General features: G+C 43.8%; 6 protein-coding genes and 1 non-coding gene across 24 annotated transcripts; 4 read left to right on the forward strand and 3 right to left on the reverse strand.

The window, feature by feature from the left end:
• Positions 1-64,084: 64,084 nt before the first annotated feature.
• Positions 64,085-72,360, reverse strand: ZBTB18 (zinc finger and BTB domain containing 18). 4 transcript variants are annotated; one of them, XM_074990075.1, is made up of 4 exons: positions 72,116-72,360; positions 71,327-71,426; positions 69,919-70,002; positions 64,085-67,868 (listed from the first exon to the last, which is right to left on the reverse strand). In XM_074990075.1, exons 3-4 carry the CDS (start codon positions 69,929-69,931, stop codon positions 66,286-66,288), a joined length of 1,596 nt encoding a protein of 531 aa, XP_074846176.1. In that variant the 5' UTR covers positions 69,932-70,002; positions 71,327-71,426; positions 72,116-72,360; the 3' UTR covers positions 64,085-66,285. The 4 variants fall into 4 exon arrangements, with proteins under 4 accessions (XP_074846176.1, XP_074846175.1, XP_074846177.1 ...); XM_074990074.1 differs by lacking the exon at positions 72,116-72,360 and adding an exon at positions 72,037-72,087; XM_074990077.1 differs by lacking the exon at positions 72,116-72,360 and having other exon boundaries at positions 66,820-67,068; positions 67,181-67,868; positions 71,327-71,767.
• A 134,334-nt stretch (positions 72,361-206,694) lies between these two features.
• Positions 206,695-501,796, forward strand: AKT3 (AKT serine/threonine kinase 3). 3 transcript variants are annotated; one of them, XM_074990078.1, is made up of 14 exons: positions 206,695-207,059; positions 243,509-243,663; positions 359,007-359,132; positions 381,148-381,259; positions 383,346-383,490; positions 387,129-387,260; positions 395,879-395,944; positions 399,222-399,290; positions 409,014-409,136; positions 410,097-410,225; positions 460,770-460,984; positions 476,040-476,127; positions 496,394-496,496; positions 498,274-501,796. In XM_074990078.1, exons 2-14 carry the CDS (start codon positions 243,618-243,620, stop codon positions 498,357-498,359), a joined length of 1,440 nt encoding a protein of 479 aa, XP_074846179.1. In that variant the 5' UTR covers positions 206,695-207,059; positions 243,509-243,617; the 3' UTR covers positions 498,360-501,796. The 3 variants fall into 3 exon arrangements, with proteins under 3 accessions (XP_074846179.1, XP_074846180.1, XP_074846181.1); XM_074990079.1 differs by lacking the exon at positions 206,695-207,059 and adding an exon at positions 312,811-312,954 and having other exon boundaries at positions 243,545-243,663; XM_074990080.1 differs by lacking the exons at positions 206,695-207,059; positions 243,509-243,663 and adding an exon at positions 316,884-321,283.
• Positions 501,797-503,371: 1,575 nt separating this feature from the next.
• On the reverse strand, positions 503,372-663,504 carry SDCCAG8 (SHH signaling and ciliogenesis regulator SDCCAG8). Of its 7 annotated transcripts, none has more exons than XM_074990089.1 (18): positions 663,265-663,504; positions 642,916-643,068; positions 642,723-642,808; positions 640,518-640,631; positions 639,721-639,846; positions 639,289-639,429; positions 637,721-637,785; positions 631,953-632,141; positions 627,961-628,099; positions 618,167-618,319; positions 611,319-611,453; positions 608,784-608,900; positions 595,749-595,891; positions 575,983-576,110; positions 571,595-571,703; positions 552,984-553,115; positions 507,124-507,250; positions 503,372-504,529 (listed from the first exon to the last, which is right to left on the reverse strand). In XM_074990089.1, exons 1-18 carry the CDS (start codon positions 663,434-663,436, stop codon positions 504,509-504,511), a joined length of 2,250 nt encoding a protein of 749 aa, XP_074846190.1. In that variant the 5' UTR covers positions 663,437-663,504; the 3' UTR covers positions 503,372-504,508. The 7 variants fall into 7 exon arrangements, with proteins under 7 accessions (XP_074846190.1, XP_074846192.1, XP_074846196.1 ...); XM_074990091.1 differs by lacking the exon at positions 663,265-663,504 and adding an exon at positions 662,780-663,001; XM_074990095.1 differs by lacking the exon at positions 663,265-663,504 and adding an exon at positions 662,190-662,209.
• CEP170 (centrosomal protein 170) lies at positions 663,502-846,981 on the forward strand. 7 transcript variants are annotated; one of them, XM_074990081.1, is made up of 20 exons: positions 663,502-663,756; positions 694,848-694,993; positions 734,068-734,157; positions 747,696-747,774; positions 749,867-749,925; positions 750,952-751,114; positions 756,323-756,457; positions 763,674-764,150; positions 770,507-771,138; positions 795,057-795,206; positions 804,285-804,411; positions 809,535-811,409; positions 813,408-813,458; positions 815,279-815,513; positions 820,465-820,642; positions 822,389-822,556; positions 831,532-831,620; positions 839,205-839,298; positions 842,397-842,448; positions 844,672-846,981. In XM_074990081.1, exons 2-20 carry the CDS (start codon positions 694,889-694,891, stop codon positions 844,956-844,958), a joined length of 5,046 nt encoding a protein of 1,681 aa, XP_074846182.1. In that variant the 5' UTR covers positions 663,502-663,756; positions 694,848-694,888; the 3' UTR covers positions 844,959-846,981. The 7 variants fall into 7 exon arrangements, with proteins under 7 accessions (XP_074846182.1, XP_074846183.1, XP_074846184.1 ...); XM_074990082.1 differs by having other exon boundaries at positions 820,465-820,612; XM_074990083.1 differs by lacking the exon at positions 813,408-813,458.
• Positions 846,982-858,681: 11,700 nt separating this feature from the next.
• Positions 858,682-859,702, forward strand: LOC142010321 (taste receptor type 2 member 1-like). The gene is given in 2 exon segments (XM_074988632.1): positions 858,682-859,353; positions 859,355-859,702. Coding segments are annotated over 2 exon segments (933 nt in total). The 5' UTR covers positions 858,682-858,768.
• Positions 859,703-865,185: 5,483 nt separating this feature from the next.
• LOC142010152 (taste receptor type 2 member 2-like) lies at positions 865,186-866,121 on the forward strand. The gene has a single exon (XM_074988414.1). It carries the CDS (start codon positions 865,186-865,188, stop codon positions 866,119-866,121), a length of 936 nt encoding a protein of 311 aa, XP_074844515.1.
• A 22,385-nt stretch (positions 866,122-888,506) lies between these two features.
• On the reverse strand, positions 888,507-888,608 carry LOC142011727 (U6 spliceosomal RNA). Its single transcript, XR_012645192.1, has one exon. It is a non-coding gene; the product is annotated as a U6 spliceosomal RNA (small nuclear RNA).
• Positions 888,609-1,150,583: the final 261,975 nt, after the last annotated feature.

The following is a 1,150,583-nucleotide window of genomic DNA, read 5'->3' on the forward strand; positions in this document are numbered from 1 at the left end:
CCAGTTGTCGGCTCTGTGGATCTCGTGTTGTTTAGTGCAACTGTGTCTTGGAGGGGCCCTTTAAGGGAGCGGCTTGCTGTTGAGTCCGCCCTGTGACCCTGTCTGCAGCTGTTCCTGGCACCCTTATTTCAATGTGTGTTACTGTGGCGTGTAGACATTCCCTTGCAGCGCCTATTTCGATGTGGTGCTGCGCAACGTCGAAGTTGAACATGGACGTTGCCAGCCCTGGAGGACGTGTAGACATTATTCATCGAAATAGGCTATTTCGATGTAGGCTTCACGTGTAGACGTAGCCATAGTGTATTAGATGCACACTGGGGTTGGTGCTGGTGGATCACACTGCATGATCAGGGCCTAAATCATGACAAGAATAAAAGGACAAAAGGGAATGGGTAAGTGAGTGACAAGGCTGACCGCAGCAATGATTAATCAGTGACATACAAGGTCTACATGAACAACAAGAAGTCTTGTGGCACCTTATAGATGAACAGATATTCTGGAGCATAAGCTTTCATGGGCAAAGACCTGCTTCATCAGATGAATGAGTGCGGGGGGTGGTTTCAGAGGGGTATTTAAAGAGTGGGGTCCCAGTAAGAGGGAGGGCCAGAGCTGACGAGGTCTATTCAGCAAGGTGGAAATGGCCCAGTATCAACAGCACTTATCAAAAGAGGAAAAAACAGTCAGATCAGACAGGGGGATGTGAGCCTTTGTCAGAGTCTAATGGGGAGATATTAACACCCAGAGCAGAGAAACCGCCTTTGTAAGCTGCGAGCCACTCCCAGTCTCTGTGTAATCCTTGGTTAATGGAGTCAAATGTGCAAATAAATTGCAGCTCAGGGATTTCTCTCTCCATTTGATTTTTAAAATGTTTTTTGTTTCAGTACTGTCACCCTTAAATATGCTACTGAGTGTCCGGGGAGATTGAAGTGTTCCCCCCACAGGCTTCTGTACATTACTGTTCCTGATGGCTGTGTCTACACATGCCCCAAACTTCGAAATGGCCATGCAAATGGCCATTTCGAAGTTTACTAATGAAGCGCTGAAATGCATATTCAGCGTTTCATTAGCATGCGGGCGGCAGCGGCGCTTCGAAATTGACGAGCCTTGCGCCGCGCGGCACGTCCAGACGGGGCTCCTTTTCAAAAGGGCCCCGCCTACTTCGAAGTCCCCTTATTCCCATGAGCTCATGGGAATAAGGGGACTTCGAAGAAGGTGGCGTCCTTTCGAAAAGGAGCCCCGTCTAGACGCGCCGCGCGGCGGCAAGGCTCGTCAATTTCGAAGCGCCGCTGCCACCCGCATGCTAATGAAGCGCTGAATATGCATTTCAGCGCTTCATTAGTAAACTTCGAAATGGCCATTTGCATGGCCATTTTGAAGTTTGGGGCACGTGTAGACACAGCCGATGTCTGATTTATGTCCATTTATTCTCTTACAGAGAAACTGTCCAGTTTCTTGTTCTTCTTCTTCTTGTTCTCGAAGCTACAGACTAACACGGCTACCTCTCTGATACTTGTCACCATGAAAGGTCTACATGGTAGTTTCTTTTTTGCTTTGTTTTTTCCTTTTCATAAACACATTCTTACAAATAAAAGCTCACCACAGTTAGGGATGCTCACTAATGCAAACAGAGTGATGAGTGAGTTTTAATCATAGTAATAATCCCTTTAAAAAACACTGACCTGTATTCACGCAGCTGTAGTCTGGAGTCATGTTTCAGTAGTACTGTGTCACTACTTTCTGAATTAAATTTTTTAATCAACACTAGCAGTAGTGTGAAGTAGAAACAGTCTAAAAGGTCTCAACAGGAGAGAGAATAAAGTTGAGAATAGTATTTCTGCTTATCTGGAAGCACTTTCCAAAGCTAAAATTTGAATCAGAAGTGCCATTTGTCTAGGGGGAATAAAGAGTAACAGGGAGACAGATGTTTCTCTCATTATTTTTGTTCCGAGACAGCCATTGCTATTATGACATGTCACCATCCTTGAGGGCCACAGATACAAATGCATAGCAGTGCAGCTGTGTTTGAATTATCAGTGTGATTTCCACTGGGGTACAAGATGGGGAGGCATAGCCCATATTTTGTACTTAGATGCAGTTGTGCAACTGTCTTTTCTGAATTACTGTATTAAACACAGTGTTTTTAAAAAATATATACAAAATGGGGCAGTTTCCTTGACTCTGCCCAGCCATATCAAAGAGATATCCAGGTGTTTCAATTTAGAATCACTAAAAATTCTGTTGGCCTCAGTTCAATTTAGCTCAGACTCCCACTCAATATTTCACAAAGGCAGAGTATTGTCTGTCTAATCACTGCATAGCAATTCAGTGTAGTCAAGGCCTACAGTTAATGAAACCTATATTCAAATGTTCAGTGAACAAATCAAGTGCTGTAAAACTCATTTTAAAAGTTCTGCTTTCCTTCAAAACACATTCATTCCAGCTCTTAAAGCACTGGAACTGAGCAGCAGACAGTCCAGGAAAATATTGCATGTCCATGCAAGGCGGACAGGATTTCCTGCAATGGGTCAAGAAAATATACCATCCTATTGTCCTAGTTTATATCACATAAAGTCCTTGTGTTTTGCTGAGGACAATGTGAGTTCCTACCCTGCTAACTAAGGAAAACATTCAGATTAATGTCTGGCATTTTGTGTGGGTGCTGCTTGCCTTCCCAACATGAGGAGTCAGTATAAAAAGAAAGCATTTTCTTATAGGCTGTCATGGATAATCCTGGACTTCCCACTTCCACAATTGTTTGGCCAGGGAAATGGAAAATTAGTGGCAGTCTAGAGGTAAACTATATTTAGGCTTGGACATATTAGATTTTTAATCAGTAAATGTTGGTTGTACCGCACACACATAAACCAGGGAAGAAATGGTCTCATTGATAATAACTGAAATTTACAGGTAGGCAAAGTAAGAAAAATGCTGCTTTAGAGCTGATGAGGCTTTCATTTAAAAATATCTACCTGGTATATTGTGATGTGTGATGTTGACAGTTTTTGTTTTAACAGGTATAAAGCTTTAACTTTTTAAATTTCTGCATCCACTGTCCTTAAATAATTCTCTCCTCCTCCTCATTGCCTCATCCCCACAATTTCCTGCAACTATGAAAATGTAGATGAATAAAAAAATATTAAAATGCTTAAAAACAAACATCTGTAAATCATAAACCAATCAGTATCCACCCTGTCTCCTTTGCCCTAGATGCTGCGGATGGTGATTAGATGACCAGAGCCCTGTGCTGTGGTATGAAGTGTGGGTGGCAAGCCCACTAACAGGGGGGAACAAGAAGGTAAATGCACAGAGGCTGGGCTTTTCAAAAGGACCTGGAGCTCCTGGCTGCCACCACAGTAGCCCCTTTGAAATGCCACAGGAGCGTCACTTCGCCACACCAGGCAGCTTCTGAGGACTGGGGTGGGGCCCGAACCAGGCTCCAGGTGGCACTCAGGGCTGACTGCTCTTGGCTCCACCCCTTCTGTCCTTTCTGGAGGGGTGGAGCGAAGCCCTCTCACACTTTGCCACTGGCCTGGCAATCACTGTCAGCCCTGCTGCCTGAAGGTAAGGTCACGGACACGGGAAATCTACTGTCTGGATAGAAGAATATATGGAAAATTAAGGGAACCTGGCAGAGTTTCCTGTCCCAAACCTTGTTTTCTGCCTACAGTTGTATGAGCTGGCCATCTGGTGTCAGTTGCGTCAGATCTAGTGTGGAAGGCAAGGATAATGCTGTGGATTCACTCAAATTTCACTGAGAACAGAATCTGACTCAGTGCGCAGTGTCTTAAACGATATAGAAACATAAAGGCAAGATCTGTAGGTGCCTAGTACTATGAAGGGAGGTTCCACTTGGCTTGTTTGGTGACATGCATCCTATGAAAAGTAAAAGTAAATCAGTTTTGTGTGGCAAATTCTGAGCTGACACAGCCTCTGCCTTCCAGTGACGTATCACGTAGAAAGACTCCCCCGCGTTATAGCTTTGTCCAAAGGCCATTCCTAGCCATAGCAGTTCAGTGGCATATAGGAGCCTAGTTCAACGAGTGGAATTTTCCCCCATAATGCAAGACACAAGCCAAGCCTGAAAGCCATACTAGCTCTGCCGATGTGGTCCGTATGGGCTTGGTCATATGCTGTTTGAACTTAACAACTGACTTTGCAGTTTCCTATACTCTACACCCCCCGAGAACAGTAATGTGTAAAGCTGTGTCACCTATGAGTTATGAATGGTATTTTTGGCCAGCAGCAAGGCATGCAGACAGCATCACACATCGCTGATGCTGACAATGAATGACTATGCTGCTTTCTACGTAACTTCTATGGAAGCCTTCTGGATAACATAAAAAGTAAGTGTCTCTTCATATGACTTTTGTCATTGACCACATAGTCCTTTCTTTCACTGATGAATTTCAATCAGCGCTTTCAAATTTTGGGTTTTGCAGCAGAGCTGGCACCCTACTTCCTAGGAAGCCTTGAGTGGCAGCCTGCAAAAGAGCTCTTCAGATCTATCTCTGTGTAATTTGTAACAACTGTTCTATGCCATGATGCGCTAACCCAGCAAAAGTGTGGCCCATATTTTCCCATTAATGGCAGTGGCTATTACAAACATTATAAACAGGTGAGAAACCAAAATTCAAAGACTACCCAGGTAAAGGTAAGAATACAAATGTAGGTTTCTTACGTGGGTTCTTTATTATTCTCAATTTTCATACACATGCAAAATGTTCCTTATTAAGTTAGTAATAGGCTTTCTATGGTACTTGTCGTAAAATTTTTATTTACAGTACGTCATTGTAATTTTTGGAATATTTTCTTCCCCACTAAGAGCATTTTTTAAAAAAGTACAAATCACCTGAAGAGGTTCCCATGAATGCTATCATCTCAGGGAAAGACTGACTGATCAACTAAAGAGCGTGCCAACAATAAAGGAAATTGTAAAATCAACTGTCCATCCCATTATTAATTTGATTTAATTTATATTGTCTCCCTGTTCAAATAAATGCATGTGCTCTAAATACGTTCAGCTCTAGCGTACATACCTGTAACATATACCAAAGGGACCTGATTCCATAATACAAAATTAATTGGGTGTAATATTTCATACTTTTAAAATAATATCTTTAACAATGAAAAGAATCTTAGTCCTAGTCCAGGGCATCCACTGGAGCTCATCAGTGCCCTATAGAGCCAAGCCTACACCCACTTGTGCACATGAATAACTTCAGGAGAGTGCTAATGCCTTTGAACTCAATCAGACTGATATACATGTAAAGATACTAACTCACACAGGTGTGTGCAGAATCAATCCCCGTCTTTGCAGAATTGCTACGCTGGATCATGATCTTAAAGAAATCTGCAATTCAAGTATAATATAAAATTTTAAATAACTGTGCTGCTCTCTCACTCCCTTCCACCCAGTCTAAGAAATCTGACATGCACTGCGTAGAAGGGATCATCACCAGCTGTTAATAAGAAAGCAGCTTTAGCTCTTCCCCTGAATTCCCGCCTTGACTTCTCCTGTTCACACATCTAAAGTGTCGGAAATCAGTTAAAATGGGTTTCCACCACCGCCATCACCACCTCCTGCAAACAGAAAGTGAGAAAAGGAAGAAGAAGACTTGAAGAAACAAACTGCCCTACTTAGTTACTGCTAAGGACAAGCATGCTGGTGCTGAGCACTGGGTGGATGTGTACACTTGTTCCTCTGGCATTCTCTCAAACAAATGCCTTGCACCCTATTTCAAAACAGCTCCTTCCGGCTCCTTGCCACCTGTGCCTCCTGTCTCTGCAGCTTGCTCTGCTGAGAAATGACAGGACTTGCAGGGGAGGGGCGTGTGTGATGCTGAGATGTCCAGACTCGGAGGGAGTAGTACCCAGAAGGGGAAAGGAGGGACAAGGCAGGACTCACTGCTGACAGGAGTTCTGATTCAGACCCATTCCTAGTGATCACACACTCTCCCCATGCCTGACACTTAGCTTCCTGGAAATTAACTACTCCATAAATTACATATGCGTGGGCACTGGCCAATCTTCAAAGTCTAATATCAGTTATTGCAAAGTGGCATCAGTATGCTCAGCTAATATATGGAAGTCATTGTTAACACTATTGGTTTTTGCTCTTCAGGCAAAGTATTTCTGGCAAACCACTGCAATTACAAGCACTTTATGGATAACAACCAAGAGTACCTCCCTGGCAGCACAGTATTTTTGTTGAGAGACTGGAAGAATCTCCTTTTCTTTCTATATAAAAACCTACTGATGACTCAGATATTGTCCTAGTTACAGATAAATAGCAAGTTATGTTGCAGATATGGAGAGATATGTCTGAGTCAGGGATGTCAGATGTCAAAATTTTGCAAAGTTCAGGGTTATATGGACTTGGAGGTTTTTGTTTGGGCCCTTCTGTACTCATGAATCATATGCAGTCATTTCCTTTTCTTGTCTTGCTAAGTGGTTAACCGTTACCTTACTGGATCCTTTTTATGGAATCTGGATTCTTACAGTTTCTTAATTTCTCTGACCTTTCCTGCCTTTTTCACTAGTCTCTTTATTATGGTTCTTAGGCAATTAAATAAGGGCTCCATTATAACACATCTACCTCAGTAAACTACCAAAGCACACTGGGTTATATAATTACTGTATTAACATTTCTCTCCTTCCCGTGTATATTTTAAGAGAACACAATTAAGGTTGAAATTCAAGCATGCAAAAGTTAGGAATAAGTAGAATTAAAATTGCTTCTGCAACTTTAATTTGATCCCCCTTTACCTGTAAGCATTATGACACAGTATTGATTTATATGATTGCATACTAACCTTTCTACGTGAACCTCATTCAGTGTACAGGTTGGACAGTGCTCATGTAATGAACAGCTATTCAACATTTTGTTTCCCCTCATTATTTAAATATGCAGGCCCAGATCTCATTTATCCCACACTGCTCAAGCTCTGCTCTGAATACAGAATTAGAGATAACCTCAGATGCTTTTCTAGAGTGATGTTCACTATAGTCTGTGAGTGCCTCAGAAATATTAATTGATTTATTTTCACAAATCAGGTGAGGTAAAAGGGTGGTATCATTGCCATTTTGCAGATGGGGAGCTAATGCACAGAGATTCCTGTCAAAATTGTCCAGTAATTTTGGAGTTTCACTTTGCGACAAGGGCCAGTAGGAGAGGTAGGGGCAACTGCACACCTAGCAGCCTGTAGATAGATCTGTGGCACCTTTTCCTGCATACTATGCCAAAAGGAGGCATACAAGACAAATTCTCACATGGGACTGGAGCACATCTGCCCGCATGCACCTGACAATAGTGCCTCATTTCCCACGGTTCTGGGACTGGGTTTCTGCTCCAGGCATTGCAACACAGGGCATGGGTTTGCATAAGATTGTGACTCCATGTGCAATATTGTTACGTCACTCACTCCAGTTTGGCTTGGCAGACCCCGTCACTCTCCAGCCCACCTCCCCACAGCACCAGGGCAATATTAGGACTGGGGTGCCTGGCGAGAGAGTGCAGCAGACATGATAATATCTGAAACTTGCAAGCCAATGGATATAATTTAAGACAACACCATCAATGACCCACCATTTCCCCCACTCTATGGCAACACCTGCCTCTGCCTAGTGTTCAGCATTATGTTCTAAGCACCTCTCCCATTGACTTCAGCTGCCACTATGAGTGCTAATCAGACCCCTTGATCCCATATTGGTTAACTAGAAAATAAGGAACACACAATGGCTACGTCTACACGTGAAGCCTACATTGAAGTAGCCTATTTCGATGTGGCGACATCGAAATAGGCTATTTCAATGAATAGCATCTACACGTCCTCCAGGGCTGGCAACGTCGATGTTCAACTTCGATGTTGCGCAGCCCAACATCGAAATAGGCACAGCGAGGGAACGTCTACACGCCCAAGTAGCACACATCGAAATAGGGATGCCAGGCACAGCTGCAGACAGGGTCACAGGGCGGACTAGCGCTTCCGGGGCAACAGCTAGCCGCTCCCTTAAAGGGCCCCTCCCAGACACACTCAGCCTGCACGGCACGCGGTCTGAGGAGCCATAGGCACACAGACCCCGGGCGCCGCAGTCATGGACCCCCAGCAGCAGCAGCAGCAGCAGCAGCAGCTATAGGTCCACCCAGCCCTCCCGGCAGGAGCAGGGCTTGCCCTGACCCATGCCATGCGGGAGGCAGCTGAGCACCTCCTTGCCCCAGGGGAGGAGATGCCCCCAGGGCAGCAGGGCTCAACCCCTACCCCTGCAGCACCCCGCTCCACCCCCCGCCTCACACGCCGGCGGCTGTGGAGCTACCCCACCAGCACCGACAGGTGGGAGTGGCTGGTGCTTGGGGAGTGGGACGACGACCACTGGCTCAGGAACTTCAGGATGACCCGGCAGACATTCCTGGAGCTGTGCCAGTGGCTCACCCCCGCACTCAGGCACCAGGACACTGCCATGCGGCGTGCCCTCACAGTGCAGAAACGGGTCGGCATCGCTGTCTGGAAGCTGGCCACTCCGGACAGCTACCGATCCGTGGGACAGCAGTTTGGTGTCGGCAAGGCCACCGTCGGGGCTGTCTTCATGGAGGTAAGCGAACCCACAGGGGGAGGGCAGGGGAGGGGAGGCCAGGGCAGGGCAGGGCAGGGCAGGGCAGGGCATGGGGGCCAGGGCAGGGGCGCCAGAGCAGGCCAGGGCAGGGCAGGCCAGGGCAGGGCAGGGCAGGTAAGGGCATAGGGGCCAGGGCAGGGGGGCCAGAGCAGGGGGGCCAGAGCAGGCCAGGGCAGGGCCACGCACACCCTGCTCACCCCTCATTGGTGCTGTCCCATGTGCTTTCCCTGCAGGTTGTGCGTGCCATCAACGCCATGCTCCTGCACAGGCTCGTGAGGCTGGGGGACCCAGATGCCACCATCGCGGCCTTTGCCACCCTGGGCTTCCCCAACTGCTTCGGGGCTCTGGATGGGACTCACATCCCCATCCGCGCCCCGCATCACAGTGGAGGACAATACCTCAATCGAAAGGGCTACCATTCTGTCGTCCTCCAGGCCTTGGTGGACAGCCGGGGACGTTTCTAGGACATTTACGTGGGCTGGCCTGGCAGCACCCACAACGCCCGGGTTTTCTGGAACTCAGGCCTGTGCCGCCGGCTGGAGGCAGGGACCTACATCCCCCAGCGGGAGATCCCTCTGGGGGACACCACCATGCCCCTCTGCGTCATCGCAGATGCAGCCTACCCCCTCCGGCCGTGGCTCATGCACCCCTACACGGGCCATCTCTCCACTAGCCAGGAGCGCTTCAACGAGCGCCTGAACCGTGTGCGCCAGGTGGTGGAACGCTCATTTGGCCACCTGAAGGACGCTGGAGATGTCTCCTGACCCTCCTGGATGCGGGCCCCAACAACATCCCCCAGATTGTGGGTGCCTGCTGCGCCCTGCACAATTTGGTCGAGAGCAAGGGGGAGACCTTTTTCCAGGGCTGGGCTGCGGAGGCCGCCAGGGCACACATCCAGCCATCTGCTGCCCCCAGTCGGCAGGTGGACCCCGAGGGGACCCGGGTCCGGGAGGCCCTGCGGGCCCACTTCGATGAACAGGCCGCGGGGTGAACTCTGCCCAGGCCCCCTACTGCCCGCCCCTTCCTCCCCCACACTCCTGCCCCAACGCCCACACCATGGAGCACCCCACCGCCCCCCCCCCGCCACTTGTCCTGGACAAATGACAGCACGCACTTGTGGCTGAATGTAAATTTTTTTTTTCTTTCCGAAGCTTTTTTTTTTATGACTGTAAATAAATATGTGAACCACAAACCAAAAACTAGGTACAAACGTTGAACAAAAGCAATATGTACAAAAATAAAACAATAAAAGAAACAACTGTCCTCAATAATAAAAAGAAAACCAGGGAGGATAAAGGGGAGAACTATTTACATGGGGAGGATGGGGCAAACTGGGGGCCGAAAAAAACAGGGTCCAACTATATGGGGGGGGGGGCACGTCCCGGGCCCCTCGCCCCTATAGCCTGGCACTGGGCGTGGGTGGCCGGGAGCCCCGCCGCGCTCACAGCCTGGTCCGTTGCTGGGTGGGAGCGGGCTGGACCGGAAGGTACGGTGGCCGGCGAGTGTCAGGTGGCTCCAGGGGTCCCTCGGCGCTCTGGCCCTCGCCGGTGGGTGGCGGGGCGATGGCGGACGGGACGGCGACGGGAGGAGCAGCTGGTGGTGGGGCTGCAGGAGCAGGCAGGGCGGGCGAGGTTGCGGCCGGCGCGGCATGGGGGGGCCAGGTAGTCCACTAGGTGGTTAAATGTGTCCATGTAGGCCCCCCATGCCTCCTGGCGCCAGGCCAGCGCCTGCTCCTGCAGCTGGAGGTGCTGCTCCGCGACCTCCAGCTGCCGACGGTGGATGGGCAGCAGCTGGGGGTCCGTCGCCATCGGCGGTTGGTGGCGCGGGGTCCGCCGTCTAGCCCGCCGTGGGGCCGGTCGGTCCTCGGCCGAGGGGCTGCCCTGGAGCGATGGTCCCGGAGGGCTCTCCGGGATGACTGATGCCTCGCCGGCTCTCTCTTCCGGTCCTTCTGATGGTGCAGGTGCAGGACACAGGAGAGGAGGGGGGGAAGAAGAATGGAGACAGGCGTTAGTGTGGGCCCCGAGCCGTGGCCTTTGTCCCCCCAGCCCTGTGCTGCAGGTTCCCCATCCCCGTCCCTGGGAGATGCTGCTGTGATGGATGGGGTTCAGGGGTCCCCCTGCCCTGCACCCCGTCCCCTGGTGGGAGCGACTCTCACTTCACCCCGCAGGGTCTGAGAGCAGGAGAGCTTTCTTAGGCCACAGATGCCCAGTTTCTCCCAGGAGTGACAGCACCAGCTGTCGGAAGAGACAGTCCTTCCAACCCGTCGTGGGGAGAAGACCCCAAGGGGTGCCCCTCGGGGATGCAGCTTTCCCCCTCCTCAGGCTGGCTGCCTTCCAGCTCTCCCTTCCCCTAGCCTCTACCTGTGGCCCCCGCCCTCACCCCCCAAGTCCAAGCCAGCTCGGCTCCTCCCTCCTGTTTGTTCAGGGCAGAGGTGTCACCTGCCAGCTGTAGCCCCAAGATCCTCCTTTGCCCCTGGGAGCTATTCGGCTCTTGTTGCTCATATGTAGCCTGAGTCTCCCTTTGGCACTCCCCCCACTCCATCACATGCTGTTGCTGCGGGGTGTCCCACCCCCTCCTCCTGGGGGCCCCTTGAGGTTCCGCTCCCCCCTGGCCCGGGGATGGGGCATGGCACTGTCATGCGGGGTGGGGGGGGCAGGGGCTGATGGATGCAGTGCTGTGAGGGCCATGGCCCTGGTGTCCTTGGGGCCATGGCCATGTGAGCATGTGGGGGGCCCTGGACACATATCTCTTACCCCCGCCCCTCAAGCCCAGGGGTGTCCACCAGAGGGGGGTACCTACCTGTCAGTCCGCTCCCACGGTCCGGAGATCCCCGGGGGTCGGAGGCCCTGCTGCTGCTCCGGGATGGCAGGAGGAGGATCTGCAGGCCGGATTCTGCGGAGGAGGAGCCCCCCTCCTCCTCCTCCTCCTCCTGCTGCCGCGATGCCCCGGGGGTGGCCTCCGGGGGGGGCCCCCGGGGTGCGGGGCTTGCCTCCGGGACGGACTCCATCTGCAGGGCCTGCTGGGGCTCGTCGGCCGAGGTGTCAAGGGTGGCCGGAGGGGAGGAGGTGTGCCGGGAGCCCAGGATGTCCCTGAGCTCCCTGTAAAAGGGGCAAGTGACGGGGGCGGCCCCAGATCGGCTGGCCGCATCCCGGGCCCGGGAGTAACCCTGCCGCAGCTCCTTCACCTTACTCCTGACGTGGTCAGGAGTGCAGGCAGGGTGACCCCGGGCAGCCAGGCCGTCGGCCAGCCGAGCGAACGCATCCGCGTTCCGCCTCTTGCTCCCCATTACCTGGAGCACCTCCTCCTCGCTCCAGAACCCCAGCAGGTCCCGCAGCTCGGCCTCCGTCCAGGAGGAGCCCCGCTGCCGCTTCCCAGCCTGGCTGCCCTTCTGGCTGGGCTGGCTGCCCTGGCTCCCCTTGGGGGGGGTCCCCTGGGGGCGCTGGGGGGGCTGCCGGGCAGCCATCGCAGCTCTGTGGGGCTGAGGGTGGTGCAGGCTGGCCGCGTGTGCAGGCTGCAGCCTGCACGTTCCCTCAGCTTCCTGCAGAGGAAGGGAGGGGGAGGGGACCTTTAAGGGGCCGCTCCACGCGGCCACCAGTGAGCTGAGGGGCTGGAGAGAGCATCTCTCAACCCCCCAGCTGATGGCTGCCATGGAGGACCCGGCAATTTCGACGTTGCGGGACGCGGATCGTCTACACGGTCCCTACTTCGACGTTGAACGTCGAAGTAGGGCGCTATTCCAATCCCCTCATGAGGTTAGTGACTTCGACGTCTCGCCGCCTAACGTCGAAGTTAACTTCGAAATAGCGCCCGACGCGTGTAGCCGCTATGGGCGCTATTTCAAAGTTAGTGCCGCTACTTCAAAGTAGCGTGCATGTGTAGACACAGCTAATATGTGACATCCGTCCGCCCTCCAAGAAAGGTTTGGTTTAACTGACTTCAAGAACGCTGTATCATAATTATCTGTCCTTTAAAAATCCAGGATGGGAGGTGAGGACAGACAGCAGCTGACCTTGCTCCAGAAAAAAGCTCAGCATATGGATGGGGAATGCAGAGAACCACTGCACATGGTAGGGAAGAGGGAATACTCTTTAGCAACCGGAGCAGGAGGCAGCATGCTGACAGATCCTCTGCCCTCCTTAGGGGTTGAAAGGAGTCTTATGTGGTAGGTACCAGAGGCTGGAATCTGAACCCTAACCAGATAGTTGTTTATGTTACTTTTCGGACACTTGTCTTTCTTTCTTTGTAAAGACAATGAAAGAGGCCTGAAGGAAGGGATAGAACCATAACCTGGAGATGACTAGCCCACAGCTACAGATGAGGGCCATACATAGGGATGTAATCCAGTTCTCCTGGGCACTACTCCACTGCCTTAAACATGGTCTCTTCCCTTCTCTTCCTGCAATCTGCTGTCTCATTCACTACTCATCTTCCAACTTCTGCAACAAATGGGTCTAGCGTCTGTAGAAAACTGCCTCATTCAATTACAGAGTTCTGATTTGCCCCCAAGGTAGATCTGTCATCCCAACAAGATCTTGCAAAGTCAAAATTTCACACTAAATTTTGCCATATTTCACACAGGCTGATAGACACAAAATCTGGGCACTTGAAAATTTTAATTTCTGAAAAATTCTGAGGATGTAAATTTGATTGTTTGTCAGAAGAAATCATGTCACTGTTTCACCCAGTTAAAATAAAATTAAAAAAAAATAAATTTGGTTAATTCTGGGTGGCAGTGTTTGCTCTCTTTCATACTGGAGTGGCCTTCAACATATAAAACAGTTAACACAAACATTCTGAAACTGAAAATGTTTTATGAAATATTCATGGATAGATTTTGCCAGACAGAACACTTCAGTGCTCAATAAATTCTCAAAATAGCTGCCATCTGAAATGTCTTGCCCTTACAATAAAGTAAGCCAATGAGAGCATTGTGATGATATAATCCTATCTTTCCTTTAATTGGCAGAGGGGGTTATCACTCAATGTCTTGTTGGGAGAGAAATTGTGTGGATAGAAATTTTCTTGTGTGGCACGAGCTCACTTTTGCTGATATAGATGAATTTTAGCTTTCAGTTAAATGGGTGTTTCCTAATTTTTCTTAAGACTCTGCAACTTTCCCCCTAAATATGAGGCATAAATTAAAATATCTTTTAAAGAGTGCCCTCCTCATGTCCCCTTTAGAGGGATGGAGCTGCTTTTTATTCACTTAGGAGAATGCATCACATGGAAGTAGGGTGGCAACAAGGAATAGATGTCAGAGAGGTAGCTGTGTTAGTCTGTAGCTTCGAGAACAACAAGAAGCCTGTGGCACCTTATAGACTAACAGATATTTTGGAGCTTAAACTTTCGTGGGCAAAGACCTGCTTCATCAGATGCATTAGATATGTTCTAATGCAACTTGGCTGAAACCCTCTTTAACTTTCTCAAAAACAACATTACAGTAAAAATCATCCGTGGAAATATTATAAAGGAGGGGAACAACATTCTAATTCATTGGTAATGCCACAAAGTAAAACAGAATAGCTCCAAAGGAGATCTAAAAATGTTTCATGGGACAGCAGACCTCAGAAAGCATCACTCAGGAAGGAGTGGGTGTCTCTGGGAAGTTTATTTACATGCACCCATGTGCATGCACAGAAAGTGTTTTGTTTTTTGTTTTTTTTTTTTGATTGAGGAGGAAATATAACATTGGGTGAGATTAGGCATTCAGGTCCTGACTGTTTACAGTTTGGGATGGTAGTTCTCAAACTTTTTCATACTGGAATTCCTGTCCCATATAGCCAGGGCTGCATCTTCCCAAATAGCAATGAGGGAAGGGCAGGGTGGTCGTGATGGATAATTAATGATTTAGACTAGTAACAGAGAGATGGCCGTGTTAGTCTGTATTCTAACCAAACAAACCAGCAGTCATATAGCACTTAAAAGACTAACAAAATAATGTATTGATTTAATAATGTAATGATTTAGAAAAACTAGACACCATGGCGCTAATCCTGGATTTTGTGCTGGGTTTTTCTTTCTTTCTTTGTGCAGGGGTGAATTTCATGTGGGAAGCAAGCCTAGGCCAAGACCAAGCATAGAAAATTTCAGCCCCAAAGGGAATATTTCAACAAGTTATGAACTACTGAAAACTGGGGCTATAACTTATATAAACTATTCTGCATCCTTAATTACAGGGGTTAATGTCAAAAAATGCCAGACTGTAAAAAAGATGTACACAGTTTTCTTCCCATAAACATTTCATATGTATCAGACTTTGCAATTAGTAAAGAATATTCTCCGGATAAATAATCTGGCCATACATTTTCTGCCTATCCTCAGCCCTCCACTCAAGCACAGTATGTCCTGAGTCTCAAGGAGACAAAGGATAACAACATTTACAGAGATTTATTTGGCATATAAATATGAAACATTTGATTTGTAGCATGTTTATATTATTTATTTGCCTTATTTAAAAAAATGTTCAAGGGAACTCAAACAAGAGAAAGGAGACAAAAGCCTCTCCAAAGAGACTGAAAATTAGGAAGAATCAGGGCTCCTGTATGTTCTATTGCTGGGAACTGCAGAGATGCATTGTGAAATATGCTACTTTTGGTTCAGAGCCAAGGGCTCAAATACAGTCTGTTCATTATAATGCAGTATGAGGGTGTGGATACACTAAATAAAATAGATAGATAAAACGTTGTAGGTCTTCCCCCACCTTACACCATTAGAAAGATTTAAAGACAACAGAGCTTTTAGGATGTTAAGTGAAACGAAGAGCGAGTTCTGTTGCATGTGATCTGCAAAATGGGCAAGTTTGCATATCTGAATGCAGCTGAGACAGGAACACCACGTCTTTTGTTTTGATCTGGGGGCAGGGAAGGAAAGTACCACAGCCCTGGAAAGCATGCAGCATTAACAATCCACTGCAATAATAGTTTCTGGGTATTTAAAAGTCACAGGCAACTTAGACATTTCATTACCTCAATAGTCTGTAAAACATGATACATTTGTAGGTCAAAACACTCAGAAAGCATTACATAGGCTTCACTATAAATGCTATTTATAGGTCAAGTGGAAATATTATGCAAAGATGGAAGTAAAATATGGCTCACATGTTTTAACTTCATGTGATCTACACATGATTTTCTGTCGAATTTTCTGAAAGCAAAGTTCTTAACTTCATTTAAAAAGGTACAACCCATGCTCTTGAAAAGAAAGGAATCAATAAATTGCTGTAGCATGTAGCAGTATGTTGCTGAATGACACAATCAGTTTATATTAATTTCCATATTTAAACACAAATATAGGCGTGTGAGGAGGGGAAGAGAAGAGAATGTAAAAGAAGAAACACTGCAAAAGTTGTTTAGCCCAAATATTTCCTTTCAGAATTTTTGTTTCATTTGAATCTGCACCAAAATATTTTTAAGGGATAGCTGTACCTCTAGAAATGGAAAACTACTGTGGAAAGAGGGCAATTCCTCTATACTTACTGCTGTGATTAGATTTCCATTTCAAGTACAACTTCTATTCCTTCAGGCTTTTTCAGAATTAAACTGAGTCACCTTATAATCATATATGTTTGCTTTTACTGGGAGAGAAGATAGGGTTTTTAAAGTGTTAAGTGGACAAGACTTTTGGGAGATATGGATGTTTTAAAAAAATTGATATTTCTTAACTTTTGACACCTTGGCTACATCTACCTTAGCACAAATCTTCAAAATGGCCATTTGTATGGCCATTTCAAAGATTACTAATGAGGATCATTAGCATGCCGCCGACCACGGTCCTTTGAAATTGCTGCTTTTTGCTCCCGTGCGGCTTGTCCAGACGGGGGTCCTTTTCTAAAGGACTCCATCAACATCGAAGTCCTCTTATTCCTATCAGACTTCGAAGTTGGCGGGGTCCTTTTGAAAGGACCCATCTGGGTGAGCTGCGCAGGAGCAAAAGGTGGCAATTTCAAAGAGCTGCGGCCGACAGCCTGCTAATGAGGTGCTGAATATGCATTTCAGCGCCTCATTAGTAATCTTCGAAATGGCCATGCATTTGTGCTAGTGTAGACACAGCCCTTAACTCAAAAACCTCTTGACCTAAAAACTTTAAATATGTTTAATCTTGTCAGGTTTCATGAGACCTGATGTCTGATTGTTTTAGAAAAGTGTGGTTTAATTTTGAAGTTTCATTTAATTTTGTGAGAAATGCATGTGGCAGATCTTAAAGTTTGAAGATCGTATTGCACTGAAAACCTGTAGCCACTGACTGTGGATAACAAACTTCATATTTCAGCTGGCAGTGTTCATAGGGAAACAAAGACCTTATAAAGAGTAATGGCAGCATTGGACCTGAGTCCTACAAGGGGTAAAAATATCTGCCACCAAAGCTCAAAGGAGAATAACAGTAGAGATTTTTGCTGTGGTCATAACTATTACAAAAGATTCTGCAGAGTTTAGCTCTGCACAGAGCTGGTAAACTCTGAAGAATTCTTGGTCCCATCATGCTTTCCAAAAATAATATGGCCTCTGTTCACAAACCAGTTTTTAATCTATGCAATTTATTTAAAAAAAAAAAAAGAAAAAAGTAAAAAGCTTTAGAAAATTCCTTGTTCAGAGCTTAATTTATAGTCATTTACATCAGGAAAAAAGTCTTATTAAAACAAAGAGATTGTATTAAAAGTAGTTTGAAAAATTGGGATTACAAATTAAGGCAGCATTTTGAAAAATAAATGTTTAAAAAATTGGAAATTCAAAGTAAAGATTGCTCAAAGATCCTTAGCTTTGACTTCTCTAGTCTATATCATCCTCCACCACTGAGACAACATTAAGGTTAGGCTGGAAGGATATGAAAAGATATTTTCACTGATAATAAAAATTTGCAGAGAGGCAAAGAAAAATGCTGCTTTATAACTTCTTAGAATTTGATTTTAGGATATTTACTTTGTCTATTTTGACATGCAATATTGAAAATTTGTGTTTCCATGTTTATAAAACTTTAACTTTTTAAATTTCAATGTAAATGATCCTTAAATAATTATTTTCTGACCCTCATCATTTTGCACATATAAGCATTTAAATTGATAAAAACTGAAATATGTTTAAAATTAAACCAATATTATTTATTAAAACTATTTGAAAAAAAGTAAAATTCTTCCAATCCTATTTATAATTGACACAGACCTCTATGTTTTCAGTATCCACATGTACCAAATGTAACATGCTAGTGAGGGTATTATAATATATGCACTACACCAGCAATGGGCAACCAAGACTAGTGAGTGGGCTGTATGAGTGGCCCTCCTTTGTCTCAGTGCAATATTGAAATGACACTCTGACTGCAGAGTGTTAACTCCAAGAATTATTTTAAAAGTATGACTGTTAATAAGGTGTATGGATGTGAGGTGTCTGACTGATCTTTCTGTGCTGAAGATTACAACCCTGTTCCTCTGAGTCAGGGTCTGTCACCTGTGGTTTGCCCCAGTGGTTTATAATCCTCCTCCCTAAATAAAAAGGAGAATGTGTATAAAGTAAACCAAGGTGAAGTATATTAGGGAATGATACAAAATCAGGGAATTTGGGGTAGAGAGGTACCATACAAGCAAGAAAAAGACAAAGAAAAGTAGTGTTTCAGTGACCTATTTAGTAGCTTGAAGCCCAGACCCAGCTTGGTAAACCCTGGGCATGTCAGGTAAGTCAAGGTAAGGAGACCCTTATAACAAAGACCTGATCTGGTGACCGAAGGTGACTGATGCTTAAAGGTGCTCAGGACCCTCAACCCAGGGATTCCACAGAGCCTTTCAGGAGGACAGCTGAGGGGTCCTTCAATGTTGTTCAGGGAGAGAAGAGAGCTGCAGACAATCCAGGGATAAAAGTGAGGTGGTGGGGTTTGGCGATGGCTAGTGGATGGGATGTCTCTTCCCTTTTCTCCTCAGGTGCTGATGGTGATCTTTGATGAGCTGTAAAGAAGTCTCTGGGGCAGACAGCAGTGACTGGTGTCACTCACAATCTTATGTAGGCTTCTTGGCGGTAAACCTGAGGTGAGAGGAACTCTCCCCAAGTGGGAAAATCTGGTTAGAACCAGTTCCCCAACAGTCTCTTAATGTTCCAGAAGGAGAGGGAAGTCCAAGATGGAGCTCAGGGGTCAAAGGTGACCAACTCCATTTTGTTTTGCATAAGAATCACTGGTTTCATGTTAAAATCATTAACATATAATCATAAACATGCAACACAATTATATATTCCAAATTAACCACTAACAGTAGTATCTGCCTACCCAATCACAGCCCCTATTCCAAGTCATCTGCCCTTTACTAGTCAACTCCAACAATTTCTTGCCCCTCTGCTTCCACTTGGAAGCCAAAGATATATCCCTCCCCATTTCACCTTCCCACAGAAGTCCAAAGATCATGTTTTCACAAACATTCCTCCATTACTCACCAGTAGCTGCCATCCCAAAAAACCCAACACAGTCCAGATAAAAAATAAAGGGAATAGAATTAAATTCACCCAGCCCATGTTCTGCATACACAATAAAGAAGCATCAAACATTATCTTATATTCTTCCTGGTGCACAGCTAAGAAACATACATATGTATTACCATTTAGTTTAAATGGAATAAATAAAAAATCAAAACCAATTAAATATTCTTAAATAAAGAAACAGAAAGTATTAAGAAAGGATCACTAGCAGTCTTGAGACAGTAAAGATTTCTTCAAGTTTTACTTTGCAGTTCATTCAACAGACACTGAATTATTTTTCTACAGTGATAACAGGGCATTTGGAACCCTCTTAGCAATGTGAATATTCTCCTTGTATCCCAATTACAAAAGCAGAACTGCTTAAAAAATATTTGAGTTATAGTACTCTGGAAACTCAGTGGCTACAGTTACATTGCAGCAATCCATCAACAGAACTCACTGTCAGAAGAGATTTCCTGATAAAACTTTTGTTGACTGAGTGTTGCCACACACAAAAGCCAATTGGAAGAGCACTCCGCTTTGTTGACAGAGTGGCCAGACTGTACCGATACTCTCAACAAAACAGGCACCTGGAAGCACAGCAGACAGGGCTGCCCATTGTCCTGGATGCGCTGTTTGTCGAGAGAAGGCCCCTGGAGCATCCACACAGCTCTTTTTGTAGACACAATGGCTACATCTACACTAGCCCAAATCTTCAAAGTGGCCATACAAATGGCCATTTCGAAGATTACTAATGAGGTGCTGAAAGGCATATTCAGCACCTCATTAGTGGGCACGGCTCTTCAAAATTGCCAATTTTCGCTGCCGCGCGGCTCGTCCAACACAACTTGTCTGCTGATAGGAATAAGGGGATTTCGAAGTTCCCAGGGTCCTTTCGAAAAGGAGCCCTGTCTGAATGAGCCGTGTGGCAGCGAAACTTGGCAATTTCAAAGAGCCACAGCCAGCGGCATGTGAATGAGACACTGAATATGCCTTTCAGCGCCTCATTAGTAATCTTTGAAATGGCCATTTGCATGGCAATTTTGAAGATTTGGGCTAGTGTAGACACGGCCAATCTGTTGACAAAAGGTGCTCTTCCTCATCTGGGAGAGGCAGAAGATTGTCAGCAGAAGTGCTGACGTTTGTCGACATAACGCATTTTGTGCATGGATGTTCAACCAGTTTTGTTGACAAAAGCAGAGTTTTGTTGGCAAAACTTGCTAGTGTAGCTGTAGCCACTGAGTGTTCAATGATCCTAATAATTTATCATTTTTTCTCTCTGGTGGCATGATCAGCAGGTTGTGCATTGGGCTGCAGCCTGGAACTTGTAGGAGTCCTCCAAAATTACCAAAGCTCTTTATTTATTACAGTACATCTCTGTTTCTGAATTGAAATTTGATACATCAGAGTGAGGAAAAATACGTTATTTCATTTTAACTCAGAAATTAAGTAACTGAAACATTCATTGTTGAAAACTCAACTTCGACTTTTTCACCGGAGACATTTTTTTCTAATTATTAGAAAAGCTCAGAATGGCCAAAGCTTAGCATAAATAAGATCACAGATTTTTTTTCTCCAGACGGCATGTCTGAATAATACTTGGCTTTGTTTCCTGCTACCACTGCAGCACAGACTCTCTGTCAATGGTGTCAGATCCAGACACACTAAAAAGTATTGGGGCTGCAACACTTTCTTTCGGAAATTACAGTTGCCTGAGATTATGACTGCCCCCATGCCACTCACTCCATTGTGCCGTTTTAAAATCCTGTATCTGCATCTGTTTGTCAAAGCCAAGAGAAAATATTGCAGCTAGCCCTGAAGGTTTTGAAATAGAAACAATGGGGAAATTTATCAGAAGTACCTAAGTTCCATTGAATCAGTGGGATTTAGGCACCTTTAAAAACTTTATCCACAATCTGAGAATCTAGATAGGGTACCTATCATTGAGGTTTCTATGTGGATTTTTCTATAGGGATTTTAATTTCTTGGGCTCCTACATCTTGCTTCAAGAATGTGTAGGGTGTACCAACAGCCAATTCAGGACCCTTGAAAAGAAAGGCGTTGATATTACATAGTGGCTACGTCCACACTAGCCCCTTCTTTTCAAAAGGGGCAAGGTAATGAATAAGGTCAGAAGATGCTAATGAGGCACTTGCATGAATATGCAGTGCCTCATTAGCATAATGGCAGCTGTGACAATTCGAAAGTGCCGCTTTTGAATCATGCGCCACCAGTGTAGACAGGGGACTTTTGAAAGGACCCCCAATCTTTGAAAGCCCCTTATTCCTACTTGGTTTCAGGAATAAGGAGCTTTCAAAGATGGGGGGGTCCTTTCGAAAGGCCCCTGTCCACAGGGGCAGCGCATGATTCGAAAGCAGCACTTTTGAATTGCAGCAGCCACCATTATGCTAATGAGGCACTGCATATTCATGACAGTGCCTCATTAGCATATTCCAACCTCGCTCATTACCATGCCCCTTTCAAAAAGAAGGGGCTAGTGTACATGTAGACATTGTATATTATTTTCTTAGAGAGGCAGGTCAGTCCAGTAGATACAGAACTAGGGATCTATCTCCAACATTTCGTCACTGTGTATCTTCTGGGCTTCAGTTTCTCTATATGTAACATGAGACTAATGAAACATCCCTCCCCCACTTTAGCAAGCTCTATAAAGTTTAGGTAAATTCAAGTAACAGTAGAATTTCTCAGGGGTTGGACTAACCTGCATAGGTTACAGCTAATCCAAGAACACTGAGAATGTACTGTATGCTTTTGCTATTACTACTTGTATAGCTGATATTTCTTAGCAGGAAAGATGTGAAGGATTAGAAATTTTAATTTTCCTAAGAAAAGAAGGATGTATCACAATGAAGGGCAGCACTTAGAGTATTGCAAGTGCTACGAATATCAATGAGAAACAGTGCAGGCTACTCCCTCACTTCAGTGTTTTTCAGCAGAACCAGGCAGAAATTAAGAGCTAGATTGGAGCATCTAGTGACAACATATACAGCCCAAGGAGAGTGTCAGTAGGTTCCTGGCTCTGCTAAATGGGGTGAATAATTTACAGTAACAAGGTATACACAACCAGGCAGGCCAAATGTCTGGTGCCTACGCGTATGAAGCCATGTTTCCACCTATTGTTCCATCCCATTGTCTTCCCACCCACGTGCTTCTAAAGAGATGCAACTTTTGGGGTGCAGCTTATTTGATTTGTTTGCCTGCACACAACCATATAAAACAGGAGTATCTTTCCTGTAGTCAAAAATAACACAACTGTGAGGTCAGAACCACACTCACAATTTCAGTAATTTATAAATGCTGCAGTATACCACACTTCTTTCTACCTGACATAAACACAAGATTAATGGAAGGCACAAGTGTAAAGCACACCACACTTCTACATGACATAAATTCAAGATTAATATGAAAAGAATAGACTTCATGACATTTACATGGGAGACATTGGTACTATATTGGAGAATGTGTGGCCCAAAATCACGACTCTGTATATTCCCATTAAAGTATGATCTGACATTCCAGCTCCATTTCAAGTGGAGGATTTGTCTCCCCTCACTCCCCAAACAGATTATATTCTGTGTTTTGGTTTATTAAGAGATCAAATGTAGGGATGCTGGTTAGACTGAATTCGTTTATCAGATCACAAAGTCCTCATAACATTTCTCAGCCTTAATAACACATCTGCTCTTAAAATGTTGTCTCTTGATAATAGCTGGCTGAAAGTGTCTGAATTTAGGGATTATTTGAGACAACAGATTTCCTTCTATTTGGAACTGAATGAGGCATCTGCTCCTTCACTGTCAGCTTTGTGGGATATTCTCAAGGCGATCATAAAAGGGCAGATCATTTTGTACATTATGAGAAGGGAAAAAGACCCCTGTTGGCAATTATGATATTTGGAAGGGTGAATTAAGGATCTGCGAAGACACCACTTCACATCCAAAAACCTTCCTACTTCACCGATTCTTTCCCAGTTTGGGATGGATCACAGGTTCAGTCAGCAAGTTAATAGAGATGGGGCAATGCTCATTTTAAGGCTAACATTTGCAAAAAAAAAAAAAAAGGAAGAAGGGGAAAATAATAAGGAAAGGAATTACGCTGCATCATGACATGAAAGAACAGACCTAACAACACATTACAGAGATTAAGACTCAGGATGGAGAGCTAGACAAGGGTCCTTGAAGAATTAATGGCACTTCGGCCAATATTTATGCCAAGTTAGTACATTGGAAAACCAGGACAAAAATGAATGTTTGCAAATAATTTTACCTATATTCATCATCATACGCTCCACTCACATATCTGAAAGGAAGAAGTCAAAAAACAATTGAAAGACAATTAGAACTCTGAGCTGCAATGAAGTGACTTAGCAGGTATCTAGCAAATTTCTATAAGACTTTTACTATTAGATTCTACCATCAAATGCTGACATTTTCCAAAGTGCCAAACAAATGATTGATTGAAAGTACATACATGAACACACACAAAGATATATAGCCTCAAGTGTATCTTCTTCCCAAACTACTATATCTTGAAAGAAAATAGCATTAATGAATAGACTCTTACCAGAATATTCATAGGCACCATTAAATTGCAGAAAACATGCACAGGTAATTCTACCTGTATTGAAGTCCTTTGACAGCACAGATGGAGAGAGCAATAGATCAGCTATCTTGAATAAATTTGGATTTGGGAATAATTGTTTCAACAGGGCAAAACTTTATATGTTAAATCAATGGTTATACGTGGTCTGGAAAGAGGTCTATGCAGAGGCAGAGTTATGCCTGCACAGAATCCCATTGACTTTATTGGTACCCCCTAAGGGCATAAGTGCTTGAACTACAGGTTCAGGGGGTGTTGCTGCATCCCCCAGTATGAAGTGGTTTCCATTATATATGGGACTCCCAGTTTAGTTAAATGGCTCTCGGCGCTCGTACTATACAAATTGTTCCAGCATCCCCGAGCATATGGATCCACTGTCAAAGGATTCATTAGTTTGCCAGGAAACATTTTTATTCTTTGATACAGGTAAGTACCTTTGCCAGTCTAGACCAAGAATTTCAAACATGTAAGCTTGAGCTTAAGAACAGACCTAGAAGCCTACTATAAGACACACATTTTCAAAAAAATCTCTGTCCTTGCTTTTGTATTCTTTATTGACCCACTGGAAGAGAAAATTAGGCTCTCCTCAACAAACAAACAAACAAACAAACAAACAAACAAACAAACCCCATGAGGTATTGAAGTAGTGTTATTACTAAGGATAAGGTTCTGTGATGGAATTTACAAAGCTTATGGTCAGACCCACTGATGAGGCTTCGAGAGGCAAAGGGGGCAGTTGCATCTAGACCCAGCAATCCAAAGAGACCCGGAGCTATTATAGCAGCAGACAGAGCTCTGGGCCCCTTTGAAATGCTGCAGAGTGCTGTACTGCCAGTCCACACAGGGTTAGGGGTTCCAGGGACTGTCCTAAGTCCCAACCCTTCTGCCCTTGGCCTTGTTTCTTCCAGGGATGGGAAGCTGGGCCCTCCCACACCCACTTTGCCCCCAGACCCACAGCTGCTGTTGGTGCCACTCATTATGGTATGTGTGGTGTAAACAAAGTATGTTTTACTTTTCTAACCTTCAGAACATTATGTACATTCTATGGAGTAATAAGATTTTCATATACATAAGGCACTTAAAGAGGTGCAGAGGCCATGACAAGGACTTCCCTATGCCCAAGGAATCTGGGTGCTAAATAGCCCTGTGGGACTATTGACTGACTATTTAATATAGAGCTATCCTTAGGCTGTTCTAATTTACATCTGGGCTCTGGCCTCATGCAGTAGCACATGAGCATATAAACTGACTAATCAGTGCATGGTACATGGTATGCCTGTCCCACAGAATCCATGAGCCCGTTATAACACTCATCTTGAAGCAGTAAAAGCTTTAGTGAGTTATGTGTCCAGTTCTGGAGTTCACTGAATGAAATCCATATATTGGCAAAGATGGTGGCCTCCACAAAGACACAGACTGATATGTGCTATGTAGCCCCAGCGTCAGATGAGTTACTAGGCAAAAGAGCATAGTGCAGTATTTCAGTGCAGGGTTGGGCTGAACTGCAGAAGTCAGAGCTGGATTTTGAACATACTATCTTTGTGAGGGGATATAGTATTTACATCCAAGCAGTTAATTCAGGTACAGTTCAATTTCAAAAGAGGGTTTTGGTTTTTTTTGTAAACAGTTTGAGTCAGGCCTAAGCCAATTTATTTTATTTTTTTAAAATGTGACTATATCTATTAAAAATAGCTTTTGGACGTTTCAGATTTTCCCCTTGGCCACCTTTAAATTTTATTTCTAGTCCCGGAGCCCCTTTAATGAAGTTCTCAGCAGTTTATATTGTTATTAAACCTCTGTTTGGGGAATATCATTTTAATCCTCATTATGCCAAATATAGATATCAAATATTCATTGTGTAATTGAAATGATAATATACAGCCCCCCAAAGGATCTTTTATATTAATTTAAATCATCCTCAATTTAATTAAGATCAGGAATAACTTATGTTCCTGAAAATGTCTTTACTGAAGTGATATTTGCGGATGACAGAATAGAAATAACTAGTGTGTTGTGCTAAAAGTGCCTTTTTTGGACAAATCATATCCCCCTTTGTAGAACAAGAAACATGAAAATCTAAAATTAAAAGGTCATCTTGAACTTGAAAATATGTAGTTTTGTAGTTACAAGTACTAATTAAAATGACTCCATGTGATTTTGCTAGCAAAAGTAAAATATTTCCCTTTATTTGTTCAATTTTCTTACGTTGTGCATTTGACACACTTCGTGACATTCTCATTGTCAGCCTGTATAATCAGATGTTCCACTCCTCCACTGCTGAAAATATGCTTATAAGCAACATGGAAGCAGAACAATCCTTACAGAACATTTTTTAAATTATTGTTAAAAATGACAAATTGCCATTTAAAACGATTTTTAATCAAGTTGTCAGAGCATGGTAGACTCACAAAGGTCTTTGAATAAATATTTAAGCCTACAACAGAATTCATTTAAACTATTTGTTGAAGCTAATTAGATAGCATTTTTGTCCAAAGCACATTGAGAAGGCATTGATTCCTTTTAAAACAGATGCCACTATAGGAGATCTGTTAGAATATTTTCTTAAAACCAGAAGAGTGGGTTCACTTTTGTGTTATTACTAATGGAAAGAGCTGGTAGATTAGACACTGCTCCTACAATAAGATCTGTGAGGGGGACCACTGCATCCATATGGAGCCCCATGGGAGTCAGTAACATATGGCTACATTTATTATCAGGTTCTTGTGATCATTTTTAACCCCTGTTTTTGGCCAATCCCATTAAATCCTGCACCAATCCAGCACTAAACTGTCTGGGCCGTAACTCCCTTCCCCTCCTCCTCCCTCCCACCTGTCACCCCCTGTTGACAGAGAGTGACCTTCCAGATGTTATTGATAAAATTTGTTCAGATTTTGGGCAGCAAGGAATCTGGGCCAAATATGCACCTTCATGAAGACTTTATCTCACCCTCCTTATATAAACTCCCCTTTCTTTGTATACTTGTGAAATGCACTGCTTGAAAAGCCAGAAGGGTGTCCTTGATGACTGATGCAAAATTCACCTTCTACAGCCACCCACAAGAGAGCTTCAAGTCACAGGACTTCTGATCTCTGAAAGCTTAATGGGGAATGACAGATCAAGGTTGGGACTGAAATTCAGGCCTTCCTAGAACAATACCCTGCCTTCTAGAGATCACATCAAGCTGTTTTTTTGCCCTGAAGATACTGATAAGTTCATCAGAGACAAAATGGAAATTCAGTGGAATATATTTGTCAATACTACACATTGCATTTTGAAAGAAGAAAACAAAACACTTATTCTCACGGCTGGGCTTGGCAAAGTCCCGATCCATACGTATGGAAATAGTCCCATTAACTTAAGTGAAGTTATCAATGACAATAAGAGCTGCAGGAATAGCCCTCTACACTATGTATTAAACTTGTGAGTGTGATGAGTTATGTAGTAATGTCAGAATGATAACTGCAATTTAGACAGTAAATTCCATGCGGCCAGACCACTGATCCTGTAGTAAATCCCATTAATTTCGGTGGGGTTCAACCCAGGTGCTGGTTTTAGCCCATGCAAAGCACCTTAAAGGATCAGGACCTTCCTTGAGATGATTATGAACATGGTGAATATTGTAGGGGAGATATCAGTGCTGGGATCTTTGCTAAATGACAAGATGAGAAATCACTTAGGTAATTCATTCTGTTCATTTTAAATAACACTTTTACACTTTAAGTTCCAAAAACTCTACTCACTTTTGTACCTGTGGGTATTTTATCTCTGTCCCCATTTCTAATTATAAACACCATCAAACATCTTAGTACTTTTAGAATTAATTGCGTGCTGTTCTAAAGAATTTTGACATTTGTATTTCAAACCTCTTATCAATTTTAAGCATTTATTCTACAAAACTTGGAAAGAGTGTCATTTTGTTCCAAATTATACCAGTATCGTGGGCATTGCTACAGAATGTGGAATTACAGAACATATGAAATTGAAACCCGACACTCCTCCTTCCTGTTGTGAACTTTTGATGGTGAAAAAATATACTAGATAAAAAATAAATAAAAATTAGCTAGATGTCCAAGCTCATATTCCCAATACAGCCTGAATTCCCATTTATTTCTATGCCCCTTGTGTGTATACAATAAATAAAGGAACATAGTCTATATGATCACCTGCACACAAATAAAACTGATTAAACAATAATAATAAAATAGTCAATTCAGCATAATCTCCTGAGGTTGTTGGATGAAACTCAGAACACTAACAGAAAGGAAAACAGATGGTATATTTTTCCAAACATCTCACCCCTACAAAAGTGGCTTTACAATCTGGACTACACATTGAATTTATCAAAATCAGTTTATACTACTATTAAATAATCTTTCTACCTTTAAAAATGTATGAAACAAGGCAATTTTAAGCTTTCTATCTAAAGAAACACTAAATTTTGAGTACACACAGTGACAGATAATAAGTAACCTTTTCAGACCCTGCAGTCTATCTGAGATAATAGGGTTTAAACTGAAGGAAATCTTTTTAAGGGAGTCACTAACATACAACTACAATTGGAGTATTACTGTGTCATTACAGCACTGGGGGAAAAGACAGCAGACTTGGGTGTATGTTACAGAAATAAATAGCCGTGCTGTGCAAGGCTGTAGCACTTTCATTTGAAAGTATCAGTGTGCTTATCATCCCTATTTTGCCGAGGGAGAAACTAAGCCACAAAGTGCTTTCAGTGAGTGACTTGTCCAGTGGGTTGGCAGCAGAGTCAGCAATAGAAGCTGGGTCTCCTGCTCCAAACAGCAGACCACTTCTTTTGTGATTGATAAATAAATACTAAACTCCTTTAACAAACTGCCTTTTGTCCCCATCTTCAGCAAGCCTAAAATTGCACACATTGCTGGTGCTGAAATGAACCACTGTGATCCATGTGTATATCACCTTTTCTTCCTTATTCTACCTGAGGCTGACTGTGAGAGCCAAAAAGTAGCTCTGTCTAGCCCAGTATCCTGTCTTCTGAAAGAGGCCAATGCCTAGAGTCCCAGAGGCAATGAACAGACCATGTAATTTTCAGGTGATCCCACCCCATCACCCATTCCCTGCTTCAGACAAACAGAGGCTAGGTATACCATTCCAACCCATCCTGCCTAATAGCCACTGATGGACTTATCCTCCATTAATTTCTCGAATTCGTTCATCACACAGCAGCTAAGTACTCCATGTACTCCATTCATTTTCCATTGGACTGCAACCTCTTGGATCTAATTTAAGCATTTAACTGACTTTTCAAAGAGTTCCTTTTACATGCACAATGTAATAGCCGCACTACCCGAGGAAAGAATAAAAGGCCAAATCCTGCAGATTTTGCTCAAGCCATAAAGACAGAAAAGCTGAGATGTTCGTTATGCCGAACTGTTTTTAAACACGTATGTAATATTCAATGCAAAGCTTACATTAAAAATATTACTGCATTTTCTGCTACTGCCTCTCCCCAGATAATGCAGAATTCTTGCAGGCCCTAACTAGAAAGTAATAGCTGCCTATTTTAATGGGTCTTCCTGGCTTTATTGTGCATTTTTCTCTTTCTGATTGTGTCTCATGCTCTGTTTCATCAAATCACCTGAACAGACATACATGTTTCTCTAGGACTTAGGAAGCTTTGTTCTTATCTACCTTTAAATGCTGATACTCATGGAGTTTTCATGACATCCAGGTGACTTTGCACCACTTCTTATGCACATTTTTATATAATTGACCTGCCCAAGGTCTAACAGGGAATCTCCATTTAAGATGTACGTTTTCACATTCCAAGGCCACCAGCTGCTGAAAGTGCTGAGGAGTAACTGTGAAAGACAATCTTTGCAATGCCTAGATTGTTTTTTCCTGAACAATTCAAAGAGCCATCAAACGGCACTTTCTTTGATCTTTTCCCCTTGCAGATGCTCATAATTAGAGTTGTATTGAGTAATTCTGGCTCTAATTTTACTTTACAGCTGGGTGAGTGCTTGATGTTTCAGGTTGAGTGTTTACAAATATTCATTTCTTTTTTTCTTCCTTTCCATTACCTCTTTACTATTCATGTGTTAGAGAGGAGATGAGTGAGACAGGTTTGTGCAGGTATATTTGCTCTGTGGTTCACAGCAATAAACACAGGTGGGAACCTCAACTCCACTGGGTTAAGGAAAACAACGCAGCTCGATTACTATATCATTTATTTTTAATAGTATACAAGGTTCAGCTTTTCTTTCATATTAGCTGTTATGTCTTAGAAAAAATTCAAATAATGTATGTAATATATACAATTTTATATGTATATGTACAAATTATGTATATATAAAACTGCATACAAGCAACTGCATTGAAAGAATATTAAGCTTGTAAAATCAAGCATTACAAAGTTAGGAAATGCTAGAATTAAGGTTACATACACATTGATTCAGCCTCTATTTGCATATGCATCATGATAGAGTTTTAGTAGGATGATCATCTATTTTTTTCCACAAAACCCCTGCCTCATTCGAGTCACAGCATGACCGACGCTCACAAGGAATAGTGACTGACTTTGCTAGACTCTGGGCAAGGGAGTGGAGGGGCTTGGCTGGAGGCCCTCTTGAAGGGGCGGGGCTTAGGTCAGAAGAGGCAGAGCTCCAGGCTAGCCTCATTCACCCAGCCTTCACTGTTGCCCAGACCATGCTGTGTAGGGCTTTGATTTCAATTTAAACAGCCCTGGGCTCTGGTGGCCTAGAGCCCCAGACCCTTTCATATCACCGTGCCCCAGGGCAGCTGCCCTCTTTTTCCCCCACCCTAAGCCTCATTAGTGGACCTGGTGCTCACTTACTAAACAGCTCTTCGTTGTTGGCTTTTCCATAGCACTTCGCCCTATAATATCACATAATATCACTCACACACATTAATTGATTTACCCTTACAACATCCTACTGCAGTATGGATGTAGTATTATCCCCATATTACAGAGATTTAAATCACTAGATTCCAGTAGTTATGGGTGCCCAATTTCAGACAGCTGGGGCCTGATTCTTGCAGCGTTGACTGTCATACAGCATTTTTTGTGTTCAAAGCAGAACTCCCATTGACTTCCATTGCAGCTGTGAGTACTCTGGATTTCTGCAAATCAGACCCCAGGGTCTCAAGTTGGGAACCCAGAAAATGAGGAGGACACAATTAGTGGCCACCTCTGAAATTCTGTTTAAGCGGTATTAATAGTCTCAAAAACTATGCGTCAGGCCACCAAAAATCCCGGTATCTAAAAATGTGGTTTAATGTTTTTTTAGTCTGTCTTTTTACTTACCCTCTACTTCTTTGCCACTGTGTGTGTCTGTGTCTATGTGTGCATGTGAGCGAGAGCCCGTTGGGTTGCGAAGTTGACCTTTAATGCACGCACAAATGTGCACATGTCCCTGGCTACCCAAATCAGGTATGAGAACAACAAGAAGTCCTGTGGCAGCTTATAGACTAACAGATATTTTGGAGCATAAGTTTTCGTGGGCAAAGACCCATTTCACCAGATGCATGAGTGGGTCTTTGCCCACGAAAGCTTATGCTCCAAAATATCTGTTAGTCTATAAGCTGCCACAGGACTTCTTGTTGTCCTCGAAGATACAGACTAACATGGCTACCTCTCTGATACAAATCAGATATTAAACTGATAAGAACAGATACCTACACTTAACCTTATGGAGAGCTCATTTCACCTCTAAAATGGCGCCACTGCTGTCACATTACTGTCTGATTCTCTCCCATCCCAGATTATTTTCTTGGAGAAAAGAAAGGCTGAAAGATAAATAGCTTCAGAACCAGATGCATTAATTAGGCCACAAGATGCCCACACACACACAGAACTCAGCTTATGTTTCAGGGTTGACAAATTGCAGCTTTATGCACTAAAGAACTTTATATCAGTCGTTCACATAAGCAGTAATATCACCATGAGAACAATAAGGGTTTGTTTTAGCCTTTTTGCAAGAAGCAGAACTTTCTATCTTGCCACCTTCCCTCCTCAGGATTGGACAGGACTCCTTCCCCACAATTCCTCACCTAACTCTCGCTGATCTGGGTTCCCTCCTCCGCTCCACACCTCATCCCTGTCCTTCCCTGCGTTCCCCTACTCCAGAGCTCCCCTTTCTAGCTCATCCCACTCCTGCTGTCTCTTCTCTAGACCTCCACACCTCTCTTCTCCTTTCTGTCCCCCATGCCCCTCCAATCGCTCAATCTGCCCCTGCTGCTGCTCACTTATCCCATCCGTCTTTCGCAGTCTGCTGCTGCTCCTCACAAGCCCTGTGTGCCAGCCAGCCCCACAAAATCAAAGCATGGAAGCCATTTTGCCCATCATGATCAGTGGCACTGCAACACTTTTTGCAGTGGGGGTGCTGAAAGCCAGTGGTCCCCAACCTTTTTATCTTGCTCCCTCCCCCTTATCTCTGCCCAGCTTTCATATCCCCAGAGCTAGAGCTGGGGCTCCTGGTGTGGGGCAGATGCATACAAATATAAGGAGGCTGAGGCTAGGAGGGATCACAGCTGCGGACAGGAGCAGAGCTCCAGGTGCAGGGACAACAGGCTGCGTGCAGGGCCTGGAACAGAGCTCAGATGTAAGTGTGCAGCTGGGACTCCAGACCCAGGACCTCCTGCTTTCCTAGTTCCTGGGCGTGTCATAGTGGCAGTTTCAATCTTGCCGAAAACTATGGAAGGTGGCAACCAAGTTTATTATGAGCTGCCTCATGTATACACAGACCATAATGAGATGATAGCCATCTTGCTAGCTTCAGCCTCAAGTACAGTAATGGGAAATCGGGGCTGTTTTGCATAAGGGAAAATTCACAGGTTGGTCCCTTTCCCTGTGTTACCGTGAGACAGGCAACCCCTCCCCCACCCCAGGAGTCATGAGAGTCATGAAAAAACCATGGGGATCTGGCGCTACTGCTTGAGTGACTTACCCATCATCACAGAGGAGCTCTGTGGCAAAGCCATGCTGGGGGCCAGGACAAGGGGAGGAGGCCCAGCTCCACACCCCAGAAGGCATAGGGCTGAGAGTGAAAAGGGTGTGGCTGAGGCAGACAGCCCTCAGGCCCCCGCCCAAACTGGTGGAGTGGCAGAGAGCCACAATGTCACTCCAGCCCTTATGAGCTGCCCTGTGCCCTTAAAGGGCTGGCCCAGTGGCAACGTCCCCTTTTGACCTCTATTGTCATGTGTGCGTGCAGAGGGTTGGGCTCCCCATTTCCTTCAGGGTGTGTATGTGTATGGCTGGGCTCCTCCCTTCATCCGGGGTGTGTGTGTGTGTGTGGCTGGGCTCCCCTTTTTCTCTCAGAGAAGGTGAGTGCACGTTCCCTGCATTAAAAATGCTTCCACTAGCAACTGATGGGTGTGCCATCATGTCAGAAATTTGAAGAAGCACACGTGACCTCGGTATTAGTTCACAAGATGAAACTCACTCCACTCCTGGATAAAAAATTTTGGCAGGAACAGTTCTCCACACGCCAAGCCCCCGTCTCCGGAATTCTCCCACACCCCATTCCCCTGCCCTGAACCCCTCACACTCCACCCACCACTTACATTTCTTACAGGCACTGTTTATTGCAGCACAATGCCTCTCCCCACCACCAAGGAAGGGGGAGAGATGGTGATAGTACACCCCACCTGTAAAAAATTGGTTACTTTCGCCCCGGTTGTGAATAAATACAAAGGATTGGATGGAGGTTCCAATCCTAGTGTTTCTCTAAGGATCTGAGAGTATAAACATCACCTCCATAAACAACAAGAAGTCCTGTGGCACCTTAGAAGCTAATAGATATTTTGGAACACAAGCATCTGACAAAGAGGGTCTTTGGCCATGAAGCTTATGCTTCAAAATATCTGTTAGTCTATAAGGTGCCACAGGATTTCTTGTTGTTTTCGAAGATACAGACTAACCTGGCTACCTCTCTGATACTCATCACCTCCACAACACTCACTGAAGACGACTCAAGTGTGAGAGTCTCTGATAAGCTCAGAACTAGTAAAGAGTAAACAGGAGCTAAGCTGACTTACCAGTTGAAGGAGAAGGATAGTACAGGAGACACGCTGCTTCAAAATGGCTGACTGCTTAGGGCAAGGCTTTGTGGTTTCTACAAAGTAACCAATAGCAAAGATGCTCTGGGAAAAAGTCCTTAGAATTCAAAAGTGCATTTGTTAACCTGTTGAGGAATCAACATTTATGTGTAATCCTTTGGGCCCTACCTGGCAATATGACTCAGCCCAGTGTAGGGGAAAGAGTCTCTCAGACAAGTGCAAAGTAGTCCTAAATCATGGTTTCCCAAATTGGGGGGCATTCCCGGGGTGTGTGTGAAGAAATTCCAAAGGGGGCACAAGGCAACCCAGCCCCCGCATCATTCCGCTCACCTGAAGAAAGATCCGGCCTTTGCTTCCAGCTCTCAGCCCCTGTCATTTTACGCGGGTGACCCAGCACAACCGCTATAAAAAGCAGGTAGTTGGCAAAAACCCACATGGAGCTAGCTGCCTCCTGCAAATGAGAGTGAGTGTGGGTTGTAGGGGAGAAGGATGAGGTTAGATGGGGGCTGGGGATGCCTGGCTTTGTAGGAGGGCAGGGAAAGGACTCGGGTGGGCGGCTCACAGGGCTTGCAGGGCTCGGGCAGCTGGCCAGCTCGTGGGACTCGTGGGGCTCAGGTGGCTGGCCCCAGCAAAGCAGAGCTTAGGCAGCTGGCCCCAGCAGCATGGGGCTCAGGTGGCTTGGGATGGCAGGTGGATGGCTGGCCCTGAAAGCGTGGGGCTTGGGCGAGTGGCTCAGGCGGCTGGCCTGTGACTGGGGTGGGTGCTGGGCAAGCGGGTGGCTGGCCACAGCGTGTGGGGCTCAGGCAGGCATCTCTGTGAGCGCAGGTCTCACGTGGGTTGGCAGCTGGCATGAGCAGCTCTGGAGGCTGGTATGGGGCTCAGGCAGCTGGGCAACTGGGGCTGCACCGGGCAACCACAGGGGGCCAAGAAAAATTATTTGTGCTTATTTTTAATGTTAAATGGCATTTTTATATCAAGCATTTGTGTTTATTTTAAATTGCAAATTAATTTTTTTGTTAAAAGGAGAGTTGGATGATGGTAAGGAAGAGGCAGGGGGGAGTGAGGGTTTCTCAAAAATCAAAAGGGGGTGTGATGCTGAGAAGTTTGGGAATCACTGTCCTAAATGGAAGGATAGATGCCGCACTGTGGGGTACTGTCATTCCCCTCAAAATTGGAGAGTTGGAAAACAATAGGAAAGCTTTAAGGGTAATTTAGGCGATGTTCGGGGTGTGAAAGCATGGTTGTTTCTTGACAGCAAGGAAACATCCAAACAGGTGGTCATTCTTTAGCTCTGCTGGACTTACAGGGAAGCGTTCCTAGGTGATAGGAATAGACAGCCCAGGGGATGAGGGGAGGAGCGAGGAGACAGAAGAGTGAACTAGCTTTTCAATCAGTGTGTCTGGAGGCAGGCAGGGGTGAGGTGGGGGGTGGAGCCTCAGAGAACCACCAGAGCCAGAGACGCAGAAATAAAGTGTCCAACATTCCTCACACTCCTGGGTAGAGGGGAGGCAAGAGCCAGTGTCCTGCAGTGGCAGGGTTCTTATGGGGCCTTCTGCCCCTCCTTTACCCTCCAAATGATGGTAGAGACAGAATTCAGTTCTCCAAAGTAGTATTTGATTGTTTTAAACACAACATCTTCCTATCTTTTCCTGTAATCTTCTACCCCATTCATTACATGCCTTCAAACTTCTGCAACCAATGACACAGGGGGAGTCCTATATAAATTCCTCTTCACTACATAACCCTGAAACATTTGAGGCATAAGGGACTGGTGACAAAGGGGTGGTTAGCTGGCAGAGGCACTTCCACATGGCCTCTGCAGTGCTGGCACCTACTTCTGCTGGCACGGAACTCTCACCTGGCTAGGTAATGAGCTTCGGGAGTATGCAAATTGAAAGCCATTAGCAATCCCAAGAAGCTCATTCTATGTAGCTCTGTCGGCAGCAGCACTGGGCAGAGCACCATGTAGAGCCAACCAGAATGTCGACAGTATTTTTCTGTCCACAGAATCTGTCTACAGAGGCGCTATGCCTCAAACTTTCAAGGCATAACTGCGCTGGGAAAAAGGTTGTGTTCTGTCAACAGATTCTAGACAGAACACATTTGTAGTGTGGATGCTCCCTAGTTTTGTCAACAGAAGTCCTCTTCTGTAGACAAATATTTGTAGCGTAGACACAGCTTTACCGAGTAAAGTACTACTCACTCTGAATAAACGTCAGATTGTGCCGCATAACTAGGAACTATGTGGTAAGTTAATTGTTTACAGGATCAGGTCATTTATGTTCACTTTAACTGGGGGCTTGGGTTTCACACAAAGATAATAATATGCTATATTTTAAGATGCATGTGGTAGTATGAGATCCTGAAACATATTTGGAAATACTCATGTGATTTTTTCTATCTGACTTGGTTAAATTTGTTAGAAGTCACAGAATCATGAAACAAAACAATGACCTTTTTAAATATACCTAGTTTATACCTAATTTGCCTGAGCCTATTACATTTAAGCTAACAAATAAAACCTCCATGATGCTTTATATCATCAATAATACCCTAGGAAATTATTCTGCACTTAGCCACCAATTTAAGAGCATTAAATGTTGTTAACAATCAATTTACTAGGTATTATTGTGCTTCTGTTTATAAATACCTAATTATATAGGTCATATTTACTTGAAGTGTGCTAGATTTGCTGGCCAATTGCAGCACTTAAATCAATGCAGTAAAAATAATTGCCTTATAAAATCGCTTTTTAAAAACCTGTTTGCATACAGATTTTGAGGTTTCTGTTATGCCATCAACATTTTTCCAGAATGTCCCACTCTCTGAATCAGGTAATTAAAAGGGTTCGGATGCAAAGGAGAACAGAGCATCACATGGCTTGGCAAAGTGTTTCCATAAAGTTCTGTCCTGTAGCAGTAGATACAAACTCAAGCTGGTTGTGTGCAGAACTGCAGCATGTTGAGCCCACTACCCCTCGGCACAGCCAAATGTTTCAGCAGCTGCCCTTTTGTCCTGTTTCTTAAATAAACAAAGAACAGATACAAATTAATGACCTAAATTTATGGCAAAACACGCTGTCTTCCCAGAGCAAATAGCCTTAAAAGAACAGATGTTAAAATAGCATTTCATACTCACAGATACGGAAACCAGCTATTGTGTAGATATGGAGGTTTGGAACACATAAAATAGTAGCTAAAGGATCTAATTGTTCCACAGCATCTCCTGCAACACCACAGACCACACCAACCTTCTGATCCTGGGTTGTACATAATAATTACCCTTCATGTTACATTCCCCATCCTTTCTTTCTCATCTAAGAATCCCAGAAAATTTCCTCCTCTGTCTCACTGTTTTACATTCCTTTGGGGCTTTTAGGGGATAAAAAAAAAAAAAAGTGAAGAGCTCACTTTGCCAGTACGTTAAATAGTACCTGGCTATCTGATGTTGTAACCAGTATAATTTAATCTCAAGGAATTGTGCTCATGGAAAGCTCAATCTCAATAAAACACACTTGTCCTACACTAGAGGGTGCATCCGTTACACAGGAGATTTTGGTACATTTTTGTTGAGAATGAGCCTGCAAATGCTTATATTCAAGCAATTCTAAATTACTCCCATATGCAAAATAATTGAGAGAATTATTTTACAAAACAGGGCGAGAAATCATCGTGTGGGGAAGTGTCAGTGTAGCCTCTTCATCATTCATATTTGGCAAAGGCAGGAGCAAACAGTGCTGGGTCATCTTTTGTACTCAGAAGTAATATTAAAAGGCATATTCACATTCCACCAAGTGCATTCTGTTTATACTACGCCACATTGTATTTCCAATCTTATTCAACATTTTAATATACATTTTCTTGTCAAGCTTCTTGGCAGTCGGGTATGCAGCTTGCAAGATGGACTGAGAATTCCACAGGTGGACTGATTAGTGGGTGGCATTTTTGAGCTGTAGCAAGCTGTTAGCATTATGTCTGTTTGCTTTAGGTACAGATGTGAAATGATTTGACAGTCAATCTCAAAAGTGTGCAAGTTTTTTTTTTTTTGGTATGTCAAACTCTTCTTGTAATACCATCCTTATGCGTCTGGTTGTCCATTAAAAAAACTCCCTCCTTCTCACCCCCTCCCTGCCCCAACATAGCTAGTCTGGCTGTTGCAATGCATTATTCAGAAGCTTACTATTTGTAAGTTTTAAAAGTAGCCTTAGTTTTCCCATTACGTTCAGGGACCACAACTACTGGGACAAAAAATCTTTACTGGGTACTGGGGTTATCCTACTGAGGAGGCAATCTGTTTACTTTATGCAACTTGCCCAAACACAGGTTTCCTTAACAAAGTCATAGATGGAGGCAAGTGGTGTTTGACAAGTGGAATTGTCTGTTGACTTGCTCATTTCATCTCCTCCTTTTGGCAGAGACACTTGGAACTTGAATTTTTTACAGTTACTATGAGCCCAGAATAATAACTCCTAAATCAATGCTGAGGAGGTGGAAAGGTACAACAACACAAACACTCAGTAACAGTCGGGACAGCGACATGGAAATATGAGTTGACATGCAGAATAACCACAAGTGCTGCCTGATTTATTGATTGCACCTTGTCATACGAATGATGAGCTCACAGTTAGTGAAATTATACTTTTATATATTTCACAACTTTGGGGAAAATATAATATAAATATTATATATACAAGCTGTATATGCAGTAACTAATGGATAGAATAAGATTACTACTTCCAGTTAGTGACAACGTTGTAGTCATCAGAAAGCTGTGCTGTCTAGAGTTGGGCCAAACCATCAAAACAAATGTTCTGCAAATATTAATTAGGTGAATTTGGTTAGGTAATGGCCACATTCCATGAACTTTCAATTGATTATTACTGGTCCAACCATTCAGCTTTTGTATTCTGTTACTTATAAAAATTCTGTTAGTTATAAAAACTATATTTTATATGTGGAACCAAAAATCAACCATCAGTTGCGAAAGGTGAGCTGAACAACTAAATGCTATTACACAGATACCATTTAGAATATTAGAATGGAATGTTCGAGCATTCTATTATTTGCTAACAATTTCTAAATTTCCTTTTAGATACCTTATCAATATTCCCATTGGTTGGACAAATTTATTATCTTTGCTTTGGAACTGGGAACCTCCAGTTTTGAGAAACTAGGACTTTTTTCCCCAGTGTTTAAGAACACAAACAGTTTTTCTGAAATACATTTTTAAATAGTAAGAAGCCAGAAAAGAGGTTTCCTGTTTAATAAAATGAAACAATAAACTATACAGAAGTAGGCCTCACCGTTGCACAGCTACGACTTTTTGCTACATCTACAGCCTGAATGGTAAGGACCAGCAGCACGATCACCTGCAACCAGCATTCCATGTGAGCTGGGTGGCCATTTAGGAGAAATTCATAGGCTGCCCAGCTGACAAGCAGAACGCCCACAGCTAGACGTTGTGTTTCTATCAGTAGTGCACATAAAGTTCATTCTGCGTGGGGAAAGAAAAAAATCTTCACATGGATGGAAAAGATTAGAAGGAACACCGCCTGTAACTACAGTGACATGCTTTGCTGTGACTTAATGATCAAAGCAACCACAAATGATTCAAGAATTCCATCATATATCATTTTTATCCCATGTAATAGATGACCACCACCAAGGTTAGCAAGAAAGTTATGATCCCAGACATACAAATCATGGAGCCCATTTTTAATATTGTAAAAATGTGGAAAGAGCCTGTTTTCTGTTGCTTGCCCATTAGTGCAATGTATTAACAATTTGAAAAATCAACATTTTCTGAGTATTGGAGCTGGGCTTTTTTAAAGAAGAAATGGTGATAGTCAGAACACAGCGAAGAGATGGGCTAAGGAAGGAGTGTGAGATTATGCAAGTCTCCATGTGGGTTGACCACAAATGTGGAGTCATAGTGCAGGACACCACTTTATCTTTTCAAGAAGGAACTACCTGCAATGAATTATTATGTCGAGAGTGGAAATAATCACATTTTCATATGCAACAGTGATGAATTCTGAAATGTAAGCCAGAAAATTATTCTAGACATACTCAGAGTATGTCCTGAAAGTGAAGTGCCTTTGTAAGAGGTATGTGATCTTTAATCACTGTCAGTGGCAATAGCGTGGGTCCCATGTCTCACAGGAGACATAGCCCATAGAGAGTTACATTTCCACTCCAAACAACAAATTGAGTTTTGGTACATTACGGACTCACATGGAGCATCAGCTACTGATTTACCTACATCATCTTCTGTGCCACCTGTGTAAATTATGGTAGAAAGTCTGCCATGTAAATACTGATCAGACAACCCTGTTTAAATTATGAGAGATGACAAGATAACAGTCCAAGATGGTATGAGTGCAGTTTTATTAACTAATGTCATAGCAACAAAGCTATCACTATAATAGGCAAAAGTCATCTTGATATAACTACATTGGTTCAGTGCAGTTACAACAGGAAAAAAAATGTGGTTCAATATATGTAACAACAAAGAGTTGTCCATAGGAAGATGGTTAGTCACCATTAGAGAGGGAACCTCAGACTGTGTGTTGCTTGAAATGCAGGTTCATTTGGATCTAAGGCTGGATTCAGGCCCATCTCTAGCAACCACTTAACAAGTCTCTCCTTTTTTCCTCAAGAATTTAAATATAATTTATTCTTCTTCATGCAATAATTTTTACATTTTTCTGGGGACTTACAAATGCATGTTTTATCTCACAAGTGGGACTCATTCCATATCTGGGCATGTGTGTGAGAGAGAGAGAGAGCTATGGCTGACTATCCAATTTATAATTGTGTAGTAACCTTTTATATTATTTCTTTACTTATCCTGGTGCCTTTGGGGCAAAGTTTGCCCAGCTAAACATGACCAGACCTGCATCAGGGAAGATGGTTCCTAGAGACCATTAGGAGAGACAAAGGCCCATCTTGAAAATGCCATGTAAGGATACATAAAATTATTGGTTATTAATGCAGGCAGGCAGTAAGCAGAGAGGATAAAATAAAATAAATCAAGAAACCTTAAGTTCATTTTAGAAGACATACACTCCAGTCTTGGAACTGATTGCACACATGTGCACCCTGGTACTCCCGTACAGTTAATTGCATCATTGGAGCCTGACTGGATAACAGGAGTCCAATGCAAAGGAATAATTTGGAAGAACAAAGAAGCTTTGTTTTCCTACAATGCAAAAAAGCTTTCTGGGTCTGAAGACACAAGACACCTCCTTACTGGTTCACTACAAATCATATAGATGGGGAACAGCAACTGACGCGAAAAATGTTCAGATATCTAAAGAGGATTCATCTTGCTTAACCAGTTCTCTCTCCTATTGGAGCCTATAGCCAGCTAGCTCTGCTTTTCAGAGTCATCTCATTTGTGACTCTCGTTTTATTTTCTATCCTGCATGTAGCCTGTTCAACAAAGGACAACATTTTCCATCAGGGTGGACTTCTACAAAAGAAACTGATAATGAAGCTTAGGGAAAGCAGAAAAAAAGGCAGCTATTTGAGCAAAAATAAGGGAACTATGATTCTCTTCCTCACATGGACCATCATGAACCTGGCCTGTCAGCATGGGCACAGAAAAATCCAAACAACCCATTGGGAGTTAGGATTGAGTAACAATACAATTCTATACTACCTTGCTCTAATCCAGTGCTTTTTATCAGTTGAGCCGGAAGAACCTTGCAAAGGAGTCAAGTATCATTGTACCCATTTTATAGATAGGAACACAGGCAAAGAAAGGTTAAGTAATTTGCCAAGGTCACACAGCAGACCAGTGGCCATCAAATCCCCTGAATCCCAGTTCTCTAGTCACCAGGTCTGCCTGGCATGCAATGCATCACAAGAAGGTATTTTTTTTTTTAATTTTACAACTCTGCAAATGTATCTAAGTTTCCAGGTAAATGGTTTCCAACTCTGATCCACTGCAAACTTTGCCTTCAGCCTTGAAGCCAACAGCCACTGTGGGCCCTGAGGCAAGGTGCGTGTGGGGCGGGAGAAGCAGGGCCTGGGCTAAGGGCACTCAGCCCTTAACGCTCCCTACACCATGGTGCACCCAGGGGTCCCCACTCCTCACAGCCATGTGAAGCGGTACTCGGGCAATGATTCTAAGGGGCCTGGGGTTCTGTCCAGTGTCACCACAGTAGCAGCAGAGGCCGGGGAGAGCTCTGGGCCACTTTGAATCTCTGGGTCCTGATGCAGTTGGGCCCCTTGCGCCTTCTGTTGGCAGACTTGGCCTTCCTAAAGTATTCTTAATACAGTTCCGCTGCAGCTACACTTGCAAGTACACTCGGAAAAGCCAGCCCTCTTTCGAAGGCGTGCACGGGGCGTCAACCCAGAAAATGTGCTCTTTCAGTCTGAAATCGACAGAATGTGGCGCCGTTTTCGAAAGCGTTCCTCCCATCTCATAATAGGAAGAGCAACCCCTATCAAAAGAGCCTTTTGAAAGGATAAGGGTGTGGATGCTTCGTGGGCCCCTCTTCCGAAAGAGCAGTCCTCCATGGGGCTGGCCAGCTGGCAGGGGGAGACACCCTGGGTGGCAGCAGATGGGCTCTGTGGTAGCTGTGTCCAACTACATTTAAAGTGCATGGTCCCAGAAACCCCAGGGCAGGAAGCTGAGAGTCTGCTGGCAGTAAACACATGAGTTGCTTGGAGCACGCCCTCCAGGCCATCCCCTCAGACCTGCAAAACCATGATGGCCAGCTGCCAGTCTCCCTCCCTCCCTCCACCCCCGCCAGCAGCCTCAGAGTCTTGCCCCTTCAAAGCCCTCACAGGACTCTGGGCAGCACCCAAAAAAAGGGAAGCTGTCATGGACCAAGCCTGAGCTGAGAGACCTGCTCAGGCTCTGGAAAGAGGAGGTGCTCAAGGAGATGGGGGTGACACAACGGAATATGGCTGTATTAGCCTGCCTGGCCAAAGGACTGTCAGCCCGAGGCCACCCTACTTGCACCCCTGAGCAAGAATGCAGCAAGGTGAAGGAGCTGTGGCAGAGATACACCCAGCCCTGGGACTTCACCAGTCAGTCGGGCAGGTTCTGTGACCTGCCCCTACTACAGGGAGTGCCACTGCCTCCTGGGGCCCAGGGACAGCCCCCGCCCACCATTTCTCCTGGCCACAGCAGCAGGAGAGCTGCACACTGGGAATGAGGAGAAGCCCAGACCCGCAGCACACACCAAGCACCCAGAGCCAGAAGCCACCACCAAGGTCTTGAGCAATGAGGGGGGACCATGTGATTGAGCTTCCATCCCAGTCTTCAAGCTGGGTGACGGGCAGATGGGCATTCCCAGAACTTGGTGAGGGACCCTCCAGTAAGTACCCAGCAGGGCACCCACTCAAGCCAATGTGGCGGGGGCACCACAGCCACCAGTGGGCAAACCACACACTCAGCAGACCTGGGTGTGACACAGCACAGGTGGTTGTGGCTCCCAGCGTACTACAATGGCTGCCAGCAACATCCAGCACCCGCTTCTCTGGACAGCGCCACAAGCTGCACACGCAGGGAGGGGGAGACAGGGCTGGACCACGGTCAGGGACTGCACCACATGGCATGGACCCCTTCAGAAAGTGCAATAACCCACGGACACCAGCTGCTGGACAGGGGATGGTGCCCGTGGGCGGGGGGGCCATGGCTTTCGTGCTGTAACACAGGACTGAAAGTGTCCTCCTCTCCATCCCTGCAGCCACACTGCAGGAGGGCCAGGAGAGCCCCAACACATCCGTGGTCTTGGACTGCCCAGTGGAGGAGGAGGACCACTCACCACCCCCAGCCACACCATGAGGGGCCCAGAGCAGGCGGGCACAAGGGCACGGCTGATGCTACCTGTCACCAGCCAGAGCTGGTGGAGGGCTGCATGGGACGACCTGCTGGGCTACCTGTGGGAGATGACCATGGTCCTCCGGGAGCATTCAGGGCTCCTGGCCCACCTGCTGCTCCTGGCCCTGCCCCCTGCTAAGTCTGCCCCCGCCAGACACCCCCACCCCCAAGGACCTACCTCCCTGTGCTGCCCACCCCTTCCCAGCCCTGCCAAGGACCTCAGAAAAGGGGTGGGAGGGGATCCCAGGGCCAACAGGGCTCACGGTCATCCACTCCTGCCCTCGAGTAGCACTCTCCCTTCCCCCCAAAGTTTAGGTCCACCCTCAGGTTGAGGCCCCAGGTCCTCCCCCAGTGGTGCTGCCTCCCCCTTGTTCAGCCTCCCCCATTGTACATAGTTTACCCCCACTCCCTGCTGTGGCTAGTTTTGTTGTGATAGTGTTAGACAACATGAAGTTGATAGTGAAAGTTAAAGTGTTAGTTTTTCACCACCCCTGTGTCCCATGCTCTTTTTGGGGGGGGGTAGGCGATCGGGGGCGGATGTGTGGGAGGAGTTTGGGGGTGATGGTGAGGGGTGTAATTGCAGGAGGGCCTGTGTGGGGTGCTGTTACTGGAGGTCACTATGACTTGTGTGCAAAGGCCTCACAGAGGGTCTCCCTAATGTGGATCCTGTCCCAGGGAGCCTGGCAGCTTGGGGCGGGGATCAATTGTTCGAAGTTGGGGCTGGACAGGGCCGCCCACCATGGGGGTAATGCCTCTCCCTTGCCCTCCACAATGTTGTGGGGGATGCAGCAGGTGCCCATGAGCTGCAGGACATTCTGGAGGCCAAATTCGAGCTGCACGAGGACACACCACCACCAGCCCATAAGGCACCCGAAGGCCTGCTCCACCACACGGCCAGCGTGGCTCAGGCTCGAGCTCCTGGGTGGGATGGGGGAGGCCAATATAGAGTATCATTAACCAGGGCTGGAGAAGGTAGGTGGCATCCGCCACCATGCACATGGGCACAGTGACATCCCGGACCTGGTGCTCCTGTGGTGGGATGTATGTCCCAGCCCCCCTTCAATGGCAGATGCCAGAATTCTGGAACACCCAGGAATCGTGTGTCCAGCTCACCCAGCCCACCAATGCTCCAGAAGCATCCCCTCTGGTCCACCAGCACCTGGAGCACCTCCGAGTGGTAACCCCTCCAGTTTATGTAGGTGCCGGCGCTATATGCCAGGACACAGATGGGGACGTGCATCCCATCCAAGGCACCAAAGCAATTCGGGAAGCCAAATGCTGTGAATTCTGTGACAGCTGCATCCATGTCCCCCATGCGCACTAGCTGGTGCAGCAGCATGGCGTGGATGTTGCATACAACCAGAATGGGAGGGAGAGTGTGCACTCTTGGGAGGGGGTGTGCCTGCCCCCTCCACTCATCCCCTTCCCCAACCTCCGTTCCCCAGATCCCCTCCTGGGGCCCCCAGCCACCAAGGGTCCCCTCTCCTTGTGGTGGGTACGTGCCCGAAGCATGCCTTACCTCCATGGTGACAGCACAACGGTGGCGTTGCCCACCCCAAATTGGTGCCTGTGCAGCTGGGATGGCTCCAGGGGCAGCAGGGTGGCACCAGTGGGATCCAGATTTGAGGGATCCAAAGCTCTGTCTGGGGGCTTTCTCCCAGGAGGAGGTGGAGGGCAGCCATGAGCACTGTAACCAGCTGGCTGAGCATGGCCTTGAGAATGGTGAGCTCAAGGATGAGGAGCTGCTGCTGGACATCCAGAAGGACTGGCTTCCAGGCACCTTCAGGCTCTGTGCAGCTTGTGATGGCTCTGCAGACCTCAGCAGGTGCAGGGTGAGGGTGCTTGGGAGGGGCCCTTTCAGGGAGCAGCTGGCTGGGGGGCCTGGAAGGACTTGTCCCCCATGCAACCCTGTCCACAGTGTTTCCCGGCCTGTTCTTTTTAAAAGGGCACCTGTAGCTGTGTGGATGCTCTCTTTTGAAAGGTAGTCTTTGGAAGGGTAGTTTTCTAAAGATCGCCCTCTGAGAGTGTGCTTAGTGTAGACATAGCCTTCTAGTCTAGCATAACACGCTGGTGCAGTGGTTAGGTTTTTATTCTGTGCTTTATATATTACACACACACACATGCTTGCGTATATTTTTAAAAAAGCATTAATACCTGTAGCAGAACCCATCAATTAGCACATTAGAAGTGAACAGGCCCAGAGTCCTTCCTTTCTGCTCCCCCACAGCATTTTATAAAGATACCTGTATTTGTCTGATTTTCAGGCTGTTGGAGAGTTTCTGAAGTTGAACAGCCCCACTGCCTCCCTTACATCTGCTACAGAATAGACAGTATGTTAGATACAAGAGACGCAGGATAGGCTCATAGCTCTGGCACTCAGACAACGGGAGGGAGACCAACTCGACAGCAGCAAAAAAGAAAAAAAAAAAAGAAAGAAAGATTCTTTCCTTTCTGTTCCAAAGAGCCTTTCTGCAAAGTCAGGTTGCCAGAGGTTGCCTGGGTTTTCAAGCACCACTCCCACTTCCCACTATTAAAGAAGCTACAAGGGGAACCCCCTCGAGCAGCTTTGCTTAACTACCCTGATCCTCGGAGATGCTCAAAAACCCACTCTGCTGAACATTTTGTTAGCCAGACTACGGCTATGTCTAGACTGCAGGCTTCTGCTGACAGAGTGTGTGTCTGGACTGCAGGGTTTTTTTTTATTGGGTTGTTTTTTTGCATGTATCTTTTGCCAACAGTTCTCAGCATTCTAGACATAGCCTATGACTGCCAGAAGATCTCAGTTGATCATACTATGCAGAGTATTAACCAGACTGTAAGTTACTGGCAAGCATCATACCATAAATTTGCTGCAGTTTGGTACCTGAGTGTGTGTTTGCTGCCCCGTAATATTTTCAATAAGAAAAATAATTTGTTCTACCATAGGCTCTTGTGAGCATGGAGGAGAAGGGATTGCTTTGCCTTTCCCATCATTTGCAGCTAGTAGGTGTATAAATCTTTTGACAAGCCTTTTTAGAGGATAAGAATTATGATAGCACAGTTTTAAAAACTTGAAATATGAGCTCATGCATTAAACCTATGCTGACTGTTAAACATCTCGAAGGGCAATACAGCACTGGAAGACTGGCGAGGGGACATTAGTCACAAAGCTGATTTAGGGTAGTGGCCAAAACTGGCATGTAAAGTACAATCCAGTGGCCACTGAATTACATACCATCTTTGTTCATCAGGTACTTGGCACTGTGTTTCTGTAGCCTCCTTGAGAGCCACACACCAAATGCAACCTCCAGGCCTCAAGGGTAGTTTCAGAGTTAATTTGTCATGTGTGTACACTCACTCCCTATGGTTTCCTTTTCACCGCATTGTACTTGGTATTAGCTAGCTTTCCTTCTCCCACTGTGAATTTTAGGAGTTCTGCAACCAACTGCCTTTGTGCCACACTGAAAGTGGTTGTTTCCCAGCACATGTGGATTTCGTAGCTACAATTATAGCATTTAACAGTAGTTTGTAGGAGTATAGATCAGACCAATACTCCATCTAATCTACAATTCTGATTGAAAAAGAGGGCCCAATAGCACAAGCTAACGTGCAAGGAACAAGAATCAAGTTTTGAACAGTTTTGGAATAAACTGAACATATGGGAAATACTTCAGGCAATTTGTTGGCTTTCATCCTAAAGCAGGATTTATATCCCATTTGATTTTTTATTCTACTGTAACTGGTGCCTTTTGACAGAAAGCATCACAGGTAACTTAAATGTGCTGTAACAGCGAGCTTTCTTTCATCATTATAATTTTATATTTTATTTTACACTCTCACACACACACACACACGGTTATGACCTTTCCATAAAATGAGATGTTTATGAAAGAATGAATTAGAGCAGTGTTTCTTAAACTTTTTACGATCTGGAACACCAAACAATAATATTTTTATGCAGCGCACCTATGAAAATTTTCTTTAAAAAATTGTTGCAGACCAAAAACAAAAACAAAAACAAAAAAATGCCCAAACAGCAACATATACAGCAAAACCAAAATGAAATAATTTAATCAGGTTTCATAGAAATGAAGTAGTAACATTGTATCTGGTTTTAACAACAGAAAATATACACCATCAGTCCATTTTTCTATATGCTTACGGCACACTTGTAAGTTGTTCATGGAACACCAGTGTTTCACAGAATGTAGTTTAAGAAACACTGAACTACAGCACCCAGTTTTCTTTGCTGTATCAGTCCTTATTTTATGTACTGCTATTGTGCCTGCATTTCTCTCTCTTCCTTCTAAACAGTCCTCATCTTTTCCATCTGTCATTTCATAGAAGTTTTTCCATATCTCAATTTATCAGACTACCATAACATATTGATTCACAGAAATCTCGCTTTTGTTGCAATGGTCTGACTCCTGAAAGCTACATACGCTTTTCTAAATCTGCTTAAATTTTGGTTCAAAAAATGCAATTTGACCAGGTCTAATAGTAATATGGGCGCTAAAGTAATACTATCAAGTGAAATTTGGCCTCAAATGTAGTTATACATATTTTAAACCTAACACTTAAAACATTCTATGAACTTTTAAAAATAGAAACTATTCCTCTGCAATATTTGCAACTCAGTTTGCATTAACCCACATCACAGCTCATTTCAAAATAAGCAAAAGTTGGTTGCTTCCCATTCTAAAATATCTACTCCATATGCAGAAGAGCATAATCCCACTGTAAGATATTTTAAAAAATATTTTAGCCTCTTGAATGTCATGCTCCTGAAACACAAGAGTTATTTATCATGAAATTAGACCAATTTTTGACAATTGCTAATTAGAACAGTTAGGTACAATGTATATTCATAGTGCTTACCAGGGCAATCCAGGCCTTCCAATTATTCTTTTACTTGCATTTATCATAAAAATGATTTTATGTTGAGTTCAAGTAGAAATAGGTCAATTGAGACACTACTTCAAAGTGTGCTTCTACTTCAAAAGTGAACTGACTGAAAATGGCATCATCATACTCAACTGATCAGCTTCTTGTGCCTATTGAGTCATAGCTGCTTAATTAATGACAAACGCTTTTACAGCTCAAAACAAAAAGCAGTCAAGTAGCACTTCACAGACTAGCAAAATAATTTATTAGGTGATGAGCTTTCGTGGGACAGACCCACTTCTTCAGACCACAGCAATACCAGAACAGACCAGAACAGTATGGCTATGGTCTGAAGAAGTGGGTCTGTCCCACAAAAGCTCATCACCTAATAAATTATTTTGCTAGTCTTTAAAGTGCTACTTGACTGCTTTTTGATAGTATATAGACTAGCACGGCTCCCTCTCTGTTGCTTTTACAGCTGTTAATGCTGCAAAGCCAATCCAACTTGGGCAGAGTGAACCAAATTCTGTTCTGGCTTATGCACAGCAGAGAGTTGTAACTCAAAATCTAATTGCAAAACCAAATTCTATCCTCATTCTCATCTGTGCAGCCCCACTGAAGATATTTGGATTTTGTAGCTGTCACTGAAGGTGCAATGTGGCCAGAAGGATTCATCATCTACAAATATGTGCAAATATTGAAAAAACTACTTGTATAATTACATCTCCGATTGAATTTGAGTTGAACATTATTTTCCTGTCAGTGGATTTAATATTAAAATTGTTATACCTTCCTTTGCATAGGTTGCAAAACATATTTCTGAGCCTAAATAACTTATTTCACATTCACACAAAGGTAACAAAGAAACGAACACTAAGTGACTCCATAAGACAAAAAAAGGGGACTTATTCTATCTCCTGTTAAGGCTATTTAAGGGAGTACCAGTACAACAACTGCTGTAGCAGAAAAGGCTGCAATATCCATGGAAATGTATTATCCCTACTGCAGGAAAGACATCTTCATCTAAGTAGCTTTAGTGGCAGATCCCCATTTTAAAAGCTGTTCTTGTGTTGCACCTGTTCCCCAGGAATGAAGTGTTCTGCTGTTAGTTTATACTGTAAATAAATGAAGGAGCTACTTCTACAGACAGCTACCTTGTGGATTTGCAGCTAACACTTACAAATGTCTTGGGTGAAAGCAGTGATCAGACTGGCTATTGAGGATCAGATTTAAAACTCAAAGTAGTTTTGCAAATGCCACTTATATTGGCATTATATAGAGCTTCCACTGATGCACTGGTGATTAGAGCCGAGCAAAGCAGGAGGGTTTTCAGATTACTGACCACTCAGAAAAATGGGGGAAACCCCCAATAATTGCAAATACAACAAAAATTATTTTTTCCAGTATTTTCAGCTAATTGAAAAGCCAAAAATACTCTTTAGACAAAAGTCAAAAGATTTCATTTCCATTTTTACTAATTAGAAACAAATTGGGTTTATTCCCCATAAAATCTAAAGAAATTTTCACATGAAGGAATTTTTGTGCGGGAAAAATTGAAATGTTGCATTTAAAAATATCAAAAAAACCCTCTAATTTGTTTCTGATTTCTTTTCCACTGAAACAATTGAGCAAAAAAATCAACAAATTCATAAAATATTGAAGTCTAGCTAAAGCTCCATTTTTCACCTAGCTCTTTTCTGACTTCACTACGACAGCCACTCCTACGCACGCTGACTACTGTGCCACACCTCAGAGCACCACATAAATTAAAGATGGACAGAACTCGTTAGGTTATCGGGTTTCATGGGTTTCAGCCTTTTTATAGCATGCGTCCATGTTACAACAGTAAAAAGTTTCAGGGCTCATTTTCCATCTAGCTAGAAAGAGGTGACCCTACATTGAGGGATGGTGAGTTCATCAGTCTCAATGCAGCCTTTTTCTTCAAAGCTCATCTATAGCTATGCCTAGTCTCATTTTAAGTGTCTCATGGAAATGAGCTTTCTATGCTGGATTCTATGGCTGTCACTTGAGGAAATTTATCCAGATAGTCAAAGTTTGTTCTCTGTAACATGATCCTATTACTCCTAAATTATTTCTGTCTATAACACACTTCAGTTCCTCCCCTCCTAGCTGTTCAAACCTTTCAAGTATTTGTAGAATATTTCTTCCCTTAGCCACCATAGTTAGCTCTTAAACTTTCCATGTCTCCCCATCATCATCACGTGTTACACCTCAAGTAAAAAGCTTTTTAAAAACAACATTAACTAGTAGCTAAAATAAGTGGTATTCCTGTTTACTGGGCATGGATTAAATTGCCTCTTGGCAGAGTAAGCTTGCATTCCAAATGCTATTTTCTAATGGCGTTGGCTTCTTCCCTTGTACTATCCTTGAGCATTAAGACATAAGACACTGATTGGATGCAATTTTTCAACATCAGTAGAGATGAGAAGGAAGGATGGTCCAGCGGTTAGGAAACTAGATGGGGACTGAGAAGGTTCAGAGCTCCATTTTCTTGCTCTGCCACAGATTTCCTGCATGATCTTGGAAAAAGTCATTTAATTTCCTTGGACTGGTCCACATTAGAATGGGTTTGCCACTATAGCTGTACAACCAAAACCTCCTAGTGCAGATCATTTATATCACCCAAGGAATGTTTCTGCCAGTAGAGTTTTTACCAGTTCCATGAACTAATTGAGCTTACTGACCAAAGGGCTTTTTGGCCAGTGTAGCTGTTTCTGCACCACGGCTTTTGAAGACAACAAAAAAAAAAATTGGCTAGGTCATCTGATTTTTTCCCCCACACTTCCAACCAACTCAGCTATGTCATCATTGAACAACGCTAAGTGTAGATCAGCTCTGGAAACCACATCAAAAGGAAATCACACCCCTGTAAAATGGAGATAATAGTATTTAACAGCCTCACACACAGGCAGTGAGGATAAACAAAATGAATTGTGAGATACTTAGAAACTGTGATAATGGTACACAGTAGGTGTAGATCCCTATCAAACCCCTGAATTTAAACATTTAATTTTTATGGATGTTAAAAATCTGCACCCAGACCTGAATTTTGAAAATGCTCTTTGTATTCATTATGGGCTAAACTGAAATCTCAGATTTGTACATTTCAAATTCCTTAAGATGGTTGCAGTTCTGATCTATGCAGGTTTTAAGCACATACCACTTCAGTTATTCACAGGTAAAAAGAAAAAAAATTAAAATTACCTAAAGCTGAAGAATTTCCTCTTCCCTTCTCTGATAGGTCATAAGCTTGTGCATTAAAAATGTCTTCTTGCATATTTGTTTTGTGTTATAAGCTTGTGCAATAAAAATGTCTCCTTGCATGTTTGTTTTGTGTTAATGAGAACATAGGTGAAGAGCATGAAATTAGAAGTTTCTGAAAATAATACTAAATACTTGAGAATACGTGTTTAAGATCTAAATGACACTTCATTCTTAATTAGTGACATTATTATTCAATTTTTTTTCAGATCCATGCTGATAGTGAAAACATTTTAGGCCTTTGAGAAAGTGACATTTAAGAGGTTATAGATGACAAACAGCATTGAAATGTGGTAGGGCACGTGTAGCTCAATCACCCAATGACTGTATGCTCAGTGCTTCAAGGAATGCTGTGCTGATGTCCTGAAGTAACCTTTAACCATCCAATACGCTGCAGCAAGTTTCAAATGAGGATAAAAGCAACCTGAAGTCATCAAATAGGGAACTATTTCATAAAATTCAGACCGACACTGACATAGTATAGATGAACAGAAAGAAATTTGTGACAACATACATTATGGCATATACAAATAAATGTTTCGGGTTTTTTTCTTGCTTCTCTCTTGGAACTATGATCCTGCCACTGGTCACATTCCAGTGCTATAATATACATCTCTGCAGGACAAAAGATCACAATGGATAAGCAACACCAAACCAAAGTAAAACATAAAAAAGCCATGCTCATAACAGCACTACACAATTGCTAAGCAGTTTGAGTTGGAATATGAAACAGTCATGAGGTTTGCATGTAACGTGGAGTTTAATGCAGAGAGTCATATGCACGGGGACACTCAGTTGGGATGACCCTTCATTAAGGTTCACAAACAGACATGGTATTGGCTCAGGAGATGCAGTTACACATTAGAAACGTGACAGCAGTTAGGACATTATTTTCATATTTCTCCAGATGTGAAGAGGGTCTGTCCCCAGAAGCTCATCACTTAATAAATAATATTGTTAGTTTTTAAGGTGCTATAGGGCTGCTATTTTTTGTTTTACTATTTTCATGTGTTAGGCATGATTACTCTCAAAGGCCAAAAGAGCACTAATATGCAACAATTAGTAGCATTAAAATAGCACATAGATTCCGAGTGGTAGGCATCATAACCATAAGCTTTTGGGAACTTTTACTTATAGTGCTGATCAGGCCAGGTCTACAGTAAACTGAAAAGTTGATCTAAGATATGCAATTACAGCTACAACAATTGCACAGCAGGAATCAACATATCCTAGATTGATTTTTCTGGCCATCCCCCCAGCAGGAGTTTGATGGAAAAAACTCTCCCATCACCCCCTTTACTCCTCATTGTCATGGGGAGTACCACGGCCACCTATGGAGCCCTCATGGTTCCATTTAGCACATATCCAGTAGGCACACTAAAATCAAATCCCAGAAGATTGACCCTGAATAAGTCCATCTTACAGTAAGTGTAGCCATACCCTCAGTAAAGTCACTTTGGCTACAAAGTGATGTAGCCAAAAGAGATTTTCTGACAAAACTTCTGTCTATAGATCACATCTACACATAAAAGCAGATGGATCTTTTGATCCGCTCTGTTGACAAAAGGGCCCCTGGGGCATCTACACAGCTTTTTTGTTGACAGTTTCTGGCAACAAAACATTTTGTGAGTTGACACTCTGCAAGTTTTGTCTACAAAACTCTTTAGTGTAGAGGTAGCCTCTGTGTCTGGTTATTTCCCCTCTTCATTATAAGTAGTAGTAGTACTACTGTCACACCTAAGAGCCCAAGTCATAGACCAGGAAGGACTTTATTTTGGCTGACACTGTGCAAGCAGAACAGAGACAATTCCTTCCCTAAAAACGTTAGGATCTAATCTAAACCAGAGAAAGATGATGTCTATTCTGGAGATACCATCACTGGACCTAACCAGGTTATTCACAGAATCATTGGCACATTCTCATGTTCCTGAACTAACATCATATTTGCCATCATGTGCCAACAATGCCCACATGCTTTGTATATTGGACAGACTTCAAACTCTCTTAGACAAAGAATTAATGGGTATGAACCAGACATAAAAACACTCCTGATTCACAAACCTGTCAGCCAGCACTTTAATGGATTGGGCCTTTCTGTTAATAACCTGAAAGTCTGTGTTTTACTGAAAAGGGAATTTCATAGCCCTTTGGAAAGAGAGGCTGTTGAACTCTCTTTTATATTTAAATTCAACACATTAACATGGGGTTTGAACAAGGATGGCAATTTTCTAGCTCATGAGGAGGACTCTTTTACATACTTTATTTAATTCTTTACCCGCCCCCTCCCCCACACCTTCTGCCCCTCTGCTCTCTGATTTGCTCACCTTGAAAACAAATTTTCTGATTTGTCAACCTTGTTTACTATTTTTGGTTCTCTGTGACTTAAATATTGAGTCTGTTCTGGTATTGCTATGAGCTGAAGAAATGGGTCTGTCCCACAAAAGCTCATCACCTAACAAATTATTTTGTTAGTCTTTAACGTGCGACTGGACTGCTTTTTTGTTTTAATTGTTCACAGTATCGGTACAATTATAACTTTCCAGTGGTTTCTATTTCTGACAGAGAAATAGCCTAAATTCAGCATCCAATATCCGTGTCTTTCTTTTCTGGGAGCAACTTAAAGCCTCGAATTTTAATCCTTTATGTTTACATTATAATTGACTGCTAGGCAAAGATGGGAATTTCACAAAAAAGAAAATATATTTAGCTTATCAGCTCATTTAGTCCTCAAAAGTGACATATGTCCACTCTCTGAGTATGTTACACAGTGTGTAGGATTTCCGTTATTGTGGAAGGTAGCTACATCAATAAAGAAAAGTGAAAATTAATCCAATGCTAAATTCATAACAGGATTTTACTCCCATTGCATTTTATGTAAATGCATATGTTTACAATATCCTTAATAATAATAATTATTATTAAACATAGTAAAATACTCCCAGACTTGGCTCATACCAGAATTGTACTGCTAGTAGGAAAAAAAAAAAAAATCCACCCTGAAATCTTGTCAATATGCCACTTCCTCCTCCCCCATCTTTTAACAGAAGCAGCCTCCAGTGAAATAATCCAAGCTGTGTTCAAGAAGTTGGCAAGTGGGTCCAATTAAATATGGTTTTAGTGTATTCTGGCATTTGCATATTTAGTTTGCCAAGAAGAAATGTTTTACAAAAAAACACCCTACACTACACAACCTGAATTGGTCCAGACAGACTGGAAGGTGCTATGCACCATGTTACTATCACAGAAATCAGACAATTTTTTTTTAAATTTCCCATTTTTAAAATGTCATCTATTACCCCATTCTCAGTTCATTACGATTTACAGTAGCTTGCATGCTTTGTACATTTCCCTGTACAGTTAATAGCAGTAAATCCATGAAAACTAGTTTCACCAATTTAAGAAGCCTCCCTCTTTTGCAATTCTTACCTTTTTGTCAAGATATATATAATTTCTTATTACAGCTGTATTTCAATTAAATTAAGGTCAAATAAATACAAGAGGCTAGCAAAATATCCTCTGTGAGCTAGAACACCAACTTTTAATGCAAATATTGAAAAACTCTTTTACAATGATTAACATAATTACCCTTCAATTTTTTTTCCATTTAAATTTAGCTATTTCCCCTTCTTTTTTCCTCCTACAACAATTATAAGTGTCAGCCAATTGAAAGTGTTTATTAACTCTGTGCATTGAGGACAAAACTTATTCACTGACTCCTTGGTCACACCTTCCTCATAATTTGTCAAGTGCCAGTGAAATAACCTGATGTACTCTCTCACACTGTTTCCCTACAAATACCAGGGGGAAAAGAAGAGTGAAGGAAGGGGAAGCAAAAAACAAAACAGAAAAACCCAAAATGAGTAAAATGTACGTGAAAACCTCAGTCAATATTTCAGAGCCAAAAACTCTCTTCATAGGAAATGGAAAGTTCACTAAAAACTGATGCAAAATATAAGAGTTTAAAGATTCCATATAAGACTGCCAGTCTATTAGCAAGACTGAGTTCTCAGTAAACTCTCCACTCCAATAAGTGCAATGGAGCAGCTAATTTCTTTTGGACTCAGTCTATGGCACCAAGCTGATTTTTCTAAATCTTTACCCAAACAATCTATTAAATAATCAACAAATAAGAATATTTAACCAAAATAAGAGGAATTACCACTATCCTAAAAACTATAAATTAAATCTATGTAATCACAAAAGAAGGTTGAGTCATCCATTAAGCAACAAAGAAAAGAAGAAAACAGATTACAATTCTGATGTTTTTGTGAAATTGGTTGCCTCACAAAAATGTGTACAAAGAGGATGGATGGCAGAAGCCTGAGAGCTCTCAGAGATCATTATGTAACAGTACACAAATACATGCTAGATGCATTACAAATAGTAGAAAATGGGAAAAGAGACCAGTTCCTCTCTCCAAAGAGTTTACAATCTAAATCCTACTCCTGAGTAACTTGACTCATGAGGGTCTGTAACTCCACTGACTCTGATGTCACTACTCATGAGTTAGCATTACTCCTGTGAATAACTGCAGTTTAAATTAGGCAATGTGAGAGCAGCAAACATCAATGGGGTAAGAACAGGGAAAGTTACATAAATTGCGTTATGTAGTTGCTTAAGTTTATTAGGACTAATCGAAAAACTTTTCCATCAAAACTGAGTTTTCAGTTAAATGATATTTTCATTAAAGGTTTGTGGGATCTGTCATAAAACTTTGGGGTTTTTTCCCATCAAAACCCAGAAACCAGGAAAACAAAAAAAAATTGTCTTTGGATGAAAACTGAAATATTTCAAATTCTGAAATGCTGCCATTGTATCTTATACTCCCATGATGGTCTTTCTGAATTGAAATATAGCAGTTTTTCCTCCCAAACCTTAAAAATTGTTGAAGAAGCCTAAAACCATTTTCCCGCTATTTTTAGTGTCTGTGCCTGCCTTAATTATTTGAGCATTAATAATAAAATCAGGCCACTGTTCAAAAGCTGAGTTTCAAGAGTTTTCTCTGTGCAGTGCTAGTTAAAAGCTTGCATAATTATCATACATAATTCCAAGTGTTTTAACATTGCCAAGCATCCTTACCTTGTTCAGTGGGTACAGGCACCTTGTAGTTGTCTTAGTTTTGACAGATTTCCATCTGTGATTCTTTAGATGGGGCTCTAATGAAAACACTTTTTAAAAGTCATCTTCTCTATTCCAGATTCTGACATCAGATATTTATATCCCAGTTTAAACACTACCAGTCTGGCTACACAAATGGACTTAATATTTGAAGAACAAAACCACTTACTTTTAAGCAGCCTTGGCCCAAATATGGTCTGTTAGTCCAGGAACATTTTTAGGGAAAGTATCACCATCTCCTGCAGCTGTACAATTACATTAAGTGGTAGTGCCCCTAGGGTGGAGTGCATTCTGAATATGTATAGAGTGCAAATCTTAACTAGAGGAAAAGTCGAATGAGGAACAGCACTATTTGCCTAATGAATGCCCTCCTAGTTAAACAAGTGCAGCTCAGGTTAATTAGGTCTTAAATTCCATCTTACGCTCACAGCCCACATAAGGCAGGGTTGCAAGGATCAAGCCCTTCATTTATGATTCCACTAGAAATTATTTGTATTACTAATGTAGCACCTAGGAGCTCCTAATCAAAGACCCCATTGTATTCAGCTTTAGTTGTACAATTAGTTCAGTATTGTGTGTATATATATATATATATATATATACACACACACACACACACACATATTATATTATATATATATATATATACACACACACACACACACACACACACACACACACACTGTGGTGGTATATTTGTGGTAATATTTGTAAAGTTCTAAGTGCTGCAGTAGGGAGAGGTTAGGAATATTTACATCTTCATTGTTTGCTACACATGAGCTTGTTTTAACAATTGTCGATTTGTACCACTATACATTATTAGAACGTTATCTGATGAATTTTCAGGCAGAATCACTTCAGTCATTTTAAATCATTCCACAACAGACATGCCTACAAACCGGCTCTCATGTTTTTTTATTAAAATATTTTTTCACTACAAGATATTCTTCTTCAGAGGCCATGCTTGTAAAATGAAAATGAGCTTTCAGTCTACACACACAAATCACTCTAGTACTTGCCTTGAGCCATCACTCAAAACAATGCTCAGCTGAACTTTCACAAAAAGGCCTTAGCATAATTTATACACGATAAAATTAGTACATCCTCTTCTCCGAAATTCAATCTCTAAATTATATACTACAAAAATTATTACAAGGGCATATTTAGAATTACTATGCAGGTTAAAAGTTTTATACTTCCTACTTTTGTACTATTTTTGAACTATTGATGATAAGTCTGAACAGGCCTTCCCACTAACAAGTCTAAAATTCATCCATATTTGAAACTAATTCAGGATGAGATAGTCAAATATTGAGACTACCAATAAATACCACCTAAAAGTAAAACATAAATTTCATATAAATGTTTGTCTTTTTAAAAAGTTGCAAAATATAAATCAACTTTTCATTCCTTAAAATAGGGAAGCATTTTTCCTCATTTTACTTTCTACAAAACTAATAAAAAAAGTGGAAGTAAAGTTTTCCACTGTAACAATCCAGTATATACACTTGTGGTCACTGTAAGCACTATTTTCATTATCTGCAGGGAGATAATATTAATTCACCATGCAAATAGATTAACAAATTTGTGAAGACAACTGGCAAAGAGTTGCTCGACATGGGCATATGGAACTGTCCAGCATTTAGCCTAACAGTGCAATTCTAACTTTAGCTTACTGGACAAATTCACACCCCTAAAAGTCATGTAGGACCACACAAATATAAATTTCTCCCAGATACTTAAAAGTAGGCTAACGATTCCTTCCTGTTTGAAGCTTAGTACATTTAAGCTGCGTCTACACGTGCACGCTACTTCGAAGTAGCGGCACCAACTTCGACGTTAGGTGGCGAGACGTCGAAGTCGCTAACCTCATGAGGAGATAGGAATAGCACCCTACTTCGACGTTCAACGTCAAAGTAGGGACCGTGTAGACAATCCGCGTCCCGCAACGTCGAAATTGCTGGGTCCTCCATGGCGGCCATCAGCTGGGGGGTTGAGAGATGCTCTCTCTCCAGCCCCTGCGGGGCTCTATGGTCACCGTGGGCAGCAGCCCTTAGCCCAGGGCTTCTGGCTGCTGCTGCGGCAGCTGGGGATCTATGCTGCAGGCACAGGGTCTGCAACCAGTTGTCAGCTCTGTGTATCTTGTGTTGTTTAGTGCAACTGTGTCTGGGAGGGGCCCTTTAAGGGAGCGGCTTGCTGTTGAGTCCGCCCTGTGACCCTGTCTGCAGCTGTGCCTGGCATCCCTATTTCGATGTGTGCTACTTTGACGTGTAGACGTTCCCTCGCTGCGCCTATTTCGATGTTGGGCTGAGCAACGTCGAAGTTGAACATCGACGTTGCCGGCCCTGGAGGACGTGTAGACGTTATTCATCGAAATAGACTATTTCGATGTCGCAACATTGAAATAAGCTATTTCGATGTTGGCTGCACGTGTAGACGTAGCCTTAATGTCAGTCAAATTTTGCCAGTTGCAAATATTGAAAGATTAATAAATTTACAGTAGTTTCAATGTTTTATGTAAGTGTGATGCCTGAAAATCTAGGAATTACAATAAGATACCAGTTATAAAATGCCAGCTAGGCTGGGTTTTTTAATGAAAAGGAAATAGCTATAAGTATGAGGTTACAGTAGCTCCTGCCTATAAATAAAAATGTTTCATATAAAGATTTTAACTACACATTTCATATCAGTATGCATTTCCAAAATTATCCTAATGTGAATCCTTAGGAAGCATTATGATCTGGTAAATATATTTAAACACAAATCACATCTAATTTACGTGATAAACTTCTAGCAGTCCCAAGGAAATCATATTTATAGAGAAAGTACATATATAAAAGTGTAAATGCACATTTGGGATCACAACCAAAAATATATAAAAAGTGTACCTGGTGTTAAAATTGAAAGACAAATGGACAAAAGCCAGAAATTTAAAATTATGTCTGATTTGTATTTTAAATAGCCATAAATAAAGATTCAGAAAAATACAGTTTTAGGACAGTTGTGAAAGGAACTTAATCCATCCAAATAATGCTTATGTGGTACGCAGATGTTTAACGTTTACAAGTATTTCTAATGCATCTATTATAATATCTCTGCAGCAACACTTCACGTCAATTTTTTTTTTTCAGAAGTCACTCTGGAAGTCATGATATCCATGTAATTCTCTCAAAATTTTACTAATTTAAAAATGGTTTTATGTTGTACTGTAATGATTGAAGACGCACTATGTAAATCTACATTGTTGCAGGTACTGTACGCAAATTAACTCCAGGGATTGCAGCACCTCAATCTGGCTATTGCAGATCAGCACAAAATGTATATTCTAAGACTCCTTCGATTTGATGAAAATGCATTGATTTTGCTAAACAAAAATTACTAATTTTAAGTATTTTCCACCCCAAAATACAAGAATACAAAATTTCAATTTAAGGTGTACAATGCCACTTGAGTATATTGAAGTATTCTAAAAACATTTTTTTTTTAAATTAAAACAGCAGCAGTCAGTCACAGGCTTCTCACAGAGAGAAAACACTTCACTTCCAGATCAAGACTTGTATTCTCTATTTCAGCATGCAGTACAGAGCTCTGGACAGATTTTTCAACTTAAAGGTAAGATTTTTTAATCGAAACGTAACCATAAAAGCTCTGATGCTAGCAAGACAAGATACAGGATCTGTGCAACTATTGTGACATTTTTCACACAAATGAGCTCCTTTTGATTCCCAAAACACGCATGCTTAGTGCATGAATCAGATATTTAAATTTGAAAAGACAAACTGAAATAAAATAAAATCATTAGTAAACTTAGCAGCACACTACATATATTTGAATATGCCACTCTAGAATTAAGTGAATTGCGGAATTCTATTATGACAAACTTACAGGGCTGAAAGACAATTCCTTTTTCTGAAAACATCATCATTTGAAAGAAATATATTTAGTTTTTATAGTCAGTATGTGACAGTTAAACCCACATCAAAGTTTGCCTGACTGGTGTTTTGATTTACAGAGGTGTCTCAAACTTGTCTTTTCCCGACATCCCAAGTACTAACATTGGACATGCTTTTGTATTATCAGTTTAGAAAATACTTAGATTTAAAAAAAAGTCAGTAATGCATTTTTAACCCACAATAATAAAAAGGATAATCTTTCTGAAAAGACAATGTGTGATCGGGGGACTCCCTAAGTGGTTTAGATGGATTTTATCACATTAGAATGAGTGTCTTGCTCTAGGGTTTGAACATGTAGCAGGTAGTATTACCACCTTACTTTTACTCACAGGAATGTGTGCAAAAGGGATTCTGAAAAACACTACTTTACTATGCATAAATTAAAGTGATTTTAATAATCAGTTTAACTATATTTAAATGACCTGGTTAAAAACATGAAACATAGCATTAAAAATTGAAGTACTGCAAAATTAAATTATGATTCCTAAGATAAAGAATTCTTAGGAAATCTAAAATATTAGTTTTTGTTTCTCTTTAAAAATAAAAAAATTCATTAGTGTTTGATGCTTTAAAATTTAAAAAAAGTCATTGCTACCAAGTAAGTAAATACTTGGCATAATATATTAATTTATTCGCTGGAATACAACTATTTAGAGTGGGATAGTTTAGCAAAAATATGAATACACACAAGTGTTGGACTAAAACTCAAACAACAAAATTTTTAACGCTCCCAAGTTTGAAGAGTGAATCTACACTGGAAAATGTTATACCAATTTTCCATCAAAATGAGTGAATATTTTTAAAGTCTTGACGCGAATTTAAGACTGTACAATCTTAAACATACTCTAACATACCATTTATAGGCCTGAAGTGTACTGCTTTAAAAATATAGTGATTTAAAAATTACTGATTATATTCTGTCAATATTAGCAAAGCTTACATCCAATTATTTAAAATCAAATCCTCTACTATTCAATTCAAATGTATCCAATATTATACATTAACATAATAAAAAAAATTCTGTGACATACAAGAGAATAAATAGCTCTCAGAAAGCATTGCGGGTAAGTTTCAGCACTAACAAAAGAAATACTAGTTTTAAAATTATGTTTGAGGAGTCCATTAAAACGTTGTAATGCTTGAATGGTTATTATAGAAGAGGTTAGTTTTCATTTTAAAAAAAACATCATTTGAACACAAGTATTTCTAGCAGGTCTTATCAATCACCACCTTCTGGGTAAAAAAAGATAAAGAAAACAAAACCTCAGCATGTTCTCCAAACAGGTTAACAAGTGCAACTGCTGGAAAGAATGACAACCTGCTAAAAATATTTTAAGTTACAAATGAAGGGTTAGGTTTTGAAAAGACGCATTGTCTTACATCAGTATTCAGCAGGACTGCGAAACACCAGTTCTTCCTACCCTGTTGAAACTGGGGCAAATAATGCAGATCCCTTTGCTTTGCTGGAAAACAAGTTATATTTTGTTTTAAATTCTGAGCCACTTGAATTTTGTAACTTTACATGTTCTGTGTCAAAATATTTTTGCATTAATAAAAGGCTTGTAAGAATAATGTACATTCACAAGTAAATATTCAAAAGTTGTTTTTATCAAAATGTCGTATTAAGTTACATTAACACTGTAATAATGAAGTATAGGTCAATACAGTTCTAATACCGAACTAGTTTAAAAATGCAATTATGCGATATACTCCCAGTGTGGCTTTCGATCACAGAGGCATGGTCACCTCAATACAAATGGCCATCACTGATCAGAAAAGACTATTGAACTCTGTATCTATCGCAGAGATTAGAGCCTAACGGGCAGTACACAAGAATTTTGATCTCTGTATGCGGCAATCCCAAAGCTATCTGGAATGATTCAAGCTTAAAAATTTATCTAGAGATCAAGAAAAAAAAAGTTCACAAAGTATGTATGTCACCTTCTTTAAATCTATGGAGAGATGAAAGATACTAGTGTTCTTGCCTCCTCTTTTCAAGGAGCAGCAATTCAGTGGCCACAATTAAATGCATCTTATAAGTACCAACTGGCTGAAAGGATGAAATAAGTTCTTACCAAGTGTATTTTTTTACCATTAGGGTGAAGCTATGAATAAAGTTACCCTGTTGGACAAGAATTCTCTTTCAACGTCTCTAAATGAAGTACTGCTGCTTTGTGACTCCTCTGCTCCTGAAAATCCTGTTGCCCCAGGGAACCTATGGCAAACCTGTCCAAAGCCACACCTAACGTTAAATCAGTTATGTGCACTTCAAACCTATTAGCTGTAATGTTAACCTTTTCTCCCCTTCATCACTCTCACATTATTTAATCCAAGTATTGAAATTATATACTTTGAAAGTTATGACCGTAGTAAGAATTTGCAGCTGAGCAGACTTTGTATATATCTAACAGCTGTTTACATTCCTAAATTTAACATTAAGCATTTACAGAGAATTAGCTTGAAAAACTTCACTTTATTAATCTACAAACCACAAAGAATAATAATACTCCTGAGACTTCAGTAACAGAGTTCATGAAAGTGATAACAGAATGATCGCTGTAGCTCAGTATAAATTACTCTGGATGCAGAAAGTTGCACGGTTCAGGAATTTAGCTACAAAATATTGATATATATTAGATGATGAAACTCACTTGATCAACGCTATATGGATGCTAAATCTGTTTAGATGATAGTGCTAATGAGTCTTTTCTTTTACTTTAGAATTGTCTCAAATTCTCATCTCTTTTCATGTTCCAGACTCCTCAGTTCTATCCTCATAGTCCCATTAGACTTTACAATCATAGTTCAGTTTAGGAGCAGGATACAATACACTTTAGGACTACCCTGCTGCAAGAATCGATAGTTCAGGGTCAGAGGCATCCCTAGGCATTTTTTTTTTTTTTTTTAAAAAGTCTAGTTTGGATTCATAAGTGAAATTTAGGGACAGATCAGCCAGAGGATGGATGATTACAATTTTCTTTCAATAACACAGAGTAAGTTAGAATACAGCCAATATTTTGGAATACAGGATATTTTAAATGCCTAATAATTCTAATGCTTAGGAAGTCATTTTATACTCAAAAAGTGCTTCAAATTATATTTCTCCTATTGGAAACTGAATACTGAAGAAAAAGTCTGAGAGATCAATTTAGGGTAAATTTAAAAACATTGTTTTGTTAGTGATTTGCAGTATCATGAAATGTTAGCGATTCCTAGCAAATTAATAGACTGTTTCTATGTAGGTCTCTGAAGAAAACGTATTTGCCCCCTCTACAGAATGACAGAGAGCTACACACAGTTGAATGCGTTCAAAATCACAAGCATTTAATTTTTCAAATGTTCAGTGAGAAGTGTATGTGTGTGTATACATATGCGTGTTAGCAACAGAGTGCTTAAAAGCATACTAAAAACATATTGCATACAATTAGCAATAGACGTCTGTACAAAAGTCAAAGTTATGCAATATAAAAATTCTCCATAATTATTTAAAAAAGGGGAAAAAGACAAGGGAATTTATTTCTCAGTTCATATAATTTATTGCAGTTAGCACACAGTTTAAAAATTCACCAACACACCAATAGTACAAAACTAAACAGCATTATAAGTTATTCCCCTCTCAGGAAAATAAAACCATACTATGATTGTCAAAGCTAGATGTCAGTCTAAGTTTTAGAACAAAAAAAGAATGTGAAACTAATAAAAGAAAATAAGCAATCACTCACAAGGACCACAAAAAAATTCAAGAGAAAGTCCATTTTTCTCAGACACTGATTGTCTTTTCTAAATTAATAAAACAATGTATTTTTAAAACCTAGAAACTATTCAAGTAACTAAAGATAATGCTCCAAGGCCATTTTCACAGCTTTTTTTTTTGTTTGTTTTGTTTTAAATGCCATTACAGCCAACTTAACACACATTTGACCAAATATTTCCAAAACAGTCCAGCAATACACAATGGAGTTTTCCATTCAGTATCTTAAGCACAAAAATAGGCTATGTTTACAGTAGTTAAGGCGATCAAATTTTAAACAAAAGCAGAAAAAAGAAGGAAAAAAGCAAACGTTTTCCATGCTACTCCCATAGACCTTATTTGTAAGTGCAAGACAGGAAAACAAACACTGTGCAAAATGCTTTTGACCTGTGCGTTGGTCATTAAAACCACACGTCAGGCTGCAGTCTCTGCTGCTTGGATACACATAGTCCACTAACCACTCTCTGCCCCCCCTTCCTCCACGTCAATCAAAGCTTTCTTGTCCTTTCAGCTGGGGGCTTTTTCAGTCCCTAGAACCTTTTCAAAGGGGTGGTGGGGGTAGGGGGGAGGAATAAGAATGACCTATTGTTAATTTACGCAGCAGGAATTCTAAAAATGCTCATCTGGGTAAATGAATGCATCGAAAGTTTGAGCTGGTGTGGTTTCTGTGCAATTAGGTTTTCTTTTAATAAATGCACACAGCACATGCAAATCTTTAAGCCTGTTTGTAAACATTAATATCTTCCTTCTTACGTTGCTAAATTATCATCCTGTATCTTAAGTTTTATTCAACTTAAAGACCGTGGGAAAGTAAATTTAAATTATATAAAATAAAAACAGTGCATTTATGTTCTTCATAACACCAGTTTTTTCAGTGGTGTTTTTTCTAAGGAAATTAAATAATTTTAAACTCACTCATTAAAGTTATACAATGCAAACAAAGACAAAAATATACTGAAACTCATGCATTTCTGTAGCGTTAATAGTTACTTTTCAAAACTCAGCTAAGAGCATCAACACAACCTGCCAAGTTCTTTGACACACCCCAACCCATGTAATCAATTACAGTATACAATAACAGTAATTCACATTTTTAAAACACACAGTTCATCACTGCTGAAGCTGCAATATCCTTTTTCATCCCAAGCAAACTTTCACAGACTGCACAGAGTCCCAGTGATCCCAGTGTACTTTCAGGATTATTTTTCCAGTGGGAACTGTCAGAAATCCAGAAGTTGCCATAATAAGTTTTAAGTCAACTGCTTGTTTAAAAATAGATAATCCAGCATTTCAGAAATTTTCCATTTGGGTCTAAAAGCATTCAGGTTTCCAACAGCTAGAAGGACTCCTACAATTTTAGAAATGTAAAGGAACTGATAAAACTGAAAGGGACTTCTACATGCACATTTTAAAATAATGAAAAACATTTGGGTCTTGACATAATTCACTGTTTGAGGCGTAGGAGAGAATAAAGCCATATAATTTTTATATTTTTAAACAACTGAGATTTCCTTTAACAGCAAGTATTTATTGGCTTATATTCCAAAAAATGGAGTAAATAATCCTTTGTAATTTATTATTTTGTTATATTACTTTCTAAAGTTCATTTTCTTAGAGTGCTAAATTAGTGAAATGTTCATGCTGCCTTAAAGTGCAAAAATGAGCAAATAGCCAAACTTTCAGATCAAGGAAACAAGATTGCTTTTAGACTGTACCACAACTATATAGATATTTATAGATATATATTATTTATATATAAAAATTATTTCCAAAGTTCTTGTGAGCTATCTTCTAAGGTCCAGTCTCTGACAGTAGGTAAGCTCAGTGCTTCACTTTTAACAGACAATGAGTTCACCAACTCACAGTGAAACTTCCGAATGTGTCTGTAAAGGTCTCCAGACTGCGTGAACCTGCGTTCACACCACTTACAAGCATGTGGCTTCTCCCGGGTATGAACCACAGCATGGCGGCTCAGGTTATGGGAATACTGGAAGCTCTTCCCACACTGGGTGCAAGTGTAGGGCTTTTCACCTGAATGAGTCCTCTCATGACGTTTCAAGGTGTACATGCAAGAAAAAGTCTTACCACACAAGGAACAGGTCGGGACATTGACATCAGTGGCAGGCTTGCTGCGGATTCCATCCTGCTCTCGAAAGTGCGTGCTTAAATGAATCTGCAGAATGTGGGGACTAGGAAAGACTTTGTTGCAGAGAGGACACATAAAAATTTGGCCAGCAGGGCTAAGTATATTTGACACATAAGGGAGCAAACTGCTGTCCATGTTTCCTTCCACCTGGACTCTCTCATTCTCAGGTGTTAGCATTTCATCATCACTTGCTTTGTCCTCTCTATCTAGCTCCCTTAAGACCGAATCTTCCCTCATAGGAGCCAGATGGGCTGGCTCATAATGTACCCTGTTATTAGTGCTCACACTTTCTTTCACAGTGCTATGTTCCATGTCATAGTCATTAGTGCCAACATCACTTTCATCACAGGAAGCCTCTTTCTCCACCTTAACCTGAACCAGGTTGTTTCTAAGCATGTCCTGTGAAGAGAAATAAGAACTGTTCAGATTTTCTACTCCAGAAAGGCTGGACTTGACAGACAGGTCCAGCACACAGTCAACATCTGCTGAATCCCTCATGGAGGTGACAGACCTCTGGGACAAAGACTCTGTTGAGCTGCAGGGGCTGGCTACTGTTTTTCCAGCTGCTGTTGCGTGTGTCTCTGCCTCTCCACCAGTCTGGGGAATGCCTGCTGAGTCTGAGGGCAATCTCATCCACATGTTCCCAGGCTCAGCTGCCAAGTCCCTTTTGCTAGGCAGGATATTCAATTTTTCATCTTCTCCTTCATCTTCATCACTGGGTAAATCTCCTGCTATGTGGCTGCTGCCATCAGAGAGACTCTCCACTTTGTCCGAACAACTTGATGCATCTTCTTCCTTTTTTGTACTGTCTGCCTCTGTGGTGGCTTTCTCTTTCAGCTTCTTTTTGCAGACTTTGACAATGTCATACATGTGGAGATAACTGGCAGCTGCTAGCACGTCTTCAATGGGCAAGTCTTTGAACTGGAGTTTCCCTTCATACATGAATTCAAGCAGGAGAGCGAAAGCTGGGGCTGTAACAATGTCGCTGTTCAGATGAACAATGTCCCTTTTGTCCAGCTGGTCCTTGTAAAAGAGGTGGAAATACATGCTGCATGAAGCCAGTACAGCTCTGTGAGCTCGAAACTGGGCATCTCCTACCAGGACTGTGCAATCACAAAGAAAACCCTGATGTCTCTGCTCACTCAGACACTGTAGCAAATGTCTACTATGATCAGGAAACTCCATATTGTCTTCATAACCTATAAGCAAAGAGTTTTTAAATTAAATTTGAGTACAAATATAGCAAATCTACATGTACAAATTATGCTCTAGTAACTATTATTTAATTCCCTGGACAGTTTTAATCAGGCGACAACTTCTCAACAACTAATACATATACAAAAATTATTAACATGCCACAAAAACACTGAAGATATTTTTTATGACTAGGCTACAGCCGACAAAAACTGCCTTTGATAGGAGTTTAGATAAACAACCACTAATTATTTTTGAAAGTATCATTGCAGTTTCTTAAATCTGCTCAATGATCCCTTTTAAGCTACTTAAAACAGATTTAAAATAGATTCCAAAATACTGTAGGTTTAAAAGTGGGATTCACACATCAAAGAAAATGAAGTGTATTTTGAAAATTAAGCAACTTTACAAAGTCAAATTGTAACACTTCACTCCATGAAGACAGATGTTAATACCTTAAACTCTACAGGTATAAACATGTGTAATAGATTCCAAACAGATGTAAAAAAATCATCTTTGCTGATAGCAAAATCAGAGATTTTAAAAATTTAAAGAAAACAAAATTATCACACTTATGCTGACATTTTTAGGTTTTAAACTTTCCCAAAGCAAGCATATTATTAAATAATAATATAAAATATTTTACTTCACTTCACAAGAAAGAACTTCTGATGAACGCTATAGACTAAAATGAAAACTTGATTTGATTATATAAAACTGATTTTCTCCTTTGCAAGGAAAAGCTTTTAAAAAGATTTCCCCTACAGTTTGCAATATCAAACTAAAACAGTGTTTCAGCATAGCTGTATCAATGATTCCAGATACTATTCTTTCGAAGACATTGCTTTCCTTCTCACCTTCCTTGAGGAGAAAATCTTCAAGGAAGTGCTAGATTCAAAACTCAGCTAGAATGTGAAATTTCAGCTTAATAAAAAAAAAAAAAAAAAAGAGGCTAATCAATTCCCTCTCTTCTGTGACTAAAAGCAAAATGCTCTGAAACCATTTAAACACAGATTGTGCATGTTGCAGTTGACATTTATTACTAAAAAATAATTATCACTCTCAAACCAAGATGTACTAAAACTTACAACCCAACCTGAAATATATTCTGTAAAATACCATTGCTAGAATAAAGCAAGAAGATTTACAATACAATCACTTTAAGTGCCCCACAGCCAACATCAATCCTAATCCTTAAGAGGGCTAAAAATAAAGATTGGAGGGCAGCTCACAAGGTAGCTGTGATCAAATTAGGAGGCTGAAAGGACAGAGAGGGACGAAGAAGGAAGCTTATAAACATCTGATCCAGCTGACTGTGGCCATATGGCAGCTGCTGCCCAGATAAAGAGATTAAGAATAGAGGAGTGCGATTACAGCTGTCTGGCCAATTCAGGCAGCTCAAATCTACAAGTTCTAAATTAGTCGCGAACACAAAAACTCCCTCAAATAATTATTGTTATGCTGAAATAAAAGATCTCCAAAATGCATCTGAGGAAAAAAAAGAGGAAACCAGTCAAGCTATTCTCCTGGGGACAAAAGTTTTGAAACACACAACTGATTTCTATCTTTCAGACAGTACAGCTGTATGCTTTTGTAGTTCTAGGGTAATGGATCTTTAAACATGAACGCTAATAATGGAATTCACAACACATTTGAATTGGAATTATTTTATATACTTTTCCACATTTCATTCCAAAACATATCTTTGCTTTATTGCTCTTAGAAAATATTACAAAACAGAAACCAGAACACAGACTACTCACAACTAAAATCTTCTCAATTTTTGGTTTAAACAAAAAAAAAAGATGAATGAACTTGTTGTCTCAATGCTCTAAAATCATGAAATATTAAAAAGTTTCTTCTGATAATATGCATAGCAACATAGACTCTCATGCAATACCCTAAGATTTTCAACTGCAAAGTACATTTATCTATTTAATGTTCAATTTCATATATTATCTCTAAACTTGGTTAGAAAAGTAATGTGATTTTTCTGAAATTAAATAAACACATCAAAACAGAAAAATGCTGCATCGAATCTATTATTACTCCTACCTTTAGAACACATAAACCTGATTAAGTCCTTTCCTCTGAGTCTTGCTGGCTCCAGGTCTGTTAGATCGGTGGAAAAAAAGCAGACTAGAGAGACAGATGCAAAGTGGAGATGATGTTAGAGAGGAATGAGATACCTTCTCCACACACAGATCTGCACACACTAACTCCCTGTCTGTGTGTTAGAATAAAAGGCTGAGGGATGGCAGGCTGTCAGCTGCTCTGACATCATGTTCAGATGGAAATGCTACCTCCAGCTGTGCTCCTTTTAATGCCATATGCTACTCCTCTACACTCCTGCCACCAGCTTTTTCTTAGGAGAACTTTTCTCTTCTGTTAGTATAAACAAAATACTTCAAAGTCTCTTTTTTCAAACTTTCTAACAGAAAAAAATTGAAAATCCTAAACATATGGGGCTCTACTGTATTTATGGGATAGCAACACTTCTGTCTAAAGATGGTGGACTGCTTTATATATTGACAGCATACTCAAGCTACAGGGTTACTCAGGAAATCAACAGTGATTCATTTGTATTGAACCCAGAGGTTCCGTAACAAAGAACACATTTTAACTAACTCTGTTTAGCTCAACTTACAGTCCACCACTTCAACATCAGTACTTTTAACTTTTATGAGAAGGTAAACAGAGATAGAAACCTAACTATCTAAATATATGCCATGATGGGGCATTTTATCATGTTTAGTCACTGCTTATCATGCATCTCTTTACAATTCCTTGGACTGTAATTATTATTCTGATGCATAATATCACACAACATTGAAGTTGAACTTTTCTTTGAGAAACCCATTAGATTTCATAACAATGAAATAAAAATAAAGCTTAGGAATGGGGACAATAGCTTAAATTGAATGGTTGTGCATTTTTATACCTGGAAATGTGATCTTTACTCTCAGATTAGAAAAGATATAATCTCTCTACCCCATTCAAAAAGTTTGTATAGTCTACTTTTCAATATTCTTGTAAAACTGTCAACTATACATCTGATTCATTTGTTGTAGCAAAAGAACTCTTACATTCAGTTCTGATGTTTGGAAAGTTGACAAAACAGTTCTACAACCTAAGCTGGACACACTTGTGCTGAATTCACTGTCCTGACATCTGTGAATGTCAAATGCATCTCTGCATACACACACATTCAATGAGGTGGGAGGAAAGACTACTGCTTCCTATCAGACTGAAAAGGCAATGCCTTTTTTTTAAAATGAATTATTATGTGGAGGTCTAAAGTGGGATGTGGCAATCACCAAAATCGAAAAAGTCAAACAGGACAGAGAAAGTTGCCAGTCTAACTTTCTTTATCACATGAACCTGAATTCAGATAAGATGCTCATGAAATCAACTTTTCAGCAGTGCTTCACCACATGGTCCCCTTAGCTACCAACTAACTTACCCAGTTAGTATCCAGTACTAGGACCAGTCACCAAGGGCAAGGGAAGAATTTGACATTGTATAATTTATATGAAGTATTTTCCCCAGGACCTCAGAAAATGCTGTAAAGGTTGCAAAAACAAACAAACACGCCACCTCTAACTCGCTCTGCTCCCTTGTGTGTAGATGTACTGTATAACGTGCAGTGGCCAAAACAGGACATACAAAGCAAACAGACAAAAAAAACAGAAGCAGCGGCAGCGCTCAGAGCCGAGGGAAGGAAGCAGACAAACGTGCAGGAAAACCAGACCCAGGTCACAACAGCAGCAACAAAACAAAAGTAACCAGAAGCGCTGAGTCTGTTGCGTGGGGCGGCAGCGCTCCCTTCTCTGCACACCTGCGCGGGCAGCCAGAGCCCAGGGACATCAACTAACTCTGCCACTGCCACACACAAGGGACTCGTTCTTCGCTGCCCCGCCTGCCCCCTAAGCCCAGCCCCACTGCACCGCCCGCGCCCTCCCCCCACTCCACCTGTCCTGCACAGCCCAGCCCCACCGCACCACCAACCTCTCTACGGGGCCTGCCCTCCAGCCCAGCCCGCCAGCTCCACCTGACCCCCAGCCCCAAGTGCCCCCTGTCATCTGCCCCCTCCCCGCCGCTCCAAGTCAGGTCCGCCCCAAGCCGTCCCCGGCGCCAGCCCCACTCGCAGCCGGGAGGGAGAGGGGGACTCACACACTCCGGAGCAGCCCCCCGACCCCGCGCTCCCTCCGCCTCCGGCCGCCGCTGCCCCGGCGCCTCTTCACTCACTTACTGCTTCGGGCGCTCGGCCACCCCCCGCCCGGCTCCCCGCCCCCCGGCTGCGCCGGTCGCTCCCCTCCCCCCGCTGGCAGCTGAGGAGCGGGGCAGCCGGCGGAGCGCAGCGGGCCCCACGCTCAGCCGCTCCCCATGGCACCAGCAGCCACAGACAGCGCGGAGCCCGGAGCCAGCCGGGCGGGGGGGGGGACGAGGGAGGGGGGAGCCGGGCGCACGCTCGGCAGCGGCACAGACGGGCCAGGGCTGCGGCACCCAGATGTTCTCCTCCACCCCCACCCTCCTGTTACTGACTGACGGCTAGCCTGCCCTCTCCACCGCCTCCTCCAATCAGAGAGACGAACAGGTGTTGATGGACACGGGGTGCCATCCACTGAAGGAAGGCGAAAGGCCGTCACCTCTGACCAATCAGAGGGAAGAGGGCGGGGCTCTCAGCTCAAAGGCGGAAGGAAGGGCGTGTAGGAAGGGGCGGAGCGAAGCGAGGAGTGGGGCGGGGTTTTTCCCGCGTTGTCAGCCACCTGCGGTTCCCCCTGCTCGCGAAAACGTAGCTCTGAGCCTGGGGTGGGACCGCAGACAGGACCTGGCGCGGTGCACTACGGGACTGTGTAGGACTGGAGCGAGGCTCATTTCTAGATCTGGGCGGAGTGACTCATGGACCTGCCTCACGGAAGGTCTCTGGGACAGAGCGATCGTCTGCTCCCGTGTGGCAGGGGTGCTCCCGGCGCCCCAGCAGAATGGGAATGGCTCAGCGAGGCAGCAAGTGAGGGGGTCTGGCCAGCCCCTCAGTGGGACAGAGCAGTGTGAATGTGGGGGTGGTGTAGAGTGGTGCAGTATGTACCTTGCAGGGGCTTCCCCTCCTAATGTCCTGTAACCTCGGGGTATGCACTGAGGTAGGAGCCAAGAGCGGATAAATTCTGGTCACTTCTCTGCTTATAGGTACTTTAACTTAAAAGGCTGTTGAGTATTCGCCTAGCACATTGTATAAATATGTTAGACAAAAGATTGTCCAAGGCCACTTAAGGCAGACCTCGGAATGGAACACAATGTAGCAGGCTTAACTGTTGCTTAGCCAAGTGGCCTTTGAGATAGAATATAGCCTTGTGTGGCTGGGTTATTCTACCTCTGATCAAGCCTCCTTCCCAGACCCAGAGACGTAACTTGGGGCTTCTAGTCTCCAAAATTCTGTTGTTTAAGCAAACAGTTAATAATGCACTGGCAAAGCTTATGCTTTCCTCTATAACAAAAATGATTAGTAGAAGTGAGGCCCATGGATTTTAGTGCTGCCCCAGCTCAATGGGAAGTGAAAATAATGGTGATGTAGGGACTGTGTAGGCCTGTTATTGGTAAGAGCAACAAGGACATGGCTTGGTGTGACAGTACCATGCCACTTTGTGTGGGTTAGAATATGTATGGTATAACTGAGTCAAAGGCAGCAGGAGTTAGACGTGAACATCCAAGGACTTCAATAAATAAGGGACAGTTGCCAAGACAAGTTGGAAATCACCAAGACTCCCACAACTGACAGGCTCTGCCCACTTTCACCATAAACCTCATTATGTGTTGGCTGATCTCATAGGGCACTTTCTATGGATCTTGCAACAATACTGTGTTCTTAATCGAGTAATTTGAGGCATTTGTGTGTGATTCCCCCTTTCCCCCTGCCCAATTTCAGTTAAGAGCTAACATAACTCCAGTGTGAATTTGTGTAGAGAATAAAATGCACAGAAGTAACAATAGATAAAGAATCAAAAGAAAAAAAGCTATACTGTGTGACTCCAAAATGGTATCTTTTTATATATGTTTTTGTATAGCTCTTTGATCAGGAAGGCACGCTTCGCTAAGTTACAGCATAATACAAAAGTACACCAAGTCCTATTTTGGCTAGCTTATTTGACAGCATTGCTTTGCATACTATGTGCCATATGGAGCCCAGGTGTCCATGTTGTAATAATCCCGTTTCTCTTTTCTCCACATTAAAAAATCCACCCTTTTCTTTAGGTTCTCATGAGCAGATTGCTCCTACACATCTTACCTTCCATCTTGACTACTGCAGACTCCTTGGATTTTTTATACGAATCTCAACCCCTTCCAGCCCATCCAAACTGCTGCCAGCAAAATTTTGTTCACTTACTACTTCAGTCATGCAATCTGTCCCTATTTTGAATCATGTCACTGACTCCACATTGTATGATGCATTGCATTCCTGTCTTCAAGGCACAACTCAGACCTAGTTTCTTCCCCTTGACCCTCCTCCATCAATTCCTCTCACTCACACTTTCATCTTCCTTTGAAAAAAATAGTGTATGTCTCCTATGGCCGGAATGCCTTTTCAAAATCTGTTTGCTAAGCAGGAACATTTACCTAATTCACAGAACCCTTAAAACTAATTTACATAACACTTAAATCTAATTTAATTTGATAATAATAGATTTACATTTATTTTATATTATATATTTTAAATATGTTTTACATGTATTTATACAGATAAATTCAAACTGTATTTACCTAAACACATGCATGTACATATATTTGAATTCCCAGTAGGTATGACTGAGGTCACTAACCATACCATCATGTCTGTAATCCGTGTCTCTCCTCTCATTTTCCTTTTTGATGTATGTTATATTTTCAGTTGCCTGTCTAGTGCACAAAGACCTTATCTTCCAAATTCCTATATATGTGTAATTTAAGTGATGTGAGTAATTCATTTGCAGTCAGTGAACTAATTGAGACTCTGTACAAAATTTTAAATATAAACAGGAGTTGTTCAGCTGGAAAGGGTTGAGAAGACTTGCTGTAAAGGGACATAAACATCTGGCAATACATCTGGCTCTTATGTACATTAATAAAAAGCACTGTTCATGTCAGGCATCCCAAGATACTATAAGCGAAAAATTTAAACTAAATTCATAAACCAGACAAAATAGGAATGTTTTCATTTTACTGTAAATTAAGAAATTAATCCCATTTATTATACAAGTGCTGTTTGAGAGAATATATTACCAGTTTGGTGCAACACTAGGGAAAGCTGTTGCATGTTTGTGCCTGCTGACTTCAGTTGTATCCTTTAGGCAGCAAGTAAGCATGAAGGTCTTTGGCTCATATCCCATGCTGACACCTCAGTGTAGTACCATGGGAGGGGTTTCAGCTGTGTGAGAGGTCCTGTCCTTACAATAATTGATTAAAGCTGAGATCCTCTCTGTCTGTCTCTGATCGAAGTTGGAAATCCTGGGTCATGTTTGCAAAAGAGGAATGGTGAACTTCCACATGGTTCACCATTACTTTGCGAGATAAAAAAGATCTGCTTCCAACTTTAAAGGCCATGGATGATGAACTATTGCTGAACGTGTTGTATTGTAGCGGCTGTGTTTCCTGCACTTAGTGTAATAACCAGATTTAATGCATTACTTTGCTTAGGGCTTTGAAACAGCTTGAATATATGGCACTGCACAAAATCAAATTCTGTTCTAAAGGCGGGTACAAAGAGAATAGTGTTGAGTAACAAAAACGTCTAGAGTAAAAACACAAGACTTGGGCCCAAACACTTAAGCGTCTCTGAAAGTAATTTTAAAACATTGCTAGTATGAAGCCCTTTAAAGGCTTGATCTTTAATATTTACGTGATCAGTTAGCATGTTTTGCGAGTTCCTTCTGTTCTACAGTTCTTATATTTTTTCTTGTAAAACAATTATGTAGTATATAGAGCCACCTGTCATTCACTGGCACTTGTGGATACTTTATGGATTTTTGTAATTCTCTTTCGCAGAAGCCCCTAAATTTATTGTTTAGGTGTTTCGTAAGATACCTTTGGCTATGTCTCGATTAGACCAATTTATTGACAGATGTTTTTGTTGGAAGATATCTTCCAACAAAACTTGTGTTGACAGATCGTGTCCAGAGTGCAGAGTGGATTACTCTTTCAATCCACGCTGTTGGCAGAGAGCAGCCAGACTGTCTGGCCGCTCTCTCGACAAAACAGATTCCCAGAACAGCAGACAGTGTCACAGGTCAGTATTTCCTTTTGGGAGCCCTGGCAAGACATGCCTTTAAAGGGCCCTCCCCAGACACCCATTCCCTGCCCATGCTGAGGCATGTCTACCTCCATGAGGCACAGAGCATCAACTCCTTTTGGGACATGCAGTTCTTTCCAGCAAGCTCTGGTGCCAGAGCAGCCTCTGGGCTTGTGCTGGCCCCACACAGAGGTGCTTCAGCACCTGCTGCACCTCCTGATGACTGTCCTCCTTCTCATGGAGGGTGAGTGCAAAACCACCTTCGAGGACCTCACTGTTGCTACTGGATGGTCACATCTGCACCTGATCCCCCACCCCACCGGGTGCACAGACAGATCTGGAGGCGCTGCTCCAGTTCTAACTGGTGGGACTGGCTGGTCATGGGGCAGTGGGATGACCAGCAATGACTCCAGAAGATCTGCATGCAGAACGCCACCTTTCTAGAGCTCTGTGTCTGGCTCACCCCCACCCTCCAGAGCTAGGACACCCAGCTGCAGGCCACCATCCCCATGGAGAAGCGGGCTGCAGTTGCCCTCTGGAAGATCACCACCCCCAAAAGCTACTGCTCGGTGGCCAACCAGTTCGGCAAGGGGAAGTCCACTGTTGGGACCCTCCTCTTGGAGGTAAGGCACTCTCCGGCTGCAGTCTCTGCATGGTGTGTGGGGGGGGAGTTGTCCCACGCAAGGGCGATCCTTGGGAAGTGGGGTCAGGGATGTGAGGGGTGGGGTTGGGGTAGCGGGGAAGCCCCATCCCCGGAGGACAGTAGCTGCTGGGGGTGGATGGCCTCTCAGGGAGGGCTCCCAGAGAGCTTGGGAAGGATGGGAGGGGGAGGGGGAGGGGGAGGGGGAGGGGGACCCCACATGGCCCAGGAACTCCCTCCCTCAGTACCTGATGTGTGTGCTTGATCCCCTCCCTCTGCAGGTTGTGACAGCCATCGACACCATCATGCTGCGGGGGTCATCCATATGGGAGACATGGACACAATCATGGACCCACATCCCAATCCATGCCCCAGAGCATAGCACAGCCAGGTATATCAACCAGAAGGGATACTTCTCGATGATGCTGCTGGCCCTGGTTGACCATGATGGCCAATTCACAGACATTTACGTGGGGTGGGTGGACCAAGCACATGACACCTGTGCATTCCGCAACCCTGGCCTGTGCTGGAGGATGGAGATGAGCACACTGGCTGCATTGAAGTGGGACATGAGTTGGTCCCAGGCCACAACTGCCACTCTGAGCTGTCCCGCAGCCACCACTCCATGATCTCAGTCATTTTCCAGAGGGCAGCACTGTGCTCCCAGTGGAGGTCCTCATGGATGCGCCGATGGCCACTCTGGCTGCAGGCTTGCCCTGGTGCTGGGGTGGGGCCCTCAGACAATGTAGGTCCAGCTGTAAGGAAGAGACAGTGAGTCATACATTCAATGCAGCCCTCAGGACCCTCCCCCTCTCATGAGCAGTGACCCACACCCCTCAGGCCAGTGAATGGGAATGTCCTAGGAGTAAAAGCCATGTGTGGCCTGCACTCTGGGTCCTGCTGCACAGGGTGTCTGTGGTGCCTCTGGGAACAGGCTGAGCACAGAGCTCCCACCCACCCCCTATTCAATGGGCTTGGATCAAAGCGGGTAAACGGCTACAGAGGGGTACGCTCATAGGTGGTGGGAGAACCTGGAGCAGCCTGGTGCTCCCCATATCCCCCCCCCACTCTCCAGCAGCTTGCACTGCTGTCTACCTGAGCAGGTGCTGCTTCTCGCCTGTGGGCATATCCACATGCCAGGGTCCACAGCCCTCGGTGTACCAGGTGTCAGGCTGACACACTTGTGGCTAGCCTGCTTCCAGCTGTGGCAGATGCTGGCAGGGCCCACCCCTTCCCCCCAGGCTCTGGGGCTCATCCATCGTCCCCCAAGGCTGTCAGCAGGCTGGCACCTGTACCCGGGGGCTGTCTGTTGGATCCAGGTGGTGCACACTACCTTGGACATGGTTCCACATACCGGGACTGCAGGCTGAGGTCCTGCCTGAGCCGGCCACACAACGCTTGCAGCATGCCCTATCTGCACCCATCTCCTACACCCAGGGGCGTTTGACATGCAGGGTACTTACCAGAGAGACCCTCGCCCAGCGCCAGTGAAGCCTGGCAGGTGGCCTGGCTGGCAGGGACCGACTCCAGTACAATGAAGAGGATGCTGCTCTCCTCCAGTGCTGTGTCTGGCTCTGGCTCCGGCTCCGGCTCCGGCTCCGGCTCCGGCTCCGGCTCTGGCTCCGGCTCCGGCTCCAGCTCCAGCAGGGTGTCAGGCTTGGAGGCCTGCTCCTCCTCCTGCTGATGGTGCTCCCACTGTGGTGGTCGTGGTGGAGGCCCGGATTACATGTCCACACTGCAGCACAGCAGGGATGTGGTCCTCCTCCAGGATGTCATGCAGCTCCTGGTAATAGGGGCAGGTGGCAGGTCTTGCCCCCAGCATCAGGCAGCGTCCCAGACCCTGAAATAGCCATGGTTGGGGGATGGCCCTGTTCTGCCTGAGTGGTGGTCATCTGGGCATAGATGGGGGCATTGCAGTGCTTCATCCTGGGGGCTTGCAGGAACCACCACAGATCCAATCCCCAATCTCCTCCTCCCACAGATCCAGCAGGGCCTGGACCTCAGCCCTGGTCCAGGAGGAGGCCCATCTCTTTAAGCCTCAGGGTGGCTTCTGGGACCCCTCTGACTGATCCCTTGAGGTCCCAGGAGGGGAGCAGGGTGCCTGCTGCTCGGCCATCTGCAGAGCTCTCAGCTATGGTGCAGCAGTGAGGTCATGCTGGCCTATAGCCTATAGATCTGCTGCTTCCACATTCTCAGCTTCCTGCCACAGGGTTTCCCAGGCTCCCTGCAGCTCTAGGAATAGCCGGAGGCAGGGACCATAGAGTGCTGATTGCCGTGGACAGCGTGTCCCCCGGGGCACTTGCGTGGCACCCTGAAGGCCTCTTCTGTCAATAGATGGCCTCCCAGAATGTCCAGACCCACGTTTTGTCGACAGAGATCAAAAGAGGCGTTCTTCCTCGTGACGAGTAGGGTACAGTTGTTGACAAAAGTGCTGCATTCTCTCAACTTACTGTTGACAGAACACGCTTTGCAATCTGGCTGCTCCCCAGGTTTTGTTGACAAAATGGCTGTTTTGTCAACAACCTCTGGTATAGATGTAGCCATAGTTACCATTTATTCCCTCTGTTTTGGTCTTCAGAATGAAAAATACAGGGGACTGCAACTACCCATGGGAGGACATTTGTTTTGCATTTATGTTTTATGGATCATCAGTCCAGATATCATCACCAATGACATATTGCTGCTGTTTTGTTTGAGAAGCAGATCAGAAACAGGTACTTCAGTGTAGTGAAAGCTATTTTAAACATGTTTGTAGTAAAATGAAAGTAGAGGTGACAGCAAAATCTCTATTTTCTGATCCCAGAGAATGAAAGTTAAGAATGATCCTTCTGGCTGGCATACATTTTTATTAATAATAAGCACTCCTGTAGCACCTTAAAGATAACACATTTATTTGTTAGGTAATGAACTGTGTGTCTTACCTATGAAGCCTCATTACCTAATAAATTACTAGTCTTTAAGGTGCTACAAGACTGCTTGTTATTTGTGAAGCTATAGACTACTCTGAAGAAGTGGGTCAGTCCCACAAAAGCTCATCACCTAATAAATTATTTTGATAGTCTTTAAAGTGCTACAGGACTGTTTTTTGTTTTGTGATGGCTACCTTCTGAGTCTATTGCACGTTTTTATTCTGAGCCGCAGCAAAACTTAATTGAGGACAGTTTGATGTTCAGAAAAATTAAATGTTAAATATTTTCTGGACCCAAACTCAAGCGGGATGGTGAAGTGATGTTACTGTGGAATTGAATTGTCTCTGGGGAAACCATGGCTGGAGGATCTCCAAGGTAATACAATGCATTATTTTAATTGCATGAATTGGCTAAATGTATAGTAGATTGTGCCAGTCTGACTGGATCCGTAATTCTTATCAGCTTTAGCTATGCTGGATACCTCATGAGGATGTGCTCAATTAAGAGCTCATCTCAGCATACTGGTTAGAAATTTCTCTCTCCTTTCACATGGTATAATGTGGGGAAGTAGCAGTACCATGAGGTAAAGTTTCTCCACTATCATGAACAGCACTAGCACCTACCTGATTACTCATAAGGCCATGATGATGATGATGATGATGCACCAGTAGACCTTCTCCCAGTTTTGCTTGCGTACAGTCTTGCAAGTCTTTGAACAGCAGCTACTACTTTATGTGGGGACAGCTTTTGAGATCAATGGCCCATTTTTATGAACTGAAGTCTGAGCAAAATGGTTATCCAGAAGAACAGAGTCAGCTCAAAACTGAATGGATGGAGACTTGAAAACTGGAATACAACCTTGATTTCATTAAGACCAATCTCATGGAGGATGAGTTACACAAAGCATTTTTCAGCAGTTGGGTGTAGGGGGCGATGGGGTGTTCACTCTACCTCAGCCCTGAAAAAGAGAGAGAAGCTGAAAAAGAACCAATTATTGAGATAGGCCACACAGAGGGGGTCATGTTGGAGAAGCAGCCCTGTTTGGAAAATGGATCTCTGCTGAGCAGGTGTGGGCTGAACATTAGAGAGAGAAGGAGGGAGCCCAGGGAAGAGTAGGATCCTGGGAGCTTGGCCTCGAGGAAAGGGCATACTCAGCAGACAAGTGGAAAAGACAGCTTGTGGGAGGCAGAGTAAGAAGCAGCCCAGGGAGAGACCAGCAAGGCTGGGGACATTGTTCCCTATATTTTTCCATCAAATGCAGAATAAAGTTTATGTTGTGCACTAAGGCACATGTACCACCAATAGAAACACGTGCTGTCAGCTGTGAGAGGTTGTGCATATTTGAATCCCTTCTGGGCAGCCGCCCAAGTGCTCTGCTTACAGGAAATATTTGTGGACTGAGTAGACATTGTCAGTGTGTTATAGACTTCCAGGGCTGGAACCCAGAGTAGTGAGCAGACTTGAGCTCTTTTGCCAGCCATTGGTGGAGTGGCATTACCTGGACAGCGTGTCCGGTAAAATTCTGTAGCTCTGCAAGGGAAAGCACATAGTGAACTGGACAGCGGGTTGCGTCACAAAGAGGAAATGTAGCCAGAGGGGAGCAGCAGAGTAAGAGAGAGGACAACAGGGTTGAGAGACCTCAAGCAGAGATGTCAGACCTGGGCTGTGTCTACACGTGCCCCAAACTTCGAAATGGCCACGCAAATGGCCATTTCGAAGTTTACTAATGAAGCGCTGAAATGCATAGTCAGCACTTCGTTAGCATGCGGGCGGCAGCGGCACTTCGAAATTGATGCGGCTCGCCGCCACGCATCTCGTCCAGACGGGGCTCCTTTTCGAAAGGACCCCGCCTACTTCAAAGTCCCCTTATTCCCATCAGCTCATGGGAATAAGGGGACTTCGAAGTAGGCAGGGTCCTTTCGAAAAGGAGCCCCGTCTGGACGAGATGCGAGGCGCGTCAATTTCAAAGTGCCGCTGCCGCCCGCATGCTAACGAAGTGCTGAATATGCATTTCAGCACTTCATTAGTTAACTTCGAAATGGCCATTTGCGTGGCCATTTCGAAGTTTGGGGCACGTGTAGACGTAGCCCTGGAGCAGAGCTGTTCCTCAGGGCACATCTCTACATATGTTCAGATCGATGCTCCAGAAGCTAATTTTCTGGGGTTCAATTTAGCACATCTAATAGGGATTCATTAAACTGAACATTCAGGGCAATGCTGTTGACACCAATAATCTGGCTGTCATGAGGAGTAAGAGCAGTCAATAGGAGCATTACTCCCATCAACTTCCCACTGTAGAGATGGCACCAAAGTTTGAATCAAGATGTGTTGACTCCAGCTATGCAATTAACATAGCTGAGAAACTGTATATCTTAATTTGAACTTAACCCATAGTTCGACCTGGCCTCAAAGCAGCCATGAAGAGATACCACTGGCACTAAGATACGAAGGAAGGAAATCCAATAATGAAAGTGATGTTGATGAAGAATATGTTGACATCCTTCCATTTGTTGACACCTTTGGTGCCTTGCAAATTGCTTAACAGTAGTTTTAAGGGTAAAGAGAAAAATGATGCAGTGCACCATACTTCAGCTAGGGTACTGGATTTACTGACACTTTGGCTACGTCTACACGTGAAGCCAACATCGAAATAGCTTATTTCGATGTAGCAACATCGAAACGTCTACACATCCTCCAGGGCTGGCAACGTCGATGTTCAACTTTGACGTTGCACGGCACCACTTCGAAATAGGCGCTGAGAGGGAACGTCTACACGCCAAAGTAGCACACATCGAAATAAGGGTGCCAGGCACAGCTGCAGACAGGGTCACAGGGTGGACTCAACAGCAAGCCACTCCCTTAAAGGGCCCCTCCCAGACACAGTTGCACTAAACAACACAAGATACACAGAGCCTACAACTGGTTGCAGACCCTGTGCCTGCAGCATGGATCCCCAGCTGCCGCAGCAGCAGCCAGAAGCCCTGGGCTAAGGGCTGCTGCCCATGGTGACCATAGAGCCCTGCAGGGGCTGGAGAGAGAGCATCTCTCAACCCCCCAGCTGATGGCCGCCATGGAGGACCCGGCAATTTCGACGTTGCGGGACGCGGATCGTCTACACGGTCCCTACTTCGACGTTCAACGTCGAAGTAGGGCGCTATTCTGATCCCCTCATGAGGTTGGCAACTTCGACGTCTCGCCGCCTAACGTCGAAGTTAACTTCGAAATAGCGCCCGACGCGTGTAGCCGCGACGGGCGCTATTTCGAAGTTAGTGCCGCTACTTCGAAGTAGCGTGCACGTGTAGACACAGCTTTTGAGATGTTAAATTTTATGATTTTTTTTATGACCTCAATCCCTAATTAGTAGGGGGTTCTGCTGTAAGGGTAACTCATCACCATCTGAACCAACAGGAACATACTCTATTTTGGTCTACAGGAATGACCTGGCTGCTAGCTTCCAGCCTCATCAACATAATTTTGCGTAATATATTCCATTCCCTTTTGAGGCCATATATCTACCTGATGTGTATTATAATTTGTTTCGTTATCGAAAAGTACAAAAGCTGAAGTGCTTTACAGTTAGTATAATAAGTTAGGCAGGGATAATTTTTATTCAGAAGTCAAAACAAAGTCAGACCTAGCTTTCAGAAGCAAAGCACTATTAACTTACATTTTCCATTTGTTCTCTCTTTATTTGCTGCACATACCTGTGTGCATCTGCCTCTTGTTCCATTTAAAGGAGGGCCTAATATAGAAAATGTAATTAACTTATTATGGGTAAACTACTCTTGCATCTTTAAGGCAAATACCTTAAAATACAATATTTAAGCATAACCCAATTAAATTTTCTTGTGCTTTTTCTGTATTTCCTTTCTTATCATTGTTGATTACAAAGACATTTGTGCCTAAACAGAAGCTGTCTTCTTCCAATCAGCCTGTTCTTTCTGCTCAGTTCATTGACTAAATCATTTAATCACCCAAGGCCATATGTTACCATCTTGTGTAAAAGGTGTGGAAGGAGAGAAAAATTAAAAATCTACACACAAAGGGAGGTGCCAGAATTCCAACACAGCTCCCACTGTGAAGCATAAAATATAAAATGCGGTGGCTATAGTTACAAAATATACATAGACCAGGCAACAGCTGTGCAAAAGGAAAAGAAGACACATGGCAAAGGGAGTGAAACTATGTGATCTGAGGGCACAGGTCATGAAGTAAAAGCCACGTGTTAGTACTCTAGGTTTAATTCAACTGTCAGCATAAGCTCTTGTTCTTTGTTGTATTGGTTGCTCTCTGCTGTGCTTAGCTTGAAGTACCTTAACTTGTGCCCATTAAACATTCCTATTTTCCATATCTTATGGATGAGATGCTGCTGCTATTTTGAGTCCTTCTTGGATCTTTTTCCTCCAGGCCACACATCCAGTGTTACTTGCACATTTTAAAACAATATATAATGCACATTGTCCTAGGTATGTTTAATACGGCATCATATCCCTTGACTACTCATCTGCAATTGCAATTCTCTTTTAAGGCTACCCAATTTGAGTTTCCTCCCTGCACATACACTGAGTATGCAAATATCATGGGAACATAGAATCACAGAATTCTAGAACTGGAAAGGACCTCCGGAGGTCATCAAGTCCCCTGCCTTCATGGCAAGACCAAGCACCATCTGATCATCCCTTATAAATATTTATCCAGCATGTTCTTAAATATCTTCAATGAGGGAGATTCTACAATCATTTTTTTCAATTTATTCCAGTAATTAACCATCCTGACAGGATTTTTTTTTCTAATGTCCAATCTAAACTTTCCTTGCTGCAATTTAAGCCCCTTGTTTCTTGTCCTATCATCAGAGGCTAAGGAGAAAAATATCTCTCCCTTCTCTTTGCAACACCCTTGCAGTCACTTAAAAGCTACTATCATGTCCCCTCCAACCTTCTCTTTTCCAAGCTAAACAAACCCAATTCTTTCAACCTTCTCTCATAGATCATATTTTCTAGACCTTTAATCATTTTAGTTGCTCCTCTCTAGACCCTTTCCAATTTCTCCACATATTTCCTAAAATGTGGTGCAGAACTGGACGCAGTACTGCAGTTGAGACCTAATCAATGCAGAGTAGAGCAGAAGAATTACTTCTCATGTCTTGCTCACAACATTCCTATTAATGCATCCCAGAATCATGTTTTCTTTTCTTGCCACAGCATCACGCTCTTGACTCATACTTAACCTGTGGTCCACTATGATCCCTAGATCCCTTTCTGTGGTAAGTAACATGGTACCAAAGAAATCACAGGATATTTGTGCAGGTTGATAGACAGTGAAGTCTGACAAAACGTGGAGGGTAGACATATACTACTTTTAAATCAATAGTATTTTTCATTCTGTGAAAAGACCCTTATGCCCTCTTTTCTTCATAATTGTAGGAAGGGACAAGTGGTAGAGAAACACAAGGAGGGTGACCAGATAGCAATGTGAAAAAACAAAAAAAATTTTTTTCAAAGGGATGCAATAGTGCAATATATAATAAAAAGCCCAGAATATTGGGGCAGTACTGTACCAGTAATATCAGTACGTCTGGTCACTCTAAACACAATTTGGTGTCAAAGCTGAAGCTGAAAACTGTATAACAAGTCTCGCAGCCCATTAGAGGGCAGTGGTCCAAAATGAGAGGCAATCGAAGAGTAGATGGCTTCTCCTTGCGTAGTCAGAGTCTCCAGCAGGTTGAAGTGTGACAGTGCAAATATTAATACAAAGCTGTAAAATTGCACATGCTTGTTTATCTTGAGACTATAAAAGCAAAAAATATTATAATTTTCCTTTGCATGGCTTGCTGGGTTTTATTTGGTAGCTACAATAACAACCGGCTACACTGAGCCCATAAAACAAAGTGAGAACAGCAGCTCATTTTTGTGGCAGAATGTAATGGCTATTGCTTAAGGGCTTACATAATTCATCTTAAACCTTTATGCCTGTATTTATTGTTGTTCCAATGGAAATTAAAATCTTAAGATCATAAGGATGCTTCTGATATCTGAGAAGGATTTTGATTCAGTTCTTTTTATTTTACACTACTTTTGGAAGCTTTAATCCATAACACTTAAAGAGAGTGCGGAAAAACATTCCATTCTGAAGTACTTCAGTTCCGTATAGCTGTGCTGCGCCTTCCTTTCCTGCTTCTCAAGATAACCATAGAGATCTTTGAGAATGATAAAGAACTGATGAAGGGACTGACTGCACATGTTTGGACACCCAGCTTGCTTCAGAAAAGAGATACAGTCATACCCCGAGATACACCCATTCGAGTTATGAGAATTCGACTTTATGAGGAGTTTCATTTAATACCCCTACTTCAGCTTACGAGGCATTTCTTCGCATTTACAAGGACTGATTTGGAGGCTGGCAGCTCTGGTAGGCAAGCACCGAGGGGATGGAGTCAGCTGCATTGGTTTTGACGAAGAGGCCGTGCAGGGGGGCGGCAGCTCCCTGCAAGAGGGCTGCAGTCTGGTGCGGGGAGGTAGACTCGTCCGAGTCCCGGCAGTAGCTCACCCTGCTCTGCGAGACTTGGATGCTGGGCATGCAGCCCATCCCAGCCCCACTGCTGCCGCTCACCCCCCGGGCGGCTAGGGGACCGCCGCCGCCCGCCCTGTGCAGCTGTGCCTCGGGTGCCGCTCGCCGCCTGCGGCGCTCCCTCCCATTTAGTGCCTGGGTCGCCCGCCGCTGCCGCCTTGGCTGCTGCCGGCGGGGCCTCTCCGCTGGGCAGCCCCACACGAGAGAGGCATCGCCCTCGCCAGCAGGGGACCCCCTGTGCCTGCCTAGCTCCCCACGCAACCAGCCCCTGGCAGCACCCCCTTCCCACTTAACCTAAGCTGCACTCAGACCGGGCTGCCACTCCATGCCCTGCCCACCCCCTTGCACCAGATTTAATGGGATTTGGTGTTGTTTTACCATAAATGGGTGTACATTTTGGGGTTCAGGAACACATACATTTTTTTCCCATTGAAATTAATGGTAATGACATTTTCAACTTATGAGAATTTGCTCTAAGAGGGGTTTTTCAGGAACGAATTACCCTCGCAAGGTGGGGGAAGATTGTATAACTATTGTAAACTATGCTTACCTAAGAGAATGGTCACTTAGGACAAATATATGTGGAAATTAATTGCTTTGGCAAGCGATTAAACATTGAAGTAAAATTGAGGTGTGTGATATCAATGAAACAATTTATTGCATAAACATTCTATCACATAAGACAAATTCCTAATATGCAGCAAGACAAAAAATGGCCCAACAAACCTTAGCATTAAAGAAAAGAAGCATATTTTCCCTCTCTCAGGGCATAAGGCAATATCATTTTCACCCATTGTCTGCCCCGAAAGAGAGAGTAGGTTCAAGAAGCAAAGCGCTATTAAAGAAAGGGTTCTGTCTGCAATATGAGGGTACATCTGCACTTTAAACTTTACAATGGGAAGCAGCAGCAGTACACCACAGCCACTCACTACAGCAACAAAAGGGATTCTCCCATCACTAAACTTAATCCATCTTCCTGAAAAGAAGCACATAAATTGAAAGAAGAATTCTTCCATTGACCCAGCCCCATCTAAATCAGAGGCTAGGTCAGTCTATATATTTTATTCAAGGGTGTGGTTTTTTCACACCCTTTAGCAACATAGGTGGGTCAATTTAATTTTTTTACTGTAGACTTGGCCATGACAAGGTGTGTGTTGTCACTGCTGAACTTTAACTGACAAGAACCAATAGTCAGCTGACTTGAATGAGAGCCCTTTATTTAAACTCACTTATAAAACATCACAATTCCATCACCTTGTTTTCCCTTTTCTTTCCTTCCTCACTTAACCTTCCTCACTGTCTGTGAAATGTCTGTTCGTATACAATGGTCAATAACAATGTCTTGGTCCTGAGAACAATGCTTGATTTTTTTATGCTATGACCAATTTTTTTTCATGATAGTATATGAACAGATGATAAACTCTTAGAGATGAAGGGGGGCCTAAGGGTTAGGTCTGGAACTTGGGAGACAGATTCAATTCTCATCTTTGCAACAGATGTCCTTCACTTGGTCTTTTGAGGGTTGATTTGAAGATAAATAAGTTAAAGATTGTGAAGTTCTCAAATACTATGGTAATGGGGGTTATGTAAGTATCATAGCAAGATAGTATAATAGTAAACAGATAGGTGTAATAGGATTAAGGACTGTTGAATAGAGAATCATTGTGATGCTGTGGCTATCTTAATGGAATAATTCTACAAATTTGTTTTAAAACATATTTCCTCAAATTAAATCATCATACCATGTTGTAGACTTCGGATAGTCTTGAAAAGATTGCCCGGGAAAGTGAAACACACTCCTCAGGTTTGAGAACAGCTGTAAATGAATATTTGGCACGAAACTAGCAGAAGAAAAACTGTGGAAATGCATTAACGGCCACAGCTAAAACAAAGATGACTTAGAGCTACTGGCAGTGATTCACTGTTGATGCTTCTAGCGTTAGCTGGTGATCAGCTCCTCGATAAGTAAACTTGCTACAAAAGTGCATAAGCTATTTTAATTTTTAAATGATTTTAATGATTTAAAAGATAATTAAAATATACAGTAGTGTTTCAAATCAATATGGTATATGGACTGCTGTGAATTTTCTCATCAAGTCTGTCACCCTCAGGAAGCAACATTAACTTCAACAACAAAATGCTGCTACGGGCTCATTAATCATCATGTTCAGATAGCGACTGGATGGCAACTCCAAGTGCTCTTAGTGTTGGAGATCCTTTAATAGTGGTTTAGATATTTAAAGTGTCATTCAGACACTAACTAATGAACTTTCACAGCTAACCGCCCTTTCAGGATCATGTTTAGCATTCCTGCTTCTCATTTGGGAGAAAAGAGGCAGAAAGGTGAAAGAACTTGCCCGAGGCCACACAGCAAGTCAGAGTTAAAGCTAGTATTGGAACCTAGTAATTCTTGGTTTTCAAATTCTATACTCATTTCTTTAGGGAAAAGAAAGAAAAAGAGTAGGAAACATAATTTTAACATGGGAAAAATACAAACGAAAGGTGGTGGGGTAGAAAGCAAAGCAAAGGAGAAAGAAAGAGTAAGAGAAATAAATGAGAAAATAAGTTGCATGAGAAGAAATGAGGGAGAAAAGAAAAAGATACTTATTTGCGTATACTAATGTAGCCTTCATTTTAGGACCTCTCTCAGGTGTAACATGCACTCTGAATGCAGCCTGAGTTTGCGTGCACCAATACAAAGTACTTACAAAAAGCATCAGTGTTTTTTCTGGAAGTTTTTTTGCTTTTTCTTTTTTCCCAAGTCAAAGTAAGGTGCGTGGTTTTTATCTCACTCATTCCTTTCTCTCTGTCAGTCAAGAGAAGAATGTAGCAAAACAGATAGAGCCCTCTAGGATCCCCCATACACATCATGCTGGCGTTCCACCCAAACCTCTGGCCTTTCCTCATGGGAATGGGAAAAAGGGAAAGTTTGTGAAGGGTGTCATGGCACCAGCTGCCTGCTATAGCTTAATCTTATCTGCTGGTATAGTATGCAGAAGTTATGTCAAGCCTACCGAGACTCAGTACTATTTTAACTTCTGTGAGGCATGGAGTGACTTGCCTACTATGGCTTGATCCTTTGTTTGGGCTCACAAATAAGACCACTTTACCTGTCACTGGTAGGGGTACTTTGTCCTACCCGTTACCATGGGTTTCAACCCAGGGATCCTGTACACAAAATCTACTTGATGCTTATTCCCATCAGTCAATGTGATTTTCCATGGCCTCTTCCTGCCAGGCCCCTCTTTTATCCACTTTCCTGAGCTCCTTCATGCTTTGCAATACATGCTATGTACATTTAGCCTGCCATAAACCCTGGCTACTTGTCAGGTTCCTCTGGCCAGAGAGGTGAACCCTTCTTTACTCTTCTAGTCTCAGCTAGGACTGACCTGTTGAGGTCCTGCAATTCCTGTTATCTGAGCCTACTGGGTTCTGACTGGCTGCTTCCATGAGTCCTCTCTAGTCAGGTACGCAGGACCCATAGTAATTGCTTCTCTCCAATAATTTCACTGCTTCCTGGGATTTGCTGTGGTATGACCCTAGGTCAACCTGCAGGGAGCCACAAAAACCAGGCATACCACCTCACTAAGCATTAAGCATTTTCTTTCCATCAGAACCATGCTGTTGTGTCTGGACCTTCAAGCCCCACCCGTTGGCCATACAAAGGAGCAAGGAAATGTAGAACTTTCTGAACTATTAGTTGTTAAAAAAAATGTATGTTTGGCAATACTCCCAGAGTCACCTTTAGAGTTCTCAGGGTCGAGGGAGGAATGCTTAAGCTTGAGATCTTGATGCTTAATTGCGTTATAAAGTATAGATTTTCTGTCTTCTTCTCCTTGCCCTAATAAATTTAACCCCTTAATTTCATTGCACTACAGTCCTTACCATTCCTTAGAGTGCTGTGTATGTTATACTGTGATTGTTGTGAGAGGGTTCGTGACACCAGTTTAGACGCAGGCTCACACGAACATCACAACATGATGATCCAGTGGCCAATTATCAATAAACTGGGCAAATACAACAAATACTACCAGGTGGGTGCATAATTCTCTGGATAGCCATTGTCAGAGGACAGTTATCAATGGCTCACAATCATGCTGGAAGGGCGTAACAAGTGGGCCTGTTTCAGGCCTGGTTCTGTTCAATATCTTCTTCAGTGATTTAGATATTGGCATAGAGAGTATGCATGGTAAATTTGCAGGTGATTCCAAGCTGGGAGGGATTGCCGTTGCTCTTGAGGATAGGGTCAGAATTCCAAATGATCTGGCCAAACTGGAGAAATGGTCTGAGATAAACAGGATGAAGTTTAATAAGGACAAATGCAAAGTGCTCCACTTAGGAAGGAATAATCAATTTCACATATACAGAATGGGAAGCAACTGTCTAGTACATTGGTGTCCAAAAGAAATTGAATGGATGACCACATGCCTCCTCCAGCCAGGTGCCCCCCCCCCAACAACCGATTACTCACTGGAACTGCCACACAGCTGGAGTCACCACCTCACAGCTAGAGCTGCCATCGCATGAGCTGCGCTGCCCCGTGGCTGGAGTCAACGCCACGCATCTGGAGCGTTCGTCATGCAAGCTGTGCTGCCCCATGGCGGGAGTCACCATGGGTGAATCACGCGGGGCTCCAGGAATCTGCAGCTCGGATCCGCTCTGCCACTGCTGCCACACACTTCTCCCATCATTCTGGGATACATTAACAGGAATAATCAGGAATGTGAAAGCACAAGTGCAACTGTAGCCAGCAAAGAATGTGAAGAGTAACAAGAAGGGTTTCTGCAGGCATGTTACCAATAAAAGGGTGATCAGGGAGGATGTCGGGCCATTATTGGATAAGGGAGATAACCTTGTGACAGATGATGTGGGAAAAGCTGAAGTACTCCATGATTTTTTTGCTTCTGTCTTCACAGACAAGGTCATCTCCCTGACTACTTCACTGGGCAATGCACTATGGGAGGGAGGTGGGCAGCCCTTGGTGGGGAAAGAACAGGTTAAGAGCTATTTAGGAAAGCTAGACACACACAAATCCATGGGTCCAGATTTAATACATCCAAGGGTACTGAGGGAAATTGGCAAATGTCATTGCAGAGCCTTTAGCCATTATCTTTGAAAACTTGTGGAGCTCAGGAGAGGTCCTGGGTGATTGGCAAAAGGCAAGTATAGTGTGCATATTTTAAAAAGGAAAGAAGGACAATCCAGGGAACTATAGACTGGTCAGCCTTAGCTCAGTCCCCAGAAAAATCATGGAGGGGATCTTTAAGGAATCCATTTTGAAGCACTACGAAGAGGGGAAAGTGGTGAGGAATAGTCAACATGGTTTCACCAAGGGCAAGTTATACCTGATCAGTCTGATTAGCTTCTGTGATGAGATATTTGTCTGTGTGGACATGGGGAAGTCAATGGATGTGATATACCTGGACTTAGCAAAGCTTTTGACACAGTTGCCCACAGTATTCTTGCCCATAAGTTAAGGAAGTATGGACTGGATAAATGGACCAACTGGTAGTGATCAATGGCTTAATGTCTGTTTGGTGAGTGGTTTCATACGGAGTGCCCCAAGGATTAATTCCAGGGTTGGTACTGTTCAACATCTTTATTGATGACCTGGATGAAGGGGTGGATTGTACCCTCAGCAAATTTGCAGATGACATTAATCTAGGGGAACAGGAAGATATGTTGGAGGGTAAGGATAGGGTCCAGAGTGAAGTAGATACAATGGAGGATTGGGCGAATCTGATGAGTTTCAACAAGGACAAGTGCAGCATCCTACACTTGGGACAGAAGAATCCCAAGCATTGTTACAGGCTGGGCACTGACTGCCTAAGTAGCAGTGCAGCAGAAGAGGACGTAGGAATTAGAGTGAATGAGAGGGAGTCAACAATGTGCGTTTGTAGCCAAAAAGGCTAATGACGTATTGGGGTTCATTATGAGGATCACTTCCAGTAGATCTAGAGATGTTATTATTCCCTTCTATTTGGCACTGGTGAGGCCACATCGGGAGTATTGCATCCAGTTCAGGACCCCCCCACCCCCAGTATAGAACGGATGGGAATGCACTGGAGCAGGTCCAGTGGATAGCAACAAAATTACTAGGGGGCACAGGACCTGTGAGGAGAGGCTGAGGGAGCTGGGCTTATTTAGTTTGCAGATGAGAAGACTGAGGGGCAATTCGATAGCAGCCTTCAACTTCCTGAAGTGGGGCTCTGAAGAGAATGGAGAGAGGCTGTTTTCATTGGTGACAGATGGCAGAACAATGATCTGAAGTTCCAGGCTACGTCTACACGTGCACACTACATCGAAATAGTCTATTCCGATGAATAATGTTTACACGTCCTCCAGGGCTGGCAACGTCGACATTCAACTTCGATGTTGGGCAGCACCACATCGAAATAGGCGCTGCGAGGGAACGTCTACACGCCAAAGTAGCACACATCAAAATAAGGGTGCCGGGAACAGCTGCAGACAGGGTCACAGGGCGGACTCAACAGCAAGCCGCTCCCTTAAAGGGCCCCTCCCAGACACAGTTGCACTAAACAACACAAGATACACAGAGCTGACAACTGGTTGCAGACCCTGTGCATGAATCATGGATCCCCAGCTGCCGCAGCAGCAGCCAGAAGCCCTGGGCTAAGGGCTGCTGCCCATGGTGACCATAGAGCCCCGCAGGGGCTGTAGAGAGAGCGTCTGTCAACCCCTCAGCTGATGGCTGCCATGGTGGACCCCACTATTTCGATGTTGCGGGACGCGGATCATCTACACGTGCCCTACTTCGACGTTCAACTTCGAAGTAGGGCGCTATTCCCATCCCCTCATGGGGTTAGCGACTTCGACGTCTCACCGCCTAACATCGATTTCAACTTCGAAATAGCGCCCAACACCTGTAGCCGTGACGGGCGCTATTTCGAAGTTGCCGCCGCTACTTCGAAGTAGCGTGCACGTGTAGACGCGGCCCCAGAGGGTTGGATATTAGGAAAAACTATTTCACTAGGAGGGTGGTGAAGCACTAGCATGCATCACCTAGCAAGATGGTGGAATCTCCACCCCTAGAGGTTTTTAAGTCCCAGCTTGATAGAGGATGATTTAGTTGGCATTGATCCTGCCTTTGGCAGGGGGCTGGAATCGATGCCCCCTAAAGTACCTTCCAGCCCTCGGATTCTATGATTCTATGAATGTAATGAGCAAGACCTGAAAAGTCTTTCTTCCACTCTACTCTGTGCTGATTAGGCCTCAATTGGAGCATTGTGTCCAGTTCTGAGCACCACATTTCAAGAGGGATGCGGAGAAATTGGAGAAGACCCAGAGAAGAGCAACAAGAATGATCAAAGGTCTAGAGAACATGAGCTATGAGGGAAGACAAAGAACTGGTCTTGTTTAGTTTGGAAAAGAGAAGACTAAGAGGAGCATGATAGCAGAGGGTTGTGAGGAGGAGAGAGATAAATTGTTCTTAGCCTCTGAGAATAGGACCAGGAGCAATGGGCTTAACCTGCAGCAAGGAAGGTTTAGGTTGGACATTAGGGCTATGTCTACACGTGCCCCAAACTTCGAAATGGCCACGCAAATGGCCATTTCGAAGTTTACTAATGAAGCACTGAAATGCATATTCAGCGCTTCATTAGCATGCGGGCGGCCGCAGCACTTCGAAATTGACGCGGCTCGCCGCCACGCGTCTCATCCAGACGGGGCTCCTTTTCGAAAGGACCCCGCCTCCTTCGAAGTCCCCTTATTCCCATGAGCTGATGGGAATAAGGGGACTTCGAAGTAGGCGGGGTCCTTTCGAAAAGAAGCCCCATCTGGACGAGACACGTGGCGGCGAGGCGCGTCAATTTTGAAGTGCCGCAGCCGCCCGCATGCTAATGAAGCGCTGAATATGCATTTCAGCGCTTCATTAGTAAACTTCGAAATGGCCATTTGCGTGGCCATTTCAAAGTTTGGGGCACGTGTAAACACGGCCTAGGAAAAACATCCTAACTGTCAGGGTGGTTAAGTACTGGAATAAATTGCCTAGGGAGATTGCGGAATCTCCACTGCTGGAGATATTTACGAGCAGGGTTAGATAGACATCTATCGGAGATGGTCTAGACAGTGCTTGGTCCTGCCATGAGAGCAGGGCACTAGACTTCGTGACCTCTCAAGGTCCCTTCCTGTTCTAGCATTCTATGAGTCTAAGAATAGATGAATTTTTAAACCAACCAATGCTACTCCAAGAACCCAGAACCTTCATGCACATTAGCTACATTCATACAAATCTCTTCCCAGTTGTGCAGGAGAGGAATGCACACTACGGAGTAGCAGTGTAACTGTTCTTCAGCCCTGGGGCTACTGTAGCCACTTCACATTGATCTCCAACCTTAAAATAGGAGATCCACTGGTTCTGGCCCCCAATCACTCCTTGCCAGTGGATCTGAGCTCCATGTCACACTGGGACCTGCATCCCTTTTACCCTATGCAGCTTCTTAAAGTTGTGTCCTCTCCTACATCCCCCTCCATGCAGCAGCTAAATACTACAATGGTGGGTGCAGGTCAACCCTATAGAAGATAGTGAGTGAACCTACACTGGTTATTCTGTATATGGAGGGAAAGCATGAAGTGCAGAGCACAGAGTGAAGAAAGTTGTCTTTTAATGAAAAAATACTCTCTCAAAATAGTATAAAATTGCAAGAGGGGAAATAATTGAAGAAAATTCACCCATGTATTTTAAAGCACAGATATATCAAAAATGATAGTGCTGTAGAGAGGGTACCCAAATGGAGCTTTAATTTACATGCCATTGGCATTGATTTTGTGTGAATATTTACTCTCCTTTTCAATTAAGAAAATCCATAACTGCCATCATATTTTAAATGTAATGTATTTTTACACAGCACTCTGTTTACCTTATTTTCTCTTCTATAACGTTAACACGTTTTTGTTAAAAATGTGTGAAAGATTAATTTGTAGAATGACGGGGTATGTGGGTGTGTAGTACAGGACAGATGGAAGGGGTGTAACATGACAGTTTTCTTCTGTGGCATCATTTTGTTTTTACCGTTGCAAGTGAGCAAAGTATAACTACAATGATTATTTCTTTTCTGGGCAAAAAGAAATAAGTGGTAGATTTACCCTATTTCTCTCAGTCTGTCGCATTTTTGTTACCATGCAGTTGCATCCCTGTCCAACATAGCTGACAGTTTGATAAACATTTGTTTAAGCTTTCAGTTTGCTTCTTTGAATAGCACTCTTATTAATTTGAGAAAAAGGAATTTTAATGGGAGACTTCATAATTCTTGACTATAGGAAAAGAATGGAACATACTTTCATGGAATGAACTGGGCAATTTGGTGATTTATTAGTCTTTTTGTCCTATGAGATACTAGCTGCTCCTGCTTTATGTACCTTAAAAATGAGAAATTAAACAAGACAAAGCTTTCTCTTGTACAAAATTTAGCTACATTCAAGGAAGAGCGTTTATAATTGTTAAAAGAAAACTGTGAAAGGTAGGGTTGTTCTAAGGCCAAATTTTAATTTACACATAAGTATTGTAGGAGTTTGGTATAGTAAATGTCCTTATTGAAGAATAAAGCAATTAGCACTGTAACTCACTGTCATCTGGCACATACAAGCATTCCAAGAAAAACTAAAATGTTGAGGAAAGAATGAAAGAAATTCAGGACAGCATGTGGGAAAAGAATATTAGAAGCTTTTTTTTTTATGCTTCTCTGAGGAAAGAAAAGAGGGGAAATCTATTAAAAACTTCATCTCCTTTTACTTTCTCACATAAATATGAACCAACTTGTAACATGACAATTTGGTGGGGAGGGGAAATTCAAATTAAACTAACTACTAATCTTCAGTTCAGATGGCAGAAAAATGATCTTACACATTTATATGCTTCTAGAGTTTCAATCTTTCATTGAACCCTGTAGGCACTTCTAATGGGACTCCATCCATCTGTGTCTCATAGCAGGAGAAAGGCCTGCTTTAATACACAGTACAGCCAGGTTCAGATTTGCAATCGCTGCACTACATCAATATAAGCTTTTTACATTTGGCTTCCCATTAAAATAGTAGAAGGAAATGTTTTCTTACTGTAGCAATATGAACATAACTGTACTTTGGAAAGTCTGTGGATTTGGCACTATACTGGAGTAGAGATTCCCAAAACCTTGTGGTGGCACTCTGGTGTTGTATAATTCCATAATACCACAGTAAGTGACCATGTCATTAGAGTTGTGTATCTGAGAGAAAAATTGTTGCCATCACATTTGTTTTTAAGGGGTACTCTATTTTAAATAAAATTGAAGTACCTTTGAACCAAAATATCAAAGAATTTCATATTGAAAATGCCAAAATGAAGCATTTGGGGTTTTGTTGTTGTTGGAAACAGTCTGGCAAATTTGCTTCAAATTAATGAGAAGTTTTGTTCAGCTGGAATTTATATTTTTCACTGAGAAGCATTTTTGTTAAGACATTTTGCTCGTCTCTCTCTGTCTCTCTCTCTATTTTTGTGTCTCTCTGTGTGCGTGTGTGTAAACACCCACACAGAATGTGTGAAGTTATTTTTAATAACCCAACTTCATTATTTTAATTTTTAATGTGGAAACAGGGAGTAGAGAATTATATTAGAAGTCAGACTGCTAATTTATCATATCCTAATGCAGTTTTTTACCATTCAACTAATTTAGAGAGAGTTGGAATGATTAGATTTTTATCAGTAAATGTTGGTAAGAGCCTAGTTCATCATATACAAACCCAACTGAACAAAAAGTGCATTTATTTATCATCCATATTTATAGATAGTCAAGATAAGAAAAATATTTCTTGAGAACTAAGAGAATTGATATCCAGTGATTTAGACTTTTTGATTGAGTCATGGTACAAATGAACTAATGAATGAAGAGTAAACACAGATATGATTTTTTAAATTTAACAGTATTTACTTTGTATGTTTTGACATATGACATCAACATTGCATTTGAATGGTTTATGATGCTATATCTTTTTGAATATGAATATCTACTGTCAGTAAAAAATTGTGACCCCTCATTGTTTCCTGCAACTGTAAAAAATTATATCGATTAAAAAGCTAAAACAATGCTTAAAACCAATAATTTTGCACAACTGTGAAAATTTAAACTATCTAAAAAATTTAAAATAAATATTGATATTATTTGTTGACATTATAAAAAATTCAAATTCTGCCAAAGGTGCATACAAATTAGAGATCAAAAAGATTTAACAAATCACCAAGTCTATGTCTATTTCACCATCAGGACACGATAATACAATTTCTATTGCATTGTCCAGTTTAGTTTTAAGTCCCAAGTGATGAGGCCACCACTAATTACGCTGGGAGACCACTGGGGACATTAAAGGCATGCACACAGTTCAGTGACAGAGCTGCGGCAGTGAGCCCATGTCAGCTGACTTCGACTCAGAGCTAAAAATACCACAGTAGTTGTCTAGGAGCAGACTGGAGCCTGCTCTGAAACCTTGAGGACAGGAGAGTTCAGACTCAGATTTAAGTCCAAACCTCATTACTGTCCACACACAAATAAGAATATTTTCTTGACATTCAATATAAATCTTTTCTCTGTTTCTTTTCACTAGTCCTACTTATATCCCTGTCTGTCAACTAAGTAATTCCTCTCCCTTCTTGTCCTTTACGTCCATCAAATTGAGTTTTCAGCTAAACATTGCCTATTTTGCTCTTTTAATCTTCCGTCAAAAAGCCCTTCAGACTCTGGTAATTTGGGAGGTTCTTCTCCAATCTTTTCCCAGTTTGTCCAAGTCTTGGACTCAATTAAATGCCCAGAAATGAACATAACAGCCCTAGTTCAGTCACACCAGAGGCATAAACAGGGATTATTAGTGCTCATCTCTATAATGTGCTTTTGCAGCTTCAAATCCCACTAGCCTTTTTTGTTGCCAGGTCCCATTGCAAACTCACCGTTAAGGTTTAGCAGTAGCCAGAGAGGAGGTGAACTCTGTCAGCAGCAGGGAAATTGCTTCAACCTTTCTCTTCAGATGGACGACAAAATTGTACCAAGGAGCTCCCTCCTAGCAGATCTCTGGAGCACTCAAGCATAAATTTTTGCTTTTTCTTGTGCGTGCACATACTCCTGGAATATATTTTTTCTTTCTCCATTTTCACACAAAGGATTGGTAATCCTGTCTCAGCTATACAAGGTGCCAGTATTCCGTCCGTCACATACTGTACCACTGAGAAATGCTTAGTCTTACACCGACCCTTTGACAGAGGCCAAGCAAGTCTGTTTTGAAAAAGCCAAAGGCCCATCTGCAACCCAGCTCCCTTTGAGAGTTAATGGGTAAACAGGGCAGCATGGCTTCCTGGACACCCCTTTACTACACAATGCTTGCCATTGTCTCCTGCACTATTACTGCAACAATCCTACTTCCTCACAGGCATCCAGCGGTAAGTGTGGGCCATGTGGCAGTCTTTTATTGAGCGGGTCCTCTTCTGTGGCAACAAGTATTTTTCATTTCAAAAGCCAGTGGGAAAAGATGGCAGTGATGAGAATGAAGAGAGCCTCTTGTGAAGGGAGCTGAGGGGGCTCCTGCCACTGGATTGAAAGAACTGGTGCCCACCTAGACACTTCAGCACTTCCACTGAAAATACATAAACCAAATTTGGCTGACCACCCAGGATTACTGTTGCTTGGAGCTTACAATGTGCAATATATGGTTACAGTATTGTAGAGTGGCTGCACCCAGGTTCCCTTGCAACCCCCAAAACAGCCAGTTGCCAGTAGCACCTAAAGGCTGAGTTTGATATTGTAGCAGGGTGGTTACCTTGCTCCAGGATGAGAAACGGTTAAAGTCATTCCTGGGAGAGGGCTAAGGCTAAAAGACCCAGTAGCTGGGGCAATTAGATGCCGATTAGAGCTGCTGCAGCTAATTAGGGCCCAGCTGGGGCTTTATAAATAAAGGGCTCTTTGGCGATGTCTACATGGCACCGTAAGCTTGAAATAAGCTATGCAACCCGTGCTACACAAATTGTCACTGAGGCCAGGTGAGTTTGGGAGTTCGGGTCTAGGAGGGATGTAGGTCCTGACAGAGGTGATGGAGAAGAAGCAGGTAACAGTGGGCAAGACACTGGCCAGGAAAGGGTGCTCCAGAGACTGAAGAGCAAATTCCCTCATGACCAATCAACGGGGATGTGCCGTGGCAGCGAGTTGCTTCCTGTTACAGACATGCACAGGAATGTCTTCCAGTTCTTGTGCATGTGGGGTGGGGAGAACTGAACAGAGATAAATCACTGCAACAGGCAGGAAGGATGTCTGCCACTAGAGAGCTTTTGTACATGTAAACCAAACAAGGCATAATAAGGAATAAATAAAGAGTATATTATCCTCGTTGTTTCTTTCCAGAAACCTTTATTATAGCCTACCTGTAACACAAGCATTCAAGGGAAGGGAAGGGGAAGCCACCCTTTGAACTTGGGGAACTAGGTTGTGCTCTTGTATTCTGTCATGGGAGAAACATTAATGCTGCATCCACACGAGCAAAGCCTTTCAAACATAAACCGAAAGCCACAGAATATCTACTCACAAAACACATTCTTTCGAAAGTAAATCAAAAGAACCAGGTGCGTCTTTTGAAAGTGCGCCTCCGATCCTGGATCAGGAACAGCAGCTCCTTTTGAAAGACCTTTTTTGAAAGAAGATGTGTAAACACCCCATGAGCCGCTCTTTCAAAAGAGGAGTCTGCCACGGTGCTGGTGAGCTGGGGTGTGGAGACACCCTGGCCAGAACTCACAGAGCTCTGTGCTCCATGCATCTGTCTGCATTTAAAGCCACACGGACCCAGAGACCTCCATGTGGCAGCAGAGCCTGGAGTTCCAGAACACACGGGCATCATGTGTCTGGCCTGCCCAGCCCATGTAACTGTCCATGAAGTGCCCCGTCGAGTTCCACCAGTGCCTGGAGCACTACAGAGTGGCAGCCTTTCTTGTTGACATAGCTGCTGGCACCGTGCTCTGGGGCACGGATGGGGATGTGCATCCCAGCTAGGGTGCCAAAGTAATGCAGGAAGCTGACTGCAGCAAATCCTGTGACGGCCGCATGCATGTCCCCCATGCGAACAATCATGTTCATGGTGTGGACGACCTGCTTCAGAGGGAGGGCGTGTGCACTCATGAGGGTGTGACAGGGTGTATCCAGGCCCCACTCCCATGCCTCCTCCCAGCTCTCTGTCCTATGCCCCCACTGCTGTGACCTGGGAATCAAAGAATCATAAAATACTAGGACTGGAAGGGACCTCAAGAGGCCATCAAGTCCAGCCCCCTGCCCAAATGGCAGGACCAAGTACTGTCTAAACTATCCCTGATAGACATCTATCTAACCTGTTCTTAAATATCTCCAACCATGGAGATTGCACAACCTCCCCTGGCAATTTATTCCACTGTTTGACCACCCTGACAGTTAGAAATTTTTTCCTAATGTCCAACCTAAACCTCCCTTGCTGCAGTTTAAGTCCATTGCCTCTTGTTCTATCCTCAGAGGCCAAAAAGAACAAGTTTTCTCCCTCCTCCTTATGACACCCTTTTAGATACCTGAAAACCACTATTATGCCTCCCCTCAATCTTCTCTTTTCCAAACTGAACAAGCCCAATTCTTTCAGCCTTTCTTCATAGGTCACATTCTCCAGACTTTCAATCATTCTTGTCGCTCTTTTCTGGACCCTCTCTAATTTCTCCACATCTTTCTTGAACTGCGGTGCCCAGAACTGGACACAATACTCCAGCTGAGGCCTAACCAGCGCAGAGTAGAAAGGAAGAATGATTTCTTGTGTCTTGTTCACGACACACCTGGTAATGCATCCCAGAGTCATGTTTGCTTTTTTTGCGACAGCATCACACTGTTGACTCATATTTAGCTTGTGGTCCACTATAACCCCTAGATCCCTTTCTGCTGTTGTCATTCCTAGACAGTCTCTCCCCATTCTGTATATGTGAAAATGATTGTTCCTTCCCAAGTGGATTACTTTGCATTTGTCCTTATTAAACTTCATCCTGTTTACCTCACACCATTTCTCCAATTTATCCAGATCATTTTGAATTATGACCCTATCCTCCAAAGCAGTTGGAACCCCTCCCAACTTGGTATCATCTGAAAACTTAATAAGTGTACTTTCTATGCCAATATCTAAATGGTTGATGAAGATATTGAACAGAACCGGTCCTAACACAGACCCCTGCGGAACCCCACTTGTTATACTTTTCCAGCAGGATTGAAAACCATGAAGAGCTACTCTCTGAGTACGGTTATGTGCCCACCTTATAGTAGTTTCATCTAAATTGTATTTGCCTAGTTTTTTTATAAGAATATCATATGAGACTATATCAAATGCTTTACTAAAGTCTAGGTAGACCACATCTACTGCTTCTGTCCTGTCCACAAGGCTCCTTATCCTATCAAAGAAACCTATCAGATGAGTTTGACATGATTTGTTCTTTACAAATCCATGCTGGCTGTTCCCTATCACCTTACCACCTTCCAAGTGCTTGCAGATGATTTCTTTAATTACCTGCTCCATTATCTTTTCTGGCACAAAAGGTAAGCTGACTGGCCTGTAGTTTCCTGTGTTATTCTTCTTCCCCTTTTTTTTGATGGGCACTATATTTGCCCTTTTCCAGTCTTCTGGAATCTCTCCTGTCTCCATGATTTTCCAAAGATGATAGATAAAGGCTCAGATACCTCCTCTATCAGCTCCTTGAGTATTCTAGGATGCAAAAGTAATTGAACTTCCCTGAGTGGGAATTGAACACAAGCTCTGGTGGGGAAAGTACCACATCCTAACCCCTAGACCACCAGTGAACTGGGGGCTTCTCTGGGACATGAACCCAGGGCCTCTTACACCCAAAGTAAGAGTCATGCCCCTAGACTGCTTTACCTCCATGAGGACAGCCCCAACAATGGCCTTGCCCACCCTGAACTAGTGTCCCACAGACTGGTAGCTGTCCAGAGTGGCCAGCTTCCATACAGCAATTGTGACCCATTTTTAAAGGGGGAGGGTGGGCCTCATGCAGGTATCCTGGTGTGACAGGTCAGGGGTAAGCCAATGGTAGAGCTCCTGGGAGGTACACTTGCTCATCCTGAAGTTCTGGAGCCATCTGGTATTGTCCCACTTCCTTCTCACCAGCTGCTGCCACCAGTTGGAGCTACTGAAGTGGCTCATGAAGTGCCAGGGCACTCGGTGGGGGCATGCCAGTGGGATCCTGGGTTGACAGGTTCCAGGGCCTCAGCAAGGGCAGGGGCTTTCCCTCAGGAGGAGGTGGAGAGCAGCCGCTACCACTGTGGCCAGGTGTCTGACCATGGTAGCCAGGGAGGCCAGCTCTATGTCCAGGAGTTGCTGCTGGGGATCCATACGGCATTACTGGCCATTGGGTCAATGCACAGGCTCTGCAGGATTGTGGCAGCTTGGTAGGCCTCAGTGTGTGCAGGTTGGGGATGTTTGAGGGGATCCCTTTAATGGCATGGCTGGCTGCAGCCCTCAGAAGGGCTTGTCAGCCATGTGACCCTATCCACAGCGTTTCCTGGCCCATTCTCTGAAAGAGCACCCGGAGCTGTGTGGATGCTCTCTTTCAAAAGCATGGACTTGTGCTTTTGGCATGTAGAGGTGTTCTTTCGAAAGGCGATCTTCCAGAGGCCACCGTCCGAAAGATCGCCTTTCGAAAGAATGCTGTAGTGTACACGTACCCCAACAGTGGTCTCCTCTCCACGCCATATGCAGGTCTCACCCCACTTTCATGGATATTTGTTCTGCACACCTATACATCCCCAATACGACATCAGAGAAAAATCAAGCCTTTAGTTAACAGTACCTTGAATTCAGCTAGGCAGTTCATAAGCTTTGATGGGTTTTATAATACCCTTTAACCCACTTACAAACACATTCATTTTCTGGGGCAGAGTAGCTTTCTTTTGTTATGTTTAAAGGATAAGTCAGAGCTACCTGATGGGCCATTGACTTAAAATCTGGCCCTTGTCAACATACTCTTGATGGCAGAGATTAGTGCTATAATTGGGTCTGTTGGTGTAGGTGAGTGGCACAACATGTTTTCTTAGCAGAAATAGCTTTTTAAAAATCTAAACTACCATTTCCTGTGTAGTTAATTCCTAAAGCAGGCCTTATGGCTGAGAATTAAATGCCAATAACATTTTCAGTGCATATTTAAAATAACCCTGAAATCCTTCTTCAAACCACTCTGAACAGAGAATATAAATGTGATAAAGGGGATGAGGGAGTGGACAAGTCTTGGTGGAGCCTAACCAGGAAAAAAATCTGTGAACGTGCAGTAGCATTAAAAGAATGGATTCAATTTATTGTAAAGAGTAGACTAGAGAATGAAGCAGAATCTTCACAAATGTTTATGCTCGAAAACACCAGAAGATGGATTTTTCTGTCAAAAGAGCAGGGACCTGGTACACGTCCAAAGGTACCTTTAAATAAATCAGCTGCCAAAGTCGAAATAATGTGCTGGAGTGAGACGATTGCCAAATAGCATGATGATGTCATTATGCCAATTACAAGGGTCCTACCAACTTCACAGGCCCTTTTGGCTAATGTCGCGGTCATAGGATTTTTAAAATGGTCAGTTTCATGATTTCTGATAGTTAAATCTGAAATTTATGGCATTGTAGTTGCAGGAGTTCTGACACAAAGGAGTTTTGTGGGCATCATGTGTCTATTGGGAGAGGGTGGCAATGCACTTATTTCTGCACTGCTGTTGGCAAGCGTGCTGCCTTCAGAGCTGAATAGCTAGAGAGCAGTGACTGCTGGCTGGGAGTCCAGCTCTAAAGGCAGAGCGAATGCCAGCAGCAGCAGCAGCAGCACAGAACTAAGGATAATACTGTATGGTGTTTCCACCCTTGTTTCTGCAGTACTGCCTGCAGAGTTAGGACCTCAGTCAGCAGCTGCCACTCTCCATGGGCCCAGCACTGAAAGCAGCAGTACAGAAATAAGGGTGCTATGGGCATGCTATTGCCACCCTTATTTCTGCACTGCTGCTGGCAGGGTGCTTCCTTCATAGCTGGGCATCCAGCCAACATTACAGCCACTGCTCTCCAGTAACCCAGCTCTGAAGGCAGCACAGAAGTAAAGATGGCAATACTGTAACTCTCCTAAGATTGAAATCCTGGAAATGTATAGAGTAAAAGCACACAAAGAGGTTAGATTTTATGGGGTCAGGTGGGTGGAGCACACCAGAATTCATGATTCATGACAAGTTTTACATGGCTGTGAATTTGGTAGGGTCCTACCATTACAATCTTGAACTGGTCTCTTGTGGTTGTGATTAATGCACACTGTTCAAGTTAGTGCATATACTGCACACCAATACGTCTAAATGTGTGTAACTGTCTTTTCTCTCCTTGAGCTATCATGGCCTCATTCTTGAACTGTGTTTTTCAAGTGGTACAACTTCTGAGTTGTAGCCCAAGGATTGAGGAGAAAGGTGGCTGTGAGTGATCTGTGTGCTTACTTTTTCCTCTTAATAAGAATGATTTTCCCTCTTCTCTCCACAATTGTCTCTATTAAGTTCTCTTCATGTTTCATGCATATTGAGCTGGAAAGGAAAAGAAGGGATTTGTTTTGTGTTTTTAAATAAGGATCCTGCTTCCTTGGGCCACTTAGTAAGAAATGCTTCGAAATACTACTACATAATTTTCCAGGCACAAAAATCTGCTGTCTAATAGGAAGATGAAAAAATATTTTACTCACCCATTGAAAATGTTTCTCATTCAAGCTAAGCAGGCAAGCAGCATCTTTCATAGATTCCAAAGCCAGAAGAAATCATTGTGATCATTCCTTCTAATCTGCTGGTTAGAGGCTACAGAACATCTCTAAAATAACTGCTTTTAAGAACATAAGAACATAAGAATGGCCATACTGGGTCAGACAAAAGGTCCATCCAGCCCAGTATCCCGTCTGCCGACAGTGGCCAATGCCAGGTGCCCCAGAGAAGGAGAACAGAAGACAATGATCAAGTTATTTATCTCCTGCCATCCATCTCCTGCCCTTGTACTGAAGGCTAGGGCACCATACTTTACCCCTGGCTAATAGCCATTTGTGGACCTAACCTGCAAAAATGTATCGAGCTCTTTTTTAAACCCTAATAGAGTCCTGGCCTTCACAGCCTCCTCCGGCAAGGAGTTCCACAGGTTGACTGTGCGCTGTGTGAAGAAAAATCTCCTTTTATTAGTTTTGAACCTACTACCCATCAATTTCATTTGGTGTCCCCTAGTTCTTGTATTATGGGAAAAGGTAAATAATTTTTCTATGTTCACTTTCTCCACACCATTCATGATTTTATATACCTCTATCATATCGCCCCTCAATCGCCTCTTTTCCAGACTGAAAAGTCCCAGTCTCTCTAGCCTCTCCCCATATGGGACCCGTTCCAAACCCCTAATCATCTTAGTTGCCCTTTTCTGTACCTTTTCTAATGCCAATATATCTTTTTTGCAGTGAGGAGACCACATCTGCACACAGTACTCAAGATGTGGGCATACCATAGTTTTATATAAGGGAAGTATGATATCTTTTGTCTTATTATCTATCCCTTTTTTAATAATTCCTAACATCCTATTTGCTTTACTAACTGCCGCTGCACACTGTGTAGATGTCTTCAGAGAACTATCCACTATAACTCCAAGATCCTTTTCCCGATCTGTCGTAGCTAAATTTGACCCCCATCATGTTGTACGTGTAATTTGGGTTATTTTTTCCAATGTGCATTACCTTACACTTACCCACATTAAATTTCATTTGCCACCACATTAAATGTCATTTGCCACTTGTGAACTACTGCTGAAAGTGTCACGCCCTCTGGGTACTCTGAGCCAATGAATTTGTTCTGATGGTGGGCAACTTGTAATCTGATATTTTTCCTTAAACTCAGTGTGGGTGAGTAAACACATGATGGAACTGAACTCAACCTGAATCCCTCCTCCCCAGCTAGTGCATGAAGGTATCACTAAATTTCAGTTGAACTAAGTCTTATTACTGTTAATTAAGTCAATTTCTTTATAATTCCCCTTCGCTCTTTTATTTTTACTTCAAATACAGACCACCCACTGAATAGTTGCCACCCCTCAAGACATCTACGGTCATGTCTACACCTGGCCAAAATTTCGAAAGGGCCAGGCCAATGCCCAAATCGGAGAATACTAATGAGGCACTGAAATGAATATTCAGCACCTCATTAGCATACTGCCGGCTGTGGCGCTTCAAAAGTGCTGCATTTCGATCCTGCACAGCTCGTCTACATGAGGCCCTTTTCAAAATGACCCTGCAAATGTCAAAATTCCCTTATTCCTAATCAGCTGACACTTTGACATCAAGGGTATGTTGACGAGGGCCAGCTTTTAAGTCATTAGCACATCAGGTAGCTCTGACTTATCCTTTAAACATAACAAAAGAAAGCTACTCTGTCCCCGGAAAATGAATCAGCTGATAGGAATATAGGGATTTCGTCTTTTGCAGGGTCCTTTCAAAAAGGGCCCCATGTAGACGAGCTGCACACGATCGATACGCGGCACTTTTGAAGTGCCATGGCCAGCAGCATGCTAATGAGGTGCTGAATATTCATTTCAGTGCCTCATTATTATTCTCTGATTTGGCCATTAGCATGTCCCTTTTGAAATGTTGGCCAAGTGTAGACACGTCCTACAAGTTTAAATCTGCCATTTCACAAAGGTACCTATATCATCTACAGGTGCAGGGTGGCGAGGAAGAGGATGGACAAATATTCAAACACCAACGGAGCATCAGAAAGCCAAATCCTGCTTCTCTTTTTCTAGCTATATACATAGATGAAGGACTCAAATGGATGCAGCCCTATAACAGTTAGTAGCTGAAAGAATATATGTTTTCCCAACCTCCTGCAAAAACATCCATCATGAGTAACTAGGCTCAGATCTGAGCACTAAGTTTCCTGTGTATGGGGCAAATTTTGTCTGACTGTTAAGAAAGATAAAATATAGAGGAAATCTTATGATTGGGATTGGCAACCTGCAGCACTAGAGCTGCATGCAGCTCTTTAAGGCATCACTTGCGGCTCCAGATTCTGCCGCCACTGACTCCTCTTACAGCTCCCTGTCCTGCTGCAGCCTAAATAATGGAACTGAATTTAATGGGTTTAATGGCTGATGGGAGGTGGGAGAGATCCCTCCATTAAAACCCAGTACATTTAGTTCCATCATTTCAGCATGGCAGGGCAGGCAGCTGCCTGCGCTACAGGTGCGGGATGTGAGCAGGACAGCTGGCAGGGGAGGGGCTGCTGAGTCTGCCCCTGCTGGAGCGCGCAGCCCTGATGAGAAGAGTGGGGAGGAGCAGCGGGGGAGAGGAGGCAGCCGTGGAGGAGAAACGGCAGTGTGCATAGCTGGAGGAGCTCATCAGCTGAGGTAGGTTGATCCTGGAGATGGGAGGCAGATATGGGGGCTGAGGGAGGTTAAGCCTGGGGATGGAGGGATGGTTTGGGGCCGAGAGATTAAACCTGGAGATTGGAGGGGGTGGTTTGCGATTGAGAGGGGTTTAACCTGAGGATGGGGGGGGCGGGTTTGTGGGATGGAGGGGTAAAACTTGTGGGGGGTGCAGATTTGGTGGCTGAGGCAGGTAAAGCCTGGAGATGGGGTAACGACTTTCTAACTGGTACAAATCATTGCATGTGCGCTGTTCTTAAAACAGGGTTGACAGAAAGTCTGGTCTGACATTATTTACTGTCTCCTGTTCACATGCACTGCAGCTCTTGAAGTATTGATTTTGCAACTGAATTTGAAAAAATGGCTCTTTTCTCTGTTTTGGTTGCAGACCCCTGCTTATGGTGATGCAAGGAGGATATGAAAGCAAAGGAACAGGACTATCTCAAAGGGGAAGTATTGTCCGGTTCAGACCATTTGAGCTCATAAATCCTCCCAAAAATGACATCACCAATGAATCTTACAAGTATATCAGTTTTTTTGCAAATACAAAACATGGCCTTATCTGAAATAAGTTCTAAAGCACTAGGAAGCATAACATAGAAAATGCTAGAGTAGGTTCCTGGCCACTAGCTCACATCTAAGCCCACATTTCCTGTAATAATATAATGAGCTACAGGTTGAACCTCTGTAATCCAGCACTCTCTTGTCCAGAAAACTCTGTCATTTGGCATATTTGAGTTAGCCAGATGGCCACTTATCATGGATGTAGCAGTTTCCCGTGGTCCGATAAAGTTTGTTTACAGCCACCAGTCCTGATTCTAAGTGGTCCGTGCTATTACTTAGTTGTAAGTTACCCCTAAATGTCTTCTCAGTGCTGCTGATGTGCTAGAAAATATTGACCTCCCATCATCTGAAAAATTCTGTTATCCATCACCAGTCAGTGCCTGAGGGTGCCAGAGGAGAGCGGTTCAACCTGTACTAGATTAAACAAGAATCATTTATTGAAGAAGGTCTGGTTCTGAAGCTAATGGGACAGGGACTTAGGAGAGCTATGGTCTATTCTCAGCACTGTTGCTGATTTCTTAGGTGACGTCTGACAAGCCAATCTCTACCTTAATCCTGCAGGTGTAAAAGGAGGATAACACTTTCCTATCTCATAGTAGTATTGTGAGAATAAAATCATGAGTATTTGCAAGGTAATGTGCTCAGATATGAGCACCTAAAATGCCTAAAATTCATGAACATTTACTATACATTGCTCACTGAGATCTGCCAATGCTAATCCCAAAGAAGTGCATACTTTAGACCTGAACACAGCATACTGTGTGCAGTAACTCACATCAGAGCAACCCATATGCTACTGTTAATGTGCCAACTGACATGTTAAGCCACTAACATACGGATTGGATTTCAACTGATTTTTTTTCCATTATTCTTTAGGCCCAATAATTTTATTTACCACCATCTTCTCCCTTTCCCTCTCTAGGCATTTTTGCTCTCCTTAATGCATCTTCCACTCCCCATAACAGATTTCATCCTGGTTACATTTTGCGCTGAAGCTAAATCTCCAAACAACGATTGTGATCAGATAGGCCAGAAGAAACAGAAACCAATTTCATCTTACTGTAATTTGGATCACTTGATGGCCTATTTCAGGGTTCTCACTCATTGGTGGGCTCACTACTGCTGAGCAAAAAAAGTGAGAACATGTGAGTGAATTAATAGACACCATTCCAAGAGTCAAATCTGACTCCCCAGGATGACTGAACCCAGGATAAGATGACAGAATGTTGATTTTGTAGAACATGATTTGGAGACCAACAGGTTTACCTCACTTTCAGGGCACAGTATTTCTATCCCGTATTATTTGTACATTGTCTCAGAGGGGTAGCCGTGTTAGTCTGTAGCTTCACAAAAAACAAGCCGTCTTGTAGCAAACTCAAGACTAACAATTTTATTTATTAGGAAATGAGCTTTTGTGGGTAAGACCCAATTTATCAGATTTGTGCACCATACAATATTTGTACATTGTCACTGTGTGAGACTATCAACTGGGTTTCTTTAGGGAACCAAGGAAAACATCCCAACTCTGGCACAAGTGGATTTAGGTTTGATGGTCACTTTTGAAAATGGGCTTTAGGCAAATCACTGACATACTTTTAAAAACTTTATCCCTGGCCCTTAAGACCAATACCAGGTTAGCTGTTCCTGAGCTGGAGTTTTGTGAGAGCTCACACCTGCTCTGATATAGATTACTACAGTGAGTTCTTAATGATATCAGAGAGCTGTGAATTAACAGTGTTCTATTGAACTGTAAGAATATATTTCAGTTTAGATTTTTCTTAAAATTGTATTTTATGAATAATGAGATCATTCTTTCTACTATCATCATTCAAATGTTTTTCTTGTATCACCTTTATGTAAAATGAGTGCTAGAAGGTGTTATTAAAAATCCAGTGGATGGAGGAGTGTTGTCATATTAAATTAGAAATAGTCTGGCAAGACAGGATTAGAATCTGTTTAGACTCTGGATTCATTTTAGAGTGGGGATTCCAGAGCTAAGGGTCAATGGTTATGAAGTTTTGACATCTATTCTAGAGAGATTTTGCATGCGTCCAAACTGAAGCTAGAAAATAGGCCACTTTGTGGTTTGGACAAGACTCAGCAGAACTGAAAATAACAGGATAAACAGAGATGCAGGAACTCACATCTGAAACAACTCCATATAAAAATTTCAAGAGGTTCAAATCTGAGGTTCCATTTCTGGCCTATTTCAATTTAGCCTTTCTGTTCTCAAGAGCTTTGAGTAATTGAATATACCGTGTCAGACTTTGTTTATTCAAACCTTCAATTGGGTACCAGTAATCTTGTGATCATACAGAGGTTGCATCAGAGCAGGGTGCCCAATGAATGCTAATACTGAGTCACAAAGGTGCATCACCATACATCATAATGCAATTTCAAGCTATCACACTGCATTTATTTTGTGAGTATTCTACTATAAAGTGACTCTCCCCAACTCTGACAGCTTGTGCCAGTGAATACACGTGCAGATTGACCTAATTCCTTTTGATGTATGAAAGAGTTACAATGTCCTTGTCAGCTGATGACAGTGTAAAACACAGTGAGATCAAAAAGCAAGTTTATATATATTTTGTGAACTCATAATAACTTAAGTGTAGGTGAGACAGCTGACACAATGCACAGTAGATTTTTAAAATTCCAGGGGTCTCCTGATATGAAATGTATGACAATTTTGAACACAAACGCTGCCATAGAATCTTGAAGTTGGTTATGATAAGAATGGAGGTAATGGCTACCTTAAGAGAAATGTTCAAGGTTGTGCACAGCTGGAAAATTAAGAATGAGCTCAATTGCTGATCTTCATTGGAATAGATGCACCACATCTCCAGTTGCTGTGGTGGGCCAGTTTGGAGAGGGAAGGGAACAACTCCTGCTCCATTCTCCAGAGACGGCTCCCTTGGGCTGAAGATGCACCCTCAAGATGCACCTTCATGTAGTTATGAGGAAATGTAAGATATTTTCAACTGACCTCAGCCTCCTATCACAGCTGTGTGGGGCTGTAAGAGGGTCAGCCTGCTCTCGAGCACCCCTCTGTAGTCAAGGGCATTCCATGCAGTCTTGATTGGTGCCTTCTGAGTCCTGAGGGGGAAATCTGACACACTCTGTCCGGGGTGCTGTCAGCTCCTTCACCAGGTTTGTGGCCAGTCTCCGGCCACTGGGCTTCAGCCTTACACAGGTCAAAGCTCAGCCCTTACTCAGAGCTGTCCAGGTGCTGCTTGGTTCCCAGAGAGCATAGGCATCTGCCTGGGTTGAGCTTCTAAGTTAAACTGCCTTTGCCCTAACCAAGCATCTTCTTTTATATTGTCCTGCTGGTCCCCCATTGGCTGCCACTGAGACAGCTGCTCTATCCTCCCTGGAGGACCTCTTCTGTGCTCCTCATTGGGTGTGGCAAGGCCTCTGGCCTCCTTTAGAGGGCACTGGGGCTTAGCCCACCCATCATAGCCCTCCCCCGCCAAAGAATAGTTCTGGTTGGAGTCATCCCCAAAACTGGCAGCTGCACCTGCCCAGGAGAAGAAATCCACATTGCCACATTGGGCCCCAGGGTGTTATCCAACTGTGAACACATAAGGCTGCAGAACTAGGTACCATCGTGTAATCCAGGGACTGGTGTCCTTCATTTCATACAGCCATTTCAAAGGGGCATGGTCTGTAATCAGCTGGAATGGGGCTTCTAGTAGAGTAGTAGCCTAGGGCCAGTACTGCCCATCAGATGGCTAAGCATTCCTGCTGTATGGTGGAGTACCGGCCTTCCCATGGGTGTAATTTCTTGCTCAACTAGAGGATGGGGCGCTCTATCCCCTGGAAGTTCTGGGAGAATACACTTCTACCTACTGTGTTCCACCTACTGTGGAAGAATCAATATGTAAAAAAAGGGCAAAGAAAAATCAGGGCAGCGGAGAACCAGTTGGCTCCCCAGGATATCTTTTATAGTCTGGAATGCTTCTTGGCAATCCTGTGTCCAAACTACTATAAAAATAGGGCTGCCAAGAGTAGCAAAGTTGGGAATGAACCGGCGATAATAACAGGTCACTCCCAAGAATGCCCACACTTGCTTTTTTGTTTTAATTGGTACTTGGTTTTATTTAGGGCTTTAATTTTATCATGTAGGGGTTGTACTTTCCCCCTCCCTATCAGATACCTCAAATACCTGGTCTCTTGAGTTCCAAATTTGCATTTCTTGGGGCTTGCAGTGAGCTCAGCTTCCCTGAACTCTTGCAGGACTGATGCGACATGGGTCAGGTGTGATTTCCAGTCCTCCACCACTTGGGGCCAGGCACCATCTGGAAAAGACTCTGTATGGAACCGGTATCAATGTGTGTCTGGGCATACTCCAAGGCAGTCCTGTATGGCCACTTTCACTGTCCAGTAGTCAGTTGCCGACCCATCAGCCAACGCTCGAGAGGCAGCCTGAGCCTCCCCAGAGAGGAATGGAGACAAGTGTGCAGCCCAGCTGGTTTGGTTCCAGCCAACGGTCATGGCTATGCACTCAAAGGTTACCAGGCACACCTCTGGGTCATTGTGCAGCCCAAGCTTGGCCAGGTCCTGAATTGGCTGGGATAGCAGGAACTGGGGTTGCCAATCACTGGAATAGGATCACCTGAAACTGAAGCTCTCATGCTTGCTTCTCCTGCTTGAGCTGTAGTATCTCCAGGAGTATGTTCTGTTGCTGGAGGGACACTTGCTGAGCTTTCTGCTGGGCTTCCTGCAGGGTCCTCTGTACTTCATTTGCATTATGCTGCTGCTGGGCCAGCACCCGCAGCAGGTCCTCCATTACCCCTTGCATACAGGGATGATTCAAAACCCCACTTGTGGTACCAGTGTAACAGGGTCAGCCTGCTCTCTGCAGCCGGGGCGCTCAGTGCAGTCTTGACCAGCGCCTTCTGAGTGCTCGGGGGGGTGGGGGTGGGGGAATCTGATGCACCCTGTCCAGGGTGCCGTGAGCTCCTTCACCAGAGTGGTGGCCAGTCTTCAGCCACTGGGCCTGGGCCTTACCCATGTCAAAGCTCAGTGTTCACAAGGAGCTGACCAAATGCTGCTGGGATCCCAGACAGCATAGGCATCTGAACCTCCTCAGATTATTTTGGCCCAATCCTCCATTTTATCTGGGTCACTCTGGACCCTATCCCTACCCTCTCTACTCTCCATTGTAGCTACCTGTTCCTCTAGCTTAGTGTCATCCAGAAATTTGCTGAGAGCCCCTCCTCCACATCATTCATGAAGGTGTCCAAGTGGACAGTGGAGAATGCTGTGCCAGAGACCTCTCAGCGAAGGTTTGAGAAGAAGTCGCCACTGACTGGAAGGCATAAGATGCATAGTCCTAGGGATGGGAGTCCTACGTCAGCCACACCTAAGAGAAGATGATGGTGGTGGTGGTGGTGGTGGCTGGGGACACCCACCTAAAAAGGAAGGAGTCATCCATCTGCTGTCCATACCTGGAATCTTGGGAAGTTTGTTGCTTACCAGGAGCTAGAACCCAGGATATGATAGAGTCTTCCAAAAACCGTCATACCTGAGGATTACCCCTTCTCTGAGGGGTGGTGTCTCTGGCACAGCATTCTCCACTGTAGCACCCATGCAGAGAGCCTGAAAGCAGATGCTTACCTCCTCCGGAACTGGAGCTACTTGAATTGACATGCAGAGAACCTGAAAGCAGATGCTTACCTCCTCCGGAACTGGACTACCTGAATTGACTTTCTTCTACTAGAGGTTACATGCTTCCAATTTTCTTCCTTGTTTTGTACTACCCTCACTGGTTGCTCAGCCTGCTGTGCCTGCAGAACTAAATGTTGCCTTCTGTTGTGGAAGTCTTCACCTTCTCTGATGGACCAGAGGGTTGATAGTTACACCGCAAGGCCTCTAATCTTTTGTTCTTTGGCTGGGAAATCGGTTTCTGCATTAACACAGGGGGTTCCCACTATGTACTTCCTAAGCCAAATTCTGTCCTCTCCTCTGCTCTAGCAGCAACCACTGAAGTTAGTAAGATTGCAACATTATAACTTTACAGTAGAATTTAGGTCCCTGACTTTTGTGGATTTAAACCTTACTGCTGTATTAACACTGTTTGGCTGCGTCTACACGTGCACGCTACTTCGAAGTAGCGGCACTAACTTCGAAATAGTGCCCGTCGCATCTACACGCGTCGGGCGCTATTTCAAAGTTAACTTCGACGTTAGGCGGCGAGACGTCGAAGTCGCTAACCTCATGAGGGGATAGGAATAGCACCCTACTTCGACGTTCAACGTCGAAGTAGGGACCGTGTAGACGATCCGCGTCCCGCAACGTCGAAATTGCTGGGTCCTCCATGGCGGCCATCAGCTGGGGGGTTGAGAGATGCTCTCTCTCCAGCCCCTGCGGGGCTCTATGGTCACCGTGGGCAGCAGCCCTTAGCCCAGGGCTTCTGGCTGCTTCTGCGGCAGCTGGGGATCTATGCTGCAGGCACAGGGTCTGCAACCAGTTGTCAGCTCTGTGGATCTTGTGTTGTTTAGTGCAACTGTGTCTGGGAGGGGCCCTTTAAGGGAGCGGCTTGCTGTTGAGTCCGCCCTGTGACCCTGTCTGCAGCTGTGCCTGGCATCCCTATTTCGATGTGTGCTACTTTGACGTGTAGACGTTCCCTCGCTGCGCCTATTTCGATGTTGGGCTGAGCAACGTCGAAGTTGAACATCGACGTTGCCGGCCCTGGAGGACGTGTAGACGTTATTCATCGAAATAGACTATTTCGATGTTGGCTGCACGTGTAGACATAGCCTTTGTGAAATGATAAATAGAATACAGATCAAGACACTGTTCTAAAATGGTTTTTCAAATACCTGGAAACACACCACATTCCAAATGATCCTCAGGCTATACAATATCTGGAAATTGAAGTAGAATAAAGAAGTCAGTGTCTGGGCCTCCATGGTTTGAAGCAATATTTTTGAGATGTTCACTTGCTTTTCTATTTTAATTGTAAAGTAATCTTGACAAAGCTGCTTAATTCATCTACACCCCGTTTGTTCTGTGGCCAAATAGAACATTTAGATGCTTTACAGGATTACTTCTTGCTAATGAAATGCCAATTAGCTTTTGCAACTTATTAGCATTACTATTTGTTTCACTTTACAATTTTACCTAAAATTTAAACAACTGCATTATCAATTCAATGCTATATTTAAAATAAGTAGTTTTGCTAAATGTAACAAGCTGGCATTTGTACTGCATGCACCTATGTTATCATCATTGTAAAGCAGATGCAGAATGCAAGATGACTGGAACAATCAGCACTGTAATTTGCACAGTAACATCGTTTTAGATCTAATTAGTGCTTATGCAGATCCCTTATAAAAATGTGAAAATGGCACCAGGATGTAATTGTTAATGAATTTAGTGCAAAGCACATCTGCATAAATTCCATTTCAGCAGGAGGGGGAAAAAAAGTTCAACTGCTTTTTTGCTGAAGAGCCAAAACATTGTGAATTGTGCCCACTATGTTTTAGCCTTGCTATGCTGGCTTTGATATTTCAAATAAATACTACAAAGTTAAAGCGTCCAGCTGCAGACAAACCCATCTGTATATGTTTGTTATATTTGGCAGTATTGTTGAAAAGAAAAAAATCAGGTTCTCTGGGAAAAAAATTGAAATACTTATCAGCCAAAAAAAGTTTTTAAAATATTCTACAGGGGTCAGATGACAACTTTTGGAACATCAACTGAGCTGGTGCTGAACACAGTTTAGCTGCAAGCTTCAAAGAGGACCAGCTGTGTTCCTGTCCGTTTTAGCAAATAGTGGGTGAAACTTGCTCCATACTCACAGTTGTTCTGTAGCATAGAAAAAGCTTTAGAGCTCTGCTTCAGTCAGAACCTGATCCAAATACTATTGTAAGAAATCCTTACAGGAATGCTGTAGCTTCAGTCTACCAGTGATTAGCATCAATATGGGCTATATTTGTATATGGAGCTCCTAAATAAAGTTCCAATCCTGAAAACAGATGCCTTTGTGTGGCTGCAATGGATTCAGGTACCTGTGGCTCCATGAAGGCTTTAACATCTGCAGTAGTACCTGTTGCAGACCAGAAGCCATGGCCTACATTTCAGGATAGGGTAGCCCATAGTGTTTTAATTTTAGCAAGCCCATACAATATTATGGTAGATTTGTCTTGGTTAGTAGAGTTTGCATACAACATAGTTTATAGAATTAGACCACAGTGCTATATTGCAGAAGTGGTGAAAGGGCACATGTTGACTTGTATAGGCACAGTCACCAACTAGCCATCTTGATCCTACTTTTGGAGTTCTTAACTCTTGTTAATTCTTAAATCCAGCACTGACATTCCCCTCTTGGCTCTAATGTCACCTATGCTCAGGCATGGTCAGTTTGCACTTGATTGTCACTGTTTAGCTACGTCTACACTAGGATGCTACATCAACATAGCTTATTTCAATGTAGCGAAATCGAAATAAGCTATTTTGACGAATAGCGTCCACACGTCCTCCAGGGCTGGTGCCGTCGATGTTCAACGTCGACGTAGGACAGCACTACATCGAAATAGGTGCTGCAGGGGAGCGTCTACACACAAAAGTGACCCAAATCGAAATAAGGGTGCCAGAAACAGCTGCAGACAGGGTCACAGGGCGGACTAGCACTTCTGGGGCAACAGCAAGCCGCTCCCTTAAAGGGCTGCTCCCAGACACACTCAGCCTGCACAGCACGCGGTCTGCAGAGCCACAGGCACGCACACCCCGTGAAGCACCATGGACCCCCAGCAGCAGCAGCAGCAGCAGCAGCTGCCAGAGGCCCACACACCCGCCCCTGGAGGACCAGTGGCTGCCCTGCTCAGTGCCATGCAGGAGGCAGCTGACCATCTTTTATTTGAGGAAGATGAGCTGTCCTCGGGGGATGAGGAAGCAGCCCCAGACCTTGCTGCCCTCCCAGCCTCCCCCTGCTGCACACGCCGCCGGCTGTGGAGATACCCCAAGAGCACGGACTGGTGGGAGCGGCTGGTGCTCAGCAAGTGGGACAACGACCGCTGGCTCCAGAACTTCCGAATGAGCCGGCAGACATTCTGGAGCTCTGCCAGTGGCTCACCCCTGCCTTATGGCACCAGGACACCCCCATGCAACATGCCCTCACTGTAGAGAAACGGGTTGGCATCGCTGTCTGGAAGCTGGCCACTCCAGACAGCTACCGATCCGTAGGGCAGCAGTTCGGCGTGGGCAAGGCCACCGTCGGGGCTGTCCTCATGGAGGTAAGAGGACCCAGGAGAAGCGGGGGAGGCCGGGGGGGGGAAGGGCCAGACACACCCTGCACACCCCTCACCGGTGCTCTCTCATGTCCTTCCCCTGCAGGTCGTCCGCACAATCAATGCCCTGCTCCTCCACAGGCTCGTGCGGCTTGGGGACCCAGATGCTGCCATTGCGGGGTTTGCCAGCCTGGGCTTCCCAAATTGCTTTGGGGCTCTAGATGGGACCCATATCCCCATCTGTGCCCCGGAGCACAGCGGAGGACACTTCCTGAATAGGAAGGGCTACCATTCCTTGGTCCTCCAGGCCTTGGTGGACAGCCAGGGCCACCTCTTGGACATTTATGTTGGCTGGCCTGGCAGCATCCACGACTCCTGGGTGTTCAGAAATTCAGGCCTATGCCGCCGGCTGGAGGCGGGGACCTACATCCCCCAGTGGGAGATCCCTCTGAGGGGCACCACCATGCCCCTCTGCCTCATTGCAGATGCGGCGTACCCCCTCCGGCCCTGGCTCATGTACCCCTACACGGGCCATGTCACAGCCAGCCAGGAGCAGTTCAACACGTGCTTGAACCATGCACACCAGGTGGTCAAGCACACTTTCGGCCGCCTCAAAGGGCACTGGAGGTGTCTTCTCACCTGCCTGGATGCAGGGCTCACCAACATCCCTCAGGTTGTGGGCGCATGCAGCGCACTCCACAACCTGGTGGAGAGCAAGGGAGAGGCCTTCTTCCACGCTGGGCTGTGGAGGTTGGCAGGGCCGATGTCCAGCCACCCACTGCCCCCAGTCGCCAGGTCGACCCTGAGGGGATCCGGGTCTCGGAGGCCCTGAGGGCCCATTTTGACCAGGCTGCGGGGTGAACGCTGGCAGGGCCAGCAGCAGGTGAGCCACCCACTGCACCCCCCCCATCCTCCACAACACTCCCTCCCCCCATGTCCACACCACAGAGGACCTGAGAGCAACTCCCCCCCAACACTTCTGTGCAATAAATGGAATTTTTTTTTAAACAAAACCATGCAACCTGTATTAATTATTAAAAGAGGAAGGAGGAAACTATGTACATGGGGGGGTAGGTACAAAACAGGGATAGAACAAAAACTATTTACAAGGATGGGGGGATATGTCCAAAGGAAGGGGTGTTGGGGGGCAACATCCTCGGCCACGCACTCCTATTGTCCTGCGCCTGGTGTGGGGGGGGCACGAACCACATCTCGGCTGGAGGCCCTGTCAAGGCTGGGTGGGGACCGGGAGAACCGGCAGATAGGGCCAGGTGGTGTCTGGAGGCCCATGGGCCCCCTTGGCGGCAGGCCCCAGGACGGCAGATGGTGGAGGGATAGCAGGCCGAGCGGCGGGCGGAGCGGCGGGGGGGGCCAAGTGCCACGCGATGTCCTCGAAGGTGCACATGAAGGCCCCCCAAGCCTCCTGGCGCCAGGCCAGCGCTCGCTCCTGAAGATCGAGCCACCGCTCCTCCACCTGCAGGCGCTGCTTGGACACCTCCAGCTGATGCCGGAGGGTGGCGAGCAGCTGGGGGTCCATGGATGCCCGCGGATGGCTCCGCCGCTGTCGGGCTTGTCCTGGGGGAGGTCCGTGCTCCACCGAGGGGCTGGCCTAGTGGGATGGCCCCGGTGGGCTGGCCGGGACCACAGATGCCGCACCGGTGCTCTCTGGGCCCTCCGATGGTGTAACTGCGGAACAGAGGGGGGAAGAAGAGTGGAGACAGCTGTTAGTCTGGGCCCTGACCTGAGGCCCTTGTCCCCCGACACCTCTGCTGCTGGTTCCCCATCCCTGTCTCCCGGAGATGCTGATGATGATGATGGGTGTCCAATCCCCCGCCACGGGGGACCCTAGGTTCTGCTCCCCCCATCCCCAGGGATGGGGCATGGTGCTGTCCTGCTGGGGGGCAGGGGCTGATGGACTCTTCTGAGGGACATGCCACTGCTGTCCTCAGGGCCATGGTCATCTGGGTGTGTGGAGGGCCCTGGTCATGTCTCTTGTCCCCTCCCCTTAACCCCAGGGGTATGCACCGGGGGGGTACATACCTGACGGTCCGCTCCCATGGTCGGGGGACACCCATCAGGCAGATGCCCTGCTGGAGCTGCAGGAGGGGAGGGCGATTTGGAGCCCTCCGTCGCTGGAGGACTCCTCCTCCTCTTCCGGTGTCCCAGAGGTGGGCTCCTGGGGGGCAGGCCCTGGGGTGCAGGGCTGGCCTCCAGGGCGGACTCCATCTCCGGGGCCTGCTGGGGCTCGTCGCCCGAGGTGTCAAGGGTGGCTGGGGGGGAGGAGGTGTACCGGGGGCCCAGGATGGCCCTGAGCTCCCTGTAAAAGGGGAAAGCGGCGGGGGCGGCCCCAGATCGGCTGGCCGTGTCCCGGGCCCGGGCATAACCCTGCCGCAGCTCCTTTACCTTACTTCTGACATGGTCAGGAGTGCGGGCAGGGTGACCCCGGGGAAGCCAGGCCCTTGGCCAGCTGAGCGAATGCATCCGCGTTCCACCTCTTGTTCTCCATTACCTGGAGCACCTCCTCCTCACCCCAGAGCCCCAGCAGGTCCTGGATCTTGGCCTCAGTCCAGGAGGGGCCCTGCTGCCTCTTCCCCCGCTGGCTGGCAGGCTGGGAGCCCTGGGTCCCCTTGGGGTGGGTGCCCTGTGGGCGCTTGTGGGGCTAGCTGGATGCCATGGGTGCTGGGTGTTGGGCTGGGGCTGGTGAGGACATGCAGGCTGGGCACGTGGCAGTGCTGCTGCCTGCACTCACTCTCAGCTTCCTGCACAGGAACTCAGGGGGCAGGGAGCTTTTAGGGGCTGCTGCATGCGGTGACCATAGAGCTCAGGGGCTGGAGAGAGCATCTCTCAACCCCTCAGCTGATGGCTGCCATGGAGGACCCCACTATTTCGATGTTGCGGGACGCGGATCGTCTACACGTGCCCTACTTTGACGTTCAACATCGAAGTAGGGCGCTGTTCCCATCTCCTGATGAGAATAGCAACTTCGATGTCTCACCGCCTTACGTCGATTTCAACTTCGAAATAGTGCTCGACATGTGTAGATGCGGCGGGTGCTATTTCGAAGTTGGCATGGCTATTTCGAAATAGCCAGCTAGTGTAGATGCGGCTTTTGTCTCATAAAGCTAAAAACGTGAGAAATTCTTCAGGAGTATTTGAGTTTTGTGTCCAGGTCACTAGAGGAGTAGAGACCTATTGGCCTAGCATGTCTATAGCCCAAAATATACTTGGGCTTATTTCTCACATGATCATATACAATGATACACATTCTGTTGCTCCACCATCTTAGATTACTGTGATGGCCACCATCTTGGCTGACAAGGGATTAAACTGGGGGCCTTCAGATGTAAGAGCATGAAGTCTCTACAATTTAACCTAAAGAGTCAAACTCTCTGATGCAGAGCTTTAAGAGACTCACACTACCTGTGCTTCAAGCAGAGGGGAAGATATGCAACACACATTAACTGGTGGGTTTCATATTTCCTTGGGACAGAGGCAGCTTCCCCTGAGTGCATGTGGCTCACCACAGTTTGAAGCCTCTGCTTGTGTGACAGCCATCAACCAGGTTGACTCTAGAGGCTGAACTAAGGATCTCCACAAGTGAAAACATAACAGACAGGCAATATAATGGAACAGCATTTCCCAAATGGTGTTCCATGGAACACCAGTGTTCTGCGAAGTGGAAATAATGGTTCTGCGAGAAAATTCCATTACAAAAACATTTTATTATTTAAAAAAAACCCAATATTTAAGTATTTATGCATTTCAGCGGCAGCAGGGAAGGGCGTTGCAGAGAGCCCCTCACTTGCAAAGTAGCCGCTGGGCATGCAATGGGGGTTGGGAAAGGGGAGCCAATGTCTACATGGAAGGGGAGCCAGATGGGTCATGTGGTTCCTGTGTTGTTCTCACCTTTCATTGGCTGCAACTGACCTCTCAGATTGCCATAAGGTGACCAATGAGATCAGCCCCTCCGCACTACAGTCAGAGGAGCAACAGCAGCTAAGGTAGGTTCATCCACCATGTTGTGTGAGGTAACAGGAGGAGCTAACGCAGGCGGAGTTTGTTCAGATGGGGTTAGGCTGGAAGTCTCTTTGGGTGGATGGGTTGGTCCCAGGGGCCAGTTTGGGCCTGAGGTGGGTTAAGCCTGGTAGGGTACAGTCTGGGAAGAGGGGGCATGGAGGGTTGATGCAAACCCATATATAAGACTGTCATTATGGGGTCTACACAATTCTTTCAAATTTAAAAGGGTTCCATGACCAAATAAAATTGGGAAACACAGTAATAGAGAATTACAAAAGACTTGAGATCCTCAGAATTGGGAACCAAACGAGATACAACACAATTGCCAGTGGATTACATCAGCACAACCTTCTTACTGCTTTATTAGAAGCACACTTCATTCTACATCATGCAGCACCTCATTTATGAAGAAATGCCCTGAAACTTTGTGAACAACTCATCCAGCTTGAAACTACAAAAAATAAACAAAGACAGCCTCTCTGTCTCTCCATTTGATGGCACTCAAAGTTTTAGGAATGTGCTCTTTTTATTAACGATTTACTTAGCCGTTAAGAATCACAAGGTAGGTTTGGATGGATTTGTATAATATTCAAAGGCTGTGGCAGATTCAAAGGGAAAGGGAATTGGGTGAAAAAGTCTGGCTCTTTGGTGATGGAGAACAAAAGGAAAGTAATTGGAGGCAGAAAGCTGAAGTGGCCAGAATAGAGAAGAATGAAAGGACAGGAGGACAAGGAGAAAGCGAGGGATGACAGAAACAAATAGGAGGGCAAAGAACAAAGTGTGCTTGTGATATATTGGAGAAGCCTCCCTTCCCAAGAGCTTTGGGAGTATATTCAGTGAACCAGTTGTGACACTCATCGTGGGAAGACCAACACTGGGCTAAATGGGCACAACTCAACTGAAGGCAACTGAATTGTGCGCACTTTCACCAGTGGTGAATTTGACCCAGCATTCTATAGAGACTACAAACCTATCTCCTTTAGGCAGGTGGCAAGTGTGAGCCTGGAGCTGTGCAGCAGAAGCCATGGTAGTTCTCTTTCCTTTTCTTTCCCATGCTTTAATATACTGCAAGGTACCACTTTTCATTCACAGATCTCAGAAGTGGCTATCTTTCCTCTTTTTTTACAGATTGGGAACCTGAAGCATACAGAAAATAAATGAGTTATCCATGGAAAAATAGCCTCAGATCTAACAACAACACCAAGGTCTCCTGGCTTCCATATCATTGGGGGTACATACTGACAATATCACTGAAAATTTTCTCTTTCTTTTAGAGCACTAAATGAAACTTCCACCTCTCTTTCTTACATTCTAGAAAGTGCTCAGCTCCTCAGTCTTTGCTTTTGCTTCTCTCTCTCTCTCTCTCTCTCTCACACACACACACACACACACACACCCCTTCTTCGTAAGACTAGTTAATTTTGTTCTTAATGCTTTGAAGCAGCTCATCATTCAATTTGAAAAAACAGGTGAAAGAGATAAATTATGGTCTCAGGCTGAAGTGATTCAAGATAGAGAATTATGCAAGAAATTTTGAAGAGGGATTTTTTTGCCAGCCCTGTGGCTGAAACTTTGTATACTTTGTCCCAAACAAGCTGTTTTCTCTCCCTTCTTATTTTAAAAGTACTGCTAAAATACATTTTGCAGTAGAGAAAACTGTATCTCTGCTCTCCCAAGCAAGTACAAATTATAAAGAAGCTTCATTCATCACTTTCACATACTTTTCAAAACAATTTTGGTTCTAAAACATTTTACTAACAAAGCAGTTTGCTACCTCCTCCACTTCCACCTCCTTCTCCCTTCCCCCCTCAGCAAAAACTTGCTCTGTTTCATATCGCACACTTGATTTTTGGCATATATTTGCATATATTAGCAAACGGCAAGAGGATTAAAGTTTAAGAGGAAATTGTGGCTAGTGTGAAAGGGGAACAAAAGGACATCTGTGAACTAGTCCACAACTGGCAAGGAAAGCTATTCCACCTCCAGTGCCAGCTGCAGGGGAAGTGGTGCCCACCACTCCTGACAAGGATGTCTTTGTTTTGCTTAAAATTGGGGAGTGCTTTTCTTTAAAGTGATATGATTTACTGTAGACATTTCATAAGGAGCTGAGTCCCCCTGTGATAAGAGGCTATGTAGAAAGAAAATTTTCAGAATGTGAATTGAATGCAAATTGAGACAGCACTATCTTTCTACACCTTCAGATAAACTTGTTGGGGCTCAGTACATTTTTAAGAGCTTATACTTTGCACGTACCTAGCTCCTTCCAAACATGGATCTCAAACAGTATGCAATTAATAAGCTTCACAACACATTTCGGTAGGGCTCCACCATGTGGATGCAGGGAACCACTCACATCAAATCTTGAAGGATCATGGCAGACATAGTCTTAGCTCTATTCTGCAGATGGGAAAACCAAGGCACAGCATACTTAACACTTTGCTCTTATGCTCTTTTAAGTTCTTAATGGAAATAGCCTCAAGTGCAATGTGACTTGTCCTAGGACACACAGCAAAATCAGCATCATAAGTGCAAACCGAACCCAGATCTATGGACAGTCAGAAATATGCTCTAACATTAAACCCACTGACTCCCCTGGAGCACCCCAGCTATTTTCCCCAAATAGTTGAGAAATGCAAGCAGTGGAAGTGCCTCTTCTTTACCAACATTTAGCTCCAGAGCAAGAGAGTGAGACAGGGAGGAGATGGTTAGATGTGTGCAGGGTGAAAGAGGGGACAGGGATTGAGATAGGAAGGACAAGGAATTTGAAGGGAGAGCTAGGAGTCTGAAAGCTGGGGATGTGAAGAGAGACTGAGGCTGCATCTACACTATGAGCTAAAATCAATTTTATTAAAATCAATTTATTAAGGCTGGGTTTTAACCATTCGACTTTGAACATCCTCACCTTCCCACAGGCTCCCCCCAAAATCGACTTATTGCTGCCACACACAAGTCGCCAAAATCGACTGTTGCAGCAGTCAGAACTGTGGGAACCTATCCCACAATTCCCTGAGCCCCATAGCATTCTGGCTATTTTCACTGGAGCAGAACAGGAAAAAATGCCTCGCAAGTGGCTGTGGGTATCTGACGACATCTTCCCGCATTTTGTTTTCTACATTTCATTTCCCTCATTCCCCTGCCATGTTAACCAAATGTCCCTTTTTTCAGGCAGGATCCAGCTTGCCTGTGTAAGAGATGTGCTTTTTATAAATGAGGGGAGGGGACGGACAGTAAAACACTTAGTAAAGGTTAGAAAAAAGATTTTGGGCTCCTCAACTGACTGGTTTTCAAAACAGGATGCAAAAGCACTGGATCTTTGGAGGCTTGGATCTGGATTTAGACCTCCTGGCAAAGAAGATCCTCAGATCAATAATTTTGTCTCAAAGGGCCAACAGCCAGGGCAGGGCAGGACCCACCACCTGCCCCTATTACTAGCGGGCCTAGGTTTGAGTCTAGGGTTAGTCCTCCTGGCAAAGGAGACTCTAAGAACCAGAATTTTCATCCTTGCAACCACTGCAACACCTGGAAATGCATATGTAAGCCGTAGACATGAGCCCAACACTGAAAACGCAATGGATCATAAAATCAGCTGTGTGGCTCAGCTGGTTGCTGCAGGCCTTACTTGGAGAACCGTTGTAATTCTAGAGCTACTGCATTGCCTTCAATGGCATTTGGATAAAGCCCATAAAAAATTTGCTCTGAGAGGACAGTCACAGTTTTTTCTTCTGTTGACCGAAAATCGTGCCCACCAAAGGACACTTCTCCCAGGCAGTTAAAAGACCCCTGACTATAGCCCGCCCCCGAAAATCTCAACCACTGAGGGAGACTTACCCTGGGTAGCTAAAAAAAAACCCGACTATAAGCCAGCCCCGAAAATCATGTCTGCCAAGGGAAACGTCCCCTGGTCGGCTGCAAGGCCCCCAAATAGCTGCCAGCCCCCCATTGTCCTTCCCTCGGAGGGAGACTTTCCCTGGCCAGCTCCAGGACCCTCACTGCATGAAAGCCGTTCAGCACCTTGCACAGCGCGTCCTTTTATTGGTTCAGGATCAAGCCACATGATGTGTCTGGGCGTGTGAAAATTCCAGACCACATGGTGCCTCCGGGGGGAAGGTAGGAAGGGGATGTGGGGTCAGGACAAAATGGCTGAAAAGAAGTTTCTCATCCTATCATACAAACACGACCCTCACCCACAGACTTGCTGCCATGTGATGTAGGCGGGTCCAGAATGTGTGGCACCTCTTGTGGAAGGAAGGGAGGGGGTTGGGGGGGCAGGACAAAATGTAAATGGCCGAAAAGAAGTTTTTTGTCCTGCCATATAAGCACAATGCCCACCCACAGCCTTGCTGCCACCTGGTGGGGTAGGGTTGCGGGGGGGCAGTGGCTGGCGCCAGGCACCACAGAAAAAAAATCAGATATCAGAGGTAGACACAGAACCACAGACCCCACAGCTGCGCTAATAGCAAAGAAAGAAAGAAAGATTTTTCAGCCTCTCATACAAGCATGACCCTAAAGACATGGGCTCCTATGTGCCAAATTGAAGCGGTCTTCCTGTTGCCTAATTCCTCCGCACTTGAGAGCAGTAGAGATGGAAGAGGCCAGAGAGAACTGTGGGGCATTGTGGGGCACATACAGGACATCTCTGGAGGCCAGTAAATTCAATTTAAAGACAAGGCACTTCCTTACTACCCTTCATCTGGAATTTTAAATTTGAACTGAACGCCACACCCATCAGATTACAATGACAGTATATCGATATTATGTCAATTTTAGTGCACCATAGATTGAGCTAATGGAATTTACAGTGAAGACAGACACTTGGCAAAATCAGGCCAACTGCCTTAAAATTGATATTATCTCGTAGTGTAGACATAGCCTGAGAAGAGCAGGTGCACCCAAACATGGATGCAGGGAGAAGGAAGAAAAAGTGGGACTGGAAGGCGGGTGGTTGTGATAAACTGGCCCTGCCTGAATAGTGAGGGGAACATAGTCAGGGGCTGAGGAGAACACAGGAAAGAAGATGCAAAGGAATAATTAGTGCATTCCCCCATTGGCTACGTCTACACTAGCCCCTTCCTTTCGGAAAGGCCATGGTAATGAGCGAGTTGGAAAGTTGCTAATGAGGCACTGCCATGAATATGCAGTGCCTCATTAGCATAAAGGCGGCCGCGTGTGATTCGAAAGCTCTGCTTTTGAATCACGTGCCACTTTGTAGACAGGGACCTTTCAAAAAGGCCCCCAGACTTCGAAAGCCCCTACTTCCTATTTGGTTTCAGGAAGAAGGGGCTTTCAAAAGGCCCGTCTACACTGGCAGCACCTGATTTTCGAATTGCACATGGATGCTATTATGCTAATGAGGCAGTGCATAGTCATGTAAGTGCCTCATTAGCATCCTCCCAACTTGCTCATTTCCATGACACTTCCAAAAGTGTAGATGTGGCCATTCTGTCCCTTCCAATAACAGAACACTGTTTTTAAGTTCTGTAGCCTGTTGACAGTGGCTGATTGAGGTGGGTTATAGATGCAGACAACATTTTGGCTACTTTGCCTACCCTCCCAGGTGCTCTCAACATGCCCCTCTAAACAAATGTTGTCTATAAAAACAATACTTTAAAAGTTTGATCACCTGACATTTGCAGATCCTGTAAAGACCGTCAAATGCATCTCCTCTTCCCTTTAGGGCTCCTACAGAAAGTAGTGTCTGAAGATAGGAAGATTTTTATCTGCCTTTTGCCTAGCATTTGCTTTTCCCACATTTGCCCACTGTAGTGCTCTGCCATGCCTTCAATGAATAATTTCAATGAGTAGGAGTTATTGTTCTTTCCCTCCCTTGGCTAAATAACCACTCTAAAGTTCTCTTTCCGTTTCTTGGCTGATAGACTAACTTCACTCTTTAAGAGTTTGTTACCAAAAACAATCCTGTGGGCTTTCCCCATCAAAAAATCAGTGAATACGTAATACAGGAAAAAAAAACTCAATATTTTAAGATGCCTTTTCTATACACTTTGTTTGTGGCTCAAGGCCTTTCCAAACAGATTAAAAAGCAGTATTTTATTCAAGTGTTAGAACCTTTCTCCAGCCACTAAAGAAAAGAAAAGAAAAGGAATTTCTCAGCTTTCATCTGAAAACATACAACTACAGGTTGAACCTCTCTAATCTGGCACCCTTGGGACCTGACTGGTGCCAGACAAGAGAATTTGCTGGGCTACAAGAGAGCAATATTGTCTAGCAGCATTACCAACACTTCCACTCCTTACTGGGCTCTTAAAAGACATTTAAGGGTAAGTTACAGCTAGATAACAGCACAGAACACTGACAGCCAGGACCGGGGGCTGCAAACAAATTTTATGGGGCTACAGGAAATTTGGCCACACACATGATAAGATGACATCTGGCTAACTTAAAATCATGATGGATTACGGATGGTGCTGGATGAGTGTTCCAGATTAGAGGTTAAACCTGTCGAAGTCAAGAAAAACTCCATGACTCAAGGCCCTCACTTGTGGGGTGTTTTTTTAAAGTACTCCTTCCGCAAAATAATTCCCATCTGTTGGAGTGGGTGGGGGAATACGTAAGTTTGGAGCATGTTTACTATAAGAAAGAGAATTGTGTCTATAGAGAAAGGGGAGCGTGTTTGTTTTTTTCATGAACTGTAAAGTAGGAACAGCAAGGATTTCCTTTTGTAGAATGAGAAATATGGGTAGCATTGTTGACTTATGAAAATGCACTATGTTCACCTGAAGCTTGATTTCATGCAATTTCAATGTGTAGGGGCACGGGGCACAGAGAGTTTACACAATAGGGACAACTGGCAGAGTTTCAGACGTGGTAAAACTTTATTTAGGCAATGAATTCAGAAGAAAAAAGATTTAATTTTTGAAATTATAACCGGAATTTCTTTTGTTGATTTATGTAGTTTATGCCGCTATATTTCTAATCCACGTACCTGAACAGTGTGGATGAAATATGGCTGTGATCCTGTGATGAGCTCCATAAAACTTGTACTTGAGGAGGTCTGGGGAGGGAGTTCTTTAGCCATCAATCAGTATTCTGAGAAGCAATAAGAAAACTGATGGTAAAAATGGAACTGTTGGATTCTGTATTTGTTTCTCCAAATAAAACGTGCTCAGTTCACATGTAGAAAGATGTTTTTTTCTGTCTGCCAATCTTGCTGAATCTGGGATCTGAAAGAGAAGCTGGGTTCTTTCTATAATGATTGTATGGACCAAGTTCTCTGCTCACTTGTCCATGTGCTAGACAGTCATATTCAGTGGTGTGGCACAAGTATAAATACAGGAAGAATTAAGCCCTGGAAATGGAATTTAACAGTTTAATATTTCTATGAATCTTGAATGAAAAGGAATAAAATCCAGCTCACTCTTTCTTAATTGTTCTAGGTCTACAGCAGTGGTCCCTGTGAGCTGAGCACTTTGGCAGCTGCCCATGAAGGATTCAAATACTGCCTAGCCGATTGGCAGGGTGCTCACAGCCACACACAGTGGACAGCCTGTGTTTCTATTGGAGGTGCACAGCCACACATGCCTTGATGCACATAAAATTTTTTCCACCTATGGATGGAAAAAGTTAGTGGGAATACTGATCTGCAGCACCGATCCACATGACAAGCAGTAAAAACTTAATTTTATCATTAAAATAAGTATTATGGCTTAATATTCACAAGAAGCAGAGCTCATGAATGAGGAATGAGATGGTGACATGGTACTCTAGGGCAGTAATTCAGAGCAGAAGTGTGTTTGCATGATATTTACCAGATGTAGATCTATGTTTACTACACAGTTGCAGAGTAGAGAGGTCTACAAATATGTACTAGCCTTTGCTTGACAATACCGAAAATATACTTGCAAAGTAAAATCATGTCAATATATAATGGGAGGGAGATGGTTAGCCACAGACTGAATGATGATAATCAGCAGAACTTATAAGGAAAAAATTGAACCTTATTGAAGAAGAACAAAGAAATAGTGACAATAATATATAGCTGCATCTACTTTTATTTTTTCAATTTTAAGAACCCTATGTAGCTTTAGTTATTTTTGCCATATTCTAGGTCATACTGTGGGCTGATTCTGCATTTATACTTTAAGAAACATGGCAAAAACAGTAGAAAATAATCTATAACTTTAAACAGTTTAAAATGTTAAAAATTTCCTTTTTTATTTTCTAGTGCTCTGTGGCAAACATGACTCCTGGTGGCTGCTTGCTGTTCCAAGTGGCCTTTCTGAATTGTATACAGTCCAGTGCTTACTCCATAAAATGCTTCATGCTGTGTCAACCTATCACAGATAGTGGAAGGAAAAGAAAGAATCTAAGCCAGATGTTCATCAAATGTTTGGGTGAGACTTCAATGTCATGGAAGGAAGGAAGGAAGGAAGGCAGGTTAGCTTATAGTGGGATAGTTAGGTATAAAGAGTATGTCTGGGCAGCAGGGGTTTGGTGACAAAATAGACATTTTGCTGACAAAACCCAGGCTGCGGCCACATGGCAAGTGTGTTCTGTCGACAGTAAGTGAACAGAATGGAGGGATTTTTGTCAACAGCTGCACTCCACTCGCCATGAGGAAGAACACTTCTTCTGAGAGAGATCTCTCGGGAGAAAGCATGTCTAGACATAACAGAAGGCCTTCTGTTGAGAGAAGAGGCCTCTGGGATGCCACACAGGTGTCCTGGTGAACGCCTTGTCCATAGCAATCAGTGGTTTATGGTTCCTGCCTCTGGGCTCTCTTAAAACCACAAGGAGGCTGGAGAACCCTGTGGCAAAAAACCTGGCCTGGAGAACCACAGTGTGCCACATGCCTCTCTACAGCTTCACCTCCAGCAGCCCAGCCCATCCCGTGTCCCAAGTCTCTCTCCCCCCATGTCCCAAGGGCCCCACCCCATGTCCCAAGTCCCACAACACCAAGTTATGAGGCCCCTCACTACTCCACATTCCCAGCTGCCCTCCCCACAACATTGTACACAGTTAAATCAGGTTAATCACAGTTAATCAGGTTTTTTGTTGCCGTGCAAACAAGTGTCTTTATTATTCAGGGATTGGGAAGGGGTGAAGGGAGGCGTCATGGTGGGGATGGGGTAGGGCTGTGAGCCTGAGTCCCCATTGCATTGTTTCTTGCTGGGGTCCAGCTGTCTGATAAATGGTTTCATCAGCCATGACATAAGGGGGTAGTCCATGTCCCCCACGGTGTACACTGGTATCAGCACATCCACAACTGCCAGCTCGTGGCAGGGGACGAATGTGCCTGCCTCCAGCTTCCGGCACAGGCTGGAACTGTGGAACACACAGGAGTTGTGCACCCTGCCTGCCCACCTGACGTAAATGTCCATGGACTGTCCACGGTGGTTGACCAGGGCCTGCAGCACCATGGAGAAGTAGCCTTTCCTGTTGATAAATTTGGTTACACAAAGCTCCAGGGCACAGATCGGGATGTGGGTCCCATTGATGGCTCTGGCACAGTTCAGGAATCCCAGGGCAGAGAATCTGACCACAATCTGGTCAATGTCTCCCAGACAGACCCTCCGCAGCAGGTCTGAGTTGATAGCCCTCATGATCTGCAGAGGGAGGCAAACAAACATACATGACAGGGAATGGGAGGGGAGTGCATTGGCCCTTGGGAGGTGCCTGTCCCCTTCCCATCTCCTCCACCCCAAGCACTCTAGGAGCTGCCCCATGAGGCCAACTCCCAGCAACAGGGCTGTGTGAGGGCAGGATGGCACAATCCCCTGGGGATGGGGCTTCCCCCCACCCCTATTTCCCCACTCATATCCCCAACCCAGCATCTCAAGGGTCTCCCTTTAGCAGTGCAGCTTCCTGCACCCTGTGCAGAGACTGCAGCCTGAGAGCATCTTACCTCTCAGAGGAGTGCCTTGACGGTGGACTTTTCTGTGCCAAACTGGTTGTCCACCATCCAGTAACTTGCAGAGGTGACGAGCTTCCAGGTGGTGATTGTGAACTGCTTCTCCATGGGATGGTGGGCCACAACTGGGTGTCCTGCCTCTGAAGTGAAGGGACGAGCTAGGTGCAGGGCTCCAAGAAGGTGGCCTTCCACCTACAGAACTTTTGGAGCCACTGATGGTTGTCCCACTTCTCCATGATCAGCTGGTCCCACCAGTACAAACTGGTGTGGTACCTGCAGAGCCACCTGTCCACTGTGGGGTGTGGTGGCCAGGGTGCAGCTCCCACAGCCAGGGAGATGGTCCTGTAGATGAGCTCAGGGTTGACCTCACTAAGGAACAAGAAGACAGCTGCCAGAAAGTGCAGAAAGAGTTACAGCATGTCATGTGGGGCCCTCACAAGCCTAGGGGCAGCTCTGGATGCATTACACCCAGGGACCAGCTGTGTTGCCCACAAATGCAGGGCAACCACAGCAAGCACTGCAAGAGCTTTGCTCTCCCTCAAAGAGGTAAGCAAGCCTGCAGCAGGAGCAGGGCAATAGCTGACTAGAGGGGTCCCTTTAAGCGTATGTTTCTGCAGGACTCTAGCAACAGCACTCAGAAGGAACTGGTGACCTGCAACCCTGACTGATGAGGGTCTGGGTGACCTTTTTGCTGAGAGAGTGTCCAGTCTGTCTGGCTGCTCTCTGTCACTCTTTTGAGGCACTTTGGTGCCTGGACATGCTCTGTCGACAGAAGTTTTTTTGGGAGATCTCTTCTAAGAAAAGCTTTCTACAAAACCCTGCAGTGTAGACATAGCTGAAGAGATAACCATTCAATGCCTTCATACACCCAACTAATTCTTAATATTTAAGTAGACATTTGAGCTGCTAAATGAAGTGTAGCCTCTTGTAGCTGGAAAAGCTGCCAGAATTAAATCAGTAAGAAACTGTTTATTCAGCCTGTTCAAACAAAAAATGAATTGTCTGATGAATGAGATGAATGAGAATTTTTTAAATGAATTAGCAAGTCATGTCAGTAATTTTTCAGTATAAAAGACTGAACATTTACACTTTTCTTTTGTTTTGACATGACTGCCCTACAATAATTGAAGTATCTGGGCTACTGCAATAAGACATTTGATTATGTGTTTTGAGGGACATAGCTGCAACTGTGGTTGGAGAAACACTGTATAAAAAAAGCCGTGTATTTACTACATGTTTCTGTAGCAGCTTTGATAATATTGTCTTTATGTTCAGCAATGAAACCCCAATCTTTCAATAAACAGTAGATACAGTGGTAATGAAAATCATGTACGTTCCTCAAAAAAATTGGTTTTAGTCTTCTAGGCATCAACCTAACTTTATATAAATTTATATTACAATGTTCCAACATCAGGGCTTATGACAGTGCTACTAGAGTTCTGTGGACCACTCCTATAAGAAACCTTTGTTTGTTTTACAAAGAGAGAAGAGAGATTGTGGGCCATATTTACAGACAAAAAAATTGGACTTTGCAAGGGAAAGTTCAAGGTTCAAAAGCCATATTTAGCCCTGAGCGCAGAGAAGGACAGAGGGGAAAACCAGACAGGACAGGAGTAAAGAAGGAAGTGGAGGAGAAATAATGGTAAAACTCTGGATTCCTTTCTTTCTTGATTTAATCCCCCCTTTCTAGGTGAGTAGTTACATTACAAACCCATGAAACCAAACTCCAGCTGACTAACTTCCAGATAACTGAAACTAGGTTACGTTCTCCAGGCTTGGATGATATCTTCAGTCTACTTCAAGTCCTCCATCCTCAGAGTGTAGTAAAAAGAAGACTAATGATTTATACCTTACACATCTTTAAATTTAAACCAAATCTACAGCCCTTCCACCAACTGCCTTGGCTGTATTTGACCTGAATGGCTATATTTTCCAATAGATGTTCTTGCGTTGCATATGAAGAGATGAGCAGGAGTCTCCACATCCCAGGCAAGCTGAGTGTGGCCAAAACTAAATGCTCCTGTTAAGCAAGTCCAAAAAAGGTTGCCAGTTTTGGTTGGCCATATTCCTGGAAGTTGCATCACATGATGTAATCTTTAAGTAAAAATACATCTTTAATTCCTAGAAGCTGCGTCTACACGTGCACGCTACTTCGAAGTAGCGGCACTAACTTCGAAATAGCGCCCGTCACGTCTACACGCGTCGGGCGCTATTTCGAAGTTGAAATCGACGTTAGGCGGCGAGACGTCAAAGTCGCTAACCCCATGAGGGGATGGGAATAGCGCCCTACTTCGACGTTCAACATCGAAGTAGGGACGTGTAGACGATCCGCGTCCCGCAACATCGAAATAGCGGGGTCCTCCATGGCGGCCATCAGCTGGGGGGTTGAGAGATACTCTCTCTCCAGCCCTTGCGGGGCTCTGTGGTCACCGTGGGCAGCAGCCCTTAGCCCAGGGCTTCTGGCTGCTGCTGCTGCAGCTGGGGGTCCGTGCTGCATATACAGGGTCTGCAACTAGTTGTTGGCTCTGTGTATCTTGCACTGTTTAATGAAAGTGTGTCTGGGAGGGGCCCTTTAAGGGAGCGACTTGCTGTTGAGTCCGCCCCGTGACCCTGTCTGCAGCTGTGCCTGGCTCCCTTATTTCGATGTGTGCTACTTTGGCGTGTAGACGTTCCCTCGCTGTGCCTATTTCGATGTTGGGCTGAGCAACGTCGAAGTTGAACATCGACGTTGCCAGCCCTGGAGGACGTGTAGACGTTATTCATCGAAATAGCCTATTTCGATGTCGCAACATCGAAATAAACTATTTCGAAGTTGGGTGCACGTGTAGACGTAGCCAGAGACTCCAGGATAATCCTGGAGGGTTGGCAACCCTCGGTCCAGCCCTCTGTCCTCGCATTTCATTGCTATAGCAGCTGCTGCTCAGCCTGGGTGGCAGAGAGGAGAACAGCATTTCAGTCTTCCCATTAGAACCTGTAGGCAGCCAAATGGCTAAAGGCGGGGGGCAGAGCAAAACTCATCAACTTAACACAGACTCAGCTGGCCTACTTTATAAAGCAGGGCTGTTTTGCTTGGCACAGAAAGAAATTGCAGGGACTGCTCTGAAGTGTGAACTTGTGCACTGAATGTAAGACCTTTACTATATAGGTTTAATATTGTGGCTGGAGAAGGATTTGCATTCTGTATTCGCCAGGGTTTGGGCAATGTTTCAGCTCTCACATGGTTGTGATTATACAGAAATGCATACACTTACACTAATGAAAAGGCAGGAGAATTGAGCCTGTCGTGCAGGGGTGGCCAAGCTTACCCACTGCCTGAGCTACATACAACAAGCCTCAGAAGTTTGAGAGCCAGGTGCACCTGCCTGGGCTCAGGACTTCTGTCCTGCAGTAGAATGGTGGGGCTGGAGCCTTCCGCTTTGCAGGGAGGGGAGTCTTGGGGTTTCGGCCCCATGCAAGGTGCCTTCAAGGGCTCGGGAAGGCTTCATCCCCATGCCTGCGAAAGGAGAAGCCCCGTGCTTCCAGTTTTGCAGGCAGAGAAGAGAACAGGGGAGAGAAGTGTGGTGGGGAGACGGGTTGCATGAGCTGCACTTTAACTGTAAAAGAGTGACATGTGGCTCACAAACTGCAGTTTGGCCACTCTTGCTCTTGGGCCTGGTTCTGCCCCAAGTTAGAAGGGTGCAGCTTCCCCTGAAATTGGTTGCCACTGCATTTCCATAACTGGAGACATGGGGGTTCAGGGATCAGAAAATGGCATAGGAAGAGAGACCCACAGATGAGTATAAATTAGGGCTAAACTGACAGCGGACCTAAATTCTGCTCTTATTTCCACCGGGTACATTGATACCAATAGGATTGCACTAGACTGACACCAGCACTACCAAGAAACAAGTCTGGCCTTGTACTGGCAGGAGCACATATTTAGAAACACCCCCCATAGCTAGACCGGCAAATAAAGATCTGCAAGATTCAATACAGATTCAAAGGGCAGATATACAATGCATGTTTTGCTTTCCTGGTGGCCTGGAGAGAGCCACCCAGATTTTCAACTTACATACTTATACTTTCAAAAGGGCAAAATTTGGCTTTTATAAATAATTTCACATATTTTACTGGGATAAAAATAATAACTGTGGCATTTTATTCATCCCCTTTCTTCCGGTGTGCAAGCAGCCCGTTCTCCATTACTTACAACCCTAAACTTTTCAGTTCAATTTCTAAAGAGACAACTACAAGGCAGGATTTCTAGATGGGCAGAGCTCAAATGTTTGCACCAAAAGTAATATTTCATCTTCAAGCCAATATGCCATGTGCACCAGCCAACACGAATCCCTTGTAGCAGGTACTGTCCACCAACCAGTATTGTATATTAATGTTATAGAACTATGTATTCTGATTTGCTTTAACAAATGTATTTGTTGTAGCAACATATGAGTCCATCAGAATTGATATGGGTGTGAAAGTCCAGGAGAGACTTAGGTATGTCAGTGTGAAACTGACCATACCTGGTATGTTTTGTTCTGTATAAACTTTTCATCAATAAAAATCTGGGAATGGGCTTCTAGTTCACCTGGGCTGCTAAGCCCACTTTATGAATTAAAGAGCACACACAGTGCTCCAGCAAGTGGCTTTAGGCTGTTTATGCTCCAGATACAACATAACAGTAGTTATGTGAAGGCCCCTTCCTGCTCTCTGGCTCAGCCTTTTATCCTTCTTGCTTTCTTCTCAGCGCTATTCAGCTGGTGAGCTAAATATTGTTAGTTCATTGTTCTTCCTGCAAGTGCAAGTGATTCATTTTCTGCTTCCTGACCCTCCTACTCTAACCACACCCAGTGTCCTGGGTGGTACAAATGACTAGGGTGCCAGCTTTCAAAATGTTTAGTTTATAGCCACTAAACACCGCCATATCAAACTTGCTGAATATGCAGGTAATATTAGGATTTTTCTGCCTATCCACAAAGCTCAAAGCTCAGCTTAGTTTAAAAAAAAGGGGACTAAACTTTGCTCTTTTTGCTTCATATACATTCACCAAGCATCCAATAGTGTGAGTATTCTGGAGTCACACCATAGTCGGTAATTTTGTTGATGATACCAAGGTCAAACAGGGTACAGGTCATCAACATTATGAGCCAATCCTGCTCCCCTGGATATCAATGGTTCCATAAAAGCAGGGGCAGATCCATTATCTTACAAGATATCAACCAGATTGTCCCCCCTAGAGGGGACCTATTGCTGGAAAATCTTCCATGTGAATGTCCTTGTCATTCTATTGTGGGAGTAGCGTGGTACATTTCTTCCATGAGAAAAGCTTCCCATAAATTTGGCAAATCCTGGGGGATCTAAATCAGGTGTAAGCCAGTTATAAAGAAGCCCTGTATTCCCACAGCAGCCCAGGGGCCCAAAAACTCCATTCTTCTATTCCACCTCCTTGGCAGTGAAGACTCCCACGCTGTGTCTACACCTGCAAAAAACTTTGAAATGGCCATGCCAATGGCCAAATCAAAGAATATTAAAGATAGGAATCAGCTGATAGGAATAAGGGGATTTCGATGTTTACAGAGTCCTTTCGAAAAAGACCCCTCCATGTAGACAAGCCGTGGGTGAGCGAAACATGGCACTTTCGAAGTGCTGTGGACAGCAGCATGCTAATGAGGCACTGAATATTCATTTCAGTGCCTCATTAGTATTCTTTGATTTGGTCATTAGAATGGCCATTTCAAAGTTTTTCGTAAGTGTAAACACAGCCCCGGAGACTTAATGCAGGTGTGAGAAGAAATACACAAAAAATGATAATGCAGCTTGGTGTCAGCTTTCTGAAATCAATTTTTTCAGGTTGCCTGACTGCAGATTCAGGGGACAACACTGCATAGGGTCATACCTTAAAGATGAAAAGAAAAATTGAATTCGGTAAAAATTAAGGGCCACTAGAAAAAAATAGCTATTATTTATCACTGAGTTCTGTTTATTTCAACCTCTTCCTGTGTATTAACAAAAGACCAGCTAATGCCACCAGCCACCACCTAAATGGTAAAGCTCTTTATTTATGTACAATTTACTTATGAATGAAGCTTTCGTAAATAGGACTATTAGTGATTTTAAAAAGTATCACCTGCACTCAGCCCATAAATAGAGGTCAAAAGGCCAAATTTCAGCCAACCTTTTCGGAAAGGTTGCTGACCCTTGAATTAGATCAGACCTTGTAAACACTGTCCTTTTAAAATTCATTTGTCCCCTGTTCCCACAGTCCTGTCCCTGCCTCCTGATGCTGATCTCCATGATTACCCATGCAACTTCAAAAACTGACATCGATACTGATCATCAAGGACTTATGATATAAATACACTGCTTTCTCTTGTTATCGAAATTACCAACAGGCATGATAAGCACCACCTGCAAGTCTGTATTTGCCTAGGATAGGGTTACAGGATCAGGCTTTTACATAGCACCACTGGGGAGGGTAACAAGTAGTTTTTAAATTAAGCAAGGTTCCAGTACCAAAAAGCTTTGACTTTAAGGGAGGCTTTTACTCAGTTTCATTCCTATGTAGAAGACGTTACATGAGTGAGTACTGGCCAGCTGGTGAAAAGAAAGAGAAAGATCTTCCTCTATCAGTTACTGGTGTTGTGTCCCTTTGTGCAACTATTTTCCACTTGAGAGACAACAGTTTTCTCCTTGTTCCCCAAATGCTTTCTAGAATTTGTTGTAACCTTTGGTTTCATAAAGCTCCAAATTTGGATTTGATCATGTGAAACTCTAAGCACTGATTGGAGTGGAGAATCAGACTCCCTCTTTTACACCTATTCCTGGTACAAAATTTCTGGCATACCTCAATAGTTAGTTCTGAGTGTAAGTATTCTAACAAAAACACAGCCTCACACTCACATTGAAACATAATTCCATCCTCTATTCATTACTGTTATTGTTTGTACCATAGTAACATCTAAAGTCACGCACACACAAGATTGTGACACCCCCACTTACTCTAGACACCATACAAACATAGCAAGACACAGTTCCTGCCCCTAAGAGATTATTCCAATCATTTACTTAGTATCCAAACCTTTCGTGTTTTATGAAAATGTTGAAATTAATAGACAAAGGAATATAGAAACCTATTGGAAGGTGGCAATGCCCAATATGTAAAGGGAGCAGACCCTCCATGGTGTTGAAACATGATTATGGATTGAAATTAAACACAATTCACCAATATTAATGCCTAAACTCCCCATCAGTTGTGCTCCATCCAAAAGCCTGATGTACTGGGGATTAGAAAGCAAATAAAAGAGTACACTGCTGAGACAAAATAATTAGGATAGGCTTTTGTCATGGTATACACTACCCTCTTCAATGTTAAATACTTCAACGGTACCTTCTTTGCCCTCTCAGGGAAGGTTCTGCTATGGAGTGTGATGAGGAAAAACTTTGTACATTTCTTCCAAAGCTGGTAAATTCAAAGTAAATAAACTGCAGCCTTTCAGATCTGATTGAGAGAGCAAACACATGGACTGGGCTGCTCATCTAGCCAGTTTAGCTCTTAGGGCAGTCATGCAGTAAAAAGGACAGAACAATAACCATAAAATATATGAAAAGCAACACATTTTTAAAATTACTTACAACCCTGGAATTGAAACAAAATTGTTTGTATCTACAAAAGGTGATTAAGACTGTTAGGAAACCTAAGTAATGCTTCAAATAGGACATGAGGAGAGAGACTCCCTTTGTGTATGTAAACAGTCTAGATACTGAACTTTTGTATTTAGGAGGAATTGATACGCATGTTCTCAGTCATCCTCCATCTTGTCAGGAGTCCCCTAAGGTCAGGTCTAGTCTAGGCCAAAAAGGCAATTTAAGATATGCAGTTCCAGCTATGACAATTGTGTAGCTGGAGTCGACTTTTCGTAGGTTGATTTTTCTGGCAGTTGACACAGCGGGAGATCAATGGGACAAACTGTCTTGTCGATCTCCCTTACTTCTCACAACAGTGAGGAGTGCCAGGGTTAACTGCATAGCCCTGATGGTTCCATTTTGTGCATTCCCACTAAGTGCACTAAATCAAACCCTGCAAGACTGACCTTGAACAATGTGATCTTCTGGTAAACATAGATGTACCCTAAACAGCCAAGAAAAAAAAACAGACAATACAATGAGATGACTTTGATCTGGCTCTATATGTCATCCCTTTTTTAGCCTCCAAGGCAAATGCACAGGTATTAGGCCCTGACCCAAGAAATCAACTAGGACCAGATTCTCATACAGTAAACTCTCGAGTTCTTGCAACCCCCACGTAACTCAGATTTTCACTCCTGGGCTTGCAGGAGCTGGGAAACTGACCAGACCACAAGGAGATTCCCAGTGCACTTTCTAAGCAGCCAGACGGAGTACTGGAAAGAGGATTTGGGGATTAGATAATCACGACAAATGAATAATGGCTTGACTGAAAGCCCATTGAACTCAGGTGAGAGATTTTCAATGGGCTTTGGATCAGGCCATAAATGCCTTAAATCACCTCTTTACAAAATTCAATTGATTTTAAGGCCTCCACAAAATGCACAAAAACTAAGTAATTATCTGATACTGAAAGTAAATCAGGCTGCTAAATGAAGGAGAAAATTCTATCCTGAGCACTGTGCTATGCAGCAAATTTAATGCTCATCATTTCAAATAATAGAAATCTGTTTAAAAATTCACTCAGGTAACTGGCCATGTTCCATATTTATATCTGTACGAAAAAAAATTGTTGAATAGTAACACAGAGAGAGATCTGTGTTAGTCTATATACTATCAAAACACAAAAGCAGTCCAGTAGCACTTTAAAGACCAACAAAATAATTTATTGGGTGGTGAGCTTTCATGGGATAGAGAAGTGTGCCACTCTGTATATTATTAATTAATGGAAGGAGTGCATACTACTGTACTTACTTTCTGACTCATAGTGGTGGCTGCTTTGCAGACTGCAAACAGAGAGGCTTTCCCAAAGAGGCTGCTTCATAATTTTAGGCAAGATGCAAACAGTGAAAGTAACTAAAGGGGTATTCTGGAGGAAAGGCAAGGGTTACAGTAATAAGTTTCCATAAATGAGGGCACAGAGCCATCTTGATGGCTTCATTAAAGTTTTGTGGATGGATAGAGTTATTGGAAAAAACTCATACCTAGTAGGAGACAGAAGAAATGAGAACAACTGAATTACTGAAGTGGAGTTACATGGTAAATTACCTACGGATTTCTTTCTGTCTTGGGTAATTTAAGTGTTCCTATTATCATAGTATCTCTAGCTCAGTCTTCAGTGTATTTATACACAATGCCCCTGTGCAGTTGGGAAGTGTAATTATCTCCATTTTACAGATTCAGAACTGAGGCACAGAAAGAGTAAGTAATTTGTCCAAGATCACATAGGATGTCTGTGTTGAAGCAGAGGGTGGTATGCAAGTTTCTCTATCCTAGGTTAGATCTCTAACCAGGGATTTAGATCACTATTGTGAGGGCTTTGCATGCACAGGTGGCAGTGGGCAGCATGGAAATGGGAGTGGGAAAAGGAAGGGTGGTGACATGGCAGGAATGAGAATACAGATGATTTTCCCAGGCACAAACAGCCAGCTCGTGCCTGCTATCATAGTAGTTGTGTGCTTAATCTGAACCAGAGTGCTCAGATCTGGGAAAGCACTGCATGTGCTTCCAAATTGTAATTTCATGGAGATGTCATGTCCACATGTAGGGCCGGATCCTCAGTAGATGTAAATCAGCATAGCCACATTGACATTTATGGAGCTTGACAATTTATACCAGACCAAGAACTGATCTTCAATCTCAAGATATTGACATAAAAGCAAATGTTGTCTTTAAATTTCTACATGTCAACATTTGGAAATTATCAAGAGGACCAATTTATGAGGCAATAGGAGAAACTCAGTCTCTGCACAGAGATCCAGGACACATGCACGACAAATTCAATTTAGTCCTTATTTTGAGAGTTTAAATGGGATATAAGCAGGACAATGACCTTGTGCTGTTTCTTTTTTACAGGGCTGAAATTTGCTCAGACATTCAGTCTCTGCTGATATGTCTTGAGCTCGGTCAATGTTTTGGAAAACAGCATACATACAACACACTTTTTAAAATAAGCAGGTTTACAGTGCATGCTGTATTCCTATGGTCACAGAACACAAGGGAGAGAAAAAGAGATTTTTGCTGGATCCTAATTTTGTCTCATTTCAAAGAGTGAGTGAGTGTACATGTTGAACACATACAGAGTAGCTCGCTCATCTTAAGGCCAACAGAATTTTTATTCGAGGAAGGACTGTAGGGACATATCTGAGGGATTAGTTGCCACCCCCCAGTTGCCAGCCAGATGAAATATCACACACAATTCAATAGTTCTCCAGGGACAGCAGTGAGTCAGAATGTACAGCAACTGTTTGAAGCGTGGGATTAAAGCACATCGTAAAATCTTGATGTTAAAAGAGTGAAAGGAATATTTGCATGAGACACCAGTAAATGGGAGAGTGCTGCATGCCTGGATAGATATTAAATAAGAGATTAATCTCAAATCATTCATAAAACACAGGAAAGCACATATTTAGCGATTAAAAAAAAGAAAACAAATCTTGCAGTACTAGGGAGCAAAGAGGGCAGTAAGTCAATTACTACGTCCGGCGAATCCTTTTGCCCCTTTCATGTAATGTTAAAGTCTACAATGCCACTAGTTATTTTGTCTCCTGGATTAATTGTTTATGTGGAGTTGGTACTGACTGCAAAGTGATGAATAACAACATCTTTGAATTGATAACTGTCCAACCCAATATGAAAGAGAATGGTCAGATGTAGGGAAGGTTAATAATATTTAGCCCACTCACCCAAACAAAGGACATCTGTCATTGGCACTGTAGCCAGGAGGAATAGCGACCTCTCCCTTCTTCTTCCCCTGGCTTTCTGTGCTATATGGTTACTGACAGCGTATTTATGAAAATTAAAGTACAGGAATATTTTGATGTTAACTTACTTGAGGTAGCTCCTTAACAGACTGAGATGTGGAGGGCAATTGCAGTGGGCAGTCAGGCATCAATCCTGTGATGCTGAGTAACTCACGAAAGACTTCTGGCCCATTCCTGAGTCGGGCCCTAAATTAGGTTGTAGGAAACAGGAAAGATACAGTAATTGTTTACAACTGAGTTTAAAAAATACATTATTTTAAAATGCTAGGGCCAGACCTCATCCGGGCAAACCTGGAATACTGAAGTTAATGAAGCTGTATCAATTTACATCAGCTGAAGAACTGCCCCTTGATTTTTCATTGAACATGTAGCTAAAAATCAAATAAATTAACTCTATCCAGTCCAAATGAAATGTTTTTAATTGCAATTCTGTCATTTCAAGCCATTCAAAATACTCATTAAGCTCCCCAGCAGTCCTCTAAAGTAGGTATCTGTTGTTCCCATTTGCCAGCTAAAAGGAAACTAAGGCACAGAACTGTTGAGGTTTGCCATGCTAAGACTGAACCCCAGAGGCTAATCTTCTAGTTCTCTGCTCCAGTCATTGGGCATGTTTGTACTGTGAGGACCTAAGACAGGAGTTCTCAACTGCGGGTTTGGAATATTCTGGGGATCATGAAGTTACAACACGGGAAGTTGCGAGCGGTCAACCTCCACCCCAAACCTTGCTTTGCCTCCAGCATTCATAATGGTGTTAAATTAAAAAGTGTTTTTACTTTATAAGGGGGAGAAGGGTTCACTCAAAGGTTTGCTCTGTGAAAACAGTCATCAGTACAAAAAGTTTGAGAACCACTGGATTAGACTGAAATGAAATGTGATAGCTAACTAATAGTTTGCTATGATTGTGTATGTGTGATTTTGAAGAGGAAGAAGCCAAGACAAATTGCTTGATATTGCTGAATAACCAAGACATCCACCTAGCAGCAACTTACCATGAAGTGGATGGTGCTCTTCAAAACTGAAATGTTTTTCAATTCAGGAGTTGTGGTTGCTAATTTGTGCTGTTACTTCCCCTTTTCCTTCATCCCCTTGTCAATGTGTGTACTTTACCAAAAGTCAAGGGTTGTGTTGTACAATGAAATAAGCTTGGTGAGCACTGCTTTGATGTAAGCTTGACAAATGATATTTTCAGAAAAGTATACAAACAGGTAAGCTCTCTGCAGTGTGTAAATCTGCTCAGAATAAACTCCTGATTTTATAAACCCCAATTCATGCAAATAATCTCCATTCTAAATCATTCCATTGAAGACATTTGGGTCACTCCTGTGAGATCAGTTCCTGGCTTGGAAAAAACCTTAGTGCTCAGCATTGATGTCTAACTAATCAATTTACTAACCATACACGTTGAATATCATGAATAAAAGGAGGTATTAATTTTTGTTTTAAATATTTGGCAATCAAGTTGATTTATTTGCTCATCTCCTCATAGGGTTCTAGAAATCTTACATTATAGCCACTTACATAGCAGGAGGTCCAAGGAAGCTTTTGCTTTCCCTGATCAAAATCAGATTCTGAATTATAATGTTTTTTATAATGTTTAACAAAAGCACATTGCCAAGGAACATTCAGATAGTGGTTTCTCCAATTTTTAGTCTTGCTTTCAGAACAGTTCTTTTTGGCCAAAGAGGTAACCATTTATGTAGGAGCTCATCCAGAGCTGTTCTGTATATGTTGGTTTACAGCAAACTCATTTTGTTGTGAAGCATTGAACTTTAGAAAAATATAACTCACCGATTTGGTGGTAAACAAGCTTTGGCTTAGAGACAAATCATGTTTTAATCTCTATGATCGGGCTACAGATCTGACCACGTTTTTAAAAAAACCACTTATGAAGAAATCCTGTTCATGATTATTGTCTGTCTGAGAATAAAAATGTCTAATTACCTTCTTATTAAATCTGTATTTATCAATTGTGGCTTTCTCTGGGAAATTATAATTTTCAAAAATGCTCTACATCCCAAGCGTTAACAGTTGGAGGTGGATGTCCTTAAGGATGGAGGGGGGGAAGTTCTTTTTTAAATGGCACATTTACTAATTATAAAATGCTCTTATCTCTCTGCAGCCAAAGCCAAAATGAACATGTGCCTTGCACTAAGAAATCCCAGGATTGTCACAACTTGTGCCAGCTGTTGAGGTTATGACACCTGTGCCAGCATCGCCAGCTCTGCCCACTGTCATCTGTTCCAACTGTTCCATCTGCACTGTTTGTACCAATTCTCCCATTTCTGCATCTGTACCTTCTGCAGAAACGGTTCCAACAATGCCAGCTGTGTCATTGGTGCCAAATATGCCAGATGTTCTATTTGTCCACCCTGGGCCAAATCAATGTAGTTTTGTGCTCATTAGTTTTAGACGGTAGATTCTATTTCCCAATTTTTTTGAGAGAGAATCAATGCTAAATCACCATTACAACTGCTTTAATCTATCTATCCATTTATTTGTAAACACAACATTGTCAATGTACATTCAGTCAAAACTATTTTGATCAGATTAAATCATGTATGATGATAGCAAGTTCAGTATTATTGAGAAGATGATTTTTTCTGCAGAAAAATGAAGAAGAATTTAAAAAATAGGCTATTCAGACTGCAAATAATCATAATGGGTACAAATACAGTTGGCCATACATTGCTATACTGAATTGCTTAAAGAACTGTAGGCCTGATTTTGACCTCACTTATATCGGTGTAAACCAAGATTAACTCCACTGAAGTCAGTGGAGTTACACGGATGTAAAATTATTTCAATTAGGAGAGAACCAGGTCTTAAGTAAGTATTATATGATTTACTACTAATTTATCTAACCATTGGTCCACAGATAAGTAGTTTTAACTTTCTAAATGGGTGCAGAGGACATCTGCCATCTTGTTCTGTGCACTACGAAAGAAGTTAATAACTAAAAAGAGTCACAGTGCTAAATGCTCAGGTTATGCACTCAGGTTTTTTTCACTGCATGGCCAGAGTGTTCATCCATTTAGTTCAATGGACTACATCATGAGAGATGCTGAGCCTCAGCAAGGGTCTCTGAATTCTGAGGAAGGTGTGGGTGCACAGTACCATTCAAGATTTGGCTCATAAGCCCACAAAATAGAACTTAAGTTGGATTTAAACTGTACCATGTTTTGGTCCCTTGCATAAGGATGACTTTCCCCATTGAGTAGGCACTTAGGCAGAGCTCAGAGTGAAACCTGTCTCTCAAATCATACCATTTCAGTCTCTCCTGTTTGATGCTATAATGGCATTCAGTCCTCAATTTCTCTGAAGTATCAGGTGCCTTCAACTCCAACTGATCTATATGGGAGTTATATGTGCTCAGCACCTCTCATGAGGTATTCAGTATCTCACAGCAGTGGGCCCATTATGTTGGAGGTGTTGCCTATGTATTTATTTGAGCTCCCCGCTGTGGTGTAGGAATTACTCATGCCTACAGCAGACACCAGTGTGTCACTGTCGAGACAGTATGCTATATGGGGAGCCAGCAAATCGTTTGCATAAATTCAATCTGCAGCTATTGGAATCAACAGAACTGACAGCTCGTTATCAAAGGAAGATACAAATTAAAAAATAACGAGTTGATTAATCAGGAGGAGATGGAGGGGGCAGTAAGCGAGTCAGTTAATAGGAAATACAACGCTTAAAGTGAAACACTGATGACCCAGATCATACCCACCCTAGCTGTTAAATGACACAGAATAGCAGAGAAACTTTGATACAAAAAATTTAACAGACCTCTTCCATTGTTTTCTTTGGCTGCTATGAAAACCATGTTGTTTTAAACAAGGAGTTTCGTGGTTCTTGAAAGACTAACAAATTTATTAGGGAACAAGCTTTTCTGAAATACATTTGCTAGTCTTTAAGGTACCACAGGACTCCTTGTTGTTTTTGCTGAAACAGATTAACACAGCTCGCTCTCTGAATATTATTTTAAAAGCTTCTACACGGTTTACAGTGTGGCTTGTTCAGAGAGGAACTCAAAAGCTGAATCTCTCTCTCTGTGCCACATGGTCATTTCTTTGTTTCTTTGAAATGGTAGAAATATAATGAAAAGAGAAAGAAATGCTTTATGTAAATATTTTAGGTAACATTGAAATGACAGGCAGATAGCTCTCTAATGAGCAACTACTTTCTTCTATTCTATATGGGCTTCTGTGCCCATATAAATTCTGTGTAATTTATTAGGTGATGAGCTTTCGTGGGACAGACCCACTTTTTCAGATCAGCTGTCCCACAAAAGCTCATCACCTAATAAATTATTTTGTTAGTTTTTAAAGTGCTGCAGGACTGCTTTTTTGTTTTCATAGCATATAGACTAGCACAACTATCTCTCTGTTACTATTCATCATTGTAGAGTTTGAGCACCTTTCCGTAGTACCACATGGCTACTCATCTGGCCTGTTCTTTCTTCTCACCTTTCTGTAGAGGGAGAAGCATCTGGAGTAGTGTTTTATTTTGATAAGTGGTTGGTGGTGGTGTTTTGTGAAATACATGTGTTACACCATGATTAGGGAAGGCCAGGTCAAAGACACGCACCTTGTACTTGGAGCAGGTTTACAACAGTCTTTAGTTCCTGGGGGAGTTCATTAAATGAGTGACTCTCAACCTGTCTGTCTGTTTTGAGTTCCCCCAAGTTTCACATATCAGAGGGGCAGTCTGTATCCACAAAAACCAACGAGAAATCCTGTGGCACCTTATAGACTAACAGATTTATTGGATCATAAGCTTTCATGGGTCTTTGCCCCATGAACATTTACGTTCCAATAAATCTGTTAGTCTATAAGGTGCTACAGGACTTCTCGTTATTTTTCCCAAGTTTCACCTCACTTAAAATCTACTTGTTTACAAAAAATATAAACATAAAATACAAAAGTGTCGTGGACCACGTACTGAAAAATGGCTTACTTTTTTACCATATAGTTATAAAATAAAGCAATTGGAATATTAACACTGTACTTGTATTTCAGTGGCATAGAGTGCACCATAAATGTCATTGTCTGTATGATACTATAGTCTGTAGTAACTTCAATAGGGCTGTTATAAAAAATAGGCAGATCTCTAGATGAGTTCCATTTTAGCTCATTTCAAACTGCATGGAAAAGTACTTGAAGAAAAAGTTGTCAGTCTTCAAATGCATTTTTAAGTTGTTGTTACTATCTTCTTTGTGTTTTCCTTCTGCAACATGGCATTAGCAGCAGTAAAGATCAGGTTCAAATATTGTCTGGGCCTGCTGATTATAAATTGTGGTCTTGAGCTCCCACCTCAAACTTTATTCTCTCTCTGGTTTGAGGCACATGAGATTTAAATCCTCTCATCTCTTTTATAGGTGGTTGTCCTCTACTGGCGAGTACCCAGGACTCCATGGGAACATAAAACCACAAATAACATTTGAGGAAAAAAAATCAGGTAAATATCTGCTTACATGATCAAATAAAATTGGCAAGATGCAAACAGCGTGAAATGGGAGTGGTTGTCCCCAGGGACGCAGCTAAGTTTGTAGGGGGAAGAATTTTCAGTCACTCACCCACCTTAACCTCTCTGAATCTAGTTATAATATGTGCTGCTCAGGTGGGTTTTACACTGCAGGAGCAGGGAGCTGTTCTAAGCTATTGCATTTTGCTAATTCTTTTATTAAAATCAAATACCAACACACACCCACACACACACCGTGTACATGCCTCACTGATGGAGAATTTACCAGGAGCACCAAACTCTACTGCAACCATATCCTGGTCACTAGAGATAAGTCCACCTGACCCCTTTGGCAGAATTCCACCCCTTTTAGAGACAGGGTGCTTGAAAAAATAGCATTAGCATCCAATCCATTTCTTATGCCAAAAATGTTATATTTATACAGCTGTCTTGAGTCTGCAAGAAGGCCAGGAAGTGGCTGTCCGCAGCCTGTCTGCTGTAGTCCAGTAAAGTCCACCTTCATATATTCCACTCAGGCCTTCTACTGCCAGGTCACAGTTCAGTGAAATCAGCAACCCCAGGTTGGGTGCTACCAAGTCGGGACCCAAGAAGTAAGTTTCAACACTATCAGGCCCAATCCCACAAAGTCATCTCTGATACCAGCCGCAACCCTCCTAAATTGGAATCACAGAGCCTCTGGGCAAGAATTCCAAAGCATACCAAAACCTCTGGAACGAGTGTCTCTGACAAAGTCTCCCATCCTTATTGAATTTGGGCTTACCACCCAATTAGAGTCTGTCGTGTCAACTCAGGAAAACCTTTGGCAAATTTATCTTTGACAATTTCTTCTCCTTTGCATAAGTAAATTTTTATGCACCATTTAATAGCATTTGCAAAAGCAGAACACCAATTTTAAACAATGCAATATAAAGCACAGTGCAGAAGTATACTGAGGTGTAATAGTAAGTTACGTTTGAGCTAACTTTACTTCTTTATTGTAAAAGTAATATATTCATCTTGGGATATTGAATTATTGTTATTTAGTATTATTGTAGTGAGGCAGAGTGGCTGCCAACTGACTCAAGCCCAAGCCCTGTCCCTGAGCCCTGGTGGGGGGAGTCCTCCTCCAGACCAGACCAGTAATTTGAAAGCATGAGTACTCCTACTTCTTAGTACTTGGTATTTTTCATCAGATATAGCTAAAGTGTAAAACTGCAAGAGTTGGGAACTGATTTCAAGCAGAAATGGAGTTGGAAGATCACTGAAAAGAACTAATGCCCTGAACCACCAACATTCCGTTGTTCAGGTCAAGGTTCAAAGGACTAGTTTGTGATTTCTGTCTGTCTGCTTGAGTATTATTAATTCCAGTTAAATCTCTCATTTCACTAAAGTGGTGAAGAGAAACGACTGATGGTCAGAGCTTTCCCTCCAGAACATATCTGTATTTTGCACCAGTAGTTCATATGTTCAGACATTATAGATACTAATCTAGAAAGCTTTTTCAAAAGGCTAAATATCCAATGGAATTACAAGAACAGAACAACATAAGCTGAGGGTGCAGAGGGAAGAGATCGTCCTCAAACACAATTTATTGGAATATGATATTTTATAATGGAAATCAATGAGAGAAGGATCACACCTGTGTGAAAGAAGCACATCAGTTGTGTCAGCAAACTGAGGGAAAGTTATTTTCCTCCTCTGGTTGTGTTCCTCTGCATGGAACAAAAGCTACTTTTTATCATATTAATTGGCACACAACTGCTATTGCTTCTATAAGAAAATGTGCATGAACAGTACTGAACAATACTGTGTTGCCTTAATCCACAGGTTGCTAATGGTTGTATTAGAAACATTACATTAGAGATATTAATTTGCAATGCATATTATATACTAACAGAGTAAAATCTCCCTCAGGAAAGACAATTGCATCATCTTATATAACCCCTTAAACTGGTACCTTAGTTGTGCATTACAATCTAATGTAAGAACAGTCAACCAGGGTCAGTTTCACTCAAAAGAATAAATTTCCAGAACTCAGCAAGGCAAGATCAAAAACACCTGTCAAATTTGATCTTGTATAAGTAATATTAGTGGCACTCTTTCTCCAATGTAGTTTTTTTGCTTTGTTTTCTTTATACTAGGGATGTCAATTAATCACAGTTAACTCACATGGTTAATGGTCAAAAAATTAATCATGATTTAAAAGTTAATTGTGATTAATCATAGTTTTAATGGCACTGTTAAACAATAGAATACCAATTGAAATCGTTTCCACATTTTCAAATACATTGATTTCAATTACAATGCAGAATACAAAGTGTGCAGCGCTCATGTTATTATTTTTCATTACAAATATTTGCACTGTAAAAATGATAAACCAAAGGAAGTAGTATTTTTCATTAACTGAACTCCTGGGAGGAAAACTGTACATCTCCTGTTCTGTTTCACTCAGTTTCTGCCCTGTATGTCACGGTATAGCATATTTAGATGATGCCCCATCAATGTTTGTTTTAAGAACACTATCACTGCAAATTTGACAAAACTCAAAGAAAGTACCTATGTGAGATTTCTAAAGATAGCTACAGCACTGGACCCATAGTTTAAGAATGAGAAGTGACTTCTAAAATCTGATAGTGATGAGGTATGGAGTATGCTTTGAGAAGTCTTAAAAGAGCAATACTCAGATGTGAAAACTACAAAATATGAACCACCACTACCAAAAACAAATCCTTCTGTTGGTGATATGACTCAGATGATGAAAATGAACATGCATCAGTCTGCACTGCTTTGGATAATTATGAAGCAGAACCAGAGGCTACAACAGTACCATGAGAATGTCTGTTCTCACTTTCAGGTGACATTGTAAGCAAGAAGCACTAACTCTTGCAAATGCTGTTTGTCTTAACAATTGTCTAAAAAGAAGTAGGACTTGTAGAACTTTAAAGCCCGTGTTGTTTTATTTCTGAATGCACTTTTTGCACATAATTCTACATTTGTAAGTTCCATGTTGTATTCTGTATCCACATTGTATTCTGTATTGAATTGAAATCAATACATTTAAAAATGTTTAAAAATTCAAAATATTTAATATATTTCAGTTGGTATTCTATTGTTTAACAATAAATCACAATCAATTTTTAATCATGTGATTAATTACAATTAATTTTTAATCGTTCAACATCCCCATTTTATATATGTATTAGATAAGGCTGCTCCATTTTCTGAGAATGAATGATCATGACAAAAAATGTTCACATGCTTCAAAGTATGTATCACTATCACCACGTCTCTGGTTCTGGCATTTGGAGTGGAGACACAAGAGCGTAAGTGAAAGAGAGAGATTCTTTGCAGTTTTTGAAGTTTATCCAGAAAAGGGATAACTGCCAACTCATGTAAAAAATACTATCCTACTCATGTAAAAAAGTTCTATCCTAGTATGTGAAGGTTTATAAAATACAGTATCTAGTCAAAGTCATCTTTGTTTGGTCTTCCAACAAAACCATGAAAGGATGATTATAACCTGGTTTTATTTATAGGCACCCAAATCCCATTGAATTTCATTGACATGTGCTTAAGGGTTTAAATTTTTTGTTTTGCTTACCATATAAATCCATTTACTTTTTGATCTATTTATCTTTTTTTTCTTCAAATCACCATAAAACTCAAAGGAAAACACACTAACTAACAACTGAAACATCACCACACCATCTTTAAAGAAGTAGAACAACAGTAACAACACTATTACTATTTAGAGTTGCCTGAAACAGGATCACCTGCTGGAACTCAGTCAGATATTGTTTTACCATTGCCCTGATTTTGCTACTATTGAAGTCAATTGTAAAACTCCTAGGCCGCATCTACACAGTCAGCTTTTGACAATAGAATTCTCCAAGTGTCTACATGGCTAAAGCACTCTGTTGAGAGTTTGTCAACAAAACTCAGCTGGTCAGTTGGCAGCGTTATCCCTGTTCCTGATCAGGTGTAACACCTCTATCAACAGAGTTTTGTCAGAGTGTCCGTGTAGACACTTCTATCAACAGAGAGGACTTCCAGCTCCCCAGGCAGCCCTGTTTGCAGAGCTTCTAGTCAGTCATTCTGTTGAGAGAGGGCAGGGCAGTCTGGCTGCTCACTCTCGATAGAGTGGCTTGCTCTTTTGATCTGCCTACACTAGAAGCATCTGTTGACAGAAGGTACATTGACAGGGAAATCTCGGCATCACCTCTGTCCACAGATTGCATCTACACACAACTTGCTCTGTCGACAGAGAACTGCCAAACTGCACTGTCCTCTGGTGTCAGAAAGAAGAATGGCAGCTCTGCAAAGAGTGCTGCCCAGCAACCAGAAGCCCTCTCTGTCGACAGAAGTGTCCACATTCCACTTCTGTCAACAGTATGCTGCCGACAGATTGCTATGCCTCAAATTTTTGAATAGTAACAGAGAGGGAGCTGTGTTAGTCTATATACTATCAAAACAAAAAAAACAGTCAAGCAGCACTTTAAAGACTAACAAAAGACTCACCTTGATCATTTTTTTCTGATTTGTCCTCTTTGACTACTGTTTTTGGTTCTCTGTGCCTTAAATATTGAGTCTGTTCTGGCATGGCTATGATCTGAAGAAGTGGGTCTGTGCCACGAAAGCTCACCTAATAAATTATTTTGCTAGTCTTTAAAGTGCTACTTGACTGCTTTTTTGTTTTCAAATTTTTGAGGGTTAATACTAGTGAGGCAAATGTAGAGTTCTGTCAAGAATCTGTTGACAGAATGCTTTACACATGTAGACACTCCCTGAGTTATGTCAACAAAACTCTTTAGTGTAGACCAGGCCTTTGGCCATTTCTACACATGGTACTTTTTCCGGAAGAAGATCTTCCGGAAGATATCTTGTGGAAGAGTCTCTTCCAGAACAGTGCATCTACACATGCACTGGCGCTCTTCCAGAAGAACCGGGCAGGAAACAACATGGACGGGGTTGCGCAGACGGGGTTGCGCAGACAAGGTTGCACAGCCAGGGTGCCCTTCTGGGGCCGCTGGCTGCACAGTCCCTTAAAGGGCCCCACCCAAACAACCCCTCCCTGCAAACGCTGCTGAGGCCAGCCACGTCTGTGCACAGCAAGCCAAACCCAGGTCCCTGTCCAGCGCACGCCGACCAGCAGGCATGGACCCCCAGCAGCTGCAGGACAGCAGGCTTGCCCACACCCACAGGCTAGCCATCCTCCTGGCCACCCTCCTCAGCCTCCTGTGGAGACAGAGGCCCAGGACCGTGGGTCCTGAACCCTCACTGCCCCTGCCAGGCCCCATCTGACTGGTCCAGCATGTCTGCACACATGCCACCAGCACGGACTGGTGGGACAGGATCATCATGGGGGAGTGGGACAATGACTGCTGGTTGTAGAACCTGTGGATGAAGAAGGAGACCTTCCTGGAGATCTGCAGCTGGCTCGCCCCAATGCTACAATGCCAGGATACCTGGATGAGGCTGGCCCTCTCCCCAGAGAAGCGCATGGCCATTGCCATATGGAAATTGGCCACCCCAGACAGCTACCGATCCATTGGGCAGCAGCTCAGGGTGGACACATCCACCATCGGGCCTGTTGTCCTCCAGGTAAGCCCTGCCCCAGACCCTGCCCCACTGGTGGGATGCAAGGGGCAGGGCTGGGTGGCAGACAGGCCAAGCCCAGAGGGGGTACCACATGGCCGCTGCTGGAGGGGTCCCCCAGCAGGGGGGGCCTGGTAGAGAGGGAGGGGTTGGAAGGGGAAGGGGTCAGGGACCCCTCTGCGTATGCCCACGAGTGCACCCATTCCCCTGCAGGTCGTGAGGGCCATCAACCCAGTCGTCGAGGGCTTCAGCATGCTCAGGCTCCCCAGTGCTTCGGGGCGATGGACAGGAGGAGTCCCGGACCACAGAGGGAGCCAATACGTCAGCCTCAAGGGGTACCACTCCGTTGTGCTCCAGGCGGTGGTGGACATCCATGGGAAGTTCACGGACATTTATGTCGGCTAGCTTGGCAGGGCACATGATGCGCAGATCCTGCAGAATTCCATCCTGTTCTGCAGGATGGAGGCTGGGACATTCGTGCCCCTGGGGAGCATGCCGTCGGGGACATCATGATGATTCTCTGCCTCATGGGCGACTCAGCCTACCAACTCCAGCCCATGTTGATGCACCCATACGCAGGCCACCTCACGCCCTCCCAGGAACGGTTTGACGCCTGGCTCACACAGGCCTGGTATCCCATTGAGTGCACTTTTGGCTGTCTGAAGGCACTCTTCAGGTGTCTCCTCACGCGCCTCAGTGTGGGGGTGGAGAACATCCCGCAGGTCATGGCCACCTGCTGCGCACGCCACATCCTCATCAAGGCACGTGAGGGGACCCTGCTCCAGGGCTGGATGGCAGAGCTGGCTCCCTGCCACCAGCAGCCCACTGTGGCCCCCAACAGGCTGCTCGACCGTGATGAGCTCCAGATCCAGGAGGTGCTTTGGGAAGCATTCAGCTGAGGGGACTACTAACCCCCCCACCCCTCCCCCCCACCCCTGCACACACCCCACACACCCCCAACCCCCCCCCCCGCACAGTAATCAGGGACACGGGGGTGCAAAATGTAAACATGTATTTAACCCTCAACCTTTAACAACAGTGACCAATGTACGTAGTAAATAGGGAATTATAAAAATGACTAAAACCTCATATGGAGCGAACTATATACATGGGGGCAAGGGGGCAGGGGCACTGAAGCTTGGACAGAAACTGGGGCAGGAATGGTGCGGGGGTCCTAATAAAGGGATGGGATGGCAGACTGTGAGCACTGGAGCCCGCAGGTGCCCCTCCCACCCCGGGTGTACGGTCCCCTGTGGGGCACTGATGGGGCCGGAAGCACTGGCAAGTAGGGCCGATCAGCACCTCACCTGGCCTCAGCGGAGGAGCCAGAGGGGAGCGGGTCGTGGCTTGGGTGACCCTCCATGGGGCCCATCATGGACACAAACCATTCTGCAAGGTCCCTCAGAGCACCAGCAGGCAGGCCCAGGAGCAGCCAAGGGACCAGTAGGGGGGAACTGCGGGGGGGCAGCAGGGGGAGCAGCTGGGGTGGGGGCTTGGTGCTGGCCCATTAGGTCCCCGCATACGGTGGAGAGCATCCCTATGTGTTCCGCCTCCACTGTGGCTTGGCCTCATTGAGGGCCAGCCACCTTTCAGTGAGGGTGTTCTGGTGGCAGAGGGCCTCGTTGTAGGCTGCAACCTCGTCCTCATGGTGGCTGCATCTGGTCCGGCGTGCCTGTGGCCGACGCGCCGTGGGGCTGGTGTGGGCCCAGCTGGTGGGCTGCCGTGTCCTCCAGCCTGGACAGGGCTGGCAGGCCCTGAGCTCCTTGTCCAGCTGCCTTGGCCCTTGGATGGTGCCACTGTTATGAGAGAGAGGGTGGGGGTAGTGGGGGGAGTCAGCGCCACATCTGGAACCTGGGTGGCATGGCCTCAGTCTCCCCAGCAGGTTAGTCCCTCCACAGACCCATGGGATGGGCATGTGCCAGGGGAGGCCACCGTGCAAGGCTGCATGCAGTAGCCCCGGTGACCCCTGGGGCATGATGCTGGGACCAGAGCACTGTCCATGGTGGCCCACCCTGGCAACGGGCTTGTGGGTTGTGGGTGGGGCTTGGCCATGGGGGCAGTTCCGGATGTAGCTATGATGCCTAGGGGGTGGGGCCTCAGCATGCTTGGGGGGCTCTCCATGGTGGAGGGAGCCGGGTGCTGCCCGCAGGCATGGGTGCACCCTGGGCCCCGACCGGGGTCAGGCTTTAGGGCTTTGGGGCCCAGGGCTGGGGCGCAGGTGTCTCCCTCCCCCCACTGTGCTTTGCCACTTTGCTCCCTTCCCTGAGATGGCCCCGTATGTGTCAGGTGAGGCCCGACTGGAGGGGGACTGGGTGCTGGTGGTGGAGGGCAGCGCAATGATAAGGGACCCCTCCGTGGGCTCCCCTTCAGATGGGACGTCCACAGTGGCAGGTCCCTCCTCCACCTCCTCCAGTGTGGCAGGGGGATCAGGTGCAGCTGTCTCCACAGTGGCACGGGGTGGAGAGGTGTCATCCACAGCCAGGAGGTCCTGAAGCTCCCAGTAGAAGGGGCAGCTGGCAGGGGCACAGCCAGATCTGCAGGCACTATCCTGGGCCTGCATGTACCCCTGCCGCAGCTCCTTCATCTTACACTTCACTTGATCTGGTGTCCAGGAGGGGTGGTCATGGGCAGCCAGGCTCTGGGTGAGGTGGGCAAAAGCTGGGGCATTCCTCCAGTGCCTGCTGGTGTCCTGGAGGACCTTCTCATCACACCAAAGCCCCAGGAGGTCCTGGAGGTCTGGCTCAGTGCAGAGGGGGCCCTCCATTTTGGAGCCCAGTCAGGGTCTTGGCGGCCCTTGTCTGGGTTCTTGGGACTCCCCTGAGCAGTGCGGGGTGCTGGACATCTCTGCGTGTCAGGGCTTTCTGGGCACTGCAGGGCCTCGTGGGAGTATGACAGGCAGCCCTGCACATGCTGCCTGTTTCACACTCTGAAGCTTCCTGCCACAGGGTCTCCGGGTCCTTGCCGCTTTAAAAGAGACCATAGAGGCCTGCTGGGGGTGTCTAGAGCAGCCCCGCTCTCTAGCAGGCTGCTGCCATGGAGGACCACTTCTTTTGGAAGATGCGGTCCAGGAACATTTACACATGCCTTGTTTCAGAAGAAGGCCCTCTTCCTGATTACAGAACCCGGAAGAGGGACACCTTCTTCAGAATTTCTTCCAGAAGAGCACCTTGCACATGTAGACACTCCTTAGATCTTCTGGAAGAAGGCACCGTTCTTCCAGGAAGATCTTGCCTGTGTAGAAACAGCCTTTGTGTGTAGAAGATGTTGACAGAGGTACTGCTGAGATTTTTCTGTTGACAGTGACCTCTGTCAACAGAGGCTGCCCATATAGATGCAGTCATATTATCTCCCGTGGTAGAGGATCATTTGCCATGCTTTCAAATTACCATAACTATTTGTTCTCCAGTGACTCTCTCTTCTTTCTCTTTAAATTCTCATTAAAGTAATAACTCTGGACTGGCAATTCTTCAATCGTTTCATGACAGCAGATCATGACATAAAAACAGAATTATTGCTTCACTACCAAATCAAGCAGAAAGAGCGTACAAAAGGCCTCATATTAAAGACTGTGTAAAGAGCGTACAAAAGGCCTCATATTAAAGACTGTGGGTTTACAGACCCCACACTAAAGCAAGGTTCAATGTCTTACTTTTCATAAGTCAGTGATCAGAAGATGCAGTACAGTTTGAATGCAGTTAACTGTAACTTATTCCCTTACCAAACACAATAGTTTAGTTTGAAATTTCCAAATACATTATCATCTGTTGGATGTTCCATGCTTGTCCAAGACTGCAATTTTTCAAGTTATTCCGTTTCTCCAATCATGTGTGCTAAGCTACATTCTTAAAGACTGCCAAAAATTCTTCTTTTTCAGAAAGTACTACTACATTGTAGTATTGGTACTGCACACTTTCTAATCCTGTTTCCATTTATTTTGGGCCATATTTTGCAATCCTTACCTCTCCATGAATAGTACCTGACCGGTTTACTTTGATTTAAATTGAATCACACAGAATAATGCACCACTTGACATGAGGAAGGATGTCAAAATCAAGTCCTCAGCAAAGAAAGAGCAGAGAAAAGAGAAATGCATTTTCCCAGTGCCTATGATTTCCAGAGAAAGAAATCGCACTACAGAGAGCTCTTGGGAAGCCCCTCAGGATAACAGGCTGACAATGGTAAATGCTAGAAGTGCAGAGTTCACAATCACTCTATTTTAACTCAAGCCTGTGTCAGATAATGGCATAAGTATGCAAATTCAGCCTTAAAGGAGCCAGTCATCTGCAATTTCCCTAGAAAATTTAGAAAATTAATTTGCAGGAGACAAAGTATACAAACTTCAAGGGACAGAACTGTGATGGACATGGCAATTTCCCACACTACCTTTGAAAAATCATATTGTGTTGTTTATCTATTACTGTAGGCCATGATTATATGTAACCTCTCTAGATCAGTGTTTCTTAATTTTTTTGAGGCCACACAACACCACACAATAAAATTTGTATGCAGAACACCTATGAAAATATTCTTCATAAAATTGTCAAAAACAAAACAAAATAGAAAGAAACAAAAACCAAACCAAACAGCAATATATACAGCAAAAACAAAATGAAGTAATTTGATCAGGTATCACAGCAATGAAGTAGTAACATTGTATCTGGTTCTAAGAACAGAAAATATGCATCATCAGTGTGTGATATCAAAAAAAAGTGTTCGATGCTCACAAAAAACCCACAAGTTATACACACAACACCAGTGTTCTGTGGAGCATAGTTTAAGAAACACTGCTCTAGATGGGAAATATGGTAGATTTGAGAGTTGAGAGTTCAAATGATTATATTGAAAATGCGCTAGAGATTTATGAACTTTTGGTAGAATGGGTCACTTAAGGATTCCCTTGGAAAGGTGAATGGCAATTATGCAATTCCAAGTCTGTAAAAAACAAATCTGCTGAGGGGAGGGTCTTTGTCTACTGATTATCTGTTACTGAAGGCCAAGATCAAAAGCCTTAGCAGTATAACAAATGATTGATTTGCCCAGTGTTTGTTCTGATTCCGGCTCTAAGATCAATATGAACTTGTGGCTGTGGGAAAAAGTCTATTGTGAGTTTTGAAGGACTGAAACCTAGGTTGGATGGGGTGATCTCTGGGAAGGTGTTTAGTGTGTGTTTAGAGTTTTTTAGGGTTTGACTATATTTCCTCTGCAATAAATTTACCTTAAGGACACATGTCCTTGCTTAGAGGGAACTGTGTGATAACTGAAAACAGTAGGCAAAGCCTTTGGAGAGGAAGCAAAGAGAAGGTGCTGGCCTGTTTAGGCTGTCTGGCTTTCTGGGGGCATCACAGTGCAACCCAGGCATCTGGGTAGATTTAAATCCCCTGGTCAGGAGGGATAGAGATGTGGTTCTCTGCAAAAGACAGGTGCTATCCAGGAGCCAGAAACCTTTATGTGCAGATGTACTGCATGGAGAAGGGTATGTGGGGGTCACATGCCCTCTCCTCAAATTATGCTGCTTGGCTTGTACTGAGCATGGTCACATGGACTAAGCATGACGAGTATCACAGATGTTCCCCCCCCCCCACTGCCATTGGCAGGTACATGTTGTCTCTGTTGCAGGTGCACTCAAAGTACTACAGATGGGGCCTACATGTCCCATTGCTCTGAAGCTGTGATGAGCACCTGCTGTTGCTAATCTCACTCACTTTTCTAATCCCTTTTGCAGCTACAAATACTTTGCTCCTTATTCCTAGCCTAGCAAGTTCTCTTATCTACACTAAAGGCAGATCCTTAACTGGAGTAAGTTGGTGTAGCTGCATTCATTTACACTAGCTGAAGATGTGGCCCCATAATGCCTTACTTCTGCCCTATTGTTTTTTTCTTTATCCTTGCCACCAAAGCAGACAACTGTGGGGCATTGTGGGATACACATGGGACACCTCTGGAGGTCATTAAAGTCAATTTAAACTAGCATTAATTTGACCTTTTGATGTTGACATTGGCTCTATGCTGACTCGCATGGTTGTGTAATAATATCACCTTAGCGCTCCCTAACGTAGACCTGATGTATTTACAGGGACAACAGTGACATTGTAAAATCAAGCTAACTGCCTGAAAATCAACTTTATGATGTAGTGTAGACATAGCCTTAGTCTATGGCTTGAAGTTGGAGATGAGGTATTCTCTAGAAAGGAAAGCACTGGCAAGGCTAAAAGAGAATTCTTATCTGTACACCTCTAGATTTTGGCCAATAAAAGCTCTGGAAGATCAGTGACAAGCAGCCAGGGAGACACCAAAGACTAGAAATCATGGGAAGAACCTGAGGGAGTAGAGAATGTGCCAAGCCAGGTCAACAGGAAAGGGTCATTTTCTCACAAGAGAGCACCATTTTGGGAGGGCAGCCGTTATTCCCTTTCCCCTGATTGTCAGGGAATGAGGGAAAAGTGAACAGCTTGTGTGTGTGCCTCTCACTCCTGGACAGTGAAAAGAGGGGAGAGAGGAGAGAGTCATGCAAGCCATATACTTTCCTCTCATTCCCTGATGGTCAGGGTAATGGGAAGATGGGCGAGTGGCATCTTGGTACACTTTGCTGCCCCTGCTGAGATGGCACCCTTGACTAATAGGAACCCAGATTTAAAATCCCAAACTCAGATTTTTTTTACTGTTTGGAAGCTGAATTGCTAAGGGTTTCTCTTCATGATATACTGGTCGAACGGCTGTTGTTACAGTGGACTTTTTAGGTATTGTCTGCATATGCTCCCGTAGGCTTCTGTTGAAGGGGAGTGGTGGGCTACAACAGGAACGGCTGTCGTGAAGGTGCAGGGAAAAGAGTATGATGCAATGAAAATGATTTTTTAGAGGTTTCAACTTCAAAATCAATTTACTCAAAATTAGTACAGGCCCAGCAAATAGCTCCTTTATTTAGCCTACTACAGGAAAAATAATAGCACCCTTACTTTCATGAGAACAATAGGTTTTCGAGGAGTGGAGCAACTCCTTCATGTTGGAGCTCAGGGAGGCTTTCCTTCATTATAAATGACATTCTGTTTTGAAGGGGCTTTACATGCACACAGAACACGGTCTTATGAGCAGATCCTGAACCACTCTGCAGACAAGAAGGCCAGAAATTGATTTGAAATGTCAGGTTTCTTCTCCATATGGTTGATGCTGGCAAGGCTGCACACATCTGGGGTGCAGCGTGGGGGAGGGGGCTCACAACTCCTTGCATTGCTTTATAGCAGTTCTCTGGGGGATTAGAGGGAAGTTCGCAGTTTGGCTACACCCCTGCAACTCTCTCAGCCTAGGAATTAGGCTGTACAACCCACTGGCTATAAACCCTACTTAACCTGGAGGTCACAGTGCCTTGGGTGCTGCATATATAATACAGCCTGTAGGTTCAGAACACTTGACAGCCACCACAAATCAGATGTACAGGCAGGGTCAGATTTCCAGTTAATCACAGTAGGCACTGAGGATGCTGTGCCTAGATAGGCATAAGATGCAAATCTGGCCCTGTGTCCAGGTTTCCTGTGCAGATGCTCCTTTGTGTTGTGGATAAAAATTCTACACACATCCCAAGTCATTGCATAGGCCAAAAACTTCTTACATATATATCACTTAAGTGATCAGAATGTTATCCTTGCAGCCATATTCTCTGTGGACATGGGGAAGTCAGTGGATTGATATGCCTTGACTTCAGCAAAGCTTTTGGTACAGTCTCCCACAATACTGTCACCCATAAGTTAAGGAAATATGGATTGGATCCTTGGACTACAAGATGGATAGAAAAAGGGTCTGGAGCACAAGACCTATGAGGATAGGCTGAGGGATTTGGGCTTGTTTAGTTTACAGAAGAGAAGACTTAGGGGTGATTTAATAGCAGCCTTCAACTTCCTGAAGGGGAGCTCTAAAGAGGAAGGTAAGAAACTGTTCTCAGCAGTGTCAGATGGCAGAACAAGAAGGAATGGGCTGAAGTTGAGGAGGGAGAGGTGTAGGTTAGATATTAGGAAAAACTACTTCACCAGAAGGGTGGTGAAGCATTGGAATGCGTTGCCTAGAGAGGTGGTGCAGTCTCCATCCCTCAAAGATTTATGTCCTGGCTTGACAAAGTCCTGGCTGGGATGACTTAGTGGGGTTGATCCTGCTTGAAGCCGGGAACTGAACTAGATGAGTTCCTGAGGGCCCTCCCAGGCCTATGATTCTGTGATATTCTGCCCACAGAGGGATAATTATGTTGCAGACATTAAATGCAACAGAACATCCAATGGCAGAATATGGCCCTCTGTGTTTTTGCATAGTCTTAATCATGCTAATATCTTATATTAAACTCATTTTAATTAAATAACTTATTTAAGGACATCAGTTATAACCAAAATGTAGAGAAATTCTTCCTTGTTTACTTCTTGAAGAAACCAACCAACAAAATATATGTAGCCCCTTTTTTTGTTCAAAATGGAGGCATGTAATTGGGAATTAGTGCATAAAAGAGTAATAAATAATCACCTTCAGACACTGAACTTACAAGTACCAACCACCAGGTAGCCAAGTTAACTCTCATTCTCTCTGGCTCCACTTGAGCACTGTGACAGCGCTTTTTCCATTTGTCAAATATGACAGACCTGGTTCTCGGCAGATATAAACTGGCACAACTTGATTGACTCCAATGGAGCCAGGGCCATACCTAGGGGAGCACAGGGTCTAGGGCAATGCACCCCCAGTGCTCCAGGCACAGGGCCCAGAACAACCCCACTGCTAAAGTCTCTGCCCCAACTTTGTTTCACCCTGCCCCCTCTCCACCTCTTTCCCCATGCCCTGCCCCTGCTCCACCTCCTTGCCTGAAGCCCTCTGCCCCAAGCAACACAAGCAGGAAGATTACCAGTACCCTGGTGCAGGGCATCAGTGGAGGTTGGCTCATTATGGCAGCAGGAGTCCAAGTGACCCAGAACTCCAGCAGCCTGATCTGCTGCACCAGGCCTGCCAATGGGCATTGGCAAAGGGAGCCAACTGCCCCGCGGCCCAGCATTTCAAAGGGGCTTGGAGCTCCAGTCACTGCCACCACTGCTATTTTGACAGTGGCTGCCCTTCTGGGTCCCTGTGAAGTGTTGGCAGCACTGCCCTGACTCTCCATGTGGTATGAAGGGGAGGTCAGCACTGTTGACTGCCCTAGGCCCCGCCCCTTCCACCCTCAGCCCTGCCCCTTCTGGGTGCAGAAATAGGGCCTCCTCCCATCTTGCCCTGGGGCTCCCGGTGGCTGTCAGCCTCTCTGCGCTGCTCCCTCCTGCTCTCTCCCAGCCCACAATGCTCCACTTCACTGTGGTGGTGGGAAGTGGAGAGCCCTGGATGTGGATGCAGCATTCTACTTTGTGCAGCTGCAGGGAGGCAGTGTGCGGCAGGCTGGGGGAGGACAGCCGGGCAGGCTGCCAGGTCAATCCGTCTCTCACATTAAGAGTCGTGAGGGGTGAATGATCCCTGCTGCCACCCCACACAAGGCCCCCCAGTCCACCCTAGGCCCTGTCCATAGGACAAGTGAGATGGCCACCATACCTGTCACTCCACCCAAAGCTTGGGGCCTGAGGCAGCTGCCCTGAACCATCTCATGAATGGGACAGCACTGAACGGAGCTATGCAAATTTACGTTTGCTGAGGACCTGTGCTGTGGTATATTCTTAACTGAAACTATTCAGCAGCATGCAGCAAAACAAAAGGTAGACAAAATGCAGAACGAAGACAATCAAGCTTAAAGAGCCGTGCACCAAGAGAGCTCTTTCAGAAACACAGCCACAAACCTTACTGCTGGGCACCAGTTCTCAAGCTGCTGTGTTTCAGTGTTGAGGGAATATACGCTGTGAAAGGGGATCTCCTCCTCCCTTTAACAACAACCCTTGAACCATAGGCAAACTTACTTCAGGAGAAACATTCCACCACCAATATGGAAGTTTCAGATCCAGGGTATGATGTCATGGCTCCTCACTATCACAAGCGGCATTCTATGTTAGAAATGAGCTGTTCATTGTCACTATATCAATATCTGGCCCACATGACATCATAGAATGGCAGCAGTAAAGATGAATAAGCTTATGCTGATAGATGTCTGACCACTCGTCTAGGCCTTTCCAATGACTGTAACAACTTCATTTGCTGTCTTGTCAATTGCGGGTATCTAGACAATGCAGATGGAGAGAGTCTAATGAAGTGCCCATTGTTTGCTGACCTAAAACTCCTCTTTGACCCAAAGTAAATATCAAATTTCAGAAGCAGATGAGCAACTCCTCTTCACCTGACCCCACCTTTTCATCTTCCAGACAGCTGCCTCCAGTGGTCATAGAGCAGAGGGTGTTTAAAGCTTGATCAGATTGATTGACCCAGACATCAATAATAAGCAGCTTACAGAAGACCTGGTGGAATTTTCAGGAGGCTCAGTGGGAGGCTGAAGAAAGTCTGTCTAATGAACTGGCTGAGTCGAGTTTAACAAATCCATCAAGGAGTCCTCCCATATTTTCAGCAAGGTAGTTTAGGCAGCTGCTAAGAAATCAGTCCCTAGAGACTATCACCAATAGTATATCCCTAGGTGTTAGTCAAAGCCAATTAAGCTCTGCTAAAAATTCGATCTGCTGGTAACAAACAGGAAGGCATTAATAAGGGCAAGGATCTCATTCAATGCAAGATCAGACCAGACCCAAACAATGGAGAGAAACAGTTGCAAAGATAGACTTCACTCAGTTTAAGCAGGAAGCCTGGCAGATCATCAAAAGACTTTCTGGAGATTCCGGACTTGGCAAAATGGAATTTACAGTCACTGCAAATGATCTTGCATCGAGATAGTAGTTAACTTGCCACACGCAAACTTGGTTAAGTCTTTCAGCTGTGCAGTACAACTGAGCTGATAAAGGGTTGGCAACTTCCTAGAGTTCTGATTGTTCTCTTTTCAGACAAAGTGCTGGACCAGGCCATAGAGCTTATGAAAACAGGAAAGCCTCCAGGCTTGGATTATACCCATGTAGAGTTTCTACATTAAATAGGAGGAGTCTGCACTATAAGCTAAAATTGATTTTCTTAACATTGATTTATTAATGCTGGGTTTTATCAGTTCAGTTTTGAGCATCCTCACAGGCGCCCCACAAAAGTGACTCATTGCTGCCACACTCAAGTAGCTTAAATTGACTGCTGCAGCAGTGTATTGTGGGAACCTATCCCACAGCTCCCTGAGCCGCAGAGCATTCTGGCTATTTTCACTGGTGCAGCATAGGAAAAATGCCCTGCAAGTATATGTGGGTATCTGATGACATCTTCCTACATTTCATTCCCCTCTTTCCCCTGCTGTGTTAAACAAATGTCCCAAGGGTCTGGCTTGCCTTTATAAGACTGTGATTTTTATAATTGATGGGGGGGAGGGGTAGTAAAGTGCTTAGGAATGGTTAGAAAAAGAGATTTTGGGTTTTCCAACTGACAGGTTTTTGAAAATGGGATGCAAAAGCACTGGATCTCTGCAGGCTTGGATCTGGATGTAGATCTCCTGGAGAAGAAGAGCCTTAGAAGAGCAATGTGTTTAAGCAGACATGGGTGCTACATTGAAACTGCAATGAATCATTGAAAGAGTTATGGCTCAGGGGGGCTGAAAAACCCCAGACTATGGCCAGCCCTGCAAATCATGTCTGCTGTGGGAGACTTCCCCTGAGTGGCTAAAAGACTCCACACTACAGCCAGGTTTGGACCTGCCAAAAAAGACTCAAACAGAACAAGAATGTTCCTCACTGCAAGCATTACTTCGAGAACTGTAGTAATTGTATAGCTATTACTACATTGCCTTCACGGAAACAATTATGGCAAGGGGTGGCTAAAAGACACCTTGGCTACAGCCAGCAACTGAAAATCATGACCACTGAGGGAGACTTCCCCCGGGTGGCTAAAAGACCCGCTTCTACAGCCAGACCTGAAAACTGTGACTGCCGAGGGAGACTTCCCCCAGGCGGATAAAAAAACACCGACTATAGTCAGCCCCTTGTCCTTTGGCTAAAGCCTGTCCAAAAATTTCCTCTGAGAACACAGCCATGCTCATGACAAAGTGTTTAATTCTGTTGCCCAAAAATTGTGACTGACCAGCAAGACTTCTTCTGGCTGGCTACAGGTCCCTCACTGCACGCAAGCTGCCTGGCACCTTGCACAGCACATCCTTTTATTGGTTCAGGGTCAAGCCACATGATGCGGCTGGGTGTGGGAAAGTTCCAGACTGTGTGGTGCCTCCTGGGAGAGGGAAGATCGGGGATGTGGGGGTCAGGACAAAATGTAAGTGTCTGAAAAGAAGTTTCTCATCCAAGCACAACCTGCACCCACAGAATAGCTGCCATGTGATGTGTGCAAGAGAAAGTTCCAGAATGTGAGGCGCCTCTTGGGGATGGGAAGGAGGGGATGTAGGGGGTGGGACAACATGTAAACAGCTGAAAAGAAGTTTCTCATCCTATCAGACAAGCACAACCCCCACCCACAGCCTAGCTGCCACATGGTGTCGAGGGGCAGGGAGGAGGCAGCTGGCACCAGGCAGCATCAAAAAAAAAAGGCAGCTAGCAGGGGTATACACAGAACCACAGACCCCACAGGCACGCTAACAGCAAACAAAAAGAACAAAGATTTTTCAGCCTCTTATGACCCTGCAGCCACAGGCTTCCAAGTGCCAAATTGAAAGAGTCTTCCTGTTACCTGATTCCTCCACACCTGAGAGCAGTGGAGATGGAAGAGGCCAGAGCAGAGAACTGTGGGGCATTGTGGGGCACATAAGGGACATGTCTGGAGGCTAATGAATTTGATTTTAAAATATGGCACTTCCTCACTACCCTTCATTTGAAATTTTAAATTTGAACTGAATGCTACACCCGTCAGGTTACAACAATTTTATTATATCAATATTGTGTTGATTTTAGTGCACCATAAGTTGAGCTAATACAATTTACAGTGAAGTCAGGCACTTGGAAAAATTGGGCTAAATGAATTAAAGTCAATATTTTCTTGTAGTGTAGACGTTACCTGAGGCTACTTCTACCCTGAGATAAATTCGATTTTATTAAATTTGATTTTGTAACATTGGGTTTTATAAATTTGAATGTGAGTATTCTCACGTCCCCACAAAGTTGAGTTATTTTGGCAATTTAGTATGGTAGAATGACGACTGTTGCAGCAGTGCATTGTGGAAACCTATCCTACAGTTCCCTCAGCCCCATAGCATTCTGGGGTTTTTTTTTGCTGGTACAATATGGGAAGAAAATGCCCTGCAAGTGGTTGTGGGTATATGATGACATCTTCCCACACTGCATTGCCATCACTCCCCTCCCGTGGAAAGCAAATGGCCATTTCCTACAATGCTGTGATTTTTTCAGAAGCAAAGAAGGAAAAGTAGGGAATCCCACGCACAAGAAAACCAAATAGGCTGGGTTCAGAAGGTGACTGAACTATGCAAACTGGTTGCTCAGTTGCTTTTCCCCCACAGAACGAATACCTTTGCATTCATCTCTTTGGGTATGACTTTTGCCTGATTAGCCAGCTAGCACACCAGGAAGGGGACTGTCATACCTACATGCCAGAATGACTCTGTGCCCTGGGACCACCCAGGTGACTGTGCCATCTCAACTGGCCCCTCCACTACTTTTCCCCTCCCTGAAACCTCAGGTTGCCATAAACATCATCTCTGAAAATATTAGGAGAACAGATTAGTGTGTGTGATATCTGCCCCCATTACACTGAGGGATAGGGGTGTAGTTGAAGGGCCAGTTGGCAGGTGTCCCTTCAGGGACTTTCTGTAAGTGCCCCGCTGCGTGCTGCCCCACCAAAACATAGCAAAGACCAAGCTCCCCTGCTTGTGGGGCCAGTGAGGGGCCATCCAGACTCCCCATCTTCCCCCCAGTCACAGCCAACCCCCGAAATCTTTACCCTAGGGAGAGACCCGCCCCCCGGCGACAGCCAGCCCCCAGAAATCCTTCCCACCTTGGGAGCCTTCACTGCACACAAGCCAGGACATGGTGCTGCCTGGCATTATGGTCTGCACTGCTCTGCAGCCATGTCCTTTTATTGGGTCAGGGGCTAGCCATGTGATGTGGTTGGGCATGGGATAGACCCCGACTGTGTGATGCCCAGGGAGGTGATCTGCCCCTGTACAAATGTGACCCACAGAAAAGAAGCTTGAAGATCTCACACAAGCATGGCCCCCACTGCCAACTGCCACGTGGTGCGGGGGCACGGGGCCTGGTGCCAGCACTGAAAAAAAAAATCTCGGCCTTCCCTTCTATCTCCTGTGTTGAGGCTATTTTTTCATGGCTAGATTCGATCACCGCACTGGTAATAGAGGAAAGATTCAAAATGAGCTCAGATGCCAATTCAATGTCCCAGGCTTCCTGGTGCTGAATTCAAATCCATGGGCTTCTTGTTACCTACTTCCTGTGCATCTGGAGAGCAGTGGAGATGGAAGTGACCAGAGTGGACAACCATGGGGCATTGTGCAATACATACAGGACACCTCTGTAGGCCAAAAATTCAATGTAAATAAGTGTCATTCCCACACTAGTATTAATCCAACTTTTTAAATTCAAACTTGACACTACGCCAACTCGCACGGTCAGTGTAATTATATCAGCCTTAGTGCTCCCTAAAATCAACCTAATGGCATTCACAGTGAAGACAGTGACACCGTAAAATTGAGCTAACTGCCTCAATAAACCTTATCAGTAGTGTAGATATAGCTGATGACAGCACTGTCAACCTTTTTTCGTGGGGGGGGGGCCACACGGGAATTTTTTACATGTTCCAGGGGCTGAACATGTAAAGTAGCCCCAAACCACTACCCTGGCCCCCAGTCTTAAAACCCTCACAGCCCCAAACCACACTCTGTCCCGAGCCTTAGATCTCCCACAGCCCCAAACTACCCGCCAAACATGGCAGCAGGGGCAGCTCCCTGCTACACTGAAAGAATAGGAGCCCTGCACAAGCCACACTGGCAGGAGCCTTGCCAGCCAAAGCCAGCGTCTGTGTGAGCTGTCCCAGAAAAATGGCAGTGCTGTTGGCGGCGCGAGCCAGATAAAAAGACCGTGGACCAGATTCTGGCCTGCGGGCAGCGGGTTGGACATCCCTGGCCTAAGACCTAAAAGCCAAAAGCTGGCTGCTTTAGCTCCTTAACTCGTGTTTCCAGGACAAATGCATCCTAAAAATCTGGCACAGGGCAAAAGTCATAACCATTCCAAAACTAGGAAAACTGCTGGATGTTTCTAAGAGCTGTCAGCCAATCTCTTTTCTCTGTGTCACATAGACGCTTACACAAGTCCAAATCTAATCTGCATCAATCAGATTGTCAAAGCACAACTGCTCGTTGTTCAGGCTGACCTGAGATATGGACGGTGTACCTTAGATCAAATGATTCAGCTACTACGAAACATCAGAGAAGGCATTTGATGGGCTAAAGAAATTTGGAACAATTCTGATGCACCTCTCAGCCTCATATGTTGCTGTTTGCCATGTGCGTCTGATTGCCATGTTGCTGCATACTATCAATTTTTTTTTATTCAGTGCAAGTTTTGGAAAGTGTGTAGTAAACATTTTGGCTAAGGAAGATAAAAACATTCAAAACTATTCACTTGGGGCTTACAGGAGAAATAGTACATTCTCACATTAAAGACTGTCATAATGCATATCAAATTAAGGTTATACAGACAGACTTAAGTCTGGCATTTCCCAATTTAGAATGCTTGACTTTGCAACTTTAACACTCATTTCATCTATTTAAATAGCATCATTGATTTCAATAGAGTACACTAACTTGTGCTAGATGAGAATCCTGATCATTATAGCTACATTGGCTAATCTGCAAAGGAAAAACAGATTCTGATTACAAGGGCTTGCATACCTTGGTCATCTTTAAAAATCAAGGAGACTTTTATCTATCATAACTGAATGAAGACTTCAGGATTTGTGGACAAAGAATGTAGAAAAATTAGTTTGATGTCCAGCTGTATTGAGGTGTCCATTACAGATAAAGCTAAAGCCATATCCAACAAATAAATGTTAAAAAAAACCCACTAACAGAGAGAGTGAGTCTCCTCTGATGCAACGGAAGTAATAGATGGTAATGTGAAAGAAGTATTCGCTCCAGAATGTGTATAATATCCTAGTTATACTGTATAGATGTACCGTAGCTTCAGAACTTTCTCAATTGATAAAATTCAATACTTTGGTGTTTATTTTGTCATGAATTGCAAAATCTAGAACAGTCAAACAGATCATTGTTGTTTTAAAAAGTTTGCGGTTTTCCAATGAAACTGGAGTATTAATAATTTAGAGCTTTTTTGCTTTTGTTTTTCATTTTCCAGTTTTAGTTTGTTTCTGTTTATTTCTCTCATCTCTCCCACACACCTTTCAGTGAATAAAATATAGAAAGGGGGAAAAGTATAATCTTAAAAAAATGAAAGCAACTAAATTCAAAAATGAAATGTTTGCTTGCAAAGTTATGCAAAACTTTAACTGAAGGAACAATTTTAGCTTTAAAAAGTGTGTGTGTGTGCGGTGGGGGCAGGAAATTACTTATGAATTTTTGCATATTTTGCTGAACTTAAAAAAATACTTTGTAAAGGGAAGATTCAGGTGGTTTGAGAATTACTTGATTTACTGGGCTCTCAACTCCATTTGTTAAATCTGCTGTTCAACACAAATACACTGAGTTGATAAAGAACACTGATTAACTTTAGCACAACAAATATTAAGATACTTGTTTTTCCAATAATATGGAAACCATCTTAATATACTAGAATTAATATACTGGAATTCTTTCAAGGGAGAAACATTTCAGGAAAGATTCTAGGTCTGAGAACCATGAGCCTACATAGAAATTTTTCAAAAGTAGCTGTTAAGTAGCTGTTTAAAATGTTATTCCTAATTCAATAGTCTATCACTGTTAATTTACCCTTGGCGTGCACATAAAAAGTGATTTGCCAAATTGTTTTGAGTCTCGTGTGTCTTTCCATTGCAGGTTGTACAAACATGAAAGAATTACAAATAGGCATGTCAGTCTGTATACTATCAAAACAAAAAAGAAGTCCAGTAGCACTTTAAAGACTAACAAAATAATTTATTAGATGATGAGCTTTCATGGGATAGACCCACTTCTTCAGATCATGGCTATACCAGAACAGACTCAATATTTAAGGCACGGAGAACCAAAAACAGTTATCAAGGTTGACAGATCAGAAAAATGTAATCAAGGTGGGCAAATCAGAAGAGCAGAGGGGCAGTAGAGGGGGGTGGGGGAGTCAAGAGTCATATAAAACAAAGTGTGTAAAACAGTCTATTTGTTCACGCTGCATATGAATTGCTGGTGCTCACAAAGAAGGCATTATTACTTGAAGAGGAGAAGGGGCAGGGTCTATCGAAATACCTAATTATTACTCTTGCGTAAACCAAAGCAAATAGCATCCAGTCATTCTTGAAAGAGACCCATATTTTCATAGCTCCAACATTGTAAAGTCTACACACTAGCACTTAAAAAAAACAGGAATAAGGGTCCTTTCAAAGATGGGGTTTATTTTTGAAAGAGCCCCGTCTACACTGCTTTTTTTCTTTTGAAAGAATCTCTCCCAAAAACAGAGTATGCAAATGAAGCATAAGATATGTAAATCAGCACCTCATTTGCGTTTCCAATTTCCCTCATTTGCATTCCTCTTTTGAAGGAGGAATGCACATGTAGACAGTTGTTGTGCACTAGTGGAAATGAACAACAGCGCGATAGTTATATTATGAATCATTAGTTATAACAATATACAATAGTTATAACTGAAAAATAATAAAATATACCCTTAGAGAGTCTAACCAAGCATACTAAAAATTTAGTGATTAACCTGGAAAAGCTGTTTTTTTTTAAAGTTATAATGTTCAAATGAAACAATAGCTGTGCCAGGAGCCTGCAAACTGCGGCTCCAGAGCTGCATGTGGCTCTTTAAGGACTTCTTTGTGGTTCCTGATGCTTTAATTGCAAAGTAAACTAAAAAAAACACCCTGATCATTTTTGATAAATGATGAATATCTAAAGGCCCAAAAATGAGCAACTTAGCTCTCAATAGCAATCACTATGTGATTTTGAAATGTTGGATAACTCCCCCATAGTGTCCCCCAGAGAGAGAGAAGGTTCGGGAGTGAAAGTCAGGAAGACAGTGGTACAAACACACATGTAAAGTGTGAGGACATAGGATCTGTAAAATGTTTGTTAATGTCCTGCAGTAAACACGGATCACACTACAAATCGTGTGTGCACGGTTCTTAAAATAAAGTTTACAAATACTATGGTTTAATGTTATTTATTAAGGACCATCTCATACTCACATGCATTGTAGCTCTTGAATTATTGAGTTCTTTACCAACTTGGAAAAAAATGGCTGTTCCTGCTATTTTGGTTGCTGACCCATGAGTGATGCAGAACTTTTTTGGGTGGGATCTAAGATGTACTGTGGCTTTAAAAAGGGGGAGAAAAAATGCAATACCAATAATTAAAATAAGGAAAGAAAAGCATGGAAATTTGTACTATGGAGTTTTAAATTTAAACTTTTTTGTAGGGAAAAGCTTGTTGCTGGAAAGAAACCAATGAACATGTGCGTACCACGTGGCTGTAAGTTATTTGCTTGTTATAGACCTGAATAGATGGGCCAAAACATTCATTCGCTTTTTCCCCAAGCCAGAGAATGTCACTGTTTGTGAATCCTTGCATAGTAATGCATGTTTGCTATTACAGAGATTAAATCACACTGCATGTGCATTCACAACGTAAACAGGAAGGATTAGAATGACCACATGTCTCAAAAGACTGGCTCAGTCCCAGAATAGGTTCTGGGTATCTTGTGTCCTGAGTAGACCCCATCCTCAATGACAAATGTCCCAGATTTCAAGCTCTCTTTTGTAGTTCATGGGAAAGTGTAGTTAATCCATAAAACAGTGAATACACACATCACCTCAATTCAGCTCACTCTGATGTATAGACTGTAGCTATTGTGCCACTTTGTACCCACTGGGAGGCAGTTTTCTTCACGCAGTTGACCTTCTACGATATTGCAATTTCTGCTAAATCCTTGCCGCTTCTTGCTTAGGTTGCTTAGCTTAGTTTCTTTACGTAGGTCACTTTTTCTCATTTTAAAGTTTCACTTTATAATGAATAATGGATTTAAAGGCACTCTAAATCTCAACTTTGACAGTGCTGCATTATTCAATATAAAGCATGTTTTTTATTCATCTGTTTGTATAGTTGGCTTACATCATTGGTGAAGATTAGTGCTCTTATTTTAACGGAATATTTCAACATCTCTTCTAGTAGCAACAGAGACGACATCACATAAGGCATTGTTTAAGATGAGAGGGATCCCTAGCTCAGCAGTACAGTAATCCTCCTTGTGATTTCATCTGTAGCTCTGCAGCTAAAAGCATTCCAAAAGCACTGTTAACAGAGCTACGTGACAACATATTTTGGTGTGTTCATTAAAACAAGTATTACAACATTATAAATTCTCTGTTCTCAGAACAAAAATTTGAAATCCACTAAAATAAAATGTGTCCTCACTGAGGAGTTTGTACTGAAATACTTGGATAAACTAAAAGATTCAGAGTCATGAGCCTGGGGTGGGTGATACAAATGTAGCACAGGCAATCCTAAAATTAAAAAAAGCATTTCTGTTTCTTCCTGTCCCCTAAAAATCCAAATTCCACTGTTGTCATGTCTGAATGCAGCCTTTCCTCTTCAGTTTTTTGCTCTCTTGATGACAATATTCCTTTGGTCAGGACTATAAGCTAACGGCATCCTTCCCCTTAATGCATGTCAGTTCTGTTCTGCAGAAGGGCTTCATTTCCACAACTGCTGTCTCATGAACCTTCTCCCTTTCACTCTCCCAGGAATGCATACTAAGGTATGGTTCATGCAACACTTTGAACCTTAGAAATTATTCATTTGGTAATTTTTCATCATTCACAAATCATGAAGCTGTTCTAATTAACAAACAGTCTGGATATGGTGTGCCATCCTGAACAAGATATATATTTAAATATAACTTTTAAAAAGAACTATGGCATATTTAAAAAGTAAATTTTAGAAATACTCATCTAAAAATTAAAGATAAATAAATTAAACACAAAATAAACTTAAGAAAGGAGGCCAAAAGTATAAGAGGAAAGCATGATATATTACACTACACAAACAGGAAAAACGGATATCTAAATATCAAGTACAAATATGAAACAAAATCTGACTGCTTATCCACCATCCTTCTTATGTAAAAACAGTGGCTACTGAATAGGGCTGTGTCTACACTAGCAAATCAGTCCCTTTTTTGAAAGACTACATGGAGTGTCCACACACAAAAGCTGTGTCTACACGAGTGCCCTTTCAAAAGGGCGAAAATCAAAGTTCGGTGATTGAAATGGCATCCTTCAAAAGGGAGCACCCACCACCATTTTTTGGATCAGCACTTCGATCCGCTCTTTCTAAGTGCCGTTGAGGTCTTTCAAAAGAGAGCATCCACATGGCTCCAAGCCCTCTTTCAAAAGGAGGGAGGCAGGAAACGCTGCGGACGGGGTCCCATGCCTGAGAAGCCCTTCCAGGGCCGCAGCCAGCCGTCTCCGTGAAAGGACCCCTCCCTCCGCCTTCCCCTCCGCATGAGCTGAGTGCTGCCCAGCCTGTCCCAGCCCAGCAGAGCCCACTCGTGCCCACCATGGAGGCCCCATGACAGCTCCTGCAGGAGGACGCCCTCATCATGGACGCCCTGCTGGCAGTGCTGTGCACCCAATCTCATCAGGTGGCTGGGCAGTCCCTCCAGGGCCACAGGGCTTCCCCCCAGGGCACCGTCGGGCACCCCAACACCTCTGGACCCACCCCAGCAGCACCAACTGGTGGGAGCACATGGTGCTAGGGGAGTGGGGCGAGGGAAGGTGGCTGCAGAACTTCCGCATGTCGAGGCAGACCTTCGACGAGATCTGACACTGGCTCCCCCCGCACTCCGGCACCAGGATACCTGCATGCAGCCAGCCCTCACCCTGGAGAAACAGGTTGCAATTGCCATCTGGAAGCTGGCCACCCCGGACTCCTATCACTCTGTGCGACAACAGTTCGGGGTGGGAAAGGCCACCGGCGGGGCTGTACTTATGGAGGTAAGGTTGGTCCGGGTGCGTGGGGGGGCTGGGGCAAGGGGAACCCCCCGATGCAAGGGGCCAGATGGGACAGGGGCTGGATGGGTGGGGGGCAGAACAGGCCCAAGGCGGGGGGAGATGGCCGCCACACCCGCACTAGAGCATGTGCCCCACTTCCCCCCCGCAGATTGTCAGAGCCATCAACGTAATGCTGCTCCATAAGGTCATCCGCCTGGGGGATCTGCACAATGCCATCGCCGGCTTCCAGGACCTGGGCTTTCCGAACTGCATCGGCGCTTTGGATGGCATGCACATCCCCATCCATGCCCCGCCACACAGCACTGGCCAGCACTTCAACCCAAAGGGCTACCATTCGGTGGTGCTCCAGGCCCTGGTGGACGTGAGGGACCAGTTCACCGACCTCTATGTGGGCTGGGCCAGCCGTACCCATGATGCCCGGGTCTTCTGGAATTCCGGCCTCTGCTGGCACATGGAGGCCGGCACCTTTGTCCCCCAGCAGGAGATCCTGGTGGCGAAGGACATCACCATGCCACTCTGCATGGTGGCAGATGTGGCAAACCCCCTGCAGCCATGGCTCATGGGGCCCTACACGGGACATCTCAACCCCACCCAGGAGGCATTCAATGAGCAGCTCAATCATGCCTGCAACGTGGTGGAGTGGGCTTTTGAGTGCTTAAAGGGGTGGTGGAGGTGCCTTCTCACGTGGCTGGAGGTCGGGGTCCTCAATGTGCCCCAGGTGGTGGGCGCCTGTTGCATCTTGCACAATGTCATGGAGGGAAAGGAGGATGCCTGTGTCCCGAGGGGGGCCATCTGGCTGGCGCTGACTATGAGCAGCCGAGCACCACCTCCATCCACCAGGCCCACTGGGATGGCCACCACATCCAGGAGGCCCTCAGGCAGGACTTTGCCGATGGCCACCTCTGACCCACATGCACACCCACCCCACACACATCCACCACCCACCATTCCCACCACCCCCACCAGCACCACACCCGCACATCCACCACCACCCTGAGGAGCACAGCACAGAGTGGTGAAAATAAAAGAAATGTTTATCTATTTTTGTTGGTAACTATGTAAGGGGGGGAACCTAACTTGGAGGGGGTTGGGGGGACTCATTCTAGGATGGGCTGGTGGGCCATGAGCCCCATTGGCCCCTGGAGCCCCTGCCTCCCCAGGTGCGGTGTCCCTGGCAGGGAGGAGAGGGTACGGGGAGCACCAGCAGGTATTGATGGTGAGTGGGCTCGGCGGGGGAGGGGGCAGGCAACAGTGGCCATCTGGTCCCAGAGGGAGTGTCCAATGCCCTCCAGGGTGTTGCTTGGCCACTTCAGCCTGGCGCTGGCTGGCTGGGTCCTTCTCAGCCCGGTGGGGGGCCCTCCGGCCATGGCCCCGACGGTGCACTGCCTGGGGTGGTGTCCAGGCACCTCCAAGGGCTGTGGGCAGGCTCTTGGGGACAAGGGACGGCACAGGCCTCTCCTGGCCCACAGATGGTGCGGCTATGGGGAGAGGAGGAGAGCATGTCAGTAATGTGCCCCAGACGGAGGGGATCAGGCTGTGGTCAACCTGCCCGAGCCCACCCCATGGGGTCCCCCACTCCCCTCAAAGGATGCTGAGCTCCCAGGGGGCACCAACCCACCCCCCCATGGGCTGGGCCTCCTGACCTGGGGGTGCATCCAGGGGTCTCTCCTGCAGGTGGCCCTTCCTGGCCTGCAGTGTGCAGGGCCCCAGGCACTGTCCAGCACTGACCAGCTTCCACCCCTGTGTGGCTTGCGGCACTGTCCGCTGAGGGTGATGCTGGGCATTGCTGGTGCGCCACCGCGGGGTGCCGCATCCCATGTGGGGGGTGGCCTGTGTGTGGCCCGGGACCACAGGTCTTGTGTGTGGGTGACTAGCCGTTGTGTTGCCCCCACCCTGTGGAGCAGGTGTGCGCCCCTCCCTGTATGTACCGGAGGGTCCCTCAGCGACGTCCGGGGATGTCTGGCTCCCGATCCCCCGGCTGGAGGAGCGGGAGGGGATGACTATGGTGAGACTCCCCTCCTCACTTGACTACTCAGTGGTCCCCTCGCCCTCCTGGGTCCCTGGTCCGGGCTGCTCCTCCTCCTCCTCCTCCTCCTGCAGCTCTTCGCCAGAGGTACCCAGGAACGCCGGGGGTGGGGAGCTTTCCTGGGGTCCCAGGATGCCCCGGAGCTCCCTGGTGTGGAGGCCCTGTGCCAGGTGGCCGAAGGCAGTAGCATTGCACCGCTTGACCTCCACGTGGTGCAGGAACTCCTCGTACTTCCACAGGCTGAGGAGGTCCCATGGCTCCTGCTCCGTCCAGGAGAGGGCCTGTTTTTTTTCTCCCCCTTGGAGCCCTGCAGGGGCTCGGAGCAGGGGCTGGCTGCTGGCCATGCTGGCGCTGGAGTGTGCAGCTGGAGCATGTGCACGGGCTGCTCCTAGCGCGCTCTCAGCTTCCTGCCACGGGTTTCCTGCGTGTGTGCGGCTTTAAGGCAGCCAAACGCAGGGACCACAGAGCCCTGCTTCTGCTGGCTGGAGCGGCCCCACACTCCAGCTGACTAGTGCCATGGCGGACCAGTATTTCAAAAGAGCGGACTGTGGAGCGTCTACATGTGTACTCTTTCAATTTAGTATTTTGAAAGGGACGAATGTTCCTGATATGGGATCGGGGTTCAGATTTCGAAGTCTGCACCCTGTTCTTTCAATTTTCTTTCGAAAGACGGATTTACACGTGTGGCTGCTCCTCCTGCTCTTTCGAAAAAGGGTCACTTCTTTTGAATTTTTGTGCACATGTAGACACAGCTAAAATGTGCTCTTTGGATCCAAAAATCAAAAGAATGTGGCTCTTCTTCCAGAAGTTCTCTTCCACTCTTGGATCAGGAAGAGCACTTTCTTTCGAAAGTTCCTTTTGGGGGAAGAAAAAAATGTGTAGACACTCCACAGGCCCTTTTTCGAAAGGGCAGTCCTCATGGCACTGGATTTTTCGATCCCTGACCTATTCTTTCAAAAGAGTGGAGGCTGTGTGGACTCTGTCAAGAGTGGATCAATCTTTTTATCTGCTTTTTATGTGTTGACGCGCTCTTTCAAAAGATCACTGTAGTGTAGACATGGCCCTGCTACTACTAAATTTCAATAGTATCAAATATATATTTTTAGTTCCCTTTCATAAAATAAAAATATTTAATAACTGAATTAATTAGTATGCTTACTTAGTTTTAACAGCTTGCCCCCAGAAACATTTTTATTAGATTTAAAAAGGAACCCTTTTAACTGTAAATTTTTAGTGTGGAGCTAAAAAGAAGTGTATACAATTAAACCTTTTTCCCATGACTCCCTCCTTCAACAATTCTTTCATTTTAATATTGTTTGCCAATTCCTTCTATTCTAGACCATTCACTGATTTTAATGAAAGTTACATGGAAATTACATAAAGTACACATTATGGGTTTAATCACATGGGTCCCCCTGGGACTGTCACCAGGTGTGCTGGTCTTGTCACTGAGCTTGCCCACCTGCCTTCTGGAGTGCTCCACCACTCTGTCCTGCTGGGCCAGAAGCTCTGGTTTCCCCCCTGAAAAGGTACAGAGTTGGGGTAACAGCCTCACCAGCAGAGCAACACAGATGATGAACCAGCTCAGCTACAGGGCCTTTGATAGAAGCCAGAAACACAGCCTCAAAGAAGACCAAACCCTCATAAATCCATCTCTCTATAAAAGAGTTTTACACGAGAAAACTCATAAGATCAGTCCCCTTTATCAATGAAAGAGATATGCATAGTGGTTGCTCCCCCAGATAACAGTTATTTCATTGGGCTTAACAGAAACAAAAGTGTTTTATTAAGTATAAAAAGTAGGATTTAAGTGATTGCAAGTGAAAACAGGCAGATCAAAGTAAATACTTATGCCAAAATAAATAAAACACACCAGTTAATCCTAGTACACTAAGAAACTTGTTACATGCAAATTCTTACCCTACCAGTTGTTCTAATCATTTCTTTCACAAGCTAGGCAGTGCTTCCCTCTGTTCAGTCACATATTTCCAGCAGGCTTCTTGGGTGGTTCATGGGCAATGTTCCCTGTAAATTGAGTGCTGCCCTGGAGAGATTCAGGTGCCACCCAGATGATTAGCAGAGTTTCCACAGCCAACAGCATGTGTTTCTATGGAGGCACATATCTGCATATGCCTTGGGGAAAGTAACATTATTTATTCCACCCATGGATTGAAAAATTAGAGCAAACACTGGTTGTAGAGGGTCTCCTAGCATCTGACAGCCACCTATTCTTTGGTTTCCCAACTTTATATCCCTTTTGCCCAAGGCAGGCAATCTTTATTGTCAGTTCAAACTTTTGTCAGCCTAAGTGAAAAAGTACAAGACTCAAAATGTCTTCCAGCAAAAGGTGGCCTTGCCACAGGTCTTTGAAGACCAGCCACAGTTGGAGCTTACAGGAAAAACAACACCATTGACAAACCATTGCCATTATGTCTCTGGAGTATTAATAATTACTTTAATTAATATAACAAGAATTATAAACAAATCCACACTTTAAATTTCTAACTTCACATATATGCGCAGAAATAGAATACAGTATACACATACAGAAGACCAAAACTTTAAAAATGATGTGTCACATGATGTATTTTCCCTAAAGTATCTTTGAGTTATACACATCCATAAGTTGATTCTCATACAGCATTCAGGGTGGGTGGGGGCTGTGGCAATATATTTGACATGTTTCTTATAATTTCTAAAAGAGTGTTAACATGCTATTTATAAATATTGTGATGGACCACTTGACTGTCCCTTACGGGTTCTGCGCTTCTGGGTGGCTCCTTGTATGCCTCAGAGAGGCCCCTCTCATTGCCCTGGGGCTTCCCAAAGACAAAGGTCTCCCTTTGCTGAGCCATTCTCATCACACGCCAGTCTGAATTGGGGGTGGAGCAGGTACCCTTCCGCCAGCCTCAAGCTCCACTGGCACTGGCCCAGTTGGCCAGCCCTTCTGGGGAAAGTGGTATGGGGAGTCCAGTCCCACTTACTGCCCTGGACTGCAGCCCAGGGACACTAGGGAAGTAGGGAGCTGGTGGGGGCTTTTTGCCCCTGCCCCATGGCAGTGACCTTACCCTGGGCCTCTTCACCCACCACTACCTTCTGGGGTCTTTCCCCTCTGTCCCATGATGCTGAGGTACCTGTCGGTTCGGTTTGGGTCGGTTCGGTAGCCTCCTTCTCTGTGGGCACCACTCCTCTCCCCTCCAGCTGCCTGGGGAAAGCCTTTTATAGAAAGCCTGGAGGCCTTAACCGATCACAGGTGCTTTAACTATGGCCTGTTGCTGGCTGACTCCTGATGAGTGCCAGCTGCCTATCCAGCCTGCAGGACTGCACCTTCTGTGAACTTAAGAGGGGAACAAAAAGGGGTTCTTCCAGCACCCAAAATATTCCCCTCCACGGCTACGGCTACACGTGAAGCCTACATCGAAGTAGCCTATTTCGATGTTGCGACATCGAAATAGGCTATTTCGATGAATAGCGTCTACACGTCCTCCAGGGCCGGCAACGTCGATGTTCAACTTTGACGTTGCGCAGCCCAACATCGAAATAGGCGCAGCAAGGGAACGTCTACATGCCAAAGTAGCACACATCGAAATAGGGATGCCAGGCACAGCTGCAGACAGGGTCACAGGGCGGACTAGCACTTCTGGGGCAACAGCTAGCCGCTCCCTTAAAGGGCCCGTCCCAGACACACTCAGCCTGCACAGCACACGGTCTGAGGAGCCATAGGCACACAGACCCCGGGCGCCGCAGTCATGGACCCCCAGCAGCAGCAGCAGCAGCAGCAGCAGCTAGAGGTCCACCCAGCCCTCCCAGCAGGAGCAGGGCTTGCCCTGACCCATGCCATGTGGGAGGCAGCTGAGCACCTCCTTGCCCCAGGGGAGGAGATGCCCCCAGGGCAGCAGGGCTCAACCCCTACCCCTGCAGCACCCCGCTCCACCCCCCGCCTCACACGCCGGCGGCTGTGGAGCTACCCCACCAGCACCGACAGGTGGGAGTGGCTGGTGCTTGGGGAGTGGGACGATGACCACTGGCTCAGGAACTTCAGGATGACCCGGCAGACATTCCTGGAGCTGTGCCAGTGGCTCACCCCCGCACTCAGGCACCAGGACACTGCCATGCGGCATGCCCTCACAGTGCAGAAACAGGTCGGCATCGCTGTCTGGAAGCTGGCCACTCCAGACAGCTACCGATCCGTGGGACAGCAGTTTGGTGTCGGAAAGGCCACCGTCGGGGCTGTCTTCATGGAGGTAAGCGAACCCACGGGGGGAGGCCAGGGCAGGGCAGGGGGGCCAGAGCAGGGCGGGGGGCCAGAGCAGGGCAGGGCAGGGCAGGGCAGGGGGGCCAGGGCAGGGGGGCCAGGGCAGGGCAGGGCAGGGCAGGGCCACGCACACCCTGCTCACCCCTCATTGGGGCTGTCCCATGTGCTTTCTCTGCAGGTTGTGCGTGCCATCAACGCCATGCTCCTGCACAGGCTCGTGAGGCTGGGGGACCCAGATGCCACCATCACCGCCTTTGCCACCCTGGGCTTCCCCAACTGCTTCGGGGCTCTGGATGGGACGCACATCCCCATCCGCGCCCCGCATCACAGTGGCGGACGATACCTCAATGGAAAGGGCTACCATTCTGTCGTCCTGCAGGCCTTGGTGGACAGCCGGGGACGTTTCCAGGACATTTACGTGGGCTGGCCTGGCAGCACCCACGACGCCCGGGTTTTCCGGAACTCGGGCCTGTGCCGCCGGCTGGAGGTGGGGACCTACATCCCCCAGCGGGAGATCCCTCTGGGGGACACCACCATGCCCTTCTGCGTCATCGCAGATGCGGCCTACCCCCTCCAGCCGTGGCTCATGCACCCCTACACGGGCCATCTCTCCACTAGCCAGGAGCGCTTCAATGAGCGCCTGAACCGTGCACGCCAGGTGGTGGAGCGCTCATTTGGCCGCCTGAAGGGACACTGGAGATGTCTCCTGACCCGCCTGGATGCGGGCCCCAACAACATCCCCCAGATTGTGGGTGCCTGCTGCGCCCTGCACAATTTGGTCGAGAGCAAGGGGGAGACCTTTCTGCAGGGCTGGGCTGCGGAGGCCGGCAGGGCACACGTCCAGCCACCTGCTGCCCCCAGTCGGCAGGTGGACCCCGAGGGGACCCGGGTCCGGGAGGCCCTGCGGGCCCACTTCGACCACCAGGCCGCGGGGTGAACTCTGCCCAGGCCCCCTACTGCCCGCCCCTTCCTCCCCCACACTCCTGCCCCAACGCCCACACCATGGAGCACCCCACCGCCCCCCCCTTCCACTTGTCCTGGACAAATGACAGCACGCACTTGTGGCTGAACGTAAATTTTTTTTTTTCTTTCCGAACCTTTTTTTTTTGGGTGTAAATAAATATGTGAACCACAAACAGAAAACTAGGTACAAACGTTCAACAAAAGCAATATGTACAACAATAAAACAATGCAAAGAAACAACTGTGTGCCATAAATAATAAAAAGAAAACCAGGGAGGAGAAAGGGGAGAACTATTTACATGGGGGGGACGGGGCAAACGGTGGGACCAAAAAAACAGGGTGCAACTATATACAAGGGGGGGGCCACGTCCCGGGCCCCTCGCCCCTATAGCCCGGCACTGGGCGTGGCCGGCCGGGAGCCCCGCCGCACTCGCAGCCTGGTCCGTGGCTGGGTGGGATTGGGCTGGACCGGAAGGTATGGGGGCCAGCGAGTGTCAGGTGGCTCCAGGGGTCCCTCGGCACTCTGGCCCTCGCGGGTGGGTGGCGGGGCAATGGCGGACGGGCCAGCAACGGGCGGAGCAGCTGGTGGTGGGGCTGCAGGAGCGGGCAGGGCGGGCGATGGCTCGGCCAGCGCGGCATGGGGGGCCAGGTAGTCCACCAGCCAGTTAAATGTCTGCATATAGGCCCCCCATGCCTCCTGGCGCCAGGCCAGCACCCGCTCCTGCAGCTGGAGGTGCTGCTCCGCGACCTCCAGCTGCCGACGGAGGATGGCCAGCAGCTGGGGGTCCGTCGCCGGTGGCGGTTGGAGGCGCGGGGTCTGCCGTCTAGCCTGCCGCGGGGCCGGTCGGTCCTCGGCCAAGGGGCTGCCCTGGAGCGATGGTCCCGGAGGGCTCTCCGGGACAACTGACGCCTCGCCGGCGCTCTCTTCCGGTCCTTCTGATGGTGCAGGTGCAGGACACAGGAAAGGAGGTGGGGAAGAAGAATGGAGACAGACGTTAGTGTGGGCCCCGAGCCGTGGCCTTTGTCCCCCCAGCCCTGTGCTGCAGGTTTCCCATCCCCGGTCCCGGGAGATGCTGCTGTGATGGATGGGGTTCAGGGGTCCCCCTGCCCTGCACCCCGTCCCCTGGTGGGAGCGACTCTCACTTCACCCCGCAGGGTCTGAGAGCAGGAGAGGTTTCTTAGGCCACAGATGGCTAGTTTCTGGCAGGAGTGACAGCACCAGCTGTCGGAAGAGACAGTCCTTCCAACCCGTCGTGGGGAGAAGACCCCAAGGGGGGCCCCTCTGGGATGCAGCTTTCCCCCTCCTCAGGCTGGCTGCCTACCAGCTCTCCCTTCCCCTAGCCTCTATCTGTGGCCCCCACCCTCGCCCCCCAATTCCAAGCCAGCTCAGCTCCTCCCTCCTGTTTGTTCAGGGCAGAGGTGTCACCTGCCAGCTGTAGCGCCAGGATCCTCCTTTGGCCCTGGGAGCTCTTCAGCTCTTGTGGCTCATATGTAGCCTGAGTCTCCCTTTGGCACTCCCCCCACTCCATCACATGCTGCTGCTGCGGGGTGTCCCACCCCCTCCTCCCGGGGGCCCCTCGAGGTTCCGCTCCCCCCTGGCCCGGGGATGGGGCATGGCACTGTCATGTGGGGGGGGGAGGGGCACGGGCTGATGGCTGCAGTGCTGTGAGGGCCATGGCCCTGGTGTCCTTGGGGCCATGGCCATGTGAGCATGTGGGGGGCCCTGGACACATATCTCTTACCCCCGTCCCTCAAGCCCAGGGGTGTCCACCAGAGAGGGGTACCTACCTGTCGGTCTGCTCCCACGGTCTGGAGATCCCCGGGGGTCGGAGGCCCTGCTGCTGCTCCGGGATGGCAGGAGGAGGATCTGCAGGCTGGATTCTGTGGAGGAGGAGCCCCCCGCCTCCTCCTCCTCCTCCTCCTCCTCCTCCTGCTGCGATGTCCTGGGGATGGCCTCCGGGGGGGGGCCCCGGGGTGCGGGGCTTGCCTCCGGGGCGGACTCCGGCTGCAGGGCATGCTGGGGCTCATCAGCCGAGGTGTCAAGGGTGGCCGGAGGGGAGGAGGTGTGCCGGGGACCCAGGATGTCCCTGAGCTCCCTGTAAAAGGGGCAAGTGACGGGGGCGGCCCCAGATCGGCTGGCCGCATCCCAGGCCCGGGCGTAACCCTGCCGCAGCTCCTTGACCTTACTCCTGACGTGGTCAGGAGTGCGGGCAGGGTGACCCCGGGCAGCCAGGCCGTTGGCCAGCTAAGCGAACGCATCCGTGTTCCGCCTCTTGCTCCCCATTACCTGGAGCACCTCCTCCTCGCTCCAGAGCCCCAGCAGGTCCCACAGCTCGGCCTCCGTCCAGGAGGGGCCCCGCTGCTGCTTCCCAGACTGGCTGCCCTGGCTGCCCTTGGGGGGGGTCCCTGGGGCGCTGGGGGGGCTGCCGGCCAGCCATCGCCGCTCTGTGGGGCTGAGGGTGCTGCAGGCTGCCCACGTGTGCAGGCTGCAGCCTGCACGTTGCCTCAGCTTCCTGCAGAGGAAGGGAGGGGGAGGGGACCTTTAAGGGGCCGCTCCACGTGGCCACCAGTGAGCTGAGGGGCTGGAGAGAGCGTCTCTCAACCCCCCAGCTGATGGCCGCCATGGAGGACCCAGCAATTTCGACGTTGCGGGACGCGGATCGTCTACACTGTCCCTACTTCGACGTTGAACGTCGAAGTAGGGCGCTATTCCTATCCCCTTATGGGGTTAGCGACTTCGACGTCTCGCCGCCTAACGTTGAAGTTAACTTCGAAATAGCGCCCAATGCGTGTAGCCGCGACGGGCGCTATTTCGAAGTTAGTGCCGCTACTTCGAAGTAGCGTGTACGTGTAGACACAGCTCACATCAGGTACTTGCTGGCTGCAGTCTGTGATCTGCTAGAATATCTTCTTTGAAGTATTCAAGAGGGAACTTCACTCAAGCTGGTCCAGGAAGGTCTAAATCAGGGGTCTGCAACCTGCAGCTCCTTAAAGACTTCTTTGTGGCTCCGGACACTATAATTGCAAAGTGAAAACAAAAACCCTCCTGATTATTTTTGATAAACTGTGAACATCTAAAAGCCCAACAATGATGAACTCATATCTAATAGAAAACAATATGTGATCTTGAAATGTGAGAAAACTCCCCCTTTAATATGTGCAGTGCATTTTGGGATATGATAATGTATCCGTGTTTTGAAAAGAAAAAGGAAGCTTGTGGCTTTCCTGCTGTGAAGGGCAACGTGCATTTTAAGAAAGAAAACTGAAATTAAACATGAAATAAATTTGGCATAATTAAAGTGGGATTGGAATGGCTTCAAAAAGACGAAAATCCAAGGTGAAGACAGAGAAATTCAAAATTAATGGACCCAATCCATCACATTTATATTGAGTTCGGCTGGGTTCCCTTTATGTCTCATTTGCAATAAGAAATTCACCAACCAAAAAAAATGTAACCCCAAGAGGCATTTTCTCAAACACACACTTCTTTTGCCAAACAGTATCTAGCTGGCAATGCCAGAAAAAAAGCCGTATAGGAGTTGCCATGCAAAGCAGAGCAAACTAAAATATGTTTGCTAAATGGTTGAAATTACTAAGTAGCATTATTGTGGCTAGCTTTGTAACAACTCAAGAGATCATGAAATGAGGAACGCTGCTCATGGATGGTGACTATATAAAAGAGTGCTTTATCAAAGTATCAGAACAGCTGTAGAGTGATTTCAAAAACAAAAATGAAGTTGTTCAGAATCTAGGCTACGTCTACACGTGCAGCCAATATCGAAATAGTTTATTTCGATGTTGCAACATCGAAATAGTCTATTTCGATGAATAACGTCTACACGTCCTCCAGGGCCAGCAACGTCGATGTTCAACTTCGACGTTGCTCAGCCCAACATCGAAATAGGCGCAGTGAGGGTACGTCTACACATCAAAGTAGCACACATCGAAATAGGGATGCCAGGCACAGCTGCAGACAGGGTCACAGGGCGGACTCAACAGCAAGCCGCTCCCTTAAAGGGCCCCTCCCAGACACAGTTGCACTAAACAACACAAGATACACAGAGCTGACAACTGGTTGCAGACCCTGTGCCTGCAGCATAGATCCCCAGCTGCCGCAGAAGCAGCCAGAAGCCCTGGGCTAAGGGCTGCTGCCCACGGTGACCATAGAGCCCCGCAGGGGCTGGAGAGAGAGCATCTCTCAACCCCCCAGCTGATGGCCGCCATGGAGGACCCAGCAATTTCGACGTTGCGGGACGCGGATTGTCTACACAGTCCCTACTTCGACGTTGAACGTCGAAGTAGGGCGCTATTCCTATCTCCTCATGAGGTTAGCGACTTCGACGTCTCGCTGCCTAACGTCGAAGTTAACTTCGAAATAGCGCCCGACGTGTGTAGACGCGACGGGCGCTATTTCGAAGTAGCGTGCACGTGTAGACGCAGCTCTAGTGTCCTCCAGAGAGAGAGAAGGTTCTGGGAGTGAAAGTCAGGAGGACAGCGGTACAAACACATACAGGTAAAGTGTGAGGAAATAGAATACATAAAAGTTTGTAAATGTCCTGCAGTAAACACATCACATTACAAATCATTTGTGTGTGTGCTGTTCTTAAAGTGGCTATTACAAAAAGTATGGCTTGATGTTATTAAGGACCATCTCACATTCACAAGCATTGTAGCTCTTGAATTATTGATTTTTTTTAAAGAATTCAAAAAAATGGCTCTTTCTGCTATTTTGGTTGCTGACTGTTTGTAGCACTGTAACAGTACCATGCATGGACACTCTTATTACAAGTATCAGAGAAGTAGCTCTGTTAGTCTGCGTCTTCAAAAACAACAGGAAGTCCTGTGACACAGGTGTCACAGGACTTCTTGTTTCTCTTATTACAGAAAGGCTTGTTTTGTTTGTTTAACTTAAACTTCTTCCAAAGCATCATAAATGCAACTGGAAAAAATTGATCTTATTCTGAAATATAAATGTCTGCATAGAGATTATACTGCTATAATAACAGAACTTGAAATTCACTCCTGAATGTATAGAAGTTTAACCTACTCGTCTAGACAAACCGAAAGTCATGCATCCTTGCACTAGCTGGATCCTGTGGTGGAAGGAGTGTGGCAGCTTTTTTGATTCTGTAAGTTTCATAACCTGCATACAAAGTTTCCATTTCTGGTGCCTTCTATAAGTTTTACAACTGCAGTAGCCAATATAGATCCTCAATTATATCTAGAAGTCTCTGTAAAGAGCTACGTTGTTCACTTGAGGAACCCCCACTGGCTTACAAGGGGATCAAAACACACCCACATACCCTCACTCCATATTGACAAACAGTGGACATTTATCATTGGAATTTTATTTTAAGCACATTTGGATCAAATGGGTGCAGTCTGTGGACTGACCTTCAGCTTCAAGGACTGCAGTTTTTCATGCTTTTTTGTGATCTCAAAATATGTTCCCAAACTATTACGTGTACTGAACCCTCTAAAATATAAAAAAGCAAGATCATTGTCTAATCAAGGTACTCTACAGGGAATTTAAGGCTTAATAGAAAAGATGGTTACCTGTTCTGTAACTGGTGTTCTTCAAGATGTGTTGCTCATGTCCATTCCAAGTTGGGTTTGTGCTGGCTCATGCCCAGTCGCTGGAAGCTTTTTCCACTAGCCAGTAGCCATAGGGTCAGTGCGGCACCCCCTGGAGTGGTGCCAATATGGCAACCAATATATGCACTGTCCAACCCTCCACCCCCACTGAGCTCCTTCTTGCCAGCTACTCTGACAGTGGGAAAGGTGGAAGGGTTTTGTTCATTCCTTGTTGGGTGAACACAAGCAACTGCCTAGGAGGCAGGGTCAGAGCCCCAAAAGAAATGTAGGACAGCCCTTTCTATGGCAGTGTCTTCCCTTGCATAATGCATCAATACATAGTGGCCTGTAAATGTGTGAAATGAGGACCAGGTGGCTGCCCTGCAGATGTCCTAGATAGGCACCTGCTCCAAATATACCACAGAGGATGCCTGTGCTCTAGTGGAGTGAGCCTTGATTGGAGGAGGGGGAACCCTCCATAAGCTTATCACACTCCTTGATGCATGGCCTTGTCCAGGAGGAAATCCACTAGAAGACCGGAAGACCCTTCATCCTATCTGCTACTGCCACAAACAGTTGCTGCCCTCTTCTAAAGGTCCCAGTCCTATCCACATAGAACACCAGTGCCCCTCTTACGTCCAAGGTAAGTAAACATTTCTCCCTCAGAATGGCATGAGGTTTTGGACAAAATACCAGGAAAAAAATGTCCTGGGTAACATGAAACGCAGAGACCACCTTCAGTAAGAACGCAGGGTGAGGTCTTAGTCTAACCTTATCCTTGTGAAACACTATGTATAAGGGATCTACTGAGGGTGCCTGCAACTCAGATACCCTCCTGGCTGAGGTGATTGCCACTAAAATGCTGTTTTATAACTCATAAACAGCAGAAAATAGATAGACAGGGGTTCAAAGGGGGATCCCATGAGCTTGGCTAACACAAAATTGAGATCTCATGGGGGCAATGGTGCCCAAACCTGGGGCTTGATTCTTTCTAAACCTTTCAGAAACCTTTTGACTACGGGGTCTGAGAACAAAGAAGACATTCCATGACCTGGGTGAAAGGCTGAGGTGGCAGCTAAGTGCACCCTAACCTAGGAGAGGGACAAGCCCTCCTGTACCAAACCCCACAGGTAATCTCGAATCATCAGGATGGGGGCTTGTGAGGGAGATAGCCCTCTGTGAGACACCCAGACTGCAAACCTTTTCCACTTAGCCAAATAGGTCGCCCTTGTAGAGGGTTTTCCACTATTTAATAATTCTTCCTTTATGGGATCTGAACAGGCCAGCTCCAGATCTCTCAGCCATGGAGCATCCACGCTGTAAGGTGCAGCAACTGGAGACTGGGGTGCTGCAGTCTCTCTTCTTGCTGCATCAACAGGTCTGGGTGGATTGGCAATGATATTGGCTTGCGAATTGACAGGTACAGCAGGGTCAAGTGCCAGTGCTAGCACACCCATGCCGGTGCCACCAAGATGATCAATGCCCCATCTGACTGAATCTTGAGGAGGACCCTGTGGACTAGCGGAATTGAAAGGAATGCATACATCACCAGGCCTGACCAGGGAACACTGAAAGTGTCTGCCCAGAACCTCGGGCTCTGATTGCAGGAGGAGCAAAATGTCCTGCATTTCGTGTTGAGGTGGGAGGAGAACAGGTCCACCTGGGATAACCCCACTTCCGGAAAATAGAATGAGCGACCTCTGGGTGGAGAGCCCACTCGTGATCCATAAAGGACCGGCTGAGCTGGTCAGCTAGTGAATTGTGCACACCTGGCAGGTAATGAGCCTGCAACATGATCCTGTGCTGTATGCAAAAGTCTCAGAGCATCACGGCCTTGTGGCACAGGGGAGAAGAGTGTGCACCCCCTGTTTGTTGATATAGTACATTGCTGTTGTGTTGTCTGTACTGACTGATATGCAATGCACTGCCAGACTGGCCTTGAGAGCCACACATGCTAGTTTGATGGCCCTGAGCTCCCTCACATTTATGTGGAGTCAAAGGTCTGAAATGCTCCACAGAGCCTGGGTTTGGAGCTGGCCCAGGTGCACTCCCCACCCCAACTCCGAAGTGTCCGTTACTAGGGAAAGAGAGGGCTGATGAGGGGCAAAAGGGACTCCTGGGAGGACAACCTGCTCATCCAACCACCAGTGCAGGGTTGACAGAGTCTAGAGTGGTACCTTAACCACCAAGTATAAACTGTCTCTTACAGGGCAATACACTGATGCCAGCCATAACTGTAGAGGGTGCATTCTCAGCCTGCTGTGCTGAACGATGAAGGTGCATGCTGCTATGTGATCCAGCAGGTGCAGACAGCAACTGGCTGTCATGGTGGGAACTGCCAAGATGTCTCAGATGACAGCCCCCAGGGTTCTGAACCTGTTGGCAGGCACGAAAATCCTGGCACACCTGGCATCCAGTCGGCCTCCTACGAACTCTGTTGACTGAGAAGGGAGCAACACAGACTTTGCCTTGTTGATCAGGAGACCAAGGCTTACAAATGTTCGATGGATCAACTGTACATGCTGAAGCAGCTGCTCCCCAGAGAGACCCTTGACCAACCAGTTGTCCAGGTACAAGAACAGCTTCCCCCAGCCCTTGCCTGCATAAGTGCATTACTACTACAGCCATACATTTGGTGAAGACCCTTAGGGCTGCCAACTGACCGAATGGCAGAACTGTGAACTGATAATGTTTCTGTCTGCCATGAACCTGAGGAACCTCCTCTGAGGAGGGTAAATTGAAATATGGAAATGTGCATCTTGTAAGTCAAGAGCCATGAACCAATCTCCCCGCTCCAGCATTGGGAGTATGAGGTCTAGGGACATCATATGAAACTTCATCTTTTTCACGAACTCGTTGAGACCTCTAGGTGTAGAATAGGTCTCAACCCCCCTTTGGTTTTAGGGTTAGGAAATAACAGGAATAAAACTCCTGTCCCCTGAACCTGGGAGAAACTTCTTCTATAGCCCCAGAACCAAGGAGGGATTGCAATTCCTGCCTTAACAGGATCTCGTGAGAGAGGTCGCTGAAGAGGGACAGGGAAGGGGGTTGGGAAAGGAGGTATGAAGAAAACTGAATGGGATATCCCTTCTCTACCATACTCAGGACCCACCTGTCTGTGGTGTTGCTGCGCCACATATGGTAGAAGGGGGATAGGTGAAACGAAAAAATTGGGGATGCTGGAGTGGGTGAAATTGGTTCGATGCTCCTGACCATGCCATCAAAATTGTGGCTTGGGTCTCTGTGGGCCTTTTCGATGGCCCTGAGGCTGTTGGCTGGAATGGCACCTGCCCATCCTGTTCTGCCTTCTGCTACTGTCCCTTTGCGGCTGCAGAAATTGTCTCTACTGTGAACAGGGGTTAAAATGCCTACACTGGTGAGCAGGCATATTTATAGGCCCGAAGAGTGCAGGGTGGCCTTGGAATCCCTCAGACTATGCAGCCTTTCATCTGTTTTGTCTGAAAACAGGGTTGAGCCATCAAATGGGAGGTCCTGAATAGTGTGTTGGACTTTGTACTGTAGGCCTGAGACCTGTAGCCATGCCCCCTTTGCATGGCAACTCCAGATGCCATAACATGATTAGCAGCATCTGCAGTATACCGTGCAGCCTGCAGAGCCACCCTGGAAACCAGTCTGTTCTCCTCCACCACAGCTGTGAAGTCCTGCTTGGCTTTGGGTGGCACCAGATCAGAGAACTTGAATAGGGCACTGACCGTGTTATAAGCCTATCTGCTAACCAAAGCCTGCTGGTTAGCAATTCTTAACTGTAACCCATCCGTCAAGTAAACCTTCCTCCCATCGAGGTCCAAGTGCTTAGTGTCTCTATTTTTTGGGGAGGGACCCTGGAATCCTTGGCACTCTCTCTCTGATTTGCAGAATCCATTACCATGGAGTCAGGTGGGGGGTGGGTAAACAAATGTGCATTGCCCTGGGATGGAACAAAGTACCGTGTCTCACTCCTACAGGCTGTAGGAAGGATGGAAACAGGGGTCTGACAGACCTTTTTTGCCATGGTAGCAATTTTCTTGATTATGGGCAGAGCCACCCTCGTGGGTCTTGCAGAGGACAAAATGTCTGTGACAGGGTCCATTTAATCATATACCTCCTCTGTCTGCACCCCCCCCAAGTTTTGGGCCACTCTCCTAAGGAGCTGCTGAAAGGCCCTACAATCCTCCAATGCCGGTGAGGCCGATGACCCCACCACCACCTCATCCGGGGAGGATGACAATGACAACCCACATGCCTCTGTTTGGAAGGGGAGAGTAGCAGGGACCTGTCCTCACAACTGGGATTATGGTGTAGCTGGCAGGCACCATGCTTGGAATAGGCATGGTGGTTCAAACGGCACCAGTGACAGGCCTTGCCCATGAGCTGGTCCAGGTGCCTGACTTGGTTCCTGCCCTACTGGCACCAGAGAGATAATCACTGAAGTTTTTGGCACCATTGGGGTCCAGCCCTGCTGCAATGGGGCTGACAATGGCGCAGAAGCTGATGCCGACGAGATGGAAGCAGGTGGCTGCAGTATGTTCACTAGGTCTTGCTGGTGCTCTGGCAGCAGGGGAGCCCAACAATGCTGACGGTGCAGAGCACGGGATAGGTGGGACCTCCAGCACCATTGATGTTACTCCCGCACTCTGGGACTGTGCCTTGTGAAAAGCCCACAAGGTCCAGAAGGGCCACTGGTGCGCATCCCACCTGTACTGTCCGAGTGATGACTACAGTACCTGCGGCGGCTATGGCGTGACACTCTCATGCTCCCACTATGTCTGGAGCTCGAGTAAAATGAGTCCAATTCTGATGCAGAGTCTGAAGCAGATGACCACGGTGAGGCCACTGGAATTGGTGTTGATGTCAACCACACTGATGACGGTGCCAGTGCTGGAGCATAGGGCGCCTGAAACTGGCCCACTGTCACTCCCTGGTAGAATGGCACTGGAGTGCTTGGCACGGAGTACAGTGTCAGTGCTGTCATTGAAGTCGGTGTGGGGGTTGGTGGTGGTGTCATGTCCATAGGCCCCCGCCACTCAGTCTTGATGCTATGACGCCAGTCCTCCATAGACAGAGAAGGACTTGGGACCGTCATTTGCAGAAGGTCTTGTGCTGCTTGAAATGCCTCAGGCATTGAGGGCAAATCCAAAGCACATGGGCTCCTGCTACACACCAGCTTCAATGTACATGCTTTCTGCCCTTTGGCAGGGTGCACCAGTGCCGTGGACTTGTGGCTGCCAGCTTGGATGTTAGCAAACTATGTCTATCGTGCCTCCTCTTCTTTGGCACTGGAGATTGACTCCCATGGCACTGTGAAGACAGCAGTGCCTGCACCTGTTCCTGGAGCTGGGAGTCTTTAGTTGACACTGTAGTAGATGGTTCCAGTGCACTTTGCACCGAGGGGGCTCCACTCCCTGCTTCTGCCAGGGATTCCTGGGGCTGAAGAGCTGCCTCCATGAGCAGGACTTTAAGATGTTGGGCCCTAAATTTCAAAGTCCTGGGCTTAAAGACTTTACAAATTGAGCAACAGTCATGCAAGTGTCCTTTCCTTAAGGAAATCAGGCAAGCTGAATGGAGGTCACTCTTGAGCAAACATTTGCCACGCTTAGAACAAGTCTAAAAGCCTGGGAATCCAGGCATTTCACAGCACTGAAGGAATGCAAAGCTCTCCCTTGGCTATTATTTAAGATGAAAAGGCTAGCTACCTAACACTAACAAAACAAAAAAACAGTCCAATATGCAAAAGCTCCAGGTCAGCCATAAATATATGTTCTAGCATGGCTACGGTCTGAAGAAGTGGGTCTATCCCATGAAAGCTCACCACCTACTAAATTATTTTGTTAGTCTTTGAAGTGCTACTGGACTGCTTTTTTCATTTTGATAGTATATAGACTAACACGGCTATCTCTCTGTTACTACCTAACACTAAAACTATTTACCCAAATTTAAGAACAATTTATGCTACAAACAGGATACTAGCTAATAAGCTGAGGAAAGAAAGGCAAGAGCTCTAATGACTAGCAGTACAGTGAGAAGGAACTGAGCAGGAGGCGGTCAGGTGGTGTATATATTGGTTACCATATCAGCGCCATTCCGGGGAGACCACACTGACCCTATGGGTACTGGCTAGGGCAAAAAGCTTCCAGCAACTGGGAACTAGTGCACACCTAACTTTGAATGCACATGAGCAATCACTTGAAAAAGAACTAGATGCTCTCCAAGGTGCTGAAATACGACATCTTGAAATATACTTATTTATTAAAGAAAAAACTCAAACTTTACATAAGCATATTGTTCAGTCACAAATATGAAAACTATAATTGAAAAGGTAAAATATTTGAAAGCCGTATGGCAAAAGTTAATTCTGAAGCTGGGAAAGAAACAGTTTGAATGATATTTCAATATTAAGTCACAGAAGTTAAAGATTGTATGATTTCTGAATGAGATCTCAAAAAAGCAAGTTAAAAATACCTCCCCCTAAATACATAACAGTTCAGCCTCTGGAAGAGGATTAAGTTGTAGCAGCAGGAATAAGAGCAATAAGATAGGGACTTGTGTTTGGGGGGGTTCCTGTAGAATAGGTCCTGGAAGGTTATCAGAATAATAGAATAACAACTGCTTTTTGCTGAGCTCTGAGCAAACTGGGGGGCCTCTGATCTTGCTCCTCCTGCCAAACCTTTCCTCCTCTTGGCAACAGCTTTTGTACTCTGATACAAAATCGTAAAAATTCAGGTTGCATTTGCATTTGTGTTTGCTTCCTCATTTGAGAGAGCAGTTTCCTTTCTATTCTTCAGGAAACATTGTCCATAGTTAATTTACTCAGGAACAAATATAGGTTAAAGGGCCCTATACAGCATAATTCAAGTAACTGGTCTTGGATTGTAGAGACTTTGGGGTTTACTCATCAAAACTAGCCCTGGTTGTTAGTGATCAAAAATTATTTCCATTGTTATTTCCATATATCCATGATTGTTCGTTGACCTCTGCAAAATAATTGGTAAAAATTGTCATCCTTAATGATGATCTTGGGAAAGGCCAACAAATGATTACCTGTCATTCAAGGTTGAGGCATACTGGTTGAAAATTATGGAAAAGATGACTCTGCTGGATCAAAAATATTCTTATGCTGTAGATAAATTACTTTTCACAGCTGCCAATGAAGCACTATTCAATCCACTAGCATCAGTAAAAAGAGAACATCCAGTTATAAGTTAAACTTGAATTATCACTCTGTTATTCTAAAATGTAAAAATGAAAGCATTCCATTCCTTCTGTAGAACTTGTTAGCTCAGCCTTGTCAGGGATTTTTACCATCCCCAGGGCATAATCGTCCCCGTGGGCCAGGGGATACAAGCCTTTGGCCACATAAAATCAGTGCAGGCACATGAGAAATCTAAATTGTCATAGGCTGCCATTTAGTTGCAGCACCAATGGTCACTTTGAGTCAGTTGGTTTCCTCGGTAACCTGAATCCATGAATTATTCATGATCATGTATCTACATATTGGCTCCTGATTGGGTGAAATTCCAACCTTCTGGAAACTTCTATGCCCAGTGGGACCTAATTGAGAACTGTACAAACATGCTAATAGAATCATGAATATTTAAATTAGCTCATGAATAATACATGACGTTTCTCTATATAAGCAGGGCCCGCACAGCATTTTTTGGCCCTGGGAGCTTGCTGTCATAACAGCGGCACCGCATAGGAGAGTGCGGCTGCTCCGACAGCGTCCGCTGGACCCTTAGGCTAGCCCACAGGGTGAAGACCTTTGCGAAGAGCTCCTGAGGAATCACTGGCGGCGCCCACCTGCTGCTGCGGTGCCAGCACCGCCTGATGCCGCCTACGGCCCCATTGCCTTGAAGCACAAGGCTTCACATCACAGCGCCTGCGTCGAGGAAGCAGCAAGCAGACCCTGTGGTGGAGCAGCCAGGTGGTGAACTGGCCCTGCCTTTTTGGCGGGGTACTGCGTACCTGGCTGCAAAGCCCAGGGTCCACCGCCTAGCGGCATCAACACTCCCGCCGCCTCCGCCATCTTGCGGCACCGAAGTCTCCATTGCCTCTGCAGCTGCTTACCTGACTGGACAACGTAACCAAACATGACTTAATTTACCCGACTTGACCAACACTCCGACTTCAAGACACGTAACAAACCCTATCTACTAAACCAAACAGACACAAATGCCATTGTCTGGGTTTCGGGGCCCCCAGTGGGGGAGTAGGGGGTCGCACCCCTTACACTGCGGAGAGGCCTGACGAGGCCCCACAAGACCCGAGGGCCTGACCCTTCAAGGCCATGCCTTTGCCCAGGCAATAGGCACATTTAATTATAGCGGTAGTATTTTAGTATTAGTATTGTTAGTGTTTCCTATTGTTTAATGATTTATAGTAACAGGCCTGAGATTAGCTTATTATAAGCCCTATATAAATATACATTGCTTGGCAGGGTGAAGGCTAACACCTCCCTAGTCTTCTAGTCCCTTCATCCCTCATTCCTTTATCTCTTTTATAAGAGGGAGCCTTTAGTGGGCCCCTTGCTTATTCCCCGTTATCGAGGTGCCTTTTAATAAAAGGACTCCTTGCTGTGGCCGACCTGCGCAAGGATCGCAGGCAGTGGCGCTTATCTCCCCTTCCGGTAGCACCGACAGGAAGGTCTGGGCACCAGGGTGTCCCCTTTTTCCCTTTTATTGCCTCAATTCCTCAGGGACACAAGACAAATGGCTTCTCTTACAAATGGCTCATTAAAATAAAAACTAAATTTTGGGAGAACACATGAAATAACTGTCACAAGTATGCGTAAATTAAGAGTCTGAAAGCAGCCCTAGTTTATCGATATGATCTTTTTTGTTGGCCTTAGAAATGTCACAGAATTTTCTCCCTATTAAGTGTGTCTTGGAGACCTCACTTATTGAGTTTTTGGCATATTTCAATGTTTCAATAGCATTTTTGTGAAGAACTGTGATGGGATGTATAAATCCCACACAGGGAACCTAGCGTTAATGAACAACTGTCAGTTCAGAAGGCCCCACCAAGGTATACCTGTTGGGTATGCTTACAGTAGAAGCAGCACTCAAAAGGAAGCAGCCTTGTTTGGTCAGACAGAACAAGGAACCAACCCTATGCTGTTAGCTGCAGCAGAAAGGCTACAAGAGTCCTTATATTGCCCAGACCAGACCCCACTGTTAAACCATTCCAGACCCTTATGGAGTTAGGGGACGGTGGACTATAACTATTGGAGAAGAGGTCCTGTATGACTGCCTGGAAGACCCCCTCTTCTGCATTTGGTGAATTCATAAGCAGATGCTGTGGTGCCTTTGGAGGGGCAGAAGCCATGCTAGTAAGTAACCCAAAGAGCAGGCTTGAAGGCAACCACCCCAGGCCACATATACAACCTGCCAGTCAGAGAGCTAGGGACCAGAGAGGATTCAGGTTCCCCCTACCACTGGCCCTACAGCCTCTTGCCACTAGATGACACTACTGAACATGGATGCTGAATTCCCCAACAAGGACCTACAGCTTTTTGCTACAAAAGTAAAGTACTTTTGGAACATTATGTACAATTATTTGGGGATTTTCTGGAGAAGTCTCTCAAGGCAATAATAGTTTTTCTAGTTTATAAAAACTGATCATATTTCCATTGGAACTGGAAAAGGTTTTGGAGGCTGCTCCAAAAGCTAAATTACCACTCCCAGGAGATTATGAAAATTGACCCCAAATCCTTGTGATCCTGATCCTCCAAGGACTTACATATATACTTAACTTGATACACTAAGGTTACGTCTACACTAACAAGTCTTCAAATCATTTTTTGAAAAAATGGGATCTTATGAAAGATCCCACAGAGCGTCTACGCACAAAAAGCGTTCTTTTGAAAGTAAACCAAAAGAATGCAGCACTCCTTTTCAAAACACTGTTCCACTCCCATTTCGGGAACAGTGCCTTCTTTCTTTTGAAAGAAAATGTGTGTAGATACTCCGCTGGCCCTTTTTTTCTAAAGAGCAGTCCTCATGACACCTGATTTTTTGATCTCTGACCCATTCTTTCGAAAGAGCAGGGGCTGTATGGACACTCTCTTTCAAAAGAGCAGATCACTGTTTTGATCTGCTTTTTTGTGTGTGGACGCACACTTTCGAAGGAAGTTCTTTCAGAAGATCTCTGTAGCAAACAAATCCTGATATTAAGTGGTACCGAAACATCCCAATATGAAGGATGGTACAAAAATAGCTTCCAAGGAACACACTGACCCATCCTGAAAGATAAGATCAGGATGACAGCACCAGAATAGAGATATTTTGATCAAATCAACATGTACCAGGTTATAGGTAATAGCTATCAATATCAGGAGCAGTAACTATCTATGACATAGGGACAGTACATAACTTGTTTCAACTGGTGTATAAAAATTTACCAGAAAGGGTGTGTCTTTTTGTCTACCCTAGAGAGGAATGGAAAGTCCTGCTGGTCATTGATCATGTTCTTTGTTACAAGCTTACATATATTAGTGGTCTGACCTAATCTGTGGGCTACTACTACCATGCTTTGTCGCCAAAAGATCTGGCCTAGTGGCTTTATAGCTTGACAAATCTTGTGATGATTGAGTGGTTCACTGACGGTCTGCTGTGCAGGCTGGGTTTGCTCAAGGTCTGCTGTGCTGGCTGTCTGCACAGAACTGGGGCAGCCCACAGGAAAAACACGAAGAGAACACACAGACATACACAGAGCCAAACATCTAACCACAATATCACTTGTAAGATCAAATTGTTCCCTTAGGTCTACAACTGACTTACAACAAATTTTGCTCTGCTTTACACAGCAAAATGAATGAAGCTGAAATATTTTCATATGTAACAAAAGGCAATGGGAGCTCTTTCCATCGAATTGAGTGAGCTTTGAATCAGGCCTTTAGTATAATAATGGGGACCATGTTAGCACTTACATTAGACAGATTCCATTAAGGACAATAAAAATTCGACATTTTTCTTCAGAATTCATATATTCTTGTTTTGGTGAGTAAAGATCTTGTTTTCCAACGAAATTTTGTTCTCAAAATACATTTTTGCATAATATTTTCTTCTGATGTTACTTTTAATATTTCTATGGAGATACTTCCATAATCTCACCATGGTGGACTTCCAATGGCTTCACATAAAAGAGTTTTCAGTGTACAAGTGCTATAAGAAGTGACTGTTAGTAGTAAACACATGACATGTGCATTATAAAAACCTATATTGCAAGTCACAACAAATGCATATGTTAATCCAGTGGATGGGATTTCACTTTCTTTTATAGTAATTTATTTCAGCACACTAGTAAACCATTTCATTTATTTTTAAAATAACTAACTATAAAGCAATTAAATGTTATTTTAAATATTTCCATTCTTGTGTACTATAACAAATAATACATGAGAAATGCAAACATTATTTTAGAACAAGCACCCTTAGAAGAAGTGAAGAGAAGCTGAATTTGAAACCATAGGACTATCTTTTTTCCATTGGCTATGCATATGGCACTCCCACTGAATTCAAGGGGATAATCTTGACTCAAAATGTCAACAAGAAGTTAGAGGATTAATTAACTAGGAAAACAAAAGAGAATTCTTCTCAGAAGAAGAAAATCTCAAATACATAAGGGTAGCAGATAAGACAGATCAACTGATTGATGAAATTTCTAAAAGATGACACACAAATACTTCTTGCGACCATTATAATCTCAAACCATTTCCCAACATTTACCTAAAGTTTATTTTAAGAGAAGCCTGTTTTAAACAATCATCTTAAATCCTAGTAAACTGAAGAATTAATTAGCAAGCACGGAGGATCAGCAAACTAATGCTTTAGTCTGTTAAACCATCTGCTCAGGAGCACCCTGTTCAAATCTTGGCATTACTAGAGGAAGGGTGAATACTTTTGTCTCTTCTACTGAGTTACAAATTGCTAGTCTTTGCTGAGTCTATTTCCCCCTCCCTGTAACCCACCAAACACAAGGTAAAGAAAGATATAAAAGGTTCATAACTGAACAAATTTCTGTTGTGTTCAAAAGTGTTTTAACTGGACAGTTCCTCAATCAATGTGGCAGAAAATCTCATTATAAGTATTTCTCGTGTTTCACATTGGATTATTTTACAAAACATAAGTATTTACCAGATTCTCCAATATGCTCTGGCTGCTGTGTATTGCCCAGATAAAGCAAAGCAGCTGTAAATAGGTCCTAGCCAGCAAGACTAGTACAAATTAACTCAAGACTTCAAATGAATGTAACCCATAGTTTTGAAAAATGTTAATGCAGCGTTATTGTAAAGATTTTAATGTGTGTTATATCAAAGCATTAACCAAACTACACTGATCAGATCTGGGAAAGTCTTTGCTAGTGTAAACTGAATCTGTTGCAGTAGTCTAAATGTTAATTTTCTTTAACTTCAGCCTGCATTTTAGTTCTCAGGAAAGGCAGGGAACTTCTGACATAAGGCAGCTCATGGGCAAAACGTGAGAAGCCACATTGGCCATGTCTCAACAGGCGGCTTTTCCTAGCAAAACCAGTCTTTGCCAGAAAAAAACGTAGAGCATCCACACAGCAAATGAGCTTTGTCAACAAAACCCAGCATACTCACTGTCAGTGTTACACCTCTCCTCATTCAGGTATAACGCCTCTCTGGACAATGTTCTGTCAACAAAACAACCACGTAGACACTCTGGGGCCCTTTTGTCAACAGACAGGGCTTCTGGTTCACCACGCAACCCTGTTTGCAGAGCTTCCAGTCAGCCATTCTGTTGAGAGAGGGTCAGGCAGCCTGGCTGCTCTCTGTCGACAGAGCAGATTGCTCTTTCGATCTGCTGTCATGTATAAATGTGATCTGTCAACAGAAGTTTTGCCAGGAAATCCCTTCCAACAGTAACTTCTGTTGGCAGAGGCTTCTTGTGTAGATGTGGCCATAGTGAGCCTTTCAGGAGCAGCTACTAAATCAACTTTATGGCTAAGCCTAAGCCCTAAGAGGACTTTTCAACACCTTTGAGGATCCAAACTAAGGAGGGTGCGGATGGGCTATCATACAAGTGACTGATGTGGTGGGGAACAGCACAAGCAGGTTACATGAAGGAGATTGTATGGCTGCTGAGGGGGGAAAGAAGAGGACTGACTGGGCAGTCAGTGTGCTGAAATAATAATTATTCAGAGGAGTTCGCTCATCTACAAGTTACCCAGTTATTTGCTAAAGAAGATACGAAAGGCTCCTTATATATGCCAAGGTGACAGTCTGGCCTATACTAAGTAGAAGCTAGTTTCTCTTCTGCTCAATAGCATTCACCTCTTGCCTCATAAGTTACTTGACCTGTCTCAGAACTTCCCAACCTCAGTGGACATGTAGCCAACCTACTCCCTCAGGCTATGTCTAGACTGAAGGCTTTTGTTGACAGTAGTCAGATCTTGCAACAAAATTCTTGTTGACAGAGTGCATCCAGATATCAAGGTACATCGAAGGAGTGATCTGTTTTCCTGACAGAGTGGCCAGACAGCCCAGCTGCTCCCTTGGCAAAATGGCCACCTGGAACCACATCAGCCAGGGTTGCAGGTCACCAGTTCTTTCCAAGAGCTGGTGCCGGAGCCCTGGGGAAATGTGCACTTAAAGGGACCCCTCCAGCCATCCCTTCTATCTGCTGTACGCTTGCTTACCCCCGCAAGGGACAGCAGAGCTCTGGCAGTGCCTGCTGTGCTTACCCTGTGTTTGTGGGCAACACAGCTGATCCTTGGGTGTAATGCAGCTGGAGCTGCCCCTGGGCTTGTGATGACCCCTATGAACATGCTGCAGCTTGCACTGAACTTTCTGGCAGCTGCCTTCCTGTTCCTCAGTGAGGTTGACCCCAAGATCATCTTCAGGACTGTTGTCCTGGCTGCAGGAGCTACCCACTTGCACCCAGCCCTCCCCTAGTGCACAGGCGGCTTTGGAGGCACTGCATCAGTTTTGACTGGTGGGACCAGCTGGTCATAGAGCAGTGTAATGACCAGCAATGGCTCCAGAACTTCTGCATGCAGAAGGCCACCTTCTTGTAGCTCTTGCTTGGCTTGTCCCAACCCTCTGAAGATGCAACACCCAGTTGCAACCAGCCATACTCATGGAGACCACGTCACAATTGTCCTCTGGAAACTTACCAGCCTCAGTGCTACCACTTGGTGGGAAACCAGTTTGGCATGGGAAGTGCCGCATTGGGGCTCTCCTCATGGAGGTAATGCACCCTTGGCCTGTGGTCTGCCCGGGTGGGATGTCTTACTAAAGGGGGACCCTCAGGAAGCAGGATGGTGGAGGGGTGTGGGGGAGAAGTCCCAACCCTGGGGACCATGCTGACCCACTCTCACACAGCCCTGCTTCTGGGGGGGAGCCTTATGGGGGGCTCCTGGAGGGCTGGGGGGGAGTAGAAAGGAGAGGGCCGGGGACCCTCCAAGGGCCCAAGTACTCCCTCCCTCAGTCCCTATCATGTGTGTTCAGTCGCCTCCCTCTGCAGGTCGTGACGGCCATCACCTTGATCCTGGTGTGGAGAATCATCCATCTAAGAGATCTTGACCCAGTTGTGGCCATATTCACTGCCCTGGGGTTCTGAACTGTGTCAGAGCTATCAAGGGAACCCACATCCTGATCTGTGCACCAGAACATTGTGTGGCAAAGTTCATCAACAGAAAGGGTTACTTCTCCATGGTGCTGCAGGCTGTGGTCAACCACCGTGGACAGTTCATGGACATTTACACTGGATGGCCAGGCAGGGTACACAATGCCTGCATGTTCCGCAATGCCAGCCTGTGCTGGAAGCTAGAGGTCAGCAAATTTGTCTCCTGCCATGATCTGGGGACATGCAGATGCCAGTCTTCACCATGGGGGATGCAGCCTACCTCCTCATGCTGTGGCTGATGAAACTGTATATGGACAGCAGGACCCCAGCAGGGAACAATTCAATGAGCATCAGAACTGTGCCAGGATGCAGGCTGAATACAGCTTCGGCTGCCTCAAAGTAGGGTTCAGGTGCCTGCTGACCCACCTTGACATGCAGGAGCTCAACATTCCCAAGCTTGCGGCAGCTTGTTGTATCCTGCATAACATCGTGGAGGGGAAGGGGGAGGTTTTCCTCCTGGGATGGGAGGACAGTTGCCAGCTGTGAGGGGCAAGCCTACAAACAGCTGAGCACAGCCACCACCTGCTAGGCCCAGCAGGACAGGATGCAGATCTGGACCACCCTGATGGAGAGTTTCTCCCAAGAAGACCAGTAACTCTCCCCAAGGACCCCAGTTGGGGCCTCAGGCCCACAGTCCTAGCCGACCTCCGCCATGACCCCTCCCTTCACCCCTTCACCCTTCCCCAACCCCTGCACAGCAAAGGCAGATCCTTGTGCAGTGGACAATAAATGAGTTCAATGTGCAAACTATTTACATGGTGTGGGGCGGGGATGGTGGCTGGGACTGTAGGGTGGTGAAAGGCCTTTCTACGTGGACATGGGGTGGGGCTTGGGACAGGGGTTGGGGGGACCTCACAATATGTGGGGAGAGGCAGCAAACCGGGGGGAGAGGGACCCCAAGAAGCATCAGCCTCAGGATCCCCTCCTGCAGTGTTTGGGGCCTCCGCAAGGTCTGGCCTGGGGCCAGGACCCAGGGGGAGGTACAGATGAGGGGCTGGAGCGGAGCCTGGTTTGGCAGGGGGCAAGGGGAGCAAGGGGTCCATGAGGGCAGGGAAAGGGGCCAGGCAGGGGTCCAGGGCACCTTGTGAGAGGGCAAGCAGGTGTAGGGCAGCAGGGCAGCAGTGGGCAGCTGGGCCAGGATGTTCTGCCAGGCACTGGTGACTGAGTCAAAGCAGGACATCTGTTGGTCCTATGCCCATGACTGCCACTCCACATCCTCCCAGACACAGTAGGCAAGGGTGCACTGGATGTTCTTGAGGATGGTGACATGCTGCCCCATGACGTCCTCATTCACCTTCCACCTCCTTCTCTGGGGGCAGTCTGGTGGTGTTGTGGGGGTGGTCCAGCCCTCAGTTGGATGGAATACAAGGTGGAAGAGACAGTGAGTCATTCATGCAACAGAACCCCGAGGCCATGCCCCCCACTGTGAGCAGCGACCAAAAACCCTTAGGCCAAGAGATGGGAATGTCCCAGAAGCAAAGACATGTGCAGCCTGCACAGTGAGCCCTGATCCACAGGGACTCCAAGGTGCCTCCGGAACTATGCTGGCCACTGCCACTCCCCACCCATGGCCAATGGGCTAGCAGCCAATGGGGGTGTCAGACTCACAGTTTCCTGCTATGTGGTTCCCTGGGCTCCCTGCGGCTTAAAGAATGGCTGGAGGCAGGCACCAAAGAGCACTGATTGCTGTGGAAAGGGTGTCCACCGAGGCATCTGCATGATATCCTGGAGGCCTCTTCTGTCAACAGAAGTCCTCTGGAATGTCCAGACCCACCTTTTGTTGACAGATCTCTCTCAACAGAGGCATTCTTCCTCATGGCAAGCGGGGTACAGCTGGTGACAAAACTGCTCTGTTTTGTTGACTTACTGTTGACAGAACGTGCTTTGCAATCTGGCAGCTTCCTGGGTTTTAAACCTGCTGTCTAGACATAGCATAAGCATAGGGGTCCTCCAGCTAAAGCAGGAAACATGGACCAGCAATTTCAAACTTTTGAAAAGGTTGTAGAGTATCAAACAGGTTTTTGTTTGCCAGTCAACATCTTTTTCCTTTTGGAACAACAATAGATCTTTATACGAGTAAAAACATAAGAACATAAGAATGGCCATAATGGGTCAGACCAAACATCCATCCAGCCCAGTATCCTGTCTGCTGACAGTGGCTAATGCCAGGTTCCCCACAGGGGGTGAACCAAACAGGTAATGATCAAGTGATCTCTTTCCTGCCATCCATCTCCAGCTTCTGACAGAAGCTAGAGATACCATTCCTTACCTGTCCTGCCTAATAGCCATTAATGGACCTAACCTCCATGAATTTATCTGGCTCTTTGTTAAACCTTGTCTTAGTCCTAGCCTTCAGAACCTCCTCTGGCAGAGTTCCAAAGGCTGACTGGGTGCTGGTGAAGAACTTCCTTTTATTTGTTTTAAGTTTGATGCCCATTAATTTCATTTGCTATCCCCTAGTTCTTTTATTATGGGAACAAATGGATAACTTTTCCTTATTCACTTTCTCCACACCACTTATGATTTTATATACCTGTATCACATCCCCCCTTAGCCTCCTCTTTTCTAAACTGAAAAATTCTAATCTTTATAATCTCTCTCACTATCTCTCTAAGCCACTGTCTCTGATAAATATAATAGAGGTACTTCAGCAGAAATAAAACTGCATACACAGTATGCAAAACATTAAACAGGTAGAAAAAAAAATCAAAAGATAAGAGCATGTTGTCACAAAATGCATTTTATTGAAGCAGCAGTCTGCTGACCTAGCCTTTTACAAAAAAACAAAAAACAAACAAAAAAACCCCAAACCACCAACCAACCAAACCAAAGCAAACCAAAAAAACAAGCAGTCCTATAGTGCCTCAAATTTATTTAATTCTTAGTCTTCAAAGTGCTACAGGATTTTTTATTTTTATTTTTATTTTTTTTGTGACGCTGCAGATGAACACTAACCCCTGAGTCCTTCAGTCAATGTGAGTACACACACGAGCATCATTCATTCAAGTTCGTATTGCAGGGTCGAGACCTCACACACAAAAGTTTATAGGGATATTTTTAGTTAATGTTAAAGGAGAACTTTAAATGGAAAAATTCTAGATCTTTCTTAGACATCCACACAGGAATAAATACGTGTAAACACTAGAGAAATTAAACAAGGTGATAAAACTATTGTTTTAAACGCTATAAATTTGAGATATTCCATAGATACTAAACTAGAGAGAGTTGCAACCATTTCAGTCGAGATGTTGTGGCTCCCTTACTGGAAGTTTGTACAGAGCCAACTGTGCCATTGGTTTTCAAGGGAAGACTGTGTTTAAATGAAATTAAATAAAACTCAAAACTCAGCTTGGATAGGCCTGGTGCTCTATGAACCACACAATTTTATATAAGGTGTTTCTTTTAAACTACAGAACAGAGAAACAGGCAAATGGGGCAAGTAACACTATTGGAAAAAGTAGAACATTATTTAAAAGGGCTACAAGTGTACCCAGTATTTCACAGACCGTAAGAAAGTACCTGTCCCCCAAGAGCTTGCATTCTAACTCAGAGGGGTGGTAGTACACATAACTGTTACTATACCATTACAAAGACCCTCCCACCCCTTTTTTTGTAGTTTTTACCAGTTTTTAAGCAAAATAAAATTCTCAGGCTTTACAGAAGCCAATATTTGGTTTTCACTTGACTTTTGGAAGCGCAGAAATCCCAGATCTGGCTCTGTGCTCTGGGAGCAGGGATGCCAATTTAATTTACCAGGCCACCTAGGTTCCTTCTAGAGTGGGCCCAGCCCACAAGCAGAAGAGCCAGATGAAATAAAGATGCCACCTCCTCACACTGCTTCTTCCAGCTGTTTCGCTTCTGGTCAGCTCCAGAAGGAATGAACTTAACTTTATGGTTTACTGTTCTTTACTGAACTTCTGTTTCCTTTGCCAGAGGGGAGACCAAGTGCATAAGTATGGGAATGACTTGAGTGCTGATGTACTATTATTGTCAGTCCCACACTTGCCAGAGGGTGGCCAAATGTATTGACCCTGTGAGCCACACAAGAAGATCTTCAGCCGTTTGAGAACTGAGGCACACCTGCTGGGGCTGGGGCTTTCTGTGGCTCCTGCTCAAGCTCCCAGCCCTGGTGGCATGCTCTGCAGGGCTGCACTCCCCAGACACCTGGGTGGCAAAGGAGAGGGAGAGTTACCTCGAGATTTACCCAGAAAAGCTTAAATAGGTGTTGCCTCTCCACCAGTTTAAATGTTTACAATGAGTGGCAAAGGGCTGGGACACGGCTCTCGGATGGTATTGGGGTTAACAAGAGGCTGAACCCTGCAGAGGAGAGCCAGGCGTGGGGCGGGTCTCCGGGCACAGGCTGCCTCGGGGCACAGCTGAGGAACACGCCCTAGAGCGGAGGGAGGTTTCCCGCCGGCGAGCGGGCGCCGCACGTGTCCTCACGGGAAAACCGAAACGTAGGTGACCTTCCTCCAGCCCCAGCCCCGGGGATGAGTCCCCAGCCACCCACCCGCCGTCCCTTCGCCGGCCTCTTGCCAGCCTGCCGGCCCCCGGCTGTGCCTGCCCCTCAGCCTGCCCCGGCTGTCCGTCCGCCTGTCAGTCTGTCGGTCACCTCTCACCTCAGCCCCCCCGCGCTCTGTCTGTCTGGCTCCCCCTCCTTCTCCTCCCCGCTCTGTCTGGCACCCCCCCTCCCGAGCAGCGCTTCTCGCGAGAGCTGGGGGATGCCGCCGCCGCTGCCGCCGAGGGGGAGACACTCGGGGGGAGCCGCCAGTGACGTCGGGAGTTTTCCCGAAAGTCAATAACGAGCCCAGCGGAGGCGGCGGGCGGAGCTGAGCGCGGGGGCCCGGGCGGCTCCGGGGCGAGCGAGCCAGAGCTAGGAGCCGCCGCCGCCCTGACCCCGCGGATGCTGTGGCCGCGCTGCCCGGCCGGGCGCCTCCCTGTGTAGCGGGGGACGCTCGCTCCATGTAGCCGCCGCCGCCGCCCTCCCCCCGCGGAGACACCGGCCGCGAGGGACCGAGCCCAGCGGGGGGACCGGGGAGGCGGAGCGGGGCCCCCTCTCCAGGAGCCGCCCCCGCCCGCCTGGCAGCGGCGCCGTTGCAGGTGAGAGCCGGGGCTGGGCGCCGGGGCAGCCGGGGTGACGGGGGCGGGGGGACGCCTGTGGCCTAGCCAGACCGTCTGTGTCTGGGGACGGCGGGAGGGGGGGCTGCATCGGCGCCCAGTTCCTCCCCTCGGCCCCAGACACCCCTGAGCCTCCCCGCGGCGCCGGTGGGGTTCTGGCCGGCCGCCGCCCTCCGCCGGGCAAGGGAGACGGGCGGGGCGGCCTGCCCGCCGGGCGTCGCAGGTTACTGCGTCGCTGTGATGGGGAGGGGGGGTGGCTGCACGGGGCTCTAAAGACGGCTCGTTCCCACGCAGAAACCCCTCCCCCCGTCCCACCCCATCGCCTTCCTTGCCCTCTCCACCCCCGGCCGGCGCTGGGTTTGCGGAAAGGGGACCGCGGCGACAGGGCTGGGTTGTCCGTGGCACAGCTTTGATCAGCTTGGAAGTTGCGCGTGTGCTAAGAATAGCAATGTGGAAGGCTGGTCGGTCGGTGTGGCATTGCCTTGATCAAGTGGCGCTGCTCCTGGCGGCTCTGGCAAGCAAGTAAACAAGCCAACCTCCTCCTGCGCATCAGTCCTGCCGGATCAGCCATTATGGTGGCTCTCTTGCACAGCGAAAAGTTGACGCCGAAGTGACTGTTATTAGTTATTTGTGGGTGTAGTGTTCTCGGTTGTGGCTTCGAGGGTTTGCATAGAATTATGGGTTGCACAATTGAATAAAAAAGTCTGGCCTAGTAAGGTGGGGGCTGTATTGTCGGCAGGGTGATTTATTAGCTTCTGTAAGTGTAATTTCATTCTGATGATACAAACTGCAGTGTGTAAGTACGTGATACTTTGCTGTGTTTGTAGGTTAAGTATGTTGAATAAAACTTTTTGAATCCTTTGGAAGTATCATAATTTATATTTAGACTGTATTGTCATGAAGTAACCAGTGGTGACAGACAGGGGGTTTATAGTGTGTTTAATTGCTGTACGTGAATTGTAATTCTCGGTTTACTTCTAGAGAATAAACAGACTGTTTTTGCATCACTTACTTTTTTCCTTCTCATACTTCAGTTAAAATGAGTGGTTTAACATGACTTTTGTTATTTTAAAAGTAAAATTTGCAGTTAAATGATGAATTTTATCACTTCTGGATAACATAACCTTTTTAAATAAAATTACCAGTTGAGTGGCTATTCAAATTATTCTGCAAAAGTAAATGTTTAAGATCTACTTCAGTTGAAGTAAACTTTTTATGACTTAGTTATTTATTGTCAGAGTTATAATGTAGATATCTAATAAACTACGAATATTATTAATAACTTCTGGGCACATATAACAGTTTGTTCTGCAGGTGCTTGATTCTGACTTAATGTAACTTCATTGATAGAACTGCTTGAATTCAGCAACCATATACATATTTTGGATATATTAAAGAAATTCCTACCTGTGAGCAATCAAGAAGTGCACAAACGAACAATCTCAACATGTAGCTTAATGTTTTGCATTTTAATTTTAGACTTCTGTGTAGCTGCACATACATAATACAGTTTAGGGCAGTCAGATTGAAGAAAGAAAGTGTACATTCAAAAGAAGAAAGTTCCTTTTGATTTTTGAAAGTATCTTCATTAAGGTTATTCTGTTCTTAAGTCTGTTTGTCTTCCTGCTGGGAGTTTTAAATTGACCCCAATAACCTTAATTGGATTGGGGTGTGTTAATTATAGAATGTGTGTGTGTTCTGCTTGGATGAAGCAAACATGGAAATTTTAAGTGAAAGATTCAAAGGAAAACCTCACAGAGCTGTTCTTCTTTGAGGTGTTTATATTTATTTGGTTAGCTCAAATTCTACAATATATACGTATAACATGTTTCTATATTTTTACACATAGTATAGTTGTAATAATGTTTTGTTGTAGGTGATTTTTCTTCCCTGGTTCATCTCTGTTTGTTTGGTATAACTATTAATGTTGGAAATAATTTTGACTTTGGTGTAGTTTGTACTAATTTTTATATAGCTGTATGGAGAATTTGTATCTCAGTGCTTTAGTATATACTTTTGACGCAACCAAACTAAAAGATCATAACTGTTTTGTTGCAGTGGCTATATTTGTATATAGTCTGTTATCTCTAGACTTTTTTTAAGCTGGAACTATGATAGAAACCTCTAAGTTCTCCTAGAAAATGTTTACTGCTTTTGAAACTGAAACAAATTTTATTGTCAAAGGCAACCGTATTAAGATGAAGATCAAACTTTCCTGGAGTTGAACAGTTTATAAATTAAGCTTCTGGGGGCAGATGTTACTAGAAACTGTATGCTGATTTATGAAAGCAATTTCAAACTGCTTGTTTCTGTTGTGCTTACTCTCAAAATAAAACATGCCCCCACCCCCATACAAATAAATGCCTAGAAAACATCTTCAAGGTGCTATCAGGGAGCAGTTTGCGAAGTGCTGTCATGTCTTGGGTTCAAGTCTTAATGATTTAAATGGGTGAATAGCTACTAACGTCCTCCTTCTCAATACACTTGATAAACAGTTTTTAAGAACATGTTAAAATGTTGAGTCATTTATGGTATGGCACTAGTATGCTAATACAGTGATTCCTGTCAAAATAACTTGGAAACCGTGTTTATGCTTTGTGCTGTGATTAGCATAAAGAAAATAATTGTTGCTGTAATCCATTTTGGCTGTTCTCAACCATGATGCAAATCCAAAGTGCAGAGTTAAAGTATAATTTTGTTTTGTAATGGAGAAGAGACCTAACATCTGTTACAATCATCCAAGGCTCTAAGTGCTTTTAAAACCTATCACTAAACTTGAAATCAAAACAAAGCAACTCACTAAAAACAGGACAATGGAAACATCCTGTAACTGTGTGGGGAGAGGACTGTGTTGCAACCAAGTTTTTAAATATCTCTCCATTCATTTCTGTGTAGCTAGATTATAAATTACCTGATATTCTGAGGAAGTATAATGACTGACACTGCCTTTGGACTTTTTAGGATGTTAGTGTAAACATGCTAGTATTACACTAAAACTAATTATACTAAAAATTCATTTTTCTTCAGGCTAAATATAATGTATAAAAATGCCTTCTACCCCTGCCCCCCAACCTAATAAAAAACCTTTTAAAGTGAAATAATGAAACCTGTAGCTATGTAAGATGACTGATCAGGCTTAAATATTGAAATTTCCAGATGAAAAATTTCCTTGTGAAATATACATACGACTCAATGCTTTAGCTGTTCCATTATGTTTTATTTTGGAACATTCCTATCTTAGTTTTGTTTAAAGTTCTTTTAAAATGCTTAGATTACTTTTTATCACTGGAGAATATTTTCATTCTTATAGGATCTATATTTTAAATGTAAAAGTAAGGGGATTTATTTTTAACTAAACTTGCTGATTATGGAATGTGTTGAAATGGGTTTAAACAAAACTTTTGTCTCAGCTAACACATTTTCATTTTGATCTGCACTAAACACGTTCACAGCATCACAAAGTTTTCCTTGATAAAGTTTTGAGTCACTTCTTTTGTAACAAATTGAAAGGATAGGCATAAATTTGGCTGCTGTTAAAATAGTGGGCAGAGAAGTTGGTGGGGAAGTTATTTAGGAGCCTAAATCTAATAAGGCAGGAAATCAGAAAACTGCTGAAGAATATTAAAAATTTTCTCATTGTGAAAACGTCCTTTTATAAAGTGCTGGTTTATTGCATTCTGTGGAACAGAGGATTTGAAGAGAGGATTAAACTATGCTCACACCTTTTTCTTAAGAATAAACAGATTCTTTTAAACTTGACCAAATATTAAATAACAAGGAGGAAAACAAAAATACTACGTAATTATGACAGCGTACTGATTCAGCATGACAGCCTGTTTTCATGGCTTTCAACTAGCATTTGTGTATTTTTAAGGTAGTTCAAATTTTGAGGTATGGAATGGATTTAAAGCAGATTTTGTTGGAGCAAACTTATCAGTAGGTTCATCAAGAAACTGATGTTAAAAATCTTAAAAATGGTCTGGATATTGTTTAACAGAAATTATAATGAAAACTGAGTTTACTAGTTTCCATAACTAAGGTATTCAAAGTTAGTGTAGGCTCAGTTTTTTTTCAGGTTCTTAGTACTCTTAACACCCCTTTATGTTTAGAATACATAGTGGTTTATTTTTCAAGTGCAACTCCCCTCATTTTTGGTCAGGTACTGATCTTTTGGGTTGGGGCATTCACAAACATTTAAATTTAATTACTTTTGGGGGGTACTTTAAACACACATGCACATTAAACCATATCAACACATGTACATGCATCACATGCAAAGAAATAAATGCCCATATATTAATAGTTTTAGTGAAATATACCTTTGATCCACCTTGACTGTGAGCTCATTAACATTATGGGGGAGCATGTGCAAACTGAGTAAATATATATACATCCATAACTACACATAATAGGGATATGTGCATGACCTCACAGAGTTCAAACACTGCATGTGTGAGGAAATAATACAGCTGCAAAGGGGAGAAGGCAGAGAGTTCCTTCATGGACCAGGTTGGGCATCCAGTACACCTTCCATTCTGGGGCTGCAGCGGGGAGAGTGAGCTCCACCTGCACCAGGGCTCTGGTGGTGAAAGAGAGCAGATTTCCTCCAGCCTTACTTCCCCTCCCTTGGACCAGAAAAGCTCTGATCTCGCTGCTGGGGAACTCTTGGTCTTCCTGCTGCATCCCAGGAGCAGAAGGAGTTCTGCACCCTTGCCGGTGCTGTGAGGCTGGAGGACTTCTTGGGTGCCCCGCTGATCTTGGGGAGAGGGGGACATACCACTGTTTCTGCCCATTCTATGTGCAGTCTGCTATTCAGGGTTAGAAATGGTGGTTAAAAACAAGTAATCACATTACTAGATTTTTTTTGGCTTGGTCATCGTAGTAACTAGTATGGGAATTTGAAAACTTATCTAGTCGTGTACAGCCATGTATAGATGTAGCTTTACTTGGTCTGTTTATTTAGTTGGACTATATGGTCAGTAGTGTTTCCTCTAATTTTTTTTCATGCATGTGCAGAGTAAGTTTTATGTGTACTGAGGCATATGCAGATGTATGCTGCCATAGAAATACATGCTGCTAGCTGTGGGTGCTCTGCTGATCAGGTGGGTGGCACCTGCATCTCACCTGAGTGGCAGTTAAAAGCACTCAGCTTACAGGGAGCAGTGGTAGTCAGGTAAAGTTACCTGTATACACCATTATTTGTAAAACTCAGGCAAACTCTCTGATCCAGGTCCACTGAAATCAATGAAGGTCTTTCCATTAACTTTGATGTTGAATGGGGGGTACTTAATAAATAAATTTACCAAATTTCCTCTCTGAGCTAGTTTAATCCCATGACACAGTATTCCTCAAATTGCAAGTTTAAATCTCTATATTGGATACTATAAACTAGCGACACTTGTAGTGTTTCACTTTACTAATGGGCAAAAAGAGTATTGTAATAGCCGGTCTTTTTCGTTGAATTAGACTGGCATTGTTTGTCTTGTTAACATCTATGGAATTCTCATTTTTTCTTCTTTGAAAAGTATATACTTTTTGTATGTTGAAGGTAGGGGGAAGTAGATGTTTAGACATACTGGAATGAGCTAGTGTTAAATTTTGTACAGATTTAAAATATGGCGAAAAGTATAACAAATTTAAGAGAAATGCTGTTATTCGTAGTTAATAAATAGATTAGTAGATTAAAAGTCCAAAAGAGAGGCTGATGGTAATCAAAATTTGACCTCATCCGGAACGCAAGTCAAAGATCCTCACCCAATAATTTGTGAATCAAACCTATAATGTATTTGAGCCCTAGCCTATCTTTCCAGCAAGATACAGTTTTAGAAACTTCTTAGTGATTGGAAATACTTCCATCAAATACTTAGAAATACAAAAGTTGAAACTAGCTCTTCAAAAGGATCACCAGTTTTGAAGAAAAATAAAATAAGTAGGAGCTATTGTGTAGATTTAGCTAAGAAGTTAAAGTATCATTGTACCACAGGAAGATTTAGTGAATAAATACAACTTTGAGAATGAATAGTGTAATCTACTTGTTAAAGTTTTATTGTACATCTCTGTCCAAAATAAAGTATTTTGAAAGCATATTCAGTTTGATCTGAGTATTTTCTAGTGTTTAATTTTGTTATTTATAGTGTCACTGACTCTTGGATTTTTTTTTTTTTCAGCCTGTATAGCATAAACAGAGTAGTACATGCTTTATGCCTGGCTAAATAATAAAATTCCAGAGAAGTTTGTAACTGTCAAATACACATGCATGAACTTTTTTATATGAGTTTGGTTGGACTACTCACATAAGTAAAAATATGTGCTTTGCATACGTGCGCAGGATTTGCGCCTAAATAGACAGTGTACAAACAGGACTTGGGAGAAGAGAAGGGGGAAAAAATGAAATGGGGAGGTTATATACATCCTGTGTGCTTGATAACTTAGTAATATCCAGATTAATGAGAGTTTCAGAATGCATTTAAAATCAGTCCCCTCAAGAATATAAGTAAGAATTTAGAATCCTGATTTTGGGTACCCACTTCTGAAAATGTTAAATATTAAAGCTTATTTTGCTGGGTTATTACAAGTCATTCTGGCCATGTCTACACTAGCCCCAAACTTTGAAATGGCCACGCAAATGGCCATTTCGAAGTTTACTAATGAAGCGCTGAAATGCATATTCAGAGCTTCATTAGCATGCGGGTGGCCGCGGCACTTCGAAATTGACACGCCTCGCTGCCGCGCGGCTCATCCTGACGGTGCTCCTTTTTGAAAGGACCCCGCCTACTTCGGAGCCCCGTCGGGACGAGCCGCGCGGCGGCGAGGCGTGTCAATTTCGAAGTGCCGTGGCCACCCGCATGCTAATGAAGCTCTGAATATGCATTTCAGCGCTTCATTAATAAACTTCAAAATGGCCATTTGCGTGGCCATTTTGAAGTTTGGGGCTAGTGTAGATGTAGCCTCTTTAGCCGCGTCTACACGTGCACGCTATTTCGAAGTAGCAGCGGCAACTTCGGAATAGTGCCCGTCACGTCTACACGTGTTGGGCGCTATTTCGAAGATGAAATTGACGTTAGGCGGCGAGACGTCAAAGTCACTAACCCCATGAGGGGATGGGAATAGTGCCCTACTTCGACGTTCAACGTCGAAGTAGGGAATGTGTAGACGATCCGCGTCCCGCAACATCGAAATAGCAGGGTCCTCCATGGTGGCCATCAGCTGGGGGGTTGAGAGACGCTCTCTCTCCAGCCCCTGCGGGGCTCTGTGGTCACCGTGTGCAGCAGCCCGTAGCCCAGGGCTTCTGGCTGCTGCTGCTGCTGCTGCTGCTGCAGCTGGGGATCCATGCTGCATGCACAGGGTCTGCAACCAGTTGTCGGCTCTGTGTATCTTGTGCTGTTTAGTGCAAGTGTGTCTGGGAGGGGCCCTTTAAGGGAGCGACTTGCTGTTGAGTCCACCCTGTGACCCTGTCTGCAGCTGTGCCTGGCACCCTTATTTCGATGTGTGCTACTTTGGCGTGTAGACGTTCCCTCGCAGCGCCTATTTCGATGTGGTGCTGCCCAACGTCGACGTTGAACATCGACGTTGCCAGCCCTGGAGGACGTGTAGACGCTATTCATCGAAATAGCCTATTTTGATGTAGCGTGCATGTGTAGACATAGCCTTTGTGTTATACTTCCAAGACTCACCTTAATAAACTGTTATACTCTCTGATATCTGTTTTATTTGGTATTTTTTGGTAAACTGGGTGTTTAAAATTATAAAATAGAGGTTATCAATACATGTTTGAAATTGTATTGAGAAGAACTTGAAAAAAATGGAGGCCCATTAAAGTGGTTTCATCTGGGAAAAGAGAAGCTAAAAAGTACATTTTTAAAAAGCCAGTAGAAGGATCCACTAATTTTTAAAGGTTTACATATCTTCACATATGTAATGAGGTTTGGTTTTTTTTATTTGGGGGGGTGCTTAAATAAAGAAGTTACAAGGGCTGCTTGTGTTTAAATCAGTCAGTGGGAATAACTTTTTTCCATTATTAATGTTCTTCAAACAAGGTCTGAATAAAAAGGTATGCACGTAGTGTGTATTATGCTAATGTAATATTATGCCTCTGCTTTCATAACTGAAGCATTCTCAAATTATATTCTAGGTGTTTAAATTTATTTATTTAAAACCCCCCACCAGAAATATGTTCTTTTCTAATGTGGGATGTGCATCGTACATATGGGTGCATTTAGAGCAGAGGCAATGCTGTTTTTCCGTATACCTCTGTAGCTTAATGTAAATAATTTTAGTGACAGAAAAGCTTTTGAAAATAGCTTAATACTAATATTCCAAAATCTTTTATGGCTTTTGCTGCAAATTTGAAATGAAAAATCAGTATAGATTATGCTTATTACAAAAGTCTAAATTTGTTTAATGACATAAACTACAGAGGATGGAAAAACTTTAATGAGAAGGAGTTTAAGTATCACTGTGTCTTAAGTTGTACATAAAGAATAGCATCTTACAGTTATATATGATAGTGTGTGTTAGCCTATATTTGTTCTTAATCTATTAATTTAGAAATGAATTAATCACCAGTTTTCCTCTTCCTGGTCCCTGTTGTTGAGTATGGGTGGTATTTAAACCATTCAGCCCCCGGACGCTCTTGAGACTACAAAGTAATTTATTATTCAAATGTAGAGTTTTGGATCACTTTCAACTTAAAATAAGTTGGTCTACTCAGTTATATGCTTTTTCTGAATACATCTCTTTATGGCTGTTTCTACACAGGCCACTTCCTTTAGCATAACATCACGTGATTTGGAGTCCGGAAGACCGTGTAGAAGCGCAGCTGCTGGGGGGTGGGCTTCCAGAAGGAAGTCCTTGTTCCAGAGGCCCCTTCTTCCCGAAAATTTTTGGGAAGACGGGGCCTCCAGAAGGAGGACTTCCTTCCAGAAGCTCCCCCGCTGCCCCCCCCCCGCCGCCCCCCCCGCAGGGCTGCGCTTCTGCACAGCATTTTGGAGTCCGGAAGAATGGTCTTCCAGACTCCAAATCATGTGACATTATGCCCATGAGGCGCGGGGAATTTGCATCCACGCCTCATTAGCATCTTTTTGCTTCCTGTATTAGCATGCCGCTTCCGAAGGAAGTGGCCTGTGTAGAAACGGCCTATCTGTTTCCCAGCTGGTGTTCCATGGAACCCCAGGGTACATGAAGTGAAAGTGAGGGTTCAGCGAGAAAATTCTATTACAATAGCTGACTCCTCTGTGGCTCTCTGTCCTTCCGCCGCTGAAGCAGTAGAACTAAATTTAATTGGTTTAATGGCTGGCGGGACAGCTCTGGCCATTAAATAAACTGAATTTAGTTCCATTATTTCAGGGTGGCAGGGCAGGGAGCTGCAGAGAGCCCCTCACTTACCCCGCTACCCGAGCGGTCACACCTCCGGTGGACATCGCTTGGCTCACCCCCAAACCAGCAGAACACCTTCATGCCAGCCTTCCTTCCACTGGTTGCACGTGGCTACCTGGCATAGGCTCCCCAGCCAGCTCCATGGATGGTTTAGTCCTGGGGACTGGTTTGGGGTTGAGGTGGGTTAATCCTGGGGATGGGGGGCAGGATTTGGGGTTGAGAGGGGTTAAGCCTGGGGATGGTGGGCAGGCTTGGGGTTGAGAGGGGTTAAGTCTGCAAAAGGGGGATGGGTTTGTGGGCTGGGGGGGTAAAGCTTGAGAATGGGATGGATTTGGAGGCTGAGGTGAGTAAAGCCTAGAGATGGGTGGAGGGTTTGTGGGCTGGGGGAGGTAGAGCCTGGGAATGGGGTTCTGCAAAATCCTTTCAAGTTTAAAAGAATTCTGTGGCCAAATAAAATTGGGAAACTCCGATCTATGTTGTAAAGCTTGTCTTTTCATTACACGTGTGCAGTAAATTAAATAGCTATATCCTGCACCGCTCTGTACTAGGGTTGTGAAATCCTTTTTTAATGAGTTAACTGATTAAATACTAAGTTTAACCAGTTAACTATTAAATGGGTGTGGGGGAACAGCCTCCCCATCCACCTGCACCACTTGTTTAACCTGTTAAATTAGGAATATAAAATCCTGTTTATCACCCAGGAAACTTCTTGACCATCTCTTTGTTGTGCATTATGTAGACCTGCTTTTGTCTGTTTAACCTGCTTGTGAGTTACTGATGGAATGGAAAGAGTTTCTTCATCAGATAAAATCAAATCATCATTCAACGCCCCCCCCCCCCCAAAAAAAAAACATGTTGAACACGTCTGTCTTTTCTGCCTTTTTTATTAACCGTTCTGTCACTTTCATTTAGTAATGAACAAGCATGAGTATCCTCTGTGGTGGTTCTTTAAAAAGAACCCTGTCAAATCCCATAAAACTTGCTGTTGATCTAGGTGTGGTTTTTTTTCTTGTTTGTTTCTGTTACGAATTTTTTGCAATTTCTGGCTTCAGTCTCACTATGTGGCCACATGAATACTTAGTTATAGAAACTACAGCTGCTTCAGAAGGATAGATTGGGAGAGATTTGCCCCAGAATCACTCCTGAAAAGTTGGAGGAGGCGGGAAAAGGGGAATTGAATCTCCTTCCTCCCACATCCTGTAACCACTAAGCTGGAGGAGGCTGCCATCACACCTTTTATTCTTTGTGAGAGAGAGCATCTATCTTGAAAAGAGGTTTCACAAGTGTGGATCGTGAGCAAATGGAAGCACCTTCTTCTGGCCCAGTACCTGGCTGCCTTTGAGGGTTGGCATCTAGGTTACATTTCCTATTGTATAGCTTAGGAGGCTCCCTGCTTAGTTTGCTTGCTTCTGTGGATCCCATTCTTAAGTGTCTTAATTCTCCCTACACGGGGCCCTGAGTGTCTAATTGTGGGCTGTGAATTCTGTTATACAATATGATGTCTAAAGTTTAGGTTTAGTAATGTAATGCCTAAGTCCCTTTTGTGAATCTCTCCTTGGACCTGCTGTCTTTCTGCTCCAAAATTGTGTGAGGGTTGAAACTCGTATTTTTTGGAAGAAGAGGACAAACTCGTTTTGTTTGGGCTGGCAATGTTGTCTTCCTTTTCTTCTCCAGCTGTTCCTTTTTGTTGGGATAAAGGGAGGATGCTGAAATTCCTACCAGGATGATGTCCCCTTCCTATGATATTTTTGTTGTTGTTTTTTGGTGTTTCCATGGTTTGTAACAGTTTACTTATTAGGTGTCCATTGCTTTTAACCCCTCTTTACTGCTAGAAGGAAGAAAGATCACACACCTAACTTTTAGAGCTACCAGACTTCTACAGTGGTTCATGCAAGCTTCTCTACTCTTCCCAGACTGTTCTTTTTCAAGTGCTCCATGGTAGGTGCTGGGCGAGCCCAGCACAACATGGAAAATATTTCTATAGGACTATTGAGTGGGGCTGCACATGTGCTGTCCCAGCAGGTGCCATTCACACCATTAGGTAGCACACACAGCCCTGCTCTCTCCTCAGTTGCTTCTTCGCCACCCTCGGCTGCACATGGAGCACTGTCTCTCTCACCTCAGACCTGTAGTTAGAATTAAGTTTATAGTTGGTTAGTTCTTGTTTGTTATATTTACATAGCTGTTACTTATTTTTACTACACTTTTTTTTAATATAAGAGAGAGAAAAAAAGAGAACTGGGACTCTTCTCCCCTGGTTAATTTCACTTTGTGCTAGTCAGTTTCCTGACATGTTGATTTAAAAAAAAAAACCAGAAGAAAGAAACTGACAGAAAACAGAACTATAATAAACTAAACACTACAAAGAAAGAACAATGGCTTTTGTGGGATTCAAAAAATGCTTAAAGTGATGGGACCCCATGCCCGCTTTTGACAGGCATGCTCAGAGAAGCACACATCCCACAGCGCTACTGTGGCAGTAGAAACCTGACAGCCCGAGCAAGGAAATAAAGGCAGCTAAGGCTGAAGATGCTCCTGTTTGATAAAGTCCTGCAGCCTTCAGAGCCACTACCTGTAGGAAACGTCCCTTATGTCAGGGATGCTCCCCACTCACTGTTGGGGACTGAGTCCCAATCAAAGCTATTCCCCATACACTCTTCACCTAGAGTGAGCCTGGAGGACAAGCCAGGCAATTCAGGCATACAAGTTAAGCCCAAGCCCGCTGCATCTTTTACTTCAAAAATGAAAAGCGGATCTGCTTTGAAAGTGGCTTCAACGCCCGTGGTGCCGGCTGCTTCTGAAGTGGTGCCGCAGCCCTTAACGGCACTGGCAGACGTAGCAAGCACCATTAGAATCTCAACTGTTACTGGTGCTGGATCAACCTGCGGTGCTGTGTTTCCTGCAGTAGTGGTCACTGGCGGCACCGCCGAAGGCTAGGGCTAAAACAAATAGGGTTTCTTCAGGGAACCATAGCCTTAGTCCTTCATCTAATTCACCAAGGAGGCGTTACACCACATCCCCCAGCCTCTCTTTCCATAGACAACAACATGGATAAATACCATCATTAGTATAGATCACTTAGGTGTTGCCACTCATTTCCGTATTATGAATCTGTACAATACAGGGACTGTTCACCTACAAGGGCTAGTCAATTTCATGAAGCCCTTTTATCTCCACATTTGAATTGTATTATTCCAGGTCCTGATTACAACCATCCACTGGGGATTGTTCACAATCGCACTCTGCTGCTCAATAACATCAGTCATCTGTGCTATCAATCTCTATCCACAGTGTGAGAGAGAGGGAATTGTATGATACACACCTGCCAGATTATACTGAATCGCAACTCTCCCCAGACTCACCGCTGGCTGCTTCGGCTACCTTCCAGGGGAAGCTCTTTAGCCCATTCACCAGATTCTTCCTGATAATCAGAAGCATTTCCTGGATCTGTTTAGGAGAGTGCGGTCAGTCAAGAGATCCTGTCGGGGCTATCTCACGACATCACCAGAGCCATGGTCCAGACCACGAAACACCTACTACAATATCTGGGGTTCCTCATAAGCATACCAAAATCAACCTTCAAACCCAGTTCTTGCATCGAATTCATTGGAGCCCGGCTCCACTCCACAACTGCTTGAGCCTACCTTCCTGCACAGGGCCACAAAGCTAGAAACAGCTTGATAGCAGAGCTTACCATCAGCCCAACAGTTCCTTTGCTGTTGTGCATTTGCCCCTTTGGCCACATGGCAGCCACCACATACGTTGTCCCTAATGCTTGACTACGCTTTCATTGCCTGCAGCATTGGCTGGCATCACTGTATACCCCTGGCAGAGGTCAGATCCACAGATGCGTACCAGTACCTCGAAAGGTGACTGACTCTTTATGCTGGTGGACTCAGGAACAGAATAGTCTGGTAGGGGTCCCTTTCCACCATGACCAACCGACCTGTCAAATTACAACAGGCACCTCACTTCTTGGCTGGGGAGAGCATTGCCAAGAACATCATGTACAGGGTCAGCAGTCCAGAGACAAGCAGAGTTTGCATATCAGCCTTTTAGCATTATGTGCTGTTTTCAATGCTTGCAAACACTTTCTGCCACACACCTAAAAAAAAGGACCATCTGGATCCTCACAGACAATACCATGTCAGTGTTCTACTTCAATTGTCAAGGGGGAGCCTGGTCATAATCCCTTTGTGCAGAGGCCATAAAGCTGTGGAATTGGTGTATCAGTCACAACACTGTCCTCACAGCATCGTACCTGCCAGGCATGAGCAACACACTTGCAGGTGCTTTTGGTTGCCACTTCTTCTTGGAGCATGAGTGGTAGCTCCACCATGAATTGACACAACACCTTTTCCAGATGTGGGGCCAGCTGGCTGTAGACCTCTTTCAACCCAAGAGAATTCCAAATGCAGCCAGTACTGCTCGAGAGTAGGCAAGGGGCACAAGTCTCTAGGGGATGGCTTTCTCCTCTCCTGGAGTGATCACCTCCTGTATGCCTTTCCAGCTATCCCTCTGATCTCCAGGCGACTCAGGACAATCCAGATGGACAGAGCATGGACCATCCTTATTGGTCCAACATGGCCCAGGCAGATCTGGTTTCTTTTACTCTCCCACCTATGTCGACATCCTCCTTTACCTGCTTTCCAGTCTTTTGGACGTTATCTCCCAGAACAACGGTTCCATGATTCACCTCAGACTGCTCACCCTCCATCTGATGGCCTGGTTTCTCTGCAGATCCCAGAACATGCACATCACTACTCCCGGCAAGTGAAGGAGGAGCTCTTACACAGCAGACAAGAAACAACTTGAAAAACTTACCTTTCCAAGTAGAAACAATTCTTATCCTATTGTTCTGAGGGGGGGTATACAAGCCACAGAAGCCCCACTGCATACAGCACTCGACTGTGTCCTCCTCCTAAGGGAGGCTCGTCTATACCTGTCCTCACTCCAGGTCCACCTTTTGGCGATTTCGGGCTTCCATCCACCTGTAGAAGACGTGTCAGTGTTCGCTCAGCAGATTGCAAAGAAATTCTGGAAAGGCCTACAAAACATCATGCCCCCTTGCAGGCCTTTATCCCCAGCTTGGGATTTGGAACTGGTCCTTCACACGCTTATGGGACCACTCTTTGAGTCTATGGCCACATGCTCTTTGGCCATGTTAACCATGAAAACGCTATTTCTGGTAGCAATAACATCAGCTTGAAGATTGGGTGAGATAGCAGCCCTGACCAATTCCCCACCTGATAAAAATCTTCCACAAGAACAAATTTGTTTTATGACCATATCTGGCATTCCTACTGAAAGTGTGCTTTCGAGTCTATATCAATGAACCTGTAATTCTGCCTACTTTCTACCCTAAACTGCATGCTTCCAATGTGGAGGCCAAACTGCACATGCTGGATGTCAGAAGGGCCCTAGCCTTCTACATAGATAGTACACGATCCTTCAGAAAATCAGAGATTTTTCTTATCCATTGCAGAAAGATTGAAGGGACTGCTTCTGTCAGCTCAGTGTATATCGAGACTCATTTCTACATGGATAGTAAAATGCTATTCCATCCAAAACAAACCAGAACCAGTGTTTCCAAGAGCACATTCCACAAGATGGGTAGTTACATTTACAGCCTTTCTAAAGGGAGTGCCCTTACAGGATATTTGTTAAGCAAGTCTTCTAACCACATGTGCATGGCTCACTGTGCATTGCACTCCAGGATATGAAGATACACGTCTCAGAGAGCTGGAAGGGACCTCAGGAGGTCATTGAGTCCAGTCCCCTGCCCTCTTGGCAGAACCAGGCACCATCCCTGGCAGATTTTTTTTTTTTTAATTTATTTGCTCCAGACCCCTAAATGGCCTCCTCAGGGATTGAGCTTACTACCATGGGTTTAGCAGGCCAATGCACAAACCAGTGAGCTACCCTTTCCTCCATGGCAGTAGGTCAGGCAGTACCGTCAGCAGTAGGTGCACTGAATCAGAACCCACCACCCAATTAGTGAGGCACTGCTCTATAATCACCTGCCATGGAGCACCAAAGAGAAGTTACTCACTTCGTGTTGTAATGATGGCTCGTTGAGATGTACGTCCCCATGCGTGCTTTACATCCTGTCCACCTCCCCTGTACTTGGTGCAGTAGCTATAGTTGAAGCATCAAAAAGCAGCTGAGGAGAGAGTGGGGCTGTGAGTGCTACCTAGTGTATGCACAGTCCCAATCAATACTGCTATGGAAAATCTCCATGCTGTGGTGCTGGGTGAGCCCAGTACCTTCCATGGAGCACCCATGGGGGGACACATCTCGAAGAACCATTGTTACAACACAAAATGAGTAACTTCCCTTTGGCTACTTTTAAACTACAAGATAAATTTGAATTTATTAAAATTGATTTTGTAATGCTGGGTTTTATAAATTTGAATTTGAGTATCCTCATTTCCCCACAAAGTCGAGTTAGTGTTGCCACGCTCAATTTCCAAACATTGATTGTTGTAGTAGTGCATTGTGGGAACCTGTCCTACAGTTCCCTCATCCCCATAGCATTCTGGATATTTGTGCTGGAGTAGTATGGGAGAAGAAAATGCCCCACAAGTGGTTGTGGGTACGCAATGTCATCTTCCACATTGCATTGCCCTCATTCCCCTCCTGTGGAAACAAATTGGCTATTTTTTCAGAAAGAAAGAAGAAAGAGGAGGGTGTCAACAGAGATCACCAAATTAACTGAAATCTCTTGCTTCTATAACTGACTTATCAAAGATTTTATAAAAAGCAGCAGGTTTTTGTGTCTTCTCACCTAGTCTTTCAGCCAGTGTTCCCCCCCACCCCCCGCAATTACAGAAACATGATCCTTGAAATAATACAGGAACAATGCAAAGCTTGAAGAAAGAGTAGGACAGTAAAGGTTTGGAAAAAAGAGATTTTTGTGAGGCAGGATTTTTGGCTTCCCAATTCATTACACAGAGGTGTCCAGCATGGGGGATGGGGCTTGCCACATTTACACACACAGACGAATGCTTCTGTGCCCTGGGATCACCCAGGAGTTCTGTGTCTTCTCAGTTGGCCTTCCAGTCACTTTACCCCTGTGCTAAGGGGGCCAGAGCTTGAAGAAAGAAAAGAATAGAAAAGGTTAGGAATAAGATTTTTCACTTCCCAAGTCACTACACAGAGTTGGCCAACATGGGGGATGAGGCTCGCCAAATTTTAACAAGCAGTGTTGCTGAGGTGGGGGCCAGCCCTCCTCCTTGCCATAGGGGGGTGTGGGGTCCATGGCCACAGAGCCAGTTGATGTGGTCCCATCCCTCCTGCAGAAGCAAGCCCCTGAGATCTTTTTGGGCGAACGGGGGTGTGGGATCTGTGGCTTGAGAGCCAGTTGAGTGGTCTCCCCAGGCAGCAGTATGCTCCTGAAAGTCTTAGCTGCTGGGGGAGACTTCCCCCTGGTAGCAGCAAGCCCCAGAAAATCTTGTCTCCCCTGGCAGCTTTCACCAGGGTGGCAGCAAGGCCCTGAATATCTTCACCATCCTTGGAGCCCTCACGTGCACAAGCTCTGGACATGGTGCTTCCTGGCAGCATGGTCTGCACCGGACAGCAGGCATGTCCTTTCTTGGGATTGGGAGTTAGTCCCATGATGTGGTTGGGAAGGAGAAAGACCCTGACTGTATGGTGCCCATGGGGGAAGGAGCGGGGGCCCCACACAAATGTAAACTGCAGAAGAGGAGTTTCTCGGCCTCTCATATAACGATGATCCCCCGCCCCCAGCAGCCTAGATGTCATGTGATGCAGTGGGGAAGGGGCTGGTGTCAGCAGAGAAAAATAAAATCCAAGTGATCAGCTTCTAGAGGTAGACACAGAACCAGGAATTCCATGTTGGCTCCATTTTTAATGAGTAGATGTGCTCACAGCACTGATAGCAAAGAAAAAAAGAAGTTTCTCAGGCTCTTGTAAAAGCATGACCCCCACCACCACAGCTGTGGGCTTCGTGGTGCTGAATTAATATTTGTGGGCTTCCTGTTACCTAATTCCTGCGCACCTGGAGAGCAGTGGTGATGGAAGCAGCCAGAGCAGAGGACTGTGGGGCACTGTGGGATACCTACAGCACACCTGTGGAGGCTAAGGAATTTGATTCAAAGACATGGCGCTTCCACGGTGGCTTTCATTCAAAGTTTTAAATTCAAACTTGATACTACACCCAGCTGCCTTCAGTGATACTATGATATCGATCTTAGTGTTCTTCTTCGAGTGTCCCCGTGGGTGCTCCACAATAGGTGGCGGGCTTGCCCGGCGCCGCAGATCGGATCTTCCAAGCAGTTTCTGACGGACCGTGCATGCGCCGGCGCGCGCCGTTCCCTTGTGCGCTCCTGGCCATGTGCGCGATCCGGTCCCCGCCAGTTCCTCTTAACCGCCGTCGGCTGCAGATGGAATCCGACTAGGCTAAGGCCAAGTTAGCGTATTCAATAGGCTTTAACTGTTTTTCTTTAAAGTTTTCAAGTTCTTAGGCTACTGCAAGTTAGCCGGTTGTTGTTTTTCAAAAAAAAAAAACAAACAAACAGCAAGCGGGACAGCTTTCAGTCCAGTCCCAGTAACAAGCGCCGGAGGCCAGGAGCATAGGGCCATCAGCCCTCCTGCTGCGGCAGGCTATCAGAAGGGGAAAACAGCACAGAGAAGGTGCTAAGTACCCGTTTAACAACTGAAAGACTCACCAACAATGTCCTCTTCAGGATTTAAGAAATGTGAGTCCTGCCGAGAGGCAATGCCAGCGTCTGATGGGCACAGTCTATGCATAAGGTGCCTTGGGGAGTCCCATGTTGCACAGAAATGCTCCTTCTGTGCAAAACTAACAGCCAGAGCAAGGAGGGACAGGGAGATGCGGCTTAAAATGCTGCTCTTCGACAAGGCCCTCCAGCCAGACGTGCCGGAGCGGCCGCAGCAGGAGGGACCCTCCAGGGCTCATAAAAGGAAAGCTGCCTCCCTCACCCCATCAGCGCAAAAACGGAGGAAAGCCTCCCCAACCCGATCCCTGCCGGCAGCAACAGCGAGCGGGACGGGAGGAGCGAGCAGCCCCCAGCCGCAGCAACAGCTGATCGGCGGCGGCACGGAGAGCCACGTGGCAGCGGCTCAGCCTCCGATAATCAAGCAGCCATCCCGTACCGCAGGCAGGGCGGCGGCTAAGCAAGCACCGGTACCGGCGGCACCGCAAGCAGCGGCACCGACCCCCGGGGAACCGGTGGTGCAGAGCGCGCAGGCACGCAGCCTGCAGGCACCGGAGGACACCGCACGTGCGGCACCGCCCTCGAGCGTGCCGAGCACGGTGCGGACAGGGCAGAGATCCCCTACACGTCAAGGGGCGGAGTTACCTTCTCCAGGGAGGGGGAAGGCTGCACACAAGACGAGGCATCGCAGCCCCTCTCCAGACAGGGCTGTGGAGTTGCTTTCTCACAGCCCTCCGCTTATGTTGCAGACTCCAACTAGAAGGCAGGGGTCCCCCCTAGCCTACCTGGAGCCCCCGTCTCCATTTTTGCAACCAGCCTCACCCTGGCTGGGACCACCTTCACTCTTCCTGGGGTTTGAACCGCTGGAATACTATTCAAAATCGCTCTCTCCAGCGTCCCAGATCTCTCGACGATCTCGCTCCCCCAGACGCAGAGGGTATGCACCAAGGGAGTGGTCTAGGTCACCTTCCCAAGAACAGTGCCTATACTGCCATGGTCGCCCCTATGACGCGGGGCATAGACACCATCGGCAATCTACTAGGGAAAGATCCCCACAGACGATCGCGTATCCCCGAGGGCAATTGCGACCGGGGGACAGAGACTCAAGCATCTCAGGGGGGACTGGTTATGGAACCCCAAGATTTTCCCTCGCAAACCTCTAGTGAGAGGGTGTACCATCACCAACAGGAACTGGAAGGGTCCAGAGAGATGTACCCCAGCGGTTCCTCGCTCTCCTCCCCGGACGAGGCTACGGCCCCGGGGGACGTCCATCCCCCGGACGATCTCAAACAGTTTCAAGAGCTTTTTAAGAGGGTGGCCTTCACGCAAGGCATCCAGACAGCAGAGGTGCAAGAGAAACACCATAAGCTCCTCGAAAATCTGAGACCTCCGGCCTCCTCCAAAGTAGCAATACCGCTTGATGAAGCAATCTTGGAGTCCGCCACTATGATATGGCAGACCCCTGCGACTATTCCGCCTGTCCACAAGAGAGCGGATAAGAAATACTTCGTGCCGGCGAAGGGCATGGAGTTCCTGTTCAGCTACCCACAGCCAAATTCCTTGGTGGTGGAGTCGTCGCAACAAAGATCAAAGACATCTCAATTCAGGACAGGGGGAACAGACAAAGATGCCAAGAAGCTAGAGCTGTTCGGCAGAAAGGTCTACTCCTCCTCCACTCTAATGTTGCGAATGGCAAATTACGCAGCGCACTTAGCGAACCATAATTTCGACAACTATTCTAGGTTAACCTCCCTCATGGACTCGCTTCCAGAGGACAAAAAGCCGGTGCTCAAGGCCATCGTGCAAGAAGGCTACGCAGCCTCGAGGACGGGAGTTCAGATCGCCCTGGACGTTGCGGACACAGCAGCACGTTCCACAGCTACGACAGTGGTGATGCGAAGGGAGTCCTGGCTCCAGACTTCGGGTATACCGAGGGATCTGCAGGCGAAGATAGTTGACCTTCCCTTTGACTCGCAGAAGCTGTTTGCTGAATCAACTGACTCGGTCTTTCATTCCAGTAAAAATTCAAGAGCCACACTCAGGACCCTGGGGATTTACACCCCTCCATACAAAAAGAAAAAGTACTACCCTCAACAAAGACGGTACCAGTACCAGCAACAGCGTCCCCAGTACCACAGGGGTTACGAGCAAGGGCGACAGCAACAGCACCAGCAGTACAGAACTCCCAGGCGACGTTCCCAACAGAGCCGTGCGTCCTTGGGGCAGGGCCAAAGGCCACAAGTTTGACACACAGATCCAGGGCTGCGCCATCACTACCATCGCACAAGGTCATCCGAAGCGGCTATTCCACCATCGCCTCCGACCATTTTGCGACCAGTGGCAAAGGATTACCACAGACAAATGGGTGCTGGAGATCATAGCCACGGGGTACGCCATCCCCTTCCAGTCGCTCCCACCGCCACGACCTCCACCCAGGCCCCACCTCCAGGAGGCCTCCGAAGTAGCGAGGCTCAAGCAGGAGGTAGACCATCTCATGCTCATGGGCCAGTGGAAAGAGTGCCGGAGCAACTACAAGGAAAAGGGTTCTACTCGAGGTACTTCCTCACGGAGAAAAAGACAGGAGGCTGGAGGCCCATCTTAGATCTTCGAGGCCTCAACCGGTACCTGCGCAAGCAACGCTTTCGGATGATCACAATCGCCTCCATCCTTACAGCACTGGACGATGGAGACTGGTTCGCAGCCCTCTACTTACAAGACGCGTACTTCCACATAACTATCCATCCGGCTCACCGGCGATTCCTCCGGTTCATGGTAGGCAACGAACACTTCCAGTACAAGGTCCTACCGTTTGGCCTCTCCTCGGCCCCCAGAGTCTTCACCAAGACCTTGGCAGTGGTGTCAGCCTACCTGCACAGACAGGGGGTATTTATATTCCTGTATCTGGACGACTGCCTGCTCAAAGGGGCCTCGAAGGGGGAGGTACTATGCATGATACGCGTCACAGCAAACACGTTCTCTTCACTCGGCCTGGTTATCAATCTGGCAAAATCAAAAATAGAGCCCACACAGGACATAGAGTTCATAGGGGCTCGCATAAACTCTGTTACAGCGAGAGTATATCTACCAGAGGCTCGCTTTCGGGCCATCGGCTCCCTCGTGCAGGTCATCACCTTCAGCCCTACGGTGCCGGTCTTGACGTGCTTACAGCTGCTGGGCCACATGGCAGCGGCGACGTTCGTAGTACAGAACGCCAGGTTGCACATGCGCAGCATGCAGCACTGGCTGGCGAGCGTATACAAACCGGCAGTACACACCGTTCACAGGGTGGTGTCGCCCACACCGGAGGTGCGCAAATCCCTCCAATGGTGGGTAAACCCCAGGAACTTGCTAACAGGGGTACCCTTCCACCAGCCACAAATATCGGTTTTTCTCACTACAGATGCCTCCCTCATAGGGTGGGGAGCGCACATGGGCGAAGAGGTGACTCAAGGACTGTGGTCATCCACGGAGCAGTCACTACACATAAATATACTGGAGCTCAGAGCAGTGTTCAACGCCTGCAGACACTTTCGAGACCATATACAAGGCAAAGTCGTCGGGATCAGTACAGACAATACCTCCACCATGTTTTATATAAACAGGCAAGGAGGAGCTCGATCCCGTGCCTTATGCGCGGAAGCAGTCCGCTTATGGAACTGGTGCATCGCCAACAATATAATCTTGAAAGCCTCATACTTGCCAGGTGCGCACAATGTGAAGGCAGACCAGCTGAGCAGGCATTTTGCACTCACACACGAGTGGCAGATCCATCCCGATCTGCTACGGCCGATTTTCCACGCATGGGGTTTTCCCCAGATAGACCTGTTTGCCACTCAGCACAACAAGAAGTGCCCACGATTCTGCTCCAGGGCAGGACTGGGATGGGGGTCCCTGGGGGACGTGTTCGCGATCCCGTGGAGGGGCCCCCTGCTTTATGCTTTTCCTCCCACAGTGCTGATCCACAAAGTCTTGCAGAAAGCCAGGAGGGAAGGGGCCCGGATCATCCTGATAGTCCCAACGTGGGATCGACAGCAATGGTTCCCCCTACTCCTGCGCATGTCGGACCGTCCACTGATGCCTCTTCCGGTGGCGCCGGATCTGCTAACGCAAGCCCAGGGGTCCATAGTGCACCCGCACCCCCAAAGCCTGCGACTGCAAGCATGGTTAATCCATGGCTCAGCTCCCTAGATAGCACATGCACAGAGGAAGTGCAGCAAGTCCTAGAAAGTAGCAGGAGGACTTCCACCAGGAAGACCTACAAGCAGAAATGGACTCGCTTCACGGCTTGGTGTTCTACCAAACAGCTGGCCCCCCTTTCGGTGCCTATACCTACAATACTAGAGTATTTACTGGACCTCAAGAGAGGAGGACTCTCACTTTCCTCGTTGAAGGTCCACCTTGCCACCATCTCGGCATTCAGACATGAGGAGGAAGGGCACACGGTGTTCGCCCATCCTATGGTTACCAGGTTCCTCAAAGGGTTGGTAAACCTATACCCCCCTCGGAAACCGATTCCACCTTCGTGGAACTTGGACCTGGTGCTTACCGCGCTAATGGGACCACCGTTCGAGCCCTTGGCCACGGTCCCCCTCCACCTCCTTACAATAAAGACGACCTTTCTTCTTGCAATTACGTCAGCTCGTAGGGTGAGCGAGCTTGTGGCAGTCATGGCAACGCCACCCTGCACTGTTTTTTCCAAGGAGGCGGTAACCATACGGCTGCATCCAGCCTTTGTTCCCAAAGTTTCTTCTGAGTTTCACATTAACGAACCCATTGTTCTACCCTCGTTCTATCCAAAGCCTCATAACTCCAACGAAGAGGCGCGCCTACACCTCCTGGATGTGAGGAGGGCGCTAGCCTTCTACGTAGACAGGACCAAGTCCTTCCGGAAAACGGATAGACTCCTAGTCTCCCTCGCTCCCAAATCAAAAGGAGAAGGTCTCTTCTCGCAGAGAATCTCAAAGCACATTGTATCCTGCATAAAAATGTGCTACGAACTCAAAAAGACTCCTTTACTGGCCACGCCCAGGGCTCATTCCACTAGGGCGGTGGCGGCATCAACAGCCTTTTTCAAGGGCATTGTGTTAAAAGACATTTGCAGAGCGGCGACCTGCTCATCCTACGACACCTTCGCCAAACATTACGCCCTTCACAGGGTATTCCAAGAGGATACCCATCTCTCTACAGTGATCCTCTCGGGGACAAGCTGCACATAATCCCATTGCCCACCTCCTATCTTGGGTTACTGCTGGGTAGTCACCTTTTGTGGAGCACCCACGGGGACACTCGAAGAAGAAAGACAGGTTACTCACCGTAGTAACGGTGGTTCTTCGAGATGTGTCCCCGTGGGTGCTCCACTACCCGCCCATCCTCCCCGCTTCGGATCTCTGTTAGTGTTTTGCAGGGGCATCCGAGGCGGTTGGTCGAGGAACTGGCGGAGACCAGATGGCGCGCGCCGACGCATGTGCGGTCCGGCAGAAATTGCTTGGAAGATCCGATCTGCGGCGCCGGGCAAGCCTGACACCTATTGTGGAGCACCCACGGGGACACATCTCGAAGAACCACCTTTACTACGGTGAGTAACCTGTCTTTCCCTAAAATTGAGCTCATGGTGTTTACGGCGAAGACAGTGACATAAAATCAAGATAACTGCCTTATATTCGACTTTATCATGTAGTGTAGACATAGTCTGTCTCTCTTTGGTGAATAGTTTCAGTGCTTTGGTATTTATATTTGTAGTTGCGCTTATCTTTTCTGTGCAGCAGCAGAGTATAATTGACCTGATTCTTGACAGTTTCATTGGTCTCAGAGTTCTGAATAATAAGAAAAGCTAAAAAGACACTGGTGAGTATTCATTCATCTTCAGGTTGGGAGAACTCTGGCATGAGAGGCTCTAGCACTGTGTTGCTGAATTCTTAAGACACCATTTCATCAGTTGCCACTTGATTCATATTTGGAAGAACGATTTTGCAGGCATAAAGGCTAGAAACTTAAGGTAAAAAATGAAATGTGGAATAGCTGAATGTAATTTCTTAATAATGGTTTCATAGCATCCCAAAGCAGAGGGAAATGGTATCATCATTGGCTTTTAGGTAGAATCTTACTATAATTCATAGAATCATAGGGCTGGAAGGGACCTAACTTAAAAATATTTACCTTCAGGGGAGTTAATAGTTGGGACTTACATCATCAAACATATCAAAGAATAGGATCCTGTGTGTGCATATGAGGTATTATTTGCTACTACAGCCCTGGAGGAGATTTTAGAAGTTCTTGCTGCTGCAGGGACAAGTAACCCAGTTCATATTTATGTATGTTCCAGCAGTTGATGAATGTAAGGTAATTTAATTTTAGGGGGCAGTTGGCTTGACCTTTAACTCTAGTTTCTTCATGCACTGAGGTTTGTTAACTTGATTAGATAAACTTACTTTTTAGTACTGCAGTACTGTCATTGCATTTTAAAATTGCCATAATTTATGTTTTGCATATCATTGAAAGTATGTGCACAAAAGTATTTGGATCGTATCTTTTATGACAAAAGGTAATATTTGTTTTTGTAGTTTGTTTTTGCTGTATGCCGTCTTACCTTTGTGACTCTTATATTTTTGTATGCCATTTCAATACTTTGTGAAGAAGTGGAAATTATATTTTAAAATGTTCCTCTGTATCAGCAAGTACATGCCCTATTATAGGTTCAACCTACCTTGTCTGGCACCCTCGGGACCTGAGCGGTCCCAGATGAGGGATTTTGCTGGACTAGGGTGGTCGCTTGTGCCCTCAGCTTCAGCCCCTGCTCCTGGGCTCTGCCATGGCTTCTTGCCCCCTTCTACACCACTCCCCCAAGTTCCCCAGCCACTGGCTCTTGGGCCCAGCCATCCCCCGCCCAGCCTTCTTGGGCTGCGGCTTCCTGTCCAGCCCTGGGAATGAGCTGCTGTGAGCTGCCACTTCCCGACCAGGGGCTTTGTGTGCAGTTCCAGCCACAGCTTCCTGACAGACCCCTGCAATGAGCTGCTGTGAGCTGAGGAGCTTACCAGTTCAGGCCACTGCTCTCTGCTGCTGCCCCCTGCCCCCACTTGCTATCAGACTTGGACTTCTGCTGCTGGTCTGACTGGCCCTGTCCCCTCCTAGTCCCGGGACTCTCTGGTACTGCAAGATCTGTGGTCCTGCCAGAGCATGAATGTTGCGAGGTGAGAGAGGTGCTGGATTTTGGAGTTTAAACCTTTATCACTTTCATTTAAAATAGGTCTTTTAGGAACGATGCATTTCCTTAAGAAATGTGATGTAATACTTTTTTTTTTTTTTTTCCAAATAAAAGAATCTTTGTTTAATAGAGTGTGGTAAAAGTTTTTAATATACCAGGAAAAAATGTTTTTCCCTTAAATATTGCCCTGCGCTGCCCATTTTATATATACTATATTTTAATTCCTATTTTCTTGTATTGTTCTGATGGAAAGGAGGACAATATTAAAGCTCAGAAATGAATAACAGAAAAAGGGGAATATGGAAGACTGCTACTCTGTACTTATTCTGTATCATTTTATTTGAAGTCTAACTGAATGAGAAATGTAAATAATCTAATTGGGTAAATAGAACCAAACGAGAAATATCAATGTGTACCTATTTAAAGTTACAGAAGTTACAATTACTTCAACAAGTTAGGTGTTTTCAATTCACCAGGCCTGTATGAAGTATATCCTAGAATACTTAAAAAGGCTGGCTGAGATTTCTGAGTGGCTAGTGATTCTCTTAGAAGAGTCACGGAAGACAGGAAGATGGCAGAGGACTGGAAAATGGCAAATATAGTGCCCATCTATAAAAAGAGAAGTAATTCCCTGGGTTGTCCTTACACACTCATCATCTTAACTTCTGCACCTGGAAAGATGATTGACTAATTATTTGCTCCGTAATTTTCCAAACACCAAAAAGATAAGGTGATAAGTAACAGCACGGATTTGACAAGAATGCATCATGTCAAACCAATCTAATAACTTTCTTTGGTAGGTTGACAGGTCTTGTGGATGGTGGGAGGGGAAGCGGTATATGTAGTATTGTGTCTTGGTCTTTTGCCTAAGAGGTTAAACATTATCTAATGGCTTGATTTAAGTAAGGCTTTTGATGCTGTCTTGCCTGATCTCATAAATAAACTAGGGAAATACAGCCTAGAAAGAGCTACTTTAAGGTGGGTGCATAATTGTTTGGAAAACAGTTCACAGAGAGGAGTTATCAGTGGTTCCTGTTCACGCTGGTAGGAATAGTTCTGAGTCCAGTTCTGTTTAATGTCTTCATCAGTGATTTAGATAATGGCAGAGTGAGTACATTTGACAAGTTTGCAGACAATCCCAAGTAGGGAGGAGTTGCAAGTTCTTTGAACGATAGGATTAAAATTCAAAATGATATGTAGAAAGGGTTGGAAGTAGACAGGATGAAATTCAGTTAGGACAAATGCAAACTATTCCACTTAGAAAAGAACAAAATACACAAATACCAAAAATGGGAAATGACTGCCTAGGAAGAAGTACTGTGGAAAGGGATCTGGGGACTGGAGTGGACCAGAGGCTGAACAACAGAGTAACACCTGCAAAAAATCAACGATCATTCTTAGGTGTATTAGCAGAAGTGTGTGTGGTACGCAAGACCAAAGACCTGATTCTTCCATTCTATTCTGGACTGATTAAGCCTGAGCTGGAGTATTGTGTCCAGTTCTGGGCACCATATTTCTGGAAAGACATGGGCAAATTGGAGAAGGTTCAACGAAGAGAGAAAAAAATCTAGAAAACCTAATTTGTGAGGGAAGATTGAAAAAAATGACTTGATTAGTCTGGAGAAGAGAGAACTTCAGAGGTGTGGTATATTACAGTTTAAGTACCTAAAAATTTATTACAAAGAGGAGGGAGAATACTTTTTTCTTAACTTTTGAGTATAAGACAAGAAGCAATAGGTTTAAATTGCAGCAGGGGAAGTTTAGATTGGACATTAGGAGAAACTTTCTAATTGTCAGGGTGGTTAAGCGCTCCTCTTGTTTAGGGATATTGTGGAATCTCAGTCATTGGAGCAGGTTAGACTGGCCATACTGTCAGGAATGGTCTCGATCAGAGGTGGGCACATTTTTTGCCCCGAGGGCCACAACTGATTTTGAAATTGTATGGAGGGAAGACTAGGGGAAGCTGTAGGTTTACAAGCAACCAGGTGTGGCCTGGTCCTCTCTTTGTGTGTCTAATTTGAGCCTAGTCATAACAAGTGCATTGTGTGTTGTGCTGAGATGGCTGTTTCCTGTTATGTCTGATGGTTAACTCCCTGACTTCCCCCACCCTGCTCACTGTCTCCATCCATTTCCCTGGGCCTCTGGGACCTCATTCCGTATCTAATCCCCCTGCTGCCTATTGCAGCAGCCCCCTGGATTCCTTGTTCCCCTCCCTTGATGATAAAACTATTATACTGTAATCAGAAGCTGAATATAACAGTAGATGAAAATGAAAATTGAGTAGAGATTGAGAGGAATGAGAGACACAGTTGAATATCAGAGACTTCATTCAACATTTATAGTGGTTGATTAAATTAATAAAAAGAAATGGAGAGGTTTTAAAATGAATGGAAAATAGTTGAATAACATTTGCTGTACAAATGATACCATTCTATTGGTTGGCATCAGAAGGTAGTCAAGTTAGTAGAGATTATTAATGAATGTCGTCTGGAGTTGAATATGGAGAAGACAAAAACTGGTGGTAAGCAAAAGCTCTTGGGAAGACTTACACAGTTCCAGGGAATGACACAGCCGCACAGAAAATCAGAAATTATTGCTACTGAGGGAGCATTGTTACAGAAGATGGGAGATTTGCTTCTGCTCTTCTGGTGTTGACTTCAAGATGCAGAGTGGCATTCTGGAAGACTAAACATCTGATGAGAAGGGACGTAAATCTAAAGACTAAATTCTGACAGTTTCTTTCACATCGTCTGTGCTAAATTATAACCATGAAATGTGGACATTGAAATAATCTGTAAACTGCACTCCTTGAAATTATGTGATTGTAAAAGAATTCTGAAAATACTGATAAACACTGTAACCAATAAAAATGGTGTTTGACATAGGAGCTCAGCAAATGCTAGTAAGAGATTTTTATGAAAGAAACGGTTTGATTTATAGGGCATATTTTTTAAGGAGGTTACCAGGTGATGCATAGCTGCAGGCCTTGAAGGGAAAAGTTGCTGGCTGTACAAAAAGAAGAAAAATCTTGGATGGGGACCATGTGGTGTCCTGGGAGGTATCAAAAAGAGTTTTAGCTCACAGAGAAATGAGCAGCAGGTTGTACAGAATAGGCTGCTATGATTCCCTACCTTTTGTAATGAAGGTATCATAACATATTACCTATTTTGAGACTGGTATTTACTGTGGGTAATAATGGGTTCTCAGTCTTCTTAAAGAACAGAATGAAGTCTCCTGTGAGAATGAAGCAGGTTTCAGTATTTTCCCGAAAAATATTTTTGTATGTGCAATGATATGTCTTTATGGTTTTTCACTTCTCTCTGGTTATTTTAAAACTATAATGTGAATTGCACAAGTTAAAATTCTCTGAGTCATACGTGAAATATCAAATAGATGAGTGAATTTCCTAAGCTATCTATACTATAATAAAAGGAGAGGCATCCGTCTGTCCCTCTATAGTCATGAACATTCCCAGCCCTCCTTTCCCTTCTTCCCACTTCACCTCTGTGCTCCCTCCCCCCATCCCTTTCCACTGTACCCCCAAATGCAGCCCCCCCCCCGGCTCACCACCAGCCCGTCTGCTTGCTCACCTTCCCCATGACTGCAGAACCTAGAGCCCCTCCTCCTCTTCCCACTACACCTCTGTGCTTCCTCCTCCCTGGCATCAGCCCCCCCCCCCAACTGCATCTCCCCATCTTGCTGACAGCTGGGGGCTCCCCAGCTGTGGGCTTGCACAGCCCCTCCCTCTTCCCTTCTTCCTGCTATGTCTCTGTGCTCTCTCCCCCTGTCCTGAGCCCCTCCTACTGCCCCCGACTGTAGCCCCCCTCCACTTGCTGCCAACCCATCTCCACGCATGCCTACCTGCTGACTGCGGACCCTGCAGCCCCTCTCCCCTTCCCCTTTTCCCGCTACACCTTTATGTTCCCTTTCCCATCTCCAGCCCTTCCCACTACCCCCCCCCCCAGGCATGTCCAACAATGTGCTTACCTGAAATGTTGTGTATACAGAAGTGATACAATCAGTGTTTGAAGGAAAGATTGATGTACTTTTTAGTAAATGGGACAAAATAAATTTTGATTGAAGATATACGTTGGCTTTCATATTAGAAACAACCAGTTCTACATGTGCAAATAAATACTTTGACTGTAGCAACCCCAAAGGAGCAGGTCCTGCTAGTAAACTTTAATAAGTTTAAATAGAAATTGATTATACTGAGCAATTGCAGTTGCATTTTAAGAGGAGAACTTAAAGACACAGTAGTTTAAAAAAAAAAAAAAGAGAGAGAGAGCCTTGAGTCTGCTGATGAGAATCTGTTGTCTTTACCATAAGGAAAATTTGTATAATTAAACATAGGAGTGCATAGGAGTGCATAGGAGTTCATAGGAGTGCAAACAAACCACACACAATCTTTGTTTTAGGTGTTTTTCTGGAGTATATGTATCCCAGTGCTTTTGCATTTATGGTTAGATTTAAACACAAGTGTAGGAATTTGCAGAATTTGCGCATTATAGTGTATAGCTATGATGCAGTGTCTGAACAAAAAATGGAAAATCCATATGTGTATTTCCGAAAAACAGGTGAAAACAATTGTAAACTAAATGTACTATCTATTATGTAATAAATCTGTGCATAAGGAAAATATATTTGTCGCATGTCAGATTTTATTTTTTACGGCATAGTATCCGTCCAAACGTAACCTTTTCTCTAGCATCTGTACAAAAGAAATAAAAACCAAATGATAACATGCAACTGTTTAAGTTATTTACAGTGGAATAGTTTTTAACCAAACTTTGGAGGGACAAATTGCTGGTTGCACATACAATTTTATTCCCTTTCACTTTCCCAACTGGCTCTGAGCAGTAATACAATGTACAGTTAGACAATGACAATAGAAAGTGCAAATATTTAATAAATATGGCATAAACTTTACGTATATGTTTACTAGATGTCTTGATTTGGCATTTTAATTAAATGGGCACTAATTCCATAAAATATGCATTTACTGTGAGAGTAGAGCTGTTCCAGTCCATTTAAGTTACCTTTATCTAATATTAAACTCTAGAAAATATTATGACTCAGCTTAAAAGTGACGTCATTCTTATTTCCCCATCACTTTGTAAATGAAGAACGAAAATCTCAACTGAAATTTCAAGTTATGGTCACAATTAAGTCATTTTGACAAATGTCAATAATTCATATTACTAAAGTGGAAAGTGATTTTTTGTGTGGCTTCTACAGTTCAGCCAATAAATTGTAATTGTTAGTGTTACTAGCTGGGCTATGCTTACAAATAAGATGACTAAACAAGGTAGGGAGTTTTATTTTTAGTAGATCGGCATGTCTTGTAGTAAGGGAGTATGTGTGTAAGGGAGTTCCTAACTGTTATGGTGGTCAAACACTGGAATAAATTGCCTAGGGAGGTTGTGGAATCTCCATCTCTGGAGATGTTTAAGAACAGATTAGATAAATGTCTATCAGGGATGGTCTAGAGAGTACTTGGTCCTGCCATGAGGGCAGGGGGCTGGACTTGATGACCTCTCGAGGTCCCTTCCAGTCCTAATACACTCATCCGTCATTAAATGAGTACTTTATTTACGAGTACTCGCTTAAACCAGGAACTCATATGCCTCACTTAGTTCACTCAATCCCCGCTGCACCCCCGCACCGAAACTGCTGCAACATAAACTCCCTGCTGTCCCCCGTGCACCTAAGCTGCTGCAGCCTAACCCCCCCCCCCACGGACCCAATCTGCCACTATGTTTCAATCCTCCCTCCCACTCATGTCCCCACACTGCCCCCAGGTTCACTTACCTTTCAGAAGCAGCACCACCTGCTGCCGCTCCGAGCACTTGGAACCAATCAGAGACTTTTACACGTATTTTAGTAGGAATTTAGTGTCCCTCTTACGAGTTTTTGTCTACGAGCAAAAAGTTAAGAACGAATGGTGCTTGTATAGTGAGGGATGAGTGTATTCTATGATTTCTAGTATTCTGTGTATGTAAATGAACAGCTTAACTAACAGACTTTAAAACCGTTAATTATATTGAAAATCAAACATAGTTTATGAAAACTACCTGAGTTTACATTTATTCATATTCATGTGTATATAGCTCTGGATTTTATGAAAAACTTTGAGTTGATACAGTGTGATATAACTGCAAATGTCTAGTTAGTAGCAGCAGCAGAAGTTTCTCATTCCAATTTCTTTCTAGTTTACCAAAAAAAAAAAGTCAATTCATATTTAGCTTCCAGGGACACCATTAAACTTTTGCCTAATGTTAAAATACTTATCCTGTCTTTAATTATTTTTACAAAACTTAATCATAAAGCCCCTATCCCATGCATGCGTTAGTTCTGTCACACATTTACATTTAGTGAGCTGATTATAAAACAAAATATATAGAAGCAAGAAAGTGCATCTACCCTCCAGTGCCAGAGCTTGTGTCTCCTGTATCTTATGTGCATGCATGTCTTTCCCCCATCAGGGAAGTTCATCTTCTGTACCCCTTCTCTTCCAGTCCCTGATGTAAGCTATGTCTACGCTATATTGGAAGATTGACCTGCTAAAGGTCAATCTTCAGGGGGTTCAATTTTGCACATCAATTATGGATGTGTGAAATTGACCTTTTGGGGGTCACAGTCAACCGCTGTACTCCCACTAGATGTGAGGAGTAAGGGAGGTTGAAGGGAGAAACTCTGCTGTGGACCTTCCCCAGTGGAGACGGCCAGGTTAGCCAAGCACAGATATGTGAATTTTAGCTATGCAGTTGCCATAGCTAGAATGGGTATGTGTAGTTGACTTACTTTGCCTAGTGTAGGCATAGCCTTAGTCTCTCTCTCATAATATGGTGCAGGCCCGTAGAGGGAGTTGTTTAGGAGGAAACAGTATGGCTTCTGAAAGCAGTGCTTCTGGATATAAGGCTTGGTTCTACCCTCTCCTACCTTCCAAAATCTGGGTTGAAAGTTGTGGGAAGATATGTACTTCTTCATGCCCTAGATCAGGGATTCCTAACCTAGGGGTTGGGACCCAAACATGGGTCACGGTTAGATTTTCGAAGGGTCTTGGCTTGACTCTTAAGGAGCCATTTGCAGCCACTTAACTCCTTCTTGGCTCCCAGTCTCTGCCCTGCTGTGCTGAAATGGAACTCAATTTAATTGGTTTAACTGCTGCCAGGATGGATGCCACCCATAAACCAATTAAACTCTGTACCATTTGAGCCTGTGGTTCAGGGAACTGCCCCGCTACATGTGAGGGGAAGGGAGTAAGAGGGCTGGGGAGAGCCAGGCAGGGAAGGAGGTGGCCCAGCGAAGGAGCAGTGGTGGTCAGCAGTGGCTCTGAGGTAGGGGGTGGGATGGGGTTTAAGCCTGTGGATGGCGGGGGCAAAGGAGGCTGTCAGGGCTCCAGGCCCCAGCCGGTTCCCACTGTGTTGCTGTGGGATTCCTTGCTCTCCTGCCTAGGATCCTGCAGCTGGCGCTACCCGTCAGGGCTCAGCGCCCCAGTCAGCTTCAAGCTGAGGGGGTTGCCCCCTCGACCAGGGTCCTGTGGCTTGTGCTGCTAGCCAGGGCTAAGTGCCCCACCCGGCTTAAAGCTGTGAGGCTGAGGGGATTCTCCTTTGTTTGCCAGGTCTCTGTCTCTGAGCCGGCTCCCAGCTGCAGGGCTGCCAGAGTCCCTGCTCTGGTTTTTGGGAATCTTATATAGGACAGGCAGCCCCGACTGGGGAATCCACGGCCGGGGCTGCCTGTCCTTCATACGTTTTCCAAAAATCTGGCAACCCTAGCTGACAGGGGTTTAAACCTTTGGGGGGGGGAGGGATGGAGGGGGCTGAGAGGAGTTTAAGCTGTGGGGAGCAGGGGCATTTTGGGGCTGAGTGGGGTCTAAACTGGGGGGATGGAGGGATGTGTTTTTCTCAGGGGGAGCCCACCTGCCGGTTTTGAATTGCCTTTGGTCACAAGGTCTTCCTGAATTGACAAAACAGATCCTTGTCTTGAAAAATTTGGGAGTCACTGCCCTAGAATTATGCCTTATTCCGCTGATGTCAACTCCTAAGAGTTTTTACGTGTTTGTGTATCTTTTTTCTTTTATAGAAGAGATGTTTTGTAGACAATATGATTCTTTTAATTTCTTTCTCTTAAGTGGTGTTAAGGGTTTATGTTGGATAGGATTGGGAAGGATATGGACCATGTTTTCATAACCTTGTATTTGTTAAAGTTACAAATCAGCTAAAAGCATATTTCAGCAGTCATGGGAAAAATAGGCTCTCATTTTTAATCCCTAACTAGCTTCACACTGAAATATTTCTTTAAATAACATCTGATATATATGTGTGATGTTCTGATAAGTATGTGTGATGTGCCAATCTCTTGCTGTTCTTCACGAGTGCTGTGCACTTAGCACTTTTTATTTATTTAAAAAAGGAAATAAGAGCATTGAAACTTTAACGATAAATCAGTTGGTGAATTACATGGATGCTAGAAACAGGAAAATGGGCTGTAGGTCCAACTCTGTATCTCCCAGCACCATTGACAGTTTCCTTTAGTTGCATTTCAGTCACTAGTTGGACAAAACTCTGTAGCCCAGTGGTTTTCAACTAGTCTACTGTGGTGCACTGGTGTTCTGTGAGAACTGTCCATGTGTGCCATAACATTTTGTCTATTTCCCTTCTCTGTGGCTCTTTGCAGAGCTACTGTTAGGGGAAATGCTGAGCTTGTAGGACCCCATTCACAGAGGGAGACAGCTGAATTGCTGTTTCCTGACCTGAACAAGCTGGTGGGGAGCCTGCACCCACTCGCTGCTGTGGCAAGGGAGAGGGAAGGAGAGTAGGAGCCTTTTGCAGCTGGGACATGGTTTAAATGCCGCGCCTGGCTCAAAAGAGTTGGAAGGGAGGAGAACCTGCTTTAAGTGGTCACTAGTTTACTCAACATCCCTAGCATGGTGTTGAGCAGATTATGAACATGCGTCTATGCTCGCTGTCTAAAGCTGCATGTATGCTGAGATAAATGCAAATTTAATTCAGTTAGCTCTATTTTACCACATGACTGTCTTCATTGTAAAGACCATTAGCTTGATTTTAGGTGCACTCATCTTGAGATTACAAAATTGCGGTTAGTTGACAGGTACAGTGTCAAGCTCAAATTCAGAAGTTTGATTAAAGACTACTGTGGAAGAGCCACGTCTTAAAATCAAATTTATTAATCTCCAGAGGTGTCTCATATGTAACCCACAATGCCCCTGTCACTGCTGTGCTCTGGTGTCTGCTCTTTAGTAACAGTAAGAGCCTGATTTTTCTAAGTGGGAGCAGCTAGCCTGTAGCTGTTGGCTTATGTTAGTTCATGAGAGCCTGAGAAATGGCTTCTTTTTTTTCTGTGCTGTTAGTGGATAAGTGCATTTACCCATTCAGATAGCCCCTGCAAGGAGTTCGCAACTGCCTGTACGCTTGCTATATTTTTCTGTGTTGCCTGGCGCCAGCCCCTGCCCTGCCATACCACGTGTCCACAAGGCTGTGCTGGGGGTTGTGCACGCCTAACATTTCAAGAAACTTCTCAGCGGTTTGCATGTGTGTGCAAACCCCCTTTCCTCCCCCACAGGTGCCACACAAGTCTGGGTCTTTCGCACGCTCAGGCACTTTACGTGGGTAGCCCCTAACCCAACCCAATAAAAGGATGTGCCTGCTGTTTGATGCTGGCAGTGCTGCCAGTTGCGTGAGAAAGAGAGGGCTTTGCTGCCCCCATGGGGAAGTCTTCTCTGGTGGTTAAGGTACTGGGGGCTTTGCTGCTGACATGGGGAAGTCTCCCCCGGCAGTTGAGATACAGGGGCTTTTTGCTGCCATGGGGAGGTCTCCTCCGGTGGTTAAGATACTGGAGGCTTTCCTGCTGCCATGAGGAAGTCTCGCCCAGCGGTTAAAATACTGGGGGCTTTGCTGCTGCCATTGGGAAGGAACAGCTCAATGGGTGATCCAGGAAGCCCGCCCCCATTTGTCCATACCTGGGCTCGCTGCTGCCGCTGGGGAAAAGTCTCCCCTGGTGGCCAAGGGGCCTGTTGCTGCCCATGAGGGAGAATGCTTCAACTGGTCATCCAGTGACAACCCCCCACTTGGCCCATGTCTGGGCTCGCTACTGCCACCAGGAAAAAGTCTGCCCTGTTGGCTAAGGGGCTTGCTGCTGCTGCTGGGGGGAGAATACTTCAACTGGTTGTCCAGCAACTTCCCCCCCAACACACTTGGCCCATACCTGGGCTTCCTGCTGCCGGGGGAAAATCAACAATTCTTTTTTCTGCGATGGTGAGAGGTGGGATGGATGGCCAGTTGAGAATACAGTTGCTGCACCCATGTTGGCGATATAATGTAGTGGGAAACCAAAAATTCTTCCTTGTAATTTTGAGTGTGTTCTGCATTATTTCCAATGGATCGACATATTTTCAGGGATCGGGAGGAGAATGATGAAAATGCAACGGGAGAGGATGACATCAAGACCAGTGAGCATAGCCAGAATGCTACGGGGATGAGGGAACTGTGGGATAGCTTCCCACAATGCACTACTGCAGCTATTAATGTTAGCCAATATGCGTGTGGCAGCAATGACTCTACTTTGTGGGGAGCAGTGTGAAGTGAGGATGATCAAAATCAAACTTATAAATTCCAAAATTAGAAAATCCAATATAAATAAATTTGAATTTATCTCGTAGTGTAGACGCAGCTTCAGAATGCATTCTGTGGTAGATTTGAAACAGTAATGCATTTAATCCTTGTTTAGCTTCTTGTATGCACTATGTTGCAAACCTCTCTAATAAGACTGTAACCATAGAAAATGTAAGTAAATGTGATGTTTATGAGCAATTGATTCAGCTGAAAAAAGTGGGTGTGCCAAGTAATTGTTTGTCTCATTGAAGTGTGCCATGTTACTGAAAAGGCTGGGAACCACTACTACAATCGGTATGTAGGTGATAATAATTTGTTTGCAATAATAACTGTATTTTAGTTGAAGTTTCCGTTTATTATTGAAACCTGACATAAGACCAGAGAAGTACTTTTCTTATAGTGCTATTAAAAATTGTTTTAACAGGCACTATTTTAATATGGGTCAGTCAGTGGGAGACATTTGTAAAGACTTAATTGCTGGACTGAAAAGAGTTAAAAATTTTCTCTAATACTTTTCCTCAGGCTGATTCGTCAGTAGAGACCGGGAAGGGCATCAGAAGATAAGCCAAACATTGAAGCTGGTAACTCAACAGAACTTTTCTCTGAATTAAGGGCTCAGAGTGGAGCCATCATGAGCGATGTTACCATTGTGAAAGAAGGCTGGGTTCAGAAGAGGGGTAAGTTCCAAATAAATAGAAGCTTCTTCTAGAGTGTAGCCCATTATCAGAAATGATAGTATGCACCTGAAAAGTCTAATAGTGTGCTGGAATGTTCCTTCCTATTTAATAGTAAAATACCCTCTGTCGCTTAATGTGACATATCTTCTATCTTTACATGACCCCAGCAGTAGGGACAGAAGCCAGAGCCTACCAAAGTCCTGCTGTCCCTTGCGGTGGGGCCAAAGCCCAAGCCTCTCGCCTGCGGCGGAGCGGGAGTTTGTATGCAAAGTTTAAGCCCCAGGGAGCCTGTAACTTGAGTCCTGTTACTTGGGACTGAAGCCCTTGAACTTCAACTTTAGGCAGTGAAGGGAGTGGGCAGTAACTCAGCACTGGTAACCCCATTAAAATGAGACTCTGAAGTCCTAACCCACATTTTGAGAACCACTGCATTAGAATCAGATGAGAGCACAGAAGGCAAAGGATAGTGTTGTTCCATGATTTCCTTTTTAATGACTATAGGAAGTTTTCTTGAAAACATTTTTCCTATTTCTATATTTACAACAAATGTAATGACTGGATGTCTGGAAAAACTACAGTGGGGGGTATAGGTGAAAAACTAAAGCAAAGGTAAAACAATTGGAAAAAAATCAGTAAATAGTTTAGGTTGAACCTCTCTAGTCCAGCACCCTCAGGTCCTGACTGGTGCTGAATGAGAGAATTTTCCAGACCACAGGGGGCTAATATTGTCTAGAACATTACCCACACTCTCACTGCTTACTGAGCTCTTAGAAGACATTTAGGGGTAAATTTGTAACTAAATAACAGAACACTGAGAGCCAGCACTGGTGGTTATAAACAAACTTCATAGGTCATGAGAAATTTGGACACACCTATGATAAGTTGACATTCAGCTAACTTTTAAAAAAAGAAAAAATCATGCTGGACAACGGATTAGAGTGATCTGGATAAGAAAGGTTCAATCTATAGCAAAAGAACAGTGATCTGAATTTCTGCTATCAGCAAATTATTTCTTTGAGTGCTTGTTGATATCTATTTGTGCACAGCTGTCAGAAAGTTTTCCCTAGCAACTACCAGCTGGGTTGGCTGGGGAGCTCTGTGGAGTGGTGCCTATGTGAACCCTATATATCAGGAATGACCAAAGTTTTTATGTTGGGCCCATGAATTTTCAGTTATGTTCATATGAAAATACCTTTTCAGCGCACATAAAAAAAATAAGTACAGTCATACCCCGAGAGACACCCATTCGGGTTATGAGAATTCACGTTTACAAGGGGTTTGATTTAAAACCCCTACCTTATCTTATGAGGCATTTCCTCGAATGTACGAGGTCGATTTCAATTTCATGCACCTCAGCAGGACGCGGATGCCCTGCAGCGGGAGAAAAGCTGTGGCTCCAGGCAACGGCTGCCCACAGCTGCATCCCGCCTGGCGCATCTGTCCGCAGCGCCTGGTGGCGGTTTCCCGGAGCCCCCGGCCAGCCTTTACCTGTGGCTGGTCTGAGTCTCTGCCTCAGCTCTGCAACAGTGGTGCGCCCCAGTGTAGCTGGCGGCCGCAGGCTCCCAGGTGTTCCTGCCAGATGTGGCTGCTGGGCGCACAGCCCATCCTGGCCCCTTCCCTGCTGCTCACTCCCTGGGCGGCTAGGGGTCCGCCGCTGCCCGCCCTGCACAGCTGTGCCTTGGGCGCCGCTTGCCGCCTGTGGCGTTCCTTTGCATTTTTAGCGCCTTGGCTGCTGCTGGTGGGGCCTCGCCGCTGCGCAGCCCCGCACGAGCCAGGCATCGCCCCTTGCCAACTGGGGGCCTCCTGTGCCTGCCTAGCTCCTCGTGCGGCCAGCCCCCGACGCTGCGCCCGCCCCACTTAACCTAAGCTGCGCTCAGTCCGGGCTGCCTCCCTGTGCCCTGCTCTGCCCTGCCTGCCCCCTTGCACCAGCCCAGCTTCTGCAGCCATGGGCAGCTACCTGGCTTTGCGCCCCCGTCCCAGGTGCTCTTCAATTTCTATTCACCTGTCTCTGCAGGTAAACAGACATATTGTAGAGTAATTAATGAAGGGAAAATGCCTTGTTAGGTTGTGTTATGATAACTAATGTTAACTGTTGAAGTAATTGTGTTCATTTTAATGGGATTTGGTATTGTTTTAGCGTAAATGGGTATAAATTTTGGGGCTCAGGAACACATACATTTTTTCCCATTGAAATTAATGGTAATTACATTTTTGATTTACAAGAATTTGCCCTAAGAGTTTTTCAGGAACGAATTACCCTTGTAAGGCAGGGGAAGACTGTATGTAGAATGTAAAAACTTTATTAATTGGTATATAAACGTGACCACGTAGACATATTTCAGCAGTTGAATGAGATGGATGAGCTTGAGACATAGCAGCCAATCATCTTGCACCCCCGTTTTTGAAATTTCATGCCCCCCTCAGGGGGCCCATCCCCCACTTAGCTCACTCCTGCTGTATATGAACCAGCCAATCCGGCAGTTGCTCAGTTCTCTTCTTGCTACCTGTATGGTTGTTCCATTGTGTGATGAAGTACCTATTGCTATGCCACAACTCCCTAACTCTTTCTGTTCAGCTGGTTGTAAATAGCTGTCCTTTGCATAACCATTGTTTTTTGGCTCAGTTAGTGTTTGTTGTTTGTAGAGTAGGTAGGATCTCTCCCCTTCTGGTGTTTCCTCTTTGGGGGATAAGGGCATGAAAAATCCCAAGGCTTCAAGCAATTCTCTGCTTAAAGTCTATTTCAAGAAGTGACCCTCACAACTCCTGCCTTCCTTGTTTGGGTGAAAATCTTCAAAAAGATAAGTGCCGTATCTGCAGGCGTTCTAAGCCCCAGACTTTCAGCTCCAGTAACTCCTCATGAAGTTACTGCTGCAGCAAGGTGCCACACCTGTGTCTTTGGTGCGTAGCACACCATCCTTGGCTCCAGTCTCGGTGCCCAGAAGGGGTTCCACTCACCCACAGCCTTTGGCCTGACACTGTTCTCACTCTCTAGTGTGTGTCTCCAAGACACCCAGGTCGTCAGCACCAACTCCATTGATAGTGGCAACTTTGGTGCAGAAGGTGCCGGACATTCTTAGACCTCTTTGGACAAAAGGTTTATTTGACTGGGGGCCTTACGCTTCAGGTGGCTAACCAGTTGGTCATCCTTGGCTGCTACAACTATGATTCTTATGCCACAGCCCTCAAGTTCAAAAGGCTTTACCTGAGCACCTGAGGGAGGCGTTCTTATCCCTTATGCAGGAGAGCAAGGTGGTCTTTTTACAGGTGGCTCTTGATGTGGATGACTCTACAGCCCTCTGTATTGCTTCAGGCATAGCCATGTGCTGGTTGACTTGGCTTGGCTTTTTAGCTTCCGGGCTTCCTCCAGAGGACCAGCAGACAATGCAGGGATTCCCTTTTGACTTTCAGGGGTGTTCACTCAACAGACTGACACTAACCTCCACACTCTCAAGGACTCCCACAGTGCCATGAAGTCCTTGAATATGCACATGCCAGCCTTGCAGCAGAAACCATTTAAACTGCAGTTTCAGCAGCACTCCAGAGCCAAGGGTTGTTACTGATGTCACCAGCCTCTTGCTAGCAGTCTTGGCTGGTCATGGGTAATCCACAGTCCTCATCCAAGTATTGTTTTTGATGCTACGTTCGAGATCAAGGTACCTGCACCACTGGATACTTCTCTACCATTTCTAAACAGACTCTGACCATTCACATCCGACTGCGGGGTCCTCAGGACTATATTGCTGGGATACATCATCACATTACATTCCATGCCACCCTCCTACTTCCCCCCACCTGTCCCTCTTCAGGGACCCTTCTCACAGGGAGCTTCTCCTCATGGAGGGTCAGGCACTTCCCATCTTGGTGGTGGTAGAACAGGTGCCCCCTCCATACGGGGTTGGGGATTCTCACAATATCATCGTTGTCCTTTACGCTTACTGGCATGCAGGACAGCAATCAAGTTTCTCCACTTCTGTCTCACTGGCCAGCCTCTCAGTAGTGTCCCAAGTGTGATTCATGCTCTTCATTTCAACTTCAGCAGTCTGGCACCATGTTTTCTTGATTTGTCCTGGCCTGGGGATTCTGTTCCCAAAATTTTCTTGATCCCAAGGTGAACGGTGGGTTGTGACCCATCCTGGACCTATGGGAGCTCAACAGTTTTGGTATCTCACAAGTTTTGCATGGTCTCTCTGGGCACCATCACCCCCTCTCTAGATCTGGGGGATTGGTATGTTGGTCTCAACCTAAAGGATGCTTACTTTCATATTTTCCATCTATCCTTTCTACTGGCAATACTTCCAGTTCACAGTGAGCCATCTGCATCTTCAATTTACAGCCCTTCCCTTTGAGCTCTCTGTGGCCCCCAGGGTGTTTACCAAATGCATGGTAGTAGTAGCCATCTTCCTCCATCACCATGCTGTCAAGGTGTACCTGTGTCTGGACAACTGGCTCCTCCAGGACCAGTCCACAAATCAGGTGCAGGTGGCATTCATAGTCCTGGTGAGGGCTCGCCAGCACTGGTACTCCACACTGATGGAGCTCTCCATGCTTCTGTCCCTTCAATTTCCCCTGCTTCCAGACCTCATTATGCAGAACCATGGTTTCCTCCGCCACCCGAACCTCCAGTCTCTTCACATCCTGGTGTGGCAACTTCGTGGTTGACAGCTGCTGTTCTCGTCAGCAGACGCAAGCGATCTGTGCGACAGTCCTAACTGGAGAATTGGATGTACTTCTGTTGCTGGTGCAGTCACTGTAACCGCATACCTGCGTCTACCTCAGTCCCGCAGTGCTAGACCATCATTTCCTTGAAGAAACAAGACCTTGCTTCTTAGTCCATCAAGGTTCACCTGGCAGGCATATTGGCCTTCCATCCTGGGGAGGGTGGACATTTCATTTTTACGCACCCCATGGTGGGGCGCTTCCTCAAGAGCATGGACCAGCTTTATCCACTGGTTCACCAGCTGGTCCCAGCCTGGGACCTTAACCTGGTGCTACGGGTGCTTATGAGCCCTCTCTTCAACCCCCTGTCCACTTGATCTCTACTGTTCCTTGAAAGTGGTCTTCCTGGGTGGCTGTCTCCTTTGCCAGAAAGGGTATCTGAATTCTGAGCCCCGTGCCTGGTGTTTCATAAGGACAAGGTCCAACTCCGCACTCACCTGGCTTTTCTGTTGAAAGCAGTCTCTGGGTTCCATGTCAGGTTCCTGCCTGTCTTCTATCGTAAACTTCATAGCTCCCAGTGGGAGCAACAGCCACATACTCTTGATGTGAGATCAGTGCTTGCCTTCTATATTGACTGGACCATGCCATTAGCTCTTTGGCCATCGCTGAGCACATAAAGGGACTCCTGTCTTTGTTACAGTGCCTCTCCTCCTGGATCAAGCCCTGTATGTGGGTGTGTTACGACCTCACAAAAATCTCTGCCTGTCTGTGATGGTGCACTTTACGTGACTTTAAGCCTCGTCATCTGCCTTTCTGGTTCATGAGCCTCTCCAGGAGACCTGAAATGCTGCTATGTGGTCCTCTTTGCATACTATCATGGCTCACTATGTCATTGTGCAGTAATCTAGAGAAGACGCAGCGTTTGGGGCTACTCTCCTGGAGTCAGCCACGTGTTGACTGTGGCATCTCCTGGGCTTAGTTTGGGTATCACTTAACTCAAATAGATAAGAACAAGCACTCAGAGAATAAAGAACAGTTGCTCACCATTGTAACTATTGTTCTTAGAGATGTGTTGCTCATATCCATTCAAAACCAACCCTCCTGCCCCATTGTCGGAGTGGATGGCAAGACAGAACTGAGGGGCTGTCAGATCCTCTGGGTAGATAGGCTTAGCATTGGCGCTACTTCAGAGACCTCCTCAGCTGACCTGGTTGGTAGTTCTAGGGGAAACTTTCTGACAGCTGTGCATGCATGTCCAATGCACACATAACTTGAATAGATATGACCAACACGTCAAAAACAATCGTTATAACAATGATCAACTGTTTTCTTGAGCTTCTGATTTTTAAAATTATTTTTGATTACCCAAGAAGTGATTTTCAGGAACAAGGGCCATCTGGGTGCTATTAATAGAAAGAATATATGTATTTTTTTGTTTAGTGAAAGTTGTCTTAAGGAATCAAACTTATATTGTTTTATCCCATGTGGATAGGAAACTCAATTGGTTATGCTCACAGTCCGTCACTTTGTGTAAGGAGGGAAGACTATAAAATAAGAGGATCTAAATTGATTCTGGAAGGACTTAAGAAGCTGATAGTGGTATAATCAGAAAAATATGTCATGTCTTTCTGTCTGATTAGGAATACTGCCTGATTTGGTCTTGTTTCTATTACAGTGTCAACTTTTTGATAGTCTAATTTTATGTAAATCAGAGGAGAAACTTCACTGTTTTGGTGATGTTTCACTTTTGCTACCTCTTAGTTAAAATATGTAATGGATGAAAGTATATACCTAGGTTAATTAAAAAGTTAGAAACTAGTATTTATCTGACTTCATCACTTAGTTCTATTTTAAAACAAGAGCACTTGTTATAAATTGCCCTTCCTCAGACCCTTATTAATTAGTTTTAATAACAATGTTGGGTAGCTGTGTCACTTATTACCACTGCTATAATACTTTGCAACAAGATTTCTGTGCTATATGCTGCTATATTTTTGGCATGTCTAGCTAGACAGTTTAAAATGCAACACATCTTTTCTAGCTGAAAGAAGGTTGCCTGGATCATGTTGTGACTGGATCCATAATGTAACTAAATCCAGTAATAATGTGTGCTGAATTGACTTTTAATTTTTAGCAATGAGATGGTTTGTCTAAAGAATGTAGCATAAGGAACAAGACGGTCATTTTGCAGTCTTCGTATTTTTATTAATTGCTACTGAAAACAGGAAAAATGAAAAAATATCGTCAAAGTGTTACAGAAATTGTGTTCTTGAATGTATAATATGTACTACAGGTGAAGAAGTGGTAAACTGAATCTTGTCTACTGAGGCATACTTACAGGTCTGAAAAACAAGGACTGTTTCTACCCATTCCACTTTGTCTGAAAATTTTCGGGAATAAGGGGCCTCCGGAAGAAGGACTTCTTCTGGAAGACCCCCTGGGGGCCACGCTTCTACACACTGCTTTGGAGTCCGGAACACAGTCTTCCACACTCCAAATCATGTGACCTTGCGCTAATGAGGTGTCAGGAATTTACATATGCACCTCATTAGCATATTTTGGGCTGTTTATTAGCATGCCACTTTTGGAAAAAGTGGTATGTGTAGAAACAGACAAGATGTTTTGGTTTCTACCGTAATTAAGACTTTACATTCTGAATCTCCCTTTTCATTGCGCAATGTAGATACTTGCTTTTTTGTTTTGATAGTTGTATTCCTATAATGACTTTAAAGATGAATTAGAATATGGTTAGGAGGAATGAAAATGACAACCTGATTGACTATTCATTACGCAGCCGGAAACCACCATAGTTTTCATAGTCTTACTAGGGGATTTAGTTTGAAAATGTGTGGTAAGTTTCTTATTGATTGCTGGGGCCAGAAAGGGCAGCTGTGGGGAAAAAAAAAGACATTCAATGTTTTCCTGAATATTTATGAATCTGAAATCCACAATAATATTTCTGATGATAATATTTAAAGCAAGACTACTTCAGTTGGCTTTTTTTTGTTAATTTGGTTAATATCTCTTTACTGTTTTGTACATATAGACATTTTTGGTGTATTTTAAAATTTTGATTTATTTTGGAACAATGCATGACATTTTACGTGCTTGTTTATACACAGCATAAATAGTGATGACTATAGTTAGATGACCCAGTGCTTTCCATTATGAGACTGCTTTCAGTTGCTTGTATCTTCAGCAGACTTCAACCATTCAAGCTGACATTTTCCATGCTGAGCGTTTGCCTTATTTTGAAATTTTTTGAATATTTCAGAAAAAAGGTGTATCTGTTGTCAGAACAAAGTTAAGGAAAAATATGTTGTAGGCCTTGCTTAACATGAATAATTAGCCATGGTGAGGCCTCATTTCTTGGGAGACAGGATTAGCAAGTTAAATGGATCAGCAGGCTGGAAGCAGAATGCCTGCACTTATTAAGAGTGGTAAATGGGTGAGTAAGCTAATGGACAAAATATTAGCCTCAGGAGGAACGTCCAGGTTATCTCTTACAATGGAGAAGATAAGCCTGCAATGTAAGATGAAGGAAAGATTTTTGTACATGGTCACAGGGTGTACACAGAGCATGCTGTACAAGGTCTGATTCCTACAGAGCTATCAAGCTAGTCTGAAAATGCAATATAATTTTGTAAATGTGTACAGGAGGCTTCTGTGTAACTTGGGATGTGTGGTGTGCCCAATGGCCAGCCAACACTCCTTGAGTCTGATCAATTCATCGTATCTTTTCTATATGCCAAATAAAAATCTGAGCGACAAAATCTGGGGTCTGAATTCTCAGGAAGCTGAGTGCGATCTGGTCTTGGAAGGAATCTCAGCATAGTGTTGTCATACTGTCAGAGACTGAACTTAGAAATTTAAGAATGGCATTGGAACAGTTTTAGATTTGATACACTTTCCAGACAGAGTTAAATCTAAACAAGTAGATGTCTCAGGGATACTTCAACTTAAGATGTTCTACCCATGTTAAGTTTACAGCCATTCAACTGAGAAGCTTTACGGTTTCATTCTTTGGAACACTATCTCAAAAGTTGGGAAGAGGTCACCCTGGTGTCAGGGATGTGCCTGTTGCTCTTTGTGATGATTCACCCAAATTAAATGTTTTTTCATTTGATGTCCAGAAGCTCTTCTTTGAACTACAGATGAGTCTCTGCACATGCTGAAAGACTTCAGGGATACGCTGAGGTCTTTAAATATATATCGCCTACAAACAAGATTGCTTGAAGATTATGCCTGTCTCAGTTATCTGGTTTTGACAGAGCCAGTAGAGAAAGAGCGAGATCCCGATTGGTAGAAAGATCAACACAATGTCTTCCTAGGCATCTTTCATCTGCCCAGATCCAAAAATAACTGGGATAATGGTTACATCACTGTTAAGGTGGGGAACACACCTCTGCAGCCAAGTTGGGTCATATGATCACCTCTCCATATTAGTTTGCTGGTACTTCAGATAGTTTAAAAAAAAAAAAAAAAAGCCTTCCTCCAGTTCCTGCTCGTCAGGGGCAAGTCAGTTTGAACCATTACTGATATTATGATGTGCATGTTCTATATCAACAAACAGGGAGGAGAAATATCACCTTTTTTGTGCATTGAAGATAAAAATTAAGGGAACTGGTATATAGACCAACAGATTCAGATCCCAAATGTTTACTGGAGTCCAGAATGCTACAGCCGATGGACTCAGCAGGTGCTTTTCCTAGGGCTGTGAATGGATGATGGACTCCTAAGATCCTTCATGGTATATGCCAGAGGTAGGGACTTTCATAGGTGGACCTCTTTGTCACTTCTAGCAACTGAAAAGGCCCCTTGCTCTGCTTAAGAGGATGATTAGGTTGCCTCTCCGACAATTTTTTCTTTCTTTGGACAAGGAGCCCATTCTGTATGTTGCCCTGATGCTTCTAATTCTAGCAGTGATAAACAAAATCAGACAGGATAGGATTATCCTTAAGGTACTGATCTGGCCAAAGCAAGCATTGTATTCTTGCCTACTTCACTTTTGCATACAGTTGGTGCTGGTGCTTTCAGAAGTCACTCGTCTTCTCTCCCAGGATGTGGATCTTGTTCTTCACCTTATCCTAGATATTGTCTGTCTCCAAGTGTGCTACCTAGGTGGTTTATGGGTTTAGAATCCACTTGCTCAGCAAGAGAACCTTTGATTAAAGTTCATTTTCCTTTTAATTCCTCTTTTTTTGTGGGTGTATACATTTAATTTCTTGAGATTTATTAAAGGTCTGTGGACTCTTTTTCCCTAGGTTAAGGATTCTATTCTGCTTTGGGAATCTCAGCTTGGTACTTAGATGCCTTATGGGTCTCTACCTGCTTGTAGCTATAGCCTACACAGTTTGAGAAATTGGAGACTTGATGGCAGACCCACCCATTTACAACATTTTTTAAGAACATGGTCTCCCTATGATCCCACTTGAAGTTCTTATAGACAATGCTGTTGGATTTCCATCTTAACCAGCCTATTTATTCCTTCCCTTTTTATGTTAGAAACACTGTTGACATGGGTATTTTATATGGATAAGACCCAGCAGTTTTGGAAATTATGTAGACTTTTTTTGTCTCTATCTCAGACATAATGGCAGAGGAAGTGGCAAACCCATGGGAAGTCCAGGTTGGGACAACCTTAACCCGGAACAGAGGCTTCAGGCCCGGAAGATAGTTGCCAACTTCTCCTCAAGTCTTTTCAACAAAACCCAGTCGAACTCACCTGACTGTCCACCATATCCAGACTGAACCAGGGGTTAAGGTCCAGGAGACCCCCCCACCAGCCCTTTCCCCAGAAGCTGAGAGAGGTTGGGAAGGAAGAACTTTGGTCAATGCTGGCACTAGGAGTAATTGGAAAAGCCTGATAGTCCTAGTCCCCAAGCCAGATGGGAGTATCTGGTTTTGCATCAACTTCTGGAAAGTGAATGCAGTGTCAAAATTTGATGCCTACCCATTGCCCTGGGTGGATGAGCTGCATGATCTGCTTGGGGAAGCAGAGTACATTACTACCTTTGACTTAACAAAGGGCTATTGACAAATCCCCCTCACGCCTGAGTCCAAGGAGAAGATGGCTTTCTCCACTCCCTTTGGACTCTTCCATTTCCAGACCATACCTTTTGGGCTGCATGGTGCTCTGGCCACGTTCCAGCGCTTAATGAACCAGATTCTACATCCCCATAGCCAACACACCATGGCATATTTGGATGATATAGTGATCTATAGCTGCGATTGGCAGACTCACCTACAACATGTGGCCACTGCATTGCAGTCCCTCCAGGAAGCAGGTCTGACGGTGAACCTGACAAAATGCCGCCTCGTAAGGGATGAGACCACCTACCTAGATTACGCTTTGAGGAAAGGCACAGTACTCCCCCTAGTGGGGAAGGTCCAAGTCCTCCAGCGGTACACCTCTCCAGCCTCAAAAAGACAAGTACGCCAGTTCCTGGGGTTAGCAGGGTATTACCACTGCTTTATCTCTGGCTTCTTCTCCATCGCTGCCCTGCTTACTGACCTCCTTAAGAAAGAGAGTCCAAACTGCATGAGGTAGACTCCAGCTTGTGAGGAAGCTTTCCAAGCCCTAACGGCCAAACTCTGCCGAAAACCTGTCCTGTACAGCCCCGACTTCTCAAAGGAGTTTTTGTTATAGACCATCACCTTCCACAATTTGGGAGAGCACACCTCACGCCAACATCTGAGGCAAAGAGCACCCAATTCTATATATCCGCAGGAAGCTCTTCCCAAGCGAGAAGGCCTACTCGGTAATAGAGAAGGAGATGTTACTGGTAAAATGGGCCATGGACTCACTCCGATATTACCTCCTGGGCAGACACTTCACCCCCATCACCGACCATGCCCCTCTGTGCTGGCTACAGGTGATGAAGGAGACAAACCCCAGAATCATGAGGTGGTACCTTTCTATCCACCCTTCTTCTAGATCCAGCATCATGTGGGGAAGGATCATGCAAATACAGACTTTTTTTCTCCAGGGGAAAAGGAACACGGCTGGGGGAGGGGCAAACCCCTATGGGGGTCTTGTGGGGGGGGATGTGTGAGAGGGAGGCCAGGCAGGGCAGGGGTTAAGCTGAGTCTTTTTGCCCAATCAGCCCCACCCTGGTTCACCTGCAGGCAGCGTCAGGCCTGGAGGAGCATAAAAAGATGGAAGCCAGCTCAGTTTGGGGCTGACCAGCCAAGAGGCAGGAGCTGGCTCTGAGGGAGGCAAGGCCCGAGGCAGAGCTGCCACTGGGTCGGCTGCTGGAGGGCGGATGCTCAGAACTCTTCCCCCAGACAAAGGGCAAGCCTTTGTCCCCCTCCTCCAGGGAATGCCTCTCCCACCAGAGGGGAAACTAGATTCTCAGGGCCACGCCCCCACCTTATCCTTCAGCCTCTAAGGTGGGGGCTGAAGACCCACACTCCAGGCCCCTAGGCCCCGGAAATGGGGCCTAGCCACTAGGCTACCCTGCCATCAGTGGGAGCCGCTCACAGGGAGGTTCACGCACTCAATCTTATGTATCCTTGGACTGAGGCATGAGAGATGATGTAGAGCATGTGTATGGGCCGAAAAGACACTAATGAAATATCTCTGTCTGGGAGCTTGAGGCTTGTGTGCACCTGAACTGGAGAACCTATAGTGGCAGACATTGAGGAATTGGTTACTGCACAAGGCAAGTAGCTTTTTCTTTTTATGTGTGCTGATGTGAGTGTACATGATTCCACATGATCAAATTTTTGTGGTGTTCAGTTTTTTTAAAATCTAGAAAATTGCACAGGCTACATCAACACTGCCGGGGAAGATTGAACCACTCAATGGATCTTCTGGGGTTTGATTTCACACATGCACGAAATTGAGCTCTCAGAGGTCACAGTCGACCCCTGTACTCCTTGCAAGATGTGAGGAGTAAGGAAGGTCGAAGGGAGAAACTCTCCCATTGACCTTCTGCTGTTAAAATAGACAAGTTAGCCAAGCATAGAGATGTCAATTTTAATTGCTTATCTGCTGCTGACTTTTATGTATACTGTAGACATAGCCGTAAAAAAACCAAAATCAATTAGTCTGATGTTCGAATGTCAGATTTAAGATTAGTAGATTTAGATTATAGACTAACTTGTTAGTACAGATCTGTTCTACCTCCTGTAAATGAACTCTTCTTTTGACAAACACATGGCAATAAGAAGCAAGCGAGGAAAATTGCAGCCCAAGTGGTAGCCAAACCTGAGAAGCCCCACAAAGGCCTGAAGGGCATCCGGATCCCACAAAGGGGAACTTGAGCCTGAGGAGCTCTGTGGGACATTCTGGAGCCTCCAAGGAGTAGTCAACCTTGGCAGAGCACACACAATTCTATTCTGAAACTTACTGCAAGTGATGTGTCCTTTGTTCTGGAAGTCACATGGTGAAGCATTCAGTGTTCCAATGACTTGGGGAAAATGAAATGAGTGAGAGACTCTCCCCATAATGCACTGTAATTTAGGGAAGGAACACTAAATTATAAGTACGGAAACTGAGTTCTATTCCTTTTTCTTCTGATGACTACTGTTAATATATCTGTGTTCCTTCAGCAACGAAGGGTCCTGTGGCACCTTATAGACTAACAGAAAAGTTTTGAGCATGAGCTTTCATGAGCACAGACTCACTTCATCAGATGCTGTTCAGCAGAGCTTTCGTTGCTGTTACAGATCCAGACTAACACGGCTACCCCTCCAATACTTGACACCATACAAGGCTCTGTGTTCCTTGTAACCTTTGAGTCAAGACCACATACTGTTACCTGGGAAGCAACTTACATCCATCCATTTCAGGATAAGTGAGAGCTGTCAGAAGGTCATTCTAGTCAGAGCTGGGAATAGAAACAGGTTTCTAATACAGCTCTCATGTGCTTTATCCCCACCATTTTCGGAAAGAACTTGCCAAATTAAGTATTTGGGAATTCATTCTAACGTTGTAGCTCAATCACTCGAGTGGGTAGACTATGTTCAGAAGTTTGTTATGCAGCTGCTGTTTCCATGCTAAGATTTCTGGTCTTTTAACTCCACCGGTCACAGGTTCATTTCTTGTAGAGCTCCCGTGCAGGGTGTGTTGCCATTCGTTGCAGTGTCTGTCTGTAATTTGTAGATGGACAATTTAATCAGACAGAAATAGAAATCAAGAATCCTCATACCTTGTGTTCCAATGCTGGTTGACAAGTAATATGTGTAAGCCATTGGTCAAGTGTGTTGTTTCTCTGCATGGGTGATCTCTGCGCTGGAAAACATTTTTGTTTCCCCTCCATCATTTACTCATGTACCTGAAATGGAAGAAATCTGGACTAGACATGAAGTTTTTTGGATCCAAGCCCAGCTAATGGGCCCACTTTTTTTTCTATTTCCTTTTTGGGGTATGTGTATAAAAGTTAGGGTACTAATCCTGGAATAATTTTTTAAAGTCTTTTATATTTCAGAATACTTGAAAAGTGATTTGGATAATGGGCTAATATTTTTATGATGGCAATTCTTTAGAGTTTCTATTGTGATTACTCTTAACTGTCCTTTTAAGTGGCAGAGGAGGTCTTGCTTCCACACCAGATTAACTACATTGGCTGAAAAACAAGCATATTTAGACAGACACAGTCATTTGTGGGGTGCAATTGTAGCATATTCTTCTTTCTCTTTCATGTTATTTAAGTTACAGGATCTGTTGGGACTGTGTTTCTGGAGATTGTCTATACCTTTGTTCCCTTGATCATCTTTGAGCAGTTTCAGTCAGCCTCATGATCGCCTTTTACCTGTGTGGTTAATGAGGATCGGGTTGACCTAGGACAGAAGACATTAAAAAGCCCAAGGTGAAATGAGCAAGGGGAGCTAGCAAACAAGGGACTGCAAATGGGAGTTTGACAGGTAGTTTGTGGAAGGGAAGCATAATATAAATGCTAGGAAGGGCCAGTGCCAATACTGTACCTGTCTCCTCTAGTGGTGCTGGTATGCATTTGCAGAGACTGTGGCCTGCATTTTCTACTCTCGGAAAGCCATATTTGGGGGACCATCCAGTATGAAAGGTGCCAACTGGTGGAGTGTCTCAGGGAGAATATGGGAGAACTGTAGGAAGAGCTGGTTAGGCTGAGGAGCATCTGAGCTCACAAGTAATTCCTTGAGAGTATTCACATGGAGGCACCCAAGGCTGAGGAAACAACCCAACAACACACCACAGGGGAGGAGTATATGGCTCTGTCACCGGGAAGACACTAGCTGTTGATTACTTCTAGCAGCTTTGCACCACTACTGCCAACACACCCGTCATGGTGATAGAGAAATTATGTTGTCTTCGCAATGAGTGATGTGGAATCACCTCTTAAGGTGGTGGAGAAGCCATATATACTCCCAACACTGGAAGATCAGAGCCACCATTCCCAAGAGGAAATGAGGGGTAATGCTGGTTGATAACTCTTCTGAAGGAGACAGAGACACCCATCTGTTGCCTTGACAGGGCAGCCCAGGAGGCATGCTGCCTGCCGGGATCCTGTGTCTGAGACATTATAGAGAGATTGGCAAGGATCTTGACTACTACTCCATGCTACTCATGTATGTAGGTGCTAATGATACAGGAAGGTATGATCCTTAGCATATCAGAAGTGACTACAGTGTTCTGGGGTAAGGGTGAAGAAGCTGAGAGCACAAGTGATGTTCTCTTCAGGAGCCCAGACAGAAGGCAGCTGCAACCTGGAGATGAATATGTAGCTGCAAGGATGGTGTTGAGATTCTATTCCAGGAAGAAGGACTGCTAAGCAAAGATGAGGTCCATCTACAGAGGAGAGGGAAGAACATATTTAGATACAGACTAGCTAACCTAGTGAGGAAGGCTAGGTTCAAAGGGGGCTGGTGACTAAAGGCCACAGAGGAGCCAAAAATATGCAGATCTGGAAGAATGGTTGAAATTTTGGGGGTAGCATAGGCTGTTATAGCAGGGATAAGGGAGGGATGGGCAAAATTGATTTGTGTGTGTGTGTGTGTGTGTGTGTAAATCAAATCAATATCTTAGGTGTCAGAATACTAATGTGAGCAGTATGGTGGGTAAGCAGGAAGAACATGATATTCTAAAAAAGGCAACTATGACCTAGTTGGCATCACAGAGACTTGGTGGAATAATATGTGTGACTGGAATATTGGCATAGAAGGGTAGGTTGCTCAGGAAGGACAGGTAGGGGAAAACAAAGGAAGTTTTGCCTTGTATATTAAAAATGTATACTCTTGGATGGTGGGTGAGCTGGAAATAGAATACAAAATCTCTAGGTAGGGTGAAAAGAGTTAAAAAAAAAAAGGGTGGGGTGGGGTGGGGTGGTGCCACAGTAGGGGTCTACTACACACCATCTAACCAGGAAGAGGAAGTGGATGAGTCTCTTTTTAAATAACACAGTCATCCAAATTATAAGGACTTGGTGGTGATGGGGGGACTTCAACTATACATACATCTGTTGGGAAAATAACAAAGAAGGGCACAGATGGCCCAACAAGTTCTTGGAATGTACTGGAGACAGTTTTTATTGCAGAAGATGGATAAAGCTAGGGGAGACGCCATTCTTCCTATTTGCCAAAATTTAATGAAGGAGGAACTGGTTGAGATTTTGAAAGTGGAAGTGATCATGGAAATAATAGAGCTCAAACAGCAAAATAAAGACAGTGGAGATAAAGAAGACAGACTTCAGCAAACTCAAGTAGTTGGTAGGTAAAATTCCATGGGAAGAAAGTCTGAGGAAAAACAATTGAAGACAGCTGACTGTTGTTTCAAAGATACGTTATTAAGGGCACAAAGCAAATTATCCCACTGCATATGAAAGATAGGGGCTATGGCAAGAGATTGCTCTGGCTTAACCAGGAAATCTTCAATGATCTAAAAATAGAAAGTGAAAACTGGGTCAGATTACAAAGGATCAATATAAAAAATTACATTGTTATGTAGGGACAAAATAAGAAAGTCAAGGCGAAAAACAGATCAAACTAGCTAGAGACAAAGGGTAACAAGATTTTCTACAAATATGTTAGAAGCAAGAGGAAGACCAAGGAGTGGATAGGTACAGTACTCAGTGAGGATGGAAAAAGCAATCACAGAAAATATAGAAATGGCAGAGATGCTTAATGTCTTTGTTTTGTCTTACGTCAATATGGTGGGTGACAATAGGTCTTCTTCTAACATAGTGAGTGACTATGAAAATGAGACAGAATCAGAGGCTAAAATGTGGAAAGAACAAGTTAAAATTACTTAGGCAAGATGTGTCCTCATGAAGTGCATCTGAGAATATTCAAATAGCTGGCTGAAGAGACAGCTGAGTCATTAGAGATTATCTTTGAAAAGACATAGAAGATGGGAGAGATACCAGAGGACTGCCTAGGAAGGAGTATTACAGAAAGGGATGGCATATCATATTGAACCACAGGCTAAACATGTCAGTAGTGTGCCCTGTTGCAGAAAAACCTGAACATCATTCTGGGCTATATTATGTTGTAAGAAAGACATGAGAAGTAATTGTTTTGCTCTATTCAGTGCTAATTAGGCCGCAGCTGGAGTATTGTGTCCATTGGAGTAATTTTGAGGAGTAAAGGGACTTCGAAGAAGCGTGGTTACTCTGAAGTATCCACAGCTGACCTGTGGCTACACACAAGCCGGCACTTCGAAGTTTCACATTTCGAAGTAGCCGCAGGGGAGATTTAGCCAATGAAATGCTGCATATGCATCACAGCACTTCATTAGTAATCTCTCAACCTAATGACCATGCCCCCTTCAAAGTGGAGAGCTCGTCTAGACACAGCCATAGTGTATTCGGATATCCAGAATGACAAGAAGTGCTGTGGCAGTTTATAGACTAATAATTATTTTGGAACATAAGCTTTCATGGGCAAAGACCCACCTCGTCAGATGCATTAGAATTGGGTTTCCAGAAAGCCTTTGACAAGGTCCGTCACCAAAGGCTCTTACATAAATTAAGTTGTCATGGGATAAGACAGAAGATCATTTCATGAACTGAGAACTGGTTAAAAAGCAGGGAACAAAGGGTAGCAATAAAGGGTAAATTTTCAGAATGGAGAGAAGTAACTAGTGGCATTCTCCAGGAGTCAGTCCTAGGACCAACCCTATTCAATTTATTCATAAATGATCTGCAGAAAGGGGGTAAAATGTGAGGTAGCAAACTTTTCAGATGATACTAAACTGTTCAAGATAGTTGATCTCACAAAACTGAGTGATTGGGTAACAAAATGGCAATTGAGATTTAATGATGGATAAATGTAAAGTAAGGCACATTGGAAAAAATAACCTCAAATACACTCATCCCTCATTATATGAGCACAATTGGTTCCCAAATTTCTGCTTATAGGCGAAAACTCATAAGAGTGATGCTAAATTCCCATTATAATACATGTAAAAGTCTCCAGTTCACTCCAAGTGCTTGTAGCTTGACATAAACCAGTTGAGTTTAGGTACTTTTCTGATGTATTTGAATAGTTTGGCACCAGAAATAGGATGCAGTGCATGCATGTAGATCAGGGATTCCCAACCTATGGGTCGGGATCCAAACATGGGTCCCATTAGATTTGTTAAAGGTCGCCAGCTGGGCAGTTCTGAGCTGCATGTGGCTGTTAAAGAAACCATTTGCAGTTTCTTAGCACTGGTACCTCAGGCAAATAGCTATCAATAGAGATCGCTGCTATCTCCAGCAGCTGTCTCTATCACTCTGTATAGCAATTACCTTATGCCTAGGTGCTGAAACCTTAACACTTGAGTTAATTGGTTTTAACAACTGTTACCTGCTGGGATCAGAAGGAGTGGGGGAACCACCCAGCCTAGTAGCCCTGGTGAAGAGGCTACGTGAGGAGGAGCAGTGTCAAGGCTAGGATGCAAGGGGGACCAAGACTGGGGGAAGTTTGAGTCTGCAGAGGGGTGTATAAGGCTGGGGGCAGTTTGGGGCTGGTGGAGGGCAGGTTAAGGTTGGGGGCAGTATAACCATGAGGGAGGGTTTAAAACCTGGCTGAGGGTGAGGTCTGTGGATGGGCGGGACTAATACAGTAAACCCTTGAGTTAACCAGGGTTTGTTCCTGCAACCACTGTATAGCTCAGATTTTCCTGCAAGGGGTAGGGGGAGCCAGGAACCACATGGCTGGTCAGTTTCCTGGTTGCCAGAGTGGCAGGAGCTGGGAACCAGGGGCAGGGTGGTTCCAGTCTCCCCATAGCTTGCAGGACCTGGAAACTGATCAGCTCATGGCTGGTCAGTTTCACATTCCCCCCAGCTCAGGGGAAGGAACCAGGCTAAGAGCAGAGTCTGGGAGGAGGTTCTGAGCTGGGGCAGGAGTGCTGGATGAACAGCAGAGGACTGTGAGGAGGAAGGGATTGAGATGCAGGGACAGGCTTTGGCTGGGAGGCCCTCTACCCAGGCAGCTCCCTGTGAGCATCCCATCAGGTGTCTGTTTCCTAGCCTTTCAGTGGCCCTGCATGCCGCTCAAAACAGCTGACTGTTGGGACCATGTGCACTGGAGAGGGAGTAGTTTGCACACTGTCTGCACTGCAGGCACAGCCCAGCAGCTCCCACTGGCCAGTTTCCAGGCAGTGGGAGCTGTGAGACTGTGTGCTGAGGGCAGGGGCAGCATGTGAAGGCCACCCCTCCCACCAGGGCTCGTGGTGTACAGAGACCAAGTGGCTCCCCCATTAGGCTGCTTTGAGTGGCATTCAGGGGAACAGAAGGGCGGAGGCATACCCAAGGCTCTTGCTGGACCACTGGATGGCGGCAGGCTGCATCTGCTGTTCTTGTGAGCCATATTTTGCCTGCCTCTGGACTATATAATAGTGACCGCGTCTGCACTAGCCAAAAACTTTGAAATGGCTATGCAAATGGCCAATTCGAAGTTTACTAATGATGCGCTGAAATACATATTCAGTGCCTCATTAGCATGTGGCCGGCTGCAGCACTTCGAAATTGACGCGGCCCGTCCAGACGGGGCTCCTTTTCGAAAGGACCCCGCCTACTTCGAAGTCCCCTTATTCCTATGAGCAGATGGGAATAAGGGGACTTCGATGTAGGCGGGGTCCTTTCGAAAAGGAGCCCCATCTGAACGAGCTGTGTGGCAGCGAGCCGCGTCAATTTCGAAGTGCTGTGGCCGTCCGCATGCTAATGAGGCACTGAATATGTATTTCAGCGCTTCATTAGTAAACTTTGAAATGGCCATTTGCATGGCCATTTCGAAGTTTTTGGCTAGTGTAGACGTAGCCACTGAGTCCTGGCATGAGTTGCAGAGACTGGACTAGATTACCTTTCAAGATCCCCTCCGGTTCTCTGATTCTGTATCAATATAAAAGGGTGAAGTGGTATATTGTCTATTCAGATAAATTTATCTGAAAGTTAATTAGCTAAAGTATTAATTTGGTCCTGTTTATACCCTCTTATAAACATAAGAACTGATTAATTGTAACCTAATTTCTTCAGATACAGTCTATGACAAGATTTTATTTAAGTATATGTAAAATTACAAGAGTCTCTGTTGTTCAGTTATTAGAGAAGATATTTGGGATGAAAAACTGTCACAGATGCTAAATTTCCATTTGTTAGAATCTGTTTAATTTTAACCCATAAACTAGCTAACCGATTTATTTTAAGTTTTCAGAAAATTCATTCTATTGGCAAGGATGTAAGTGTGTTGAGTTTGAGGACAACGCCTGTATTTTTCATATATATAAAGGAGGTTGAATTATTTGAAGTACAAAATAGAATAAAACTATGAAGTCTCTGCAGCTGTTTCCCTAATGTAGACTGTAATCAGTTAATAAACCTCTTTAGTGCCACTGGATTCCTGTTTACTGAATTTTTTTAAACAGAAAAGTTTATTTTAAATTTCTGAAACTAGTAGTTTCACCTGATATTATCAATAACATTTAAACTTATGGTATGATAAAAAAAAAATTGCTATCCACCCCAGCAAGACTCTTCACAGGCTAGATTTGAAAGTGTGCATGAGTATATATTTCGTTTTAAAATGTTTTCCAAGAGTGTCAAGTCAAAAAAAAAATGCTTTGACTTTGAGCCTATGTGTTTAGCCTCTTAGGGGCAAGCTGATTTTTTCCTATTCAGCATGATGCTCTGGGCAGTTATGTATTGCTTGAGATGTCCTTTTTTCCATGGGTTTACTATGCATTTTTGCTGTTTCTGTCTGTCTGTATGGCTGATATTACTATAGTGTCTGAGCATCTCATGACATCCAATGTATTTCTCATAATTACTGTTATGCCCATTATCTGTACAGCTCTGTGCCTTAGTTTTAATCGGGTTTCTGTGCAAGGTGTCTGTAGGCAGTCTGTGGTGGGGCTTGAATATAGGTCGTAGAAGTTTTAGGTTTCTAATAAGTAGATCATCCTTCCTCTACTGAGTGTTTTTGTGAATCGAAAGTTGTGCTTACCCTTCTGAGTTAAGTGGCCCAATTCTTTTCACTACTTACTTAAGTCTTGATTATGTCTGTGGTTTCATTATGGGAGCGTATCTAATTTCTCACTATGCTCCCAGCACCCCTGCTTTCTTCAAGATACCACCTACTTCCTCAGGAAACTACAATCCATTGGTGACCTTCCTGAAAACACCATCCTGGCCACCATGGATGTAGAGGCCCTTTACACCAATATCCCACATGAAGATGGACTCCAAGCTGTTAGGAACATGATCCCTGATGAGACCGAGGCACAAATTGTGGCGGAGCTTTGTGACTTTGTCTGCACCCACAACTATTTCAGATTTGGGGACAAATTATACCTTCAGATCAGTGGCACTGCTATGGGCACCTGCATGGCCTCACAGTATGCCAACATTTTTATGGCTGACCTGGAACAATGCTTTCTCATTTCTCGTCCCCTAGTGCCCCTCCTCTATCTGCGCTACATTGATGACATCTTCATCATCTGGACCCATGGGAAGGAAGCTCTTGAAGAGTTCCACTGTGATTTCAATGGTTTCCACCCCACCATCAACCTTAGCCTGGACCAGTCCATGCAGGAGATTCGCTTCCTGGACACTACTGTGCAGATAAGCGATGGTCACATAAATACCGCCCTATACCGAAAACCCATGGACCGCTATGCTTATCTACATGCCTCCAGCTTCCATCCAGGGCATACTACACAATCCATTGTTTACAGCCAGGCACTAAGGTACAACCTTATTTGCTCTGATCCATCAGGCAGAGACAAACATCTACAAGACCTTTACCAAGCTTTCCTCAAAGTACAATACCCACCTAAGGAAGTGAGGAAACAGATTGATAGAGCCAGATGGGTACCCAGAGGCCACCTGCTACAGGACAGGCCTCGCAAGGAAAACCACTGACCGTCACATACAGCCCCCATCTAAGGCCTCTCCAGTGCATCATCAGTGATTTGCAACCCATCCTGAACAATGATCCTTCACTCTCACAGACCTTGGGAGGCAGGCCTGTCCTTGCCTACAGACAGCCTGCCAACCTTAAACAAATCCTCACCAGCCACTACAAATCACAAACCAGTGGCTCTAGGCCTGGAACCAGCCCCTGTAACAGTCCTCGCTGCCAACTCTGCTCACATATCTCCACCAGTGACATCACAGGAGCTCCTTTACCTGCACATCTACTAATCTAATGTATGCCATCATGTGCCAGCCATGCCCCACTGCAATTTACGTTGGCAAACTGGACAGTCTCTCCGTAAAAGAATAAATGGACATACATCAGACATCAGGAAACAGTAATGTACAGAAGCCTGTGGGAGAACATTTCAATCTCCCTGGATACTCAGTGGCAGATTTAAGGGTGACAGTTCTGAAACAAAAAAATTTCAGAAATCAAATGGAGAGAGAAATCTCTGAGCTGCAATTTATTTGCAAATTTGACTCCATTAACCAAGGATTAAACAGAGACCTGGAGTGGCTCGCAGCTTACAAAGACAGTTTCTCTGCTCTGAGTCTTGGTTGCTCCCCATTAGACGCTGACAATGGCTCACATCCTCCTGTCTGATTTGACTTGGTTTTCCTCTTTTGATAAGTACTGTTGATACTGGGCCATTTCCACCTTGCTGAATAGACCTTGTCAGCTCTGGATCTCCCTCTTACTGGGACCCCACTCTTTAAATACCCCTCTGAAACCATCCCCCCGCCCCGACTTGTGCATCTGTTGAAGTGGGTCTTTGCCCACGAAAGCTTATGCTCCAAAATATCTGTTTGTCTATAAAGTGCCACAAGACTTTTTGTTAAGTATCGGAGGGGTAGCCATGTTAGTCTGGATCTGTAACAGCAACGAAGGGTCCTGTGGCACTGTATAGACTAACAGAAAAGTTTTGAGCATGAGCTTTCGTGAGCACAGACTCACTTTATCAGATGCTGGTCAGATGGACCAGCATCTGATAAAGTGAGTGTGTGCTCACGAAAGCTCATGCTCAAAACTTTTCTGTTAGTATATAAGGTGCCACAGGACCCTTCAAGACTTTTTGTTGTTCTTGAATCTTTCTTTGAAGTGTGTTTTGTCTTGGAGGCAACAGTACTTTTGTGTTTTGGTTTGCAGAGTTCATTGTTTTGTGTAGTCTATCACCTGAGCATCCTCAAGCCTTTTGGTCACTGACAGTGGGGATCTACCTTGATTGTTTGCACGTGGTCTTGATTTCAGGACATATCCATGCTTATAATTTAACAAAATTAACATGGGATGAATGATGGACACTCTTTTAGACTTCCTTGGAACCTGGAGAAATTTCCTTGTAACAAGTTATTTTGTAACAAGTGTATTGTAAGGATACTGTTTTTCTTCCTTCCTTTTTCTTCTTCTACATTAAAAAGATTGTCACACTGCTATAGCACTATAGTACTAGATCATTTTAAATAATGGTCCTCTGGAAGGCACTGTTTAGTATTTCTAACAATGAGTACTGATGTGATAGAAATTAATATTGAATAACTGTTAGGTTATCCAGTGATTGATTCACTATTGCAAAGGTCATTAATTCTGATACTAATATTAATGCATAGTAGGTTTTAAAATTTTCACAAGCAGTTTATAAGGTCCTACCAAATTCACAGTCCATTTCGCTCAATTTCATGGTAATAGGATTTTAAAAATTGTGAATTTTCAAGATTTCAGTTGTATAAATCTGAAATTTCATAGGCTATGGTTACACTGGAGAGTTTTGTTGACAAAACATGCTATGCATTTTATACACAATTTTTTTTTTTGATATTGCGTCAACAAAACTCAGCACTTTCGCTAGCAGCCTTCTACCTCAAAACTTTGAGGTGTACTACTTTGTCAAAATGTGTTAACAAAACAGCTGTGTAAATACCCCCAGGGAGCCTCTCTCAACAGACAGGGCATCCACAACAATGCCTGTCTGCTGTGCTTCTGGGTGCCTGTTTTGTTGAGACAGCAGCCCATGGCGGTCTGACTGCTTTGTCCACAGAAGGGAGTGCTCTCTGAATTTGTTTTTGTGTGTGGCTGCACTTTGTCAACAGAAGCTTTGTCTAGAATTCTGTTCTGTTGAGTGCTGTAGCGTAACCATAACCATATGCATCTGATGAAGCGGGTCTTTGTCCCCGAAAGCTTATGCTCCAAAATATGTTAGTCTATAAGGTGCCACAGGACGACTTCTTCTCGAAGATACAGACTAACATGGCTAACTCTCTGATACTCATAACCATAGTGTTGTAATTGTAGGTGCCCTGACCCAAGAGGCAGTTGGGGCAGGGAATTTGGCAAGATTATTGTAGAGAGGGTTGCAGTATTGGGCACGGCAGACTCTCAGAAGTAAGTTCTGTTTGCTGAGTCAATTAGACAAAAGAATTCTGTTTCTAATGTGTGTAGCAGATGTTCAAGATAGGTTATTTTTGCTGTGATGATGGTGGTTCTGCTTTCAGAGCTGTGCAGCCGAAGAGAGGTGGCTAGTGGGTGGTATTGCAACCATTATTTTCTCACTACTGACTTCAGAGCTGTATCCCCATGTTGTGTCTAGACTGCGGGGAACTGTCGGCCCAAGGTATGCAAATGGTTCATTTTTTGGCGACAGTTCTGTCAGGAAAGGCTTTTCAGACCTCCACCCCACCCCCCCGTCGAGGAATACCTTCTTCCTTGTGGAACAAGGTGCACAGGGATGTCAACGGAATGCTCCCGACTAGCAGATCTCTTCTGAGAGATCTGCAGTCTGGATGCATGCTCTGTGGACAAAAAGACATAACTTTCAGTCATCAGGTGCCACTCTCCAGCCACCGAGCTCTGAAGGCAGCAGCTCAGAAGTGAGGGTGGTATGGTATGGTATTGCTACCTTTTACTTCTGTGCTGCTGTTGGCAGGGTATTGTCTTCAGATCAAGATACCTGGCTAACCGCTGCTGCTCTCTGGCTGCCCAGTTCCAAAGGCCGCACAGAAGTCAGGGTGGTAATAATGCAATCCCCCAGTATAACCTTGCACCCCCCACAACAATTCTTTTTGGACCATGCTTATAGTATTGTGACCTCCAATTTGATAAATGCTGTTCTTCCTAATGAAATCTACGTGTTGTATGGTAAAAGCACACAAAAGACAGGTTTCATTGTCTGTAATGCATTTTTCACAGTTGTTAATTTAGTAGGGCCCTATTTACACCATCTTTTAAGGTTATAGTTTTGTGTTGAAAACTATAGTTTAAGGTTACGCCTTCTTTTAAGGTTATAGTTTTGTGGGGAAAACTTCTTGTTCTATTATTCGCTATCAAACAACAGTTATCGGAATAAACTTACTGAGTCAAAATATTAATTGAATTTGTCTCAAATATAACTTGTCTAATGACTTTTCAGTGTTCTGTACTTTCACTATGAAACATCAGAAATAATTGAGCAACTTGTTAGTCTATGTTTTGAAATTAGTCACAGGCCAAAGAGATGTTAATTCTGGAAATGTATATTAAAGACCTAGTTTGGTTTATTTGGTATGGGTGGGGGGATGTGTCTTTAAAAAATAGTTTCAGAAGTTATGGTACTAATTGACTGTTGTTCACAACCTGTCAGATAACTTGTTTACAGATTGTCTGAATTATTTGAATAGTTTAACACACCTCTAACAAAGAGAACTTTAAATAGACTTCCTTGAACATCTGTTACATAAAGTAGAAACAAAATTTTTTTCTATTTATCGTAGCTAATAGTATTTAATTCTGACAGTCTCCTGATAAACAAGTTGAAACAAAACAAACTTAATTTTTATTCTAATGTGTGTTCAACAGAAAAAAATTGTCAGGTTGTGATAGAGTTGCCTTATATAAATGATGAAAGATGCAGCTACGGTGGACTTGCCAACTGCAGGCTGGTTGCTTACAGATCTGTAATGCTTGGATGATGGCTAGCCTCTAAAGGGATTGATCTGATACTACCATTCTCATGTTTTAGCACAGCTACATGAATCTTGCTTTCCTTGTTACGGATATGAGTATACTTCATCCGCAATGAGAGGGACATCCACAGGAGTCACACCATGACACCACACCAGTAGAGAGTATATGTCTCTCAGAAACTGGAATAAAGCCAGAGATTTTTGAGTCTCGTCATTCCTCTTCTGTCAGCAAATTTGTGTCCACAGAATATTATCTTGTCTCCCTCTAGTGACTGGCCCAGATAGGAGATGACCCCCAACTACTTTTTCATCAATGAGCTGGAAGTGTATATAAAATTACCGCTGATTAAAATTTGTGCACGCAGATTGATAGAACAGTATATAACTAAGGACAGTGAAGTCATGCAGACCAATCTGATATGCTTGATAAGCTGATTGCCTGCACACCAAACAGATTTTAATGCAGCCAGATGCAAAGTTGTATTTCTAAAGACAGGCAGTGTATGTAGCTCTGTGTGTGTATATTATGGAAATGAGTGACCCTGAAAAGGATAAGGTGACATACAAGGCAAACAATATGAACTTCCAATATGATGCTAATGCTATCTTTGTATGCATAAATATTAGTGCAAAGGGCTAGGGTGTGGATTTTATCACTGTAGTATTGGTGAAACTGATAATGGAATATTGTATATGGCTTTGGTATCCAAATATTAAAAAAAAGATGCTGAAAAATTGGAGGGTGTGCAGAAAAGAGCCAAAAATATTTTGATGTCTAGAGGAAATGACTTAAAGTGAGAGTTATGAAGAAGTAAATCTGTTCATAAAAATACAAGATTGAAAAGCAACTTGATTACGGTATCTGGGAGCTGACAGCTATGTCGGGTCCTTGGGCAAAATGTGGAGGGGCTGGCTCTTCCATCGCAGAAGGGGTGAGTCTGGAGGCACTGGGCTTGCAGCACCTCATGCCTCCAGCACTGCCTGGAGTGCTGAGCACAGTGCTCCACGTTCCCATGCAGTCTGAGTGCAGACCTATATGCAGGAATTTCTGGAGGTGCGCATACTTTTTCTGTAAATGTGGCCACATTGTTTAAATATAAAGAAGTTCAAAATAGTCTTGAAATGGTTGTGCGTAAGAGAGATTAATGAAAAAATTGAGTGAAAGTGGTGACTGATAAAAGGATTTTGTTGTAATATACAAAAAATTTTACGGTAGTAAAGTCTTTATAGAATTTACCTTCTGGGCTCTTGCTTCACTTATCACAAGTGAAACACAATGTTCCCTTCTCCCCCTTCTTTTTGTGTTGCTAGTGGCCATGGACATGCTAGGATAGAATAGAATCATAGAATTCTAGACCTGGAAGGGCCCTCAAGAGGTCATCAGACCTAATCCCCTGCCCTCACGGCAGGACCAAGCACCATCTGTATAATCCTTGTTAGATATTTATCTACCTGTTCGTAAATATCTCCAGTGATGGAGATTCCATAGCCACCCTCAGCATTTTATTTCACTACATAACCACCCTGACAGAAAATATTTTCTGATGTCCAATTTAAGTCTTCCTCATTACAATTTAAGATGATTTGATTGTTGTCCTATTTTCAAAGGCTAAAGAGAATAATTTTTCTTCCTCCTCCTTGTAACACCCTTTTAGGCATTTGAAAGCTAATAGGTCCCCTCTCAGCCTTCTCTTTTCCAACCTAAATAAACCCATTTCTTTTAATCTTCTCTTATAAGTCTTATTTTCTAGACCTTTAATCATTTTACTTGATCTTCTTTGAACCCTTCCAATTTTTCCACGTCATTCCTAAAATGTGATGCCCAGAATGGGACATAGTACTCCAGCTGAGGCCTAATCAGTGCAGAATAGAGCAGAAGAATTACTTTTCATGTTTTGCTCACAACACTCCTGTTAATGCAGCCCAGAATCATGTTTATGTTTTTTTTGCAACAGTGTCACACTGTTGACTCATACTCAGTTTGTGGTTCACTATGACCCCTAGATCCCATTCTGCAGTACTTTTTCCTAAGGCATCCATTCCCATTTTGTATGTGTGAAAATGATTGTTCCTCCCTAAGTACAGTACTTTGCATTTGTCCTCATTGAACTTCATCCTGTTTGTCTCAGACCATTTCTCCAGTTTGTCTGTATCTTTTCGGCTGTGTCTACACTCCCCTCCCTTTCAGAAGGGTATGTAAATGTCGTGGATGGGAAATGCTAATGGGGCACTGAGAGAACTATTCAGTGCCTCATTTGCATAATGACGGCCATCCGGAGCATCAAAAGTGCTGCTTCGAATTGAAAGCTAGCTGTGTAGCAAATAGCAGCTTGACCTAGGCAAGGCGTTAGATGGGGGATTGGGGGTTTGAAGGAGTCACATGGAGCTTGGGAGACGGGACTCAGAAGAGAGCAGAGACAGAACGGTGAGTCAGGGAGGAGGGCTGGTAGGGCTGGATTAACTCTTCTGGTATCTAGGGCTGTTAGATTTTGTGGGGCGGCCTAGGACCTGGGGTAAGCACAAAAATAATGGGTTTAGAACTGGGTGTGTGTGTGTGCTTCAGGCTGGATTTAGAAGGCTGAGGTATGAGATGGGGTGAGGGTGCTCCAGCTAGGAGTGAATGCTGTGAGGTAGAATCTGGGTTGAAGAGTTTGTGGTGCAGCAGGAGGTGGATCCATGCTGGGGCCCAGGGGTTTAGAGTGTGGGAGGGTGCTCACCTGGGCCCACTGGTGGATGGGGGGCAAAGAGGGCAAGTGCCCAGGACTCTAGGCAATTTTAAAGGGTCTGGAAGCCCCAGACCCTCTTAAATTGCTCTGGCAGGCATGGCTGGTGGACCCCCACCCCCTTGGGGGAGGCTAACCTCTCCCCCCCAACTCCATTCTTTCTGCCTATACCTTCTCTCAAAGGCCAGAGAAGGTGAGAAAAGGGGAGGTAGTGGGAGAAGTAGGGTGATGGTAGGGAGTTTGGCTGCCCCACTTTGCATAGGTGTTAGTGGCTTAGAATGGAAAGAATTCTTTTTAGAGAATAATTCTTTTGAAGTTTTGCAGCTATCTGAAAACTGGTCAATATATTTTTTTTAAAAAATACCCTGTTACTTTACTTTGATGCATAGTAAATTAAAAACTTGAAGAACTTTACCATAGCTCCGGTTTGCTTGACTTTTCAATTAGAGTTGGATTTCCAAACAACGATTTCCATCAAGTTTAGCATTTGTTTGGGAAGAGGTGTTTTAACCATTATGCTGCAGCCCTTATCTTAATCTGGCCCTGCCCTAGGGAATGGGGGAGCTGGCTAGGCCAAGACTGCACAGCAGGAGAGGAGAGGGTAGCCCAAAGGCAGTAACTAGGAAATACACAGGCACCATAATTTATCTGTTGTAAATCCACTGACTTCAGTGAAATTTAAATGGGAGTGGGGTGGGGTTAAATTGGCCTAGTAGGTTTCATTCTCTTTTTATACTGCTGCAAAAATATCAAATGGTTTACGTTGTTCTAGAACCCAATTCCAGGGCTCCTCCCTGCTCCCAGCCTCCTTGTTCAGACTCCTGCCCCCTATTCCTGATGCCTGTCCTCCTGTACACACACCCCACCCTGATTTCCAGCAGGTTGCTCACATACCCCAGCCCTCTCCCACATATTCCCACTCCCTGCTCTGGCTCCTGCACATCTCTCTCTCTCTCACTACCAGCCCACACTCTGGAGGGGACAGTAAGATGAGGACAAGGCAGGTACTTCTGAAGAGCAATAACCACTTAATTGTAGGTGTGTAATTTTAAATTTTTACCTGTCTTGGTTACAATAATGCAGTATATCTTTTAAAGGGATACTCAGTCAACTTAATATTATAGTGAATATTTGCACTGCATAGTTCGAATGAATTGTCATTGAACTTGCTTAACTCCAAGCAATTTTAACAGTAGCAGACAGACAGCCGTGCTAGTCTATATACTATCAAAACAAAAAAGCAGTCCAGTATCACTTTAAAGACTAATTTATTAGGTGATGAGCTTTCGTGAGACAGGCCCAGTTCTTCAGATCATAGCCATACCAGAACAGACTCAATATTAAAGGCACAGAGAACCAAAAGTAGTAATCAAGGTTGACAAATCAGAAAATTATTATCAGAGTGAGCAAATCAGAGAGTAGAGGGGCAGAAGGGGTGGGCGGAGTCAAGAATTAGATAAAGCCAAGTATGCATACAAGATCCTATAATAACCTGGAAAATTCCCATCCTTGTTCAAACTACGTGTTAATGTGTGGAATTTTATGTGTCAACCTTGATTACTATTTTTGGTTCTCTGTGCCTTAAATATTAAGTCTGTTCTGATATGGCTATGATCTGAAGTGTGTCTGTCCCATGAAAGCTTATCACCTAGTAAATTATTTTGTTAGTCTTTAAAGTGTTTCTCACTGCCTTTTTGTTTCAATTTTAACAGGTGTTCCATAGTTCATATCAGGAAATAGGGTCAGCCTACATACTGAGGAAGTGTACGTATATGCACTGCATATCCTGAAGTACAGTGATTACTATATTAATAAGAAGTTGCTTTTTCTTGCAGTAAAAACTTCTTCACTTTTCTTTTGTGTTTTGAGTAATCAGCCTTCCTCTTGATTTAGTGCAGTGTGGGATGGATTTAATTTTGTGCCTGGAAGTAAAATGTGTGTTAAGTGCATAAAAAAGTCTCCCCTTGAAATCAGACACAAAGTATAAATTGTGTAAATTCAAGTAAGTGGAAACCAATTTTTGTGTTACCCTTATTTTTCAGGTTAGATGTTAACTTGTTGTTTTTCTTCAAGTGTCCCCGTGGGTGCTCCACGTTAGGTGTCGGGCTCGCCCCGGCGCCGCAGGTTGGATCTTCCAAGCAGTTTCTGCTGGACCGTGCATGCGCTGGTGCGCGCCGCTCCCTTGCGCGCTCCTGGCCATGTGCGCGATCCGGTCCCCGCCAGTTCCTCTTTAACCGCCATCGGCTGCAGACGGAATCCGCTCAGGCTACGGCCAGAGTTAGCTTATTTAATGTTTTTAATTGTTTTAAAGTTTCTTCAGTCTTAGATTTAAGTTAGTCGGCTGTTGTTTTCAAAAAAAAAAAAAAAAAAAAAAAGACAAAGAAAGGAAAGGAATTCAAAGCTTCCAATCCTAGTAACAAGCGGAGCACCAGAGGCCAGGAGCCTAGGGCCATTAGCCCTCCTGCCACGGCAGGCTTTATCCGAGAGGGGAACAAGCACAGAGAAGGTGCTAAGTACCCTATTAACAGCTCAAAGACTCACCACAATGTCCTCTTCAGGATTCAAGAAGTGTGAGTCGTGCCGCGAGGCGATGCCAGCGTCTGATGGGCACTGTCAGTGTATAAGGTGCTTGGGGGAATCCCATGTCACTCAGAAATGTTCCTTCTGCGCCAAATTAACAGCCAGAGCAAGGAAGGACAGGGAAATGCGGCTGAAAATGCTGCTGTTTGACAAGGCCCTCCAGCCAGACGTGCCGGAGCGGCCGCAGCAGGAGGGACCCTCTGGGGCCCATAAAAGGAAAGCCGCGTCCCTAACCCCATCAGCGCAAAAACGGAGGAAAATCTCCCCAACCTGATCCCTGCTGGCAGCAACAGCGAGCGGGACGGGTGGAGCGCACAGCCCCCAGCCGCAGCTACAGCTGATCGGTGGCGGCATGGACACGCACGTGGCGGAGGTTCAGCCTCCGATGATCAAACAGCCGCCCCGCACCGCAGGCAGGACGGCGGCCAAGCAAACGCTGGAACCGGTGGCACCGCAAACAGCGGCACCGAGCCCCGGGGAACCGGCGGCGCAGAGCGCACAGGCACGTGGCCTGCGCGGCACCGCTGAGGAGCGTGCCGAGCGCGGTGCAGACTACAGGGCCGAGATCCCCGACGCATCAGGGGGTGGAGCCACCCCCACAGGGGAGGGGAAAGGCAGCACAGAAAACACGGCACCGCAGTCCCTCTCCAGACAGGGCTGCAGAGCTGCTTTCTCTGAGCCCTCCACTCATGCTGCGGACTCCAACGAGAAGGCAGGGGTCACCCCTAGCCTATCCGGAGCCCCCATCTCCATTTTTACAGCCAGCCTCCCCATGGCTTGGACCACCTTCGCCCTTCTTGGGCTTCGAGCCACTTGAGTACTATCACAAATCGGTCTCTCCAGCGTCCCAGGTCTCCAGAAGATCTTGCTCCCCCAGACGTAGGGGGTATGCACCAAGGGAGTGGTGCAGGTCACCATCCAAGGAGCAGTGCCCATGTTGCCATGGTCGCCCCTATCATGCGGGGCATAGACACCATAGGCATACTACCAGGGACAGATCCCCACAGATGGTTCCGTATCCCCGAGGGCAATCGCAAATGGGGACAGAGACTCAGACATCTCAGGGGGAGTTGGTTCTGGAACCCCAGGATTTTCCCTCGCAAGCTTCTAGCGAGCGGATGTACCACCGTCAACAGGACCCGGAGGGGTCCAGAGAGGCGTACCCTAGCGGTTCCTCGTTGTCCTCCCCGGATGAGGCTATGGCCCCGGGGGACGTCCATCCTCTGGACGATCTCAAACAGTTCCAAGAGTTGTTTAAAAGGGTGGCCTTCACGCAAGGCATCCAAACAGCAGAGGTGCAAGAGAAGCACCATAAGCTCCTTAAAAATCTGAGACCTCCGGCCTCCTCTAAAATAGCCATACCGCTTGACGAAGCAATCTTGGAGTCCGCCACCATGATATGGCAGACCCCTGCGACTATTGCGCCCGTCCACAAGAGAGCGGACAAGAAATACTTCGTGCCGGCGAAGGGAATGGAGTTCCTATTCAGCCACCCACAACCAAATTCTCTGGTGGTAGAATCGTCTCAACAGAGATCAAAAACGTCTCAGTTCAAAACAGGGGGAACGGACAAAGATGCCAAGAAACTAGAGCTGTTTGGCAGAAAGGTCTACTCCTCCTCCACCCTACTGTTGAGAATGGCGAATTACGCAGCGAATCTAGTGAACCACAATTTCGACAACTACTCTAGGTTAACCTCCCTCATGGACTCGCTTCCAGAGGACAAGAAGCCGGTGCTCAAGGCTATCGTGCAAGAAGGCTACGCGGCCTCGAGGACGGGAGTTCAGATTGCCCTGGATGTTGCGGACACAGCAGCACGCTCAACAGCTACGGCAGTGGTAATGCGAAGGGAGTCCTGGCTCCAAACCTCGGGTATACCGAGGGATCTGCAGGCGAAGATTGTCGATCTCCCCTTCGACATGCAGAAGCTGTTTGCTGAATCAACTGACTCGGTCCTTCATTCCAGTAAAGACTCAAGAGCCACTCTTAGGACCTTAGGAATCTACACCCCTCCGTACAGAAAGAAAAAGTACTACCCTCAGCAAAGACGGTACCAGTATCAGCCACAGCGTCGCCAGTACCACAGGGGTTACAAGCAAGGGCGACATCAACAGCATCAACAATATAGAACTCCCAGGCGACGTTCCCAACAGAGCCGTGCGTCCTCGGGGCAGGGCCAAAGGCCACAAGTTTGACACACAGATCCAGGGCTGCGCCATCACTACCATCGCACAATGTCATCCGAAGCTGTTATTCCACCATCGCCTCTGACCATTCCACGACTAGTGGCAAAGGATCACCACAGACAAATGGGTGCTGGAGATCATAGCCACGGGGTACGCGATCCCCTTCCAGTCGCTCCCACCGCCACGACCTCCACCCAGGCCCCACCTGCAGGATGCCTCCCATGAAGCGAGACTCAAGCAGGAGGTAGACCATCTTATGCTCATAGGGGCAGTGAAAAGAGTGCCGGAGCAACTGCAAGGGAAAGGGTTCTACTCCAGATACTTCCTCACGGAGAAAAAGACAGGAGGCTGGAGGCCCATCTTAGATCTTCGCGGCCTCAACCGGTACCTGCGCAAGCAACGCTTTCGGATGATCACAGTCGCCTCCATCCTTACGGCACTGGACGATGGAGATTGGTTTGCAGCCCTCTACTTACAAGACGCGTATTTTCACATAACTATCCATCCGGCTCACTGACGATTCCTCCGGTTCATGGTAGGCAAAGAACATTTTCAATACAAGGTCCAACCGTTCGGCCACTCCTCAGCCCCCAGAGTCTTCACCAAGACCTTGGCAGTGGTGTCAGCCTACCTGCACAGACAGGGGGTATTTATATTCCCGTATCTAGACGACTGCCTACTCAAAGGGGCCTCGAAGGAGGAGGTACTACGCATGATATGCGTCACAGCAGGCACGTTCTCTTCGCTCGGCCTGGTTATCAATCTGGCAAAATCAAAGATAGACCCCACACAGGACACAGAGTTCATAGGGGCGCGCATAAATTCTATTTCAGCGAGAGTGTATCTACCAGAGATGCTTTCGGGCCATCGGCTCCCTCATGCAAGTCATCACCTTCAGCCCTACGGTGCCGGTTCTGACGTGCTTACAGCTGCTGGGCCACATGGCAGCAGCGACGTTCGTAGCACAGAACGCCAGGTTACACATGCGCAGCATGCAGCACTGGCTGGCGAGCGTATACAAACCGGCAGCACACACCGTTCACAGGGTGGCGTCACCCATGACAGAGTTGCGCAAATCCCTGCAATGGTGGGTAAACCTTGAGAACGTGCTAACGGGGTACCCTTCCACCAACCACAAGTATCGGTTTTTCTTACTACAGATGCCTCCCACATAGGGTGGGGAGCATACATGGGCGAAGAGGTGACGCAAGGACTGTGGTCCTCCACGGAACAGTCACTGCACATAAATATACTGGAGCTCAGAGCAGTGTTCAACGCCTGCAGACACTTTAGAGACCATATACAAGGCAAAGTAGTCGGGATCAGTACAGACAGTACCTCCACCATGTTTTATATAAATTGGCAAGGAGGAGCTCGGTCCCGTGCCTTATGTGCGGAAGCAGTCCGGTTATGGAACTGGTGCATCGCCAACAATATAACCTTGAAAGCCTCATACTTACCAGGCGCTCACAATGTGAAGGCAGACCAGCTGAGCAGGCGTTTCGCACTCACGCACGAGTGGCAGATCCGTCCCGATCTGCTACGACCGATTTTTCACGCATGGGGCTTTCCCCAGATAGACCTGTTTGCCACTCAACACAACAAGAAGTGCCCACGATACTGCTCCAGGGCAGGACTGGGACAGGGGTCCCTGGGGGACGCATTCGCTATCTCCTGGAGGGGCCCCCTGCTTTATGCTTTTCCTCCCACAGTGCTTATCCACAAAGTCTTGCAGAAAGCCAGGAGAGAAGGAGCCCGAATGATCCTGATAGTCCCAACGTGGGATCGACAGCAATGGTTCCCCCTACTCCTGCGCATGTCGGACCGTCCACCGATGCCCCCTCCCGGTGGCCCCGGCTCTGCTGACGCAAGCCCAGGGGTCCATAGTGCATCTGCACCCCCAAGGCCTGCGACTACAAGCGTGTTTAATCCATGGCTCAGCTCCCTAGAGAGCGCATGTACGGAGGAAGTGCAACAAGTCCTAGAAAGTAGCAGGAGGACTTCCACCAGGAAGACCTACAAGCAGAAGTGGACTCGCTTCACGGCATGGTGTTCTACCAAACAGTGAGCCCCCCTTTCGGTGCTTATACCTGTAATATTAGAGTATTTACTGGACCTCAAGAGAGGAGGACTCTCACTATCCTCGTTAAAGGTCCACCTTGCCGCCATTTTGGCGTTCAGACACGAAGAGGAACGGCACACGGTGTTCGCCCATCCCATGGTTACCAGGTTCCTCAAAGGGTTGGTAAAGCTATACCCCCCTCGGAAACCGCTTCCACCTTTTTGGAACTTGGACCTGGTGCTTAGTGCGCTAACGGGACCACCGTTCGAGCCTTTAGCCACGGGTTCCCTCCGCCTCCTTACGATAAAGACAACTTTCCTTCTCGCAATCAGGTCAGCTCGCAGGGTGAGCGAGCTTGCAGCAGTTATGTCAACGCCACCCTGCACAGTATTTTCCAAGGAGGTGGTAACCATACGGCTGCATCCAGCCTTTGTTCCTAACGTTTCTTCTGAGTTTCATATTAACGAACCTATTGTTTTACCCTTGTTTTATCCAAAGCCTCATAACTCTAACAAAGAGGCGCGCCTACACCTCCTGGACGTGAGGAGGGTGCTAGCCTTCTATATGGACAGGACCAAGTCCTTCCGGAAAACGGATAGACTCCTAGTCTCTCTCGCTCCCAAATTGAAAGGAGAAGGTCTCTCTTCGTAGAGAATCTCGAAGCACATCGTATCCTGCATAAAAATGTGCTACGAACTCAAAAAGACTCCTTTACTGGCCACGCCCAGGGCTCACTCCACTAGGGCGGTGGTGGCATCAACAGCCTTTTTCAAGGGCGTTGCGCTAAAAGACATTTGCAGAGCGGCGACCTGGTCATCCTATGACACCTTCGCCAAGCACTACGCCCTTCACAGGGTATTCCACGAGGATACCCAGCTCTCGACAGTGGTCCTCTCAGGGACAAGCTGCACATGATCCGATTACCCACCTCCTATTTTGGGTTACTGCTGGGTAGTCACCTAACGTGGAGTACCCACGGGGACACTTGAAGAAGAAAGAGAAGTTACTCCCCGTAGTAACAGTGGTTCTTCGAGATGTGTCCCCGTGGGTGCTCCACCACCCGCCCAGCCTCCCCACTTCGGATCTCTGTTTAGTGTTTTGCAGGAGCGTCCGAGGCGGTTGGTCAAGGAACTGGCGGGGATCGGATCGCGCACGTGGCCAGGAGCGCGCAAGGGAGCGGTGCGCACCGGCAGATGCGCAGTCCGGCAAAAACTGCTTGGAAGATCCGACCTGCGGCGCTGGGGCGAGCCCGACACCTAACGTGGAGCACCCACGGGGACACATCTCGAAGAACCACTGTTACTACGGTGAGTAACTTCTCTTTTCTCACTTTTTATAAACTATGGTGGCTAGAGATTTTTTTTCAGAATAAATGCTTTTGGTTTTGATGTATACTGACTAAATGCTAAAAATATAGAATTATCACATGGTCAGACTTGCACTTCACAACTTGGAAGGAGTAGATGGAGTACTGTTTATATGACAGTGTGCTCAAATAAAACGATGATAGGATAACAATTAAAATATTGGCCTATTTTAAATGGGTGGAGAAGTAAAAGCACACTTTAAAGAAGTAGGATTTTCAGAGCTCAGCTTACTTATTTTAGACAAAATTTGAATGTAAAGAAAACTTCACATCTTTACTTGAAAAAAAACAACTGAATTCTGATCATAACATTGTTCACTGCACTTTGATTTTATATTTGGTATGCTGCTTCTTTGTGTCTTTTGAGTATTTTAACTAAACCCCCATAGAAGACTCTCATTAATGAGTCTCCTAGCTAAAAGTGCTGACTGCCTCAAGGTGGGTTCGTTTACCAAATATTGACTGAAGATTATTACACAGTTAAACTGATGTCCTCAGTAAATTAGGCTTACTGGGTAGACTGAAGAGAGTGGAATGAACCAGAATCTTTGATATGTTTGTTTTAAATTTCCAGCTCCTGTGAATCAGGTTGTATGGATCAACGTACTTCAGTTACCTTGAGTTTTTGATAGCTCTTCAACTGAATTATTCCTGCTCTAATACAGGAGTGCTGCTAGCTTCTCCTTTCTGTTCTGCACAACTATTTTTGTCCATTTTGGTTTATCCTGGCCCTTGACCTGATTTTTCTCCTTTTTTTATTTAGTGTGAAATAATGGTTGAGAATTGGCAGTATGGTAAAATAGTAATTTCTTCTTCAAGCGGTCCCCATGGTTGCTTCATGTCAGTTGTTTGGCCTGCCCCGGTGCCACAGTTCAGAGGTTTTAGCTAGCTGGACTGCTCATGTGCAAGAGTGCACTAGGTTCTTCATGCACTTTTTGTCACGTGCACAATCTGGTCCAAGCCAGTTCCTCTCAACCACCAGCAGCTGCAGAGACTTGGCTCTGCTCCATGCACACTTGAAACAAAAGTTAAAAATCATCTGTAAATAGTTTGTCTTAACCTTTTTCCAGTATTTTAAGAGTTTCTTTATTGTGTATAGGTTTTTTTTTTTTTTTTAAAAAGGAGAGATGGAGAGAGGGGGAGTTCTCAGTAAGTGAAAATTTATCTGCAAGTTGTTTAAGAATTATTCTTATTGACTATTAATGATAGTTTACAACTGCTAAGTACTGTTAACTACTGTTTGCTATTCATAACACACACACACACACACACACACACACACACACACACACACACACACACACACACACACACACACACACACACACACACACTGTTCTTATTCATAAATGAAAAGAAAAATGTCTGTGGCAGGCTTAAAAAGTGCTATTCATGCTGCAAAGCCATGCCGGCTTCAGATGGCCACAGCAAATGCATTCGGTGCCTGAGGGAGGCATATATACCTCACGAATGTCCCCAGTGCTCCAAACTGACTACAAGAGACAGAAAAGATAGGGAGATGAGGCTAAAGATGATTTCATTCGATAAGGCTCTCCAGCCCGTGACCTCTCAGCTGACCTCCTGTGCCCCTCTCTCTGAGTCTCCACTGCCTCAAAAGTGCAAAGCAACTTCCATGACTCCCTCTGGCCATAAGAAAAAGAGATCCTCTCCCACTCAATTCCAGGATGAGTGAGATTGACAGCAGTGGTCCCCCTACATCTGAAAGGGACAAATGGCCTAGAGAGCAGAATTCAGTGAATATATCACAGGCACACGGGCAAGCCTCGATGAATTCTCATACCTTAAAACAATCAGCACCAGAAACTGCAGTACTGAGACAATTCTCCCCGACACCGAAAACAGTGTTAGCATTGGAGGATCCAGTGCATAAACCTAGGGGGCACCTAAGATCTTGATGAGGTTGGAACCTGAACTGAAAGCATCGGATGCGAGGTCGGTGCCGACAGCATTGAAACAAGTGGCACCGATAGACTTTGCATTGAGGAATACAGCACTGGGTTCTCTACCAGCTATGTTGGCACTGGTTCTGTCGGCACCGTACACTTCAACCTTGGGCAGCCAGCAACACAGTGCAACAACCCGCAAAAGCGCAGACTAAAACTCACCACCGTAGTCTTTTCATAGTAATTTTTCCTGACTTGGTTATAATGTCGTTGCCATTATCCCATAATTCTCTTCTAGAACCAGTTGTACTAGAATGGCCTCTAACGCCTCTATCACCGTTCCTTGGACCTCCATCTCCCTTCCGTAGGCCTCCTTCTCCTTGGCTTAGACCTCCCTCTCCTACCTTGCAACAACCATGCCAGTCTCATGAATGCACTTGCCAGATATCCACGCATCTGCTCCATCATTGAGTAAGTCTCACATAACTTACACCTTCCATCACCATACCTGTGGGAGACATTCGCTTTCCTGATCTTCCTCACTGAGATCACAGTTCTATTATTAGTCACGTCTGTATCATCGCGAAGACTACTACAGAGAACACTACTCTCATAGATCAAGGCACAGATCCCCAGAGTCACGTCCCTCATACAGATATTCTAAATCCCCACCTCCAAAGGCATAGGTACTCCTCGTCTAGAGAACGCCTAGAACTAATGCTTCCTGCTCCCCCAGAATCCATAGAGGAGCAGCCAGGAGAAATCGTGGAAGAGCAAACAGAGGCTTATCAAACAGATGTTTCCTCATCATCCCTGGATGAGGCTGATGTCCCAGATGACGTATCCCCTCCTGACGATCTTAGACAATTTCAGGAGCTCTTTAAGATGGTCACGCAGACACAGGACATATATGTCTCAGAGGTACAAGAAAAGCAGCATATGCTTCTTAAGAATCTAAGACCTCCGACATCATCCAAGATAGCCATTCCATTAGATGATGCCATTACAGAGGCCACAGATAATATTTGGCAGACCCCTGCTTTTATCCCACCAACCAATAAGAGAGTGGACAAAAAGTATTTCGTCCCCTCGAAGGGTATGGAATTTCTTGTCAGTCACCCTCAACCCAATTCTCTTGTGGTGGAGTCCTCACAACAAAGATTGAAGACACTGCAATATAAATCTGTGGCGTCAGATAAGGACGATAAGAGGCTAGATCTATCTGGACGAAAGGTCTGTCCATCCTCTACTCTGTTGTTGCCGCACACCTTTCCAAGTACAACTTTGATAATTATGTGAAACTGACATCCTTAATGGAGTATCTCTCTGATGGCAAGAAACCCATACTAAAATAGATAGTCCAGGAAGGATGTCCAAATTGCTCTAGACATTGCAGACACAGATTCATGATCTACAGCAACCATGGTTATGAGGCGGGTCTCCTGGCTACGAACATCTGGCATCCCTAAAGAATTGCAAACAAAGGTGGAAGACCTCCTCTTTGATAAGTTGAAATTGTTTCCTAAGTCTATAGATACAGTTTTACACTCTAGTAAAGACTCAAGAACTACTTTGTGAATGCTGGGCATGTACCACCCCACCCCACCCCTTCTACCCTGTAAAGAGATACTGTCCATATCAGCTCTGCTACACTTACCAACCTCATAGGCCACAGTCTGACTTACGTAGCTATGACCTGGGGCATCAACAACAACAAAGACCCCTGAGGCAGCGTAACATGCAAGGCTGTAACCCTGCACCACAAATCATGAGGCAACAGGTTTGACTACTATGTCAAGGACTGCCGCACCACGCTCATCACCCAGTGCAAACAGCCGGTGCCCTGTCTGTTCCACCACCGCCTCAGAGCATTGTACTAGCAGTGGCAGACCATCACTGCAGATAAATGGATGCTGAAGATTAATTTCTGTGGGCTTTACCATTCCATACCACATCCTTCCGCCAACCCCGCCCTCCCACCCAGATGCTCTTCAGGTACCCCTCTTACGAGGCATTGTTAAAGTGCAAGGTGGACCACCTCCGGTTTGCAGGAGCTGTTGAGCGTACCTGATGAATTCAAGGAAAAAGGGTTTCTATTCCTGCTACTTTCTCACAGAGAAGAAAAGAGGGGTGGGGACCGATCCTAGACTTACAGGCTCTCAACCATTATCTTTGCAAACAACGTTTAAAGATGGTCACCGTTACCTCTATAGTTACCACACTGGACGACAGGGACTGGTTTGCGGCACTTGACCTACAGGATGCCTACTTTCATATAACTATCCACCCTGCTCCCAGACATTTTCTCCATTTCACACTGGGCATGGATCATTTTCAGTACAAAGTCCTGCCATGTGGCCTGTCGTCAGTGCCCAGAGTCTTCACAAAGATGCTCTTGGTATAGTGGGTTACCTACACTGCCTAGATGTTTTCACCTTTCCATACCTAGATTGCCTTTTGAAGGGCCACTCAGGTGCAGCTGTCCTCCATATGATAAGCATTACCTCGAAGACGTTTCAGTCTCTGGGCCTTATCATCCATTTTCGGAAATCAACCACCGAGCCCACGCAGGATGTAGAATTTATAGGGGCTCACCTCGATTATATCACAGCAAAAATATACTTGTCAGCACCTGATTTTCATGCAATATAGTAGTTAATACAAATCCTGATGCATAGTCCTGCAACACAGGTGATAACTTGCCTCCAGCTTCTGGGTCACATGGCGGCGACTGCACCTGTGTTCCAAAAAATCCTTGTGGTGATGGATGAAACCCAAAAATCTACTATCGGGCGTTCCTTTTCACCAACCCCAGACTTTTGTTTTTATAATGACAGATGCTTTTGGCATGGGCTGGGGAGCACACATGGGAGACAAATGACTTCAAGGGCGCAGGTCACAACAGGAGATGGTTCTACGTATAAACATGTTGGAGCTAAGGGCGGTGTTCAGTGCTTGCAGACACTTCCTACCGCATATTCAGGGTGCAGTGGTCGGCATCAATACTGACAGCATTACACAGTGTATTATATCAGCCACCAAGGTGGGGTCATATCTTGCCCATTGTGTGCGGAGGCTGTTGATCTATGGAACTGGTGTATAGTAAATGGCATAATCTTGAGGGCCTCATACTTACAGGACATCAGGAACGTCACAGCAGATCTGCTGAGCAGGCAGTTTGCACCAGATCAAGAGTGGGAAACCTGTGCAGATATCCTGCATTGCATCTTCCACAATTGGGGTTTTTCCTCAAATAGACCTATTTGCGACCCACAACAACAGAAAATGCCCTTGTTTTTGTTCCAGTGCGGGTCTTGGCCCCGGCTTACTAGGTGATGCTTTTCTCATGCCATGCAAAGAACCCCTACTCTGTGCTTTTCCCCCACTGGTTCTTATTCAAAAGTCCTGGAAAAAGTGAGGCTAGGGAAGGCCAATCTGATACTCATAGCACCCACTTGGGACCATCGGTCCTGGTTCCCACTGCTACAATGAATGTCGTTTTGCCTCCATGCCCCCTCCTTATTGTTTCAGACCTTCTTACAAGGAATGGAGGGACTCTGACATACCCTCAGCCACAAACATTGCATCTTACGGCATGGTTGATTCTTGATTCAATGCCTTGGAGAACCTATGCTCTGAACAGAGTCAAGGAAGTACTGATATGTAGCAGACGAACTTCCACACTAAAGACTTACTTCTATGAGTGGAAATGGTTTATGTGCTGGTGCTCCTCCAGACAATTACATGCACTGGAGACACCCAAACCTACAATTCTGGGGTCACTAACCCGGCTCTGATGGTCCTGGCTGGGCAGCTGATTTTGCTGTGCCATCCAGGCAGCTGGTTCTGTGGCAGCCGACCCTGGCGTGCTGGTTTTCCAAGTGCCAGATGACACATTTTTACTGTGTAGCTGGCCCCAGCCAGGCAGTTGATAGCCAGCCTCTGCTGGGCATGCCGGTTAACCAAGTGTGCTGATTATCTGAGTGCTGGATAAAATTCACTATACAGAAAGAGCCATGTTATTTGACAGAAAAAACATTCTAGTGATTAGTTCCTTGGCATCAAAATCTTACCATGTTGCAACAACTTTTTTCTCTGTACTAGGGTCCCCTTGCTCTGGCTTATTTATACCTGGCCCTGCAGATTTCCAAGATCAGCATCTGATGAAGTGAGTCTGTGCTCACGAAAGCTCATGCTCAGAACTTTTCTGTTAGTCTGTAAGGTGCCACAGGACCCTTCGTTGCTGTTACAGATCCAGACTAACACGGCTACCCCTCCGAAGCTACGTTAAGTTATTAAAAAAAAAAAAATAGAAATGTCTCCAGCAGGCTTCAAGAAGTGCGAGTCATGCTGTGAGGCTATGCCGGCCTCTGACGGCATTCCTTCCACCATCATAGATACAGGCAACACACACGTTCCAGAGCCTCATCACCAGTCTCATGTCCCTGCCACTATGCACACCTGTACTATCGGAAGGACTATCACCAGCACTGATGTTACTCAAGGTCCAGGGATAGATCCCCACATCCATGCCCCTCATATAGACAGTCCTCATCCCCTCCTCCAAGAAGGCATCATCTGTCCCTCCAAGAGAGGATCCAGAACCAGTTGTTGATTCCCCCATTGGAACACGTAGGGGAGCTAACACAGGAAGTATCTGAGGAACAGACAGAGTCATATCAGATGGATGCCTCTTCATCCTCTTTGGATGAGGCAGTCATCCCAGGAGATACATTCCCTCCGGATGACTTTAGACAATCTCAGGAACTGTTCAGAAGGGTTGCCCAGTCTCAGGATATCCAGGTGGTGGAGGTACAAGAGAGGCAGCACAAACTCCTCAAAAATCTGAGACCTCTTACATCATCAAAGATGGCCATCCCATTGGATGAGGCCATCACAGAGGCTGCTACGAACATCTGGCAAACTCCAGCTTCTATTCCGACAACTAATAAGAGGGTGGGCAAAAAGTACTTTGTGCCGTCAAAAGGAATGGAGTTTTTATTTAACTAACCCCAACCAAATTCCCTTGTCATGGAATCCTCCTAGCAGAGGTCAAAGGCACCACAATACAAATCTACAGTGTCACATAAAGGTGCAAAGAGACTAGATTTATTTGGGCAGAAGGTATATTCATTCTCTAGTCTACTGCTACGTATGGCTAACTATGCTGAACATCTCTCTAACCATAATTTTGATAATTGTACAAAACTGATACCACTCATGAAGTGTCTCCCAGATGATAAGAAGCCAGTCCTAAAGGCTATAGCTCAGGAAGGGTACATGGCCTCACGTACAGGAGTCCAAATCGCACTGGATGTGGCGGACACAGCACCATGTTCCACTGCCACTGCAGTGGTGATGTGACAAGTGTCCTGGCTGCAGACATCCGGCGTCCCTAAGGAATTACAAATAAAGTTGAGGACCTTCCTTTGGAAAGATTAAAACTCTTCACTGAAACCACGGATGCAGTTCTCCATTCCAGCAAGGACTCAAGAACCACGTTAAGAACTCTTGGTACGTACGCTCCTCCTTACAGGAGGAAGAGGTATTACCCATACCGGCGACGCTATGCCTTCCAACCTCAGCGCCCACAGCACCAGCGGGGTTATGACCTGGGGTGCCAACAACATCACCGACCGTCTAGGTGGCGTACCCAGCAAGGCTGTAACTCTGCACCAGCGGCAGCCAGGCAGCAAGTTTGGCTACTATGTCAAGGACTGCGACGCTACATCCATCACTCAGTGCCAACAGTCTCCTCGTCCCCTGTTTCACCACTGCCTCAGACCATCCTACCGACAGTGGGAAAATTTCACCACAGACAAATGGGTACTGGAAATTATTGCTGTGGGATACATCATCCCATTCCGCACACTTCCACCAACAAAACCCCCTACCCAGTCCCTCCTCAGGACCGTTCTCATGAGACCTTGTTAAAACAAGAGGTCAATCACGTCATCTCCATAGGAGCAGTGGAGAGAGTACAGCACAAGTTCTAGGGGAAAAGTTTCTATTCATGTTATTTCCTCATGGAAAAGAAGACAGGGGGCTGGAGACCAATACTAGACTCACGGGCTCTCAATCATTACCTCCGCAAACAGCATATCAAGATGGTTACTGTTACTTCTGTAGTCACAGCACTGGATAATGGGGATTGGTTTGTAGCTCTCGACTTACAAGATATGTACGTCCACGTAACCATTCATCCTGCACACAAGCATTTTCTCTGTTTCACGGTGGGCACAGAACACTTCCAGTACAAAGTTCTGCCCTTTGGACTGTCTTCAGCACCCAGAGTCTTTACAAAGACACTCTCAGTAGTGTCGGCTTGCCTGCATCATCAAGATGTCTTATCTTCCCATACCTGGACGACTGCTTCTTAAAAGGCGCCTTGCGAGTAGATGTCTTTTATGCATGATAGACATTACTGTAAAGACATTCCAGTCCTTGGGCCTCATTAGCAACTTCCAGCAGTTGACGACGGAACTTATGCAGGACACAGAATTCATAGGAGTGCACCTCGATTCCATCACGGTGAGAGTGTATCTACCTACTGTATGTTTTCATGCTATCCAGTTTCTGATTCAGGTGCTGGTAGGCAGCCCCACAGTACAAGTATTAACTTGCCTGCAGCTTCTGGGACACACGACCACCATCACATCTGTGGTACAGAATGCCAGGTTGCACTTTCGTTGCCTCCAGCACTGGCTAATGACCGTTTATATACCAACAAAACATAGCACTCACAAGAAGGTGTTACCAACAACAGCAGTGCAAAAGTCACTGAGATGGTGGGAGGACCCTAAGAATCTGCTATCACGGGTCCCCTTTCACCAACCGCAAACTACGTTTTTTCTTACTGCAGATGCTTCCCACATAGGATGGGGAGCACGTATGGGAAACAGATCAGTGCAAAGGCGATGGTCCCACAGAGAGAAGGCAATGCACATAAATATGCTGGAAGTAAGGGCCGTGTTCAGTGTGTGCAAGCACTTCCCAGAATACCTACGACACATTAGTAGTCGGTGTCAATACTGACAACATTTCCACAATGTAGTATATCAATCCACAGGGCAGAGCCTGGTCTCGCTCATTGTGTGTGGAGGCTGTCCGCCTGTGGAACTGGTGCATTGCAGATGACATAATCCTGAGAGCCTCATACTTACCAGGCACTGGCAAAGTGCATGCCGACCGGCTGAGCAGGCACTTTGCTCTCGATCACAAATGGGAGATCTGTCCCAGTCTGCTTCGATGTATCTTCAACACATGGGTGTTTCTGCAAATAGACCTGTTTACGACCTCCAACAACAAGAAATGCCCTCAGTTTTGTTCCACAGCAGGCATTGGTCCAGGTTCGTTGGGAGATGCTTTCCTTCTGTTGTGGAAGGGCCCCTTATTTTATGCATTCCCTCCTCCAGTACTCATGCACAAGGTCCTGGAAAAGGCAAGGATGGAAAGGGCACTCTTGATACTTATAGCCCCAGCATGGTACCGTCAACACTGGTTTCCCCTGCTACAACATATGTCGTGCTGCCAACCACTCCCCCTCCTGATTGTTTCATACCTCCTCACACAGAACCAGGGAGCCCTGAGGCACCCTCAACCTCAAACATTATGTCTCAAGGCATAGCTAATCCTTGGCTCAGCACCTTAGAGACTTTATGCTCGGAAAGGGTTAGAGAGGTCCTAGAGTGCAGCCAATGGGCCTCCACCTGGAAGACTTACGTGTACAAGTGGAAACACTTTACTTCCTGGTGCTTATCCAAGCAATCGAACCCCCTAGAGTCCCGGTTCCCACGATGTTGGATTATCTACTGGATCTAAACCAAGAGGGGCTTTCCCTGATGTCACTAAAGGTCCAGCTATATCGGCCTTCTGGCACACAGTAGACGGATCAACGGTCTTTGCCATCCTATTACAGCATAGTTCCTGAAGGGCCTCACGAATGTATACCCTCCTCGCAAGTCAATAGCTTAGATCTGTTTCTGGACATGCTGTCTAGTCCACCCTTCGAACCCTGTTAGCCGGTGGCCCCTAACTACCGTTTCGCTTCGCCCACTTACCTTAAAAATGACATTTCTTGTCGCTCTCACATCTGCCTGTAGAGTAAGCAAGCTGGCTGCGGTAATGGCGGCCCAGTCCTATACAACTTTCTCCAGAGAAGTGATAATACTACTTTTACAACCCGCATTCCTTCCAAAGATCTCCTCGGAATTCCATATTAATGAGCCTATTATTCTACCATCCTTCTATCCTAAGCCACATACCTTGAATAGGGAGGTACGGCTTCATGCCCTTGAAGTGAGAAGGGTACTGGCCTTCTATATAGACAGAACCAAACCCTTCCGAAAGACGGATAGACTGCTGGTGTCACTTGCACGCAGATCAAAAGGGGAAGGATTATCCTCACAAAGAATTGGAAATATTATCACATCCTGCATAAAGATGTGCTACTCATTACGTAAGACCCCCTTACCATGTGCCCAAGGCTCACTCCACTAGAGCAATGGTGGCTTTGACAGCCTTCTTTAGAGGAGTCCCCTTGAGGGACATTTGCAGAGCAGCAACGTAGTCGTCCTATGACACATTTGCCAAGCACTATGCACTTCAGCGGCTCCTGGAGGAAGATGCACACCTACCAATAGCAGTCCTCTCAGGAGCAAGCCATACATAATCCGGTACCCACCTCCATGTTTTTGGGTCACTGCTAGGTAGTCACCTGCTGTGGAGTACCCACGGGGACCACTTGAAAAAGAAAGAGAAGTTACTCACTTGTGTAGTAATGATGGTTCTTCGAGATGTGTCCCTGTGGCTGCTCCACTACCCACCTGTTCCTCCCCGCTTTGGAGTTCTGCTTTGTTTTTCAGAGGCACCTGGGGTGGTTGTTTTGAGGAGCTGGTGAGGACTGGATCATGCACGTGACCAAAAGTGCGTGAAGGGCCAGTGCATTTCTACACATGCACGATCCGACGAGATACAGCTTGGAAATCTCCGATCTGCGGCACTGGGGCGAGCCCGACACCTACTGTGGAGCACCCATGGGGACACATCTCGAAGAACCATCGTTACTACACAAGTGAGTAACTTCTCTATCCCCCTGCAGCTCCCTTTTGAGTCAGGACCTCCAATATGAGAAACTTTGGTCTCTCTGAAGTATCTATAGTATAGGGTAAAAGCACAAAACGGTCTGGATTTCACAGGAGGACACCAGAATTCTTGCTCCAGTCTTGGCTATTAAATCCTACATTTGTTTCACCTATCCTAGCCTTCTCTTGGGTAAGTTCTTAAACAAACTGCAGAAGTTTCCCATCTACAGTTTCAGAATTTGAATCAGTAGTTTGTAGATTGTGTTCTGTGGACATTCAGTTATAAACTATGAAAGTTAATTAAAACTTTTCCAGAATCATTTTACTGCTCAAGTTGAGATTAAATGGGAACCTGTAATTTTTAGGGCCTGAAAAAACCCACACATATTGTATTTCTGAATTTGGGTGAGGGAAACTTGGTATGGGTAAGAAAATGAAAAACTGTGAAGGTCAAAAGATGGAGAACTGCTGCCAGAATAACACATGCTGCCTGCTCATAAGTAAATTAAAGCTGGAACAATGGTTGACGTTCTAATCAAATAATTGCCAAACATACCAGATCTGTTAAATTGATTCCTGCTGCCAAGGACAGTCCTATGCTTTATACCTAATGTTGTCTTTCAAAGAAAGGTATACCAATAAGGACCTACATTATCCTTTGGAGGTATTAATTCTAGTCAGGGCAGGTATGTCCAGGATTGCTGTTCAATAGATCAGAAACCATGGCTGCACTTCAGCAAGAAATGGATCAATTAATATCCTCCTTTAACATCTCAAATACACATTGTGGATCTGCTGGTCCAAAAGTCCATAAAACAAGAAGTGAACGTTATTTTATCCTCCTTTTTTTTTTCTTCTTGGATGTTACCTCTTTTGTTGGCAGAGGTGACAGAAATTCCATGAATAAGAGCATCAGTAAGAGCATCATCTCATGTACTTAAAAAAGAAAATTCCGCCATTGAAAGCTCTTTAACAGTGATAGAGATCTGTTCTCTGAAAATTTTTTACCCCTTCCCTCAAAAGACATTAGTAAAACTGTTAAATAACATTTCTGGAGTGGAAGAGCGCAGGTGCCAAACAGGCAACCACATCTCTTTGGCTGTTTTCTTCACTTTGTATACAGCACCAAAATATTTTTAGATTAAATTTCTGAAAGTGTCCATTACTTTAATAAATAATACGTATAAAAATGAGCTACTATTTAAAATAGAACACTATCCTAAGAATTTTTAATTAAGTGTAAACTTTTTATATTAGATCTGGCACGATTTAATACAGCTGTTCTGCTGCTGCTGCTGCTTGAATGCCGTACAGCTGCTTTTGATGTCATTGGCTATTTAAATGGTATAAAAAGTAGAAGAGGAAGAGAACTAAAAAGACTTTTTGTTTTTTTTAAGAAAAAAGCTGATAGTGTCTTCAGTATGCAAATTATTTTGTTTTTTTTCCTTTTGGTTAGGATATGAAATAACAAGTGAAGTCTGATTGCTACAAAGAAATTACATCTGGAGAATTTAACTGGGCAGTTTAGGAACTCTTTTGTAAGGTTTCATGTTGCTCCACTATTTAGGAGGACAGAAAGATGACTAGCAAAACTTTCCTCTGCACATTTGTGGACCTACTGCTGTCTACCTTATCGTCGCATAGAATCATGCAACTTCTGCATAACTAATTTATGTTCCTTAGAGGCATAATGTTGTATACCATATACTAATGCTCATCAAATGCAGCTGACAACCCAGATCCAATAATAAAATATCTGATGAAGCTTGAGAATGAGATTACCTGATTACTATACACTTGTGAACATAAGCAGTTTTTAGGTTTAGCACGTTTTTTTCCTTCTGGTATTTCCAGAATAATATCCATGATATTATCTACTGTTTTTAGTTAATAATAATGCAGTCTCTTTAAGTAATGTGGATGATGAACCAGTGATGCTGAGTTTGGTTTTAATTTAAATGTAAAGTGAATTAATTTGGGATAACCCATAACATTTGTCAGTGTATCATTTATCATGATTTTCCACATCTGAAGAAGTGGGTCTGACCCACGAAAGCTCATCGGCTAATAAATTATATTGTTTAGTCTTAAAAGTGCTACAGGATTATATTGGGGGTTTTCTGTTTTTGTTTTGTGAAGATACAGACTAACACAGCTACCTCTCTGAGACTAAAAAATTTTCTGATTGTTATCTTTCACTCAGACTATCTATTCTCTGCAATTTGATCTAATGAAATACAGCACCATACTGTTGGAACATTTATACATGATGAAGAAAACTCAGAGTTAGAAGGTTAACACATATCAGGAGAGGAAAGGTCTAGTTCACTCTCTTTCAGGCAGATATCCATCAGCAGTGGTAGACAGCCTTTGCTTAGTTTCCATATCAGTGATATGTAGGACAGCCACATGGAGTTCTTTATATATGCAAATTTGTGAAAAGCTATTATATGGATAGTGTATGGACTATAAATATGGCTTACTGGCATTAGAGGGTTTGATCTGATACTGAGTATTTTCTAAGTTTTTCTCACAGTGATGTTTATTTCATATCTGAATTGGGACTGCGTTTTTGCTCATAGAATATGTTTCTTAAGACTTAATTTTTTTTAACATCTATTAGATTTACTTTGTTGCTTTACATTTGGGAACAGGAATATAATATGAAACATTATGAAGTGATAGCTTCACATTTTGTAGTAATTGGCACATTTTTTTTTGCTATCAACAGTATTATAAGAAAAATGATCTAAGAAATGAATATATATTTAAAATGAGTGGTTGAAAACGTTAAAATTGCCAGGAAGCCTTATGTACTTCAGCATATAGCTTAAGAGGTGATGATAAAAGTATAGATCACAAAGATTATATTCTTTATTCACTGGATGCAGCAGTTGATTCATGCGGCAGACTCGTTTACCTGTAACTATCCCCATTGACTGCAGAAATGAGAGAGGTTGTGGTTTTGGTGGTATCTTTTTATGTAGTTAGAACTTCCACAGGGGAAATAAAACCTATGATAAATATGTAAATTGACTGTCCAGTTCTGCAGATCTTCTATTCACGTCCTCCTTCAGAAATCACACTGTTAGAACATGAGAACGACCATACTGGGTCAGACCAAAGGTCCATATAGCCCAGTATCCTGTCTGCCGACAGTAGCCAATGCCAGGTGCCCCAGAGGAAGTGAACCGAAGGCAATGATCAAGCGATTTATCTCCTGCCGTCCATCTTCCGCCTTTGACAAAAGGCTAGTCACCATACCTTACCCCTTGCTAATAGCCATCTATGGCCCTAACTTCCAGATATTTATCGAGTTCTTTTTTAAACTCTGTTAGAGTCCTGGCCTTCACAGCGTCCTCTGGTAAGGAGTTCCACAGGATGACTGTGCGCTGTGTGAAGAAAAACTTCCTTTTGTTAGTTTTGAACCTGCTACCCATTAATTTCATTTGGTGTCCTCTAGTTCTTATATTATAGGAACAAGTAAATAACTTTTCTGTATTCACTTTCTCCACACCATTCATGATTTTATGTATCTCTATCATATCGCCCCTCAGTCTTCTCTTTTCTAGACTGAAAAATCCCAGTCTCTCTTGCCTCTCCTCATATGGGACCCATTCCAAACCCTCAATCATTTTAGTTGGCCTTTTCTAATGCCAATATATCTTTTTTCAGGTGAGCAGACCACATCTGCATGCAGTACTCAAGATGTGGGCGTACCATAGTTTTATATAGGGGAAGTAAGATATTCTTTGTCTTATTATCTATCCCTTTTTTAATTATTCCTAATATCCTATTTGCTTTACTGACTGCCGCTGCACACTGCGTGGATGTTGTCAGAGAACTATCCACTATAATTCCAAGATCCCTTTCCTGATCTGTTGTAGCTAAATTTGCCCCCATCATATTGTATGTGTAACTGGGGTTATTTTTTCCAATGTGCATTACCTTACACTTCCCCACATTAAATTTCATTTGCCATTTTGCTGTCCAGTCACTCAGTTTGCTGAGATCTTTTTGAAGTTCTTCACAGTCTGCTTTGGTTTTGACTATCCTGAACAGTTTGGTGTCATCTGCAAACTTTGCCACATCACTGCTTACCCCTTTCTCCAGATCATTGATGAATAAGTTGAACAAGATTGGTCCCAGGACTGACCCTTGGGGAACACCACTAGTTACCCCCTTCCATTGTGAACATTTACCATTTATTCCTACCCTTTGTTTCCTGTGTTTTAACCAGTTCCCAATCCATGAAAGGATCTTTCCTCCTATCCCATGACCACCTAATTTACATAAGAGCCTTTGGTGAGGGACCGTGTCAAAGGCTTTCTGGAAATCTAAGTATACTATGTCTACTGGATCCCCCTGTCCACATGCTTGTTAACCCCTTCAAAGAACTCTAATAGATTAGTAAGACACGACTTCCCTTTGCAGAAACCATGTTGACTTTTGCTCAACAAATCATGTACCTCTTCGTGTCTGACAATTTTATTCTTTACTATTGTTTCTACTAATTTGCCCGGTACTGACGTTAGACTTACCGGTCTATAATTGCTAGGGTCTCCTTTAGAGCCCTTTTTAAATATTGGTGTTATATTAGCTGTCTTTCAATCATTGGGTACCGAAGCTGATTTTAAAGGATAGGTTATAAACCACCGTTAATAGTTCCGCAATTTCACATTTGAGTTCTTTCAGAACCCTTGGGTGAATACCATCTGGTCCCGGAGACTTCTGACTGTTAAGCTTATCAGTTAGTTCCAAAACCTCCTCTAATGATACTTCAGTCTGGGACAGTTCCTCAGATTTGTCACCTATAAAGGACAGCTCAGATTTGGGAATCTCTCTAACATCCTCAGCCGTGAAGACTGAAGCAAAGAAATCATTTAGTTTTTCTGCAATGGCATTACCTTCCTTGATTGCTCTATTATGTCTCTATCATCCAGGGGCCCCACTGCTTTTTTAGCAGGCTTCCTGCTTCTAATGTACTTAAAAAATATTTTACTATTGTTTTTTGAATTTATGGCTAACTGTTCCTCAAAATCTTTTTTGGCTTTTCTTATTACATTTTTAGATTTAATTTGGCAGTGCTCATGTTCCTTTCTGTTTTGATCACTAGGATTAATAATGACTTGTGGGGCAGGTGGAAATTGTGGGCGCTTAATATATGCATAATTATAAAATTGCAGTTGTACGTATGTGTCCATTGTATCCATAAACTTCATTCTTTGTCACTCATTTTCTTATTCCTAGGGTTTGTCTACACTTGTGACTGTACATTGTTAGCGTGCATTTTTGTGCCATAACTCCCTGTTGCTCACATTTGAAGCCCTGAAGCAAACTCCTGAAAAAGAGTGTACTGTATGAACATTAGCGCTTCTAAAGGGTGTGGGCATCTCTGTATCTCCACTGTTTCATGGCCCCATAACTGTTTTACAAAGCAGCCTTGTTTATGGTAAAGGTCCTGTACCAAGTGACAACTTTCTATAGTCCTCTTAGGCCATTTCCACAGTGCATGATCCCTTTGATGCCTGAACTTTTTCCAAAGGTATAAAAGTTCCAGCTATCTCCCCTTCCCCAAATTTTCCCTTCACCTGTTAATCCAGGAAAATGTTTCTAGAACACATGTGAGCTGACTGCACGGACAGGTATGGTTAAATGTGTGGAGGCGGGTCATGCTGGAGTACAGAAGGCTGGATCAGGAGAACAGGAGAGAGTTTCAGAAGGTGATGTTGAAGCTGATGGTACAGCAAACAGAACTCCTCAGGTGCCTGGTTCAGGAGCACATAGGCCCCTTGCAGCCCATGATGAACTGCGTGCTCTTCTCACCATGTTCCATAACCCTCCCCCCTCCATCAGCACCCTTGAACGTGTGTGTGTGTGTGTGTGTGTGTGTGTGTGTGTGTGTGTGTAAAAAGCTCTCAAACAGTATATTTATTGCTTGTGTTGCATGGCGGGAGGGGAAAGAAGGTTTACAGGGCAGCAGACATACAGATGACATCTGTTCAAGAGCAACAGACATGACTGTCATGTCGCTGTCTGGTCATTCATAAAGGTGTTTTTCAGAGCCTCCCTGAAGAGCAGTGCTCCTTGCTGTACTCTCATTATTGCCCTGGTGCTAACATACGTGCCTTGGCCTCCCAGCCTGGTGTGAAATTTTCTCCCTAGCTCTGACATAAATTGTGGAGCACACAGAAGGCTGCCACTACGAGGGGAATGTTGCTTTCACTGAGGCTCCTGAAGCTGGACTTTAAATGGCCAAAAGCACATTGTGCTATCATTCTGCACTTGCTCAGTCTGTGGTTAAACTGCTCATTACTGTGGTCCAGGTTGCCTATGTGTGGCTTCATGAGCCAATGGAGCAATGGGTAAGCTGGATCTCCCAGGAGCCACATCTCCAATGATGATTTTCTGATCTGGTCCAATAAAAGGTATTATCTTACCTAAACTTATGCCTAAGTAGTTATATGTTTTCATTGTTTTGTACTAAAATAGAAAACATGTTCTTGTTATTTTCAGCTTAATATGCTGGATATTTTTAATATAATTTTTAGAACAGATGCACATGACTGATAGTGGGCAGGATAGTACTGTGGTACCAGTGCTTGATAAATCAATATTTTTACATTTTGCACTTCTGTTTTATAGCATGCTGTTATGACTTTTTTCTGGGGTGTATAGGATGTCCAGGGAGGGGTAGCACCTCTGGTATGGGGACTTGTCATGTCTCTTTAGGGCAGTTCATGCATCTTTGGTTCCCACCTGGCACCCAGCTCTTACCTGTGGCTCCAAGAAGCTGTAGCATGCAGCGGCCACACCCTGATAAACGGCTTCAACAGGTGGGCTAAACCAGGTGAGGGTAGCTGGGAGGATGGAAACCTGCAGTGAGATAGGGAATTGCCTATCCCAGCATGCAAAGTCGGCCCTGGCGGATTGGGTGGATGAGATCAACAGCAAGATCCAGCGACCAGGAAGGCGGTTCTGCAATACTCTGTGGAGAGCGAAGGGTATGACAAGGCACCAAAGATGGCATGGCCATCCACTGCAGCCTAGGAAGTCCCAGCGTGACGACTTTTCATACCACTGGAACCAGGCTTCTGAGGTCAAGAGAGTGGAACTGCCCCTGTGCAACGGTTTTTCCACTTTAAACGTTCTCCTGCAGAGGTTCTTTGCACATTCTCATCACTTCTGTCTACCTCAAAGTCCTACGGCAATTGCGGAGGGGCAAAATGACAGGTGGACGTGACCACTGGGAGTCGTAGCTCCAAACCTGCACATAGGTGGCCTGTGGACTTTGGTCGCTCGACTCTGAACCTGGGATGGCAGAGAAGTTCGGGAGTATCCCAGGCGACTGAGCAGGCGTTTTTAGGAATAGCACTGCTCATCCTCAAAATGAGGGAGGGGACTAGAAAAGGTGTCCCAAAAATTGCTTGTCCCAACCAAAATGGCCAGCATGCTGGCAGTGGTCAAAAACAGTGAAAAGAAAATGATATTTACAGCATGGAACGTTCTCAGCCTCTTGGACAGGGAGAATGCTATGAGGCCTGAGAGAAGAATGGCCCTCATAGGAAGAGAACTGGCACATTAGAATATTGGCATAGCCGCCCTGAGTGAGACCAGACTGGCAGAGGAAGGATCCATCTGCGAACCAAATGAGGTTACACCTTCTTCTGGAAAGGCAGGGCAGAAAATGAAGACAGAATCTACCGAATGGGACTTGCCATCAAGACATCACTTCTGCACCAGCTTCCTGACTTACCAACTTGCATCAGTGAGCGTCTAATCAAACTCCGCTTTCCCCTCAACACCTCTCGCCACATTACAGTCATCAGCGCTTACACCCCCACACTGACTAGCAGCGACGAAGCAATAGAAAGTTTCTATGAGGACCTTGACCATCTTGTGAAAGGAACTCCTTCTAGTGACAAGCTTCTCCTGTTGGGTGACTTCAACGCCAGAGTTGGCAAGGACTATAGGACCTGGTAAGGGGTGCTGGGGCATCGTGGTGGTGTTAACATGAATGCCAATGGCCGCCTTCTGCTGAGCTTGTGTACAGAAAACAACCCGACAATTACCAACACTCTCTTCCGGCAAGCCAATAAATACAAGACCACATGGATGCACCCGAGATCAAAACAGTGGCGCCTGATTGACTATGTCATCAGTCGCAGGCGGGACATTCAAGATATTAAGATCACCGGGGCCATGCGGGAAGCTGAGTGCTGGACTGATCATAGACTCTTCAGATCAGTCCTTATGCTGCACATCACACCACTGCACCTCAAGAAGCTTAAGGTTGTCAGATCCTCCTTCAACATCATGAAGCTGCAACATACTGGTCAACGTGAGAAATTCGCAGCCTGCCTTGATGAAGTGCTGATGTCCCATGGACCTCTGACTGGAGACCCAACACAAAAGTGGGATCAGTTCAAAACCCTGGTGACGGAGTCAGCCAAGTCAGCACTAGGACTGAAAAAGAGAGTTCACCAAGACTGGTTTGGTGAAAGTGATGAAGCCATTATGAAGATCTTAGAGGAAAAACAGAACACATTTTTCTGTGGCAAAACGATCAGTCCTCAATCTTCAAACATGATTGTTTCAAACACCTTCAGAGGCAGGCACAAAAGGCACTTCGCAAAATGCAAGATGAGTGGTGGGAGAGTAAAGCTGATGAAGTCTGATACTACGCTGACACCAAGAATTCCAAGACATTGTTCAGTGCTATCAAAGCTATATGTAGACCTTCAAAGCCAAGTATTACACCTCTCCTGTCTGCAGATGGCATGACCCTTCTGAGGGAGAAGAACAACATCAACAATAGGTGGAGAGAGCACTTCAGCAACCTTCTCAACAGACCCTCCATTGTCGACCCTGTGGCCCTAGACCAGATCCCTCAGAAACCCACAATAGACAGTCTTGACCTGCCCCCTACAAAAAGGCAATCAGCCAGACCAGCTCTGGCAAAGCCCCTGGGATGGACAGTATCCCTGCTGAAATTTTCAAAGTGGCAGGACCAGTGTCACTTGAAGCCTTTCACAACATCTTGGTCAGAATCTGGGAAGAAGAAGACATGCCCAGAGACTTTAAGGATGTCACAATCATCTCACTCTTCAAGAACAAGGGCAACAAAGATGACTGTGGAAATTACCAGGGCATCTCCCTTCTCTGTACTTCTGAAAAGATCTTGGCTCGAGTCATCCTCAACTGTCTGATCACCAGCATCTCAGAGGAAAACCTACCAGAGGCACAGTGTGGTTTTCGCCCAGGCCGCAACACCATTGACATGATCTATGCTGTTTGTCAGGTCCAGGAAAAGTGCATAGAGCAGAACTTGGATCAGTATGCTTTCTTTATAGACCCGACTGAGGCATTTGACACCATCAACAGAGAAGTCCTGTGGATTATCCTGTCAAAACTTGGCTGCCCAAGAAGATTCGTTTACCTCATATGCCTGTTCCACGATGACATGACTGGTTTTGTTCTTTCAAATGGTGAGTCCTCAGACCATTGAGATATCCAGTGGTGTGAAGCAAGGATGCATGCTGGCCCCAGTGGTGTTCAACCTCTTTTTCACGTGCATCCTCAGCCACACAGTTAGGGACCTGGACCGTGGAGTCTACATAAAATAGAGATTTGATGGGTCACCTTTTGACCTTCGTCATCTGAATGCTAAAACCAAGATGCTTGAGAGGCTCATCCTTGAAGCCCTTTTTGCTGACGACTGGGCACTTGTGGCACATAAGGAATCTGATCTCCAGCTCATTGTGAACAAGTTTGCTGATGCCACTCACCTCTTTGGTTTGACCATCAGGCTAGGAAAGACCAAGGTACTGTTTCAGCCTGCTCCAGGATCTGCTGTTCTCCCCTCTTCAATCCTTATTGAGGGAACAGAGTTAAAAACAGTGGAGGAGTTCAAGTACCTTGGCACTGCGATAGCCAATGATGGCTCCCTTGACAAAGAAATCAATGCCAGAATCTGCCAGGCCACCTGGGCACTAGGATGTCTGAGAGCGCAAGTGTGGAATCAGCACAATATCTGAGAGTTCACTAAACTGAAAGCGTACAAGGCTGTGGTCCTGACCAGTCTCCTGTATGGCTGTGAAACCTGGACCTTGTACAGAAAACTTTATAAAACTGCTGAAGCGCTTCTGCACACTCAGCCTGAGGTCAATACTACACATTTGATGACAGGACAGAGTTACAAACCTGGAATTCCTGGACAGAGCAGGAACCACGAGCATCCAAGACGTGATTCTGAAAGCCCAGCTTCGCTGGACAGGGCACATCATACAGATGGAGGAGTCAAGAATCCCTAAGTAACTCCTCTACAGTGAACTCTCCTTGGGCAAAAGGAATCAAGGTAGGCCTCGCTTGAGGTATAAAGACTGTGTGAAGGCCAATGTTGCTCATGCTGGTTTAAAACCAGATCAGCTAGAGCAGCACGCAGAAGACCGAACAGGCTGGTGTACTCTTGTACAACACGAGTATGAGAACTTTGAAGAGCAGTAACACGTACACCTCATTGCTGCTTGTGAGAGGAAGAAAGCAACAGCAGCAGCCGCACCAACAGAGCCAGGACAGTTCCCTTGCCCCCACTGTGAATGCCCATGCTGTTCAAAGCTTGGACTCCTCAGCCGTGTGCGAGTCCACAACCAATGATCTTGTACAAGCTCAAGACGTCATTGTCGGACATGATGGACTACCTCTGTGTGTGTGTGTGTGTGTGTATATATATATAATAAAAATGTAATGACTTTTTAGACTGCATTTTGCTTTGTTTGAAAATATTGTAGGTAATAGTTACATATACCCCATTTACTACCCTGTAGAGCTGCAGTTATGGTCTTTTCTGTTCTCTGACTGAAAAGAAACTGGTAGTTGGAAGCTGACATTGTTGGGACTCCTTAAGATCAAATGATTCTCTTGAGGATCCTAGACTGCAGTTCAGCTTCTGAGTCTCACGTGTGAAGTGAGCTCTGCAGGTGTGGTTATATTAGAATTCATTCCTTTGAGGAAGGCACTCAACCATTTTATGTAAATAGATTTTGTTTTGTGATGTGTAAAAGTGATAATTTTTTTCTTTTTTATATTTGAAAAATAGAATATAAATCTAAAGTAGATTTAAAATGTTATGAAAAAGGGATGTCTGCCCTCTAAGTCTTATTCCTTTGCACTGGCAGTAATTAAAAGGTTAACTAAAAGCTGAAGAAAACTGAATTTTTAAATGTTTGTAACAGCTAGTAATCTGACTTACTGCAGACATTTTTGTCAAAGTTGAAAAAGTTAGAGCTAATTAATTTCTTGGGAGACATATGATGAAATTGTAGGTGTGATAACATATTTGAGTAACATATGGTCGTTAAGGGGCACCTTTCTAATGACTGAGCACCAAGTTAAATATAGACTTTCCGTTTTTCATTTCTTCTAATAGCAATTCTTCATTACTATACTTACAACTACTCTTATATTCCATTGTATGTGGACTTTTATTCCATGTATTTTAATGAAAATATGAAAAATTAAATATTAGTATGCTGTAATATTGCCATGCCTAGATAAGATTTGCCATGATTTGTCTGAAACATGTGCTTTTTGTTTTCCTTGTCATGCATCTATTCTACTCAGAGTAGAATTAGAACATTAATTAAAATCTAGTGCATTTTGACCTTTAAGTGAAACTTGGTATTTGCTGCTGAGTGTTTAGCTGTGTCTGATCTATGATAGGAATGATAGATCTTCTGAGAAATAGGGGCGTGAAAACACACATTGTTCCCCTCAATTTAACCTATACTAACACTTCCTAAATCGCTTTTATAAAATTATGTACTTTAGAAAAAATATATTAGAAATAATATTGGACTAAATTTTTATTCAGTCTCCAAATCTTAGTAAATTGTGTTGGTACTGGGTGGAGATGGTAGGTGGATGTGATATTCTTTTTACCTCAATCTGGAGCCAGTATGCAGATAGGCTGCTCATCCATCCACTTTGTAGTTTCTTTTGCAGCCCATAGGATTAGTTGCCAGGCTGATTCTAGGAGCTGGCAATCCGGGTGTTGGGCATCGACGCCTATGTGGCACTGTGCTGTTACGCTGCTTGATTTGGGTTATTCTGTTCTTCTTTGTAACTTAGTTGTTCCAGGTAAGTGTAGGGGCACCAAAAATATGTTCTGTGCTGCTGGCAAAATACTTAGGTCTGCTGTTTTTCAGGCCTCCTCAAAATCTAAGGCAGCAGGCATGTAGGGAGGTTAGACACTTAGCCTGTGTAGTGTCCACATATACTGTTTATGCTGCAGGATCAAACATCTACAGATTCCACCTCTGCATTGAAAAGTGGTGCTCTGAATGGGCAGGGAGTATAGAAAATCTGTGCCTGAACTTTAGTAACCTGCTTCCCCAGAATTCTGTTGGGTCTGCTATATTTAAGGAATAGTGGAAAAAAAAGGTAGGAGGTGCAAAAAGTGGTATTTGAATGGTGGGAACTGTTTTTAGTTTTCTTATCATTAAAAGAGACTGTTAAATGTCTGACCTAATTTAAAATTGTTCCAATTTGGAGTTAATATCAAAAATGAAATGAAACAAAAAAGCCATTCTTTCAGATTTTCTTTAAAAAAAAAAAGCTTTATTGCTGCAGGGCCAGTGACTAAAGAGTGCTCATGAGTGCCAGGTTGACACATTGGTACACAAACAAGGAAGCAAATAAAATGTGTTTGACACAATACTGAGAAAAGGAAGAGTGGGACAAAGTACTTAATACTGTTGCTTCTTTTTCAGAGGAAAAGGAAAATGAAGGATTTTCGATAAATAGGGCTAGGAATAATTAGGGCATTGGAATTTGGAGTGAGAGGGATATAAATTTTTTTCTATAAATTGACTTGTTTAGGAATGAAATTTCAATGTCAAATAAATGGAGACAAGATTTGATTTAAATCATGATTAAAATCACAAAAAATGGCTTTAATCAAATTATCAAAAAAGGTAATACTGACTGTGCTTAGAGTGCACTTAATTTTGGAGTAAGCCCTATTGAGAACACACATACAGAGTGGAGTTCATTGGAAAAATGGGGTTCCATTGTTTTGATAGTGTATAGACTAGCACAGCTCCCTCTCTGTTACTATAGAAAAGCTGAGTTACACGGAAGTAAAATAGGGATTAGACTTATGCTATCACCATTCTGATCTGTGACCATGATATTCTAGTAACGGGCATGTATTATGTAATGTAAGGTAAGAAAATGAGTGGCAATTGACAACTCTAGATTTCCTCTTATTACAGCTTTCTGTATTGTGCATCTGAGTGATAGATTGTAAATATAGTTAACTAAGCAAACCATATGAGTTGACTAAACTAAACCTTTTTTTCCTAGCAACATCCAATATGGCAAACAACTTTGGAATTATCAAATCACACTTACAGTAAAAGGCACATTGGAGTCTTGAGGAATGATGCTTTACAAAGTGAATTATTTAAATTACGAAGCGACTGATCCACTTAGCCATATTCACATCTTTATCCACATCATTTTCTCCCAGTGAGCAGTTTTCTTTATAATGTTTCATCCTTGCAGCTAGGGCCTGCATCATCATCTTATACTGCTAACACTGGGCACCTTTTACACTTTTACCCAGGGAATGAATGTCTTCAGAATATTCCCAGTTAGGGTTTATCTTATACACAAAAGCTGTGATGGTTTTTCTGTGACCAAAAAAAAAAACCCACCGCTGAGCAGTTCCGAGCCATGTGTGGCTCTTTAAAGAGCCATTTACAGCTGCTGCTCCTGCCTCTCTCTCCCGGCTTCCAGTGCCATGCTGTACTGAAAGAGGACTCAATTTAGTTGGTTTAAACCAATTAAATAGAGTCTTATTTCAGCACAGCTGGGTGCTGGGAGCTGCCACTGCCAAGGGCTGTGGGGAGCTGTGCAGCTGGTGAAGAGCAGAGCAGCATGAGGAGCTCTGAGTCCTGTGTGAAGTGATTGAATCCTGAGTTTGGGCAGGGGATGGTGGTGGTGGTTTGGGGCTGTGGGGGAGGGGGGTTAAAGCCACATGAAGGTGGGAGGAGAGCAATAGGATCTGCTCCAGGGGTTAAGCTGCCTAGGGATGGGAGGGGAAGGTTTGGGGCTGTGAGTGGTTAAGTAATCTGGGGGTGGGAGGGGACGGTTTGGGCTGGTGGGAGTGTGTGTGTTAAGCTGTCTGGGGGCGGGAGAGGGCAGCTCATGGGAATAAGGGGACTTCGAAGTAGGCAGGGTCCTTTCGAAAAGGAGCCCCATGTGGACGAGCCGCGCAGCGGCGAGGCGCATCGATGTCAAAGTGCCGTGGCTGCCCCCATGCTAATGAAGCGCTGAATATGCATTTCAGTGCTTCATTAGTAAACTTCGAAATGGCCATTTGCGTGGCCATTTCGAAGTTTGGGTCTCGTGTAGACACGGCCTGTGTGGCATGTTTGTGATTAGATTTAATTGTAACTGTTATTTTTAAGTGAGAAATTTAGTATATTGTTTAACTTAAAAAAAACCAGATTTTTATTTGAAAAAAATAATTGATTTTTTTCATCTACCCTGAATGCAGATGTATTAAACAAGATTTTTATTAATTATAAAAATGAGCCATTAACTTTATTTTAATTTTCAAGATAGGCCTTTGGTTTGAATGATTTCCTATTGATTTCATGTATGAATGCTAAAAATATCACAAAACTGAACATGGACAAAGTGCATTATAGAAGTCTGGGTTCACAGTGCTATGATGAGGAGGGCCAAGAGCTGAAATGTTCATATGCTGTGGGTAGAAGAAGCAATGACTGTTTTCTCCCTTGAGTCGTGGGAATAAGGCCTGGCTTCTCTTACGTGGGAAAGAAAATCAATCTGGGGCTCTGTGGAGAGAAAAGCCAGTCTTGCTACTGCATGGGATGAAGAAGTGGAGTATTTGACAGGAAGAAAGGTGTTACGAGGTTTTGTAACTGAAATGTTAGTTGCTATGTAAAATACGAAAAAAATAAGTTTGGGCGTGCTGCTTTTGTCGAGACAGGAGTGTTAGTGTATTCCCTGATGTCTTGGGTTTTCTTTGCGACGTAGTTAAATCTTTTCTTTCCTTTCCCCTTTACGTATTCCTTGTGTTAAGTGGGTGTAGTCCTCCATATGATACGTTCTTCTTCCTGTGATTCCTGTCAGACTCCTCATTCCAAGAAAGTATTCAAATCTCCATCATTGAAATAGTAACATCACGCTATTTTGCACCCTCTTAAAGATTTTGAGTGGACCCAGTTTTTATTACTTATTCTGAAGAACGAATAGTAGCAAGGGTATTTTTAAGAAAGGGTGGGTTTACAATGGAGGGCACTGATGTGAATGTTTCATGACTTTCTGGAGTGGTGTTGAAGTGTGAAGAACGCAAGTACAGACAAAGAATAAATCATCTAAAACTCCAAATTATTTTGTATGATTTAATTAAGCCATTCTAAATTTTGTTTTATCTAGATACTAATTACATAGAACATAGTTTCCCAAACTGGGGGACATGCCCCCGGGGGTGTGAAGAAATTCCGGGGGGAGGGGGGCAAGGTGATTCAGTGCTGCCTGTCATTCCCCCTACTCCAAGAAAGATCCACCCTTTGGATCCAGCTCTCATCCCGTGCCATGTTACATGGGTGACCCGGCGCAGCTGCTGTAAAAAGCAGACAGCCGGCAAAGACCCAAGTGCAGCTAGCTGCCTCCTGCAAAGGAGTGTGGGTTGGGGGGAGGGATGAGGAAGATGGGGTTAGATGGGGGACTGGAGGAGTTTGGCTCAGAGGAATGGGAAGGAGAGGGGTTAAGAGTGGGGGGCTGGTGGTGCCTGGCTTTGGGGGAGGGTAGAGGCTCGGATGGGCAGCACGCAGGGCTCAGACAGCTGGCCCTGGCACAGGTTGCTTAGGATGGTGGGCGGGCGGCTGGCCCTGCAGCACGGGGCTCGGGTGGCTGACCCACAGCTTGGGTTGGTGGCTCCGGAGGCTGGTAGGAGGGCAGTTGGCTCTGGCAGTGCAGGGCTCAGGCAGTTGGGTGCCTGGTGTGGGCAGCTCTGGAGCTGGCATGGGGTACAAGCAGCTGGCCAGCTGGGGCTGCACCGTGCACCCCAAGGGTTGGGGCTGTGTTGTTAACCTGGCCAGTCCATAGTTGGCCTCCAGGATGGGATGGGGCCAGCACAGTGTCCTGTACCCCTGTCAGGGCTGCAGCTGGTTTGTGCAAGGCCCCGGCTGTGCCTGCAGCTCTGGGGCCATGCCGGCAGCCCATTCAGGATTGAGCTGTCACTCATGGGGGTAGGGCTGTGTCTAGCATGGGGCTGGAACCAGCTTTTGCAGCCAGTTGCTGGGCTGGTGTTAGCCCAGCAGGGGTCATCCTCTGGCAGGAGGTAAGGGGACCCTGGGGCTGGGGGATGGCACTCAGGCTTTGGCAGTTGGTGCATGGATCAGGGCAGGGCAGCATGGCTCCATTGAGTCTACTATCTGCTATTTTCCAGGCATCTTTTCTGGGAACCCCATTCCTAAATTAATATGCAATCCATTCAACATTGATGTTGATACATTGCCAGAAGTATTGCAAGGACAAGCACTTGACATAAAATATGATTCAAATGAAAAAGGTAATTTTGAAAACTCAAGCGTGGAGCAATTTTAGATAAAATATTTCCCAACGTACTTGAAAGTTCATAAAAGTGCTACGTATTATTCTTTCATTTTTGTTAACATGCCTCTGTGTAAAAAGCTTTTCAAGTTTAGCTACATTAAAAATGAAACAAAAATTGACTGGATGTCAAAAACGATTTGCATTTTGCACTTTCATCTTTCAAACCTAGGATTTCCTAACTTTTGAAGAAAATGCAGCATCATCCTTCGCATGCTGTTTCTGATGTTAAATTATATTTTTATTAATTTTTTTGGCCAGAAAAAACTATTTGTGCTTATTTTTAATTTTAAATAACACTTTTATGTCAAGTTATTGTGTTTATTTTAAATTACGAATTGAATTTTTTTTAAAAGTGGGGATTGGATGATGATAAACAAGAGGTGGGGGTCATGAGGGTCTCTCAAAAAGGGGCGTGATGCTGAAAAGTTTGGGAACCCAGACTGATACAGAATGACTATATTCAAGGGAAGTAGCTTTTGAGGAAAAGGATGACAATTTTGAACCAACAAGGAGATTTTGTTGTTACAGACATGTAATTATATTGTGCTGCAATAATATTAATTATAATTAATTTTATTAATACTAAATTAATAATATTAATACTCTCTGCTTAGATTGTTTCGTTGTTCCATATCATAAAGTAATTAAGTACCTGTTGACACCACATGTGAAGGGATGGGGGGGGATAGTTAACACAGATATTTAAAATGAAATGCATTACACATTTAGAACCATTTATCTGATTTGTTTTAGTTTTGTGGCTTGGAACTAGGTGTATATAATTTTCAGAGAATTTGCATCTTTCCAGCAATAGTATACTTATCTTACTATGAATAAATAGGAGTGGCAGATGTGATGAGGTCAGTATTCTAAATGTTCATATAGATCTGCTTATTTATTCTCAGAAGTCCCTTAAGACCCAAAGGGGCTGCTAATCAGGGAGGAGGGTGTGAAAGTGCTAATGTTACAAGTCTAATAAAAAATAAGGAAAAAAGAATTTTATGGCACATGATGAACTCTTGCATCTAAGCATTTTTGGCTGCTTTCGTAGCCATCTGTGGAGGGAGGATCATTGATTATGCATCAGCTAGATAAAAGAGATCATTCTGACACGCTCCTTTCTTCCCTAAATATCTTATTGCTCCATAACTGCATTTTAAGGTCATCAGACAATGAAAACTGATGAGAAAAAAATAAGAGACAACAATAGAAGGTGTGTGTTACGTAGAAAACACATTGTGTAAATATTGTTCCTGGTGACTATGTACATTATTTGTTGGCCATACAAATCATAGAAAGGAACTGTGATTCTTACATATAATTAAAAGCCAACAAGTAGTTTTAATATAACACTTTTAAGGTAAACTTGGTGTTCAGTGTATGTAATGCATTCTTATGTTGGGAGAGTCTAATAAAAATGTGAGCTGTCCAAACTGTTCATTTACTAAGCACATTTATTTAATTTATAGGTGTCAGAAATTAAAATGGGAGTAATAGCAAATTGTAAATAATGAGCAGTCCTATGGCATGTTAGAGAATAACAAGTTTATTAGATCAGGAGCTTTCATGGGTAAAACCCACTTCCTCAGATGAATAGGATGAAAAAATCATGGCCATGGACTAACAGCTATTCCTCTGAGCAAAATGGAAGTAAGGACACTCAGGCTACATCTACATGGTGAGGTTTGTTTTTTTTTTTAAATAATTTATGCAAATTGTGTAAATTATTTTGAAATACAGTAGTCCCTCAAGTTACGTGAGGGTTGCATTTCCACAACCCTTGCATAACTTGAATTGTGTAAGGTGGGGGGGTGGGGCAGCTTTTTTTCCTCGTGGAATGCATGTTCTGCAGCTGGGGAAGCAGCAGGAGCACCTGGAGCTCCTTTTGAAAGGAAAGTCCTGCGGTTGAGGGGGGGCAATGGGGAAGGTTAAGCCTGGTGGTGGGTTGGGGCTGTGGGAGGATGGCAGGGGGGTTAAGCCTGGCATGTGTTAGGGCTGTAGATGGGGTGGGGAGTGGTGGAGTTGAGCTGGAGCCATGCGGGGCTGGGGGGGTGGGTTTGAACTGGGGAGGCGGCAGTTGAACTGGGACGGGTGTGGTGAGCCGGAGCCACGTGTTGGGGGGTGGGGGTGGCGGGTTTGAACTGGGTTGGGGCGTGGGGAGGTGAGCTGCAGCCAGAGATAGAGCCATGCACGAGGCGGTGGTGAGTCTGGCCATGGGGGGTTTGAACTGGGGTTGGGGGGAGGGAGTTGAATTGTGGCCGGAAGGAGTGGGATTTTGAGTTGTGCTTAATGTGCATTAATGGAACTTAATCGCAACTTGAAATCGTGTATTTTGAGGGTTTACTATACCTCATTCTGAACTTGGTGCCCCCCAAATGGCACCAACTTTTGGAATAAAGGTTTATTCTGAAGGTTCCATTACTCCTCATAGGATGAGGGGTACTGGAATAGCACACCCAAAATAGCAGAACTATTTTGGGTGCTGTGAAAGGTTGCAGCATTGCTATTTTGGGATGCCTTAATATCCCAAAATAGCACCCACTGTGCAGATGAAGCCTAAGAGTGTTACTGGATCCATTTGTTTGTATAATAAAGGTGCAAAGACAAGAACAGACTAATATCAACAAAAACACTTCCAAACCAAATCTTTGTAACTTTGCTATAGCGAGGGATGATAATTTAGCTTAAGCTAGTCAATTCTAAATTTCTGTTCAGTTTTTCATAATTTTTGTCAAAATATTAATTTTATAGCCATTTGCCTTCTGTCAGCCCAACAATAAATGTTTTTTAAATAATAACACATTAGCTATTTTAAGTTAATAGAAAACAAAAACAACAAAACAAATTTCCACACCCCCAAAATATTTTTATTTAATTTTACTTTTCAAAGAAAATCTTGCAACTTCCATTTATTGAAATAATTCCAAACATTTCAATGTTAAAACATGAAATTTGGCATATGGTGGTTTTTAATTGAAAAATAACCTATTTCCTATGTTTGAAAAAAACTGATTAATGTGGAAGTTCTATATATTGCACATGTCCAGGACATAAATTAGCTTTTATAGTCCACTCTTGTGTGAGCTGCATTGTACAGCAGAAGATGCAGTCTTGGGAAGAAGTGTAGAATTGTTGTAAATTAGTCAGTATTGATTTACCTGAATAGTTCCACGTTGTGTAAAATAATCTGATACCTTAAGGTGGTGCATGTGCTGATACAGTAGCTGTTGTGTCTGCAAAATGCTTGGTTATCTGAGTCTAGTAGTGAGTACTAGTATTATAGTTACAATTGTGATATCTTTCGTGGGAGTGACCTAAAAATAAATAAAACATTTTAATATTCCACATCTCCAACAATAAATAAATATTCAAAACTGGGGACACAAAGGGTGTGTCTATACTTGCATTCCTCTTTCAAAAGAGGTATGCAAATGAGAAGTTGAAAATGCAAGTGAGGCGCAGAGTTGCATATTTGACACCTCATTTGCATAGTCTTATTTTGAAATAGCTTATTTTGAAAGAAGAAAACCAGTGTAGATGCTGCTCTTTTGAAAGTAAACCCCATTAAATAAAGGGAAGAAGGATTCAGCATCTGATGAAGTGAGTCTTTGCTCACGAAAGCTCATGCTCAAAACTTTTCTTTTAGTCTATAAGGTGCCACAGAACTCTACATTGCTGTTACAGATCTAGACTAACACGGCTACCGCTCTGATACATGTAGCAATAGTATACAGCTTTAAGCGGTAATTAGTATTTTAGGTAATCTACATCTGACTGACCTTAAAAATGATCATTTTTAAATTTTTCTGTATACCCATTTGGCCATTCTTTGCTGGTTAAACTAGTATTGATCTGCTAGTATCTGCTAGTATCTATTGGTATCTTTAGAAAGATGTAGTACTGCCTTTGGCCGTTTCTACACAGGCATGTTAATACACGGAGTGAAAGATGCTAATGAGGTGCAGATGCAAATTTCTCATGCCTCATTAGCGTACCATCACGTGATTTGGAGTCCGGAAGACAGTCCCAAAATTTTTTGGGAAGAAGGGGCCTCCGGAAGAAGGACTTCCTTCCAGAAGCCCTCCCGGGGCCATGCTTCTACACGGCGTTTTGGAGTCTGGAAGAACAGGGTAGAAACAGCCTTTGTGTGTTGGCTCCAACAAATGGTATCAGTCATTATTAGTAAAGAGAATGTATAAATGTGAGGAGTATTATTTTTTACACTATAAAGTGGTACTGAAAGCATTCCAGTGATGAAACATCAGGTCCAGGTTTTTCATAAAACTACGTTTTCGATAGTCACTCACAGTACTTTATTTGTTACACTCTTTTTCTGCAACTATGCATATAAGAGCAATGTAGAATCTTACTAAAGATTGCCTAGAAAACATATCCCATTCCTTGAAGTTGATCTTTCCAGATTACAAAAAAAAAAAGTTTTGGAAAATATATTTTGTAGTAAAAATTGTGCATTTGATGAGTCTCTTCAAAATGCTTTTTCCCTTTTCCTCCAAGAATTTGTTAAAGATCTTAAGATTTTTAAGACATTCACTTTGTTGCTATTATAGCTGGTTGGATATGGGAAACAGAGTTATTTAGGGTCTCCCTTCCTCTCAACAGAACCACAGTTCAGTACAGAAACGTACAACCGGCTAAGATCCCAGAGATCCTTTTGATGATTGTTTCTAAACTCACCATGGCAACTTAGTTGTTCCTTTCCTGTGTTTTGGTAATTGCTTTTCTACTACAAAGACTTCTCCAGAGGTAAAGGAGTTTTTAATTCTAAAAGTATTCATTGTTTTAAGAGGTAATCTCTGTTATTTTTCAGTCATTTTAATGTTTCTTTTCCTTTCCAGCATGAGAGTAATTTTATTGTTATAAAAATGAAAAAATGCTGCCAGATGAGACATGATTTCCTTTTACAAACCTGTGTTGACTCTTCTTTGACAAATCATGTTCACATGTGTGTCTGATAATTCTATCCTTTACTGTAGTTGTCAGTCTATGTTCTTGGTACTGAAGTTAATCGCTTATCATTTAAAGAGAAAAACAGTCATTTAAATGTACCTGAAATGCTTTGTTACAACGTATCTTCACCTTAAGCACATTAAGGAAGAATCAAAAGAGTGCACAGGAAATTGGAACTTGAAGTGTAACATTTTTGCAAGGTGGAGGGGTGCCTTTAAGTAGGGGGATATCTTTGTCAGTGTTGAATCTAGAGGGTGTGGGCATCTAGATGGGTGGTTCCAACACTGAGGGGGATGCCACATAGGTCTGCAGAGTGGGCATTTTCCTGTAGACTCCTGGATGGAACTTTTTTCCCCAATTGGAAGCTGATGATTGGCAACATGTAGATGCCTATAAATAATATTGAGGGACCCTGCTTACCCTCTGCTCCCTTGCCTTATGAAGCCCTAAATAGGACCCCTAGAGCCCAGCAAGGAAAACTTCAATCACAGACTCAGCAGGTGCAGAATGGTGGTGGAATGCGCTTTTCGCAATTTAAAAGCGAGGTTCAGATCCTTATTGAGCCATTTGGACCTTTCTGAAACTAACGTCCACGCTGTGATTACAGAATGCACTATTTTGTACAACATATATGAATCAGGTGGGAGACTTTTCCGTCTGTCTGGAATTCCAAAGTGGAGGCCATAGGCAGGGCTTACTTGCAGCCGCCTATGTATCCATCCACCAGTGACCACGCTGAGGCAGCTGCAATGAAGGATGTTTTAAAAAATAGCTTTTGATTTAGTTCTCTGACATAATGGTAATAACTGCATTTTTAATGAATGAATGGTTTTACTTGGTGTTCGGGAGCTAAGTTGCAGTAAGTGGAATGCACGTGGCGGGCAGCTGTGCGTTCAGCTCTCCCCTAACCCACCTGTTTTGATTTCTGTTCCCTCCCACTCCTGCATGCCATGAAATCATACCAGGCTCAAAGGAATTATTTTATTTTGAGGGGAGGAGAGGTTTAATTGGCAGGGAAAAGAAGCCTTCTCAAAGGTGCTTGAATAACCTTTTGCAGTGACTCTTGGGGCTGGAGTGGCAAGCTATCTTTGTCTTTCCTCCCTGTCCTTGGGGACCACAACGATGGGCATAGGCAACCTCTCCTCAGGGGATTCTGGGCAGCAGGTAACAGCTCCTGCAGTCCTGTGTTGCGAGTCTCTCTGCAGCTGCAGCAGGGAACAACAGGACCTGTGTTTGCTCTGTAACTGCTATTATGAGCTTTTCCACAGCCTCAGTCTGCTTTGTAATGGCCTCACTTCATTTTGCTGCTTGCTGCTGCTTGAAGTCAAGCATTCTCTTGAGCATGATGCCACTCAGCTGTACTGTGATGCGACTGAGCAGTATGCTTTGTTATCTTGGTGTGCCAGTTGGTGCCTCAGTCTTTTCTGTGTGCTGCAGGATAAGATCCTGTTTGTGCTTCTTTCGTTTTCTGTGCTACTCTGGGCATTGTCTGTGGAAAACGAAGGTCAAAATTAAGATACAATTCACATAATCTGTTTTGAAATTGAATGGATGGGTCTCTGTGTCTATTCTCAGGGAAAGTAAACTTTTTGAAGGCCATTGAATGCTTATTAAGGATGAGATAGTAAGTGTGCATTGCACAATATATCATTTGCCACCATTTATCCAGCACATTTCTTTGTGGACATGGTAAGCTATAAGCAATTGTCCACTTTTCGGGTGAAGGGGAGGGCTGCTGAGCAGGGGTAGCTTCCAAGTGTCCTGGCTGGGTGTCCTGTGGCAGGGGAAGATTTTTTTTCAGCTGTTCCTGGAGCAATCCTCTCCAGTGATCAAGCTGCATGGAGGGGGTAGTAGGGAAGGGTTCGAGTACAGCCACATAGAGGGCTGGGGGAGGGTAAATATACAATCAGAGTAAGATAAACAAAAATAAAATAAATAATCCAAAGAAAAGGCTGGATGTAAAGGGACATAGGAGGAGAGAGGCCCCTTAGTGCATGTCAGGTGTGTGGTGCCTGGGAGTCCAGAAAAAATTAAAAGAAATGCTGGGAGGAAAGAGATGTGGGGGCGGGGGAAACACCTAGCAAAGCCTGCAAACCACATTGTGCGGTGGGGAATGGACCACCCGCCAGCTGCTGTAGGCAAATGTACAGGGGCAGGAAACATGTTGCAGATGCAAATTCCCGTGGTTCTGCAGGTTGTGGAAAAAAGACATCACCCTCCTAAATGTAACATATATGGAGCAAGAACATCTACTCATGGTGTATGACCAAAAGCCTGGAAAATTTTCTAAAATGCTGTGTGGAGCCATGGCACCAGATCGCTGTCTGGTTGTCTGGCATGGCAAGGTATGCTACTGTGGAAGCTGCAACAAGTCAGACCTGCCAAAGAACCTTGTGAAAAAAATACAAGAGTGCCTGGATAAGGAGAAGCCATCCATCCCAAGAAATATTAACGTGCTGTTCTGTGGGGCATAGTTGGCAAACCTGTACCCATACATATACACTACCCTATAGCTATACCCACCCCCAAACCACTTCTAGCATGCAGAATACATAGCCATCCAAACTGCTTGATCCAGGAGGCTCGGGGCCTGGCGTAAAGGGGAACTCCGTGAAGGGGTTGCAGGTCTGTGGTGAAGAGCTTTGGGCTGTCTGGCAGAACTTCCTTTGTCCCCTTACTCGTTGCTCCCTTGCTCGTCTCTGTTGTCCTCTTGCTCTGGGCCACCCAGCTCCTCTGGATTCACCCTGAATTCCATATCAGAGCCTCCAGAAGTGTAATTCAGACCAGGCTCCCTGGTGGGGTGTGCAGCTGTTGATAATAGTAGGAGGTTCATAGAGCTGCCTGGATCACTGGTTGGCTTCCTGGCCTTTTTGATAGGCCTGCTGGAGTCCTTTCACCTTCACCTGATATAGTATTGAGTCACCGGTATAACCTCGGGTGGTCGTCTCATGCAGCAGCTTATCGTGGAATGCCACGTTTCTCTAGGCCACCTGAAGTCTCTTTGCCACGATTGGTCTCCCCAAATCGCAAAAAAAAAATCCAGAATCTCTTGATGGGCCCATGCTGGGGCTCTCTGGCAAGTCTGAGAAGTACTGGGCAGATCACTTCCCTGAGACTCATAATTGTAGTAGATGGCTAATGAGGCAGTTGCTACTGCTGTAGTGCAATGGCTACTGATGTGGTGCAATGTGATGGGCAAAGGAGTATTTTTCATAATGGTCTCCCTTTTATATTTGCAGGGCTGGGCACTGCTGAATTCAAATTCAAATTCAATCAAAACTTTGCAGGCTTCTTGTGACCTTCTTCCTGCGCACCTGGATGGAGAGCAGTGTACAAGGAAGCAGCCATACATGGAGGGTCACCGCGTAGCTTTGTGGGATACATACGGGACATTTTTGGAGGTTCAGAAATTCAAATTAAGGACATGGCACTTACACATTAACCTTGCTTTGAGATTTCAAATTAGAATTTGATGCTATACCCATCATCTAGTATCAATATTTTGTAATTGGTATTATGGCTCAATGAATCAAGATAATACTATTAACTGTGAAGACAGCGATGTTTTAATATCAAGCTAACTCCTTGAAATTTGACTTTATGTGGTAGGTTAGACACAGCCTAGGTGCAGGATGGCTGGGGAAGGAGACTGGAGGCACAAAAAGGAGTTTTTTTCACTCCCTTCCTAGGAAGCATGGGGATACTGGAAAGTAAGTGTGTGGGTGGGTGGGAAAATCTGTGTGGGAAAGTTTTTCAGCATAGGTTTGTGATTTTTTTTTTCCTGCTTTATAGACTGGTACAATTTAACTGAAAGAGTACATCTACACTGCTTTGTCTGAAGTGGCTTGTGCTACTTCTTTTGTGCATTTTTACATCCCCAGGGCATTTTTTTTAAATCAGTGCATGTCATTGTGGGTAGATATAAAAGTGGACAGTAATCCGTTGCTATCCTCAATATGTATTACAAATTATTTTTATAATGGATTATGGGATATGTATCAAAATGTGTTGCAGAGACAAAACCCAAGGGTTTCAGCCTTAGGTAGAGGGCCTGTAATCTGAGCCCTGCTGGTCAAGGCTACTGCCTCTGGCTTTGGTTTTGGGCTTGGATGGTGGGCTTTCTTAATTATTAGGTTGAGGCCTCAGCAGGTCTAAGGCAGCCCTGGCAACCTTATCAAAGTAGTGTTCCCTCTAATTTTTTGGTTTGTTCCCTGCACATCTTTATCTTCATTCTTTTCCTACAGTATGAAATATTTCTCTGCATTCCTCTGGGCCAGTATCTCTTAAACTTCATTGCACTGCAACTCCCTTCTCACAAGAAAAATTAGTGAACAACCTCAGTGCCCTGGGTTAGTTGGAATAATTAGTATTTTAAATAAAAGAATGCATTACAAAGCTGTATCAACAAAAAAGTAGTCACTAAATATTTTAATTCACCATCTTTAGATCCAGTAGTTAAAAAATAAAAATTAAATTGTACTTTTTGGGAGAGGGTGATCTTGCATTAATGAACACAGATCCTTGAAGTGGGATTCTGGCTGCAGTAAAGACCAAGGTAATCTTACAGTGAGAAAGGACTACTTGTACAGTATAAACTTTATTATCCACTGCCCTCTCTCCCATGCCACCCTAGGGAACAAGGGTTGCTTGATAGCAAAATGTGCTGGTTATTGGAGTGGGGCAGCCAGCCAGCCCCAAGACCAGTAGGCCTTGGCCTACTACTGCCAGCCCTGTCAAATGTCAGTTAAGAGATCATGCCAGTTATCTGACTTCCAGATAACACAACTTTCACTGTACATACATCCGTCGTTTGAGTACTTTACTTACGAGTACTTGCTAAAATGAGGAACATACATACCAACTTTTATTCGCTATATGAGTGAACTTCCCCCGCTTATATGAGTGGGGTCCCTGGCAAGGGGGTGGGGAGACCTGCAGCCTTGTGGCTGGCTCAGCTCCAGCTGTGGGGTGCCTGACAGGGCGGGGAGACCTGCAACTGGAGCCCCAAACCACCCCCAGCATTAGACTCTCCTTGCAGACCCAAACTTCCCCCAGTCTCAGACTCCCGCCCCCGCATCCCTCAACAGCCCCCAGCCTTAGACAGTCCTCCTCCTCCTGCAGCCTCTTCACAGGGGCTGCTAGGCTGGGTGGCTCCCCCAGCCCTCCTGCTCCCAGCCGTTAACTAAAGTGTTAAGGTTTCTGCACCTAGGCATAAGGTAATTGCTACCTCTAGTGACAGAGATAACTGCTAGAGATGGCAGCTATCATAGAAATCTGCCTGAGGCAGCAGTGTTAAGAAGCTGCAAACTGCTTCTTTAACAGCCACATGCAGATGGGAACCGCCCAGCTGGCGACCTTTAACAAATCTAATGGGACCCATAAGTTGGAAATCTCTGGTCAACATACATACACTACATCCTATTGCTGACTGCTCAACATACATACACTACGTCCTATTGCTGGTACCAAACTATTCAAATACATCAGAAAAGTACCTAAACTCAACTGGTTTATGTCAAGTTACAAGTACTTGGAATGAATTGGAGACACTTACTTGTATTTTAATGGGAATTCAGTGTCGCCGTTATGAGTTTTCACCCATGAGCAGTAGTTTGGGAACCAATTGCGCTTGTATAGCGAGGGATGAGTGTATTTGTTTTTCAGTAGACAGTGCTGAAAAGCCATCTTGGCTTAGATAGATGGATAATTTTTTTCCCCTCATACAACCTTCGTCCACATTAGAAAGGTTTGCCAATATAGCTATATTGGTAAACCCTGTTTAGTGTCCACTTGGTCTTGATTTCAGCGAGTGTTCTTAAATATGTTACTCATGCGTTAGTTTGGCTGTCTACACTAAAAAAATAACTTCGAAGTACAGCATCTACACACACCCTACTTGAACGTTAAACTTTGAAGTAGGGCACTGCTCCAATCCCAGGAATGGAGTAAGGATTTTGAAGTTGGGAAGTTAACTTCGAAATAAAGGAAAATGTGTGTAGACTCTCTGCTGGCTACTATGATGTAGTGCCTTGACGATAACTTGAAGTTAGTTACCAGCGTACATGCACCCTTTGTGTATATGACAGCACTCTTTGAAATGCAAAGAATATTTCAGCAGTGAGTTACTCTGAGCTGCTTTTTAGTAAACAGAGTTGGGTGAAGTTAGTGAATAACCACACACATTTTAAATGAGTTGAGCCGTAGTATATGAAACAAGATTGAACTCCACTAACCCCAAAACTGAAAGCTTTCATGGTCTCATCTCCTGTAATTTTATATGCTACATAAAGAATGATGCAAAATAAAGGCAAAATTCCTTCTAAGAACTATAATACAGGTTTCATCTTGATACTACATGCGTCAATTGGAAAGTTACATTGAAGGTAAAATTATGTAAGTGAAGAAAGCAGAGTATACTCTCCCTTTCGTGCCAATGGAAACTATTCACGTAAGGAGTGCAGAATAGAACATTTGAGTTTAGATTTCCCTTGCTGTTTTTTAAAAAGAATTATACTTTAAGGAAGAAGGTAATAATCTTTCACAAAGGTCCTTAAAACAGGAATTTAAACAGTAGCTTCTTTGGTTGGAATATTGTATTACCCTTGCAAACTGACCCACAATGTCTAAGATGATATTACTTACTTAAGTGAGTTAATGAACTGGCACTAAGTAAATTATAAACAGAAGTAAAATAGTAGAAAATAATTATATGTAGAACGTAGAACATAGAAACATAGAAATTGATGTTTCTGTCCAAAAGTAGAAGTTATTTCAAAAGTTATACTTGAGAGATCCTATATCATAGTTATCATTTTCAGAGTCTGTTGTAAATGCCTACAAAAAGAATTTTAAGTATCCCAGCATTGATAAGCAAACTTAAATGTAGTTTGCTCCCTTTCATAATGGATACTTAAAATATCTGACGTTTCCCCCTATTACATATGAAATAGAAGCAGTAATGGTTATGGATACTTGATGAAGTGAGTGCAAGTAGTAGCTTTAGTATAAAAATATATGGAAATAGGACTAATTCCTTTGTATTGTTGTTAATAATGTATACCCTTTTCCAGGATGCTGTCCATATTTTATGTTATGTATGTATGTTAAAGTTTTGGAAATTATAGTTATCTCTGCCTTCCCATTTATAAGTCAGGAAGTTATTTTAAGAAACCAAAACTAATCAAATTAGAAGATTTTTTCTGCTATTTACATATCACATTATGAAGGTTTTACATCAGTGCTCTTTTTCCTCACTGTCGTACTTCAAAGGAACAGCTTTATGATCTGTATTTCCCAGTCTAGTAAGCTTATGAAAGTGGTCCAGACAGTTTGACCTCAGATAGACCTTTTAGTCTCAGGCTTGTCAGATGGCAGGGACACCATTCTTAATTGGCATTCAGCTCAGAGACAGCCACTGGGCTTAATGCATATCCAAGTATTGCTTTAGGATTTAAACAAAGCCACACTGGCAAAACATCCCAGTTGTCACGGTAGCTGGCTGTTTCCTCAAGAATTATTACATAATGGAGAGACTGAGTAGAGCTTTAGGAAGCAGTTTTTTCAAAAGCCTCTAATATGTGAAAAGGAACATCCCTCCCACCCTTATGAGCTCCTTCATTGTTTCCTGGTTCTTTTTAGCTTCTCAAGGTCTTACATGTAGTTTGTATTTAATTTGAACTATAGCTATTTTATGGGGGCAGGGAAGGGGACAGAATATCTGTGTTGGAATCTTGGATTTTTTTTTCTGATTTTGTTAGGGGCCAGTTTTTTTCATTTCATCTCTTTTTCAGCTCTTAGGATTGAAGGTGCAAGACAGAAATCAGCTGTTCAATTAAAATTATAAATTAAAAAAATCCAGCACTTCGCTCTTTATGTATTACTAACAATGTTTTAGAAATCAATCATTGAAATTTTGCTTTAAAATCTTATTTGTAATTTTCCAGTTTTACATCCCTTGTCCTTGCACTAGTTCCCATGCAGACTGAGGGGATTTGACACTTCCTGGTACTTTCTGTTCTCAGGCAGCACCAGGATGACATCATCATTCTCATGCACTGCTCTGAAAGCTACATAAGAACAGGATGTAAGGAGAGCAACTGTTTCACTCTGAATTAGAGAAGTGAATGTGAGTACCACAAAGGCTGCTTAAAAGATTTGTTGTACTTCTTTTACAGTAGCACAGGGAATTCTAATCTCCATTACAGTGCTTTGCTCTGGGTGTTCTGGCATAAGCAAGTTTGTTTAATCAGCCTTAGTGATAAATGTTTAATTATACCATATCCTTTTTCAACAAAACATGTTAAAATTATTTAGTGTTTTTTAAATATTCTTTTGTACTAAATTTCCTCTAGTACTTCCAGCCACTAGTCATTACTAAGGTTAAGGTTTCTTGTCACTTGTAATTTTAATAAAAGTCACAAACAGGTCTTGGGAAATTAAAAAAAAAAAAAAATCATGGAGGCCTGTGACCTGTCCCTAATTTGCAAAAACAGTGATGTTCCCCCCCACCCCCATCCTATTCTGTGGAGTATCCCCCATGTCCAGTGACCAGTCACCTAGAGATCGCCACCATAGATCCTTGTGCCTACCACCCTCTCATTCCCCCAACATCCTAGCAATCCATATTCCTGAGAGAATTCAGCAACAAAAAAATTAAAGATTCTGTGCACAATATTTAAAATATTAAATATTAAAAATCCTTCCAAATTCTGTAAATTTTGTTTGTCAGTAGATAAACGTGGAGACCCCAGCATGACAGTGGCAAGTATATGGCTGCAAGGATGTGGGAGATCACTCTGCAGCTTTCCCACTTCCCATCCCTCCTAGGACAAGGACTTGGCAGTGATATTCCTCTGTGTGTATATCAGAAGGTCACAGGAAGCATTTTCATGATGCTTGGGAAGTCAGCCAGGACCCAGAATCCATTGGAATGACAGAAAAGAAATAGCCGATACCAGTGGCTGGGTCTAGCCCTCATCTAGGCCCTTGCCTGCTATGGATGGCTCTGAGCTATCACCTCCCAAATGGCCTTTCATTCTCCTTTATATATAGCTTTCCCCTCTCACCCTGAAAAGTAAAAGGGTGCCCGGGATATACTCTTTAATAAGAAAATGAATTCTGTTAAGGTAAAAAATTTTTTTCTTTCCCTACCCTGATTTACACAACTGGTTGCCACACATGGCTCAGTTGGGTTGTATTGGGTATAATTCAGCTCAGTTTCTACAGTGCTTCATCATTGGGGCTGGAGTCAAAAACCAGCCAAGTCTTGTTTGAACAGTGGCTCTTGCTTTGGATTATTTAAGATAGTGAGGAAGAATGTGCGGTGCATTAGAAGGAACCTTTGGTATCCCACTCAACTTTTGTGCTGCTTAGAACTCTCCTTTGTTCAAAAGGCTACAGCTGTGGAGATGCACAGATCCATAAGAGGAGAACATTCATGTCTCTTTTGCCTAAATAAAAGTTTTCAGCTACTCCAGCCTTGTCAAGTACAAGTCCATTTTCTCCCCCAGCTAAGAGGTCCCTCCCTCCCTTGTACTCTGCAGCCCTGATTGCTGTTTCTCTGCTGTAAATATGCCCCCTCTATCTCCCTCCTTTTGTTAGTATTCCAGCATTAAGAGAAAATTGACACAGTGAACAGGCAGGAAAAGAAAACACTGCCTTCTTTTATTTCCCTTTTAACTTTTCCCCCTTCCCAGCCACCAGACATGTTGTATGTGTGCCTCTGTCTCCTCTCAGCTTGTGTCTGCTGCTGACCCTTACTGGGGAAGGGTGGAGAAGAAAAGTATGATCCAAAGAGTATCCTTGGTGTTTGTCTGGGCTTAAACTTCAGAGGAAGGTGGTATGAGAAGACGACTAGGGCTGTGTCTACACTTCAAGATAGATTTTATTTTTAATAAATTCAGTTTTTAACCTCATTCTTATGAATTCGAATTTAGTCCACAAAGCTTCTAGAAATTCGACCCCCTGTTTTTCTGTGTTGAGGTTCCACAGCCCCATTGCCCTATGCAAGTTTGACAGCATGAGCAGTGCATTGTAGGTACCTATCCTACAGTGCTTTCGGCCTGGTTGCTTGTGGGTGTTTCATGTTTGAATCCCACAATGCAAAGCACTGTCCCAGAATTCAGAGCACCTGCTGTGCAAAAATGACCTGGAGATTGTGCCATTTCCTGCAACATTTTTTTCCACAAGAGCAAGCATGGATCCCCAAATGCTTCAACTCCTAGCACGTATAGTTTTGGCAACCACACTGGCTGTTGAGCAATTTGCCATCAATTCCAATGCTCAATGATGGTTCAGTACTGTGGTGATGACGACGGTGGGTTTTGAAGAGCAGTCCTCCCAGCTGTGGTCCAAGAACTCACAGCTGCTGCTTGCCCTCGATGCATTGCTCACAGTGGAGTGGCGGTTTTGGACTTGTGAGACCAGCACACACTGGAGGGACCACATCATTTTGGAGTTCTGGCATGACCAGCAGTGGGTGCAGAACTTTTGCATGAACAAGTCCACTTTTATGCAACTTTGCAATGTGCAGGCCTGTGCCCTGAAGTGCAGCAACACAAGAATGAGGCCAGCTTTAACAGTTCAGAAGCAAGCGGCAATTACACTGTGGAAGTTTGCAATGCCCGACAATTACCAGTCAATGGCAAATCAGTTTGGGGTGGGCAGATCTACACTGGGGTCCGTGCTGATGCAGGAGGTCCATTCAATCTGTCAGCATCTCCTCAGGAAGACCGTGAACCTGGGAGATGTACAGGCAATAATGGATGGCTTGGCTGCCTCGGGGTTTCCTGACTGCAGTGGGGTAATAGGTGGCACACACGTTCCCATCATGGCCCTGGACCACCTGGTCTCTGAGTATATAAACTGAAAGTGATACTTCTCAATGGTATTGCAGGGGTTGCTAGATCAGAAGAGTCATTTCACCGACATCAGCGTTGACTTGTCAGAGAGGGTTCATGACATCTTTGGAAATTCTGATCTGTACAGAAAGCTCCTGGATGGGATTTTTTTTTCCCAGACTGGAAAATCATGACTGGCAATGTGGAGATGCCTATTGTAATATTGGACAACCCTGTTTACTCTTTGCTCCCTTGGCTTATGGAGCTCTACACAGGAGCCTTGGACCTCATCAAGGAAAACTTCAATCACAGACTCAGCAGGTGCTGAATCTTGGTTGAATGCACCTTTGGCCATTTAAAAGCAAGGTTTAGATGCTTGTTGATGCATTTTGACCTTTCTGAAACTAATGTCCCCACCATGATTACAGCGTGAGCTATTTTACACAACATATGTGAATCCAGGTGAGAGACTTTCCGGTCCACCTTGAATTCCGAAGCGGAGGCCATAGGCAGGGCTTACTCACAAACACCTACGCAACTGTCCACCAGTAACGACACTAAGGCAGAAGCAGTAAGGGCCGCTTTAAAACATAGGAAGAGATGGGATCCACCTAACGAAGAGAGGAAAGAGCATTTTCGCAGAATAGGCTTGCAAACCTAGTGAGGAATGCTTTAAACTAGGTTTGTTGGGATGGTGACGCAAGCCCTATTTTAAAGGAAAGAAGGAAGGAACAGCAAAGGAGGACCCCGATTCAAAAAGAGAAAGTAGGCCAATCGGCTAGCTATCTAAGGTCTTTGTACACAAATGCAAGAAGCCTGGGGAACAAACAGGAAGAATTAGAGGCCCTGGCACAGTCAAAGGAGTTATGAGGTGATTAGAATAACCGAGACTTGGTGGAATGACTTGCATAACTGGAGCATGGGCGTGGAAGGGTTTAAACTGTTCAGGAAGGACAGGCAGGGGAAGAAAAGGAGAAGGAGTTGCGCTGTATGTGGGAGAGCAGTATGATTGTTCAGAGCTCTAGTATATGGAGGGAGAAAAATCAGTTGAAAGTCTTTGAGTTAAGCTTAGAGGCAGAAGCAACAGAGGTGATGTTGTGATTGGTGTCTGCTGTAGACCACCAGATCAGGTAGATGAGGATTTCTTCAGGCAACTAAGAGAAGCTTCCAAGTCACAGACCCTAGTTCTCATGGGTGGCTTTAGTCAGCTGGACATTTATTAGGAGACCAATAGAGCAGCAAACAGACAATCCAGGAAGTTTTTGGAGAATGTTGGGGATAACTTCCTGGTGCAAGGGCTGAAGGAACAAACCAGGGGCCGTGTGCAAGAGCTAATAGGAGAAATAGAAGTGGGTGGCAACTTGGGCTGCAGCAACCATGAGATAGTAGATTTCAGGATCCTGACAAAAGGAAGAAAGGTGAGTAGTAAAATACATACTGTTGATTTGAGAAGAGCAGACTTTGACTCCCTGAGAGAACCGGTGGGCTGGATCCCTTGGGAAACAAATATGAACGGGAAAGGAGTTCAGGATAACTGGCAGTATTTTAAAGAAGTCTCATTAAAGGCGCAGGAGCAAACCATCCCAGTGTTCAGTAAGAAAAGCAAACATGGTAGGCAACCAGCTTGGCTTTACAGGGAAATCCTTGTGAGCTCATACTCAAAAAGCATGCATAAAGGAAGTGGAAACTTTGATGATTAAGGAGGCGTATAAATATATGGCTGAAGAATGCTGGGGAGTAATCAGGAAAGTGAAAGCACAATTGGAACTGTAGCTAGCAAGGAATGTGAAGGGTAACAAGAAGGGTTTCGACAGGCATGTTAACAATAGGAGGGTGGTCAGAAAGGGTTTGGGGCCATTACTGGATGAGGGAGGTAACCTAGTGACAGGTGTAATGCAGGAAAAGCTGAAGCAGTCAATGTGTTTTTTGTCTCGGTCTTTACAAACAAGATCAGTTCCCAACCTACAACACTATGCATGCAGTATGGGAAGGAGGTGGGTAACTCTCGGTGGGGAAAGAACAGGTTAAAAGCTACTCAAAAAAGCTAGTGGTGAACAAATCCATGGGTCTGGATTTAATGCGTTGAATGGTGCTGAGGGAATTTTCAGAGCCCTTGGCCATTATCTTTGAAAACTTGTGGAGATCAGTAGAGATCCCGGTGACTGGAAAAATGCAAATGTGGTGCCTGTCTTTTAAAATGGAAAGAAGGACAATTCAGGGAACTAGAGACTGGTCAGCCTTACCTCAGTCCCTTGGAAAAATCATGGATCCTCGAGGAATCCATTTTGGAGCACTTGGAAGAGGGAAAAGTGATCAAGAGCAATCAACATGGATTCACCAAGGGCAAGTCATGACTGACCAATCTGATTAGCTTCTATGATAAGGTAATTGGCTCTGTGGACGTGGGGAAGTCAATGGTTGTGATATACCTTGATTTTAGCAAAAGTTTTGATAAGTCTCTGTTAGCCGGTGGCCAGGTAATGTGCGGTGAGGTACCAACTATGCCCTTGTTATCATCCAAGTTTAAAACTACAAGAGCAGAGAGCTCGTCACTGCAAGCAGCCAAGACAGGCTGACGGACTCCCCTGGGTCCTAAGCAACCCAGTTTTTTACTGTTAGAGCAGGCAGCTCCTAGCACTCTTACCTACGGCCAGGCTGTTGTAACCAAATGGTTAAAGTTCTTTTGTTGTGCCGGCTGTGTTGCAGTGACAAAAGGGTTAACAAAAATAGTTAGGCTTGGATCTTAACTAGTTACAAGTTTATTAAGCTACAGTTATAAGCGTGTGGTTACAAAAGGCTATTGTTTACTTCTTATATGCTAGCAAAGTACAGGTGTTAACAAGTTACGTTACAATCCAATACAAAGATATCTGTTACCATCTAACACAATGATATCTTGATACTAGTTACAGAGCTCTAATTCTTTAGCTGTGCACAAAAAAAGTCAGAGACGTAGCATGGGTGTATCTTACCCTCTCTGCGTCTCCTCGATACCAGCGTAGCCAAGCTGGATCGGTCACTCAATTCCGACGGAAAGACGAATACGAGGTTGGGCGTCCCCAGCTGTGGACCTCGGGAGGCAATCACCTGACCCGACCAGCAGGAAGTTGGTCGAATGCACTCAAAGTTAGAGTTCTGCTGGACCCATCTTTTATACCCCCTTTTGGGTTACGTATTCTCTTTCTTATCTATGGTGCCAGATCATACTGGTTTGTCTTTGTGACTCCAGTTTGTTACAAGGGCATTTCTACTTAGTTTGCACTTGTAAGACAAGAGATAAACAATTTAGGAGTACAGGACATTCTTTTGTGCGGGCGGGGCACGTCCCCTTCTGAGTGATTGTGTGTGTGCATCATATTGATCAATGCCAGCTGGGGTGATTTCTTGAGGGTTCACCCCCCCCCTCTCATGTTGACAGTCTGGCCTGTTAGCCTTCTAGCTGTACTTTTTGCTTCTCAGGGTCACGATAAGCCAGCATATCTGGGCCTCAATGAGCACATCAAAGACTGTGCTGTCAGCAGCCATTTCCGTGCCCTGTGTGCTCCTCAGTGGGGGGGTGCAACGAGCAAGCTGGCTTGTAAGGGGGAGACTCTGTCTGGCTACAGTCTCTTACATCATTCTTGCCTATAAGTTAAGGAAGTATGGATAGGATACATGGACTATAAGACGGATAGAAACCTGGCTTGACGGACGGGACCAGCAGGTAGCGGTCAGTGGCTCCATGTCTGGTTGGTGGTCGGTTTGAAACGGAGTGCCCCAAGGATCAGTTCTAGGGCTGGTATTGTTCAACATCTTTATTAATGATCTGGAAGAGGGAATGGATTGCACCTTCAGCAAATTTGCAGATGGCACTAAGCTAGGAGGTCAGACAGACACAATGGAGGGTAGGGATGTGGTCCAGAGTGACCTAAAGAAATTGGAGCATTGGGCCAAAATAAATTTGATGAGGTTTAACAAGGACAAGTGGATAATCCTGCACTTGGGACGGAAGAATCCCAAGCACAGTTACAGGCTGGGGACTGACTGGCTAAATAGCAGTGCAACAGAAAAGGACCTGAGGATTAGAGTTAATGAGAGGCTGGATATGAGTCTACAGTGTGCCCTTGTAGCCATAAAGGGTAATGGCATATGGGGATGCATTAGGAGAAGCATTTTCAGCAAATCTAGAGAAGTTGTTATTCCCCTCTATTCTGCACTGGTGAGGCCACATCTGGAGTACAGTAGTGTGTCAAGAGTCTCAAACTTAATGTTCGCGAATTCAATTATTTGCGAGCAGCCGAGCAGCCACTTCCCCAGGGACCCCAGGCAGGAGTGCTGGCAGCTGGGCTCCAGCCAGGAGCCGTATTCATGAAATTCAGCATTTATGAGGGTTCTCAACACAGAACCCTCACAAATGGTGACACCCTACTGCAATGCGTCCAGTTGTTGGCCCCCAGTTGTTGGCCCCATAGAAAGGATGTGCATGCATTGGAGCGGGTTCAGCAGAGTGTGACAAAAATGATTAAGGAGATGAAGCACATCATTTATGAGGAGAGGCTGAGAGATTAGGGCTTATTTAATTTGCAGAAGAGAAGACTGAGAGGTGATTTGATAGCAGCCTTCAGCTTCCTGAAAGGGAGCTCTAAAGAAGATGGGGAGAGACTGTTCTCAGTGATAGATGGCAGAGCAAGAAGCAATGGTATGAAATTACAGAGGGAGAGGTATTGGTTGGATATTAGGAAAATCTGTTTCACTAGGGAGGTGGTGAAGCACTGGAATGGGTTACTGAGGTAGGTGGTGGAATCTCCATATCTAGGGGATTTTATTCCCAGCTTGACATAGTCATGGCTGTGATGATTTAGTTGGGGTTGATCCTCCTTTAGGCGGGGGGCTGGACTAGATAACCTCTTAGGGTCCCTTCCAACCTTTGAGGTCCCTTCTATGAATAATCTGTAACACACATGCTACCAATGTATTTCTCTGTCATCATACCAGTAAATCATACTGTGTCTTCATGAATGAATGGTTTTACTTGGTGGGAGGGGGTTAAGTTGGAGTAAGCTGAATATATGTGGCAGGCAGCTGTATCCCCCCCCGACCCTTCCGGTTCCGTTAGTCGTGCATCTGTTGTGGACCTGGATGTAGTGGCTGGCAGCTGTGTGTTCAGCCTTCCCCCAATCCACCCAATTCCATCATCTGCGGACCTGTTGCGGACCTGGGTGTTGCAGCGGGCAGCTGTGCCTTCAGCCTTCTCCCAACCTGCCCGAGTTTCCTGTGCAGCATGTCCTCTGCGGACCTTGGTGTAATGCTGGGCGGGTGAACAGTGATTTGTGTTTCCTTCCACTCCTGCACACCACAAAATCACACCGAGCTCAAAGAAATTATTTTATTTTGTGGGGTGGAGAGGTTTAACTGGCAGGGAAAGGAAGGCTTTGTAAGGGTGCTTGAATAGCCTTATGCAGTGTCCCCTGGGGCTGGAGTGGCAGGCTATCTTTGCCCTCCCTCACCATGTTTGGGAACCATGACGATGGGGGTGAGGGCGACCTCTTCTCGGGGTCTCTGGGCAGCAGGTATCAGCTCCTGCAGGGCTGTATTGGGAGTCCCTCTGCAGCTGCAAGAGGGAGTGCAGGACGTCAGTTTGCTCAGTCACTGCCATTACGAGCTTTTCTGTGGCCTCTGTTTTGCCACTTTCTATTTCTGGAAGTCAAGCATTCACTGACGCCACTGAGCTGTACTATTACACCACTGAGCAGTGTCCTTTGTCAGGTTTGTGTGGTCTGCTTTATTGCATTCTGCATGCTGCAGGATGAGATCCTGCCTTCGACTGTTTCTCTTTCTGGGCCTCTCTCCTCTGCTGGGCATGGCAGCTGGAAAGTGAAGGTCAAAATTAATATACAATTCACATAATGTGCTTTCAAGTGGAATGAATGGGTCTCTGTGTCTACGATCAGGGAAAGTTTCTTTTTTGAAGACTGCTAAAGGCTTATTAAGGATGGATTCTAAGCATGTATTTCACAATACATCATTTGCCGTCACTTATCCAGCACATTTCTTTGTAGACATGGTAAGCTATGAGTAATTGTCTGCTCTTCAGGGGAAGCCGTCAGGTGTCGTGTGGCAGAGGAAAAATTTTTTCAGCCATTTCTGGAGCAGTCCTCCCCAGTGAGTAGGCCATGTGGCAAGAGGCAATAGTGGGGAAGGGTTCAATTACATCTGCGTGGATGGCTGCATTGCGGGGGGAGGGGAGGGAATCCTTGTAAAGTAAAAAAGAATAGAAAATAAACTACAATAAAATAAAAAGAAATTCCGGGTGGAAAGGGACAGCGGATGGGAGATGCCCAGTAGAGGAGTCCTGTGAAATAAAAAGAAATGCTGTGTGGAAAAGGACATAGGAGGGGAGACGCGTTGGAGAGCCCAGCAGCCATGTGGCATGGGGGCTTTCTGTAAAATAAAAAGAAATACTGGGTGGAAAGGGACATAGGAGGGGAGGTGCCCTGCAGAGCCCAGCAGCCACGTGGCGTCCTGTTCTGAGAGCTCCAGCCCTGTTGCCTTGGGGGTGTAGCAGAAAATGTGAAGGTCTCTGGAAGTCATGAAAAGTGTGGCTTCTGTGAGCTCTGTGACAATCTTATCTATGTTCATAATCAGTCTGTACCACTTCCCTTCCTTGGTTAGTACCTGCGCTGTTCTCTCTAGCTTCTCTTCATCTTCCTCGATGATAACTATATCATCTTTGAACCTGAAGTTGTGAATTCTCATCCCATGTACCGATATCCCATCTGTCCCACTATTAATCTTAGTGCTAATATCTTCTCTATGGGACTTCTGTCTTTCCTGTGTCCCGCTTTTTCAGTCTCTCTCCCTCAGCATCATCATCCAGCACCTTGTCGAGATGACTCGTTAGGGCAATTGTTCTGTAGTTCTTGCACTCCAATACGCTCCCTTTCTTGTGTATTGTCAATACCACGGATCTTGTCGATTCCTTAGATGCCTTCCCTTCTTTCCACACTGTATTACATAGTTGGTGTATTTCCTGAATCATACTTTCTCTTCTGTATTTGATCATCTCTCCCATGATCTTATCATTTCCAGGTCTCTTGTTGTTCTATAGTCATTTCACTGCTCTTTCTACTTCCTCCTTCAAAGCATCAGTCTCGCTCTTGATGTTCTGTGGAGATCTCTTTTAGTTCTTTGATCGGTCTGAGACACTGGGGTCCAACTGTGGTTTGTACGTATTGGTGCTATATCTTGCCCATTGCTGCACAACCTTCTCCTTGTTTATAAGCACTTTTTCGTTCTTTGATTGCCATCTGCTTCAGCTGCCACTTCCTATTAATGTTCCAAATTGTCTTATACACCTACCTAGTCTTGCACTGTCTGTAATACCTCTGTGTATCTTCACACTGCTCCTTGAACCATTTCACCTTACCCAGGCTGGCTGCTTTCCCTATCTTGTTACATTTCACTTTATATTGCTGTTCGGCCCTCTCGGAAACACCCCTTCTGCTCTTCAAAGTTCTCTTCTCTTGAACCAACTTCAGTGTCTCCTGCATAATCCACTTCTTATTGATCTTTTTTTCTTCCGGAACTGGCTGCTCAATTGTCTTTTCTATCACTGTGGCTGTCCCTCCAACTTTCTTATCTACGTCTTTCTCTGTGCTCACATTCCTGATCTTCTCTTTGAGTGCTGATCTCTACGCATTTCCTATTCCTTCCTTGCCACATCTCTTCTTTTCTTAAACTGTGTCTTACACTTTTTCTTGAGTTTCCGCTTGATGTTCACAATCACTAGACTGTGGTCTGAGTCTATATCCACTCCTTGGAAAGTTTGGCACTGATGTACAATGTTATCCATCTTCTTCTTATCAAGATCATATCTATCATGATCAAATGATCAGAGGTCCAAAAAAGTCATGCCCACTTCCTGCAGTCCTTTGTGTTGCAGATCACCGTCTTGTGCTCCCTAGCAAACTCTAGTAGTTTCTCACCTTGTTCATTTCTTTCTCCATATCCAAACCTTCCAATGACATTCTCCAACCTTTATGTGTTCCAACCTTTGCGTTCCAGTCTCCTCCGATGGTCAACACGTCTGTTCTCGATATCTCCTCCAGTGTCTTTGTCAAGTCTTTATAGAATAGCTTGATGTCTTCCTCTGTACTTCTGATGTGGGTGCATACACCTGAATGACTGAGATGTTGAATGGTTTCACTTAGAATGTCGCTATCATGATTCCTGCACTCACTGGTTTGTATCCTAACAGTGCTCCTCTAGCTCTTTTGCTAAGAAGGAATCCAACTTCTGTCCCATGCTTCATTTTGTTCCCTGACCAAATGATTTTTGAGTTGCACATCTCTCCCAATGCTGTCCAATGCATCTCCGCCAGTCCAAGTATATTGCGTTGGTATTTCTCCATCACCATTCGAAGCAGCTCTCACTTTCCAGTTGTCCAGAATGTTCAGACATTCCATGTTCCAATTGATAGTATATGTGTTGGTTGTAATTTTCTTTTGGTAGCCAACTTATCAACCGAACCCTGACTGCTTGATTGGTATGATGGATTTTGTTTATCTGGGCGACGTCTGAGCTGGCGTCTTTTATCAGCTAGTCATACTGGCATCAGATTTAATTTGTATTGTTGTTTATTTGACCAACCCTCCTCCTTTATCTAGGCTTGGGAGTGGCATAGACCCCCTAGAGGCTTCATGGCAGGGTTGCAGGCTGAGTCTTTATGGTTATGTTTTCAGAGCAAATTTATTCCAAAATAACTGCTGCTATTTTGCACTAGCTGTCAGCATCTACATTATGCACACTCTATTTTGAAATAAATTAGAAATAGCAGGTGCGTTATTTTGATTTTTGTAAACCTCATTGCAGGATGAATAACGCCTATTTTGAAATAGGCACTGTTAAGACACACAGAATAATGCTAATTTGAAATAAACCATAATGATCTTCAATGGCACTATTTTGAAATAGGCACTGTGTCTGGACAGTTTATTTTGAAATACTTGGTACTATTTCAAAATACATTCTTTTGTGTAGCTGTGTTATTTAGAAATAAGTTATTTCAAAATATTGCTGTTCTGTAGACATGGCCTACAGTGCCACATGACTTCTCGTTGTCTCAACTCATCTAGATATTTGCCCAGTTTTACAACAGGCTTCAAGGAAAGCAATTGTGAAATTAGTACAGAGTAAATTTTCAAACAATGACATGTTTCTGTTGCTCTGTATGCTATGAACTGAACAGTAAGTACAATATTTATATTTCAAGTGATTTCTTTTATAACTATATGGTAAAATAAGTGACCCATTTTTCACTAATAGTGAATTGTGACACTTGTATTTTTGTGTCTTATTTTTGTTAGTGAGTAGTTTTTAAGTGAGCTGACACTTGTGGGTATGCAAGACAAATCAGATTCTTGACAAGGGTAAAGTACTTTGGAAAGATTCAGAGCTACTGGAGTTTCCTTCTAACCCTCTGACTGTATGATTAATTTTCTGGTAACTCTGAGTGTGAGAGCTTTTTATTTGAACGAACGAACTTGTCATTTCCAGGCTGAATATTGGTGATATTAAAGGAAATCCTGACCACCAAAAACTTATTTTATTCTCTTATTTTGCAAGTGGCCCTTTGTTTTTCCATTGATGACAGTGCGTGTCATAATTATGACCTGATATGGATGAGACTGTGAAACCATTTCATGCAAAATATCCTGTTACTACTGGCAGTGCTTTATGGATAAGTATGAATTTGCTGAGGATGGAAGTCTTAAAAAAGGGGGGTGGGGGAGAGACTTGGAACCTTGATTTTTATTTTGAAATTACGGATTGCAGCCAGCACAATACTGAACAGGTAGGGGGGCAAACAAAGTGTAGGCAAACAGCTAATTATAGTAATTGCAGCTGGTTTCAAAGTACTTCTAACAGTTTGTGCATAATGCTTACTTGAAAGCATCAAATCCATGCTAGTTGTGAAATAGAACACCTGTTTGTTGTTGAGCATGTGTTTATGCAGATGATTGTTGTTGTCAAAGCACCTTGATGTAGAGTAGTCCTGTTTACATTTACATTCTCCCCAAAGGATTAACAGTGTTCTCTCAATAAATTTGCAGTCTATTCTCCTCTCAAAGGCTGCTGTTTGGAGGTTGGTGTGAAGGAGGCAACAAGTGCTTGCTAATCACTTGAATATACATAATTAGCGACAGTCTGGTGCACTGGAGACTTTGTCAACCATAACAATACTGATCGGCAGCAGCTGATAACAATAGTTATAGTATGATACTATTTCTTGAATATTTGAAGAGTTTTGAATATTTTCAGTGGGTATTTTGACTTAATTATGTTTGTACTTTGAAAATCGTTATCTTATCTGATTAACTACATTGTGTTTAATGTCCAACTTAAAGATGGCTCACATGATTTGGTTTAATTCGAAGAATGAGATGCCGAAATCTTTGGAAAGCACTATGCAACTTTTGAGACTCAGGTGGATTCACTTTCTTACTTTACTATTTTATATTTTTACATAGCTGTTGTGTGGGTATAAATACTAGAATGGCTATGAGGCATTTTTAACAATATTTTGGGGCTACTTCTGCAGGGATCAGATGTAAGCCCAACACTATTCAGCATTTGTGTAAATAATCTGGATGTAAATATAAAATCCCTTCCAGTCTTAAATCAATGAATTGGTGAATAATTCTCCTTGTCAAATTTTGCACACTGAAAAGATTCAGTAACAGTAGCCAAACTTGGATATTTATCAGACTCTGAACTGAATTTTGAACATTTAGCGGATTGCCCACGACTTCATCAAAATAGCATCTTTTAAATTAAACATTAAAAATCAGGGTCCAAGTTGTTATTTAAATATATGTGTCATGGTACAAAAAATGTAAAATATGATTAAATGAACACTGTATCAATTTAAAGGCAAAGAGCCTGGGCATTTCCTATGTTATTGGCTGGTTTTGTGCATTGAATTCAGCACTGTATAATTTCTGTACTCTCAGCATTCTGCCTCCCATGTATTTCATACTTGATTTGGATGGACACTTGGATCTCTTTTGCAGATCCAGGTATTTAAAGGGAAGTTGGAGTGTCTGCACACCCTACTTTTCTTGCTGGATATGTTCCATGCATCAATAGTGCTGTATTAGCACTTGTAAAACTACAGACTTTCCAAGAGAGAGGTTTAGTGAGAATGTCAGGCATATCACTTAGCCTGTGTATAGATCTTACTATCATGCATTACAAGGCCAATTTCTCCACCTTTGATATTTGCAGGAATGAGACACATCCTACTTTATTTTTTTTCATAAACTGACCATACTAGTGACAGGCAGCCTTTTTATGCTTTCTCTTCCTCCTACACCTTCCCCTAGTATATAAACCCTGGATTCTGTTTTTCCTCTCCATTTTAATCTGAAAAAGTTGGTTTTGCCCACAAAAGTTCGTGACCTAATACATTTATTAGTCTTTCAGGTGCCACAGGACTGGTTGTTGTTTGTGAATCTAGAGACTAACAGGGCTACTCCTCTGAGGCAGATCACTATTATATTCAGATGCCTTATGTCAAGGTAAGACAAGTGTAATGTGGGTCTAGCTGGAAATGGTAGGCTGTTGATGAGGAGCCTGGTTAACAGGAAGCATTTACTACTTTTTAAAAATGGGACTGAGCATTAGAGAGAGTGTTGCTTAACAGTATCCGATCACCCGGGCGTCAGGGGAGATGCTTTAGGATCTCTAATTCCAGACAGTCATGATGGACACATATTGAACTTCTCTTGAGAGCTTATTTAATGAAAATGTATACATATTCTGTGGAGTATGTATTTTATCCACATTCTCTGACACTGTAAATTCAGTATCATTTTTAGTGATAAAACAATGTCATTGATTTTATGTATTCATGAAAGCCATTGTTTTGGTCCTTTTTAGATACCTTTTGGAGATCACAACTCTGTTTTTGAGCTTTTTCTGTAACATCCAGTTTATCTAAATTTCATATTAATGCATTTTCAAACATGGCAGCAATAATGGTAGTGCTGATGGAGACAGGCTGCCAGTGACTTTGGCATTTTAGGAGCTGTGAGGATGGTTAGAACACAGAGGGTCAGTCTGCAATAGTTTTCTTACCAGTGCTGCTCTACCACTTACAGCAACAGAGGGAAGTTTAAACTAGTGATGATCTTTTCCTTATTCAGCTGTAACTTACAACTGAAAAAATACTTTCTAGTTGAAAGGTTGTTTACTTCCCTTTTTCTTTTTTTTGTGATAGAGAGATAGCCATATTAGTCTGTATTCTAATAAAACAAAATGCAGTCGTGTAACACTGTTGAAGACTAACAAAATAATTTATTAGGTGATGAGCTTTTATGGGACAGACCCACTTCTGATATGAAGACGTGGGTCTGTCCCACAAAAGCTCATCACCTAATAAATTATTTTTAGTCTTTAAAGTGCTACATGACTGCTTTTTTTGTATTTCATGTAACTAGTGTGGGTTCATTAGCACACCATTAACAATTTAGCAAACAATTGTTGTGTAAAAACAAAAACGCAGTCCAGTAGCACTCTCACAGACTTTGGGAGGCAGGCCTGTCCTTGCCTACAGACAGCCTGCCAACCTTAAACAAATCCTCACCAGCCACTACAAATCACAAACCAGTGGCTCTAGGCCTGCAACCAGCCCCTGCAATGGTCCTCACTGCCAACTCTGCTCATATATTTACACCAGTGACATCATCACAGGACCTAACATCAGCCATAGCATCAGGGGCTCCTTTACCTGAACATCTACTAATATCGTATATGCCATCATGTGCCAGCAATGCCCCACTGCAATTTACATTGGCAAACTGGACAGTCTCTACGTAAATGAATAAATGGACGTAAATCAGACATCAGGAACGGTAATGTACAGAAGCCTGTAGGGGAACACTTCAGTTTCCCTGGACGCTCAATAGCAGATTTAAGGGTGACAGTCCTGAAACAAAGAAATTTCAAAAATCAAATGGAGAGAGAAATCTCTGAGCTTCAATTTATTTGCAAATTTGACTCCATTAACCAAGGATTAAACAGACTGGGAGTGGCTTGCAGCTTCCAAAGGCAGCTTCTCTGCCCTGGGTGTTAAGATCCCCCCCCCCATTAGACTCTGACTAATGTCCCCCTGTCTGATCTGACTTTTTTTTTTTCCTCTTTTGATACCTACTATTGATACTGGGCCATTTCCACCTTGCTGAATAGACCTTGTCAGCTCTGGCCCTCCCTTTTTCTGGGACCCCATTCTTTAAATACCCCTCTGAAACCACACACCCCTCACTCATGCATCTGATGAAGTGGGTCTTTGCCCACGAAAGCTTATGCTCCAAAATATCTGTTAGTGTATAAGGTGCCACAAGACTTCTTCTGTTAGGTAGGTATATAGCGATCAGTGGGTTTCCGGTAGAGTGTGGTACTGATCAGGCTGTCCTTGATTGGTACTGTAGTGTCCAGGAAATGTATCTCTCTTATGGAGTAGCAGAGGAGTAAGTTGATGGTGGGGTGCAGATTGTTAAAGTCTCTGTGGAATTCTTCTGGAGTCTCTATACCATGGGTCCAAATCATAAAGATGTCATAAATGTATCATAAGTAGAGGAGGGATAATAGGGGACAAGAGCTGAGGAATTGTTGTTCCAGATCAACCATAAATATATTAGCATATTGTGGGGCCATTTGGGTGCCCATAGCAGTTCCACAAGTCTGGAGGTATAAATTCTCCCCAAATCAGAAATAATTGTGGGTGAGAACAAGTTACACCAGTCAGACACCAGATTGGCTGTGGTGACATCAGGGATGGTATTCCTGTATGTGTTATGTCGTTATTAATGATTGAAATGAGTAGTACATATTTCTTAATAAAGATTTTTAAGTCAGGCATGATTATTTTTGTAATGAAAATATGCTTGTAAAAATAAGGGAACGGGCAAGTTTTAATTAAAAATAGGAGAGTCTGCAAATTGTGGTTTGTGATCTTGGCAAGAGTGAGTTTGCCTTGTTCTTACACCTGTGTGATACCACAGGAAAAGAAATTCTCATTTTGTCCAATATTTAAAATAATCTGTATTAGGCACCACCATCTGCCTTTGAAACAATATATCTAAAAATATGAATAGACCATTCTTGATTTCTAGTTCTTGTGTGCTGTGAAGCAAGTACCATTGACTATTTGAATTTTCTAATACAAGTTCTCTGAGAAAAGAAGAGGGTGGTGGTTGAAGAGCAGCTAGAATTTTCAGTGCCCAGAGAGAGAAAATATTTCCAATAATAATTAGCAGATTTTTAAAAATATGTATCTTCAGTTCTCAAGCTCCCTTAGCTTTTATATCACAACTTGTAACTTGCATACTTTGTATGAAATATGAAATAGAATTGACATGAAAGTTTGTTCAGAAATGTAATTGAGAAATGCCAGAAGGCTGGTGATAACTTCACAGTGAAGAATCAAATAAATGTATTATGAATGAATGAAAACCTCAAGTAGTATCATAAAATAAAAAAAATTCAACAACGAGAACCTGTCAGTGGAAATTGTATATGGAATAGGGGCACAGAAGAGGCATGTAGTTTTAACTAGATGAAAATTTCTTTTCAAGCTCTTAGGTATATTTTTCTCCACTAGAAATCCAGCAACAAACAGGAAGGATAAGCAAAATATACTGTTTCCAGTTTGTCTTTCAGGAATATTTGATTTAATAAAATGTTGCTCTACTTTATTAAAGTACAGTCCTGTGCTATGATATCCTTTCTGTCGTCTCTCACCAAAGCTATGTCTCTGTGATTTTAAAGGGTGGCATCAACACCTAGTTTATTTGTCCTCGTATTTGGTGATTTTCTGCTCTTTAAAACCCAGGTCTTCTAGAGAAGTTAGAGTAAACTCACTTTTCCTCGGATACAATTACTCTTTTGTTCTCCCTGCATAAGAAGTATGTGATAATCCAAAAATTGGCTTATTAAGTGATAGATGTTTGACTTGAAGAATTTTTTGTAATTTTAGGAAGGTATTATAAATCACTTAAAGGAGTTCAGGATTTCAGTGCCGGAATTCCATTTTAACCTGCATGATGGCCCTTGGAAGTGGGAAAGATGAAACTGCACAGTTTCAAAATTCTTTCATTCCAAATGGATATAAATTCTAGTTTGGGAATTTTCTTTTACTTCAGGCAGAGGAGACCCAGATGTTTGAAAGTACACTACATTCGAAATAATAATAAATAGTGTTATGAGCTGAGAAGATGACAAGATCATTTTTAGGTAGCCACATGGATCATGCATAGCTTACTCTTGTTCTTTCAGCGCTACAAATTTAACATTTAAGAGTGATGCAAGCTCTTCCGAGATTCTGATGCCTTCTTGCTATACAGCAGTGTACTGCTTTGGAAGGCCTCTACTAAGTGGATTGGCATAAGGAGAAAAAAGAATGTTATTTCCACTTAGGGATTTGTAATTTACCTTTGGGAATAAACTAACTGCCCACATGATTGGGGGAATGCAAAGGCTTTAAACCATTTTTAAGTCACTCTGCAAATGTGTGTGAGTACAGTTTAGCTAGACAAGAGGACTGTAGGCCATTATTGCTAGGATTTCTTCGTATCCTTGAAATAACAACAATACATTGGCTAATAAGTGTTGAGCTTTTCAGCTATTCTGCTCCAGAAAATTTAGATGGTAATATTCAGGTGGTTTACCCAGAACTTTTATAGGTTAGGCTCATAATGAAAATATTATTCAATAATTGGTATTTTTCATTAAATGCATTCATGCAGAAGCTTGGTTAAAAAGTTAAGGTACGTGTGCAGCTAGTATGTAGAAATTCATAGTCCTCCCATTTTATAATGCTGTGCTAATATTGTGGTTTTTCCTTCACCAGTTTTAGTGCTCTGAGTAAACTTCATGTGGCGGTTATTAGAAGGAATCAGAAATTACAGATGTTCCATTAAAATTCTGAAAGCATTGTTGTTCATGCTTATACAAGTATCTATTCATCCATCTATGGTATTTATGTTTTATTTAATTTAGACAGCATCGATTCTTGTTTTGTTTCTTTTTAAGGAAGTTGCAGTGAAGCTTATCAGACGTATTCTGCAACTTGCTACAGTGGGAAAAAAAATACCCTGGCTACCTCTCTGATTTTCAGTTTCTCAGATTTTAAAGTCAGGTTTGTAAGCCAGTTCCATTTTTGTGTTTTTATTTATCAGCAAACTTTGCTGTTTTTATATTTAAATCAAACTTTTTCTATTAAAACAATAGTGTTTTCATGAATTATTATTAAATTTATTAAATTTATTTAATAAATTTATAAAAGTAAATTAATAAAAGATTTACAGTTTTATGTTGTAACTTCTCTTCTTCACTTCTCCAGAGGAAGGAAACAGAAAAGGTAATCATGAAAGCGATCCCTCTCCTGACATCCTTTTCCAACCTCTGGTAAACAGAGTCTAGGGAGACACCATTTCTACCTATCCTGGCCAGGCCCATCAATGGATATTAGCCAGGAGAGGTAGGAATAGTGTCGCTAGCCCCTGTTTGTCAGAGGTTGGAAATGGATGTCAGGAGAGAGATTGTTTTCATGATTAACTGTTCTCTTCACTTCCTCTGGGTCATTAGGCATTGGCCCCAATGGAAGAGAGGATACTGGGTAGATGGACATTTGGTCTAGCCCAGTACGGCCATTCTTTTGTGGTGTCACATACATCACTCTTCTATAATTTATACTAAGGATCACCGAGTAAAATCTCAGAAATGATAATTGTAGAATTAATGGGAAAATTGTTTCTTATAAAGTGAAATTTCAGCATATTGAATCATATGACTTCAGATTTTTAAGGTAATCAGTTAAATTCTGAAATTGCATTTTATATCAGGACTAGACATCAAGTAATTATGAACTTCCAGTTAAACAAGCTTTTTAAAACAAATTCTGTTGTCTCTTAGGCTGTGTCTGCAGTTACTAAAAACTTCTAAATGGCCATGCTAATGGCCAAATTGAAGAACACTAAAAATTGTTGTACAAATCTATTTGAAACTTCCCCAGTTGTTACTAGAAACTGATTAATGTTTGTATGCTAGTTACAAAAATGGTGGCTGATGGAAATAATGGATTCTAGATAGCTGGGTTTGAACGGTCCAAATGCAGATAAGAAAATGTTATCATCTCAGCTAAGTAAATATCTAATGACGTTACCACTTCTGTTTTTTAAAAACATCTCATTCCAAAAGAAAAAGCAGTAAGTGATGATTTTACTTTTTAAAATTGTATTTGATTCTCATTCTGACTTGATCATTAGCAATCAAATATAAATATTTTAGACCTGGCAAAGTATATAAACTAAAAAATTGAAGTTGTGTTTGAAAGACATTTGATCTTCATCTAGTTAAGATCTCTTTCTATAAGCTAAAGAAAGTACATTATTGACTATTTTCTTGGTGGTCTTTAGAGCGTTTATTTAATGTTACAGTGCTAAAACCATCTGAATTAAAATCTGTTTTGGTATCATAATGTTGAAAATCCTTTTTGAATGGCATAAATAGCTGATGTGATAGATTCTTGGTTTGTGATGCACAAGTAGATGTTGATGTGCTTTACTTTAAATGAGTCTGAAGATATTCAAGTGGGGTTTCAAGTACAGATTTTATCACGTTATATGTGAATGCTTAGAAAATTATACTGGCCTTTAAAGTTTCTGTGTGTTTTCATTTGTTTGTATATCTACAGGTATTTACAGAATTTGGGAAGTGCTTTGGCAGACATTAATGTGCTAGCTCTGCTTGAGCTGTCACATGGTAAGAAAAGCAGTGTGGTCATGGCAGCATAGGTTGAGCTAGCCATGTGAGTACATACCTAGAGGGTTAGGAGGGACTGTGCTAGCATGTCTTGCTATTCGCCCTATGTTGCCATAGCCAGACTGCTGTTTTTACTTGCTAGTTGGAGCAGAGTTACCATGTTTACTTTCCTGAGCTGAGAATCACATCTGCCAGATGCTATGTAGACCTGCTTTTAATCTGTATATTTGTATAAAAGTTGAATATTATTAGAAGAGTTAATTTGGCTGTATCAGTAACAGAACTGTGGTAAAGGGTTTTAAGGTTTGTCATTTATATGATGCCATGTACAAATACCCTTTTCTGAGTAGTAAACACTACTGATGCAGTACCATGCTGGCATCTTTTCTTTGAGGCATAGCTGAACTTAGAAGCTTTAATTAAAATTACTAATTTGTTGGTTCAAAACAATGGCTGCGGCTGCAAGAGGCATCTTACTAGTGGCCATCAGCAGCTAGCTGGTCTGTTACAGTGACCAGTATCAGATTCTTGAGAAGAAAGTGAAAGAAACCTTGTTAGTGGGCACTTGATTTACCTTCCTAAGGCTACAGATCACCTTGATACAACTTCAGTCACTAGGAATTGTAAATAATTCATACCTATGAGCTATGGAAGATAGCAGCCTAACTGCTGGTGGGGATAACACAGTGTTGGCAGCAGAGCTTTTCCTGCCGACACTGGGTAAATCTATATTAGGGAAATAAGTTGATTTCAGATATGCAGTTCTAGCTACAGTATTTGCATAGCTAGAATCAACGTATTTCCCTAGTGTAGTCTGAGCCTCTTTTGTCTTGCTTCAATGTCCCTTACTACACACAATAGCGTGGAGTACAGGGGTTCTCGGCTGAGACCAGAGAGGTTGATTTTCATGTGTTTTCACCAAACGTGCAAAATCGAACTCTGGAAGATTGAATTTCTGGTAAGTATAGACTTATCCAGAGTCACCATCTCTTGCAGAAGCAGGAGTTACTAAGCTGACAGAAGAACACCACTGTCTTTTGACTTTAGAGCATCTTCACCAGAAGCTGTGTCAGTGCTACTGTGGCTGCTGTATGGTACCCCTGGCTGAAGTTGTTCGGTTAGGTAGTATCTTTTATTGGATATTTTCTCATGTCTACACTTGCACTGGACTGACAAAACTTTTGTCTTTTACAGGTGCTTGAAACACTCCCCACCCAACCACCCCACCCCAAATGAAAGTGTGAATGTTGCTTTGTTGGAAGGAGCACTCTTCTGTCAACAAAGGGAAACTGCCTAGTAGGGGGCAGAAGTATTTTATCAGCAAAAGTGATGAAAAACAGTGTTCACACCAGCTGACCTTTAGCAACAAGGCTGTGTCAATACAGCCTTGTCCCTGAAAATTGTGTGGTGTAGAAATAGCTCTTGTGAGGCAGACAAGCTTTTAAGCTACACAGAATTCTTCTTCTGGTCTGGGAAAGGTACTCAGAGTTGTCACAGGTAGATGTAAGATCCAACAGGTAGGCTATGTCTACACTAAAGAGTTTTGGTGACAAAACTGGTTTTTTGTTAACGAAACCTTTGGAGTGTCCAGATTCTCAAGGCGTTCTGATGACAGTAAATTGACAGAATGCAGTACTTTTGTCAACAGCATTCTGCCATTCCCCCATTAGGCAGAACACCTCTGTTGACCGAAAGCCAGTCTGGATGTTCTGGGGGTCCTTCTGTTGACAGACAAGGCTTCCGTGACATCAGATGGCCCTGTCTGCTCTGCTTGTGGTTGGCCCTTTTTTGAGAGTGGTCAGACTGCCCGGCCACTCTCTGTTGACAGAATAGATCGCTTTTTTGATCCCCTTTGCAGTCTGGGAGCAATCTGTCGACAAGTTTTGTGGGAAGATTTTGATAGTAACTTCTGTCGACAGATTGCTCTAGTGTAGACGTAGCCCTAGTGTAAAGTAAGGAACTAGCACATATTCTGGGGACTATTCAAAGTGTAGTAGGCTGTTTACATGCTGTGGTCATTAGACAAAGAGGTGGGTTAGTTGGTTACTGATTGTAATAAATCATAAATCTGGTGTCTCTTTGTTGTGACCACGATTCTTGATATTTGATCTTTAGTGTCAGCAGCTGTGATAAGGAGGTCTAGGTATTTTAAAAAGAATATCCACGCTTATTTTAGGCCATCAAAACAAAAAGCAGTCAAGTAGCACTTTAAAGACTAGCGAAATAGTTTATTAGGTAAGCTTTCGTGGAACAGACCCACTTCTTCAGACCTTTTATTTTAGGCCAGGTTTTCAAAAGAGTTCAGCCCTTAGTTAGGTACATAATATAGGGTCAGATTTTCAGAAGATTTTGTTATGTTGTCTGCTGGTTTTTTTGGGATGCTGGTAGTTGAGCACTTTTGAAAGTCTGGTCCCAACTGTGGGTGCTGAGTACTTTGATCCTTATTTTTGAGCTCTTTTGAAAATGTAGCTATCTTAGATTCATTTATGTCTTGATCCATAAAGGTTTATAATTTATATTTTAAATCTATTTAATACAACTGTGATGGTTTCATCCATATAAATGTCGTGTCATTTACTGACCCCCAACAAGCTTTTGGTGTAAGTGTTATTTTGTCACATTGACTTCCAGAGAATAAATATGGTCTGTCTAAAATACGTTCCTTTTTGTGTTTGTCAAAACTTCTTTCATTTTCAGTGAAGTACTTCTTGCTCGTCTTCTCCTCCTCTTTTGTCTCAGTTGTTATCCTGTAGCTTCTCTATACCATTTGTTATTTTGTATATCATTATCATCAGTGCTTTTTTCCTAGGAAAAAGATGCCAGAACTCAAGTCTGGTGGTTCCTCACAGGGGTTAGGGCGTTCAGTTTTAATGCCCCAGTCCTCTTTTACATCTTTTTGAGATAACGTAACCAGAACAGACACAGTATTCCTTATGAGGGAATATGTTTATCTGTATATATTGGCATTGTGTTATGATGTTTTCAGTATTAAACATCAAAGAGGATCTCCGCCCCTCCCCCAGCTGCTGTGGGGTTATTAGACCCCTACACAAACAGTGGTTTAAGGACTGGTCTGCTAAACCTGGGGTTGTGAGTTCAGTCCTTGAGAAGGCCATTTATTAATTGGGGCAAATAGATGTCAGGTATGGTGCTTGGTCCTGCCAAGAGGGCAGGGGAATGGACTAGATGACCTCCCAAGGTCCCTTCCAGTTCTAGGAGATGTGTATCTCCAATTATTTAAAAAATTACTTAACATCACATTCTTTTTATACCCCAATATATTGTTTCTGTTCCCAACAGCATACACTGCGTAGAAGATTTCATTTGGCAGACAAGAGTGGCTGTAGTTACTTAAAGATTGAGTGTTGTTTGAGGTCTGCAAATTATTTCTTTAGATGTGCATTACTTTGCATATCTCCACCGTATATTTAATCTACTATCTTTTTTCCCATTTTATTAACTTGTTAGACCCTGAAAATCTTTGTGTTCTACACATATAAGTGGCTTTTCTGATCTCGCATATTTCTAGGTTATTAGTGTGTTATTAAGAAAAACTGTTCCTAATATAGAATCTTATGGCATCCCATTTGAAAGTTGACTATATCATCCTATGTTTTCATTTGTTCAGTCCATCTCCCTCCAAAGCACTTTCTCTGTCCTTCAGAACTATGAAGTTTTTTTAATAAGCTTTTAGTAAGCTCCGGTAGTAAGCTAATTCTTTCTTATACATTATTTTGTTGTTGTGCTCAGAAATTCCAGTAGTTGGGATAGACGTTACTCAGAAGCAGTATTGGGTTTATCTGTTGCATACAAATTGACTTAAAATGCTTTATAATTCTGTTTTTAATTATGGCTTCCAACAGTTCTCCTGTAAGGATCACTGGCTTGCAGTTCCCTGAATCACACTCGCCTCTTTTTTTTAATCATAAGTATGTAATATGCCACTTTCCAGTCCGGCAGTAGAAAGTGATTTTGCTAAAAGATTGCATATTTTGTTTGTTCGACCGCTTCATCCTTAAACGCCTTTAGAAATCATACTATATACTATTCATGTCTGCTTTTTATCACTTTGTTCCAGTATTTAATCTTTTGACACCATAGTCACTGCAGTACCTTTTCTATGTTACATGGAAAGTGATTACGCTTGGTTTCTCTTTGTATCTTCTGCAGTGAAGTAATTTATTTTCTCTACAGTTGTAGCCTTTATGCCCTGATATCTAGAAGATGGAGTGATTCTCTCATGGTGTTTGCCTTGATTTATTTTTGTTTACATGTGTTGGCTCACTTGGTCCTCAAAAATCTGTCTTAGCCCTCCATGTTTCTACCTTACATTTTGCCTACCTTGGTTTCTGTTTTTTTCCAGGTTTGCATTTCCATTTTCTGGAAGATACTGTCTGAACCTTGCCATTCAATCAAAGTTGGTTTTTTTTTTCTTAAAACAGTTATAATATTCCTTCTTCCTTTTTTGTTTAGCTGTATGCCATATCTTCTCTGACTCTGTTATGGTATCATATGCTTTAATATTATCTAGGTAGATATGAAGGATTTTGGTTCCCTCACTTGGGGTCTCTTTCATTGGTTTCTTTCTTTTTCAAATTACCCTTTCTTCAGCTTAATGACATCATGGAAGTTTGTGGTACAGTTCCTCCCCAGAGGAAGGTTACGTTTAATTATTTTGTGGTTATTTTTATCTAGTGGCTGAATTTTATGCTTGTTTCTTGAACCAGCTCCTTTGGGTAGCATCGGACTGTAATGAGACTAGCTTCTCCTGTGTTCTATAACCAGCTGTTTTCAGGAGTAGTAGCTTAAAGTGTCAAGAAATGACATCTCTGAACTTTCACATTTTGATATTCGACTAGTTTGAGTTGAAGATAAAGCATTTAAGTGGACATTACTTCAATTTGAAGGGAGGCATTTGTTTTGCAGTATACTTGTTTGGTATGCTAGGCCAGTACATTAAACCCAAGCAGTTTTGTTGCTAATTACACACAACTTCTCTGGAGTATCGGATATTCAGATCCATTTTATGAATATGGTAGAGAGAATAACAACTGTAAAACAAAGCACTGTGCATGTAAGTGACTGTTAGCGTGTATTTCAGAAGGGATAAATGCTCACCATATGGTACAATTACTGTGTCCAAGTTTTCAAATTAGCTTCTCTCATCCTCCTTATTACTGTCTTTAAAAAGAGAGGGGAAAAAACGCAACATGATTTATCTACTCTGCCGCAGAACTCTTGACGCAAAACAGCAGCCCAGTTCTGTCCAGTTTTTTTTCCTTAGCATAATAGAGGCTGTCGGACTTTTTTATACTAATTACTGTGTGAGCCTCAGATGAACCCCCTTCAATTCACAGGGCTTTGTTAAGGGAGGAGCTGTCAATGTGTCTGCCCGTTTGCAGCTGTGCTGTGGCTTTAGCTTGCTTAACATTATGCTGCTTTTTAGACTTGACAGAAGGGTGTTTTTTTTTTTTTTTTTTATTAAGGCAAAGCAGCCTTGTAGCGAAATGGTTTAAGCAGCTGCATTGTGGGGAAGCACAAAGAAGTTATTATTGTGTCTGTTTGGGGGGGTAGGTTGGAGGGGGGAGATATTCGGCTGCTGTTGATGCCGATTGTTGACTTGCCATCTGCCAGATAGGGAGAAGAAAAAAATGACAGCTCCAGCAGGGTGTTCAAGAGGTTGTTTGGAGAGACGCATAAACATGTGCAGATGTCGAACTGAATAATGGCAAGAACTTGAGACGGTTTATGATGCTGCTGTTGTGTGTGCATATACAGAATGAGTGTATTTGGAGGTTTGGTTAGGGGGAGGGTACATACTAATTATCATTGTCCCCCACCACCTCCTTTAGTTTTGTTAATTAGTTCAGGAGTTTAATATTTCCCTTTACTCCATTGTTTATTTCAAACAGGAACCTTTCTGAGAGAAAAATGAACATTTCATTGCCATTTTTAAGTTTTTGGTGAATTTAGTACCCATGGAACTAGAGTAATATAATATTGATCCCAAATATTGTGCAGAGAGGCACTATATAAGCTCTCTTATCTAGCCTTGTTCAGTTATCTCAAGAATGATATGTTGCACACTCCTGCTGTCACAACTTGGACCATTCCTACGCAGAAAATGTCATTTAGAAATGGTCTAAAATTATAGAAAACTAGATAAACATCAAATACTAGTCTTATATTTGCAGAATAATTTTCTCTTGCAACTTGATCGTGTTTTGAATGCTTTTCTATAGGTGAAAGGCTGGTTCGCTCCTGAAGAGCACCAGCTAACTTCCTCTCAGATTTTCCTATGTATTGTCGATTGCATATAAACCAGATTTTAAACTGCTGGCTTCAAATATACTTTCTCCCCTTCCATATTATATCCCCTTTTAAGAAGGGAAGCTTGTTTTGTTTATTTTGAATTTCCAGGCTCACTTGAAGCAAATGTGTGAACATTTTTGACAAAAAGACATACAGACTCAGGGAGAAGGACTAAAGTTGTCCGAAAAGGGTTAAATATAAACGCAGTCTTTTCCTTCTTTCTATTTGTCAGGTGATATTTTACTTTAGATTATGCAAGTGGAAATATAAATCTACAAACTTTCTCTTCTTAAATATCAAAAATAATTGTACTAAGATGAGGTGGTGAAGTAATAACTCTTAGTGCACTCTGTTCTGCTTGTGAAAGAGAGAGAAGCTTGTGAGCTGACACAGAACTCTTCTTCAGGTTTGTGTAAGCTTGAAACTTTTCTCTCTAACCAGAATTTGGTCCAATAAAACATGCCTCATGCATCTTTTCTTTCTAACATATTTGGATCAGCACAGTAGAACAGCACTGCATAGAAGAGTTAAGTTTTACTATTTTGGTAGTTGGGTTATTTTGATGAGATAAAGATATTGCCCAAAGAACTGTAAATGGAACTACAAAGATTCTGATTAGTCTCTGAATGACTTGAATATTACAAGAGAGATCTTAGCAGAAATAGTATTTGTTGTTTTCACAGGAAAAAAGATGCCTGTCTTAAATCTGGTAAGCACATTTTCTCCAAGAGTAGTGATCTAACAAAACACATGGATAAGAGCACTTAGGTTGTGTGTTTTTTTTTTTTAATTAGTCTTTCGAAGTGGTATTCAGTTGGAATTTACGTGAGAATTCAGGCCTCCCACCAAGTATTACTTTCTACATCAGTGTCCTGGTAGTGGTCATTTATTTTGCAACTGGTGAGTTCTCTCTCTCTCTTTTTTTGGTTGGGTTGACATTTCTTCTTCATGGAGATATTCGATGTTCCGTAGGGCCAGAAAGATCATGTTTGTTCAAACTGGTCTTTAGTCTAATCAATTGGTGCAATCATGTCTGAGGGCAGAATTTTTCATGAAAGCTTTTAGGGAATTCATGAGAACAGACACAGGAAGTGCAGAGTAAACTTGGCACATTACTGCATTAGAATATAAATTTGCTCATCTCAAGAGGAACAAAAAATATAATCAGCCTGCTTTACGTATTAAAATATTACGCAGTACAGACCAGGTTGCTCTAAACAGCAATATATTATTCTTTATCATCAAAAGTTTCCAATAATAAAAAAGTATTTTTTTAAATATTTATTTCAAGATATATTATCTTAAGACTGTCATCAGGGGACTTGATTCAGAACCCTGCTTTTTCATTTCATACAGGTTGAAAGATGTGTATGCAATCTCCCATATTAATAATTAGTTACAAACTCTGCTAGATAAAATTATGAACATGCTTTTAAAATACAGGTCACTGTTATGAAGCATTAGAGACATGGTGCCAGATTCAGAAGTAGTCTATTTTATGTCCAGTTTGGTCTGTTAGTAAAAAAAAAAAAAAAAAATCTTGCCAAGTCAGACATTTATGTTTTAGGATCAGGATCCAGGTTTGTAATTGAACCTGTAAATGTATGCTAGTGAGTAACTTCACACATTTGAGTAGTTCCATTTAATTTAATAGGGCTACACGTCATCCAAAATGTTCGAGTGAAGGGAGAATAAGAGTATTGTTTAAATTGGCAAAATAATCTTGTGCATACACATGTTGAGGGTATGCATTATGTAACTTGGGCATGCAAATCCTTGACCTGAAATGGTGCATCAGTAATTTTGTGTGAGTACAGTAGGTGCACATTTAATCTGAGTCCAGACTTACTAAATTAGAGATAGATACTGCATTTTTATAGGAGAATCACTCTCTAGTTGAATATTTAAAAAAAATATAATATGGAAATAAGACTAAGGAAAAACTTACAGAACGTTTAATGCAACAGGAAGCAAAGAGTTTAATGATGTCTAGTATCTGTAACAGTACTAAATTTAGAGACAATAGGAGAGAGATTCAGCCCAGTAATTTAAGATAGGGAGGTATTTCTTTAGAATTAGCAGAAAGATAAGCAGTGGAATTCACTGGATTTTGTACTTAGCTAAAGAGGGCTTGCCTTTTGTTACATGCATTCTGAGAATAAGAATTGCCATCAAGTAGTTTTCTTTTTTTTTCTTTTTTCTTTTTTTTTTAAAAAGTCAGCTAAAATACAGACTGGGACATAAATCATATAAGGCCACAGGAATTGCCATAGTGGATCAGATTCAGATTTAGATTGGAAAGTATGATATTTTTGTGGGTAAATATTCATTTGAAAAATACAGGTATGCAAAATAAAGAAATAGTTTATTAGGGTTTAACATAAGGATATTTACTTTGTGTATTTTGACATCTGATGTCAACTGTGTTTTAATGGTTCTAAAGATTTAACTCTTCGAATCTGAGCATTCACTGTTATAAGTAAGTATTCATTTGTGTGGTTGTTGTGGTTGTATTGATCTCAGGATGTCAAAAAGACAGATTAGGTATGGTAATATCTTCTATTGGACTCACTTCTGTGCAAACTTTTGAGCTACACAGAGTTGTTTTCAGCTCTGAGCACCCTTTGCTTCCTTCCTGACTCTGCTTTTCCATTAGTGTCTGTTTTTACCATGGTTGCATCTCTGTAGGGTGGCTACATGGGGCTTTGTTCTTTCCTTTATAGGCTATGCACTGTAGTAGAAACTTCTTCAGCAGGTGCGTCTTTAGGCATAATACGCTTACAGTACGGTTGGTAGGGTTGTCAGGTTTCCAGTTTTGGTTTGGAAAGTTGGTCTGAAAAAGGGACCTGGCAATGTTTGGTCACCACAGACAAGGAGGTGAGTGGGGGGAGTAGCAGCCTCTCACCTAGTCCTGAGAAGCAGCCCCAAAGGCAGAATGCATGCACTGATTTTGACAGCCTTTCTGAGGAGCATGGTTTGCAGAGCTGTGGAAGAGGACAGCGTGCACGAGACAGTGCTGAGTAGGGTAAGGGACTTCCAGCAGGTATGGAATATTGCCTGGGAGGGAAGGAACACAAGCTATTTCCCCAGCTGCAGCTTCGTAAGTGGGGAGGGTTTGAATGGGCAGGACAGGGAGCTGTTGAGGTGGCTGCTCTACGGGAGACCATATCCTAGTTTACCAGTGGGGCTACCTCCCTGCTTCATTGCTAATTCCAGGCCTGAATTTATTTTCCTGTGATTCTTATGTCACAGTTAGTGTTGAGGGATGTGCAATAATAGAGCAGAGGGCTTGGTGTGCTTTTTAACAGGGAGTCAGGGAAAGCAGTGAGCAACAGGGAATAAGGGAGAGGAGTGAGTAGAGGATGGGGCCTTGAGGGAAGAGGCAGAGCAGGGGACAGGGCCGTGAGGACAGGGATGCAGGTTTGGGAAGAGGAGAGGTAGGGGGTCTGCTGTGAGAAAGTTGGAGCCCTGGTGGTTTCTCATACTATCTCCCTCAGTGAGGTGCTTTGTGAGATGCCTACGTAGAAAGCATTGCTCAAAGAAAGAATGATTTACTTGTAATAACTGGAGTTCTTCACATAACAACACCTGTCCCCCTTTCCCTCTGCTTTGAAGCCTTTCCTAAGGTGACTTGCATTAGAGAAGGAACTGTGCTGCCCCTTACGCCTGTGAACCAAAGCAAGAGGAGATTCAGGGGTAGACCTATGGACACTGATAATGAAAAATCTTCTGTTCTGAGGTGTACAAAGTGCATGCTCCCCCGCAAACATATATATTCAGGGACCACATCTCAAAGAACTCCAGGTACTGTAAGGTAAATAGCTTTCTTTTTTGTTTGGAAGACTGTTTGACTGCCATGGCAGTCTGCAAAAGAGCTTCAAAAATTTTCCAGCTGTAGCTAGAAAGGCTAATCCTTCAGCTGGTATACATCTAAAATAAAGCAAGAGTTTCAGGAAATCCAGGCAAGGAAGAGTTTAAATAATGACCCTGGGGAGTGGGCGTGAGAAGCCATTTGGGTATTATCTTAATGTCCTATAGAAGGAAAGGTCATAACCCTGCACATGCAAGAAAATTCCATAATAATAGCTGACTTCTGTGTGGCTCCCAGACCTTGCCACCACTGAAATAGTAGAACTAAATTTAATTGGTTTAATGTACAGCAGGGTGATGGGAGGGATTTGGTCATTAAACCAACTGAATTTAGTTCAATTACTTCAGTGGTGGCAGGGCAGGGAGCCACAGAGAGCCCCTCACTCACCGTGCTCCCTGAGTGGCCACACCCCTCCAGTGGGCATGGCTCGGCTCACCCCTGCCAGTGGAACACCTCCACACCAGCCTTCCTTCTGTTGGGCACATGTGGGTGCCTGGCGTAGGCTCCCCAGCCAGTGCCATGGATGTGTTAGTCCCAGGGCCAGTTTAGAACTGAGACAGGTTAAGCCTGGGGATAGGAGGGTGGTTTGTGGGATGCGGGGGGAAGCTTGGAGACAGGAGAAATGTGGTTCTGCAAATTTTTTCGAATTTAAAAGGGTTCCATGGCCAAATAAATTAGGGGAAATCTGCGTTAGAGGTAAGTACAAAAGATAAAGAGCACAGGAAACTTAATAGCACATTTTAGGAATAATTGCCCTGGTAAGAAGTCTAGCACTCTTACGTACTCTTACCTATTGAGAAATAAGCTTCAATTTCAACTAGGATTTTCCTCGGTGACTCAGTCTTCTAAATTAGCCTGTTACTAGTAGTTGAGTCCCACTGACCCCCTAATTTTCATCTCCATTTCTGTCTTGTTGGGAAGAAGATTTGTGCCTTCTTTTCCCTTTTTCACCTCCTGGTTACTGCAAGGGAGAGGAAGGTTTCTCACAGGGTTCTTGACAGTTTCTGCCCATAATTCTTTGAACAGCACTAGCAGAACTGATCAGTCTTGTTAATTATGCTGTGATGCTACTTCAGGGTGGGAGGAGCTAGGTGGACTGGAGTCTCAGAAAGGCAGCATTGCCTCAGTTTCCATTCAGTTCTCAATTACAGTAAACTCTTTCCTGTCTGGCAGCTCTGGTAACCGGAGATTGCGGGATATGCAGATATTCTGGATAATAGAGAGGTACACCTAGCAATGCATACCACTAAAGAAGAAACAAGATTAGATATTAAGAAATAAACAAAAATGTGTGCAGGGTACTTCATTTACCAACAATGTTATTGTACACTTGAAACTTACACTGTATTTACTATATTGGTTTGAATTTACTTTCACTATACAGTACTTAGGGAAAACGTAACTAAAATTTACTTGTGGTTAAAATGCTGGTTATTTTAGAGTTCTGGTTAATAGAATGCCAGATATGAAAGAGTTTACTGTATCTTCACTCCCAAGCTAGAAACTTCTTAAGGAAGGCTTAAGTTACTGCAAACATTAATGGCATGTATTTTCTCCACACTTAATAGGGAAAATGCACTTGTCACTGGTGAGTAGTCAATTTAATTTTTCAAGTGTTTATATTATATAGAAGACAAAGGGTCGGATCTAAGTAATTATTGCCAAAATTTGACTCTTTTTAAAGTGAGAGAAAAAGGGGCTGTGTGAGAGAAGTATTATATACACACTTAAATTTGAAGCTAAGAGAAGATACACTTTTCATTTATTTTAATCTCAATTTTTTCAGTTGCTTCAGATTATGTTGAAAATTCCATATGTTATGAAATCACAAAAGGTAAATATTTAATAAAATCATTGTAAATTTAATAACTATCATCTTGGGTAAAAAGTCACTTGTGTTGCTTGTAATGATGTGTGAGGTAACACTGCCCTCAGAGGGCCAAGACAAGTAAATTCAATGTTAAAATCAAGAAGCGGTATTTTTATGTCTTGCTTGACCTGGCAGCTTTGATGTTCTTATTTCATTTTAGTAACATAGTAATATTGTTTAGTCTTGGTTTCTTTTAAATAGTTTTTGTTCGTGCCCTTTTTCTAATCTTTGGTGTAATGGTACATTTAGTTATTTTTGTCCCTCCATTTGTTTGTATGACCTGAGAAAGATTATAGTCTGTTTTAAAACAGGAAGTGTGTACACTCCTTCTTTAAAAATAATAATAATAATAATAAAAAACAGTGCACCCTCCCTTGCCCAGTTTACTGATAAACAAACAAACAAAAATCTGAAACCATCCCTGAGCACACAGTGTTCTTTCCTTTTAGAGCATTTTGATAAATTGGTAAGAAGAATATCTGAGGCAGATTTTTGGTGTTTTCTGCTTGCTGTTTTTTGTTTTGTTTTGTTTTTGTTTTGTTTTATGTTTTTTTTTTTAAATCTCACTTGTGCCTATGTGGCATCTGTTGCTCCTTTCTGGGAAGCAAGTTATTGAACTCCAAGGCTTCCTTCAGTTGTCTGTCAGCTCTGTATCTTAAAAATGTTTTCCTAACATTTCCAGAAGCCCTTTTCATATTCAAAAGTATTAAACACTGTAAAATAAAATAGGTTAAATGATCTGTTGCAAAGATGACTATTTGTCTTAATACTTACTGTGATTCTACAGCACTAAAATTAATTGGGTATTTTTGAATGAGTAATTCTCAAAATATGTGCTGAATTTCCATTTTCTTAAGATTATAAATGCAAGTTAATGATGGAAGGTGAGTGTGTTTAAAAATATAGTTGGACACCTCAGGTAAATTTCAAAGACATAACTGATTTATTTTATGTAAGCATGAACAAACTGACGTTTGTTGTCTGGTTTCACAGACCTCTCCAAACAAAGCTCTTCACCAAAATATCAAAATTATGAGCATTAAATCACTACAACAAACTCCTTATCTTAAAAAAACAAAACAAAACAGAAAAATATATACCCTGAAGGCAGGGCACCGATGCTATTTACTTGCTTAAGAAATAGTCATATAAAACCCTTTCATTGGTGGTGTGTTTACTACATTGGGTGTTGATGATAAATAAAGAATGTCAGGTGAGACCAGTTCAGCACTTTGTTCTCATAATCCTGTGGATATGTGTATTCAGCAATTAAACCCTGGCTCTACAGACTCAGGCTTGTAAAACTTGGGCTTTGTGGCTGTAAAATGGCTTTGTTAGGCTCTGGCTGCAGTCCAAACCCTCAAGGAGCTAGGGTTCACAAGTCTGGGCTCCAATTTGAGCCCAAATATCTACACAGCGGTTTTCTATTCCAGCGTTGTACCATATTCCTTGTCAAAAAAAACGGGCAGTCCCATAGCAGTTTAAAGGCTAACATAATTCTTTATTAGATAATGAGCTTTTGTGGATGTGAGCTTTCACATTTTCAGAACTATGTCTTACCTGCTAAAGCCCATTACCTAATTAAATAAATCTGTTAGTCTTTAAGGTGCTACAGGACTGCTTGCTTTTGTGAAGCTACAGACTAACATGACTACCCCTCCTTGTGGAACTCTTTCAGAATTTTTTTTGTGCCTTTGTCAAAGATAGACTTTTATTTTCATTTTATTCTGAATGTTTGATGCCATATCTGGGTTACAGAATTTTTCTTGTATGTGAAAGTCCCATTATTCTGTAATAACTTTACATACTTTGATCAGAGTTAAAAAGATGCATAAATAACTTGCTTTACTTTGTTGCAGTGTGTAAAATTAGACATCTCTTCCTTGTCTAGTAAGCAGATTCTAGGAGATCATGTTTTCCAATTCAGAAGGGCGTAAATTTAAGCAAAATAATAATTTAGCTTACATTAACCCAGCAGGAAGCTGGGTACAAACAGAATAATTCACTACAGGAAAACTGCTGCTATTTTAACTACCTCCAAGATTGCATTTCATTAAATTGTCAGACCATCTTTTCTGCTGGTTAGTCTGTGTGGACTTCTCTTCTTTCACAAAATCCTTTATTCTAATTTTATCACTTGACTATACAAACTTACATTAAAAAGTCTTTTGAAGTTCTTTTATGTTCAAAGTACTTGGTTGACATATATTCCATTCTGAACAATATATATTTGCTAAGACTTATTTGTATTAGCTCCTTCTTTAGTAATATAATAGTCTTTAAATGATGTTTACATATGAACATATATTTATTGCTGAAAAACAAAAACTTAAAGTTGAAATACTGGTAGGCCATCTGGAAGTCATGAGAGAGTTTGTCTCCCTTTGAAATCTCACATGATATGAAGTGTATGAATGTTTCTCATGTTGAGAATTTAGTCTTCATGTGAACACTGGTCTCTTTTAAGAAACATACAGTGAGAAGCTTTTTTAATCTTAAAATAATTGGAGAATTCAGAAGAGACCATTTTATAAATTAAGCAGAGGAAAATGAGTGTATCTTGATAGCTATTAAGCTCTTTCAGCAATGAAGGGAAATGTTAACCAGTGTGTTGTTTTATTCTTCTGATTTCTGAAGTGCAAGCGTTGTCATGCATCCATTTCTCTGGGCATGGTATCCATGAATTAAAAATTACCAAGTAAACAAAGGAATGCCTATAAATATATTAACCTAAACACATTGCGTGTTCAGTAGCCTTAGTCCAGGCCTGTTTTGTTATGGCAGCATTGATCATTCCAAGAGAAGAGACATCCTTCAGTGCACCTGTTATATTAACTTTCTTTTTGCGGGGAACAGCCCTGAAAAAGCAAATTTTGGGTATGATTCATCAATATGAACCATGCATGTTAATGTACATTACATCCATGGTGTGCAACACTGGAGAAGTTGTGATGTATTGTATAATGCTTTTGGAACTGCATGTTCTGCATCTGGCTATTACCATAGGCTATTATATTGGGATTGAAACTTAAGACAAAACCATGCTGTTCAGCACTGGTCTATTATATGTAAGTAACAGGGAAAATGATTCATGAAACCCCCAACAGAGAAGTTTTACAGAAGTGGCTCAGAGTAGACTACACATCATCATTGGTTGATCAGTAAAGCCGATCTGTGAATTACTTACATCTGCAGTGTCCAATATGTGTCCCATTTGCCACGTGTGGCAACTTGGACACTGCCATGTGGCAAAGTGGCTCATTAGAGCCGCACACGTTGAGTGCCCTCTGCCCGCTCTGCACACGCGCCCCACTACTTGGTGGGACAAGCACATGGTGGTAGCAATGGGAATGGCTCCTCCTGCGGCTTGTGATGTGGCTCCAGGCATGGCCCCAGGTGGGAGCTCCAGCAGAAGAGCACCTTGCATCACACGCCTCCAGCTGCCACAGGGCACCTTACACTGCCATGCCTCCAGCTGTGCTCTTCCAGCAGCAGTGGGGCACCTCATGCATCCAGTGGCACCAGGGCATCTTGCTCCATGCACCTTCTCCAGCTACACACCTCCAGCAGCGTTGGGGCCCTTGTGCCCTGCACCTCCAGCAGCAGCAGGGCACCTCACACTGTGCACCTCTAGTGGTGGTGGGGCACCTCACGTTGCACGCCTCCAGTGGCAGTGGGGCAGCTCACATGCATCTCCAACCATAGGGCTCCTTGTGCCATGCGTCTCCATTGGTGGCGGGGCACCTCACGCCATGCGCCTCCAGGCCTAAGGCAACTTGCACTGTGCTTCTCCATTGGCGACGGGGCACCTTGCGGCATGTGCCTCCAGCCACGCACCTCGATCGGCTGCAGGGCACTTCATGCGGTGGCCCTTCCAGTCTCAGGGCATCTTGCATGGTGGCTCCAGGGAGTCACTGGCAGTTTGCGCAGGGTGTGGGGGAGGGTGTCTGGCTCTGAGGGCTGTGGGGCTGCGGCAATCGTTAAATTTCTTTTGGATACCACTGACTGAGATGGACACATAGTCTGTTTATTCCTGAAATATTGTATCAATCATCTAGATAAAACAGGTCTCCAAAATTCTTCAAAATGTTTGAAATTAGACACTTTTTTGATTTTAGAATTTATGATTCAGACCATTTTGACTTATTGGAGAAGATTGATTTTTCCATATTTTAATCCAGTAATGCATGTAAATTATTTGTTTTACTAATTTTTTACAAAATAAAGTTCCATTCTACAGTTACTTTCACTTGGCAGCTAATTTTACAGTTTTCTTACCCACGCTTCTGTGAAGGAGATGGGTACCATTTCAGTAGTCAGTAGTTCTTGGAATTGCAGTACAAGCCAACTGATACATTCCCTGTTGATTGTCTCTCTTAATATCACAACTGTATGTGTTTAAATTTTGCTCACTTCTCTAGCTGCATAAAGTGCACACTTAGTTGGTTTGCTCTGAAGACTGATTTACATTCTTTGTGGAAAATGTTCAGCACACGTCAGTGGAAGAAGGTGGTAATAGGATTTAGTAACTGAGAGCTTATGATTTACAGCATTTCTGGTAATCAGTGAAACTGTCTAATTCATTTGAAACTGCTTTAGATGATCTTTCCAGCGCATGGCTTAAATTTAAAAGCAGTTTTTAACAGCTCTTTGATCTCAATAAGATTTTACACAGCATGTGTGCTTTCCTCTTTTCCTGGTGTATGTATTTGGCAATTCTCATCTTCTGTTTTATTTTTAGTCTTGTGGTGGATTTTGCACTGGGTCTTTGCATGGTAGATAAGTTTTAGGAAGGTAATATACAATCAATGTTTATAAGAGAGAAGATCCATTTTTACCTTCTTGGCCCTAGATTTTGCCACAATGTAATAAACAGAACATGCTGTTTCTTTATGATTCATTTCATTTTACAACATTTAGGAAGTCAGTGTTTTAAAAGTAGTGTGTGTGATCTAGGTGTAAGGTTTTGCAACTCTGTGTATTATTGAATGAATCTCAAGAGACGTAAGGTACAGTCTGTACAGGAGTGTGATATTTTCTCTCTTAAATGAAGAAAACAGTCCAAGAAGATTTTAACACTGTAATTTGTTGGGCACTGGTGCTGTATTGAACCTCATATCATATCTTTTATATTAATGTATTTTTTTTAATATAGGAGAATATATCAAGAATTGGCGGCCAAGATATTTCCTATTGAAGACAGATGGTTCTTTCATAGGGTATAAGGAGAAACCCCAAGATGTAGATCTGCCATATCCTCTCAACAACTTTTCAGTGGCAAGTAAGTCTTCATTTGTACCCACAGTTTTAAAATCGCTATAAAAATGTTAAAATATTTGCACATCATGTTATTTTAAAATATATTTACAGTATCAAAATATTTTAGATCACATGATAGTATGTTTATGTAAAGAGGGACTGTATATTATCATTCAATTTAAAATGTTAACTTGTAGCATGTTGATGCATATTTCCTACATTACACTTATATGAGCAATTTAGAAATTCTCTATCAAGCCTAAAAGTTTAATGCTATGAGTCAAGGTTGTTCCATCATGGTTCAAGTCAAATCTTAGGCCATCTTTGGGAATACCACTGAAATTCTACCAAATATTAGGTTTTTCAGCGTTTCTAATTGAAGTTTTTTCGTTATTTGTAACCTTGATGAAAAAGCAAATTAGACAAATGACAGTCATGAGATGTACTTCTGTAGGCGTGGTCAGAAGTCACAGGTGTGGTTCTCCGACAGCTGTCTGCTCCGTCCACGGATGATAATCATTCAGCTGCAGGTGTGTGCTCCCCTTGTCTGCTGCACTGACTTCACACGGGTAGCAAGTATAGGAGACTCCAAGACAGTTCTCAAAGACCACAACATCAAATGATGATCAAAGGCACCTAATCTAGGTTTATGGTCAAATGAAGCGCCATAATAATTGTCAGCAGTTTCTACTGAACAACTGTGCATATGTACCCGCTACGAAGGGATCAGCTCAGTCAACAGCAGGATTCTCCATTGTCTCCTAGGACAAAGATAGTCCTTCCAAGATACTTATTAACAAACAGTCTACACAACAGTCCTGACATATCAAATTGCCACCCCCCAACATTACCTGGATACCATCCATTCCCTTTCACCTGTTGGTTCAATGAAAACATCTTTATTCATCATATTGTCATTTTAGACCCTGTCCTGAACCAGTTGGTATGTCTGTGATATTTGTGGGGAGTATGTTGGTACTGAGACAATTCTTAATAAGGTGTTGTTACCATCCTTCTGGAAAGTGCATGCAGCCTGTGCCTAGCACTGCTTAGAGTTTGTGCACCATCAGCCATGTTTGTGCCAAATTCTGTGAGCCAGGCCTGCCTCCTGGTCATAGCTTAACTTTGCTTTACGTTTGCAAAATCTTGACCATTGTTGCCCAGGCCTCTGGCCTGCAACTTATGTTTTAGGCCCTCATCTTACCACAGTAGGAAAACTTTACCTGTGTGAAGAATCTCCCACTCTTTTTCCTTTTCCCATTAATATCTATAAAATCGCTTGAAAACTCAAAGTAATTAATTGAGAATTATCCAGCCTGTCAAATGGCACAAAATCAAGCAAAAGGATTAACTTCTTGGGTAATCAGGTAATCAGCTCTCCACTCAGGGTAATTAGTAGTTCCAAGCAATCAAACAGTTTATATGTACCAGCAAGGTTATGAAGAATGCATCCAGTGGATAAAATGGGGACATCTTGATTTCCAGTTTTTTAATAGAACTTTTTTAAAAGGCAGCCAGTAGCTGGTTTGGACTCCCAGAAGTGTTCTTCCCCTTCTGGATCAGTGGGTGGCCACTCTGCCTCACTGCCACAGGCACCACAACAACCCTCAAGTCACTAGTTTTTTAGCTTACCTTGCCTCAGGTGAGTGAGGGGCAAAAGTTCGGAGACCTGGCCTTACCTGAGGTGGGCCCTGGGGGAAAATTAGCTCTGTTCGGGGCAGCACACATATGCTTCCAATATGCCCGGGCCCCTAGTTGAGGGCAGGCAGCAAAACACCCAGTCTTAGAAGGCCCCAGCCCCGGCTCAGGGCGGGGCAACAAACCCACAGTCTTAGGAGGCTCAGGCTCTAGCTTAGGGTGTGGCAGCAAACATCCAAAAAGGAGCCCACACCCTGGTGCAAGGCGGGGCAGTCCCAGGACCTGGTGCCTGGTGGGATAACAACACAAACAGTCTTACACTGGAGCCCAGGCCCTAGCACAGGGTGGGGCTTTTCCTTAAACCAGTGCAACTTCAGTTTATAGGCAAGGTCCTAAAGTCTCACTTCATATTAGAAAAGATTCCTGTTTTTTAGAAAACCTGTGCTTTCTGAACAAAACAAGGCACTCTGGCTGTCCTGTATGATCAGGCACACACATCATGTCAAAAAGTTTTCTTTTACTACTAGGCTGAGGGGAAGAAAGAGGAGAGAGAAGGAAGGGCCTGGCTAGCAAAAAGAGACTGCTTTATTCACTGGCTTATTATTAACAGATCCTGTGTTGTGTAAACAAAAATGAAAGCTTATTGTAGTATAACTTTGTGTAAACAACTGCACTGTTTAGCCGCCATAAGTGCTTTTGTGCTCTTTCAGAGCCCTACTGATAAAAATTACCTTTTGTGCATGCAATGAATATGGGAGTAATCACGCAGTATGTTCATAACTATAAATGCTCGAAAATTGGCTGTCTGCCTTCATCCTCTGTTTTATCTAGAGAGTAATTGGAGAGAAATGTATTCCTTCACAGGAACCTTTGAGTTTTGGCTAAAATTGAGAACAACTGGAATTTGCCTTTGATACCTTGAAAGATTGTGCTTACAAGGCACTCTTCAGCAGAGGTGTCTATTTTTTTTCTGTTTTTGTTTTTAAAAGAGGTGGTTAAAGTGAAGACACTTTCTAACAATGAGCATTATCTTTTAATGACAGTTTTCCCTGTAAATAATGCAGAGGGGTTAGGGATTAATTCTGAAACTGTTTACTAAACAGATAAGTGGTGTTGCTTTTCTTATGTTTTATACTTGAAGTAGAAGGTAGTTTTCATTGTATATATGATTTTAAGATGTTGAAAATACGAGAAACTACAGGTTACAGCAGTGGATTTTTTCTTTTTAATTTACAATTAAGGAAAGACCTGTCTTTTAAGGAATGAGGGAAAAGAGAATTTTTTTGAGCAATAGAATTAATTTAGGTCTAAGAGCAGTAATCATTAGATATATTATGTGCCAGCAATTCCAAAGGTAAGGTAGCAAGTTTGAAGACCAATTTTCAGATCTCTGGAGAATGTATTTGAATAATTAATTCAGATGTAAACTTGGCATATCAGTGCAGGGACTGGGGTAATATTTGTAGCACAAATTTGGGATTGTGTTCTCAATAGACTCGTAAGGTACAAGCCCACGCAACACTATGTTCCTCAACAAAAATTTTCAGAGAAAAAATGCAGGGCAAGCAAGACATTAGATTGATGCTTTTGGAATATTGTCTTTCTGAACTAATGACAGCAGTAACACTTTTTGTAATTAAAAAGTGTTTAGTTTGCCTTTGGTTTTGCAAAGTGAGCCACTGTCTAACTCAGTCAGCATAGCACCCAACTTTAAGAAATGCCTGAAATGTTGCTTGCTGTTATGCTGTGCCTGTGCAGCTGAAACAACAAGAGATAGCAAGATATGTCTAGTATGATGATAGCTTTCCATATCAGTTTTGGTATGAAGGCCACACTGGGGATCCTGTTGGGGTGTGTGTCTGAGTGTCCCAAAATGGACTGCTGTGATGTTCCCATTCCCTATTACCTGTTCTCAAAGGAAGATTTTAGATCTTTGGGTATCTTGTATGGGAAATGTTCTTTTTACTGTGCAGTTTCTGGTTTTCTAAGTTTGTGATTTTTTTGTTTCTTGTAAAAACACCTTTCCTTAGAGTGATTGCTCATATGCATTCCAGTAGGTGTGCATGTGCACCACATGACTGTTGTTGGAAGGGTTTTCCCTAGTGGTACCTGTTTGGAAGGCTGTGTTCCAGCGTTGTCTGGGAGTGGCATCTGCATAGTGCCGTTTATAGTGCCCTGTGGACACTCCCCCCCTCAGATCCTTCTTACTGGCAGTGACTGGCATTGGAGCACTTGTTCTCTTGCTCTGCAAGACAACTCTAGCTGACTTTTTCTTGTAGACATTTAATTAGCTGTTAATTGTTAAGGAGTAGATAGTTGGGGGACAAGATAGTTCTTGTTGGGGGTCTCGCCACCTGTTTTCACTTTTGTTCTCTGGTACAGTTTTCCTAACAAGTCATGCAGCAGGGCTTTAAGAACTGCAGCACTTGTAGCAAGCCTGTTCCCAGAGGGGACCTGTACATGGCTTGCCTCAAGTGCTTAGGTGAAGGATACTTAACAGATGAGTGCAGTGTGTCTGGAAGTTTCAAGCCCAGGACAGAGAGATCAACACTTGAAACTCCAACTTGTGGAATTGACTCAAGACCCTTGGTGCCTGACCCAACCTCTTTGGTACACAGTGTGACAGCCTCAGTGCAGGACTCATTGGCACCATATAAAGAGGAGCCTAAGGAGCACCTGCACTGGTCCCCAGTCCATAATTTTAGTTCCTGAGTTCAGGACAGCTCTGAGTCTCCAGTGCTGCACAAGAAGGCCAGGTTGAGCAGGGACAGTCTACAGCCAGAAAGACTAGCTGTCACTGCACATCAGTGCATCCCTTGGTGGGACACCTTAAGGACAGTGTGGTGTCATGGCACTCTTGACTCGGGTCCCAAGAGCGGAGCTGTCAAATCCAGTTTCACTGGACTCTCCGGTGTGGGACATCCTGGAGGAAGGACCTGGATCTCCCCTCCATGCCAGAGGCTTTCAAGGCTACAAGGGAGCTGATTCAAATGACAGAGCATACATCACTGACTCCAGTGCATGTCTGGTGCAGTCACCAGCATGGACTGTTGAGCACTATTTGATGCCTGTCCCAGTACTGACCCAGTTAGCAGTACAGTCGACGGTGCAGCCCTGCTCTTGGAACCAAAGCTTCTTGCACCAACTCCAGGACTTATGCTGGCACTGGCTTAAGTTTGGCAGCACAGGCAGCCTACCCTGTTTCAGCCCCACTACCCATCTCCTCAGCTCTCTTCTTCAGCTCTATCGGTCATGGCACCTCCATGGTCTGGGTGCAAATATATGTCGGAGTCTGAGGCAGAGTCCTTCATTTTCTGCAGTGGCTGGAACTTTTCCCACTCCTGTCCTTGGCACCACCATTGGAACACTCCCCTTGGCACAGGATGTGTCCTGACCCCCGTCTGCCATGGCAGGCTCCTGTTCAGTAGCCATTCTGGATGCCCTGGGCGTGCCATTAAAATCAGGGCCCAGTGTCACAGGTGGTGTCAGTGGTCTTGGCTTGCCAGACACCTACAAACAATGCTCTTGCTTTGGATCCTCATAAGGACCCTATTCTGGTGCAGGTGACCTGTGTACCCAGACATGCCTGCCTCTGAGCCACTGGCATCTCGCCCAGCCAGCATTTTTGGGAACATCAGGGACCCTGAGGGTCAGGAGGACCCTGTTCCCAGGGTGGCATCGTTCTCTTCTCCGGACCAGATGATTGTGAGCATATCCTCCTCTCTTGCCCCAGTGCTAAGGCACATCAGAACATTTTGTGGTATATGAAGGTCCCCGGCCTTAACATACCTACAGAGGAGGTGGTAGAAGACATAGTCCCCTGAGTCAATATTGTGGCCCTGGAAGGTAGCCCAGGGTGGCATTGCCCTTAATCAGAACTACATAGTTGACCTATTCTGTGATGTGGCAGACCCTGGCCTTTTTTCCACCAATGGCTAAAGGGGTTGAAAGGTGTTACTTTGTTTTCCAGCAGCAATACGAACACTCAGTCACAAGGAGCAGTAGGAACTGGACAGTAGGAAAAGTCAGGGCCTGCTCCTGGGAGCAAGGATGTGAAGAAGCTCCACCTCTTTGGCTGTGAGGTCCACTCTGCAGGGGTCTCCAGCTTTTTATATTGAATCAGCAGGTGTTGTGGAGCCAATATACATGCAACTATTGGAAGACATTGACCGTGTTCTAGGATCGGCTTCCTTCAGACTTGCACCAGGAATTTGTGGCAGTCCTGGAAGATGGCAAAACGGTGGTCCATACTACCCCCTAGGAGGCACAAAACTTGGAAGATTTGGCCAGTAAATTGATAGCCATGGCCATTGCTGTGGAGTGCAAAGCATGGCTCCAGGTTCCTGGGCTTCACCAGAGGTCCAGACTGCCATCCAAGACCTCCCATTTGACTGTGCGGATTTGTTCTCAGGCAAGATGGATGCCAGGCTGGACGGTCTAAAGTACTCCCAAGCAACCCTCAAGTTGCTCAGTGTACACACACTAGTGCCTCAGCAGAAGCTATTTAGGCTACAGCTCCCCTCCCGTTTTTTCTACGGTCCTCCTCAGCAAGACCACTCACACAGGCAAGGAAGGAATAACCACCACTGCAGGTGTCTTTGAAGTCTTCCTTGGGCCCACGCTATTTCAAGCAGCCCTCAGACCTCAAACTCAGCTTTGGATGGTGTGCCCGAGGATGGAACACCAGGTCAACTCTCCCTCCCTCACTCTCTCATGGACTTCACTGGGCAACCATCTGTCCCACTTACATTGTGCTTGGGTCAATATTACCTCAGACCATTGGATACTTATGAGCGTGTTAGGAGAGGGTTATTCTATCCACTCCTCTATCTTCTCATCCCTGCCCCGCGCCTTCCCTATCTTTAGGGACTCTTCTCAAAAGCAGCTGCTCAATCAGGAGGTATGGTTGCTCCTTGCTTTGGGGGCAATAGAGGAAGTCCCTCAGGAATTCATGGGCAGGTGTTTCTATTCCTGGTATTTTCTTATGTCCAAGGCCAAGGGTGGGCTCAAGCCCATCACAGATCTTCTAAACCTGAACGTATTCATAAGAAAACTCATGTTCTGTGTGTTCTCCCTGTCCTCTGTCATTCCCTCCTGAGATGAAGGAGACTGGTATTCCGCCCTTGATGTGAAGGATGTGTACTTTCATACTTCCATAATTCTCATGTACCGGAGGCTTCTCAGCTTTGTTGTCAGTGGCTGCTACTGTCAGCTCACCATCCTCCCATTCAGCTGCTCCACAGCAGTGCGAAAGTTTATGAAGTTCATGGTGGTGGTGGAAGCCTTTCTACACAAGCCTCACATATAGGTCTTCCTGTACCTTGACAACCGGCTTATCAAGGGTTGGTCTACTTGCTGGTGGACCTGTTCCTGGGAACGAGCAATAGTGAAATATGCTGAGTAGAGGCTCATTATCAATGTTGCCAAGTGGTCCCAGCTCAAAAAATAGAGTTCATTGGGGGCCTAGACTTGACACACACAAGGGTCTTGACACACACATTCCTGCCTGAATGGCACTTTCATAGACCTCATTCATGCTTTCAATAGGTTCCCTACAACTGCAACCAGGAACTGCACAAGGCTCCTGGGGTACACGGTGGCCTCTTTAGCCTTGGTTTGCCACAGTGCACAGACCTAACAGGGACCAATTGGAGAGTCTGGTCACCCTTCTCATGTAAGTTTTCCATTCCCTGCACTGGTGGCTGCAGCCTCAAGAGGTGTGTGTGGGAGTTCCCCTCATCAGCCCCCAGTCCTCGGTGTCTTTGGTCATGGATGCCTCGGAGATGGGTTGGGGATTGTACCTGTTTGGGTTAAGTACTCGGGGTGCTATAGTCTCAGGCAGAACTTTCCCTGCATGTCAATGTCAAGGAGCTCAGGGCGGTTCACCTTACCTGCCAGACCTTCTTTCATCATGTACAGGGTCAGTACATTGCCGTGCTGATGTAAAACATAGCTGTGATGTGCTATGTAAACAAACAGTGTGCTGCTCACTCCTCTCCCCTCTTTCCCGAAGCCTTCCATCTGTAGGACTTATGCGTCAACCACAATATCCACTTGCTAACCTCTCACTTGCTGGGGGCCTAGGACACTTTTGATGACCCCATCAGCTGCTCCTTGAACATCTATGAGCAGTCCCTCAGGTCAGATAACCCTACCCCTGGAAGATGGAGAAGATGATATCACCCCATGGACCTGGTTGCAATGAGGAGCAACAGAAAGTGCTACAGCTTCTGTTCTTTTCAAAACCACAGATGCCTTTCATGCTCCATGGTCTGATCACTGGCTATGCGCATCCTGTCCCTTCCCACTCAAATACAGAGTCCTTCTCAAAATTCAGTGGGGTAAGGTGAACATCATCCTCATCGTGCTGGCGGGACCCCAGCAGCATTGGATCGTGACGCTGCTCAGCCACTCAGTGGACACACCAGTAGTCCTCCAACTCTACCCCAAATGAGAACTAGGCTGATTGCAGCACCACAGTCTCCAGTTCCTCCATCTCATGGCTTGGAGACTCAGTGGCTGAACCCACTGGAACTTCAGTGCAGTTGTTCAGTTAGGAAGGTCCTGTTGAGCTGCAGAAAACCCTCCAACAGCACACCATACTTAGCTGTTTGGAAGCTGTTTTCACTCTGGTGCCTCCAGAAGGGCACTTGACCTCAGGTTCTGGCCAGGCTCTTTGTCCTAGATTACCTTTTGCACCTGAAACACCAAGGGCGGGCTCTTTCATCCATCAAAGTCTACTTGGCTTCTATTTTGGCCTTCCAGCCAGGGGTGGGAAACAGATCCATTTTTGCCAGCCTCAAATAGGGTCCTCCTTTATGGGGTTGAAAATAGCATACTGCCAGGTCAAATGCCCTCTCGCTCAGTGGGACCTCATTCTGTTCCTCATCCAGCCCCCTTTTGAGCCCCTGCTCACGTGCATCTTGCCCTACCTCTCTTGCAAGGTATACTTCCTAGTGATCATAACCTCGTCCAGGTGGGTTTCACAGGTTCAAGCCCACAGTTCTGATCCCCCATACACATTTTTTTTTCTTTTTTACAAAGATAAGGTGCAACTCCATGCCCAACTGGCCTTTTTTGTCTTAACTAGGACATTTTTTTGTCTGTGTTCTTCCCCAGACCCCATGCCACTTCTAGGGAATAGGGCCTTCATTCTCTAGATGCCGGGCACATCCTAGCCTTCTGCGTTGAATGCACCACACTGTTTCGTAAATTGCCACAACTTCTTACTGCGACAGTGGAATGGGTGAGGGGTCTGCCCTTCTTGGCCCAGTGTCTCTCTTCCTGTATCATGTCCTGCATTAGGACCTGCTATGATCTAGCCAAGGTCCCAGCTCTCACCCTGACTGCTCACTCCACGAGGGCACAGGCCTCCTTGGTGGTGTTCTTCATGCAAGTTCCCATTCAGAACATTTGCAGGGCAGCGATGTGGTCCTCCATCCACACATTTTCAGCATATCACACCATCACCCAGCAGGCCCAGGAAAATGCAGTTTTGGGTAGAGCAGTTCTACAGATGGCAGATTGACCTATGACTGATCCTACAGGTAAAGTGCTTGCAAATCCCCTATTGGAAAACGTGAGCAATCAGTCAGCTAAGAAAAAATGGTTACTTACCCCTTTTGTAACTGTTGTTCTTCGAGATATTTTGCTCACGTCCGTTCCAAATGCCACCCACTTCCCTTCTGTTAGAAAGTAGGCAAGAAGGAACTGAGGGAGTGGAGGGTCAGCAGAGCCCTGTGCAGGTGCCACATGTAGGCACTCCACAGCCAACTCGACAGTGCTGCTAGTGGAAGAACTTTCCAGTGATGGTGCATGTGGCTTGTACCCACACTATTTGGAATGGACATAAGCAACACATCTTGGAGAATGACATTTACAAAAGTTAAGTGACAATTTTTCCCTCTGGGATTTAGTGCAAACATTTTGTTAGGCAGCATATTGGGTCAATGGAGGGTTAAAATTCTAGTTAATTAAGACTTTGGAGTGGGCTCCAGGCTGAGGTAGGCAGATGAGGTGTGGGTAGGGTATGGGATCTGGACTGTGGGTGTGGGCTTCAGGGTGGGGCCAGGAATGAGAAGCTCAAGATGCAGGAGGGAGAATTCTGGCTGGGGAATCAAGTTGGCTGGTGGAGGGAGGGTTCTGGCTGGAGGTGAGGGTGCTGGGGATGAGAGGTTTGGAGCCGAGGAGAGGACTCCTGGCTGGGGCTGAGAGGTTTAGCATGGGGGAGAGGGTGCGAGTTTCAAGTCTGGGAGGGAGTTTGGGTGCAGGAGGGGCTGGGGCTTGGAGCATGACGTACAGGGTATGGGCTCTGAGAGGGCATTTGGGTGCAGGAGGAGGTTGGGGCATGGGGTAGAACACAGCTTTTGCTTTTACTCACCTTAACTGAGCATTCTCTAGTATGGGGTTTTTATAGGGCGACCATATGTTCCTGTCCCAAATATGGGAAAGGGAGATATTGGGGAGATAGTGGGGGGAGGGGCAGCTCCTCCTGGCCTTACCAACCCCTGGGGAGCAGGGAAGGAGGCAGCAGCTGCTGGTGCTCCCCAGGAGTCCTGGGAAACCGTAGCTGCTAGTGCCCCCTGGGATCCCTGGGGAAGCCGCAGCTGCCTGTGCTTCCCAGGATCCCTGCAGAGGTGGCAGCCCCCAGTCCTCCCTAGGAGCCCAGGGAAGTGGCAGCAGCCGGCCCTGCCCCACAGCCCTGGGGAAGCACCAGCCTCCAGTGCTCCCCAAGCCCTGGGGAAGCCACATCTTCTGGCCCTCCCCAAGAGCCCTGAGGAAGCGATGGGGACGCAGCAGCTGCCCATGCTCCCCCACTTCCCCGGGGCTTGGGGAAGAGACTGCTGCCTGCAGCTGTGCCTGCGAAGCTGCTGGTGAAAAAGGTCAGTGTGGGGACGGCCCAAATACAAGACAGTGGCTACGTCTACACAAGCCTCAAACTTCGAAATGGCCACGCAAATGGCCATTTTGAAGTTTACTAATGAAGCGCTGAAATGCATATTCAGCGCTTCATTAGCATGCGGGCGGCCGCTGCACTTCGAAATTGACGCGCCTCGCCGCCGCGTATCTTGTCCCAATGGGGCTCCTTTTTGAAACGACCCCGCCTACTTTGAAGCCCCCTTATTTCCATCAGCTCATGGGAATAAGGGGACTTCAAAGTAGGCGGGGTCCGTTCGAAAAGGAGCCCCGTGGGGACGAGCCGCGCGGCGGCGAGGCGTGTCAGTGTCGAAGTGCCGCTGCCGCCTGCATGCTAATGAAGTGCTGAATATGCATTTCTGCGCTTCATTAGTAAACTTCAAAATGGCCATTTGTGTGGCCATTTTGAAGTTTGGGGCTCGTGTAGACATGGACAGTGAGTCCCTTTTTAAAAATAAGTAGGAACACCAAATACGGGACCGTCCCGCCTAATACGGAACGGATGGTCACCGTAGGTTTTTAGGTCCCATTTTCCAGAAAGAGCATTCCCAGGTCTCACGTTTCCCCTGCCCCCCATCAGGACTCATGATATTTGACATTATCCCTAAAGCTTGAACATCTAGGATCATGTGAATACTTAAAAATGCCAGCTTTAATTTAAAAGTTTTCAAGCCATTTAAGTTGCTGGGAAAAAAAATCAAAAACATGCGGCAAATGTATAAAATCAACACAGCATGAGAAAGAATGTAAGAGGTTTTAATGTTCATCTTTTAGCACAAATTATTTATTTATTTTTTTTTTTTAATACTGAGGTGGCAACGTAATGGCTATGTCTACACTAGCCAAAAACTTCGAAATGGCCATGCAAACGGCCATTTTGAAGTTTACTAATGAAGCGCTGAAATACATATTCAGCGCCTTATTAGCATGTGGGTGGCCGCAGCACTTGGAAATTGACGTGGCTTGCTGCCGCGTGGCTCATCCAGACAGGGCTCCTTTTCGAAAGGACCCCGGCTACTTCGAAGTCCCCTTATTCCCATCTGCTCATAGGAATAAGGGGACTTCGAAGTAGCTGGGGTCCTTTAGAAAAGGAGCTCCATCTGGATGAGCTGTGCGGCAGCAAGCCACGTCAATTTCGAAGTGCTGTGGCTGCCCGCATGCTAATGAGGCACTGAATATGTATTTCAGCGCTTCATTAGCAAACTTCGAAATGGCCATTTGCATGGCCATTTCGAAGTTTTTGGCTAGTGTAGACATGGCCAATGAGAGAAAAAAGTGGGATGGGTAGTATATAGCTGCAACCTTTACTTCAGTTTAATTACATTTTTTTGTAAGTGAACATGCATTCATTGAGGGATGTGTTTGGGTGAGGCCCACAACCCAATACAGAGCTCACTCTGTAAGGCTTGTATATCCGGGACCCACAGAGACCAGCAACTTACGCTGAGTGTGTATCTAACTAGTGAGGTGCTAGAGCCTCCAGCCATGTCACTGATTGACCAGGTAATAACACTGCCCTCAAAGATCTGCTTCAGCACCAAAGCCCCCCGCCCCCACTAAACGGTCTAAAAGCATCATACCAAACTATTCAGTCACCACCATCTTTGTCATCAACATACAAGAAGTTCCAGGAACTGCTGAACCAAGATGGTTCTCCTGCTCTGGCTGAGTGCTATTGAGATTCCAGATGAAAGTAAGCATCTTTTATTTGACATCTTTCAGTTCAAAGCAAATGATTATATTTCATGGCTTATCCACGGGGGCTGCCTGATGCAGCTAAAGAGATATGTGGATCATTACTGCCAGCAATCTCTTGCAGGAGAAACAGGATGTATTTGATTCTTACTCAGGACTTTTTCTACTTCACCCAGCATTTTAGTGGTAACTGGTACGTACAGTAGTTGTGGAAAAAAAAAAAAATCAAAGAGCATGATGACCTCTCAGTTAGACTGTGGACAAAGAGGGGTGCAGACCAGAATGATATCCAGAGTAGGCACTAACAGGGTATCACAAATACCATCCTGTTGCACAGATCCAGTGATTCTATATGGACTCCTGCCCATGATAAGATCCAGAGAGAGAGGGTAAAATTTCCATTGATGTAGCCAAGACAACACTGGCGCATGAACTTGATACCATTCCCTTGGCAGTCCTTGTGTCCCCTGCTCCAATCTATAGACTTCCTGTTACAAGCAGCTGAGAGAACTTTGTCTTAATTTTTTCACCTGCCTCCGGTGGTATGGATGATAAGCTTCTAATGGGTCCTGACCGTGGAGTGCAGAAGTAATTGACATGCTGTCCTATTCAGAAAACTTGCAACACAATAGTGTTGTGGACATTTTTATGTACAGTGGGTTGCAAAGGCTTATGGATGTGTCTGTATTCTGATAAAAAGATCCATGGAATCTAGTCTCAGGGCTCTGGTCAGCTGAACTGGGTTTGGATGATTTGGACTGCATGACTAAAAATAGAAGTGGAAATACTTACGCAGGACCAACCCCACCCTTCGTGCAGGGTCACAGAGCGTGGTCTCTAGCCTGAGCCCAGACCTTTTACACAGCAACATTATGGCCCCATACACTTGAGTCAGTTGACACAGACCAGCTGTAACTCTGCTGAAGGTCTTTTATAGCAGTGTAGAAATACTTGGTAGCTCCTGTCCTGAACTGTATACTGTACCCAAAGGAGGCTGGCCTCTACTGCATTTTAGAACATGCACCAGATTTCTGTTTCAACCTGTCATCAGAGATTTTCCTACACCACCTCAGCTAAGTTTCTCAAGGGACAAATCCATGCCTTTCCTTCTGATGAAGAACACAAACCAGTGAAGGATTTAAGTTAAGTCCTTGAAAAACTAATACCTGATAGGCTATTCTTCTGGCTTGGTTGGAAAAATCAGCTCAACAGCTGCTCAAAGTATCCAAACATAGCGGTGGACCCTCAGTATGCAATAGATGTGTATAACAGGGTTGACTCTCCACTGCAGCAACTCCTGATGGTCACACTGGGAATTAGCACAGTTTATGGAGTGCACCACCTTCAGTCATCTTTTGCCCTTTGTTTGTTCCACTCTTTTTGCTGTGTTTCCATAGTACCGTGCTGCTCCTTGGAATGGGGCGTCCCTTCAGGACACTGCTTTCTGCCAGTGCCTACTGCTCCGTTTTCTCCCTTTCTGGACAGGCCTCAGCCTCAGTCTCACATCTGCCACCATGGCCAACTGCAGCCCCAAAATCTAGTCCTTTGGCCTCAGGGGCAAGCCGTAGTTTGTATAGACAAGGTATGTTGGTGGCAAGGAGTGATGGGGAAGGGGAGGACCCAGACCCTCCCACTACTCTAGATCCAGCCCAGGGTACGTTAGTAGCCACCTTGTCCTGCCCTCCTTCACTCTCCTTAACTGCCTTTAGTGTTTCCTAGGCTACTTCCTCATGATCTTTATACCTTCTTGGGCTTTTGTGTCAAGGCAGCAGCCTGTCAGGTATCAGGCTGTAACCCCCTTCCCCCTCTCATTTTTTTCCCCTGAGCCAGCCGAGAACTTGTACACCCAAGGTTCTTCCTCTAGGAATCAGTCCTTTACTCTCCCTCATCAGAATCCAACTACCCTCTCCTCTGCTGGGCAGCTCCTTATATCACTGCTGTCCTAGCGAGCCACCATTTGATTGGCTCTATATAAGCCTCTCTCTCATTGGAAGGGCTTGCACAGTTTCCCTTTGGCCTGCTTTTAACCCATCTCTTGTTGGAGTGGGACAGCTGCCCCACTGCAATATGTTATCATTTAGTTTTAGAAATTTGAGTTTCAAATGTTAATGGACGTTTCTTTATTTCACATAACCTTTACAAGCTTGACATACTGTAGTTTTCAATTTCTGATTAAGTTGGCTTGAGTATGGCATGTCCTGCTATTTTTTGTGCCAGTACTTACTGTTAGTGAGTACTGACACCTAAGCAGTCCTAGCCCTAGGGTTGGCTGGAGGGACTGGGGGTAGGGGGCAAGACAGCTGAGTACTGGCTCCTCTTTTTTTTAAACAAAGAAGGCGCTGGATAGAATTGTGGGGACTGTATTATATCTGGCTCAGGTTATTGCTATTAATACCTCAGTTTCATGAACGCTAAATTAACCAACAAATTTCTTTGATTTGTGTGTTTAATATAAATTTTGCTCTTAAAAAATTCTACCACTAGCATGTGAACTGCCAGAGATTGCATCCTCCTTTATTGCATGAGAGTATGCAATGATAAATAATCAAGTGCTAGCACAGTACCTCCTGGGGGTTCAGAAGTAATAGAATTTGGAGTATGACCAGCTACATAAGGCACTTCTTAGTCTGTGGTGTGGAATATAATTAACCTATTTATGTCTGCTAATGCCTGTTCTCCAAATCATGATAATTAATCTTTATATAGTTTCATATCATACTGTAATCTTGGGAGGTTACCTTTTGAAATTGTATTCAAGTTTCCCCTACTCCATAGCAGAAGTTATCTTTGGCATTTGCAGCTGGGAGCCTTCTGATCAACTTAGGAAGAGTTCTATTGTTTGTGTGTCCATGCATGTACATTTACACAAGTACACACATACATATATTGCAGTCTTGTCTAGCCACATCAACAAACTGTGTTGCTGTTGGAGCCTCATGCATAAATGTATATTTAATGTTCTGTTTAGTATTTATAGTGAATATAATTGAGAAGAAAACTGGGGATTAAATGGTTAAAGTTACAGAATTCAGAGTTTAAACTTTTTAATAAAATCTGAACAGATGATCTTCTTTTTTTTTTGGTACTGGCAGGTTTCAGGCCCTCTAATTGGCTTCCCAGTTTTACAGAGTAATTACAGCTTCAAGCAAACTTTGTCATCTGTGGTTCAGAATGGTGTAAAGTAAACAGAACATTTTGAAATGCAGCTTGTAGTTAGAGTTGCTCAGGAGGCTTTAACTAACCTATCTAATTTACATGGTAGCACCGTTCTATTTGAATATAGTCATTTAATAATTTGGAAGGTGTGGAACAATTTGTAGGCATAATGAATAAAGTTAACCATTGGCATTTTAAGCCATGTTTTCATTTTAAGGAGCTAAGGTTAATAATTCAGAAAGGTTCTTTGTATCTTTATTCTCCTCTTTCGGTTTTCCTCATCCTACATAAAGGTTCAGAAATAGCCTGAGAAGTGGTAGGTTTTTTCCAAAACCATATTGCCAATTTCTGTGCATTTAAATTGTATTCTTTTGAACATTAGTTGTAATGACATGATTGCATCCTACCTAACATTAAATCGTCTAATATTAAAAGGTCTAAAACTCTAATAGTTCATCTTGAGTCCTAAGGATTAAAATTTGTAATTCTAAATTATAGATGGCTAGCATACAAGAATGGAAAGTTGAATCTGTGTTCTGGCTTACTCATCTTTTTGAATGATAATTTATACTTCCAACTGTTTTGAACTGAGATTCAGCCTTTTAATTACATTTGTTTATGTATAGTAGCAAATTTGAAGACATTATGGTGGTTTGTTCTCTTTTCTTGGTAGTGACCCAGCTACTGTGTGAACATCCTGAGCCAGCTCTTGGTAGCCAGCTTCACTTATTCCTCTGTGCTTTGTACTTTTCTTTCCAAACTATTTTTTCTTTGTAAGTGTAATGCAGTTTTTCAGTAATTAGTTAAAAATTTGTAATACTCTGTAATATAGTACTTGCTCATTCATCTTTACATGCGTTTTTCATTAGCTGTCGTCGAACCTGGAGGTCAACATATGAGCCCTTATTCATTTTTGAACCATAGTAGGTATGTGGTTTACCCAGCTAAATGTGCATACAGCAGCTTATGGCATGTGTGGGTGTTCCAGATGCCAGTAAACTTCAGTGCTTTCCTCTGCTTGAGAAATATGGATAAAACATCATCAGTTTTTGAATTGTGTTGCTACTTTGTTTTTCTAGAATTGTGTTCCTTTTTTGAAGAAAAAAAATATTATCATCTTATAATTTAGTTTTAAATAAGAGTTCTACAGAGGTTTGGCTGGTACTAGAACCAGAGCTGATTTAAAATTTATGATTTTTGATTTTCCAGCATATTCTTTGAAATTATACAGTTCAACAAATGCACTTTTAATGGAAGTTATTTCAAGACTAGTTTTTGCTAACTGAAGATCCTGGTAAGAAAGCAAAAATGAAATTTATTATTGTTGTTAACACCAATAAATATTTATATAGCACCATAGAATTTTGACAATGCTTCAGAAGACATAAAGTGAACTTCAGTCCTGCCCTGAAGGTCTTAACAGTTCAACATGTACAAGCCAAAACAGAGAATAGCCATTCAGACCAGGGAGAATAGGCAGACGATGAAGAGCATAAGGAATTTGGTCAGTGTAACTAAGGCTGCTACATAATTTTACTGTAGCTCTTAAGAAGTTGTAACTTTTTCTGTTGTTGGCCTCATTTTTCATGTTGAGCATTCTTACTGCTAAAAATTTGCATTCTTTTTGAAGGTTGCATGCTTGGTCTCTGTAAGAAAATGTTTTTGGAAGTGTTTAGATTATTTCAGGCAGTGGTGTTCTGAGATAAAACTTTGACATAACTATCATTTTTCACCTTCTGCAAAGTTTTCAAATATGAGACTTGTAGGACATATACCAAAGACTTGTTCTTGAAGCTCAAACTGTGTGTGTTCATTAGTCCTGTGTGAAGTCTAGCACATATTATTTCTTTTGTCAACATTTAGCACTTGAGGAATTTTTTGTAGTGGATTTGTGAACATGTGGATCCTTTTTTAGACTCTTAGAAGATTTCATCTTCAGACTTTGCCAGAAATCAAGTGACGCTCTAATTGTCTATTTCCAATGAGAAGTCAGCAGTCCTTTGTGTTAGAAAGATAGCCTTCACAGTGTTAAATAATCACTATTTTTGGCCTTTGTATAAAGGAAGATATTAATCTTCTAATTTTCATCCTTCTGTATACTTCATATATGGATTATTCCAAATACAGAGGTAATTTTAATTAGTTGCATAAGTTGGTTGGTAACTTTGAGGCATCTCCACTTTGTGTCAGCTAATGCAGTTTCTATATCCCCATACCCTACCAATATACACATCTTTTCCTGTGAACAAGTCTTATAAGAATGGGGATAGAGAATGCCTTGTGCAGACAGTCTTGATTCTGAAAAATGTGCAGTTTTATCCTTTAATGCCGTAAGACTTTCTCAACAGTAGCATTTGTCCTCACTGTTGGTTTGGCACAACTGCAGCTCCACTATTGGAAGTGAGATTGTAGGCAGGGCACTGCTGCCTTTGCTACTTTGTCCTCTAAACCTAGGGTAGGTGTGCATTACCCTGAAAGATTGACCCACTTAGTGTCAATCTTCTGGGGTTCAATTTCACATGTCTAGTAGAAACATGCAAAATTGACCTTTTGGGCTGTGGTCAACCCCTGTACTCCTCATGAGATGTGAGGATTAAGGGAGATGGACAGTAGAAACTCTGCCATTGATCTTCCCCTGTATAGACGGACAGTCAAGTTAGGTGAGCACAGGTATGTCATTTGTAGCTAAACAATTGCCATAGCTGAAATTGCATATCTGCGGTCGACTTTCTTAATGTATTGTACACATAGCCCTAATTGGCTAGAGTGGAAGGGAAGTAGCTTACATCTCATCTCATCTTGCTTCTGAGGCTGTGGCCGCACTTGGCCAAACCTTCAAAATTCAGCTGAGGGGAATAAGGGGATTTTGAAAGGTGCGGGGTCCTTTCGAAAAGGACCCCCGTGTAGCCGTGCTGAGCCGTGTGCATTTGAAAGCAGCACTTTCAAAGCACCGCGGCTGGAAGCATGTGAATGCTAATGAGGCACTGAATATTCAGTTTAGCGCCTCATTAGTATTCTTCCATTTGGCCGTTAGCATGGCCATTTCTAAGGTTTGGCCAAGTGTGGCCACAGCCTGAGAGAATGAGCCATAACCTTCATCCAACTGCAGTTTCTTCTTAATAAGCTCTGCTTAGAAAGTACTGCTTTGCTATTCCAGAAACAGGATTTTCACCATTGTGCTCAGGCCACATGATGGAATACTTCTCAGCTGTCTGTAAAAGGTAATACAACACCACAACTATCTTATCTTTATAAAAGGTGGTCTGACAATAATTTAGATTTCCATCATAGTAGTATACGATCATCTCAGTGTGTTCAGAACGCAAAAGAGGGCTATTTTCCTTTACTTGGATTATCTCCCTATTGAACCACATCCATCTACGCAGTGTATAAAATTATAGGGGTTTAAAATAAGTAAGATAAATCTAAAGGCTATTTCTATTATTATGGTGTTAAATTAAATACAGTATGTTTGTGAAATATATGGCAAGGACCATATTCTGTGTTCTTTTAACATAAGTTTTAGATGGGATTTTTTTGCTGGTTGTTGCTGGATCAGATATTTGCTGAGGGCAGAGTGAGACTCTGAAATTATGGGTTCCATGCCAGGTTGTAATGGGCACAGATTCTTCTTCCAATTTCACCTAGTCTTCAGCATTTCTTCCTTCTCTTCTAAACTGACACAATCTTTTCTTTTTTCCCACTGCTGGTTCTTTGTTCCAGTTCTGTTTTCCTCACTTGCCAGTCCCAATCTCCATTGTTCAATCTTCTCATCAGCGGCCATGTCCTTGTCAAGCCAGGCTGGTCTTCATCCTTGTATTCCCTGCCCCAGTCTTTCTCGTTAGTCCAAGTGACAGTTTCAGACTCTTGCTTCCTTCTACAGTCTCTCTTTGTCCGTGGTCACCCTCCACTACCAAAGTTCCCTGTCTCCTCTGGCTCCAAGTTTCCTTCTCTGTACACCACAACTATATCTACACTAGCGCCTTCCTTTCAGAAGGGGCATGGTAATGAGTGAGTTGGGAAGACACTAATGAGGCACTACCATGAATATGCAATGCCTCATTAGCATAATGGTAGCCACACGTGATTTGAAAGTCTAAAACCAAATTGAAAGAAAGGGCTTTTGAAATCTGACGGGGGGGGGTCCTTTTGAAAGCCCCCGTGTACATGGGCAGTGCGTGATTCAAAAGTGGCACTTTCGAATTGTGTGTGGCTGCTGTTATGCTAATGTGGTGCTGCATATTCATGGCAGTGCCTGATTAGCATCTTCTCAACTTGCTCATTACAATGCCCCTTCCAAAAGGAGGGGGCTAGTATAGACAGCCCACTTGTCCAATCTTGTTGGCTTTCCTGCTTTTTGTCCCAGTGTTTTTGCATAATCTGTCCCAGTTTCTCCAGCTGCACCAGCCTTCTCATCAGATGTTTTCCTTTTTCACCATTGGTTCCCCAAGTCTTTCCCCAGTGTTCTCCCAGTCTTGTCCACACACCCATGAATCCCAGTCACTTTCCTCATTCCATCCCAGTCTTCTTCCCAGCAGGTCCTTATCCTGCTCTGGCTTCTGAAAAAGATAGCTGGTCAGTAATTTATAATATTAGCATATGTTTAGAAATGGAGAAAATATCCCTCTGAATTTATCAAACATGAATGAATGCTGAGAACATAATTTAAAAACACACAGGAAAAAATATTTGTTATTATTGTAAAGAACTTAAAGTCCAAATCTTGAGTCAGTGAGCAAAACCATCCTACACTGAATTTAGCAGAAATCATGTGATTATCAGTTCTTGGTGTTTTGACCTAACATAGTAAACTTAACTGGAGATAGACTTACAAAATCAAAAAAATATATAACATATAAAACAGATGTGTCTCTAAACTTGTAGAAGTATTTTTGCTGCTGTTTTGAAAATACTGTATGATTACATATTACAAACTTCATAATTACAGTAGAAGTAAATGGGTAAATTATTTCCTGAATTATGAGTGCTTACTAATGTGATCTTTATGAATTTTTGTGGACTTTCTAATTAGCTTATTCTCTGAAGTGCCTTGACTGTTTTGTCTTGATTTTCATTCGTATATGGAAAGAGCTTACTCCTAATTTTGAAGAATTTAGCATAAACAAAACTAAGTCTCTTCTTGCAGAAATTTACGTAAAAAAAGCAAATTTGAAATTACCATTCATTGCATAGGAATTACATGTTTAATTCACAAACTATATTTGCTGTATATCTGTAACGTATGTTCATCTATGCAGTACTGAAAATATTTATTTTATTATGTTGAATTTATTCTCTTTTTAAACATACATTGATAAGTGCCCAACTACTGCTCTGGGAGGCTGTTTTATAATTTTTAAAATTGCAAATGTAAGCACGTCATCTCTTAGCCATCTCAGCAGTGTTAACAAATTGAAAAAATGTATGCTATGTAGAGTTGTTGGAAGGAAACAAATATGGCTCTGGCAGAGTTGGGAGAGTAAGCTGCAGTTGAGGAGACCACTCACAGAGAATGCCCTGACAGCAGTTCTCTCTTGCTTATATTGAAGGAGTGCCATCTTGAGCTGCTCTGCTAATCTGAACTGTGGCAGAGTGCCAGGGGAAAGACGCCAATCTCTCCCAGATCATTTAGGGTTTTATATATTAAAACTGACACCTTTGAATTCTTCCTGGAGGCTTATGAGAAGATACTTCAGGTCATGAAGCACTGGTATCATGTGCTCCCAATGTGCAACCCTCCTTAAAAAGTTCTCTGCAACATTGTTAGCTTCAGCTTGTGAATGGTTGTAAGGTGTATCAAAGAACTGCACACTGCAGCAATCTAATTTTAAGGTGACTGTGTCATGAATAATTGTGGCTTGGTTTGCACTGGAGAGAAAAGATCACCTTTCATCTTGCCAGGTACAAATGGAAAAAGGTGCCTTTGGCTACAAGCACTACCTTAGCCTCTATGCGCAGTGCGAGATCTAACACCACTCTCAAGTTGCACACATGTTTTACAAATATACATCACTCTCTCTGTATGAGCAACACTGATACAAATTCCACCAGCTCATCTGGCTGTTTCCATCAGCCCAGAAATATACCTTCAGTCTTGCTGCAGCTAACTAGCTTTCATTCATTCCCCAAGTTCATGTAGACATTGGTGCTGTGTCTACACTTACAAAAAACTTTGAAATGACCATGCTAATGGCCAAATTTAAGAGTACTTATGAGGTACTGAAATGAATATTCAACACCTCATTAACATGCTGCTGAAGTGCTGTGGTTTGCTTACCCACAGCTCATCTCTGCGGGGGTCCTTTTTGAAAGGACCCTGCCAACGTCGAAATACCCTTATTCCTATTAGCTGAAAAGGACCCTTGTGTAGAAGTGCCGTGGCTGGCGGCATGCTAATGAGGCACTGAATATTCATTTCAGCTACTCATTGGTATTCTTTGATTTGGCCATTAGCATGGCCATTTTGAAGGTTTTTGTAATTGTAGACATAGTCTGGGTGATTCATTCAACGGTGTCTTATAAATACTGATGTGTATATAAAGTACATATAATGTAACTAAATAATTTTATATGCTCTTCCTATATTTTAATAGCAGTATTTGTAAGAAAAAATGTGCATTATATCTTTCCAGAATGCCAGCTAATGAAAACAGAGCGACCAAAGCCAAACACATTTATTATTAGATGTCTTCAGTGGACAACTGTTATAGAGAGGACATTTCATGTAGATACACCAGAGGAACGGTGAGGAATGTTACGTCTTCCAGATTCTTTGGGCAGAAGATTTGGCATGTTTATCAGTCTGACACAAGTCTTGATTTTGATTACTGCATAATCTGATGATTTATGAGATTATTTTAAGAATTTATTTATTTGCCCATGTAAAATGTTCATACTTTGCATTGAGTATAATGGGTGGGAAAGATACAGCCCGTGAGCTGCATCTGGCCCATCAAGCCTTTTAATCCAGCCTGTGAGGCAGAGCTTTGTGTGCTGCCTCTGTTGCCAGCAAAATCTTTCAGCATCCACTGACCAGCTTCTGGCCAGTAGGAGCTGAGAGATTGTGTTGGGGTTGAGGGCAATGAAGAAAGCTCTTTCCTCCTCCCAGCTCATAGAGCTAAATGGAACAGTCAGTGGGCTGGGGCTGTTGGCAGGCAGGGGAGCCTGCCTGAGAGTGCTGCTGGCCAGGAACTGCTTAGGTAAAAAACTCCTGTCCCCAGAGCCTGATTCTGGCACTCCCCTAACTCCTTCCCAGACACTGCATGTCACTCCCAGGCCATAATCCTCTCTTGCATCCAGTCCCCCTCCTAGACCCTGCATGCCAATCCTCTGCCCCAGGTCACTATCCAAACCCCCTGCATACTTCTCTCCTCTGCCCCTGGTCACAGCTTCCTTTCAGAGGCTGCACCCCCTTTTCAATCCCTCTCCCAGGTTGGAATTCTCTCCCACATCCATACCCCCTCCGAAACCTTGTACCCCAATACTTGCCCCAGATCACAATACCCATTTTCAACCAAATCGCTCTCAGATCCTGCCGCCTGTACTACACCCCAGTTCCCTAAGCTGGGCTCCTTTCTGCACCCATATTCCCTCCTACACCCCACATCTCATCCATGCAAAATGCAGCCCTCAACCACTTATCAAAATCTTCGAGTGGCCTCCCATCAAAAATTATTGCCCACCCCGAAGTATAAGATATCTTTGGATGACTAAAGGGAAAGATTGTGTTCAACATACTCAAAGTTGTGTCATGATACATTTCTGAAATGTTATATCTTCAACAACATAAATCAACTTTGAAGCTAATTTTCTTCTCTCAGAAGCTCTGAATTTCCTTGAGTTTCAGTATATATTTTTGTTTTGTCCAAAAATGGGATATCCTGTGACTATATATTTAGTTATAATTGCAATTTCTTGTTAAGAGTAGATGTAAACACATTCATTCAAGTATAAGAATAAGAGTTAACTTCATATACAAGATAAGTGTGAGAGATATGAGATGAGGTGCCATGTAAGAATATGATACACTATACCATTACTTTTCTGTATTGTGATCTTTATTATGTCTTAATGCCTGCCTTCCAGTTAAGAGTAATACCATGGTTTGGCGTTATATTGGAATTTTCAATAGCTACTAGCTTTTCGTTCACTGTTGATAATATGTAAGTGTAGATATATACCCATATTTAAATGTAGCCACAGAGAGGTAATCATATTAGCCTGTATCTTCACAAAACAAAAAAGAGTCATGTACCAGTTTAAAGACTAACAAAATAATTTATTAGATTATTATTTTGTGGGTCTGTCCCATGAAAGCTAATTATCTAATAATTATTTTGTTAGTCTTTAAAGTGCTACATGACTGCTTTTATGTTTTATATTTAAATACAGTTAGATTGTTTCTTGATGGTATATTTAAAGGAATATCAATAAGAAATAGAAATTGCATAGTATCAGGCAATATTGTGCTATTAGAACAAACTGTACTAGGATTGCAGAATACTCTTTCCAGTAAGCCCTGAGCTATAATACTTTGACTCATGAAGATATTTAATTTGCTACTAAAGCCTTTAGAAACATCAACTAATTTAATTGATGTGGTATAATCTACCATGCAGGTACACTCTCTGCTGGTGAATCTAGAGCATGTTCCATTTGCCAGAAGTAAATTGAATCAAATTACTTTGGTAATACCTTCATCATGTAGTGTAAGACCTATGAAAGTAAAATACTACTACTGTGTTTGTATGCATTAGAAACCATTTAGATGCAGAAGAGCGTCAAGCCTTGTTAGTTTTTGTTAATAGGAATTTTCATCTGTTCTTGATAGGGAAGAATGGACAGAAGCCATCCAAGCTGTAGCAGACAGGCTTCAGAGGCAAGAAGAGGAGAGAATGAACTGTAGTCCAACATCACAGATAGACAATATAGGAGAAGAGGAGATGGATGCTTCCACAACCCATCATAAAAGAAAGGTACAGGATATAGCTCTGACTGATAAAATGTATTTAAATGGCTGGTATATAGTTGTGTATTTGTATAGAAGCAATATGCAATGACAATTATTTTTAGAAAAGTTTCAGTTTCAGGAATGGAGGTAAACTCTTTTTTTTTAATTGAAGTAAAGTTGAACCTCTCTACACTTCTGTTATTTGAACATAAGTCACTCTTTCAGCTCACAGTTCATACTTTCATGCACCAAATGTTAATGGATATACATATTACTTATTTTTTCAAAGCCTGATTTCTGTGCCAGGGTTTAATAAATTACTTGACAATTTTTTATGCATTTTCATGTTTTCTTTTTTTAATTTTTTTTACTCTTCTTGAAATTTGGAGATAGGAGTTGACCTATGGGGGAAATATTTGCCGTTCTTACACAAATAGTTCTATTTAAAGAAATACATTCTTTGCAGGAGAAAAGTAAGAAACACTTGGCTCTAAACAAAGATCAGGACTGAAAGTCCAAAGATTTATTTCCTAATTTACATATTTTGGAACATTTTTGAGATAGCTGATAGCATTGTTTTCAAATATTTCGTAATGTTTAACTGATGGTGTGTGCTCAGTGTTGCATGATGCAGAGAATGAAAGATACTCTTGAAGAAGTAGAAACAGGGAGATATATGTATCTCATAGAACCAGAAGGAACCTTGAGAGGTCATCGAGTCTAGTCCTCCGCCCTCACAGCAGGACCTATCACCATCCCTGACAGATTTTTTTTAAATCTAGCCTGTCCCAGACCTTTGAAAGGCCCCCTCAAGGATTGAACTCACAACCCTGGGTTTACAAGGTCAATGTTCTAACCAGTTGTAGGTTGATTTCTTCAAACACCAGAAACTGTGCATATTTACATGCAAAATGTATGTAAAGTAATTTTCATTATGTTTTTGAAAGTCTTCATGGAGTTTTATCAGTTACTAAAAAAAATGCATGAATTGATGAGTCAAACATCAACATTGCTATAGGCTGAACCTCTCTAATCTGGCACTCCTGGGACCTGACTGGTGCCAGACAAGACTATTTGCTGGAGCTCAGTAGTCTAGCAGCATTGCCAACACTTTCACTGCTTACTGGGATCTTGGAAGGCGTTTGGGATGAATTATAGCTAAATAACAGCACAAACACAGTCAGGACTGGTGGCTGTAAACAAGATTTATGGAACCACAGGAAACTTGGCCACACCCAACTAACTAAAATTACACAGCTAATTAAAAGGGATGTTGCTGGATGAGAGAGTTCCAGATTAAAGAGTTTCAACCTGTGTATGACAGCATTTTAAAATAGAATCAATGGAGCAATAACCCCATAGAGGCTTGATTTACAATTACATCTGTGATTGGAGGAAAAAAACTTGTAAAATAGTTTTAGGAAAAAAGTCATGCTAAGTTTTCCCTAAAAATTAAACTGGTTAGAGATGTTAATAAGAAAAATGGCATATAAATTTAAAACTGAGTGAAATAAGCATTATTGGTAAGGATCTTTTTGAGATGATCGTTATATTTTAATCTTCTTCTCTCTTTTCTTTTAAATTCACCATTATCATTTTCCTTTGGCTTGTCTGGTAATACTATCATGGCTCTTTGTGTCTCAGCCACTGGCAGCTCTTGATTTTGTTTTGTATGCCTCTTAGTTTCCTAGGTGAAAGCAGCACTTCCTGTCACTCCCAGGTTTTCTGAAGTTCTAGGCGTGACATATACAAATTATTTAATCAAATATGCAAACAGTTTACCTAAAATCATAAAGTTTTGTTTAACATAGATTTGTAGATTTAATGCTGGCAAAAGTGCTGGGAACCCCCAGCCTGTGGTCCACATCCTGACCCCAATGTATCATTCCTAACAGCATCATGGTTAAATGGAAGAACTGTGAATTGCTGGGGGAGACCTGGGCTCCTTTTCCTTGTCTGCCTAATGTGGCCATATGCAGCTTCTCAGTTACCTTATTTTTAAACATAAAGGAATGATAATTTTCCGTCCCTAGTATAAGGATATGATACCTGGATTAGTAAGAAAATAGTACGTAGAGATATTAACACCATTCAGTTGAAGAAGTGAGCTGAGTACACATTACCTGAGACTGAAGGTTATTTTATGTGAGAATCTCTCCTGTTCTTCTTCTCCCTATCTCTCACCTGTGTGTGATACTTAGCAATATTCCTGCATGGAAAAGCAGCGTAGTGCATCGGGGTCATTTGAGATGGGTGCCAAATGGCAGGCCCAGTTGCCCATATAAGTACTACTCTTTTCTTCCTTCATAAGGGAAGGAGAGGGATAGGGAGAGATTTTATGTAGTATGAGCAAAATTCACTAGGTATGGAAACATGTTGAGAGTACCAAGCTAAATCAGGGGTGAAGTTTCCTTTTAACTTATGAGAAGATTAGATTTAGGGAAGCCTTTTGATTTCTTGCAGTTCCAAAAGCCTTTTTATGGCTCAGCACTTTCTGGACACTCATGGATTTCTAGTGCTGATTTCTGGGTTCTTATTTTATTTTTTTAAAAAAGGGTCATTTTCTTGATTGAATGTATCTTACATAGTTGTTAAATTTACAGCTTTTATTTTCACGTTTTCAGTCTGTACTCAGTGTTCATAATAACTTGACACCCTTTATTTGTACCTTGTGTTACTTCAAAGCTGTTTTTAGAGAGGTATCCAGAGGCTGCATGATGATTGCCTCAGGTTATCTAAACCCAGCAAATAAAGAGGGAGTGAGAAATGGTAGACTCATCAGATTAAAGAGCCTCTTTACCCTGACTGCATACATACAAAGGTTTTGAGAGCTGTTTGCTGCTAATATTTTGATTTCTTGGAATTCATTTTTTCATTAGCTCAATTAAATGAAAGAAAATAAAAATGCAAACATAGACACCAGGCTGGTTCTGAACACAAGCAAGCTGTAAATTCTATACCCCTGGGTTTAAATAAGGCAGCTGTTGATGATACACTAAAGAGTAGAATCGAATCATAGAAGAGGAACGGTCATTGAGTCCAGTCCCCTGCACTCAGTGCAGGATCTAGCATCATTTACATTATCCCTGTATGATGTTTACCTAACTTGCCCTTATTACCAGCATTGTATTGCAGTTAGTGGACTGTGGATGTTTAAAAAAACAAAACAAAACAAAATACCAGTACAGAACTCCAGAGCCAACAGCTTGGTATTAAAGGAAGCTTGCACATGACCATATTTCTTTTCTGACTTTGTTCTGCTAGAATTGATCATCTATCTTAAGAACTGGCAGAATCCATGAATCTGAGAATTAAGACTCATTTGCATGGGCTGTTGCTAAGAATCATTGTATGTGATATATGAGATCACTTATTTTGTATTATATTTGGAATTTTTTTAAAAACCCCTGTAAATTGCAGAAATTAATAAATGCCTCAAAGATGCATTTAAAATGGTAAACCAAAATGTTCTTCGCTATTCTGAATTTAGATAATGGAAATTGACATATCCATATAACTTAGTCCTAACTTCCAGTCAGTGGTACTGATTAGTAGTGATAGTAGTGCACCAAATGTGCCTGCATATATACAATGGGAGAGAGATATATTATATAAATATAACTGCATAATACAGATCTGATTCTTGATTTTTGCTTTATCCAGACAATGAATGATTTTGACTATTTAAAACTATTGGGAAAAGGCACTTTTGGCAAAGTTATTTTGGTCCGAGAGAAGGCAAGTGGAAAATATTATGCTATGAAGATTTTGAAGAAAGAAGTTATTATTGCAAAGGTAAGTTTATATTTCAGTATTTTCTGTGCTCAAATATTCCTTTGGGTAGAAAATTCCATATATGTAATAGGTCAAAACATCTGTGGTTTCTGATGATACTTATAAGGTTATAAATGGATCGAAGTTGTCTTTAATATTTGTACATCATGTTTCTTTTCCCACTACCTTAACAGTCTAGTGAGCAGAAAGCATTTGGATGCATCTTGCTGTGGTATCCTGGATCTATATTTAGGAAAGTACTAGAAAAACTTTGGAGGTCAGATTTAAATGAGAAGAAAATATAGTGTTGGAAATACTGTAGGCTTACAAGAAAATATTTAAAAGTAAACTGGGATCATTCTCAGAGTAACTTGAATGAAGTGGAAGAACTAAATACAGCTTGTATTTTGTTCTCTGCCTTGCTAGGTAAGACAGCTATTCATGAATTAAAACTTTGGAGACCTATGGAACATGAAAAATCTTAAGTTTTTGTCTTCGATGCTTAGTATTGTTATCAGATGTGTCAAATGGCATTGCTGGATTCCAGGTTTGTTGTGTCAAAGATTTCTTAAATTAGGTTCTTTTTCGAGAGATATCCCTGTGGTGCTCCACTCTTGGTCTTGGTGCCATCTGAGTGCCTTTGATTGGAAAGTTTCCTAGTGGTCCCAGTGGTACCTACCTCTCATGCTATATAGTCAGTTGAAGCAGCACATGTATGGCCTGGATCCTCCAGTTCTCACCAGGCTGAGTTGGAGCTCCACAGTTCAACTGGAAATGAGAAATTAGTTTAGTTCAACGTAGTTTATTTGTTCATAGTTACTTAGTTTAATTGATTAGTGGGCTAGTAATGTCAGTTCATTCTACCAAAAAATTATATATATTCCTGTTAGCCATTAATTATGCCTGGTTCTCCAGGCTTTGAACTCTGCCCCTCCTGCAGGGATCCTTTGCCTGTGTCAGACAGGCACTGTGTGTCCACTGCCTTTTTGAGTCTCATGTACTCCAGAAATGTCCCCACTGTAGTAAGCTCAAGGCTAGAGCTCGAAGGGACAGGGACCTGAAGCTGAAATAAATTCTCATGGAGAAGTTCCTCATGTCAGCTGAGGGAACACTCTGCTTTGGCTCTTTTACCACCTTGGTCCCTATAAGCAAAAAACTCTTAAAAAAAGAGTTCTTTGGTACCCCATGGGGAACAGACCACAAACAGATTCCCTACACAACCTACTGCAGTGGTACAAAAGGCATGTTGCATCATCACCTCCGATGCCTTACATAGGCCAGCCATACCAGGCACCCAGTGTCCTGGTACTGAGACTACAGGCTTCAAGTTGCCTGTATCCACATTGACATATATATTACTGCATAAGAAATTGGCACTGACCCCCACCTCGGCACCAGCAGTAATGTCCATCGTTGGTCTTCTGGCCCCCGCCACATCATCTTTATCTACAGTGCCAGCAGTTAACAACTCCAACTGCTTCATAGCAATTTAACAGTTGTCTCCACACCACAATCTTTGCTTTTTGGCATGTCTCTCCACAAATGTTTGCACGATGCAGTGTATCACTGGCACCATCACAATTGACCTGTGTGGGGTTGAGACAGTGTTCACTCAACATTCCTCACCACCAAGAGCTAGCCCTTGAGCCTACTATGGGTATATGCCACAGTAATATGGTCACCCATAGATGCCTCCACCTGTGCTGTATCTCAGGCACTGGCCTTACAGGAGCCCGTGGTGATCATACAGAAGACACTTTAACAGACACGCCAGCCCTCAGAGAGAGCAGTGCCAATCTTCTCCATGGCTGCCTGTAAAACAGGAACATATCTCACAAGAATCCGTAACAGAGGTCTCGGTGAAACCTACACCAGATACCTCAGCACCAATCAACCCTTCTTCCTCTCCTGACAAGACAATAATGGCTCTACCCTCAACATCTGCAGATGACTTTGCCTGTTTCCAAGATCTGTTTAGTTCAGGGCACCTAGTTATTTCAACCTGTTGGTGAAGTACAACCACAGGAACTGTACGAAGTTCCAGGATTTTGTGGAGGACATTCTGGAGGCCAAAAGACTGCAATTTCATGCAATAGTAGCCGAGGGCCAAGCCACTGTCCACACAGCACTATAGACAGCACTGGATGCTGGAGATGATCTAGCGTGATTTACAGCAAGTACTGTGGTAGTACTGTACTGTAGTCATCCACTACTACCATTTTTCCTAGAGAAATTCAATCCACAGCGGAGGACCTTCCTTTTGCTGGGGACAAATTATTCACAGAAGAAAATAATGCGTTTTTCCATACTATGAAGGGCTCACAGTAAACTCAGTATTCGCTCAGAATCCAAACTCCACTGAGAAGGAGAAGACACTTTTGGTACCAACCTTACCAATGTCTGTAGTACTTGGAGAGTCCAGGCCACACGCACATTACTTCAACTGACTATGTTGTGTGAGGCTTGTTTTGAATAAAGGGACTTCGAAGTAGTGCGGGCACTTTGCAGTGCCCGTGGCTACATGCGTGCCAGCACTTCAAAGTTTGATGCTTCATAGTTGCCCCGGTGGAAAATTAGCCTAATGAAGTGCTGCGTATTCACCGCAGCACTTTATTAGTAGTCTCCTGTGGCCCTGATTACCATGACCCCTTCGAATATGGGGGCAAGCATAGACCCAGCCTCAATCTTCTTGAGAGTGTGCATATGTTAACTGCTTGTGATCTCATCAGCAAGGGTCTCAAATTGTATCTTAACTTTTTGGGAAAGGATTCAAAGTTACTGTAAACCTTTTTATTAAGATGTAAGGTTTAGGGAAGTATTGAGAGGCTTTATTAAATTAATTGAATAGGAAAATATAAAAAAAAATGAAAACAAATTTGGTGCCCTTCCATATATCAAGATGCAAGTATGAATTGCTGGGGTCAGAAATATTTTGATATATAACTTTATCAAATGCTTTCAGAAAAAATAATCATGAGGTGAAGAGAGAAGTACTTTGTTATTCTTATAGATACCAAATCCACTCCGACTTCAGATAGTAAAAATGGGGAGGGGAATATTCATATAGCATAGAATATGAAATCAAGTCCTAAAAGTTATTTAACATGGTATTTTCTAGGTCTTTATTGAAATTGTTTTGAGAAATATCTGAAAAGGTAGTAGAAAATCTTTCTAGTTTCTCCACTAATGTATTTTAATTACTTCTTATTGTTTATGGTCCAATTACATTCACTCAAGGTTATGATCCACTATGCAAATCCCAGCATGAGGTCTATTCATTTTCATACACTAAGACTATGTCTGCAGTAGAAGCATCTGTCAACAGAAGTTACGGTTGACAGAGATGTTCTCACAGAACTTCTGTTGACAGATCATGTCTACACATAAAAGCAGATCAATCTTTTGATCCACTCTGTTGAAAAAAGGACCCCCGGAGCTACACAGCTTTTTTGTCGACAGTTTCTGTCTATGAAATGCATTTTACGTGTAGATGCTCCACGAGTTTTGTTGACAAAATTCATTTTGTCAACAAAACTCTCTAGTATAGATGTAGTCTAAATGACTTGAAGTTTTTTTGCTGTTATTTTTAACTTATTTTGACAGTCTTCTTTTAAGATTAATTTATAATTCCTGACATCTTTGTTCAATTTGCAGCTTAAGGGTATCTTGTCTTCATAATATAGACTGCAATTGAGTTACATTTTTATTATTTGTCAGTATTTAAAAAGTATACTCTGACCAAATGCACTTGTTTGGCATTATTGCTGATATTTCTGAGTTCCGCCCAACTAATTTTCCATTCACTATGAAGAATATCGTATCAGTTGCTAGGCAACCCACAGAGTAAGTCAATGACCCTTCTACCATTTTTAGGATAATGCGGATAGCTGTGGGGTTATTTTAAGGAATATTCTTTGAGAACTGCAAATCAGACTTACATTTTTGCAGATACTGAGTTAAATTATTTTAAAAGTCAAGTAGAGATTAATTTTTACTCAGTAAAACTGTAGAAAGCTAATCATCTGAGCAAGGTAGTTTTTTCATATTGGCTACATCTACACTACAGCAATCCTTCAAAAGAAGCTTTTCCGGAAGAGATCTTCCAGAACAACTTCTATCGAAAGATCGCATCCACATACCATAAGGGGATCAAAAGATCAGTCTGCTCTTTTGAAAGAGAGGCCACACAGCCCCAGCCGCCCATTTGAAAGAATGAGCCAAGAAGTGCCACATGTCAGGCAAGCCCTTGCAGGAACTCAGGCCACGTGCTTCCTTAAAGGGCCCATCCCAAACACCCTTGCCCTGCACATGTTGAGGCCTGCCTTGCGGCGCACAGCACATCAGAACCATTGCAAGGAGCACAAGCTGCTAGGTCAGAACTATGGACCCACAGCAGCTCCAGAACCACATTCACGCTCTGGTCAGGCTGCTGGCCCCCCTACAGCTTCTCCAGTGGAACAGGCCCAAGGACCCCCACCCATCACATGGGCCAGTGCAATGACATGCAGTGGCTCCAGAATTTCTGCATGTTGAAGGACACATTTCTGCAGCTCTGCACCTGGCTCACTCCCACCATCGGATGCCAGGACACCCATATGCAGCCCTCCCACCCTCTCCCTTGAGAAGCTCACAGCCATTGGAAGCTGGCTACCCCCAACAGCTACCACTGTATGGGACAGAAATTCAGGATTGACAACTCAACTGTTGGGGCTGTCCTCGTGGAGGTAAGGCACACTCAAGTTGCAGGCCCAGAATGGGGAGGGGGCTTCTGGACAAGGGGGACCATTGAGGACCAGGATCAGGGTGGATGGGGTTGGGATGGGTGGGGAGGCATAGCCCTGGGGGACTGTGACACTCCACCATTATACAATCTTGCAGCTGGAGGTGGTGGCCTCGGAGGGGTGGGGAAGGAATGGAAGGCTCAAGGGAGGGGAAGGAGGCCGAGAGGAGGCAGGGAGCCTGTTTAAGCAGGGGGCTTCCCTTCATGAACTCACAAATATGTTTGCTCTTTGTCCCCTTCAGGCTTTGAGGACAATCAACGTTCTGCTGCTCTGGAGGGTCATCCATGTTGGGGACCTGGATGCAGCTGTTGCCGGGTTTGCCGCCCTTGGCTTCCCACACTGCTTTGGCGCCATCGATGCACCATCTGTGCCCCGGACCACAGCATAGCCCCCTATATCAATTGGAAGGGCTACCACTCCATCATGCTGCAGGCATTGGTGGACCATGAGGGAAACTTCATGGACATTTATGTGGGCTGGTTGGTCTGGGTCCACAACACATGGGTCTTCCGCAACTCTAGCCTCTGCTGGAAGGTGGAGGCATGGACCTGCATCCCTCAGCAGGAGCTCATGGTCAGGGACATCACGATGCTCTTGTACATGGTGGGGGATGTGGCCGAGTCTCTGCAGCCCTGGTTCATGCGTCTGTACACAGGCCACCTGGACCCCACCCAGGAACTGTCAGTGGCCACCTCAGCCAGACATGCTGACCAGTGGAGCATGCCTTCAGCCACCTGAAGCTGTGGGTCAGGTTTCTCCTCGCACTCCTGGATGTCAGGGTGCACAATGTCCCCCAGCTTGTGGGCGCCTTGCTGTGCCCTCACCACATTGCGGAGGCTGAGGAGACGACCTTTCTTTCTCTTAGGTGGACAGCCAAGGCAGGCCCTGGGTACGAATAGCTGTCTTCAGCTCCCAGCTGCACAGCCCACTGTGATCTGGGAGGCTGTCCAGGAGAGTTCCACCTGCGGACCCCAGTGGCCCTCCCCCAGGCACCAGCCGCAGGCTCCTCCGGCCTGCAACCCCACCCCATCTCCCCCACAACTCCTCCCACCCATCCACCGCCCCACCCTGTCCACTCCCAATAATGAGGGACATGGAGGTGATGAAAAAATAAAGTGTACTTAAACAGAAACATTTGAAACAAGAAAAATAACCTAACAACAAGGGGGAAACTATATACATTGAGGGTGGTGGGGCCTTGGGACAGGGGTGAGGGCACCTGAACTTGAAGTTGGGACTTGGGACAGGGGGGCCTTAGCCCTATAAGGAGGTGGAGGGCCGTGAGCCACAACAGCAGTGAGAGCCCCTATCACCTTAGGTCTGGGGTTTCTGTTAGGGATGGGATGGGACAAGGCTCACCGGGACATAGGGCCATGGGAGGGGTGCAGCAATCTCCGGCTCGGAGGGGAGGGTGGAAGGGACTGGGGGCCGAGGGGAAACGGGGTGGCAGTGCCCACTGTGTCGCTATGATCCAGTGTGCAGACTCCGTTGTGAGGTCCGGGAGAAACTCAAGCGAGAGCAGGGTGGAAAGAGGGGCAGCAGGGGCGGGAGGCTGGGCTGGCTGCTCCATCAGAGCCCTGCTGATCGTGTGCATATTCTACATGAGCTTAGCCCAGGCCTCCATCTGCCAGGCCAGGTCGGCCTCGTCGAGGTGCAGCCACCACTCTGTGAGTTCGTTTTGGCAGGGAGGGGAGGCTGTGTACATGGTGGCTTCCTCCCAGGTGCTGTGACATGGCCCCCTGGTGTGGGCTTGCCCGGGCATTGGTTGTGGGGATGCTTTAGCCCTGAACTGATCCTGAACTTCCTGGCCCAGTGAGCTACAAGGGGCTGCTGGTCCTGGAGGTTACTGGGGCTCACCTGGCCCTCGGACGGCACAGCTGTAAGGATTGAAAGGGACAGAAAGATGGTACATCAGTCCTGCTTCCCATCCCTGAGGGCCATGACCCCCACCCCTCTGTGGGCAGGAGCATTCACCCCCAGGCTAAGGGATGGGGATGTCCCAGGAGCAGTGGCATGTGTGCCCTGCACAGCGGGCCCTGCCTCTCATGGGTGCGGTGCCTTGGGTATTGGGCTGACCGCTGCAGGCCCCCACCTCCCCCCCCCCAGGGAATGGGCTAGCTGTCAAGGGGAGGTGCCCGGGCACACATGGATCCCCCTGTGGGTGGCAAGTGAGCCAGGTGCATCCTGACCCTTCCCGAGCCCTCCCACTGCATGTGTGCGGCCCACAGCTTTGTCCATGGGGGTGGGTGCTGATAGTCACCTGTGGGCGTGCCTGCATGCTGGGATGCACTCTTCAGTGGGGCCTCTAGGGTCAGGTCTTGGCCTGTATGGCTGGCCCACCTCGGGCTGTGGCAGGGGTGGGCACCTCCGCCCTCACGCTGTGGGATGTGCGATGCGCCAGGCACTTACTGGAGGGTCGCTCAAAGATTTCTGGGGATGCCCAGCTCAATGTGGCACGGCTTGATGATCCTGAGGGTATGGTGATCAGCAGAGTCCTGTCCCTTGAGTCATCACTGGATGGGGCCTCTGATTCTGGCTCCGGCGCAGTGGCCTGGCTGGAGGGTCCAGGCTGGTCCCTGTCTGGACCTGGCTCCTACGTTGTGGCAGGAGGCTTCTCTGATGCTGTGTCAAGTGTCGTCTGAGTGGGGGTTGTTCTCCCCCAAGAAGAGAGTGGAGCTCATGGTAGAAGGGGCAGTGGCTGGTTGTACCCTCCAACTGCCTGGCTGCCTCCCTGGCCTAGAGATACCTCTGGCGGAGTTTCTTAACCTTGGAGCATGCCTGCTCCAGGGTCAGGACAGGGTGTCCTTGGGCAGCGAGGTTAGTGGCCAGCCTGCTGTAGATGGGGGTGTTTTGCCTCTTTCCTGTCACAGACCCTGCAGTTCCCTCAGTTCTGGCTCTGTCCAGGAGGGAGCCTGGCATTTGGTGGCTTGTGTGGGCTTCTGCGACCACTCGGCTGGCTCCCTGGGAGACTCCTGGGAGTCACAGGGTGGCTGGCTCTCAGACCTTGTCAGAATGGGGGTGGCCATGTGGTCGGGGGTGGCCGTGTGGTCATGGTCCTGCGAGGGTCATCTTCTTTCTTCCTCCACTCTCTCAGCTTCCTGCCACGGGGTCTCCAGGGCTCCCTGTGCCTTTAAGGTGGCCAGACACAGGGAGCATAGAGCTCTGATAGTGCTGGTTAGGGTGTCTCCAAGCTCTAGCTGGCCGATGCCATGGAGGACTCCTCTTTTGAAAGAATGGCCCCTGGAGTGTCTATGCACTTTTTTTTTTTGGAAGAGCCTTTGGAAAAAAAGACACTCTCTTCCTCATTCGGCAGTGGACACGGGCTGCCAGAAAAAGGGCTTCATTCTTTTGATTTCGTATCGGAAGAGCACATTTTGTGTGTAGACGCTCCACGGGTTTTTTTTGAAAAAGGCCCGGCTTTTTTGGAAAAAACCCTCTAGTGTAGACGTAGCCATCACGAGTCAGTTGGGTCTGATGCATGCAATTGCTGCCCTATTATTATCTATCTGCATTTGATACAAAATAAATAGTTACTAATTAATAAAAAGTTATAGAGTGCTTCACTTTAAAATTGCAGTAATAATTTCTTCGTATACAAAGTGGTATAATAGTTCCCCTATTAGCACTAGAAAAACTAAGGAGTCAAATACAGGGCGTGTTGATTCATTTTTTTTGTCCAAATTCGTAGATAAGCTTAATTGCTCTACCTGTATTTTTAGAATATGTTTGAATGATAGAATTCTTTGAACAGAAATGGCAGTTATCAAAACTGAATGTGCTATCTCATTTTTTCTGAAGCAGTGAAATTACACTTATAATTTTCATCACTCAATTCATTTTGATCCCTTTATTATTCAGGATGAAGTGGCTCATACTCTAACAGAAAGCAGAGTATTAAAAAACACTAGACACCCTTTTTTAACGGTATGTATTGGGAATACAGAATGATATTTTGAAAAGGGTAACTTTAAACCTGAGGGATATACAGTTATTGGGGGAAAAAAAGAACTTGTAAATACATTTTAAAAACTTTGTATAAGGCCATTTGAATTAGGGTGGCTAATATCTTGAATTTATAGTAAACAATATTAGAGTTTGGACAATGCATTTAATATTTGCAGTTTAGGAATACTATTGGATTTAAGAGTTTGATAGAGCTTAAATTATATGAGAGGAACACATTAATTAAAAAGTTAATTGTAAAATTAAAATGTTGTGGGTTTTGGGGATTCTTTTACCCATTAAATTAAAAGTTGTAGAATTTTTTACAGATTGTCAAGAGACTAATTGGAAGAAAGTGGATTCAGATCTGTTAGAAACTGAAGACAAGATATTGAAATACATGTTTGTGTTTGGCAATAAACATAACATAACAGTAGTTCAGTAACTTTTGCGTGCTGTGTGCTGATTAAATGTTTTGAAACAAATATTATGAACATTAAGATGTATTCACCGTTTTTATTATGTATTACCAAAATATAGCAAATAGAATCACAAATTAAATCCATTTGAGGTTCATTGCAAATTCATGTTAATCTAGAGTTAAGGAAACCAGCTTCCCACTATGGAATTAATTTAAATCCCTCCCCACTGTCAGTTTACACAGAAATGTATTGTTGCCATATGTTTTTAAAAAAATTATTCCTGTCTTCCATGTTCATAAAACAATAATTAGTCATACCTTTAGTATAAAAGACTATTGTAGATATTTATCTTATTTTTGAAATAAGACTAATGATATCAAATTAGCAAACTATATGAAAACTGATTTATAAAGAAACCATTTAGAAAGGAACAGATAAACAGATGATAAAAGTTTCTTAGATTTATATTAAACTAGATATTATTAAAACTTTATTATAAAAGTGGATCGGGGAAATGAGAGTGCAAGAATTTTCTTAAATTTTGAAGTATATAGTCAAGAATATGTCCAGCTTAGCCCATTTCAGAATATAGAAAAATATGATAATTGTTTCATTATATCTTGAAGTACTTTGCATGCTTATGATGCTGCACAAGTATTAGTAATATGATCACCTACCAATTATGTTTATGCACTAAAGATAAACAAACAAATCACTCTTGATGACAGAGAAGTCATTTCCTAAAGTTTGAAATAAGAAAGATTAAATGATTAGCCAAATTATTATTTGCTATTTAGCAGAAAGTAAATAGAAAATGTCTCATCTTTGGTGTCAGGTCATTTTATCTCTTTGGTTCTTAAGCTCTGCCTTCCTATAGGTTAGTTCTTCCTGGAATTTCCCAAGCAGTTCCTATTCTAGTCTTTCTTGAGCTGGTCAGGAAGTGCTTTTCCCTGCTGCACGAAAGTTTGTGATTTTCAAAGTTTTCCTAATCCCAACTGGGAGGACAGGTCAATCCTGGAAAAAAATTGCAAATCAAACATTTGAAAGAAACATTGGATTGGATGTATGAAAATCTGCTGTTTAATACTTCATTCTGATTTTAAATGTATGGAGAAATACCTGTCTCGTAGAACTGGAAGGGACCTTCAGAGGTCATTGAGTGTATACCCTGGCCCTCTGGGCAGGATCATGCCTGATAATTTGCTTTTTAATCTCATTGCCCCAGGCCTCTAAATGGCCTATTCAAGGACTGAGCTCACAACTGTGGATTTAGCAGGCCACTGCTCAAACCACTGAACTATACCTCTCCCCTTTTTGTTTTTAACACTACTTTTACTGCAAATTAAGTTTCGAAATTAATTGATTTCACACAAAAATATTCAATTTTTGTTTTGAAAATGCTGAGAATGGGCCACTAACAATTTCAGAGATTTTTTAAAAAAATTGTAACAGTAAAATTGTTAAAATAAAGTTATGGTTTTGATGAAATGGCTTTTTTCCAATGAAAAAAATTCAGTCAATTTGTGACCAGGTACTTTAAACCTAAATAGGGGAAAGAGGGAAGATGAGCTGAAATTAATTTTGTACTCTCCCTTAAAAAGTACCACTTTTTTCTTTCAAAGTAATGTAATTCCAGCATAGTCATAAACTCTGTATATAGCTTAGTGTCCTCTTATGCTGACTTGTTGTTCATTTGATGTTTTAAATGCTATTTTATGGCAGCTGAGGCTGACTTTATAGCAATATATGACAGACCAAGTAGAATTTTTGGGCCAAATTGTGCCCAGCTTGCCCAGTAACACAAAGGCGCATATGATGCATTTGGGTACCGGGGGTGGGAAGTGGGCAAAGCCTTGGCCTTGCTCCTTAAACCACTGGTCACATAGCTGGTATGTCTGGGAGCTGTATGCTGTACCAGGTATAGATCCAGCACAGTTTTCTCCCTTCCCAGAGCAGCCAGGAGAGCAGCAGGGCAGTTGACTCCCTTAGCCACAGTCTCCCTCCTGGGCTATTCTAGGGACAGCACAACAACGTGCAGCTCTACTTACTCTAGGTACGTTGTTAAGTCATGATCTATCCTTCATAACTACATTAAATTGTGCTACACTGCATTTCATCTAATTGGGCCAAATGCATATCTGTAAAAGGTTTATATTCAGAAGATTTACAACAGGAATGAATTTGCTCTATCATGAGCCGTTCAACCTTAGGAAGTCCAGATTTAAAATTATATGAACAATAATTGTTGTAATTTAGAAAATTATGTCATTACTCATTTGGCACTGAGAAATATGTTTAGCATTGTACAATAAATTAAAATAGAGAGTATCTGCTTAGAAGATAGAACAGACAGATATCGGGATCACGTTAAAGGTTCCTCCTTGCCCCACTCCACCCACTGTATTATAATCCTTTTTATGGGTACAACAGAAAAAGTGGGTTTGGAGTGGCATTAGTCTGAAGAAGAGTATGATGGTGGAAGATAATGTGGATAAAATAACACACATTTGGATGTGAGGAAGATGACCTATTTCATAGTCAGATTAGAAATGGCAATAGAAACCTGTGCCTTTTTAAGATGGCAACATAGCAGTTTTTAATATTAAAAATAATTCTCATGAATGTACACTGTGCTGAATGAGCAAAATATGTAGACTCTTATTGTTAATGACTCTCATAGTAGAGTGCTACAGGTAGAAAAGTAGGAAACAGTGATGATAAATTCTGGCAATCAGATTGGTCTCTTTAATAAGATACAATTAAATTTTTGCTGCCAATATACTTACTAGGAATCACGTTAATATGTGAAGATAATTGTATTTTTTCTTCTCTTTAAGTCTTTGAAATATTCCTTCCAGACAAAGGATCGTTTGTGTTTTGTGATGGAGTATGTTAATGGGGGAGAGGTGAGTCAAAGAAAAAAAAATTGCATGTACCCTGGTATTGTAAGTAGGTAGTAACTTTTCTGGATTTTTTTTTTTTTTTTACTTCTTCAAGGTTTACTTGGTATTTTTAACGTTATTTGTGTTTGATAGAATTTTATTGAAATAGGAAAGTATCTATAAAAAGTTTAGGGTCAAGATTTTGAAATGCATGTTTTGATTTTTGAAAATCTAGTCTGCTGCATTTTAAAGTGTCAGTACATAATAAGTTCAGAGTGACAGCATTTTAGCCATGTGCATGCTTTCTGCTTCCTGGAGACTCCTCCCTTCTGCAATCTGTACTCCTCCCTCCCAGATTCAATACAGGTTGCTACATCTTTCCTTTTGACAAATGTTGTGTCTTTTGTACAGTCATTTGACTTGTGGGGGATAGAGGTTAATAACTTATAACTCACTGCTAGGGTTATGGCCTTTGTAACCATCCCATGGCTGCGAATTTGGCCTCATATAATGCTTTAAACATGACAGTCTGTGAACGGGTCTCACACTTCTTGTTTGTTCTGTTGATGCTGGACTTACTTCTATCCTGTTGCTGCCTTTGTTCAGTTGGTTTGTGTCCCGCTGGTCCTCTATGCTGCTCATATACCTCATGTTTTCCTCTTCTGTCAAGCCAGCTGATAGCTAGGTTCTTTTTATGTCTTCCTGGTCCTCATCCTTCTGTCATCAGTGCTAAGCAGCTGTGTTAGGTATTGTCTCTTATACTGTTCTGAATCTGTACCTACCTTATTTGACCTATGTTCCACTGAATCTTGAACTGTTCAGTGTTGTCACTGCTTTGTGTGGCTGTGTGAAGGTTGGAATGTAGACGTGCTCACCTCTGTGTAGTGGTGTCAGGCCCTTGACTCCTTCGTTGTGGTGGTGGTATGCACAGTCAGCTTGGCATTCTTTCAACTGCTTTAGTGTACTTTAGATAGTGCTGCAGTAGATGGTTCTACTTGGGTAGCAGAATTTTGGTCTCTGACTCATTAGTCTCTCTTCTGCGCTGCTCCCTAGTTCCTGGAAGAGTATATTCTAGTGCTCCAACATTGTCAAGTAGGAGGATCCTTTCCTCTCTGTTTTGCCTTTGGCACCAGTCTCTTGCCTTTCTTGACTGCCAACTTGCTGGTATCTTTTTGTTGTTTGTTTTTTAATGTAATGTATTGCGATCTATTGTCTGAACATAGCAGGTTATGTTTGCCATAACTTGCAAAATGTGCTTTTAGTTTCCTGAGAACATTTCTGGACTGAACTTTTTCCAGGTAGTCTACTTTCTGGAAATGGGAGTAATAACCTACTATGACCACATTAAAAATCAGCTTCTTCCCAGGATTGAGCTGGGACTTCATGAGGTTGAAGCTACCTTCCGTTTCTCACTATTTTTGTTGTATTTCTTGCACTGTTCTGTGCATGCTCCACTCTGAATTGGACCTTGATTTTGGATCAGGAGATACGCTTCCTGGCTCATCGTAACTGTGCCTCCTTTACCATGTATGAAGCATGATCTGTCTCGTGATGTTTGCTCTTAAATCTGCTGGGGTTACTTCTCAGTTCCTTTTAAATAGAATCATGTCTCAGCTCAAATCAGCTCTTCTCTCACCTGCGGTACTTGCTTCTTGGCATCTGTCCAGTCTTGGACTAGGAATTGTTTTATCCTCTGGAGTGTTTCATTGGTTTACTTGTTCAGTGTTTTATTGTTTGTCTGCAGCCTTCTGTCAGAGGTGTGAAGGTACTGTAGAATATTGATAGACTCTATCTCCTGTTCCACAAAGCCAGCTGTGCTATGCTCTGAAAGGTATTCCTCACACTGTGTATCTGTTGCCAGTAGTGACTTTCCTGTTCAGTAACTAATGTCAGAGGAGTTGCTGCGTTAGTGTGTATCTGCAGAAACAATGAGAAGTCCTGTGGCACTTTATAGAGTAACAGATGCATCTGACAAAGTGGGTCTTTGGCCACAAAAGCTTATGCTCCAAAAAATCTGTTAGTATGTAAGGTGCCACAGGACTTCTAGTTGTTTTTGCAGTAACTAATGTGTATGTCTGCCTGCTGGAGTCTATAATGTGATATTGTAACTCAGATGCACTTCAGTAATACCTCTAATCTTTTTCACCCATTTGTGGATTTTTTCCATTCACATGCAAAATAATTTGATATGTCCTGAGGCATGTATGGATGTGTCCTACCAGTAGAAACAAGAAACCTATAAATGGCAACTCTGCTAATTAGCTGGGTGGCATTTCAATCTCTCATGAGTGCCCGCACAAACAAATGGCTTACAGGGAACTCTTTTGCCCTCAAAAGTGACTTCTTCACGATAATTTCTAATCGCTTATGATCAGAATGCACAACTACATTGTGTCCAAAGGTGAACTGTTGTCATTGTTCCATTTCACATACCACAGCCTGTGGCTCCTTTTCTATTGGTCAGTGAGGGCTTCCGTAGCAAATCCTGTGCATTGCTGCTCTTAGGCCTCCTTCCAAGGCTTCACTCTAAAGTTTTAGCTCCTCTTCAGGGCTGTAATACTTCACGAATGGTACTTTGCTTATCATTTTCTTTTGAATGCCTCTTCTTGAGTCATTCACCATTCCCACCTTTTATAATGGTGTGTTAAACATTGCAAGGGCTTACATGTTCAATAGGTGTGTACTGAATCTCTGATGACACCTGTTTATATGAATTGCTGGACTCCCTTCATGTCCTTTGGCCAGTGCATTCCCTTAATGTTTCAGTTTCACGAAGACTGGCTGGAGTCCCTCAGAGGTCGACAGATGTGTTGAGGACCTCACTTCTCCTTTGCTTCAGCTTGTATGCATTCAACCCAATATTCCACTCCTGGTACTTGTTCACAAGTTGTGGCAGATTGATACTGTGATTCTTGCTTACCACTTTTTAGTCATATCCTTTTCCTACAATAAGAATGTCATCAACTACAGTCTTTATGCTTGTAAGCCTGTCAGATCAGGCCTTAGCTCCACATGCCAGAACCCATTCTGGATATCCCTTTTATCCTGGATAAGTTGAATAGTTGTCTTCAGTCATTGGTAATCGAGAGTGAGTTCTCAGTGCTCTGAGTAGTTTTGGGTCAGTGCAGGCCCTCTGTTTATCTGAATGTTTTCTAAGAACTAATGGAATTATGATCCATTCTGTGCTGGTTTCAGTAAGTGTAATGAGATTTCTTTGCAGGCTTGCCAGTTCCTTCTTCAGCAGCTTCACTAGGGCTAGTAGAACTCTGTAGTAGTCTTTTTTTTTCTGTTGTACATATTTGCTAGATTAGTAGCTGTCATTGTGATGGGATGGTTGCATTGCACTGGAAAACATGGAGTAAAAAGCAGGTCATGGAGAGGGCTGTGGTAGGAATCAATAAATGCAGTCTGAAGGCAGTCACTTAGAGCGAGGCTAGGCCCTGTAAGAAGGGCTGCTGGGCCAGGGGCACTTAGTTACTCCTAGGGGCTTGGGCTTCCCTAAAAGAGACTGGTACCCTGGACACAACAGTGCTGGGAGAGGCAAGGGAGCCAGAAGAGCTCCAGCCTCACTAATGCCTGGGCTCAGGCCCTGAGAGAAGGACCCAAGGAGGTACTAGGGCTTCATAGGGCAGCCAGGGGAGAAATAGGCAGTAGGCCCATCCTACTTACTGATGATGGAAATGGTCAATTCAGACTACTATTTGCCCCTGTGGGATGGGGCTAGACAAGGGTCTGCAGTGGGTTACTGAGCTGATTAGTGGGATTAGACATAGACTGTTTCCTGGAGGGTATTAATCATAGAGTGGTCCACCAGAGGGCAGTACCCCAGTGGAATTAGGTCATGATGTGGGTGGGCTGCAGTCCCAGCATGGTAGAGGCAGAAAATCAGTTGTCATGGATATGAGACACCACCAGAGGAGGGTGCTCCAGTGCTGGAATGAGCTAATTCCTGGAGTGAAGAGCAAAGGTGCTGTAATAGTGAATGGGATCCTATTACAGTTATAAATCCATAATCCTAAATTAGCACATGGATTTCAAATTTGGATTAAGAATTTGTCTTAAGGACTAATGGAGGCACAGTAATATGTTGTATTGTTTCCAGAGGGAACAATTGATAACGTGTGTGTGTGTGTGTGTGTGTGTGTGTGTGTGTTTGATAACGTGTGTGTGTGTGTGTGTGTGTGTGTGTGTGTGTGTGTGTGTGTGACAGGAGTGTTGAGACTTTTGGTTTAACTGTGGTTTTAATGGGCCAGAATTTTAAATAGTGTCAAATCTGGAAACAAAACTTGTCTAGTACGGGGCATCCTTTTGTTGAAAACCATTCCATCAGGTGGAGTGCTGCCTGCCTCACCCCCTGGTGTGTGTAGTTCCAGCACCGTTGGTGAGCCCCAAACACTAGCACATGGTATAAGGGTTAAAGGAGCAGGAAGCAGGTTGTTTCCTCACGGCACCAGTCATTCAGGGCCCCATTTCTATTCCCCACCTTCTTTAGGAGGTGTGTAATCCTGTTCCTATTCCAGTTTATCAGGAAACCCTATTGAACAATGGCATGCACTGGGCACACGCTGCCAAAAGGCACCAGCAATTGGTGTTGCTGCAGTTTTGTACAAAGAATTGGTACCTCAATATATTACATATATTGTCTTGTATAGCACAGCGCGCTCAGTGATGATCTATTGCACAAAATGCTATTAACTCAATTGCACAAACTTAGTAGTAGAGGGATATAGCATACAATTTAACAGATTTTCTGATCTCTGATTTTCATTATTCAGCAGTAAAACTCAGAAATTTGCAATGGTGCAAAGATTATGATATGTAATACCTTCTGGAAAACATGCTGAATGTGCCTTTTGATTTCTTAATTTTTAGTTTTGATATATTTTCTGATTTAGACTTTAATATAAGACTCTTAATTGGTTATTACTTATGTATTTATAACTCAGTAAAATCAGATTTTAAAACTAAGCAGATGGTTTTCTCAGCACTGAAACACAGTACTTCTGCCATGTTTGGCATTTTTTCTCCCTTTTCTCATAGCTCTTATTTTGATTCAGCAGATAATGAGGAACCAAGTGTTTTGCTGTATCAGAGCAGCTGATATTAGTGTTTCTAGGCAAGGCTTAATTGAGAGGAATTACAATTTAACTAGGGAAAAACCCAACAACTGTATATAGTTGCTGTTTATATTTTTAAGCTCCTGGTTTAATCCCATTTTCAAACTTCTCTTCATGTTGTAAATGACAATCTCTGCCTCAGATTCTTTACAATCTAAAACTAGAGTTAGTTATTTGCATAAGGTGCATACTATAAATTGAGAGACCATGACACTGAAAATAGCAATTAAATAAATAATTCTGCATTCTCTGTTCAGTATTTGGTCATATTCATATGGCACTGATGGTGCATATGCACTCCTCAGCCCTTGTGAAACATGCTGAGGGTATATAAGGTTGGAGTTCACTGGTTGCCAGTCAGTACCTGTCTCTAATAGCCTGCATATGAAGCCTTGACAATCTGGGAGACTCCCAGCCTGTCTATACTAGTTCTTAGCTTTAATTGTTTTATAGTTTAGTTAGTAAATAGATACAGATATAATTATCTGTCTGATATAGTTGGTTCTGTTTAAGAATTTTAGTTGTTGTTTGTATGGAGTTATTCAGTTCTTTTAGACTCAAGCACTGCTGGGGCACCTACTCTATGCACTGGTGTGGTGCTGTCAGTCCCTAACATACCAAGGAACACAGGTGAGCCATCGATCTGAGTTTTCATTATCTTCAAAATCTTTTTTTCCAGAGTTGAAGAAAGAAGAAGGTCTATACCACCAGTATCTTTACTCAGCGTCATATAGAGAATCCAGTAATCTTATAGAAAGATGCTGGGACCCTCTAAATCCATGTTTCCCTACCTCTTTGTTCCCAGGCAGTTACCTGCCAGTGCCCCATTATCTTTCTCAGGCTCCTGATCTTCAGCCAAGGAAACAAAGCACTTCCAGAAGGTTATTTCACCCACAATATTGGCTTCACAGACCTTCCAGACACCTCTCTAGCTCTAAGTAGAGGAGGAAGAAATGAGAGAACAAGCCTATAGGGTGGCCTCCCAGTTTTGGGTGATCCTCTTATCTCTGCAACAAGCAGTTTTCCTTATGATGTTTCTCTCTTGCAGGTAGGCCCTGCATCATCTTCTTGCACTATTTATATTTGACATGTTTTTTCTTTTTCACTCAGGAAGCAAAGTTCTTCAACATATTCCCAGATAGGGGCTCTGTTATGCTCAGAAGCCATGACATTTTTTCTGTGGCAAACATGTAGGGAATATAGGAAGCTCTGCGTGTGTTGAATAATGTCTTCCCTTTTTCTTTCCAGTCCACTCCACTGTTTCTTTCTGTGCTAACGCTGTCCTTTCCTATACATTGCCTCTTTGTCTTTAAGACAACCTCTTAACTCCTCTGCTATGCTTGGCCAGGTCCACCAACACATAAGCACAGAACAAAAACAGTCCTATCCAGCTTCTGTCTTTCTTTGCACATGTTGTTTTTTAATCAGCTGAGAAACAAAAATTGAAAGCTCAGAACTTTAAAGAAGCAAGAGTTACGGTTTGGCTGGACATAGTAGAGCCATTAATTCATTTTTTATTAGACTGTAAGTGTATGTGTAGCATGTTTGTGATGACAATTAAATTTAATTTTTAAAAGAGAAATTCAGTACATTAATGATGACTTTAAAAATTAAAAATCTAATTTAAATTAAAAATTACTTTAAAAATCATCAATTGTTACCCATTACATTGTTTTATATTACTTCGAGTCTTTAAAAATTTAAAGATAGTTGGTTTTCATTTCTATGAAAAAGATCATGACCAAGACAACACTTAAGTGTATCTTACTCTTATATTTCATAGCTTTTTGAGAAAATGTTAATTTTTAATATACATTTGGTGAACACTGTATGGATACATTTGATAAAGAATTCTGTTTCAAAACTATTCTGTATAGTTTGATTTGAATGTTATTTTCCCTCCCTGGTTTAATAATATTAGGGAACATTCCATGAAAATATACTGAGTTTATTAGCTCATAAGTTGTTTTTGTTTATTTCATATTTGATTTACTACTGTTATTAGTTTGTAATGTGATTTTCCCCATTGCCAGTAATAGAGACATCATAAAAGGAGATTGCTACTTGATACAGGAAATAAGAAGCAGGAGTGTATGAATATTTAGTGTTCATGGAAATGTATTTTATTTTTTGCAGGATGTTTGAGGGAGGAGAGAGAGAGGGCAATGAGGTTACATGGAAAATGAAATAATGCTTGTGAACCAAAATCATACCTAACTCTGTTTTTTCGGTTTTCTTTGACACATCTGAACCAACAAATAAAGACTGTTATACTGACTTAATACAGTGTATAGTTTTTCCAGGTTGAAAGAACAAAAACAAAAACATTAAAGTAAATGGGAAGTTAACTAAAATTTTGGTACTGATGTTTAATGTAAATAAATTTGAGATAACTGCAAAAACATTTAAAAAGTAATTTTATATTTCTATCAAACACTGTATTAATGTTTCTTGAACTTTTTTACTATTTTTTGTTAAGACATAAGCTAAATATAGTATTTTATGTTTCTTTTGATTTTGACCTATGTTCTGGAATTATTCTCTGTTAGCATTGCGTGACAAGACCATATATTTTTAAAGTTGTTGTTTTGTCCAGCACATTGTTTCCAAACAGCGAAGTTTTCTGTATTTCCGTATATTTCCATTGGTATTCATTATTCTTTGTTAGTATTTTTAATATAATTTGTGGGGAGTATGTAGGGTTTCCATGTGTATCAAATCACATAAGATGTATTATGTGGAATAGAAGACTAAATGAGAAGGAAACTAACAGATTTGAAAGATTAGTTGTGTTTTAAGAATCCAGCAATATCTCCAAAGTTGAGCAGGTGTATAGAGGATGGAATGAATGGTGAAATTCTGCAATTTAACTCTGCTACAGGTTGAACCTTTCTAATCCAGAACTCGCTTGTCTGGCAACATCAGTAATCCAGCATGATTTTATTAACTTACCATGGGTACGGCCAGGTTTCCTGTGATCCCATCAAGTTTGTTTACAGCCACCGGTCCTGACTCTCAATGATCTGTGCTGTTGTTTGGCTATAATTTACACCTGAATGTCTTCTAAGAGCCCAGTTAGCAGTGAAAGTGTTGGTAATTTGCTAGAAAATATTGACTTCCATGGTCTGTCAAATTCTGTCATTTGGTACCAGTCAGGTCCAAAGGGTGCTGGACAAGAGAGGTTCAACCTGTATATGTGGGGTTTTTTTATTGTTGTTTTTGGTTTTTGTGTGTGGGGGGGATTTATTATTTGGTATATACAAGCGGCTTACAAAGCTACAGAACTTCAGATCCATGCCACACATTTTCTGTGTGTTTTATAAGATGTGTATCATTTATTTTTTTCACTATATATTTTAAGAAATGTCTACATATTAAAATTTTAATTAAGAAGCGCTTAAAGGCGGACAGAAGAAAATTCAGCAAATACAACGAGAAGTCCTGTGGCACCTTATAGACTAACAGATTTTTTGGAGCATAAGCTTTTGTGGGCAAAGACCCACTTCATCAGATGCACGTAGTCGAAATTCCGGAGGCAGGTATAAATATCCAGGCACATGAAAAGAAGGGAGTACCAATCAAGAGGGAGACCAGGGTTGGTGAGGTCAGTCCAGTTAGGGAGTATGTGGCCCACTTCCAGCAGCTGATGTGGAGGTATGAATACTAAGAGAGGAGAAACTGCTTTTGCAGTTGGCCAGACAATCCTAGTCTTTGTTAAGTCATGAACCGAGGGTGTCAAATTTGCAAATGAATTGTAGCTCTGCAGTTTCTCTTTGGAGTCTGTTTCTGAAGTTTTTTTGTTGCAGGATGACTACTTTTAAATCTACTACTGAGTGTCCAGAGAGATTGAAGTGTTTTCCTACAGGTGTTTGTAGGTTACCATTCCTGATATCTGATTTATGTCCATTTATTCTTTTACGTAAAGACTGTCCAGTTTGGCCCATGTGTATGGCAGAGGGGCATTGCTCAAAAAAATCTGTTAGTCTATAAGGTGCTACAGTACTTCTCATTGTTTTTCAAGATACAGGCTAACACGGCTACCCCTTTGATATAAATTCAGCAAATGTGTTGTCTATATGCTGAAATTATACCACAAATGTATATATTTGCTTTTACCATTTGTAAAACTATCGGGTATTTTTGTAAAAGATCATAAGATGCTACTGTTGCATAAATGTCACACTTCACTTGTTTGGTGAGTAGACATTTTCTCAGTTCAAAGGTAAGTTGAGCAATTAACAGAAGGAAAAAAGCTTACAGTAATATCAGTGTTCATGTGTCTAAATGATATATCTCGAGCTAAATATAAAATTTGGAAGGAGGAGTTGGAGCAAAAAGTACAGGATGATGCTGTACTTTTTTCCTCTTGTAGCTGAAGGTTAAATGGGTAGCAAGCAGAATGCCTTAAACAAGATTGGTATATTGATTAAAATGCTGATTTAACAGCTCGCCTTCCCCCCTTGGAAACCTGGAAAAGATAAGCCAGCTGCTGTCTAAGAGTGCTGAGTGTCCATTGAGAGTACACTATCTATCATCACAATATGGTGATGAGAGGTGTTTTATGTTTGTGTTAATTTCCCCCACTAAATCAGTAATTATTACAATCCTGTCCCTGCTGTTTACCCTGCAGCTGTTTTTCCATTTGTCGAGAGAGCGGGTGTTCTCTGAGGACCGCACACGCTTCTATGGTGCAGAAATTGTCTCTGCTTTGGACTATCTGCATTCTGGGAAGATTGTATACCGTGATCTCAAGGTAAAAAGAAAAAAAAGGCAACAACATAAGTAATCAAATTTTTGTTTTTGGAAAGACTATTGGGAGAACCTCAAAGTAATTATAAAATTACACAATTCTCAGAAAAGAAGAGTTAGTATGGGAGAGAATGTTGTGTCTACTTAAAATGCTACACGTTAGATCACAAAGGTTAGAAACATATTAAAAATAAAGAAAGCTAGAATTCTAATGCACAATTCTTACATACTTGTGGAATTACAGAATACTTGGTGTCCTGATCACGATATCCTTGGAGAATGCTAGAGATTCGTTATTTAACTTGAATTCATGTAGTTCACAAATCTTGAACTGACATTTTCAGAACACATTTTCTTCTGATAAAATTTAAGATTTCCTATTCAGAAAAGTAACTTAGAAATATGGCTTACTTGCAGTGTGTGTGTGTGTGTGTGTGTGTGTGTGTTTATCTCTTTTTCTCTCTCTCTGTAGATTTATTTGTAAAATCCTAGTATAAATTCAGTGAACACAGAAGCAGCTGTTGGTGGACTAGTATTAGTCATTTCTCTGGGATAATTCCAGTTAAGAATTGTACCCAATTTCATTCTGGTTTCTTAAATATAGAAAATAGAATGCCATTGAGGGTCATTTCCATAGCCTTGAGCTGCACGTAATGTACAGATAGAAGAAAGCTATAAAATGTTGCCAAAAGATTTGTGATGAATGCAGTAGGTCCTCTGGACATTCTGTGATTCTTGAAAATTTTTAAAAAGTGTTTTTTGCTTTCATTTAGTGGGAAAGAAGTGTACTGACCAAACTCTGATGATATCTATTGGTAGAGCCTATAGCCACTCTTTTCATAATACAGTACAATTTGTTACTTTGCAGATGTAGTTCAGTTAGATTTTGTTTCTTGATATGTCATATATTAGCCTATTAAGAAATACTTAAGGCTCAATTGTGTATGTTCTTTCTAATATGCAGTTAGAAAATCTAATGTTGGATAAAGATGGCCATATAAAAATTACAGATTTTGGACTTTGTAAAGAAGGAATCACAGATGCAGCTACTATGAAAACATTCTGTGGTACACCAGAGTACCTGGCTCCTGAGGTATGATTTAGAATTTTTTCTGTATAATATAAAATGTTTTCTCTTTCATTTAATTGCAGGATATATTATTTGGGTGATCAAAACTCTTGATTTCAATGAAGAATAGGCAATATTGTGATTTGTTGCTGTTACTGTAATACTACTTCTGTTGGGGAACCATACCTACCAGTAATCATATTTTCAAATTTATGAAATTTTGTATATTTGTCAATATAGCTAAATCATCTGAAATATAATAAAACTCCAGTATAATCTACAATAGAATAAAACAGCATCCTTTCTGTATTACATGTATAGTGGTCGCACTTAAAATTTTCCTGTTTTGAGAAATAGTATTAGTCTCAGAGTATTCCCCATCTTAGATATATAGAAAATTGCTACTTTTTCATTCCTAAGTACATTTGCAGAAGAACTAGACTTCTGTTTCTTAGGATCTGAGCTGCTTTCACAGAAGAGTATATTATCAAAGACCAGAGAGTCAAATGTTAGACTATTGGAAATAACTTGTTACATACAAAACAAAATTCTAATTCTGTATTTAAAAATTGAGCATAATTCTCACAACATTCCTGGTCTCATACAGGATAACTTACCCTAAATTAGGTGTGACCAACCTATGGCTCTAGAGCCACATGCGGCTCTTTGAGTCTTCAAATGTGGCTCCTCCTCAGAGCTGCATGCGTGGAGTGCCATCCTCCTGCTCTGTACATGTACCCCACTGCAAATTAGAGCAGTGCAGGGGAGGGAGGGAGGATGTATCTGGCTTTGGGGGCAGGTAATTCAGTTAGCACAGGGGATGGGGAGGGGAATGCCTGGCTCTTGAGGAGGGCATTGAGCCTCATGTATTTATTTTATATATCTATATATTGATCTATATGCATTTTATATATCTATATACAGACATATAAATATCAATACATATATAACACGTGTCTCTTTGAATTCTGTCCCCTGCTGGTTTGGCTCTTTGTCTCTAATTGGTTGGCTACCCGTGCCCTAAATCTTGTTTTCAACCAAGATGGCTGAGATTCCCATTTTATAAGATGTAACCTGCTGTCACCCTGTCTGTACAGATTGAAGCATACCAAAACCCAGATATAGCAGACCAGAACTTTGACCTTCACCTGAAAACAGTTGTCCACCTGTTTATAGTTAACCGTCTCCTTTTAATTTCCTTTTAGAGTCTCAGTAAGCACTTCATCAGCAGTTGATTTCACTATGCTAATAGACTTCATATTACAGTGGTCTGTGAGGGAGAAAAATGTCTCTGACTTCCTGTCTGGAGATGTTTAACCCAAGGCACCCTGCCTTTGAATGACCCCTTTTAACTACAAGGCCTAGGGAATATAATTTTCTGCATGTGTATATAACTCCTCACATGTTTTATTTACATATTTCTCCCTGTGATTATGATGAACAATGTGCAACAGGCTTTCAGTAGAGACCTTTCATGTTGTTTGTGGTGAATTCGCAGGACACCCTATATGTACCCTATGTGTACCTGTACCGTATGCCAGTTCATATCAAGAGGTGTTTGGGTCACAGCTTTCCACAATACACCACTTGTTTACAAAAGGCAAGAAAGCATAAATACATACTTTAAGAATTTACCTCTGTGTGACCCTGCATAGACCCCACAACTTTGTAAAGCACGTAGGCTTCTTGTTGGTTTCACTTGTTAAAGGCCAAAGACCTGAGACCTTTAATTCTGCGTTCTGTGATAGCATGTCCCAGAGACATTTTGAAATGAAATTGTTCTTTTCAGCTGTTTTGGCTGTTTGCATAACTAATTATTAGGTTGTGATAGCTGAATAGGACTGCATCTATAGGGTAAGCTGTTGTATTTGACCGAGATGCTGCCAGGGATGAACAGATATTCAAGGCTCTTATTCATAAAGGTTCAGATTTAACTTCATGTAAATGCTTTAACTTTGCTGTCTTGATATAACAATCTGTTGCAGCTGTAATGACAAATAAAGGGATGTACTCCTGGCTACTAAATCCTGGTTTCACCCAGGAGCTACAGGGTGAAATATCTGTCTTTCCTTTTCTGGTCCCTGATCTTTATAGATAAAAGGCCACAGTCAGTACCATGCTGCAATTTCATAGGTGTTCAAAAAGGTGTTCTGTAGTTATACATCATCACAGGTTGGTTTTCAAGTTTCTCTTAGCAGGAAGGTAGACAGTAGATCTGTGTTAAAACTGCATATGAGTGTGCCCTAGAATTGGATGAACACTTGCCAAAAATCACAGTGTGAGTCCTTATACAGAAAAATGAGCAAGAACACTTCAGAACTGTTGTGTTCACTCCTGGTGGGAACCACAGAAAGGTCAATACCACCTCACAGCCAGCAGTATTGAAGGTATATGTCAACGTGGTACATGAAGACATCCCAAAAAAATCATCATGAGGTACATTGTCTCCATCCATAGACAGGAAGACGTGAGTCATCACCTGTTTTTAAAATGAGATGGATTGGGATCAAAGAAATCTAAAGACTACAGATACCATAGTTGTTTGACTCTGTATTTTAAATAATCCTTTTTTAAAAAAGGAGGGAGAGAGACTGTGTAACTGGCGAAGTTTTATGTCAAGTTATTTGTTGAGTAGGGGCTTTACAAGAGCCTCCTTGAGTATAACAGGTAGCAGACATTCAGCCAAAGAATCACTTGGCAGGTGTTTATTTTTTGTTGTTTGTTCTGTTTTATTTATTTATTTATTTAATACCAGTAGGCACATTATCTCCCTATAAGCTTGTACTAGTCATCTGGGACAGGGCCCCATGCAAAGGTTTTCAGTACTCTCAGAACTTTCCTGCTATACGTGGAATTTACTTCAGAACATACTGTCATTTCTTAATCCTATCCTATCCTTTAAGACTTTTTCTCAAAAAGTCACTTGTTATAAGTTGGAGCATAAGCTTTCATGGGCAAAGACCCGCTTCATCAGATGCATAAGTGGGTGGGGGGGCAGGGGTTTCAGAGGGGTATTTAAAGAGTGGGGTCCCAGTAAAAGGGAGGGCCAAAGCTGACAAGGTCTATTCAGTCAGGTGGAAAAGGCCCATTACCAGTAGTCTGTATGAAGAGAGGAAAAAACAGGTCAGATAAGATGGCGGGGGAGAGGGGGGATGGTCCATTTTCAATCTAATATGCAGATGTTAACATCTAGGGCAGAGAAGCACCTTTTGTAAGGTGCAAGCCACTCCCAGTCTCTGTTTAATCCTTGGTTAATGGAGTCAAATTTGGAAATAAATTGCAGCTCAGAGATTTCTCTCTCCATCTGATTTTTGAAATTTCTTTGTTTTAGGACTGCCACCCTTAAATCTGCTACTGAGTGTCCAGGGAGATTGAAGTGGTCTCCCACAGGCTTTTCTGTACATTACCGTTTCTGATGTCTGATTTATGTCCATTTATTCTTTTATGTAGAGACTGTCCAGTTTGGCCAATGTAGATTGCAGTGGGCATTGCTGGCACATGATGGGATATATTATATTAGTAGATGTGCAGGTGAAGGAGCCTCTGATGGTATGGTTGATGTAAGGCCACTAGAGATCACAAAACAGTAACTCTAAGCCTGGAACCAATCCCTGCAACAAACCCCGCTGCCAACTCTGCTCACGTATCACACCAGTGATATCATCACAGGACCTGATGTTAGGTCTCTACGTAAAAGAATAAATGGACGTAAATCAGACATCAGGAACGGTAATGTACAGAAGCCTGTGGGAGAGCACTTCAGTCTCCCTGGCCAAAGGGACAATCTGGACTGACAATGGGCCATATCCCCCCATCTTATCTGACCTGTTTTTACCTCTTGTCATACAGACTACTGATAATGGGCCTTTTCCACCCTGACTGAATAGACCTTGTCAGCTCTGGCCCTCCCTTTTACTGGGATCCTCCTCTTTAAATACCCCTCTGAAACCACCCCGCCGCCCCACACTCATGCATCTGATGAAACGGGTCTTGGCTCACGAAAGCTTATGCTCCAAAATATGTTAGTCTATAAGGTGCCACAAGACTTCTTGTTGTTCTCGAAGATACAGACTAACACAGTTACCTCCCTGATACTTGTAAGTTATTTTTAATTAGCCATAGGTTTGTACATATTTCATAGTAAAATCCTGTATGACCCAGAAGAGATCTGCAGTATTAAGTGAATGCCTCATTGATCTCATTGTCTGCCCACCCAGTTGTACATACCACCCTCCTTCTGCTTTTGTCATAAATTCCTGTTATTTTTACCTAATTTAGATTGAGTCACTGCCTCAATGATCTTAAAATATTGATTTGTTTTGTAAAAGCCTATTGTATAAGTAATATAGTAAATGATCTTCTTCTTCGAGTGGTCCCCGTGGGTGCTCCACAATAGGTGTCGGGCTCGCCCAGCGCCACAGATCGGAAATGTTCCAGCAGTTTCTCCTGGATCGTGCATGCACCGGCGTGCGCCGCCCCCCTGCGCGCCCCCAGCCGCGTGCACGATCCGGTCCCCGCCAGTTCCTTCTCAACCGCCATCGGCTGCAGACGGAATCCACTCAGGCTAAGGCCAGAGTCAGATTACTTAGTGTTTTTTTTCCACATGTAATTTGTTGGTTTTGGTTATTAAACAAAAAAAAAAAAAAAAAAAAAAGAGAGAAAGCAAAGACAAAGAGAATATCAGCGGGGGAAAAAAAAAAAAAAAAGGAAAAAGAGGAGCAGAGAAGAGAAGAGCGGACGTGAAGGCCATTTAGGCCGCCCGCTACCGCAGGCCGGTGATCACTATTTGGAGTGGAAAGGCACGGATTAAGTGCTAAGTACCCTATTAACAATAAAGGACTCACCGCAATGGCCTTTTCAGGTTTTACAAAGCAGGAGTCAAGCCGTGAAGCTGTGCCGGCCTCTGTGGGGCATAGCGAAGGCATCCAATGCCTGGGGGAATTACAGGCTACCCAGACGCGTTCTCACTGTGCTAAGCTCACAGCCAGGGCCAGGAAGGACAGAACGATGAGGCGTAAAATGCTCTTGTTGATAAGGCTCTCCAGCCGGCCTTGCCGGAGAAGCCTCACCCAGAAGGGCCCTCTGGGTTGCATAGGAGGAGGGTAGTTTTTCTCTGACCCCCTCAGTGCAGAAACGGAGGAAACTCTCCCTGGCTCAATCCTTGCTGTGCGTTTGCAGCGAGCAGGACGAGGGGAGCACACAGCCACCAGCCGCATATTCAGGCAAGCGGCAGTGCACGTGGCAGAGGCTGAGCGTCCGGTTATACAACAGCCAGCACGCGCGGCACCTAGAGCGTCAGCCAGGCAAGCACCAGAACCGGCGGCATCACCACAGGCGGCGCAGACCCCCGCGGCACCAGCGGTGCAGGGGCTCCAGGCACGGAGCCTGCAGGCACCGGAGGGGGATACCCGCACAGCACCACAGCTGACGGTGCCGAGTGCGGCGCTGACAGCGGGGCTGAGATCCCTGGCACAGGAGAGTGCCGGCCCCGCAGCGGAGGGGCAAGGCAACATCAAAAACCTGGCACCGCAGTCCATCTCTGGACAGGGCTGCGCTGCTGTGAGCACCAAGCCCTCCCCCTGTGATACACACACTGTACTGAAGGCCTGTGTCTCCACTGGCCCATCCGGAAAAAAGAAACAAAAAAAAAAAAAAACTCCTTCTCCGTTCCTCCAACCAATGTCACCATGGCTTGGGCCACCTTCACCATTCCTGGATTAGATCCCCTGGAGTACTATCACAAGCCAGTTTCACCTCTATCTCTGTCGTCACGGAGGTCTCGCTCTCCCAGACATCGGGGGTGCGCACCCCGTGAGTGGTCCAGGTCTCCATCCCCGGACCCTTGCCCACGCTGCCATGGTCGTCCTTATTATGCTGGACACAGACAAACCACAGGCCTACACCCAGGGGCAGGTCCCCCCCCACCCGCTCAATACCCCCGTGGGCACTCCTGATCGGGGACAGAAACACAGTTGTCTGAAGGGGAGTTAATTTTAGAACCCCGAGACTTTCCTTCACGATCCTCCAGCGAGCAAGTGTATCATCGACCGCAGGAACCCAAGGGTTCGAAGGAGGTTTACCTTAGTGGTTCCTCCTCATCCTCCCCAGATGAGGCCATGGCCCCCGGGGATGTCTCTCCCCCGGATGACCTTAAACAGTTTCAGGAGCTGTTTAAAAGGGTGCAGGAGAAACATCACAAACTCCTGAAAAATTTGAGACTCCCGGCTTCATCCAAAATTGCTATTCCGCTGGATGAAGCCATTCTGGAGTCAGCCACTACTATATGGCAGACTCCGGCCTCTGTTCCGCCTACGAACAAGAGAGCGGATAAGAAATACTTCGTCCCGGCAAAGGGCATGGAGTTCCTCTTCAGTCACCCACAACCAAATTCTTTGGTGGTCGGGTCGTCCCAGCAGAGGTCAAAGGCTTCTCAGTACAAATCGGGGGATCGGACAAAGATGCTAAGAAGCTAGAGCTGTTTGGCAGGAAGGTATATTCCTCTCCTATCCTGCTATTGAGAATGGCAAATTATGGGCACACCTAGCAAACCATAATTTTGATAATTACTCCGGGCTTACTCCCCTCATGGATCCACTTCCGGAAGATAAAAAGCCGGTGTTAAAGGCGATTGTTCAAGAGGTCTACACAGCATCGCGGACGGGAGTCCAGATTGCCCTGGATGTGGCGGACACGGCGGCACGTTCAACGGCTACAGCAGTGGTCATGCGTAGAGAATCCTGGCCCCAGACGTCGGGTATCTCGAGGGACCTACAGGCGAAGATCGTGGACCTTCCCTTTCATACACAAAAGCTGTTTGCAGACTCAACCGACTCGGTCCCTCACTCCAGTAAGGACTCGAGAGCTACACTTAGAACCTCGGGCATTTATACTCCCCCATACAGGAGGGAGAAATTTTATCCTCAGCAAAGATGCTACGCTTACAACCACAGCGTGCTCAATATCAACAGGGCTACAGCCAAGGGCGCTATCAATAGCGGCAACAGTACAGAACTCCTAGGCGACGTTCTCAACAAAGCCGTACGCCCTCGGGTCAGGCCCAAAGGCAACAAGTTTGATGGGTATGTCGGGCTGCACTATCAATACCCTCGCTTAATGCCACTCTCATCTCATGTTCCATCATCGCCTCAGACCGTTCCACTCCCAATGGCAAAAGATCACCACAGACATATGGGTGCTAGAGATCATGGCCGTGGGTTACGCGATCCCCTCCCAGTCGCTTCCACCGACGAAGCCTCCCACCAGGCCTCACCTCAGGGACGCTGCCACGAGGTGAGGCTCAAGCAGAAGGTGACTCACCTTATGTTCATAAGGGTGGTGGAAAGAGTGCCGGAATGATTCCAGGGGAAGGTTTTTATTCATGCTACTTCCTACCAGGGAAGAAAACAGGACACTGGAGGCCCATCTTAGATCTTCAGGGCCTCAACCGCTACTTGCGCAAGCAACGGTTTCGGATGATCACAGTTGCCTTGATACTCACGGCACTGGACGATGGAGACTGGGTTGCAGCACTCGACTTACAAGATGCTTACTTTCATATAACAATCCACCCGGCACACAGGCGCTTCCTCCGCTTCATGGTTGGCCAGGAGCGCTTCCAGCACAGGGTTCTTCCATTCGGCCTCTCCTCAGCCCCCAGAGTCTTTACCAAACCCTGGCAGTGGTGTCAGCCTACCTGCACAGACAGGGGGTGTTTATTTTTCCCATATCTGGGCAACTGCCTGCTAAAAGGGACCTCGAAGGCAGAGGTCTCACGCATGATACGCGTCACAGCGGACACGTTTCTTCGCTGGGCCTAGTCATCAACCTCGCAAAGTCAAAGTCCAAACCCACACAACATATAGAGTTCATAGGGGCGCGTATAAACTCTATCACAGCAAGGGTGTACCTACCTGACGCCTGCTTCCGCGCAGTCAGTTCGCTGGTGCAAGTCATTACATACAGCCCCACAGTGCCGGTCTAATGTGCCTACGGCTGCTGGGCCGCATGGCGGCAGCAACGTTTGTGGTACAAAATGCCAGGTTGCACATGTCAAGCCTGTAGCATTGGCTGGTGAGCGTTTACAAACCGGCATCCCACACTGTCCACAGGGTGGTGTCGCCCACAACAGAGGTGCGCAGATCCCTGGCATGGTGGGAAGACCCCGAGAATCTGCTAGTGGGGGTGCCTTTTCACCAGCCACAAATTTCTATTTTCTTACTAACGACGCCTCCCACATGGGACGGGGAGCGCACATCGGCGACAACGTAATGCAAGGGCTATGGTCCCCTGCGGAACAGACACTGCACATATCCATACTGGAGCTCAGAGCAGTGCTCAATGCCTGCAGACATTTTCGAGATTACCTACATGGCAAAGTAGTCGGGATTCAATACTGACAATACCTCTACTATGTTTCTACATCAATCGACAAGGAGGAGCACGATCCCGTGCCCTGTGTGCGGAAGCACTCCGATTGTGGAATCAGTGCATCGCCAACAACATAACGTTGAAAGCCTCGTACTTGCCGGGCGCTCACAACGTGAAAGCAGACCAGCTGAGCAGGCGCTTCGCAATCACGCACGAATGGCAGATGCGCTCCGATCTGCTACAGCGCATTTTTCGTACATGGGGGTTTTTCCCCAGATCGATCTGTTTGCCACCCAGTACAACCAAAAAAAAAAAAAAGTGTCCCCAGTACTGCTCCAGGGCAGGAGTGGGTCGGGGGTCCTTGGGGGACGCATTCATGTTTTCATGGAAGGGCTCCCTGTTTTACGCGTTTCCCCTGCAGCGCTTATCCGCATGGTCTTGCACAAAGCCAGAAGGGAGAGAGCTCACATGATACTCATAGTCCCGCTTGGGATCGGCAGCAATGGTTTCCCTTGCTTCTGCGCATGTCGGACTGCCCACCGCTCCCTCTACCGGTGGCGCCAGACTTACTCACGCGGGCTCAAGGGTCCATAGTGCACCCACACCCTCAGGGTCTGCACCTACAAGCATGGCTAATCCATGGCTCAGCTCCTTAAAGAGCACATGTACGGAGGGAGCACAACAAGTCCTGGAAGGTAGCCGAAGGACCTCTACCAGGAGGACTTACAAGCAGAAATGGACTCGATTCACAGCCTGGTGTTCCGCCAAGCAGTTATCTCCCCTTGACGTTCCTATACCCGTAATACTAGAATACTTACTGGACCTCAAGAGAGGCGGGCTTTCTCTATCCTCGCTAAAGGTCCACCTCGCCACTATATCGGCCTTTCGGCATACAGAGGAAGGGCCCACGGTATTCGCCTATCCTATTGTTACCAGGTTCTTGAAGGGGCTGGTAAACCTGTACCCCCCCTCGGAAACCGCTTCCACTATCATGGAATTTGGACTTGGTGCTCAGCACGCTATCGGGTCCACCTTTTGAACCATTAGCCACAGTTCCCATACGTCTCCTTACGATAAAAAAAAACAAAAAACAAACAAAAAAAAACAACTTTCCTCCTTGCAACTACGTCAGCCCGCAGGGTGAGTGAGCTCGTGGCAGTGATGGCAATGCCACACTGCACAGTATTCTCAAAGGAGGCAGTAACCTTAAGGCTGCGCCCAGCCTTTGTTGCAAAAGTCTCTTCAGCGTCCAATCTTAACGAGTCAATAGTTTTACCCTCGTTTTACCCGAAGTCTCACAGCTCTGGCAAGGAGGCACACCTGCATCTCCTAGATGTGAGGAGGGTGTTGGCCTTCTACACAGACAGAACTAAGTCCTTCCGGAAAACGGACAGGCTTCTAGTCTCTCTTGCTCCTGGGTCAAAAGGAGAAGGTCTCTCTTCCCGGAGAATCTCAAAGCACATTGTGTCCTGTATAAAAATGTGCTTCGAACTTCGAAAGACTCCTTTGCTGGCCCCGCCCAGGGCTCACTCCACCAGGGTGGTGGCGGCGTCAACAGCCTTCTTCAAGGGCATCGCATTAACAGACATCTGTAGAGCGGTGACGTGGTCATCCTATGACACCTTCGCCAAGCATTATGCCCTGCCTTGGGTATTCTAAGAGGATACCCGTCTGTCGACAGCAGTCCTCGGGGCAAGCTGCAGATAAACCGATTACCTGCCTCCTTACTTGGGTTACTGCTGGGTAGTCACCTATTGTGGAGCACCCACGGGGACCACTCGAAGAAGAAAGAGAAGTTACTCACCTGTAGTAACGATGGTTCTTCAAGATGTGTCCCCATGGGTGCTCCACCACCCGCCCATCCTCCCCGCTTGGGATCTCTGTCTAGTGTTTTTCAGGAGCATCCGAGGCGGTTGGTCAAGGAACTGGCGGGGACCGGATCGTGCATGCAGCCGGGGGCGCCCGCCGGCACATGCACGATCCAGGAGAAACTGCTGGAAGATTTCCGATCTGCTGCGCCGGGCGAGCCCGACACCTATTGTGGAGCACCCATGGGCACACATCTCGAAGAACCATCGTTACTACAGGTGAGTAACTTCTCTTTCAGCCCCAGAATTATTGGGTGACTCATGAATGGGGAAGATGGGGGAGGGGAATAGTTTTTGAATTTAAAGTTTACATTTATAAGTTAACAAGGAGGCTAGTAAATAGAAGAGCCTTCAGAATAGAAATGGTGCTGACAAGTGGGAGAAATAGTGTGCAAAGAACCTAAGATTTATACTTTTGATTGCAATGTGGTAAAAGTAAGAGCTGGAGGGATACCATAGCAGAACTGTTTAAAAATTCTTGGCATAGTCGCAGGAATTGCCATTTGAAAACAGAAAATGAATGAAAACAAGCATTGTTTTTCCTCACAAATATTTTAAGATTGAGCAAATAGATTTGATTGCATCTAAGACGGATAGAAGAATATTAAATTATGTCATACTGAATAATAATATACCCTTCTTTGCTGTATGTGTCCTAGTCTGGTTGTTTCTCTGTAAGAAATACGCTAAGCCTGGAAATGTTGACTGTAAAACTATTTCACTAGATTTTCAAAATCTGTAAAATGATTTATCTGAAATATGTACCAGTTTGGGTCCAGTTTGGTTCTGCAGCATTGGCTGTGATCATGTTCATGCTGTTGTAGAGGGTAGTGGGCTAAATCTCTAACAATGTATCCAGACTGCCACTTACTGTCATTGGGACACAATGATAAGTCCTGCTCTCATGGGCTTCTTAGAACTTCTGTGAGGTACTCTCCACTTCTAGTGATTTCCAAGAGAAAATGAAGGCAAAATTGTGGATGTTTGTGTGAGTGTACCGGGGGACTCACAGTGCTTTCACCTAACAGTCTGTGAGATCTGTCGTGGGGCTCTAGTGAGGCAAAACATGAAAGTATACCTCAAACCCCCAGCAAGATGCAAATGTCAACTAAAATATATGCAGATATAAACAGTTATATACAATGTAGATAAGACCTGTTAAAGTTCTATAAACAGCACATGGCAGACCCAGGTGCTTGCAAAAAGTATGATTTTCTTTTGCAATGTTTGCATCTTTTTTATGTTTGTTTTTCATTAATATTAAATCAAGTGGATTCACAAGCAGGAACATATGCTTATCTTTAGCATCCTTATATGCCCCAGTTGATGAGTACAGAAAGAATTCTGGAAACTCATATCTTCACTATTCCAACTTGATGCTTTCTAGGCAGCTTCCAGGTGCCTTGTGCTTGTTGTAGGCATTTGCTACATTCTAAAACATTGTATTGTGTTCCAAATGCTTCTTCCACATTACTGGCTGGTAAGATGGGAGGTGGAGCTCAGCCTCTTGTCTTCTACCTTCTTCATTCTCCATGAGATTTCTTGTGCCACTGTCAGTACTAGACGTCTGCTGTTGTTCACTGAGGATTCTAAATTGTTTTTGCTCTGGTTTCAAAATAGATTTTCAGCTCCCCTTGCTATCCTTCTGAAATCAGTGCAAGCTTAAATTCATTGAGGTCAAATGTGTAAACTCTTGGGACTGCAGTTCTGTATCTGGTATGGCTGTCATGGAATATAAACTTTTTAATGTCGTGCCAGTTACTTAACCTTTCAGCTTTTGCTGTTGAGTTAGCAGTACCTGATCAACTTTCCAACTGTAAAGCAGTTTGGAAATCAGATATAGCTCACTCTCAAGATCCAGGAAAATTAAAAGTGTTAAGTACATTTTGGCAATTCACTTTTATTATGCCCAGTCCTCAAATGTACCAGCAGACAGTCATCTGAATGTTAGTTATTTTTCACATGCTTATGCGATCACACAAAAAGTACATGCTAAAAAGAAGCAGATGGTGACAGATGGGGAAGGTTGAATAAGGTGGTTTTGGAAACCTAGAGAAATGCACTTCTGTAATAGTGTAAAAATAAAAATTTATTTGATCGCTATGTTAGAGCTAACAAAATAGAATTGCAAAAAAAAACTTGATTGTAAGAAAACAAATTAATTTATCAATATTCAGTTTGCATTTAGCAGTGTGTAGAATATTTTTATCACATCTGAGAATCATGTATTAGTTTTATTGGCCAAATGCTTTTAAGAAGTGCAATTTTTATTTTTGTTTCTCTTACAGAGATACATGTTTAAATGAATATTTCACTTTCTCCCTTCAGGCAATTGCTTATAATGCTTTTCTTTAGTGTTCTGGTTAGAGATATTGGTGCTGGGTTAGAATGGAAAAATACTCTATTTCAGGTATAACTGGAAAGGTTTCATCCACTACATTGTAATGCTAAATATGCATATGTGAATATATGTTTGTATGGGCATATGTGTAAAATATGTAAACTGTAAATTGTTTGTCAAACCAACAAAACCCTTGAAACTCAAAGCTAAATCTGTCACAAATCAGTGGTAACTGCTGTATAACATAAGGGAAGAAAATATTATCAACAGGATAGATCCACAGGAATGACAACGTAGAATCATAGAATCATAGAACACTAGAATTTCAAGGGACCTCAAGAGGTCATCGATTCCAGTTCCCTGCCCTCTTGGCAGGACCAAACACCATCTAGACCACCCCCAATAGGTCTCTGTCTAGCCTGCTCTTAAATATCTCCAGCGATGGAGATTCCATTACCTCCCTTGGTAACTTATTCCAGCGTTTAACCACCTTGACAGTTAGGAAGCTTTTCCTAATGTCTAATCTACATCTTCCTTGCTGTAGTGTAACCCTATCCTCAGAGGCCAAGGAGAACAATTTTTCTCCCTCTTCCTTGTAACCCTCTTTGAGGTACTTGAAAACTGCTATCGTGTTTCCTCTTTTCTAAACAAAACAAGCCCAGTTCTTTCGGTCTTCTCTCATAGTTCGTGTTCTCTAGACTTTTAATCATTGTTGTTCCTCTCCTCTTGACCTTCTCCGATTTTCTCCACGTTTTTCTTGAAATGCAATGCCCAGAACTGGACACAATACTCCAAATGAGGCCTAATAAGCACTGAGTAGAGCAGAAAAATGACTTATTGTGTCTTGTTTGCAATACTCCTGTTAAGGCATCCCAGAATCATGTTTGCTTTTTTTTTTTTTTACCGGTGTCACACTGTTGACTCATATTTATCTTGTGGTCCACTATGACCCCTAAATCCCTTTCCGCAGTGCTGCTTCCTTGACTATTGCTTCCCATTTAATAGGTATGAAGCTAATTGTTTCTTCTTAGGTGGATTGCTTTGCATTTATCCTTATTAAACTTCATCATGTTTATCTCAGACCATTTCTCCAATTTGTCCAGATCATTTTGAATTATGAGCCTATCCTTCAAAGCAGTTGCAACCCCTCCCAGCTTGGTATCAGCCGCAAACTTAAGAAGCATACTCTCTATGCCAATATCTAAATTGCTGATGAAGATAATTGAATAGAACCGGTCCCAAAACAGATCCTTGCAGAACCCCACTTGTTATGCCCTTCCAGCGTGACTGCGAACCATTAATAACTACTCTCTGAGAATGGTTATCCAGACAGTTATGCACCCACTTTATGGTGGCCCCATCTAAGCTGTATTTGCTTAGCTTATTGATAAGTCGATCATGCGAGACCATTTCAAATGCCTTACTAAAGTCTAGGAATACCACATGCACTGCCTGTCCCTTATCTACAAGACTTGTTATCCTGTTTAAAAAAAAAATGGTATCAAACTGATCTGGCATGATTTGTTCTTTACAAATCCATGCTGGCTGTTACCTATCACTTTATTTTCTTCCAGATGTTTGCAGATGTATTCCTTAATTATTTGCTCCATTATCTTTCCTGGCACAGAAGTTAAATTGACTGGTCTGTAGTTTCCTGGATTGTTCTTTTTTTCCCTTTTTATACATGGGTATTATGTTTGCCCTTTTCCAGTCTTCTGGAATCTCTCCCGACTTCCAGCACTTTCCAAAGATGATAGCTAAAGGCTCAGAAAACTCCTCTATCAGCTCCTTAAATATTCTAGGGTGCATGTCATCAAGCCATGATGACTTGAAGATATCTAATTTTTCTAAGTAATTTTCAATTAGTTCTTTACATATTTTATTTTCTAAAACCTACCCTTTCCCACTAGAAGTGGGAATGCACTAAACCCACCCCCTTCCCACTAGAGGTGCATTACGTCAGGCACTTCTGCATTGGCCTTCTTGGTGAAGCCTGAAAAAAAGAAGTCGTTAAGCACCTGTGCTATTGCCAAGTTTCCTAACGTTGTTTCTCCCTCCTCACTGAGTAGGGGGCCTACCCTGTCCTTGGTCTTCCTCTTCCTTCTAATATATTTATAGAATGACTTCTTGTTACCTTTTATAGCTCTAGCTAGTTTGAGCTAGTTCTGCGTCTTGGCCTTTCTTATCTTATCCCTGCATACATGTATTGTTTGCTTATGTATATCTTTTGTAATTTCTCCAATTTCCACTTTTTATATGACTTCTTTTTGATTTTGAGGTGATGCAAGATCTCCTAGCTAACCCAAGGTGGTCTTTTATCATACTTTGTATCTTTCGTATGCAGGGGTATACCTTGCTTTTGGGCCCTTAATAATTTCCCTTTGAAAAACTGCCAGTTCTCTTCAGTTGTTTTTTTTTTTTTTTTTTAACTTCATCTTGCTTCCCATGGTACCTTACCTACCAGCTCTTTGAGTTTACCAAAATTTGCTTTCCTGAAATCCATTGTCTCTATTTTGCTGTTCTCTCTTTCACTATTTCTTAGAATCATGAACTCTTGTGATTTCTTGGTCACTTTCTCCTGAGCTATCTTCCACTTCCAAATTCTCAAATCTAGAACTGCTTCCCCCCCAGTAGTTATTTTCTACCTTCTGAAATAAAAAATTGTCATCCGTGCAGTCCAAGAACTTTCTGGATAGTCTGTGCCTCCCAGTGTTAGCTTCCCAACATTTGTCAGGAGAGTTGAGGTCCCCCATCACCACCAAATGTTTTGGATAATTTTGTTAATTGTTTAGAGAAAGTCTCATCCACCTCTTCTCCCTGGCAAGGTGATCTGTAGTAGACCTCTATCATGACATCACCCTTCTTTTTTACCCCTTTTAACCTAACCCAGAGACTCCACACCAGCTGAGGATCTATTTCAGTGTATTTCATGTCCTTACATTAGCTTGATAGGTCTGTAACTTCACATTTAAAGTACAGTCTTTGATAACCATTTAATTTTAAAATCAAAGGTTCTTCTTTAAGTGATAGTCCCATGCACCTGAACCCAGAGATTTTTAGTAAGCACTGTCCGTTAATCTGCGCATGTGCGGTTGTTTTCCTAATGTTTCGAGGGTAGAGGTGACCATGTGTTCTGCTGCCTCTCCAGGTCCCACTTGGGTCAGGATCTTTACAGCTTCTTCCTTCAACTGCTTCAATCTGTGTATAAATTTGAATAGTTTTATTCTTTAATCTTAAGCATTAGTTAGGTGTCTCCTCCCAACTCCCTTTCCCCCAGGAAAATCTTCCCTGAAAGGCTAGGATTATGCTCTGAGTTCTAAAATTGCATTTCCTACTCTTGTTCTTCTTTAGTGAGCACCAAAGACCACTTCTGCTTTTCCTCTCAAGGTGAGGCTCATATCTCAGCAAAATGCAGTATTTGCTGCTCCTTTCCTCCTAGAACTTGAGAGTTGAGAGCTCAGACTTTGAAAACATCTAATGGAAGAGGTCTTGAGACCTCATTCAAATATGGGCTGGGTAGACCTTGCTGTAGATCAGTCTCATCCAGCAGGCATCACCACTCTTGAGCCCTGCTTCATGAGTAGAGGCTTAGATTTCCAGTCCCCGGGAGAAGGGTACCTGAACAAGCATATCCCTCTCTTCCGCGTCCTCTCAGTCTGTAGACAGTTACTTCTTAGGAGGATGTTATTCTAAAGATATGCAGCCACTCTTCACTCCCACACATAAGCCTGAATAGTGAAACATTGGTACTGTCCATTCAATGGGTAGTTTGGGATCCAGCTTTCTCATCCAATGAGTCAGAAGTTCCAGAAATTTTGCTACCGTGCCCAGAAACAGGCTGGATAGAAGCCCTCAGAGATTTGGATTCTGTGCTCTGAACAGATATGATTTCCAAAGGCAGATGATACCCAGTGAACTGTGGTTGTCTTCAGACAGTTGATTCCTCATATTATCATTATTGGGACACTTGGGATCCTTACTCCAGGCACCTGGGATCAGTACATGAGGCCAAAACCAGTCAGCCCCACCAGAATAAGCTGAAGATAAAATTGAATTGCGTTCAGTGATTTTTAAAGAAATTTAATCATCTTCACTGTTGAGGTGAGTATCCCATCTTTACCATCTCTGCCTGATGACTATGGGTAATATTGTGAGCACCTACAAGGGATGGTGTCTGAACTCCACATACAGCTTGAAGAGGTTCATGAGCAATCTTCAGGTCCCAGTTTAATGGCCCTCCAGATCAACAAGGTCGTCATTAATCCAGGTAGAACAGTGAGGGACACTCCTGCTTTTTTGCACTTCCACCACAATTAGAGCTGAAAAGTTCTACTTCATTCCATCTCAGGGAGCAGAGTCTTTTTTTTTTTTCTCTCACCCATTGTCCATCTCTTTCGTGGTATACGCAGCCATCTAAAGATCCAGGCTGCAACACCTAAAATGAGACACATTAAAGTATGGCGGTATGGATTGTAAGGTAGATAGAAAGCTGGCTAGATTGTTGGCCCCAGTGGTTAATGGTCAATGGTTCAATAACTGGTTAGCGGTCAGTTTCAGGTGGAGTACCCCAAGGATCAGTTCTGGGGCTGGTATTGTTCAACATGTTTACGAGTGACTTGAGTGAAAGGATAGATTTCACCCTCAGCAAATTTGTGGATGACACTAAGCTATGGGGAGAGGTAGATGTGTTGTAGGGTTGGGTTAGGGTCCAGAGTGACCTAGATAAATTGAAGGTTGGGCCCAAAGAAATCTGATGAGGTGCCTGAGCTTGTGCTGTGCAGAGAAGAGCAGTTTGCAAGGTGTGAATTGAGGGAGTTCCCTGCCAGGTGAGCCTTCAAGGGCTGATTAGACTGGAGGCAAGGCTTTGAGCCAGGCCTGACCAGCTAGCTAGCAGCTCTCTCTATAAGAAGGGAGCTCCCAGCGAACAAGGGGTGAGCAGCGAACAGGGAAGGGAGTTTGCCTCTGGGAGTTCACCGAGGGAGGGGCCCCATGTTTGTTGTCCTTTTCAGGTATGGTGTTCCACCTGTGCCCTGCAAGGCAGCACTGCCAGGAAAAGGAGTCTCTGAAGAGAAGAGCCTGAAGAGCGATGGGGGAAAGAGGACCTGGGGGCACTGAGAGCAGCTGAGGGGAGAGGGGCCAGTGCAGTGAGGAAGGCGGACATGGGAGCAGATGGGGGTAGTGGGTTGGGGAGGGTCCTATGGCGATGGTAGCTGGGGAGAGGGGCAGTGAAAGGTGGGGGGGAGGGTCCTGGGGATATGAGGTCATTGCTCCACAGGGAGCTATGGTGACTCGCGGTGACAGAGGTATGAAGTAGCGGGATCCTTAACCACGTTCTCCACACCCCACTGCCTTGTGGGTTATCCTGGGAAGGAGAAAGGCTAAGGGAGTAAACCCTGACAGAAAATCTGGAGTGGAGTCCGAAGGCGGTTCAGTGTCAACTTCTGGCACTGTTCTGGCAACTCCTGCAGCTGAGTTGGTACCAGACGTGGAGGTTATCCTCTCCTTTGGACTATATCAGTAAAGCCGAGAGGGGGACACTGGTGTCTGGGCAGCCCAGAGTCTCCATAATAAGTGCCCAGGCTTGCGCCCGGAGAGGTACTCCGGCATCGCTGAACAGCGTTGCATCAACACGGGAGGCAACAGATACCAGTTATAAGCTCTTGCTCGATTGGCATAGAGAACGAGCGCCAGGGGTTGCCTTCGACAGTGGGAGAGATCCTTGCATCTCACTGGACAGTCACCGCCCGCCTCAAGCTGGGCAGCCCCCAGCCAATAGGGTACTGTCCTGCCACAGTTCACCTGCCTCGCTGGGTACGTGAGGCTTAAGGTTCCTGAACCTGACAAGTGACTGAAATTTGGGCACCAGGCAAACCAATAAGAAACTTAACAATAAATGCAAACATCAACAATTTAAGCTTGCTTGGTGGAATGTGCGGACCATGCTGACCGGCTTGACTGAAAATCTTCAGGCCATCAGTGACACCCGCAAGACCGCTGTCAGCAACGAGGAACTGAAGAGGCTCAGAGTTGATATCGCTGCACTGCAAGAGACGCGACTCGCAGATTCGGGATCTCTAAAGGAAAAGGACTACACCTTTTTCTGGCAGGGTAAAGCCCAAGAAGAACCCAGAGAGCATGGTGTTGGCTTTGCTGTCAGAAACACCCTTCTACAAATGGTTGATTTAGTCATGGGCGGATCAGAAAGACTTCTTCGGATCACGCTCCAAACTTGCGCCGGTCCCGTCCACCTGATCAGCGCTTATGCTCCAACCCTGTATGCCACACCAGAAGTAAAAGACAAGTCCTATGACGTGCTTAGTGCTGCTGTAGCGCAAATACCTGCTCGTGAACAACTGTACATCTTGGGTGATTTCAGTGCAAGAGTTGGAGCTGATTGGGCCTCATGGCCTTCCTGCTTAGGACACTTGGGTGTGGGAAAAATGAATGACAATGGACAGCGTCTCCTTGAACTGTGCACATACCACAATCTGTGCATCACAAACACATTCTTCCGAACAAAGCCACAGCACAGAGTGTTGTGGCTTTGTTCGGAAGAATGTGTTTGTGTGTGTAACCTCAAAAACGTCCTTCTGACACGCAGCTATCATAGTGCTGACTGTGATACAGATCACTCGCTAGTTTGCTCCAAGCTCATGCTGAGACCCAAGAAGCTGTACCGCTCTAAACCTGCTGGAAGGCCCTGCATTGACGCCAGAAAGACGGCAAACTCGGAGAAAGCTGAAAAGTTCAGAGAGACCCTCCAGGAAGATCTGCGCAGTGGCCCTGGGGGTGCCAATGCGACATCCAAATGGCAACATTTGAGGGACACAGTTTACAACACGGCCTGTCGGTGTTTGGAAGAAGAACTAGAAACACGAACGACTGGTTCGAAGCTAACTCTGATGAGATGACTCCAGTCATTGAAAAGAAGCGCGCTGCACTCCTGGAGTAGAAACGCTCACCGAGCCAGAGTACCCAGGAAGCACTTAGAGAGGCCAGAAGAACAGTACAGCAGACAGCCAGGCGCTGTGCCAGCAACCACTGGCTCCAGCTATGCAGCAACATCCAGACCTGTGCTGACTTTGGTAATCTCAGAGGAATGTACGAGGGTATGAGGAAGGCATTAGGACCCAGCCAGAACAAGATGGCACCTCTGAAATCCAAATCTGGTGAAGTCATTGCTGACAAAGCCAAACAGATGGAGTGCTGGGTTGAGCACTACTCCGAGCTGTACTCACGTGAGAATGTTGTGGTTGATGCAGCCCTCGATGCCGTCGAGCTCCTACCAGTAATGGATGAACTGGATCAAGAACCAACTGTGGATAAACTGAAGAGAGCCATCGACAGCACTGCAGCAGGAAAGGCCCCTGGTCAGGATGGTATACCACCAGAGGTAATCAAATGTGCCGCTGACACACTCCTGGAACCCCTACATGAGCTACTGTGCCTGTGCTGGAAAGAGGGTGAGGTTCCACAGGATATGCGCGACGCTAACATTGTAACGTTGTATAAGAACAAAGGAGACAGAAGCGACTGCAACAACTACCGTGGAATCTCCTTCCTGAGTGTCACTGGTAAACTGTTCGCTCATGTCATCCTTGGCAGAGTCCAGAAGATTGCTGAGAGGGTGTACCCCGAATCGCAGTGCGGATTCCGTGCAGAGAGGTCTACCGTTGACGTGGTCTTCTCTCTAAGGCAGCTGCAGGAGAAGTGCAGGGAGCAGAGAGAGCCACTCTACATAGCCTTCATCGACCTGACCAAGGCCTTTGACTTGGTCAGCAGGGATGGTCTGTTCAAACTGCTCCACAAGATAGGCTGTCCTCCACGGTTACTCAAGATGATCCAGTCGTTCCACAAAGACATGAGAGGAACCATCCAATATGACGGTGCACTATCAGATGCTTTCAGAATCAGGAGCAGCGTCAAACAAGGATGCGTGCTTGCTCCGACATTGTTCGGGATCTTCTTCGCACTCCTCCTGAAGCATGCCTTTGGATCTTCAACAGAGGGCATTTTTTTGCACACAAGATCTGATGGGAAACTGTTTAACCTTGCAAGGCTGAAAGCTAAGTCTAAGGTGCAGGAAGTCCTCATCAGAGACATGCTGTTCACAGACGATGCTGCTGTAGTGTCTCACACAGAAGACCAGCTTCAAAAACTGCTGGATCAGTTCTCCAAAGCGTGCAAGGACTTTGGGCTTACCATCAGCCTAAAGAAGACAAACGTACTCGGTCAGGATGTTGCTGAATCCCCATCAATCAGCACTGACAACTATATGTTAGAGGTCGTCCACGAGTTTGTTTACCTCGGGTCCACCATCACTGACACCCTGTTGTTGGACACTGAGCTAAATAGGAGGATCGGAAAAGCAGCCACAACTCTGTCCAGACTCAATGAGAGAGTATGGAATAACAACAAGCTGTACACTCACACCAAAATGCAAGTCTACAGAGCCTGCATCCTCAGCACCCTCCTTTATGGCAGCGAGACTTGGACCCTGTACGCCCACCAGGAAAAGAAGCTGAACGTCTTCCACTTGCGCTGCCTCAGGCGCATCCTTGGAATATCATGGAAGGACAGAGTGACCAACACCGCCGTCCTCGAGCAAGCTGGAATCCCAACCATGCACACCCTCCTCAGGCAGCGGCGGCTCCGCTGGCTTGGCCACGTCCACAGGATGAATGATGGAAGGATTCCAAAAGACATCCTGTATGGTGAGCTAGCCTCTGGCAAAAGACCTCCTGGACGCCCCCAGTTGCGCTACAAAGATGTCTGCAAGAGAGACCTCAGAGAGGTAGACATCGAGCTGGACAACTGGGAAGAACTAGCAGATGACCGCAGCAGATGGAGGCAGAGGTTACACAAGGGCCTTCAGAAGGGCGAGATGAAGATCAGACAGGTAGCAGAGGAGAAGCGAGTGCACAAAAAGCACACTAAGGACTTGCCAGACACCCACCACATCTGCAAGAGATGCAGCAAGGACTGTCACTCTCGTGTAGGTCTTCATAGTCACAATAGACACTGTAAATGAAGTCCTCAATTGAAACTTTAAAGGGTGCGATCCATAGTCTATGCAGACTGAAGGATGCCTACCAACCCCAAGGATCGGTTCTGGGGCTGGTATTGTTCAACATGTTTACGAGTGACTTGAGTGAAAGGATAGATTTCACCCTCAGCGAATTTGTGGATGACACTAAGCTATGGGGAGAGGTAGATGTGTTGTACGGTTGGGATAGGGTCCAGAGTGGCCTAGATAAATTGGAAGGTGGGCCCAAAGAAATCTGATGAGGTTCAACATGGACAAGTGCAGATTCTTCTTCGAGTGGTCCCCGTGGGTGCTCCACAGTAGGTGTCGGGCTCGCCCGGCGCCGCAGATCGGAATTCTTCTAGCAGTTTCCACTGGATCGCGCATGCGCCGATGCGCGCCGCTCCCTTGCGCACCCTCGGTCATGTGCGCGATCCGGTCCCCTCCAATTCCTTCTCAACCGCCAACGGCTGCAGACGGAATCTGCTCTGGCTCTAAAGCCTGAGACAGATAAGATAGTTGTTTTTACTTGTTAGCTCATTGTTCTTACTATTATACAAAAAAAAAAAAAGTGAAAAAAAACCCACATACAAAGTAGTAGGAGAGAAGAGGAATGGAGGGAAGGGGAGCGGACAAAGAAGGCTGGTTAAACCGTCCGCTACCCTGAAGGCCATGAATGTTATTCGGGTTGTAGAACGCACTGATTAGCGGCTAAGTACCCTATTAACCGTAAAGACTCACCGCAATGTCTTCCTCCGGGTTTAAGAAATGTGAGTCATGCCGTGACATAGTAAGTGCATTTGCTGCCTGGGGGAGTCCCATGTTACCCAGAAGTGTTCGCACTGTGCTAAGCTTACAGCCAGGGCCAGGAAGGACAGAGAGATGAGGCTCAAAATGATCTTGTTTGATAAGGCCCTTGAGAAGCCTCACACAGAAGGGCCCTCTGGGTCGCATAAAAGGAAGACAGCGTCTTTGACCCCCTCTGTGCAAAAGAAGAGGAAACTCTCTCCTGCTCAATCTCTGCTGGCGGTTTCAGCGAGCAGGACGAGCGGAACGCAGAGCCCTGAGCCGCGGGCTGATGAAAGCGGCAGGGCGGTCGCGCACGTGGCCGGGGCCGGGCCTCAGGCTGTTCAGCAGTCGGCACTGAGGGTGCTGCGGCGCCAGCGCGGCAAGCGCTGGAATCAGCGGCGCCGCCTCACGCGGCACCGGCTCTAATGGCGCAGGGGCACCCAGCACGGGGCCTGGCAGCACCGGAGGAAGCTACCCACGCGGCACCGCTTACGACGGTACTGAGTGCAGCACCAACAGCAGGGCCAAGATCCCTGGCACGGGAGGGGGCAGCACCCACCCTGCAGGGGCGGGGGAAAGCTAGAGCCAAAACCCAGCACCTCAGTCCATCTCCAGGCAGGGCTGCGATGCCGTTATCACCCAGCCCCCCCCCCCACCCGAGATATACACACGGCGTTGCAGGGCGGCAACTCCACCTGCCTATTTCAGATCTCCCTCTCCGTTCCTCTAACCACCTTCGCCTTGGCTCAGACCACCTTCACCCTTTTTGGGCATGGATCCCAATGAGTACTATCACATACCAGCTTCACCATTGTCAATGTCGTCACGGAGATCCCGCTCCCCCAGACATCATGGGTACGCACTCCGATCGTGGTCAAGGTCTCCATCACCGGGTCCTTGTCTGTGTTGTTATGGCCGTCCTCATCATACTGAACACCGACATCGGAGGTCTAGATCCAGGGGCAGATCCCCTCCCACTCCTTGCCAATACCCCCATGTACACTCTCACTCTGGGAGAGGAACGCAGCTGTCCCGGTGGGAATTCAGTCCAGAGTCCCGAGACTTCCCTTCACAGCCCATGAGGGAGCAAGCACACCAGCGAACTCGGGAGCTAGAGGATTTGGGGGAGGTTTATCCTAGCAGCTCCTCCTCAGATGAGGCAGTTGTCTCCGGGGATGTCTCCCCTCAGGATAACCTTAAACAATTCCAAGAGCTGTTCAAAAGAGTAGCATACACGCAGGACATTCAAATAGCAGAGGTACAGGAGAAGCATCATAAACTCCTGAAAAATTTGAGGCACCCGGCTTCATCTAAAATCGCTATTCCACTGGACGAAGCCATTATGGAGTCAGCCACTAACATATGGCAGACTCCGGTCTCTATTTCGCCTACGAATAAAAGGGCAGATAAGAAATACTTTGTCCCAGACAAGGGCATGGAATTCCTGTTTAGCCACCCACAGCCCAATTCTTTGGTGGTCGAATCGTCCCAGCAGAGGTCGAAGACGTCTCAGTACAAATCGGGGGGGTCAGATAAAGATGCTAAGAAATTAGAGCTGTTCGGCAGGAAGGTATACTCCTCCTCTACCTTATTGCTGAGAATGGCAAACTACGCGGCACATTTATCAAACCATAACTTTGACAACTACTCTAGACTTACCTCTCTCATGGTTTCCCTCCCGGAGGACAAGAAGCCAGTGTTAAAGGCAATAGTCCAGGAGGGCTACGTGGCCTCGCGAACGGGAGTTCGGATTGCCCGGGATGCGGTGGACACAGCGGCACGCTCAACAGCTGCAGCAATGGTAATGCGTAGGGAGTCCTGGCTCCAGACGTCTGGTATCCCCAGAGGTCTACAGGTGAAGATCGTGGATCTTCCCTTCAACAAGCAAAAGCTGTTTGCAGAATCAACCGACTCGGTCCTACACTCTAGCAGAGATTTGAGGGCCACACTTAAGACCTTGGGTATCTACACTCCTCCATACAAAAAAAAAGAAATTCTATCCTCAGCAAAGGCGCTACGCTTACCAACCACAATGTGCACAATATCAGAGAGGCTATGACCAAGGGTGCCATCAACAGCAGCAACAGTACAGGGGCCCCAGGCGATGTTCTCAACAAAGTCACACAACCTTGGGGCAAGCCGAGAGGCAGCAAGTTTGATGGGTATGTCGAGGACTGCACTATCAACACCATCGCTCAATGCCACTCTCACCTCATGTTCCATCATTGCCTCAAACCGTTCTACTCCCAATGGCAAAATATCACAACAGACAAATGGGTGCTGGAAATTATAGCCACGGGTTACACGATCCCCTTCCAGTTGCTACCATCGACGAAACCTCCCACCCGGCCTCTTCTCAGGGACCCTTCTCACGAGGCGAGGCTGAAGCAGGAGGTAGATCACCTCATGTTCATAGGGGTGGTGGAAAGAGTACCGGAACAATTCCAAGGGAAAGGTTTTTACTCACGCTACTTCCTAACAGAGAAGAAAACAGGAGGCTGGAGGCCAATTTTGGAGCTGCGGGGCCTCAACAGATACTTGCGCAGGCAGCACTTCCGGATGATTACAGTTGCCTCCATACTTAAGGCACTGGACGATGGAGACTGGTTTGCAGCCCTCGACTTACAAGATGCTTACTTTCATATAACAATCCACCTGGCACACAGACACTTCCTCCGCTTCACGGTCGGCGGGGAGCATTTCCAGTACAGGGTTCTTCTGTTTGGCCTATCCTTGGCACCCAGAGTCTTTACCAAAACCCTGGCAGTGGTACCAGCTTACCTGCACAGGCAGGGCGAGTTTATTTTTCCATACCTGGATGACTGCCTACTGAAAGTGGCCTCAAAGGCGGAGGTGCTACACATGATACGTGTTACTGCGAACACATTTACTTCGCTGGGCCTAATTATCAAACTTGCAAAGTCAAAGACTGAACCCACGCAAGATATAGAGTTCATAGGGGTGCTCATAAACTCTATCGCATCGAGAGTATACCTGCCCAACGCCCGCTTCCGCACCATCAGATCCTTGGTGCAAGTCATAATGTAGAGCCCCGCGGTGCCAATCCTAACATGCCTGCAACTGTTGGGGCACATGGCGGCCGCCACATTCGTGGTACAGGATGCCAGGTTACACATGCAAAGCCTGCAGCGTTGGCTGGTGAGCGTTTACAGACCGGCAGCCCATACCATTCACAGGGTAGTATCACCCACAACGGAGGTACGGAAGTCGCTCGTGTGGTGGGCAGATCCCAAGAACCTGCTAGTGGGAGTGCCCTTCCACCAACCACAAATTTCCATTTTTCTCACAACCGATGCCTCTCACATAGGATGGGGAGCGCACATTGGCAGCAAGGTGATGCAAGGGCTATGGTGCCCCGCGGAACAGACACTGCACATAAACATACTGGAGCTCAGAGCAGTGTTCAATGCGTGCAAACATTTTCGGAAATACCTGCACGGCAAAGTAGTTGGGATCACTACTGCCAATACCTCCACCATGTTCTACATCAATCGTCAAGGAGTGGCACGGTCTCATGCGCTATGTGCATCAGCAGTCCGATTGTGGAATTGGTGCATTGCCAACAGCATAACGTTGAAAGTCTCGCACTTGCCGGGTGCCCACAACGTGAAGGCAGATCAACTGAGCAGGCGCTTTGCACTCACGCACGAATGGCAGATCCGCTCCGACCTGCTATGACGCATATTTCGCACCTGGGGTTTTCCCCAAGTCGATTTGTTTGCCACCCAGCGCAACAAGAAATGCTCTCAGTACTGCTCCAGAGCAGGAATAGGGCGGGGGTCCCTGGGGGACGCCTTCATGATCTCATGGAAGGGCCCTCTGCTCTACGCGTTCCCCCCCACAACACTTAACCACAAGGTTCTGCAGAAAGCCAGAAGGGAGAGAGCTCGCATGATACTCATAGTTCCAACTTGGGACCGACAACAATGGTTTCCCCTACTTCTGCGCTTGACGGATCGTCCACCACTCCCCCTACCGGTAGCGCTGGACTTACTCACACAGGCTCAGGGGTCCATAGTGCACCCGCATCCTCAGGGACTCTGCCTTCAAGCATGGTTAATCCATGGCTTAGTGCCTTAGAGAGCACGTGTACGGAGGGAGTAAGACAAGTCTTAGAGTGTAGCCGAAGGACCTCCACCAGGAGGACTTACGAACAGAAATGGACGCGCTTTACCGCCTGGTGCTCTGCCAAACAGTTAGCTCCTCTTGACGCCCCTATAACTGTAATTCTAGAATACCTGCTGGACCTCAAACGAGACGGGCTCTCTCTATCCTCACTAAAAGTCCACCTCACAGTTATATCAGCTTTTCGGCACAAAGAGGAAGGGACCACCATATTCGCCCATCTTATCATCACAAGGTTCTTGAAGGGGCTGGTAAACCTGTACCCTCCTCGAAAACTGCTACCACCATCGTGGAGTTTGGACTTGGTACTCCACACGCTATTGGGACCACCCTTCGAACCATTAGCCACGGTACCCCTCCGACTACTTACCATGAAAACGACCTTTCTTCTTGCGATTACGTCAGCCTGCAGGGTGAGTGAGCTCGCAGCAGTGATGGCAACGCCGCCCTGCACAGTACTCTCAAAGGAGGCGGTGATCTTACGGTTACACCCTGCCTTCGTTCCGAAAGTTTCCTCGGAGTTCCACATTAACAAACCAATAGTATTACCCTTGTTTTACCCGAAGCCTCACAGCTCCAGCAAGGAGGCGCACCTGCACCTCCTAGATGTGAGGAGGGCGTTGGCCTTTTATAGGGACAGAACTAAGCCCTTCCGGAAAATGGACAGGCTTCTGGTGCCTCTCGCTCCCAGGTCGAAAGGGGAAGGCCTCTCTTCCCAGAGAATTTCGAAGCACATTGTGTCCTGTATAAAACTGTGCTACGAGCTTCGAAAGGCCCCCTTGCTAGCCCCGCCCAGGACTCACTCCACTAGAGCGGTGGCGGCATCAACGGCCTTCTTCAAGGGAATCGCGCTGAAAGACATTTGCAGAGCGGCGACTTGGTCATCCTACAACACCTTCGCCAAGCATTACACCCTGCATCGGGTGTTCGATGAGGATACCCGTCTGTCGACAGCAGTCCTCTCGGGCAAGCTGCACATGAATCGAGTACCCACCTCCTTACTTGGGGTTACTGCTGGGTAGTCACCTACTGTGGAGCACCCACGGGGACCACTCGAAGAAGAAAGAGAAGTTACTCACTTGTAGTAACGATGGTTCTTCGAGATATGTCCCCGTGGGTGCTCCACTACCTGCCCATCCTCCCCGCTTTGGATCTCTGTCCGGTGTTTTTCAGGAGCATCCGGGGCGGTTGGTCAAGGAACTGGTGGGGACCGGATCGCGCACATGACCGAGGGCACACAAGGGAGCGGCGCGCATCAGCACATGTGCGATCCAGTGGAAACTGCTAGAGTTCCGATCTGCGGCGCTGGGCGAGCCCGACACCTACTGTGGAGCACCCATGGGGACACATCTCGAAGAACCATCATTACTACAAGTGAGTAACTTCTCTGTTCTGCACGTAGGACCGAAGAATCCCAAGCATTGTTACAGGCTAGGGAATGACTGACTTAGTAGCAGTGCAGCAGAGAAGAACCTGAGGATTACAGTGGACGAGAAGCTGGATATGAGTCAAAAGTGTGCCCTTGTAGCCAAAAATGCTGATTGCAAGTTGAGGTGCATAGGAGGAGCATTTACAAGAGACCTAGAAAAGTTATTCTCTTTTATTCGGCACTGGTGAGGCCACATCTGGAGTATTGCATCCAGTTCTGGGTCCCGCGTTATAGAAGGGATGTGGATACATTTGAGAGGGTCCAGCAGAGGCCAATCAAAATGATTAGGGGGCTGGAGCATATCACATATGAGGAGAGGCTGAGGAATTTGGGATTATTTAGTTTGCAGAAGAGAAGAGTGAAAGGAAATTTGACAGCAGCTTTCGACTTCCTGAAGGGGGTTTCTAAAGATGATGGAAGAGGCTGTTCTTCAAGTGGTCCCCGTGGGTGTTCCATGTCAGGTGTTGGGCTTACCCTGGCATCGCAGTTGGGAGATTTTCAGGCTGTAGTTATCCAGATTGCGCATGTGCAGGAGCGTGCCAGGCTCTTTCACGCTTTTGGTCATGTGCACGATCTGGTCCAAGCCAGTTCTTCTACACTGCCAGCGGCTGCAGACAGACTTCGCTTATGCTTCACGCACGCCTGAAACAAAAGTTAAAAATCATCTGTAAATAGTTTGTCTTACCTTTTTCAGCATTTTAAGAGTTTATTTATTGTATATAAGTTAAAAGAGGTGCGGGGAGGAAGTAGGAGTTCTTAATAAGTTAAAACTGATCTGGGAGTTGCTTAAGAATGGTTCTTACTGACTGTTAAAGATCGTTTACAACTAAGTGTTAATTCCTGTTTGCTATTAAAATACATATATACTGTTGTCATTTGTTAAGAAAAAGAAAAGAAAAAGAAAAATTCATGCGGCAGGCTTTAAAAAGTGTGATTCAAGCTGCAAAGCCATGTTAGCTTCCGATGGCCACAGCAAATGCATTCACTGCCTGAGGGAGGCCCATATACCTCATGAGTGTCCCCACTGCTCCAAAGAGACTACAAGAGCCAGAAAAGATAGGGAGATGAGGCTAAAGATGATTTTATTTGATAGGGTTCTCTAGCCTTCAACCTCTGAGCTGAGCCCCACCCCCGGCAAGGCTCCATCCCTGGATCAGAAGTTCAAAGCAACCTCTTTGACTCCTTCTGGCCATAAGAAAAAGAGATTCTCTCCCACTCAGTCCCTCCTGGTGCTATCCACGAGCAGGACGAGTGAGGTTGAAAGCCGTGATCCCTCTACATCTAAACGGGCAAACAACCTAGAAAGCAGAAATCAGCGAGTATACCCCAGGCACATGAGCAAACCTCGGAAGTGAGGAATTTGCATACCTCAAGACGATTGGCACTGGAAACTGTGGCACCGAGACAATCTTCCTGGGCACTGAAAACGGTGTCAGCACTAGAAGATCCAGTGCATAAACCCATGGCACTTAAGATCTCAGTATGGCCGGAACCTGCAGCGAGAACGTCGGAACCAAGGTCAGTGCTGACAATATCGAAATAAATGGCACTGAGAGACATTGCACTGCGGCATACGGCAATGGGTGCAGTACCAACTATGTTGGCACCAGTTTAATTGGCACTGTACACTTTGACCTCAGGCAGCCACACAACTCAACAACCTGCAAAGGCGCAGACCAAAACTTGCCACTGTAGTCTTTTTCCTTACTTGGTTATCATGTCATCATCGTTATCCCATAATTCCCAGCTCGAATCAACTGTACTAGATTGGCTTCTAACGCCTGCATTACCGTTCCTCAGGCCTCCTTCTCCTTGACTCAGACCTCCCTCTCCTACTTCACAACAGCCACACCAGTCGTGAATATTCTTGGTAGAGATCCCTGTCTCCTGCTCCATCATTGAGTAAGTCTCACCTACCTTACTCCTTCCACCATCATACCTACAGGAGACATTCACATTCCCAGTCTTCCTCACCGGGATCACATTTCTATTATTATTTAGGTCCATATCACCTTGAAGACTACTGTACAGAATACTACTTTTATAGATCCAGGGATGGATCCCCAGAGTCAAGTCCCTCATAGAGGCATTTTACATCCTCACTTCCAGAGACATAGGTATTCCGTGTGAAAAGAATGTCTAGAACCAATGCTCCCTGCTCCCCCAGAACCCATAGAAGAACAGCTAGAAAAAATTGTGGAAGAGCAAATGGAGGCCTATCAAACAGATATTTCCTCATCGTCCCAGGATTAGGCTGTTGTCCCAGGCGACATATCCTCTCCTGATGATCTTAGGCAATTTCAGGAGCTCTTTAAGATGGTCATGCAGACACAGGACATATAACTTGTGGAGTTACAAGAAAAGCAGCATATGCTTCTTAAGAATCTAAGACCTCTGACATCATTCAAGATGGCCATTCTGTTAGATTACAGAGGCTGCAGATAATATTTTGCAGACCCCCGCCTCCATCACTTCAACCAATAAGAGAGCAGGCCAAAAAGTATTTTGTCCCCTTGAAGGGTATGGAATTTCTATTCAATCACCCTCAACCCAACTCTCTTGTGGAGGCATCCTCATAACAAAGATCGAACACACTGCAATATAAATCTACGATGTCAGATACGGACGCTAAGAGGCTAGACCTATTTGGACAAAAGGTCTCTTCATCCTCTACTCTGTTGTTATGAATGGTGAATTATGCTGCAGACCTTTCCAACCATAACTTTGATAATTATACGAAATTGACATCCCTAATGGACTATCTCCCCAATGACAAGAAACCCATATTAAAATCCATAATCCAGGAAGATAACCTACCTCACATATGGGAATCGAAATTGCTGTAGACATTGCAGACACAACTGAACAACCTACCGCAAACGCAGTCATAATGAGGTGGGTCTTCTGGCTACAAATGTCTGGCATCCCTAAAGTAATGCAAACAAAGGTGGAAGACCTCCCCTTTGATAAGTTGAAATTGTTTCCTGAGTCTACATATACAGTTTTACACTCTAGTGAAGACTTGAGAATTACTTTGTGAACACTGGGGATGTATTTACCGCCCCCCCCCCACAAACACACTGGAGGAAGAGATACTTCCCATATCAACGCCACTAAAATTAGCAACCTCAGCAGCCACAGTATCAACAACGTAGCTATGACTCGGGGTGTCAACAACAACAACAAAGACCCCTGAGGCAGCGTAACATGCAAGACCATAACCCTACGCCACAAACCATGAGGCAGCAGGTTTGACTACTACGTCGAGGACTGTGACACCACACTCATCACCCAGTGCAAACAGCCAGTGCACCATCTGTTCCACCACTGCCTCAGACCATTTTACCAGCAGTGGCGGACCATCATGGCAGACAAATGGGTGCTGGAGATAATTTCTGCGGGGCTATACCATTCCATTCCACATTCTTCTGCCAACCCCCCCCCCCCCCACAGTCCCTCTTCAGGGACCCCTTTAACAAGACGCTGTTAAAGCGCACGGTGGACCACCTCTTGCCTGTAGGAGGTGTGGAGAGGTTACTTGATGAGTTCAAGGGTATAGGGTCCTATTCCCACTCATTTCTCACAGAGAAGAAAACAGGGGGATGGAGACAGATCCTAGGTTTACAGGCTCTCAACCGTTATCTTCGCAAACAGTTTCAAGATGTTCAGCATTGCCTCTGTAGTTACCACACTGGATGATGGGGACTGACTCGCAGCCCTTGACGCTTGCTGCATAGGCTGGGGAGCACACATGGGGGAAAAATCACTGCAAGGATGCTGGTCACAACAGAAGGTGGCTCTACAGATAAAAATGCTAGAGCTAATAGTGGCGATCAGTGCCTGCACTTACTTCCTATCGCATATTCTGGGTGCAGTGGTCAGCATCAGTACCGAACATATTGCCACAGTACATTACATCCACCAATAGGGTAGGGCCAGATCTTTCACATAGCATGCAGGGGCTGTCCATCTATGGAACTGGTGTACAGTAAATGGCATAATCTTGAGGGCCTCATACTTACCGGACATCAGCAACGTCGTGGCAGTTCAGCTGAGCAGGCAGTTTGCACCTGATCATGAGTGGGAGATCTGTCCGGATATACTTCGCCACATCTTCTGCAGTTGGGGGTTTCCTCAAATAGACCTATTTGCGACTTACAACAACAGAAAATACCCTTGGTTTTGTTCCAGGGCGGGTCTTGGCCCAGGCTCACTAGGTGATGCTTTTCTCATACCATGGAAAGAATTTCTACTGTATGCTTTTCCCCCCACCGGTTCTTGTTCACAAAGTCCTAGAGAAGGCCAGTCTGGTACTCATAGCATCAGTGTGGGACTGTCAACACTTGTTCCCCCTGCTACAACGAATGTCATTTTTCCCTCCACACCCTCTCCCGATCGTTCCAGGGCTTCTTACGCAGAATTGAGGGACTCTGACCCACCCTCAACCACTAACATTACATCTTTTGGCATGGTTTATTCTTGGCTCAACCCTCGGAGAGTCTATGCACTGAGCAGAGTCGAGTAAATACTGATACATAGTATATGAACTTCCACACGAAAGACTTATGTCTATAAATGGAAATGGTTCATTGCCTGGTGCTCCTCCAGACAGTTACACTCACTGGAGTCACCCGTACCTGCCATGCTAGATTATTTATTGGCCCTCAAACAAGAATGTTTCATGCTGCCATCCTTAAAGGTCCACCTGGTAACCATATCAGCTTTTAGACACAATAGAAGGGTTGACAGTTTTTGCCCATCCTATCAAAACCTGGTTCCAAAAAGGCCTCTTGAACTTATATACTCTTCGTGAACCAATAATGCCTCCATGGAGCTTGGACCTGGTGCTGGACACGCTGTCTAAACCGCCTTTTGAACCTCTAGGCACCACATCACTTTGTTTAGTTACCTTAAATATGGGATTTCTTCTCGCTATAACATTAGCTTGTACAGTCAGCGAGTTGGCCGTAGTAATGAGGATTCCACAACTTTCTCTAAGGATGTGGTGATATTACGTTTGCATCCTGCATTCCCCCCACGGTCTCCTCAGAATTCCACATAAAGGAACTGATAATATTACCATCCTTCTCTCCTAAGCCTCACTCTTCAAATAGAGAAACAAGGCTCAATGCACTTGGCATGAGGAGGGTTATGGGCTTTTAAAAGACAGGACAAATTCGTTCCATAAAACGGACCGATGATTTGTATCCCTTGCACAGAGATCGAAGGGCGAGGGGCTATCATCACAAAGGATCTCAAATATTATTACAATTTGCATTAAGATGTGCTGTTCATTATGTAAAGCTACATTATTGGCACTGCCCAAAGCTCATTCTACCAGCTGTGGTGACTGTGACAGCCTTCTTCAGGCATTTGCAGAGTAGCAACTTGGTCATCATATGACACATTTGCTAAACATTATGCAATACATTGTCATATGGAGGAAGACACATGCCTTCCAGCAGTGGTGCTTTCTGTGGCAAGCAACATATAACTCTGGTACCCAACTCCATGATTTTGTGTGTGGGGGGTACGACTGTATAGTCACCTGACATGGGGCACCCATGGGGACCACTTGAAGAAAAAAGAGAAGTTACTCACTTGTGTAGAAACAACGGTTCTTTGAGATGTATTCCTGTGGGTGCTCCACCTCCCACCTATTCCTGTGTGCTTCGGAGTTCTGCTTTATGTTTTTCAGATGCTCCTGGGGCGGTCTGTGAGGAACTGGCTTCAACCGGATTGCGCATGTGACCAAGAGTGCACGAACAGCCCAGAACGCTCCTGCACATACGTGGTCTGGCTAACTACGGATTGAAAATCTCCGAACTGCGGTGCTGGGGCGGGCCCGACACCTGACCTGGGGCACCCACAGGGGCACATTTCGAAGCACCATCATTACTACACAAGAGTATCTTCTCTTTCTCAGTAATGAAGTCTGGTAAAAGAAGGAGCAATGGTCTCAACTTACAGGGGGAGGTGTAGGTTGGATATTTGGAAAACCTATTTCACTAGGAGAGTGGTGAAGCACTGGAATGTCTTACCTAGGGAGGTGATGGAACCTCCATCCCTAGAGGTTTTTAAGTCCTGACTTGACAAAGTCCTCATTGAGATGATTTAGTTAGGGTTGGTCCTGCTTCAGGCAGAGGGATGGACTCGATGATCTCCTGAAATCTCTTCCAGCCCTTGGATTCTATGATTCTACATCCTTGGACAACATTGCTAAACGTCTCAACCTAATAGGAAGGAAGGCTTTCTCCTTTTTCTGTCTCCTATTTAGAGCTTGAAATGATGAATGATGTCTTAGGGTAATTTGTTTTATGAGAACGCCCATGTCATGTACTCTCTTGGTAGGCAGCCAGGACCTTGCTGTATCTAAGTGCAGGATCACTCCTCTGAAATTTATGGGCCTCAGAGGGGACTTTCTGTGGCTGACAAAGTCCCAGAGAAAGTAGTAGATGGTGCAGGAATCAGGCTGCCAACTGGACTTCCTTGTATCCTTGTGCTCATCAGAAGCCAGTGATTGAGGTATTGTTAGCTGGTGGCTGGATAATGTGCAGTGAGGTACCAGCTATGCCCATGTTACCATCCGAGTCTTTAACTGCTAGAGCGCTGGGCTCCTAGCACTCTCACCTATGGCCAGGCTGTGGTAACCAAACGGTTAAAGTTCTTTTGCTAGTGCCGGCTGTGTTGTAGTGACAAAGAGTAACAGCAGTCAGGCTTAGATCTTAACTAGTTACAAGTTTATTAAGCTACAGTTATAAGCGTGCAGTTACAAAAGGCTATTGTCTGCTTCTTATATGCTAGCAGAGTACAGGTGTTAACAGGTTACATTACAATCCAATACAACGACATCTTAATACAACGACATCTATCTATAGAGCTCTAATTCTTTAACTGTGTACACCAAAAGAAGACCTTACTGTGGGTACACCTTACCCTCCTTGTGTCTGTCGATACCAGCGTAGCCAAGCCAGGATTGGTCACTCAGTTCCGCGGAAAGACGAATACGAGGTTGGGCGTCCCCAGTTGCGGACCTCGGGAGGCAATCGCCTGACCCGACCAGCAGGTAGTTGGTGAAGATGCACTCAGAGTCATTGTGCTGCTGGCCCATCTTTATACCCCTTGGGTGACGTATTCTCTTTCTTATCTATGGTGCCAGATTGTACTAGTCTGTCTTTTGTGATGCCAGTTTTTACAAGGGCAATGCTTGCTTAATTTGCACTTGTAAGACAGGAGATAAGCAATTTTGGGAGTACAGGACATTCTTTTACAAGGGCGGCGGTTTCTCTTCTGGGATAACTGTGTGGGTGCATCACTCCATTAATGCCAGCCATGGGCAGTTCTCTGAGACCCTTCGTTAACGGTTAGCCTGCTAGTCCTCCATCTGTGTTTTCAGTTCCTCAGGGTAACGATGAACCAGCACATCTGGGCCCTTTTAGGAAGGCATCAAAGACTGTGCTGTTTAACTGCTGTTCCGTGCCCTGTGTGCTCTGAGGCACCTTAGAGGGGAGGCAAAAGCTGGTCTGTAGTTGGGAGATTTTGTCTGGCTACAGGTATGAACAGTAAATCCATTATTTTCATCCAACAGCCACAACTGAAATGACTTTTGTAAAAATCCAGGGGTATCATAATGCTAGCCCAAATGTAAGTACTGAATTGGCAACGGTGTTGACAAAGGAGGAGTCTGAGGAACTTTGTGTGCCAGGTGATTATCTATTTAAAAGTATGCATTTTTTCACATCAAAGCCGTGTCTACACGTGCACGCTACTTCGAAGTAGCGGCACTAACTTCGAAATAGCGCCCGTCACGGCTACACGCATCGGGCGCTATTTCGAAGTTAACTTCGACGTTAGGCGGCGAGACGTCGAAGTCGCTATCCTCATCAGGAGATGGGGATAGCGCCCTACTTCGACGTTCAACGTCGAAGTAGGGACCGTGTAGTCATTGCGCGTCCCGCAACTTCGAAATAGTGGGGTCTGCCATGGCGGCCATCAGCTGAGGGGTTGAGACACGCTCTCTCTCCAGCCCCTGCAGGGCTCTATGGTCACCGTGGGCAGCAGCCCTTAGCCCAGGGCTTCTGGCTGCTGCTGCTGCAGCTGGGGATCCATGCTGCAGGCACAGGGTCTGCAACCAGTTGTCGGCTCTGTGGATCTTGTGTTGTTTAGTGCAACTGTGTCTTGGAGGGGCCCTTTAAGGGAGCGGCTTGCTGTTGAGTCCGCCCTGTGACCCTGTCTGCAGCTGTTCCTGGCACCCTTATTTTGATGTGTGCTACTTTGGCGTGTAGACGTTCCCTCGCAGCGCCTATTTCGATGTGGTGCTGCGCAACGTTGAAGTTGAACATCGACATTGCCAGCCCTGGAGGACGTGTAGACGTTATTCATCGAAATAGCCTATTTTGATGTTGCTACATCGAAATAAGCTACTTCGATGTAGGCTTCACGTGTAGACGTAGCCCAAGAGATATAAATTATAGTGCCCTCTTCCAGGAAGGGAATTATTGATATCAGCTGACATGGCTACACCTCTGATAATTGATATCGGCGTAACCAGGCAGAATTTTAAGTCTCAGGTGAGTATATATAGTCAGTATATGTGTAGACCAATGAGCATGTTACAACTCCTGTAGATGTCCTGGATCAGCACATGTATCAGGAAGCCTGCGTTCTTGTGGAGTGGGCATTCATCTGCAGTGGCAGAGCCTAGTCTAACTCATATCAAGTCTATATGCAGGATGTAATCCAGTTGAAATCCTTTGAGAGCAGGTTGAGAGGTCTTTCATCCAATCTGCCATGGCAGTGAAGGACTGCTAAATCTGCAGAAGGCTTGGTCCATTCCAGATATAACACCAGTGCTCGAAGGATACGTAATGCATCCAAGAGGCTATCCTCACTAGTGTTATGTGGCTTAGGGAGATTGAGGCCTGATGATCCTGCCAGTGCTTAAATGCCCTCGCCATCTTGGGGGAAGGGTCCTACTTGTGCTGATCCCACTGCTAGGAGGAGGGTATGATTTAAAGGACTTTCTCTGCTACTGGGGGACAGAAAGGCCCAATGTCTTAAGGGTGGTGCACAAGAGTCCATTAAAGAAAGTGTTCAAGGACTCCGCCATCCCCAGGTTTAAGTCAACCCTCTGCAGCAGTTCCTGGTGAACTTCGCTGTGTCCTTAGGGACTATGGGCAGTGGCCCCATGACAGTTCATTCAAGGATAAAAATGACAGTACTGGTATGTTAAGAGCCACCTTGGTGGGCTGCTCTACTGGGCCATCTTCACTCGGTTGGGTCTTTTGGGGGTTCCGAGCTGAGGGAGGCTTCACTTCCTGTAGGCATGAAGTAATCACGAAGGACTTGTCGGATCACATTGATGCAGGTTGGTACCTGTGAGTCTGTTGCAAGAATCCTTCTCAGGCTACAAGTGAGCCATCATACTGACTACTAATCTTGGGGCCAGGGGTGGGTTGGTTGTATTGCAGAGATGGCAGTGCCCATGGATGGAGGCCCTCGATTAGCATGCAATGGCTTCTGATAGGATTCTGAAGCTTGGGAGGGGACCCTGTATTCATGGGATTGAGACCACACTGAAAGAGACCAAGTATTCAGTCTTGTCTACATTCATTATCATGGGCCACATAGGAATCTGTGTGGTGGGAACAATCTGCTATGCCAGAATCCCAGAGATCAGGGATGGTGTTTTGCAGAACAGATTAGAAGAGCTACCAGACATCTCACTTTCTCAATCATGTCAATGGAAACATAAGGATCCTGTTGCGTTATGACCCACAGAACTCATCAAAAACAAGATTAAAATCTTGTAAGCCTCTATGGAACTGCATTGAAACCCTTACATTTTACATTGATGCTGAGGCTCAGTGGAGCATAATTATGAAGTGGTATTTAGTGGGAAGGGCCTGGTAACTTGCCTTTCTCTTTTTGATAACATGACTTCATAAACACGTGTGACACCATTTGTCAGGATCTATTTCCATTGTTTGCAAACCTGGCCTGGACACAGAGGTGGGCCTCCATCAGCTACAGGTGCTGTTGATGCCCAGAGTTCTCCAGGGTGTAGAGGAAATGCACACTGGTTGCAGCAGTGCCCAGACTTCAGGGTAGGCCTACCTTGGAACCCTTTTGTCTACCCTGACTCCAGTGGCACTTACTTCCTACCATATGGAATGTTCCACCACCAGTCTGGGGAGACAGTCACAGCAGAGCCTTCTGTGGTCATAAGACCATGAGCGCCATCAACAGGATTCAAGGCATATCTTGCTGGTAACTTGGAGCAGACCCACAAAGGCATGCACCTCCCAGAAAGAACATCTGGACCACTCCCTCGCATTGCAGAGTTGCCATTACAGATCCCAGTAACATTCTCATGATAGAGAGCCATGGGTCCTGCCATTGACCTCCAAGCCGGCTGTCACTGTTTGGGGAGCTCTTCCCAGCAACTACCCTGCAATACTTCTTGATCTTGCTTCTCATCCAGGTACCAGTCTCTGAATGTGAGGTGAGCATTGTCAGTCTTCCTCTGAGGATCTGTTGAGTACTGATGGTCGCCAAGGTTTCTGTGGAGGCACACATCCCTCTCAGACTGTTCTTTCTCAGACTGCCATATTCTAAGATGCTGCCATACTTTAAGTTGCTGATCCAGTACATCTTGGTCTTTGGGTACCAACTGCTCCAGATTTGGCTCTGATATGGACCAGGGCTTGGTATTAGTAGGACAGCCTCCCATACTTTCAGGCCCCATGGGGCTCACTCAACCCTGCCAACCTGTCCACTCAGTGTCAGGAGTTTTGGACAGGCCAATGGCCCAACTGCCTCTGGTATTCGAGGCCTCAGAGGAAAAGTCTCTCCCTGGTCCATGTGAACAAAGGAGGTTAACCTGCTGGAGCACCAATGGACGCTGTGGAACCTGCAGTACCAGCTTTTTCATTATCATATCCAGATGAAGTTATCACCACAGCCCCTCAGACACTAATTGTATCAGGAGCTGTTGAAGAGGGTTGCGACCAACTTCAGCCCACAGGTGGAAGAGTTGGAGGAGCAGGCAGACTTCTTGTTTAACATCATCTTGTTCCTGCTAATATGGCCCTTCCTCTTCACAAAGAGGTATCAAAAATACCTAGAGCCTTGTGGCAAACCCACTTTTCCCTGCTCCTCATCTCCAGGCAGGCAGAGTGCAAATACTTTGTCCTGACATATCTGCTTGGAGGGGGTACAGCCAGTCCTTCTGAGAGGCAAGAAGCCATCCAGGAGACTGACCTACCTGACCAAGTGGACACGGTTTTCGCACTGGATGTTGGAGATAGCCTCTCTCCCTTGTGTTTTTTGGTGCAGTCCCTCTTGGACTACTTACTGCAACTAAGGAACAGGGTCTAGTGCATTCTTCTATCAGAGTGCACCTTGCAGCCATCGCCATGTTCTACCAGCCAATGTAGGGTCAGGTGGTGTTTTATTGTGATGTGATGGTCAGACTCTTGAAGAGCTTGAGATACTTTACCAACAAGCGGAGCCCCCTATTTCACAGGGGGACCTTACTCTGGTCCTCTCCAGACTCACTTGCCAGCACTTCCAGCTGCTTAGCTCCTGCTCCCTGTCCCACATATCCTGAAGGTGGAGGTCTTGCCACTGCTGATCATCTGTGGCCATTTGACCAGAGTGATGCACATACCCATTCATAGAGTCATAGTGTCTCACTATGCCATCATTCAGAAGGCCAGAGACAATAAAGCTGTGTTAAAGTCCCATGCAGCTGTGAATTCCTGCTTGCTTCCATGGTAATGTAGAATGGACACATGCAAACACTTGAAGAATAGCGGATAGTTACCTGTTCTGTAACTGGTGTTTTTTTTATGTGTGTTGCTCATGTCCAATCTGCAGCTCTCCCTGCTTTCCCACGGTTAGAGTTTCTGGCAAGAAGAAACTGAGGGTGGGGTGAGCAGGTAGCGTACCTTATACTGCACCATGTAGATGCCTCTCCACAGGGAGCCAGAGCTGCTCCCTTGCAGATACAGTTGAGAGAGAAATTTTGGGCTCTAGTGCATGTGGTGAGGGCACATGCCTAATGTCGGATGGGCATGAGCAGCATGTGTCAAAGAACACCAGCTGCAGAACGGGTAACTCTTTTCTTTAGAAACAGTTAAACTTACAGAACTCATAATTTGATCCTGTGACTACCAGCACATGATTGGTCAGATCTACTGGTCTGAGCAGGAGTTGGAATTCAGACTGACTGAACCAGGCCAGAGGACAAACTGAGAGTCAGACATCAGCCAGAGTTGGGTTACCAAGAGACTGAGGTAAGGCTACAGATAATCAAAATACTAAGTTGAGGACAAACCAGGATCAGAAAACAAAGGGTAGGTTCTGTCATGAGCAGTGTGTGGCAGACAGTCTGTGTTGTTGCTAAGGCAGCTCCCTTCTTGGCTTCCTGGTTTAAGTACTAGTACCAGCCAATCAGTGGGCTACAAGGGGCTGCCATTCAGGTACCATTGAGTGGTATTTCCTATTGAGTCAGCCTCACTGGGTCCTCCTGTGGTGATGCAGAGATGTTAGTGGCCTGGAACTCTAATGGTCCTAGTCTGAGGCTCAGCAGGTGCTTACAGGCACCACCGCAACCTTCTGTACCAGTGACTTCCTTGCTGTGTTTAAGTAATAGGTGTCTGAGGCTGTTCTAAAATTACCTATCTCTGCTGTTGATAAGAGCTTTAAATTATGTAATTTTTTGTTGTTGCAAGATTTGCTGTAATTCAGAGTTATAACAAATACATTTTAACTTTTTTTTAAAAAAATATGAGTGGTGAATATTTGCTAATAGACCAACAATTGCAATGATCAGAGTGTGTGAAGTGTTAGTAGAAATTATTAGGTGCATACTGTTCACCTGAACTGTAAGGTTAATTGAAAAGATTTTTTCCCCTGAATTAACTGTAAATTGGTGTATCCAAGTTCTCAGTTTTCTTTCACAACATAGGTGTGCAGACAGTTTGTTTAGTTGTTTTAATTTTTTCCCATCTGTTCTGTCAGAATTGATTGAGCAATAAGCTATGACAGGGTCTGCGTTTTCTTGTCATAGTGCATATCTCTAGTACATTGACAGAGACTGTGAATAGACAATGACAAGGGTGTTCTGTACCCCATGAAGTCTTCTCTTTAATGCTAATGATTCATGTACATTACAATGTGAAAGTGATTTTTCTGTTGCCTTTAAAAATAAGTCATATGAACAACAGTTTGCAAGAGACTGACAATGGAAAGTGGAGACTTCTATTGTCCTGTGTTAGATTAGTAGAGTTTAAAAAAAGTTAAAATCATGAGATTGCTTTTTTTGTACCATATGGTAAATAAATTGTGGATTGCATGAAATTGTGTATAATAAGGAGGAAGATTTTGAGAAGCCAGTAATGGTTTGAACCTTTAAAGAAGTAGTAGTAACAACACTACATTAATCAGTGCTTATAAGTGGATACATGCTCTGTTCTGTGAAGGATGTCTTCACATCCTTTTCTAGTTCATTATTTCCATGTCATGGCAGCAGAAAGTTATTTGGAAAAATGTATCCCACTTACGTAAAGCAGTGTCCCATCATGTATTCAGTCAATACCATAACTGGCTAATAGGATTTGCGTTAAAACTTGGTTAGCAGATGGTGAACTCACTTAAAAAAACATTAAATATATTTGATTGTCTCACTTTTGTGGCTGGGTAGAGAAAAGATGAGTGGTTTTCTAGAGAATGGCCAGCCTTGACTAATGAGGTATTTACTGTCTAAATTGATGCAACTATAAATATGGGGCAGTTATTTATTTATTTATTTTTTGCTTTAAAAAGTAACTTTCTATACCATATATCGGAATCAGACCTGAAATACAGCTGCCAGCCAATTAAATAAATTTTGTTAGCTGGTACTGGTATTTTGCTGTATGTGTACAAGACCATGTTTAGGTTTGCTTGTGTTTTAAGGACAGTGAAAATTGAAATTCTTACATGCAAATCAACAGGTTTACCCTACTGCAGATATGGCAGACTCTGCCACATGGACCATGGCCTCTGCTGTCTCAATGAGATGAGTGGCATAGCTGCAGTTGGGTCTGTCCATAGAGGCCCAGCAAACTATCCAGTACCTCCCCTTTCATGGCTGGGCTTCATCTGAGGAACAAACAGTGAGGAATTGCATGGCCTCAAAGACTCTCGCACTACTCTTGCGATCCTATGTCTCTGTGTCTGGGCCGCAGAGGCAGGGCTTTGAACTGCAGCCTGTTCCCCAGCTGTGGGGTCAGCATGAGGAGGACCCCTTTCTAAAGACAGCCAAAACCTTCAGATGTAGGCAAGGTTATCAGACCTTCATTCCCATACAGGCCAGTTCTACCCAATCCCAGAAGGGGCGGCAGTAGTATTTTGAGGATGGTGCCTGGGCAGAATGTTTCAGTCTTGACACTGGATCCTGCCCTCCTGCTTCTCCAACTGCTTTTCTTTCTTCCAGGCCTGGACCTCCATAATACTGGACCACTTGGTCCTCAGTGCCTGGAGACAAGGCTGTACCCAATAATTTGTTTGTGCTCCCCCACTCTTTCCTTCCCTGACCCTTTTCTGGGACTCCTTTATGACAATTTGCTGAATCAGGAGATGCAAACCCTACTCCAGCTGGGAGTGGTATTGGAATTCCCCCAGACTTCAGAGTCAAGGGTTCTACTCCAAGTATTTTATGATTCTGAAGGCCAAAGGAGGCTTATGCCCCATTCTAGGTCTTCCTCATTCTCTCCCTGGATTCGGACAACTGATATGACACCCTTGATTGGAAGGATGTGTACTTTCACATCATAATCTTTGAAGGCCACCAGTGCTCTCCTTGGGCTTGGTGACAGCACTGAAAGTATTTACAAGTGCATATCAGTGGTGGCAGCTTACCTCAAACATTGGGGCATCCTGATCTACCCATATTCAGATGACTAGCTGATCAGGAGTCACTCCAGGTGTCAGATCCCCAAAACAGTACAGGCAAGTAATTCAAAGTTATATAAATTTATTTCAATACAGAGGGTAAGTGACAAGCAAACTTACAATTGATTTTTATAAATCATACTAAGTTCTACCGTTAGTGAACTTCGTTTGTACAAAGTATACACAGTTCTACTGTTAGCAGACTTACAGTTGTCAGATGGAATGTCGTGGCCTCTTTCCTTTCCCATGCAAAGAGGTGTCCATAATTCAATTGCTGGTAAGAACAGGTTGCACCTTCTGGTTACAGTGAATCAGGCAGTGGCTTACCTTATTCAATCCCTTCCAATTAATTATTTCTTTTTAATCCATATTTATACTTGCCTTGGTCACTCTAATAGCATTTGTCAATTAACTACTGACATAAAGTATCTATTGTGCATATACCTAGGATACAACTTACAAATTAGTATGTTGCAAAGCTATTGTACTTAATTTTCAGTTCTATGGCTGCACTTGAAAGTTTCTGCTTATCCAAAAATGAACAGTTCTAAGAATAAAACAGAAAAAAAACCCAAAACCAGTTCTGTAGCACCTCAAAGACTAACAATATCATTTATTAGGAGATGAGCTTTCGTGGGACAGACCCACTTCTTCAGATGTGGAGAATCGTGATCAAGTGGGTCTGTCTCACAAAAGCTCATCTGCTACAGGACTGCTTTTTAGTTTTGTGAAGATACCGAGTAACACGACTACCTCTCTGAGACTGTTCTAAAAACAGTTACTCCTAGTCCCAGCAGGTCCCACTGTGCTGTAGGGAAGATACATTAAGGTACAAGAGAACTTTTTCTGCTCACTTGCACCAAGCAACTCCCCTCATACCTTACTGAAGATGGATGATGACACAAACTATTCCTGACTCTGATCATTTCTCCGCCCCCTGCTTCGCCCCGGCCTTAGCCTGTGAACCGAGCTCCAGGCTGTGAAACAGCCCGGGGTTTAGTTCAGTCACAAGTCTTTATTCTGAGCAGGGGAGTCATGGCAGACAATATTATTATGGTCAAGATGTGGTTGCCTAGACTCATTTGCAGAAGTGTACCATGGCAAGAATGCAGACCAGAGTCATGGGGTCCATGCGGTGCTGCAGCTGCACATAATGTCAAAGAACTGAGAACAGTCTGTCTAGCACGTGGAATGTTCCTGCTGCAGCTGTCCAGCCATGTAGTTGGTGTGTTGAGAGGCAATAGGGCCGACCTCTATGCTTTATATCAGCAGGCTGGGGGAGCACAGTCATTGTTCCTCTGTGAGTAAGCACTGAACCATTTGACATGCAAGTCACCATGAAGCCTATCACCTCTCTGATGTCAGGCACACATTGGTAGATAAATTGAGCAGATCTCTCTTGGTTTGGCATGCTACTGGATTAAATAGTATTACTTTCCACCTGCTGGGAGCTTGTATCCCAGGACTACAATCAACTTCTGCAACCAATTTTACCTCCCTCCATCTCACAGAGAGTATGCTGCATGGTTAAATCCTGAAGAGCAAGCCTGTTCCAGGGAGGTACAGCAGGTTCTCTGGGGATGTAGAAAGCTTTCCACTAAGCTGACTTACCTGGCCAAGTGGAGCAGATTGTCCTACTGCATGTCTGAGTGTTACATATCCCCAACAGCTTTATCTGTACAGGACATCCTGCATTATCTGCTCATGCTGAAGAAGTAGAACTTGGTGCTATACTCCATCAAGGTCCATCTAGTCACCATCTTGGCTTTTCATCCTCTGGTCATTGTGCCATGGTAAGGTGCAACTGCAACATTATCTGGCCTTTCTTCTGAAGGTGACCTCTTCCTTCCACATCAACGAGGACATCTTCCTGCTCGTATTTTGCCTCAGGCCATATAAATCTAGTGAATATATGTGTTTGTATGCCCTGGACGTTTACCAGGTGTTGACTTTCTATCTGGAGTGGACCTAGCCTTTCTGCATATTGTCACAGTTCTTCATCATGATGGTGGATCAGATGAAGGGCCACCTTTCTCCTTTCAAAACATGTCCAGTTGGATTGCATCCTGCATCAGGGTCTATTATGAGCTAACATGGGTTCCATCACTGCTGCTAGTAAAAGCTCACTCAGTGAGAGAGCAGGCATTCTCATTGGCTGTCCTGGCCGACGTGCCCATCCAGGACATCAGTGGAGCTGCAACCTGTTCCTCAGTTCACGTGTTCACAGCACATTACGTCATCAACCAGCAGGCCAGAGAGGAGGTTGGATTTGGCAGACTGGTATTTCAAGTGGCACATCCATGAACTACCCACCTCCATTGTTACTGCTGGGAGTTACCTTGTGTGGAATGGACATGAGTGTGTTCCAAAGTGTGTGCAGATGAAGAAAAGAGAATTATCTGCTTTGTAACATGTGTTCTTTGAGGTGTTTCTCATGTCTATTCCACGACCCAATCTCTTTCCCACTTGTTGCCATTTCCAGCAAGAAGGAAGTGAGGATGAGAAGAGCAAGGGCTAGTCCCCTACAAATACCTGTGAGGGAAAATCTTCTGGCACAGCCAGCACAGGTACACGTAGCGAGCACGCACCCCAGCACATCTCCAAGAACACCAGTTATAAACAGGTAACTGTTTTTATGGTCACTTTTAACATCTTACTGAGAATTACACTTATAATCTTCTGGTCAAATTCAAATGTTTTGGCTGCTATCTAGATGTACAGGACTCAACATAATCTTGAAGTTTTGACCTGTATTAACAAATGGCAGGCATACTCCCTCATTTAGTATCCATACTATTTCATTTCTTGAGTCTTCCCCCAGCCCACAATGTTAACCGATTTGAACCTTAGTGAGCTAGCTTCCACCCACATCCTGTTCGCCATTGAACACTGGGTAAATAAGACACCTGCAATAACTTGATATGATGAAGTATCATTGGCTATCATCTGCATACTGAAATCATCCCCATTCGTCCACACCTCTTTATTGACCCTTATAGAAGGCTCTTATGCTCTTTGAACAGAGGGGTGACATTAGAACTGTTGGAAACTTTTATTAAAGTGTCCCAGGGGCAAATGAGAAAAGAGAAAAAAAGAGAGAAAAGAAAAATCCAAAAGGTACTTGAATAACTTGAGTAGTGTCAACTTCATCTGGTGGGACAGAGGCAAGCCTGTGACTTAAATAAGCACCTGTTTTAAGCAAATTAAACTGTTGATTATGTTTTCATTATAGTCATCATTTCTGTGTTTTCTTCCTGTTTCTTTGCAGTTGTGTGGTGTACTTACAGACAGCCTTAAAATACTGTTATGGGAATAGTAAACTACTAAACTCTATGTTGTGCTCCTTTAAGCTTTGTGGGCTGTGCAGCCCTAAAAGGGGTGCATAATCAATTCAGTTGAAGAGTTTCCTGACCTTAATATGTATTTAATTTTTAAAAATAATGCAGATTTAAAAATTGGTTGAAAAAAGATACTGCAGCACTTAGAGAAAATATACAGATACTTTTTACATATACACTTAATATAGGCTTTGTCCTTGGAGGTATTGAGCACCCACCAGTGCCAGTGACTTTCCACATCTCATATATGATGAAAAAGTTTTAACACAGAATTGTGCTCATAATATTTCTAATGTAAAAAAAAATTATTTTAAATTGCATGCATTTACTATGTCTTCATTATGCATTTATAATATGATAAATTGACCCATTTTCCATAATTGAACATTTTTATAGCTCTTTTTCGTAAACTAAAACCTTTGAATGCAGTTGCTTCTCTGTTTGGCTGTAAACCAGGTATTTAAGCAAAAATAAAGGGTTGCCAGTTTTGCCAGCTGGGGATGATAACTCAGCTGGTGATACGTGGGTTCACAAGGCAGTTAATCCAGTGTTTATGCTTATTTATTATTTTATGTAAAAAAAGTGAAATATCACATTTCGCTCTTTGTACCACTGATTTGTTGTTACGGGAATGCAGCAAAAAAGTTTCTCATGCTTTTATTATTGTTATTAGGTAAAACTCTACATACAGTACACTCTGGGCCAGGAAATAATGCCTTGTTCAGAAAATGAAAGTTTTTTTCCCCCCATTGCTGTTTTCTAAATCACGCATTCAGTCAACACCTTATCTTACACATCGTTGTGTTACCATTTTATTTATTTTGCTGTCGTTACAGATAAAGGCTAACAATAGAAATGACTGCATAGTTAAAAAATTAACATCTTTCCTCTGAGACAAAGATTCTAAATATCACAAATAGATTTTCAATTTTTCAGTGAATAGCATGCAACACTCTCCAACTCATATAATATTTAATCTTAAAAAGCAGAAATATTTTTATTCCATTTGGTTACATTGGTACATACAGGAAAATATTTGAATAATACACTCTCCAAAATTTAATAAATTCCTTGAATATATCAAATTATGGTATAATAAGTGTTTGTGTTTTTGTGTAACTAAATATAATTATATAAATAACGTGAGTTAATTTGTTAAAACTTACTGTTTTTAATCTTAGTTATATATATGCCCTTAGTAATGTGCGTTTTCATCATACTACTTCTAATTTTTAATGGTAGTGAAGATGAAGGACAGCCTGGGGAGAAAGTAAGCCTAGGGTATGCATTTCCAGCTGCAAGAATAGCAAAGTTGGAGTTAACATACCTTAGGTCAAATTTCTCCACTGTTCCCACAGCAGAGAATCTCTCTCATTGACCTCCATTACTTGTCATAATTACGAGGAGTACATGGGTCAACAGGGGCTCCCTCAGCATTCAATTTAGCAGATCCATGCTAGACCCACTAAATCGAACCCCAGAAGATCAGCCTCTAGTGCATTGACCTTGCACTTAGTGTAGACAAGCCCAAAGTATTTGAGTGTATGAATTGACATGAGGCCATTGGAATTGCCATACTGACCCAGACCAGTAGTTCCCCTCATCTGTATTTTGTCTCTTATGCTGCCTCATATCCAATGCTTCAGAGCAAGGTGTAAGAAGCTCTGTTAGGAGACACGGAAAACAGCAGTCATGTAACACGTTAAAGACTAACAAAATAATTTATTAGCTGATGAGGTTTTGTGGGACAGATGCACTTCCTTAGACCTCTGTTGCTATTCAACATGTTAGGAGACGTTTATGGAAGAAACTGGGTGTAGGACAAGTGGAAAAGTTTTTTCCTAACCTTTGCTGGTTATAGGTTGCCTTGCGTCCTAAAGTGTGAGAATTAATTTCTTTTAGATTTTTTTTTTTCGTTTGTAGAAAGCACATCTGGATACACATTATCCATTGTCTCCTTTTTTGAATTCTGCTAAGCTCTTGGCCTCTGTGTTCATTTGTGGTGGTGGTGTTCCATGAACTAATTGTGTTTTGTGTGAAATAATATTCTTCATTTATCTGTTTCCAATTAGATTTGAACATTCATCCATAAAGCAAATACCTAAAGGTCTTTTTAAGTAGTATAGTTTAAGCCAGCCATGTCTGTTTATGTCTAAATCACCTCTCACTTTGGCCATTGTGACTCCTTTTTTGGTCACTTCCCAAAGTCTTTACTCCCAGCATGTGCAGATGCTGCTTGCTGCTCTGTCACAGGTACATAGAAGTACATCCCGGATGAAAACAAGGTGATAAGTAACAGCCAGCATGGATTTGTGAAGAACAAATCGTTCCAGACCAATCTGAGAACTTTCTTTGACAGGATAACAAGCTGTGGATAAGGGAGAAGCAGTGGACGTGGTATACCTGGACTTTAGTAAGGCATTTGACACAGCCTGGCATGATCATCTTATCAATAAATTAGGCAAATACAACTTAGATGGGGCTACTATAAGGTGGGTGCATGGCTGGCTAGATAACCATTCTCAGAGCGTGGTTCTTAATAGTTCGCAGTCATACTGGAAGGGCATAACAAGTGGGGTTCCTAAGGGGTCTGTTCTGGGACCGGTTCTATTCAATATCTTCATCAACTATTTAGATACTGGGATAGAATGTACACTTATTAAGTTTGTAGATGTTACAAAGCTGGGAGGGGTTTCAACTGCATTGGAGGATAGGGTCAGAATTCAAAATGATCTGGACAAACTGGAGAAATAGTCTGAGGTAAACAGGATGAAGTTTAATAAGGACAAGTGCAAAGTACTCCACTTATGAAGAAGCCATCAGCTTCATGCATACAAAATGGGAAGCGATTGTCTAAGTAGTAGTACTGCAGAAGAAAGGGATTTACGGGTGAAAGCGGCCCACAAGCTACATGAGTCAACAGTCTGATGCTGTTGCAAAAAAAGCCAACATGATTCTGGGATGCATTAGGAGGTGTGTTGAGAACAAGACACAGGAAGTCATTCTTCTGTTCTACTCAGCACTCATTAGGCCTCAATTAGAGTACTGTGTTCAGTTCTGGGCACCACATTTCAAGAAAGATGTGGAGAAACTGGAGAGAAGAGCAACAAGAATGATTAAAGTTCTGGAGAACATGAGCTATAAGGGAAGACTGAAAGAACTAGGGTTGTTTAGTTTAGAAAAGAGGAAACTTAGACGGGATACGATAATGGTTTTCAAGTACCTAAAAGAGGGTTACAAGGAGGAGGGAGAAAAATAGTTCTCTTAGCCTCTGAGGATAGGACAAGGAGCAATGGGCTTAAACTGCAGCAAGGGTGGTTTAGGTTGAACATTAGGAAAAACTTCCTGTTGGGGTGGTTAAACACAGGAATAAATTGCCTAGGGAGATAGTGGAATCTCCATCACTGGAGATATTTAAGAACAGGTTAGATAGACATCTGTTGGGGATGGTCTAGATGATGGTTGGTCTTGTTGTGAGGGCAGGGGAGTAGACACTATGACCTCTTGAGGTACCTTCCAGTCCAGTGTTATATGATTCTATGCCCAAACAATTACACTGGTTTCTTCCTCATTCCAAAGTATCAAATAAATTTGGCTTTCTTTTTTAAATGCACCTTTCTTCCCCTTCCCTCCCCGTGTCTCTGCATTGAATGTAAGTGACCTACAGGCACTTGTCTCTCGCTCTGCATCCCTTCCAAGTTGCTTCATTTATCTGACCACTCCTTTGGCTATTCAGTACAGTTTAGACGTTGTGAAACCCTTCTCAGCAGCTTCTTTTGTCTGGGCAAGCCTTCTTCTATTTATGCATCTTTGTTATCAAGTCACAGAAGAAAACCTCTTATTTCCTTTACAGTTTATTTAAAAGATACTTTTCAAAATAAAGTTTTATTTTGTATTTCGTCTCTTGAGCATCTGTGTCCTGGGTAAATATTTGTGCCCCGTGCTCTTAAAATTACAATGCCTTTCATATGAAGGAATTCAGTTTATTAATTTTTAATTCACACAGTTTTTCAAGGTTCTTAGGGGAGTTGTTAAAGTATTTGAAGAAATTAGCACTTTTCAGGATGTGTTGATTATATGTATATGCACGTTGTACACCTCTACTACATTGCTTTAGGGCTTCTTTATGACCATGCTCCACAGTGGTACCTTTCTCCATTTTATTATGAATGTGTATTGAAATCAGCTTGTCTAGGTTACTTATCCCCATTTTTTCTGAGGAATCTTGTTGCATAATATGTCCCAATGAACTTTGTAGGATCAGTGTCTGTGACCAGTGCTTTGGGAATCTGTGTCCCATGCATGCTTTTTAATTTGTGTTTTAGGTATTAGAAGACAATGATTATGGTCGTGCAGTGGACTGGTGGGGTCTTGGAGTTGTCATGTATGAGATGATGTGTGGGAGATTACCTTTCTACAACCAGGATCATGAGAAACTGTTTGAATTAATACTAATGGAGGACATAAAATTCCCTCGAACTCTCTCATCAGATGCAAAGTCATTACTTTCGGGTCTCCTGATAAAAGATCCAAATAAACGGTAAGTGTAGACCAATTCTAATGAAATTATCTTAACTTTATTAAATTAGAAAAATGAAATTAATGTAGTAGCTGTGTTAATGGATTATGCTGAATAAGACAAAGTTATTTAGGCTAATGCTATCTTTCTTGAAGGGGAAGTGAAAGAGAATGCATAATGACTGAATGAGTTGACTGACAAGGTTAGGAGAGTTTGTCTACAGGGGGAAAAGTCCCAAGGATTTAAAAGAAAGGCACCAGTTCCCTTAGAAAAGCAACTGACAGAATAAAGAAAAACAATTCACTTTATAAACTAACCATAAATTTAGGCCAAATAAAAAAACCCAAAAAATAAAATGCAAGCAGAAGACCAGTAGCAGGATGTGGGCTGTCCACTTTATTGCACCAAGTGCAACATGCATGTCTTCTAGGCAAATGTGAAATGTGCATGTGTGGTGCAAGCAACTCATAGCTCTCAGAAACAGAGTACTGGTTGTTGAGGCTAGAGTGACTGAACTGGAGGATTGAAGGTAGACCTGGAAGTACAGGAAGGAGACTTTTATTGATATAAGAGAGTCCCTCCTGCCTGCTTGACTATCCTTGCTCCTTTAAGGAGCCGGTGATTGTGATACATAGAGGTATCAATAGTACAGTGAAAAGTAGGAGACAGGTCCTTGAGTCCATATATAGGCTGGTAGGTAAGAGATTAAAGTCCAGGACATACATGGCTGCATTCTCTGCAGTGCTTCCAGTTACTTGTGCAGGGGCAGTAAGATAGGTAGAACTGCATGGATAAGACAACGGTGTAGGGCAGAGGGATTTAAGTTTATTAGGAACTGGTGAATCTTCTGGGAAAAGAGTAGCCTAAATAGGAGGATGGGCTCCAGTGAAGTCAATATGGAACTAGCTTGTCATATAATATTATGTAGACTGTTTTTTAAGTTAAGGGCTGGGAAGCTAACGGGTATGATTGAGCACATAGCTTGGGCAGAGACATCACTTAGTAAGGGCATCTGTAAATTACACATGGAAGCTAATGAGAGACAAAGAAACAAAATAGTCCTATTTAAAAATAATACATGTGCAAGCAACTGAATATAGAAGTGCTTATATTGACTAAATTTACAAATACTTATATATAAATGTTAGAAGTCTAAATACTAAGATTGGATGAGTTAGAGTGCCCGACTTTAAATGAGGCTATTCATGCGGCAAACGTGGAAATTTGGTGAATGAAAATAATCCTTTGGACACAGTAATATCCATAACATGTATGGAAATGAATAGCATAGGGAATGCTAGTCAGGGAAGTGGCACTGTGTGTGAAAGACAGAATAGAATCAAATAAGGTAAAAAAAAGTCTTAAATGACACAAACTTTTGCACTGAAAATCTTGATGGAGAGAGATTGTATTATAGCAGTAAGAATATACTGCCAAACACCTGATCATGGTGGAGACATTGAAATACTAAGGGAGAATAAAGAGGCAACAAAAGGAGAAAATCCAGTAAAAATGGGTGATTTCAACTATCCTCATATTCCACCCTTTCACATCAACATGATACTACTACTACTTAACCCTTGTACTCTGTTCGGAGCATAGGTCAGCTACAAGTCTCCTCCACTTCACTCTGTCTTGGGACAGAACTTCTAGCTGGCTCCAGGAGTACCCCAGTTGTTGTCTTTCAATTTCAATAGACCTTCTCCACATTGTCCAAGGTCTTCCTCTTTTGCGTTTTCCTTGCGGGTTCCATGTGAGAGCTTGACAGACTATGCTGGATGATGGTTTTCTGAGAATGTGGCCTAGCCATCCCACTTTCTTTTCTTGATTTCAATGTCAATTGGTTCTTGTCCTGCTCTGTTCCAAAGCTCCTCATTTGTGATGAAGTCTTGCCATTTGATGTGAAGGATGTACCTCAGGTATCTGATTATCAATATCTGTAGCTTGTGATTTGAAGGCTCTTTTGTATATCAGGTCTCGCATCCATACAAAAGTGCACACTTCACATTTGTGTTGAAGATTCACAGTTTTATCTTCACAGATATTATTTGTGAACTCTATACTGGATAGTAACAGAGAAGTAGCTGTATTAGTCTGTACTCCAACAAAACAAAGCAGCAGAAATGCATCATTTTAAAGACTAACAAAATGATTTATTTATTTGGTGATGAGCTTTCATGGGACAGACCCACTTCTTCAGATCAATTTCATTTCCAATACAGACTGACATTTATGAGTACAGAGGACCAAAAAGAAAAAAAATGCAATAAAAACTGACAAAATAGGATAGAAGGAGGGGGGTGAGACGTGGGGGGATGTTAATTATCCTGTCTGAGATAATTACGAGCATCAAAGGGAAGGGAAGCAGTCCTTGTAATGAGTGAGGAAGTTGATGTCTCTGTTTATACCACATGTTGATGTGTCGAATTTGGCTACATACACTAACTCAGAAATCTCTCATTCTAATCTGTTGTTGAATTCTCTATGTTCCAGGATGCAAATTCTCAGGTCTTTAACAGAATGGTCCACTCCATTGAAGTGTTCACTGACAGCTTATGTGTACTGAGTTTCTTGATGTCTGCTCTGTGTCCATTTATTCTTTGAAGGTTTTGCCCAGTCTGTCCAATGTACAAAGTGTTAGGGCATTGTTCGCACATAACAGCATATATGATGTTGCTGGAAGTGCATGAGAATGTGCTTTTGACCTTATAATTTTGCTCTGTATTGGATGGAGAGTCTTGAATGCAGCTGCTGCTTTCCCTGTCTTGGCACTGATATCCTTATTTATGTCTCCATTTATGCCATGATACTTCTCCAGTAGGTGAACTGCTCCACATCTTCCAGGTCATCCCCTCCCAATGTGATGGTGGTGTTGCTGGACTGGTTGATCCTCATTGTCTTGGTCTTTCCTTTGTTAATGCTCAGTCCAGTCATTGAGGCAGTTTTGTCTGGTGTTCTGACCTTTTCTTCCATGCTTTCATGTTGGTGTGAAAAGAAGATGACATCATCAGCAAAAACAATGTCCTCTAGTTGTTTGAAAAGTGTCCATTGAATGCCATGTTGATGGTCATCTGTTGTTCTGTTCATAATCCAATCCATTGTGATCAAGAACAGGAAGGATATGAAGGATTCTGTCAAGGCAGCATTGTGAACAACTTCACATGTCAAGAGTTCATACGTTGAACAAATCAACTTTGTAATTTTGGATGTGATGCCGTGGTGTAGCAGCAGTTTCTACAAAGTGTTTCTATCAATGCTGTCAAAGACTTTTTCAAAGTGTATGAATGTTATGTGCCGGCGGGAGTTCCACTCAAGCGACTGTTCTGTGATCTCTCTGAGAGTTGCCATTTGGTCAGTACAGGATCTCTGGCTTCAGAAGCCGGCCTGTTCTTCCCCGATCTGTCTATTGATTTCTGTCTTCATTCTGTCCCAGAGAATCTTATCGAACACTTTTCCTGGAATAGACAGCAACATGATGCTCCTCCAGTTCTTGCATTCCTTCAGGTTGCTTTTCTTTAGAAGCTTGATGAGCCATGTTTCCAGGCATTTGGGATCTCTTCAGTGTCACAGTTTTTCCCAAATAGATTATACATCATGCTGACTGATGCCTCACTACCTGCCTTAATTGCTTCTGCGGGGGTGTTGTTTGGATCAGGTGCTTTTCTGATTTTGAGATGGACAATGGCCTTTCTAATTTCTTCTTTTGTAGGTCTGCTGCTGTTAATTTTCAGAGGTATATTTGCAGGTGGTAACTTCAGAGGTTCCATGTGGGCAGGGTGGTTCAATAGCTCTTCAAAGTGTTCCTCCATCCACTGAGCTGCTCACTTGGGTTTGTTAGCACATGCCCCTCCTTATCCTGTACTGGCTGATCCACTGTACTCTGACCCAGCAAGCTTGTGTGTGACATTATAGAGCTCTTTCAAGTTTCTGTGTCCTGCAGCTTGGTCAGCTTGTTGTGCAAGGTTTTCCACAAAGTTCTTCTTGTCTGGTTTTTCAGTCCCTTTAACTTATTTGTTGGCTTCTGAATACAGTCAGTTCTGAATACAGCCAGGCTCCACTCTGGCTGCCCAAGTTTTGCTGTTGTTGATTGCTGCTTTTCTATCCTTCCGTTCCTTCACTTTTCCTCAGAATTTCTGCTGTGATCCATTCTTTGTGACATCTTGTCCTCTTTCCCAATGTTTGATCACAGGTTTGTTTCCAGGCTGTTTTGGTGTGTTCCCAAATTTGTTCCACAGTAGTATCTTTCAGGATGAGGTTTGCCAGAAGTGCACATGTGTTGGACAGCTCCACTTGGAAATTGGCTCTTGTCTGTGAATCCTTCAGCTTCTCTGTGTTGAATCTCAATCCTGGCTTGATCACTTTTGTGGTGTACCTCTTGAGCTTGAACTTAAGTTTTACCATGACCAAATAGTGTTCTGAACCTGCATCTGCTCCTCTTCTAGCATAGACGTCTTGCATCGATCTTCTGAAAGAACTTCTGATACAGATGTGATCAGTCTGGTTTTCTGACTGGTGATCTGGTCAAATCCCAGTGAGCATATGGATCTTTTTGTGTGGAAAAACACTACCACCTATCACCAATCCATTGAAGGAACAAAAACCATCAAAACACTCTCCATTTTCATTCATGTGCCTAGGCTTTCCTTTCCTGTGGTCTGTTGTTTGCCTGTATATATGCTTCCAATTTGCACATTGAAGTCACTCATCAAAGTCAACATTTCCTTATTTGCTTTCTGGTTCACCACACTTTGTATTTGCTAATAGAAGTCCATTTTACATTCTTCAACTGCTTCATTGTTTGGTGCATAACATTGCACCATTAGTACCTTTCGCACTTTGGTGTACAGTTGGGCTGTGTGATGCATGGTGATGTTGCTGTGCACTCCATTAAAGCACCAGTGCCTCTCTTGATAACATAAAGCCCACATCTTCTGCGTGTGATGCACTCTCGTCATGTCCTGACCAGAGGAGGGTTGTCAGGCGTAACTGCCCAGATTGTGTCCATCTTGTCTCACACAAGCCCCACAATGCAAGCTTGCACTGTTTTATCTCTGCTGTAATCTGTGTTGTCTTCCCCACTTGATACATGGTGTGAAAATTCCATGTACCAAACTGAGTGATTGTCCTGGGTGAGAGAAGCGTCTTCTGCAGGGCAGCTTCCTTTCATCTTTCCCTGTCATGCTTTTTATGTGGTGGAAGGGATGGCTCAGTGGTTTGAGCAGTGGCCTGTTAAACCCAGGGTCGTGAGCTCAATCCTTGAGGAGACAATTTAGGGACCTGGGGCAATTAGATTTAAAAAAAAATCTGTCAGGGATGGTGCTGGATCCTGCCAAGAGGGTGGGGGACTGGACTAGATGACCTCTCACAGTCCCTTCTAGCTCTAAGAGAGGTTTATTTCCATATATATACTCAACATGAGTGGATTGTCAACTCCTCCCAAAACTTGTGTAGTTGTCAGTTTCTTTGTCGATGTTTCTGTAACTACCTCATGGTCTTTTCCTTGTTGTGGTGAGGTGGCTTGTGTGTCTCAAGGACCCAGAGAGCTATGCTAGTGGGAGCTATAACTCCTGTAAGGGTCACCCAAATGGGACAGGTCAAAGGGTCCATTCTAGACAGCCCTAGCTTTAAAAAAACAAAACAAAACAAAAGTTACATCAGCATGATACAAAAAGAAGATTTATAAACTTCCATAAATGATTCTTCTTGGAGCAGCTAGTCCTGGACACCTCCTCTCCCTCCATGGGGAGAGGCAACATTTGATTTAGTCCTAAGCGGAGTGCGGGATCTAAGCAGCTATAGCTGAACTGCTTCATAATAGTGCCTATAGCATAACTAAATTTGGCATCCTTGAAGGGGTGAATAGTCTCAGAGGGGCAACCATGTTAGTTTGTAGCTTCATTTAAAAAAAAAAAAAAGCACCCTCTATAAGCAGTCCATTAGCACCTTAAAGACTAATAATTTCATTAATGGGTAAGACCCACTTCTTCAGATTCACAATTTGATTTATTTTTATTTATTAGAAAATGAGCTTTTGTGGATAAGGCTCCTGAAGAAATGTGTCTTACAATTGTTAGTCTTTAAGGCAGCGGTGTCGAATAGGAAAACAAAGATGGCCGCACTTGTGGTTGTCATCCTTCCATATTTGCCAACCCCCTACCCCCTGCTCTAAATAAATGCCCTCCCCCAGAGCCAGGCAGTCCCAAGCCCCATTCTAAATAAATTCCCCTCTTTTCTTGAGAGCCAGGCAACCTTAGGACCCTGTTTTAAATCAATGTTGGTGACTAACCAGAGTCACCGGAGCCTCTGCCTCTGGAGCTGCTGTGGCCACTGGAGCCTTTGGGGCTGCCAGAGCCACCACTGCTGGTGTGGCTGGGGCTGCCAAGAGGGCCCTGCAGGGGACACCAGAGCAACCAGGGCCGCTGGAGTCGCTGGAGTAGCCAGAACCACTGTGGCTGCTGCAGCCACTGCTGCTCAGGCTGCGAGATCTGCCAGAGCCGCCACTGGGGTGGCTGGAGCCACCACCGCTACCACCCTGCATTTCTCTCAGCAAACGGTGGAGTGCGTGCATAGAGTGGGCAGATGGCACCCCCAGTGTGCAACTCTAGGAGGTGCCGCATTTAAAGGGCCACATGCTGCAGCTCCAGAGCCAGGAACCTCCACAATGTGGTGTCCTGTTCATTACCTGTGGTGAGTGGTGAACGTATTGGACACCACAGCTGTAAGGTGCTACAGGACTGCTTGAAGGGATGAAAATACCAAAAAGACCACTATAGTAACATTCAATTCTAAAATGGGAACACCACAAATTAGGGCTCATTAGACAGAATGGAGCTGTCATAAGGGTTCTACTTCTGTAAACATCACAAGTTGTTTTTATAAACACCTCAGTAGAGACTAAGACAAAGAGTATAAACCAAATCAGAAAAGAAAATAAGAAGAGCAAAAGAATGACACAGTGCCTAAAGAGCACCCATTAGAAGCAAAAAGACATCATCATGAATTGAAGAGAAGGTAAATGAATTATTTTGCATCGGTATTCACTGCAGAGGAGGTGGGGGAACTCTCCACTTCAGAGCTATTTTTTGGGTAAATATCTGAATTGTTGTCCCACCCATCCAAGAATTCTGAAGGAACTCAAACATGAAATTACTGAATTACTAACCGTTGTATGTAACCTATCTACCCAATAAGTGGAAGGTAGCTAATTTAATATAGGTTGGACTTCTGTAGTCCAGACTTCCCTCATCTGGCAACATCTATGGTCTTGGCATCCTTGTGGGTGCTCCGGGCTGGAGCACTTGTGGATTAAAGCTGGGTCCCTGCACTCAGCAAATCCTCACCCCACCCCCCAGAGCTTCCAAAGTGCTGAACATGGTTCATTTACAGTGTTCAAACTCAGAAAGGGGGGAAGAAGAGTGGGGACAGGAGTAGGAGAGTGTTCTAAGAAAGAGGCAGGGTGGCTGCAGAGCCCTGAGACTAGGGGCCAAGTACACAGCCCAGTGGCCAGCGGTGGGGGCCAGGAGCGCAGTCTGGCAGCAACAGGGTTTGGAGCATTCCCACCATCCTGCCTCTCCCCCTAAGCCCCACTTGGTTAATGCTGGCTCTCTGCTGCCACTGGAGCAAAGCCCCAGCGGCAGCGGAGTGGCAGGGGTAGACCTTCCCTGGTTTGGGAAATGCCCTGCTTTTGGTCATGTTCTGAGGGTGACAGACTAGATAGGCACAAGCTGTGCCATTTTCTAAAGAGGGCTGCGGAGGCAATCCTGGCAATAATTAACTAGTCTAATTTGTTATGTGGGTCAACAGTTATATGGATAATGGTGATCCATTCAATAGATTGTATTTGGATTTGTGAGAAAGTCTTTGATGTCACAAAAGGCTCTGAGGGGAAATATGTTACAGAGTAACAGGAAGATCCTCCTATGGATCAGAATGGGTTAAACTATAGGAAGGAAACTAAATCCAACAAAAAGCCTTCTGATGAGTAGCATAAATACATGTTGAACATCTCTAGTCCAGAGGTCTCTCTAGCACCATCCATAACCCTCCCAACCTCATGAGGATCCTCACTAACAGCCACAGTCTGTAACCCAGGAATACCAGTCCTGGAACCTTTCCCTGCAACAAAGCCCGCTGCCAGCTTTGTCCACATATCTTCTCTGGAAATACCATCACTGGACCTAACCAGGTTACTCACAGAATCACGGGCACTTTCTCATGCTCCTCTACTAACATCATATATGCCATCATGTGCCAACAATGCCCAGATGCTTTGTATATTGGACAGACTTCTAACTCCCTTAGACAAAGGGTCAATGGGCACAAAAGAGACATCAAAACACTCCAGATCCACAAACCAGTTTGTCAACATTTTAATGGAATGGGGCATTCTGTCAATGACCTAAAGGTATGTGTGTTACTGAAAAGGAATTATTGCACCGTTTTGGAAAGAGAAACAGCCGAGCTGGCTTTTATATTCAAATTTGGCACATTAACACATGGTTTAAATAGTGATGGGAACTTTGAGTCACTATAGGGACTTGTCTGCATACTTGGCTCAATCTAATTCTTGACCTTCCCCCCAACCCCTCCACTCTCTGATTTGCTCACCTTGATTATCTTTTTCTGATTTGTCCTCCTTGCTTACTGTTTTTGGTTGTCTGTGCCTTAAATATTGAGTCTGTTCTGGTCTGGCTATGGTCTGAAGAAGTGGGTCTGTCCCACAAAAGCTCACCTAATAAACCATTTTGCTAGTCTTTGAAGTGCTACTTGATTGCTTTTTGTTTTGATTCTGTCTAGAGAAGTTACTGTCAAAAGAGATGTTCGGACAAAACTTCCGTCAACAGGTCCTGTCTACACATAAAAGCAGATAGATCTTTTTGATCCACTGTATCAACAAAAGGTCCTCCCAGAATATCTGCACGGCTTTTTTGTTGACTTTTGGTCTACAAAACACATTTTGTATGTAGATGCTCTGCGAGTTTTGTCTAGAAAAGTCTCTAGTGGAGATGTAGCCATAATGTATTTTCAGAAGAAATATAGACCAGGTACTATGGTGAGTTAAACGTAATCCACAAAATATCACACGTAGTGTAAATATTTGAAAAAAATGAAAGTATATTCTACTGCTGTAGAATAAGTGTAGTTCTTAAGTGTAGAATTCTGTTCGACTTGAATCTTTTGGATTAATAGAACATGTTCTTGGTCACTGATGCTGATACACTTATCAAATGCTGCCATCTGATACCTAGGCTGTACCAGCACTATTTCAGGTCAGATAGTTTGTAGTGACGGACTGAGTGGAATTTCGTTGTGTGGAGGGCAGGACAAAGTATGTTTTCTGTAATGTTCCTAACTGTAATAATAATCTGTTATCTGAAATTATATTGATTAAATCAATGTATTGAATAATGCTCTTGGAAGGTAATATATTTTAAGATAGGGTTTTTTTCCTTCTGTGCATGACAGTGGGTGCACTTGATACTGGAAAATTTTTAAACCTTAATCTGCCTCGTCATAAATTGGTGCTCTTGAGTATACTGTTTTGATCTGTTTGTGTGAGTGTGCATATATAAGATATAACTTAGATAAATGTAGGTGTCCCCAAAGAAACTAGTGATAAGGGATTGGGAAACATGGATAATTCAGACACGTTTGGAAATGTAGTTAGTACATTTTAGTGAAAAGAAGCCACAAACCAAAACTTTATATTAATATTTGAGCAGTGTAAAAATAGAATGGAAAGGGAAATATATTTAATTTATTGTTAACAGTGATTATTTGAACAAGTAATGGACTGAGCTACAAAAAGTAGGTTAGAGTTTGGGCATATATGTTTTGCGTCAGGATAGCCATGTGAGGCATCTATGTGAAATGAGGCATCATTTTGAGCTTTTGTGTATAGGTTTACATTGTTATTAGTGTTGCCCACAGCAAAAGAAAATCCAGTTTGAGCTGCAGGATGATTGCATTTTAATTTGTTAATTGTCTGCTAATGAGTTATCACACACAAATTAATTTGTTACTCATTTGCTCCCACCCCTTTCTAAATTCAATAACAAACGAAATTTAAGAAGCAGAATTAAATCTGAAATTTCAGCTGGTGAGCAAATCTTTATAATGGATACTGTAACATAGTAGCCAGAAGGAATTTTTAAACTAAAGGCCCTGGCAGAATGCTACTAGTGTGATGTTATCCAAGTTCCAGGGACAATTTTAGCTTATTGCAGTCATGGAAGGGAATTGGAGAGACCATGTTCTATAAGAAAACAATAGAAATAAATAAAATAGAAGGAGTAGAACCAAATAAATAGCTTTAGACGAAAATCATGATTGTATAACCTGAGTTGTTTATGGAAAGTTACTTTGGTCAGCTTCCACACTCATCCAGTTGCTGATGGGAACAAGCTCTAGATTTGAAAAGACTCTTGATTTTTCAGTGGAAATTAATATATATATATATATTCACTCTACACACTTCTTTAGACTTTTTCATCATTAAGCCCTTAGATTAGTATTTGTGAGGGAACATGTGAAAATATTTTTGTTTTATATCGATAATAGTAATAATAATAATCATGGTGACATGAACTTCAGGTCATAGTAAGTTGTCTTTCATCAGAGACCTGTAGGTAGTGGAAGTATGTATTCCATTCCTGGTAGCATGCAGGCTACCAGGTAGTGTTTTTAGTGTACATCTGTCAAACAGAGTTGGAGAAAAGTAGTCCACAATAATTTTTCTTTGCAGTTAGTAGCATACCTAGTTTGAGGTATGGAGGCTAGCCACTGACACATGAGGAGGGGGTTAAGTACAGCCTGGTTTTTGTTGCATGAGGTTCCTTAGTAGGCGGCAGGAGACTCTGAATAACTGCTTCGGAAACAGAAAGGGATATGTTGAAATGAGGAGGACTCTATACAATACCCAGCTGGCTGAAGTGATGGCCCAAGCTTGGATTTTTCTTTTTTAATTTCCAGCAATGCAAGACCAGTTTGTTTAGTTTACTGGAATTATTGCTGTTTGAGCACATAAAAATAATAATCCTTAAAGAGGAATACAGATGGTTTGAAAGAATGCCCTGGGCTTTTTAGTTTATTGTGTAATCCGCCTAATGAAACACACTGCCTGTTCTAACACCTTCCTTACTAAGGTGTGAGATATGTCTTTTTTATTCTTTGTTGTTTTCTTATCTTAAATTATCATGATATTGTAAGTGTTCAAGGCTAGAAGGGATCACTAGATCATCCAATCTGTCCTCTGATATATAAAAGGCAACTAAACACCACTCAGCCACTTTCACACTAAGCCCAACAATCAAAATTCAACCAAAACATTACAGCCCTCAGGAAACTAAAACACCATGGCTACGTCTACACGTGCAGCCAACATCGAAATAGTCTATTTCGATGAATAACGTCTACACGTCCTCCACGGCCAGCAACGTCGATGTTCAACTTCGACGTTGCTCAGCCCAACATCGAAATAGGCGCAGCGAGGGAACGTCTACACGTCAAAGTAGCGCACATCGAAATAGGGATGCCAGGCACAGCTGCAGACAGGGTCACAGGGCGGACTCAACAGCAAGCCGCTCCCTTAAAGGGCCCCTCCCAGACACAGTTGCACTAAACAACACAAGATCCACAGAGCTGACAACTGGTTGCAGACCCTGTGCCTGCAGCATAGATCCCCAGCTGCCGCAGAAGCAGCCAGAAGCCCTGGGCTAAGGGCTGCTGCCCACGGTGACCATAGAGCCCCGCAGGGGCTGGAGAGAGAGCATCTCTCAACCCCCCAGCTGATGGCCGCCATGGAGGACCCAGCAATTACGACGTTGCGGGACGCGGATCGTCTACACGGTCCCTACTTCGACGTTGAACGTCGAAGTAGGGCGCTATTCCTATCTCCTCATGAGGTTAGCGACTTCGACGTCTCGCTGCCTGACGTCGAAGTTAACTTCGAAATAGCGCCCGACGCGTGTAGACACGACGGGCGCTATTTCGAAGTTGGTGCCGCTACTTCGAAGTAGCGTGCACGTGTAGACGCAGCTTATGTGCCCCAGGTAAAGAACTGGAGGAATGGCAGGGCAACAATACACGAGGCCTCTCAGTGGCAGGAATTTAATTGAGATATACCCACATAATCCTAGCAGGAGACTTGCGCCCCATACAGAAATAGGTGAAAAGTTTTCAAGGTCCCTGCCAATCTGACCAAGAGAAAATTCTTTTCCCACTCTGAATATGGTGATTGGTTAGACCCTGAGCATATTTATTTTCTTACAATGCAGACTTCTCTGCTATTATTGGCCAAGGGTGCACTGGACCTTGTTTGGCACTGATCTCATTGAGTACATCTATACTATGATAAAAGACCCATGGCAGAGTCACAGTCAGCACATGTTGGCTGACTTGTGGGCTTGATCTGCAAGACTAGAAAGTTGCAATGCAGACATTCAGTGTTGGGGTTGAATCTGGGCTTTGAAATCCTTCCTCCTTGCAGGGTCTCAGAGCCTTGACTCCAGCCCAGAGCTCTCTGCTGCATTTTTATAGCGCCACAGTCCAAGCCTTGTGATCTGGCCCAGCCATGGTTTTTTTATTGCAATGTAGACATACCTCTGGTGTGAATAATTCACTGTCTTTGGGTCCCTTGAAGTGTAGGTCCTGATCTATAGATATGCTCTACATTTGTCTTTGTATGTGCCTCAATTAAGACTTAGAGGCAACATCTACACTATCCTAAAATTTCGAAATGGCTATGCAAATGGCCATTTCGAAGTTTACTAATGAAGCGCTGAAATACATATTCAGCGTCTCATCAGCATGCTGGTGACCACGGTACTTTGAAATTGCCGTGGCCTATCTGCTGTTAGGAATAAGGGGATTTCGAAGGTGCTGGGGTCCTTTGGAAAAGGAGCCCCATCTGGACAAGCTGCGCGATGGTGAGCCGCGGCAATTTCGAAGTGCCGCGGCTGCTAGCATACTAATGAGGCGCTGAATATGCATTTCAGCGCTTCATTAGTAAACTTTGAAATGGCCATTTTGAAATTTTGGGCTAGTGTAGACATGGCCAGAATGATCATTTCTGGAAATGAGAGAAGAGTTCAGTCCTCAATGAATCTAAATAAAACAAATGATGTTTTTACAAAGGGGTTTTTGTCCAGTAGGAAATTGCCTGATAATCATCATCTCTTTACACATCAAAAACTCTTAATTAAGCTGAGGATGGATTTGATAATGATTTGAGTTTACTGATTACTATTTAGCTGAATAAATTTGGATAAAATAAAATATTTTAGTTTTCTATGTAAAATATGGTTTAGCCTTTTGTTCAACATAATCTCTTGACATAATCAGCTTTGCCAGATATTGACAGGTCTGTTTATGGGGAAGGTTATTGAGAAAATGCTACTGGAATATGTCCAAAGGTATATCTCAGTTCCCACCAGTCTGGTATGAGATGTCATGATATCACTACGATAGAAGTGAAATCTATTGTCTTCTTTTAGATGCTTGTAAAAACACTATAGAATATATCTCAAGAACTTTTTTTGTCTCATATGAGGGACTGTGGTGGAGTAGGGTAGGACTGCTTTAGTGTGTCTTTTCTGTTTTGGTAAATCCATGTAGAAGTGTTTGTGGATATAAGAGGCACCAGTTGGTTATATGCCTCTTTGCAGTTTTCACTAATACATGTTTCTTGCAGTATCTTCCTGTTCATAATAGAGACACAAAATCTCCCATCTTTTGTGGACCAGCCAAACACTAGTCCTTCTGAGACTCCCCTGGTTTTTAATGGCTTTTGTCAAATGTGATTATACACTCATTCTCCACTATCTGTGGGGAGACAGAGTCTGGGGCTCCCTCAAGTCCTCTCCTCCCCCCCACTACTTGTTCTTTATGTCTTCCTCCCCTGTCAGCTTATGCTTGAGGGTGCGTGGGGTTCTTCAAGCAAATAAACAGAAGAAAAGTCCGCTTCCATCGTATGTCTCTTACGAGAGAGAGAAGTCTCTATGAAAATAGAGAGGCAAGGGTGACTGCACTAGCAGGCAGTTTTCCTGGGTCAGCCATTCAGACTTACTCTGAAATGGACTCTAACTCCAGTTCAGGATCCTCTTGGGACATACAGCATTGAGGCTGGATCTGGAAGTTTTGAACTGATAAGGCCTGCTACTACCTTCCTTTTGGGGTCCTCTCTCTGCTTTTTGAAGTGAGGCAGCTCTTTTCCTATTTTCCACCTGTTCCCTGTGACAGGTTTTCCCTTTTAAGTTCGTCCACCACCAGACAAAACAAGCCTTGGAGGTGCACCTCATTGAATAGGTCCTGGAGAGCCCCTTGCCCTCATTCTGGCCAAGAGGAGACTGCCCCTTCACAGTCTCATTACCTGAGGTCAGATCAGGTAGTTTGCTTTTGTTGCTGTAACTTCACTACTTTAGACCTCTGGCTCTTATTTGAGGGCCATACTCATGGAATTCACCCGGGTGGATTGCCAGAGTACGGGTTTGGCAAGCTTCAGGCCACAATGAGTACTGTGGCTATTTAGCTTTGCCTTTAAATAAATCTCCTCACCAGACTACACTGTGTTAATTTATGTTTCGTTATTTCATATTCTGACTACTTTATGGTAAATGGCTAATTGTTAACAACAGCCTGCTACTACAACAATGAGCAATGTACAAAACTATATAAATAATGTGCAAATTGTTATTGATTTATTTTGGTGCTTGGCACTTACCCTGCAAATTTGTAATGTTTTTCCCCAGTACTCTTGTACTCCTTGGCCTTTCATTAAAACTAAAATAAGCTCAGTTATAGAGTGGATGATTTGTGAATGTAGCTTGACATACACAGTAAAGAACAGTATAGTGGGAATAACCAAATAGCCTGTTTGTCAAATTGAGGACTGTGTCAAAAACCTTTATTATCACCTCTACAGTTGTGGTCACCTGAATGCATAATTTCCTATTGAAGAGGAACAGAATTCAATCTAAATATTCATGACCATACTAATCTCCCAACAATTATGATAAATGAGTCTTATTTTAGGAGCAACATTTGTGTAATATGTAATCTTTTTTTCCCCTCTCATTAGCCTTGGTGGAGGTCCGGATGATGCAAAAGAAATTATGCGGCATAGTTTCTTTGTTGGAGTAAACTGGCAAGATGTGTATGATAAAAAGGTAAGTTTTTATATGGCATGACATAGTCTGTGTTCTGTGTGATCATCCAGTGAAACTATTATTGGATGTCTGGTTTCTGAAATTATACATAGATTACTTTACCACTTTAAAATACTATAGCATGCTAATAGCCAATTTAATTATTCATAATTTTAATACACTGTGACAAGTTGAACCTCTCTAATCTGGAACTCTCTCGTCCAGCAACATGCATAATCCAGCATAATTTTATTGAGCTGGATGACCACTTATTATGGGTGTGGTCAAATTTCCCAGTGTCTCATTAAGTGTGGTTACAGCCACCACTCCTGGCTCTTCATATTCTATGCTGTCATTTAGCTGTAATTTACCCCTAAATCTCTTCAAAGAGCTCAGTAAGCAGTGAAAGTGTTGGTAATGTGCTAGAAAATACTAACCTCCTGGGGTCTAGCAGATTCTTTCATCTGGCACCAGTCAGGTCCTGAGGGTGTCGGACGAGAGGTTCAACCTGTACTACTTTGGAAATACTCTAAAACCAAAGTATGCCAAAAATAAACTTAAACTTTCCTTTAGTTGTTTAAATGTTAAAGTTGCCCTCTCTCTCTCCCTTGCTTTTGGCCTATAATTTCAATCAAAACAAAGAGACAGTGGAGGAAAAAAGTCAGTGGTGATTTGTGAGAAAGTCTGAACACTGTTTGTAGGCTGAGTCTCATTTCCTTTCAATTTCATATGCCAGTAGAGAAGTATTATTTAATAATACATATTTGTGTGGAGCAATTTGGTTTCTTTTTTAGGATCACGTTACGTTTTTAATCAGAAACTGTATTTAAAATTGCAGCTTTAATTATGACACTTTTAATTATGAAACTTTTAAAAATATCTGTGTTTGTTTGAAAAATTGTAATTTAAATATTGACTCCTGCTTGAAAACGATACATGGCAAGTAGGCATTTTCTGATGGTTTTTGTACCCGGCAAAAGCCTTCTTTGAGATAGTCTAACAAAACTAGTGTGACATTAAAACACAAGGAAAAATCACCCAGGATGTCAATTTTACAACCCTATTAAAGCCAATGACTTTGTGCATGTTTATGCCAGTGAGTTAATTTGGCTCATTGTGTATATTTTCATGCCTGTTACTGTGATCCTAGACATTTCTCAGGTGCTTTCAGGAATGAAAATGCTTTGTTAATTTTCCCTCTAAGAGTGGAACTGAGTTTCACTGTTTTTTTGTAAACAGATCATGTCAATTATGACATTTCTGTAACATTTGTTATAGGTCCCTAGTATTCTGGCAGGATTGTTTCGTGGTCTTGCCAACCACTTTGTATGAATGATCTACCTGTGAAATAAGTCGTATGTTTTATAAGTCACATTGTCTTCCCAGTTTGTTTTTGCTCAAATGAAGGGAGGATCAAAACCACCTGCTGGGACAGGGCATGTTTTTGCTGCTGTGACATATTTTTCATTTATTGGCATGTTAGAATCTGAAAACTGGAATGTGTGATTGTGATCGGTGTGATATTTCTTTGGCAAACAAGAAAACCTGATGAGATGCCTGTATGATATTAAAACTAGCATTGTACTGTATCTTGCTATGTTTCTTTTCACTGGTTACCCTAATAGTGCTTTTCCCCCTCTAATTTATGATGGCTTGGCAAGTTTTGGTTTGTTATTTACCATTTTTATGTTACTAATTTGTATTTCCACAAAGATGATTGCAAGCTATTTTCTGCAACAAGAATATCTGAACCTAAATGTGATCTGATACAACATTAAGCATGACATTACTGCCAGTCACCCATAATACTGCAGGAACCATTAGAATGATAATTAGAATAAATACATGTATCAGTTGCTGTAATGTGCTCAGATTCTGTCTGAACTACCTTTTACACCTACAAGCAAAATTTTGGTTGCCCCAACAAGCTAAAAATATGCCAGAGAAAATGTAACATAGGGGGACTCTCAAGGGAATTAGAGCTTTTTTGTTGTTGTTTTTTGTTTTTATTTTTAACGTTTAAGTTAAAACTATTTGCATTCCAAAATTATGTAAAGGCATAAATACAAGGATTCTGCGAGTGTGAAAGAAGGGAGAAATACTGCCAAATTAACTTGAAAGAGTCTTGCTCAACTAAACATGAACAAAGAAAAATCAAATTTAAGAACAATGGGCTTGATTCTGCATGGTGCTTAGCATGCTGGATCTGATGCAGACAAAGTTATGTATGCACTTTAAGCAAGTACAAGTTAATGAGACATAGTGCTTCTCAATCAGGGTCTGACCCTGCACCCATTGAACTCACTGTAAGTATATCCTTTCAGAGGGGGTGAAAGCTTGCTTTAAATGGGGACATGGGGAACGGGGAGAGTGGGAAGAAGTCAGGTATCTATGTAACTCAGGGCAGATGCTCTGCATATAGAGTGAGTGGAGTCAGGTGTGGGTAAGGCTAAGAAGGGAAACAGGATAGATACCCTGCAGGGGGACATGAGGTGGTAGAAATAGTAAGGGGAATGAAGGGTTGCTGTATATGGGAATGAAGGGAACTGAGGTTTCCAGGCCGAATCTCGGATGCTGCTACTGCCATTCCAGCCCTCTGCCACAGGTGGCTGTGGGGCCCTGCTCCCACCCCTCCAGAGTTCATGAAACAACTCACTTAAGAATGACACACATGAGGGGGAGGGTGTAAAGGTGGAAACATAGCTCAGACCCCACAATATTTCCATTGTGGTGTGTGCTAGCTGCCACTGTCCGCCTAGTACGGCCTTTGAGAGTAGGAGTGGGACCTGAGTATGGCCTAAGAAATAGGAGTGATACTGATCCTTCTTTACCATATCCGTGATTGTAAATCTGCTGATCTGAGCAAATTAAAATAGTTTAATTGAACAAGTAAACGAGGATCCCCTTAGTTGCCAAACTTGCATGTGATGGATATATTAGGCACAATGGTGTCTGGTGGAAAATAGAATCCTAAATGTATGTCCTGACAGTTTGCTTCTAAAATACATTAATTTATATTTTAATGTTGCATATGAATTTTGTAAAAATACTACAGCTTGATCCTTCATTCCTTACGTACATGAACTTCCTTTGGTCTATAATGGGAGTTTTGGATGTGCAAGGATTATACCCTTCATATAATCTTTACACATCTTGAACTAAAATACTATTTAAAGTTCATTAACTTAAGTCACTTTAGTTTAAGTTTTGTAAATGATTGTCATCACATTTTGAGTGCTTGGTATTTGACCAAATTTTAGATAAAAATTATCTTAGTCTTTATTTTTCTTTCTTTTTAATCCTACTATGTACCTATGTAAAATCCATGCTGGGGACATTCCCTTGCATAGTAAAAGTATTGCACAATATTTTTGGGGGGTGATACTGTTTACTAAAGATCGTAATATGTGTGTGTTTACTTCAACACTGTCTTACTGGTTGTACTGGAAGGGCTTGTCTTAAATGTATGAACACTCCCTCATTTTTGGGACAGGGGAAAACAATAAAGCATATGCTTCCCTAATAATTTCAAAAGGACGTTTTTGTGCACTATTTGCCATTTTTATTAGAAAAAAGTGGATTTCTTCTGGTTCACCAGACTTCAGTCTATACTTACCAGAAACAAGATTATTTAACCTAAACCTAAGGTTTATAAATATTAAAAGACAATAAGATACAAGCTTGTCTGCAACAGATAGTAGCTGTGGCTGACCAACAGATTCAAATGAGTGACTGGCTGTCTGATACTGCTGTCTAATTGGATCAGTTTGCTAACATTAACTAAATAATAATGTGCTGCAAAGTACGTAAAACATAGAAAGTCTTTGTTCTGAAATGAAAATTGCATATTTATCCATTTTGTCCAGCTGTATCTATATTATGGCAGGAAAAAGATCAGGCAGACAAAGGAAAGAGTGATCTTCTCAATCCTGATGGGAGTGATTACTGCATTTTTCCTGTTGTGTGCGAGACTGAGGTGGGCAAGGTCCATTCACTTAAAAAAAATCTAAATAAGCTATTAGCCTACATTTTAGATATAATTAGAATTTTCTCTAACCCTGTTAAGATCTTTTATATTGCTATTCAGGCTAGAAGAAAATTGAACATTTAAATTGTCAGCCATTGTTCTAGAGCCCCTCATTCAAGAAAGCACTTACTCATGCATTGAAATCATGCTGTTTAGTACATACTTAAAGGCATTGCTGAATCAGGTTCTAAGGAGGGGAGGTAGGAGTGGGAGAAGTCCTGTAGCTCTTTTTGGGTGGTTCCTGTGTGAGAGTCACTTTTCAGTGTAATTGCCTACAACATCATAATAAACATTGCAAAATAGATCTTCTCAATTCTCTTTTTTGTTGCTTCTGTGCAAAGTAGTAAATGGATCAGAAAATGATTAACCAGTCTGATCTTTTCATTGGCTCCCCAATGGTATTTAAATTATATGCATACAACCTACTTATTAGCAAAATAATGCCAGCTGACTAAATTTACATGACACAGAGAAACCACAAAGAGCAAATTTGAATTCTTGTGGATGTTGTTTTTAATTAGTTGTGGAGATTCCAAACACTTTGCCCATTATATCAACTGTTTAAAAAGTCCAAAAGCTTTGTTGCCTGTAAAGGAAGAACAGTATTTTAAAGTACACAATGATAATGTGTTTTTCAAAAAATATATCATGATAATCCATGGGAACTTTTCAGCTGAAATCCTGCTTTTTACCAAAACATTTTCCCTCCCTTGGATGCACAGTGTTTTGTTATTGAAAGTTTACTCAGAGTTGTAGAGCTGTTAGCATGTATTTACTTTTTTAATGAGCATTGGAAAATTTTTTTGGAATGAGCACAAGACAACTGCATAGTCTTTGCAAACGTGTAAGGAAAAATAGCAAAAGCTTAGATCAGATTCCTGGACGACCAACTTCAGCGGTGTCCCTTTAAAATGTGTTGGTGTATTGCTACCTACAACAAATTTGGCTAATAAATGCCAATCTGTATGTGAACAGATGTGAATGTGAAATCTGCATGGGTATCTGTATGTAAATCTAAACTGTTTGTAGTCTTCATTGATCAATTAGAGCTCATGGTAGTCCAAACCGTTTTGTAAATACTGAATATGTATGGGAGTTGTGAGAAATAACTTTCAAAAATTATCAAAACAAAAAAGCAGTCAAGTAGCACTTTAAAGACTAACAGAATAATTTATTAGGTGATGAGCTTTCATGGGACAGACCCACTTCTTCAGACCATAGCCATACCAGAACAGACTCAATATTTAAGGCACAGAGAACCAAAAATAGTAATCAAGGTTGACAAATCAGAAAAAATATTATCAAGGTGAGCAAATCAGAGAGTAGAGAGGCAGAAGGGGTCGGGGGGAGAGGTCAAGAATTAGATTAAGCCAAGTATGCAAAAGAGCCCCTAAAAATTCCCATCCTGGTTCAAACCACGTATTAATGTGTCAAATTTGAATATAAAAGAGAGTTCACCAGCCTCTCTGTCCAAAGTAGTGTGAAAATTCCTCTTTAGCAAGATGCAAACTTACAGGTCATTAACAGAATGGCCCACTCCATCACCCATGAAAGCTCATCACCTAATAAATTATTCTGTTAGTCTTTAAAGTGCTACTGGACTGCTTTTTTGTTTTGATTAGTGTATAGACTAGCACGGCTACCTCTCTGTTACTTTTCAAAAGTTATGTGTGAGTACAGTTGAGATAGAATGGGAGTGAATGTTAGTGTTTGTCGTGATATGCTCTACCTATTTTCTTTTTACAGCTGATTTTGGATTTTCTCTCTCTGATTTAACTAATTTACAAATCAGCCTCCAGAAATCACACACAAGTTTATTTAGCTGTGCTGAATTATGGTTTGAGGAAGGGAGGGCAGAACGGGAGAAGTCCCACTGCTCTCTTTAGGCAATTTCTGTTTACACCTCATGCTTCAGGGTAATTTATTCTGTTGAATATTGCTAAGGAGCCATTTTAAAGGATCAGAGAAGGAGAGAGAGCTCTCCAGTAAAATTTGATAGGATGGCCCAATATGTGATGTCTGGAAATTAAAAAGTAAATTACACTTATTTTTAAAACATACGAAGTGTGGTCCAGGTGAAAATTATACTTCCTATGTTAGACTATAAGGTGCCACAGGACTTCTTGTTTTTCTCGAAGATACAGACTAACACCGCTACCTCTCTGATACTGTCTGTGTTGTAATTCTTATCAGTGTGAAAAGCAAGAGTACACAGTAATTTTGTCATCAGGGATTGGGAAAACACAGTATCATGCTGAAAGGTAATCATGAATAGGTGACCAATGGGGTCATTCATTATGAATGAACACAGATACTGGTTTTCATTGTTCAGTCTCTTATCATGTTCATATAATGCTATTGAAAGGTCTGCAGAACAACCACGACAGAGATAACAAAAATCTGTGTATGAGTTTGTAGTTGTCAATATAAGTGGAAACAAGTATCCAGGCGGGTGATAGCCTGTAATGGTGTGTTATGAACATTGGTTGATATTTTCCAGTTTGGGGTATAAATTGAGCTGGTGTAAATTGGAATGAAGACAGTTTGTACCTGCTGAGACTCTGGTTTCTGTTGATTGACGTTTGACTTCTCATCTTCATGTAGGCCTTTAAAAACCTGGATGTTCCGCCTAAACTTTTACTTAGATGTCTAAATAGGGACTTAAGAGTTAAATGTTTGTTAGTGATCCAGGTTTGACATTTTGGCCGTAATGTTAGTCCTGATGGAATTCTGCAATTCTTGCATTTGGAGCCATAGTATAATTACAGAACATAAGAACATAAGAATGGCCATACTGGGTCAGACCAAAGGTCCATCAAGCCCAGCATCCCATCTGCCGACGGTGGCCAATGCCAGGTGCCCCAGAGAAGGAGAACAGAAGACAATGATCAAGTGATTTATCTCCTGCCATCCATCTCCTGCCCTTGTTACGAAGGCTGGGGCACCATACTTTATCCCTGGCTAATAGCCATTTATGGACCTAACCTGCAAAAATTTATCAAGCTCTTTTTTAAACCCTAATAGAGTCCTGGCCTTCACAGCCTCCTCGGGCAAGGAGTTCCACAGGTTGACTGTGCGCTGTGTGAAGAAAAATTTCCTTTTATTAGTTTTGAACCTACTACCCATCAATTTCATTTGGTGTCCCCTAGTTCTTGTATTATGGGAAAAGGTAAATAATTTTTCTATATTCACTTTCTCCACACCATTTATGATTTTATATACCTCTATCATATCGCCCCTCAATCGCCTTTTTTCCAAACTGAAAAGTCCCAGTCTCTCTAGCCTCTCCCCATATGGGATCCTTTCCAAGCCCCTAATCATCTTAGTCGCCCTTTTCTGAACCTTTTCTAATGCCAATATATCTTTTTTGAGGTGAGGAGACCACATCTGCACGCAGTACTCGAGATGTGGGCGTACCATAGTTTTATATAGGGGAAGTATGATCTCTTTTGTCTTATTATCGATCCCTTTTTTAATAATTCCTAACATCCTATTTGCCTTACTAACTGCCGCTGCACACTGCGTGGATGTCTTCAGAGAACTATCCACTATAACTCCAAGATCCCTTTCCTGATCTGTCGTAGATAAATTTGACCCCATCATGTAGTACGTGTAATTTGGGTTATTTTTTCCAACATGCATTACCTTACACTTACCCACATTAAATTTCATTTGCCATTTTGCTGCCCAATCACTCAGTTTGCTGAGATCTTTTTGTAGTTCTTCACAATCCCTTTTGGTTTTGACTGTCCTGAACAACTTGGTGTCATCTGCAAACTTTGCCACCTCACTGCTTACCTCATTTTCTAGATCATTGATGAACAAGAAATCTCCCCCCCTTCCCCCCTTGGAGTGATCATTTATTTCAGTTGGACAATAGCAGAAGTGCTGAAGAATTGAGAAGTGTGGCTAGTCACCCTCTCCTGTGAATTACTCAGCTAAAAGACATTTAACCATGAATTTTGTATTTTCATGTTTTTCATTGTCTCAAAATAAAAATTGTTTGGGCCCCAATCCAGCAAACAGTTTCGATTTGCTTAACTTCAAGAATCTGTATAGTCCTGTTGGTTTCAGTGGAATTACTCACGTATAGTAACTGTGGTCAGGAGTTTCCAAGATACAGTGATTATCTTTTGAGTAATTAGCCTTTGAATCTTTTATATTATAGTCAACTATTCATAGGGTGAGAAATGAATTATTCAGAAAGCATGAAGCCTCGGAGTTTTATAAAATCTCTTTATATAATTGCACACAGTGAAATACTGAATTTGCGCTTTTGTTCATGAGTGATGGGTCGAATCTGGGTATTGAGCTGAGAGGAAAAGACGACGTGGTAATATCCAGAGTTTCACCCTTTTTGGTTGTCAGAATGAGATGTCATTCAGTATAGATGGTGCGGGTGTTCAGAATTTGATGTAGCATGTTCTTTTGGGCTCTCTAGGTATGCCTCCCTCTATGTAGAGTAAGGAAATACGTGGGGTCGGATTGCATTAAGGTATGTGGACAATAGGTATGTGTCGTGGACATTGGCTGCCAAAAGCATTTGGTGAACTTACACTCTAAATTTTCATTTTAAAAAAATATTTCCAGTATTGCTGGGCTTTAAAGAAAAGACTGAAACATGTCATCTCAATGTGATTGGTGCTGTGTTGTCTGCCTGGCCTTGAGGGAACTCCCAGCAGAGAGAGGAACAGCAACCTTGGGAGAAGGCCACCTGGCTCTTTATCTCCTACCAGAGTTGCTGATTGAGAGGTAGGTTTGGGTGCCTTGTTGAGCTCAGACTTCTGGTTTCAGAGGTCAGAAGGGTAGGGCTGGATAAGGTGGAATCACCCAAGCATCATTTGTGGCACCAGACTGAAATGTTACTCCCAATAGACTATGGAAGTCTTCATAATATGATTGTCCTTTCTTAAATGCCATAATCAGAAGTGCATTAGTTAACAATGTGGACATTTACTTCCTCATCATTGAGTTTCTGTGCTGAAAACCCCTTTGAGATGAATGGGGCAATTTTCAGGTTTTCTACAAACTCAGACATCTCTACAAAGTTACACTTGGTTCATATGTTTAAGGATTTGTTCGCAGCTGTAAGCACTGTAGACTTTCTATTTTTCAGGGATTGTGTAGATTCTAAAGAACAAGATGATGGCTGCAAAAAAGTTCATAGATTCTGTGGTGTGACATGGTGCAGCTATACAGACTGAATATACCAAAAGGATTGGAGCATAATTTTATGCAATGAGGGGGCTGCAGCCCGGAGCTGTGTTCTTTTCCCCCAGCCCTGGGGAGAGCAGCTGGGATACGGGGCTGATCTGGGGGTTTTTCACACCCCAGAAAGAGCTTGGAGGTGTGGGGGCAGCGTCCAGTTTCATGGCCACAGCATCTCAGGGAGAGGCTAATTGTATGAGGGATATGCGTTGTGGGGGGAGCAGAGTGGGGGGAGCAGCGGGGTGGAGAGCTCTGTCTCCATGCGGCCACTGTTTTCTTACTGTGGCTGCCCCCAGTGGCCCCTTTTTAGTATGGCTGTTCCTTGCAGTTGCTACCCCCAGTGGTGCCTCTGAAGTATGTTGTTCCTCCTGTCAGCGTCCCTCCCTTTCCATCTTCTGCATAATTCTGGAATTTTGGGCCTCTCCCACTTTCCAGGAACAACCAACCCCGACCTTGGTTTAAGTTAGGGTAAGAGGAAGCTGCATACCCAATGTTGTGGTTGTAGCTATTATGGTTCAGAGGAGTCTTAGAGAGGTAGCCATGTTAGTCTGTATCTTCACAAAACAAAGAAAAATAATATTGTTAGTCTTTAAGGTGCTACAGGACTGCTTTCTCGGTTTAAGAAGAATTCTTGAACAAACATAGCACAGACAGACAAACATACTCCAAAATATATAGTATATAGAAGAGAGGCTGCCATGTTTTCTTAAGCAGTCTCTGCCTTATGAGTATACTGTATTGCATTGTAAATTGCTGTGAAATAGCTCGATTATGAAAGACAATGTGTAAGACTGTATAAGTGGAATTAAAAATCCACAAAATATTTTACATCAAATTTTTCACTTCTGGTTACAGCTTAGAGTTGTGTGTTTTTCTTGCTTGTTTTGTTTTCCCAACTGTCTAGAATATTGACAGTTTCTCATTTCATTGATGGAGTTGCTGAATGTTACTGAGACACCTAACTACTTAATGTGAATTGGTGTTTTTCCCCTGTGGATGGGATTGGATGAGATCACTTCCTTTCTCTGTTCTCCTGGAGATGTGTACTGGGATTGCACCATTCCAAGTAGTGTATTTAGGTGAAAGAGGCTGTCTCTACTCTATAAATTAAAATGGAATTTATGAAAATTGATTTATTAATGTTGGGTTTTATCCATTTGATTTTGAGCATCCTCACATTCCCACATGCTCCCCCACAAAATTGACTTATTGCTGCCACATACAAATAGCTTAAATCGAGCTTAAATACAGTGCTGCAGCAGCATCATATTGTGGGAACCTGTCCCACAGTTCCCTGAGCCCCATAGTATTCTGGCTATTTTCACTGCTGCAGCATGGGGGAAAAAAAATCCTCACAAGTATATCTGGGTATCTGACAATATGTTCCCACATTTCATTCCCCTCTTTCGCCCAGGGAGACCCACCACCTACCCCTATTAGCAGCATGCCTAGGCTTTGATTATGTTGGGACCTGGATCTGGATTTAGGCCTCCTGGAAAAGAAGACCCTAAGTAGACGTGGGTGCTACACCTAAACTCGAATGAATCATTGAGACAGTAATGGCTTGGAGCAGCTAAAAGACAGCAGATGTTTGCCAGCCCTGAAAATCATGACAGCCTAGGGAGACACTTTGATTATGTTTGAATCTGAATCTGGGTTTAGGCCTCCTGCCAAAAAAGACCCTTAGAAGAATATGTTTAAGTAGACACGGGTGCTGTACTAAAACTTGAATAAATCATTGAAACAGTTACGGCTTGGGGCAGCTAAAAGAGCCCAGATTACTCCTTGCTGCAAGCCTTACTTGGAGAACTGTGGTAATTGTTATAGCTGCCACGTTGCCTTCATTGAAATATGTATGGCTTGGGGCAGCTAAAAGACACCGCCGGCTATAGCCAGCACCTGAAAATCATGACTGCAGATGGAGACATCCCCCTGGTGGCCAAAAGATCCCCAGCTATAGCCGGCACCCGAAAATCATGAGCCTCACCACATGGCAAACTGCCTGGCACCTTGCGCAGCACACCCTTCTATTGGTTTGGGGTCAAGCGACATGATGTACCTGGGTGCAGGAAAATTCCAGACTGTGTCGCGCCTCATGGGGGGAAGGGAAAGGAGGGGATGGGGGGTCAGGGCAAAATGTAAGCGGTTGAAAAGAAGTTTCTCATCCAAGTACAGCCGCCACCCACAGACTATCTGCCACATGATGCAGGCCAGGGAAAGTTCCAGAATGCATGGTGCCTCTTGGGGAGGGGACAAAGGGGATGTGGGGGGTAGGAGAAAATGTAAATGGCTGAAAAGACATTTTTCATCCTATCAGACAAGCATTACCCTCACCCACAGCCTATCTGCCACATGGTATGGGGGTGGGTGGGGGCAGTGGCTGGCACCAGGCAGCGCAGAAAAAAAGGCAGCTAGTAGGTGTATACACAGAACCAGAGACCCCACAGCCATGCTACTAGTAAACAGAAAGTTTTTTCGGCCTCTCGTGACCCTACAACCATGGGCTTCAAGGTGCTGAATTGAAACTGTCTTCCTGTTGCCTAATTCCTCTGCACCTGAGAACAATGGAGGTGGAAGAGGCCAGAGCAGACAACTGTAGGGCTCATATGGGACATATCTGGAGGCCCATGAATTCGATTTAAGGACACGGCACATCCTTACTACCCTTCATTCAAAATTTTAAATTCAAACTGAACGCTACAGCCATCAGGTTAGGACGATATTAAGGTTTCGATGATATGTTGATTTTTGTGCTCCCGTAAATTGAGGTAATGGAATTTACAGTGAGGACAGGCACTTGAAAAAATCAGGCTAAAAATCAATATTATCTTGTAGGGTAGACATAGTCGAATGGTTTCAGTCACATAGGATGAGATCCACTAAAGTATTTAAATGCTTAAACCTCAGGCATAAGCAGCTAAATTGCAGTTTTCAGTCCACTGCCATCCACAGAACACCTGTTGTACATTGTTAGCGTCTGTGTTTCTGCTCCTTTGTGCTGGTACCTCTCTCTAGGCAGCTGAATGCCCATCTCCTGCCTAAGCCCCAAAAGCAGTTCACAAGAAGATAGTTGTTCAGCCAATATGCAGCCTCTGCAGTGTCCGGTTTAGTAGGTATGTCCAAAGGCAGCAACCTAGGCTAATGGGAGGGCCACACAAGTGGCTCTCCTCAGTGGCTGCAAGATTGTCGTAATCAGGATATCTGCCTAGGATACAGTCGTTTTGCTGACTGCACTTGTGTACAGGGAATTTGCAGGGTGTGCTGATTGAACTGTAGGAGCACTTTTATTGGCTGCAGAGGGAATTCACTGCTTTGTCGCTGTTACTGTGCAGTTAACGCACACTTCACTTCACGTGCCTTTCCTGTATGTGTGTCACTTTAGCAATGTGGTTGGGGGGGGCAGGAAACTATGTGGAGGGAAATCAGCCGACTTTGTCTTAAAGGTCACTCACTAGTTCTAGTTCTAGTGGCACCCACCTTATAACTTTCAGCCAGGTGGTTGCAGCCCTCACCCTGGATGTGGGAGACCCAGATTCAATTTCCTGTTCTCTGCCATCAGGGAAGAAAGAATTTGAACAAGTGTCCTTCATCGCTTAGGAGGATGCTCTCGCCACGGAGCTATGGAATATTGTGGTATGGGGCTCCCTCAGCCTCTCTCCTTAAAGAATGAAAGAGTGATTTGAGCAAGGGAACTGGACATGGGATCCTGCCTTTGCCACTGGCTTACAGAGTTGTGCTCTTGCTCTGGCCCAGGGACTGTTTTAAGTATTTATCCACAGTGGGGGGCAGGGAGAGTGTGAAATAGCTCAGTGGTTAGGGCACTCTCCTGGAATGTGGAAGACCTGGATTCAATTCCATCCTCTCTGCCAAAGAGGGAGAGAGAATTTTTACAGAGGTCTCCTACCTCCCAGGAGCACGCCCTAACCACTTGGCCAAAATTTTTAAGCCATCTGCATCCGCAGCAGTACCCAAAAAAATGATCTGCAGATATCCGCATCCATATCCACAGATGCGGATCCAGATATGAAGCCGATATCTGCAAATCTGCAGCATTCTAGATGTAACATTTGCATCCTTATACACATCCATACCTGTGGATTTGCAGGGCTTTAAAGATGGGCAGTACGACCACCATGTGAGATAAGTGCCAAACTCATTCCCAGTTTTGTTTCTTACTTGCTCTAACTGCAGTGGACAGATGCCCTTTTTTTGGTGATAGGTGCCATCCATCAAACTGGACATTGGCACCTTTCCCTGGGAGCGGGGTGGGGTTTAGCATACGCCCCTTTAGCCGGAACCTCTCACTGGCTGTCTGAGGCAGCTCCCTGAATCATATTGTTGTGAATCATATTTTTTGGAACTTCTCCCCTCATTCATTGTGCAGGGAGCCAAGGTGCCTTATTTGGCTTTGTGGATTCCAGCATTGTTTCTGGATTTTCTCTGCACATAAAAGTTAGGTACTTAGATGCTCAGTGCTACAACTCCAAAGCCCCTTCATCAGTCCCACCCAGAAAATTCTGAGAGAAAATTCTAGTTAAACAAATTATATATATCAGATGTATAACGAAGAGGAGGAAATCATGTCTAAAGAAACAGACTACATTACTATCAATTTGTGTCACAGGATTAATGGAATTGCACAAATGTAACTGACAGCAGAATCTGGTTTAATTACTAAAAATGTCTCTGTGCCATTCTGTTGTTTTGTGTTTTTTGTGGGTTTTATACAGTGTATTAGGTATTTTCCTGTTACTAGCACAACTTTCAGATTAACAGTGTTCAGTTAAAACATACTTTGGGTGAATGGAAACATGAAAAGATCTGGATAAAATTTTTACGAGTTAGGTCTGAAAACTGTTGGAATTCATCTGTATTTGTTTGGTTGTGTGATTATATTTAATGTACCAGTCATGATACCACAATCTGAATCATTCCTTCCCTGTGCAGAGAAGTGTAAAGAGGTGTTAAGAACGAAAGTTGGTTTGGCAGTGAGAGATCTAACTGGAACAGGATGCTACTCCCCACCCCAAAATAGTCCTCAACGTGGCTTGTTATGTAGAAAATAATTACATTGTCTTTCCGGCTACACGGTATAGATATGCTAGGATTATATTGTCTTCACTCACTAAGAACTGTCAAGGTTAATTTTTCCTACATCCTTAGTATTGCTTAGAAATCCGTGTAGAAGTAGCAAAGATGTAACTGGGATAAAATTGTATATTGAACTGTTGGTAATTTAATGAGGACTGCAAAATTAACCACTAGAGAAAAATGGTTTTGTAAACTTTGTTATTCAGAAATCTATGACAAATCACAAGGGTCTAAAAAACATCAAATACAGAATAGTTTGCCAATATTTTTGCTAAAGGTATTGTATTGCAGTTTTGTTCTTTGTGTTGTGGCACAAATTGACAAGTGAACTGTTTGGTGATACTGTTCCAAAGTCAAGGAGAGAAACTGAGCTGAATCCTGGCCTCAGAATGTATATCCATGGGCTTCACCAGGGTTTGGCCTCTGATATGGGAAAAACACTGGAAGTGCTAGCTTCATATTTTAGTTTGAGTTAAGACTATGCCAATATTACTTAATGTAATTAGAGACATAGGATAACATTATCTGAAGTGCTTACATTTTAGATGACCAGGGACATCCTTTAGAAATTGAAAGCAGGTTGTGCCTCCCTCATCCGGCATCCCTGGGACCTGACTGGTGCCGAACGAGGGAATTTTCCCAATGAAGTCCACTGCCTCTCCAGTCTGCCTCCCTTCCCTGTTGCCAGCTCTGTTTCTTGCTAGCCCACCTGCCTCCAGCATCCCCCTGACTTCCAGCCCCAGTGGCCCCTTACCTGGTTAAGCCTGGGCCCCTCCAGACTGATAGGGCACCAGCCCCAGCCACGCTGCTGGATGTGGCCCCTGCCCCAGCCCCATGGATGAAGGCCCTAGAGACACAAGCCCCACTGGGCTCCCCTGCAGCGGGTTGTCAGCCTCCGCCCCTTACTGGGCTCCTGACTTCCCCATTACTGTGCTCCCGCCTGGCAGGCTTCCCAGCCAGGGCTTTCTGGTCCAGAAACATCGATGGTCTTGCCAGACTACAGAGATTGCTGGACCAGAGGATCCCAGTTTTCAGTGGTGCAATCTGTACATTTAAATGGTGGTAAATAGATCCCAGATCATTGATATACTATAGCCTGAGGCTCCAAACTAAAAATGCATCCTGTTTTAAATTTTGACTTATGGGATTCTGTTCCTCTTTCAAATGTGGGTTGTAAGATGAATATCAAAAGCAGGACAGGTAGCTATTACCTTTATGTTGTGGTAGGTGCCATCCGTAGTAGAAGTGAAAACTCTGAAACATTGGAGTCAGAATGCAGGGCTATGCAGGTAAATGGAGGAGTAACCCGTTTAAAACAGACAGACATTTAAAAGTGCATTGAAAAGGAATTTATGCCTAAGCTTGTTTTATCTAGTCTGAAGAATGTCTGGGGCTAGAAGTCAGTTCTTCGCATCTCTTCAAAAAGAGAAAAGAAAAATGCATTTCAGATAATCTTTAATCAGTTGAGATGCAAAAATACTGTGCTTTCAGCCATCACACTGTCAAGTAAGCAATGAGCAGTTTCTAATATTGGTAAAGAGGTTCCAGTCACATGATGGTAAAATTATCTTATTAAGCATAGTACAGCTACAACAAAAATGCATGTTCAAAGGTACAGGACATGTTCAGTGACTAGATGCATTTAATGTGGTAGGCAAGTACAGTATACTTGTTCTGTAGCAGTTATAAGGTGGAGGAACAAAACATGCTTCACTCAAAATATGAAATAGATATGAAATCAGCATCCTCTAAGCAGGCGTGTGACTGGTAATAGTAAAAAGTGGAGTGGCAATGGAGATTAAGGATATTCTTAAAATTGAGTCATTTGAAGGTTATTTTCATGGCCAACTTTCTAATATGTAGTAAATCAGACGTACATGCAAGCATTATGAACACCTGAAAATGTATTCTTGACTGAAGACAAGCAATGCTGTGAAATTATTCTCAAGCAGTTTTGCAATTCTTGCTATTATTCGGCATCTAGTCAAGTTTAGAGCTGAGTGTGTGTTTACAGTTTTGCTTTAATTTTTGCTGAAATGTATAGGAAAAGGGTGCAAAGTTTTCACTGTGTGAAAATTGTATTCATGCACTTTTCATCCCATCTGTGGTAGTTTTTTGAAGCTTTTAACTTTGTGCTGCCCAAATCTATCTTCCGTTGAAGTTTCCGATGCATTTATGTCTTTTAGTCATCCATTTATCAGGCCAGTTCCATGGCTATGTGAACAATAAAATGGAACTGTTTTTTAATGATGATCATTCTTATTTTCACTTATGAAATACAGCTAAATACTGTTAGAACGGTGGCAAAAATCCAAAAATGTTACATTCGTGAGGCTGATGTAAACACAAATTGACCTTTTTGACATTTAAAATGCGTGTGTTCATATTGTTGAGAAGCCCTGGATGACAAACACAAGCCCTGTCCTTCAAAGACAAGCTTCCCCTTACATACTTCGAGTAGTCCTGTTGACTTGATTACAGCTACTCGGAGTACACGGTAAACACGTATGTAAGTAGAGCCCTGTGTGGATACAAAAATGTGGCTCTGCATTCACCAGGCTCCACTCCTCATCTGATCAACCATCTGGATTTTACTTTCCTCCGCATACCCTCTGCAAGCTGTCTGGAGGGAGGAGGCAGAGAGCACAGATGAGTGAGGGGGCTGGGGCCTACAGGCAGAATGAGAGCAGAGACTGGGGATAAGGAGCAGCACGGGGACAGGGGGAATGTTGCAAGAGTGGTTGGGGAAAGGAGGGAAGGGACTAGATTTGCATCCTGTGCTGCCACTGGCACCTGTATGATGGCACCCAGCAGCAGCAGCTACTATCAGATCACAACATGGTAGGGGGTACTGCTCGGGGGAATGGGGCTCCCTTTTCTAGTCCCAATGATGAGGAGCAGGGGCAGGATCTTGCTGCCTAGGGTCTGTTTGGTGCCCAGGTCACTGCCCCTGCATCATCAGCTCCAGCCCCTCAGAGCAGGGCAGCTGCACTGCTTTCCGGGAATCTCTTCCCCCAGACATAAGTCTCCTCCACGCACGCTCCCATCTGCATAAGCTGGCAGCACAGAACAGTGTGTGAGACAGGCAGCACGTGTCCCTGAGCTGGCCCGAGGGCTGGGCCTCCTGCAAGTCAGTGTCCACCAGGCGGGGGATTGGGAACACCATTTGGATCCTTGTGCAGGGAGATTTAGGAGCTTGTTGGGTCCCTTCCCCACTAGCACTGCAGGGGAACCAGCGAAGGTGAGGGGAGAGCCCTGCGTGGGTATGGGTATCCACTCCACTGACCGTGAAAATGGTCTGTGGTTATGCAGGGCTCTACATGTAAGCCTTTGTAAGATGAGTGCTCTAATCTTGGTCTTTCAGTGTATAATGAGAATCTCATCAGGTGGATTGATTTAAATCAAACAGAAAATCTTGTTTTGCATTTGTACTTTTCAGTTATTTTCCTAAAGAAAGGCTGATTCTCATTGTTTAGTTGATTCTCATTTGTGGGGCTGTTACTGGATGAAGGAGGTAACCTAGTGACAGATGATGTAAGAAAAGCTGAAGTATTCTATGCTTTTTTTGCCTCAACCTTCATGGACAAGGACAGCTCCTACACTATGGTGCTAGACAGTGCAGTAGGGGAAGGTGGAGGGTAACCATTGGCTGGGAGGAAACGAGTTAAGAGCTACCTAGAAAGACTAGATGTACATAAATCCATAGGTCTGGATTTAATGCACACAAGGGTACTGAGGGAATTGGCAGATGTCATTGCTGAGCCTTTGGCTATTATCTTTGAAGATTCTTGGAGATCAGGAAAGATCCTGGATGACTGGGGAAAGGCAAATGTAGTTCCCATCTTTAAAAAAGGAAAGAAGGACAATCCAGGGAACTATGGACCAGTCAGCTTTACCTCAGTCCATGGGAAAATAATGGAGGGGATGTTCAAGGAATCCATTTTGGAGCACTAAGCAGTAGTACAGCGGAAAGGGACCTAGGGGTTATGGTGGATGAAAGGCTGGATATGAGTAAACAGTGTGCCCTTGTAGCCAAGAAGGCTAACAGCATATTAGGGTGTATTAGGAGCAGCATTGCGAGCAAATCCAGAGAAGTGGTTGTTCCCCTCTATTCAGCACTGGTGAGGTTGGAATATTGTCTAGTTTTGGGCCCCCCAGTATAAAAAGGATGTGGATGCGCTGGAGCAGGTTCAACAGAGGGCAACAAAAATGATTGAGGCTGGAGCACATGACCTACGAGGAGAGGCAGAGGGATTTGGTCTTAGTTAGTTTGCAGAAGAGAGGACTGAGGGGTGATTAATAGCAGCCTTCAACTTCCTGAAGGGGAGCTCTAAAGAGGATGGAGAGAAATTGTTCTCAGTGGTGACATATGGCAGAACAAGGATCAATGGTCTGAAGTTTCAGAAGGAGAGGAGTAGGTTGTATATTAGGAAAAACTGCTTCACCTGGAGGGTGGTGAAGCACTGGAATGCGTTGCCTAGAGAGATGGTGGATTCTCCATCCCTAGAGATTTCTAAGTCCCGGCTTGACAAGGTCCTGGCTGAGATGACTTAGTTGGAGTTGATTCTGCTTGAAGCAGGGGGCTGGGCTAGATGACCTCCTTAAGGCCCTTCCAGCCCTAGGATTCTATGACTCTATGATTAAACTATGTTTATTTGCAGCTAAATATAGCCTTTATACTAAATTTGGAACATTTTTGCTAATTAGGAGGGTATACTGTATATTTACGTATTTATTTAAGCAGTTATGTAGCTTAATTTATATTTATTCAGATTTTTAATATTTGTGCTTTCTGCAAGTTCTGGTGCCAAGTGCTTAGTAGTAACTTCCATCAGTTCAGTGGTTTGGCTTTCTTTAAAACTTGGCAACAAATGTGCTGCTTGACTTTTTTTTTATAATTAATTTACTTTATTTTAATATGTATTAGTAAGTTAGGCTTTAACATAGACTCATATTTTGAAAATAAAGCTATATTTAAAAAAATCATCTTAAATTAAAAACATAACATTTTTATTCATTCTGCAGACCCCATTCAGTGTCTAGTAAATTATCTTTCTATAGTGCAATTTAAGAAAAATCATTTTGCTTGTGCTCCATGAGTTACCAAGTTTCTATAGTAACATCTCTAACGTGCAAAAGTCTAGTGACTTGCCTGTCAAACTAGCGCTCATGGACTGAATGGTCATTCAATCCATGATCATCCTGTTACAAGGTTTTTTGCAGCTCTCTAAGGGCTATAATTGGGGGGAAAAAAAAACCCTCCTGATTATGTTTGATATTTGGATGAACCTGTAAAAGCCAACAATGTACAACTCATATCTAAGTAGCAAATACAGTAAACCCCCACTATGCACGATTTCGACTTGTGGTTAACTCATGTTAACGTGAGCTAAGCGCAAGTGGAAATCCTGGGGTTCCCAGGGACTGAGGGGAGCACAGCTTCTCTGCCAGCTCCCCACTCCAGCCCTCAGCTCCTGCAGCTGGGGGAAGCTGAGGAGAAGCTGCACCTGGCTCTTAGAGTGGCAGGGACTTGTGTGAAACTTGAGTTATGTCATCTCAAAATGTTGGCTAACTACTACTTTAACATGTGCAATGCATTGTGAGATGTGTGTACGCCATTCTTAAAATAGGGGTTACAGGAAGAATGGTTTGATGTTATTTGTTAAGGACAATCTTGTATTCACATGCATTGCAGCTCTTGAATTACTGAGTTTTTTAATGAATTTGAGGGGGAAAAAAATGGCTCTTGCTCTTTTGGTTGCTGACCCCGGTTTAACCACTGAGCTACCTGAGAGTCTTCCAGAATCAGAGATGTGCAGCCCTGGAGGAGCTCTTTGTATGTCACCCAATCCACTTCCCTGCACTCAAAGCTGGACTCAAGGCAGGCATGTCTACTCTTGACAATAATTTGGTTACATTCAGGTTATATTAACATGATTCTTCCTGTTTGCTTTCCATCAGCTTGTACCACCTTTTAAACCTCAAGTGACATCTGAGACAGACACCAGATATTTTGATGAGGAATTTACAGCTCAGACGATTACAATAACACCACCTGAAAAATGTAAGTAAGCTGGCAAAGCCCTACATGACAAAGGTTGAAAAGGTAGATTATCGGAGTCTGCATATATTATAAGGAGCGATGAGAAATAAGCTACTCTGTTCTAATGGAGAAAACTTTCTCACAGATTTTAGTGGAACTTAACGTGGAACCACCTGAGTATTTCTGTAGGGCACAAGACTCCCTTATAGTAAGCAGAAATACTTTTAGTCTCAGATTTCCGATCAGTTTCACAGTTTTTAAACCATCGTGAGGCAAATGCCAATTTCCAAGTATCTTGTTTGTTCTCTAATAAAGACCCAAATTCAGCAAGCTACCTAACCACATGCCAAATTTCAGGCATATATTTGTACATTCCCATTGACTCCAATGAAACTATTCACACGTATAAATATGGTAGGCACATACCTTTGCTGCTGTAAGGCCAGAAAAGAGCACATGAGATTTAAAAAGCAGGCTGATTTATTACAAATGTATCCTGTAACTTAAGTGTGGTGATATTAACAAGTATACATTGTTCTAGTTTAAAAGTAAATATAAAAAGAGAGAAACCATATTTGAAAGCATAGGAACTATCAGGCAAATGTAAGTATTCATTGTTACCACTACATTTATTCACGTCCGAGTACGTGATTACTCAAAGGGCACATCTACACTAGCCCCCTCCTTCAAAAGGAGCATGTAAAGGAGCCCTATCGGAGAACAGCAGTGAAGTGGTGCGCTTTATATGCAACACCTCATCAGCATAAATTCCACCACGCAGACTTGGAAGTTGCTAACTTCGAAGTGTCGGCAAGCCATGGAGCTGCAGGTACTTCGAAATACCTGTGCAACTTCGAAGTGCCCGTGGCGACATGGCTTGCTGCCACTTTGACGTTAGGAAGTTAGCAACTTCAAAGTCCGCATGGCAGGAATTATGCTAATGAGGTGCTGCATATGCAGTGCGGCACTTCATTGCTATTCTCTGATCCGGCTCGTTCACATGCCCCCTTTGAAGGGGAGGGCTAGTGTAGACGAGCTCAAAGTTTCATTAAGGCTAGATTTTTTTTTTTTGTGTGGAATATGTGAAAACATAAACATGTCATCAAGGAGAACAATTTCGAGTCTTCTGGATGGGTTTTTATATATAATTTAAGAATTTAGTGTACATGCAATCAAATCCCAGGAAATACTGCAAAACTATTTTAAAGAATCTTTTTGAAAAAATTAACAATAGTTTGTGAAACTTGTTTACAGTGGTCATCATGTATATATTTTTCCATGTTGTACAATATTACATACTCTCGTACCAGTCTCCATTTTAGCTAAAGCAAATCTTTCAGAATTGAAGAAACTTTAAATATGATCAATAAAACAAATTAGCACCAGATCAATTTGAGAAATACAATAAAGTCTTTCATATCTGGCAGCCCTGGGACTGGGAGGTTGCTAGATATTCAAATATTCTGGATAATACAGCAGTATGCCTAGCAAGGCATAACTAAAGAAAAACAAGATTAGCTATTAAGAAACAAATAAAAATGTATGCAGAGTACTTTATTTACCAACACAGTAGTAGTATTGTACACTGTAAACTTATACTGTGTTTATTTGTATTTACTTTCACTGTACTGTACTTATGGAAAACGTAGCTAAAATTTACTTATGGTTAAAGTGCCGGCTCTTTGAGAGTTCTCGATAATAGGCTGCCGGATATGAAAGAGTTTACTGTATTTAACCATCAATTATAAAATAATTTTGCAGTCAATAAATTAAATAATTAAACTTTTCCCTCCCACAGATGATGAGGATGGTATGGACTGCATGGACAATGAGAGGCGGCCACATTTCCCTCAGTTTTCCTACTCTGCAAGCGGACGAGAATAACTGTTTATTGTATTTTTGTTCTGCTGCTTCACTGTTATCTTAGGTTTATCACTGAAACCGATTCCTGAATTTCACCACCAGTACTAGCCATTAAGATTGCTGGGGCACTTTCAGAGATCATTCAAAGTTGAACAAGTTCCTTCCCTTCCTACCTGGCCATTTTGTTTTTTGCATGAAATTTTGTATCCACCCAAGGTCTCCTTTTGTTGCAGCTCCCCTGTTTCAGTATAACAACGACGTCAAGAAGTGATTTTGAAATGTTTTGAAGTCAGACAACTTAAATCCTCCATTGTATACAGTGAAGGTTAAGAAACATTGGTTTCTGATGCATTGCCTCATTTCTCCTAGAAAACAAATCAGAATCCTAATTAGTCTAAACTGACTAGTGTATAATGTTTCCTTGCATCTGCTTGTGCTGGTCAGAACAAGGAAATGTAGGGGGTGGTGATGTACATACACAAGATGATTGTTAGGCATATCATTACTTGAAGCAGGTATGTGTCATTGACATCTGGCTGGAATGCATTTGGGAAATATTTGAGAGAAGAAGGTGTAACTGTTCATATATAAATATATAAATATATATTATTTTTTAATTACTGTTGGATTCTACAGAAGAAGCAGAAGGGCTGGGCTAACCCAGCCTGCTATTTCGACTTCCAGATTCATGTGCAATCATGGAGAATTGAACATTCTACATGGAAGATACGAAGGCATAAAAGCAGCATTTGAAGTTGTTTAAAGGTCTTATAATTTGCACCAGATAACATCTTTCTCATGCTTTTCTCTGTCTTTCTTGATAAACATCACCCCTGATGGCTGAAGAATGTAGACAGGCATAATGGTATTGCTTTTCACCAAAATTTGTGCACCAAGGTAAACAGGTGTTTGCCATATTTTTTTGAGTTTGTGAATTAGCTTTTCTCCAGGTGTTTAACTCTGAATATATATATATTTTTTGTTATACTGCAGTAGTATTTATTTTTAGTGATAAGGATTGTATGTGTCATGTTTGCAAATGCTGCTACATTTTAGAACAGGCTTACAGCAGTTTATTTTGTAATATATGGAAGGACTGTACAAGTTGAAGAGAATAACGCACTTTTTCTCCCACGTGGACATTTTAACAAGCCTCTGAAATTGTACATATTGCTTAGAATTGGGCTTTTGGGGATGAAATATTGTCATTTAGTTCTTTGGTGCTGTAGATGAGGACGTTCCAACTCCACGTGCCAAGGGGTCAAATATGCTGTGTCTTTGCTCCACTACAGTAGCTAACAGTCACAATATTTGGTTTACGTGGAGAAAATGCATTCAAACTATTGAGACCACCGTGATTACAAGAAAAGCACTTTATTAATTCTGCAAAGAGTAGGGTGGTGGGAACTTCTGCCCTGAACCGAGTAGGTAATGACACCCAGCATGTTAGGTCTGACTGAATTTAAAACATCAGGCTGAACATCACACTGAAGGAAAAAATGTCTTTCCATTTCTGAAGCTCTGTATTTCGCAGGGTGTGTGCACAACCCTTAGCTTTGGTCTCCATTTAATGGTCATTTTAATGATAAACCCTTTGGTGCCAGGAGTTGGGATATTCCAAAGTTGCCAGCAAGTGCAGTACAGGTGGGCACACGCCCTTGCTAATGTCATCAGAAAATCCTGGAGTGATGATTGAATTACCTTGTTAGCTCCCATATAAACTGTGATATCACAGAGTATTACTGACAGCATTGTAACTCTGGGCAAATGACTTTTGAAAAAAAGAAATGTTCATATACAGATGCCTTATCCTCTTGATGTTTAAAGTTTAGATATCTTAGCATAAATATCACTGCTGGCAGTGGATATGCTGGGGTTGTCAAGGGGTCGGTGGGCATTTTAGCAAGGCAGCTAAGACAGACTCAAGATAATTTTTCATGTTTCTACCTAAGCAAAGTTTTATCTTTAATAAGCAACAGATAAGAGGTGTAGCTTTGTGTATACTCTAATCACACATAATCTCATCCTAGCACCCTGTGACACACTCCTTGTCTTTAAAGAATGGCACTTCAGAGGGAAAGGCGCACAGTAAACATGTCACCTTTTCGTAGAAATTTCTACTGTGAAACAGTGATAATTTAAAGGAACTAATTAGTAAATATAACACTAACTAGTTCTCTAGAAATGCCTCATAGATGCAAACTAAAACTGTGTGATTAAAAATCTCCACTATGTGCCTATATTTTTCCTCTTTCATGTCCAGCTTGTGTTAGCAATAAATACCTTGTGGATTTCCTGAAGTTGACGAGAAACCTGTGATGTGGTTCGGGCTGATGGTTTTTTGTGTGTAGCACAGGCCCTTTGGCTAGATCATTATTGCTTACATAGCTGGAATGCAGGTTGAAAACTTTTTAAGACTTCTCTCTTGAATTGCACAACCTGACTGCAAAATTACCTTTTATGAAGTTTATTATAGGCAAAGTTAATATGAACTTAATGTTGCCTGGAGTTTAGGAAGTCCTGACTTCTGCTACCAATGTTCAAAATAGACAAAAGAGAAATCTGAAAGCTGTAATGAGAGAGGTAGCTCAAGCATCTCCCTTTTGCTTGTCCACGGATGTAGTTTGGATTTGGACAGTAGTTGGTAGCTGGTACCTTGAGCCTTTTAATCATAGTACATTTCAGACTTTGAGTCCAGCTTGTATTGACGTCCATGACAGACAGTATGCCCTCTTACACTGCAGCCATCTTTGAGGAAATGTGTTTTTTTGGCTTTTTGTTTGTTTTTTAATTTTTGGGTTTTGCACACAGCTTTGCTTTCCACACTAATTCAATACATTCCTGTTACAAAAGGAACTTTTATTCCAGTATTGATTTACATTTTTCTTTCGACATGTCATCTTTGTGTGTGGCTTCTTACAGCTGACTTGTTCTTGCAGGGGCCATGTGCTTCTCCTAGAGTACAAAAGTAAGGTCCTTCCTTACTAACTGCAGGGTCTATATATTACACCTCAATGTACACACTTTGCTGCTACTGTTTGTACTGTCTACAGTAGAATTTCCTTACTTGCTCCTGGTAGTGCATTACAGGCAAGCATGAAATGTAAAGTATTTATTTAAATAAGAAAACCTCTAAATTGGTAATTGAATTACCTCCCTGTAGCTTTAGAGTTTGTGACATTTCTTGATCTTGCTAGTTCTTTCGTTAGATCCAGGCAAGATCCAGTCATGTGGTTAAGGATATTAAGCAGACAACTATGAACCCAAGAAACCGTATTACTGTTGGTCATACTTAAACTGTTGATTTCCTTAAGTATATGACCCACAAGGATGTGAAATAACTACAGGAAACTGTTTTTGTACACTGTACATCCTTAGTATTTTTACACGTATATGATAGGGATGCACATTATTTTCCTTCGTACAGACAGCTTAAATAAAGCACTATGTCAATCTGCTACTTCTGCGTTCATTAATGCTGGTTTTGTTAATACATATAGACATTCACTGCAAATGAAGTATTTTTAAATCAGATATTAAATATACGTAGGATTAAGTTTCCTAACTTGTGCCATATAAGAAAGGTGGAGAAAAATCTGTGTGCTTTAGTTTTTCAGTGCATTGATAATCATAGAAAATATCTCAAGTGTCTTAGTTTAAAGATTATTGATCATGTAGTTTTTTTTTTTAAAATCAGGTTATAGTATCAATTGTGAACGTCTGAAAAGCCCTTTTTTATAAAACACATACATTTCCTTTTCTATCACTGCTTTTGCTAATGTGATGGCCAATGTTAACTCAATGTACAGTCTTATTGATAAATATACAACCTTTAACTTGACATCTTTCAAATCAAATTTCTGTCACTTAGTCAACATCTCCTCCAAAAAGCACCAAGGTTCTTATGACTGAGTTAAATGTTTTGACTAGTTTGTATAACACTACAGGCTTTAAAATAGCGTGGATTTTCTTGGGGCAACTGCTAATTGCACAGGGCTTTCCCTTTCCTGAAGCATAGATGCACTAGAGAATACTTCAGAACAGTTTCAGGATGCGATCAAATCAGATGCATATGTGACGACACTACCGCATGTGTTCAGGTGAATTTAACTTATTAACAGCACAAGTAAAGTTAAGTGAAATGGTTATTCCACCTTTATGCAGATGATGTGAATTTCATCTTTAGAGAGAGATGCACCATAAATGTGTTTTGTTCTTAAGTACATATTTATTAATGCATGTTGTAGCAGTTTGATCACCTACGAAAGATGTAACGCCCCAAACCTGAGTGATGCAGAATATTCAAAATTCCCACCAATTTGAAAGGGGGATAGAAACATGCACAGGACTTCTCAGGATCAGGTGATGACTTAGTAAGACATAAGACAATTTAACATATTATAGTTAAAGCAGGTGAGGGAAAGATATGCAGCAGTTTAGCACTACTTTTTCTTTTCAAAACAAAAAAGCAGTGAAGTAGCACTCTAAAAACTAACAAAATAATTTATTAGGTGATGAGATTGTGTGGGACAGACCCACTTCTTCAGGCCATAGCCATACCAGAACAGACTCGATATTTAAGGCACAGAGAACCAAAAATAGCAATCAAGGTTGACAAATTAGAAAAAAAAAATTAAAGGGGGGGTGTCAAGAATTAGATTAAGCCAAGTATGCAAAAGAGCACCTATAGTGGCCCAGAAAATTCACATCCCAGTTCAAGCCATGTGTCGAATTTGAATATAAAAGAGTTCAGCAGCCTTTCTTTCCAAACTAGTGTGAAAATTCCTCTTCAGTAACATGCAGACTCTTAAGTCATTAACAGAATGGCCCACTCTATTAAAATGCTGGCTGACCAGTTTGTGGATTAGGAGTGTTATGTCTGTTTTGTGCCCATTAACTCTTTGTCTGAGAGAGTTTGAAGTCTAATAATTTTTTTTCCTGGTTTGTCAACCTTGATTACTAGTCTTGGTTCTCTATGCCTTAAATATTGAGTTTGTTCTGGTAAGGCTATGTTCTGAAGAAGTGGGTCTGTCCTACGAAAGCTCATCACCAAATAAATTATTTTGTTAGTCTTTAAAGTGCTACTTGACTGCTTTTTTGTTTTGATGGTATATAGACTAGCACGGCTTTTTTATTTTAAAAGAAAACAAATGAAAAAATTAACAGTGAGAAATCAAAGTTGTACGCATGACAGCATGTTAGGTCAGAAAATGGAAAGTTAGTGTTCTTGCAGCAATTTTTTTCAACACTACAATTTGGAAAAGGCTAAGTTGATTCAGACAAAATATTTGGTCCATCAAAGCTAATTTTTAAAAATTTTGATGTGACTGCTTGTGCAAATTACTTCAGATTGTAAAACACTTAGCATTAGACTAAAGTTTACTGAATAAACTTTGTACAAGGCTGTTGAATCTAACTGGAAGTTTCTTCCTTTTTAATCTGTTTAAAATTCTTTATGCCTTCCTTTTATTACTAAAGACAACCAGAATACATAAGGGCTACGTCTACACGTGCCCCAAACTTTGATTTCGAAGTTTACTAATGAAGCGCTGAAATGCATATTCATGAGCTCATGGGAATAAGGGGACTTCGAAGTAGGCAGGGCCCTTTCGAAAAGGAGCCCTGTCGGGACACGCCACGCGGTGGCAAGGCGCGTCAATTTCGAAGCGCCGCTGCCGCCCGCGTGCTATTGAAGCGCTGAATATGCATTTCAGCGCTTCATTAGTAAACTTCGAAATGGCCATTTGCATGGCCATTTCAAAGTTTGGGGCACGTGTAGACACGGCCAAGGTGTCATATGCCAAAAGATAACAGCACAGCTTCCCCTCAAATGAAAAATGAGACAGAAAAAAATCAAGGTAAGTTTATTGGTATTTACACATGAAACAATACATATGGTGCAATAAGTTACAAAATACGTTCAAAATAGATTCTTAAAAATTATACAAGGTAACTGCTAAATCCATTCTCTATTCCTGATGATTTAACATGAGCCTGAGCTGAATTACTTCACAGGAAGCACTTTGGGAAACTCTCATGCTGAAAGTCTTAACTTCAAACTTTGGAAAGATGCTCTCATTCAAAAAGATTTAATGATTTTAGTGCAGCATGTGAAACACCTTAAGCCCATAGACAACTTTGCCAGCAACAGTTTTCAACCAAGTAAGCGTTCAGACTGGTGCACAGGGTAACTGAAAGACAAAAATAAAATAAATGGGATTATAAATCACTTGTGTTCCGTAGAGTTACTTGCCTTTATCATTTGTTTCTTTTGCCTTCCTGTGGTTAAATTCTCAGAAAAGAACTTCATCATTGGTTACAAATGTGGTAATGCTACATAAAGAAATGCTGTTTCAAAGGCTTATACAACCTGTGGACCTGCTGCCTTTGGTTCTGTATTGTTTTATCTGTACCATTTTTGATCCTGGAAAGAGCCATTCAGTTCCTGAAAAAACAAGATCTCTGTGAGCTCTAGACACTGTTCTTGTTTAGCAGTAAGTAAGAGCTACTGATTTAGGGCACGTCTTTAGGCGCTGCCCCTTCTCCTTTCCAGGAAAGAGGAGGAATGTTTGTGCCAGAGACTGTTTAGTGTGAATTGTTCAGACAGTAGATCGTGTGGGCTGGTGTATCAAAACAGGAAACTGCCCTGTATTGTTAAGAAAGCTCTGGTGGGAAGACTAATTTGTAATTTTTCAGCTCTTGCATAGCTATTGTGGGTCAGTGAACTCTTGCATTTAGTACTTAATGGTGACCCAAGGAACAGTATTTGAGCTGGGATAGCCATCTAGAATGAAACGCTCTAAATTAAACGTTGATCAAAGATGTTTTGTGTCTAAAACTAAATTGAGAAAAAGGGTGCTTAAATTTTCAACCACTTTGTTTGTGCAGAAATTCTATATTTAGATGACTTTAATTGAGATTTGAGTTCCTGCTAGAATTCATCAGGTGAATTCAGAGGGCACTGGACTGAGCAAGAAGGATTCTACTATTTAACAAGATGTGCTTTGTTTAGTGGAGTTAATAACTGGCTCAACCTGCAGCAGTTAAGAAAGAACAGTGTGTGTGTGTGCCCCCCCACCCCCCGCAATAAAAAGCCAGAAACTAACCTAAGGAACTGTTTTAAAAAAGGGGTCTGTCTACCTGAATCAAACTGTTTTATATACTGTGTATATTAAACTAGCTGTAGCAGGGGTCAGCAGCCCCCAGCACGGTACCAAGAAGGGGACATAAGCTGATTTTCATCAGCACACAAGGTGGAAGCTCAGCCCCCCTCCTCCTCCCCCATGCAGCTAGGAATTTGGTCAAGACCATACCACCTGGAGATTAACACAAGACCAGCTAATGCTACCAACCACCACCTAAACAGTAAAGCTCTGCATCTTTATTTATTTATTAATGAAGTTGTTGTAAGTAGGACTATTAGTGACTTTAAAAAGTATCACTGGCACTTAAGCCATACATAAAGATCAAAAGGTCAAATTTCAGCACCCTACCTCGGAAAGATTAGGAGCAAAACAGATTCTTTCTTCTAGTTGTGTGGATGAATCTCAGCATTACTGTTGGTTCTCCAGATCTGGGAGCAACATGAGTTCAGAGTAGAAGCCAGTCTTAAACCTGGGAGTTTAAATGCCTGGAATCTACTTTAATTGGCTTTCACCTCTCAAAATCAGGCCCCTTATGAAGATAGACAAATATGGTCTTTGGAGGGTAATTTTGGGCTCTTTGTTTTGAAGCAGTTCATTTATAGAAGGTGTGCTGTAGCTCAAACAGAAGTTGAGGACTTCATGCAGGAATTATGGGCTATGTCTTTATAGCTTGTGTTACATGCTTCACCCCAGACCAGATGATCAAAATTAAGGTAAAGATTTAGTCCGGTATTTTTAGTTAAAAATCACAGATGACTCATTGGCAGTAACTAAAAATACAGAGGCTGCAACCTGTTGGTGACTTAATAAAAAAGCTGGACTAAATCTCTACTTTTGGGACTCTGCTGCTCAGGGAGAATGGTAGACACTGCAATTCCATGCAGTTGACCATATTTGGTCCATTAGTAGCTATGTGAGAGGTGAGTGCAAAAAGCCTTCTCTGAGTTTCATGAGAGAAAGAAAAAGAATCTGATTAGAAAGGGAAATTGTGGCAGGAGGGGAAGGGGGTCCAGGAGGATTTGGAGTTAGGGTGGCAGGGGGTCCAGTGTTGAGATAAGGGGTGTGGGTGGGAGATGGAGAAGGAAGGGAGTGCAGGAGATGTCTAGGGTCACGGAGGTACGCTTACCTTGCAGCACTCCTGCACACTCATGGCTCTGCACCCCCTCCCCCTGCTCTTTCACACTGTCCTCTGCTGCTCTAATTGGCCAGAACCTCCTGCCCCCGTCCTCCAGTAGAGCCCAAGGTCTGCACCTGGACTGCAGGGCTTGGGGCTCCAAACCCCCCATCTTGCTGCAGGCTGGATTCAGACAAGCCACGGCCGGGGTCTGGACCTTGGTCTGTGGAAGAGGTTCCCCAACCTGTGCTACTGAGCTGTGATTTTTGAGAGACAAAGATTTTCAACTTCCAGAACATTCATTACACCTCTGACAGCAAGTTGCTTACATAAAAATAAGACTGACACCACCCCAGGAGGATTCAGTGGTAGACATTACATCTTACAGCTTCAGATTTACAAGCAAAGTTTGGAAGTTAGAGACACTTGTAAGTTTCAATACTACATGTTTATGCTGTTTTGTTGTCTATCAGTGACATGCAGGACAAAGCAAAGACTGTTTTTGTTCCCAGTATTATCAGGGTACCTGTGTTCGCAAGAACTGCACCTCTTCGATAAGCATCTGCTTTTCTCTGAAGAGCTGATTCTGTTTGTTGAGTAACTCTACTAGCTGCTGGGCAGTGGTCTGGCAATGCTTGTCAAGTTGGTGTAACCTAGGTAAAAAAAACAGATGGCTCAATAGAGCAAGATTACCACAGGGACTTTGACATGAAACAGCAAGAACAAAGAATTCAACTTGTCAATCATGTTGGAATAAACTGTTCTCCTGAGGATATTTAACACAGGAGTGTTTTAAAATGTTTGCACTTTTAAAATTAAAAGCTAACAAATGAGATTTGCTATTAAGGGACTTTAAAGAACAGAACCCTGTGTATTTCAGCACTGCATACATCACATTCCTCTCCTATAGAAAAAGGGGTTGATGGGATAGTACAGGTCCAAGGCTTCTACCTTCTGAATGCAACAGAGTCAGCATCACTGTCAACTCCCTACACTCAAGCAGAGAATTAAAATCCAAACTCACCAATGTTGTGAAACAATATCAGATACAACCTGGGCATATTGCTTTTTACAGGTCACACTGAGGCCGAAGGCTCTTCACAGGAAGCAATGTTCACTTAGTCTTTCCTAATAAGTCTGGCCTTAACTAAATGTGTCTGAAGAGATGTTTTGAAACCTGGCACTGCACTTTGAATGCAGTGACAGGGATTCCCAGCAGAAGGGTGTAAAGTGTGGTGGGTGGGTGGGGAGTAAAGTAGCTGGGGAATAAAACTGAAAACACAAAGGCATGGCCTGTAAAGGGGGTTGGAAGGGTTAGATTTTTTGTTGGTAAATGTTGATTTCACCATGTACACAAACAGAAACTTGCTGAAAGGCAACTAATGAAAAATGCTGCTTAAGAACTTTGGAATATGATTTAATACTGCAGAAGGTTATAAGACACAAGTTACAGCTTTTTGGGCATATCTGCAGAATGAATGACCATGAAAAATCAAGACCTTGGTATTCAGCCTAATGGACGGTTTGAATAGGAGAGGCAGACACCCCAGAGAATGGGTAGATGATATAATAGATTTAGTCTACAGGAACTAAGCCACTCTGCACTTTACAGAGAAAGGCAGAACGAAATAGTGAGGGAGTCATCAGACAGCAACAGGCGCTGAGCTCATGATGATGAATTTGCATTTTGACCTGCAATTGTATGTTAATGGTTGTATAGCTTTAATTTTTTTGAATCTCAATCTTCTTAAATCTGTCATTAAACAATGAACCCCCGTAATTTCCTGCAACTCTGAAAATCTTACAATTTTTAATACATTCAGAATTCTTTAAAAAAATTGATTTCTGCCAAACTTATCAATCATAGACAAAAAGTTTCCAATATACAGCACAGGCCCACCCTTGTGACTCCCTGGCCTAGCTCTACACTGCTAATCTATCAGCTAAGGCTGCTGTAAGTGCCTTTTTCAGGTAAAAACTGTGGGAGCACGAGCACCTGGTGGCCAGGCCTCACTCGCAAGGCAGAATGACCATACACTCCATCTTGGAACGCTATCATACAACGGCGGGAAGGTCTGAAGTCAGGCCAGGAGAAAGAAATCAGAAAGTTGACAAGTAGTTGGAGAGTCCCCAAAGAGAACATCCTGACAAGCAGATAGTAAGCCCCCAAAGAGAACAGCTGGGGCTAGTAGCTGGAAGCCCCCCCAAAGAGAACATCTTGGTTGTACAACATCAGAGGGTCTCAGGGGAGGTTCAGAAAAAGACCAAGGACAGAGGAAATCTTGTAACATGTTATAACAGGCTGGGAGGATAGAAAGCCCAAATTAGGTAACAAACGCTTTAATTGGCCAGGTATCGAACCCCCAAGTAAGAAACAGTATAAAAGGTGATTTAGCAGGAATAAGGGTGTGGGCTCCTGGACACAAGGCGGAGGCTAGCAACTTCCAGTCCAGACAGCAGACCCCGGCCTGATCACCCGGACGTCACCACCACGAAAGGTCCCAACCAAGCCGTATCTCTGACTTGAAGGGCCGCTGTAACGTAGTTATTGGTGAAATGTGGGAGCATTGGATGTTATTGGTAAGTCACATGTAATTATATATAGTTATATGTAACCTAGTATTTAGCTTATGCCAAATAAATAACTATATATATATATATATATATATATATATAACAAGTGTTAAGTAATTGTAGTTACAAATAAATGAATAAATCACTATTGGTAAATACCACTAGCTGGTCTAGCTGGGTCTGTATAGAGAATTACTGGGACTTAGAACAGCCACAGGGCATTGTGGTGTTCACAATCGGAGTGTTATTGTTCCTGGTACTCATAATACTGTGGAACCCTAGGTTTTAAAGTGAATACACTGAATCACATATTGCTGCTACACTATATCAGGCTGCTATAAAGGTGGGGTGGTTGGTCCTGGGCCACCCGACTCCCCCCGCTGTATCACACCCCACGCGCACCCACGGGACCCGGAGTAGGTCGGCACATCGTCAAAAACGTGCAAAAGGGAAAATCTCATTACCTTCAGGCAGGAATGTAAAAAGCAAGCTAGCTGGAAGTTGCATTTAAACAAATGCACCTCACTTGCTCTAGTTCAAGGATGATTTCCTGGCCTACTGTACAGTGAGTTTTCTGATTAATTATGAAAACAAAATTATCCTCAATAAAATAGACTCTAAATGAGAAGGGTGGTGAAAAGGAGGGGATTATTATTTGTATTGCATTAATTCCCAAAGGTCCTAATCAAAAAGTGTGTTTTTCAGTGCTAGGCATGGCATTAGGAGAAGACAGTCACTGTACAAAATGAATATATGAGAGAATATGTTTGACACAAGGCCATTATAACAAAGATTGCATCCAGGATGAATAAAATTAAAATAAATTGAATTTTTAATTTAAATTGGGGTTTGATTTTTTTTTAAAATCAATAACATTAAATTTCTCATTTAAAAATAAGTTAAAATTAAATCTTGCAACAAACATGCCACACATACTTAGAGTTTCATAAAAATTAATTAATGGCTCTAGTCTGCCCAGCCTAACTTCTAGCTCTTACTTCTTTAACATGTTGAGATTTCCATTTTTGTTTCTCAGCACACTAAAAAGGTAACACACGTAAAGAAGGAAGCAAGGGCTATGGTTTCACAAGAGGTTTTTTTCTGAGCAAAGCTGGGCTTTAGTCAAGAAAAAAGACAGAGCGTCTACCTACAAAATGGGCTTTGTCAACAAAACCCAGCACATCCGCTGGCAGCATTACACCTCTCCCCACTCACGTATAATGCCTCTCTCAACAGTGCTCTGTGGACAAAATAGCCATGTAGATGTGCTGGGGCCCTTTTGTCGACAGACAGGCCTTCCGGTTCACTGTGAAGCCGTATTTGCAGAGCTTCTGGTCAGCCGTTCTGTCAAGAGAGGGCCAGGCAGCCTGGCTGCTCTCTGCCAACAGAGTGGATTGCTCTTTCAATCTGCTTTTGTGTGTGGATGCAATCTGTTGACAGAAGTTTTGCTGGGAAATCCCTTCCAACAGTGACTTCTGCTGACAGGCTTCTCATGTAGACGTACCCAAGGTGGACAGGTGTTTTTTTGTTCCGTACTTGTGGTGGACCATGGCCAAAGTGCGCACACAGCTCCTGTCCCCCCACACTTTTGCCACAGAAAAGCCTTCACGGCTTCTGGGCATGAGCGCGCTCCTAACTAGGAATATTTTGAAGAAATCCATTCCCTAGGTGAAAAGGGAAAATAATGGCAGGTGTAAGCAGTGCAAGAAGGTGATGCAGGGCCTAGCTACAAGGATGAATTATCACAAGGAAAACTGCTTATTGGGAGAAAATGATGTGGATGTGGCTGCGTAGAGGGAAATACTGTGGTATGACAAATGCTGCTGAAGCACCTGGGAGTAAATGTGGACCTTCCACCTGTGGTCACTGCAAGTAGAGTGTCTACCAAACCCCCCATTGCCAGCAATCAGCATGACTGACAAAGCCAACAAAACCCACCCCTTACCAGAGCACATCAGAGAAAAAGACAGTTTTGTAAGGAAACAGATCTACATGCCAAGCTGTTACTAGTAGTTTTTTTTTTTTTTTTTTTTTTTTAAATAATGACATCTTGGCCATTTCTTGATGATCAGATGAATGACCGGGGGGGGGGGGGGAGGGGAGAAGGAGGAGAGATACTGTATCAATGATAGGCCTGACACCCAACACATGAAAGCCAAGCATCCCATAGCACAGGGAGAGTTTAGCACCAAATCAGAACTGCAAAGATGACCCCATGGTTGGAGGGGCTGAACCAAAATCCTGGAAATCAGGGGCATCATTGGGTGGGCATGCAGCCCCCACAAGAACCTGACAATGTAGGACATTGGCTCCTACCCCCTACTGAGGAGCGTAAACAACGTAGGACACTTTATCCATTTCTGGCTCTCTGAGGCTTCCCCATACACACACCTGTCCTGAGTCACACTGGAAGGGCAATAGAACATAGGCTGAACTACTGTGGCTACACCTCTAAACTAATGATAAACTGGAGATGAAATGCAAAGTTCCCATGTAGTAATTCTGTGATGGGTTTTACCCTCTTTCAGTTGAGGTGTAAAGTAAACCTAATGACTGTACAGATATCAGCTCTACATAGGACCACCTTGTAGAGTAGCCAGTTCTGAGTGGAGGCCCTCCTGGAGGTTTCAGCATATGACAATCGTTACTTAAAGAATATTCTTTAATTCCTGGAGGGATGGCAGTCCTCTGGGGCACATCACAATATATACACTTTTAGGAACTATTCTGTTTAACTTTTGAACTAAGTCAATGCTCCCTGGGCTCAGGCTGAAACTACCCACTTTTTCATACAAGTTGCACAAAACTAGGTCAAAAAGAATACGACAATGAGAGAAGGCTACATCCAAACCACATTTTCCAATCTATGCTGCACATCCTTTCGGGGCCACATTTCTGATCACACAGTCCTCTTGGCATGGGCTGTACTGCTGTGTATTCAGCAATATCTATTACCACGTTAGCACGTGTTCACATGCAGCTGAGTTTAACAGCTGTATTATCACAAACTGGAGATCAGACAAAAGAATGCTGTAAGCACAACCCAGCAAGCTGCAAACCCTGACAGCTGGTTTTAAGCGACCAACTAAGTGAACAAAGAGACCATTTGATATTATAGACTGTGCTGCTAATTACAGTCTGACACCTTGTATAACTTCTAAGGCATAGCACATTAACACACAGGTTCACCAGTGTATGTATTTCTTTACTTTGGTTGTGTGGTTTCAGGGACCTAGAAACTGTCTTTTTGTGCAAAAAAAAAAGAGGCCTCCCTCTTCTAGAAGCAAAGCAACACTTCCAGTGCAAGAGAGCAATGGCTTCTGTGAAGCAGTGTAGTTAGAGAAGATAACACCAAACTTGGGCGAATCTACATCTGGATCCTATCCCCTGGTCTATTGCTGGCTCACTATGTGACTTAAGGACAGTCCCACTCATCCAACTTCAAAAGAAATTAAACTGACCTTACTTGGACTGGGTTGTAAACATTCCATATTGGAGACCGTCTCTCCTTTGCCCTAGTGCCCTCACAGGTTTTAAAAACATGGGTCCTGGGGGACACACCTTTACTCAATTAACATCACCAGCAATGAAAGCGGTAGATAAGTTCCACAACATCCCCTTGCCCCCAGCATCCTCGGAGATCCTCAAAGCAAAGAACTGGATTTTCTCCATCAAGACTGCACATTGCAATTTGCTTGTCCTGACCCAAACTAATCAATGACAGGGGATCCTCACACAGATGGCCCTTCCAGCTGCCCTCGCCCCCATGAGTGGGCTTTCTAGCTCTGGCACCCTCACTGATCCCAAGCCTGGCAGCTTGGCACAGGGAGAGCAGTGGTTTCCCAGAGAGATGGCTTGCTGGGCATTTGAGGCTTTACAGCTCAAAATAAACATGTAAAACTCTACTGGATCCTTGGCAGACACCCCATGTAGCCCTAAAACATTACTGGAGCAGGCTCTTATTGCCTGTCCACACAAGAGGACATACCCTGTTTTAAGCATATGAAAGACAATTCAACGAAAGAAACTATTTCAAGTGCAAAGAAACAAGTCCTCAGTCACAGAAGAATTACTTATTATGCAGTTCAGTTATGTAAACAAATTCTAGCCATTCTAGCACCACCCTACACTTCCAGAATAATCTGACAAAAGGAAATAGCTCCAATCTACAAATCATGCATTTAAAATTATTCTCCATCTGTTGCCTCATATTACAAAAATTCCCAATTTACACTGAGGGGTAAGAGTCTCAAAAGATAGGGTGGGACATAAGCACAGGCTGGCAACTAGTTACATAAAAAGAAAAAAGGAAAGAAAATTTGGGACATAAGGAGGTACAGCCTTAATCAGTTTGTTTCAAAGAAAACAAATTCTCGTTCTGAACCTTAATAATCACCTATGTGGGGTGCTATTCAGAATGTACATACAGTTATATTTCAGAGGGGCCCAGTATGAGATGCACTGTTTTTGCAGAGAGATACACACTGACTACTGAACCCTCAGAAATCCCAGTTAGTATGTTACGTTCATCAGGGGAGAGATGAGGATCCAAATCCTACAGAAGAGTAGGAAATGAGGGTACTGGACACCTGGCAGGATCAAGCCCCATGTCTCGATGTTCTGCACAACAAATTTACCTTTACGTCTGAAACAGGGTCTCTAAGGATACATATTGTAATGGGACGCCCCCCACCCCCCCAAAAAAAAAAAAGAGATGTCACTAAATCTCCTATTGCAGCGTTTACAGACTCAGGCTCACACTAAAGTGCCAAAAATACTTTCCTGCTCAGGCTCTGTCTACACTATGCAGCTTTGAAAGACAAGGCTGTATCGACACAGCCCTGTCACTAAAAGGCAGCATGTGTGAATGCTGTTACTTCTAGCCCCCACGCTCAGCTTTGGCTTTGTCAGAAGGAAATCACTGTTGCTAAAAAATCAGCACTCGCACCTGCACCTGCCAAGGCAAAACTTGGGGCATTCAGATTTTGTTTTGTTTTGTTTTTTAAAGAACTTATGAACCACAAAAGTTCTCAATGAGTTGCAAATGCAAACCTACCCTCCGACTGGAGCTCAGGCTCTGAAACCTGGCAAGAGGGGTGGGTCTCAGAGCCCCAGGGGAAATGCCCATACTGCTTTTTTGGAGCTGTAGCATGAGCTCCACATCAACAAGGCTTTGAGACTCTGCAGGGTGACTTCTGAAATTCTTTTTTCTTCTTGTTTTTGGCTGCAGTGTGTGTATATCTTTAGTGAGTTCTCACTAAGTGGACAGGCCTGTTTGGAGATGAAAAGGAGGTGACTGGATACAATGTCTTCGTCCTCAAATTATTTTTAGCAGGGACAATACCAGAATAAAAAGAATCCCAGGTAACAGACAATACAGTCCAGGCTATCACTGAGCTCAGTGAAGATGGCACACCAAGTTTTTTTGAGGCCTTCTTCACTGGGGTAAATCTCATCCAAAGAAAATTAAGTTTCAGTGCACAAAATGACAGTAATACAACAGAAAGTTACACTGACCTTTTTCTGTGTAGCAGATAAAATTATATCTTCACAGGAGTGAAGTATCTGGTATTTCTATTCTAATAGTATTCCATAGGCATGAGGCTTTCAACATACATTTATTGACAGGTCTCTGCCTTGGGGAGTTTACAGTCTAATACTCAATAATCCCACAAATTACTACGAACAAGGAGGAAAGGATGGCATGAAGCTTGTTAGTCCCTCTCCAGATGTTTACATTTATTTCCCATAAACTGATCGACTGAGGTTAGCAGCCAGAATGCACACACAAGAGGTGGACTGGGGATTTTAGGCTTGAAGAAGTGGACGTATTAAAAAAGATTATTTTAGTACCATCAGGTTATGTATGCAAGGCACTTCCACTGCTCACTACATAGCTGAATTTGCTGAAGTAGTATGATTAAATTGTAGCAACCTGCAGCAGCTAAATCACCAAATCCAATAACCAGGCTGCATTTACTGGCACACATCTTGATTGGGTTTTAATACAAGTAATCTGATAACTACTCCTGGCCAGGCAGAGCCATACTGTCAGTGCCGAACGCTGTGTTATTTAGCTGCTCTTCTAGTACACGGCAACGGCCTCCCCGCTGACCCTTATCAAAGAACCCCATCTGGTGGTTGCCACGGTAACTGAAAGCAACCAGTTGAGCTGAACAGAGTGGCTTGGAAACAAAGTCAAAGGCCAAAGGAATTCATCTAAGAGTAATAAATCATTTAGTAAAAGTAGTCTTAATAAAGCAATAAGTGTTATGATAACAACTGCAGGCTAGAGAAGCAGGGTGGATCACAAGCTCTGATGCACACAGTCCCACTTCTTTTTCAGCACCAATAAGATTTGCCACTAAATAAAGCCCAGAGCATGTTATTTGTACAGAAAGCTACATTTAAAGGGGTTTTCTTTTTAGGCAGAGAGCAAAGTAGCAACCCACTTATTTCCAATGTGCATTTTATAGCAGCTTGTTTATTTGTTTTCTTTTTAAGTAGAGGCAATGAACTATATGCTGCTTTTAGTTATAGTGGTAGCTCCAGGGTATTCCACAGTGTTATTTCAGAATCACAAAGGTGCAAGACAGTATAATCTTACCCAATATCTAGGTAAGTTCACACTGTTTTTGAAATCCATCAGCTAGTGGTTCATGTCACATATTTGTAAAACACAATTATACATTTAAAAAGCATAGTGGTCTTACAAGCAAGATCATAAATAAACCTCAAACCAAAAAGCACACAAACACAAATGAATTGTGAAATTAAAAAAAAAAAAAAAGATTGGCAAGTTTCTGCCCTTCCCCAGTGCCAGAGATTTTTTAGCTGTAACATTCAAAATGACTAATGGAAGGTCGGTCAATCACACAAAAGACAATGGTGTAATCACCAAAGCAGTTCGGTTACTTTGTGTCATGTTGTAATGTCATGAGGACTTAAAAAGTTCAATTCTTGAGTAGCAGTCCTTGGCTCATATGGTACAGGTATAAGCCACAGGGCCAGATGATGAAATTGGTGCAGTTTCTACTGCTGGTACTTGAGGGCTGCTTCACTTTTCTCTTCATTTGCACACTGTTTCTTTCTCCCTCTCTCCAACAAACTTTCTTCAGATTCTGTCTCTGGTAAGTGAAGGCCCCTCCACCTGCCAGTGTAGCCTGTTGTTAGCAGCTTCTTCCCAGGCTGCAGTGTTGATGTTGAAAGTTCTCAAATCCCTCTTTCAAAACTTCCTTGAACCTGAACCCAGTGGTATTTCACAAACCATAAGTTCAAGTATTTTAGCATCACAAAATTTGGTTTTCAGTTGGTATTTAACATGAAAATACAATGGTGTGTGGAAGGTGTTTAAGCCTCCTTGCACGCCTGCTTGCATAAAGGTGCCTCAGCTCTTAACATACAGTGACTTACTCGGGATGCATATATGCTAATACTGTGTTTACAACAGAATGTCAGTTTCCTGTTATTCCATACATGCTTGGTCATGTAATCAAATATGGTGGCTGCTTTTCTGATGTGAGATTTAAAACTTGCAATCAAGCTATGCATTTGACACTAAATAGAACTCAGGCACAATTGTTAGGCTAGCATCAGCTATTAAAACTTACAGGAGCTATCAACACACTTTGTGCAATAATCATTGCCTTCTTCAGATTTATGGATAGTCCAAATTCATCACAAGCAAAAAAAAAGCTACTGAAAAGTTAGCAGAGCTCGTTTTCATTTATGTGCAGAGAGCACTGTGCCAAAGTAGGTTTAACCGTGCTTTTTTCTCTATAAACATGCAATGTTGAAGAGTCTTCAGTTTGATCATGTATGGAGATTTATATTCTTGATGCAAGATGAGGAAGTATGAGTAACTAGCAGAGAGAAAAACATACCAAAACTCATTGGTGCCAAAGCGCATACTTGTTTGATTTTTTCAGCATGGTCACATTGATCAACATTATGTTGGACTGTATAGCCTTCACGCCATCATAAAAGGATTTGATCAAATCAAAACATCAGTTGAAAAAAGGATACTTTCTACCAACTAGGCCAAAAGATTACAGAGAGATTTTCCTTGTTCTAGACCATTTGTTTAAGTTGTCGAAGTGTGAAGACTGTATCAATAGTTGATTCAACATCATAGAAGCTGTACTTACTGGATATATGCCTTCAGCAAGAGCTTGCAGCCTGTTGAGAATGACCTGTGCAAATGCCATGCCAGTAATATTAGAGACATTCCTTTGCAGTTGTTGCAAATCAATCCAATCTCCTCTGTTTTTATACAATGTTATCTTGTTGGCATATTTCATGTCCTGTGGTACCCTTCTGTGCCTCCAACAAGCAAACATTGTGCAAATATTTAGTACAAGCAGTTCCCCTTGTTTCAGTACTTCATCTGGAATTCTACTGGTGGTCTTTACTGATGACAGAGAGGTGGTTGCCTATTCAACGTCATGTATAGTTGGTTCTATATCAAGCTTTGATTGATTGGAGTCTGGGAAAGGACATTTAATGCTGTTCCACCCAGTGCACGCATTGCTTCTGTCAATGACACCATCAGTCTTCATGGCTAACAGACCTGTTTTTAATGACATGATACATATGGCATAGACTTTCATTATCAAAGGATATTTGTATCTTCTTGCACAAATTGAGCCAGTATGATGTGAACACATTACTTTGCTGTTCACTGACACATGCTCTTGGCTGCTCAAAGGTTAACAGAAAGTGTTGTTCCATGCTGTATCAGCATTCAGGTGAGGTGCAATAGATGACTACTTTTCTGAGTGACCAAGAAACACCTTTCTTGGTCTTCTTGTGTTATTGATATTAATGGATGGGCAACAACCGTGTTTAGTATGATGAAAGCCTTATTTTGCATCAAGCATATGAAGTCATAGTTTGCACATGAAAGTTGAGTATGGAGAAGTTCCTTCAGGTATTTTCAACAGGTGACCATTAAATCTAGTTGGTGCCAGTTTCCAGATCTTGGGTGTGTCTGCAAGATCCTTTGATGGTGATCACCTTGGAAGTAGGTGATTGTAATGCACTGTCCTTAGTGAGTGCAGAGCCCATTACCTTTAATTTTTCCCATTCCATGTGTCCAACATGATCTTGTTATCTTAGCCAGCTCTAGCATGCAAGTTTACGACCAGAATTGCACATGCATGGTTGCTTACTGATGGCCTTGTTGAGTGCTGGTATGTCCTTCTCTTCAGAAATGGAGACAAAAGTGTTGGTGCATACGTACTGATGAAATAGGCAAAGAAACCATTAGCAGGTATTAGTGATAAAGGACATTCTGACCTTAAATCCAGGATGTTTGAAAGGAGTGAGTGTCCAATAACTCAACTGAAGTCAGCACCTCAAACAAATCAGGCCGCAGGGTCAGGCACTCAAAAAAAAAAAAATCACACATCTCAAAAGCAATTGGGCCTCAGAGACTTCAAAAAGGGCCAAAATTTTACCCTTTATCTTTGTGGAATGCTAAATGTGCTGATGGTTTGGAGATCTGAGCACTTGTCTACTAGGCCATTCAATAATCAATGGGTAGGAAATTTTGGTAACTACTATCCTGGCCCAATTGCATATAAACACCTCAATATTAATTCCTGTAGCTAGCCAGGTCTAATTTCATTTCTCAATTTTGAAAGTTTCTATTAGCAATTATGCTCCCTCAAGCCTTCTAAACGTTTGAGTCCTCAGACATACCCTACTCTGTCCTTTCCACAGCAACAACAGCCTTCTTTTGTCATGGTGACTATAACAGATGGAGTTCAATTAATGACTCATTTTTTAAATATTTTATCTCTGGTTTCCAGATCTAGTAGTTTATTTTCACTTCCATAGGTGGTCCTATGAGATAAACAAATAGATCACCCATGGACAGCCAAGGTCTGTATCCATCGCTCAGGTCTACAGAGGGCAAGAATGAAGAGATACCATCAGCCTCTAGTTTGGAATGAAGATGGGTTATGAGAACATTATGGACATTTTCAGCCCTCTTGGGCTTTGAGAGGAGTAAGGCGATTAAAAAAGAAAAGATGGCAGCTCATACATAAGATGTGTAAAAGGCACATTAACTCCACTTATGCTTGACTCATTCTGCTGAGAAAGGAAAAAGCATACCCTCTTCAAAGGGCTTCAACATAAGGGCTGTGTCTACACTTGGCCAAAATTTTGAAAGGGCCATACTAATGGCCAAATGGGAGAATACTAATGAGGTGTTGAAATGAACATTCAGCGCCTTGTTAGCATGCTGCCAGCCACAGAACTTCGGAAGTGCCACGTTTCGAACGTGCACAGCTTATCTACGTGGGGCCCTTTCCGAATGGACCCCGCAAACATCAACATTCCCTTATTCCTATCGAAAAGGGCCCTGTGTAGATGAGTTGCACATGAACAAAACACAGCACTTCAAAAGTGCCGCGGCCGGCAGCATGCTAATGAGGCACTGAATATTTATTTCAGCACCTCATTAGTATTCTCTAAGTTGGCCATTAGCATGGACCTTCCGAAATTTTGGCCAAGTGTAGACACAGCCATGAAGTTATAAGTGGATAAGGAACACAAGGCTGGCTTTACTTTGAAGAAAAGTACTATCTTGGTTGACTGTTCATCTCTTTCTGATTTTTGGTGTCTGCTTAAGACATGAGGGATTCCAGATGCTCATGCTTTTTGAAACAGGAAAAAAAAAATCCCAGTGGTCAATACAAACACACCCATTTAAGGACTCAATAAATTATTTGATTTATTTAAATAATCATCATTTATCAAGGCAGATATGCTGCTCCGGTGAAACAATTATTTTCTTCTACAAATGTTTCCCCATTGGAAGGCATTTTGTTGACGCTTTTATTGTTTCTGCTGTGTATCTCAATTTCCCTCTTATTTCTCCAATTGCCAAGCCTACTTGAACCTTTACAAAGTACCAGTTTGAGTCAGCACAGAATTACTATATGAACTCTATTCAGAGACATTGAGATTTACTAATGCAATCCACCCAATATGAATTCTTTCCTTCAGAAGCATTTGCCTTTAAAAAGAAACTCCCAGCATGGACCTCATATAAAGTGACATGTAACAGACAGTGCATGTGGTGTTTGATACTGCACAGAATTAAAAGATAATTCCTTACTCTGTTTTTCAATGATATGTGCATAATATAGATGTGGCCCAAAGTGACATCAGACATTTAAAGCAAAAAAATTGAGAAAAGCCTCAACTATCTGTAATTTTACTTTTTTGGTGGCTGTCTTAATTTAAAAAAAAAAAATGCTAGGAGGAAAGATGGTGCAATTTAGCTACAACTGCTTCAGTCCTGTCTAACACTGACAATTAGAAAAACATTGGGTTTAAACCTGAAGCCCTTACCCAGCCCAAAGATTCTTGTTGAAAGACTGCAGGCACTGGTGACATATATGATAGCCTCCATATCGCCACAGCTATTTCTACATATGTACACACGTACAAGAAATAAAACTCACTTACAACTGGGACATCCATTACAAATTTATTATACTAAGGCCTAATTCTGCAACCACCCCTGCAAAGCATGCTTACAACAGGGACCTCCATGGTCCTACTCACTGTGCAGGAGCCAGAAATTAGGCCCAGACATTTTAAAGCACCTAAGGATTACTCAAAAACAACAAGTCCTGTGGCACCTTATAGGCTAACAGATTTTTTTGGGGAAGCTACTGTTGACAGAGAAATCTCAACAGAACCTCTGTTGACAAATTGCATCTACACACAACTTGCTCTGTCGACAGATAACTACCAGACTGCACTGCCCTCTGGTGACAAAGTGGAATGGCAGCTCTGCGAACAGGGCTGTCCAGCAACCGGAAGCCCTGTCTGCCAACAGAAGTGCCTACACCACACTTCTGTCAACAGTACTGCCATGATGGCAGCCAGATGCACTCTTAGGGAAGTTATGGCCAAATCTTTTAGGTGCATTATGTAGTCTAAAATAGCATGTAGGGGAGACATCAGCAGCTCTATGTGCTGTACTGAGCACCAAATGGCAAACCTGGTCCACTTGGAAAGGTAAGCTGTCCTACTAGTTTGCTTCCTGCTGTACTCTAGGATCTTCCTGTCCTGTGTAGAGCAGAGGAGTTTGGATTCATTGAACCAACCAGGAACCAAGCCATAAGGATAGTCTGCATATCTGAGGATGTTGCAGGGTTCCCTGGTTCTGCATTGGAAGATCTGGTAAGCAGGACAGAGGATATGGAGGGCACGGTGACATATGCTGCAGGAAGGGAAACCAGTGTTGTTGAGCCCACGCAGGGGCCACTAATATCATGGTAGCCCCGTCCACTATGGACTTGTGAAGAACTCTGGGAATTATTACTGCAGGGAGAAAGGGGTAAAAGAGAGGGCCCTTCCAGGTCCTTGAGAACGCGTCACCTAGCGACCTGTGTCCCACTCCCACTGTGGAGCAGTAATGGTAACATTTCTTGCTGTGATAGGTGGCGAAGAGGTTGATGAGGGGAGACACCAATGTTGGAAGAGGGAGTGGACAACTCCACTGTGGAGTTCCCACTCGTGATCCCATGCAAAGCATCTGCTCAGTGAATCCGCCACAACACTGTTGAGCCCAGTTAAGTAAGACACCACAAGTGTGATAGGATTCCGAATGCACCAGTTGCAAAGTCAGACTGACTTCACACAGAGGGAGCATGAACGGGCCCCTCACGATTGATAAGAGTACATTATTGCCAAATTGTCAGCTAGTATTTTTACTGTAGTACCATGAATGTACCACAGGAAACGCTGGCAGGCTCAGAGAACAGCCTTGAGTTCCAGTAGGTTGATGTGAAGTAGATGTTGTGGGGACCATCACCCCTGAAGAGAGAGGATGTCCATGTAGGCTGCCCACCCTAGTAAGGAGGCATCTGTGATAATGATTGGAAGGTTGCCTGGGACAGACAGGAGGTTTTCCCTGCTCCGCCACCATGGAAGACATGTAAGTACGTGAGGCAGAGGTGCCACAGAGCAGTGAAGGCCGCGGTGTGTGCTGTTGTAAATAGTGGCCACCCAATGTTGCAGCGAACTGCACCACCACTGCACGCTGCACCACAAAAAAGTTGTAGCCACCATGTGGCCCATGAGTCTGAGGTATACCACTATTTGGACCATGGGACTGCCCACAAGGATGTCTATAAGGTCCTGAATGGCCTGAAACCTGTGAAAGGGCAAGTATGCTCTCACTATAGTTGCATTGAGTCAAGCCCAAATGAACTCTAGATCCTGCATAGGCTTTAGGGCAGACTTTTTTTCGTTGATGAGAGGGCCCAGAGAGTGAAAAACAGACTTCGTAGTGCGCATTGTGTGTGCTGTCTCTGTAGGTGAGGGTCCTTTTATTAGGCAGTCGTCTAGGTAGGGGAATATCAGGACCCTTGTTGATGCAGGTAAGCTGCCAACACTGCCAGAGTCTTGGAAAACACTCCAGGGGCTGTCAAAAGTCCAAATGGAAGGATCCTGTATTGAAAATGATCCATCTCTATGGTGAATCATAGGAATTGTCTGTGAGCTGGATGAATAGTGATGTGAAAGTAGGTGTCCTGGAGGTCAAAAGCAGCAAACCAATTGTTGAGGTCTAAGATTGGAACTATTAAGGCTAAGGTCACCATCTTGAACTGCTGCTTTTGCACATATCAGTTCAGTAAATGCAAGTCCACTATTGATCTCCAACCACCACTTTTCTTCTGTGTGAGGAAGCAGTGGGAGCAGAAACCTTTGCCTCTGAATTCGTTGGGAACTTGTTCCACTGCTTCTGTGGATAGGAGATGATCCACATCCTGGCACAGTAGAGTTTCATGAGAAGGGTCCCTGAAAAGGGACGGGGTGGGTGGTGTGGAAGGTGGGATGGAGATGAATGGAATGGTGTAGCCCGATCTTACTATCTTCAGAACCCACCTGTTGGTGGTAATGGAGGGCCACTGATGGAAGACACCACCACAAGGGAAAAAGGCCTCAGCCGGTGATGAAACACACTGGGAGGTGACGTTTATGACGTTGCTGCAAGTCAAACTTGTTGTCTGTTTGACTGGGAAGATTGGTTATGTCCACCTTGATTTCTACACCTTACTGGCCTTTGTTGAGAGAGGGGTTGGTTGTAAGGCCTTGCGGACTGATAAGGTTGCAGTCTGTAGAAACCAGCTTCATAATGCATCTGGTAGCGCTGCCTCCTGTAGGGAGGGTCATACATCCCCAGAGTGCACAGTGCCCTTCAAGAGTCATTACTGGAATGAAGGACTGTGTCAGTATTCTTGGAAAACAAGGCAGGTCTTTGACTTTTTCCTGCAAATCCTTAGATATGGTAGTGGCTTGTAGGTATGAGACACACCGCTTTACAACTGCAGTGGCTGTAGCTCTTGCAGCCATATCTGCTACATCCAGGGCTAGCTGAACAGCTGTTCTGGCTATGCTATAGTCCTCCTTAACCACTGACTTGAGGATCGACCTCAGACTCTGGTACGTAGTCTAGAAGCGGCATCAATTTAGCATAGTAGTCTAAATCATGATTTGAGAGGAGAGCCACATAGTTCATTCTGAGAAGCAGGAGGGTAGGTGAAGAATATAGCTTCATGCTAAAGGTGTCAAGTCCTTTGGCTTCCTATCTGTTGTCACTCCCCTGAACTGTGGCATGCGTGACCTATTCAGTACAGCATCTACCACCAGTGAGTTTGGCTGTAAATGTTTAAATAGGAATTCCATCCCTTTTGGAGGAACAAAGTATTTCTTATCAAGCTTCTTCTTAGTGGGAGGTACTGAAGCAGGGGTTTGCCATATGTCATAGGACACCTCCATAATGTCCTATTCCAGGGGTATGGCTTTTCTGGAAGACTGTGACAGCTGTAGGTTCCTTAAAAGCCAATGCCGTATCTCCTGTACTTTGGCGAGTGGTACATCCTGGCCAATAGTTACCCTTTCAAATAAATCATTAAATTGCTTTATGTCCTCTAGGGGCAAAATGTCCCCAGAATGATGGCCTTGGTGGGTGATGAAGAGCACTGGTCATTGGGAGATGCAGCAGGCTCCTGCTCCTCCTTGTCCGATGCAGGCATGGCTTCCACTTCCTGCCGCTGAGATGATGGAGACTGCAGCAGTGGAGATGGGGCTGGAACAGGCAACAGTCCAGGAGAGATGTAGCCTGTAATACAGAGACCCCGCGATTGAGACCTATCAAGGGATTCCAATTTAGGGGAGTATCACTGAGGAGAATAATGGTAATGGTGCTCATGGTAGCAGCAGCAGCAGCTGCTGGAGTGGCGGGAGCATACCTACTCATAACAACATCTATGCCAATCCCAGGAGAGATCCCTGCAACATGAAGAAAACAACCTGCAGGACATCCTGGAAGATAGAGATGGCAAAGGTGACAGATGACGGTGGTACACCCTTTCATCGTGCACAGGGATTAAGAAAGGGGAGGTGAGGCTGTGTAGCTCATAGTATTGTGGACTATGTCTCTCTAGCCTTCCAGATCATGGATGAGGTGATCTCAGTGTTGGCACTGTCAGGAATGGAGAGAGTACCAGGGAAAAGGTTGGTGACGGCGAGTGCAGATATGAGCTGCAATGTCAAGACTTAGCCAGTGCTCTCCTTGATAAAGCATCACAAGGGGCTTCGGGTGCCAATGATGCGTGCTGCACAGATAGTGCTGGAGATCAGTGTGGAGAAGTCAGCACTGGCAGTGCCAGTATTGTTGCTGGTGCCGGTGTTGGGGCCGTAACGGTGGTCAGTGCCAAGGATGTTGTCAGTGCTGACGCACTGGGAACCAGGTGCTTGGAGGAAGACATCGACACTCTTCGTCCTCAGGCCTTAGTCCGCGAAGGCTTCAGTGTCAGTGCCGCAGACTTAAAAGAGGTGGTGCCAGAAGTGCCAGGGTTTACTGTGACCTCAGGAATGCTCTGCAATACCGCAGGCAACAGGCTAGTCAGCGAAGCTTTAGGTTTCTTGGAGGGAACAGTGGTTGAAGAGGAAGCCCTGTGCTTATGTACAGGCTGTTCCACAGCCCTCATGGTTTCCTTGGTAGATAGCTGAAGAGCCTTGTCAAAAAAATCATTTTTAGGCACATTTCTCGATTGCACCAAGCTCTGGTTGATAATGTCGTGCAATGCAGACATTTTTGAAGGATGTCACCCTCTCCCAGACACCGTATGCACTCGGAGTGACCATCCGAGGCAGCCATTGCTTCGCAGCACTCTTTGCATTTCTTAAAATCTTGTGAGCCAGACATGGTGAGAAGATCCAACACAGCCTAGTTTTTGTTGTGGTTATATAACCAATAGGCAATCAATGGTAAAAAAATGAAGTCCAACTTTAACTTCTAACTTGGGTCCATAATGAAAACTTAACTTTAGAATTTAACTATGGCTCAACTTTAAAGTTTAAGCATAACAGAGAAGCTTCAAACTAACTTTTTTTTTTTTTTAAAAGGAAACAACTAACGAACAACAGCTAAAGAACATAAGTAAGGAGAACTATACACTGAAAACAGAAAGCTTTTGAGTCTCACAATGTCAAGCTGAGGAGAAGCAGTTAGCTCCATCTGCAGCCTGGGGCAGATGAGAGGAACTGGCTTGATCCGGTTAGTGCACATGATCAAAAGTGCGCAAACAGAAAGACACAGTGGAAGCGCATGCGCAGACCGGACAGACACAGCTCTGAAAAGTCTCTGATCTGCAGTGCCAGGATAAGCCCAGGATCTACAGTGGAGCACCCACAGGGACTCCACTGGAAGAATTACTACTTTTAAGTGTCAAGAACAAACGAGAAGCCTTGTGGCACCTTATAGACTAACAGATATTTTGGAGCATAAGCTTTCATGGGCAAAGACCCGCTTCATCAGATGCATGAGTGGGGGCGTGGTTTCAGAGGGGTGTTTACAGAGTGGGGTCCCAGTAAGAGAGAGGGCCAAGCAGCTCTTGCCCACGAAAGCTTATGCTCCAAAATATCTGTTAGTCTATAAGGTGCCACAAGATTTCTTGTTGTTCTCGATGCTTAAAAGTAGTAATTCTTCCAGTGGTGTCCCTGTGGGTGCTCCACTGTAGGTCCTGGGCTCATCCTGGTGCCACAGATCAGACACTTTTCAGAGCTGTGTCTGTCCGGTCTGCGCATGCGCTTCCACTGTGTCTTTCTGTTTGCGCTCTTTTGATCATGTGCACAAACTGGATCACGCCAGTTCCTCTCATCCGCCCCAGGCTGCAGATGGAGCTAACTGCTTCTCCTAGGCTTGACATTGTGAGACTCAAAAGCTTTCTATTTTCAGTATATAGTTCTCCTTACTTATGTTCTTTAGCTGTTGTTCATTAGTTGTTTCCTCTGGCCCTCCCTCTTACTGGGATCCCACCCTTTAAATACCCCTCTGAAGCCACCCTCCCCCCACTTGTGCATCTGATGAAGCAGGTCTTTGCCCCCGAAAGCTTATGCTCCAAAATATCTGTTAGTCTATAAGGTGGCACAAGACTTCTTGTTGTTCACGAAGCTACAGACTAACACGGCTACCTCTCTGATACTTTTAAGCGTGTTACTTAAGAAAAAAGGAAATTTTGAAAGTTATTTGAAACAGAAAAAATAATCTGAAGATATAATAATTAAACATTTCAAATATTTCTATTCTATTTGACTGAAACAATTAGGCAGAATAGACAGCCACCTCCCAGCCCACCACTAATAGACTCGTCACAGCCTCAGCCTGATCAAGCAGCTTGCAATGGAACTCTAGTTTTCTAGTTACATGTTTTAATAATCATTATGGGGTTAGTGGGGCTTCCACAAACTAGAGTGTAGAGAGTGACTTTACACTGTGACATATGATTGAAAGAGGAACTATACTCTATTATTGCTTCCAAGAGATAATTGTCCACAAATCTTAGGAAAACGTGTGTTGTTGTTGTTGTTGGACAGTGTTCCGCAAGATGACATTTTTCATGTGAAATCACAGAATTTAAATCTTCCATGTGTGCCTTTGTGCCATTTAAGGTCAGAGTAGAATGGCTAAGCTGAGTATTTTCTTGCTTTCCACTATTTAGGAATGCTTTAATGCACAGCCCACCAATATAGTCTGAATGGGAGCTAACCAGGGATGGGTTTTTTTCTTGTTTTTTTTAAAGCATAACTGTATCATTATTCATTTTTCCACACAGAGTTAAGTTTTGATATGCATTACCCCACTGGAATCTCACAGAGACCTGTCACTCACACAAAAAGTCCCTTCCTTTCTCACTCAACCACCATCCCCAAGAGAGCTGTACTCCTCCCTCACGTCTCAGCACAGATCTCTGTTCCTGTCCATGCCCATCTTAGATTATCTCCATATCCCCCTCAGGTGGATTTTGCTCTCCCTCTTCCTGTATGCCCTCCCCAGAGCATTCTAGAACACATCCATCTCCCAGGCTTCCTTCCCTAGAAAGCAGAGAGGGTGATGGATGTGAACACACTGAGCAAGGCTGTGGAGGAAGGAATGAGGTGGAGAAATTTTCTCGGGGGAAAATAATGTGGAAAATCAGTGGGCAGGCCTGGCTGGTGAGCAAGGATGGCAGGTAAAGAAATCTGGGAGGTATATGATGGATATAGGGGAGAAGAGTGGACCTAATCTGGGAGGGAAGGTGGGGGCAAGTTGATGAGGAGCTGTGCTCCGATGAGCCCCTATTTGTTCTGTTCAGCAACTGTAACCGAAAGAAGCCCTGTAGAGACCCAAGGAAAAATGACCATGAAAAGGGAGTGACTGGGGATGGCAGGGGCATAGGGAATCAAGAATGTGTGGCAGGATCATGAAACAGAACAAGGGTTTGCACTGGGGAGTAGTGGAAGGCAGAGAGGAACTGCATGAATCACAGGTGAGCAAACTAGATAATCTGATGGTATCTGTGCAGTCTTCTCAGATTATCTTTGTGTGGCTCAAACTGACTGTTGTGGAAGTTTAGTTTTAAGTGGTCTATGTCAGAGACCTTATCAAAATGTGTGCGCGAAGTTGTGGGAACCATGGATGCATAACAGTGAAAGAAAAGAGGGAAAAATCAGAGTAGGAACATTTCTAAAACAATTCTCTCCAAAAGTCAGTATGTCAGTACATTAATTCAATTGTCTACTAAATTTACTGCATCAAACTTAAAGGCAGAATTCAATCTTTACACAGAGAATTTTAGTCTGGCTCCATGCGTACATCTCAACACAACTTTATCTGACGCATTTATAATAGCATGACATCCACTACACTTTGGTGGACTTAAGAGGTAAAATCCACACACTGAAACCACAGCTGTAAAACACTACAAGGCTGGAATAGCAGCTATAGTAGTTCTGTGCTAGTAGCATGAGGAGTTAAAACACTGGATCTCTAAAAGTAATCTGCATGGCTCTATCTCTGGCTCACCCTTGTTACAACCTCACATGCTAGGGGTAGGGAGAGACCCTGCCTGTAGCATGTAGAGCATGTAAAGCAGTGGTTAAACTGTGGGTTAGGACTCCAAAATGGTAAATTTTCACAATGGTAGGGAGTAACTAGTGGCGTTCCCCAAGGGTCAGTCCTGGGACCGATCTTGTTCAACTTATTCGTCAATGATCTAGAGAAAGGGGTAAGCAGTGAGGTGGCAAAGTTTGCAGACGACAACAAACTGTTCAGGATAGTCAAAACCAAAGCAGACTGTGACGAACTTCAAAAAGATCTCAGCAAACTGAGTGATTGGGCAGCAAAATGGCAAATGAAATTTAATGTGGGGAAATGTAAGGTAATGCACATTGGGAAAAATAACCCCAATTATACATACAATATGATGGGGGCAAATTTAGCTACAACAGATCAGGAAAGGGATCTTGGAATTATAGTGGATAGTTCTCTGAAAACATCCATGCAGTGTGCAGCGGCAGTCACTAAAGCAAATAGGATGTTAGGTATAATGCAAAAAGGGATAGAAAATAAGATGAAGAATATCTTACTTCCCCTATATAAAACTATGGTACTTGAGTATAAACCATAAACTACATAAAACTTGAGTACTGCGTGCAGATGTGGTCTTCTCACATCAAAAAAAGATATATTGTCATTAGAAAAGGTTCAGAAAAGGGCAACAAAGATGATTAAGGGTTTAGAACGGGTCCCATATGAGGAGAGGCTAGAGAGACTGGGACTTTTCAGTCTAGAAAAGAGGAGACTGAGGGGTGATATGATAGAGGTATATAAAATCATGAATGGTGTGGAGAAAGTGAATACAGAAAAGTTATTTACTTGTTCCCATAATATAAGAACTAGAGGACACCAAATGAAATTAATGGGTAGCAGGTTCAAAACTAATAAAAGAAAGTTTTTCTTCACACAGCGCACAGTCAACTTGTGGAACTCCTTACCAGAGGACACTGTGGAGGCCAGGACTCTAACAGAATTTAAAAAAGAGCTCAATAAATATTTGGAGGTTAGGTCCATAGATGGCTATTAGCAAGGGGGTTAGGTATGGTGACTAGCCTTTTGTCAAAGGCGCAAGATGGATGGCAGGAGACCACTTGCTCATTGTCTTTGGTTCACCTCCTCTGGGGCACCTGGCATTGGCTACTGTTGGCAGACAGGATACTGGGTTAGATGGACCTTTGGTGTGACCCAGTATGGCCGTTCTTATGTTCTTATGTCATGACCCCATTTTAATGGGATCACCAGAGCTGGCTTTGTCTTGCTGTCATCTGGCACCAAAGCTTAAGGGCTTCAGACTGAGCATCAGGATTCAGGTCTCCTAGCTGTGTTAAAGCCTTTCAGCTTCACTTTTACCCCCAGATCCCACCACGAGGCTCAGACTAGCTCAGGATTCAGTCCCTTCCCTGCCCCCCTGCCCCAGTGGTCATTTTTGTTGTCTGAAGGTAGTTGTGGGAAAATGAAGTTTGAGAACCGTCGATACAGAATGTACTGGCATCCTTTCATGGTGGTTTTACTCACAGTGGCCTCACATAGCCTCACCATGGAATACAGGAAATGCTAAGAGCACAGCACCACACACACACCCTCTCTCCTTCACTCAATCTTTGCTGGAAATTTACAATGATGGAAGTCTAATGATCTCACCTAGACCTTGTAGTAATTTTCACTATTCGCATTATTGATACAGATTCAAGTAAACTCTGAAGAGCAGTATCTAAATTATAACAAAAGAGCTAATTTGGAAGTTGTCAAGAAAATCCTCTTTTCATAAATCACTTTTCCCACAAACTAATTATTTTAATTTTTCTTAATAAAGCTGGAATAGCACTAAAGGGACAAAGATATAAGAAATGAGGATTAGAGGATTTGAAGGCTCAGAAAACTGGCAGTGGGGTCAGAGTTTTTCACCTTAAAGTCACCAGTTCAATTCTAATCCCAGTCAGCAGTGACTGTAACGGCTGATTGCTGTCCACGTGAAATGTATCAATAGCGTTCATATCACATGTGGCACTATTGCTGGAAGTCTCAGTGAAGACAAATACTGAAGGAGCCTAGAAAAAGATCCTGAACTCCTACCCTAAGGGTGGCTGCTACAAACCTGTATTGGAACAGGCAGCAAGGTTGGTGTGTATGTGGGGAGGCTAAGGGAGAACATGCATTGTTAGTCCCTCCATGTAACCGTTTGCAGTTAAACACAAGGCTTCTGTTTCCTGAGCTCTCAAATAAGCAGCTTTTTTGAGCCTCATCAATTCTCCCATCCCTAATTCATCTGTAAAATACGACAAACTTTATCATTTAAATGATGTTTATGATACACTTGACCAACAATTTGCAAATCATGTGTCAACTTCAGATGATAAATTCTGATAAAACCTTCCCAGTGCAGAACCACAGAGTACTGAGCAACCTATATATCATGTTCGTTCCTAGTTTTGTTTTTAGTTTACAAAGCAAGAATGCTATCTGCTCAATGAGGACTCTATCTACTGGTGAATATTTTTTGCTCTTCAAGTTTGATTCTTATATAAGGAATTATGATGTGTGAGAACAATGTATATGAGATTCCCTCCAAATGAAATAATCCTCGTTGTTATTGTTTTATGTGCATCTTTTCCTGCAGCCTCACTGCAGATTTCTGGCTTTCTTTGAAAATACCTTCTTTGAAAATCGATTTGACAGTAGAACTGTAAATGTAATTCCTACAGACATGATCTCTTCCATACATAAGAATGTGTGAAAGTCCAAAGTATATGATACAACTGTATTTGATATGATTAAAGCTACAGATCTTATATTAAAGAGATGCATATAATAGCTCTTTCAACCAAACAGAACATGAGCCGGGATGTACTCTAATGAAGATTTCTCTAAGGTGTGCTTGAATGCAAATGCTGTCATGAGATCAATCCTGCAGCCTTAAAAACAACAGGAGCTCTGCCATTGCCCTGAATGGAAACAAAAAGAGCACCCTCTCAAACAGAACACAAATGCCAAGTTGGTATGTTACAGACACAAAGCACGACATTACCCTAGTCTCATTTTTCAAAAAAGTTAACTTGGAGAAGTCTGTTCCCCCAATATCTGGACAGCAGCCAAAGACAATGGTTCAGTTCTCAAAGTATGCAACAAGGATGCAGCAAATCTGTGGAAAGACAAACTCCTCATCTCAAGCAGAGACTTGCCTTAAGTTTTCACTTTAAAAATAAAACCCCCAGCTACTTATTAGTTAAAAGTTCAAAGCCTCCAAGTTTCCAGCACATTAAAAGAAGAATACATAATGGGAAGAAGAAGAAAAAAATCCACCACACACCACAACAAGCAAGGATGAAGCAGTACCCGCCTGGGGGCCAATTGCCTCTCCAGCAGCAGTAAGGCTGTTACTAGGCTTGCAGTACCATTTGTTCCATTACACAATCTCCTGAAGCCTTTTACAGAGAGCTAAAACAACTGCCTGTACCAACACGACACATGGCTTTCCATCCCGACTCTTTGCTAATCCAGACGCTTCAACCATCTTTCTTTAAGATGCCATATGGTTGGCAGAAGCCTGTAGATCTAGCAGCACATCTGCTTGTACGTTACTTCTCTCCTCCAACTCCCCTCCTCCCGACATCAAAAAAAGAGAGCAAATAATTATTTAGCACTGTAACCAGTTAAAGTGCTTTGACAAAGACAAATTATTTAGCCCTAGATATTTAAAAAAAAATAGTTGTAGTCATTAATTTGCCAGTGATTTCACATAGAGCAGAAAAACAAAAGGAGCGAAAAGCACAGAGACAAAAATGATTCTTGCTTTTTCAATTTCTTACATTCTTGACACTTCACATACTAATCTCCAAGATTTATTTCATGGGTTATTGATTCACTGAAGAGGGGACAGAGTCTTCTATCACTGCCTTTGACAGATAAATCAGATTAACATACTGGGAAACTAGAATATACTTAAAACAGGCTTTGTTAGCAAGCACAGTAGATATGTATGCTAATGAATCTGTGTGAGTACACTGTCACTCTGCTTTTTTTGGTATGATGAACAAAGATTACTGACACTGTTGAAATCATGGTTGCACTGGCATTTAGGCAGCCAGGCTGCCTTGTTGGAATCCAGCCGCCAGTAAGACAGGCTGCACAAATAAGTGCTAGTTATAATGGTTTATAATTCAGTCCATTTGCAACTTTTAGACAATCAACAGTAGCAAAACAAATTTAATCTGGAATTTTTAAAATAAACTAAAAGAAGTGCCCATATAGTACACATAATGTACATCTACTGGTAAATAATGATGCTCTGTCGATAAAGGATAGGGACAGGGACACGCATAGCTACAAAAAAGAAGGACTCTGCCATGTAAATACAAACGCTTAGATGGCTAGCACTCCTATTCCAGGATCACCCTAAATTATCATAAACGAACTTCTATCTTTCCCTCAACAAATTTGCTGCTTTCATGACTTGCGACAAATCTAGCGTTCAAAACCCAAGCATTGTATTAAATACAGATGTATATGTACATACTAACCTTACGTAACCGCACACAAATCATTGCATTTAAACTTACCAAAAGGGCGACTACAAAGAAATAACAAGGTGATGTTTAGTTAGTGTCCTTTCCTCCTAAGTGAATAGTTCTGACAGAGAGTGGTAGCCCAACAGCATCTGCTTCAGTTTTCATTAAAATTCACCCCATTTAGGCATGACTTCTACATCACAATGAGTATTTTTATCTGAGGTTTTTATCACCATTTGTTTACTATGAGTTGAGGTTAAAAAAACCTTCTCCGAGCCCCACGTTTTGCGTGTGGGAAGTACGCAATTTTAAAAAAAAAAAAAGGACAGAATTACAGCTGAAGTTCAAAACCTACATGTTGATTTGGGGTGAATTTGATAGGGTTTGATTTACCAACTCTGATGACAGAGAAATTATATGGAGAACACGTGCAGCAAATTTTGTCTACAGATTTGCACTTAAAGGCTAGTTAGATACTTGTTTCAAAACTTGATGTTCAAAACTTTTTAAAAACCTACTCTCTCTCAAATTTGGCTTGTCTCATGCACTTCATTTCCCCTTTTCAGCTGCTTTTGCTGAAGAACACCCCCCCTCCCACTACCTAATTTTAGGTGGTTATTTCCCTGTTTTTAATTTATGTTTTTGGTGGTGGAGAGGGCTTTAATCTTCCTTCCCAATGGCACAACATACCCTTACAGTGGATGTTTACAGACATTTTTCAAACCTATTACATATTACTTGTTCATTATGTTATTTCAGACATGGTGCATCAGGTATTTGGTTGTTATTAAAAAGGGTTCTGTCTCCTACTTAATTCTTATTAATTTTATATTCCTGTCAGAGCCCCACATCAACACCTTTGATAGTAACATTTTTTCGGGGGGGGGTGGGGGAGCAAACTAAAGTACTCAAGTCTCCATTTGGTTCTGTGGAAAGAACATGACATTTATTTCATTCAGGATTTAGGATTAAACTATATCCAGGACTGCATGAAATGCAGGAACCTAAGGCAGAGTAAGACCAGGATATCAGGATCCTAAATTTTGGCATGGATGAGTAAGTGGACTATGTGTACCTACTATATTGCCTCATCACAGAGAAGGTGGTAAGAGAGAAGAGAGTAGGTGGAGTCTTGGCTCAGCCCACCCGTGAGACAGCTAGCCATGGCATGGAAGATATTATCTGCAGATGACATAGGCCAGGAACAAATTATACTTTGCTTCCCTGCCTTGATGCCATCTTTCCAACCAATGGAAAAGGAGGAGGGAATTGTGCTTTTAAGGAGGTACAAAACCTTCCTAGTAGTGTACTCAAATGGGGCAGCACAGTTCCTCAAACAGAAGGGGTTTTCCTTACCGAATTAAGGACAAGACTCAAGCTGACTTCAAAAGGTTGCAGATGGCCACTTAAGAACAGGACTGGATAAATATACTAGCAACCTGGAACACACCATATCTAAACTGTAGTACAGCACAAACATTTAGAACAGTGTGGTGGCAACGTAAGAGCCAGTATGTTGTTCTATCAACCAATCAGAATTATGGAGAAGAGTTTTAAGGTTGTAATATTTGTGCTCTAGATTTACCTGAACAATTCTGAAACTCACAAATGATCATCTTTATTTAAAATTTTTTCTGCAGCAAGAAAAACCTTCTTTATGAAACCCCAACTTATTTTTAAGATATAGCTTAAAAACAGCCTTATTTATCTGTAGATTTTTATTACTTTTCTGCCTCTATATGGCCAAAGAGTGGCAGACAACATGGAAGTAAATGAGACTTTAACCAGTGAAGAGAAAAAAACATGAATTTCTCCAACATCACAAAGGAAAGAAAACTCACAATTTTAACTGTGTGTATACACACACACACACACACACACACACAGTGTGTGTGTTTTGCTTCTTGGAATTACATTTTTAATATCACCGAGTTTGTGATTGATGATGAACATTTATTTTTAATGTGACTGTAGAAACAGCTTTTAAAACAATAAACAGGAATTAGATTTGAAGAAGTCTACTGATAAATTACTGAATATTCTTCAGTTTCAGAGTATCAATAATAATCTTTTCAACTTTTAATTTTTGTTTTTGATTTCTCTTAATGTTAGGCATAGACTTTCAGAGCTGTTTTCAGAATCTTATAGCTATTCACAGAATCACAGGGCTGGAAGGGAACTCAGGAGGTCATCTAGTCCAGCCCCCTGCTTCAAGCAGCATCAACCCCTACAAAGTCATCCCAGCCAGGACCTTGTCTAGCCGGGACTTAAAAACCTCAAGGGATGGAGAATCCACCACCTCTCTAGGCAACGCATTCCAATACTTCACCACCCGCCCGGTGAAGTAGTTTTTCCTAATATCTAACCTACACCTTTCCCTCTTCAACTTCTGACCATTACTCCTTGTTCTGCCGTCTGACACCACCGAGAACAATTTCTCACCCTCCTCTTTAGAGCTCCCCTTCAGGAAGTTGAAGGCTGCTATTAAATCACCTCTAAGTCTTCTCTTCTGTAAACTAAAACAAGCCCAAATCCCTCAGCCTATCCTCATAGATCTTGTGCTCCAGACCCTTAATCATTTTTGTTGGCCTTCACTGAACCTGCTCTGGCAAATCCACATGCTTTTTACGCTGGGGGGCCCAAAACTGGACACAATATTCCAGATGTGGCCTCACCAGTGCCAAATAAAGAGGAATAACTACTTCCCTAGATCTGCTCGAAATGCTCCTCCTAATGCACCCCAGTATGCCAGCTCTATGGGAGCTGGGCTTTTTATGAACATTTAGACTAACAAGTTTCTTACTGCCTTTTTTGTATTCTGAAAAGTTTGTCAATTAATACATTTTATTAATAAGACCACAAGCAATTTGAATAAAATGCTAAACAAATCAAACTACATATTTAAAAATATCAGTTTTGTGTTTTTATACTTGTGAATTTTTAAAAACTACTGTGGGCCCCAGAATGATCTTCACTTTTTCATCTGCATAAATTTTACCAGTACTAATGTAAAATAGTACTATGTGAATGTAAAACAATACTAGTCCCAGTCGAAAAATCTGTAACAAATGTTTAAAGATTGAAGAGCAAAAATAATATGGTACATGCAGGTGTACTTAGTGTTAAATCCTCTCCCACCACCACCCCCCCTTTTTTTTTTTTTTATAATCAGCAGTTGTGTGGCACCTTAGAGACTAATATATTTATTAGGTCATGAACTTTTGTGGGTAAAATACATTTTATCACATTTTATATACATTTCTCTCATGCTATTGGCACAAGGCTTCAATTTACTGATTAGAAATACACAAAAAACATGCACACCAGTAATACAGCAAGGAATATGCATTTCTGTTATTTGCACTATAGGCTGTATTTCTAAAGAATAACTGTATGCTGCATATTTAGAGCTGCACATGGTTTTACATCTTTGTAAGTAGAATCTCATATGCTGTAATGCTGCTCTGACATCTCTTCCCTACAGAAGATCATTTTAATTGAAATTAATTGGCCAAAGTAGTCTTCCAAAATTAAACTCTGATTTGAAAGGGATGTTTGAACATTTGGAGATCTCTGTTTAGATGCTGACATGAAGATATGTGAGCGGATGCAGTGAGTCTGGATTTATGGTAAACATATGTGCCTTACAAAAGCAATCTCTTCAATAAAAGCACTGTTTTTCATGCTAAGTGTACCTTAGTTTCTAATGTCATCTCAAAGGAATGTTAGAATCTGGGACAGTTTTCTGCCCATATTCTGGAATCTGTTCTTTAACTCCCTGATGTCAGAATCATCTCCCCTCTTACGGGTCCAATGAATCATTTAGGGGAAAAAGAAAAACAATTGCATCCCCACGAGAGATTTTCCAGTTCCTTCTGCTTAAAACACCCTTACATTTTGTGGCACCTCAGCAGTGAAGAGGCTCTTTTTTCCTGTAACTTGTTACATTAAAACTCACTATAACATCACCAGTTCGACTACCTCACTAAATGAGAGCAACAAGAAGTCTTGTGGCACCTTACAGACCAACAGATATTTTGGAGCATAAGCTTTCGTGGGCAAAGACCCGCTTCATCAGATGCATGAGGAGTGGTGGTGGTGGTGTGGGGGGCTTCAGAGGGGTATTTAAAGAATGAGGTCCCAGTTAGAGGGAGGGCCAGAGCTGACAAGGTCCATTCAGCAAGGTGGAAATGGCCCATTATCAATAGTACGTATCAAAAGAGGAAAAAAAGTCAGATCAGACCAGGGATATGAGTCATTGTCAGAGTCTAATGGGGAGATATTAACACCCAGGGCAGACAAGCTGTTTTTGTAAGCTGTAACAACCGTATTTGCTCTGATCCATCAGACAGAGACAAACATCTACAAGACTTTTACCAAGCTTTCCTCAAACTACAATACCCACCTAAGGAAGTGAGGAAACAGACTGACAGAGCCAGAGGGGTACCCAGAAGCCACCTGCTACAAGACAGGCCTCACAAGGAAAACAAGAGACCACCACTGACCTTCACATACAGCCCCCACCTAAGGCCTCTCCAATGCATCATCAATGATCTGCAGCCCATCCTGAACAATGATCTTTCACTCTCACAGACCTTGGGAGGCAGGCCTGTCCTCGCCTACAGACACCCTGCCAACCTTAAACAAATCCTCACCAGCCACTACAAATCACAAAACAGTGGCTCTAGGACTGGAACCAGCCCCTGCAACGGTCCTCGCTGCCAACTCTGCTCACATATCTACACCAGTGACATCATCACAGGACCTAACATCAACCATACCATCAGGGGCTCCTTTACCTGCACATCTACTAATATCATATGCCATGTGCCAGCAATGCCCCACTGGAATTCACATTGGCCAAACTGGACAGTCTCTACATAAAAAAATGAAAGGACATAAATCAGACATCAGGAACGATAATGTACAGAAGCCTGTGGGGGAACACTTCAGTCTCCCTGGACGCTCAATAGCAGATTTAAGGGTGGCAGTCCTGAAACAAAAACATTTCATAAATCAAATGGAGAGAGAAATCTCTGAGTGGCAATTTATTTGCACATTTGACTCCATTAACCAAGGATTAAACAGAGACTGGGAGAGGCTCACAGCTTACAAAAATAGCGTGTCTGCCCTGGGTGTTAGACTCTGACAATGGCTCATATCCCCCTGTCTGATCGGACTCGTTTTTCCCTCTTTTGATACCTACTATTGATAATGGGCCATTTCTACCTTTCTGAATAGACCTTATCAGCTCTGGCCCTCCCTTTTACTGAGACCTCATTCTTTAAATGCCCCTCTGAAATCACCCCCCCCCCACTCATGCATCCGATGAAATGTGTCTTTGCTCCAAAATATCTGTTAGTCTATAAGGTGCAGCAAGACTTCTTTTTGTTCTCGAAACTACAGACTAACACAGTTACCTCTCTGATACCTCAGTAAATATGACTTCATGCATTCTTAAGCATGATACTCCTTTATCTGAACTGTCTCTTATTTACCATATATGTATCATAGGAACTTTTAGAATCCTGATACAATTCTACAATAGTCATTCAAGGCTTGATATTGGACAGCACAGAATTTTGTTCGTAAGCACAGGTTAAAAAGTAATGAATAGGACAGGACTTAGGGCAATTCAGTGTTTGTTGTCAAATTACCTGTGCCATCTAGCATAATTAAGGAAAGATGGAAATGGTGCACATTACCATGCTGAGGACTGGACCTATGCACTCTTCATCAATGCTATTAAACAGCAGCCTTGTGAGCAAGGTACTGACTGTACTACAGGCAGGAGACTGATCATCACTCTGCACCAGGGAATATGTCTAATGCTTTACATTGACTTGCAACTGTGAGTGGTCAACTACCCCACTTGTACTACAGCCCAACAATCTTCAATGGGGTTTGCTGAATCAAAGGTTAAAGAGCCAACCTGTACCCCAGATATAACACAAACAAAGATACCACAGTTGTCTTGAGTAGCAAAATAGGTCTGTACAATGTAGGAAATTATTTTCTTTTAAAAACAAATACAACTGCCTGATAGAAAAGGAAGGGGAGCTGCACAAAAAGTGAGGAAGTTAAAACAGAAATTAAAAAGGTACAGTGCCATAACTAAAATCCCTGCAAGCTCCATGGAAAATTTTAAAAGATTCCATAATAGAGGCACAACTTAAATGTATAACCCCATATTAGAAAACGCAGTCAAAGTACCAAAAAGTGCCAGTGTGGCTTAACAGCCAAGTAAAAGAAGCAATGAGAAAAAAATAAGAAAAGCTAAAAAGGAGTTCTGAAGAACAGCTAGCCAAAAACTCAAAGTAATAGCAAAATATTTTTTAAGTACATCAGAAAGAGGAAGCCTGCTAAACAACCAGTGGGGCAAAGGGATGATGAAGACGCTAAGGGAGCACTCAAAGACAATAAAGCCATTGCAGAGAAACTAAATGAATTCTTTGTTTTGGCCTTCTGAGCTAAGGATGTTAGGCTGATTCTCAAACCTGAGCCATTCTTTTTAGATGATAAATCTGAGAAATAGTCCCAGACTGAAGTGTCATTAGAGGAGGTTTTGGAACAAATTAATAAACTTAATAGTAACAAGTCACCGGGACCAGATGGCATTCACACGAGAGCTCTGAAAGAACGCAAATGTGAAATTGCAGAACTATTAAACTGTGGTTCGTAACTTATCCTTCAAATCAACTTCTGTATCTAATGACTGAAAGATGCCAATATTTAAAAAGGGCTCTATAGGTAATCCTGGCAATTACAAACCAGTAAGTCTAACATCAGTACTGAATTGAAGCTATAGTAAAGCATAAAATATCAGATACATACATGAACATAATTTGTTGTGGAAAAGTCAACATGGTTTCTATAAAGGGAAATCATGCCTTACTAGAGTTCTTTGGAGGAGGTCAATAAGCCTGTGGACAAAGGGGATACAGTGGATATAGTGTTCTTAGATTTTCAGAAAGCCCTTGAGAAAGTCCCTCATCAAAGGCTCTTAAGCAAAGTAAGCTGTCATGGGATAAGAAGGAAGGTCTTCTCACGGATTGATAGTTAAAAGACAGGAAACAAAGTGTAGGAATAAATGGTAAGTTTTCAGAATGGAGAGTGGTAACTACTGGTGCCCCCTAAGGATTTGTACTGGGCCCAGTCATATTCAACCTATTTGTAAATGATCTGGAGAAGAAAGTACACAGTGAGGTGGCAATATCTGCAGATGATACTAAATTGATCAAGATAGTTAAGAATAAAGACTGTGAAAAGCTTCAAAAAGATCTCACAACATTAAGTGTTTGGTCTACAAATGGCAAATGAAATTTAATGTTGATAAATGTAAAGCAATGAACATTGGAAAAAATCCCAAGTATACACACACACAACGATGGGGACTAATTTAGGTATAAGTACTCAAGAGAGAAATCTTGGGAGTCATTGTGGATAGTTTTATGAAAACAGCCATTCAATGTGCAGCAGTAGTCAAAAAAGCAAACAAAATGTTAGGAATCATTAACAAAGGGATAGAGAATATCTTAATGCCTGTACACAAAGCCATGGTACGCACACATCTTGAATACTGCATACAGATGTGGTCACCTCATCTCAAAAAAGATAGCTGGGCACTGGAAGAAGGTTCAGAAAAGGAAAACAAAAATGATGAGGGGGTTGGAATGGGTCCCGCATGAATAAAGATTAAAAAGACTAGGGCTTTCAGCTTACAAAAGAAGAAACTAAGCCAGATATGATAGAGGTCTAATAAAAGCAAGAAAGTTATGGAAAAAGTGAATAAGGAAAAGTTATTTATTCATACCCATAATATAAGGACAAGGGTTAACCAAATGAAATTAATAGGTAACAGGTTTAAAACTAAGAAAATGAGGCTTTTCTTCATGAAGAGTATGGTAGGCCCGTGGAACTCCTTACCAGAGGATGCTGTGAAGACCAGAATTTTAACAGGATTCAAAAAAGAACTAGATAAATTCATGGAGGTGAGGTCCATTACTGGTTATTAGCCAAGATGGGTTGGAGTGGTGTTCCTAGCGTCTGTTTGTCAGATGCTGGAAATGGATGACAAGAGAGGGATCACTCAATGGACTACCTGTTCCGTTCACTCCCTGAGGCATCTGGCATTGGCCCCTATTGGAAGACAGGACACTGGGCTACAAGGACCTTTGGTCTGACCCAGTATGGCCATTCGTATGATTGCAGCATCACCAGCCAGCCTGACACAAAACTTTTCATAGTATTTAAAAAAGTTTCTAAGAATGATCATAAAGGGGAAAAAAATCTGGTGATTACCATTTGACAAAGTGGAGACAAATGAATTTTGTCAAAATCCAGAACAATTTTTTAGCAAAAGATGAGTCTATATTTTAATAAAATTTTCACTAGCAAGTTGACATCTGAGGAGCGATATTTTCCAATGCTGAAAAAAAGACACATATTGTAGGTATATACACTACCTACTTTTTTTTCTGTATTATGTCATTTTTAGAGCTAATTATTGGAGTAAAGTGTTCTAGGCGCTCATGAGCTCTTGGCATGTAATAGCCTATTAACTACTCATATGAAAATCTTGCCATTTCAAAAGAATATGGATAGATAAAATAGAATGAAGTGTGACAAAGATCTGTAAAAGTTTGTAAATGGCTCTTGTTTGGGCTCCACCTCCTCTCCCCACAGGGACCGAGTATAAAAATAAGTAACTTTAAGAACTCCAAACAGGCAAACATTTTGTTCATCACAGTTTACAGGAGTGCTTTCAAAATCAACTTTAAGAGAAAGCTTTAAAGCATTGTTATTGGTATAACACTTCACAAAGTATTCCATTGTTTGCAAAGATATATTTTCTAAATTATCTTTAGACATGGCAACTAGGAGAAGTCACAGAAGGAAAAAAAATAGTACCATTAAAACTCACATTTTCTTTATTCATTTTTTTTATAATGTACCTTTCCACATCACTCCCTTTTTTAACTAGTTGTTCCTCTTTGCTTTCTTCCTCTTGTCCCTCTGCCCTTTTTCTCTCTGGAGAGAAAACATGAATAGTAGCATTTGTATGAACAACGGGCCCTCTGTAAAAAGAATGTGAAAAAACCCTGAACAATAATATTTGCATGTTGCATGTGAAAGATACCACCTGAGAAAAATGAAGGTGTCATTAGAACCGTTAGGATATTTTTCATCTTTACAGCATAACATGGGAAAGTCTGTAATTCACTATGGATCATAACTGCACTGAGCTAAACCTGGGAAATATCTGAAACTATTCATGAAGAAAAATCCTTAAATTCAAGTAAACATGTTCTATCATCACACAGTATCTGCAGATATACATGTTCTTGTCCAACTCTGATTACACATGAGGTACAAAATACCATAAAACATTGAGACTGACAATATCGATAATGATGGTACTTGGGAAAGGAACTAGTTACCCTAAAGGTATTTTGGCTCTACCGTTTGTAGTTTTGTTTCCTTCCAATTTTGACTTGTGAGATTTCAGTATATCCAAACTCCATCAGTGTGTGATTCAAATTCCCTAGTGGAATTTTTTCACAAGGTTGTACCTTGTAACTAGTTTTCTAACAGATCAATAGCTCCAGTTGTCTAATTATTCCTAAGGCCACCAGTTCTTCAGTAGGAACCAAGAGATACCATTTGAACTCGAGTGGAATATATTAGAATTTCTACTAAAGAGAACACCACAAGCGTAAACTGCTCCTTTTGGAGAGAAAAAATTTTACCATGTCTAAATACTGAGCAAAGTTGGTACATGCAAACTTTGTGAGATGTTCAAGATTCTTCTTTCAATGTAACGTAGCATTTACATTATTGTATGGATCATCGGCTAATCAAGCCAATACAAACTATTTTTAAATGCGAGCCCTGAACCTTGTCAATCTTACAAGTTTGACCCTGTAATTTTTTTTCAATGATTCATCAAGATAGTTACATTAGGTTTCTACTCTGCAGCATTTGGATGGCCTCATGGTTGACAAGGTGAGTCCACACCACAGAACTTTGAGCTGAGGATAATAAACAAATAATCAACTAAACTTGTGAATTTGACTCGAGTGCTGGGTGTTCTTCCACGACCTCTTTGCAGTTTCTTAATTTGCATCATCCTTCTCCAAATGGCTGGCTGAATAAAGAAAAACAAACCAGCCTATATAAAAGCTCCCACATGTATGAGGCCTTCAAAGCAGAGGTCTTTACAAGCTGAGGTGTGGAATGTACCAGTTTTGTGTGTGAAATACTGCTCACTAGCAACTGATCCTCATAGAGCCAAAGGAATCTCCTGCTATATCCAAGATTACTCCAAAAGCCTTTAAATATTTTAGGAGTTAACATATTAAAATGAAAATGTGTAAGTACTGCTAAGGGACTGTATGTAATTCTGAGGGGGGGAAAAGGGCCACAGCTCTCCAGGAACTAAGAACTGAGGGGTGGTTAGGCAAATCTACTCAGCTAATACACCTCCAGAGAGCTATCACCACCTGTATAGAACCTTACATAAACTAATTCAAACTGAAAGAAAAGGATTTGGGGTCAAACAGCCTGAGTTAAAACTGACTCAGGGTCTTCTTTTTGATATAGCAAACAGACAGCACCCTTGCTGCAAAAGGGTCGCTATTCAGCAGACAGAGCCTTTGCTAGAGTAAGGGGGCAATCTCTAGTAAACTTATTAGCACGAATGTGTTTTTTTAAATTGTTTTAAATATGTTTTCTCTATAATGCTTTGACCCGAGAATTGAAGTGCTTGCATTGAAAGCACTGTGCAGAAAGTTGTAACTGTTGACAATTACATAGTCTATCTCAGAAGAGATAAGTGAAGGCCTGCTATGGCAGTCTAGCGTTCAGGAAAATGATGTCAATAGGAACCGTTCAGCCTAGAAGTACCCTGGTCAGAAGAGACAGAAATGTGTCTTGACTCAAGAGATGTGATATCAAAGGATCTGAGAATGCAAAATTGGTGCCCTTGCTAGGCTGTGGAGGGAGAATACATGTGCAGGGACCCTGAATTGTGACACCTCCCATTTCCAGAGGCAATGAGACAGAAATTATGATTCTATCTACTGAGTTACAATGCAGGTCATTAAGTCAATTCATTATCCATTCAACGAAGCAAGCAGTTTTGTAGCATGTTAAAGACTAACAATATTATTTATTGGGTAATGAGCTTTCATGGGAAAGACCCACTTCTTCAGATTCTGGAGCACAAAAGCTCTTATTTAATAAATATTGTTAGTCATTAAAGTACTATAGGACGGCTTGCTTTGTTTTGCAAAGATACAGGCTAACATTAGACAATTCACCATCATACACTGAATGTACAGAAAAGCAAGTAAAGTCCTATAGTCAGTGAGAAATCACACTTGATGCTGTTACAAATGGTTACATGTTATTTGCTAACCTTTTGACACCGGGATTTTAACTTCCCTATTCTGTGCACTAGTTCAGAGTTCTTCAGTGCTCACTGCCAACAGCTCTGGGCTCATCATCGGTGTCAAGAGATCAATGATTCAGCATATATCTGGAGAGTACAATTGACCCTACGTATATTTTCATTTTCCCCCTTTCATCATCCTTACATTTGACTGTATTTCAGTAAATTATCCATGTAGTTTTTATTTTGACAGCTCTCTTTACAGCAGTAAAACAAAATGTGTGCATTGCAAATGGCAAAGATTCAAATTTCAGTTATGTTTATCCAAAATAGCACTGAACTGCTTCTGTACTTATGCTATACTGCCTACAGCCTTACGGAAGGGAAGACAGATGGGATGAATTTAGCAGGGAAACAGCTGTGGCTCGAAGAAGAGACAAGCAAAAGTTTTGCTATCAGGCTTCATTATGTATCAAGGTACCAGTAAAATGTGTACCCGTAAGGCAGCCAAAAAAGTGTTTTTCATTTGACTAGTGATAATTACCTTTTCTCAACAGCTGACAATGTTCTAAATAGCATTAAATAGGTATAATAATTAAGCAATAAGACAAGACAAGTAGTACCTTGCTGGGGGATTATTGCTTGCCTTGGGTATGTTGTGAGGCACGAGGCTGAAGTGTGAGTGACTTCAGCCACCTGAGAAATGCAATAATCCTCCAGAAATGCAATGCCTGGAGCATATCACTGCTATTACAAATAGAAATTTAAAGATGATAAAATTTAAAACACATTTTCTGCAGATTTTAGTGACATCAGGATGCCACTGTAGACAGCCAATGGGAAAATTCCATTTGTCTAGCCTTTTAAAGCGGTTTTTCGGTGATCCATATGAAACATTTCAGCTTGCTTGTGCATTTTATTTATAAAACTCAGTTGTGATATATATTTAAATGAATGGGTAAATTGTGTAATTTGTATAGATTGACAATTATATTTGCAGTATGGGATAGCAAATTGTAATAGCTTTCATGACATCAACAATTAAGGTTACAAGACAATTTTAGTCTCTTCCTTTTGTTTTTCTGTTCATGTGTTTTCAAATATTTATTCTGTAGAGCTGTCCATGTTTGACATCAATCCACATGTGAACTTTTTTATTTCTGAAAGCTGAGAGAAAAATTGTTCAGACATTTGAGTTGTCCAACCACAAAAACCACATTTAGGGAAAAAAGAGTTGTCACCCTCTGTGGATGAAGCGTGGCTGTTTGAAAAACAATGTTTAAAAATTACAATGCAATTAATTAAATTGCTTCTATGCATGCAAACTGCAATGTTTTGCTAAGTTTTAGGGTACACAATTGTTATCAGTATTTGCTGGAACTATGGGCCTGACTTTGGAGGTGTTCAATGTATACTAAGTTTAGTGTAGTTCAGCGTACTAACCCCTGCTCATGATCAGTCGTTAGGCAACTGTCCACTGTAGTCTGGTTTTGAGTATATTTACAGTGATGTAACAGACCAGAATCTGAGTTTAAAAGTGATGCATTTTACAAATCTCAGTTCCTTCCCCAAACGCACACACACAGTTCACCAGCAAAAGAAATTAAGTGAAGAAATCTAGATTAATGTAGTAACCTCCCCCACTGTATCCATATTTCCCATCCCTATCCTAATTTAAGACCAAATCATACAGGGGGATGAGCATCTACACCATTCCCATAGATATACAGGAATTGCAGATCCTTAGCTTCTCTTATGATTTGGCGCTTTGTGTGTGGCTCCTGCAGTTTTTGCTTAATTGCAACTTTTAAGAGTAATACATGAAAGACTACACCCTTACACTACCACCTCCTGGAGTCAGGATGCTGTCTTGCATGTTAGCTCTCTAATTAATGTTTAGGGTTTAAAATATATATTGCTCTTTCTTGAGAATATTCAGAGATGGTTGACAAAAATAACTAGAGCCCTGGAAAATCTTTCATATGGAGAGAGACTGAAAAGAATGGAATGGTTTATTTTAGAAAAGAGTTGAACAAGAGAGGGCATGATAAAAAGATATTATATGGATGATGCAAATGAGCACATCTGACTATCCAGTCTTATCACACAAAAACAATGGGATGGTAAATTAAATTTTCAATTAAATTGAAAGGCCACAAATCAAAATAAAAAGGTTTTTTAAAAAAACCACATCAATAGTCTACCCTCAGAACTCAGTAGCATAATATATTTTTGATGTCAACTGCATAGTAGAATTCATATAAGATTTAGACATTTATACCAATAACAAGAACTACCACCATCACATTCAATGGGAGCAGGATTGAGTGCAGAAGAAATCAATCAAAATAACATGACTGTTAGAAGGGAAAATACCCATCTCCCAACAGCCTAGCAAATTTCTATTCACCTATTTGTTGCTGGGAAAGTAAATCATCATTAGTTTCAGGTCCCTCCCTTTACAATGATCATTTTGGTAATGGGCGGATACATAGATTTCAGGATGGGAAATTTCGCAAGAGTGCTGCTTTAGCAGTACTCATCTATCTTCATTTTAAGTTCTCCTTTATAGGAAAACTGCAAAATTTGAACAGCCTTAGCCTAAAATCTCAGAAAAGAGCATAAAAACAGCAAAAAACAACTTGCTATAGCTTCAAGTAATTTGCTGAATGGCTTTGTACAGGTTGAACCTCTCTGATTTGGCACTCTCTCATCCAGCAACATCCGTAGTCCAGCATGATATTAGTGATCTGGATATTCCCTTATCATGGGCATGGCCAAGTTTCCCGTGGTCCCATAAGTTTTGTTTACAGCCTCTGGTCTTGGCTCTCAGTGCTCTGTGCTGTTATTTATCTCTAATTTACCCCTAAATGTCTTCTAAGTACCCAGTATGCAGTGAAAGTGTTGGTAACGTGCTAAACAATATTGACCTCCCACAGTTAATATCTGGTTCAGCACTGTTCAGGTCCTGAGGCTGCCAGACTAGAAAGGTTCAACCTGTAGTTAGATTTTATTACATCTGTGAGTTCATGTAAAGATGATCAAAGAGCCCATTTATGGTTAAATATCCAAAATAGATATTTGCTACTGAACTGATGTATAGTATTGGCCTCTAGTTGGTTTTTGTAAACATTTTATACCTAGAAATATCAAAGGAATACAGACAGCACACAGTCAACTCATGGAACTCCTTGCCAGAGGATGTTATGAAGGCCAATACTATAACAGGGTTACAGAGCAGATAAAGTAATGGAAGACTGAGCCATCAATGGCTATTAACCGGGATAGACAGGAATGGTGCCCCTAATCACTGTAAAAATCTGGGAATGGGCAACAAGGATTCATGGTAAGTACCTGTTCTATTCATTTCCTCTGAGACACCTGGCATTAGCCACTGTCAGAAGACAGACTATTGGGCTAGATAGACCTTAGGTCTGACTCTTTGTCTGTTCTTATGCAACACAGAAAACTGAACATTAAACATTTATTGCACAGATGCAATCACAAGATGGAATGAAGAAAATTAGATTACTATAATTTAGTCTCAGAGAGATAGCCGTGCTAATCTGTATCTTTGAGAACAAGGAGAAGTCCTGTGGAACCTTATAGACTAACAGATATTTTGGAGCATAAGCTTTCATGCATGCATGCATCTGACGAAGCGGGCTTTGCCCACGAAAACTTATGCTCCTAAAATACCTGTTAGTCCATAAGGTGCCACAGGACTTCTTGTTGTTATAATTAAGTCAACGTTTCAAACTTTTAGAAGGTTTAAAGTATCAAGAAGGTGATTTTTTTTTCTTTTTAAATGTAGGTAAGAAAATATATACCTCACCCCCAACTTGTTCAAAATGGTTGAATGCCTTCCAGGGCAATCTATTTTGAAAAAGACTACTTATTTTCTTTGTTGCTTTTGAGACTTTTGGCCCGTGCCTGAAGTGACTTGTTTTTTTGTGTTGCTTGCTATTATGTAGGCCATCTTCTTTAAAGGAGCTTGCTAGGAAAAGGTTACAACAACCTGTTGATACAGGCTATTCATTTCTTCGCTGACCATCTTGGGCCTATGCTTCTCCAATGCATATGCCAAAATGGAGGTGCATGAATACCAATAAATTTTCAGTATTGAACTCAACACTTGAACAAGACAGAGTGGTTCAGAGAAAAGATCACAGTGGTTAAAGAATATTGGTATAACTGAGGCAGAATATAGCAGGCATGCTTTCTTTCTCATGGTGGTTCACAGGTCTCAGAGGTTTGATACCAGGATAAGGCTCCCCACTGTCATCACTACAAGACAGCTCATTAAAAAGATGAACCAGACAAAGGCCTCTTTTAGCTCTTGCTAGTACAGCTAAATAGGATTTAATTGCAGTGCTCTGACAACACCTCTGGTGATACCTGTCTACTCCATTTTCTGGGGGAAATCTGTTATGGTGGACACACTTCTAAGATTTCGCATGCCAAACAGGACACCTTTGTTTTGCCTGTCAAGAGCATCCCTATTCGAGTTATAAGTCTGTGGAAGACCTTCATCAACATTAATGTTTAGCACTGAGAACATATTAACCAGCAATTGTATTGGTTGCAGAAAGTGAAGAGAACAACCTGAGTGCCTGTTCAACATTCTTTTGAACATAGTTCAGAGGTTGCTATGTTTCTGAATAGTCAAAAACCTGACTGACAATTTAAGTTAAAGACATTGGCTGCCACAGTTAAGAGGTGAACATGAATATTATGTATCCAGATATCTGTTTTGGAGAGATTTGCCCGGGGAGTGCAGAGACAGACAGAATACCCCAGCAGGACTGGGGGAAACACTCACAGGGAGGACATCTACTGTTTCCTTAAAGTGCGTATTGGCTGCTGAGTGCTTGCAGCTGATGAAAGGCAGAGGGGTCACATTGAGTACATGGATATATGCAAGTATCAGAGGGGTAGCCGTGTTAGTCTGGATCTGTAACAGCAACGAAGGGTCCTGTGGCACCTTATAGACTAACAGAAAAGTTTTGAGCATGAGCTTTCGTGAGCACAGACTCACTTCATCAGATGCTGGTGATTTCCAAGACCAGCATCTGATGAAGTGAGTCTGTGCTCATGAAAGCTCATGCTCAAAACTTTTTTGTTAGTCTATAAGGTGCCACAGGACCCTTCATTGCTGTTATAGATATACACAGTTTCCCCAGGTTTAAATAACTGTAATGTCTTGTCATATATCTGCCTTGCAGTATTGTTGTGGACATTCACCAGATTTGTCACAAAAAACTAATCCATAGCCTCTTACAGGGATGATAAAAAATTAGTGTTATTTTAATATTTAAAAGATATATTCCATTACAATGACAAGACAAGTAGAATGCTGCAAGACTTTCAAACATTATTTGATGGTTTGAGGTGTCTTGCATTCTAGTAATAAATTAATCAGTATTAAGTGCACTATATATCCCAATGAAAACTCAAAACAGAAAACCTCACAAATATGGAAATTGTATGTGATGCTTTCCCTCCAACCATTTGCCATTACCATATCAAGGACAGCAAGAACTTAGTTGACCATACATCTCCAGCGACAGAGCAATGACATGATCACGTTGATCAAATACCACATTTTAGACAATGCTTCTGAACGGATTTACTCACCATCAAAAATCCTTCTTAAAATTAAAAGCATATGGGTGCAAGAAGGTAATAAATAACAAACCGATGTAAAAAGATGGCAGGCAGAAGAAAGAAGGGAGGCCTACTCATGGAGGGCATCATGGGCTGCTAAAGGATAACAACTGAACAGCCCATTTACCTTCACAGAGAATTCTAATATCTCTCCATTACTCCCACAAACTGAAAATTTCCCAGCTCACTTCCATTTCAATAGAAGGTATCAACAATCTATCATTCTGATGGACATTTACTTTCTTTTAATGGCACATACCTCTGAGCAAACAAAACGGACATGGATGAATATTTACATTACAGTCAAAGTGACTCAAACAATTTTAAGTATTGCAATTTAAATATAAAATAATCTTGTCCTTAAAACACTCCATATCATCAGAAAAAATGTTTATGAACAGAATAGAAATAGAGAAAGTCTTATCTTGTCTATTTTCATTGACACAAACATTTCCAAGCTGCTTTTTTTTTTTTATAAAAAAACCAAACAAATAATTTGTTGAACAAACAAAAACAAAAATTCAATACGGTTTTAGTCTAATGACTGTTTCCTGGAATTCAAAAAAGGACTCCTTCTATAAACTAGGTATTGCTCATGTCCCTTGCACCTCCTAGCAAAAATAAAGTGAGGAAAAACAAGAATAACTTTTATAAATATAGATAATCCATTTCATTACAATATAAATGTAAAAATATATTTGTAGAACCTCTCTCATCTGTAACAAAAAATGATTGATGCACTCAGTATTTGTGAAATATCAGACATCTGGTGAAAGACCGGAGAAGCAAAGAAAAGAAAATGTGGTATAAATACACAAAGCAGCAAAGGATGATCATGACTGCAGTTATTATGCAGGAGGTTTAACTATAATGCAGAAGATGAATCTATAAATCTTAAAGGGCAACAGAATGATGAATAATATGTAGTGTATGCTTACAAAGAATGCAGACTTCTGATTTTGACAGAATTACAAAATTGATGAACAAAAGGTAATGAAACTCGCATAGTGTGTCTTAATTTTATCAAGTATTTGTCTCATGGAAAATTGAAATCAATTGGAATTAAATTTTCAGCATGATAAATATTGTCACATGGCCTGAAAACTGGATGAAGTACTGAAAAAGAGGAACAATAAATGGGAAATAAACTGGAGTATATTAAAGTAAGAAACGTGGAAAACAGTAATGCCTTGTTTCAGGATTTGCTATGCTGTTACCTGCAGGTCTAACGTAACAGCAAGTAGCAAATCAGAAGCAAGCTTACTAAGTGATACAGCAGGAAAAAAGTATTATCAGTGGTGACGTACAAAGAAGAAATGCATCGCTATTCAGAAAAGTAATCAATCATTCTCTATACCAATTTCATGAGATCACTGGCATTTGAGAAAAAAACTGAACAAAGCAACAAACTCCCTCACTGTTAAGTTAAAAATAAAATAAAAAAATTAAAAAAAAATGAAGAATAGCCTGGGTAAGGCAGTAGGCTGCAGAAGTCAAGTTTTCCATTTTGCTGTTCTAAACTAAGATTATTTTGATTTTGAGAAAATATCCAATGCATATGTTGGCAAACAGTAGCTTTTTATGACTTGCTACTGTACTTACTCAAAACAAATAATTCAGAATCTGATTCATGACTTTGGAAACAAAAACGTGTTATTAGCTTGGCTGATAATGAAATCTATTACTGTTCTTCATTGTGGAAGTTATAAAACAGCTTTACTGTGAATTTTAAGCTGCTCCTGATAACATTCAATTAACTACCTGGAGTTTATATAAATAAAGAATTAGATCAACTATAAAAACCAAAGTATTCATTGCCTTCCCCTACTGGTTAAATCTCTTGACTGTAGCTCATTTAGATAATCTACACCATATTCATACTTTCTAAGATATTAAATTTAGGAAAACAACTACTGCACTGCTTTTAGTGCTCTCCATCATTAAAAGCAATAGCAGATGGAAAGGCACTGCCTGCAGCATGTCCACGTTCCCTCTGACCAAATTTTCTATTCAGTATTAATTCTTTGATTTATTTCTAGTGCATAAAATTGCTGTCATTTTACAGAGAAAGATGAACAACTTCTTTACAAGCTGTTTCTTTATAATGCATACTGAATGTTGCCATAATGGCTGACAAAAGACAGATCTGAAATTCAAGTGAGGAGTAATGAAGCAGAGAGGCCTGGATAATAAGCTAGAAAAAAAAGAAAGAGAGGGTTTTTTGATAGGTCTCTCTTCATGCAAGTGGATGGGAATCCTCTTGCAACATACCAGTTTGTTCTGGTGTTGAGACAAGTTTGCAGCTCCCAGCTCAAGAATTTGGTGTTCACCCATTCAGGATTGGGGTTGCAACAGCAGTGGCACAGCTAGGGCTGAGGGCTAGGGCAAGTCAGGCAGTGGCATTCAAAATGGATGTGATATCTCAGGATGGGAATTTTTTCTTGTTTGCATTCCAGAGGTGGGAAAACAGGCCACATGGATAGTGGCATAGATCTGCGGGCACAGTATAATTTTCACAGTGCATAAACAGGTATCCAGGCTGTTTGCGGGTTTGCAGCTAGGCCTTACTAATGAAGAAGTCCTGATGGGGGGGCATAGTACGGAATCAGCTGATGTCAGTTCTGTACACTGTGGGGACTCCTCAGTGAGCACCTGATATATTTATGGTACATCATGGAAAAAAAGATTTAGAAATATGTAAAGGAGTAGAGTCATAGAGAAGAGGGACTTGGGGTCTCATCCTGGATATTTTTCTTACAGTATAAATTCAATGGTAGCACATGCATATGCAGGGTGCTTAATATACCACATATGGATAGATTACTAGAACCTCCTACCTCAACTTCATTTTCTCATGCATTCTTCCATGCTGAATACACTGCTCCTCCAATTCATCATTTCTCTTCTGCATCTTCTCCAGTCTATCATGAACATACTCATTTTCCTGGCTAAGCTGGCTGGCTTCAGACCTAAAGTAGTAAAAAGACAGGGATGATGGAGATTGTCAGATTTCATCCCACAGCAAGCCATTATTACATAGGTGCAACCTTTAGAAGGCTTCTGTATGGCCACATCTATACAGGCAGTTTTTGCTGACAAAACTCGACTTTTGTCGACAAAATTCAGCGAGCGTCTACATGGTTAAAGCACTACATTGAGAGTTTGTCAAAAAAACTCAGCTGTTCAGTCAGCAGTGTGATCCCTATTCCCCATCAGGTATAATGCCTCTGTTGACAGTGTTTTATCAACAGAGCATCAATGTAGACATTTCTGTTGACAGAGAGGACTTCCAGTTCCCTGGGCAGCCCTGCTTGCAAAGATTCCGGTCAGCCATAGAGAGGGCAGGGCAGTCTGGCTGCTCCCTATTGACAGAGCAGCTTGTTCTTTCCATCTTCATTTGTGTGTAGACATAGTCTCGTCGACCGAGGTAGTGCTGAGGTTTATCTGTAGACAGTGACCTCTATCAACAGAGGTTGCCTGCGTAGATGTGGCCTGCACGTATGTGTAAACAGGTTCTTGTTAGAACCAACAGAAACAAACGTGTTTATATTCAGTTAATAAACCACATCCTAGCCTCCGGAGATACGACACTTGTGATATGCTACTTTTTTGTAAACCAGGTACAATAAGAGTAGCACTTATGAATCTGAAGCAAGACAATACCTACTCTAACAATCTTGACAGTGTTTAGGCATGAGAGAGACCTTAGAGCAGTTCACTAGCTGTGGTGTAGAATGAGTGGCTTTTTGGATGCCTACCACCAGAAATTTGGCTACTCTGGATGTGTGAGGTGGCTCCGGGATTAAGTGGCAGCTAAGAAGTCATTTTGTGAATGTCAGTGGTAGGTAAATATTGGACATATAAGTCCAATGTAAGACTTTTTGTGAAACTAGTCCTCTGGGTCTACAGTAGGGTCTCAACATTTGCAAGGGTTCTGTGTACAGAACCCCTGCAAACATTGATTTTTTGTGATATGGGGGGTGCCCAGTGCCTCAGGGCAAAGCGGCAGCTGCTGGCACTCCCGCCCAGTGCCCTGGGGCAAAGCAGCGGCTGACGGTGCTCCTGTCCAGGGCCCCAGAGGATGCAGTGGCTGCTGGCACTCCTGTCTGGGGCCCTGGGAAAGTGGCCAACCAGCCACTCACAAATAAATGAATTTGCAAACTTTAAGTTCACAAATTGGGAGACTCTACTCTATATGCTGGATACAGTACAGAGCTGGACACCAGAACTCTTCCGATCTAATCGTGGCTCTGACACAATCTTTCAGTTGCTTTGAACTAATCATTTGAATTTCCTAATACGTAAAAGAGAATAAAGACCATTAAGAAAGACTCCAGTACGAGGACCAAAGTGGTATCTCATCTTCTCACCATCATGTAGGCTTGGGAGAAAACTATAGAGGGGAGCCAAACAAACTTCAGATCATGGGGATAGAAGAAACCAAAGGGGGATCCTTTGGCCATTCAGAGAACTTTTGACAGTTTTGACTCTACTTCCTCTGCCCTGTGTTGACTGGACTCTCTATTTTCCCCCTTCTTCTTGATCTCTTATTTTTAGCATCATTCCTTTTCTCCCCTTTCCTGCTCCCTTCATTGCCTGTTCCTTCACCTCATCACTCCTTACTAAAGCAACCAGAAATGACAAAACAAAATATCATGAAACTAATGTGATGTTTGTTGCCATCAATTGTTCACTCCGGGTGCATCTACAGAGCAAAGTTATTTTGAAATAATGGCCACTATTTTGAAATAACTTTGTAAGTGTCGACATGTTGGTAAACCTCATTCCATGAGGAATAGCGCCTATTCTGAAATAGATATCTTGGAATGGCGGATGTGTAGACAGAAAATCAAGGCTATTTTGAAATAAGCTATTCTGGAATACCTTATTTCTTAATAAAGCTGCTGTGTTGACACAGTATGTCTCATTAGAAGCAGTGCTCCCAAGTGCTCTAATCCACAATAGGTTCTACTGCATGTGGACACACTGTTTCAGAAAAAGGTGTGTTTATTTTAGGAATTTTCAGTAGGGTAAACACTTTATTCCAGAACAACTTATTTTCAAAACAACAATTCTGGAATAAGCTATTCCAGAATAACTCTATTGTAGACATACCTTCTGACTGTAAACTCTCAGAGGAATGGACTGTCTTTTTGTTCTGTGTTTGTGCAGCTCCCAACACAATGGATATGCCTACACTACAGCCATCTGTCGAAAGAAGTTACTGTCGGAAGACCTCTTCCAACAAAACTTCTGTCAATAGGTTGTGGCCAGACAGCAAAGAGTATTGAAAAAGTGATCTGCTCTGTCGACAGAGAGCAGCCAAATTGCCCAGACATGTGCTCAACAGAACGGCCAGCAGACAGAGCGGCCCGGTGACCCAAAAGCCTGTCTGTCAGAGGACACCCACCCCACCCCTGGAGTGCCCACGTTTTGTTTTTTTTTGGTCAAAAAGCTGTTGAAAAAGGCATTCTCCCTCATGGGGGAGAGGCAGAAGGCTGCTGACAAAAGTGCTGTGTTCTGTCAATTTACTGTCAACAGAACACACTTTTAGTGTGGACACTCTGTGAGTTTTGTTGACAAAACTCTCTAGTGTAGACTTAGTTAATGGGTCTAGTCCATGTGTTATAGAAATTTAGTCCATGAGTTACAGAAATCAGCAATGCACTTTCCAAGGTTTTTCAGATTAATTGCTGAACAATTTATATAGCATTTTGAGATCTTTGAGTAAAGGTACTGTTCAGAGCAAAGTAATATTAATATTATTAATAAACCAAAACCACCATGTTGCGTTTCAAAGTATATTTATCAGAAGATAATAGTAAAGATCAGAATGTATTATTCATTCTAAATGACAGTCTTTTCACATTTCAATATCTTAATTTACCCATATGTAAAATGGGGATAATACAATTTAGTACCTCACATGGCACTGCACATCTTAATAGATGAAGATACATTGCCTTTAGTCATCTCTGCAGAAAGGTCATTATGTAAACACAAATCACCACCATAAATACATAGAATAGCAATTCTGTTTTAAGTAGTGAAACTATATTTAATGAACACAACTGAGTGCAGTGGTTCTGAACCAGGAGTACATGTTCCCATCAGGGGGTATGCAGAGGTCATCCAGGGGATACATCAACTCATCTAGATATTTATTTTTTACAACAGGCTACATAAAAAGCATTAGCAAACTGAAATTTCCTAGGCAATGACTTCTTTTTACTGCTCTATATGCTACACACTGAAACGGAAGTACAATATTTATATTCTAAATAGTTTATTTTAAAATTCTATGGTAAAAATGAGAAAGTAGACATTTTTTCAATAATAGTATGATATGACACATTTGTATTTTTATGTTTGATTTTGTAAGGAAATAGTTTTAGGTGAACTTGGAATATGGAGGACAAACCAAACTCCTAAAAAGGGTATATAGTCTAAAAAAAAAATCAAGAGCCAGTGTAAATGGCTCCCCACTCTGCTCTTCTCATATATCACAGTGAGCTGGGAATGGAAGGTCAATGTTGGGACAGTGAAGGGGAAATACTGTAGCACTTAACACTATAGGAATTATGGGCTATAACATGGCTCTCGGGAAGCTGCTGTTACATCTGAGCAGCTCACAGCTACTCTAATTTATATTATTGGTTACATCAGAACCTGCAGAAACCCAAAGCTTGGCTAGCTGAAAGATAGTTTACAATTAAGATTACCCTTTTAGTTGCAGGTATGTTTACTAGAAGTTAAGGACAAGTAACAGGCAGAAAATAAAATTCATGTCTTGTGACCTGTCTACGATGACAATTATACACTCAGCTAAAACTCAGGGGTAGAAAGATGGCTTGGGGCCTCAGCCCAAGAGATGGTGCACAAGCTCACAGGGAAGGGGGATGGTGGCAGGCTCCCTACCTGGCTCCTGAGAAGCCACAACGTCCAGCTCCTGGCTCTGCATGTTGCCTCTGCCCCCAAGTCCTGGTTCTGCAGCTCCCATTGGCTGGGAACTAAGGCTAGTGAGACCTGCAGAGGCAGTGCCTGCAGGAGGAGACTGCATATGTTGCTAGGACATGAAGGAGGGGAGTTCCAATCACAGTTTGGGGGGAGCCCCCTCAGGTAAGCACTGCACCCCCAAGCCCTGAGCTTCTTCGCTCTCTTAAATTCCTGTTTCTGGGCAGGGCAGGAGGCAAATATTAAGAAGAAGAAGTAGTAGTAGTAGTAGTAGTAGTAGTAGTAGTAGTAATAATAAATATTTTTAAGTCACTGCCTATTTTGAGGTCTATTTCATGGTTTTTTAACCACTTGGTTTGGCAAAATTTCTTTTTTTCTATTTCTTTCTACATTGTCATCTGCACCGTATATCTTAGAGCCATAGCACAGAAACAGAACTTAGCCATTTTGTTCAGCAATGTCCATTCTTGACTCACTGGGGGGCCAAGGGGGCGGGAGAGGAGAGAGAATGTCCATTTTATTGTATCATAATTACAAGTGCTACAAAGAAACATTTTTACTGACAAAATGGAATTGGCATAATGCTTCTTTAAGTGTGAAGCATATCAGCCTAATGATTTAGTTTTACAGACAGACTTCACATCCTGGTACCACTAGCTTGAGCAAGCTACTCATGGCATTGAGTGTAATGAATGCATGAACGCAGTCTCTAAACAGAACATCAACCAAACACAGAAAATAGTTCAATTGGGTATGTGTTCTTTACTTCAATTAAACTCACACAGTTGGACACCTACTGTTGCCAAAACAGTAATATAATTTATACATTATAGTCCAAACACTAAAACTACACTAAAAGTCATTTAACAATATTTATAACATCATAAAATACAGTGTTAAAATATATGAACTGCAATATGTACCAAAATTGTAAAATTTGTTTCTCATCACCAATGATTAAAACCAGGATCATTGCTCTAGCTTCAATACTCATAACCCTGGTGACAGATTAGAATTCAAATCTTAATGATCAATTTACAATTAACAAGATAGAAGTGAAACAAATTAAACCAACCATTATACATAATGAGACCCAATGGACTCCCATTGTTCCCCTTAATTACAAAACGCAAATTACAAATACACAATGGACAGTGTTAAGCATCAATCCATAAGCGCAGGAACTAAGATAGTAACAATCAGAGAAAAATGAAGAAAACATCACAGAAAACTCGCAAAAGAATTATATTTTGATGGTTTTTATACTTTCATGTGCACATAGTACCTTAGTACACAATATTTATCTTCTATAAAGCCCAAGGAGTGTTAAATCTGTTCAGCATTCTGTCCTGAGATCTATCTAGTCGTAGGTAGGGGTTAGCTCACAATGAAAGGTTTTACCTAACAACGTTACAGATCTTGTACAGGAACCATGTATGAAATATAGCTAGGCAGATACACAGCTGGAGGCAACATATTTTGTGTACAAATGCATTTATAAAACTTAAACTTAGTTTGCTTCCTCCAATATGCACTAAACAGCTTATAGAAATCAACACTTTCATGGAATCTCCTAAGTGTTTTTACACACATTAATATAGCACCATAAGACTCCCGTTAAGTACTTCCCACATTTTATCACTAGGGAAACTGAGTCACAAGAGAGTCTGAAGTAGGACTGTAAACCTACCTAAAAATAGAAATCAGATGTTCTGGTTCCAGACTTCTGCTTTAATCACTTTATAGGCACCATATTATGAAATCTTTAAAAGAACTCTATTTTAAATGAAAATGCCTTCTTCAATGACTCCTGGAATTGTAGCCATACATACTGTGATCATGAGATAACAAAATTACCTTGAGTTGAAAGAATGTGGAAGCCAAATGGTACACTTGACATTCTGACACACTACTTCTTGCAGTAATTCATCTCTGGTCTGCAAATTCTGATTATATCTCAACAAATCCCTCTACTTCCTTTCCATTTCCCACCATCTTTATTTCAATCTTTTTGTCCTTATAGTCATGGCCCTTAACAATTCTGCCTCTCCCAATTTATCTGTTCTTGTTTCTGGATTGAATCACCCAGTATTCCCTCCATTCCAATGATGTCAACTGCAACCTACTATGTTCATTTCTCAACTTTCTTCATGCTTTTATCTGAATTGTGAATACTCTTCTTCACGAACAGATAAAGGTACTATAAACAATATTTTCATATCCTTGAAACTTCCAAGAAGCTAGTCAACCAACATTGGCTAAAATGAGTGAACTAGAATCATAGAATTCTAGGGCTGGAAGGGACCTTTGGAGGTCATCTAGTGCAGGCCCATGCCTGAAGCAGGATCATCCTCAACTAAATCATCATCCCAGCCACGACTTTGTCAAGCTGGAATTTAAAAACCTCTAGGGATGGAGATTCCACCACCGCTCTAGGTAACGCATTCCAGGGCTTCACAACTCTCCTGGTGAAATAGTTTTTCCCAATATCCAACTTCCACCTCTCCCGCTGTAACTTCAGACCATTGCTCCTTGTTCTACCATCCATCACTACAGAGAACACCCTCTCTCTGTCCTCTTTAGAGCCCCACTTTAGGAAACTGAAGGCTGCTATCAAATCGCCCCTCACTCTTCTCTTCTGCAAACTAAATAAACCCAGGTCTGTCAGCCTCTCCTCACAGGTCATGTGCTCCAGGCCCCTAATAATTTTTGTTGCCCTCTGTTGAACCTGCTCCAGCACATCCGCATCCTTTTTATACTGGGGCCCCCAAAACTAGGCACACTATTACAGATGTGGCCTCACCAGTGTTGAATAGAGGGAACAACCATTTCTCTTGCTCTGCTCATAATGTTCCTCCTAATACATCCTAGTATGCTGTTAGCCTTCTTGGCTACAAGGGCACTTTTTACTCATATCTAGTCTTTCATCCACCATAACCCCTAGGTTTCTTTCCACTGTACTGCTGCTGAGCCACTCGGTCCCCAGCCTATAACAATGCTTTGGTTTCTTCTGTCCCAAATGAAGGACTCTACACTTCTCCTTGTTGAACTGCATTTGATTTCTTTTGGCCCAATCTTCCAATTTATCCAGGTCACTCAGGATGCTCTCTCTATCCTCCAACGAATCTACCTCAAACTTGCTGAGGGTTCAGTTCAGTCCCTCATCCAGATCATTAACAAAGACGTTGAAAAACATTAGCCCCAAAACTGAGCCTTGGCGCACTCTGCTTGAAATCAACTGCCATCCAGATAACAAGCCTTTCACCACTACCCATTGGGCCCGGCTGTCAAGCCAGCTTTCTATCCATTGCATAGTCCATGGATCCAATCCATACTTCCTCAACTTATGGGCAAGAATGTTGTGGGAGACTGTATCAAAAGCTTTGCTAAAGGCAAGGTATATCACATCCACTGACTTCTCAATGTCCACAGAGCCAGTTACCTCATCATAGAAGCTAATCAGATTGGTCAGGCATGACTTGCCCTTGGTGAGTCCATGCTGACTGCTCTTGATCACTTTTCCTTCTTCCAAGTGCTCCAAAATGGATTCCTTGAGGATCCCCTCCATTATTTTCCCAGGAATTGAGGTGAGACTGACCAGTCTATAGTTCCCTGGATTGTCCTCCTTTCCTTTTTTAAAGATGGGCATTACATTTGCCTTTCTCTAGTCATCCAGGATCTGTCCCGATCTCCAAGAGTACTCAGAGATAATGGCCAAAGGCTCAACAATGACATCTGCCAATTCCCTCAGTACCCTGGCATGCATTAAATCCAGACCCATGGATCTGTGTACATCTAGTTTTTCCGAGGTAGCTCTTAACCCACTCCTTCCCCACCAACGGCTGCCCTCTACCTTCCCATACCACATTGTCTAGCGCCGTAGTGTAGGAGCTGTCCTTGTGCGTGAAAACTGAGGCAAAAAAGGATTGAGTACTTCAGCTTTTCTTATATCATCTGTCACTAGGTTACCTCTTTTATCCAGTAACGGCCCCACACCTTTCCTGGTAACCCTCCTATTGTTAACATGTCTGTAGAAACCCTTCTTTTTACATTTCACTTCCCCTTGCCAGCTGCAGTTCCAATTGTGCTTTCACTTTCCTGATTACTGCCCGGCATTCTCCAGCGATATAATTGTCCTCCTTCTTAGTCAACTGTCCACGTTTCCATTTCTTACATGCATCCTTTTTGAGTTTTAGTTGACCAAGGATTTCCTTGTTAAGCCAATCTGGTTGCCTACCATATTCGCATTTCTTACTATGCAGCGGGATGGTTTGTTCCTGTGCTTTAAGTAAGGCTTCTTTAAAATACTGCCAGTTCTCTTGAACTCTTTTTCCCCTTCATCTTCATTTCCCAAGGGATCCTGCCCATCAGTTCTCCCAGGGAATCAAAGTCTGCTCTTTTGAAATCAAAGGTCTCTATATCACTGCTCACCTCTCTTCCTTTTGTCGGGATCCTGAAATCTACCATCTTTTAGTTGCTGCAGCCGAGGTTGCCATCCACTTCTATTTCTTCTACGAGTTCTTCCCTGTTTGTGAGCAGCAGGTCAAGTTGTGCACAGCCTCTGGTCGTTTCCTTCAGCACTTGCACCAAGAACTTATCTCCAACATTCTCCAGAAGCTTCTTGGATTGTCTGTGTGCTGCTGTAGTGCTCTCTCAACAAATGTTCAGATGATAAAAGTCTCCCATGAGAACCAGAGCCTGTGATTTGGAAGCTTCTCATAATTGTCTGAAGAAGCCCTCATCTACCCCATCTCCCTGATCTGGCGGTCTATAGCAAACACCAACTAGAACATCACCTCTGTTGTTTCCGCCTCTAAGCTTAACCCAAAGGCAATCAACTGGCTTTTCTCCTTCCTTAAACTCTGATCTATCATACTGCTCCCTCACATAGAGCACATCTCCTCCTCCTTTTTCCCCATCTGCCCTTCCTTAACAGTTTATACCCTTCCATTACCATACTCCAGTTATGCGAATCATTCCACCAAGTCTCCGTTATTCCAACCATGTCATACTTCTTTGACTGTGCCAGGGCCTCTAATTCTTCCTGTTTGTTCCCCAGGCCCCTTGCATTTGTGTACAAGCACCTTAGAGAAGTGACTGATGGTCCACTTTCTCTTCTTCAAGCAGGAAACCTACTGTATTGTTCCCTTGTCCTTCCCCATGTACCTAAGGGCTTGCGTCACCACCCCCCAATGACTCTAGTTTACAGCCCTTCTCCTCACTAGATTTGCAAGCGTGCTCGCAAAGATGCTCTTTCCTCTCTTCATTAGGTGGATCCCATTTCCTTCCAGAAATCCTTGTTCACGAAAGAGAATCCTATGGTCAAAGAAACTAAATCCTTCTCTGTGACACCACTTACGCAGCCATGCATTTACCTTAGCGATTCGACAATCCCTACCTGGACACCTTCCCTCCACAGGGAGGATGGACGAGAACACCACTTGTGCTCCATATTCCTTGATCTTTCTTCCTAGGGTTTTGTAACCCACAGTGACCTTGTCAAGATCGCTTGTGGCTGTATCATTAGCTCCTACAGGGAGAAGTAGGAAGAAGTAATCATCTACAGGTTTGCCGATTTTTGGCAGAGATTCTAACGTCCAGGATTCTAGCTCCCAGCAAGCAGCAAACTTGCCAGGATTCTAGGTCTGGACAGCAGATGGATGACTCCATCCCTCTTAGGAGGGAGTCCCTGACCACCAACACTTGTCTTCTTCTCTTAGTGATGGTGGCCGCAGAACCTGTAACTCTAGGACTGCGCATCCCATGCCTTAGAAACCATGGGATCTCCTTCTGATCCATTCCCTGTGAGGTATCAGCCCCAGCTATCTCCATCGTATCACCTGTGCAGAGAGACTGAAAGCACTTAACCACTGGAATTGGAGAGACCTGAATTGGTTCTCTCCTCCTGGAGGTAACATGCTTCCACTCCTCCACCTTGTTTTGAGCAGCCTGCTGTTCCTGCAGTACTATAGAGTGCCTTCTATCCAGAAAGCGTTCACCTTCTCTGATGGAATAGAGGATTGATATTTGGGTCTCAAGTCTTCTCACCTTCTCTTCCAAAATGGTTACCAGCTTGCACTTGCACAGAGTCTCAAAAATCACCCAGACATTATAATCAAACCAGCTGACAAAGAGGGTACTGTTGTCATTATGAATAAGTCAGACTATGAGCAGGAAGCAGCCAGACAACTCTCCAACACCACATTTTATAGACCTCTCTCCTCCACTTTGGAATTCCAAAAGAAATTACAACTACTACTTTAAGGAACTCCCTGCTGCTACTCGGGATCTTATTCACTCAGACGCACCATCTGAGCCCCGACCTAGATTATTCTATTTACTCCCCAAAATCCACAGACCTGGAAACCCCGGATGCTCTATGATTTCGGTTATTGGCACCCTCACCCCTGGACTATCTAGTTACGTAGACTCCCTCCTCAAACCCTACGCCACCAACCCTCCCAGCTATCTCTGACATACCACTGACTTCCTGAGGAAATCACAAAACATTGGAAAAAACTTCCTGACAACGCCATCCTTGCCACCCTGGATGTAGAGGCTCTGTACACGAATATTCCATGTGAAGATGGATTACAAGGTATCAGGAATATCATCCCTGATGTCACCACAGCCAACCTGGTGTCTGACCTCTGTAACTTTGTTCTCACCCACAATTATTTCTGATTTGGAGACAATTTATACCTCCAGATTAGTGGAACTGCTATGGGCACCCGCATGGCCCCACAATATATTTATGGCTGACCTGGAACAACGAGTCCTCAGCTCTCATCCCTTTTCCCCTCCTTTACCTATGATACATCAATGACATCTTTATGATTTACTCCCACTGTATCGAGACTCTAGAAGAATTCCACAGAGACTTTAACAATCTGCACCACACCATCAACTTATGCCTTGACCACTCCATGCAAGAAATACACTTCCTGCACACCACAGTACAAGTCAATGATTGCCTGATCAGTACCACACTCTACCGGAAACCCACTGACCGCTATACTTACCTACATGCTTCTAGCTTCCATCCTGCACACACAATAAGATACACTGTACCTAAGGGCTTGACTGTAAACAATTGCATTTGCTCTGATCCTACTGACAGAGACCAAAAACTGTAAGATCTCTACCAGATATTCATAAACCTGAATTACCCACCAGGGGAAGTAAAAAACAAATTGACAGGGCCAGACAAGTACCCAGAAACCAACTACTTCAAGATAGGCCCAAAAAAACCAAACAACAGGACACCACTGGTCAGTACCTACAGCCCCCAACTCAAACCACTGCAATGCCCTACAGATGTCCTGGATAGGCACTTGTACCAAATATGCAACAGAAGATGCCTGCACTCTAGTGGAGTGAGCCCTGAGTGGAGGAGGGGGAACCCCCCATAAGCTTATAACAATCCCTGATGCATGTCCCTAGCCAGGAGAAAAATCTGCTGGGAGGAGATCAGAAGGCCCTTCAACCTATCACCTACTGCCACAAACAGTTGCTGCATCCTTCTAATGGGACTAGTCCTAATCCACATAGAAGACCAGTGCCCTTCTAACACCCAAGGTATGTAAACATTGCTCTCTCAGGGAGGCATGTGGCTTTGGGTAAAATATCGGCAGGGAAATGTCTTGGTTAACATGAAATGCAGAGACCACCTTCGGTAAGAACATGGGGGTGAGGTCTCAGCCTAACCTTATCTTTGTGGAATCCGGTATACAAGGGATCTACTGAAAGTGCCCACAACGCTGATACCCTCCTGGCAGAAGTAACTGCCACCAAAAATGCTGTTTTGTAAATAAAAACAGCAGGCAACAGGTAGACAGGGGTTCAAAGGGGGACCCTGTAAGCCTGGCTAACATCAAATTAAGATCCCACGGGGGCAGTGGCTCCTCAACCAGGGGCCTAATTCCCTCTAAACTTTAACCACAGGATCTGAGAACACAGAAGATGATCCGTGTGAAAGGCTGAGATAGCCGCCAGCTGCACTCTCACCAAGGAGAGGGGCAAGCCCTCCTGGACCAACTCCCACAGGTAATCTAAAACCACCGGGATGGCGGCTTGTGAGAAGGGGTAGCCCTCTGCGAGACACCCACTCCGAAAACCTTTTCCACTTTGCTAAATAAGTCCCCCTCATGGAGGGTTTTCTACTATTTAACAATACTTTCTTTATGGGATCCGAACAGGCCAGCTCATGTTCTCTCAGCCATGGAGCATCCACAGCGTAAGATGCAGCGACTGGAGCCTGGGGTCCTGCAGCCTCCCCTCTTGCTGCATCAAAAGATCAGGTCGAACTGTTAATGTCATGGGCTTACAGATAGACAGGTGCAGGAGCTCATGTACCGGTGCTGACGGGCCCATGCTGGTGCCACCAGGATGATCAGCACCTCCTTCTAACCAAATGTTGGGAAGGACCTTGTTGACTAGCGGAATTAGAGGGAATGCATACATCAGCTTACCCAACCATGGGACACTGAAGGCATCTGCCCAGGACCCCGGGCTCTGATTGAGGTACAAGCAAAACATTCCACATTTTGCACTGAGGTGGGAGGAAAACAGGTCCACCTGGGGATAACCCCACCTCCGGAAAACAGAGCAAACAACCTCTGCATGGAGTGACCACTTGTGATCCATAAAGGACATGCTGAGCTGATCTGCTAGCAAAGTGTGCACACCTGGCAGGTAATGGCCCTGCAGCATGAGGTTGTGCTGCATGCAGAAGTCCTAGAGAATCACGGCCTTGTGACACAGGGGAGAAGAGTGTGCACCCTTTCGTTGTTGCTATAGTACATTGCTGTTGTGTTGTCTGTACAGACTGACACACAATGCCCTGCCAGATTGGCCTTGAAGGTCACACATGCTAGTTTGATGGCCCTGATCTCCCTCACATTTATATGGAGCCGAAGGTCTGAGACGCCCCACAGAGCCTGGGTTCATAGCTGCCCCAGGTGTGCCCCCCCCCAGCCCCGGTCCAAAGCATCTGTTACCAGGGAAAGAGAGGGTTGTTGAGGAGCAAAGGGGACTCCTGAGAGGACAATCTGCTCTTCCAACAACCTGTGCAGGGTTGACAGGATCAGCAGTGGCATTGTAACTATTGAGTCTAAACTGTCTCTTACAGGGGATACACTGACACCAGCCAAAGTTGCACAGGGCACATTCTCAACCTGGTGTGCTGTACCAAGAAGGTGCATGCTGCTATGGGACCCAGCAGATGCAGGCAGCCTCTGGCCATCGTGGTGGGAGCTGCCAGGATGCCCCGGATGACAGCCCCCATGGTTTTGAACCTGTCTTCTAGCAGGAACACCCTGGCACACCTGACGTCCAGTCAGCCTCTACGAACTCTACCGACTGAGATGGGAGCAAGACAGAATTTGCCTCGTTGCTCAAGAGACTGAGGCTTACAATAGTTTGACAAATCAACTGTACATGCTGAAACACCCGTTCCCTGGAATGACCCTTGATCAACCAGTCATCCACATATGAGGCACAGCTGCAACCCTTGCCTGCGCAGGTGCACTGCTACTACTGCCATGCATTTGGTGAAGATCCTCGGGGCCACCAACAAACCAAAAGGTGGTATTATGAACTGATGATGGTTGCCGTCTGCCATGAACCTGAGAAACCTCCTGTGAGGAGGGTAAATTGAAATATGCACCCTGTAAGTCAAGAAACGCGAACCAATCCCTCTGCTCCAGCACCAGGAGTATCTTCTTTACAAACTCGTTCAGATCTCTTAAGTCTAGAATGGGCCTCAGACCCCTTTTTGGTTTCAGAATTAGAAAATACCAGCAGTAAAATGCCTACCCCTTGAACCTGGGAGGCATTTCTTCTCTAGCCCGCGAACCCAGGAGGGAATGTAATTCCTGCTGTAACAGGATCTTGAGAGAGAAGTCCCTGAAGGAGGACAGGGAAGGGGGCTGGGAAGGGGGATATGAAGAATACTGAATGGTGTATTCCCTCTCTATCATACACCAGACCTACTGGTCTGTGGTGATGCTGCACCATGTATGGTAGAAGGGGATAGGTGGAATGAAAAAAGCAGGGAGGCTGGAGCTGGTGAAACCAGCTCAATGCTCTTGACTGTGCCATCAAAACTGGAGCTTGGACCTATGGTCCCGTTTGATGGTCCTGCAGCTGTTGGCCTGAATGTTGTCTGCCCATCCTGTTCTGCCTTCTAGTCCCAACCCTTTGTGGCTGCAGAAACTGTCTTTGCTATGGATGGGGGTTAAATTGCCTGTGTTGGTTGGCATGTGTATGAAGGGCCAGTGGAGTGCAGGGTGGCCCTGGAGCCTTTCAGACTATGCAGTCTTTCATCTGTCTTGTCTGAGAAAAGGTAGGGCCATTTAAGTGGAGATCCTGGATTGTTTGCTGAACCTCATGTGGCAGGCCTGAAACCTGCAACAATGCCCCCCTGCTCATCGCCACTCCAGAAGCCGTAACCCTCACGGCAGCACGTGCAGCATCTAGAGCCCTTGAGACCAGTCTGTTTTCCTCTACTACCAATGTGAAGCCCTGCTTGGCTTTGTGTGGTAACAGTTCTGAGAACCTACATAGGGCACTGACTGTGTTGTAGGCATACCTGCTAACCAAGGTCTGCTGGTTAGCAATCCTCAGTTGTAACCCTCCTGTTCAGTAAACCTTCCTCCCATAGAGGTCCAAGAGCTCAGTGTGTCTATTTTTGAGGAAGGGACCCTGGAACCCTTGGTACACTTTGTGGTGTGCAGTGTCCACCACCAGAGAGTCAGTAGCGGGGTGGGTAAACAGATCTTCATTACCCTGGGATGGAACAAAGTACTGTCGCTCATTGCTATGGGCTATAGGAAGGACAGAAGCAGGGGTCTGCCAAATCATTTTTAGCAGTAGTGGCAATTGTTTTGATTATGGGCAGAGCTATCCTAGCGGGCCCCGTAGAGCATAACACATCCATAACAAGGTCCATCTCTTCCTGGACCTCCTCTGCCTGCACCCCCAAGTTCTCGGCCACTCTCCTGAGTAGCTGCAGAAACGTCCTACCATCCTCCAACATCAGTGACGCCGATGAGCCTGCCACTGCTGCATCTGGGGAGAAAGAGGATGATAGCACTTCCACCTCCATCTGGAGGGCAAGGGCAGCAGGGACCTGTTCCATCAACTGGCCCCCACACAGGAATTATGGGGTAACTGGGAGGCATAAAGGGTGGAGCAGGCACTGCTGACCAGAAGAACCACCAGGCAGTACCAATGGCACTGGTACCACACCCTGTACTTGAGCCGGGGCTGGTGCCTGCCCTACGGGCACTTGAGGTACAATCACCGACTGTGCTGGCACCATTGGGGTCAAGTCCTGCTGCGATGGTGTCAACATCAATGCTGATGAGATCGACGCCGACGGTGCTGAGTGAGGGATTGGGGGGCTCCCAGCATCACTGAAGTTACACCCACACTCTGACCCTGAGTCTCGTGAAACTCCCACGGGTCCAGAATGCCACTGACGCATCACCTGCAAAGCTGGTGGCCAACCCCTATGGTCTGAACAAAGACTATGATGCCTGCAACAACTATGGTGTGACCTTCTCAAGCCATTGTGCCCAGAGCTTGAGTACGACAAATCCAACTCCGATGCCGATTCAGAAGCAGACGACCACGGTAGGACCACCAGAGTCTGCGCTGATGTCAAGGGCACCGATGACTGTGCTGGTGCTGGAACAAAGGGCACCTGAAACTGGCCCAAAGTCACTCCTTGATGGGTTGGCACCTGAGCGCTTGGCACCAAGTATGGTGTTGGTGCTGGGGTCGACGTGAGTGTGGGGGTTGGCATGGGAATAATGTCCACAGGCCCCAACCGCTCAGTCTGTATGCTAAGGCACTGGTCCTCTACTGATGGGATGGACACGGTACAGTCATTTGAAGAATGTCTTGCACTGCTCGAAATGCCTCTAGTGTTGAGGGCAAGTCCAGCACCTGTGGGCTCCCACTCTGCACTGGCTGCAACATGCGCATCTCCTGCCCTTTGACAATGCACACCGGAGCCTTAGACTTATGGCCACCACACTTGGATGTCGGCAAACTATGCTTCTCATGCCTCCTGTTCTTCGGCATCAGGGATTGACTCCTATGGTGCCAAGACGGCGACAGTGCCTGTGCCTGCTCCTGGTGCTAAGAGTCCTTGGACAGCACTGTGGTAGACGGTGACGGGTCACTTTGCACCAAGGAGGCTCCACTCTCCACTCCTATCGGGGACTCCTGGGGTTTAAGAGCCACCACCACTAGCAGGACTTTAAGTTGTTGGGCCCTACCTTTCAAAGTTCTGGGATTAAAGGCATTACAAACTGAGCAGCAGTCATTCAAGTGTCCTTCCCCCAAGCAAATCAGACAAAGCTGAATGGGGGTCACTCTTGTTCAAACTATGGCAAAAGTATGCTCAAGTCTTAAAACCTGGGGAACAACGCATTCTTCTTCACCTAGGGGGACAGACAGCCCCGCCTTGGCTATTAGTGAAGACACTGAAGACTAACTATTAAACTGTAAGGGCTTGTCTACACTACCTCCCTACTTTGAAAGGAAGATGGTAAGTAGAGTGTTGGGAGTTCATTAATGAAGTGCTGAGGTGCATATGCAGTACTTCATTAAGCAAATTCTCCCCCCATGGCAACTTCGAACTGTCAAACTTCAAAGTGCTGGCTTGCATCTAACTGCGGGTCACCCACTAGTACTTCAAAGTGTCCGGGGTACTTCAAAGTCCCTTTACTCCTCAAAACTGAGGTTAAAAAAAAGGGTCAAAATTGAGAAGTAAAGGGACTTTCAAGTACCCCAGGCACTTCGAAGTACTGGTGGGTGACCCATGGCTAGACACAAGCTGGCACTTCGAAGTTGGCATGGAGGTAGGGGGGATTGCTTAATGAAGTGTTGCATAAGCACCGCAGCACTTCATTAATAAACTCCCAACACCCTACTTACCATCCTCCCTTCGAAGTAGGGAGGTAGTGGAGTCACAAGCCTAAAAACTATTAACCCTACTTTGAGAACTATTTACATTACAATAGGCTACTAGCTACTGAATTAGAAAGGAGAGCGCAAGAGCTCCAATGACCGGCAGCACAGCAAGAAGAAACTGAGTGGGGGGAGGAGCTGCCATACCGACTCTATGGCTATTGGCTAGGGCAAAAAGCTTCTGGTGACTGGGGATGTGCCCACGCACACCCAACTTGGAATGGACATGACCAATAACTTGAAGAAGAACCGCTGATATTTATTTTTATAAAAAAGTATGTATTGTTCATTCTTTGCCTCCATACTTCATATGTTACTTGAGAAGGTTTGTTCCTGCGTCAGAAGCCCTTTGTCTGCCATGTGGACAGATGGAATAAATCTTATTTCAATTATTTTATATTATTACTCTGCCTGCAGCCAATTATGGCATCAAGTATCACCTGATATTGGAACAAAGGAGGACAACCTAAAAAGCAGATTGGCATGAGAAAGGGTTACTTGTTCACCTCCCAAGGAACCAGCATGACATTTGCAACAAGGAAATTTCTTTTTAAGGCAATCCATTTGACATTCTCTCCGTTTTTAGTCCCTTCCTCAATTCACCCCAAATGAAGAGCATGCATCAAGTCTATACTCAACTCAAAATCCACTGAGATCTGCACGTAAATTTTAATGGTGGATAGGCCTAGGCAGACTCTCTGCAAAGACATGAGTTTTGCTATTTTGTAATACAAAATCAAGTGGCTTATTTTATTAACATCACATATGTACACAGAATCTCAGGACTAGAACCACAACATTCTCTTCGAAGGATAATATTCTTATAGCCTAAGAGATAACTGTAAACATGACATAACACTATACTGTATATGAATAGAATGCAACATTAAACTCCTACTTTTACACAACTAATTTTTAGATGCTCCACATGCAGAGTTGTCATTTATTCCAATGAGAATGCCACATGAATGAAGGCTATAGAAAACATATTTACTTAGCAGCAATTTTCAAAAGAGCTTGTTGAGAGGGAAGATCTGTTAAAGATCCGTTGAAGATCCAGAAACACTAGGTAGTGTGTACTACTGGAAACTAAATGAATTATGGAAACATTCTAAGTTATTTAACCCCAGCTACACAAGAAAATTCAGCTTCAGGTGACAGGATGATCTTTAACCTAATATTTATTGTTTTTTGCATAATTTCAAATAAATATTAGAATTGCAGCAATTTGACTGAAAATGTACTATTTTTGAAGAATATTAAGCCTAATATGAATACAATATGTGATTTCTCAGATCTGAATAGTTCAAGTGATTTAAAACACAAACACCATTTGAAAAGTGTAAAATTAGAAATACCAAGGCCAAAAATCCATTTTGGTCTCTCAAGTTGTAGACACTGTAACAAATTTGGATGACAAGTTTTAGAGGAAGAGAGTAATGAATACAAATGTAAATAGCAAACAGAGTAAACAATTTCTAAGTATCAGTGTAAGTGTAAAAATGACACCTACCTGTGTTTTTTTGTTACATGTTCCAGCTTCCTTGCTAGCGTACAACATTCTTCCTTTAATTTTGCTATGAATGTGTTTTGGGAGGTCAGCAAAGAATCCAGCTCATTCACTAGAAATTATATTTTTAATATTTATAAAATTATGACTTGGATACAAAGATTTTAAATATTCTTATTCCTCTCACTCCTCCTTCTAAATAGTTTAAATTAATCTCAACATGGGATAAAGCCCTAATCACAATTTACCAAAGAATAGCAAAAACTTTTTTCTGGACAGGAAAAAAAAAATCTAAGCTACTTCTTCCTTCAGACAACCACAAGCATTTAACTTAACTTCACATTAGGGCATAATCTTTTAAGGTACAGTGTGCCCTCTACTCCTCTTGAAATCATAAATGGAGCATAAGCAACCCCTCATATTATCAGATATTCAAACAGTTATCATTACTGCATCTTTCCCATTGGATGAGCAAGCAGTCTCATCCACAAAAGCAACTCACCAAAGATGCTATCTGACGTGATAATGGACCAAAATCTTTTATGCCAACTACCATAAATGCCATATTCACTCTTGCTTGTTTGCATTTCTTAAGTTTCAGAATGAATTTTGTGTTTGTGAGGGGCATGAGATTAATAAACTCTGGACTTAGTCCTCCATCTACCAACTCAACAGGTACAGGGTCAGGAGTGATAATATCCACATTGGACAGCCGAAGGTACATTATCTGTCTTTGCAGAAATCAACTTATAATGGCTGAGCCTACACTATGAGATAAAATCAAATTTAAAGGTGTTAGCTCAATATTAAAAACATCATTGTCTTCACTGTAAATACCATTAGCTCGAATTAGTGACCCTAATACCTATAACAAAATGGTGATATTACCAGGTTGAGTATAGCATCAATTTCAAATTTAAAATTTCGAATAAAAGCTAGTGTGGAAGCACCACTGTGTTCAATTCAAATTTATCAGCCTTCAGAAGTGTCCCCTATCTATCCCACAAAGCTATGCAGTGACCCTCCATGTATAGCTGCTTCCTTCGCCTCTGCTATCTATCCAGGTGCACAGGAAGAAGGTCACAGGAAGCACATGAATTTTTGATTGAATCAGAATTAGAATGTGAATTCTGCAGTGCCCAGGCCTGCAAATGTAAAGGTCCAGACGTGCAGTTGACTGAACCGGGCAGGAGTGGACAAGGCTGATATCACAGTTGTCCCCTGCTACCCCAATATCCACAGAGGACGTGTGGCACAGGGAACCTGGATGGGTTTAGGGGAGGGCTGAAGGCACAGCTGCTCGCCGCTATGCTAGCATCCACAGTGGATGTGCAGCTGAGTGAACTGGGTGGGGGTGGACAGGGCTGACAGCACAGCTGCCCACTGTTACACCAACTTCCGCAGAGGAGGTGTGGCAAAGGGAAGCCGGGTGGGCTTGGGGAAGGTCTGAATTGTGTTACTGGGTGCTCTGAATTCCGGGACAGTGCTTTCATTCTGGGATTCTAACATGAAACATCCACAAGCAACCAGGGCTAAGGCACTGTGGGATAGGTAGCCACAGTGCACTGCTCACGATGTTGAGCTTGCAGAGGGCTATGGGGATGTGGGAACTTGACACAGAAAAGTGATGGGGCAAATTTCAAGGCTTGTGGACCCTTAAATTTGAATTCATAAGAACAAGTTTAAAAATCAAATTAACTCGTAGTGTAGACATCACCTTAGTTCTTCATCTTTGAGTCTAACAACCAGCATTTGACAAATACGAGGTCAACGCATAAACCTAGGTCCAGTGGCAAATGCACAGAGACCACGATTTTATATTCATTACTTTCTGTAACTATTGACCTTAGAATCTTCCTTAATTTGCACCAAACAAGAGATGCCCGTATGCAGATGCTTTGGACAGAATGGAAAAAAGATGACAGAGAGAACTCCTTTCTCACTACCAGTTTTGTGTTGAAGGCAATCATACTGCAACTGTTTGTACTCCTATAATACAGGCCAAAGCCACTATTTATACCAACTAAGCTGCAGGAGGTATCTACATAGGACCTAGTCCTCATCTACACTATGGGATAAAGCCCACTGAAATAGACCCCAGCAAATATCTTAGCTGCCTGGGGATAGTTCCCCCACAGCAGCAGCAAACCCCTGGATATCTTAGCCATCAGGGAGACTTCCAGCCAGTGGCAAAAAGGCCTTGAATACGTTTTTGGTGGTGGGGGAGCAGTTGAAGTGGCCTTCCTCAAATATCTTAGCCACCTGGGGAGAATTCCCCCTGGAGGCAGCAAGCCCGAGTATCTTAGTCACTGGGGGAGACTTCCACCTGCTCGCAGAAAGGTGCCAAAATATTTGGGGGTGGGGGAGACAATTGAACTAGTCCCACCTGAATATCTTAGCTGCTGGAGAGACTTCCCCCCCTACAGCTAAGAGCCCCTGAAAATCTCTTTCCCGCCCTTGCAGCTGTAACTGCACGCAAGCCAGGACATGGTACTGCCTGGCAGCATGGTCAGCACCAAATGGTAAGCACATCCTTTCTTGGGTCTGGGGCTACCCATGTGATGTGGCTGAGTGTGGGAAAGACCCTGACTGCGTGGTGCCTGTGGTGGACAAAGGGAGGTTTGTGCACAAATGTAAACCGCTGAGAAGTTTTTTGGCCTCTTATGCAGGCACGACCCCCACAACCACCTTGCTGCCACGTGGTGTGGTAGGGCAGCAGCTGGAGCCAGGCAGTGCAATAAAAAATACCAAGTGTAGAGACAGAACCACAAAACTCCCTGGAGGGGCTATGTGTAATGGGTAGATGTGCTCACAGCACTAATAGCAAAGAAAGAAAGACGTTTCTCAGGCTCTCATACAAACATGAGCCCACAGCCACAGGCTTCCTGGTCCCGAACTGAAATTCACAGTCTTCCTGTTACCTAATTCTGTCGCACCCTGGAGAGCAGCGGCCAGAGAGGCATTATGGGTTATATACAGGACACTTCTGGAGGCTAAAAATTTTATTTTAAATATGTGGCCCCTTCACACTGGCCTTTAAAAACTGAACTTTTGAATTTGAGCTTGATGTTAAAACCATCAGGTACTGATGACACTGTAATATCGATATCAGTGGTCCCTAAATTGAGCTAATGCTGTTTACAGTGAAGACAGTCACATGGTAATATTGAGCTAACTGCCTTAAATTTGAATTTGTCTCGTACTGTAGACATTGCCCTAGGGTAGATATAGACCACCGTTTCTTCTTCTAGCTAGCACTGGCTGGGATGCAATGCCAGCTACCTGTTTTCTAGAGGTATTAGAGGGGTGGGCAGCTTAGTGTATTTTCCCCAGGAAGATGGTAGGCATCACATTCTGCAAAGTTATAGCACCCCCCTCACCATCATGTAGATGTTACAGATTCCCCAATCCTAGCATTCCACAAGGTCTAAGAGCTAGAATCTGAGGCTTTGTTAACAAAGTAATTGGTTATATATTAAATATGGAATTGTAACATCCTTATTTTCCCTAATGCCATTCATAAACACAGATCATAACAACCTAAAAGGACCATCAATATATTTTGATTGTTTTAAATTAAACTGCATATTTTAGAAGTCCTTTTCAGATCAAAGGTTAGAAGTTATAAGTCAGCTAAGTCAGCGTGATGAAGCATGCCTGCCTCCAGCCAACCTACCACATATGGCCAAGGCCTTGTATCAATAAATTTAAATTGCAGTTGGGAGAACTTGAAGAATGCAAAGGATTAAACATCCTTGTTCTAGACTGAGGGAAAAACATACTAATGCTAAAAATGTTTGAGGCTGCAAAGATTAAATAAAGGAACATATCAATTTGGAGCCAATGAATTACATCCAGCTGCGACACTGAATTAAGAACCGATTAATGGTTAAAGCTTTTCTCTAGTTTGGATGCTGAAGCAAACTCATTAAGCTTTTAGAGTAGCTATAATGTGTGTACTGTGGGAACTGTTCAATGCTATTCAGGAGACTTTAACTGTAAGCTCAGAGCATTTCCCGCAGAGCTTCTGATGCTATTTTCTTTATATAACATGTGTGCCTGAATATCCAGCCAAAAACAAGCCCTTTGTTTTTCTACTTTGTTGTGGTCTCTCTCAGCTTTACGTTTCTTGAACACAGGTAAATAAACTCATAATCCAGATGGTGCAACAGATGTGAGAGCAGCACTCTGAAATCAACAGACAGTGGGCAATACTTTCCATTTTCCCTTTTAAACGCTAACTAATATGTAATTCGGAATCTCCGGTGTAGTTAGCATCTGCTCCCTTCGGCCAGCCAAAGGTTACAGGTGTTCCTGATGTCATTTCACAGTAAGGCATGGGCCTGGCTTGTGAGTGAGTGCCCAGGCTCTAATCTTTCCCTACCACCTACCAGTTTTATCATGCTGGGCCTCCATTTGCTGCATCTTCTGTGTCAGCTCCTGCTCTCTTTGCTCTGCCTGAAGGGATCGGGTCTTTGCTTCATTGCTAAAACTCTGCTGAATATTTTCTTTCTCCAACCTATAAAAACAAAAGAGGAAACAAAATATAGAATTTACAGATGAGTCAAAAGCCAAATTGGATATTCAACTAATGATCGTTTAAAAATAATCTAGTCTAGCTTACACAGAAAACACTTCCCTCCCCCATTTGAAGATGAACATGCCAATCTCTTACAATGACAAAGCCAAACCATTGACAAAAGCATGACCTATTTTTTGAGTGAAAAGATTCCCTCTTCCACAGAATAATCCATGATTTCTTGGATTATACTTATAATATTAAACAAATCCTCTACTACAAGAAAGCCCCGCTTAAAAACCTGTCCTAGGAATCCTATCTCCCCAGTCCATAACTCAGCCCTTCCCACAATAACAAAAAAATGAAAAACTATTTAAAAAAATGAATTTCACAGGACTCTAGATGAAGCACACAGTACCTTGCAGGAAACAGTTTACATATCACACAGAATAGACCCTGTGTGTGTAAACATTGTGGCCATGTCTACACGAGAAACCTCTGTTGACAGAAGTCACCGTTGGAAGGGATTTACATCTACACACAAAAGCAGATCGAAAGAGCAATCTGTTCTATATACAGAGAGCAGCCAGCCTGCCTGCCTGACCCTCCCTCAACAGAATGGTTGTCCAGAAGTTCTGCTAACAAGGCTGCCTGGTGGATCGAAAGCCCTGTCTATCAACAAAAGGGCCCTGGAGCACCTGCATGGCTGTTTTGTCAACAGAACGCTGTCCAAAGAGGTGTTTGTACCTCTCACCACTCAGGTGTAAAACCCGGCACATCTGCTGGCAGTGTTGTCGACAAACTGTCAACAAAGCCCATCTGCCATGTAGACAGTCTGCAGATTTTTCTGGCAAAGCCCAGTTTTGCCAGGAAAAGCCGCTCATGTAGATGTGGTCAGTGTGTAAAAGGGCTTACGTAATAAGGGTCTATGCCAGTAGCTAATTGCCAGTCATAAGACTAAGGTCTGAAGATGCAAGTTTGCTAGCAATTTACATGGCTAAAACATACAAGATGTGGCAACCACTAGAGTCAAAATAAATGTGAAGTTATAATACAGCATGCAGACTTCTATGACACACAGAGTAAGCAAAAATAACTAGCATGGGTACAAGAAAGGAAAACATAAGCACATGAGATAAGGGCCTGTGCTGGAAAAAAAAAAAAAAAAAAAAGGCTTCGTCCTGCTGTGAACCACTACACAGGCTGGATCTAGAGCTAACCTAACCCAAAATATGAATGTGCTCATGTATATGGGGGTTGATCCTATATTAAAAACAATCACACAGCCCTGTTGCAATTACTTTAATTGGTTTAAGAATACTTTGAAAATACAATTTAATAAATCCTTTTATTATTCTCAGTGATGTTATTCATCACATTGGACTATAAAATAAGAGAGCAGTTCTGGGAATGGGTCACATAAAGATAGTGCCACACCTCATTTGGCACTTACACTTAACCTTTGGCTTTGTGCCTAATAAGCCATCTGAGATATTACAATAACTCAGCATGATATACACAATGTTACATTTTCTTCCTTACATTTATGCCAAAGCAATATTAATGGTGGGTAGGTTACATTACACCAATTTCTGGACCAGATGTTGCCATCTGACCTCAGGCAAAATTCCCCTTAAAGGCAGTGGGAGCTCTGCCTGAGGTGACACGCAGAAGACATGTTAGCTGATGGAAAAAAAGAAAAAGAAAAAAAAGTTTGAAGAAACATATTTAGTCATAAAAACATTACAGAATAAAAGTGTGCCTTATCATATTCACAATCCTTGCTTTGAAAGCAGTAAACTTCTTTAAAATCACATTAGACTAGATTGTGCCAAAACCCCAGGCATTCAAGAATGGCCAGATGAAGTAACTGTTTCCATACTTTGGCAAGGACCAAGGAAGGCCAACACTGACAGTAGCATGAAACTTGTGAAGGGGGGTGTACATCTCTCTCCTACATAATGGCCAGCAGAGATTCACAAGCCAGGTGTGTGGTCCTCCATTACCTCTGGAAGGATGAGGTCTGTTCTTCATACACAATGGGTAGAATTTTCAACGGCACTTTAATTACTTAGGCTCCTAGGTCTCATTTTCTAAAGTGATGCAGACACTTAGAAAACCTAATTGCCCTTATTTTTTAGTAACATGACAGCTAACTGCATAAGGCACTTCCAAAAATTGCATCAAATACTGCTACAAGCAGCTGCCAGTACACAGATCAATTTTATCCATTTTACTTTGTATCACTTTCATAGTACAATCTTAGTAAGGACATAAATTTAAAAGATATTTATCTTTTAAACTAGAACTATCTTTTCAGTAGCCAAAGTAACTTTAAGAGAAATGAGTAAAGGAACAAACACACTGTAAAGAAATCAAGGCATATCCTCGGTCTTGTTCACACAAAATACAGTAGAACTCTGAGAAATGTGCACTCCAGTTGCCTGCATCTCAGTTTAACATGACTCAGGGTGGTGGGGAGCTGGTGCCTCGCTCTGGGCTGCCCGCCACTCACAGGAGCGGGGAAACTGACCAGCTGTGAGCAGCGGGGAGCTGGGAACCAGACTCTAGCTCCCTCCCACAGGCACAGGGAAATTGACCAGCACTGGTCAGTTTCCTGTTTCCTGTGAGCAGTGGGGAGCTGGGAGCAAGGCTCCAGCTCCCACAGAAGAGGGAAAACTGACCAGCGCAGCTAATTCAATTTAGCAGCTGGAAATGGGAAGGAAGAATAGTATACAATTAGTTTCCTCTGAACCACCAGCATGTGCTCCACATTTCACAGAACACTGAAACTTTAGTTCACATATGCTTACACTTGTGCAATACAGACATAACTAAAAACAGACTAATTTTGACTAATAGTATAACAAAATTAAATCTAAGCTGATGGCTTTAAAACTATTTTCTGTATTTGTCCAAATGGAATTGATTCATTTAATGATAAATTAAGCAATTGGAAAGTTTGGTAGCACAGATAATTATGTCCATGTCACCATTTAATATCCACCGTAAGTCGGTGTAAAGAAAACATTACAATATGTACAGGGCTGTGCAGATACAAATTTATACCTGCAGGTGTGGCTATCCATGGATGTAAACTGATGCTATGAAAGGAGCAGAACATGGAGCCACTGCTTGCAGGAGTTAGTGTCTTGTGTCTGACACAGATGTACTGCCCAGTGCCCCCAGTCCTTCATGTAGCTGTCTGCATTTGCTGTTCAGGGGCATGCCAGTGAACCTGGTGCCTGTCTCATTCACAGAAGCACCACAGCCACAGTGGAGGAGATGCTGAGACAGTGCACTGGCTCCTGTGAGTGGCAGCTCCACATTCTGTTTCTTTCACTGTTCTGCATCCACAGATAAAAACATATCCATGCAAGGTGCTAACAATATGACAGCTGTGGCATTAAATGAGTTCAAAGTCTTGCTACACTTCCTTATACAGTGGCTTTCAACTTCTGGTCCATAGATCCTAGAGGTCTACAGACTAGGTGTAAGATTTCCAAAGGGTCTGCAAATCTATTTGAAACTACCTAGTGATCAGCAAATGAAAAAAGGTTGAAAACCGCTGTCCTAGTAAGTAGTTGTGCATATCATAACAAATGAACAGTTTTGAAGAAGAAACCTTTACAAGTAGAAACCTTCTCAGAGAGCTGAGGTATTCTATTCTATGGACACAGAACCTGAATCACCTTTTCACCAAATAGGAACTTTCTGAAGATCAAGTTTTAGGCATAGCAAATAGGCAGTACAAGGAAGTCCTTAATATATGCTACTTTAGGCAGTACCAGTTCTGTCTATAAATCTCAGTCAATACAATTTTTGAAGCACTAGAATCACTTATAAAGTGAACGTTGACATGAATCTCCTACTTCAAATGTCAAAACTTCTATCTGTCAGCAATTAGTACATAACACCTACCTTTTGGCACTTCCTGCCCAAAATTTTAATATTAACATTTGCTAGCATACATAGAATATAACTACTTTTTATTTATATTATTAATATATCACTACACAATTATTATAAGCATTCAATTAATTGATCACTATCAACAGTCAATAAAATTTTCAGATCAATAATCAGTATTTAGAGTAGGTCATCAAATTCATTTATAGGTAGACAAATTCTGGTAAAAGTGTACTTAGTAGCATGCTTTGCAATACACCATAATTTTAGGTAGCATCTTTCACATATTTTTCCCACCATATAATGGGCAGCATAGCATAATGGCATAGGACAAGGTCAGGAAAGCATGTTAAATTCACTAGGAATGATGTAAAGATTTGATAAACTTGCTAGTATGAGAACTAACTAAACAGCATATTGGTCATCGTGTGAAACAAGTGGTTTACATCATGTATTAAAATAAAACCTCCATTATTGTAGCACGCCTTTCATCTGAGAGGATTTGCTCCCTCCCATCACTTTCCTCCATTTTTAAATACAGAAATGCATAACACACAAATTTTTGCAAGACAGTTAGGAGCAAGCAAACAAAAGACTAATGATTTTGATACCATAGAAGCCATTTACTGTATGTGTACGTGGCAACTCTGTCCCTCTATAACATCAGAACAAGTTTTGGTAGATTTTTTTTCTTGATATGTGATCGTTTGAAAGATTGGTGCTGGTGCTTCCTTGGACTTTTCACCGATTTACTTTCGGAGATTAATAATTTCTGGCTGGGGTTATTCAAACATCTGATCCTGCATGGTGCCAAATGTCCTCAACTACCAAGAAAGTCAACAAAATGAATAGGCTCACACCCATGAGCAGAAATGGAGAAGTGTGACTGGACAAAGAAATAAGAATAATCCGATTATTCAAGGGAGGAAAAATATTTTATTTTTCAGGGCAAGAATAAACCATAATCCTTCTCATCCTGAAATAAGATATAATTGCAAATATAAATCACAAACTGACACTACGGATGTGACCAAAAACAACGGAAGTGTTGGAAAGACAAAACTTGCACAGTACTTGAGCATCACCTCTGGGTTAGATATTGCAGGGGACTCCCAAGAGTCGATGGTTTCTCTCTTACATGCTACAAAACTTCAGCACTCTGACACCCAAGTGTGATGAATTATAAGAATGGAAATCTAGCTCCTATGTTCTGTATTTTCTTGATCTGATTATTTGTGACACAGCCTTACCATTATTCTGTAATAACTTTTGTGAACATTATTACAAATAATGGACAGACAATATTTATGTCAAGCACTTTTTTTTTTAAAAAATCAGATTTTATTTTGTGAAGCACATGGTACAATGTATTTCAATAGCAACTTGCAAACTACATTCACACATTAGTACCATTATGCTAAGTGCTATCTATCCCACTGTGCAGTTTTGCTTTGTGAATTTTTACCTTCTTCCATGAACACTTTTAGCCACTGATCGCACAGCCTTTCAGTGTTTTCTGCCTTTTCCTTTAAATAAACTGGCTCTGGCTCCTTCCATCTGGTTCCCCTTCCGTCAGCAACCCTGCACCTGTTCACACCTCCTCTCCTGTTGGATTCCACTGAACATTTCCTCCTCTGCCAGGGCTATTCTGGCACTCGCAACCTTTCTGTCATTCAATCCATCTGTCAGAAGTGAACTTTGTTTACTGCAAGCTTCTGCTTTCTTCTTCAAGAAGCAAAGCCCCTCAAGGTCATTGTCAAATGAACTGTCGGTACAGATTTAAATCTACTTCTGCTAACCAGCAGAATATGAAGTTCTATACAGTGATATATTTGTGAAAATTACATTTGGGTATAGGAAAACAATAACATGGAGGTAAAACAGGACTATTAACAGTCATGTTCAGATCAATATGTCTTCTTCATACAGGTCTGTATTTTTTAAAAAAACAGTACAATGCTTTAAATATTTTCTGATCAGACAAAAGATAAAATACCATTGCTTAATAAATAGAAGATTTACAATTAAACCAAAATACTACATTCTCTGCTTAAAGGAAATCTGTGCTGCAGCACATAAAATATGTTAAGATAAAGTATTTACTAAAACTGAGTCAGGAAGAAAGGAACAGCAGGACAAGTTCACAATCAGATTATTTTAAATATCCAAAAATAGCCCACATCAATTATTATATTAGGTTTAACATATAGCACCCTAATTTCTTTGAATTAATTATTCTTGTAAACTCTTGTATATCATGTTAAAATACAGGACTTTTAAGATAATCATTTATTAAAACTGAAGCCTAAAAATATAATATTCTCGTTCTGTCCTTGTGCAAGATGGATGTATAATTATGTAAAATTAGAATAAATTATAAAAAATGGGTTAGGACAGAGATAAACATCATATTGTCAACAGGATCCATTATGTGTACCTATTGATGCAATAATCACTGTTTTCACACACAGTTTCTGATAACCACATACTACTGCATTATTAACTTGTCTTAGTCTTACTCTTCTCTAATAGGAAATATCCTTCAATCTGCTGTTCTTTAAGAAACAGAATATTGATTCAACAAAAGGAAAAAGTGTTCCAGTTAAAAAAAAAAAAACCAAACACTTCAAAAACACCTGTAATTATAATGAACCAAAACATTTTATTCAGCATCCTACAGGGAAAGGGAAAAAAAAATCAAGTGTTAAACTTTCAGGGATAAATTTAGGATCTCTGTCAGTAAACAGAACTTCATTAGCTGAAATTGAGTTAGATCTGTTTACATTAGGTCTGAATTTGGCTCAAAGTTTAAAATTAAAGACTTGTATAGTATTTTGACAAATTAATACTAAACATAGATCAATTTACTACCAGATACATCATCTGTTGGGGTACTCCTCTGTTCTCTGTGATTCAATGATTCCTTTCTTCCATTTTGTTTCTGGGGGTCCATGAGTGCTACATGGATGGGTGAGGGGTGCATGCAAAAGTGTTAGAAATTTGTAGAAAGAGGCTTGAGGGGCAAGAGGAGCACATAGCAAAATCCCACATAATGACAAAGCCATTTTTATTCTTCCCTATCCCTTACTTTGTGATTCACACTCGGCAGTACAAATGTTATGGCCAGACAGGGAAAGAAGCCAGGCTTCCGCCTTCTTACTTCTCCAAAAACGGCCTTAGAATTTTAAAATGCTAGAAGCAGTGTCGACCAGTAGTGGCATTTTGGTTGAGCTCAGAAAGTTCACTCTTGCTGCTGATCCACTAAACAAAAAAAAAAAAAAAAATCACACTAGCTTTAGCTGACTGAGGTGATGTGGTGAGACCCATGAGATAGCCAAAGCTATCTAGGTAATTTTTCCACACTACGGAAGCATTTTACATGAAACATGTGGGATGATGTTCCTAAATGTCAAATTTTACAAAATTGTATGCCCAATCCTGCAACTATTTGAGTGAATGAGAGTTTTATCACAGACTTCAGTGAGTAGCACAGCCTTTAGGCCTGTGATGAAGCCCTTATTACATAACTATTTCAGGATTGGATCCTTACATAGGTGAGAAAAATTAACATTGTTACTCCCTAGAATGAAAATGACTGATTGTATTTTAAAAAGCACAGTGAAGCTTTCAAATAATTAAAATTAACATTAGGAAAATGTTAATCAAAACTTTATAAAGAAAACGTATTTAAACTTCCTTAAAAAGCCTTTCAGATATGCAAGAGAAAACAAGTGCTCTCTAACAACATAAATCAGAATCAACTAATTTCAAAATTAGTAAGAAATATAGCAGACTTAGATGCATTCTTCTGAAACACTTTAAAATAAAAACGTGTGTTATTCCATTCCCAAGCTGTACAAAAATCTATTGAATTTATATAAATATAATAGGATATAAATATATGTAAATATAAAATATATATATATATATACACACACACACATAATATAAATATAAATATATATTTACTCAATCTGTAAACTTTAATAGATTAGTTCTGAATAACTTTTTTTTAAAAAAAGACATTTAAAATATTTTGAATTTTCTTGTAGTCACTTGATATCTTCTCTGAATTACATTGCTTGTTTAGAAGTACTCAAGTATTGTTACCTGCTACCATTGCAAATTTTTGTCTACGTACGGAAACAGTTTGATCACTTCAACAGCCCAATTTGTTGTATAAAAGATAAAATGATTAGTGGAATTCTCTTTTCACCAGTGGCAGGTTAAACACTACAAAGTAAATTTCGATAGAATTAAAATGGGAATCAGAAAGCATGTCACTGCCTTTCTTTAAAGAAACTTGTATGGTAGAAAAACATATCAGATTAAATAGCAACTAGCAAGGTTTGTTTTTTTTTTTTTAGTCAAAAAAGGAAAATCGTTGATTATAAAGCTTTTTTATCCCTAATTAACTAACATGATTGTGAATTCCTTACTTATTGTTGTTTATATTGACTTTATTTCTGTTTTCTCTTACATCTTCATTCACATTTAAATACCCACAGCATATACCTTAAACATTGTTTAAATACCTTTATCTATAGTCATGTACAAATAATCATGTAGTATCTTGACTGCTTATTAAATGAACTGGTATAGCAATTTCTAAAAGGCACTGCCAGAAGACGACACAGCCGATCTATTTCAAGTCATTCAATATTAGTCTTTATAAAGCAGCATATGGTCTTATGATGGCAGGTAAAATATTTTACCTTCTATAATAACTCAGAGCAGCTAATTTATCTACATACTGTATAATGAGATAAACAATATTAGCAGCATTAGAAAAATCTGTAGGCAGGGAAGAGATCTAGTTTCTCCCCCTCCCCTGTTTTATTAATTTTTTTCCTCCTATACATTTGTACAGTTGCTAGCAGAGGTTATTCATTCTTCTATCCCCTTTCACAATTACCTTAAAGCAAGACCTTTTCAGTTGTAGAAATATTTGCAGTTCCTACAGATGCAGGACAAAGAACTGAGAAATTTTCATTGAGTTGCTTAGGGAAAAAGAAAAAAGGCTTTTGCAAGAATCTGTTACAAGTAAGCAGAGTGAATGACACCTTTCAAATCTACTACAATCATTTACTAATGTGCTGCTATATCAAATAAATAATTTTTGACAGCACCAAATTAGATTTATTGCAGAAACTGCTGCATAAATAGCATATGGCTATGTTATACCACCTATTTCAGATCCCTGTAAGCTTCCTCCCCTCCCCGCTCAAAATGAATAATTGAGCCTATCTATAAATCTTCTGTAAAAGAGAGACATACAAGTTCAAAAACAGATGTAGATGTGCATTACTTTGTTAACAGATGAGCTCAGCATCCACAACTCAACTGTATATCTGAATTTTTAGTATATACCATGGTGAACTTAACTAGTTAATAATACTATATAATCAATAAGTCAGTTCTTCTTCATTATACTTGGGGATATTTTATCTTCTGTGTTACACTCCTGTTTCCTTTTCTCTTTCAAGCTGACAGTTATGACCTTAGTGCCTGATCTCACAATTCTTATGCACAGGAACAATTGTTACTCATGTGAGGAGTTCTATTTACTTAAGTACAATGTACTCATGTGCCTGAAAATTACAGGACTGGGACCTCAGATCCACCAGGCTATCACTTAAGAGGAAGGAAATGGCTTCGCCTCACCAAATTCAAACAAGTGGTAAAATAACATAAAATATGACAGTCAACTGAAGAACCCAATCCTGCAAGGCACTGAATGCCAACTCATTAACATCAATGGCAGTAGGGTCTGCCAGCAGGATCAGGCTCTAAATCAATGTTTGGATATCTGTACATTTATCTCCAATTCTCTCATTGTGTATATTAAAATATGGAACACACTATCAGTCATATCTCACAAAACCATATTTTTGCAAGGGTTATACCACACAATTTCTGGGTAGCAAATATTCAAAATGCAACGTTGTCACAAAATTAGCTCACCAATGAGTTAAAGCACTCCTTTTATTGTACAATGATCAGAAATTCCTTATTTTATAAAAGTTTATGCACTTTCTGCAGTAAAAAGACATTGCAAGGTCTTATCTCAGACCAGTGGGCACACCACTGTAAACATCATGGAGCTCTGTAGCTACCCTGCAGCTTCCCTCTCTGTGGTCAGTCTTCCCAGCTGCCCTATCTGTTACTGTCTGATTAGTTCTGCTAAGGAGCCCCTCCCCTGCCAGCTTTCAGTGCCATCTGTTCTACACAAGATGGCTGCTACCCAGCAACCTAACACTGCCCTCCTACCTGGCACCCAGCTACCATCCTTACCCCAAAGTGCTAACACAGGTTCGCAGTGCTGGCAGAGTCAGGATTTCATTACTACTACTTTGACAAGTGCAGGGTTGTTTGTAATTTCTCTTTTATCCTGATTTTGATTGTACAACCACCTCCCACTGATTCAGTTTGCTTCAGTTTTGTTGCTCACAGATTTTACTCTCCACATTAATCTCCCTCTGGCATGTTACTGCATCTGTTCCCTTTTTTATTATTAATTTTCAAATTCCCACCATTTTTGACAAAAAGGAGGTAATCTACACTCTGCTTCTGCCCATTTCATTTTCTTTAATTTGGAAGATAAGTATGAAAGCATGCCAAAGAAGTTAATTCTCCGTTAACAGTTTATTTTCTGGCATCCCAATGCCTTTGTATGTGAAAAACAGATAGAAATAAATGTTGACTAAATGAATCACAACACCAGTCACAACTATCCCTAAATTTAATGAAAATTAAAAAAAAGATTTAAAAATCTATTCCATAAATTCATTAGCTATATGGGTTGTTTCATGTTGTTATTCCTTCCCACACTATTTTTATAGATAAAGCTGTTCATGTAAAATAGTGTATTAAAATGTTTAAAATGAAGTGTTGGTTATGCTATCTTGGCTTTTCCCCATTTATTAATGTTTTTCCTATGTTCATTAATCAGTAGTCTACAAAAATGAGACATTGTCCACTGCCACTAATTAACAGTGTCCATTAATACTAAAAATGAAATCTCATCTATACTAAAAATGAAATCCCTCATCTATCATCACTAAGGCACTGCTTATGATGTGCTAAAGTTGCTGAAAAAAGGCAACACAAAATAATTCTGCAGATACCTAACAGATATTACTTTGAAAACAACACAGTTGATTCTAGGTTTTGTACAGCTTCAATAAAGGATAGTGAGTAGCAGCAGGAGACTTTTACTGTAAATAGAGAAGATAGGTTATATTTTTATATTCTAAAGTAGAATATAGCCTAAACTACAGATTAAAAACAGTCTAATTCTGACAAAGAATTCTGGTGACATCATAAACAATGACAGCAGAGCTCCAGCAATTTAATAATGTCACAAGAACCCAGAGGTAGAATGATAGGTTTAATTTATATACCTTATTTATTATACATGGACTGCAATTAATGTCAATGGAGCTGTTGAAAACTTGCTAGAGGCTACTAGAAGCATTGATGTACTGTAGCTATTTGAAGCCACAAAAGGCCATAGCACTGCTGAAAACCACTGTCTGCCCTAAAAGATATTTTCTTCAAATGTGTTATTTTCTGAAGATATTTTGTCATCAAATATTTGGTGATATTTCAATATTATGTACATTTTTCCTCAGAAAAGTACAAAGTGACTGCCAACAGCCACAATCATCACCGTGCTATAAACTTCTACAAATATGTGATCTTTAAAGAGCAACCCAAACATTCAAATTAGCCAGCAAGGTCACACATTGAAAGTGAGGGTGACACATATTATTCAAGTCATGTTTTCCCCATTTACAAAGCTGGAATTCACTCTACTTGCAATGACTTAAAAAAAAAAAAGTGAAAACAAATCTCTGCTTTAATTTTCTTTTCCAGAAAAATCTGGGAGGACATATGAGTTTGTTCTGATACCTATCATAAGGATTTCTAATATCCATAGTCCAGAGGAGATAAAATGACCCAAACAAAGTGGAAAAACATTGGACTTAAAAATGACAGAATTACACCCAACATTTATTCACTTTTCCTTGAATTTATGTCTCTTCTCTTTGATAAGGGCCTCCCTCCTTAAAACACAACTAAAACTGAAGCAGAGGCACTAACTTTTGGTTACTTTGTGTAATGACAGAATTCATACTTACTTTTCAGTGACACAAGCAGAGGGAAAGAATTATTTTAATAAATTAAATGACATCAAAATCTGGTAATTCTGATTACCATATTGCATCTCCTGTTTGATCTCAAACATAATAGTACTACAATAATTTTGGCAATAAATCTCTCACAAACTAACAGGCCTGAATGCTGCATGCCTTTTGAAAGGTGCAAATCAAGTATTCAGATAACATGGTACAGTGAGGCTTTATTAGCCCCAGGCTTTCTTCCTTTAGCAGTTGTACATGAAAATTCAGATTGGAATTCAACAGGTGAGATATTCGCCCTTAATTACTATTTTATAACCACATAGGGCCTGAAACCAATGTGTTAAAATTCACATTATGGAGAAGCTGCAAATCCAGGAAGAAGGGGGGCAATGCCATATGCAAGATTACAATGGTTATTATTCCAGGGCAGTGAAAATGCCCTTTTCTTCTGTCATTTCTAAATACAGAAGTTGGAATTATCACCTGGATTCAAGGAACAAACATATATGCACATTATCTAAACATCAAGGCTTCCAATGCAGCTAATTAGACACATTCCAGTGATCCAGAAGCAAAGGTGATATGAGAGAGACAAATAGTTTAAATAAAATATCAAAACAAAAAAGCAGTCAAGTAGCACTTTAAAGACTAACAAAATAATTTATTAGGTGAGCTTTTGTGGGACAGACCCACTTCTTCAGACCAGAGCCAGACTCAATATTTAAGGCATAGAGAACCAAAACAATAATCAAAGTTGACAAATCAGAAAAAAAAAATACTTGGCTTAATCTAATTCTTGACTCCCACCCCCCCGGCTCTCTGATTTGCTCACCTTGACATTTTTTTTTCTGATTTGTCAACTTTGTTTACTGTTTTTGGTTCTCTATGCCTTAAATATTGAGCCTGTTCTGGTCTGAAGAAGTGGGTCTGTCCCACAAAAGCTCATCTAATAAATTATTTTGTTAGTCTTTAAAGTGCTACTTGACTGCTTTTTTGTTTTGATAACATATAGACTAACACAGCTCCTTCTCTGTTACTAAAATAAAATAGTAATTCTTTAACATTTTTTTAACAAGTATACTTCTTTAACTGATAACCAGCTTAATTTGTCTGATCAAACCAGGGTTTAGAAAGTGAATGTATGGGGCACAAGGTCATGCAAAGGTGGGTGAGAAGTTTCCCTTGCAAGAAAGAGAAACATAAAACTCAGTGGATAATTCCCTTCTCAAAACACACACACTTCAGGCCTGGACTGCATGTTCTCATTTAATCCAACTGATATACAATATTTACTTTATAACTGCCCAGTACTTAAATCAGATATTTTGATTTTATTTTTTCTTACATTCAAAATACCTAGACTGATGTTCACTGATAGCTCACCAGCCTTCTGCTTAATAATATGTTATTTTGACAACAAAGTGAGAGCTGTAGACTACTGAGTCCCACTTAACTCTTTGAATTCCTCTACATCAGTGTTTCTTAAACTTTTTGAGACCACAGAACACCAAACAAAAATATTTTTATGCGGAACACCTATCAAAATTTTCTTCAAAAATATCTCAGACCAAAACTAAAACAAAAAACAAACCACCACCACACTGGAAAAACAAAACGAAGTAATTTCATCAGGTATCATAGCAATGAAGAAGTAACCGTGTACCTGGCTTTAACAACAGAAAACACATACCATCACAGTGTGCGATATCAAAAAAAAAAAGGGTCAGACACTCACTGCACTCCTGCGAGTTATTCATGGAACACCCGTAGTCCGTGGAACATGCTTTAAGAACCACTACTGTAGATCTTGGCAGAAAAAACCTAGGCTATGGACGTGTAAGGATACAGACTATGTCTACACTATGAAAGATACGTCAACAAACATTACTGTTGGAAGATATCTTCTGACAAAACTTCTGTTGACAGATTGCAGCCACATACGAACGCAGATCAAGAAAGCGATACACTCCATCAACAGAGAGCAGCCAGACTTCCCAAACGCTCTCGTGACAGAATGGCCCCTGGACCCCATCACACAGGCTTGCATGGTTGGCAAGCGCTTCCGGGAGCCCCAGTGAGGCATGCCCTTAAAGGCTCCCCCTACTCCCAGATGCATGTGCTCTGCCTGTTCTCTGCTTGTGTGCCAAGCCAAGGGACAGCACAGCTAGAGCAAGGTTCACATGCTTGCTGAGAGAGACTTTGTGCTTTCCAGTTAGCCATGGTGCCAGAGCAGCCCCTGGGCCTGCGCTGGCCTCATCCAGAGGTGCTTCAGCTTCTGCTGAACCTCCTCATGGCCGTCCTCCTCTGTGTCCCCAGGGAGAATGACCCAGGCACCACTATCGAGGCCCTCGGGAATGTAATGGGGGGAGCCCTGTCTCTGGGGGAAACAAGCCGTCCCACCCTCACACAGACCTGCTGCTGGTGGCGGCCTCACGGGGGCAGAACCCGCAGAGCTCAGGGTGGGAGGAAATGTGAGAAGGCAGGGGTGCTCTCCTTCAGTCACGGATGAGGTCATGGCTGGATTTACCACCCTGGGGTTCTCAACTGCTTTGGGGTGATTTATGGGACTTACATCCCCATCCATGCACTGGACCATGGTGTGGCCAGGTTCATCAACAGAAAAGGATATTACACTATCGTGCTGCAGGCCCTGATCGACCATCGTGGACAATTCCTTGACGTGTATATTGGGTGGCTGGGCTGGGCTCATGACACAGGGATATTCCGCAACTCCAGCCTGTGCAGGAGGACGGATGCAGGCACCTTCATCCCTTGCGGGGAGTTGGTGGTCAGGGATGTGGACATGCCACTCTATAACAGGGGGATGATATTTACTCTCTCATGTCCTAGCTCATGAAGACCTATACCAGGCAGCTGGACCCAAGTCAGGAACTGTTTAATGCCTGACTTAACTGGGCATGAATACATCTCAAGCGTGCTTTCAGCTGCCTTAAGGCACACTTTAGGTGCCTCCTCACCTGCCTGGATGCGGGGGAGCAGAACGTTCTCCAAGTTGTGGAGGGTAAGAGGGAGACCTTCCTCTCGGGGTGCGGGGGAAACGCTGACCATGGCTACAAACAGCCAGAGTCAGCTGTACTTGCCAAGCCCATAGGGATGGGCTGAAGATCCCGGAGGCCCTAAGGGAGACCTTCTCACAAGAACCCCCGTGACCCTCCCCAGGGCATCCCAGTGGGGACCTCTAGCCTGCAGCCCTACAGTGTCCCCACCACAACCCCTCCCTTTGCCTCCTCACCAATAAAGAGGGATGCGGGGGATGGTGGACAAATAACTCTCTACTCAAACAGAAATAAATGTGTGTAAAATAAACATTGTCATAAAAACTATGTACAGAGTGAGTACAATAAAGGTAAACTATATACAGTGGGGAGGAGGAGCTTGGGACAGGGGGCAGAGGCTGCAACCCCTGGGGAATGGGACCCCGAGTGGCATCAGCCTCAGGATCCCCTCCCACCAACGGTTTGGGGCCAACAGCACAGCGATATACAGAGGCAGTGGGGCTGCAGTGGGGTCTCGGTCAGCAGGGGGAGCATGGGAGGTTTGGGGGCAGGGAGAGCAGCCCTGGCCATCGCCCACTGGAGCAGGTCCAGGGTGGCCTGCAGGAGCAGAAGGGGGGGTGGTAGTTAGGACAGGAGGAGTAGAGGTGACAGCCAACAGGTCCTGCCAGATGCTGGTGGCAATGTCAAAGCAGGACAGCAGGTCCCAGGCCCATGAATGCCACTTTCAGTCCTGCGACTGCCACTCCTGGTCATCCTGCAGCTGCTGTTTCAGGAGATTGGTCATCCTCCAGAGGCCAAAAGTGTGGACCTTTGAAGGTCTGCTTTTGCCCAGCGATGTCCCCTCTGGCTAGTGGAGAGGAGATTCCAGCTTGCTCCAGTCCTCTGTCAGGGCTGGCTGGCCCTGGCAGGGAGGTAGGGCTGGCTCAGCCCTTGCTGTGTGTGGGTGCAGCTGTGAAGAAGACAAAGAGGGGACAAAGTGAGTCATTTACGGAACACAGCCCCATACACTTGAAGCTCTAAGCACTGTGCACGGGAGTGGGTGCTGACTCTTGTCTGTGGGCATACCCGCGTGCTGGGACCTGCATTCTTAGGTGTGTCTGGGGTCAGGCTGGCAGCAGTATGGCTAGCCTCCTTACAGTCACGGCAGGGGCTGGCAGACCCCCCTCCCCTGGGGCCTAGGGCTCATCCCACCTCCCATGAGGGTGGCAAGCAGGCTGGCGACCATTCCCAGGGAATGCCTGCTGAGTCTGGGTGGGACACATCACCTTGCATATGGTTCCACATGCTAGGCCTGCAGTATGAGGGCCCACCCAAACTGTCCTGGTGATGTTTGCAGCACACCCTTTCTGCCCCCATGCCCTGGGGTTGTGAGATGCGTGGGGTACTTACTGAAGGATCACATGAACAGTTCCAGGGATGCCCTGGAGGTGGCCCAGATGCAGGGACCCAAGTCCAGGGCAATGTTGAGGTTGCTCTTGCTGGCCTCAGACCCCATGGCCACATCTGGCTCTGGTTCGTTCACGGGTGTTCCTCCCGTTCTGGCTGCATCTTCAGATGCGGAATGGCCTCCTCAGAAGTGTCCACATGGGTGTGCAGAGAAGTGTCGTCAACCTTCAGGAGGTGGTAGAGCTCTGTGTAATAGGGCAAGTGGCAGGTCCTGCCCTTGACCTCTGGCTGGCATCCCAGGCCTGGATGTATCCCTGAAGGAGCTCTTTTACTTTGGCCTGCACCTGCTCCACTGTGTGAGCTGGGTGGTTCTGCGCCATCACGGCAGTAGCCAGCCAGGCATAGGCAGTAGGCACCTCTTTGCAGAGAGGTCCAAAAGGGTCTCCTTATCAGCCCACAGGCTGAGGTCCTTGACCTTGGGCCGGTCTATGAGGGGGCCCAGTGCTTTGTGCCCTGGGTGGGGTGGCTCCTAGGACCCCTCTAGCTGCTCCCTAGTGGGCCCCGGGGTGTCACATGCTGGCAGGCTCACTGCCATGTAGCTTGGATCAGCAGGAAGGAGTGGCTCTGAAGGGTGGAGCAAACTGCATACTGCTTGGCTGCTTCCCTGCTCTCAGCTCCTTGCCACAGGGTTTGTGGGGCTCCCCGAGGCTTTAAGAATGCCAGGAAGCAGGGATCATAGAGCTGTGATTGCTGTGGATGGGGCTTTCTCCTGGGCTAACTGGCTAGTGCCATGGGGGACTTTTCTGTCCACAGATGGCCCACTGGAGCATCCATACTGGCTTTCTATCAACTGATTCTGTCAAGAGAGGTGTTCTGCCTCCTGGGGAATGGCAGAATACTCAACAGAAGTGCTGTGTTCTGCTGATTGACTGTCGACAGAACGCATTTGTAACGTGGATGCTCTGTGAGGTTGTTGACAAAACTCTCTAGTGTAGATGTAGCCAGAAAAACTACCCACAAACAGAAGGACGATGGGTACAAGCTGCCAGCACCTCCAGTTTTACAAGGAGGCACAGCTGTCTAGCTACTTTAGTTAGAAACTAGCTGGAGAAAGCTAGAAAAGGTTGAGATCATGACACTTGAGATGCACTAAGGCACTGCATCTCTTCAACATCCTTCCAAAGAGAGGGCTCTAGAACTTGAAACCTGTTCTACTTGGCAGAATGCCCAAGGAAGGATGACAACTGTATAGCAAACTGCCCCCTGGGATGAATGCATCTGCTGGTACAGCTGCTTCTGAGGGTGAAGGAGAATGAAATTTACCTTACCCCCTGGCCTGAGATGAGCAAGAATCACAGTATTTAACAATATTGTGTATATTGCATGACCTGTATATTTAAAACCAGACACTTTAGCAGGAGTACTGGAAGCTTCCTCATTCTACACCTTTCCCAGTGAAGCCATGCCTCATACCTTAAGGCCCTGCCCTACTCAGCCCCGTCCCTGAAGGCCTCCTCCCCCTGTTCATTTCCCTGAAGGCCTCCTCCCGCTATTCGTTTCTCTTCCTCCCTCCTCTCATCATTCACTTGTTTTCCCCTCTTTGTCAATACTTCCCTGCCCCATCTATGCATGTCAGGAAGGACTTGTCTGCAGAGTTGGGGGCTAGGAGCTGCAGCTGTCCAATGTAAGTGGGAGGTAACCCTAGCTAAGTAGGAGCTGACATGGGTGATGAGTTCACACCACTCTGCCTGTAGTAACTGAACTTTAAGTTTCCAAATCAATAGATGTGACTGGATATCAGTCATGTGACCCCCTTTTCAACTGGGCTTTTAGTTCAAGAACTGGCAATCCACACTGCATATACTCTTATCAGATTCTAAAATGTCTAATTCAACTACCTGAATCATTTTGACATTATGTACCTAGATTTAAGTGTTGAACATGTTACATTTCTAATTATTAGCCTTTATTAAGAGAATTAAAGAGTTTTACTAAAAAATGTGTTCAAGTTTCTCTCCAAGATCTCACACAGCTTTATAATGCATAATCAGTCTTTTGCTAAATGGAGCTTGGTAAACCATTTGGTTAACTATCACAACAAATCATTATTAAGGGAGTTCTGCTAAATCTAAAACTTTAGATATCTTAACAGCTCACACAAAACTTTTTTCAAGTTCATCAACCTCTAGCATATTTTTTCTCTGAATACAGGCTGTTACAGTGGTGCTTTCTTCCATCTGTTAAACTATCGTGCTCTGAATTACACTCAAATTTAGCTGAGTAAAATATTGATTAAATTAATTTAGAAGGTTTACATTGGGTCTGAGTCAGCTGTCAATTAAATCAAGGATAAAATTGTCACCAAATTCACTAGGTGCAGGATTACACTAGGAGTATTCCACTGTAAATTAGCCAAAACTGGCATTCTTATAGTTTACATGGACTTCAAGGAGAGCTTTTGCTAACTAAGAACTGAGTAGTTGCCTAAAATGTGGCATTGGACATTTACTAAAAGATTAAAAGACGCAGATGCATATTTAGCAAAAAGAAATTGCAACAGTCACTGAAACACAAGGGAAAATTAATAAGCAGCAAGTTGCCACTTTGGAGTTTTCCCTATATGTCTAAAAGTAAGAATTAAGTGTAGGCTGGCAGTTTATGTTCAGTGATGGACTAAGCCTATAAAGAACCCAGACTGACAAACATATGTGTGAAACACAATCTTAATATTTGCACTGAGGCAAATGAAAGACATCTCATGGATCTATCTTGAATCGCTCCTTCTATACCTAAAATGTTCAATTATGTAGACCGTTTACTCTAAGATGAAGTACAATTTCATAATTGACAACAGTAAGTATTTACACATTATGTCACAATACTCTGAATTCATAAATTTGACGCGTTGGGGGTTTCTAAACTAAGAGATGCTGTACACTTTGGTGCTTACAAGACTTTTTACTTAATAAATCACAACAATTCAAAACGTATTTTGGCTTTTTTGAAAGCCCATCATTTAGGCAAATGGTTGCTTTATTTGTATCATTTTCATTTTTTCTAAAATGCCTGAAAGCAATGCAGTGAATTATTCTGATTATTTGCAACAACTGTGAGGAAGCCTGTGGCAAAAATTAGCAGAATGAAATTGGTGCTCTGGCATTAAATAGGAGAAGGTGTACCTGGTGAGGTGCAGTTGGTGCTCAGATTTACCCAGCAGTTCTGTCAGTTTAAGGCATTCATCTTTGGCTCGTGCTGCATCCTGCTGTGCCTGTTCCAAACGCACTTTATTTTCACTCAGCTCTAATCCCAATTTCTCCATTTCCTTTAAAAATGTATGCATAGGAAAATACACATTTAAAAATATACATAGGTAAAATGTTAAGAATCCTATCTTGATCAAAAGTTATTAGAAAAATAAAGCACAGTTACTTTTTGCATTAAAAGAAAATTCCTTGGCTTGTAAACATAAAAAATTAAACAGGGAAGTGAAAGCAAATAATTTGAACTATTAATGCTCATTTATTTTATTAATAACTTATTCCACCATTTTACTATTTTATTAAAATATTACATGTATGCAAACAGACATGTCAATAGAAACATTAATATTCTTGTACAAAAAGTTTCCTGGAACTTTTGTAAAATTTTAATTCCCATGTATTCTCTCTGTTTAATCAACTCATTAAAACAATCTACATTTAATTATATTCACTTCATATTGCATTTTAAACGGAATTAATGCGTCTCTTACCATTTATACTCATTTAAAAGAGCACTTATTTATGGGGCCTAATCACATAAGATGCTGACTGCTATCCAGTCACATTGCCTTCTACACAAATTAGGCCATACATTACATTAAGTACTTGCATATTTAAGTTTAAGTTAGACTTCTGATTTGCTAAATTTAAGCACTTGCATGTTTTACAGAATTGGCGTCTTTGTTTCTAATGTATACATTGTAAGCCTTTTGCATGTTTCTAGGCACATAAAATTCATTGAAATTAATGTCTTGTGTTAAGTATCAAAATATTAAAGTAAATATCCCTTCTTCCAAAACAAAAAAAATATTTTATAACAAACCTTTGTTCAGTATTTGAGCACTGACATAGATAACTTTAACAATACACTATCATTTCTCTCCAGCTTATTTATTTAAACATCTTAAAAATAAAAATGACTGTATTCCCATGTCAATATATATTCTTGAAAAACTTTGTTATTTTGTCCCCATTCTTGCATGAGTATTCAAACGATATCTGTGTGTAAAGCATTTCTCCCCTAAAACAGTAATTTTGCATTTCTAATAAAACATTATTTTCCCATTTTCTAGTTTACCAAAATTATATGAAGTGTTCCAATGGTGTTCTATGAAGGAAAATAATAATAATAAAAACGGTCAAATGAGTTGATGCGATATTTTAATATATACATACATTTCTGAAATATAAAAGTTTTCCCATTTTAACACAATTATGTAGGTACTTTCATTTAAAGCAAGGTAAAATATTTTAACTTGTATGTTATTTAAAAGAAAAAAATCCTAATTTCACATTTACAGAGGGTATCACATTTAAGGTCAATAGAATGAAAACTTGAACAGGTTTACTATGCTCCAGTCTAGTTTGTGTTCCCTGATCCTTATTTTTTTTTGTCCGAGTTTTTTCCAACCTACAGAGGGGAGCAACACTTCTGCAACATTTTTTTTTTAAAAAAACATATTCATGAATGGCCACATTTCAAAATGGGGAAAAAAAGAAAGACTGACTACTGTCAGCTAAATATTTGAAGTCCTCTATTTTCCAAATATAACCATAAAAACACCCTATCACCACTCTTCAGGGAAAAGCCTACAAGAACAGATGGGCTTTACACTGTCTCCTGAAGACAAATAGGCTCAGGTTCTATTGGACCAAAGTGGGATACAAATTCTGAAGTAAAGGGACCTCTGTTGAAAATGCTCTGACTGCAGCTGCCAGATGTTCAAATCAAGGGATTGGAAGCAAGAATGCATCAGATAATATCAATCACCTTGAAGATGCAGACAGAGAAAAGTAGCTTTTCAGTCTATCTGGGATCCAAACAACATACCTCTGTGAGGGCTTTCAAGGCATGTGCCCATGACTTGCAGTCACAAGCAGTCAGGGAGCTAGTACAGTCTAAAGTACTGACATAATATTCTCATCCTAATATTTATTAGGCAGGCCGTATTCTGTGTCACCTGCAGCTTTCAAGAGCCCCATGTACACAGCATTGTAGTAATCCACAAAGGAGCGGCTAAGTCTGGAAAAGCCATCATCAGAAAACAACAGACACTACACTCGATCTTCAATCATCACAGCTAAAATAAGTAAGAAGCTACCTCTGAACACCAACCACATCCATGCAATCAAGGATCCAAAAGTATCCCAAAACTTATTTGGATTAAGTTTCAATGAATTTGTTCTGATCCAAATGCAACGAAGGCTTGTTTAACAAAAATCCCAACTCCTACCTACTCCTGCTTATTAGCAGCACCCTAAAAGGACTACCGTCCAAACTACAAATGCCATTAGTTTGGCCTGATAATTTAGTCAGAAGTTGTGATAGTACTACTCCTGAAACATGGCATATTGCATAACTTGAAGCCTGTTTACACAGTGCTGAAAGACATTAAAACATTTCAGACAGCTTTATATACTTGCTGAGCCTCAGTCCAACCAATCCAGAGGGCACTTGGCCCAGTGAACTAGAGTGATCTGAAGGGTACCATCACCGATGATTGTGATGTGCTGGGATCATGGACAACTCCTATACTTAGTCTTACCTCCTCCCTTCAAGTTACAATCCCAATCCACATGTTGTATGTGTGAATACCAACTGAGGTGTAAATTCTAGCACATGCCCCTGTGACATGCACAGAGTATCCATGCACTCTCTGATGATGAATGCTAAGTTCCATAATGCAATACTGTAGTTCAGTTTCAAATAGCAGCATTTCAAAGCACAATATGGAACCTTTAACACATGGAGTCTACATGGTGAACTAACACATGACCGACTGTTATACTGTTGATTCAGAGCCTGGCTTGCAATGCACTATCTTGCTATGTATACAAGCCCCAGGGACAAGGAAAGTATAAGGAGAAAAGTGTGGGAGGAGAGTAAAGAAGAACAAAGTGAAAGGTAGGTATGACAACATTTTGCTAAACTTTGAAGATCAATGAACTTTAATCTGATGTGCTTAAGGAATGTTAAACTAAACAATGAAGCAAGGTGTGAAGGAATGTAGTCAGAGCATGAGGACATAACTGTTAATAATTTAGCAGAGATAAATGTGTACTAGCGTAGCATAAAAATAGATCCCTTTGGGTGCATCTATACTAGGAACTAACCCCAAAGTTAACTTTGAAGTTAGGCACTACTTTGAAGTAGCCCACAGAGTGTCTACACACATTTTCCCTTACTTCAGAGTTAACTTTGACATAGGGAGCCCCACTCTGAAGTCACTTCTCCATTCCCAGGAATGGAGTAGCAGAGCCACAGTGGGTGTAGACGCTCAACTTTGACGTTGCTTACTTCAAAGATGTACTTGTACTTTGAAGTAAGGAACTCCAAAGTTTTTTTTAAATAGTGTAGACACACCCTTTATAAAATAAAAGCTTATACTTGATCAGGAAGTGCAGTTATAGTCATAAACATAAAGAGAGGTCTCAGGAATCTGTGTTTATTCTGTCTGAATTAAATCCTGGTTCCCTGGCTCATTGAGTAACTGAAGCACCAAAAAATTCCATGGAAGCCAGGGAAGAAAGTTTTGCTCCCTTCAACCCATGGAACTGCAAGATCTATTCTGTGGTTGCCGTTTGAGATTTGAGAAGTAGAAGCAGGCATTGGATCTTTCACAAAGAATTGTTTGACAGTCATGTCTATCAAACCTTAATTTGACCTAATTGTATATATGCATCATGGCCACGTTTTTAAACACATGATCATGGTATTACTTCTTTTTCAGGAACCTGCTTCTTTTGGTCCACAGGATAAACAGAGAATGAGTTACAAATACACAAAATGACATCTTTGTGTATTGTAGCTCCATCACAGACTTCCAGGACAACACCGTTATAATGCATATTCACAACATTAATATTGCACAAAAATATTCTAAGTGTTTGACTTTAAAAATGCTAAGGTTGTAAATTACATACAGAAATATTTACAAAGGCATTGTGTAACCTTCTCTTCCAGATCAATTGTTAAAACTTCCATTGATACAAACTGAAATTTTGCACACAGACTGCAGTATAAAACCCAATAAAAGAACTGCCAGTTCAGTACAGCACAAATAAATGAAGCCAAAATACAGTAATCATAAACAGAAGGATAAAGTTTTACTACAGAAAAAAAATCAGCTTACAATGAAAACATAAGAAACTACAATATATTGTTAGTCTAATATTTTTTGAAGCACTTATGTTTCAAAACTCCCTCTTTGTAGGGAACAAGAGCCTTTGGCAGTCTCTCCTATAATATAAAAGAGAAACAAGCTTTTTATTTCTCCTTCATTGGATTATAGGGCAGGAATCCTTATTAAATCACTCAGACGTTTTTACATTAAAACACAAGGGCTCAAACAATACATCACACAAAAATATAAAGAATGAGCTCACACAAGATTTTCTTGAAAACAGCTTTTTCTTCAAATTAAACTCAACTTCTTTTAACCATGCTGAAGAAATGTCTGAACATTCTCCATTTAACAAACTAGATGTCGCTTTATATCTATTAAAAATAATTTTGCTCAAAATAAGTTAAATTACAAAATTAAAGTTCTTTGATTCCATATTAACTTATACTATTATATGCAGAAAACTGCAACTTTAAATTTCTAAGCTAGCAGGTGTTTTTCACAGACCTCAGCAAAAAATGTGGAGCTGACAGAAAAGGCAAAGAAATCTTTCACAAATGAAAATGATTAACAACTGATAAAAGAAAATCCTACACTGAACTAAATTCAGAAAAATACTTTGGAAGCCTTATAACAAATTCAGACGAGGCCAGATGCCAAATGCACTTAAAAACAATGACATTAATTCTTAAACTATTCTCCTTTGATGTCAGGTGCAATGACAAAGTTATCTGAAAAACATTTCTGTATACACAAATACTTATATATATATTCAAGAAAAAAAATTAAAATGCGTGTATCATCCTGAATCTACACTATTTTTCCATTGGATATTTCACTCTTGTGGTCTCCTGAATTACAAAAATGGACTGACAAAGTTCAGAAGTGAAAATCATTTTCAAAACACTAAACTCAGCAATGACTGCCTTTCTGGCCAGAACACAGTGACTACTAGAGTCCGTACACGACCTAACAATCATGACCATCTCAATGTGATACTTCATTATATACTTCCTACATACGCAGGCATAGATGCTCATGTTTAACTTTTATCAAAGTAAGCAGCTTCATTTATATCCACGGAAACACTGTGAGTAAAGTTAATTGTAGTGTAAATCTTTGCTGGACTGTGCTTATACTTCACTTACTATTGCCTTCAGTATGTTCACTCTAGTAGTACCTTATTCATGCATACTTGGATGCAGTATTTAAAAGTAATTATAAATGTCTGACATTTAAGATAATTTTGATTCCACACATGTAATTTTTATTGTGGTATTATTACATAATTTTTCAGATAGTAAATATTTCCTACAGTGCTGTATATTCAAGCTAATGAAAATATATTTTGCATGTCTTTCTTAAAAATTAAGAATATTTTATTCTGGACATAATAAAAAAGTCCATCACTGCATGTGCAGAGCGATTCCTTGCAGCCACTCCTCCCAACTATGCTATTAATCCTAATCTCAATCAGGCAAGCCCTATATTTTGAGCAGTCTCTAACCTCAGGCTTCCCAGACATAGCCAGATTGCATCAGAAGAATAGGCTACTTTTAAAAAGACTTAAAGCCATCATCAGAGTAACCCCAAACAATCCCTAACAGTGCAGGTGTTTTAATTTTTAAATTAAAAAAAAAATTAAATGTTTAAAAAGGTGCTTTTTGCTGTTTTTTTTAATTGCTGTGTAAATCAGCCCCGTCTTCTTCAAAACAGGATGGGAATCATCAAGAACATCTGAACCCTACAATTGATTCCAAAATTTGAACCTTTAATTGCTATGGAAATGTGATAAATTGTGAGGATATACTTATAAACAGTAAAAACTTTAAATTGTATATGCCTCAGAAAAATAACCTAAATTGCACATATGCAAAGAGAAAAATATATTTCATGCAACTAAGTAATTAAATCAAGAGCATATAGGTTTACACTGTTGCTAGATCAAAATGAAAACCAAACTTTGGGATGTCAGTCAACTTTAGTTCAAGAATGGATAGAAAATGTGGCTAAGGGAAAGGAAACAGGAAAAAAATTGGTCTCTGCTTTGTATCCAGCCCCACTTAAGAATTTAGGACCAGCACAGAAATCAAATAGGTCATCTTGAGACCTAAGGGACAAACAATAATACAACCTACTGAAACAGTGCAGGCTATAATTCTGTTTTGTCAAGACTTGTACCATTGTGATTGTTGCTGGTTTGGAGGCTCTTTCAACTGTGATAATACACACACCACTCAGAGACCACTGGGCCTTTGTGCTGCAAGCAATCTTTGCAATGGCTCCCTGAGTGCTCACAGCGCCAAAGCACTGAAACAGGTGCAGCATGGCAGAGATGCCACCATCCCAAAATCAGCAGCGTGACCCTCACCATCTACTCCCACAGTGTAATGATAGAGCATGCATGTAGATAGGAGCACAGGTGATGCTCTTTTGCCTGAAGGCTGCTATGGAGGAGCATCATAATAGCCTGCTGCAGAGAATACAGATAGTGTAAGGGGGTGGCGGGGGGGAGGGGGAGAGAAACCTTCCAATAAAGATCCAGGAATGAAACAGAGCCCTGCACCTGTGGGGCACAATTCCTATGGAGTTAAGGTAGAATTTTCAAATTGTAATTGTCACAGATACTGGACATGACTAGCAGGAGTTCAAAAACTAAAACAGTTTAGGCAAGATTTGTCTGTATGTTTGTGTGTGTGTAAAATGAAAATCATGAATATGAATTAAAATTTATTTTTCAAGTGGTTGTTGATAAAACTGGTCAATAGCCAGCTAGCAAAGGCCCTTGGGGCCATTCTCTGGGAAATCCCATAAAGACTGAGCTGGTATTCTGAGACTGTGGATGTAACTCTAGGATGAATATCTAGATAGATGGACAAGGGAGAACAGCCAGAACATGTTGTAAAATCATTGGGATTTTAACTATAGTGGTTTCCTGTAACTATACTACTGGGATTCAGTTTGCCAAAAAGTGTCTGAAATGCAATAGCTTCTTTTGGAGTAGCATTGTACATAAATTCCTATGGAAACATTAACAGCCAGCAGAGGTGCACCATAGATTAGCTCAGCAACCACTCATAAAAGTGAGCAAAAAATGGGTTTAATAAAATTCACTCTGGAGCAAGACAATAAGTGTGGTGGGGAGGACAGGCATGCTTTTTTGCTTGCTTAGAAGGAAGAGAAAAAGGGGGGGGCGCGTTACTCCCTCTCATTATCAAGAAATAAAAAAAGGAAGTGGGTAAGGCAGTGCTTCTCACGCCCAAAAAGAAGTAGTTGAGAGGAGTGAAGTGGGATTAATTTCCCCACATCTTGCACCAGTACAGAGTTGGGTGGAAATGGAGGTCTGTACTCCCTCCCACACAGTGGCAAGACACTTACAGGCAAGCAGGGAAGACACTGAGGGTAGCTGTGAGACACAGCTACACTACTCTTTTAGCCCAGTGCAAAGTCTAATGGCAGTAGCAGGCAGACCTGATCCCATAATATTAATGGGAAGACCAGTCTAATCATTACTTTTTTCTAGTTTGCTTAACAATTCTTATTTCACTTCATACTGCTGTCAACTAAAAATAAAAATACAAACTATGAGCCCCTTTCATAGCAAAAACCATTAAAGATTGTATTTCATGTAATTTCAAATGCTCATGAACTCTAATGAATGTTTCAAATCTGATATTACAACAGAGGGGAGGTGACAACAACACTATGATTAAACATTCTGTCCATATTTAATTGCATAGTCCCAGCCTGGAAGTGATATTTTCCCCACCAGTTTTAAAAATATACATATCTGAATCATTAAATTGTTTAGGAGCAAACTTTATCAAGTCAGCTACAGATTTCACAGTAGGAGACAATGCAGTAGAGGATTCAGAAAGCTGTAAGGTCTAGCTTGGCACTCAAAAGGAGCAAGCAACAGCAGACTGAGTTGTGTTAGCACATTACAGTTCTGCAGGCCAATGAAGACGACTGGTAGATGGTGGTAGAGGGTTGCACCAGCTACAGATAATAAAGCCAATCCATTACAATCAAATGAGCCAAAAGAGAGTTTGTGACAAGAGCCAGAATGGGACCAACACTGAATCTTTCTACCTCAGTTGGTAGCTGCTCTTTCTGGCAGGAGAGAGTTCCAAAAGGCACAAGGTTGGATCAGTGTCCCCATCTGGGTTGACAACACTTCTAATTGTGGTGAGCACCTTCTATAGTTGTTGGAAGGTTTTAAATAAGCCATCTATAATGGAGGCATGAGAACATGTTTGCCAGGCTACTTCAGCAAGCAACTTTTTACCTAAATGAACACACTGGGATATGCAATCTGAAGTTGTTTTAAATGATTATCAGGTTCCAGGTATTACTCTTGGGTGTGTGTAAGTTTTCTCGTATAAACACACCCACATGATTACACTCAACTGTGGTATATTTGTCTTGCATATTAAAACATGTATTAAATTATAATAGATTCTGCAAGTAGCCCTTGAATATTCAGTAGGCTAAATATTATTTGTGGCAGAATCCACTACCAAACCTACATCTACTTTGGGGGTGAAAAAAAAAAAAGCCACAGGTCAGTAGGGTAAACAGCAAGGTGATTTATACATATGAGGGGTCTTGATACACAGTGGTACTGAACTGCAGGAATCAAGGCCATATGCCTGGAGACTTACTATGAGATATCATAGAGGACTGTTGAATAACTTCAGGTAAGACTTGGGAAGGGTTTGCTGTTTGTGCTAAGTTTGATTTTGCTGACTGGTGTTGAACAGAATTGTGGTCTTCACCAAACAAGCATTTCCCTTCTTTGGTTGGTGACACAAACGTAAGACTTCGCTATAACAAAGTCAGTCCACCTCAGGTTTTTTTCAAGCCTAACTTTCACATTTCCCATCTTGATTATTTAACTATGTAATTTACACAATAAGTGAACACAACTTGTCAGATTTTTTTTTTTAAGAAGAAATTGGGGGAAGAGAGTCTCACCAATAATTGTTATTAATTCTTTGATCCATAGTTACTGGGCTTCATAATTCCTGAGCTCAAGACATTTGAAAACTGGACCATTTAAAACTATTCCTCAAGAATTGTGGGGGCAGGGTGTCATTAAACAGATTGTTAAAGTAAATTTGAAGAGGGATATTTTGCATATAATTTTAAACACAACTTAAAAAATCTTGTGGAAGCCTTGAATTATAAAAAACAAGAAAAATCAGAAAAAAGTTATACAAATTATGATATTCTGGTCTCCCAGATGCCTTTGGTCATTGAGGATGAGATAAGTCAAAATTTTGTACAGCTGTACTTGTACATTTGCCTTAGCTTATTTTGGAACTAAATAACTTTTCTATGTTCTCTTATGTGGCTAAAGCACAATCCTGTCTGCTCAGCAAATGGAGTCATTGCATCTCTGGCTAAAACCACAACAGCTATACTACATACATACATACATACAGTACTACCTCTCTTTATCAGTATTGTCAACTCTTACAATTTTATTCACTTCAACATCTCTGGCGATTTTTGTAAAGCCTCATCTTGTGCAGTCTAGTGTTTACACTAGAATCTCAGCTTTCATTTGGCTTTAACTTTTTATTTATGAGAAAAATCAAACAACTGGTAAAAATGAAAACTATTTTGTATAGATTTCTCAAAGATTTAACACGTTACTTGTTTTATTAGAAGGGAAGAAGGAGATAGCTGTTCCTGGTACTGAAAATGTACTAGTGAAAACTAAGTGTAACAGGGAACAATATCAAATTATAAGGAACACAGTCCTACAGTATGGGGTCACTTAGTCCTTTTCCATTCTAGATTCTGTAATTCTGAAAGGAATTAAATTGAGTTTTAAGCCATAACAGCTGCTTTATTTTTTTATATACTGTCACTGTCCAAAAGTTGCTTATTTGAGGAAACCCTCAATTCAGTGTCTATTTTTCCCATTATATTGTGTTAGCTGTATATAAAAGTATTCTATTAGACATATTGTAATATGCCTCAGATTCCATAGATGGTACTAAGAAGTGAAGTCTATTTTAAATTAAATATGTAAGAAAAGCTTATGCCGTACATTAGGGCCTGGTATACATATGACCTTCATACCAATATAATGGGGTGTGTCCCCCTTTTTTTTCCCCTTTTTTTAAAACTAATATAGTTATTCTGGTACAACTCCCCCAATAATGGAATAAAAATCTTTTAAAGGAATAAGATATGTACTATAAAGCACCATTACACCAGTACAAATGCACACTAGGCAGGAGTGCTGCACTTTAACAGTATTATTGATATTAAACTAGCATAACATTTGCGTGATACTTGCCATACTTTGTTTTTTAGAAACTTAGAATAGAATAAGTTAATAATGTTCATATTACAGATTATTCACATAAGGTGACACAGCACATTAGTATACAAAACAAAACATATCTTGATTGTATATTTTACAATGTTAACATGTGACATGAATGCAATACATACGAAGTGCCTAGAAAATGAACTAAATCCAACAGAGGAAGGAAGAAAGAAAAGAAAAAATGGAAATTCAATAATGCTTTTTCTTCCTAAATTCCTCTTAAGTTCTCTTTAATAAGACATTAAAAATGCTGACTTTGGCCAGAAAAGAATATTGAATAACCATATGTTCCTATATGCACATATAGAAACTGTGTCTTTCCCACCATAGCTGCATAAATTAAGTCAGTTCTTCAACAACCCCTACATTTCATAAAATCTTAAATTACCCATAACGTAATCAAATTATATTTTGATTAGACAGAATGTTACACCAATTTTCAAACAATGTACACTTACTTGGAAATTACAACTTTCTTCTCAATTTCGAAGAAAACATACAAAAGTAAAAGATGATCCTGATGATTTTACTAGCATTTACTAATTTGACTTTTAAAAATAAAATATGTATTTGTTATGAACAGATGGTGGCCAAAGTAGGCATTAATTCTGTTTCAGCCAGAAGGTCAGCTCATAGCTGACAAACTAAAAGGCAATTTTCTAAACTTGATTTTTTCTTATTTACATGTAGCTTCATTTATAAGAACTTTAAACATGCATTACATTTTTATCAAAGCAAAACAGCAACAATTATCCCAATCATGGATTGCGTTACATAGTTTATATTACTATTCAGCTTATAGAGAGCTTTGTGGATTATTAGTTTTTATTAAAACCCAACCTATAAAATTAATAGCAAATCCCAACAATGACTAGTTAAACACACACACCTGTTTTTTCTTCTAGACTCCAACTATCACTATCTTTTAAAAAAAAAAATCTGAATACCTTGATATGCTATGACTACTCAGGGAATAACCCTCCTTTTAAAACGTGCCAGGGTGCCAATTACCATTTGTAACAATTAACCATTCATATAATCGTAAACTATAAGAAAGCCTAAATGTAAACTTAAAACATTTTGTTACATTGTCTAGTTTGTCAAAAAGGTTAACATCGGGGAAATCTACAGAATAAGACTTTCAATGCAAGATACTGCATTGAATCCTCTGTTGCCCAATTCCTAGTTCATTAGAATGCCAAGACTATGCCAAACTCTCTTATCTGAGATATGTCAAGATAGACTTAAGCCTGTATTTTTTAAGCGTTCTCCAGGACCCAGTGGGGAGAAAAAAAAAAAAGAAAAAAAAAACCTTACAAGGCCCTTGAATTGCTGTGCTACAACCTAATAGTCAATAAATCTTTAAACAAATTATTTTAATTAGTAAATATAGAACTTAAAACAGTACATAATTTGTCTTATTATAATTTGATACAGTATGGTTTCAATTTTGAATTAAGATACACTTTTTAAAAAAAGTAAATGGTTACAAATTTACTTTGACTAGCCATCAAGATTTTGTAGTTATGAATTACAAATGTGACATTTTATTTACTAACACTACATTTTTTTATAGATATAGTCATTGCAGATGAACTGATCTGTTCACTTGTTGAAAAGAAAAAAGTGCTTCAAAATGCTGGATAAACCGATGTAACTAATACTTAATATTTACACACTGAAATATAAAATACAAATGCCTAAACACTTCCCTGTGTTCAGAACATGCTATCAGTCTCCAGTCACGTATACGTCATACCTCATGAAACAAAGATTGGAAATCTGAACACTAGAAATTTAAACCAGAGTCACATTGCAAACAGTGGGATTTCAAAAAATTGCAGCATAACATCTGTTTGAACTAAAGTTGCAATACACCCTAATATTAATGTTTGTTCTTAAGGGATGTCTTGTCAATCTACCTGCAAGGCATGCACTGGTTTTTTAAGTAGCACAAACTCATCTTTACATTGCCAGCAATTAATTCCTAGTGGTGTATTTGTACACATCAGTTTTTCTTACTTTGAAACTTTTCTGTGAACCACACACACACACACACACACACACACACAAATCAATTGAACTTGAATCGTCAGAGAAATTGGTAAAGAAATGATACTTTGCCTTACAGACTCCTTCAACTTTGTCCATGTCTTCTCTTGCCCTGTATGCATACCTATTCCATGTGTTTATTTAGTGTTTGTTTACAAGATTTCATACATATTGAACCTACCATGTATGCTCATACAGTGTATAGGAAGAATGTGATGACCACTACGTAATACTTCACCTTTCAGGGCTGAAAACAATGATAAGGCAGGCAAGAAGAATTTATTTAATAGTAATATCTGGACTCTTGCCATTAGTTTAGAATCCATATAAAAGTAATAAATGACCAGTATCAGAAAAATGAATCATTTGAATTTCAGAAATAACCTTACTTATGTTTCTAATAACTGCAAAGTTATGGCAGTATCATCTTACCTGGTCCTTAATTTCAAGCTCCCTTATAGTTTTTGTTCTGTACTCTCTGTGCTCCTTTTCTGCCTCATCCTTCTTCATTTTGGTTTGATTCAACTGAAAACGCATTTCTCCACACACCTGTTAGATTACACAGTCAACATGATCTGTAGCTTGTGAAATCTACAGTGTAATGTTCATATTCAGATCTTGTGGTGCCCCCTAAAGTTCATTTGAATACACCACATTTTTACTTCCATATTTTTAAGACTACATATGGTAATTTTTAATACAGGAAGGTGGAGGTGGATTCCTTCTACTGTTATTAACTTCAACATACGCAGTGTCTTCCAAGATTCAATTATATGTGGTCCAAGATTTTCAGAGGATTCTATTTAATGCTCTCCCAATACTTCAGGGATGGGAGCTGTAAATCTTCACCTGTCAATCTCTCTTCTCCTTCTTCTCTCTCTAACACATCTTTCAAGGGCACTGACAGCAATACCCTGATCACTGATATCGACTCCAGCTTTTGTTAGGAAACAGAGTATCTGGGCAGTAATCACTGGGCTAATGAGACAATTGGGAATATATAAGTAGATGGAAGATGAAGCAAGATGCTCAAAAGGAGGCTCAGGAGGAAGCTCACAGGGTGAGACTCGGTTGAAGAGAGAGGGCTCCAGGAAAACGTCCACTGGCTGTAATCTTGAAGCGCAGTGTGCTATTATAAGAGGAAAAAGCCACACACCTTGGTGAACCTGATGCATGTTTGTGACTGTGAAACCATATGAAATGGGGAATCAGAGCAGTTCATCAAGTAGCACTGACACACCCATTCACATTTTTCTTTCTATACTCCCTCCCCAACGCACAGCCTCCTGTTCTTAATTTGCTCTATTTTTCCTTCTTTCCACTTTTTTCCCAAAATCTGCTCTCTCCATTCCTGACCCTTCCTTTCTATATTTTCCCTTCCTTTCCTAATGGTCTCTTCTCTGCTGCCCAAATTCCCCTGTTCTTCATATTCCTGACTCTTTCCAGAGTTCCATTTAGTTTTTGTTGTTTGTTTTCCTGTATGCTTTGCTTAAAAATAATCCTAACTTCTCTGAGGGCCAACTGGCTTCACTCCTTCTGCAAACAATGAGACTTCCTTAGGCAACATATGTAGGAAAACAGTAGCAATCTTCACCAAGAACAGCTTGAGAATTCATTTCAATTTAAAAGTAGCAACAAATGGTCTTTAAAAAAATAAAGGCAAAAGTTCAAGAATTAAATGCCCGACAATAGGAAACTTTTAAAAAGAAAAAAAAATACTGAATTTCAATACAATGCCATGAGTTGCCAACTCTGTCTCCTCTTGTTCATCAGAAGGTAAACTATAAAGAGCCTTCTTTCACCACTCCACATCTAAGAAGGAAAAAAAAACTGCCTTAGGAATCCCACCTTAGGGGCTGGAGGATTGGGTGTGTGCTTTTGGAGCCAGTGAAGAACGAGAAGGGAAGAAAAGCTGAGCAGAAGCTCATGCTACAGTGCCCCTTAGTGGAGGACAGAGCAAATTGGTCCAAGAAACTGCATCTAGCTGCTGGGAAGCCCTCTATGGTATGACCTCTGACATAGAACGCAAGCACGCATCTCCACTGTCCATTTCAACAGACATTGCTTTTTTTAATATTAAGCTCATCTATATTTTTCACAAGTATGGTATCTCCATCACCTTTAATGAGGAAACTTTTTACATACAGAATAAAGACTAATGAAGCTGAAGCTACATAAAATTATTTACACTAAAAGGGATCAATTCTATAATATTTCTTTTCTTCATCAAAGTCTCTCATTCTGGAGTATTCAATGCATCTCATATTTGAACCTGAGAAGACTAAAGGCATGTAGGTAGCCAAAACCACCCAAAACAGGGTATTTTAGTTAAACCAGGATTTATATATAAAAACAAAATCAACCTAAATAGGACAAAGAGGTCTTTTTAAAAATGCATAAAACTAGCACCAGTATTACCAAAACAATATTGAACAAAAAGTCTACAGAAAATAATAAAACAGCATTTTGAATTTTAATCACAAAATAAAATTGTACTACTCTTCACTCATTTTAGCACTGCACAGCCAAAACAGCTATGAAAGAGTGAGCTGAATCCTATTCTGTTCCCTGTATCAGGAATTATTAATTAAGTTTTGATTTCATAGTTTTCAAGAGTGATTTTGAATGACCCAGAATAAAAAAAAAGGAACCTGACTCAGTGTGAGTTGGCAATTTATATATTTGCAACATTGTAAATACTATCTGAAAAATTTTGAAACCATGTATTTACATCTTTTTAATACATAATAGTTTAGACTATTTAACCACTTAAACTGTGTTAAAGAGGAAAGAACATATTCACAACATTAACTAGATTTTCATAATATAAATGTTTTCAGAAAACCAAGTTTATCAATACAGTCTTTTAAAATGGCTTATAAGTAGCACACAGTATGAAGCATTTCTCACTATGCAATCTTTCAAGCCATTATAAACAAGAGAACACTTATTTGAGAATGTCTCTACCTTATTAACTTCCATCTCTTGAGAGGTAAGTTGATTTTGGGCTTCCTCTAGCTGGTTAGCTATTGAGTTCTTCTCTCTTGTAATTCTCTCTAACTGAGCCTCCAGTGTTGCCACATTCTGAGACAAAACCATCACCTGCCAAAAGAAAAGCACTATTGTGAAGGAAATTAACAAGAAACCTAATATGAAACTAAGTCCTGTACTCCTGGAAAGCAATGAGAGTTTTGCTCAAGAAAAGTATTGAGAACATATGCTGCATTTCTTGCACATCTAAAACTTGATTTTAAGGCAACAGAAGTTTTGAGTGGGCAAAAAATGCAGGCCTTTCTTGACTAACGCCTGAAAAGTTATTAGAACAGCAAAGTAATTATTTTAAAAGTGATTCAAGCAACCATTTGATATATTTTAAGTCAGCTAAGCTACTCTCTAGGGCTTCTTAGTATGGGTAATGATGTTGGACAAAATACTGCAGACATGTATTCCATTTAGGCATGTATGCACTCAATGCATAACAGTTGCAGGATTTTGCCCACCAGTATCCAGAGAGAAGCAGTGCTCTTGCCCATATATATTCAAAAGGGGGCTATGAGGTGCAGCTGTCCTAAGCGCCCTCAGTTTCTTTACAGCAAACAACCAGAGACTCATACTCTAATGCACAAGAGATGGAGAATGGATCATGGCATACATGTCCGCATCAGATCTCAAAAAACCACAGTGTAACCAGTGTTTCCTGTGAGCTGAGCACCAGTGCAACTGCTCAGGGGAGATTTGAATACCGCACAGCTGATTAGCATAACCCCCACAGTTACCTTTTCTTTCTTTTAGCGGTGCAAATTCATGCATGCCTCAGTGCACACAAAAATGTATTCTACACAGGGATGAAAAAGATTAGAGGAACATTGACTGTATGTGACCATTTATTCGTCTTTGACTAGATATAGACATGCATTCCATTTAGGAGACTCAACCAGCTTCCTCAGGTGGCAAGGCTCAGTCTGTTTAAGCAAGGACAGTAGGACTGCCTTCTCAAAGGTCGCATCTCGTCTGGAGGCCACAGTAATGGAGCAATGGTTTGTAAACATATATATTGACAAACACGTGGCAGCCCTGTAAATATTTATTATGCAGATGGTCACATAAGAACACTACTGATTTCGCTTGCACTCTCTTAGAATGAGCTTGCACCCAAAGCTGGAGCATAGCTTTAGCTGTTCCGTATGCAGCCTTGAGAAAGAATGTTACACACTTAGAGATCATCTGTAAGGAGACTGTCTCTCTCATATTCAGTTTAGTCCTGTCCAAGTAAAAGGCCATACACTATCTGATAACCTACATGTGACGATGCTTCTCCTAGGGAGATGAACGTGGCTGGGAGCAGGAAACCACAAGCAAATAAACTTGGTTTAAATGAAACAGAGACCCCCTTCAGATATAAATTTCAAGCATGTCCAAAGTGTCACATTATCTTTGGAGACCCTCATGGAAGGAGATGTATCACCAACCTGATATGCCACCAATGGAAACAGTGAGTGGCATCATCCTTGTTGGTACGAGACTCAACAAATGCCATGGGACCAAAAGCAGAGAATCGACAGTATAGGGTCTCTAATCTACCTGTTAGGTATCACATAAAGATTAGAGGCACCTCCACGAACACTGTGCTGGTCCAAGGTCTTCCTGAGGTAGGTAGAAAAATACACGTAAGACCTAGAGTGGTCTTATGTGACTTTTTTCTCAATATACACTCCAGAGGGCAAAGCAGATGCACTCTAGGAACCTGAGAGGAACCTGCAATCTGATGAATGCCATAGCCAGTCAATGGCCTGTTCAAGCAGGTGCTGTTTTAGGCAAAAGGTCCCCAGGCACCCAAGTCCATTTCACAATCTACAGATTGAACACTGCTCCTCAGTGTGGGCCTCACTCAAACATCACATATGGGGATCACTCTCCCACACGACAGACAATGTTTAAATGACTGTGATGGCATTACAGAGGAATACTTGACTAAATACAAATAACATTAACCTCACTAAACGCTAAGGGCACTACCAACTATAGTACCAGCTTTATTATCCAGAAACCCTGTGGAACTCGGGATGCCCAGATAATAAAACATGCCAGTTATTCGAGCAGGGGATGGCAGGCAGGTCCACTCTGTGCCCCTCCCCACGACCTGGGCAGTAGCCATCCAGCCCTGCTCTGCCTCCACACCTTAGCTGCACAGTGGCTAGCCAGCCCCACTTGAGACCACAGTAAATTGAATGTGACAGTTATCCATGTGCAGATGACCAGGTTTTTAGCATATATCCAAGAGAAAATAAAACACACTAAACTAATGAGAGATTACCTTAGAGGAGCAGCCAAGATAGTCTGTAGCTTCACAGACAAGTAGTCTTCACAAAACAAAAGAGCAGTCATGCAGCACTTTAAAGACTAACAAAACAATGTATTAGGTGATTACATTTCGTGGGGCAGACCCACTTCTTCAAGCTCATCACCTAATACATTATTTTGTTAGGCTGTAAAGTGCTACATGACTGCTGGTTTGTTTTGTGAAGATACAGACTAACACAGTTACTTCTCTATGACTATTGCACAAGCAGTCTTTTTAGTCTTTAAGGTACAACAGGACTGCTTGTTATTAGTGAGAGATTGTGAGGTTAAGATCAAACAGATCTTGAACTCCAGCCGTGGGCAGTAAGGAGGAACTGACAGGACTCAGGGTGGCACTTTTCATGTCATTAGGGAAGGGTCTGGCTGAGGCACAAACGATACCCTGTATGGGTATGTTTAGGCAAAAAACTCTGGATCCAATGCACTGGGCATGCACATACTCAAGCAGAACACACAGCTTCAAAAAAGCAGCAACAGGTTCCTTATTTTTGCACGCTATGTAACATCTACTTGTTTATTACTTAAGATAGTAATTTTGACCAACTGGTAGCAAGGGGAGCCATCTTATGCCCCAGAGAAACAATTACAGAAACTCACCGTATCACTATAAACTATACATGAAATTCTCACCACTGTAACTCAAAGCAGATGCGGCCTATCAGACAACTTTGTATATTCAAAAATTACCATTCATTTTTTTCTAATATAGTTAAGGTTTTGCTGAATAATAATGATAACCTCAAAACAATGAAACCAAGATGTTTGTCCCTGAGCTGTTTAGCCCTGAAGCTGCCTAATATCAGTGGAAGTAATAGGGCCTGACAGTTCTAGGTTAATGTCATAGGAAGTCAAAGCTGGACTCAGAAGGTTATATACTCACAACTACATCTCAGCTATTATATAGCTACCTAATTTATGGAGCCATGACAGATTGTTCCTTTAACAAGTCACTTGCTAGGCAATTAAGACAACGAATTCAAGAGATCAATGTAATGCATAGTACAAATAAAGCATTTTTCCCGGTACTTATTTTCTGTTTTTCAAAAGACATCTTCCATTTCAGTTATCACCAGTACAAATGTCTAATCATAATTTTTCTACAAAGATACCAAGGAACTAACCCTAATTACCAACCAGAAAAATCACAGTATTATAATAATATATTGTTTTAGGCATGCATGACACTTCAAAAACATGTTAGAAGACTGCAAGTCTTCATATTAGGGAGCAGTCTAATAAGCCAACTCAGTGAGAGATGACATTATGCAGTGGCTACACAAGAAACTAAGTTGCAATAATAGTGAAAATTATGAAATGCTTGTTTATAAAGATCAGAAAGGTAGCCATGTTCATCTGTCTCTTCTAGAACAAAAAGAAGTCCTGCGGCACCTTATAGACTTATAGTCTTTGCCCACGAAAGCTTACGCTCCAAAATATGTTAGTCTATAAGGTGTCACGGAACTTCTTGTTGTTCTGTTTATAAAGAGATATTCATCTTGGCATTTGTACAGTGCTGCTCAGGTGAGTTACTGCAACCCGAGTTCACGGGAGACTCCCCATACATCCGAAATGGGAAAAGAAATGAGGGGCATGGACTGGGAGGTAGGTATGGTGGGGGTTGCTGAGACTGGATGAGAAACTGCAGGGGGTTTCGGGGGCGGAAGAAGACTCAGACTGAGAACAAAATTGGCTCTGACAAGGAACAAGAAACACAAGGAAAATGGGAATGCAGTCACGTGGCACTTTAAAAAAGACTAACAAAATAATTTATTAGGTGATGAGCATTCATGGGGCAGACCCACTTCTTCAGGAGGATTGACTAAGCAAAGAAACAGGGATGGGAATACACTAAAATTGGGCAATGTACGCAGGGAAGTAGATGAACTAGGAGTCATTGGAGAGGGGAAGGTTGCAGGAGAGGAGAATGGAGACCAGGAGAGCAGAGACTGGGACTGGAAACAGAGGAGTAGATTACAACTGCAATAAGGAGTAAGATTAGATCTTGTTAGTCAAGGAGAGAAGGATTGGAGAACAGATAGGTCTGGAACAAAAAGACCGACTGGGAGGCTGGTGGCTGAACCTGGAATAAGAAGATGCAAACTTTTACTCCCATCAGTTATTGCATTAGCTCAAGTGTCAAATTATTGCGGAGGCTCTTAAGATGTCAGTATCACCGATGACCCATGTGGGAAGCTAATTTGATGTCACATTGCTCATTTAGGTTTTGGGTTGTTTTTATTTTCTTAAAAACCTAGGAAATTATACACTAAACCCATAGAGTCAAGCGCTCAAAAGTTGAGAAATGCCAGAATTAAGGTTGTCTATACAACTTTATTCAGCCCCCTTGGGAAAACACATTATGATTACTGGCTGTAAGAAAACTGATGTTTTTGAGTCAAAAGTTGCAGTTGCAGTTTGTTAAAGTTGCTGTCTTCCTAAGGTCAGTGCAGACACCATAAGAAAACCTAACATAATCCTCTCCTCCAGATTTGAATGATGTTGCAAGTAACCCTGGGTCCCACATTACAACCCCATGCACCTACGATAAAGTTCAGAAGGTACACAGTGATCTAAGAATGGTTTGCAGGAAGAAAAAAGAGATGGATCCAAGGTTAAGTTGAAAGCTGTCCCAGAGAACAGGACTTGATTCCTGCCTCTGTCAAAGAGGCAACTCCTGGCCAGTTACTCGGGACATATCTACACAGCAGCTGGGAGGGTGCATCCCAGAACAAATAGACATACATTAACTCTGCCTAAGCTACCATGTTAAAAGTACCAATATAACTATGGCTCCACAGAGAGTAGCTTGGGTTAGCTGCCTGACTACATACTGTTGTATAAAGCCTCAGCTCAGCCCAGTATAATGCAGATGTAACTCCTGTAATTTTTATTTTGTGGCAGCCACTGGGTCTATATAGAGAGTGTTATACGTTGGTAAGAAATCGTTTGTAGATACCATGAGTCTGTGGGGAATCCTGGCTGTTCCTTTGTGGGGCAGATTTCTTTCTCTGAAGTGAGCTTTCCTTTGTGTGAGTGAGGAAAGTATGAATGTGGAAGTGTGTGCAATGGGATCAGTCCCTGAAGCCAGCTTGTATGGAAAGTCAGCTGCCAGCAGCACTTCAATGGCCAGAGAATAATAGGATCTGAGCCCTGCAAAAGAATCCACCCAAGAAAAAGAGACCCCATCAAGTGAAGATCCAAATCCAATCTGCCGTTAGCTGATGACTCATGGGCATACAGAGTCCCAGACCAGGGGTGATGACTCACTGTTATACAGCACCCTGGGGCAGTTGGTCTGGATTGAATGATATAAAAAGATGGGTGAAAAATTATAGGGCTTCTTGCCATCACCATCCTGCAGGAGTTAGTCTTAGCGGTCTGGGGAGACAGGTGGCGGCCCTGGCCCCCTCCCCCTCTTCCCAGGATGGATGGTACGATTACTCCTAAGTATTACACTGACAAGAGGGGTCATACAAATCAGCTCACCCCCTCGTCCCCCAGATTTAAGATTGCAGCCAGACACACTAGACCCACTGTGCCTTGGCTTCGTCTGCTGTCTCTATGCAATTCTTTAGCTGTGTGAATGCAGATTATGAAAATGGTGTGCTTGAAAGCTAGCTCCCCCTTTTCCTTTAATCCAAGAGTGGTGTTTAATAAATCCATATGAGTGTAACTCTGGGGTGGTCTCTAGCATGAAATAAGGTAACGCACACCTAGGGGGTCAGACAAGAGAGTACTAGCCAAACCCATCATACATGCCACCATGGACAAAACACTGTTTTTAGCAGGCCAGCTTGAGTAGAGCTACTCCATGTCCGTCTACGTGCTCTGGGCAACACCCTATAAGCTGCCGTAAAGACACACCCTTAAACCAAACTTTTCATAGGTAGTCACTAATTTTACATCTCATTTTCTGGTTGCCTGATGAGAGACCCTAGAGTCTCACACTGAACAAGGAGGATAAAACAAATGATTGAGTATCTGCTCATTAGATGAGACTATTCTTTTACACATTGAAAGGTCTTGTCCAGGGAAAACATGTAATCATGCAATTAAGATTATCATAATTCATATGCACAAGAGGGTTGCTTAGATAACCTTAATTCTGGTATTTCCAAACCCCTGAGTGCTTCACTTTGCAAATTTGGTAATGTTCAATCAAGGTAGTTGATTGTATATAATGTCATATATTGTCTTTTTCCTATATTACTTAACTATACAGACCATTTTGAAAATGTGTATGTGGAAGATGCTCTACCAATTAAAATAGTATTGTAGCTTATCAAACATAGAAAGCTTCCTATCATTCTAATGAAGCCAGCAATAAGTTTGTCTACTGGATTCACAAATCCATTCAGTAATTTTAATTTACTTAAAAACCCATGGCTTGTAGCTAGAAAACAGTGAATGTTCCTTAGCCATATACATGGGTGAAAAAAACCCATCAGTGTTACCGTAGATGCCAAGTCCTCTCTCTCTTTCTTCATTTCTCCTCGCAGTGCTTCTTTCTCACCAGCTCTCTTTTCTAGTTGGGCAAGTAGCTCCCTTTCAAGGCGATCTTTCTGTCTTTCCATTTCACTTTTCAGCTGTTCACACTGGACTAGAGCCTTTGGGAAGAAAAATAGATTATAAAATTTAGAAAGTATTACATTATTTTAAACATAGGAAAGGAAATAAGCATTCCTCCAAAGCAAGGCATTAAATAGAAAAACTGACGTTCTAGTTCAGGGGAATGCAACCTGTGGCTCTTTGAAGACTGCCTTGTGGCTCCCAATGTCATAACTGCAAAATAAAAAAAAACCCTCCTGATTATTTCTGATAAATGGGGAACATCTAAAACCCCAACAATGAACAACTCATATCTCAACAGCAAACAATGTGATCTTGAAATATGGATAACTCCCCCTTTAACATGTGCGATGCATTGTGGGACGTGATACTGTATTTGTGTTTTGATCATTTTGTGAATAAAGTCTTGATTTTAAAAAGGAAAAGGAAGCCTGCGGCATTCCTGCTGTGAAGGGCAACTCTCCTTTAAAGAAAGAGAACTGAAATTAAATGTAAAGTAAAATTGGCATAATTAAAATAGGTTTGGGAGTGAAAGTCAGGAAGATAATGGTACAAACACTAACACATAAAGTATAAGGAAACAGAATATGTAAAAAGTTTGTGAACATCCTGCAGTAAACATATATCACATTACAAATCACTGTGTGCACTATTCTTAAAATAGGGGTACAAAATGTACAGTTCAACATTATTTATTAAGGACCATCTCGTATTCACATGCATTGCAGCTCTTGAATTGAGGGTTTTTTTTTGCCAAATTAAAAAAAAAAATGTCTCTTGCTCTTTTGGTTGCCAACCCAGGTTCCAGTCAAACTTTTTTGGAAAAAAATTATTTGCTATTACAACAAAGTTTCATGGCTGCATAAAGATGATTCCACATGTATACTATCATACAAAAAAAATATACCACCACACCAACCCAAAACACAAAAACACACAACCCAGGATTGACAAAATGAGCTCCTATTCACAGGTAGATCTTTAAAAGACTATGTTTCCAAGGACAATTGGTTTCTCAAACTTGACTACCCAACAAGAAAAGTCATCCAATTGTGTTTAGAAGCCATAATAAAGTTGATGGGATTTTCTGGAGTAATTTGAATTATATATGCTGTGTCTCTCAAAAATCTGTTATGACCTTGCTTAAGAATTCTGTGTGCATTTCACCCAAGAATGTCAAAGAAAACTTTCTGCCAATATTTGGTTCCTTGTGGACAACAATAAATTGTAATTGCTTTCCATACCATATGACAGGACTGTCCACTACGGTGGTCTGCTCTCCTCGTAAAGTGAAGTTGTTTCGTGAAAAAGTCTGAATAGAGGCACAGAAGTAATCTGGCACAGTAGAGAGCTGAAAAGGCATACAATAGTCCCCTGAGTTATGCAAGAGTTGCATTCCTACACAACTTCGCATAACTCAAATTTCACATAACTCACATGGGTGCTCCCCACCCCCCCAAACAAACGTTCTGCAGCTGGGGAAGCAGCAGGAACACCTAGAGCTCCTTTTGAAAGGTAAGTTGTGGGCCAGGGGCAGTTGGGAAGGGTTAAGTCTTGGGTGGGTTGGGGCCACAGGGTGTAGTTGAGCCAGTGCCGCATGGTCCTGTGGGGGGTTGAGCTCGGGCCGCACAGGAGCAGGATTTTGAGCTGAGCTTAATCGAGTTAACGTGAGTTAAGCACAACTTGAAATTGTGCAATTTGAGGGATTACTGTACTACTTATTTTTCTATGACTATATGGAGATGCACATCTCATAGAGCTGGAAGGGATCTCAAGAGGTCATTGAGTCCAGTCCTCTGCCCTCTTGGCAGGAACAAGCACCATCCCTGACAGATTTTTCTTGTTTTAATCTATTTGCCCCGGAAATCTAAATGGCCTCCTCCAGGATCGAGCTCACAATCCTTGATTTAGCAGGCCAATGCTCAAATCTCAAAGAGCTGTCTCTGCCCTTCTATGTTTGGATGTCTCAAAGGATGCTGAAGAAAGCTGTCATTTATTCAAGTCCTACCTTAGAATGTATATGCTGATTAACATTTTGGGTTAACAATAAAGTGCAAATCGTAAGTGGGCTGCAAGGAAATATGTTTCTTTTAGCCAAAGCAGGCTGTCCAGAGATGATGACAACAGTGTTTTGCACAGAAAACACAGACATGACACCTCGGAGAAGATACTATAGTATATAAACTGAGGTGGGCAATAATTTTTGATGTAGGGGCACTCTAAGAGCTGGGTAAGTGGTTAAGGAGTGCACTTTTCCATGACATCAAAAGAGGACGATGTAGGTTGTGGGAAAAGAAGTTACAGAGGGAGATGTATAGGTTGGATATTAGGAAAAACTATTTCACCAGGAGGGTGGTGAAGCACTGGAATGGGTCACCTAGAGAGGTGGTGAAATCTCCATCTCTAGAGGTTTTTAAGTCCTGGATTGACAAAGTCCTAACTGGGATGATTTAGTTAGGGTTGATCCTGCTTTAGGCAGGGGGCTGAACTAGATAACCTCCTCAGGTCCCTTCCAGCCTTAGGATTGTATGACAGAAGTTGAGTACAAGAGGGAGCTGATGGTAGGAGACTGGAGTGCAGGAAGTTGTCTGGGAGGGTTGAAGGAACAGGTTCCTAGCCAGCAGCACAGCCAGACCCTCATGCAGATTCCCTGCCTGCCATGCCCTCATGTCATTCAAAGCAGCAGCTGTGCATTTCTGTGAGGTGCACCTCTGGTGGGGAGGGTGGAGGAAGGCATCAGAACTCCATGTGCTGCAGATACGTGCAAGCAGGGCCAAGCAGCTTCCATTGGCCTGTTTCTCTGGGACTGTGAGGATTATGCTTGGGGTGGGGGTAGGAAGTGGACACAACCCTCTCCCTGGAAGCACACAGCACAAAGACGCACACACTGGCACCAGCTGCCATCCGCTTGAAGAGGCATGTGGAGCCACAGCCGGAAAGGAGCCTGTCAGAGGGTCTAGCTGGGTCATATGACTTTGGTGGCTCTGAGAAGGCTGGATCCAGCTGTGGGCCATATTTTGCCTGCCCCTAATATAAACAAACCAAACCATAAATATCTACTGTTTGTGATTAAAGCCCTTCAGCAGAGGAGTAGGAAAAGAAAATTATTTAAATCTGATCTCGTTTCTTTATAGGTTATTCATATTTTAGCTAAATTAAGATTTTTCAAGGCACCCTGAAACAGCATTTTGATTGTGATTAAACTAGGTTTTATTTCACTAACATTGTATTTGCAGCTTTTTTATATCATACTCAAGGAATCCAGAAGCCCCAAACGGACATTATGTATTTTGCCTTTTAAGTTAGATTTTTCAAGAGTCAGTAAGTAAGAGGGAGAAAAAAAATCTCTGCCCAATACATTCCCACTGTGAACTACACCGTTTAATTATCTTTTAAAAGAAGCCAGGCTGAGTCTTCCACAAGTACAGTATGTGGAATCCTAGACCCTGGTAGTATGTGTCTCACATCTAAAAAACAGTTATCGGAGATTAAATTAATGCTATAACCTCCACCGCCATTTCTCTATTTTTTCTTACAACTTCATCACCTAAATGAGACAAGGCCACAAAAGCCAAATAAAAACATACCCTTACAATGGGATTATAATATGTTCGACAAAGAAATCTGCATGTGACAAATTCCCTGCTGCCATTATTCAGATTAGTAGCTCAAACTAAAGGCCTCCTATCAATTTTATAGGTGAAACCCATCTCTCAGATTTCCTTCAATCCTGAATGAATATCTTTGCCCTATTAAAATGAAAACTAACACAGCAAGAGGCCATAAGCAACAGAAATGACCAAGGACGGAAATGCTAAATGTTTCCTAAAATGGAAAACTTAACACTTATACCTTTCATAAACCAGACACAATTGTCAGCTATCTTAGTACTTTTGGCATACAAAGGCAAATCCTACTTGCCCTCATTAATATTCCCTCTGCATTCAAGGAGTTTGTCTAAGTAAAAACAGGACTTGAGCCTGAGAGAAACACAACTGGGATATACAGTACCCAAATTTAAGTTGCATTCAGATAGCTAGGCCGGGGGGGAGGGGAAAATAATTTTTTTTGTTAAAACACAAAGGAGCAGGAAACCAGCAGTGTGCACTTACTACAGTCGGTATGGAGCTGGGGAATAAACGGGCCAGCCTCTGCATCGGTACCAATGCTATTGTCACAGGTAGTCCCTGAGCAAGCAGCAGTGAAGACTGCACAGGGAACATACCATGTATTAAATTACTTCCCTTTCACTAGACCGGGGTCTCTAGCCATTTTGTCAAATTTGGTTACAAAATCAAAACTTCAAGAGCTGCAATGCATGTGAATGCGAGACAGTCCTTAATAAATAAGGTCAAACCGTACTTTTAGTAGTGCCTCTTTTAAGAGCAGTGCACACACGATAATTTCTATTACAATCCATGTAAATATTTAACCATTTGCTGAGTCCTAGTAGGCAGCAAGATCAGTCCTATCTAGTGGCAATGACGACCAGAAATTCAAGGGGGTCAATTGATGAACACACAGTATAGCAGGGGTCAGCAAACTTTTGGATGTTGGGCCCCACTTTTTGTCCCTGCAATTAGCAGGGTCCCTCCCCAGCCTGTCTAATGCCCCAGAAATGAGCATCAGTCTCCCATAAGTTATGTGCATGCCCCATTGGCAATGGCAGGGCAAAGGAGGGCAGCCAGCAGAGGCCGCAGTGGTAAGGCTGATTGCACTGTGCTCCCATTATGAAATGTCATACCCCCTGCCTAGTGCTTAGAAGAGAAGCTGAGGCATCTGGAGATGAATTCTTTTTCCAGCATTTCATTGGTTCAACTTCAGCAGGAGTCCATAAACAGCACACCAACACAGAGTACCTTTCAAAGCACACTGACAACCAAATAGAGTTAACCAAGGCCTCTTTTTCAGACACAGGTTTGCAGCACTTGTGAGGCCTGGCTCTCTCTCAGCCTCAGTTGCCCCATCTGTGACATAGGTTTGATAATAATTCCTGTCTCTCAGAGATATTGGAATAATGAACCAAAACTTGTCTGGCTGATCCCCATTAGCAGCTTATGGCAAACATGCTCTTGAAGCATCCTAGTTGGTGTTACCTACAGCCCTGCTCATGAAGGGAAGCTGAGAGCCCATCAGTGGGGGGGCAGACCCTCAGCCTCAGATGATCATAGATCTAGGGAAGTAGATGGAAGAGAATCCAATAGCCCACAGTAAATGTGAGATCCCTTTTGCCATTCACGCTGAGCATTTTTTTTCTTCCCTCCTGTTCCCAAGTCCATAGCTTTGGAAAATCTCAGTATTTATTAATTTGAGCACAACGTCCAAAACCCTGATGGTAACTGTACATCAATCAGGCCAAGGCAGTTCTATGTGTGAACTGTAGCAATGCTGCCTCCTGGGAGCTGCTTCTCCCCAACCCTAAGCTGACTCCAGTCACAGCTGCACTGCAAGCATTCTGCTGGCTGTGCTGTGCTCCCATGTAAGCCAGCCCCCACAAGGAGAGTGCTTACCTTGCCAGTGAATGGCAATGCCTGGGCAGCCTAGCTGCAAACATGCTGCTGGCTGGAAGGGCTGAGCTCCCAGGCTGAACCTGTCCATGTCTCCCCTTGCCCGCCCCCAGGAAAAAGAAGGGTGTTTACCATGCCAGAGAGAGCAAATAGCTGGGCTGTAAACATGCGGTCGGACAAAGGGGCTGAGCTCCCGGCCTGAATCTGCACCCATAGATCTTATTTCCTTAACCAAAAAGGGAGGGTGGGGGGAACTCTCCCACTATCTCCTAGCACAGCTTTGCTCCTGCCCCTCATAACTAGCTCGAGCAGAGGCAAAACACAAGAGGAGGGGGAAAACTCTGGGACTGCAGAAAGAGTTTGCAGGAGCTGAGCAAAATCCTGGACATTTTCTGATTTGTAAAAACCTAGCTAGACAGAGAATTAAGTGGATGTATGGTAAGCTTAATTGCAGCACTTGGCCCTACAACTGGCTCCTCAGAGCCATATGTGGCTCTAGGGCTGCAGGTTGCTGACCCTTGCACTAGATTGTCAGATTTCATTTCATTACAGTAGAACTTCACATTTACAAACTGACCTATCAACCACACACTTCACTTGGATTGGAAGTATGCATTAAGAAAGCAGCAGAAACAAAGAAAAAATGCACTACAATATTACTAAAACAAAAGGGAAAGTTTAAAAAATTGACAAAATTAAGAAACTTTCTGTGCCCGTTTCACTTACACTAAAATGGTTAAAAATAGCCTTTTTCTTCTGCAATGTAATGATCCAAAGCTGTATTAAGTCAACATTTAGTTGTAAACTTTAGAAACAACAACCATGTTTTGTTCAGTATAACAAACAGCCTTCAGTTTTGAGGCATTTGCAACTCTGAGTAAGGTTCCACTGTAGTTTTCTCTCACACAGATATCTACTGATCTGCCCTCTTATGTTCATATCAAAACAGTCCACATTTTTAAATCTATGTTAAATTGAATACAATCTGGTGGAAAACATTTTCTTATTTTTGATACTAAAATACAAAGTAAATTCTCAGGCAGAAAATAAAACCAAGAAAAAATTAGTTATTGTTTTAGATGAGAGTTGAACAAAAACAATGCTCTGTGCTCTCTTTTGGCAGAAGCAGGTCACTAATGTACTTTACTGGTTCTCAAATTTACTTGATCAGGCCCCCCTTTCTTTGTGTCTGTGGTCATTCATGCTCCCCCCATACATATGCTACCGTCCAACTTGGATGGAAGAGTGGAGAGCAGCAGTTGCTGGCTGGATGCCCAGCCCAGCTCTGAAGGGGGTGCCATGCCAGCAACAGTATAGAAGTAAGGGTGACAGTGTAAAGCGTGATAGTTGTGAACATCACTTTCCACCGCAGATTTAGCACCCCACTGCTATACTTTCTTCTGCAGTGCTGCTGCCACCTCAAGACTTACAGAACCCTGCCACCTCCAGGTGATAGACTGGGGATGGGGTAGAAGGACTGCTTAAGTCCCAGCCACCTCCAACATTGAGGGTGATAAAGGGGGAAAAAGAGAAGAATCCAGGTGGCAGGGCTCCAGCTGCCCTCCTCCTCCATACGTTTTGGGTATGCATGAACATCAATCACCTGGAACTGCCAGAAAGAGCTCTTAAAAAGGCATATAGCTCACTATTCTCTTGAATGATGCTCCACCTGCCTGCTTCACAGTTTAAGAACAACTGACATACATTATTCCCAGAACTGATATCGTAAATGCACAAATAAGGAAAACCAATAATCTATGGAAAAATCAGAGCCAGGAACAAAACTTATGAAACAATTTAGCTACGTCTACACTAAAAGCATCTGTTGAAAGAAGTTACTGTGTACAAGGAAATCTCGACAGAACCTCTGTCAACAGATTGCATCTATACACAACTTGCTCTGTTGATAGGAGAACTGCAGGACGGCACTGCCCTCTGGTACCAGAAAGTGGAATGGCAGCTCTACAAAGAGGGTGGCCTTGCAAACAGAAGTCCTCTCTGTCAGCAGTACTCTGTGAATGGGTTATTATGTCTCAAATTTTTGAGAGATAACACTGTTGAGACAAATGTAGAGTACTGTCGAGACTCTGTTGACAGAATGCTTCAAGGCTGGATGTACACTAGAGTTTTGTCGCCAGAAGGCTCTTCTGTCAACATAACTCAGGAAGTGTCTACACACTTGAAGCATTTGTCAACAGATTTTCCACAGAACTCAGCATTTGCCTTGACAGTATTATCCTCCAAAAATATGAGGCATAACAATCTGACGACAGACTATTGTCAATACAAGTGCAGTGTAGACACGTCTGTTGACAGAGAGGACTTCCGGTTGCTGGACAGCCCTCTTTACAGAGCTCTCATTCCGGTTTCTGGCACCAGAAGGCAGTGCAGTCTGGCAGTTCTCTGTTGACACAGCAAATTGTGTGTAAATGCAATGTGTTGACAGAGGTTCTGTTGAGATTTCCCATTACGTCAACAGATGCTTCTAGTGCAGACATAGCCTAAGGCTGTGGACACACTTGGCCAAAACCTAGTGACTATTCAGCGCCTCATTAGCATTTGCACGCTTCTGGCCACGGCTTTCGAAGCACCGCAGCCGGAAGCGTGCAAATGCCGATGAGGCACTGAACTGGCTTTTCAGCGCCTCATTAGTATTCTTCAATTCGGCCATTAGCATGGCCATTTGAGGTTTTGGCCAAGTGTGGCCACAGACTAAGTGTGTAGACGCTCCCTGAGTTATGTTGACAGAAGGCCCCTTTGACCAAGCTCTCTTGTGTAGACCCAGCCTTTAGGTCTCTAGTATGGTATTACACATGCTGATAAACAATTGTGACAAGTTCTTACTACCCACATATTGACATAGAAAATCAGATCCTAAAGTATTCAGACACCTGAAGATGCATCCATGGTGGAACTTTCAAAAGCACCTTGGTGCTAAACTCCATCTTCAAAAATTCTGGTCGTTAGTCACTAACACTTAGTGCTCGTTAGTTAAAAGTGATTCAATGTGTGCTATTTTCCTCTTCCATTATTTTCCCCACGATTAACTCTGAAACTCATTTTCTGAAAATATTCTTTAAGAAAGCATGCACTTTTATATTGTCTCTGACATAATACCAGCAAAGGATTCATTGCTTATCACCAGTGGGAGTATTGTGTTAACGTTGTCCTGTTGGAATAACAAAGTAATTCAATTAAAACATTCTGATTTAGCAGTAGTTCACTAATTATACAGTAGATGGCACTACAAATCAAGATAATAATTAAATCTACATTATAATTGCCAGTTTCAATCAATTAGTTTTAATCTAAGTAGTAGATCACAAATTTGATGTTACCATAATTTTATAATGCTCAGAAATGGAACAGATATATCGCTTTACATCTTCCATCAGTGACATGCATTTTAAACAACTAATCTTCACAAAAGGTTTCAGAACCCAGACTCTGACTAAGTATGCTATAATTTTTAGTCCTGCAACCCAATCCCCAAGTAAGATGACTAGGTAAGTCATAAATCTGTTATGGCACTGTAGACATACCCAGAGAGTTTAAGTGATTTGTTTGAGATCACAGTGCATATCAGTCCAAGAACCTGAATTAGAACGAACAAGTCAAGTTCTATGTTCAAATCACTAAGACAACGTCTCCTCTCCCAGGGTCATGCTACTTCTCTTAGGATAGGTCTATTCTAGGAAGCAAAGCCAAACTAAGTTATGCAACTCCAGCTACATGAATAGCATAGCTGGGGTTGATGTAACTTAGTTTGACTTATGGTAGTGTCCCAGATGTGGGAGGTTGACAGGAGAACGTCTCCCATTGACTTCCTTTACTCCTCAGGACCCCATTGAACACTGGGGTTGATGGGAGCACAAGAAGCAGTCTATTTAGTACATCCCTATTGGACCCACTAAATTGATCCCCTGGAGAGCAATCTATGGAGTACTGATTTACTCATAAGTGTAGACAAGCCCTTACCAAACTTACGAAGACCATCAGAATATCAAACACTTCAAAAAAATTTTTTTTTGTTTCAGGACGGCTACATGATCTGGTGTAAAATAGTCTTTTACAGACTGCGGACTTATTCTCTCAATCTGGAAACAAATCTAATTAACATTTAAGACAGTTAAGAACACTGAGGAACTGTACGATCCTCTCACTGAACTTACCTTAGTCTTTTCTAAGTTGGCTTCTTCTGTCATTTGTACAGCCTGTTTTACTTGTTCATAAGCACTAGATTCCCTTTGCTGCATCTCACTGAGGTTTCTTCTTACTGTAACAAGTGCGCCCATTAAGTCATCTCTTTCTCTGCATCAGCAATAAATAAATAAATAAAAATCAGAGACAAGAAACAAAAACGTAGTGGGCCAAAAACATTAGGGTCACAAGTAAGGTAAGACAAACAAAAAAAAAAAAAGAAAAAAAAAGAAAAACCAAACCCAGCACTAGTAAGTTTAAAAGACAGTAGTGCCAGCTCAGCACATACTAAAAACAAAATATGTAGAATGACCTCTTGTCCTTAAAAGCAGTGGGTTATTAGTGAAGTTGCCAATAATGACGACAGGGTTCATGTCAGGAATTTATCCAAGCTACATAGTACAAGCAAGTATCAGAGGGGTAGCCGTGTTAGTCTGGATCTGTAGCAGCAACGAAGGGTCCTGTGGCACCTTATAGACTAACAGAAAAGTTTAGAGCACGAGCTTTTGTGAGTTAACTCACTTCTTCAGATGCTGGTCCTGGAAATCTGCAAGGCCAGGTATAAATAGGCCAGAGCAAGGCTGGGGATAACGAGGTTAGCTCAGTCAGGCAGGCTGAGTTGTATTGTCATCAGTAGATCTGGAGGTGTGAACTCCAAGAGAGGGGAAGCCGCTTTTGTATTTAGCCAGCCATTCACAGTCTTTGTTTAATCCTGAGCTGAGGGTATTGAATTTGCAGATGAATTGTAGCTCAGCAATTTCTCTTTGGAGTCTGTTCTTGAAATTTCTTTGCTGCAGGATAGCTACTTTTAAATCTGCTACTGTGTGTCCTGGGAGATTGAAGTGCTCTCCTATGGGTTTTTGTATATTGCCATTTCTGATGTCTGATTTGTGTGCATTTATTCTTTTACGTAGAGACTGTCCAGTTTGTCCGATGTATATGGCAGAGGGGCATTGCTGGCACATGATGGCATAAATTACATTGGTAGGTGTACAGCTGAATGAGCCCACGAAAGTGTGGCTGATCCGGTTAGGTCCTGTAATGATGTTGCTGGTGTGTATATGTGGGCAGAGCTGGCAACGAGGTTTGTTGCATGGATGGGTCCCTGAGACAGAGTGACTGTGGTGCGGTGTATAGTTGCTTGTTAGGATTTGTTTTAGGTTGGCAGGTTGTCTGTGAGCAATGATAGGTCTGCCTCCCAAGGCCTGTGAAAGTGTGGGATCATTGTCCAGGATGGGTTGTAGATCCCTGATGATGCGCTGTAGAGGTTTTAGCTGAGGACTGTAGGTGATGGCTAGTGGTGTTCTGTTGGTTTCTCTCTTGGGCTTGTCCTGCAGGAGGAGGCTACGTGGCACACGTCTGGCTCTGTTGATTTGTTTTCTCACTTCCTCAGGTGGGTATTGCAGTCTCAAGAATGCTTGGTGCAGATCCTGCAGGTGTTTGTCTCTGTCGGAGGGGTTGGAAGAAATGCGGTTATATCTAAGTGCTTGGCTGTAAACGATGGATCATGTGGTGTGTCTGGGATGGAAGCTGGAGGCATGAAGGTAGGCGTAGCGGTCAGTGGGTTTACGGTACAGGGTGGTACTGATGTGTCCATTGTGTATAAGCACGGTAGTGTCAAGGAAGTGGATCTCCTGTGTAGATTGGTCCAGGCTGAGCTTGATGTTGGGGTGGAAGTTGTTGAAGTACAACACAACACAAATCAGACATCAGAAATGGCAATATACAAAAACCCATAGGAGAGCACTTCAATCTCCCAGGACACACAGTAGCAGATTTAAAAGTAGCTATCCTGCAGCAAAGAAATTTCAAAAACAGACTCCAAAGAGAAATTGCTGAGCTACAATTCATCTGCAAATTCAATACCCTCAGCTCAGGATTAAACAAAGACTGTGAATGGCTGGCTAAATACAAAAGCGGCTTCCCCTCTCTTGGAGTTCACACCTCCAGATCTACTGATGACAATACAACTCAGCCTGCCTGACTGAGCTAACCTCGTTATCCCCAGCCTTGCTCTGGCCTGTTTATACCTGGCCTTGCAGATTTCCAGGACCAGCATCTGAAGAAGTGAGTTAACTCACAAAAGCTCATGCTCTAAACTTTTCTGTTAGTCTATAAGGTGCCACAGGACCCTTCGTTGCTGCTATAGTACAAGCAAGGCATTTTTTAAAGAACGTGTAAGGTCAATGATAACCCACATAAAAAAAACAGAGCCAGGCAAAATGTGACAATTCTAACAGCAATGAATGATTAAGAATACACTTTTCTGCATTACATTTAAAGAAACTGCACTAAAAATTACAGTATCTTAGATAGCTAATATACAACTAAATCATTTGTACTCTGCAGCACGCTGGACATAAATTCAGCTACAAGACTTCTGCATTCTGTATCATTTCTTTATTGAAATTAAAAACGTAGGTTGTTAAACAGGAAACTGACTACCACAATAATAGAGTGGCTCCTACTTTTTTGTTTTTTTTGACATCACCATATTTTCAGTTTTTGATATGCCTAAAAGTTTTATATTGCTAATACAATATATTCAAGTTGTCTTTGTTGCAGCTACAAGTTTTGGCAGCGAGCTCTTCTGACAGCTTGCAGGTTAGGATGCATCTTATCTTGTGGAATAATCATACACTAGCAAACACTGATCTAAAAAAGTTCCTAAAAGAGTCGGTTGCTCAAATTTCACAGATTTTTTTTTTAAGTGAGATTTGGGTGTTTAAGCTTCCATTAGTTCCTTTGAAAATCCAAGCATTAAGTATTTCTGCCGAAATATTTCCACAAATCAGTACAGTCAGTCAGTTTTGTTGGATAAGATTTTGATGGAACTATGTTAATTTAAGAACCCATTGAGATACAGCCCACCTATTTCGTTTCGAGCTATTCAACAACTCAAACGATTTATACTCTGTTTACATTTGCAAAGTTTCTACATTATTAAGTATAATTCCTTGGCACATTTCTTGGCTTCAGACTCAGGAGATACATAGGGAACCTCTCTATATCTATGACATACATGCTGCCAATATCCATTTGATGGGTGCATTTCCATGCATTTTAAACCATCTCACCTGTAGTTTACCCACTAACTCAAATCCACCTAGACCATTTTCATTATTTCACAACCACAAGCATCTTCAGATATGTGAGAACATACAGACATCTACTTGGTATGATTTTTGGTGAAGGCTGAGAGTACATTTCCCAGGTTGATGGAAGGAAGAAAATGGAATTTTTATAAATGACTGGCAAGCTCTCTCAGTTCCTGTTTGAACAAGTATTTTGTTGTATTATAATTTGTGTTAGGGTGTCTAACATCTTGTATCTATTTATAATTTAAATGTAACTTGAGAAACACTTGCAACTCTTTGCATAAAAACAGCCACAAAAATACTACCTTTTTATCCACACATGGAATGGCTCCTTTAAAGTACAGTAGAGTGAGGTGGAGGAAGCAAAATATTAAATCCTGCACTAGTGACACGTTAAAAAGGTACAAACTAGCAAAAGCAGTCTTGAAATATTATTCACAAAGACCAAAATGGCACGCACATACTTTGTTTCTATAGCTCAGCCTTTCTATAGCTACCAAAAGATTCAGGAAACAGATCTAAAAGAGTCGTTCACTGGATTATTAAGGCACCTGAAGGAACCCTCTCTCCAGGTATTATACATCATAAACTACAAACAACCATTGAAATCTTGTTCCCATTCAATTCAAAGGTAAAACTCCTAGGGACTTCCAGAGATTCAGAATTTGATCCTACACTTTGCCACTGATTTTTGAGCAGAACTCCCTACAGAATTTTCCTATAGCACTATTACTTGAACAAAAAAAAAAAAAAAACCCACCCACTCAATTTTGAGGCAATACTGTAATATTGTTTAAAATTAAACTATTAGTTTTACATATAAGCAATTGAGCTTTTAATTGCAATGCAAATGTCCATAAACCTACTTTGTCAACCTTTCAATGGCCTGCATGTGGACATTAGAATGAGTCTGAGAAATAACAGCCTCGTGTTGTGCACATTTCAGACAAAGACCACCAACCCGGTTGGAATTACTTGCTGCAATAAGCGAATCTTGGTGCTTTAATCTTCCTTTTAGATCTTCACAGTTTTTCTCAGATCCAGATAAGTCTTTTCTAGAATTAAGAGAAAATGTCCTTATAAGAAAGCAAACATTTCCAACTTCATTTTAATAACTATATGGCTCATCAAAACAAAAAAGCAGTCAAGTAGCACTTTAAAGACTAACAAAATAATTTATTAGGTGACCTTTTGTGGGACAGACCCACTTCTTCAGACCATAGATGGCTCATGTTTGAAATTTGCTTGAGCAAAAATAAACAAACTAATATTACACTGTTCAACACTGCAGGCCAGCTCTTCACTGAAATGTGCTGCACAATAAAAGAAAAATCTATAAACAATAAAGAAAACGAAACTCTCTTGCTCCTGCTACTCTTCTCTCCCCACACAGGGACAAGGCAAAAGACAAGGAAGCTATGGGGGAAATCATCAGTTAACACACATGGCTTTCCAGAACACTGCCTTATCAGAGTGCGAGGGGTTTGCTGTGACAGGAAAGGGACAAGGTGTATAGCCCATCAAGAATAACATCCCAACACAAAGTGAAATCCAGTGAATCTGTGCACATTTGCATTGAAAGATCAGTGACTATGCAATTCTGCTTTCTCTCCCTGTAGCACTACCATTACCTCCTTGACTGTGTCTCACCTCTAGAAATTAATGTGCAACAAGCATCAAAATAGGATCCCTTGTCCCGCTGCCAGACAATCCCCTGTCCTGATGCCATAAGGCAGTGGTACGCAACCCATGGGTCATAACGCCCTTGGAAATCGTGGAAGTCTTCCAAGTGGTTGCAGCTCCAGAGCTGCATGCAGCTCTTCGAAGAGCCACTTGCAGCTCCATGCACTGCCACCATTGTCTCCTCTTGTGGCTCTAGAGGCTTCCACCCCTTAAACAATGCCCACAGTTAAAACTGGATTTGGATTTTTGTTTAAATGGTGGCAGCCTCCAGAGGCGCAAGTGGAGTCAGTGGTGGCAGGAAGCCCCGGAAGAGAAAGCCATCTGGGAGGGGAGCTAAGTCTGCAGGAGAGCTAGGGGAAGGGGTGGAGCCACGCTGAGGAGGAAGCTGCAGGCGATGGACATGGAAGAGCAGCATGTGGAGCTTGTTGTTTCAGTCAGGTAAATCGTGGTTGGAAAAAGGTTGTGTGCCACTACCATAAGGTGCTGAGTACTCCGAATGATCCAGCAAAACACATAAAAACATGCAATAACTGTAAAAGCATTTGAATTGTCCCATGAACTCAATGTAACTACAGAGCTATGTAAAACTAAGCAAACAGTGTGCTTTGCTGAATCAGGATCAGAGTCCTCAACACCCTGCAAGATCAAGCCTCCTATGAGACAAGGCCGTTACCTGTTCTGTAACTGGTGTTCTTCAAGATGTGTTACTTGTGTCCATTCCAAACGAGGTGTGCACTGGCATGTGACCAGTTGCCAGAAAACTTTTGCCGCAGCCAGCAGCCATTGGGTCGGAGTGGCGTCCCGTGGAGAGGCACTGATATGGCAACTAATATATGCACCACTCAACCCACCTCCAACTCAGTTCCTTCTTACCAGCTACTCTGACTGTGGGGAAGGCGAGTGGGTTTTAGAATGGATATGCTCAACCCATCGTGAAGAACACCAGTTACAGAATAGGTAACTGTCTTTTCTTCTTCAAGTGATTCCTCATGTGCATTGCAAACTGGGTGAATACAAGCTGAAATCTAGGAGGTGGGGTTGGAACCCCGGAATGAATGTAGGACAGCGCTGCCCACTGCAGCATTCTCCTGAATATGCTGCATGAGTGCATAATGGACCATAAACATATAAACTGAATACCAGGTAGGTGCTCTGCAGGGATCCTAGATAGGGACATAGGCCAAGAATGACACAGATGATACCTGTACTCTGGTAGAGTGAGCCTTGATTTGGGGGGGGGGGGGGGCAGCCCCCCATTAACCTGTAACATTCTTTAATGCAAGCCACCATTCAGGAGGAAATCCACTGGGAGGAGACTGGAAGGCTTTTCATTCTGTCTGCAACCGCCACAAAAAGCTGCTGTGATTTCCTGAATGGTTTGGTCCTCTCCACATAGAAGGTCAGAGCCCTCTGAACATATAAGGTGTATAAACTCTGTTCCCTCAGTGAGATATGAGGTTTCGGGTAAAAACACAGTAAGGAAATATCCTGGCTGACATGGAAAGAAGGGCCCACCTTTGGTAAGAACACCAGATGGGGTCTCAGTCTAGCTTTGTCTTTCTGAACCATCATATAGAGTGGGTTCACTGTCAGAGCCCTCAACTCACATACCCTCCTAGCTGAAGTGATGGCCACCAAAAATGCTGTTTTGTAACTTAGGAAAAGCAGGGAACAGGAAGCAAGGGGTTCCAAGGGGGCCCCCATTAGTTTTGGCAACACCAGATTAAGGTCCCACACAAGTAGAGGGGCCCACACCTGTGGTTTGACCCTCTCCAGTCTCTTAATAAACCTTTTAACCACCAGGTCTGAGAAAAGTGAGGATAACCTGGGGCTGGGATGAAAGGCTGAGTTGGCTGCTAAATTAACTTTGATAAAGGATAAGGACAATCCCTCTTGACTTAAAATGCCATAAGTAGTGCTGAAGAGGAAGCCTCCGATTTGTAAGACGGTTCCTGCACCTGTTCCCTTGGTGGGGCACCCAGTAACACTGATGGTGCCACTCACAGCGCTGGGAGAGCTCCTGGGTAGGCTGATATTGAAGGTGCCCTACAAGGGAGTCATGTAACCTGCCTGTGTCTCATAGAAAGACCATGGGGTCCAAAAGGGCCACGGCATCACTCCTTGAACAGTCAGCAGCCACAAGTTATTGCCCGAACGTCGGCTCCTGTGCTTACACCGACTGCTGTGGGATGCGGTCTGGGTATTCCAACTCTTAGACAAGCTCTAGTAGTAGGAGTCCGATTCCAATGTGGAGGACAAAGGCGGTGCAATAGGTCCCGGTGCCTTCACCAACATCTGTTGGACCGGCGCTTGCGCAGTTTCCAAGTGACCCACTTGAAGCGTAGCTACCGATGTTGCCCTGGGTGGACAAAACTGGCCCAGCGCCAAGAAGGAAGACGACACCAACAATGAAGATGCCTGAGTAACCCCTTGACTCAGTGTTGGCACTGTAGGAGTCGGCATGCAAACAGGCAGAAGCTGCTCCTCACTTGATAAATGGCAGTATGTATCTCCTCTGACCGTGAGGACTCCAGTACTGTGATCTTTAACAGGCCCTGTGCCATTCTAAATGCCTCTCAGACTGAGGCCAGCTCATGTGAATACGGGCTCCTGCCTCGCACTGGGTTGGACACACACACCTTCTGGGTTAGTCCATGGTCTGGTGGAGAAGGCGGCTTTGGGGGCATCCTCTTGGTGCTTTGACAAAGTAAGAGAATGACCCCATAGTGCCTCTTCTGTTTATGAGGCACCATGGATTGGCTCCTATGCCACCTGGCAACATGAGGCAGCAGCCCTTGGCTCATGGCATCAAGAATCTTTAGATTGCACCAGGACCAATGACGGAGCTGGAGCGCTCAACACCACAGAGGCCCTGCTGCATACCCATGAAGGGGAAACATCCGGCAACAATGCCACCTGCATAAGTAAGACCTGAAGCCTTTGTGCTCTGTCCTTCAGAGTCCTGGGCTTAAGTTTTTTACAGATTGAACAACAGTCTCCTTGATGGCCTTCATCCAGACAGTGGTGACAAGCAGAGTGTGGGTCACTTTTAAGCATACACTTGCCAACCTGTGAGCAGTTCTTCAAGCCCGGCAAGCCAGGTAGCCCCTGGTGTTGAGGCACCAAGAGAGACGGTAGCTCCTGTCTCAGCTCTCTCGAAGGGTAATCACTAACAATGTAAATCACTAAGAACAATTTACAACTAATTAGAATTATTTACAATATAAACAAAAGAAAACCAGTGAACAATTAACTACAAGAAGGGGAATTCCAGCAACCGAGAGTAGACAGTGCAGCAAGAAGGAACTGAGCAGGAGGCAGGTTGGGTGATGCATATATTGGTCACCATACCAGTGTCACTCCAGGGGGCACCACTTCAACCCAATGAGCAATCACTCAAAGAAGAAATGTCACTAAGCTTGTGGCTATATTCTGCATTGGCTAAAGCTTTCAAAGAATTTGAATGCTTCAGTTTATCTCTGACTCTGCTGTTTGTGCATGTTTTATATATCAAGATGATTCACTGAAGAAGCCCAACTAGCTGTTATATTTATTATTCAATTTATTATTCAGTTATTCAATTAGAGAATATGGGGATTACTACCAGTTGAAAAATGACAAAGGGTTATGCTGGAAAGGAGCTATTGGGCTGCAGGGCTGTTACTAGTGCAGTTCCTTCAAAGATTAGTCTTGGGACTGATCTGACGTAATATTTTCATTAATGACCCTGGCATAGAAAGTATACTAATGGAGTTTGCTGATTACACAAAGTTGGGAGACACCATCAATACAGAGGAAGATCAGAATATTATACAGCAAGAATTTGATTTATACCACTCCACAAGTATTGGGAGACTGGTGAAATTTTACCGTACTGTGCAAAGATCATGAACTTAATGATTAATTAGAATTTCTGCTATAACCTGGGGGCTCATCACTTAGAAACAACAAAGGAGGAGGATGCGCAGATATATTAGTCAATCACAAGATGACCACAAGTCACTAATGTGATCCAGCCATAAAATTAAAAAATGTGATCCTTGGATGTATTAGGCAAGTTATTTCTAGTATAATGCCATTGTGCAAAATACCAGAAAGACCTCATCTGGAATGTGGTGTACAACTCTGGTTGTCCATCTTCAAGAAAGCAGAAAATGATTACTAGAGTGATGCAGGACCTATGGCAAGAGGAGCCTGGAGATTTACTCACTCTATTTATTCTAGCTTAGCCTAGAAAAAAAGAAGGCAGATGGTATACATGATTACTCCCTAAAAATATACTAGGGGATAACCAACAAGGAGGGAGAAGAGCTATTGAAGCTAAAAGACAATAATGCACAAAAATAAAAAAAAATAAAAAAGGTATAAACTGGCCATTAGAGGATGATTTCTAACCATAATAGATCTGAAATTTTGGACCAGCCCCTCCCCATCCCCAGGAGTAATATTGCAAATGCCCTAACTAAATCTAAGATGAAGCTAGATAGATTTATGAATGGGATTGTTTAAAATGCTTTCAAAAGTGCTTGGAATAAAAATGTGGTCCAAGTTAACTGACAGAGTCCATTTAAGTTCTGAAACTTGTGGCATAAAATTTCTTTACACAGACCAAATGAATTTAACACTTAATTTTGATCAGCTTTCAAAGTATAAACAAAGTTTAGTGCTTTCTACAGAACTATCCTACAGAAGTAGAAAAAAAAGAAAAATCTCTTTTAAATCTCTAAGAGTTTAAATATTAACTTTATTCTTTTTAAATGTGACAAATATTTTCTATAAGCATAATGTAATTGGTCAATGTCACATTTTAAATTATATTTTATGAAGAACTGTTAACATGAGAAAATGTAAATGCCTGATTATTTTTTAAATGTCATTTTTTGCAAGAAAGACAACAAACCATTGAAAATGCCGGTAATTTCATAAAGAAAAAATGACCATTTCCATTTACCTTAGAGACCGTACTTGAGCTTCAAGCGTATCAGTCCTTTCTTGATAAAGAAGTTTTAGCTTCTCCTTTAGGAAAGAGATGAAAGAAAACCATCTTCTTGTATCCTTCTCCTTTCACTACTTTCTCATGTAGACACTCAAATTTTCAACCCAGACCATCAGTTTTAGAACTAATTTTCCTTACTCTTCTTTTCAGAAAGCCCAGATACTGAATAGAAAACTCTCTCACTAATACCTATTTCTTACATATTGAGCTATATTATTAGCTGGTATTAATTGCCACAGATCCATTCATTTCAGCTGAGCTACTATGATTTCTGCAAACTGAGGATTCGACACGCTGGGCCTCATAACAAAGTTGCCCGTTTGTGGCCTGTAGCAGCACCCTGCCTTAGTTCTTCCTTCTACTGATGACCCCATAACAACTTCCTGTCCTGATCGTAATTAAAAACACTTCCCTTATGGAATCAAAGTTTTTTAGTCCTTCCACACATTAGCTCTCCAGGCTCCAGCCCTATCTTAGTGCCTCCCTCCTTCATTCATGAGAGAGAATCTTAAGCGGGATTCAGTTCAGAACAGTGTCTATTACTTGCAGCATCTTCCTTAGGCCAGATGAAGCTTCCCAGGCTTCTGTCCTGACACTTCCAGCCTCTCAGCTGAAGTGTGGGGCTCCCAATAGAGCACACTTTTCCCCAGGTGTTTGTCCCTCCCTACCTTACCTTACCGTACCTCACCACACCAGGCCTGACGTAATCACATGATTGCATCCATTATTAACCCCACCCACTCAGCCAGGGAAGTGACTTGATCTTGTCAAAGTTAGGGCCAAGGCCCTCTTATCCTTTAAAGGAGCCTGTCACCAACTCTCTTATTACGACAACATGAGTTATTCAACAGTTTAGTCCCATTACTTACTAAAACTTTGGACACGAAAAGCAGATGTACCTGTAGTGGTTAAATAACATGGTAATGTGGGGCTATAGCAATCCCTTACACAGATTCTCTCACTTTTGCTACTTTCCAATCGCTAGGACTAATTCATCAACACACATTTGTAACTTATGGGCAAATAAGAGGAAAGAAATGAAGCAACTGCTGGGAAAACTTGAACTGCCACAGGATTTCATATGCCGGGAGCCTAGATGTTATCAAAGATTTCTGGCTCTGCAGACAGAGGCACCAATGAAAATAATTTTTTATATATAGTGTTTCCTGGCTGCCTAAGTTAGGGTAGCCTGCTCACAACTGCCTGCATTGTCTAATATTTCTACAGAACTATGACCTGCAGCTCCATAGTAGACATGCACTGTCTACTTCAGCCCCACTGTGGCATGCTGAGATTTGCACAAGACAGTCAACCTATCACCCACCGTCTAAAGGGGAAATAAAATTAGTAACTTTAGGATATTAAGAACATAAGCTTCAAGGAATAGGTTGATAAGACTACAGGTTCAACCAAACAGATCTCTTCCTCCTGCAAAACTTGTGGGAAATTAATCATCCTAAAAAACGCCCCCAAGGAAAAGCAGCACAAAAATATTCCTGCAAGATATTATTTCCAATACCAACCAATTCCAGGTGCCATTTTTCCATTTCTGCAGTGGCTGTTGTGGCCAAGACCTGTTCTTTGTTCTGTGATGGTGAGGACTTAGCAGCTTGACATAAATTAGAAGCACCACCTCCTACAGCCCAGGAGTTCTGAATATTTGCCTGAAATACAATGGTAATACTTCAGAGTTTAATCACAACAGTGGAGTACATATTTAAAAATAATTAATATTTTTAAAGAAATATATGATTACTGTTAAAATCCACTCAATGGACAAATGTATGCAAAAAAATTAATGTTGTTGCCCTCTGGGAAGAATAATGTTGGGATCTCTAATCAAGCATATACAAGTTTTCATAAATCTTTGGTCAAGGACCAATTTGAGAACAGTGATAGTTTGGATGGTTCTCATTTTAAATGAGCCAGTTATAAAAAAAAAGCACCAAACTTACTGAAGCATCCAAAAGAGTTTGCTCTCTCAAAGTCTGATCTACAGTTAGAGATTTCAGTTTCTCATGGAGTTCCTCGTTTTCAAGCACAACTACGCGTATCCGATCTTTCATCCCAGTCAACTCCTCCTATGAAGCAGGATACAAAAACTGTATATAGGAAGGCTTCTAGCTACAACCATTTGAATACACCTTGATGTCACAAGCAGAGTTTCACAAATAACTGATTTTTAAATTTAAATTTGCTGGTACTTACAAAATGTTGTAATAAATGTAGTCTGAGCAAACCAAAGCCAGTTTTTATATTATTTTCAGCAAATAGAAAAAGTTGGAAAAACACTTCCAGATGAAATAAAATATTTCATTTAACCTAAAATAAAAAGCTTTGGATATTTTTAGTAACATCTAAGTAAATAAAAGGGCTAGAGTCACAAAAAAAAGAGAAAAATGAATTCAGCAATGGCAGTTGCGCTGTCTCGTTATACCTAATATCCTAATGGTTAGTGTACACATCTGAGCTGAGCTGACTGAATAGCTGCTCTGGAGCAGGGACTTCAGCCCACAATCCCAGGTAAGTAACCTAACGAGTAGGCTATGGGCTATTCTGGGGTAGGCCTCTCTCAATCTCTTCTATTAAATTTTTTGCTCAGCTCTAGTCATGCATATATTTCTTAAGACAGTAGCACTGTTAACCCTATTATAGGCACTTGGCATATAGAACTCGCACTAAATTCAATGGAAATTCCATGAGCAGGACATTTGTTGGATCAGGACCTTAATGAGCAAAGCAGGCTGCATACCTTGCAAAACTTTACTTCAGCTTCTAAGTGGTGAATATACTGGGACTGATCATTAATGATAGGAACAAGATCACACAGTGTAGGCAAACTTTCATCTGCAGCTTTTGAAGTTATCTGAGGGAAAATAAGTAAGTTAAGCATAATAATTTTATCAATTTTTCTCTAATTTTTGTGATATGAAGTTGTTTACACTCACAAAATCTTATTCATATTTAAATGTACTTTTACAAAATGTAGAGAAATACACATTGTATAAAAACCTTGATTCTTGCTATTCTAGTAATACAGTGAAACCCACATCAAAGACCCAATGTCTTAGGAGACAATCCTAAAGTAACTCCAATTCTGTTCCATCTTTACAAAAGCTCACCTCCACTGAGCAAATATTTTTGAGGCCCATTGAGTGGCTAGTTAAGAGAGACTGTAAGGATGATCCTCACCAGACTGTACCCACTACAAGGAGACCTGTTCACACATACATGCTTTTCTTCTGTCCAGTACTAGTGCTTGCATCTAGACACTGCTATTAGCTCTTGATTTTCCAAAGCAACTAGTTTGCAGCTTTAGAAAACAAACTCCCACATTTATAACAATTATATACCTATTATTGTGAAATATACCATGTTATAAATTAAACAGATGAGAGAAACATATTCTGTTTCTCCAGCTCCCAGTTTCCAAATCACTATTTTTGTGAAAGTACAATACCTTTGATATGACAGCTGCATTTGTATTTCTCTACCAATACACAAGAAGTGTTTGAAAATGGAAAAAACTATCAACATTTTAATCATTTTTCCATTACATGAAAATTATCCTAACATCTAATATGAGAAACTACCAGGAATTCAATGGCAGGAAAAAACTGATTCACTAGAAGGATGAGATAAGCAATCTATTTTCTAAAAGCACATCAATTCCATCTAATTCTAGTCAATTAATAATTTGACTGACTTACAAAATAATTTCCTTTGACAAATAAAAGAGTATTTGACTTGAAATTAATATTTCTGATAAAACTGTCACTGAATGTCCAACTTCTTAAGAATTTTTCTAGTGTTTTTGAGGGGACTAACAAATATTAAGCAACATGTTTTCATTTTTTAAAACAACCTTAACACAGTTTTTTTTCATTTTTCTGATCACAGTGCCACATAAGATGGGGCACAGATTGCAACACTGAGATCACAACAAGAAATTTGACTAAATTCGTTAGAAATACTAAGATTTTTACAGAACAGAAACAACATGAAACCAAAAAATCTGAAACAGTTAGTATTTTAAATTTGTTGTTAAATAATTGTGTGCACTTCTAATGCTTAACAAATGTACTAACTTTATGGCTTTGAAGACTGAAGGTCTTTATTTATCCAGTACACAGTTGAAAGCAACAGGCAGCACTGATACATACTGTCCTACCATCATGCCTCACACCTGACATGGAGAGATCATCTTCAGAAGTGAAAGGTTTTTTGTTTTGTTTTTTTGACAGTTTAACATGTAGAACCACTGGAGGCTGTCACAAAGTAGATCTGGAACTATATCACCAAACCCATCTAATCTTCGATATTGAACCACCATTAGATAGCAATATCTGATCTGAACAGGCCCCATGCAGGGGAAAGGCTTTCCTTGTATCCAAGCCAGAGTGCAGTTCCCACTGCAAGAGGGAATGGAACTGAGGGGATTCCACAAGGGTTGACCTTTCTACATCAGAAAGCTCCTTTCCACAGGGAACCAATTTTATGTCCCTAAGCCACAAAATTTTGCTGCAGAGGTTTAGGGTTTGTTTTATGGATCAACTTGCAACTGTACTTCCTCACAGAAGGCAGAGGATACACTATCAGAAGCTCAAAGCTGCAGTCAGCAGCCACAGAGGAAAACAGGATCCCTTCACCACCTGCCTTTATGCACCCACCCTCATTGACAAAAACCTCTACACAGATTTAATTTCCAAAACAAAGTGTTAGCTTCCATTGGCTCCCCCTTCTTGGCTGCTCTCTACTTTACCAGAAGTTATTTCCAAAGAATTACTCATAAAATACTCACTCTCTCCCTAGTGGGAAGTAGCTAACACCCCCTGACCTGGGATCATTAGGGAGATTTAAGGCCTCTTATTCTTCATAGGTAGCTGATAATTTGACCCAAAAGGTACAATATATTGTAACTCAAAGGTACATTAAGAAATAAGAAGTAAATACATACTGAAGGTGACATCTTCCTCCTTCTTGATGGAGATACTTCACTTTCTAGTCCTTCTTGCTCTCGCAATAAAGCTTTAAGCTGATTAACTAAGCAACAAAATTAAACCATTGGTTAACAATTATACTTGACAGAAATCATACAATAAATGCTGCCCTGCAATTCTGAGATTAGCTGCTCTTAGCTTAACTTTTACCTGCATGGCTGTGTTTCAGTTCCTGCCAGGCCATTTCCCCATTCTCATCAATACCTGTGGAGGACCGGTCAAATACAACTTTACTTTCTTTCACTGTGGGATCTTCTTCCTCCAAGGCATACTTCAGTTCATGGATACTTTTACTAGCGCGTTCTGCAAACAATAGCACGTATTAGCCATCAAAAACAGAGCATCTTTCTTTTCTGATGAAAAAGCAACTCAAAGCTAGATTAATTTACACAACTAACATTTTAACACTATATAGAGAGTAGAGTGAACTATATGCCTGAACTAAGGATTTAGCCTCATTTCAGTCTTTGGTGAACTGACAGGCAAAGCCACTGTAAACCACCATTTCGAGAAGTGCAGTTTACTCATTTCAGGCAGATGTAATCCACATTAGTGCAAATGGCAACACAATAATACAAAACAGCAGAGGCCACACTGGCACAGATACCCAAATGTTTGCCTGCTGACTGAAATACACAAGCGAGACAAGACCTCGGGTACTAATTTCGGACTTGAACCTTCAAAAACTTATTACCATGAACCACCACATTAAATTCAACAAGATTGCTCAACAGTCTTAAGAGCAGGGGTCTCAATTTCAATTTACCTTAGAACCAATGCCAGTCCTCCAATCCTCCTAATGGAGCAGCAGGCACCTACACCTAGCAGGACCTGGGGTGGTGGGTTGAATTGGGGTCTCCATGCACTCTCCCACCCCACCTTGCACATCCATCTGCCACTCCTGGATGATTTAAAACCCCCCCAGAAGTCCTTCCGTCACCCCCAGCAGCACAGTGGGGCTACAGCACCTTCCAGCTGTTACCTCTGCACCATCACTGGCACCCTCCTGTGGCCGAGGAAAGGTGTATCAGGAACTGACCCATTCATAGGATGGCCACCTTTTGACACATTGCCTTTCAAAAGCACGCTTCTACACACAAAAAGCGGATTGAGATTACAATCTGCTCTTTCAAAAGACAAGCCCACTCTTTGGAAAGAGAGCATCCACACAACTACAGGTGCCCTTTCAAAAGAACAAGCTAGGAAACACCACGGACAGGACCGCATAGCAGACAAGACCTTCCCTGACCTGCAGCCACCTGTTCCCTTAAAGGGCCGCTCCCAAGCACCGTCACCCTGCACACTCTGAGGCCTGCAGAGCTGTCCCAAGCCCCACAGAGCCCAAAGGTGCCTGGAAGCCAGTCGCCATGGACACCGAGCAGTAGCTCCTCATCAATGAGCTGGCCATCCTTGACGCCGTGCTCTGCCAGCTGGCTACGTTGCTCACAGCTGACCTCCACCTCTTCCTGGGGGTGATCTCCCTCTACCAGGGGGGTCTGGAGCCCCTCGAGCCAGGACCCCACCGGCACCCTCACACTAAATGCCCCACTGCCTCTAGAGCCACCACAGCAGCATGGGCTGGTGGGAGTGGCTGGTGTTTGGGGACTGGGACAATGCCAGCTGGGTGCAGAACTTCTGCATGAGCAGGAAAACCTTTGAAGAGCTCTGCCTCTGGCTTGCTCCTGCCCTGGGAAACCGAGACACATGCATGTGGCTGCCCTCCCCCTCAAAAAACATCTGTCACCATCTGGAAGCTGGCTACCCCAGACAGTTACTGGTCAGTGGGGTACCAATTCAGGGTTGGCAAGGCCACCATTGGGGCTGTCACCATGGAGGTAAGGCATGCTCGGGGCACACACCTGTCACACGAAGGGGGGTCCTAGGCAGGGGGTCCCAACCAAGGGGGGGACTCTTGGCAGCTGGGGGCACAGGGAAGGGGTCAGGGAGACGAATGCATGGTCTCCCTCCCAAGCAGGTTGTGAGCACTGTCAATGCCATGCTGCTGCACAGAATGGTCCACGTGGGGGACATGGATGCAGCAGTCGCAGGATTCATAGCGCTCGGCTTCCCGAATTACTTTAGTTCCGTGGACACATCCCCATCTGCACCCTGGAACACAGCATCGGCACCTACATAAACCACAAGGGCTACCACTCAGAAGCACTCCAGCTGCTGGTGGGCCTGAGAGGGTGCTTCTGGGACATTTACATGGGCTGGGCAGGCTGGACACATGATCATAGAATCATAGAATCCTAGGACTGGAAGGGACCTTGAGAGGTCATCAAGTCCCGCACCCTGCCCTCATGGCAGGACCAAGTACCGTCTAGACCATCCCTGGTAGACCTTTATCTAAGCTGTTCTTAAATATCTCTAGAGATGGACATTCCACAGGCTGGGTGTTCCAGAATTCCAGACTCTGCCTCTGCGTGGAAGATGGGACGTATGTCCTGCTGCAGGATCACCAAGTCAGGGACGTCACCATGCCCTATGCATGTTGGCACATGCTGCCTAACCCTGCAGCCCTAGATAATGTGGCCGTCCACCGTCCACCCTGATCCCACCCAGAAGCTGTTCAACATGCGCCTGAACCAGGACCACCATGTGGTGGAGTGGGCCTTTGGGTGCCTGAAGGGCTGGTGGCAGTGTCCCCTCACACAGCTGGAGGTCAGCCTGCAGAATGCCCTGCAGATGGTGGAAACCTGCTGCATTCTCCACAACATTGTAGAGAGCAAGGGCGAGGCATTCCCCCCCGATGGTGGGTGGCCAAGTCTGGCCCTGGCTTCAAACTGCCAACCTCTGACCCAAGCCCCCAGGCCCACTGAGACAGGATCCACATTTGGGAGACTGACACCCAGCACCCCACGGACACCCCCACACACATATGTCCCTCACCATCCCCCAACACCCCACATATCCACCTCCCAATGTCACCCCAACAAGAGCATGGGACACGGGCGGTGCAAAAATAAAACCTTTAATGATAACTACTAACTGTCTGGTTTGTATGAATAGCAACATAAAATCTACCTACAGTGGGGAAAACTATATACAACAAAGGGAAGGCGGTGCAACCGGGCAGTGGACCGCCATGAACCCCTTTGGCCCTGGGATCCCCTCCTACCCCTGGTCTGGGGGCCAAAGCGGTGCTGGGAAGGGGAGGGCAGCATGGGGATGTTGAGCCATGGGGGGAGGGTCTGGCAGGAGCAGACTTGGCAGGAGCAGGGCCGGGGTTGGGGTGGGCTCAGCAGGGACAGCAGGGACAGAGGGAACAGGCAGGCCAGGATCCCTGAATGCTCCCACAGGACTACGGTCATCTCCAGCCAGTGGCCCAGCAAGTCGTTCCACATGGCCCTCGGCCACAAGATGTGCCTCATCCATGTGGAGGTGCTGCTACATACCGTCATCCTCAATGGCCAACCATCGTGCTCTCCTGCTCCGAGCCCCTTGTGGCGTGGCTAGGGGTGGTGAGCGGTCCCCCTCCTCCGCCAGGCTGTCCAGGACCATGGATGGATTGGTGCTTTCCTGGTCCTCCTGCGGTGTGTCATTCTGGGAGCTGTGCTGTGCCTGGCCCAGGCCCGCTGTGGCTGTGATGCCCCCACCTCACAGGCTAGGGTGTGTGCCCTGCTGTGTATTTACCTGAGAGTCCCTCACCAAGGTCCAGCGATTCCCAGCTCCCCGTGACCTGGCTTGAGGACTGGGATGAGAGTTTGACCACGAGGTCCCCCTTGTCGCTCGAGACCTCAGTGGCAGCCTCTGGCTCTGGGTACATGGGGCGTTTTTCTGGTCTGAGCTCATCTTCCCTGGGGTGTGGCTCATCTGCCACCATCCTGGAAGAATGGTGGCAGAAAGCTGTACCTGGACCCCTGGAGGCAGCGGAGCTCTCTTTAGTAGAAGCAGGTTGCAGGGCCTGCCCAAGTGGCCAGCAGAGTCCTGGACCCAAGCATAACTCTGCCACAGCTTCTTTACTTGGCTGTGTACTTGATCAGGAGTGTGGGGAAAGTCTCCTTGGGCAGACAGCCCTTTGGCCAGGCAGGCGAATGCAGCCGAATTCTGCTGCGTCACCCCAACTCCTTTAGGGCCTCCTCCTCTTTACAGAGCCCAAGCGCCGTGCATGTGGGTGCCCTTTTTGATGGGGCTGTCTAGAGTCCTGCAAGCCCTGTGAGGGCGGCCCTGGTGCTCCTGGCGTCACTGGCTGCTGGCCATCCAGGCTGGTTGCTGCTCTGTGGCTGCACTGAGGGCGTGCTGCGGGAGCTCATGGGTTTGCTGCTCCTAGCATACTCTCAGCTTCCTGCCATGCGGTTTAGGGCCTGCACAGCTTTAAACACAGTCGGACACAGTCACTGTAGAGCCCTGCTGCCGCCAGCCAGGGCGTCTTCACCTGCCAGCTGGCTGGCACCATGGAGGATTGCTCTTTCGAAAGAGTGGCCCTCAGAGCCTCTATGCACATTTCCTTTTGAAAGACTCTTTCAAAAGGGAGCACTCTTCCTATTACAGGATCAGAGGAACACTTTCAAAAACAGCACTGCGTTCTTTTGAATTTGGATCGAAAGACCGCATTGTGTGTAGATGCTCCATGGATGGATTTCTGAACATACCTGCAAGTGTATGTCGGGGATTTTTCATCCCTCGGGCATTATCGCCCCCGTGGGTCAGGGGGAACAAGCCTTGGGCCATTTAATATTATTACAGGTACAGGATAAACTCAAAACATATAAGCTGCCATTTGCAGCCCTTATAACGGCCATTTTGAGTTAGTTGGTTTCCCTGGTAACCCTGAACTCAGACACCTTACACAACGGATCAAAATCCAGGCCTCCAATTGGTCGGCTCCAGTCATGTTCTGATTGGGCCTTTAACCCAGGCTTCTAATTGGGTACCCGGGAAAAAGTTCTCAAAGCTTCCACAGACTGGAGGACCTGACTGAAAACCGCAAACAAGCTCATACATATTCAAATCATGTCATACATTATTCATAAGAACACCAGATAAAAAGCGGCGCAGCACAGTGCCAGGGGTCAGTCGGCCATTCCTTTCCTGCCAGCTCAGAAGCCTTTTCAAAGAGCTCCTGACAGCTTCCAACACCAGCACCACCCAGCAGGGTCCGCCTGCTGTGGCAACAGAGTGCTGCTATTACTAAAAGAGCAAAAAGCAGCTCTGAGGCAAGTCTGGCAAGTGCTGAACTGGCCTCACCCACAGGGTGAGGTACTGCACGCTTGCCACTAGAGGCCCAGAGCTTGCTACCTCAGCGGCACCATCGATCCCGCCGCCTCCAAGCAGCTCTGAGGCAGATCGGGAGGGTGCTGAACTGGCCTCACCCATAGGGTGAGGTACTGCACACTCACCTATAGAAGCCTCAAGGCCTGCCACCACTGCGGCACCTACGATCTCACCGCCAACCCATTCACCTGAGAGGACTTCGCCCACCGAGACACGTAAAATTCCTCACAGGCCTGAAGTTCACCTCAGGCTTCACTAACTCGGGGTTCTACGGACTACCAAGGACTATATAGACTTTTATAGGCCTAAGGCCTGGCTTAAACCACTAAACTCCTCACAGGTCTTATAATTCCTTCAGGCCATAAAAGACTTCTTGTGAGCCCAAGGCCTGACCCGGGCATACTAATTATACTGTAATAACACTGTGGGTGTCGGGTCCCCGCATTGGGGGATTTGGGGTCGCTACCCAAATCACGCCCTTCCAGGGCCGAGGGAGGGACGTACCAGAAGGATCGACCCTCAGGGCCGGACCTTAATGCCCAGGATTATAATCATCAGCTCACACTTGTATTAATAATTTTTACGGTTAAAGTTTATTTAAATAAGATTAGTTAGCTATTAAATAAGAAATTAGTTAGAATACTTGGTAGAGGTTTAACCTCCCCAGCACCCTTCTACCCTTGTGTTCTAACCCTTACCTTGTTTTTTCTATTATTCTCCAAGCCCCAGTCAGGAAGGTAGCACTTCCCTGGGAGGAGACCCCAGTGGGCAAAGCAGCCCTTGGGTCCCAGCTAGGGTGGATAGCCATACCACCCGGAGCAATAAGGGGAAAGAAAGGTACATTAACCTGTCCCTGCTCGGAACTAAAGAAACAAACTAAATTTCCTAAGCTTTTTCCCTTTCCTTTAACTGCCCTCCTTGTTTCTTAACTGAATAGAAAATACTGTACAAGTCTACCTCATGGAGTTCCTGAATATAATAGTTGTAAGTATTTAAGTAATATAATGTTTAGCATCTTAGTATAGTAGCAATAATAGTTGTAGTTTATAAGATATTGGTTATTGTATTGCATTTGTTATTTTGCCTTACTGTTTGTTCAGTTAGCTTGTTAATAAACTTTGTTGTTATTTGCACCACCACCAGCCGTCCTCCTCTTCTCATCTCACCCTCTTCCCTTAGGGCCCGTGCACAATCCCCGGGGCCCCCTGCCGGAGGTGGGTGGGGTTGGTTGGTCTGCGGAGGGGTGGGGCGACCTTCACTCGTCGCCTGGTCTCCATCGTCCCCTCCTTCCCCTCGCCTAGAGCCCCTTGAGGGTCCGGACGGCCTACTGGTGTGGGGTCAGCGAGGCCTGCTTCGGCCCGCAACTTTGCCCGCACTGACAGTGTAGATGCAGCCATTGAGTTTTTGCTCCATCCAGCTCACGGGCAACACCTTGGGCACTTGGTATTGGTTGCTGGGAATCACCATTGTTGGACTATGGTATGCAATACTTTGGACTGCATCTGCCATTTGTGGTTTTGATGAAAGCGCCTGCTGAGGACGTCTGCTATGGTATTCTGTTTTCAGGAAGCTATATAGCTGAGAGGTCTATATGATTGCCTACACACCAGTTTCACAGGCATATGGCTCTATACACAGGTGGTTGGTGTGTGCCCTGTCTATTAATACACACATGCCATGTTGCCCATGAATATCTTGATTGCTCTGTGATGAAATTGGAGTTGGAGATAGGTGCAAGCTCTTCATACTGCCATTATTTCTACAACTTTTGTCTGTAGGCATGATTCTTGTACTGTCCAATTGCCCCTCATTGATTATTATAACATGTGAACTTCCTATCCTTCCAGAGACACATCTGTAGTTATTGGAATGGTTGTGCTGGGCAGTTTGATGGGAATGCCTCTACATACATTTGTCAGGGCTAGCCGCCATTTCAGGGAAGATTTTACTCAAAGGGGCATGCTTAACTTTTTGTTCATGGAGTGTTTGTGGGTACCCTGAAGCCATCCTTGCACATGGTGCATGTATAGTCTGGCATGTTTGACCACAAACATTGTGGGGGACATGTGTCCAAGGCATTGCTTGTGAAGGCATTGCTTCACTGTGATCTGAGGACTCTGCATGATGGTGGTGATTAGATCAGTTAATGCTATATAATGAGTTGGTAGAAGCTTTGCGCTGGTGTTGGTTGCATCTACGTGTGCTTCTATGGAGTCCAGTTGTTGAAAGGGTGATAGTTGAGATTTTTGACAGTTTATTTGAAACTGTATCTTGGTTAGGAATCTGACAGTGGTTTGGGTCACAGCTGTTGCCTTGTTCTTGGAAAACACTACTATGATGCAATTGTCAAAGTATTTTGATATCCCACTTGTGCAAGTGGGCTGGTGCGACTGCGAATACCTTCATAAAACCTCTGGGCGCTGTTGTGAACTCAAAGGGGAGGATTTGGTATTGGCAGCCTCTTTCTCCTAGAACAAATCTGAGAAATTCAGTATGTGCTGGGTGTGTATATACTTGAAAATTGGCTGTCATTCCTCATTTCAGGGGATGCCTATCTTCTTTCTGTGGTAATGAGATAATGGTTTCTAGTATCACCATTTTGAAGTGCTCACACCGAATGTAGTTGTTTAACCAGAGTAGATCCAGTATCCACTAGTTCCAGCTGCCATTTTCCCTTGGAGGGAGACAATATCTGGAGAAAAGCCTTCCTCCCCTTCATTGAGGTGGTACCCATTCTATCCCTCCTACATGTAACAGATGGGTGACTTCCTTTTGTATAAGGATCTCATGAGAAAGGTCCCTGAAGAGGGACATGGAAGGTGAGTTAGACAGGGGCTTGGAAATGAAGATGGGTTCCTGAAGTTATTGGCACAGAATACTCCATCTGTCTGATGTAATAGTATGCCAAATGAGGCAACAGATAGATGTTGGTCGAGGTGGAGATCTGCTGAAACCTTGACCAATGGTTTAAAATGATTGATGGGATGTGGATGGCTGTAACATGGATGATTGATCCTGGGGTTGTTGGTTTCTGGGTTGCCTCTACCTCCTATGCTGTTCATAGGGTCATGTCAGTTGTGGGTACAATGGGGGATGGAAGCGTTGAGTGTAGAAGCATCCCTGATTCTTCTTGAGTTGTGATGCGTACACAGCTAGAGTCTTTAGGGTAGCATAGGAGCCCTTTGGAGCAGTGCTTCTTAAAATAGCTTCTATGGAACACTGTTGTTTCACGAATAATTCACAGGTGTGCTGCAAGCACCTGACTCTTTTTGATATCATGCACTGATGGTATATATTTTTTGTTATTAAAACCAGATACACTTAATTCTTCATTGCTATGATACCTCATTCAATTACTTTTGTTTATGCTGCATACATTGCTGTTTGGGTTTTTTTCTTTTTTTCCTTTTTTTGTTCTTGGGTCTGAATTTTTTTTTCCTTTCACTTTTCCATAGTTGTTCCACTTAAAAATATTGTTTGATGTTCCATGGTCTCACAAAGTTTAAGAAACACTGCTTTAGAGTATGTAATGAAGTATCAGTAGAATATACAGAGTTTTTGATCCTCAAATGGGAGGTAGTCAACAGGCTTTTAAGGATCTCGCTGATTTTTTTTTAAACTTTGGGCACATTTTTGAGGTACATCTACCTCACCAAGGCAACAGCTACATTGTGCGTGGCCATTTGAGATTGGAATAGATAGTGGACATGAGGAGCATCATTTAATCCTGGGGAGCCAGGCATGGCTACTGACTGCAGGCACTAAACAGTGATGTAGGAGAACAGTTTTTTTTTAAACAAAAAACACTAACTAAGTCATTAAAGCACAGTGGTTGAAGGAAGATTGAATTCAGCACGGAGGGTAGGAAAATAAGGTTGCAAAAATGAGCGGAGCTCAGAGTTGCTGAGGTTCTGACCTAAGCCAAGGGCAGCAAAGAAAGGAACTGAAGGATGGCGGGCAGCACACAATAGTTACTGGCTAGCAGAGGCATGAACCACATACCATGTGTGCACCAGTGGGGTACTGCTGCTGAAAAATCTCAGACTGTAAGCACAGGGCACATAAACACCTTATTCTGAGCACCCAAAGGGACATTCCTCAAGGAGACACCCTTCCTTTTCACTCATTCATTCAGGAACTCGCAGACACCAAAAAAGTTCTCTGAGAACTACTGGAGATGCAAAACAAAAAAATCACTCATCACGTTAAAGACAAAGTGAAAGGCTAAACTGCCTAAAAGACAGATAATTGTTTAAGGTAATAACATAACAGAGGAAGTGATAATTTAAAAGGAAAGAAATACTAAGTCACATAATTTGAGGGAAAGCAAGAACCACATTCACACTAAATGAGTATATATTTATGTGATACCAATTGAGGTCAAGAGCCCAAACTGACTGCTTTTACAGGACAACTGATGGCAGTTACTGGATATAACATAAAGCATGATCCACTTTATACAGAAAAATGACACATGAGTCTGTTAATGGCTCCCATGCCTCCAAACTTTTATTACAGCAGATTTAGGAGCACAGGAATGCGAGTCGTGCAACAAGTAACTGGCCTATAAAGGGAAATAAATTCTCTTTTGTAATCTAAATCCATTCACCTGAAGAAAAAAAATCTTACAGCTAAAGAAAGCTTTACTAAGCAAAAACGGACATTTCATGCCAGCCACATTTAACCAGCCAAAATAGTTCATAAAATACTTCTGGAACACAGTTTCAGATAATCGATGCATCTAAACCCATGAGAAAACTAAAGTAGTAAGACCATAATACCCATTCAACCAAGTTAAGACTTTACAGTTTGATTACCCATTTACCATTGGCAATGTGAGGTATGTAGAAATAATGAATATGTATCTTGTCTATTAAAACATCATCACACTAATTTTTAAAACTTTAATACTTTACTATTTCAATGTCTAACCAGTAGAAGTGAAAAGCCATTGTGTTTTGTAATTTTCTCGATCAGCACCTGCAAACGGACTTCAAGTTTCCAATATAACCTTTATTCTTTCTCACGTCTAAAGAAACAAAAACACAGAGCACTTAATTGTTTATCTGAAATTAACTGACCTCATATTAACTTTTGATAACCAAACTTTGTACTGACTGTCCTGTTGTTTTAAATTGCCAGACATGTGGGGTGAGTTTTACATGTAACTACTACTCATTACCTATCTAAAAATTATTCAAGAATAGAATAAAGACACTTAATAGAAGGGGTTAAAATATAAATGTACTAATGTTCTGAGCCAAAACAGTTTAAAAAAATATGTACAACAAGCTTCCCAAATGGTTGGTTTCAGTAACATTTTTAGCCAAGCTAGCAAAAGCAATCCACGTAAACACAGGAAGATACGTCTGAACCTTGAAAACTGTAAAAGTTGCAGCTAGGAGTAATGACCAAAAGTAAACAGTGTGATGTTTAAGGAGATGGTAAAGGCAAGACAAGGCTAATAAGCAGAAGAGAGTCAGATCACATGGCTGACAAATGTCACTTGGAAGGCTTGGAAAGGACACACTACTTAAATGTGGGGTTTGTGACAAAACATTCCTAATCTAAGGGTGCATCTAACACAAGGAAGTTAGCACTGAATAGCTGTTGTGCATTATAGTCACACCGTAGGTCATTCTGCACTATATTGCACTGTGGATACACTGATTCTGACTTGCCTTTGTGTGGTGTAGCTTAACCCAAATGGGCACTCTTACGGCTTGTCTGCACAGTGAAGAAATATAGCACAGAAAATCAATCCAGTTTATTATTTTCAACTCACTCTACATACAACCTAAGAGAGCACATACGGAACAGGTATGCCTCTTTCAATTTGCATCATTTTGTATCCATGGCAACAACTGGTGGCATACTAAACACATAGCCTTCTTGATTCCAACTTGCAGAGCACATAAGGGGTTACAGGATTCCTCTGGGTCTTGTTTTTACATTCTAGTTTACTAAACAGTATCATGGGAGGTCTCTAAAATTTGTCACATTGGTATGTAAGAAGTTTATATGAATCCACTGAAATTATTTTAAGGTATATGTCTAGAGACAGGTCATAAGCAAAGAAACAAGGTAGGATTTCTTTCAGACATGGAACATATATCTGTTTATAAACTAAGTATTCTCTGACTCCGATCAAATGCTAATGAAGAACTGGCAGGGATACGAGAAGAAAATTAACAGGAAGAGGTAATCAGAAGAGTGAAGGCCACCCTATCTTAGGGTATAAATCAAAGATCTGCTGGGGTAAATTGAAGTGGTGAGAGAGGTGGAAGGAAGAGGACAAGCTAGAATCCTTTCCTGAGTCTAGGAGGTAAATGGATAGTGAATTTGTTTCATGGGAGGGGGATCTTAACCTGGCTTGATCGAACATGATGGAGAAAACGTTGGCTAAAATAAACTTCTTCAGACAGGAGGCTAAATTGTGAGTTAAGTTTCCAGAAAGCATGTTATGATTTTGTTTTATACATAACCATTTCCAATAATCTTATTCATTATCACTTGAAACTTTGTGCCTTGATAATAAACTTACTCTTGGTTTTTTTTGTAAATTGTGCTGTGTGTTCAAAATAACTAAATTCCAAGGTATTAGTTGCAGTGGACTATTTCTTTGGGAACAGTAGCCTACCTATGACTATTCAGTAGATAAGAAGCTGGACACTACAGAAAATACTAAGTATTCAAGAACTGGCGTGTACCAATCCCTATCCAGTACAGACACAGCAAAGGCTGTGTAAGAATGGAAAGCATTACATGTGTGGCCACACACCTGTGATTTCAGGGAGCTAAATCAAAGTCACTCAGACAGATACTCTCAATCAATGCGTACACCTGAAAAGCACCACTGGGCAATGCCATGGGAAAGATACTATTGTACCAGCCTCTAAATCTTCCTAATGCTCAGAAGATTATTGATCGCATTTGACATGTGGGGTTACCGAAGTGCACTAGGGCAACTGATGGGAGCCATGTGTTTATTTTTTGTCACCCAGGCCCTCATGGTTCAGAATTTACCAACAGAAAGGAGTATTTCTCCATGGTGCTCCAAGGCCTCATTGACCACTTTAGCAAGCTCATAAACACCAATGCAGTGCACACAGTTAAGGAAAATGGTGTCCTGGTGCAAACTTGTATTTAGGTACCCAACTCCACCTCATCACCCCAGTCCTACAGGTTCCCTGGGCTTCACCACCCTTTAATTATCTCTGGGCCCTGCTGTTTCATTCCAGTGCTTAACCTGTATTGAAAAAGGGTCAGAGCAGCCTCAGCCCCAGCACAAATTAAGCACTGTCAGGAAGACCAGCAGTCCTGCTCTGAAGGAAATGCCATTGCCACCAGCAGCAGTGCAGATAAAAGGATAACATGCTATAGAACGTATTGCCAACCCTTCTGAGCTGCTGCTCTGGCTTGTAGTGAACGGTTCAGCTCAGGACAAATGCCAGTTAATTTAGAACAGTCAGGTGACAATACACTCGATCTACAGCAGTGGTTCCCAAACTCTTCAGCATCATGCCCCACTTTTGATTTTTGAGAAACCCACATGCCCCCCAGACCTCTTCTTTACCATCATCCAACCCACTTTTAACAAAAAAATATAATTTGCAATTTGAAATAAACAGAAAAGGTTGATATGAAAGTGTTATTTAAAATTAAAAATAAAACACAAATAATTTTTCTTGACATCTTATGGTTGCTTGGTACAGCCCCAGCTGGCCAGCTGCCTGAGCCCCATGCCAACCTCCAGAGCTGCCCATGCCAGCCGCCCACCCACGTGAGACCTGTGCTGCCAGAGCCACCAGCTACCTGCTCACCCAGCAGCCACTGTGGCCAGCCATCCACCTACCCGCTGGCCACCTGAGCCCCGCGCTGCAGGGACCAGCCACACACCCACCAGCCACCCACCCCAGCTGTGGGCCAGCTGCCTGAGCCACCCACCCAAGCCCCACGCTGCCAAGACCAGCTGTCCACCCACCATCCCAACCCACCTGAGCCCCATGCTGCCAGGGCCAGATGCCCAAGGCCCACACTGCCAGGGCCAGCCACCCACACACCGGCCCAAGCCACCAAAGCCCCACACTACTGGGGCCAGCTGCTCAAGTCCTGCTTGCTGGGGCCAGCCGCCTGAGGCCCACAAGTCCTCCAAGCTGCCCAGGCACCCGAGCCCCACAAGCTGCCCATCCAAGCTCCTCCCTTACCCTCTCACAAAGCTAGGCGGCCCTGAGCCCCGCATCCAACCCCATCCTCCTCCTCCTCCCACCCCCCAACCCACTCATTTGCAGAAAGCATTCAAGCTCCATGTGGGTCTTTGCTGGCTGGCTGCTTTTTATAGCGGCTGCACCGGGTAACCCACATAAAATGGCAGGGGCTGAAAGCTGAAGCAAAGGCTGGATCTTTCTTCAGGTGTGGGGAATGATTGGGAGGGGCTGGGTCACCTCATGCCCCCTCTGGAACTTCTTCATGTCCTCCCCAGGGTGGGGGGGCAGGAAACCATGATCTACAGCACAACAGTCCCAGTACCAAGCCTTAAGGTATCAATTCTGGTGTTTCGATACACATACGCTTGATAGTGTACACTATCTTCTGCAGAGAGAAATAAATATAAAAATAAATTTAAAAAAAATCTGCTTACTTTCTCTGACACACATAATATTCCTGTCATTATCTACTCTAAGTTAATTGTTTTTCACTCAGCCAATCATAGGCAACTCAACATCTGATATAATTGCTATTAGTCTCACATTTGGAACAGCATTCATTTGCATACAATTTTTAATTTATTTTAAAGATATAATTAAAAATATAACTTGAAAACATGCAGCCATCATCTGCAGAGTGTCTGAAGTTGTGTGTTTAGCGTTTTTTTTTCCCCCTCCAATTGACACTGTCAATCTGAGTACAAGCTAAATTTATATTCTAGGAGGATGCTATTATTTGGATTGTTCCAGTTTCAATAATGTATAAAAAATGATAATTACTGCAGCCAAGACAAGTTAGGCATTTTAAGACTCACTGTCCCAGGGGTGAGCAATACTTTTAATGAGGGATCACTCCAAGAGTTTGATAAATACTCTAGGGCCGCACTCTTCCATGATATTAATGGAGGAGGTACAGGGTCTGAGATGTAGGTTGGGAGCAGAAAGGAACTGGGGGTGAGGGACTGGGATGCAGAAGTGGGTATGGGATCTGGGACAGCATTTGGGTAAAGGATGGAGTTGTGACCTGCAGCAGGAGACTGGTGTAGAGAAGAAGGTGCAGTGTCTGTGAGGAGGTTGTGACCTGGAGGAGCGGTGTAGGAGGGAGTGCAGTGTCTTGGAGGAAGTTGTGAGCCAGATCAGGACTGCAGGAAGGGGTGCAGTGATTTCAGTTGTGACTGGGAGTAGGGAATTGAATGCTAGGAATGGGCAGGGTTAGGAATGTAGGATGGTTTGGATTACATGGGGTAAGGGTACAGTGCAGGATCGGGGGCTGGTGAAAAGGAGGGGCTAGGGTACCAGAAACAGGCTCTGGCCTGGACACTTAGGAAGCTCCCAGCTAGCAGGCCAGATGTCTTAGCCAGGGTCCCTGCTTTCCATACCCCTGCCCTGGCCACTGATGCCAGGCGTAGCTGACTCTGAATGGTGCCAGACAGATGGGGGCAGGGTACTTTGTGCACTGCCTGTCCTGCCAACAGGCAGCAACCATTGGCCAGAAACAGGTCAATGAGAGCTGCAAAATTTTTCTGGGTGGGGAAGGGAGGCAGTGCACAAAGCCTCTCCCCTGCTCCCAACAGAGTGACAGTGTTCAGAAAGCTGCTCTGAGTACAGAATGGGGGCACAGGAGACCAGAAGTCTGACTGAAGGTCCTGCAGGCTGAATCCAGCAGCTTTGCAGGCTGGACCCAACCCATGGACTATATTCTGCCCACATCTGCACTATTCAAAGAATTGAATTTAAGCCTAAAAAATAGAATTATAAAATGCATAGGCCAGTCAAAAAAACTAAAACAGCATTGTAAACCATAATAAATGTTGAAAGAATAAAATTACATAGATTATATGTAAACTGAACATTTAAAAAGGAAATACCAAGGAGAGACAATAATATAATCTGTCTGTTTGCACAAGCGTGCGTGTCAGTCACAGATGCTTTGTTAGAAATAAAATTCTCTTGCACAAATAAAGCTCTCAGATTTGTAATCATTGAATTTCTCACAGGTTGACAAAGAACCAGCCCTTTATACCTATGCATTTCCAAACATTACAGATTTTCAAATATTCAAAATATTTAAATATTTATTCAGAAATTGCATAACTTGGAATGGTTCTCCATTTATTCCAACATGTAGTTTCGTATGAGAAGACAAGATAAGTTTGTCACAGCAGTGGGAATGCAATTTTAAGTAACAACATGATTACGTGTCAGTAGAGACACACACATCAAGGATCCCATAAACGTTAGTTAATTTCATTTTAACCATGAAAGGTAAGCACTCCTAAAGAACCCTGAATTTTCACTTTAATATACACCCTGCTGCCACCCCTTAACAATTAGTTTACTTTGATCTAGCCCTGTTTGAAAGGGAATTAGATCAAGGTGAACAAATAGTTGTGCGTGGCAGCAATGTCCACAAGTTACTATAAACACAGCGTTAAATGATCTGTTTTTACCATGCCCATGCCATGAATCATGTATAATGTTAACATGACAAGCTTTGTCCTACTTTTTCCATTTTGAGTAATTCTAGAATTTGACATACCCTTCCCTATATCTAACATATCTTCAAAAAGTGAACTGACATTCTCCAGTAGTTATCAACTTCTAATGCATTTGTCTTCAACATTGTGCAGAAGAGTCCAGAGTGGTACCCTCGTGAACCAATGATCTCCTATTCAGGAAAGAAAGAAGCAAGGAACCCATGACCCAGCGTCTGGATCCAGCATTCGAGGCTCAAGGCTCCCCACCCTCTCATTATCCAGCCCATAGCAAGGTAGGCCAGAGTCAGGCAAGTCAGGACCAGATCCAGCTCACAGGTTCTGCCTGGTGGGGGCAGGAAGCAGCGCCGCATGCTGCCAGCGCTCCCTCTCTATGGGTGCAATCTGACCAACCAGAACAGCAAGAACAGAGCCCGGGAGGGGAAGGTGAGCTGTCTCAGGTAAGCACACCCCACCATAGCTTGCTCCTGCACCCTACCACCTGCCCCCCTGCCTTCAGCCCACTCATGCCTTATCACCCACCCAGATGCCCCCAACCCCAGCTTGCTCCTGCACACCACCCCCCCAGGCTCTGGGTCTGGTGTGCAAGTGAAATACCTTTTTTGTTCATCTTTCGGTCAGGGACCATGTCAGTAGTAGTGTGTGTGGGAGTGATTGTTACTTCTCACTCATCCAGCTCTGACTGATTTTTCTGTGGGTCATAGGCCCCCAACATAAAGAAGGTTCTCTACCCCTGAATTAAGATAGTATATGCTGTAATCACTGGAAAATTAGCACAGTACTGCCAATGCCAAACATTCAAAAGTCATGACTCAGTCCCAAAAAACTTATGAGATTTAAAATATAATGTTAACACATGTTGATAAATTATGGACTCATTTTGTTTTCTGATCTTTTTGGGGTCACTTTTTTCCAGCTTTTGTCCACAGCTATTAGTGGTAAAAATAACAGAAAAACGCAAGATTCATGGAATTATATAAGATTAAGGTTTGAAGAAAGCTAGGAGGTCATCTAGCTCAAACCCTGCTCAGAACAGGACATTACATAATTCTCACATAATCAGATGAGTACAGCAGCAGTGGCTTGAATATAAATAAGAAAAACCTACACCAACATGAAAGTTGACAACCATGCAAACAGTACAGTCTGCCTCCCTTCCCATTGTTATGCTAAGATTTGCCATTCATTGTAATATCAACAGTAGGGGTAGGGAACTCCCAGCCCAGGGGCGAGATCTGGACCCTGAGGCCTGTGGCAGGGTGGGGTATTGGGATCCCCAACGGCTGGATCAGGCAAGCCGTGGCTGGCTCTGGCCCAAAGGCTCTGCCAGGGGGCAGGGCAGAAAGCCACTTCATGGAGCACTGCTACTGCTCACTGCTGTTCCCACAGCTGGGGAAAAGGAAGGGGAAGTGGCAGCGGCAGCACTTCCCAGAGGCTTCATCCTACTGCTCTGATGGGTTGGAATTCCAGCCCATCAAAGCAGCAAAGGTCAATGCCTAGGAGCTGTGGGAGGGGGTGCAGAGCCACGTGTGTCCAGGGATGCTGCCCAGGTAAGCTGCAACCCCAATGCCCAGATACCATGCTCCCAAACAGCTCCTGCACCCCCACCCACACTCCACACCCCCAGCCCGCTCCTGCATCCCCTCCCATCCAGACTCCCACCACTCCGGGTCAGATCTCCACTCCAGCCCATTCCTGTACCTGCTTCCCAGCCACACCTGCAGTCTAGTCACATAACGCACTCCCACACAGATCACCCATCTACAGCCCACTCCTTCACCCCACTCCTACCCCGATCACCCCTTCAATTCCCAGCCTGCTTCTGCACCTCCTGCCCACCCAGTCCCTGCACTGCCAAGCCCACTTCCTGGCAGCCCCCTTCCACAGCAGCCCCAGAGCCTCCAGGGACCCATAAAATGTACTTGCCCTGGCTCCTCAGTTCTGGGGCTGATGTGCAAAGGGAATAGGGAGATTATCTCCTTTTCTGTTGTTTTTCAGTGCAGGACCACATCAGTGAGATTTATTTTTTCTTTATTGTGCTTCTCACTTGTGCAGCCCCTGACTGATTCGTCTACAAGTCAGTAATCCCTGAGCTGAAAGAGGTTCCCCACCCCTGATTCACAGGTGAATCTCAATTTTAATAGGATAATGCGCATATAGGCACTTTCTAAAAGATACCAAATATAAGAACTCCACCTGTAATTCCACCATAGATCAAAGCTTAAAATAAAAATATGGGAAATTTAGAAATTTCCAAATCACTGTCCCAGGCAACATGCCCTGCTTTTGTATCTGGATTTTGGTTTACATTAAGGGTATGATTTTGTTTTTAAGACCACAATAGTTACTGATACAAGCCTACTATGAAGATACTTTATGCTAGATTATTTTAATAGCCTCCCCATATGGTAACAAGTTCTACAAAGTACAATCTCTTTCATAAAGTCATGGAAGAACAGAAAGATAGGCCCAGTAGAGGTTTGGGCTCTCTTACACTCATAATATTTGAATGCCACATTTCTGTATATGCATAAAATTTGCAAATTCAATAGTTAAATTATGCATTAGAGCCTCAAAATCCAGTCCCACCTTTTATTCCTTACATCCAACTCTGACCCATCTCCTGCATCTAGCCCTGCACCCTGAGATGAAGTGGCCATCACAGCATTACACGTATGGGCCATCTCAGCAGTAGCAGAGGCTCTCCCTCCCACATCAAACCCTTGCTCTCCAGGCTGCTGGGGGTTCATTTCAGCACCACCAGATCATAGATGCTGCTGCTATGGCTAGGGACTAGCCTCACAGAGGTCAGCCTACTCCTCCCTGCTGATTTAAGGCTTCCTGTCTATCCCCATACCAAGAAGAGGTGCTGTGGGTTCTAGCAGGAAGGCCCAAGGAGCACAGTGGGATCCAATCACACCACCTCCATACAGAAGTCTCCACCACCCCTGTGTGAAATACATTTTATGTGCACCAAGGCTTGTGCAGATGTGCACCACCAACAGAAACATGCTGCTGGCTGTGGGAAGCTGTGGGCACTGTGTTAATCAGCTAGGGAGCCTGAAAGTGCAACTGATATACCATTAAATGTTACATTGCAGTGACATGACATTACGTTACATTTAGAACTGGCTGAAATTTTTTGAATTTCAAAACTTCCCATCTTAGGGGGGGGAAATGAAATCTTCACATCTCCCTCCAAACCAATCCCAATTGTATTGTAGATTGGACTTCACATATTTCTGTACAGTACAGATGTTGAAATTGTCCAACTCTTTAGGAAGTTGGATCAAAACGCACAGCTGTACCTACAGTCAAATGTGGTTTATGACCTGGCATTATGAACACTGTGTTAAGGACAGGAAATGGAGGAGGAAGAGTCATCGGCTGCTTCTCATACCACTCAACAAGTGCACTATCCCCCATGCCTACAATCAAATTTTTAATTGCTAATGACGTGCCCACATATGCCCCCTTTCTGGGTGGTCCCCTCTGTATACCCCACCTTAAGCCGGCACCAGTCGACCCGCGGGGGCGAGGGAGGAAGTAGGGAAGCGAAGCCGCTCATTGAGAGCTCACTCCTTTTCTTCGGCGAGACTTAGAGTGTAATAGGATGTGTTAGAAGTATGGCACTAACTCTGCCCCATAGGTACGTAGCGTGTGTAGAATTATCTGAAAGCGATGGACTCAGGCACAGTGTAGGTCTTAACTGGCTTTACTCAACTCAATTGGTTGGGATTGTTGACAGTACCGTATGTCAGCGCCGGTAATTCTACCCTACCGTAGTTCCAACTCTAGAAGCGAGCAGAGAAGAGCAGAAGGTGATGCAGGTCCAGCCAAAGGAACCATGTACCGGAGGGGCAAGGAGAGACCAGGGGCAGCACGCACACGAGTGCCCGGGGGGTGGGGACAGCCAGCCCTTGGAGGCAGTGGGCGGGGGCACGGAGAACAAGGACTCGGGCAGAGAGGCGTAGGCACTGCCAGGAGAAGGGGGCAGCCGACAGCTCACACAGCGGCCCTGGGACGGGGTGGGACAGACACCGCCGGACGGGGACAGCGCGGCGGCGACTGTCTCTGGCGCGTGATCCGGCTCACCTCGAAGGCTTCGCTGATACCTCTCCAAGTCGGACTCCTCCCGAGCCTCACACATAGGAGCAGCTTAAGGCGTCCACTCGCACGGCCTCCGCTCCCCGTTCCCTTCCTTATGTCCCGAGACAGCATGCGAGGACTGAGCCTCCTGCTCCCGAGCCAGCTCCGCTTCACCGCCTCCAGTCACCCTCGGGAGCTGTAGTTCCGTATCAATCACCGTCCCGTCCCACCCAAAGGGGGAGGTCTCTTAGTGGAACTACAATTCCCAAAGGGCTTTGCTGCAGCAACGTTCCCCCACCCGCCCCCGAAGAGTTTAGGAGCTGGTTGCTAACCCCCGAGGAAACGGTCCCGGCGCTGAGCCCCACCCAACAACACTCAGGCGCCAACGTCCTCCTACAGACTACATCTCCCAACATGCAGCGCACCCTACGGGCCTCGCCGTCCCTTTGCACGTGTTCAGGTGGTGCCTGCGCAGTTCGTCCTTCCCGCACCTCTTTCATTCCCCGCAGTGTTTGGATATGGCGCACGCGCAGTAATCTTTGGCAATCGGGTCTCCATGTTTTCTTCCCTCCTTTGGTGTGGTGACCCTTGGCGGACGCGTAATATGCGCCTGCTGCCGATGAACGTTTGCGCCTCCATTGTCTGGCCATGGCGCAAGCGCATTGAGAGTTCGCTGGGAAGCCCTCAATTGCCGTAGCGCCTGCGCAGTAATTCCCGGGACTCGCGCTCGCTGCTTGCATCTGCACCCCCGCAGAGTGTGTATGTGTGTGCGCGCGCGCGTGTGTGTTCGGGCGGCGCTTGCGCAGTGCCCGCACTCCTCTCTGTTCCGTTAGCCGCTATGTGCCGGGAATAACGTTAGAGCGGTTGCTAACGTGAGAGCCGCAGGGACAGACGGACTCGGCGAGCCCCGCCCCGCCCCGCCCCCTGGCGACGAGGAGATGGCGGGTCAGTGAGCGGCGGCACTAGGGAGTCAACTTTGGGGGGTAAGTGATGATGCTCCTGTCCCCGTCCCTGCGCTGGGGCGCCGGGAGTTGCGCCGTCCCTCCCTTCGGCTCCCCCTTTCCCACCGTGCGCGTCCATGCTCGCTGCCTGCTTCGCAGTGCTGGTGACGTGCGGCTGGCGCTGCCCAAGCCTCCGAGCTGGCCGCCTGCGCCGAGTGCTGCTCCGCCCGGCCCCTCCCCGACTGCGCTGCCTTATTCCCACCGCCCTTCCTTGCTGCCCGCACGCGGGATGCGCCTGGAGCCGCTAGAGCTCCCCCTCCCCGAGCAGACTGGCCCCGCGGGGTGGGAGGGGGACTTTCCTATTCATCAGCTGCTTCCTCCCCCCACCCCCGCGTGGGCCAGCCGCCCTTTCCCGTCTTCATTCACGTGGGACCGGCAGCCTTGTGCAGGGTGGGATTAATACCTATAGCCAGGGGCTTGTTTTGTTTTTTCTCTTTCTCCGCTGGCAGATTTTGGTGTTACATTCAGTCTGTTTTACCCGCTTCCAGTACCCCCCCGCCCCATAGTTGGAGTCCACCAGCCTCTCCCCCACCCCATTGGAATAATGAACCTCTTCCTTTAATCTGTGTGGGAAAGGAAATGAAAGAACACATTATTTCCCCTCGTCTCCTTCCTTTCCTTCTCTCTCCCTCTCTGTTCGAAGTATTTGAATAAGGTCTGTCTAATTGATAGTAAAAAACCTCACTTCTATCATGATGTACCTACATTCTTGGATATGTTTGAGGAAAAGGTAGAATAATATGCCTCTTTTGAAAAAAATGTTGTCAGGGGAATGAATGGGTTATTAATGTAACACAAAGCTGATGGCGCTTTTCAAATAGAGAGTGCTCTGTAGAAGAGGAAGCTGACTCGACTGAGAAGCAGATGACAGTTGTATGGATGAGCATTATTTCATGATCTCATACCCACAGTGCTTGGAGCCTGATTTGAGTGGCTCTGCAGGCAGGGCTGGAGGAAGGAGGAGGGATTCTGTTCAAAATTGTGTTCTGCTACATTTACTATTCAGTAAATACAATCTATTCATTGGCATTAGGCGGGGCTACTCTTACACCTCTGAGTCCAATCAGAAAAATGCCAAATGAATGAAGCAGATACCACAGCTATTCAATGTAGTAGTGCACTAGGAAGCTGAATCTCAATGAGAGATATGTGAGAGCATGAAATATTTGTTAGTAGAGACCTGCACTGCAATTGTATCCACATCTGCAAAAAATGAGTTGCAGATGTGGATACCTGCTGATATAAAGCAAATTTTCACAAATTTGCAGAATTCTAGTTATAAAATTTATATCCACATCTGTATCTGCACAAATGAGCTGCAAATAGCTGCAGATTGCAGGGTTCTAGTTGTTAGCTTATTAGATGCTAACCTAAGTATTTTTTAATTTGAGTTAATAGGCCACCTCCTCTGTATGAATTTAAGAGGGAATATGAGAAAGTTGAAGAGTGTTTATATTTTAGATTAATTTAAACATGCTTTCTTTCTACACAAAAAGGTGCTGGAACTCAAGCCCCAAACCGCCTCTCCTATAGCTCCCCCAGCTCAACAACCCCCTCCCACACCACAGTCACAGACTGCCCCTTTTACAGCCCCTCAGCCCATCTGTGCATCCCTGGCTGCACGCACCTCCCCCCCACCTCAGCAACCCCGTGCATGGCTGTGCAGTCCTGATTCAACACCACCCCCTTCCTGAGCTCAACTCCCCACCTGGCCCCAGCTCAACCCCCTGTGCTGCTGCTCCACTCCCTGCTCCCTTGCAGCCCTGACTCACTGCAAGGCTTCACCCTCCCCAACTGCTCTCCCCACCCCAGAACTTTCAAGAGGAGCGCCACACGTTCCTGCTGCTTCGTGGACTGCATGGCTCCCGCCCACAAATAGCTGCAGAAGCAGCTCCCTGACCTGTACACTGAAAGAGCAGGAGTCGATTTAATTGGCTTAATAGTCTGGGTCACCGTTAAACCAATTAAACTGAGTCCTGCACTTTCCTCTGCAGGCAGAGAGCTGGAGGTGGAACTGTGGCAGTGGTGCCTTTTAAAAATGATGTTGTTAAAAAAGCCCTGAATTTAAAGGTGAGGTGACTGTTTTGGCTTTCAGTCAAAAGTGATGTGATATGACTGTGCACTAATATGTAAACTCCTTGTGAGTTAACCATGCTCTTCTCAGTCTGAATGAAATTAAAAGTATTCAACTATATTGATCACTTACCTCCATGGGGGTCCTATTCTTGTGCTGGCCCAGGATTTTATTTCACATGAGAAAATAGTATGCAGATTCAGAGCCAACAATTAATATGATTAAAAAATATTTTCCCATAATTGAAGAAGAGCTCTGTTGAGCTTGAAAGCACTGCTCTTTCACCAACTTTTCAGTAAAAAGATGTAAACTAACCCCCCTTGTCTCCCTTACTTTCCTATGACTAATTTCCGTGTGTTCATTGTGCTTAGGTGTGGGAGAACATACCTTACCCAAAAGTAATGCTATTATGTGAAAGCTACTTGTTTTTGAAAAAATAAGTTAAAATAAGTGCTCTTTAGTGTTCCTATGAGTATTTGTGTTTATGCAGTTGCACGTTCCCATTGATGGTTTTCCCTTGTTGCTCCATGAAAGACTCACAGAAACAGGAAACTGACTAAACTGGGGATAGGGGGTGGGAAATAGTCATATTGAGTATGCAGAAAATGTCAAAACCACAAAGTGATCAGGCTGGAAGAGAGAACTTAAAAGATTAGAGAATAATATATTTATCTAGTTACTTTATAGTAGGGAAAATATTTTCAGACAGTGTTGGAAGCTAACTTGTAAGTCATCTTTCTACAAACTTTATTATTTTTTTAAAACTTGCCAGCACTGCACACTCAGCCAGGCTGGTATCTGAAAGCCAAGATAGGATTTCTTTTTTTTTTTTTCCTCCTTGGTTTCGTCACCAGTAGTAGGGTTAAAAACAATATTTTAAATGAAAGATCATATTCTGCAGATGTTGATGGTTTAGGCCTCGTTCCAGTTGCTAAGGGAAGTGTCCTGTTTCCTAACCACAAGTGAGCCAAGTAAAGGTTTCAAGATCCAAGAAAATGAAGTGGATCTTGAAATTTGATCTTTCATTTAAAATATTGGTTTTAACCCTTATGGATAAAAATGTAATTATGTAATAATACTGTTTTGCTGGACCCCTGATTCTCTAAATAGATTGTCCAGTGTCACAGTAGTTCCGCTTAGGTTTGTCAAGCATAAGAAACGGAAGAGAATCTGATTAGTTTCACTGTGGTTCAGAACACTGTGAGAAGCACCAAAATGGATGAGTTTCGTGTTGTTTGTCTATGTTATTACTATGAAATCTGTTAACAGCAGACATAGCATTGCAGCTGTTGATGAAATCAGGGAGAATGAAAAGTTGCAGAATCTTTTGCCTCTGTTTTGCAACAGCCATGCAATTGTTAGAAGGACAGACTAGTAGAGAATCCCTCTTTGCAAAATCTCTTTTCAGGAGCAATGGAAACCTCAGACATTCCATCAACCAGGAGACTTTTGAGGAATGGAGAGAAGAGAGAGAGAGCCTTATCTCTTCTTAGGGCTGGTTTGTTAACCAGAAACTAGAAATAACAACAGTCAAGCCATGATTAAATGTTCAAATACAGAACCTGCTAGGATTTTCAGCATCCTTCCCTTTCCTAGCAATAAAGGGTTGCTTGACTTTGTATTTTGGTCTTACTTGTAGATCTTCTTTCCATCTTTTATGCGAAGCGCCAGCTATTAAGTTTCTGGTAATTTTTAAACCCCACCCTCATCTATAGCTGTACTGAGCATCATTTCTGTTTCTGCCATATTCAGTACATTCCTTCAACAGATGTGGCAAAGGTCCCATAGACCAGTGTTTGTTAAACTATGTTCCACAGAAAACTGGTGTTCTGTAAACAACTGGCAGATATGCAATGAGTGTTTGGAAAAATGATTCCAAGTTTCACAGTAAATAACAATTTTACAATGGTAACAGTAATGGAAAGTACTGAAACATAATTTTATTTCTACAGCTCGTGAGAGCAGTAGTAGTCTGGCAACACAGCAAGGTTGACTAACATTGTGCTAGCCTCTCCTCTCTTCTAATCATCTTCTCCTATATATACAGCAGCACAGGAACTAGCAACAATGTACAGTGCATGCGCTATGGTGACTATACTGTTAATTGCCTGATGTTAGCTAATGCGCATATGTGGCTTGTGATAATTTACTGAATTTATTCCTTCCACTGATACGAGTAAACAGAATGTTACATTTATTTTTTAAAAGCCGGAAGTGAATAAACATACTACTGGTGAGGAATCAGTACCATTAACGATTGAAATGAATTTTCACAGGTGTTCCGCATATTATTGTTTGGTGTTCCGTGGTCTCAGAAAGTTTAAGAAACACTGCTGTAGACAGTGGTCTCCTTCACTGTGCTATAGTGTTTCATGTCTGAACTGAATGAGGCAGGTGGCCTGTGAAAGGAAAAATATCATGTAATTAAATACTGCATCTTAGCTTGACTTTGAGGCTTCTCATAAACAAACTGGTAAAATATTGCCTAGATGAACACAATATACGATGGGTGTCAACTGGATGAAAAGTCATACTCAAAGTGGTTATCAACAGTTTCCAGTTGAGGTAGAAGGCATTGTTTCCTCTAATTTTTTCCAGCCATGGGCAGAATACATTTTGTGATGTGGACCATCAATAGAAATACATGCTGCCCACTGTGGACAGTTGTGGTGCTCTGTTAATCAACTGGGTGGCACCTGAATCTCTCCTGGGTGGCTGCCCAAGTGCTCAGCTTACAGGCAACCTAGTAGAAGGGCATATTGAGTGGAGTCCTGGAGGAATAAGTCCTAAATTCAATTTGATTCATTGTCTTCATATATTATTTAGATGGTGACACAGAGAGTATATTTGTAAAGACTGCATACTGTACCAACTGGGAGGGGTTGCAAGTGCTTTGGAGAACAGGATTGGAATTGAGTGGTCTTGACAGACTCCAGAAAGATCTGAATTAATAGGGTGAAATTCAGTGAGAACAAATGCAAAGTACTATAGTTAAGAAAGAATATCAGTTGCATACACACAAAATGGGAAAAACGAAGGACTACTGCAGATGAGGATTTGGGGGATAGCGAGTCATTACTGTGATATTAATGAGAAGTCCTGTCGTACCTTATAGACTAACAGATTTTTTGGAGCATAAGCTTTCGTGGGCAAAGACCTACTTCGTCAGATTGCATCAGGGTCTTTGTCCACAAAAGTTTACGCTCCTAAAAATCTGTTAGTTTATAAGGTGTCGCAGGACTTCTTGTCAATATCACAGTAATGACTCATATTTAGTTTATCCACTATTATCCGCCCAATCCTTGCTTTCAGTACTTCTTTGTATTTCCCATTGTATGTGTACACAACTGATATTCCTTGCTAAGAGCAGTACTTAGTCTATAAGGTTAGTCTTCAAAGTGCCACAGGACTTTGTTTTTCAGATACAGACTAATATGGTTCCCCCTCCCAATACTGCGATATTTTTTCAACAAAAACCTAATCATTCTCAGATGTATTAGAAGTAATTCTTCATTCTACTCAGCACTGAAAAGGCCGTGGTTAGACTATTGCATCCAGTTCTGACCACCACACATCAGGGAAAGAGATGGACAGATTGGAACAAGTCAAGGGAAGAGTAAGAAGAATGATTAAAGGTTCAGAAAACATGGCCCAAGAAAAAAGATTTGGGGGGAGAGAGGGAGGTAGTTTAGTTTGTAGAAGAGCACACAAAGGAGACAGAATAGTCTTTAAGTATATAAAAAGTTACGACAAAGAGGAGAGTGATAACTTGGTGTTCTTAAGCCTTGAGGCCAGAAGAAGCTACAGGTTTAAATTGCAGTAAGGAGGTTTTAGGCTAGATATTAAGAAAAAAATTCTTACTGTAGCGATACCATTTTTTAATTATACAGAGAGGTGGAAGAATCTCTAAAAAAACAATGCATCTGATTAAGTGGGTTCCAACTCACGAAAGTTTATGCCCAAATGAATTTATTAGTCTTTGAGGTGCCACAAGAGTCCTCATTTTCACTGAAACGGACACACATGCCTATCCCTCTGAAGCTTGAGCAATTTCTATCATTGGAGATCTTTTAAAAACAAGTTAGACAAACACTTATCAAAGATTGTCTAAAAAATATTTAGTCCTGCCTCATTGCAATGGACTTGACTAGATGACATATATAGGTGCCTTCCACTCCTGCATTTCTGTGATTCTGTGAATTCACACATCCAATGAGGAAAATTAACATTGTCCATGCAGTCTTATTTCTGATGTTTTGTAATTTTTGCATCTTTAATTTTCTTTTATTGTAGTTGTGGTTATGTGTATGTAAGCAATTGTGCATACAGTAAACTTACGGAGTTGAGGTTCAGATTCACTCACCTGGTCTTCAAAAAAAAAATGCCACTTTAAAGCTTCATCTATGGTGTGTGGCTAGAAGGTATCTTTTTAAATACAAATTGGAGATCATTTGGACAAATTGTTCATGATAGATAAAAACAGTTGTTATTCATTCTTTTTTAAAAATCAGGGAATTCTTTTCTTTTTTTGTCATGTCCTGTGTCAAAGGCAACTTGTCCTAAAACATAATAAAGTTTAGTCTCAATGGCTATGTCTACACATGCCCCAAACTTCGAAATGGCCACGCAAATGGCCATTTTCAATGAGGCAAATTTTCAATTTTCAATGAGGCAAAAGACATTGAAATCAGCACCTCATTTGCATTTCCAATCTCACTCATTTGCATGCCCTTTCTGAAAGGGAGGAGCAATGTAGACGCAGCTCTAATGTCCAGAGGGATGATGGACAGAACTGGCAATCAAACCAGATTGTTGAGTCTCATGATACCTGTTTTTTACATGGTCTCATTTTGTTGAGCATGTACATACGGATGAATTCCATCTTCGTAAAGCTGAGCAGCTCCAGAGAGCTGTAGCAATATATTAATAGTGTCTATACATGTGGTTCTCAGCGGAAAGTAACCCATGGTGTCAAAGTGAATGTGACCTGCAAAGCAGTCCAAGTACACTATTTTCTCCAAATGTTAGATGTGTGTATGGTTTATGGACGTAGACCTCTAAAGCCCTGAGAATAAGTCCTTGATCCAAAAATAAATGTATAATTATAGAATAGTTATTAAAAGAAGAAAACATGAAAGGTGGAAGGGGGTTTTGCTCTGAAGTACAGCTAATGTTGGTTATCTTACTTGTGACGTTTCATGTGTCCAATGTCTGTATTGCCTTTTAGAAATACAAGTCAAAACAGTTGTGTAAGTACTACTCTGTTCTTACATGTATCAGCGGGGTGGCTGAGTTAGTCTGTATCTTCAGAAATGACAAGAAGTCCTATGGCGCCTTATAAACTAACAGATTTTGGAGCATAAGCTTTTGTGGGCAAAGACCCACTTTGTCAGATGCGGGTCTTTGCCCACAAAAGCTTGTACTCAAAAATATCTGTTAGTCTGTAAGGCACCACAGGACTTCTTGTTATACAGTATTCTTGTACCTTGAAAATATGTATTAGTGAGTTAAACCTTAACTGCTGTTTATTTTTTTTTTTCAAAAATATACATTATGCTTGAGATACAGAGCCTGTGCTTGAGCAGGTTTGTCATTCAGTCAGGTTTGGTTATTTTGAACTATTTTGGGCAGCAAAGGGGAGCAAGTGAGTGGCTGCATGAGTAGTCCTCTTTCATCTCAGTGAGGTTCTACATACCCACAGCGACTCCATTCTGCCGCACTTCTCACACACTGTGCACTGAAGCCCTGCTCTTCCTTCTCCTCCCCCTCCCTACAAGGATTTTCAGAGTTGGATTTAAGATTACAAACCAAATTAGACATTTGCTCTTGTTACTATTTTCTTTGCCCTTTGCCAACTAATCATATTGTTAAAGACCTGCTGTCTAGTCAGATTGATTGTATCAAATATTTGCAATTTTTAACACAGTAACATAGCCAGCATTTGTGAAGTGTTTTAAAGATGAAGGCACTGCATAAGAATCACATAAAATTATCATAAATGTATGATGAGATTTAATGAAACTAGAATATAAATACTTACTCATAAAAGTTAATTAAATCTCATGTCTAGGTGTTTGGGTTTTTATGTGAGTTGCAGAAGAGTATTGTCTTTCATAATGACAGCCAAATGCTGTTTTCCTTCTTACAATATACATTTATGGAGTTTGAAACCAGAAGGTTTCTTGTGTTATCTAATCTGACCTTCCAAATGATGTAAAACATAGAATTTCACATAATAATCCCAGCGTCAACTCCATGATTCTGTGTTGAGTGAGAGCATAAGTTTTAGAAAGACATTGTCTTAAAGTCTTGCTTTTATAAGTTGTCCCAACGTTTAATTACTTCTACTTTTAAAAAGTTGCAAATTCATATTATAAATAAGATACATCAGTTCAGTTTCCAGCAGTTAGACCATGTTATATATGCTTCTGCTAGACTAAAGAGTTGGCTTTTATCAGTCTTCAAAGTATTCATAGATTATGATCTCGTAACAGTCTCTTAAATAAAATAACTAGATTGAGCGTCATAAATCTCATTGTAAGGTAGTTTTTCTAAACCTCAAATTGTTACTGTAACTCATCTGAACTCATTCTAAATTTACAGTTTTTCTTTTGAAATGCGAGTCCAATAATGAGCTTTTATCTGTGCCATGTTCAGTGATATCACTTTCTTGCTGCTGCTTTATAGTCCACATTTTATACATCCAAGTATTCCCATAGCTGCCTTAGCCTCAGCATCACACTTGGAGCTTATGGTTAGTTGGTCATCCATCAAGACTCTAGAGCACCAATGTATTACTCCTAATCTATTTGTGAAATAAGAAATTCTAAATTGAATGGTACCATTAAATAATTTCTTCGCTAACTTGCCAGCTGTGACCACAAATAGAGATTGTCAGCCATAGAAGTATACAAAATCCTTTCATGTTTTTCCACATAAAAGCTCCTGTTAGTTCTGGCCGTTGCATATTTATGGTCTATTGTTAAGAACCTTCCATGTTCAGGAGGAAAGTCCTGCAGGTTGCAGAAAGACAGTAAATTTTCGTCCCGTTTATTTTCCATGATACTGTTTTTAAATCCATTGTCCACCTTTGGGTGACCTGACAAAGTTGAAGCCCACTGTATGATGTCACTGAAGAATGCTCATCATTGTAGTTGTGTTGTCATCATTTAGTAAGGGGAGAATTTTATAAGTGGATATATACGGTATATATTTTTGCCTTAGACATTTAAGCATTTTCCAATGACTTCTATTTCTGATGAAGAAACAAAATTACTATGTTTCTACAGAAGTTCTGTTTTAAAATGCAGCTTTTATTCAACAGACATTGCATCTAATGTGTTGACAAATATATTCAGAGCTCTGTGCTCTAGTTGAAAGCTTATTACTTTCACCTTATCAGCACTTCACTGTGGTTGCTCTGAAAAGTGCCTCTGTTTAAAAAAAAATGGCCTCTGCTTACTCTACAAATCTCTGCTCAAATGTGTATTCAGAAATACACTTCTCGTTTTTGTGATTAAAATAATATTCTACTACTTTTCATAACTGATAACACAGCAGAGCCAGCACAGTTCTGAAAGTGAGAGTTGGATTATGTTCCTGCTCATACATGTTGACAATTTTTCATGGTGTTCTAATGATTGGTCTAAATTGTGCCTGTTATCTTTGTACAGTTCCATAGTTTCCAATGACATTATTCAGGTATTTAAAATATCATCTTTAGTGTTACTTTGGGATGATGTATAGACCAGAATCATAATTAATGAGGCACAACTTTAATGAGAAGTCATTTTCTCCTGTATGCAATTTAATTTCTATTTTTCTAAATGCTGCAGCTGCCAATAATAGACTTAAAAATTGAAATGTTGTTTTGTTGTTCATGTGAATATTTTCATAGTCACACTGTGGTACTTTTCTTAAGTCCGATATAATAAGCTTTAAAATACTGTAATTGTTTTACTAATACCATATCACAGATAAGGTTTATTTACTATGGCTAAGTTCTGCATTGATTTGCATCTGTTGCAACCTCACTGAAATTTATTGGTTGTAAATCAATCAGACTTTGTCCTGGAGTAATAAAACTTGTGTGTGATATTCTGCAGGTTACAGTCTGGACTGTTGGACAGCTGTATGCCCTCAACACTCCTGGAATGGGTTTTTTTATACTACTTTGCTGTGAGAAACACTACTTTTAGTTTCTTTAGACACAGTCTCCAGCATGCAGGATCACTACCAGGTAAATTATATGACTACATGTTGAACTTCTCTAGTCTGCCCCCCTAGGGTCCTAACTGGTGCTGAACCAGAGAATTTGCCAAATCATATGAGGTCAGTATATCTAGCATTGCTGGTTTCCACTGCTTGCTGGGCACTTAGACATTTAAGTTTAAATTAGAGCTAAATAACAATGCAGAACACTGAGAGCCAGGACTGGTGGCTGCTGTAATATTTTGGGGGGTTCTGGGCACAACAGAGAGAACCAGTTCTGGTAAAATTGCTCAAAACTGGGCCCTTTTACAGTCCAGGCTGGAGACTACATCTCAATAATGCAAACCAAGCCAACCACAAAAGCACCTCTGCTGCCCATCTGGCTAACCAGAAGCTACACAAGCAAACCCACAGATTCTCCAGCTGCTCCTAATGACCAAAACAGTAACCTTACTCCTTATTCAGGTGAGACTAAATTTTTTTGCAGGCCCCAAAGGGTCTAGCCATATTCCCAGGTCAATATATACGTAGATCTTACCCAATACAGCATGCTGTGCCAATCCTTTAGAATCTAAAATCTTGAGCTATGGTTACACTACAGCGCTCTGTCAACAGAAGTTGCTGTCGGAAGAGATTTCTCTGACAAAACTTCTGCCAACAGAGTGTGACTGCACACAAAAGCCAATGGGAAGAGCTCTTGGCTCTGTTGACAGAGCAGGTGTACTGCCCGTCTGCTCTCTCAACATAACAGGCACCTGGAAGCACAGCAGACAGGGTACCCGTTGCTCTGGATGCCCTGCCTGTTGAGAGAAGCCCCGCTGCCTCCTTGTGGAATGGGGTTTTGGTGGCAAAATTCGCTAGTGTAACCATAGCCTCAATGTTTATTAACAAAGAGAGAATATGGTGAGAGAAAAATTGTTCAAGTGGTAAATTACATACATCACTTAACGCTATTGATGCAGGCCAAAATGATGGTTCCAGCTGCTATTCTTGAGAGTCTCTGAGAACTCATCCCCTAAGGGATGTGTTCATAGTTCATGCAGGCTTAGTTCATGATGACTGAAGAACAAGATGGTCACTGCCAAGGACATCTTTATAGAATTCACATGTATAGGGAAACACCCTTTCTTCATGTAGGCAAATGGAGGTTGTCTATTGTGGCGTTCTGCCATTGGCCACATCCCAGATGACACATCTCAGTAAATTTCCATAAGGTGTGGATTTCACCTCTGGACCTCTGTTCCTTTGTTCATCCCATGTCACCTGACTGGGGAGGTGGTCACACCTTCCATTTTGAATCATTAGCTCTAAAACATGTCTAATACAAGTAGAGAGCCAATATCTATAACTTTTTACACACAAAGATGGTACAGCTATACCAGTACCATAAACAGACTGAGTGAATCACCAACTTTCATTAGATACCTCACTTGGCCTACCTGGCACAAAATTCGGTTCAAACTTAATATAAGGGCTACGGCAATGGTTTTGTAATTACTGTAAAAATTCAAGAACATCACTTCTGGGGAAGCAGGGCCTGAGTGACGGGTGCAGCTTACCTTTGCAACACCTGCAGATGCACATAGTCCCTCCATTCACAGGAAAAATTTGGGCAATCAGAACAGCTGTGGAAAGTGTCCAGTCAGGCTGCTGAGTCTGCTTCTGCTCTCCCTCTCTTCTCCCAGCTGGGAGAACAGCAGCAAGTGTCACTAAAGCCCAGAGCTGCTTCTGGAACCCGGCAGAGCCTGCAGTCTGGAGCTGGACCATGGCTTGCCTGATCCATCCCACAAGGTTTGGAGCTCCAAACCCTCCGCTGCAGGCTGGATGCCATGGAGGTGAGCCCTGAGCCACAAGGTCTTGAGCCAGTGAAACCTGGACCTTGGGTTGGGAGTTCCCTATCCCTGTGCTAAAGAATGGCCTCTTAACCCTGTAATAATCCACATGATTATCTGGACATTAGGCTCAGGTGCTGGCTAGCCATTTGTCTTTGAAGAACTGGTTTGGGTTGCTCTTCAAAACTTTCAGAATATCTTAGCAATTTCATACAGTAAAATTCCATAACTTTACATACAATGTTGCTACATATGTTTTACAAAGACTAGTGTTTTGTAGATTGTGTTTTCAAATTCTAACTCACAATGAATACTTAGGGCAAGATTGATCATGGTTTTATAAAAGTGATGAACATAAGATTGAAGTCTGTCACAGGGTGTGTATGTAAGATTTTTATATAAAATATAATTAAGACTGAAATTATTACATTTGGAGTTTCAGTTTCTGTAGTAAGTACTAACCAATCAACTTCTTAATACAACTTGCAACCTATTTTAGATCTTTCAGTTCAACCATTGTACAAGGAACCCTGTACACAGTGTTTTGTGTTGAATTCTATTTTGACAAATGAAGTTGCATTGTAAGTTTGGATACGAGATATAGGTGCTATGTGGTTATAGCAAAACAAAATAGGAATTCTTCAGTCCTTAAGATGAACATGGGAGACTCATGACAGAGGTTGCTGTTTAAAATAATATAATTATAAATGTATTGATTTTTATATTATTAATTTATATCTTCCCACATTTAGTTGTCTATGGCAAGGGTTCCTGACTTGGAGGGGTACCAGCTAGAGAAGGGTACCAGTGTCTGATCTGTTCTGTGGCATGACTGCTAATGGGAGCATACACTCCTTCGTTTCTCTAGATTAGGGGTGACCAACCAGTTAGAGATGGGAGTAAAAATAATGGTGGGTAGAGTGCAGAGAGCCATGTAGTTATATTTTATACATCTTAAATGTATAGGTCACATGCCACTATTGGCATGCATGCTGAAGGTTGCTGACCCCTCATCTAAAATGAGGAAATGAATGTAGAATAAGAGAGCTTTAATGGAGTTTTACATAAGAAAACTCAAGAAGACCAATTTAGTGGTGATAGTGGTTAGTAAATTAAAGGAATTCGCTTAAGGCTTTGAGAATGGCAGTAGAATACAGAAAGATCTTTTGTAGAATGAGGTTGTATTACCCGATCTATTGAGTTTGTGAGTCCATATATGAAATGTTGTGTGTATAGGTCTGGGCTTCATGCTTTGAACCTTCCCATCCCTATTTTTTCTTTTTTCCAAAGAAGACTGAAATTATATAGGTACCTGTGAATAAAATTTATTAAAAAAAACTTTTACGCTTTTCTGTGTCCAGAATAATTCAATATTTTTTAAAACTGTTACTATTAACAAACTATTTAATCCAGGTCCATATGAAATTTTAAAACACGGTGTGCCATTTTTGGAAATATCCAGAAATCTCAATTAGAATTAAGTCCTCCATCATAGTAAGTGTTGCATAAATTTATAAGAAAACTTTACTCTAAGAAAACAAATTAAGCTAAATTGATATTGGCTAGTCTTAGAGCAGTTTATATGAGCATCCACAGAAGGGTGTTGCCCTAATGTAACAGAATTTATTTTATATGCTAATTTAAACGTGTGGGTGCAATATCTTTAAGGTTGTCCACATGGTGTATTAGGCTATGTTTATATTACAGCATAAACTCGAACCTAAAGCACTTAGCTCAATTTTAAATTGTGACTATTCACACATCAAATTCCATTATTTCGAATTCAGGGAGTTCTGTGTCTGATATTCTTACTCTGACAAGCCAAGTGGGATTAACAAGAAGTTTGAATGTAAGTGTTCAGATTAATGGTAGTGTGGAAACAGCTTCCATATAAACTGGTTTTACTGGCCTCCAGAGGAGTCCCACATGTATCCCACAAAGCCCCACGGTTGTCTGTTCTGGCTGGTTGCATTTCCAATGCTTTCCAGGTGCACAGAAAGTAAGGTAAAAAGAAGCCTGCAAATTTAAGCTTTTTCGGGCTGACTGTCACTGTATGGGGAAGTCTTCTGAAAAAAATGGTCATATGCTTTCCACGGGAGGGGAATCAGGGCAATGCAATTTGGGAAGCTGACATCACATATCCACAACCACTTGCGGAACATTTTTTCTCACACAGCACCAGCAAAAAAAACTCAGAATGCAATGGGGCTGAGGGGACTGTGGGATAGGTTCCTACAATACACTGCTGCAACAGTCGATGTTTGGTGATGTAGTGGGGCAGCACTAACTCGACTTTGTGGGGAGGTGAGGATACTATAAATCAAATTTATAAAACCCAGTATTACAGAATCAATTCTAATCAAATTTATCTTGTAGTGTAGACGTAGCCATAGTTTGCATTAAAGGGATGTAAATTCTAATGCGTGCTAATGTATTGCACACTAAACTGATCCAGGTGTGCACTGAACGTTCCCTAGTCCACATTAAGGATATATCAACAGCCTTAGGCACTTCTAGTGTGTGCCAGCAGGGTCCATGTGGGCCAGTTAGTGTACACTAACATGCTGTACTCTAGAATTTACACAATTTCAGTATAGACTAGTGCACTGTATAGACGAGTGTTATGTGTATATGAGCCCTTACCTCAAAGCAGTTTTGTTTCCTATATCTGCACACAGATTGAAACTAAGTTTGTCAGAAGAGTGAACTTCCCCCTTCCCAATACCTCCATTCATCTTTTTGAGATGTTAATTCTAAAGGCTTATGGTGACACTTTACATGTCAACATGTGTTGCTTTGGTCTTGTTAACCAATGACATGGGGAAGTGGATAGGAAATAAATAATAGAAATTTCCATTTAGGATCGCAACCAGAGTCCATCTAGTTTAGTATCTTGTTTCCGATGATGGCCAGCACCCAGTGCCTTAAGGAAAGCCACAAAAATACAGTAAGTGAATGAGGGATAATTTGTTCCCAGGGAAGACATTTCCTAATGTCTAATAATTTGAAATTGGGAGATCAGTGTAAAATCTAAAGCATAAAGTTTCTCTTCCCAAGCAATATTTTTTTAAGTATGTACTGTTTAACTCTGGATAATATATTACTCGTATAGATGTCGAGTCCCACATGAATCTTGCTAAATCCTTAATTTCAGTGATATCCTTTGTAATCTCACATGACATGAATGAGTTCCCTTGTATCATTTTTGAATGTGACACCTTTCCATTTTATGCTGCAGCGATGGATGGTCACAGAGGAAAGCCAATGAGATTGGAGGAGGAGAGGGAGCAGAGAAAAAGAAAGTGGGAAGGAAGAGAAACAAAGGATGGGAATGAGTTGTATATGTTAAAAGACAGGGTCTCTCTCCCCCGCCCCCCCCTCCCACCAGTGATTCTGGTTGTGACTGCAGTTCTAAGAGCATAATATGTAAAAGTTTAGTGACTTGAAGGCCATATACTATCTTTGTCTTTATGCAGGTCTCCTGTTGACTTCAGTGAGAGTTCTGGTGAGAACTGAGGGTAGTATGTGGCTGTAAATTTGTATCTTGGGTTGGAACATAATTTAAATGGGAATTGCACTTTCTCCACTTTGAGTATGATAACACTTGGTTTAATACTTGTGTTTTTCAAAGATTTTAATAGAGCCTTATGTTTATTTTCCACAAGTTTTCATTATTTTTGTCACAATCTCAAAATGTTAACATGAGCGTTGGAGGGAGAGAAATGTCTTGGAAAACACCCATGTAGTTCCTCGTACGGTTTACTCTAATGACAAAGAAATAATAGCCCAGCTAGTCCACCCATGTCAGTGTAGAATCATGAACTACAACAAATGTGCTCTTTTAATAAGGCAAGTTTTCAGCTTCCAGTAGGTTTGTGCAATATAAAGAATTTAGTTGCAGTTATATGTATTTAACAGAGGGCTCGCTCCACTTGTGTTTGGAAAAAACATCTTGTGACATTTGTGGATTTGGCTCTTAGAATTAACTTTAAAAGGATATAATTTATTCCGTAAGTGACCTAGCAAAAGATACGAAGCTCTTGTTTTATTAAGTGAGCCTTGTGCTGAACCTGCTAATATCTCTCATCTTATAAGCAAATAGAGTAACATAGTATTATGTCAGTGGCTGGACTTAGATGAGGCCTACCACAGCTGTTGTCCGTCTGCTTCCAAAATGTACAAAATTAGGTATTGTACTGTGCCATAGGGTAGAAATTCTTGAAAGCGTTTTCCCATTCTGCTCAGCATCACTGATTCTGAAAGATCTATTTCCATATTTGAATTAGGGTTGTAAAACAGTAGTTAATGAGTTAACCAGTTAAATACTAAGTTTAACCAGTTAACTGTTAAATTTGGGGGGGGGGCCCACTGGAAGGCTTTTTCAGCCCTACTGGGCTTGAGTGCCCCACTCCGCTTGCTGTGGACAGGGGCTACACCAGTCACACTGGAGTGCCTGCCTGCAGCAGTAGCCCGGCACGACTGGAGCAACTTCCTGCCCGCACTGGATATGGTCACTGCTCCAGCCCATACCAGTTAACCTGTTAATCATTAACATCCCTAATTTAAATTACCACCTTTGACTTAATCAGGAGAATATGTCAAATTTACATAATATCTTGTTAGCTAAAAGTTAATATTTGGTGTGTAATTATTCAGTTTTGTGGTGCAGCATCTGATGAAGTGAGTCTGTGCTCACGAAAGCTCATGCTCAAAACTTTTCTGTTAGTCTATAAGGTACCACAGGACCCTTCATTGCTGTTACAGATCCAGACTAACACGACTACCCCTCTGATACTCTACCACAATAGTGCAGAGTGAGTCAATCAGTTCAGATGCTTGTTTGTGCTCAGGCTATTTTAGTATTGCAAAATCTCTGATGCATCAAATTGAATATGCTGAACAGACGACTACTCTACAAACTGCAGTATGACGTTAGTTATAGCACAGCTTGTTTTTTCAGCACATTTCAACTGGCATTATCACTAGCAAGCCAGATGTTTGTGTTTAGTAAAAAGGTTAATTCCACCTTTACTGGTAGAATTAGAAAATACAGGGATAAAAATACAGAAGACAGTACAATATTTTGGGGCCAGAATAATTAACTTTACAATAGTCATGGAATCAATTTTGATTGTTTGTCTTAACATTCTTATAGAATAAAAAACTAAAAGCTAAATTTACATTTTAGCTAGGAGAAGAAGCCAACAATAAAAGCTTGCAGCTCTGAATGTCAGTACACTGACGTGAGGTCTGCTGAAAATGATGCCTTGGGCCCAAGATCCTCACTCCACCATGATTGCTAGGGCACATAGATGATGATGAAGTGCACAGACAGAAAAGTAGAGCAACAGTGGTACAAAAGGCATCCTGAATCCATCAATCAGCAGTGCAAACAACTTCTACAAAATTGTTGCTGCAGTGAAGGAAGACAAATGATCCTCTTATCCTTCCACATCAGTACAGCAGTACCATAGCCACCAAAACTAATTTACATACATGTTACTTGTCATATGAACATGATGATTTTTTACCTTTTAGTTTAAAATTTTTATTTTGAAAATATTTAGACTAGATCAAAATATTGACCACAGCAAAGGGTACGTCTGTATGTACAGCATGACAGTGACATACATATATTGATTAAAAAGAAAAAATCACCTATGTGAGCAGCATAAGTATGTGTATACTTATGTCAGTGTAACATATGTCACTTGCGTGTGGAATATTCGCACCCCAAGTGGCAGCTTTTGCTGACATAGGCTATGTTTCTACTGCAGGCTAAATGAAATTTACATTTAGCCTTTCCACCCTGTAGGGTATATTAGCAGGAAATCTGAGAAGTAATTCCTTTTTAATGAACATTAAGATTATGAATGTAAAAATTAGCTGTAATTGAATTTTATTCTTGAATATTTACAAAATGTCTTTTCTGTGATGAAGAGAATATAGAAAACCAACCTCAGATGACTCCTTAACCTTCTTTTATTATTATAGCTATGGTAACAAATAGTAGACTGTCTTTATTAACAGTTTTTAGAGTAGTGTTTTATAGTTTTAAAATTTGCTGAATGCCCAGCTGTAAAATCAAGTACAGATATACTACCTCAATGTCTTTCGTAATACAACAGCAGTCCATATAAATGGAATCTGTTTGTAGATAATTAAATTTTAATGGGAATAGCCTATAATATACAAGTGTTTTTTCAGCTCGGTGTTTTTTCCTCCAGTTATCTCACAAGTATTGTCTCTTTCTCTTGCTGTTTACAGACTAAAGTCTTTCCTGGATAAACTTGTACATTTTGAGCAAGATGTGAGGCCAGCTGGAGCAGTAGAGGTTGCAGAGGCGCTAAGTAAATCCGTAAGGGAGGAAGGAACCTCTTGAATCGTTTCCTTATCCCTTCTCCACCCCTTGCCCTGCGCAAAACTGTTGTTTTGCAGGAGGTCAGGGGAGAATAATCTTCCACCCCTGAATTTCGGCCCAAAGTAAAATGGTAACAGAGGGAGCTGAAGAAGAGCACCTGCACCTCTGTCCATTTGAATTTGTTAGTGTTCCCTGTAAACTGTGCGCTTGTGCAGCTACTCAGGAGAGAATCAAATGTTGCCCAGCTGATTAGCACAGGGCCCAAACCTAGGTGTTTGTTTTTTTTTGTTCTACTGGTAGCATACATTAGCAGATGTATTGGTGCACGTAACAATTATTCCACACGGTGATGGAAAAGATTAGAGGGAACATTGCCTACTGTGTTCAAGGAAAAACAACTCCCATCCACTTGAGAATGGAAGGGTTGAGAGAGGTACCCATGTTTGCCCCATAATAGGAATATAGGAGAGAAGTATTACCTCCCAAAAACTTGTGAGGACAAAGTGATGCAAGGCGAATATTGTAATCTGTCACTGAGAACTGAATATGCTCCTTCTCGTGCTGCCTGCAGATTGGCCAAACTGTGCATTCTAGGCTACCCAGAGATCCACCAATGAAAGGAAATGTGGTGCTGTGTCCTGTTCTTTCCTGTGCCTTCTTTTCATTCTTGAATGAGTGAATATTCCTGGTCTGAATGATCTCCCAGGGAGTCCGTTTCTCTTCCTTCCAGTCCCCTCTTTTCGTAGGGCTGCTGTAACTTCTGCTATCCCGCGTGTCCTTGCTCCCATAGATGCTCTATAAGTCTACTGCAGGGTTCTTACTCGCAAAAAGAAGAGCTTCAGCTGGCAACCCCAAAATTATATAACAAAATAACTTGCTGTAGACTTGCCCTGATTCTCACTCTTATGAAAAATTAAATTCAATGAGTAAAACTGCACTTTAACCTTTCCATATTTTCTATGCATAAGGGGAAGAGCTGCTCTTTTAATATTGGATTTCTTGAATCCTACAATAAACTGTTGTTTTTTCACCTTTCCTTCCTTCTCAGACTGAGAACACAAACTGTAGCCCATACTGGAAGGAAGAAAGTTTACGCATTACCTTTTCCTTTTGTGGGTCTGGAGAATAAGTAAAAAGGGTTCTTGCTCTCTCTGGTTCCTTTCTATATGTGGATAATCATAACTATTATGTTTTTGTACAAGGCAGGTAGATAGAAAAACATTTTGCAGGTGAGAAGAAAGTATGTTTTGGTAAAATTAAAAGGAAGGGCTGGTCATGCTTGGTCCTCCTTTGTCCTGCCCTGGCTAAATCTGGAAAGTTATCAGCCTCACTGACCTGTGAGATTGCAGCTGGGCACATATCTCAAAAGCAGGACATAAAACCAAAGAGTTCCATTTATTCTTTGGTTTCCTGACACACTTGTATATTGGGTGTGGATAATAGTTCTCACGGTTCCCAGGATTGAGAAGTACCTCACAGTGAGGAAGCCTTGTCTGTGCCTTATCAGCTCCCCAACCCCACTGACAATCCCTTCTAGGTTTCTCAGGGCCTGCTGTTACTCAGCAGGTTACTTGCTAGGTTAACAATGGACACACCCAACCATCTCTTTAGTGTGTGCAATAGTACACAGCAGTTTATCAATTCCACCTCCAATCACCACTCAGTTCAACACACTGCACTTACCTATAAAATCACACTGTGCATTGTAGACAAAAGATTTAATTAGAGGTACTTTTATTGCTGGTGGACTTTTGCTCACTCAGACATCTCTTTTTGCAAACCAAAAAAAATCACTCAGTTACCTGTGATCGCATATTAAAAGGGGAGTTTTTGTCTTGTGAGTTCGTGAGTACTTAGCTGAATAGGACATTCTACCAAATGGGCCCTCAACTAGTATTTCAATGGCATTGAAGTTTCTAAACAAGAAGATGCTCTCTTACAGGATGCAGAAATTTTCCACTATTACACTGAAGTAAATTCCTTTGAAGTTTTATGGAGTTACATTAGATTTACACTGGCTTTTGATAGAGTAGAATTGGATCCACAAATGCAAATAGATATAAGCAATAGACTGACTGAAAACAGCCCTGAAAGCTAAGGGAGAAAGTTGAACTTACTTTAATCACTTTTCAGTTAAATCATGTTGCCCCAGTTTAGAATGCAAGTAAATTAGGGTAGCCCTGTCTCAGAGACCAAGAGCTGGGAAAATGACTGATGTTTGGATTATCTCAGTCCCTGCTGCACTATGTTATTCAGGAATCCCTGCGTGTCAGCTAGCAGAATTCATGTGGTTTTATTGGGAGCCCTTGTGTCACATACCTGCATAATAGTTCATTAAAGGGAGGCATGTGAAGTCTGTTTAACAAGAGCCAGTAGGCTGCTATTCATCATAATCATTGTGAACTCCAGGTACAGATACTATTTAAGGAGTTATGTATCTAAAGGTCTAAGAGTTAAGGCAGGTCACCAGGTGTTAACATATTGCAGAGATTTTCCTTTCAGATAGAAGGTAACTGACACCTATCTTCCTGTCTGGCCATTTGTGCACTGGGTATTGTAGCATCATGCTGTTTATTTGTCTATTGAGTCAGGACCAAATGAGAAATTTTTGAAATCTGCAAGAGAGGAGATCAACAGGATGGGAAAACAGCAGAGGGCTGCCCTGATTATGAATGGAGAACAAATATTTGGTCTTATATGAAAATTCTTGGGGTAAAGCAAGGTTGTGGAGTCTCTGTGCAGGACCCGTGTCTCATTTGTTAACAGAAGCTGGGAAGCAGAGAGTGAGTTGTGCAAGGAACAGGAAGGCCCATATTGTGTTTGTCATTTGAATGCTGCCCTGGAGAACTGGATTCTGTCTCTGCTTCTGTCATAGAGTTCTTGATTGTCACTTCTCTGTCAATCAACCCTCAAGATTGAGTTGTAAGAGTCGGAGTGTGGGATGGGATAGCATGAGCGGTACCAAGTATGAGCTTGCAGAATTTGGCTTGTTAGGAGGTGCATTAGCTTCCCTGGGCTGTGCCAGGTAGCATTAAAAAAACATTGATCTATTTACACACATTCCATATCCGCCATGCTAATGCGAAGGAGGAATTAAACATAATAAATGGCTTCATAGTCTGAAGCATGACACACACTGCATTTACTTAGGTATGACTCTTTACCAAACATTGATATACAAAATGTGCAAGATAATAGTGAAGGACAAGACACTCAGCAACCTTCTTAGCAAATTGTTAGGTTCTTCATGGGGAGCAGATGTGTAATCCTTGACATCTCTTACTTAACAACAGAGCACTGTGCACAAATATGGGTTCAGTTGGCATACACTGAACTTACTGGCATGCAGCTCAAAAGTGTGTGTCATCACAGGAACTGTCTGATCAACTCATCTTCCACTGCTTCCATTTATAAGGCACATTGTCCCTCCTTGTATCTGGAGGGAGACTGCAGCATCAAGCTGCTGGAGAAGGTGCATGCCAGCATAAGCTTTTCCTTGTTCAAAGATCTTTTTAGCTCCTCAGCTGCACATCTTTTATCACAACACCCATTGTGATGAAAGTTGCCATGACAGGATCTGACAATGGAGTCCCTGTGGTTGGAAAACTGGTGTCTTTACATTAACCACCAATCAGTTCCTTGTCAAGGGGGCCCTTTTTAACCAATTCTGTACTGGGCAAGGTAGCTGTGCTAACCAGTGCCACTGAAGTCCTTGAGACAATCTAAAATGCAGCTCAGGTCTATCATAGGCACATGTTGTCAAGGAGTGCACACTAAGCAAATTTAGCAGTAGAATTCAAGAGCCACTAAAAACACTATTGCTTGGCTCGGTGAGTATGCACAGGCTAACCAAATAGAGTTTCTATGTTGGGGCAGGTAAATTAAATCCAGCTTTTCACAGTTGATCATGAAGTATGTTTCTCATTTTCTGGGCTCCTGACAAGATCATAGGGTCCGATTTGCAGAGGTGCTGAGCACTTCAGGCTAGAGCTTGAGTGAATAGTGGATTGTAATTTCCTTGGCAATTCCAAAAAATTAGCAAAAAAAAGTCAGGTTAAACAAAACCAAACATTTTTGAAATTTGCAGTAAATAAAAGTCATAAAACATTTTGATTTGGGTCAAAGAGAAGGTTTCATTAAGTATGACTTGAAAATTCCCATTTTGATTTTTGGGCATTTAAACAAAATCACAGGATGACCAGGCCCTGGTTTACACTGGGGATCAAAGTTGATCCTAGATATGCAATTTTCGCTCGAATCAGTGTATTTTGATCAGCTTTTTTCCCTGGGGTAGACCAGGGATCTTTGGGCTCACGCCAGTGTCCTTTATCCTGCTCATCAGCCTAGAGTACCAGTGTCGATGGCTGACCCCAGAGAGATCTATTTTGCCATGTTTTCACACACAAAACAAAAAAGGATCCCCAGAAGATTGATTGCATCACACCAACCCCCCTGTAAGTATAGACATACATAGAATCATAGGGCTTGAAGGGACCTCAGGAGGTCATCTGATCCAGCCCCCTGCTTCAAGCAGGATCAACTTTCACTAAGTCATCCTAGCCAGGACCTTGTCAAGCCAGGACTTAAAAACCTTGAGGTATGGAGAATCCACCATTTCTGTAGGCAACACATTCCAATGCTTCACCACCTTCCTGGTGAAGTGATTTTTCCTAATATCTAACCGACACATCTCCTTCTTTAACTTCGGGCCATTACTCATTGTTCTGCCATCTGATACCACTGAGAACAATTTCTCACCCTCCTCTTTAGAGCTCCCCTTCAGGAAGTTGAAGGCTGCTATTAAATCACCCCTCAGTCTTCTCTTCTGTAAACTAAACAAGCCTAAATCCCTCAGCCTATCCTCACAGGTCTTGTGCTCCATCCAGCCCCTTAATAATTTTTGTTGCTCTCGGCTGATGTGTTGACCCAGCACATCCACATCTTTTTGTACTGGGGGGCCCAAAACTAGGCACAGTATTCCAGATGTGGCCTCTCCAGTGCTGAATAGAAGGGAACAACTACTTCTCTAGATCTGCTTGACGTGCCCCACCTAATGCACCTTAGTATGCCGTTAGCCTTCTTGGCTGCAAGGGCGCAATCTTTACTCATATCCAGCCTTTCATCCACCATAACCCCTAGGTCCCTTTCCATCGTACTGCTGCTCAGCCAGTCAGTCCCCAGCCTATAACAATGCTTGGGATTCTTCCGCCCCATGTGCAGGACTCGAAACCTCTCCTTGTTGAACAGCATCAGATTTCTTTTGGCCCAGTCCTTCAGTTTATCCAGGTCACTCTGGATTCTCTTTCTACCTTCCAACATATCTACTTCTCTCCCTAGTTTTGTGTCATCCGCAGATCGCTGAGGGTGCAATCCAGTCCCTCATCCAGGTCATTAATAAAGATGTTGAATAACACCAGCCCCAGAACCAAGCCTTGCGGCACTCTGCTTGAACCTGACCTCCATCCAGATATTGAGCCATTGACCACTACCCATTGACCCCGACCATCAAGCCAGCTTTCTATTCATCTTACAGTCCAAGGATTCAATCCATATTTCCTTAACTTATGGGCAAGAATGTTGTGGGAGACTGTATCAAAAGCTTTGCTCAAGTCAAGGTGTATCACATCCACTGACTTTCCCATGTCCACAGAGTCTGTTTCCCCTCTTCTAAGTGCTCCAAAATGGATTCCTTGAGGATCCCCTCCATTATTTTCCCAGGGATTGAGGTAAGGCTGACCAGTCTATAGTTCCCTGGATTGTCCTCCTTTCCTTTTTTAAAGATGGGCATTACGTTTGCCTTTTTCCAGTCATCCGGGATCTCTCCCGATTTCCAAGAGTCTTCAAAGATAATGGCTGAAGGTTCAGCAATGACATCTGCCAATTTCCTCAGTACCCTCGGGTGCATTAAATCCAGACCCATGGATTTGTGTACATCTAGTTTTTCTAGGTAGCTCAGAACTTGTTCCTTCCCTACAGATGGCTGCCCTCCACCTTTCCATACCTCATTGTCTAGGACCGTCGTGTGGGAGTTGACTTTGTCCGTGAAGATTGAGGCAAAAAAACATTGAATACTTCAGCTTTTCCTACATACCCTAGTTTCAAAAACAAAAAAGGGAGGAGAATAGGTGGTGCCATCCTTATCATTTTCAGCTCAATGATTAGAGCAAGGGTGAGCAAACTTTTTATATCAGACTTCACTTTTCATCCCTGCAGTTGGCAGACCCCCACCTTCCTGCCCCAACCTGTTTAATATCATCCAAACTGATGGAAATTTCAGTTATGTTCATATGAAAAAAAAAGCTTTCAGCATGTGTAAGAAATAAGTATGTAGAATATAAAAATTTTATTAATCAATATATAAATGAATGAGCCTGAGAAACAGCAGCCGTTCGTGCTGCGACCCCTATGACATTTCACGGGGGCCTGCCCCCCAGTTTGCTCACCGCAGGGTTAGATCATGTAGTGGGATGCAGAAGATGTTGGTTCAATTTTCCCTTCTGTCTGATGTGGAACAGGGATTTAAACTTCCCTTGAAGAAGAGTTCTCTAGCCACTGAACTACACTGTTTTAGTAAAATAGTCATTGGAGCAGGACATGAATTTCTTACATCCTAGGTGATGGTAAATTCATTAATTTCTGCAGAGCATTGAGACGCTAGTTTAGAGCTCCATAAAAAAGTCTATACGAAGTTGATGCTGTATCTAGAGTAGGCTAGCTAACTGAGAAACTTAGCAGTAGAAGGTTGTTATCCTTTGTATAGACTCAACAATACAAGGCAATGAGATGCATGTTTCCAGTGGCTGTCATACACAAAGGAATATTGAGACTCAAAGGCCATGTCTAAACTGCACTGCCCTTCCAGAAGGGACATGATAATGAGTGAAAGGGAAAATGTAAATGAGGTTCAGGTTTAAATATCTCACACCTCATTTTCATGTTCCCGCAAGATCTCTCTTCTGGAAGAGCCTTTTCCAGAAGCAAAAGCAGCCATATATATGGGATTCCTTCAAAAGGAAACCCCCCTTCCGGAAGAACTCTTTATCCTCGAACATTCCTCTTCATTCAGTGTGTGGCTCCATGTGACAGTTAGTGGCCAGTATTCAAATTCTACTCCAGCTGTAGCATCCAAATCCAATCCAAACATTTGAGGAATAAGGGCTCTTCCCGAAGGGGGGTTTCCTCCCAGAGGAACTGTGTCAGCACATCTACTTTTGCTTCCAGAAGAAGGTCTTCTGGAGCAAACTCTCGTGGAAATGTGCAAATGAGGCATAATATATTTAAATCCATGCTTCATTTGATGTTCTCCATTCGCTCATTAACATACCCCTTCCAGAAGGGCAGTGCAGTGAAGACACAGTCAAGAATTGGGGTCAAATCTAGGTTTTTAGACAAGTGTGCACTAGCAGAGAGATCTTGCTGACCTTTTCTTCCTCTGTTCCTTCAACTTTGTCCCCAGCCGAGCTCTGCTTCTTTTTCTTTGCCTCTACCTCCTTGTCCCAATCTCCAATCCATCAAGTTCCTTGATTTCGGTTTCCAGGCATCCTTGACAGATTAAGCACCCCATTAAACATTATATTCTCCTTTCCTAATCTCACTTCCAGTCTGGTTCTTGTTCCCTCACCATAGTGAGGCAGCTTCCTCCTTCAGGCTTCCTGGATTTCAGCATTGTGAGCGTTGAGTTCAGAGGAGTGACAGTCACCCTGTTCTCAGTTCTTGTGCTTGAAGCCAAAGTAGTTCATAGCAGGCAGGAGCAGCAATTGCAGAAATAGCCTTGTGCAACCATAGCAGCCCTAAATTGGAGCATAATTTCGTGGGGACTCTGAAGAATTCATCTGTCAAACTTCTGTGAATATGCAGGTTGAGACATTTCAAATGCTTGTAACTTGACCAAATTTAGACTTTTTTCCCCCACACAAATAGCAAAAGACAAGCCCCTAAAAGTTTGAACCCTGAAAAAACTGAGTTTCTGCTGCAAATCAGGGAAAGGTTGGAGCTAGAGCTCAGGGTATCAGTTGTAATTTTTTTGGTTTTTTGTTTGTTAAAATAAGCACTGCAATGTGTTTTTCCGTAATTTCACTTTGAGAAATAGCTGAGGAGGTTTTGCTGAAATTTAACAAGATAAATAAATACTCTTAGGCTAACGTGACAGAAAAATTCAGTTTAGCAAAAAGGAGGGAAGTGCTGGACAGACTGCATTACCAGCACCACATAAAACATATGCATTAGTGGTGATAACTGGTTGTATAGTTTTCTATTACTGATAGCTAAGCTTATATGAGAAGACAGTGAATTGTAGGTCTTCTTTCTGCAAACACTTATTCATGTGTTTTTAATTTTAAGCACATGAACAATCCCAACGGAGATATGGAATGGGGCTGCTTGCATACTTAAGCTAAGCGTGGTGTATTTTTGCTCCTCAGAGCCCTTCTTACATTCACTACTTACCTGATGCCATAAATCAATTAGTTATTGCAAGTCGTGGACAGCTATAAAAATGTAGGCTCCTAATTTCTCAAATGTGTGAGATTAATACTTAATTGTTAAAATTAAGCTTCTGATTACAGTAATGTCATTTTAGCATATCAAAGTCATAATTTTGGCAAGCCATCTGTAGATATGTCTGAATTGGGTTACACCCACCACTTGGCTGCAAAATGCAGGGCTCCAGATCTTAGAATTTAATTACATTATATAGATGATGTAGCTAGTTTCCCAGCTGGTGTATCATCTGTTTGACACAACTGTGAGTATAATACATTTGTTGATACTTGTTCTACAGTCTATAAGTTTCCAAAATTCATAGCTCTTGAATTACAACACACTGTTTCCTCTTCTGACAAAGAAAACATTTCATAACTATAACAAAAAGTCTGAAATCTTGGCTGTGATGACACTTACTGCAGTTTTATAATCTACCCAGAATTAAACTTTCCTCCCATCATCTGCAACTCTTCTACTGTGTATTGTTTATCAACTTATTTAAAGTAATCAGTGTAATGCAGGGTCACTGGGTATACTGAAATTTATGTGGTATTTAGAATTTGTTTTTCTGGTGTTGAAAACATAACAATTTTGCTTTATATTTTAATATAGCAAAGTGAGTTTTCTTTAGTGTAAGATGCAAATAAAAGGGAAATGCCATGTGCTTTTTTTATTCTTCGTAGACTTGAAATGTTCACTGTAGTAGCTGTAAGGATTTCAGTAAAAATAATTCATGTCTGTTTTCAGTTTTGCGTTAGTGTATAATTTAGTTTTTTAGCTCCACAATTAGAAATTTATTAACACGATCTTCCAAAAGTTAGGCAACTGAATGTTAAAATTATCACTGTATCCTGAAGCTTAACATCAGTAGGATTACTGTTGCCTCTGAGAAAGCACCAGCAGTATGCTAATATTTGAAACAATAGGGTGAGTTAAAGGTTGAAAGCCTGCTTTAACTCTACATTTTCTTTGCCTGTGATCTTTTTGAATCATGGTCTGCTAGCTTTCCTGGTACCTTCTGTGCATATATATGTATGCTTAATTTAAAATATTTAAGTATGAAATTAATATGGACATACCTAAGCTCTGAAATTATTAAAATATAACCTAGTAATGCTGCATTATGGGTTTTCAGTGAGGCTGCTAGTATTGTCTGTGTAGTCCCAATGATCAAAAATGCTAGTTTGTTCTAAAGAATATTTTAAAATTAAAATATGCATCAGCATAGTTGTTATGTCACAATTCAGCCAGTGCTGTTTGAATCAACTCCAGCATCATTTGATGTTAATGCTGACAGTCCCTTACCCATAAATATGCTGCCAAGTAGTGCTCAGAATGATGAATATTTAAAATTTTTCCAGGTACTTTAATTTATTCCTTTCACTGTCAACATTTATAGTTTTCTGGGTTGTTTATGAAGTGGCTGTGTCTGACCTACTTGTTAATGTCTATATTCTAAAAATCCAAATTGCTGCCTTATTGGTGTAAATATTTAGATGGACAAAATAAGCCCCAGTATGTGGATTGAAACATTTTTTCAAATAAAACTTCATTGGGCACAAGTGTGAGCTAGATTTTCATATTCACATTACAGTCACAAAACAAAACTCCAAATGTTATTGCAGTAAGCAATAAAAGCAGAAGGGAGATTAAAGGGAGCAGAGAAAAAACAGTAAAAAATGCATTGAACTAGGCAGTTCAGGATTCCAAATGCAGTACATTTGCATTCTTAAGAAAACAAAAATGGAAGATTTAAAAGCTGGAAAGTAGAATTAGATTAACTTAATTCTTTCTGCAAAGCAAATGCTGAATAAATTGTTTTCATTTGCAGTTTGCTAAAATAATGCAATGTTTTAATGTGATTTCTGCACATTTTTATTCATGAAATTGTCCCTTCTGTTAGATATGTTTTGTTGAACTAAACCAATTTTATTCTTTTTTTTTTCTCTTTGCCATAGGGGGCATTTGCTCATACTGTTTACATTCATTTGGAGAAAATTAATTGGAATCATCCTTGTGTTATAAAAATATCTGATATGCTAAAACCTGTGTAAAGATTATTACTACATTCTGTGACCTGCGTACCTGAATATAAGAATGTAAATGCTGTATTAAAACATTTTTAGTTTATTTGCTAAAGCAGCCTATAGCAGTGGGGGCTACATATAAATTTAAGGCCATTTCTGTTTAGTTCAGTTTGACTTGCCTAAAAAACGTCCAATCCAGTTTTAGAACTCTGACTGCTTCTTTCACTTCTTAGCATCTACCACGATATCTTTTCAATGTATTTATGTTCTGTTGGTGGACTGTCAGATAGATACAGCTTTGACTTGATTCATTCCTGTTAACATCAGAGATTACCATGCCTCAATTTAAATCAAAGTCTGTTTCTTCTCTGTTTTGTAGTTTGCCTTCTGGATAATTTTTGGGACTGTATTATTATCATACATTTACATGTTACTCTTTGGGCTCGTCTACAATAGCCCCCTCCTTCAAAGGGAGCATGTAAATGAGCCCCATTGGAGAAGAGCAGTGAGGTGCCGCGCTACATATACAGCACCTCATTAGGAAGGAAACAAGGAAGGAGAGGAAATTAGTAAGGGAACTTCGAAGTTGCGCAGGTATTCAAAGTGCCCAGAGCTACACTGCTTGCCAGTGTTTCAAAGTTAGCAACTTCTGAGTTCAAGCGGCAGGAATTATGTTAACCAAGTGCTGCATATGCAGCGCAGTGCCTCATTGCTGTTTCCAATCAGGCTATTTACATGTCCTCTTTGAAGGAGGAGGCTAATGTAGATGAGTCTTTTGTGTTTACATTCTGCTTGGCATCTTAGTTTTTCGTAGATGATGCCATGAACTGCTGCAAACTTTATTTATCAGGTGGCATTTGCCACATCAAATGTGATACAGATATCAGTTTTACTTAATATTCTGAAATCCAGAACCAAACCTAAAATTCTAGTTGTTTGCTTGTTGAATTGAGATCTCAGGTTGTCATTACCTTTGAGACTCTCTCCTAGTGAAAGGAATGTGAGTGCTGTACTGACTTAGATCTTTGTCAATATATTTATTCTCAAGTTTTGCAACTAGAATATCTATCAACTAGAATATTTCAGGAATATTATTTGACTGCTACTTTTTTAACATGAGATTTGAAATGATTCATAAATGCTTTATGTTTTCAACATTTTCTTCAACTACTGAAGGCTTTTTTGTGGATGCTCCTTTTAAAATCTGTTTTCCAGTAGCTAAATACATTGGTGCCCTCCTCATACATTGTGTATTAATTTTTCAGACTATCAGGGTATTATTGAATGTGTATTTTTCTTCATCTGAGAAAAATATTAAATGCTCCGTATCCTAGATTGTCCATTGATTAATCAAGAGACAATGTAAATTATTGGCCAAAAATCATTAGTAATACATGCTGTGGGTCTATTAAAGGTTTTAATACTTTGGTTTGGTTTTCAGTAATAATAATTTTTATTAATTGTCTTGAGGATTTATTACATTTGAAAGATGTACTACTTTTATATTTTTTTCAAATGAAGAGCAAAGAATACACTTTCCTTGGTACTGTTTAATTTTGGATTACTTAGAAAAGGAAAACTAAATATTCATATATTTTCTTTCTATTTTTAATATAATTTGTTTTGGGGAAAATGAAACTGATATTAAGACAGATGGTTTCATACAAGCTACTTAAATTCCATTTATCAGAAGAAATGAGTGTATCTAATCTTGTCTGATGTTGATTGTGATAATGTGACATTAACATATTAATTGCCAGTTTAATAAGCAATTAGATGTTAAAATCTTTCTGAAAACCTTACTCAGGCATTGTTCATCTAATTAGGTACTGATGTATTTTGATTAAGTCTTCCTATTCAAATGAAAGTGTCTAGTAAATGTGAACGAAAGCCCTCAGATTTTATGTAAATCTAGTAGTGTTTATTGCTTCCTATAACATCTGGATTCAATCCATTGAGAAATATATGTGCTCTTGAAAACTGCTTTTTTTCAGATTGCTTATGTATGCTGCTCACAGCAGTTGCTGAGTTGGAGCTATAGCTAAAAATAACTAAATGGACTTTTCTCTGTCTCTTTCTTACTGTAGGATGACGTAGCTTTGCCAAGGACTTAGCAGCTAAGCAGAAAATGAGCTTAACATCCTGGTTTTTGGTGAGCAGTGGAGGCACCCGCCATAGGCTGCCACGAGAGATGATTTTTGTTGGAAGAGATGACTGTGAGCTGATGTTGCAGGTAATTGCATCAGCCTTCCATGTGCAACTGTTCAAAATTTGGATTTAATACACTAGATTTATATTCCTGTTGAGAATTAAGTTTGCCAACTGTTGAGGGTTTTTTGGATTCCTCGTTTCTGGGTTTTGCCAGCAGTTTTAATTAATCTAATCTTTTGCATTCGTCATGCAAAAACAGTTTGAATGTGCTGCATTTGTAGCTTTTAAACAGTGATTGTGTATTCAAAAGGCAAAAGATGAGGTTGTGTTTCATGTATCTCAACAAACAAATTAGAAATTAGACATGACATATTGGTTGAAACATCATTTTCATAGTGCCTATACAATTTGGTCAATAAGCTGGCCTTCATATTAAGTAACTTGTCAAACGTAGTAAGGTAATTTTGGAGAGTCCTTTCAAACTGTGTTAATTATATATCCAACAGCCATTGTGAACTGATGAAGTTATCTTTTTGTTGAGAGGAAGAACATAATGTTACCAATAAAACCATTAGTGTTATTGAGTGTTACTAAGATGATTGGCTCTTGCATATATGAAAAGTATGATTCCCCACAGCTTTTAAGATTCGGTAGCTTGTCTTTTACCAAGTAAAAATGGAAATTTTAAACGAATGGCATCCTCTTCAGTCGTTCTTACAAGAAATATATTAGTCATTCTTAATTAAAATTACAGAAATGTTTAATGCCATTGGGAAATTAAAAAGATGAAAACAAAAAAAACACATCAGGGAATGAGAATATTCAGTGACTGGTTAGTAGAAAAGAGTATTTAGGTATTTTAAAATATGTTGAATAATTTAAATAACCTCCAGGATGAAGGCAGTGGATTTCTAAACACACACTGAAGTACACTATCTCAAGTCATATCAATTTTTTGGGTGTTGCAACTGTTACCTTACTGGCCTCTTCTAGGCCTTGAGCTTCTTAGCAGGCATGTGCTTAATTTTGGTACCACTAATAGTCCCATGAGCTCCAGAGGGATTGCTTACGGAATTTAAGTTTAAACATACATTCTTTTCAGGATCTTGGCTTGAGACGTTTTGTGAATATTTTCTTTGGTCTTTCAAAACAAACCAGCAGTAATGTAGCACTTTATAGACTAACAAAATAATTTCTTAGGTGATGAGCTTTTATGGGACAGACCCACTTCTTCAGATCAGAGCCTCACTAGAACAGACTCAGTACATAAAGTACAGAGGTCCAAAAATGTTATCAAGGTTGACAATTTGGAAAAACTGTTATCAAGGTTGGCAAATCAGAAGAGCAGAGGGACAGTAGGGAGGTGGGGGCTCTCCCACAAAAGCTCATCACTTAATAAATTATTTTGTTAGTCTTTAAAGTGCTACATGACTGCTTTTTTGTTTTGATAGGATACAGACTAACACAGCTACCTCTCTGTCATTATTTAGTCTTGGCGATGGTATTTAATAGGAGGGTTATAAACATTTCTTTTAAAATACAGAACAGAGATTATTTTTGTTTGTTATGTGTACTTTCTGAAACTCTGTACAGCATGTTGTCTGAAAAGAATAACAGACAAGGCTAGTTTTTACAACAGGAATAGGCCCGTGGTTTGGCCATTGGCCTGCTAAACCCAAGGTAATGCATTCAGTTCTTGAGGGGGCCATTTAGGGATCTGGGGCAAATATATTTGGAAAAAAAAAAAAAGAAGAAAAAATCTGTCAGGGATGGTGATAGGTCTTGCTGTCCACAGCGGAGAGAAGATCCCCCTGGGGGAGCAGCTGGCAAGGCATCTTGTCCCTGGCTGGCTCTGCTCCCTAGCACATGATCTGCCCTGCTGTGTGCAGCCTGGCTGGCAGCCCTGAGCACATGCGGGGTGGGGGGTTTTGAGAGGGGCCCTTTAAGGGAGTGGGTGGCTGCAAGCCTGGAAGGGCTTGTCGGCCATGCTACACCTGTCTGTGTTGTTTCCTTGCCTCTTATTTCAAAATAGGGGCTGTTGGTATGTAGACGCTTTCTTTTGAAGTACCAGGACGCTATTTTGAAATAAGGGGTGGTAGCTTTGTGTGTGTAGAGGTGCAACTTCAAAGTCTGATATTTCGATGTTCGACTTCAAAATAAGCAACTTCGAAGTTAACTGTGTAGTTTAGACACAGCTAGAGAGAGATAGAGAGAGAGAGATTTTTCTTGGTCTTGTTTTTGGTTTTTTGTTTGTTTTTGGTTTTTGCTGCATTTAGATGCTTAGGTCACAGTTTATGAACTGAGTGCTATATTGTTCTTTTGAGTGTGAGCTGCAGTTGCTAGCCTACTACTAGCCAGCAGCCTTATCAAAAGGCAGCTACAGGGCAGCAGCCAACAGGGAGTTTGCTTTGAGGAGGGGGGCATACCAATTAGTCTTTTTCTTACAGTTTGTTTCTCTTCTGCCCTTCAAGGCAGCACTAAAAACATCTCAGAGACCTCTCTCAGGAAGAGAAAAATGGGTAGTGATAAGTCAGCTGTTGTGACTTGCAGAGCATGTGACATGTTTGCCATCCTCCCAGAAGAAAGAAGGGATATTGTCTACCAAGTGCAAGCTGGTTGCCATCTTGGGAAAAAAAAGATTAGAAGACTTGAGGCCCAAATATCAAACCTCCGGTCCATCAGAAGGTGAAGACTTCCTCAACAGAAGGCAACATTTAGTCCTGCAGGCTCAGCAGGCTGAGCAACCAGTGAGGGTAGTAGAAAAGAAGAAAGAAAATTAGACACACGTAACCTCCAGGAGAAGACAGCCAATTCAGGTATCTCCAACTCCCGTGGAGGTAAGTAGCTGCTTTCAGGCTCTCTGCACAGGTGTTGCAGTGGAGAAAGCTGTGGCAAAAACCTCCTAGAGAAGGAATCAGAAGACAACCCCACTGACTGGAAGTCATGGGGAGTGTAGTCCGAGGGGTGAGGTTCTGTGACCACCACCCGTAAGAGACAAAGACAGGTTGTGGTGGTCAAGGACTCCCTCCTAAGAGGGACAGAGTCATCCATCTGCTGTCCAGATCTGGAATCTCAAGGACGTTTGCTGCTTACCAGGAGCTGGAAATCAGGATGTAACAGAGTCTTCCAGAAATCATCAAACCTGCAGATTATTATCCCTTCCTACTTCTCCACGTAGGAACCAGTGGCACAGCAAAGAATGACCTTGAGCAGATCTTGTAATTCTCAGAAGGAAGATCAAGGAATATGGAGCACAAGTGTTGTCCTCGTCCATCATCCCTGTTGAAGGAAGGAGTCCAGGTTGGGATCGTCGAGTTGTGGAAATGAATGCATAGTTGCACAAGTGGTGTCAGAGAGAGAGCTTTGGTTTCTTCTTCGAGTGGTCACCGTGGGTGCTCCACAGTAGGTGTCAGTCTCACCCCAGCGCCACAGACCGGAAATTTCCAGCAGTCTCCGTCGGGTCACGCATGCGCCGATGTGCGTCGGTCTTTCGCGCGCTTTCGGTCACGTGCGCGATCCAGTCCCCGCCAGTTCCTTCTCAACTGCCAACAGCTGCAGACAGAATCCGCTCCGGCTCCAACGCCTGAGAAAGATAAAACTGTGTTTTCTTACTGTTAATAGTTTAGTTTAGTTATTACCGTTGAAGTAGTTTGTGTTAGAGGTGTATATAGTTTAAAAAAAAAAAAAAAAAAAAAAAAAAAAAAGAGAGAGAGAAGAACAGAGGCGGCTGCCTCAGGCGGTCTGCTATCTTAAGGCCGCGAACGTTATCTGTTCCAGGACTGATTAGCTGTTAAGTGCTCTATTAACATGCAAAGACTTAAACGCCCAGGCAATGTTTTCACCGGGGTTTAAGAAATGTGAGTCATGCCGTGAGGCCACGCCTGCCTCAGATGGACATAGCAAGTGTATTCATTGCCTCGGGGAGACCCACATTCCACAAAAGTGTCCTCATTGCTCTAAGCTTGCAGCTAGAGCCCGAAAGGACAAGGAAATGAGGCTGAAGATGATTCTATTTGATAAGGCCCTCCAACCTGGACCATCAGAGAAGCCCCACAAAGAGGGGCCCTCAGGGTCGCACAAGAGGAAGTCGGCTTCCCTAACCTCCTCTGTGCAAAAGAAGCAGCAGCTCTCCCCAGCTCTATCCCTGCTGGTGACATCCGCGAGCGGGACGAGCGGAGCACAGGGCCCTGACCCGTTGGCTGCTCATAGCGGGAAGACTGCAGCGCATGCAGCTGCGCAAGGGCCTCCAACCATTAAGCAGTTGGCACCGAGGGCCCCGCAGGCCCTGGAATCGGCAGCACCGTCTCCACAGCACTGAGCACCGCAGCACTGACGGCACCGGAACAAGGGTACCCGGCACGGGGCCCAATGGTGCTGAAGGAAACTACCCGCGTGGCATCGTGTACAGCGGCACCGACTACGGTGCCGAGGTCCCCGGCTCCAAAGGGAGCGGCATCTGCTACTCAGGAATGGGGAAAAGCAAAGGCCGATACCTGGCACCGCAGCCCATCTCCGGACATCATCACATTGCTGTTATCGCCTAGCCCCGCCCCGAGATACACCGGGCAGCAACTCCAACAGCCTGCTTCAGACCTCCATCCCTGTTCCTTCAACCACCATCCCCCTGGCTCAGACAACTTTTACCAACCTCCAGCAGGGATCCCTATGAATACTATCACAAAGCACCTCCGCCATTGTCAACATCATCTCAGAGGTCATGCCCTTCTAGGCACCGTATGTACACATTCCGGTCGTGGTCCAGATCTCCATCACTGGGCCCTTGCCCCTGTTGTTATGGCCGTCCTTACCATACTGAACATCGGCACAGGGGGTCCAGATCTGGGGGTAGATCCCCATCCACACCTCACCAACACCCCTTCACACAGTCTCACTCTGTGGGAAGACCACAGCTTTCCCAGCCGGAAATTGGTCCAAAGGCCCTGGACCTCCCTCTTGAACCCTCAAAAGAGCAAGCATATGAACAGAGTCAGGAACCTGAGGAATCAGAGGAGGTGTATCATAGCGATGCCTCCTCGTCCTCCCCAGATGAGGCGGTTGTCCACAGGGATATCTCTCCCCCGGACGACCTTAATCAATTCCAAGAACTGTTCAAGAGGGTAGCACAAACACAGGACATTCAGATAGCAGAGGTGCAGGGAAAAACATCATAAACTCCTGAAAAATTTGAGATCCCCGGCTTCCTCCAAGATCACCATCCCACTAGATGAAGTGATTATGGAATCAGCCACCAACATATGGCAGACCCCGGCCTCCATCCCACCCACAAATAAGAGGGCGGATAAGAAATACTTTGTTCCAGCCAAAGGCATGGAATTCCTGTTTAGCCATCCCCAGCCGAATTCCCTGGTGGTCGAATCATCACAACATAGAGCCAAGACACCCCAGTATAAGTCAGGAGGGTCAGATAAAGATGCAAGGAAATTAGACCTATTCGGCAGGAAGGTCTATTCCTCCTCTACCTTACTACTGTGAATGGCAAATTATGCCGCACACCTGTCAAACCACAACTTCGACAGTTATTCCAGACTTACCTCCCTCATGGATTTCCTTCCAGAGGACAAGAAACCGGTTCTGAAAGCAATTGTGCAGGAGGGCTACACGGCCTCATGAGCAGGAGTTCAGATTGCCCTGGATGTGACGGACACAGCAGCACGTTCCACAGCCACAGCAGTGGTAATGCGTAGGGAATCGTTGCTCCAGACGTCCGGTATTCCCAGAGATCTGCAAACAAAAATCGTAGATCTTCCATTTGATAGACAAAAGTTATTTGCAGATTCAACCAACTCGGTCCTACACTCCAGCAAGGACTCGAGAGCCACACTTAGGACCCTGAGCATATATACCCCCATACAGGAGGAAGAAGTTTTACCCCCAGCAAAGGTGCTACGCTTATCAACCACAGCATACACAATATCAACGGGCTTACAACCAGGGGCGCCACCTACAACAGCAACAGTATAGGGCCCCCAGACGTCGCCCCCAGCAGGGTCATGCACCCTCGGGGCGAGCCCTGAGACAGCAAGTTTGACGGGTATGTCGAGGACTGCAAGATCAAGACCATCTCTCAATGCCAATCTCAGCACGTTTCACCATCGGCTCAAACCGTTCTATTCTCAATGGTGAAACATCACTACAGACAGATGGGTACTGGAGATTATAGCCACGGGATACATGATCCCCTTCCAATCACTACCACCACCGAAACCTCCCACCCGGTCCTTTTTCAAGGACCCCTCTCACGAGACAAGTTTAAAACAGGAGGTAGACCATCTCATGTTTATAGGGGCGGTGGAGAGAGTACCGGAACAATTCCAAGGGAAAGGCTTCTACTCACAATACTTCCTAACAGAGAAGAAGACAGGAGGCTGGAGGAGGCCAATCCTGGATTTACGGGCCCTCAACCGGCATTTGCGCAAACAGCATTTCAGGATGACTACAATTGCCTCCATAATCACGGCACTGGACGATGGAGACTGGTTTGCAGCCCTCGACTTACAGGACGCATATTTTCATATAACAATTTACCCGGCACACAGACGTCTTCTCCGATTCACAGTAGGCAGGGAGCATTTCCAATACAGAGTTCTTCCGTTTGGTCTCTCTTTGGTGCCCAGATTTTTTACCAAGATGCTGGCAGTAGAATCAGCTTACCTACACAAGTAGGGTGTCTTCTTTTTTCCATACCTAGACAACTGCCTACTGAAAGGGGCGTTGAAGGCAAAGGTCCTACGCATGATATGCATCACTACAAACACATTCGCCTCATTGGGCCTAGTTATCAACCTTTCGAAATCAAAGACCAAGCCCACGCAAAATATAGAGTTTATAGGGGCACACATAGACTCTATTACATCAACAGTATACCTGTCCGATGCCCATTTCCACGCCATCAAATCCCTGGTACAAGTAATGACGTACAGCCCCACAGTGCCAATCCTAACATGTCTACAGCTGTTGGGACACATGGCGACCACCACATTCGTGGTACAGAATGCCAGGCTGCATATGCGAGGCCTGCAGCATTGGTTGGCGAGCGTCTACAAACCAATAGTCCATGCCATCCACAGGGCAGTATCGCCCACAACAGAGGTACGAAGGTCACTGGCATGGTGGGCAGATCCCAAGAACTTGCTAGTAGGGGTGTTCTTCCGCCAACAACAAATTTTTCTTACGACAGACGCATCCCACATTGGATGGGGAGCGTACATTGGCAACAAAGTAACTCAAGGGCTATGGTCTCTCGCGGAAAAGACACTGCGCGTAAACATACTAGAGCTCAGAGCAGTATTCAGTGCGTGCAGACATTTTCGAAAATACCTGCACGGCAGAGTAGTCGGGATAAATACCGACAACACCTCCACCATGTTTTATATCAACCTACAAGGAGGGGCCAGATCTCGCGCGCTCTGTGCAGAGGCAGTCCGGTTGTGGAACTGGTGCATTGTCAACAATATAATCCTAAAAGCCTCATACTTACCAGGTGTCCACAACGTGAAGGCAGACCAACTCAGCAGACGCTTTGCGCTCACGCACAAGTGGCAGATCCATTCCGATCTGCTCCGACAAGTGTTTCACAAATGGGGGTTTCCCCAAATTGATTTGTTTGGCACTCACAACAACAGGAAATGCCCTCAGTACTGCTCCAGAGCAGGCATAGGACAGGGATCCTTGGGGGATGCCTTCATGGTGCCATGGAAGGGCCCTCTACTCTACGCGTTCCCTCCCACAACACTCATCCACAAGGTTTTAGAGAAAGCCAAAAGGGAGAGAGCACACGTGATACTCATAGTCCCAACCTGGGACCAACAGCAATGGTTCCCTCTGCTTCTGCGCATGTCATGCTGCCCGCCACTGCCCCTACCGGTAGTGCTGGGCCTTCTCACGCAGGCTCAGGGGTCCATAGTGCACCCACATCCTCAAGGACCCCGCCTACAGGCGTGGCTAATCCATGGCTCAGTGCCTTAGAGAGCACATGTTCGGAGGGAGTGAAACAAATTTTGGAGTTCAGTCGAAGGAATTCCACTAGAAGGACTTACGTGCAGAAGTGGAAACGATTTATCTCCTGGTGCTCTTCTAAGCAGTTAACTCCTCTGGACGTCCCTGTAACTTTAATTCTAGAATACCTGCTGGAGCTAAAATGAGATGGGCTCTCCCTATCCTCACTAAAGGTCCATCTCACAGCTATGTCAGCGTTTCAACACAAAGAGGAAGAGCCAACCATATTCGCCCATCCTATTGTCACTCGGTTCCTAAAGGGGCTGTCAAACCTGTACCCCCCTTGGAAACTGCTACCACCGTCATGGAGCTTGGACTTGGTCCTCCACATGCTGTCAGGACCACCCTTTGAACCATTGGCCACGGTACCCCTCCGGTTACTTACCATGAAGACAACCTTCCTTCTCGCAATTACGTCAGCCCGTAGGGTGAGCGAACTTGCAGCAATAATGGCAACACCGTCCTGCACAATATTCTCAAAGGAAGCGGTGATCTTACGATTACACCCAGCCTTCGTTCCAAAGGTTTCCTCAGAGTTCCACATTAACGAACCAGTAGTATTACCCTCATTTTATCCTAAGCCTCACAACTCCAGCAAGGAGGCATGGCTGCACCTACTAGATGTGAGGCGAGCGTTGGCCTTTTACATAGACAGAACTAAGCCTTTCCGGAAAACGGACAGACTCCTGGTGTCCCTCGCACCCAGGTCGAAAGGGGAAGGCCTATCCTCACAAAGGATTTCAAATCACATTGTATCCTGCATAAGACTGTGTTATGAGCTTCGTAAGACCCCTCTGCTAGTTCCGCCCAGGGCTCGCTCCACCAGAGCGATGGCGGCATCGACGGTCATCTTCAAGGGAATCGTGCTAAGAGATATCTGCAGAGCGGCGACTTGGTCATCTTATGACACCTTTGCCAAGCATTATGCCATGCACCGGGTGTTTTGATGAGGATACACGCCTGTCGACAGCAGTCCTTTCAAGGGCAAGCTGCACATAAATCGGGTACCCACCTCCTTTTTTGGGGTCACTGCTGGGTAGTCACCCACTGTGGAGCACCCACGGGGACCACTCGAAGAAGAAAGAGAAGTTACTCACCTGTGTAGTAACGATGGTTCTTCAGGATGTGTCCTCGAGGGTGCTCCACTACCCACCCATTCCTCCCCACTTCGGAGCTCTGTTTCATGTTTTTCAGAAGCATCCGGGGTGGTTGGTCAAGGAACTGGTGGGGACCGGATCACGCATGTGACCGAAAGCGCGCGAAGGACCGACGCACATCAGCACATGTGCGACCCGACGGAGACTGCTGGAAATTTCCGATATGCGGCACCGGGGCGAGCCCGATACCTACTGTGGAGCACTCACGGGGACACATCTCGAAGAACCATCATTACTACACAGGTGAGTAACTTCTTTTTCTTGGACCATGGGATTCTGTTTTGGGAACAAGGATTGCTAGGAAGAGACAGGATCCACCTAATGAAGACAAGGAAGAGCATCTTTTTGGGTAGGCTTGCAAACCCAGTGAGGAAGGCTGTAAACTAGGCTCATTGTGGGATGGTGACACAAGCCCTGAGGTGAGTGGGCGAGGAGGAGGGTACAACAAAGGAGGACCCTTGTTTCAAAAGGAGAAAGTAGGCCAATCAACTAGTTATCTCAGGTGGTTGTACATAAATGCAAGAAGCCTGGGAAACAAACACAGGAAGAATTAGAGGCCCTGGCACAGTCAAAGGAGTATGAGGTGATTGGAAGAACAGAGACTTGGTGGGATGACTCTCCTAATTAGAGCACTGTCATGTAAGGGTATAAACTGTTCAGAAAGAACAGGCAGGGGAGAAAAGGAGCAGGGGTATGGAAGAGAGCAGTATGATTGTTCAGAGTTCCGGTATGTGGAAGGGGAGAAGCCAGGTGAGAGTCTTTGAGTTAATCTTAGAGGCAGAAGCAATAAGATGATGTTCTGGTTGGTGTCTGCTATAGACGACCAGGTTATGTAGATGAGTATTTCTTCAGACAACTACGTAAGAGAAACTTCCAAATCACAGGCTGTGGTTCTCATGGGGGACTTCAATCACCCTGACATTTGCTGGGATACCAGTACAGCAGCACACAGACAATTCAGGAAGTTTTTGAAGAATGTTGGGGATAACTTCTTGGTACAAGTGCTGAAGGAACCAGGAGCCATGCACAGCTTGATGTGCTGCTCACAAACAGGTAAGAACTAGTAGGAGAAAGAAGTGGATTGCATCCTGGGCTGCAGCGATCGTGAGAGGGTGTATTTCAGGATCCTGACAAAAGGAAGAAAGGTGAGTAGTAAAATACAGACCCTTTATTTCAGAAGAGCTGATTTTGACTGTGAGAGAACTGTTGGGCAGGATCTCCTGGGAAGCTACTATGAAGGGAAATATGTTTAGCAGAACTGGCATATTTTAAGGAAACCTTATTGAAGGCATGGGAACAAACTATCCTGATGCGCATTAAGAAAAGTAAATATAGTATCCAACCAGCATGGCTTACTTGGGAAATCCTTGGCAAGCTTAAACTCAAAAAGGATGTGGAAACTAGGACAGATGGCTAATCACCATCAACAACAACCACCATGGGCTCAGATCCTGTTGGTGTCCGATGCCTCCCTCACTATTTCCTTCCATCTTTCCCTCTCCAGTGCGGAGTTGCTTAGCTTCTGTAGACTGGCTGTGCACTGGTCTGCTATATCATCTGCCCATTCTCTGAGGGGTCTGCCTCACTTATTTGAACTGTCTGTGATGCTGAATACAGGAGGAGTATAAATAAATTGTTGGAAAATGCAGGGGAGTAATTAGGAAGGTAAAAGCCAAGTTGGAACTGCAGCTAGCAAGAGATGTGAAGGGTAAAAAGAAGGGCTTTTACAGACATGCTAACTACAAGAGGATGCTCAAAGAAGATGTGGGACCATTATTGGATGAGGGACGCAACCTTATGATGGATGATGTAGGAAAGGCTGAAGTACCAAATGCTTTTTTTTTTTGCCTCTGTCTTCATGGACAACGGCCAATCCCAGACTACTGAATTATGAAGTGCAGTATAGGAAGCAGCTGGGCAGCCCTCAATGGGAAAAGAACAGGTTAAGGGCTGTTTGGAAAAGCTAGACGCACACAAATCCATGGGTACAGATTTAATGCATCAAAGGGTACCGAGGGAATTAGCAAATGTCATTGCAAAGCCTTTGGCCATTATCTTTGAAAACTTGAGTGGAGATCGAGAAGTTCCAGATGATTGGAAAAAGGCAAATACAGTGACCATCTTTAAAAAAAGGAAAGGATGATAGGTTAGGGAATTATCAACCGGTCAACCTTACCTCAGTCCCTGAGAAAATCATGGAGGGAATCCTCAAGGAATACATCTGGAAGTGCTTGGAAGAGGGGAAATTGATCAAGATTAGCTAATATGGATTCACCAAGAGCCAGTCATGCCTGACGAATCTGATTAGCTTCTGTGATGAGGTAACTGGCTTCGTGGATGTGGGAGAAGTCAATGTAAGTAATACACCTGGACTTTAGCAAAGCTTTTGGTACCATTTCCCACAATGTTCTTTCCTATAAATTAAGGAAGTATGGATTGGAGGATAGAAAACTGACTAGACGATCATGCCCAATGGCTAGCGATCAATGGCTCAATGTCTGGTTGGCAGTCAGTGTCAAGTGGAGTGCCCCAGGGATCTGTTCTGGCACCAGTATTGTTCACAATTTTTATTAATGACCTGGATGAGGGGATGGACTGCACCCTCAGCAAATTTGCTGGTGACACTAAGCTAGAGGGACAGGTAGATGCATTGGAGGGCAGGTATAGGGTCTAGAATGACCTAGATAAATGGGAGGATCGGACCAAAAGAAATATGATGAAGTTCAACAAAGACAAGTGCAGAGTCCTGATCTTGGGATAGAAAAATCCCAAGCGTTGTTACAGGCGGGGAACCAACTGAATAAGTAGCAGTACAGCAGAAAGGAATTAGGGGATTACAGTGAATGAGAGGCTGGATATGAGTCAACAGTGTGCCCTTGTAACAAGAAGGCTAATGGCATATTGAGGTTCATTAGGAGGAGCATTTCCAGCAGACATAGAGAAGTTATTGTTCCCCTCTATTTGGCACTGGTGAAGACTGGAGTACTGGGTCCAGTTCTGGTCCCCACCAGTATAGAAAGCATATGGATGCATTGGAGCGGGTCCAGCGGAGGGCAATGAAAATGATTAGGGAGCTGGAGTACATGACATATGAGGAGAAGCTGAGGGATCTGGGCTTAAGTAGTTTGCAGAAGAGAAGAGTGAGGGGTGATTTGATAGCAGCCTTCCACTTTCTGAAGGGGGACTCTAAAGAGGATGGAGAGAAGATGTTTTCAGTAGCGATGGATGGCAGAAAAAGGAGCAGTGGTCTAAAGTTACAGAGGGAGAGGAGTAGGTTGGATATTAAGAAAACCTACTTCACTAGGATGCTGTTAAAGCACTGAAATACGTTACCTAGAGAGGTGGTGGAATCTCCATCCCTAGAAGTTTTTAAGTCCTGGCTTGACACAGTCCTGGCTGGGATGATCTAGGTAGAGTTGATCCTGCTTTAGGCAGGGGGTTGGATTCAACGAGCTCCTGAGGTCCCTTCCAGCCCTAGTATTCTATGATTCTATACTTCAATTTAGATTACTGTGAACTGGATTATGTAGTATGTTCTTCATGGCTTTATGTCTTGGAACCTCGGGGAGTCCTTTCTCTAATATTTGGGTAACATATATAAAAGGATCACTGAAAGATTATTGTGGTTACAATAAAAATTTTATCAGTTATGGTGGAGGGTGTGGGAGATTTGAGTAAGTTAATAATTCTTAATATCTAAGAGGGAGGGAGATTGGGTGCAGGAGAGGGCATGGGATAAATGTTAGGGTGTAAGAGGGTTTTGGGTGGTGCTGGATCCATATGGCGCTTACCTCAGTCCTACTTGTTGCTACTACGTGGAGGCATGGCTGGGGAACTCTGTGCAATGCCTTTGCCAGCAAATGCTTCCCCTGTGGTTCCCATTGGCCGCAGTTGCTTCCAGCCAATTGGAGCTGCAGAGCCATCACTTGGGGTGGGGGATCACACACAGCCCCCATGGCCATTCCTCCATCTTGCTGGCTTCTGGGGAGCCACGCAGAGCCAGGTAGGGAGCCTGCCTGCCCTCTGACAACTGAATCCTGTTCAGGATGAGAAATACTACAAGTTAGACTTCCATGGTTCAACACTCTTGGGACCAGACTGATCTTGAACAAGGGAAGTTGCTGGGCCAGGAGTGGTCCCTACTGCTTGCCCTTCAACCTGCTGTTGGCTCCACTTTGGGCCTCGCCATCACCTTGCTTCTGGCCCCAGCTAGGCTGCCTGTCTGCTGGCCACTGACTCCCAGCCCTGCGAGAGGCTGTCCAGCCCCTGGCCCTTCAGTGGCTGCCACAGTGGCCCCGGCTCTCAGCCCTGCCATTGCAGCCACACCAGAGCTGGAAGTCAAGGCTGCCATGGCAGGACTGGGAGCTGGGCCGCCACTCCCTGGCTTCAGCTCTCTGGCCACTGCCAGCCTTCTGCTCCCCAGCTTCTGCCAGTCTACCTGTCACCAGCCTAGTCATGGTTCCAGCCTGACTTCCAGCTAGCCCCCACTACAGGCCACTAGGCTCTCTGGTCCAGTAACATCCATGTTTGAGCAGGACTGAGGATGTTGCTGGAGCAGAAAGTATTGGATTTTTAAGGTGCAAGTTGTAGTTTATAGAGTTTTCCAGTTGGTGTAGTGCCAGACGATATGGTTTACTGTATTATTAGTATAGTGGACCATTATTGAGTTGCTGCATTATTAATTATGTAGCAGTACTTAAGCTTGCATTCTTTAATGTTCCAAAATACATATTTTGTTTTTCTAAATTTGTCTGAGAGATAATATTGTTTTTATTTTGAGTAAATTACATTCTTCTTCTAGTGCTGTCCCTGTGGGTTACTTCATGGAAGGTGTTGGTTTCACCCAGCACCACATCGCAGAAATTTTCTTAGGTGCACTCAGTGGGACAGGGCATGTGTGCCTGCAGCATGCCCCATTTGCTCCACTAGGGCCTGGGTGTGCAGCTCCGCTCTCCTGATTTCCTTCAGTGCCGCCCTCTGCTGCAGACCAAATTCGTTGCTCGCTCTCTCTCTCTCTTTCTTTCATTTCTCAGCCCATTTAGATAGAAAATATGGGCTATGGTTAGTAGTTCTTCACCTTTATAGCTTTAGGCTATGTCTAAGCTATAAGATAAATTCAAATTTATTAAAATTGATTTTGTAATGCTGAGTTTTCTAAATTTTGAATTTGGGTATCCTCACATCCCCACGTATTCCCCACTAAGTTAACTTATTGCTGCCTTACTGTGTTGCTGAACATCAACTGTTGCAGAAGTGCATTGTGGGAGCCTATCCCACAGTTCATTCATTCCCATAACATTCTGGGTATTTTTACTGGTCCGGCATGGGAAAAAATGTCCTGCAAGTGGTTGTGTCTATGTGATGTCATCTTCCCACATTGCATTGCCCTCATTCCTGTCCTGTGGAAAGCACAAGGCTATTTTTTTCAGAAGACTTCCCTCCACAGCAACAGCCAGACCGAAAAAAATTAAATTTGCAGGCTTCCTGTTAGCTTACTTCCTGCGCAGCAGGAGAGCATTGGAGATGCAGCCAGCTCTCCAGCAACTTTCCCCATCTCAGAGGGGCCAAAATTTAAGGAAAGAGAAGGATACAAAATGATAGGGAAAAGATTTTTGGCTTCCCACTTCACTACACAGAGTTGACCAATACAGGGAATGGGACTCACCAAAATTCAACAAGCAGCGGTGTTCAGGCAGGGGAGCCAGCCCCAACTGACAGTTAGGGAGCTGGATCCTCTCATCCCATTGGGGGAGGTTTGGATAGAGTAGAAGATGAAGGGCAAGTTGACAATGTCCCTTCAGTGCTGGTGAGGCAGGGGCGCGAGGCCCAATTGACTGTGGGGGCTGATCCCCCTCACTGCTGTAGGGGGTGTGGGATCTATTGCCTCAGAGCCAGTTGATGTGGGCCCCCCCAGCAGCAGCAAGCACCTGAAATCTGTTAGGGTGGGGGGCGTGGCTCAAGGGCCAGTTGAAATGGTCCCCCTAGCAGCTGGAAGCCCCCAAAACTTTTTGGACGGGTGTGTGGGGTCCATGACTCGAAGTCCAATTGAGATGGTACCCCTGGCAGCTGCAACCTCCCAGAAATCTTCGCCACTGGGGAAGACTTCCCCTGGGCAGCAGCAAGTCTCCAAAAATCTTAGCTGCTTGGGGGGGAAATCTTTCCCACTGTTGGCACTGTCAGCACACACAAGCTAAGACATGGAGTTGCCTGGCAGTATGGTCCACACTGAACAGCAGGCACATCCTTTTATTGGGTTGGAGGCTAGTCACGTGATGTGGCTGGATGTGGGAAAGACCCCAACTCTGTGGCACCGGGAGCGGGGAGCAGCACAAATGTAAACCACAGAGAAGAAGTTTCTTGGTCTCTCACACAAGCATGATCCCCACAACAGCCTAGCTGCCATGTGGTGTGGTGGGGCAAGAGCTGGCGCCGCTGCAGGAAAAAAAAAATCCAAGTGCTCAGCTCGCAGAGGTAGGGAAAGAACCATGAACTCCGTGTTGGAGCTATTTTTAATGGGTAGATGTGCTCCCAGTGATAGACACAAAAGAAAAGTTTTTCTGCCTCTCATACAAGCATGACTGCACAACTGTTATGATACCAAAGAAAGAAAGAAGCTTCTCAGTCTCTCATACAAGCATGACCTCACAGCCACAAGCTTCCTGGTGCCAAATTCAAATTCACAGGATTCCTTCTACCTAATTCCTGCGCACCTGGGGAGCAATGGAGATGGAAGCAGCCAGCATGGAAAACTGTGGGATATTGTGGGATACATACGGGACACCTCTAGAGGCTAAGGAATTTGATTCAAAGACATGGCACTTCCACACTGGCCTTCATTTGAACTTTGTGCTACATCCAGCCACTTCCGACAATATTATATCAGTCTTAGTGCTCCCTGAAATCAAGTTAATGGTATTTAAGTGAAGAGAGTGATGTTGTAAAATCGAGATAACCGCCTTAAATTCAACTCAATCACGTAGTGTAGACATAGCCTTAGTTAGGCTTTTCACGTATTAAAACAAGAAAATCTTTCTTCTTCAGTTATCAGTTTCAACCTATATTGTACATAGTTTGCTGACACTACCACTTATTTAAAAAAAAAATAAAGGAGAAGATAACAAGAAACCATATGAGATGTTGATCACACTGGGCTTTTAAAAAATACTCTAAGTGCCTTGATCCTGTGCCCACCTCAGACTAGTACTCAGAATGTATACATTGCCTTGGAGAAGCTCATTTTCCATGGAAATTCTCTTAATGTAAGATCCTCACTTTGAGAGCTGGAAGAGAGAGGGAGCAGCAATTGAAAATGCTCCATTTTGACAAGATGCTTGAGCCAATGCCAAACCTGCAGTTTAAGGCTGATAACATCCCTTCCATCAGGGACACCAATGCCTCCTCATTGGGGATTAAGGCAAAGATCCAGCCTTCTCCGTCATTCCCCTTTCCCAGGGTGAGTATGGGAGATGGACTGGGCACATCCAGCACTAATATTAAAAGCTGCGCTTCAAATAAAGCAGCTTCAACCCCTGCTCCATTGGCACTGGCAGTGCCAGAGTGGTTGTGCAGTCGCCGGCACTGGCAGATCAAGCTGTGGCTGCTCTGCTGACCATGGAATGAGGACTGGCTGAAACAGAGCTGTTACTAGCACAGGAAGAGCCTATGGTGTCCTGTGCTCTTCTGGCACCAGGGGTGCAATACCAAACCCCGGTGCAGCTGTCGTCCTATGTTTTATTGACAGCTGTGCAAAAAACTAGTGCTAAAACAAAGAGTTCCTTGAGGGAACCGCAGCCCACGCTCTTTAATGAGGTACCACTTGATATCCCGCATACCAGCCTACTGTAGGGATATCACAGGGTGTTATCACAGGGATAATGGGAGTGATTACCATTCTTATTACAGGGCACTGAGGTACTACCAATCACCTCACTCCCACTACCCTGACGTATACAGATCTCATTCACCCAGAGTGGTTAGTTAATTTCCAGAAGCCCTCACTTCACCACACTCCTCCAGGGCTAATAGATATTATGACTGCAGAAGTGTATTCTTGTCACAACACTCACCTCTGTATCCAAAGCACAGGATTTGGTGGTGATGGGGGCTTTAACTATCCAGACATATGTTGGGAAACTAACACAGCAAGGCACAGACTATCCAGAAAGTTCTTGGACTGTTGGATGACAATGTTTTTATTTCAGAAGGTATAAAAAGCTACTAAGGGAAGAAGTTCTAGATTTGATTTTAACAACTAGGGAGGAACTCATTGAGAATTTGAACGTGGAAGGTAGCTTGGGAGAAAGTGACCATGAAGTCATAGAATTCATGATTCTAAGAAATAATGAAAGGGAGAACAGTGAAATAGAGACTGGATTTCAGGAAAGCAAATTTTGGTAAACTCAGAGAGCTGGTAGGTAAGGTCCATGAGAAGCAAGATTAAGTGAAAAGATAACTGAAGAAAGCTGGTAGTTTTTCAAAGGGACATTATTAAGTGTCCAAAAGCAAGCTATACTGCTGCATAGGAGAGATACAGAGTATGGTGAAAGACTACCTTGGCTTAGCTAGGAGATCTTGCATCACCTCAAAATCAAAAAGATGTCATATAAAAAGTGGAAATTAGGAGAAATTACAAAAGATGTATATAAGCAAACAATATATGTGAGCAGTGGCAAGATTAGAAAGGCCAAGGCACAGAACGAGCTCAAATTAACTAGAGACATAAAAGGTAACAAGAAGTCATTCTACAAATATATTAGAAGAAAGAGGAAGACCAAGGACAGGGTAGGCTCACTACTTAGTGAGGAGGGAGAAACAATATCAGAAAACTTGGCAATGTCAGAGGTGCTTAATTAACGACTTCTTTGTTTCTATCTTCACCAAGAAGGCCAATGCAGAAATGCTTAACATAATGCATACTAGTGGGAAGTGGGTAGGTTTGGAGAATAAAATACATAAACAACAAATTAAAAATTACTTAGAAAAAGTAGATGTCTTCAAGTCACCAGGGTCTGATGAAATGCATCGTAAAATACTTATGGAGTTGGTAGAGAGAGTTTCTAAGCCTTTAGCTATCATCTTTGAAAAGTCCTAGGAGTCAGGAGAAATTCCACAAGACTGGAAAAGGGCAATCATAATGCCCATCTATAAAAAGGGTAAAAAGAACAACCCAGGAAACTACAGACCAGTCAATTTAACTTCTGTGCCAGGAAAGATAATGGAGCAAATAATTAAGGAATTCATCTGCAAATATCTGGAAGAAAATAAAGTGATAGGTAACAGCCAGCATGGATTTGTAAAGAACAAATCATGCCAGACCAATCTGATACCTTTTTTTGACAGGATAACAAGTCTTGTAGATAAGGGACAGGCAGTGGATGTGGTATTCCTAGACTTAGTAAGGCATTTGATATAGTCTTGCATGAGTGTCTTGTCAATAAACTAAGCAAATACAGCTTAGATGGGGCCACTATAAGGTGGGTGCATAACTGTCTAGATAACCATTCTCAGAGAGTAGTTATTAATGGTTTGCAATCACGCTGGAAGGGCATAACAAGTGGGGTTCTGCAAGGATCTGTTTTGGGACCAGTTCTATTCAATATCTTTATCAGCAATTTAGATATTGGCAGAGAGAGTATGCTGCTTAAGTTTGCAGCTGATACCAAGCTTTGAGGGGTTACAACTGCTTTGAAGGATAGGCTCATCATTCAAAATGATCTGGACAAACTGGAGAAATGGTCTGAGGTAAACATGATGAAGCTTGATCAGGACAAATGCAAAGTACTCCACTTAGGAAGAAACAATCAGCTTCACACACATGGAATGGGAAGCAGTTGTCTAGGAAGGAGTACTGTGGAAAGGGATTTAGGGATCATAGGGGACCACAAGCAAAATATGAGTCAACAGCATGATGCTGTTGGAAAAAAAAAGCAAACTTGATTCTGCATTGCATTAACAGGAGTGTTGCGAGCAAGACACGAGAAGTCATTCTTCTGCTCTGCTCAGTGCTCATTACACCTCAGGTGGAGTATTGTTGTATTGTGTCCTGTTCTGGGCACCACATTTCAAGAAAGATGTGGAGAAATTGGAGAAGGCTCAGAGAAGATCAGCAAAAATGATTAAAGCTCTAGAGAACATGAATGAATAGGGAAGACTGAAAGAACTGGGCTTCTTTAGTTTAGAAAAGAGGAGACTTAGAATGGGACATGATAGCAGTTTTCAAGTACCTAAAAGAGGGTTCTAAGGAGGAGGGAGAAAAGCTGTCTCCTTGTCCTCTGAGGATAGGACAAGGAGCAGTGGTCTTAAACTGCAGCAAGGGTGGTTTAGATTAGATATTAGGGAAAACTTCCCAACTTTCACGGTAGTTAAATACTGGAATAACTTACCTATGGAGGTTATGGAATCTCTATTGCTGGAGATAGTGAAGATCAGGTTAGATGGACATCTATTGGGGATGGTCTAGATGGTATTTCGTCGTGCCAAGAGGGCAGGTAACTGGATTCGATGACCTCTTGAGGTCCCTTCCAGTTCTAGTGTTCTGTGATTCTATACTATTCAGATAATCGTCTTCACTACCCACACAAGTTTTACTACTCGAGACCCTGATCACATCGATCACCTTGTCACTACAGTGGTCCCATTAGGGATCACTCAAGAGCACTCTTCACAGGGGTGCAGCACCAGCCATCTCCTATCTTGTCTGTCTCCTCATACAAAGGAAAAGAGATGGAAGTGCATGATTCACAGCTGCCTCTGGACTGGTCAGTGGCTCATTCTGTATTGTCTCACGGAGAAGCAGCCACACCCAAAGACCTTTTTTCTCATGATGACTTGAAACCATTTCAAGACCTGTTTAAAGGGGTGGTAGATGGCCAGGAGATCACCTGAACAGAAATACCAGAGAAGCAGTATAAGCTTCTAAAAATTCGCAGGCACCTACAACAGCCAGAATAGCCCCACAGTTTGATGAGCCTATAATAGAGGCAGCAGATGAAGTCTGGCCAAACCTTGCTATGGCTACACCCACCAGTATATGGACTGAGAGAAAATATTTTGTCCTGGCAAAAGGCATGGACTTTGTTTTTAAACCCGCAGTTCAGTTCTCTAGCAGAAGATGCTGCCAACCATAGATCATATAGTTATTCAAACTACAGTGTACTTCCACAATCCGGAACCTTTGAGACCTAGGTGGTGCCAGATTATTGGATATGCAGGACTATCAGGAGCTACTATAAGCTCTGTGTGTGTGTGTGTATGTATATGTAGTATATCTGTGTATAGTGGTTTTAACCCTTTTTATTGTACATACTGTATACGGTATACTGTAATGTTTTAGTTTTTAACCCCTTTTTTACCCTTTTTATTTTACATACTGTAATGCATAAATTTAGTCATAGAATGAAAGAATAAATGTACAGTACAGTATTCACCATTATTGTTGTGAAGCCCTTGAGTCCAGAAAGCAGATGATACTATGTACAGTAGTGTGCAGCACTGGCTAATCACTTAACTATTAATCACTTAAAATATTAATGCAGTAACTTACAACACTTAATACAGTACTTTATTGACTTAAACACAGTGCTTCCTTTTTATCCTTTTCTTACCACTAGCACCTTCATTCACCTTTGACGCCATTACAACACACCGATCGGTGAAAATATTCAAAATATAAGTCAAAACAGCTGGAGAAAACACAAGCACTGTCCAACGTCACACAATGTCAATATCAGACTGACTCAGTCCCATCCAGTTTTGCTTGGTTCACCTGCTGCTGCTGGTGCTGCCACCGCCGCCGCCACCACCTTGTGACTCATTTTTTTGCCAAAGCTCACTCACTAGCTCTTGCCATTTTGATGCTGGACTATCGAGTGTGCCGTACAATTGGATGCCAGACTCTTGGAGTTTTACTGTACTTCCTAACAGAAAAGAAAACGGGCTTGGAGACCCATCCTAGATCTATGGCGGCTGAACAAATACATTCACAAACAGCACTTCAGGATGACCACACTATCTTCTATAATCCTTGCAATGGATGAGGGGGACTGGTTCACAACCCTCAACCTTTAAGATGCTTATTTCCATGTCATCATTCACCCTTCTCACAGATGTTTCTTGCACTTTGCCCTCAGATCACGACACTATCAATACAGAGTCCTTCCCTTTGGGCTTTCAGTTGCCCACTGGGTATTCCCCAAAATTCTTGCACCATCAACTGTGCACCTCAGATGGGAAGGTATCACCATATTCCTATATCTCTCTACAATTGCCTCCTTCGAGGTGCTTCACGAGAACCATGGTACAATCCACCTGACAAATCGTACAATCACTAGGGTTCCTCAACAATCCTGGAACCTACCACACGCATTGACTGCATAGGGCTCAACTCAGCTGCACAACTGCTTGTGCTTATCTCTCCATGCAATGCTACGAGGCTATATCACAACCTACCATCAGCCCTGTGGTTCCTGTCCTTACATGCGTTCACCTCCTTGGCCACATGGTGGCTACTACTTATGTTGTCCATAATGCTCAACTACATTTTTGTTGCCTTCAACAGTGGCTGGCATATATCTCTGCCAGACATCACAGAGAGGGGACGATATGTCTGAAGATAATCACCTGTTTAAAGTGGTTGACCCAAGAATGAAACATTCTGTTAGGGGTCCCATTTCAGCTTGCTCAGCCAGCCCAACAGAGTACAACAGATGCATCTCAATGGACCCAGAACAGAGACTACTTATCAGTTTTCTTGAGCTATGCACTTCCTTCTGCATATTCAGAACAATACTATCTGGGTCCTTTTGGACAATATCACAATGGTGTTTTATACCAATCATCAGGGAGGGGCCTGGTCACAATCGCTTTGTGCAGAGGCCATAAAATTGTGGAACTGATGTACACAGGATTGTCCTCATGGCATCATACCTGCCAGGCACAAGCAATACACTTGCAGACTCTCTAAGGCATCATTTCTCTCTGGACCACAAATGGGAGCTCCATCACAAAGTGACCCAACATTTTTTTCACTGTAGATCTCTTTTCAACACTGGAAAACTCCAGATGTGCTTGGTATAGTTTGAGAGCAGGCAAGGGCCACAAATCTCTGGGGGATCACCTTTCTTCTCTCCTGGAATACTAACTTTCTGTATGCCTTTCCACCTATTTCTTTCATCTCCAGGATCCTCAGCAAATTCCACACAGGAATGTCCTGGAAACCAATGCACCATTTTAATTACAGAATGTTATAGTGGAGCATTAATACAAAGCTTACTGGAGTGGAAACATTTGTACACATTAACAGTTACTCATTTCTCTTTGCCAGGTAATTCTTTGTCACTTTCAATTTCCCATTCCAGGTTTCATTGTCTAGGCACTTTAAAATTTTATCTCGTTAATGTTGTTCCTGCATGCCCATACAAAAGTTTCCTTCAAATAATTGGCTGCTGTACACACCTGATGATGATTGGCTTGTTTTGTCTCTTGTCGTGGACATTGTTCCATGTTTGTTCTCTGCCATATATCGTACCAACAAAGAAAAATATGGAGTTGTAGCTTGCTAGAATGAGACCAGTGTTTTGTGTTTAGTAACTTTTGTATTAAAATCCATCTGTGTTTATAGTTTTTCACTTGATGTTTTTATCACTGAACAATAGTGAACAAGTTACACTATGTTTTATTTCAGTTGCACAGAAGAAGTTCACTTAATTGGTAAATGTCAGAGTTTTACTTGGGACTGCACATAAGGGGAGAGTTCTTAATGTTATTTATAAAATATGAATGAGGAGGCAGAGCGCAGCCCTGTAGGGCGCTGAGCTCTCCAACACTTTTCAGCAAGGTGGCGCTTTAAAGTAGCCTTCTGGTTTGTGATAATGTCAGTCTGTCTTCTACAGCTGACTTTTCTTGTTGTGTGTTCTTTCTATTGTTGCTAGGTATCCCTGTCTATCTCTATGGATGGCACATGTGACGCAGCAGTTTGTACAGCTACTATTTAAAGTTCATTTTTAGTGTCTGCTCTGATTAATTACCTTGACAACAGATCTGCCCGAGGCTTTATTCCAAAGAAACCTTTTTAGCCAATGTACTGTATGTGGAAAAAAAAAATATATGGAGGTAAATGTATTTTTATAGTTTGCCAGTTGAACTCTGTAGCATATAGCAATAGTTAAACACCATAGTCTTACTGTGCAAAAGTATCTGTTCAGGCCTCAGAAAAGATCATGCTTCTTTGGTTTCAGTCAGAGCTACTGGTTCATAAACTGAATTCTAAGAAGATTTATAATGCCTTCAAGTACAAAAAAGCAGTACTGTTCTCTTTTGTCTACTCCTTACCTCTCTTCCGTAGTCACTCCATTTCATTAATACATTAATGTTTGTTTGCTTATTTCATAAGACTTTTAAGTTAGTAGGATTTGCTCATTTTACAAATACATTTTACAAATTAAAGATGTAACATACCTGCCTTAAATCTAAAGTTGGATTTTCAGTCAGCAGCCTACTTTGATCATAGGATAATAAACGTTTTAACAACTCGTCGATTCTTAGTAGTGCCAGTGATTGTATGTAAAATATTTAACTTTTGTATTTGTTTAAGGAGACTAGAAATACAAACAGTAAATGCAGAATACCTATGTTATGGGTTGCTTTCTATTGTCAGTGAAATTTTGTCAGCTTAAATTGGGTGATCAGAAATTTACACAATTTTTTTGCAAAGAACATGTTAGTTAAAATAATCCAAAGGTCATGGTTGTTTGTTGCAATCATTATTCAGTACAGAAGAATTTTTAATTCCTTTTTACTTAGAAATAGCAGTCTCTGTTATTGGTATCTGCTTCCAGACTATAACCAGGGAAATTAGAGATGGGTTGTGGAGCCTTTTGTTTAGAGGCTATGTGGGTAGTAATGAAGTCATTATCTGAGTATTTAGAATACTTTGTGAAGTGCTTTGATGAAGCTATTCCCTTTACTGGTGGAAAAGCTTCAGAAATAACGCAAACCACTCCCCTAAATGACAAATAAGCACATTGATGGAGTAACAACAAGCAGTTTCTACTGATGGTGCTCATCCTACACTGTGGAAAAATAGTTTTAAACTCCTGGATTTTCCAAAGTTGTGTATTTTCTGACACCAAATTGATTTTTAATTAATTTTATAAAGTCTGAGGACAGGAGGGAAGGGACTGACAATAGAGAAGAACTGTGATTTGTAAAATTTGAAATTATTGGGTGGCATAAAATTTTTCTTTATTTTTTTCATGAGGAATCTTGGTGGTCACTGTGATTTTTGTCCTGAGATTGGGAACAAATGCAAACTTGGAAAAGTGATGTAAAGAATAAAAGGTTTCCATTTCTAACAGGGAAATTTTAAGTTGAGCTGGAAGGAGAGGGGACTTACTCATCATTTTAAAAAATTAACGTAGCTTGTTTATTGGCAAATAGTCTCAGCTGTGTTAGTCTGTATCTTCAAAAACAGCAAGAAGTTGTGTGGCACGTTACGGACTAACAGATATTTTGGACCATGAGCTTTTGTGGGCAAACACCTGCTTCATCAGATGCATGAGTGGGGGTTCTAGAGGAGGGTCCCAATTTGTAGGCTCATGAAAAGGAGAGAGTCCCAGTCAAGCGGAGGGCCAGAGTTGACAAGGTCAATTCAGACACAGACGATGTTACTCTGAAGACTCCCCCACCATGTTTTTTTCCCCCCTTCTCCATTCCTTCCTTCCCCTCCTTCCTGGTATATGAACTCCGGATTCGTATTTTCTACTCATATACAGCTGTAGAGTGGAAAGAACACCAACTCTATCTTTCCATCCTTTTTTAAAATTTCACTGCTTGTGATCTAAATTAAGATACTTCTGCCTTCTCTAAACCTTAAAATTCATGAAACTTTCAATGTTGCCACTCTTTTGGAAAACTACAGTACTTATTTTATTAAATCTTAACTGTCATATAATATAATGCCCTATAGGTGTGTAGTTACCTCTTGTGGTGTGTTAATCTTAGTACGTTACCATACGACACTAAAAAATATTTACAAGCATATTTTGTAAGTGGTATTCCGTGTTAAGAAACAAAATTATTTCTCTGCAAAGGTAGATTGTACACTATTGTAATGGGTTATTGTCATGCTGTGTTTTCTGTGTTTTACTATTTAAGAGAATATGTTTATAAACATTAAAAAGAACACGCCGATGAAGCCCAGATAATTAATCAAAGAGGACAAATAATAGTATTCATTAGGAAACTGCAAAGCTGATGTGTTAGGCAGACTTAAAAGTTGAGATTTGAATACTCACAGGACTTTCCCCAGAGAAAGAGCTGAACTGCGGATGTTGAAATAGGAAAGATCCAGGGATGAGGAACAGAATCTGTACTAACAGGAGAGAGCAGAGAAATCAGTAGATGAGATGTTACACTTAAAGGCAGGCATCAAATATTCAGTGAAGGGAGGCATTATATATAAGGGGAAGGAGAATATAGTTAGGAGCAACACTGAAAAAGAAATTGTGAGGTTTGAATAGTGGGAAACTTGCAATTAACAAAAATGAAAACATGACAGTTTTACATGAAGATCAGATTACTAGTGACATAGATGTTTAATATGGGGATCCAATCAGAGATGAAAAGTCAAATACAGTTAAAGTAGAAGGATGTGTGGTAAAATTTAAAGTCACTTCTGCTGGGAATAGAGATCTGATCCAAAAAAGTCATGGGAATGGAGGCTGATCCATAGGGACAGGAGATAAAATCCACTTAGGGAGGACAGAGAGAAAATAAAGAAGAATGTGAAGAAATAGATAAACTCTTTAGACGTACACTATATACAGTTTGCTCATTAGTAACAGCATATCAGTGTTCTTTTGTTATGTTGCTCCTAAGTGGCTGTTGTTGGGAATGTCATCTGATCAAAAGCAGTCTGCTTTTTGAATACATAAAATAACTACAGTACATTCTAACATTTTGAAATTGTAACAAGACAATGTGTAAGAGAGGTAGCTGGGTTAGTCTGTATCTGTGAGAACAAGAAGAAGTTGGGCCATTCCCCCCTGTCTGATCAGACTTGTTTTTGACTCTTTTGATACATAGTACTGATAATGGGCCATTTTCACCTTGACTGAATAGACCTTGTCAGCTCTGGCCCTCCCTTTTAAGGGGATCCCACTCTTTAAAAACCCCTCTAACTTCCCCCCCACCCCACTCATGCATCTGATGAAGCGGGTCTTTGCCCACGAAAGCTTATGCTCCAAAATATCTTTTAGTTTATAAGGTGCCACAGGACTTCTTGTTGTTCTCGAAGACAATATATATTTATTTTGGCTTACAGCATTATGTTAGCATATGTACTGTACATTTTAAATATGTGCTCTATTCTGCATTCGTAGCTCACTTACTACATTGTTTAAAGAAGGCAGTATGAGTTGAGTTAACATTATAAATGTGTACCAGATTTTATGTTTGTTTTAAGAAGAATCAAATATCATGCATGACGACAAACAGAATCTTCTACTCTAACTTGTAAAAATTAGGTCTTCTTGCACCTAACTGCTATTCTCTATGTGCTGTAAATTGCTCTGGATTAGGGCATATTCTAATCAAATAATAATAATACTGTAGTAACCTACATTAAAAGTTTATTCCACATCAAAATCCATTCTATGTATATAATATCAACTTTTAAATTGATAACAATGGATAAACTCACTCATTTCCAGTGACAAAGGTCTTAATTTCTCTGCTTTCTTCTCAGACATAATTTTCTTTTGAAAATGAGATTGTGTTCCCATGAGACCTGTTGATCCTGACACCCAGTGCATAGTGCTGAGCATTGTGCCAAAGTGTGTTCAAAGCCTTCAACTGCTCAAAGTTTGTTGGTAGGAGAACTTCATCAAAATAACAACTACCTTGATTATGATCTATTTTATCAACCCAGTCTTGTTTCTCTGGCCTTGCAGCAATTTAGCGCTTGATAATTCCTCATCTCTGAATCCTCAGCCACAGCAGCTGCTTAAGTTCTTTTTTTACCTTTTGGGCTTGAAGTGAAACATTGTTTGTATGGTCATCAAATTCTTTAAGGTCCTTGCCTTGTGTGCTTTCCACCCGCACCACAAATTTACTTTTTCTGAAATAGTTAAATATTATTGTCAGCTTGATCTCAGCAACAAGAGGAATGCAGTCTAGTATATTTACAGTTCTCGGGTCTGTCTGAACATATGCATTATGGTCTGCATCATGAGCAACGATAGTCCAGTTTGTGATTTTTGATCAGTCGTGTCCCTTCATGTTTTTGGTCATACCATAACCACAGGTTGCATCAAAGATATAGGATTGGGCAGGTAAAAATTCTAGCTGAATGTTAGTGAGAACTATTCCTTGAGGGGTATACAGAACTGTTATGCAGTAGGAGGCATACCTTATAGCTTTGCAAGCAAAGCAGAGGATCCTATATTTAGCCATTTGATGAAAATCTCACCTGTCATCCAGACATTTGCAGAACTCACATAATTGAGAAGTTTACTGAAATCTTTTGCAAAGTATCTGACATGCTTTTTCCTTGATTACAAGTTCAGCAGGCAATGCTTTCTGCACTGTCTTCTCCTTGAACCATATAAAAAAGAGCCAACATGAATCAAGAGCTTTTCCTTTACACTTGCAATCCTGGCAGCTGTTTAGTAATCCATCTCCTCCATATTTTGCCAAAAGTGTATCCTTCTGCTTTCGAATGCTGCATTCAACCAACCTGCGCAACTCCCATTTGACTGAGTAGCCCTCAGAGTTTGACAGTCGTGGATCATCTGTATTTTTTTCTTTCAATAGCAGACTTCCTGGGATTTTGTCAGTTTTTTGCCCTAAAAATGATGAAAGTAAGAAGAGTATGTGATGTTACAACATCACAAATATTAATCTTATACAGCAGCTATGTAGCTGTTAGAGTAGACAGTTCATGGTATGGGGTGGTGTGGGGAGAACTTGGACCTGCCACCCATACAAACTGGGTTCTGGCCCAGGGATCCTATTGAGCTACAGCTAGAGAGGCTTTCCTCCCTGGTCCCCCTCAGTGCAGCAACTGCTTCCATCGGCCACTTCCACCAGACGCTGCCCCGGTACCTTCCTCAGATGGTTGCAGCAACCCTCTGTTCCTGGGAGCTCTCCTTTCACACTCCTTGCTGCTTTATCAACTGTGCCCTATATTCCCCCTCCCCCAACCCCGCTCACTAAGGGAAGCCCTTTTAAAGGGTTCCGCAAGCTTTAATTGGCCACAGGTGCTGAATTAGCAGTAGGTGCTGGTTTAGCTTGCTACTGCAGGCTGATCCTTGATAATCCTCAGTCTCTAGGAAACATAATCGCACAGACCCAACTGCCCACATATTTATCCTCCATGAGGCTACTGTAGCCTGCTGCAGGCTGTGGTTTATCACATGTGTAATGTACATATGCATGTGTGTACATTTATGTATACATACATAAATGCAATTAGGTGGGCTTCAATTGAGTGTACATCAGAGCATTGCAACTCAGATTCAGGTATCCCTTCCAAAGGCCACATAGGTCAATTACTCATGAACCTCTGACCTTAAGGTGCCATATAGAACAATTTTCTTCCATTGTAAGTAATATTGTCATCTCATGATTTTATGATGTCTCTTGAAATGTTTTTGTTGTATTTATTTATTTTATTTTATTTTTCATAGCTCCAGCTTTTGTAATCTAGTTGTTGTATGAGAACTTTAATTTAAAAAAGGGTTTTTAGTCCTTGGAGTTAAAGGAAAACTTAGAAAAAGTAGATCCTGTTGCATCCTAAAGACTCATAAGCCAAAACATAAATTAGAGTCCAAAATGCATTGTTCAATGTTCTCATGATTATTAAGCTTACCTCTTGTTTTTTATGTGATGCTTTGAGTTGGCAATGCTGAAATAATATTCATGCTTGTGTAAAGTGTGGAGATTTGCAGTAGTTCAGCATATAATACCTTTTAAACTGAAGCACAAAAGAATATTTTTGATATCTTGAAAATTTAAAAATCTAGTATTATCCCCTTTCAATTTCTCAGGGGCCCTTCAATTTGCAAACACTGTCATGTTTTGAGGTGCACTGCAGAGCAGTAAGCAGTTGTATATTCACTTCTCTGATAACTTTTAGTGCCTTAAAATATTCTGCTGCTATATGTTTTTATGACTACAGTCGTGCTCTGGTACACAAGACAGATGGATATGGAGACTGCTAGTCAAGTGACCCACACATGCTCCAGATTTTTCCCCAAGTATCTGCTCTGTTCCTTTCTTGAACCATGCAGAGAAATAAGTGTTCATTTGATCCTTCATAGAGACAATACCCACCTGCTAGCTACAGTAACTAAAGTTAAGTTACTTGATTTCAGACGTAGCACTGGGTTAAGTTATTTTAAAAGTAAAGTAAGTTTATTAACAAAAGGATATAGGTTAAATAGTGCAAAGTACAAGAAATAAAAGTAGAGAGAGTTATACATAAAAATGAAAACATTCATATAAGTTTAAAACTTAAGCAAGCAGGGTAAAGTCTTAAATGGTTTCTCTCACCAATTTTTGTCTAAAATCAATCTCTCAAATGGGATCTGCCATAGAAGTACAAGGTGCCTGTTTCCCATGTCATATTAGGTCAAAGACCTTTGGCTAATCAGATTTCACACTTGTATTTGGTCCCCATTTGTTTGAAGGGGACCCATGTTTCTCAGCATGCAGAAGTGGAAAAGTACCCAAAAGTTACTTGAGTAAAAGTGAAGCTGATTTCATTTTTGGATATTTGGGTACAATAAAAATGTGATGTGTGTGTGCACGAGTGTACTTTTATGCAAGTAGCTTTCAGGAGGCACACCAGTGACTTGAACTTAAGTACATCCTTTCCCCCAGTAGCTGTACTTTTACTCAAGTAACTTTTGGGGTACTTTTTCCACCTCTGCCAGCATGCCCTTTGTTGCTGTCTAGTGATGGATGACAGGATGGATTTCTCTCTTTTCCTTACAACTTAACTTTTGTCCCCAGTCTCAGGATGACCTCTTGCTGGCTTTCTGTTGCTGTATTGGGCTTTACATAAAATAGTTCTGTTGGGTCATGCCTTACTTGATTTTTTTGAAGACAGGCAGATAGGTGCCTTCTGCCCCCATCTGTGATAGAACATATTTAAACAGCTTTGTTTGCTTGATCACAGACTTGAAAACATATCATTAGTGATTGTTTGTAATTCCCAGTTTTATAAATACATTTTAAAATGGTACTAATCACTAGTGTGAATTGAGTTTCATAAAAGACCTTACTTGATACTGTTATAGTAAAGCAGTATAATATACAATCAGTTGATTGATTTAATTATTTAAAATTCAGAATGCCTGCTGGAGACTTCCCTCCCCCCGCCATCAGCGACCCTGGATAGATTGAATAGTTTACTAACCCTCTAAGTAAGTATATCTTCATTGTTTCTGCCTAAAAATCAGGCTGGTCAGCCAAGTAAGTCCAATAGTTTAAGGCAGACTGGGTATAGGCATTGCTTGCCAAACACATTACAAGAATATAATTCTAGCTGATGATATCCATTAATCTTTGTACACATCCTCTATATATAGTGTGCAAGAAATATTGTAGTGAATCACCAGTGGGCATACATCACACCCCCACGTGTGTTTCAGTAGATCATAGTATTGTGTGTTATTTTATTGCTTACATCCAAGGGTTTACAACTGCCTTTTTTCAGTACAGAGTGTAAGATACATGGCTTTTTATATGCCGAACTACAGTAATGAGTAAATTGAATTTTGTGTCTAAAACATAATTGTTTGTCTCCATCTGCTCAAATGGAGTATTCAAAAATTGTTAGGAGATAGTTGTTGGTTATTGCTATAATCTGCTGTGCCACTAAGACAGTTGGTATTTCATCAGTCCTGGCTTCTGTCGTCATCCTACATGGTGTGTTTTTCATTTTAACTCTCACCAGGTGCAGATCTGATGCACACTTTTGTAATTTTGCAGCTTTCTGGTGGCTAAATGGTGTGAATTGTTTTAGTGCTAGGGTATTAGGGAATTAACATTACATGTTTTTGAATTGTAATTAGGATTCTGCAATATATCATACATATTTCATCTTTCGTGCATTTACTTTGTAGTACAAGCAAGCAGAAGCCAAGGCGCACATGATTTAAGGCATGTTCTAGTCAAGATACTCACAAGACTTACATTTTTTCATGACAATAATAGCATGGGGAAAAATAATGATTTCTTGTTCTACATATGTAGTTCTTTATGCAAGTCCTTCCATTTTACAATGATTTCATTATTCTCTAAATGGAAAGAATGTGGGCAAAACATGATAAAAACCGTTATTAAATGCCACTTTATCTTCTCTGTTAACTGATCATGCATATTATAGAAGCCTCACTGAAAATACTTCATCAAAGGAACACAAAAGAATCAAGTAGAGGATTATATTTTAGATATATGCCTAATCACTATTGGTTTAATAGATGTTTTGTTCAACCCAAGGGTGCAGATTTTTAGTAAAGTGGATTCTTATGCAAGGTATTTCAGAGTACTAGTGTTTGTAGCTTTCTACTGGAGATTCAATTTGTCTGGAATAGTCCAATACGTAACTTTGCTCCTGCATAAATACTACGTTTAAAAAAATTATATTATACAGTAGTCCCTCCAGTTATGCAAGTATTGTGTTTCCGTGCACACTCACATAACTCAAATTTCATGTAAATTGGAGGGGAGCTGGGTTTTTTTCCCCCTGGCGGAACACATTATACAGCCCAGCAAGCGTCAGGAACACCTGGAGCTTGTTTTAAAAGGTAAGTCCTGAGGTTGTGGGGGGCCAGTTGAGGTGGGTTAAGTCTGGCAGTGGGTTGGGGATGGAGAGAAGAGGGGTTAAGCTTGGGGTGGGTTAGAGCTGTGGGGGTGGAGTTATGCCAGGGCCACGCAGCCCAGCATGGGGGTTCAGCTGGAGCCACGCGGGAGGGTGGGGTTGAGCTGGAGCCACATGCGGGGAGGAGGGAGGAAGTCAGACCCTTGCCAGGGGGAGGGTTAATCGGGGCCGTGTGGGGCTGAGACAGGGCCAAGGGGATTGGGATTTTAAGTTGCGCTTAACTTGCATTATTGTGCATTTTGAGGGATTACTGTATTCACAAATCAGCATAGTGGAAGAACACATTGTTCCCTGGTGGTAGAATTAAGTGCCACTGACAAAATTCCGAATTGTAGCTATTACTGTCCGTATGAGATAATTTTGCTGCTCATATTTCACATTCTTAGTCCGACCAAAAATTTGTGTTTTTTCCTTGTGTGTACACATTCTTATTTTGTACCATTTTTTCCACTTTTTTTGTGGGCAAACTTCTCAGGAACTGGGTTTTTTACATCTGAACACATCCTTTCAAGTGCACATTCACTTGGAATACAGGATAATTATTAAAACAATTCGGTAGAACTTTTTTCTGAATATCATGCAAAGGTAAATAAAACAAGATTATTGGATTCCCATATACCAACAAAGTCCCAATACCTAGTTAAAGGGGTTAGAAGCCCTGTACCATTGACTCCCCTGTACCGTTGGTTTCTGATTTCCTCAGTGGAACCTAACCACGGTTCTAGCAAATCTGATGGGTCCTATAGTTGAGCCCCTAGCATCTTGCTGCTTCTTACTGTGGAGTCAGAAAACTGTTTTCCTGGCAGCAGTAACGTCTACAAAGGAGTGTGTCTGAGCTTCAAGCTTTAAGGGTAGAGCCTCTTTATAAGCAGATCTCTAAAAGTTGATTTTTGTGACCACACCCGAAATTCATGTCTAAAGTGGTCTGTTTCATATGAATCAGTCACTACATATGTGTTTTTTTTTCTAAGCTGCATTCATCTCTGGAGGAGCAGTGTCTCCACACCTTAAACATCTGGCAATGTCTAGCCTTTTATCTGGACTGAAATAAATCCTTTCATGCTTTTCCTTGTTTGTTTGTGTGTTATGCAGATCACCTGATGGGTTAAGCTCTCTGTTTTGCAAATAACCTCCTGCATAAGCTCCTGCATCAAAATGGCTTATGAAATAGCCTCAGCTATGCCCACTGAGTGGGTGCAAGCTCATAACACAGGGACACAAGCAACATGCATAACATTTGTCAATATGTCCTCTCCATATTGGGCATTTGCAGGGCTTCTGTGTTGTTGTTGTTGTTGATGATACTGTATTCATGGCCATATAACTATAAACTCATCTTCCAGAGTGGATGCAAGTGTTGGTGATCATTCAGTCCTTGTTTAGGTAGACTCAGAGCCTTGCCCCCTGGATGAGTCTACTTTGTGAGAGTCAGCTAAATGGAAAATTACAGCTACTTGAATAATAAAAAGGTTGCTTATATTAACTGTGGCTCTTCAGTATGTGATGCTGACATGTATTCCACGACCCACTCTATGTACCCTCTTCACTGGTGTCTTGTGTTTGCTGCAGAGGAACTGACGGGGATGGGGCAGTGCTGCCTCACTTAGCTGGTGGAGGAACTATGGTTACAAGCCATGAGTGCCAACCCTCAATGGGTACTGTAGGTAAATTTCTTCTACTCAGGTTTGCTGAGCTTGTATACAGCAAAGTGGAAGACACAACTGCATCACATTTTAAAGAACTAAAGTTACAGCAAGTAATGGTTTCTTTTTCCTTTCCAGCCAATAGAGCTTTACATTTCATACACTTATTAGAAGAAGGTCCAAAAGATAGGCTCTCTCTTTCCACAGTTGGTATTTTGAGTATAGATTGGACTTCTCATCAGGAAGTTGCCACTGACGCTTCCTACTCTTGTTTCCATGTTTGTATATGGCTACTTAGGTGTCCATGAATCTTCTCAAACCTGGTGTTCTATTTTTAATTACAACATATTTAATTCCTGAAATTACTAAAATGTCAGTTTCATATGGCATAGTCCGTGGTACCACCTCACCTTCTTAAAAACACCCACATTTCCCCAAGAGCTCATAGATCCATGGTTCTCAACCAGTTTCCCCATCACCACACAGTAGCAAAACATGTGATATCCTCAGAGTCGTACAGATGGTATTTCTTAGTGCACACTTAATAATGTGTAGGATGTCTTCATGTCACCCTCCTATTTGTGAGCCTGTTGACGGCTGATCAGCCAATTTCTGGAGCCACTGGTCTTATCAGGGAAAGGGTGGGTGTTGGTAGCAGTTGGAGGGATGCTGGGCAATTTTTGCTGCTCTTCTACACTTCTTGTCTGCACTATGGTGGCACATCTCAAATTGTGCCACCCCCTCATGGATTACCACTCTCCTGGGTCAGGTTCTCCCAAGTGTCAATACCCTACTGCACTTTTTCATGTGTGCCTTCAGCATGACTTTGTCACTTTCTCTGGGCCCCAGTGCTCCTCCGTCCTTCCTTCAACTCCAAAACCAAAATCATCTTTGGAAGGCATTGGTCAGACATCCAAACGACGTGAGCAGTCCAACAAAGTAGTTGGTGAATGATAATGGCTTCAATGCTGGTCATATTTGTCTCTTCTAGGATGCTAGTGTTCATGCACATATCCTTTCAACAGATATTTAGGATTCTCCTGAGACAGCATTGATAATCTTGTTCAAGTGCCTTCAAATGCTGTTTGTATGTTGTCCAGGTTTCATATGCATACAGTAGCACTGGAATAACCACTATGCGGTATACAAAGAGCTTTGTCTTGGCATGGACGTCCCGAAGAACATTTGTCTTAGGCAGGCAAAAGCAGATTTTCCACATCTCAGGCGATGCTGGATTTTTCCATCAATGTCAACTTTAGCAGAAAGATGACTTCCAAGGTATGGGAAATGCTCCATGTTTTCCAGCAATTCTCCACTGACTTCAACAGAAGATACATGACAGTGTCCTGTCAGCGAGGATCAGTGTAACCCCTCGGTCCTTTTGATGTTCAGTGTGAGGCCAAGATTCTCATATGCTTTGGTGAAGGCTGTTAAGATGGTCCGAAGGGCTTTGGGAGAAAGAGCAGCAGCCACATTGTCATCTACATATTGGAGCTCCATGATCAAGATCATGGAGATCTTGCTTTTAACCTTCAGTCTCCTGAGATTAAAAAGCTTCCCGTTTGTTGAATAGATAATTGTCACACCATCTGGAAGCTTGCCTTCAATGAGGTTGAAGCATCATTACAATGAAGGTGCAGAATAGTGATGGGGCAATGATGCAGCCTTTTTTGACTCCCATTTTAACCTCAAAGGGGTCACTTTGGGATTCATTCTTGCTCGATACTGTGGCAGTCATTTTGTCATGAAGCAGCCTCAAGATGCTAATGAATTTTTTAGGGCAGCTGATCTTTGAGAAAAGGATCCACAGGGTGCTATGATTGAGTTTGAACACTTTGGTCATGTCAGTGAAGCTCATGTCCAAGGCTTTATTTTGTTCACAATATTTTTTTGCAGTTGCTGGGTGGTGAATATCGTGTCCACTGTTCCTTGGAATGGTCGGAAGCCACACTGGGATTCTGGCAGAATTTCTTCTAAGAGTGGAAGGAGTTGATTTGCAAGAGCTTGAGCTAAAATTTTCCCTACCATTGCAAGGGGGGAGATGCCATGATCGTTTCCACAGTCAGATTTGTCACCCTTCTTAAAGAGACTGTCAGTGTGTCTCTGAAATCTTGTGGCATCTGCTCCCTATCCCAGATCTTGAGAATCGGGAGGTGGAGTTGTTTTTGGGAGCTCTGGCCCGCTTAGTGTGAAGATTTCAGCATGGGTTCCATCTAGTCTATTTGTCTTATTGCTTTTTGTTGTTTTGATGGCAGCTTGGACCTCATTCAGGGTAGGAAGTGTTGAAAATCGTCCCTTGGTGACTGCTGAGGGATTTAGTCAAGGGATGCTAGGACCACAGTGGAGGGGCAGTTCTAGAGCTCATTAATAATGCTCCCTCCAACGAGAAGCAATGACTTCATTGTCTTTCAAGAGTTGGGTACTATCCTGAGATCTCAAGGGATTGATTCCATGGTTTCTGGGTCCATAAACAGCTTTGATGGCATTGAAGAAACCTCTTGTATTGTTAATGTCTGCGAGGTGCAGGAGTTCTCATGCCTTCTGAGTACACCATTGGTTTTTCAGAGCCCTTGTTTTATGTTGGACTTCTGCCGTGGCCTTGGCATGCATTTCTCTCTTTGTTGTGCAGTTGATGTCACTTTGCCGGACCTAAAGGCTTTCCTTTTCATCTCAGTCAGGCATTCAATTCCACATCATTCTCATCAAACCAGTTCTAATGCTTCCTGGACTAGTATCCAGTGGTTTCTCCGCAAGCTCCAATAATGGCATTTTTCAGTTGACACCACTGTTCTTCCACATCTACACTGCACTGTTGGCAGCTTCCTTTAGAGCAATATCTGGACGGTACTTTGTCTGATGTGGTCCTTCAAGCCTTCTATGTTGATCTTTCATGAGATCAGTTTCCTCTGAGTTCTCCATTTGGTGACAATCGTAGTTGTCATCATGGATCAAATAAGGTGGTGGCAGTCCAGCGGTCATCAATGCTAGTCAAAGCATGCGTGAGAAGGGCATCATATTGATCCCAAGTACAGACCATCACATTGTCTATGAGATGCCAGTGTTTTGATCAAGGATGTTGCCATGAGGTCTTAAATTTGTTTTACTGGGAGAAGAGGATGTTCGTGATGGCAAGGTTACATTCCACGTAATTTGTAAGGAGGAGCACTCCATTGTAGTTGCTGTTGTCAACTCCTTCTTCCCAATGTAGTCTGCTAGAGGTCTGTGTCTCTTCCAACCCTATCATTAGAATTCCCTGAAGAGGTTCGTCTTGTCTTGTCTTTGGGAATATCTTCAAGATTCTGTCCAACTGGCTGTTGACGACAGTTGCTTGTTGTTTTTTTGGTCAAACTTCAAGTGGAGCATAATGGGATGCTCATTGGTGTCAACAGGGATTCAGATAGGGTCTTTGCCAGTTGTTTCTTGACAGCAAACCCTACTCTGTTAATTTGTTTTTCTTTCTTTGGGGTTCCTTTCCAGAAAAAAGGTGTACACTCCACCTTTTTCTCTTAGCTGTCTTCCTCCTGGTCTGTGCATTTCTGCCAGAACAGCTATATAGATGTTAAATCATCACAGCTTGCAGGTGATTATTGCTGTGCACCTTTCAGGTCACCCACTGTCTGGGTTGTCAGAGTCCGAATAGTCCATGTTCCAAAGATTATTGCTTGATTTAGACCACGCAGAGGTGAACCCACCGGACATGGTAATCAAGTCAAGGGGGGTTGAGGTGGACTATGTTTTGGGAACTTTTTCTAGTTCTGTCCTTATGTGGGGTAAGCAGAGCGGATCCTAAATAGGGCTTCTCAGTCATGGATGCAGCCGCTGGACTGTTCTGCCACCTCGGTCCTTGTAATGGAACGACTGATACATCCATAGCATATGTGCTGGTCCGTGACTAAAAGCTTCCAGTTCTTCTTCAAGTGCTGTCCATGGGGGTGCTCCATGGTAGGTGTTGGGCTCACCCTGCACCACAGCATGGAGACTTTTCTTAGCAGCACTCAGTGGGGCTGTGCATGCACAATCCCAGCGTGCACTGTTTACACTCCTAGGGACCATGCGCACAGCCCCTCTCTCTCCTCAGATCTGTAGATAAGAGAATATATAGTTTATAGTTACTAGTTTTTTGTTTCAAAAGCCACAGTTCTTTATTTATAACATAGTTGTTTGTGTTACATACTAAAAAAAGAAAAGAAAGAGGGAGCTTCTTACCTTCTTGTCATTTTCCATGTGCATTGCCCATAATTTGCTGCCACATCCTATCTGTGAGAAACATTAGTGATGTCTCTATAAGTGTTTTTGTTAATCTGGTTTTAATGCTAAAATTTTTATTCATGCTAATAGATGCTGTTGTGGGGTAAACTTGCTGAATAATCTGGACCTGAAAGCAGGTTAGATTATTCTTCTAAAACTAGCTCTTTAATTTAAACATCTATTTAACTTTACAGGAAGACAGATAAATGCTACACTCTTAATTACGTTCAGGAAATATCATTGAAATATCTGAGAAAAAAGGCTCTGAGGAATCCTGAATCCTTAGTTTAAATTCTCTACCATTGTTGAAGGCTAATTCTTATATAATAAAAATAAAACCTGTTCATTATTAACTCTGGGAGGCAAGCATATGGCTGAATGTATGTGTGTTCTGTTACAGCAATGGATACAGATCTATGCATTTATGAGGTTTCTTTGTTAGTTTCAAAATTAAAGTTTTGTTAAGTACACCAACTGCTGCTAAGCAAAAATCTTTCAAGGAGGCAGATGGAGCTTCATTTAACAAACATCCATCCATTTTTAATGTACAAAAATTTGGATCAATCACATCTGTTTATCAGAGAGCCTAAAGTTATACACTGATTGCCCTTGGAAGATTCACCTTAACATTGTTTCTCTGGCATACTGAATTATATGGAGGGTAAAGTTGATTCCCTGGTCTTAAGCACTTTGTAAAAAATGCTTTCATGGTGTATTCTTGTAGATGAACTAATGGATTACTTGTCTAGCCTGTTGATTCTGAAGGTTTAAGTTGATCTGTATTTGCACAAATACAAGAATTTTAGTTGTTTTCACATTATTAATTCATGTTACAAACCTTCTTTCTACTAAGGGAAACCTGGTACAACAGAATGTACTTCTAGCCCAGCTGAAAGCATGTGACAATTTTACATTTTATTGAAGGGTTTTAAATGCTTGGAAATGGTATAAATTTTAAATGAGGGAGGCTTCCAGTAACAGAATGCTAGAAAATATAGCTCAGAACATGAAACGATGATCTGGTATCCAGCCTGGCTAAGAGAAAATAAATCCCACAAAAACACTTTACTTTTGATAACTGTAGTCAGAACACATCAGAACAACACACATAACTGTATCTATGTTAGTGTCGATTGTATCTTATTTTCTCATCCGTAGTTTTCATATTTATTGCTTTCCATTAATTTTGATATTTTTAATATTTTAGTCACGCAGTGTGGACAAGCAACATGCTGTAATAAACTATGATGCCTCTACAGATGAACACTCAGTGAAGGATTTGGGCAGCCTAAATGGGGTAAGTTAACAAATCCAAGATGAATTCATCAGTCATACAGAATATATCTTTTCTTATTAAAAAAAACAAACAAGTAATCAGGAAGTTTTTGTAATGCAAATCAGCAAATGGAAGAACTAAAGACATTCACTCCCCCCTTGCTACAGGTTGAACCTGTCTACTTGGGCACTCTCTTGTACAGCAATATCCATAATCTGGCATGATTTTAGTCAACCACATGTCCACTTATTCTGGTGTGGCCAAATTTTCTGTAGTCCCATGAAGATTGTTTCCAGCCACCAGTCATGGCTGTCAGTGTTCTTGTGCTGCTATTTAGCTGTAATTTACCCCTAAATTTCTTCTCAGAGCCCAGTAAGCAGTGGAAGTATTGGTAATGCAGATAAACAATATTGACCTCCCATGGCCCCACAAATTCTCTCATTCAGAACTGGTCTGGTCCGGAGGGTGCCATACTAGAGAGGTTCAGCCTGTACTGTGGAACATTTAAAACGGACAAAGCCAAATGTTACAGAGGTACAAAAGCATGATTGTGTTAAATGAAAGTTGAAGTAGGGGAAGTTCAGATGCATAAAAATGAATGTGGTATACTTACTTGTATTTATACACATATAAATAACATATCTTGTTAAGAGACTAAGAATCTTAGGCACTATGTTAATACAAATAATAATTACTTCTGGAGCATTTCAGAAATAGAGAAACAACAAATCTCTAGTTCACTAGGTCAGTAACTGAGCATACTAATAGCTGTAATCTTAGTCTCTAAAATTCTGGTGCTAGGGCAAGCATACTTAACTGTAGGAAATCGTGTTTATCTGTGTTAATATTTTAGTGTATTGGAATCTTTTTTTTTTTTTCCTGTTTTTCCCCCTGACAAAAAGGATATATTATAGAGATATATGAAAGAGTTATCCAGTAGTGTATTTCATATAATTTTCCTGTGATTTATTTTGTATTTTTTCTATGCCATTTTAGCATACTTTCTTTTTTCATTATAATTTATCTGTAAAAATATCATGTAATGTCACACTAGTGGATAGAAAATGTGTAATATAGTAAAAAGGCGATAAAGTTCTTGAGCAGAACTATTCATAAAAAGCTTCATATGATCTTTTACATTTTAAGGAACTTCTAGGGATAGCGTTTGCAACCTGCTTGGTAAGCTTCCACCTTCTTGTAAGTGTGTTAAATATATTAGTGTATGTCATAGTAGTTTATTTAAAGTTTAGTGACTGTCATATTTTGGTAGTCCTTTTAGACATTAGCATATGAACTTTATGTAGACTGTAGTTGTGACTGAATTAAAGAATGTGGAGTATAAAACCTGTTTCAAAGTAGAACCTAAATTAAACATCTCTGGAATAGAGATGGTTGATAACTTTGAAATGTTCATAACTCTGAACAAAACATTAGGGCTGTTCTTTAAAAGGTTTACAACTGAACATTAATGTAGTACAGTTTTGAAGTTTTACCATGTGGATGAAAAATGCTTCTTTTCATTATGCTTCATTTAAATGAAACAAGCACAGAAAGAATTACCTTACCTTAGGAAATCTTATTTAAACTTTCACCTTTTTAGTAGTTTACATTTAGTGCAGTAGTGTGCTGGATTTATTTATTTATGTGGTCTCTCTTGTGCCTGACTCTCTGTTTCTAGTTACAAATGAAGGGGGTGGTTGACTGGTCAGTTTGTAACTCAGATGTTCACAATTCTGATGTTCTACTGCATATTAAAAAAAAAAAAATGTGTTCAGCTATGACTCCTGGAACAGTACATAATGAGAATGTGTGTTGGTCTGCTGTCTGTTCAATGCACTTGAGTTCCTGTAAAATTTACTACAAGCTAAATCAATATTGTACATATATTTACTGGTAGTCTTTGGTATGTATTTTGTTTTACTCTCCACAGCATCGTGCCTCAGCCATTTTGTGATTGTTTACCCAACATGAAAAGGATATCTATGAGGATTCTTTATTTCCACCAAATTAGGGTAGAGAATATTATGTCATATGGCAGCTTTCCTTACATTTTTACCCATGTATTCCTTCTCAACATCACATTTTCTGCTAAGCCTGATGCTGCCATCACAATTTTAGGCAAACAACAAAAATTGCTGATCAGTGTGCCTGATCACGTCACACTTTTTGTAGACCTAAATGTTGAGCATTACCCTGGTAGACACATCTCTACATGATTTCATGTGTGTGCTAATATGATCCCTACTAGTAGACTACTTGATGCTTTAAAAGTGTTACTTTCCTAAAGCTGAAAACAGGTTATGAGCAAAATACATTAGGAGGAGAATTTTAGGACCATTCAAAAATTTTCAGATCCCTGCTTATGTGTAGGATGTGTTTTGTATTTTTTTAGAGAGGCGTAATTGCCTGCTGGGTCACCATTTTTTAGTCTGACCAGATGGCATAGCTTAACTAAATTCTGTGAAGTTTTTCATTGTATTTTAAGTAATAGCTTTTGTATTGTACTGTAGAGAAGTCATGCTGAGAGATGAGGTAAGTTATGGAGGGAGTTGCCAAACCCAATAGTATCTGTTCAAGCCCAAATGCGTAGTTAACAGAATTGGGTAAGAGAAGCTGCCAGCTCAGTTGCGTTAGTGGTTTTTGTGCGACTTCTGCTCTCATGAACCTTCTTTGATCTCTTCCCAATGAGAATGCCTGTTCATATGAACACAGCAAATTGTTGCTTTGGACCCAGACATGCAAAATGAACCCTGTTCAGTAAACTTTAATATAAATGGTGTAGGTTGTGTTGGTCACCTCATCCGCCCTATCTTCTTTCTTCTTATACTTAGCCAATAAATACTGTGGTCTCTGTAGTTTGGCATTGTCAACCTGGTCAGCATGGCATTTAGATGGTCAGCCATAAAAATGTTTTCCAGATTAGTTCATCTGAGACTGTTTTCTTGTCAGACAAGTATTTATTTTCATTATACCCCACTAATGTGATGGCTTCTGTTGAGACATAATTCAAAAACAGTTTGCTAACAGCGATTGCAAAGAAGCAGGTGCTGCTGAGAAGCCATTTGAAAGAGACTTGCATAGCTAATAGACTTCTGAAAATATTAACCTTGAACTAGTAGAGTACTATAATTTGATGACAGGGATCATTTGATTAGTGGTGGCTAGAGCACTGTTAGCTGGTGGTAGTAGGCGCTGTTAGGGTAGCCCTTGCTGTCTGTATTGGATATGTCCATGTCTGTTTAGACTGTTACTACTCATTATGCCAGGAATGGCCAAACCCCAGCTTTCTTGCAGTTAAAGATGTGGCTGTCAGTACCCCCCCTCACTTCCCGCATTCTCCATCTATCAGATTGGGGAAGTTCAGTGCTTATGCCATGCAGTGAGGTAATGGGACCATAGGCTTATGCTGAGCAAGGATGGGGGGCGGGGATCTTAGGTCTTCAGCCCCATGGGAGGCACCTGCTGAGGGACTTGGGGCTTCAGGTGCAGGACTGAAGCTCTGAGTACTTGCTTGACTGTCCAAATCCACAAGCAATTCCATTTGGCTAGGTAGGCTGGCCTGGTATAGGGCTTTCTACTAACTAGCAAAACCTACTGCCCCTGAACACAGCACTCCCTCTTGTCCAGATTCAGCTGTGCAGCAGCCACGTTTTCAAGCGTATACCTGTGAGGTTTGGATTGAGGAACTTCCCGTGATCCTACAAAATTATGTGTGATCTGAGGGGAAGGGTCCATGGAGCTGTGACTTCAAGGTCTAGGAGCATATCAAAACAGTACTGGTGATGCCATGCAAGAGTGAGCATGAAAAAAAGAAAACCTAATTATGTCACTGCAAGGCTGAAGTCTCAAGTCTCTGGCAGAAATGCCCTGGCTCTTAAACTTCCAAAGATTGTATTATATGACTCAGAGGGTTGGTAATTTTGGCCATTCCTGTATTATGCTGTAATTTGAGGTTATCTTCCTTCTGGAAGTAGTTAGTTATTACTCATTAATATAATTTAGCACAAGTTAGGTTTTATTTCTAGCAGGCCAGCCTACCGAAACAAACGGGAATGCTTTTGGATTTGGACAGTCAAGCAAAGTCTTTCTCCCAGGCAGGCATTGCTGCAGTCCATCATGTTCTCCATAGAAAGTACCAAGGCCTGTCTCGGTCTCCTGTAAAGGTCCACTTGCTGGCCATCTTGGCTTTCCACCTGCCTGTGCAGGCTGATCAGTTTTTTGCCTATGAAATGACACTCATGTTTCTGAAAGACTTGGAGCAACTTTATCTTCAAGTTTGTGACTGTGCTCCACAATGAGGATCTGAAACTGTGCTGTGAAGACTCCTATGTCCGCCTTTGAGGCATTGGCTTCATGTTCACTGCTACCTCTCCTGAAATGTTTCATTCTTCTTCGAGTGGTCCCCGTGGGTGCTCCACAATAGGTGTCGGGCTCGCCCGGCGCCGCAGATCGGAATTCTTCCAGCAGTTTCTCCTGGATCGCGCATGCGCCGGCGCCGTGCGCACCCCTGGCCACGTGTGCAATCCGGTCCCCGCCAGTTCCTTCTCAACCGCCATCAGCTGCAGACGGAATCCGCTCAGGCTAAGGCCAGAGTCAGATAAGATAGCTGTTTTTCATGTAATTTGTTGTTTTTGTCACTAAAAAAAAAAAGGAAAAGAAAACAAGGACAAAGAGAATATCAAAAAAAAAAAAAAAAAAGAGAGAGAGAGGAGCGAAGGAGAGAGGAGCGGACGAGAAGGCCGCTTAGGCCACCCGCTGTCCCGCAGTCCGGTGATCGCTATTTGGGGCGAAAAGGCACTGATTACGCGCTAAGTACCCTATTAACAGTAAAGGACTCGCCACGATGGCCGCCTCAGGTTTTAAAAAGTGTGAGTCATGCCGCGAAGCTATGCCAGCCTCTGATGGGCATAGTGAATGCATCCGCTGCTTGGGGGAATCACACGTTACCCAGAAGTGTTCTCACTGTGCTAAGCTCACAGCCAGGGCCAGGAAAGACAGAGAGATGAGGCTTAAAATGCTCTTGTTTGATAAGGCTCTCCAGCCAGAGTTGCCGGAGAAGCCTCACCCAGAAGGGCCCTCTGGGTTGCATAAGAGGAAGGCAGCCTCTCTGACCCCCTCGGTGCAGAAAAGGAGGAAACTCTCCCCAGCTCAATCTTTGCCGGCGAGTTCAGCGAGCAGGACAAGCGGCACGCAGAGCCCCCAGCCGCGAGCTCAGGGAAGCGGCGGCATGGCAGCGCACGTGTCAGAGGCTGAGCCTCCGATTACGCAAGAGCCGGCACACAGGGCGCCGAGAGCGCCAGTGAGGCAAGCGCCAGAATCGGCGGCACCTCCGCAGGCGGCACTGGCCCCCATGGCACCAACGGCGCAGTGACACCAGGCACAGAGCCCGCAGGCGCCGGAGGAAACTACCCGTGCGGCACCGCAGCTGAGTGTGCCGAGCGCGGCGCCGACAGTGGGGCCGAGATCCCCGGCACAGGAGGGTGCGGTGCCGGCCTCGCAGGGGAGGGGCAAGGCTAAAGCAAAAACCCGGCACCGCAGCGCATCTCTGGACAGGGCTGCGCTGCCTTTAGCAGCAAGCCCTCCCCCCGTGATACACACGCCGCACCGAAGGCCTGTGACTCCACCGGCTTATCCAGAACCTCCCTCTTCGTTCCTCCAACCAATGTCACCGTGGCTTGGGCCACCTTCACCATTTCTGGGAATGGATCCCCTGGAGTACTGTCACAAGCCAGTTTCCCCTCTATCTGTGTTGTCGCGGAGGTCTCACTCTCCCAGACATCGGGGGTACACTCTCCGTGCGTGGTCCAGGTCTCCATCCCCGGGCCCTTGCCCATGCTGCTGTGGTCATCCTCATCATGCTGAACACAGACACTGCAGGCCTACATCCAGGGGCAGGTCCCCCCCTGCTGCTCAATACCCCCATGTACACTCTCGATCTGGGACGGAAACACAGTTGTCTCAAGGGGAGTTAGTTTTAGAACCCCAGGACTTTCCTTCACAGTCCTCCAGGGAGCAAGTGTATCATTGACCACAGGAGCCTGAGAGTTTGAGGGAGTTCCTTTTTAGTCACCCACAACTGAATTCTTTGGTGGTCAAATCGTCCCAGCAGAGGTCGAAGGCCTCTCAGTACAAATCGGGGGGATCGGACAAAGATGCTAAGAAGCTAGAGCTGTTTGGTAGGAAGGTATATTCCTCCTCTACCCTGCTATTGAGAATGGCAAATTACGCGGCACACCTAGCAAACCACAACTTTGATAATTACTCCAGGCTTACTCCCCTTATGGATTCACTCCTGGAAGACAAGAAGCCAGTGTTAAAGGCGATTGTTCAAGAGGGCTACGCAGCATCACGGATGGGAGTACAGATTGCCCTGGACGTGGCGGACACGGCGTCACGTTCAGCAGCTACAGCAGTGGTCATGCGTAGAGAATCCTGGCTCCAGTCGTCTGGTGTCCCCAGAGACCTGCAGGCGAAGATCATGGATCTTCCCTTTGATACACAAAAGCTATTTGCAGACTCCACCAACTCGGTCTTCCATTCCAGTAAGGACTCGAGAGCCACACTTAGAACCTTGGGCATTTATATTCCCCCATACAGGAAGAAAAAATTCTACCCTCAGCAAAGACGCTACGCTTATCAACCACAGTGTGCTCAATATCAACGAGGCTACGACCAGGGGCGCCATCAACAGCAGCAGCAGTACAGAACTCCCCAACGACATTCTCAACAAAGCTGTACGCCTTCAGGGCAGGCCCAAAGGCAACAAGTTTGACGGGTATGTCAGGGGCTGCACTATCAATACCATCGCTCAATGCCACTCTAATCTCATGTTCCATCATCTCCTCAGACCGTTCCACTCCCAATGGCAAAAGATCACCACAGACAAATGGGTGCTAGAGATCATAGCCATGGGTTACACGATCCCCTTCCAGTCACTCCCACCGACGAAGCCTCCTGCCAGGCCTTACCTCAGAGACGCTGCCCATGAGGCAAGGATCAAGCAGGAGGTGGATCACCTTATGTTCATAGAGGCGGTGGAAAGAGTGCCGGAAAAATTCCAGGGGAAAGGTTTTTATTCATGCTACTTCCTCACAGAGAAGAAAACAGGAGGCTGGAGGCCCATCTTAGATCTTCGGGGCCTCAGCCGTTATTTGCGCAAGCAATGTTTTCGGATGATCACAGTTGCCTCTATACTCACGGCACTGGACGATGGAGACTGGTTTGCAGCCCTCGACTTACAAGATGCTTGCTTTCATATAACAATCCACCTGGCACACAGACGCTTCCTCCGCTTCACGGTTGGCAAGGAGCACTTCCAGTACAGGGTTCTTCTGTTCGGCCTTTCTTCGGCTCCCAGAGTCTTTACCAAAACCCTGGCAGTGGTGTCAGCCTACCTGCACAGACAGGGGGTGTTTATTTTCCCATATCTGGACGGCTGCCTGCTGAAGGGGGCCTCGAAGGCAGAGGTATTACGCATGATACGCGTCACAGTGGACACATTTTCTTCACTGGGCCTAGTTATCAACCTCGCAAAGTCAAAGACCGAACCCACACAAGATATAGAGTTCATAGGGGCATGCATAAACTCTTTCACAGGAAGAGTATACCTGCCCGACACCCGCTTCCGCGCCATCAGTGCGCTGGTGCACGTCATCACATACAGCCCCACGGTGCCGGTCTTAATGTGCCTACAGCTGTTGGGCCACATGGCGGCAGCGACGTTTGTGGTACAGAATGCCAGGTTACACATGCGAAGCCTGCAGCATTGGCTGGCGAGCGTTTACAAACTGGCATCCCATACTGTCCACAGGGTGGTGTCGCCCACGACAGAGGTGCGCAGATCCCTGGCGTGGTGGGAAAGTCCGAAGAATCTGCTAGTGGGGGTGCCCTTTCACCAAGCACAAATTTCTATTTTTCTGTCTACTGACGCCTCCCACATAGGATGGGGGAGCGCACATCGGCGACAAGGTGACGCAAGGGCTATGGTCCCCTGCGGAACAGAGACTGCACGTAAACATACTGGAGCTCAGAGCAGCGTTCAATGCCTGCAAACATTTTCAAGATTACCTGCCACGGCAAAGTAGTTGGGATCAATACCGACAATACCTCCACTGTGTTTTACATCAATCGACAAGGAGGAGCACTATCCCGTGCTCTATGTGCGGAAGCAGTCCGATTGTGGAACTGGTGCATCGCCAGCAACATAACGTTGAAAGCCTCATACTTGCCGGGTGCTCACAACGCAAAAGCAGATCAGCTAAGCAGGCGCTTCGCACTCACACACGAATGGCAGATCCGCTCCGATCTGCTATGGCGCATTTTTCGTACATGGGGGTTTCCCCAGATCGATCTGTTTGCCACCCAGTACAACAAGAAGTGTCCCCAATACTGCTCCAGGGCAGAAGTGGGACGGGGATCCCCGGGGGGATGCATTCATGATTTCATGGAGGGGCCCTCTACTTTACACATTTCCCCCCACAGTGCTTATCCACAAGGTTCTGCAGAAAGCCAGAAGGGACAGAGCTCGCATGATACTCATAGTCCCAAGTTGGGATCGGCAGCAATGGTTCCCTTGCTTCTGCGCATGTCGGACCGCCCACCACTTCCTCTACCGGTGGCGCCGGACTTACTCACGCAGGCTCAGGGGTCCATAGTGCACCTGCACGCTCAGGGTCTGCGTCTGCAAGCATGGTTAATCCATGGCTCAGCTCCTTAGAGAGCATGTGTACGGAGGTAGTACAAGTAGTCCTGGAATGTACCTGAAGGACCTCCACCAGGAGAACTTACAAGCAGAAATGGACTCGATTTACAGCCTGGTGTTCCCCCAAGCAGTTAGCTCCCCTTGACGTGCCTATACCTGTAATACTAGAATACTTATTGGACCTCAAAAGAGGCGAGCTTTCTCTATCCTCGCTAAAGGTCCACCTCGCTGCTATATCAGCCTTTTGGCATACAGAGGAAGGGCCCACTGTATTCGCCCATCCTATCGTCACAAGGTTCTTGAAGGGGCTGGTAAACCTGTACCCACCTCGGAAACTGCTTCCAGCATCGTGGAGTCTGGACTTGGTGCTCAGCATGCTATTGGGTCCACCTTTCGAACCATTAGCCACAGTTCCCCTCCGTCTCCTTACGATGAAAACAACCTTCCTCCTTGCGATTACGTCAGCCCGCAGGGTGAGCGAGCTTGCAGCAGTGATGGCAACGCCGCCCTGCACAGTATTCCCAAAGGAGGCGGTAACCTTAAGGTTGCACCCAGCCTTTGTTCCAAAAGTTTCTTCGGAGTTCCATCTTAACGAACCAATAGTTTTACCCTCGTTTTACCCGAAGCCTCACAGCTCCGGCGAGGAGGCACGCCTGCATCTCCTGGATGTGAGGAGGGCATTGGCCTTCTACATAGACAGAACTAAGTCCTTCCGGAAAACGGACAGGCTTCTAGTCTCTCTTGCTCCCAGGTCAAAAGGTGGAGGTCTCTCTTCACAGAGAATCTCAAAGCGCATTGTGTCCTGTATAAAAATGTGCTACGAGCTTCGAAAGACTCCTTTGCTGGCCCCGCCTAGGGGTCACTCCACCAGGGCGGTGGCGGTGTCAACAGCCTTCTTCAAGGGCATCGCGTTAAAAGAAGTCTGTAGAGTGGCGACCTTGTCATCCTACGACACCTTCGCCAAGCATTATGCCCTACATCGGGTATTCGAAGAGGATACCCGTCTGTGGACAGCAGTCCTCTCGGGTGCAAGCTGCACATGAACCGATTACTCACCTCCTTACTTGGGTTACTGCTCGGTAGTCACCTATTGTGGAGCACCCACGGGGACCACTTGAAGAAGAAAGAGAAGTTACTCACCTGTAGTAACTATGGTTCTTCAAGATGTGTCCCTGTGGGTGCTCCACCACCCGCCCATCCTCCCCGCTTCAGATCTCTCTCTGGTGTTTTTCAGGAGCATTCGAGGCGGTTGGTCAAGGAAATGGGGGGGACCGGATCGCGCACATGGCTGGGGGCATGCGGGGAGCGGCGCGCGCCGGCACATGCACGATCCAGGAGAAACTGCTGGAAGAATTCCGATCTTTGGCGCTGGGCGAGCCCAACACCTATTGTGGAGCACCCGCGGGGACACATCTTGAAGAATCATCATTACTACAGGTGAGTAACTTCTCTTTCCTGTTCACAATCACTTAACATAAGAATGGCCATACTGGGTCAGACCAAAGGTCCATCCAGCCCAGCATCCCATCTGCCGACGGTGGCCAATGCCAGGTGCCCCAGAGAAGGAGAACAGAAGACAATGATCAAGTGATTTATCTCCTGCCATCCATCTCCTGCCCTTGTTCTGAAGGCTAGGGCACCATACTTTATCCCTGGCTAATAGCCATTTATGGACCTAACCTGCAAAAATTTATCAAGCTCTTTTTTAAACCCTAATAGAGTCCTGGCCTTCACAGCCTCCTCGGGCAAGGAGTTCCACAGGTTGACTGCGCGCTGTGTGAAGAAAAATTTCCTTTTATTAGTTTTGAAGCTACTACCCATCAATTTCATTTGGTGTCCCCTAGTTCTTGTATTATGGGAAAAGGTAAATAATTTTTCTATATTCACTTTCTCCACACCATTCATGATTTTATATACCTCTATCATATCGCCCCTCAATCGCCTCTTTTCCAAACTGAAAAGCCCCAGTCTCTCTAGCCTCTCCCCATATGGGACCCGTTCCAAGCCCCTAATCATCTTAGTCGCCCTTTTCTGAACCTTTTCTAATGCCAATATATCTTTTTTGAGGTGAGGAGACCACATCTGCACGCAGTACTCAAGATGTGGGCGTACCATAGTTTTATATAGGGGAAGTATGATATCTTTTGTCTTATTATCGATCCCTTTTTTAATAATTCCTAACATCCTATTTGCCTTACTAACTGCCGCTGCACACTGCGTGGATGTCTTCAGAGAACTATCCACTATAACTCCAAGATCCCTTTCCTGATCTGTCGTAGCTAAATTTGACCCCATCACGTAGTACGTGTAATTTGGGTTATTTTTTCCAACATGCATTACCTTACACTTACCCACATTAAATTTCATTTGCCATTTTGCTGCCCAATCACTCAGTTTGCTGAGATCTTTTTGTAGTTCTTCACAATCTGTTTTGGTTTTGACTGTCCTGAACAACTTGGTGTCATCTGCAAACTTTGCCACCTCACTGCTTACCTCATTTTCTAGATCATTGATGAACAAGTTGAACAGGATCGGTCCCAGGACTGAACCCTGGGGAACACCACTAGTTACCCTCCTCCATTGTGAAAATTTACCATTTATTCCCACCCTTTGTTTTCTGTCTTTTAACCAATTCCCGATCCATGAAAGGATCTTTCCTCCTATCCCATGACTGCCTAATTTACATAAAAGCCTTTGGTGTGGGACCGTGTCAAAGGCTTTCTGGAAATCTAGGTATATTATGTCCACTGGGTGCCCCTTGTCCGCATGTTTATTAACCCCTTCAAAGAATTCTAATAGATTAGTTAGACACGACTTCCCTCTGCAGAAACCATGCTGACTTTTGCCCAACAATTCGTGCTCTTCTACGTGCCTTGCAATTTTATTCTTTACTAGTGATTCTACTAATTTGCCTGGTACTGATGTTAAACTTATCGCTCTGTAATTGCCAGGGTCTCCTCTAGAGCCTTTTTTAAATATTGGCGTTATATTGGCCGTCTTCCAGTCATTTGGTATCAAAGTGGATTTAAAGGATAGGTTACAAACACTGTTAATAACACTTTGGTCTGAAGAGTCTCTGAAATTACAGTGTTCACTTCCAAATTACACTGTACAGTGTTCTACACATACCAAGTCCAACTGCAGCCCCACCTTGCCTTCTTGCTGAAAGTACTTCTGTTCCACAATAGTCAGACTATATTCCAGTTGGTATTCTTCTGAAGTCTCATAAATCCATCAAGGAATATTGGCTACATACTCTGGCTGTTAGACAGGCGTTGGCTGAGAGGACTGAGCCCCTGTGTAGTTCAGCATGCCTCTCCGTCCTCTTAGCAGACAAGATGAAAGACCAGCTGATTTCTGCCCAGAGGATCTCCTCCAGGATAACTGTCTGCATCAGACTGTTCTGTGAGCAACGTGGGGTGTCACTCCCAGCTACTGTGACTGCTCATTCCACCAGAGCACATGCTTCATCAGCAGCCTTCCTTGTGCAGGTACCGGTACAGGATATCTGCAGTGATGCAACCTAGTCTTTTGGTCCATCCTTTCATGTCCCATTACACCATTGTCCAGTAGGCCGGCCCATGATGATTTAGACTTTGGCAGAGCAGTGTTACAGGCCACAAGACTGTGAACTCTAAGCCCACATTTAGGGATGCTGGTTGTGAGTCAGCTAACATGGAAGCAAGCTCGCAAAGAAGAAACAAAAGGTGCCTTACCTTTTAAAACTATTGTTCTTCAAGTTATGTTGCACATGTCCATTCCATGGCCCACCTTCTTCCCCTGCCGTTGCAGTTGGTGTCAAGGAGGATCTGAGCGTGTGCAGGGCCAGCAGTGCTTCATATGCTGGTGCATGAGCATGGCAGTCCAGAGGGTTTTATTTTTCACTGTCCTGTACTTCTCAACTATCTTCTAAGAGGGTTATCCCTTTTTAAGTTCCTGGCATGGTGATCTGTTGCAGTAATTACAATAGTGAAAACAAAGCCCAGTGTGTTCTCTAATAACTGAAGTTTAAGTGTATTGGTGCCACACTTCCACATTTGCCCTTCTTCCATTACCAATAGTTTTTGGAGTTCCTGTCTTCAGGCAAAAAATGGCGAAGGTTAGGATTGCTTTCTCTTTGGGTCTTTGCCAATATAGTAAATAACTGATACAGGTGATCATTCTTTTAGATCTACTTTTTAAAAGTTCCGAGTTTGTGCAGATTGGTAGACCTCTTAATGAGAGGTGGTTTTCTGTGAAAACAATATATTTTGGACAGATTCTGTTAGGAGAGCAAGCAGTCTTTGCATCAAAACCTACAACGTTAACATGGTCTACATTTCCTGTTTTTCCTGATTTTTAAACTTTTTCTTCAGTTAAAAAAGGGTTTCTTTGGTGCACAGATGCTACAATTTTGAATACTGTATAAAAGCCCAAAAGAATGGATGATGATGGTATCAAGGAAATGAAGAGAGTCAGTTAACATTTATAAAATAAATGCAAAACTGAGCGTCTCCTATGGATTGAATAAATAAGGCTACCAGGAAGAGAAGGCAGGAAAATAAATAAATAAAAACCTATTGACCTAAAGAGCAATTCCAGTACTTGCTACTAGGAAGATTAAAATGGTAATAAGCTTTACAAGGTTAGTCTCATTATACCATGCTGATTAGTTGACTCTAATATTTCACTTCCTTCTTGAAATACTTCATTAGGTATTTAATAGTGCTACATAATTGTTTAATTCACCAATACGATCATGTATCATTAATCAGTAACATTAGTTATGTAGAGCTGCAACTTCTTGTTCAAGATTAGATTGGTATTAGAAGTTTTCTTACATTTTCAAATATAACTATTTATCTTTTTTATTTTGCAGACATTTGTGAATGATGTAAGGATTCCCGAACAGACATATATTACTCTGAAGCTTGAAGATAAATTGAGATTTGGCTATGATATCCTTGTTATATAAATGTACACCTATTTGCAATTCATTTTTCTTGTAAAAGTATTTTAGTTTAACTGATCAGAAAGTCGGCTGATTTGCATGTTTTTCATATTTTGTAATATTCATTAGGCATAAATCTGCAACATATATTGCTCATCTCGTTAAGAAACTGTAAATTGGTGAGAGCCTGTACTTTTAAAAATATTATTCCCAGTGGCAAATAAAGAGTGGACTAAGGCAGGTTCTCTGAGAAACAAGGACAGTCAGAGTTTTAGACCAGTGTTTCTTACTTTTTGAGACCAGGGACCAGCAAACAATAATATTTTTAATGTGGAACACCTGTGAATATTTTCATCAAAATTTGATATTAGACAAAAACAAAAAACAAACCAGCAACATGTACAGGAAAAACAAAAGGAAGTAATTTAGTCAGGTATCATAGGAATGAAGACATAACATTTTGCCCAGTTATCATCATGAATTGGTAGTTTATGGTAAAACTTTGAATTATTTTTCCAAATGCTCACAGCATACCTGCCAGTTGTTCACGGGACACCAGTGTTCTGCAGAATATAGTTTACGAAACACTGCTTTAGACAGCAGACTGTTGCTGAATGTTACAAGTTCCCTCTAGTATGAGATATTAGCGGTGCTGCTGAAAGTGCCCTTACCATCTTAAGGTTCTGTGAATTAAATTAAATATTAGTGAACAATAGCAGTACCATAGAGAAGATGAAGAATCAATAGTGACCAGCCATACGTGCACATTGAGGAAGGCAACATTGGTTACTTAGTGAATGTTGATAAATACCTTGTAACTGGCACAATATTTCACCTAAATATTTCAAACACTAATTCAAAGAGAAATGTGAACTTTATTTGTTCTGGTTCTGTTCAGTGTTTCTGGTGAAGTGTCGTAAAGAAATTAGAACATGATCAACTGAACCTCAATGAAAAATTAACTTCTCCCGCACTGAGTTGAACAAAATTTCCTATCTGTATATGTTATCCCTCAGGAGGGAGATGAACAACAAGTCTTACGTGTGGTAAAAGTGAGTTTAAGCAATGTGAAACATACACCCAGAAATATCTTCATTGTAAGTCGGTTTGGTGGGCTAATGATTTTCCACTTTGTATAGTGAAATAACCATGTCCTTTGTCATCTCCATGTGTCACAACATCGTATGTGAGGTCATAAGTAACGTCTTCCAAAGCTACATTATGTGTTTGTTACGTGCCTTCTTGGGATTTCCAGTGTTTCCTGGACCTGTGCAAAAAGATAGGAACGTTAGAGGAGCCATGTTGCCTTTTCTGCTAGAAATACAAAGGTAACAACTATCAGGTCTATTTAATCTAGCAATGGATCTTCCAGTGTCTGTCTCACAGAGAATGTCTGCATGGCGGGGGGGGGGGAGGGGGAAGAGAGGAGGAGGAGGGAAAGTCCTTCAACCAGGACAAAACAACTTCAAACTGGACACATTAATGAAATAATTACTGTCACTCTCATGGACCTCAAAGTGAAGTTAACAAAGAGCTTTTCTTCTTGACTGGTAGAAAGTCAGAGTTAAATAACTGAAACATTACCTAAAATTCCTTCAGGAGTGCCTTTGTTCACTGTCATCCATTGGTTGTATGCCTAATACATAAACTCTTCATATCAGGGACTTGCCAGCTTGTTATTACTGTATTTAAAAGGTACATAATATCGCTGTTGTACATATTGTACTGTATGTATTACAAGTAATACATCTGTTTAATTTGAAAATTCTTCATATTTCATTACATGCTAATCAGAAGCGTAAAATATTCTTAAAACAGATGTTAATATGATACTACACTGTAGTATCTTCTGCATCTTTTAAATCTGATGAAACTGTCAGGTTTTGTCAGAGCTTTTGTAAGTAAGAAAAGTAAGAACTGAGCAAATGTCTGATATTCTTTTTTCTTGGTGTTTTCGTCCTATTAATTTATATTTAATTTTAAAGAAAAATCTCATTTTTTTGCTGTATCTTATCTTAAAATAAGATTATTTCTGTCTCCAGTTTAAATTTTTCTGGAGCTGTAAAACTTTTCAAGTTGTTTTCCTTATCATTTCATACATACTAATCTTTTTACTGTAGTCAGAGGTGAAATGAGGGTCCCTGAAGAAGCTCTTAAGGTAATCATATGCAGTCACTACTGTCTTAGTTTGTGTTATCTGCACCTCTGTCCTCCTCTACTGACGCTGAGCCTTCTCGGAGGCACCTACTTAAGGTTTCAGGATTCCTAGCAGTCACCTTTCCCATGTGGAGACCAGTCACTCTTCAGGATAGATTTAGTTTTGTAGTCCCTCTGCATCTTACTGTGGTTTCCCCAGAAGGTTTGACTGTAGTCCAGCACCTGTGGTTACTCTTTCTTGGGGTGGGGGCGGTGGGCGAAGCTAGACTACAGGGCTATGTCTAGACTACAAAGATTTGTTGGCAGAAAAGTCTGTGTTGGAAGGTATCTTGCGACAAAACTTTTGTCAATAGATTGCATCCAGACCTCTGTCAACAGAGAGCAGACAAACTCCCTGGCTGCTCTATTGGCAAAACAGCCACCTGGAACCACAGCAGGCAGGGTTGTACTGTGCCCTGGAGGGCTTTTTTTTGTTCAACAGAAGCTGCCCCCTCTCCGAACGTCCAGACTAATGTTTTGATCACAGATCTGTCAACAGCAATGTTTTTCCTCATGGTGAGCGGCATATAGCTGTCAACAAAAGTGTCCACAACACCCAAAAGATCTTCATATGTGCTCTAAACTTACTAAAAGTCACACCATCTTCAGCATTTGACTCTGAAAGGTTTCAGTCTTTGAAATTCCTCTAGCATGTTTCCTCTCCTGTTTTACAACTTCATGTCATGTTACAGATCAAGATCAAAAACAACCTTGGACAATGTAGCTTTTCATTTATAAAATTTGAACATCTGATTAACATCCCAGGAAACCAACTCGCCAAGCCAGGGTGCTGTAAATACATTCAACAGCTATTTTTGCAAAAGCTCATACCTATCTAGCACGTTTCAGTGGAATAGTCTTTTGAAGTCCCATTCCTTCCCAGAGATCTCTGATCTTTAGTCTGCACTTCACTCGATAGATGTAACTATATTTTATGTGGTTTGTTTTAGTTCTGAAATCTTTTTCTTGTTTCTTAAATTTTATGTAGCATGAAAAATTTACAAGTCAACTCCAGTTATCCCAAAAATCCTCAGAGGCCGAAGGATCAAAACCAGTCAGCTCCACAAGTGTAGAGCCAAAGGTACCTGATGCCACAGGTGAAGTGCATCACAAAGTTACAGAAGCACTGAAGTCTGAAGAAAAATCTATGGGTGAGATAAAATTTTATAGCAATGCATTGTTTGTATAGAAGAAGGCAATTTTTCTCTTTCCTCAGATATTTTGGAAAATACAGTAAACATGCTGCAGAAATTATTTTTAAATTATATTACAGTAAAAGTCCTTTAATCTGGTACATCCGGGACTGGACAGGTGCCATGTTACCAAATTTTCTGGACTATTGGACATCACCACCCTTGCGATCCTGCAACTTCACTGCCCTGCGCCCAGCTGCAGCTTATCACCCCTGTGTGTCCCCAGCTTCTTCACCACCCCCTCACTCCTCTTGCGTCATTGGGTGACCATCTGTCCCATATTGGTCGGGATGGTCCCGTATTTGGGATGCCAAAAAGGCGTCCTTACTTATTTTTTTAAAAGGGACGAAATGTCCTGTATTCAGGCCCATAGGGCTGGGAGTGGGGGCACCCCTGGCTGCCACTTCTCTGGAGCTCCTGGCAGGCAGTGCCTGTGGCTGCTGCTTCCCCGGGGCCCAGAGTGCTCACGGCTGCCACTTCCTTGGGGTCTGGAGCTCCTGCAGCTGCTGCTTCCCCAGGGCTCAGAGCCCCAGAGAGCCCACTGCTGCTGCTTCCCTGGGGCTCAGGGCCCAGAGTGTCTATGGCTGCCACTTCCTCAAGATCTGCAGCGCCTGCGACTGCTGTTTCCCTTGGGCTTGGAGTCCAGAGCACCCACTGCTGACACCCCCTAATCCACCCCAGGATTAACACCCCTTCCCCCCACGGCCCCAACCCACCACCCAAGCCCCCAATTTACTTGAATTTCGAGGCATGCTTATCTCAGGGGATTTCTGTATGCCAGAACATCAAATTTTGCCAGATTATCTCCATAAATGGGACTATTTTTGCAACATGCTGGACCATCAGAGGCTGGATTAAAGGAGTTTTACTGCACACTCATCCCTCATTAAATGAGAACTTTATTTATGAGTACTTGCTTAAATGAGGGACACACATACCTACCTTAGCTCACTCGATGAGTGAACACCCCCCCACCCCGCAGCTCCAACCCCCCCATAGTCTGACCCCGCCCTGCAGCCCTGACCCCGTCGCTGGCCCCGCAGCTCCAACCTGCTGCAGCCTGACCCCCACCAGCCCCACTACCCCAAATCGTGGCAGCTTGACTGCCCCGCCTGCTCTGTGGCCCCAAACCTCGGTGACCTGAACACCCCGCAGCCTGACCTCCCCTCCCCCCCGCACCAATCTTACGCACCCCCAAACTTCTACTGCCTTAACTGCCCCGCTGGCCCCGCAGACCTAAAGCACCGCAGCCGTAACCCCCTGCCAGCCCCACACCCCTAAACCGCTGCAACCTGAACCCCCCTGCCCATCTGCCTCCCCCCCACACCCCACGGACCCAACCCACCAACAGATTTTAATCCTTCCTCCCACTCATGGCCCCAAACTGCCTACAGCACCACCTGCTGCCACTCCTTCCCTGAGTTAGGAGCACTAGGAACCAGTCAGAGACTTTTACATGCATTTTAATGGTAATTTAATGTGTCTCTCATGAGTTTTCACCTACGAGCAGAAAGGTGGGAACGAATCGCCCCGGTATAGCAAGGGATGAGTGAGTGTGTGTGTGTGTGTGTGTGTGTGTGTGTGTGTGTGTGTATATATATATAAAATTATATATAACATAATTATATGTTATAATATGTATTATATTATATTTTAAAGGATTAATAATAACCCTCTGATTTTCTTATGTGAGCTTTTTGCTCAGTATTTCCTGAATTTCAAGATCTGTCCTTGAACGGAGCCATCATAGCCAGTGCAAACTTCTGTGACCATTTATTGTCATACTTTATTACATCTATTCACTAATGAAACTGTTCAGTTAATGTTGATATTTTCCTTAATCTTTTATTCTTGTTCATTCTGTTTTGTTGTATTTTTCTGTAATATTTGTCTATTTAAGTATCTTATAGCATAATTTATTACGTTTTCTGTCTATTTTTATATTATTTATATCTGTAGCACTTTAGGATCCTGATAATGGATCAGGACAGTACTGTGCTAGGCACGGTGCAAATATAAAAGACCACAACACTCTGTCGCAGAGGACATACACTCACCAGAGAGGTAGGAGATGTGAATTCAAGCCTTCTCTCTGCTTGATTTAGAAGAGGAATTTGAACCCACATCTCTTAGCTCTCAAGTGAGCGCTTGAATTTTTTTGCAATTTTTTTTTTTTTTTGTGTCCTCTGTATTTATAAATGTCCGTCTGTATTGGAAGTGTAATTGAGCTGATGAAGTGGATCTGTCATGCAAAAGCTCATCACGAAAGAAATCATTTTGTTAGTCTTTAAAGTGGTACTTTTCTCCTGCTTTGGTTTGTTGAAGTACAGACTAACAGGGCTACCTCTCTGAGACTATAGACTTGTTCATCTTCTTTCTTGTTGTCTCTCCCCAGCCCACAGTGTTTATAAAGTAGGAAGAATTCAAATACGAGCAATTAAGAGCAGACAATCTTATAGCTTGGTGGTTAGGGTACTTATCTGCTAGAAGAATGGCCTGAGTTCCTATCCTTGCTGCTATGACTATTCATGTCGTACAAAATGGAATATATGGAACAGGAGAGACTGAGAATAATCCACCCCAGAATAGCTTACAATTTGGTGGTTAGGTTGCTAGCTTTGGAGGGAAAGATTCTAACTGAGGTAACAAAGGGTAGGCATAAATGGTAAATTTTCTGAATGGAGAGGGGTAACTAATGGTGTTCCCCAAGGGTCAGTCCTACAACCAATCCTGTTCAATTTATCCATAACTGATCTGGAGAAGGGGGTGAACAGTGTGGTGGCAAAGTTTGCAGATGACACTAAACTGTTCAAAATAGTCAAGATGGTGGCAGACTGTGAAGAACTTCAAAAATATCTCATCAAATTGAGCAACAAAATGGCAAATGAAATTTAATGTGGATAAATGTAAGGTAATGCACGTTGGAAAAAATAACCCAAACTATACTTACAATATGATGGGGACTAATTTGGCTATATCTAATCAGGAAAGTGATCTTGGAGTTAATGTGGAGAGTTCCTTGAAAACATCCACACTGTATGCAGAGGCAGTCAAAAAGACACATCAGATGTTAGGTATTATTAAAAAAAGGATAGAAAATAAGACAAGGAGTATCTTACTACCCCTGTATAAATCTATGGCATGCCCACATCTTGAATACTGTGTGCAGATGTGGAAAAGTTTCAGAAAAGGGCAACTAAAATGATTAGGGGCTTGGAATAGGTCCTGTATGAGGAGTAGCTAAAAAGATTGGGACTTTGCAGTTTAGAAAAGAGGAGACGGGAGGGGGACATGATAGAGGTATATAAAATTATGAGAGGTGTGGAGAGGGTGAATAAGGAGAAGTTATTTAATTGCGCCCATAATACAAGACTAGAGGACACCAAATGAAATTAATTGGTAGCAGGTTTAAAACGAATAAAAGAAAGTTCTTCTTCGCTCGGTTCATAGTTAACCAGTGGCACTCCTTGCCAGAGGAGACAGTGAAGGCCAGGACTATAACAGAATTTAAGAAAGAGCTAGATAAATTCATGGAGGTTAAGTCTATAAAAGGCTGTTAGCCAAGGTTAGCAATGCTGTCCCTGGCCTCTGATTGTCAGAGGCTGGAGGTGGATGGCAGGAGACAAATTGCTTGATCGTTGTCTTTGGTCCACCCCTTCTGGGGCACCTGCCACTGGCCACTATCGGCAGACAGGCTACTGGGCTGGATGGACCTTTGGTCTCACCCAGTATGTCCATTCTTATGTTCTTAACTGTTCTAGAGTGGGAATTCAAATCTGTGTTTCTCCTCTCCCAAGCAAGTGTCCTAGCCATTGGGCTAACGGGGGACACACATTCTCTTGTTCCTATCTGAAGCACTTTGAAAGGTACTGTCATTTTATCAAATAAACAATTTGAAAGATTTTGCTAAGCTATCTACTCAGAAGTGTATTGAGGGATTGATTTTTCTGTTCAGTCACTTCTCACATCTTTTGTTGTAATTCATGCAGTTAAATACACTAAAAGTCACTCCATTCTTTATTGCTTTGAAAAAAAAAACCCGTCAGTTTCCTCTAATGTGGGAGAACGATGTTCTGGAAGAAAAATAGGTAGCTATATGGGTATTTTAAATTGCATTACACATTGTGAAGCAGCTATCCATTTATTTGTGGGTGAAAAAGAACCCTTTGAAAACTGTTGAATAAGCAAATATTTGATGACAAAGCTGAAGTTCACAAAGTCTTTATTTCCAAATATTGTCAAAATATGCAATACAATACCAACAAAAATGTCTGATAAAATGGTAGCAATTTGGGGATTCAGAAAAGGAAACAGCAGGTTTTACAATTAAGAGCATATATACCCAGTCACTGAGGTTTCTGGTAATGGAAAACGCTTTGAAATAAGTTAAGATATATTCAGTTAGAACATCTGTGCAATATTAAAATAGCTAAATCTTGGGAGGGTACAATATTGTTTTGAGAAATGTGAACTGATGTTAATATGGAGAGCAAGTCAGAGCACAACTGCCTGTATAGTCATGGAGGTGGAATAACTTCCATATCTAATTTCTTTTTTTAACCCTTTCCTATTCAGATACTTGACTGTATATAGTATAAGTAAATAATGAAATTGGGAGAGAAGGGAGGGAGCTGATAACTACATTTCTTTTTCAGTTAAATATAGCTTTAAAAATAGCATAGGTGAACTAAGAGTTGTATGTTTGTCTGTACATTTTGGTGTTATTTAGTAACTCATCTATTTGAAACCTTGGCAGCATTTCAAAATTTGATCAGATTTCCACAGTGAAAGGTCAGTGTGGGTAAAATAATCATTTCACAGAGCTGGTAGCAGTAGTTTTTGATCATTGCTGATAGTGAGATGATTTGTTGTTTAAATGAAAGCAGAAAATAATATTTAAAAATACTATGTGTTAGCAGCAAGATGTAAGTCACTTGTGTTTGCATAAATGCCTAACCAAGCAATTTTGGTCAGTTCATTAGTAAGCTTTTATATTTAGCATGCAGGTCATTTAAATAGGTTTTGTATATGAGGAAACACAAGAAATCAAATTATTTTAACTTTCAACAGACAAGATCCATGAAAGTTGCTCTTACCACTTGTATCTAAATATCTTATGTAAAGTAGAAGGTAAAGTAATTTCTTTGGCTTTGGAATATTTTATAGATCTTTCTGCCATGCCTCGTGGTACACCTTTGTATGGCCAGCCATCCTGGTGGGGTGAGGATGAGGCTGATGAAGAAAATGGTTGTAACCAAGATGACAAACATGAAGAAAAAATGCATGAAACAGGAGCTTCAGGTGAGACTTTTCAGAAAACATTTCAGTTTGTAGTATCTTTCTTGCTCTTTAGTGAGTAAGTAGCTCATAAAATGTGAGACCCCCACAAATGTATATAAGAAAAAATAACTATTTCTCAATAATTAATTACTAATTTATCATTTTTTGTTGTTTCATCACTGATAAATACTATTGCTTCAGTAATATCTGAACTTTATGCTGTAGAGTTGCCTTTCTCTATTGACCTTCTATTGTTGTCACTGTTTTATGACAGTTAGGTATGCCAAAGTTTTTCATCTTGTTGGATTCTGTGGCTGAAATCTTGGCCCTATTGAAATCCAGTGGCAAAAACACCCGTTAATGATACAGTAGGGTAGGAAGAGTTGTTCTCCAAATATTTGATAAAGTTGTGCTAAAATGAATTAAAAGAATGTATATATATGTTGGAGACTGACTGCTTAAATTTCTCAGCTTCACTCTGTTAAGTACAGACTCCAGATACAGATTTAATTATTTAATTCCATGAAATGTCAAACATACATTTAATCCAAGTTATAGTAAATGAGATTTTGTTAATCATCCAGATTTCTAGATTGCTAACAGTTATTCATTAATAAAAGCTAGGATAAGTTTGTCTTGTAAAAAAAGTTAGTAAATAATAATTCAATAATAATAACAGAACTGTATTTTTTCTGAGTTGTAGTCTTGGAGGAAACAGACCATACAATAAACTCATCAGAGCTTGTTACCTAGATCATTTTGCACACAGTACAGTAGTTTACTAATAGATATACAGAATAAAGTCATTCTTCTAAACTGTGTGTCATTTGGTGTAATTAAAATTAAGCATTTTCATTGACACTGTCTCCAAATTAATGTATCTTACTGTGAAAATAAGTGTGTTTTTGTTTTTTGTTTTGTTTTGTTTTGATGTGTGGATACCTGCAGTACAAGAGTGCTTCTGGCTGCATTTTGTCCTACTGTAATTGCTTAATGTTTTGTCAGCATTATTGTTATTCCATATTTATGGGGAAAGTTTGCTTGTACTGATTCATACATAGTATGTATACGTAAAACTTTCTGTTTCTACTAGTCATCCTGTTAAAAATTAGTTTGCGTTTGTGTCAAGTATATGGCCGAAACTTACTAACTTGGGTACCTACAGTTATGATCCTAAATCCATCCTAATGGCGTTTAAATAAAAGTGGACTCACTTTGGACAGTGCTGAGCACCCACAAATTGTATTTAAATCAAAGCAAATCCACTGCTTTGGGAGGCTTACTTCAGATGAGTGTGGTGTGCTTAAGGGTGTTTTTAATTGGGATTATTTTTGTGTCCTTCCTCCTGTTATATCATCTTTTTTAGTCTCCATGAATGCTACCATAGAGCAATTGGGACAAGCAGTAAAAGTATCTTAAAATAACAAAAAATAACTTGAAAATGTAACTAACATAAGATTCAGTATCTTAACACCTTTTGTGACTGTGTGAGACTTTGGCATTGTTGAATTTCCATGTTCTAATGGAATTAAGCTCTCACCCTGAGCAATCCCAGATAAATACTTGGAGATTTGGGTTAGTGGGTAGACACTGGATGAAGGCCTTCAAAGATTTCTTTTAAAGTGATGACTATTTTATGGATAAAAACTTCTGAGGTGTTCATGGCTGTTTTTAAGTTTGAACAGTTGGACTAAGACACACCTACTTTTGCAGGCATAGATGTGAAAAGAGATACAATAACTTGCGTGACTCTTACAAAACTTCACTACAGAAACTTCATATTGTATGTTAGATAAATAAAATGCATGATGGTTTTATGGAAAGAGTTTTGTGAGTACTTGTCTGAGATAACACAACTACATAACTCACTTCGAGGTTCACCATCCTGCACTTCATGTTGATTTAAGGGGGTTAGGGGTGGGGGGAACCCTTTCTCTGATGATACCATTTGTTCAGTGTTTTCACTGCTGGGCCTCAGTTCCTTACCAAGGGAACTCTGTGGGGCTTTAGTCTGGTACAATTTTATTCAGGTTCTTTGTTCTCATAACAAAGTCATCACTGACTGCCTTCCAAAAAGAAACTCATGGCTAACAGCTGTCATATATGATTCTGTGTCCATTCCCATCACTGTAGGGAAAGATGCATGAGTTGTGGGGCTGGGTAAAGAAAAAAAGTCAGTTCCTGTCTGTGAAGGCAAGTAGAAAGAAGTGAGCTTCAGCATCACAGCTCTGTGATGAGTGCCTACATTCTCCATCTATTTGGGGCACCCGTTTAAAATTTGAAGTGTACAGTCATACTGATAGGGTGGTGGTCCTTCTGGCTTTTGAATATTGGGGGATCTTAAAACACAAGTGATGAAATCTTTCTCTCTGCCATCTTTCCTTCTTTCTCTTCCAGGCACTTCCTTTTTGGTCACCTGGTTATATGACAACATTTATGGCATTGTTTGCACCATAGTAAACATGCCATAAAATGTAGTATGTTAAAACAATTTTAAGTAGGATTTGAAATTTTTTATGTATCCATTTTTGTTAGTTTGATGCTTCATTTTCTAAAGAAAAAATATGTAATTTTTGTTGTAATATTTATGTGGGATTGGGTTTTTTAATTAAGTAAATAAATAAAGCTCTGAAAGTTGTTCTGAAATAAAACCACTCTTTGGGTGATTTCTGAAGATCACACCCCAGTCATGACAGTACTCCAGAATGCTGTGAAATTTGTTTTATTTTATTCATACATTAGAACTGCTTTCTTCATAACTGTAAAAGCACTTTGTGGGAGAGGGGGAGTAGCTTCTGCAATGCTGTCCTGTAATTCTAAGAAAATCAGAAAAGAGAAGACAGTCTCTAATTAAACCAACTGTTCAAAACCTGCCTTAGCAGTAGGAAGGAAGGAAAAAGAAAGTTAGTCTGTGCTCGAGAAGAACTTCAGTAATGAATAAAAATCTGAAGGCTTTGCTTTATAATGCCCAGTTGTGGTAATTTACAAATTGAAGAATGATGAGTTTAGATGAAATTTTGATGCAAGATTATTAAAAAAAAATTAGGTCATGGAGCCTTGCTGGTGAATGCCCATCATCTCACTATGTGACATATTTCCATGTTATCTTTGAAGTAGTTTTTCTTTCATTATTTAATCATGAAGGTACCTGCTCCAAACAGAATCATTGTAAAAGAGATTAAGTAAAAATGTTTATCAAATACCTTATTTTTTTAAAATTGAAGTGTTAGTACTTGTTATAAAGAATCAAATTAATCTTGTGACCAAAGGCTCTATAGTCAACAGACTTAAGTGAACAAAATTGCTGCAAGAGCAGTGAGCAAGAAAAATCCTTAGTTCCACCAAACAAACTGTGAAACCTATACTGGTGAATGTTTTGTTCCTTACCCTTAAAGCATTCAAATTACAAACATCTAGAACTTTAAGATCCCACACACAGAAAACAGAAATTTTATTTTCTCAGTCACTTCAGACCTACTTCCCTGAATCCGGTGTAGCAGCATCCTTCGGACAGCTCTGAATGGGATTCAATTAAGTCCTAATATGTCTCTGAAAAATTGTTACATTTTATTTTTCAAATAGTGTCTGAAAGGACATTTCAAGAATCTGGGATTATTTTATTGGCCTATAAGCCTGCTCTTCTGATCTGGTTTATGCTTTCAGATTTATCCGTTCTAACATTAGTGTCAGGAGTGATGGATTGACTTTGTATGCATCTGAAAAAGTGGTCTTTGCCTACGAAAGCTTCTGCGCCAATAAACCTGTTAGTCTATAAGGTGCCACGGGACTTCTCCTTGTTTTTTTGGATTGACTTTGACAATTAAAAGAGAACATTGAAAAGCTACTGGTTTATTTATAAATGTAAGATTATTTTGTCCAGTTGGAGTCTGCTAAATTGAAAAAAGGACAATAATTGCAGAACTTTTTCTTTGTTCCACTTTTGTTGAAATACTTTTTTTTGAAAAATCTGTGCAATATCAGTTCATGCTTTTGAGTAGTGAATAGAGCATGGAAAAGCATATCAAATCAAATCTTGCAAAAAAAAAAAAAAAGGCGGGGGGAGAATATTTTTAAATAACAAATAACCTGAATATTGTGGAAATAATGTCCTAGAACTGTTACATGTTTTTCAGAAATGCAGTACTAGTACATTAAAGAATCTCCAGGCCTTCAGGCTAGTAGATTAATTCCATTGAATTACAATGAGTATGTGTGCATGCGTTCTTGTCCTCCAGGACAAATACAGATCTGGTGCTCCATGATTATTTGCAAGTGTTTCAAAAAACTAAACTAAAAACAAACAAAAAATAGTACAATTGTAAAACTTGGTGCCTATGATGGCACAATTTGAGTTTTGCCACTTTTTTGTGGAAGTTTTGAGTTCAAAATCGTTGTCTGAATCCATTTATTTTCAAATGAGAGAAAGTATTAGGCCAAACTGTTCTATAGAGTGCACGACTGCTTAGTGACGCAAGTGTCTCATGGAAACCTTTTCTGCCTAACCCTGATCACACAGACCACCTCTGCTCCCAATTCTCATAATTCCATTTGCAATCACACAATATCCCTATGGCAGCTGCAAAGCTATTTGCTTCTCTGTTTGCCTCCCAGATTTCAGCCTGATTTCGTATGTTCAGAACTGTGCAGGGTAGAAGCCCTCTATTTACACCCCTTTTTCCTCTACCTTCTGCTTCCAAAAAACTTGCCTTCAGCTCTTGCTTCTCTGTCCTACACCACTGCTCGCAATCCTCCTTCACGTCTCATGCATGTTCAGGTCCTACTTCCCAAGATAGACTTTCCCAGTCTGGGATCACAGCACTTGAAATTCATGTTAACTTCAGCCTCAGTTTCTCACACTATCCAACCTTATTCACATAGCTCTTCAATGCTAAGAACCAACCACTTTCTCTTTTGTGCTCATCTGGTGCAAACCCAGGATATTGCTTCTTTCTTCTGTCTTTTCCTCTACTTCCTATGCCAACAAGGTGCTGTCCTCTCCCCAGCCCACTCCACCGCCATGATACATTTTTATCCATTCCCAAATGTAGTTTTATGTAGAAACTGTTGTGATGAACCACTTTGGTGTTAAACATTTATGTAGTTACCTGTCAATACTATGTACATTTACCTGATTATGATGGCAAAGGTGAAGTTTTTTTTCAGACTCTTTCCTTTTGATCTCTACAAATCTAATAATACCAATAATTTAATTTAAAAAAGATAACATAGTTGGAGCTTTCCCCAAAAGGAGATCTGCCTCAACATCAAACTTTTTATTTTAATTTCTTTTTATTTTTGTTTATACTCCAGTGGAACGTAGAAGATTAGAACTGTATTACGTCTTGTTTCTTGTGTTTAATCATTGAAAATCTTACAAGATTGCAAATGCTGTAGTTTGAAGGTTCTGCTTTTAGCTAGTATATTTCATTTAATTGGTTTTGTGCTTATTTAAAAATCGTCTGTTTTATGAGAGAACTTTTGTTGGCTTATGGGAAAATTTTGAATTTAAAAAAAAAATTCATCATACCTTTTTTCTTTATCTAAATTCTTTCAGATATTCTTTGGGATAATTAAATTTGAAATGGATTGAGTCTGTCTCAAATATTAAAATCACATTTTATGTATTCCATTATATTTTCAGACTATTTAATGACCTCAGTTGCTATAAGAAATAGTTCTTATCGAGATATTGTTCTGATCAAGTTTACACTCTTAAACTAGTACAAAAATGTACTGCAGAAAGCTACTTACTGAAGAAAGCAATTTAGTAAAAGCCATACAATTACGTTAAAAGATTTGATTTTGTTAGATTCCAAAATTGAGATGAAAGGAAGGAAGTATGTACTCTCGTTCCTCCTTGATATTGTTCATTCTTGAACTTTTCCAACCATTATGTTGTTCTCGACATAGTTCGTATATCCAGGGTCAAATCACTCAACCTACTTTCAGTGGTTTCATCATCTTTTTATTTTTTTCCATAGACACATGATGCTGAAAATAAATCACAGCTTCTCAAAAAGCTTATCTTTCCTAAAGAATAGCAAGAAATATTTACATTTCATTTGTACATACCTTTATAAGTTAAACAAAAGACTTTTTAGGTGTAAATGTAACTAACTTACGTGGATACAATTTGGGTATTTTCAGCCACATGGTGACATTTTTGTAGGATTTTTAGTACTGCATTCTATATTCTAAAATCCTTTTCTACAAATCTCAATATGAATTATGTCTGAAGTGTGAGAGCCATCTGATTTATGCCATTTTGAGTCTGGCTTGCTGCTATTAACCTTTAAAGGAATATCTGTTGCTTACTGTGCATCTTTACATCAGATACTTTGGCTAGTATATTTCTTTTGCCAAATGCATGTAAAAGCTAATTTCCTAAAAAGATACTGATTGCTTTGCTAGCAGCCCCATGACAACTTTAACATTCATTTAGGATGTGCAGTGGAACATTCATTTCTCATTTCCCCCTGCTCCCTCCCACTTGTGCTGTTTTCTTTGCTCCATTCAAAAGCATTACATTTCGGCATTCTTTTCACTGATGTAGTTTCTAATCTGCTTTTTCTGTGCCTTATAAATTGTGTTCAGTGAAATGGGGTCATGTATCATTAAGAGTTTAGTTTATAATTCGTGGTTTCATCTTATGTAAAAATATAGAAAATGTATGCCTGTTCTTGTTCTTTGTTTTGACTTTCACATGGGAGTGGATTTTTATCCTGCATTCATGTTTGAATTATTTTTTCTCACAGTCTTGCTAAGAAAAATCATTCCAACTGTAGATCTTAGGAAGTGAAGTCATACCACCCCCTTCTAATTGAGGACACCTGTTCCATAAATCTAGTCAGTTGCTTATTGATGATTTCCAGGTAGCATTGAATAGCAATATTTTTTCATGCTATTAGCTCTTATGATTTCTGGACTATTTTCTAGCTTGCTATTAATCTGTTTCTCATTCGATCATCCAAAAATTTGTTGGAGTACAAATTCTTTGAAAAATTCTAACAACTTCATGCCATTTTGACATGCTTAAAGTCATAGCTGTCCTCTCTTCAGTGACATTTTCCTGTAGCAAAACCAGCTTATGGTTCCAGAAGTACATTGTTCAGTCTTCTGCACAAATTTGTGCTGTTTTCCAGGAATTACTCAAGTGTCCCTTATGGGAATTCTGAAATTCCTTGAAGACCTGAAGTTCCCCATTATTGTGAAATCTGTTTTTTATTTTTCTTGATAGGATGCAGCACAGATGACAAGCAAGTTGAGGAGAAATCTTCAGCGGCAAATGAAGAAGAACTTTATCCTTTCTGTAGGGAGCCAAGTTACTTTGAAATTCCTACAAAAGATTTCCAGCAACCTTCACATATAGCGGAGAGCACTATTCATGAAATCCCAACAAAAGACACCCAAACGTCCCATGCAGCAGGTGCAGGGCATGCCTCATTTACCATTGAATTTGATGACACCACTCCAGGAAAAGTAACTATCAAAGATCATGTGACAAAATTCACTTCAGATCAACGACACAAGCCGAAGAAGTCTTTGCCTGGTAGTCAGGATCTTCCTGGGCTTCAAACTGTGATGATGGCTGCTGAGAGCAAAGTAGCTGATTGGCTAGCACAGAACAATCCCCCTAGAATGATATGGGAAGCAACAGAAGAAGATACAAAAAGTATTAAGAGTGATGTTCCAGTTTACTTGAAGAGGCTGAAAGGTAAAGTGAATAATTTCAGCAATACTAATTTCCTAAGGCTTCGGTCTTTCACAGAGGTCATGGGTGCATCCCTGGAGCCTTGTGGAGTCATTTGAAATCATTGTTACTCTGAGCCTGCACAGGAGAGTGGGATATTGAATTTCTTTAGAAGATGGAGTCTTTAAAAAAGTAAAAAGAAATAATTGTAATGGATCTTCAGTAAGTATACTGAGTGTATTTCTGTTATTGCACAATTGAAGGCTTCATATGCTCCAAAAGCTTGCTCTTTCAAGGAAAAAAAAAAAGCCTTGGATGAATGTTACACAGTTTATAAGACTATATATTCATTTATTTACAAAAATAGACTTACTCTTGAGAATCACAAGTCATAACTTTAAATGTGTTTCTGCAGTCATTTCATCAACAAACATTTTTTGATATATTCAGCAAATCTTTTTGCTACAGTCACATTCTTGAGAGCTAAAGATGCACATTAATGGCTAGATATTTAGCATGCAAAGATACTCTATTTGCCTTACCTATCTGAAACAGTGAATTCAATTTTAAGTCCATACTCTGATGTAAACCAAAATGTAGTGTAATAAAATGTCATTAAAATATTTACAGAAATATTTGTCACCCAAAATTCTAGTTGATTTCAAATGTTGATTTAGTGCAGACCACAGATCAATGACACTTAATTATGTGGTGGGATTTTGAAAGGAATAATGTGGGAATTTCATTAACCAGAATTTTTTTTTCCTCTTAAGAATTCATGCTCTCTGATATCCAGTTTTCTTTCTGAAAAGTTTGAATACCAAATAGTTAACAGTCTACATTTATTTATTTATTTATTTATTTATTTATTAAAAATCCTGATAGCTTAACTGCAGATACTTACTTACTTATCTTTGCAGCATAAATATACTGTTCTGTTCACTCAGTAGGGATTAATAACAAGCAGTCCTTTAGCATTTTAGAGATTAACAAATGTATTAGGTCATGATGCTTTGTGGATAAGACCCTCTTCTTCAGATGAATAATGAAAAGAGAGGCTGCATCTACACTCTGAGATAAAATTGAATTTATTTCATTTAGTTTGATTTTACCACAACTGTCTTCACTGTAAAGATCATTAGCTCAATTTTGGGTGCAAGTGTGGGAGCACCATGTCTTAAAAGTGAATTTATTTGCCTCCAGGGGTATCCCGTATGTAACCATAATGCCCCTCTGAGTGCTCCGCTCTGACCGCTGCTCTCTAGTAACAGGAAGAGCGTGAATTTCCAAGCAGGAGCAGCTACCCTGTGGGCTCTTGTTAGTATGACAGCCTGAGCAATGGCTTCTTTCCTTCTGTGCTGTTAGCAGTGTGCGTGCATCCACACATTCTAATAGTCCCTGCAGGGAGTTCACGCTTCTGTCTGTACACTTGCTAATTTTTTCTGCTGCGTGCTGCCAGCCCCTGATACATGGTACCATGTGTCAACAAGGCTGTGCTGGGGGTCATGCTTGCGTAACATGCCGAGAAACTTCTTCTCAGCGGTTGCCATTTGTGTGCAAACCACCTTCCTTCCGCCACAGGCACCACATAGTCTGGGTCTTTCCCATGCTCAACCACATCATGTGGGTAGCCCCAAGCCAGTAAAAGGATGTGCCCACCATTTGGTTCTGATAAAGCTGCCAGTCGCATGGGAAAGAAAGTCTGGGCTTGGAAATCTCCCTCGGTGGTTAAGATACTGGGGGCTTTGCTGCCGCCCTGGGGAAGTCTCTCCCAGTGGCTAAATTACTTGCTGCTGCTGCTGCTGCCGGAGAAGGAACAACTCAACTGGTCATCCACTGACCAACACCCCCCCCACCCCCCCACACGTTGGCCAATGCCTGGGCTTGCTGCTGCTGGGGGAAAAAAAAAATCTCCCTGGTGGCTGAAGGGCTTGTTGCTGACACTGGGGAAGGAACAACTCAACTGGTCATCCACTGACACCCCCTGCCCTTGGCCCACACCTGGGCTTGCTGCTGCTGCTGCCAGGAAGAAGTCTTCTCTGGCAACTAAAGGACTTGCTGCCGCCGCCGCCGGGGAAAAATGTCCACCAGCGGCTAAGGGGCTTGCTGCTGCTGCCAGAGGAGGACCACTTCAACTGGTCATCCAGTGGACTCCCCACCTTGGCCCATACCTGGGGTTGCTGCTGCTGGGGGAAACCAAAAATTCTTTTTTCCTGCACTTTTCTGTACTCTTTCTTCTCACTTTAAAAAACAGTTCAGGACTCCGCATTAAGAGTCTCCAAAACACCAATGTAGTATATGGGAAACCAAAAATTCTTTCTTCCTACATTATTCACAATGTAAGAAACATTCTGGACCCCTGCATTATTTTCAGGGATCACATTTCTGCAATGATGGGAGGTGGGATACTCAGTGGAAGGCCAGTTGAGAACGCAGTGGTTGCACGGAAGCTTTATAGTGCTCTGGAAAGCCAAATGCCCTTTCCATTAACAACATAATGAACGGGGAAACAAAAAATTCTTTCTTCCTACATTCCTCTCAAATTAAAAAGCATTTGAGGCCCCTGAATTATTTTCAGGGATCACATGCATGCAATCAACAGTGTATGTTCAGTTGAAAATACATTCGCTGCACCCGTGTTGGCAATGTAATGTATGGAGAAACTAAAAAGCCTTTCTTCTGATTTTGACTGTCTTCTGCATTACTTCCAGGGATCAACATATTTTCAGGGATTGGGAGGGAAATGATGAACGTGGAATGGGGAAAGATGATGTCAAGACCAGCAAGCATACCCAGAATGCTGTGGGGATGAGGGAACTGTGGGATAGCTTCCCACAATGCACTACTGCAGCAGTCCATGTTAACGAATGTGTATGTGGCAGCAATGACTCAACTTTGTGGGGAGCACAGTGTGAAGTGAGGATGGTCAAAATTGAACTTCTAAATTCCAGAAATAGAAAATTGATATACATTTTTAATTTATCTCATAGTGTAAACGTAGCCAAAGAAAGGTGCCATTTTTCATCTGAACAAGTGGGTTTTACCCACAAAAGGTCATGACCTAATTAGTCTCTAAGGTGCTACTGGACTACTTGTTATTTGTGAAGCTACAGATTTGTACATCTACGCCTCAGTAGGGAATAAGTAAATGTTCTTTTCTTATTGATGAAAAAATTGCTTTGAAAACTGGCATTTTCATACCCGTCTTAGAAACAGCAATATCACAGTGCTGATTGTGGAAAAAATAGTATTACTGCAAGGTTTGTAGTACATAACATCACAGTTACTGCTTTGCTGTTTATGACGGGTTCTGTTGGGTTCTCTATAACATCAAACATACTAGCATGACAAGTAGGAAGACCTATTGTCTGGGCATGCATATGCATCCCATTTTTGGCAGCACAAATTTGAAGAAGTTTGTTACAAACACATTTACTGTAAGTGTTTGGATCATGCGATGTGTGATCTGCTGTATCACAGCCGGTCTCTTGCACTTCCCCCTTCATGAGGGAATACCTACAAGCACTCTCAAAGTTTGACTCTGTGAGCATAGAGGGAAGCTTTTTAACATACTGGATTCTTTGCCCTGTCTCTCTTCTCTTAAGTAAGCCTGTAGTGAAATCATGAGTCACAATATTGACCTATAAGTTTTTTATGGCAGTGTTACTACTGTTGTACTGTGATAGTATCTAGGATCCCCAATTTTAAACCAGCATCCCCCTGGGTTCTTCACTGTGCAAACACAATAAAAAAGGTGGCTCCTTCTTCATGGGGCTTTAACTAAGTTAGTTGTGATAGTAAATTGTCATGTCAAGATTATAACCCCCAGTAATAAGAAACAAGCCATGTGGAAGTTCTGATGCAAAAGTCCACCTTTTAAACTCGTTGTGTATAAATACTATGTTAGGATAAATCATAAAATTTTACCACAGTTCCAAGCTTCTTCCACATCCCTACTTGGTAATCCCAACTTTTATTTTTAGTAGATATTTATTGTATTTTTATCCTTAAGCAGAGGAGGGGGCAAAGATTCTAGGGGGAAGGCCTACACTATCAAATTTAGTCAACAAAACGTATGGGGACACCTAAATATCAACAAAACAGAAATCGACATCGTGTTCACACTTTTTCCGTCTGCTGACACATCATAGACAATGTGATCAGTGCACTGTAGGTATGCATCCTACAGAGCAGTGTTGTGGAAAGATAGAGCTGATTACTGCACAGCTTGGGATTCCCTCCAAGTTCTCTCACAGTCTCCTCAATTTCTGGGAGTGGCATCCCAAGTAACTCCATGAGCTCTTTGTGCTAAAGAATGTCAAAGCAGCACTGCAGTCTGTCCTCTCCTGCTGCAGTAGTAGTCTGCCTGTGGCTGTATTCCTAGTACAAGAAAACAGGAGCAATCCAGTTATTTGCTCTTTGTTCCCCAAAGGGAGCAGCTCACTCAGCTGCCAGAAACTTCCCTGACTTTTGGTAGGGGAAGGGCACATGCCTGCAGGGCAGTAGAGATCAAAACACTGAGCAGAGCAATGAGGGCAGGTATTGTGAAATACTGACAGAAGCCAGTTCTGTCTACATTGTCCCTTTGCTGACTATAAAGGGAGCGAAAAAGGAAAAAGTGTCTTGGTGGCGTGAAAGTTTTGTTGGCGAACCAGGGCATATTCCACAACAACAATAGCATTGCAGTATGTACACTTTTGACTGTTTTGTCACCAAATGTCGGTTTTTTGGCAACAACACCTTGTAGTATAGACAAAGTCTAACTTAGGGAGGGCAATAAGCAGCCTGTGAGCAAGATGCATGTTAGTCCCTGGCAGGCCACCAGACACTATTTACGCGTGCATTTGCGGGTATGGCTGTTCACAGCTTCCACTGACTGGTTTGCCAGTGGGAACTGCAGGAAGTGGTAACCCTGGTGAACTGTGTCCAACCTGTGAACCACTTATTGCCCACACCTGAGCTAATTGATGTCTGATTGGTAGATAAGTGCTGTAGTTATTCTATTAACTTTGTAATATTACCTTTGCAATGCTCCAATCGTGGCTAAACAGAGTACCAGAAATTCCAAATTAACTGTGGAAAATTAACTTCTATTTTCCTGTACTGTAAATTATCAAAACTGCTAGTTGGGTAACTGTTTCATATTATTATCTAACTGGTAAAGGAAACAAAACATAAACACTTCATAATCTTTGTATTACGCAAAATAGCTTAATTTTAAATTTAAATTTTATAATTACTGTTTTAGTTTTCCGGTATCGGTTATAATTATTTTAATTGGTTTAGCACTAACAGTGTGTTTGATACCGTACAAGAGACATATCAATACGGTTACTGACTCATGGAGCTTCCAATCTAAGCATCAATGCAAACATGCTGAGAGACCTAGAGGAAAAGTCAACATTGTAGTAACCAACAACATGAATAGCTGGCATTTAGACAAAAATAAATTACAGTGTATTTTTAAAAAACACCTTATGGCTAAAAGAAAAAAAAAATCCAGAAAATTTTTAGAGAGAATAGCAACTTTATTCTACAGTATTTGGATAGTTTCATTTCACACCAGATTGCCTTGTAGTAAGTTTGGCTTATTGTAGTCACATCCAGTCTTACAAATATGTTTTTAAAATTTGTTATGTAGTTCCTTTCACTTAAATTTCTTTTATATAGTAAGTTCTTACACCGTGAACTTTAGCTATAAATCTCAGAGTGTCTTACTAAAGTGATATTTTACACACTGCTGGCTCTTTAGCTGATAATGTCAGGAGTGACTGGTGACTTGTGTTAGAGTATCATAAAGGATTGGTGCTGTGGTTAACTAGCTGCACTTTTCTGGAAACAACAATAATTAGATGGAAAGTTATTCTGAAAATATTTATAGCCCATGGTTCATATCTGTAGCTCTCAACAGGTATTTCCCAATAACATGGAATAATTATGTAACTGTATTCCACACCCCTTAACCTTCCCTGGAGCTTTTTCAAAATGAAGTTTTCTTTTGTGTAAGACTCATTTGTAATCAGCCAGCTAAGTACATTAACTGAATTTGACTGGGTGGCTTGGTGGTGTAATGAGATCACGATCTGGTACAGCTGGTATAATATTATCTGATTCTGTAAACCATTGATTAAATATTACAGATTTGAAAAAGGTAATTCAAATGCATCTGTGTCACTGACCAGCTTTAAAAGACTCCATTGTTTGGTAGCAATCTGAATGCATCAGTTGTAGCTGCAGAAGGTTTGCAGAGCCTGTTACAGAAGGACATCCAGTTTCCAACAGAAGAACAAATATAATTTCCATGTACATTTTATTTGCTCACTCCTTTCCTTGTGATATTTTTATTTTGTAGTAATATATATTTTTTGATTTATTTGAAGGGAATAAACACGATGATGGAACACAAAGTGATTCAGAAAATATTGGTGCACGCAGGCATTACAGTAAGAGAGCAACTCTTGATGAGCATTTAAGGCCTCAACATACCGAACAAAAAAAGTCATACCAGAAAGGCCACACTACAGAAAAGCATGAAGAGCAGGCTACTATAAGTCAGACTGCCTTTATGATTGAGTTTTTTGATGAAGACCATCCTCGAAAAAGACGATCTTATTCCTTTTCTCAGAACGTGGGAGCTCTTTGCTCAGAAACTCCTTCAGCACCTCATGCGAAAATGGAAAAAGTGAAGACATCTGGAGACAGCAAAGGGGTTTCTTTGCCTTTACAGACTAGCAGAGTAGCACATGGTGTTCATGCAAATCTATTAAAACAAAAATCAGAAGTATCCTCTGCTGCATTACCTTTCTTACAAACTACATTATTAAAAAGTTCGGGAAGCCTTGGGCAGAGACCAAGCCAGAACCAGGAAATGGATAGGAAGTTAAAAAGCCAACTTGTTTCTGCTGCTACAGAAAAGGACAATGATGATGACCAAAGTGACAAAGGTACTTACACTATTGAGTTGGAAAATCCCAATTCTGAGGAACTGGAAGCACGTAAAATGATTGACAAGGTAGGAAATGTAAAATAAATGCCACTATTAAAACTGAAATGCACTATGTATCTGATGGGAAATCGATGTGATGTACTGAAATTATCAGGATGCTATAATGGTAATGAGATACAGGTCCTTAAAGTAGACTTTAGTATTTTAAAGTATGGCAGTAGGCTTAAAAAGATTTACAGTGTGTTGCCTAAAAGTTCCAGATCATTCTTGATATTGCTATTATTCTTTATTTACTACTCATTCTTTAACACAGTTTTAAAAACTGTTAAATCCTACTGTTTCAGTCTGCCCGCAGTGTGTGACTTACAGAGCAGCATTTTATAAATGCTCTTTTTTTAGTAAAGATAACAAATTTGGATGATCTGTTTTAAAAACCTAGGTCTCCTCCTGGTTTTCCATACATTAATTACTGTTGTGACAAAAATAAAGTCATGTGAACAGATCAAAATACTACCTCATGTTTTCCAGAATTGTGAAATTGGTATGTTCAGTGGATAGCTTTTATTGAGGTAACTTGCCATAAACTTCAACACGTGTCAAGCTCCATGAAACAGCGTACTCACACGATGATTGATTGCATGGTTCTAGGAGCCTCTTGTGGGAGACAGCAGTTTAGCTGTCAAGATAACTTCAGCTTTATAATAAGGGTTTGAGCTGCAGTTACAAATATAGGATTAGCGGACTGTAAACATTTGGCTAGTCACTTTTAAACCAAAACTTCATCAATTCTCTGCTTTCCTAAATGGTCTTCTTAAGGAAATTTATTTTCTGTAGGACACTGTCTCCAGTTTAGACCCACAGCTATACATAAAAATGCTGATAATTTATGGCTTATTTGTTCCAAAAAAATACATGATAGTCATTTTAGTTCTTCATGTTTAAAGCCTTTTTTCAGATTCCAATAGAGACATAGCTAACAATTCTGGCTAATGAAAAACAGAAAAATACAAAGAAACAGATGAAACAAAATATTTGATTTTACGGGGAAATGTTGATATGGTCAATGGGTGGATCAGTTTGGGCTGTTTTATCCTTTATATTTTACATAGTGATTTAATGAAATATTACTCTATTTTTGGTTAATATAGTAAAGAGCAGGGTATACTTATTTTGTGTTAGTGGTCACAGACTTTTATGAATTATTGAACATAGACTTTTCTGTCTCCAGCACTGAATTTAACTCAGAGCAAGTGGCCTGTAAACCAGATAGGGAAAGGAAAAAAAAGGAGAAATCTTGATAAAGAAATAAAATTTTTAAAAAAGGTGCTCCAAGCCACAATTTAAAAAATTAGAAATTGCACATGAATTGAGACTTCAAAAAATATTTTTAAAATTGAGACTTGTAAGTACTAAGTCTCATATAGAGGATAATTGCTCTACTCAGGGCTGTCTGGAGGTGGGGGTGGGGCTTTGGGTAACCCCCCCACCAGTGCCCCAGGTGTGAGGTGCAGGGCAACTCCCTTGATGCCGCAGGCCCTTCCATCCCCTTACTCCACCCCCTTCCCTTTCTCTCCCCAGCAATGGGGCAGGGGAATTACCTAGAGCTAGGGGTGTAGCAGCAGCAGGGAGTCACCTCCCCTGCCCCACTCACTATATGGCAATGGGGAAGTGGCAGCCTGCTTCACTCCACCCCCCTGCTGGCCTGCTGTGGAGGAGCTAGGCGCTGTGAGGGTGGCAGAGCAGGCTGCCACTCCCGACGCCCTCATGGTGAGTGTCTTGGGTAAGATGATCTATCCCCTGCTCTTGCTGCTGAAGCTGTCACTATACACAACTCCTCAGCCCCAGGTAAGCATCCCTCATCTTCCATCCATAGGACAGCTGGGATGGCCACCATGGGTCCCAAAAAGTGAGGGGCTTGAGTGTCTGCTTCCCATCATCCTGTGAACTGGCTCCAATTAGAGGGAGAGATCTGTTTTGTTGGTATGCACTCAGAAATCTTTGAAACCAGAGTGGAAAGTTTCTACTTCCCCTTTGGATTCTTTTTCTTCCTAACCAAGGCATCGAAGATCTCCTGAAGTAGGTGCGCATCTTCTGCTAAACAGATACTTTTTCTATAGCACAGTATAAGAGCAAGAATTATTTCTGACATTTTCTGCCTTTTCCCAGTTAGAAATTTGTTTTCAGAAAATCAAATTCCAACATTTGCACTCTGAAAGAAGACTTAGTCTTGCTTACAGATCAACTGTTTTGGACTTCAAAGACTTCAAATTTAGATATACTACAAAGTACTTTTTAAACCATCATATTTGTGTGCATTCCATTATCTACATTTTGAGATACTTTGCTCCTAATGCCCAAAAAGTCAAGCATGTTGAAGGCTTCAAAGAGTGACAGCTGTAATTTCCCAATTCTGAGGCTCTTAAGGTTTTAATTTATAGGTTTTTACATAAAACCCATTGAAATTGTGTATAAGGAATATGGGATACAATGGAAATAATTTGGAGAAACTACGTTTGTCAAACATAGTTATTTCAGTAAGGTCTCTCTTACTTATTCTATGTTTTGTAGTTTAAATTTGCTATCTCTGTAAAAATTTAAAAAAAAAAAAAAGACATAGGGCTTCTGCGGTGTCCATGTGGATTGTTTCAGCTCTCTGAGATGTTTATAAGCAAGCTGGGAATGCCTGGCCATATCCACTTTAAAATCATTCTGTTTCAGCCATGTATGTTTCTAAAAAGTGATTTCGTGTAGACCTTGTGTAAGGCAACAACATAGACTTCTGTATTTTGTTAATTATTTTTGTTTTATATTTATTTTATTAGCTTGCTTAAACTTCTTATGTACGGTGTGTACTTCAAGCAGTTGTTATGTAACTGTCTTATTGGCACTTGTGACACTGTTTTATTTAGTCCTAGTAGCACAGGTTGGATTGTTTTTTTCCTTTTTTTAAACGAGTAGAAACAAAAGCTAGACTTCCTCTGTACCAGTTCAAAAATTACTTACATTTCTATTAGTTTTTCCTCACACTGAAAAGTCAGTAGTAAGTGGAATTGTCCTCGTCTGTAGTTATTTAGACCTGGAATGTCTACTGCTCTGCAATTTATCAGTTTCAGCAAGAGAATATTTGAGTTGAGTTCAGTAATGGCTCTGTCTCCATACAAGCATTCAACGTAATTAAAGATATCCTTTATATAAAATTTTAAACAGAGGCCCATTTTATGTCTTTATGTGCAGGACATTAGGATTTCTCCCACTCTCTCTCATACATTATCTCATGCTGTCAAAAGTGGCTCATGACCACAAGTGCCTGTTTCATGACCTGCATCTGACAAAGTGGGTCTTTGCCACAAAAGCTTATGCTCATACATTTCTGTTAGTCTGTAAGGTGCCACAGGACCCCTCATTGCTTTTGCAGATCCAGACGAACAAGGCTACCTCTCTGATATTTCAGCATAGACTGTTGAAAACAGGGCAGACTCCCCAAAGAAGTGGTATGTTAGATTTCACCAAGCCAGTAAGATATGCCAACTCCTGGGTCACTGAAACAGTCTTTTCATGAAGTCAAACAGGCTGCTTACTCTCCAGTCTGTCTTTCCACCCAGACAAATTGGACTTGGTCATTTACACCACAGATTGCACTGTCTTAACATTGCTTCCAGTAGTAAGATACCAGTCACTTACTCCAGGTCAGTTGGTACTCTGGCTCTTATATCAAAAACCATGTATGTAACCAATCCCATAGTAAATTATCTAAAGGTTTATTAAATACGAAAAAGAAATAAGCAGTATTTAGAAGTTAAACCATGCAAATATATACACACAAATGAATTACCATCTAAACCATATGTATGACAGAGTTAATTTGGAGTGTTTTTCAGGGCAAACCCAGGAGTAACCCCCTGAGAATCTGTACCCCAATCTAAAGTCTCTTGTCATGTCTGAGTTCAAACAGCAAAGAAAGAGAGAAAATTTTGCTACATCTTGGGCCTGGTCTGCAGTAGCAAGCTACCAAACTGCTTATTTCAAAATTGGTAAACCTCATTGTGCAAGAAATAGGCACTATTTCAAAACAGCAACTGTTTCAACAGAGATAAGAGCCTAGGTCAAAATAAGCCATGGTGCAACCAATGGCTCCATTTTGAAATAGATGCTATAGTGTGCAGACGCTCTAGTTCAAAAAGGCTGCGTCCTCTTTCAAAACACATTCTTCTTCGAGTGTCCCCGTGGTTGCTCCACATTAGGTGTCGGGCTCGCCCGGCGCCGCAGATCGGATCTTCCAAGAAGTTTCTGCCGGACCGCACATGTGCTGGTGCGTGCCGCTCCCTTGCGCGCTCCTGGCCACGTGCGCAATCCGGTCCCCGCCAGTTCCTCTTAACCACCGTCGGCTGCAGACGGAATCCAACTAGGCTACGGCCAAGTTAGCGTATTCACTGGTTTTAAGTGTTTTCTTTAAAGTTTTCAAGTTCTTAGGCTACTGGTAAGTTAGCCAGTTGTTATTTTCAAAAAAAAAAAAAAAAAAAACAAGCGGGACGGCATTCAGTCCAGTCCTAGTAACAAGCGGAGCACCGGAGGCCAGGAGCCTAGGGCCATTAGCCCTCCTGCCACGGCAGGCTATCCGAGAGGGGGAAAAACAGCACAGAGAAGGTGCTAAGTACCCATTAGCACCTGAAAGACTCACCAACAACGTCCTCTTCAGGATTCAAGAAATGTGAGTCCTGCCGAGAGGCAATGCCAGCGTCTGATGGGCACAGTCTCTGCATAAGGTGCCTGGGGGAGTCCCATGTCACGCAGAAATGCTCCTTCTGTGCAAAATTAACAGCCAGAGCAAGGAAGGACAGGGAGATGCGTCTTAAAATGCTGCTCTTCGACAAGGCCCTCCAGCCAGACGTGCCAGAGCGGCCGCAGCAGGAGAGACTCTCCGGGGCCCATAAAAGGAAAGCCGCCTCCCTCACCCCATCAGCGCAAAAACGTAGGAAAGTCTCCCCAACCCGATCCCTGCCGGCAGCAACAGCGAGCAGGACGGGAGGAGTGCACAGCCCCCAGCCGCAGCAACAGCTGATCGGCGGCGGCAGGGAGAGCCACGTGGAGGCGGCTCAGCCTCCAATAATCAAACAGCTGCCCCACACCGCAGGCAGGGCCGCGGCTAAACAAGCGCCGGTACCAGCGGCACCGCAAGCAGCGGCACTGACCCCCGGGGAACCGGCGGTGCAGAGCGCGCAGGCACGCAGCCTGCAGGCACCGGAGGACACCGCCTGTGCGGCACCGCCCATGAGCGTGCCGAGCACGGCGCGGACGGGGCCGAGATCCCCTATACGTCAGGGGGCGGAGCTACCCCCTCAAGGGAGGGGGAAGGCTGCACACAAAGCAAGGCACCGCAGCCCCTCTCCAGACAGGGCTGCAGAGTTGCTATCTCTCAGCCCTCCGCTTACGCTGCAGACTCCAACCAGAAGGCAGGGGTCCCCCCTAGCCTACCCGGAGCCCCCATCTCCATTTTTACAAGCAGCCTCGCCCTGGCTGGGACCACCTTCACCCTTCCTGGGGTTTGAGCCGCTGGAATACTATCACAAATCGCTCTCTCCAGTGTCCCAGGTCTCTCGACGATCTCGCTCCCCCAGACGCAGAGGGTATGCACCAAGGGAGTGGTCTAGGTCACCTTCCCAAGAACAGTGCCCATGCTGCCATGGTCGTCCCTATCACGCGAGGCATAGGCACCACCGGCAATCTACCAGGGAAAGATCCCCTCAGACAGTCCCGTCTCCCCGAGGGCAATCGCGAATGGGGACAGAGCCTCAAGTATCTCAGGGGGAACTGGTTATGGAACCCCAAGATTTTCCCTTGCAAGCTTCCAGCGAGCGGATGTACCATCACCAACAGGAACCGGAAGGGTCCAGAGAGGCGTACCCTAGTGGTTCCTCACTCTCCTCCCCGGACGAGGCTACGGCCCCGGGGGACGTCCATCCTCCAAATGATCTCAAACAGTTTGAAGAGCTGTTTAAGAGGGTGGCCTTCACGCAAGGCATCCAGACAGCAGAGGTGCAAGAGAAACACCATAAGCTCCTCAAAAATCTGAGACCTCCAGCCTCCAAAATAGCAATACCGCTTGATGAAGCAATCTTGGAGTCCGCCACTATGATATGGCAGACCCCTGCGACTATTCCGCCTGTCCACAAGAGAGCGGATAAGAAATACTTCGTGCCAGCGAAGGGCATGGAGTTCCTGTTAAGCCACCCACAACCAAATTCCTTGGTGGTGGAGTCGTCGCAACAAAGATCAAAAACATCTCAGTTCAAGACGGGGAACAGACAAAGATGCCAAGAAGCTAGAGCTGTTCGGCAGAAAGGTCGTCTACTCCTCCACTCTACTGTTGCGAATGGCAAATTACGCAGCGCATTTAGCGAACCATCATTTCGACAACTACACTAGGTTAACCTCCCTCATGGACTCGCTTCCAGAGGACAAGAAACCGGTGCTCAAGGCCATCGTGCAAGAAGGCTACGCAGCCTCGAGGACGGGAGTTCAGATCATCCTGGATGTTGCGGACACAGCAGCATGCTCCACAGCTACGGCAGTGGTGATGCAAAGGGAGTCCTTGCTCCAGACTTCGGGTATACCGAGGGATCTGCAGGCAAAGATAGTCGATCTTCCCTTCGACTCGCAGAAGCTGTTTGCTGAATCAACTGACTCGGTCCTTCATTCCAGTAAAGATTCAAGAGCCACACTTAGAACCCTGGGTATTTACACCCCTCCATACAGAAAGAAAACGTACTACCCTCAACAAAGACAGTACCAGTACCAGCAACAGCGTCCCCAGTACCACAGGGGTTACGAGCAAGGGCGACATCAACAGCACCAGCAGTACAGAACGCCCAGGCAACGTTCCCAACGGAGCAGTGCGTCCTTGGGGCAGGGCCAAAGGCCACAAGTTTGACACACAGATCCAGGGCTGCGCCATCACTACCATCGCACAAGGTCATCCGAAGCGGCTATTCCACCATCGCCTCCGACCATTCTGCGACCAGTGGCAAAGGATCACCACAGACAAATGGGTGCTGGAGATTATAGCCACGGGGTACGCCATCCCCTTCCAGTCGCTCCCACCGCCACGACCTCCACCCAGGCCCCACCTCCAGGAGGCCTCCTACGTAGCGAGGCTCAAGCAGGAGGTAGACCATCTCATGCTCATAGGGGCAGTGGAAAGAGTGCCGGAGCAACTGCAAGGAAAAGGGTTCTACTCGAGGTGCTTCCTCACGGAGAAAAAGACAGGAGGCTGGAGGCCCATCTTAGATCTTCAAGGCCTCAACCGGTACCTGCGCAAGCAACGTTTTCGGATGATCACAATCGCCTCCATCCTTACAGCACTGGACGATGGAGATTGGTTCGCAGCCCTCGACTTACAAGATGCGTATTTTCACATAACTATCCATCCAGCTCACCGACGATTCCTCCGGTTCATGGTAGGCAAAGAACATTTTCAATACAAGGTCCTACTGTTTGGCCTCTCCTCGGCCCCCAGAGTCTTCACCAAGACCTTGGCAGTGGTGTCAGCCTACCTGCACAGACAGTGGGTATTTATATTCCCATATCTAGACGACTGCCTACTCAAAGGGGCCTCAAAGGAGGAGGTACTACGCATGATACGCATCACAGCAGGCACATTCTCTTCGCTCGGCCTGGTGATCAATCTGGCAAAATCAAAGATAGACCCCACACAGGACATAGAGTTCAAAGGGGCACGCATAAATTCTATTACAGCGAGAGTGTATCTACCAAAGACTCGCTTTCGGGCCATCGGCTCCCTCGTGCAGGTCATCACCTTCAGCCCTACGGTGCCGGTCCTGACGTGCTTACAGCTGCTGGGCCACATGGCAGTGGTGACGTTCGTAGTACAGAACGCCAGGTTACACATGCTCAGCATGCAGCACTGGCTGGCGAGCGCATACAAACCGGCAGCACACACCGTCCACAGGGTGGTGTTGCCCACAGCAGAGGTGCGCAAATCCCTGCAATGGTGGGTAAACCCCAAGAACTTGCTAACAGGGGTACCCTTCCACCAACCACAAATATCGTTTTTTCTTACTACAGATGCCTCCCTCATATGGTGGGGAGCACACATGGGCGAAGAGGTGACTCAAGGGCTGTGGTCCTCCACAGAGCAGTCACTGCACATAAATATACTGGAGCTCAGAGCAGTGTTCAACGCCTGCAGACACTTTCGAGACCATATGCAAGGCAAAGTTGTCGGGATCAGTACAGACAATACCTCCACCATGTTTTATATAAATCGGCAAGGAGGAGCTCGGTCCCATGCCTTATGTGCGGAAGCAATCCGGTTATGGAACTGGTGCATCGCCAACAATATAATCTTGAAAGCCTCGTACTTACCAGGCGCTCACAATGTGAAGGCAGACCAGGTGAGCAGGCGTTTCGCACTCACACGCGAGTGGCAGATCCGTCCCGATCTGCTACGACCGATTTTTCATGCATGGGGTTTTCCCCAGATAGACCTGTTTGCCACTCAACACAACAAGAAGAGCCCACAATTCTGCTCCAGGGCAGGACTGGGACAGGGGTCCCTGGGGGACGCATTCGCAATCTCGTGGAGGGGCCCCCTGTTTTACGCTTTTCCTCCCACAGTGCTGATCCACAAAGTCTTGCAGAAAGCCAGGAGGGAAGGAGCCCGAATGATCCTGATAGTCCCAACGTGGGATCGACAGCAATGGTTCCCCCTACTCCTGCGCATGTCGGACTGTCCACCGATGCCCCTTCCGGTGGCGCCGCATCTGCTCACGCAAGCCCAGGGGTCCATAGTGCATCTGCACCCCCAAGACCTGCGACTACAAGTGTGGTTAATCCATGGCTCAGCTCCCTAGAGAGCACATGTACGGACGAAGTGCAACAAGTCCTAGAAAGTAGCAGGAGGACTTCCACCAGGAAGACCTACAAGCAGAAATGGACTCGCTTCACGGCATGGTGTTCTACCAAACAGCTAGCCCCCCTTTCGGTGCCTATACCTGTAATATTAGAGTATCTACTGGACCTCAAGAGAGGAGGACTCTCACTATCCTCGTTAAAGGTCCGCCTTGCCGCCATTTCGGCGTTCAGACACAAAGAGGAAGGGCACACGGAGTTCGCCCATCCCATGGTTACCAGGTTCCTCAAAGGGTTGGTAAAGCTATACCCCCCTCGGAAATCGCTTCCACCTTCGTGGAACTTGGACCTGGTGCTTAATGTGCTAACGGGACCACCGTTCGAGCCTTTGGCCACGGGTTCCCTCCGCCTCCTTACGATAAAGACAACCTTTCTTCTCGCAATCACGTCAGCTCGCAGGGTGAGCGAGCTTGCAGCAGTTACGGCAACGCCACCCTGCACTGTTTTTTCCAAGGAGGCGGTAACCATACGGCTGCATCCAGCCTTTGTTCCTAAAGTTTCTTCTGAGTTTCATATTAACGAACCTATTGTTTTACCCTCATTTTATCCAAAGCCTCATAACTCTAACAAAGAGGCGCGCCTACACCTCCTGGACGTGAGGAGGGCGCTAGCCTTCTATATAGACAGGACCAAGTCCTTCCGGAAAATGGATAGACTCCTAGTCTCTCTCGCTCCCAAATCGAAAGGAGAAGGTCTCTCTTCGCAGAGGATCTCAAAGCACGTCGTATCCTGCATAAAAATGTGCTACGAACTCAAAAAGACTCCTTTACTGGCCACTCCCATGGCTCATTCCACTAGGGAGGTGGTGGCATCAACAGCCTTTTTCAAGGGCGTTGCGCTAAAAGACATTTGCAGAGCGGCGACCTGGTCATCCTATGACACCTTCTCCAAACATTACGCCCTTCGCAGGGTATTCCAAGAAGATACTCGTCTCTCGACAGCGGTCCTCTCGGGGACAAGCTGCACATAATCCGATTACCCACCTCCTATCTTGGGTTACTGCTGGGTAGTCACCTAATGTGGAGCACCCACGGGGACACTCGAAGAAGAAAGAAAGGTTACTCACTGTAGTAACGGTGGTTCTTCCAGATGTGTCCCCGTGGGTGCTCCACTACCCGCCCATCCTCCCCGCTTCGGATCTCTGTTTAGTGTTTTTCAGGAGCATCCGAGGCAGTTGGTCAAGGAACTGGCGGGGACTGGATCGCGCACATGGCCAGGAGCACGCAAGGGAGCGGCGCGCACCGGCGCATGCGCGGTCCGGCAGAAACTGCTTGGAAGATCCGATCTGCGGCGCCGGGCAAGCCCGACACCTAATGTGGAGCACCCACGGGGACACATCTCGAAGAACCACCATTACTACGGTGAGTAACCTTTCTTTTTGTGTAAAACTGTGCTATTTTGAAAATAAGCTATTCCAGCAAATCTCTTTGGCTCCATCTACACTAGCACATGCTTTCAACACAGTTTTTGAAAAAAGGTGCTGTTTCAAAAGATCCCATGGAGTGTCTACACACAGAGCCTTCTTTCAAAAGTGTTTTCAAAAGAATGTGACTCTCCTTTCAAATTCACTCGTCCCTTCCTGTTTCAGGCAGAGCGCATTCTTTTGAAAGGCTCTTTCAAAAGAAAACGTGTAGAAGTTCTGTGGGTCACTGTTTCGAAAGAGGGGGGTTCCTCATGGCGCCGGCCAACTGGAGCATGGAGACTCCCCTGTCAGCATCCTGAGGGCTTTATGATCTCTGTGTCCAGCTGTGTTTAAAGATGCAGGGACCCAGAAACCCATGGCAGGAAGCTGAGAGTGTACTGGCAGCAGGGACAGCATGCGCCCCTCCAATGCACCCTGGCTCCCCAGATCAACTCATTGGTGTCATGGCCAGCACCCAGGAGACCCTTGCCCTCCAGGGCCCTCCCCCCCAACCCATCTGAGGGGTCCCAGGAGCCCAGCCAGGGGCTGAAGAAGAGGGTGCCCTCCTGGAGCGAGGTGGAGATGAAGACCTTCTGGCACTCTGTAGGGGTGAGGAGATTCATTCCAGAAAGAGCAGTACATCAGCCCAACTGATATTTTTGATCACAGAACTGCACCCATTAGTAATTAATACTTTGAAAGGCCATTGCAAATAATAAAACGCAGTGAATCAGCTGAGGGAAACTATCCCGTTGTACTGTGGGGTTGGTGTTTTTCGTCACCATTTTCCAGGAAGTTCATGCTTACATTAAACCTGATTGAGGAACAAATGCAGAAGGTAAGTGTTGAATTTGCTTTTTTAGAAGTCTGGTTAGAATTTGGACTTTTGGGGACAACTATTTTGGTTTCAATTGTGAAGCCCTAAGGAAAACGGAGGTTTCATTATGACAAGAAAATAAAAAAATACATATGTGCACATGGATATGTGTCTGCTTCTGAAAGAATGTGGGAGAATGTTAGATTTGGTGCATTGGTATTTTTGGTTTCTTATTTCAGATGTCATTTTGCTCTAGCCGATTCTCAATTACTGTTTTAATTTTTATTCTAGTGTATCCTTTATGTTGTGGTTTCTAATTTCATTTGTTTACTTTTTAATAGGTCTGATTTATAGAATTTTTGTGGAAATTTAATATTTCAAGAGGTCAGTCTGAACTATACAGTTGATCTGTGCTCTTTGGTTACATTTCTAAAAAGATATTTTTAAAATGCTTATCAAGAATAACAAGGATAAAATCCATTGAATTTGAGTTTGAAAAACAAATATGGGCCATATGTATGTAACTATAAAGGGAAGTGAGCATGTGAATTTTACTGCAGTATAGTATATCACTTTTTTCAAAGGAGAGAACATTTTGTTGCTTTAATCATTGTTTCTTATGTGTGATCAGTGGTTTTCATCTCTGAGAATGCTCTTTTTTAAATTATATTATGAACACTTCCATCACTAGTGGAAAGATCAAGAGCTCAATTTGAGCTTATGCTTAACACAGACAAAAGTTAGCTCTGTGACTTGCCTCTGAAACCCTTTGCTTTCTGCCACTCTTTCTCGGACATCCCCGCCATGCTTCCACTCACTCAGGTCTATAAAGTTAGATTTTTCTTGACTTTCTTTTGCTTTGCCCCCCATGTTTAGGCTGTGTCCAAATCCTGCTAACATATTGCTGAAATTCAACCTCTTCTGTCTTTCTCTACTGCTACATCTCATGCCCAGCAGGATAGCCTGCTTTCATAGTTTGATGATCGTAACCTTCACCTCCCTGACACTCCTCCTGCCCTTTTCCCAAGACCATCTAAAACACAGCTGCTAAAATAATCTTTTTTTCCAATACTTTCCACTGTTTTAAAATCCTTCTTCTGGCTTGTTTTCTACTACCTTTGTCCTTACCTTTTAATACACTTTGCAATGTGGTGCCCACTCCGTATTGAACTGCCTCTCTTATATTTCTATTTCATCAGTGATGCCAGCCTTGAAAGCTCATTGTGCATGTCTCCCACCTGTGCAGTCTCCCATGCTTCTTACACGTGGAGCTCACTGCCTGAGCTCATCTGTAAGGCCACTGCACTCCCCTTGTTCATATCCCTCTTCAAAATCTAGTTCTGTTGGCCTGGTAACTGACAGCTTATCTGGGACAGATGAAGATAACTGTGATTACTCTTGAATGAATGCATTATATATAGCGCCTTACCAAATTCATAGTAGTGAAGAATGCATCCCAGACTGAGAAATCCTATCTCTTGTGTGCTTTTATCCTATACAATGTAGACTTCCCGGGGAGACAAGCATTTCTCAAACCGTGCATGTCACAACCCAAAAAGAGGATTTGGAGCATGGTTTCCCGGGGGCATGAGGTGACCCAGCCCTCCCACCATTCCCCCCAGCTGAAGAAAGAGCTGCCCTTTGCTTCTGGCTCTCAGGCCCTGCCATTTTACGTGGGTGACCTGGTGCAGCTGCTATAAAAAGCAGCAACGAAGGGTCCCGTGGCACCTTATAGACTAACAGAAAAGTTTTGAGCATGAGCTTTCGTGAGCACAGACTCACTTCTTCAGATACTGGTCTTGGAAATCTGCAGGGCCAGGTATAAATAAGCCAGAGCAAGGGTGGGGATAACAAGGTTAGCTCAGTCAGCAAGGGTGAGGCTTACTACCAGCAGTTGATCTGGAGGTGCGAACACCAAGGGAGGGGAAGCTGCTTCTGTATTTAGCCAGCCATTCGCAGTCTTTGTTTAAGCCAGAGCTGAGGGCATCGAATTTGCAGATGAATTGTAGCTCAGAAATTTCTCTTTGGAGTCTGGTCCTGAAATTTCTTTGCTGTAGGATAGCTACTTTTAAGTCTGCTACTGTGTGGCCTGGGAGATTGAAGTGCTTATCTATACCAGCAACACCATTACAGGACCTAACCAGATCAGCCACACCATCGTGGGTTCATTCAGCTGCACATCTACCAATATAATTTATGCCATCATGTGCCAGCAATGCCCCTCTGCTATGTACATCAGACAAACTGGACAGTTTCCATGTAAATGAATAAATGCACACAAATCAGATATCAGAAATGGCAATATACAAAAACCCATAGGAGAGCACTTCAATCTCCCAGGCCACACGGTAGCAGACTTAAAAGTAACTATCCTACAGCAAAGAAATTTCAGGACCAGACTCCAAAGAGAAATTTCTGAGCTACAATTCATCTGCAAATTCGATGCCCTCAGCTCTGGCTTAAACAAAGACTGCGAATGGCTGGCTAAATACAGAAGCAGCTTCCCCTCCCTTGGTGTTCGCACCTCCAGATCAACTGCTGGTAGTAAGCCTCACCCTTGCTGACTGAGCTAACCTTGTTATCCCCACCCTTGCTCTGGCTTATTTATACCTGGCCCTGCAGATTTCCAAGACCAGTATCTGAAGAAGTGAGTCTGTGCTCACGAAAGCTCATGCTCAAAACTTTTCTGTTAGTCTATAAGGTGCCACGGGACCCTTCGTTGTTGTTACAGATGCAGACTGTTACCCCTCCGATATATAAAAAGCAGGCATCTGATAACACCCATGTGGAGCTAGCTGCCTCCTACAAAGATGAGTGAGTGTGGGTTGTGGGGGAGGAGGAGGAGGATGAGATTAGATGTGAGGCTGTTTGTGCCTGGCTCAGGTGTGGGGGATGGGGACGGGGTAAGAGCCGGCGGCTGGTGGTGCCTGGCTTTGTGGGATGGGGGCGCTCGGGCAGATGGCCGGCTTGTGGGAATCGTGGATCTTGGGCGACTGGCTCTGGCAGCACAGGGCTTTGGTGATTGGCCCTAGCTGCACAGGGCTCAGGTGGCTGGCCCCAGCAGCTTGGGCTGGCAGGCAGGTGGCTGGCCCCAGCAATGTGGAGCTTGGGATGACAGGCGGGCAGCTGGCCCTGGCAGCATCAGGCTTGGGTGGGCAGCTCGGGCAGCTGGCCCATGGCTGGGGAAGGCGGTGGCGGGCAGCTGGCCCCAGTGGCAGGTGGCCCAGGCGGCTGGCAGGAGGGTGGGTGGCTGGCTGGCCCCAGTGGCACGGGGCTCGAGCAGGCGGCTGTGGCAGTGCAGGTTGCAGGCAGCCAGGTGGCTGTCATCATCAGCTCTGGTGCCTGGCATTGGGCTCAGGTAGCTGGCCAGCTGGGGCTGCACCAGGCATCTGCAAGGGGCCAAGAAAAACTATTTGTGCTTATTTTTAATTTTAAATAACATCTTATATCAAGTTTTTGTGTTCATTTTAAATTATTAGTTGAATTTTTTGTCAAAAGGAGGGTTGGATAATGGTAAAGAAGAGGCGATGGGGGCGTGAGGGTTTCTCAAAAATAAAAAGGGGGGCGCGATGCCAAAAAGTTTGGCAACCACTGATTTGGAGGCTTTCCAGACTATTGTATGGGGATGTCACAATACTATCAGCACTGAGCTTTCCATCTGCCCAGCTCTGAAGGCAAAGCCCAGATCTGAAAGCAGCACCACAGTGGTAAAGGTAGCAATGCCAATAGCATGCCACCATTGTATCTGCACTTCTGGGAGTGGCACTCGCTGCCTTCAGAGTTGGGCTCCCAGTGAGCAGCTGCTGAGCTTGTTGCAAACGTGGGAGGTTCCTGGAGGTAGGTCTGACCCAGCCGCAGGAGAGAGGCCTTTGCAGGTGAAGAGTAAATCCATTTCCTCACCAGCTCATACAGGTCCAGCAGTTAGATTCCAACAACAACAACATAAAATGGGAGCCCTTGGCTAGGGCTCCCCCAGCCCTGTCCTCCCTGACTGCAGGCTCAGTGCCCTGTGCTCAGTATTTGAAAGTGCCTTGCGTTGATTAGATAGGGGGACTGTGAAGCTGACCACAGGGACCCTCTCCCCAACCATCTTACCCTGTGCTGTTGCTCACATATAAGAGGAGCCATTCCCCCCGCCAAAAAATAATGACACCTGAAACCATGTCGCCATTAGTTCTGCACTGCTGTTAGCAGTGGTGCTGTCTTCAGAGTTGGGTGCCAAGCCAGCAGCCACTGATCTCCGGCTGCCCAGCTCTGAAGGCAGAGTTACTGCCAGTAACAATGCAGAAATAAGGGTGACAATTCCACAGCTCCCCCATAAACCTATTTTTCATTTGGGACTCACTGTGAAATTTTATATTTAGGTAACTGAAACTGTGAAATTTATTATTTTTAAAAGCCAGTGATGGTGAAACTGGCCAAAATCAACTGTGAATTTGGTAGTTCCCTAATTATATAGCTCCTTATTTTCAGAATGGTATCAAGTTGAATTATAATTCATCTGTGTTATTTTGAATGATCTTCGCATTACCCTTATGCCACCATTTCTTTCCTCCTATTTGTTGTTCTCTTGTCACTGAAGTGCTTTTTGAAAATGAGACTTTGGGATATGTCTACACAGCAAAGAAAAATCTGCCCCTGAGCTGGCCTGTGCCACCCAGCATGGACTCTCAGAGCTCAGGCCGTGGAGATGTTTCACTGCTGTGTAGGCTTAAGCCCAGCCTCTACTGCCCTGTGTGTTGGGACTGAAACAGCCCTGCAGCCTGTGCCATGTGAGTTTGAGTCACTAGCACTGGCCAGCCATACATTTTTGTTTTGTTCATTTGCTGTGTAGAATTCTCCAGAGGCTTCAGAGTTGCTTAGGGCCTTCTGAGAATTTTAACCAACTTATACAGCCTTCATCTTAACAATATTCCGGTTCTCCTTGCCATCTCTGGTTATTACAATAATGCTGATTAATTTATGTAGATGATGTTTGTGGTGCTGAGAGGCCACTACTGTAATTTATGCCATTTAATGTTCATGTCCACATAGAATACTTCGTTTGTAAGACACATAGTGACCAATGATTTCAATCTGTAAAGATATTTAAATGCCTTAAAGACACAGAATAGGTGTGATGAACCTGACAATATCCTGTAATAAGTTAAAACGATTGATTTAGTGTTAATAGATTTTGGGTATGTGGTATTAGAAGTGCAAATATTTATGTAGTGTTAAGAATGTATAGAACTTTTTTAACAAAAATACAAGATTAGTGTGGGCCCCCCCCAGTATAAAAAGGATGTGGATTTGCTGGAGCAGGTTCAGAGGAGGGCAACAAAAATGATCAAGGTGCTGGAGCACAAGACCTATGAGGATAGTCTGAGGGATCTGGGCTCATTTAGTTTACAGAAGAGAAGACTTAGGGGTAATTTAATAGCAGCCTTCAACTTCCTGAAGGGGAGCGCTAAAGAGGAGTGTGAAAAACTGTTCTCAGTGGTGTCAGATAGCAGAACAAGCAATAATGGTCTGAAGTTGAAGAGGGAGAGGTGTAGGTTAGATATTAGGAAAAACTGCTTTGCCAGGAGGATGGTAAAGCATTGGAAAGCGTTGCCTAGAGAGGTGGCGGATTCTCCTTCCTTTGAGGTGTTTAAGTCCCGTCTTGACAAAGTCCTGGCTGGGATGACTTAGTGGAGGTTGATCCTGCTTGAAGCAGGAAACTGGACTAGATGACCTCATGAGGTCCCTTCCAGCCCTGTGATTCCGTGTGTGCTCTCAAGATAAGAGAGAGTCTCAAAGGTCTTTTGGAACAGTATGTCTGAAGCGAATTTCCTAAGAATTACCTTGAGGAGAAGGGAAACTAAATTCTCCCTCACTGCAGCCAACCATTTGAAGATATGCTGTGGAGAGAAACTCACTATATATCAGTTACTTGCTTCTGGGTTCTCCTCATCAAAGACCCCGGATTCTTTTATAAAATTGTGGACTAAACTTGTCCTGCACGTGCTTGTTTTGAGCTCAACTGGCAAACCAATGACTCCCAGAATGGGCAGGTTGAAGGATTTATTCTGCAAGAATCCATGTTAGGGTTGTGATTCCTGGGAACTTTATTAGCATGCACATAGGGTCTTTCATTGTTTTTAAAATGTTTTGTCTGTCATGCTTTTTAACTGAATAATAAAGGAGATTTGTGTGTATAGGTTGGAACTCAGTGGTCCGGCAATGTCGGGACCTGACCAGTCTTGAACAGGGAATTTGCTGGACCTGAAGGACCCCTCAGCCTGCTGTACCTCCCTGCCACCGGCTCTGCTTCTGGCCCAGCTGTGTCATTTGTCATTGCTGCCCACCCCACCACTGCTGGCCCCTTCTCAGTCTCAGCTGAACTGCCATATGGTGCCCCCAATCCTGTGGATGCTGGCTCTCGCCACAGCCAGGCTTTCAGCAACTGGCCTTCCTGCCACTGGGCTCCCAGCTCCAGGGCTCTCTGGTTCAGGAACCAGACCAGAGTTCCTTTTTTGGGAAATGCAGCCTGTACTTTATGATCACTCTGTCACTCTCTGAAGAGAGAGCAAGCAGGCACCCTTGGGCAACCTGTCAGTGTAGGACAAGGGTGGCTGAACAGTTAAAGACTAAGAACTAAAATAGCTGTGGATCCTGTGTAAAGAACCACATATTATATATTTATTTTTATATAGCCATAGATAGATTATATCTGTCTATCTAATACGTGGCTCAATACCCTCTCCCAGAACCAGGAACTCACAGCACCCCTTCACTAAGCCAATCCCTTTCTTTTCCCCAGGCGCCAGGCACCCCCAGCCTCCCTGTTCTAACTCAATGCCCTCCTCCAAGAGCCAGGCACTTCCAGTTCCCCACTCTTACTCAGTGTGCTACCTCTCCGCCAGAACCAGGATTTCCTGTATTTGTGGCCTGTCTTCTCACTTGAGTTGGACTGTTTGGCTATGTCTACACTAGCCCCAAACTTTGAAATGGCCATCCAAATGGCCATTTTGAAGTTTACTAATGAAGTGCTGAAATACATATTCAGCGCCTCATTAGCATGCGGGTGGCCGCGGCACTTCGAAATTGACGCAGCTCGCCGCTGCACAGCTCGTCCCAACGGGGCTCCTTTCCGAAAGGACCCCGCCTGCTTCGAAGTCCCCTTATTCCTATGAGCAGATGGGAATAAGGGGACTTCGAAGTAGGCGGCGTCCTTTCGAAAAGGAGCCCCGTCGGGACGAGCCTTGCATTTCGAAGTGCCGTGGCCGCCCGCATGCTAATGAAGCGCTGAATATGGATTTCAGCGCTTCGTTAGTAAACTTTGAAATGGCCATTTGCTTGGCCATTTCGAAGTTTGGGGCTAGTGTAGACACGGCCTATGATGACTAGGTTTAATGCGGATTATGTTGGCAGTAAGAGGAGATTGAGACTCTGTGCCTGATACCATACTTCTATAATACTCAATCAACTGCTGCCTCCTAAGGAGGAAAATCATCTGATAAACTGTGGATTTATAAATCAAAATGTATAACTCCTTCTGACTGCAGAATGTAAAGCTCGTTAAGTTCTGAATGAAGCATCAAATAAAAAGTACTGCTCTTTCATTAAGCAAAGAACTTCCGTTTCCAGTCTTATCCCTTGATCGAGTATCTGACTAAACCAGAATTTTCATTTCCCTATTGACACATTCTAGGCTTCTCATAAAGCAGAAACAGCAGTGATCACAGAGCAGAACTTTGGACTTATCTGAGGCCCAGCAAGAGCTAGAAAAGCTTTTTTTTTAAATATTCCAAGTCTTCTTTTTTTTTTTAACAGTAAGTTTTTAAACTCTTATGATGGAAACATAAACCAAAGTAAACTGATCTCTCAGGTTGAAAGCTCACTCAGTATGATTTTATATCCTTACATTACAGCCATCTAAGGCTCTACTTTGAAAATCTTGCAAACAAAAATGCACTATTTGGGATACTGTCAGGTCACTTCATATCTGAAAGGATGTAAGAAAAATGCATTGTAGACTGCAACTGAGAATTCTAGAGTTATCACAACCTCCCTTGAACCTGCAGATGACCCAGTTCTTCTGCTGGACAGTGACTTCTTGCCTTTCAAAGTATAATGCAATGGTATGATGATAGCGTATTTCTCTGTAGGTTGGTCCAGTCATTTAAGTTTTCTGTTTTAACATTGGCTGAATGATAATGTTTGTCTGTTTCATAGAAAGACAGCAGATGGAGAGAGACAGTTTTAATGATTGTCATTATGTTTGTGAAGTTCACCAAACCATGAGTACAATCCAGTAAATTACAATCTAGCAGAAAAGCAATTGTTCTTTTCGAAACTTCTGAAGTTGTTTGAAGGTGACTCAAATTCCAACATGCAAGCTAAGTTTCTGCTCAATGATAACTTTTCTAAGTTTGAGCAAAAAGCTTTTAATCATGTAAGTTTGGAGACAATGGGGAAAAGAGTTTTCCCCATTACACAAGAAGCCATGTAATGTTTTTAAAACAAAAATAGGCCAAAAAGCCAAAATAAATGGTTCTATAAAGTTGAAATTTGGCAGGACCGTGAATGAGTAATGACTGAGTTATTTTTATGAAATTCAATTTTGAATTAACTGACATGCTGATATCCAGGACTAAACCAATTTAGAAAATTTCCTTGCTGTAGAGACAACCATTCTAGGAATTAGAGAAACCCAGAAAGGTGGAGGTCAGCATATCTATGAAGGACTTTATTTAAGGTGGAAGTAAAAAGGGCTGAGGGAACAAAACACTAATCTCTTTTATTGACTCCTCTGGGTAACTAGTATTGAAAGTTAGTTAACAAAGCTTGATAATTCCTTAGAACTCAAACATATTGTTCCTTACAAGCATGTCTGTTCTGACTTGAATATTTAAAAAAAAAAAATTAAAAAGCAGTTTATTAAATCTTTAAGACAATTTGTCACATTTAAAACTACATCCTATAATATGGCAGTACCTCTTTCCTCAAGAGCAGAGTTTTAGCTAAAATCTTGGTCATTACATTTTGTTTGTAAGAAATGATGCATGTAAAATAAAATCTCACCTTCTCAAAAGACAGTTCCTATTCGTTAGCTTTGTTTCTAACAGTTACGAGAGAGGCAAGCAGGAACATAGTTTCATTCTTTTTGTGTTTAAGAGATACAGTCTTTACTAAAAGAACACTTAAAACCAGAGAAATATTTGTAAACATATGGAGCCTTTTTCCTGTTCCCTCAGTAATCCATAGGAAACCATGCCGACTCAAACAGAACGCTGTTCTCTTTTCTCAGGGTAGGTGTCAGGCACAACAGGCAACATATAATGACAGCAATTTGTTGTGTGGTTAGGATAAGTTGTTTCAAACACCCCAAAATCTGCAGTATATCTGGTTTGGTTGGTTGGTTTTGGTGGGTTTTTTTTTGGGCGGTGGTTGTTGTTGACATAGCAGGATTATTTGGTGTTCATTCAGATCAATAATAGATAAGTTACTCTTGAAATGCTTATAGTGATACTTATTTCTTTGTGCAAATATTGGCATTTTACACAAAGATTTTCAGATACCTCACATTTAAACTTTGGATCCATTTACTTTTTCACAGTTTATGTTCAAATCTGAAGTTTTCACTACTAATCAATGATACTTGATTTTTTCAGAAAGATTTTCTTCCTTGCCCCTTTCTTCATGTTAGAATATTACTCATTGAGCTAAATCATATACTTGCTCCAGTGAGGAGCTCTGTAGTAGGATGGAAGTAGAACTATTAAGACTCAAGATGTATGATTATGTGATATTTTTCACATTTAGGGCAAAAACACAAAAAGGAAAAGCAAGCCTGTGAAATATGAGTAATGTGTTGAGCAGAATTTTACATATGCTGAAAATAGATGTAGTGTGTGTTCCCACTTTTCCTGTCTCTGAATTCTAACATCCAGTCCTACTGGATATTGCCTTAGGGATCTGGAGTACCCCACCCCTAATGTTGAGGGAAGTCTGCTAACAGCATTTACCTGTAGCTTCTCGCTGAGCCATTATATGAAGGAGAGAAAGATACTCTTTGTATCCTGTCCCCAGCCCACGTACACCCTCGTACAACAAAGCATATACATTCAACTTGTCACATTGGAGACTTCCATAAGTGAAGAGTAGAATGATTTCATTGAAGCTTCAGGAGCTAATGTTGAGAGGGAAAGCTGTTTTTAACACCATTGTTTGCAGAGTGGTTATAATGTTCATTAGCATAATAAGCAGATACTCTCCAATAATAGTGACTAGTGTATGTGCACCAGATTACTCTGGTAGTTCTGATTAGGTATGCATCATTCAAGTCATGTTGTTCTACATACATTCATACAATAAAATTGGTATTTTTTTCCGTATGTAAAGCACTTAATTAAAATGATTGTTTGAAAATAAAATGAGGAAGATGAAGGAAGTAGATGCAGAAATCAAGTAAACTAAAGAAAAGAGGTAGCCTGATAGATAATTTATTTGCCTCAATAAAGGAGGATGATGAGAGTGAAGGGGAAATGGACATAACATTATATAGTATGGTGATAGAAGGTATACAGAGTGCTTCCAAAGTAACTAATGTATGAGATTATCAAAACAGAATTAAAGTATAAAATTAATATAGCAAATCATTTTGCCTTTTAGGCATGTTGTGTATACATAAATGACAGAATCAGGTGGAAGGCTGATTCTTTGCACTGGTCACAGAGAGGTAGCTGTGTTACTCTGTATCCTGACAAAACAAAAAAGCAGTCATGTAGCACTTTAAAAACTAGCAAAATAATTTATTAGGTGATGAGCTTTCATGGGGCAGACCCACTTCAGATCTGGAAGTAGTGCTGAAAATGAACTGGCATGATGAATATATAGGGCGACCATGTCTCCCTGTCCCTAATACAGGACAGGAACATGTGAGGGGGAGGGTTCTCCTGGCTCCGCCAACCCAGCGGAGCCAGGAAGGAGGCAGCAGTCTCCAACCCACCTTGGGAGCCTGGGGAAGCAACAACTGCTGGTGCTTCCCAGGAGCCCCAGGGAAGCAGCAGCCACCAGCTTGCCCCAGGAGCCCCGGGAAGCGGCAACCATGGGCCCACCCCAGGAAAGTGGCAGGGATGCAGCAGCTGCCTATGCTTTCCTCCACCCCTGCTTCTCTGAGGGTCCATATACGGGACAGTTAGTCTCTTTTGAAAAATAAGTCCAGATGTCTTTTTGGCGTTCCAAGTATGGGACTGTCCTGCCTATGGTGGGACATATGGTCACGCCATGAATATATAACAGAGATAGAAAACAAACAGAGAAAAACAGAAAGAAATGAAAACTGACAAATCAGCTGGGGTGGGGCAAAGGGTAGGGAGGAGGGGGAAAAAGTCTAATAAGTTAGGTGAGATAATTACGAATATCAAAGATGGGGAAGCTATCTTTGTAATGCATAAGGTAATTGCTATCTTTATTAAGACCAAGTACCAAAGTGTTGAATTTGAGAATAAATTCCAGTTCAGATGTCTTTATACTAGATCATTACAACCACATAAAACACATTTGAAAATAGTTTCTTATTCTTAAATGGTGGCAAAAAGTAAATGTTACTATATATGGACTCCTAAGGCTAAATTTACAAAACTGGCTTATATAAGAATTTGCAAGGCTGATCCCTGCAAATCCTTTTTTGAGTGAAAAAGCTTCCCTTTACAGTACTTTGGGTTTCTCCTGGTTTTCTCAAGTATTGGAAAAGAGTTATGGGTTGTGGCCATCTAGTGGTGAATTGGCTGCTTTATAGACTTAATTGGAAACTTGTTCAGGAAGAGTTCTCCGCTTACAAAAGAGCCATAGAAGCCTTCTGCGAAACTATGGAAAATATTGCATTTAGAAAACAATTACTTATTTTTTGGTGTTTTGTTATTAGTGATTTGTGACAAAACTGTCCCCTGATATTTCAGGGACCATTTATATTGTCATAGAATTATAGTGGAAGGAAACATTAAAATCCTATTTTATTGTTGGAGCCAGTAGCAGTAATAGTAAAGTTAATTTAAAACCTAAGTGAACTGAATATCTTTCTGGGGTTTAACGTATTTATTACCAAACCCTTCTGGGTTCTTTTTTGTAAAGTAACTGGAGCTGTCTATAATAGTGGTCCATGGAAAAATGACCGGTATCTTTATACTGACTCTTCTCCTCCTAAATTGAATTAAAGAAGCTGAAACATAGTAAAGTATTTTTAACTATATTTCCAAGTGAGCAATTAATATACATGCTGCAATGATGTTATTCTGCCATCAGAGTAAGGGGATATTAGTTCACTCAAACATCAGTGGAAGAGAAGATGGTCCAAGAAACTATTCTTTCAATATGTGGGTCACATGACAAAATTGTAGCACACTTGCTCTCTAACATGGTGACGCTTCTGAAAAAGCAATTAATTAGAATAACACCTTACTGAGGGAACTGGTAGAAAGTATAAGTATGTATAGTTCTTATTCATGAAAATACATGTATAAAAATGACTGGCAATACGTTTTTAGATGTTCTTGGTTTGTGACTGATTTGGCCACTATCACTGTATGCTGTTTAGTTACTTTGACCAGAAGAACAGCGTTGTTTTAAATCTGGTCATTTCAATTAACATTTCCTGGAATTTTTGGGAGACAGACAAGTATCTGCTCTATTTTAAAAATTTGTATTCTATATTTTTATAACAAATTAGCTGATGTTAGATTAGTGTAATAAAGCATTTTAAAAAGAAGGGTCTTACTTACTATGTCAGTATGGGCACCATCCATACATCAAAATTAAACCTTGACTTGGGAACGCATTGGGTTAATGTGTAATGATTTGTTTCATTTTCAGGTGTTTGGAGTGGATGACAGCCAGGATTGTAATAGGCCTGTTATCAGCGAGAACCAGAAAGATTTAGTAAAAGATTGGGCTATAAATTCTGCTACACTAGTGCTGGAAGAAAAAAGACCACTGAGTACAACTGGATTTCTTGACACAGAGGTAGAATTTAATTTTTCATGGTCTTCTTTTTTCTTCCAATAAAAGGGAGAGAGCACTAATAGTTGACCAGTGAGTGTTAAGAAGCTACCAAAGAAGAATTTACCTACAAAGCACTAATTCAAGTCCCTAAAGATTTGATTTTTCTCATCTTTGTTTTTTGGAAGTTTATCAAAACTTCTTCTGATAGAGCGAGCTAAATTAAGTTATGAAGGCATTAAGCTTCGGTGCCTTCTGCATGCACTTGAGTGCACCTCTGGGGAACATAGGATGAGCAGTTCAGTGACCCACATGGAAAGAATACATATGAGTTCTGAAAACTGACCCAGGAAAATAGAGATGGACCTCTTCAGGGTTGGAACTTGCAAGTGGGGTCCAACCTCTTAGAAAGCAGTGATATTTGATGTCTGAGATGCAGTGTGATTTTGTCAATGAAGCAGAGAACTAGGAGGTCTAAATCTATATATATATATATATATATATATATATATATATATATAAAAATCAGTTATATACACAACAGGTGTTTGTCGTACCTAGTAGTGGATTCCTCGAAGGCGTTCACATACCAGACTGAAGAATGCAGTCTGATAATCTGAATAGAATAGAAACAGGTTAATGCAGGATGATGAACTATATGACTCTTAAGAAAAGAGCACTACATCTGCTGTTAATTGCCTGGGCAGGCTTTATGGTGACAGATGGTTCTGCAAGAGGTTAGTCCAAGTTTATTAAGTTCTTATTTACAAATACCTTGATGTGTGTCTGTGTTTAGCAGCTGCTAGTGCAAATGAAATGGGTTTTTCATTTTTGTTTTGTATTGTTTCTAAGAAAATACCATAGCAAAATCTTATCCTGTTTGTTGCTGTGAGATTACAAAGTTGACACATCTAGTGTATCTAAAATGTATGTTTGAATGGTGACAGAGGATATTATTTTGAGAATAATTATTCCATAAGCCAAAACATAAATTTGTAAAACAGTTTCTTTTGACCATCTCCTTTACTTTCAGCTGTAAATCCACTGACTTACTGTATTGTTTCTTGTTTATTTTGCTTCAGCTTTCAGCTCCATTGTGTCCTCTTCACCTTCCAATTTTATCTAAACAGGCTCGGGGGGCAGAGAACATTTTGTCTGTCTTTAGCTGAACACACAGCCAAATATTGTGTGCGTTGTTCTTAGTGCTTGAGTTTTCAGGGTGGTGTTGATTCTTGATTTGTAACAAATTATGTCACAATTATAACATACTTCTAATTTTTAACCAATGCCAAAATATACAGAATGAAGACTGACACTGTCTCCTAAACTGACTCCATTATGTCTGTTCATTTGAGTTGGTAGCTTTGTGTTGTGAATAGTCACAGAGAAATAGCCGTGTTAGTCTGTATCTTCACAAAACAAAAAAGCAGTCATGTAGCACTTTAAGGACTAACAAAATAATTTATTAGGTTATGAGCTTTCTTGGGAGAGATCCACTTCTTCAGATCTGGAAATTCTGATGAAAGTAAACTGGCACAATGAGAATTTAACAGAAAGATAGAAAAAAAAAAAGAAAAAAGGTAAATAAAAACTGACAAATCAGCTACAGAGGAAAGAAGGGGAGGGGGAAGAAAATTACTTAACTGTATGTCTGTTAATGTAAGTGACTTGGCTGAGATCACAAAGAATATCAAAGATGGGGAAACTGTCCTTGTAATGTGAAAGGTGATTGCCATTTCCATTGAGACCTAAGTGCAAAGTGTCAAACTTGAGAATATACTCCAGTTCAGATGTCTCCCTTGGTAATCTGGTGTTATTCTCTTTGTTTTAGGATGCAGATTTTCAGGTCTTTAACTGCTCCATTGAAATGCTCACTGACAAGTTTACGTGTATTCAGATTCCGGATGTCTGATTTGTGTCCATTCATTCTTTGACAAAGTGATTGTCCTGTTTGTGCAGTATATATAGCAGAGGGGCAGTGCCAGCACAGGACGGCATATATAACATTACTGGAGGTACAGGAATATGAGCCCCTGATTATATAACTCAGGCTACATCTACACTATGGGATAAAATCAAATTTATTTATGTCACTTTTCTATTACTGGAATTCACAAGTTCAATTTTGACCATCCTCACTTCCACCGTGCTCCCCACAAAGTTGAGTCATTGCTGCTACACACAAATTGGCTAATATCAGCTGTTGCAGTAGTGCATTGTGGGAAGCTATCCCACAGTTCCCTCATTCCCATAGCATTCTGACTATGCTCACTGGTCTTGACATCATCTACCCCCACTGCATTTTCATCATTCTCCTCCCTATCCCTGAAAATATGTCAATCCCTAGAAATATCACAGAGACCCTCAAAATTAGAAAAAAAAATTTTTAGTTTCCCCATACATTGCATTGCCAATATGGGTGCAGTGATTTTATTCTCTAACTGTCCATCCACTGAGTATCCCACCTCCCATGATTGCATACATATGATCCCTGAAAATAAGGCAGGGGCCCAGAATGTTTCTTTAATTGAGAAGAATGTAGGACAAAGAATTCTTGGTTTCCCGATACCCTATATGGGTGTTGGGGAGAGTCTTAATGTGGGGTCCCAGGCTGTTTCTATAAGTTAGAAGAGGATAGAAAAGTGCACAAAAAAAAGAATTTTTGGTTGCCTCCCAAGGTCAGCAAGCCTGGTATGTTGAAAGTGGGGAGTGTAGGAGGGACCAGTTGAAGTGGTCCTTCCTTTGGGGCAACAAGCCCTCTAGCTGCCAGGGTAGATCTTTTCCCCGATGGCAGCAGCAAGTCCTTTAGCCACCAAGGGAGACTTTCACAGTGACAGCAAGCCCTGGTCTATGGGCCAAGGTGGCAGTGGTGGGTGGGGGTGAGAGGGGGAATGGTATTCAGTGGAGGGCCAGCTGAGGTGTTTCTTCCCTGGCGGTAGCAAGTCATTTACCTGCCAGGTGAGACTTTTCCCTGGTGGCAGGGAAGCCTGGTATGGGTGAAGGGAGGGGGTCAGTAATTGGGGGGGCAGTTGAGGTGGTCTCTCCCCATGGTGGCAGCAAAGCCCCCAGTATCTTAATCACCAGGGGAAACTTCCCCACGACAGCAGCAAAGCCCAGAATATCTTTTCCACTCTTGGATCCCTAAATGCACAACTGGCAGTATGGTCAGCACCGAATGGCAGACACATCCTTTTATTGGATTGTGTTGTGGGTACCACATGATGTAGCTGAGCGCGGGAAAGACCCAGACTGTGTGGCACCTGTGGGGGAGGGAAGGGGGTTCGCACACACGTCAGGTGTTGAGTAGTAGTTTCTTGGTGTGTTATGCAATCACAACCACCCAGCACAGCCTTGTTGACACATGGTACGGCGTGTCAGGGGCTGGCGCCAGGCAGTGCAGAAAAAAATAGCACGTGTACAGACAGATCCACTAACTTCCTGCAGGGGCTATTTGAATGGGTAGATTCCCTCACAGTGCGAATAGCATAGAAAGAAAGAAGACATTTCTCGGGCTGTCATACTAACATGAGCTCACAGCTAAAGGCTCACTGCTCCTGCTTGGAAATTCATGTGCTTCTTATTACTGGAGAGCAGTAGCCAGAGTGGAGTATTGATGGGTATTATGGGTTACATATGGGATACCTTCGAAGGCTAATAAATTTGCTTTTACGACAAGGTGCTTCCACACTTGCCTTTAACTGAACTTCTGAATTCAAGCTTGATGCTATATCCTTCAGGTGACTGTGATTTTGTAATCTCAAGATTAGTGCACCTAAAATCGAGCTAATGGTCTTTACAGTGAAGACAATCAAGTGGTAAAATCGAGCTAACTGATTTAAATGAGAATTTATCTCATAGTGTAGATGCAGACATGGTTAGGTCCAGTGATGGTGTCTCCAGACCCATTGCCAGGTCCGTCCACGTATATACTCTGGAGAGACCATCACTGGACATAACCATCAGTTATACTTTGGTCTTCAGTATCAGATTATGCCTCCTGATGTCCAGAATGCACAGAAAAAATAGTGTATTTGTAAATGTGTAGTGGATATGGAGCATGTTTGGCACGGCTTTATTAATGAGGCTGTTCCAAGTCACAGTGGATGAGATCCAAAAAGGTGCAAAGTCATGAGAGGGTAAATATTTCAAAGAGAATTCTCACAGGATCATTTTGGATATACTAACTAGAAACAGAATTAATGCAGGAAGAGATGAAGACAGATGTAGTTGGTAAAGGAGTTAAGGAAGGCTTTTAAAGTAGAATTAGATTGTACTTTAAGCAACAACCACAACAACAAAAGAGAGATACTATTTCAGATCCAAGCATCTGGAGATGTTTATCGCAAAGGAAAGGAGTATAATTCCAGTAGTCTTTTAGATGAACTAGAAGGTGAGAATGAATTGCATTTTTAATGTATAAAATTATCAAAATACTTAATATTTTGGTATTGGGGGGGAAATAAACATGAGTTTTGGAGGTATAGTACAAGAGGCAGGATGAGGCAATGGCCAGGATATGTGTAGAATGAAAAGTACAAAGGAATTTTAAAAAATAATAGTACTGGTCTGGATGACTGGAAGGATGAAAGCGGTGCCAGTAGTGATGAAGTTGGTGAATAAGGATTTGTGGGTGGAAAGATAATTTTGGCCTGAGATGTCTTAAGTTTGAAGTGTCTGCGACAAATCAAAAAGAACACATACATCCAAATGAGGGACTGAAATAGCCTCTTTCTTTTTAAGGGATTAGCAACTTTGTTTTCATTGCAATGATCAAACATTCTGAGAGCGGCTAAAATTGAGGGAGCGAGTGGAATAAAATAGAAGGGAGTGAGTGAATATTTGGATTGATTATGTATAGTTCTTTGAATTCTTGACTGAAAACCATTACAGTGTGGTTAATAATTGTTAAATAAATAATGAACTGCTCGGCCTCTAATTCCAACCATTCCAAAATACTTTGAAACACTTGTATTTTCTATATTAAATATCAGCCACCAGAGGTCAGTATGATCTAAAGTAAAGCTGTTTTAGAGAGTTAATGGTGGGAAAATTAAGAAGGTAGTTTTTTTTATGAATTTTTCAGTTTGAGATGTTTGGACTTGTCCTTTTCAGCCACAGTTTATATGTATTTTTCATCAGTCAAATTACTGGAGATTATCTGCAGTTTTCTAACCTTTTACTTTCATGCTAACTTCATAATATTATCTCTTTTTTTATGTCATGGTTTTCTTTTACATTTTGCGATAATGGAATCAGTCTTGTTAAAATTTTTTTGCTGTACTTTCAGATTCACCTGTTCCAGTTTTATAATTTCATCGTCTCGCGTGGTTCTGAATGCCTATATTCATTTTTTTCTTCTTGCTTAAAGGAAATAGTAGTATTATACAGCTAGCATATATTGAGGTGTGATTAAATATATCCTGTGAAGCTATTTAGCACAGTGCATCTGGATTAGATAGAACAGTTGAATCGGCATGTTTCATACTGGCTTTATTTTTATCATTTATCCTTGCATTACTTTAACTTTTTGACCCATCAAACCATTTTGGATGTAAGTAAATTCTACTTACCGTTTCTCAGCTTAGAATTTCTGATAGTTTGTATTTTATTGAGAACTTTTCTACCATTGCTTAAGTGTCCTGTATTATGTGCTATCAGGCTGTGATTACACTGGAAGCATCTGTCAAAAGACATTTTCTGACAAAACATTTGTCGGAGTGCAGCCAAAGCTGTTAGAAAAAGATCCGCTCTGTTGACAAAGTACAGTTGGACTGCCCAGCCTGCTCTCAACAGAATGGCTCAGCAAATGGGGATGCACAGTAAACCAGAGGCCCTGTCTGTCAACAGAAGGTCCCCCCCGAGAGCGTCCACACAGCTTTTTTTGTCAACAGAATCTGTCGACAACGATGCTATTCGTCACCCGGGAGAGACAGAAGATTGTCGGCGAAAGTGCTGGCTTTTGTTGACATACTGTAAACAAAACGCATTTTATGTGTGGATACTCCACCATTTTTTTTGACAAAACTCTCTAGTGTAGCCGTAGCATGGGAGTTTTGCATTCATGTCCTTTAAACCTGAAGCAGATGACTTAGCATGTGTCCATAGCATATGTCCTTTGGTGTTGTATAGTCCACAAATCATACCTGAAAATATGTTGTTCTCTTTGGAGATGTGAGCTAAAAGTCACAGTAGAGGGTTATTTGGTGCACCAACTCATTGGTGATGGAGCTGAAACAAGTATATAAAAGAAAATGAGGTCAACATAAATAGCTTGAGCAGTTAACCTGTTAAGTTTAAATCATGCATTTCAGAAATTGTCTGGAAGTCCAATGGGGATTTGGAAACTCATTATGCAATTAAAGATGATGCTCAGAGAATGTGATTTGGAAGAGTGAGAGGGTGTTAGTATGACTTCGCGTAGTAGTAACTGGTTAGGAATGGTAACTATCATTTCTTTTGTGATGTAAGTGTTTGTGATGTTCCTCACCATGGTGATATATGCTAGATTTCAAAATGAAGCTATTTTATAACTTTATCACTTTTTTGTTAAGCTATTCATTATTGCAGTAGAAATTTAAAAAGGAGGGGAAGCTGCCTAGTGTGACTGTCTTTACAATGTATAGCAGGGGTTCGGCATCATAACGTGTAGACTTAAATGCCACATAAAAAATAAGGTGTGTAACTATATGATTATCTTCTGAAAGTAACGTATAAAACTCATTGGTTACAATTATTTTTGGGATCTTCAAAAGCTGGCTTACAATATCCTGCCTCACAAGCTGATAGAGTTCAGACTTCTGATAAAGGGGATTAAGTTCCTGGGTTTATGGGTAATAGAAATTGAGCTACTCAGAATTCCCTTTAGCATAAGGTTCACAGTTGGTTAAATGGGCTCTACTCCAGGAGTTTTAGTGTTGTAATGAATGTGATACTCTTTGTTAAGGAGAGGGGAAGAAAATTATGTAAATAAAATTCATAAGAAACCAAAAAGAAAGAGAGATGACTCTTTAGATGTTAATAAATTAGTCTTCAATTAGTCTGAAAATAGTGCAAGTTATTTATATAATTTTATGTGTTATGACCTATTGTAGTATGATATAATTCTTCTTGCCATCAATTTCTCCGCTGTGGATGGTAAGACACACAATTTAAGTAAATGAAAAATTGCCCTAATTTTTATGAGTAGAACTGAAATATGTAATATTTGATTTTGAAAAATGAATTCAAATGCTTAACTTAGTTTCGCAAGAATCAGGCCGATGTTTTCTTACTGCATTTCTAAAGCTAGTTTCATAGCATTCTTTGCACTTTTGTGTGTTAGTGATGTCAGCTGCATCAGCAGGTGCAAATCAGTACCCTGAACTCAAATCTTGACAATTAACTGAAAATTATTCTCTTATTTTGTTCTTAAAATGTTTTTTCTGTGTGTGAAGCCGAAGCATGCTGCTAATTTTGGGTTTTAAATATTCAAAAAAAAAAGGATTGAGCAGATGTGGCTATAGGATTGTAGTGGAATACAGAACCTTTCACTTTTGTCACTCAGGAAAATAGTTTGCTGCTATTTTTAATGATGTATGACCGTTATGTGGTTTAGATGAAATAAGTTGGAATCTCGGTCCGTTTCCTAGTGGGAAACGATCATCACAATAGACGCTAACTGGCAATGCCAAACATTCAAGGGACAATGGAGATGCAGCTAAGGTCTCAAGAGTACAGATAGCTCCTTCAGATTCTTTATGAGCTACATTTGTGTGTGTCAGTTCCTTTGCCTTAATCTATGATTATTACTATTGTCTAGCTACAGATCCCCATCTTCACTGGAGTTGTAATTTGTCAGTAAAATGCATTCTTTTTAGACTCTTAAAGATGAATTCCCTTCACACAATTCTCCCTCTCTCCCCAACAAACACACCTTTTATCCATCCTGTTAGTCTTCATTAAATTCATTATAGCCTTTGGAGATACGATTTTTGTTTGCCTGTGTGAATGAGTGGAATGCACAGAGCAGTGACACAGCAGTACGTTAGAAGAAAGGGCAGTATTATATTTACTTATTTAGAGACCTTTTCCAGAGTAAGCTTAAATTATACAATGGCAAATTTAAATTGTCATATAATTCACTACATAGACACAGAGATGTCTTATAGATGTCTAATCTTAAAAATCTAAACTTTGATTAAAATGAAAGCTAAATATAAATCAAAGCTATTCAAGCATACTATTTTTTAGGATACTACCTTTTGTGACCCTGTTCTTTCCAGAACAGGTAAGAAAATTACAGTTGTCCTTACTACTTTACGTTAACAACAGTGATACCAAGACTGTCCTAATTATCTTGTAAACCCAATTAATTTTTATCTAAACTAATATATGTCCTAAGTGTCCTTTGTATTGGCTACAAAAATGCAGTTCAGTTTTTTTAATTCATATGTGAAGCTATGTTATTAGACTTTAAATTTACAAAGATACATTTTCCTGTTACTTCACGTTTGTACATTGAGATACAGTTCCAGACACCTTTATCTTCACACAGTTATGTTTACATGTTCTACCAATACCCATTAATTTTTGAAGTACTCCTATTATGTGGTATCTTCCTAAACATACCTTCCTGACAGGGTCAATTCTTTTTTGCTCTGGAGAGAATGCCTACCTTGCCCTTCCCCTATCCCAAATCCCCAGAAAATATATATTATAATTTTTGAGTGGTCTGCTAGCTCTGTGTTTTCAACATCTTCCTCTAAGTTTAGGAATGAAATGATCTTTTCACCTACATGATATTTTTTTCATATAATATGTATTGTTTGAATGTTTACAGTAGTGGAAAATTGTTGGGAACCACTGCCCAAGTTGTAGTGGTTCTGCGTCCATTTAGAACAATAGGGATTTAAGTCTGTCGATCCAGTATTAAAATATTCTGCAAGACAAACTGAAATGAGTTCCTTGAATAGTTTGACTTTCCATGTAAATAATTAAGATTTCAGGCACATCTGTGTTTTGAGCATATGTTTTTGGTACTATACCAGTTTAACAACTTTATAGTCACATATTTCAAGCAAAATCTGATCTTTCTTATCCTATTTTTTTTTCTTTCTTTCTCAGGAGGGTTGTGCTGTATCTGGAAGTAAACGTTGGGTGTCACAGTGGGCTAGTTTGGCTGCTAATCATACACGACATGATCAAGATGACATGAGGTTGGAGTCATCTGCACCTGCTCCGCTAGAAAATGGTACAATAAGTACTCTTTGTTGTCATCTTAATTTCTGTAGCAAAGAGTATATGGAGGTGAAAGTTAGTTACAGAACTAGATAGTTAGTATAATTATCACCAGTATTGTTGGTTCATCATCAGTTACTTATCTGTAAGTCTTTTAAAAATTCATAATTATGTTGAATTGACCCCTCCTGTTAATGACAAAATAGGCTGAACATGAACTCCTAGAGTTATGCAGTAATAATATATGGAGATACACATGTCATAGAGCTGGAAGGGACCTCGGGAGGTCATTGAGTCCAGTCCCCTGCCCTCTTGGCAGGCCTAAGTACCATCCCTAATGGATTTTTTTTTTTTTTTAATTTATTTGCCCCAGCTCACTAAATGGCCCCCTCAGGGATTGAACTCACAACCCTGGATTTACCAAGCCAGTGCTCAAACCACTGAGCCATGCCTTCCCTCTGTAAAAAGTGTATTGGCGCGTTTGTTGGAAAAATATAAAAGGAGATACTCATTTAAGCTTCAGTTCAGATAAACTTGTCAAATATTTTTATTAGTAAATTCCTTTGTATATTTCCTTTCCCACTGGGCTTTACTGGACTGAACAGTAAACAGTCAATCAAAAATATGAATTGTATGGTCCAGGAAACACTCTCAACATAATTTCATATGGTTGTAGTCAGAACCCCTCAACAGTTGCCAAACCACGCTATCCTGTATCAAGTGTTCAGGCTCCCTCTTTCCCTTAAGAACTTGCCCAAACTTGCTTATATGAATATGCTGTGCCTTATGCTATGCATTTAAACATAACTTGGACTGTGAACAAGGGGATACCTTTACTTACTTCGTCTCTTTTTTCATCTGTATTTGTGAACAGTCCAATGCAGGAGACAGAAATATAATATAACATGTTAGAATTTATTATTTAAACCAAGATACTTGAAAATGGAAAATTCTAGTGCAAGGTTTTTATAAGATTATACATGTAAAATCTTGCCTGGGTTTCTTCTTGTTCTTTGTTTAATCATGCTAGCACATTCGGGTACTTGTCTGGGACTAGCACTCTTAAATGCTGTAATATATTTAAATTCTTACTATAAATATTATATAGTAATATAACTGGAAATTATAGAACAATATCATTTCTCTGAGGTTTCCAAGTATTGAAGTGCACATACTATTCGTTAGCTGGAAGCTCCTTCATTGCTTTAGCTGTACTGGGGTGTGTCTACATGTGCACGTTGTTTCAAAAAGACAGGCCCACTTTCGAAAGAACAGAGGGAGTGTCTACATGTGCTCTTTTGATTGGAAATAGGAGGAATGTATCTCAGATGTCGAAAGCTGGACCCCTATCCCATAGTGGGGAGAGTGTCCCCCTCCCCCCGTCAAAAAGCTATGTCCAAAGAAGGTACGTGTAATCGCTCCACGAGGCCTGCTTTTTTGAAAGACAAGTCCTCCATGGTGACGCCCAGCTGCAGCCAAAGACACCCTGCCCTGCAGCAGCGGGGCTCTACAATCCACATGTCCAGCGGCTCTTAAAGCTGCATGGACCCATAAGCTCCGTGGCAGGAAGCTGAGAGCAGTCAAGCCGCAATTGCGTGAGCTGCTAACAGCATGCCTGCTCAGCCGTCCCCTGAGGACAGCAGAGGCCACATGGCCAGCATCAGGCAGCTTCTGGAGCCCCAGAGGCTGCCCCTGCCCCCCGGCCCCACAGCCCTCATGGGGTTCCCAGGAGTCAGCTCTCGAGGAGAAAAAAATGGGCTCTCTCCCAGATGGAGTCTGAGCTCCGAGAGCTCCTAGGTCTCTGGAAAGAGGACCAGATCCTCCATGAGATGGGGGTCAAGTGGAGGAATGCAGCAGCCTGGCCCAGGGACTGACCCACTGTGGACACCAGGAGCAGACCCTGGGTCAAGTACAGAGCAACTCCGGCAGGGCTAAGCCCGTGTCTGGGATGAGGCCAGGCGCTCAGGGGCAGGTCCCAGCACCTGCCCCTACTACCAGGAGCTCTACTCCATCCTGGGGCCCGGGATAGCTCCCCGCCCCCAGTGGTCCTGGACATATCCATGGACCAGCCCAATCCAGAGGGCCTTGAGGAGCCGGGGCTAACCAGCCCAAGACATGGGGCGGACACCACCAGGGATTTGTTCAGCGAGGAGGGATGTCCAACTGGGCCACAGAGAGCCAGAGGTCATCAAGGGACACCCTGGTAAGTGAACGGCAAGGCTTGCGCCTCAGCTGGCAGGGTGGGGGTGGCACAGCTGCCAGTGGGCCATGCATGGGCCTGGAGTCCCAGGGCCAGACACGCCGGCCAGCCATGGCCCATTGCACACCCCTGGCCCCTGCCCACACCATCCAGCACCCAGATGCACAGTGGGATGTATCCAGGGCTGGGCTGCACACGAGGATGATCCCAACTCGAGGGGAATGCCTTTGTACCCAACGCCGCAAGGATGCCACACCCATCACACGTGGGCCCTGGAGGGAAGTGAGGGTGGGGGTCCCAGAGGCACGGGGTCTTGATCAGGGACTGACACGCCATCTGTCTCCCCTTCCAGCTGTAGCAATCAAGGACCTACAAAGCCCGTCAGCCTCAGTGGTCCCCAGGAGTCCCCTGGAGGTGGTAGATGGGGGCCAGGAGTCTCCAGCATCACCGACTGCCATGCCCACAGCCAGAGACCGTAGTTTTGCATGGGAAATGACACCGCCAGCCTCCGTCAGGCTGAGTTGGCAGAGCAGAGCCTTCAGTTGTAGGAGGCTAACCTGGCCTGGAGGAGGGAGGTGTGGGACTGGCTGATGTCCTGCCTGGAGGGCATCCATGGGACCCTGAAGGAGCACGTGAACAATGTAGCATGGCTCCTGGCCTTCTGAGCTGCCGCCCCCACTGACCCCCCACCCCCCAAACCCCTTACCCCATGCTGAGACCCCCACTGACATTCCCCAATGCCCCTACCTTCCAGTGCTCCCCGCACATCCCAGCCCTGCCATGGAGCTCGCAGCCGGGGGGGAGGGGGATCCTGGGGCCAACAGGGCTCTCACCCAGCGACCCCTGTCCCCAAATGACCCTCCCAGTTCAGGCCCCTCCCCTTCTCTTGATGTACATGGCTGGCCCTCCACCCCTCATTGTAAGTAGTTGCACATTTGCACAGGCACTGGGTTGTGGTTGATGGGTATAAATGTTTACTGGACACCAATGCCCGTGTCCCATGGCCTCGTGGGGAGGATGCGTGGTGGTGGTGGTGCATGTGGTCGGGGGTGGACACGTGGGGAGATGGTAAGGGGTGGGCATCAGGGGTGGGGTCAGTGCAGCCCAGGTGCGAGGCTCACCTGGAGGGCCTCCCAGATCTGGACCCTGTTGTGGTTTGCCTGGCAACAGCAACTAACTGTTCAAACCCTGTGGCGGTCTCAGCCACTCATGCCTGAATGTAGGTATCACCCTTTCCCTCCACAATGTTGTGGAGAACACAGCAGGCGCCCAGCACCTGGGGGATACTGCGCACCCTGACCTCAACGTGGGCGAGGAGGCAACGCCCCCGCCCTTTGAGTCACCCAAAGGCCCACTCCACCGCATGCTGGGCCTGGTTGAGCCCATGCGCTCTCCTGAGGGTGCGGCAGGGTGTTCCCAGCCAGTGTCCCACACGCACTTCCTCTCGGTGAGCAGCATCCAGGGGTCCTTGGGCCCCCTCTCAGTCAGCAGCCCCTAGGGGTCCGCATGCCCCTTCCTGGCCAGCAATCCCCAGGGGTCCTTGGGCCCAGTGGCCCCCTCCCCATGCTGAGGGTGTGCCCCGGACCTGGCTTACCTCCATGAGGACCATGCTGATGGTGGTCTTGCCCACCCCGAACTGGTACCCCATTGAGCAGTAGGAGTCTGGGGTGGCCAGTTTCCACATCACAATCGTGACCCGCTTCTCAAGGGGGAGCGTGGGCCACGTGGTGGTGTCCTGGTCCCTCAGTGAAAGTTCCAGCCAGTGGCACAGCTCGTGGAAGGTGCCCTGGCTCATGTGGAAGTTCTGCAGCCATGCAGCTTTGTCCCATTGTTCCAGCACCAACCGCTTCCACCAATCTGAACTACGGGGGTAGCTCCACAAGCCCTGGTGTGCCAGGGGGTAGGATGCAAGGTTGGGGGGGGTCCCACGTCTCCAGGGAGTCGCTCTGTTTCTCGAGGAGGATGGGGGCGGCCACACTGACAAGATGGGGACAGTCTCCACGATGTCTGCGTCCAGTGCCAGAAGCAGGGTGTCAGCATGGTGCTGCTGCACTGGGGTCTGTGTCGCTGCTGGCAGCTCGGCAGACCTTGGCTCATGCTGGGCGGGGGAGTTGGAGAGGAGAGCCTTTAAGAAAGCAGCTGGTTGTGGGCCCTGGAAGGGCTTGACAGCCATGCAACCCCATCCGCGGTATCTCCGTCTTCCTTCTTTCGAAAGCGCTCTCATAGCTGTGTGGATTAGCCCTTTTAAAAGAACAGAACACTATGTATTTATCCACAGGAAAACAACTGGCTACCGAAGGATAGGGACATCCTCCCCATCCTGGTTAATATTATTTGATGGAGCCATCCTCCATAAATTGGTCTTGTTCTTTCATGAACTCCTGTTAGGCTTGGCCTTCAGAACATCCTCTAGCAACAAATTCCACAGGATGATTATGTTGTGTAAAGAAATAAAGAAATACTTCTGTTTGTTTTAAACCTGCTGCCTACTAATTACATTTGATGATTTTTAGTTCTTTTGTTATTGGAACACAAGTTATGAGAACATGACTTATTTCATATCTGTAATTTGATGTATGCTACAAAGGCTTATCAAAGAGGGAAATATTCCTTTGTTTGTATCAGAACCTTCACGTGCCAAACCATGACATAAAAGTATTTTAGTATTAATAGATGTTTTTCTTCATTATTTTAAAATGTCTCTTCTGTGACCAATAGTGTATGTAAACTGGACAACTGTTTTGACCAATCTATTGTGTCATGCTTTAGAAGGCCTTTAATTGTCATTTTACAGAAGACCAAGTTCCAGTTCTCTCTGAAGTAGAAATAATGTACTTTATCAATTACAACTGTGTAGCCTTTAGAATGTATGCTTTGATTGGTGGATTTGCTCTTTATTCACTGATTTCCAAGAGGTTTTTTCTTTCCATTTTTAGATACTGACATCAGTGAATCTGGTATTTCAATTAGAAGTGCTGGCTCAGCCGCTTCTGTGACAAGCCAAGGCGAGCGAAAGAGAAGAACACTTCCCCAGCTTCCAAAAGAGGAAAAAGCCACTGAAATTTCAAGAGTAAAGGTTACCCATAATCAGAGATCAGAGATAGGTGAAAAACAAGACACAGAACTCCAAGAGAAAGAAACTCCAACTCTTGCATCCCAAAAAGAAATGCCACAAGATGCAGATAGTAGGAACGTGGCTATGACAAACAGAACAATGAATGGCCTCTCTCCTAAAGCTAGTGGAGACAACAAATTATCTTCTCACCCCAGCAGCTGCTCTTCTTCCACTAAAGAGAAGAATGAAGTTGTCAGAGAAACTTCCGTTGTAAAGCAAGCTTTAGCTAAAATTCAACAGCAAGAGCAAAAGGAGCAGGCACATAAGACTTCAGCTAAAGCGTCTTCAGTGAAACTTCTTGCCAGTCAAGTTGAGAAAGGTAGAGAGCAGACTCTTATTCCACATGAAATGTTGGATAATCAGGAAAAAGCCCCAAGACGTTCTACAACTAAAGCCGAAATGAAAATAGTACAAAATGAAGAGAAAAGAAAAAAACCCGAGGAAATTATAAAAGGCCAAACTCCAAAAGGATTAGGAGGAGAGAAGAAAGAATCTTCCAAACCATTAGTGAGACAAGGCAGCTTTACTATAGATAAACCTAGCACAAATATACCTATAGAACTTATTCCTCATATTAATAAACAAACTGGAGCTACTCCCCCATCATTTGCTTTAACCTCCACAAGCAGAATACGTGAGAGAAGTGATTCAGTGGACACTGATTCTAGTCTGGATACAACGCTTATTTTAAAAGATACAGAAGCAGTAATGGCTTTCCTTGAAGCTAAATTACGAGAAGAAAACAAAACAGATGAAGGACCTGAAACGCCTAGCTATAATAGAGATAATTCCATATCACCAGAGTCAGATGTAGACACGGCTAGCACAATCAGTCTGGTTACTGGTGACACTGAGAGAAAACCTACTCAAAAGCGAAAGAGTTTTACCACCCTCTATAAGGATAGATGTTCCACTAGTTCTCCTTCCAAGGATGTTTTAAAATCATCTTCTGCAACAAATGCTAGAGAAAAGATAGAAAAGAAAACTAAAAGCCGATCTTCAGATACTGGTTCTCGAGCCGATGGTCGTAAACTTGTGCAACCTAGTGGAAGAATGAGGCAGCCTTCTGTAGATTTAACAGATGATGACCAAACATCTAGCCTACCTCATTCTGCCATTTCTGATATCTTGTCATCTGACCAAGAAACTTATTCTGGGAAGTCACATGGAAGGAGTCATTTTACCTCTGCAGATGAACTTTTACATTCCAAAATGGAGGGCAGCAGATCAGCTAAATCAAAGACTTCTCCAGTTACAACCGGACAGTCCAGTAAGTCAACCACTCTTCCAAGGCCTCGCCCCACAAGGACTTCCCTCTTGCGCAGAGCACGACTTGGTGAAGCCTCAGATAGTGAACTTGCTGATGCAGATAAAGCTTCAGTGGCTTCTGAAGTGTCCACTACAAGCTCTACATCAAAGCCTCCATCAGGAAGAAGAAATATCTCCAGGATTGACTTACTTGCCCAACCACGGAGAACTAGGCTTGGTTCTTTATCAGCACGTAGTGACTCTGAAGCCACAATAACTAGAAGCACTGCCTCATCTCGTACAGCAGAAGCCATCATTAGAAGTGGTGCAAGGTTAACACCATCATCAGATAGTAATAAAGTTTCTGCTAGAACTAGAGCTAATAGCATTTCTCGACTTTCCGATTCTAAATCCAAATCATTGACTTCTGCCCATAACTCTCCATCAGGTATGTGAGATTATTTGGATTTAATCCTTTTCAGTACTTGATATTGTATGTATTTTCTTTGGCTTTTCGTTTTTTGTGTTAAGCTAACAATTCTTTATTATGAAGAATTAACTCAAACTTTATTTAAATTGGTCTTCTTCTTTGAGAAAGAAGACCCCATATATATCATTGCGGATTTTTTAATTTAATACAAGGACAAGGGATTTTAATTCCTTAGCCATTTGGTGTATGACTTTTACTGGAATCTTCTAACCAATTGTAATATCAGAGGTGCTCAAATGTTGCAGTGGTCAGCATAGTACAAAAATGTAGAAACACTTTTGTGGGGTCGGAATTCTAAATATTTAGAAGGTCAGTAGCAGCAAAAATTAGAAAAGGTACATCAGCTTGTAAGAATCCAGAAGTATGAGGGCAGTCTGAGGAAGGCACGGAGCACGAACAAAATAAATACAAGGCAATTTAAGATTTGCTTCTGAAAGTACAAAAATGTAATTTACTTACTAAAATAAGCAAAGAAATAACAAACAAAAAAAATTAGCTATTCAGTATTTTTGTGTTTAGAAGTGTATATGTGTACACTTGCCCACGTCTTTGAAGTGGGTATGGTAATCAGCCTATTAGAGAATACTTAATGAGATGAATATGCAGCACTTCATTAGGCTAATTCTCCCCACAGCAACTTTGAAGTGTCAGACTTCAAAATGCCAGTAGGCGGTGTAGCCGTGAACACTTCAAAGTGCCTTTTCTCTCCAGAATTTTTGAGTGATTGAGGTTTTGTTGCCTAAAGCGTGTACGACATCAGACTAGATAGTCACAATTGTTCCTTTTGGGCTTAAAGTCTGAGTCATGAGGTTGATTGGGAAAGAGGATGGCCATGAGGGGTGAGCAGTAATGATAGCTGTGAGGGTAGAAACTCTTTTTGGAATAGCAGGAGAAGTCATTGTAAACCAATAGGCAGAGAGAATGAAAGAAGTGGTAGAGGCAACTCATTAAAAAAGAAATGGTTCAGGGGCACTATAATGCTTTGATCTTTTAGTTGGCCAAGGTCTAATACCAAAAGTTAAGATCTGCAAGATTGACTGGTTGATTTGGCCACGAGAGGCTGCACATTCAGAGAGACCAAAAGGGCTACATCCACACTACGTTCCTCTTTTGAATGAGGAATGCAAGTGAGGGGAAATCAAAAAAGCAAATGAAGTGCTGATTTACAAATCTCACACCTCATTTGCTTAATCTCATCTGATCTCTCTTTTGGAAGAGATTTTTTTCAGAAAAAAAGCAGAGTAGACAGGTTTCTTTCAGGGGGAAAAAATCCCCTTTTTTGGAAGAATCCTTATTCTTGGGCGGGGGAGTGGCTTTTTTGGAAAAAAAGTATCTTCCAAAAAAACAATCGGACGAGATAATGCAAATGAAGCGTGAGATTTGTAAATCAGTGGTTTATTTGCATTTTCGATTTCCCTTATTTGCATTCCTCTTTTAAAAGGGGAATGTAGTATGGATGTAGCCAAGATGTTTTTTAAAATTCTATATTCTGCAAAGAGATAGCTAGGTTAATGCAAAACATGCTCAGTTTTGTTAATATGTATATTGATTTTCAAGACTTATGCTACTATTACTATAACTGCACAAATTTTCCCAAAGTTTACTGTGAGAAACCTATAGGGCAAACAGCAACACAGCATTTTGGGGCCTCAAATCTTTATGATGTTTCCAAGTATTAAGCAGGCTTTTGGCTCTGTCTAGCTATCTTAGTTATAGATGTGATTGACTTTAGATAGAAGTTCTCTGTTGTTTTCACTTTGTTCAGAATCACCTATCTTTACAAAAATATAATTAAGAATATCTGCAACTCTTTTTGTTTTTCTCCAAACCGCCAACTGTTGTTAAGAATGGAGGAGTTAACACTAAATATCTGCAATAGATTTTTGTGAAGCAAATACTCTATATTTGAATGTTTTCTTTAAAAATTAACATGATAAAACAATATTTTGTACGCAGAGAATTTCCAGCTTCTCGCAGACCCAGATCCTGCTGTTGAAACTTACAGTGGTAGAGTACTAGAAATACGTGTTTCTAATATTTCACTATTCTTTCAATCTTTAGTTTTTAAATTTGGCTATTTATGTTCATTGTACAGTGCTGAGTTGTTGAAGTAGCTGTTTAAGAAACATTTCAGAGATATCATTTTTAAACAAATTTGGTGTTCATTTTTATTAAAATATCAGAATGTGGACAAAAGATTAATTGTATATATGAAATTATTTTTAAGGACTTTTTTGGTAAATTTTGGGACCAACCCCTAAAATTCTTATGTCTGAAATCAAATACTTCTTGCATGTGTTTTTGGACTGAAAAAGGGAAAGGAATACTTTTTCTCCTTATGTTCTGCTTTCATTGATAAAAACAACTTAGAATCCCACAAGTGAAGTGGTAGTGGGTCCGTGGACAGAACTTTTCTTCCTTGTGATAATTTTAGAATATTAGAACAGACAGTAAAATAAAACCTGATTGTGATTAGGCTCACAACCATACTTCTTTTTAAATCACCAGAAAAAAAAATCTGTTTTGCCTTTTAACAATTAAAAAGGTAGTGTCTAAATGAAGGAAGGGATTTAAGCTTGTACTCCAGCTTCTCACACTGCATATTGTAATCTTTCAGAGCATTACACAAACCTGTTCTCAACTAAAACATCACGCTGCAAATATCTGTGCCAATATTCATATCTGATTTGTTTACTTTACTACTCTGTTGTTAACAATTAAGGGGAAAACAATCTTAATTTGCTTGTATTTTTATATTATTCACATCCACTGTATATCTATATAATTACATCTTACAATCACGATTTGTAGATTACCAGGAATAAATACATCTACTTGGATATGCTGGTTTTCAAAACTATCATCAGCACACCTAACCAACCTCAGTAAAAGTATCTTCACATTTTCCAACAAGTTAAATTATATTTTGGGGACCTAAAGTAAAGTCAGGTTATTTTAATACTAACAAATTACATTATGAATTTTCCTACATTAGCCTTTAGTTCAAAAGAATTAATTTTTAGAGCCAGGGATTAACACAGAAATAATATTTGTTTGCAAAATTCCGTGGCCTGAGGTTGATTAGGTGCAGCATGTTATAATAGTGAATGCTCTACCCTCTAGAAAAGCAGGAGGATGGCAATTCTGAAATCCATTTTTAGCCGTTAAGTGACTGATTGCTGAGATCCTCATCCTCTGTTTCTTTTCCACTGCTTCTGTCCGTTTTCAGCAATGTGTTGTTTTCAGCGTGAGTACAAGTTCTGTCTGCTCTGAAGATGCTGTTATCAGTGTGTCATTGATCTTTGTAACAAGATACTGAATTACAAAGTTGTTTTTTTCAATAATAAATGCATAATATCTTCTGCAGAAATGGTGTTTTTTGTGTGTTGGCCCATGTAGAGAGACCTTGGGCCAGCTCAGCTTTCCCTCATTTTTTCACCCTTGTGTATCTTTGTACAATTAGTACTTTAGAGTTAATGGGAGGGGAATGTACAAAAACAGTGCCACCTAATTATATTAATACTAATAAATTGGTCCCTCATTCTGTAACACCGATTACTTTCGTTTTATGGAAATAATAGTGTTTGCATCTTTTTGACAACTCACCATTATACAGAGAGCATCAGTTTTTCCACGTTTTATTAATCAATGTTTATTATTTAACACAAATTTAGTATCTTCTTTTTAAGATATAGTGAACACTTTTGTGAGGTACTTGGGGTTTGATATTGAACAGTTGTGGTGTTTTATTGTGGTGTTTGAAATGATTTCTTGTTTCTTGCAAAAGATACAATAATAATTCTTTTTTAATGATCAAACTAATTTAGTAAATTCAAGATGGAGGCGCTTTCCTACAGATTATGCTTCCACCTCAGAAGATGAATTTGGATCAAACCGTAATTCCCCTAAACATACCCGTCTACGTACTTCTCCAGCCATGAAAACCCCTCGATTGCAAAGCTCTGGGACAGCAGCGCAAACTAGCAGTATATTCAAGCACAGGATCAAGGAACAAGAGGACTACATTCGTGATTGGACTGCTCATCGTGAAGAAATAGCAAGGTTGGCATTTTTTTTAATTCCTTTAGTATATCAAAACCTTTTTTTCTGAAGTAGGTAGTGCTTGACCAAATAGGCTAGTTAAATCACAGAGGGTACATCTAAACTAGGAACTAACTTCGAAGTTAGACACTACGTCAAAGCAGCCAGAAGAGAGTCTATACACATTTTCCCTTAATTAGAAGTGCTTACTCCATTCCTGGGAATGGAGCAGTGCCCTACTTCGAAGTTTAACTTCAAAGTAGGGCGTGTGTAGACGCTCAATATCAAGGTAGTGCCACTAGCGTATTTATATTGTGGAAAATTAGTCCTGTTTATGAACTTCCAGTTGCATTAGTGAGAGTTACAAATGTACTTTTGTTACACTTTGTTCTGCCTTAAGAAGTAGTTATATGTTTTATACTGCCTTAAAATCAGTATGTAATAAAAAAACAAATAAGATAAATGCAAAGCTGATTTGGAGGTGAGCTTGTGCCATATTGAAAGACAGACTATGTTTTCACTTCTCATTTTTAATTCATCTTGGTTTTTACTCTGTGTAGAAGGAGGACTGTCATATAATTTATATGTGACCAAAGAATTAGAGGTCCATATTGGTGCTGTTAAATTTGTGATCCTCTGCACATATAAAACTAGAACACCTCTATTAACAGAATATTTTAATGTTGTAAAATCAAGTACTCAAAAGTTAGGAAATGCCTTCATTAAGTTTACCTGTTGCTCTCACTCCCAGAATCCCATTCTTGCTTCTGCAGTGCTCCACCTCTCAATTTCCTTATCCCGTCATTTTCAGTTCCCTCTTCCTGGCTCTTCATCTTATCTATTTCTCTTACATTTATATTGACCATCTTCCTCCTACACACTGCCTGAATCCAGGAGGGTGGGCATAGAGGAGGTATCTTTACTGCAAAGTTAAAGCAAGTTTAGTGGAATTCAAGTGAACTGACCCATTTTAAGGAACTTTGGGCTTGAGCCATTGTATTTTAACTCTGTGTTCAGACTTTTCTTTCCCATGCTCAAACCTAGGGCTCTGACATCCTCAGTACTGTGTGCAAATCAAAGTCTAAAAACCAGATTCCAGAAGCTCTTGCATTCATCCTGCTCCAAAAGTGGCCATTCTCAGACATCAAATACAGAAAGAATTGGAAGTTTAATGTTAGAGATTATTAGAGGATTAAATAAGAGAAATGAGAGGTTCTCCAAAATGCTAGATTTATTCAAAGGAAAATTTTGGTTGAAGGATTTTCCAGAGTAAGGAGACTTTCACAGTTATGTTATGTTGATCGATTTTTAAAAGTAACCGCTACATTATTCTGTTCTATTTATGTTTAATATTCAGAACAGGTGACTGCAGCCTTTCTGTTCGTTATTAAATGACAAATTGGTAGTACTTTTCATCTGTGGATTTCAAAGCGTTATTTATAAAAGCTATTGGTTTAACTTACGCAGCAAAAAATAGTAAACTAAATATGAAATTATTCAATAGAAAACTAACATGTAAATAACTTTTCAATGCCACATTCCTTTTTAGATATTTCTCAGATGGCATTGTCTTGGCTGATTATCGTCATGAGAAAATGTATGCCATGTTTTGCTTTTTGTAATGTGGTTTTTTTTTAGCATTCTGAAGTTTTTCTATCCAGCTAGAAAGAATTGAATGTTTGAGCACTTTTGAGAATACAGGAATACGACAACCCAGTTATGAAAAACATGCTAAGAATGTGACATTTTGTCAGCTGTCATGAAAATTGCCTTCGACTGCTTTAGGAAATAATTTCCCTACTTCTGTTGTTTATGAAGCCCCATGTACTTAGCCTGATAACATATCTTTCTATTGAAAAACTAAATTATAAGTAGAATAATGCACACGATGGTTTGTAATTGCTGCAGCAGAGCCATGTTACTTGCACTTTTGAGGCACTTAAGCCTTTGACCTTGGCACTGTCTGAAGATCCCAAAGCATGCAGTAATCACCCAGTGATCGCACCCTCCATCATATGAAGGTCTCTTTTTATAATAACTACAGTGAATACGTTTTATATATTTTAAAGTCAAATTCTGCTCAGATTTGTTTCCCTGCTGTTTTGGTCATAATGTAGGAGGAAATGTGTGAAATTAAGCGTCGCTTCAAAGCTGAAAAAGGAAATAAGTAGCGTACAATGTGTTATAATTTTTGTGATGTTAGAATTATGAAACCTGATGAACTGACTACTGAATAACCAAAATGGAGTTTCAGAAGTTGATAAACTAGTTCTTTATCCTTCTAGAGAAGGAGCATGCATCTTCAGCTTAATTTACCCCAATTTCTTTGATTAACAAAAAAATTCAAAGAAGTGGAATTTTTATACCAAGTCTCAATTACAATTCCAGTGAAACTATGTTGCAGCTGCACTAATATTTGTGACCTTATTGACTGCATGAGGAATTGATCATTTGTTACTTATTGGCTATGTCCACAGTAGCCCCCACCTTTCAAAAGTGGAATGCTAATGAGACACTGCCATGAATATGCAGTGCCTCATTAGCATAATGTCAGCCATGGCGATTCATAAGTGCCACTTTCAAATTGCGTGCTGCCCATGTAGATGGGGACCTTTTGAAAAGACCACCCCGGTCTTCAAAAGCCTCTTATTCCTAAACCAAATCAGAATGGGGGGCTTTCGAAGACTGGAAGGTCCTTTCAAAAGGCTCCTGTCTACACAGTCGCATGTGATTTGAAAGCAACATTTTTAAATTGCTGTGGCCAATATTATGCTAATGAGGCACTGCATATTCATGGTAGCACCTCATTAGCATCTGCAGAAGTGTCTCCTTTGCACCCCCCTTCGAAAGGTGGGTGCTAGTGTAGACATAGCCGTTGTGAAGTGGCATCCATTTTGGAATTGCCCAACTTCACCGTGAATCCTGCAAGATCATTTACCTTCATTTTCATGTGGGCATCTTTCACTTCAGCATTCTGGCAAGAATTCACTTGAGATTTTAGCAATTTGTTGGATTTTTGATGTTTCTGTGGAGAATTAAGACTTCTGCAGGATTATTCTATTTTCTAGAAGCCTTACGTTTGTGGCAGCTGAGTGAATTTGTTCAGTAATAGAAGTTTTATTTGGTACCATTAAAATATATATTTTTATGCATTTATATGAACAGTAAAACTAAAAATAAAATTGAATTAATTTCAGAAATCTGTTCTGGGTGCTCACAGTAATTAGTCTGTAGTGAACATCTACTAAATAAATGTTTTTCACTTTTCAGCATTGTTGGTTATAGTTTATTTACATGCAAAAAGTTCGACACATTTCTGGAATTACTATAATTTTTGCTTCTGCTTTACATTCTGTGTAAATACAATGAATGATAACTTGCGATTCATGTTAAGAATATTTTCAGTATGATATCTCTTACTTTGTATCAATTTTCTGTTTATTCATGCAAGGTGTAAAATTACATTGTTAGATGAAATAGTGATTGTGAATGCTGAACTCTAATACAGTGTTGCAATATTATGATTTGACTGGAAATGTGTTAATAATGTTTTCCATTCTAATTGAACTACTTTTCTATCTCTAGGTCAGTGCTCTCCAATTATTTCACCCTTAGAGACAAATTTAAAAAAAATCAGGGATTCTCAGTCAGTATTTAGAGCCAGATTTTCTGCTCAGTTCGTTTCCTGACAAAGGGCACAGGAACCACCCACAATCCTTTGCTAGGGATTCTCTTGGAATGAGAATCCCCAGTGTGCATAGAGCCAGCATAGTTTACTTCTGTTATCATTCCTCTCAACCATTAGAAAGAGGAGGGGATAAACTTAGTGCACAGAAATACAACTACCCAGCCTGGCTTTCTGGGAGGACTGCTGAAAACTGGTACAAGTTCCTCCTGTAATCTGGGCTGGCTAATAGAATCAGAAAGCCATAACTGATGTTTCAGCATTTCCCCTTTCCTGTTTGTAAACTGCCTTGGCTCTTGAGGGGAGGGGAGTAATGTTGTGAGTGTAGTGCCTTTAAGGCTACTTCATGTAACTAGGTAGTGGTCTGCTCTTTACATGTCCAGTGTGAGAACAGCTAGACCAGAAAAAGGACAGCAGCTTGTTCAGAGTACCCCCCATCATACAATAGATCTGCTTTTGGACCTGCAGGTGAAGGAGTTGGAAGGCATTTTTGGAAGCAGTATGCACTTTCACCTGCTTATATGAGCTTATTTTGAAATCCTCACTGTAAAAATTTCAGTGCACAGCTTGGCAAACAGTTTCACTTCATAATCAATTACAGTAAACCCCGACTTACGCATAGGTTGTGTTCCTGGGCAACCATGTGTAAGTCAGATTTCACATAAGTTGGGACTGGGTGGGGAAGGGGCCCTGCCACCTTCGTGTCCCCTGTTCCTAGCTGTGTCTGGCTCCCTGTTCCTTTGAGTGGTGGGGAGCCAAGAGTCAGCTGCAGCAGCGCTGGTCAGTTTCCTGACTCCCAGGATTGGGAGGGAGCCAGGAACCAGGCGGCAGCCTGGCTCACCTTCACTTGTGAAAGCCAGGAAACTGACTCGCACTGTGCTGGTCAGTTTCCCAGCTCCTGCAAGTGGAAGGGTACTGGGAAATAGGCAGCCTCCCGGTTCCTGGCTCCCCACCACTCGCTGGAGCCAGGAAACTGATGAGCAGAGCAGAGCTATTCACTTTCGAGGCTCCCGCAAATGCAGGGAGCACTGGTCACTTGCCAGGCTCCTGCAAGCGGTGGAGAACTGGGAGCCAGTTTGCCATCAGGCTACCGCCTGGTTCCCCACCACTCATGATTTCAAATCACATTATTGCAAGAAGTGCATAAGTTGAAATCATGTAAGTCGGGGGTCTGCTGTACATGTTTTCTTTTCAGTGTGCCTTCATCCAAGGGATACAGATTAAACACTGGTGATCTAGGTATATTGTATTGGGCGAATGTAATGTTGTCTTTAAAACTGTTACCAGGATCAGTCAAGACCTGGCTCTCATCGCACGGGAAATCAACGATGTAGCAGGAGAAATAGATTCAGTGACTTCATCAGGCACTGCTCCGAGTACCACAGTAAGCACTGCTGCCACCACCCCTGGCTCTGCCATAGACACTAGAGAAGAGGTAGGAGATCTTCATGGAGAAATGCATAAGGTTCTTTCTTTTCTTTATTTCTTTTGCTTTTAGCCTTTTGCATAGTTTTTTTCAGTTATTCCCACCTAGCCTGTTCGCATGAATTTCAGCATTCTCTTTTGATTAAAGACTCCTTAATCTTTTAACAAAAATCAGTAAGCACAGAATCATTCTATGAAAACAGAGCACTAAAATGGTTACCAAAATTATTTATATTGAGTTTCTGTTTTCACTATTAAACACAAGAGCTTGTGCTTATTCACTTCTTTCTTGTCCAGTCTTGGCCATCAGTGAATAGTATGAATACTTGGAAAGGATTTAGTGTGCATACACAAATTCATGGTGTATATATTAGCATCATAGCTATTACAGATAGAAGAGTCCTTGTATTCACAAAAGATCTGTAAGTTTTCCTGTGTTAGCATTAAGTATGTAAGTAGCATCCCTTAGCAATAATTTTAGTTCATCATCCACGTATATAATAAAAAAAAATTAGCTTGTACTAAATTTTCCTCATGCTGTAATTGTTTTCCTTCTCTTTGACTTTCTCTGGAATGCTGTATATTAAAGTGTATTAACTGAGTTGTTTAATCATCATCACAGGTCTAATGCTGGTAAATGTGTTTAAAATGACATAAAAATAACTCGTCTGATGAAGTGAGTCTGTGCTCACGAAAGCTCATGCTCAAAACTTTTCTGTTAGTCTATAAGGTGCCACAGGACCCTTTGTTGCTGTTACAGATCCAGACTAACACAGCTACCCCTCCGATACATAAAAATAACTCGTCTTCTACCACACTGTCATTTTGCTATTTTTTGTAAATATTTAGTATTGGTTTTGTTCTTTCTTACATTATTCCTCTCAAAATATTTCTGTTCATTTTATGTGTGTATAAGGTTTGGTTAATTCATTAATAGACTGTGTTCATAATACAACTGTCCTTTTTTATGAAAAAGGAGTATAGACAGTAGCATGAAACTTTCCTTGTGTGCTATGTAATTGACTAAACCCATTTAGATTTTTTTAACTGTCTCTAAGAACCCCAACTAAACTTCAGTTAATAAGCATTCATTTACATTGATGGTAATTCATGTTGTCTTACCTATCACTGAATAAGTATACTTCCCTTTTTTGTTTGGTATTATTAAATAGTACAATAAATATATAATAATGTATGTTCAGTATCTCATTGATGCAGATGTAGGTGCTGTAACATTGTGACTGTCTGAAAAAGGTCTAAAATAGCGGTCACCTGGGGAGAAAAAAAAACAAAAAATCCAAAAAAAAAAAACTTTTATTTAGGTTCATAGAACTCTGCCATTAAGTGTAATTTGTGAAGAGAACTGAGTATCTCTTATGAAAAGAAACATAATTACTCTAATCATTTACAATCACCCTTGGTAAAAGCAAGAGTAAATGGTTTATTATTGCCTGTTTAAGTGACTAGAATTTCACTTTTTTATGCTCATTACATTATATTTATATCTAATAAAAATCCTGTCCATCTGGCAGTCTAATTTTATAGCCATGTGTATTTCTTGTTTTGGAAAATAGCCATCTGTTTACTAGCCACTTTATCACATAAACACGCACATTTTGTAATACATAGAAAACCAGAGTATTTTACTTTATCATGGAAATTACAAAATCCATTATAAAGGGAAAATTGGTTTCCTCTTAAAGCCCCTGAACTATGTGTATCAAGAGGTTTCATAAATTGCCTGCTTTTCATTAAATATATATAAATATCTGTTCTGCTCTTTCAGCTGGTTGACCGTGTATTTGATGAAAGTCTGAACTTCAGAAAGATTCCTCCATTAGTGCATGCCAAACCACCAGAAGGGAACAGTCGGCCTAATGATTCTAGGCCTCAGTTACCAGATGCTCTTGATCCCCCCACAATTACCCGGAGAAGAACATGGAGCAGAGATGAAGTGAGTATGCACCAGTGTTCCTGTCTACTAACATGTTTACTCTAGGCCCACAAAAATGTAAGCACATTTTACCATTACAGGCACAAAATTTACATAGTCACTTGCTGCAAATGGTTGCAATGATGGAAAAAATACTGATAAATTACTTTATTACCTAAAGAGAGAGAGAGATTGCATGTACGTATAGGGTTTGTTTGTGTCCTTGGTAAGCTGTTAGAATTTTTAAGTACTTTTGCACTTTTTGGAAGGATTGATTATAACATATGGGCACAATCAAAAACTTTTAAACTCAAATCAGTCGTTCAAGTTTTACGTATATCATTCTGGCTTTATTGTGATTGCATCAGTCCATTTTATAGCTATAACCAGAAAGCTTTAACTGTGAGTTCTTTGTGATTTCACCATCATCTCAGGCAGAGAATATATGTGATGGGACTCCATGTCTGGTCAGAGTGCTTATAAAAGACATATAATATGGACATCAACTTATTTATTTTCATACTTACAGATTTTAAAGTCTCATACAAACATTTTTACTTTCTTTTCTCTTGTACATCACAAAAATTTCACTACCCTATTCAAAAAAAAAAAAAGTTGGCAAAATTCTGCTTGCTAGCCCGATATATTGTAGGATTCTGTTTTATGGCTCAAGTGGATGTGATTGACATGATAATCTGATTTGCCTTGGAGAGCTCTAAGCTGTTCTTTCTCCACAATGAACATGGTGATGTTTTTCTCTTATTTATATTTTAACATTTCTGTGAATCCAGTCTGTATAATTTTAAATTGGAATTTTCTGCAGAAGTGTTTGTTTTGATGAAAGAGCTTCTTCATTAAGTCTCTGCCTGCAGATATGTACACGTGCTGAACTGAAAGGATTTAGAGTCTTCTGATCCTTCCCTATTATTCCTGTTTTTTCTGTCTGTCCTTTGGATTTGGGAATCATGTCTCAATTTAGGCTATGTTTTTTGCCTTTATTATTGTTTAAAAAGAGATTAATTTGTTGTTAGAATTGTTATGTTTGCATCTAAGTGCTTCCTGGTAGATTCTCTCTTGCGTGCATAGCATCTACCATTTGCCAAATCCTTTAGCGAAATTACACTGTCTCCCAGTATCTCTCTCATCCTTTGCATTCTTGGTAGTTCCGATCTGTCATTTCTTTTCTAGTCTCAATTACCTTTGTTTACACCAGGTGTGTTCAACCTTTTTTCATCGGGGGCCACATGGCAATTTTTTACATGTTCCAGAGGCCAATAACAAAATAGCCCAAACTGCCCACAGCCTTCGACCCCCTGCAGCCCCAAACCATCTGCCGCTAATCCACAGGTTTTACCCCCCTCGCTGTCCCAGCCCTCCTATTCCCTCCTACCCACCCCAGCCCTCCAGACCCAGGATTAACTTACCCAGGAGATCCACATGCCAGGGTGGTTCCATGCTCCAGCCACTACGGGTGTCAGTGAAGAACTGTCGTATTCCTATCTCTCTCTCTTTCAACAAAGCTCATGATATTAATATTCTGTCATGGAATTAGTAGAATTGGACATGGAGATCATTGTATCTACTTTCATAAGGAATTATCCTTTCTTACATTAGCCTTAGACTTCTTGTTGTTTTGTATTAAAAGTTCTTAAATAAATAATTCCTTTATAGTTATCTGGTTTAATTTGCCTTTCTCCACGCTTAGACTTGTTAATGCAGGCCCGTGTTTCATTCTGGTGTCTTTTGTACCATGTGCAACTAGTTTTAGCTCCTCTAAGACTGAATGCCTTACTGCTGAGCACCGGGGGAGGGGATGGCTGGGGGCACAGCAGGGGCAGGGCTGGGGAAGGGGTGGGCATCGCCAAGATCCTGAGTAGAAGGGCCCCAGAGCCCTAGCAGGGGGCTTGCCCCCAGTAGAAGATAGAGGATGGCTGTGAGCACCCTGGCCAGCTGGCCGACCACAGTGCCTGGGATGGCCCTCTCCAGTACCACAAGTTGCTGCTGGAGATCCATCTGGCATTGCTGACCCTCTGGTCCCTGCACAGGTTCTGCGATGCTTGTGGCATTCTGCAGGCCTCAGTGTATGCAGGGCAGGGGTGTTTGGGAGGGGCCCTTTAAGGGAGTATCTGGCTGTGGCTGCCGTTGCAGTGTGCCAGGAACCATGGCCATCCAGGATTTGCATGGCCTTGGTCCGCTGGCCTTGTGGGTGGTACTCTGGCAGCTGTGGTCCCCTCACCCCACAAGCTGGAGTATACACCCTGCCAGAGACTTACCGGTGGATCCCTAACCAAAGTCCAGTGATGCCCTGCTGGCCATCATACAGCTTAATAACTCTGATGGCAGGACAATGACCAGCTCCCTGTTTGTTCAGTTCCCCAGACAGTGGCTCTGGCTCAGTCTCTCAGAGGGTGGGGCTGTCATGGGACACTGGCTTATCCTTGGTGTCGGAGTGCAGCTCATCTGCCACAGAGTAAAGGATGGCAGGCAGTGGTGAGCTGTCTCAGGGACCCAGGAGGCTCCGGAGCTCCCAGTAGTATGGGCAGGTTGGAAGACCTGCCCTTGACCAGCTGGCTTCATCTCAGGCCCAGGCGTTGCTCTGCTGGAGCTCTTTAACCTTGCTCCACATCTTCTACTGGGTGTAGGTTGGGTCCCCCCAAGCAACCAGTCTGGTGCCAAGGTGGGCAAAGGTGGCTGCGTTCCACTACTTGCCACCCATCTCTCTCAGGACCTCCTCATCCTTCCATGAGCCTTGGAGGTCCCTGAGTTCCAGCTCTGTCCAAGAGGGAGCCCTTTTTCTCAGTGGCGGGCTCCTTCAAGCCCTGTGAGGGCTCTGAGGGGGGACCCTGGGGCTCTTGTGGGGGCTGGCTGCTGGCTATTGCTAGCTGTCGAAGTTCTGGGGGTGTCCATGAGGGTGTGAAGCAGGAGACTCGTGCCTTTGCTGCCAGCATGCTCTTAGCTTCGTGCCACAGGGTTTCTGGGTCTCTGTGTCTTTAAATGCAGCCAGAAACTGGGAGCATAGAGCTCTGCTGCCATTGGCAAGGCATCCCCACACCCTAGCTGGCTGGCACCATGATGACTCCTCTGTTGAAAGAGTGGCTTGTGGAGCATCTACACATTTTCTGTCAAAAGAGGGCACTCTTCCTATTATGAGACCAGAGGAGCACTTCTGAAAGCACCGCCGCATTCTTTCAGTTTACTTTCAAAAGAGTATGTTTTGTGTGTAGACGCTCCGCTCGCTCTTTTGAAAGAGGGCCGGATTTTCTGAATATACTTTCTAGTGTAGATGCAGGTGAGGTGCACTGGCACCCCCTGCACCTTTGAATGCAGATTTCTCATACCAGTGTCTGTCTGGCCCACGCATGCATGTGAGTCAGCCTCATGGGAAGAGTCATTGTTACACAATACTGCTTGTGCAAAGCAGCCTCAGTGCCTTCTCAGCTGCCACAAACTAAGCCAAACTTCTGGCATTTGTCCCACTGAAATTTCCTCAACTTTGTCTCTTCTTATTGATAGTCTTAGGGTATGTCTACTCTACATGATAAAATCAAATGTAGGGCAGTTAGCTCGATATTGCAATGTCACTGTCTTCACTGTAAATACTATTAGCTCGATTTTATGGAGCACTGATATCAATGTAATATCAGCGGCTGGGTGTAGCATCAAGTTCAAACTTAAAAGTTCAAATAAAGGCCAGCGTGGAAGGCCTATGTCTTAAAATCAAATAGATTAGCCTCCAGAAGTGTCCCACAAAGCTACACAGTTACCCACTATGTATGTCTGCTTCCATCTCCGCTGCACTCCAGGTGCGCAGGAGACCCACGAATTTGAATTCATCACCAGCAAGCCCAGGAAATATAAGGGGCATCCAGAAGCAAAATTTCTTTTACCCATTGCATCGCATCACATATGTAGCAATTGCATCAATAGCCATCTCTTGCAATCATGAGCACTCAGGGTAGGGATCTGCTTAGTTCTCAGGGTTGCAAGAGAGCTCCAGCATGGAGCCATCAGGAGATTCTCGATGTTCTTGTAGTTTGGGGAGAGTAATCAATGGCAAGCAGTCTTCCAGAGTCCAAAGGAAATGCGGACCAATTTGAGAAGAGGTCACACAGGATGAGTGCAAGAGGTTGCTCCCTGGACTATGCAATGGCGGGTGAAGGTGAAAAAACTCCAGCAGGTGTATCACAAAGTCCAGGAAGCCAACCAGCAGTCTGGGTTATCTTCAAAGACCTGCCGCTATTATGAACAGCCGCACATGCTTCTTGGGGAGGACCTGACAACGATACCCATTCTGAATTTCCACACTTCTGGAGGCCCTGTTCTCGTGTCTGGTGTGAGCTGAGAGGAGCTCGGGGGCCAGGAGGAAGAGGCCAGTGAAGAAGAGAGTGGGTGCAACCAGCAGGAGCCCAAGCAAACTGTTCCTGAGAGCCCAGAGCTCTTCCCCATAGACCTGGAGTTGGTCCCCTGTATGCCAGTCTCCAAGCCCCCAGGGCCCAGCTGTTCTGGTGAGTATTTTTTTCTGAACACTAGAAGCGGGTTGAAGGTGAGTATAGGTATAGGTTTCCTATGAATCAATGCCCCTCAGAACAACATGTTTATATTTCTGGGGGTGGAGCGCTTATCTTTTTTGGAGATCTCCAGAAAGACTTCATTCAGGTACTCTTGTATTTTTTGCACAAGTTTTTGGGACAGGCGTGACTTATTGCGCCTTCCACGGTAGCACACCTTACCATGCCAGGCAACCAGATAGCGATCTGGTATTATGGAGCCACATAGCATTTTGGCAAATTTTCCAGGCTTGTGCCCATGCAGGACAAGCATATCTTCTTTTTCGCTATCTGTTATTCTTAGCAAGGTGATGTCGTCTTTGGCAACCTAAAGCAGCCCAGGAGTTTGGATTGGATTTCTTTGCAATGCTCCCTGCCCTTTTACATTTCCCTGGTGCGTATTGCCCTCTGTGCGGCTGGCAGACTCTCTGGGCCTTCTTCCCTCTCTCCCCCTGCATTTCTTTTCACCTTACATGGATCCCTCCCAGCTCAGCCATCCATGCAGCTGCAGTTGAACCCTCCCACCATGCCATGCAGCTGCTTCCCCTGCTTTGCACACACCCCCTTGTAAAGTGGGCAGTAGCTTATGTCCACAAAGAAATGGTGGATAAGTGATGCACAGTTTGAATCCTTGTCATCCTTAAGAGGCCTTAAGCAGCCTTGCAAAATGAAAGTTTTACTGATTGTAAAGACCCATTCATTCCAGGGGTTACTGCTTTGTGTGAATTGTATCTCAGTTTTGACCTTCACTCTCCATCAGGCATCCCCAGTGCAGGAGACAGGGCAAAGAAGTGCAGAAGGTCTGAGCAGGCTCAAGCAGAAACTGCTGAGAGCAAAAGGACATAGCACTGTGGCAGCACACTGTGCTTGAGGTCAGGAGGGAACAAACAGCACACCTGAGGGAGGACACAGCAAAGCTCACAGTGGCAATAAATGACCAAATTGAGGTCCTGTGCTCTGTGCTGGAGCTGAAGAGGGACTTTCTACACCGCATTGCAGGCTCTGCTCCCTGCTGCCCAGACTCCCCTGAATAGAGTTGTCCACCCCCATTGTTGCAATCCCCGACTATAGGGGGGAGGGATAGTCTGCCACTCTACCCCCAAAAGCCACCACAAAAGGCTGTTCCACCACCCTTGACATTTCTTCCTGCTGCTTAGCCCTCTTCTCCCTCCAATAAACTTATGCTTTTGATGACAACCATGGTGTGATTTTTTTGGTACCCATGTGTGATGGGCTGCACAAATCATTGCAGGGACTCGCGGGGTTGGAGAGGGAGCTGGTGGAGATAGCACTGCTGCCCACCACTACTGCAAGGTTCACAGAGGATGAGCAGCAGACGGACCTGGATGGGGGTGGAGAGGGCTGATAGCACAGCTGCCCACCTTTTTTGTGAAAATAGCCCTCTCTTTACATCTGTTCTTGTTCCTGCAACTTAACCCCCTCCTCCCACGCAAGTAAAAGCTTTCTTTTTGTGAAAGCCATGGTCAGATTTATTGGTTCGTATTTGATGGGGAGGAGAAATAATTTTGGGAGTGGATTACAACAGTGAAATACAGCACAATCGTGTGTCTGGCTGATCAGTCATGGAGCTATGTTTCAAAGCCTCCCTGATTGCCCTTGCCTACGCATGGTTATTGCAGAATGGCCTTGTAGGCAGCTGTGAGTAAGCCGTGCTCGTGGCATCATCCTCTGTACTCCAGGTTCTCATGAAATTCTCCCACCTAGATTCACAAATGTTATGCAACACACAGCACACTTTAATCACAGTGGGGACATTAGCTTTGTAAAGGTCCAAATGGGTCCATAGGTACCCAAGCCTCACTTCTAAATGGCCAACGGCACATTCCACCACCATTCTGCATTTGCTGAATCTTAAATTGAAGTTATCCTTGCTGCAGTCCAGGGTTGTTGTGTGTGGCTTGATGAGGCAAAGAAGCAGAGGGTCAGCAGGATCACTATGTTTTACTATAGGCATCGCTACATCACAAAACCTTGATTTTCCGGTCTGGGAAAAAAAATCCCATTCAGGAGCTTTCTATATAGAATTCTGGTTTATATAGACTTGGTGAGCCTTCCCCAACCAGTCCACACTGATGTCAGTGAAACGACCTTTATGATTTACCAACACCTGTAACACCATCGAGAAGTACTCTTTTCAGTTTATATACTCAGAGGCCAGGAGGTCTGGGGCCATGATAGAGATGTGTGCGCCATCTATTGCCCCACTGCAGTAAGGAAACCTCATGGCAGCAAAGCCACCCATGATGGCCTGTACATCTCCCAGGATCACAGTCTTCCTCAGGAGATGCGAACAGATTGCATTGGCTACCTGCACCAGCGCAAGCCCCCACTGTAAATCTCCCCACCCCAACTTGATTCACCACTGACCAGTACGGTTGGGCATTGCAAGCTTCCATAGAGAGAGTGCCACTTGCTTCTGAACTGTTAAAGCTGGTCTCATTCTTGTGTTGCTGCGCTTCATGGACTTGTATGTGAAAAGTTCTGCACCCGCTGCTGGTTGTCACAGGTCTCCAAAATGATGTGATCCCACCAGTGTGTGCTGGTTTTATGAGTCTAAAACTGCCACTCCACTGTCAACAATGTATCCAGTGCAGCCACCATTTCTGAGATCTTGGACTGCAGTTGAGCGATTTCCTCTTCATACTCTTCATCATCATCATCATCATCTCACTTTATAGTGGAAAATAAAATTGCACAACATTCTGGGAACTTGCTGTAACAGTGTGTGCAATGACCTGAAGCTTTCAAGGATCCATGCTTGTGCTAGTGCTGTGCTGGAGAAAATGGCACACTCTCCCGTTTTTTTTTCCACCTGCTTAGTGGGTGCTCTGAATTCTGGGACAGTGCTTGGAGTTCTAGGCTAGTAACATCAAACACCCACAAGCAACTGCTGCAATTTTTTCCCCCACGACTCATTGGTCCAAAGCCCTCAGTAAGCAGCAGCTCTCTAAGGTATTATCAAACTTGGATAAGGCAATGGAGATGTGGTAAATCAATGTAGATTAATGGTGGGTCGATTTCTGGAGTGTTTCAGGACACTGAGGCTACGTCTACACGTGCAGCCAACATCGAAATAGTCTATTTCGATTAATAACGTCTACACGTCCTCCAGGGCCGGCAACGTCGATGTTCAACTTCAACGTTGCTCAGCCCAACATCGAAATAGGTGCAGCGAGGGAACGTCTACATGTCAAAGTAGCACACATCGAAATAGGGATGCCAGGCACAGCTGCAGACAGGGTCACAGGGCGGACTCAACAGCCAGCCGCTCCCTTAAAGGGCCCCTCCCAGACACAGTTGCACTAAACAACACAAGATCCACAGAGCTGACAACTGGTTGCAGACCCTGTGCCTGCAGCATAGATCCCCAGCTGCCGCAGAAGCAGCCAGAAGCCCTGGGCTAAGGGCTGCTGCCCACGGTGACCATAGAGCCCCGCAGGGGCTGGAGAGAGAGCATCTCTCAACCCCCCAGCTGATGGCCACCATGGAGGACCCAGCAATTTCGACGTTGCGGGACGCGGATCGTCTACACGGTCCCTACTTCGACGTTGAACGTCAAAGTAGGGCGCTATTCCTATCTCCTCATGAGGTTAGCGACTTCGACGTCTCGCCACCTAACGTCGAAGTTAACTTCGAAATAGCGCCCGACGTGTGTAGACGCGACGGGCGCTATTTCGAAGTTGGTGCCGCTACTTCGAAGTAGCGTGCACGTGTAGACGCAGCTTGAAATTTGAATAATAAGAATGAGGTTAAGAAGTCGAATGTATTAAAAATCAATTTTATTTCGTAGTGTAGGCACAGCCATAGTGTTTCCATGCTTAGTAAATAATATTAGTATAGCTTCTTTTTTTCTTAAAAAAGTGAACATTTTTTTGTTTTCTCTATTTTGTATTTAGGCAGGCACTATCTAGATCATGGACAGGCAAAATAAGTCCTGCGGACTTGATCTGGCCCACCAAGTCTTTTGCTCCAGCTGGCAGCCCACTGGGACCCTATGGCAGGGCAGGCTTTCTGCCTGTGACAGTCCTAGATCGCTCAAAGCAGGTGGCTGCTGGGGTTATGAGTCTCTGGACACCACCTGCATTTGCAGTTGGGGAGTGGGAGAGATCTCACACATTGCTCTGCCCCCAACAAAATCCTTGCTGCTCCCATTGGCCAGAAACCAAATTATAATAACAATGGTGTTTTGGGTAAATAGTCAAGAACATTGGAAGAGCTGTATGTAAAAACCTGCAGAGTGCTCAGTTACAGTAGGCACTGGACAACCCAGATATATGTGCTAATGAATAGAAAATTCATAGGCAAATTCTTGTCAAAGTAAAATGGGATGAGGAATACAGAAATTTATTTCAAAATGAACAAACTTGTATCACAGTATTTAATTTTTGGCAAGTTGCTAATTTTTCCATTTTTAAATGATTATTCCAGGTCATGGGTGATAGCTTGCTGTTGTCTTCAGTCTTCCAGTTTTCTCGGAAAATAAGGCAGTCGATAGACAAAACAGCTGGAAAAATCAGGTGAGAATTTTTTCTTTATTTCGCTCAAAAGTTTCTTTCTTGGATCCACATTACAGCTAGTATCAGTGCAATGTAAAATGCATGAAGTATGTTGGTACTCTTATCTACTTAAAAGGATACTATTACTCTAGCTTTTCAGAGGTCAAAAAAGATTTTGTCTCGTGAAGTGAATTAATTCCCTAATGGGAAAGGAATGGCTGCTTACAGAAATGATTCATACGATTTCATCAAGAATAGAGAAAACTTCAGCCAGCCCTAAAGGGAAAGGGCAAGATCTGTCATAACTCCAACAAAGGAGCTATTCGTCTGTTTCTGCATATAGTATTTCCAACTGCTGTTCAAAACATGTCTAATCTCTACCCCAACACATTAAAATTCCTTTCCATTGTAAATTCTCTCGCAATATCTTTTATGCAAGTAGTCCAGCCTCAGACTTTTTTTCATTTACTGACATAAAACTTAACAGTGAAATAACATTGCTTATGAGTGCCTTTCTTGTTGATTTACAGAATTTAGGTGATAAACTTCTCAAAAATCCTGAAATTCAAATTTAAGGCAATGCCAACCACCAACTTTAACTTTTCTCCCATGGGTAGGTGTTAGAAATATAAAAATATACTTCTCCATCAACACCAAACCCGTCACTTTTCTATTTGCACAATACAGTAGGTACCAGAATTTTACAAGACCTCAGGTTGACTTCTCTGAAGGTTTGTGTCTGTAGCTACCAGGATCAAAGATTCATTTTATGGCTTGTGAATTATGCAGGAGGTCAGATGGATGATCACAATGATCCTTTTAAGACATAAATTTTTAAAATCTGTTTAAGAGTTTTACAAAGCTCTGTGCAGTTTCCTTCCGCACTATTCTTCAACCTCCTATGTGACCTCCATCTTTTAGGGAGGCTTATCTTACCATGATTTCCTTGAAAATATTTGTTAGGGTTACAATCAAAAGATAAAATAGTGACTTTTTCTTCTACCTGCTACAGCTATTTTCAAGTAGATTAGAAGCTGTGTGGCAGTCTCTAAGGCCACGTCTACATGAGCAGCTTTTCCCAGCAAAATTGGGCTTTTGCTGGAAAAAGAGCATGGTGCATCTACGCAGCAAATGTGCTTTGGTGACAGTCTGGCAACAAAACCCGTCACATCTGCTGACAACCTTATACCTCTTCCCTTCAGGTATAATGCCTCTCTCGATGGTGTTCTGTGGACAAAACAGTTGCATAGATGCTCTGGGGCCCTTTCGTTAGCAGACAGTGTTTCTAGTTCACCAGGCAGCCCTGTTTATAGAGTTTCCAGTCAGCTGTTGTTGAGAGAGGGCCAGGCAGCCTGGCAGTTGTCTGTCCACAGAGCGAATTGCTTTTTTGATCTGCCTTTATGTATACGTGCAATCTGTCAACAGACCTTTTGCCAGGAAATCCCTTCCAACAGTGACTTCTGTCAAGAAAGGCTTGTCATGCAGAAGTGGCCTAACGGTAGAGTTTTCATATTTTCAGTCTTTAAGAGCTGTGTGTGCAGGCATATGAAGGCCATCACCAGCATGCTCAGAAAGTCTTATTGTCTCCTCCAGTTTCATCATCGTTTCTCCAATACAGGTGCTGCTTTCCATGCTTCATTGAAATGACTTAGACCCAGTACCTCATCTTCATTCTCCTCAGCCTATAAGCTACTTTTGACAAAGTTGACCATACTTTTTTCTGAATATTTTGTTCTCTCTTGACTTCTTCTACTTACTTAATCATTTCTTTGGTGTATTTGTTAGGAGGAACTCCTGAATCTCCCATGTCCAACTTTCAGGGATGTGCCTGAGAAAGGGCTCTGTTTTTGTTCTCCTCTTCTCTTATTCACAGACATGGCTTCAGCTGTGATCTTTATGCCTAAGACTCAAATCTGTTTGTTTACTTGGATCTATTTCCCTCTGTCCAAACTAAAATCTTTACCTGTTTCTCTTCATGGATGCCCAGCCATCAGCATAAGCTCCACCTGGCTAAATATAACTAGTAATCTTTTTCCTTCAGATCCCCTCCTCTTCCCACGCCTCACCTTTTTCGCAATCATTATGGACAACCTCACCATTCTCTCTGTCATTTAAATACTTAATCTGGTTGGTGGTGTTTGTCTTGCCAGTTCCTTCTGCACAGTATCCCTAAAAAGGAGACTTCCCATTCACACAACTGAAACTGTGCTACAGCCATTCATATGGCCCTCCTTCACCTTAGTGGACCACAGCAGCTCGTGGCCCACTGGGATTCCACCTGCCCCCTCCACCCCCCTTGTGCCTCTCACATACCAAAGCATCGCATTTACCTGATACTTCCCCTACCTCCCAGATCTGGGGATGGAGAGTGAATGAGATGAGTCACATACTCCAAAACTCCTGGGAGGGAGAGGGAAGAGCAAGTAAGTGTGGGACTTCCATGCCCGGTGCATGAGAGGCCTGTGGGGGAAGAATGGCGGCTGGGGGACTTCAGGTGGAACGCCAGTAGGCTACAGGTTACCAACCAGTGGTCTAGTCACTAGAGTCCCAACTACTACTACCTCTGTTATGGCTTAAACAAATGCTTATCATTTTGTCCGTATCACCCCATTTGCAACTTTGTTTGCAACTTTCTGAATTTAATGGTTCCCAGCCAATCAGAGCTCCCAGTTATCTTCATGCAGTAAATTTTTTTCATATACTTTTTAGAAGTTGTCTGTTTCATTAGAGTTGTAGAATCTTGTTGACTGGGTGAATTGTTCCTGAGCATTTCCTAACATGATACCTGTCACAGGAGTGCCAAAGAAATAATAAACCACTCAAAACTTTTTTCACTATGTATTCCTTTTCTGTCCCTGTTCTTGAGGGCAACCTGACACCTTTTGATGTGAAAAAATGTTGCAAACTCAGTTGCAATTTGTCATAAAACACATGGAGAGGTCAATATCATGTCTCTTTATATGTTCATTCCGTTAACTCCTCCAGAAGGAAGCAGGTTATTAAGTAGAATCATATATAAGCTTTTTATAGGTGTCAAAATTTAGAAAGTAAGTTAGTTGTTATTGTATAATCAATAAATAGCATCAACCAAACTTACACATACGATAAATGTTCTGTACGTTTACAACAGGATGTTGCATTTACATAATACCATCAAATACTGTATAAAAGTTTTCAGTTGTGTGAATTTCCTACAGTATCTCTCCTAGTGAGGCCATCAAAGATTTTTCATTTTACTAGTGGAAAAATGAAGTGAATATATGCCAGTTGTGCAGTCATGCTAAACTGAGTAGACCAGCATTTCTCAAACTCCAGAGGGTCTGCAGGCCCTGCTGATCAACTCCTCCCACTACCTCCCTGTCTCCATCAGTTCTGCCCTCTTCCCTCCATCCTTCCCAGTGCCTCCTGGACCAGCAGCCTGTGATGAAGGTAAGTTCCCTCCCTCCCCTAGTTCCATATAGCTCTCAAAAACAGCCACCAGATCCTTTCAGCTTCTAGGCAAAGGAGCTGCCAGGGAGGTTCTGCACACTGCCCCCAGTCAAGTGCTGGATCCATGGCTCCAATGGTCTGGGAGCTGCAGGGATGGCACCTGTGGGCACAAGGGCAGTGCATGGAGCCTCCCTGGCCACCAAAGCACCTAAGAGCCACTGGGATCTGGCTTCTGCTTCCCGGAGCTGCAGTAAGCACCTTCGGGACCCTACACTCAAACACTCTTACCCAGGCTAGACTCTTCTTGCAGAGCGTGTGCGCACACACACACACGGCACCCTAACCCCTTTTCAGCCCAGAGCCCCCTCTTACATCCCTCATCCCCAGACCCATCCCAGAGCCCAACGTCCTCTGGAGCCCCCTCCTGCTTTCCAAACCTCTTATCCCAGACCATACCCCAGACTCTCAGCTGCATGCTCACTCTCCTCCTGCAGCCTGACTCCTGCCTCAACCTGGTGAAAGTGAACGAGAGTGGGAGAGATCAAATGACAGAGGGAGGAAAGTATGGAGTGAGCTGGGAGCAGGGCCTCAGAGAGAGAGCAGGGTACACAACTTAGATAGGAAGAAGCTGAAATATGGGTTGAACCTCTTAAATCTGGTACTCTCTTGTCCACGGTCTGGCAGGACCACAGATGTTGCTGGACGCAGAGAGTCCCAGGGCTGAGGCCAACTGCATCTGCAAGGCAGGGACTGAGTCCAGAGCAAAAGCCAGCAGACTGTCCAGAGCTGAAGGCTTTGTCTGCCCTGTGGCAAGGCAGGGCTGGGGGGACAGAGCTCTTGCCAGCCCCATGGTAGTGTGGGGCTGAGAGCCAAAGCCACCGCCTGCCCTGCCACAATGCAGGGGCTGAAGCTGGAAGCCCTGCTGGCTCTGTAGCAGTGCATGGCCAGGGTCAGAGTCCCTGTCTGCTGGAGCCCCATGGCAGCCCCGGGAGCATGGGAATGGAGGAATGGAGCCCCACGGAAGCCTGGAGAGCAGGAGGCTGGGGCCTCCTGGGGCATAAGCCCTGGACCTTCCCTGATCCAACATATTCTGTTAGGTCCCAGCCATGCTGGACCAAAGAGCTGCATCCTGTAATAAAATGTTCAATAAGGTGATAAATGAGGAAGAATTTGTGGAAAAAGTGGAAGTGTAACAATATCTTCTGCAATGTCTTAGAAAAACTTTTGAGTGCCTTCTAGTGAATTTTGCAAGATAGAATATTTAGAAACAGTTCTGTTTTTTTACCTTGGATGTTATGAACTTTTCTTCTGCTAAGTACATTTGTGTTCAGCAGAAACATGTTCTGCTGTTTTTAACTGCATGTTCTCTACACAAAGTATTAATCCCTTGTTTGTTCATCACATCACAGTAATTTCCACAGAAACTAGGAAGTGTGCTATCAAAAACAGAACACTGTGACTTCAGGCAAGGAGTAAGGAACATTAAATAATTGTTAAACATCAAAGAAAGTGTATTCTTATGGATGTCCAGAATGACAGACAAACCAGTAGCAGATGCAGAAAGTCTAGGTGGAGCTAATTCCCTGTATACAGAGCTGTATATAGTGTTTCCCAAACACTTACAGAAGTTATTTGCTCCAGTGCTACAGAACCTAACTAGTTTTACTCTTTTTGTAGTTCATCAGCCGGCAGGTAAGTCCTACCCATTCAAAATTAATCTGATTTCAGGTCTGCAGATGTGCATTTCAGTAGCTTTGAAGGTGAGTTTTGTACAGTGTCTTCAGTTCCTGCCAGGAAACTCTGACTATCTTCCTGCTGCCTCTCTGAGTATATATGCATAAAAATGGTTTTGTCCCCATAGAACTAGAGTCTTGAATAGGGAGACTCCTTCACAAGGTGTCCTCTTTCTCCATACCCTTGAAAATTTTCTGGTTTATTTTGTCTTGTTGCATAAGAGAAATTTTTGCTAATGCTTGTCCTTTCACTGGCTTTGTCTGTTAAGATATCAGTTCTCAGCCAGGTGTCTGTGAAGTCCTTCAGGGGACTGTGGGGTACCATGGCCCCAACCTAGAGCCTGAGCTGCTGCTGGTGCCCCAGGGTTGAAGTGGCTCCACATCTCCCAGCCTCCTTGGCTGCCAGAGAGGCAGCTGTAAGATCTGTCTTGGTGGAGGACCTGGCTCTGTGGCTGACAGACCTTTCCAGGAACAGTCACCGCAGGACAGCCCTCTTAGAGCACAGCCCCCCTCCCTGCATCCTGAGCTACTCTCCTGTCCACACACAGCTGTTAGTTACGTTCCCATACACGCACCCTAAACTGTTTTCAAACTTTTTGAGCTAAATCTCCCACCTTTGAGTTATAATTTTGGGTTGTCTCTCCCTGCCCCTTATACAGGCTGGGTGGTCTGCTGAGGTGAGTCAAGGGATGGAGCTGGCACTCACTCCCTGACCCCACCGTGCAGAGCTAGCTTGAGTCTCCTTGCCCCGCTTCACCCACCTAATAGAAGTCAAATACCTGTATACCCAAGGTCCCTGCCTTGAGCTTCACTCACCCCTCACCTCCAAGTTGGAAGAGACCACAGAAAGAAAAGGGTTGAGAACCCTTATATTAAGGCAGTAAGTCTCTTCTTCCTTTGCTCCTTTGCCTTTCTCCCATTGTACTGTGCGCGTCCACACTACAATTGGAAAGTGTGATTGCAGCATGTTTAGGAATACCCAAGTAGCTTTGATCAAAGCTAGTTTGAATAACAGTGCCAGTGAAGCCACGACAGCATGAGTGGCTTCATGGGCTAGCCCTGACCGCCTAGGATCCTGGTAAAATACTCAAGTACATTCACAGAATTGTAGAACTGGAAAAGACTGTGAGAGGTCATGTAATTAGTCCCCTGCACACATGGCACAACTAACTATTAGACACAGCCTGTGCCACCATAGTTTCATAGCTATTGTTATGCAAGCTAGCTTTGATATAGCCCCGTCAAAACTCTCAAATATGTTTGCACACAGTCCATTCTCACTTATTATAGAGTGCAGCATAGACATACCCTGAACTAGCACTTAACAAGGTCCCAGTGAAACATCTGACAAGAAATAGTCATGTTTATGATTTGATAGTGGGACAACAGGAACCTTGAATATGAGTGGCAAAGGCAGGAGGGCAATGTGGACGAATATGAGCTGCCTGCAAAATTTACAGTTTTGACTTCCCTGGTCCAGCACCCTGGGGACCTGAGTGATCCTGGACCAGGGGAAGTCACTGCTCCCCTGCTGGCTTGCCTCCCCGACTCCCAGACCTGTTCCCTGCTGCTCCCCTCTCATATGAAGTGACAGTGACTTTTATTCAGTACTTTAAAATAAAGATACAGTAACCCAAACATAAAGTACCCATAGATCCCTTTTTCTCTGTGATGTGAAACTTTGACAACCCGAAATTCCATTTGTGTGATGTAGGAAGAGAATATAGAAACCATTCACTACTTCAGGGAATTAATAAAAAAAGAAACTGTCTCTGAAGCACCTACTGATAGGGAGTTTGTTTTGAGTCTATTAAACCTCTCATTTAGCATGTTATATGCATGCAGTTGTGGTTTCCAAGATGCTAGGTCACTGAAAAAAAAAAAACAGATCTTCATTCTACCCTAAGAAATCCTGTGCTGCGATGTGTTGTTTTATTTAAAGAAAAAGAAAAAGCAACCAAAAAACGAACTTGTCAGCATTACTAAGTGAGCTGAAAATGTCTGCACAACTGTCTTCATATGCTTTTCATTTTGCTACCAGGCTGTATTTTTTAATTTTTAAAAAAGAATAACTTTGAGAAGTCATGCTTGATCCATTAACATTATTATTTCACTTCTGTTTACGAGTATTGTGAAACAAAGGATCAATACAAAAAAATTTGTCTGTTATAAAAACAGTTGTGCGACAGAATAAGTAGCAGTGATTTTCAAAATAATGGAAGTACTTAGTTTTGACCGTGATTGATATTGTCGATAGCACTTAAATACATGTTGCCTTAATATAAAATATGATGCTTAATACTAGGGCTGTGGTAATTGTCTCCATTTGAGGTTCAATTTTGTCCGCTTTCAAAGCTATTTTTACATAGTAGGTCTGTAAATCTTTGAAAAAATATTGTATTTGATAATGTATTTAAGTAATTTTTGCATTTCTTTTCTATAGAATATTGTTTAAGGACAAAGACCGGAACTGGGAAGAAATTGAGAACAAATTACGAACCGAGAGTGAAGTTCCTATTGTAAAAACTTCAAGCATGGTATGAAATATTATCTTGTTGAGATGGAGTGAGACTGTGTCAAAACAAACACAGACTTCATAAAATACCTTTAATTTGATCAAAGAATAATTTAATAATCCTCAGAATTTAAAATGTGGATTAAGTTTAAGGCCAAATTCTGACTGGAAATATGTCAGACGCCTAGGAAGGTAGATTTCATTACTGGCTCCTACTGTTTAGAAAAATTGTTATGTTTTGGTGTAGGTAAATGAAATTTGTCAGAAAATATTGTCAGAAGAGCCCTCTTCAAAATGTAGAACATTAGTTTTCTGGTTTTCAGTTGCCATCCAGAAATGTGTAAGAGAGAATTTGAGATTCCTTCTTATTTAGGGACAGATTGTGGCCCCTCTTGATCACCACTACAAAGGAGTGACTCATGTGAGTTACCCCCTTACTGCATTGCACTGCATCACTATTTCATGCAAGAAGAAGCAAACATTCTCTGCAGAGTCACTGCATCATTTCTTCATGCCCAATGAATGAGAAATGTAATCACACCAGTGCATTAGGAGTGTCCACTCCCATCAAGTCTGGTCTCCTGCAGCAGTGAGGAGACCAGAAAAGAAATTGAATTCACTACTCACAGGCTCTGTCTACACTAGCTCCCAACTTCGAAGTGAGCATGGTAAGTAAGGTGTCAGGATATTACTATAAAGTGCTGCAGTGCATATGCAGCACTCCATTAAGCTAATTCTTCCCCACGGCAACTTTGAAGTGGCAAACTTCAAAGTGCCGGCTTGCATGTAGCTGTGGCTAACCCACCAGTACTTCCAAGTCCCTTTACACCCTACTTACCCTGCTCCCTTCAAGGTTGGTAGCTAGTGTAGACACAGTCACAGTCTTGCAGCACTACAGTGCAATTCCTTGCAATGGCCTAAATCTCAAGATGATAAACAACCAATTTTCAATCTCATTTAAAACATTAGAACTTGATCAGATTTGATGATCTAAATCCAGCTTTATTTTTCTCTTCAACCGCTGAAGATTTATTATTGTCCCTGTAATTTCTATAAAACACTCACTTCTAAAAGACAGATCCACTTTACTGATTAATTGCTATGAATTAATTAGATAACATTTACAGGGTATTTTTAATTTGACAAATAATTCTTAAGGGCTGAGTCTACATGTGCCCCTTCCTTTCGAAAGGGGCATGTCAATGAGCGGGTTCGAAAGATGCTAACGAGGCACTGTAATGAATATACAGCACCTCATTAGCATAATGATGGCCACGCCCTGCGGCGATTTGAAAGTGCAGCTTTTCGAATTGCACACCGCCCGTGGAGACGGAACCTTCCAAAAGGACCCACCCCCATTTTTCGAAAGCCCTTCTTCCTATCTGGTGATCAGAAGAAAGTCTTTCGAAAACTGGGGGGTCCTTTCAGAAGGTCCCGTCTCCATGGGCGGCGCACAATTCGAAAAGCTGCACTTTTGAATTGCCATGGCCGCCATTATGCTAATGAGGTGCTGCATATTCATTGCAGCGCCTCATTAGCATCTTTCAAACCTGCTCATTAACATGCCCCTTTCGAAAGGAAGGGGCACATGTAGACACAAGGAAGAACTTCCCAAGTAAGATGATACTGTTAGAAACATGGGAATTTAAGAGAGCTATTCTCAGGTCTTTTTCAATGCTGGTGTTTCTTTTATCAAGGAGTCTACTTTTGTATCCCAAAATTCATTTATATGTACTTTTTGTTTAAGGGCAAACATAGAAGGAAAAAAAAACTTTTTAAAACATTTTTGTTTTTAGTGTTCTTTCACTTGATTGATTTTCATTATCACTGTTTTTTCTATTGCAAAACCTTAAATTTTCTCAGGACTTTTTGGGTCCCGTCTACTGAATTTATAGCTCTATGCAGTATCAAATTTATCGTCCAGTTTCTACCACCAAATTGTGGACTTCCAATATTTTCTGGTTCTAGATCAGATGTTCTCAAAAATATTGAAGCACTAGCATGACTGTTGTCTGTGGAACCCTGAGGATGATATGTGGAATCTGCTAAAAGATATTGCCTAAATCTATCAAACCCAAGATAATTAGCCTAAGTCTTTCTTGGCCGTCATCAAGAATCTATAAATTGGATTAATCACTACAGAAGTCTTTCAAAAGGATTCTGGAAGTCAGCTGAAAAAGAAGACTATGTCGTCTTTGCTGTTTTCAAAACATTATGAATATTAAAACTTTGCTGCCTCAGTTTACAATTCTGACATGCCAATTTGGTTTTCCAGTGGTGGATGCATCCAAACTGACTTTATTGAAGGTATACCACAACAACACACGCCACAATATGAAAATGAAATGACTTCATAACTACACTTTAATGTACCAGTAACATAAGTACTGGTACATTTTAGTAACTGCAGCCCCTATGGCTGTGTAGTAATTATCTGGTCATAATCATGGCTACTCATTTTCTTGAGCTCTAAACTGTACAGCTCAGACTTTCCAGGTGTGGCCACCTTATTAGCGGGGTACTCTATTCCAGTAAATTTTATATTTGAGTTACCATCAAGCTAACCTTTGACAGTCTCCACCAGTGAGAATACCTCTTGTGCTGTGGTATAAGCTATCCTGATTCCCCCTAAATCAGGTTGAGACATGAAACATCTCCCCACATCACCTAAAAAGGATGTATATCTTAACTTTCCTGCAAGGCCTTTCCAGTTAGTTGCCTCAGTGTTTTGGCAGAATGGTTCTTTCCAACCTTGGTGCCATGAGGGGATTTAGTCTGGCTCTTGGGTGGGTTCATGAGCAGGAAATATTATGAAGCTTGACACTTATGTACCCCATTCAAGGGACTGAGGCAGGCAACTGGCCAAGCAAAGGAATTCTTTGGCTCTAACACAGCAATCAGTTCTGCATTCCACCACAATGCATCTTGACCTAACTGGCCATCTGACCAGACGCCCTGGTTATCTTTCCCCCTGACCTATCTCCAAGAGCCGCTCCTCCCACAGGGCGATACAACCCAAACAACATGTGAGATTTCTTTTAGGTGTACTATTGAGTTATTGAGTCAGCTTTTTCTTAGTGAATATAGCAATTACAATTTTAATATTTGTTTCTTCCCCAGGAGATTTCATCAATCTTGCAGGAGCTGAAACGAGTTGAAAAACAATTGCAAGGTATTTCATATTTTATATGGTTTTGCTGCTTTATGTCTTAATACAACTTAGAAATCCGTAATGAGATTGATCAAGGGTGAGGTAATAGAAAGGCTCTCCAAAATGGCTCACATTCATTTATTTTGTTATGATTCAAGCCTTTGCTTTAAACAATTATTTCTGGAACATCACTATTCCAAAGAACTAACATTGCAGAATAGAGTAGAAATCCATAATTTTCTGACCTCCTTCATAAATAATTGTACGTTGTTTTGTAAAATAAATTATTTCTGATGCACAAGGTTAGACATTTGCCATTAAAACTATTTAACCCTTATTCATTTCATGCTAAATATGAATACTGTGAGAATATATTGTGAACTGAGATAGAATATGTGAATCAGGGAAGCTATAAAAATTTCTCCACTGGCTAGTTTCTTATTTAGCAAGTGGCCATTTTGCAAAATGGCAGCAGAGTTTCAGGCTAATTTCACTAAGTGAAGACCTCTCCAGGTTAACAACATTGTCATGATTCAGGACAACAAAGAAAAATGTACTGGGAGTATAACCTGTGGGGAATGTCTATTTGATATTAGGTTATTTGATTATGTCCAAAAATTAAAGTCTTCCAGATTAATGCTGTCAAAGGGACAGTTAAAATTATATTGGCCTCTTTATTTCAATGCTAATAATTTCTTGGTAATACATGGAGCTACCAAAATACTAAATAAATGCATTTCTTTATATTACTTTTTCCTGTGTCAAGGCAAACTGTGAGGGTGGGTGGAAATGTATCCTCCAAATATATACTACGCAGATCAATGGCAAAGAGTGTGTCACATGTATATTGCACTTATAAAATGAAAAATGCAACTTCAGCTGTTAATTAACTCAGTTTGATTACATTAAAAACCCTACACTATAAGATATAGAAAATATGTGTGCACCCTTAAGTGTGTAAGGTGAAGAACAGATTATAATTCAGATGGGAGGGATGTTCCGTGTGTTTGTTTGTTTGTTATATTGGGTTGTGTTAGTTTTCTGTATGTTGTAGTTGTAATTTGCTATTTTGTTTGTATTTTAATTTGATTTTAAGCAGTCTATTAGTATGAAAGTATGTTTTTTTTAAAAAATAACATTTCTGGAGAAAGGTCTGGATGGCTGGGACAGCTCAGTGTGAAGGTACCTGCTCATTGTACACAAACTCAGAAATGTTAATTTGATTCTAAATTATGCCATGTTAAGGGATGAAGAGTATTGAACCGTATGTTTTAATAGTATACAAATTTATATTCAGTAATTGCTGAGTTTGGGTTACCTGAAGGACTTACAAATATGAGGCCTTGAGAAAGTAAACCAAATGTATGAGTATAAATGATTTTAATCAAAGATCAAAACAGTGATTATTTAGGTGCTTGCTCAATCTTTAGAGCTTTATGGAAACATTGATCAATTCTGTTTGGGACGCAGAACAATAGGCAGTACACATGTTAAATAATTACTTTTACAGTGAAGTTCTATTATGTGCTTCAGTTTTCCCCATTTACTAATGCATTTCGTTAAAGGGGATAAAAGAAATTACTGTTTTATGCAGTATGTAATCATTTTATGAAATGTACTACTATACAATATTTCTGAAGGAAGTATTATATCTTAATAATATTACAAATTAAAGTCCCTTGCATGTGAAGCAGAATTCCATCTGCAATTACAATATAGAGTCATTGGTCCTCGTGCAGCCAGATTCAGGTTGATCCACTAGCTAGTCCTAGGTTGTTCACCCCCCGCTTTTTTTTTTTTAAACCTTTCCTGTAAACCACATATTGTATAGGTCTTATATAGTTCCCTTGTAGTATTAATGTTCAGTGTACAACCAGGCTTCTGCCAGAGGTAATACATCAAGCTATAGTCACTATCCTGTTCTTTTATTGGGAGTGATTATTTAATAACGTCCAGCAGACAAAAGTCCAGCATTTCTGTCAATAGTCTGGCATTACAGAAATATTCAATAGAACTGAATCTTCACATCATGTCCAGTCTCTGAATAGTTAAAATAGAACAGAGAGGAATTATGGATATTAATGGGTTGTCTGCAGTGTTAACCCAGAGAAGGTTATCAAAGATGTGTATGAATTCAAATGCTGAAAAGTACTGCAAAGACTTTGTTGAAGGCCTGTTTTTCTCAAAGCACAAAACTAATCTTTGTTTTGTTTCTTTCCCTCCCTCCACTCTTTGGTGGTTTAGTGATTAATGCTATGATTGACCCTGATGGTACTTTGGATGCTCTGAGCAACTTGGGGTTCACTAGCCCTGTTTTACCAGCTCAGCCTAAGCATAAATCCAGCTCTGTATCTCACAGTACCCGCCCTCAGATACAATCAAACTGTCAACCAGAAGCTCGGGCCAATCGGCCTGCTGTCGTCTCTGTTTCGGCTGCATTTGATAGTGTTGAATCTAAGCCTGACTTCAGCATACATTTCAACAGGTTCAACCCAGATGGGGAGGAGGAAGATCCCAGTGTGCGTGAATGACATTATTAATGGTTGTCATAATTACCTTCAATATGGAATGTCTAGAAATAAATGGAGAGTCATAATGTTGGTTTTATACAAAAAAAATTCATCAAACGACAGTTGGTTTGTTAAACTAGTTTTCTTTGACTGTGGTCTTTGATTGCAATGAACATTCTTCTCAGATCACACAGATGAGCACTGATACTGGTGTAGAACAGCAATGTGTGGCAGGTTTGCCTTTTGTGGTTGTGTGCTTTGCAAACAGGATTATATCAGTAGTCTTTCCCCTAACAGATTTTTTCTTTTTAAGAGCCATGCTTTTAAAGTGACATGCAAGGAGACTAATATCCAATGTTACTGAACCCCCCCAGGTCTCCTGTGCCAAGCTATTCGATAAATGAGCATCTTCAATGAAAGGCTGTATAGAATTACTGAACAGTTACATTTGATTCTGAATAAGATGATTTATATAGAATACCTTTGAGTATAACAACACATAATTGTATAAGATAAGACAGACTTTGCAAAGCATTCATTCTTGCATATTGAAATTTTCCAGACAGTTCTGTGATTTATATAAACTTGTTCCTGCATAAATTGTCTTGGGGTTTACGAACTATTATGTTTGCACTAAGAATTTGCTGGGAGTGGTAGGTGAACATATCAATATCAATAAAAGTCAGTCTTTTTATATACATAGAAAATTGATAGTACTGTACTTATTTCAACACAGCAGTGTTTTAATCCACTTTTTGAAAGATCTTTTTGGCATTTTTGATCTTGTTCAAAATGTCTTTTTGATGTGAATGAAAGTAGAAGGATTTCATATCTTATTTCTATCCAAACATTTGTTGAAACTATAAAACACATTTACATGTACAACTCTGTGGGACATTTAAAAGCATATTAATGCAAATGAGTTCTCATATTTAGTCACCAATTCATATGCAACATAAGTTTACAAAAGCGATGTGGGTTCCTTGGAATGATCATGAGGTGTAAAATTTTCTTCCGAAGACTTGGAAATAGTACTTATAACATGGCTGATCAGTAGCTACACTCCCATGCAACTATATTGCTTCTGTATATTTTCCTGTAGAATCCTTGTAAGTCTGTCTCTGTGTCTTACACATTTAAAAGGACTCCGAAGAAGACTGCTAATAGAGATTTCTTGCTTATAACACTGAAAAGCAAGTCTATTTAAAATATCCTACATAAGCCTATTTTCGATAAAGTTGTCCCAGTAGTGTAACATTTGGAAATGATAAAAGTAAAATTACATGACTGTGTATTTCCAGAACACTAATTTGGAGGAATCTTATTTCTTCTGTTAAATGTAACTAATAGACTGGAATTTTCCTGTGTTTGCATCAGTGTCTGTATATTAATGTTACGTACATACAGTTCTGCAGCTTTTATGGAATGGTCTGTAGTAGTTCAGCAATAATCCTAGATGACATACATGTAAACAGCTTTCTGTACGTTTTTAAATTGTACAGGATTTCTGAAGTCACTAAAAGTTGGACCACTTAATAAAAAATGCAAAAACATTTTTGTAGTAATGTAAAAAAAATTATTTGTGGTACAATGGATTTCATATTTGTTTAAAGTTTAAAAGAAAATGGAATATCCTTGGGTGCAAATCAATATTCTACTCCATTAGTTTACAGAGGCTGTAGGAAGTGTTTGAAATGGTTCAGAAGGGCAAAAATAAATTGAAAATAGGGTCAAGTGTTGAAAAATAAGTGAACCAAAACCACCATCACAATTCTGTCTTTCCTTTAATCCTTGGGAACAGAATTTTTCCCCAGACACATGAAAAATAGGAAATGGTTTAGGAAAAATTGAAAATTTAGGCTCTCCGCACAAGATTTTGGTTGTGTTCATTGAGGCGTTTACACCCTTTTGCTCTGTAATAAGTGTTTTTTGCATTTACTGTGTTATTTTGTATGGACATATTCACCTTATTTATTTTTGTTACATTTATTATGTATGTTATTTTGTTATATGCATTTACAACTCCATTTTTAAATAAAGTGTTTCTGGAAATTTATATATACTGTGTTTGTGTGTGTGTGTATATATATATACATACATGTAATTCAGTGGTTCGGAATTTGTAAGATTCAGATGTTTGTGCTTTGGTGGAACTTACGTTAAATTTATTCTGTTAGATAATGGCATTTTCCTAATTTTGTACTTCCAGATAATCTTTGTTTCTTGAAAGATGATGTGCTGTGTGTTGTTTCTACCAGATCAGATACACTGCTCTGACAATAATACTTATTGCTTGCTTTCCTGCATTCAGGCTCACCATTCCCACATGGGTTTTACTTCTGCTTGTTTAGCTAAGAGACAAAAATCAATTACCAAGTACAACAAGAAGTCCTGTGGCACCTCATAGACCAACGGATATTTTGGAGAATAAGCTTTTGTGGACAAAGACCTGCTTCATCAGATGCATGAGTCACAAGGTGCCACAGGACCTCTTGTTGTTCTTGAAGATACAGACTAACTCAGCTACCTCTGATACTAATTACCAAGTAGAGTCCATCTTCAATTTTGATCTGCTCTCTAGCAGCAGAAATTGGTAATTTCCAGTCATGTTTTCCATGAGGTACAAAGCATAAGAAATCCTTTTTAAACATTTTTATTTTATTTCAGTTTAGTGTCTTTGCTTGTCCCATGTGGGAAGTGGCCTGTACTTGTTTTTAGGAGCCTATCTATTTGAGGAGGCGTGTGCTCCATTGACTAAAGCAGCCTCATGTACAACTTTTATTCCACTCTCAGCCTTGTTTTGAGCTTTTCACTTCAGCCACTAGACCCACCATTGGCACTGACACCCTGGGCTTCCTCATTCAGTTATGTGGCTTATAGCAGGGACTGGAGATAAGCACTCTGACATTGCCTCAGCCTCTACACCCCTCTTACAACCTGACAATCCAAGATACAGCACCAAACGGAGGAGCTGCCAAGCTTTGTTGTCAGCACTCAACAGTGCAGCACAGACAGTAACAGAAATGACTAACCCTGATTCCTCTTCACTAACTCTTCCACAGTAGGAGGCAAAAAACTGGACAGAGATACCAGAAGAAGCTCCACAACTCTCAATTTCAGTCCAGTAGAAGGCCTCCAGGTTTAACTGACTCCCTGAATTCAAGTTAGGCAAGGCCCTAGCACTTAACACCCCACCAGGGACATCCCTTGTGCTCTTCGTGGGTCTTGTGCTGATCCCTTAGGATTCTTCTCAAGCTGTGGAATAAAAATAATTACACAAGTGAGAATAACTTGGCTCCTGTTGTGTTCCTAGACCCTAATGCCGTTCTTTGCAGATGAAAAATTCTTCTTACACAGCTCTCATCCACCAGCATTCATTTTTGTGGTGTTTTTTTTGTCTGTGTTAGTGACTAAGGTAGATGTTTTGTAGTTGCTTCTTTTGATTATTAGTAGAATTTCCAATTTTACATTTTTTCTAAGTTTCACATTTAAAATGCTAATCTTTTTCTGAAAAAGATATGTTGAGGGCCTCATTAACATTCCTGTTATGAGACCAACATAGACTCAAACAGAAAACTCAGAAGCAAATAGTCTGTGCTGAATTATTAACCAACACCAGCTTTAGATATATCTCGTCAATAAGGGGGGAATGCTTCAACCAGACTGCACTGTTTGGTCAGGGTTTGCCATCTGAAGTCAATGGAAACTGTGCTCCTAAATCATGCTGATACTTCTGAAAATCCCACACTGGCAAACATATATAGGGACCAAACTTTAAGACCTGTTTTTTCAAGTTTCTGGCCCATTGATATTAAAAAGCACATGATATCTTTAACACAATGGAAGTCTCAGTAATACTTTCATTATTAACACTGAAGCAGTTTTGTTTTGAAGGGAGATTTTAAGCCATTAAGAAGAAACATTTTTTTAATAAAAATATTGTTTTAGCCCAGTGCAGCAAGCTCTTCCAGCACATGCTTCCCCTTAGGCACAAGTCATCATATGGAATTTAATGGCACTATTCACGTGAGTAACATTACATACCCGCTTAACTGATTGCAGGATCAGGCCCTCCATTTCTGTTATTTTGTTTCTCAGCTATAGCATTTTTATAAAATTCAAATACCACATCCTACAAGCCATGGTGTTTACAAATAGCTTGTATAATTTGGTTTATTACTGATTTCAATCTAAATTTACAATAGAACAGTTTTTAAAAGTTAGTTATCCAAAAGCTCAATGTGGTGAAATCAATCATGTAAATTTCTGGGAGGGGAAGTAGGGACATAGAGCTCCGCATCTGTAGATCAATTTCCAGATGTGGAACCTGTCTAACTAGCTCAGACTGAAGCAAGATGATGGTGTTCGTGAAAAAGAATGTCCCTGTGGAGCTAGTCATATGATTAAAATAACAAGATAGTCAGGAAGATGTTTTTAGCTAACTTTTTTCTTCAAGGAGCCAAAATGAAGATCTCAGGGCTAAACTAGCAGAAAAATAAATCAACATCGGTTCAACACTGTTTCCACTTTTTGGAGTCAGAGCAGGATAAATGAGCAGGGACATTCATCATTCTTCCTATAATCACTCCTAGTGCCACATGAAACATCTGCAAAGGGCAGCCAGGAGCTGTGTTCCCCTTGCTTAGGGGAGGAGCTGGCTTTAAGGATTCAGTGGTGCCAGAGTTTCCCAGAACCAGTTAAAAACACAGGGCCTCAGCCAGGGCTTCTGGAAAGTGATGTGGTTTAAGCTACTGGAAGTGGGAGACCTGATGGAAAAAAATTAGAGGAATGAGGAAAATGTGTGGAGATGTATTTAGTTCCTGGCTTTGTTCTAGGGGAGGTCAGCACTGTTGCCACAAAGTGAGGTTCTGATTGAACAGGATTATTTTATGGGCAGTTTAGTGTCTTCTGGTTTTGTGGTCTAAGCTAACAATGCCAATGAAACAATAATACGTTTGCCTTCAGTGATGCCTTCGACACGTGTTTGTTCATTTTCTGAAAGCTCTCGCAAAGTAGGGAAGTATTTTTATGCATGTTGATGGGGCAAAGGGGCTCACAAAGATCCTTGTGAAAGAGGTTACTAGAAAATGCTGACACCAGGTTTTGCTAAAATTTAAAAACTCAGGCTATGTCTACACTAGGGAAAATAAGTAGATTGCTGATAGCATTTCTAGCTACAGCAATTGTATATCTAGAGTTGACGTATCTGCAATCACCTTACCTGGCCATCCTCACTGAAGTAGGTCGATGGGATAGTTTCTCCCATCAGCCTTCCTTACTCCTTGCAAGGTACAAGGAGTGCAGAGGTTGACTGTCAGCCCTTGATAGGTCGATTTTGCATGTCCCTAGCAGATGCGCAAAATCGAACCCCCGGAAGATCAACCGTGAGCAGGTTGATCTTCCAGACTAATGTAGACATAGCCTCAGTAAGTGATGGTTGCTGTCCTGGTAGTAACAAAAGCTATTTGGTCTCTGAATGCTGATGATTTTAAACTAAGATATCCATGAATTCTAGTCAGTGGTTCTCTCATATGTATCTTGTTAACAAATGAGATTTGCCCCTCATCCCTCAGTAGGTGTGAGAAGAATGTTTGGTGGTGGTTTTAAAATGTATTTTCCAGTTCTGGCCCATGTCCTGTGTGTTACACTATATTGAATGCAATAATTTGTGCTCATTTTATTGGGCTAATAAACGTTTTATGCTCATGAGTTAGTGTAGTTCTCTATGCAAACTACCTCTTTATAGGCTTGGATAGATTGAAGTTTGCTTCCATCTCTGCTAGTGCTCACATTCTGCAGCTGGCCTATTTGTCACCTTTCTATTTTGTTTTTATGGGGTTTTTAGTTTAATAGCAATGTCTTGTACAGTATCAACAAAAAGCGTTCAGCCATTTACATCAAGCCTTGGGCTTCCTGTCGGTAAAAGAGTTACCTTATTATTAGTCAGTAATGCAGTTGCACGATTAGGTTAGGTCAGTGTTGTCCAACAGTAATTCAATGATCGCCACACTTGTAGTTGCCGTCCTTCCGTAATGACCACAGCCCTCCCCCTCCCCCAGATAAATGCCCTCCTGCTCCCCCAGAGTCAGGCTGCCCCAAAGCCAGGCACTCCCAGCCTGCACCCCCTGACCCTTTGTTCTAAATCGATGCCAGTGACTCCCCAGAGATGCTTGGGCTGCCACCACTGGGGCCCAGGCTGCGAAAGCCACTGGGGCTGCCAGAGTGGCTAGTGCGCTCGGGGTTGCCAGAGCTGCCACTGGAGCTGCCAGAGCCAGAGACTCCAAGTGGTGGGGCACATGCGCAGAGCGGTGGATGACACTTCCCCAATGTAGCTCTAGGAGGCGCCTCATTTAAAATCTCCAAGGCCGTGTCTACACATGCCCCAAACTTCGAAATGGCCATGCAAATGGCCATTTCGAAGTTTACTAATGAAGCGCTGAAATGCATATTCAGCGCTTCATTAGCATGCGGGTGGCAGTTGCACTTCGAAATTGACGCGGCTCGTCCAGACGGGGCTCCTTTTCAAAAGGACCCCACCTACTTCGAAGTCCCCTTATTCCCATGAGCTAATGGGAATAAGGGGACTTCGAAGTAGGCGGGGTCCTTTTGAAAAGGAGCCCCGTCTGGATGAGATGCACGGCGGCAAGCCATGTCAATTTCGAAGTGTGGCTGCCGCCCGCATGCTAATGAAGCGCTGAATGTGCATTTCAGCGCTTCATTAGTAAACTTTGAAATGGCCATTTGCGTGGCTCCAGAGCTGGAATCACCACACCATGGTGTCCTGTTCGCCACAAGTGGTGAGTGGCAAATGTATTGGAGACTGTGGGCTTGGCACTGAAGGTAGAAATAAATCTTAAACCCTGTAATTTGGGGTTTTATTGTCTGAAAGTTTACACAGAAGGTGCAAGATGAAGTTCATGAGTAAATGTACTTCTACTATTGACTAGAAGTTATTGACAACATCTAAAAGATACTTGTAGCTTGTAGCTGTGTGTAAGACTAGAGAAGAGTTCAATCTTTGTTGCAGCCTTTAATGTGTTTCATGTGTAACAGCTTTCAAGTACCTAAAGACACGTTAGATAAACATCTGTCATGGATGATGTAGATGGTGCTAGGCCCTGCTGTGAGTGCAGGGGACTGGACTTGATGACCTTCCAAGGTCCCTTTCAGTTCTATAATTCTATTCTAAAACTAGGTTGAAAGACATTTCTGGAGCTTTTTCAGTCTTCGGTCTAGCCTGTGAGAGTGCTTGGAGGGTTAAATCTTCAGTAGGCCTAAAGCATTATAGCACTGTTGACTTCAGTGGACTAATACCAAATTATACCTACTGGTCTTTGGGCCTTTGGTCTGTTCTTTGGTTTGTGAAATAAGATCATGTACATTCCACAGAATTTAGCTGTGATGTCCCTAAATTAAATGCAGAGTTACCTTTACCAGTTTACAAGTATTATGGTTCAATTTGTTTCCACACACCAGTATTTCTGTTGTCATATCCTTGTTTGGGCATCCAAATCTTCCCCGCTAGTTAATGGTGTATATTTCAGTTCATTGTAGGCCTGGGGTCTGCAACCAAAATAGCAAAAAGAGCAATTTTTTTCAAATTCAGATACAAAATCACAATAGTACAAGGGCTGCAATGCATGTGAATACCAGGCAGTCCTTAGTAAATAACATCAGACTGTACTTTCTGTAACCCCTATTTTAAGAACAGTTAAACAAGCTAAAACATTTTAACGATGATTTGTACCAGTTAAAAAGTTTACTTTCACCCCTGGATTGGAGAGCAAATGAGGACAAGGAATAGGGGACAGGCTCTTAAGCAGGAGGGAGCAATGTTCATGTCAATCCTCCACATCCTCCCACCCCATCCAGTTCCAGGCTCTGTGTCCCTGGGCCCACAAACCCAACCCCCATCTCCAAGTTTTAGCTGCCTCAGCCCAAACCCACCCCTGCACCCCCAGGATTAACCCACTTCAGTCGACAAGCTCCTCCACCCACACACCCTGCCCCACCTGCCTACCAAACTCAGATCTTACTTGCCCACCTGCTGCTCTACCCCTGCCTACACTCTGGGTCTCCCAGCCCTCCCCCACACCAACTTCTCAGGCCAGAAAGTGCTTGCAATTTTCCCAGCACTCCCCACCCAGGGGCACTGGTGACAGACTCACCGGTTCCCGGGGCTGGGCAGGAAGAGGGGCCAGGTCCTGGGGGAGCTGAGATTGCACCACAGGATGCGGCTCCAGGGTCTGGCAGCTGTCAGTGAAAATGGGGAGAGGCCACAGCTGCAGAGTGAGGAGGAGCTGGGAGGCGTTGCACTGTCCAGGAGAAGGTGCCAACCACAAGGGGAGGGAAGTTGCGCTCTGGTCCCAGGAGGTCATCCCCAGCCTCTTCCTCCTCCTCAGCAGAGCTGTGTGGCTCCAGCAGGGGCAGACTCAGCCACCCCTCCCCCAGCTCTCCTGCTCAGTTCCCCCGCCTGCAGCAGGGACGGCTCCCTGCCCTGTTGCGTTGAAATAATGGACCTAAATTGAATTGGTTTAATGGCCAGATCCCTCCTGCCAGCTGTTAAACCAATTAAAGTGAGTTCCACTTCTTCAGAGGTGGCAGAGCGGGCAGGGAAGGAGTTATGGGCAGCAGTGTCTGGAGCCGTAAGTGACTCCTTAAAGAGCTGCATTCTGGAGCCACAGGTTGCCAACCTCTAGTCTAGGCATTGGGCAGCTATCTGACAGGGGCTCAGCAGAGGATCAAGTAACTGGCAGTGTGGAACCAGTTAGAGAAAGCCAACTATACATCTGTGTGGATTTCTGGAAGTGCTGAAATGCCATTACCTGGAATAGTTACTGAGATTTGACTTTGCATGAGAGGCTGGGTACCCATGTGTTTTAAAACAGATTAAGCCTTTGAAATGAAACTACTTTGACATGTCTTTACTAGTGCTTAGAAGGTGTTGCTACTGCGGTGTGGGTGGAGCATTCCCAGTGCAGCGCGCTCAGACACTTGGCAACTGGCGTCTGTCATGTTTGAATGCCTAGATTTGGCATCCCAGACATAGGAGACCAGCCAGAGGATCATTTCTTTTGCTAGGAACTTACACATAAACTCTTTCACTTTCCTTTTTAGTCAATGATCTGCAGCTAAAGGCTATTAAATATTCCTAGTAAATTGTTATGAAAGCTAGAGAAAAGAGAAGTCCAAAGGAATCCATGCCATTGCGCAGAAGAGTATCTCTGAGTGGGATCCCTGAGAGATCTTTGCCATTAGGCCTTCATCTATAATGCCTCCAGCGATGCAAACAATGTGGTTACGCTTCCTCCCCCAGTAACTCTGAAGAGTCAGAAGTGAACCCTTTATGTGCAAATTAATAATAATAAAATCAGTACCTGCTGCACTAGCGATTTGTTTCCTGTCACTTACTGTAAACAGCCATCCATCTGGAAATGCAAAGTTGTACATGTGAGATGCAGACTCTGTAATGGAATCTAGCACTGATTTGCCTCCCCATGACTACTGTTGGGTCCTTTGTCATCAACAAATGGTTGAACATCCCCCCAGCCTGCACACCCTTTTTAGCTGAAACACACTTTATCTGGAAGCCATAGCTGATCAAACAAGGAGATGAGTCCACCTCAGCTGGACATATTTGTCAAACCAGGGTCTGGCAATGGAGTGCAGCAGGGAGAGGCACCAGTTTACTAGTATTATATTGCGCCATAAAGGCACTGATAGTGGGGAAATTTTAAGGAGCTGACTTAAAGTAAATGTTTTGGTGGTTCATATGCCTATTGACTAGAAAGGGTTGGCAGCATCTAAAAGATTATACTGTTGTATTGTAACTTATAGTTTGGTGTAGCTCAGAGGTGCAGAACCCCTTGTCCACAGCCTGGATCTGTCCCATGGCTTGCCTAGATCTGACCCCTGAGGCTTGGGGCTCCCCTCCCCAGCATCCAATCTGTGCCAGGGTGTGGAGCCCTGAGCCTCACAGAGTGGGGGGCAGGAAGCATCTCTGACCTCTACCATCACTGCTTTCTCGTCCCCTCCCCCGGCTGGAGGAAAGGCAGAGAAGCGCTGCCCAGAGGGGCTTTTTGAAGCTGGAAAGAAAGGAAAAACTGAAGATGACCACAATCAGTAGGTTCACAGCAAAGTGGTTAGTGATATTGGTACATCCCTATCTAATATAAATAAGAAACTGGGCATAGGTCATCATCAATATAATAGAATCTTTCCAAAGTTTGCATCCCTGAATAACGCAGCTGGACCTATCATGGAGAAATTTGTAGCTCTTTATCTCCCCCTCGCTCAGCTGTGATGCACAAGTAGAAGAAGAGTTCATAGGCTACTAGGACTGGAAGGGACCTTGAGAGGCTATTGAGTCTAGCCCTGCGCCCCAATGGCAGGAGAGGGGTTTGTTTTTTTTCCTCTTAAAAATGATTGGAGGTGCACATCTCCTTGAACTGGAATGGACCTTGGGAAGTCATCTAGTCTAGTCCCCTGCTCTCTTGGCAAGACCAAGCACCATCCCTGACATCTATTTGCCCCAGTCCTGGGATAGCCTCCTCAGGGATTGAGCTCACAACCCAGGGTTTAGCAGGCCAATGCTCAAACCACTCAGCTATCCCTCCCCCTGAAAAACACAGCCTTCGCTGTGATCTTTTAGTTACTAGCATATCAGAGGTATTTTGCTTTCAGAGCTTCACAAGGTGGGCAGGGTTAGGGTATCATGGATTCAGACGTTTCCCGCATTTGATGTAATTTTGATTATTTCAGCAACTGAGCTCATTGCCTGGTTTGTAGCAAATTACTGATAACATTAGTTACATTGAGTGGCTCAAAACAGAATATTAACTGTATGGCATGATCTCAACTAGAGTAGCATCTCCAAATTTTTCACCACCACCCAGGATTGCTCAGCTATGTACCATTTGCATTACATCAAATGGCGAATTCAGAGTAAGAACTGGGGGCAGCCATCTTTGTGGTTTCATTAGCAAATATTAACATTTTTAGTCCTAACACATCTGACTGCTGAAAATAGGCTGCACAAAAGCAGCACCTTGCTGTCAGACACAATCAGGGAAAAAAGGGAGAAAAAGAAAAGCAAGGAGATAAAACAACAAAAGGAATATACAATTGGCAGGAGACGAGAAATAAAATTTGAGGATTTCAGGCACAAATTATTCAGGAAGCTTTTGAGAAACTTAGATGCTTAGATGAAAAAAAAACCAGTAGGGATCTCAAACAGAGAAGCTACAGTTACACTTCTATTTATAGAAACCCTGCGACCAAACACTGCACTTGAAATAGCAGGTCTGAAAGTGCAATATTTCATTCCCACTACTCCTGGTTGTGCAAGTACAGCAGGTCATGGCAGTAGCAAGGCTGGAGAAGGGAAAAAATGTGATGGAACAGTTTGGGCTTACCTAACTACTGACAATCTGTGGTTTGCCACCTCACACAGTGTCTTTTACTGTGTGAAGATTGCCAACGTCAAATGCCCCCACTTTTCTTCCGGCCGAAGAGTAAAGCACCAGGTTCACTGACACAGCTACTCCTGGTCTCTCCCTGATCACTCTGTGCCTTCCATTTCTATCAAAATCATTTGCTAACACAAGCCTTGACTTGTTATGCTTCTGTGGAGTCATTATGGCTGCTTATTTTGTTATCCCTTATGTGGGAAATCCCAGGATGAAAAAGGCTCACGTTAAACAATGAAGATAAAAATAAATATTAAATGGCTCCCCCATTTTCCGGCCACTATCCATTCTGGTTACTGAATGAGGAAAAATTGTATACAGTCATGTAATTAAATGACTGTTGCATAATGCATATGCACAGTGGGGGAGAATCAAGACTGCATGGGCACTTCCTAACTTTTGAGTGCTTGACTTTGCAACCTGAATAGTTTTTCTTCAGTGTATCGCCAGGGTCACACCATACTGACATTTGCCCAATAGCTTCAAGGATGGCTACTGCATGTTCTACAGTTTTGAAAATATCACAGCTTACATTTAGATGTCTGGATGTGAACTAGCAGTCTAATTTCAGATCTCTATTTCTTCAAGATTCTAGCCATTGTGTATGCAGCAACTTTCTCTTACTCACCCATCACAGGGTCAACTCACTGGTAAGGCACCTACTGCTGGCGGTTCTGGGGCTTAGCTCATTCCAGATCCAAGACCCGTTTCTGCCTCATGCCCTGCTGTTGCTTTCTGTTTGCCTCTCTTTGTGAGGCACACAACACTCGGTCTTCAGGGCTTGGCCCTTCCAGCCAGGTGAACTTGTGTTTTCACTTTCTAGATAGGTATATGAGCCTTTCCATGCAAACTATTTCAGGAAGTTTTCCGATTTACTGCCATTATCGTGCCAGTTCATCAGCAGCTGGTAGGGGAACCTGGGCCTGCCATATACTTAAGGTTCCAGCTCAGACACAAGGATTCAGCAGTCAAGGTCTGCACCAATGCTCCCTCTAATCAGATGAGTGGCATTTGACTCTTTCCTGAGCAGCCACACAAATGCACAGGGGCCACTGGAATGCATCTCTTGAACCCTATTGCCTTTTCCCCCTTCCTTTTCCTGCCTCCTCTCTACCTAGTGTTTCTTATTTCCCTCTCTACTGCTCAAAGACAGGTCACAGGCTCCTGGACTGCAGCCCCTATCGGCTGCCAGCTTCCTGGCTTTATATTAGTTTCACTTGTTCCTTCTCAGCTGGTACCTCATCATTCATAGGATTAGGCTGCCTAATTCCCCACGCCTGTAGCTTATATGGTTAACTGACTATGCCTCAGCCACATTTATTCTTTGTAGGCTGGTGTGGGTAAACACCCTATCACACATCCAGGGGGACATTCTGGTTCTAAGAATTCCAAACAAAAACACTTCATTAAAGTAAAACAGAAAACATTTACTTACTAAACACTAGTCAGTTTGTTGTACAGATATTAATTTTCCATGCAAATGCAAATACTTGTTTGAAATGGACAATCTGTAATAGAATCCTACGATGATTTGCATTCACTTCACTGTTACGACAGTAGAACTAGCCTACATTTAGGGGAGAGACTATGATTGCTTAAATCCTATGGACTCTTAACATCTTTCTTTTAGTTACGGGAAGCCTTTATTTCTCTTTTCACTGAGGTCATGATGAGATGGTGAAACTGTTTTCATGTATTTGGAATCCTTTGTTTGGACTACTTTGAGGATTGAAGGTTTCTATTGATAGGTTTACAGATAAAACACACCTGGACTTTACAAAAGTAAGTGTTTTCCAGACATGCTGAGTGTATCTTCAGATACAAAAATTGAAACCTAGTTTTGAAATATAAGACTAATAGCAGCCCATACAAATTGTGGTGAAAAATGTGATTATTCTGGACAAAGACTCTTAAAACTCTTATGGCTGTATTGTACAACAGTTTTAACCTATCAATGATATCCAGGACTGCCCCAAGTAAAATGAATAGCAGTAGTCAAGTCAGAAGTGTTACTAGTCAACATTAGTAATGATAATACATGATCAGGAAGGATGATATCACCAGGATGATGTCTATGAAACTGGTCACAGACAATCACCGTACAGCTGTGAGGAAGACGATATGCAAATAAAAGTCACGAGAAAGGCACAGTTCATCACACATGTAATAGAATCTCTCTGAAGTTTGCATCACAACAAACATATCTGAGTTTTCCATGTTCAACAGCTGAAAACTTCTCCCTTCTTAATTTCAGCAGAGATATACAGGCAGGACAATAGGCAGTACAAAAAGGTCCTAGTAGCCTGGCACTTCAGTGCAGAGCTTCAGGAGCTGCACAAGCATTAGGAACCACAGGCAGAACCATGTTTCCTGCACTTATTATTGCTTTGATCATTTTTGTAACTGAGTTCATTCTAGGGATTATAGCAAATGGATTGATAATCATCGTCAATTGCACTGAATGGATCAGCAGCCGAAAACTTACCTGTTGTGACATGATCCTGACTAGTCTGGGCATCTGCAGATTTCTCCTACACTTCTCGATATTCATTAATATTATTTTCTTTGCATTTTCTACGGTAATGGATGGACAATGTATTATATGGATAATTATGTATTTACTTTGGAAATATCTAAATACTCTTAGCATCTGGCTTGCGACTTGGCTCAGTGTCTTCTACTGTGTAAAGATTGCCAACTTCGGCCAACCGCTATTCTGCTGGCTGAAGCAGCGAATATCAAGGCTACTGCCACAGCTACTCAGGAGCTCTTTGCTGCTTTCCTTGATCAGCTGTCTCTTTTCAGTCAGTGATATAGGTATTTGGCACATAGACAATTCAATGAATAATCTGTCAGGAAACACCAGTATGGAATGTAGATATAAAGTTCATTCATCTGCTAGCTTTGCTATTTTGTCAATGCTTGGATATTCCTTTCTTTTCTTTATATTTTATTGTTCCCGCCATACTGTTAATCACTTCTCTGTGGAGACACACCAAGAGGATGAGGAAAACTGCAAGCAGCTTCAGGGACACTGTTACTGAAGCACATGTCAGTGCAATTAAATGTATGATCTCTTTCATTTTCTTTGTTTCTTATTTAGTGGCAGTAGTACTAGTTTTATCACAAATGTTTGCCCACAGAAATATCTGTGTAAGCTGTTTCTGTATAGCTGTAATGGCTGCTTACCCTTCGGGCCACTCTGTTGTTCTGATTCTGGGTAATCCCAAACTGAAAAGGGCAGCACTGAAGGCTCTGAACTATGTGAAGTGCAGGCTGAGAGACGAGGCTTCATAAAAACCACTCATTATCAAACTTCTATTTATCAAATAATTTTCCCTACCTCAATATTCGCTAAAATTAAAAGATTTCCCTCCAGTCTGTTGCTTCTAAAGGATAGCAGTAGATGACAATGTTAAACTTAGAGTGACATGATTCTTTTCCCCTAAATTTCTGTGAATTAATACTCATGGAAATTGAACGCAAACTGCCATCAGTTGTAAGCTAGATTTCTTAGACTGACACATGAAAGAGCCCCTGATAAAAATATCCATTCATAGATGAGGGTTTCAACTGGACCTTCCATGACCAACGTGTGAGATCGGCTGGATATCAGATACTTGTAAGGGCCTTTGATGAAGAAAATCACGTTAGCAAATGAAAAGGTCATTTGTCCTGTTATGAAAGGTGCTAGTGGATGCCACAGGCTGAGATTTTGATTCAAATAGAATCACAGATCAAGTAAACTCAATGGGAGTGTTGCACATTCTTTCAAACTGTACGAAAAGAGCAGTTAAGTTGCTATCTGTAGTATATGAGACAACTACAAAGACCGGCGAGACTCTACAAGGCACATAGTTGGTCAGAGCTATACTGCTTAGACTGAAGGTTTACCCGACTTACAAATACAGAGGTTATTGGTTTATGTGTTAGGGCCTCAGGAAGAAGCCTGGAGAAGTGGAATCAGGAGTTGCCAAGAAATATCTTTTGAAATCAAGATACTGTTTTTGTGTATTGTATCACTTAGACCAATGGAGTTTTATTTGCTTGCAATCAGTTTTTAAATGGTAAAAGCAATTGAAGGAAACTGCCTGAAGTTGTTTGTTTTCAGAGTGCACATTTATGTAACTAAACAAGATTACATTGAAAAATATCTCCTGACTCATGCCAATAGGGCAACAGTGGTATTGGGGACAGAGAAGCTCTTCCACAGAGAGCAGTGGTGAGTGGGTATTCCTGCTGAACCCCATGGTTCAGCAGGAGAACAAAGGTGCTGACAGATATCAAAGCAAATCAAGATCAAATTAGAATAGAATATTGGGCCAAAAAATGAAAAGAAGATCTGGAGACTGGAAGTTATAAATGTGTTTTGCGTGTGCTTGAAAGCTTGTTCCCCTTTTTCCATTAATCCAGTAGTGGCATATAATAAAGTACCTATCAGTGGAACCCTGGGGTGGTCTCTAGAGTAAAAATAGGTTAATAGAGGGAAACATTGCATAGACTGAGTGAGAAAGCAAAACCTACTGGCCAAAAGGGAAAACAAAAGCTGGAGATGCCCCAAAAGGAACTAAAGAAATTTACCAAGAGATGGAGATATTTCAAATATAATTCAAGGAATATTTGGAGGTTTCCTCGAAAGGGACAGAGAAATAACCTGCAGTCGTAACTAAAATCAACACTTCGTTGAAACAGCAACTAGAAAAGTCCCAGCCTCTCTGTAAGAAATCAACTAGTCATCTAGAGAAGGCACTCAGGGAGTTGAAGACTCCAGTGGATGTCAGCCTTTCCTGAGGAGGAATCTGGGCAGCAAAGATCTTGAGTAAAACAAGACACTTTACAGAACTGTTCTACCCCGTTTATCATCTACAGAGATCCAGTGGGATGAGGTCAGATTGTTTCAGCTCAGGTAATACAGATGTCCATTATTCTTGGAAAAAAAATCTGAGGTGAGCACAGGTTAAATCAATAGTATACCATAGCCTAAATGAATGGTTGGACAGACTAAGAGAGAAATAACATTCTAGCAGCCCACTTGGATGGTCACCTCTAGTGGACTTCCAGAACAAGCTAACAATGTCCCAGTTCATTGAAGCTCAGCTGAACAGCAGCCTGCAGTTCAACATTAGCTAAAGGAGATCAAAAAGTTTTGGGAGTGAGGGAACTTCGAAGTTGTGCACGTACTTTGAAGTGCCCATGGCTACACTGCTTGCCACTGCTTTGAAGTTAGCAACTTTGAAGTTCGTGTGGCAGGAATTATGCTAATGAGGTGCTCCATATGCAGCACAGCACCTCCTTGCTATTCTCTGATTGGGCTTCAAAAGATGGGCCTAGTGTAGATGAGCCCTGTCTTAACAGCACCTATTCCAAAATACTTATTTCGAAATAGGCACTAATCCTCCTGCAATGAGGTTTACCAATTTTGAAATAATGCACCCACTCTTTTGAATTTATTTCAAGAATGCAATTGTGTAGTGTAGACAACCACAAAGTTATTTCAAAATGACAGATGTTATCTCTAAATAATGTGGCATTCAGGCCAATCTCAATTTGGTTTTGGATCAAGTTTCCTGATTTCTGAACTTCTTTTAGAAGTGACAATACTGGCAAAGCTTATAGCAATAGGAGTGTTCTAATGGGACGAAGGTAGAAGGATACCCCTGGGCTTCTAGGAATGATCCCGGCTTCCTTCTACATCCTTGCTTTGTCTGACACTTCTACTAGGAGTTGAGGTTGTTAATTACCTGGCATTTATTATCCTGTTTTCTAGTTTCTCTTCAGCCGTTGCCAAGAGTCTCCATACAGGATTTTTAAACAGATCTAGCCAATAACGCACACAATAGAGCTTCTCAGGTACGGTCCTTCCCCTACATGGTGGTCAAGTCAGGTCTCTTATCAGCTCACCAACTGATGTCAGAATAAATAAAGTTGCAGAGATTGTCGTGCTGATTCTGTATGAGAAATTAAAGGGCTTTCCAGAGTTGACATTTCCACGTCTGTGTTTACACCCCTTCTGTCTAATTCTCCACATAGCCTTAAGACTGGAACGGCATAAAGAGAGAGAATATAAGATCATTACATCAAACAAATGCATTTTGGTACTGTTATTTGACATATTTTGTGGTTTTCCAGATATGTGACACATTCAGCAAGAGGTATGATTGATTCCATCAAATATAAGTTTGCCAGTTACCTGTCATGCAGCTATTAAGATTAATGTTAATGAAAAAAAAATCTGATTGTCATTGTGAATGTCAACTTTTCAAGTAATAAAGAATGGTTATTACGTGGGAAATTATCAAGTAGAATTAATTTAAATTAGTTTGTGACAAGCTTAATACACTGCTATAAATAAGCACGTGATCTCAGCACTATATTGCATGGCATGATTGTTAAATGGCCTTAAATGTTCTCATGTGAAGGTCTGACTCTGGGAGGTCACAAACACCCACAGTTCCTGTCAGCTTCACTCAATGGTGTAGGTGGTTGGCACCTGTCAAGAACAAGCTACTAAGAAGTAAAACGAGCTCCTGTCTCAGTTTTGCTAGTAAATTAGGGACATTTAGAAAATCTAGAAGTTGGCAATAGCCCATTACAGGAACTGTGAAGCTAGGAAATGGAAAAGAGTTCCAAATGAAAACTTTCCTTAAATACCCTGCGTTCTGCAACCACAGATGACTTGGAGCCAGGGACTATATCCTGTTCCTCGGCACATGAGCTAGAAACTCAGCCCCCATGCAGCCAGTAGCTTGCTCAAAGCCATGCTGCCTGTGGATTAACATAAGTCCAGCTAATGCTGCCAACTGTCACCTAAACAGTAAAGCTTTGTATCTTACTTTATTACTGAAGCTGTTTTAAGTAGGAATAGTAGTGACTTTACAAGGTATCACTGGCGTTTGGACCATACATTGAGGTCAAAGGATCAGTTTTTGGCACTCCGCCTTGGAAAGGTTGCTGACCCCAGGGCTGGAAGATATTGGCAACATCTGAAAGATGATACTATTGTGTTGTAGCTTATGACTCTGTGTAGCTCAGAGGTGCATAACCCCTGGTACACAATCCAGATGCGGCCCATGGCTTATGTGGGTAATTTTCTATGGCTACGTCTACCCAGCAGCCTTATTTCAAAATGAGCTATTCTAAAACAGCTACCTGAGAATAGGGCAGCTACACTCAGAAACATATTTTGAAATTTCATTGAGCTATTTCAAAATACGTAGTCTGCACACAACACTTGTTTCCAAATACAAATTTTGGAATAAGTGCTATCCCCCGTCTTAACAGTGCCTATTTTGAAGTAGTTAGTTTGAAGCAGGCTCTGTTCCTCCTGCAGTGAGGTTTACCAGTTTCGAAGTAACACACAAACTGTTTTGAATTTATTTAGTAATAGTAGTTTTGTAGTGTGGATAACAAAACACAGTTATTTCAGACTAACAGATGTTATCTCAAAATAACTTGGCTTGTGGCCATAGACTATGTCTCAGCCTCATTATTTCATCTAGACTGGTGTGGGGTGAACACCAATTCACATATACAGAGGGCCATTCTGGTTCTAAGAATTCTAACCAAAAATACGTACACAAAGAAATAAATAAAAAAGAGAAAATGTAGCAGCTAAATTGTAGTCGGTTTGTTGATACCATGTCCAAATATCAATTTTCCAGGACAAATATGCAAACATTTGTTTGAAATCCAGACTCTGTAATGGAATCCTGTAATGACTGGCATTCACTTCGCTGCAGCTGACTCTCTGTTATGACTTAGAACCCGCCTACCTTTAGGGAAGAGACTATCATGGCTTAAGGCCTGTGGACAATAGACATCCTTCTTTTAGATGTGGGAATGCTTTATTTCCTTTCACCAAGGTCATGGTAAGATGGTGAAAATGCTGCGATGAATCCTTTGTTTGGACTAAATGGGGATTTAGGCAAAGCAAAAGAAGTAGTCCTGTAGCACCTTAAAAACTAGCAATATTATTTATTAGGGGATGAGCTTTGGTGGGACACATCCACTCCTTCACCTCTGATGTGGGTCTGCCCATGAAAGCTCATCCCCCAATAAATAATAATAGTCTTTAAGATGCTATAGGACTGCTTTTTCGTTCTGTGAAGATAGACTAACACAGCTACCTCTCTGGGGTTTGAGGGTTTTAAAGATAGGTTTACAGATAAAACACACCTGGACTTTACAAAATGTAAATATTTTCCAGGCTAATTGGGTCCATCATCAGTTGTTCAATTGAAACTTAGCTTTGAAATATAAGACCAATAGGGAGTCCATAAAAATTGTGAAGAAAAGTGTGATTCTTCAGGACAAGGACTCTTAAAATCTCTTCCGTCTGTAGTGTGCAAGAATTGCAACCTACACATGATATCCAAGACTGCACCAAATAAAATGAATAGCAGTAGTCCAGTGTGGAAATGATGAAGCAATAGTCAATATTATTAACGATAATACGTAACAATCAGGAATACTTATCAATAGAATAATGTATATGAAACTCATCACAGACAATCACTGTACAGCTGTGAGGAAAATGATACGCAAATAAAAGTCACGAGAAAGGCACAGTTCATCACACATGTAATAGGATAGTTTTTAGATTTGCATCTCAACAAACATAGCTTAGTTTTCCATGTTCAACAGCTGAAAACATCTCCCTTCTCGCTTTCAGCAGAGATATAAAGGCAGGACAATAGGCAATACAAAAGAGTCCTAGAAGCCTGGCACTTCAGTGAAGAACTTCAGAAGCTGAGCAAGCATTAGGAACCACAGGCAAAATCATGTTTCCCACAGTTATTATTGTTTTGATCATTTGCGGAATTGAGTTAATTCTTGGGATTACAGTAAATGGATTGATAATCATTGTGAATTGCATTGAGTGGATCAGAAACAGAAAACTAACCTGTTGTGACATGATCCTGACTAGTTTGGGCATCTCCAGATTTTTCCTACAGTTCACGATATTCATTAATAATATCTTCTTTGCATTTTCTATGGCAGTGGATGGACAATGTATTACATGGAAAATAGTTTATTTGGCTTGGAGGTACCTAAATACCCTCAGTCTTTGGTTTGCGACTTGGCTCAGTGTCTTCTACTGTGTAAAGATTGCCAACTTCAGCCAACCACTCTTCCTCTGGCTGAAGCAGAGGATTCCAGGGCTACTACCACAGCTACTCATGAGCTCTTTGCCGCTGTCCTTGCTCAGCTGTCTCTTTGCAAGTGATGGTATATATGTGACGTACACAGACAATAAAATAAATAATTTGTTAGGAAATACCAGTATGGAATGTAGATATAAACATAATTTATGCCCTGGCCTTGTTATTTTGTCCCTGTTTGGATATTCTTTTCCTTTCTTTATATTTATTGTTCCTGCTTTACTCTTAGTCATTTCTCTATGGAGGCATACCAAAAGGATGGAGAAAACCACCATCAGCTTCAGGGACACTGTTAATGAAGCACATGTCAGTGCAATTAAATGTATAAGCTCTTTCATTTTCTTCTATGTTTCTTATTTTGTGGTAATAGTACTATTTTTGTTAAACATATTTCAGCACAGCAATATCTACTTCACCTGGTTCATTTCAGCAGTAACGGCTGCTTACCCTTCAGGCCACTCTGTTGTTCTGATTCTGTGTAATCGCAAACTGAAGAGCGCGACACTAAAGGCTCTGAAGTATATGAAGTGCAGGCTGAGAGGTGAGGCTTTGTAAAACAACGCGTTATTAAATTTGACAAAACCACCCTCCTTTCTCATCTATTTATGAAATAATTTTTCCTGCCTCACTCTTCGCCACAACTGGAAGACTTCCCTCAAGAGCTTTGTTTCTGAAGGACAGCAGTAGCTGACAATGTTAAACTTAGAGTGACATAATTCTTTTCCCCCAAATATCTGTCAATTGATAACCGATGAAAACTGAATCCAAACTGCTACCTTTTGTGAGCTGGATTTCTTTTAGCCTGATGACTGGTAGAGCCCCGGTACAAATATCCAATGATAAACAAGGGTTTTGACTGGACCTTTCATGACCAACCTGTGAGATCTGCTGATGTTAGATGCCTGCAAGGCCCTTTGATGAAGAAAATCACATTAACAAATTAAAAGATCATCTGCCCTGTTGTTGTGAAAGTGGATACCACGAGCTGAGATTTTGATTCAAATGCAATCACAGATCAAGTTAAAATCAGAGTGTTCTGCACATTCTTTCAAACTGTACAAAGATAGCAGATAAGTCACCATCTGTAGTAGATGAGACAACTACAAAAGGTGGGGAGACTGCAAGTCAGATGGCTGGTCAGAGCTATACTGCTTGGACTGCAGGTTTTCCCTGGTTACAAATACAGAGGTTTTTGGTGCATGTGTTAGGGCCACAGGAAGAAAGCCTGGAGAAGTTGTTATGAGTCTGACCCTGTGAGGAAGCAGAGAGACAGTTTGCTTACTCACCACTGCACTTGCTGGAGTGATGGATTGAAGCTTTTGAGTAAGTATTTCAATATGAGAACATCTGAGCTCGTAACACATATGCAGTTTGGAATCAGGAGTTGCCAAGCAATATCTTTTGAAATCAAGATACCGTTTTTGTGTATATCACTTAGACCAATGGAGTTTCATTTGCTTGCAATCAGTTTTTAAATTAAAATGGTAAAAGCAATTGAAGGAAACTGCCTGAAGCTGTTTGTTTCTAGTGTCTTCAGAGTGCACATTTATGTAACTAAACAAGATTACATTGAAAAAATATCTCCTGACTCATGCCAATAGGGCAACAATGGTATTGGGGACAGATGAACTCTTCCAAAGAGAGCAGTGGTGAGTGGGTATTCCTGCTGAACCCCATGAGAAAAGAGAACAAAGGTGCTGACAGATATCAAAGCAAATCAAGATCAAATTGGAATTGATTATTGGGCCAAAAAATGAAAAGAAGATCTGGAGATTGGAGGTTATAAATGTGTTTTGCGTGTGCTTGAAAGCTAGTTCCCCCCTTTTCATTAATCCAGTAGTGGCATATAATAAAGTACCTATCAGTGGAACCCTGGGGTGGTCTCAAGTGTAAAATTAAGTTAATATAGGGAAACATTGCATAGGCTTAGTGAGAAAGCAAAACCTCTTCATTGGTCAACACAAAGTTGACTCAGCATTTACAGAATGGAAAGAATCCTTGCAACTGCTCCTCTGGCAGCATGTTCATGTTTTAAAACTTCTTTCATGTTGCATACAGCTGCTAGTGCTTACAGATGGGCATTCGTACTGACAGAAGAATATATGGACGATCTGAGAAGGTGCCAGGGGAACAGAATTTCAGCTTGGCTGTCCCAGAAGCTGGGAGTGCAACTGTGGAAGTTGAGGCTGGAGATGTAATACTAATGAATTCCCCATTAAGATAGAATAGAAGAAGGCAATCACAACTTAGAGACTGATCGGAAGCTCTCACGAAATGCTGACTGAGTCTGTCATGCAATCCATTTATAGAGCACTGTGCGGATACAAAGACAGTATCCACATCTGCATCTGTAAAAATCATCCACGGAGATCCACACCCATATCCATGGATCTGGATAACCATGGATACAAAGCAGACATCTGCTGGTTTTCTGGGCTCTAGATACAGGAGTTCTATCCACAACTACAAAAATAAGCCATGGCTATCTGTGTATACATCCATGGATGTGGATACTGATCCATATAAAGCAGATATCCACAAGTTTGCAGGGCTCTATCCATTTAATATTGTTATTTGTAAGATTAAACTGCTCGTATCCATCTGCCTGCTAACAGCTGGTCAGAGGCTTAAAAAAAATAATCAAGCTGAAACTCCCTCACAAGATGCATAGCACCACAACATAGCAGTAATTTTTGATCACTTCATAATAGTGAGGAAAAGAGTTTATCTTGCCACTTCCTGTAGTGTTCGCTTAGTGAGATTTTTCATAACTGAACACTGTTGTGGTTCTCAAAAGTGGTGCATCGCATCACACACATTATACATGCGACAAATTTCTTCTCTGTCACATCACTATAAATATGGAATAATTCCAGTAAAATCACTAAAGTTATACTAGGTTTACACTGATAACTGAAGCAGAAAATCTGGTTTAAAGATCCTCTTGGCTGGTCCTCCTTGATTGTGGGGGTTTTAAAATACCTGGTTAGAATGTCAATGATGCTTTGCTTATATTTTCTGTTGTTGCCAAGCGGTGTTTTGGGTGTCCTAACACGACTGTATTTTGTTTTTGATTTTTAAAGAACTTCTTCCAAAAGTGAAGTCCTATGTAAAGAAAATGTCTCCCAGGGACTGAGATGAAAGTACAATTAAATCTGAGGTTCCTGAACTGTGTCTCCCAACCTTTCTGACCTGTTAGAACTTCTGTGGAGGTGTTCAACGTGTTCTGGGCTGGACAGTTCTATTTCTAAGGGCCTGCTCACCGACTCACCACACTGGGTATAATCTTCAAAACACATCTGATAGAAAGGGAACTTTTTTATTTCCCTTCCTAAAATTAATAAAGGGACTACAATTTCTCAGAAAGATGGAAAACTCACTGACGCTGATGTGATGCTCTTTGCGTGTCAAGATTGTTAGGGTAGAAAAACAGAAAGCAGAAAATCATTAAAGCTTGTATTAGAGCTGTAATTTTGTGAGCTTTTAACTCCTGGGGGCAGGGGAAGGGGCTCGTGCCAGCTGAAGGAGCAGAAAGAGAGACTGTCCTGGGAGTGATTCTCCATGTTGATGAAGATCGTCCTGGAAAACAGGCTGGACATTCTGTGTTGCCAACGCTCCTGGTATTATTGTGAGTATTGTAAAGTTGGGTCAGTTTGGGGGGGGCACTCACAATTTTGCAAACATCTACAAGGCCTCCCAGGAATTGTGTATGAGTGGGATGTACTTTGGCATCTTGGCCTCCAGTGTATGCTGTTATCAGGCTGCCCCTGTGCACTAAGAGCAGGGCAGAGCCAGGCCATGGAGTTAGTGCAGCAGAGCAGAGATGCCCTCTCCTCAAGTTCAGAAGCAGAAAACCTGGCCCCTCCCACTATGATGCAGGAACCACATCCCTGCAGGCTGTGGATAGGTGGCAGCTGCAGGAGCCTTCCAGGAGGAAGTGGGGTCTGTGAGAGTGGGAGACAGCTGAGGTGTGGTGGGAGGGAGAGAGGCTGGGTGCATGGAAGGCTAGGGTAGGGGGCAGCTGGGGCCTTGGATGGGGTTAGGGAGCAGGGGGCTGCATATGTACTGATGTGTTTATATGCATTTATGCTTGAATTTCATCTGTATTTGTCACAGCCTCACATTGTGCAGGGAAGGAGGGGTGGATAAAATCCCGGAGACTGACTGCATTCACAGTTGACTCTTTAAAAAAAATCTCATGACATTTAGGCCAATCTCAGTTTGGTTTTGAGCCGTGTTTCCTGATGATTGAACTACTTTATAACAGACAATACAGTAAACCCTCAATTTAACGGATCCTGATTTAAAGGAGCTCGGAAATAACGGATGTTGTCTGCCAGCCCCTTTCCCCACAATAGATGCCAGCAACTCACCGGAGCCGCTAGAACCTCCACAGCTGGGCCCTCAGGCATGGCTGGGCCTGTTGCCACCATGGCTGGGGCCACCAGGGCCAGAGGAGCCAGTAGGGGTGCTACTGCTGGAGCCACCATAGACTCTCCCCACCAGGGGTGGGGGCGCATGCGTGGGCAGGCAGCATGCGTCGACATGCTGCAGGTTTGGGTCTAATGGACTTTTGGCATAAACGGACACCCCTACCCCCCACTAGTCCCTTCAAGAGAGAATTTAATGTACTGGCAAAGCCTATATCAGTAGGAGTACTAATGTTATGAAAAAGGCTGGAGACCGCTTTGCTTCTAGGAATGATCCCGGCATCCTTCTTCAGACTTGTTTTGTCTGACTCTCCTACTGGGAATCAGGGCTGTTAATTTGCCTGGAATTGATTATCCTGTCTTCTAGTTCCTCTTCTGCTGTTGACAAGAGTCTCCATACAGGACTTTTGAGCAGTTAATTCCGACAAAGCACATACCAGACCTTCTCAAGTAGGGTTTGTCCGCCACGTGGTGTTCAAGTCAGATCTCTTATCAGCTCACCTACTGATGCCAAAATAGATATGGTTGCAGAGATTGTCTCCCTGATTCTCTATGAGAAATTAAAGGGCTTTCCAGATTTGACATTTCCATGCCTGTGTTTACACCCCATTCTGTCTAATTCTCCATACGGCCTTATGACTGGGACAGCATAAAGAGAGAGAATGTAAGATTGTCGCATCAAACAACTGAATTTTTAAGTTGTCATTTGGCATATTTTGTGGTTTTCTGTATACGTGACACATTCAGTAAGAGGTAGGCCTCTTTCTGTCAAGTAAAAGTTTGCCAGTTACCTACCATGTGGCTATTAAGATTAATATCAGCGAGGTAGCTGAGTTAGTCTGTATCTTCAAAAACAACAAGAAGTCCTGTGGCACCTTATGGACTATCAGATATTTTGGCGCATAAGCCCATGAAAGCTTATGCTCCAAAATATCTGATAGTCTATGAGGTGCTACAGGACATTAATGTTAATGAATAATACCCAAATCTGATTGTAATTGTGAATGTCAATTATTCAAGTAATAAAGAATGGTTATTAGGTGGGAAATTATCAAGTAGAATTAATTTAAATTAGTTTGTGACAAGCTTAATACACTGCTGTAAATAAGCACAGGTGATCTCAGCACTATATTGCATGGCATGACTGTCAAATGGCCTTAAATGTTCTCATGTTAAGGTCTGACTCTGGGAGGTTCCTGTCAACTTCACTCAATGCTGTAGGTGGTTGGCACCTGTCAAGAACAAGCTATTAAGAAGTAAAACAAGCTCCTGTCTCAGTTTTGCTAGTAAATTAGGGAAAATTTAGAAAATCTAGAAGTCAGCAATAGCCCATTACAGGAAGTATGAAGCTAGTGCATGGTTGATTTATTTGAAGTTTTTATTATTTGATCTGATGTTGCAGCATGGGGATGACAGGGGACCGAGAAACCTCCACTAGTCAGTGGCTACGTCTACACTATGAGATAAATTTGAATTTATCAGAATTGATTTTGTAAAGCTGAGTTTTATACATTTGAATTTAAGTATCCTCACCTCCCCACAGACTCCCCACAAAGTCAACTTATTGCTGTCACACTCATTCACTAAACATCGACTGTTGCAGCAGTGCATTGTGGGAAGCTATCCTGCAGTTCCCTTATCTCCATAGGATTCCAGGTATTTTTTCTGGTGCAGCATGGGAAAAAATGCTCTACAAGTGGTTGCGGGTATGTGATGTCATCTTCCCACATTGCATTGCCCTCATTCCCCTCCTCTGGAAACAAATGGCCATTTTTGCAGGACGAAGGAAGGAAAAGTAGGGCATCAGCAAAGATTGTCAAATTAACTGAAATCTCCTGCTTTTTATAAATGTAGCTGAATTATCAATGGTTTTACAAAGAGTAGCAGGTGTCTGAGTCTTCTCAACTGGACCTCCAGTCACTGTCCTCCCTCCCTTGATTACATATGATCCCTGAAAGTAATACAGAAACAATGTAACGCTTGAAGAAAGAATAGGATAGTAAAGGTTTTGAAAAAGTGATTTATGAGGCAGGGTTTTTGGCTTCCCAGTCCACTACACAGCTTCTCTGCTGGGATCACCCAGCAGTCTGGGTCTTCTCAACCACTCTTCCCTATGTTAACAGGGCCAAAGCTTGAAGGGAAAAACAACCTCTCTAGATCTGCTCAAAATGCTCTGCCTAACGGACCCCAATATGTTAGGAAAAAGCTTTTGGGCTTCCTACTACACTGCAGTAGTCCTAAATAGGATGGGGCTAAAATCTCTTGCATTTATAATGGAAAGATCAAAGATTTTACAAAAAGCAGCAGTTGTCAGAAATGGGCTTAAATTGCAGCAGGCTGCCTGTGTCTGTGTCTTCACAACTGGCCCTCCACCCAGGCTTCCTAGCATTAAGAGGGCCAAAGAGGGTAGAAAAGGTAAGAAAAAAGATCTTCAGCTTCCCACTACACTACACAGAGTTGTCTAACACAGGGAATGGTGCTCGGCAAATTCAACAAGTGGTGGTGCTCAGGTGAGGGGGAGGCAGCACCAATTGATTGTTGTGGGGGGTGGGTTTATCAGAAGATGAAGGTCCAATTGACATGGTCCCAAAAAATATTTTTGAGCACAGTGATGTGGTGTCTGTGGCTTGAAGGCCAGTGTAAGTATCTGCAAGCCCCTGCAAGTCTTAGCCACCGAGAGACTTCCCCTGGGTGACAGACAGCACTCAGAAATCTTTCCCGCCCGTGGAGCTCTCACCACATGCAAGCCAGGACATGGTGTTTCCTGGCAACATGTTCCACACTGAGCAGCAGGCATGTCCTTTTATTGGGGGGGCTGGCCACGTGATGTAGTTGGGCACAGGAAAGACCCTGACTGTGTGGTGCCTGTGAGGGAGGGAAGGGGGAGCTCTGCACCAATGTAAACTGCAGAAAAGAAGTTTCTTGGCCCCTCATACAAACCCACCCCTCCCCCACTAGCCTAGCTGCCATGAGTTGTGGCAGGGCAGAGGGTGGTGCCAGTGCAGGGGAAAAAAATGCTCACCTAACAGAGGTAGAGACAGAACCATGAACTCCATGAGATGTAGGAAAGATAGAAAACATGGCAAAAGACGGCCTTGGCTTAACCAGGAGATCTTGCATGATCTCAAAATAAAAAAGGAATCGTAAAAAAAATGGAAACTAGGACGAATTACAAAGGACGAATATAGGCAAACGACACGAGCATGCAGGAGCAAGATTAGAAAGGCTAAGGCACAAAATGAGCTCAAACTAGCTACAAGCATAAGGGCAAACAAGAAGGCTTTTTACAAATACATTGGTAACAAGAGGAAGACCAAGGAGAGGGTAGGGCCATTGGTCAGTGAGGAGGGAGAAACAGTAACAGGGAATTTGGAAATGGCAGAGATGTTTAATGATTTCTTTGTTTTGGTCTTCACTGAGAAGTCTGAAGGAATGCCTGACATAGAGAACGCTAGTGAAAAAGGGGTAGGTTTAGAAATTGAAATAAGAAAAGAACAAATTAAAATTTACTTAGAAAAATTAGATGTTTTGTTCACATTTTATACATCACCAGATGGCAAAATAGGAAGTTACTGTCTGGGAAAATACAATAAAATCAAGCCAGATTCTCGTACACCTTTGTACTGCTTGAAATGTGAGAGAGATTATTTTTGCATTGCAAACACGTATAGTGTTTGAACTCTGTGTTGAATTTGCTGTGTGTTGTTCCAAATACTTCAGCTGTTTTCCTTTCTATTTACTGATTGTAAGGCCAGAAGAGACCATTGTGACCACCTAATCCGAGCTCCTGTATAATAGAGGATGTAGAACATCCACAAAATAATTCCTACTGCACAGCATTTAAAAACCATGCAATCCTGATTTTAAAATGCTCAGTGATGGAAAATTATTAAATGGATCTGACAAAGTGGGTCTTTGTCCATGAAAGCTTATGCTCCAAAATATCGGCTAGTCTATAAGGTGCCACAGGACTTCTTGTTGTTTTTGGAAAATTCACAATGATCCTTAGTAAATTGCTCCAACGGTTAATTACTTTTGCTGCTAAAGATGTCTTGGTCCCAGTCTGAATTTAGACCCTCATTATTAAATATCATGTTGCTCCTTAAGCTTCTCTTTATTTAACTAGATTGGGCTCCTTAACCCAATCACTATAAGGCAGGTTTTCTAATTCTTTAATCACTCTTATGCCTCTTCTCTGAACTCTCTCTAATTAATCAACATCCTTTGAACAGTATGTCAGCAGCAGTTGACTAGGGCTAAATACAGAAGTAAAATGACCTCTCTATTCATATTCTGGTTTTGCAAGCTAGAATTGGATCAGCTCTTTTGGCCACAGGATCACACTGGGGGCTCATTTTCTGCAGATTATCGTCCATTACTTTCCAGGAGAGAAGGCTATGTCTAGACTGCAGGGTTTTGTTGACAAAACAGCCATTTTGTCAACAAAACCTGGGGAGCAGCCAGATTGCAAAGCACATTCTGACTACAGTAAGTTGACAGAATGGAGTAGCTTTGTTGACAACTGTACCCTGCTTGCCACAAGGAAGAATGCCACTGTTGGAAGACTTGTGTCAAAAAAGGTAGGTGTGAACGTTCTGGAGGGCCTTCTGTTGACAGAAGAGGTCTCTGGGATACCACGCATGCGCCCTGGTGGACAACCTGTCCACAGCAATCAGCACTCTATGGTTCCTGCCTCTGCACCTTCTTAAAGCCACAGAAAACCTGGGGAACACCCTGGCTGGAAGCTGAGATTGTGCGAGTAGCCATGTGACATGTAGCTGTCCTCTACACCCTCACAATCACAACCAAAGCACAGATGGCCAAATGACAGGCACCCTGTTACCCCCCAGGCCCTCAAGGGAGCAGCTCCAGGGGTCCCAGGATCCTTCCCAGGATGCCAAGTTGTGTGTCCCATCCTGGTCTGGGACAGAGATCCAAGCCTTGGGCCAGATCTCTGGGCCAAGGAGGAGACCCTGCAGGAACCCAGAGCCGGGTGCTGCAATGTGGATATTTACAGCTGCATGGCTGAGGCCCTGAAAGAATGGGGCCACCCCTGCTGAACCTTTGGGCAAGTCTGGGCCAAGGTAAAGGAATTGCATCAGGGATGCATCTGGGCCCAGCACACTTGGGAGCCGAACTGGCCACCTGCCCTTACTACAAGGCATTGCACCACATCCTGGGAGGGAGCACATCACCTTCACCCTCCCCCACCCCCGCACTGGCCTGAGCCTGAGTTTAGTGCTCCCTGTCCCTTTGTCAGGCATGAACCATAGGAGAAGGATGAGCCACAGGAGGGGCAGGACCTCGAATAAGAGACCAGCAGCCTTGTCATCACCCTGGACCCAGTTCCCAGCAGCCAGGATGCCTACTGGACCTCCTCAGCCCTAGGGAGGATGAGTTCCTAAGGTGAGTGTGTTGGAGGTGGGTGCAGATGGGATGGGCTGCAAATTTGCAGACGGGGTGGGCTGCTGGCTCAGGCAGGATCTTGAGCTGTGATCACAGTACATGGAATCACATATTGCATTAGTGTGTGGCATGTGGATGCAGCAGAGGTCCCCAGGGCATGGGTAGCATTCTGCTACCAGGCTCGCATGAGGCCAGACAAGTGTGAGACCCCAGCAGGGGGACCCTTCCAGCACCTGCCATGCCACAAAAGTGCCAGCATGACCCTGGGCACCTTGAGGGGTGCCACACACAGCACACAGGCATGCCTGCCCATGTGTGGCAGCACCTGCTCTTGAGGGCAGTGGTGTGAGCCATGGGTGCATGATGGGCCCTGCCACCCATAAAGGAACTCTTCTCTGGCTGAACACCCCTTTGTCTGCTAGCTCATTGAGTGCTGGGTGGCAATGGCCAGCATGCTCCTATAGGGACCTTGGACTCCCTTAGCAGCAGGGCCTGCAGTGCAAGCCACAGGTCTTTGCTCCTGGGACATCCCCTTCCCTTGGCCTGAGGGTTATTGGTCACTGCTCATGGTGGGGACTCGGCCTGAGGGGCTGCGTTGCATGAATAACTCACCAGCCCTTCCTCCTTGTGTTCTGCATAGCTAGACCAGCACCAAATAAGGGCTGGGTCACTCCCATGATGATGCCACACTACCTCTGGAGCTGAAGGAAGAAGTCAACAGTCCATGAGGACATCATATGTCAGCATCTGGCAGTCTTTAAGGATATCCAGCAGGCCCTTGCTTACCGGGTCTGTGAGGCCATGGAGTGGTGGTTGCAGGCCCGGGATCAGCTAATGTTCTGCTATGACACTGCAACCATGGTATGGTGAGACGTGGTGGCCTAGCTACCCACTGTTGACCTCACTGCCTTACACCTGCCTGCCCTCCCATGAGGAACCCTGGACCTTTGTCTGCTCCCCAGGGTGATGGCCATGCCCCCTTCCCCTGCCTTTCTGCCCCAACTCCTCTTCATCCATATCTCCCCCCTGTTCCCAAAACTGAGTCAGCCCTGACAGGGGCCCAAAACGTGCAGCAGGAGGGGATCTCGAGGCCAATACTGTCAGGGTCCTGCTTCCCTCCCTCCATGCTCTGAGGCCCCCAACCCATGTCCCAAGCCCCCCATCTGCAAGTTCAGAGGCCCTGCACCACTCCACAGTCCCAGCCACCATCCACCTCAACACTTTTGTAAGTAGTGCTCAATAAACCAGTTTCTCATTCACCATCCAAGTGTGTGCCTTTATTATTCTGGGGTCAGGGAGGGGGCAAAGCGGTGCAGGGAGGGGCTGTAGTTGGGATAGGCTAGAGCTGTTGGCCTGAGGCCCCACTGGGGGGGGCCTTGAGGAGGGATACTGGTGTCCTTGGGAGAAGCTCTCACTCAGGGCTTCTCTAATCTGCACCCCATCCCAATGGGTCTGGAAGATGGCAGCTGTGCTTGGCTGCTCATAGGCTCACCCTTTGTGGCTGGTGGCTGTCGTCCACTGTGGGACCAAAGCCTCGCCCTTGTCCTGCACAGTGGTGTGCAGGATACAACAAGCTCCCAGAAGCTTGGGGATATTGTGCTCCCCCTCTTCAAGGCGAGTCAGCAACAGGCACCTGAACTGTGCCTTGAGGCAGCCAAAGGCACACTCACCTGCGTTGTGGCATGATCAGGAACTCATTGAATTGTTCCCTGCTGGGGTCCAGTTGTCCAGTATATGGCTTCATCAGCCTCAGTATGAGTGGATAGGCTGCATTCCCCACAATGCAGACTGGCATCTGCACATCCCCAACCACCATCTCATGATGGGGGAGGAATGTGCCCATCCCCAGCTTCTGGCACAGGCTGGAATTGCAGAACATGCAGGTATCGTGTGCCCTGCCTGACCACTCAATGAAAATGTCTGTGAACTGTCCATGGTGGTCAACCAGTAACTGCACCACCTCTCCATGACCAGATGGTCTCACCTGCTTGAACTGGTGCGGTGCTTCCAGATCCACCTGTCCACCATGTGGTGTTCCAGTGTGTAGCTCCTGCAGCTAGAATGACAGTTCCTAAAGTGATATTGAGGTTGACCTCGCTGAGGAACAAGAAGACAGCTGCCAGAAAGTGCAGCACAAGCTGCAGCAAGTTTGTGTGGGGCACAGGGGCCGCTATGGCTGCATTCCACCCAGGGACCAGCTGTGTTGCCCTCAAACACAGGGCAAGCACAGCAGGCACTGTGAGAGCTTTATTGTCCCTCACAGGGGTAGGCAGGCTCACAGCAGGGGCAGAGAACAGATGTCTGGAGGGGTCCCTTTCAGCGCACATCTCCACATGGCTCCAGCACTGGCTCTTGAAAGGAACTGGTGACCTGCAACCCTGGCTGATGTGGTTCTGGGTGGCCATTTTTCAGAAAGAGCACCTGGACTTTCTGACTACTCTCTGTCAGGAGAATGAATCTCCCTTTCAATGCGCTTTGGGATCTGGAAACGTTGTCAAGAGAAGTTTTGTCACAGGATATCTTCCGACAATAGTTTCTGTCATTCTGTCATCAAAATCATGCCGTCTAGACATAGCCTGAGTGTGGCCTACATTCCATGTTCCTAGTTGTATAACATTTAGATGTCCTGTCTGAAAGGAAGTTTGACAGGGCCTATTTTCCATAAGCCCTTGTTGATTTGTATTGATTACACTAACCTCCTCTAATTGTTGATTAAGCAAATCCCAGATCAGCAGGACCATTACTTTGTCTGGGATTGATATCAGGCTGACAGACGTAGAATTACCTGTTTATCCTTTCTGAAAATTTGCACATTAAGGAGGGGTAAAAATAAGTATGGGGACTTACTGGTACACAGGCTAGGATGGTCAGGATCATGGAAAAGGTGGCTTTGGGGCCCCAGAAGGAATGGGAATTTGGGAATAAGGGGGACCTGGGAGCTAGACTCCCCCTACCAGTCTTCAAGGCTGCTGGAACTGTGGTGGCAGTAGCTGGAAGCTCTGGGACTCTGGAAGGTACAGAGCTCCCATTGGGGCTTCAGCAGCTGCTGCAGCAGTAGTGGTAGCCAGGAGCCCTGTGCACTTTGACATTGGTGGGACCTGCGGCAACCACCTGTTTTGCTACGCCCACTTCCCAGTGTCAGCAGACCTGTCAGTAAGACTCAGCAGCACCACCAAAGTGGGGAGCAAAAGGGGCAGTGATGTTAAAATGCTGCCCTGGCAGCACTTTAACATCAGTCATGTACAGGCTGGAACCCATGGCTGCTTCTTACCAGTATGTTGTACTGGCCTACACCAGCCCCCTTTTACCTCTGACATTAACTTTCATCCAGTCTCCTGGAGTGGCCCCAGTATTCCTAGTGCCCCAAGACCTACTGAAAAATCAGCATTTATGTTCCACCTTGTTCTTCTGCCATCTTTTTTTTTATGTTTGGGTGCAAATTTTCTAGACCCCCGATTTAAAAATGTCTGACTTTAGTACATTTTGTTTAAGATCTCCAAAGATACTAGTGGAATGTAAAGTGTGTTATCAGCACCATGTGATGAGACTATATCATCCATTTTCCTCCAGATACAGAGCAGAAATTTTCATTGCACATTTCTACTTTTTTGGTAATTATTATTCATAATTCTATCATTTCTTTGGACTCATGGACCAATAACCTTGTTTCAGGTTTATTTTGTTCCTAATATCTTAAAAAAGAGAAACCCTTCATATTTGCCCCATCTCTGCTGGCCATGGATTTCTCCTCATGGCCTTTTCTTCCTTTACCAATTTTCTATAATTTCTGACTTCTGACATAGTCATTACTATTAACTTCCTCTTTCTTACATTTGTTATGTATAGAAAATCTGCCTTCATTTCCCCTCTCAACTAGATTAATTTTTCTATTACAACCTTTTCACTTGATTGTGGCTTTTTGGGCACTATTGTAAAGTGTTCTTAAGTTCTTTCCATTTATCATTCACATTTTTCTGATTAAATTATTCCTTCATAATTATTTGGCTTATAATCTTTTTTAGCTTTGTACAACTGGTCTTCTTAAAACACTAAGTATATATATTACCATCTTGGACTTTATTCTGCTTGCATATTATACATGTGTTCAAGTCATGATCATTTGTACTTAAGCTACCATTATTTTTTAGTTCTGTGACCAGATCCTCCTTATCTGTTAAGACAAGGTCTAATAAAGAATTCCCCTGTGTTTGCCATAACATTTTTGTTAAGAAATTGTTATCTATAATGTTTAGAAATTACAAAGATAATTCCAAAGATATCTAAATATTGGTAGCATGAGACATGGGTTTGATCATTGGCCTGCCAGGGTTGTAAGCTCAAACCTTGAGGAGGCCATTTAGGGATTGGGGCAAATAGATGTCAGGGATGGTGCTTGGTCCTGCCAAGAGGTCAGGGGACTGGACTAGATGACCTCCAGAGGCCCCTTCCAGTTCTAGGAGATGTGTGTGTATTATAAATAACTCAAATTGAAGTTTCCCATGATCAGGCAGCTTTTTTCCCTTATACTTTATAGATAGCTGTGCAAGGAATGAGTCATCCTGTTCTTAGACTGAGCTGGTGGTCTGTGGCAAACACAAACCACTGCCGCATCTTGTGCTTTAGCTGTGAGGCGATTGATCCATAAGCATTTTCTTAGAAGTGACTCAGAAACAGAAAAAGCCATTTTGACATATGGTAGAATCTCAGACTTATGAATACCTGTTATGAACTGACTGGTCAACCACCTACTTTATATGGAACAGGAAGTACACAGTCAGGTAGCAGAGATGAAAGCAAATAGTGTACACTACTGCACTGTGCTGAATATGAACTGCTAAAAAAGTTGTTTTTTTTTAAAGATTTGACACAGGTGCTTGTTTCATTCAAACAAGGTGGTCAGAGAAATTCATTCTTTCAAGGCTGTATTAAGTCAATGCTCTATTGTCAACTTTTGAAAGAACAAACATAATGCTTTGGTCAGAGTTATGAACAACTCGCATTCCCAAGTCATCCATAACACAGAGGTTCTACTGTAGCAGGCCTTTCCCTTTTCCCATTTGATGCTTCCTGCGTGGCTTGTGATAATTGATTGGAACAGTCCACTACTATGAATCATCTTACCAGCTTCCAGTAATACCAAATAGATCAATGTTATATTTATAAATAAACCATTCTAATTTCTATGGTTTATTAGTCAGTCTCCTAGTACTGGGAACAACAAAGTCAAGACTTTCTTCTCCTGCTTTCATGGTTCCTTGACTAATTTTGTTCTGAACATCTTAATTTTGCTCTGAGTGCTCATAACTTCCTTCTTTTTACCTGTTGTATTCCTGATTCCCCTCTCCTGCTCCATATCCTCTATTGATAAAGTGTCCATTCATTTGGGAAGGGATTGACAATATTCTGTGTGAGGTTCTCCTGGAGTTGGCAGTTGAAGACATTGTTTTCTGCCCTACTCATACAACATCTCCCTCATGGCTTCTATAAATTTAAACTACATGGAGAGCGAAAACCTCTAGTATTCCAGGTGCTCCCCCAACCAGCCTTTACTGGTTTGTCTCTCTTTGAAGAATGCAAACTGATCAATTACACCACACTTATGGAACAATCACAATGAATTACAGTGGTAACTAAATACTATTAAATCTAGGGACAAATCTTGGGCTACATCTATCACTACTACTTAAATCCTTGTATTCAGAGTAGAGCATAGGTGATCTAAAAGGCTCCTCCACTTCACTCTGTTTTGGGGTAAATCTTCTAGCTGACTCCAGGGGTACTCCAGGCCTGGCCTACACCAGGAGATTAAGGGGACAGGAGGAGTTTAAGGGTCTAAAGCTACATTTACATTTACCGAAGAAGATAGACTGCTCTGGGTTGATCTTCTGGGGTGCTGTTTTGCGCGTGTGTGAAACGTTGCATTCCAGGGTCAAAGCTGACTCCGGAACTCCTCCTGAGCCACATGGTAGTAAGGAAGGTTGATGTGAGGAGTGCTCCTGTTGATCTTCTGCTCTGAAGACAGGCACAGAAGTCGACAGCTGCAAAGTCGACTTTTGATATTCAATTGGCATACCAAAAATGTCGTAACAGCCATCAACCTTTCAGGTAAGTGTAGACGCAGCTTAAGTTTAATTTTATGAGCTATGTGTCTACTTCCCAGCGCTCAACAGGTCAATTTCAAGGGGCTCTAATGTTGACTTTTGTACTGCAGTAATTTGAGAAGTCAAATTTGCAAAGTAGAACCCTACAGGTGGAAGTGACAGTGTTATTAAGCTCAATTTTTATTATTCTTTAAACTATCCACAACACCACCTGAGGTGTCCTTTCCCATCATCACAGCATCCCTGCTGCTCCTTAGGTGAGCTGGAAGTAAGCAACAGGAAGCGGTGTTCATCAGCCCAGGAATTTTGATTAGATTTCCTTTCCTCTCTGGCCAGTCAGGTGAGCAGATGTGTGGATCACATCTCTGCAGCACACCTAGCACACCTTGTAGCCACGAGTTCCCAGGATCACAAAAAAGACCCAGTGTGGAGCCATCAGGAGATCTTGGGCCTCATTTCAGTGTGGGGCAAAGAAACCATTTTCCAACAGCTCAAAGCCAGCAAAAGGAGTGCGGATATTTATGCCAAAATTTCATGAGGCATGATGGAGAAAGGGTACAACAGAGACACTCAACAGTGCCATGTGAAGATCGAGGAGCTGATGCAGAGCTATACCAGAAATGCAAGACAGAGAATGGTCGGTCTGGAGCATCTCCCCCAAAATACTGTTGCTATGACAAGTTTCACACTATTCTGGGGAAAGACTCAACCTCATCTCTCAAAAGTTGCATCAACACCTGTGGTCTTAGGAAAAATGCTGAAAAGTGTCCTGATGAGGAAGGGGTGGATGACAGCAAGCTCCATTCCAGCCCAGAGTTAGATCCTGAAAACCAGGAGCTGTTTATTTGAGCTTGAGCCAGTGGCTCCTGTCCTCTTAACTCAGGAGGCAGCTTCAGAGGCCAACACAGATCCTGCAGAAGGCACTTCTGGTGAGTGGGCTTTTTTTTCCTACTGATAATAGTATATTGCAATCAAGAGGGGGAGGGTCTGTCCACCTTTCCCTTAGAGCAGCTTGTTAATGTGCCTGGGGATGAAGTGCAGATCCTGCTTGGATGAAAATCTGAAGGTCTTAGACAGGCACTTGTGGATTCTCATCACGAGACTGTTGGGGAGACCTGACCTTTTGCTGCTTTCCACGCCAAGCCACCAGTAAGTGATCTGGAATCATGGCCCCACAAAGCATTCTTGCAAATTTTCCAACATGGTAGACATATAGAATGAGCAGTCTTTCCTTATCCCTTTTTGTTAGTGTAATCAGGCTGATGTCTCGTTTGGCAACTTAGAACGCATGGGAAGTTTCGTGAGTCACTAATGGTTTTTTGCCAGTGCAGAGCAAAACTCATGTATCTCCTGGAGCAGCTGCTTTAAAATCCAGGACAGGCAAGTCACAGCACATACGGCAGCATTCCCCCACTTCAGGGCAGGCAAACGATCAGACCCTTCCATGGTTCACATGCACGCCCCCAGTGCCTTTCCATGATGTTTGAACTCATGGAGCAGCCGCTTTGGAATTTAAAATCCAGGCACTGATTTAAACAGCATGTGCTCAATGCAACCCCTATTGGCTCCTGAGACAGCGTGCTTTAAGAATGCCGTGATGCAGCCACCCATTTCCCTATGGTAGGCATCCCTGGGACATGCCGTGCCAGTCCTACCACCCTGCCTGCCATTGCCTTAAGAAAGTTTATTTTTCCTTTGAACTGAGGATAACTTATCATAGTGTTGAGGCTACGCCTCTGCCATAGAGCTGAAATAATTCTGCTTGGAATCAGGCATTCTTCAGTCTTAAGACTAACAAGAGTGATCTTGAAGACTAACAAAGTAATTTATTAGATGAGCTTTCATGGGACAGACACTTCACCTAATAAATTACATTGTTAGTTTTTAAAGTGCTACTTGACTGCTTTTTTGTTTTGATAGTATATAGATTAGCACGGCTTTTTCTCTGTTACTATTCAAGAATGATCTTGCCGTTGCAATGTGTTCTTCCATAGAGACAGGCAGCCACTATTTCTGTCACTATGATCCTTGTTCTAAGTAAAGTTAAAAATGTTGCTATTGCTAATGACATGAATATTTCTAAATTTGTTTTATCAGCAAATGATACTGGAAAAAGACAATGAGGGCCCAGTTCAGCAGCTAAGAGGCTGCCTATGATTTGGAGGAAGAAAAAGAGCCAGAATGAATTGTCGGAGAATTATATACAAGTACTTACAAAGGACAAAAGTGACCTTTGTCACTGGAGGAAGAAAATGATGGATGCTCCAGAACATGAATCAATCATGTCCTTTATGAGCAAGCAGACAGAATTTATGAATTCTGCAATAGAAAAATCACAATCAGCGAACTCCATTCTGGGCAAGCAGACAAAATTAATTACTTTGCTATTAGAGAAATCACAACCAGTGATCCATGCACATCCGACCCCACAAATGCCCCAGTACATGCCCCCCATCTGTACACATTATCTTCCCCTTTTAGAGGCACAGCATCCCCAGGTCCCTCCAGGCACCACTGATATGTGGCACCCTTACAGTATTCACTCTCCTCTCCTGACCAGGGCACTGCATCCCCCAGCCACTCCAGGCACCATCATTTTAGACCTACCTCAACCCAGTTAGTTTACTCTCCAGTTCTTTCCAGACAGCCCTCGTTCCCCTCCTGTTGAAAACAACTGGCCATTTTTCAGAAGTCTCCTCCCCAGTGAGACAAATTGTTTGTGTCTTCTGCATTATGAATCTTGTTAACAAATGTGTTCTGAGACCACGCAGGTGACTGGACCATTTAAACAGGTTATTCAACTAGTTTTCTCCACTTCACTTTTGTAAGGGGCAGTCCCTTTCCCCAAGCCACCTTGCAGAGGTTACATTTCTAACCAGTCAATACTGGGACAGTGCTTCATTCTGTCCCATTTTAAAGAAAAGAGACTTAAAAAAATAACCTTACCAAATGTGTTCTGAGAGCACTCAGCTAACTAAACCACATCAACAGTTTGCTCAGCTAGTTTTCTCCACGTGAAAAAAGACGAAAGAGGTGGGCTTCAGAAGCTGAAGCCTATGATACCTAAGTGGAACATATGGCTCCATGTGACTAGGGAAAAACTTCATATTATTCTCGAAGAAAGAAGGAAAAGTAGGGAATTCCATAGGGGACATTGGTGTCTAGTGGTTAGCAAAAACAAAGAGAAGTCCTGACTAACAGATATATTGGAACATAATTTTTTGTAGGCAGAGACCCACTTTGCTAGATGTATGGAGTAGAAATTCCAGAGGCTGGTATAAATATCCCGGCACATGAAAAGAAGGAAGTACCAATCAAGAGGAAGGCCAGAGTTAATGAAGTCAATCCAGTCAGGGAGGATGTGGCTCACTTTCAACAGCTGATGTAGAGGTGTGAACACTAAGAAAGGAGAAACTGCTTTTGTAGTTGGCCAGCCATTCCCAGTTTTTGTTCAGTCCTTAATTGGGGTGTCAAATTTGCAAATGAATTGTAGCTCTGCCGTTTCTCGGTGAAGTCTGTTTTTGAAGTGTTTTTGTTGCAGGAAGGCTACTTTTATATTGGGTACTGAGTGTCTAGGGAGATTCAAGTGTTCTCCTACAGGCTTTTGTAGGTTACCATTCCAGATCTCTGATTTGAGTCCATTTGTTCTTTTACACAGTGGCTACGTCTACACGTGCACGCTACACCGAAATAGCTTATTTCGATGTAGCGACATCGAAATAGTCTATTTTGATGAATAACGTCTACACGTCCTCCAGGGCTGGCAATGTCGACGTTCAACTTCGACGTTGGGCAGCACCACATCGAAATAGGCACTGCGAGGGAACGTCTACACGCCAAAGTAGCACACATCAAAATGAGGGTGCCAGGAACAGCTGCAGACAGGGTCACAGGGAGGACTCAACAGCAAGCCGCTCCCTTAAAGGGCCCCTCCCAGACACAGTTGCACTAAACAACACAAGATCCACAGAGCCGACAACTGGTTGCAGACCCTGTGCATACAGCATGGATCCCCAGCTGCCGCACCAGCAGCCAGAAGCCCTGGGCTGAGGGCTGCTGCACACGATGACCATAGAGCCCTGCAGGGGCTGGAGAGAGAGTGTCTCTCAACCCCTCAGCTGATGGCTGCCCTGGCGGACCCCGCTATTTCGATGTTGCGGGACGCAGATCGTCTACACGTGCCCTATTTCGACGTTCAGCTTCGAAGTAGGGCGCTATTCCCATCCCCTCATGGGGTTAGCGACTTCAACGTCTCGCCACCTAACGTCGATTTCAACTTCGAAATAGCGCCCAACACGTGTAGCCGTGATGGGCTCTATTTCGAAGTTGGTGCCGCTACTTCGAAGTAGCGTGCACATGTAGACGCGGCCAGTCTGTCCAGTTTGGCCAATGTATGTAGCAGAGGGGCATTCCTGGCATATGATGGCATGTATTACACTGGTAGATGTGCAGGTGAATGAGCCCCTGGTGATCTGGCTGATACGGTTAGGTCCTGTGATGGTGTCACTGGGATAGATGTGTGGTCAGAGTTGGCACTGAAGTTTGTTGCAGGGATTGTGGTTGGAGTTACTCAGAAGACTCCCACCCTGCCTCGTGCTAACTCCAAGCAAATGCACTTCCCAAAGTGAAAGGTGGTTGTCAATAAAGGAAACTTACTGTTCCACAAACCTCTGGTGCTTTGATGTAGATTGGCTGTGTAGCTGTGCCTGCTACAATCTACTGGCTGGAGTAGCAGCTGGTGGTTTGGTGCTGCTATTCATCTCTCAGTTGCAGCATTGATACCTATGAATCCACAGAGAGGTGGATCCAAAGGCCACTTTCCTGCAATATTTGTACCTCCACCCTACTTCATGTGGAGGCATTGAACCCTGAGGGCAGCAGAAACTTGGTAATTCTATGGTTAGGCCTCTGTGTCCACAGAAGCATGTGAGAGGCGCTTGTCCATGAAAACTATGGTTTCCACTTGACTGCAGACTCAGCACTTCCATTCATAGGCCACGGGTTATGTAGGCTGCTGGTAACCCATTTAGGGGTTTGGAATGGGTCCCATACGAAGAGCGATTAAAGATACTAGGACTTTTCAGCTTAGAAAAGAGGAGACTAAGGGGGAATATGATAGAAGTATATAAAATCATGAGTGATATGGAGAAAATGAACAAGGAAAACTTATTTACTTGTTCCCATAACATAAGAAATAGGGGACATCAAGTGAAATTAATGGGCAGGAGGTTTAAAACAAATGAAGTTCTTCACATAGTATGCAGTCAACCTGTGGAACTCCTTGTCGGAGGAGGCTGTGAAGGCTAAGGCTATAACAGGGTTTAAAAAAGAGCTAGATAAATTCATGGAGGTTATGTCCATTAATAGCTATTAGCCAGGATGGGTAAGGAATGGTGTCCCTAGGCTGTTTGTCACAGGCTGGAGGTGGATGGCAGGAGAGGAGAGAGAGATCATTACCTGTTTGGTTCACTCCCTCTGGGACAAATGGCATTGGCCACTGTCAACTGACAGGATACTGGGCTGGATGGACCTTTGACCTGACCCAGCATGGCTGTTCTGAAGTTCTTATGTTCAGTTTGACCCCCTGAGGGCTCAGTAGTCAGCTCCAGCAATGTTCAGAGACCCAGGTCTCTCAGAGTTTGAAAGCCTTTTCAGGCGGAGCTGCAAAGGACCTGCAAATGATCAGTGCCAGAGGCAGAAGGTGATCCCTGGCTTCTCTATCCGTGCAGCAGAGGTGGGGAGAAGGATGTGACATGATCAGCATACACCCATCTTCTGTCCCCCTTTTTCCCCAGGAGCGTTGGTAAGGGGGCTTTCTGTAGAACAAGAGGAAAAGATAGACCTTGACCAACTGCCAGAAGGAGTTTCTAGGGTGAGTGTCTTACACAGGGATGGCCTTAGGGAAAATGGCATTTACATTTTGGTGCCCATGGCCCCTGTGGTTGTGGTGCCCACCATTGCCCCATCTCCTTAGGTTTCCCACGCTCCGTCCTTGCATTATGATCCCTTTGCCCTCAATGCCTGCACCTCCCTCCTGTGCCAAAACCTCTATACTGTGCCCCTTCCCTCCTACCCTGGCACCTCTGACTCCTGTAACCACATGGGGAAACTGATCCATCTGGATGCACAAAGCAGCTGGCATTGCTACTTACTCCTACACGGGACTGCTGCTCCTTCATCTCAAGCAGCCCAGAGGGGAAAAGGAAAGGGAGGTGAACACAGCTGCTGATTCCTCAGTGTAACCAGCCCTGGTGATGTGTATTGCGGGGAGAGGGACTATTTCATGTCCATGTTTGTTATTTCAGAACTATATTTTAGCAATTTACAAGGTAGATGGAGGGGGTATCTTGGAATCATTCTGGGCACATTATTTTATTATAATAAAGTTATACAAACTTGCCGACCCTGCTTCCATTGCTACACATTCAAAATATCCTCCAGCCCTGATGCATGTAATTCTTCTTTTGTTAATGGCAGGGTAGATTTTGCCAAAAGTGATGGCCCTTTCCAAGAAAAGGTGGCAAAACTCAACTATGAACTGGGTCAGTCTGAACCCCTGAGGTTAGTACTTAGGTATGTGTGAAGCCTGTTAAGATGAACTAAACTTACTTCTGGAAATTGTGGGATTTCAGAAAGTTCCCTGCCAGTGTCACTGGTCACTGGAAGAGGAAGGTGCCTGGTTAGATGGTAAGAGCTAGGGAGGGGAAGCTAACAGATTAACACATGAACAACTAAGTTTTTGGTGGGGGCAAATGAGTCAGTTAGAATATTGGCCTTCTGGAATGTAAGCCCTCAGACTAACCTCTTGAATGGAGGTGTCTGATCTATCAGCTTAGACTCATAGAATCCTAGGACTGGGCTGGAAGGGACCTGAGGAGGTCATCAAGTTCAGTCCCTTGCCCAAAGGAGGATCCACCCTAACTAAACCATCCCAGCCAGGACTTTGTTAAGCAGGAACTTAAAAACCTCTAGGGACTGAGATTCCACCACCTCTCTAGGTTAAAAAAATATTGAACAGTTCACAAATTTGCAGGTAATCCTTGCACAGGAGCCATGCTAATCTTGTCTGTATTCTTCCAATTGAGGACCGTCCCCAGAAGAGAGTGGTAACCTGTGATGGGGAGGTGCAGTTTGAGAGGTCCCACTTCAGTGTAGACAAGGAGAAGTGGAGAAGAAGAAAAGGGTGGCAAAAACTGCCCCACACCTCTCCAACAGCTACCAACACCTGCCACTTTTGTGGTAAGACCTGCAGCTCCAAAATCAGGATGATCAGCCATCAACGGACTCACACATAGGAGTGTGACATGAAGATGTCCTACTCGTTAGCGAGTGACCACCAAGATGTACTGCTGAAGTGAGCATAAACCTTCCTTTCTTTGAAATCTGTCAAAATGTCAGTGGGAGGAGGAATAAATTAGAGCATTATGTAATTATTTAGCATGATTGCTTAAATATTCAAAGGTGACATGTTCTGCTCTTTTCTCTGATACTTTTTTTTCACTGTCTGAGGAAGCTGTTGTATGCCAAGACAATAGCCTGGACCATATTTTGAGCAGCCATAGTGTGATAGGGTGAACAAACTACACAAAGGCTAAGGGACTTGCTGTGCCTAAAAGACAAATCAGGCCTGAAGGGAGGATGTAACAAGGAGAAGCCCAGCCCAACTGATGGCAGACTGCAGAGAGAGCAGGGTTTCAGTACACAGCTCCTGGGGAGAACTTGGAAAAAGGTAGGAGCTGCTTGGGTGACTCCTGCCCCTTGGCCCCACTCCTAAAGGAACAGAGATTCCCAGTGATGAACCAGTTATTTTGGAATAATAATACAATCTTACTTTGGGATACTGAGTGGGCTAGAGCCCACCAAAGGATCCCTGGAGGAAGAGTCCTACCATAAGCTTATATGAGTTCACTTGTGTTTAACTGCAATTTTAAACTCTGACAACCCTAGAAGCAATGTTGATTGGTAGTTGGTTCATAGTCTAGAGTTCGAGGGATAAAACCCATGGTAGAGAGGGGGCACTTGTTCTCCTATGATGTGAAAAAAAATCTGCAACCAAAGACACCTACTAAGAGGAGCTGTGCTCTCAGGAGGGTGAAAGACTATGATCTTTCTAGCATAAGAGTTGAAAAATAGCACAATAGAGACAATTCACAGAACCAGCCTGGGGGAGACTGAGACAGAATCCACCGCGGTCAGCTACCTTTTTACAGGGGATTGGTCTTGTATTCCTTGTGCTTCTCAACCTCTTACAGAATTCAGTGGAGATTTTAGCAAGGAGTCCAGGATAAGACATTCAGCTAGACTCTTTCAAATATCACAAATGTATCCAGTACACACAGTTTTCTAGGGGAGAAGTTTATTTATATAGAAAGTGGACATTTTAACTCTGGATTATGTTTAACAGAAACCCGCATATTTACAAACAGAAAGCAAACCTGGAAAATGTGAGGGAAAGACAAAAGCTAGAAGTACAGTAAAGAAAACCTAATACCATTTTAGTAATTTACAGCTGAAGAGTTGCTCTATCTGTACTGCGTACAGTTTCTCAGTATGTGAGACCTAGGGAAGCTCAATCCCCATCAGATAGAGACACTTTAAAATATTGACTGCTCTGGGGAAATTAGTTTCATGTAGAAAGAATTTTAAGTTTCACTCCAGTAATGCATGCTTTATTGCAGTAATAATGGAAAAACTATTGATCGGTAACAAATGGTGGCTGCTTGAGTTACACAACAAGAGATAGTGTATAATTACCTACCCATCAGGAAGTAGCATGCTGGGTGTAAACTCTGTTCCTGGCCTGAGAAACATAAGCATAAATTGTATCAGTTTCAAAAACACACCTCAAGTATTACCTCCTTGATAGAAGAGTTCAGAATTCAGCAGATGGGCCAAAAATGATGATTTAGTTAAACATCCTGTGATTCTTTTCCAATCATACGATCTTCAGGGGAGCAGGGGGGGCTCCCGACCCATGATTTGTGAGCTTTTGGGGCTGGCGATGGGGGGACATATCAGGGACGAAGAACTCAGGGCTCTGACACTATATAAACATACAGCAATGCTCTTGTTCCTGGTCCCTGCCTACGGAAGTTGTACTGCTAAAGGTTACAGCCATCCAAGGAGTATTTTCTCCAAGCTGGCAGAGATGTGTAGATTAATGACGACTGACCAGTATTAACCTACCGAAAGAGTTTCTCTGGCTTGGTCAGGTATGATGCCATCTCTCTAGCCATTCACTTTAGCCCCATCACTGACCTGTACTTATATGCTCCTTCTCAAACATGAGTCTTTAACAATACCAGCCCTTGCAAATGCCTGATGGAGAGAAGAGGCGTTAAAATATCATGCAGGCATCTTTCTTCCCATTCACTCTTCCAAACCCACTTAGCTGGGATATGCTGGATTCCTGTACCCTGTGCTTGTTGATGAAGAAGGTAAAATATGGCCTATGCTCATTGATTGAATTACTAAGAATATATTTAGACCAGCTGTGAACAGCGGTGTTGGAACAAGGGTTGCTGCCACAGCCCCTGGCTTGAAGAATTAATAACAAAAACCAAGTTCATTGGTTCCACCATGAACACTCCCATTATAAACACAGTTTCGGCATCCGTAGACAGAGCCGACAGGTGAGTGGGGCTCTGGTGGATATTGGTCATGTGCCCTCACATTGTAGGGAAGGGCCAGAACAAACCCCCTCAGCCCCAAGCCCTGCCTCTCCCAGCCCCTGCTCTGCCTCCTCTCCACATGTGCTCTGCCCCTGTCCTGCCCTTGCTCTGACTCTTTCCCCATCTGAGGTGGACTGGGGGAGTAGGGCAGCTGGAGGGCCAGCACTGGCAGCAGGAGCTGCACCCCCCACCCCCACACATACCAGCAGCAGGGAGAGAAGCTCAGCAAGGAAGGCCCAGCTCATGCTGCTCTACTAACGCCTGGCCCCTTCCATTTGGGGGGGTGGTGCACATGACCCCTCCTGTGCCCACCCCCCCGCCCCCAGATTGCTCCTGGCTGTGTGTGAGCATTTGTTAGCATCCTTTGATTGCCAATCAAACACAGCAAGGAATGATGGCCCAGTGACAAGGATGCTGGACAATGACTTAAGTTCAAGTCCCTGCTCCTCCAGATTTCCTGTGTGACCTTGGACATATCACTTGGGCTATGTGTAGACAAGTGGGATTTGCTGGTAGAAATTTTTGTCAGACGATATCTTCCAACAAAATTTCTGTTGGCAGATCACAGGCTGACCACAGGGCAGATCAAAAGAGTGACCCGCGCTGTCAACGGACAGCTGCCATACTGCCTGCTCACTCTATTGGCAAAACGGTCAAGCAGAAGCACAGCAGAGAGGCTTGGCCGGTGTCCCTGAGGCCTTTTCTGTCGACAGAAGGCCCCTGAGAATGTCCAGATTGGAGTTTTGTTGACAGGTCTCTGTCAACAGCAGCATTCTTCCTTGTGATGAGCAGGGTATGGCTGGCAACAAAAGTGCTGTACTCTGTTGACTTACTGTCGACAGAATGCTCTTGGGAATCTGGATGCCCCCTGGGTTTAGTCAACAAAACAGTTGCCCATAAATAAAATGGGAATAATAGCATTTCCCTGCACTTATGGGTGTTGCGAGGATAAATAAGTTAAAGATTGTGACTTACTCAGAGAGTGTGGTAGTGGGGGCCATATAAACATGTTTGATAGATGGCAAAATATTAGAAGCTTTATGTACAATTTTGAGAAGCCATGATGTTGACTTCATTATTGTTTGTTCCTTAAATGTTATAAAATCCAAATGCAGCGCAGGCATTGTCAAAACTGGATTTCTTGGTATGGCTGACATATAGATTTGTTGGGCCTGTTTCTTTTTTTAGATCTGATTTCACTGATGTAACTCCACAGGGTTGAGCTGATTTACTCCTGATTTAATCTGGTACAAGGGACTCAAGACTCAAGCCCTCTGTCGTGAATTAAATTGATATGATTGTAAAGAGATATTAACATTTTCTGATGCCTGGGTGTGTCTGGGCCTCCAGCCCCGTGCCTCTTTGAAGGACTTTCCCACTGCCCTCAGGCCCCCATGGCCTAGTCTGTGTCCCCTCAGTCAGGCCCACCAGCCTAGTCAGGCCTCAGCAGTCTAGTCAGTGTACACAGGCTCAGCAACTCAGTCAGTGTTCCCCATTCCTTGGGGATGCAGGGGTGGGGAAGCTCAGGGCGTCCCTCTCTACTGAGCCCCATCCCAGGCCCTCTCGGTGGTGGGAGTGTGATGCGGCTCCCTGGATTGCTCGCAGGCCCAGATAAGGGTCACATTACTCCTTTGTTCCTCCAGGTGAAGGACCATCTGCTGAAGGTCGATGGGTGGTGCTGCCTCTCGGGTCTGGGATCCTTCCCCACCAGAGGCCCCCGAGGTTTCTCTCCCTGTGTTCTCCACTGGCGCCCACCTAGACAGTGCTATCTGTCTGAGGTGGGGCTCCTTCCTTTGGCACAGGGGTTTCGCCTTGCAGGAGGCTAACAAAGTGTGGCCAGTCCTGGCTTAACAGCATTGGGTATGCCAGCTTTGGGACCATCATCACAGTGCAGTATTCCTTGTGGGCTCCCACTGTGAGCACCACTCCAGCCACGGGGTACACCCTCACGTCCCCAGGGATGCATTGTAACTGCACCATTGTGCCCCTCTGGGCTGCTCCGGCAGTCAGTCCCTCCTGGATCAAGGTTTGGCTACACCCTGAGTACACTAGGGCCACACTCTGTACCCCATTCACCCTGACTGGAACCACTATATTGGACTGGTTCCTATTTTGGGCTTGGAACCCTGCCACCAGCACCTACCCATAACTGTAGTCAATGAATGGGCATTCCCGTTTGAAATGGCCCTCCAGCCCACACTTATAGCAACAGTCTTGGCTTGGACTGACTTGTGGTGAATCCTGGGGGGTGGGGGGGAGTCTGCTGCTCCTGGGCCTGCCCAGCCCCCTCCTGTACAGGGGCTTTCCAGGGGCTTTCCACACTGTTATCAGGAGAGACCTGGACCCCCTTTTAGCAGCATCACTGGACTCCTGACCCAGCCCTTTTCCTGTCGGTCCTGGGTTGCATGGGGTTTGTGGCGCAGACATTGAGGCCACCTCAGTTGCCATGTAGTCCTCTATTAGTGGGACGATGTCGGCCACGGTCTCAGGCTCGTGCCATTGCACCCACTCCTCCACTCCTTCCCCTCACCAGGTAGGGTTTGTATAAACTGTTCCAGGGCCACCAGTTCAGCTACCTGGGTGGCTGTCTTCTGGTCTGGCTCCAACCACCACCAGCACTGGTTCCTGACCTCATTGGGCCTCTGCCTCGGGTTTTGCCCCTGTGGGGTACTGCTCCTGTTGGATCCACTGGTGATGCATCTCTGCACGTATCCCTGCTTGATCCAGTATGGCCTCCTTCACCCATGGATACTCCCTCACCTCCTGGGGATCCATGTTGTGGTAAGCCAGTTTGCCTGGCCCTGTCAGGTATGAGGCCAGTAAGGTGGTCCAATATTCTGGGGACCACCCCGCAGCAGACTCAATCTGCTCGAATGTTACTAGGTATTCCTCATGCTTGTTACTAGGTCCCCATTTTTGTGAGCCTCAGTAGTCATGTGGCCAGTCCTCCACCGTCTCCCCAGTTGTCAGTGTCTCGGGTTGTGGGATGGGGGCTGGGGGGGCCTTCAAGAGAGAGGCCATCTGCTTAACCAAACATTCATTCTGGGCTTCTTGCTGGCTGGCGAGCTCCTTCAGCAGCCCCTGTTTTTGTTCCTGCTGTCAGATAGCCTGCATCTCTTGCTGGTTCACCAGTGCCTGGAGCACTTGTTTCTGCAGCTGTTGTTGCTGGACCACTTGTTTCAGCTGGTGGCCCATCAGCCACTCAAACAGTTTAGTGGGGTCCATCATGGTACCACCCTTTGTCTACCTGCCTTCCCCATCTGCAGGTGGGGAACATGCAAAAAAATCTGTCCCCCTTTTTTCCCCCCTCTTCTCTCCTTTTAGAGCCTTCTCAGGTTCCTAGCCTTCCCACCCGTACCAGGGATGGGGTAGGGGGAGAAATCAGTTCCAAAAAATGCCCGTCTTCTTCACTGGTTGTGGTGGGGACTCCAGCCCCGCGCTTCTTCAGAGGACTTTCCTGCTGCCCTCAGGCCCCCATGGCCTAGTCCATATCTCGTCAGTCAGGCCCAGCAGCCTCATCAGTGTTTGCAGGCCCAGTGGCTTAGTATGTGTTCCCAGGCCCTACGTCTTGGTCAGGCCTCAGCAGCCCAGTCAGTGTCTGCAGGCCCAGCAGCCTAGTCAGTGGTCGTCCTTCCTCGGGGTCACTGGGGTGGGGGTAGGGAGCTAGGGTCTTCCGTCTCCCCTGAGCTCCAGCCCTGTTGGTGGTGGGGATCCCTCACCTCAACACGCTGAGCTCCTGGGTTACCTCTTGGTTCCTTGCCCTGGGCTCCTTCCTACCCTGTTCCAGATGCAATGCACCATCCCAGCTCTGCCTGTGTCTCCTTGGACTGCTGCTGCTGCCCCTCCATAGGTTTCTGCTGCTGCTGCTGCTGCTGCTGCTGCTGCTGCTTCAGCAGCGATGGCCCCACCTCTGGCAGGTGATGGTCCCAAGCTGCAGTAGGAGCTCCTTCTCCCATGGTGACCAGCCCCAACTGCTTGCTCTCCCTGGCCTTTATACTGGGGCTGCAGTTGGAGCCTGCTCAGCAGGGCCGCCGATGACCGAGATTTTCCACCCCGCAAGCCTGGCCCCCTCCTTCCTGGCTAATGAGGGGTTGGTACACCCGGTCACACTGGGATAGATTTAATTATTTTTTATTATAGGAATAAATCTAAACAAATAGATTTAGTGAACACACAGTCTACAGTGGAAACCTTCTCCTTTAATCTTTCTAATAGGTAATAGATAAGCAGGTGTCTACATTGTTGGCTGCCGAGGTTGACTTCCTGACACCTGAGTTTCAATTGCACCTGCCAAAGGAAAAAAAAATTGTATCTTCCTTTCTCAACTAAGAACAGCCTTGAATGTAATGGCCCTTATGTGCCTGCACAAAAGTAAATCAATCAAGTCTTTAAGGGATAGAGAATGCTGGGATTTTAATCTCCAGCTTCACGGTCTCAAATGCAGAAACTTAGAATTCTCTCCTTATTATTGCTAGAGCTGCCGCAGGCGGTCTGTTCTCTGCTACATGAACAAATGGCTAGCTCCAATGATTCTGGCCAGAACTCTGAAAAGTTAATTGGCTTGATATCTTGCTGAATTCACCCTGCTCCTCCATGTAAATAGAATGGAAGAGTCTAGAGAGACTTCAGCATGCTGTGCCAGCAAAAATGCCCACTTCAACGGCAGCATTGAATGAAGAATGCTGCAAACTATGAAGGAAAGCTGCATTAACAGATTTCTGTTTCCTTTTCATGAATACGTAGTGTTCTGAATATCACTCAGAGACAAGAAAGAAACCCGATTTCACCTTGGGTTCACAAGAAGAAGGCTGGTTATTCCATCACAAAGAGGAAAATAAGTTCCATAAGGCCAGACAAATTTTAAATTTAGCACTATGCTACAATTATTTATTGATGTGCATTTAAACAAAACTACAGCTTCACAATGTGGCCTGCATTTTCTGACATTTTAGATCACAGCTGCTTTACAAATGCAGCTGCTCTGCTACACTTTAACTGCTGACATTTGGGTTCAAAAATTAATCTTGGTTTTCCTTTGGGTATTGCCCCCAGCCAGTTGTTAATCACTGAAAATGAGTGACTCTCTGTCAGCTACTGTGTGAAGGCATTCTCTTATAATTACAAAATAATTTAGGGTTCAAACCATTGTCAACAACAATCCTATTTTTCACACAGTTGGAAAGCAAATGAATGCAGATTTAGACATGCACTCCTATTGCAAGGCCACTCCTGAATTGTTTGTTTAATGGTGTTGGCAGCTGGAGGGCACTGAAGTCCATTAATCTATAACTAGAAATTTTAGTGCTAGCATTTGCTTGAGAGTTGCCAGACTACTGCTGTCAATGATTGCCTAATTCCACTGGGGAATATTAGTGAAACTCTAACACCAGTTGCATCAAGAAATAACTGATTTGTGTTTTAACACTAAGGAACATGACATTACAAAACCCCCATTAATCCTCATTTAGCAACAAATAAGCCATGAATATTTTATCACTTTCTATATAACAGCAACATTGCATTACTCTCCTCTGAACAAATGCGATTATGGAAGGGGGAAAAAATATCCCTTTTAACCCTATCCATGTAATTTGACAGAATGGCTTTGGAGACACTGATTCCTGAGAGCCATTTGGCGATGATTAAGTTTACTGATGATGACGCGGCCCTGTTTAAATTTCCACTCAAACAACTCTCCCACAACTGAAAACTCAAGAATATCATGAAAATGGGTGGTCAACTCCTATTGACATGGTTATAACTTGGACATGCACTCCCCCAGACTAGGCACAGCTGCAGTTGCTGCATGCTCTTGAGAAATAACACTGTTCCCTGGTAGTGCCTGTCACTCCCTTTAGTGCCCTAGCCACTCTCAAGGGGGCAGGGAGAAGATTGTCTCTTGCCACTGACTGGGTACATTAAAAGATGATCATGATTTGTATTGGGCTGTACAGAGGTGTGCTACCATGTCTATATTTGCTTTCTGGCTCCACTCATTCCATAGGGCCAGATGCTATAGCAAGGGTCTAATTTTTCTCACTTATGCTCTGTTGTACCTGACATACATAGCTGTAAATCAAACCAATGATTACTTTGTTCATCTCTTCAGATGATGTATATAGACTTCAGCTTACCATTTGATCCCAGTGGCTGTTTTTCTTCTCTTGAGTTCATTACCTCTGAAAGGTGCTGTGTTGACTTAAAATAACATTATTTTGTGCACACTGTTGTCAACCGCAATAATAAACCATCTGTGTGAGGGAGGCTATTGTTTGCATATTTCATTCTTAGGTACCAGGGAGTTAGCCCTGTTAGTCTGTTTCAGCAAAAACAAGAAGGAATTAGCACCCATGTAACACTCCCATCTACATATCAGTACATGAGAGGCTGTGTATAAGTCAACAGTGTGCCCTTGTAGCCAAGAAGGCTAACAGCATATTGGGGTGCATTAGGGGATGCATTTCCAACAGATCTGGAGAAGTTATTAGTCCCTTCTACTCGACACTGATGAGGCCACATCTAGACTATCGCGTCCATTTCTGGGTCCCCCAGTACAGAAAGGATGTGGACGCATTGGAGTGGGTTCAAAACGGGGAAACAAAAACGATTAAGGGGCTGGAGCTCATGATCTATGAGGATAGGCTGAGGGATTTGGACTTATTTAGTTTGCAAAAGAGAAGACTAAGGGGTGATTTGATAGCAGCCTTCTACTTCCTGAAGTGGGGGCTCCAAAGAGGATGGAAAGAGGCCCTTCTCAGTAGTCATGAATGACAGAATAAGGAGCAATGGTCTGAAGTTACAGAGGGAGAGATATGGGCTGGATATTAGGAAAAACTCTTTCACCTCAGGGTGGTGAAGCACCGGAATGCTTTGCCTAGAGAGGTGGTGGAATCTCCATCCCCAGAGGTTTTTAAGACCCAGCTTGACATGGTGCTGGCTGAGATTATTTAGTTGAGGTTGATCCTTCTTTAGGAAGGGGGCTGGACTAGATGACCTCCTAAGGTCCCTTCCAGCCCTGGAATTCTATGATTCTGTGACATATCCCTACCATCTGATTCTTTCACTTCATGCGTCTGACAAAGTGAGTTGCAACTCGTGAAAACTTATGCCCTAATAAAATTGCTAAAACATCAGACTTCTAGTTATTCTTAGGATAAAGTGCCTGATGCCTCCAGGAAAACCAAGACAGACATTAAATCTAGAAACCACTGTGCTTCAATATAACATTTTATTTTTAATCTCTTCCCTCATTCTTTATTACTGTATACTGACATGCAGGCAGGATGATAGTTTCATAAATGTTCAGCTAATCCTCCTGAAGTCACAACCTCCTGTATGTGCTTAACGTGGTTGGAGAAGAAATTGGCAAATATGGAGACAAGCAATGGTTATTGCTTAATTGATACAAGAAAAACAAAGACTTTGGTTTGCTACAAGCATTTGCAGGGATTGAATGAGGGATGCTGACAGTATATACATTTAACAAAGATCTTTTTTCTGAGGAATAGAGAGAGTCAGAGTATAACATATACAGTTACCAGGGAAGTGGCAAGATGATCTCCTGTGATCTTTTGGGAAATAGAAAATGTTATTTGCATATATAAAGTAGCTGTTGCCATAGTTCTCAAATTGAGACTCATGACCCACTGGCAGGATAGGAGAAGATCCTTAACAGTATTTCATAGTGACTGCAAAGCAGAAACATAATCTTAATGACATTTTCTTGGTGCTGTTGTGAAAGCATTTCAGTGAACACCTAATACACTTTTCTCAAAAGAAGGAGAAAAAGAAGATGTAGACACTGACAAGAAGACAAAGAAGCAATGGAGGGACAGCCAGACAGAAGAAAGGGGAAAGATGGATGGACAACAGTGACTTAACTCTCCTTCCCTGAAATCTGTATATTAACTACAGCATGCTGTGACTATTTCATCTGAGAAAGTGGGGGTTACCCACGAAAGCCCATGACCTAATACATTTTTTACTGTCTAAGGTGCCACTGGATGGCTTATTATCTGGCAGGCCAGGTCATGATGAAATGTATTCAGGCCAATGCACTTGTGTAGCAAGGTAAATCAAAGTGATTGTTAAATATGTAAGTGTACTGGATATTTAAACTTTATAAAGTTAATGGATGTTATGTGCATTGTTTTTTCTTCCCTTTTCCTTAACTAAGTCAATTAAAGGGGTGGAGAATGTTTCCTCTTCTGTATGAGGTCACAGAATCAGAGAATCAAGGGCTGGAAGGAGACTTAGGAGGTCATCTAGTCCAGCCCCCTTCCTAAAGCAGGATCAAACCTAACTAAATCATCCCAGCAAGGACTTTGTCAAGGAATGCCACCACCTTTCTAGGTAAAATGTTCCAGTGCTTCACCACCCTGCAGTGAAAGAGTTTTTCCTAATATCCAACCTTCACCTTTCCCTCTGTAACTTCAGATCATTGCTCTTTGTTCTCCCAGTCATCACTATTGAGAACAGCCTCCCTCCATCTTCTTTAGAGTCCCCACTTCAGGAAGTTGAAGGCTGCTAAGAAATCACCCCTCACTCTTCTCTTCAGCAAACTAAATAAACCCAAATCCCTCAGCCTCTCCTCATAGGTCACGTGTTCCAGCACCTTAATCATTTTTGTTGCCCTTCACTGAATCTGCTCTAATGCAGCCACATCCTTTCTATACTGGGGGACTCAGAACTGGACACAATACTCCACATGTGGCTTCACCAGTGCCAATAGAGGGGAATAATAACTTCTCTAGATGTGCTGGAAATGCTTTTCCTAATGTACCCCAATATGCTGTTAGCTTTCTTGGCTACAAGGGCACACTGTTGACTCACATCCAGCCTCTTGTCCACTGTAATTCTCAGATCCTTTTCTGCTGCATTGTTACTTAGCCAGCTGGTCCACAGCCTGTAACAATGCCTGGGATTCTTTCATCCCAAGTGCAGGACTTTGCACTTGTCCTTGTTGAACCTCATCCTATTTCTTTTGGCTCAATCTTCCAATTTGTCTAGGTCACTCTGGACCTTATCCCTACCCTGCAACATATCTGCCTCTCCCCCATCTTAGTATCATCCACAAATTTACTAAGGGTGCAATCCATCCCCTCATCCAGCTCATAAATAAAGATGTTCATAGAATCCTAGGGCTGGAAGGGACCTCAGGAGGTCATCTAGTCCAGTCCCCTGCTAAAAGCAGGATCATCCTCAACTAAATCATCTCAGCCATGACTATGTCAAGCCAGGACTTAAAAACCTCTAGGGATGGAGATTCCACCACCCCTCCCAGTAGTGCATTCCAGTGCTTTACCATGTTCCTGGTGAAATAGCTTTTCCTAATATCCAACCTACACCTCTGCCTTTGTAACTTCAGACCATTGCTCCTTATTCCGCCAGCCATCACTACTGAGAACAGTTTCTCTCCAGCCTCTTTAGAGACCCCTTTCAGGAAGATGAAGGCTGCTATCAAGTTGCTCCTTGGTCTTCTCTTCTGTGAACTAAATAAGCCCAAATCTCTCAGCCTCTCTTCATAGGTCATGTGCTCCAGCCCCTTAATCATTTTCGTTGCCCTCCACTGGACCTGCTCCAATGCATCCACAACCTTTCATTACTGTTGAATAACACTGGCCCTAGGACGGATCCTTGGGGCACTCCACTTGAAAATGAGCACCAACCAGATTTTGAGCCAATGATCATTACCCATTGGGTCCCACCAACTAGCCAGATTTCTATTCATTTTACAGTCCATGTATCCAATCCATACTTCCTTCACTTATGGGCAAGAATGTTGTGGGAGACAGTATCAAAAGCTTTGTGAAAATCAAGGTATATCACATCCATTGACTTCCCAATGTCCACAAGACCAGTTACCTCATCATAGAAGCTAATAAGATTGATCATGCATGACATGCTCTTGGTGAATCCATGTTGTCTTCTCTTAATGAGATAACTGGCTCTGTGGATAGGGGAAAATCAATGGATGTGATTTATCTGGACTTTAGCAAAGCTTTTGATATGGTCTCCCACAATATTCTTGTCAGCAAGTTAAAGGAATGTGGATTGGATAAATGGACGGTAAGATGGATAGAAAGCTGGCTAGAAGGTCAGGCCTAGAGGGTAGTGGTCAACGGTTTGATGTCGGGATGGTGGTTGGTTTCTAGTGGAGTGCCCCAAGGTTCGGTTCTGGGTCCTGTTCTGTTCAACATATTTATCAATGACTTGGATAAGGGATTGGTTTGCACCCTCAGCAACTTTGTGGATGACACTAAGCTAGGGGGAGAGGTAGATACACTGGAGGGTAGGGATAGGGTCCAGACTGACTTAGACAAATTGGAAGACTGGGCTGCAAGAAATCTGATGAGGTTCAATAAGGGCAAGTGCAGAGTCCTGCACTTGGGCTGGAAGAATCCCAAGCATTGTTACAGTCTGGGGTCCAACTGGCTCTGTAGTAGTTTTGCAGAAAAAGATCTGGGAGCTGTAGTGGACGAGAAGCTGGACATGAGTCAACAGTGTGCCATTGTAGCCAAGAAGGCTAATGGCATATTAGGTTGCATCAAGAGGAGCATTGCCAGTAGATCCAGAGAAGTAATTATTCTTCTTTATACGGCTTTGGTGAGGCCACATCTGGAGTACTGTGTCCAGTTCTGGGCCCCCATTTATAGGAAGGTTGAGGGAATTGGGACTGTTTAGTCTGCAGAAGAGAAGACTGAGGGAGGGGACTTTATAATAGCCTTCAACTTACTGAAGGGAGGCTGCAAAGAGGCTGTTCACAGTGGTCACGGATGGCAGAACATGGAACAATGGTCTCAAGTTGTGGTTGGAAAGGTCCAGGTTGAACATTAGGAAAAACTTTTTCACTAGGAGAGTGGTGAAGCACTAGAATGGTCTACCCAGGGAAGTAGTGGAGTCTCCATCCCTGGAGGTGTTTAAGTCTTGCCTGATGGGTTTGGTTCTGCTTAGATCAGGGGGCTGGACTGGATGGCTTTTTTAGGTCTCTTCCAGGTCTATTGTTCTTTGATTCTATGATTCTATGATAATCACTTTCCACTTTTCCAAGGGATTCAAATTACATTTCTTGAGGATCCACTTCACGATTTTCCCAGGGACTGAGGTAAGGTTGACCTGTCTATAGTTCCCTGGACTGTGCTTTCCTTTTTAAAAGATGGACACTACATTTGCCTTTTTCCCATCATCTGGACCCCTCCCAATCTCCATGAGTTTTCAAAGATAATAGCCAAAGGCTCTGCAATGACATCTGCCAGTTCCCTCAGTACCTTGGATGCATTGATTTATGTATGTCTAGCTTTTTTAAATAGCTCTTAACCTGTTCTTTTCCCACCGAGGGCTGCCCACCTCCTTCCCATACTGCATTGCCTAGTGCCGTACTCGGGAAACAAACCTTGTCTGTGAATGCTGAGGCAAAACAAGCATTGAGTACTTCAGCCTTTCCCACATCATCTGTCACCAGGTTACCTCCCTCATCCAGTAACGGCCCCACACCCTCCCTGATCACCCTCTTATTGTTAACATGCCTGTAGAAACTCTTCTTGTTGTCCTTCACCTTCATTGCTAGCTGCAGTTCCAGTTGTGCTTTTACTTTCCTGATTACTCCCTGACATTCTCCAGCCGTATGTTTATACTCCTCCTTAGTCATCTGTTCAAGTTTCCACTTTTATATATGCATCCTTTTTGAGTTTAAAGTCATCAAGGATTTCTCTGGTAAACTAAGCTGGTTGCCTACCATATATGCTTTTCGTACTGCACATCGGGATTGTTGTTCTTGTGCCTTCAATAAGACTTTAAAATACTGTCAGTTCTCCTGAACTCCTTTCCACTTCATATCAGCTTCCCAGGGGATCCTGCCCATAAGATCTCTTAAGCTGCGTCTACACTAGCTGGTTATTTCGAAGGAGCCATGCCAACTTCGACATTGTACCCACCGCGTCTACACGTGCCAAGCACTATTTTGACATTGAAATCGACGTAAGGCGGTGAGACATCGAAGTCGCTATCCTCATGAGGAGATGGGAATAGCGCCCTACTTCGACGTTGAACGTTGAACGTCGAAGTAGGGCATGTGTAGACGATCCGCGTCCCGCAACATCGAAATAGCGGGGTCCTCCATGGCGGCCATCAGCTGAGGGATTGAGAGACGCTCTCTCCAGCCCCTGAGCTCTATGGTTGCCACATGCAGCAGCCCCTTAGAGCTCCCCGCCCTCTTATTTCCTGTGCAGGAATCTGAGAGCTTGTGCAGGCAGCAGCACAGCCACGTGCACAGCCTGCACGGACCTCAGCAGCCCCAATCTATGACCCTGCACCCCATGGCATCCAGCCAGCCCCCCCCCCCAAGCGACCACAGAGCACCCCCCCAAGGGGGCCCAGGGCTCCCAGCCTGCCAACCAGTGGGGGAAGAGGCAGTGGGGCCCCTCCTGGATGGAGGCCAAGATCCAGGACCTGCTGGGGCTCTGGGGTGAGGAGGAGGTGCTCCAGGTAATGGGGAGCAAGAGGTGGAATGTGGATGTGTTCGCTTAGCTGGCCGAGGGCCTGGCTGCCCAGGGTCACCCTGCCCGCACTCCTGACCATGTCAGGAGTAAAGTGAAGGAGCTGCAGCAGGGTTACACCTGGGCCTGAGACGAAGCCAGCCGATCTTGGGCCGCCCCCGCCACTTGCCCCTTTTACAGGGAGCTCAGGTCCATCCTGGGCCCCCAGTACACCTCCTCCCCCCCAGCCACTCTTGACACATCGGCTGACGAGCCCCAGCCAGGCCCCAGAGACGGAGTCCACCCCGGAGGCAAGCCCTGCACCCCAGGGCCCCCCCCAGGAGCCCACCCCTGGGACGCTGGAGGAGGAGGAGGGGGAGTCCTCCAATGACAGGGGGCTCCACATCACCCTCCTGTCCCGTTGAAAGTCGACAGCACCAGCCCTGGAGGATGTGTAGACGCTATTCATCGAAATAGCTTATTTCGATTTCACTACATCGAAATAAGCTATTTCGATGTAGCGTCCTGGTGTAGACGTAGCTTTAGGGAGTCAAAATCTGCTCTTCTGAAATGAAGGGTCTGTATTTTACTGCTCACCTTCCTTCCTTTTGTAAGAATCCTGAAATCTATCATCTCATGATCGCTGCAACCCAATCTGCCACCCTCTCCTATTTCTCCTACTAGTTCTTGCCTGTTTGTGAGCAGCGGGTCAAGCTGTGCATGGTCCCTGGTCAGTCATTTCACTTTCAAGGTAAGCTTTTAATCTATTGATGTGCACTGTTAGCACAGGTGTCCTGCCATTGAGATTCCTTCTGATATTCTAATAGGTAAATAACATTTTGGTTAGGTCTTAGCATATTAATGTTATAAGTATGGATCTTATTCACCTGCTTTGTTTATGGTCAGCTGGAAGTGTTGTGGGGAGGAAGGTTGAGGGAGGGAGAATGACTTGAGTCATTTGTCTTTTGCTACTTGTCTTCTGAGCAGGAATTTGAAAATTCTCCTCCTCTGCCAGAGCACTCAGGGCTCAAGTGAAGCACTCAAGAAGCTTGTGATTGCCCAATGAGATTCTCTGGAACAAGAAAGGATTGCAGCTGATAATGATGGCCCAGCTGGAGAAGGAAAGTATACACCTATTTTTAAAGCAAAATTTGTTGTATAGCGAGGGTCTTACAGGGAAAGAGAGGTGACCTCTGGTGAGGTTTGCAAAGAGATAGTTGTGCCTTAGGGCAATGGTTCTCAAGCTTTTAGTCAGTGTCCCAGCCTGCTCAATGCAGACTTTTCTGTGACTGACCAGCCAACCATCCATGATGACAAAATGCATTTGCTTGTATCTAAATACCTTACATACTAAATTATTCATAGTAATCTACGGACGCATAAAATGTAGATATGCAACTGTAACATGGGCCGGGGGAGGGCACAGGGTTGGAGAACCAGGGTGGACTCCTTCTGTCAGGGGGTGACACAAGTCATGAGCCTGTATCCCACCTGCAAGATGGTAATGGACTACTAGTGGTCGGAAGACCACTAATGCGCCACAAATCACATTTTGAGAAACACGGCCTTAGAGAGACAGAACTGAATTGGTCCAAATAACACATGATGGCACATTTGCAAGATATTTGGGACTGAGCCCCACTTTTCTGCTGCTCTGTAAGGTGTCACAGGACTCCTTATTTTTGCTGAAGGTGACTAACATGGCTACCCCTCTGAAACAATATGAAATCAAGGGATCACCTCAAACACCTCCCACACAGGAGGTGCAGGGCCCTTCTGAGATGGGGAGGGGCTGGTACGGCCCCCTCCAGTGTCCCTTACAAAGGGCCTGGGACAACCACCAACCTGCTGTGCTGCACCCCATCCCTGATCCGCCCCTTTCTCCAAGCCCTGCACCCACTGCACCTCTTCTCAGACCTGCTCTTCCCCCTTACTCCTCCCCTGTGTCCTGCAAGTTGGGAATTACCAGGGTCTGGGCAGCAGCAGGGGTCACTCTCCATGCCTGCACTCACCATGGTGGCAGGAGCCATAATAGCCTGGCCGCCTGCTCCCTTCAGCTCCACTCTGCCCCGCTACCGTCTCAGCCCACTGCACCTCACTTTGCTGTGGGGCCCCCAAAGCATGGGGTCTTGGGACAACTACCCTGAAACACGTAATGGACTGGATAGCACTACCTATTGTCCACTTAAGCAAAAAAAACTTGCCCTCCCCAACAAAGCTATGCTGTAACCAAGAAAGAGCACTACACCTTTGTCTGTTGTAAGTGATCATGTCCTGAGGGAGCTGCACTAAGCAAAAGGGTCAAAAGCTACATTACTCTGACTGACAAGCTCCTGTAGGAACTTGACATGGAAGTAATTCATATAAAGAGAAAGGAGACTCTACTGGCTGATGCCTCACCAAGAATGGGAAAGCTCTGAGGTGTATTGAGAAATATCAGTGACGCCCTTTTATAAACTAGTTTTGTGTTGGAGTGTGGCACCGGCAGATCAAGTCATGCCCCAGGCCAATTAACTTGTGTATTAGTATAGACCAAAGCACTTAGTTAAATGCATATATTGGGTGTTTAAATATGATACAACTAAAGGGATGTTAGGAGCATTGTTTTTTATTGGTATCTTGTTATGATGCAGCAGCAAACATCTACCTTATAAATACCTTGTTAACTAAATAACTCGGACATTAGAGGAACACTGGGAATGCTAATACAGAATTTTGTCAGAAAAAATGGATAAAAATTGTTGCGCCAAGTAATGTGTAATCTTCCTGTTGGTTTTAAAAGACATGGTGGCTTTTAAGAGCCACTATAGCAATAAATCACAAAGAAGTGTAAGAGAAGGGATAGCAGGTAATAAATGACCACTGGAATTGTCAAACTAACGTCATAGAGCCTACTTCTAACTTACCCATAACTTTATTGATGTCAGTGGACATATTACCGACATACACCTGTGCAAATTAGCTCTATTGTCTTAATGACAACCCTCCTAACTATTGTGACACACAACTGTCAGAGGGAACAACTGTCTTATGACTACTCCATAAAAGGGAAATTAATACAACAAACACCCTAGTTTCTTAACAGGTTTTACATCCAAAAATTCCAGGTCTTATTCTTCCCCAATCACTTCACTTGCTGTTAATGCCAACAAAGCAGAACTGCATCCCCTTAAAAGTAATCAGCTGTAGCTAAACTTGCATTCCTCTTTTGTAAGAGGCATGCAAATGAGGAAAATCAAAATGCAAATGAGGCAGTGATTTGCATAGCGGGTACCTCATTTGCATATTCTCCTTTCGAAAGAGCTTCTTTCAAAAGAAATCAGCAGTGCAGATGTGGGTTTTTCAAAAGAAAACCCCATCTTTGAAAGAACCTGTTGTCCTGAAACAAACCTTAACGCCAGCAGGGTGGTGAAGCACTGGAATGCATTGCCAGGAGAGGTGGTTTTAAAAAGGTTTTTAAGTCCTGGCTTGACAAAGTGCTGGCTGGGATGATTTAGTTAGGATTGATCCTGCTTCAGGCAGGGGGCTGGACTTGGTGATCTCCTGAGATCCCTTCCAGCCCTATGATGCTATGAAATCTAGTAGGGGGGGTAACACAAGTCTCTGCACTGGGTCATAATTATTCAATATTTTCATTAATGGCTTTTTAAAAAAACACATATTTCATAGAGCTAGAAGGGACCCCCCTGTCGTCGAATCCAGTCCTCTGCACTTACAGCAGGGCCTGTTACCAACCCTGACAGATTTTTTTTGTTCAGTGTAACCTGTCTCAGACCCTTGAAAGGTTCCGCTCGAGAGCTGAGCTCATAACCGTGAATTTAGAAGGCCAGTGCTCTAACCACTGAGCTAGCCCTCCACCCTATAAATCCATAATGGAATGGAGGATATGCTGATAAATTTTGCAGATGACTGTATGTGAGGATGGGTTGCAAGCACTTTGGAATTGAGGATTGGAATTAAAAGTTGTCTTGATAAGATTATATTAATGAGTGTTGTATACAAGACACAGGAGGTAATTGTCCATTCTGCTTGGCTCTGATGAGGGCTCAGCTGACATTCTATGCATAGGCATCATGCTTTAGAAAAGATGGAAACACTGGAAAAAGTCTGGGGAGAGCAATAAGAAGTTTGCAAATGTTACCCATCAGTTAAGGTTAAAAAACAAACAAAAAAAAACCTGGGCATTTTTAGTTTTGACGAAAGAAGACTGATGACCAGGCTTCAAATATGCTAACTGCTACCATGAAGAGAATGGTGATCAGTTTTAGTCTGTGTCCACTGAATGTACTATAAGTAGTAACCCTCTTAATCTGCAGCAAGGGAGATTTAGGCTAGTTTTCAGGGAAAACTTTCTAACCTATAAGGTTTGTTATGCCTTGGAACAGACTTGCAAAGGCAGTTGTGAAGCCCTTGTCATGGGAGGTTTTCAAGAATAAGTTAGACAAACACCTGTCAAGGATGGTCTAAGTCTGGAGTCGTCAACGTGTAGCTCTGGAGCTGCATGAGGCTCTTTAAGGAGCAACTTGTGGCTCTGAGCACTGCTACCACTGACTCCATGTGTGGCTCTGGAGGCTGCTGACACTTAAACAAAAAAACTAAATTCAGTTGCCCACTGTTAGACCAACAGAATTTAGTTTTGTTTGTTTCAGCGGTGGCAGCTTCTGGAGCTTCTGAGCAGTCAGCTGCAGCAGGCAGCTGTGGAGAAGAAAACTGCGGCAGGGCAGGGAGCCACCCCATGTGGGAGAAGGCTGACTTGGCAGGAAAGCTGGGCGGAGGGGTGGCCAAGCCTCCCCTGAAGGAGCTGTGTAGCCTGCTGAGAAGGTGGCAGAGAGCAGTGGAGGAGCTGCACATGCTCAGGCGAGTTAAGCTGGGGGAAGGAGGGGAGGCTGGGCGCAGAGGGGTTAAGCCTGCAGAAGAGGGTAACTTAACTTTCTAGCTTGTACAAATCACTGTGCATGTGCTGTTCTTAAAATAGGGATGACAAAGCACAATTTGAAATTATTTATTAAGGACTGTCTTGTATTCATGTGCATTGGGGCTCTTGAAGGATTGATTTTGTAAATGAATTTGAAAAAAATGGCTCTTCTGCTATATCTGTTGCAGACCCCTGGTCTGAGTATACTTGTGCTGCCTCAGTGAAGAGTGATGGACTAGATGGCCTCTCAAAATTTCTTCCTGCCTTATATGTCTCTGGTTCTATTCATTAGACCCTCTGCCTTTCAACATAGGCAAGATATTATGGTGGCGAGTATCTGCTTTATATTATACAGTTAGTGGGTTCTGCTCCCTCCCCCAGTGATCAGCATAACCTCAGTGGGATGGCCCATTTTGTCCCTCTCTCAATGCTGAGAGGCCATAAACTTGCCTTTGTAACCTGAGCTGAGATTTCCCAAGCACTTCAACCAAACCACACTGTGTTATTTGTTAGACAGATTTACTCCCACAGAAAGCTAGCTGTTAAGTGATTATCAGTGGTAGGCATAAAAGATCACAGACAGCGACCAAAGAAAATGAAAGGTAAGTACACAATCTAAATCTTAAACATCAGCAGACTACATGCTATTCGGATCAAGCAGTTTTCTCATGCTACTGGATATTTCGGTTCTTCATATACATACTTCTCTCTCAAGCCTGAGACCAGTCCCCTCTGCTGACGTCTTAGTATTCCCAACATTCTTGATGGTTCCACTGTAGAAGGGGGAGGAGAAAGGTCAAGGCGTAATGTCACTATCCCTTATTTTATATCCTCAGTCCACGTGACTGGAAAATATTAGCCCAGGCATATCTTGTGCTAGTGGTTTGCTGAGTCGGATAATTGAGCAATGCCCTCCCACTTCCCTCCTGGGTGGGCTTGTGCAACTGAGTTATAGAGTTGAATTGTTCCTATTGTGTAGTGCTTGCACACCTGTTATTGAATTGTAAATACCTCGGTTAGAATTCCCTGCTGACTAATGGCCATTGAACAGCCTCCTGGGAGTGGTTTGCCTTCTTTTTATGTTACTAGCACACTTACAACACATTTCTGCAGTGACCATGCAGCAAAATCTCATAATATGCAGAAATGATACATGTATTTTGACAAAATGGTTTTCAGCAGATCATGTTGTTTCTTTCACAGGATGTGTTAAATGATATGCTTTGTGTGAAATGTATCATTATTATAGGATTGGGTAAATATGGGCAATCTAGGCTCCTGTTCTGAGGTACAGAGAGCTATAGACGTGCTAAGCAGACTATTACTAGTCCATTTTTCTAGCAATTTATATACTTGCTACAGCATAATTGCTAAACACAAAAATCATGCCTCATACTATTCTTCTTTAATTAATTTCACTCTCTCTGTTGAGCAGACTCTGTTCAAACATTTCCTCCTATCTCCTTTTTATTTACAGCACTTTTGCAGCTGCATAGTATCAGATCTATCAAAGGAAGCAAAGTTCCAGGCACAACTATCATCTCATTTCAGAAAATTCAAATCCCATCTGTTTGTTCCCATAAATACTACAACGTTTGGAAAAAATATGAGCCCTTGCAGAATTGAAGGCCATATCTCTGTGTTAATCTTCCAGAAACCATTCTTGAGAGGAATATATTTGAGTTCACTAGAGGCTTTTATTAGTTATTTTTAACCTGACATCAGAACACAGCAATAATTCTTGCTTTTGAATTTTCAAACTGACACCCTGGATCTCAGCATAACTATTTCAGATAATTCATTGGTGACCTTGAAAAGTCTGCTTCCTTGAATCAGATGTTAGCCTGCCTTATGTATTTCTTTTGTTTAACACACACGAGTTAAGTCGTACTTGGAATCACTACCCTGATAATAGCATGTTTAATTATCTAATTATTCAGTGAGGGAAATAGAAATATAAAAATAGTGTGCTCACCAACCTAGGTCTGGCAAATGCTTATGCATATGCTTTGCTGTGTGAGTTGTACCACTGTCTTCATAAGGGATAACAAGCATTAAGTTAAATACTTGTATAAATCTGTGCAAGATTGGGGCAACAGACACAGAGACCCAGGCAACTGATGGATGCAGGGACTGTCTGATTTCTGGACTATGTAAATGCCACAGCTAATTTAACCGTTCATCTAAAAGGTTGCCCTAAATTGGGAAATGACTTATTCATATGCTTAATTTTAAACCCATTCTTCCCTCCCTTGTATTTCAGTTGTTTGGTTGAAAAATCTGATTATGTGTTATAGGCTTTGTTGCAATCACATTTATCTATAAAAATGTGCACAAAGTCCTGTTTGCCTCAATACAGTGGGAAAATACACTTGCTCCCTTGTTTGGAAATCCCCAAATGCGTCATTGCAGCAAGCTCTGGGCCCAAGAAGTTACACTTCTTTTCAGGTTGCACCCATAGTTCCTTCTGCTAGTTTCTACTCTCATGTATACAGGCTGCAACTAATATCCTGGCCCTTTGCATTTGGAATCAGATAAACCTTTGTTAAGTCATGCTAAGTGTCTCTTTAAATGAGAATGTGCACCTTGGACAGTAGCAACCATCATCTGCAGCTGTTTTTACTATGTAAATGGGGATGAGGGGTGAGGGATGTTAAGTGTCTTGCCTGAGATAATAATGAGTATCAAAGGAAGGAAAGCACTCTTTGTAATGCGTGAGGTAATTGTTGTCTCTGTTTATACCAAGTGTTAATGTGTCAAATTTGAATATGAATTCCAATTCACAACTTTCTCTATGCAATCTGTTTTTAAAGTCCTTTTGTTGTACGACACAAATTTTCAGGTCTTTAACAGAGTGGCCCATTCCATTCAAGTGTTCACTGACTGGACAGTTATGTGTATTGAGATTCCTGATGTCTGCTCTGTGTCTATTCATTCTTTGGCAAAGACTTTGCCCAGTCTGTCCAATGTACATTGTAGAGGGGCTTTGTTGGCACATAATGGCATATATAATATCGGTCGAAGTACAGGAGAATGTGCCCTTGATCTTGTAACTAACATGGTTAGGTCCAGTGATGATATCCCCAGAATAATATGTGGACAAAGTTGGCAGTGGGGTTTGTTGCAAGGAAAAGTTCCAGGATTAGTATTACTGTGGTGTAGTCTGTGATTGCTAGTGAGAATCTTTCTTAAGTTAGGATGTTGTCTATAGGAGAGGACAGGCCTGTCACCTAGGGCCTTCCGGAGTGTAACATCATGATCTAGAGTATGTTGTAGGTTTTTAATGATACTTTGCAGTGGTTTGAGTCGGGGATATAGGTGATGATGGGTAATTAGAGAGCCTCTGCATCCATGGTGGTACATCCTTGACTATGCCACATGAGAAATACATTTCCTGGACACTGCAGTACAAATCAACAACACTCTCCCAGAAACCCACTGACTGCTACACTTAACTACATGCCTCCAGCTTCCATCCAGCACACACCACATGATCCATCATTTATAGTCAAGTCCGTAGATACAATTGCTTCTGCTCTGATCCCACTGACAGAAACGGAAAACTTCAAGACCTCTACCAAGCATTTATAAAACTTAATTACCCACCGGGAGAAGTAAATAAATCAGATTGACAGGGCCAGATGAATACCCAGAAATGAGCTACTTCAAGATAGGCCCAAGAAGATCAATAACAGAAAACCACTTGTCATCACCTATAGCCTCTAGCTCAAACCCCTGCAATGCATCATTAAAAACCTACAACCTATTCTAGATCATGATGCTACACTCCGGAAGGCCCTAGGTGACAGGCCTGTCCTCTCAAACCCCTACAACCTCTTCCATATTCATTTCATCAGGTGACCCGTGGTTTTTGTACTGCGGGAAAAGGTAAATAAAACTTCTTCAAATAGCAACAGAGAGGGAGCCGTGCTAGTCTATATACTACCAAAACAAAAAGCAGTCAAGTAGCACTTTAAAGACTAGCAAAATAATTTATTAGGTGAGCTTTCGTGGGACAGACCCACTTCTTCAGACCACAGCCAGACCAGAACAGACTCAATATTTAAGGCACAGAGAACCAAAAACAGTAATCAAGGAGGACAAATCAGAAAAAAATGATCAAGGTGAGCAAATCAGAGAGTGAAGGGGTGGGGCGGGGGGGAAGGTCAAGAATTAGATTAAGCCAAGTATGCAGATGAGCCCCTATAGTGACTCAGAAAATTCCCATCCTGGTTCAAAGCACGTGTTAATGTGCCAAATTTGAATATAAAAGTCAGCTCAGCTGTTTCTCTTTGAATAGCAGTGCGGAAATTTTTTTTCAGTAAAATGCACACTCTTAAGTCATTAACAGAATGCCCCATTCCATTAAAATGTTGATGAACTGGTTTGTGGATCTGGAGTGTTTTGATGTCTGTTTTGTACCCATTAACCCTTTGTCTAAGGGAGTTAGAAGTCTGTCCAATATACAAAGCATCTGGGCATTGTTGGCACATGATGGCATATATGATGTTAGTAGAGGAGCATGAGAAAGTGCCCGTGATTCTGTGAGTAACCTAACCAGGTTACTCACAGAATCATGGGCACATTCTCATGCTCCTCTACTAACATCATATATGCCATCATGTGCCAATAATGCCCAGATGCTTTGTATATTGGACAGACGTCTAACTCCCTTAGACAAAGGGTTAATGGGCACAAAACAGAGATCAAAACACTCCAGATCCACAAACCAGTTAGTCAACATTTTAATGGAATGGGGCATTCTGTCAATGACCTAAAGGTATGTGTGTTACTGAAAAAAAAACTTTCCCACTGTTCATCAAAGAGAAACAGCCGAGCTGGCTTTTATATTCAAATTCGGCACATTAACACGTGCTTTGAACTGGGATGGGAACTTTCTGAGTCACTATAGGGGCTCGTCTGCATAGTCGGCTTAATCTAATTCTTGACCTTCCCGCCCCGCCCCACCCCTTCACTCTCTGATTTGCTCACCTTGATCATTTTTTTCTGATTTGTCCTCCTTGATTACTGTTTTGGGTTCTCTATGCCTTAAATATTGAGTCTGTTCTGGTCTGGCTATGGTCTGAAGAAGTGGGTCTGTCCCACAAAAGCTCACCTAATAAACTATTTTGCTAGTCTTTAAAGTGCTACTTGACTGCTTTTTGTCTTCAAACGGCGTTCCTGTAAGCGCCCCACTTCAGGTGCATATGCGTCCTACGCATCAGTTGATGACAGACCAGTGATACGTGCAATGCAGTACAGTGTTCTGGATCCAAATGTACTCTGTGCTGAGGATGGAGGAGACAGGAAGGCTAGAAAGTGGAAGTGTCTCACTTATACAGTTAGTATATGATTCAGACAAACTCCAGAGAGAGTCTGATCCTTTTCAGCTGATTGGGTATTAAAATGGAAAGCAATCTGATATCTTCCTTTATACTGTGGAGAAGTGACTCACTCTGTTCATTTGTGCTAGAAGAAATCTAATTATAAAGAGCAGGAAACAGATAAATGGGACTTCATGTTTCTTTTCTGGTTAGTAACTCAGTCAGGCTCTTAGTGCCTGCTGGTGCATACTCCTAGAAAAGACATTGCTTAGTCTGATGAACGCTGCGCCCCAAGCATCAGAAAGATCATAGCGCACCTGACCATATTCGCCTGTAGTGATGCCATGAGACCCTAAGCTGCCTCTTCTAGTCATTGGGAAATCTTCTAGGCCCTATTGTTCTAAGCATGTTAAATTTACCTCCCTTCTTGGGATTTACACAGGCCAAAGGAGTGTCTGGACGAAAGCTGAGATCCTCAGTGCCTGATTTGTTAACTTTGGCTCTACTGCGCGCTCCTTTCCTCGATCAATGGCATTACCCATTCCTTGGCTCCTTTGGTTCAGCAGAGCTGGGGGTGGGGGCGGCAACTCAGCAAGCCAGATGACAAAAGCACAATGTGTATTTACTTAGCTCTTTCTCAGGCCCATGCAGCTGAGAAGGAACTGAGAAGAGTTTGGCTGGGTAGTCTGATATACCTTTGGGGCTGAGCACACAGATCTCAGCAGGGCATGTTCAGGCCAAACAGACATTGCTAATTTCTGATCAAAGATGTGTGAGATGCACACGCACCTGAAGTGGGGCACTTACAGGAACACTATTTGAAGAAGTTTTATTTACCTTTTCCTGCAGTACAAAAGCCAGGGATCACCTGATGAAGTGAATATGGAAGAGGTTCAATACAAACAAGAGGAAGCACATTTTCACACATGCACCACACTAATAACATGTGGAACTCATTTCCAGAGGATGTTGTGATGGGTAAAAGCAAATTGAGATAGGTTGACAAGGTGCCCCTGTACAGACACAAGTGTCCGTGGGAAAAATATTGCAGTCTTTTGGGGTAGCGCTGTATTCTGCCTCCACCCCCTCACCCCCAACAGCCACTTCCATGGCTCCCACCCAGCCCATTGGCAGAAGTGGGAACTCTGACCAAAGAGTGCCGTGCAGGGGCAGCACCAGCAAATGGGGGAAACTTGTCTGGTGCAGAACCATGACTGCAGCTCTCTGCTAGAGGCAGTAGGGAGCTGTTTGGGCATGCTGCCGGAGCTGACCCTCCCTCAAGAATTTGTTCCACTGTAGTCCCTGCTTGCCTGCCCTGTGCAGGGGATGACAGAGGAAAGTCTCCCCCACCCTGGGATAATCCATGCCTGGCCAGGGGTACAGGTGAGGGAAGGATGCTGTGGTCACAGTGGGGAGAAGCGAAACCTGCTCCACTGAGAGATCCTCCACCTCCACTTACATTAGTCAACAGAAGGAAATGTGATTAGATTTTTTTTTCTCTAGTTTTGAATGTGAAGGGTGGCTGTTATAGCTCCCCTCCCCCAATCAATGCTTGTCTGTTTGGAATTGAAATAACATTAAATTAACATTAAATAATTTTTGTGGGAAACTTTATTACTGAAATTTAAAACTTTCTGTACCCAGTTCCACATGTTCTGTAAATCAAAACCCTGTTTCACTTAGTAAACCCTGGAAATCAAAGACTAAATTCCAAATAAGTCTTTGGAATTGAAAGAACTAGTAGTCCAAGTACTTTTATTGCAGTTTCTTTCTGCCTGAAAAGTACAATTAATCTAAGTCTTTAACTCTTTAATATACTGAATTGCAGAGGCGACAAATAAAATAAATTATAAAATAATATTATAAAATGTATAACAGTATAATAAAATAGCATTGCAATACAATAGTTTGTACATGACCCCAAAATAAATGTTTGACTATGTAATCAAAGTTATTTATGGATTTCCCCCACCCAACCTCAATGGTTGCTTGTTGAAAAGTACAGATGTGAGAATATTTGAGCTGTCATATTACCGCTGTACAGTTATTTAGAGTCTGATCCTACAGCCACTGCACTGTGCCCTTAAGGACAGCATATGTAGGCCCTTTACTGAATGTATTTGAACTGAGTTTGTGTGTGTTTTTTTAACTTAAAAATAATGTTTGATATAAACATGAAAATTCAAGTCCAATGGGCTGCTTCTTTAAAGAAAATCACAACTAGACATATTATTTAAGCAAGAACAATAAAAACAACAATGCAGTGGATATATGGATTTAGAATAAATACTTAATTAAGTGCCCCATCACACACACACACACACAATAATTGCAGCAGCGAGCTATATTCAAAAACACTACAGTGAGTGGAATTTATTGTTATTATTAGCTAGCTAGGTTACTGATCTTTTCAGTGTGGAGAACTGTGTGCTGATTTACAGATTGAATGGTGACATAATCCCTCACCAATGGCTGTTACTAAGCCTAGTAATGTTGTTGAGTGTCTGTCATGCAACATGTTGGTCCAAAAGTATAACTGGGTTTAAAAAGATCTGGAGAGGTTCGTGGAAAATGGGTTCATCTGTAGCTATTAGACAAGATGGTCTGGGACACAACCTGGGTTCTGCATGTCCCTACTCTCTTGACTGCCAAAAGTTGAGAGGGGAAGATAAGGGTGGATCACTCTGACTCCTCCACATCTGAAGCTTGGGCAGTTGCCATTACAAGAGACAGGCTCTTGGGCTAGACCTAGTATGGCAGCTGTTATCTACTTATGCATTTGCACATCTTGCTGTTATAAGTGGGCTTTTTCCCCTTCACTTTTCTCTTCTGACCCTTTGGGGTGTGGCTCTACCAATTTGTATATAATGATTGGAGATATACTTCTCCTAGAACTGGAAGGGACCTCAGGAGTTCATCTAGTCCAGTCCCCTGCTTTCTTGGCATGACTAAGCACCATCCCTGACATCTGTTTGCCCTAATCGGCTTCCTAAAGGATGGGGCTCACAACCCTGGGTTTAGCAGGCCAATGCTCAAACCACTGGGCAATCCTACCCCCATACCTTTTTATATAGTCAGAGCTAATCTATAACTTGGGGAGGAGAGTAGGATGGGCTGCACAAGTGGGTACCAATTCACCAGAAACCTTTGCTCTTCTCACTAAAATTCTGCAGCTGCTGGTCAGGAAAGGAAATAATATTATATGCGTCTTTCTCCTTTGTCTTTACGCTTTTAAGCCTTCCTGCTACTTTCTATTCCTTCTCTCACCTGGGAAATTCTTCACCATATATGGGAGTGGGGAAAAGAATATGATTCCACAAAGAATTTTTTTTTTTAGCTCTAGACTGGGAATGTAAGCAATGAAATACCCAAACAGCCTTCTTTCACTATCCAAATATCTGGCGACCGCTGCTTGGAGAGTGATATTTGTAAGCTTTTTTTCCAGTTCAGGTGCCAAAAGGTTAATGTAACCATGAAAAAGATAGACAGATACACTATATCTGTCTCCATATATGTTCCATTACTCTCTTGCTTTTAGGGTTCAAATAACATTTGCATGGCTCCAAAATACAAAGTGTATTATAATAAATCTTGAGTGCATACAGCACAACTCAGCTATTATGTTTTTGAGCAGGGGTGGGAAAAAGTTTTGGCTTTAGTGCCACATCAGGGTTCGGAAGCTGTAGGGTGACCAGGGTAGGGAAGGCTAGGGGTGGCTGTGCCTCCCCTAACAGCCAGGCATGGTCTAGCTGGGACTGGGGGTGCTATAGGTGCACCAGCCAGCTGGAATACACAGCTGTGCTGCCTGGATCATCATTGCTGACAGTGCAATGAGATGAGGCTGTGAGGGAGACGGAAGAGAATGGAAGGGGGGCATGGGCCAGTCTCCCCAGCCAGGAGCTCAGGGGCAGAAGAGAAGAGTTCCGCAGCCCAGTTGTGGCCCATCAGCCTTAGTTTTCCCCCTCTGATTTAGAACTGTGATAATAGACCTGAGCCATGCAAGCCCACAAGCAGGTCTTCAATGTGTCTCCTGCAGCTCATTACAATGCATGATGCCAAAATATTGTGAGATATAATTGTTAACCAATTTAAGTTATTAACCAGTTAGGATGGTTTCACTATTAACCAAATGTGGACGATAAAATAATACTTGGTCTGTCATTTTGCTTTGAGAATAACATGTAGTAAATGAAACAATGAATTCACAGTACTGTGGTTCTTTTGGATAATGATGATTGCTAATTTGAACCACTGAGGCCTGGGAATCATTGAGAGGTGGTTACCCAGAATCAGAATTCTGTTCTGCTATGTCCATTTTACCCCGTGTTCTTAGGTTCCATATGTGCAAATTTGGAAGCATGGGGAGAACTTGTGCCTACCCACTTCACAGAGAAGGTAAGAGAATGATATTTTTTTTGCAAAGCACTTTGAAGTCTTCCAATTACAGGCAGAGCAGAAGTGCAAAATACTTTTTGTGAAAATCAAGTAGCAGGAAATTAATATAAGATTTAAATTTGGATAGGAAAGTGATAAAATGAGTGTAAAAATTGTCATCTCAGGAATAAAACACCAAAATCACCTTTAAAATTATTTGAGACAAAAAATCAGTATTTTAATAGGTAGATGGCTGTGATTATTTCTGTTCAGAGAACTCTTTCTTCTAAAAGAATGTCAGACTCATAAGCACCCATGAGATAATCAGAAAAATCAGAAAGCCAGTCTTCAGCCAGAAAAAGAACAACATCACAAATATATCAGAGAGATAGCCAAGTTAGTCTGTAACTTCAAAAGCAACAAGAAGTTCTGTGGCACCTTATAGACTAACAGATATTTTGGAGCATAAGCTTTGCTGGCCAAAGACCCGCTTTGTCAGATGCAACATATATTCATGAATGTATGAATCGTGACAGAGAGGTAACTGTGTTAGTCTGTATGCTATCAAAACAAAAAAGCAGTCAAGTAGCACATTAAAGACTAACACAATAATTTATTAGGTGATGAGCTTTTGTGGGACAGACCCACTTCTTCAGATCATAGCCATACCAGAACAGACTCAATATATAAAGATCTCTGTGCTTTATGTAACTAGACTTCAATGTGACCCTTGATCTGTTGTTTCCCAATGGAACTTAAAAGGGGTTTGACTACTTATGACGCTTTTGTTATAGGAATGTTTCTGAAAAGCAAAATTAAGCCCAGGATGGATTTATATGAATTTATTGCATGAAATTCATCAGAGGACCACACAGATGATGATACTTTTAAGACCTGCATAGAGCAATGGGGTGATTAATGGATAGGGAAAGTGCTTTTGAATAATAAGAGTGCTCACATTATATAGCCCCAAATGATATATAAATCGTGAGGGGAAATGGTTTAAATGAAAGCAAATAAGCCAAATTTTTGTCATCGTGAAACTTACCAAACATGACTGATAAAAACAAATTTAGATTTAGACCCAATTTGTTTGAAGAGTGATATTTGTGGGGTAAGACAAGGTAATAGCATATGTTTAATTCCAAACATAAATAGCAGAGCTATAGTTGAAGAAGTGCAGAAAAAATTATGATTTTTGTTATGCACTCAGCACTTTTCCTGATAGCCAGATTTAGGGGTGGGTAACTTAGGTGACCACCTGGGTGCCATCAGGGCTTTTTTTTCTGCTGGAATGCCATGCAATGGCATTCTGGCACCTTTTTTTCTGGTGCTGCCATTTTGAAAGGTGGCTGGGCAGCTCCAAGCCATACGTAGCTCTTTAGGGAGCCATCTGTGGCTCTCACCATTGCTGCTGCTGCACTCTTCTGGCTTCCTGCCTGTCTCGCTGAAAGAGGACTAAATTTAATTGGTTTAACAGCCATTAAAGCAATTAAATGGAGTCCTTTCAGCGTAGCAGGGTGCTGGGAGCTGCTCCTGCCACACTTTACGTGGGAGGAGCTGGTGGTCTGGGGGAAGCTGCACAGCTGCAGTGAAGAGCAGATGGCCCAGTGAAGGAGCAGCAGGGGGTGGTGGCAGCACATGGAGCTCTTGGCCTGGGTAAGGTAAATCACTGTATCATGGGTTGTGGGGACAGTTTTGGGTAGTCAGAGGTTGAGTCTCAGGATGGCAGTTCTGGGCTGCGGCGGGTGGCTGACTAAAGGTGGGAGGGGGCAGTTTGGCAGTGTGCGTGTGTGCGGAGGGTTTAAGCCTGGGGACAGGTGGAGCAGTTTGGAGCTGTGAGTGGTAAAGCCTGAGGGTGTTTTGGGGCTGCAGGGAGTTCCGTCATCTTCTTTTCTAGAAAAAAGCACTGGGTGCCAGGATCTGAGTGCTGTTTTTGTTTTTAGTGACTGTGACGGGGCCAACACCTAAAGAGCACCCTCGTGTGTGTATGTATGTGAGAGAGAGAGAGAGAGAGAATTCTGTATCCTCTGGTGACCCCTGTTCAGAGGTTCTCAGGCAATTTATTTAGCACAGCCTGGAGCTCTGTCTTTAAATAACATCACCCGGCTTTGGGGCTGGCTCTCCAGGACTTCCCGCTTGGAGACACTATTCTCCTGGGGTCTTCCCCAGGTTCAGTCCTCACTCAGTCTGAGCAGCCATCCAGAAGCCTCTCACTCCCTAGTCTCTGTCCCCACTTAGCTGTTGTTGTGCTGCCATTCCTTCAGGCAGCTGGGCATCCAGTCCATCTCCTCCCAGCACCTAGTAGCAGCTCAGCCCATCAACTCTGACCAACTTTTGCTGCTCTGTTCTGCCAGTCCTTTTTACATGGCCCTCCTGATCCTGCTCCCTCCTCCTAATCAGCACATGCTGGAGTTACCTTGCTGCACTTTCCCCTTTGCTACTGCTGAGTATGGGGGAGTGATGTTGGTGGTGGCATGGACTCCTGCTGCTGGCATTGGCCCTCCAGCCCTGCTAGTCCCCTCATCAGCTACTGGCCAGTTCTTCAGGGCTCTGCACTCACCTCAACACTCACTGGAAGTAGTGTGGAAAGCACAGCAAGGCAACTTATAAACTCTGGGGCTGCATTGTTGTTGTGCTGCAGTTCCTTCAGGCAGCTGGACATCCTGCCCATCTCCTAATAGCAGCTCAGCCCAACAGCTCTCACCAACTCTCTCTGCTCTTATCTACCTCTCCTTTTTTATATGGTCCTCTGGGGCCCTGATTGGTTGTGTCCCACACAGCCACTCGAGCTTGCTTGGAGGACTTCTCCACTGCTTCCTTCCTGGAATGGGTGTGGAAGAGCCCTGAGGTCTCCAGTAGGTGGTTTTTGGGCTCAGTCCACCCTTCACAGTGACAAAAGAGAAATTAGAATGTTTAGAGGTAAAATGTTTCAGGTGTTCACTGTGTGGATTCATTTTTCACTAGCCACCGAGAATGGTGTTGATCTTTGTAGAATCTCACAGAACCTTTCAGACTTTGAGGACTACATTTTCCTTGAACCTCCTAGAATGTGGTCAGCCATGCCCTTGTGGCTATTAGAGGCAGAGCATCGCTGCTCAGCCAGTGAGATAGAAGTGAAGTGAGAGTGAGATATTGTGAACCTTGTTTTATGGTGGACTTGTGAAAGTGTTTTTGTATTTAAAGATTTGAAGAGTGTAGTAGGGACTCATAAAGGACACATTTAAAGAAACACCAGAGATATGTATCAAGCCCCTTATCTATGCAACAGTATAAAGGAAATACTGTTACCTCTTTTGCTAGGCTTGACACGTAAAGTTTGATGACTTTTTAAAACTGCAGATCATAGATTTTGCTTTCCCTCAGACTGTCTGTTTTCTCCCTAGAAAATAAAAGATGACCCCAAAGAATCCTAACCCTGGCCAGCCAATCATCACAGGAAAAGCATCTGGTCAATCAAAGCAGAGGGAAAAGAAACTGAGATGATGCCTATACTGGACATAGAGGTTGACTGCAGATATTCAATTTTATCTATGCCAACTGCGTAGATAAAGTTGACGTTATCTATGCTCCGTTAACTTGTCTGTCTTTACAGGGGAAGGTCAATGGGAGAATTTCTCTCTTTGACCTTCCTTACCTCTCACGTCTTGCAAGGAGTACAGAGGTCACCTGTGACCTCTAAGAGCTTGATTTCCTGTGTGTACAAAACTGAACCCCAGAAGATAGACCCTGAGTGGGTTGATCTTCTGTGGTAGTGTAGATAAGTTCTGAGAGGCACAATGCTATGGAGTGCTCTGGAAGTCATGACGCGAGGCAGCTGCCCTGCTTGCCCAACCCTAGAGTCAGCCCTGAATTTGATTTCCACAATATTTGTATGCCCAACTTTAACCACCTTGAATGTTGAAGGTATGTCTCAGTCTAAAAGTGACTACCTAGCTTGCATTATGTGAGGCAATGTGATCAACATCCTTGATCTGCAAGAAACACACATCAAAGATCACACTGCGCACCAGAAGGATTATGCCAGACTACGCGGCTACAAGGTTATGGTCTAAATACACTCACCAAAGATGATACAGGCACACACTGACCCCTTCTAAGGATAAGGTCTGAATGACAGAGTGATGGACAGACAGCCCTTTCTGTTTACCTGGTTGCCTGGCATGCCCCCATATAAACCAGGAAGTCTTTTCTTGCAGTTGTCTGAGCAATGAAGATTTTGGGTGTGCTTTTGCCTGAGATACCTTTTCTTGCTGTGACTCACCTTGATCTCCAATTTCTAGCTCTCAGCCTAGACTCAGATCGTGCCCCTGAACTTGACTTATTGTTTCTGGCTTGAGACCATTTCCGAACCAGGGAGAGCCCTGGCCAGCCAGGACCTGTTTTCTCCTCATGCTCTGAATTTGATAATGAACTCTATGGTTCACACTGTGGTTTTGACTCTTCCTGGATTTGGATTGATCTCTGATGTTTGACCACAGTACTGAGACTCTCATTCTGTACTGCCAGCCTGCCTGATACTTGAACCCATATCAAGTCCAATAAAAAGTGAATGATTATATAGTTATAGTAGGGGTTCATTTATCCTGCTGTTTCCTGTTGATCTGTACCGGTGCAGACAATACACTATAAAGTAATGAGCACTGAGAGTACTTATATAAATGATGTATCTTCTACTGATAGACTACTGGCCTATTTAGACTTATAATGTCTTTCAGATAAAGTTAACATGTTACTAAGAGCTTGTCTATCCTAAGTGGAAGATCAACTGGGCCAGGATTGATCTTCTGGAGTTAGATTTTGTGCATCTGGTGAAAATGCAGCAAAATCGGTCTCCCTGGGGTCAGCAATTGACCACCGTACTGCATGTTATCGCATGGAGTAAGGGAGGTTGCGGCAAGACTGTAGAGTCTAGGTCTTCTCTTGGGAAATAAATCATTTCCAATAGTCGATGCTAGCTATGCAAATGCTGTAGCTAGAACTGCATATCTGAAATCAACTTATTTCCATATTATAGACATAGCCTAAGCTGTCCTGTCAGCATATTGACAATAATTACTATGTAGGCTTTAGAAGAACTTTACTGGGATCAAAATTTCATCATATGTGAGTATACCTAATAATTCATCATAAATACAACATTATAAGCACCTGTGAGGTAGAAATGAAGCTATGAATTGGAAAATAAGAAAGGTCATTAAATGGCAAATGAAGAAATTGCTTTCTTCATTCTCAGTGAATTTGACTTCATTTATTAATATACACCATTCCTGTTATCAAGCTTATGCCAGAAGTAGCATATTTAAAAGGTCAAATAATGCCACCATTATAATTTAAACATTCCTTATAATGAAATTCAGGAGAATTTAGATATATTTACAATATCCCATGATAAAACTGTAACTTTTCTATGCCTTTCAAACTTTCATTCATCTTCCATTTTACTAGGAAGGAACACTTGGTTTTGTTTGCATTAAAAGTGGGGCACTTCTGCATTTTGACACAAAGGATGAGTGCCACAGTGATAATACCAGATCATGTTCATTTGTGGCACATGTTTAGCACAGAGGTGGGCAGAATAGAGCCCCTGGGCAGATCTGGCCTACCACTCTCCTGCAGCCCAGTAGGAGGCTGCCTTCCTACTGCACCCTACTTCCTACTGGGCTTCATAGAATCATAGAATATTAGACATGGAAGGGACCTCAAGAGGTCATCAAATCCAGTCTCCTACCATCACAGCAGGACCAAGCACCATCTATATCATCCCTGTTAGATATTTATCCAACATTTACTTTAATACCTCAAATGATGGAGAGTCTACACCCTTCTTAAGCAATTTATTCCAGTACTTGAACATCCTGACAGTTAGGAAATTTTTTTTAATGTCCAACCTAAACCTCCATTGCTGCAATTTAACCTCTTTGCTTCTTGTCTTATTTTCAGAGGCTAAGGATAATAATTTTTCTCTCTCCTTCTTGTAACACCCTTTTAGACACCTGAAAGCTGCTATCATGTCCCCTCGCAGTCTTTTCTTTTCCAGACTAAACAAGCCTAATTCTTTTAATCTTCTCTCATAGCTCATGTTCTCTAGACCTTTAATCATTTTAATTGCTCTTTTCTGGACCTTCTCCAATTTCTCTGCATCTTTCTTGAAATGTGGTGCCCAGAACTGGACACCGTACTCCAACTGAGATTTAATCAGCATAGACTAGAATGGAAGAATTACTTCTTGTGTCTTGCTCATAACATGCCTGTTAATACATTCCAGAACCATGTTTGGTTCTTTTTCATCAGTGTCACACTCAGTTTGTGGTCCACTATGACCCTGACATCCCTTTCTGCAGTACTCTATCCTAGGGAGTCACTTCCCATTTTGTATGTGTGAAATTGATTGTTCTTTCCTAAGTGGAGAACTTTGCATTATTGAACTTCATCCTATTTTCCTCAGATAATTTCTCCAGTTTGTCCAGATCATTCTAACCCTATCCTCCAAAGCACTTGCAACCTCTCCCAGATTGGTATCATCTGCACACTTGATAAGAGTACTCTCCGTGCCATTATTTAAATCACTGAGGAAGATATTGAACAGAAGTGGCCCCAAAACTGATCCCTGTGGAACCCCACTTATTCCCTTCCCCCATGACTGCGAATCATTAATAACTACTTTCTGGGAATGGTTATACAGCCATTTACACACCCATGTGATACTAGCCTCGCCGAGGTTGCATTTCCCCAGTTCACTGATAAGCTCATGCGATATTGTATCAAATATTTTTTAAAGTCTAGGTGTATCATGTCCATTGCTTCCCCTTCATCCACAAAGCTTGTTATCCTATCAAAAAAAGCGATCAGATTGGTTTCACATCTGTTCTTGACAAGTCCATGCTCACTGTTACCCATCGCCTTATTATCTTTCAGATGTTTGCAGAGGCATTCCTTAATCATTCACTCCATTAGCTCTTTTGGCCCCTGCCCACAGCACAATCTCACAGCTTCTATTGGCTGTAAACTGGCCAATGGGAGCTGCCTGGGATGTGCTTGCAGTGCAGGCAGTGCACAGAACCCTCCCCGCTCCCAACTACAGTGCATGCAGTGTGCAGAGACATACATGGTCTCCAGAGCCAGCTGCGTTGTGCAGTGAGTAGAGGCATGGCATAGGAGGGAGCCTACCTGAAAGTCCTGCTGGGCTGCTGGCCAGGAGCTGCCTAAAGTAAGTACCTGTAGGCTAGAGCCTGCACCTGGCACCTCACCCTTCCTGCATCTCAACCCCCTGTCCCAGATCACAACCTCAATCCTCTGCACCTTCACCAAGGTCAAAATCCTGTCCTGCACTCACACCCTCTCCTGGACCCTGCACCCAAAGTCTTTGCTCCGGGTCACAACCCCTTTCTTCAGCCAAACTCCTTCCCAGACCCACTCCCCCCTGAAAATCCAAGCTCCTCTCCTGAGCTTCCTTCTGCATTTTGTCTCCATCCCAGACCCCGCACCCTCTCCATTAATTGCATAGAAGAGTGCTATCCTTGACTACTTACCAAAATTTTGGAGTGGTATCCTATCAAAAATTATTGCCCATTCCTGGTTGAGTTCACAGTGACTTGTGTTCTCCGGTGTGAGGTGGGCTACTTTTGCTTCCTAAGCTGGAAAAGCCCTTTTTTATGTCTCTGTAGCTTATTTGGCTTTTCCTGCCCCTTTCTAACACCGCTGCTGTGCTGGTTTGGAGGAAGAACGCAACAATAATGACTGCACAGGTTTAAAAATGCTATTAAAATATTTTCATTCGTGCAATTGTCGAATAGATTACTATAAGGCCAGCGACTCCAAAGAGAGTGACTTCCATAGCAACAAATGCAGCATAAGGCTCAGACACCCAGACAAATTCAGAGACATGCAAGCTTCATGTCAGTAATTGCTTGCAAGTAAGTCACTGGGCCTACTTCTAAGCTCCAGTACATCTGTTTTGTGCCAGTCTTCGCAGTAGAAAACAGACTTAAGATCAGGGAGGCAGAGGATTTCTGCAGAATAAGGGAATCTCCAGGTAGGTGTGGGGGGACTGCCATAGTTCACTTTCTTACTTCCTAGCGTGGCTGGTTGTGGCAGGGAGTATCAGAGAGAAAATGACATAACAGAAACATGATCGGGGATTCCAGTACACTGATAATCCTTGATCAATGTAATGGCTACTAACATAATTTAGAACTGGACCAAGAGATTTTTCAAACCTCATCAAGAACCACACCATGATAGATATAGCCCAGGATCAAAGGTGAAGCCATATGATGCCTGCTTTTTAGTTGTATCCTGCATTCACTGGTGCTAAGAAGGTGGCAGTAAATTTGCCAGCTTCATTCTTATGAACTCCATTCATTTCAGGGGAGTTGCAATAAAGACTAATTTGGCCCCATGAATATAAGGAAGATTAAGTTTGAAGGGTCAGTGGGCGTGTCAAAAACACCCAGTAGTCTCCCTTAGATGCATCTTTTAACTTGGCCCATGGCATTCAATAAAACTGGGTAATAAAATAAAAATACATCAAAATTGCAAACTTAAAAACATAAATATGAAGCATGTAAAGTCCTCAATTCAAGAGACAAGGTTTAAGTGCTACTCCTGAAAATATTATAGATCGTCTGTTGCTAAGAATATCTTTCTAAATGATGAAAGAAGGACCAAAGCTCTCATTATACTTCTAGGTAACATAGAAATAGGTCAAAATATTTCTACTGTGCAATCAACATGAATACAAATTGTCTGCAAATAAAAATGAGAGAAGGGGTGGAAAAATCAATCAAAATATTGATTTTTCAGTATTGAAGTTAAGCTCTGACCAGAAGGTATTATGGACTAGATCATCAAAAGGATCATTGATTTCAGCTTGTTTTTTATAGAATACACACCTTTAGCTTCACTAGTTGCCTCCTACTCTGGTTTAATCTGTACTGGATTCTATTTTTGGATTATATTTCTCTTTAAAGGTCCCGATCAAACAAAAGTCTTTGGCTAAGGTTACATTAGCAAGTTTTGCCAACAAAACTCTAGTTTTGACTACAAAGCTTGTGGAGCATGCACACACAAAACACATTTTGTTAACAGTATCTGGACAAAATACAGCACTTTCGCTGGCAGTGTTGTGCCTCAAAGCTTTGAGGCATCATGCTGCTTTTGACAGATTCTGTCAACAAAAGAGCTGTGTGGTCACTCTGGGGGCGCCTTCGATCGACACACAGGGCATCCACACCAAAGGGCAGCCCTGTCTGCTGTGCCTCTGGTGCCTGTTTTGTTGAGAGAATAGCCAGTCAGTTTGGCTACTCTGTCGACAGAGTGGAGTGCTCTCCCAATTTGCTTTTGCATGTGACCATGCTCTGTCAACAGATGTTTTGTTCAGAAGTCTCTCCCAACTGTGACTTCTGTTGACAGAGTGTAGTAGTGTAACCATAGCCTTTGTGATGTAATGTATAACCCTCATAAGCTAGGGCTACACCGTGGTTTCTATCTATATAGCAATAGAAACCCCATGGCTAAACAATGCACTCAAAATAACAGGGATGTTTCAAACTTGGATATTCGTTCCTGATACCTCCTCATTGTGAGAGAGGGAGTGGCAACTTCGAAATAGACACTCATTTCAAATGTTGGTGATGTTTGGAAGGCACCAAATTCAAAATAAGTTGCCTTGAAATAACTTATGCATGTTTTGTTTATGTAGTGACTATGGTGTAGTCCTAACCATATTGATTTAATCCTGGGCTAACAGAGTATGAGCTCAGTTAAGCTACTGGGTGGCACCTGGCTTAGTATTAGGCATAACTGGAGATCAAACCCACTTGGGATGGAGATTTTATTGTTGTTTTGTTTTAACAGAGGAAGCAGTTAAGGGGAAATGATGAAGGAGAGAGCTATCAGAGAGTGCATCATCATCATTATCATCATCATCATCAATAACCGTGGGCTCAGCGCTCATTGGTGTCTGATGCCTCTCTCACTATTTCCTTCCATCTTTCCCTGTCCAGTGTGGAGTGGCTTAGTTTCTGTAGACTAGCTCCGCACCAATCTACTACATCATCTATCCATTCTCTGTGGGGTCTGCCTCTTCTATTTGAAACATCCATTATGCCGAGTACCAGGGTCTTGATTTTTTGTTCGTTGTTCATTCTGCAAATACTTCCAAATAGTTGTAGCTTACGTTTTATAACCTTCTGCAGCAGGTTCTCTTTCCGCTGTATCTTCCTATATAATTCCTCTTTGGTGACCTTCTGCATCCATCCTATTCCCAGATTCTTTCCATAACAACTCCATTCGAAAGCCAATATTCTTCTTTTTGAAGCTTTTCTTATCACCCATGTCTCACATCTGTACAACATGCTGCTGAATACACACATTTTCAAGACACCCAACTTCATTCTTAAGCTAATTGCCTTGCCTTTCCAGATCTTATCCATCACCTTCAAACTCGCGCTTGCTTTCGCTATTCTAGTTGCTATTTCCTTCTTACAGTCTAGATCATACCGTATGTTGCTCCCCAAATATGCGAACTTCTCCAAATTTTCTAGTTCAATATCATCGACACTGATCTTCCTTCCTATTTACTTACCTCCAAATACCATTGTTTTCGTTTTATCAATGTTCATAATCAGTCTGTATTGCTTCCCTTCTTCGTTTAACACCCGCACCATTTTCACTAGCTTCTCCTCATCTTCTTCAATGATAACTGTATCATCTGTGAACCTCAAGTTGTTAATTCTTTTCCTGTGCACAGATATTCCTTCTACCTCTTCCTTGATCTGTCCATCACTCTCTCTAGATGTGCAATGAAGCTACTTGGTGATATTGGATCTCCTTGTCTCGTACCTCTACTTGTTTTAAACCAACTTCCCAACTCCCCACTGCCTCTGCATTATCACTGATATCTTTCAACAACCGTATTAGTCTGCTATCTGCTCCGTATGACTCCAACACCACCCAAGTCACTTTCTCATCTATACTGTCAAATGCCTTTTGAAAATTGACGAAGCAAGTGTATATGTTTTTGTTCTTTCGTCAAGCTTTCTCTGCTATCAGTCTTAGTGCCAATATCTGCTGTATGGTACTTCTATCTTTTCTGAACCCTGATTGCTTGTCTGCTATATATTCTTCAATCTGTAATCTCTCAGTCAGTACCATCATCAGCACCTTACCTAGATGACTCATTAGGGCAATCGTTCTGTACTTCTTGCACTTCAATGTACTTCCTTTCTTGGGTATTGTCACTAGCACAGATCTTGTCCATTCCTTAGGCACCTTCCCTTCTTTCCATGCTATATTGCATAGTCGGTGTATTTCATGTATCATGCTTTCTCCACCGTATTTGATCATCTCTCCTGTGATCTTATCATTTCCAGGGCTCTTGTTGTTCTTTAGCCATTTCACTGCTTTTTCTACTTCCTCTTTTGAAATATCGGTCTCACTCTCGATGCTCTGGTGAGATATCTCTTTCAATTCCTCAATCAGTCTCTCTGAGACACTTGGGTCCAACTGTGCTTTGTATAGATCGGTGCAATATCTCGTCCATCGCTGCACAATCTTCTCCATGTTCATGAGCACTTCTTTGTTCTCATCTTTGATCACCATCTACTTCGGTTGCCATTTCCTATTAATATTCCTAATTGTCATATACACCTCCCTGGCCTTACATTCGCTGTAATACCTCTCAATATCTTCACATTGCTCCACTAACCATTTTTCCTTATCCTTTCCAGCTCTTTTCCTTACCTCATTGCATTTCATCCTATATTTCTGTTCTGCCATCTCAGAAACTTCTCTTCTGATCTTCAACGCTCTTTTCTCTTGAACCAACTTCAGTGTCTTCTGGATAATCCACTTCTTATTGATCTTTTCTTCTTCTGGAACAGTCTGCTCAATTGCCTCTTCTATAGCGATGGCTATCCCTGTGACTTTGTTATCTAGGTCTTTCTCTGTGATGATATTCTTAATCTTCTCTTTGAGCACTGTTCTATATGCATTCCCTGTTTCTTCCTCACATAGCCTCACCACATCTCTTCTTTTCTTAAACTGTCTTACATTTTCTTTTGAGTTTTATTGTGATGTTTGCGATCTCTAGACAGTGGTCTGAGTCTATATCTGCTCCTTGGAAAGTTCGGCACTGCTATACTGATGTTATCCATTTTCTTCTTATCAAAATCATATCTATCATGTTCTTGGACTTCCCGTCATTTGATCACCATGTCCACTTTCTACAGTCCTTTTGTTGGAATCTCATGTTGCAAATCACCATCTCATGCTCTGTAGCACACTCTAACAGTTTCTCACCTGGTTCGTTTCTTTCTCCGTATCCAAACCTTCCCATGACTCTCTCCCGACCTTCATTGTCTGTTCCAACCTTCACATTTCAATCCCTCCGATGATCAACACATCTTTCTTCAGTATCTCCTCCACCATCTTTGTCAAGTCTTTATAGAATAGCTCAATCTCTTCCTCCAAATTGTCCGACGTGGGTGCATACACCTGAATGACTGAGATGTTGAACGGTTTTTCTTCGAATTGCGTGACCATCATTCTTGCACTCACCAGTTTGTATCCTAGTTATGCTTTTCTAGCTGTTTTGCTAAAAAGGAATCCAACTCCTGCTTCATGCTTTGTTTCGTTTCCTGACCAAATGACTTCGTAACTGCATATCTCTCCTGATCCCGTCCAACGCATCTCTGCCAGTCCAAGTACATCACGTCGGTATCTCTCCATCTCCTTCTGAAGAGCTCTAATTTTCCAGTTGCCCACAGTGTTCGGATGCTCCATGTTTCAATGGATAGGGTTAGGTGTTAGGTGTAATTTTCTTTCGGTAGCCAACTTATCAACTCAACCCCGATCGCTCGATTGGTATCACGGACCTTGTTTATCCAGGCGATGTCTGAGCTGGCATCTTTTAACATTTAGTTGTACTGGCATCAGATTTCATTCGTATTGTTTTTTGATGGTCAGCACATCAACACATCTGACCAACCCTCCTCCTTCATCCAGGGTTGGGACTGGCATGGAGATGTCAGTGGCTTCATGGCGGAGTTAGAGAGTGCTGCCTGTTAAATTAAAGACAGAGTGATGCTTTGCGCCAAAACCAGAGGGTGGTGAGCAAGAAGAAAATCTGGCAGGCCACGGATCAGGTGAAGTGAAGTTCAGTGCTGGAAGTGTGTTGTCCTGAACCAGGATAAAGCTGGAAGCAGTAAAGCTTAATGGGCACTTGGATTGAAGTTTGCAGTAGAAAGGGGCTCCAAGAGGAGGAAGAGCTCTGCAGCAACTCTTGTGGTAGCTGACAGTGGAGACAGCTGAGAGTAACAAAGGTTGCTGCAAGGTGGTTAGGAAATCTATGGAATACACAGGACTGGAGCAAACTCCAGTGGCTGATTACAACATAAGGGTACAAACCAGACCTCTGCAGAGAAACCCTGTGAAGTATTGCTTGTTATAAGTGGCTCAGGAAAAGACTGAAAGAAAAAGAGCTTGAAGAAAGATGAAGGCTAGAAAGGAATCTAGGGAGGCAGGAGCAAGGTGTCTAGCAGAACAGAATGTGGCTGTCGGTTATAGGGTTGCTGTCTTGTAATCCAGTGTACAAAATTATCCCGGGAAGGTGAGAGGCCAATGTAAGGACATAAGAGCAACTTAAAGCCCTGTTAGGAGGCTGTGAGGACCACACACCCAGAGGTGAGGACGGAACACCAGACAAGAATTTAGACTGCTAATTACTCTGGACGGAATGAAACTAAAACATGACCCAGCTGAAGAGCCAAGCTGTGAGAAGAAGCAAACCACTGTGGGACTGGATCATCCATCAGCAGAAGAGTCCTAGGGAAAAAAGAACCATCCTGCTCAACCCAGAGGAGGCACTCCAGTGGTAAGTCCGCCTTTCTACTCTCTTAAACACACACTTAATTTAAAAACAGGAGTAGCTGATGCAATTAGGTGCTTCAAATTAAGCATGTGCATAAGTTCTTTTCTGAGTTGGGGCCTATATGTCATTCTCTTGTGCTCATGTAATTTTAGGAGAGTGGTGGAGTAGTTGAAAATCTGGGGCCATAATTTCTGTGATCTTGTTCATTAATCTGGTGCCTGGTGCTATTTAAAGCTGAGTATCCTTTGAGAGGCACTAAGCACCTCAACAGTGATTGAGGTAACATCTTCCAAGTTCAATCCCTTGCTTGGTGACTCTGGACAATGATCCAATAGCTATTCTCTTTCATTTTTCATTCTCAGATTTGGTGAAAATTATCTCTTCTGGGGCCCAGGGCTATTGGATTTTGTGGGTCCCCCAAGACTCTGCTGTGGACCAAAAATGAGAGGCTCTATTTGTGGGAGAGGACTCCTTGGGAGCAGGCTGGGGGTGGGAGGGAGCAAGGAGCAGGCTGGGGACAGGGGAATAAGGCGCTTACTTGGTGCAGCTCCTGGGTAGCAGGGTGGGAATACACGGTTCCATGTGATCCTGTGCTTACAGGCTCTGTCCCCTTTGGCTGCGACTTCCAGCCAATGGAAGTGGCGGGGGAAAAGCCTGCAGGCCCCTGCACTAGTTTCCCTGCGCTGCTGTTCCCCCAGCTGAGGGGACTGTGGGAAGAAATGGCAGCATGCAGAGCCACTCCCCTGTGCCCGCCCCCACAACTAGGCAGAGCTGGTTATGAAAGGGCTTTAGCACTGGCTCCCTGCTGCATCCCCCAGTCAACAGACTGGATCAAGGGAAACTGGGGGCCAGATCCAGCCAATGAGCCATGGGCTCTTCACCCTTGGTTTAGACAGAAGAAATCCTGAATCTTGGACAAGGTGTAGCCAGACAAAGTGTCCCCCTTACAAGCCAGCTTGCTCGCTGCCCCCCCCCACTAAGGCGCACACAGGGCACGGAAACGGCTGCTGACAGCACAGTCTTTGATGCCCTCATTGAGGCCCAGATGTGCTAGCTTATCGTGACCCTGAGAAACAGAAAGTACAGATAGAAGGCTAACAGGCCAAACTGTCAACAAGAGAGGGGGGGGACCCTCAAGAAATCACCCCAGCTGGCATTGATGAATTTGATGCACACACACACATACCATCCCAGAAGAGGAAGTCCCCGCCCACACAAAAAGAATGTCCTGTACTCCTAAATTGCTTATCTCCTGTCTTACAAGTGCAAATTAAGTAAGAAATGCCCTTGTAACAAACTGGCGTCACAAAAGACAGACCAGTATGATCTGGCACCTTAGATAAGAAAGAGAATACGTAACCCAAAAGGGGTATAAAAGGTGGGTCCAGCAGAACTCTAACTTTGAGTGCATTCCACCAACTACCTGCTGGTCGGGTCAGGTGATTGCCTCCTGAGGTCCACAACTGGGGACGCCCAACCTCATATTCATCTTTCCGCGGAATTGAGTGACCGATCCGGCTTGGCTACACTGGTATCGAGAGACGCAGAGAGGGTAAGATATACCCATGCTAGGTCTCCGTTCTTTTTTGTGCACAGCTAAAGAATTAGAGCTCTGTAACTAGACGTCGTTGTGTCAAGATATCATTGTGTTAGATGGTAACAGATATCTTTGTATTGGATTGTAACGTAACTTGTTAACGCCTGTACTTTGCTAGCATATAAGAAGTAGACAATAGCCTTTTGTAACCGCACGCTTATAACTGTAGCTTAATAAACTTGTAACTAGTTAAGCTCTGAGCCTGACCCTGTTATCCTTTTGTCACTACAACACAGCTGGCACAACAAAAGAACTTTAACCGTTTGGTTACTACAGCCTGGCCATAGGTAAGAGTGCTAGCAGGTCCCTGCTCTAACAGAAAAAAACTGGGTTGCTTAGGACCCAGGGGAATCCGTCAGCCTGTTTTGGCTGCTTGCAGCGAAGAGCTCCCTGCTCTTGTAGTTTTAAACTCGGATGATAAAAAGGGCGTAGTTGGTACCTCACCGCACGTTACCCGGCCACCGGCTAACAGAATTGGCGCAGCAAGCAGGGTTGTGACACAGGTTGTACCGCAGTGACAAAATGAAACCAGTCATGATAAACAACATGGATTTCCCCAACATAGAGAAGGAATTCACCCGGGAAGGATGGGGTGAGCTAAGTGGGATGAGGAAATGTTGGAAAAGAACTGGGGACAATCCGAGGAATTATGGGTGCAGTTCTGTAAGCAGAGAACTGCTTGTAAACTAAAAGGGAAAAAGGAATATTGGAGCAGTTGCATCTGGCTGTAAGAAACAGCTTCTTGGACAAAAGCCCAGATGATAAGACCTTGAAGAAACTGCCCAACTCTGAAAGCTTTAGTTCAAGTTCTTAACTCTTTGTGGTACAAAGTGTAGTTATGTAAACATTTATGTTGTGGTGTATGTGTATATGTCATGGAGTTTTGTTTACATTAATTGTTTTGCTAACATGTGTTTGTGTCATGTCATGGAGTTTTGTCTAATGTTGTTTGTTTATCTGTCTGTCTGTTTGTCCTGCTGATGCATCCATAAGGAGGGGACGCCTTCCGATATGGACACCTTCCAATATAGGAAAAACAGTAAATTTAGGTATAAAAGATCTAAATCTCTTTTGTAATACTTAAAATGGTAATATCCAATAAAATGTCACTTTGGAAAATAAGCATGTGATTTGAGGTTAAGAGTAAGTGAGTAAGTCCTTAACTCTAAAGGGTCTGGAGAAAATTCAGAGTGAGTAGCTTGCAGAGTTTAGAAAGAACTGAGCATATTTGTAAATGGAGTATTCCAATATGTAACCTGCCACCCCAAAGGGGGTAGAAAAGTATTCTTTTGTCTTTCAGAAACAGGAAAAGCTGATAGTTACTGAAGAACAACCTAAACATCATGAATCTCCTTTTAAAATGAAGAATGTGGTTTTGTATTTTATGTTTGTGCTTATCGTATTAATAGCATTATCAAATTGTCTGTGTTGGTAAGTTAAAATATACATGGGCTCATTAAAACAAAATGATCTGTATATTGCTGCCTTATTAAATGCCTTGGCTGACACACCAGCTAAAGCTGCAGACCTTTCCCCTCTTGGACCACTTCACTGCTTCCCATTTTTACAGATTCCCAGTCTCCTATTGCAACCCTTATTGATACTGCACTATTCCAACATCAGGCCCTAAATTCAGAAGAAACTATCTGGAGACTGGATGAATGCCTCCTGCATCCTGAACACCTTTGGCGCTCCCCGGACGGCCACGTGGTTGCACCCAAGGTCCTTCTCCCTTATCTTGCTTGCATGTACCACAGCCTGACTCATGTAAGCGAAGCAGGGGGATGATTACTGCTGTTCAAGCAAATTGGTTTGCTTCCAAATTCTCCTAAGTGGCCCAAACAACTGTCTGGCTTGCCCTGTCTGCCAAGCCCACGATGTGGGCAAACCTGTAAAGACAGTTGTGGCAACCAGATCTCTGCCTTTAGGACTGTTCCTGAAGTTATAAATGAACTTCATCTAGCTACCCAAATATAAATCTTTTAAAAATGTGCTGGTTATTGTTTGTTTGTTCTCGGGATGGGTAGAGGAATGTCCATGCCGGAAAGCTGATACCACACAGAACTCCACCTTAATTAAGGAATCCCTATGGAAGGTAGGAATGCCTAGTGAGTACCACCATGCCACCCAGCAACCCCTAAGTATAGGACACATGTCAACCCACCAAAAGAATAACACCCCGGCTGCACAGCTAAATAACCTGGCAGATGCAGCAGCCCAGATCTCTGCCACCCAAGTAGATTGGGAACGTTTGTACCTATGGCTACATGAGACTCTGGGGCACAGAGGGAGTGATGAGCTGGTGTGGCAAGCACATATCAGGGGGTGGCCTATCACCCACCAACAGGCCAGAGACCTGTTGCAAGCCTGTACTACCTGTGCTAAAACCTGAAAACACATAGCTGAAGGACAGCGATTTGCCAGACTAAGAGATGGAAAAACACTATGGGCAACCTGGCAGGTCGATTACATTGGCCACTACCTACTACCAGGCAAAGGTGTAAGTACCTCTTGACTGGAATGGAAGTTGTTTCAGGAATTGGTTTTGCATACCCTGCCCCATTGGCTGTCACTGCAGTTCTTTGTAGACAGGGGGATGTCTCAGAGACCACAAAAGCACAAACAATTGAAAGACAAAATTTTACTGCGTATATTGTGCATGGGGGACATGTGGAGAGTCCCCTCTTGTCCACTCCCCTGCCTCACGTGCCTCTGGTTCCTAAACTAGCCAGTTCTTCAGGCTGGTGGGGTTGTGGAGACTGGACAGTGTCTTCATCCTCTCCCCACTGTTGCCTGGTTGTCTTGGCTTATCTGACGTTTAGTTCAGCCTTAATTCATTAAAGTGCCTAAAGAACTCTCATGGTGAGTTGTACCCAGTGCAAAGTATGATAATTGCCACCACTGGTAGCTGACTTTTAGATGTCCTGTGTTGTTGCTGTGGATTTGCAGGGTGTTTTGCTTTCTCAGAGAAATCTGCAAATGTAGCTTAACTTAGAAAGCAAGTTGCTCAACACTTTTCTTTTAGAACTCAGGTGAATTATTCATACTTCACATGTGGCAATGGAATGGGATGCAAAAAGCAGCCTGCATGTGACCATATTTTGAGTTACTTTAGTAGCAGAATCTTTCTTGCAAACAAAAGCAGATGTGTACAAGCCCAGGGTTTTCTGTGGCTTACTCTTTTCAAAAAGGGGAATTAAATAGTTTAAGAAAATCAACGTGTACTTAAAATATGTTTCTACTTTGAAAAGTGACCCTAAATACAGCACAATTTTTTTACAGTTTATTTGAAAGCAATTTTGAGAGAGTGGTGAGGAACTGATAAAAATGGAAGATCTGAGTCAAGAAATTCAGATGTTGGTGTGGACCCAGACTTTTGTGCATTTCAGTGGAGGAGAAGGGGGGGTGTTCTGTTCGAGAATTCTGGTGCAGGCTAAAGATTTGCACCAGAATCCAGCCTCTTCCAAAGTTCAGGAGAGACTGGATTTGGGATTCTGTTATGAGGTCTTTCCTACATAATGATAGTTTTAATATTATATTGACGTAAGGGCTTTTACATTTTGAAAGTGTTATACCAAGATTACAGGGTAGCCCTTTTATATAGTCTCACAGGGTAGCCATGTTAGTCTGTAGCTTCAGAAAAAACAAATCTGAAGAAGTGGGTCTTACTCATGAAAGCTCATTACCTAATAAATAAATTTGTTAGCCTTTAAGGTGCTTCAGGAGTGCTTGCCCTTTTTCAGTGTCCTTGTTTGTACTTCTAAATTGTTCCCACTTACTTCCTGATTTCATTAGTGGTATCGTTGCTCTTAGTAGGACTATGTGGTCCTTCCTATTAGCTGCGTTCTCCTTGGGTGTACTCTCCACCGTTCTGCTACATCTCCAACAAAATCCACCTCTGAGGTGTAGCAGCTACAATCTGTAAGTAATCTTTGGTTACATCACTCCACCACTTTTGACTGAACAAAGCCATTGAGAGGTTTTCTGCAGGCATGGCACACCAGTGTCTGAATACAACTGCTTTGTGCGAGCAGTGTTATTTTTACTTGTATGTGTGCGTGTGGGCGGCAAGGGGAATAAAATTCCATGGCAGCACCACCATCTGACGTGATTTTACCTGTGTTCTTCTCCAATAAAGGGAATGCTTATTTCAAAGATTGTCTGTTCACTGTGCCCAACTATTTCACTGAATTTGCTGACCAGACCTGCCTGTGCAGCTATTTAAAAGCACAGAATCTAATTTGTGTATTACAGTTGCTGGGTATATTCCTCCATTACGTGTTTCATTGCATTTCACTACCCCTCCAAGTGTTTCTGCAGAATAAGACTTTGCGAAAAATCTTGAATTGTTTCCAGAAAGATTCCTGATAAAATATTTATCAAGGTGAAATTCTCTGCACTGAGCACAGGTGCTTTAGTTTGCTTGTGTCATTTTAAATATGCTTTTCTTCTTTGAGCCCAGGTATTTATGAAGACATTTCCCCCCAACCCCCACTCCAAGGCTGGGCATTGCTTATAAATTAGTCTGCAGCTTCAGTGTACTGTTTCCCATATTATGGAGTCACAGCACACATAAAATAGCCATGATGAAGAATACAGAACAAAACACCTGAGTGGTACACAAAACCATCTCAGATATAAGATTTTCATTTAGTGTACTATTCTGAATGCCAAATCATGGTGGTGTGACCCATGTAAATCAAAACCTCAAATGGGCGATCATTAATTGCAGGTACTCAATAGTAGTCTGACTAGGACTAAAAGGAAAAAAAAGTCAACAAACAAAGCTACATCTTATAGACAAAGTAACTTTTTGTGCCATTTTTTGTGTAGAAAAGAGTCTTGTTTAAAATGGGTTGTCCTGGCTTCAAGAACAAAACTGAGTCCACAAACCAGATCAGTCTATATTTCTATCTAAATAACTTTCAGTTGGACTCCATTAAATCATTTATGGGTGAATGAAATAAAATGGTGAAAAAAGCCATTAAAGATGGAGACCAGAAATGAATACTTCACAGTCGTTCCCTTGCATACAGGTTCCTCTTTTTAAACCCAACACAGACTGAAATGGGCTATATAGGAATGGGTCTGAGCTGTGGCAATACTAGTAGTGAAGGCACAGTGATTTTAGCCTCACGTTTTAACTTTGTAACCTGTTTAACTTCTAGATGAATGTAACAAAACTAGCAGTGGTTAATGCATCAGAAGGGGATTTACAAGGCTGTACACATTACTTCCTACAAAATGTAGCAAATTAAATTACAATGAACAAAAACAAAATCATCAGATCAACTGGTTATAAGTCTCTGATATTGGACATCTGAGTATTCATTGCAGAGTACGCAGAGGGAATATGGGAGAAATGATGGCTTGTTGGCAAGGCCATGATAGGAAGAAATTAAAAATACTAACACTAACTACTACTAATGCCCCTTTGTGGTGGCTACACTTATTTGCACAGGTAGAATTGGTTGTTCTAACATGTAAGTCAATGAATATCCTGTTGGTTTTTCAATCATATTTTATTTTGTCCAGTGTCCAAAGGCTACATTAATCTTTCCTACAAGCACTCATTACTTCTGTATACTCATCACTTCTTTGTTCACAACATTTCGGGTATGCACATTCTGTCATATGGAAAGGTAGCTCATCCATGTAGATCCTGAGGTTTCTGGGATTACCTACCCAACCCATAGCCATATATTGGTCACGAGTAAAAACTGGTGCAGGTAAACATATTCCACATTTCTCTAGACTCTGTCCCTGACTTTTGTTCATAGTCGTTGCAAACCCTGGCCTGATGGGAAATTGTTGGTACTGCATAACAAACAGGAATAGTCTAGAACATCATCTCCCCATCCTGCAACCGGAGACTCAGTGGGAGGGAGGGAAGTTACCAAGGCAAGGAAGAAAGAGAAAGAGACCATGGGGGCTCAGGTGGCAGCTCTTGGAAAGAAGCCATCCCCTATCCTGGATCTCCCTCCTGCAGTCCCTGTACTGCATTGACCCAAAACAACTAGGACCCCACTCTCACAGCCTCCCCTTTATGACCTTGCCCATCCTCCCATTTCTTCAGACTCTCTCATTAAAGCTACACCTCTCTGATCCCTCCTCTTTTCCCAACCCCTCCCACTGTCCCCCCAATTGCAGCCCCACCCCCGGCTCATCACCAGCCCGTCTTCTCATGCACCCACCTGTTGGGAGCTGTGCTGTGCTCCCCACAGACAGGATGGCACAGCCCTCCAGCGGCAACCTTTGCTGGCCCATGGCTGCAGTACCTGAGGCCCCTTCCCCTTTCCTCACCTGCACAGGAGCCATCTGTCCAGCCCGTCTTTGCCCATGTGACTCCTTGGCGTGCTGGTGGCGGGGACTCAGCTTGGGCCCCAGTTTTGGGTCCTTGCCAAGCATGCTGTGGGGCAATACAGTGAGGTTATGAAGGGGCGGGGAGCAGAGAGGCTGTGAAAGGGGGTTTCAGTGGTTTTGAGTTGGTGCAGAGTGGAAGCTGGGGGAGGGAAGTGCGGAATGGGCAGCGGGTCCTTTCCAAGAGCTGCAATCTTGGCCCCGCTTTTCTTTTTTCCTTTCCTTAGTAACCTCCCTGCCTCCTGGGGCATGGAGAGGTGGGCAGGAAAGCTGCCCCTTTGTGAACCCTGCCCTGGCTCTGCACCTTGCAGGTGGGCACAGAGGTGGAGCTCCCCCACACCAACTCCTCTGTAGCCTTGGGAGCACCACAAGAGCCCTAAGGAATGTTAATGACTACAGTGGGATGGACCGACAGCTTTCCTTTTATAATAGCCTAGGTTATTTTTCTTATTATTACTTCATTCTGCTTGGCAAAACTCAGGGTTTTGTGGGAATTTTGAGTATTAGGACTGTTTCTGACATATCACTACTTATTGGATCCTTATAACAGTCTCTATAACAGTCTATATGTCTTTATAACAGTACTCACTGGATTCAGTGAATACTGACCATGTAATGGGGATCTGGGTTAAATGAGATGACTCTCCATTACAGTATTACATCTGCAGCCATGAAAGTGATGTTGATTATAGTTAGAAAAGACATAGAGAAATGACTTGTCCAGACTAGCTCCAACAACAGTTCTTGAGCTGCATTATCATTTTTACCTGCAAAGTAAAGGATTTTTTTCTGACTTTAATATTTACACTTGATTTGAAATATTTTTGTTCAAATGGAGAACTGAAACCAGGAACACAGCATAAGAGAAATCCAGCCATCTTTTGTTTCCTAGATTAAACAAGAACAATTTCCAACAAGCTGTGCAGTCCTTCCTCTACCTCCTGAGGTCTGGATTATCCCTGGAGAAAAGGGCACAATTGACTATGGACCCACCTGTGCTGAAGACTAAAAGGATAAGGGCATTATTTGTCCTTACTGACACTTACAGTAATAGCAGCTTCCATATTTTTTCCATTAGCTGGGAAGTGTGAAGCAAGGCAGGTGGTCTTTCAAACACCTACAGAGAAGAGTGATTCCAGGAGGGGGGCTATTTGTCGTTCTCAGCCTTGAGGTTCAAAGCCAACTAGGTCTGGCTGATTTGTTCCACACTTGGGTTACCCGTTCTAGTTCCTCTTTCCACCATCTTTTGTTTTGTATCTTTGTGTATTTATGGAACTTCTTTTCCAGAGCAAAACATAACTTTATTTTCTTCAGTCTTGTTTTGAAGGCTTTTTTGACCAGAACAACAAGAAGTCCTGTGACACCTGGGCTACGTCTACACGTGCACCCAACTTCGAAATAGCTTATTTCGATGTTGCGACATCGAAATAGCCTATTTCGATGAATAACGCTACACGTCCTCCAGGGCTGGCAACGTCGATGTTCAACTTCGACGTTGCTCAGCCCAACATCGAAATAGGCACAGCGAGGGAACGTCTACACGCCAAAGTAGCACACATCGAAATAAGGGAGCCAGGCACAGCTGCAGACAGGGTCACGGGGCGGACTCAACAGCAAGTCGCTCCCTTAAAGGGCCCCTCCCAGACACACTTTCATTAAACAGTGCAAGATACACAGAGCCAACAACTAGTTGCAGACCCTGTATATGCAGCACGGACCCCCAGCTGCAGCAGCAGCAGCCAGAAGCCCTGGGCTAAGGGCTGCTGCCCACGGTGACCACAGAGCCCCGCAAGGGCTGGAGAGAGAGTATCTCTCAACCCCCCAGCTGATGGCCGCCATGGAGGACCCCGCTATTTCGATGTTGCGGGACGCGGATCGTCTACACGTCCCTACTTCGATGTTGAACGTCGAAGTAGGGCGCTATTCCCATCCCCTCATGGGGTTAGCGACTTCGACGTCTCGCCGCCTAACGTCGATTTCAACTTCGAAATAGCGCCCAACACGTGTAGATGTGACGGGCGCTATTTCGAAGTTACTGCCGCTACTTCGAAGTAGCGTGCACGTGTAGACGCAGCCCTGATAGGCTAACAGATATTTAGGAGCATAAGCTTTCATGGGCAAAGACCCGCTTCATCATACCTGTTAGTCTATAAGGTGCCACAGGACTTCTTGTTATTCTCTAAGATACAGACTAACGTGTAGTAAGTACAGGCCCAGTATGAGGCCCTAGGCCTGAACTAAAGTAATGGTCAAGACTTTGCTAACAAAGCAAAGTTCAGCTGTGAGCTAAAGGAATGCATTGCTCACAGAAGTTGGCAAGAAGAGGGTTGAAGTTGCATAAGCATCTCTACCTAGCATATTGAAGTAGGAACATGGTACCAGAACACCCGACCTGGAACATCCCACAGATAAGAAAGAACAGGCCAACTCATCCCAATGACAGGGGCAAAAGGGTAATATGATGGATAGAGTTGTTTTGTTCGAACCAACATGTACAAGGTGAGAGGTGGCACCTGACTATGTAGAAGGGTTGTACCTCAATACGTCAGGAGTGATGTGTAAATTGTTTGTACCTGTGTATAAGAATGTACCCCTGGGGTGTGGTCTGGGTCCGGCCGAGGGGACAGTGGAAAGTTCTGCCACTGACTGAGCTGAGTCCATTGATCGTGGGTGCATATTTGTAGTATGCCCTGACTTAGACTAAGAAGTCTACAGGGAATTACTATTGTGTCCAATACGGCAATAAACCTGGCCGACGTGCCTTCGCACCTTACTAGACTCTGTGGTCATTGGGGGTTCTCTTCGGGTCTGCTGTGTCAGCTATCTGCAGAGCTGGGGCAGCGCACAGAGGGAACACACACAAGCAGCTGAGTGATACCAACAGTGGAGCGAGCAGAGCACCACACTGGTAGCATCTGACAACAACATGGCTACCTCTCTGAGACTTTTTTGACCAGAGTGTCTCTTCCACCTTAATTTTAAGTGGAAGAAAATAACCATTGTTGCAGAGAGTGAGCCTTATTTTGAGGGTAAGTGGGACTTACATGTTGCTAGATTTCTGCAAAAGGATTAATTTCTCATGGTGTACAATCACTCTAGGAAATGGCAATCCAAATTCCTTTAGCTGAATGGCATTCTCAGACGAGGTGACACATTTTAGAGGGAGCACCTGTTCCTTTCCAACTGAGCCTAAATTTTGTTCTTTCCCTCTTTGTCTTTTTGTTTTTTAAAACTGAAAAAGTCTTTCAACTTTACAAGGCAAGTTTGCTCATTCTGCCCATATGTTCATGTTCCCACCACACTTCCACATCTGAATTTGAAGTAGCAGGATACATGGAACACAGATTAGGGCATTTAACCTCTACTGTATCACCATATGTACATTAACTCATGGAGGGTGGGTGGTGACGAGGTAATACTATGGCAAAATTTATTTAGAATGTAGGATTTGATTTTAAAGTATTTTCTTCCAAATATGTACCATCTAAAAACAATTCTGCTTTCAATTTCACCACTTTGGACATATAAACTGAAATGGGCAGTGCTATACCAGTGCAAGTGGGAGCAGAATTTGGTCATGTGATCTGAAATCATGTCCCCCATAAAGTAAGACTGCATAACTGGAATACGACTCTGTGCTGGAACTGTGATGCAATACCTGGTGCCGTAGTCTGCAGAGGGTTGGCAGGTCTCTTGACTCTGATATGGTGCTTGGGGTGGAGCACGAAGGGAAGGGAAGTTTGATTAAGGGGAAACAAAAGGAAAGGTGTATCCTCTCTCCTTCTGGCTGAGTAAAACAAGGGAAGCCTGTGGTAACTATTGCCAGTGTTTTTTTTTTTTCAGTTTTTGGGGGAGAAGGGAGAGGGGAAGCCCTGAGGAAAGAGCATTAGAGGGACTATGCCTAAAGCTTTATTTCTTTTTCCTGCTCAATGAAACCACCTACTAGTTTGTGGTATCAGTATGTGGTTAATATTTTATACCTTCTACTACTACTACTTAACCCTTGCACTCTGTAGAGCATAGGTCATCTACAAATCCCCTCCACTTCACTCTGTCTTGGGACAAAACTTCCAGCTGGCTCCAGAAGTACCTGAGTTGTTATCCTTCAATCTCAGTAGACCTTCTCCACGTTGTTCAAGGTCTTTCTCTTTTGCATTTCCCTTGTGGGTTCCATGTGAAAGCTTGACGGACTACGCTGGATGATGGTTTTCTGAGAGTGTGGCCTAACCATCCCCACTTCCTTCTCTTGATTTCAACGTCAATTGGTTCTTGTCCTGCTCTGTTCCACAGCTCCACATTTGTGACAAAGTCTTGCCATTTGATGTGAAAGCTGTACCTCAGGCATTTGTTCATGAATGTCTGTAGCTTGTGATTTGAAGACTTTTTAGTATGCCAGGTCTCGCATCCATACAAGAGCACACTCTTCCCATTTGTGTTGAAGATCCACAGTTCCCTCTTCATAGATATTATTTGTGAACTCCATATGGGATGGAGAGTCCTGAATGCAGCTGTTGCTTTCCCTGTCCTGGCACTGATATCCTTCTCTGTTCCCCCATAGTACTCCCCAAGTAGGTGAACTGCTCCACATCTTCCAGGTCATCCCCTCCCAGTGTGATGGTAACAGAGAGGTAGCCGTGTTAGTCTACACTCCAAAAACAAAGCAGCAGAAAAGTAGCACTTTAAAGACTAATGAATAAATCATTTTGTTAGTCTTTAAAGTGTTACATTTGTGCTGTTTTGTTTTGTCAGTGTGATGGTGGTGCTTTTAGGTTGGTTTATCCTCATTGTCTTGGTCTGTCTCTTGTTAATGCTTAGTCCAGCCACTGAGGCGGTTTGGTCTAGCGTTGTTGCCTTTTCTTTCATGGTTTCATTTTGGTGTGAAAGGAGGCTGACATCATCAGCAAAATCAATGTCCTCTAACTGTTGGAAAGAGTGCATTGAATGCCTCGTTGATGGCCATCTGTTGTCCTGTTCATAATCCAGTCCACTGTGATCAAGAACAGGAAAGGTGACAATAGGCACCCTTGTCACACTTCCGACAGCATGCTGAAGGATTCTGTCAAGACAGCATTGTGAATAACTTCATATGTTGAGGGTTTATATGTCGAACGAATCAAGTTAATGATTTTGATGGGACACCGTGGTGTTGCAACGGTTTCCACAAATTGTCTCTATCAACTCTGTCAAAGGCTTTTTCAAAGTCTATGAAGGTTATGTACAGGGGCGAGTTCCACTTGAGCAACTGTTCTATGATCACCCTCTGAGAGTTGCTCTTTGGTCAGTCCAGGTTCTTTCGCTTTGGGAGATGACCTGTCCTTTCCTGATCTGCCAACCAATTTCTGTCTTCATTCTCTCCAAGAGAATCCCATTGAACACTTTTCCTGGAATAGACAGTAAGACGATGCTCCTCCAGTTCTTGTATTCCTTCAGGTTGCCTTTCTCTGGAAGCTTGATGAGGTAGCCATGTTTCCAGCCTTGTGGGATCTCTTCAGTGTCTCAAATAGATTATACATCATGGTGACTGATGTCTCACTACCTGCCTTAATTGCTTCTGTGGGGATGTTGTCTGGACCAGGTGCTTTTCTATTTTTAGTGTGGGCAAAGGCTTTTCTCATTTCTTCTTTTGCAAGTCAGCTGCTGTTAATTATAATACCTTCTACTTCTTATAATACTACTGGCTTTTCACAGTGCTTTTTACTAGAAGAAATTCCTACAGGCTATGCTATCCAGACATGTTAATGGAAAATTGCACATTTGTGTTTGCCTCCTACAGCTACAATACTTTTAATTACACTAACTTGTTACAATGAGCCAAAATATTATTAGTTAATATAACATTCAGCAACTAGCTCCACAGCTGATCAGTGATTCTCTGCAGTTTTGAGGACAGCCGGCTGGCCTGCATTTAAATGCAGCTTGTATTCTGAGTGCTACAGTGAGGTAACATAGCTAATATTTTAAAATAAAAAAGGAAATGTGAAGCCATACTTAGCTCAGAGAGCTGGAAGGGGCCTTGAGAGATCATCAAGTCCAGTCCCCTGCACTCATAGCAGGGACTATCAACAGCCCTAGCTGTTTTTAGTTTTTTTTAATCTGTTTATCCCAGATCCCTAAATGGCCCTTGCAGCATTTGAGCTCACAACCCTGGGTTTAGCTGGCTAATGCTCAAACCATCCAGCTATCCCTCCTCCCTTGTTAGAGTCTGAATAGTTAATTAATTCAGAAAATTCACATTGCTCCTGTGTCTGCCTCCTGCTGAGGGCTGACAAATCTGTTCTTGGAGAAGTAAAACAGTTTGCTCAGCTAACTCCTCTCTCCCGCAGTCATATTGTAACTTAGCTATCATCTACAGTGAAGGATTATACCACGAGCTGGAGTCAGACCTTATGCCAAGAGGAGCTCAGTATAGCAATGTTCTTAAGAGTACACTTCATGGACCAATGCCTCACTCCTATTCATGACCACATAGACCAGTGTTTCTTAAAGTTTTTGAGAGCACAGAACACCAAATAATAATATATTTTTATGCTGAACACCTATGAATAGAAAATTTTCTTCATCAAAAAAAAAAAGTCAGACCAAAAGGAAAAAGAAAAACAAAAAACCCACAACCCCAAACAGCAACATATACAGGAAAAACAAAGTGAAATAGTTTGATCAGGTACCACAGCAATGAAGAAGTAACATTGTATCTGGTTTAAATAACAGAAAATCTATGCCATTAGTGTACAATACCAAAAAGCGTCAGACGCTCACGACACGCCTGTGAGTTATTCACAGAACATAGTTTAAGAAACACTGGCATAGACTGCTTTCCTTAACAACCATAGATGTCTACGGTTTCTGTGTGGGCCTGGTCACTTCAGGACCTGAGAACCTCAGTCTTTAATGCTTGTTCTTACATCATCCCTGTGAGGTAGCAATGGGGGAATTCTGCAATAGAGGGTCTGTGATTTGCCAAAGAACATGCAGAGAACTGAAGCTGATTCTACAGAATCTAACATGAGCTCTTCAGTCATTGGACCATCCTTCCCACCCACAGCTTTGACAACTGTAATGTTAGTTTCAATGGGAACGTAGTAGAAAATATTTAGCAGCTGCTCCATACTTAAGGGTGAGGGGGACTTCTGGTCATTTTTGTAGTATCTTAACTATGGATTTAGTAGGCTAGTAGTATTTTTAGTAGGAAAAAAATGACCTCTTATGAAAGATTTGTTCCTGATCCTTAAATAAAATGTCAGGTCTATCTCTGTTTCCTTGCACCTATCCCACAACAGCAAGAAAATCTCAATTTCATGATATCTTAAGAAGTGTTTCATTTCAAATTTTTCACTGGCAGGTGGACAGGTATCCATGCTGTTTCCTATCTTTCCTCCAGCACTGGAATTCTTCAGACAGGACCCACTAACAGTACGTGGAGAGCCAAAGCTATTTGATGCAACACAATAGCAAGCGAAATGACATAATTTCACTTTTAGTTCTGCAGTTATTATTATTTTTCTAAAGTTATTGTTTTGTCCGTGTAATTTCTATTAGATTCCAGCACGACTAATTGCATCCTACAATACACAAGAGACAAGAGTCTGTTGTTGTTTAGTGAGACTGATTAAATTCTTCCCGTGAATAGCAAACTGGCAATTTTCTGGATATTGGCTGAAATTAAAGTTGGGTTTTGGTTTTGAAAAACAAATCAATAAACCAGCCTTTTTTTGTAGAAGACCCAGCTTCCTGTAAGAATAAATGATGGAGTACTCCTAGAAGTGCCCCAGAATAAGACCAGCAAGGAAAGAAGCTGTGCAAACTTTCCCTCTATTACCCCATCAGCACGCTGTGACATAGCCCAGGGTGGCCAGCCCAGGGCTGTTGAGCTTCATGTGGCTCTTTGAGCCATTAAATACAGCTCCTCCTTGGAGCCATGTGCCAGGAGTGCTGCCTGCCACGCTGCAGATGCACCACAGCAGTAGGTGGGAGAAGAGTGTGGTGGTAGTGGCAGCTCTGGTGAGTCGCTGGCATTGATTGGGTGAGGTTGGGGGGAGGGCTGGGGGTACCTGGCTCTGGGTGAGAGGGAGGGCATTGAGACATGTATTATATATTTATTTTTATCTATTGATCTATTGATCGATAGATAGATAAAAATAAATATATAATAAGTTGATTTTTGCACTCTATCCACATGGCTCCTAGTCCCTAACTGGTCGGCCACCCCTGACATAGCCTCTCAATATTTATGCATATCTTGGTGTCCAGTATGCCTTTCCAATACTTGGCCTCTCTTCTAAGCTTGCCAACAGGGGGCCATGCAAATGGTAGTTATGGGATTGGCTCTGCACTGGAAATACCCGTCTATTACAAACTGGACTAAGAACAAATTCACTTTACTGAACAGACTGAAGCCAGTGACCCAGTGATGAGGCATCATAATTAGTCCTCTGATTGGATATATCTTGTAACAGGTGGTTGAGAGGTAAGTATGGGTCAGAAAATAGCTATCAGTAGAAATGAGACACTGTAGTAATTAGAGATGTATATCTCACCCTGAGTCAGTGCTTGGAAGAAGTATTGGGTAGTTACCATCTTGTTCAATGAATGTCTTTAAGTAAAATAAAAAATTATTTGCAATCTAGCCTAAAGCAAGGATAACAAGGAAAGATAGAGGAACAAGCATCATTTGCAGAAGTACTTAGGGTGACAAATGTACCTAATTCAGAACACTCTCTGTTGATAAACTGTTCTTAAAACCAGGGTGACTAACACTCTAAAGCTGCGTCTACACGTGCACGCTACTTCGAAGTAGCGGCACCAACTTCGAAATAGCGCCCGTCGCGTCTACACGCGTCAGGTGCTATTTCGAAGTTAACTTCGATGTTAGGCGGCGAGACGTCGAAGTCGCTAACCTCATGAGGAGATAGGAATAGCGCCCTACTTCGACGTTCAACGTTGAGGTAGGGACTGTGTAGACGATCCGCGTCCCGCAACGTCGAAATTGCCGGGTCCTCCATGGCGGCCATCAGCTGGGGGGTTGAGAGATGCTCTCTCTCCAGCCCCTGCGGGGCTCTATGGTCACCGTGGGCAGCAGCCCTTAGCCCAGGGCTTCTGGCTGCTTCTGCGGCAGCTGGGGATCTATGCTGCAGGCACAGGGTCTGCAACCAGTTGTCAGCTCTGTGTATCTTGTGTTGTTTAGTGCAACTGTGTCTGGGAGGGGCCCTTTAAGGGAGCGGCTGGCTGTTGAGTCCGCCCTGTGACTCTGTCTGCAGCTGTGCCTGGCATCCCTATTTCGATGTGTGCTGCTTTGACGTGTAGACGTTCCCTCGCTGCGCCTATTTCGATGTTGGGCTGAGCAACGTCGAAGTTGAACATCGACGTTGCCGGCCCTGGAGGACGTGTAGATGTTATTCATCGAAATAGACTATTTCGATGTCGCAACATCGAAATAAACTATTTCGATGTTGGCTGCACGTGTAGACGTAGCCTAAAGGAGGGTTAGTATATTATAGTCAGGTATAGCATATTATATCCACTAGGGGATAAAAATTGACATTTAGATATGAAAATTCAGTTATGAGAATTATGTAGCTGGAATCAACATATGTGAATTTCATTTTTGTCAACATCCGCACAGCAGAAAGTCAATGGGAGAAAGGGAGGTCGGCAGAAAATTTTCTCTTCATGACTGCCAGGTCAATGGTGGCATCATGACTGTTTGATTTAGTGCAGCCCCACTAACTGTGCTAAATTGAACTGCCAGAAGATCGCCTGCCAGCATGTTGATCTTTTCTTGAGTGTAGACTGTGAGCCAACCCTCATACCTTTCTTTGCTAATGCTCTGTAACTGGTATCCTACAAGAAATATTTCCATTGTAGTTAGCTGTCCAGGTATTAAGGCTTTCTTGTAACGTGCACATTTTAATTTAACTTCTCATGAACAAATTTGCCATTTTATGATTCCATTTTGTAATCCTTTGTGCATTACTCAATCGACAGTGAGCATGCTATCTGACTACTGTTTCTGGCAACAGATGTGTAAAATTGCCATGATGACCAGAACAACTTTAATAGATTAAATTTAAAATGAATAAGTAATTCAGTACCACAATTGTTGATCTCTCATTACATGACTGAAGAGGCTACATCCATGTCCTTTAATTCAGTGACAAGACTGGAATTTCCCAGACAGCTCTTTGAAGGCATTCTAGATTGATGAGTAACTGCTGGCATCTGGTAGCTGAAGATGAATGAGATAGGATGTAAACATTCATCTTGTTCACAGAGAGGAGAGCAAACTGCAGAATCAATGTGGCAGTGAAAATGTATTCAACATTCCAAGGACTGCAGTAAATGGAACTTTTGAATCCCTCCAGCTGGCTGTGGTAAAACTCTTTTCCCAAATGCATTTGCGTAAAGAAAGATGATGACTCACTTGTGTTTCTGGGAAGTGTAGAAACTATTTATCTGCAGGGTCACTTCATAATCACTCAGATAGATTTTCACTTCTTGGCTACCATGTAGTGGCTCCATTCTGGGAAGGAGTTAGAAAACCAGATTTGGAAAATTTGGCTTCAAGTGCCAAAATCCACTAAACACTGGTCATAGCTTTTTGTGTTTATTTGTAGTGTTGTAGGCTGCCAGATAAAAAGGAAAATAGGTTTGCCAGAAACAGCAGTAGATGTGGAATTGCAGCAGAAGTTTCAAAACAACTAGCAAGTAAGGAATGTTACATGCTTGCATTGTTTGGGGAGCCTCATCTTGCTCAGCCTTGCCCATTTATGACAGCTAATGCTGTTTTATGCGTTAATGTGTATTGCTCATTGGGCACTCCTCCAAAGCACCCCGCTGTGTACCTTGTTAATAGTATGACCTCAGGGCCCCAAAGCTGCCGTCAGCCAGCCACAAGCAGTTTCCCTGACGGCAATCGGGGCGTGACTTGTGCAATTCAAGCCAGTTGTTTGCCACTACGAAGAAGAGAGAAAGTTAGCACCTGTGTCTTTAATGAGTGGATCCCAAGTTCTTACTGGTAAGGGAGTCCTAAATTATAGATATTTGTGCATCAAACACTGTAATGACTGTAACAAATATTACGTGTTTCTTTTCAGATGATTCCTCATGGTATTGGACAGATGGTGCCATCAATTGTAGTATCAGAACCTCTAAAAATGCAGATGCTCTGCAGAGCCAAGCATAGTACAGTGGCAAGCCAACTAATCTGGGCTTTCAGGGATCTTCTTAGGATTTATGGTGCACTATGCAGTGCTATTAAATTGGTGCCCCTATGCCTGATTTGTTCTCAGCAATACAAACATAAGCTGGCAATGCTGAAAAACTAGCTACATTAAATAGCTCAGACCTGATAATGTTCTATGACTAACAACATATTCATGCTAAAAGCTGATCAGTGGTAACACCATAAGCTGCTTTCATGCTTGGCTCACCCCTGCCCTGCTGGTCCAGCTGTGTTGTGAAACTCAGAAATTCAGCTGTTGGGGTGCAGAGTGCCAAAAGCAGCAGCAGCAAGCCTTTGGGGTCAGGTCACACCACGAGGCACCATTGCCTGCACTGTGGTGAAATGTGGCATCCATCTGAGGGATCATAGTGTGGTCCCTGTATGTTGCCCAAAACTCAGTACAGACCCTCCTACAAGAATGTTTGTCTTTTTTTTCCTAGCATGTGATTCTAAATGAGAACTTACCTGGTGTCTCAAGCAAAAAGACAGTTAATCAAGGTCGTTCACATTGATTTGAGTGGCCACTCTCATTCTGAAAATAGGCTATTTAGTCCTATGCAAATCTGACATTGCCATTGTAGACGTATTTTCAACAATCCAGTTCAACAAGTCATGAGTAGAGATAACCTGGTCCCCCTGCTAGGGCTCCATCACTACCACTGGGTTCAGGGGGCACTGCGAATGCTCAGGATCAAGTCCCTAAAGCTGGTGAATTGGCTGGCTGACACTCGGCAGACCATGGGGAGGCAGGTAATACCTTGAGCTGCAAACCTCCATTTTAGTCACTGACCAGACTTCAACACAGCATGAGGTAGCCTTAACTCTTTGTGCCCTTGCAGACCATAGACTTTAGCAAAACACCAGGTTCTGACAACCAGGAAATGAAGAGTTATGAATACCTGTGCAACTTCACCTCTGCCCATTCTCAGCCTAGTCCTATCTCATAGAATTGGAAGGGACCTCGAGAGGTCACCAAGTCCAGCCCCCTGCACTCACAGCAGGACCCGTCACCATCCCTGACAGATTTTTTAAAGTATATTTGCCCCAGATCCTAAATGCCCCCTCGAGTAGTAAGTTCACAACTCTGGGTTTAGCAGGCCAATGCTCAAACCACCAAGCTATCCCTTCCGATTTGTCCACGTCGCTTGCTTTCTGCCTTTTCAGTGTCCTGAACAGGTGCTACCCTTCTGCACTCACTTTACTTACTTCTAAGAGAGGACATCCTTACCTGCTAAATTTTATAACCCTTTCACCCCTTGACACACTGCTATTTTAAACAATATTTTCTCTTTGTCTTTTTTTAAAAAAAAAAAACCAGGACAGGTGGTGGAATCTACATCTCTAGAGATTTTTAAGTCCTGGCTTGACATAGTCATGGCTGGGATGATGTAGTTAAGGTAAATCCTACTTTAGGCAGGGACCTGGACTGGCTGACCTCCTGAGGTCCCTTCCAGCCCTAGAATTCTGTTATTCTATGATTCTATGATTTATTAAACCCCCAGATCATACTCCACTCACACCTAACTGCTGAAAACCCCATGGCAACATGATCTCTATGCCCAGCTACTGAGACAACTAACACAATGCCATGCTGAAATAAGGCACAGTGATTCTCTCAAGGTGCATACGCATCTTTTTATATGAGCTCTTAAACAGGAATGACAAGGAAATCAGGAGAAGGGCTGTCACAGAGTTTTGAGCATATCACAAGTACATCTTTGCCAAACTGCTCCAACTAATCCTTATTCTGTCCATGCACTACACTGAATTATACAAATGCAGATGGAATGTATGTTGATACCACTGGGACTATTGCTAGCTCCTTGAGGGCAGAGTTAAGGTTGTGTGGGTGCTTACTCAATTCTCTGTTGCTTGGTTGTCAGAAGCTTGTGTTTTGATGGCTACAATGTGTTCTGAAAGTGCACAAGATACCTTCAGGCAATTTAGTAGCTATTAACTAAGTCAGTGAATTTCCTTGGTGGTTTTTTAATGGTAAGAGAAATGCAGTTGGAAGGAGTTGGTGGCCAGTTAGGCACTCACTACTTGTGCATTTGAGCTGAGGTGCATCTGTGGTCAGGACGTCATACTGATCACTTACACGGGGCTTTCATCAGTAGATCATTGTGTACGTGAGGAAACTGAGGCATAAATAGGAACAGGTCTAGGTCAACCTGTAGGCCAGTGGCAGAACCCAGAATAAAGTCCCAGTCTGTAGCTCTGTCCACTAGACCACATGGCTGCTGTGTCATTGCTAAGTGCCTCCCCCATATATTTACTTAGCATAGAATGGGCATAATCACACTCAGAATTCTCTGAAGTGTTTCGTTGCTAATAGGGTGGATGAGAGAAATCTAACATGGTCCATGTTTTCAAAACTTGAGTTTTTTTTTTTTAAATTTTAGTACATGGCTATTACAGTAAAGTTGAGCACCCGAGAGACGACTGAAGTACTTCTGTCTTCCTCAACCCCTCCACGCCATCCCACGCAATAGATAGCCTGTGCCACCACCTTCACTAGTTCTAGCTCCTTTTCCCTCCATGAAGCCACTCACACTTCAGAAGTGAGGTGTGCAAACCACAGCGAGTGAAAAGTCTGAATGGTAAGAAAAAATCTTTTTTTCACCACTCAGGGGCTTGAATCTCAGGAACTCCTTGTTCCAATGACACCAAACTTGTATAACCCTATACAATATGCCTCTAAGGAAAACTAAATTTCTGGGCAATCTGAATAGCTCTGTGTATTTAGAGCATTTTAGTGTGTGTCTACAGAACCCCATAGGTCTGACTGCAGTTGTGTACATTGAAGTGCTGTGATATACCAAGTAAAGGGTTCCTAGCTCTCATTAATGAGGTAGGAATCTACTAGCTGGTGCCTGCATGCACTGAAAGAGGATATCTAAGTAACCTGCAGCTCACATCTGCATAATCTGAACTGTGCCGCTGTGTAGACATGCCCTTGGAGAGACAGAGTCAACCTTTCAACTGGAAGTCATTCTTAACCTTAGCTACTGCAGAGCTGGCATTCCACTATTACCCCAGCAAGAATCTTTCCGCTAACTACAGTTAAAGTGAGCTTAGATTGGCTCCACCCTTGCATTTTTTTTACCAGTCTGGCTAAATAGCTAGCAGTTTCCTAACATAATTGTATTAAATATATACATATGAATATAATGTAGAAGAAATGTGGTCCAGCTAAGGGGTGACAATGGGGATGCAAATGCTGAATTTATGTTTTGCTAGTCTTGAGCCTATTCTGTGCAGGGTCAGTTCGCAGATGGCTGTTCTCTTAGCTGTCAAGAGCTTGGAGAGGCTACTACACCTGGGCATCAGAGGGTTGTTTTAGCTGTGCTCAGTTACTTCTGTCCATACCACTGTATTGCTGGCAGTTGGAATGAGATGAGGTAAGAGCTGTACCACCGGAGGATGTCTCTACACTAGGTGACTCCCAATTAGAGTTGCCAATGCTCCAGGACTGGCCTAGAGTCTCCAGCAATTAAACATTAATCTTTAAAGATTACATCACATGATGAAATCTCTAGGAATGCATCCAACCAAAACTGGCAACCCTGCTACCAGCTGGTTAGAAGAGTGAGTATAATGCTCTATTTACCTGGCCTCGAGTTTCTGCTCCGCCGTGGGGGATCTAGATCTAAATCTAATGCTTTCTTGTTTGTCGTAGACTGTCAATACGTATTAAATTGCAGAAATAAGATTTCCATTAAGATTACACTTCAGTTACCAGGCTAAGGAAACAAACCACTCCTCTTTAATTAAACCAGACCATTTGCCTTGAAACTGAAGTTTACTGATAGCTTTTTCAGAAGGGAGGGAAAAAGTCTGCTTTGTTATTTCTGAATGAGCGCTTCTGCCCCTCTGTGAAGTCTGAAAGGAAGTGGGTCTGGGCCCGAATCAGGTTGATAAATAGAAACAGGCACAATTCTCCCAAATGCACATATATCAATGTGTGGCAAAAACACCATTAATTTTCATCCATGCTTTAGATGATTAAATCAGCCCTATGTGCAACCCATTCAAGCACCTGACTTCTGCTAATCGAGGAAAGATTTGTGTACTGTGCTGTGTGTAGACCCTGTAATGGCTTGGATCAAAAAGCACCCATGGTTTCCTCCAGTCTCTTGCAGATACTCAAAGGTATTTTTAGGAGCTTGACTCCCATTCAGTTCAAAGAAAGCCAAGCAGCTACATACTTCTTGAGGATATAGGCCTCGCAATATATGATTATCCAACAAAATAAATGAGTTATTACTGCTATTGCAATTGTCTCAAGACATAACAGTTCTGCTGTATCAAATATTCTTTCCACTACAAATGAAAGGAGAAAAGTCTAATAGGAAGACTCCTAGAATCATATGTCAGCCCAGTGGTGTCTCTGAACTAAGAAGTCAGTCCATTTCGGTGTCTCTGAACTAAGAAGAACTAAGTTCTCATCACCCAAGCTTCATTTCACCAAAACAACAAATATTGGTCCTAGCCCAGTGCCCATGGAACTTTCAGTGGAATTAAAGAGGGGGTGGGCTCTGCAGGTCCATAATGCTCAAGCAGATTTTTTAAGATTTTTCAAAGGCTTCCCAGAGTATTTGATTGCCATTTAAATTAATGAAAATGAAATCTATATCTCCTGGACAATTTGGAAGCTTGTTCTTTAGTTTTTATGCATGTCATAAAATAAAATATATTCATATGTTCACTTACAAAATTACTGGGACAATTACAGATTAAGCAATTCCTCTAAAAAGACCATTGGAAACATCTGAAAACTTTAAAAATGTTTTGGGAGAAAGGGCATTTTGAAGTAGCGTAGGTACTTCGAAGTGCCCACGGCCACACTGCTTGCTGCCACTTCGAAGTTAGCAACTTCAAAGTCCATGCAGCGGGAATTATGCCAATGAGGTGCTGCATATGCTATTCACTGAGCAGGCTCATTTACATGCCCTTCAAAGGAGGGGGCTAGTGTAGATGAGCACGTTGAATTTTATTCTGTTTTATTATATCATAGAGGTTGTTAGTACAGTAGACCCCAGAGTTATGCGAGGGTTGTGTTCCTGGGAAACCTTGCGTAACTCAAACTTTGGACAAGTTGGGGGGAGCTGGGAACTAGGTGGCAGCCTGGCTCCCCACTCCCCTGGGCTTAAGAGAACTATGCACTAGCGCTGGTCAGTTTCCTTGCTCCCAGAGTGGTGGAGGGCCAGGAACGAGGTGGGAGGGGTGGTTGGATGGGACAAAAATATATGTAGTTTGGGTTAAAATTAGAGGAGTGAACTAGAATTTACTAGATCAGAAAGGTTGGGTTATTACCATTGTAATCTGTAAAATGAGTCTCTGCCAACCTGAATTGTATTTAACAGGCTTAATCCAAAGCCTGTAGAAATAACTTTAAAAAGCCTCACTGATTTCAGGGAGATTTAGACCATGTCCACAGATTAAAGTGGACACATGCCCCAGTTTTAATTAAACTGTCAGTTTTTGTATGACATCCTTAAAACTGACTTTCTTGAGCCACCTGAAGTTTGTTGCATTTTCATTTTCTTAATCAAAAACATCTTTTTATAGCAAAATCTTTGTTAAATATGTGGCTATGCCAAATTGAACTCTGCCAGGGACAAACAGTCTTGTGGAACAAGTATTCATAGTGATGAACAGTGTTTAGTGTGACATGCCAAGTAATTGAAGATCCTATCAAAACTGTTATTCTTGCTAAAACAAAACTTTAAGGATGCTTTTCCAGTATTCATGATAAATTAATTCAGAAGACTAAGTTCTAAGAGGAAAACTACCTCAGTCAACTGTCCCTGTCACTGCTGTGTCCAAAGATAGTAGTGTGGACATAGCATGATTTTAAGTGTACTTTTGTATGACTATTTCATGACTAAGGAATTTCACCATAAAATGTTCATTTGATTTTTGAAAATATGGTCATTTTAATTCCTCAATGAGAATTGAAGTGAATACTACAGCGTTCCTGAGGTATTGCTCAGCATTTGAAAATGACACTGGAACAGAAGCCTTACAGATGTCAAAGAACTGGTTACAGGCAGATATCCCTAGCATTAAGTGAATCAAAAACAGTCTGATTGAATGGATAATTGAAAAGCAACAGAATGCACAGTATTTCACACTTCATTCATTACACTAGACAGTTCAATTACAACCTGGAAGACTGATAGTCCAGTAATTGCATTTATTGTCTGCTTGCTTCATGAATTTATGCAAAACACCTCTTTCTGGTCATAAATTTACATGGAAGGTTCTGGAATATGATAAAGAAATTTTGATATCAAACTTTATCCCTTATGTCACCACACTGATTCCAATAGCGTTACACCAAGAATAAGTATTCTCTTTTCTCTGGGATTGTAGAATTGTTCTTTAGGATCTCATGAGTATAAAACAGCACATTGTGTCTTAGTGATAAGTGATGCTATTTTTTCCAGTCAGAGTAGGATATTTGAAGCATGGAGGGTGGAAGGCAGGATTTTAAATAGGTAGTGCCCGCCTATTTTTTTTTTTTTTTTGCATAGTGAACATATCACATAGGAAAGATCTATCGGACCAGTCCCTACCAATAACCAGAGTATTCAGTTATTTAAAAACCTAAAAATCCTTAAAGGGGACTCAGCTCCTCTTCTTTGTGTCTTTATATTTGTTTTCCTCAGTTTGGTTTTCTCTTCCCTTTTCCTTGCTTTAGTTTCCTTTACTTTATGAGTATTCAGACTGATTCTCAGGCTGTGGTGTTTCCTTGTGTATAGCCTACATATCTTGTGTGGTCCAGGATTTAGTTCTCCTTGTTCATTAGGTCTTGGGTCCATTGACTCCTGCCATTGGACGAGCAGGGGAAATAACATCACATTGGCAGTGTCTACATGGGAGCCCACCATCGAGAGGCCAGACTGGAAAGGTCGGAATCGATCCAGGCTTTTGAAAGCATATGACCACACTCCAAATGCAGATTGCAGGTCCGACCACCTCTTTAGAAATCCCACTCCGTTCCTTTGAAAGGGAGTGTCCACATGGCTATGAGTGCTTTTTTGAAAGAGGGGAGCCGGAGACGCCATGGATGAGGTTGCATGGCTACCAAGCCCTTCTGGGGCCCACAGACACACGCTTCCTTAAAGCCCCCCCACCAACATCCCTGCCCTGCTGGAGCTGAAGCCTGCTCAGCTTCCAGAAGTAATGCAGACCCCAGCACAGCAGCACCATGGTGGACAAGACCCTGTTCCTGGCCATAGACACACAGATTATGGACACCATGGCCCACCTTGTGTGCATGATCACTGCGGCCACCCCTCTTCTCCTTGGGAGACAGAGCGCTACACCCACTGCCAGCCTGCACTCTTCCCCTGGAACCCCAGTGCCTGCAGAGCCACCTCAGGAGTTCAGACTGGTGGGAGTGGCTGGTGCTGGGGCAATAAGATGATGTTACATGGCTGCAAAACTTCTGCATGAGCGGGGACACCTTCCAGGAGTTCTGCCACTGGCTGGCCCCTGCACTGAGGCACTAGGACACCACCATGCGGCCCTCACCCTGCCTCGAGAAGTGGGTCACAATTATGATATGGAAGTTGACAATCCTGGATTCCTACCACTCAGTGGGGCACCAGTTCAAGGTGGGCAAGGCCACCATCAGAGCAGTCCTTGTGGAGATAAGCTGGGCTCAGGGCACACCCCCAACACAGGGAAAGGGGAGTGACCTCCTGGGCTTGGAGACCCTTGAGGGCTGCTGGCTGGGAGGGGACTCAGAGACGCTGGGTGGCAGAGGGCTAGGAAAAGGCTTGAGGGGGCTGCTGGCTGGGAATGCCCTGACAGACCCTCATGAGAGTGCATGTCCCACATCCCATGCAGGTCGACCACGCCATAAACATCATGCTCCTGCCTGGGGTCGTCCATGTCAGGGACCTGGATGCTGTTGTCAGGGAATTTGCAGTGCTGGGGTACCTCAACTGCTTTGGCACCCTGGCTGGGATGCATATCCCCATCCATGTCGTGCCACACAGCGCCGGCCACTATATCAACTGAAAGAGTGCCTACTTGGTAGTCCTCCAGGCCCTGGTGGATCACAAAGGCCAGTTTCAGGACATCTACATGGGCTGGGCAAGCAGAACCAGTGACGTTCAGGTTTTCCACAATTCTGGTCTGTGCTGGTGTATGGAGTCCAGCACCTTCATCCCCCAGCAGGAGCTGCTGGTTGGGGGCACCACCATGCCACTCTGCATGGTTATGTATGCAGCATACCCCCCACTGCTGTGGGTCATGTGGCCCTATACTGGCCACCTCGACCCCAGCCGGGAGGTCTTCAACAACTGCCTCAACCAGGCTCACCATGTGGTCTCACGGGCCTTTGGGCACCTGAAGGGGCAGTGGCAGTGCTTTCTCATGCGTTTTGACGTCAGGGTGCGCAACGTCTCACAGGTGGTGGGTGCCTGCTGCATGTGGAAGGCAAGGGGGATGCCTTCGTCCAGAGGTGGGTGGCCGAGGCCACCTCTGGGTTTGAGCAGCCAGCCACCACTGCCAACTGACAGGTGAACAGTGACAGGGTTCAGATCAGGGAGGTCTCCTGGGGGAGCTTCAATCCCGGGCTGCACTGACCCTTCCCCACACCCACCTCTCTCTGTCTCCCCACGCATCTACCCTCCCACCGCATACACACACCACCACCACCACCTCACCCACACCTTCCCCCTATGAGACCACAGGACATGGGCATCAGTGTGCAATAAACCATTTATGACCTTGAACCACCACTTGGTGTACATGCAAACTTGGAATTATTTACAGTGAAGGGTTGGGGGCCAACTATGTACATTGTGAACTGGGGAGAAGCCTGAAGTAGGAGGGCTGCAGGGAGGAGGCTGAACTGGGAGGGTCACCCCCCTCTCTCCCTGGGTGCAGTGTCCCAGGAGGGCTGGGATGGGGCAGGGAGCACCAGCAGGTAGGGGCATTGGAGGATGTCGGCAGAGGCCTCAGCGGGGTGTGCAGGGTCTTCTGCATGGGGCTCGGGAGGGAGTGGGTGGCAGAGAGGTGGCCTGGTGGCCTAGGAGCCATACTATGTAGTCCATGTGTTCCTGGAGGGTCCCATCAGGTGGCCCCAGGCCTCCCTCTGCCAGGCCAGCTTGGCCTCCTCCAGCCAGAGGTGCCACTCTGCCAGATCAGCCTGGCCGAGGCTGTTGGTGTCCTCCCCTGTGCGCTGCTGTGGGCACAGTGTAGTGGTGCCACTGGAAGTGCCTGTTCCCTGTCAGGTGCCTCTGGGAGCACCAAGAGCAATGGATTGTGTGGGTCCTCAATTGCTGAAGCTGGAAGGGGAGGACCATGTGTCAGTAAGGATACCCTGAGACCCCATACCCCCTGCTCCCCCCAGGGCCCAGACGGGATGGGCATGGTGTTTGCGTGGTGTCGGGGGCACACAGGCGTTCTCCCCCAGGGTGGGACCATCCCTGGGTGTGGCCTGGCCCCGATGCATCCCACCACGCATCTGGTATCTGGGTGCTAGCGGGCACTGGCGGGTGTCATGGGTGTGCCAGGGGCCACAGCCAGCCAGGATGTCTGGCCCTGGGCCACTAGGCCTGTGCGTGGCCCACTGGCAGCTGTGTTGCCCCTGCTCCGCCAGCCAGGGTGCACACTCTGCCATGGACTTACTGGGGGCCCTCGATGACCTCGAGTGACGCCCAGCTCCCCATTGCCAAGCTGGATGACTGTGTGGGGATATCAGTGATGAGGTTGCCCTTGTCGCTCAACCAGTCGTGGGTTGTGTCTACCCCCTGACTTGGGCCAGCTAGTCCCAGATCCTCCAGGGTCCCTGGCTCAGGCTGGTCTGCAGACGTGTCTAGGACCATTGGGGGTTGGGAGCTGTCCCGGGACCTCAAGGCTGAGTGGAGCTCCTGGTAGTAGGGAGCCCCTGAGAACCCGGCCTCGTCCTGGACACGGGCGTAGCTCTGACAGAGCTCCTTAACTTTGCTCCACACTTGATCCAGGGTCCACTCTGGGTGGCCACAGCTGGTAGGTCCCTGGGCCAGGCAGGCACAGGCTGCAGTGTTCCTCTGCTTGACTCTCATCTCCCTCAACACCACTGCCTCTTTCCACAGTCTAAGGGGGTCTCAGAGCTTGGGCTCTGTCCAGGAGGGGGACCATTTTTTTTCTCCAGGGCTGGCCCTGGGAGCCTGGTGAGGGCTCTTAGGGAGGGCCTTAGGGCTCCAGAAGCTGCCAGGTACTGGCCATGTGGCTCTTTTCAGTTGTTGGGGGTGGCTGAGAGGCCATGATGTGAGCAGCTCATGCTGTTGCCACTTGCCCGCTCTCAGCTTCCTGCCATGGGGTTTCTGGGTCTGTGTGGCTTTAAGAGCAGCCAGACACAGGGATTATAGAACCCTGCTGCTGTAGGGCAGGACGTCTCTGCACTCCAGCTAGCCACCGCCATGGAGGATTCCTCTTTTGAAAGAGTGGGCCATGGAGTGTCTACATGTACCTTCTTTCAAAACAAAAAAGCAGTAAAGTAGCATTTAAAGACTAACAAAATAATGTATTAGGTGATGAGCTTTTGTGGGACAGACCCACTTCTTCAGACCATAGCCTTACCAGAACAGACTCAATAACTACAGCCCCCAACTCAAATCACTGCAATGCATTATTAAAGACCTACAACCTATCCTTAATTAGGATGTCACACTCCAGAAGGCTCCAGGTGACAGGCCTGTTCTCTCCTTCAGACAACCTCCAAACCTTATGAGGACTCTCACCCACAGGCACCGTCCATACTGCAGGAACACCAGTCCTGGAACTTTTCCTTGCAACAAAGCCCACTGCCAGCTTTGTCAACATATCTATTCTGGTGATACCATCACTGGACCTAAGCAGGTTAGTCACAGAGTCATGGGCACATACTCATGTTCCTCAACTAACATCATATATGCCATCATGTGCCAACAATGCCCAGATGCTTTGTATATTGGACAGACTTCAAACTCTCTCAGACAAAGAGTTAATGGGCACAAAACAGACATAAAAACACTCCTGATCCACAAACCAGTTAGTTTACATTTTAATGGAGTGGGCCATTCTGTTAATGAGTTACGAGTTTACGTCTTATTGAAGAAGAATTTTCAGTCTGCGGAACTCTCTGTCATATTCAAATTCTACACATTAATACGTGGTTTGAACCGGGATGCAAACTTTCTGGGACACTACAGGGGCTCTTTCGCATATTTGGCTTAATCTAATTCTTGACTTCCCCGCTACGCCCTTCTGCTCTTTGATTTGCTCAGCTTGATTTTTTTTTCTGATTTGTTAACCTTGATTACTGTTGTTGATTCTCTATGTCTTAAATATTAAGTCTGTTCTGGTCTGGCTATGGTCTGAAGAAGTGGGTCTGTCCCATGAAAGCACACCTAATAAATTATTTTGTTAGTCTTTAAAGTGCTACTTGACTGCTTTTTTTGTTTTGAGAGTATATAGACTAGCACGGCTTCCTCTCTGTTACTTCTTCCAAAAGAATTTTTCGAAAGAGGGGCTTCATCCCAAAATGGGATTGGGGTCTGACTTTTGACATCTGGGCTGCAGTCCTCCGATTTCCTTTTGAAAAAGCACATTGCACATGCAGACGCTCCCTCTGCTCTTTCAAAAGAGGGCCTGTCTTTTCAAAACCACATGCACGTGTAGACACAGCCATTATGTGACTGTTCCTCTGACCCAGCCTAACTTCTAATGAACCTGAGACTGCATTCCAGAGGAAGGAGCCAAAACTTCACCCTGAAGTTGGCAGGTCACCACCCACATGCCACTGGATTAGAAAAGGAGCATGAATTTTCTTCCTTTTTAAAACCACATGTGAGTGTGTGCTGCTAGCTTGGGGAAATATAAGCATGGCCATACTTGGTCATACAAATAGTATTTCTCACCCAGTATTCTGTCTTCCATCTATGACAGGTTCTCCAAGCTTCAGAGCAAATGAATGGAGCAGGCAATCGAGTGACCCATCTCCTTCTCCACTCCTGGCTTCTGGCAGTCAGAGGCTATGGACTCCCAGAGCAAGGGTTTTCATCTCTGACTTGGCTAACAGCCATTGATGGACCTATACTCCAGATATTTATCTAATGCTTTTCTGAACTCGGTTACACTTTTGGCCTTTGGAACAAGTTCACCAGATTGACTATGCAGTGTATGAAGAGCTACTTCCATCATGCGTGTTTTAAATCTGTTGACTGTTAATTTCATCGGGTGACCCTTGGTTCTTGTATTATGTAGAGGGGCACATAAGACTGTTGACTCAATATTTGTTCATGATTCTACCCTATGACCTCTTAATCATCTCTTTTCCAAGTTGAGAAGTCATAGTTTTTTCAAATCTCTCCTCATGAGAACTGTTCTATATGGTTTCCTTCCTCCGTACCTCTTTTTGAAATGGAGTGACCAGACCTGCAAGTTGTGGGTGAACTATCGATTTATACAGCATTCATACCAGCATTTCAGTTGTTGGGGGTGGCTGAAAGGGCATGCTGTGAGCAGCTCCAGCTGTTGCTGCTTGCCTGCTCTCAGCTTCCTGTCATGGGGTTTCTGGGTCTGTGTGGCTTTGAGAGTGGCTGGACACAGGGATTAAAGAACCCTGCTGCTGTAGGGCTTCTTTTTTCACTGGTAATTAACATTGGTAGCTTTTTTGAATGCTGTTGCACGTTTAGCAGACGTTTCCAGAGAGTTGTCTACAATGTCTCAAAGATCTTTCTTGAGGGTAACAGCTAGTTAAGACCCCATCATTTTGTATGTATCGTTTATCAACAATAAATTTAATCAGGCACATTGTTGCCTTTTCATTCCCTTTGAGAGATCCTTTTGTAACTTCACTGTCTGCTTTGAACTTAACCAGCTTGAGTAATTTTTGTACTACCTGCAAACCTTGCCAGCTGGCATTTTAACCATTTTGTCAGATCTTTTATTAATATGGTCCTACTGTAGATCCCTGGGGGACACTATTTACTTCTCTGAAACAGACTAGACAACAATTTCAGGTTTTGTAAGGGAGATAAGAATGTTAACATTGTATCATTAGGAAAAGCACATCAGGTTGGGGAGAGGGAAGCTGGTTTTGTCACTTGCAATTTTTCTTCACATTTAGGCTAATAAATCAGTAAAATAGCATCATGTGTAGTTACTACTAAGGCACTGTACTAAGCCAAAGGGTTCTTAAGTAGTATCTAAATAAATCTGTCATCACAATAACAGAACTCTGATTGACTTCACGGTTAATAATTCTTTTAGTCACAGTAGCCTTGATCTGTTCCTTAAAGTTGATACAACAGATTTAATTGTTTTTATTTTTACTAATAGTTTCTGACATGCAGTTGGCAGCCTTACCTTTGATAATCCATCTGTAGTGTTGAGCCCATTTCACTCTTTCTATTAATCTTATTTACAAACCAGAACTTTAATCTTTAACGTTTAAAGAAATTCAGGAAAGCTTTTAATTATATGAAACTTTCTCTTTTTGAAGCCAGAATTACAAAAGGTTAAATAAAATATTTGCTGTTTCCTTTTATTGAGATCCCAGGCTTCTTCAGAAAAATGGCTGCCCAAAGTAAATGCCACTGAAATGCCCTCCTGAATTCAAAATTTCATTTTCAGTTGGCATTCACCATTTTTAGCAGCAAGACATGCAGTTGCCTTTTGAACTCTCTAACTGCTCTGCGTGTGAATAGTGAAGTATCATTACAGAAAGTTGTTCTCCCCAGAATGGCATTCATAACCAGCACTGGGGAAACAGTGAAATGCTGCAGAGCATTTGTGGCCCATGCAAATGGGTTTATATTTCATTGTGATTTTGCTTTTGAAACTTGGAATTTAAGTTCTCGTTCTATCAGTAAATTTTCAATGACTAAATGTACTGCTATCTTTCAGTGAACAGGGATGAAATGACAGCTAGCGCAACAGCCTCTGAATGTCAGCCACTCTCATTTACAGTGATGTCTGAGATCTATTGATTCTCCTATACCAGCTGTAGTGAGCACCCCGCTGGCAGCTGGCTTACCCCTATCAGCTTTCACAGTCTAAGACAAGTAGATACATGATCTCAGATACCTTCTAAAAGATACTGTTTGGGTGTTGTAATTACACTCAGATTTGTATGATGTCTGAAAATGACCATTCTGACTACAATATTAAACCTGCCTAGATTAAAAATGTAAAGATGTAATGCAAGCTAAAATGTTTAGTTTCCTTACTGTTTTTGTAATAGTAGTTGTGGATTACCAACACTTTTGAAAATCAGGTCATCTATAGTTAGGTGCCTAAACTTGGATTTAATTAACTTCACTTCAGGCAGCTACAGTAAAATTTTCCAAAATTGGCTTATGACCAGGTTGCCACAGATATTTAGGTAACTAAAGATACAGATAGATAACAACTAGGACTTTCACTTAATGAGATAAGTGAATATTTCTGAGCCTAAGTACTTTAAAAATCTGTCCTAAAGTTTCTAAATCTCTTAAGTATCTTTGAAAACTCTTTGAAGACTTGGAAATGTAACCTGAATATAGAGGCTAAACCTATTCACCAGAGATACAGCCGCATCTGGAGAGGTGAGTGATGGCCAATACACAATGTTAGGGAAGCAAATACCAATTTAGCCATAGGAGACAAGAGTGGAATTGTCTTAAACTGGTTGAATTCAATTGCTTGAATTAGAATATAGTGCCAGGTTAGCAACCCTGAATGTTTTGGATTCTTTATGGGATCTTCAAAGACCAGGAATGATTGGGAGATCTCTTTACTATTCTACAGACATTTTAGGACTCAACTCCTACCATTCTTAGTTTGATTTCAGAGTGGTAATCTATGCCCTTGAGACCATCAGATAAGTTTATACTACAGTGGTAAGATTCAGCTTCTCTACTAAAATATTGTACAGATTCCAACAGATATGGAACATAATTGCAAAGCTTCCCCTCATATTTGCTCAGTATTCAAAGCTCATTGCTCTAGTAGTCAAAAATTTCAACATACTTCCACTTAAGACTTTACTTCTTGTATAAAAGCTTTTGATAGTGTGTCTACTCAGGCTGGACTGACCTTTTCCAGAAAGCTAAGCTCAGAACTTTATGTAAATGGCGGCTGCATGAACAAGCATGTTAAGGCTTTCTGTCTCTCCCTTTAATTTGATGGGTATGTTAAAGCATAGGTTGTGCTAAGGAACTCAATTACCGTGCCTTTTTCTGTATGGATTTTATTTAGTGGATCTCATTTTGGTGGAGAAAACAGGACACAAGAAGCAGAAGTTATCTTACATTTGTGCAAAATGGGATTTATACAACATCTTGACCCTATAAAATGGAAAGAGCAAACCCAACATTTTTTAAACTATATTGCAATCTACTTCTACCCTACTTCAGGAATAGCAATAACAGCTACAACATAGTATTCTGCTTCTTTAACATTTATTTGCCACACTAAAGTAATCACTGAGGAAATAAACCAATAACCTTAAATAGCCTCTCATTCCACAATTAAAACAGTATTTTTGATAAGTCAAGTAAATGAAGTCATGGCCCTATGGAGAAGCAGACATCTACCACCATTCAAGCATGATCCTATTCAGAGGCTTTGTTATTCTTGCCTCTAGTCTATTTATTTTCTGTTCAAGGTGTGTTGTAGATTCTAGGTCAAAAAATACCTATAGCTATCTTCCTCAGCTTCTCAGAGCTTTGCAGGGTGGAGAATGTCTTCACTAGTGTCTGCATCATTAAAATCCTTTTTGATATCATTAAATGGTTTTAATAAATTAAGACTGAGGAATCTATTACATATAATAGTCTGTTATGATGACAATCAATAGAAGCAAATCCTTACTTCTGCTGAGTCATCCCAGCAGGATACTGTGTTCAGCTGTAAATGATAGGCATTCCAATTTTTGTGCCGAGGGCCTTGAGTTTTACATTTGGGTATTTGACAGCTAGCCACTGTAGGGAAGCATTTAAGTATGGTCTTGTTGGGAAATGGCACTTGAGAAGGGAAAGACCACTTCCTCTTGTTCAACTTGCTGCTTTTTTAATTTTCGCTTGCCCTGATGCATGCTTTAAAGAAACACTTCCAAAGTTCTCCTCCTTTATATGGTGAGCTGCCTTAATGTATTACTGGGACAGAAAAAAAATTAGAATTTGTAAAAATAAACCCAAATAAGGCTGTCTTACAGGTGGATGCTAGGAATTCTCTGGTAGGACATCTGTCCTAGCCAGCTACCAAGCCCCAAAATATCTACTTCATTCCCTATTTGCCTGTTTTCAAGTGGCTCTTACCTATTTTCCCAATTCCTTTCAGCTTCTGGATTTATACTTGCTTCCCCTCCATGGCTGTAATTCTTCTGACTTGAGGTATGTAATGCTGTTTTTGTCAGTGATTTTAAATCAAACCAGTTATAGCAATTTAATGTGGGTTTTGGCTCATCAGAACACGAATGCTGTAAAATTTTTCATATTGCATTGACTGCTTGTAAATATTTATTAACTGAAAGATACTGTCTTCTTTACCACCTTCAATAAACGTACTTGGAACTGGCACTCAGATGAGTGTTTTGATCATGGACTTTCATACAGAAGCTTGAAGACAAGCCCTTTGGCTCAAAGACAAAGATTTGCTGAGGATTTTGATAATGTTAAAATACCACTGTAGAATCAATTTGGATGCTTTGTTGGCTTGATTTATCAAGCCACTAGTTTAGATTATTAGCAGAGTATGCCTTTTGAAAGCCACCTACACTGTCTCTTTTTTGTCAGTGCATATGGTTGTTTAACCAATTAGATATCTTTAACGGTTTCAAGTTATCTTTTTATGTGCATTTGTGTGCATTTCATTCTCAAAGGAAAATTTCAAACATGCCTCCTATTTCTATTAGTTTTTATAGTAGGATTCAGATGTGCAAGGTGAAATGGAAGCATGATTGTGCTAGGTAGTCTTCAAACACACTGTAAACTCACTAGAGCAGACAGTGTGTGGGAGGAAAGGAAGTATTATCCCTGTTACAGGTGGTGAGGCAGAGAGATGAAATGATTTGCCCAAGGTTACCCAGGAAGTCAGAGTTAACAACAAATGTAGAATTCATACCAATGGCTGCTAATGAAGCAACTAAAAGAGAAGTCTAGCACAGCGAGGAACTGATCTCAGGTTCAGTATTTTAACCACAAGTTCCTAGTTCAAGGTCTTTTAAGCCTGTATGAAAGACATGGGACAGCAAAATTGGCTGACAATTTACTAGTTACTACCATATGAAAAACTTCAAGTCTACCAATAGTCATTACTTTGTTGAAACACAGTATTTCCCTCTACTTAGAATATGACATTACGATAGCTGGGGAGAATAATATGAAAAAAAAATCCATTAAAACTCTATGTAGAATTTTGATTTTCACTCACTGTTGTTCATACAAATTCTTAGAAAGCAAATTTCAGGCTCATTGCTGAGATTTGAGTAATCCTTTTAGTCCACTGCATCCCAATTTAAATTTGTTTAGGGAAGAAGCAGTTATCTATTCAGGGCAAGGAAACGTTATCATGTGACTTGAGGTGAACGGTCAACTCCACAGCATGAATATCAGACATTTATAGGAATACTCAGAATGAGCAGTTTATGGACATTCCGTAAGCTGAAATGCAGTTGCACAAAGTGTTCATCAAACAGTTTTGAATAGTGAAATGATTTGTTGTAAAGTGCTCTGTTGAGGCGACTCATAGCAAGGAAAAAGTTACATTTTCTGATTAGATTGGTTGAAAATTGTTTCTCAGCTCTTGATGAAAATGAATCTCCCACTTATGGTGACTACTGATAAATATTAACTCTTTGTTGGCATGTGCTGTCACACTTTCTATAGCTTGCAGTGTTCACTGATGCAGAACAGGACAAATATTCTACCTTTATTCCCGTTTGTGAAGCTGAAGAAAACTTCCCACTAGTGCCATCTGTTTCACTGCAGTCTTCATAAACACCAAGGTGTCATTTCTGGGTGTCCTGCTCTTTGTTGAAATTCCTGTACAAAAAAGAAGGAATATGTCGGCCATGACGCCCAGTCCTCTTGCACATTTTTTTTTAAATACAAGAATAGCACATTGGTGACTCTATTCCTGATTTTGTTCTGGTACAGCTACCTGGAAAACAGTGCTGAATCCTGGCTAGATTTTCCCAAAACACCACTGAATCATTAGCGGAGGGAGATGGACAACTATGATATCGGTGTAAGATGGGTAATAGTTTTTTTATTGGATCAACTTCTGCTGGTGAGGGGGACATGCTTTTGAACTGCACAGAGCTCTTCTTAAGTTGCTTAACTTCTCTCTCTGTTCCTGCAGGTTCAAGATAGGAATAATACCCTACTGGGATACTCTGACAGTTGATTGATTGGTTGAAAGGTGTAAAGTGCCCTATAAGAAAGAAGAGTTACCATTCTCTTCTCAATAGCAGCACCTTTGGAAATCTTGGTTCTGTTTTGCGAAGTAGACACTCCTGTTATGAGATCTCGATGTGGCTTTCGTGCTCAGAGTCCTCTCTTCTGGCAATCTTTCAGGCAAATTCAGTATTCCATTTCATGCTGAGGCATCTCACGTTATACCTTCTAGCTGTTTAGATGATACTGTGCAGTGTGAAAGCAGTTTGGTTCAAACTGATTATTTCCTTAAAAAAAAAAAAAAAAGGAAAAATGTAAGTGCTTCACAATCTTTATCCGTTACCTGAATGCCTCCAATTGTTCCTTATACTGCTCTCTGTTTGGCATCACGTGTGCTCACTATGATTCAGCTACCAGCATGAGACATTGCACCTGATTTGTCTAGCTACCTGACCAAATCACGTTGTAAATGCAGACTAAGACAAAATTTTAGTTGCTTCATTGGCAGCCACTGGTATAGATTCTACATTTGTTGTTAACTCTGACTTCCTGAAACTGCATATTACCAGTTACTGCTGCCAGAGACCCAATTATTGCCTGTGTTCACCTACACACAGCATGCTTTCCAGAGTAAAGTGGGAAACAAACCTTATTTCACTGAATTATCAAGGTAGGATTCATATCAGATTGTATTTATTTTTTAAAGAAAACTGATTTCCAAGCTTATCCTCATTCACTCTGTTATACTGTCAGCTGCCTTAATATTTTACTGGGTCAGAAAAGCTTCAGCGTTTGTAGAAATAATACCCAAAAGAGGCTTTCTTATATGGATGCTAACAACTGTCTGGTCATATATCTGTCCTACTTCACTGACAAGCCCCAGAATGTCTTCTTCATTGCCTATTTGCCTAATTGTCTTCATTGGCTCTTATCTACTTCCCTGATCTCTTTTAGGCTTCATAGCTTATAAATGTTATGCTTCCTTCCCCACCATGGCTGTAATTCTTCCCACCTGAGGTATGTAGCACTAAGCTTGTCAGTTATTTTTAATCGAAGCTCATTTAGCAATTTTTTGGCTTATCAGAATAGAGAATGTTATAAAAGTATTGACTGGTTGTTACTATAAGTTGGCTGTCCTTTGTAAAAAGGCTCAGTTGATAGGGAAAAGGAACCCTTGAGGAGAAGTGACCCACCAAACCCTCCTTATTCCCTGGCTCATGAGCAAGCTATTTTTTGTATTTCCCCCCAAAGCCTTTCAAATACATGCTTTTAAATATAGAACTTTTTTGTAGGAGTTGGATTTCTCATATCCACAGAATGTTCCTAAGCAATGGGGCTTAACAGGTATATTGTCTCTATCTATTTGTGTAGCAGTGACACTTGAGGAGGATGCAGCAATTATTTTGTTCCAACTGAAGGACAGAAAAATCTTGTTTTTTGGAACTGACTTTTATGTAGCTGTGTCAGGATGTGTCTGCCTTATGAACCTATTATGCTGAAATCATCCCTTTTCAAGCAACTGACTTCTTCTGAAAATCTCATTGCTTCAGTACACAGTAGCTAAAATCTCTGTTTGGAATCTCAGATTTATGTGCTCAAGGCAGTTGAGATAATCCTTTATTTCAGTTCCTTACCTTACATCCGTGCCCTAGACCTACAGGATTTGGTGATTAGAGAGAGAGATTGAACTATAATTATACAAATAATAACACTCCCTTCCTGGCTATACTTAATATTATCATCTCTCAATGTATTCCTTTTCTTCTAATAATGTCAGAATAAATTATGCAGATCCTAGCTGCTAATATTCTATTTCTGGTCTTCAGGTAATTGCTTTCCTGTACCCATATCTTTATTTAATAGTAACTCTGTCTCCTTTCAGTAACATGCCTCTGGCTTCTTTGTCTAACACTGAGTTTCTGTTTTTATTTCAAGAAATGTCAGTTCCATCAAGGGCCCATTTTACCTACTAGCTGGGCCTTGACAAGGACAAGCAGAGGGAGTTAGGTGTGCAGAGGGCTGCTGCAACAGTAGAGGATTCTGGCAGCATTCACCCTTTGCAGGATGCAGGCCAGCAGAATGCCTCTGAGGGTGCTAAAAGGTATAGACTATTGTGGCTGACACTCAGAAGTGGGCTAGAGGTGCCTAATGGAGGGCTGATACACAGGGAGCTGGGCACGTGGGTACCTGTTTCCTGCATAGAAGGCTCCTGAGACTCACAAGGAGCTGGCTTGTAGCAGCAGGCTAATTAGACCCCTGCGGCCAGTTAAGGCCAGGAGGCTCACTTTAAAGGGGTTCCCCCCCGGTAATGGAAGAGAGGGGAGAAGAAGAGGAGTGGATCAGAAAAGTGGAGGAAATGCTCAGAGAGCAGAGATTTGGAGAAAGCCCAACCAGATACCTGAGTGAAGGCAACAGGGGGCAGTGTGTGGAGAAGTGACCCAGGAAAAAAGCTGCTGCACCTGGGGCACAGGAGAAGCCCTGTCAGCCTCTATTATTCAGGCTTCCCGGAATGGGGCCCAGAGCAGTGGGTGGATTTGAGTTCTCACCACCCTTTCCTATGCCCTAAGGGGTCTGCCCATGGCATGAACAAGAGGGAGCAAAAACTGCTGGAGGGGTTTTGCACCAGGCTAAAGTCTTGCCCCCTTCACTTCTTGCCCACCTTTAATGCACTAGCAACCTTTTGCTATTTGCCTGAAGAGAGGCATGATCTTTGTTCAACCTTCTGTGGTGTCTAACGGAGATACGAGAGTGCACACTCTGTCCTTGTACTCCTCACACCCTTTCCTATGTCCTCCTTTCCTATGTCCTCCTCCAGCCACTTTAATCAAGTATTAATATACTGGGATCTAGCCTCTCATCAGCATACAATAGAGTATACAATGATTCAATGAAATAGTAATTAAGGGTTCACTGATTTTTATATATAAAATAACTATGAGAAATCTTGACGTGACAATATGGTTTGAATATTTCAGATCAAATCACCCTTTTTATTTTCTACTATAACTTACACACAGCCACTAAAAAGCACAGTCCCTTCTAGGCACAAATCCAGAAATCCCATATCAGCTGCTGCTTCTCATCTAGTAACTTAGACTTCACATTTTGCTTCCTTTTTATTCTGACAGTCAATAATCTATAAAGCCTTATGAGCAGTTGTACTTGTTCTCCAGAAAGTGGAAAAAAAAGGAAAATCATGTTCAGTTTTCATAAGCAGCATAGTGGCAGAGGCTGAGATAACAAGGAAATCATGATACAGTGCATCCCACAAGTGATACATTTGTGAGGACCACTAGTTTTTTAATTTCTTATTGGCTGTGTCTACACGTGCCCCAAACTTCGAAATGGCCATTTGCATGGGAGCCCATGAGCTCATGGGAATAAGGGGACTTCGAAGTAGGCAGCGTCCTTTCGAAAAGGAGCCCCGTCTGGACGCGCCACGCGGTGGCAAGGAGCGTCAATTTCGAAGAGCGGCTGCCGCCCGCATGCTAATGAAGCGCTGAATATGCATTTCAGCGCTTCATTAGTAAACTTCGAAATGGCTATTTGCATGGCCATTTCGAAGTTTGGGGCACGTGTAGACACAGCCATTGTGAGTTACCCAAGGAGCAGCTCAAATAATGAATTTTGAAACTATATTTTTTTAAATCATAACACTAATTGAAATTATTCTACAAGTATTTGCTACTTTTATTCACCCAGGATAGGCATCTGGGGAAATGGTTTGAGTGTTTCTGCATATGTATATGAATTGTGTGAAGAATTTAAAGTAAAATATTTACAAATTACATTTGTCACGCTGTATTTCCCCAGCTCTGATTAATAAATTGTAACCTTTGTTCCAAAAATAATGGGTCAAAAACAAAACTTGAGCCCCTCTTCCACAAGCTTATCTGGCAAATATTTTCTAGGGAACCCATGAGGGGCATGCCACTCTTTAAAATGTTGAAAGGTAGTTGTAATTCCTTAAATTTAGTGGAAGAAGCCAAGGCTGAGCTGTGGTTTTGCAGCTGTCACATATACAGAACTACAGTCTCCCCTGCACTAAACAGGCCTGATGTTTTGTGTAGATGTAAGTAGTTAAAGTCAAAGTTAAAGTTTTTTTGTGTTTTACATATTTCTAATATTCAGTCTGCTGCCTATTTTACCTTTTCCTTGTGTTAAGTATATACCACTACTGTATTGCATCAGTAGCACATTTTGACAGCTGAAGAGACACTTAGGTTGAGTCTACACTTACCTTGAATATCGACAGCTGCTATGCAATTTCACGTATGCCAACTGCGTTCCAAAAATTGATTTTGCAGCCATTGATATTCATCCCTGTTCCCACTGCTGAATGCTGATGGGAGCACTCCTGCTGTCATCATTCCTTAATCCTTGTGGCTTGCAGGGAGTCCTGGGGTTGACATTGACCCCAGAATGCGTTGTTTTGCGCATGCGTGAAACAGCATCCCGGAAGATTGAGCCTAAGTGTTCGATCTTCCATGGTGAGTGTAGACCCAGCCTTAGGTAACTTGACGCATTTTTTAAAATGGCACAAGAACAACTAGATTGAGGATAAGGAGTATTTGCTTTGGCAAATTTGCAATCAACAATTTTATTGGTTTTATAGTTCAAAAATTATGATTTGAAACTTTTGAGGTGCTAATTTGCTTTGGCAAAAGATAAATTCTTTTAAAATATATTTTCTTGGAATAGTGAATCAGGGCCAACTCATTTTCAAGCAGAAATCTGTATAAGTTTGCATAGTCAATCTAGTCAAACTTCTTTGTAGAGTCAAATCTTGCTCACTTTATACATTCTTCTGTGTGTGTGTGCATGCTTTGCCTGAGGTAATGGCTCTGTAGTCGTAAAATCGCAATATGAAACTTTTACCTAAGTTGATGAAAAGGCTTTCTCCTCAGATTATCCATGTGTAAAGAATGGGCTTTCTTTAGACACCTGTGAACTAAAGACTCACAAAAAGTACTTCACTTCACACTTGAGAGACTGAATCCACACCTTTACTAGCATACGTTTCCTAGGTCTGTATTTTCAGTGTGCGTGTTTTTATTACATAGTTTTAGTGGAAAGATACTTGTGTGTATTATGTCTGGCTTCATGGCTGGACACTAACTGGGGACCATATGCTCAAATCCTTGCCCATCTCCAGTCAAAGAACCTGGCTGTATCACTTGGCTTCCACAAAAGCATGGCTTAAACTTAGGCCTCCCACAACCCAAACAGATGCCCTAGGCACCAAGCTAATTCCGTAATTCATGTACTCCACCTTTGTATCAAAATGTTTCCGTTTCAACAAAACAATGTTTTTGGGTACCCAGCCTTAGATATCTCTGGCCTCATTTTCAGACTAGCAGAAAACCTCTGTGAAATTCACTGAATTTCACTAGAACGCTCAGCACCGCTGATGAATTCATCTTGTGGTGTCTCTGGACACCAAAATAAACATTAAAAAGACATCAAAAATAAAGGCAGTCAGAATTATTGCCAACATTCAAAAATGTCCCAACTGAATGAATATAATGTATAAGCTTCAGTAAATCCATACTGAACATTTAAGGCCTGATTTTATAGTGTGCAGGTTCACTTACACTGAATTTTACATAAGTATGTACCTTAAGGACTTTAGTCACCTGGGTTGTGGTCAGTTTAATCAGCATTAAATCTCATGAAAGATTAACACACCAACAACGCAAAAGATACCCCCTTTTAACTTCCAACACATGCACTGGAACACTATATAGCACATTGAATATGCCACTTTTTCTGTACATTTACATTTTCTTTTAGTTCAATATTTGTCATTTTTCCTCTTTCAATAGCTAGTTGTTTTCATAACAGTTAAAGAGAATGTCGAAGTTGTGGCTCCATAAGGGGAACTAACTTAACCAGTAGCCCATTACTAATGAGCTTAGCTGTAGAAATCCCATTATTGACAATGTGGAAATTTATTCTTGTTTCATTCTAAAAATGCATTTTAAGTCACATACTGCATGCTTCCAGGCTCACAGTAACAAATCAATGCTTGCACGCTGTGATAGTGGATTATATAGCATTAAAAAGAACAAAAGAAACCTAAAACAACTTCTAAATGCAAGAAAGATTGTTTTTTTGGGGGGGGAAAAGTCCCTATAGGTACATGGTGGGATGTTTGGAGAAAAGCTCACTTACAAAAGTTGTTTGTACTCTAAAAAGTGACTTAAAATGACTTTGGTGTTCCATGTGTAACTTATCAAGTATCCAGCAGAGATTGAGGGAGCGGTGAGGGGAAGGGGTGGTTTTCAGGTTTCAGCCCCAAAAGGTTATATGCTGGGGCTTGGGGTTCAGCAGGAATGGGGCTTAATCCCTGAGCCCCAGCAGGGGCACTCCAGCTCTTATACTTTTGAAGATTGTCCTATGCAGCTCAGTGGGCCAGTATGTTTGACCATTTTATTACAGGCAAATCAGTAGGGTCCAATTCTGCATCATTGAAATCAGGGGGAGTTTTGCCATTAACTTCAAAGGGGCCAGGCTCTAGCCCTCAGGTGAAGGAAGATATTAAACCCAGTTTGACATTATTTATCCTGATGGCAATGAACTGCAGTTTCAGGGAGAAGGACTGGCTGATCTAACAGGTCATTTTTAGCATCTAGGATGCAATGAACAACAAATACTGCTCATATATAATACCCAGTCCCATGAATAAAATACTACCCAAGAACCATAAAAAGTTTGCAGCTGTGATATAATATTAAAAACCTTTGCCTGGAATATCAACATGGCAAAATCAATATAATGTGTCAGTGTTGGGGACCATATTTTACATTTCTGTTGCTCGAAGTATGTCTAGGATTTGGGATTATTATATTTTAAAATCTGTATTTGAAAGCCTGTGGGGGGCATACTAACAATGGCCAGATCACTAGCTAGGGTCAAGTGCTGTCTGGTACAGGAGTGTGGGAATGTCATTTCAGAGGGACTGCTTTGCTCAGTTGGTCCATTCTTGCTGTCCCACTGCCTTAGATGGCATTTGAATCTCTGATGTACGAGTTCTCTTTCTCTTTCTCAAAAGGAAGTCATTATAATTGCAAAGTCACACACTCAAATGTTAGATAATACCAGAATAAAGACTGCCTGAGCAACTTTCATTTGCTCTTTTGTGCATGTGCATTGGGTAGTCATTAAAGACATGATTATGTACTCTTTCTTTCGCCACAGGACCCTGCCTTATTTCGTACATACAGGTGCCTACTCAATGACAGATACCCAACATGCTGGTTTTGGCTAATTATTCAGTGGGGGGTTGGGGGCAGGCTTTATTTACTGCGTGCTATTCAAACCCTGCTTTGAAGACCGACTTAATTATTTCATCATTTTTTTTCCCCTGGGATGTGCCTTACAGAGTGCCAGGTGAGGCCTCTGCCTATCTTTGAGGATCTGGACTGTGAATGCTTAACGAATATTAATGAGTTAATTTACCCAGCATTCCTGGGAGGTGAGGAATGGGGGAGGGGTATTCCCCATTTTACAGCTCTGAGGCACAGAGATGTTAGGAAGAAAATATGCCCAGTACAGTAAACCCCTGATTTTGCGGACCCCGATTCAGCTGACTTCGGGAAAAACAGGCCCCCATTGTTGCTGAAGTCGACTGAATCCACCAGTCCCCACCCCCCGAAGTAAATACAGAAATGCGGGCAATGCGCTGGAGCTGCTGCTGGAGGGGCCGCCATCGCTGGGGCTGCCACAGCGGCTGCAGGACCCATCATGGCTGGGGCTGCTGCTGCAGCTGCAGGACTTGTGCCATAACAGGAGGAGCTGCTGTGGCCGCAAGAGCTGCACCACAGCGGGAGCCACCAGAGCTGGAAGAGCCGCCACACTGAGTGCCCCGCCTCCCGTGGCAGGAGCGCATGGTGGCTCCTGCTGCGGCAGCTCTAGCTGTGGCAGAGGCTCCAGATGTGGTGGGGCTCCTCCAGCCATGGCAGGGGCCCAGGATGCAATGGAGGCTCCAGTGGCAGCAGCTCTGGCTCGGCAGCTCCAGCCGCTTTGGTGAGTCACCCATTTTACAGGGTGTTTTTGGGTGGGGGCTGGGAAGGCCTGGCTGTGGACCTGGGGGCGGCCTATGCGAATACAAGTCAACCCTCACGTTTAATGGACTTTCAGTATTAATGGACACCCGTTGCCCCATCAGTCCATTAAACTGAGGGTTTACAGGAATTTTGGTGTTCAGTTTCAGGTTCCGAGGGCTGGCTTGTTAACCCGAGAGCGCTTGGCATTATATAGCATTGTGTGTTCAAAGCACAGCTCCCTTTGCTTCAGCTGCAGTGACATTTGATTAGCACTTCGGCAAATCAGACCAAGGACTTCTAGTCAGGTATGTGGAACAACACATAATTAGTGGCCCATCTTTGGACATTTTGGTTTAAGTGATATGCAGAAATGATGTGGCAGAGGCAGGAATAGAATTCAATTCTCCAGAGCTAAATTTCACTGATTTAACTAGGAGACCTGTAATTCCCTGCCCCTTTCTCTATGCATATTCCTGTTTCTGCCAAAAGAAGCAGGAGGGATCTCACAGTCCACCTGCTCTATTACACAGCCCCAAATCATCCTCAGAGCAGGTCCTGTGCACTGAATAAGGCAGTCTTGTGGGGGTGGGCTGGGAAATAGTGTATGATCGTGTAATTGAAGATGGTCATAAAGTGTATGCAGATGGGTAGCAAATAAAGACTGCATGGGCAAACTGGGAGGGTATGGCCCCTGGACCATCTGCATGGAGCACATGAGCATATGAAGTCTGGCCACTACTAGGAGCTGCGAAAAGCTTGACCGTGCTCCCTGGGGACAAAATTTTCTGACACTTTCTCTATTGAGCACTGGAACTAACTCCAAATGTAAACTGTGGCTCTTCAAAGGCTTATAGCTTGGCCACATTTGTTTGGTTGTTTGTGGGGACAATGAAAGGTACATCCCTGACACAAAGGCTGTCCACTGCCACATTTCAAATATCTTCCTCCAAACCAAGGGGGTGCTAGAGCTGACAAAAGCAAAGGTCACCAGCATGGTTTCACTTGGGGAAAGCGATGTTTTCTTCCCTTGCCTCTTTCTTTGAAACAGCTGAACTGTCATGGCTGAAACTTTCCAATAAAATTCATCCTGAGGCAAACCGCCATCATGGAAAATTTCAACATAAGCAGTTTGGTAAACTTATAAGCAACTGACAGAGTCATAATGAGGAGTGCCTGGCAGCCCCAATAATAGGTAGATAGTACTACTTGCAATATAAGCACGTCACGTGTGCCTGAAGTATAAGTGGAGAATCAAACCTCCATGGGCTATTTAAAATTGAGAAATTGTAGATTTGTGCAGTTGGGGAATAATGACCCATACGTAGGTCAGGAGCAGCAGAAGACCAGAATAAAGTTACTCTCAGAAGGGGGTTGAGTATTAGTTGGAATGCTGTTATAAAGATAACATGAGCCTCTGTTTTAAGGAAAACATACTGTAACTCAAGCTTAGTTAAGCAGCAAAGAAAAATGCCTTCTTTAACAAACGTGATGTAAAAATCTGTGATAAAATAATTTTACCATATGCACCAGGCTTTGTGTAAATCCAATTGGCTAAAGGACACCATTTTTGTATGACTTAAAGCTGGCAGAACTCCTGCTTTGCATATACATATCGATTTTTAATTACCCTTTCAGTCAAATATTGGACATGCAAAGTTGAAGGTGCAAAATAAACTCCTGTATTACATTTCCCACCAAGTGCCCAAACATATATCATCCAGAGTTATGACCATGGTATGTCCTTCATGCTGCTACATCTAGCTGCTGTCATAAATATTCCTGCTGTGAGCATGAACAGGAAAGAAGGTTGAGCGGGAATCATTACATCTTCCCGTCAAACTGAGCTGGGAATCGTCAAATTACAGCAACTCCAGTTAAACTCTTAAAGCACCAATGTATTTAGGATAGATATTGTAAACTCTGTGCACAGTTCAGAGTATCAGCTGCATACAGTTAGCTGTGTGGGCTCGTATCGATCAGCTAATGTACAGGGGTAATTGAAGACATCATAAAATGTTGCCTTCACTTTCCAAAAGTACATTGATTGAGAGTTCTGCCTAAGCCTGTTACTAGACAGAGAACAACATTTTAGATTTTTATTTTTACTAAAACTGTAGAGTAAAACTGCATTCTGCCCTTTAATGTTTAGCAAAGGGGCATTTTTATTACAAAATAAGGATGACATTCAACAAAATGTGGTAGCAAATCATGGAAGAATCAGGTCCTTGGATGTTGGACTTTTCAGTATTTCTGCAGCACCTGGCACAGTGATTCCTTAATCCTGATTGGAGTTTCTGGCTGCTACTGTGATAAAAATTGCAGAAAACAGCTAAGTGAATGAGGCTTTTCTTTCAAGTCAAAGATTTGGCTGAAAAGATGTCTTGGGTAGCACAAGCCTGCTTGGTGTAATGGTCTGTTCCCTGCCAATGGCAGTTAATCAGCAAGAGATAGTCTAGACTGTGGCAGACTCAAAGAGCCACATGGCTTTTAGTTCCTGTGGGAGCGGCATCTGCACATCAATTATGTCAGGTGACACCAGCCTTCATGAAAGTGAGACAGGTGGGCTATGATGGAAGCAGGTCTGAAAATATACTTTCTAACTTAGGCATGGGAAGACCAACAACCACATTTCAGCTCAACTGGGCTCCAAGTTTATGGATAAAGTACATGGGTGGGTAACATATTGCTGTGTCACCTGCTGAAAAAGGTATGTAGTGTGTTCCTCTCTGATGGCTGGTTCATGTGGTGTCTTTTACACCAATACTTTTTGTGGTACAGGACCAAGGTTTGAACCTTGCTGATGACCCATCTGAAGTGCTCTTGTATCAGAAGGATAGTCGTGTTAGTTTGCCTCCACAAAAACAATGTGGAGTTCAGTGGCACCTTATAGAATAAACAGACTTCTTGGAGCATAAGTTTTCATGGGCAAAGACCCACTTCATCAGATGCATGGAGAGGAAATTGCAGAGGCTTGTATACAGGCACATGAAAAGAAGGTAGTAACAATCAAGAGGAAGGCCAGAGTTAATACGGTCAATTCAGTCAGGGAGCCTGTGACCCACTTATGGCAGCTGATGTGGAGGTGTGAACACCAAAGCTGTGTCTACGCATGCAAGTACTTTTGGAAAATCCCTCCCTTTTTTGAAGGAGTGCGTGGAACATGTACACAAAAAAGCACTCTTTCAAAAATAAGTCAGAAGAACGCGGTGCTGTTTTTGAAAGTGTTCCTCTGGTCCCATAAGACGATAAGCGCTCTCTTTCGAAAGATCCTTTCCAAAGTAAACATGTATAGGCATTCCATGGGCCGCTTTTTTGAACGAGGATTCCTCTGTGGTGCCGGCCAGCTGGTGGTGGAGACACTCTGGCTGGTGACAGTGGGGCCCTATGGTATCTGCATCAAACTATATTTAAAGCTGCACAGACCCAGAAACAACATGGATGGAAGTTGAGAGCGTGCTAGGGGCAGCCACACCATGAGCTCCTGCAGCACGCCCTATGAGCAGCCGCAGAACAGCAACCTGAATGCATGGCCAGCAGCCAGCCAACCCAGGAGGCCCAGACCCCCAACCCCCAAACCCTCCCAGGGCTCACAGGACCCCAGCCAGCCTCTGGAGAAAAGGGCGCCCCTGTGGATGGAGCCAGAGCTGAGGGACTTGCTGAGGCTCTGGAAAGAGGATGGGGTCCTGGAGGAGATATGGGGCAAGCAGCAGAATGCAGCTGCCTTCGCCTGCCTATCCAAAGGGCTGTCCACCCAAGGACACCCTGCCTGCACCCCTGACCAGGTCTGGAGTAAGGTGAAGGAGCTGCAGCAGGGGTATACCCAGGCCTGGGACTGTGCCAGCTGCTTAGTGGCAGATTGCACAACTTGTCCCTACTACAAGGAACTCTGTAGCCTCCTGGGGCCTGTGGTCAGCTCCCCTCCACCATTCCTCCTGGACACCATGTTGGATGAGCCACACCCCTGGGATAAGGAGGAGCCCAGACCCCAAGACTGCCCCATGCACCCAGAGCTGGAACTGGCCACTGCGGTCTCCAGTGATGATGGGGACCTGGTGATTGAACTGCCATATTGGTCATCAAGCTGGGTGAAGGCCAGCTGGGCGTTGCTGGACCTTGGCAAGGCACACACCCTGGCCTGTGGGGTGGGGGCACCACAGCTGCCGGTGGGATACCCACATACCCAGCGGAGATAGGTTGGACGCAGCCCAGCTGGACATGGCTCCCAGCACGCTGCGATGGCCACTGGTGACATACAGCACCTGCTCCTCTGGACAGCACTGTGAGCTGCACACATGGCCGGAACCACCCCACATGGTCAGGGACCCCCATGGCATGCGCGATACCCCGTGGGCTCCTGCTGCTGGAGGGGGGGCTGGTGCCCACAGGGATGTGGTGGGCACAGACCTTGTGATGTAACACAGGACTGTGCCTTCTTCTCCATCCCTGCAGCCACACTGCAGGAGGGCCAGGCCAGGAGAGCCCCAACCCCTCTGTGGTCCCAGACAGCCCAGCAGAGGAGGGGAACCAGTCACCGCCCCCAGTGGCACCATGAGGGGTCTGGAGCAGGAAGGCACGATGGCAGGCCATTGAGAATGACACTACCCACCTGCAGGTGGAGGTGGCAGAGTAGCGCCTCTGCATGGAAGAGGGACACTATTCATGGGGTGGGGGCAATGCAAGGGATGAACTCTTGGGCCACCTGTGGGACATGACCACAGTCCTGCAGGAGCACTTGGGGCTCCTGGCCTGCTTTCTTCCCCCTCTCCCCCATCACTGAGTCAACCGCCCTGCTCCTGCCCCCCCCACCCCCACCCCCACCCCGTCTGCTCAGCTTGCCCCTGCATCCTCTGCAGCTCCCCCTACTGAGCCTCCCCCTGCCAGACACAGCCCTACCTCCCATGCTGCCCACCCCTTCCCATCCCCACCAGGGACCCCAGACCAGAGGTGGGATGGGATCCTGGGGCTGACAGGGCTCATGGCCACCCACCCCCACCCCAGAGTAGTGACCTCCCTCCTGTCTCCAGATCGAGATGCCCCCCAAAGTTCCCCTCTCTCCCAGTTAAGGTCCACCTCTGATTACACTGCCTCCCCCTTGCCCAGCCTGCCCCCATTATACATAGTTTGCTCCTGCTCCCTGCTCTAAGTAGTTTTGTTATGATATCGTTAGACATCATGAAGTTTATAGTAATAAAGTTCTATTTTTGCACCACCCTTGTGTCCCATGCTTTTGTTGGGAGGATAGTGTGTGTGTTTGTGTGTGTGTGTGTGTGTGTGGAGGGGGTGGACGTGGGGGGGATGGCGAGGGGTGTATATATGGCGGGGGCCTGTGTGGAGTGCTGCAGGTGGGGGTCACTGGGGCCATGTGCAAATGTCTCCCAGGGCCTCATAAATGTGGACTGCATCCTGGTGGGCCTGGTGGTTTGCGGTGGGGGCCGGCTGTTCTAAACCAGTGCTGGACTCGGTTGCCCACTGCGGGGAGAATGCCTCACGCTTGCACTCCTCAGTGCCCACCACCTGCAGGACATTCTGCTGCAGGCTGACCTCCAGGTGCATGAAGAGGCACCACCACCATCTCTTCAGGCTTCTGAAGGCCCACTCCATCATATAGTGGGCCTGGTTCAGGAACACGTTGAACAGCTCCTAGGTGGAGTTGGGGTGGCTAGTATAGGGCCACATTAACCAGGCTTGCAGGGGGTAGTCAGAGTCTGCCACTATCCAGAGGGGCATGGTGATGTCCCCAACCTGGAGCTCCCACAATGGGATGTATGTCCCACCCTCCATGCAGCGTCAGAAGCTGGAATTCCAGACCATCCAGGCATTGGGTGTCCAGCCCACCCAGCCCACATAAATATTCCAGAAGCATCCCCTTGGGTCCACCAGCACCCAGAGCACTACTTGCAGTTTATATAGGTGCCGATGCTGTGTTCTGGGATGCACATGGGCATGAAAGCAGTTCAGGAAGCTGCACGCTGAAAATCCCGAGACCCCTGCATCCACACCCCCCATGTGGACAACCCTGAGGAGAAGCATGGCATTGATGGCACACACAACCTGTATGGGAGGGAGGGAGCGCTCTCTCATGAGGGCATGATGGAGCAGTCTTCCGAAAGAGCAGATTACAGGCACCACCCGCTTTTTGTGTGTAGCTGCGCTCTTTCCAAAGGCAATCTTTCGGATGGTGCCATCTAAAAGATCACCTTTTGAAAGCATGCTGTAGTGTAGACATAGCTCAAGAGAGGAGAAACTGCTTCTGTAGCTGGCCAGCCAGTCCCGGTCTCTGTTCAATCCTGAACTGAGCGTGTCAAATTTGCAAATGCATTGGAGCTCTGCAGTTTCTCTTTGGAGTCTGGTTTTGAAGTGTTTTTTGTTCCAGGATGGCTACTTTTAAATCTGCTACTGAGTGTCCAGGGAAATTGAGGTGTTTACCCACAGGCTTTTGTATATTACCATTCCTGATACCTGATGGGTATTCATTTATTGTTTTATGTATAGACTGTCCAGTTTGTCCAACGTATATGGCAGAGAAGCGTTGCTGGCACATGATGGCATACATTAAATTAGTAGATGTGCAGGTGAATGAGCCCCTGATGGTGTGCCTGATGTGATCAGTTCCTGTGATGGTGTCGCTGGTGTAGATATGTGAGCAGAGTTGTCACCAAGGTTTGTTGCAGGGGTTGGTTCCTGAATTAGAATTACTGTGGTGTGGTGTATAGTTGCTGGTGAGGATTTGTTTAAGGTTGGCAGCCTGCCTGTAGGCGAGGACAGGCCTGCCTCCCCAGGTCTGTGAGAGTGAGGGATTATTGTCCAGGATGAGTTGTTGATCACTAATAAAGTTCTGGAGAGGTTTGAGGTGGGGCTGTAGGTGATGGCCAGTGGTGTTCTGCTATTTTCCTTGTTGGGCCTGTCTTCCAGAAGGTGACTTCTGGGTACATGCCTGGCTCTGTTAGTCTTTTTCTTCAATCCCTCAGGTGGGCACTGTAGTTTTAAAAATACTTGGTAAAGGTGTTGTGGTTGCTTGTCTCTGTCTGAGGTACCAGAGCAAATGTGGTTGTACCTTAGTGCTTGGCTGTAGATAATGGATTGTGTGGTATGCCCTGGATGGAAACTGGAGGTACGTAGGTAAGCATAGCAGTCTGTAGATGTGCCGTACAGGGTGGTGTTTATGTGACCATCACTTATTTGCACTGTTGTGTCCAGGAAGTAGATCTCTTGTGTGAAGAGATCCAGGCTGAGGTTGATGGTGGGGTGGAAACAGTTGAAATCAAGGTGGAACTCTTCAAGCGCCGCCTTCCCATGGGACCAGATGATGATGTCATCACGGTAGCACAAGTAGAGGTGGAGCACTAGGGGACGAGAGCTGGGGAAGTTTTCTTATAGTTACACTGAATTGGAAAAATACTTTATTTCCCTTTTAAAAATACCCCGATGTATTTAATTCTCACTGTGAAAAAAAAATCCTTGTCAGTTAATCATGGTGAGCCATGCAATATAGTGAAGGTTTGCCACACTTAAGTCATCTGTCATATGTTTTTCTTGGCTTATGACGACATTGGGAGTTAAACAGATTTTTGCAAAGTTTTGGATATCTTCCCAGAGGGGCAATCTGAGCATTCAGTCTCATGAACAATGGGAGATGGAGGCATCCTTTAGTATGGCATACTTGTTGCTAGTGATCCAGTGATTTAGGCACACCGCATATTGATGTTGGTAGGGTCATGATTTCACCCATTTTGTTTATAAAGGATATTAGTAGTTTCAATCTTAATAGGCAGTGTCAGTCTCATATATTCTGGGAAATTGTAGTCAGTCTGAGTAATAGAAAATGGATAATTGTGCATATAATGGGGGAAATAGGAAAAGTAACAACTATTCTAAATTATTACATTTCTTCAAATGTGTTTTCAAAACTAGTTTAAAAAATTCAACTCAAGCTAACAGATTTAGCTGAAAATTCTCAGAAAATTCTGTTTTACACCCAGCATCAGTTTGAGGGGGATATAATCTCTGCTCCATAGATAACAGAGGACAAAACCTGTAAAGTCAAGTCTGTTACCGAGGCTAAGGCTACACCAGCAATTTTTGCCAGCAATACCCCCTTTTTGTCAAAACAACCTGTGCAGCGTCCACACACAAAATGGGTTTTGTTGACTGTATCTTGACAAAACCTAGCACATTCGCCAGCAGCATTTTGCCTCTCCTCCATGAAGCATAACACTTCTCTCCAGAGCTACTGTTGACAAAACAAGTGTCTGGACAGCCTGGGGATGGGGGGGCATTTTGTCAACAAAACCGTGCTCCATGGTGCTGGACAGCTGGAGCGCTGAGACACCCTCTCTACAGCAATCTGGCCTCTGTGGTCAGTGCCTCTTGGTCCCTGGAGGCATGAGCCAGACCTCTCAGGTTATGCCCTGGGGGTCCGAGAACCCACCCGGGGGGCTGAAAAAGTGGGCTCCCTCATGGTCAAGCCCTGAGCTGCAGGACTGTGTTGCCCTCTGGGGCAATGAGGCCATCATCCTGGACCCCAGCACTAGTTGCAGAAACGCCTCAGACTACACCCACCTGACCAAAGCCCTGGTGGGGCATGGACACCCCGCCAGCACCATGGAGCAGGTGTGGGCCAAGGTGAAAGAGCTCCGCTGGGGCCATGTGCAGGCCTGGGATGCGAGGCAACAGTCAGGTGAAGAAGCAGGGAAACCCACCTGCCCCTTCTATGAGGAGCTCCACCAGCTGCCCAGGGAAGGACAATGGAGCCCTGGCGGTAGATCATCTCAACACGGCAGATACAGCCACCCTATAGCAGCTGGACCTAAAGCTGGACCAGCCATGCATCCCACAGGAGCTCCAGCTGGGGGATGAGTCAGACACAGACTCAAGCCAGGGGACCCTGGTGATTGCATTGGGCGCCTCCAGCGAGACCACACCTTGGACGTCAGCGGACGTGTTCAAGGGCCCCTCTGGTGAGTACCCCGCATGCCACACACCCCAGGGCATGGGGGGGCAGATGCATATGGGGTGCAACCATGCAGCTGGACACGTGGCCCACCAAGATCCAGTGGGCAGCCCCCTGCATGGGTGGCCCAGGGAAGGGCCAGTCCGCACCCTGCTTGCCCACCACCCATGCAGGGACCCTCCCATGGCCAGACCCCCCCCCAGGCCACTAGATCATCAGTGGGAGGGCCAGGGAGGTGCAGTTAGCCCACTCCCTGCAGCTCAGCAGGGTCATCATGGGGCTGTGTTTCTGGAACAGTCTCATCCTGTGTGTCAGGGCAGCTGGGGGGTTACTGCTTACGCTGGGTGGGGGGGCAGGGCTGCAGGGGGGAATGACTCCCTATCTCTCCTTCTCTCCTCCCAGACAGCTACATCTTCAGATGGTTGGGCCAGTGCCCCCACCTCACCAGGGCCAGCCAGTCCAAGACTGGGCACCTGTTGTACCCAGCCTGCCACCACCATCACTACCATGGGAGTGGGCCCACACAAGCTGCTCTTGCTGCACTCCTGGGGTGAGGTGCTATGCCTCTATGCAGCTGCCCAGGCCTGCCAAGACCAGCTGCAGGAGCAGCACTAGTTAGAGGACCAAGAGAGGTGAGAGTGGGCCCTTCAGTGCTGGGAGGTGATATGAGGCTAGATGCTCAAGGAGGTCCACAAGAAGTGATCTACAAGATCCCACACTAGCCCAGGCATTCCTACACCCACTGCCCCTGCTGCCCTGATCACTCTCTCACACCTGTCCCCAGACTGCCCATCCTCCACCCGCAGCCCCTACCCACCCAGTTTCCCCCTCCCTCTCATGCCCTTTGCCCCTGCACCCCACCCATATCCCCTGTCCCTCCAGTCCCTGTGCTAGAGGCTGTGCTGAAGGCCCTCCAGTGGGTGATGGGAGTGGCTCATGCCCCTGCCCCCTAGACTCCTCTGCTGCCCCAGCTGCCCCTGCCCCAGTGCTGCAAGCCCCATAGCTCCCCATGCTCCCAGCCCCAACTGAGGCCTGATCAGGACTGGACCCCATGGTGGGAGGGGATCCTGTGGCTGAGGCTACTCAGTGTTGGAACAAAATCTGGACACCATGTATGAAGCAAGCAGGAGGGTTTATTACACACAGCACTGGTGGAGTGCCACTTTGCCCATCAGGACTCAGTGGAGCGCTACCAGACAATAAATTGCAATTGATTATATAGATTATTGATGGGCAGGGGGAAACTAAGACATGGGCGTCACCCACACCTGGATAGGTTGTGGCAGCAAGACTAAATGAGTACAATAAGACAATAATCTAAAAAGGTTACAGATTATCCCCACCCGTAGGTGTTGAATCTGTCCATGATTGCATCCAGGTTGCTGACTTCAAACATCTTATCTCTAGTACAGGTGGTTTCCTCTACATGTTAAACAAAGCAGATACACAATGACTGGTTAATGTCAAGATAGGATAGAGGATGTGGTGACACTTCCACATGGGTGTATCCAGCTGGTTTATCTGGAAGATTTAAAGCACAAGTCATTAACAGCACACAGCACTAACAATTGGTTTCCACATGCAGGGCCTCCTTTTGGAATGTAGTTGCTGAGGCAGCTAGTCCTCCCTTCAGACTGCATGGCCCTTCCTGCCTGTGCTGGGATGTTGTAGCCAGACAGAATCCCCCTGCTTCACTCCATCTTGCCCCTCTTAGGTGCCTCAGAGCACACAGCACAAAGAAACAGCACAGTCTTGGAATGTTTTGAGAGCACAGATGTGCTAATCTCAAACACTGTCTCCTGGTGCCTCACAAACACAGACGTGCTATGTCAGCCTGACCCTGGACTGGAGAATACCAATAAGAGGGCTAACGGTCTAGCCGACAGCCTCGGGGCTTCAAGCTGCCCTTAGCTGGTATTGATAATTGATCTGCCCACACTTTTGTCCCAGGAGGGGAATTTTACTGCCCGTGTGAAAGTTTGCCCCGTTTCTATAAATCTAGTTATCTCTGTCTTACAAATGTGACTGCCTTGTAAGCGCTGGCGTCACAAAGATGAACCAGTACAATTGGTACCTTATAGATAGGGAAGACTATACATGCCCCAAGGGGGTATAAAGAGGGGCCCGGCAACCTACTGTAACCGAGCTCCAGTTACCTACACCTGCCAGTCAGGTAAGGTCTTTGCCTCCCGAGGATCCAGGGGATGCTCTCCTTGTATTTGTTCTTTCCAAGGGATTCAGTGAAAGACGCTGGCTACGCCAGAGTCAAAGGACACAGGGGTGAGAATTATACCTGCAGTGTTTTTTGTGCACATTTAATAGTAAGAGCTCTTTAGGCTGAAGTGTCTGGTCCTCAAATGGGTAACTCTTCTGATTGACATGTCATTTGTATCATCCTACTAGTAGTTAAGTAAATAGAGCAATAACAATGTAACCATTAAGATTTTATCTAACTTTTCATGTAACTGTAACCATTAAGACTTTATATAATTCTGTAACCATTAAGATTTTCATTTCTGCTTTGTAATAAATAGTAGCCATGTTTAAGCTTCAGCCTGACTCCTTCTAGTTGCTGTAACTCAGCCAAACACAAACAAAGAACCTTCGCTGGTTTGGCTATATTCAGCCTGGTTAGTGGTAAGGTGCAGTAAAAGCTGGGCGCTGAATTGTGCTGCCTCCACGGAGCCGATTCCCGGGGCACCCATCAGCTTCCCTGGCTGCCCACTGTGAAGGGACAGTCTGTCCTAGCAGTTAAAGTCTCGGGTGGATCTCTGGGGCATCTGTCAGTCAGTTTCGGCTGCCTGCTGCGAAGGGACAAGCAGTCTTAGCAGTTAAAGACTCAGATGTGATAACACACACACCACGCATTACCCAGCCATCGGCTAACAGATGTCCCTCTCTGGGTCTTGTGAGAGAGATAAGGGAGAAGGGGCCCAGTGAGGTATCTTTTCACTCATGCTAACTGGGTTTCTATATTATTGACCTACTCCAGACTTCAAGAATCGAATAGGGGGTCTTTAGCACAAACCATGGCCTGCCTCAGGAATTTTTACCCTACACTCAGGGTCCCAATTCTCCTCGGGGTTGTGGCCCTCCACCCCCCTTCCCTAGACTGAGGACTCCACATCCGCATCCCAAGCCCCCCGAACCATGTTCAGTTACCCGCCCCACACCACATCCAAGCTTCCCAGTACATAGCTGCCTGGGACTGCGCAGTGAAAATAATTTGAATTAGCATAATTTATTTTGTCACAATAGGGTTTGGTCAGTAAAAATATTCTTGTTTCCACCCTGTGTCCCTCTCTATTGGGCAGGGCTCAGGGGATGAGGGGATGAAGGGAGGGGTTATGGTGGGGATGGGGGTAGGGCTGTGGGTCTGATGCTCCCACTGGGATACCCTGGGGAGGGTCATTGGGTCTTTGAGAGAACATCTCCCATAGGGTCTTCCTGAGGCAGACCCCATCCATGTCCACCTGGCAGGCTGGGGCCGTGGCCGGCTGCTTGAAGCCATGGTCCACGTCCACCCCGCACCCCTGGAGGAAGTTCTTCTCCTTCCCGTCCACAAGATTGTGCAGGGTGTGGTAGGAGGCCACCACCACCGGGATGCGGTCCTTCCCCACTTTCAGGCAAGTGAAGAGGCAATGAAACCTCACTTTTAGACACCCAAAAAGTGAACTAGACTGGGTTATGCATCTTGTTGAAGTGGGCATTGAACAGCTCCTTTGTCTGGTCTAGGTGGCCTGTGTATGGGTGCATTAGCCATGGCATGAAGGGGTACGCTGCATCCCCCCACCATGCACAAGGGCATGTGGGCATTCCCAGTGGGCACGTTGTGCCGGGGGATGTATGTGCCCACTGCCAGCCTATGGCACAGGCCAGAGATCCTGAACACCCTTGCATTGTGTGCCTGCCTGAACCATCCGACATAGATGTCGGTGAAACAACCACGGTGGTCACTGGGGCCTGCAGGATGATGAAGTGGAACCCCTTCCAATTTATGTACCACTTCGTGCTGTAGTCTGGGGTGCAGACTGGTATATGGGCCCCATCTATGGCCCCAAAACACTTTGGGAATCCCAGGGTGTTGAACCTGGCCATGGTTGTGTCCAGGTTGCTGACCTGGACAAGCCTCCGCAGCAGGATGTTGTTGATAGCCTGCACCGGCTTGAAGCAGAGAAGACTAAGCACACATGTGAGAGGCAATCCCTAGGCCCCAGTGGTTTCCCCCACCCCTTCCCATCACTTCTCCCTGACTTTCACTCCCAAGGCCCTGCGTGTGTGCCCACCCCACCCCCCGGCACAGCTCTCTGTGAGGGTGGAATGGCCCGGCCATGCCAAGGATGGGGCTTCCACGCCCTCCAGCCCTCTGCTCCCCGGGGTCCCTTTTGGCCAGGGCCCCATCCTTTTCCTGCCCAATGAGACTTCAGCCTGGGAGTGTCTGGCTTGCAGCAGGACAACCCCAATGGTGGAATTCCCCACCCTGAATTGGTTTGCCATGGTGTGGTAACTGTCTGAGATGGTGAGCTCCCACAAAGCGATGGCCACTTGCTTATTAATGGGGATGGCCAGCTGCATTCGGGTGTCCTGGTTCCATGGTGTGCGGTTCAGCCAGGTGTGTAGCTCCAGGAAGGTGTCCCATCTCATGCAGAAGGTTTGCATCCACTGGTTGTTGTCGCAGTCCCCTACTGTGAGGCAGTCCCACCAGTCAGCACTGCTGTTGTGTTGCCACATCCACTGTGGCATCTGGGGGGGGTGAGGGCATATGGGGCACTGGGGCAGCAGAGGCATTCTCATTGGCCTCAGGGTCCAGCAGTTCCCTCTAGACCTAGGGAAAGAAGGCCAGGAAGACAGGGAACAGCACCTGCAGCAGCTGCTGGGCTGCAATGGGCCAGTCCAGGGGCTGCTTCTGGTCCATATCAGCTCTGCTCTGGTTTTGATCTCTCGGGAGAGGAGTGTGTGGGCCTGCAGCAGCCAGTGTGTGCCACGCAGGGGTCTTCGAGGCTCAGCATGGGCAGGCACTGGCCACGAAGGGGAGAGGGAGGGCCTTTAATAGCGCACCTGGCTGGAGCACCCAGAAGGGCTTGCTAGCCATGCAAGCAGATTATTCTCTTGAGCTGCTTTGGTGTATGGCCATGATATGTGGATGGGGTTTTGTCGGACAATTTCTTCCACCAGTGACCTCTGTCGACAGAGTGCTGTGGTGTAACTGGAGACTGAGTGTCCGGGGAGGTTGAAGTTGTTTCTGAATGTTACTGTTCTTGTTGTCTGATTTGTGTCCATTTATTCTTTTGTGTAGAGAAAAGATATTTCAAGGGGATTCAATAATTAGTGAAGTGAGTACACAGAACATACAGAACAGAGACATAACCAATATAATATCTAAAAGGGGATGTTGAAATTCAGTTACTAGTAAATTCCAGCCATAATCTAACCACGTTCCAAAATCTATGTTTGTTTCTGTATGGCTTCAACGTTTGTAATGCAGAACCAGGGATAGCTACAGTGGGTGTATGTATTGTGCAGCTTAACCACAGAAGCACTGGAAATCAGCCAGAGATTGAGTCCAGACTACATCCATAAACCAGCTTGGTTTCATCTGAGCTTTGTTTATGTTCCTCAGCTTTAACACTGGCTTCCGACTTTCTTTCCTTTGCTAACTGATTACCCATGGACTTTATCAGGCAGCTCTGCCTTGTGCATTCTGAGTTTGAACTTGGTTTCCTGAGTGAGGTCAATAATAATTGCACTCTGTCCTTGACTGAGTATTTGAAATCAGATTTGGCCTGAGGCAATGGTTCAAAGCAGCAGAAACTTTTCTCTGAAGTTTCTTAAAAGAGTGAACAAATTGCATTTTAGGCTTAGCCTATGCTATGGAGAGAGGCCAATGAGAGGCAGCTTACTGGGAGCTAGTTATGTCAATGGCCACATGACAGCCTTGGTCCCATTGAAGTTAGTGCTGTACTATACTGACATAACTCCAGCTCCACGAGAGGCCGTACAGTGTCTCTGGAGACATTGTGGGTGACTTACATCAGCCGTTGTCAGTCATTCTTGCCAATTTCAAAGCTCCCTGCTGGAATGGTGGAATTAACAAGAGAGTCGGGCAGCTGTGGGGCACTAGCCCACTTTCCCCCTCACCTCTTGGCTCTCAGATCCCCACAGGGAGCCAAGAGCCTGGGCTCCCAGCCTCCAGGCTGCCCTTCTTAAGTCAATGGGAGTGCTTCTGATGAAGATATGCACCACTCATTGAAGTGGATAGTGTGGACATGAACCACCTACCTCAGTAATTACCTTATGCACTTGTAGGCCGCGTCTATACGGGCAGCCTCTGTCAATAGAACACCCCAAGCATCTACATGGCTAAAGCACTCACTCTGTCGACGATTTGTTGACACAATTCAGCCGTTCTGTTGGCAACGTTATACCTCTCCCCGTTGGGGTATAACACCTCTGTAGACAGTGTTTTGTCAACAGAGTGCCCCTGTAGACAGTTCTGTTGACAGAGCTGGTCTTCCATGGGGACCAGCAGCTCGAGCCAGGAGCTGTTCTCTCCACAGCCAGCAGGGCTCTCTGGTTACTGCTTCCACCTACCCTTAAAGCAACAGGACTCCAGGAAACCCCATGTAGGAAGCTGGGGACATGGCCTCATGCTGGCAGCAAGTGCTCAGTCGCACACCCCAGCAGCCACTCTCCAGCCAGCAAAAACATGGCACATGCTGTCCAGGACCACCCTGGACCCTCCTAGGAGTCCCGCGAACCATCCTAGGAACCTGCCAGTGGGATCTGCAGGTGGGCACCATCCTGGTCCAGCACTGAGGCCCTCTGGGTGGATAAGCTGGTCGTCCTGGACCCCAGCTCCAAATGCTAGAATGCCTCTGGCTACAGCCACATAGCTGGAGCCCTGTTGCAGAGCAGGCAGCCAGCATGCATCCTCCAACAGGTGTGTGCAAAACTCAGGAGATGCACCAGGGCTACACTGTGGGCTAGGGATGCTTGGTGCCACTCAGGAGAAGGGGTGCCCTCCTGCTTCCACTACAACACCCTGCAGCGCATGCTAGAGCAGGTGGACACTGGCGAGGAGGTCCCCACCAGCAAGGCTGTCACCTTGGACCCAGGATCACCCCCAGAGCCACAGGACATCCCCACCTCTGACCCGGATGCCAGCCAGGGCATGTTGACCATCACCTGATCCTTTGGCCCCTCCAGAGCTGCAGTATCAGCATGGGCATCCCTGGACTCGTTCTCAGCATCCTCCAGTGAGCCCTCAGGGGTGAGTGTACACCCACGGGGGGGTGTGACAAAGTACAGTCGCTGATGTGATTGCCCCCCAGGCACCCGCATCCTGATCATGGCATCTGCACCATGAACCCACTGGGGTGTCCCACCCAGACCTCACAGAGGAGTCCCCAGACATGGCTGCTGGGCTGCTTGCAGCACCACAACAAGACATCTGACCCCCAGGAACTTGGGGGAAGCTGTCATCTACCCCTGCCATGCCTGGGAGCATGCGAGCCATCTGGGCAATGAGCCCACCCCAAACACCTCACCCTTGGGCACACTTCCCCATTACAGAGCACAGCCACAGGCAATGGCAAACACCCACACCTCTGGACAGTGCTATGGGCTGCATGCATGTGGGGGGAGGCCCTGGGAGACCCCAGCTGCATCCAGCATGCCCGCTGCCCACAGGTGGGAATTGCTGTATGGCCAGCGCCCCCTTCAGGTCACCCCCACTAAACCTGACCCCGCAGCTGGGGAGGGTTATTGGGGGCCACAGGTGAAGTGCTCCTGCACTTCTTCCCAGATACAGACCCCCTTGACATGTGCCTGATGGCTAGGTGTGGCAGCAGGCTGTTCACCGGGGCAGCCGCCCTCCAGCCCCCACCTCTGCAGAAAGTCCTCCCCCTTCCTTTCCATCAAGTTATGGGTGGCATAACAGGCAGCCACAACATGGGGAACATTCTGCTACCCCACGTCCAGCAGGTTCAGGAGGCACCAGAACCTCCCCTTCAGGGGCCCAAAGGAGAGCTCAATGGGTTCCATGCCTGGGCCAGCCTGGCATTGAATTGTTCCTGGGGGCGGGGTCCAGGTGCCATGCGTAGGGCTTCATTAGCCATGGGAGAAGCAGGTAGGCTGCATCCCCAATGATGCATGGGAGCATCTGCATGTCCCCGACAGCCAGCTCCCAGCCAGTGATGCAGGTTCCTGCCTCCACCCACTGAAACAGGCTAGAGTTCTGGAACACCCTCACCTCATGGCTCTGGCCCAACCACCCAAAGTAGATGTTGAGGAATTCTCCTTGGTGGTCCACCAGGCCCTGCATCACCACAGAGAGAGAGTCTTTCCTATTAAGGTATCAGCCAACGCTGTGTTCCGGGGCCCTGATGGGGATGTGGATCCTGTCCAGCTCGAAGCTGGTGACAAGGGTGTCCACATAGGTGATCCGCACCAACCTCCACAGCAGGACAGCATTTATGGCTTGCACTTCCTCTGGGTAAGGGAGACCAGACACACCCATGGCAGCCTGAGGGAATGTAGTTTCTGGGCTATAGTGAGCCCCACATCCCTCAGCCCCCTGCCTCCTGTCCCCATCTGTCCCCCTTCCCCTCAGGCCCCTGCCTCCCATCCCCTCTGCCCCCTGCCCCTCCCCAGTTCACCCTCCCCCTCTGCCCCATCCACCTCTGCCCCCTTCCCCCTCCTCCTCTGTCCCCATGCCCCTCTTTTCCCTCCTGCTGTGCACAGCCTGTGGCCAGATGGTTTCCTTACCTGCATCATGACAGCCCTAACAGTGGACTTCCCGATGCCAACTCGGTGTCCTGCAGATGGTAGCTGTTTGGGGTGGCCAGCTTCCAGAGGGTGATTGTGACTCTCTCCTCCATGGGGATGGCCGGCCGCCTGTTGGTGTCGTGACGTCTCAGGGCAGGGGCAAGACAGTAGCACAGTTCCAGGAAGGTGTCCTTGCACATCCTGAAATTCTTTGTCCATGGCTGGTCACCACGTTGCCCCAGGACCAGCCGGACCCACAAATCAGAGCTGGCGGGGTGCCTCTAGGTCTGCCTAGTCCCCTGAGGAGGGTGAGTACAGCAGTGGCACTATGCCATTGGGGGCTTGCTCAGCAGGCTATCTCTTGGGGTCTTCCCCCCAGCTGTGGTCATAGAGACTGATAATGGCCTGGGGGCTGCTCTGCCGTGGTCACAGTCAGGAAGGGTGAGCGTCGGGGGGAAGGTGGGCTCGGTGGGGAGTGGGGGGAGGGTTGGGGATGGTGTGGGGTTGGGGGTGTAGGTGTCAGGAAGGGTGAGGTGTCAGTAAAGGGGAGAACAGTTTGGAAAGAGGTGTGTCTCTCACAAGAGGTAGGCAAGCCTCAGCATGGGCAGAGAGTGGGGGTCAGTGGGCGCTTTAAGGGTGCAAGAAGGCAGTGTCTCAGGAATGGCTTTCCGTCCACGCATGCCTGCCTTCCGGGTTAAGGAGCCGGTTCTGTTGACAGAATGGCCGGTGCATGTGCAGCCTGCTCTGCTCCTGATTTCCCTCAAACCTATCCTATGACCCCCTGGAAGTTGCAATCTCCAGTTTGAGAAACACTGAACTAGACAAATATCTAGATGAGTTGATGTGGCTGCAGACGACCTATGTGTACTTCTAGGGGTACGAATGCCCCTGCTTGGGAACAACAGTCATAAGAGGCAGTTTGAATATACAGGATTATGTTTGTTTAAGAAAGGAAAATTTCCTCATGATCAGAATTCTGGTGCATCAGGAGTGATGTTTAATAACAAAAGACAATAATTTGCTTCCAGTTACTGGAAAACGGTCATATAATTTGTTCTGTGGCTTAAATAACTATACCCCAAGTTTACAAGGAAATTTTTGCTTCCTTAAAATTCAGTATCAGTAGTTGCCTTGGCTCTGAGCCTCACAGTTATACCGTGCCTAGTGCCAAGAGGTTCAATGTAACCCTTGCCTACAGAGTCACAACCAGATTTGATCAAGCAAAAATTCGGTTAAGACTTTTGTACATCATGGCATGTGAACCTATGGGAACCAAAGGTCTTATTAAATAAAGACAAACTTGTTTTGGATTAATCCTGGAAGCTCATACTCTAAAGAGTGACAAATAGTCAGCACTCCCAAACCTCATGAGAACGACAAAATCATACTTCACATGAAATGGCCCTAAAAGACTTTAGAATGATTACAGAAAAATCTGATATTCAGCACCCAATTTTAATCTTTCTTTTTCCTCTAGTAAACACCATCTGATTTCAAAAAGATCCCTCATGACTTTTGATAAAATTAGTCAGGGACAGCTGTTCAGCCTGTAAAAGTTCATCCTGCAACCTTGCGGTGCAGTTAATGTGAGCTCTGTAATACAGACGAATGTACGAGCAGAGTGCAAGTTTCTTCATATTTTAATTGCTTTAGAATCCTACCACTGTTAATACTAACACTCAAAGCACGGTAAAAAGTACAGAAGTGAATCTTATTGAACAGATCCTACATACTCACTGCTATTCTAAACCACCACCCTTTCAGGCTCATAGAATACTGCATTCTATTGTATATGATGGTACCTAACTGCAATTTCACAATTGAATTGCTTCCTATTTCATAATTATCTTTCTCTCATCTTCAGTCTTCCTTTCATTTTCTCAGTTGCTCATGCACGGTGGTAAGAACTCACTCATCCGTAACTACATTGATTGCAGAAACACATTAACAGAAACGTTAACAAAGTACAACTTTACCCTAAGACAAGCTTTTTGGAAGGCCATACAGACAAGAAATCCAGTAAGACTTAGGTGTTGTTCGCAGGCAGCATCCTAAACTAGACAAGTGGGAGGTTGCTTATTGTTCCCAGGTGCTTGAGAAACATGCTGCCAAATATTGTTTAGATTTAAATATAGCTGTGTTCTCACATTTATGTTTAAATGAGAAGATTTGTGGCAGGCTGCCTCTTGTTGAAATCAAGAATTTATATAAAAAAAAACCCTCGCAAAATGGCAACTCAAGAGAACTCAACAACCGCTCCAAAATGCTTCTTAAATTTCTCTCTTCTGATAGAGCTTTGCAATCCTGAATTGTTATGCTCTGGAAGTCAACAGATTTGAAGGTTATCAGACTACAAGGGAAGTGACCCCAGAACAGAGAATCCTCTTCTAAGAACTCTGCCCCCCTAAAAGATGTGAGAATCTTCTAACCACTCTCCCTCACAGCATCTCAAGTGATTTCAAGACGAAAGACATAGCTGTTAATTAGTAACAGAGAGAAAGTCTTGCTAGTCTATATACTATCAAAACAAAAAAGAAGTAAAGTATCATTTTAAAGACTAACAAAATAATTTATTAGGTGATGAGCTTTCGTGGGACAGACCCACTTCTTCAGACCACAGCCATACCAGAACAGAGTCAATATTTAAGGCACAGAGAACCAAAAATAGTAATCAAGGTTGACAAGGCTGACAATTTTTTTTTCTGATTTGTCAACCTTAATTACTATTTTTGGTTCTCTGTGCCTTAAATATTGACTCTGCTCTGGTATGGCTGTGGTCTGAAGAAGTGGGTCTGTCCCACAAAAACTCATCACCTAATAAATTATTTTGTTAGTCTTTAAAGTGATACTGGACTGTTTTTTTTTTTTTGTTTTGATAGCTGTTAATATATCTCAGCTGTAAATACCATAGTATTTTCCTGATGAAAGGACAACAATCTCTTTGTTGTTAGTGTTCTCTGCAGAATCTCGGATCACAGTATCACACCCGGAAATGACCTGGAGGCTGATTGTCCATGGAGTACAGTGGGTAAGATGCTCTGTGAGAAGAAACATGAAGAGAGAAATGAGTATGGTAAGGAAGCTTAAATCCTTTAAAAAAGAATTAACTTGTGCTTAATTTTTGTTTTCATAAGTGTTCAAAAGAATTTCGGTTTGTGCCCAGCAGGTGAAGCTGAGTACCATGCCCAAGCATCACAACCACAAATTACTGTTAACATGACAGGGTGAGTTGTTATACAAATATACAGTCTGAGGCTTTCAAGTGCATTTACCTTGCTCCATCTAGCAGCTATAAGGAAAATGGAAATTAATTCCAGCTTCTTTAGAAGGAAAACTTGCATAGCTCTGGAAACCACAGTTTTCTGTCAGGAGATGCATGTTTGAAGTAATTTCACCTTTAAAGAGAATTAAATCCACACCAAGTGCATCAACTCTACCATTCAGTAGAACCACTATGCATTTAATTATTAATTTAACATCTTCACTTTTTCTCTCCTAGCATTGCTGTTTGTTATAAAGCTTCGTAAGTAGTTCTATTACGATCTCCCTGTTTTCAGAGAGCTACGCTTTAAACTTGAAATGGTTGATTGGATTAGGCTGAGATCTCGTTTCCCAGAGTTCATGGGTTTGGTGACCTGAAGTTGGTGTAATTCCATTTACTTCAAAGGAGTTAAACCAAGTGTAAATCCTTTGTTTCATAATAACACAAACATGCTGTTAAAATCTTAGAAGATAAGCCTAATTAACCTAAGTATGCATTGCTTTCTCTATGCCAACATTTTCTAAAGTAGCAACAAAGTTGTGTACCTTCGTTTTAGAGATGCCTAACTGAAGCTACTTTAGTCTTGAATTGCTGAATCATTGATCATCTATAACTCTCTAGTTGAAACTGGTGTGCTGTGTTCACACTAGAGCTGGGTGAAGGATACTTTTTTGTAGGGGAGGGAAGGGAGGTGGCGAAACCAGAAAAAAAAAAAAAGGATTTGTCTGCGGCTACATGACAGCAATCTCCGAGAGCACATCTTCTGGAAAATTGTCTTTCAAAAGATCGCGTCCATACACCAAAAGATGATTGATCTTTTGCTCCGCCCTTTTGAAAGAATGTAGCCACACAGCCCTGGGAGCTCTTTTGAAAGAACGGTCCAGGATGCATCGTGGACAGAGTCACATGGCCATAAAGTCCTTCCAGGAACACCGGCCACTCACTCCCTTAAAGGTCCCCTCCCAAACACCCCTCCCTGCACGTGCTGCTAAGGCCTGCTGAGCTATTCACAGTGAGGCTGAGCCTGTGCCCGGTTCTGACCCTCACTTCTGACAGCCATGGACCCACAGCAGCCATGGAGCCACTTGCACACCCCGGTTGGGCTTCTGGACACTCTCCTGGTGGCCACTCTCCACCTATTCTAGTGGCTGAGCCCTGTCCTCAGGGCCTACAACCCACCACAGACCTGGCTGCCTCCCCTCCCTCACATGGCCTGCGGGCATCTCTGGAGTTACCCCACCAGCTCCATCTGGTGGGCTCAGTTGGTCCTGGCTGAGTGGGACAACGCACACTGGCTGCAGAACTCTCACATGAAGGAGGACACCTCCATGGAGCTCTGCAGCTGGCTCACCCCCACCCTCTGACAACAGGACACCCGTATGCAGCCTGCACTGACCCTGGAGAAGCACATGGCCATCGCCATCTGGAAGCTGGCAACCCCAGACAGCTACCACTTTGTGAGGCAACAGTTCGGGGTGGGCAAGTCCACCGTACGGGCTATGGTTCTTGAGGTAAGGCACACAGTGTTGGCTGGCCTGGCACGGGGAGCAGCGAAGAAGTTGCTAGGCAAGTGGGACCCTCTGGATCCAGGGCTAGGGTGGAAGGGGGTGGGGCAAGGGGTCTGGCAGGGCTGGCTGGCCCAATGGGACCATGACACCCCACCCTTACACAGGACCTCTGCTGGAGGGGTGGTCTTGCAGGGGAGCAGGAAGGGGGTGGGCAGGAGGGGACTGGCGCTCCCCTTCATACACTCAGGAGTGCGCTCGCTCTCCATCCCCTGCAGGTTGTGAGGGGGATCAAATCAGGTGCTGCTCCAAAGGCTTGTGTGTATTGGGGACCTGGAAGTGGCAGTCATGGGTTTCACCAGCCTAGGCTTTCCCCACTGCTTTGGCTCGATCACTGGCCCCCACATCACCATCTGACCACAGCACTGGCTGCTATGATAACCACAAGGGCGAGCATTTTGTGGTGCTGCAAGTCCTGGTGTACCATAAGGGCCAGTTCATGGACATCTCCTTGGGCTGATCAGGCTGGGCCCATGAAGCATGGGTCTTCCACAACTCTAGACTCTGCCGGGCACTCATGCTAGGGATGTCACCATGTCCCAGTGTATGGTGGGTGACATAGCCTATTTCCTTGCAGGCCCATATACTGGCCCCCCTCACCCCCTCCCAGGAGCTGTTTAACAGTTGTCTCACCCAGGCATGCTACCCGGTCAAATGTGCCTTTGGGCACTTGACGGTGAGGTTCATGTACCTCCTCATGCGCCTCGCTGTTGGGGTGCAGAATTTCCCCCAGGTTGTGGGGGCATGCTGTGCCCTCCACAACCTTGTGAAGGTGAAAAAAAGGGGTCTGTCGCCAAGGGATAGATGGTCAAGGCCAGGCCAGGATATGAGCAACCCACTGCACCCCCTGATTGTCAAGCCCACCGTGGTGGGTTCTGCATCTGGGGGGCCTGCTGGGAGGCTCTCTCATGTGGGTCCCAGTGACTGCCTCCCTGGGAACCCTGCACAGGCTCTTCCCAGCTGCAGCCCTACTCTGTCCCCCCAATACTCCTCGTGCCTAGCTACCCCTCACCCCCATCTCCCCCACTAACAAGGGACATGGGGGTGTTGGACAAATAAACTGTCCTGTAAAATAAACAAGAACATTTTAAAATAGTTAAATACCCTAGGAACTACCTACAGGGGGGAACTATATACGGGGGAGGGGGAGAGGATGCAGTGGGGGACACCTGAATTGAGAGGGGAGGCCTGAAACAGGGGGTGGGGACCTCAGTCTTTGGATGGGGTGGAGGGCCATGAGCCCTGGTGACCATGGGACCCCCTTTTGCCCTGGGTGTAGAGGCTTCATCAGGGCTGGGATCATGGGAAGGTAGGGGTGTGAGGGGGGAAGCAGCCTTGGGCTTAGTGGGGGGCATTAGGGGGACAGCCACAGCAGGGTCTGCTTTGACCATGAGCCTAAGGGGAGAGGTTGGGTAGGAGCAGAGCAGTGAGGGCCACAGGGGCAGTGGGGCTAGTGGGGAGACAGTGGGGCCAGTGGATAGCAGGGCTGGCAGCTCAGCGAGGAGCCTCCATATGGTCCAGAGCATGTCCATGACCACACCTCCGGCCTCCCACTGCCATGCCAGGTTGGCGCAGTCCAATGCCATCTGCTTTCAGAGCAGCTGGTTTTGCTTCTGGAGGGCAACTGTGTAGGCAGCAGCCTTATCATCCTGGCTGTGGCGATGGTCCCTCCGGGTGCAGACCTGGCCAGCTGCTGGTGATGAGGGTGGCCTGGGTCCCTTGGCTGCTGAGGGTGGACTCTCCAGCTCTGGCGGGGGGTGGATGGGGCTGTCCTGGCCCTCAGATGGCACAGTTGTAAGGATGCAAGGGGGGAGAGAGTCAGTCCTACAGCCCAGCCCTGCATATCATTCCCCCACTGTCTGTGGGGAGGTACCCCCACCCCCAGGCCAAAGGATGTCCTGGGTGCAGTTGCTTGTGTGTCTTGCACAGTGGGACCTGCCACTCATGGTCTCTCCTGTGCTTTGGGGATGGAGCTGGCTGTTGGTGGCCCCCCACCACTCTGGGGAATGGACTAGTGGGTGATGAGGGGTATGTGGCCATGGAGGGGCCCCGACTGAGTCACAGGTGAGACAGCTTCTGCCTGGGCTTTCCCGGCCCCCACCGCATGCATGTGGCTTGCACCGCTATCCATGGGGCCAGCTGCTGAGTGTTGCCTGTGGGCATACCCGTGTGCCAGGGGTGCACTCCTCACCGGGCCGTCTAGGGTCAGGCTGTTGCCCATGTGGCTGCTCCACCTTGGTCCCTGGCAGGGCCAGATGCCTCCCCCACCCTGCCCTGGGTGGCGTGGGGTATCAGGCACTTACCTGAGGGCTCCAGGGGGACAGCTGGGGACACCTGGCTGGAGGCCACCAGGCTAGATGAGCCCAACGGGATCCTTATGACAAGGGTTCCATTGGACGACTTGCCATCATCTGAGGGGACCTTGGCCTCTGGCCCCAGGTGGCCAGAATCTTTCCAGAGTCTGGTTGGCCCTGGCTCCTCCTCAAACACAGCTTCGGGGGATCCCAGGCTGCTGTGTTGAGGACGGTGGCTGTGGGAGGAGCTGTCAACACCCATGAGGAGCCCATGGAGCTCCCTGTAAAAAGAGCAGGTGGCCTGCTCTGCCCTCCATCACCTTGTGGTGTCCCAGGCCCTCATATATGCCTGCCTGAGCTCCTCCTCCTTGGAGCGAAGTTGCTCCAAGATGCATGCAGGGTGGCCTCTGACGGCAAGGCTGGTGGCCAGCCAGCCATAGGCTTGAGTGTCTCTCTGTTTGCCAGTTGTCGTGTGGAGAATGTCTTCCTCCTGGAGGTTCTTAATCTCTGGCTCTGTCCAGAAGAGTGCCATCCACCTGGGGACTGGAGCAGGCTCTGGGACCCTTCTGCAGGCTCGGTGGAGAGCCTTTAGGAGTCACATAGGGGCTGGCTGGTGGCCTTTGTGAAGGGGGTGGCCTTCTGGCTTGTACTTTTGCTGCCAGCATGCTCACTGCTGGCTGCATGCTCTCAGCTTCCTGCCTGAGGGTTTCTGGGAGCCTGCATCCTCTTAAGTGCGGCCAGACACTAGAATCAAAGAGCTCCATCTGTGCTGTGAGCGGCACTGCAGCCTGCCAGCTGATCTCTGCCATGGAGGACTCTCTCTTTCGAATGAGAAGGCCGCGGAGCATCTACACTTGCTCTCTTTCGAAATTATCTTTCAAAGGAGGGTGCTCTTCCCATCCCAGGAATGGAGGACCAACTTTGAAGGAACGTGGGAGTTCTTTCGAAGTTACTTTCGAAAGGGTGTGGGGGGATGCTCCACGGGCTCTTTTGAAAGAGCTCGGTCTTTCGATCCTAATTTCGAATGTATTTGCTAGTGTAGACGCGGCCGGAGTGAAAGATGGCTTCCGGAAGAGGAGCCGTGTTCTTTTTGATCCTGGATAGAATGTACATTTTGTGTGTGAACACTCTGCATGATCTTTCAGGAATGGGCCTGCTTTTCTGAAAGAACATGCTAGGCTAGACATTGCCTTTGAGTCAACCCAAGATGGCAATTTTCTGGTTCGGCTTGTCAAATCATAAATTAAAGAAAGTTTAGCTTTTGGGACCAACAGAATATTTTATATGATCTGAAAGGAAAGTTAAAAAAATACCTAGAAGAGTGTGTTCTTTCTAAATCCTGCTAAAGTTTTACAACTTCTTGTTTCAAAATATTTTATTTAATGTTTCAATGTTTTCCAGAATATTTTCCACCATTTTTATCTGACCAAAAACTATTTGCTAAATTCAACTCTAATTTGTGAATTGTGTCAGTTGACCCAAAATTCCCCTGGAGCTGGGTGGATAAATATTTGAAAAAAAAAATCCCTCATTTCTATTCAGCACCTGTACACTAAGCCGAAGGTTTCTCAGGCTGGGCTTCCAAAAGTACCTGCTTTGGAAAATGTGTGTCTTAGCTCTCTGGTGCCTGTTTTTGTTGTACAAAGATAAAATAAATGTAAGGAAGGACAAGTTAGAACACAGGTGCTTTGGAAATCAGTCACAGCTCTATTCAGGGAAGAAAAGACTTATTGCATATTACCCCATCCTGATTGCATATTATAGATATTACATCCATATAACATGGAATAAAATGACAGCACACACTGGGCAAAAGTTAGTGAGATTATTTGCAAAACATTTGTCTTTAGCTGTGATCTTTCTTGAATGTGACACGCTGTGACTTGAATGATGATTATAAAGTTACTTTTTGTGGGAGTTTGTTCTGAACACAAGAAAACCCTAAAGCAATAGTTTCAGTTAAGGAAGCAAACAAGCCCATTTCACTGCTTGGAAAAACCTTCTCACCTAGCATTTCACTTAAAAGCAGTTGTTACAGTATCTGGAGGTTTACACTGGAAAAGCATGCATTTTTAGAGAGAAATAAAGATAAACATTCTGCCTCTTTCCAGGGCTGTCCATAGAATGTATGGGGCCCTCTGCAGGAGTATAACATGGTGCCCCACTGACCTCAGTGTGTCTACGGGCACAGCCCCTGGACAAAACCTACATGGGGGCTGGATTGCTCCATGACAGCCCACCCCATCACCTGCCTACATCTGGAGCCCCATGACTGCTGGCCAGAGATGGTCCCCTGCAGCCTGTGCAGAGAAAGAGCAAGACCAGGTAAGCAAAGTTAACCTGCTCTGACTCACAGTCATGTTCTCCTCCCTCCTGGCCCAGCTTAGCTCCTCCACCCAGCTCCACTTACCTGCTGCCAGGTGTTTTTTGCAGGGCTGGTGCCAGTGACTCCCAGCTTGGGCCAGCGGGAGTAGGGACAGGACCAGCGGCTGCAGGGGGCGATGTGTGTGTAAGGGGAATATGGAGAGTCACATCCCTACAATGGTGAGTGGAGAGATGCACATGGCCAGCAGCTGCCGGTGCAATTGGACAATTCAAGGGAACTTTCCTGGGCCCTGTGCTTTGGGGTGGGCAAGGGACTTGTGGGGGACCTGGCACCGGCAGCAGGACTCAGGAGGGGTCCAGTCCCTCCTAAGGGTGATGGTGAGGGGCGCTGAGGCAGAGGAATTGAGATTCCAGTTGCTGTGGCTGGGGCCCAGGCTGAAGGGATTTAACTGGAGCAGAGAAGACCCATGGATTGGCATGCTGGTGCCAACTCTTTCCCCACAGGGTCCAAGACCCCCAGGCTTCCCAGCCTCTGTATTCAAACAATGTCATGTGGGCCTAAGCTGGGATAGCTGCACCGTAGCACCCTGCATCAGTGCTGCCCCAGGCCTGGCAGGGGCCATGACAGCAGGGAGGAGATGGGAGCTGTGCTGGGGGCAGCCCAGGGAGAGCAAAAGCTAGAATCCCCCAGGATCTGCCACCAAGCTTCCCCCTCCCCTCTGTCCCTCTCCCTCTCTTGCACCAGCAAGTGGTAGGAGTCTCTGGGGGGAGGAGGTGGGGCAGGAGCAGAGCCCCAGAGTCTGAGCAGGGATCCTTCCTATCCTGCCTGATGGCCTGGCCAAGAGGAGCAGGGGAAGAGGCACCAAATTTTCAGCTGCATATTTCAGGTGTGCATAGGAAAGGCAAATTTCACTAACACGCAATTGGCTTCACGAGCCTCAGACGGGTGCAGACTAGCTCTTTTGTGGCTATTAGTGGACTAACTAATCAAATGGCTTCGACTGTGTGTTGATTCTCTTTCCATCTTAGAACTGTACTCTAGCCTTGCCCTAGAATGCTTTACCTACATAAGACTAGGATGAATTTCTAGTTTGCCTGTTTTAAGCCGTGTCTACACGTGCACACTACTTCGAAGTAGCGCCTGTCACGGCTACACGTGTTGGGCGCTATTTTGATGTTAACATCGACGTTAGGCGGCGAGACGTCGAAGCCGCTAACCCCATGAGGGGATGGGAATAGCGCCCTACTTTGAAGCTGAACGTCAAAGTAGGGCACATGTAGATGATCCACGTCCCGCAACATCGAAATCGCGGGGTCCGCCATGGCGGCCATCAGCTGAGGGGTTGAGAGATGCTCTCTCTCCAGCCCCTGTGGGGCTCTATGGTCACTGTGTGCAGCAGCCCTTAGCCCAGGGCTTCCGGCTGCTGCTGCTGCAGCTGGGGATCTATGCTGCAGGCACAGGGTCTGCAACCAGTTGTCAGCTCTGTGGATCTTGTGTTGTTTAGTGCAACTGTGTCTGGGAGGGGCCCTTTAAGGGAACAGCTTGCTGTTGAGTCCGCCCTGTGACCCTGTCTGCAGCTGTGCCTGGCACCCTTATTTCAATGTGTGCTACTGTGGCGTGTAGACGTTCCCTCGCAGCGCCTATTTCGATGTGGTGCTGCGCAACATCGATGTTGAACGTCGACGTTGCCAGCCCTGGAGGACGTGTAGACGTTATTCATCGAAATAGCCTATTTCGATGTCATAGCTTTAAAGAGCAGGCCTTTTCAATCCATTCACATATACTCGAGCATCTGTATTTGTGCTTTAATGGCATTTAGTTGATTGGACTATGTTTCTATTTTTAACAAGATCTCACATCCTCTTTCTCTGAAACAAATATACCTGGTCCTAGCTCCTGCTCCTCTTGAGCTTTAAAGAGAGCACGAAAAGAAAACTACGGTTCTCTGGAGAAGTGACGGCTCGGGAGAGTCCATGTAAGAAAAGAAGCTGTCCATAAGACAGACATCTGGTCTTGACTTACTCCTCTTGAATTTAGTGAGTAATGGCAGAATTTAGCTTTATAAAATCAAGTTACATTAGACCAAATTCATGCAGGGCATAAGATGGTCTCTCCCATAAGGTTTATAAATGTACACGTGGGAGCTCTGAACTGGGGAGAAGAAAATATTTAAGCTGTGCCTTCCTTTAAAGCTTTTACAAGTATCTTAAGTATATCTTACAAGTATACATCTATTGTATATAGATATGTATATTTTCAAAGTGATGTACTAGATAGTGCATACAGCTATCTTCTGAGTGGTGTAAATAACCATTACTACATGAAGGCTGCTTCTACACATACCAAATCCCCTCGGAGATGGTGTGATATTGAGGCGATTCATATTCAGCACCTCGTTAGCATAATGACAGTCATGAGACTTCCAAAGTGCAGACTTGGAATTGCAGATTGACAGTGTAGATGGGGCAGCTTTGAAATAAGCGCCCTACTTTGACATTCCCTTATTCAGTTTTGTGTGAGAGATGGGGCAGGGCCTCAGAGTTTTAATGACCAGCAGTTAGAAAGTCGACAACTCTGGAAGCAGCCGAAGCATTTGACAGTCTTAGCTGATTTCATGGCATGGTTTCTAGCAACCCCAAAGTTAGTCCAAACTATATTAGGGCTTGGCACAATATCAAAGCAATCCCCAAAGCCAGTAACAGTGGCCAGTTTCTTTGTGGCTTATTTCCCGTTCAGTGGCACCGAGGAATCCCCAGAAACAGATGAGAATCTGGCCTAAGTATTGAGGTGTTTTATTCCAGCACAAAAGCAAGTGCTCCTTATGAGTGGAAATGCTTTTAATAGTAATGTATTCAAATAAGGGTGAGGTAGAATTTGGTTACATACAGGACTCAGCAATGGTGCTGATCTCAAAATATCTCTGCTTTATATGAAGACTGGAAGATATCCCCAATTTCCAATGACCCGGATGTCTACTCTGGAAAGAAACACTGAATCTCTCTGAGCGAGTAGACTGCAAATTGTTTCCTAGCCTGTCATGTTTGCTGGAACAACAGAAGACCAGTGAAAGCAATTCCCCTTTGCAGCACAGGACAGACTTACAGTAGAAATTGACTGAATTCTTGCCAGACCTTGGCTGCTGTTTAACTCAAGTCTTTTTTGGTCCAAGATTTTAATATAGGCTATCGATCATTTGAAGCTTTGGGAAGTGGTGTACAATGAGATCTAGCTGAGCTAAACAAGGCCTTCTGGGGAAGTGGACATGCTGAAAGACAAATCCATGACCTTGGACTATAACATTCAGTCCAGGCTAGAGTACTGTGAATAAGATCTAGCAGGGAGAGGTTTGAGCAAACAACTGCTCGGATGAATATATATTGGTTTCCTGATACTTGCTATGCTAGTTTAGAAACAACTGTGCATGTTCCCAGTGGATTATAAATAAATCCCACATGCAGTAGCAAATTAACTAAATACCTAAAAGTATCACACTTCTGCAGCTTTACGTCTTCCCAGTGACTGACAAGGGTCAGGTAACCAAATACAGCCTAACAGCTAATCAAACATGGAAAAACACAGGGAAAGCTGGTATTACTGAAAAAAACATTGGACCAAATTCTGTTCTCAGGAACACCAGCTGACATCTGAAATAATGCCACTGACTTAGTAAAGCTACTACAAACTGACAAGAGTTAAGAGCAGAATTTTGCCAACAATTCTATAGATAGGGTTCAATAGTGCTCCTGGAGAAATCCATGGTAAAGCTCCCTTTAGCTCTATTGAGAGCAATGTTTGGCCTTTAGGATTTTATGGGAACAAAACCCTATTATTGTTTGCAAGGTGTAGATACCATCTATCCCAGGGTTTCCCGAACTTTATATAATTGGAACCCTTTTTTTTCCATTACCCTTTTTTGCTGCCCAAAAATATAAATGTGTATAAAAATGAAAAATGAATAAATTTTCCGTTTATTATTTATTTACAATAATAATAGTACATAATAATAAATCTTGACATAAAATACTTAGGTGCCTAACTTATTGTTATTACCTTAATTACAATTTGACAAGTAGAATTTTAACAGTTGTATTTTCTAAGGACCGGTATTTTTTCCCCAAGGACCAGTGCTGGGCCATGGCCCACACTTTGGGAAATGCTAATCTCTCTATTCAATAGAGAGCAGAAAACAGCCTTCCGGTGTATGGCTACTCAGTTGCTGGGTTGTAGACAAACTTGCACTAACTCATCTTGAGGTGTCAGACTAAATGTAGCTGCCAGTGCCGCTGTGGGTGAGCTTGGGTGATTAGCTCGAATAAGCACCTTTGCATAGTGGGGCTGACAGCCACCTGGGGACAGGTGTGGGGGGCCCCCACCTCCACAGCCTCAGTAGGCATGGAGCCTTGGGTAAAAGAGGTGGGGCTAAGGGCAGCCAGCTTTTAGCACCACTGGGAACACAGCCCTACAGCTCTCAGAAGCTGCGCAGAGTGGTGAGTAATGCTCCTGAAGCACTTTCCACAGGTCCCAGACCTCTCAGCTGCTTCTGCTACAGCAGTGGTGGTCACCAGGTGCTCCAGCCCCCTTCAAAATGCTGGGCCCCTAGGCAGTGGCCCTCTTTACTCCCTCTTGGTGGCCCTGCCTCTGCAGCAATGTCTGTGCTGTTATTTTTAATGCACTCACTTAGCTTGAGCTTGGGGGAGGCTGTCTGCTTATGCTGAGAATCAAAGCTCCCAGCTGCAATGAAGACATGTCCCCAGAGACTGCGAAGCCTTAAAAAACCACGGCTAGCAACACTACAGTATTTTGGTCCATTGCTGTTTAACTGTGTCCTTTGGGATTTTGTGGGGGGTTGGGTGTGAAGAGGGAGTCCTGATTTCTTTCTGCTGGGGATGAGCACAGTCAAATGGCCTGATGCCTGCTGTCCCAACTACACAATAGCAATAGTATAAGAAGTTTTAAAATCAACTTTCAGCATTGATGATAGCCATTACTTTTGTGCAGGTGTAAAAAAACAAAGCAGCTGTGCTGGAGAAATGCGTTAGGAAGGATGAGCTCCCTCATCACTGTTCTAGTCACATCTTTTCAGAATAAGGACAAGAACGACTAGCCATGCTACACTACATAGTGCGGGGTTCAGCATGACCTCCAGTGAGAACACAGGACAAATGGTTTATCCAGGCTTCATAGTCCATCCATCAATAGTCTCTCTGGGCTGAAACTCACCGGATTAGATGTCATCTTGGGACGAACTGGGACCTGAGTTTGTATTTTCTTCTTCTTTGATTTACAAATTATTTGGACATGTTTTGTTTGCATGAAAATTTGTATTCCCTCACTCTGTGTGTGTGTGTGCGTGTGTGTGTGTGAGATAGAGAGAGAGAGAGAGAGAGAGAGAGAGAGAGAGACTCAGGTTCCTGCACTTTTGTTGTTATCAAAAAGTGTCTTACTGTATAAATAAAGACTGATTTTTAAAAATAAAATGGTCTAATCACAGTTGAATATGGGTGAATTTGCTTGTAGTGTTTTGGAGAAAATAGTAAAACCAAGATGATTAGGAGAGACTTAGGACAGTAATGTAAAGGTGCTGCACAGACATAAGCTATTATCAAAATGGCAAGCCAGATTATAATTACTTTCAGGAACATGCACCCTTTTCTTGACTAAAAAGTCCTATAGAAATGAATATGCTTATTTAGAAATTGGATAGGACTCTATAAAAATTACAAACCTATAGTAGTTAATAAATGTTTTTGAATTATATAGCATGTCACTGTAAATATTATATAGCCTACTAGATAACTGTACAATGGGTGTAAAAAGCTGTTGGTAACTACAATTCTAGGTCTGTCTTTTTCAGACTGAGAACTTGTATAGTTAGTTGATGCTCAAAGAATTCCTGATTAACTATTCTGACTTTGGACTTAGCTATTGTAACCTGACGACTTGACTGATATCCCTTCTAGGGATTTGAGGACCCAAGAGTTAGGCAAAGTGAGCCTATGTCACTGCTGACATTCTCGAAATTACCATAATTATTTAGAAGACCCAGCCAGAAGCAGGACCACATTGTGCAAGATGTTGGCTATTCTTATCCCCATCTACTCAAATGAGTGCTTGAGAAGAGATCAATGATTCTTCTAGGGTTAAATTTACCTGAGGTCAAACACAAGCCATAGAATTCATTTAACCCTCCCTGATGCCCTCAAACTGAGCTTAAATGGGCTTTGTTATAGCTACTTCTTTTTCTAGCTCAAAAAGTGTGGTGAATTTCATCCCTGGAGAGTGAGTTTCAATAGTTTGTGAGAAGCTATAATAGGTCTCAGAGGCTGCTGAGGCTCAGTTTTGGAGCTTATCACCCAGGGATGAAGCTGTGAAAATAGGCTTCTGGACAACTGCATGTTGCCAGGATCACTTGTGTTGGTCCCTGACTTTAGTGTGGTAAGCACCTTTCCCAATAGGTATGCAAGACTGTTCTTTGAGCTTGGGACTGCTGCCCAGGCAGTAGATTGGTCCCTGGCTTAAATTAGACCATCTGTAGGCAGTGGGATAATAAAGTAAAAATTATGGTAGAAGTGCATCCCTTTAGCTTTTTAGTGCCACTCTCCACTGGGACAGCAGCATGAGGTGGCATCAGGGTAGCTAAGGATTGGTATCTGCTAGTTTGAGTCTGTGTGAACTGCTATTTTCTAATAGCCAAAAGGCCTGGAAACAAACACAGGATGATACTTGTTTTTTTGCAGAGTTATGTCCAATCTGCACCATGTTTCCTTAGGCCATACAAAAACATGTCCAGAAGAACAGAATGGCTGATGGGAATGAGGAGGATGCTGGGCTCTGTGCTAGTTAGACCAGTGATTTTCAATGAGTATGCCGTGGCACACTGGTGTGCCACGAGAGCTGTACTACTGTGCCATGAAATTTTGTCAATTTCACCTTATTGTGGCTCTTTGCAGAGCCACCTCAGGTGAAAATTGACCACGCTGCAGCAGCTGGAGCTCAAGCAGCCTGAGTCCCAGCTGGTGTGTGGTTTATCAATCCTCCCCCCACCCCATGATGTCTCTGCAGCGTCACTGTGAGGGGAAATGCAAACATCCCAGGACCCCGTTTGTGCTGGAAAATGCTGCTCCCTGGCCTGAATGAGTTAGTGGGGACTCCACCCCAACTCCCTGCTGTGGCAAGGGGGAGGGAGGGAGGAAGCCTGTTGGAGCTGGGACAAGGGTTAAATGCCATGACCTGGCTCCAGTGGGCTGGCAGGGAGGGGAGCCTACAAGTGGTTACTTGTTTACTCAACATCCCTAGCAGGGTTGAGCAGACTTTGAAAATGTGTCTGTGCTGTCTGTCTAAAGCAGCATATTCTGTAGTGGATTTGAAACATTAATGCATTTGATCCTTGTTTAGCCAGTTGTATGCAGTACTATGTTGCAAAACTCTCTAGTAAAGCTGGAACCATGGTGAGCGTGAATGATGATGATGATGAGCAATCAATTCAGTTAAAAGAAGTGGGTGTGCTGTGGAATTGTTTGTCTTATTGAAGTGTGCCATGTTATTGAGAAGGTTGGGAACCACTGTGTTAGACAAATGTTCAGAGCTTGGAACTACTTTGATTATATATAGGCTGAGAGTTTTGTTAGGAAAATACAAATGGCTGCTTTAAGATTCTTTGGCACATGAGGTATAATAATGTGGAAGAAAATGGTATGTTTCTTGGATTTCTTTCAGATGTGATTAGCCCACACTGGCTTTCTTTTCAAAATGTTTTTCTTGTGATGTTAGCTCTTAGGAGAGCGGCACAGCCACAAGTGTAGGATGAATATTTTTATAAAAGTGTTTGTAGGAAAACACATTTTTAATTGAATCAGATAATCAAAACACAGGATTAGGAGTAAGGAAATGGTTCTATTACTGGCCACAGCCATCCTATTTGACCTTGGGAAGGCCTTGTAACCAAATGGTGCCTCAGTTTCCCCACATGTAAAGTGGGAATGGGTGTTGTGAAGCTTCATTTAAGCTTTGCAAAGCACTGAGAACTGCAAAGGGAAGAAACTCTAAGAGTGCAAAATCTTACTAAAGAAGTTATTTGGCCAAGTCTTTATATTTTGCATTCTGTTTATTGAGCATACTAGCTGTTTTAAACTGTTGTTCAATTTTATAGTACAATTTTTTGTGATTTGATCAGCAGCAGAAGTCATAGAATTTCTATTTGACATTCTCTGCTGTGTTTTCACTGTACAAAGAATTTATTTTGTTTAATAGAATTAGAAACCTTGGAGAATATTCTCCTTTCTGTGAACAGTCTCCCTCTTTGCAACAGACATTTTATGCCCATATGGAAAGGGCAATTATAGTTGTGTGAAAAATGAGAAAGATTCCCTGTAAACTTCATTAGAAAATTGAAGGAGAGCTGGTTTTAGGATACTGCTGCACTACAATGGTCTCTTCAGAGGGGCCATGGTAATGAGGCAATTCAAAGCAAGCTAATTCAGTGCGTCATTAGTGTAATGGCAGCTGTGTGAACAAACAGACTTTGACATTCCCTTGCTAGTTCTAGTTCTAGTTCTAGTTCTAGTTCTAGTTCTAGTTCTGCAGGAGTAAGGGAATGTTGAAGCGAGGTGCTTATTTTGAAGTTGACCCCATCTTCACTGTCAATCTGAAAATTGAAGTTTGTTTGCGTGGACGCCATTATGCTAATGAGGTGCTGAATATGTATTCAGCGCCTCGTTAGCTTGCTTTGAATTGCCTCATTACCATAGCCCCTCCGACGGGACCATGGTAGTGTAGCAGTAGTCTTAGTTGCATTTGTATATCTAGTCAAACATGAGAAGAAAGTCAATGAAAAATTAGCAGATACACTTGCAGAAAGTGAATTTCAAAGTTATATGGATGAATAGCAGCAGAATGTTGCATTTGTAGTTGTAAGTGTTGGATCCAGTAATGCTTGTGCATTTTCCCAGTTGATAAAAGCAGAAAAAATATGTCTTATCTGGGACCTATGACATCATTACAACATAGATCATATTTTGAATATCTGTGATCAGATAAGAAATGGCCAACTGTAAAAATTCTGCAAGCAGGGGGTAAAAAGCTAGACATCATTTTGCACTTACTCATAGAGCTTGCAGTGCAATACATGTGCCTCCTGTTGAGCCTCCAAAGTTTGTATGAACTTCAGGCTAATGAAAGGGGGAGAAGGAGCTAACAGCTTTGACGGATAGAAGACCTAGAATGGCCAGTTGCAATGCAGGACATCTCAGTCCTTCTAATAAGTCTTCTCTTTTATATTTGTGTGTCTTCTTGAACACAGCAATATAATAGTGTTTGAGAGTTTGGTTCTGATCAGTGTCAAATAGAATGAGAGAGCTTTACATAACCCTTTATTGTAGATAGAAACACACTTCTTGTCGAGTCTGACAGGTAAAAAATAAATAGTTGGATCTCCTTTAGAAAGCTTACCTTCACAGGCATCCTCTTCTTTCCTAGCTGACCACTATGTAGACTTTAGAGTAAAATACCTACTATCTCTTCTAGAAAAGGGTGCTGTAGAAGAACAAATGTGGCTGATAATTTAAAACATCATTGCTTACTATATCATGCAACCGAGGATGCAAACAAGGCCTTTATCAGAAATGCCATATTTACTGTTCTTGAGGCAAAAATAGAACTCTACTTTCTCACTCATCTCAACTGAATGATAGTTAACACTCCATTCTACCACTTTCATGATATTGCAGACAGAAGATATACCCAAAGGACTTTTGCTAATCATGTACTATTTCTCATTCCTGAAGGCACTTATTGACCTCTGGTTATGCTACCGGTGCTACTGCTTGATAAAACAAATGGTGGGAAGTGAAGACTCACTTCAAGGGTTTTATTTTCCTTGTTTTAGGCACATATAGTGACAGTGCTGAGCATGGGACACATGCTTCAAATAATGAATGGTGTCCTTAAGTTTCTAATTAACGAATGTTTCTGTATTTAGCGAGCTTTGTGTTCAGGCGTCCATCTGCCTGGGAAACGCAGTCTGAAGGAAGCAGGAGTTGTGTAGCATATAGTGAGAGAGAATTTGACCCAATTTAAACAGCTATTCATATACCAGATTTCCAGAATGCATGTATAGAGTTCACTTCCCGAAATCTGGGTTGTAAGTTTTGCTCTGCACCTCTGGGATACCTGGCAAAAGCAGCAGAAAATTGCCTTTGTGCCTTTCCAGTGCCACACTGCTGCAGGGCTGAAACAGTCTCCTGTATAGCCTAGGCAGCCCTATCACCACTAACATTTTCTGTCTCTCTTACTGCAGCCTGATAGTTTGGAGCTTTCAGGTTTTCCCCAAGCCCCAACAATCGAACGAATTCTCTATCTGACAGCCTCCACATTGCCCATCCTCCAGCCCAGCAATTAATTTTGCATCTCACCAGCCCATCAATAAATTACGCCTCCCGCCTTAGCAATTTAGCTTCTCCAGCTGCACAACAGTCCAGCCCCATGCCTGCGCATCCCCTTAGCGCACTATGTTCCTCCTCCAGCTTCCGAGGTGCTTTCCTGCCTTCCCTCCTGCTGCAAGATCCTCTTGATTCCCTGTCCCCTGCTGGAATTCGCAGGGTTATCCCCTCTTTCTCATTTCCCAAAGAAAGATGAGACTTTTGTTTTGAGTCTGTTATAGAACTTGAGGTTAATCATAAAATTTGGCTCTGGATGTAAACTTTCCCAATGTTCATGGGTGACCACAGCCAGGAGTCTGGTTCATTAAAGCCACAATGAGAAGAAATTCTCATAGCAGAGGCACAAATCTCAGCATGATAATTTCTAAATCACCTTTCATCCCTTTCATCATCTCACAGACAATCCCGTCTCCTGGTCATTATCATAAATGTAAATGAACACTTCTTTAGTTGGAAAATATCTTTCTCAAAATGCAAATTGAGGGGTGGGGTTGGGGGATCAGTTTAAAACATAGAAATATTCGGCTTTTTGCTTTTGTTACAGTTTCTTCTTTCCCCATCCTCTCTTTTCATTGGCCAAAAAGGAAAGAGAAAAAGGGTGGCAAATCCCGGAAACCCTCAAAATTTCTGTTTTTACAAAATAAAAGTACAGTAAACTCTTTCATAGCCAGCAATCCCAGGACCGGGAGGTTGCCAGATGTTCAAATATTCTGGTTAATAGAGAGCAGCTGGGGGAAGGCACAGATGGGAGTCAGTGGCCCCCCATAATAAGAAAGTTCAACTCCTCCCACCACCCAGCACTGGCTCCTGCTCAACCACTGCCCCATTACCTTGTTGGTGGGGATGGAGTGGAGCAACTTGCAGGGCTTGCCCATGGCCGTGACATGCTGGGTGCCACTTGTGGGGCTCACCCATGGCCATGCGGGGAGCTGCTCTGAGTGGCAGATACTGGATGGGAGAGCGGAAGAGCCCACCAGCTGCAAATACACAGCATGAAGGGGCAGAGGGCGGGTGCTGAGTGGGCTGGCCGCTGAGGGGCAGGATGTTGCTTGCATGCTCAGTTCTGCTCTCTGGCAGAGTAAGAAGGGGAAGGGGTGTCATGGCTCTGGGATTGCCAGAGTTATGCTGGTTATTTGAGTGTTCTGATTGATGAAATACTGGATAAAACATAGTTTACTGTAGTTAAACTGAGGTTGTTTTCTGAAACATATGGAACAATTTTGTATGTAAAGAGCCTTTTATTTTTCACCCAGTTCTAATGTTTAACATATTTTTGGTCCCTTTTCAGTTTGCAATTTAGAAAGACAGTATGACGTGACCAGTCAGCTCTCAATGGATCTGGCAAGTTCCTCACAGACCACTAGTAATGCACAGTGTGGCTCAGCAGCTTTAAGTAGGTTCCTCAGGGGATGGTGACCCAAGCCCTGAGGTAAGTGGGGAAGGGAGAAGGTACAACAAAGAAAGACCATTCATTTGAAAGGCAAAAGCAGGCCAATCAGCTTATTGTCTATGGTGTTTGTACGTGAGCGCAAGAAGCCTGGGAAACAAACAGGAGGAATTAGAGGCCCTGGCACAGTCGAAGTATGAGATGATTGGAATAACGGAGACCTGCTGGGATGACTCACATAACCGGAGCACTGTCATGGAAGGGTATAAACTGTCCAGGAAGGACAGGCAGGGGAGAAAAGAAGGAGTTGGGATTTATGTGAGAGAGCAATATGATTGTTCAGAGCTCCAGTTTATGGAGGGAAAAGAGACAGTTGAGTGTCTTTGGGTTAAGCTTAGATGCGGAAGCGACAGAGGCAATGCAGTGTTTGGTGTCTGCTATAGGCCACCAGATCAGGTAGATGAGGTAGATCAGATATTCTTCAGACAACTAAGAAGCTTCCAAATCACAGGTGCTGGGTCTCATGGGAGACTTTAATCACCCAGACATTTGTTGGGAGACCAGTACAGCAGCAACACACTGACAATCCAGGAAGTTTTTGGAGAATGTTGGGGATTCTTATGGAAGGAACGGGAACAAATCATCCCAATGAGCAGTAAGAAAAGCAAATATGGTAGGCAACCAGCTTGGCTTACAAGGGAAATCCTTGGCAAGCTTAAACTCAAAAAGGATGTGCATAAGAAATGGAAATTTGGACAGAGGAGTAAGGAGGAGTGTTAATATATGGCTGGAGAATGCCGGGGGCTAATCAGGAAAGCGAAAACACAATTGGACCTGCAGCTAGCAAGGAATGTGAAGGGCAACAAGAAGGGCTTCTACAAGCATGTTAACAATAAGAGGGTTATCAGGGAAGGTGTGAGGCTGTTATTGGATGAGGGCGGTAGCTTGGTAACAGATGATGTGGAAAAGGCTGAAGTACTCAATGTTTTTTTTGTCTCAGTCTTCACAAACAAGGTCAGCTCCCCAACTACGGCACTAGGCAATGCAGTATGGGAAGGAGATGGGCGGCCCTTGGTGGGGAAATAATGGGTTAAGAGCTATTTAGAAAGCTAGATGCACACAAATTCATGAGTCCAGATTTAATGCATCCAAGGGTACTGAGGGACTTGGCACACATCATTGCAGAGCCTTTGCCTATTATCTTTGAAAACTCATGGGGTGCATCTAGACTTGCATTCCTCTTTCAAAACAGGTATGCAAATGAGGCATAAATTTGCATATTTTGCACCTCATTTGCATATTCTAATTTTGAAAGAACCTCTTTCGAAAGAAGAAAGCCAGTGTAGATGCTGTTCTTTCAAAAGCAAACCCCACCTTCAAAAGAATCCTTCTAACCATTAAATAAAGGGAAGAAGGATTCTTTCGAAGATGGGTGTGCTTTCAAAAGAGCAGCGTCTACACTAGCTTTCTTCTGTCAAAAGAAACTCTTTCAAAATTAGAATATGCGAATGAGGTGCCTCATTTGCATTTTCAATTTACCTCGTTTGCATACCTCTTTCAAAAGAGGAATGCAAATGTAGACACACCCATGCAGATCAGGAGAGATCCCAGATGATTGGAAAAAAGGCAAATGTAGTGCCCAGCTTTAAAAAAGGAAAGGAGGACAGTCCAGGGAACTATAGCCTGGTCAGCCTCACCTCAATCCCCGGAAAATCCTGAAGGAAATCCTCAAGGAATCCATTTTGGAACAGTTGGAAGAGGGAAAGAGATCAAGAGTAGTCAACATGGATTCACCAAAGGCAAGTCACGTCTGACTAGTCTAATCACCTTCTATGATGAGGTAACTTGCTCTGTGGACATGGGGAAGTCAATGGATGTGATATACCTTGACTTTGGCAAAGCTTTTGATGTGGTCTCCCACAATATCCTTGCTCATAAGTTAAGGAAGTATGGATTGGATACATGCACAGTAATATGGATAGAAAACTGGCTTGAAAGACAGGCCCAGTGGGTAGTGGTCAATGGCTCAGTGTCCGGTTGGTGGTTGGTTTCAAGTGGAGTACCCCAAGGATCAGTTCTAGGGCAGTACTGTTCAACATCTTTATTAATGACCTGGATGAGGGGTTGGATTGCACCTTCAGCAAATTTGCAGATGATACTAAGCAGGGGGTAAGGTAGATACATTGGAGGGTAGAGATAGGGTCCAGAGTGACCTAGACAAATTGGAGGATTGGGCCTAAAGAAATTTAATGAGGGTCAACAAGGACAAGGGGAGAGTCCTGCACTTGGGATGGAAAAGTCACAAGCACTGCTCCAGGCTGGGGACCAACTGGCTAAGTAGCAGTGCCGCAGAAAAGGACCTGGGGATTACAGTGGATGAGAGGCTGGATATGAGTCAACAGTATGACCTTGTAGCCAAGAAGGCTAATGGCATGTTGGGGTGCTTTAGGAGATGCATTTCCAGCAGATCTAGAGAAGTTATTATTCCCCTGTACTTGGCTCTGGTGAGGCCTCATCCAGAGTACTGTGTTCAGTTCTGGGCCCCCCGCCCCCAGTATAGAAAGGATATGGACGCACTGGAGAGGGTTCAGCAGAGGGCAACAAAAATGATTAGGGGTCTGGAGCAGATGACCCATGAAGAGAGGCTGAGAGTTGGGCTTATTTAGTTTGCAGACGAGAAGACTGGGGGGCAATTTGATAGCACTCTTCAACCTTCTGAAAGGGGGCTCTAAAGAGTATGGAGAGAGACTGTTTCCAGTGATGACAGGTGAAAGAATAAGGAGCAATGGTCTGAAGTTACAGAGGGAGAGGTGTAGGCTGGATAGTAGGAAAAACTATTTCACCAGGAGGGTGGTGAAGCACTGGAATGCGTTACCAAGAAAGGTGGTGGAATCTCCATTCCCTTTAGGTTTGGATATAGCGAATAATTGGATATCAGACAGGCAGATACACATATAGGCCATGTCTACATGAGACGCTTCTGTTGACAGAGGTCACTGTCAGAAGGGATTTCCCAGCAAAACTTCTGTCAACAGATTGTGTCTACACATAAAAGCAGATTAAAAGAGCAATACAGTTTGTTGACAGGGAGCAGAACAGCTGACCAGAAGCTCTGCAAACATGGCTGCCTGGTTAACTGGAAGCCCTGCCTCTTATCAAAAGGGCCCTGGAGCATCTACACAGCTGTTTTGTTGACAGAACACTGTCGAGAGAGGCATTATACCTGAACGGGGAGAGGTATAATGCTGCCGACGGATGTGTTGGGTTTTGTCAACAAACTTTTGATAAAGAGCATTTTGCATGTAGATGCTCCATGGTTTTTTCCCAAACAAAAGCCCAGTTTTTCCGGGAAAAGCCTCTCATGTTGACATAACCATAAGGTATAGGGCCTTCTAGTTTGTGCCTGATTAAAACTGAAGTTTTGTTGTATAGTTTCAAGCGTGTAGTCCTATATATGGAATCATCTGAGACTGTCCGTTAGCTGATCAGAGTTTAATTAGCTGTAATTTAATAGCCCAAAGAAACATCAGGTCTGGAAGCTATTGATTTAGTTGGAATCATACAGTGTCCTGAAGACTTCAATGCTGATTACAATTTTTATTCACATAAAGGGGTCATGACATTTTGTAACATCTGAGTACCAAAAGCAATGTTGCCTCCCTCTAAGATTTTTATTAAACTGGATCATCATTATCTTTGAGTGAGGCTAGAATAACTGTCCATCTGAATAACAAATAATAATTATAATAAACCTTATAGCTGTCATAAAGCTCCATTGAAAAAAAAAACCACACTTCTAATCCAAGCTGGATGTGTGAAGAACAAATCAAAAGCAGATGGTTTGTAGATGTTAAAAGTGGATTTGATTTTTCAAGTCAGTCAGATGAATTGCAACTGGAGCGATCAAATGTTAAGAAGAAGGCACTTTTTATTTCGTACTTCTCCCAGGAGCAAGAGTTTCCTTAGTTGAGAATAAATGGTGCAGAGGGAGGGGACTGGTGATCTAGGCAGGAGAGTTGGATTGGATTCCTGATTATGTCAATGGCCTCTGGAAAGTCTGGCCACCCTCTGAGCCGTAGTTTCTTCAATGAGGAGGGGTCTCACACACTTTTGTGAGAGCTTTGAAATGCATGAATGAAAATTCAGCATGAAGTGTTTGTGACTGTATTTATCAGTAAGTTCTAGTTCAGAAGTGAAGATTTTGTTAATTCTCTTAATACTTTTACTTCTTTTGATGGAAATGGAGTTGGATTTTTATAACAATTATGTGCTCTGTTTCACAATATTTCAGTCCTCAGGAGAGCCCTGTGTTCACTGAGGTGTGCCAAACCCTAAACTGTGGAAAGCCTTTTCCCTTCTGCTATCCCCAATTTTTCTGTAGCAGTGCTATTCTCTGAATTACGTGGCAAACTGGGAAATTGGCCTTTACTTTTAATATGAATTCTACAATGCACCATTTTACAGAGTGCTTCTAAATGCATCTGCCACAAAGACAAAACAAAATAATAAATATTTGCCTCCAAACCAGAGAAATATTTTTTAAAATAATTCAGCTAATATCCTTTGGAACTCATCAGGACATAATGCACACACCTGAACAGTTTAGGGGAGCTGCACATTTCTGCTGCCTATACATCCCTGCTAAGCTCCTAATATGAGGGCCCCTGCAGCATGTAGTGGTAGAAACAGCTGATGCATTGTTTGTGTGACCCATTGGTTATCTGGGGCTAGTAAGGAATTCTGTGCTTGAGAAGCTTGCATTTATCACTGTTCCAAACCAACCAAGATAATGGAACTGTCTGGCTGGCCTTGTCTACCCAAATCAAAAAGGAATGAATAAGGCCACTTTTGGAAAAATACAGACAAGCTCTTTAATGCTATGGCAGCCTGGAAGGATGAGTTGGAAATTCACCATCACCTATGATACCATCACCAAAAGAAGAAGAACTCTCCCTTTTAAAATCTGATAATGAACATGCCTGAAGAAGAATTAGGTGATGTTCAGAGGCTAGCCTCTTTCATCGACAGAAGTTGGTCCACTAAAAATATTATGTGTTGGAATACAAGATGGTGTTCACATCTTCCATGCAGTTGTCATAATCTTTGTACGAGATATGTCTTGCAAGGTATTTGAAAAAATCATAACCTGCTAGTCAGTATTGTCCTGATAACATGTAGCAACATTACATATGAATGTATAATAATCCCTGTCTGATGTTATTAACACATGTCCAATCCCAATATCTCTGCACAGGCAGAATTCCGATATACACTAAACAAAGGAAGGAATGTATGCTTGCTTTAATGTATATTACCATCAAGCAGGGAGGGAAAATAAAGGAAATTCAAACATATGGGAGGGGGGAACAGCAGGGAATATCCTTCCCAATACTATGTCACCTGGTTCGCAGCTGCAAACATTTTTTAAGAGGTACTGAAACTATGAAATAGAGGGACAAACACCCCAGGGACCCTCTCTGTCTTCCTGCCAACCTCATTCTCTGGACTTGAGAGGATAAAAGAAACAGCCATTGCATTCTCGGGGAGGGGTTGCTATTTAAAAGCTTTCTTCATAAGCTGCTGGAGTTCGCAGTGAGAACTTTTTCCGTGCAACTTAAAATACTTTAAGTGGATATCAGTAAGCATTTTACCTGTTTTTTTCTTGTAACCACTTCTGTTACGGCTGATTACTCACTTAAATCTATCTCTTTGTAGTTAATAGACTTTTTTGTTTTTTTACTGTTTTACCTAATCTAATGTGTTTAAATTGAAATGTTCTGATAATTTAACATAATAAACTGGCATATTATTCCTTTACAGGCGTAACAGACTTAATAGCTCTGATTACACTACAGAGATCTGTCTACAGCTGTTACTGTCAGAAGAGATGTTTTGACAAAACATCTGTCAACATATTGCATGTATACATAAAAGCAGATCAATTTTTTTACCAGCTGTATCGACAAAAGCTCCCCCCTCCAGAGCATCTACCCAGCTTTTTTTCAACAGGTTCTGTTAACAAAATGCATTTTGTGTGTGCAAGCTCCATGTGACTTGTCGACAAAATCCCAATTTTATCTACAAAACTCACTAATGTAACCATAGCCACTATGTTTGTACCATCCAGAAAAGGGCTCAGCGGTACAAGAAATATATTTCCAGGGGAAGTTTTGTTGTACAGATTCAAATATGTAGTCCGATGTGAGGAATACTCAGCCATGAAGCCTCTACAAGCTCCATGCCAGTCCCAAGCCTGGATGAAGGAGGAGGGTTGGTCAGATGAGTGTCCATGTGCTGGCTGTCAAACAACACTACAAATGAAATCTGATGCCAGTAGAACTAACAAATCAAATGAAATCTGATGCCAGTACAACTAACTGATAAAAGATGCCGGCTTGTACTTTGCCCTGATAAACAAGGTCTGTGGTACCAATTGAGCGATCGGGCTTGGGTTGATAAGTTAGCTACTGCAAGAAAATTTCAACTAACACACATGCTATCCATTGGAACATGGAAGCTACGTCTACAAGCGAAGCCTACTTTGAAGTAGCCTATTTCGATGTCTCCACATCGAAATAGGCTATTTCGATGAATAACGTCTACACGTCCTCCAGGGCTGGCAACGTCGACATTCAACATCGATGTTGCGCAGCACCACATCGAAATAGGTGCTGCGAGGGAACATCTACGCGCCAAAGTAGCACACATCGAAATAAGGGTGCCCGGCACAGCTGCAGACAGGGTCACAGGACGGACTCAACAGCAAGCCGCTCCCTTAAAGGGCCCCTCCCAGACACAGTTGCACTAAACAACACAAGATCCACAGAGCCGACAACTGGTTGCAGACCCTGTGCATGCAGCATGGATCCCCAGCTGCAGCAGCAGTAGCCAGAAGCCCTGGGCTAAGGGCTGCTGCACACGGTGACCATAGAGCCCCGCCGGGGCTGGAGAGAGAGCGTCTCTCAACCCCTCAGCTGATGGCCACCATGGCGGACCCCGCGATTTCGATGTTGCAGGAAGCGGATCATCTACACGTGCCCTACTTCGACGTTCAACTTCAAAGTAGGGCGCTATTCCCATCCCCTCATGGGGTTAGCGGCTTCGACGTCTCGCCGCCTAAAGTCGATGTTAACGTCGAAATAGCGCCCAACACGTGTAGCCGTGATGGGCGCTATTTCGAAGTTAGTGACACTACTTCAAAGTAGCGTGCACGTGTAGAAACGGCTGGAATGTCCTAACACTGTGGGCACCTGGAGAATTAGAGCTGCTTCAGAAGGAGATAGAAAGATACTGATGTGATATACTTGGACTGGCAGAGATGTGCTGGATGGCATCAGGAGAGATATGCTGTTGCAAAGTCATTTGGTCGGGAAATGAAACAAAGCATGAAGCAGGAGTCGGGTTCCTTCTTAGCAAAGCAGCTAGAAGAGCATTATTAGGGTACAGACCAGTGAGTGCAGGAATGATAGTAGCGAGATTCAAAGCAAAACCATTCAACATCTCAGTCATTCAGGTGTATGTACCAACATTGGACAGTACAGAGGAAGAGACTGGGCTATTCTATAAAGACTTGACAAAGATGGTAGAGGAGATACCCAAGATGTGTAGATCTTTGGAGGAGATTGGAATGCGAAGGTTGGAACAGATAATGAATGTAGTTGGGAGAGAGTCATGCGAAAGTTTGGATATGAAGAAAGAAACGAACAAGGTGAGAAACTGCTAGAGTTTTGCTAGAGAGGACGAGATGATGATCTGCAATACAAGATTCCAACAAAAGGATGGTAGGAAGTGGACATGGTGATCGAATGACGGGAAGTCCAATAACATGAGAGATATGATTTTGAAAGAAGAAGATGTATAACATCAGTACAGCAGTGCCGAACTTTCCAAGCAGTGGATATAGACTCAAACCACAGTCAAGTGATCACAAACATCAATATAAAACTCAAAAGAAAAGGTAAGACTCAGTTTAAGAAAAGAAGAGATGTGGCGAGACTACGTGAGGAAGAAACAGGGAATGCATACAGAACAGTGCTCAAAGATAAGATTAAGTATATTGCCACAGAGAAAGACATAGATAAGAGAGTTGCAGGGATAGCCACTGAATAGAAGAGGCAATTGATCAGACTGCTCCAGAAGAAGAGAAAATCAATAAGAAGTGGATTACTCAGGAGACACTAAAGTTGGTTCAAGAGAAGAAAGCGTTGAAGATCAGAAGAGAGTTTTCTGAGATGGCAGAACAGCTATATAGGGTGAAGTGCAATGAGGTAAGGAAAGCAGCCAGAAAGGATAAATGGAAATGGTTAGAGGAGCAATGTGAAGATATAAAGAGGTATTATGGCGAATGTGAGACCAGGGAGGTGTAAAAGACAATTAGGAATATTAATAGGAAATGTCAACCAAAGCAGATGGTGATCAAAGATGAGAACAAAGAAGTGCTCATGAACAGGGATAAGATTGTGCAGCGATGGACAAGATATTGCACCGATCTGTACAAAGCGCAGTTGGACCCAAGTGTCTCAGAGAGACTGACTGAAGAACTGAAAGAGAGATCTCCCCCGAGCATTGAGAGCAAGACCGATATTTTGAAGGAGCAAGTAGAAAAAGCAGGGAAACGACTAAAGAACAACAAGAGCCCTGGAAATGATAAGATCACGGGAGGGATGATCAAATACGGCAGAGAAAGCATGATTCAGGAAATACACCGCATATGTAATATAGCATGGAAAGAAGGGAAGGCATCTAAGGAATAAACAAGATCCATGCTAGTGACAATATACAAGAAAGGAAGTACACTGGAGTGCAAGAACTACAGAATGATTGTCCTAATGAATCATCTAGGCAAGGTGCTGATGATGATACTGGCAGAGAGACTAAGATCGCAGATAGGAGAACATATAGCAGATGAGCAAGTGGGGTTCAGAAAAGATAGAAGTACCATACAGCAGATATTGGCAGCAAGACTGATAGTGGAGAAAGCTCAACAAAAGAACAAGAATGTATACACTTGCTTTGTTGATTTTCAAAAGGCATTTGACAGTATAGATCAGAAGTTGACTTGGATAGTGTTGGAGTCGTACGGAGTGGATAGCAGACTGATACGGTTGTTGAAGGATATCCATGACAATGTGGAAGTAGTGGTAAGAACATGTAAGAACATGTGGGGAGTTGGGAAGTTGGTTTAAAACAAGTAAAGGTATGAGACAAGGAGATCCAATATTGCCAAGTATCTTCATCGCACATCTGGAGAGAGAGATGGACAAGATCAAGGAAGAGGTAGAAGGGATATCTGTGCATGGGGAAAGAATTAATAACTTGAGATTCGTGGATGATATAGTTAACATTGAGGAAGGTGAGGAGAAGCTGGTGAGAGCGGTGTAGGTGCTAAACAAAGAAGGGAAGTGGTACGGACTGATTAAGAGCATCAATAAAACAAAAACAATGGTATCTGGAGATAAAAAAATAGGAAGGAAGATCAGTGTAGATGGTATTGAACTAGAAAATGTAGAGAAGTTCACATATCTGGGGAGAAATATAATGTATGATCTAGACTGTAAGAAAGAAATAGTGATCAGAATACCAAAAGCAAGAGCGAGTTTGAAGGAAATGTCTAAGATCTGGAAAAGCAAAGAAACTAGCTTAGGAACGAAGCTGAGCATCTTGAAAACATGTTTATTCAGCAGCATGTTGTACGGATGTGAGACATGGGTGGTAATGAAAGATTCAAAAAGAAGAATGTTGGCATTCAAAAGGAGTTGTTATAGAAAGAGTCTGAGAATAGGATGGCTGCAGCAGGTCACCAATGAGGAATTATATAGAAAGATACAGCCAAAAGAGAACCTGCTGCAGAAGGTTATAAAACAGAAGCTACAACTATTTAAGCATATTTGCAGAATGAATGACAAATGAAAAATCAAGACCTTGGTATTCCGCATAATGGACGGCTCAAATAGAAAAGGCAGACCCTGCAGAGAATGGATAGATGATATAGTAGATTGGTGAGAAGCTAGTCTACAGAAACTAAACCACTCCACACTGGCCAGGGAAAGATGGAAGGAAATGGTGAGAGAGGCATCAGACACCAATGGGTACTGAGCCCATAGTTATTGATGATGGTGGTATGAGGAATCATCTGGGACTGTCTGTTAGCTGATCAGTTTTAAATAGCTATAATATAATAGCCTAAAGAAACATCAGTTCTGGTAGCTATTGATTTAGTCAGAATCATACAATTAAATCTAAAAAGCTCTGCAGGCTTCAATGCTGATTATGTTTTTCATTTACATAAAGGGGTAATGTAATGTTTTGTAAAATGGCATTTTGTAAAATCTGAGTACCAGAAGAAATGTCTCCTCCCTCTAATTCTTAAAATTTAATTACCTACTTGGGGAAGTAAGGAACAGATTGACAGAACCAGATAAGTACCCACTTATTTCAGGATAGGTCCAACAAGAAGCATAACAGAACACCACTTGTCATCGCCTACAGCCTCCATCTTAAATCCCTTCAACACATAAATGATAATCTCCAACCTATCCTGGAAAATGATTCCTCACTCTCACAGACCTTGGGTGATATGCCAGTCCTTGTCTAGAGACAGCTGTCCAACCTAAAGAAAATACTCACCAGCTGCTACATGCTACAATGCAGCAACGCTAACCCAGGAAGAGCTTAGTGGTTCAAGCACTAACCTGCTAAACCCACGGTAGTGAGCTCAATCCTTGAGGAAACCATTTAGGGGTCTGGAGCAAATAGATTAAAAAATATATATTTATATATCTGTCAGGGATGGTGCTTGGTCCTGCCAAGAAGGCAGGGGACTGGACTCAATGACCTCCTGAGGTCTTTTCCAGCTCTATGAGATGTGTACTTCTATGTTTCAGAGGGTGCAGATAGCTCAGTGGTTTGAGTATTGGCTTACAAAGTCCTGGATTGTGAGCTCAAGCCTTGAGGGTGCCATATAGGGTTCTGGGACAAATAGACTTTTTTTTAAAAAAAAAAAAAAAAAGGTATGGTGCTTGATCCTGCCATGAGGGCACAGGACTGGACTCAATGACCTCCCAAAGTCACTTCCAGTTCTATGAGATGTGTACCCCCATAACCTTTTTTGCAACAAACCACATTTCCAGCTCTGTCCACAGACCTACACAAGCAATGCCAACCCAGGACCTAACTATATCAGAGACACCATCAGGGATTCATACACTTGGGCCTCATCTACACTCACACCCAGCCTTTCCAGAAGGGGCAAGTGTAAACACAGCCCTGCAGATCCACTAATGTGATATGTGCCAGCAATGCTCTTCTGCTATATAAATTGGGCAAACTGGACAATCTCTGTGCCAAAGGACACATGGACATAAATCTGACATCAGGACAAATCTGTAAGCAATCTTTTTAACCACCCTGGACATTCAATTATGGATTTAAACATAGTCATTCTTCACCAAAAGAATTTTACTACAAGACTATAGAGGGAGACATCTGAATTCGAATTCATTTACAAGTTTAAGACCTTTGAGCTTGGTCTGAATAGAGAGATCTTAATTGTCATATGTATTGCAAATGCCGTTTCCCAGCTTTCATATTCACAGGCATGAGACATATCCAGTTTAATTTGCTTCATTAACTGGCCCTACTAGTGACACATGACTTCCTTTCACCCTTCCTCCTCCTCTGCTCCTAGCTATATGAACCTTGGAGTCTGTTTTCTACTCCATTTCCATCTGAAGAAGTTGGATTTACTCATGCAAGCTCATAACCTTATACATTTACTACTCTCTGAGGTGACACGAGACTACTTGTTATTCATCTGGTTAAGGTGTTATGGGTTGTACACAAGTTGGCTTTTCTGCTAGTGTCAGTGATGTCTCCAATAGCAAAGAATTCCATGGGAGGTAGGGAGCTTAGGAGATGGTTGAGTTCCCCCATGACTCTCAAATACGAAACACACTAATTCAAAATTCAGCTCCTTCTTGGGCTTTGGATTTTTTAAAAAGTTAATCCAACAAACGTACTGCAGCACAAGCCTTCTAACCAGAATGAGCTATTCTGATGGTTCTTCCTTTAGTACCCCTATTATTTCTCTGTTCAGGGTGCTCCATCCATCTTTCTTATATCCATGGTGGATTTAACCAGCTACAGTCATCACAGCTGCCATTTCCATACAGGATTCCAACACCTGTTAAATGGGTGGGTCCCCAGAAGGGCCCAGAAAGCTTGTTACAAAGAGCTGAATGACAGTTTTGACAAAACAGAGCACTTCCCCCAACAGTGTGATCTGTCTCCACACTGAAGAATAACACTTCTATCAACAGAGTTCTGTCAATAAAAGTGCAGTGTAGGCATTCTGGGGCTTTTTTGTGGGCAGGCAGGGCTTCTGGTTGACCAGGCAGCCCTGTATGCAGAGCTTCCGGTTAGCCATTCCGTTGAGAGAGGGCCGGGCAGTCTGGCTGCTCTCTGTCAACAGAACGGCTTGCTCTTTTGATCTGCTCTTGTGTGTAGACGCAATCTGTCAAGAGAAGTTTTGCCTGTAGATCTCTTCCAATGGTGGCTTCTGTCGATAGATTGCTGTAGTGTAGATGTAGCCCCTGGGCTTTCTGATTGGTAATGTTTTTGTTAAATCCCCAGCTTGTAGATTCCTGTGATAAAGTGAGGATGTCAGTTGCATTAAAAAGGCTGTAAAGGCTCGAAAGCCAGCAAAAAGGAAAAAGAATCTCAATGTTATTTAAAAAATTAAAATCTTAAGACTTTGGAACTTGACTCACTTTTAAATGATTAATTTTGGCAAATTTGGATAGAGATTTTGGAGAAGCAAAAAGTGTTCAACGTATGTGAGAGGATGAGCTAGTGCTTTGCTATTTTTTTTATGTACAACTTGCAGAGTCAACATTGGTAATACTAGGAACCTGAAACAAGTGGTCATGCAGAGCCCTAAAATGGCAGGAGAAGTAATGGGTTTTAAAAATAATGCAAATTCAGGTTCATTTCTGGGCTCCTTTTTTCAAGATGTGCACCATAATGATGATGTGAATTTCTATATCTAACAGTGCTTTTTTTTAGTTATAAGTTGTACCAAAAACCTGTGTAATAGTACATGAAGATATCAGTTTAAAAGGTCAGCATTAGCTAGGCACAGTTTTAGAGCTCTACTAAAAGCTTTAAAATTGCAACTATTTGCTCTTTCTTGATACTAATGACATTTTATTAGAAGACGGTAGTGAATCAATAATATTCAAAGCAAGTGTAGCACAAAAGGACACATCTGCTGCATGCTAGAGCTGTATCTGCTACCACACTCCATTTATGTGATGAATACATACCTCTACATGCAAGTTTAGAAAACTGATACACTACTGCTTAAGAAGCTCACTTTATTTTTTCAGGGACTGTTCTATAGTGTTAAAAATCTCTTGTCCTCCAGAGAACTGTTTTTGTTTCTCATTTGAGCTTTGCCTACAGTTTACTCTGCATATAACCAACAGTCCTTAAACTAATCTGTCTGATCACGGTGGAACAGATGTTGTAAAGTTCCATTTGTTTTCACTGACTCATTTCCCACAACCTCCCATGCCATTTTTAGCTGATATTTTCATCAAGGAGATTAAACTCGTCAACTAACAGATTTGAATGCAGAATTGTTTGAAGCAAACTCTGTGACACAGCAGCACGGATCCGGATCTTCTTTGAAAGTGTGTGGAAACTCTTGCATAAACTGTCAAGAAGAAAATAAAGATAGACCAAATAAATAGCCTTCTTTTGTGCTGTCAGTCTGTGGGCTGTGTGTAGCCCTTCCAGATTTTTAATGCAGCTCAGGTAGTCTCGTAATAGAATATTTTGTGACTGTTCACTGGGTCCTTGACCCTGCTTCTCTTGTCTGGTTGATGTTCCAGTGATGCTTCCTGAAAATGGTTTAGCTGAACTCAGTGCCTTCTGTCATTTAAGCACATTGACTACAGGTGGTGTTGCCCTTAACAGACCTTCCTCAGCCTGGCTCGAAAGTACTTCAAAAGAGCAGCAAAATAGATGATGAATGTTTCTGGGGGAAAACCAACAAGGGACTGTCAGGAGGAGGAAAAATAAAAAGGAAGTCTGGGGAAGGGAGAAAAACAAAAAAGACAGACATTCACAGATAATCTGTGATTGAGATTTTCAAAGTAATCTATCTAGAAGCCTTAGAGAGACAATGATGGTGAAGTCACAACTTCCACAGATCATCTTCTCTCAGTTAAAGAAACAAGTTTTCAAGCTTTCATGGAACTCTTCTTCAGTCTGGGAAAGGTACTTTGGGTGTCACTACTAGATTGTTAAACAGATTATTTAGCATGAGTAATTCAAAAGTTGTTACATAAGACCATTCAAGGTGAGGTGGGTAGTTAATACATCATCAGTCATAGAACAGAAGGGTAGAGTTAGTAGTCACAGACTGTTGTCAACCTAGAAAGCCATGCATCCAGTATTTCTATGGAATTCATGATTTTTAGTATCAGAAATGTAGCATTCTAAAGGCTACCAATCATCTTGTTAGTCTTTAAAGTGCTACATTTCTGCTGCTTTATTTTGTTGGAGTACAGACTAACATGGGTACCTCTGGTCTGGCTATGGTCTGAAGAAGTGGGTCTGTCCCACGAAAGCTCACCTAATAAACTATTTTGCTAGTCTTTAAAGTGCTACTTGACTGCTTTTTGTTTTGATAGTGTATAGACTAGCACGGCTTACTCTCTGTTACTATGGGTACCTCTCTGTTACTAGTCGTGATTTTTAGTGTCTAGCACGTTATAGTTTTATGTTTGAGTGTTGTGCGGCTTTGCTTTGTGGATGATAACATGATGAGGAATGAGTCCTTTGTGACAAGTATTTGCACACATGTGATACGATGTTTTGATCTTTTCCCTTTGATCTTTTCCTGTGTGATTTCCTTTGAGAAGATAGTGATGATCTTGGTTCACCACCATAACTGCTATGGGGGTATTTAGTGCATTGGATGCGTTATGCCATGTGTTGTGATAGGCATGTATAGGGCCCATGGAACGTGAAGGGTGTGTTGTGTGGTGGTATTGATCACCATAGCAGTGGAGCTATGTATCTGTTTCTATTTGTTGTTCTGGCAGGGTCTGATGCTGCTAGTATGTCTGTGCTGTGGGGAATCTTGCTTCTATTGCTGATGTGTGTTTTTTCTTTTTTCTTTTGAGGGGTGGGAGGTTGTTTATTTGAAAGCCAGAAGAGGAGGTTCAGGAATGTGCTTTCCACTAAGTATTGCTTAGTTCAATGAAAAACTGTTATGGGTCCCATCGCGGGGTAGTGCAATTCAACCTCTTTGTTGTGTATGCGGAATATAACACACCCTCCCCCATGTCACAGTGCTCAGTTTTTCAGTACAGAATGAATTTTCAAGTAAATCTGTTGATTAGTAAAAGTTGAAATTAACAGTTAAAAAAGAATCACAAAGAAACGTCAACCTTCCATTATCTAAAAATCACCCTAATAATGGAATGACACAAACTCTTCAAACTTCCCATGTAGTCAAAACTGAGTGAAATCCTGTGCATAGACTATATTTAAAGAATAGGAGTTATTTTATTAATTTTTATAACTGTTCGTTTAGTTATAATTTATAACTGATAGGGTTTTTTTCCCCAGTACTATCTCTTCTTTCAAGGAATTTTCTTGGTTTTACTTTTTTCCTTCTAAATTTTCTTTTCTTTTAGCTATTTTAATGGTTTTGTTTCTCAAATTCAGTAATAATTCAGGGCATATTTTATATTTTTGAATAAAGATGAAGAACTGAGCAGATAGAATACTGGGATTTTATCACCAGTAAACTGCTCCTCTTTCTGAGAACTGGATAACCAAGTTTATAAAATCCGTTATCTCAAGTCTTTTAATGTTCCCTGTGATTCCATACATTACCCAAGTACTATAAACTTTGTATCTGAACCATTGGGTAATAATTTGTGTATATAACAGGTTGCAGTCAGAAGAAACTAAAAGGATTTAACAGGTACTAAAACAATAAGGAGTCCAGTGGTAACTTAAAGACTAACAAGTTTATTAGGGCATAAGCTTTGGTGGGCTGTCCTAATGCACTTATTTGTCTTTAAGGTACCACAGGACTTCTCATTTTTGTTGAAACAGACTAACATGGTTATCTCTCTGAAACTTAACAGACATGGTACATTATACTATGCAAGTTTGTGTTGTATGTATGGAGAAGAGATCTCTTGCCACCAAAAGCACAGTAAAATTCATGGGATAAAATGCTGTTCTGAATTTGCAAGACCACCTCTCTTTATCTGGGCCTGACCCTGCAGAGAACGGGTGAGGAGCACTACGCATATAAGCTCATTGCCCAAGATAAGCAAGAGCATAAAAGAACTGGATTCTGCATGAAGGAGAGCAGGCTGCACCCCTGTTACTTTCCTCCTTTCTTGTGGTGGGGAGTGTGATCAAGTAGGGAAATACACACCACATCATTAAACCCACTCTGTGGTGTGTCTTGGCCTCCTGTTTCAAACCACTGTTCTTGTGATTCAAGACAGCAGGTGAACCCGGCTGCTTGAGCTTTTTGTCTATTTAGCTGGAAAGACAAAGCTTGTGGCTGAACCTTCCCACTAATATTTCTAACTCTTTTTTGGGAGCTCCTGTGTTGAGGTGTGTACATGCCTCCTGTTCTGTTAGATTACACCCAGCTTGAGCACCGTACTTTCACTTATGCTGGGGCAAGACAACATTGGAAATTGTTGGTTTTCTCCCATTTCTGTTAGTGAAATAAGATTAATCACCCACAGAGAGAGAATTTTAATTCCATTCATTTTCATCTTTATAAGATTCTCTTGGAGAACCTTACCTTCGTTAATCATGGCATTTGCCTTGTGGTCTTTAAGAAAAGAAAAAGTCATGGTAGATTTTCAGATTTTGTTTTCAGGGATAGAAAGGGGATCTTCAGGTCATATAGTCCGTGTTATGCAGGAGATCAGACTGTGCCCATTATCCAGTAATTGAGTTCAAGGTCTAGGAGATATGTTTTAAGAAAGGCATCCACTCTTTATGTAAAGACTTAATGAGATTTATTGAAAATTATAAACACAAAGATGAATGGATAGCTTCTGTTTCATGAAAGGCAAAATGGCAAGTACAGAGTCAGTGCAATCTGAACGAGTTACAATCCCTTCCTGCTTTATGCAAAACTCTTTACAGAAATGCTATTGTCTGAAAATGATGGTAGTAAATTACAGAAGACTGGATCAAAGTTGGATTCATAAATTAGCACATTGGTAATGTCTGATTTATTTTTACCCCTTTGTGGGGTGTCCGCTACAGGGATCAAACCAGGATTTTCAAGCTTGAGCAATTGCTGCTTGAGTTGGGAAAACTTCTGCTACCAAAACATCAGTACATTTATCAACTGCTATCTCTGGTCAGCCACCCCTAGAGAAAGACAGATCACTGCACAGAATGGGTTAATAGAAGGGATTGATAATACCACCTAATAGTAAGGTTTTCTGATGCTTTCCATTATAAGACTCTATTTTCAGTTGCATGAGCATTGCTAAATGTTAACAGTTTGGGGTGAAATTTTCCATGCCAGATATCTGCCTCATGCCGAAGTCTATTTGTATTTATTTACAAAATGTTAGTCAAAATTTCTCAGTCATTACTGAGGTTGTTTGGCCCATTTAAAATTCTGGTGATCTTCGCTTCTTTTTTGCTGCATGGTTTGGAGAGGGTCTTGGAATTTGGCAAGGCAGTGGCCTTTGTGTCAGGGATGTGCCTTTAGTCATCCCTGTGAAAATCTTCCCAAATTTGGTCAAGTTTTAAGTCTTTGAAAAATTACATTTATGCACATGCTCAGTGGAGATTTGCTAGAAGTCTTCAGCTAAGCTCTATGATGAGTTCATTTATACTGATCATGGTCTAGCCGAGGCTGTGGCTGGGGTGAGGAAGAGGAGGGCTTTCCCTGAAACAGCAGTTCTAGGTGGCTGGGGCCAGGCATGGAACTAAGATCACAAATTCTTTCTCTCTTTGTGCTTTCCATGACCCTCCTCCCCTGCCACAGTGCCCAGGGAGTATGGAGGAGGAAGCTGCGTGATTCCATTGCAGCAGGGGAAAGAGTTGAATCTGTACATAGGGAAGGGGGTGGAGTGATATGGGATGGAAGAGCAGATTGTGACAAGAAACCTGGGGTTGGCAGGTAGACTAGGAGTGGAGACTGTGGCTAGGACTGGTTGGGCAAGAAGGTTGGAATTCAAACGAAGAAGGGGAGGCAGGAAGCCAGTGGGCACACGGCTGAGGAGCTGGAAGCACAAAGTTTGGGACTGACTGGACAGAGGTGAAAGAGGAGAAAGAACAGATGAGAATCTGGGCTGTGGGGAATAACTAACACTAGCTGGAAAGGAGCCCAGATTGTTCATCCAGGATTGGACAGCTGAGTCTGGTCTTGGCTACCAACAATCAGATGCTGCCTTGAGTTGTGAGGCCCACCAGGATGGGGCCTGCATCAGGGAGGCCCTTTGAGGGAGCTTTGCTTATGGTCCTCAATGACGCCCCACCCCTCGCAGCCACCCCATGCAGGCCCCACCACACATACACTCCTCACTGTCCCCACCACAACCAGTCTCACACATCCACCCGTCACTGCTCACCCTCAAGTCCCATTCTGACCAGTGGTAAGTCAGTTTTTGATTGCAACCTCTGACTCCTTTCTCCCTCCTCTGCTGCTATACGACTAACATCTCTCTGTTCCCGTGAGCAATCTGCACAAGGCTGCTCAGAGTGGGTGGGATTCTGAGACCTCCTTTTCCTTCCAAGTCTGTTAACCTGTTTCCACTACCTTCTCCATGTTTTGGTCTGCTGAAGGGAGTAGAAAAAGGGAAACCATTAGCTGGTAGTTACTGAGGGAAAACGAACCTGAAAGGAATTGGATAGACAGCTCCAGAAAGTAAGAAAAATGTCTGAAGCAACTCCCCTCATCCCAGTGATAATACTGACTGGGGAGGCAGACAGCTGGTCAACAACTGCTGGGTCTCAGTGACAGAAGCAGCTGGTAGGGGTTTATGAGAGAGACCTACTCAGCAACCTCTTCCCTGGCAGCAGAAGGTCAGGTCTGATAGAATTCCCCTCTCCCATTTCCACCAGTGACATATGGAAGAAAATAAGCTGAGATTTGTCCTGGAGGCCTAGAACAATTCTCCCTTGATTAACAATAGAGTTTTTATGAGAATGTAAGCCTGTGTGGAAGATCTGGGTCCAAGATGTCACAGCAAGGTGTTTTCTGGTTTTGATTTGGGAAGCACGTCTCAAATCTAAAGCAGGGGGAGAGTCTGGAATTCATGGTTCATAATAGCTTTTGCTAAACAAATTTCTTTGGCTCACCCCTGCTCCACTGCCTCAGATGGGAACACACAAAGCTCCCTGAAAGGTCCCATGACTTCTAATAGGTCGCTTTCTAAACAGGACATTTTTCAGGTAACTTTTTCACCAAGGGATGAAGAAAATTTCCATTTCAGTGACTTGTCAGAGCCTCACAATAACTCCAGGGCAATTCAAGGATTTTAATGCAGGATTTTTTTTAATTGAGAAGAGAATGAGAACAGCTGCAAAGAGATTGTACTTAGAATTAATGACCTTTTTAATGGATAGAGTGCCTAAAATACAAATTGATCTTGAATCATGCTTTTATAAGAGGAGGAAGTAAAGTAATCTTTTTGTGGGTGGAAACTGTAGACATTTCAGCAGCCTCTGTACTTTATATTGTTCAAAACCAGCCAGACAAGTACCCCATAAAAACATGTCACGATATCTAGGCAAATGAAAGGCACAAAGAACAAGGGGGAAAGTGGAAAGTATTTGCCCACCCATTTATTCAGATTTTCATAAGAGGTTCTTTTGGATGGTCTCACCATATCTCAAGCCTCAACACATGTGCATAGGTAACTGCTGACAGACAGAAGTGAACCTGGGACCTGTGGAGCTTTGTGTGGGAGCCTCTACAGCTTGAGCTAAAAGCAGCGTGGCTCTCAGCTGAGGTTGTAGAGGAGACTCCTTCTTTCTCTTTCAAAAGGTCTAGGTGCCATTACATGGGACAGTGAACCACACCTAGTAGGTGTGTAGGCTACATATACTTGACATAAATACAGTTATGCTAATTTTCAGTCACCAAAGACACTTGGCTTTCTTAAGGCTGTGGAGCAGCTATAGCGCACAGCCACCAGTATTTGCCAGGGAATGTTGCAAAGTGTGCCCTTCAACTCCCGCCTTTCCCTGGCAACCTCAGCATCACTGTTTCTGTTTGTCAATTCCAGCTTCTAAACAACTCACACAGTGAAAATTCCTTGTTTTGATGGATAGCTGATTAAGTCACAGAAGATATTTTTTCAGTGGAAAAATACAAAACTTCACGACTATTGATTAAAATGTGTAAGTTTGGATTCCACAGGCGAGGAACCTAACTGCGTAGTCTGATTTTTTTTTTCAGAGGCACTGATGATCTGGAACTTTCACTGTGTAAATATCCATTCAGATGCTTGTATGTCAGCGTAGGCACCCACACTTGAAAACATTGGCTAGTATTTGCATTATTCAAATGATTTATTTTTGAAACTGGATGTTCATTGCCAGCTGAATCCCAAGGAAAGCCAAAATATGGATGCTTTGGAGTGTCTTCCCTGTTAATCGTAGACTTAGACTTAGGTCCGCCTGTGCATCTGGGCACATTGGGCAACAAATGCTCGCCAGCGATTTCAGTCGGCTGCAAATAATTCCGCCTTCTCCCATGATATACCAATGTTTAATAAGTCTTCCTGTTAATCACTGGGGCGTAATTTCTGCCCTGCTCTACACATTGAAGCAATTTAGACAATTAATCGGTCTGCTGACTGCTATAATAGAATCTGGAAAATGAATGTATCTATCTATCTATCTATCTATCTATCTATATATGCTACCAGATGTTTTCATTTCTAGACATTGTAGCCATTTAGAGACCATGAAAATGAATAAGTTTAACCTGCATATAACTATTACCTGTTTTATTCTGGCTGCAAAAGACAATTGAAAATACGTTATAAAAGTAGGGGAGATTTCAATCAGCCATAGTGTAAAACTACATTTTTTTCATTAGATCATTACAGAAAATTGTATACAGCTATGCCACTGGATCTTGAGTTTGAATGGGAAGATGTCTGAATGGTACAGACTAGTGTGCTTAAAACTATACAAGAATCCAAATGTCATAATTAAACAACTTGAAGGCATTTGCTCGTTGAGGTGTGTATAGGAAAGAGACCTCAGCTCTCATCTGAAGGCAAGAAAAACCATGAATATTGCCACACAGACTTCAGCAAAAAGCTACCTGATGATTGTGTTTCATAGCCAGTCAGGTTGCACCATGCCCACTGACAAAGGAGTACGGAAAAGCAGGAGGGGAAGGGGGCAATTGCCCCAAGGACCAGTGCTTCAAAGGGGCTAGGGAGCCAGCCACTGCCAATGCAACTGTAGCAGTGGGGGTGACCAGAGGCCTGGAACCAGAGGTGGAAAGGTTACTTGAGTAAAAGTGCAGCTGTTTTCATTTCTGGATACTTGAGTACAATAATATGTGATGTGTGTACGCGCACATATACTTTTACTCAAGTAGTTTTCAAGAATACACCCCCCCCCCAAAAAAAAAGCAGCTGTACTTTTACTTAAGTAACTTTTTGGGTCCTTTTCCCACCTCTGCCCAGAACCTTTTGAATTGCCATTGAATGCTGCACTGGGCACACCATGCAGCCTGAGGGCTAGGGGGCTGCGAGAAAGTTGAAAACTTGTCCCCTCAATGAGCAGAAGTTAGTTCAACAAAGGATATTATCTCACTTACCCCATTTCTCAAGTGGATTTTATATCATTCTAGTTTTTAATCAAAATGTTGTGCCCTTCCAAGTCAAATACTTCAGAGAAATCTGTGTGTGTAGCTATAGTGCTGATGTAGCACCAACAGTTTCACAGCATAGGGACAAGAATTTTACTAAGATCTCTGAAACTAGCTCTTTCAAACAGATGTAACAACTAAAACATGTATAATCACTTTATTGTTATAATTACAGGTTGGAGTGAAGAAGGTATCTTGATAGTCCGTCTTGTCTGACGATGACCTCTTGAGCTTGCTCAAGCTCATCGGTTGTGGACTCACCCGTGGTTATGTGGTTGCGGAGTCCAAGCCTTGAACGGCATGGGCATTCACAGTAGGGGGAAGGGAATTGTCCTGACTCCATTGGTGTGGTTGCCCTGTTGCTTTTCTCCTGTTACAAGCATCAATCAGGCCATATGTGTTGCTGCTTATCAAAGTTGTCTTACATGTATCATACAAGAGCATGCCAGCCTGTTTGGTCTTCTGCATGTTGCTTTAGCTGCTTTGGCTTTAATCCAGCATGAGCAGTGTTGGTCTTCATGCAGTCTTTATATCTCTTGTGAGGTCTACCTTGATTCCTTTTGCCCTGGGAGAGTTCACTATAGAGAAGTTGCTTAGGGATTCTTGACTCCTCCATTCCTCCATATGATGTGCCCTGTCCAAAAAAGCTGGGCTTTCAGAATCATGTCTTCGATGCTTGTGGTTCCTGCTTTGTCCAGGACTTCCAGGTTCATGACTCTGTCCTGCCATTAAATGTGCAGCATTGACCTCAGGCTGCTTGTGTGGAAGCGCTCCAGCTGTTTCACGTGTTTTCTGTAAAAGGTCCAGGTTTCACATCCATTCAGGAGACTGGTCAGGGCTACAGCCTTGTCAACATACAGTTTAGTGGACTGTCAAGTATTGTGCTGATTCAACACTTATATTCTCAGATGTCCCAGTGCCTGGTTGACCTTACAGATCCTGGCATTGATTTCTTTGTCAAGGGAACCATCACTGGCTATCACACTGCTGAGATACTTGTACTTGTCCACTGTTTTCAATAGAGATTGAAATGGGAGAGCAGGAGATCCTGGAGCAGGCTGAAACAATAACTCAGTCTTTCCTAGGCTGATGATCAGACCAAAGAGGCAAGTGGCTTCAGTAAACTTGTTGATAAGATGGAGATCAGATTCCTTGTGTGCCAGAAGTGCACAGTTGTGAGGAAAAAAAGGGCTTCAAGGATGAGCCTTCCAAGCATCTTGGTTTTAGCATTCAAATAATGAAGGTCAAAAAGTGACCCATCAAGCCTGTACATTATGTAGATTCCATGGTCCAGGTCCTTAACTGCATGTCTGAGGACGCACGTGAAAAAGAGGTTGAATAGCAGTGGGGCCAGCATGCACCTTTGCTTCACATCATCAGATATCTCAAATGCATCTGAAGACTCACCATTTGAAAGAACAAAGCCAGTCATGTCATCGTGGAATAGGCGTACGAGGTTGATGAATCTTCCCGGCAGACGAATTTTGACAGGACAATCCACTGGGCTTTTCCATTGATGGTGTCAAATGCCTTGGTCAGGTCCATTAATATGGCATATAGATTCAAGTTCTGCTCTATGCGCTTTCCTGGACCTGACAAACAGCAAAGATCATGTCAATGGTGCTATGGCCTGGGTGGAAACCACACTGGTATGCTGTGCAATGACAATAAGTAGTTTATAGTATGCTTTTATATCTATGTATTCTACTTTCACAATTCTTTGTATTTGTTCTGAATTTTGCTGTGGAAAAGTGTATGTTCTGATTTGTGAACAAAGAACAATAATCACTTCTGCCTTTGAGCAAAGGCACAGATGGCAAACAATCAATTCAGTGAAAACAGTGCATGATTTTAAACACTTACATTAATTTTTTGTAACACTGCAAATTCCAGTTTGCACCCTATAACAGCATCATGATAATGGTGTTGGTTGTTAATGAAACATTTTAGGAATCAACAATTCAACTGGGAGACATGATAGGTAAAATTCAGGCTCAGTGAAATTGTCATTAATTGGCACAGCTCCACTGCAATCAATGCAGTGATACCCAGCAGCACTGAGGGAAAGGTGGGCCCAGCTCTCCATCTCCTGAAATGGGAAGGCCCAAGGGTAGAAGGAAGGGCTTGGGGCACTTAGCCCTGCACACCTGCCCTCCCCATGCTTCCTTTGAGACACCAGCAGAATGTCACACTGCATTCTGCAGCATTTCAAAGGGGCCAGGAGGCAATTGCCTCTTTTGTCTCCCCAACTCCTGCCTGGTTATGCCAAGTAGACTGAATATAGACAACTGTATTGAATGTTTTAACTCCTTTCTCCATTCTTTCCTTAGACAGTTGTATGTGGAGTTTATTATTAGCTATATATATTCTATGGAGTTTAAGAACTAAAACATGTTATTTTATTCAACAAACCAACTTAGATAAAATAAAAACTATCCTGAAACTGGACCTAAATACAAGTTGGTGTAAACCTCTGTAGTTGTTGCTTTAGGCTGAGGCCAGAAGTAGAAATATGGTAGACCCCCGAGCTGCACAAGGGTTGTGCTCCTGCACATCTTGCAGAACTCAAATTTCGCACAAGTTGAGGGGGAGATGGGAAACCTACCAGCACACCAGTGCTGGTCAGTTTCCTGGTTTCCAGAGTGTCAGGGAGCCCAGAACTAAGCAGCAGCCTGGTTCCAGCCTCCCCCATGACTTGCATGAAATTTGAGCTGGGGAGGGGATTTCACTTTGCGCTTAACTCACATTAATGCAAGTTAAGTGCAAGTTGAAATCACACATATCAGGGGTTTAATGTGTATTATGGAGGCAGAGGCTTCTTTTAAAAAAACTGTTCATGGAAAGCTTTTTCTTATGGTGAGGTGTACAGGATTTTTCAAAGATGTTACTGTACTTCTTTGGGGGAAGAACCTTCTCATATATCTAATTGTTATACAGACCTATATAAATTACAACTGAGGTGTCCTGAAATAGAGCTCCTCCTGTTTCTGATACTTTCTTTTAAGAATTGTTTTGCATGGTTCAGTGGATTTTCACGAGGCATTGACCATTTTTTGGATGCTATTGAGACTACAAGTGTCTGAGAGCAGTGACTTGTTTATTTTATTCTCAAAGCATTGTTGATATACAAGGCAATGCATAAGATGTGAATTAAATATGGGCAGGAGTATTGAGGATATCCACTATACCTCTGCTATAAGATAAAATGTTCTGTTCTCACTTGGCTCTAGTATTACTTGATTCACAAATGTTTAAGGCCAGAAGGGATGGATTTTGATTATCTAGTCTGATCTCTTTCATAACACAGGTCCTAAAAACCTTCCTCAATAATGTCTACATCAAGCCAATACCTCTGTTTGAGCTATAGTATATCATTTTAGAAAGACACCTAGAGTTTATTTCACGACTGAAGGTGAAGGGGTATCCATCTACAGTTGCGAAAGTTTTGTTATAGAAAATGAAATGAAGCAAAACTCATGGTCTGAGTTTGCTTGGTGCTTCTGCACTACTCAATATCCAGTAAGGTTTCACTGTGGAACAATTTCTGTTGAGGATGTGGTCAGTCTTCTTCACGACATGTCCATTGTTTGAAATCCAGTTTCAGCAATGATTGTTGAGACCCCTAAAGCAGGAGCCCATAACAGATAAGTTTTCAGTAGCACACAGTGTCCAAAGCTGGATAGAACTGTCATTTAAAGAACCAGAACCAAAGGATGTGCCCATAGCAAGAGGAGATGTCACAGCCCAGAGGACAACAGTCTCCAGGCCTACACAGTTGCCCTTCGGTGGCAGAATGAGATCATGGAGCAGCAGCTGTGGTGGGAAGAGGAGTGGCAGTGGGAGCGGTTGTGGGCCTTGGATTAGTGGCTGGCCTGGGTCGGCCACCTCCTGGATATCCTGGAGGCCTGGGTGGCCCAGGCCACCACACCCATGCACCCCACCACTCCCCTTTCCCCCCGTGCTGTTGCTTCATTGTCTGTCCTACCCCCTACCCCTCCCTACCCTGCTATCTCTGACCCATGCCCAAGTGTTGCTCCAAGCCCAGTGATGGGTAATGGACATGGCTGGCACTCCTGCCCCCAGGCCGTCAAGGCTTTCCACCATCCTTGCCCCCAAGTCCCCTCTGCTCTCCCCACTGAGCCCAAACCTGTGGCAATCCCTCTACCTCCATACTTCCCTCTGATCCCAGCCCCAATGGACACCTTGGATATGGGGCGGGAGGGGATCCCATGTCTGGTGTGGCTTGTGGCCCTCTACATCCTCTCTGGACTGAGGCCCCCACCTGTTGATATGCCCCCTTCCTCTCAGTTGAGATCCCACCCCCCACACTGTGTACAGTCAGGCACCTTGCACCTTGTAAACAGTTGTATCACAAATATTTACCTTTTAGAACGTTCTATTTTGCTGAGTAAATGGTTTGTTTTGAGCACCACCCCTACGTCCCTCCTTGTTGGGTGGGGGTTGGGGAAGTGGGTGGGCATAGAGAGCGGTAGTGGTGGGGAGGGGGTGAGGCTGCGGGCCATGGGTGGCCCCAGGAGTATGCTGGTGAGGGTCATTGGGTCCACAGGTGAAGCTCTCCTGCAGGCCTTCCCAAATATGCACCCCATCCCTGTGCACTTGTTGGCTGGGGGCCATGCCTGGCTGTTCAGAAGAGCCTCCACTATCTGCCACCCACCCCTGGAGGAAGTCCTCCCCCTCTGCTCCACCAGGTTGTGGAGGGCACAACAGAGGGCCCTGACGTGGGGGATATTCTGCTCCCACCTGTCCAGCCATGTCAGGAAGCAACAGAATCTCTCCTCTAAGTGTCCAAAGGTGCACTCAACTTGGTTCCATGCTCGGGTGAGACGGATGTTGAACATTTCCTGGGTTGAATCCAAGTGCCAGGTGTATGGTCTCATCAGCCATAGCATGAGTGGATAGGCCACATCCCCCACCATGCACAAAGGCATCTGCATGTCCCCGACAGCTAGTTACTGGGCAGGGGTGAAGGTACCCCCCTCCATCCTCCAGAAAGCCTGGAGTTTCAGAACACCCTTGTGTTGTGGGTCCAGCCTGACCACCCGACATACATGTAAAGGAGTTGTCCACAGTGGTCCACCAAGTTGTCCACCATGCATAACCATGGCATGATAGCCTTTCCTAATGATGTAGCATGTGGCCGCATGTTCAGGGGACTGGTTAGGGATCTGGGTCTCATCCAGCACCCTGAAACAAATGGGGAAGCCAAGGGCATCAAAGCCAGTCATGAGGGCGTCCACATTGATAGTAAGTATCAGCGAGGTAGCCGTGTTAGTCTGTAGCTTCGAGAACAACAAGAAGCTTTGTGGAACCTTATAGACTAACAGATATTTTGGAGCATAAACTTTCATGGGCAAAGACCCGCTTCATCAGATGCATGAGTTGGGGGTGGTGGTTTCAGAGGGGTATTTAAAGAGTGGGGTGCCAATAAGAGGGTGGGCCAAAGCTCACAAGGTCTATTCAGGAAGGTGAAAATGGCCCAGTATCAACAATACTTATCAAAAGAGGAAAAATCAAGTCAGATCAGACAGGCGGATGTGAGCCTCTGTCAGAGTCTAATGGGGAGCTATCAACACGCAGGGCAGAGAAGCTGCCTTTGTAAGCTGCGAGCCACTCCCAGTCTCTGTTTAATCCTTGGTTAATGGAGTCAACTTTGCAAATAAATTGCAGCTCAGAGATTTCTCTCTCCATTTGATTTTTGAAATCAAAGTTAACTTCGACGTTAGGCGGTGAGACGTCGAAGTCGCAAACCTCATGAGGGGATAGGAATAGGGCCCTACTTCAACGTTCAACGTCGAAGTAGGGACCGTGTAGTCGTTGCGCGTCCCGCAACGTTGAAATTGCCGGGTCCTCCATGGCGGCCATCAGCTGGGGGGTTGAGAGACGCTGTCTCCAGCCCCTCAGCTCACTGGTGGCCGCATGGAGCGGCCCCTTAAAGGTCCCCTCCCCCTCCCTTCCTGTGCAGGAAGCTGAGGGATCTTGCAGGTAGCAGCCTGCACAGGCGACCAGCCTGCACCTACCTCAGCCCCCAACCCAGCTGCGATGGCTGCCCGGCAGCCCCCCCAGCACCCCCAGGGGACCCCCCCAAGGGGAGCCAGGGCTCACAGCCCAGCCAGAAGGGCAGCCAGGCTGGGAAGTGGCAGCGGGGCCCCTCCTGGACGGAGGCTGAGCTGTGGGACCTGCTGGGGCTCTGGAGCGAGGAGGAGGTGCTCCAGGTAATGGGGAGCAAGAGGCGGAACGCGGATGCGTTCGCTCGGCTGGCCGACGGCCTGGCTGCCCGGGGTCACCCTGCCCGCACTCCTGACCACGTCAGGAGTAAGGTGAAGGAGCTGCGGCAGGGTTACTCCTGGGCCTGGGATGCGGCCAGCTGATCTGGAGCCGCCCTCGTCACTTGCCCCTTTTACAGGGAGCTCAGGGACATCCTGCGCCCCTCCGGCCACCCTTGACACCTCGGCCGACGAGCCCCAGCAGGCCCTGCAGCCGGAGTCCGCCCCGGAGGCAAGCCCCGCACCCTGGGCCCCCCCCCGGAGGCCACCCACGGGACATCGCGGCAGGAGGAGGAGGAGGAGGAGGAGGAGGAGGAGGGGGCTCCTCCTCTGCAGAATCCGGGCTGCAGATCTTCCTCCTGCCATCCCGGAGCAGCAGCAGGGCCTCCGCCCCCCGGGGAATCTCTGGACCGTGGGAACGGACCGACAGGTAGGTACCCCCCTGTGGTGGACACCCCTGGGCTTGAGGGGCAGGGGTAAGAGATATGTGTCCAGGGCCCCCCACATGCTCACATGGCCATGGCCCCAAGGACACCAGGGCCATGGCCCTCACAGCACTGCATCCATCAGCCCCTGCCCCACCCACCCCGCATGACAGTGCCATGCCCCATCCCTGGGCCAGGGGGGAGCGGAACCTCGAGGGGCCCCCGGGAGGAGAGGGTGGGACACCCCGCAGCAGCAGCATGTGATGGAGTGGGAGGAGTGCAAAAGGGAGACTCAGGCTACATATGAGCAACAAGAGCCGAATAGCTCCCAGGGGCAAAGGAGGATCCTGGGGCTACAGCTGGCAGGTGACACCTCTGCCCTGAACAAAGAGGAGGGAGGAGCCGAGCTGGCTTGGAATTGGGGGGCGAGGGCGGGGGCCACAGGTAGAGGCTAGGGGAAGGGAGAGCTGGAAGGCAGCCAGCCTGAGGAGGGGGAAAGCTGCATCCCAGAGGGGTACCCCTTGGGGTCTTCTCCCTACGACGGGTTGGAAGGACTGTCTCTTCCGACAGCTGGTGCTGTCACTCCTGGGAGAAACTGGGCATCTGTGGCCTAAGAAACCTCTCCTGCTGTCAGACCCTGCAGGGTGAAGTGAGAGTCGCTCCCACCAGGGGACGGGGTGCAGGGCAGGGGGACCCCTGAACCCTATCCATCACAGCAGCATCTCCCGGGGATGGGGATGGGGAACCTGCAGCACAGGGCTGGGGGAACAAAGGCCACGGCTCGGGGCCCATACTAACGCCTGTCTCCATTCTTCTTCCCCCCCCCCTCTCCTGTGTCCCGCACCTGCCCCATCAGAAGGACCGGAAGAGAGCGCCGGTGAGGCCTCAGTCGTTCCGGAGAGCCCTCTGGGACCATCGCTCCAGGCAAGCCCCTCGGCCGAGGACCGACCGGCCCCGCGGCGGGATAGACGGCGGACCCCTCGCTACCACCCGCCAACGGCGATGGACCCCCAGCTGCTGGCCATCCACCGTTGGCAGCTGGAGGTCGCGGAGCAGCACCTGCAGTTGCAGGAGCGGGCGCTGGCCTGGCGCCAGGAGGCATGGGGGGCCTACATGGACACTTTTAACCGCTTGGTGGACTACTTGGCCCCCCATGCCGCGCCGGCCGCTGCATCGCCCGCCCTGCCTGCTCCACCAGCCCCACCACCAGCTGCTCCGCCCGTCGCCATCCCGTCCACCGTCGCCCCGCCACCCACCGCCGAGGGCCGGAGCGCCGAGGGACCCCTGGAGCCACCTGAGCCTCGCCGGGCGTCCTACCTTCCAGTCCGGCCCGCCCCCACCCAGCCCCGGACAGGAATGCGACCGCGGCGGGGCTCCCGGCCGCCAACGCCCAGTGCCGGGCTATAGGGGCGAGGGGCCCGGGACGTGGCCCCCCCGTATATAGTTTACAGTTATTATTTGTTGCCCCCCGTTTGCCCCGTCCCCCCCATGTAAATAGTTCTCCCCTTTATCCTCCCTGGTTTTCTTTTTATTATTGAGGACACTGGTTTCTTTGTATTGTTTTATTTTTGTACATATTAGTTTTTTTCAACATGTTTGTACATAGTTTGTTTTTGGTTCAAATATTTACAGTTAAAAAAAAAAGGTTCTGAAACAAAAAGACGTTTAAGTTCAGCCACCAGTGCGTGCTGTCATTTGTCCAGGAAAAGTGGGAGGGGGGTGCGGTGGGGTGCTCCATGGTGTAGGCGTTGGGGCAGGAGTGTGGTGGAGGAAGGGGCGGGCAGTAGGGGGCCTGGGCAGAGTTCACCCTGCGGCCTCTTCATCAAAGTGGGCCCGCAGGGCCTCCCGGACCCGGGTCCCCTCGGGGTCCACCTGCCGACTGGGGGCAGCAGGTGGCTGGATGTCTGCCCTGCCGGCCTCCGCAGCCCAGCCCTGGAAAAAGGTGTCCCCCTTGCTCTCCACCAAATTGTGCAGGGCGCAGCAGGCACCCACAATCTGGGGGATGTTGTTGGGGCCCGCATCCAGGAGGGTCAGGAGACATCTCCAGCGTCCCTTCAGGCGGCCAAATGAGCGCTCCACCACCTGGCGCACATGGTTCAGGCGCTCGTTGAAGTGCTCCTGGCTAGCGGAGAGATGGCCCGTGTAGGGGTGCATGAGCCACAGCCGGAGGGGGTACGCCACATCTGCGATGATGCAGAAGGGCGTGGTGATGTCCCCCAGAGGGATCTCCCGCTGGGGGATGTAGGTCCCTGCCTCCAGCCGGCGGCACAGGCCCGAGTTCCGGAAAACCCGGGCGTCGTGGGTGCTGCCAGGCCAGCCCACATAAGTGTCCTGGAAACGTCCCCGGCTGTCCACCAAGGCCTGGAGGATGACAGAATGGTAGCCCTTTCGATTCATGTAGCATCCTCCACTGTAATGCGGGGCACGGATGGGGATGTGAGTCCCATCCAGAGCCCCGAAGCAGTTGGGGAAGCCCAGGGTGGCAAAGGCCGCGATGGTGGCATGTGGGTCCCCCAGCCTCACGAGCCTGTGCAGGAACATGGCGTTGATGGCACGCACAACCTGCCGAGAAAGCACATGGGACAACACCAATGAGGGGTGAGCAGGGTGTGCGTGGCCCTGCCCTGCCCTGCCCTCCCCCGCCCTGGCCTCCCCTCCCCTCCTCCTCCCCTGCCCTGCCCTCCCCCCGTGGGTTCTCTTACCTCCATGAAGAGAGCCCCGACGGTGGCCTTGCCGACACCAAACTGCTGCCCCACGGATCGGTAGCTGTCGGGAGTGGCCAGCTTCCAGACAGCAATGCCGACCCGTTTCTGCACTGTGAGGGCACACCGCATGGCGGTGTCCTGGTGCCTGAGTGCGGGGGTGAGCCACTGGCACAGCTCCAGAAATGTCTGCCGGCTCATGCTGAAGTTCCTGAGCCAGTGGTCGTTGTCCCACTCCCCAAGCACCAGCCGCTCCCACCAGTCGGTGCTGGTGGGGTAGCTCCACAGCCGCCAGCGTGTGAGGCGGGGGGCGGGGGGGCGGGGTGCTGCAGGGTTAGGGGTTGAGCCCTGCTGCCCTGGGGGCATCTCCTCCTCCGGTGTACCAAGGAGGTGCTCAGCTGCCTCCCGCATGGCACGGAGCAGGGCAAGCCCTGCTCCTGCCGGGAGGGCTGGGTGGACCTCTGGCTGCTGCTGCTGCTGCTGCTGCTGCTGGGGGTCCATGACTGCGGCGCCCGGGGTCTGTGTGCCTATGGCTCCTCAGACCGCGTGCTGTGCAGGCTGAGTGTGTCTGGGAGGGGCCCTTTAAGGGAGCGGCTAGCTGTTGCCCCGGAAGTGCTAGTCCGCCCGTTGACCCTGTCTGCAGCTGTGCCTGGCATCCCTATTTTGATGTGTGCTACTTTGGCGTGTAGACGTTCCCTCGCTGCGCCTATTTCGATGTTGGGCTGCGCAATGTCGAAGTTGAACATCGACGTTGACGGCCCTGGAGGACGTGTAGATGCTATTCATCAAAATAGCCTATTTCGATGTCTCTACTTCAAAATTAGCTACTTCGATGTAGCGTGCACGTGTAGACGTAGCCTGAGTGTCCAGGGAGATTGAAATGTTCACCCACAGGCTTCTGTACATTAGCATTCCTGATATCTGATTTATGTCCATTTATTCTTTTGTGGACACACTGTCCAGTTTGGCAAATGTAAATTGCAGTGGGGCATTGCTGGCACATAATGGTATATATTATATTAGTAGATGTGCAGGTAAAGGAGCCCCTGATGGTATGGTTCATGTTAGGTCCTGTGATGATGTCACTGGTGTAGATATGTGAGCAGAGTTGGCAGCAAGGACTGTTGCAGGGGCTGGTTTCAGGCCTAGGGTCACTGGTTTGGGATTTGTAGTGGCTGGTGAGGATTTTTTAAAGAATCAATGGACATAAATCAGACATCAGGAATGGTAATGTACAGAAGCCTGTGGGGGAACACTTCAATCTCCCTTGACACTCAGAGGCAGATTTAAGGGTGACAGTCCTGAAACAAAGAAATTTCAAAAATCAAATGGAGAGAGAAATCTCTGAGCTGCAATTTATTTGCAAAGTTGACTCCATTAACCAAGGATTAAACAGAGTCTGGGAGTGTCTCACAGCTTACAAAGGCAGCTTCTCTGCCCTGGGTGTTGATAGCTCCCCATTAGACTCTGACAGAGGCCCACATCCCCCTGTCTGATCTGACCTGTTTTTTCATCTTTTGATAAGTACTATTGATACTGGGCCATTTCCACCTTGCTGAATAGACCTTATCAGCTCTGGCCGTCCCTTTTACTGGGACCCCACTCTTTTAATACCCCTCTGAAACCACCCCCCCATGCATCTGATGAAGTGGGTCTTTGCCCATGAAAACTTATGCTCCAAAATATCTGTTAGTCTATAAGGTGCTGCAGGACTTCTTGTTGTTCACATTGGTAATGCGAATGAGCCTCCAGAGCAGGATCATAGTGATGACCTGCACCACCCACAAATGGTGGAGACCAGACACGTGCATGAGTGACTGTGGGGGATAGTGCCCTGGTGAACTCGACAGCCCCTCGCATCCTCTACCATTCCCTTCGCCCTTTCCCTTCCCCTCTACCCTCTTCCTCCTTGCTTATGCAGTTCCTGTGTCCTGTGAGTGCCCTACCTGCAGAAGTACAGCCCCTGTGGTGGATCTCCTGATGCAACATTGGTGGTCCATGGAGTGGTAGCTGTCAGGAGTGGCTAGCTTCTCCAGGACAATGGCGACCCACTTCTCGAGGGGGAGGGCAGGCCCCATGTTGGTATCCTGTCATCAGAGGGTGGGAGGAGCCAGGTGCATAGCTCAAGTAAGGTCTCCTTGTGCATCCAGAAGCTCTGTGTCCACCGGGGGTCTTCCAATTGCCCCATGACCAGCCAGTCGTACCAATTGGAGCTGGTGGGGTATTGCCAGACCTGCCTGAGCACCTGAGGGGCAAGGGCGGAGGAGGCACCGGGGCACCATGGGCTGCCTGTTGGAGTCGTCCTCCCCAGATGTGGTGGAACATGCTGATCGGGGCAGGGCCAGCAGCAGCTAGGCCTCAGTCCAGGGTGAGCCTGAGGCTCCTCTGACATGCTAGTGGTCTGTCAAGAAGAGCTTCTCGTTCAAAAAGCTAGACAGCCCTGCAATGGCTTTGTTGTCCTCCAGGAGGTGTGCAAGCTTGACATGGGCAGGGAGCATGGGGTGGGAGTGTCCCTTTAAGGGCGCATGTGGCCAGTGGGCCTGGAAGGGCTCGCCCTCCATGTGAGCCTCTCTTCCAGGGTTTCAGGGCTGGTCACATCACCAGAGTGGCCAAAGTGTGGCCACTTTCTGCTGAGAAGGCAGAACGGAAGATTGATCTCCTTTTCTGTGTAGATGCGACCAGCTGACAGAAGTTTTGCTTGGAATTCTCTTCTGACAGTGATTTGTGTCGACAGAGGTGTCGCGTGTACTCTTAGTGTACGGTAATGTGGAGAAATTACTACATGGATAGTAAATCATTATGTTTTATTTTTTACTTTCAAATTCTCACAAGATAACTGTTAAAAAAAAAAGAAATAAGAAAATAGAGAAAACAAGGACAATTTCTGTTTTGCTGCTTTTACTTTCATTCCAAGGACAACTAAGGAAACACTTACAATGGAAAACAGAGCTAATTTTCCAGAGTTGTGCTTTCTGTTTATGAAACATGATGAGACATTTAAAAGAAAACTGCATTATGTGTTTAACTTAACAAGCCATAGAATTCAAAGTGAATTGCTATGCAGTGTGTCTGACCTGGTGAAGAAATGTATCACCAAGAAAATACATAATGTTGGATTTTATTGGCTGATTGCTGTTGAAGGACATTCTTAAAGAAGAGCAATTCTTAACCTGTGTTAGGCAGGTGTCAATTGAAATACAGCTGAGAGGATTCTCCTTTGAAGAGACTGCTGTGGCTCATGAAATGCAGAGGAAATTTATAACTGTTTCAAAGAAGTAATATAAACATCTGGAATAGGCACTGTTCCTATAGAGGCTTAGGTTTGGTGGATTTGTCAGGAAGCACTAATGGGATACAGCAAAAAATTAGAAATTGCCTCTCACAGCCATTTACACCCATTACATCTCACAAACTTAACTTTGCTTTTGTGAATGCTTGTAAAATAAACAGAACCATATTGTGATTTTTTTCAGCATTATGGAGTCACTGTATTGCTGTTTCTCTGTGCCTGGGCACTGCAGACTGTACAGCATTCTCTAGGAATCATGGCTGTTTGAATAGATTAGTTTGAGTCAGCTGCTTTTGGCAAGCAGATGAAGAAATGTCAGTGCATGCAAATTCACCTTGAAAACTGTCGTCCAGGGTGTAAATGAGCTCAGCCAGCCAGGAAGTAATGAAAGCTTTGTTGAAGCAAATGGTTTACTGCAGCAAGTTCCAAAAAGTAGATTTTATTATATGTCTTGTGGTTTTTGATCATCTGCTGTTATTCAAGGTGCTCCCAGGGCATGGCAAGCCACAAAAGCCACATTCTCCTCAGCAGCAAAAGTAGTAAAGGTTGAACCTCTCTTGTCCCACCCCCCTCAATTTAACCCTCCCCAATATGCTGGGCCTAGGAAACCTGTCCCCACTCTCCACCCCTAAACTCATTCCGGGACTGTAGAAAGTCCACCACTGTGGCCCAGCCATGGCCCCCACAACCCTGCTGCACCCTTTGGCTCACCCTGGGGCTGCCTCCCCTTGCAAGGACAGGCCTTGCTGCTGAATGAGAGAATGATGCCAGATGAGACAATTTGCTGGACAATGGGAAGTCAATATTTTCTAGCACATTACCAACAGTTCCACTGCTCACTGTGCTCCGAGAAAACATTTAGAAATAAATAACAGCCAAGAACAGTGACAGCCAGGACAGGTGGTTGTAAACAAACATTATGGGACCATGGAAAACTTGGCCACACCCATGAGAAGTAAAATCATGCTAGATTACAGAGTTTGCTGAATGAGAGAGAGTTCCAGATTAGAGAGGTTCAACCTGTAGCACTGCCACTGCAACTTTGGAAATATAAGCAATGAAAAATTATGGAAGACAGTCCAAGCTGATGTCTTGCAACAGGCTGAAAAGGTTGGAAAATCAATTGAGGGAGAGGAGGGGCCAAGGCAAAGCTTAAAACCAAGCAACTTTTTGTTTTACTTAATGTGCGGAGAATGAGAGAGAGAAAGAGAGAGAGACAGAGAGAGAACGTCTTCCAGCTGAACCACAGAGGTATAAGCAAACGTGGTGCTAACAATCTTTTTTTCCAGTTATTTATGCATGAACAAGGGAAATTTTAAAAAGGTTTGTTGAGGAGATATTAGTGCTTGCCAAAGTGCAGATTCTTATCTGGCTTGTGAACCTGTCACAGCTGACAGAGTGCTGGAACTTTATGGGAACATTATGAGAATCAATGCCAGTTTAGCATAATCTGAAATGCAGATAGACTGTTCTGATGTTGAACCTCCTGGAGATGTTGAAACTTTAAAAAAATCTGAGCTCCACAAAGACCTGCTTAGCACCTACCTTCCCTGTTGGCTTACAAACACCTGAAATGTCCTACAAAGCTATCCATCAAATTACAATGTACTTGCAAACAATAAAATGGGAAAGGTTTTTGGCTTTGATTGTCCGGAACCAGGGATATGACTTCAACAAAAACACTGATTGTGCAGAAATTGTGAAAATTTGCGCTTCCACAGGATACAGGCAACTTCTAATGGAATAAGAAGATAAGAGCAAGGTTTTTATTATTCATGTTCATCCAAACTGAACGTGTTTTAGTACTGATTTAAATGGACTGAAAGAAGAACCAGATTAGCCGGCAGGGCGTGATCAAGTGTTAGATAGTAACCAAAATGCTTTTATATCATGATATAGTAATGGTCCCTTAGTGTAATGTGCAGCTTAAATATCTATGCCATCTGTAATAAAATTACTCAGGCACTGAATTATGGGGCAGAGAGGAGGTGCTGGGAAGAGTCGGGAAGCTGATACGGGGCCTGCTAGTCAGTGTGGCCGATCTGATGACTCTTGGCAGAGTGGAATAGGGTGTCAGGATGGTAATGCAGACAGAAGCCTAAATGGTATAAATCTTTTGGAAACTACATACAAAAGCTCGACATTAAAAAGCTTAAAGTTACAAGTTACAAGTTAAAGTTAAAGTTACAAGTTAGTTGTCTATACCACTTTGCTTTGTCACCTTTCTGTGTCTGTACATTTATGATACAGTCTTTAAATGCAAGATCAAATATCTTTCCATAAGACCCCTTCTTCCTCCTCCAGGATGTACCTGATCTGGGCAGTGAATCAGGGCTGCCTAATGAATGAGATTGTTGTTTGTAAAACCCTGTCTTCATTAGTTGCAAAGCAGGAAAGTGCTTTGTGAACGAGGAGGCAGGGAACTGAAGGAAAAATGGTCTCAAGTATAAATTGAATGCCTCCCTGGGGAATTAACTTTCTCTTCATGTTCCTGCCAGAGTTCCTTTGCGATGCTGGGCAAGTCTTGTAAATTAACATTTTTACAGGTGATCACTGTGTACGTTCCCCATTTTCTGGGTGCACTACTTGAAACCCTGTGGTCTGACTTGCAGATGTGCTGAGCACTCAGAGCTGCTGCTGAAGACGGTAAGAGTTCTTCTCCAAACATGTGAAGTGCTATGAAATATGAGCACTGTTAAAGATGAGGTACAAGTCATCTCAAATTGAGCACCCAAAATTGTTGAATATATTTAACTTAATCTCTGTGCCTCAGTACCTCCTGTGTAAAATGCAGATAATGTTCCTTCATCTCAGAGGGGCCCGCTGAAAATGAAATCATTAATATCTGCAAAGTACTTTTGTACTGTAATGCTGAGTGCCACAGACCAGCCCAGGGTGAAATGAAGAGTTCTGTCTCCGGAGCAGGGTTCGAGTAGGCCACCCACCAGAACAATGTGGAGAAAACAGAAAATATGGACAAGTATCAGAGAGAGAGCCATGTTAATCTGCATCTGCAAAAACAATGTGAAGTCCTGGGGCACCTTATAGACTAACAGATTTTTGGGAGCATAAGCTTTGGGGGGCAAAGACCCATGAAGCATCTGATAAAGTGGGTCTTTATCCATGAAAGTGTGTGCTCCAATAAATCTGTTAGTTTATAAGGTGGCACAAGACTTCTTGTTGTCCTTTGGGAAAAAAATTAAATACCTGTTCCTTACTTTCATGCGTGTACTGCAAGAGGGACTGATCCAATTGGAAAAAAAACCAGTATATGATCAGGTAAAGACTGTATAATAATACTTATGCACAAGGACAAAGTAATATTGGTTGAAAACTTGAATTCTGGCATTGCTTAATTTCTGAGTCCTTAAGCCTGCAATCCTAACGATCTTTTAACATAGGTGTGTTTTTAGTGGGACAAAATCTGCCATATCCTATCTCTCCTTCATCAAAATAGTATACTCCAAATTGTTTAATGTTATCCAGTCCTCTTATTATTATTATTATTATTTATAGGCTACGTCTACACATGAAGCCTACATCGAAGTAGCTATTTCGATGACTAACGTCTACACGTCCTCCAGGGCTGGCAACGTCGATGTTCAACTTCGATGTTGCGCAGCACCACATCGAAATAGGCGCTGCGAGGGAACGTCTACACGCCAAAGTAGCACACATCGAAATAAGGGTGCCAGGCACAGCTGCAGACAGGGTCACAGGGCGGACTCAACAGCAAGCCGCTCCCTTAAAGGGCCCCTCCCAGACACAGTTGCACTAAACAACACAAGATCCACAGAGCCGACAACTGGTTGCAGACCCTGTGCCTGCAGCATTGATCCCCAGCTGCCGCAGCAGCAGCCAGAAGCCCTGGGCTAAGGGCTGCTGCCCACGGTGACCATAGAGCCCTGCAGGGGCTGGAGAGAGAGCGTCTCTCAACCCCTCAGCTGATGGCCGCCATGGCGGACCCCGCTATTTTGAAGTTGCGGGACGCGCAATGACTACACGGTCCCTACTTCAACGTTGAACGTCGAAGTAGGACGCTATCCCCATCTCCTGATGAGGATAGCGACTTCGACGTCTCGCCGCCTAACGTCGAAGTTAACTTCGAAATAGCGCCGGACGCGTGTAGCCGTGACGGGCGCTATTTCGAAGTTAGTGCCGCTACTTCGAAGTAGCGTGCACGTGTAGACACGGCTATAGAGTGCTCAGTGCAAGTACAGACATGAGTAAAGACAGGCACAAACCAAGAAGTTATAAAAAGGCAAGGGATAGGGAGAAGCGAATGAGCCAGCACAGTGAGTAAGGCTGTGTTTGGTAATTACTGTCAGTTTACTTTTTGCAAACTACATTGACATTTTCAGTCTAGAAATCCCCTGTGGCACAACTATTGTGTGAGAGAGTTTAATGGAGTAGCACATGCACTTCTCAAATCGTTACACTTAATGCTCTAAATCAGTGGTTCTCAACTAGGGGTACATGTACCCTTGGGAGTATGCAGAGACCTTCCGGGTCCACAGATTCAGATATTTGCTTACTTTTAAGAAAGACTACATAAGAATGCTCTCACAAAATCTGTACAAACTAATAATTCGAGTGGAAAATGTCTTGTTTATACTACTCTACATATTATACACTGGAATGTAGGTATATTTATATTCCCAATTTATTTATTATATAATTATATAGTAAAAATTGGAAACAAAGTATTTTTGGCAGTAATAGTGTGCTGTGACATATTTGTATTTGTCATGTCTGATTTTATAAGCAAGTAGGTTTTTAAATGAGGTGTAAGTTGGGTATATGCAAACCAGCTGTCTGAAAGGGGTACGTAGTCTGGAAAGACAGAGTCAGTGCTGTAAATAAAATACTCTTTTTTTAGAGGTGGGATTGTGGGATGAAACTTCAGCTATAACTGCATATTATCCTTCCTAACAAATGAACTGTCCTTTGATCAAGAGTTTCACTAACACCCAATATTTTTGTATTTAAAAATCTTTCAGTAATAAAACATCGTTACAATGTCTCCATCAATAAAGGATGCAGTCCAATATCCTGCTTCAGCCACAGAAAATGTGTTGCCACATGATGTTGCCAGGAATAGAGAGCTACTGCTATGTTATTCCTTCTTTCTGTGCTGTGGTGCTCATTAGCCAATGAAGTCAATGTCCTAATAAACTACATAATTACATTTGGCTCTAATTTTTGCAGAGCTTGCACAAAAGCTTCCTCTCGCTGACGCCTCCTCTCTCTTTGCAAGCCCCCTACGTCTTCTACCTCACTTTTGTATTCCTGCTTTCCTCTGGATGACAGCTTGAGCAGTATCTTCTCTTCAGCATTGTAATCCTGTGTTGAACTGAATGTCCTAGCCTTTGCTTCCCTGTATTAAGAGCCCTAAGTTCCTGACTTCAAGATCTCCTGTTGATTTCAGTGGGTTAGTGATTAGGCCTCAAATCCACTGTTTCAATCTGCATTTTAACATTTTTCAGCTGTTAGCCAAAGCCATTTTTATTTTTTGGCAGTATCAATTAATACCAATCATTCTAACTTCCCTGTTAATGGTAACAGTGGTGGCTACCCTTCAGCGGATGCTCTTGAATCTCTCTGTTAAGGGTGACACCCTAGATCGGGGTCTGCAACTGAAGTAGTGAAAACAGCCATTTTTTTCAAATTCAGTTTCAAAATCAATACTTCAAGACCGCAGCGCATGTGAATGCGAGACAGTCCTTAATAAATAACATCAAACTGGACTTTTGTCAACCCAGTTTTAATAACAGCGCATGCACCATGATTTATATCAGTTAGAAAGTCAAATTACCCCCATCTCCAGGCTTAACCCACCACAGCCCCCAAATCCACCCCCTACCTTTATCCCCCATCCCACGAACCTGCCCCCCAACCCTACGTTTAACCCCTTCAGCCCCAAACTGCTCCTCCCACCCCAGATTTAACATCTTTGGTCCCGAACTGTCAACCCCAATCCCCAGGATTTACCTGCCTGAGCTGAGGAGCTCCGCACACTGCAGCTGCTCCCCCTGCCACCTTCTCAGCCTGGTTGTGCAGCTCCCTCAGGGCAGGCTCAGCTGCTCCTCCCCTCAGCTCTTCTGGGGGCTGGTTTCCCACATATGGAGCCCTGTGGGCTTCCTCCCCTGCCACAGTTGACTGCTCAGCAGCTCCGGAGGCTGCCACTGCTTAAACAAAATAATAAGCAGCTGCCTCTGGAGCTGCAAGTGGAGACAGGGGCAGCAGCGCTCAGAGCCACAAGTGGCTCCTTAAAGAGCCTCATGCAGCTCTGGAGCTGCACGTTGCCAACCCCTGCCCTAGATAAACCATAGTTTTCCAAACTACTTGAGTGTTGCTGATGGAACTTACCCACTCTTACTTGCAAATTTCTTTATTGCTAGAACATCCCTTGCTGGAATTCCATAACTCAGTTTAGAATGGCTGAAACAGAGGCGATAACCAGTATTAAAAGCACTGTGCTTTATACTCCACAGCAGTAAAAACACCTGTTTTATTTTCCCCTCCCTCCTCCTGCCAGGCTTACTATTTTTAGATGGCATTAAGTTAGCACTCTGCACCAAATAATTCCCTCTGACTGAAATGGCCCCTCTGTCTGGTCATCCCCAGTGTAAAGTTTAGAATCACTGACTGTTTCCCAAAGAGCAGACAGTGAGTTGAAAAGTTTTTCTTTGCCCTCAGCTGAATAGTTGCACCCTATGGATTCTCGGCAAAGCAGTGGACTTCTTCCTGTAACTGAAGGGTTTTGAGTGGAGCTGTAGGCCTGCTAAGAAGATTTCAGGGGTCTCGTAGGCCAGATATTTAGAAAATGCCTCTCCTTAGCCGAGCAGTGGCTGAATGAGGCTGCAGAAATGCATGCAGCTCTTCAGACATTAATATGCAACTCCTTGCCTAGATGCAGAGGCCAGGGCTGGAGCTATAAGCTCCAACTTTTCAATGTGCAAAGGGATGGTCACTGCTCAACTCCTGGCCCTGCTCCCACTCTTCTCCCAGGCCACCATTCCGTCCCATACCCTGCTGCTCCCTCACTCTTCCACGCCCCGAGAGACTCCTGCACACCATGAAACATCTGATCACAGCATGTGGTTTCCATCAGACATCAGGTTTACAATTCGGTTCAGTGGCTCTCAGCACCTACACTATACAAATTGTTCCAGCACATCTGGGTAGGACACCCAGAGAGGAAGGGTAGGTGCTGATCAGCTGGGCTACCAATAAACAGGAGGTGCTTGGGACGGGGGTGGGACTGCTGACATATTGCTATGACTCTTTGGAAATATACAGTGGTAAATTCAAGCTCTTTCTCAGGCTCAGGTTGGCCATCCCCACCTTAGCCAATATGTACTTTTACTTCTAGGAATATGGAATAATTTACTCTAATAGTACAATACATTGATGTGATTAAAATTGCTACACATGAGCATCTAATAAGAGTTTATAGGATGAAATAAACTATAATTTTGGGAGAAAACCTAGCACTACAATGAAGAGATTAGCAGCATAATACACTGATACGCTGAGGGAGGGGAGACCAAGCACTCTCCTGTTGAGCTACTACCCTCCCGCTTGCTGTCTTTTATCTCTGTTCTCTTCTCTCCTTCTGTTTCCTCTCACATCGCCCACTCCTTGTCCACCTCCTCTCCCCTGATTGGGATTGCTTTTTAAACCCTTGCAGTACTCTGGCAGTGAGACCAGCTGGGCATCATTAATTAACTGCCACCACTTCCTATTGCTTCCACCTGGGCACTTAACTGGGTCTTGCTGTTCTTCCACTAGCCCAGGCTATGTTCTGAGGTGCCTTTCACCCTTCCATCTGGGGTCTGCTGGTCTGGCCCTGCTGCAATAGATGTAGACAGACAGTGGAGTCCAAGGAAAGTACTGGACAACACAACAGGTTGCTGGTGTTCAGAGGCCACTGCTAAATTGCAGTCAAGCTTTTTATGTAGGTATCACACCAAAGGAGAGTTTTGAGGAAGGATTTGAAGGTGGGTAATTTGGTAGCTTTGCAGGTGTTTGCAGATAACACCTACCAAGAGTGTAGATAAATTTGGGAAGGAGCTCATAAAGGTGCTCGTTTAAATATTTAAGAAGCAGGCAGTAGAGGTAAGCACTGACAGCTCCGTAACTACTCAGAGATGTTAGGCTGGGCGTGGAGTGACTACAAAGGAGTTTGAAAGTGAATACAAACAACTTATGCTTGATGTGATAAGAGGAGGAAGGATGAGTGGAGAGAGTGAAAGATAGGGGTGACATAGAATGACAGGCTAGGAAATGGATGTTCACAGCAGCATTCAGGATAGATATAAGTGGGACAACACGGCATTTGTCAAGGCTGGAGAGGAGAACGTTGCAGTAATTAAGATGTGACATGGTGGGCTTGGAGGAGAGCGTTAGCTGTGCGGCTAAGATAAGAAAAGCAGTATCTTACAGAGATCTGTAAATGAAAGGTGAGTAACTGCATAGCATTTAAATTATTAAGATATCTCTTTTCTCCTTGGGAGCTAATACTCTCTCTGTTTCTCTGTTGGGAAAAATATATATATATTTTTTATTGGTGTGTTTATTCCCTCATCCCCACACACAACAGAATGGTTGTTACTTTAGATTTGTTACTTGTTTGCCTAGGACTTCAACAGAGCCAGGGTTGCATCTTTGGTATCTGAAATAGGAAAAATCTATCATTAAGGCTATGTCTACACTAGCCCCAAACTTCGAAATGGCCATGTAAAAATACATATTCAGCACCTCATTAGCATGCGGGCAGCCGTGGCACTTCGAAATTGATGCAGCTCGCAGCCGTGCGGCTCATCTCAATGGGGCTCCTTTTTGAAAGGACCCTGCCTACTTTGAAGTCCCCTTATTCCCATCTGCTCACAGGAATAAGGGGACTTCAATGTAGGCAGGGTCCTTTCGAAAAGGAGCTCCGTTGGGATGAGCTATGCGGCGGCGAGCTGCGTCAATTTCGAAGTGCCGCGGCCACCCGCATGCTAATGAGGTGCTGAATATGTATTTCAGCGCTTCATTAGTAAACTTTGAAATGGTCATTTACATGGCTATTTCGAAGTTTGGGGCTAGTGTAGACATGGCCTAAATGATATACAGATTGAACCTCTCTAATCTGGAACTCTCTCATCCAGCAACATCTGTAATCCAGCATTATTTTAGTTAGCTGGGTGACCACTTATCATGAGTGTGGCCAAGTTTCCCATTGTTTCCTGAAGCTTGGTTACAGCCAACAGTCCTGACGTTTAGCTGTAATTCACCAATAAATCTCTTCTAGGAGCCCAGTGAGCTGTAGAAGTATTGGTAATGTGCTAGAAAATATTGACTTCCCATTGTCCAGCGCATTCTCTTGCCCAGCACTGGTCAGGTCCGAAGGGTGCTGGATATGACAAATTTACCCTGTATTACAAAACAATGAAAAAAAAATCAGGAAGAAGGCTGCTTTTGATAGCAGGGCTTCCTTTTGAAGGAACCCCATCTACACTGCTGGTTTGGCTTTTGAAAACAGCACTTCTGGAATGAGAAGTTGCCACTTTTATGCAAATGAGACACCAAATGTGAGAATCAGCACCTCATTTGCATTTTGATTGGTCTTTTTTGCATGCCTCTTTAGAAAGGAAGGGGCCAGTGTAGACGTAGTGTAATTTAAAGACTAACCATCAATTCAGTCAGTTTTCAGAAATGCTGCTGCTAATATTTGCTAAGTTACTTTTGTCTCATTGTAAGGTGTTTGTGTGGGAGACAAATAGCAATGTTGTCTCTGATGAGCATCACTGGGGGAAAACAACTGGTGAAATGAATATCATTTTCCTATTGCTTCTCCCAGCTGCTTCATATAGTATATCTTCTGTAAATGTCAAGTTTAATGACATTTACCCTGCCATTTGGAAAGTATTCTGAAGTGGGCATAACAACCATCCAGATTTTGACTGATAGGTTTACTATAATAAATGAGCTGGTCAAAACAGCTGTTAGGTTTCATGTTTTCTTGTGAGTTCTGATTCCATTTCCTGTCTGCAAAAAGTCTGAAGTCATGGAAAGGCTACTGAGTTCTGAAACTGAGTAGATTAGTGGTAATCTCATTAATAGGATTGTAATGTTTTATTTGACAAAAAGAAAATCCACTAATGCCATCTGAAAATTTATAGCTGTCCTCAAGATTCTTACAAAATGAGAGGATAGCAATATTGGCTTTTTCACTGGTTTTGAGTCAAGTGGATGGGTCTGAACTGTGTAACACAGAATTAGAGAAACCATATAGGGTGCATCTACACTAGCTGGCAACTTCGAAGTAGCTGGCACAATGTTGAAATAGTGCACGTTGTATCTACATGAGCCATGCGCTATATCAACATTGAAATCGACGTTAGACGGCGAGATGTCGAAATTGCTATTCCTGTCTGAAGATGGGAAAAGCGCCTTACTTTGACGTTCAACATTGAAGTAGGGTGTGTGTAGATGATCTGCATCCCATGACTTTGAAATACTGGGGTCCTCCATGGCTGCAATCAACTGAGGGATTGAGACATGCTGCCCAGCCCCTCTTGGGCTCTATGAACACCACATGCAGCAGCCCTTAAAGCACCATGTACTCGGATTGCCTGCAGCAGGAAGCTGAGAGCATGCAGGCGGCAGCACACGCACATGCTAACCCTGCACGCCCTCTACGGATCTACAGACCCTGATCCAACCACCCAGTATCATGGCATCGAGCCAGACCCCTGAGTGCCCCCAGGGCTCTCCCCCTGAGGGGACCCAAGGACCCCCAGCAGCCAAATGGGGGGCCAAAAAGCAGCAGGGCCCCTCCTGGTTGGAGGCTGAGCTCTGAGACCTGCTGGGGCTCTGGGGTGAGGAGGAGGTGCTCTACATGATGGGGAGCAAGCAGTGGAAGGTGGAAGTGTTCGCCCGACTGGCCGAGGGCTTGGCTGCCCAGGGTCACCCTGCCCGCACTCTGGATCACATCCATAGCAAGGTGAAGGAGTTGTAGCAGGGTTATGCCTGGGCCTGGGACTCGGCCAGCTGGTCTGGGGCCACCCCCACTGCTTGCCCCTATTACAGGGAGCTCAGGGCCATCCTGGGCCACTGGGACACCACCTGTCCCCAGGCCATATTGAACACCACACCTAAGGACTCCCAGCAGGCCTCAAAGCCAGAGTTTGGCCTGAAGGCCAGCCCCACACCCTGGGGCCCACCCAAGGAGCCACCCCTTGGGACAACATTGGAGGGATCCAGCAGCGAGGAGGGGGGTCTCCTCATAGACCTCCCCTCCCGGAGCACCAGCTGGGTGTCTGTGTACTGGGCTTCCCCCAACTGTAGCAGTGGATGGTAAGGTAAGTACCCCACAGGACACACATCCCTGGGCCACGGGGTAGGGGCACCAGACACGACTGGGAGCCCCACACACCCCCAGTGGACACCGACCCACAACTGCCCAGCCACGGCGTGGTCTCAGGACAGTGGCATGGCCATCAGCGGCCGTCAGCACCCACACCCATGGACAGCACTGTGCCCTAACCCTGGGGGCGGGGGGACCATGCAATTGGGCCACCCAAAAGGGACACCACACCCATTGATGGGGGATGGAGACCCAGCACCTGAGGGGGAATGAGCCACAGGCCAGGGCACAGTATTACCAACCTTCTCCTCCCTCTCTTCCTCTCCACAGCTATACCATCTGAGGCCCCAGGCAGCCAGGCACCCTCTGTGGCCCCCGAGAGCCCATTGGAGGTCAGGCACCTCCAGCACTTGGGAACACCACTGAGGCCAGCAGGATGGGCATGCCACCACCAGACCCAGGGTGTGGACCCATGGATCCCCAGCTCCTGGCGGCTCTCCGGCAGGAGGCGGAGGTGGCCGAGGAGTGGCTCTGCTTCAACGAGGAGGAATCCACCTGGTGCTGGGTGGTGTGCCAGGAATTCATGGGCATATTCTGGTAAATAGCCAGGTCACTCCAGGAGGCTGTTGCCCAGCTCCAGCCCTACTGCTGCTCCACCTGATACCTCCCACCGCCCCACCTGCCTTGCCTGCTGTGCTCCCTGCCATGCCACCTGTCACCCCACGTGCCAACCCCCCAGGACCGGAGCCCACTGGGGCTGAAGACTGGCTGGTGGAGGCATCCCGGCCATACCTGCCAGTCCTCCCAGCCAGCCACGCCGGGGACCACGGACCAGAGGGGTGCCCATGACCCATACCCACTGGGGATCGTGCCCCTCTATCCCCACCCCAGACTGATGGGCCAACGGCTGAGCCACTGGTCCCCCATTTGTAAATAGTTGTCTCCCTTTGTATATTGGTTCCAGTTTTTGTTGTGCACATAAGACAGTTTACCAGTATTCAATAATCCACAGTTTTATTTTCCAAAGAACCTCAGACGTGTGCTTTTTGGGGGGATGGTGGGTGGGCGGTGGGGGCAGTGTGCAGGTGGCCCTCTGGGGAAAGCCAGGGAGGTGCTCAGGGGTCCCCCTGATCAAAATGGGCCTGCAAGGTCTCAGGGACCTGTACCGCCTCATGGTGGGCCTGGCGACTGGGTGCAGCAGCTGGCTGGGGGAAGCCCATGTTGGTGTCGACTGCCCACCCCTGGACAAAGGCCTCCCCCTTGCTCTCAACAATGTTGTGGAGTGTGCAGCATGCGCCCACAACCTGGGGGATGTTCTGGAGGCCAACATCCAGGTGGTACCCTTCAGGCGGCCGAAGGTCCTCTCCATCACCTGATGGGCGTGGTTCAGTCAGGCATTGAACTGCTCCTGGCTGGTGGTGAGGTGGCTGGTGTACGGGTGCATAAGCCAGGGCTGGAGGGGGTAGGCCACGTCTGCCATGAGGCAGAGGGGCACGGTGGTGTCCCCCAGAGGGATCTCCCTCTGGGGGGATATAGGTCCCCGCCTCCAGCTGACTGCACAGGCCCGAGTTCCTAAAAATACAGGTGTCATGTGTACAGCCAGGCCAGCCCATGTAGGCATCCTGATAGCAGCCCCAGCTGTCCATGGAGTGGTAGCTCCTTCGGTTAATATATCTTCCCCCACTGTGGTCCGGGGCGCAGATGGGGATGTGGGTCCCATCCATTGCCCCGAAGCAGTTCAGGAACCCCATGACAGCAAATACGGCAGCAGCTGTGTCCAGGTCCCCAACTTGGATGACCCTGGGGAGCAGCATGGCACTGAGTGCATGGACCACCTTTGGGGAAGGGACACAAGCACCCATGAGGGTGTGCAGGGTGCCCCAGGCCCCTCCCCCCAAACCCCCCTCACGGGCACCTCCCCAGATACCCCCTGCCCAGCCCCTCCCTCCCTGACCCCCCCCAGGCACCCCCCTTCCTGGGCACCCCCCCAGCTCCTCCCTCCCTGTCACCCCTCCCTCCCCAGGCCTCCAACTGGCCTTCTCCCTCCCCAACACCACTAAGACCAGCTGCCTCCACCACTCGGAGCTCATGGGGTAGCTCCAGAGGCAGCAGAGCACCCAGCAGGGGAGGAACAGGGGAGCCCGGTAGTCAGGGGCGTCCCAAACTGCCCCAAAGGAGGGGTCCTTTGCCAGGAGCTGCTGGGTGGCCTCCCATGCAGCACCTAGCAGGGCGCTTGCTCCCTGGGTGACTACCTGGAAGGCTTCTAGGTGCTGCTGCTGCTGCTACTGGTGGTGCATGGCTGCTGTGCGTCAGTCTGCGAGAGTGTGGCTAGTGCTCTGCAGACCTCATGCTGTGCAGGCTGGGTAAGTCTGAGAGGGGCCCTCTAAAGGAGCAACTTGCTGTTGCCCCGGAAGGGGTAGTCCAGTCTGCAACCCCGTCCACGGGCTTTCCTGGTCTTTTATTGAGGTGGGAAGCGCTTGTGTGTGTGGATGCTCTGCATTTCCTTCTGGGGCGGCTCCTTTCAACATTCCCTATTGCTACTTTGATGTTAAACATCGGCGGCAACAGCCCCAGAGGATATGTTGACGGTACGTGTGGAAGTGGCCTATTTTGATGTTGTTACTTCGAAATAGGCTACTTCGACCTAGTGTCCTAGTGTAGACATAGCCATAATGAGATATGATCAACTTTACGAGGGATTATTTTACTGAGAGAGAAGTGAATGAGTAGCCTGCCTTTCTAGGGTGAGGTATTGGAAATAAATCATATTAATGAGTTAAATTTCTCTCTGTTGTCACTCTGTTGAAATCAATAGTGTTATGCAAGTTACCAACTTTACTAATGAATTAAAGCGAAAGTTGGGTAGCTGCGTGGAATTTAAACTAAAAAGGTATTTGTTTTCTCCTTAGGAGCTAATTCTCTGTCAGGAAAAAAAAAGTTTTTTAAATTGTGTTCTTATACCCTCTTCCCCACACACAACAGATTGGGTGTTACTTTAATTATTTTGGAGGGGAGTTTTCTGGCCCTTCTGTGATACAAAAAAGTTATTGTTCATAAACTGAAATCTTTTAAAGGTACAAAAATGTAAGGTATTTAAAAACTGAACACCGTATAGAATAGCTATATTAGGTCATCAAATTATTTAAAAATAATGCCTATGAACTATTTCTAGTATTTTAGGAATCATTAAAAAAGGTATACAGAAAGAGACAGAGAATACCTTATTGCTTCTATATAAAGCTCTGGTACACCCACATCTTGAATACTGTGGACAGATGTGGCTGTCTCATCTTGAAAAAGATATCTTGACTTTGAAAAAAGTTCAGAAAAGGTCCTCAAAAATGATTAAGGGTTTGGAACATCTGGCATATGAGAAGAGATTAAAAGGACTGAGTTTGCATCTTACAAAAGAGGAAGCCAAGTGTGGGAGGTCTATAAAATCATGAATGGTGTTGACAAAGTAAGAAAGAAAAAGTTATTTACGTGTTCTCTTGAATCCCAAGAGCTAGGGGTTGCCAAATAAAATTACTAGGGAGTGGGTTTGAAACCATCAAAAAGCAGTATTTCATCACACAATGCACAGTCAACCTGGGCTCATCTACACTAGCTCCCCCCCTTTGAAGGGGACCTGTGAATGAACTGGATCAGTGAATAGCAATGAGGTGCCACATGATATATGCCGCACCTCATTAGTATGTGTCTCACCATGCAAACTTCAAAATTGCTAACTTTGAAGTACTGGCAAGCAGTCTAGCCATGGGCACTTCAATTACCCATGCAACTTCAAAGTTCCCTTACTCCCAAAACATTTTGTGACTAAAGGAACTGCGAAGTTGTGTGGGTAGTTTGAAGTGTGTGTAGCTAGACTGCTTGCCAGTGCATTGAAGTTTGCATGGCATGAATTATGCTTATAAGGTGCTGCATAAGCAGCGCAGCACCTCATTGTTATTCATTTATGAGGCTTGTTTACATGCCTCCTTCAAAGGAGGGGGCTAGTGTAGACAAGCCCCCCCCCCGTGAAATTCCTTGTCGGAGAACATTGTGTTAAAAAAAGAACTACAGTAAACTCTTTCATATCTGGTATTCCATCATCCAGAACTCTCAAGTAACTGGCATTTTCACCATAAGTAAATTTCAGTGATGTTTTCCATTAGTAAATAAGTGAAAGTAAGTAAAAATACACACAGCAGATACAGTATAGCTACATCTGCACTACAGCAATCCTTTGAAAGAAGTAATTCTGGAAGGTCTTGTCTGAAAAAACTTCTTTCAAAAGAGCATATCCGCACACAAAAAAGTGGATCAAAATAATTTGGGTGGTAGGGATAGCTCAGTGGTTTGACCATTGGCCTACTAAACCCAGAGCTGGGAGACCAGTCCTTGAGGGGGCCATTTAGGGATCTGGGGCAAATAGATTAAAAAAAAAAAAGTTGTCAGGGATGGGGCAGGGGAGTGGACTCAATGGACCTCCCAAGGTCTCTTCCAGCTCTGTGAGATGTGTATCTCCATGTACTATTACGATAGAAAACATCTACACAGTCCACATTCTTTCAAAAAAAAAAATGGGCCAGGGATCACAAAGCCCAGTGCCATGAGGACAGCTCTTTCAAAAAAAGGGCCCCCAGAGCATCTATAAAAGTTTTTTTTTGTTTTTGAAATATTCTTTTGGAAAAAGGCACACTTCCTCATCCAGGAGCAGAAGAGGGGAAGAGGGACACCGGAAAAAGTGCTTCATTCTTCAGATTTAATATTGAAAGAATGCATTTTGTGTGTAGATGCTTCTCAGGATTTTTCAAAAGAGCCCCAGCTTTAAAAAAAATAATCTCGCTAGTATAGATGTAGCCTATAAGTTTATAGTGTACAATACTACTGCTGTTTGTAGGTCAAGTACTCTGCATACATTTTTGTTTTTTTCTTTATATCTAATCTTGTTTTTCTTTAGTGTTCTGCATTGCTAGGTGTACCTCTCTATTATCCAGAATATTTGAATATCTAGTCCCAGGGCTGCCAGATACGAAAGAGTTTACTGTGCTTCGGACGCCAGCCCTGGGAACTAGAGATTGTGGACTAGAAACAGTGGCATGTCAGGAAAACTTCCTGGCTCCTGGCTGGATGTACCCTCTGATCCCCCGCTGCAGAATCGCAGCTCTGACTGAGCGGAGAGCATGTAAGCTGCAAGCAGAGATGAGGCTGCTGAGCTGTTATCCTGTTCTATGTTCTTTACAGCATAAAGCCAGTTCCAGGTAGTTTGTCTGAGTGGGCCTGGTCTGAGGTACACACAGTGACACAGACCACACAAAGGAGCCTCAGGCCTGGTCTCCCAAAGTTGTGTAAAAAGTCACAAGGCTTCCCCTGTGTTGAATTCCCTCCTACTGGACTACTGACCAGGAGGCGATACACATGGAGGATGGGTCCATCAATGGCTATTAGCCAGGATGGATAGGGATGGTGTCTTTTGCCTCTGTTTGTTGGAAGCTGGGAATGGGCAACTAGGGATAGATCCCTTGGGCTATGACTGTATGGAGCGCTGCTCCCTCAGGGTCATGCGAATGAGGGCACCCGACAATGCAAATGGCTACTCATTTGCACAGTCGCACAAGATTCCTACCCTGGCAGAGGCTTGTGTTGTCACAAAGCAAGCCGTGTAGATGGGGTTCTGTCTACCAAAACCCCCTTTTTGACAGCCCCTTATGACTCTTTTTTTCAGGAATAAAGGGCTGTTGACAAGGAGGGGGTTGGCTGACGGGACCCTGTCTAGACAGCTTGTTTTGTCATGACAGACGCCTCTTCTGGGACAGCAGTTTCTCTCAACTATGCAAATGAGTGACCATTTGCATTGTTATGTGTCCTCATTTGCATAACCCTGCTGGCAGTAGTGCACCATGTAGACGTATCCTTGATGATTACTTGTTCTGTTCATTTCCTCTGGGACTCCTGTTGTTTGGCATTGTCACAAGACAGGATACTGGGCGAGGTGGACCTTTGATCTGACCCATTATGGCTGTTCTTATGTTCTAGCTTGGTCTTATACTCCAGCTAGAATGAAATGGCAGTATATCTGTTTAGAAAGTGTGACACAAGAACTTTTAACCAACTGATTTCCTTATATCTATCTACTCTGTCTTATCCAGGGATACCCAACCTATTGGTTGGGACCCAAACATAGATTGCAATTAGATTCAGTAAGGATCACCAGCTGGGCAGCTTTGAGCTGCACGTGGCTCTTAAAGGAGCCATTTGTGGCTCTGCTGCCACTCACTCCTCTGGCTCCCAGTCACTGCCCTGCCATGCCGTGCTGAAATAAAACTCAATTTAATTGGTTTAACAGATGGCAGGAGGGATCCAGCCATTAAACCAATTAAATTGAGGCCCATTTCAGTGCAGCAGGGCAGGCAACTGCCTGCACAGCAGATGGGGGAGGGAATTGGAGAGCTGGAGGAAGCCGTGCAGAGGAGGAGGCGGTGGCAGCCCAGTGGAGGAGCAGTGTGTGGCAGCAGCATGCAGAACTCATGTGAGATAGGTAGAAGGCTGGTGGGGTGGGAAGAGAGAGATTTAAGCCTGGGGACCAGGGGGAGCTGAGAGCCAGCCAGGGCTCTGCACCCCAGCTGGCTCTCAGCTGTGAGGCTGAGGGGTCCTCCACCCCCTTTTCTGGGGTCTCATGGCTGTCACTGCTGGCCAAGGCTCTGTGCCCCAGCTGGCTCACAGCCATGGGGCTGCGGGTTCCCCTTTGCCCCCCTGGCTGGGGATCCTGCAGTTAGTACTAGTGGCCAGGGCTCTATGCCCCTGGCTGGCTCCCAGCTGCAGGATTGCCAAGGTCCATCACCCTGGTTTTTGGAAATCTCTTGTGGGACAGGCAGCCCTGGCTGAGCAATCTCATGGTTAGGGCTGCCTGTCCCAAACAAGTTTTCCAGAAAAATTGCAACCCTATATATGGGTATATACCTATCTCATAGAGCTGGAAGGGACCCTCAGAAGTTATCCAGTCCAGTCTCCTGCCCTCACAGCAGGACCTATTACCAGCCCTCACAGTGTTTTTGAACTATTTGTCCCAGATCCCTAAATGTCCCCGTCAAGGATGGAGCTCACAAAACTGGGTTTAGTAGGCCAGTGCTCAAACCACTAAGCTATTCCTTCCCTGCACCCCTGAGAGGGGTTTAAGCTAGGGAGTGGAGGTGTTTTGGGGCTGAGATGTGTTTTAGCTGGGGCGTGCGGGGTAGCATTTTGAGGCTGAGGTGGGTTTAAGCCAGTGGGGGCAGTTTTGAGGCAGAGAGCGGTTTAAACCAAGGGTGGGAGTGGGCAATTGGCACTGAGAAGGGTTTAAGCTGGGGTTGGGGGTGGTGTTTTTTTTTCCAGGGGAGACCCTTCCCCTCACTGTTTTGAATTGCCTTGGGTCACAAAGTCCTCCTGAATTGTAAAAATGGGTCCCGGTCTCAAAAAGGTTGGGAACCACTGATCTAATCTATCTAATCATATACTTTTTAATTTAATTTTGCAGTTATGAAAGTGGCTTTATTGAGAGCCCTGGAGACTGAAGCCATCCTGAAAATTGTAGTAAAATCAACTGTTACTGATCTTTAAAAATTGCTTGTAGTTCATTGCTAGTAGAGGAATGGTACACTGCATTAGGAATAACCCATTATGCTTGTGCTTTGTATCCTTATGTTTCTTAAACTGCATTTCTCCCCCACCTCCCCTGCATTATTTAAAGAAAATAATCTGTGGACAAGCTAGCTGCAAAAGAAGGATTAGATAAAGCACATTTTCTGGTGTGTAAAACAGCTGCTGTGGAGCTTTCACACTGGTGAATCAGTGGCTGGGATGAATCCTGTTTTCAGCATTTTTGGTAGTGGTAAGTGTAAATTGAAACCACTGGTGTGTTCTTTAGTCAGCACTGTATTAACCTGGGAAATAAATAATTTATGCATGCTTTCTCTTAAGCATCAAACATGGTGGCTCAAAAGGGAAAAGTTCAAATCATTCCAGGGGTTCTAACACAAGGATTAGATAGAGATAAAAACTATGGTGTAGTAGACAGAGTAAAAACCAGAAATGTTAAAGTGTCTCTTCCTGAAATTATCTTAAAAAAACAGGATGAAAGAAAGTTGTATGGTGACAGCATAAAGTGCAGTATTTCTGTTTCTAGTCAAGTTGTAAGAGGAGTGTTCTTAAATGTGTTTATCCATGCTAAGAGGAGGAGTAGGAATGAATAAGACACATTTAGTTTTACTTCAGAAAATGATAGGACTCTATCTTGGCTCTCGAGAGTTTTACTGTGGACTTCACAGAGAGCAAGTTCAGATTTATAGTAAACAGATTCTCTCAGGATGTGTGTGATCTGGATAAATTGTTTTGACAGGTAACATTTAAAATGGGCACTGCCTTTGATTAATTTAGCATCTTTTCTTACAGGTCATAAGGCAAAATACACAGTCACCTCAAGAGAAAAGTAACATTGTGTATTCCTACTCCATGAAGAATATCTCAGGGAACTGAAAGCTATAATAATGTGTAGGATACATATTGTCATTATCAGTTCCTTTTCCAACAAGATAATTCAATTGCTAAATATTATATATGAATACATAAAAACTTCATTCAATTTAAGTTTCCTACTGATATTTGGGCATATAGACATCAATGGAAATTTGTGCCTAAATAAAGAGTGTAAATTCAGGACCTTATATGTAATGAATTAACTACTATTGGTGATTATAGCTCTTTAAAAACTGTAGTTCTACACTAAAAACAAAAATAAAAGTGTTTTTTATCACTAAATTAAGACGATCTGACTCTACATGTTTGTAGGGAGCATTCACACAGCAATGTATCAAAAAACCATGAAAAGGGCCTGTTTAGCAACAAAAAACTACCACCTCATTGAGGGGCTGTTGTCTCTCCCACTCACTTTACTGTTGAGCAGTCATGCAAAGTGTACAAAAAGGCTGGTATTGTCAATTTTAGTGAACTCCAGGAAGTTTTCCACCATGCCCAGGTAGCCACCCTGGCCAGCACTTTGAACTCTGCTGCTCTGTGGCCAGGTAATCAGAATATGCCTCAACCTGTCCTGCAAGCCCACTGAGTTTTTCTTGTAGGCTGCCTCTGTGTAGAATGCTCTCAAGGCATCTTCTCAGGGAATCACGGGTGACTATTACTGCAAATGCTCTACTGCCTGGGTCACTGATGAGATTTTTGATCTGATCATTGTGGCTGCATCTACACTAGTGAGTTTTTTTTGAAAAAGCCGAGGCTCTTTTGAAAAATCCCACAGAATGTGTCTACACACAAAATGTGTTCTTGCTATATTAAATCTGAACAATGCAGCACTTTTCCAGCGGCCCTCTTCCTCTCCCAGGCTATGTCCTTCAGAAAGTTCTCTCAGGAAATCAGTCCCTTTTTCAAAAGAACACAGGGAGCATCCGCGCAAAATCTGCTCTTTCGATCCGAGATCAAAAGAACATGGATCTTCTTCTGAAAGCCATCTTCTGCTCCAGGACCAGGAAGAGTGACTCCTTTCCAAAGCTTCTTTCGAAAAAGAAGAAAAAAAAAAAAAAGGCCTGTGTAGACAGTCCATGTGGCCCTTTTTTTTTTTTTTATTTTTTGAAAGACCAGTCCTTATGGAGGTGGATTTTTTGATCCCTGGCCCATTCTTTCAAAAGAGAGGGGACTACATGGACACTTTCTATCAAAAGAGTGGATCGGTCTTTCAATGCACTTCTTTGTGTGAGGACATGCTCTTTCAAAAGAAGTTTTTTGGAAGAGATCTTGCAGAATAACTTATTTCGAAGGACCACTGTAGTGTAGACATAGCCTGTGGGGGGTAAAGGACTGGTCCTAATACAATAGTGAGGGACCCGCAGGAACTGGGACACGTATGGACTTATTTCTTGATCCTGTTGCAAGAACGGGTATGAGTGAGACACACTTCAACGCAGAGGTAAAATAAAGGACCTGTGCCAGGTGTACCATAAATAGAGGAAGTCAAACAAGCATTTTGGTGCTGCGCCCAAGACATGCCATTTTTATGAAGAACTGGATGGAGTTCTGGGTGGAGGCCCCATACCCACAGTAGAAAGTCCTGGGGATATTCTGAAAGCACCGAGTTAGGAGAAAAAGGGGTTAACCCTGAGCAAGCAGTCCTTGATGAAGAGGAGCAGATGGACAGTGACATGGGGCTCACAGCAGGGTTACCTCATGTTGCAGGTAGCTAGGAAATGTTCATAAGTTCAGAGGCTAATGGTGATTCAGACTAGCAGCAGCAGCAGCAAGGGAAGAGATGGAAGGTAAGTTGCTCTGTTGCAGCATGCTAGGCAGCTGGGTATCTGAGGCTGTGTTTCTGTGAGCTCAGTGTTATGGCCAAGGAGGGCATTTCTGCACTCAGGAATGTGAATAGAATCTTGCAGGGAGATGTTGTCTAAAGTTTTTCTGAGGTACTTGTGACCTTTCTACCAGAGGTTCCATGGCAACACCATAGGGTTTATCCTATAGTAAATCTCACCAACCCCCAGGTATGACACTATCCCAACACATTCTTGAACCTGTGATGGCAGTAACAAGGAAGCATGTAGCTAGACTGCATAAACTGTCCACCGCCTTGCTAGCAAGCAGAAGCAGGACTTGGGTGTGCCCTTTAACCTTCATGAAAGAGTTGTCCCCTAGAATTATGGCAGCCTATGCACAAGCAAGGGATTTTTAAGATTTGTTCCATGTACATCTTCTGAATGAGGCAGGAATGTAATTTTTTTGTCTCACATACACACCCCTTCTCCCCCCGCCGCTCCCACTCCCCATTTTTAAAACTTGTCATGTTAAGAATGTCTCGAGAGGTCTCTCTGCCTGCAACGAACAGGCTAACTGGCAGCTTCTCTTTAGAGGAAAGTATTTCAGTAAAATGGTTCAGCCTACCCAAATTTCTTTGTTTTTTCTGTTGACGGGGAAGTAGAAACGTGTCCACATAATGTCACCAGAGGTTGGCAGTATAACCATTATCTGGTAACTTTCTCTTTGTTGACTTCTGAATGTTGACAGTACTTTTGTCGCCAAAACATTGCAATGTAGATATAGCCTTAGACTGGCCAACCTGTATAGAACCCAGGACAACTTAAGAATGAGGCATTGAAATGTAGTTGAGACAATCTACTTGTATGCGGATCTCAAAGAGATCTCTAGTCCGTCAATAATTAACCCATCAATTTGTAGTAATAGAAATTGAGCACAGATCCTAAGTGTATTTGTCTGTGCTTACCTGTATCCTGTTAGAGGGCCAGAAGGGCCTACTGCCACTATTGCTTTGAGGAAGGTTGTCAGCATGCTAGGGAGCTATAAAGAAAAGGCCCAGGCCGGACCCTTTCATCTCAGGTCTGCTCAAAGTTTAACAGAGGAGGTCTAAGACAAAAGACTGAGGTCTCTAGGTTTACTTGGATTACCCTGGAATTCATGTGGAAGAACTTGAACAGACTCTGTGCCTGTGCTGCCTAGTGGATGCTTTCAATTGATTCTAAAAAGACTTTTACAAATCAGCTTTCTCACCATCTCTGCTATGCAGCTAAACTATGGACTTAAAAGCATTTGTATGTTCATCTTATAACCATTTGCAACTTTCTTTTCTTTTTCCTTATTAAAATGTGAATTTTAGATACTAAATCATTGACATAAGTGTGATTATTGGATAAGAGCTGAGACTTGTATCTACCTGGGGATTTAAGTCCAGTCCTTTGGGGTAAACCTCATGTATGGGGAAATCAGTAACCCCTCACTACATTGGACTAGGGTGTCTAGATGGGAGCTGAGTTGGATTGCTAAAGGGGACTATGTTTAGCTTTTTATAAATGGGTGTGGAATTGCAGAAACGGTCTTGGTTTGGTGAATGTAAGTATAGATTAAATCACCAGTTTCGGAGGTCGTCTGTCCTACTTCTTGCAGTTGGCTCTGAGCGAAGCATTCTCAGTGACCTAGCCAAGGACCTATTCACACTGTTTACTAGTAGTTTAGAGATATTAAAAAAAAAAGTCTTATTGCACCGCAGTGACTCTTCAAAATTAAGTACTCTTGTGCTGTCTCTTTCTTTAAAGGCTGATCAAGTCTCATTGCCCTAAGCTTTTCAGTCCAGCAGTGTAGCCTTTGAAGCTCAAGATTGCCCAAAGCACAAACCAAATCAATATTTTATCAGTTCAGTAAGTATTCCCTATCCATAATATCACAGAGCCTTTTTGTTTTACATTTAAGGTTATTGGTGTGAAGTTAATCCTTCAGTTATGGTGGTGTCCTCAAGGAAACAATAATCCATTCTGAAGCAAACTATACTTTTGATTGGAGTGGCATGAAGTGCAGTGAAGTGTCTCATTAATGGGGAGACACACTCTGACTCGGTTTTCAGATCAATGACATTTTCATGTGAAAATGACCAAGGGTTTGTGATTACATAACACGCCATGGTTGCAATTCCTATTTGGTAACCCTGCTTTGCCACGGTGCATTCACTCACACTCACTGTGGCATTCAGCTGTTGTGATGTTCTATATATTGGTTGCTGTTCTTCCCCTGACCCTTTTTAAAAAGCATTAACCCCATCTCCTTAAATGTTAGTATTGCCACTAAAAAATGAATGTTGAAACTTGAAAAGATACATTTACATTACACATCTTATCAAAAGGAAGCTCGCAGCTGTTGTTTGTTTGGTGAAATAAGGTCCAACTCTCACAGGGACTAGTCCAAGGATCTGCAACCTGCAGCTCTTCAAGGACTTCTTTGTGGATGCTGATGCTGTAATTGCAAAGTTAAAAACAAAAAAAAAATAAAAAAACCCCTCCTGATTATTTTTGATAAATGATGAATGTCTAAAAGCCCCAAAATGAACAACTCATATATAAATAGTAAATTATATGTAGTCACAATATGTTAGGTAACTCCTCCTAGTGTCCTGCAGAAGGAAAGAAAGAAAGAAAGAAAGAAAGAAAAAGGGGGTGGGGTGGGAGCAGGGTTCAGGAATGAAAGTCAGGAGGGCAGTGGTACAAAATACACACATAAAGTGTGAGGAAATAGAATGTGTAAAAAAGTTTGTGGATGTCCTACAGTCAACATATATCACATTGCAAATGATTTGTGTGCACTGATCTTAAAATAGGTGTTACAAAAAGTTTGGTTTGACATTATTTATTAAGGACATTCTCATATTCACATGCATTGTGGCTCTTGAATTATTGAGTTTGCTACTGAATTGGAAAAAATGGCTCTCCTTGCTATTTTAGTTGCTGACCCCTGGACTAGTCTGTCCCAACCAAAACCCCAGGTCCAAATTTGACCTTCACAGCTCTGTCATGGACTGAGATTGTCCTTTATATAGCTACAGGGGTTTAAAGTTTGTGTCTCTGGATGTACTAAATCAAAAGCTACATCCTGAACACTCCTAAACTTTTGTTGTTATTGTGTTTTGAGACAAGGAGGAGGTGACTTGAAATCTCCTAAACTTTCCAAAATTGTGGAGTATTTGAATTAATTTTGTTAGAGAGAGAAGGAGAGATTGGAACTGCAAACTTGGATTTGAACATGGATCTTGTGTTTGAATTGAGGAATCCATTCCATGAGGGATCCTGGGAAGTGGAAGCAGGGCTGGGATATGCCAGCATGGAAAGGACAAGTGATGTTGTGGACTAGGATAAAGAGTTGGTCAGAGAGTAGTCTTCCTATATATCCTCCTCTAAAGGAAGTAAAGGGAGGCATGTCACCTCCTCCAGACACTGTGGTTATAGAGAGAGACACACAAGAGTGGTACTCTAGTCACATTCCTTAATGGCTGTTGCAAATGAACTCTACTAAGAAATTTTCAGGTTATTGTCTAAAGAAGTTAGAAATCTAAATTCACTTTTTAGTGTAGGTCTTCTATGAATAAGAACCCAGATGAATGTGTGCTGATTATCCAATGGAGCTATGATCAGGTTTGAAAAGCAACTATCTTGTTTGGTTATTTTAAAAAAAATCGTATAGTAATCCCTCGACATGTGCAAATTCAAGTTGTGCTTAACTAGCATTAATGCAATTTAAGTGCAACTCAAAATCCCGCTTCCCCCAGCCCTGGCTCAACCCACGCCTCCAGTCTCATGCAGACCTGCTTCGACCCCCCCCCCCCCCCCCGCATCACTCACCACCTGCACGCAGCTCTGGCTCACTCCCTACCCCTGGCTCTGACTCGCCACCCCTCATGCGTGGCTCCAGCTCAACCCCCCACCCCCTGCCTCAGTTCAACACCATCAGCCTGGCTCATCACCCAAGCAAGGCTCTGGATCAACCCCCCCATGCACAGATCTGGCTCACCATCGCCACCCACAGCTCTGGTTCAACACCCCTTGTCCGTCTCTGTTCAAACCCCCAAGCGCGGCTCCAGTTCAAACCTCCCACACCCTGGCTCACCCCCTGAGTAGGGCTCTGGCTCACCACCCTTGCTGTAGCTTAACCCCCATGCCCCAGTTCAACCGCCCCCCCCATGTGTGGCTTAACTTCTCCAACCATCCTCCTGAACCCCAGGACTTACCTTTCAAAAGGAGCTCCAGGTGCTCCTGCTACTTCCCTGGCTGCAGAACATGCGTTCCACCAGGGAAAAAAGCCACCCCCCAACTTACACGAAATTTGAGTTACACAAGCGTGCATGGGAAAGTAACCCTCACATAACTTGTGGTACTACTGTGTATCACATTGTTAGATGTTTATGCTTGTTTGAGATGAGTGATGATACATAGTGGTACAGCATGGCAGTTCGGACCCACTCCTGCAAATCCTTACACATAAGGGCTATGTCTACACCACAGAGATCTTTTGAAAGAAGCCCTTCCAGAAGTTACCTTCAGAAATAACTTCTTTTGAAAGAGAGCGTCCACAGCCAAAAAAGTGGATCAAAAGAGTGATCTGCTCTTTCAAAAGAGACCATTCACACAGCCCCTGCTCTTTTGAAAGAACAGGCAAGGGATCAAAAAATCAGACCCCATGAGGACAGCTCTTTAGAAAAAATAAAGGGGCCTGCAGACCACCTACACATTTTTTTTCCTAAAGAAGCTTTGGAAAGGGGCGCTCTTCCTGAAACAGGAAAGGAAGAGAAAGGAGGGCTGCATTCTTTCAATTTACTTTTGAAAGAACAATTTTTGTGTGTAGATACTCTGTGGGATCTTTCCAAAAAGCCCCTGTCTTTCGAAAACTCTATCAAAAGAACTTGCTAATGTAGATGTTGGCAAGCAGTTTTGGGAATAGTTATTAATTTCAGAGGAGCTACTCCCCAGAGTCAGAATTTATAGGCTTGCATCCTTTTTCATTTGTTGTCCAATTAATCATCAGAATACCAGTGTGAGATAGGTAACTATTTTCTCCATTGTATAGCTGCAGTAACTGAGACACAGAGAGGTTATGTAAGAGACTTATCCAAGACCAGAGAGGGAGTCGGTTTCAGACATAAGGCTAGAGCTAGTGTTCCTGATTTCCAAACCAATCCAGATTATTGGTCATGCTTGTCTAATCACTTAACACACAAATACATGTTTTAAATCTGCATTTTGTTCAAATCTTCATTCTTGGCTGATGACTACTGCGTGATCACTGTGTGTTTGTAGTCAAATATAGCCATGTATTTTTGTCACGGGCTTATTTTTCTTTCTTCTACCAATATTCTCATAAAACCTGACCTGTCAGAATATAAGGATAAATTTGTACCCAAAACTTTAAATTCTAAAGTTATTCCTTTTTTTTACTTTCCAGAGTTAAGCATTTGATTTCTTGTTTTCCTTTGAGGTAAAGAAAATCACAAATGAATTTTAATTGAAAATTTTTTCTTTGATTAAGTTTGGATGACTTTCTGATTTCAGGGATACAAATCTATAATGAGCAAAGGTCCCATGTAGAAGGAACCAAGATTGCAATCCTGAATTACATAGTTGAAAAGCAAGTAGATACCTAGACAATGTTCTTTACCAACTTATGCTGATGTAGAGAAGATTTTATTGGGTTTGAGAGACAGAAATTTTGAGGTTTAATCTCAGTTCTGCCAATTATTTTCTACATGGCTTTGAGCAACTCACTTAACCTAGAAATGCTGCATTGCTCCTCTGTAAAATGGGGAGCATGTGACTGAGCCAACTTTGTAAAACCTTCTGTACATGAAAAATAGAGTATAAGTGCAAGCAATTGTAACAGAGGATTTTCTTCTCACTTATCCAAATTGATATCTATATTTGGCCTGTTTTGAAGGAACATTGCTGCAGAGTGGAATGAAAGTGGGAATTTTTGTTCCATAGCAAATTTGGATGTGTTACCATTCCTCAGAATGAAAAGTTTTGAGAAATATTGATTTCAGAAAAGTTTTTAAATGTTTTATTGTGAGATTTCCGACTGAAATGAAATGCTTTGACATTCTTGAAACAGAAGCATTTCCTTTTTGTTTGTTGAACTGAATTGAAAATGAATTGAAATGAGTCAGTCTGACATTAAACAGCATATGTCTGTGGTACCTCAGGGAAGCTGTTGTTTGGATGCCTCCTGTCCCCATCTTTCCATATAAGCCAGGTTGCTTGGCTAGACTATAATTTCCCTGATGTATGCTATGTCTCAGTTAGATTTTGCAGAAACTGGATTTTCCACTGAAAATTATTGGGGTGGACATTTCCCAGCCACCTTTAGCACCTATAATTGAAATGAAAACTTCAGTCTTGGGTTTTTTTAATGATAAGGCTTTTAGTGATCTGGGTAGTGCAGGATGTGGCAGCCTACTCTTTAAACAGTCTTTGCCCAGGAGCACATAATAATTGTGTTACAGGATCTGCAGTTCTGCCCATCTAATCCCCCAGGTGAAGTTTAAGATGTAGGTTTTGAGTTGTAACATCTCGATGACTTGAGCCCTGCCTGAAATTACGCACCCCCTGCTACCATATTGCTGCAGTTGTGGTCAAAAAGACCAACATGATCTGAAGACTCTCTGGTGTAACAGAGAGGACAGTATGCAGCCAGCAGCACATTGGTCAGGAAGACTTCAAACTTCCTTCTCCACTTCTTTAATGGCCTGACTTTTTAGCTTGGGCTTGTGATTTCAGTGCATGCTGCTCACCCTTCTATTTGCAACTTGAATTTGGGGAAGTAAGGAGCAGGGTAATATGAAACATTTATATTACTGCAGCATCTACAGGTCAATGGGAGAGAGTGTTATTTGTGTGAGGAGGGAAGTATTGTTAGTCCTGAATTTTACTATGGATGATTTTGCATTTTGCCAAAGGTGCATAGAACTGAGGATCAGTGTGTGTGGGTCGATATAAAATTCTTGTAAAACAATACAATGCTTCTGTAGTTCATGTAATTCCAAGTCACACTAAAATGCATTATCTTCTGGTGTGTGTATGTCGTTACACAGCAGGCAGATCCAATAAAGTGTGTCAAAGCAACAGCACAGTGTTAGTTTCTGACCTGAAACTAAAAGAGGAAGACACTAGCAGATAAAGAACAGAGTGAGAAAGACAGGAGAGGTGGAAGATAAAGAAGCACACAAAGCATAAAGATCAAAGGACTCAGTTTCATATTTTCAATAAAACAGAGGCAAGGAAAAGCCATTGTACTGTTCTATACTCATGATGCTTCTATAATGGATGTTTTTGGTGGTATATGTATTGAAAACTATTTATAGGTAGCATTTTATATACTATAGCCAACCAGCTGGCAAAAGGGATTCCTAGCAGAGATTCCCCTTATCTTTTTGTTCCTGATAAAGATAATCTGTAATGAATTCTCTGTATACAAGTATTCTTAAAACTTTTCCACCGAAATTTCACCTTTTTTTCTGCCTATATTGTATACTTGGCATGTCTTCTTCAGCAGTCTTTATGCTGTTTCAGTGTTAAAAAGAAGAACAAAAAATCCCACTCAATAAAATGCTCTGATGCATTGATCTATTCTTTGGAGGGAGGATCAGTGTTTCAAAGTTGTGCCATTATCAATAGTATTACCATAGTATGTACTCCATTACACTACATGTTGTACAAATACAGGAAAAACAGATGGTCCCTGCCCCTAAGAGCTTACAATCAAAGTACAAGACATGAGGAGGATAGACAGAAGGATACAGACAGATAGATGGAGGAGTAAAAGGAAACAAGGAGACCATATTGGTGATCATGAGGGGGATTACAAAGAGGATAGCAAAACGTTGTTTTCAGTGGTGATAGATGACAAAATGAGGAGCAACGGTCTCAAGTTACAGAAGGAGAGGTCTAGGTTGGATATTAGGAAAAAACCTATTTCACTAGGAGGGTGGTGATGCACTGAAATATGTTACCTAGACAGGTAGAGGAACCTCCATCCCTAAAGGTGTTTAAGTCCCAGCTTGACAAAGCCCTGCCTGGGATGATCTAGTTGAGACTGGTCTTGCTTTGAGCAGGGAGTTCAACTTGATGACCTCCAGAGGTCAATTCCAACCCTATGATTCTGTGACAGGCACTGTGTGTAGCATGCCAGCAACCCAGCTGTTCTGAAGGTTTTGTAGGTATTGTGAAAAAGAAGAGTTTTGTGGGGTTTTCAGATGTGTTTACAGAGTACCTCCTGACTGTGAGGGGCAGCCGGAGGGGAAGCACAAAGATGGGGAGAGGCTAGAGAGACTGGGACTTTTCAGTTTGGAAAAAAGGCGATTGAGGGGCGATATGATAGAGGTATATAAAATCATGAATGGTGTGGAGAAAGTGAATATAGAAAAATTATTTACCTTTTCCCATAATACAGGAACTAGGGGACACCAAATGAAATTGATGGGTAGTAGCTTCAAAACTAATAAAAGGAAATTTTTCTTCACACAGCGCACAGTCAACCTGTGGAACTCCTTGCCCGAGGAGGCTGTGAAGGCCAGGACTCTATTAGGGTTTAAAAAAGAGCTTGATAAATTTTTGCAGGTTAGGTCCATAAATGGCTATTAGCCAGAGATAAAGTATGGTGCCCTAGCCTTCAGAACAAGGGCAGGAGATGGATGGCAGGAGATAAATCACTTGATCATTGTCTTCTGTTCTCCTTCTCTGGGGCACCTGGCATTGGCCACCATCGGCAGATGGGATGCTGGGCTCGATGGACCTTTGGTCTGACCCAGTATGGCCATTCTTATGTTCTTATGTTCTTATACATCTCTGAAAATTTAACAAGTGGTCAATGGAAGTTGACATCATGGGCAAATCGGAAACAAGAATGGATGTTTGGAAACTGAATGAGATATGATAGGTGGTGGGATCTGAGGGATGGCTAGATGGTGAAGGCCTCTGAAAGCTGAGATAATTGCCTTATGTTTGCTGTGATAGAGAAGGGGGAGCCTATGAAAGGGTGCCAAGGGAGGGGTAATGTGGCCAAAGTGATGGGCTAGGAAAATCATCTCAACAGCAGCATTCCAAACAGCTGTGAATGGGGCGGTGTTGTTCCTGTCCAGGCCAGAGAAAAGAATGGTGCAATAACTGAGGTGCAAGATGGTTTAAAGCCTGATGGAGAGTTTTAGCTTTCTCAGACTTTTCTACCCACCCGGCCCCCTGATAGATGGTGGGGTGGGTAGAAGAGTCTGATTCAGGGCTGTTCAAAAGGAAGAACAAGAGAAGGAAGATGGAAGAGGAAATGGAGAGGAGAAGCTCAACCCCTACCCCCTGCACTACAGTCTGACTCAGGGTGGGGAGTTTGGAAGGCAGAGAAGCCTCAGTAAGAGAAAGCAACTGCAGGAGTAGTGGGGGTCCAGGAGTGAGATTTATAACGTTCTGGCACAGTTGAGGTCTTTTTGGGGGATGAAGTGGGTGTTCCAGAGGCAGCAAAAGATAACGATGAGATAAGGGGTGGGGACTAAGGGGCATGAGATGATGGTGGGAGGGGGAGAGGGTGAGGATGGATGGGTGAAGAGGGTTGGTGCGAGTGTCCTCAGAGGTGAAGAGAAGGAAGCAGAGGAAGGTGCAGATGTGGGAACTAGATTTGTTCTTATGGGAAGGGGGGCAAATGGAGAGGGGGAAAGAGGCTGATATTGCTGGTGGAAAGAGTAGAGGGCTGAGGGTAGCAAAGATGGAGACAGGGAGGAACTGGGGGAAAAATATGGGGAAGACAGAGGAGAACGGAGGCTATGATGCAGAAGAGGGATGTGGTGAGTGATTGGTGAATGGCAGATAGACAAACTTGCAAACAAAACAAAAAAGCAGTCTGTGTTAATGTCTTCCATGGCCAGGCAATCTGGTAGCTAGATTGCTGGTCTTTCAGTCTGTGCCACAGACCTCTCTACTGAGTCCCAGCTCGGCGCCCCATGTAAATCAACCCCCTGAAAAGGGGGCATGGAATTTCTCAAGGGATACTCAGATCTGCTGCCTCCCACACTCCAGCCTCCCCCCCACACACTTTAGCTGTGTCTACACATGCACGCTACTTCGAAGTAGCGGCACTAACTTCGAAATAGCGCCCGTCACGGCTACACGCGTCGGGAGCTATTTCGAAGTTAACTTCGACGTTAGGTGGCAAGACGTTGAAGTCGCTAACCTCATGAAGGGATCGGAATAGTGCCCTACTTCGACGTTGAACGTCGAAGTAGGGACCGTGTAGACGATCCACATCCCGCAACGTCGAAATTGCCGGGTTCTCCATGGCGGCCATCAGCTGGGGGGTTGAGAGATGTTCTCTCTCCAGCCCCTGCGGGGGCTCTATGGTCACCGTGGGCAGCAGCCCTTAGCCCAGGGCTTCTGGCTGCTGCTGCGGCAGCTGGGGATCCATGCTGCAGGCACAGGGTCTGCAACCAGTTGTCGGCTCTGTGGATCTTGTGTTGTTTAGTGCAACTGTGTCTGGGAGGGGCCCTTTAAGGGAGCGGCTTGCTGTTGAGTCCGCCCTGTGACCCCGTCTGCAGCTGTGCCTGGCACCCTTATTTCGATGTGTGCTACTTTGGCGTGTAGACGTTCCCTCGCAGCACCTATTTCGATGTGGTGCCGCGCAACGTCGAAGTTGAACATCGACGTTGCCAGCCCTGGAGGACGTGTAGACGTTATTCATCGAAATAGCCTATTTCGATGTTGCTACATCAAAATAAGCTATTTCGATGTTGGCTTCACGTGTAGACGTAGCCTTTGTCTCTCTGCTTAAGAATAGGAATGAAATCAGAGGCAATCAGTAATTTGTGTTGTCTCCTTATGCTACATTTCTTCTTTTGTCCTGAAACCTGGTGTCTGCTTGGTTTTAGTTCATTAGTATGACATACAATGATCCCACTTTATTTTAGCTCTAGGCCTGGGAGATGAATGGGTGACAGTATGTTAATATTACAAACACGAACTTGCTGATGAGCCATTCTGAGTTTGATTATACTGGGAATACCCCAAGTAGCTGGCTGAATCAGACCGCTTTAGCAAATGAAACCCCGTGGCTGGCATGGTGTGCTTCAGTGCTTCATTTCATTTTCAATTAGATTTTCTTCCAGTTTTTCAACCTTCTCCAGGGCTCATATTTTATTCACCAGCAGATTAAATCTATAGCAAAACACTGCCCAAATAGAGTCCTTTCCTTCCTCCATCAGAGCCCAGTACTGTATTTACCAGAACAGAAGCAGGGGTTAACAGAAGAGCTAATAGGAATTGAAAGGACAATGTGTGATATTTTCACCAAGAGTCAGAGAGGTAGCAATATTAATCTGTTTCAGCAAAAACAACAAGGAGTCCTGTGGTACCTTAAAGACTAACAAATGTTTAGGGCACAAGCATTTGTGGGCTGCAACTCACTGTGTGAGATGCATGTAGTGAAAGATTCAGATGGCATGCAGAGCTGGGAGTGTGACATCAGTGCTAATTCAATCAGGGTGGATGTGGCCCATTTTCAACAGTGATAGGAAGGTGTCAATACCTAAAGGGGAAAATTACTTATGATAACGAAACAAAAAAGCAGTCCCGTAGCACTTTAAAGACTGACAAAATAATTTATTAGGTGATGAGACCCACTTCTTCAGACCGGGAAAATTCTGAAGCTATTCCGAGTCCTTATCATTTAAATGATCTACTTTCACTGATTTGCATTCCACCTTTGGGGAGAAATGGAATTAAATAGGGACTGGGAGAGTGGATTGTTTAGGGGATTGGTGATGGAATTTTCATTTATAAGTCACTAGTTAAATCAGCTGAATTTGCTAGAGGTCAGGGTGGCCTTAAATGACTTTAATAGTCTGAGTCCACTTTCTAATGGTCAGGTGTTCATTAAATAAAAATAACCACCTCAGCTGGCCCTGGCACCTCCACAAGTGAATTTGCAGCCTCAGCGAAGTTGCCAAGTATCAAATGGATGTGAAAACTAACTACCGCCTACTGGGCAGAGCTCTCAAGTACAGGACGCAGTAGGGAAACTTATGGTGCTGCTGTGCAGGTCATATCTGTTCTGTGGATAAATATCCATCTTGGAACTTTGGGGCTGCCAATCTGGGAACTTTTGTGAGCAATAAAGACATTAAAGCAATAGGATATGTTAGAAGTCAAGTGAAAATGCCTGTTTGCAAAAGTCATACAGAGAATTGTATCACAGACCCTAAAATTCTGTAGAACTTGGGGGTGTGGGGGAAAACAAATGACAACAAAAAGGAAGGAAACTTCAAAAAATAGTCTTCCTACTAGTTTTTCCTCTCTGGATGGATATAATTGGAGACAGAATTAGCCTCTGACATGTCACAAACCTTTGATAATTACATTAGTATCATGATCCTTATGTTACAGAAGGATAATCTGAGCTGAAGGGACTTCCCCAAGATCACACAGCTAGTCAATGGTACACCCAGGAGTGGGACCAAGCAGTTCACTCCAGAGGCGCTGTACACTGCTTTAACCACTTGTCCATACTCTCTTCTAGCTGCAAGCCTAAACCCCAAGATACGGACTCCTCCTTCACCTGCTGTAGCCACAAGACTCATTCTCCAAGGCCTGACTTCCAGTCCTGCACCTTATCTATAGACTCACTATATATTCAACACACTTTGCAAAAATTACTTAATTAGTTCATTTCAGCTCTTGGTTTAAACCCAAGGTCCCTTTTTAGAAAAATGATTTAAAGCTAATTAATTACACTGAGCCACCAGCTTATTAAGCCATCATAATAAGGTTATTATTTGCATTAGTTTAATGCTTTTTTTAAAAACTGTAGATCCCCACTCCATCTTCCCAGGTGGAGCAATATCATTTTCTTGTTGGCTGAGATCATGATAATAAGGCCACACATTCAGCAGGGCAGCCTTCACCCTGTGATTGAAGACACAGGGCTCCCCCAGGCTGCAAGACATTCAGGAGAGGAGGCATCTGGTACAGAGTCTGAGCAATTGACACCCTCCTCCTCCTCACCCATCCACAGCATTGCACCCAGTTCTAGCCAAAGTCACTCAGCCTCCACTCTCTTGCCAGCCTCCCGCAGCTGAGCCTCTTGCCTTACATTCCGACTGTTCCCCTCTCCTGCCCAAGGTGGCTGTTCAGCTCAGTCTACAAAGCAACAGAGTATTATCCTTAAGTATAGATTGCAAAGGAGCAGAATCTGTCCAGTGTGGATGACAGTTAAAGCCTTGGGAAACCAGGACTGTAGTCACAAGAAAGATACCAGTATGGTGCACTGAGGTAATGATTATCATGTGGGATAAGTACCTGCCTCTTCGTCTAGTGAGAGAATTTTTTTTCTTGAGAGACTTTCAGGGGATTCATCAGACTACACAAATTTGGGAAGCATTGCTGACAATGATCAACAGGAAGGAAACGTTCTGAGGAAGGGTTTAGGAAGAGAAATGTATGTGTGTGTGCAGGTGGCAGGGGGAGGGGTGTCTGGCGTGCAGGGGAGGGGAGGGTTGCTTCTGACATAAGAAGATGTATGAAAGGTCGCAGGAAGCAGAGAGCTAGAGAAAGAAAGACGAGTAACAAGCAGTGTTCCTTCTGTGCTGAGCTCCTGGATGGCTGCCCAGGAGAGAATCAGGCGCTTCCCAGCTGATTAGCAGAGCCCCAACACCACCCACAGCTGGCAGCATGTACTTTTACTGGAGCTGCACACCTGCACATGCCTTGATGCACATAAGAAAGTTTATTATTTCCATGGATGGGAAAAATTAGAGGGAACATTGGCAACAAGGACTGGGAGGAGCATAGTACATAAAAGAGGGACTAGGAACTAATAAGAACAGAAGAGGAAGGGAAGCCAAAAGTATTCAGAACCTTAAAAATGTGAGGACCAGCTAACTAGAAATGTGAGAGCCTTTCTCAGCTCCTACTGAATGGTGTGGCAGCTCTCCATAGACAAGTTGCTGCAGAGGATGCTAAAGATGTAATTAAGAATTTAAAGTTCAATAAAGCGACAGCTCCCAATGGGTTTTCTTGGGAGTGTTATGGAGGTTTAAAGCAAGCCATGTTATTTATCATAAGCTACGTCTACACGGGGATGCTACGTCGAAATAGCTTATTTTGATGTAGCGAAATCGAAATAAGCTATTTCGATGAATAGCGTCTACACGTCCTTCAGGGCTGGTGCCGTCAAAGTTCAACGTCGACATTGGGCAGCACTACATTGAAGTAGGCGCTGCAGGGGAGCGTCTACACACCAAAGCTGCCCACATAGAAATAAGGGTGCCAGGAACAGCTGCAGACAGGGTCACAGGGTGGACTAGCATTTCCGGGGAAACAGCTAGCTGCTCCCTTAAAGGGCCCCTCCCAGACACACTTGCACTAAACAGCACAAGATCCATAGAGCCGACAACTGGTTGCAGACTCTGTGCATGAAGCATGGATCCCCAGCTGCAGCAGCAGCAGCCAGAAGCCCTGGGCTAAGGGCTGCTGCACACGGTGACCACAGAGCCCCACAGGTCTCTCATCCTCTCAGCTGATGGCCACCATGGCGGACCCCACTATTTCGATGTTGCAGGACGCGGATCGTCTACACGTGCCCTACTTCGACGTTCAACGTCGAAGTAGGGTGCTATTCCCATCTCCTGTTGAGGATAGCGACTTCGACGTCTCGCCACCTTATGTCAATTTCAACTTTGAAATAGAGCTCGCCACGTGTAGACGTGGTGGCCGCTATTTTGAAGTTGGCATGGCTACTTCGAAGTAGCCGGCTTGTGTAGACGCGGCTATAGAAGTATAGAATACTAGGACTGGAAGGGACCTCGGGAGGCCATTGAGTCCAGCCCCCTGCTCTCATGGCAGGACCATGTACTATCTAAACCATCCTTGATAGACATTTATCTAACCTGTTCTTAAATATCGCCAGCAGTGGAAATTCCACAACCTCCCTTCACAATTTATTCCACTGTTTGACCACCCTGACAGTTAGGAACTTTTTCCCAATGTCCAACCTAAACCTCCCTTGCTGCAGTTTAAGTCCATTGCCTCTTGTTCTATCCTCGGAGGCCAAGAAGAACAAGTTTTCTCCCTCCTCCTTATGACACCCTTTTAGATACTTGAAAACCGCTATCATGTCCCCCACTCAGTCTTCTCTTTTCCAACTAAACAAGCCCAATTCCTTCAGCCTTCCTTCATAGGTCACATTCTCCAGACCTTTAATCATTCTTGTCACTCTTCTCTGGACCCTCTCTAATTTCTCCACATCTTTCTTGAACTGCGGTGCCTAGAACTGGACACAATACTCCAGCTGAGGCCTAACCAGCGCAGAGTAGAGTGGAAGAATGACTTCTTGTGTCTTGTTCACAACACACCTGTTAATGCATCCCAGAGTCATGTTTGCTTTTTTTACCACAGCATCACACTGTTGAATCATATTTAGCTTCTGGTCCACTATATTCCCTAGATCCCTTTCTGCTGTAGTCATTCCTAGGCAGTCCTTTCCCATTCTGTATGTGTGACACTGATTGTTCCTTCCGAAGTGGAGCACTTTGCATTTGTCCTCATTAAACTTCATCCTGTTTACTTCAGTCCATTTCTCCAATTTATCCAGATCATTTTGAATTATGACCCTGTCTTCCAAAGCAGTTGCAACCCCTCCCAGCTTGGTATCATCTGCAAACTTAATAAGCGTACTTTCTACGCCAATATCTAAATCGTTGATGAAGATATTGAACAGAACCGGTCCTAAACAGACCCCTGCGGAACCCCACTTGTTATACTTTTCCACAAGGATTGAGAACCATTAAGAACTACTCTCTGAGTATGGTTATCCAGCCAGTTATGCACCCACCTTATAGTAGCCTCATCTAAGTTGTATCTTTTTGATAAGAATATCATGCAAGACTGTATCAAATGCTTTACTAAAGTCTAAGTATACCACATCCACCGCTTCTCCCCTATCCACAAGTCTTGTTATCCTATCAGAGAAAGCTATCAGATTGGTTTGACATGGTTTGTTCTTTACAAATCCATGCTGGCTGTTCCCTATCACCTTACCACCTTCCAAGAGCTTGCAGATGATTTCTTTAATTACCTGCTCCATTATCTTTCCCAGCACAGAAGTTAAGCTGACTGGCCTGTAGTTTCCTGGGTTATTCTTATGCTCCTTTTTATAGATGGGCACCATATTTGCCCTTTCCCAGTCTTCTGCAATCTCTCCTGTCTCCCATAATTTTCCAAAAATGATGGCTAAAGGCTGAGATACCTCCTCTATCAGCTCCTTGAGGATTCTAGGATACATTTCATCAGGCCCTGGTGACTTGCAGACATCTAATTTTTCAAAGTGATTTTTAACTTGTTCTTTTTGTATTTCAACTTCTAATCCTACCCCTTTACCGCTAGCATTCACTGTTAGGCATTCCTTCATCACTCTTCTCAGGGAAGACTGAAACAAAGAAGTCATTAAGCATCTCTGCCATTTCCAAGATCCCTGTTACTGTTTCTCCCTCCTCACTGACCAATGGCTCTACCCTGTCTCTAAGTCTTCCTCTTGCTTCTAATGTATTTATAAAAAGCCTTCTTGTTTCCCTTTATGCCTGTAGCTAGTTTGAGCTCATTTCGTGCCTTAGCGTTCCTAGGCTATGTCTACACGTGCACGCTACATCGAAATAGCTTATTTTGATGTAGCGACATCGAAATAGTCTATTTTGATGAATAACGTCTACACGTCCTCCAGGGCTTGCAATGTCGACGTTCAACTTCGACGTTGGGCAGCACCACATCGAAATAGGTGCAGCGAGGGAACGTCTACACGCCAAAGTAGCACACATCGAAATAAGGGTGCCAGGAACAGCTGCAGACAGGGTCACAGGGCAGACTCAACAGCAAGCCACTCCCTTAAAGGGCCCCTCCCAGACACAGTTGCACTAAACAACACAAGATCCACAGAGCTGACAACTGGTTGCAGACCCTGTGCATGCAGCATGGATCCCCAGCTGCCGCAGCAGCAGCCAGAAGCCCTGGGCTAAGGGCTGCTGCACACGATGACCACAGAGCCCCGCAGGGGCTGGAGAGAGAGCATCTCTCAACCCCTCAGCTGATGGCTGCCATGGTGGACCCCGCTATTTTGATGGTGCGGGACGCAGATCGTCTACACGTGTCCTACTTCGATGTTCAACTTCGAAGTAGGGCGCTATTCCCATCCCCTCATGGGGTTAGCGACTTCAATGTCTCGCCACCTAATGTCGATTTCAACTTCGAAATAGCGCCCAACACGTGAAGCCGTGGCGGGTGCTATTTCGAAGTTGGCGCTGCTACTTCGAAGTAGCGTGCACGTGTAGACACGGCCCTAATCTTTCACCTGTATTCTTGTGTTGTTTGCCTATATTCATCCTTTGTAATTTGTCCTAGTTTCCATTTTTTACAGGATTCCTTTTTTATTTTGAGATCATGCAAGATCTCCTGGTTAAGCCAAGGCGGACTTTTGCCATATTTTCTATCTTTCTTACGCAGTGGGATAGCTTGCTTTTGGGCCCTCTAATAATGTCCCTTTGAAAAACTGCCAACTCTCCTCGGCTGTTTTTCCCCTCAGTTATGCTTCCCATGGGACCTTACCTACCAGCTCTCTGAGTTTACCAAAATCTGCCCTCCTGAAATCCACTATCTCTATTTTGCTGTTTTCCCTACTACCCTTCCTTAGAATTGTGAACTCTATGATTTCATGATCACTTTCACCCAAGCTGCCTTCCACTTTCAAATTCTCAACTAATTCCTCCCTATTTGTTAAAATCAAATCTAGAACAGCTTCCCCCCTGAATTGTTATCTGAATTGTTTAATGGTGTATTGCAAAGAAATGAGATTCCAGATTCATGGAGAGAAGAAAAATTGTAGTCATTTCTAAAGAAGGAAAAGATCTCAATTGTTCATCAGACCTATCTATTTCTCTAATTAGTACGCATGGTAAAATTTATGCCTAGGTTCTAGCAGATAAGTTGAGTGGTATCTTGCCCAGATGCATTCACTTAGACCAAACTCTGTGTGTTGATGGCAGGCATCTATCTGGTAATAACAGAAGAATCTCAATTTAATCTATTATAGTAATTCTTCCTGTGCGTTGCTCTCTTTAGATTCTGAGAAAGCCTTTGACCAGCTGGAGTGGGAGTACCACTTGGTACCTTGGTAAGGTTTGGTTTTATAAATCAGTGTTATAGGTACATATAGGCTCTATGTAGTCATCCCTGAGCATCTGCTTCTGTTAAAGATCATCAAATCTCTCCTTTTAACTTGTCTAGGGGAATGAAACAGCAGTGCCCATTATCCCCCCTGCTGTTTGCTTTGACAATTGGAGCCATTTTCATTAAATATGAGAAACAGTCCCTTAGAAAAGGGCATCTAAACACCTTCTGGTTTCGAATACAAATTAGATACATAGGGCTGCTTATGTCTTGTGACATTTGCATGAGCCGGGGAGCCTTGTTAACAATCATAGAACAATTGACTTTGAATCTGGGCAGGTATCAGGCCTTCAAAATGAACTATAAGGAATCTGAAAGTTTTGGCGCTAATATTCCTTAAAGAGTCAAAACAAAGGCTGTGAGCTACAAAAAGTTAAATCTGGGAAGAAATCTTTAAGATATCTAGAAACAGATCTTGTGGAAAAAAACACAAAAATCTTTAAGGTAAATTACAACATGGAATGAAATAAAATACTTGTGGGGAATGGAACAAATATGAAAACTCTTGGCTAGCTGTATCAATGAATGTCCTTCCCAATTTATTTTTGTTTTAGTGCATCTTGTTGGTGTCCCTGACATTGCATTAAAGAACATAATAGTATATCCCTATGAAAACGTAAACATCAGTGGCTGAGTTCCGAGGATCTGTACAAACCTATAAAGTGGGGTGGACTAACATTCCCTAATTTTGACTTACCATGCACTACAATTAAAATTATTTCCCATGTAAATCGCCATATGCTATTCTTGTACTCACTGAACAATAGAAAAGGCCTATAAATTTCCATAGCCACGTCTACACGTGCCAGCTACTTCGAAGTAGCCGCACCAACTTCGAAATAGCTCCCACCACGTCTACACATGGCGAGCGCTATTTCAAAGTTGAAATTGACGTAAGGTGGCGAGACGTCAAAGTCGCTATCCCCATCAGGAGATGGGAATAGCGCCCTACTTCGACTTTGAACGTCGAAGTAGGGCAAGTGTAGCTGATCCGCATCCCACAACATCGAAAGAGCAGGGTCTGCCATGGCAGCCATCAGCTGAGGGGTTAAGAGACGCTCTCTCCAGCCCCTGAGCTCTATGGTCGTCGCATGCAGCGGCCCCTTAAAGCTCCCTGCCCCCTGCGTTCCTGTGCAGGAAGCTGAGAGCGCATGCAGGCAGCCGCACTGACACGCGGCCTGCCTGCACGCCTCCCTGTAGCCCCAAGCCACTCCCCCGCTACGATAGCTGCCCGCACCCCCCTGCAAGGGAAGCCAGGGCTCCCAGCCTAGCAGCCAGCCTGGCAAAAGGCAGCGGGGCCCCTCCTGGACGGAGGCTGAGATCTGGGACCTGCTGGGGCTCTGGAGCGATGAGGAGGTGCTCCAGGTAATGGGGAGCAAGAGGCGGAATGCGGATGCGTTTGCTCGGCTGGCTGAGGGCCTGGCTGCCCGGGGTCACCCTGACCATGTCAGGAGTAAGGTGAAGGAGCTGCAGCAGGGTCATGCCTGGACCCAGGATGCGGCCAGCCGATCTGGGGCCGTCCACGCCACTTGCCCCTTTTACAGGGAGCTCAGGTCCATCTTGGGCCCCCGGTACACCTTCTCCCCCCTGGCTACTCTTGACACCTCAGCTGACGAGCCCCAGCAGGCCCCGGAGGCGGAGTCCGCCCCGGAGGCAAGCCTCCCACCCCAGGGCCCCCCCCAGGAGCCCACCCCTGGGATGTCAGAGGAGGAGGAGGGGGAATCCTTCTCCAGCGACAGGGGGCTGCGGATCATCCTGCCGTCCCGGAGCTCCAGCAGGGCATCCGCCCAGAAGTTGTCCCCCGACCATGGGATTGGACCATCAGGTATGTACCCTCCCAGTGCATACCCCTGGGGTTAAGGGGCGGGGACAACAGACATGACCAGGGCCCTCCACATGCCCAGATGACCATGGCCCCAAGGACAGCAGTGGCATGTCCCTCAGAAGAGTGCATCAGCCCCTGCCCCCCCAGCAGAACAGTGCCATGCCCTATCCCTGGGGATGTGGGGAGCGGAACCTAGGGTCCCCCGGGGGGGAGGGGGGGGGACACCCATCATCATCATCAGCATCTCTGGGGGACGGGGATGGGGAACCAGCAGCAGAGGGGTGGGGGGACAAGAGCCACAGCTCAGGGGCCACACTAACGGCTGTCTCCACTCTTCTTCCCCTGCCATGTTCCGCAGCAGCATCATCGGAGGGCCCGGAGAGCGCTGGCGAGGTCTCAGAGGTCCCAGAGAGCCCACCAGGGCCATCCCAGGAGGCCAGCCCATTGGCGGAGCACCAACCAGCCCCAGGACGTGGCTGATGGCGAAGCCACCACCACTCGAGGACGGCCATGGAACCCCAGCTGCTCGCGACCCTCTGGCATCAGCTGGAGGTGTCGGAGAGGCGCCTGCGGGTGGACGAGCAGCGGCTGGAGCTCCAGGACTGGGCGCTGGCTTGGTGCCAGGAGGCATGGGAGGCCTTTATGTGCACATTTGAGCGCATAGCGGAATACCTGGCCCCCCATGCCGTGCTGCCCGCCACTCTGCTCGCCCTGCCCACCGCTCCACCTGCTGCTCCACCTGCTGCTCCGACCACCATCCCACCGCCGTCCGCCACCCTGGGGCCTTCCGCTGAGGGGGACCTGGGGCCTGCTGACACCCGCCGGCCATACCTGCCGGTTCGCCCAGCCCCCAGCCAGCCTCGGCCAGGGCTCAGGCCAAGGTGAGGGTCGTGCCCGCCACCCCCGGGCGCCGGACAGTAGAGGGGTGTGGGGCCCAGGATGTGCCCCCCCTTTGTACATATCTCCCCATATATATTTGTATATAGTTTGTGTTACACCCCTGTTCTGTTATATGGTACCTGCCTCCCACATGTAAATAGTTCCCCCCTTTTGTTCTGCTCTCTCTCTATATTATATTTTTGTTGTTTGAATAATAAGACAAATCACTGGTTTTTGGTTTCAAAAACAACAGCTCCATTTTTATTTGCAAGGGGGGGTGTGCTCTTGGGTGCTCTGTGGTGTGGGCGTGGGGACAGGGAGTGTTGTGGAGGTTGGGGGGGTGCAGTGGGAGGCCTGCCAGCGTTCACCCCGTGGCCTGGTCGAAATGGGCCCACAGGGCCTCCCAGACCCGGATCCCCTCGGCGTCCACCTGGCAACTGGGGGCAGCGGGTGGCTGCACATCAGCCCTGCCAGCCTCCACAGCCGAGCCCCCGAAGAATGCCTCCCCCTTGCTCTTGAACAGGTTGTGGTGTGCGCTGCACGCACCCACATCCTGGGGGATGTTGGTGGCGCCTGCATCAAGGCGGGTGAGGAGACACCTCCAGCGCCCTTTGAGGTGGCCAAAAGTGCGCTCAACCACCTGGTTCAAGCGCGTACTGAAGCGCTCCTGGCTGGCTGAGAGATGGTCCGTGTAAGGGTGCATGAGCCAGGGCTGGAGGGGGTACGCTGCGTCTGTGACGACGCAGAGGGGCATGGTGGTGTCCAGGGATCTCCTGCTGGAGGATGTAGGTCCCCGCCTCCAGCCGGTGGCACAGGCCCGAATTCCTGAACACCCGGGTGTCGTGGGTGCTGCCAGGCCACTCAACATAAATGTCCAGGAAGCGGCCCCGGCTGTCCACCAAGGCCTGGAGGACCACAGAGTGGGAGCCCTTCCTGTTCAGGAAGCGTCATCCGCTGTGCTCCAGGGCACGGATGGGGATATGGGTCCCATCCAGAGCCCCAGAGCAATTTGGGAAGCCCAGGCTGGCAAACCCCGCGATGGCGGCATCCGGGTCACCAAGCCGCTCGAGCCTGTGGAGGAGCAGGGCATTGATGGTGCGGACAACCTGCAGGGGAAGGACATGGGAGAGCACCAGTGAGGGGTGTGCAGGGTGTGTCTGGCCTGCCCCCTGCCCAAGAGCTGCCCGCCCCCCCAGGGTTGCCCTCCCCCGGGTCCTCTTACCTCCATGAGGACAGCCCCAACGGTGGCCTTGCCCATGCCAAACTGCTGGCCCACGGATCTGTAGCTGTCCGGAGTGGACAGCTTCCAGACAGCGATGCCGACCCGTTTCTCCACCGTGAGGGCACGCTGCATGGTGGTGTCCTGGTGCCTCAGTGCAGGGGTGAGCCACTGGCAGAGCTCCAGGAATGTCTGCCGGCTCATACGAAAGTTCTGGAGCCAGCGCTCGTTGTCCCACTTGCTGAGCACCAGCCGCTCCCACCAGTCTGTGCTCGTGGGGTAGCTTCACAGCTGGCAGCGTGTGCGGTGGGGGTGGGGTCGGAGGGCAGCAAGGTCTGGGGTTGCTTCCTCCTCCCCTGGGGGCAGCTCCTCTTCTGTGAACAAAGGTGATCAGCTGCCTCTTGCATAGCATTGAGCAGGGAAAGCACTGCTCCTGCAGGGGCGGCTGTGTGGACCTCTGGCTGCTGCTGCTGCTGCTGCTGGGGGTCCATACTGCTTCGACGGGTGTGCGTGCCTGTGGCTCTGCAGACCGCGTGCTGTGCAGGCTGTGTGTGTCTGGGAGGGGCCCTTTAAGGGAGCGGCTAGCTGTTGCCCTGGAAGTGCTAGTCCGCCCTGTGACCCTGTCTGCAGCTGTTCCTGGCACCCTTATTTCAATGTGTGCTGCTTTGGCGTGTGGACGCTCCCCTGCAGCGCCTACTTCGATGTGGTGCTGCCCAACGTCGACATTGAACGTCGACGGCACCAGCCCTGGAGGACGTGTAGCCGCTATTCATCAAAATAGCTTATTTCGATGTAGCATACACGTGTAGATGTAGCTCATGAATGCAATCAAAAATTCTGAAGCTGAATGGAACAGATTGCTGTATCATCTTTCAGCGACCAAGCATTAAAATTCTGTTAGGGTTCTTCTTTTTCTTCAGAATTTCTTTGAACTATTAATTGATTTTAAACACTTTTTAATATAGCAGTGCTTTTAATTTAGAAAAAAGGAGACACAGCACATTATACATAATTAACATTGCTATAGTGAATACATTCACAGCCAGGGTCATAAAGTTCATTCAGATTATAGGAATTGTCTAATCATTTCTCAGCATTCAGTCCCACTGTGCATATGTGGACTGCAGCTGCATTTATAAACTGCTCTGTATTGCTCCAAAAGATATAGCATGAGACTTAATAGCAGACTGTGAGAAATGTTTTTTTTCTATAAGCACTATAATACATAATATATTGCAACTGTGATTCTATACTGGTGCTCTGTGAATGTCAAATAAGAAGCATAACATGACTATAAAATAGCTGAACAACAAAATAACACTATAAACTTCAGATAGCTCATAGTGTATTCATTACCAAGATCGGCTTCAGTAATATTAAAAAAATTAAGCCATGATGCACACATGCAAAATTCTGTTGCTATCAGTAGACTTCAACCAACTAGACCAGGGCTGGATTTGGCTCAAAGTGATTTTTATCCCTTTCTCCAGTACATCAGTGGTGTTTAATCCTTGAAATGAAGCAGTTTTGCTTTGCACCCATACCATAGCTGTGCAAACCATAGGGAGTCTATGCAGGATGGAAACTCACAAAGTGAACCACTGCAGAGTTTGATTTCACAGCTCTGCCAAAGTTTATTTCATTTATCATGTCTGCAGTTGTGAAATATGACAGAATATTAAGTACATATTCCTTCACCACCAAAACAAAAAGGAAAAAGAACCCACAAACAGTAAAAAGTCAATCTGGTTTCCAATCAATTATAGACATTGTGCTCTGTTTTGGTGAATTTGTCAGAGTTCACATTTTGTTAGTCTCAGTGGCCGTGTCTACACGTGCACGCTACTTCGGCTACACGTGTTGGGCGCTATTTCGAAGTTGAAATCGACATTAGGTGGTGAGAGGTCGAAGTCGCTAACCCCATGAGGGGATGGGAATAGCGCCCTACTTCGAAGTTGAACATCGAAGTAGGGCACATGTAGACGATCTGCGTCCCGCAACATCGAAATAGCGAGGTCCGCCATGGTGGCCATCAGCTGAGGGGTTGAGAGACGCTCTCTCTCCAGCCCCTGCGGGGCTCTATGGTCATCGTGTGCAGCAGCCCTTAGCCCAGGGCTTCTGGCTGCTGCGGCAGCTGGGGATCCATGCTGCAGGCACAGGGTCTGCAACCAGTTGTCGGCTCTGTGGATCTTGTGTTGTTTAGTGCAACTGTGTCTGGGAGGTGCCCTTTAAGGGAGCGGCTTGCTGTTGAGTCTGCCCTGTGACCCTGTCTGCAGCTGTTCCTGGCACCCTTATTTCGATGTGTGCTACTTTGGCGTGTAGACGTTCTCTCGCAGCGCCTATTTCGATGTGGTGCTGCCCAATGTCGAAGTTGAATGTCGACGTTGCCAGCCCTGGAGGACGTGTAGACGTTATTCATCGAAATAGACTATTTTGATGTAGCGTGCACGTGTAGATGTAGCCAGTGTGAGTCATGCTTTATGAAATCATTCTGATGTGTTTGGCTTGGTAACACTTTTTTGGCATTAAAACAATAGATAAATGAACAACTTTAAGAATAGCGTTGTTTTTGTGTGTTTAGTCCCTTATGTAGTCCTGTTGTCTGTTGGCATTGCAAAGACCAATGAAAAGTCGGTAATTAAAAGAAATCAACCCTAAGCTTATTCACCACTAATGTTTCATACAGCAGATGTTCTTTGGTCAGGCTTGCATATCCCCTCTGAGTTGTCTAGTCCCCAGACTCAGATATTTACAGGTCCCAATGAAACCAGTGCGGGCTTGTGTTTGCTCTAACCTTTGTAAATAAGAAAAATAGATTTCAGTAGGGCTAATATTTAAAAAGGATGGTGGCCATGTAACGTTTAATTTTTCATGAAAAATTAACCTAAATATATGGTTTTGCTGAGCTAAATCCTACCTGCAGTTATGGACAAAGTTACAGACAGAAGAAAACAATGAACTATAGAAAAAATGACAGACAAAAAGGAATTATCTCTGATCCTCATAATCCTCTACCTTACACTAGTTACATTTCACCTGAAGCCAACCCTTCATTGGGCACAGATTGCTTTAATCTGACCCAGGAGGAAAGCATAGCTATTCTAGGCTAAGACCTAGAGCCCAAGAGCTTGGAATCCTGTAATTATACCTGTTTGTTTGAATGTGCAGCAAAACTCTGAAACATGACCCGAGAATAACCAATGAAGCGCTTTGAGGAAGGTGAACAGCTCCCTTTCATAACAATAGAGCATTATCACCAAGATCCACTGCTCTAGGGCAGCTCAGCTGATATTATCCTTGTAGAAGGTTATGTCTATTTTCTGATTTATCATAGTAACTCTTCTGTTAGTTTATTAAAGGAGTTGAATAGCTCAGTGATTTTAGTCATAATTTTGGTCTGATTTTAGAATCCACATTGAATGCATCCCTTTCTTTTAATAAGTAGGCCTATTTTCTATATTTCTCCACAGATATATCTATATCTATATCTATATATATATAGTCAAAGATTTTGAAGACACAAGGAATTATTAAATGACATTTAGGCTGAGCTCTTGCGTAGCACAGACAATGGAATTTAAAGATTCCAAGATCAGAAAGAATCATTCACTTATATCAATCTGACATCCTGCACAACACAGGCCATCAAACTTCTCCAGAAGAATTTCTACAGCTTTTTTTAAAAAAAAAAGTTCTATCTCATTTTAAAAGTAGTCAGATGGAGAATCCATCCCGATCCTTGGAAATTGTACCACTCGTTACATACTCCCACTGTCATAATGTATTCCTTATTTCTGGTGTGAGTTTTATGAAGTAATTCCTGTATCTAGCCTCATGAAATCTAGTTTTAGCTCTACTATATCTTTTACAAGGACATCCAGTATTAATAGAAAGACTCTAAGTGATGAGAATTTGCCATATTTCTCACCAACATCCTCACCATTAAAAATGTGTATCATATTTCCAAGTTTTAAGATTGTTGACCCCAACTGTCATCTTGGTAAATCCTTTCCTGTTCTTCTTAATGTTGCTGGCTAGCATTAATTTATTGTACTTAAGACATGCATTTAAAGTCTAGAGGGAAGATAGGACCTGATGACATTTGAAGAGGACAAGTGCCAAGAATTGGTGGCAGAGTCCTATCACCCCATTGTCTCTGGCCAAAGAGAGAAGCACCTGCATGAAACCAAAGAGCTTTTCCCTTTTCCACCCTGTGGTAAGGCAATCTGTGGATCAGTATGGGATCACATCTCCAGAATTAACAATTTTTTAAAAGTTGGCTAGAGTTTTGTGGGATTATGATGCCATAAATTGCCACCTCACTCCCTTACAGTCTTTTTCTCTCCCTCTTGTAGAATAAACCAGAACTTCCTTGGAGGGCTTCTGTATTCCTTTCCATGCCCTCTAACCCCTTAGATTTGTCAGGTTATTGATTTTCTGCCAGAAGGCAAATGGAATGGCATGAGCACACTTCTTTCTCTATATAGGAAACATTTAAGGATTTAATTTCACAAATAACGAAGTACAATTTCTTGCTCATCTCAGGCCTGGCTTTGCTTGTCTAATTGTATGAAAATCAGTCCATAAAATCTGAAATTTAAGTGTGTACCTATTGGATGCTGGGGGAGTGGGCAGGCGTAGCCTGCCCACGGCTACAAGGCCCCTCTCACGATGAGAGGGGACCCATTAAAAACAGCCCGGTTCCAAGTAAATACGGGGGACAACGAAAGAAAAACCAGGAGCGGGAGTGAGGGTCAAAGGTTTAAAATGAGGGAGCCAGAGGGGGACACCGAGCAGAGGACCCCGGACAGCGCCCACCGTTCCTCAAAGGCATCCAGGGAGTTGGTGGACGCCGCACAGAGGAACTCTGCTCAGATTCGTGAGCGGAGGGAGGAACGGAAGTAGGCCCCACAGTCGCAGGTCACCCCCCCTGCCAGCCTCCTCTCCCTGGTTTTGTAAATGGCCATTTTGGCCGTGGCCAGGAGGAGGCTGACGAGGAGGTCCTGCGACTTTGTGGGGCCACGGATAGGGTGTGAGAGGATGAGAAGGTGTGGGGAGAAGTGCAGCCAGAACCTCAACAGGAGGTTCTGGAGGAGCCGGAAGAGGGGCTGCAGCCTGGCGCACTCGATGTAGATGTGCGCCAGGTTCTCCCTCATGCCGCAAAAGGTACAGGTGTCCGGGATGGGGGTGAACCGCGCCAGGTACACGCCCGTGCTCACCGCTCTGTGGAGGATTCTCCAGCTGATGTCCCCGGCGGGCTGCGGGACCAAGGTGGAGTAGAGGCCGGCCCACCGGGGCTCCCCACCCTCCGATGACGGCAAGAGGTCCTGCCATTTGTGATCGGGGCGGGACACGAGGGTGGGGAAGTGCAGCGTGTGAAGCACGAGCGCGTACAGAAGGTATCAAGGCGCGGTTCAGAAGGGGACCGGCTGGAAAGTGTGCAGCCGGCTGAGGTGATGGGGGGGAGGGGGGCGGGCAGGATCGCGAAGCCGGGGGCCCACGAAGAGGTCCGGAGGGCTAGGAGTGGGAGGGGGGCGGGGTGCACCCTCTCGCAGGACCCGGCCGAGGTAACTGTGAGCGGTGGAGGGCAGGGCAGCCTTCACCTCCCGGAGTACGAGACGGGGGGAGCGTAGGTCAGAGAGCCCCATGCGCCGGGCGAGCGCCGGGGCCTCCATCCAGTCCCCCCGCTCGTAGTCCAGGAGGTCTCCGACCCTGGTGATTCCACCTAGGACCAGCCTCCGGCGCACCGTGCGAGACTCCGCCGCCTGCACACGAAGGTGGGGGTTGTGTAGCAGGGGCTCCGCGAGGAGGTCTTCTCCCACGGTGGCCCCTAAGGACCTGGAGGCTGCGAGCAGCCGCCAAGTGCGGAGGAGGTCCTGGTAGAAGGCCGGCAGCTCCGAGAGGCCTCGCGGACGGTCTCTGCAGGATAAATAGAGGAGCTGCCGGTCGCATCGGAGCCCTCGGTAATGGCGGAGGAAAGCGTGCGCCAGCGTGCTCCACGCTGGACTATCTGCACTGTTGGTGTTGAGAAGCCTCTGCAGGGCCCGGAGGCGGAAGACATGGACCTGAGTGCGCGTGCAGGTCAGGCCCTGTCCCCCCTCCTCCAGGGGGAGATGGAGTACCCCTGCAGGGACCCAGTGCAGTCCTGGCCAGAAGAACTCCAGGATTAACCTCTGGAGCTGGTCCAGGAACCCGGTGGGTGGGACCAGGGTGCTGAGGCGGTGCCAGAGCATGGACAGGACTAGTTGGTTCAACACCAGCGCTCTCCCTCAGAGGGAGAGACACTGGAGTAGCCCTGTCCACCTCCGCAACCGCTCAGCGACCCTGCTCTCTAGGCCTTGCCAGTTTTCCGGAGGAGAGGGATGCGTGGCGGAGAGAAAGACGCCTAGATAGAGCAGCGGACCCGCGCTCCACCGGATGGCCTGAAGCGCGGGTGGGAGGCGGCTCGTCTGCCATCCGGTCCCGACCACCAGGCCAGAGCTCTTGACCCAGTTGACCCGGGCGGAGGAGGCTGCCGAGTAGATAGCTTGGCAGGCCTCCAGATGCGCCAGGTCTCCTGGGTCCTGGACCACGAGGAGCACGTCGTCGGCGTACGCCGACAGGACTAGCCGCAGCCCTGCCTCTGGAAGCGCCAACCCCGTCAACCGTCACCGAAGGAGGCAGAGGAAGGGCTCGATGGCCAGAGCATACAGCTGTCCTGAGAGCGGCCAGCCTTGTCGTATTCCCCGTCCGAAGCTGACCGGAGCGGTCAGGGTCCAGTTGAGCTTGACCATGCACTCCGAGGCAGCGTACAGCACCCGGAGAAACCCGACGAAGCGGGGTCCGAAGCCGAAGGCCTGCAGGGTGCCCAGGAGATACCCGTGGTCCACCCTGTTGAACGCCTTCTCCTGGTCCAGGGACAGGAGGGCGAACGACAGGCCGTCCCTACACCCAAGCTCTAAGAGATCCCGGACCAGGGACAAATTATACAGGATGGTGCAGCCCGGGACGGTGTAGGTCTGGTCGGGGTGGACCATGTCCTGCAGCACGGACCCCAAGCGACGGGAGATGGCTTTGGCAATGATCTTGTAGTCCGTGCTGAGGAGCGAGATGGGACGCCAGTTCTTGAGGTCGCGGGGGTCCCCCTTCTTGGGTAGCAGGCTGAGGACTGCACGCCTGCACGAGAGGGGGAGCACCCCGCTTTGCAAGGCCTCGGCCCAGACGCCGAGCAGGTCTGGGCCGAGGACGTCCCAAAACACGCGGTAAAACTCCACGGTCAGCCCGTCCATGCCCGGGGATTTATTGGTGGGCATGAGACGGAGGGCTTCCGAGAGCTCGGCCAGAGTGAGAGGAAGCTCCAGCCGGTCCCGGTCGCCCGTGCTGACTGACAGGAGTTGGTCCCAGAGCGCCCTGCGGGCATCGGCGTCGGTCGGATCCGGGGAGAAAAGGGCGGCGTAGAAGGCGCGAGCCCTCTCGTGCATCTCCACCGGATCCGTAAGAGGGGTGCCATCCTCCACCAGAAGGCAGGGGATATGTTTTTGGGCGCCCCTCTTTTTCTCCAGGGCGTAGAAGAAGCGGGAGCCGCGGTCCATCTCCCGGAGGAGTTGGATTCGCGACCTCACCAAGGCCCCCTGTGCCCGATGGGCGTCGAGGGTCCTGAGCTCATCCCGCTTCTCCTGGTACGTGCCGCAGAGGGATGGATCTCCGGGGCTGGCGGCTAGACGCCTCTCCAGCTCAAGGACCTCCCGTTCCAGCTGCCCTATCAATGCATCCTGCTGCCGGCTGGCCCCCCGAGTATAGTCGTGGCAGAAGAGCCGCGCGCGCACCTTTCCCAGGTCCCACCACCGCCGTGCCGAGGGAAAGGCGTGCCGCTGCTCGCGCCAGGCCAGCCAGAACTCCCAGAAGGATGCCACGAAGCCCTCATCCTCCAGCAGGCTGTTGTTAAAATGCCAGTAGGCCGACCCCCGCTTCCCCGGCGAGAGGGAAGCCTTCACGGCCACCAGATGGTGGTCCGAGAAGAGGGTCGGCCATATGCTGGAGGCGTGGGCCTGGGAGAGATGGTGCCGCGAGATGTAAATGCGGTCCAACCGGGAGTGTGCAGATTTATGGCCCACCACCCGGACGTAGGTGAAACCTGCGTCCTCGTCTAGGTGGTGGCTGCGCCAGACATCCACCAGGGAGCGACGGTTAATGAGCTCCCTGAGGACATCCGCAGCGGCCTGGCACTTCTCGGTCCCCGTGCGGTCCCGCTCCTCGAGGGTGCAGTTGAAATCCCCGCCGAGGACCAGGCACTCGCGAGGATTGATGGTGTCGAGGAAGGCCGCTGCCTGCCGGAAGAAGGGGATTCTCTCCGGGCCGAGTGTCGGGGCGTAGATGTTGACAAGCTGAAGAGGCAGCCCCTCCACCCGCACCCGGAGATACAGCAGGCGGCCCGGCACGACCTCGACGCTCCCCAGCACCTTGGGCTGCAGGTCTGGGGAGAACAGGGTCGCTACCCTGGCCCGCTGGGCCGAGAGATGACTAAAGTGGACCCGTCTCCCCACTCCAGCCGCCACTTGGCTTCGGCGGCTGGAGTAGTGTGGGTCTCCTGTAGAAAGGTGACCGAGTACCCCCCCTCTCGGAGGAAGGAGAGCACTCGGCACCTGCGGAGACCCGACCCGCAGCCCCTGACGTTTAGTGTGGCAAAGATGAACGGCGCCATTTGGAGGGCTGGGGAGGATCCTCGCCAGAGGGAGCGCCGGCGGTTCCCGTGGGGCCACGCAGCAAGCCGTGAGCCACGCCAAAGGTGACAAGGGTGTCACGGAATCCACGGGCCCATTGGTAGACCGCGGCGTCCCTCTTCCCGGTCCCCTTGCCCTCCCTCAGAAGGGCCCTCACGGACTCCAGGGCAGAATGAAAGTCTCCCCAGCGCTGGAGGGCGAGAGTAACCTTGTTCTTGGAGCCGCGAACGTCCTTCAAGAACTGGCGCATCTCACCCGCCAGCGCGTGGGGTGCCGAGGTCTCGGGGTCTTGAGAACCCGTCGGCCTCGCGTTCTTTTGGGCCCCTCGGCCAGAGAAGAGGTTGGGGTAGGGACTGGGGCCTGAGTTTGGGAGGCATGAGGGCGGCGGAGGGAGAGCAGCCCCGGAAGTGCTGGGAGAGGGCAGTGCAAGAGGGGCCTCCTGAGGGGTTACGACCTCGGGGGCAGGTATGAGTGGGCAGGGGTAAAAAGGAGGGGGAGGGATGGGGGCAGGGGAGGTAGAGATCAGTGGGGGAAGAGCGGGGTCATGGGGGGGAGGGAAAGGAGGGAGTCGGGGGGGAGGAGGAAGGGGAGGGTTTAGAGTGGGGGGAATTGCGGGTTCTGGAGCGGGGCATTGGCCGGGAAGGGGTATGGCGGGGGTGGCAAGCAGTGAGGCCAAGGTGGGAGCAAGGGCGGAAATACGGGCCAAGGAGGTCTCCAGGAGCGGGGCTTCCTCAGGCAATGGCAGGGTAGAGGTTGAGGTGCCAGCACTCTCAGTGGGAGAGGGTATCGGGGTTTTCAGTTGCGGGGACGAAGGGGGGGTGCAAGGGGAGCACTAATTCCCCTGGGGCGTTCGGGAGCTGGCTGACCTCCGCCGGGGGGTCGTCCCTAGTTGAGGGAGGGGTTGCCCCTTGGGACAGCTCAGGGCAGAAGGAGGTGGCAATTGAGGGATTGCTGGTGGGAGGGGTGGGGGAAAGTGGAAGGGGTGGGGGAGAGTCCATAGGCGGCCCACAGGCCTCTAATAGCAGGCCTTCCATGTCCAGGGCCACCGGGGTGAGGCCCAGGGCTTCGACCTCCTGCGAGAGGAGGGCGAGGCCGGGAGCCACCTCCTCCGGGCGCTCCATTACAGCCACCTGGGTAGCAGCCGGAGGGGTGTCGGAGGAGGGCGCGGGCACAGGGAGGGCCGTCTCGGCCTCTTTTGGCTCTGGCTCCGGGGCCGAGGGGGTGTTAATCTCCTCGGCTGCCACGGCGGCAACCTCCGTTGCCCCCGGCAGGTGGTTGGTAGCCGGGGGTTTGGCGGGTGGAGTGGGGCTGGCGGATCTCTTGGGTGCCTTGCGCGGCACCTTCACCCCGTCCTCCGGCGGGGTGGGGTGCCGGATGCGCGCACCCCCTTTTTTCCTTTTCCCCCCCACCAATACCCAGCCCTCCGAGGAGGCGGGCTGGGCGGTAGAGGAGGAGGGGCCAGGGGATAGGGCCGACAAGGAGGGAGGGAGGGAGGAGGGGCGTGGGGCGGCGAGGGAGAGGGGCGACCCGCCCTGGGGTGGGCCCTCTTTTGGTCCTGCCGCCGGCCCTGCCTCCCTCTCCTCCACGGGCCCGGCTTTTGTGCCTGCTCGGGCGCCGGCGCCCGCTTCTTCTCTCCCGGCACCATGCTGCTGGGCGACCTCCGACGCCCGAGTGGCGATGGATCCGTCCGGGCCTAAAAGAGGAGGGGCGGTCCCAGGGCCTGTTGCGGTCGGGGCGCCGCCGGTCTCGTGGCTGATGCCCCCTGGGTTGGAGGAGGTCCCGGGCTCCTCTTCTTCGTGCCGGGCCAGGGGGCAATCCCTCCGGACATGCCCCGCCACCCGGCACCCAAAGCACCGGGCCTCCCCCAGGGTGTAGAAGACCCGGTACTGGGCCCCTTGATAGGGCACAGGTATAGTCCCCTCCTGGGCCACCCCGCCCTGTGCTGCCGCCGGCGGCAGTTGGACTCGGGCCTGCCGGCGGAATGAGAGCACGTGCCGGAGGGCGGGGTCTTTGCAGCCTAGGGGGAGGGGACTCAGGACCGTCAAAGGCCGGCCCAGGGCGGTGAGGAAAGGCAGAAGGGCGGCGTTGGGAAGGAAGGGCGGGACGGACGAGAACACCACCCGCACGCCCAGGTCTTCCAGCGGCTCCAGGGGCACGTGCACGCCCCCAAGCACCAGGCCCCTCTCCACCGCCTCCTGGGCGGCGGCCTCCGAAGCCAGGAAGAAGACGATCTTCCCGAACATCCGGGAGGCCGCCACCACGGCCGCGGACCCCACCACCCGTGCCAATGCCCGCACGTAGGTTTCCACGTGGGGCGAGGCAGCCACCAGGAGGCAGCGGACCCCGTGCCTCCTGGTGAGCGCGGGGAAGGGGCCGCGACCGTCGGGGATGGTAGTCCTGGCGGAGGCGGAAGTAGCAGGGTGCGGGGCGGCGGCTGCCGCCTGGGCGTACAACCTGGGGGCTGAGATGTCGGGGCCCCCAGGGGTGGTGGAGGGAGCAGGGGGAGGGGGAGAAGGGGCGGCTGTGGCGAGTGCTTGGGCAGCGGGGGGGAGAGTCCCCGCCACGGGGGGTTTAGCCTTCCGGGCGGGGCTCTTGCCCTTCCTTTTCCCCTGGCCCTTCCTGCCCTTTTGGGGGGGTGGGTTCGGGGCCAGGTTGCTGGAGGACGCTGCGGCGGAGGTGGTGGGAGCCCCGGAGCCTGTGCCAGCGCCCGCGCCCTCAGCCAACATGGCGGCAGAGTCTTGGGCGGCCCTGGATGAGTGGGCCACCGTTTCGGGGGTGGGTGGGGTGACAGTGGAAGACAAGGGGAAGAGGGGGTCACCGGATGACCCTCCAGTGGGTGTGGGGGTCATGGTGGTGGGTTTGTAAGAAGGGGGAAGTTTGTTGGGCGTGGGGCCTTTAAGAGAGAGCGGGGGAGGGGAGGAGTGTGGAGCGGAAGGAAGGGTGGAGGTGTGGCTGCCCCTCCCCCACCGGCCGGGCTGAGGACCCAGTCAGGTGGGGGAGGGGCAGAGCAAGGGCAGTGAGGTCAGGGGAAGGTGAAACCTAAGATGGCCACTGCTCCCAGCACAAGATGGTTAAATGGCTCCTTTTCTGCACTGGGATGTGAGGGAGTAAAGTTTATGCGTGTGTGGTGGGGGGGGGTGGGGCTCATGCGCTTGGGTGAAGTGAAAAATAAAAGGGGGTGGGAGGGGGCGTGGGCACAGCCAACCTCGTGGAAATGGTGGGGGGGTGCCCACGTGCGCCTGGGGGGGGGCCCACAGCAGCTGCTGCAGAGCCTTCAGGAAACCAGGGGGAGAAGGAAGGAGCAGCTGGTTAGAAGGGGGCCCAGGTGGAGGAGGGGCCCCCAGCGGCGGCTGGGTGTGGGTGGGGGGGCACTGCAGGGGGAGGGTGGCTGCAGGGGTGGGGCAAGGGCACACCCTAACACCCCACCCCTGGCTTTGCAGCCACCCCTCTGGAGCCCCGGTGGAAAGGAAGGGCTCTGCCCAAACTCACCCCTCCCAGGCCACTCCACAGGAAGAGGCCTGTGGAGGGGACCCAACCGCCGCTTTCAGAAGCCCCTTACCTTTCCTGGGGGGTGAGGATGCAGCAGCTGCTGGATGAGGAGGTGGGCCGCTCAAGTGGGGGGCAGCAGCAGCTCCCCCATCCCCGGCAGCATGGGGAATGGGGAGCAGGAGAACGCAGCACCGCCGAAGGCCGGGAGGAATGTGTCTCCCAGAGGTCATGTGCATGAGAATGCAAAGGGTGGCAGGTGTGATACTGAGGCTGGGAGGAATGTGTCTCCCAGAGATCATTTGCATGAGAATGCAAAGGTGTGCATGTGTGACACCTTTTCAGGCAAAGCCTAATAGGTAGCAAGTAAGCCATGAGATTTGGTCTATTGTAAACATGTAGTTGTAAAATCACAATTTAAGCTGACTCTTAATGTGGGAGTTGTGAGATCTCACCAATGCTCTGGGTTGTTGTGGGGGACAGGGCAGTCACCATAGCTGCATAAGACATTGATTACACAGGGCTCCCTGGTTTAAAGCATTGTAAAAAAGAAAGGGAGGGGTACTGGTTGAGCCAGCTTGCTAAGTGCCATGGCCCTGCCTATGCTTTGGCCTTATAGCTATAAACCTGGCTTGACTAATCCTCCCCACCTGTTGAAAGGTAGAGCTGGATACTAGGGTGTTTGTGAAACCCCATATGAGAGATACCAGGAACTGAAATCAGAGGGTTGTGCCTTAGGGCAATCCTAAGCAGTGGGGTTGGGAGTCACAACGGCGGGCGGCTGGTAGGAAGAGCGGCAGATGATGGTGACTGGTGTGCTATGGCGGACGGCTTGTGGCAGCAAGGGGAGGCTACAGACAAGTCGACAGCTAGTACTGCCCTGGTGATGTATCTGCGGGCTTTGGGTTTGGGACTGCACCACAGAAGGTACATCCTGTAACTGTGTGTGGGGTAAAGGGCCAAGAGCCCCAGCAAGAGACTGGGTTCTACTGCATATGGGGATGGCATCTGGGTGAAGGGGGTTTGTCTCTTCTTTGCTTAGATATACTGCATCTGTCACTGTAACCTTGGGGTAGGTTATGGTCATTAAACAAGCCATTTCTATCTCAGACTCTGTGCTGGTGGGGGTGGGGGTGGGGGTGGGGGAGGAGAACCGCCTTACAGGCACCCAGCACGGGGGTGAAATTGTCCCAGGCTACTGGGTGGGGGCTCGAGCCGGTTGGTTGTATCCTTGACAGGAAACCCCCCAGGAGCTGAACCCGGCCCTTCTGGCAGGCATCTGACATTAATAGAAGGGTTACAAGTGGATATATTTTATTCCTCTATACCTGGGTCCAATTTTTAAATGCCTCATCTCAGTTTACATATAATTTAAAAACGTTGCTTGGGGCTTGGCATTTTGTTCCACTTGAAAGCATTTAAACCTGACTGTTAATTCATGAGCTAGCCCAAGTGATGCCATTTCCCCACTATTTCTCTTCTGAGTAATACCTTATGGCAGTTATAGGATGGTGCTGAGCATCAGAGTGAAAAAGGTACCAATTTTGATTCAGAGGGAACATGAGCACAAAAAGTAACACTTGGATACCCAACTGGTATTGCATTATTGTTCCCAAGTGCATTTCCTCAAAATACTATTTGCTAATTGTGTATGTGTCTACACATGCCCCTCCCTTTCAGAAGGGACATGTTAATGACGCGCAGACATCAGGACACGTGGATGCAGTCCTGTGGCACCTTACAGACTATCAGATTTATTAGCTCATGAGCTTTCATGGGTAAACCCCACTTCCTCACATGAATGGAGTGGAAAAACAGAATCCAAGGTCTATATAATGAGAGGGTGGGGAGGGAAGGAAATGGGGTGAAAAAGAAGTTTACCTGTCACTAGCAGGACCAATTAATGACGCAAATTAAGTAGGATGTGTCCCATTCCTGCAAATATTAAAGATGGGGAAATTGCTTTTGTGATGCATAAGATAGTTAAGATCTCTCTTCAGGCTAAGATTAAACATGTCAAATTTGTAAATGAATTCCAATTCTGATGTCTCCTTCTGTCATCTTGTGGTAAAATTCTTTTGTAGAGAATGGTTACTCATAAATCCATTATGGAGAAGGAAAGGGCTTTTTAAATTGCAGTCTGAGAGGCATCTTCAAAAGACGATACTCCCCAAGAGAGACTGTCTCAGATTTTACACTGACACTACCGTGGAGCACAGGCAAAAGGCCAAAAGGTGTATGTAATATTTCTTAAGCTTTTCCCAACACAGTAATAAAACAGATTCAATTCTCTTCCTTTTATTGCTTCCAAAGTACACAAAGAAAAATAAATTAAAGTTGTCAATATTTCTACTGATTGTAAGTTAAGGTAGAAAGGAAATTAATTTTTAGTTCTCTTTGGGTAATACAGCAAATTCTTCTCAGGAGACCTAGGATTACACCGTGATTTAGAAAAGGAAGGCCTAAGCAAGAACTTCAAAAACAATTGAGGAATAATCATTCCAAAATCAGTCAATCCCAGCTCCCACGTACCAGAGGAACAGGATGAAGATGCTGAAACTGCTTAATCCAATGACTATTCATATATGTGGTAGTGTAAACTCTTTGATTGTACAGTGTATCTCAAATATTTGGATATATTTTCCTATAACTACAGCTTCTGGAGTCATGTGAATACAAGGAAAACTGAGCTTTATCTTAAAGTAATGTAAATTTCTGATCTATGACAGTGGAGAAAAGCTTAAAAATGTGACCCAACTCCACTGTAAAGGTTCAAAATCTAGAAGGTAAATGAAAAGACCCATACTACAGGTTGAACCTCTCTAGTCTGGCACTCTTTGGTCTGGCAACATCTGTGGTCCAGCATGATTTTGTTAGCTGAATGTACTTATCATGAGTGTGGCCAAGTTTCCCATATTCCCACAAAATTTGTTGACAGCCACCGATCCTGGATCTCAGAGTTCTGTGCTGTTATTTAGCTCTAATTTACACCTAAATGTTTTCTAAGAGCCCAGTAAGCAGTGAAAGTCTTGGTGAGGCTGCTAGACAGTATTGGCCTCCTGTGGTTCAGCAAATACTCTGGCTCAGGACTGGTAAGGGCCCAATGGTGCTGGGCTAGGGAGGTTCATCTGTATATTGTTTAAAAACAATGTCATGATTTTTGGAATCTCTTTTCATGATTTTAGACCTCTTGGAGTTTGCAAAACTTTGTGTGTAAGAGTTGAAGGACTGGGTCTGTGAGGCAGAGGAGTACCCCACCCAGGCTCTGAATAGATTAAGGTAGACCGAAGAGGCCAATTACCAGGCTGCACCTGAGAAGTGGGTTGACTTAATAAAGGACCTGGATGAGGACATTAAACTGAGGAAGTTCAGAGCAGAAGGTAGTTAAAGGCATAAAGAAAGGTTGGTTTTGGGATCCTGTGCTAAGCAGAGAAGTCTGACAAGAGGCCCGATTGAGAGAGAGAGAAGAAGAAGCAATTAGAAGAGGAGTGGAGAACCCTCATAAAAGGGCAGGAGTGGATTTCCAGGGGAGAGTCTGGGAAGCATCAAAATGTAAGAGACAACTAAAAGGAGATGAAAAGTCAAGCCCTGGGATGGCAGCAGTTAGACTTAGGTTAAGTCCCACCTTTAGTTTTAGATTTTGTTGTGCGCTTTCAGAGGCGAGGCCTCAGAGAAAGTTGAACCTAGAAAAGTTGTGGGAGAGAAGGCTTGAGAAAGGCCATAGAAGGGGAAGGGGGGAAACAACCATGGAATCAGCATCATCAGCAAGGAGCTGAACTGAGCAAACCTTGGATGCTGGTGATAGATCTTTTGGGCTGGAATCTATTGTAGAGGGAAGTCTTGGGTTCCTCTACCAGCCACTGATATGGTGGCATGAGGCCAGAAAAAAGGGCAATGATGCCAGAGAACTTTGAGAAAATGGGGTGAGGACCCCAGCAGCCAGAGCAAGGTCTGAAGATGACATGAAGTCCTGGACATGGGTTTCTTGGACATTTTGTTGTCTTGGTAGGGGTGGACTTAAACTATTACCTAGACAGAGATCTGAGCCACAGGAAGAGATGGACAAACAAAGGACATGAGAGTCAGTCAAGGGGAGGTTCCATGCCAGGAGATGACTGCTGTGCTATGCCTGGTCCCAGGAGGCACTCTGATGGTTTGCACTTTACACAGTCCTTTTGATTTTATACCTTAAAATATACTAATGGTTTAATAGATATAGATGTGTTTTGAGGTAGCTGAAGACAAACATATTTGTAAGATTTGCAAGGATTTGTTATTGCCAACAGTTCAACTGAGCCAGTACAAATTGACACTGGCTCTTTTCTTGTAGTCTAGTAACTTATGCAAAATTCATACTTTGATATAAAGAACAAAATACATAACTCTCCACCTGTTATGGTCAGTTAACATTCAGAAGACTTTCTTCACGATGGCCTGCTCTTTTACTCAGCCTGCACATGTTAAAACTAGACACAGTATCTGCGATTACTCATGTACTTCATTCATCCCAGTGCATGCTAATCCTGGCATCATTAATTGCTGGCCAATACATGTGTGCATCAGTCAATTCTCATATAACTTGGAGGAATAATGTCTTAGGTATATTTTGAAACAGATTCACTTCTGATGATGTGCCTCTGTCTTGGTTCAAACAAAAATTATTGGGCCGTATTCATCCTTACTGCATTCACACTGAAGTCAAATGCAGTATTACAGAGATGAAAACTGTTATATTGTCTTGTAGCTTTGATCACAGACAGCAATATTTAAATGTTGATATTAAATGGGGGCATCCTTTAGAAATGTGTATTACTGAACTGATTCAAGCTTTCTCACACTCTAAAAATATTGTCATAGTAGTATACACTGTGTACAATACTGTCATCTTGGCTTAATGACTAGAAGCTTGCTTAAAAATGGTTTAGGCTTCCTTTAAAATTCGCTGGGTACATTTAAAAAGATCTCACCGTGTTAATGCTTATTTTACTGCTTATAAAGTTATTTCTACTATTTGCATAAGGCCAGGTTGTACAAGAAACTTCCTTGGCTGCACAAGGGCAGAAAGCCATACAGGAAACTTCTCCACTCACTGCGTGCATCTACACTAGGAACTAACTTTGAAATTAGGGCTTACTTCAAAGTAGCCTGCAGAATATCTACACAGGTTTTCCCGTACTTTGAAGTTCATTTTAAAGTAAGGCAGCAGAGTGTTGAAGTCCTTACTCCATTCCCAGGAATAGAGTCGTGCCCCACTTCAAAGTTTAACTTTGAAGTCGGGTGTGTATAGATGCTCAACTTTGAAGTCTGTTATTTCGAAGTTGTACTTCGAAATAAGAAACTTTGCTGTTATTTTTGTAGTATAGACAGGGTCTTGCACATGCTCAAGGGTCTCCCCTACAGCAGTCCCTACTGTTTGTTCCTGCATCTCTGTAGTGGCATAGGGGACAGAAAGGCTACGTCTACACGTGCAGCCAACATCGAAATAGTCTATTTCGATGAATAACGTCTACACGTCTGCCAGGGCCGGCAACGTCGATGTTCAACTTCGACGTTGCTCAGCCCAACATCGAAATAGGCGCAGCGAGGGAACGTCTACACGTCAAAGTAGCACACATCGAAATAGGGATGCCAGGCACAGCTGCAGACAGGGTCACAGGGCGGACTCAACAGCCAGCCGCTCCCTTAAAGGGCCCCTCCCAGACACAGTTGCACTAAACAACACAAGATACACAGAGCTGACAACTGGTTGCAGACCCTGTGCCTGCAGCATAGATCCCCAGCTGCCGCAGCAGCAGCCAGAAGCCCTGGGCTAAGGGCTGCTGCCCACGGTGACAATAGAGCCCCGCAGGGGCTGGAGAGAGAGCATCTCTCAACCCCCCAGCTGGTGGCCGCCATGGAGGACCCAGCAATTTCGACGTTGCGGGATGGGAATCGTCTACACGGTCCCTACTTCGACGTTGAACGTCGAAGTAGGGTGCTATTCCTATCTCCTCATGAGGTTAGCGACTTCGACGTCTCGCCACCTAACGTCGAAGTTAACTTCGAAATAGCACCTGACGCGTGTAGATGCGACGGGCGCTATTTCGAAGTTGGTGCCGCTACTTCGAAGTAGCGTGCACGTGTAGACGCAGCCAAAAGGAATGAGAGAGAAGACATGGCTTTGGCATCTGCACCAGTTTGCCGAGTGTGGCTGGAATTCCAGGGAAGCAATTATTATGATGGAACGGATAGCTCACCCTTCATCTGCAGAGAGGAACCTCAGAAAGATGGTGCAGCTCTGCTCCCTAGCATAAATGCCAACATCTAACTTGGAGAATCACTCAGACTACTGGCATCTTTTAAAATGCTAATCATTTCCCACTCTGGCTACGTCTACACGTGAAGCCAACATCAAAATAGGCTATTTCGATGAATAACGTCTACACATCCTCCAGGGCTGGCAACGTCGATGTTCAACTTCGACGCTGCGCGGCACCACATCGAAATAGGCGCTGCGAGGGTACGTCTACACGCCAAAGTAGCACACATCGAAATAAGGGTGCCAGGAACAGCTGCAGACAGGGTCACAGGGCGGACTCAACAGCAAGCCGCTCCCTTAAAGGGCCCCTCCCAGACACAGTTGCACTAAACAACACAAGATACACAGAGCTGACAACTGGTTGCAGACCCTGTGCCTGCAGCATGGATCCCCAGCTGCCTCAGCAGCAGCCAGAAGCCCTGGGCTAAGGGCTGCTGCCCACGGTGACCATAGAACCCCGCAGGGGCTGGAGAGAGAGCATCTCTCAACCCCCCAGCTGATGGCCGCCATGGAGGACCCGGCAATTTCGACGTTGCGGGACGTGGATTGTCTACACGGTCCCTACTTCGACGTTGAACATCGAAGTAGGGTGCTATTCTGATCCCCTCATGAGGTTAGTGACTTCGACGTCTCGCCGCCTAACGTCGAAGTTAACTTCGAAATAGCGCCCGACGCGTGTAGCCGCGACGGGCGCTATTTCGAAGTTAGTGCCGCTACTTCCAAGTAGCATGCACGTGTAGACACAGCTTCTGTCTCCAAATGGCCACATTACATATCTTCTGACTATTATGGCAGCACCAGACGGATAGAGCTGTGGGCAATAATACAAGGGCACCACAGTTTTTATATTGCATTTACTCAAATATTAATTAAACCCGGCAAATATTTCCTGTCCCCTCTGCTGTAAAGGTAGGAAAGAATACTTGGTAAGCAAACAGAGAAGATGCATTAGTTAAATTTATGTCAAGAAAGCAGTATCTCTGAGATAATACATCTATTCTGTTCTTAATTTCTTTGCTGGGTGTCTATCACTCTTCCTCTTAAATTGCATGACATAAAAAAAGTCCTTTCTAAATTATGCCTAAGATGTCACCTGAAGATGTTTGCCTATGTGAAATTGTGCACACAGTTTTTTGGTTCAGTCTAATGACTGCATTGTCTGAAACAATATCTGACACCTTAGTTGTGTATGCTCTACAGTAGTCTAGTTCAAGAACAAAATCATTATTGTCCAATAGTCTAACAAAAAAAAACAACTCTTCAGTGGTAGGTAGGACTCACACAAGTTAAATTCTGGACTTTTGACATGATGAAGGCTGCTGGGGCATGTAATTTTCCTGTAGCTTCCTTCTTTTTGAGGTACATACCAGCTGAGTTCATTATGAGTTCATTTAATGCTCTGACAAGTATCATTGAGGTTAGCTTAAATGAGATATTTTACATGTATTGCCACTGAGTGGCTGAATGATATAATCCAGTTTAGTATTCCATAACCTCTCTCTATCTTAAGTTCTACATTCCTCCTGTTCACAAATATATAGTGTCACTTGACCTTTGAAGTTTAGTATAGATCAGTTTTTTAAATGTTTAAAATCATACTGGCTTTCTAATCACATGACTGGACTGCATCGTAGCTTGGTTCCCTGGATCTCTATTGGGTGCAATAATCAGATGTTGTCATTTTGGAATCCTTGAGTTGTAATTGTCTTGGTCTATATGTACCATCAGTAGACTTTATTTTATAGACTGTTCTTTTTAAGGAACAGAGTTTGCTTTGTTGACTGTTCTTTATGAGGAAAAACTGTAATGATGGTTTCTGTTGAACTCCTCACTGTTGATTTCAATCATATATATGAACTTGGTGCTGAATTCCTTTTCTTTATCACACCCTTTAAGAGTTCTCAATCCAATTTGACATGTTCTGGTTGCAACTGCTCTCTGATTGATACCATTTGGAAATGTATTCATAGGCTCTTATCTTTTTATTTTAATCTAATTCAGCTACTTGCTACATGTTTGGCCATTATGAAGATAGGTAATTTTTCAAAGTTAGAACAATTGTTCTCAGTTGGCTTCCCACCAGGAGCTGTGCTGATTTTATCCAGAAGCTGCTGTTGTTGATCTGTGGCTCAGAGAAGCGAAGAATGGATCACCCCGCTGTAGGATTGTCTTGGCTGTCCGTACAGCTCTCTCAACCACTCTATTTTCTTGAAAGTAATGTGGGCTGCTACTAAGATGATCAAAATAGTTTTGTTTGACTTAAATTCTGCCGCAGTGGGTTGTGGTCTGTTGTCTCTCTCTTGTAGTTCTGGAATGCAAGGGAACTTTAATTTCTCAATACCACTGCAGCACATTATAATCCACAGTGACCAGTAATGAACTTCTTGAATTCATATAAATTTGCTGCTAGTCTCTTCCAAGGTCTGTCTGGTGGAGGTGTAGCTCTGAGATAGTAAGAGTGATTATAGAATTGACCACATCAACTAATGTATCAGAAATGTTCACAGGCAGACATGTTTATTCTTTATGTTTTTGCTAATGTTCAGCCACCATGCTGACTAGCTGGCCACTTCATAGCATTTAATTAATCTTTGATGTCACTTTACAAGTGAGGGTTAGGATTTCTATTGTGAATTAATTTTGAATTACAATGCTGTTGCGAGTATCAGAGAGGTAGCTGTGTTAGTCTGTAGCTTCGAGAATAACAAGAAGTCTTGCGGCACCTTATAGACTAACAGATATTTTGGAGCATAAGCTTTCGTGGGCAAAGACCTGCTTCATCAGATGCATGAGTCATGGCTCATGCATCTGATGAAGCGGGTCTTTGCCCACGAAAGCTTATGCTCTGAAATATCTGTTAGTCTATAAGGTGCCACAAGCCTTCTTGTTGTTCTCAATGCTGTTGCCTTTAACTACAAGTCCATCTGATGCACACAATTGTTCACGGACCACAGTCATATTGCCACTACCTTACTGTCTTGAGCCAGTTGCCCCTCATATAACTTAAAGCTTCTTAAAGTTGTATGTCAGTGGCTGCTTCTAGTAGTTGGAATAGTCTCTTTCCTGATACTGTCTGTGTCCACAGCATCCACATATATCTTGATGTCATCATCAAGATCCAAAGTATTTGAGTACAATGTTGGGCTCCACAACAGAGCATCTGCTACTATCAGATTTTTCTCAGAAATATATTTAGCAATCAGGTTAAATATTGGAATACTGGAATATTGTGTCCAGTTTTGGGCCCCCCAGTATGAAAAGGATGTGGATTTGCTGGAGCAGGTTCAGCGAAGGGCAACAAAAATGATTAAGGGGCTGGAGCACAAGACCTATGGGGAGAGGCTGAGGGATTTGGGCTTGTTTAGTTTACAGAAGAGAAGACTTAGAGGTGATTTAATAGCAGCCTTCAACTTCCTGAAGGGGAGCTCTAAAACGGAGGGTGAGAAACTGTTCTCAGTGGTGTCAGATGGCAGAACAAGGAGCAGTGGTCTGAAGTTGAAGAGGGAGAAATGTAGGTTAGATATTAGGAAAAACTACTTCACCAGGCAGGTGGTGAAGCGTTGGAATGCGTTGCCTAGAGAGGTGGTGGATTCTTCGTCCCTTGAAGTTTTTAAGTCCCGGCTGGACAAGGTCCTGGCTGGGATGACTTAATGGGGGTTGATCCTGCTTGAAGCAGGGGGCTGGACTACATGACCTCCTGAGGTCCCTTCCAGCACTGTGATTCTGTAAATCACATTAACCTTGTCAATAGGCAGGAACATCTCAGTGATGCTTGTTCCAGGTCTTTTCCCCTGGTGAGTGTTACAAGAGGTGTAAGCTCTGTTATGAGTAAAAACAAATCCAGTCAATATAAGTATCTGTGGAAGTTCTCACAGGGCCATATGCTTGCCAGCCACTCCTTTTCAATCTATGCACATTTGTTTTCCTGTTTCTATGAGCAGAGGTGACTAGTGTGGAGTTTCTCTACCCCCTCCTTGCCCATTGCCCTGCCCCTCCTCTTCCTGCAGCAGTTCTGCACCACTTCTAGTGAATGCAGGGGCAGTCCCTGCTCTTCCCCCAGAGCAGAATGTCTGAGAACAGTGCCTCTGTCTGTGAGAGCAGAATGTAATTGTCTTTACTCCAAAGCTATGTTATTGCAACAAAACACCACTAAGGCCATAGCTACTTGCAGCCACTCTGACCATTACGGGTTTGTTCAGATCATAGGAGTTGAGAACTGCAGTGAGAGATTCTTTCTCTTGCCTTTTTGAAGGCAATTTCTTGATTTGATCTCCATAGTAAGATGTGCTGAAGATTAAAACTTCCTTTAGTGGTTTTGTCAGGTATCTGTAAGTACTGTGGCTATCAGCCAGGGTAATTTCCCATGCTCAGAACATGTCTCATTTCTGATACATTAGTTGATGCAGTTAATTCTATAATTGCATTGCCTGGCTAAGAGCTAGGCCTGATTCCATTGTTTATCATCTGTCCCAAAACCTTAATTTGTAGTAGGCAATGTGGCAAGGCCCCTCTTACCCAGACCATGGTTCAGATTAGTCTCTTCAGCCCCTTTTCCCCCAGGGCTGGGGCTTGCAATAGGCCTCCAGGTCAAGGAGCACAGCCACTGCTCCCAGGGTTTCCTCCTCTGCTGTCCTGGCCCCACGGCAGGTCTACCTTGTTCTCAATTTACATTCTCCATATCTGTCTTTCCTACACCTTTCCTCCAGCCATCCTCCTCCTTCCCACTGTGGAGGGTTTTTAAAGGCCTCTTATCAAGCCAGTAGTCAACTGCCTCTAATTTGGCTGAGCCAGCTGCCACCCAGCTGCTTGTAATTGCCCTGTTTGTATCAAAAAGGTCCTTCTGCCTGTCTGGGCTGCCTTTCTCCCCCTCTGAAGGAGCCTTCTGACCTGGCCCTGCCACACTGGAAAACTCATCTTTGTTTAGCTTTATTACAGATTGATTGATTGATTAGGCTGCAGAGTCATTAAGGGGTTTGTTATGTTCTCCCACTGAAGATCCATGTATCAGTATATTGTCCGTGGAAACTGCAGCTCCATTTGTGTTCATGAACAGTTCTGCCATCGTTATTTGGAAAATTCCAGGTGCACTGTTAATTCCAAAAGGCCAAAGCAAAATATCTTAAAGGGTGTGATTTAAAGGTTGTCAGTTTAGTACTTTCTTTGGCCAAAGGAATCTGCCAGAGTCCACTGGAGGCATCTAGTTTTGGTAATACTGTGGGTCCTTTCATTTTGGGGAGAAAGTCATCCAGCACTGGGAGGATATCTCTTTCCCTCACAGCTGCTTCAGTGAGTCTTCTAAGAGCCACACAAATTTGTATTTTCCCACTTTTCTTTAAAACAGGTACCACTAAGGCATGCTGCTGGCTCAGGGATATGTTTGATTATGCCAGTTGATTCCATTCTCTTCATTTCAGTTTCCACTTTATGAAGTAATGAGGTAGAAAGCCTGTAAGGTGTATGTATGCTATCTTATTCAGCATTGTCTCTTCATCTTACTTGCATTGGATTGCCTTTCAAAAGTCTCATATCAGTCGCCATATATTCCATGGAATTCCTCTACCTTTCTCACCATGTCCATTATAGCTACTATGCTGCAGCTGAGAGGGCTGTTGGTATGTGATCACATACTGTCTGAATGTATAGTTTTTGTCCTGGTAAGTTGTTTCCATAGTAAAATGGCCCATACTGTTCTGGTTACTGCTAAGGCTACTCAGATCTAGCTGGTGACTTCAGCTCTGGGAGAACATACAGTTGACTGTAAGTCCTTCCAGAAGTGAGTGTGGCATCTACTCCTGAGCTGATCTTAAAGTCAGTCTTGCTCCAAGTATTTAAGTTCACTCTCAAGCAGGCTCTGTGTTATTGCAAAGATAGATCCCAGAAACAATGGCTCTTGATTGTCTGAAATATGCGTGAACTCCCAGACAGCTTTGGTTCAGCAAACAAACTGCAAAATGTCAGTATTTCATAAGTTTATTATATCATACGACTCTGGTAGGACATGCATTTTCTCTTGAGATATGACTTTTCTTGCATGTAGGTTAGAATTTGTCTCTGTCAGCTCTGGAGTGTTTCCCTTGCCTCAGGGGTTATATAATGACTTTTAACACTCAAGAGTGCCTGTTTATAATTCATAAGCTAAATTCAGGTTTTTCAAGTTGCTCCTGAATTTTGTTCTGTTTCAATAGTTTGGACTGTTTTTCTTTCTATGTAACTATTTCTGTATAACAGTTAATCTTGTCTTTCACAGCAGCTACAACCAAAGGGTTTTATGTGTTAGGGTATGTCTGCACTACATAGCTTTTGGGGACAAGGCTGTGTTGATACTGTCTTGTCACTAAAAGACAGCTTGCATGAACACTGCTTGTTGGCACTTTTGTTAACAAAATACTTCCACCCCCTCAGGAGGGAAGTTAGCTTAATTGTCAGGAGAACTCTCCTGCTGACTAAGCAGCATTCACACTTTCATTTACCACGGGAAAACATTTTTTTCCATGGGGACTGGGCAGGGGGTGTAAGAATCCATGAATGACAAGTTTTGTCAATCAAGCACAAGGACAGACACACCCAATAACCAGCCTGTCTCTTATATTTGTTTTGCACTTCCAAAAAATCATACACAGAGCTCTTAGAAAACATTCCAATACTTTCCAGGTTCTTGAATTCTCTGATGAAAACACAGTCTTTCATAAACCACATTTCTTTGAGGCATGAAGTGTTCATCACACACTGCCACAAATCTTTTACAATTATCTTTGTTACTGTCCTCAGTAAAGTCAAAGAATTTAAAGATATGCTCTTCCAGCTTCCCTATAGCAAACATTTTAAAGGACACCCATGTATCTCCAGTTTCCTTGTGGAATTGTCTGAAATATTGCAAAATAGTGTTTCTAGTCTGTCCACTGTGAAGGCTTGTCAAAGCTGAAGTTCTCTAGAGTATTGAATGGTTGTATGAGATTCTGCAACTTTTGTTCCTTCTGTTTCCATTCTCCTCTGGCACTAGTTTACTTCTGACATCATGTCATGTTCCTGTGCCAGATATGGAGTAACAGAGATTCCTTTTTAGTGAGGTATACACCAGATTTGTTTCTTTTCAGCTGCTACCTATCAACTTCTACCCTACACTCTTCACAAGGATATTTAAAAAAAAATCATAGATCCTACCCAAAGGGATAAATGTCTCAACCAGGTTCCCCACCGTAGGCTTACCCCCAATCTCTAGTTTAAGAATTCCTCCACACTTTTTTAATTTTACTTGCCAGCAGTTCCATTTTGGTTCCATTTTGGTTTTTGTGAAGCCCATCCTTCCTATATAGTCATCTCCTTTCTCAAAAGGTTCCCCAGTTCCCACAGATCATGGGGAGCCAGGGGCGAGACAGGAAGACCCAGCCCAGAGCCTGCAGGATAGGGCTGATGCAACTGGCCCTACCATGTTGCTGAAACACAACAGCAAGCACCATGGCCAGCAGGCTGGCCACAGCAGCGAGGAGATCCCCTGGAGGAGCAGCTGGAGAGGCATGTTGTCTGTGTCTGCTCCCTAGCACACAACCTGCCCTGCTGTGTGCAGCCTGGAAGCCCTGAGAATGTGCAGGGTGGGGGTTGTTGTGGGGGGGCTCTTTAAAGAAGCAGCTGGCTGCAAGCCTGAAAGGGATTGTCGGCCATGTGACCTCTGTCTGCATCATTTCCTGGCCTCTTCCTTTGAAGTGGGGGCTATTGGTGTGTAGATGCTTCCTTTTGAAATACTGGGACCCTGCTTTGACGTAAGGTCGGGCAGCATTTTGTGTGTAGATGCTCAACTTCAAAGTCTGTTACTTCAAAGTTGTACTTTGAAGTAAGCAACGTCTAAGTTATTTTGTAGTGTAGACACAGCTTTAGAGTTGAATGAAAAGACTAATTTTAACAGTTCCTATCATTTTTATTTTTTTCCTTATCAAAATTCCTTCTGCCAACATGGAAAGCAAACTGACATTCATCAGTCATGTCTTAGGATATGCTGAGTGATATATTATCAAACCAATATTGACTTCAATGGGAGCTTGATTGTGCTCCAATTCTGTAGAAGGGATATCTGCATTATGGAAATTGGAAAGAGTGCAACTTACTAAAATATGACATTAAGGCTGTGTCTACACTATACAGAAATCTTGAAAGGGGGAACATCGAAAATCCATATCAAAACAAGGGATTTTGAAATAACGCACCCACACACACAAAGCGGATCACCATACCAGTCTGCTGTTTTGAAAGAGGCCCCCAGTCTTTCAAAAGGGAGCGCCCACCCAGCAACGCAGGCTCTTTTGAATGAATAAGCCAGGAAACACCACATATGGATGGCTGACAAGCTCTTCTGGGTCCCACAACCAGCCATCCCCTTAAAAAGCCCCTCCCAAACACACCCACCCTGCATGCACAGAGCACTGCAGAGCGGCAGACAGCACTGCGGGGACCGTGCTCTGAAGAAAAGCTGCATGGAGCTGTCCCCTCCACCAACACTGGGACCAAGATGGTCATGGTCATTCTGGCCATGGTGGAAGCCCTGCAGCCCACAACCCCCCCACCACTACTGAGGTCCTGCAGGCCCTGGCCACAAGGCAACTGCTACACTCTGTTCTCCATCCCCTGCGGTGCCTCTGGAGCCACCCCAGCAGCAGGGTGTGGGAGAGACTGGTACAGTGCCAGTGGGATGATGAAAAGTGGCTCCAGAACTTCTAGATGTTGAGGCAGACATTCATGGAGCTGTGCCAGTGGCTCACAAACACCCTGCAGCACCTGGACATCCACATGTGGCCCACACTCCCAGGCAAGAAATGCATGAGAATCACACTGTGGAAGCTGACCACCCCGGACAACCACCAGTCAGTGGGACACCAGTTCAGGATGGGCAAGGTCACCATTGGAGCCATCTTCCCGTAGGTAAGCCAGGCCGGGGCCTGAAAACCCACAGGAATGGAGGAGGGGGCCCTACCAGGGAGGAGGACCCTGCAGGGAATGGGGCAGGGCCACAGGGCTCCCCAGCATGTAGGCCCATGTGTCAATTCCCTCTTCACACAGGTGGTCCAGGTGATCAATCACATGCTCCTGTGGAGGGTTGTCTGCCTTGGGGACCTGGAGGTCACCATGGCAGGATTCGCAGCCAGCAGGCACCCCATGGATGCAGCCCCAGTGACCACATGGGACCACCCTGGGGGTCAGGTGAGCAGACACCGCATTGGGGGGACAGTCAGGGGGATGTGGGGGGGCCAGGTGGGGCCCCTGAGGCCGGGTGGCAGCACTGACAAGTGACCCCTCTCCTCTTGTGTCTCTACAGCCTCATCCTCTGGGAGCTGGATCAGCCCCATCCCAGCCACCAGGTCCGCCATCCAACGTGGGGCCAGGGATGGTGCTCGGACAACAGAGAGGTAGGCTTGGGCAGGGGCAAGGGGCGCCACTCCAGCAGGAGGTAAGGTGGGCTTGGTGGGGTGGAGGGTGATGGGGTGTTGGGCAGGCTGGGGGGCGATGGGTGCTGGGAGGGGTGGGGGGGACAGGCTGCACCTGGCCTGCACTGGTGACGAGCCAGCGGCCCACTGTGAGCTAGGCAGCTGGGGTGAGGTTGGCTGGGAAAAGGGTGGTGAGTTTGGGGGTAGCAGGGTTGAGGATGGGCCTGGATGGGAGGGGTCAGAGGGTGGGACAGCATGGGGGATAGCAGGGGAGTTGGGTGGGGGGCAAGATACCGGAGGGCCAAGGTTGCCCTGCCCAAGACCTCCCTCTGCCAGGCCGTGTCCTTCCGCTCCATCTGGAGCCACTCCCGGAGGATGGCCGTCTGCTCCTGGATGGCAGCAGTGTGGGCTGCTGCAGCCTCCTCCAGGTCAATGTGATGGTGATGGTGGACCCTCCGGGGTCAGCTGGGCAGCAGCCTGCATGGCGGGGATGGGGATTCCCTGGCCCCATGTTGGATGGTGGGGCTGGTGGCTGGGGTGGGACTGGTCCAGCTCCCAGAGGATGAGGCTGTAGAGACACAAGAGGGAGAGGGGTCACTGCCACCTGGCCTCAGGGGCCCTGCCTGGCCCCCCACATCCCCCTGACTGTCTCCCCAATGCGGTGTCTGCTCACCTGACTCCCCTGGGTGGTCCCATGCGGTCACTGGGGCTGCATCCATGGGGTGCCTGCTGGCTGCGGTCCAGCCTCTACATCCCTTCCTGTTTGGGGGGGTTGGGGTGCTGCCCACATGCACAGGTGCTGGATGCCACTGTGCCTGGGTCTGGGATGTGGCCCTGGGACACAGGATGAGGCGCCTCCCCCCTGGGCTGCCTGATCCACCCATTACCTACCTAAGGCTCCAGAGAACAGAATGGGGGACACCAGTCTCGACGGGGCCTGGCTGGAGGCACCAGAGATGACAGCGATGATATGGGGGCCTTCATCCTCTGAGCCACTCCCTGGCTCCACCACTCTGGTCTGTCCTGATGGCCCAAGCTGGTCATGCAGGTCCATGTCCATGTCAGGTTCAGGGCCAGCCATGTCGACCACAGTTACTGGCTCAGGGGTCCTTTGAGGACCTGTTCCAGTGTCTGGTAGTTCAGGGACCTCAGGGCAGCCCCTGCTCCGATCACCTGTGGGTGTCCCTGGCCTGGCTATAGGCCTGCCTCGGTTCCTTTACCTTTGAGTGCACTTGATTGGTCATGCGCTGGGGGTGGCCCCACTTCTGCAGCCCCAGTGACAGCTGTTCAAAGGCTTCTGTGTTACAGGGCCAGAAGGTGCTGTGCAGCAGCACATCCTCCTCTGCCCAGAGGCTGAGGAGATCTTTTACCTAGGCCTCTGTCCAGGAGGGGCACCTCCTCTTCTGGCCCTGACTTTCCTCTGGCAACCCCTCAGGCTGGGAGGTGGGGGCCTCCTGGGGGTCCCTGTGGCTATGGGTGGCTTGCCATCCAGCTGGTGGGCTGCGTGTCACCTCTGTCTGGGCTGCTGGAGCATTTTCTGGGCAGAGCTCATGCTCCTGATGTGCTGGGCATGCTCTCAGCTTCCTGCAAGGGGTTTCTGGGGCCCTGTGGCTTTAAGAGGCTGTGCCCAGAGCGTCTACACATGCCCTATTTCAAAATCTGTTTTCGAAAGGGACCACTCTTCCTGAAATCAGATGGGAAGAACAGTTTTGAAATTTGGACCCCTTTTCACCAAAAACTATTTCAAAAGAGGCCATTATACATGTGGATGCTCCATGGCCTCTTTTGAAATTGGCCCCCCTTTCGAAATTGATTTTGCAACACGGGGCTAGTGTAGACACATCCTATGAGGGGAAGTTTGGATATTGATGCAGAATGAGCTTTTCATATTTTATTCCAATTCAGGTGTAATTTATCCTGTAAATAATTTACATGACTCTGTAGACTACTTTAGTGCAAACTAAATTAAATTTGTGCCCCTAGCAGCTACCTGAGGGAGTTACTTTGTGTTCACAGAAATGTGTGTGCAAGCATAAGTCTACAAAGAAACATCTGTAGTCTTTCTTTGTATTTAGTTATAACCCCGAGTTCTATGGGTTCTTGTTGCTTTAAGGAAAAAGTTTCTCGAAGTGATTGGTTAGAATATTCTGAACCTTCTTTGGCTGAGGCAGTGAACATAACCTTCGATCAATTGTCAAATGACCTTCTGAAAAAAGAAATTGTTACCAGAAAAAAAATATTTCTGGGTCCCTGACTGGGCATGGAGTGAAGACTGACACACCTTGCACTGCAGAGCTGCGTCTACACGTGCACGCTACTTCGAAGTAGCGGCAGTAACTTCGAAATAGCGCCCGTCACGTCTACACGTGTTGGGCGCTATTTCGAAGTTGAAATCGACGTTAGGCGGCGAGACGTCGAAGTCGCTAACCCCATGAGGGGATGGGAATAGCGCCCTACTTCGACGTTCAACATCGAAGTAGGGACGTGTAGACGATCCGCGTCCCGCAACATCGAAATAGCGGGGTCCTCCATGGCGGCCATCAGCTGGGGGGTTGAGAGATACTCTCTCTCCAGCCCCTGCGGGGCTCTGTGGTCACTGTGGGCAGCAGCCCTTAGCCCAGGGCTTCTGGCTGCTGCTGCTGCAGCTGGGGGTCCGTGCTGCATATACAGGGTCTGCAACTAGTTGTCGGCTCTGTGTATCTTGCACTGTTTAATGAAAGTGTGTCTGGGAGGGGCCCTTTAAGGGAGCGACTTGCTGTTGAGTCCGCCCCGTGACCCTGTCTGCAGCTGTGCCTGGCTCCCTTATTTCGATGTGTGCTACTTTGACGTGTAGACGTTCCCTCGCTGCGCCTATTTCGATGTTGGGCTGAGCAACGTCGAAGTTGAACATCGACGTTGCTGGCCCTGGAGGACGTGTAGACGTTATTCGTCGAAATAGACTATTTCGATGTCGCAATATCGAAATACGCTATTTCGATGTTGGGTGCACGTGTAGACGTAGCCCAGGAGTGTTAGGCTACGTCTACACGTGAAGCCAACATCAAAATAGCTTATTTCGATGTAGCAACTAGGCTATTTCGATGAATAACGTCTACACGTCCTCCAGGGCTGGCAACGTCGATGTTCAACTTCGACGTTGCGCGGCACCACATCGAAATAGGCGCTGAGAGGGAACATCTACACGCCAAAGTAGCACACACCGAAATAAGGGTGCCAGGAACAGCTGCAGACAGGGTCACAGGGCGGACTCAACAGCAAGCCTCTCCCTTAAAGGGCCCCTCCCAGACACATTTGCACTAAACAACACAAGATACACAGAGCTGACAACTGGTTGCAGACCCTGTGCCTGCAGCATGGCTCCCCAGCTGCCGCAGCAGCAGCCAGAAGCCCTGGGCTAAGGGCTGCTGCCCACGGTGACCATAGAGCCCCGCAGGGGCTGGAGAGAGAGCATCTCTCAACCCACCAGCTGATGGCCGCCATGGAGGACCCGGCAATTTCGACGTTGCGGGACGCGGATCGTCTACACGGTCCCTACTTCGACGTTGAACGTCGAAGTAGGGCGCTATTCCGATCCCCTCATGAGGTTAGCGACTTCGACGTCTCGCCGCCTAACGTCGAAGTTAACTTCGAAATAGCGCCCGACGCTTGTAGCCGCGACGGGCACTATTTCGAAGTTAGTGCCGCTACTTCGAAGTAGCGTGCACGTGTAGACACAGCTTTAGTGTTCTATCATTGTGACTGATGGCCCTGGAGGGCCCTTTTCATCTGCCCATAGAAGAGAAGAGAAGTCCTCCAAGTAGCCTAGAGTGGCTGCAAAAGAGCAACCTATCAGAATGACTCCTGAGAGCCAAGGGCCCTATTAAAAAGGAAGCAGCTGTGGCAGAACATTTACTTCTGCCTGGAGCTTGAAGAGGAAGTGCCGGGTACTGGCAAACTGGAAGACAAACAGCACCATGGACAGCTCACTGCAGGCAGGACTTTGCCCAGGGAAAGCTGCTGGAGATTTGAGTTCTTGGCTTGCTGTAAGAGCAGCAAAACCATGCAAAGGTCAGTGTGGGTAGACAGCCCCCAAAACCTAGCTGGACCAGGAAAGGATACTGTGATGGACCCTGCTGCTCTGATTGAAAACTGAGCACAGGGAGTGTTGCCAGCAGGACACCGGCTGAGAGTACTGATATGGGCCTCTGTTGGGCTATTAAAAAGAAAGTTTGTCCGGGAAGGAAGCAGCTTTCCTATGGCCAGGAATTAGAGACTGTGTACCCCAGAAAAATGTAGAACTGCAGAAAGTTCCATTATGTCGTTTTAAATTGTGGTGGAGAATTATGGTTCCCTCCACTATACCAAACCTGTTTATTTGGGTGTGCTGCAGGGAGTAGGGCTTTGAACATATGAGAAACAGTTTTGGGTGCCTGCACAGCATAATACTCCTATGCCTGTGCTGCAGCTACCGGTGTCTAGCTATACATACATACATACAGTAATGATTTAATTGTCTCTTTGCAGTGCAACAAAAAACCCACAAAGCCACAACATTTTTCAAATGACACCTGTGTGACTGGATATCTGATAGCCGCACTGAGAATGCAGGATAATGCTCTCTATCCAGAACCTCAGATTAATGCTGTGAAGCACACCCAGACTCCTGTCTTTCAGGAAGCAAAATCAAAGAACCCTGGGAGCCCCTATATTTATAACACCTTTCCTTATGCTCTGAGTCAGCTCTCAGACAGACACACAGAAGCCGTGTCTACACGTGCACGCTACTTCGAAGTAGCGGCACTAAATTCGAAACAGCGCCTGTCACGGCTACACGCGCCGGGCGCTATTTCGAAGTTAACTTCGACGTTAGGCGGCGAGACGTCGAAGTCGCTAACCCCATGAGGGGATAGGAATAGCGCCCTACTTCGACGTTCAACGTCGAAGTAGGGACCGTGTAGTCGTTGCGTGTCCCGCAACTTCGAAATAGCGGGGTCCGCCATGGTGGCCATCAGCTGAGGGGTTGAGAGATGCTCTCTCTCCAGCCCCTGCGGGGCTCTATGGTCACCGTGGGCAGCAGCCCTTAGCCCAGGGCTTCTGGCTGCTGCTGCGGCAGCTGGGGATCCATGCTGCAGGCACAGGGTCTGCAACCAGTTGTAGGCTCTGTATATCTTGTGTTGTTTAGTGCAACTGTGTCTGGGAGGGGCCCTTTAAGGGAGCGGCTTGCTGTTGAGTCTGCCCTGTGACCCTGTCTGCAGCTGTTCCTGGCACCCTTATTTCGATGTGTGCTACTTTGGCGTGTAGACGTTCCCTCGCAGCGCCTATTTTGATGTGGTGCCGCGCAACGTCGAAGTTGAACATCGACGTTGCCAGCCCTGGAGGACGTGTAGACGTTATTCATCGAAATAGCCTATTTCGACGTTGCTACATCGAAATAAGCTATTTCGATGTTGGCTTCACTTGTAGACGTAGCCAGAGATTCCTGACCATGATGACGTCTTCAAGGGAGACTGCTGAATGTGGTCTGTAAGTATCTACCACACCCCTCTTCTGGATTATTCAGGTCACATTTAGCTGAGTCCCGTGTTCTGCTCTTTGCATGAGTAGAGAAACACAGATCCCACAAACCCATGACTCCTCCTTAGTGCTGCTCTTCTTTTCTCTGATCTTAAAAAAAAATCTGAATTCATAAAGCATGAGAGTTACATTTACAAATGTAAAGTTCAGTGTTTTAAATTTAGTAGTTATATATATATATTTTTATTTCCCAGGTAACATTCATAATAATTTGACTTTTTCTTGGATCCTTCTGCTCTTTCACAGACAGGCTGTTTGTGACATATGATGGTATTTTATGATTCTTCTGTGTGACAATAATTTTTCTATTTATATCAAGTAGGAGAAGGGTAAATATTTGGGCTTTTAAAACTGGCTTTATAGCAAATTACTCTGGTTTCATCACATGACACCAAACCCCAGGAGCTGTGATTATCTATTATAGTCATGTTCATCCTAGTTGAATTCTGAGGCCTGATAACAAAGTTCTGATTCAGTGAGTCTTGCTCTGAACAGACTCTGTGCAGCCCTGAGGCACATCACTATAGTGGCTATTAATGCTTTGATCAAGACAAAAATAAGAATCTTAAAATATTTGTATTTTGCTGGGTAAGGATAATAAACTTATGTGAATAATAGTACTGCCAGGCTCATGCCTGCAAAGGTCATGAGTCAAATGCCCAGAAGCTGATATGACACCTGAAAAGAAACCTGGGTTTCTTTCCACTGAGTTTTGGAATTTAAACTTCTGGATACTATGGATTCATATTTTCAGTCTTTTCCTCTTCAGTCATGAAGACTAGAAGCTCACTTTATTTTCATATGAAATTTGCGTGAAATTAAAGTGAACATTTTCACATGACTCTAGAGGCAATTTAAAAAAAAACTGAATATCAAAGTGCTCAGACCTGCAATATAAGAATGAATGAGAGACTGTAGTTATTTAATTTAGTTCCGAAATTCAATGGGTGTCTAGGGGGATTTTGATCCTACCTAATTAAAAGGAAAATAGAAATATTTAGCGGTTTAGAATGGTTGCTGTATAAGGAAAGATTTTAAAGGCTGGGACTTTTCAGCCTAGACAAGAGGAGACTAAGGGAGGATATGATAAAGGTTGAGAAAATATATAAGGAAAGATTATTTACTTGTTCCCATAACTTAAGAGCTAGAGGTCACCAAATGAAATTACTAGATAGCAGGTTTAAAGCAAGCAAACAAACAAAAAGAAATATTTCTTCACACAACACAGAGTCAACCTGGGGAACTCTTTGCCAGAGGATGTTGAGAAGGTCAAGATATTAACATGCTTCAAAAAAGAGCTAGATTAATTCATGGAGGGGAGATCCATTAATGGCTGTTAGTCAGAACGGGAAGAAGTAGTGCCCATAACTGGGAATGCGTACCAGGGGAGGGATCGCTTGATCTGTTATGTTCATTCCTCTGGGACACCTGGCATTGACCACCTTTGGGGGACAAGATACTGGGCTAGATGGACCTTTGGTCTGACCCAGTATGGCTGTTCTTATGTTCTTATATAAACCCTGTTCAACTTTCTCATATGAAAAAATAGTTATGTTATATGAATCACAGAATCATAGGACTGGAAAGGACCCCAGGAAGTCATTGAGTCCAGTCCCCGGCTTCAAGCAGGATCAACCCCAACTAAGTCATCCCAGCCGCGACTTTGTCAAGCAGGGACTTAATAACCTCTAGAGATGGAAATTCCACCACCTCGCAAGGCAACGCATTCCAGTGCTTCACCACCCTCCTGGTGAAGTAGTTTTTCTTAATATCTAACCTACTCCTCTCCTTCTGTTACTTCAAACCACAGCTCCTTGTTCTGCCATCTATCACCACTGAGAACAATTTCCCTCCATCCTCTTTAGAGCTCCCCTTCAGGAAGTTGAAGGCTGCTATTAAATCAACCCTCAGTCTTCTGTTCTGTAAACTAAATAAGCCCAAATCCCTCATCCTCTCCTCGTAGGTCACATGCTCCAGCCCCTTAATCATTTTTGTTGTCCTTCACTCAATCTGCTCCAGCACATCCACATTCTTCTATACTGGGGGTGAAACAGTAAGGCAAACAAGATTCAAGTCAAAAACAGATTTTGAAGGTGTGGGAATGGATGCGCCTGGCATGATGCAGCAGGTCTTCATTTAGGATCCATTCCCACAGCCCTTGTCTTTTTAAAATACAAAACCTTCCCATTTGCTTCATGGGGAATTTTGCCCATTCACATACTTGTGAACTAAGCCATTTGTTGGTGTTTATTATTCAACATACAGGAAACTCTTCCATATCCAGCATTCTATTATCCAGAATTCTCAAATAACTGGCATTTTAACCATAAGTAAATTTAAGTTCTGTAAGTATAGGATAGTGAAATTAAATACATATAAATACAACAAATACAGTATAACTTCACACTTTACAGTACTACAGTTGTCAGTAAATAAAGTACTCTGAATACATTTTTGTTTCTTAATATCTAATCTTGTTTTTCTTTAGTGTTATGTATTACTAGGTATATCTCTCTATGTCTAGAGTATTTGAATATCCAGCAACCTGCCAGTCCCAGGGCTGCCAGATGTGAAAGAGTTAACTGTAATTGTATGCTCTTCTGATTTTTTTGGTAGAGTAACTTTGCTGTATTTCTTGAGCTTACAAATAAATAACTAGGCGTGTTTAATAATACTTAGCATTTTTATAATAAATTAAATTCCCCATAAATTAATCTCTGTAGTGTTGGTTGGACATGGCCACTGATGGTCTATTAGTAATAACCACCATAATTTCAGTGTCTACACAAAATGTGGTGAAATAGGGTAACATAACTTTGACTTTGATAAAGGGAAGGATACTGGTAATATGATATCAACCACATTTATTGAATTGGGCAAAGTGACCTAGAATTACTGGGCATGTTTGAAGACAGTGGAAGCTCATGTCAGTAAATCTGTGTCTACACTTCCAAGTACTTTCAGAAAATCCAGCTGTCTTTTTAAAAAATGAGCAGAGCATCTACACAGAAAATGAGTTCTTTTAAAAGTAAATCAAAGGAATGTGGTGCTGTATTTGAAAGTGTTCCTCAGGTCCCGTAATAAGAAGAATGTCCTATTCAGAAAGATCCTTTCAAAAGACAATGGCTACGTCTACACGTGCAGCCAACATCAAAATAGCTTATTTCGATGTTGTGACATCGAAATAGTCTATTTCGATGAATAACGTCTACACGTCCTCCAGGGCCGGCAACGTCGATGTTCAACTTCGACGTTGCTCAGCCCAACATCGAAATAGGCGCAGCGAGGGAACGTCTACACGTCAAAGTAGCACACATCGAAATAGGGATGCCAGGCACAGCTGCAGACAGGGTCACAGGGCGGACTCAACAGCCAGCCGCTCCCTTAAAGGGCCCCTCCCAGACACAGTTGCACTAAACAACACAAGATACACAGAGCTGACAACTGGTTGCAGACCCTGTGCCTGCAGCATAGATCCCCAGCTGCCGCAGAAGCAGCCAGAAGCCCTGGGCTAAGGGCTGCTGCCCACGGTGACCATAGAGCCCCGCAGGGGCTGGAGAGAGGGCGTCTCTCAACCCCCCAGCTGATGGCCGCCATGGAGGACCCAGCAATTTCGACGTTGCGGGACGCGGATCGTCTACACGGTCCCTACTTCGACGTTGAACGTCGAAGTAGGGCGCTATTCCTGGCTGCGTCTACACGTGCACGCTACTTCGAAGTAGCGGCAGTAACTTCGAAATAGCGCCCGTCACGTCTACACGTGTTGGGCGCTATTTCGAAGTTGAAATCGACGTTAGGCGGCGAGACGTCGAAGTCGCTAACCCCATGAGCGGATGGGAATAGCGCCCTACTTCGACGTTCAACATCGAAGTAGGGACGTGTAGACGATCCGCGTCCCGCAACATCGAAATAGCGGGGTCCTCCATGGCGGCCATCAGCTGGGGGGTTGAGAGATACTCTCTCTCCAGCCCTTGCGGGGCTCTGTGGTCACCGTGGGCAGCAGCCCTTAGCCCAGGGCTTCTGGCTGCTGCTGCTGCAGCTGGGGGTCCGTGCTGCATATACAGGGTCTGCAACTAGTTGTTGGCTCTGTGTATCTTGCACTGTTTAATGAAAGTGTGTCTGGGAGGGGCCCTTTAAGGGAGCGACTTGCTGTTGAGTCCGCCCCGTGACCCTGTCTGCAGCTGTGCCTGGCTCCCTTATTTCGATGTGTGCTACTTTGGCGTGTAGACGTTCCCTCGCTGTGCCTATTTCGATGTTGGGCTGAGCAACGTCGAAGTTGAACATCGACGTTGCCAGCCCTGGAGGACGTGTAGACGTTATTCATCGAAATAGCCTATTTCGATGTCGCAACATCGAAATACGCTATTTCGAAGTTGGGTGCACGTGTAGACGTAGCCCCTATCTCCTCATGAGGTTAGCAACTTCGACGTCTCGCCGCCTAACGTCGAAGTTATCTTCGAAATAGCGCCCGACGCGTGTAGACGCGACGGGCACTATTTCGAAGTTGGTGCCGCTACTTCGAAGTAGCGTGCACGTGTAGACGCAGCTAATATGTCTAGATGGTCCATGGGCAGATCTTTTGAAGGAGCAGTCCTCCATGGTGCTGGCCAGCTGGCACATGGAGATGACCTGGCTGGCGGCAGCGGGGCTCTATGGTATCTGCATCCAACTGCATTTAAAGCTGCATGGACACAGAAACCCCATGGCAGGAAGCTGAGAGCATGGGAGGAGCAGCCACGGAATGATTTAACTCCCATCCTGGTCATTGAGACAGGCAACAGTCAGCCCGGCATTGCTGGACCTTGATGAGAGACCCTCCAGTAAGTACCTGGAAGGGCACACCCTGGCACATGGGGTGGGGGCACCACAACCACCAGCAGGCCACCCACGTGCCCAGTGGACCCAGGCCAGACACAGCCCAGCTGGCTGTGGCTCCCAGCATGCTGCAACGGCTGCTGGCGACATCCAGAACCTGTTCTTGTGGACAGCGCCATGAGCCGCACACGCTAGGATGATGGGGCAATGCTGGACCACACCTGGTGACTTCCCCACATGGGCAGGGACCCCTGTGGCATGCATGTTACCCCATGGCAGCCTGCCACTGGATGGGGGCTGGTGCCCCACGGTGGGGGCATGGCTCTCATGCCATAACATGGGACTGACCATGTCTTCCTCTCCATCCCTGCAGCTGTGCCAACCCCTTTATGGTTCCAGACAGCCCAGTGGAAGAGGGGGACTACTCCTCACTCCCAGCAGCACTACTATGGGCCTGGAGTAGGAGGGCATGATGGTGGGCCAGCAAGGATGATGCCACCCATCACCAGGTGGAGTGATGCCTCTGCATGGAGGAGGCACACCATGCATGGTGGAGGGCCACATGGGACAACCTGTAGGGTCACCTGGAGGAGATGACTGCAGTCCTGTGAGAGCACCTGGGGGTCCTGGCCTGCCTGCTCCCACTGCTGAGCCTGTTCCCATCCCTGCACTCCCTGCAGCTTGCCTGTCAAGCCCCCCACTACCCCTCCCAACAGCCCTACCTCCCCATGCTCCCCACCCCTCCCCAGCACCTCCAGGGGCCCTGGGCCAGAGATGGGAGGGGATCCTGGGGCCAAAGAGCCTCACAGACATCCACCCCCACCCTGGAGTAGCACCTCCCTTCCCCCCTCCAGGTTGAGGTCCTCCCCCAAGTTTGAGGTTCCTCCCTTCCCCCAGTAGATGTCCACCCCTGGTTGCACCACCTCCCTCTTGCCCAGCCCCCCATTGTACATAATTTGTCCCAGTTCCCTGCTGTAGGTAGTTTTGTTGTGATATTGTTAGACACCACAAAGTCTATAGTGATTAAGTTTTATTTTGCAGCACCCCTGTGTCCCGTGCTCATCCTTGGGGGACAGTGGGGGGCAGGTGTGTGTGTGTGTGGAGGATATGGTGAGGGGTGTTTGTGTGGGGGGGCCTGTGTGGGGTGCTGTGGGTGGAGGTCACTGTGGCCCGTGTGCAAAGGTCTCCTGGAGGTCCTATCAAATGTGGATCCCATCCTGCTGGGCCTGGTGGCTTGGGGTGGGGACTGGCTGTTCAAACATGGGGCTGGACTCAGACACCTATTGTAGAGAGGAATGTCTTGCCTTTTCCCTCCACAATATTCTAAAGGATGCAACAGGCACCCACCACCTTCAGGATATTATGCAGGCCAACCTCCAGCTGTGCAAGGAGGTCCAACCACCAGCCCTTCAGCCACCCAAAGACCCATTCCACCACATGGCGGGCCTGCTTCAGGCACTTGTTAAACATCTCCTGGGTGAGGTCCAGGTGTCCAGCATAGGGCCACATTAACCGGGGTGCAGGGGGTAGACAGCATCCACCACCATGAAGAGAGGCATTGTGACATCCCCAACCTGGTGCTCCCATAGTGGGGTGTACTCCCCAGCCTATATGCAGCAGCAGAACCCAGAATTCTGGAACACAGGGGTGTCATGTGTCCAGCCCACCCAGGTCACATAAATGTCCCAGAAGCATCCTCTTGGGTCCACCAGTGCCTGGAGCACTACCAAATGGTAGCCCTTGCAGTTTGTGTAGGTGCCAGCACTGTGTTCCAGGGTGCAGATGGGGATGTGCATCCCATTCAAGGCTCCAAAGCAGTTCAGGGACCCAAGCACTGCAAATCCCGTGACTTCTGCATTCACAGCCCCTAAGTGGACAACCCTGTGCATCAGCATAGCATTGATGACCTGCCTCAGGTGGAGGGTGTGCACTTTCGTGAGGGCATGATGGGGTGTGCCTAACCCTTCCCCGTGCCCACTCCCTGGTGCCCTCCCCCCAGCCTCTTCTCCTGGCCCCCTCCCCAGTACCCCCAACCGCCAAGGCTCCCACTTGCTTGGAAGCTCCCTCCCCACTCCCTGTGGTGGGTGCATGACCCAAGCATGCCTCACGTCCATGGTGACAGCACCAAAGATGGCCTTGCCAACCCAGAATTGGTGCCCCACAGAGCGGTGACTCTCTGGAGTGGCCAGTTTCCAGATGGCAATGGCCACCCTCTTTTTCAAGAGGGAGAGCAGGCTACATGTGGGTGTCCCAGTGTCTCTGGGTGGGGGCAAGTCAGTGGCAGAGCTCTTGGAAGGTCAGCCTACTCATGGGAGAATTGTGCATCCACCTGGCATTATCCCAGTCCCCCAGCATCAGTCAATTCCACTAGTCTGTGCTGCTGAGGTGGCTCCAGAGGTGGCAGGGTGCTCAGCGGGGGCACCAGTAGGAACCTGGATCAAGGGTCTCCAGAACCCTGGGGGTGGGACTTGACCCCAGGAGGAGGTAGAGGGCAGCTGTGAGCACCTTGGTGAGGTGGCTGGGCACAGCATTGAGGATGGCCAGCTTGACAAGGAGGAGCTGCTGCTGGATGTCCATGGGGACTGGCTACCAGGCACCCTCAGGTTCTCTGGGGCTTCTGATGGCACTTCTGGGCTCAGTAGTGTGCAGGACAAGGGTGCTTGAGAGAGGCTGTTTAAGAAAGTGGTTGGCTGTGAGCCCCAGAAGGGCTTGTCAGCCATGCAAACCCCCTCTGTGGCTTTTCCGGCTCAGCTCTTTCAGAAGAGCACCTGTGGCTGTGTAGATGCTTCCTTTCAAAAGAGTGGATTGCAAGCACCACCTGCTTTCTGTGTGTAGATGCACCCTTTTAAAAGGTGGTCTTTCAGATGGTGCCATCCAAAATCTCACCTTTCAAAAGCATGCTGTAGTATAGATATAGCCGAAATGAATAACTCTTTATACAAAACACATTAAAGTTGATGTCTTGGTATTTTTAATTAATAGGATTCTCTTCTCTTGAAAATATTCTTAAATTTAAAATGTTTTGGGGTCTTGCTTTTTTCTAAAAAAACATTGGTCAACATGAAAAGGCATCGTTAGCCACAAGTGATATCTTATAACACTTTTTTATAGTTTTATAATACTCCCTTTTGTCCCCATGCTTAGAGTCAGGATTAGTGATGGCATCTATTGACAAATATTGATCTGTTAAGTGTGATCACTCTTCTAGAGATAATCAGCTTATTTGAAATGTTCCTGCTCTAAGAATTGCTGTTAAAGTGCACCTTGAAATCCTGAAGGTACTTATAACTAAGTAAGAAAAATATCATTCTCTGCAAAGGACTGAACTTAGTGTGGAAGGTGAATACAAAACAGTATTGAGCACTATGATTTTATTTGTGGTTTTGTTGCCTATTAATTGCTCAATATTCCATACAAAAGTTACTGTAATAGGTGTACTCTCCTAGATATTTATATTCATCATTTATTTTAGTATGATTTTACTGAATTATTTGCATTTGCAACTTTTGTTATTGTATTATGAATGATGCCTTAAGTGATATAGTCGATATGAAAGAGAAAATCAAATAGCACAAAAGCAAGGATTAGGAAATTATTCTATGGAAAAATTGATTAAAGTGGAGTTAGTTAATTTATTTATAAATATTAAAGCAGACTTACTGAGAGTGTATACAAGAAGATTCGGGGAGGGGAGTGGGGTGTCACTGTTGAGAGGGTTAATTCAGCACAAACTACTTAGAGACAGGGCTACTTACAGCCCAGGACTGGAGGTTCTCTGCCATAAGGCACACCAGTCACAAAAAGCACTTCTATTCACCACACTGGCTATCAAGAAACCATACAAGCAATTCCCTAGACACTCTTGTTCTCCTGGGCCACCAACACTACCCATCTTCATACAGATTAGAAGTTATGAAAACCAAATCATAGAATCATAGAAGAGTAAGACTGGAAGGGACCGCGAGAGGCCATCGAGTCCAGCCCCCTGCCCTCATGGCAGGACCAAGCACTTTCTAGACCACCCCTGAAAGCCATCTATCTAACCTCTTCTTAAATATCTCCAGTGATGGAGATTCTACCACTTCCCTTGGCAATTCGTTCCAGTGTTTGATCACCCTGACAGTTAGGAACTTCTTCCTAATGTCCAACCTGAACCTCCCCTGCTGCAATGTAAGTCCATTGCCTCTTGTTCTATCCTCAGAGGCAAGGAAGAACAAGTTCCCTCCCTCTGCTGCATGACACCCTTTTAGATACCTGAAAACTGCTATCATGTCCCCCCTCAATCTTCTCTTTTCCAAACTAAACAAGCCCAGTTCTTTCAGCCTTTCTTCATAGGTCATGTTCTCTAGACCTTTGATCATTCTCATTGCTCTCCTCTGGACCCTCTCCAATTTCTCCACGTCCTTTCTGAACTGCAGTGCCCAGAACTGGACACAATACTCCAGCTGAGGTCTAACCAGCACAGAGTAGAGCGGGAGAATGACTTCTCGTGTTTTGTTCACAACACACCTGTTAATGCATCCCAGAATCATGTTTGCTTTTTTTGCAACAGCATCACACTGTTGACTCATATTTAGCTTGTGGTCCACTATAACCCCTAGATCCCTTTCTGCTGTACTCATTCCTAGGCAGTCCTTTCCCATTCTGTATGTGTGACACTGATTGTTCCTTCCTAAGTGGAGCACTTTGCATTAGTCCTTATTAAACTTCATCCTGTTTACCTCAGCCCATTTCTCCAGTTTATCCAGATCCTTTTGAATTATGACCCTATCCTCCAAAGAAGTTGCAACCCCTCCCAGCTTGGTATCATCTGCAAACCTTATAAGTGTACTTTCTATGTCAACATCTAAACCGTTAATGAAGATATTGAACAGAACTGGTCCTAAAACAGACCCCTGCGGAACCCCACTAGTTATGCTTTTCCAGCAGGATTGAAAACCATTAATAACTACTCTCTGGGTCCGGTTATCCATCCAGTTGTTCACCCACCTTATAGTAGCCCCATCTAAGTTGTATTTGAGGAGTTTATTGATAAGTATATTATGTGAGACCGTGTCAAATGCTTTACTGAAGTCTAGGTATATCACATCCACCGCTTCTCCCTTATCCACAAGACTCTTATTCCATCAAAGAAAGCTGTTAGACTGGTTTGACATGATCTGTTTTTAACAAAACTGTGCTGGCTGTTCCCTATCACCTTACCACCTTCCAATTGCTTGGAGATGATTTCTTTAATGACCTGCTCTATTATCTTTCCTGGCACAGAAGTTAAGCTGACTGGCCTGTAGTTTCCCGGGTTATTCTTGTTCCCCTTTTTATAAATGGGTACTATATTTGTCCTTTTCCAGTCTTCTGGAATCTCTTCTGTCTCCCAAGATTTTCCAAAAATGATTGCTAAAGGCTCAGATACCTCTTCTATCAGCTCCTTGAGGATTCTAGGATGCATTTCATCAGGCCCTGGTGATTTGCAGACATCTAATTTTTCTAAGTAAATTTTAATTTGTTCTTTTCGTATTTCTACTTCTAAACCTACCCCTTTTTTACTAGCATTCTCTATGCCAGGCATTCCTTCAGATTTCTCAGTGAAGACCGAAACAAAGAAATCATTAAACATCTCTGCCATTTCCAAATTCCCTGTTACTGTTTCTCCCTCCTCACTGACCAATGGCCCTACCCTCTCCTTGGTCTTCCTCTTGTTACCAATGTATTTGCAAAAAGCCTTCTTGTTTCCCTTTATGCTTGTAGCTAGCTTGAGCTCATTTTGTGCCTTAGCCTTTCTAATCTTGCTCCTGCATGCTCGTGTTGTTTGCCTATATTCATCCTTTGTAATTTGTCCTAGTTTCTATTCCTTATATGATTCCTTTTTTAGTCTGAGATCATGCAAGATCTCCTGGTTAAGCCAAGGCAGTCTTTTGCCATGTTTTCTATCTTTCCTACGCAGCGGGATAGCTTGCTTTTGGGCCCTTAATAGTGTCCCTTTGAAAAACTGCCAACTCTCCTCAGCTGTTTTTCCCCTCAGTTTAGCTTCCCATGGGACCTTACCTACCAGCTGACTGAGTTTACCAAAATCTGCCTTCCTGAAATCCATTATCTCTATTGTACTGTTTTCCCTTCTACCCTTCCTTAGAATTGTGAACTCTATGATTTCATGATCACTTTCACCCAAACATCCTTCCAATTTCAAATTCTCAATAATTTCCTCCCTATTTGTTAAAATTAAATCTAGAACAGCTTCCCCCCTGGTAGCTTTTTCAACCTTTTGGAATAAAAAGTTGTCTGCAATGCAATCCAAGAATTTATTGGACAATCTGTCCCCTGCTATATTAGTTTCCCAACATATACCTGGATAGTTGAAGTCCCCCCATCACCACCAAATTCTGAGCCCTGGATGATTTTGTTAGCTGTTTAAAGAAAGCCTCATCCACCTCTTCCACCTGGCTAGGGGGCCTGTAGTAGACGCCTAGTAGGACCTCATCCTTGTTTTTTACTCATCTGAGTCTAACCCAGAAACTTTCAACCCATCCATCTCCTATGCCCATCTCCACCTCTGTCCAAGTGTGTACATTTTTAATATACAAGGCAACACCTCCTCCCTTCTTTCCCTGTCTGTCCTTCCTAAGCAGGCTGTACCCTTCAATACCAACATTCCAATCATGAATATTATCCCACCAAGTTTCTGTGATGCCAACGATATCATAGTTGTATTCATTTATTAGTACTTCCAATTCTTCTTGTTTATTTCACATACTTCTTGCATTTGTATATAGGCATCTCAGACATTGATTTGGTCTTGCCTCCCAGTTTTGCCCTGGCCCTCTTTTTACTTTCCCAGTGTAGCCCATACTCCCTCCCATTTCAAGTTCATCTCCCAGGTATCCATGCTCTCCACTTACCTGCAGGCTTTGCTCCCCTGCCCCCTAGTCAAACCTAGTTTAAAGCCCTCCTCACTAGGTTAGAAATGAAAGGTTCTTCTTATCTCAGACAAGACAGCCACATTTTCCAGGTCAATTTATAGCTCAGATATTTCCCAAAAAATACACTGATGGCAAGTTCCTTGGAAACAAAAGGTTTATTCATGGAAAGAAAGGATAGGAGTTAAAATTGTTAAAGAAATCAAATACGTGAACTTCAAAGGTGTTGGTAGAGGCTTGTAGCAGAAGTGGAATAATCTGCTGGTTTGAATCAAACCTCTGGAATACTTTCATTGTTAGGATGGGTCATCAATCTTTTTTCAAGCTTCAGTTCATAGCAAAGATCCTCCAGATGTGAGAAGCTGGATTGAAGACAAAATGGAGGAACCTCCAGGGCTGTTTTAATATCCTTGGACGTATTCGGGGAATCCCACTGTTCTCTTGTGTAAAAGTATATCCCAAAATGAAGTTTGTGCCATGAGCTAGTCACCTGTCCATGTATGACTCAGTTATTTGCAGGTAGACAACATTGCTTCCATGCTAGTCTGAATGTTTGCAGAAAGCTCATCATATATGGATTGGCAGCACCCAAGTCAAGTACTCCTATCCACTAGACTAGTAGTCCTTTCACAATACACCATCCAGGCCTCTTGTTGATATCTTTCAGAAGCAAATATTTGAAATACCTTTCTTGGTGGTCACTCCATAGTGAGTAGGACTTCTTCATGTCACCCTTCTACTTGTGGGTCAGTTGATGGCTGATCGGCCCCAGTTTGGAGCCACAGATTTTATCACAGAAGGGGCATGTGTTGGTAGCTACTGAAGGTGTGTGGGGCAGTTTTTGATGCTCTTTTCTTTTCTGCCTCTCCTCATCTGTGCTGTGGTGAGACCTCTCAAATTGCATCACCTCCTCACGGTTTACCATTCTCCACTCGGGACAGTCTTGGGCAAGGTTCTCCTAAATGTTGCCACCAATGCTTTTTCATGTATGCCTTCACCATGTCTTTAGCTCACTTCCACTGGCCCCCCAGTGTTTCTCTGTCCTTCCTCCAATTTGGAAAACAGAATCTGTTTTGGGAAGCCCTGATCAGACATCCGAACTGCATGTCCAGTCCAACGAAGTTGTTGATGAATGATAATGGCTTCAATGCTGGTCATGTGTGACTCTTCCAGGATGCTAGTGTTTGTGCTCCTATCCTCCCAAGAGATATTTAGGATTCTCCTGAGGCAGCATTGATGATATTGTTCAAGTACCTTCAAATGATGCTTGTATGTTGTCCAGGTTTATACGTACATAGCCAATACTCATAATTTCAGATACAAAAATGATCCATGCATATGAGTAGTGTAAACAGACATGGTGAATCATAATCTTTTTATAGACTCCTCACTTGGCCCACTGTATGTGTGGTATGTTGCAGACCTGTAACAGTGGTTGTAATAATTATTTGTATGTTTACCTTTTAATCCAGTTATGTCACAATTGCTCATAATAGCACATTTAAAAATAGTTATCATTGCCAACTCTCTGGGATGTGACTCTCTAATGGTTATTAACCATAGAATTTAAGAGATTTACAAATAATAGATGTTGCAGATTAAAACACCCAATAGGCCATATTGTTCACACACATACCCCACTGCAGTACAATTTTCAGAGGTTTGATCAGTGTAGTTATTTATATGGCTTTTTTTTTACCTATTGCACAACACTTTGAACATATATGGCACTAAATAAGTAATAAAAGGAGTCTGAGCAATTGAACTTCCATTGAGTTTCTTGGGAGATCAGAGAATAGATCTATGAACTGACACTGTAGCATCACAGATGCTCAGTAAAGGCATAAGGCCACATTCTCATCACACTGTCACTCTCAAGCTAAAATCAAAATCTGTGTCTCTAAACTACAATTAGGAAAGTCCTTTTGCAATTCTGGCTAACAAGAGACCCCTCTAGCACCTTAGACATGCTCAAAATTAAATTTATTCTGGTGTGAAAACAGAATATATATATTGCAGCAAATTATTCTAGAATGGCAGATAGACATTGAAGTCTGAACAGGCTTTTCCATCTATGGCTTCTATAACTCTGTACTTCAGGCACAAACACTAGTATTATATAGATGTTTTTTTATTACAGAAGCATTTGGGTAGGGGCTCCATATCCAGACCTGGCTCTTGTCAGGAAAAAAAGACAATGCCATGAAGGAAGAAAGTGGGACACATTTCAGTGACAGCTCCCAGGTGATTACCCAGCTCCCAACTTTTTCAGGACAAAGTCAGTGTGTTTGCACTGGGAACAAATGAAAACAATGAATGTGCTAATGAACTCTTTTAGTCAAACAATTCAGAAAAGAACTATAAGTAGAAAAAGATGCTACCAGATTGGGTCCTCTAGCAGAAGGAGAATTAGTAAATGGCATTGACCATGATTTTGATACATTGAACCAAATGTATTCTTAATGTACATTCACTGATGTCAAATAATTTACATTGGGAATGATTTTGGTCCAGTAAATGTACAATGAGTCCTTTTTTGGTATTTGGACTGTGCTGCTCTCATTAGACAGCTGGTGAGAGAATTAATTCTCCTTCTGCATATCAGAAATGGTAAAGACCATTCATCATAGTGGAATGTGCTGGACGAAGCAGTTTTTGAGCCAGTCATATTCCTCAATTGTTTTCTTTATGGTATTTTTGTCCATTCTTTCTCTAGTTCAGTCTCAGGTTCAGAAAAGGGCAATTAAAATGATTGGGGCTTGGAACAGGTCCCATATGAGAAGAGGCTAAAAAGACTGGAACATTTCAGTTTAGAAAACATGAGACTGAGGGGGGACATGGTAGAGGTGTATAAAATTGGTGTGCAGAGGGTGTATAAGGAGAAGTTATTTACTTGTGCCCATAATACAAGAACTAGAGGACACGAAATGAAATTAATGGGTAGCAAGTTTAAAACTAATAGAAGAAAGTTCTTCTTCACTCAGCAGATAGTTAACTTGTGGAATTCATTGCCAGAGGAGACTGTGAAGGCTAGGACTATAAGAGACTTTAAGAAAGAGCTAGATAAATTCATGGAGGTTAGGTCCATACAAGGCTATTAGCCAAGGGAAGAACAGTGTCCCTAGCCTCTGATTATCAGAGGCTGGAGAGAGATGGCAGAAGACAAATTGCTTGATCATTGTCTTCAGTCCACGCCCCCTCTAGGGCACCTGGCACTGGCCACTGTCGGCAGACAGGCTACTGGGCTGGATGGACCTTTGGTCTGACCCAATATGGCCATTCTTGTGTTCTTATGTTCTCTCTTGCCTTTTATTTTTCTGTTTCTTTCTTCTAGCCTTTAAATCCTTGAAGATTCTTAACAGTCTTTCATTTGAGGAAAAATAAATGTTTTCTTCAGCCTGAGAACTGCTCACTATCTGCTGCTGCTGCATGTCTTACAAATGGAGTGTCTGGACCATCCAGTGCTCTGTTAATACTACACAGACCCTGGTTAGCTACCATCACTCTTAATCCTGCAGGCTCACCACAGATACCACAGTAATGGATGCTGTTTCAGCAAACTGCTATGAATTACCATGCACATCATGGCCTATGTTGTATAGAACCTCAACTCAGATTATCACAGTGGTTGAATGTGGCTGCATAATTGGAATCCAGGTCACTACCCTCAGATTTGCCTCTCTGGACATAAAGAAGGAAGAGCAGGTGAGTTCTTACTTAACAGTGTTCTGCCCAGAGGCTGTGACAGTTTTCAACAATAAGGGTAAACACACTTGTTGAGGAAGACTTACCAAAAAGAAGTGATAAGGTCCTGGTGTACATGATGACACTGTTTATTTACTTGTTCATGCTATTGTGATGAGTAGCATATTCCAAGCTCCTAAATAAATATGATTTATGAATGTGAGGAAGTGAATGCCAACACAAATGAGGGAAGGCTCATGAGCTAGAATTAAGGTGCACAAAAGGTGTTATTTCTGCTGTAATTTAGCAGTACAAATCTGACCTTGCAAATGCTAAGCAGAAATATTCCTTTCCCAGACCCAAAGAAGAGCTGTGTGTGACTCAAAAGCATGCCACTCTCACCAACGGAAGTTTTTCCAATAAAAGATATTACTCCCCCATCCTCCACCCCAGGCTTTGAGCGTATATAACACCTGCAAAATTTTCATATTCCTTGTAGTGTAGGCCTGTTGGATTAATGACTATGAAGTCTCTAGCCTCAGTTTGAGAGCCATGTAAATAATTATTCACGCACAAAACTACAGTAAAAGAACATTTTATTTAAAATTCCATATTCAAAACCTTATAAATTGAGAAATGTTGATGCTAAGGTTGCCTGTGCCACCTTAATTTGGCCTTGTTATTCACATGCATTAAGGTAAAGTCTTTAAGTACATGATTTAATACTGCTCTTTCCATGAGACCCCTGCATCATTCAGTGCACAGGAAAGCTGGTACTCATTTACTGAGCAAATTTTCAATGTTTTGTTTTCTCTTTCATTGATTGATTTGTAGTCCCTGGCTTTATGTATTATACACTATCAAACTGTGCTCTGAAGACAGAATTATTAATTTTCTCATGTGCTTTTTACGGCACTCATCACTGTGGCATCTGCAGACCAAATCCTCATAGGTCTCTAGGTGTTTTGGGGGATCTGTGTGGGAGTGCTTTATAAATAATAATAATGATGAATTTCTTCTTGCCACATCCCTGAGATGAGAGTGGGCAATATTATCCCTGTTTCTCAGATGGGGAACTGTGACACAGGACCATTAATGTCAATAGTTCCCAGTAATTTGGGATATCCAATTTCAAGCCCCAAAGCCTAATTTTCCAAACTACTTAACTATATAGAATTGAATATGTTCAAAGGATGGGTCCCCTTGCTTCAGTTAGAGTTGCAAGTGATCAGCACTTCTTCACAACAGACCCATTGCCTCAGGTCAGTTACCCAGAATTTGGGAAACACCATACCCAACATGCTGCTTTCAGTAATTTGCCAGCATCATATAGGAACTTCGTGGCTGAGTCAGGAACAGAATGCAATTATAATACATACATCAAAGAACTGGAAGGGACCTCGAGAGGTCAAGTCCAGTCCCCTGTCCTTTTGGCAGGACCAATCACCATCCCTGACAGATTTTTTTTTAAACTCTATTGGCCCCAGACCCCCTCAATGACCAAACTCACTATCCTGGGTTTACAAGGCCAATGCGCAAACCACTAACCTATCCCTTCATTAGGGCAGCAGTCTTCTGCCTTCCCTAGGAGACCGTCCTTTTGCTTTCTGCCCTCCACTGACACACTGATTCCTTCACCACACACCTACCCCACTTCTGCAGAAAGTGAAGCACGAGTACTGCAAACACCAGCTTCCTTCACTGCATGACCCCTTTATTTATTTAGAACAATGAATGAAGACAGGTTCCTGTGGGGGAAAAAAGTATGAGATCGTACAAATAAAGACTGTATCATAATGTAGGTACTTAATAGTGGTAAAGGGCTGGGAGTGGGAATGAAGTTTGCAACGGCCACCTTAATTCTGGCATTTCCTAACTATTGAGTGCTCCACTTTGCAATTTTTGTGGGGAAGGGGAATGATTTTATGTGCGTATGTGTGTGAATGAGAGCGAGAGAGAAAGTTTAGGTTTTTAAATAAACAAACTGAAGGAACAAAGGAGCTTCATCTCAAAACCTCCATGATTCATTAGCAGAGTAAGATGCTTTAGATCTCTGACACTTGAACGGATGGAGTAATTGATAACAGTAGTAGATTGTCATCTTCTGTTTAGGCTAGCACTACACAGAGATTTGACACCTTTCCAGTGGTTAAACATGGATTTGCTGAAGTAGAGGAATGGTGACTCTTGGAATTTCAGAGTTTCATTTCAGAGGCCCTGGAGGGGAGTGTGCATATAGCCTCACCCTTTCTTCCAGATTTAAAGGCCTGCTGTAAAGCTTGGTCATGTTATAGCTTCTCAAGGAAATGGTCATAAGAATTTTTTAACCTGTTTGAGGATCAGAGACTGTATTTCAGACTGGTTTTCACTGAAATCAGGAGTATACCAGGAATGCAGAGTTCCTGTTGAAGCCAGTGAGTGTGGATGAAGTGCAGGTTTTGGAAAGTGTGGTTGCTTTAGGTTTTTGTGCCTTCTGTTGCTAATTTGATTTGTTTTGTCCATACTGAACATATCAATATCAACATCTGCATAACAAAAAGGAGATTAAACATTTTATAGAAAAGAAGGAGATCGAATACAGTCGGAGAGTGTGTGTGTGTGTGTGTATGTGTGTGTGTGTGTGTGTGTAAGCAATGTAATAAATATGATACATTTTATGATACATTTTCACATGGACCAACATAATTGCAAATCTACTTTCTGAATGAAAAGGTCAGGGTACCAAAGTAAAGAGGAACATGTAGATTAGGTGCCTGTCTCATAAATGATGATTTTTAAATCAAGTTTATGCATAAGTGAACTATTTGATGCACATATCCAGGTTCCATCTGATTTCACGTCTGCATTGTAAAAAGAAACCAGGGCTACGTCTACACGTGAACGCTACATCGAAATAGATTATTTCGATGAATAACGTCTACACGTCCTCCAGGGCTGGCAACGTCAACATTCAACATCGACGTTGCGCAGCACCACATTGAAATAGGCGCTGCGAGGGAACGTCTACACGCCACAGTAGCACACATCGAAATAAGGATGCCAGGCACAGCTGCAGACAGGGTCACAGGGCGGACTCAACAGCAAGCCGCTCCCTTAAAGGGCCCCTCCCAGACACAGTTGCACTGAACAACACAAGATCCACAGAGCCGACAACTGGTTGCAGACCCTGTGCATGCAGCATGGATCCCCAGCTGCAGCAGCAGCAGCCAGAAGCCCTGGGCTAAGGGCTGCTGCACACGGTGACCATAGAGCCCTGCAGGGGCTGGAGAGAGAGCATCTCTCAACCCCTCAGCTGATGGCTGCCATGGAGGACCCCGCAATTTCGATGTTGCGGGACGCGCAACGACTACACGGTCCCTACTTCGACGTTGAACGTCGAAGTAGGGTGCTATTCCTATCCCCTCATGGGGTTAGCGGCTTCGATGTCTCACCGCTTAACATCGATGTTAACATCGAAATAGCGCCCAACACGTGTAGCCGTGATGGGCGCTATTTCGAAGTTAGTGCCGCTACTTCGAAGTAGCGTGCTCGTGTAGACACGGTCCATATGTATCATAGGCTGGGTTTACACAAAACTCTGCTCAGTGCTGCTGCCGGCAGAGCTATGTAAAGTGAGCTTCTTGGGATTGCAAATGGCTGCTTGTATGCATACTCCTGAAGCTCATTACCAAAGTCATGCAAGAGTTTGGTGCTGGCAGATGGGTGTGCCGGCACTGCAGAGGCCCCATGGATTTCCCTCTGCTGGCTAAACCCCACTCTGTCTCCAGTCCCTTATGCCTGTACCAAGTTCAGCTACCAGAGCAGTGAAGCCATGAAATATGCACAATAGCATTTGTTCAGGCATAAGGGACAGGTGACAGAGGGCTTGGCTTCCCCAACTGCTTCAGGGCCCTGGGTGGGACTCAAGAGGTGGTTCATGAACATGTACTTGGGCTGGGCTGGGCAAACCCATGATGTCTGGGTTTTCCAGAACTCCTGGCTCAGCTTCAGGAGGGGACCTACATCCCCCCCATGGGAACCCACCATCAGGAATACCACCCTGCCCCCCTGCATTGTAGCTGATGCTGCCTACACCCTGTGCCCATGGTTCATGGGATTAGGGCACTGAGGTTGGAAGCAGCAGGGGAGGTTTTGGTGGGGAAGTAGTGGTGGGAGGGGGTGGCGGGGTGGTGGCGGCGGGCGCTTGGCGATTGCCTGGGTGAGGGCCCAGAGGGCCATGACAACCTTGCTCCAGGCCTCCCGATGCCACCCTAAGTCTGCCTCCTCAGCTCCAGCCACTGCCAGAGCACAGTGGTCTGCTCCCAGATGGCTGTGGTCTGCGAGGCTGCCTCCTCTTCTTCCTCCCTCTGGCAGCAGCAGCACAGTCTCCGGGCATTGGGCCACCCAAGTGATGGGGGTTGTGGTGCCTGGCCCCCTTGGCACTTGGTGGAGGACTCCTCTGGCCCTGGACAGGGCTCACCTGGCCCTCATGCAGAGGAGCTGTGGAGACAGATGGCATGAGGGGGCAACCCATCAGACTTATGACCTGGCCCCCAGGGTTGTGCCACCCCCCCCCTGTGGCCAACCTCTCCCCCCCGCACAGGTGTCCAGAGTCCCTGCATGGGTAGGTCACATGCCAGGTGCAGTCTGAGTTCCCCACCAGTCCCTCTCTCTAGGCTTGCAGGTTGTGGAGCTGTCCATGGGAGGGGGTTCTGATGCCATCCAGGGCCCTGGGGCCACAGCTGGCTGGAATGCATCTGGATGGGGCCAGTGGCCATACGGCTGGCCCATTGTCAGCTCTGCCAGGACAGCTCTACCCCTGGCCCAGGGTGTCTGATTCACTGTTTACCTACCTGAGGATCCCTCGAGGACTTCAGGCGCAGCCCAAGGTGGATGGGGCCCACCTTGAGGAGGTGGAGGGGATTGCAATGACCAGGGACCCCTCCTCATCCAAGGATATCCCTGGCTCCTGGTCCTGAGTCTTGGCCATGGCTCCTGACTGGTTATCGGGCACCAGCTGGGACTCCACCTCGGGTGCTGCCGTGTCCAACACGGCCTCTGCCTCAATCATGTCCTTCGGCCCCAGGAGCTGATCAAATTCCTTGTAGTGAGGGCAGCCCTTCAAGTGGCTGGCTGCATCCCAGGTCCGGGTCTATGTCTGCCACAGCTCCTTTACCTTCAACCTTACTTGGCTGGTCTGTTGGGGTGTGGGGGGCAAGGGTTGGCCTCTGGTGGTCAGTCCTGCTGACAGCATTCCAGCATCAGCCACTAGTGTCAGGGGGGAGGGATAGCTCAGTGGTTCAAGCATGGGCCTGCTAAACCCAGTGTTGTGAGCCTAATCCTTACAATTAGGAATCTGGAGCAAATAGATTTAAAAAGTCTGTCAGGGATGGGGATAGGTCTGGCTGTGAGGGCAGGAGACAGGATTTAATGGCCTCTGAAGGTCCCTTCCAGCTCTATCAGATAGGTATATCCCCCACAGTCCCAGCAAATCCTTCATGTCTCCCTCGCTCCAGGAGGAGGTCTTCCTCTTCAGCTCCTGGCTGGCCTCCTGGGATTCCTCTGGTGGATCGGTGGAGGGCATGGGGCTGGTGGGGTGCCTTAATTGGCTCTGGCATCACTAGGTGAGCATGCTGCTGGAGGCTTGTGGGGTTCCTGCAGCCAGCACACCCTCAGCTTGCTATCACAGGATTTCTGGGTCCCTGTGTCATTAAATGTGGCCAGACACACTGACCAGAAAGCCCTGCTTGTGTTGGCAGGTGCTGTGGAAGACTGCTTTTTTGGAAGAGCAGCCCACAGGGCTTCTACACACACTATTTCTTTTGAAAGGAGCTTTCCAAAGGAGGTGCTCTTCCTGAAATGGGAATGGAAGAGCAATTTTGAAAGGCAGGCCGCGTTCTTTCAATAACGCTTTCAAAAGAATGAGTTTTGTGTGTAGACACTCCATGGGATCTTTCAAATGGCCCCTTCTTTTTGAAAAGTATTTTAAAAGAACATGCTAGTGTACGAACAGCCTTTGACTATGTCTGCGCTAGCCCCCGGCTTTTGAAAGGGGGATACTGAGACACTTGGGATATGTGGGTGAGGCATGGCCATGAATATGCATCCGCTCATCAGCATAATACTAGCTGCAGAGATTCAAAAATGCTGCTTTTGAATTGTGTGCTGCCTGTGTAGTGGGGGCCTTTTGAAAGGACCCTCCAGATTTCAAAAGCCCCTTGTTCCTAAAACCAAATAGGAATAAGGGGCTTTTAAAGACCAGGGGGTCCTTTTGAAAAGCCCCCATCTACATGGGTGGCACACAGTTTGAAAACAGCACTTTCAAATCACCGCAGCTGGTGTTATGCTAATAAGGCACTGCATATTCATGGCAGTGCTCCATTAGCATATCCTGAAGTGTCTCATTAGCATCCCGCTTTTGAAAGGCAGGGGCTAGTGTAGACATAGCACAGCTACACACAATGTCTACATCAAAATAAACTGTTCTGGAATACCTTTTCTGGAATAGCTTATTCAGGAATAATGCAGCTGTATAGACATAGGCTGCTTCTACATTCGCCCTCTGCCGTCGGAGGTGGCATGGTAATGAGGCAACTCAAAGCAGGCTAATGAGGTACTAATGA

Source organism: Carettochelys insculpta, chromosome 3, assembly GCF_033958435.1.
Source record: "Carettochelys insculpta isolate YL-2023 chromosome 3, ASM3395843v1, whole genome shotgun sequence".
NCBI lineage: Eukaryota > Metazoa > Chordata > Testudines > Carettochelyidae > Carettochelys > Carettochelys insculpta.

Bases quoted from the DNA above. Each gene is read 5' to 3' on its own strand.
- AKT3 (XM_074990078.1), top strand. From the start codon at position 243,618: ATGAGCGATGTTACCATTGTGAAAGAAGGCTGGGTTCAGAAGAGGG. The intron at 476,128-496,393 runs GTAAGTTTTTAT...GCTTTCCATCAG, and splicing joins AAGATGTGTATGATAAAAAG to CTTGTACCACCTTTTAAACC. The intron at 496,497-498,273 runs GTAAGTAAGCTG...TCCCTCCCACAG, and splicing joins AATAACACCACCTGAAAAAT to ATGATGAGGATGGTATGGAC.
- SDCCAG8 (XM_074990089.1), bottom strand. From the start codon at position 663,436: ATGCGCTTGCGCCATGGCCAGACAATGGAGGCGCAAACGTTCATCGGC. The intron at 639,847-640,517 runs GTATGCAGCCTG...CCTGCTTCATAG, and splicing joins CTGAAGTAAAGTTTTGCAAG to GAGGAGTTGACTGGGATGAA. The intron at 595,892-608,783 runs GTAAGATGATAC...ACATTTTTAAAG, and splicing joins AGCTTGAAATTAAGGACCAG to GAAATGGAGAAATTGGGATT.
- CEP170 (XM_074990081.1), top strand. From the start codon at position 694,889: ATGAGCTTAACATCCTGGTTTTTGGTGAGCAGTGGAGGCACCCGCCAT. The intron at 734,158-747,695 runs GTAAGTTAACAA...TTTATTTTGCAG, and splicing joins ATTTGGGCAGCCTAAATGGG to ACATTTGTGAATGATGTAAG. The intron at 842,449-844,671 runs GTATTTCATATT...TTGGTGGTTTAG, and splicing joins AGTTGAAAAACAATTGCAAG to TGATTAATGCTATGATTGAC.
- LOC142010152 (XM_074988414.1), top strand. From the start codon at position 865,186: ATGTTTCCCACAGTTATTATTGTTTTGATCATTTGCGGAATTGAGTTA.